This window comes from Falco cherrug, chromosome 1 (genome assembly GCF_023634085.1).
Source record: "Falco cherrug isolate bFalChe1 chromosome 1, bFalChe1.pri, whole genome shotgun sequence".
Taxonomy (NCBI): Eukaryota; Metazoa; Chordata; class Aves; order Falconiformes; family Falconidae; genus Falco; species Falco cherrug.
Window position 1 is genome coordinate 50,066,595 of NC_073697.1, and position 1,119,903 is coordinate 51,186,497.

General features: G+C 39.4%; 9 protein-coding genes and 1 long non-coding RNA gene across 37 annotated transcripts; 4 read left to right on the top strand and 6 right to left on the bottom strand.

The window, feature by feature from the left end:
- Positions 1-6,935: 6,935 nt before the first annotated feature.
- Positions 6,936-34,178, bottom strand: HTRA3 (HtrA serine peptidase 3). Its single transcript, XM_027814436.2, has 9 exons — positions 33,272-34,178; positions 23,926-24,025; positions 21,967-22,189; positions 21,083-21,277; positions 18,432-18,464; positions 17,653-17,767; positions 11,024-11,072; positions 9,150-9,245; positions 6,936-7,882 (listed from the first exon to the last, which is right to left on the bottom strand). Exons 1-9 carry the CDS (start codon positions 33,693-33,695, stop codon positions 7,717-7,719), a joined length of 1,401 nt encoding a protein of 466 aa, XP_027670237.2. The 5' UTR covers positions 33,696-34,178; the 3' UTR covers positions 6,936-7,716.
- Positions 34,179-37,172: 2,994 nt separating this feature from the next.
- Positions 37,173-97,196, bottom strand: SH3TC1 (SH3 domain and tetratricopeptide repeats 1). 8 transcript variants are annotated; one of them, XR_008731835.1, is made up of 20 exons: positions 97,077-97,195; positions 91,005-91,255; positions 89,619-89,693; positions 87,331-87,458; positions 84,699-84,804; positions 82,727-82,870; positions 81,951-82,128; positions 81,096-81,169; positions 80,174-80,369; positions 79,204-79,331; positions 76,983-77,024; positions 73,692-75,377; positions 72,828-73,008; positions 70,277-70,427; positions 68,009-68,131; positions 67,576-67,726; positions 66,497-66,693; positions 63,073-63,308; positions 38,679-39,638; positions 37,173-37,318 (listed from the first exon to the last, which is right to left on the bottom strand). XR_008731835.1 is itself a non-coding variant. In XM_027814409.2 (18 exons), the coding sequence occupies exons 2-18, from the start codon at positions 91,210-91,212 to the stop codon at positions 39,555-39,557; spliced, it is 3,852 nt and encodes a 1,283-aa protein (XP_027670210.2). In that variant the 5' UTR covers positions 91,213-91,255; positions 97,077-97,195; the 3' UTR covers positions 37,173-39,554. The 8 variants fall into 8 exon arrangements, 4 of the variants coding, with proteins under 4 accessions (XP_027670210.2, XP_027670217.2, XP_005433201.2 ...); XR_003562781.2 differs by lacking the exon at positions 63,073-63,308; XR_008731837.1 differs by lacking the exon at positions 37,173-37,318 and having other exon boundaries at positions 39,554-39,638; positions 59,179-63,308.
- A 13,089-nt stretch (positions 97,197-110,285) lies between these two features.
- On the top strand, positions 110,286-253,936 carry ABLIM2 (actin binding LIM protein family member 2). Of its 9 annotated transcripts, XM_055724002.1 has the most exons (21): positions 110,286-110,448; positions 150,290-150,433; positions 166,402-166,585; positions 174,738-174,853; positions 179,704-179,830; positions 181,895-181,988; positions 197,300-197,387; positions 202,465-202,523; positions 205,781-205,858; positions 210,431-210,577; positions 215,150-215,270; positions 217,004-217,102; positions 222,647-222,748; positions 224,031-224,084; positions 229,066-229,118; positions 229,730-229,877; positions 235,744-235,802; positions 237,848-237,902; positions 239,265-239,329; positions 239,500-239,580; positions 252,181-253,936. In XM_055724002.1, exons 1-21 carry the CDS (start codon positions 110,433-110,435, stop codon positions 252,292-252,294), a joined length of 2,004 nt encoding a protein of 667 aa, XP_055579977.1. In that variant the 5' UTR covers positions 110,286-110,432; the 3' UTR covers positions 252,295-253,936. The 9 variants fall into 9 exon arrangements, with proteins under 9 accessions (XP_055579977.1, XP_055579934.1, XP_055579946.1 ...); XM_055723959.1 differs by lacking the exon at positions 217,004-217,102 and having other exon boundaries at positions 110,287-110,448; XM_055723967.1 differs by lacking the exons at positions 110,286-110,448; positions 217,004-217,102 and adding an exon at positions 141,847-142,000.
- Positions 177,160-181,555, bottom strand: LOC114017620 (uncharacterized). The gene is made up of 2 exons (XR_008734515.1): positions 180,248-181,555; positions 177,160-177,789 (listed from the first exon to the last, which is right to left on the bottom strand). It is a non-coding gene; the product is annotated as an uncharacterized LOC114017620 (long non-coding RNA).
- An 11,241-nt stretch (positions 253,937-265,177) lies between the features above and the next one.
- Positions 265,178-386,717, top strand: AFAP1 (actin filament associated protein 1). Of its 6 annotated transcripts, none has more exons than XM_055718174.1 (18): positions 265,178-265,313; positions 318,282-318,422; positions 323,618-323,715; positions 337,652-337,760; positions 343,246-343,457; positions 346,481-346,660; positions 356,402-356,494; positions 358,030-358,114; positions 361,503-361,652; positions 364,937-365,148; positions 366,602-366,747; positions 370,282-370,399; positions 371,880-372,134; positions 374,031-374,145; positions 375,665-375,829; positions 376,435-376,625; positions 378,149-378,310; positions 383,080-386,717. In XM_055718174.1, exons 2-18 carry the CDS (start codon positions 318,284-318,286, stop codon positions 383,104-383,106), a joined length of 2,457 nt encoding a protein of 818 aa, XP_055574149.1. In that variant the 5' UTR covers positions 265,178-265,313; positions 318,282-318,283; the 3' UTR covers positions 383,107-386,717. The 6 variants fall into 6 exon arrangements, with proteins under 6 accessions (XP_055574149.1, XP_055574170.1, XP_055574137.1 ...); XM_055718162.1 differs by lacking the exon at positions 265,178-265,313 and adding an exon at positions 310,751-310,858; XM_005433141.3 differs by lacking the exon at positions 265,178-265,313 and adding an exon at positions 310,752-310,858 and having other exon boundaries at positions 318,282-318,410.
- A 5,462-nt stretch (positions 386,718-392,179) lies between these two features.
- On the bottom strand, positions 392,180-971,518 carry SORCS2 (sortilin related VPS10 domain containing receptor 2). 4 transcript variants are annotated; one of them, XM_055725032.1, is made up of 28 exons: positions 971,165-971,518; positions 787,127-787,194; positions 653,604-653,703; positions 515,441-515,605; positions 510,644-510,717; positions 499,289-499,353; positions 497,018-497,136; positions 492,818-492,907; positions 480,079-480,258; positions 474,616-474,762; positions 473,139-473,241; positions 461,799-461,875; positions 454,399-454,490; positions 452,739-452,846; positions 439,501-439,621; positions 438,028-438,161; positions 437,271-437,399; positions 435,690-435,861; positions 431,903-432,089; positions 427,851-427,984; positions 426,412-426,535; positions 424,517-424,629; positions 422,781-422,906; positions 416,145-416,244; positions 414,560-414,662; positions 405,430-405,575; positions 403,180-403,259; positions 392,180-402,840 (listed from the first exon to the last, which is right to left on the bottom strand). In XM_055725032.1, exons 1-28 carry the CDS (start codon positions 971,507-971,509, stop codon positions 402,817-402,819), a joined length of 3,426 nt encoding a protein of 1,141 aa, XP_055581007.1. In that variant the 5' UTR covers positions 971,510-971,518; the 3' UTR covers positions 392,180-402,816. The 4 variants fall into 4 exon arrangements, with proteins under 4 accessions (XP_055581007.1, XP_055580999.1, XP_055581019.1 ...); XM_055725024.1 differs by having other exon boundaries at positions 405,418-405,575; XM_055725044.1 differs by lacking the exon at positions 403,180-403,259.
- Positions 971,519-1,024,295: 52,777 nt separating this feature from the next.
- On the top strand, positions 1,024,296-1,030,893 carry GRPEL1 (GrpE like 1, mitochondrial). Its single transcript, XM_055714420.1, has 4 exons — positions 1,024,296-1,024,439; positions 1,025,377-1,025,545; positions 1,027,083-1,027,164; positions 1,029,500-1,030,893. Exons 1-4 carry the CDS (start codon positions 1,024,366-1,024,368, stop codon positions 1,029,844-1,029,846), a joined length of 672 nt encoding a protein of 223 aa, XP_055570395.1. The 5' UTR covers positions 1,024,296-1,024,365; the 3' UTR covers positions 1,029,847-1,030,893.
- A 1,665-nt stretch (positions 1,030,894-1,032,558) lies between these two features.
- On the bottom strand, positions 1,032,559-1,038,670 carry TADA2B (transcriptional adaptor 2B). The gene is made up of 2 exons (XM_055714408.1): positions 1,038,363-1,038,670; positions 1,032,559-1,037,307 (listed from the first exon to the last, which is right to left on the bottom strand). Exons 1-2 carry the CDS (start codon positions 1,038,630-1,038,632, stop codon positions 1,036,315-1,036,317), a joined length of 1,263 nt encoding a protein of 420 aa, XP_055570383.1. The 5' UTR covers positions 1,038,633-1,038,670; the 3' UTR covers positions 1,032,559-1,036,314.
- A 67-nt stretch (positions 1,038,671-1,038,737) lies between these two features.
- Positions 1,038,738-1,041,787, top strand: CCDC96 (coiled-coil domain containing 96). The gene is given in 7 exon segments (XM_055700777.1): positions 1,038,738-1,038,836; positions 1,038,880-1,039,833; positions 1,039,974-1,040,105; positions 1,040,107-1,040,254; positions 1,040,257-1,040,336; positions 1,040,339-1,040,440; positions 1,040,442-1,041,787. Coding segments are annotated over 7 exon segments (1,602 nt in total). The 3' UTR covers positions 1,040,529-1,041,787.
- Positions 1,041,788-1,043,880: 2,093 nt separating this feature from the next.
- TBC1D14 (TBC1 domain family member 14) lies at positions 1,043,881-1,114,494 on the bottom strand. Of its 5 annotated transcripts, none has more exons than XM_055714216.1 (14): positions 1,114,126-1,114,494; positions 1,108,106-1,108,841; positions 1,092,228-1,092,348; positions 1,074,216-1,074,334; positions 1,071,469-1,071,551; positions 1,069,233-1,069,350; positions 1,067,540-1,067,646; positions 1,066,556-1,066,636; positions 1,065,039-1,065,133; positions 1,063,930-1,064,001; positions 1,062,432-1,062,560; positions 1,058,786-1,058,895; positions 1,050,422-1,050,680; positions 1,043,881-1,047,318 (listed from the first exon to the last, which is right to left on the bottom strand). In XM_055714216.1, the coding sequence occupies exons 1-14, from the start codon at positions 1,114,166-1,114,168 to the stop codon at positions 1,047,253-1,047,255; spliced, it is 2,139 nt and encodes a 712-aa protein (XP_055570191.1). In that variant the 5' UTR covers positions 1,114,169-1,114,494; the 3' UTR covers positions 1,043,881-1,047,252. The 5 variants fall into 5 exon arrangements, with proteins under 5 accessions (XP_055570191.1, XP_055570185.1, XP_027670088.1 ...); XM_055714210.1 differs by lacking the exon at positions 1,114,126-1,114,494 and adding an exon at positions 1,112,192-1,112,282; XM_027814287.2 differs by lacking the exons at positions 1,108,106-1,108,841; positions 1,114,126-1,114,494 and adding an exon at positions 1,097,317-1,097,535.
- Positions 1,114,495-1,119,903: the final 5,409 nt, after the last annotated feature.

Here is a 1,119,903-nt window from a genome sequence, read left to right on the forward strand (position 1 = left end):
GGCCACAATGGCCTTTCTCTTCTCCTTCTTCTTCCTCCATGCTAATAGAGAAAACGGGATGGTGAGCAGCTCATCTTTCACTCTTTGACTTCTTCCTTCCTTTTTTTTCTCTATTAAAAAAACCAAACAAACAACAAAACAAAAAAAGACCACAGAGGCTTGAATTCACAGAGGGTGCATCTTTGACCATAAACCCATGCTGCACATGAAAAATGAAAATGTGTCAAGAGTTCTTTTGTTAAAAATCTGAATTTTTTAACTGCAAACTCTGCTATCTCATTGACCTTCTGAAGCTCAAGCCTCCCCCCAAACTTCATTAATCTGAATAGGATGATAACTGTATCAAATTTTTACATGTTAGAAGACGAATATATGTGGCATTAAACAGGAATCAGAGCTTTCTGGAGAAAAGGAAACTCCATATTTTATGCTCATTTATCATCTACAGAAGCATGTTCTCAAGTCTAGTCAGATGGGGGTGGGTAAGGAAGGTCTTTGCTATCAGCAAGCTGGGGAAACAACTTCTCCCCAGCTGTTGTAATTAACAGCAATTGCTGCAAACTCTTACAGCCTTCACAGTTACACAGAGACAAATGTAAGCCTAACCTGCAGCAGCCAGCAGAATTACAGAAATCTACCCAAAGTCTATGGAAGGGCTGTGCTAGCTGATCAAGATAAATTTCAGAAATCTGTCATAGAGCCTCTATGCCTTATCTTTCTTTCAGAACCTGACTCCACACCAGTAGTGTGGACAGCATTAGCAATTGAGTGTTGGGTCAAATTTCCTCAGTACTATGCAAAATAAATGTTGTGTTATAAAAATACCATCCACCTAAAAAATAATTTTAGATAAGGTTCATATTTTTCTTAAGAAAATACTGCTTTTATTTAATTGCCTACCATGTTTTGGGCTAAAACAGTTTGAAAAGCAAGTTTTGCAAATACTGTTCCATACTAGGGCAAATATGTAATGCCTATCAGTGCAAAATGTGTAAAGATTACTGGTTTTCTTTTCAGCACAAATATTAAACTGCTTCACTGGTATAGTTAAGCTGTAGAAAAGCTTGCTTTATTCTAAAATGTGTTGGTGATTTACAGAAGTTTGCTGGGCTGCTTTCAGAGGCTGCTCTTTTTCAGTTTGCCAGTATTTACTCATGTCCCTTTTTTTTTCTGCAGCTGCCATTACAGATGTGAAGAGGAAAAAAAAAACCAAACAAACAACCAAAGCAGCTCCCTGAACTTTCATAGGACACTGGATTTCTGTTTGTGGTTGGTTTAGCCTCAGCACAGACGTGAGCAGCGGTTCTGGCCTCCTGGGGCCTCTTCGCAGGAAGGAGGCTTTGTAGTAAATTTTTTTAGGATACAGCTTTTTGGACCTGTTTTGAACCTCTGCTTTCTGAGAAAAGGGAAGCTGTTTCTTTCCCTTGATGCTATGAGATGTCAGCCAGATAGCGCAGGTGAAACAACCAGCAGTCTACGTGACACCAACCCAGAGGTGGAATTCTTCCCACAGATGGAGGACAGACCATTGGCACTACTGGTTTAGCACTGGACATCTTGATCAACCAAAAGTCATGTTCAAAAGCATTAGCACTGTACTCTCTAGCTTCCCTGTCTCTCTTTGACATTTAGGATCTTACTGAGAAGATAGTTGAAGGCTTCTTGCTTTCTTGTTGTGCATTGGGTTTGGGCTTTTTTTCCCCAAGCTGCAATCTGAGATTTCAAGCAGCAAACCATCATGCCTGGCTATTTATAGTTACGGAGGTAGATCATTTCATAGTGGGACACAACTTCAGATGAAGGCAGTCAAGAAGTCATTGAACTTAGCAGCTGTGCAGCTGCGTCACCAAACCCCTCATGCTGCCCAATTATTTTCCTTGGCGACCGCTTCCTCTAAGAACTTGTTTTTTCCTGACTATGCCTCAGTTGGCTATTTGCAAAGGCCTGGCCAGTGTTTGTTGAAGAAAAAACAGAGCAAGCAGTTGCTTCTGTTATTCTCCAGAGATCTTTAGAGGAAAAATGCTGTTTAATATTGACATATTCTCACAATCTCCGGGGGAGACTTTTGACAAGAAAGGGAGGGGAAAAGGAAGAGGGGGCCGGGGAGGAGAGACCTGCTCTCTCTGACCTTTCTCCCCAGAAGACAAAAATCAAAAGAGAAAAAATAAATACATTTTTCCTCTTTTTTTGTTTGTGACTGTTGCAGCCTGAAGCTCCACTCCTGTATCCATGCTCCCCATTGCTACTGAATATACTGGTTGCGCATTTTTCAGTAGAAAACTGCAATACAACATTGCCTGTCATGTTTGCCAGAAGACCGAGAACTGGACCAGCCAGCAAGGTCTAGATAACTTTGCCTTATCTGTTTGTGATTCTTCTTTCTGCCTCGGTTTACAGGCATCACCTGGAAAGCTCTTCTAGAGTACAGCCCCACCAAGCTGTGTCTGCTGACACAGGCACTGGGAAGACCTGGATAAAAGACAAAATCTACTATCTGCAGAACACCAAAGCTGCAAAAAGAATCTGCTACTGTGGGAAGAGGGATCAGAATAAACACAGATCTGGATGCTTTCCCCAGGCACATCCAGTTAAATGAAGATGTCAGAAACCCAAGTAAATAAAGGGAATAAAATAAAATAAACATGCTACACCCCCTCCCCCTTCCCTTTTTAAGCCTTCCTCCTACTTCAAAGCAAACCTCAGACTTCAGTTCTGTATGCGGGTACAGAAAGCAAACCCATACACACCCCCGCTGGGGTAAGCTCTCAACCTTGCATGTCTTTGAACATCGATTTCTGGGGCTGGTGGTGCCTAAAAAGAAGCAGCATCACCTTCTATATCCTGCAGTGGTCATGGTTAAATAAATTTTTAATCAACCCACTGCCCTCAAATTATGCTATGGACTTGAAATACTCAGAACAGCACTCCAGACTTCAGAGCTTGGGAAGAAAAAAGAAAATATTTCCTCTTTCTTCAGAATTTCTGCTAAACCAACAAAGCCTCAAGCAAAAAACAAGCAATTGAAACGAAATTAAAGGAGTGTGAGACTGCTATCTGGGATATATGGTGGTACGGAATAGCTCATGCAAAACAAGTGGAGAAAAGCAAACAGAGCAGCTGTTGCGGAGGGCAAAATGCAGAACTGCGAAACAGTCCCCGTGGAAGAAGCTGTGCAGAAGAGCTTTGCACAGGACTGCTGGTGCAGAGGCAGCCACAAGAGACGCACAGAAAGGAGGGACTGCTGCTTGGTATGTGGTTGTACAGAGTAGCTTGTGCAGAACATACAGAACAGCAAGCAAAGAACGGAGCTGCTGTCCACTGACTTTCTGCATGGCCACTGAAGCTCCTCAATAACTCAGATTTCTGCTGCCTTTTCAGATCTCCACGGGCCAAAATTCTGGAGCTGCACCTCCAGTACATGGCCCAGGTACAACTGCTGGACCATGACAGTGATCTGTGCAGCGTAGCAGCCACAGCCCACAAATCACTGACTTGGTTTGACACACAGGCAAGCCCCAAGACTCATGCACTTCTTGTGTCACATCCAGTTCCATGACGGACCTACAGGATCCCCTGTAAGGGAAGGAATTATCTTCATTTTTCCTTGCTTGCAAATAGAAAGTGCCTCTCTTTCCAGTGACATCATATTTTTTAATTGGTATCATAGGTACAAGTGTGATAGAGCACTTGGGGGTGGTGCAGACAGCCACAAATAATCAGCCATAGGAGCTGCTATGTGATGCTCAGGGAAGATGACAAGTGTGTGCCACACTGACTACAGTTTAAATGCTCTCTCCTTCCATTACTGGTTCCTCTTGGGGAGAGTCACTGATGTATTGGGATGATGTTACCCACCTCAAACTGCTCTGAAGGTACCGAGATGATATAAGATGCCATCTGTAGAAAGGGGTCTTCAAGTACCTGGCAGCTGTACAGCAGCCTTGCCCAGTGTTGTGACCATCTACTTATATAAAAAAAACAGATGTACCTTTTCTTTTTAAAGAATATTTCCTAAGAATATAATTATTTTCTTGTAATTCTGTGCTGTTTCTCTTTCTTGTTTTCTTCTTCGCCCATACCTTGTCTTCCTAACAGCAATCATCTATGTTTATGAATTGTATTTTATTATGTATGGTGTTATCTCATTCCTGTTTTCTACTGAACATTGAGCCTGAAAAGTTGTCTTCAAGTTGCTCAGCCCCACAGCAGGCACAGGTGAGCAGGACAGGCAAGAGTGAGCTGCCTTGCAGGCGTTAGCTTGCTGGCAGAGCTGCACAGCTCCCACTGTGGACTTCAATGGGCTGCAGCATAGAAGCACCCTGAAATGCTCATCTTTTGGATTGTCATGTGATGCCTCTTTCCTTATTTTGCTGATTAGGCCTTACAGAAATAATGAGATGGCTTTAGAAATCTTCATGGTAATAAGAGTGGTCAGACTAATGAGTATCAAAACCTTTCATCTTGTTGATCCAGCCTTGACTTGTAAAAAGCTGAAGCTGCCAGTCCAGTTTCTTTGAGAGATCAAGATCACACTCTTGCTCCTTCCCCCTGCTGCCCTGAGAGACACAGCCAGTAACGGCTTACAACAGGCTGCCTGAACATTTTGTTTTAAAGAGACACTGACTGCCCTTTCCCTTAACAAAGAAACAGATTGCAAGGTTGTGTCATTGACAACATTAACTGCTGGCATCAGTAGACGCTGACTCTATCTTAAGAAAGAGCAATTAAGCTTTGCAGCTCTGGCCAATGTCAGAGAGACGATTGGGAATTAATAAAGTCTACTCATATCTCAGCAGCTAAGGGTCACACCACAGCTGAACTGACACAGACGCTCCTGCAGCCAAAGGAGATGACAATGCTTTCTTCCTAGAAGAACCTCATCTGACCTTTATTCCCTCAGTGAAATCTGCTACTTCCAACCTGTTAGAAGTGCAAGCTCTAAAAGCTTTCAGAGAAAGCTTAGCAAAAAGCAACTGTTGGTAGAATGCAAGTTTTTGATGAGCAAGGAAACAGCCTTTCTCCCCTCCAGCATCATGATCAAAAGGCCAAGGCACTTGGCCAGTGCCAAAAGCAATGTATTGTTTCAGTTTTAATACTACTATGTCACTTCCAGGTTCTACTCAGAATTGTTGTAAGGAGACTTGTTATACAATTTATTTCAAAATCAGTACTGTGTTATCTGGAAGCCAAAAAGCTTCTCTTACAGTAAGAGAAGCTAGTCACTCTGTGGGTCTTCTTCCCAAACGATTTATTGGTCAAAAATCTGATAAATTAGCAACAAACTAATGGAAATAGTTTATCAATATTAATCAGTGGATGCAAACAAACTGATACCAGAGGAATTTTACCAATGTGCTTAACTGTAAATGTTGCAACTATGTATCCATGACATGGCTGAGCTGTACAATGCTGCATTACATAGAGTAGCTACTAGTATAACGCTGTATTGTATAGTTTAGCTACTAGGTAGATAAGAACTAGTCTGAAACCAAGACATGAGTCAAAAGTGTTGAAACAGGGCCGAAGGAAGAAAAAGTCATGAAAAGGATGAGAAGAAGAGGAATATGATGAAGAAGAGGATGAAGATGTCCCAAATGACCATCAGAGGACCCTCGGCCCATTAAGTCACATGTGTGTAGTAAGAATGTAGGTATGATTAGTAGTTCATGGAACTGTAATGAATATGCTAATAGTTTCTCAGAAATGTCATTAATATATATACACTCACCTATATAAATTTTTATATCAGCCATATAAAGATAAATAGCAAACTAGTATGTACGATGGGTGGAAATTATCCCGTGGGTATCTGGTGTCGAGACTAATGTCTGCTTTCTAAAACTCCAAACAGAGTATTAGAGAGTTTTGACTCCAATTTTTTGGTATCAAAACATCCCTCACAAACTGTAAAATGTTAGTCTCAATATGGCAGACATGTATGGATAGGCTTGACTTTAGCCGTGACAGTATCCTCCTGCACGCCACAGCTATCCTAACACCGACACTTTTTGAAAGACAACGCTAAGGTTGTATCCTAGTGGAAAGGAGTTGGAATATTTAACAGGTACAACTATCTTTTGTTGGAGGGGCAAAACCATCTGGGTTTTTTTAATGGCTTGACACCCATGCTGTCACTATTACAGGCATGGGTAATAACGTGATGAAATGAAACAGTATTAGTTTTTAAGAGGAATATACCCCATCCACCTTCCAGCTCTAATAGCTGCAGTCACAGCCAGCCAGCAAGTAATGAACAGATTGCTTTCTTCCATGTGTCTGGCATCACAGAAACCGAAAGATGCAAGGCTGGTCACAAACAAGTCAGCTGGAATAGCCAGAAAGTCTAGATGTGATGGCAGCCTACAAGGAAGGTCCCAAAGATACACTCTGATGCAAAAAGGAGTTAAACAAAGACACAAATAGCAAGTCTAGAAAGCACAGCTTGCTTTAGAAAGCGCTTGATAGAGATACTCTTCTGCCACTTCGGGAGCAGTAGCAACATTTGCCAAGAAAGAAGATAGTTGTGTGGTTTAGGGTACCGAAGAAATCTGGATTTAGCTCTTAGCAACTTCTGTCCTGGGTTTATTACATAAGCCTCACACACTCTAGCTGTAAACCAGGGTTAATAGTATTTCCTTTCTGCTTTTGTCATGCGCAGGCGGAATTGAAGACAACAGGATCCCAGCTAGATACTCTCTAAATGAAATCAAAGCACTATTCATAAATAAGAAAAAAACCCAGTATAAATAAACTACTTGTAGGCAAAGCAAGTCTAAACATAATCTAAATAAGGGCAGAATAATTACACCATAGGGCTGCAAAGGGTTTTCATAACATCAGGGCCCAATTTTCTGTAAGAAAACTTTCTCTTGGGAGAGTCTATTCCAGTCTGACAGAAGAGGGAGAGAAGACATACTTCTTTAAAAAGAGGTTTACACCAACAAATTATTTGTGTAAACTTTAATCTCCTTACAGTAGAAACATACACAGTACAAGCCAAAAGTAGTATAACAATTTTACAGCAAAGCTTACCAGTAAAATGCAAACCTGATTTGTATCAAATTCTTAAAAAACTGTGCACTTTCTCAAACGTAACTTTGTTCAGCACATCGTTTTGACATATATAATAAGGCATTAATTCTATAAGAATCATTTACTATATTCCAAAATCGCATGACCTAGGTGTAACACTCTAGAGCCTGATACCATTTTTGTTCCTGTTGACAATTACAGATTTAATCTACCTGCACTGACACGTAGCATAGAAGCACTAAGAACAAATACAAGCTTTCCCAATACTAGGTTCACATTGAAAAAGTTATACAAAAAAATCACTCAATTGTGCATTGCAATAGCTTGGTTCTGCTGCAGCCCTGACTGTAGTTTTAAGAATAATTTCCCCTTTCAACATGCTTCCTCACTTCCAGTAGTATTTTAGTCTTTTAAAATGCAGAACTGAATCTGCAGGAATTGGACCCCATTTCTACCAGCTACCCAAACCAGAACACAGCTCTTAAATTTCTTTCAAAGTTACATCTTCTATAAATGGCATAGTTGAATTCATTCTAGCTACTATGTACAGAAATGGCTCAGGCAATTAAGTTAGTCCACCTTGTCATTAGTCAACAGGAAGTATAATTACTGTAGCTGTAAAGGAGGTATCTAGTGTTCCAGAATAAGTGAGTTTAATTATGGTGAGAGCTTCCTCAACTCTATTTACATTACAACTTCAGGCTCAATGTTAAATAGCAAGTCATCATTTCCTCTTCGAACTTCAAGTAGTAGAGGTGATTCATTCATCACAGCCTCTTGCAGGTCACTGGAATTCATCAAAGGACGCCCATTGACTTTAACAATAATATCTCCATCTTGGATCCCTCCTCTGCAAAGACAAGAAGAAAAAGGCAGTAAGTATGCATTCTACGTGCAGCGAAAGTACAAAGACTATTCACCACCTCTTTGGCTGATGTGGTAAATTTTAACTTGTTTTAATTTCCACTGAAGTGAAATTCCACCCTTCCTACTGAAAGAGAATAACTGGTTTAACTCGCTAAATGCAAAATCAGGCTCGCATCAACTGAGGATTTTCTTCTAAAACAGAAAAAACAAGTAGCCCCGCTTTCTCTTTGTCTTCCACAAAACTACAGCAAGGGAGAAACAGAAAAGCCTGTTAGCCACAAGTGACTCACTCCACTCCATCCATTTGCAAGAACACGCTTTTCTCTCTCCAGTATGCATTTCAAGCACTGGAAATTAAACCACTCTCAAAATTTCAAGACAAGCAATGCGTACCAACTGAACTACAGGTAAATTATTTCTTTCTTGATGTTCAGATGTAATCCAGGATAGCTGCTTTTATTGCCTTTGTATCTTAGTAATTCCTAAAAAACATTTTTAGAAATATTTATTTTCCAACCGTTCTGTAAAGTAGTCTCTTCCTCTAAGATAAAGCACTGTCTCAGATAATAGCTCTGACAATTTCTTCTGTAAATGCTATCCTGTTTCCTGTTCAAATTTAATCCAAGTTTCTATTTATTAATATTCAACATACCTTTCAAAACCAAAATTTAATTAATTGTACTTGGGGTGTTCTTTATATTTGCACATTGTTAATGTTTCATAACATCATGAAAGGAGGTTATAGCAAGGTGGGTGTCAGTCTCTTCTCCCAAGTAAAAAGCGATTGGACAACAGGAAACAGCCTCAAGTTATGCCAGGGGACATTTAGATCAGATATTAGGAAAATTTTCTTCACCTTAAGGGTTGTCAAGCACTGGAACAGGCTGCCCAGGGAGGTGGTGGAGTCACCATTCCTGGAGGTATTTAAAAGATGTGTAGATGTGGCACTTAGGGACATGGTTTAGTGGTGGCCTTATAAGATTTTTTCCAACCTAAATGATTCTATGATTTAAAATAGTCTGCTATTGAAATATTTAACTTCTTTAGACATGAGTAGATTCTTAGCACAAATATCTTGACTATTCTTTTTTTTTTTTTTTTTTTTTTTTTTTACACGTAAAGGTACAATTTTTGTTTAAATACAAATCAAGGTTGGTATGAGGAAGTACTTGAATATAAACAGAAATATTACCTACTAGTATCTATCTGAAGATTTATTTATGGTGAAGAAGATTACGTGCTCTACATACCTATGAGAAGGTGAGTTTGGAACAACTTCATGTACATAAATTCCACTTCTGACATCAGGAAAATCAGCATTATTGTGTTTCAGTTCTTCCACCAAGCTAAAAGAACAAAGTTATACAGCATTTTATTCCACTACAAAAGCAGAAGCATTCAAAAATTCTTATTTATTCTCACATTTTTTTGTGACCAAAAATGAATGACTTAACTGTTTGCTTCTTGTTCTTGTGATGAGAACACAGGGGATTTGAAATTGGATTAAAAGCAGTAATACAGATTTTTAAGAGTTAGAACTACTTAACTGTGCAAAGCATACTGTATTTAATGGTCTTGTACATCTCCTGCAAGAACCTGACTTTTGCTATTTATGGCAGTAGCACAGATGGCACTGTAGAAGAGCACAGAGACAGTAGCACACTCTGTCCTAGGTGCTGTACAGGGATAAAAGACATTCCTGCTCCAAAAAAAATAATGCTGGTGGTGGGGCAGAAGTTTGCTAACTATTTTGATACTTTTATTTTGCAAGACATTCTTAGTTTGTCTTTATCTAGAACAGTAAAGCCTTTGATAACTTCAGTCATCAGATAGATGAGAACCGTGAGAGTTTTCCAAGGAAACCAGCTTCCTCAAATTTTCTTGAGGATTGTTTGTGCATCCCTTTCTAAAGAAAGACGACAGGAATCATCTGCAAAATAGCCTCTAAAAATATACCCCCGTTTCTGAGGGGATGACATCATTTCAGGTCTGTGTACAGTGTGGTTTAAAACCCATTTCTGGAAAGAAATGGTTTTAAACTAATGATGGATTACTCTGCTGTCTGCCACAAAAACTTGGGGTCCCTCAGATGGAAAGCAAGCCAAAATGGCTGCACATAGCCTCACTGCATTGATTTTGTAATGAGGAAGCTAACAATTAAATGACTAAAGCAAACACACTAGGGGAAGTAGTCCTTTCCTGGAAACGGGCCTGGAGACATCTTACACTGCTCCATTAGATGCCACAAAAGCAGTAAAATCTTAGCACGTTTACTTCACAATTATGCAGAGAAACATTCTGAGTTTCTCTCCATCAGTGGTGGCCCAGTGATGTTAATGCCATTACACCGATTCATTCCAGCTGAGGATCTGACCCTCTGGGGAGGACTGCAAGAGTGTAACTCAATAAATAAAAGATAGCTTTACTACAACCCCAGCTGGAAATTGTCTTGTTTAATTCTGTAGCCTACTGCCATGCTGGAAGTGTGCTTACTGCTGCACAAGAACCATAAGACTCCTCATTTGTTATCCCAGAATATATCCTCATAATGGGAAGACACAAAGCAACATGAGACAGAAAAGACAGTAAAGAACTGGAAGAGAGTGCCCATATTCTGGCTTTGTTAACATGGAGGCATTAAGCTTTACTTCTGCACTTTAGCAACTACTTTCTTCCCAGTTAATGGTTAGGCACTAAATCTCACATCATATGGCCTCCACTGGCACTGACAAAACTACCACCAAACCCTCAGGCAGCTAATCTGCCATTGGCACTCAGTCACCTGAAAAGAGCAGCTTGTTTAGATGTCACCTAAAACCTGGGTTAACTCCAGACATCCTCGTGAAGAACCAAAATCTCTGTTCAGGCTCTTCCTAACTTCCCTCAGCTATCAACAGAGCATCCACCGTTACCAGTATTTAGACAGTGACTGACAGTGATCTTCCAGGTCTCAGAACATGTATTTCACTAGCATCATTAAAATGTTCACAGATTTCATAGAAGCAAATGCACACTTCTGGATTTTCTGGAAATTTGTAATGAAAGCTGAATGATGAAGTTCTGAACCACTATTGATCACATGGTGTATGCACGATCATACAGACTACTTTTCTAAGATACTTACGCAGGTGTTATTGTCAGCATTCTGATGCCAATGAAACGCTTCTTCCCATCTGAAAGTAATACAAAGTATATTTAAGAAATTTTGGCAAACATTGACGAAGTAACTACTTTGAAACATCCCATTTTAATTGACATGTATTTTAAGTCATCAGCTTTTGATAAAACCAAGCAGAAGTCATACACATCTACACTGAGGTCATTTTTTATTTTGGTTAGCATTGGTGTACACAATGACAATCCCTCTCCCTGCAAATGAGAGTAAGAGAGAAGCTCATTTATACTCCACTAGTTTTCCTTCAGGAAATTCAGGAAGAATTCTGTGATCTACTAATCACATGACTTCAGTAAATGGAAAATTTCTTAACCAACTACCATTTCATCTGAAACTGGTCAAGACAATTCAATCATATGGTGTTCTCACCAAAATGTAGAAATGGGATTTAAAGAAATTAAAATTTCCACCTTTCAGGGAAAGGACAACCAAAAGACTCACACTGATTCTAATGCAAATGGCTTGTTATTTCTACCCCAAAGAATTAAAAGTAAAAAAACCCCATACACCTTAGCCAAAGTGATCACAAAAATGATCATAGGGATGGAACACCTTTCCTATGAAGAAACACAGAGAGTTGTGGTTGTTCAGCTTGGAGAAGATAAGGCTCCAGGGAGACTTTATTACAGCCTTTCAATACTTCGAGGGGGCTTATAAGAAAGATGGGAACAAACTTTTTAGCAAGGTCTGCTGCAATAGGACAAGGGGTAACTGTTTTAAACTCAAAGAAGGTAGATTTAGATGAGATATAAGGAAGAAAATTTTTATTATGAGGGTGATGAAACACTGGAACAGGTTGCCCAGAGAGGTCGGTGGTAGATGCCCCATTCCTGGAAATATTCAAGGTCAGACTGGACAGGGCTCTGACCAACCTGATCTAGCTGAAGATGTGCCTGCTCACTGCAGAGGGAGTTGGCCTAGATGACCTTAAACAGTCCCTTCCAATCCAAACTATTCTATGATTAGCCAAGACTGTAGAATTTTAAATGGTGAAAATTTACTCCTTTAGAAACAGCACCACACTTCTGCAGTTGGCTTTTAGTAATCATGATATTGCACAGCTGTCTTATGAAAAAAAAATGCAGTTTGATGACTTCCTGAAGTGACTGCTTCAGTAGTTAGTTATATCCAGTATGAAACAGCTTTTCCCCTTACTTGTGCCAGCATAACTACTTCACAATTTCTTTGAGCTTCTCCATGTTCTCATGTGAGGAAACAGTTTGAAAAGGAGATACACACAGTCTTCTCTAACTCTTATTCTTTCCAAGAAAAATAGTCCCAAGTAAAGGAATTGGTCCTGAATCTTATACATGTCCAATATTCCCATTAGTGTCAGTGAAAATGTTGGCTACTAAACTACTAAAAGTTGGATTTGCTACACACTGAATCTTACAACTGTAACTGTCACCCCTGTTATTCCCTGAACTGTTCTGGCTCTCTTCTGCTTTAAAGTGAAACTAATGCGATCAAAATCAGCTACAGTAAAAGTGTCTTGAAGAAGTCTAACTACTCAAAACCGAAGTCTCAAAAGCTTTGGGCATGGCCATGACCTAGTGTAATTCATAGTGCTTCTCTAGTCTACCTGGCATAAACATAGTTTTTCACTTTTTAAGAATATCCAAACATGATAATTCTCCACCTGAAAATAATCTCTCCATCCCTGTAAAGTGGACAGTTAAATGATCTAAGTTGTCTTCATGAAACACAGATGACAGACTCTCTGGTGACAGTTTACTGTTTGCATTAAACGGTTTGCTACTGGTCATCACCTGTGTGATGCAAAATATGCAGAAGCACAAAGCATATTCTGGGGCATGAGTTAGGAATGTTTCCATGAAAGAAAAATGAAAGAAGGGACAAGAGAAACCTATCTGGAAGAAATAAAGCAGCAAGGATGAGATTGGGCAAGAACAGAAAACCAAAGCAGAAATGCTGCTGATCAAAAAGGGCACTAATTCCCCAGTGGCTAATGATAAAATGAGGTTTGGGGGTGGGGGGTACAAATAAATCTGGTAACTACAGACTTTTTTAAAACTAGAAGTCTTATTCTACCATCATCTTTGGGCAGGTTGGGGTATCATTTCATTCATGTTCATGCATTAAAATTCAAAATGGCCTTCAGCCCTCTCTCCAAAATAAGTTTGCCACCCTGCAAACAGTGGTGCATACTGTAACAGTAGCAGGCTACTGTATAAAATAAAACTAATAGCTGTGATCTAATCATTATTTTAGCAGCAGAGACTAGATTACCCCCCTTCCCATCCTCCAGCCACTTCTGATGTCAGAATACAGGTTAAAAATATACATATATAAAAAATATTTGTCTTGTTTTGCAGAAGTCCATTCCATTCAGTTTAACTTAAGTCAAATATCTTGCACAAGAACCAAAGCTTTCATCAACAATGATTAAAGGGAATATAATTGTGCAGTCTATTGGAAGTATCAGCAGACACTGGACAGGCACAGACAAGCTATTACACTGTTTTACCATCCCCAAAGGATAGGCATTTTGATGTAAAGGTTAAGTCACATTAGCAGAACTGCGTGTGGCACCTTGAACTAACACTGTCATATTACATCTGTTCTGTGAATGAAAGTCTCAAAACCTGTCATTCAGGCAATTTGTGCAACCATGAGGCAGAAGAAAAAATAATTAGGAGAACTGGAATAAAGTGAGGCTGTAAATCTGAGAAGCACGTCACCAGGGTGAAGTCCCAGCAGCAGTCAAAAGAAGGCCAATACATAGGAACAATCAGCTTGAACAAATGGGAAACCACTTAAAGCTGGAGCATAGCACAGCAGAGAGATATTCAAATCTCATTTCATTTTTGTAAACAGCAGGCCAGACTGAATACTGATTCCAGTGGTACAAAGTAAAGCAAACCAGCTTCAACTACTAGTTTAAACTTAAATCTGTTTTGCATTAATACAAAGTCACAAGCAGCTGACCCCAAGTATCTAGAAGCAGCTCACTATGGAGATTTCTGTTCCACAGTAAGGAAAGCATTTGCTTTAGTGTGAAACCTTTCTGGTTTTACCGATGCTTATAACAGTAGAGATACTAGGTAACTAGAGAGGTAATCACAGGCTGAAGGTAGAAGTGTTTATGACTTATAAACTGTGGCAAAAAACCCCCTGATAAATCCAAATGAAGGGGTCAGGTACTCAGACTCTTACGGACATGAGTTAACTCTGGCACATGAGTATCCCCATTACAGTTGGTTTCAGTAGGGCCAGGATATTGCCAAGATTTCTGAGTGAAGAAACGAATCCTGCACTTTTTATTCAAGTGGCAGGCTAAATTCCTACTTCTCTGCTTGCTCCTTTTGCACTTAAGATGGTCTTGCAGATTGCATGAGCAGTCCTGAAAGTATTTAAGAAAATATTCCATTGCCAAACAGAAACCATGAAAACAGCTCAAATCTATAATGCCAAATAATGTGCATCATCACATATAAACGCATAGCTGAATTTAATCAGTATTCTGAATCTATACTTAGCAAGCCTCCTAAGCAGCCCTAATGTTTATTGGTAATAATTATCATTAATAATCATAAAAATACACAGGTAAGCATATAGTTTCAACACAACCAATTAAGTGTTCTGGGAACGTAAGAAGATTCATATAAATGAACTGGTGTGGCCAATGCAGAACTCCCCTATTTCTCCTTGCCCATCTGAAACAAGGTTTATTCACTTCTCTGCTAAAATAATATGAGAGCCCAGGCTGACCTCTTAGGCTGGATTTTCTCTTTAATATTTTGTCAAATTGCTAACTTACTGTCTTCCATTCTAGAGGATCCATGTTTGAACACTTTCTACTTTTACCATCCTTCTCAAGTGTAAACTAGAAATAGATGGCAGAGCCAAGACTGAAACCGAGAAATTCCTACAGGATACTAATAAAAGACACTGAAGTAAAAAGAAAAAACCAAAACACCAAACACCAACAACAAAAAACAACCCAGTCAAAACAGTCAATGCTTAAATATATCTATGACTTCTGGAGGTAAAGACAGAACACACAGATGGTTAAAAACTGAGATTAGATGGAGACACTTAACTTCATGCACCAGTTTAGTAATTCCTAACTATAAAAGGAGGTTAACACTATTACTGATAAATCTGAAATCAGTAAAGACTTTCAGATGATTCAAAAGATAAATATCTCTATGCAGAATGTGGTAAATCGTTGGTCAAAAATTATCTATTAGCTATTATCATGTATTACCCATGCATTAGGTAATATAGAATGCTTCGATAATCATAATCATTGCAGACACTGCATTCAGATACCGTCCTCTCCTTTTTCCTCCCCTTCTCCACTCCTGTACATCAGTAGATTATATATTTGCAGTTATATGCAATGGATGTGACTTCAAAAATATATGCCTTCTATATAAAACTGGTAGTTATCTGATCAACTCAGATTTAAAGACTAAGTTCAAGCTTACTCAAAATATTGTTTAATATCTCTTACACGCCAGAGTAAATCTGCGAAAATCAGTTTCCTAAGGGAGTTTTATTATCTTCAGGAAATATGTTAGTTAAAGCAAAATGTTAATACCCTTAAACTTATTTCTATGATTTAACTGTACCATAAGGGTGGATTCCACTGAAACTTCTGAAACTTAATTGGAGCAAAAGAAAACATGATAAAAACAGCCCAAAAGTTCTGCTTACATAAATTCCCTATATCAAGAAATAACGCCTATACAACAAACATGAAAATTCTATGTCTCAAATATGGTGAAAATATCTCCTAGAAATTCTCCTTCTCTATGCATCAAGGGCTCTAAATGACTGTGCTTCTGCCTGCAGCAAAAGTACAAAAGGTACTTCAGACAAGCAAAGAAAAAAAAAATTAAAAAAATAAAAACTGCCTGTACCCAGGGTTATACCAAGCACTAATGGTCACACTAATGCTATGAGTGAGTGTGAATCCTTCTCCTTTGATTAGGGGATAATGCAAATGATAAAAAAAAAAAAAAAATCAGTATGTTCCAATCTCAAGATTAAATTTCACCATGTTTTCTCTTAGGGTTCCACAGGCAAAGTTATCTCTAGGCCCTCTGTCTGGGCTCAGTGGATTCATCATTCTCTGGAGGCAAAGGTGCCTGAAGGAGCAAGGTGGCTGATTTCAGTGGCAACATCTCTAGCCTTCACTGACTTTCCAGCCCTAGTTTCCAGGAACTCACTGGCAGATGGTGGGCTTTCTGCACAAGCCTTGCATTCCTGCCCCTAGAGCCATGCCAGCAGAGCAAGCCATCGCTCCTCCCTGTTTTGAGATGAGCAGTTTGGTTCTGAAGGGGAACATCACTAATGATACAGACCTGCGTCTCTCAGAAGCCAACAAACAGTTAGTAACCTGGGTGAATAAATAGTTCTTTTGACTTGTTGGCTGAAACAAAACTATTTCAGCTAGTTTGAAATGTACTTTTCAGCACATAATTAACAACTTCTTTCACCGACTCCCCTCCCCCAAATCAACAAGTGAAAACAATCTGATTTGGGGAAGTCGGCAAAACACAGATGAGGGGACCCATCAGAATTGCGATGGTCTCAAATACACAAGCAGATGCATAACTTTAAGACCTCTGACTAAGGGAAGTTTCTGAAATAACAGTATCTGAGAGAACACTGAGCACAACAGTGTAGGGGAATAACCCTGGCATCAGCAATTAGGATGAACTCAGGAGAAGACAAGATTAATATCAAGAAGATTCAAGAGAAGCAGCAGCCAACAGTCATGATAAAAGACGAGTAGGGTGTAGACAGATAAATTGGCAAGCAAAAGAGAAAGGAAGGTTTGGCTTGGATGAAACATTACTAGATCAGCTTTGGCTGTGCAGCATGTAGAATGACACCTAATATAGTGTGACATATATGAGGCAGGCACATCAAAAAAGTCCAGAGTACTGCAATTGTCAGTTGCTGGTATATTCAGATTTATATGCTCTTTGGTGCAGAGGCTCTTCTTTTTTTCAGCCTCTCCCCCTGCTTGCCTTTGTATTTTTTCAGGAATTAGAACACAGCTCTATCTCCACGGGGGTCTGAGAATCTAGCACAATATCCAATTGTATAGCACTGACATAGATGACCATAGCAAAATAAAGATCATCCATTGATAGTGCACACACTATACTCCATCTATGGACAAGTGTTTTAAAAAGTTTTGACCTTATTCTCCACAATACATTTCAATCTCCTTTTTGTTTGGACAATATGTGAGGATAAGACTCCTTGACCAAGTCACCATTTGTTCTTAAGATCATTTGAGGCTGTGTCCTCACTGTTCTCAGAGGCTGTTTTCCCCAGATTTATACAGATACTGTCTACTCTTTGGGCGTTTGAGTAACACAATGTCTCTCCTGCTTCACTGAAGCTGTTTTCTATTTCCAAGTCTATAGTGTTTTATACTGTAAAAAAATGCTGCTCCTTTCAGTAACAGGTAGTGGAGTCACTACTACCACTACAGCCACAATTCACTGACCTGCAAAGACAACCCATGTCTTTTGGCACTTCAATGACAGATCAGGATAGTAACTCAAAGATGTCACTGTTTCTTGCAATCTTACCTTTACTTTGTTTGTCATGTGACTCTGTGAGAAACTGAGTGATACGGTCTGAAGGAATAGCAAAAGAAATTCCAGCTGTGACCTTCAAGGTGTTAATCCCAATAACTTCACCATCCTGTTGAGAGACAGCACCCAATTAATTTGCTCTTAAGTGCCAGGGTTCAGCTCATTGCTTAGCATTTCATGTTAAAAGCTGTTGTAAGAAATTTTAGAGTGTTGTAATCACTCAAGAAATAAACATTACTTGTAAGGGAGGACCTGGGCTCTGATTCACAATCCTTTTTGCATTTAACTGTGATGGCCAGAGAGATTACAGTACAGTTTGTTCATCCAAGGTCCATCCCACCACTTGGAAAGAGATTCACTCTGCTGAGTGGGCAGTGGAGTCACTACTACCACTACAGCCACAATTCACCGACCTCCAAAATCACTGCTGGCTTTAAGCAATCTATTTTAAAATCAGTTGTGCGGATTAATCAGGTCTCATCTTTGCCGTGCATCCCAGGTTTCATAGCGTGAATGAGCCTAACTGCTCCTTCCAGATCCCATTTTCCTCACTGCTGTGTAAAATTTCCTCTGCTTTATAATAAAATGTTTTTCCACGGTGTATGAACTGAGACCTAATTTGCAGAGCTTGTGTTAGCTTCAGGGTATCTGCCTATCATTAGCTTGAATGACTGTAAGCTGGTATGACCTATGAATCATTCCAAAAAAATATTCTTCCACTAATTTCAAAATAGCTCTTGAAACAAAACAAAAGCCAGGTCACATGGACTTACCAGATTAACTAGAGGTCCTCCAGAGTTGCCGTACTGTAAAAATGACATAAGGGAACAATAAATTGGTGCTTCACGGTAGGAAATGCAATTTTCGTTTCAAACAGTATTTTGTTTGTAAGTAAATGAAAGAGAGCAGGTCATTTCTTAGGCAGCATTGAAAGACGCAATATTGATCACTGATTACAGGTAGGTCCTACCCTACTCGTTCACAGTTCTTGTGGTAAAGGTATTTTTTTTCCAGAAACAGGCCTTAAGTTAGGAGTGGCAATTTACCACTCCAAATAGTTAGATCCTAAGTTTAAGAAGAATAATTAAATAGTTAAAATTAGTATTTTTATTCTTCTAAAGATTTTCAGAACTAAGTTTTGAAATAATTAACTGCTATTTAAAGCTATATTTCAGTGAGGTGCACATACCGTTCTTTAGTAGTTTTATTCATCACTTTGGTTTGTACCACTGTCAATCTCTCTTTACCAGAGAACACAGTGCTTTACATATTTAATCATAGCATATTGCTATGAGGTAGGTACTACATAAGGATTGATTTAGTAACCACAGACTGTCTGTAGAGAGGGCATATATAAGCAGCTCTGAGAAGCCTGAAATTGCCTAATACCTAATGACCGTCAAAGGAAACATCCAACAGTACTACGGGAAATGAGAGCTGGAGAAGTCTGGTCCATCTTCATGTTGGCCCAACATGTTTGTTTCCGAGTGAGGCCAGAGTTTTCAAGTAGGTCTACCGCACAGCCAAGAGCAGCAACTTACTACTCAAAAGAAACAAAAGCTAAGTGATGCATGATAGCAACACGAGCCATATGAACTGTTTATACTTAGATAGCACTGGGCAAACTTTATACAGTCTCAGAAGACTAAAAGAGACTTTAAAGTTTTTAAAACAGCTTTGAAGTTTGTGTTTAAACAGAGATCAGTTTCTTACATCGTATCAGCAATCACAGGCTACACACTTGATTTTTATGTCTGACACAAAGGAACCAAGGTAATGATTTTTCAGGCTTCCTCAGCATATCATCTTTCATTCACTTGTCTTCTGCTTGAAGAACACGATAATGAAAGAACTACAGCACATGTAGCATAGCTCCATTTAGGAACGTACGGCCTTGTTTTCTCCTGCCCCATGTTCCTGCTCTCCCAGCATTTCTCAGAAGGCAGCTGCATGCACATTCCTGCAGGAAAGTCTTGGCTGAGCCACAGGAATGCTCTGAACAGAGCAGCTCTCAAACTCCTCCCATTCTCAGGAGAAAACTAGTATATCAGCTAAGCACAAAGCATCCCTATGCCAGGGACTATCTTCATATTCTGTGGTCTCAGATGGCAAAGCATATAAATATATTGTCATTTTCCTTACCTCCTCTGCTATCACTATTCCATTTGGTCTAGCATTATCTGATACACTCTGCTATCCTTGTCTAAACTTGATCATTAGCTTCTGAGGACACTGAATGTCTAGTGTATACACAAGGAAGCAGTGTGATCTTGAGGAATGTGTATAGGCGTGAAGTCAAGAATCCCATGTTCTAATTCTGTCTCTGCCACCAATTCAGTGTGCACTCCCAAGTAACACATTTTGCATAAGTTCTCCTATTCTCCTTACACGACTGAAGAGAGTAATTCCAATTAAATGTCTTAAGAAGTCCAGCTCCTGATTCATATAGAAGCTTTTTGAAAAAGCTCACTTCCATGTAATACCTAGCATGAAAAGTAATTACCCTCTTTCTTCCCATACAGTTTCTCTCAACAAGTCTGTGACGATAAACATTTCTGAAGCGCTTTGCCTGTGTAAAAAGCTAAGACTTATGACTTGTTATGTCAAATTTGACTTTGAGGTTCAGCAAATAAATCCTGAAAATATATCCCTTTCAATGTATAACAGATTTATGCCATAAAATTTCAGGACATTTTCTACCTCAGATATGCAAGCAACACTTGTTTTAGAATCTGCACAAGTTATATACGCACACAAGGACTTTATTTAAGCTCTTTGGATCCCTCCAAGCTGCTCTAAAGGGACATTATTTTCGTGTATTTCTATAGAACATGCAGTGCTGGGACACTTAACTCCAAACTATCTCAAATTTTAGATATTTTACGTCTAGATTTTTACTTGGAGTATGTGATACGCAAAGGGAAAACAAGAACAACAAAAAAAACGGCCCCCTCCTTAAGTTCTTAGCTGGGTGTCCTGTCGTTAAATTTAAGCAGACACTATCAACTTGACTACTCCATCTGGTTCTAATGCATGGAGATGAATGAAACTTTGGCCCTATTCTACAGCTTGCTTGGCCAGGTCAGCTGAACAAGCAGAAAGAGAAATGTGCAGATTTACTGCTGGTCTGTACAATCACGTGTTACTGCACAAACTACTGAATGAGAGGGTCTGTCATATGTAACACCTCCACAGACAACCTCAAGGAGGGTAGTTTTATTTATTATACCTTTCACAACACTAAAGCCTGAATACAACTTACAGACACTGTATAGCTTTTATAAGAGCAGACTATTCCTGATATTAAACAAAGCTTTTATTTTAGTGGATTCATCTTTACAAGCACACACTTCCCTGCTGAATAGGTGGGGATTTCAAGGTCCCAGGACTGCAAAACTCAGCTCCTCGCATACCTAGTACTTACATTGATAATAGCATCTGTCTGAACATAATCCATATCAGAGTCCCGCAGGCCAAGTTCTTTGCCATCTCGCTGAGCAGTGCTGACAATACCTGTTGTCACGGTGTTCTGTAAGGCAAATGGACTTCCAATTGCCACCACAAATTCTCCTGGCCTCAGATCAGCAGAGTGTCCCAGTAACAATACTGGTAGTTTTTTCTTAAATAAACACAGAAAGAAAGAGGCAAACATTAGATTATACCTGAAAATAACCTGACTGGAAAGATCAAAAACTAGCAAAAAGTTAGGAACACACACTTTCCACTACATTAATGAAAGAGCCACTCACTATTGTTTACCCAAAACTTACATCAGGTAAAATTAGTATACTGCAGCACATTACTGCTTTAAACTGTCCCCAGAAACAAAGTGTTAGTTTTTGTACCTTGCAGTTTCATCCAGAAAAAAAAAAAAAAGCCAGCAAGATTCTGACACAGACTTCCCTGTTTTTCAGCAGATTGTTCCCTCCTCCTACAAACAGCACACAAACTAACTGTTCACCAGACTGCCATTCTCCCTACACTATGTACCACCTTGCCATCCATGTACTGGAACGAAGCTAGCAGGATTAGCCAAAATAGCCAGGGTCTTCAGGTAAAGATAGCAGAATCTGGCCATACATTAACTGAGCTGCATTTTTTTTTGTTGTTGTTTTTTAGCAGTTCCTAGCACAGAAGATAATTTAATTCTAAGAGGAAAAATTTCCAGGCCAAAATTTCAGTACATTGCTTTCCCCCAAATATACGCCCAAGGAATCCCTAAACACATATTTCATCCAGTCACTCTATACTAAATGAAACTGAAATAGGGTTCCCAAAGTAATTCACTCACCTGTTTATGCCACTCACCTTAGGGTGAATCTTTATTGTTGCAATGTCAGATTTCTTGTCAATGTCTTTGATGGTTGCTTCATAGGTGTCTCCATTCTGTAGCTGCACTTTCAATTGTTGTCTGCCTGATACAGCATTGGTGCTTGACACCACGTGGGCATTGGTCACGATTAAACCAGAATCAGACATAATAAACCCAGATCCACTGGAAAGCGGGACATTTCGACCAAAGAGAGGGTGCCTGTACAAAATGTAAGTAATTATAACTCAAAAGGGAAGCATAACCTAAGAGACAATTACATTAGGAATCATTTACCACCTTTCACCTTGAGAAACAACAAAGCATTTGATGACCAAAGTTACAACCCTTACAAAAATTAAATTTAAAATAATTGACAAAGAAAGGATCCTTTGCTGAAAATTATGATCTCTTTTAGTCATTCAGGGAGACAGGAACTGAGGTTTTCAGACAACCCGCAGGGCCCTTTTCCTTTGATTTCCAGTTCTATCTTTATAGGCTTCCTTGCAGGAGAGGCTAGGTGACAAAAAGGGAAGGAGGAGGAGCCCATCTGATCCCACCAGTTGCTGCTTCCATACGGGAATAAAACAACAACAGGAAATAGTAGGGCAGACAAATGGACTGGTCCTCTAAAGAGAAAAAGGGAAGAAGGAGGAACATTTGCAGCTGGACAGAGGAACAATGGAAGAGGTGACACCTCAGGGAATCATGAAACCCAAGTGTAGACTGGCAGGAAAAATCATGTCTGGAAACTGAAAGGACTGAGAAAACGTGAAAGAAATGAAAAACACTAGCAATGGGTAAAACTTGGAGGGAAACAAGATTTGCTGCAATATAGACAGTTAAAAGACTTTATAAACTGTTTAAAGTATTATGACTTGTCTCCATCAACAACTGCTGTAACAACCTTAGATTTGTTAGGGGAACAGAAAGTGCCTGGGCAGAAGATGAGAAAAGGTCCACAAATTCTTCTTTCTTCCAAGATGTGGTCCTTATTAGGAAATTGTTTGAAAGTTCTGGGCTATTCAGCAATAAAGAATTGGAGCCAATCCCAGGCAGAAGGCAGTATCACAATTAGTGCCCAGCAGGCTGCTGGAAAAACATTTACTTGCAGGGAAAGAAAAATCTTAACTATATATACGCAGATCTTAAACATCTTCAGCTGTAACACTCTCGAAAGACCAATCACCGTGTGCATAAAGCTATGTCTCAAAAATACTGATTATCTCAATTTTGGATATTAAAAAAACCCTATAAAAATTCTCAAGTATATGCAAAAATAGAGCACGCCGAGCAGCAAGGTATTCAGTTAATAGAGTACCTATAATATTTGCAGTAATTTGTTCTGACAGCAGGCTGGTTTGAACACTTGATGTTAAACCTGTCTCTCAGGTTCTTTTGAGCACTCAGTGTTAAACTTGCCACCTTAGCTCCAGCTTCAGTACACTGAATAATGGTATGTTTTGGTCAGCAAATTTAGTATATTTTTTTCCTATCAGAAATAGTTTTTGTGTTTAGATAGGTTACATCTGGTCAACATGCTACCTCTTAATGTTCTCCCTACCAAAATAAAAATCACCTCTCGTTGAAAGTAGAATAAGCAACAAGGAGCAATGTTTTTCCAGCTTACCTTCTGGACTAGTTTTTTTTAAACTCAGATAATAAACGTAATCCAACAAGCAACACATTTTAGTGAAGGCTGAAGAGATGTCCAAAGATGAGACATTTTATGGCAGACAATATATATTGTAAAGTACTGTAGACTGTAGCCAAATAAAATAAATCTACTAAACAGGAACAAAACACACAAATGGGTGGTTCTCTGGAACGAGTCTGCTGTAATGTTTCAGAGTATTCTGTGAACTTCAAGAACTCAAAATGAAGGTTACTACACTGGAAAACCTTTGTAGGCAGTTGTTAAACAATGCAATTAAAATACAAAGAATTCAAAGCGTTACCTGAGAAAAAGTTCTATGTGCACAACTGCAGGTGCAATCTTTTCCACCACATCTGCTATGAAGTTGAATTTGTATCTTGGGCTGCTGGACTGTAGGTGACCTATACTAGCAGAAAGAATTGGATATGTTAATAAGACAATACCCTTTTTTGCCAAGTAAGTGAGATAAAAATGCTTTGAATTGGTCTGTTTCTCCTACTGGGATAGTTTCCAAACAGGTATTGGAAAAGGAATCAAAATCACTAAGATGGTTCGAAACTTATCCAGCATTTTGGCAGATTCTGAGAAAATTAAATATCAGCATTACTTGGCTATAATTGGCTTTCTTGGAAGTCTACGAGGCTTGTCTGGAGTATTTTTCTCAGGACAGCTACTATTACCCAAAACACATAGGGCAGTAGGATGTCAGGCCAGAAAGGACTCAGGAGATCTCTAGTTCAACCTCCTGCTCAAAGCTGGGTCAGCTACAAAGGCATACCAGGTTGCTCAAAGGTTCTGTCCAGCTGGAACTTGCAAAACTCCAACGATGGAGACTCCAGAAACTCTCTGGACAGCTTGTCCCACTGCTTCACTGTCCTCCATGAGGTAAAAGTTTTTTTGTGTATCTAGTCTGGACCTCTCTTGTTGACACCCATTTCAAGTCATACCCGTTGTCTCTCATCCTCCTACTAAGCACCACTGTGAAAAGCCTGGCTCCATCTTCCTGGGAATTTCCTCATGAGCACAAGAAGGCTGCTGTTATGTCCTCCTGAAGCTTTCTGTTCCCCAGGCTGAACAAGCCCAGTTCCCTCAGCTTCTTCTCGCAGGAGATATGTCCAGCCCACACCCCACCCCAAACCCCATGATCTCCTGAACTCGCTCCAGTTTGTCAACACCATTCTCGTACTGAGGGGTCTAAAACCGGATGCAGCACTCTAGACGTGGTCTAACAAGTGCTAAGTAATATAGCCACAGCATTTGGGAACGGCATTTAGAACCCAAGTTAGGATTTTTCTGAAGTAGACACATTAGAAACCTGCTGTAAATGATAACCTTAGCACCTAAGAAGTTTTGCAAATTCACATTTTAGCTGTCACAAGCAGCTGGGCATAGCAACAGTTTACTAAATACTAAGTGTTCTGATAGAAGCCAGCATAGTACTACATTACACAGCACTATACACAGCATTTATGAATACTGAATATAATTCTGTGGAATTAAGATCTTGGAGAGGGAAAAAACCACAGCATCAGCATCTTGGTTTCTACTGTCACAACATCCTGGATTCTAACATCAAAACATCACAAAGTTGTAATATTGCTTGTGCTAGCATGTCATACTTTCTGCTGTCCCTAATACATGGGGACATATCAACACATATGTTAAACATATGCTAGGGGACATATCACCACACTCAAACAGCAATCTCTCATGTGTACAGCCTGATGCTTCAAAATTAACTAGGGGATCTAGGGAAGGGACTAAACAAGTTGTAATCAGATACAGCAATAACATTTTTGGCTTTTTTCAAATCTGGTGCAACAGCACACTGTTTATCCCCAGAGATATAATTCTTTTTCTGCCATTTAGTCAGGAGGGAGAAGCTCTAATTTCTAAACAATATCAGCTCTTCAGAAAGTGATGCTTTGCACCATCATGATTTGCTCTGAGTTCAACTCATGCTGAAGGATGAACTTTCTCCACAGTAGTTCCTGCATACCAAGACAACACCTGGGCTTAAGGGTTCTAGGTTTGCCTATTTATAGATCACATAACATAGCAATGAATTCAAATACAGAGCATGTCTTTTGAAAGCATATACTTTTTTTCCATCAGCTTCCTTTTAACCAAATCTTTAAAAGGAAAGGAGGTAGGAAGCATCACACAAAAAAGGAAAGAAACAGAAAAGAAAGAAGAGAGAAGTCCAAGAGAGTTCTCATGCATTTTGGTATTCTATGTAGTTCCTAGTTCAAAGATCGTTTTCACCAATCCTTATCTACAGATGTTTTACTGACCATTAAACCTTGTAACTTGTAAATTACTTTACAAAGATTACAGCACAAAGGAGTCTAACCTATTTACAGAAAAGATGTCTCACTGATCTGTCCTATTCTTTGAATGAATTCATAAGATAGTGAGTGGGTGACAGCGAACTAGTTGCTATAGTTCCTATAGTCTCTCAGAAAGCTTTCACAATAAAGTGTTAGAGGACCTAAAAAGTCAGAAAGTGAGAGGCTTTAAATTACCACAGAATCCAAAAGACCTGAAGCAAAGACAGGAACTTACAGAATGGATACTGGTACCAAGGAAGAAAATACTGAAGAAAACAGATAAAGACAATTTAGGCATTTCTCCATAGAAATCAGTGAGTTCTTTTTCCTGTTACTGGACATGGGATTTGCTTCTGAGGAGAAAGAAACCATGCTTACATTTAGCAAGCTAAATTTATACAATATGTTATAAACAGAAGGAACAAATTGGCAGGACTAGACTTGATCTATCATTTTTATGCACATTCTCACACACTGAAAAATCCCTCTAACCAATTGAATACGCTTGTTTTTGTACTTAGTTTAAAAGAGACACTGCAAACAGGAATCAGAGAGGACAGTCATATGTAAGCACAATATAATACTATTATTTTGTTTACTGGGTCACTGAAGATATATCTTACCTTCAGTTCACAAGCAGCTTGCCTGATTATGCAGTGTATCTTTTGAAGTCTACTAACATGACTTTGAATGCTTGCATACACAGCATTGTTCACTGACAGGATGTAACATTATCATCACATTTATTTTAATAGAAATTACTATGCATCTATGACAGTCAGTTGGCCAGACCCTCAGCTGACAAGCTATCATAGGGGAAAAAAGTATGGTGAATGCAGGCTTTCAGTTGGTGTAAATCAGCATAGCTCTATGTGACTCAGGGCAACTAAATGCCTTTGCATCTGCTGAGTGCTGAACTGTTGTGCCCATGCCAAATAGTCGCAGCACTGCACACGGCCAAAAGCAGAGGCGGACACCTGTCAAAGAACTCAGTTTTGCACCACTCCTGACTAGCCACCAGGGAAACATCATGGGTAGCAGTGGCTTTTCTGGTAAGATTTAGGGTAGGCAGAGAGAAAAAGTCTGAAAGAGGCAGCTGATGAATGTAAACATGGAAATAGCTGAAGAAAATAAAATGCAGCATTACAGAGAGGAGACTATAAAACAGAAGCAAAACTTGTCTTCTTCCCATATCATAGGGAAAGCATTTCTCAGTCTGAGCAGAAGTTCAGAAACTCTCTGCTGGGGTCAGAAGACAAGAATACTCATACCTGAAGATGAATCCAAATCTGCACTGTACATTAAAGGGAAATCTGAAACAAAGGAGGATCAAGAATAACAGATGTGCAAACGTTGTAAGAAAGGTATAGTTGAAGATCTACTGGCCTGATTAGAGATGAGCTCTTCTTACTATTGTCTCATGGGGACTAAATGCTGGTGAAAATCGACTTACAAAGTTGAAATGCCTTCATAGAAACTGATCTCTCTTGAATCATCTTCTGCAAGATGGGAGTGATGAGAACCTTTAAACACATTGTATGACATGCCAGGAACTCAAACTGCAGACTTGGAAGATGTAACTGCAAACTAGCATTTACTCTCACACATACAGCCCTCTTTAAGGGAACTGAAGTGTTACTTATTATCAATTAAATTTTATTGCATAAATATTACACTGCTGGTTTTCATCAGAAGTTCTCAATATACTTTAAAAGGGAGGAATTGCAGCCTGAGGAAAGGAAGAAGGAAGCAACAAAATTGTCTAAGGTCACCCCAAAGACAAGTGTTTTAACTGTAGTAGTAGAACCAGGGCTTTCTGTCAGACCTTCAATTTGCATTAGTTACTAGACACTAGCTGCTGCTACTGTTCTTACCGAAACATAAAAATTAAATGTCTTTCTCACACACCCCCTGCACCTTGCTGTCTTGCAGTTCCACACCACTCTCAGACCTCTGCTGGACTGAATGTAAAAGCTCGAGTTTCCAGCAGCTTTGTGTATTTTGACCAACAGACCTACTAAGATTTGTCACATATTTCTCCAAAGGTCTCTCAATAACATGCATTATTTTCCATGTTATTACTACAAGCTCAAAATCATCTCAAACTAACCAAAGCTAATTTATCTTGGCAAAAAGCCATCATTTAATCCAGTATCTGTTGTATAACCAAAATATCAAAGGTACTGCAACCAGGTTGTACTTGCAAGTAAAAACACATTTATACTGTGTGAGTCTTTAGCTGTCTACATATTTCATAATCAAAAGAGCTAGATATTCCCAATCTGTTCCATAGCCACAAATCCACCGTATTCTCAGCAGATCTGAACTCGCATCCTATCATTTCAATTAAATAATTAGATCTTCAGAAGCTCTCTAGCTTCTCTCACAAAACACTCAAAATCCAGATTTGGATGTAAGTGCATGGACTGGAGTTAAAGATGTTCAGCGTATTTCCTAAGAGGTGATCTTATGTTTCCAGTTCGATGGGCTCCAGCTACATTGGATTTACATGGCTAAAGCTAACGCCTGTCAGGTGGGAGTATCCTTATTACCAGTTTAAAGCTTTTCCTGGATAGTAGCATTTTCTACAGGCTATAAGCACTTTTAATGGTGTTTTATTTACTTTCTTGCAGAGACAATAGACCCACTCCAATCTCTTTAACACTGAGGTAAATCAGGAACAACTCCAACAAATTTGTAGAGTTAACATAGTAGGAAGAGAACTGGAAAAAAACTTCAGCAGAAATAAATGGTCATAATCCCACTGAAAACAATAAAGCTAGACCAATTTACATTTGCAAAAGACTGAAAGTTTCTAAGTATCTGCCAACTTACTCCCTGTAGAATTAAATCAAATCACATTCAATGCTTTCTTAAAGACAATACATTGTATTAAAATCCACGATTTTATATTCATTAAGAATTTGTGAGCCTGGGAAACTCATTCTTTTAAGGCTGTTCCCCCATCCCCCTTTTAAAAACCAGCTTCAGAAAATATCTCTGTGTTCAGCAAAATTATTATGTCTAAGGGAGGACTGCAACCTGGTAGATCTGATCACCAGGGATAAACACTGTCCCAACTGTGCTTTCATGGAAAGAAATGAAAGACAAATAAAAGATTATAATGTCTCTGCTTAAAAAACAGAAACATCTGCTGGAAACATAGGTTCATGGGCAGCTTTTCTGATGAATTCAGCATTAAGATCAAGTTGCATAGCTGTGCACTGACCATAAAGCCTTGGTGAGTTTAATGCCACATTATGGTTCAGACTTGTTTATCCAATGGATTGTCTACCGTGCACAGATTAAAACAATTTGGTGAACCAACACCAAAGTGGCTTTCTTGTGCAGTGCTGCAATCACAACAGCCAGACGGAGACAAACTGGCACAAGCCTTCCAGCACAGACACCTCACTGAGTTCAGATGCTTGTTATTTCTCCTTCCCAAGTGGCTCTTATAAGGAGACATGACGAGAACATCTTTCCCGTTAGCTATCCTATACAAAGCAGTGACGTGCCATACTCTTTATTTACTATATACCAAACATTGCACAATATTAATCCTCACCTACAGGAAATCAAAACAAACTCAGACATAAAGAAAACAATCAATAAAGGAACATGACTAGAATTTACATTTTCAGCCAATACCTTGTAGTAAATTTCCCTAAATACAGCTGGAGGCAGCTGTAAAGCTTTGATGACAATAATACCTGTAGGAGACTTCAGTATCTCTTACTGGGCCAATTTCTCATAAGTGCAAGTAAGGATATGCTCAATTGTTCCTCTGTATCTTCAAGGTTTTATTTACAGGTACTCTCCAAACACCCCACGTAGAACTGTGTGCAATGACTCTGCTCATGTATTAACCATATTTCAAACATTTCTTTCAGGGAACTGAACTTTTAGGCTCATACCTTGCAAAGATTTGACTGACATGGGTGAGGCTTAACATCATGACCACTTTCTGAGAGTGACTTCAGTTAAACAATGCAGCAGACAGACATTCTTAGGAAGAACCCTGCAAAGGATCAGTGTCAAAGCCAACATACTTGTTTTCTGGAACTTCTTTCCTCAAAGGTTTTCTAATCAATCTTTTAGTTTTCCTTGTTGCACTGACAAAATAGCACCTTTACTTAAAAAAAAAATAAGTAACATTTTGCTTCCACGTCCTAGGTGAGAAAATACAAACCTTTCAACATCTGAACTGTCTTCACAGAAGCTGTTAGCAACATAACATTACAGGGAATTATTAACAGTAGTAAGAAAGCTGTGCTTGAAGATTATAAACAGCCCTTTGTGCAAGATAGAGTCTGACATAAATTGGCCATGGATTGCAAATGACTCTGAATCCTTTGAGTGAGCAGTCTGACATTTTAATAGATTGATATGTGACATTGTTAAAACTTAAATTTGCTACAGTGAGAAACAGGACTCTGTAAGAACTGGTCTTTGATTACAGAAGTTGTCTTCCATAAACATTTATGCCATTATTTACACAATAGCTTGCAATAGCTTGTCTTTCTCACAGTAACAGAAGGCAGGAAAAATCTAGCTGTATCAGAAAATTCCCATATATTAAGGTATCTAGTGTTGAAGAGGGAAAAAAAAAAAAGTATTTGTAGCATACAGTTTAAATTTGCCTAGTTGTTCTGCAGAGAAGTCCATGGGTCTGCTCAGATGCATAATGCTAACTGTATGAGTAATAGTTTTCAAGGCACAGGCATATTGAAGAGCATCAATGATAGAGTTCCTGTATGGAACTATGCAATACACACACCCTTTAGTACACTGTATCTAGAACTTGCAATTTGACATGGTGTTCTTCAAGCTAATCCAGGCCTTCAACAAGAAAAAAGTATTTTAAATTATGTCAATTTTGGAATTACCACTCAGTCAACCAGGGCATCTATTTCCTCTCTTCCTTCCTGCATCCTTTATGATCCTTTACTACTCCTTTTCCATGCATCCTTGTTCACCAGACTTCTGTCACTAGAAAACCACACCTAAGTTTTCTCAGCCTGTCTTGGCTTATCACTGCCAGAATCTAACTTAGCATCAACACGAACAACTGGAAATGGACAGAAGTTGACATTTCAAAAGCTGTTCCTCAGGGTCATTGCATGTTCTGAAAATGACCTAAGCCACACTACATAAGGCTTTACCTGAGATTGTTTTTAATATATGTATGGTTAAGTAAAACTGGATTTACTTCATAACTAGCTTAGCCCTTCAAATTGAGTCATCTGAGGCCAGATTTCTTTCAAGAACAGGGAAAAAGAGAGAAACTCAACAATAATTTTAAACTGTCGACTTTCTTCTAAACCTCTCATTACATCCATTGCATGTTACTGTTTTAAAAAAAATACCATAATTGAGTTCTATTCCTGGCTCAACCGCCAACTCAGTCTGACCTTGGGCAAGACACTTGGTTTCTTTGAGCTTCAGTTTGTGCAGCTGTAGAATTGAATAAAACAAAAATAAAACTTAACAGAGAACCAGATGCTTCATCTAAGCCGAGGTTTTCTGGGACAAAAAATAAAGCCAAAATAAAGCAAACCCTTAAATAGTTGCTTGAAAAAAAAAAAAAAAGTTACTTCTACTTCACAGCTTCAAATTCCTAAGCCTATTAACAGTAGAGTCAGGAGGATTCCTTAAAGAAAATGTCATATATACCAAACCCCATGCACTCAGTAAGCCCTTAGACACAGGCTAGCTCACTCATTTTGGATAAACATTCTGATTATTTCACATGGATCAGTTCCAGCCTAGTATTAGCAGTACTAAAGCTAACGGATGCTGATGTGAAAAGGAACAGGCAAAGGGCAATTTACAACTACAAAATACTGGAGAGACTGATCAGTGCAGCCCCAGGCTGGCACCTGGAGCAATTCTTGACTCTGACAAGACACACCTAAAGGAACTCCAGGAATAGCATTTGACCTCCTCCCTCTCTGAACCAGAGTTTACCTTCTCTCAAGAGCGGGATATTTGAAAGGTCCACTATTCACAGAAAGGCTACAACAGTAGCCCTTTTCCCTCTGACCCCTCCCAATAATTTTGGCAAGTCTGCTATCTGTGAATAAACAGGACGGTTAGTGGTTCACCCGACATAATGGAAACACTAATGCATGACTTAAAACTCCACTGTGCATATGACTTTTCTTTCCAGGAACACTGCGAGAAAGGTACCAGAAGCAAACACTTAAAATAACATAGCAGTATGTGGTAAAATACTAGGCAGCACTAACACTTCCATAAAAGTAACCCATTTTAGCGCTTAAAAAAAATAAATTACTACTAACATAAGTGATTACTAAACTTTCTGAAGTTAAACCATTGAGCCTGAAGTTGCCATAGCACATCACAATATCCGAGGCAATGGTCTTAGTATGTTACTGCAAACAGAAGACTATTTGGTATCCTGAGTGTCAATATTTTAAACTGTAAAATTCTGCAGGCTTTTTTCCCCCACTTTAGACTCTAGAAGTAGGCTACAAAACCTCTTGTGAAAAGCAAAAAAAAACCCCACAAAACACCACCAAAAACCAGGAAAAAAGACCATGGTTTAGGGTGGTTTTATATAATACTTGGTGCTTCTTCTGCCCTGCTTGGCTTTAAGAGGCATTATTCTTTCTACAGATGCCTGTAGGTGATGCCTCCAGGTGATGCCTCCTATACGCCACCAGGGAAGCCCCCAAGGCCAAGCATTCCCAGCTCCTCGCTCTGCCTGTGCAGGCCATGGTGCAATGGATCTGCAGCGCAACCTGCATGGGCCACACCACTGAAACGCCTCAGCAGCAAGTGCCGACATTACGACAGTAACGTGGCGCTGGCAGGACAACAGCGAGCGCACACCGCTGCCCTGCCCTGAGCAGGGGCAAAGGCTGAGGACGCCACGGCGGCCCTGCCCCACCAGCCCAACGCCCTCCATCCACCAAGCTGGTGGCCATGCCGCCCATCCTGCCCACCGGGGCACCGCAGCAGCCACCTGCACAGCACCCAGGTGCCCACGGCCGTGCTGCCGAGGGGAGATCTTCCCAAACCTCTGCCCACGGCCCCCAGCCTGCACCAAAGACTGAGGAAGAGGATTTTTGCCATTCAGAAAGGACCTGGACGCCCCCTCCCCACACCGCAGTGACTGCTGGCAGCCAGGCGACGTGCCTTGACCTTGTAGCCTCCTACAGTCCCTGGAGCCACCCAGTCTCCCCAGGTGACTGGAAATCATGTTTTTTTTCTTAGCCTGGAAGCCGGCACGCCCCTGCAGCGCCCACCCGCCGCCCTCTGCCCCACGGGCAGGCCCCACCATGCTCCTACCCGATTCACAGGCTCCCTTCTGGACCTGGGCGACGGCGGGCAGGCCGTGCTGCAGCGCCTTGCGGCTCACCGCCTTCAGCTGGCAGATGTTGTCGTAGGTCCGGCCGTCGCTGCCGCACACCTGGGCGCTGAGCTTGCACTGGCAGACCCCCTTGGCGAAGCGCTTGCCCATGGGGTAGCGGCAGTCGAGGCTGTCCCCGCAGGGCGGGTCCTCTTTGCGGCCGCAGGAGTCCCCCTCGCCCGCGGCGCAGATGAGGCAGCAGTTGCAGCGGTCGGGGACGTAGCCGCTGGGGCAGCTGGGGCTGGGGCACTTGGAGACATCGCAGCGGCTCGGGCACTTGGCTCGGGCAGCCGAGAGCTCCGCAGCGCCTGGGCTGCAGCTGAGCGACAGCAGGAGCAACGGGCTCAGCAGCGACACCCGCATCCTCGGCGGGCTGCTGGCGGGGAGAGCGGCGGAGAAGGGGTGCGAGCCTGCCCGGCCCGAGGGGAGGAGGCGGGGAAGGTGCAATCGCGGTGCAGCGAGGGAAGGGAAGGGAAGGGAAGTCGGGCTTTATGCACACACGGACGGGAAAGTGTCTTCTGCCCCGAGCAGAGCTTCTGCAGGCGGGGCGGGAAAGAGCAGCAGATGGAAGGAAGGAGGCTGGAGTATAAAGCCGCGGCGTCAAGGCCCGTTTAGTCCGTCCGAGGTGCGGCAGCTCAGGGGCTCCGCGGGACTAGCTCGCAGGGCTGAGGCGCCGAGCCATGGCCAAGGTGCCGCGCAAGGTGAGCGCCGTCCCCAGGCGGCCGCGGGAAGCAGTGAGGCCGGCACCGAGCGCTGCGGCACGGTTATATGCGGGACGCGCCCGGGGCCGCCGCCGCCGCCTCTGGCAGCAGCCGCGGGAGCTCCGCAGCGACGGCCAGGCCCCACCCCGACCGGGGAGGGCGGGCTCCCCGCGGGCGGGCCGCCGGGCCGGGGAGGGCCTGGCTCAGGGGACGGGCTGGGCGGGCTCCCCGCAGCCCGGGCGCTGCGCGGGGGATGCCGCCCGTCTGCCGGTGGCTCACCGCCCCCGAGGCGGCAGGGCCCGGGCTGAGCCCGGCTGTGGCGAGCCACCCGACGCCAGCAGCAGTGGGTGCGCGACGTGGGCTAAAAAAATGCCGATATATGCATGTAAGAGAACATAGGTGAAGGGGGAGGTTGCGACCTCTGCGAGTGCGGGGGGCAGAAAGCCAGCAGCCGTTTTATCGCTATCATGCTTCTCTTGAATGCTGTCAGCGTTAGTAAGAACTTCCATCACCACTGCTACCAAAGGGTAATGAGCTTGGGCCCCTGCGGTGGTATGAAACACCATGGTGCTTGGTCATGGATCCCTTTTTGCAGGTGACGAAGCAGGGACACATGGAGCTGAATGTACCCCTCGTACGTGGCATTACAGCAAGTTGCACGAGACACTTTCCAAACAGCCAAAGGGGATCTGCTGGGCTTCCCACCATCGTGTACCTCAACAAAATATTTGGTAGCTTCTATAGGATAGTAAAAATGTGTTGGCAAAGCCTTAATTCTTGAGGGATTGGGCTTTTTAAAATCTGTCATTCATCACAAAGTATTCAGTAGCAAGCTTGGGTGGAACACAGCATCTGTGGAACTCTGCTAACTAGTCACCCACACGGTCTTCACAGCATGAAGACTAAACCTTGCCCACGCATGCTGTCTTTATCAAAAAAACCCACTCAATTCGCTCAAAGGGAGCGACTAGTCATAACTTTCAATTTAATTAATCTAGGTATGGGTTGAGCTGGCTTCCAGAAAAGTTAAGCTGACTTCAGGAGAAAGACCTCTGACATAGCTCACCCAGAAACTATACCAAACTTGGTAAATCTTGCTGTGTATGACACTTCCAACCTTGACTTCTGCCTGCAGTTCCCCCTTCCCTGTTTTTTGTGCAAGGGATAAAACTCATGCAATCCTGGAAGGTACTCCCTCAAGCTTTTTCCTGATGAGAAAGTGAGCCAGGTTTAAGTAGGCACAATTTACTGATCAGCTGCATCTGGCTATAGGTCATAAGAACAGAAAATTGATGATGCTGTCTTCTAATTAAGAACCTCTTGAATGCAGTAGGCAGCACCCAGAATCTCCTGCTACAGTTAGTGTTTTGTTGTTTCCTCTGCTACAGGGGCAGAGTTGGTCCAAGACTGGATTGTTCAAACAGCTGCAGTCTCATGGCAAAGGTATATGTGATAGCTAAAGACACTGCATGTCTTGTGAGGAGAAAACTGTAAAATTTTGCTGTAGAACACATCTTGCCACTTTTTGAAAAGGTAAGATTTCCTAAATTTTTATAGAGCGAGATCTAAAATACAAAAAATGGTGTGGTTTTGATATAAACTTGCCCTTTAAGGAAACAGGAGACTAATAAAAAGATCTGAAACATGAATCAGAAAGAAACAAGAGCTCCATGTGTAGGTAAAATAATGTCATTCATTATTTATGATGACAGTTACAAGGAAGAGGCTAGGGGAAATGTTTCAAATTACAAATAACAGTCTGAGATACTCTTGTTAGACTATAGCATCTTTAATAGTTGTATTCCTGTTCCTATTAGTTATCTCTTTCTGTAGTCACGCTTGGAGACTTGAAACAGGATATAGGAAAACAGGGTGAATATGGACAGATAAATACAGCAACTAGAGAGTCTGCAATCTAGGATGAGTGTGAGGATGCAGAGAGTAAGGCTAGAAAAAAATGGAAGTCACACCAAGTACTGGGTAAGGTTTCATGGCTCAGTGCTACTTGTTGAACACCTTTCACTAGAATTTGAATTTATTCAAATTCCCACGAAAAGTTTTTTAAATGATAACACATTCAGTAATAGTTCTCCAGAACATGGAAAAATGACCGTTTCATGGATTCTGAATCACCTCCGTCTGTTGGAAATGATGCTTACTGCATAGCTGGAAGGGAGGTGCCTCAAGACAAATCCAAAGCAATGTAGAAAATGTTACTGGTGACTCAGTGGGTATCTGTCTTCTCTCTCGAGGGCCAAACTGTGATTTTATGCAAGTCCCAAAGGACACTGAAGCATGTAGTCACCATGACCTTAAGAGAATACCAGGAGTTAGCTCTAAAACTCACCTACTGCATTCTAAACACTCTTCTTTCCTTTCTCACAATAGGAAAAAAAAGTCCTTGTTGGCTTTTAATGTAGTTGTCCAGTTTGCCTGCTTGTTTGCATCTCCTGGTGTACGTGCAGGGCACTTTTATGGTCCCCTGCTCTTCCTACTTCTGCCTGACTGCATATGTGTCATTGGAGCCATGGATGCTAATCTCTTCTGTGCTGTGTAGTCCACGTAGCCATGACAGACAAGTAGGGTGGCACATGACACTACACAGGATTAATAGTGAAATGATGTCTTAGTGCTGCACTGGAGATCTATATGATGCTGGTAAAGGAAGTGCTGTTTGAATGATACGTAAATCTAAATTTATGACCCTATAACCATTAAAATACATACTTATTTGCTTGAGTATAAGACTATTTTCCACTCTGTCTTGTTCTAGTCCAAACTTGGTAATTACATATCAGCTGATTTAATTCTCTCTGTCTCTCAATTTAAATCACAAAGTATTCTAATTCACACACTGTCCTAAATCCTATTATTCTAATTCATGTCTGTGTATTCATAGGTCTTGTAAGTTTATTTGGCATGAATTTATATGTAATTCAAATTTCTTGTTGTTGTTTCTTTAATACGGTTAAAATTCAGAAACATTCACTTCTGTTATAACCTCACTGTACAAATTGTGTAAGTTAAAGACCACTCTGCCCTCGCCATTGAGGTCTCTAAATTAGGACCACATGTTTAATATTCATCCTCAGTTCCTTGTAGGAGTATTTTGAAAAGAAATAGAAAGCACACTTTAAACTGGAGTAATAAACACTGTTTATTTATCAGATTGTCTGCATCTCATTTCCTGAACTAAACAGCTAAAGTCTGTTTGCACTCCTGACATTGCAAGTCTCACAAGCTGATCCAAGAGAACATCTGTCAGTTTGTTTTCAAGACTGGAAACTGCAGAAGAAAAGAAGAGGTGGGGGGAGAAATAAGACTTTCACAGACACATCAGATCAAACAAAGTGAAAACTTTCTTGGCTGCCTTCATTAGCCAGGCAAGCTATGCCTTAGCAATACACTTTTAAGACAATTTCTTTCTCTTTCTCCCATCCTCTAACAGTAGTCTGTAAGCAGGGGTCATTTTTCTTCTCTGTGTTCTGCTCAAACTGATGCCAATAAATAACTTTTGGAAGCATTAATGAGTCCAAAAATGTGTTCAAGATAAAATTTCAAAGTATACTGAAAACAAATCTAAAAATCAAGAACTTGTTCTCCTCTAAGATGACATACAGCTACTCTGAACTCCTTGCATTTGATGCAAGAGAGAAAAGGTAGGCTTTTTGGCACAGAGACAGGATGATTTGAAGGAAATGCCACAGCCTGCTCTGTTCTTCTCTGTTTCTAGCCAAAAGAACAGTTTGTGTTGGTATGTTTTAGGGGAGGAAATTCAGACCGTTAATAACAGAACTGGCCTAGAAAGCATATGCTTTAAATTCTGTCACAGTCTTAACAGGCATTTTTCTAGCTGTAGAAGGAGGAATTGTACCTCAAACTTTTTTGTTAAATATAAGGCCTGCAGTGAAAAGGTAAGTGTATATTTGAGCAGGTGTTTGGGAACAAAAAAAGCCCAAAACACCACATTTTTTTTATTAGAAAATACTGGTCATAAAAATGAAGGGAATCCATTGGAACAAAGCAAGACAACTTGAGTTTGGAAGTGCTGTTTTACGTGTGAGGATGTGTATAAGGAGACAAGGGCAGATCGGGTCAAAATGTGTGTTTGAAGAGGGAAGAATAGAAAATGAAAGAGGGAAAGTATAGACCCTTTTGTCCATTTGTTTTTCCCCTCCGCAAGATCCAAGAACCAAAATTTCAAGGTTTTTTTTTCTGAGCTGTAGAAGACGCAGATTCAATCTTCTGCTCTTTATGGTCAAGAGCAGGGACTTGGCTTTGATGTTTTGGTGTTGTTGCAGGTAAATACCCTATCTACTCTGGAAGATTCAGTTTTCTTACATAGAATTTTAGAAGCCTTAGTTTTATGCAGAAGCAAAAAGACAAAAAATATGAAACCCACTGTCATATGCAGATTTCCTGCTTTGCAGCCCACCTGTAGGGGCTCCCAGGCCATGCCATTAACAGGACACAAACATTGTGTGAAGGGCCATTTGGCAAGAGCTACCAGGTCTGAGGCTGCAACGTGCAAGCTCAGCTAGCTGGTGAGCGGTTAGGTGGACTAGGCAGACCTAAGGCCAAGTCAGTGCCCAGCAGGATACCCGAGTCTGTAGTTCTATAAAAATACTGCTGTACTGTTCCTTACCTCCTGTTAGCTCTCCAAAGAGATACAGTGACACCAGCTGCTGTCAGTTCAGTATGTGTGGGGCTATCTGAAAGAAAAGAGAAATTGCCTTCAATTCAAACCATGCTTTTGTGGGTTCTTCAGGCAAGACATGTTGCCAGACCCACACTGCATCTGCTTTAGCTGATAGATTTGTGTGTGATCCGAATTTGTGGAACCAACAGTCGCATGGAAATGATCATGAGTCATAGAGACTCCTTATTCTTGTAATAAATGGCTACAGTGAATCGAAGGAAAACATATAAGCATAAATGGGTTTTTGCTTCTCTCTGCTCCATACTCTGCTTTCCTGTTGAAAAGCTGCCTAGAATCTCAAATAACTTCATCCTAGCTGATGTGTCCCTGTGAATATATGTATCCAAGATCCTGCCACATGCAAAAAGGATACAGTGCGTTCAAGAAAGAGGAATGAATTTTAAAGGAATTCGTTAAAAGGAAAGAGGCATTTTTAGATGTATTCCACATGGCTTGCCCCAGTGTGTTTCACCTTAGGGTGCTCTTAATGAATTGTCAGAAGCAACCTAGAAGTGCAGTTCACAGTAGACTGAAAATAAAGTCACCTTATAAGCCTCCAGAAGATCATAAAGTAATAATTAAAAGAATTTATGATTAAGAATGTACCACATCTCACAAACCTAATTTCATCTATAACAGAATAATAGGGATTGAGACTCAGTAAAAGCTGTGGCTGTCATATAAATACATACTGACATTATTAATATTTTTTATACTGTCTTTGATAATACTTTTGTGAGCAAACAGTGAAATTAAAGTCTGGGTGAAACTTCATAATGTATAACTTCTTGGAATTCTGTTGTCCAAAAAGTCATCAGTCCTTCAAAGTCTTCCTGAAATTATGTTAGGCATTTCCACAGGAGCATATCTTGAGTCCAAAACTGTTCTTATTATAACTGCAGCTGACTGCAAGACAAAAGAATAAAAGAATTTAAAATTTAAAATTAAAAAAAAAATCCTGTAAATAAGATGCAATTCAGTAAGGACAAGTGCAAAGTTCTGCGCTTTGGGACAAGTAATGAGCAATCCAGTAAAGAGGCAGGGACTGACTGGTTCAATACAATTCCATATACAAGTTTTCAAGCTTATAAGACCATCAGCCTGTACTTTGAGGGGGAAAAAACACACCAAAACCACCAAAGCCTCCTCCCCTTGTTGAAACACATAGAACGTTTGTGTATCTTAGCAAAAAACCCAAACAAATAAACAAAAAAAACCAACCTAAAACCCAACCAACTCTTCATGTTCCTCTTTCCTGACTGCTGGTAAGGTCTCTGTTGGAATTCTATGCCTAGATTTTTATGTTCTGCTTCAGAAAATACATTAATTGATTGGAAAGAATCCACAAGACTACAAAATCATTCGAGATTTAGCAATATGCTGTAAAGCTAAACTTGAAAGGTCTGAAATTGTTTAGTCTGAAACAAAGGAAGACAGAAAAGGGACAAGATAAGAGTATTCAGACATGTAAAAGTTTGCAGAAAGAAGAGGGTAACTGTTCTCTGTGTTCACTGGGGTAGCTCAAGAAGGAAAAGTCTCAACATGCTGCTGGGGAACTTTAGGACTGTTGCTACGAAGATCTTTTTAAATATAAAGGGAGTGATATTTTAAAATGTAAATATAGCAAAGCACTGGAATTGAGTTTTGTGGAGAAAATGTGGAATTTCTGTTTTTTAAGGCCTTCTTTCCAAGAAAGCTTACATAGTTATTGTTCAGAAATTACACTAGAAAGAACTGATCTGCCTCGGGCAGGTAGAATCTTGAACTCCCTTCCTACTTTTTTTTTTTTTTTTTTTATTTTGTGACCATAATGCAGACAATCTGCCTGATTAAAGAGTATATAATAAGATAGAAGAAGTCCTAAAATGAATTGAGGAAGCTTACTCAGAATTTCAAGAGAAAAGAAAGGAAGGGATTAGAATTAGAGATAAAGAAGGATTCAGTTAAGGCTGTTGCAGACTAGTAGTTTCAGTAGTGTGATAAAATCACAAGGCAAAACCCAAATAGAAATGGCTGTACAAAGTGAAAATGGTTGTACAGCTAGAGTTTGAGGTCTAGGGATGATCAGAGGATAAAGTGGTGAGGGTGAGGAGATCAAAGAGAAATATATAACAGATGGGAGGGTGGGGGGAAGAGAAAAAGTCCCTCCAGATGGCATGTGTTATCTCCTGGAAAGATTGGCAAGATTAGAGAATCTTGCCAAGAGGAGGATGTACTGTGAATAGAGGTATACTAAGTGTATTAAATTCCATTCAACAAGTAAGAAAAGACTTCTTGTGGATTAGTTACTTTTTTAAACACGCAAATTCCATGTTTGAATCCAGCTTGCTCCCTTTGTACTGTCATTATTGGTATCACCAGGTGTTCAATATATAACCATGGATATCTCTAAAACATCACAAAATCCATCTCCTTCTGTTTTCCATCTCTTCCCCAATTTTTCTTGTTGATACTATCTCATTTTCTGTGACTGTTTTTTTCCTTGCTGGCAGAGTAACAAGGTTCAGGGGCCTGCAGATTTTATGAATCTTTTTATGGTGGCTTGGCGTTGTAGAAGGGTGGTGTGGATGTCGCTGGATATTAGCCAGTCTTTCTGTGAGAGGGTCTGCACAGTGGGTGCCAAGAGGGATGAGGATTGGATGGCTGAAGCAGAATTGTAGAATTAATTACAGAAACAAATATAGAATTAATTCTAGAAATCAGAGTAAAAAGTTTAAATTCATAAAGAAGACTTTATTCTGCTTAATCCATTAAAGGACAAATTATTCATTTTCAGTTGGAAAAGGTTAGGGGATTTACCATAAAAAATGGTGCCTGCCTAGGGTACACGGTGCTTTTCTCATCAAATATTTAAGCAATTAATCAAAAGGAAGACTGCTGAAGAAAGGTGGGTTTAGGAGTCTTGTCAGCCGCAAGTTTTCAAACTCATGAGCCTTTTCTTAGTTATTAATTTTAAAAATAATAATCTATATTTTGTTTCTTTTTATTGTCTTCTTTTTATAAGCCTGGGGGTTGTGGGTTTGAGCTTCCCTCCATGAAATGAGAGCTAGAAAATTATTTTATTATGGAATGGAGACTCAAATTACTGCAGTAGTTAATGTTTTAAGAAGAACAGCAAATTTTTAAGATTTTTCCATAAAATTTTAAGAGTTGGAAGCTTTCGTTTAAGTTAGAGGCCTAGAATTTGAAGGTAAGTAGAAGTACTTCTGAGGAATTAAAGAAAAAGACAACATAAGCACAATGAGGACAATTGTAACTGCCTGAATTTTCCCTGTGAAGGCTGAAGGGTGGCAGAAAACAGAAGGAGCTAGCAGAACTCAAAAGCCAGGGTAGGGAAGTTGATAGGATGAGTGAAACCATAAAGTGGAGAACAATGATCAAGTGTAGAGTCAGTAAGAACCTAATTATGTTCTGTCAGGGTCAGTCTGAAGGGCCTGTATCCTCTCATTTATGGTGGCTTAAAACAGGTCCTTGGAGGAGAATAGAGCAGGTTTCAACTGACACTTCTCATGCTAGATGGTGCTGCTGAATTTGGAAGCAGTGGTTTTCTCTCATCCTGCCATAATATTACATTTTAAACTGGAACTCTCTGCCATCTCTGTGACTCAGACTAACTTTGAGTGAAAGGGCTAGACTGTGAAGATGGTGGTTAGATCTTATCGTACAAGCTATGGGCATTTTTATCAGTTTAGCCCTGTGAAATAATTGGCCAAAGCAAGTCAAGAAGACAGGTGTTACAGTTAGACCAAGCTGTTTGCCATAGGGTTTTATTTGCTTACCCTGGCACATTTTATATGATGTCAGCACACAAGGAATGTTTCTGTAGATAAAGCAAACAGCAAATGATTTCATGAGCCTGTTTGTGACAGATGTGTGCAGTGTGAAGAAACATTGTAGCACAAACTACAGCACTCGTCAAGATCATGTTATTCCAGCTCATTAATCACATTTCTCTGGTTTGTCTCCACGGATGACTATCTGTGAAAACTCACCAGCAGTCATGACAAGTCTTTCTGCTTGCCACCCCCTCTACATAGATGCCTGTTGAAATTCTGTGTGTCATTATCGAAGCCACACTGAAAGACAGATGGGCGTTATGCCTCTTTCACGTCTGCTTCACACTCCTTTCCCATTCAGGGTCAAGAGCTGCCTTGTATATGAAATCTCCCACAGTATTTCATGATGAAAAAAATTGTTTTAATCCATATTCTCACCAAATTCTTTTTATCAATGCACTTTAACTAAACAGGTTAAAACTGTCATGGTTTTTTTTGTTGATGACTGGATAAAAGAAGAGCAAATAATAGGCGCTCTTAAATTAGAGGAATTTGCATAATGAAGTTACAGAATCATATTACTGCAGTGAAATCAGAGCATAAAATGTATTTAGAAACATGCAGACCTTAAGGGTAATTTTTTATGTGAGAGAGGAAAAAGAGGAGATGTTTGCCTTCTCTCAACTCCCAAGTACCCAAGGGAATGTATATTTACTGCTATCCCCAGGACTTCTGTGTGCTTCTGGCCCAGTCTTTGGAAAATTTTACTAGTCAAGGAGTCATGCATGCCTGTTTTCTCATCCTTTACTTGTCATGGAACAGCTGCATTTCAAAGTTTTTACGCAAGAGCAGTGGCTACATACGGAGGAGAACAAGATGAATATATCAGTATTTGCAGTTGTGATCAAATCTGAAAAGAAACTTAGCGTGATGTTCATTGTTACAAGAGAAAACAAAGATTAGAAAATTCCATCAGTAGCAGTGCACAAACTCATGAAGCTTGTTGACAGACAAACCTTTTAATTTTGGACATTTTTGCAGGATGAGTTGGAAAGACAGATTCTTTTATGGATCTGCCAGTTTCTTGGTATTCAGGAATAACAGCAGTGAACCAGTCAGGTCCCCAATGCCATTCAGTCAGCTCAGAGTCTCAAAGCTTTATGTTCCCGCCCCTCTCTCCCCAGCCCTTCTTACTCTTCTTATAGAAGGAAGAAAGCACTGCACTAACCCACAAATCCTCTGCTAGTAGGATTAGTATGAGTTGAAGTTTTCAAAGGCAGTAGAGGAGCTGCTTGGCATTACACAGTGTGACAAAAACATGAGCAACTGAGAGGAGATGGAAGTCCTCACAACCAGTAAGCTGGAAATTTTAGAAACAGGACAAGTGTGACATAGCTGGTTGGCACTCACTGCAGTGAAAAAAATTCAGGACTATAATTGCTTCTGCACTTAGGCATCTGGATGGCATCTTTGATTGCACATTTGCCTAATTCTTCTCTTCAGAAGATCCACTGAAGGAGAAGGTGGTTTGGTCATGTTTTATATAGCAATATACTGACTGTAGAACTCATCCTGGAAGCAAGAAACAGAATTCTGGACCATTCTTACCTGGAGGGAATTTCAGCCTGCATCTCCCCGATTATTTTTTTTTTTCCCAACAAGCTATTGGCAATTGTCTTTGAGAGCTCCTGCCATTTTCTCTGACCATAAAAATGCAGGGGTCCATCTAGTGTTTAGAATATGCAGCTCAGTGCGATAGGTCTAGTAAAGTCCTGTACATACTTACGCTTTTGCTGCTACACAATATTTGTGCTCAGCAGTCTAACAGGGCCAAACAACTTCAGAGACAGGATTGTTTTGAAAATAGGTAACTACCTACCAGCCCTTTCTGTGACATCCTATCTAGCAGATAAGTTCTAAAATCAACCTATACTATAAAATTCCACTATATTGGTAAATTTTTTTGTAAGAGGTAACAAGACAATGTTTTGCATTATGTATTTTTTCTGGTTTTGTTTTGTTTTGTTTTGTTTGTTTGTTTTTAATTGAAGAATTAGAATGCCATGATGCAAAATCATAACAAAAGGTTGAGTCCTCAGCACGATCAATGCTTGGGATTGATCTGTAGACCATGTATCACAGAGTAACATATAGCAATAATGGCTTAATTTCACTTACACGGAAAGGAATTGTTAAGGAGGAGATGATAGCTGTCATTTAGACTGTCTTCACATGGGATTACAGAGGTATTTGCTGCTGCCATTTTTGCAGTGTGTCTCCCTCATCTCCTTCCTCTGAATATTCCCAGGTAGGGCCACTGTTTGACTTTTCTCTACCACTGGCCCCTTGTTATACACTCATTCTCCTCACTTGACATTCAAACTTATCATTCCCATCCCAGTCTCTGGAAATAATTGTTATTTCTTTTTACCTCATCCACACCAGCTCCTCTTGGCTTCTCATCTAATCTGTCAGTAGTGGCTTCCACCATTTTTGAGAGGCTGTCTCATCAGAACTACTTTGTTTAACCTCACCTTTGTCTTATGTGGCTTCTTAAAGAATCTCTCTCCTCCTCTCTCTCCGTTCCCCCCCTGCCAACTTCTCACCCCCCTCCCCTTCCCCCACCCCACCCCCACCCCATTTCAAGAGGTGGCTCTTATCCCAGACATTTGACTTGGATGTGATGAACTTCACTCAAGTAAATTGTATGAGTTGTTGAAGTTAAGTGAGTCCTTTTTCAATCTATAGCTAACTTTCCCAAGGATTCTGTTTAAGGATCTCATTTTATAGTCTTTCATGTCAGGCTGAAAAGTTTTTTGAATGGCAAAATATTCCATGGAATAATGAAAAAACTATTCCTAAAGGTGTTTATCAGATAGCTTAGGGACAAGTTGTGCCTTTCAGTGCAAATTCACGCTAGTATTTCAGACACTTTTTGCAGTTATCCCAAAATTCTCATTTGCCAAACTAATCAGTCAAGCCTGTTTGTTGTATTGAGTCCCCAGAGTACAACCAACCCCTTGAATTGTGACAGTATTTGTCCCTACATATCATACTCAAGATATTTTCAAAATTTTTGTTTGTTCATATATAAAGCAACTTGTCCTCCCTTTTTCTCCCTCCTCTTAAGTGTTCTACATTTATCATGTTTAAATGTTTTTATCAACAAATGGCAACTCATCTGGTACCAATATTTAGTAACCAAATATGATTTAGCAACACTAAATTTTTTCCCCCATTTTCATAATGCTCTTTTCTCAAAATGTGCTAAGTGCCAACAATCTGTTTTTCAATTGTAATTGATGCTTTCATATACAGGCTGTTTAATTGCAGTGCTCTAAAAACATCTGCATGTGGACAGAATCTCCTGGGATTTAGGTTGCTTTTTGATTTCCACTTCTGTCTTTGGAGTTCAAATAACTCCCACTCACCTGACAGCATCAAAAGCAGACCAGAAGAAAAAGCCCATCTGCTTCTGGTGAATTTCCCAATGTACAGCTGACAGCACATTTAGAAAGGAACTGTTTCTAGGGTCAAATCTGGTGCAGCTTTTAGTTGGTAGTACTCATTTGAATTCAGAGGGCAGCAGGAGAGATCCTGGCACCCAACTCAGAGTGAGGAATGCAAAACTAGAGCCAAAATGTTCTAGACTTGTTTTTACCAATATTGTATAATCTTGCCAGGACACTGAGGTTAATGTCTTTCTGCTTGTGAAACGTTCCGTGAGATCTTTAATTGACCACAAGTCACCAAGTCAGGTTTATCTTCCTCAGCAGCACAGTGCCTCTTCGAAGCACATCGGAAACTGCTTTGGTGCTGACTTGGAGGGAAGGCTGCCATCTTTGGAATTGCTGCCATCAAAGTTTCACTGCAGCACTTGGCAGTTCTTCAAGATCACAGCTTCCACTCAGATTGTAGCCACTCTCAGCCTCCATTGCTTTACAAGATCTGGAGAGATCATAATGTAAGTTTGTACAGTGGCGGACTTCAAGAAAGTGCCTTACAATTTGAGAAACCTTTAATCAATAGCTGATAACTGGGTTCTTTATTATGCAGGCAGGCTAAAATTTCCAGAGTGCGTACAAGTTTCACAATACAAATACAGCTTTTCAAGACACAACTAGAAAGATCAAACCGAGTTAGCTAGTGAAAAGGCAAGATGCATAGGGAACTTAGATGTCTTACTAAGAAGTCTGTCTCTTCAGTCTGATAGCTCCCTCTTAGATATCTAAGTCTAGGGTTAAACTGAAACAGCTTTATTCAATTTGGGGGAAATACAGAAAATTATATGAGCTGGAGAGCCATAACAGTTCTCTGAGGATAGAAAATCCTTATGTATCAATCTGGAGACACTGGCAGAGAAACAAAAACTTCAACGCAGTGTCAGCGGCCAACCACAAAACAAAGACTTTAGCTATTTTTATTGTTATGGACTCTTGAGTTATAGAACAGCAGCATGTTTAGTTAATTTGATTAGTATCGTCAATGGAGTTTAAGGTGCAATTCATTTGGTAAAATGTGGGCATTTACTTTCAGATTAGACAAATAATTCTCTGTGTTTTACTGGTATATTAAATCTATTGATATTAAGATTAACCTGCACACCTGAGCTACATGTACACATGTACATTGCAACTGCTTAGGACTCAATTCAGTTGCCCACATATGAATCTACTGCCATTTGAGCTGCTCCAGGGTATTCCAACTGGTCTGCAAAAGGGCACTGACAGTCCAGAAGGGCATAGCTATCTCATGTGCCCTGTTGTTCCTGGCAGCCCTGTGTAGATGTCTTGAATCCATTAAGGTGTTAAAAATCACAGTCTATACTGATACAATTCAACTGACAGTTGAATTCAGTCCTTGAAGTTAGGTGAGAGAAATCATATGCATTGTGTCTTGTTTCATTTGAGAGCTTGAAAAAAGGATTAGTTCATCTTTCTCAGAACACACCAGCAGTCTTTCCATGGGTTTTGATGGGATGAATCCCATCAAATGGGATGAATGAGATGAATCTCAGCTATGTGTAATAAAGGTAACAGCTTGGGAGACTGAATAGCTCTCCAAACTGACACTCTCTGGACTGCCTTATTTCCTTTTAAATAAAAGTGAAGCTAGTCAGAATCTAACCTTACACTCATCTAATAACTGTTTGGTACCTCAGTCCTGTCAGTAGATATCTACATCCCCAATCAAACCAATTAAATTGATAGTAGATATTTATCCAAGACTCAGATTTTATAATACAATAAATTAAGTTTGATTCAACTTACTAGCTCCAAAGTTCTGTAGTGGGACACTACTTGGTAGTCCCAGTAGACCAAGGAAAGGCCAGACAGGCATGGCAATTACCCTAACAGCTGAGGGTCAAGGCATGGCAGTTACCCTAACAGTTACAGTTGAGGCATATTGTAAGGTGGGAAGATGTTGGAGTAATGAGTCCTGATGAACCTTTTCAGTAATTTCTGTCAGGGAATGACCATCCACACTGCTTTTCAAACACAGAGGAATTTGAGAGGGGCTACAGCATTTTTAAAACATACTGAACAATCCAACAAATCCATTCTCTCATTGACAGCGGTGGAGGCCTTCCCACTGGCTCCAGTGTGAACAGGAGTGGGACTCAAAAGCATACTTCTTCTGCCAGAACTCTCAGAGCACTTTACAACCAAAAAATTGCATTTATGAGTTGAAATGCAATACATGTCATCTTCCTGTTAAAATTTCCTTACGCATATAAAGTTGTGCTTCTTGGCACGCAAACAATTGTACTGTCCTTACCAAGCTGGATATCTAGCTGCCTGTTTCCTGATAAAGCCCCTTACAATTCACACTGTTGGTATCTTTACGGCAAATAGCTTTGATGAGTGTGTTTCACTAGGTGTGTTCATGTAGAAACTAAGAACAATGAACAGCAGGCACCATCACATTAATTCGTTAGTCCTAAATTCATGCAAAGACTCAAAAAGAATATACTTTTAAAAGGAGACCAATGTATTTTTTTGCTGTTGTAACTGTATTTCAAATTTGCCTTCTTTTTGACAGAAGAGAGTGTAGCAGAACATGTAAGGTTTATGAATTGTCCCTAGCAAACTTGTGTTTCAAATTTTAGCTACATTTTTACATTTGAAACTAACATCTGCTCCTTCCCTCTTACTCAGGAAGACTTTTTAGAAGAGATTAGATTCAACAATTTTCTAAAAGCCTAGTATAATGAAACAGCTGAAAGAGAAGCTTTAAAGAAGGCAACTGAAAAAGAAATGTATTCCCCACCATGACCATAACTCATAGCTTTATTTTGTGAGAACTTTAACAAGTTAATCCATCTGGTTTTGGTTTTCGGTCACAGATGAACTAATAGCCTCTTACTTAAGTTACTGCATGGAACCACTATGAGCTTAAAGAAGCATTCGTCATTTTATTTGCATTCAAAGGGTTGTGTTTTTTTAAATGTAAGGAGTATCTCTTCCCTTAAGAAAGGAACATAGCCTGCATAGCAAGGATTACCAGAGAGGCAGGAAAATCTGTGTTAGCTAGAAGATGATTACATAGACTCATTTGGGTTGGGCAAGGATCCTCCTGTGTCATCAATTCCATTCCACTGCACCAGTACCAAACTGATGATACCAATTGCATTATGGGAGGAAGAAAGTATAATTTCAGAAAGAAAGAACCTAAAATTATTTCATTGTATGTGTATGAAATTAAGGACCTCAGACTGTTCTGATCTCTCTCCTGTAGAAAACACTAGCAAGATTTGCATTATTTTCACCAACTTTCTCCTCAATATCCTATTTGATATTCAAATGATACATTTTAATTCTAAATATTTATTTTCTCTCTTCTGTTTATTTCAAGAATATTACTAAAAGCCCTTCAGCAAGTAGTTATGAGTAGATTAATTGAGATGTAGCAACCATGCTTTTGCCAGAGAACAAAGAAGGTAATGTAGGACCTTTAGTTTGTCAGCCTCATGAAGGTCTGCCGCAATTAATGTACCTCGCTTATGAGAACAGTTTTAATTGTGGAAGTATGCATCCATTCAATGAAACCCGTTCCATAAGGAAGCAACTTTATTCGCAACAGGCTTCCTCCTCCAAGGACTGTTTCAACTTTTACTCAAGGGTAATTGTTCTGTCCTAGTTTTTCCATTGCTTCCATTTGGCATTGGATCATGCCTCTTCACTGATGAGTTTGAAACCCTGATGAATAGGAGAATATTTATTCTGCGCAATAATAATTCAAAAAAATTACCATGTTACGGGGGAGCATAATGAAGAATTTTGCTGTAGTAGGAGTTCTGGTCTTTCATTTTGGTTTTGACCTAGAAATTATCTGACATGCTATAGACAGATAAATTGGTACCATTTTTTGATTGTATACGTAGTTTTAAACAAGCTCAAGCAGCTGTTTTTCAGTATGCTCTCTATTTTTTTCATATTAGGCACATTATCCTTTAGTCCAGTGCTATCATTAAGATTTCATAAAGCAGGGAAAATGTTAAAAAAAAAATAATTACACTATCCTAAACTTACCAACTATGTGTTCTCTATTTTAAAAAATGTTTTTTCTCTGAGGCTGATAAAGCAGCACTCAGCTAGGCTTGTGAGTGCATTACATTTTATTCAACACATATCCAAGTCAAAATGTATCTTGTTTTCTTGTAGGTAGAAAACCAGTCATATACCTATACCTGGCAATACATCCTTTTGTGTAATACATCCGTATGTGTCCCAGACTCTTACACCGTAAGACATTTAATTTCCCAAGAAACCATTGGAGGTAGCAGCTTTGTTCACAGTAAGCATGTTTATGATATCATTGTGTCTCAGGGAGAGAGACTGTGTGTGTCTGCCTTCTCAAAGAGCTCATGAAAAAGCTGCCTTATGCATAACTTATGTCAAAGATGTCCATACTGTTGAATGGAAGGACAGAATGAATCTGATTTTCTGTAGCCATAAAATTCTGAGGAACAGTGATTTCTCCAGCCCATGCTGATACTTATCATGGTCATTTGGGTTTTTTAAGGGCTTTTGTGGTTTGGGATTTTTGGTTTGTTTGGTTTTTTAATGGTACATTCCTTACTCATTCTGCTTTCACTGGTGGCTGTGTGACTTTTCTTAGAAGCTTCAGTACGGTGTGTCTTTTTCAGTGGCCCACATCTATCATTAGAATTGTTTCATATCATTATAATGTTTCTAATTCTTACTAGTTGTGTCACCTTTGCTGTTAGACTAGAACTATTTAGGGAAGGGGGTTACAGTCTTCATTCTACAGAGGTAATTTTGTGGGCATACCTAGGAGTACATAGACAAGTGTGTCAAGGAATTTCTTTTCAGAGCTCCTAGGGGCGATTTTTGGTTTTCTTAGTAGGCTTCAAGGATCTCTGCTCCATGTACTGTCTGCTCTGTAACAGCCTAGGTAATACTGGTAAAGATCTCAGAAACTGTTTATACGAGAGGTTGGAAACTCATTTACATAAGCTGTTCTTCTCACAACCAGCTTCATAGTTTTCTCCTACAGAAAATGGGTTTGTTTTGCTTTCCTTTAGGCCTCATTATGTAGGTCAAGATTTTCCATGGATAAATACAATCAGCACTGGTATCATTTTGTAACTCAAAATGGCTCATAAGTCCACATAAATTTTCCATTGGAGAGAGATCAAATTGTCCTCAGAAATCTGTTTTTATGAAACCCACAGATAAAATATTCTTGAAGCCGTCTCCTTTTATATGCATGGTAACAGCCATTTTGCCTGAGGGTGCAGTTGGAATTGTTGGATTTTCAGGTTACAACTTAATAAAAAAGAGTTAATTTTCAGTGAAAATAGAAGGGGAAAGAAAGGAATTTATCTATATTCCTTCCTCAGTCCTCACTAAGTGACCAGTTCTATAGAACAGCAAAAAATTTTAAATTATACTAAATACTTTATTTTACTAATATTTTATACACTTAACTTTTTCACCAAAAGGAAAGTAATTTTTAATAAAATAATATTTTCAATCTTCTCAGATCAAACATACTGCTTACAGTAATAGACTGGATTTTCTTAAGAGCAGCACCAGAACCACATTCTCCTTTAGGCCACATAACAGCAAACATGATGGTTGCAAACCATAGCCTCAGTGTCGTCTTTTCAGTCCACTAGTCTCAGGCATAAATACACATATCCATTAAAACTAAAGGAGCTCAGTAAGAGTATTCAAAAGATAGTAGTTAGGATCAAAGGCATATTTTATAAATAACAGCAAGAGAAATGAAAATTGAATGCAGTAGTTAAAAAAAATCTATTGCTAATTTATGTCTAGCACCTGTGGGAGATAGCAGTCAGCCACCCAGCCTATAAACTTAATATTTTTTTGTTCACATAAGGAAGTCTCAGTTCTTGCAGACTTGCTTCTGAGCTTTGCCATTACCTCACTGAGGATTTGTGCTCACGGGTGTGTTTGTGTTTGTGTAGCAGTGGAAATTTTTTTTCAACAAGTATGAAAATAAAGCCTGCGTGGTTTTCAATTTTGAAAATATTTCCCTTGGCAATGAAGGTGATAAACTCAGTGGCTAAAAATGGTGTACTTTCTAGGGTATATTTCTTGGTTTATATCTGAAACAGGACACCAAATTCAATGACAACAAATCTCTCAGCTGGCAAAATTAGTATGGTAGCAAGTACTCTACCAATTAAACATAACAAAGCTCTCATTAGTTTAGATTTTTAGAGTTATGCAGTGATACAGATAATTTGTTGCACATATTATTGATTTGATATATGGAATGCTTGATTATATTTTTGTAAACTTCACAGTAATACTGTAGCCACTGAAAAGCAGTTGTCTTTTAGTCTTGAGGGTGTTCGCCAGAGTTTTCATCAACTTCAAACCACAGTGCCCACAGCTGAAAGGCCAATGTAGGACAATCAACAAAGCCTACTGGATGTGTAATGGAAGTTCACAACACTGGGATCATTGTGCTTTTCATACAGCTGAGACCCAGCAAAGGTAGGCATGTGGTAATTGCCCTGCTGTTTTACTGTGTGACTTCTGCTTCTGAAAGAAAACTTTTTTTTCCCAATAAGAACCTAGTTTTGGAACTGCAAAGCCCTCATATGATTACTTGGGACCTTAGGATAAGTACGAAGATATTCAGTAGTAGTGCCCATCAGTTTATGGTAAACCACAAAGCCAGAGAGACTCTGTATGATTTCACAGTCTTATTTGTCTGTTAGGAACATACTGATAGAACTTCCTCTATTTTCTGTTACCTCTTCCCCAAAATTAACTGTCCCTGATGGTTAGGGAAAGCAGCCTCTTTCAGTTAATTCTTTTTAAAAAACTGATTTATTAAGCAAGTTCAAAACTACTTTCTGGATTAAGGCATCAACCAAAATAAGCAAAGGAATGTCTTGTTAGCAGATCCTGATGGGACTTAGATATGAGGTTTGAGCCACTCGTGATGTGGGAACTATGGTTATACCACAGGAAAAGAATACAGTGGCCAAAATTGCAAGTGTCTATGGACTTCAGACTGCTTTAAGCAGCTGATAAGCATGAGTTTAGAGGAGTGGAGCTTTGGTGTCAAGCACCTAATATCTGACCGATTCATCCATCTGCCTAGCCTACACAGTAATACTTTGAAGTATTTCCATTGAGGATGATGGATGGAAAGGAGATGTAAGCCAGTAGAAACACATAACAAGAAAAAATGCTGGAAAAGTTTCTGTCATCCTTGACCCACTATTGAAACTGATTCTTCCTGACAAATGTTGTAAAATTTTGAAAGTAGCTGCATTTTTCAGTTAAAATTAGGGAGTCTTACATGCAGGTGAAATAAAGTTATGCATATAAACCCATTCTGCTTATAAAAAATGTTTTAGTAGTGGAAATGGGTTGCTGAACAGATCAGTAACATGCAATGGATGTTACATTTCTGTTCTGAATTAGGAGTTTCAAGTCCAAGATGTCAGCGACAGCTGTTCTTTAGCCTACACTCTTCTCTCATTTCCTAGTGTGCAGGCACTTGTATCAGAACCATCAGTCTTGGTAAGTAATTGTTTCTGCATCAGCCTGAAGACTAAAGTATCCTTCCATAAACTGAGAAAGCATTTGAGCATCAGCATTGCCACTGTATTTCATGCTGTGTCTGTGTAGATAAAGAAATTGTGTCTGTCTCTTTTGCTGTCATATCTGCTTCCATTCACAAGCACTAAGCTTGTCTGAGCACAAGAATAATACAATGAAAAAGCTAAATCTTCCAAAAAGTTTTTTTTTATTGTTTAGCTTGGGTATACCAAAGCCCATTCAGTCACTGTAGGATATGGGATTCCTTACTAAGCATCTATCCAGTGTTTTGGTATAACCACCATTCAAAATCTGTTCTGAACAGATTCAGCCTGATTAAACCTCATGTACGCTTACAGCTTTGGCACTGGTCACATACACATCAGCACTGACAGTGCCAAAGAAACTGTTATAACCTTACAAAATTGAAAGAAAACAGGTTTCCCCTATCTCTCACTCCAGTGATGTAAGCATGGTTTGTCCCTACAGAATGCAACCAAGTGAAGTAATGCCCTTTTAGTTAGAGGTCGGACAGCTAGACATGAAAGAATCTGAATCACCATCTCCTTTGGCTTATATTCACTAGGCTCTGGGACATTTACAGATGGAGGTCTTTTGATCCCTCCATAGCTTAAGCTGTTCTATTTTGTCAAATGAAATCCTGAAAGCAAGCAAATGCAAGGAATCAGAAGGATCTCTAGGGATCCAGTGCACCCTTGGTGCCCTGAGGGACAGCAAATACAACTTAAAAATTTTTCTAACTTGTTTTTAAAAAGGAGACTCTCTTTATGTTACAGATCCTGGTACTTCATTACTCTACTGTTATGAAAATACACAATATAAATCTTATTTTCCTTTTCCCTGCAGATGAGAAGAGCTATCTTCTTCATAAAAGGCTTTTACAATGTGAAGACTATTATATCTGCCCTCAGTCTGTTCTAGACTAAACAAACATTGTTCCTTCAACCCTTCCTCAAAGTTCATATTTTCTAAACTTATAAGTCTCATTGTTCCTCTTTGTGCTCTAATTTGTCAACAGCTTTCTTGCGTTGCGCCTATAACTGGATACAGTTCTTCATCCAAGATCTCACTGGACAGAGAATAAATTTCTCTGTTGTCCATGACACCTCTACTAATTCGAAGCTTGCTGTTCCTGCACTACAGCCAAAATGTTTATTCTTGTCTGACTTGTCACCCATTACAATCCTTCATCCTCTTCTGTCACCCTGTCAGCTATTTCCCGTTCCACATTTATTCTCCATAACACAGGTCTTTAACACAAGTTTCCTTTCTCAAAGCGATTTGAATTCTGATCCTACACTCAGAAATGCATTTAGCCCTTTTCTGTTTGCCATCATTGGCAAATTACAGATATCCAGACTTCTTCAAAATATGTAAGCAGGCTCAAAATTATCTATTTGAAGGTTGCTGTTTGAAATCCTTTCTATTTTGGTAGTATGAAGTCCCAGGAACTTATTTTCAAATTTTCAGTAAATCACGTTTACTACGTTATGTTCTTGTACAAGACGATGTATGATAGGACAGTGTTTTACATAGCCTGGCATTTATTACTTCATCTTCATCCACTGTCCCATGAAAGTACTTATCCTGGCAAACTCTGACCTGTGAGCATTAAGACAGTTTAACATCATCTTGGTATTTCCTACTGTGTCTCTCACTAGTGGTGTGTATTATGTCTTTTATTAAATAAATCCCACTTCTGAGGGCCTTGAGGCTCCAGAAGAAAGGTGGCTACCTAAATTACCGCTACAGATTTCACCAAGTGTAAGAACAATGGTAATCTAGGAGTTGCAACGTTGTCAAATCCAAACCACAGAGACTTTGTGCTTTTCTAGTAGACTCTTTATAATAATAATAAAAAGTTCAGCCAAGAGTAGGCTCTTGGGACTGAACCAAATTTGTATGTTCTTTGGAAAAGGGTGTGTGAAATAAATTTGTAACGAGATCTTTTATTTTAAGAAGTTCAATTACAAGTACATAAACTATTTCTAAGGGAAGATTTAAGCCTCTATAATAATGAAACAGATTTATTTGAATGGTGAGTTCTTTCAGAGACTTTTATTAGTTTGCTTTTATTCATGAAAGATGGCATTAAAGAATGAACATGATTTTAATGTACAGTAGAGTGTAGACCAAATGAAAAGTAATACTTGACTGCACCCAGCAAAGAAGAGCCACCTCCCCTTAGTGGACTGAGCATTTGAAAGGAAAAAAAATAGCATCAGGTTATTTTCAGATCTTTTCTGCTTCCCACCATTTATTCAGAGGTATTGCCTCAGGATATGGATGATTTTAAACATTGACATTCCACCACACCCCATAATATGGGTTACAGCAACTAAACATGATAGTAAAAATTCAGACGCTGGCCAAGATTTATACTCAGCTGGCTGAACCTGTAGGCCTGGGGAACTCAAGGGTTGTAACTTTGGTGCTTTATTCCATGAGGTGTAACAATTATCTTTGTTTTCACATATCTTCTATAGTGTTCCAATCCTCCTTCTACTGCATGAAAATAAGTTTTGCAATCACATGAAGCAAAATAAAAATAGGGCTAAAATCTTAACATGAATTGTACGTTTGCAAAAATACAAAGACAAAGGACTTCTGAGCTGGAATAAAAGATCTTGAACATAGACATATTATACCAAATCTTGGTCAGCAATCTTCCATATTTTTGTAATTTTTTGTACCCTTTCTTGCACATTTTGTACTTTTTTTTAATCTGTGAAACTTTTTCCAAGATCTTCATATAGAAATATAGCTAATGAATGCTTGAATCTTATTGGCACGCACATTCTTCAGTTACCCATTTGAGCCTCTTCACTTAAACTGTTACTGGTAATACTGGAGTGGGTTTAACAGCTTTGTTCTTTAGTCTCTATGGCATAACTAATCAAGCCCATGAGAAAAAATTATACTACTTCTGAAAATGCAATGAAGATTGCTTTCCTGTGCTTGTTCAATGCACAGGTTTAATTTTTTCTGGAGTAGAAATGAAGTCATTAAAAGCAGTGTAGTAACACTGTATTAGATAGACATGGAAAAACAAACAAACAAAAAAAAAGAGGATCTCCAAGTGTCATGAGACTGTTTTTGTTATGTTTGAATTCTCCAAACTACTTTGACCACAATTGGGAAAACACCACTGAATATCCCACACATATTATTACTTTAATAAAACACCAAATGCATATTCTGTTAGATGGTCACAAGACCATTTTAAACAGATAGACATTGATAATATATGTGCTTGCTTAATCTGAACCCTTATATTAAGCTGTTTTTCAGCTTTAAATTAAAATTTCCGAAATTACAAAAGAATGTGTGAAAATATGCCTTGATACTGCTTTTAAGAAATAAAAACCATTTACAAATTTCTTTATATTTTCCCTTAATTCAGGGGAACTGAAGGCTCAATTTCAAAATTTCCTGTCTTCCTAATGTTCAATATTAAATGCAGGATAAAATTATCCTCTCATTGATAACCCTTCATATAGCCTGATAGACTAACTGTGCAAAGTTTCTGCATAAGATAACAAAAGAATTAAGGAAGAATCCAAGCAAAAATTGTCAAAATCACACTCCAATAAAATCAGCCAAGTGTTAGCCTCATGAAAATGCAAACAAAGCAGACTGTATCTTGGCTTATGAATTATGGAATAGGAGAGGACTCTAATTACAGAAATATGAATCAGACAAGGATTATAGATTTTTTTTCAGAAGACAAAAAGTTCCATAAGATCTTGAACTATAAGGAAAGTGAGAGACTTGTTTCAGAGCACACACTTGTGACCTTCTTCCAGAATCAGACCTCTCTAATGGGTCTTATAAACCAAATCCTGTAAAATGTGTCCTACTCTGCAGCCCTCTTTCCAGTAGAACCTCTAATATTTTGTAGAACAGTAAAGGGGAGAGGAAGGTCACTGAGAGGACAACCAAGAAAAAGGATGTGTAAGGAATATGCCAAAAAACTTCTACATCCTGCTGAGAAGTGCTCCTCATGGTTTAGTGCAAACACAATACTAAGGAACTCTCATCAGTTTGTCCATGCCCACATAACCTGCTCCTCCAGACTCTCACACGGGAAAACAGAGCCACACACCAGAGCTGCTCAGGAGTTATCATATGGGAGGGAGATTCAGTCAACTTGGGCCTTTATGCAGGACCTCAGCACTTTAGCTTTAATCTCCTGTGGCAAGGGAGTGTCATGTTAGATATAGAACTTTAGCCAAATCTCAAATTCTTAATTTCACCCAAATCTGGGGCTTTATTTTAATGGAGCTTAGCTGATCTATATAAACTGAGAATGTGGCTTATTGTTTAAATCAGATTTTCATGTCCAGCAACTGAGTAAAATAAAACCTGAACTTGTGAACATAGAGGTCCAAAGGCAGCAATCTAAATTTCTAAGTGCTCAACCTAAGTTTATATTAGATTTAACTTGTTATAAACCATATCCAGCATATTTAATACAGGATTAGTTTATCAAATTAATTTAAAAATATAAGAGGGTTCAGAAGAGATCAACAAATACATTTGGGTAATCCAAGTATAGATTTTAAAGTAAAGTTCAGAAGCACTAAACAAGCAGCTTGCAAAATTGTAGATATTTGCACATTACAAAGACCAAAATCATAGAGAAACCTAGTCAGTGCACTGCTTTAAGTTCTGCCGCTTGCCAATTAAAAAACATGGTTTGGGCTGTTTAACAAAAAGCAGCAGAAAATTCTGAATCTTCTAATATGATTACTGTGCGTATGGGAGACTGGATGTGATGCAGCAGTATATTCAAAAGCAGCTCCCCTCCCATTTTTCCTTATTTTCAGCAAAGGATAAGCTTTGTTCATACTTCTCAAAGCTATTCTCTTATTTTCTGCTGGAAGTCTCATAGGTTCATTTGCTTGACCCTTGTAACAGCATGAAGCATACGGATTGCAGAGCCTGCTTACCCCTACAAGCTGCAAGTAGCTCAAGCTTGCTCATAGGCATAGAATTTTGGTAGCATGTGTCAAAACATCTTTCCTACACAAGTTGCAATTTTTTAAAAGCTTATGACAGGAATACTTTTTAATAGGAGAAAGTCCACACTTCGCTGGTAAATCAGCGAATGGGCAACCAGACTTAATTTTGTTTAAAATAAACATTGACCAATTAGTTCACTTTTCTCTAGACTCATTCTTAGAAATAGGATTGATTTTTTCCCAACATTAACTGGTATGTGGCAGACACCCAGGATCCAGCAAGGGTGATGAAAAGCCTGGCAGACCTAAACCCAAGTAAAAATGGTATCTAAAAAAGGAAAGCAATAGAGTGAATGTAATTGGCAAAAGGTACAGTAAGGATGACTTTTCTCTGATTTAATAAGGAAGCGTTATCATCTGTTCAATGGCCCAGAAAATCACAGACATGCACAAAAAAAAAAAAAAAAAGAAAAAAAAAAAAAAGAAATACAAAATCTAACAAAGTCATTCCACCCAAAAATTCCACTTATCTCTGAAAGGAGAAAAAATATGTGAGAAACAAACACGTCCATTAAACATTAAAACCTGTTAGTAAAGGACAGATTATTAGGCTAAGATACTTGCTGACACACACCTTGATTTTCTTGAAACTTCTTGTAGTTACAGGTTTTCAAGATTTTAAGAAACCTATATTTATCTAGAAGTAAAATAAAATGGGAAACTTTCAGAATGACTGCTGTCTCAGAAAATAAAGGAAGAGTAATATTATAGTCCTATAATTATCATTACTTCATGGTGAACAACATATTTACTCAGCTGTAAGTTTGCATGTAAGATTATTGTTATCTCTGGTATGCAGGAAGAACAGAAAAGAACTTTTATACAGTGTATAATTGACAGACCTACAGCAGAGCATAAAAGAAAAACTTTTCAGATTACTTTGTAAGCAATTTACAAGTGTTTTCTCTTGAGTTCAATTCATTGGTACAAGATTGAATGAATTTTCACTAAGTCTTCTGAGCAATAAGAGACAAAGCTTCAAGATTTAAAGAAAATTGCACTGCGTATCACTTAAATTACCAAAGAAATAAGTACAGAATTATGCCAAAAATGAAAATTTTAGAAATAATAGTGCCTAGGGAATAGTTTCATAGATAGAGTGGATGTATTTATTTTACTGTCCTGTTTCTGTATAATTTGGATGCTTTTGCATAGTTAGTATTAATGTCAACTTTGAAAACATGAGAAAAAACATCCTGACTACATTTTACAATCATGTTTAGTAATTCAATTCTGAATTGAGAATAAAATTGCTTCAGTAAACCATAGGTTGTTCAAGGCTGAAAATAACTCCTTAAAAGGAAAATAGACTAAAAGTAATTAATTTACATTCAAATTTCAAGCAAATATGTATACTTTGCTGCATTGGCACTGAACAGCAACAACGTAACTGTATTTAGAATTTTTTTACATTATTAAATGGATATGAATTGCTAAAGAGAAATAATGGGAAAATGCAGAAATTAACTTGGGGGTTCACTACATCACTAGACGTAAGCCCCCAATTCTCCTAACATCCCCACCCACATACACACAATTATTCATGACCAAAGGCCAAAACGTACAAGAACTCCAGAAGAGACAGCAATATTTTGGTTCAAGGTCACTTTCAGTCATTTCTTCGGTTCTTGCTTGTATGTCCTAATACCCATATGCTGTTGCTTTCTGATACTGCAAAAAGTGCCCAGCTACACTGGTACTGTGCTAAATCTCCTTCTGAAGGGAGAGAAAGAAACGGGTGTGTGGCATCTCAGACACATGACTATGGCATATGTTAGTTAGAAAAGGCAGGCATCTAGAAATGTATCTGCACTTCAAGCAAATTATGAGCTGGTGAGTAATGGTCCATAATTCTTGATAAAGTCTTTCCCCAGTTTGGGAATGGATTGGCTCCTGAGAAGTTTCTCTCTCCCCCAGTTTATAACTTGACTGACAGAGCACAAGTATCTTAACACCAGCCAGTGGTGTTAGATATACTTCAGGAAACATTTGGAAAGAACCTGTGTTATTTTTAGAAAAGCAAAAATGCTCCATTTATCATACCCATTCTAACTTCCAAAAATTTAAATATTTTCCGTGCAATGGTGAAATTCCCTTCTGTTGACAGAATTTCCCTTTCTGTTGGCAAAGAAAGGGTACTTTGAGGGTACTTTGAGCAGATTTTGTACATCTGCTACATCAGGAAAAACACCTGCTGAAAATTTTCAAGTTTCCCAGCAAAATTACTCTCTAAAGTAATTCAGCATCTAAATGGCATATAAGTTTTATGATACTGTACGTCAGAATAATCTTGTTTCGTTTGCCTTTTCATGGAAAGATACAATCCGTTTAGTATGTCAGTGCACTGTTATGGCAACTTAGCCTGCCACTCAGTGATTGAAGTGCCAGATAGAGATAAACATTTTGGGAAATTAAACATCTTTTTTCTTCCCTTCATTATCTGAAATGGCAAAATGAAGGCAGAAAAGCATTAGAAGCAAAATATTTAGAGGAACATCTCCTTAACACTTCAGCAGGCAATAAAACCAGGCAGGCAATTTATATTAAGTGAGAAAACAGCTAGTAACTCTGCTAATCTCATTGGTATATTTTCAGAAAAAGCACTTTGTTCCGTAGGTTATTTTTAACATCACTGCATAGAATACTATAGCAGCAGGCTCATACAAAGGAATTCATATGGAATTTCTCTTGACAAAACAAGTAGCTGTCAAGAGTTGACCATTTTAAACTAGCACCAATATTTTTCAGCACATGCCTGCCTCTAACCTCGTTTACTACGTTTCTTCTCTGCCACAGTGTTCTGTATTTACACTCCACTTTTCTTGTTACCAAATAAAGCTGTGTACTACATCAAAGCAGTGAACTTTCTCTAGGTTGTCTGTGAACAGAACTTCAAGCATTTAAAATTAGCTTAGAATTATTATTTCAACTCTTCCTCCTACTCCCTGCAAGTGCTCCATTGCTTTCTTGGAGCAGATTTCCTTTGCAACAGAGCACACAGATGCTTGTCTGGGGAAGATCTGTCTTTTCACTTGTCCTGGAAAAGGGACTTGAAGACCTAGCTAGGCTTTAGGTCATCATTTTTGAAGGCATCAGTTTTAAGGGGGTTTTATGGGTGGGGTTTCAGGGTTCTTTTTTTTGGTTGGTTTGTTGGTTTTTAAAGAGATATTAGATTTTAGTTGGAAAGGAAGGGTGATGGAGGAACAACGTGTTACTTTCTCAGTTTTCTGAATCCCTTTCCGAACTTTCTGGACTGGAGGCCACTGATGTAAAGCTAGAGAGTGCCACCACGTGGCTAAAGGCTTTCTCGACTGGCAAACTCTATAGCTTGGTGATCCTGCAAAAAAATGAAGTGTTAAAACCGAATGGATTACACCCTGAAAAAACCCTGCATGAAGCAGGCTTAACTTCTCTGAGGAGGCCAAAGCTGCAAAAATGGGGACATGAGAAAGCAGTGGAGCTCTTACTCTAGCAAAAACCAAGACTAATGGATACCCAACGACCAGGAATCTTGTGTGCCAGTTTCCACTCCAAAGACAATTTTACGAAGAGATGCTTAATGCATGTCTTTCAGAGCATAGGTGATGAAGCTCAGCCTCCCTTTACTCTAAATTGAATGCCTTAACCACAAGAGGAAAGGGGTACACTCTCTTTTACAGACACCCAGAGAGTATGCAGTGTTGGGCATGTCTTTTTATCTGACCAGGAGAGACAGACAGGCCCCTAGCCTACTGAGTAGGTTATTCTGTATTTTCCTCTTCAGAAATGTGAGCTTCTACAGTTGGAGAAGAGCATGAGGGTTGAAGTCACTCAAGAAATTAAGTATTCCACACCATGATAGCATCACTACCATTCCCTTCTCTGTAATCCCATTTTAAAAATAAAGGAGTGTCACTTGGCAACGTATATCATTCCTGCATAAGAATACACCACAAATGTCTGGCACTGTATCTGACAAGGTTCTAGATATGTAGCTGTTTACAGGCACCAGTTCATACCTTCCTGGAAGTAGAACCTTGTTATTTCAAATCAAACAGAAATACCTACAGTGTCCGTGCCTGCAGAACTCTTAACAGCTCAGCAGGGCTTTTTTTTCTGGCTCATTAAGAGTATCAAACTTTTGCTACTGACTAGCTACACAACTAGTTCTAGGTAGAAGCTCTGAATCTACATATGCTTCCTATGTCTTTTTTATTTATCATTCAAACATCCCACACTCTGTCTTTTCTAACAAACAGACCCTGCAGATTTATGCTTTTTATACCCTATCTACAAGGCATCTAGACTCCATGCTGTTCTACCTTTTTGCTTCATTGAACTAGAAGAATGTTCTGCCAGTTACCTAGCCAAAATTTATTATTTACATAACAGCTATGTGAAAACAAGACATTTATATCTCAAATAAACAAGCTTCCATTTATAAAGACTTCAATCAGGAAGCACACAAGGTAAGATTCATGTCACCCACCTATAAAATTCTACATTGTAGAGAGTTGACCATTCTCCGATGTTAAAGAGAGTAGAGCCATCTAACAGGTGCTTGCTGGAGGGAAGATGAATCCTACTACTCCTGATCGAAGGGAACAGATCTTGACAGTAAATTCCTTTAGCTCATATTTAGTTCCTCCCAGAATGTGTAAATTCCAACTTTGCTGTTCAATTACAATTCTGTGATAAATTCAATGTAAAATGATGTTGTGCTTCCTGGAGAAAAATATATGTTTAAAAGTCTAACGGATTTTTTTAAACACGTTTTAAAAACCTAAAATGCCATTTATATATCCAATAGGAATACAGTTCTTTGAAATCCTATGCCTATGACTTGCACTAAGTAGGGAAACAATTCCTGTGCCATCAGAGCAAGGAGGGAAGTCAGGTACTGCTTTTTCAAAAGCTGGATACATTTTTGTATGCTGTTCAACTAGCTTGAAGGGAATGGCCAAGAAATTTAGTGTGTTATATGTTGTCCAAGCACAATTTAACATTAATGGATGAATTAATCATAAGGAACTGGATTGCTATGAAAGCAAAAATTATGTGGAATCAAGGCAACAAGATGAAGTAGCAATACAAGAAAAAAAGATAGGTCTTATCAGCAGAATTGAATTCCAGATTAGGAACTGCAGCTTCCCTTACCAGAGTACAAAGAGGCTGCCTGTGATTACAGCAATCAGAACCAGAGAGAGGTTATAAATTTATCTAGTCTGAAAGCCAAATGAGATGGAAAAATAGACTGCCAAGCACTGAAAAGCAAGTTAATGAACAGAGAGCAACATCTACAAATTTCCCAGCTCTGCAGAGATCGTGCAGGACTTATGTTGAGTTTTTTGATCAAAATAAGGAAGAGGATACGGAATTATTGATTTCCCATACTAGGGGGGGCAATACGACACCAATCTGAATCTGAGTCTTCAAAGTAGATTCCTAAGGCACCTGAACAGTGAAACTTTCAACTTTAATGCTTAGTTACAGTCTGATTGTGAGTGTCCAAAACCAAACAAACACAACCCAAAATTGTCTGCGGAATTGCTTTGAGCAGTACACACATTTCTACAATCAAGGCATTAGAAGTCTGATTCACTAACCAACATAAAACTTCATTTTTTAAAAGCAAAGTGCCAAGATATATTTAATAATGCTGCATATTTACAAGCAAGGCACTATCATGTTCATTATTTTTACCTATGTAATCCTCAGCATGAAATTGAACACGCATAAGTTCTCTTTACACCATTAAGAGAAAACAAAAAAGCAAAGCTTACTGTGTAAGGAGCCTTCTAGAAATATAAAATAAGACTTGTTTAAGCTCGAAGGTATAGGGCTGAAGCCTCACTTCACTTTCTGGACCTTTGAGCCAAGTACAGGACTGTGAAGTTACCTTGTCTACCTAAAGTCAAATCTCTTCACGGTAATTGAGAGGTCACGATTATCATGATAGTGGCAACTATCTGTTATATAGACCAGTGCTTACAACACACAGAGGAAGATTTACTTCCCACCTCCCTGGAGAGCATCCTAAGTGTCAGTCTATCTTGATGATAGATAACTATCCTCTCTTCCTGTAGGGAAGGTAAAAAGCTAATGAAGAATTCACAAGGTCAAAAAGATGACAGATGTCAGATACCCGAGTATAAATATGGAAAGTGTTCAAAATGTGCTGTGAATGACAGATTTTAGAGGGAAAAAAAAAAAAAAAAAAAAAGATTCTTAGACAAAGAACCAAAGCAATGAGATTACATATATACACAGACCAGAAAAAAGTTTGGTTTTTGCACCTTTCCCCAGGTTTGGCAGTTTAAGCAAATAAAATTAATATGTAGCAAACAGCTTCTAGCTGATTTCTGACACTGTGTGCGCATCTTCCAAAGACTCTTCCCTATTTCCATTCTTTGTAATGTCTCTTAAAAAAAATAAGCAGTTTCTGCATGAAGTTCTTACAGAAAATGAAAAGGCATAATTTCAAAATGTATCTGATTATTTAATCACAATATTATCAGACTTTTTTACAGACATTGGCATTTCTTCTCAAAATATACAGCATGATCTAATATGTCATTTCCACCATAGCTTTAGTATGAAAGTGTTTAGAGGCACAAAGATTTAGAACTACCAAAATCAACAATTTAGAATTTTCGCAACTAAAGTAGTACATTTTTCTGAACATAATGTAGTTACATGCAAGACAGTAGGAAATGCTGTAAAATTATTGCAGAGAACTGACAGTTCTGAAAAGAGTCAGTTAAAAACAGATAATTTGTCTTTGGAAAGAGGGACTTCACATGACCACTGAAATGCACAAAGTTACAGCTTACATGTTACTAGAGACTTCAGTTTTGGAAACCAGTTAGTTATTACAACATGTACAGAAGTATTTTCAGGGATTAGAAGATAAATCTTTACTACTGGCTGTAGGTGCTGCAGTAGATTAATCTGATAGGAAGCTAGGGGTGATGTCTGGGGAACTGGATCAAACCAGTTCTTGAATACCCCACCTAATGTGCTTGTGCAAATGTATTTACTTGATGTCATGAACGTAGTAGGGCTAGGTTATACAAGAGCTAGTTCATGCAAAGAAAGCCACAATTCATATGGAATGTTATTTCCTCTAAAACACTTCATTAAATGTTTTTCATTGCATCTATGCATTGATGATTTTCCAGTATCCAGCTAGGCAGAAACAGATAGCAAAGAAAAAAATAGTTTAAATAAAGACTGTTGGGATTTGGGTTTAGTTCATAGGCTGATCAAGACTGTATATATTGGAGAAAATAAAATGTTTTTCATGGTCATACAAACCGGTAATTTAGTCTGGGATGCTGAGCTCTGGCTTACAGCACATGCATAAGGAGACATGAATGCATTCTGCATCCTCCTACAAAGCCAGTGCAGTATTTTCCTAGATACTTATATAATTGTTAGACTGCATTTGCCAAATATACTTATGGACTCTTATAACACTGATCAGGAGCTAGATTTATCCTCCTAATCTTCAGCTCTGTTGCAAAGGCTCTTGCCTTTTGATAGAAAAAGAGAGACATTTCCCGATCCACAAGGAAGTTATGGTAGATTATTGCAAGTCTTGTGTAAATCTTCAGTTGAGCTTTTTTATTGCCCAGGTCCATGGCAGCAGCAAGTGCCAAATGGTAATAGCCTGCTGCATCAAAGGGATCCTGAAATAAGAGACACAAAGATAGTATCCTCTGTAGTATAACTGGTGGAAAAGAACATGCAAGCTCAGTTTATTAGGTATCAAATGAGAATATTGTAGATTCTGAACTTCCTACTTTATTATTTACGTTCTAAATGCGTAAACCCAAGATGTGGTAAAACCTGATGTTATGAAACATTACTCTGTGTAATTATTTTCTGCAGTCATTTTTAGTATTTCTTACCTTAAGGTCATAGAATATAATGTCTCCTAAGATCAAGTACACCTTGACGTAATACAGTGTTTCCTCCTCAAACTCCAGAGGAGAGGAACAAAGGGACAAGGCCTTTAAATAAAAGTGTTCAGCTAGTTCACAGTGACCCAAATGATGATGGATGGCAGCCAGCCGATGATAAGCTATTCGTTCATTTAGCTGATTTCCTAATGAGATAATATATGTCAGGATAAAACCAAAGAGACAAAATAGGCAAATTGTCTCAAATCAGAATACATCTATACTATTTTTTTTGATTTTATTTTTCTATATGGTATTTGCTGAACTTTTGTTGAATAAAACTAATTTTGCTAAAGAGATACATGGCCAAAACCTGCCCTTAAAGAAAAATCCCATAGAATTCCTGGATTTCCTGCCATAGGTTTTCAGGGTGTCTGGGATTTTAAGAAATAACTACATTTGTCTCTCATATATAGATATATACCCTTCACTAGTTACAAAGACCATAAATTATTATGAAAGTAATGAAAAAAAGAAAGCTAATGGGATTAAAGACTCCCTTGCCAGTACATACTTTACATCAAAAGTTATGACAAAAAATGATTTTCAGACTGATCAGTGACCTGTCTGTGGTTGTATGGAGGGGTGAGATGGTTCCCAATCAGCTGAACAGCTCCCAAACTCAAAGAATAGTCATTTTTTAAACCATCTCTCTCATTTTTGATTACTTCATCCTAGGTCTATTCACTAGCAAGGCTATGAGCAAATCTGAAAGTATGACACTCAAAAGCCTCTTGGGACAATAGTACTCATCAGTATTACATCTGAGTTATTAGAAGCACACTCAGTTTGGACTTGGAATTCCAAGTTTAATTCTGTGGTCTACCAAAGGTTTTTCCATATGAACTTGGAGTTAGAAGAGGCAGTAATAAACTTGTTCATTCTTGAACAGAGGCAAAAATAGCAATGACAGTATTGCTATGAAACCCTGACAAGAAATCTGACTGAACTCAAAGGAAGACAACTTTTTAGACTTCTGCTGTATTTAAAAATCAGTCATATTCTACTTTAATTCAGGTTGGTCTTACCTAATTTTACACTGAGCATGAGAGATGCTTTTGCATATTCCAGGCTTTCCTCATAAATTTTCAGATTCACCAGCAGTTCCACCAGTTTATTGCATAATCTGAGTTCAGTGGTTTTGTTCCCAGTCTGAACGGCAAGTGGAAGAGCCCTGTCCTGAAATGCAAAACACCATCTTAGGCTGAACCCCAACACGCACATTGACAGGTTTCCATTCATGTCATGTCAAGCAATTTCAGGTTTCTTTTTGCACCTTGCTTATAACATATCTTACACACAATAGATACAACTGTTTCAACTCCTAACACCATGATAAAGTACTCAGCTCCAATAGGTTATAAACTGCTGAGAGGTTCACCTTTTGGTTCAGCATTTGTAGAATACCTGCTACAGTAAGAAGGTACATAACTATCAATGAAGTAGAAAAACTGCACAAACCCTGTAGAAAGTCACTGCTTTCTCCTTTTCCCAAGTACCATTGAAAAATATGTCTCCGGCAGCTTCAAACAATTCCATTCCTAACTTTGGATCTCCTGTGTAAAGAGCAGCATCCTGAGCAACCTGAGAAGAACAGAAGGAACGGGGAAAGAAAGAATATAAATCTTGGTTACTTCTTGGTAAAAAAAAAAAATCATAAGCATTAGCAATTGAAAAAAAAATCATCTTATTAAGGCCTCTCTTATCATTATAAGATGGGAAAGGCTGTAGTTGATGGGCCCATGCTCTGTTTTTTGGTACCCTCTTTTCGAGCAAGCCAGTGGCAGCTACGAAAGAAGTAACAACCTGGGCACACATAGTATTACAGTTCTCCCTTTTTCTAGCAGTAATATCCTGCTACCTTTGTCAGTACATGGCACCCTAAAAACACAGCGTATTTGATACCTGCTATGTTAAATTTGAATTAGAGCAAACATCATAGAAATAAATTCCAATTGCAAGTTAGATATTACTAACAGTGCAGACTTAAAAGCCTGTGAATTCTGTAAATAAATACAGCTCCGCTATCCTGTTCTTCTGAAAAAAAAAAAATACAGCCCATGTTAGAAAAAAGGATTTCATGAGAGGCAGCATGCATCCTCCCCAAAGCAAGAATACAGGATACTCAGTTATTGATAGGATAAGTAGTAATGAGAAAGGGGACTTTTTACACAAAGCAAGATCGAGAATCTTGCGTTGGCTTTATGATATTTAGTTTTCAAATTGCATTCAATTAATACAAGTCCATCTCTCGACTTAAGCACAAAAGCAGTGAACCTTTTCCACCTATTTTGGCTTCAGGCACCTAAGGACTCCATTGCATCATATTGTAGCAATGTTGTTTTACATGCAAGTTAAGATATGATGACTTCCACAAATTACTGGCACAGTGGTCAACCTTTTAGTGGGCAGATTCCTGCTTTGAGACTTTCCTCATGGACAGGCACTGACTCCCTGCTCTAAATACTAAGTTTTATAGATGCACAGTATAGAATACATATGCGTGTCCCTGGCCTATTCTTTGTTTTGGTGGAAATAAAGCAGAGAAAATCATCCCACTTGCTAATTTGGCTTTTGTACCACCAGGTGACTGACTTGGGGGTATCAGCTAAAATGATTTAGTAAAAGAAAAAGAAATAACAGGCATATAGCACAGTCCCTTCTTGTAAACACATTTATTCCATTTTGCTGGTAAGTATTCAAAAATGTAATATAACTGAGAGAAAAATCAATCAAAGCAGCCCCATATATTGTGTGTCAGTACATTCTAAATATGAACTTGTTTCCTATGTTTTCCTGCTTTGTAGATTTTTTTAAAAATGTCTTAAACAGGTGTCTGATTATTTTATTTAGATGTTATATGTTGGTACCAGTCATATACCAGCCAAGACTCAGATCTTACTATATTAGGTTCTGCATATATCCTGCCCTTCAAGGCAGCACTCTCCCTTATAATGGTAAAGAAGTATTTTTAACTCCTTTACAAAACCAAGAAACAAATTTCCCAAATACTTCAGTGAATGCCTAGGAACCATATAGATGACAGTTATCTGGGCTGCAGTGCAGCTCTGAAAACACTCCAGATCATCCAGTTGCAGCAGCAGCAAGAGCTAGATCCCCACCACAGGTCATCTTTCAATCTGTGTTAGCACAGCAGTAGAAGCTGCAGCAGGTCCTAGCTAGTTGCAGGGGGTCTGAGGTGTGCAAGCCACATGCCTCTGGTGTCAGTGTTGCAAAGCCAGCAGCAGCTTGACCTGGCTCTGTGCCATGCTATCACAGGCACAGAAGGAAAGCTTTAGGTGCTTTGGAAATGCTTCCTGAAGAAGCTACGTTGTTTTCCTGGGGATCTGGCCCACAAGCCAGCATGCTAAGATTGTTATGTGTTATCCACCAGCGTATAGCATGCATATGTGGTTTGATTGCTGTGGTGCTGTAGAATTGGTAGACGATGATGAAGAAATACACAGAATAAAACAGAGCAGGCACTAAAAAAAGGTTGCTGCCCAAAATCTTTCCAGAGTCAAGCAACAGATGAAAATGGAGCACCAACGGAAAATGCTGAGACTTTTGACTGTTAAGCATTACATTAAGTGGTGTTACTGTATGTTCAGAACATCAGTTAGCAAAATCTCTGGGATTGTTCTATTGAATTACTTCTACTTACTCTCTTACCAAGCCACCTGCACCATGTTGACAACACGTGCGTGCCTGTAAGTGTTGACGACATACCTGAATATAAAGATCCACAAGCTCATTCTGCCTCAGAAAATAATATATCTTTCCTGCCCGTAGCCAAGCATATGCCTCTTTCTCTTTTTTCTGGAGATCTATAAATATTCCAAGGCTTCTTTTGGTATATTCCAGAGCTGACCTGTAAGCCCTGAAACAAGGAAAACTGCTAATCACAGAGTTTCTTCAGAATTACAAATTGTTTTCTTCATAGTCAGAAAAGCTTTATGTTAACGTAAAAAGACAATCTGTTTCTCCTATTCAAAGCACAATTATAATTTCCACAGCTGTATTACACTAGTAGCTAGCAAAGTCAGCTGCCTTCTTCCTTTTTTTGTTCAATCTGAGTTTCCTGTTAGATTGTTATCACATTATATTATTTCAGGATAGTTAAGTTTAATGTGTCCTTCCCCTGCCTCAAGGTAGCAACAGGTGTAAAAACTCTTTCCTCATCTTTAGCTCTTCTATCATTTATGGCTTTTCCCTAGAAATCTCAGAAAGGAATAGCATCTGTAGGTATTTTTTTTTTCTAAGATCACCTAGGAATCAGAGAAACTAGAGCAGACTAATCAGCAGTTGTAGAAAAACTTGGGGTGGGGCAAAGGGGAGGGGGGAAGAGAACAGGACACGACATAACTAGTTCTAGAAGCACCTAAATTATCATTGGGCAATCCAATCTACTTTAAGTGTAAGGGTACTGTGCTTTCAGAAGTGCAGTCATACTCTTCATTGGAAAGACCTGTCAGATTGATTGAGTTTATGCTGCATTATACCAGACACAGAAGCCCCAGACTTGGTTTGTCTTTCTCTGTCTTGTGTTAGACTCCCATTACTTTGACCTGATGCATTTTCCTCCAAGCAGAAGACCCAAACGTTGATATGTCATATGAACTGCAGTTACGGTGAATCCTTACACTGCATTTTTAGAACACCCTGCTTAGACCTCCAAAGAGATCCAAAGCAAATGTAAAAGTAATGTGCTCCCACATATTTCACTCTATCAAGATTTCAGTTCTGTCTCTATAATAAAGTATCTCATCTGAGAGAAAAAGAAGTTTTTACCACTTTCTGATTCTTACAGAAATTGAAGAGACCTGTCCCTCCTTTTGTACTCATGAAAGGAAGTAAAGATCCACGGAATAAGCCTGACATTTCAGTCCTCTCTCTGCTAACAAGATGTTAACATGAGGAAAGGCAAGGTAGGCGAAATAGTTCAGCTCAGCCCAATTACTGAATGCTACTTACATCCCTCCTACAGATTTTTTGCTTTTGCAGCAGGCAGAAGCATATAACAATTCATAACCCAGCACAGCAGCTGGAACAGGTCAGGCTGCATCTGCTGGCCTGGCCACAGTAATTTACAATGGAAGTGGTGACACCAAGGACATCGCTGTTTTCATTACTTCATCATAGACACATATCATTACTCAGGGCTATTAACTCAAAGAACACTGTGATACTATGGTCTAATACCATATTGAGTATGTGCTATTAGCCAGTAGTCTGCTAAGGTTACACAGCCAACATCTGGGAGCCAGGCTCCTGGGACATGTAAATTCTGTGTACTACGTGCACACAGAGCCACAGCTTCTCCAACTAGTAAAATCCTTCTGCAAAATCCAAAAAGTTAAAAATATTACGTAACTCCTTTGTCTTCAGCCTCTCCAAAGGATGTTCATCAACTATGTCATTAAACAGCAGTGAACAAAGCAAAATAAATTAGGTGACATACTAGGAAGCTAGATGCTGGGACTTCAGCTCCTTAAAAGTTAAAATAAGCATCTACTCTCTTTCCACAATTGAGGATATTGTTTCCATCCTTACTGAAGGATGCTTGAAAATACCTGAATCTAAAGTGACTCCCAGAAGTGACATGCAGTAAGAAAATATTCAAAGCTGCCTTAAAAAGAACTTTTTAAGTTGTCTAGCGAAACCTGTAAGTTTCCCCAGCACCTGTTAGTTACTATAAATTGACTTGTGCAGTCTGTTTTTTCAATAAAGCAAAACAAAAAAATTGATAGTCTGAAAATAAGAAATTGCTGGAAACTAACACTATGCAGTTTTACATAAGCACAAAGCCTATATGCAAATGTTGAAAAATGACATTTCCTCAAGGAGGGAAATTTACATAGAGACAATTTGATGTCTGATCTGTCATTTGGTTTCCAATAGAAAATTTTGTTTAAAAAAATATAAAATAATTGCAAACAAGTCACCTGCCAGCAATAATCCTAGAGCTATAGCAGTTGTCAAGACTTGCGTAACATATAATACTTCTTAAGACATATTTACATATATTTTAAAAAAATAATTTGGCTCTTGAAGTGGTGCTAATCGCTCCTGAACATCTTGTCTCCCTTGAAAGATGATTGCTGCTTGAAGACAAAAGTAGTCTCCATTAGCACAGGACCCTTCAATTCTGATGAAGCATGTTGGCAAAGCAGAGAGAAAACAGAATCAGTCATATTCTGCTGTTGCACAAACTGAGATCCTTTAGCATGGCAGGACAGTTACAATCAGAATAAAAGTGGAGTCATTCAGCGTGTCTTACCTTTCTGTTCCTAAAGACAAATACAGCTGACTAATGGTTTCCAAAATTTGTCCCTCCAGAACTTTGTTGGACATCTTTCTAGCTAAAGATAGTTGATATTCATTGTAGATGACACACTGAGCCTCATCAGGAACAACTGTACTGTAGAACTGACACAGCAGTTTGATTGCTTGTAGCTGACCTAGGATTTGAAATACTAACATGAATCTCTATTTTGAAATGAAAGTTAAGTTAGTTTTAAAATAATTCATTCTTACTGTTTCACAAATCACAGTACAGTCTATGAATATCAATATAAGTCATAACAAGGAGACTCCACGGCCAGTTTCTTTACAAGCAAAGTTAAGTTTGAAGTAACCTGTAGCCTTTTTTATCTCCTAAGTAAAATAATAAAACAGACACCTTACCTGTATGTATAAGCTGCTTTAATCATGGCAGAAAGAATAAATAAATAAAGCATGGGTCTTCTAAATACAACTGTTTTATGCAAAAGTAATCCAGATTGCTGATCTTTTTCATACCTTTAAATCTGAGTCTGGTGCTGTCTGTACTACCGATAATATCGTAACTACTGTAAATATTATTGAACATAGAAATCTCTGAACTTTTTACTAATTAAGTTATTTAGGGTTTTTTTAACATTTCGTTTTCTTTATTGTTTCTGACAAACCTAAGTAGCACCAGAAGAGCAAGCCAACATTTATTTGTTTCTCCACCATTATGGGACAGAGGAAAGCTTTCAATCACTTCAATAGCTGTCACATAACTGGACATAGAATGTTGTTTAAGGAACAACAATAATATACCTATAAAACAAACATTCCTAAAGGGTACATTTCCTAACTTTGAGAAAAAAATACTTACTTTCCAAATGACTTGTTTCCATTGCAACTAAAAAAGCCCATTCATAATAAAGCCTTCCTTTTTCTCTTTGAGTTCCACCAACATAGTAACATCCCAGCTGAAGGAGGACTTGGATAAAGTCTTGGCCACAATCCGTACTTGGAAGTTTTGAGAATAGCTTCACTGCCCTGATATAATAATGTTCTGCCAGCTTGCTGGCTGCTGCATGCAAGCAGAGTGCCCCAAAATTAGCCAGGGCTATAGCTTGGTTATGAGCTTTATCAGTCTCTTCGGAGAGACGCAGTGCTTTGTAGTAGCTTTCAGCAGCTTCTTTTGTATTGTTTGTTCTTTTCAAAGCAATAGCAAGCATATTATAAGCAACCCCTAGCTGTTGAGAATTGCTCCATGAAGACTCTACAACAGCATTTAAAACATCTAAAGCCACATCATATTGCCTATAAAGAATGTATAGCCAAGCAAGTGAGACCAAATAGTTAATAATTTCCTCTGGCTTAGCAGAAACAGAGTCCAGTGCTTTCATCATGTAAACAATGGCTTTTCCATACCGTTTGTGATGACTGTATAGTTTTGCTAAGCTAAGATAGATAGTGCTGCATAGTTCTTGCTGCTCATTAGTAAACACAGAGGAAAGTGCTTGTATGAGGTAAGGTGCAATTTGGGATGGGAGTATTTGTCTGAGTTTTCTCAGGCCACAGAGCTTGGGAGCATTTTTGATGACTAAATCAATCCTTTTCAAGGAATCCATTAAAGTATTGGAGCTCTGAGAAGAGGCAACCTTTATGCAACTTAATACAATGTGTGGCAAACACTTTTCATTGTAGGACTCTGCTAGTTTGAAGTAACAGTTGTTTGATAAGTTGTTTTGTAAACCCAAGTCATTAAGCAACAGTTGAAACCTTTCCAAGAATGGTAGTGCCTCTTCATGCTGTTTGTGCACATTGTAATGTTTTGCCAGTAGAAAGCATGCCCTTGCCTCTGCATGTTTGTTCTGGCTCAGAATTGTCCTTTTCAGAGCATATTTTAGAATATCTGACTCCAGGTCAGCACTGCAAATGTAGTTGGGAATTCCCATGAGAAGAGATGTAGCCTTGTCAAAAACATGAGCACATTTTTCTTTGTTCTTTTGTGTCAAGTAGATGACTGTTAGATTTGTATAAAGAGCAATTATAAAGTACAAATCACTAAATCCTCCAGCTACTGCTCTCAATGCTTCCTCAAAATACACCCGAGCTTGGGAAAATTTCAGCTTTTTGACACTGAGCCTGCCTAAGAGAAAGCATATCCTTGCCAGTGCCCAGGACATACCTGCCTTTTTTGCTGCTTCTCTTGCTAACCTGAAAAAACTAACCAGTTCTTCTTCTTCTGAAAACCCATAAAACATGCTATTGATAAATGGATAAGAGAAATCATACAGGCTTTTGAAGTTTTTCTCATACTCTTTCCTATTTAAGAAGAGTAACAATGACTCCAAGATGTCAGATGCTTGGACATCATCTTGACATATTTGGAAGCAAGGTCCTTCAGGTGGAGGAAAGAGTTCCTTATTTGGAGAGCCAGCAGAATCCTCTCCTTCAGTAGTTGCCTCTTCTGCTTCAGTGGCCTCCAAATTCTTGAAGTTCTTCAGGAATTCTTCTATCTTGCCATTCTTGCTAGTGGATCCTGTGTTAGAATGTGAATGTGGAATTTCTGAAATTCAAAAATAAATTACAGATCACAACTTCACTTGTGCATACACACAAAGATCTTTAATAGACTAACAAAAACATTTATCAGTAGAAGATGCTGTTAAAAAAACATGATATACATATACCGCACTTTCTTAGTATGTCTAGGAGACAAGCCAAAGGTGGAGAAAGAGGAAGATCAAGAAGGATCAGAGAGGAACAAGTGTGGGAAACTGGAGGAGTGGGGATAAACGGACCTTGCCACATGTAAGCAGGCTGCCAATCAGTACACCTGCTTAGCCAGGCTGTATGCCTAATCCATCGCTAATCCAAATGAAGTCCAATGTCAATTCAAATTGCTTTGTGTCTGAGTGTATACTCAAGAAGTATATTCTGAGTGTATATTCTCTATTCTCTCTGTGTATATATGACCAAAAGAAAACTGTCAATGAATTACAATTCAGACTAGCTGGAAAGCAGAAGACCAGGATCTGGAAGGACCCAAGGTCTGAACTGCAAGCTGGATAAAGAGCCCAAGGATGGGACATGGATATTGGATGGATTTAAGGTCTAAGGGAACTGTGAATTTGAGTAAGGGTATACCTATACCCTGATAGACAGCTAAGGCAGGTTGCTGGGGGATGGGAGGTGAGTAACTGAGTTAGAGGTGTTGAAGTCTTACATGGGTGCTGGGAGAGTGCCCGCAAAGGTCATGTTCTCCTGTTCACATTACGTCTGTATGGCCAGCCATGCCTGTGTAATATGTCACAAGATTTCTTCTTTCAAATACCAACCCTTATTCTCTGCTAGCACAGACTAACATTCTCAAAATTATCAAGTTTTTCATGAATGGTGTAGTCATTGATTTAAATTATCCTAGTACTGACAACATTGAATATCTTACCAGTATAAAAAAAGACAGACATGCCGTCATTTCTATAGTCTTCCCACTGATGCCCAGCCAATAAAATAGGGCAGGGACTAGGCATATATTTTGCCATCACAGTCAGTGTAAAGCTTACAGCTGCATATCAACAGGAACTTATTGAAGTTGCAGATTTAGAGCTCAGTTTTCTTAGAATCTCATTTCTGAAACTGTTCAGCAGAATCATAAATATAAAATCTGGTATTTAGAAAAATATAGTACAAGTAATGATAGTGACAGTTTAGCAAATAGATGTCAAAGGAAAATAATTCTGCATCCTCATCAAAATATCTCCTTTGGGAAATATATTTATGGGGCGAAGTTTTCTAGCAGATGGAAAATCTGCTGGAATTCAAAGTCAGCACTTGCCAGATGCCCCATAAACAGTATTTTGCTCTGTTAAGCAAGTAGGAGTGTTGAAGGGTGGTGGTGGGTGTGGGTGTGTCAGCAGTAGAAATAAGGCATACATTTTGCAATTGAATAGCAAGGTCCAAGAAAGAAATGTGATATCAGTGAAAACCCATAATGTCTTACAGCAAAATCTGGTGAGTAGGGGTTACAGCAAAACCTAGGAAAGCAAACAGTGAGAGAAGAAAGTTAGCATATGAAGACACATTAGAAGAAGAAAAGCTGGCAAAGATACCAAAAATATCAGAAGTCACATTAATTTTACGCAAAAATTGTATGCATATGAGGCATTACCATATTCATGAGCTTTCTGAAATTCTGGTTCTTCTAATTGGTCTGTAAGAAAGAAAAAAAGTCACATTAGTTATGGTATCTTAGTTCTTTCCCAGTTTTAAATTCCCTAAAACAAGGCTATTTTTTAGTTCAGAATTCTGTATGTCAGAAGAATTGGGTGTGTCTAGAAATTCAGAAGAGAAGCAATTTCTAAGTATGACCCAAAGCTAACAGATCCTAAGGACATAACCGCCTGCTGATACAATTCACTGCTTTCCACATGGCTATCATAATGCACCTACCACTGCACAGTAAGGTGGGGAGACATGTGCATAATGCAATTAGAATTAACGCCAAGCTGTTCTGCATGAGGGATGCATCACCACTGCATTAAAATATGTGGACAGTGTAGGTACAATCATTCCCCACAACCCGCCCCCAAAATGAGGTAACAAAAAGCCCTTAATATTAGTTAAATAAGTTTTAGCATCACTCACAGGGGGTGGGGGGAGGAGAGAATAATTATTTGGGTAGTTTTTATAGCCAAGTGTCAGACTTTTGTGGCCATTCCGATAGGACACAGATGAAAAATCCCTGTATCCATCTTTCCTTCTAAAAAAGCTATCTTTAAGTTCTGTAGACATGACTACTATAGAAATAACGCATCCATAGAACATTTAAGAATTACTATTTTGTGTAGAAGATATTTCTCAAAGTATTGCAGTTGTTATGGTGCATTTCAGGATTATATTCACTGTTTTTCATACACTAAGTACAATGTAAGCGGTACTGAGTGTATGAAGAATGTGTCTAAAAGGAGAGGTTCACAGAACTAGGTCTGTTTAAGCTGATGGAAAGACGTTTCGCTAGCCTTTAAGAATGACTTCTCACTGACTGTTTACTAGTTTCTGAATCTCTTGTCTTCAAATGTTTTCCTGACTATGGTGGACAAATGCCATAGATGTTTACAAATGCTTTAAATATCTAGCTGGGGAAGTACTCATAAGTAAATACTTCTCATTAGATGTGGATGGAAGGAATCAAAAACCCATTTACTCAGATCACACATCAAGTGAATATTGAAAACACGTGCTCTGGGTAAGTCATGTTATATTGATCAATTGTTCACTTTAAGAGAAAAAAGTGGCAAAGATAGTACCATTAGCTGGGGAAGATGTGAAAAGAAGGTGGCACTTATAAAGTTTAAAGAGGAGAGGAGATGTGGTGAAAAATGTGCAACAGGCAAAAACAGCAGTATGTCCATTACGCCCATGACATTGTTTTAGCACCTAACAGCTGTCTGAGCTTTTTTTCCCAGGCTTTTCATTCAAGCAAGGAAGGTGAGACATGGAGTTGTTTTGCCCATTGACATATGTTGCATTTTCCAACTCAGGTCTGACATGCTTTAGTTATTGTTCATAAGCACTCCGATTTGCAGAACTAAACTCAACCCCACACATCACCTTCTTTCAAACCACAGCCTACAGGTCTGTCTCTTAGGATGGCACTAATGGAGATAAAACTTTGTTAGATATTTGGCAAGCATACACATCACCTCAGGACAGCCTGTGATGGGATAAAAAATAGCTGATCCAGTTCAGCAAGATAATTCTATTACACTACCTTACACTAAGCCTGTAAAGGTGAAACCCCAATTATCCCTATTAGCTTATGTAAAGCATGAACACTTAGAAATAACAGCTCTTTCAGAGACTGTATAGCTAAAAGTATATGTTTTCTTTATATGAATAGATTTTGCTATTTTTCTATACCTTTAGAAAGTTAAATTAAGCATGAAAAGGTGTATGTTTGCATTAGCTGCCAATAATTATTATGCCACCTTTCTTAAGGCTAGTGAAAAGCCAGCAGTATTTGGGTTAGCATACCACCTTTTATAATGTGGTGCTGACATTGAAAAGCTTGAAGGTATGTTCAGCTCAATAACAGAGTTTTTAAAACCCTGCTATTTAATTCACTCAAAAAAAGGACAAAAGAGGATTTGTAAATGCTCTGCTGGGAAAAGTCTTGCATCAACAGGGAAGCAGCAAAGATGATAGCAAGATTTTTACAGCCATATGTATGATCAAACTGAAAACCAAGATATTACAAGCTAGATGTAAAGGCTAGAATCAAACTGAAACAAAAAAAATATTTTTTTTTTTAAAAAAGAGGCAGTTATAACAAGGATCTAGGAACTGCACCTGTATCTTGTGCACTAAAAAGGAGTAAAATTCATACGTACCTATTCTGTACACAGAGCAAACATCTGTGATGGAAGTTTGTTTTAACAAATGTATCACTTCTTCTAAATTTTTTTCTTTTGAAAAAAAAGATAGCTCTTCTGCTTCAAGAAAATCCAGGTCTTGTGTTCTAACAAAGAAAGGAACAACTCTGAAGGTGTCTGAAAGCAAATTTGGCTTGAGCTCACGGCATCAGTCAAATTGAAGCCCGCTAGAGAAACTAATACAATCTTTACATTATGCTGATGCTAATTTTGAAGACAACAATCATTTATAAACATACATACAAATGGATAGTAGCTATGCTTGCAGCTAACAGTTTCTGCCATATGCAAGTAATTTGTATGTCTATGTCATGGTATAGCATTTTATGAGAGAACATATTAAAAGCAAAAATCTAAGGACATTATGGCACCAATTTTCTAATATATGCTTCAAGTTACACATCAAATGGACCGGTGGAGAACATTCTAAGAAATCCTTGTTTCAGCATGTGAACAGTCCAGACATGTTAGTAAGAGCAGCCTATTTACATGGTGCCAAAGCATGCTGAAATGCACACTTTTTACAGGTTTCTGTCTGCATTATGAGCAATTATTTGTAAAAGGAGCCCCATTTGAAGCAAGTTAAGGCCTGTAACTGAGGGTACTAGCAAAAACAGAACTTGGATGCTTCAATGTAGGTCTTGTGACCAGCAAAAATAGTCTTCTGTGATCCAAAGAAGAGAGGCTGAACCAGATATAACAGTAAGAAACTTTTCCCAATAAAACTCTGGTACACGTGGACATTTTCCAACATTTAATCAGACTTCATATTTCAATTTCTTTGCATTTCTTTTGACTGATAGACACTATGACAATTCTCATTAAAAAAAACCTAAAACCCCTCAAATCTGAGTTTAATATTCAGTATATTTTAAAGCTCAAGAGACTGAGTCACTTTTTGTGTATGAGTGAAATATATGTCACTTACTTATTTCTAGATAAATCCAGTTTAACGTGACTTGTCTTTACAAAACCTATTTGGCCAGTAAACACATGTCTTCCAAGAAACCATGCCATGCATTCAATGAAGTAGCCAACGATCTCAATTTTGTCCCCTTCCTGGAAACTCATCTCTTCCAACACAATACTTTCATAATTCATCACAGCCAGACAGGATCCTGTTACTGTGTAATAAGGAGATAAATAATATTTTCAGATAAAGTAATTTAACAATACAAATACACTTAATAGAACAGCAACTCAGCAGAGCAACATATCTAGCAAGAGACATTCCTTGAACTTGTGAGTTGCACATCTGATCTGTCAAGATTTAAATCATCCAAACCCAATTTATTTGGTTTGAGCAATTAGAATTGTATATAACAGCATAAAAATCCTCATTTCCAGCCATGAGAAAGCAGAGTTTAAAATGTTTTCAAAGTTCTAGCAAATTCCTTCATGATGCAACAACAACAAAAAAGTTTTAAGTCCTTACTTTCCCTCTTATAAAGGGCTCCGAACTTGGGCCAGAGTGACCTCTGTATAAGTTTAATTTCTGAGGCAGTATTAGATAAAACAATACATGTATGAAAGATCCACAGTAATTACATTGGTGCACTTTCTTATTTTAAATTTTTTCATCAAATCTAGAGGCATTCTCAACTTAATTACTCTTTACTACTTTGTGCATCTACTTAATACAGTATTTAGACAAAAATAGAAGAGATAAGCCTTTAGAGTTTAACTCAACTTAGGCCGAGATTTATGCTTTCGCTAATTTTATTGTAATGAAATTTTGAAATCTGTCTTCCCATCCTAATATAATGGGGAAAATAGGCTTTAGAGTGTCTTAAAAGCATAGAATAAATTTGGGGTTCTTTTAATGCTGATGTTTGAATGGAATTTCTTACCAACTTTCTTGATGGATTTAGCTTCTGTTTTGTATGTAAAATCAATAGGATTAGAATACCTTTTAAGAAACCATCTGAAAGAGAGCTACAAGTTAGCGTATAAAACACTTCACAAAGTGTTGTGAAAATAACAGTAATATTTTTAAATCCATTTGAAAACAGATGCACCCCTCCCACAGTTCTTTCTATTTCAGCACTCTCCATACACTTCAGACACAGCTATGTTTTAGTAGTAAAGGAAGCATTACTTGAGTCAGACAAACCTGAGGAGGTCATGTTATTTCTCCCTGCCCAAGGTCAATAGAAAAAACACCAGCTTTTTAATTACTAAGAACACCAAGAATAAATTATTTTCTGGTGATTCCTGAAGTGAGTCCATTGATGTAATTTTGGCTTTATAGCAATTATGAGCTTGGATATGAATTTGGAACAAACTGCATTAAAGGAGGTGAATGGCTCCTGTCAATAGTTTTGAGTAAAAACACTGCTAGCCTGTGATCATCCTTGTTTCCAAGCATCCCACCTGTTACTATCCATATTCCCAAGCATCCTGAAAAAAAGAAAATTTTCACTTTATGTTATTTTAGAAGTGTTCATGGATTTTATTTCAGACTCAGGGAAAAAAAGCAGAAATATTTAACTCAAAAGATAGTAAACCATCTTTAAATGCTGCTCTGTAAGTATCTGGATTAATTTCAGTTGTGTAGTATGGAAGGAAATAGAGCATGCATTCTCAGTGTTAATGGAAGATGGATGTTCCATAACAAGCTACCATTTAGAGACACCTATGTCTAAGCACATGTGTACATACGAAACAGATGCATATGAAAGAGGTAGCTAGGGTCAGGTACCTACTGATGAAAAGGGATCAATGGCTCCAGAGAAGCATTACACAGCACGGTCATATCACCATCCACAGATCCATCTGTTACTTCTTCAGTAAAAGCCCCAGACTCACAATGAGTGTTTATTTCATTGTCTGGAGCAATTGCCTTTCTTATTAGATTGTCAGGACATAAAACAAAAAATGCCCCTAAAAAGAAAGCAGTGGAGCAGATGTCATTTTATGTAATGTTTTAGTGTCATACAAGCTTTAAAACTGGCTTCAAGAGCATTAGTAACATTCAATTAGAAAACAAAAATCTGAGATTTCATAGGAAATTTCTTTCTGATTGTCAGATATTCATACTTTGCTGTCTAGTTTCAGTTAAAAAAAAAAAAGCAGAGCTGAGCTGTTCAATGAAGTGTAGAGCCTTCTGCTGCTGCAACACTCTGCATGTTCCTGTTGCAGTAATCAACAATCCATCTAGCCCCACTCTGTCTCTGACAGTGGCAGCAGGTGATGCTATAGGGGAAGCACATGAGCCTGGCAGCTATCTGCAGTCCCTCTCTCCTGTATGTCTCCAGGCTCTGCAATAATATTAAGCAAGGTGGAATGTGCATCCCTCCCTAATTTTTTTCGTATCCATTTATGGACCGGTTGCACATGAATTTTTCTAATTTCCCTGTGATCCTACTGAACCCAATCTGTGTTTGTTCTCTTCTCTTCCTGGTGCATTAGTATTTGATTTGGGGATTTTAAAGAAAGGCGCTTCTCTAAATTTAGCCTTAGCATGTATAGTCTTCCTTACCTTCCTGTACTAGCAAGCTTCTGTACATCAACTCTAATGATTTTTCATTTATACAGACTTCAATGCCTGTTTCTTCTTCCTCTTGAGAATACAGCCAGAAAGATTGATCTAAGAATAAATTCTCCATGCAATGATTTATAAAACCTAGAAAAAAAAAAAAGAGACCCAACAATTTGTTTCCTTTACAGTTTTACAGTGTAGAAGAAAACACCCTTTCAGAAAGTCAGAGACTGGGGTGGGCATTCAGATGATTCCTTTATTGCTTAACCCACAGTGTATAACTAATTTTACTATATAGTATTAGCAAAGTTACATCAAGTCACATGCATTACATCTATTTTTAATGCTTAGCTCTCACAGACTACACCTAAAAGGCACACAACATTTCTGTGCCTAATCCTGCTGAGGAAGCAGACCATGTCCTCCCTTAACAAGGGATCCCCATAGCTTAGCTCTATTTGAAAGGTTTGGAGTCTGAAAGAGGCAACGACTAGGAAGCTTTGAGCAACGGGTGCTTAGCACCACTGAACAGAAGACTAGAAATAATCTGAAAAAATAATCTCTGTATAAATTTCTGTTGCCTGATTCAGCTGTACTGATTTATGCAGATACTGTGCCTGGGCATCAGACTCCTGGAACATTGGGACAGAGATGCTGCTGCATACCAGTCACGTAAATCAGGTGATAGTGCTTGATCTTGGAAGCTGGGGCTCCTTACATTAGGAGTTCCAGAGAGATCTGGATTGCTGTATCATAATCAGCATGGTAGAGAACTGGGTGGCTGTATCAATCAGTATGGGATAGATAGCAGGGTATTAATTAAAGGGCCAACATTAATACATCAGCAAAACCTTTGTGCAAAAAGTGGTGATGAAGAGGAAAGGTGGGCAGATCAGTGATTAGGGTGCTACTCTGCTCTTCAGAAGATGCTGAATCAATTCCCTATTAGCCACAGCCTTGCCTAAAAAGAAGCTTCATCATATTGTCTTTCCTCTGCAAAATTGGGTAAAACAGTATTTTTTCTAGTTATCTAAGGAACATTTAAAAATACAAAACAGCAAGTAAATAGCAAATGTGGAATTCAAAATAAAATTCATTATTTTAAATTAGTCTGACAGAAACAGGCAAATTCAATAATAATGCACACAAGCTCTCCATACACAGAAGAAAAAAAAATAAAAATCAGATAAAATGGAGACAAAGACCCAATTCACATTATATTCTTCAAGACAGACCTGGGAAGTTATAGCATATTAAAAATGTAACTCAAATCAATGGCATCATATTGTACACAAAAGGCAAGCTCAGATTTAGAAATAAAACTGAAGCATGCACCATATGAAGCAATTTTTGTTTTACTTGATATTTCCTCTGAAGCCTTACCAGCTCTGTCCAGTTTGCTCACTGCTATTTAGGAAAGTTGTGGAACAACCAGAAGAGTCCAGTGGGAAGCATGATAAGAGGTCTAGAAAATACACTCTGAAGAAGGCTTATAGGAATCAGGGTTGATTTTCCTAGTGAAAACAACACTGAGTGGAAGCATGGGTTAGAAGTCTCCAAATAGGTATTAGCATGATACAAAGAAAGAGGAGTGACTTCCACATGTCTACAGTGAGCAGAAAAACCTGTAAATGTATTTAAGTTGCAACACAGGTTAGACTTTAGGACAAAACCACCTGGATTGGAATAGATTGCTTAAAAAGAAGATATGGTCTGACTCTGGAGTGTCTAACTTTGACAGGAACAATAGCTGTTACCTGCTTTGGGAAAAAGGCAGGTTTCTCCTGGAGGTCAGAGGGTCTCTCCAACCCTATCACAAGTACCCAGTTCAGGAACATTACTTACAGCTAGTAGGAGTTAATACAAAAAAAATCTCAAAATCCTGTTCAACAAGTTCCCAGTCAATCAGAAGTTGTATGCAGAGGAATTTAAAAAAAGCATGTTGAACTGTTGTATGGTGAAACAGCTTTACCCAGTGAGTGGTAGGTTAGAAACTTCCATATTTCTTCAAAAGTTTTAAATGTCACCACTATTAGGTCTTGATCACTATGAATAGACAGCAGTCTAGCAGAGAGCTCCTAAAAAAAAAAATAAATAAACCCCAGTATTTTAATTACCATTATACTAGACCTGAGCACACTTTCACACTAGGTAATGCTTATGCTAAAATGCTCTGTATTAAGAAGGGTTTTACCCACGTGAGATATCTGTTATTTAACACATACCTACAACATATAGTCTGCCAAGTTTTAATCTGACTTTTTCTTACCAATTGTACCAACTGTTCCAGTAAGGTTAATTTACAGAGGAATTAAGACCTCAGGACTGATCACTGGGTAAGACTACAGGCTATCTGATTCATACACATCTATGTATAGCAGCCAGCATTCTCTATTTAGTGTGAAAGCCAGGCAAGCCTCTCGTGGTACTTTCCAAGAATACCCTCCCATCAGAGCTTTTTAAAGTTTGAGAACTGTCTTTGCCAGACATGTTGGTATTGATATTAAATTGTGGAAAGGGCTTCTTTGTTTGTTACTTTGGATTTTTTTTGTCTTAAAATTTCTCTAGGTCACTTGAACCACTGTAAAATTTTAGGATCCACAACACCCTGCTGTAGGTTAGCCTCAGAACTCTGTACACACATGAAAATGCGTGTCCTTTGATGCAACTTTGAACCTGCTACATGGCAACTTCAGTCTTGTTCCAGAGGAGGCATTGGATAGTCATTCCCTAGTTCACTCTTTCCATAGTTAAGACAATTAAATATACTGGAGGGTTTGTTTGGGGTGTTTTTTGTTTTTGTTTTTTTTAAGATGCAGTAAAAGCCTTTCCTTCTCATTTGTACTGGTTTGTGTTGCTAGAATAGCGTTAAATGGCACTTAAAGATGAGCAATGATAGTTGTAAATGATATTGATGGATTTTATATGGAATTTCAGAAATGCTAAAAAGGGAGAACTACATAAACCTTCAAATAAGTCAAAGAAATATACATTTTAACAGATTCTAGCCAAAAAGTGGTAATATACTGTCTGATTGCACTTCAGTTAGTAGCTTAAATACAGGGTTCACCAATGACACTGGCTACTCTCTTTCAGGGAAATACAAAGAACTGTGGCAATTTGTGAGACAAATATCTGAACCAGCATCTCAGAGGATAAATCAGATGCAAAGCTAACAGGTATAATGCTACTGTATCATTTCCCAGTACTGCACCTTCTACTCCCATCACATCTAAATTGAAATGCATCTTAAACCAATGCAAAGACTGAACAATAAACTGATTCTAACTCTGTGTGTGTAATAAAACTCCCTCACACATTTTCTGTAATTGAGCAAAATGAAGCTGATCTACTGTTTTTATTACTATTATGTCATGATTTAAAAAGACCTCTGAATTAATTCTGTTTAACTTCCATTTTTTCAATTCACACAACATGAACAAATTAAAACAGTAATTCCTTTTTGAAAAAGAGATATCCAACTTAAGCCTCATCACTGCTTTGATCTTCTACATGCCCCTTTCTACACTAGATTAAATATTAACAAGAGCCTGAAATCTATTAATAAATTGCCAACACATGCTAAAATATCTCAGCCCCAAGGGCTTTATGCACTGCTGAATATCAAAACAACATTCTAAGGAAACTTATCATTATAAATCTTGCTTCCTTCAAAGTCCTTTTCCCAGTCTGTTTCTAATAAGGCCACAAATCTAGTCTATTTGTATGCTGTTTTCCTTCTCCTACTGATCCTTTCTCCATCTCCCCCTAAACAAAAGCCAGAGCAGAGCAGCAGGAGTACAGACTGTTTTCACAGCCACAAAATCAGCAGGCTGGTGATGGAGAGTTCACAACACATGAGAGGGAAAATGTGTAGGAACACATGCATCCAAGATAGTCAAAGCCATAACTAATTAAGATCTCTGTGTTTGGCTTGCTAGCAACGGAGACTGGAACTCATGGCTTAGTCAAAAAAGGGACACCAAAAGTCAAATGGTATCATCCTGCTTTTCTATCAAGAGGGAAGAGGTGACTTGAAATCATACGTGTAGCAAACCTCATTGGTTGTAGAGGGAAACTTTCCTACATATGAACAAATGAAAGACAGCAATAAAAACTGGTCAACCCTCTTATGTGCTGTTTATAGCTATGGCCATCTAGCCCTAGGACATCAAATATTTATGCTGTTCTCCTTCAGACTTCCTCTTTGACTTAGAAGTGGGCTTCCTGGGTAACTTGCATGCCAAATGACTCAAAGTGACTGGAAACTTAAGTGAAAAGTCAATACGAGGGCAAATGAAAATAAAATATCAGAAAAGCATGATTTCCTTTGACATAAATCGAAGCAGAACATTTTTAAAACAAACCCCTTCAATGTGTTATTTAGCCAGGTTTATTTACTATATATCAATTTGGTGTTCCAGTCTTTTTCAATGGTTCAGTATTTCTAATGTCTATAGATGTTTTGTGCCATGGGAAGCTCTGATCACTCATTCAAGCATACAGCTTGTAAATGGAAATAGGACCCAAGTAACTCAGACTATTTCAGTAGCACAGGGTGGATTCTCTGAATCAATAAAACTATTCCCAAGCAATTGACTTACATTGAAAACTGCCATCACCTCCCTGCTGTCATTTTCCAGAAGACGGAGCTGCCCTCTGAGCTGTCTTTGGAGTCTGGGATCAGGACATTGACTCTTTCGTCTTACCATCATTAACTTCAAGGAGATATCTGTAGAAGGATATCCATTTAGAATGAGCTTCGGAGAACCAGAAAATCCCTCAAATTCATAGAATCCACATTAAGAAATATTTTTTTCAGCTTCAGAGACAGACACAGAAAACTGATGTACTGCATGTTTCTTTTTCATTTTTATTACCCAGTAGAGATAGTAGCCTAGCATGAAACACAAGATTTGTTTCACTTGCATAATAAAGGCTTCGACTATACAAAGGAGTGTGATGTGAAAGTCTGTAGAAATTCTGGGAGCCAACTGACACGCTTGGGGATGGAGAAGAGAGAAGAGGAAAAAGGCAAGCAGATTGGTAATTTGTCAAATTAGACAGCTCTACGGACATTGAGAACATGCCCAGATTTCCAAATATCCCATGCATATTTTAAAAATCGAGGCAAACAGATACTGGAATCACAAAAATAACTCTCACCCCAAAACCAAACAAAGCCAAAACCAACACGTAGATTGTTTGGCATGTTACCGCAACTCTTTATGCTAATCTTAAATTCACAGTTATCAGATATGTCACCCCCACTATTTCAGAAGGCTTCTATAAATTGCATATTGAAAAAGCTGTTTCTCCACTAAGCTGGCTGAGCAGTACCAGCCAAGATAAATGGTCCCACTAAAAGCTCACTTATGACTTCCTCAGTTTCAGCTAGCTGCTGTCAGATAAAGATCTTCGATAAACCTGCTTTCATTCTGCATATCTGTTAAATTAACTCAAGAACTCTAAATCAGACCCATAAATTTTCAGATACACAGATGGGTACATATAAGGCAATAATACCCATCCAGGAAGAATTCCAGTTGCAAGTGTGTAAACAGGTCATGCTTCCAGCAATAAATGGGATTATTGACCATCCCAAAATACTCCATCTCCTCTGAATTTCACCTTTGAATCAGGAAAAATAGATATTTCTCACATTCTGGTCTAACATGCTGCATCTTAATCTGTTTTCATAGGGCTTCCTATGTATGTCTTCAGGAGTTTTACGATGACTTGCACCTAAATTACTCATTACATTAAGGTCAAGAAGGGTGGGTCAGAAATACAAAGCAGTGTTACTGAATTACAAGCCCTCTCTGTTTAAGCTGTGGTCATGTAGTCAATTGTTAGTACAAAGAACACAAACTAGAATCTTTGAATCTTACTTAGATCACTGTTAAGTAACTGTATTGACATCTTCATTTTACCTGAAGCCATCAGAGATACTGACACAAGAGAAGACTATTACGTAAAAAATTTAAATTTTTGTTTTACATAATCAAATTGATTCCAAATTAAATATTTAATGATAGAAACACAATTTAAGTCTTATATAAAGTTAATATTACTGAAATAATAATTGCATTGAATTTAAACAACTGAAATAAGCTGCTTCTGCCAAAATAATTATTAATAAAGCCTTATGGAATTGAAACGTGGTCCAAAACCATTGCACCTATAATAGTCTTCCTGTCTGCTTCTGTGAGCTCTGCTCCATACTCCCAGTTAAGAACTACCCAAGCTCTATACGGAGTGAGACAAACAGGTGTGTATATAAGCACACATAGTTTAACTAGAAATAACTATATGCCTGGGGGAGACCTTCTACCACTGATGTGATATGTCAGGTCAAGCCAGAAAGCAGACCACATCCAACTGTTGTTCTTTGATGGTTATTACTCTTCCTCCACAAGCAAGAGAAGGGAAATGTGACTAGAACCTCAATTCACAGAGCAGGCCACAAGGACTCCAGAAGGGAATCCTGCTGCACCTACTTTACTGGAGAACTGCACTCAATTGCAACTTCATTGAAAATACAGCACTAAAAAAAAAATAAAGACTTGGAAAGGCCACAAACTTAAAAAACAGGACATTTCAAGAATTTTACATGTGGGTTTCAATAAGCAATGAACTTTATTTACCTTTTTTCTTAGCCACTACAATATAGTCCATACATTGTTTCTGGCTTTTATAGCAGTTCTCTCTTTTTATGAGAAATTCTTGACAAATCTTATGTAGAAGTTTGACATTTCACAGCCTCCATGAAGTATGTTATAAAGTTTACAGGAATTGCAACTGCAAATGTTGACGTAGTTGTCTCAAAAAAAAAAGTAAGCAATGAGAAAAGCATTATATTTACAAGGCATGATGGAAGCAAATACCTTACCAGTTGGAAAATTCTCTGCTTGTCTGGGAATGGTCCTGGAACTGACACTCATGCATTTTTCACTTTGAGAACACTCTGTTATGATAAATGAAAGGAATGGTTAAGAGCATTTTCTAAGTCCATATAAATCACACCAGAAAAACAAACAAACAAACCATCCCAGACTTTCAAAGCATTCGATGCATTGGATAATTACTAAAAGAAAATAACTATATTTTTTCCCCTTCCCAGTATATAATTTCCAAAACCCACAAAAATTATCTGCAGATCATTTCTCTCCTACTGGAGAGGAAGTTAAATATTTCATTATTTTGGTCTGAAGTTTCAAAATGATGGAGAATGGGTGGACACATAGCCTCTCAGGAAACTGAAGTCACATTTGGGAGAGAGCAAGAGTCAGACTTCATTTTCTCTTCCCTTGCACCTATACCAAAAAGTGGCCTCCACTGAAGCTGCAGTGGTATCAATTGGCAATGACACGAGTGCCCTGTACCAATTCAGACATGGAGAGAAGTAAACCTTCTCTTTATTTGTTACAAGCTTAATACTTGGGAGGGTGTAATGTAAAACCAAGAGATCTGAAGTTTTAGAAATAGAACACAAAATTACTATATTTTACATTAATAGTAATCTGTTTTTTTCTTTTTCAGCCCATATTTCTTGGGGTCTTTTTGGAAATTATACACTCTCATGCTGAAGAAGCACCCACTCCAAGTAATTCCAAGGTTCCCTTAGCAAAAATCATTGAAGACAAGGCTTGATATTTCCAAGTATAAAAATGGGAGAGATAGATCTTTAATTTTTCAAAGAAAACTCAGGCAATTTTCATGCATCCTAAGACATTCTCCTCTGCAGCTCTGCTTTTAAGAAAAATCTTGTAATATCATAGGACATGGTAATTTCCAAGTCTTCCGCATCTTCCCTTGAGTGCGCCTATTGATGTTGCATGAACAAAGTCACAAATACATAAGGATACATATACACAGTTTTCCTACATCAGAAAAGAAGCAGTAAGCAATAAAAACATCTTTAAGGTCAATTATTAATGTATACTAGAAATAGAAATTGCAGTTCCCAAGCACTTCAGTTTGGTTGGGGGTTTGACAGGGGTGTTGCGGGTTTTTTTTTAATCTGGACTCGATATTTATTTTTAAATAGAGAATTGATAGTAAGCTCACTGCAGCGTAGGCTGGCTGTGTTTAAGGAACTTCATGAATTTAAATTCTCGACAGCTTCTGGGACCATACTTAGAGTTCTGCTTTTTCTTGGTTTAGTCAGAAGTACTGTCACAAGTCTGCTTGCACACAGGAAGCAATGTTTAAAGAACACTGATTTCAATACAAAGTCAAGAGCAGAGTGATGAGGATATATTGATCGAAGTCTTACCTGTTTGTTCTTGCAACGTGTCCATTCTGACTCCACCCCTCACAGTGCTAATGGCAGCATTGGCCTCTGCATGTTTCCAGTGAGACCTGCACCTCCTCTGCTCCATTTCTTTCCTCCCCAAGTTCCTCTCTTGCTTTCCCTCCAGACCAGGGACGATGGCATTAGTACTAAGCATGGATGTGCTGCCTGCTGCTGCCAAGCTCTCCATATTTGTGATTGCTCACAGTGCTACAATTAACGTTATCAACAATCTGAGGGAGAAAAAAATTAATTAATAATATATTTTTTAAAAAACCATCAAAATACATGCACGTATTCAAGAGCTGTCCCTTGCCTGCAGGAATTATTTTTAATTCTAATATAAATTTAAGTATTTGCTTTAGGCTCCTTTCAGAAGAATTGTTGTGTAACACCCAGATTCACACCAGAAAAAGCTCCTGTAATCAGGTGGCATCACTGCTTTAGCAACATAACAACAGATTTGACTAATAGCAACAATCCAAGGCCTGAAGTGAAATGTACTTATGCCCATTGCTGATTATTCATTCTTGGCCAGCTTTAAAGCAGAGCCTGCAAGGGATAGCATCATTCACATTAAGAGAGGCAATGCAGAGGAGAAACATCATTTTCTAAAGGTGACAAGAATGGAACAGGTACTGTATGCTTAATTCAAACAAGCAGAAAGGTTTTTTTAAATTCAGCTAAAGAATAAATCCTCTGCAGGAACCCACAATACAGGAAGACTGGCATGCAAGGATCGCAAGGTTTCTTTGCAGTAAAGCAGAAGGGTGATTTACTGAAGCTATAGACCAAGCCTGGCAGCAAGACGTACTGGGAAGAACATCAGCGGAAAGGAATAGAAATGAAAGTAGAGCTCAAGTAGTTGCAAGCTTCACTGCTCCCTCTACAGTCACCGATGTGAGACACCCTGCAGTCCCAGTTCTTTAGGCACAAGCTACTTCAGCTTCAGAAAAGCGCTGCCAGACCATCAGCCAATGCATGTAGCCAGCACACGCCCCACTGATATTTAGAACCTTTTCTCAGTGGGCTCTCAATGCCTCTGATTTCATAAAGCCACAGGATAGATTTCTCATTAGTCCTGCCACTTGTACTTAATCCAGATTCCTCTGTATTTACTCCAGCCATACTCATCAACGAGCCACATTCATTATGAGTATACACACTTGTATTCTTTGTGAAATTTCCTCTCATTTGTTTTCCAGCAGAAATCGATTAAAATGGAGCTGTTGATGGAAGATTACTTTCACTGCCAAACCCTCAGACTAGTGGTGCATGGTCAGCTAGTATGCCCTTACAACTGGCCTTCAGACTGGTCAGAAAATTTCTCCCTTCCCCATTCACTATGCAATGGTGTATCCCAAAGCATGTTATTCTGGTTTGCTTCTTCACATAAATGCTTTCCAACACTTCTCAACCTCCAAGCTTCACATCACAGATCCTTAAACCTGAGCAAACTGAGCACCAATGTGAATGGTGCAACAGCTCCTAGATGTCTGCCATGGTAGGCAAGTAGATGGGATGAGGCAGTGCTCTGTCTGCCCAACTTTAATGCTTTTTTTTTGCAGTGATTGAAACCTTTAGCCCATAGAGCAACTTGAATAAGCAGTAAACTATATACAGATAGAAGCATGTTATGCAATTATAAAAAGATTAATGAGGCATACTTACAGGTGGCGTGACCAGCTCAGAGAATTAAACCATAGCCATATCTACCACAAGCACATAAGGTAATGAAGTATTAAGACATCTAGGATGGATGTTGTTTTAATGTTTCCATTGTCCCATTTTGCTATTTATTTGGAAGTGCTTATCAGAGTGGTGAGGCCAATTTTCAAACGGTGCTTTGTGGTGTAGCTTTGCAATTCTCCATATAAAGTTATGAGTATAAATTCATAAATACCTATGAAACACAGATAGTAACTCAAACAAGCAATTTTGATGCCTTTTCTCAGAAAAGGGTATTTCCACTAACATATTAGTTTACTGACTTCAGATCTGTTTCTCTTGGTAATTTCTCTGAAAAACTGCCTATTAGACTTGACGACTGACTCATACAAGATTAAAAATACAGGTCTGCCAGAGACCAAACTCACTTTGCTAGGAATATGCTTTTCCATTTATACAGTTGATCTTTTCCTTAAGGTAATGACAGTAGCTAACACCATTCTTTTCAGTACTATACCAGGATTATATGTAATGGATTGTAACCTTCACACTTAAGAATTAAACATTCTTTTGCATAGATTTTGTGAATACCGGTATCTCCTGTTGATGAGGATGTAAATATTGTGATATTAAGGATAATTTAATTCAAAAGATGGTTGTTTAAATTACATTGCTATGTGAATCCAAATCCAGTTATTATTTTTAGTTCAGGATTATCCTTGATCCCAGAAAGAGAATTCAGTGTTCAGAATATTAATTTTTCCATCAGCTCCTATCTTCAAACAGAAATGTCATCCTCATCAAAATTCAGGAAAACAAATATACTGTGACTTGAATTCTTAGAATTCAGACAAGTTGAAGAAGAGATATTGATTAACTTTTCATGTCTTCTGCATCAGTGCATGTTATTAAGGGTGACATACATACAGGCTTGTGAATGAATCTGTAAAGCTTGGTGCTGCAAGAGCAAGTAGGACATCTGAACAAATCAAAATTGATATGAACTGTTTAAGATTCAGTCATAGTATCCCAGAGCTTAAGTCAAGGAGAAAAAAAATCAGAATGAGAGAAAGGAAAGCAAAAATGGTATGTTCTTATCAATGTTTTCTCTTGGCTTTTCCAAGAATCACAGAATAAAAATTCAGTCTCAAAAACATTTTTAACACTCATGCTGTCCTCTAGAGATTCCTTTCCAGTCTTTAACATTTGCCCTAAGTATCAAACCTCAATCCATGTGACTCTGTATAAGAACTGTGAACAACATAGTAAATAACTTCCCTGTAGCTAGGCATCTAGTCTACTTAGGCCCTTTTGAATGTTTATTTAGCATCTAAATGCATCCCAAGCAACAAAGATTTCATACGATGTTGCACTACATCGCTGTCCTTTTACTATTCACCTTTGACTATAAGTACCCCAAGGAGCAAAACCGTAACACACAAGCAATGCTATGGTATAATCACCATATTTATTATGCTCATGATTTCTCATCAATTATTAACCATTCCAATCAAATTAAAACAGATTCAGAGGCACCAACCAGAGAAAAAAAAAAGCATTAATCCACAATGAAATAGATTTAGAGAATGTTAAAGTTCAGTGCTTGAGTCGCACTCATTAGAGATTTTTTCCTTAACCTGTAATGCTAACTTACCATTACACTTATTAGCAATTAGCCATTTGTTGATAGCAACGAATATGAGATGAAGAAATGGATTAAAGATCTAACACTCACCTTGTAAAGTCTGTCTTCTATAACTAGTTCTTACAATTTACATTTATGTGCACTGACAAAGCATTTTATTTGTAACTTAGACAAAATTATTTTACCTCATGCTCTTTGAGGCTTGACCAAAAAAAATTCATATTTGGTGCAAGACATTGGCCATAAAATTTAATGATCTTCCCATTTTTCCAAGCCAGAAGCCAACCTCTATCCAAAAGCCATGCAGGCAAGAGATGGCACTCCCTGCTGTTCTGGGGGAGTCTCACTTTCTAAAGCAGAAACTCATGGTGGGGATGAGCAGTGAGAGAGGCAGGTACTGGACAGCTCAACAATTCCTATAGGAGTGCTACTGGGTTCACTGGTATCATCCTTTTGCCTGGCCTGAGCTCACTGGACATGCCGCCCCATACAGAGCCATTGGTAGCACCTGCCCAGGCTTGTGAGGCTCAGAAGGTCACTCCACCTTTTCCTTGCTTTCCACAGCACACAGCAGGCTGGAAAGTTCTGTATTCAACAGCTGTTGAACATGAGATGGAAATAAGACACTTCTTTCCTATTGAAAGTTAAATAGAACAATTCCATTATCACACTTTCCCCTCTGTGGCTGCTCCCATTTCATTGAGAGCTTGTAACTCTGTTTTTGAAAACAGAGCTAGCTAACCAGAAGAAAAAACGTATAGCTTGACATTTTCCATTTCCCTAACTATGCAGGTTGAGGGTTACACACACACACCCTCACACCCCCAAGTTTTGTTGTTTTTTTAAGAGGAGTTGTAGATGACAGGAACACTTTCTCTCCCACCAATTCCTTCCCATTTAAAAGAGGGTTGAAGAAGATGACTAATAACATCCACTGTATAGGTTCCCTCTCTCTCTTTAAAGGTGTATTGCTAAGTAAGAGAATACGATCCAGTACGTAAGAATGGGTTATATTTGAACTGGTTGCCTAAAACCTGCATGCAATACAATATTTCTCTTTCATTCATCATCTTCTCTCTAGGAGGCTCAGGACAACTTACTAATTACTAGCTTGAAGTTACTATAATTGTTCAAGTCTTACAGAGATGGAAATCAAGACAAAGATTATTTGTGGTCATACAGGAGTGCTATAGAAGTGCTGGTAAAGTAGCCAGAGTCCAGAAGCAAGTGTAAAGTTGAATTAATTTAGATCAAGAGGATTATTCATACATATTAGAATTGTCCTGGAGGTACAAAGTTACTGCCATTGCTGCTCTGAGCATCAGTTCTTATCCAAAGAAAATGAGCACCAGCTATTGCTCATCTCACCTGAGCTGCCAGTGGATCAGGGGCAACTCTTCTAAATTCAAAGTCTCCAGGCTCTTCCAACCACTGCTGCTGTACCTTGAGACAACAGAACTCTGGTAGCCTCAAAATGTTTACTCATCTCATGGGGCATGTCTTGTTCCAAGGCTCCAAACCAGGCCAGACAGCTAGTGAAGCCTGCATTGCCTTAATTTATGGGACTTTTGACTGTGTGCACACACTTGATCTGCTTTCCATCTCCTGTACATCCCACAAGTCATGAAATACCTCAGTCTTGCAACTATACTGCTGTAAATTAATCTAGGTAATTTTCCCAAACTGATGCCAGAGTAGTTATTTTATGATTCCTTCTCCCCAGTTTCAACTCACATTTGTTTCACATCACCTGTATTAGGCTACAAGCATCTTACAGACAAGATCATTAAAATCTTTCTCCTCAGAGAGAGTAAATCACAGCTTTGATCTCTATGATAAATTCAGTTAAAGGCATGAATTAAAAAACATCCATAATATGTACTGTATAGGCAACACAACAGTTTTTCCTCCAGTGCTGCTATGTATTACACAGAAAGGTAAAGCAAATCTGTAATCAGGGTAAACAGACTTGGGAATCTGAGTACTCTACAAAAAAGGAAGATTGACTTCTTTATCACTGGAGTAACTTTAGGTTAGTCAGCCATTCTTAGCAAACAATGTTGCAAGCAGTATCATTGTTCACAGTTGGTCTATAAATAAAGCCCTAGGAAGCTTCAAAGATGCAGTAGATTCCTTTAAAAATTTTAACCCTCTTACGATTAAGTTTCACCATACCTCAATAGCACTGAAATATACTTTCCACCCACATCAAGCCCTGAAAGCACCCCAAGTCTAAAATTTCCAAGTTTAGATACTGAAAATTGTAGGCTACAATCCACATTTTCATAGCTGATTAAAAATAAGCATAAATCCTAGGGGTATTTAAAAAAGTTCAGGTCACTGTTAGAAAACCATAAAAGGCATCTGTGAATCTTGATACCTCATTTTGAGTGCTAGATTTGACAGAGTTCAGCCTGTGCCAGCTAACGCAGAGGAATAAGTAGGAGGAATGCTTTTGTTACTGAATAGCAGCTCAGCTCACACACCACCACCTAGAAGAGGGAAAACGGAGCAGCACAGGAACTCCCAGCAGGTTCTCATAGTCAGGACAGATCACATTTAAGTGTATTTTTCAATCATTTCATTATGGACACACCAAAGTATTGAACACCACTGAAATTATCCTGGTTTAACTGGCTGCAATTCTAACGTGTTGACAATACAGTCAAATACCAGACCACAGGTACCTAAATTAGAGTAAGAGACAGACATGCAGATACAGAGCACAGGACTTCTCCTACCTTTTCCAAGCCTGATCCGCTATAACATGCTGGTAAAGAGCAGGCAGATCTGCGCCTTCCTCAGCTCTGCTCAAAACTCACTCCAGCACAGCTCTTCCTGTTTGACCTTCTTATCTTTCCTGTTGATTGCACAGCCTGGCTTGCATGTGGCAAGTACAAAAAGTTGTCCATTAACTATTACTGTTAATTCAAAAACTGTGGGTTTTTTAACTTTTTTTTTTTTTTTAAAGAAACATTCATGAGCATGGACTTGAGCTACTAAAGTTCATTATGCAAAGCAGAAATGTATCAAATGTGCTGGGAGGTTCATTCACACCCCCCTGCTTTTCAAAGCAATAATTTATGTTGGCATTTTGCATTAGTGGCTAAAAGGCTCCATGGGATACATCCAGACCATTGTGCTAAGTGAGCACTGCTCAGACAAATTAACAAATAGCCCTTTAGATGGAGTACCAGGCTTTGTTGCCACTTTGCTTTTGATCACAGAATTAGATTTCTTTCTACCATTCCAACCACAAAGTTTGATGAAGACTTTGACAGTGAATTTGCTCTTATATGCTTGCGTTGAAATTGCAGAAGTATATAGTTTTGCAGATTTATCACGCACTATGCAGCTATGCAGCATTAAATACCAATTTTGGGAGTTAAGCAAGTCTGTTGTGGAGTACATGCAGAGTATATCCTCTGTGTCACAAGATTTCATCACTGATCCAGATGCCATACCCTAAACGGTCCACAAAGGCAAGGATGAGAGAAACTGAAAATAATCTATTCTATTTCAAATCTGCTAGCTTTTTGCCCTCCACACCTTGAGATGGTTTATATTCTTTTCCTCCCTAACATACTGTGAATTTCACACACAGTTAGTCAGAGTTACGCTACTGTTACAGGTAAGCACGGAGTACCCCACATGCCATGGGTCTGGGCTGCACTGCAGTGGGTGCTACCTGAGAACAGAACAATCGGACAGTGTCCACCACAAAGACCATACACCTGTTATCTCAGACATCTCTAGTCAGTAACATCCCAGCATTTAAGATATCAGGCCATTGATCAGTTGCGGGTACATGTTGGCAGAGGGGGTGCTGCCCTGAGGCACGCCAAACAGTCAGACAGAGCCTGTGGGGCTGGGCAGCTCCTGAAGAACATGGTTTGAGGTGATGGGTTGTGCTGCACAGCACTGCTGCCCTCCTACAGCTCTTGCCAGGGATAATAGAAAAAAAAATAACGACCCTTCAGATGCCTTAAAGATCTTAGTTACAACTCCTGCTAATCTGTCTCAACATAGAAGTGTCTCAAGCACTTAAAACTTGCTTTTAGACTTTATAAACTAAATATTAATTACAAATCATACTCTCACTTACCTTACTTCATCCCATCACACCATGTTAACATGAATTATAAATGCTACCTCACACTGATCAGCCAATCTGTTCCTGCAGTACGCTTGAGAACTCTCCATCTCTCCAGAAATTATGAAATTGGAAGGTATTCAAGTAATTGTATAAATCACAACTAACCAATCATCCCACAGGGCTCTCCTCCCACTGGAATTAATTTCATATTGCACTATAATGCAGTACACAAAGCATGCCACTTCAGGATTAATTAATTTATGTAGTAGCTATGCCAACAGCATGAAATGCCACATTTCTGTCACCATTTTACTGACTAATTTTCAATGAGTTTCTTAAACATCTAAATCTCTTAATCGCATTTTTTTTATTTGTATATTTAAGGATAATTTTTTGTTACATTTTATAACCTCAGTTCTTCACTAGTATTCCTATCACCTCTTCTTTTTTGTGTACTCAAGGTAGTTTTGAAAAAAACAATAATCATCTAACCCTGTAATTTTTCCAATGAATACAGGTCTTCCAGCCTCTATTTCTATGACCCAGTCACTGTAGAATCCACTACTGATGAGTGTATCCCTAAAATCTCAAATCCAACCAATTTTTATTTCAGAGAAGTAAAGTTAGGAGAGATGCAACTCACTTAACAAATCAAGTAACAAAATAGCAAACAACTGAACTCCAGGCTTTTTAACTTCCTTGTTAATAACTGCTTAGAATCATAGAACAGTTGGGGTTGGAAGGGACCTTTAAAGGTCGTGTAGTCCAACCGCCCCTGCAATGAGCGGGGACATCTTCAGCTTCCTCCATGATTTCACTCCAAAGCATGTTTCATCATGCCACACGCAGTACTTCAATTCTTGGGGGTGTATATTGACATGTAGTTTAAGTGGAAACAAGGTGGGGGAAAAGTTTTTGGCTTCAGGGTAATGACACCAGAAGTTGGCCCTGGACTTCCTGTTGTCTTATTAGAACAGCGCTGATCGGTATTACAGAACCGCAAGTGAATAGCCTTACTGAAGGTGGGAATAGCTGCTCTCGTGAAGTAACTCCAGAGACCAACATACTGTAGCAAACAGGAAAGACAAAGGTAGTACGGAGCAGTACTGTATTAGTCATCACATACCTTACACTAGGTTTTAGTCACAGAAATCATGCTACCTGTTCAGGTTTCCTTACGTTATAAAAGTTTGAGAACACTTCTTTAACTATTAAAATTACATGATGTCTTGATGGCCCTGTTTATGTGGGGCTGTCCCTGATCTTTTCAGGCTTATTAAAAAAAGTTGCCAGGAGGCCGAGGAGGACATCGTGTGTTGAAACAAGACACTTCCTCTGATTGTCTCTCTCTGGCATTGCTTTCCATCATCCTGTTTGTCTGCCCTTCTGCAGCTGCACGTTTGTCTGACCGCTTTTCACTACAACAGCTTGTTTTAGGAAAAATAACATATTTTAATATTTAGGCCAAGTTATACCTTCCAGTATAACTATTATTCCATCACAGCTGGGGCCATACCTATGAAAGACTAGTCCGCTGCCAAAGGGACTAACTTTAACGTTGAAATGTAACTTGTTTGACTATTCACTGATAACTGATAGCAAATACCAGATTTAGGCAAGAAGGGATCTTCCCACCCGCTTTACTAAATTCCTGTCTGATCTCTTTCATCTCAAGTCCACTAAATGTTACAAAGCTTATTTCCCTTTGCTGAACCCTATCATTAAAAGACCGTCTTTGTTTCATGTTTTGCTGAAATTAGCATTCTTCACTACTTACAGCTGGCATGACAAATCTGAAATCACACAAGATACTGCTTTCTTGGCTAAATTAATCTCTATTGGTTTCTAATTCATCCAGTGATTGAGGTATACTCACTTAAAAGTAATGTAATGCAATACAATCTGTACTGCAAAGATCACAAAGAAATATCACTTGAACGCCTAGATGTGAAGTCTATCCAGCTTGAAGTGTAAATTCACAGTGGCAACCTTCTACTTGGCAAACTTACCCAAATAATTATATTAATTTTAGCAGGATTAGCAGCATGCATGGATATTAGTTATGTTCACACTATGGTTACACAAAATTTCCACAGAAATAGGTTTAGCCATATGTTTCCTTTTGATTAGCACGTTACCTCTTCTCAGTAACTGCATATAGAGTTAGCTAAAGAGTTAAAGTGTTTTCTAATGGAGTCCTGTCATCTTTTTTTTCCTGCTTGTTTAGAACCCAGATAGCTTTACTTCCCCCAGGTCTTGAAAAAACCACCACCCCAGCTCCATAGTCTGGTTCAGAAAGGAAAAACAGAAAACATGAAAAGAAAAATATACTGCCATCCATCTGTACGGAAATGCTGTCGCCTTGTAGTCTGCAGGAAAATGCTGAGTCAAAACATCCAGCTGTTACTCCACTTAAACAGTTCCTAAGCTATTTACCCAGTTGGCTAAATAACAGCTAAGTTTGCTTACAATTACCAAATGTTAATAATAGACATTACTGAGCTTGTTATGCCTCAGCAGAAGCAATAATAATGGTACACACCTGATAGAGCTTCCTCCTAAGTTTAGCAGCTCCCCAGAGCCACTGTTACTTGCTTGAGGACATTTTTGGCCATGGACCAGAAGGCCAAAATGCTCCTACCAAGGGAACAATTTGGGCTCATATCCAAATCCCAGCAGGCAAGAAGGTCATGATTGGACTCCCTATTCTGTGTCAGCCATGACATGGACCATAAGCCTCCGTATATTATAGAAAGAGAAGCCTTCTGAAACAGTTTCATCAGCTCAGAATAATAAAAAAAAGAGATAATTAGCACTTACCACTTAGATGATTAATAATTTCCTTCCCTTACTCTCTGGGTCAGCAGGATTTATTTTCTGCCCCCTAGGAATAACAGCCTCCCCAAATGAGGCACAAACTGTTGAGTTACACATGGCACAGAAAACTTTTCCTTCTCAATGACCCCAAACCAAAAAGATTTGGAAAGTTTGTACTCACAAGCTTCAGTGTAGGGAAGAAGCTTTCTCTATTTTTGCTCCATTTGAAACTGAAATTAAATTCCCTATATCTTCTGTTACCTAGTGAGAGTAGCAGAAGTTAACAAAATACTTGGTAAATAAGGCTTCTAAAACACCCAACCAAGCCTTAAAAATGTGGGTAACACATGTTGATAGGGAAGCAATAATTCTCTTCTTCTCCATATCTCCAGCTACTAAAAGGCAGAAAAAAAGTGTTGACATACAATACAATTTATACTTAAACTCCCATAAAACACCTGTGGTTTTTAAATTATTTTTCCCCTTGACAGGTCTAACCCCCACCTTTTACAGCACTGCAGGTGATTTAAGGAAAATGGGTACTTCCTTTTATAATCAGGTGAATTGATTTTCTATTACAGGTTAGCTTTTCCTAGCTGCTTGAAATTTTCAGGTAGAAATAAGAATTTATTTTTAAGGAAAGATATATAACCTTCTTATAAATAGCTAGGAAATACTTAGATGGTGATATATTGAGTAGTGATTATTTATTGTGTTGTTCAAATGAATTTGGTGTCTCTTTTCTGTCAAAGAAATTTGAAATGTTGTGTTAGGTATTCAGAAAAGGGCACTTAGCAAGTTTTTTCCTCAAATGAGGTTTCTCACTGAGGTTGTCACAGTTTTTCTGCTAGCTTTTATAACAGAGAAAACTATGTCAGTATATATGAAATTGTTTGTCAGGAGTGGAGTAGAAAACCACGGCTCCTTGATTTTAAAAAAGAAGGGGGAGGAGTAGCAGCAGTAGCAATGAATATTTGGCTCTGCTTCAATTCCTTATCTTTTCTAAGGATTTGCATAAATGTATACTATTTGAAATATATTTTTATATTTCTATATGCATATTCATGTGGGTTTGGGGGTTTTTTTTGGTGGTTTCTTTTTTTTACTAGGGTGCTAAAGCACTTCTGAGATGGATAAAAAGACTTTCAGCAGAAAAGCACTTACAGTCCTTAGCTGTACACTGAAACACTTAATTTGCAGTACTGAAATTATACCCATCTGCTTGGTGATTCTGCTTAGTGCTAGAAAATGCAGGGTGAGGGAGCTTTATTTATGGAAGCTTGAATATACATGGAATACAGATATCTCCTGAGCTAGTTTTTGTATTGAGGAAGTAGATTTTGACTTAGGCATCCTAAGTGAAGGGAAATATTTCAATATGGATTCAGTAGAAACAAAGGCTCATTTTTGCCTCTGCTGATGCTCTGTGGAAGAACATGCCTGAAGGAGTACCTAGAGGATCGAAAATTATAGATAGCCACCAGGCTAGAAATGATCATAGAATTGTGATTTATGATCCTATAATCTCTGTACCACTCACGAGGTGCAACACAGTTTGGTGTCGGTAACTTCTGTTTAAAATGGAATGAATGCTGCTGGTAGGCATGCAATGTGAGGTTTTTCCTTTTGATCAAGGTAGCTGAAAATATTACCTCCTTACATATCCAGCCACCAAAATGTCTAGAGTATAGGAAATCATATATTGATAATTTTGACTTTGAGAAACAACTGTAAAAGTCTGCATCTGTGTAAAACTAGCAAAGTGATTGGGATGTTTTTGAAATTACTGCTGCCCACTGGTCGAGGCCTGAAGAAGGGCTGATGTGCAAAATGGAGTCCACATTTTGCAGCTTTATCTGTAGATCCAAGTTACAACTTCTAGTAACATCTTTCTTCTTACATGTATCTTTTTAGACCACTTGGCCACAGACAACACAACTAAGTATATAAAAACATGGTAATAAACATAACAAGCACCCAATTCCTATTTCTTAAGTATCCAGCCTTGGCATGCTTGAGGAAGCATTCTTAGAAGAAGAGTAAAATCTTTAAAAGGTATAGTGCAATCAATAGTCTTGAGAAATGTGAGGATTTTCTAATAAAGAAGATTTGAGGCATGGTGGAGCTTATGTCAATATAGATCTGAAGATCATCAAAACTCTAGATGCTTCCAGCCTGAATTTTGGCCTTGGAGCCATCCTTACAATTCTATTAATGGAAAACAGGCTTTCACTTGCTATCACAGACAATAACGAGGTTAAGGTGTGAATGTGTGGGGGCATGCTCTAAGGTTCTTAGTACATTTGAGGGTATGCAGCTAAACCCAGAAATTATAATAAACATTAACACATTCTGGGCCCACTCCATTAAATGCATGTCATGTCTCATGTCCATTCATTATATTCAGTAATATTTTTTCCACTTTTTCCTATGTTTGGGAAAAAAAAAAAGATTATGTTTCTATTCCTTCTTATTTTCTAGTTGACATCTGTGCATATGTTATTCACAAACCTCCCCTAAACCTTTAAGTTATCTTTTAGGCAGGCTTGGCTCAGGCCATTACATGAAGACTGGGACCTTCACCTTGTATCATTAAGCCTGGAAAGCCGTAATGATAGTACCAGGCAGCTTTGACGCAGCTGAGGACATAGAATTACTCGGTCACAGCTGCATTTTCCTAGGGACTGATGTCTGTAAACCCCAGGTATGTTCCCTGGTAGTGTGTGCCAAAAAGCTTCTGTAAACTGTCATGCATCTTACCAGGCAGACTCACTTGCAGATGGTGCTATGTGAGAATTTTATCACCCAGGAAGTCTAAATTCTGCTAGCATGATATTGGGTTTTTGTTTGGTTGTTGTTTGGGTTTTGTTGTTTTGTTTGGTTTTTTTTTTACATAAGAACAGCATTTGAGATGCAATGTAGGGTAAGCATACACCAGCCTGTACTGCAAAACAGAGTTAAATTGAGTCAGAGCCAATGGACCGTGATATCAGCTACTTCAGGTGAAAAGCTGTAGCTTCACATGAAGAGTAGTTTTGCAATGTCACAGTTGCAAGAGGTCACAATTTGCTTAATAAGTGTTAACCTCTCCGCAACAGGCACAAGAGGGACAGTATTATACTCCTCACTTGTTTACTACAGAAAGCACAATGTTATTTACATGTTTACAGTCAGGAGTACTGATATTACTCGTTACACAGACTGTGTAATGTTGCACTGAAATCCTCACAAGCTTCATCTGCTGTTCTCAAATTAAAATTAATTTTTTGCCAATATTTTTGCAAGCGTAGTGACTTTTATATTATTCATGCTTTGTCTTGGCTCTTCCTCTAAAACATCCTTTGCATTTGTATTTCTGCAACTCTCATTGCTGTAACCTGGGCAGTTGTCATTCTTGTGTATAAATTATATATTGATGCTAATCATTACCTGCTAGACTTCCTGTCATATGCAGCAGTCTGCGATACTAAAATTTATTTGTTCTGACCAACTTCCCAAAAGCTGACTGCTGACATGAGAGAACAGTCCTTGATTGTCTCACTGTAACAAAGATTTCTTTCATCCTCAGCCATTGTTCCCTTTGATGTTATTTCATTCTTTCTGTTTTCAAAGTTTGCCTGGGAGTTTTATTTGACCTGCTGATCATAATACATTTAGGTTTGTAATGGGTAATTGATGTCTATGTTATAACTGCTGAGACAATATTTATATTCTGCCCATGATGTGAGAGGAGCTTCGTATAAAAGTTGTTACAGACATCCTGATAGCGTGATGCAGGCATCTCAATATAGTGTATGTTATTATTTCATTACAGCTGCTTCATGCTAATTGATTATTTAGAAACACGTGTACTACTGGCTCAGTGAATACTTGGCAATTTATTTCCATACCCAGAATCTCATTTTAAGATCTCAGCCTGTTATTCTTCTGAAACTTCAGACTAGACTTATGTTTTATTTACTACCAATGTCGTATCAATACAACAAACACAGTAAGGTGGTAAAGAGGTAACTGCTGTCACAGGCACTAACAGGTTACAAACACAAGTGTAGCTTATTTTGGCAACTCTCCCAGAACCAGTAATTCCCTGATTAGTAGCTTTAATGTCAAAAAGTCATAACTTAAATTTGGGATTAGACATAAAAGTAGACTAGTTCAGATCTAGTTACAGGCCTGTAACCTAGGCGAAGTAGTCCAGCCCTGAATTCCTGAAAGACACGAATCAAAAAAACCCAACATTAGAAACATTTTTAACACATGTTTAGGGAGGCTTCTTCACACAAAAGAGAATCAGTAAAAAGCAAATGAGGGGTCATGACAGCAAGTCATGCCAGGTTCTTAGTCTTCTGTGATATGAAAGAATTGGGTTTTTTTAAGTAATAGGAAAATGGCACATTTCTGGAAATTTATAGAACACATCTGAGGGATAATTTGTCATTTAAAAATTAAGCACTTCAAAATAAATTACTATAAATTATAAACGTTCTTTTTTGTCTTCCAGAAGATATAATAGTTGTCAAAAGACAGCAGCTTGGAGTGAATATGAGCCTAATAATTCAATTTCAGGATAAAAAATATAGAAAACCCAAGGTTTCTTAGGAGCTTAAGCTCAGTTTTCAGGAAAACCTAACAGAATTTAAAGGTATGAAATACAGAGATGCACAGTAGAATTTAAAAAGGGATATCTAATTTATGTGGGTTTATCCTTTTTTTTTTTTTTTTTCCTCCATGAAATATCTATTCAGGAAATTTTTAGGAGGATTTGAACAATTAACAGTATTACTGGCACAAACTAATTATTCTTTTAAGTTCCACTCCAAGTTGCTATTTGACATGAATATCTTGTGATACTACGTCAGCTTTGAACATGAAGCCAAGGGCCAGCTTCAACAGGTTAAGCAGCTACTTGAATTTGTGGTCTTCTATATTCTGGATTAGCCTGTAAATAACTTCTGGCAACTGGCTGGATGATGGTTTTTTCACATGTGTCTTTTTTGCTGAAGAGACAAAAGTTTTGCTTCACTCCCCATGCAGAAGTTCTAGTTCCTCTCCCTTTTGCTGGACTCTCCATCACTGAGATACTTCTAAAATATAAGCTCTTTCATACTCAATTGGCAATGACCTAAAAAGCTTTGCAGACAAACGATTAAATAAAAGTAGTAATTTTATTTTGCTGGAAGCCCATCGTTCCCCATTGTTGGAAAGTTCAGAAATATTAGAAAAATCCTTTTAGCTTGCTTCAGCTGGACTTTTTCAAGAAAAGCACTAAATAAAAATATTGTATGACAACTTTGCTGTGAAACTGAATTTTAAAATACTGGTATTATTAATTGAATATTACCCCGACTGGATTCCTGAATTTTGAAGGTAACAAAAGGGGGAAAAACATGAAGAAAGGGAAGTACTTTTTCATGTGATTAACTTTACTTGAATACACAGGGGAAAAACTCAAACACCTTCCTGGCTGCTTGAGCTATATCAGCTTCTGCAAAAATGCGTATTTTGTCAGTCCATAAATCTGCAGTATACTTAAAATATATAAGCACAGAGTCAAGTGTAGTGCTAATACCTATTAATGAATATACATTATATAGATTGTTCTGTTTTGGTTTACATTTAAAGTACTCGATCTCTTTTTCCTTTACATGAAGCTGCAATCCCTTACTTGTCAAGGGAAGATATGTGAAGATATATTCCCTTACTTGATGAGGATGCATTTCTGATAACTGGGACAGTTAGGGATTCAATAGGTAATGATTTTTTTTTTTCCCCAGTACAGCTAATGTAATAGGGGAATATGTGTGAATGTACTTAAGAAACACATACAGTTTAAATACACGGGGTCAGTAAAATGCAATATAAGTTCTTCCATAACGCTGCCCAAATAACAGTAATGGAAAAATATCTGAAAACATTTGTATACTAAAACGTAAACTTTTTAACCTTGCATAGATTTTTCTAATCTATTCCAAAAAAATAATGGTGCTCTTAAAAATTCAGGATCACATTGAGGATCTGGAGGAAGGAAAAAGATCATCAGGATTGCCAAATGCCAATTCAATTTCCAGTAATGAAAGACGTGGTTCAAAGTGCTGACTGTTTAGAGGATGACCTTTCAGCCTCCTTTGCAGTGGCTGGACAGGCTGATGGCTTTTAAAAATGAAAATCAAGAGATGACTGCCTACTAGCCTGGGCTTTGGATTGGTAATGAGACTGAGTCTTGCAGTCTTGATGACTGTACCTGCCCATTCTCAGGATGGATCATTGTCCTGAAAGATCTCAGCTGTTTCTTCTGTGAGACTGGATGCTTGGTTTACATTGTTTAGTGTAAACCTTCTTGTAACTCTTTCTGAATGGTTTCATTTTAACTGTGAAGCCAACAATTGCACCACACTTTTGCTATCAACCCTTTCACAGCCAGCTTCCTCAGCAAAAGAGACAATGTCTTTCTGGAGAGCAAGGATAACCCAAATCCAACAGAATTCAGAATAAACGCTGGGAACTATTTTTGCCATAGATCACTCAAACATTGAACTTTGACCTCTTTCCAAGTAATGCTAGTGTCATCTATGCCATCCATGATATTAAACTATTGCAAAAAGCCATTTAGGCAGGGTTTTTCCTTACCTGTTGTCTCCTGGATGAGCTTGGAGATCTGTTTTAGACAGTAGGCCTTGAAAATGCTTCTTAACTCCCCAGTTCATTGGTTGGAGTAATGGGATCTTACCAGTGGCAGAACATGACTTTGCCATTGAGTCATGGGGTCTCCTAATTAAGCTTGTGGCAGGTGACATTGACCTAAACAAGGAGAATTTTGATGACCATGACCTGTTCCTCACAGTGCTCCCCAAAGTTTGGCACCATGTAGGCACTTCAGGCATTTGTATAGAAACCTGGACCTTTCTATGACTGGTAAAGAGAACTTCCAAAACCCTCTTGTGGGTTCTCACAGCAATGAATAAGCAAAGACTTAAGCATGCAGTCTCCTTCCGCACTGCTGCCCAGAGAAGGCTCAAACTATCTTTCAGCAGCCTTAAAGCCCAAGGCAGTTTCCTCTTCCTTACATCCATTATGGATTGCACGCCCACCACCTTCAATACAACAAGTTATGTCTAATTTAGCTTTTAAAGCAACACTTCTGCATAGCCACAGGCTTACTAGCATCACAGAAAAATTGCCTTGAACTCATGATGTTTACTATCTGCAAAGATAGTTCATGATCAAAACCACAAATCACAGTGATGCTGGAAGCCAGATCTCATTGGCATAAATGCAGAACAGACAAGATGGATGATGCTGCATAGCCACAACTGAGATGCTCTACACATTTCTGCTACTGTGATACGTAACATACATACATACATGGATATTCATGCATCACCTGCGTCTTAATGAACTTCTTCAAGGCCAACTGCAACTCAGCTAGCATGCTTCAGTGCAGCTAGCCAGCTTTCAATGGAAAATGGTTGGTAGAAGACCACAGGGTTGAAAAAAGGTAACAAAAGCGCTTAGCAAAACATGATGTTAAACAATCAACGATGCAACTCCAAAACAAATGACAGAAAGTGACAGACAGCAGCGTGGTACTGAAGTTACAAGTTGCCAGTTTTAAAGAATGACTGAGTAAAGTAGGAGTGAAGGATAGAATCTGATAGAGCAATATAAATTCGTGAATGACACAGAGAATGTGAATAGGGAATGATATGTTTGCCAACTCTTCTACTACAAGAAAGAGCAGATATCAAATAGCAAGCTCAAACCTAAAGCAGACAGTTCTTCACACCTCACATAGTTCAGCTGTGAAATCCCTTGCCCAGGATGCTGTAGCTGCGTGAAGTGTGCATAGGTTCAAACAACAACTGGACAAAACAATGGAGGAAAATCCACGGAAGGTTCTTTTAATACAAAGAATACACATCTGGCTTGGGAGGTCCCCTCAGCAGGGACATCGGATTGGATTGTCAGATCCTGTGCAGCTGCTCTGAGCACAGGTCCACATCCCTCCCGATGGCAGCAATATCTCTGGGAGTTCTCAGTGCACATCAGGGGAACAACACGAGAGCCACACTGTACTGCTATACTGACACAGAGGGTTGCAATGCCCTGTCAAACCCTGGCTCTTAAGCACTGCTACAGAGCTCACCTGGCTGCATTGCTGGTGCAGGGTGGGAAAGTTCTGTCGGTTTTTATGGTTACAACAATTGGTTAAGTTTTAACTTTTAGATAACTGTCGGTGGAAAAGAGCACAATAAGCACTGATACAAATGCAAAGCAAGTCTTCACACCCCTATTTCCTCATGCTGTTTCTGTAACCCCCAAGCTGCCCTGAACCCCGCCTGAAGTCAACACCAGCAGAGCTGTGCAATGCAACACCCTTACGTAACTACGCCCGGCTCCTGCTGGGTTTGTTAAAACATATTTTGGTGTTGTTTTGGTTTTTTTTTTTAAAAAAAAACATTATTTCTTCCAGAACTTTAGTAGATTTTTCAGAATGTTGAAACAATAAGCTGCCTTGAATAAACCATTGCCTTCTGCTTTCAAATACGAAGGATGGGTGACAGCTCCCCTGCTCCAGAGAGCAGCACCTGCCCCGCCCGAACAGCCGGACCCGCTGCCGAGCACCTGCGCGGCGCAGCCCGAGGACAGCGCGAACACCCTCAGCGACACTCCCGGGCGTTTTGGGGACACGCGAAAGCACCCGTGCACCAATGTGCTTTGCTTGGGCATCGCACAAACCGAGCGCAAGTCGGGCAGGAAAATGCGGAGGAAGAGCTCGCCCGCAGAGCACGGGGGGGCTGGATGCACAGCCGGCGGGGCCGGTGAGCGCAGGCTGCGGCCCCCGCCGCGGCAGCGGGGAACTTTCTGCGGGCGGCGGGGGGGCTGCAGCAGCTCTGCCCGCAGCAGCGGCGGGGCCGGAGCCTCCCCCCGGCCGCAGCAAGGCACGGAGGGGGTTGTAGTCCGCGGGGCGCGGAGCCGCCTACACTTCCCAAGGTGCCCGCCGCGCCGCGCCGGGGCTGTGGGTGCGCGGCACCTGCCGGCGGGGGCGGAGCGCGGCGGCGGCTGCCCCGCTGCGGGCTGCGCGGCGGCGGCGGGCGGGGATGGTGCCGCCCGCGGGGGCGCGGTGACGGGCGGCGGCGGCGGGAGCGGCGGGGAGCGGCGGCGGGCGCGGCCCCTTCTGCGCGCCATGAGCACCGGCACAGGTACGCGGGCGCGGGGGCAGCCGAGCCCCCCGGTATTCCGTTCAGGGGACGTTGCTGCTTCCCTGCCGGGGTCCGTCACGTTGCCGTGATGCTGCTTACCGGGGTGCGGGCAGGGGGAGCCGGCTGGAAATTGCTAACCTGAAAAAAAAGACCCCAAGCCACCCTATACAATATGCATATGTGGATGTGCGCGTATGTCGAGGGCAGCTGCCGCAGGCGCGGTCGGTCGGAGCTGCGGCGGTCGGGGCGGCGGGACCCTGCGCGGGGGCTCCGGCGGTGCCGCCCCGGGCGTCGCCCGCAGCCCCGGCGGGGAGCCCCGCGGGCCGGGCTGGGCCGCCTGCAGCGGGAGGCGCCCCCCCGTGCTGCCCCCGCCGCCGCCGGTACCCGCCGCACGGCTCGGGGGGCGCCTGGCCCAGGCCCCGCGGCTGGCATGTGGGTGAGGGGGCTGGCGGGCTGTTGCACCCCTCCGCGCCCGGCCTGCCGGGGGGTGTTCGGGCCAAAGGCTCTGCCTCTCCCGAGGTACCGTGGTGATAGAGGGGGGTGGCAGTCGCAGAGGTTCCATGGAGCCCTGGCTGGCATTGCCACCCGGAGGGATCCAGTTGCCCACGCCAATACAGAAGCGGTGTATCCTGCCATACGTGCAGATTTGGAGAACTGACTTGGAATTGTGTTTTCCAGCGATTCGGCGTTTATCTGCATTGTGTGGCAGTGGGGGGTGGTTACTTCAGGGTGCAGTCGATTGCAACATATTACAGTCTTTAAGGCAAATACAGGGTTGGGCATTTGTAAATTTGTACATTTCTCCCAGGGGAAAGGAGGAGGCTTCGGGAGTTGATTGTATATTTCATTTCTGAGGGTAACTAGCTGCTAAATATACCCTCTGCCACAACAACAGGGAGACGTGGAATAGCTACAATTACGTGGTGGCTCTGTATGTCAACATGCTTAATCATATCCCATCCTTGCAGCGAGCCGAGTGAGGGCAAACAAAGAGGGAGACCAGCTCCCCGTTAGAACAGTGCGAGACCTTGGGTCAAGGCACCTGCCGGAGGCTTGAACTAAAATCCTCCTTTAGCATTTCCTCATGTCTGTTGAAGGTGTGGGTATTTCCCCGTGTGCTGGTCATCTCCTCCTGGCATGCCGGTGCTCGCAGGGGAAGCGCCCTGGCCCAGGCGGGTGGCTGTGGTGCAGGTGAGAGCAGCGAGCGCATGTTGCAGGGCAATCTTGAGTCGTGTGCTAGAAATCCTGAGTCTGTTCCCTGTCTTTAAAGGGAATTGAGGTGCTTGACACAGGTAGTGACACCTGCACTGGAGATGATTAAACTCCACCACAGTATCCTGTCCTTGGTTACCTGTCTGTGATTTCAAACTGAAGAATATGAAATACTGTGAAACATTTAAATTCTGTAGTGGTAGAACTGAATCTGGTAGAGGGAATATTAGAGTCCAAAGTTGTGTATCTACAATATTTAAAACACCAATTAAAAAGATTGTAAAGTTATAAACCCGGTAGAAAAGTTAATAGATAACAGCCTAGCGCAGAGGAGACTTGACACAATTCTATCTCAGTAATTGCACCAAACATGGTATAAATGAAATGGCAAAAATGAACAGTGCCAAGATAAAAATAACATCCTGGGGAAAAAAAAAGAGTGGAAAAAACCCCCTGAGAGTTCTTAGCTCTCATTTGAACGAACAACTGGCACTTTTAACAGTATTGGTTTAGCTTTGATGTTTGATTTTGCATGTCTATGTGGACTATGTAAACAACTACAATCAACTTTTGTGGTAAATTAAATGTGAGGAGCCCACATCTCTGAAAAATCAATGACAATTTTCCATTAACATCAATGGGGCAAGTATTGTACAGCAAATTTAATGCCACAATTTGACTAAAACCACTGTTTCCAAAAGATTGCCACTAAAATTACTACGGAAAGGCTGTAATTCAGAGCTTGGTGCTTACTGTAACAGAAAAATGGTTTTGGTTCTGCAAAGGAAACAAGGGTGCAACGTGGTATTAAAATCAGCCCCACGTAAGGTTCAGGGAATTGCTGCTGCAGGGTTTGGTAATCGAGGAGAAGTTCCCGCTCTTCCTGTTACTCTTGAGATGAAGTAAACTGTTGCAGATCTGTGCTTGTTAGTCCAGAAACCTTCACGCAGTCTGGGTCCCCTCTTGTGCCAGTGCAACACGTCATTAGCTGCCTGTATCAAGAGGGTTTCAGTGTGTGATGCTGCCTTGCCATTTTAATCATAAGATTTGGTGTTAGATACAGAAATGCTTATATTTGGTAAACGTGATTTAGTTTGTAGTATATAGATGCAGTTAATATAACTTAAAGTGGCTCGGTAGTCCGTACTTTGAACCGTCATTCTGCAGACTTGTGCTATAATTTTAAATCTAGAAAGCATATGATTGTGGGACACAGTAAAACACAGCTCAAATACATTATTGTGTATGTTGTCATTAAATTTTTCCACATGTGATTTTCCTCAGCCACCTTCTATATATTTACTATTGATCATGGCTGAAACTTAGTTACAAGAGCAAGCCCATTCACTGCTTTTTATACCTATGAGATTTATATGGCATGGCTGTGACGTTAGGATTCTAAATGTACTTTTAAGAGTTTATGGTATGGTTATCAGTCCAGTTCTTTTCCATCTTGAAATCATAGCAAGAAGGACAGAGTAGGTTAAAAATTTGAGATTGAGAAAATGAGTTTCCCGTCAGTTCCCAGAAATAGGGTAACATGGTGTTTATTGTTTAAGTACAAAAAAAAGAAGGAATTGCAGAGCTAATTACATACTAGGTGAATTAGATTAGATTAGATTAAATTAAATGTCATGACACAAATTCACACAGCTATTTAGTCTTTAAACTATTATATTAGAGGGAAAATGTGATTGCGTGGATCAGAGAACAGCTAATGGAGTGTCACAGCCCAAATGGAGCAGGAACACAGTGATTCTGGTTACAATAGAGGTTATGCAGGTTGGTCATGCAGGGTCCTGCTCTGCCTGGGAGATGCGTAATTCCTTTTCAAAGTTCACGTGTAAATATGCTGGTAAGAATTGTCTCTGGAGACAGTAGTACAACTGTTTCAGACTGTAGTATATTTTTTAGTTAGAGTGTTTTACTTTCAGCCCTTCATTTTGAGCACTAGTAGAAGAGCACATTGAATTACTAGCTAGGAGCAGCGAGAGGCTGATTTGCTTTGGAGTTCTCCAGCTAATGAATGTGTGCAGATCATAACATGCAGTCCTCCAAGTTTTGTAATTAAACAGAAGTAGAACTATTTAATTCCATTGCCATTTTAACCATGTTTCCCTGAAAAAATAAGCAATCACATGTATTTCCTGATGGTATTTTCTTCCTGTGAAGCTGAATTTCATAGACTGTATATAATTTCTTAGACTGTAAAAAGGAGAAGGCCGTATCTTTAAGATTTTTGGTTGAAGATTCTTGTTTACTCTTTAGAAAAGCATTTCTAGCTCAACGGATGACATCTGTTAAATGGCATAATGCTCTTGGATTATAAGGACATATAGCACAGATATGAGAAGATGAAATAGGTCAGAAGAGATTAGCAGGTGATGGCACATCAGCTGGTAACTCCGGGCTGCCATGGGCCTTCGTGTGCTGCCTCAGCACTGTTGCAGATCTCTAGAAAGCTAGCTAGTTCTGCTTTTTCTGAGCGAGGTCTATTTCTTGCCAACTTGCCTGTTTGCAGTGCAGCATCTGTACAGTAATGAGTGTCCTTCGTGGCTAGTATCTATACACATCTGACTGCCATTTCAGTATGATGTTAAAGTCAGTATACTTTCAGTTTTCCTTCTCAAGATATTTAATGGCTTATGTACTTAATGCCCAATAGGGCTAATAAATGTAAAGAAAATTTAAAAATTAACCAAAGCAGGGCTACTCAGGACACCTTTTCCCTCTCTTACCTTCTTCTACTCAGTGGGCATGCCAGCTTCAAGAAGTGAGGAAACCCTGGTTTTAGATTTGCTTCATTTGACAAATCATTCCCCCTCTACACAAATTCAGCCTTTTAGCAATGGAAACGCATCTCTCTGGACTGTTGTTACTTCAAGCTCACTGCTGCATTTTCCCATCGTGCTAGGGGATTGCTGGTGCCATTAGCTCACCTTTGGACTGTGGGTTCTCAAACCAAGCATCCAGCACTCATAGTAATGAATTAAACATATTTGTGTGGAAATGGGCTGTGCTGCCTGGGGCTTTTGGAAGCAGAGCTCTGGAAGTGCCAGGATGAGAGGGGGCACAGCCAGCAGAGCTGTGCCTCTGCACAAGCCCAGCGTCAGATGCTGGGCAGCAGATCAGCCTTTGAGATTATTGGACGTTTTGCTGGCTCGCTGTTTGCATCCTTAAACATAACCTTAAGGCAAATATTTCTGAATTTAGATTATTCCCTGTGTCAGGATCCATTAGCAGTGTGTCAGGGTCCTTAGCTGCTATCATCTGAAATGTTGGAATGTTTTTTTCAACAGCTTATTAGTTGATGTTCGTGCTCTGAAATCTAGATGGAATATTGTTTTGCAATAAGCACGTTTATCTATTTTTCCATTTCAGAAAAGGAATGTGAGAGGAATATAAACTCCATTCAGTGAGTATTTCTGTCTGCTTTAGGAGCTGCTTTGTAAAAACAAATAATTCTTCCACTGCCATTAGTCAGATTGATCAATAACTCTATTTTGGAGATACTGCTGATCCTATTGGACAAGTTGCTTGATCTGTAGTCAAAGGAAAACAAAGTTTAAATGCAGTTGGCCATGAAAAATAAACATTCCTGAATTGTAGGAGATCACTAGTGATATTTTAAAAATGTTGCTGTTCTTGTATTACAGCTTTTTTAAAAAATAAAAACTTTTTTTTTTTTTTTGCTATTTAGAAACTGTTATTTTTAGATTTAAGTAGCATTGTTATTGTGAAACAGTAACAGACTGCAGTTGCTCCTTATGATGGATCTGTGGAACAAGTGTGGTATCTCTGTTGTTACTGTGTAGTAGTAGCTGCTCACAAATAAAGCATTCAGTTCTTGGGAAGCTTTCAAGTACCTTTTCTATCATTTTATTCCTAGCATGATGTACTCTGATACTTCAGAAGAGGATGAAGTGTGATTGTCCAACGTTCTTCCTCTTTCTTCTTGCCAAGTTCGTTTAAGCTTCAAGGAGAAAAAAAAATAATTCCTTACATTTACTGGTTTATGGAGTGAAATAACTGGATATGGTATAAATGTGGAGCGTACAGTACAGTAGTTATGTTCCTTCAAGTCTGTTTCAGAGGATGACAAAGTAAAATTGAATCTCTGTGCTATCGTTCCGATGGTGAAATCCTTGGTGAAGTAGGAGTTAAAGTTTGATGCATATCATATGAAGAAGCAGCCACAGAACCTGTTTTGCTCAGTGTGTCATGCAAGAGCTTTTGTCGCTTTAGAAAATAGGTCATATACCTTCTTCCCCTCACATATACGGGACTGGAGGTTTCATGGATAGCAGGGAATTTCAGAAGTAATACGTAAGGCAGTTTACTAGTTGATGTCTAAATACATGCTGGGAACTTTCCTGCTGGGCAACGCGAAGTGGGACTAAATGAATAGGCAGCCTTACATGCAGTGATTAATTTGGAGAGTTCTTATCACAGACCACTTGAGGTTTTTTTCTTGACTTATTTTTACCTCTGTCAAGAGAGTTTATTGAGGTATAGATCTGTAAGTCCCAGATTGCTCCAAATACTGCAGTTTAAAATGATGTGAATGCTCTAGAAGTCATGAAAAGTAATTTTACAGTTTCCTCTCTATTTTCATCTCAGTTACTTTCATTTACTTTGGTCTGTTTTCACATTCGTTACCTCTCTTCTCCTGCTGATCTAAGTATTCCTTAGCTGGGACCTGCAAATCAAAGGGGTATTTACCTTGTAACAGACTGCTAAGGATTTTTGATAAGAGTTCAGCTGACCAGTTTGGCTTTATGGAGTCTTGTAGGGTTTGCCTTGCTCCGGTGTTTCTTTTGGCTTTGCAATACCAGTGGCATTAAAGCAATCACTCGGTTACAATTTGAGATGCAGTACAGGTACAGAGGATCTAACCTTGAAGGTTGCATATAGAATTGTGTTGAGCACAGAGACCAAAGGAAATGGTAGAAACGGGCTGTGTTGCCACTCTTACCTTTGATGACAGGAAGATGGGAATAGAAAAGGGTTTGCAGCCAAATCCCTTAACCAGGATACAAGGCAATTGGGAACAGCTGGGGCTGCGTATGTCTGTACTGTGAGTTGTAGCAAGTGTCTGGCAGCGACTCCAGCACCTCACCCCTGTGACTTGCACATACGCTCTCCGTTCTGCTGCCTGTTAACCTGGCTATAAGTCAGGCTCAAAGAGTGCCAGTTGTAGGGTTTCTGCTTGTGGTCGGGGCCTCAGCGTACTCAGCGGCTTCTGTCCTGCTCAGACTAAATAAAACCCCTCGCTCTGCCGTTAGCCTTGGCACAGCGACAGAAGCGTGCCTGAGCGCACACAGTAGGTAGATACTGGTGATGAGAAGCAGCGCTGCTTTGCATGCCATCTCAAACCTCTCTGTGACTACTAGTGTATACTCAGGTGCAGTGTTTCCCCCTGCTTGGTCAACAAGAGTCCATCCCCAAATCCTACCGGGGTTTGTGCAGCAAGTGTCACGAGAGGCGCTTCAGTGTGCATCACTTGAGTGTGTGGTGTGGAAGGAGAGGTGAAGAGGTCTGCTTTTGTTCCACCTGGAGAGGAGAAGGCCAAGGGAAATTAACTTGTGGTCTTCATCCCGCTAATGGGTGGGTGGAGGAAAGGTGGAGCCAAGCTTCTCTCACAGATGCGTGGAAAAATGGCAAGAGGCCACAGTCAGGAGGTGTAGCAAGGGAAATGCCCACTGGTTGTAAGGAGAAGAAAAATTAACAGTGACAGTGCCTGAACCCTGGAGGAGGGTGCCCAGGCAGGCTGTGAAATCTCCAGCGTCAGAGATTTTGAAAATATGATTGGCAAATGCCTGAGCAACCTGACCTAACTTTGAAGATTTGCCCTGCTGTGAACTGGACCTCGGGGCATGTGATCCAGAATTTTCTGTGGGTATCTGAAGCCATCCATAACCGTGACTGCAGAGCTCCCATTGAGGTGCTACAGAGATCTACAGGCTGATTAATCTTGAATGTTTTGTGTGGCCATTTACCAACCAGTCTTCCTGGCCGTGTTTGGATGGTTCATTCCTGTCTCGGAAAATTGGAGAACAACTAGCGTCAGCTTCGTGTAGGAACACTTGTATGTTCTCCTGCACCAGGCCCTAGAGAGAAACAGGGTTTGTGTACCACTGTTGAACTATCTGTTGCCTAAAGATGCAACAGTTGCCTAAAGATGCAAATCTCTCTGGTACGTTATGTATGTGCAGCTCCAGAGCCCCTCCTGAACTGGGACAGAGAGTTTGGTGTGAACATCTGGCTTCTCCATCACTGCTGGCACTTCAAGAAGTGCTAAGCATCTACCACCCATGGGTGAAACCACTGTGAGCTGCAGTGTTTTGTCGCTCTGAACCCGGGGCATTTATTTATGTGCCTTAGTACAGAATTAGATGTGAACTTTATAACAGCTTTATTCTGATAGCCATGGCGTGAAAATGGTACAAAACTAAGATAGCAAGCATCTTGGAGATTGTCTTAGCATGCTGTTGGCTGTGAGAACAACCAATGTTCTTTAGCATCTTGAAGGCTTCTTTTCCTTACAAACCGGAAGACCTTTAGTAATAAGCATTTGTGTTTCAGTTTGCTGTATGCCACATTTATCTTCATTATTTAAGATCCTAACGCTGTCTGTACCAGCTCAGATTAAATGTTTGTGTAGCCCAGTAGCCTGTGTCCAGCTGCGTCCATTGTCCTGACTGGGGGACTAATGATAACGGTGGCTAATTTTGTCTACCTTGATCATGAATGTTTTTCAAGATGGTACTAAAGCGATGCATCACTTAGCACTGGATTTTAGCTCATTTTTTTGGTAGCGTGGCCTAAATTTTGTCTGCAGAAAGCCAGCCTAACAATAAACTTCTATTTATATCTTAGTAGAGCTTAATATTTTAACAGAGCTACCCAGTTACACTGCTGAAGATTTGATTGTGTCTGTATCATTAATTGGATTTGACTTAAGGCTCAAACATAGGTTGTGCTGAGGACCCTTAGCTCCTGTTATTTCTAAACTTTGGGGTTAAATAGTCTTTCTGGACTGAATTGATATGCTACATTTTCAGGAAAACTGCTGAAGCGATAGGCGTTTGTTTCACATGTCTTTCCATAGATCTGTAATTTTAACTTGTGATATGCCTGACCTTTTTTCCAAGGTCGAGGCTGATATTCCATGAGAACAACGTGGTCTGCGTCCTGTGAAGGGTATGAGTCTGATGCTGCCAGCTCTGAAGAAATGCTCGGCCGGGTGTTCTGTTTTGTCTCTGAAGCACATAAGGTCTATATAGATCTAGAAATGTGCCATAGTCATGCCTACTTTAGAGAGCAGCAAACAGCACGAGCTGCAAATTCAAGTCGGCAGAAGCAGCCTGGCTGTTAAGTTGAAGCTGTCAGAAGCTGCCATAACGTTGGTTGGGTAATTGCTTGATTTACCTGTCTTGTCGTGAATTAGAAAAAGGCAGCTTCTCGGAGCCTTTCTAAATATTTCTAAATAAATTTTGGAAATACATAGGAATGCTATATATTGGAGGCCGTCCTAGCTGCAGTCCTGGTAATTTTGATCACATACATGTTTCCTAAGGTTAGTAATTATGTATTTAATAGGGCGATTAATGCTTTCAGTATAGCTGTTTGCACTGTGGACATCAAAAGCTCACCGCTTTCAGTTCTGAAATTCATAATCAGTTCTAGTTGTTTAAATTATTTTTATGACATTGTCTGTGTTATAGGTCAAATTCCGTTGATAAACCATTTAATCTTCTACTACTCTGCATACCTGGTGGTTTTCACTCACATATCCCGATACTGAGTTGTTTGCAAAAGCAGAACTGTCTTCAGACAATAAAAGATAATGAACCTATTGCTTTTCCATTTTTGTACTAATCACTCTGCTTGCTTAGAAAATGCTGTACTTGTTTATACATATATATATATATATAATAAGAAAAATATTCTGTTTTCTGTAGTTGAACCTGTTTTTCATGAGTGAACCTGTGCATGTATTTTAAGGAGCTGCGATTCCGGTGTTGTTTACAGAGACCTCAGCAGTGGGTAAATAGCAAGCCCTGATGTCTTAAAGCAAGCTTCGTAGTCTTAGCCCACCCTGTGGCTCCGTGCTCTGGGTCTGGGAGGCAGGTCATGACTATTGTGCTGGAAGGCAAGGGACCAAAGTTTATCAGGTAGCCCTTATGAATTTTCTAGGGAAACTATGGTGATTATGCTGTTGCAGAATCTATGCTATGGGAAGTATTTCCGTTGCATTGATATTATGGTACTATGAAGAACTAAGAGTTACCAAAGAACCTATATTGGTCACAAGCTATTTGGCATTTCAACTTGACAGCTATGTATAGCACTTGAGCAGTAGGGAGGAGGGGACTTTGGATGGACACTAAGAGCTACACATCCAGGAGAGCTGTTGTACTGACCCCTAAACAAGTTGCCCTACGTGTTTCATTCCTTTTTGTCTCTAGGCTGCAATCTCTTCTGCTGCTTCTGAGATGACCATTGCATCTTGCTGTCAGTGTTAAAAGTCTCTTTATCAATGAATGTAGGCTTTTTGTGGCATACTTCTGTATAAGCATCCTAAAATGCTATGCCTTAAAGAAATTATTAATGCAATGAAAGATTTGAACTCATTTAAGTACAAATAATGTAATTAATGGGGTAATTGCTGTTATATTAATATATTTCCTGTATTTCATCTGACTGCAGTTTATGTTGTTTGGAAGCTTTTGGGAAGAGATGCTGTCTCTGGCTGTGTGTACTATATAAACAGCCATACTATTTTTAGTTCCAAGCTGAAAGATAACATCATCTCTTTAGGAAGATTCGCCATATATTGCAGGAACTCCTTCCTTTTTTTTGGTAGGATGTGTCACTCTTTACATATATGTTCTATGATGTCAGGGTTTCTTTTTGGTAGAATTTCATTATGGTATTGTTGATGCTGCGTATTTTTTCAAATACATTAACTTTTTAACAATATTTTTGGTCAATTGACTGCAAAATGCTCACAAGAGAGGGGAGTTTGCTTGTACACACAGGAGAGCTGAGAAGAGATTTGTGACTTTTCTTTGGTAGGATTAGTTAAGAGGAGAAGAATCTGAAATACCGAAGTCTGAATTAAATCTTGCATCCCTTAGGCCATTCTGACTTCGCATGTATAAGGCTTAATACTTTTGGGGTTATTGTTGTGATTGGCATGAGTGGCTGACATTTGTCTCCAGAAGTAAGAAAGGAAGCCGAAAACTTAATTTGATTGCCATCTTCTGCTAAGTTTTGAAAAATAATGTCCGGTCCTTAGCTTGTTCAGCAGCTCAGGGAGGGAAGGAGGGAAGGAAGAGTTAGGCTTGTAAAAACCAATTGCAACAAAGCTAGTTTCTTGCAGTTAACTCCATGCCCCAGGCAGCCTACATATTCCCCCCTTTGTTTTTTGTTTTTCTCTGGATCATGTCCATGAAGAGATTTCATTCAAAAAAAAAAAAAAAAATCAGGATTGCAACTGATGTCACCCATCAGATAAGACTGCACGTATAAAATGAAAGTAAAAATTCCCACAAGACCCTAACCATGGAAAATGCTTTCTTTTTTTTTTTATTATTTATTTTTACATGGTAGGAAAAGGCTGCATGTATTGGCACCCGAGCTACCAGCATGCAGCCCCACCAAGGAATCTGTGCAGCCCACAGTGACGCCTGTCCCAGCAGACCCCTGCCAGCAGCTGCCACTGTCACTTGCCAGTTGTTCAAAGCTCTTTAAAGGTGCTGTAACATGGCAAAGAGATAACATACAGCTCTTTCCTCTAGAGGCAGGCTTAAGTTAAGATTCCCCTGAAGGCCAGTGCTATAGATATGTGCAGAAAAGTGGAAAAGCCTCTGCTTTTCTCTCTGCTTGCCTGTCTCCCTTTCCCAGCTGGTTAGGGAAGCTGGGGATGGAGGCAACTTTCCAATTTTTCAATTTCTGCCGCTTTCATCAGTCATGGTCACATGAATACAATAGATAATTTGGAAAATATTTGTGATCCGTTCCAGATCAGACTGATAATGCATGTCAGCTTTTGTATCCCCTGGTGACTGAAAGCTTAGTTGTTGTGGTGAAGATTATTTCAGTCCTGGGGGCTTGTACTGAGTCAAGTGTGTTTACTGGGTACATTTGTCCGGATAAAGTGGACCTACTCCAAGCCACTCGGCACTTCTGTTCAAAATACATTGAAACAACCAAGTTCATCTTAAGAAAAATCTGGTTGAAGTGCACTACAGGGATTGTTCCATAATGCTCTCTGTATGCCAGCATCAAGTTCCTATATTCTTGTGTTTGTCGTCAGTTTTTGATCATGTCATCATTCCAAAAGAGTGTAACCACTGGTATAATTTAATGCTGGGGGAAAGAGCATCTGCATAACAAGAGCCATTCAGGCGAGCCATGGAGCAGACAGGTCACACGGGGGGGTGTCCATGCGGGGCCAAAGGCAGCACCGGCACAAGGTGGTTATGAAGAACTGCGTTTCTGAACAAAGTCATTTCAGCTTTTTGTGTTGTTTGAAGCCTTTTCCCAATGTTTGGCCTTGGCTCCAGAGGTGTCTCACAGTGGGTTGTGCCTGCGCCTGCCGTGCAGGTGGGTGGTTGCAGTCTTGCTGGTGAGGAGCGGTGGTTTGATCGTTGTCAAGCTGAATGGACCTGCTGTAAAGAAAAATGCAGCCCGGTGTTTCTTTGCAGGAAATCCTTAATATTGTACAATAGTGGGCTTTAACGTTCAAACCATAGGAGCCTGTTTCAGAAGCTATATTTTGAAAAGCACACTCCAAAATTTGTTAAAATTAATAGTTTATTTTGAGAAATTAATGAGGCTTATTTTCAGAGCTATTGACACAAAGCCTCCAATGAAACAGAAGCCAGGCCTGAAGCCTAAGCCCCTGTAGGGAATGCCTGTCAAAATACGCCATGGCAGAGCATCAGGGTAAGGCGCTGGCAAGTTAAATTTGTCTTATGTGTGCCCAGAGAGTCTCAAGAAACCAGGACTGCTAATGCTAGGGATGCTGACTTATCGAAGGAGTGCAGCTACATGCAAGAGGATTAATTTTACTAATACATGCTTATAGTTTGTCTAGCTAATAAGGCTCTGCAACATCTGATGCAAATCCACAGAAGAGTTAAATTTAGTAGGCATTATGTTGCACCTTTAGTTTGAAATGGACATTTGTGTTTACAGCTTGGAATTCCTCATTTGTAGTGCTCATAATAATGTTTTAATAGCTATTCTGAAATTGATTCCTTGCATGTTTTTGAGGTGAATCATTTTCAAGTTTGAGAGTAGATACACTCTTTGTCATGTATAATCCCTTTGAAGCGTAAGGAACTACACACTCATAAGAAAACTTCATGCTGCAGTTATTAAAAGCTACCCCACAGCTTGAGTTGAAAATTTGAAGAATCTTTTGTTTTTAAAAAAAGTTTGATTCAAATAAGAATATTTTAGATTTCAGATATTTTTTATTGATAATATTACTCAGAGACCAATTCCAAATCTAGCTTTGGTCAGCTTTCTTGTACAGACGTAGCTACTAAAATGTTATTCTGTAAAGTTCAACCCCCAGAGCCCCCTCATCTGTGAACTATTGTGCTGCAAATTATTGTCAGAATATGTTATCTGAAAGTTTGCATCTGTTTTATGTCACTTAATGCAAATTAATTGTAGATAAAATATGCTAGGACATTAGCTGTTTATTTGAGGTAATAGTTCTGTTTATTCAGCTTGAGGAAACTGAAGCTGAAGTTAAGAGCACACTTTAAAAAAGTAAGTAGGAAGCAAGAAAACAGGTTTTAATTATGATTTAAAATAAAATCAATAAGCAAATAGGGCTAGAATAGAATTAAAAAAGATTTCTGTAGGATGCTGTGGTGGTACATTAACATACTAAACTATGTGAAGTGTGACACATTTTCCATATTAGAATTAAACAAATAGCAGCTTAATGCGTTAAGTCATTTCGGTGACATCTGCTCCGTCAGTTGACTACGAGCTGGAGAATTAAGTATTATGGCAAAAGATGTGGATGGATCCAGCTGCTCAGGATTCACTCCAAGTGGTGGAGGACTGGGGGCCAGTTTTGAGTCCCTTTATACCAGTCTCGTTGGTGAGGTGCTTTTGGCCCCTGCCTTGGTTAGGCAGGAGTTGTTCAGCTGTGGGCATTGTCACCACCGTCCTGTTTCCCCTACTGCAGCAGTAAAATCAGTGAGTGGAATGAAAGGGGGCATTTCTGGTGCATCCCAGAAGAATATCACTTGCTGTAGGAGTATTTTTTCTCTTTTTTCATGTAATATTTTTCCCTTTCATTGGGGCTACACCAGTCAGTGAGCTGCCCGTCTTACTGCATCTGCTCTTTCCAACACGCTGAGAACGCATCTTCCCAATAAAACTTGTATGATTGGTGTTCTTGCTCTAAAGCAAGGTATTGTAGTGTATCTCTAGGACTTTAAATGATCTTATATTAATGTTTTGTGGTTGTTTTTTTTTTAATACTTGTAGTATCGTTAGTTTAGCAGATAATATACAAGCAGAAGCAAAAATCTTGTATCTATTAATTAGGCCATGTGCACACATTTGAATGGTTAAGGGAGAAATCACAAGCAATAGGGTCTGTAAACCAGAATGTAAGTTGGAGCCTCTTTTTTTACCATTTGGATTTCATGTTTTTCGTACAGGACACAGATGAGGGGACTTTATAAAATGTTAAAAACCTTTAATCTTTTTTCTGCAACAAAGACAGCTAGAACTGAATTAAAATAATATAAAGAACAGATTGCTGCATAATCAGTTATCTCCCAGTGATGGTACTTAATTTAAAATGTCAAGTATTTCAAGGCTGTGATAAAATTGTGAGACTTAACAATACTACTTATATTGCAGTCAAAATTCCCAGAGCTCCCGTGTCGAAGAGTGAGTCAAATTTCAAAATGCAGCCAGATTAGCAGTGTTAATCTCATTGCCTGTTCTTTAAATTGCAAAGAACCTGTGCAGAGTGTAGAGGCTGGAAACTGGATACCTGTGCAGTAACGCCTGTGACACATAGGCATGTGGTTAGGTGGCATTGGTATTTACTGTCACAACAAAATGCCTCCTTATTTCTAAGGCAAATTGCAATGTCAAATGGGTAACTTTGTAAACCAGGTTGGTTTCTTTGTATGTTTGATTTAGGCATAGATTTAAAAAGCTTGGCTTCTCTGTTTCACTGTGACTTTTTGATGGTGGGATTGCCAAGGTCATTGTGTGCCTAATGTTTGGTTTGTAGGGCTGTAATTAAATTCCTACTGAGTTCTCAGGGTTGGTCTTCGGGCCAGCCTGCTGCAAATCTGCATGTTCATAGTGATTGATAGCACTTTAGGAAAATAAATTTATTTTGAATTTGTCTAAAAAAAAAAAAAAAAAAAAAGTCATTCATTTAGCCATTTATACAGGAGTGTGCCTAAAATTAGCTTCTATTCTGTTAGAGTCCAATGATCTAAAGCTGCATGTTCAGATCGGAAATGTTGACCCACCCAGGACACTTGAAGTTCCTTATGGCAGATCCAGAGAGAAGAGTGTTGCTTTATTACTTACGGCATGTAGTATGATATGATGTAAGGTGGCCTTGAAAAAAAACACCTGGATGAGCAAAGATGGTGCAAGTTAAAGGTGTTCAATAGCACTGAACTCCAGGTGGCTTTTTGATAGATGCTAAATATGAGTTTGGAAGGCTAATTTTAATCATTCTGCTTTAAAGTGTGTGTCCTCACTCACTTGTGATGATGTTCATGTTAGAGAGGGATTTTAGACAAATCTGTTTTGCTGTCATGCCAGGGTCCTGCCACTGGGATGAAGTGGCAAAGGTCCATGAATGGGTTGCCTGGACCACCAGAGGCTGGGTGTACAAGAAGGGGCTGCAGGAGCCAGGCTCCTTCAGGAGGCTGAGGGAGAAGATCACAGTCTTCATGCTCCTCCTCGTGGGCTGTAGAGAAGATGGACCCAGACTCTTCTCAGAGGTGCATGGCAAAAGGCAAAACTCAACACCATGACAGCTTGCGACAAGGGAAGTTCTGATTAAAGGGGGAAAAAATTCCGAAGGAGGTGGTAAAGCACTGGAGCAGGTTGTCCAGGGAAGTGGTGGCCTTCCATCCTTGGAGATTTTCAGATCTGGATGGGATAAGGCCCCGAGCAACGTGATCTAGTGGGATCTGTGCTGAGCGGGAGGCTGGACTAGATGACCTCCAGAGGTGCCTTCCAACCTAAATTATTCTGTGGTTCTAAATATAGTGTGTAGGAGTGCTAAACTTGACTTTGCCGTGATTAAAATTACATTTAAAGCTACAGCAGGACAGCAAGGCAATGCTTCTGGGACTCTCAAGTAGCACTTCCAAAAAATACAGACATGTATATTTTCAGTGGAAACTCAATTATTCTGTAGCATAATGGCATACCAGCTGAGAGTTACATGACTTTTAAAACCATAGTTATGTTTTGGGGTGTGCGTGATGCTTTAATGTATTTTGTAAGGGGTCAGATTTAATTCTCCAGGTCATAAACTGAACAGCTGAATGGATTCAAGTTTTCTATTTCCCATTCTGTGACATAATTAAAAGATCTAATCTCTTGTGCAGCTGACCTGAGAATAAAGGCAATGCATTTCTAATATTCTGTAGATTTTCTGCATTGTAGAGTGTCCAGCTTCCAATTTTTAATTTAGTATGTCGTTACTACAACTAGGCCAATTTTAAGATAGTGTCTTGATTTAAAGTTGAATCTTGAGACCATTATTTTCTTGTGGACTGAATGTAAAATATGTAGGAAATTATAGGAGAGGTAGAATCTCATTAGTATAAAATTGTCTGTAAAATGATCGTAAAAGCTATTGCAGAAAAGATTTTTTTTTAAAAGATAGAGCAATTTCTAGTTTAAAAAAGCAAATTTTATTTTATTCCGTTTTCTAATTATGTCCATACCTCATCAGACAACTAATAAATGGATTGATACATAGCAGAGTTTAGGATTAGCATATAAGCATTAAAGCCTTTGAGGTCTGACTGTGTTTGAAAGGTTTTGGATCAGTGCTTTAAGTAAAATAATTAAATCTTACTGTGTGAGTAGAAGAATACACTTTAAAGTGATTGTTATAATTGTGCCTTTGTACAAGTGTAATCTTACTGGTTGAAAAGGGAACATACAGAATAAATGTCTCAGTAGCTTTCAGACTGATTATGATGTTTATTTTCTGTCTTTTCCTAGTTTCTGATAATTATTAACAGACCAAATACGGAAGGGGGAAATCTGTCAGTCAGCTGGAGGTTCCTCGGGGACTGCTGTTACAGTGCTGTAGTGTCAGACACATAGCCTGCCTATCTGGAGGAGAAAGAAATAGTTTACAGCAGTTTTCCTGCTGTAAAGTGGAATTCACAACCAGAATTGGCCTAATCATTTGTAAATAAGTGTTGATTACATCTTTATAGGTATAACCGTGCTAGCAGACTGTCAGTTGTTGGTCTGATGGTGTGAATTCAGTGATGGATTTGACCTGCAATTGGAAAGAAAGTTAAATGGAGGGTTAAAAGTAACAAATTATAATGCATAGCAGAAAATGCTCTTGAACTAGAGGTGCAGGGGTTCTGCCGCTTTCTCAGGTACCGTACTGAATGGCACTGCATTAGTGCTGTACTTATGAATAAGTAATATTATTACTATGCATATAGAAAACCTCCATGACACCCTCTTAAACAAAGAATACTTTATCAAAAAATCTTAGATTTTTAGATAATAGACAGTAATCATAGAATGATACAGTATTGCTCCTTTTTTCAGAAATGGTTAGCTACTGTTTGGGGTGGTACTTATTATTTTGGTTAAAAGGAAAAATTGACAACAAATGCAGGTATGCTTTGCAAAATTACATTTTCTTAAGTAAAGAACATGAAGAAAAGCCATTTCTGTTGCGAATTAACAGGGCCAAAGAACAGGAGGCAACCTCCTGATTGAGAAACACCCCTTTCAGCTGTTTCTCAACTCCAGAGAACCTGTTGCTCTTCTCTTCCTCTTGGGTTTAGTAATTGGTGAGTTTCTGGCCCTTCTTCTCTGTCCTCAGGGCAGTACCTGTGTTTGCCAGTGGTTCCCAGGTGTTTATATGCAGAGGTTTTCTATTGTTTTACAAACCTTCATCTAATAGAGGCATCTTTCATTTTCTTTCTGTCTTTTTCACTTAATCTGTAAAGTTGTGGTATGAGTTACCATTAAAGACAACAGTTTGTACATGCATTTAATGTTTGGTTATAACCTGGACTTATGTAATCAGAATTGGGAAATAAGAGTTTGTCACACTGTGGGAATACTGATTCAGAAAGAGACTTCTTCCCTTGCCTAATTTTAAAGCTTAGAAATTAAAAATGTTTCATTTTTATTACACGTTGCCACATATTGTTAATTCTTGCCCAAAAGCAATGCTTAAACCTTTATATAAAATATCTTTGATTTGAATACAATATGTTTGCCCAGTTTCATACACAGTGTTCTCGCTGAGTGATTTTGTTTGTGAATTACTAACTTCCTTCTGCTTAAACTTGCATTGGTATGGGCAGCAGCATTTCAGGAAACAAAAGCTGGCGTTGTATAGACATACAAAGTAATTATGATCCTTCCTCCGAAGATTCTATGTTATTACCTGCCAAACCCATCACTATAAATATCTATGGAGGTCTTTGAGTCTCTACATAGTATTTCAGTTGACCTCAATACAGCTGAAATGCTGCGCTAATATCTTTCATATTTTTTTAATGTTCGTACTAGTATACACTCTACCAGTATGAGCATCCAAAATGTGAACAATTGATAATGGATTCATGTCTACAGAGGAAAATCAAAGAAAGAGGCTAGAAAAAGACTAAATAGCCAATAAAATTGGAATAATTCACAATTACAAGTTCATAATTATGCAGAGGTACTTGGAGAATAGCACAAAAAGGTAGAAAATGGTACAGTGCATTGCTGGAGTAATGGATTGATACTTGGTACTGAAGTGTTGTTACTAGCATCCCCAAATTTTTTGAAAATCTAACTTCCAAAAAACATTAATTTTTGAGAATTGTGTATAATCATTAAAAAAATAATTTGGCGGGCTTAGGTTTAGAAAGTTGTATTTTTGTTTTCCTGATGAAGAATAAGCTTTTCATATGCTTACAGGGCTCCCTGTAATCACAAGAAGCATTGATGAGGAGGATCAGGAGAGGTGCCAGCTGAGTGACAGTGAGATCTAGGAGATTCGGACATAGGTTGCATAGGAAATAAACTCACAATCCCCAAAAGAATTTTAGACAAGCATAGAAAACAGTGAGCACTTATGCAGTCAGTTTTGGATTTATCTCATCTGACTAGAGATATCAGCGTTGGTTGTCTAGCCTGAGCTAGCCCAACACTGAGCGGAAAGAGGCACTTCCAGAGGATGTTCTGTGCCAGCCTGTGGTGGCAGTGGGAAACTTCATAGTGGGAAGTTTCTGTCTCTTTTATGATAGTGGGAACCTACTTTACCTACTTTCTGAATTTCTGGATGCCTGAAGTTAGCTGAGATGACTCTCCCTAGCAAACAAGGGAAGTCTGAAGTTTTACTCGATTTGTATTTGTATAAAGCTCGTGTTTTCATAGAGTGAAGAACTGAAAACTTGTTCCTTTGACAGTTAGAATTGCCATTGGAAAAGATGCCGTGTTAGTCTTCCTCATGGCGCTTTGGAAATATAAAGCTGTCTAAAAACATTGTCGTGAAATCAGTGATACAATGCACGGTGTTAAAACCCATCTGCCTTGGGTTGTCAGTGTGGTGTCAGGTGATGAAACTGTAACATGACGGGGCTCATCAAGCTGTATGGCTTGAGGCATTAAGCATGTATTGTTCCCATCTTCCAAACTGAAATTCAGACCAGACTTTTCAACTCCTGTTTCAGCTCAGTGTTAGAACAGGGACTAAAACTGAGATAGTGCTGGAATTTCTAATGCTTAGTGATACAGGAAAGTATTACTAGTAGAGTAGCTTAAAGAGGTGGGACTGGTTTGTGATTGATAATATGAAAAATATGTTGTTAGAATGACTGAGCTTGCAAGCTAGGTCAAATTAGGTTTCTGCAAGTCACAGCGGCTAATTTAAAGATTCTTTTGGCACCTAACGTCTCACTGGCTTGTGCAACTAAGTTGGTTAATCAGCAGAGAGAAGCACATCCAGAAGATATCTTATTTTGCACAGCCCCAATAGCAGTTGTAGCTAAAATGATTACCGATGTAAGGATTGGACTGCATTAAGGAATTGCTCCTAGTTCTCTGCTTATTTAACGTGTTAGCCCTTACTGTGTCCTTGTTCTAGCTGTTACGCAAGAAACTATTGCTGAGATAATTCAATTGCATCCTATCATTTTTCATACCCTGAGGACCTCATCGGTCTTTTCATGGAGTTCCATATCATGCTTTGAATGTGAAATTGATACTTACTTCTTCCAGCTTGATCAGATTAACTTCATTTGACTATGTTTTTCTTAGGTAGCTCACTTAGTGCTACGTTCTCATCTTTGTTTTAAGAAAGTACCCAGAAAAGCAAAATAACTTTTGGAAATTCAGGCCTGTTCCTACAGAAACACTATTAAAACCAAAAGGTTTTGAAGTACAGATACTGATAGTGCTTAGCAGTGCAGAAAAAACGAGTCATACTAGAGCAAATGTTGATTTCATTCATTACAAAGCAGAATTGTCCTTTTTTAATTCAGTGAGAGCAGGGCTGTCACTCTAAATGACAGAGAGAAATGGGATGCCATAGAAAGGGTATTTACTGCCCGAGTCGTCATTTACTTTATGAGTATTTGGACTGGGAGGTGAATTATCTTTGCTTGTATTCTGTTTTAGAAATAAATACTGGTAATGTGCTGCAGTAGCATGGATCACTTGTTCTTTCTGTGTGTGACATTAAAGTTGGGCTTCTCTCTCATTAAACCCAGTACTTTTCTGTGATACTTTGGGAGTAGAGCAGAGGCAGATTGTGTCCTGATGCTCCTTTGGTCTGCAGTGGGAAAGAGTAAAAAGAGCTCCCATGTTTCACAGCCCCGCAAAAACCAATAAGGGAGACTCGCCACCTCCGACGCCGTGGGGAGCCCCGGGGCTGGTGGAAGGACACCATGAAAGAACATGTGCGCCCAGGGGAAGAAACATGTCCAGGCAAAGGATCGAAGGTGGGGAAAGGAGGCATCAAGATGGGTCAGGGAGGAACATTTGTGGGAAAGTGAAGAGAAGTTAGGGATAAATGGGGCTGGTTACAAGCGTGTTGGCTGCTGATCAGTGTCCTTCTCTGGCTGAGCCCAGCACCTGATGGCCACAGCCTGTCCTGTAGTTGTCTTAAACTGTGTGTGGGTTTGGTTGTGTGTGGGCTTATTGGACACTGGCACCCACTGTCCTTGCTGTCTGCATGTGGGATGTATCCCCACATCCCATGGTCTCCCAGATTTGGCTATGCATAGTTTATACTGCTACATCATGCCAACTGGCCAAACAGGAGTCATCAATGCATAGCTCGTATAAGCGGTCATCCCTTGTGGGGAAGCGGAAGGGAGCTTGAAGTGGTTAAGGAGGAATGACTGTGAATACAAACAGCCTCAGAGCCACGCATGCAGCAAGAAGGGGATGTGGTAAAACATGTAGTGTCACGAGCTGAGTCCATGAACCAGGACAGTTGTGTCAATGATGGCCCAACAGACTGAGTTTCGTTTCAGCGGCATGTAGGTCAAGCAACAGCATCCTGCGTAATTGTCATCTTAGTAGTTTGTTATTAAATACTTGAATTGATAGGATTATTGGCAATTGGAGCAGCTTGCAGCCAGATGAAAAGTCCCTGTTTCCTTCCCGTTGCATGGAGGAGGAGTGACCTACATCTGCCCAGCGGGGCGTGCAGTGGGGCTGCCAGCCCCCACGTCACAGCAGCTTGGTAGGCTTTTCTGTGTTAGGGACAGACATAAAGGCTTCTCTTGAGGCAGAGGAAGATAAAGGTTTTCCTAACGCTTTTGCAAAGGTAGTTGGTGTTCACCAGGCCTTGGCTACAATTATAGATTAATTGTATATTTTGCATAGAATGTAAGGACTTAGAAGGTTCGGTCCCAGTGAAAATAAGAGCAAATTTAGATTAAGAAAGTAACTCAAGATGATGTCTTTTGCTTTCTCTCATTTTGACTTGAAAAGTATTCTTTGGTGTTTTCCTCCAGCCATATTTTACAGTTTCCCCCCTTGGTGAACAGAAAGGAATTTATGAACCTCCCTTTTTGTCATGCAGGGCTACACCTATTCACAGAATCATAGAACAACTCAGGTTGGAAAAGACCTCGAAAGGTCACCTGGTTCAACCTGTCACGGGAAAGGGAGCCTAGGTGAGATTATCTAGCACCCTCTCCAATTGCATATGGCAAACCTCCAACACTGGGATGCCACCACGTCCCTGAGGAAGTTGTTCCAGGGCATGGTTGTTCTCACTGTGAGAAATTTCTTTCTTGTGTCAAGATAAAACCTCTCCCGGTGCAGCTTGTACCTCTTGTCCCTTGTCTTCTCGGTGTGGCTCCTTGTGAAGGGAGAACCTCCATGCTTTTTGTCGCTGCTCTTCAAATACTGCAATAGTGTGACGAGGTCCCCCCCGAGCCCGCTGCTCTTCCTTCTTTTCCAGTGGGTTGGACTAAGTAAATACAGGCAATGTGAAGACTGGCAGCTCTTGTTTGTGCTTGCCACAGCCTCACCTTGACATAGCACTGGGACCAGAACTTGGCCACCAGTTTCTCTCACCTCCTAAACTATGGTCTCCATGCAAAAGCAGCCTGGGTACAGAGGTTGGATGGGAACTAGCGGGCTCCAGCATCTTCTGCCCCTTGCCCACACATATCCCACTATTGTTCCCTCAGCACAATGAACGTACTTTGTTTGTGTTTCTACCCTGTTGAAATCAGGAGAGTGAGGCTAACGTGGTATTTGGCATTGCATTTTCATCTGTACTTCACCGAATTGCATTACCTAGAACAAATGGTGTGCAATATCTTTATTTTTTAAAAAGACACAATTTTATCAGATGATGTTGCTTCTTTCCCTTCTGTCTGCAAAAGGTGAATCTAAAGCTTCAGACCAAAATACTCAATTTCACGTAAAACTCATTTGCTGTCTGAATAAGGTGGCAGGTTGCAAATTAGGCAATCCAAAACTCAGTCAAAAGCCATGTAGTTTACATAGCTCAAAAATGTATCCGTGGTAGTAGAAGTGTTAGTTGCAGAACTGTGCATGTCACAGCATGTCACATGGTGACAACTTCACCAAAGTTAACAAATTTGCACCTGTGTAAGGTCATGTGACTTTAGTACCAGCACTTCAATAATGTTAATACCTGTATATATTTGCAGTAACAGTCTGATTGGAATAAAACAGTAGCTAATCCCTTCTTAATGCCAAATTAAGCAGAGCAAATAAAACCAGGAGTTTAGTTTTGTATTTCAGAGTAATTATTTAAGACCTTTTTGTATGCTGTAGAATACAACATAAAAAAGAACCTTTGAAAAGGTCCTTAAATTATTGTTTGTAATCCTTTTAGAAACACCATTTCATATAGCATTAGTGGAAAGTTAGTAAATTATGATTTAATTAATGATTGGGGTGATTCATTGTGGCTTGGCTAGCAAAAGTAATTTTCTACATTATTTTATCTTGCTTTTGCTTTTTGATGTTGCTACAACAAGCAGGCATTGTTATTATTCTGTTTGTACCAGGGAATGGAAAGAGAAATGAGCCATGGAAATTCCTTCTAAACTGTTTTTCCCCAGTTCCAAACATTTGCTCATTTCCGAGCCAGGGAATGTGCTTGCTCGCCTCCCCCATTTGATGACACAGATTGAGTAGATACCAGTGTGAGGTGTGATGCTCAGCAGGGATGCAGCCCGGATGGTGCTACAGACCTGGGGGATGGAAACAGCACCAAAATGGCAGTTTCTGACCAACGGTCCATGGCTCTCTAGCTTTATAGCCCTAAAGATGAGGGGACGGGCAGGAATATGGCTTGAGTGGAGGTGCTAGAAGTGATTATCAGACAGCCAGGGAGCTGCAGAGCAATAATAGCCATAAAGTGCAATGACTTTTTTTTTTTTTTTTTAATTGATTCTTAAAGTTTCAGAGCTACTTATGCTGGAACTGAGCAATAAGGAATATAAATTAATTTAGACACACTCCAAGAAAAAAACCCACCACCTACCTTTCTGCTTTGTTTCACTGTATTAATGTGAGCTCAGACACATAATTTCACTTCAGGTGTTACTGATGAGAAATTGTAACCTTAGGCAAAAAGGAGAAAGGCTGAACTTTCTGGAAGTGATGAATAAATTGCTAAAATCAAAACTCAGCTGAATTCAGATCAGAAATTAATGCTATTGAAAGTCTTCCACTCAGATCAATAACAGTTTTATTGGCGGGCTTCACTGGGAACAGGGGGAAGTCTGACAGCATCGCATTTCCAATGATAACTTATTTTGTATCTTTTTACTTTCAAAACAGCACTCCACTTTGCTGACAAATTCCTCAGTGATCATCAACAAAATGAGTGTATTTAAGTAGGCTTTGGACTTGACTGCTGCTTTGCAGCTATATCCCTTTATAGAGAATGGGATTTGGAAAGCAGGCAGAAAAATGTGTTCTGTCATGGTCACTGTGGGCTAAATGCAAGGATTAAAGCACTGGGAATCGGGTGCATGCACACGAGATGCAGAGAGCTGAAGATGAGGATGTGTCTGAAACGCCCTCTGCTCTCTGGGGCAGGTTTCTTGTCCAGGGCTTTACAGTTGGGATTCACAGTCTGCATCCTGAACCTGATTTCAGTGGTTCTCTCCTCAGCTTTGTAAACCTGAACAAAGTGGTCTGTGCAAAGGCTGGAGCTACTCACAGCTACTCGAGCCCCTGAGCAAGTAGAATTTGCAGCTGTGGTTCCCCGTTGGATCCATTGGGGTTAACCCCCCTTGCCACTTTTTCAGATGTCCCTAATCTGGAGACTACAGCCTATTTTTTGCAAAGAGTGGTTTCTGCACTCTTGTGTATTTGGCCATGTATGCCTGTCCTGGTACTGCCATGCATCAGAGGTGGGCTGAGCTGCACTGTCTTGCAGCAAGGCAGCCTAGGCTCGGGGGAGAAGTGTCTCTTTGGGTTTCCTCCAGCAAGAGCCCCCATCATAAAAAGGACATGGACCTGTTGGAGGGAGTCCAGAGGAGGGACACCGAGGTGATCAGAGGGCTGGAGCACCTCTCCTATGAAGACAGGCTGAGAGAGTTGGGGCTGTTCAGCCTGGAGAAGGGAAGGCTCCAGGGGGACCTTACAGCAGCCTGCCAGTGCCTAAAGGGGGCTTGTAGGAAAGGTGGGGACAGACTTTTTAGTAGGACCTGTAGCAATAGGACAAGGGATAATAGCTTTAAACTAAGAGAGGCCAGGTTTAGATTAGATATTAGGGAGACATTCCTTACTGTGAGGGTGGCGAGACATTGGCACAGGATGGCTGGAGCAGCTGTGGATGCCCCATCCCCGGAAGTGTTCAAGGCCAGGCTGGATGGGGCTTGGAGCAACCTGGTCTAGTGGAAGGTGTCCCTGCCCATGGCAGGGGGGTTGGAACTGGGTGATCTTGAAGGTCCCTTCCAACCCAAACCATTCTGATTCCGTGAAATGTGCCAAGGATCTGGAAAGGTCTCTATAGTCATGTTTTCTTGGAAAACAAAAGAAGTAACTCTTCAAATGGAAGATTCTCCTGTTTTCTGGGTGACACTGAGGAATGCATTCAGTACCATACGCTCACGCAAAGGGTATGTATAAGCTACAAACTAGGATATATAGCCACTTTACTATCCACTACGTGTAGAAAGGACGGGGGAAGCCAAAGAGCCAAAGGCACATTCTTGCAGTCCTCCATGGACAGTTGGGATAGTGGGAAGTGGCAAATCAGTGTACTCTGCCTTTGGACGAGCTGAGGAGCAGACATGAGAAGGGAGTTTTCAGCCTTCCAGCTTTGGACTTGCACGTGTGGCATTTCAAACACGAGTCTTTCCTTAGACCTAGTCCCGGGCCTCTTTTAAAATCTTCAGTTTTTTTCCGGGGTTTTATATGCATTCATTGCTTTTTCTTTTTCTTTGTAAGACACCTCCAAAGTTAAATTTCTGAATTCTAATTAAAACACATGAGAGCTTGAATCTTTTTTCTAAATAGCACCAACCCACATTATCATTTGATAATTTTCTACAATGGGTATCTGGTGATTGCAGAATTATGGCAATGTCCATGTAACTTTTCAGGAGAGAGCAAAGCCATGAAGATCCTTTAAGACAATCTAATTACTTAGTTAATACTTCAGTTTATTCTCTGTTTAAGCACTTGAAATTTCCATTGATTAAAAATCCAGACAATTTAAATGGTAATTTTGTATGTAAAACAATGCTAAATTAACGTTTAGTGATCTCTTTCTCTCTTTGTGTGTGTGTAGCATCAGCCCACACAGAAAAATCCTTCATTAAAAACCTGCTCCATGCATTAATTTACTCCCAGAAGAAATACCCAAAAATGATCTTGGCGTCTTTGCAATGCCTGTCATCTTTCTTGCACGATTCACAATCCCTTAAATGTCAAATTCATATTGTAATTTAATTCCTCCTGTATTAAAGGATGTAAATGAGCTTTTCTAACTTTCATGCCTATTATGTGCAATTTTTGGCCACACTAGTTGACATTTATTGCCTCGTTCTGCTGCTTTGATTTCTGTCCCATAAACGACCGGGCTCAGATTCTAGTTTTTATCTCAGCGGTTCTTGTTACAGTCCTGTTCCTATTGCGGCCAGGATGCCTTCCCTTAATACAACACATCCCATTATCCTGTTCACTTTCCCAGCTTACTGCTAGGTATTCAGCAGACAGTTTAAGTTTCCTTCTTGCACTCTCAAGTCCTTTCTCCAATTAGTGCCTTGTAGTGCCTGACCTTTCAGAAACCAATACCTTTTGTTCATTGCTTGCCATATCCTTATTACATAAAGTTTTTCCGCAGTGAATGGTAGCCTATGACCTCTAGTTAAGCAGATCTTTTCTTATCTAACATCTACCCCATTTGTTACTGGCCATCCCTATCAGTTTCATGAGGTCAGCAGATTCCCTGTGCGGCAGGTTCATTTCTGAAGGCGTGTGACCTGTGGTATCACCGCTGTGGCTCTCGTTCTCCCTTCACTGCTAACCAGACCGTACCCCTTTACCCTCTGGCCTGTGTCACTTTGCAAACCACTTGCTCAGTGTGCCAGTACTCTGTCACCTCGTTATGAGACAGGTGTGGGGGTTTTTTTCAGTCCTCCAAGTTTTTTCTTGCACCCTATTTATGGGTTTGATGTACCACTTTTTCCCATTATAAAATCTTTGCTAAAGGCTTTGCGAGGCTCTGTGTTTGATTTCTGCTCGCTATTTCATGTGTACGGTTTTCTGAAGAATATTAGATGGTGCATTTATTGCTTTTATTGTAGTTGGAGGTAGGAGTAAAAGGGAATAATGCACCTTTAGGTCTGGACCTAGATCTGCTGCAGAGAGGTCCCCACTGGGAAGAAGGAGCTGGGAGTGGGAGAAGTTCTGGTTTCATTCACCCGACTTGCTGGCCAGCAGACAAGGGCTGTCATCACAAATTTCAGGGCCGAAGGAAGCTCTTTATTCACAAGAGATAGCAGGGAGCGGAGAAGGACTCATGACCCAGTTACCTCTGGAGCAAGCACAGCTGCCTGCTCTCTGTTATGCAGAGCTTGGAGTGGATTCTCAGCCCGATTTCATATTTTAAGTTTTCCTGCTTCATAAATCTCTGCAGCGTCGTCAGTGTCTTAGACTTCAGTGCCGTGCACCAAGAGCCCCCAGATCGTTATTTTCAGCTGACTTGCTTGCGTGTGTGTTTCCGTTAAAGATGACCGTGTATGCAGCTCATTGCTGTGCAGGGGGTGAGGGATGTTTTGTCATGCATGGACTTGAGGATGGAGGTGTTAGAGCGAGAAGTTTAAACTCGGGCTGCTTCTGAGCAGGAAAAGTTTTGTAGGATGCGACTGGTCACCGAGGTGAAGGCATGGTTGGGTGACTGCAAGTTCATTCCCAGCAGGAATGGGATTGACACAAGAGAGGCTGGGCATAAAGTTGGAAGACATGAGTTTAGTTGTAGAGACACCCTTTATGCAACCCTTATCTTGTTAAACCTTTACCTTTTTACTGTTTATTTTCGCTTCTGCCATGGCTTTGTCCTCTTTGTTTAAATCATAGGTGCTTGAGGGCAAGGACCGTTCAGCTACAGTGCTGACTTTTAACACAACCACTAAGGAATACATCAGTTCAGCTAAAAAATGAAGATAGTTCAAAGGAAACATCTGCTTTGTAATTTTATTTTTGTCATAGTGATAAGGCATTGCCAAAATCTGTATCATTACAGAGAAATACTTAATTGTACTGCATTTTTGTTTGTTTGTTTGGTATCATAAATAGAAAATACAAATAAATGCTAATCACTGTAAGGCAAAAAGAATGTGAAGCAGTACTGCAGTCAGTTTTTGCAACTTAGAAGGAAAGATACCTTGAAGCATACTGAGAAGAATCTGTGAAATGTGATGATTTCTTGTATTTTCCCACATTGTCAAAGTAAAATTAATTAATTCTAGACTTCTTAATGAAAATTAAATTTCATACCCTGTATTGAGACTGGACTTTGTAGTCTCCATTTGCTATTGAACAGTCATATGTGCTTATTCTAACATAAGTTAGAAACTTAGTGAGCAACTTGAAGTACAGGGACATAGATTCATAAAATTATAGAAGATCCTGAGTTGGAACGACCCATGGGGATCATCAGGTCCAATTCCTGCCTCCGTACAGGGCAACCTGAAATTGAAACCACTATGCAAATCCCAAGCAGCCTAAGAATTGGTGTATGCAGGCAGGTACATACATGTAGTATATTACGAAGTCCCTGAATTTCAGTTGGTTTAGCTCTGATTTTTATTTTAAAAATCTTGATTTGAACGTACTTCATATTTTACAGTAAAGAAAAACATCAACATTCTTCCATATTTTTAAAAAAATGAATACTTGTTTCTAAATATTTTCAAAGACAGGCAGTGAATAAAGCTCAAAATGGGTCTAGTGAGGTGCTGTGAGCGTGCAAGAACAGGAACAGGCTTAGGCTTTATACTGTTACCCTCAGTTACTATTGATATTCATGTTAACTTTTACTGGGAAGAGGGAAGCGATTACAGAAAAAAAACCATGAGTTAATTACGAATGGATCTGAAATCTTTTAAAAATGCCATTTACAACCAATGGTGCCATAGGCTATAAAGAGTTTGCAGCCAACTAATCCATTTCAGAGTGGCCTAAATTCGTTGCTAAGCTGTCTGGCTGCTGTTTGCAAAGACATCAGTGAAGGCATCGACCTCAGTAAAGTAACCTTGGTGAAAGGAAACTTGAAACAGAGGATGGGAAAGGGCATTGCTGTGGCTTCCAGAACTTCACTTGAAGTCGCAAGAGGAGCCAAATGCCTCATCCTTTTCCTATAGCAAGGGTAGTGTACTGTTATTACCTTTGGAACAGGGGCGTTCCAGGTGCTTGGCTTGTGTTGACTTGAGAAATAAGGTTAAAGCTATACTGCTTTCTGGATCATTTGCAGCAGGAGTGTCAGCAGGCAGTTGGTGTCTGAGCTGTCTCGCCTGTGCTGCTGTCACTGCGGTCTCTTGTCACGCTCCCTCAAGTCAGCCCATCACACTAATGAAGTGCAATGGGCTTGTGCTTTGTGCTCGTGAAGCCCATGAGTGGTGCTGGAATTTCACAGAAACGCCATCAAAAACCCTCTGAGCTCTTCCGAGTGTGATTTCTGCTTGCTGTAGCCAAGCAGGGAGGCCACAGGGGAGGCTCGAGGATTACACCTAGAATTGTAAATACAAATTAGTACACTATGTGACTGCATTATGGTCATATAATGTCAAAATGCAAGTTATATAGCATTTAGCCTTGAAAAAGACAAAGTCTGGTGAGCAGAGGAAAGGCTGTGTTGGAGTGAAAGCACTTTTACTTTTCCTGCCTATTAATTTATGTTCCTTCAGAGCGCTGCTATTTAGCAAAGTGCCTTCTGTGTTTCTGCCAAGCTGAAGTAGCCGCTGGGAAAAAAATAAGTAGGCCAAATCCTGCAAATATCTGGAGAGCTCAGACAGGGTGGCTGATGGTGATCCAAAGAGTGCAGGGACAGATTTGGCCTCAAACAGACAGCATAACAGTACTGAACAAAATAAAATACTGCCGTGAGGTTTTAATGCCAGAAGTCAGTTGCTGCAAGATAGCATGTATATAAGAATTTTTAAAAATGGAATAATTCATAGTTTTAATTCAATGTGTAGAACCTGGATCTTCAGTTCTGCTCTTTGGGTCTCTGGTCTTGCCAGCTGGGGGCTGTTTGAAGTCATGGACTATGTCTGGCATGGCCCAGGACAGTTCTGTACTCACTGTATAGATTTCTGAAGTCAGAGCTCCTCAACTGTCCTTATAGCAGTGCTCGTTCTGTTCCCAGGAGTCAATATTGGACAAAAATTGTTTTGTTTCATATCCATTACAAAACGTAAAGACATTTTCTGTAAGTAATAAACCAAAGGGAAGGATTCTGAAACTCAGGGGATTTCTTGATTTCTGCTTTAGGTGATGGGCATTTCTGCAGGATCTACAAACTATCAGCTGTTTCTGGGTTCTCATTATGAAATACTTTCAAACTTGATCGTGTTTGCATATAGATGCTTTTGTGGCATTGATGCCTTTTCAAAAAAAAAACAGCTTCCACCCCCTTTGTGTAGTGTTTATAACAATTAATCTACAGTGAGCTGGTAAGAGGTTAAAAAAGTTCCTATGAGCTTCACTAATGCATAAAAATTGAAATTCATTTTGCACAAATGACACCCCCCCCTTTTTTTTTTTTTTTTTTAAATGGTGAAAAAAAAGCAATATTTCAGGTTTTAAACAGTAGTTTGTTCTTTGATGGAAATTGGAACGTATTGAACTTTCTGTGAAATGGTTGGGCATCGACTGTTGAGGTCGATGGAGACTCACCCTGCAACATACATGTAGATTGGATCAGTTCAACACATTTTAATGATTCAGTGCAAACTATTCTTCAACCTGCATAGCAGAGTGAACTTTCTGTGCTTTTTGTGCTACACAGGCTGTGTTGCTTCACAGCCTTCCCGCAGCAGCATCAGACACTGTGAAGACCTGTTTTCACATTTACACGCCTGCCTAGTTTTTGTTTGCTGAAGGAGAGAAAAAGCTGTTTTGTAATCAAGTAGGCAATGAGTGGGGTGAAGGATGGTGAGTGATGGAGGGGCGAGAGTGTTTTGGATTTTGTGAAGCCTGGAGGAAACAAAAAAGATCATTGTGAAAAAGAGAGGTGCAATCCTGTTCCTATCCCAGCCCTTTACTCCAGGTTTAGCCAGATTGTTCTCCAAGCCATCAGTCCCCTTTGCAGTGCACAAGCCACGTTATTACCTTCATACAAATTTAGTCCAAAGCAAGTAAGAACTACAGATTTTAATCCTTGTGGACTATTCACGTGATAATTGGGCAAGCAAGTATTGCTTTAAATAGCTCAAATCATTGCTGTTATTCTAGTCAACTCCATATAGTCAATCAGGGGAGAGATTTTTGTCTGCCAGGTGTCTCACTGACCACCTTCAGGAGAGAGACGAGCTTATGGCATCTCCTTCCGACATTGGTGCTGTGCCCCCCTGCACCAGGGGGAAGGGACCGCCTGGACTAGGGGGGAGGCTAGAAGGATTCCCCAGCTACCTCAGACTATATTCTTGATTTGTGGTTGGGCAGTTTGCAGGTTTTACTTTCTTTAAGCCTTTCCCCCCAGGTGCCCAGCACCACCCTGCAGTGGCTATGGAAGGTGGCATCACCTGATGCAAAGACAACCATTGCTGGCACGTCCTGCGTCCGGTCCCTCTGGGACCCTGCCAGCGGTGGCCTGCCCCGTGGACATGACAATATTTAGGCTTCTGCAGGACGCTATTTTTACACGGCAGCAAAGTGTTGGCTCGCCTCCCACTTGTGCGTGGGTGCTGCAGGAGTCATCTGACCCCTGGGCGCGTTGGTGCCGGAGCAGCGGCTGCTGTGTCGGCACGCGGCTGCAGCTCCCGCTCCGCTCCCCGGCTGCTCCGGCCGAGCTCCTTGCTGCAGGCTGGCCACCCAGCAGCGGTGCTTCTCCTCGCCCTTCCCGACTCGCAGGGTGTTAATGCAAGAATGCCGGAAGATACAGGTACAGTGCAATGATTCCCAAGTTTTGGAGAGCCTCGACCTGAGATGACTTGTTTTTCATCTGGAGCTGTGGTAGCTGAATCACTGATACTGTTACGAGAGTAATTATTCTGTGTTTACGTGGAAGCGCAGCAGAGTGGAGAAAGATGGTTAAACATTTATTTTAAATTATGCTTCATATTCTTTTGATTATGTGAATGATGATTTGGAAATTATAATCATACTGGCACTTAACTGACAGCTCAATTTGAAAACTGTCCTTATTTATTTAATTTAAATTGACTTTAGGCTTTATATTAGATTGTAATGAAAAAACCCCCAGTGATTGCTTTATGCAGATATATTGGAGCGCTGCTCCTATATCCTTTCTCACTGCAGTCGTGCTAAACCCATACAAAAATAGCCTTTATGTTGCTGCAGTAATGGTTCTTAAAATTCAGCAGAGATTTTTCTAACTGCCTTTGGATTTGGTAAATATTTCATTATGATAATGGGGGCAGGAGGTTAGCTCATGCTGGGCTTGTTTATGTGATGTGAATATTGCACTGAGTAAACGGTAGGATTTGGAGCTCCTGTGGGCTGAGTACTTGTGCTGTGTTGCGTCTCTTCGGTATGGTTGTATCCATATCCTGCTGGATAACACCTCTCCTTTGCCTCTGGTCCCATAAACTTTGTAATCAGCAGTAAAAGCAGAGGTTCCTTCAGTTGTGCTGTCTGCCTGCTGTCCTGCATCAGCTATAGGTCTCTGTTCTGATTATGATCCATAGGAAGTGCTGGAAAAGGTATGCAATCCTTTCCTTCGTGCCGATGGAAAAGCACTGTAAAAGCTGTTGTTTCTAAGTAGTAGAAGCAGATGAACATTTCAAAAAGGACCGTGATTCTTGAATTCTTGAACCATGTTATTTTGTGGTTTTAGGCTGTACAAATTAATTCAATTAAAGAGATTTATTGATGTAAGATTTATTGAATGTGCTGGATTGCCTGTCTGATGGTATAGGAGCTAAGGGGAGAAGCAGCCACAGTGCTTTGCTGGAGGAGCCACAGCAGAGGTATTAGGAAAGAGCAGCAAGCATTGCTGGGGGAGCGGCTGGAGCTGCTTGGTGCAGTAAAGCCCGCTGGGGAAGCTAATGAGCTCGCGTGTGCTGGCGTGGGGACAGGTGAGCCCTCTGTACAGCCAGCGGGAGGGCTTGAGAGACTATGTGATATGGACATTCAAGGCAAAACTTCTCTAACTTTCCCTTTATCCTAGTGATCTGCTTTTTTTTTGTGAGATGTATGCAAGAAAAGGAATTGTGTTATAATGAAAAGACATCGTAAGCATGCAAATACATTTGTGACAGCCTTTAACATGAGCTGCTAGTTGAGAAATAAGGTAAACCAGGTTACCACTAGTTACTGTTGCAGGACATCTAACATGTCTGCTCCTTGGGCAGGTTTGGTGCCCGTCCATTTGGGTACACTGTGCTCCTTCTTGCCCCGGTGCCTGGACCACCGGAGTGCACGGCTGGGCACGGCTGGGGCTGGAGAATTGCTCTTCCCTGCTCCCGAGCACAGCTGGAAGGATGGATGGGGAAAGCTTGTAGAGCTCCTATTTCAAAACCACTCTTTTTCTCATCCTTTTCTGTGGAATGGACCGTTGAGGTCTCAGGCCCCCCACAAGGCTTTATAATGAATCATCATCGGTTCTTGGAGAAAAAAAACCCACCAAAACAACCCCCTTATCTAACGTAAATTTATAGCTCACACCGTGTAGTTCTCTGAACACTGCATGTGTTACTGTATTACTTATTCCTGTGTTATGTTGTTGTTACCCCATCGCCAGCGCTGGAAGAACTCCTAGTCACCCCATTTTACGCACGGATACAAGACAGGGAGGGAGCAGGGGCCAGCTTTAGGCACTTAAACCCATGAATAATGCTTCATGGGATATTTAGAGGCACTTAAAAGCTTGTTTCGTTTACTTTCATCTGGGTGTTTTTAAATCCAACCTTGAGTGTTTTGACTAAGGCCGCGCAAGTAGGGTTTGGCAAAAAAACAACTTGAACTTCAATCTTTAATTCCAGCCGGGTGCTGCTGCACTCATCTGCTTCTCCTTTAATCCTGCTCACAGAGGACTGCAAATTTAATTCCCCTCTGGGCTGCTGTGAACGACACCCACCCCAAATCACTTGGCACAGCATTTCGGCAATCAGTACTTATGCCCTGTTTCTCAAATACTTAGTGAGTAAATGGCATTTGGGTCGCATATTCATTTATTTTGATTTTCAGTAACCACCTCTAGCTATAGAGATGAAAGGTTTCAGTGTCAAAACAGAGAATTTTCTGCTAATTTATGCAGAATAATACCAGTTGTCAGAGCTGTGCATTTTTGGTTCAGAGTTGGAATGTGGCCTTTGCCTTTGTTGAAAAAGCTGAACATTTTTTATGAACTAAACAGCTGATATAGATAATTTTAAGTATTAATGTCTTTCTGATATTTGTATTTTTCTCAAACAAATGTTTTCATCTCATGAAGTGAATGTAATGGGTTGTGAAGAAGGGACATTCCTGGTGAATTTATAGAGGAGCCAGTAATACAGATAGTTGCTAAAGAAAATTGAAGTAGCTTTTCTGCTTCTGGAAGGGTGCTGTTGAAGGCAAATGAGACTATATTTGTATGAGCCTGAAATGAAACACTTACACTTTTTTAACCCAAACCCCCAGAACAGGATGAAAAAAACCAAAACACAACGCACAAAATGAACAGGGGAGGTCACACAGGCACAGAGCCCAATTCTTTTCCTTTTACTGTGTCCTTTAGGCTCTGGTTCTCCCCTATCCACCGGGGAACCTTGGTGAGGAATTAACACTTTCCTTGCATCGAGTGGTAATTGTTTGGATTACAAAACCTTGTTCTTCAGAAACAAAATATTTATTCACATATATGTTGTCTCTCCATTCAAATTACACCTTAGTTTAGTTCACAGTCCTCTTTAAAACGTCCATACTAAATATCAAAGACAGCCAGGCTGGATGGGGCTTTGAGCAGCCTGGTCTAGTGGAAGGTGTCCCTGCCCGTGGCAGGGGGGTTGGAACTGGGTGATCTTGAAGGTCCCCTCCAACCCAAACCGTTCTAGGATTCTGTGATTCTGTTATTAAATTGTCATTTGGCCCTTTGTCATTTCAGGCTTCTGTAATCACCAAGAAAAGTAAATCTAATAAATGTTTTTTAGAGCATGGTTAAGTAATGTGGAGTAAATGGGGTATGTGGCCTTATTTGTATCCATCTATTGAACAAAGCAGGTGAAAGTCTTCATTATTAAACTTTGTATTTGAGGTTTGATCCAAGATTGAATGCATGTCCTTAAGCATGGCACTTCCTGACTTTTCAGTACGTGCTTTCTAAGCTCCGTGATGGCTTCTATGGATTCTTACACTATGTTAAAATTAAATACGCTGATTTGGAAAAAGCATTAGGACTGTGTCAAATTCTGCAGTTTCTGGCCATATCAGGCTTGTAATCTGCCATGAAGATTTCTCTCATTTGGCTGTCAGCCTGATAGCAAAGGGGTTTGTCATCCTCCACGTGGACTGGTCCTAGATGGGATCTTTTACCAAGGATTTGATCTCTCTCATCAGTTTGCTCACAGCAGAATGAAGGTGATATTTTCCATGCCGGTCTCTGGAGTGGAGCGTGACCAGGGACTTGCAAACATTCTCCCATCTACCACTGCCATCAGCTTGTCTTGTGCTGCTTGCAAAACACTCCTGTCTCAGCCAAATCTCATCCTCATCGCTGGCACCTCATCCTGGTCCCCGCTGCTGTTAAATCCTACTTAGTCTAGCAATTCTGAAGGAGCTGTGCTTATTCAAAGGGAGTGGTTTTTTGACCACATATTGTGGATTTTCATGGATCAAATGTATCTGTCACAGCGCCCATCTCTGTCAGGCTTCAGCCTTTACTCCAAATATTTCCAAAACCAAGATGTTAATGCTTTGCTTTTAACATTGAAAAAAAATACATTGTACCCTGTCCTTTTTTCTTACCTTTAGAAAAAGCTAAAACAGTTTGTCTGAAATTTTCCCTGAATAAATGAGCTCAAGAACACCAAATGTGAATAATGTATGTGTAAAGGTTTAAGTTTGGTGAAGTTACAAGCACACTGAAAACATCTTTGCTGTGAGTCTGGTGAGGCACTGGCACAGGTTGCCCAGAGCAGCTGTGGGTGCCCCATCCCTGGCAATGTTCAAGGCCAGGCTGGATGGGGCTTGGAGCAACCTGGTCTAGTGGGAGGTGTCCCTGCCCATGGCAGGGGGGTTGGAACTGGGTGATCTTTAAGGTCCCTGCCAACCCAGATCATTCTATGAGTCTATGATCACTTTATAGTTGCCATAAATTGTGTAGTGCAGCTTTGATAACAAGTGATACCACACTGTCCCCTCTTGCCTGTGATACTTAACACAAGTGCATGTGTCTCAAGCAAGCAGTATAGAAGTAAATCTGAGGAATGCTTCTTGACAACTTTTTTAACAAACCATTGCTAATTCAAGAAACCCTCTTGATCCAGAACTGCAGAATTACATACTGTGTAACCTGTTGGAGAGAGTCTGAGTCTTGACATCAGGAATATGTGAGCACTGAACATTACATTCAACAAGATTATTGGAAGTGATGTCCCCAGCAGACAGGTCTTGCACACCAAAGATGTGCTGTGGAAAGTGTTTGCTAGTTCGTTTCTTGCCATTTTTTGCCCTTGTCAAAAAGTAAGTGCAGTCAGATCTTTTTAAGGTTTAAGAATTGTGGAGATATCTCTGCTAGAGCAGAATGCAGTCTGGGAGAGAGGGAAATTTGGAGAATCGGGCATTCATTTGTATTTATTTTAGGAAGAAGTAATTTAGAGTTAAAAAGGAAATTTCTGTTTTCATTAAATTCTGCAAATCGGGGTATAATGTAAGCATGTAAGTTTTAATGAGCTCTTTAGTTATGAGCTGATGAGTAGACTCAGGTCTTTACACTCCATCAGTAATTCAATGTTTCACTCATTAAATATGCTGATTGTACCTTCTGCTGCTTCAAAGACTGGTTCTGATACATAAAGGTGTAAAAGTAGAATGCTGAAAACTATCATGTAAACATGTTTCCTTAATATGATTTGAAATGTGAGTTAAAATGTGAAGTTCGCTAATACAGTTGATTTCTCAAAATTGTCAGCAGTTGCAATTTCAACAAAAAGCAGAATATGTTTTAAAATGTTGGAACTTCAGATATCATTAATCACATCATTTTGTTGTGCTAGATGAAGGAATAAGTATTTAAAACTGTCTTCAGAAGCACAGCTCTATAATGAGCCCAAAGGCACTGTATTCCCACTGGGGTTTTCTGTGAAATACTGAGTAGCTTAGTTCTGAACTGAGAGAAGAGCAAAACTTTTCATCTGACAACCACGCATATTTTTAAATATGATTTGTGTTTCTTCAAGATTAATGGAAGAATTCCAACAGAAATACTACATCTTTTCATTTTAAATTATTTTTTAGCTGAGTTGTTGGGGTTTTTTTTGAATTATAAACCTTGATCCAGAGACCTGAAGAGAAGGAAACGTGTGATGTCATCCTGCCCTGTAGCTGTGAATGCTGAGACTTCATCCATTGTGAAAAGCAGAACTTTCTGTTTTCTGCCACTTTGCAGCAATTTTCAGTTAGCAACAATTTTCTGCAGCTTTGCAGTAAGTGCAGCATGGAACTCCCAGGTGCAAGAAAGCAAACAGAAAAATGAAATATTCTCTAGAAATTTGACAATATTTTCACTTTAGGACAATGAGATATGTTTGGTGTGGAGGGCTGCCCTTGGGGCTCTGCAGCAGTGCCCCTGGGTCCGTCCAGCACATGCTCTGGGCTGCAACTGGGACTCCTGGGCCAGGTTACTGCCCTGCCCGTGCAACACACCATGGCACGAGATGGTGGCCACCTGCATGCCTCTGCACTGGCCAGGAGCTGATGCTTCTGTTCAGAAAGCCTTGGACATGGGAAGAGTTGAGCATGAAAGAGAGTAAAACATTTAATCACTCAAATCAGAATTTTGTATTTCAAATGTAACTTTTTTTCTGGGTGTGGTCAGCTCTTTTAAAGTCAAGTCTTCCATGAATTAAGTGCTACAGATGGTGATGCATGTTAATAATTCTGGAGGGGGCAAACCTTCTTTATCCAGAGTTAAAAACTTTTAGCAGCTGCTCTACTAATTAACTCAGGAAAACAATCTGTTTCAGATTCTTACAGCATTGATTCTTTTTCAGGGTAGGTAGTTTGTTTTGGGAGGGTTACAGTAAAGAGAAATTCTCATGTCAAAAGTTAAGTATTGCAAAGTTCAGAGTTTCATCTGTTTCCTTTTGAGGAATAAGTCAGACCCTCATATTGGCTTAAACCATGTGTGCAACTTGCTCTGTGTCAATTTGGGCATCTGCCTTTCTATAAACTTCTAATGGCCTGTCATGCTGTGATGTTTTTATTGGAGATGTACTTAATTATAACCAGAGCCTCAGTAATAGCTCCAAAGTTCGCATTGCCTTGAGCAGGACTTTTTTGACAATCCCAGAATGTGTAATTTCAGCAGACAAGGCAGAATGCTTGTGGGCAGCTTTATCCCATGTAACTACTTGGGGAAAACGCCCACTTTACTTACAGGAGTAGGAAGTGCTGGTTTGGGCAAAACTTGCAGAAACTCCCCTGGAAGTCTGGGTGCGAGGCTCTGTATCTCACTGAAATACTGACCCCTTAAAGTCAGTGGATGTGGAAAGGCCTTTTAGGCTATCACCACAGGGTGCCTGCGGTGGGGATGAGGTGAGAATAGAGGAGGAAGAGCAGCAGGATCAGTTATTGGAGAACAAGAGCTGGATGATGCTCAATTGCTGATTTTGGTATCATCTGTTATCACATGTGTTCATAGTGACAGTACCATCACTGCCTCTCTATATCATCCCTACCTATGGTAAAAGTAACATTACTGTTGTTTTGTTGTTTTAATTAAAATCAATTTTGCGGGGTACCCCCTCCCCCTTTTTTTCTTTCAGAACCTTTTTTTCTGAAATAACAGCTCTGATACTGCAATAGGAATAGTAATGAAAGATTTTGGCCAGTCTGAGTTTAACCCTGACTGGCCAAAGTTACTTCCCAATTATATTTTTTTTTTAATGTGAATGAAAGAAAATGGTTACACAGCAGTGGCATTATCCCTTGACTAAACCCTAAAGGGAAACAATTCTGGTTCCCATTCATACTTAAAGTATTGGCCTGTGAGAGGTTGCTTCATCTTGACTGGTTGATTAATAAGTTTATTTTGAAGCTTTTTTTTTTTTTAAAATCCATCACTTTGAAATAAGCAATCCAACCTTAGAGTAAGCATGCCACATCACAGAAGAATGTCGTTAAATGCTTAAAATGCTTGATAATTTTCCTGTTATTAGTCCTTTTTCACATAGGAAAAAGCCAAGTCTATTGAGTTATGGTACAGCTCCTTTATAATTAACTGCCTTGATGTTTGCTGTCTAGACTCCTAAGTACACTGCAATAAAAAAATGATGCAAGTACTGCAGCAGAATTGCAAGAACATCATATCTCACCTGTTACACATAACACATTGGCATGCCAATTTATATTGCCCAATAAATGCAATTTCTAATTTACATCACAAGATGGCAGCAAATTTTTAAATCACTTAATATTTCGCTAACCCGGATAAACCTAATCTCTTGAAATCATGGTTTTCTAACAAAATGACAGCAACCTTTGTTTAATGATCAGATGTATGTGGTATTTACAGAGAAGTCAATGTTTCAGAAGTATGAACTCAAAACATCTACAGAAGTGTATTTCTATCTTAAAATCAGTTAAAAAGGTAATTGCTTTGAACTTTAAAGATCAGTAGCTCACAGCGTACTGGTTACTAAATCCCATAACAGGTATTTTGGATGAAAACAATAGCTTTTATCTATAGTCTTTGACTTACTGAAGAGAAAATGCAACAAATCATTATTTGAAATTCTTGACTTGATCATGTGGATTCTTTCCTTTATAAGCAATTCTGATTTATGTTTGAAATCTGCAGGCATGAGCTTTTCAAGTTCTGAAATGAGAAGCTTGGCTCAGATGGTCCTTTAGCAGATCTTTTCTCCTGTGCTGGCCGATACCAGAAGTTAAAACCGTTTTATCTGTTTGAATTGTTTTGCCCAAGGTGTTAATTGTCATTATTTGTAGGTCTCGCAGAATATGCACATGATGGCCTTTAAAAGGTTCTACCTTTTGTTTTCCCTTGCAGTTTCACAACCACAGGCTGTACATAGCCAACTGGAGAAGCCATCAAGTACTGCAATTCTCTGCAATAACTGTGGAAACCCATGCAAAGGAGAAGTTTTGAGAGTTCAGAACAAATATTTCCATATTAAGTGCTTTGTTTGCAAAGGTAAGTGTTTGTGACAGCTGTTCCTGTGAGTAGAGTGGTTTATTAATCCTTGTAGCACAGCCTAGAAGCACGAGCGTGGCTGTGGTCCCAGCTGTGTTAATGTGACTATTTCCTCCAGTTTGGAGGAAACTATCAGAAAGAAAACTGTCATTTTCTGTCAGCTACACTGATATTTTTATAAATCCCATGGGATTAAGTATATATTATTCAATACCTGAGTCAGTCTTTAATGAGTTAGATAGACAGGATTCAATGTTCAGCTCAATAATTGTGTTCTTTGCAAAATAACACAGCAAGAAAAACAAGCATAGTGCACTATCCTAAATAGCAAATATTTCAGTCATCTATTCAGAAGCAGAATGGTATTTAAAGCAGAACACAGCCTGTACGTACATTTTTCAAACTCTTTTAAAGCCATTTGGTTTTATGTTTTTATGGCAAATTTTATTATCAAATTAGTTTTTCAGACCTAACTTGGGAAGAGAGCAGCTAATTTTTTACTCAGCAGTCTTGTCTCCTGCATGAAGTCTCAGCAACATACCAGTATGCGCTCCATATAATTATATTGATGAAATCCAAGCCACCTTTTATACAGATCAGCTATGAGAAAACACTGGCGAGTCCTACGGAATGACAAGACACAATTATACATCCATGTTGTCACTTCATAGGGCATCTCCTTTTAGAGGTTTTAAGGCCACCTGCAAATGCAGCAAGCGGATTCTGAAACTATTCACTGATCCCAAATTTAGGCAGCGCAGAGGCTTTTTTTTTCCCATGCCCATGCAGAAGAAGGTGATGAATATACTGTAGAAGCTGCATTGCCTCTACCTGTCTGTAAGAGATAAGGAGGAGTTTGTTTGCTTCAAGCAGATCTTGGATAAAATGAGGAAAAAACCCCACTGTTAACAAGGAAGAGCAGGGTAGCATCTGTCAGCTATGCATCAGACTCTCAGCTGGCATGGGAGATAGTGTCAGAGATGGGTGGTTAAACTGCTTCTCAGTGTCAGGGCTCTTGGAGTACTTCTTTCTTAGTAACGATTTTGCTAAGTGCTAATTTTGCACACATGGTTGGGTTGTTCCCCCTCCCCCCCCCCCCCCTTTTATTTAAATGCCATCATTTTTTCTATCACTTTTCAAGGGTTTCCATCAATTTGCTGGCATCCTTCTGGGATCTGGTTTTGTTTTGTTTATGGGGTTTACTTGTTACTTAAGAACCGTAAGTTGCTTTGTCGCGTGGTTTTACCGTGTTGTTACATGAGAAGGATTTAGGAACAGAACAGAGCACTGAACATACATTTCACTAACTAAAATTAAAGGGGGGAAAGAAATCAGGATCAGGTTAGGCAAATGTGATTGGCATTTTTAACCGTGTGCTCAAATCAGTGGATTAAAAATACAGTTATTGTGTTAGCATTTAGTAAAAAAATGATACTGAGTTCTCCTGGTCAGTCGACCACTTACCTCCTTTCAGCCCTGGAGGAGAGTTTTGTGCCATGACCCCTGTTCTGAACCCCTTTTCTTGTCGTGCTGCTGGACTGTTGCGCATGGCCAGGGTGATGATCCTGGGAATATATTTACCATACAGTTGACTCCTCCCTGTGGTGCATTGATTTTGATGGTACTCAGCGGTGCAATTTGCCCCCTCTCACCTCATCTGCCAAAGATAGTGCCTTGAAAGATGCCGTGTGTCCAGCGTCTAGTGCAGCAAGACAGTCCAAGGACAGATAATCCTGTGTGTGGGCTGGCTGCATTGCCCTGCAAGGCTGCCTGCCTGCTTAGGTTGAATGCCTCTGTGTGAATTCATCTCAAAGCCTTCATCAGAAAACCTTAAATATTTGTAAAAGTGCAGAAAATTATGTTCCTTCTCACAGTATTTACAGATGTATGATGATGGAGACCACAAACTGATAATGAGCCCATAAAGAATGTATAGAGGGTCTAGAGAGGGAGTCTAGAGGTATTTGAAGTCTGTTTGAATGACTTGAACAGTGACAGATGATAGTACAGTGGAGGAATTCACATTTTTTGAATACGTGTGCGATATGAAACCATTTCCTTGGTAGTGTTGGATAAATTATGAAGTTTCAGGGGGCAGAGACATTTCATGTTTTCTTTTTTCTTTTTTTTTTTAGGGTAGAAAGGTAGTTTTATATATTACCATACTGCTTTCTGATTATTCCTATGGGGACTGTGAGTTTCATAATGGTAACAGCATATATGTAGGTGCCTTTTATATTTATATTAAATTATATAACCAGGGAAAGTTAGTATAAATCACTTATTCCTATCCAGTTCTTACATTCTCCAGGTAATGATTCTAAACAATTCTAAGAAAAGTTTTAAAAATAGAATTTTATTCAATTATTCAGAATTGAGACACACATCTAGATTAAAATTTTTAATAGCAATGCTGTGAACTTCTGCTAGTTTTGCTCAGTATCAGAGTTTAATAGGACTTACAGAGGTGTGTGGGAGTTATAAATAAGGTTTATACTCATATCTGTTTGTTTATATTATTTCCTGTTAAGGTGCTCATCTAATCTGCTAGTAGAAGGCTGTAGGGAACGTACCATCTAGCCTCACTTCAAATTTTTACTCAATCTTTACTTCAAAATATCTCCCATTTTAATCGGATTTAATAAAAATGCAGTTATAATAGAAATAGATGCCTTTGAAATAATATGGTAAAGATTTTATTCGTTAAAATTCAAGGTCTTCAGTTCCCATGTTTGCAAATTCTCTTACTATCTTTTACCGCTGTAATGGAAGCACCAAGGGAAATAACAAAAGGTGATAAAATATTGATGACTCACATGATCAAATTAACACAAACTGTGTTGTCTAGTTCCTTCTGAGGCTGTCTGTCAGGTCAGGACTGCTGCTCATACAGGGTATGGTGTTAGGCGAACACTCACTTGGAGCTTAATTACAACAGCGTAATTTAGTGAGCCAGCAGACAGACAGACTAATGCAGAATTGTAGATAGGAGAGATGTAGATGCTGTGTTTATGTTATCCTGGGTAGCCTCTTTGATCTTTCGTAAAGAGAGAAATTACCTTGTTTTAGGAGCGTTGGGCAGTATTTCTTTTTCTGTGATGTGATAGCATCCTGGCGTTTCCAAAGTAGCAGTAACCTATGTCAAATGCAGCATTTAGGAAATACTGGAAGTGTGCTTCAAAGCCCAATGTTTCTAGGCGCTGATATAAAATCAGAAAGTACACTTTGCAGTGTTTTATGTAGTCACTGTAGCAGATCAAATAAGGGACAATCTATAGTGCATTTGCAAATTTGCAAATAGTGCGTGCAAAAGTCCTTCAGCCTCCACCCTACTTAATGGGGAAATCCATGCAAGCCTGCAAAAAGCTGTTCTTTGTGCAAGATTACTTATATGCGAGAAGAACTGTAACTCATATCTATGGCGTTTACTGGTTTGGTAGTGATGAAATAAAGTAAGCTTGCAGTCGGAGCCACAGATTTAAAAACAAGACCACTGTGCTATATCAGCTTTGCTATGTATGTGTCTGTCTTGTTTTACCCCTAATCAAAATTCCCTGAATTGCTGTCTTGCTACGGATGCAGCACATGCAGTCTTCCATGCCAGCACGGCTAGCAGTTTCAAGTATATTCTTTTCCCTGTGATTTTTCACCTATTTGTTTAATTAACCTGTGAGAACATATCACATCTCCAGCGTAGAGCTGGGTATGTGGTTCTGTGGGTCAATGTTTCTGATTCCTGTGGCACTGCAGGTTCCTGGGAATTGTGAAAAAGCCCTGGGATGGATATATCACTTCTATACCTTCTGGTTTTTTTCAGTAGAACATACAACACAACCCAGAGGTATATAATTTATTGTGAAGCCATATTAATGGGATGGGCGAAAACACAGTATTTGGTGAAAAGGTTAAAAACATCAAGTAACTTGGTAATAGGAGTGATTTGTTTGTTAGATCAAATGCATCTGCTAGGATATAAATATGTTAAAAGCTTCACTGAGTAATCTGAGGGACTCGCGTTTGAACATAGTTAAGAGGTTTCACATTTCAGAATGGGAGTCATTTACGGGAAGCTCACTAGTAAGGTTTCTGAGTCCCAGCTTTTGGCCAAGTAGTAGCAGTTGATGGCATGTGTGGTATCTTAGCCACTGGGGATGAACACAGGGGCTCTGGTTCAGCAGACGCTCACTCTCAGCAGCATGCCCATCACTTCTCCAGTCCTTCAGGAGGCAACAATCCCAGATCATGTTAACTCAGTATAGTAGGGAAAACTATGCTTCTGACGCAATGCTCGCAGAGTCTAGCTTGGACACTATGGTGGGTTTGGGGCTGACTAACCAAAGTCATGGTAGCTTAATCATTTATTTTGCTGAAATAATGAGGTTGATGATAATAATCATAGTAATCGCTTTTGTCTGTGCAAAAGTAATTTAACAGTGGCTAATGGCTCTGTGTTGCAGTTTTAGTATTTTTGAACTTAAATTTTTAAAATAATTAATCACTAACTTTCTGAAAACAACTCAATAGTTAAAGCATGAAAAAAATTCTGGTCAGTTAGTGAACTACCGTAATCACAAAGTAATTGCTAATTTTTCTTTTGTTTTAATCACGTTCTTGTTTCAACCTTTTTTTGTATTCATAAAGCACATTCTGCAGCCCCTCATTGTCTTGGTCATATACCAGCCACATCAGAAAGCTTTATTTCATGGCATATATTTCATTCGGAGTCCAATGAATTATTTTTTTTAAGAGTATCTTTCATTAATTTACATAATATTAGTAAAGTGTTGTGGAAAGGACAGGGGAGAAATCACAGTTACAAGTACTGGTAAAGGGATATCTTCCTAATAATTCCCTTCAATGAAGGTTCACTAACTGTCCACCACAGGAAGCCAAGATTCTGTTAATTTTGTTTTCCAACTTGATTTATTTCATTTAAAGCACAAAGATTCTGGGGTTTAGGTTTTTAGGGTATAGTAAAGCTATACATGCTTACTGCTGTGTTTATACCAAAGATATTACATAATACTCTTGCTTTATTTTCTTACTAATTATATTTTTCTTTAGTCTTTTCATTGCCTTGGTTGTCTCCATATTTGCATCCCTCTAGTCCCAAGACTGAGAGGTTATACTAGAAAATGAAGTGCTCATTAAAAACCTGGAGAGGGTTTTCGATGAAGTAATTGCTGAAATTTGTGAGGAATGATCCAAACAGCAGATACGGCCGCGTGCAGAAGATGTTTGCGTTGCAGGAGGGTGGTTCCTAGCTGGGAAGAGAGAGGTGCCTGGGCGAGGTGCTTAACCATGCTGGGAATGCTGAGGTAGATTTAGACAAAGACACCAAACAGCTGGAGAGTACTAAAGATCACAGTGGTTGAAAGCAAACTAGAACTGAGATAAAACCGAATGCATTTAAAAATTATGCCTGATGTTCATTAAGTAAAGTTTTGGATGGTAACGTAATCTTTGTAGGCAGTAAAGATATTGTTCATGTAAAGGTTTGAGAGTACATAATTTCAGCCCGCAGTAGAGGAAGTCATGCCCATGAAGAGCCTGTAATTCTTTTAGGGTAAAGCTTTTCCCCGCATGAAAAATACCAGTGCAAGGATGCCTTTATGCAGGGGGGCTCTCTGTCCATATTGTGGTCTTTCACACAGGGGCACAGGAGGGATACAGCCAGCCTGCTGGAGTAGTTACTGGGTGTTTCCGTGCACTAAGGTGGTGTGAAGCCTGCGTGGAGACCCAGAAGGAGTTGTTGAATAAAATTCATCATTGCCCCAGTGGTGTTATTCCACCTCCTGCTTTCTGAGACTCATTAACATGACACCATCTGCCATATCTATGTGTAGTCAGAGCAAGCACGCTTAATTTGCAAACCTGTAACTGACACTCAAAGCACCATTATGAAAAATCAGAAAATATTTAATGTTGTTGCTTTACATGTTTAAAAAAAAGGCAAAAAAGCGCAAACTTTTAATTAGTCTGGCAAATAAAATCTGTATTCTGTGTTAAACACTGAAGATGCTATTAGGTTGAAAATGGATTAAAGCACATTGCTCTGTTTCTTAAATCTTTTTAGCATGCTTGTAAATTTTAAATAACCAGATCTATTCCTTGAAATAATAAATCAATATAAAAGAGATGACTTTTCCAGTTTTTCTGAGGGTTGTTTCGGTAGCATGGAATAGGCACGTACATAGTGTTGTGAGGAATCTCTCTTATCCTTAATACTATAGGAGAGCTTTTATAGGGCAGTAACACTGTCTTTAACCTACTGGGAATTGCAGTTTTCCAGAAGAGAAATGGAAAATGGAATTGCACTTTCTGATGCAGAAATTACTAGATGTGTAGCTCTCATTACTTAGAGGAATCAAGTTACATAGTGCACAGGAAACTCCCCAAACTCTCCTTTATTTTAATTAGTATACCTGAGTTGTTGATGTTTTGTGAGTCTCATAAGAGCATTCTGAATCTCTTAAGGGTTTTCCTGCACTGAAGTCTGTACTCCACAGATTAATTTATGGGTATCATGGCCAGTCTAGCCTGAGAGTTTATTAGATGTGCTGTACCCTGTGTCCTTTACAGATTTATCAATGCTACACATGCATGGTCAAGTGTTGTACAATGTATATGATATATTCCCACGGTTCTCTGTGTCTATTCCGCTCTGGAAAGTTGCTGGTTTTCCTTTGGTTGACCTGTCTGCCTTCCTGCAGTTCCTGGTTGGGAGCTGGGGAAGGGGCCAGCAGGTCTGGCCCACACTTCTCTGGTACTGCATACTGCTTTTGTTTGCCCTGGACTGTAACATAAACGAGGTGAGATTCCAGTCCTTGAGGTTATAGCTGGTATTTCAGATATTATAGATAAAACACTGCTGGTGACTGATAGGCTTGAGTATTCTTGATTTCTCAGACATCTGCTTGGAAAGACTTAGATATGGTTGCTTCTGCCTAGGAAGAGTGATTGGATTATATGGATCATATATCATTGCTGTCTTGCTGCTGACTTACCTATAGACAGAAGCTTCAGGTGTGAATTGACTAAGAGGGCGAGTGAGATGTTATTCCCATACAGACTTTGCATGGCCAGCAAACTTCCAGCTGGGGAAGACTTCCCCAAAACCATCATGAAAAGCTTGCCTGGACTCATCTGCACCAGACCATGCAACAGAAGGAGTATCACAGTCACAGCTGTCTTCTGGACATGGGCTTAGACTGCTTCAAATCAGTAGCAGTGGAAGTTTGCCAGATGGTTGCTATTGCTTCTCACAGCATAGGCATAGTGGCGAGGAGAAATGCTCCAGATATAGTCATAGGCTTTCAGAGAATGGGGTCCCAGGCTGCAGCAATGGCATATGGAGACATGCAATTTAGTTGCCAAAAGAGAATTGTGTCAGCAGCAGGCTATGTGTCATTCTTGGGATTTTAGTGACCACCAGCATTCATCTCAGGGATGGAGGAAAATACTAGAAATGAACATTAAGTCGCAGTGCTGAGGATGTAGCTCTAAGCAAGCAGCAATCTTTTTCTTGATTTCTCTGTAACAACATTATGAATGGATCTTTGTTCCTTCTTTTATATTCAGGGTCTCTGCCTCTCTCCTGTGTTGGATTTATGCCTGGTTGCTTGCATCAGGCAACAAATGGGAGAAAAAAAATAGACTTCATACATGCAATCACATGTAAGCAAACCACCTGATTGTCTGGCAGGCTGAAAGCAAAACAGCAGTGTTTGGATAACAAGAAGACCAGTGCATTTTACTGTTACAGCTTGCTGTAGTGTACAGCAGCACAGCAAACATAGCATCTCCTGGGCCTCTCAGGACACAGCTGATTTTCAGGTCTAGTATGCAGCCAAAAAATTAGTCTACTTCAGCAGGCTCATTTGCCAGCAAGAAAACCTGAGATGCATTTTATATTCATACAGTGCAGATGGAATACTGATGACATACAGTAGTGGGATAGCAACATGCTTAAAGTGCCTTGATTAATTGCTGTTGCTGCTGTTTATTTTCGTAGAATCATAGAATAGTTGGGGTTGGAAGGGATCTTTAAAGGTTGTCCAGTCCAAGCCCCCTGCAGTGAGCAGGCACATTTTCAGCTAGATCAGGTTGGTCAGAGCTCTGTCCAGCCTGACCTTCAGTGTTCCCAGGAATGGGGCATCTACCACCCACCTCTCTGGGCAACCTGTTCCAGTGTTTCACCACCCTCATCATAAAAATTTCCTTATATCTCATCTAAATCTACCCTCTTGTAGTTTAAAACAATTACCCCTAGTCCTGTTGCTACAGCCCCTACTAAAAAGTTTGTCCCTATCTTTCCTATAAGCCCCCTTGAAGTACTGAAAAGCTGCAATAAGGTCTCCCTGGAGCCTTCGCTTCTCCAGGCTGAACAATCCCAACTCTCTCAGCCTTTGTTCATTGGAGAGGTGTTCCAACCCTCTGATCATCTTGGTGGCCCTCCTCTGGACTTGCTCCAACAGGTCCATGTCTTTCCTGTGCTGTGGGTTCCAGAGCTGGACGCAGCACACCAGATGGGGTCTCATGACTGTGGAGTAGAAAGGCAGATTCACCTCCCTTGACCTGCTGGCCATGCTTCTTTTGGTGCAGCCTAGGATATGGCTGTCCTTCTGGGCTGTGAGTGTACATTGCCAGCTCATGTCCCACTTTTCATCCACCAGTACCCCCAAGTCCTTCTCTGCAGGGCTGCTCACAATTTCTTCATCCCTCAGCCTGTATTGATACTGGGAATTGCCCCAGTGCAGGTGCAGGACCTTGCACTTGGCCTTGTTGAACCTCATCAGGTTCACATGGGCCTACTTCTGGAGCTTGTGCAGGTCCTTCTGGATGGCATCCCTTCCCCTCCGGTGTGTTGGTCACACTACACAGCTTAATGTCATTGGCACACCTGCTGAGGGTGCACTCAGGCCCACTGTCTATGGTATTGATGAACTGCTAAGCAGTACTGGTCCCAGTATGGACCCCTGCGGGACAGCACTTGTCACGGATCTCTGGACATTGAGCCATTGAACACTACCATCTGGATGTGACCACCCAATCAATTCCTAATCCACCAAACAGTCCACCCATCAAATCCATAGCTCTCCAATTTAGAGAGAAGGATGTTGTGGGGGACCATGTCAGAGGCCTTACAGAAGTCCAGATGGATGACATCTGTAGCTCTGCCCTTGTCAACTGATGTAGTCATTCCATCATAGAAGGCCACAAGCTGGTCAGGCAGGACGTGCCCTTAGTGAAGCCGTGCTGGCTGACTCACATCACCTCCCTGTCCTCCGTGTGCCTTAGCATAGCTTCTAGGAGGATCTGTTCCATGATTTTCCCAGACACAGAAGTGAGACTGGCAGGGTGGTAGTTCCCAGGTTCCTCCTTTTTACCCTTTTAAAAATGGGTGAAGTGTTTCCCTTTTTCCAGCCACCAGGAACTTTACCCAACTGCTGTGACTTTTCAAGTATCATGGAGAGTGGTTTGGCAACTACATCAACCAGTTCCCTCGGGGCTCTGGGAAGCATCTTGTCAGGTCCTATAGACTTTACTTATATTCACGTTCATCAGGTGGTCACATTTTTATAGGCTGTAGGCACCAAAGAATTATGAAGTTAGACTGACTGTGAAATCACACAGTGTTCCAGGTGCTGTTACAGGCACAGGGATGGGGGAAAAAAGTAGCCTGTTTCTGAGCAAGCAGAGGTACTCCTAAGATTTATATGAATTAGTTTGGTGTCAGGCAAACCAGCTTTGAGTGGAATTGGTGAATTGTCAGAGAAGCCAGCCTGAGGTACACTCTCCTCAGAAAAGGTGTGGATAATCTTCCATCTCATGTCCCATAGTAAGTCCAGGTACTGGGTTGCTGTGAAATGGCATAAGAGAAGAAGAACACTTATTTGTTCATGCCTTAAAAATTACCTTTACAGCCTGTAACAGTTCAGGGTAGGGCATTGCCTTGGTATTCAGGGTAATACCAAGACAAGCAGCTGAGTTAGTGTTAGTCCCTTCGTTACCATAAGTGCTATGTTTGCAATGATTTTCTTGCTTCACTAAGGTGAACGTCAGTAATGGTTGGAAACTGTTTCTAGCTTTTAATAACCCTACCTTCAGATACTTGTTTTGGATGACAGGTGTTGAGTAGGAGTGGGTCTGTGACACAATGCTGATTTTCTTCCTGTCCTGGGAGAGTAAGATCTGGTAGTTGCTTTCAAACATGCTGCCTAGACTTTCTCCAGCTTTCGTTTCCCTGGTCACTTGTTTCTGCAGGTGTGCAGGATCATCCCAGCTGGGCAGTGTCTCTGTCCACGTGAGCAGCAGGCAAGGGGCACAGCATCTCACCGAGGGATGGCTAATGGGTCTGTTTTCAGAGCTACTCTTCTCAGCTTTAAGTTGGGACTGTTTTAATATCCAAGATGGTATTTAACTGGAATCCCTCTGTTCTCCTCTGGTGAGCTGGATGTTGAGTTAAATCATATCAGATGGTTCAAAGAGTGCGGGAGCATGCGGGGGTTCATGACTCAGGTTGTGGATGGTGGAGCATAGCTGCTGGTGAAATGATGTGTGAAGAACAGAGGAGGAATATTTGGCTTGTGGAAAAGCCCCATTCTGCAGCGTCAGTGGTTAGGAAGGAGAGTATAACCATGAAGACTTCCTCCTGTGCTCCAGATTCACTTATGAGCTAGATTTTTCTCCATTCATGAATAAATATAAAGACTTTGCAGAGGGTGGCACCTCTGTGAACTGTCACGTACGTGGTCTCTGTCATGAGCATGTGCCAAAACAAGATGCAAAGAAAGGGCACAAAGCCTACCCTGCTCATTTTTCTGTGCCAAAAAATGCATTAACGGACTCTTTTTCTTAGGAGTTTTTCTTATTGCTGATCAGTTTGGAGGGAACTCTAGAAGAATTTATGACTGTTGACGAGAATTGAGATTAGGGGGCCAGATGTGGCATCAAGGTTTGATACAAATGATTTTTGAAACCTCTTGGAATGCTAAAACACTGAAAACCTTTGTCAAAATAGATACCACTGATCCAGGTAACAACTCGTGTGATGGCTATGCCTGTCTGAAATCTTTTCATTTTTCTCTGAAGAAATATTTTACAGTGTAGCTAATGTTTTTGCATGAAAAGCCCGTTTTCATTTAAAAACTGTAATGGAAAAAATATTTTTCTTTAATATGGCACATGTAAAATTGCTTCAGCTAAAACCTTCACAAGTTATGTTTTTAGCAACATAGAAGGGGCTGGCTTTGTAAAAGAAATATTCAAGAAAACTAAAATCCTGTGCCATAAAAATATTTTTGCGCTAAACTGAATCAGTAGTCATACTGATGTGCATCAGGAGATGTAATAGCCTTGCTGAGTGGAAGAGGTTTTCAGATCTCTGAAGAAGCAGCACCATGGCAGCCACTAGTCTCATTCAATTTATTACAAATCTAACTGGTTCCAAATAAATGTATACTATGATCTATCTATATGTAAGTTTATTTCTACTCCTGTATTACACAGAAAGTAGCATTAGCAGTGAAAAATAAGGAGCTTCTTTCCTTGTTTCCCCTGCATTTTGTGCTGTAACCAGAGAATTCAAGGACTTGAAATTCCGTGTGGTATCAGGGAATCGCTGAATAAAACTATTCAGGTATTTGTTATATTGTAATGATTGCTAAGCACTGATCTTGTGGAGGATGACAGATGCATCTGCTTAATTAATCAGAAGCATTAATCAGAAAAACTGTTTTTTTGAATGTTGATATTTATATTTTATGGATGGTATTTGATTTAAGGTACCCAAACCCTAAGAAATTTAAAAATGAATATATTTTTTTCTGAATTTCATCCAAAGTTGTCTCACATTTGATGCTTTTTATGGTTCTATGTTCTCTCTCTCATTAGCCTTTAAAAGAGAGTCTCTTTAGGTTAATATTTTAACCTCATCTCAATCCGGTTTTAATATTGCTCTGACTTCATTCCAAAGCTATAGAGATCTGAGGCCTTTATTCCATCTTTTTTCATTCTTGCTGAGATGCTGTTCCACAGCCTTTTTCTGTGATGGTTAGAAACACTTCTGTTAATTTGCAGCCTCCATTTATTTGTGGCCAGTTTCCTCACTTGTTCTTGTGACAGCATTCTCATTGCATTTGACGAATTCGTCATCTTTTCTTTAACTCTCTGTTTAAACCTCAGATGTATGTTTCAATATCTGTTGTTTCCTAAGGCGGGGTGGTTTGTGGGTTTTGTTTGGAGTTTTTTTTGTTTGTTTGTTTATTGTTAGGCTAGACAAGCCAAGTTCTGCTTGTGTCTTAAAGCAGGCTTTCTTTCTGTAGGTCATCCTGGTAGCCCTGCTCTGCCGTGAATCGGTTTCTTGTGGAAGTAACTGTCAGGTTATACCCTGTGCACTAGAAGGGTGCTCACAAGGTTTACTGTCTTTAGTACTAGCTAGCTCTGTGGGACCTGCTTGGCCCAGTGCATCCTTTCTTATTACTTAAAAAGCATTAACGACTTGCAGTTGTTCTGTGATTGCTAATATTTGCAGGCCTGACTTTCCTTCTGCCACTCAGAAGGGAGGTTTTTTTTTGTTGCTCTTGTTTGAATGGAAGGCATTTCACCTTGTGCATTTAAAGGAAATCCCTTCTCTATGTCTCAAGGTATCCAGATGCCCCTCTGCACAGATAGTGCCTATGGGCCTTGGGTCATTGGCACACTTCATTGCCATGGGTCTACTCTGTTGTAGCAAGGACGTTATTCCTGTTGCTGTTTCCCTTAGTCATTAACCAACTGTACTAATATAATAGTCTTCCTTGGTGCTGTGCTTCCCCCTTCTTCACCTCCTTCTTGGTCAGTTGCCTAATTACAATCTCATCCTGTTAAATTTTTCAATCTTATCTATTGCTCTAAAGCTACAGGTAGGTGAGATTTACAGCACTGTTTATCTAGAAAGTAATATATCTTGAAATAGCTCTTTGCAGGAATGAAGTAATTGAGTCTGTATTGTGGAGCAGGTACGCTGGTAAGTTGTTTTTCCTTCTCACAGCCCATTTCATTTCTTGTATGAATGCCACCGTAGTGTGGTGTGCAGAAAAAGTCACTACAAGAACCCATGACTTTGGCATGGAGTTCACTTGTGCTGGGCCTGTTATGACTGTCAGGCTGTTTATATTAATTGAAAAGTATAGTAGCAGGTATTAGAACAACTTAGGTAGAAAACAATTCTCAATCTTCGTTCTGCTGTTCAAATGAATGTGGAGCAATCTGTGTTCCTCCTTACGGAGTTCAGCCACTCTTCACGTACAGGGAGGCTGAAGTGATGGCAATGCAGAAAGGGGCCTGGTTAGAGGATGCCAAGCTTAGCATTCATTTTGCAGTCCAGATATCTTGTATTTCTGTCTCTCTCTGGGTGATCAGTTTGACTGCAGGTTTTCCTGAGAAGCCAGGATTAAGTGCATTAGTGCAAACTGCTGTGGAGTGATGCACAACAAGCCATAGCAATTGTAACCTGGGTGACAGCAGAGAGAAAGGCAGATGCCTTCAAGGTGAGGAGTGTCACCAAATGCCGGTGGCAGGGCTGTTGCCAAACCTCACATTTGAGGTCCTGTTAGCAGCAGTGAGACTGGACCTGCCTGGCCTCCCGTAAGGACCCATGCCAGCGGTAGAAACGTACAGGTTTGCTTGTGTTTACCACTCATTTTAGCAGGTGAATAGTGGCATGAGTGCGTGACAGCAGTGGCAGGTAATTTATGGGTACATTCTAAACTCCTTGTCTCACTCTTGTTAGGGAAGCCCAGCTCTGAGTCCCTCTGGGATGGCAGAGACCAAAATGCATAGGGTGGTGCCTGCCTTGTAGCTCATAGTGGTTCTTGGTGGCTTTGTTCAGCTGCACTGCAGTAAGATGCGCCACTTACTGGTATAAAGAAATATCCCATAGGGACATAACCCCTCCCTGCTCAAAAACCTAATTATGTCCTTTAACTTTTTTCTCTTACGATTCACTCTGCAAGTTAAACCACTGTATGATACAATTAAGTGCTCTAGTGCATCATTAGTATCAGCTCAGTATGCTGGTCAGCATCATCTTAAATCCATAGCTACTTTGTCCTTCTGTCACACCAGTACATGCCTACATGAAATACATAGACTGAAAGAAACTCATTCAGCAAGTCATGCTGGATTTTTTAAAAGTCTGTTCAAAAAACATGTCCTTGGCAGTAATTAGAGCAAGGGTGAGGAAGAAAAATGTTAAAGTGAAAGTGTTAAGCCTGTGAGATAAAGCACATGAATAATGTATTGCAAGGTAAGTCAACTAATCCATAGTTGTTGTCCATGACAAATGCAATATGATTGGAATTATTTTGACTTACAAGAAAGGTTAATTATCCCATGGTTCTTCAGTTCTTGGTCATACACTAATACAGTTTCAGCATGATTGCTGCTGGTTTTTGTCACTTAGTGTTTGGGGCCACCTCCAGGGAGAAAGATCAGGATTTAAATGTCCACTCAGGGTTTAAAGAGGACTTTGAGGCCAGGCCTCCCTCCTGTGCTGTGGTCTCCAGCTGGTGAGAAAGGTGATAAAAAAAGGATGGGTGATTGGATGTGTGTTTGAATGAATGCTTAGGATCCTGTGCTTGCCTGGGGTTTCTGTGCTGCGAGTATGTATTATTTTGTGCCTTGAGGATGCCTCCTGGAATCATTTCTCATAGTTTATAAGCTAGCTGACTGATTCTGGCATTGCAGACAGGCTTTGGTGTGAGTTGCGAGGCTTTATGTTCAAAACCCAAAGTGCCTGTGGACTCTCAGGTTCCTAAGCAAAAATCTCAGTGTTGAACTTTAAACACTTAGGTACCTCTGCTATTTTTAGACCAAGGCACTGTGGAGCTCTGCAGTGTTTTGTAAATACAACCCAAATTTGATAGCAAAATTCCCGCTCTTCTGTGTGCTGCATGCAAGTAGTGACACTGCCGCAGTCATCTGTTCAGTGTTGTTTGACTGGAAGCACCATTTGCTACTGGAAGTGCTTCCCTAGCTGCACAACCCCAGGAGCAGAAGTACATAATAACAAGTGTGGTGCTATGACTTAAAGTAGTAGTCAGCACAGCAGCAGAATCACCGTTTTGAATTCCAGTTCTTACAAATCAATTCAAGTCTGTTTTCAAAGATCCTGGTCAACATGGGTGAGGATCATCTTGTACATCTCTGTCTACTCCTGTATGACTTCAGCCATACGTAGTGTTGTATCTCTCCTTTCCCATCTTATGTGTTCTCAAAATGCCAGCCTAGCTTTATCCCTGCTTTAGTGGAGAAAGCCCCTGAAAAATCTCACAAGCCTGTGGTTAATCAACTTAAACCCTTTCCTACAGATTTCATTTAACATATACAAATGACAGATAAGATTAAAAACTCTACTTTTGATAGGAGCAAGTGGTTCTGGAGATCCCTCCAGTTCATGCTTGGTGAGTGATGTTAATCAGGTCAATGTAAGATCTGATTTAAAAAAAGGATCTTGTAAACTTGTGGAAGTTTACAGCAGTTGCCATGCACATCGGACCACACGTTTAGAGGGAGCAGTATTTTAACCACTTTTGTGTCCAGGAGAAGTATCAGACAATTGTAATCTGTCAGAGATGTTTCTTAGTAATGTTGGTGCTTTAGATTTTGAAGGTTTATACCCTTTATGCATTTCATTTAACTTAGTAAATATGATGGATGTTGTGTGTGATAGCCCTGAACTCAAGTCCTAAAGATGTATCTGTGCTAGCAGCCTCTGCACTGAGGTTAATATTTTTCATGGAATAAATCCAAACTATTAGTGTATAAAATACATCACTAATGTAATTTACTATAAAAGTGTTTTTCAGAAGTGCTTAAATACTCCACTAGGAGCCATACTGGTCATAGGTTGAAAAATCAGCATTGTCTTAGAGAGTGAGCCTTGCTTTTCCAGCCTTCTGAATCTGCCTTTTCTCTTCCTGCAGCTTGTGGATGTGACCTGGCTCAAGGAGGATTTTTCGTGAGACAGGGAGACTACATCTGTACTTTGGACTACCAGAGACTCTATGGCACACGGTGCTTCAGTTGTGATGAATTCATTGAGGGAGAAGTGGTCTCAGCACTGGGCAAAACCTATCACCCAGACTGTTTTGTGTGTGCTGTCTGCAGGTATGTTTTCTACATGAAGCTGTGTTTCAATTAGACTCATAGCCTATAGATGGAAAAAAAAAAAAAAAAAGAAAAAGTAGTTCTGTCCTCTACTATCCACTCCTTAAAAAGTAGCAGAATTAAAAAAATAGAAAAAAAGACAAGCGAATTCTGAGTGAACGACTAAACTATTTATTAAGTATCTAACAATTCAGGTAAGCTGAATTGCAATACAGTGAAAATACTCACTAGAATATGCTACAAATGTAATGTGTACTGAAGACAAGCTAAAGCTTTTCAAAATTAAGTTCCTGGTACAATAGTATTTCATATTAAAAAAAAAAAAAAAAAAAAGAGACGGTCCCTAACCTTCTGTATAGCTAAATAGTTGGATTAAAAGCTATTTCACTGTTTCTAATTGCCATTATCTAAAACTTCAGTAGAGAGACCCTCATTTGCTTCTGTTACTTTCCTTAGAAGGACACACACAAATTCATGTTGTCTTCATCAGAGCCAACTAATGGCCTGCTGACTAGCAGGATTCAATTAGTGTCTCCCAGGGGGGTTGTAACACTGACTTGTAGTGCAGAACAACAGAAGAATCCTGTCATCTGTTTGTAGTGAAAACACTGGGGCAGGTCCTCAATGGCTTTAAATCAGCACTGCTTCAACTACCCCAGTTTTTGCAAGCCAGATATAATTTATGTTTTTTATGGGAAATTGTGTCCTATCTAAACATCATCAGCATTTATTTCCTGGAGTGATATCTTCAGTAAAAATAAGGTGGATTGACTATAAATAGATGTGGTTTAAGAAGAAAAAGAACTTGTTTATTTGCTTAAAAAAATAATATTATTAAAAGGCAAAAAAATATAGCAGTTTGGTTTCAGGTACAGGATTGTAAAGCCCTCTACCTTGGCATTTTCTTTGGTGGGAAGAGTCAGGAGTACCATTTCTGTCCTTATTTCTTACAGACGGACAGAAACCTTAAATAATTGGCCAAAGCACACAGTCCGAGGCAGTCGGCTGGTCATGCAAACTGCATTTGATACTGCCTTTTATAGCCAGATTTTAATCTGACTTCTAGAGCAGTGTGAACTTGAGAGGTGGTGACTGCCTGACAGTGGGGCTGATCCTGCTCCCATGGAAATCCAGCAAGGCTCTTACCAGCTTCAGCAGGCAATCACTAGCAGGCTTTGCACCCATGACACGGGTCTCCAGGATGCTGCAGAATCATCAGGTGCTTTAAGTAAGCACTTCTATAACCAGTATTTCTATGGCTGCTGAAGTAAGATTTTTAAACTGTTTGTACATTGAATAGTAAACCATTGACAGTAGCAACTCGTTTTTTTTCTTTCTTTGAGAGAAGACAAGATTTGAATAGAAGCTGGTGGGAAGTGTACATTGCTTCATATGGTAAAATCAGTGGAAAATCTAATGTGCATACAGCTAGCTGGAGCAGTGGGAAAATGCCAGTACTGCAAGCCCAGTCATTTTCTGGAGCTCCTCATACTGCTACTTTTGAATGCCATGTGGCCCAGTGTCACAGAAAAGAGCTGTATTCCCTGGTGCCCTCTGCACTGCATTGATAAACTGCTGCCCTCCTCTCTGAAAAAGCTTGTGTGTCAGAAATCCAGCTCATCCTTGGGCATCCCTTGGGACTCAGATGCTATTGTCCAGGGCTGCCACAGGTCAAAGTGCAAAAAAAAATGAATTAGTATTCAGAGAAAAACTATTAAAAGTACAGTATACTATATTGTCCTATGTGATTGTTTTGCTCTGTCTTTCATTGACCAGGTGGTTCTTAAACAAAATCAAGTTTTAATTGCATGTTTGCTCTGCTGGCATAAGGATTGAGGGCTTAGTCCCATCTTCCAGTGCTGTTCATAGTCCAGTGAAACTTGTTTTCTGCTGTTGGGTTTTGGGATGATAATGCCTAGAACTAGGAATGAGTAGAAGAACAACAAAATAGATTGAAAAATGGTGCAGATTAACTGCTTAGTCTGAATTCCCAGGAAGTAAATGAGCAATCTTATTCTTGCAGCTTCATTAATTGGAAGGGGCTGTGTCCTCCGGGGCGCTGCCAAAGGCATTTCCTCCAAAAGGTTCATGTGTTTGTATAAGTCAAATAGGGAGAGGGAGAAAATTAAGGCTACCTGTAGCAATAGAAGCTGAGTTTTATTAAAATTGTGCACATAGTTCTTGTGTGGGTGTCGGGGACAAGACTGTGTGCCTTTATGCAGGGTGGGCAAGGGCAGGAAACTGAGTCTTTCAGAAAGACATGGGTAATCATCATACCTGTGATAGTGTTAATAAGTTATATAAATGTATTAAGCATATGTCAGATGTATGCTCCACGTAATGTTCAACTGTACATAGACTCTGTGATTTCAATGTTACTGATGGGCTGTGTGTGCATAGGGTATCAAAAATCTGGGGTTTGGTTTTATGGGTTAATATAAAAATTGCTTAAGTGTGTGGGGTTGTTTATTCACCGGGTTGGAGGAATGCTTATAATCGTTATCCCTTTAATTTCATTATTCTTTTAATTAAAAGTTGAAAAAATACAGCTTCTTGTGACACATACGTGATGAAGAGAGAACGGCAGTTTGACTCTTACCTGGGGGATAGATTCGCACATATGTTCTGAGTTAATAACTAAACAGGTTCATCTATGCATTACAGAATTTGGATATCTAAGTTCTATGTTTTGTCTGAACTTAGGAAATTGAAACAGTGTATTGACAGAACTTGAGTATGTGCCACATAGAAGTGGATAATGTAACTGCCTCTTGCCCCTGCACACTTGTTCTTCAAGTGGTTTTGTGCCAAACCCAGATCTAAAACTTCTCTCAATCCACTTGTATTTCTCTTACCTTCAAGAAGCTAATTAACTGTGTCCAGGCAGTTTAATATAAAAATGCAGAAAACGGATTTTTTTTGTTTGTTTCAGCAAAGGACTTTATAGTTGTATGTGTAACACTGCTATTTCTAGAAAGAACCTGAGAGCTTTTGTTTATGTATGCCATGAGAAATTAAGATAATACTGGAAATTAGATGTTGAAATTCAGTTAACTCTGAAATGTAGCAATTGTGTCAGACTTTTCAAATATCCTAAACCTTTTAAATTGCTTTTTTTAGTGCTGCTGAATTTTGAAAGAATTTGGTTCCCACTTAGGCAGCACTGAGTACTTCTTGAAGCATCTCACGAAGCAGCCTTCATCTGGATGTTAAGGCCAAAGTTTTGAAATCAGAATGAAATGAGTTTTTCTTGGCATTTTGATTCTAAACTAAATATATTTATCAATATATGGTGCTCCCTGAACAAAGGAGCCTTGCTGTGATGCTCTTCAGGTTTACATATGGAGTATACCTATACCCTAGAGTCATGTAAGATGGAAGGGATCTGTGGGGTTCCTGTGGTCCAGCTCCTGGCTCAAAGCAATTCCAGTTTGAGCAGGCTGCTGACAGCATTAATTTAAAATATTTCCAAGGATGGAGATCCCACAGATTCTCTGGACAGCCTGTTCCAGCATTTGAGCACGCTCATGGTAATGTTTTTTTTCCTTGTATTCAGTTGACATTTCCCATGTTCCAGTTTATGTCTGCTGCCTCTTGTCCTTTCACTCTGTACCTTTGAAAAGTCCATGGCTCCAATTTCATATACATGTCATCGAGTAGTTTTAGATGTCAGTAAGATCTCCCCTGAGCATTTTGAGACTGAACAAGTCCATCTCTTTTGTACCCTGACTGTGCGTCCTGTGGTCTGTCCAGTTCTGGACCTAACAACCACCACTGGTCTCCCTCCAGTAAACCTTGTCCAGAGGAACCCAAAATAGTACACACTGCTCCAGATGTGGTCTCTCAAACAATGAACAGAGGGGAAGATCACACCCCTGGACCTGCTGTCTACACTAATGCAGCCCAGGATGCAGTTGGCTGCCTCTGTCGCAGGGACGCCGCTGACTCATGTTCAACATGGTGTCCACCAGGACTGCTACATCTTTTTATGCTTTCCAGCTGATTGACCTCCAAGGTGCACTGGTGCACGGGGTTATTCCTCCCTGGGTGCAGGACTTGGCATTTGTCCTTACTGAAATTCATGTAATCATTAGATAGCAAGTAATGTCTACTTTGTATTATCAGGTTTAACACCCTGGGTCAAATTTGTTCCTATGGAGCAACCTTGAGGGATGTGATTGTACGAGGTACAAGTTAGAGCAGAATTTGATCCTGTAGGTCCTTAGGTTGCAGTCTGATATTACAACTGACCCAGTGTAACTGCATTCTGCTACTGAAATGAATAGCTTTGCGCTCCCCACAACCCTGACCATATGCTTCTGTTAATTTTCTTGTATGAAATTTAGTTGACTGTTCAGCCACAGTCAGGTCAGCAACAGAAGGCGATCCATCTGTTCTGAAAAAAATGGAATATTTTCTTTTGGCCCAGAAAGCTTGAATGTCTTGCCCACAGCTGCACAGGTTGAGGCATGGTGCAGAGAGGGACAAGAACAGGACCAGACCTTTTAGTGTCAACACACAGTTCCCCTGGTTTAGGCTGATAATGGTTTGATGTTTTACAATATAATTTTGTTGGTGAGCTCCAGTCATTTCTGGGTTTACAAATATTCTAGGCAGATGGATAAAACAAAATTCATTGGGAAATGAATCACAGAAGTATTAAAATCCTACAAGTCATTTCAGAGAGTTGCTTTAAAGATGCTCTTAATTCTCATTTTAAAAATAGATTATCCAACTGTGAAAATCACGCTGAATATTTTTAAAAGGATTAGCAGTTAATTAAAACCCATACCTAGCAATGTTCAGTGGGTGACTGGTGGTGAGATGTCATTGTATTCAAAGGCAGATATGCTGCTTTTAGCCTACAATGCTATATATAGTCCTGCTCACAAGTTAAAGATCTCAGAAACTGAAACCTTGTTAGCTGACTGTTACCACCTTCTGTTGTGCCTTCACTTGTACTGGCAGCGTTGAAATCCTTCAGCACGGCTGCTTGTGAAAAGGAGAGGTCAGATGTTACAGAAATACTGGCAAATGTGCTGTGTACAAATTCTGGATTCCCAGTGAATAAGATAGTGAAGCAAACTCCGAGACCTGATTGTCTCCAGCGAGGGAAGGAAATGTCTGCCTATGCCTTTGGGTGAACCGCTTCCAAGGAGGATTTCCCTGTTTTTTTAGAGCAAGGTATCTTGCGGATGTGGAAAACTTAACAGAGAATTGAACTTGTTGCCCTCTCCCCTCCAAATGGAAGGGCCTGAAATTAATTACTAAGCTCTTAACAAATAAACCAAGTAAGATATGTTTACGGGCTCATGTGGCCCTTCCCTCTGAGGCTCAATGGCATGGTGTGGTGCCTATGAGCTTTGGTATGTTTTGTGGCTGTCATCTACCCAGCTCTGTCTTTGTGCCATAGGAGATCAATTATCCTATTCTTCTGTTCGAGTATCAACTTATTTTCTTTCATATTGGCTAATTGCCTAGTGTAGATGAGCAAATTCAAAGTGATCAGTCCCTCCTTCTACTTCACTTGATGCTCCGTGCATCTGTTTGAGATGGGCTTCTGTATTCGGCTGGAAGTTCAGCTGGATTTTTGTTATTTTGCTATCAAGTCAAAAAAATACATTAACCATCCCTCTGGCTATTCCTGCTTATATACTAGATACAAGAATGTTCTGTAGTTGAGGTCATTCTTCAGAGCAGTGTATCTGTCATTCATGGCTTCTAGTACATCATCATCTCCAGGATTATGAACAGCTCAAAGACTGCCATTTTACCGAGACACCTCATGAGAGTGCAGCTGGGTCGTTAGTCAAGTCCCAGTCTTGGTCTCAAGAAAGACTATGGCAAAACATCTCTGATGGTAATATCCTGCCAGGGCATGCAACCATGCTTAACAGCGAACGATGTCAGGGTATTGTATGGCTGTGTAGTTGTGTGGTTGTATCTGTGGAGCAGGTTACCATTTTTGGGGGGGTTTAATTTGGAGCAGATTACCGGTGGTCATAATAAGTCTATCAGTGTAAATGAAGATGAGATGTCTTCTTAAAAACACATAGGAGATCAACTACAAGTTCTTATCTCAGTTCTGGAACAGGTGAAATTCCTTGGCTTGTACTGTTCCAGGTCAATCAATAGTGCTAAGTTCTAGACTTGATTTTGTAAGATTTTGTTAAAATGAAAACAGGATTAAATGGTTTCTTTCACATTGGCACTAGAAAACTAGGACAGTGTTTAAAGTATGTCACCCCATTTTTGAGACAGTTTTTGGTAATTAGCCATACATATTAATTATCTATATAGATGTGTATCACATCACATTTACTAAGTTGTATTCAAATGTACATTTGAATAAACTTCTGGGCTGGACAAGATGACCTCCAGAGGTCCTTTCCAACCTCACCTGTTCTGTGATGTTCATGAAACTCTTTATTCCATACATTAAAAGGCTTCATGACTTCGAGCAGTGTAAAAATCTGTTGTAAATAACAGTTACAACCTAAAAAGAACATTTTTGGGGTTTTTGATATGTAACACAGGAGATTGCTGCAAGATGGGACAGACCTGCCGCTCACTGGAGCGTGGCTCCATCATGTCCTCTCTGTTATACCAGACAGTGTTGTCGTCTTCTGATCAGTTTATTGAGTAAAACTCATGGTAGAAAATCCTGTTTGAACAGATGGAAATTTAGGACTCCTGGATCTGTACTAACATGGTGTTGGGCCTGTTCGTACCAGAATCACACATGGAGCATTTACTTGTGTCAAAGAGCAAGACAATTTTAAAGGCTATTTGCCTAAAATATTTTTCCTTATCTTAACTTTAGGTAAGTAAGAGGGTAGCCGGCAAGTATTTGGAGTATAAAGTCATTAGTGAAGGGAAAAAAGGAAAGGTGAAAAGCAGAATTCATTATTGGATATTCAAAGATCCTAAAATATTTGAAGTCTCTGTTGTCCTCATGATTTTTAAAGTATTGCCTATGATCCAAAATGGATTGAACACTTATAGCTGGTTTAAAATAGATTTTAGTAGCATTATTTAGAAACAAGGGACAGCGTTGCTTTTGTTCTCATTTTAAGTAATTAAAGTTTTCTTTTAAATGCAACACCTGTAGACTAAGCCACTCGGGTGGCTTAGGGAAGAAAATAACGTTTGTGCTTAGCCAGAGGTATCTGTGCAGCTTTTGTAGTGAAGACAACCTCTAAACCTGGTATGAATCTGATAGTGTTTGTGGGGGCATGTCATGCAGAGTTTTGATGAAATGTTAATGAGATTATTTAATCACATGGAAATCACCACGAGGCAGAAGGCCTGTGTTACGTTTCTGCCCCACTTAGCCATATTTTGATAGCTTACTTGGGATTTAGGTGGACATGAGCTTTAGGTGGAGTGAAATGTGTTTCTACATCCTCATCATCCTTTGCTGAATTATGAAGTGATTTGCCCTTCTGCTCAGCCTAGAGAAAAAAACCAACATCAGCAGTTTCTGTGCCCAGACAAGAAAGTTCACTGCACAAAGTTTGTTGTTTTAAGGACATTGATAAAAAGGAAGGATTTAATTAAGTGTAAGGAGAGCTGTTGAGTAGAACAAACAAGTAATGTAGACGCTTTGAGTTTTATAACTGGGATAGATTTTCTCATATGAGACTTCACCAGCTCTTCCTTTCTGAGCATGTAAATTAAGAGGAGAACTTTGATACGATCAAAGTTGGGAGGACAAGTGCTGTTTTTTTAATGTGTAAAAGTCATCATACATGCAGCATTTTCAGAACATAAAAGCAGCTGCATTTGCCTGTAACTTATCCCTCTAATGTGACTTTTATTTTCATTCTGTAACTGATCCTGTTCATGATCAACCCTTGCTAATACTACATTTCTTAAATACACAAGGATCTGGACTTGAGTGCTCAGTGTGGTTTTGTATCTTGAGATTATTTTTTTTTTCCTAAGTAGCTGTAACATCTGCTTTTGCAATTGTCTGTTTGATATGTCCCTTTGATACTTTAGCCTCCAAGTAGCTGAAAAATCATGAATGAGAAGTGGGCAAGCAAAGAAAAAGAAACCAGAGTAATGATCAGTTCCTTTATGGAAAGATACTCCATTTTGATAAAGGTGTGAGACTGTAACCTGTTCACTTTTATTTCCTCTGTTGTAGGCTGCCTTTCCCTGCAGGCGACCGGGTGACTTTCAATGGGAAGGAGTGCATCTGCCAGAAATGTTCCCTGCCCCCTTCCAGCAGCACCAGCTCTTTCCCTGTACAGAACCTGCGAAGTAAGTAGGGGTTTCTACCCTTTGCTGTGGTACTTCTTAGTCTGTGCGAGTTTAAAGAGCAAAATTTTACAGCAGTACTTGTAACTGGTACTTCTACCACTATGCTGCATAGAAGGTGTTGAGAAATACAATGTAGTCATGTGAAAAAGTATGTGGTAGTTCTCTGAGAAAGTCTGATACTAAGAAACACAAATGGTGCCATTATCGGGTTAACAATACGAAGAAACTCTCAAAACATTTGACTAATACTGGAGTAAATTGAATTATTTGGAGAAAGGTGTGATATAGATGTTAATATTTTTGAGGACATAGTCCAATTCCAGCTAAAATAAAATCCAACGTGAAATTTAATATTTTGTGAGTGTTCCAGTATTGCTTCAGAAAATATCAGTAACATGACTATGTGGCGAAATACTACACAGGAAGGGTTAATGTATGCAATGTGACCAGGGGGTTATTTGCCTTGACCTCAGTACCATAGTGTACAAACATAGATACAAACACTGCAGAGAAGAAATGTGGTCTTTTCATACCGCCTTTTTTGTAGCGGGTCATAGAGTGGCATTGCGGCTCTGAATTCTGTTCCTCGGCTGGTTTGTTCCCAAGGAGCTGCCATGCTTTGAGAGTCAACCACTATCTTTATGTAATTACACAGCCACAGCAATTCAGTTAAACAGCAAAGACGGAAATACTTGTAGTGACTACCACACTGTCGCATTGCATCGGGCTGGATTCAGCATGGCTGAGGAAGGGCCCCATAGACTGCTTGTCTTTGTATATAAGGAATCCAGCCCACTTCAGGGAGAAATCTCTCCTTTTTTTGGTGTTTTTTCCCCCCAGCCCTCCCTCTAGAGAAGTTTTCACCATCTGCTTTCTCCAGTTTGTCAGCAAAAGCTGCTGTGGGAATGTAGTGAGAGAAGCTATGCTGGTTCCTCTCTTCCCAAAAGAGAATGGCATTGGGAAGGGGACGGCCCTTTCTCTTAGGTGCATCTTCTCATCATGAAGATGATCCATCTCTCCATTTCAGAGATGGATCATCTTCAGCCATCTTGGCTGGCTGCATTTGCAGATCCATATTTTAATGGCCTATCATCCTATCATCTCTTTGTCCCCTGTCATATGGGAAAAGTGCCTTTGCTTTTAATGGACATTATTTGCCTCATAGAGTGCGGACAGAACTTCATTTGATTACCTGTGATTACATAATCCTTTTATGTATTTACATCCCCTTTCTCTGTACACACCAACCCACCATGGAGAGTTTTTCTTATATTGCATTTCCCCAGAACTTTCAGGTCACTGTGCCAAGTCTCCGCAGTGCACAGGTACCTGCAAACCTCAGCAAACCACTTGTCTCAAAGGGAAACAGTACTGGAAGCATATCTTTGTGGCAAAACCTGAGCTTGGAAAACAGAAGTTTAGCTTTTCTCCGAAAAAAAGTCTCAAACGTATTTAAACCTCAAACACAGGTCTGCTTTAAATTGATGAAGTCTGTAGGTTTCAGTGGAATTGGTCACGAGTCTGGGTTCAAACGTGGGTGATATCTGCCACACTGTAGACTTCTAAAGGAATTTGATCTCACCTTCACCTGAGACTATAGCCAGCTCTGCTTTTCAAACTATGTCGTGATGGGGTTGAGCTGATAGACAAAATGGCTTCTCAAAGGGCAAACTCAAGTCCATACCTGGCCTGCAAGTAAATTGTGCCATGATGTTGCAAGGATCCCAGACAAACATACCTGTGTAGACTATAGTCTCTTACCTCTTCCTTACTCCATTTCCCCATGGCTTGCAGTCCAGCTGCAGGCCAGCATCTTCTGATTTCATAGTGATGTGCAGCACCCAGCTGGCCTGGAGCTGTGGAGGTCATGGAACTCAGGAAATTGGATAGCAATGGTATAATCCCTCCTTGGTGTGGGAAATAGAGCTTTGATGGGTCAACGGCAAGCGCTGCAGCCACAAATACGTGGAAGTGCGTGCATGTATACATAGTGGGATATGTAAGAGCCTGACCAATGCCAATTCAGAGAAAATTAATGAAATATCTAAAAAGGTAATAAAGAATTTGGGAAACATTCAGATTAATATGTACTTTGTGAAAGAGCAATATGTAATTGCAGCTGCTTTCTAAGCATCTCATCCTCAGGCTAGAACCAGTGTTTCAGGAATGAACAAGCAGAGACATCTTGGTTGAACTGGAAAATTGAAAATCCAGGCTGGCTGGCTGTAGCTATGCTACATATTACACAAAGCAATACATGGAGTGTCTCCTTGTTTTAGCAACAGTCTTCTTAGAAAAGACCTTAATGTTTTAAACGAACAATTCTTTTTATTAGAGAACAGTAGTGCACAAAAATATGTGACTCCAAGTAAGCTGAGTCAAGGACCAAGTAATACATAATAATAACCTGCTGTTATGCTGGTTATGCTCCTGGCTCAGAACTGCCTGATACGTACTATGTGTGTTGTTTGTTGGCCCATTTATCTCTGACTTGAGCTCAAGAATGCTTTCAAGAGATCTCATGGGACTCACTGAGCTCCCAACACCGCTGTCCCCTCTGAGCCAGTTCTATTTTCATACTCCAGCTTCAGTTCTGATCTCCTTTATGTATTACATTTGGAAGAAAGGAAGAATGTCAAATATTTGCTCTTTGCCTGAGTCCTTGATTTTTTTATTATTATATAAATACCTCTACCTACTCGTTTTATTTCATTTATAAAATACTAGCTTTGAAAACCTCTTGTGGCAGTGTTGATGTGGAAAGAGAGCACTCAGGGAAGAATTTCAACATGTAGCAGCAAATTGATGGGTTCTGCAGAGTTATTGGTTGAAATCAGGTGAGTCACCAAAGGATGCTGCATCCAAGACAGGAAGACAAGGACGTCACATCAGTAGGCACTGTTGGCATAGCAACCACAATGTTTGTTTTTAATTATCTGGAATTTAGCAGCGAAAACAGCAGTTGGGAACAGAAAAGTAGCTCGCCAAATGCTGCATTTCTGCCCACCCAAGCTTAAACCAGATGAAAGGTGAATGACATCTGAGCAGAAAGTGTTGTATTGAGTTTGCAAAAGAAACCCTCAACCAGTGAGATTAAATTAGATTACCAGATGAACCCCTGGTGCAGAGGAGATCACAAATTTCTGATTGCAGTTGAAGAATAGATACTGCAGAATACTGCAACATTTCTTCTCTTGTGGGACTAAATCCAGGCACACACACAAATGTTCTTTTTTGTTAGCAAAACTCAAATGTTCTGATCTGTGGTGCACGTGCTTTTGTGCTGGGCTTGTTTCCACATATTGGTGCTTTACTGGCGACATTAGAGAGACATATTATTACTCCCTTAATCCATTCCAAATCCACTAAAGGAAAATAAGAACTGTTCTTTATTGTTGTGTGCTCAGAAATGAGGCATTTAAAATTGCACTAACAGAGTGTCTCATTAGGGTCATGTAACCAACTAAATAGTCTTAAATCAGAGTTTTTAAGAGAACTGTTTAACTGTTTTAATGAGATCCTGTGTTTGGAGTTCTTAATAACTAGATGTATCTTTTTTATGGTTTTGTGTATCTTTCTCTTCCATGCAAGACATCAGGTTTTTTTTTTCTCTTCTGACATCTTTAAATGACTCTTCAAGTGCCTTTCAGAGTTTGTCTTTTCCTAGCAGATTGTTGGTATACATGAAGAATTCCTAAAAAAAAATATATATGATTTCACGTAAGATGGAAGATCTAATGATATTAGATTAGAAGGGTTACTGAGAGATTGATACTAGAATCAGTTTATTACTGATACTTATACCTATTTTTCCACATATTCTGACTATTTTAACTTTTTGTAAGAAAATTATACATAGGCATGGATCTACAGTGAAGAATGAAAGAGAGCCGGACCTTGTAGGGTATGAGAGGATTCATTTAGGACACAGAGAGCCACATTCAAATCCCTTGTCTATGTAGCATCTCTAAACAAGGTACTTGCTGGTGGACTGTTGGTGTGGAAATGAGACTAGATCTGGCTTTTACTAGCATAGTCAAAAGCATCCGTGATTAAAAAAAAACATATAATCAAAAAGCAACCAAATCCCCTCAAAAGTCTTGTCCTTAATTATTTTTTCTGGGGAGTGTAGCTAGTTCACGTATAGCCTATTTAACCAACATAGCCTAGCCTATGTTACCTAGTTATGACGTGTTTTGCGTTTAATTTTTGTTACCACTTTTTGGATCTTCATATATGTGAATTTCTATAAATAATAAATATGTAGCCTGAATTTCTATAAATAATAAATATGTAGCCAGCCATCACTTTCACATACTGCAGTGTCACTACTACTCAGGAATTAGTAATGCCTCTTAAGTAGTGGTGTATTTTTCCTGTTACAGAATTTCATGTCAAAATTTGAGCTTAGTTTTTTTCATAGTTGCAAAAAGAATTTTGGAATAATAAGGAAAGCTTTCAGACCCAGAAACAACATCTAATATGAAGAATCAGTTACTTGCTTTCATCTCATGACTTTTAGGACTTTTTAATCAGTTTTATTGGCCCAATTTGCAATTCTTGAAAGCTTAATCAGCAAAACTTTGTATCTTCTAACCAAAGTGTAAATTAATAAAGATAAAACCTAGAGGCACTAGGAGACCTAAGTTACTAGTTTTTTTCTTTGAATGATTCTTATCTTCCAGCAATGTTAGGGCAATATTAGGGCAGCACCACCTGTCATCCTGCAGTGAGCAGCCAGCAGTGAGCTGTTAGTAGGACACAGGTGAATCCTTGTACTGCAGTAACCAGTATTGTTGTGTGACCATCTAAAGCGTGTGATTCACTCGTATTGGATTTTTCTCTTGCAGATTGTGGGGGCTGTGGTTCAGAAATAAAAAATGGGCAGTCATTGGTTGCCTTGGACAAACACTGGCACTTGGGCTGTTTTAAGTGCGATACATGCGGCAAGCTACTGAATGCAGAGTACATCAGCAAGTAAGTTGAGGAGCATTTTCACTTGTTTTCAGCATTCTTTTAATACAAAGTAATTCCTTTAGCATTGCATATCCATTAGCTTTTGTTTATGTATAGTTGGGGGATACATAAAAGATTAGAGATTATTATCTAAATTATCGCCTAAATTGTATTAAAAGATTTAAAGCAGAAAAAAATCAAATTAACAAAAGTAGAAGTTGAATTTTTCCGTTTAGCTGGAGTGGGACTTGACAAATCAGCTATGCTATAGAAATGCAATGGTGGAATATGCTTCAAAGCCCCGTAGACCCGCCCTGAGTTGTCTGTGTTTGATTTTTCTGTATGTGATGCTGTAATGTGAACAAGCAGATGTTATCCTTTCCATGTGCTTCACATAAGCAAAAATGTTCTGAAGAAGTTCATTAAGGGGGTACATACCATGCTTTTGCGCTGATCCAGACCCTCATGCTCTCAGATTTGGACTGAATGTGATGACAGCAATAAGAGACAGCACAAAGCACACACACAGACCAAGTCCCATGTCAACACTCATATCAGTTGGGTGAGATACAGGGCTTTCACCAGCCAAGGCACCTGGGAGTAATTTCTGCTTCAGAGAAGTGTGTTGATATGATGAAATTTTCCTAAACAGCTAAGTAACTCAATCATCAGTGCCCAGAGATGATGGAGTTTCAGAGCTGGTGTCCCACTGACTTTCAGCAATTCTCTGAATTTAGATTAACACAAGTATAACATTTAATTTCACAGCTTGCACTGCAGAAACAATATTTAATAAAAGGGTGTTCTTAAGTAAGGTTTTGCATTATCTCAGATGTTGTGCTACTCTGCTACATGTTTGGTACAGTGCATTTTTTCCTTGTTATTTAATAATGAAATACCCATAAATTGTAAAGATATAGCTGTTGTGAAATCCTCTCTTTAAAAAAGCTAAATGCCAAACAAAATAACTCAAGAGAAGAAACATCCTGGCTTCAATTAATTAAATTAATTGTTGTGATAACTTACAGGTTCGTTTCTGAGCAATCCAACTTGTATGCTATAAAATTAATTTTTGTGTTTCTGCAGGGAAATGTCCAATAAAATCATGCCCCTGCTAATAAATCTGTCTGTTCATAGGCTGTTTTAACATAGCACATTAAACATTTAACTGTGTTTAACTTGCACTTTGAAACAGAAGTAGTCTCTCCAGCTTCTTCTAGAGCAATTTATTTTTGTTCATCGGTTTAATGGTCTAAGTGTAAAACTCCATAAAATTGTGATCTGCATGTAAAACAAATAGGTTCATTTCAGAGCAATGGCCCAAGTGTACTGGTTGTGACCAGTAAAGCTGAGACTCCTGGTTTTATCCTTCATATTTTTAAATTGTACCTTATCTTAAATCACTTGTGGTGGTGAAATAACTGTTCACGTCATGCAGGAACATACTGCGAGATCTCTTTTGCTGCTGGGGCTGAGGTCTCACAGTCATTACTGACTTCTGTGGAGCAGGTTCCCAAGACTGTCTGTAAGCAAGTCCAGTCCACAATGTCAGTAGATTTAAATGTTAATCAAAACTTGGTTTACAGTCAAGATACTCATTTGAGAAATTACTCTGTGCAGTTTAAGCTAAAAGATCAGATTATATATATATATATATATATATATTTGATTATACATACATTAGATTAATTAGATTATAAGTAAAGAGGAGGGAAAGAATAATATGTAGGAATAACTGTTTTTTTTTTAAAAGAGGGAAATGTGGAAGAAGTTAATGAGTAACACTGTCAAAACAAATGGTGTGTGTGAGTGTCTCAGAAACCAGGTGTTGCAACAAGGGGAGAGGCGATGGCTGAATTCGGTGACAAAGCAGGAAAGTGGGATTGTGGTAGACTCGGAAGGGCCAGAATAGTTCATTAACTATTCAGTTCTTTACAAAATTAATAAATACAGGTATTTGGGAGGTGGGAAAGCCTGTAAATGCTTTATGAAGTGTTGAAGCATTAAGAAATTCTAGCTGTATAATCTCCCATTAAACCTGTAAGCCTATGTAAAGTATCTGTATGGCCTGTTGTTTTTCCCTAGGGATGGCATTCCATACTGTGAAACAGACTATCATGCAAAGTTTGGTATCAGATGTGACAATTGTGAAAAGTATATCACAGGAAGAGTGCTAGAGGTAAGGAGAACTTGTCATTCAAACATCTCAAGGTATACAAAGAGACTTGCTCTTTTGGGTACAGTCGTATGCTCACAAATGAGTGTTAATGCAACAGTTTGATGTTACTTTTATGAAATACTAGGAACTTTATAATTCTTTTTTTTTTTTTCTTCTGTTAATGACTTGATAATACACACACTCCCTAAAAAATTGTATTAATACTTAGCAAAATGTCTTTGTGATTTCTGCTTTTTGATTCTGTGTTATGTTCCCCAGAGTTAGGATGAAGCTGTTGAAAAAGTAAAGTGAATCATTTGAAATGTATTTTTGCACCCAGAAATGGGCTATGTTGCAGGGATATATTTTTTTTAGTTTGTTCTAAAAAGCAAGGGGGTTGTTTAGTGTAGGTGCATGTTTATGCTTTATGAAAAAGAGTTTTCCACATAACTGAGCCAGGGTTGGAAATTAATATATTTCCTTTGATCTGAATGGAATTTATCCTTGGATCTATGTGTATTGTTACCTTATCGATGACATCTATTAGTCACTTTTTTCTTTCTGCCTTTTCCCTGTATTTTGTGAAGCCTTAGCAGTACTGCAGTTAGGAAGAGGTTCCCCAGGTTGCTCAGTTCACTTCTTTCTCTTCATCAGTTAAAAAAGCCAGGAGAAGTCCCAAAGGACTTCCACCAGACAAAGATCTGCTAGGGGTTGTACAAAGACTTAACTGTCCAAATGGTGGACAATTATAGCTAGGTAAGAACTGAGAAGCAAGCGGAAAGAAACTTGGGTCCATACTAGATGACATGATATGGTGTTAAGGTTAGGCATGGGATGCTTTTCTGTTATCAGATGTTTTTACAGACATCTCAGAAAACAGACTTCTAATGAGGGATTTGAAAGAGCATAAAGACAGCTTTCTCACTTCTATAGGCGGCTCTCAAGTGGGAGAGGCAAAACAGAAGAAAACATTAAAAACTTTTCAGAAATGTAGGAGGGACAAGTGGAAGCTGTTACATGTTTTCAGAGATGTCAGCCTTTGAGACTGAATGAAAGGTAGTAAGAGCATGTGGGCTTTGAAGGTGAAACTAACTTAGGTTTGATGTGATTAAGAAAGAGGTGAATGCAGAGAGGAGTGCCATGGTCAAAAATATAGCAAATTTTGGGTGCACTTACTCATAGCAGGTTACAGGGATTGATTGATACATGGGGGAAGAACAGCCTCCAGTTTCTGTACTGGCTGTTGGCTTCACAATATTGTGGTTTTCTGTTCTGGTTCTTGCCTTGAAATATCTGTACAAAAATACTCTTTTTATTTGGTAGTATTTTACTCACGGTATGGTTAAATGATAGCATGTGGTGTGATGTGATTAAGAACTGGGTCCTTAATATCTCTATGGATGATGAAAAGGAAAAAAAAATAGCATAGTAACAGTACTGAGTTGGATTTGTGGGACCTGAGGGCACGAAAGGCTGTATCTGTTTCTTCTAACTGCTTTAGTGAAAGCGTACTGAACTAAAAAAGGAGGAGAGTTCCTTGTTTTTATTATAGGTGGACCAATAGCAAACTTGAGAAAAGTTAATTCTTTAAAGCTGTTGTAGGAATTTTACGTACGTCGTTGTAGTTCTAGATGACATTTTTGGTTAGTGTATGTGTGCTACCCTCCTCTCCTGCAGTGTTGCTCTGCTGACAGTGCTGTAGCACTCATTTGTCTCTTAATTTGGTACTTATGCAGGCTGGGAGTGACTTTGATGTCTGTGGCATTTAACTGTGGAAAAAATACTGATGCAAGATTCTGAATTCTTTTAAAAAAAAAAATGAGGAGAAAGGATTTTTTGCAATCTGTAAAAGTCCAGCAACTTCAGATAGTGTAAAACAGAAAAGATATGACTAAGTTTGAAGCAGGCAATGAATTTGAACAGGTGCAATGGTATTTCATGTCTGGAAGCTTGTTACAACAACCTGGAAACTTACGATCTATAACCTTCTTTCCATAAGATTGTATAAAACAATTCTTTGTTTTGTGTGCAACAAAACTGATGAAGCTTGAATATGTGTGCATGTCCAGTGTCCTAGCATCCTGCTGCCATGCTAAGTCTTGTTCCTCATGAAGTCTCCCCAAACACCGGCTCCCATCCCCTCTGTTTAACCATTGAGTGTCTCAAAAGCTTTCTTTACATTTCCACTGCCTGTTTGCATGGTCAAGAGGTGACGCACAGCATGAGGCTCCTTCCATGGTTATCAGCCTGTGGTTTCCGTGAGCCTTTGGACCTCTGGGAGGGATCAGTTTAAATAGCTGTTGAGTTCCAGTGCTGACTGTGGAGAGCAGTCAGATGAGGAGGCAGCAGGCACACCTCGTTCCATTAGGAAGCTAGACTCAAAGTCATGACCTAAGCAGACAGATCTGAAAGAACGCAGAGACTGTATCTGTAGCTAACGTAGCTAAGTAATTTGTTGTTTGTCTGCAGCAAAAGGACTCGTTTGAAAGACTTGGAATTGGGGCTGATCTTTTCCATCTGTCTGGTATAGGACTTGGTGTGTGTTTGTCATGGGCCAGCTTGTTGATATGTTTGTATATCTCCTGACAAGTGCAACAGTAAAAAAAAAAAAAAAAAAAAAGGGTGGGTTTTGTTTTAGGATGTATTTTTTTTGTGCAATTGTCTAGAATCCTGAAACATTTTTCAAAACTTCTGTATTTCTTTTTACCATCTTGGATATAATCTAGAGATACACAGAAATGATAGGAAAAATTGCTGTTACAGTGGGGAAAGTCTCGACAGCAATACTTACTAGGCAGAGGAATAATCTCCCAAGGGAGCTGCTGGAAGCTATCACTTAGATAGTATTAAAACAAGATTGGACAAGGCACTGGAAAATCTACGTTAGGGAACAGGCCTGCAATGACAAAGGGAGGGACTATATGACCTAATAGGATTTTTTCCATCTCTGATTTCTGTGATAATGTCAGGAGGACAGCTGCTTCTACAATTACTCCCTGCCCAGATTTTATAATATTGTCTCCCTTTCCAACACTTGTTTGTTTAAAGTGTTTATTCAGCAGAGGAGGAAGGGAGAGTCAACTGGTGTGACTTACTGATAACTTACAAAAATATGGCTGTTTTTGTAAGTTGCCAGCCAAATACAATGATGATTTAGTTACTTAAATTCTTCCTTCAGCCCATTTTCTGAGGGCCAAATTCATTCCATGTAGTAAATGGGCTTAAACATAGGACAGCTCTGTTTATAATTCTTTTCTTGTTTCTTTTTCTCCAGTCCACCTTGGCTTGCCCCCAGTCTCCCAGGGAACTTGTACTGGAAAAGCTACAAAAGGGGCTGAGCAGCTAATTGGAGACCATGAACTCTTCTATTGCTTTTAAAGGCAACAATTTTGCTGTTCTCTGCAAAAAGCCTGCCCACCAGTGCTTTTGTGGGCAAGGTTTGCTTTGCTCATGAAGCATACAGAGGACTGTTTGTTGCAGTATCAGTTCTCTCCTAGAAATTGCTGTGTTTTATTCCTGGCCATATATATTGATAATCCTACCATCCTCAATGGGGAGCATAAGGTGGCTGGAGTTTACTTTATAGTTTAACTTATAACGCAGTGCTATTAAAATCTTCTAGGGAGAAAAAGGGTTTATTTCAGTGGTTATGCTGTAGCTCTGTGGCCAATCCATCAATAGCTAAAATCTTGCAATAACACAGAGAATAAACACATTTTAAAATAACAAGCTGTTGATTTTTATACCAGCCATCTCCCTTTTGTCATGTTGCAATCTATTTCTCTGCATTTGGCACTAAAAATATTTTTTCTCTCTTTTTCTATCACAAGCAGTTATTTATTAATTAAAACTTCAATTTGTGCTAATAAGGGTGTCATAAAAATAGAAAAAATAAGTGTAATTGCTTTTTTTCTAAAATATACTATATTTCACATCATAATTCAGAGCCTAATACAGACCCTTTCTATCAAGAAAACACTTTGCATTTGTTTTGTGATTTTTTCATCAGTTTTCTAGCTGTGTTTTGCTTGGAGGAGGCAGAGATGTGTTGTCTGCCTTCTGGTCCTTCCCTCATGAAAGGCCACACAGAGGCTTGGAAGGCTGTTGAGGTGCATGGAGGAGCTATGAGACAGCCAGTGATGACTCCTTGTCCCCTCCTGGATTTCCTTAAGATCTGATATTTAGAAACTTCATGTCAATTTCAGCACCTCTCTATTTTAAAGCGGTCTGTTTATAGTGACTAATTCTTTGAATACACATTGATTTTTAGCTTTTTTTTTAATATTCTCCCCTTTAATTAATGAACTCTAAGGAAAAATTATAGAGAACAGTCAGTTCCTCTCAACTTCTGTTTTGCAAAACTAAACAAACCAAATTCTTCTCTGCTTATAAAGTCAGCTGCAGGCTCTTCTGGTGATGCAGGTGGACCTTCTCACTGTCTATTCCCAGCTGGAGCCACCTTCTCTCAGCGTGGATGAGCATTGTACTCCAGATGATGCCCTACCACTAGCTTGTGCAGTGGTAGTAACCCCTTCCACTGTTTCCAAAGAGAGTATTTTCCCTGGGGTGGGTTTCTTCTTGCCTGCTGTTCCAGCTGATGATTTCCTATGTTGTTAAAGGGTGTCTTCATATTCAGAGATAACGTCCTGGGGGTGTTCTGAAGGCAAATGCAGTGTAGGCTGTGAGGGTGTCAAGTGTAGTTGCTTGGATAGGCAACTGCAGCCCAGTGATGGCCAGGCTGAGCTGCATCATAGCAGGCTTCCACGACCAACCATACTGGTAGCTGATGAACAAGCTGGATCTCTGCCACTGCTAGCTGGTGTTTTGAATTTCATGTGAATAAAAGTTGTCAGTGTAGCACATTGGAAGTTATGCTTTTGGAAGAGTCTCTTGGGGCTTATTTACATGTAACCCAACAGCTTCTGGAAGCGCTGAGGGGTATTTTCAGCACCTGACGAAACTTCTGTCTGCAACTGTCCCATGATTTACAGCTATGTGGCTGTGGTGTAAATGGGTCATTCAGGTGCTGCTGAAAGCAGCTGTATCACTTACTGAACATAATGATGGGTCTGACTCCTGGATCTGACATCCTAACATGACAGCATAGCACTCACTGTATGTGGTGGAAGAAAGAGTTAACATTTTTCTGGTTTACATGTATGTGTGAATGTCTAGAAAATCATAATCAATATATTTTAAAAAAAATCTATTAGTTGAAACCACATGTTACGTTAAAATGAGGGAACAAATGCAGTAGGCAGTAGACAGGAATTAGACAAAAAATATCAATAATTTATATGTCAATTAACTACCACTTATACCTCAGTGACTTATTAATTAAAACATGAATCTTATTTTTCTTTTTTAGTTTGTTTTTTGCTTTGCCCTCGGGTTGAGCTGCTTTTGTTTGCAGCCACATCTACTTTGCAAATCTTGCCTTTCCCTTTGCAAAAGTCTCGGTATAGCAGAGACGAGACTAATTCTTTACAGCAGGGTGGACAGATTTCTGCCTGCAGTGTGGAAGAATGGTTCATTCTGAAATGTCTGTTACCCTGCTGTTTCACTAACAACAAAACCTAGTGATGTGTGAAAGGTACTTGAGCAGCTTATAATATAGGTATTAATGCTGAAACATGCAATGAAAGCGGCTCCGTCTATACGAACGAAGGGTTTCCTGTAGCATGGGCAGCCTTGCAAAGTCTGTCAGAGCAGCAAAAGGATCCAAGTTCAGTACTAATCTTTGGTTAGAAACTGCTCTCTACGCCAGTTTTCTCCCATCACCAGAGAAGAAGGAAAACTGTTGGAAAAGATACATGTAATAAACCAGCGTTAGCTCTTGCAAAAGGAAACCATCTAAGGTAGGAAACATTAACTAGCACTTTCAATGCATAGTGTTTGCTGAGATGCAAGGTATTTTGCTGCTTGAGAGCAGTCTCTTGTTTTGGTGCTACCTGCAATTTGTCTGTGGCTGCTGGTTTCAAAATCAGGGTAATCATCAGTGCACAGCGTCTGAACTTGGCTGGGTAAGTCTTAATTGGCAGTTGACTTAGACTTTCTGCTTTTAAACAGGCATCATTAAAAATACTATTGACAAGCATATAAATAGCAATGCAAGTGTTTTTGAACTTAGCTTTTAGCCTTTTCTATAGCCCAGTTATATTGTTTTAGATGCATTCACCTTATCTTTCTCTCATCTTCATCCTTTCCTTTTTTCAACCACCTCTTCTCTCCAGCAAGATACAGAGAGCTACACCTATCCATATTTATTCTCTGAACTGTTAAAAACTCACAGTTGTTAGCATGTCAGGAAAAAACAGTACATATTAAAAGAAACTGTTTGCGTAGGTTTTACTCTGTAAATCAGTTTTTAGGTTTATTGAAGAAGAGCACTGAGTAGCATTTGGTGATAGCTTAAGCCTGTTACATATTTACCAAAGTAAGGGGTTCTGCAAACTATTTCTGAATAACACAAAAGTTTAGAATTTGGGGAAAACTGGGTTGAAACTGAGGAGAAAGAATGACTGTTGCAGGTTTGGGTATTTTTTTTTTTTCAGTTTTCAGTTGCTTGCTTGCTTGCTTTTCTGTTGAGGATTTCTCTTGTATATATGGGAGAAGTCCCCGGTAGTGCTGCTGTGCATTTGTGCCTGCGTGGGTTTCTACGTGTTAGTTTTAGTGCGTAGTTTGACTCCTGAGCCTGGCAAACAGGTGAATGGTGCCCACTGCCTTTTGCCATTATGCAAAAACGTAGTAGCAGTTAACTGTCTTAAACTGTCTTAATTAATTAAAGCATCAAAGCAGTGATTCCTATAGTCACCTTGATACCTTCTGAGCCTCAGACACAAACAGCGTACTGTATGCCAGCTGTGATGCCTCTCCAAACGATGTGTTGCTGTGGTGATGCGTTACTATCTGGTACTATTTGCCAGCATTTGAATATTTTGATAATGTGACAACATTGCACTTTTCGGATGTCTTCAGTTCCTCATCCTTTTACTTTGTGTAATGTCTTTCATTTCTGATGGTCTTCTGACTCACCTGGGGCATGCTGGGGTCGGCCAGACCGCTGCTTCGCAGTGCCCTGTACCTGCCCATGATCCAGCCAGCAGCACAAGCGCCTCCCTCCAGCTCTCTCCCGTAACCATGACAGTGGTGCTGCATGCAGTAAGTGCACTTAGTGACAATTGGCTTTGTTGATAAAATGTCTCCAGGATGCTCTGGCCCATGTGACAACAGTTCAGTGTGTCCTGCTAATAGCAGGAAAGCAGCCTGTGTGACTCATTTCTTGTATCTTTTAAGGTTTTTCATCCTGCCAGTCTTCAGCATTTTTTGTGCTGCTTCAGATTTCTTTTTTTCCCCCCAAAGAAAGAACTTCTGAGTGGTACCTTGAACTGGCAATGTGTGGATGAATCTGAAAGTAGCCACATCCTACTTCCAGGAAGGACTGTTAATGTCAGTTCTGCGTATGACAGCAGCATTTTCAGTCCCAGCTAAATTTAGGGGATCTAAAATATCAGTCCTTATTCAGGCACAGAATGAGAGACTGCTTCTGTCCTCAGATGTTTGCAGCCTGTATCATGTGAGCAACATGAAAAGAGCTGTGCTGGCTTCATCCGATAAACCATGCTGCCTCTCCAGGGCTGTTCAGTGTTGGTTGCAGCTTCGTTCTTCTCATCTGAAAGGGGTGGGCTAAATGCACAGCTGCCAGGTCGAAAATGAAGGGGAGTAGGTCTGCAAGTCATCTCTCTCCTTCTTTGTTTCCTCTCCCCGATCAAGAGATGGTAGAAGTGAGAGCCAGCTGCAGCTTGTACTGGCCTGTGAGTGGGTTTTAGGGAGTGGGAGAGGAAAGTGGAAAAGAAATTAAGGAGATGGTTAAGCAAACGGAAAACAGAAGCCTCTTCCAGTCTCAGTGGGTGGCAAGAAAAATTTGCAGAGCTGAGCAGAAAAAGACAAAAGGCGCAGATCACTCGTTGCATAACAAAAGCAACTGAGTGCAAAATCAGTGGTTTTAGGCATGACAGACTATTTTGGTTTACAAGATCATGTACCAAATTCTGTAGAAAAAAAATGCCCTATTGACCTTTCCCAGCTTTTGCCTGACTGCGGCAGGGCTGAATTTACTCCTGAGTCAGAACTTGTTTGCAGATGTCACAGAATGAGATTACAGTCATAATAGTGCTGATTTTTCTTTCTATTCTTTCATTTCCTGAATTATTCCCTTTAGGGGGGGTTAATTATTTTTTTTTTCTCTCCTGCAAGCATTAGAAACTTCTCCTTCAGAGAGTCCAGTATATAGTAAGTTACTATCATCCTAAGATAAATGTCCCTGTTGGTACATTCAATCTCCACTTTATACCTGGAAGAATAAAAAGTGTGTGGGAGGCAGTAAAAATGACTCAGATGTGGGCGGGAAGTCTCAAGGCTCTGCAGAGTACAGCAGGATGAGCCAGAACCAAGACAATACGAAATAACCGTATATGTGAGACAGCTAAAGCTGTAAGCAATGCTGCAGGTGCATGTATTGAACATTTCACATGACTGTTTCTTGGCATCTAGTGGGATGATAAATTAATCCAGTAAGGAGAAGATGAGGAAAAGGATTAATTCAAAACATTACGCTACATTTATGCTGGTGTAAAGGTTTTACATCTTTGGTTGGAAATGGCTCATTTGCCCTGGCACACTGCTGCAGTGACTCAGTGGTGAGTCAGGTCCACTGTGACTAATAAAATTAGTAAGAGTTTTCCTCCACATAATTCTGTCTTTGTCTCCTGGCTCTCACACTTTTCTCTCCTCAGCACTGCTGTATAACATAAGCAATAGATATTTTGCCAAATCCTTCTGCCTTGATAATGTTGCCTGACCCTGTTGCATACTGTACATACATGTAGATGATGTGATAGCAGTTTACTAACTTAACCATTATTGTATACAACTGTTACTGAGTAATCCTTAAAGTTCTTCTGTAGCACATGCAAAACTCTGGCTTTGCTAGAAGTGTGAATGGGGATTTTATGTGGTTACACTTAAAGCTGGTAACTGAGCACAGTATTCTGCTCCAAGCAGCAAAGTTTATCTGATTTTCTGAATAGCATCACTCTGATGTGAAAATACGCTGTAGAATCCAGTTTATGGAGCCAGTACAGTCCACGTAATATGCAACTGTGGGGGTGCAATGGCAGAGTTAGGAGCGTGTGGCCATTAGACAACACTTGATGGTGCAGTGCTGTGCACCTCCTCCAGCAGGAACTAGCTCAGCCAAAGTCAGGGAACCACATTTGCTTAGAGATGCTGAATTTGCCTCCATAAATCAATGCAGTGATTGGCTGGGACATCTAATGTCAAAGTGGTATATCTCATTCAAAAACTTTATTAGATTTCATAAAGATAAAAACTTGGAGTTCCTTTTTATAACTATATTTTGTTATCAGTTTCCTGTACATTTCTGGCACCGAAGAAGAAGAACAGTTCATTCACATAATAGTTTAATATCCCAGTTTGGTGGATGACCACCATGATAGTTGAGGGGCTGGAGGACATAGTCTGTGAGGAGATGCTCAGGAAGCTGGACTTGTTTAGCCTGGGGAAGGGATGGCTTTAGGGGGACCTAATAGCAGTGTTCCCATACCTATGAGGAGGCCCTCAAGGATGTGGAAGCAAACTCCTTACTGAGGTGCGAGGTAGGAAAGCAGGAGGCCAGTGTCATAAATTGAAAGAGGGGAAGCTCTGACTGGGTAAAAAGAGAAAAAATGTGCAGTGTTAATGAAACGTTCACTTGGAGTCATCTCCTCAGAGGTTGTGCACTCTCCATCCTTGGAGGTTTTCAATATCTGACTGGACAAATTCCTGAGCAGGCTGATCTGAGTTGAGCATCAACCATGCTTTGAGCAGGAGGTTGGATTAGATGGCCTCCTGGGGTCCTTTCCAACCTGAATTAGTCTGTCATTCTATGGTGCAGTTTCACACTTCCTGACTTTAAATTGAATTATATTTCTAGTGTTAGCTGTATTACAAAGCGCACTTGAATATATCTCGGTGCCCTTTAATGAATGAATGTAAATGTCTGTGTGAATGAAAATTATTTAGGAAGTGGAGTTAGAGTATAGAAAGAACAATTTATTGTCTAATTGAAGTTTTAAACTTCAGCCAATTACTACAGTACCTTAGTCTTTTTCCTGTTCCAATCCCAAATAAATAGTAACTCAATTCCACTTAAACAGATAGCAGCAGTTGATTCATGTATGTTTTTTATAAGAGCTTTAATCATTTCAGGTTGAGAAGCTGTCTTGATGGAAAGGCTGATTGATTGTCGGCAGTTTTGTGCTTTATCTTTTTCCTTTTGCTTGAGCAGGTGGTTGGTCTGGTGATGACCCAACTCTCCAACAAATTTGTTCCATGTGAAAAGCTTTTAACTAAGAATGCTTTATACCAGTCTTCTGTGGGCTTTGTTTCTGGGTCATGCAACTGCACCATGCCTTGGCATACCAGCAGGCTCAGTGTTTTGTAGCCTGACTTCCACTATCTTTGTTCAGGATAGGATACAGTTAGGACTTCGTTTGGAGATTTTAGAGTATGAGGATGGCGGGATGTGGACCTACCTCAATAGATAGCACTCAGTGGTAATACTGCACTATTACAGCAACCTATTATTGTATAATTGTATTATACACTTAAAATGGAAAATATGCTTTGATATGATTGAATCATTGCAGCAGTATAAACTTTTCTCACTTCTGCAAACTCTCTACTCCCAGCAGTAAAAGGTGTGAGTTACCACTGTGCATTTTGGTAAGACAGATTTTTTTATTATTATTATTTTTTATTCTTACAGGAAAAAGTTTACTAAAAACTTCTCATTTTCAGGGAAGGAAACAAATAGTTATGAGTTTAACACATTAAATGATTTTGCTTTCTTTCTTCCCTTTACTAGCTACTTTACTGAGTAATGCATTGAGATGGTATGTAATTAGACTTCACTGGTGAGAGTCATCAGAAATCTGGAGTCTGCTTTCCAGGACTCAGCTCGTGCTTTGAGCTTTGGGCTGCTCTAATTCAATCCCTCATGTGTCAATCCACAAGCAGTTGTTGCTCCAACTGCAGTAAAAAAATTGTATCAGTCACACTCCTAGCAATGGCCTGAGAGGCCACAGGAGCAATGTGTGATAGAGTTACGGTTATTATACATATCATCTTTTATATATTCTACCATTTCATCAGTTATTGCAGCCATAGACAGAGAATGAGCAGTGATTTTCGCTGAGCTGTCTGTGGTAATGTACTATCTTTTTCCAGAGCGATGACAGCTAATTTAAACCCCAGCCTTAACTAGATAAGGTTATTCCTTCCGGTATGAATTACTCTGGTTTTGCTAGCATTGCATGCTTCCCAGACCTGGTGTTCATATTGCTCTGCGGACTTTAGGGTACCACCCCTTACCATCTTCAAGTTGTGCTTTAATTGTGGTTCACATTTGTCGCATCAGGTTCATGCTTTTATCTGGTTCAGGCCCTGAAGTTATGAGAAATGAGAAAAGACGTCAGCATGTACTTCACTGCAGAGCTTTCTGTTCCTGTTTTAGGTGAAGCATAGGTTTACTTGGCGATGTGCTGTGGTACAGGTAGCAATGCTGCAGGGCTGCCCATACTTAGGGGCAGAGAGTGTGGGGAGGTCCTCGGCTCCACTGGGAGGACGTCCCTCACATGGACCCAGCCCAGAAGGCTCTGTCTTCTGTGCAGAGGAGATTTACCATTCAAAATGCTCCCTTGTATCCAAAGGGAATGAAGTAATTCATAATACTTTGTCTCAGAGTGTTAAGGACTGTTTTGACTCCACCTTGAAATTATACACCAAGACTTTGACTCAGGGGTTGTAGAAAGCTGGTGCAGTCACTTGAGAAATTAAACTGTTGGTAGTGTACTGTGTTGCTCAGGACATGGTTTGCTTTTCAGGTTTGAGGAAATCTCAGTCGAGAATCTTTAAATTTATCTTCATGCTACTATCTTCACATCTGGATGCCTGGGCACAAAGACCTGGTGCAGTCTTGAAGCAAATGTAGGGTATTAGAAAGGTTTCTTACAGTCTGCTACTTGAACCATAAGAGAACTCTCAGAGATCAAAGTTGCTTCTTCTTGTGCTATGTGTGTGTTGATATTTTATGAAACACTGAGACAACAATCTGTCAAACTAAGCTTTCAAACTGTGCAAAGAAGTAGTAACCATATGGTTAGGAATTTGTTTGCTGTATTAAACTCCCTCACATCAATACAACCAAGAAAAGAAAAAATAATGAGGCCATCATCACATCTAAACTGAAAACATAAAACAGTTGCTGCTCTAAGCTTGTAAAATTTCTGGGTGTTTGTGGAACTGATTGTTCATCTGAGGCATCTGAAATGGTCTGGAGAGAGAGGAGGAAGGGGCACTGATAGAAGCCTCCTTGGCATGTACCTAAGTGAGATTATGATTCATGTTCAGACCCAGCACTCCCAGATCCTAGGTTTGAATAAAATTTATGGTATCTCATCAGGCTAACTGTAGAAGCATATCAGGGAATATCGTTAGTTAATTCCTGCATCAAGTCCCTAGCCTCAGATTCAGCTGTCTCTTCTCATTTAGAAACATGGTGTGATCTGTTTTAAATTGTAATGATGATTTGCCATGTCTTGTCTTCTGTGCTTTGGTTAGAAGAGGGACAAAATAAAAAATTTGAAAGAAAGGGGAACAAAACCCACTTTCAGCACTGACAGTTATATGAAAAGTTTGTGTATGTCCCGTTTTAATTCAGAAGTAATTATAGAAAATCCATTGGAGTTACACTGGTGTTGAGCATCAGCAAAAGGATCACTACACCTTTATCCCCTGATTTTTCTGTTATAATTTTATCTGAGTTAAAAAGAGGTCTCTCTGTCCAATTCTACAGCTAGTTGATATTACTTACTATAGAGAGTGAATTAAAATGATGTATTTGGTTTTACTGTTAAATTTGGGAAAATAGATTTTATTCTGTGATGTATCCAGGTTAACTGAGAATGTGTTCAGACAGTTTATTTTAGCAAAGAAATAATAATTGAATTTCCCTAGAGTGTGTTAGCCTGGGAATTGTATCAGCTGTACTAAATCAGTTGAATTATTGAGGCTATGGATTGCATTAGCAATGCTTGTGCAGTACAAATCTTCCAAGGGAAATTATATTTCTTTTCAGCTTGATATTCCAAACCTAAGCTTATCTGGTGATAGTTAAATATCCTTCTGTGTTTAAACACCTGCACTCAGGCAAGCAATTTTAAACATGAGGTTTAAAGCCCGGTACTGTTACTTCATGGTCTAATACTTTAAGGTGTTGACACAGTTAGTAGTGACCATCTTCCATGTGTAAAGTTGCAAAAATCACTCAGCTGTCTGCACAAATAACACCATAAGAAGAAGGATGAACTGGAACAAAGCTCTTTTCAAAATGGCAATTCTGATGTGATGCATTGCTCTTCCTTACTGCTGATTTAAAATGCAGCAACATTAAAGTGCAGCAAGGTTTTCAGGGGTGAATCAAGTTAACATTGATGAAGTAAAACCAGAGAGTCTTCAACCTAAATTTACCACACTCCCATGTTTGATATTGTGAACAGCAAAATAGTCCCCAGACACAGATTATGTTCTTCAGTATAAGTACATCTGAAAGCTTTGACATTTGGTCAATGAAAAAGAGGAAGATAAGTCATCCTTGTAGTAGTAGTGTTAAATTTCTAGATTAATAGAAGGAGGATTTACAGTACAGTGCTGTGAGAGCATATTTACATGCTGAAGACAGTGTAGCGGTACTTGATAGTAATTTCTTAAAGGCACATACAATCCTAGTAGCACTTTAAACCTTTTTCAGATAAACAGGTTATGAGACATTCTACATATATCAAGATTTGCTTATCTTCAACTCCAGCAGAATTTCTGCTGAAATCAGAAGTTAAACTTACTTTAATTTAGCTCAAAGCTTTAGAATTACTTGGTCTCCTGGGTTTTGTTCGTAATGGAAGTGGCATTGACCTTAAGCCACTTAAACCATGGGCTGTTCTGCTTAGCACAGAAGAGTGTGGGCTCAAAGAGGAGGAAGGACATGCCAAGATTTGGCTTTCAGTTCTGTAGGGGTTTTGAAGAGTGAGGAGTGCTGGGAGCATGTGCAGGAGCTGGCTTTGGGCTGTTGGACTCTGTGAGTCTCATCTGAAAGACGGGGTAGGTGTGCAGTTTGGGGGGCCTGGCCCACATCATTCGCTCAGAAGAGCATAACTGTCTGAGTGCTATTTTTGTCACTGGATCAATCCAATGCTCCCTTGTAGTGCTGCTGTCCTTGCCTGTGAGAATCAGAGCCAACAAGTTTGCCCACAGTCAGCCACAGAATTGAATTTTGGCCAAGCTACCAAAATTGAGTCCTGCATAAATCCATTTGCCCAAGCGTCTTGGCTTTTTTTTCTTATAGTCATTTGAGGTTAATTTCGCCCTTATCTCTGTTACACATTGATGTTCTTACATAGGCAAGCCCTTGTTTCTGTAGAGCAGATAGATGTCTCCTCTTGAAAAACACACTGAGGTCAATGGTGAAAGAGTTCAAATGAATGGGATTATAAGGTAATTGAAAATTTAAATTTATGAAAACTGATGAGTTACTAAGTTGTTCTGAGCAAATTTAGGGCTCAGTCCTATTCTTATTGCAGTCAATGAAAATGATGGTATTAAATTATGTGGATTAGTCTCAGAGCAATTGGCAAAGTTCCTGGCTTATCTGCGTGAGGGAGTTAGTGCACAGTACCCAAGTGTCAGCTCTGAACTTACAGTCCTGGGAACCCTTTAGTACCCATTACCTGCAAGGCACTTTCAATGCGGATACAAACATTCCTTGCATAAGATAGTTCTTGCTGTGCATTAAGATTTTATATTCAGTGGGATCATGATGAATGTACAGTTGAGTTGCAAATCCATGCTAAAGGTTATGACCTCCCAACTTCCTTGTGCAGGTAAATCCTAAGATATCTTGCACTTGGTGCACAATAGGTTGTTTAGAGGAAAAATGTGTTCACTATATAGAAATGTTTCCAGTCTGTAAATTCAGAAACTTAACTATTGAACATTAACTTTTTGTGTGTAGGCAAGACCGTAATTACATGTTAGATCATGAATTGTTTATAATCAGAAATTGGCCTTGTGGTTGTAGGAGATTGTTGAACTAATTTGCATTAACTAATTTACTCTAATTAGTCATATTTTAGGAGATGAAAGAAAAACTCCTCATAGCAAAGCAGCTAAATTGATCAGTATATTTAATCATCTGTACTTTTTTTTTTCCCAAACAGGCAGGAGAAAAACATTATCACCCAACCTGCGCACGATGTGTCAGGTGCAGTCAGATGTTTGCAGAAGGAGAAGAAATGTATCTTCAAGGTAAAAACAAACGAACAAAAAAAAAAGACAAAACATTGCACTTGGCAGCACTTGGCCACCTTGCCAATACCTGCTAGCATGGCTGAGCTGTTTTGCATGTATTCTGTTTTCATAACTACCAAAGAAAGTGAAGAGTGCAATGCGTAAGCTGAGGAAAAGCAAAAACCAAACTCTTGTTGCTTCTTGCTCATCTGTTACTTCTCTCTCAGTTCAAATTCAATAGCAGGTGTGAATCACAGAAAGGATGAGTGGCAGCAGTTATTTCCTGCAGATGGAAGTACGCGACAGTGAAGATTGTAAAATTTTCCATTTACTAAAAAAAATGTGATTTTTCTGTGGTGATGAATGGTCCAGATGAAAACTAATGTGCATGGGAGACAGCAGCTTCCCTAAAGCTGCTGTTGCAGTCCTAAGACGAGTTGTGTACCCATTGCCCATTTGGGTGTGAGGAGAAGATTTGAAGGTCCTTACCTGAATTCCCCTCAGTCAGACTTAAGTGCTCCTGGGGGGTGGAGAAGAGGATGCCGTGGAGCTGAAGCTCTTACCACACAATATATATATATACCTTACACATCCATAGGCTTGCACAGGAGAAATTCAATGTTTCTAGTCAGGGGATTTCAGTGGTAATAGGCAAGGACTTGCACAATAATATTTTCAATAGAAAAAAAAAAAGTTAGCCAGATATGAGCTAAAATCTGTATTTCATATGTAGTAACTTTCAGCTGTACTAATCTGATCAAAGAAAATAATGTTTACATAGTTAAATACAGGGTCAGGTGCCAGAGAAAATGAAGGGGTTTGCCTATGTCTTTGACTGGCAATATCTTTTCAAAGGAAAATGGAAAAGAGGAACTCAGTAGGGTGTGGGAACTGCAAGGTTGGTGTGTTATCCTAAAATCACATGCTTGCCCAGATCTGTATTACAACTTTGCAATTGTCCACAGTTTTCTAGAAGCATACTTTGAAGTCATTCATCAAGCTGGAAAAGCTAGACTTTATTTAAAACACAACAGTGGTCTCAGTAAGATCTAATTATAATTTAGTATGTTATTTAAAATGACAATTTTATTGTCACTTTGGTTTGCAACAAGAACTAGCTCATTAAAGGACATAATGATCCTTGTCTACGCTCATGTATTCTCCCTGAGGAGCCAGAAAACGCTGTGGTTCTTTCAATTGCAAAGTAGCTTAGCAGTACTAAAATCCCCATGGAAATCAATGCTTTAAAAAGAGATACCAAACTACAAATTTGTTTCTGTATTTCAAACTCTCTGAAACTGGGTTGCAAGTGAATCTTCTTTTTAAGTTCAGTTATAAGGGTGGATATTTGTGCTGAATGTTAGTTCAAGTAATTGCAAAGTATCATAGATTCATAGAATGATTTGAGTTGGAAGGGACCTTCAAGATCCCCTAGTTCCAACCCCCCTGCCATGGGCAGGGACACCTTCCACTAGACCAGGTTGCTCCAAGCCCCATCCAGCCTGGCCTTGAACATTGGCAGGGATGGGGCATCCACAGCTGCTCCGGGCAACCTGTGCCAGTGTCTCGCCACCCTCACAGTAAGGAATGTCTCCCTAATATCTAATCTAAACCTGGCCTCTCTTAGTTTAAAGCTATTATCCCTTGTCCTATTGCTACAGGTCCTACTAAAAAGTCTGTCCCCACCTTTCCTACAAGCCCCCTTTAGGCACTGGCAGGCTGCTGTAAGGTCCCCCTGGAGCCTTCCCTTCTCCAGGCTGAACAGCCCCAACTCTCTCAGCCTGTCTTCATAGGAGAGGTGCTCCAGCCCTCTGATCACCTTGGTGTCCCTCCTCTGGACTCCCTCCAACAGGTCGATGACCTTCTTTTGTTGAGGGCCTCAGAGCTGAGTGCAGTACTCCAGGTGGGGTCTCACCAGAGCAGAGTGAAGGGGAAGAATCACCTCCCTGGACCTGCTGCCCACACTTCTTTTGATGCAGCCCAGGATCCTGTTGACTTTCTGGGCTGCAGGTGCACACTGCTGGGCCATGTTGAGCTTCTCATCCACCAACACTCCCAAGTTTTTCTCCTCTGGGCTGCCCTCAATCCATTCTCTGCCCAGGCTGTATTTGTGCTTGGGATTGCCCTGACCCACATGCAGAACCTTGCACTTGGCCTTGCTGAACTTCATGAAGTTCACATAGGCCCACCTCTCAAGCTTGTCTTGGTCCCTCTGGATGGCAGCCCTTCCCTCAGGAAGGCAACCCTTCCCTCCAGCGGGTCGACCGCACCACTTTGTCATTGGAAAACTTGCTGAGGGTGCACTCAATCCCACTATCTATGTCACTGACAAAGATGTTGAACAGTTGTGGTCCCAGTACTTTCCTCAGAGGACATCCATGTGTCACTGGTCTCGACTTGGATATCAAGTTGTTGACCACAACTCTTTGGTTGCAACCATCCAGCCAATTCCTTATCTACCGACTGGTCCATCTGTCAAATCCATGTCTCTCCAATTTAGAAACAAGAATATCATGTGGGACAGTGTCAGATGCTTTGCCCAAGTCCAGGTAGGTGACATCAGCTGCTCTTTCCTTTTCCACCAGTGCTGTAACCCCGTGCAGCACTGCACCTCTCTTTGTTGGCTCCTCTAGCACTTGGAGAAGGAAATTATCATCAGTGCATTCCAGGAACCTCCTGGATTGCTTATGCCCTGCTGTGTTGTTTCTCCAACAGATATCAGGGTGGTTGAAGTCCCCCATGAGGACCAGGGCTTGTGAATGTGAGGATGCTCCTGTCTGTCTATAGAGGGCCTCATCTGCTTGCTCTTCTTGGTCAGGTGGCCTATGGCAGACCCCCACTATAATGTCACCTGTCCCTGTCCTCCCTTTGATCCTGACCTATAAGCTCTTGGTTAGCTCCTGATCCACCCCAGGTGGAGCTGCACGCACTCCAGCTGGTCATTGACATAGGGGGTGACACTGCCTCCTTGTCTCCCATGCCTGTCCTTCCTAAAGAGCCTGTATCCTTCCACCCCAACACTCTGGTTATAGGAACAATCCCACCATGTCTCTGTGATACCAGTAAGATCACAGCCCTGCAGGCATGTGCACATCTCTAACTCCTGTTTTTTCCCCATGCTACATGCATTCACATAGAGACACCCAAGTATGCTCTGGTCCAGTTAACTGTACCCATCTTACTCACTTTATTGTCTGATGCATGAAATACTCATACCAGCTTGCTATCTTAAAATTTTTGTCTTCACATGAAGAGCAATTTCCATTAGAAACTGGAGTTAAGTTTGTGAAATATCTGTGGTTAGGTATTTGGACTGCCTGACCTGATGCGTTAGATAATAAAAAATGTCAGAGCCCAGGGTTTTATAACTTGTTCTTCATCCTCTTAATAAACTCTGTGAAGCTCCTTTAGGTGTTGCCTGTTCCTTAGTAGAAATCGCATCATCAGTGGTCACCCAGCAGATGACTTTGGGGTGAAAGGACTCTTTTGGGGTGAAAGGATTTTTTTTTTTTCTTCTGTGTGAAAAAGTTTCCCAGCCACTTTTGTTTGACCACAGAATGGGAGTAATTTAAACAAAAAAAAAATATCTAAATACTTCTTAAAACCATTGAGAAGATTTACATCAACTTATGCAGCAGTTGGGACAAACACTTTCAGTGGGAAACCTCAGATCCACTCATAATTAGAAGATAAATTAGCATTGAATGTAAAGGTGCTATAAAGATGTTTCTTAGTAGTTCAGTCCCAAAAAACTTCAGTAACTTTGTAATCATAATTTATCCAGTCTGTACTTACAGGTAGTCTTTTGCTGTTTGAGTCTGGGTTCAGCTGGGTTATTTTTGTGAAATAAATTCTAATGATCTCAGTCTGTCTTCTGAGAACTAGACTTTCTGTTTCTATCTTGTTTCCAAAATCCACTGGTTAGAAAACTATCAAACTGCTGTGAAAACAAAGCATTTCCAATAACTCTTCTTGGTGCTCTCCACCCAGTATAAACATTAAATATTTGTAACACAAAAGTTCTCAACTTCCCATTTAGTTAGGCAGAAGTTGCAGTGCACTGACGTTGTTTAAGGGGGGGGGCTTTAGTTTCTGACTTGTCCAAGCTCAGATCGACATAAAAATAAAAGTTCCTTTTTACTATTAAAATTTACAAATAATTACTTTCTTTTATATAGATACACACATTCCACTTCCATTGAACACTGAGTATTGAATATTGTGTTCAACTTGTTAAAAGATTTTTTTTTTTATCTGTTGCAACTAATGCAAAACTAAGAAACTAAGTTTCTTTCTCACACTTAATGTTTACTGATATCTCTGAAGTTCATGATTCTTTCTTTGTTACTTACATGCAGTAGAGAATTGGTTCATTATGTATTTCCTGCTTCCTCCAGGATGGATATTCCCCCAAATTTATGCAGTTCCTTGGTATTTCACTTGTGAGAGTCAAACTTATACGAAGTGCAAGATCAGTACAGTGATTAATTCAGAAAGAAAGACTGGATTATCGGCTAGTGTTAAATGCCACAATGCTATTCCATCCCATCACAGTGTGCTACTTAGTGTGACCTGGGCCAGACTATTGCAACAACATGTAGGAGAGTATAGGAAATTCTAACTGCATAGAAGGAAAAAAAAAAATACCATGATGGTGGAAGAGGTTGCCCAGACATGCTGTGGGATCTCCATCCTTGGAGATATGCAGAACGCAACTGGGCACAACCCTGAGCTGCCTGCTGTAATGGGACCTGCTGCGAGCAGGAGGTTGGGCTGGAGGGGCTGGGGGAGCTGCAGAGATCCCTTAGCACACTCCTTAGGACTCAGGTTTTGATATTGATCCAGCATATTGAAGTATGTGTAGTTTTGTGAAGTTCACCTACTCTTTAAAATGCATGTGATCAGGCTTAATGATAGTGAGAAGTTGTCAGTTTTAGCTTTGTCAGTATCCATGAAATGGTGGCTGCAGCGGCATCCATCGGTATGCTGTGTCTTGTAAAACCTTATAGGAAGGTTTAATAAAGTTCTTACTTTAAAACTTTTAAGGTTCTTATTGGGTAACTGAATTAAGCAGAACTTTAAATTTACTTTCTAGGTACATCCATTTGGCATCCAGTTTGTAGACAGGCTGCAAAGGCTGAAGAAAAAAACAAGGTAAAACCCCTGTATATTTACCCAGTGTTATTCCATTGTTACATTATTCTCTATCCCTTTTTTTTTGCAGTGGGCACGGAGGGAAGGAGGTGGAATTTTTGCACTACTGTAATTTTAAATGACAGAAATCTAGTAGGTTTATGGACTGTAATAATGTAATATAAATATTCTGGTTTTACTTCGTGATTAAAGCTACAACTTCAGGAGAATGCTGGCCTAAGAGTTATATGTATAAGCTGAATAAGGAAAAATGTGAAAATATCAATAAGAAAAAAAACAGTTATTTTTTTAACTTCTGTCTGCTTATGATGTGATCAGTGCACGACCTCTTCTCTTTTTATGTGGCTCTGCGCTTAAAGGATCAGAGGACTTTCACTTTATTTGTTTTTACAATAAAAATCTCTCCTTGGAATTTCTTTTTTATTATTTGTTTGTAAAATGTCGGCAAGCCAGCCCCAATTTAATTTAATCTCTGGCTTTAAGTACCTCCTTAAATGGATGATTTGTGCATCTGCCTGTATGCAAGGGAAAGAAGGGGGGAGTTCTGGCAACTTTAATAATTACAAGGATAGCAGATGAATAAGCTGCACCTAGAAAATGAAGAATTAATCTGTAGCTGAGGAAATGACCTCTCTGAAGTGGTGAGGCTGAGGTACAATTATCTCATCTATTGTAGAGGCCAAGTATGTTTTTTTCAGTTCCAGTGTTCTCTGATGCTCAAAGTGGTACCCTTGGTATCCTTGTTTAAAAAACCTCTGCTTTGATTCATCGAGGCTTGGACGGAAGGCACATGGGACAAGTCAGAACAGCAGGGAGTAGCTATAAAAAGAGTGTTTACAAAACTGGTGTGTTAGCCAGTGCAACTTTGACTAAATTGCAGTAAAAAAAAAAAAAAAAAATGGTTTGTGCTTTACCCTGAAGGATCTTGGCTGTAATTTTTGTACCCATGTGTTTGGGAAGCAATTTTTCTGGTATTCTTCTTGGTGAGCTCTGAATATCAAATAAGTAGTGTTTCAGCATAAAAGGCGTTGTTTAATACAGGTAGATTTATAATTGTCAAAATACTTTAATAAGCACTGCTGATTCAGCTTAATACTATTAAGCAGTATTTCAGGCTTCCTAAGGATTTTATTCTGGCTGAGTAACTGAAATTGCAAGGCTAAAAACCCATGCAATTTATTGAAAAAGAGTAGAGTTTGGGTTTTTTTCTCTTCCTTCAAAGAAATCAGCGGATAAGGATTTACTGGGTTCCTACTTGGCTGCCTTTTCCCCACAAAGGCAGGTGTACTTGTAAGATATTGTGTGAAGTCTGACTCATTCACCTACCCCCTGAGTGCTGGGAGTTTGCCCCTTCCTCTGCGGAGATGAAAACATCTGCGTCTGAAAGTCAGTGGGAGCTTTGCCTGAGTAGGACAAGAAACCAGATCAGTGCTCAAAGATCCTAAGTCTAGTCATTTTTCCTCTTGTGTTTTTCCTCTTTTTTTGGTCTTTACCTTCATTATTGAGAAAACAAAGAGGAAAGGATGCCATTTCAAAGAGGCTAGTAATGGACTTTTCAACATAACTTGTAAAGTGGGGAATGGGATATACTGGTTGACTTTTCTGGTCAACCATTGTGGCTTGTTGTTCTAATTCAAAGGTTATCGTTCTATGTATTTATAGAGATATATGCACAGCATGTAGTGAAAGTAGGTGACAAAGACAGAAGTAACAAGTGGCAGCACACTCCGAAACTTTGGAGATGGAGTGGAAGGGAGGAAGAAGCTGTGAAAGAGAGTGACAGGAAAAAGAAAAATGGTGGGAGTGTGATACTGTAAGCAGAAGGGGTGAAGCTGGAAAAGACTGAAGAAATGAAAGTAGCAGGAGAAAGGATAAGGCTTATGAAAAGGCATAAAGAAAAAAGAGGTAGGTGGAGGAGGTATAGAAGTGCATTGGGCCTCCTGTAGAGACATCATGAAAGAGAAGTATGGTTTGCATATGGCATCATGTCCCATGCTTGTCCCCTTGAATCTTCTGAGTGTCTACGGAGCCTCAGTGTAAGACAAATGAATATGAGGGAGAAAATTCTAAAATCCCAGTCAGACATGCCAAAACAGTTAAATGGAATCTATTTTATATGGGTAACTATCTCCACATATTGTCTTAGAGAAGCCACAGGACTGTTTGGGCTAAAGAAGGTCAGTGGAAGGGTAGCTGTGATCATTCAGTTTGTTTGCTCTGCTAACACAGTATGGTACAGATATATTCACATACTGCTTCTAAAAGCTAGTAAATACTTCAAGACTGGAGTAATAGGGAGGATGCTGCCTTGACCTAACAGATAAAATCCTTTTAAGGGTTTGAATAGTTATAACCTCAAGCTAAGAAGTGTCAGCCTTCATGAGACAGTAGATGATGGTCATTCTTCTAAGCACATGGAAAAATATGTACTTTTTGCAATCAGGGACCGTTTTTTTTCCATAGGTGGGAAAGAATATTTACCCAGAATGAATATATCTGGGTAAAATGGGGTATAAATCCATTGACTTCATACTAATATTTGTTTAAACTTCAATTATGGATGTCAGGTCTGTTTACTCATGGTTAATATAATTGTGTCTCACAACTCTTTGTTATTTAAAAATAATTATATTTTTCATTATAAAGGAATCTACCAAAAATAAAGCGGTAAAAAGTCTGTCACTCTGAATGCCAGAATGATTGCAAACACAGCAAAAGCAATTGAGTATTAAAATTAACCTGGTAGTTTTATGATCAGAGAGGGGGGTGATAATAGGCTATTATTGGATGTCTGATTCGGGATGCTCTGCCGGATGTCATGCTGGTTGCTCTGAGTGCATGGCACGGTAGTGTGACACGTTCCAGAAGCAATGGTAGACGGGTTTGGTGGTGTCACCTTAGAGTAAAAATGCTGCCACTGTATCATCTTGTTAATTTGACCTGTCCCTAATAGTGCCCAAAGGCTGTCCTGCCAGCCCAGAAGTGCCCCAGGCCATTCTGTTCTGAAGGGAGGGGAAAAGAAAGTCATATGTAAAATGACTTTTGCATTTTGAAAAAGGTTAATTTCATTGACTAAAAGTGGTCTTATATTTTTAACTCCTTGGTATGCCGGTATGTTTTGAACTCACTGTAATATGCCATTTTTGAGTGCTAAAGGTTAAATTAAATTAAATGTCTTGCACATTCTTTTTGAAGTAACAGTTACATTTTCTCTCCCTCTCCTCTGATTCTTATCCATTTCACTTCTCCTGCGGTAGGAAACAAGGACTTCCTCTGAGAGTATTATTTCTGTACCTGCTTCAAGTACGTCAGGTTCCCCAAGCCGTGTGATCTATGTGAGTATTTCACGGTGAAACTCGTTCTGTGAGATGGGGAAACCCCTGTGCTTCCTCCTGCAGTTTAGTGCATTGGCTGAAAAGTTATTGTCTTCAAAACCACTGCAGCTGGTGATTCCCCTAAAATGGATTTTTTTTTTCTCACGTTTAAAATGTTTGAATACTGCATTTGCCATAACAGAATTCTAACAGTTTCCTTTTATATTTTTTGATGTATTTATAACACTTACAACTACAGCTTATACTGAAGCCTGCAAAATACCACTATGCTTTCTAAAAAGAAAAGTTTAAGTAAACAGTACAGTGCGCAGGTAGATTACAAGTTTAGATTTGAAAGCAGCTTGTCTAAATTGAGCTCTTGAGCCTGCATCTGATTGTTATGAAAACACTTGTGTGTGATTGCAGGACTTGTTTTACCTTGACAAAAGCATATCAAAGGACCTTTGACAATGTTTGACAAAGGACCTTCAAAGTGTTTATGGTTTAAGAAGTACTAGCTTTGGAAGGCTTATAGAGAGGATTTGAAATAACAAATATGATAAAATCTTATGCTGAGTATTTTTTCAATATGAGGTGTGCCTTGCTTGTCATAATTGCTGTAGCTAATGTTCATGGCCAAATTCTCAAGACTATCACCAATAGGCAAGAAATATCCACAGTGTGGGATGATCCATACAGACATCTCTCAGAGCGTTTCAGTATTCCTGGGGCTATTCTTTGTCCTGTCCAGGTATCCCTCAGGTAGACAAGTCATTCTCATCGGATAGGACTGTATGCAGAGGAAATTGACTGCTGGCAAAGTTGTTACAGAAAGATTAAGGGCTTTTATCTACTACACTGTGAAAAGCAAAAAGAGAGCGCCTTGGAGCGAAAATTGTCTTTTTTCTTCAAGTAAAAATTATGTTGAACACAATATACTCTTTATCTGAGTAAGACTGAACTAGAAGTGGAGGAACCGCCCCTTATCTAAATGCTCATTGGTGTTTCTGAGTTCTCCTTCCAGTAGAGCTCCATGCTGGTGGATACCAGTGGTATATTCCAAGTAAAAAAAACGTTGTTGCCTTAGCTCCTGCAAAGACAATTCATTGTACTAGGAGCCTATTATCATGTAAGCACTTTGTTTGGCCAGATGGTCTCTATCTCTGCAGCCATGCACTACTTCATTGGTTTTATAAGCATGAGTGTTCTTCGAAGATACATGTTTTTAGTGACATTTATCTAACTGTTGGACGATACTGTTTTCTTGATGTTTGTGAGTACAGCTTTAAATGTGCTTCACAGGCTGTTAAAGTCAAGGTCAAACCTCTGTTCTCTTCTTCTGTTTCTTTCAAAGGATATCATTAAATCAGTGCACAGCTCTAATATTTGTTTCTGTAATACACTTTAGAGGCAGCTGGGACTGTGAAGAATAAAGTTGTCTAGCAAATATGAGTCAATTAGGAAAAAAGATTCCCCAGAGGCATGCAAGTTGTTGCTTTATCTGTCTCATCTCTGACTGCTTAATTTTCAAAGCTGTGAGATTGATTAAATCCTATTTTGGCTTTCACAAACAGGAAAGTAGAAAATTTAAAACATGTTACTGGACTTCTACATTATCAAAACGATTCTTTGGCTATCTTTTCCATCTGTTTTCTATTATGGGAGTGTTATGACAAACAGGCAGGGTCAAGATGTGTCTTGGGTGCTTTCATTGTCAGTTTTACCAAACCTAAATTCATGCTGCCACTGAAAGGAAGGTCCCACCCACGTGTAGCCCTGTCCCTCTCTGGCCATGTCTTCTCATCTTCGCTTTGGTGCTAGTACTGGTGGTTACGCAGAGGATATGATCAGTCAGTTTTGAGACCAGATTCAGCTACAAAATAACCTACAGAAAACCTCCAGCCAACCAAAGAGGCAAAAAAAGACCCAGAAATCTGCATGTGTTCTAATGCTAACGTAGAAGGCAGAGTAGAGTGGGAAGGCCCGCACAGGACAGCTGCTTTCGGCAGTAGCGTGGATTCAGATCATTAAAACCAATAGTAAAACTGTACCTTAACAGCTGGTGAGCTCTGTGAAGTATAATTCTAAAAGAATTTAGAGAAGATGGTTAAAGCATAGCAACCGTGTATTTGTGGCACCCATACTTTCAAAGGAATAAAGTCAGAGCAATGCAGTCCTTCTGGGCAATGTGCCATCTCATGAGAGGCATGTTTCTGCATCTTGGTCGAGTGGTCAGCTAGGGAAAGATGAGGAAAGCATGTTTTGACTAAACCTGAATGTGGTTTGTACAGTTGGTTTACCGAAGCCATCTGTTGATAACGGACTTTGGTGTCTTCTTGCTCTGGGAGAGGGCACAGGCCAACAGCCTTTGAAGTTAATGGGCATCTTTTCATGATCTTTAGTGATGGCTTCATTATATCCAGACTGAAGTTTACCCTGGTGCTAATATGCCTTCACAGTCCCTAAATACCACTTAAAAATTAAGTTTATTTCTAAATTAAGCCATTAAATAAGGCTTAAATAAAACTCATCCTTTATACTCAGCTAAATTTTATGAAGAGAGAATTAGGTGCTCCATTCTAATACATCCAGCTGGAAGGTTTAGGTTAGGTTACATAGCTGTGTTGTATGTTCTCATACTAGGAATAGAAATCACGTTATATTTTTATGCAGATTGTATTTGCAATTATACAATTGTAAAATTATATATTCCAAGTGAAATAGATACTCTAAATTTAGAGCATGGTTTTAACAGAATCCAAAATGCCACATTATTGAAGCCTCTTGGCTGTAATATGAGCCTTCCCTGAATATCTGAATTCCACTTACGTATTTGAAAGTAGATGAAACAAATAGAAAACAACGTAGGCTGAATGTTTGTAGAATTGAGTGTTTAGGAAGCAATTGTATCTCTAAGGTGTCTTTTCATCCAAATTTGCCTACATTTTGATATTTAAACTGAAGTTAACTAGGTACGTTTTACTCCTGACAGTTCTGAAGTCTAGTGGGACAATCTCAAGTTGCAAATCTGTGTGAAAAGACAGAGGCTAAAACTACCATAATTCACATTTAAATATACCCAATGATGAATTTCTTTGGGTTGACTAGAATAATCTCCACAACCATGGATACCTTAAAAAAGAAATTGTCACAGCCTCTTTGGCCCTCCTTGTGGGCACATACAATTCCTCCTTACCTTTGCTTGACATTCTCTGCATCAGAGCTTGCCACTGGCTTCTCAGTAGGGAGGGATCTATTTTCATTAAGGGGCAATTTCATTGCTATTTAGCTTCTTAAAGTATCTGCAAAGAAGGTGAGATCTGTAGATCACTGAAGAATGACATGTTTGATTAAAACACATTTTTTAATTAGTTTTGAGGATGAGAATACAGGATGACTGTGGCAGCTTTGTTCCACTTTCTTAGGGAAGAGGAATCTCTTTCTGTGGTGCTTGCTTTTGCACAGATTGACACATTGTTTTAGAAAAAGGAATAACTGAAAGTTGTCACATGAAATTTTTCCTGTATGATTAACCAAATAGAAAACTTCCCTGGAAAATCTATTGAAATTTTCTTAGCTCATACTAAGAAAAAATACAATCACTGCACACATGAATCCTGGATGCTTTCATATTTTTGCATGTGGAAGACATTAGTACAGTTTTATAGATGATCATACTGAGATTTGCGGAGAATAGCAAGATTCATTCCTCATTTTGTTGCCGGCAAAAAGCTTATCATTCTGCAGAGCCTGAACTGGGAGTGAGACAATTATGCTGCCCATTTCTCCACTCTCAGTGTGGCCAACTTGTCATCGTATGTACAAGACAGTACGTGCTGGATACAGTTTTGCTGTAAGGTACCATTATCCTAAGGATAATTTGTGCAACTGTGGCATTTTGATAATGATACTTTTGGAATAAGTGTAGTAAGAGGAGAATGGGGAGCAACACATCCCTTGCCATCCGTTGGCTGTGTGAGTCTTGTGAAAGGATTTGAACTTCCTTAAGTGGCATCTGTGATCTTCCAACTAATCCACCATGGTGCAAATCCATCATCTGCTGGTTTGTCACCCGTAATTAAGGGCTACTTAGACATAGTCAAGAAAGGAGGTGGAGCTGTGGGACACCGCTAAATGGGAAAAATTAAAGACCTGACTGATTTTTTTCACCATCTGGAGAGTATATGTTGCAATATGTATTTGGTTGTTCACTACTGTTTATGGTAGGGGAACCCTTCACACCGAAACCACTTTAAAATGGAAGGGTGTTTTGCCTGAAAGAGACTGCAGCATCTGTCTCCCATGTCTTTTTGTGCAGCTAGTGGTAAGTGGGAGGTAACCAGGGGAGCTGGACTTGATGCCGTGCTACTCCTAGTAGCCAAATGGGAGCACCAAAGTAGAAAGCCCCAGTATATAAAAAGGAAACAGCACTAATATGTAGCATTGTGTAATAAATAGATTTCAATGTGCAAAAACAGAGGAAGTGGTTTATTATGATGATGACTTTTCTACCTACATTCATCTGTCCTTTTCTGATTGCATCCTGATCGTAGTCTTTCTTATTCTCACTGCTTTCTTTCCTCCTTTTCTTAGGCAAAGCTTGGAGATGAGATTCTTGACTACAGGGATTTGGCTGCTCTTCCTAAAAATAAAGCCATCTATAACATTGACCGCCCAGATATGATCTCCTATTCTCCATATATCAGTTACTCTTCAGATGACAGGCATAGTTACGGGGAGGTACTGAAACATGGGTATTTTTCATACTAAGAATTTGAGATTTTATGTGTATCATTAAACATGTTGATGAACACTCTTAAACATGCATAATTAAAAAAAACCCAAACAACTAATTTTTATCGGTTCAGCTAATCGAGTCATGTAATCCATTCATTCACAAGGCCTTACAAAAAACAAGCGAGATGTTCATTTCACTTTTTAGTTTGTGGAAATTAAAGAATTGTTTTCTGTGATCATTTTTTAAACAGATGACATGTAATTAAAGTATGTTTTCCTGAGAGGAGTTCTGCATGCATGTGGTAGGAAACAGGAGCCATTGCTAATTATAATGCAAAAATCAGAAGCGAAGCCAAATGTCTTTCATGATTTTTTTAATTTTTTTTTTTAAGTGTACCATGTTATTCTGGTAACACAAAAATGGTATCACTTTCCTATGCACAAATTTCTTTCAACTATCCCTTACTAAAGTTCATGCTCATGTCATGCATGCATTTCAACCTATTCATATGCAGAGCTAATATTACACAGTTTGTGCTAATGAAATCTAATTTAACGTAATCTTAATACTAATTCTTTTTTTTGTGAAACGTATTTGTATATAACTCCTGTCATGCAAGTTAGCTTTTCTTCCCTAACCATATTAACCTTTCGTTTGCATTTCTAATTTCTTTTATAATTTTAGATATGTTTTTACAAATCAATCCTCTCAGGTATACTAGGTGTATTAGCCAGAAATATACAGTCTAGAATGGAAGTCTCTTTGTTCTCTGTAGGTGTAAATGAATGGGTAGAAATAAATGCTATAAATAATAGCCATACTCTTTATAATGGCCTTACTCCTGCTATCACACCTTTTACACTTCATCAGTCCCACTAAAATCTCTGCACTCCTCTGAGGTGAAGCACAGCACATATCTTAGGTTTTGCAGACTGTTTTCCAGACTTCTTTCTGTACAATGCTGAACCACAGCAGCTCCATTATAATGCTTTCTAGAAGATTTTAAGATTGTATCTGGTAAAGGGTTCAAGTGGTATTTAGCTTTCTGATTTCACAAAAGTGAAAGCAGTTGCCTAGCCCTGAACCTATGGAGTATAAACACTTCCCTTCTATGTCAAAGTCCCTGGGTGCTGATAACGTTTGTGGTCCTCTTCAACTGCCCACTCACATCTAGGCTTGGCAGAGGTGCATAGATTAAATAACCTTCTGCCCAGCTCGGCTCCTGTGAGGACACGTGCATTGCATCCCTTCCGAGGTGATTCTGAGCTGTGCTTGCAATCCAACATGTGCATTGTCATGGTGCTGCAAATATTTATACCCTTGCTGCTGCCGGGGGGAAAAAACTCAAATGCTGTCTTCCACATTTCAGCACCCAGGCTGCTACCTCCAGCTGCAATCATTTCAGTAGATCTGCTCAACTGAGCAGATAGAGCATTTAATTTTGAAAGGAAAATGAGTGAACAGCAAATTATCAGATTTCATTGTTTAATTAAAAATTAAATGGTACAGATATTTTGCCAGCCCTGAACAACAAAGTTCTACTCCACATTTTGGAGGTGCTTCGATGCAGATTTAGCTAGGGCTTGAGTGTAGTTTCAAGCAGTTGCTTTACATGGGAGCTTCCCTACTAGCAGCACTTTCTGTGGCACTGGATTTACTCCAGGATTTTGTAGCACAGAAATCAACAAAAGCTTCATATGAATCTATTTATATCTTATTCCTTATTTACTTATTTAAAAACAAATAAAAAGAAAGATTGCCCTAACTTAATTGACAGGTGTTTTTCCTAACTGTATCATGTATTATACATGGATATTGATATTTTTAGAGTAGTTCTCACAAGTAACATCATGCATGAATTTGTATCACTAATTTGTTGTGTGTTGCTGTTTGCAGTCACCTCAGTTGCTCTCTCCAACACCTACTGAGGTAATCCCCAGTGCCTTTGTTCTCCTGTTCTGACCCATTTTGTGATGGTAAACCTGGTCATATTGATAACCAGCAGTGTCTGAAATATGGGGTTTGCCTCCTGCCTCTACAGTGCATGGGGTTTTATAATTCATGTTTTTCACAGTGTTACTTGTGTTGAATACATGCTCTGCTTCTGGATTGTCATCTGTATGCATCTAGCTCCACTGTCATCCATGTTTATGCTTTCCAAAATAAAGGTTATACGATGGTCACTTCTTCAAGCTCTACTAAATAAATTATATTGGGAAATACAATTTATGTTTATATGTGAAGCTGCCAGCGTGAGTTGACTTGCATTAATTCTCGGCATAGTTTTCTCTTCTTTTTTTTCTGTTTATTTTTTTATTCCACAAATAGTTTAAATTCCTTACATTATTTGCACACACATAACTGTTAAATCATTTGCACATATCTGAACTTCTGGGTCTGTACGTTGATGTGTATTAATGATCAAAGCCAGTCATTGTTTGAAGACACATCACCTTGGAAGCAATGATAGCATTTCACATGGTTTCCCATACAGTAACTCAATTACATATTGCAGGCCTGCCTAATTTGTCCACTATCCAAATTTTGTGTATTGCAAAATTTTGGTAATAGTGGAGGATTTCAAATTTCCGTTAAGGACTGTAAATGACAAACTGTCACTATAAGTGCTGGTTAAACAGAGAAGTTAACCAATAGAGTTGTAATTTAATAGGTAGTTTAAAAATAAAAACATGCTTTATTTAATATTGGATTTCATGAACTTGATTGACTGTTCCTTACAGAGATGCAAAGGTAAACAAAAGGTAAGGTCTGAAACAGTCAATATGAAATCTTGGTGTTTTGGAAGATTATAAGAATTTCCTTTAAAGTAGCTACCAGTTATCAAACTGTCAATACTGTTAAATACCAAAAGTGACACTGGTGTGGAGGTTGGTGCTGCCATGATTTGTGTTATGTGACTGCTCCCATGTTACCCAGCTTTGCCATGCTTGCAGTCTTTCTCTAAAGAGTCTGTGATCAGGTGCTCAGGCATGATCGTCTGCAAACTTGTCACCAGTTTTGTTGCCGGGATTTTTATTAGAGGAGAATCCCACTGTATCGTGCAATTGGACGCATCATAGACCATTAGCTAACGCTCATATGATATTTAAGTATCGTCACAAGACTTTCTAGAGACATTGCTGTACTGCTTGTAACTGTCTTCACTAGGCTTAGAGTAGATATTAAATAACGTAGCTACTTTGGGAGGGAAACATCTCAAGCTGGGCACAGAGGAGTTGGTGGCAGGCAGGAGGCCTGTGGAATGCTGCATGCTTGGGAAGGCATCAATTGTTCTCTGTTTTTTTGTATAATTTCTTCTGAAACTGATACTAAAGCAATAATGCTACTTACCACTATACAAAACTGGGTGGGTTTTTTTTCATTTTTGAAGGTGCAGTCAGTGAGTCTGGGGTGGGGTGGAAGGGACAGAGCACCCCTGAACCAGAGGAGAAAACTGATGATGCGAGGACGTTGTACTTCTCTATAGAGTCAAAGATAATCCCAGGGAAACCAAATTCATCTAAAGATGAATGGATGGATATGATTAAGTTGTCCTGACAGGGACCATGGAGAGAGGGATGGGGCGAAGCAGGATCTCCAGAGTGTTTAAATGATGTGTGGGAGTCACACAGATGCCTAAAGATGTCCCAGTATTCATGAGAAGTGACTGACACCTGCTATGGTATAGTATATCCTCACTCACTCCTACTGGAATAGGAGAGGGGAAACATTTTTTTCGAGTGTGACTTTCCATAAGGGAGCATCTGCAGGTTACATTGTTTTGTTCTAATTTGAAGTTAACTCAAGCTAATTCTTGCTTGTCTTAAAAGAAACAAGAAACTTGATTTTGCTAGTTTACAAAAAGTCAATTCCACGTCTAATTCACTCAGTAATGGTTTTACTGTTAAGAAGGCACTATATGCAAATGGCAATTGTAATTTTACTAGCTATAGGGTGAGGGCTTTGAAATGGGTGTACATGGTTTTAAGTGGTTGAAGCCAAGGATTTAGTGGGAAATGGGTTTTGCTTTGCACGATGCTGCAGTATTAATGCTAATGCTATACATGACTGTATCAGTTACTTAGTAATCACCATGTTGTATTATGGTGTGCTGGGCAATTTATACAGCAGACACAGTCATTTCTGTAATGCAGTGAAGCCAACAAATGCTGATTTTTGTGTTGCCTGTAACCATTATGCATCCATTCATATGGGTACAAAGTTATTATAGTGCTATCACGCTAACCTGACCTTGTCTTCCACCCACCCACATATGCCCAGGGATTTATACTGTCCTGAGACAACACTTCTACAGTGTTATGTTCTTTTCAAATTATATTGTCATTTTAAATTCATGTATGTGCTACCTTTCCTGGGAACACGGCCGTTCTCTGATTCTTGGCAGAGCTGTTTCAGTCACACTGCAGCGGAGGTACTTACGGCTGAAAGCCACCTCATTTCATTGGGATTGCATGGAGTGTTACAACAGCATTGACTTCCATCTACACAGCACGGACACGTGCAAAATGGCATGTTCTTTCCCTGATAACATACATTTCCTCGCTTCCTCTCAGGGTGACCAAGATGACAGATCTTTCAAGCAGTACAGGACATCAAGTCCTAGCTCTGCTGGCTCGCTGGGCTATGGTCGCTACACTCCAACGTCACATTCTCCTCAGCATTACAGCAGACCAGGTAATTGAAAAGCAGCCTTTTTCATTCTCCAGATTTTTCTTCTACTTTGTTTTATGTCATAAGTAGGGTAGACTCTGGTAGACAGGGGTTTAAGGAGGAGTAGCTGTTCATTGCAGTGGTTTATTTACAGTGAAACAGCAAGTCCCATGGGAAGAAAGGAAACAAGTGCTTCAGGAATGAGTATCTAAGAAAATGAAAACAGGCATCTAGAAAGATTGATTTTATGTATCTGTAAATGGAAGATAAAACAGTTTAAAGGACTTAATCCTAGTCCCATCCTGCCTGAAGCTATGCATTCAATCCACACCTCTTTTCAAGGAATGGCATGGTAGCAGTGAATGCACACAATGCCCAGAGTATGATCCAGTGACTTCATATCCCTTCTTGTACCGCAGGGTTATTGCCCGTGTCTCCTCTCCACAGTGTAAGAGCTGGAGGAGTGACTAGGGGTTCTAATGGCTGGATTTTGAAGGCCAAGTTGCTATAGCTGAGAAGCTTACAGCAATGTTTATTGCCACTTTGGGCTGTAGTAGCAGCTGTGTTGGTGCTCTTGTTGCACAGAGAGGAGGGATCCTCCTTTTGATCTTTACATGGGAGTCCCTTACAAAAGCCCGTCCGTATTTAGGCAATGTGCAGAGTTTTATCCTTGGAAATAATCAACTAAATTGCTCAAAAACAATTCTGATTTTTCTCCACTCCATTATTTGGGTGGAGAACGCAGAGCATTATTTCCTTGGTGTCTTTTAATTTCGTTGGAGATACATTATAATTATAAAGTGGTTTGGAAAATTGAGAGTTCTTAATCGTTCCAGTGGAAATGAAAATTTTATGGGTAACAGAAACAGATTTTACAGGAATTGAATATTTGTGTTACATAGAGTCTTTGACAAAGTGGAAATGAGATTGAGTATTAAAAATCTATTTGAGAGAGGAAAGATTAGTCTCTGCCGAAGGTCTGCCAGCTGTGTCATGCTTAAGCTTAGCTGCACACTGTTAAAGCAAGGAGGAAAGATGAAAGAAATTCCAAATTAATTCTAACGTTTTACAGCTTCATTGAAAATTTATTAGATAGTCATCCTAACTGCCGCATTTAATAATTGTCATTAGTCCTCCAAAATATGTTATCAGGACGTAATTACAACAAAGCAGAGATTACTTTGAGAATGTTTTTCAAGGTACTTAATCACATGTCTAACTTTCGTAGCTCAAATAACTTCAGGACGTTTCTTCAAATGCTTAAATTAGCCATGCATCTGAGTGCCCTGGTGTGTTGTGAACTAAATCCTACCAGAGTGCACCAACGGCAGTGAGAACTGGACCCACTCGTAGCGCAGTTCTCTGCAGAGACAAGGCTCTCCCCATTTCATTTCATTAGATCCATTATGAGCATATATCATTCCCTCTTTCAGCTTTTGAATATGCAGATTTTCCCCTGAGTGCAGCTATGCTTTTTGTGGTGCCTTTTCTGGAATATTTTCTGATGCGTTACATTATAAGCATTTTATACGATGCTCTTTCTGTTGCGGAAAGCGCGTGTCCCTTGGTCGAGCACGTAGTATGGCCACTGTGATGTTTTTAGCACTAACCAGAGAAGGATGAAATCTGAAATATAAACTATATGTTTTTAAGCATCAGGAGGAAAACGTTCCTGAAAAAAACGGTGGCATTGTAATTTGTGGCTTTCAGTAAGTGAACTAAATAGTTTATTTTCACTTACTCTCTGTTGCCCCCAGCTGGTACTCAGAGTCTTGGTACCAGTAGCTGCATCTCCCTGCCCCAACACCCAAGCCCTACATCTACATTCAGACATCATTACATCCCTTTCTTCAAAGGTAAGGTCCAGGAATGCAAAACCGTGCTGTGATACTGTAGACTTACTCAGATGTGTTTCACTTTTATGTCTGTGCAAGCATGGCTTCCACTTGGATAAGATTTGTCTTAATTTTGTGCAAGTGCTTTCTTGATGTAACGTGTAAGTTTTAAGAACTGAGGGGGTATGGGTTATTTTATTTTTGCTTTTTTTCAGTGAGTGTTAAGTGTCTTTCAGAAGGGTAGAGGGAAGGAATTAGCTTTTGTAAGTAAAATGAGGGACAGAGTAATTTGAAAGTCTTTTTGTTCTAAAATCCAGGTTTACCTTTACCCTGTGGGTGATGTTAAATAGCGTAACAAGCTTATACGTTGGATCCAACATTGGATGATCTGTTACCTAATGTTCTAACCTACATTTAGGTATTCTTCATATTATTTGTAGCATTACCAAAAATTATGCCAGATAAGGTGGTTAAATCAATATAACTGCACTGATTAGCAATAGTCTGTGCTGTGTATTATAAAACAGAGTAACAGAATCGATTCTCCTTGCCCTTAATTCTTTTTGCAGTGGATATTAACATTTAATGACCTCCATGTTGCGGATGTGAGACAATGCCAAGGAATATGAAGAACCTTTGAGGCAAAAGCTTATTTTTTCTAGCTGGTTAGTTAAATGTCAGAAAGAGAAGACATTCAGCTACCACATGTGTCTTCCCCGGAGTCTGTCCTCTCTCGTAACAATGTAAATGGGGAGGAGACACGAATGGCAAACATTTTCAATGCCTGTTCCTTGACTCTCACGTACTGTTTGATTTAATAAAGCAAAACTGTTCTTCCTGCTGTCATAACCATTACAGAAAAGGAAGTGACCCTCTGCAGGAACCAGACTTGCAAACTCAAGTGAACAGCAGGCACTCATTGAGTTTGGAAGAATAATTAATGCATCTTCACTGGGCTCTAATGCATCCAGAAACAGTTCTGCCCAAAGTCAGCGGAATTTCACTGGTATAAACAGGAACAGAATCAGACTTGAGTCTTCTAAATAACGATTCCCAAGAGAAAAATTTGGAGGGAAAAGCTGATGAGATGAAATTTTGCTGCCATTTTAAAGTCTACCTGCAAAACTCCTTCCCACAAGTAGTCACACCCCCACACACATATTTTTTGAAAGGCTGGCACACACTGGTATTCTCTGCAGTGCTGCTTGAACAGTTTTTTGATCTGTCCCCTAAATTTGGATGATATTATCCAACCTGATGTACTAAGAAAAACCTCTTTCATGTGCTGCAGTGCATGTATTCACTGTATGGAAAGCTCTTATTTGAAAGCCCGCTTGCAATTGCTTAGCAGCGCTCCCGTTACATTGAGTTTCTGTTCAGCGCTACCTGCTGTTGCCCAGAGCAGCAGCAATTACTTACTGCTGCTGTTTAGAGGAAGAAATCCTCAAGTGGCAGCTCCTTGTGCCCGAACACTTATTAGTAAAGTGATGAAAAAATATAATATTTTGCAATTCTGCAGCACTTTTATCAAGGAGCCAAAATATTTTGCAAGCAGTAGTTCACAGTGCCTCACAGTGCTCCTGTGAGGCAGAAAAGCTTGTTTATAATTTCCCTGTACAGGCAGTTGTGAGCCCTGCAGCAGTTGTATAGATTCTCTGCTGGTTTACACAGAGTTAACATCTCAGTCCAAAAGGAGTCAGAGTATTTGCCCCCATCCTCTTTAAGGTCTCTGAATTATTTTCTCTGAGTTGCAGACTGTACTTTCACCTTATCTGGAGAAACCTTTTGAGGATGTGAATATGCTGGTTTTTTCTCTTCAAAGTGGTTACTCAGGGAAGATTATGATTGTACCAATAATTGCTTTTTATCCAGACCAAGATTAATGTTACTACTTTGGTTTTAGAAAAGTGAAATCACACTAATTTAATTTTTTTTTATAAAATTGAAATATAAGACACCAATTAATAATAATAAAAGACATACTCTTTGTAAAGCCAGCACTCCACAATCATCATAAAAAATACTTCTCTAAGATTCTAGGAGACAGAAACATTATTACTGGCAGAATCTTCCTTATGACCTCACAGAGTCTGCATCATTTTTCTCCTAAGAATGACATGATTCATCATTCTTCCAGCAAAAAATACGGTTACTGAGTTTCTGCTCGCTCTTCGGTATACTGTAGTCTTGCTCTCATGAAGTGTAATAGGATGAGCTTTAGTGTACAGATGAATTATTTGATTGTGCTCTTTTAAGGATTTTTGTCTTCAGAATGTCTTCGAAATAAATCCTGTGACAGCCTCACATCCTCACATCAAGAAAACTTCACAGGTCATGCACCTGTGAATGACGGGGTGTGATATTCCAAGTACCTACACTTGGTGTGACTCTTCTTCTCGGGGTGATGGAGTCAGTGAGTGCACTGGCCATGCTGAGCCCTGCTGAATAAGTGCTTTCTTAAAACGTGGTAGAAAGTATCTTTCCTTTCTAGTACAGGAGCACAGCTTCCAAAGTCCATTTTATTCGACATTGAAAGCTTGAAAAGCATTAGTCATCAAACCTGAAAAACAAAAACCTTTTTCTAGCTTAATGCAACATGTGCAGAGATATTAAAGCATCCAGTTTCATGAGTATAAGCTCTGACATCTCCCTCTTTAGGCCAGTTGTTTGTTGCTCAATCCCAAACTTAGACAGCTCTCACTGTAACTCATTATCGAATTTCCCATACTCTCAGATAAGATAAAAGCTGACTAGGAAGGAGCTATAAACAATATACTTTTCATGACAATCCCTTGAAAAGGGGGCATGGTCTGAGCTGTGGTCAGTTGGCTCCACGGACACGAGGTTAAAAGAGCAGCCTACTCTATCAGCAGCCAAAAGACACAGGGAAGTTTTTGTGGTTGACACTCAAGTTCAAAGTAAACCTTTCCAGATTCTTTCCAAGTTAAATAAAATGCAGGGAACAGTTCACGATTCTGGTTTTTTTTTTTTGCTCTGTGCTGACCAGTAGAGCAGATCACAGCCTGCAGCTGCTTGTGGCAGAAGACAAAACCAAAAGATTGGAAAATTGCTCCTCTGGTACTTGTGTTTTCTGAGACCTTATTTGAAGTTCTTCAGTGTATACCAGGCAAACCTTAAAAGAGACGAATTCTTGGCAAAGTCTCATTTTAAAGATTTTAATTACAGACCAGATTAAATGACTGTCTGTAGTTCCTACACATAAGTTTTTTCTACATGGGTCTTGAGTTTGCTTTATTAAATACTTATTTTTGTATGCAAAATGAGAAATACAGCTACTCTTGTGTATTTGTCCCAATCAGTGGCAGAATTTAAATTTAAATGTGCATCAGCTTGTACAAGTGGGCTGCAAGAAGAACCTTTTCCCTCATTTAATCCTTAATTCTCCCCTTTTGATCAAGATAGAGGTGATGGCCTTGCAAACTGCTCCACAGAGATGGTCCTTACATCGAGCAGTTTGCAGATCTGCTGTCCCCTGGTACTTGTGCTTGCATCCTGTTTCCTTACAAGTTTATTCCTCTTAATCAATGCTTCCTCCTGATTCCTTGATGACACTTTACCTTATCCCTGAAGAATTACTCTCTGTGTGTGTATGATACCACCTCCTTGGGGTCACTGCTCAATGAGGTGATTATTCATGCAGTGCAGGTCATATATGAATAATATGGGTTTAATAATATGCTATTTTTTAAGTAATTGAGGAATTAATACTCTGTTAAAATCACTTGAAAATGTTCCTGTTCTTTTTAAATTAAAAAATTTCAGTAGTAACACCACATGTAAATGAATGGCATTACAAGATTTTTAAGGTTTTTGGAGTTATAAGAACCTTACTTAAATGAGTATCTACCACAGCTCTTTGCATTCAAACTGGGAGTGACATTGAGTTTCTTCCATTTAGTAGAGATGACCAAGCATCTGGGCAGCAAGCAGCAAAGAAAGAGGGAATTAATAAATGTATGGTGAAGACCTGTCACCACCTCTTTCTTTCCAAAAGCAAAGTGGGAATCAAAAAACTGAATAACTATCCGGTTCCCTGTCCAAGGACATCTTGACTACAAGCTGGTGGTGATGCACCAGATTTTTAGTAATTCCATAATTCTTCTCTTACTTTTTGGAAGGACCGTAATCTATCAGCATGTGCAGTTGCGATTTCAGTTTCTCAAATGCTCAGGTTACATTTTTTCCACTAGAAATCACAGTGACTGACTACACAGTGGTAAGAGCTGAATTGGTTTTAAGTTTTAATTTTTCACCAACTGTGAAAATAAGACATAAAATTCGGAACAGGTTAGTTAGTGTATTGTCTGTCATGAGATGCACAGCATGCTTTTCTGACCTTGTCTGGCCTGGTTTTGCTCCTGTGGAACTCAGTAGTGCCACCCAGTTGGCCTCAGTGGTTTGTGTCAAGGCTGGCTTTGGTGACAGACCCATGACCACACATCCACTTCTTGTCAGCAGAGGCCGAGACCACCTCCATGGGCATGGCCTAGGCAGTTACGGTAGCCCTATAGTTTTATGGCTATAAAACATGTCTCCCTGAAGGCAGAAGTAACTCAGTTACAAGTCTAGTGTCCTGAGCTACTGCACTTACTTTACCCCCCAAAAAACTTGCTATAATTTCATTGTTACTAGCCATTAAATTTGTGCTCCATCCACACTAAAACAATAACGGCGAATTAACAACCATTTTATGTTAGAATAAATGTCATGTTTGGCTTCCAGTTGCTTAACAGTGCTGTAAGTTAATAGGATTTTACAAGTCCCAAAAAAGTAGAGCTTTACTTTTTTGTTTGCCAAGCAGCACTATAATGCCATAGAGTGTGCTTCGGGGAAATAAGCTGAGAGGAAATGAATGGCACCTAATAAGCATTTGACAAAACAAATGAAAACATGAATACGGATCAATCCACTGTATATCTTGAAATTTGGTGAAGTGACTATGGCATTATAGATCCATGACTTGATAATCCAACCTTGTTTTTGCGTAAATAAAAAATGCTGTGGCATGTTACATGTGGGAAAAGTTTGCAATTAAGAAACAAATTGCACTGGTTTTGTCATGGATATACACAGGAATATTTGACTTAACTGAAACATCTGTTTTTTGGTTTAGTCCTGCTTTGAGATAATTTAAACACTACTGAATGATTTCATTACTGGTTGCAGGGGCAGGCCATCAGCCATAGCATTAAACTTTTAAAAAACTTGATTGATAGATTGTTCAGTTAAGGCTGTTCAAAACACATTACAGGATTGTGGATGTTCTTATCCTTTTATTTTCTTCATTAAAGTGTTGTTAAAAAAGAAGCTTTAGTTTCAAAGTGGGGCAGTTTAATCTGGTATTATCTATCAGATACTTGTTATTGATGAGATGTTTGGAGACTGAGCCAATATGCTGTACTGAAAAATAATGGGTTTTAAAAAACCATAGATTTAAAACTGTTGGATTAACAAGTCATTCTGATCAAGCTTTTATGCTTGAAATACTCTACTTTGCTTTCCATTTTTTTCTTTTATCTGCTTTCTTTGCTCTTCCCCTTGGAGGCAGTGAAAGTGGTCGGAGCACTCCAAGCTTATCCATGTACTCCGACAGCAAATCTTCACCTTCTGTCTATCAGCAGGCTCCTAGGCATTTCCATATTCCAGGTAGGCATTCACTGCTTAGCTTTTGATCTTCAATTGCTGGCACCTGTTTATTCTCTTCTGAATGTTTGGTTGGTTTTGTTGGGTTTTTTTGCATTGATTTGTGAATTCTGAACTGCAAGAGAAGAACATGTCTGATAAATGCAAAACTTTTACCTGTTAAACTTCATCTTAGAAATAAAGGAGTTAGAGAGCTGTGTGCTTATGTGTGTGTATATATATATGTAAACATGTTAGAGGAAGGAGGCACACAGTGACAAATGTTATTAAGCCTACAGAGATAAAAATCTTTATAGTGCCATGGCTGCATAGGTCTGTTGAATTTGTGTGCAGGAGGGAATGCTGAAGGGGGTTTTGATTTTGGTTTTCTCCATATCCATCTACTTTCTGAATTAGAAAGTCATCTTAACATAGACTTTAAAAACAGCTGGAAGACTTTAGAACTCTAGGAAGCTCCCTGTGGCTGTGCCTTTGCATATGTGGTATACTGTTTTCAAGTTCCCATTCAGTCAACAGGCACATTAAATTTATGTCCACACTTGTTTAGCTTTTTGACTGCTAAGCACATCTACCTGCTCAGTAGAAGTTCTTTTATTCTAGTGTTTAGCTTCTGGGGTTAATGTTTCTGTAAACACACTGTGATTAGGAGTTGTGTCTGCTCGGGCCTGTAGTACTAAGTAAATCTGATGTCTGTACAACATGATATGGGAACCCTGGACTGTGGTTCTGGGGCCTTTCAGAAATTTCCTGGAAGGCCAAGTTATCTGTGTAATTCAAAATGTAGACAAACTATTGAATTTTCTATAAGAATATTGGACATTTCCAGTATAAACATCTATATCTGAACATGTACACTTTGTTCATCATTAACGGAAGAAGTCCCTTTTCAAGCATAACTATTATAGTAGTCTATTGTACCTGTGTATGAATTTTATTTTGAATAGTGACAAGTGCTCCCAGTTTGTTGCCTAAGTATACATAGGTAGTGCAGATGTAACCACCTACGTTTCAGCAAATGGGTGCCATTCAAAGTGCCTTAAAGCATTTTGAGGGACTTGAAGAGGGATTGTGGTGCATAGGTAGGTATAGCCAATATTTTAAATATATAAAGGTGATGAATAAAGCTTCATCCTCCTGTAATAACCAGTGAACGACAAACCACTGAATGAATGTGTAGTCTTTGCTGAAGTGTGTGCATTTTTGGTGTTGCGAGGAGACAAAAGCAGCATGGTCTGAACTGCGTGCTTACTCTTTTATTCTTTCCTTTCTCTTTCCTCTTTCTCAGACACTGGCGTAAAAGATAACATCTATAGGAAACCTCCTATCTACAAACAGCATGGTACAGTCTGCTTTTGTCAGTTGCAGTTTTATCTACGTGTCTTTGTAAAGAAATGCATGTTGACTTCCAAATTAGTCTGCTGTAGTCTTTGCAGGAAAAAAGTAACATGAAAATTAAATAGCATTTTGTATAACATGTTGTCCAAGGATTCAGTAAGTTCTCTGAAACTGAGGTAACGATATTTTGATTTGTCTTGGTAATTCAAAGCTGGCACTAACTTCAAAGCAGTTTTCTTATTTATATAATGATAGAAAACAGGTAAATGTTGAAGGTTGCTTTTCTGTTTCCAGACCATGCCTTGGGTTATCTGGCTTTTGTAAATAATTCTGACTGCTATGTTGCTGGGGAAAAAAATACTCATTGATAATGCTGTATCTGAAATCTACTTTTCATTGGCAAGTTCTTCAAGCTGTAAAATATCAAGAACAAATGTAGTCACACCATGGTAGTTAGGAACAAATTCCGTAGCTGATGACCTTGGCAAGATGTGATAGGAAAAGCTTTGGTAGACCCAGCTACAAGATTACTGAGTTTCTGAACAACAGTAAGAAATGTGATGTTTTATACCACAGAGATTCTGACTTAAGACCCTCATAAATATGAAAAATAGAAATACAAAGTCTGCATTCTTCTGTTACTACTTTCGCTGTACGTTTCACCAATTAACATTAGTGCAGTTTCCATGTTGTTGTCAGTGCCTGCTGTGTTCTCAGTGGTGTTGACAATGATCTTGGTTCATGATACAGGTTTAGTAATAGGGAATTAATTTTTCTAAACTGAATTCCACTATCAGTCTTTGGCAAAAATACGTGGGGATTCTGCTGCAATAAGTGTGCCTGAAAAGTGCAGAAGTACATTTCTGATTTTTTAAGAGAGTCATGACTGGGGTACTCCGGTAGTCAGAAGCAGAGGTCAAAAATAAAAATAAAATACCTGATATAAATCAGTCTCACAGCAATAACTTTATTTTAATCATGATTGTATCCCTGCTTGGGAACGAATGAGAGAATAAAATAAACATGAGAGATGTTCATCACAACGTGAGCTAAGGCACTTTGGAGATGAAGGCAAGTATTTTCAGACATACAGGTGGGAGAATGAAGCTGCGCCACTCTTCATGGCAGGGGAAGGTCCAAGCTGTGCCTGTGAGCAGTGTTTCTGTTGGAGCAGCTCCTCCCATCCTCTCGCCTTCTGCTGCACTGTCTGCACAGAGGTGACTTCCCACGTTGTACGTAAGAGTGAGAAAGCTCCGTGTGTCTGCTCTCCCATACTTTGGCTTTAGCTGATTGCTGACAACTTTCCCTGAGTGAAAGGTTAGGGACTGCAGATACATCACTGCCTTCATGGTTAGAACAAGGAAAACACATTTTACCTATTTTTCTTTTGTGGTAACAGAGTGCTTTAACTGATGTTAAAATACCCAGTTAACAGTTTTTAAAATGACGGGTTATGTAGTTATCAATTTTGTACTGCCTTTCATGGAAAACTGCAGTTATTTCTTTTTTGGATTAAACTCTAGTTTGGATCTGGTACAGTAATAGGAGAAAGAAAATAGTCAACTGATGTCTCCCGAGTGAGTCAGCCTTGCACGTTCACTGTAACTGGCACTTCATGCTAAAGTAACTGCACATTCAGATATTTAGATAACCTCTGTGGTTTTTCTGGGTATGGTTTTGAGCAAAGTCAGACTTGCTGACATTTCAGCATACTTTAGGTGTTGGTCTTTGATAGACGTTTTCTGCTCACAGTATCCTAATCTTGGACAAACTAATATTACCTCTCAGGCAAAAAGATAGTATCTGTTTGGTTTAGTGCTTGCTTTAATGTAATCTGCCAACTTTATAATCTGCCCAAGCTCTCTAATTCCTTCTTGTCTTTAGATATACAAACTTTGAAGCAACTACTCAGGCTGTGCAAAAAAAGCTACTGACGAAGGAAGAAGTTGATTAGTGCGGTGGTGTTTGGAAGGATCATGAGCAAATGCAAAGTTACAGTAATCTGGTGTAAATGAGCATAGCTTTGTGGATTTACACAAGCTGAGGATATGGCTCCAATGTCCTGTCTGTGTCATTTAATTTTATAGATACTTTCGGTTGCAAAGAGGATTCTAAGCAGCAGCTCTTTTTCTTCCAGGCCAGGCATTTTTATATCAATTTTCCATCCATCAGATATGCAGTCGAAGTCTGGATTATGTCAGTTTTGCACTGCTGTATGGAGTTTTTCCTCATAATCACTGGAGTGAGTGGAGAATTAAATTAGTGAGTCAGATGTCTCTATAGGTTAACAAGGATATATGTTTTGAACTTTCTTTTATAGATTATAGATGTTCTGAAAGGTTGTGTTGAAAATACATGCTTGTTGTTTTTCTAACGTATGAAGAGCAAAACATAATTTACTCTTAACTCAGAAAGCCAAAAAAAAAAAAAAATCAATGCACTTCCCTTCCAATAATTGTTTTTAAATAAAAAAAATAAATGAAATTTACCTTTTGTTCTGGAAGAACTCCTGACTAAACGCATGAGGAGTTGATGATCCAGCTCCTCAAGCTAACGGACAGTGAGCTAATACATGCTGAAAAGGAGCCAGAGAACATTCCTTCACTGAAGAGACCAAGTTTGAACAAACAAGCACAAAAATGTTCTTTAAAACAAGAAGTGCAAAAGCTCTTCCAAAACATTTAGCTTTAAAAAGGTTTCAGTTGCAGCAGTGCCCAACAGATTTGCTGTAGCTACAGCTTCTGTGTTTCTATTACGAACACCCAACTTCAGAATGAGGAAAAGGTGGTGATAGAATGGGACATATGAGAGATCAGGCTGGGAGCTGGGGACAGAAAGTGAGGAGTGCAGGAGCCTGCGTGGTCATTCTTTTGTGTGTGTGCTCATGTTTAAGAAATATTTTAACATCATTTAGAGTTTAAAAAGAAATTTAAGAGGTTTGCTTTTTGGCAATATTAGCACTGGTCCATGTGCAACATGCAGTTCACATTGGGTTCACAGCAGAACCAAGTATCCCTTGTAGTGGTGAAGCTGATGCTCAGTACTGATGAAATTCTGGTTACTTGGATTTATCTGCCAAGGATTTGTTGTATGAAGCCCCCTCAGGAACTTGGGAGGCGCAGGCCTTCATGGCCCCCATTGATTTTGATTGTACTCCTCTGCATGTCTTTGAAGTCAGATGCTCTCAAGATCCCGTGGAAAATTTGAAATCTCTGAATAATGCTTTGGATTGTTTTTTTTGCTTTGCAAACATCAACGGCTTGAAACAAAAACAATTTCCAAAAATGCAGCTGATTCCCTATATGGATTTCTGATTTAGTGAGAGCAAGATCCGTACATATAACATGGAACAACTTGTTTAATTGTCCTTCTTGCAATGTAGGGATTTTATTCTTCATCTGTCATATGTGGATATTTCTTTCTATTTATTTCTCAGAGAAGCAGCTTGCCATCTTGAGGAAATACCCTCATCAGGGTGCTATTAGCTAACTATGAAAACCTTGAGATTTTTCATGATACTGTTTTTACTTTATGACCTGGCTTTGTTCCATAACATTAAATTGAAAAAACACCAAAACCTCTACAGTTAAGTTTTTCACCTCTAACCCATAGATTTTTTTTTCTTGCTGCAATTTGTCATTTTTTAACCATGTCCTCAATAAAAATAGTTAAGGTCTGCCTGTGAGCTGTGTGATGGCAAATGAAACAGAATAGCACTGAAGTGCTAGTGGTAGTGCCTGTGTTCACATGCGGGGCAGATCCTCTGCAAACATGCTGGCTGGGGAAATGGAGAGGGCAGCGTTGTTCCCAGCTTTCTAGGGAGTGTTGCAGCACTTCTAATGGTGCAACTTAATCTCCTCCCCACCTCTGTCTCTGATAATCTAATCCGTGCGTTAACTTTTCTATTGCATACTATTTTTATTATTAATATATTTTCTGGGTACATTGTGTTGCATGGAGCTCTTGTGTTGCCCTTTTACTCAGGCATTGCAGGCAGTCCCCTTATGATAACTTCTCATGGGCTTAAAATGATGCTAGGTGCATTACATAATGTGGTATTCCAGTTTTGTACTGTATAAACTTTCCCCAAAACAACACAGACTGATACTAAGGCAAGTAGGACTCAAATTTTGGAATTTTACCTGCAATTATGTGAAATTTGGTGCAAAATCTTTCTGTAAGAATCTGAGGTGTAACTCAATGTCTGCAACAATACTCTGGGACATAAAAGACAAGGTAAAGCACACTTGATGGTTTGGAACTATCTAATGAGTAGGTTTTATGGTTTGGGTTTTCCATTTCTGGTTTTCGTCTCAGCAATTTGAGAAGTTGCAAGACAGTAAACCAACAGTAAAATATCAGCAATATTTTTTTGTTGTTGTTGTTATTAAATAATTCTGTAAGAGCGATATAGTCAGAAAAGTGGTTGGTCGAGGAATTGTGAATTTCAGTCTGACCCAGCCTCTCTTGCTGATTTCATGAAGAGGTGATACCGCATTTGTTCCTATCTACTTTACTGGCATTGCTGAACCTTTTTGGGAATGTAGGAGGCCCAGGTGCGCAGGCCACAGAATACCTGTGCAACCGAATGTGTCTTCATGGTCATGGTAACACAGAATGGGGAAATGACCACACTGTGCACAGTGACCGTATAAATCTGTTCCTAAATTATGATATAGGTTTTTTTCCCACCAATCATTCCTTAAATGTAGTTTCTTCCTAAAAAGAGGGGGTCACAATCCAGCAGGAATAGATTATCTAAATACACTGTATACCTGAAGGGTTAGTATTACTGTAAGAATTTCAGAATGATTTGGAATCATAGCTCTACACGTTGAATTTCCTACCCAACTCTGAGGGGGTTTTATTGGGTCCCCCCCACACATCAGCACCACTTAAAAAGATTGGTAACATAACCACAGCCAAAACAGAAAACAAAAAAAGATGTAATTGCTCTAATTTTTAAAATTAAATTAATCTTACAGCAGCAAGAAGATCAGAAGGGGAGGATGGAAGCTTGGATCAGGACAGTAAGAAGGTAATGATCACAAAGAACAAAAGGGAGTATATTGATCTTTCTTGAAGCAACTGTTTTTCAAAACATGTTCATATGTAAAGGTATTATTTCATATAGCTGAAATAATCATTGCTATGTTTAGGTCTTTCCAAGAAGATATAGCAAATCTCTCACTCAGGTGGTTTAGAATCTACATTCTACAGTAAAGAAAGAAGTAGGCATATTGAAATTAAGAGCAGTAAGCACATGAATTTTCACTCAGTCTCAATATATACAAAGGTGGTCCAGCTAGGCCTCTGGACTTTTACTTAGGCTGCATATTAACATAAAAAAAATGTTAACGGTAGATTAATTAACAGCAAGAAAATGACACAGTGCATCTTCTAAAGTGGGGCACAGTAGGCAGCTTAATCAACAGAGAAACTATCCTCAGCCCAGCTGAAAGTTAAAAGTTTTTGGTACCTGTGATGTCTAAGTCATGATGTAGTCACTTTTATAATTTGATAAAGAATGGTGGAAGTTGCAATGAGCATAAACATACAATCAGTTCACAAGGCTTCCTAGACAGACGAAGCAGAACTGTATTCAGATATTAAATACTGAATCTTGTAACAGGCTTTTACTCTCTCCAGCTGAAGACCAGTTGGCTCATTCTGAAAGGGGATATGGACACCAGAACTAATTCCCCGGATTCGGACACACGATCCCTGTCTCTTACTGCCGGAACTGACAGAGAAAACTTCCCAAGGGCGCAAGAGGGCATGACTGCTGGCTACTCCCGTGAGTACTGCATCCGCGGGCCTGCCGGAGCTGTTGAGTAGGAGTGTGGCAAAGGAAGGTGGCCCTGCTTCAGGCTTGTCCACATAGCTCTCTAGTTGGCTTTATGCTTTGTTTCTCTGTTGTAATTACACCTATTTGTCTGTTTTCCTATGGCTTGTAAGCATTCAATGCCTTGAGATTTGTCTTGTGAAACTACTTACAGTTTCACATTAGTAAAAGAAGAAGCATTGCTTGTATAAAGAAACGGTGTTGTCTCTTTGGAGAGTAGAAGTTCCTTACCACAAAAACGTGCCCCTCATTCATACATAAAACTGGCTATTAATTATATGCGGTGTGTTTTCAACAGACAGGATAGTAGTATCAGGGAGATTTTTGACTTGGGCCGATTACTCCTTGATACAAACCATGAGAGCCATTTCTTCTGTATCACAGTAAGCATAAAGAACACTTTGCTCCAAAAATTAAAAGTAGGCATTTTTTGCTGTTGCTCACAGTTATACCTGTAAGTTCACAGAAATCTTCCAGATGGAATAATGGGGTAATTTTGTTACTAAATACTGGTCTGAAGAGCATATGCCCGTGCTACCTTTCAGTACCAAAAGCACATTCTGCACATTTCTTCCTCCGCAGTTCAGCAAGTCCAGAGAGGAAGGAGATGGTCATCAGAATCAGGTCTGAATTTTACTTTTAGATTACATAGATGACAAAAAATACTTTAAATGAATTTTAACAGATAACTGGGACATTCCTCTCCCTGCCTTCTTCCCTTCATACCATACAGCAGTACCAGGTCATCTGGGGTAAACAAGTTGGGGAAGCAGTTTTCCAAAAGAATGAATCCAATGCGAGGCATGTCTGGAAGCAGGGCTAGGATGTCAGTCTTGTGGGCATTTTGGTAATGTGATAGCTGGCTCCATCAACGTATATTAAGGAAATTATGGCTTAGCTCTGCAAGGAAGAGGAAAAACAGATGCTACAAAGTCTGTCACAAGGCTGTAACAAGATAAAGAAGAAAAGTTATTTTGGGTCATCAGTCTCATGGGTCTGACTTGGAGGGATTTGATTCCTTAGTCCTCACCAGACATGACATACATGCACAAGGTGTATTGTAGGATTCCCTGTGCAGGGGAAACTGAGCCCGACCACCTCACACATCTAACATCTGTAAGCCATTGCCCAAAAATGAACACCTAAACCTTTCCTTGTAATGTGTCATTGGTTATGGTTGGAAGCTTTCTGGAGTTGATCTGATACTTTCTACATATGTATTGAGAGAATAGTCCCTGTGTGCAAATTTTAAGTACAAGGATGTAGCACACCAAGAACTGTGTTACACAGGAACAACATACGGTGTCAAGTTTTTTCATGAGAATATTGCTGGACTTGTCACTCTTCTATACCAGCATTTCTTTTATGGTTTTTTTATTATCTTGGGAACATGGAGCTATTAAAACTAGAAATTCAGAAGATGGTTCACACCTCTGTCAGAGGCAGTGTCCCCTCCACACCAATGCACTGCAGGTTGTGTAAGCAATTTCCCGTGGGGTTTTGTTAGCTTTTCGCTGTCCCTTGTGAAAGTTAGCCCTGCTACACAATTATCAGCTACACAGAACTGATGCTCGGGCAAGTTTTCTTTCCCTGACATTTCCATTCTTCCCCACCCCACCCCCCACCCCTTTCTTTATGATTTTATTCAGCCACTAGAATGTTTTAGTACCCATGGACATACTAAAGTAATTCCTTCTGTAATCAGCGTTTCCCTATTTAGTTCTGAATATTTGTGGTCTGTCACATGCCCCGCTGGCCATGGAAGAGTAGCTTCTCTGCCTCTTGCACTTATGATTAAGAACTCTGACATTCAGCCCCGTGTCTGTGGCATAGTCAGTGAGTATCAGAGAAAATAAACTTTTCAGGTATAGGTTTGGTGCCAAGTTGTTATATACAAAGTGGAGAGGATTAGTAGACGTAAGACTGTGAATCTCTGGGGATGTGTCCAAACATACTGTGTAAACAGCCCTGCGTTCATCTGTCCAGCCTCTAGGCAAACCAGAGAAGGATTATTCTGCTCTAGACGATATTTAGCCACGTTGTGTTAGGTATACACCCAGAAGAATACGTCTAACAACAAAGCGCATCAGCGTGAAGCTTGTGTAATTTGGCATCTAGAGTGGACCTTGCATCTGCTTACATCCTGTGTAAATGTCTTTTTTCTGTATATGTAGATGTTTAGTAGTTAATAATTTACCATAATTCATGATTTTAAGTGTCACATACTTAGGAAAGCAGTCGTCAAAGTATGTAACCCTGGCTCTACATGTATTCCTGATGTGCTGAGAGGCAGCCTCAGAATGTCCAGGTAGAGTGAATGTCATAGTGCAAAAAACAGGAGCTGTAGCCAGGCAGAAAGTAGCTGATGCTCAGTGCCTAATTAGAGAGAGAGACTGCTTTGTCTTGGCCAGTTACTTCAGAAATCTTACTGTAACAGTACAGCTGCAGTTGGATACGACAATGAGCAGTACGTGGCTGTTGGCTTTTAGTGCTATATTTTTCCTTTATATTTAAAAAAACAAAAAGAAGCAAAACAAAACGTGTTTAACTGTGTAACTGAGTTCATGGGAAACAGAAGCTAAGTGAGATACCGTTCCCACTGGGCCTTGCTAACTGCTTTCGGGCCGTTTCGGCGTCATTCGGCTCTTGGGTTTTCCCAGCCGGCCACAGGGTGGCGCTGGTGCCCGCGGCCGCGTCTCGGTCCCGGCGGTCCCGGTCCCGCCTCGGTCCCGGCTTGGTCCCAGCTGCCCCGGCCGCGGCTCGGTCCCGGCTGTCCCAGTCCCAGCTCGGTCCTGGTGCCTGCTCAGTCCCGGCTCGGTCCCGGCTGTCCCGGTCCCGGGTCAGTCTCGCCTCAGTCCCTGTCCCGGCTCGGTCCCGGTCCCGGCTCCGTCCCGGTGCCCGGGCGGCAGCTCCTCCGCCGCTGCCAGCTGCGCGAACTGTGTCTGGTTTCAAACTGGTCCTTACCTTATTGCTTTTTTCCTTGGCGACTGGTGACAGAACAGTTATCTCACCCATCCTCTCTGTAGCCAAGAGGCCAGGAAACTGAACTCTGCACTGATGTGCAGCACCAGCATCTTTTTCCAGGCAGGAGCAGGGGTGACAGTTGTGTGGCAGATAGATTCATCCTGTCTCACTGGTATGACACTCTTTGCCCTCTGGCGTCACTGCCGGTCAGGTCACAGGCAATGGTAAGTTTCTGGTTTCTAAACTGGAATAGCTGTGATCTAATTCAGTATTCGTCACTACATCCCTGTATCAGGCCTGGAAACCCCATGGGGCTGAACACGTAAGTTCTGCTCGTAGTTTATACCACTTCTCAGATGGTAATTGATTACGTTTCTGAAACAACTCTTGCTTTGATAGATCATTTTACTAGCTTAAATAAGCAAAGTTTATCAAGCCTTCTCTCCTGTTATGAGCTTTCATTGCCCCAGTTATCCTGTAGACCATGGGTCTTCTGGGGTTAATTTAACCCATGCGAACAGGGATGAACAAGAGCAGCACAAAGGAATCCTCCAAGATCTCCTGTCACTGCTATTGTTTCCACATTTTATATGTATCAGGACATGCATATCTAGTTTCTGCCTTTTTTTATGCTTGTCCTAGCAACTCAAGGTTATTTGTGATTGAGCTGTATATCTAAGCTTCTCTCCTTCCCTATTATTTCCAAGTTATGAGCTCTCAGCTTGAATTATAGAAGTTTGGTGTATTTATTAGTCCCTAAGTGCATGGTTTTCCCATGAATTATTAAATTTTATGCCATTTCTATTATTCTAATGTTCGAGGTTATCCCCATTCTTTATGATATCCCAGTGCTCCTCTGTATCGGCAGTACTTTATTACTTTGTGTAGACAGCAAAGTTTGTTAGTCCATTACTATTTTTGGTGTCCAGATTATTAGTGAAAACTTGAGGCAATTTCAGCTCAACACCAGTCCATGCTGACACTTTTCTTTAGCAGCCTTGCTCCGTTCTCACTACCCATTTCTTACATTTTGTTATTTCCTTACAGACTTTATAATTCCTCTGATAAACTCCCATCTTTTCCAGATTTGCATTTAATTTCAAGTGTGGCCAAATACCAGTCACTGTAATAATATCACATTAGATGAGATCCAATAAAATTTGTCTTGTGCAGAAGTAATTTCTCTTAACAAAGAAAGCAAGCCTGGCACTGTGTCCTTAACTTATGTCAAACCAATTAAAATCTATGTGAATGTAATTGATTTTCTGTTTACATTGATGGTTTTGTTCAGTCTTTCCTTAAGTTTTCTGTTGGAAGCAAGCTGGTAGCTCCTGATTAGCTTTCCCCCCTCTTAAATATAAGAACTATAGTTGCTCTTCTCCAGTGGTAAGAGGTATTGGACTTGCAATTTGATGTGAGCTTATCGCTCCCTATTTAAGTACATTAAGTGCTTTTTCATTATGGCTGTGATTCATCAATGTTCCCTTATCCCGCTAGCTTTCATTCCTTACTCAGTGCTCTATCTTTTGTTCCTAAAAACAGCGATGAAATGCTGCTGTTGGAGCCCTGTCTAGGTTACCTTTCACCTCTGCTGTATACTGTCAGCGTAGCTCCCAGTGATCCCATTTCTTCGTTCCTTGTTCTCTTTTTATTTGGATAGCTGGGGAACCTTTCTCTATTTGTTTTAGTATCGTTTTTCAGTGTTTAACTCAGCTTGACTTCTGGCAGTTCTCACTTTATCTCGGCACATCACGAGCTCTTTGCTGATCCATCTTTTGTTTTTTCTTTCTGTATGCTTATTCCTAATCATCTCCTCAGGGTATTTATTAATCCAGTGAGGTCTGGATTCCCCCCTCCTGCATTCCCCTTTGGACACAGATTGCTAAGATTTTTGACAGAAAGAAGCATTGTATGTCCAGTTCTTTGAGCTAACTGACTTCTCTAACTCTTTGCAGTTATCAAAGTTTCCTGTACTGGAATCAAGAATGTTTATTACACACTTGTTTGTTCATCTTTTGTTTCTTTTAAACTGATTCAACTTGTTGCTGCTTATAATACAGCATTATCTTAATTAACCAAAAAATAATCTGAAACACTTTTTGTCCTTTCACTGACAAAAGGAACTTCCAAACTTTCTTATTAGATTCTCAGTATTAAAAGTAAGACTTCTCAGTTGTTTCATAGTGGCTGCACACAGTTTCATCACCATATTACATACAGTTTGTTCATGGTAACACTGCTTTGCTGATTTTGTCTATTTTTTTAACTTTCTCATGAGTGTTTATACTCTCACTGATTTACTTTATCTATTGCCATATCTTCTTTTATGCTTTTTTCCACTTGAAACAGTAGAAGTTTTAAAGAAAGCAAAAACATTTTTGTGGGTTTTTTTTAAGTGGTAGGCTACAAATCCTTCCTTTTGAAGAGACAAAACCAAAACCACATACATCCTGATCAGAAGTGATGTAACTCTAAAATGATGGTACCTTTAATCCCATTTTCAAGTCATGGTTTACACAAAGTTGGAGGGCAGAGATTTCACGAGCTCTCAAATCTGCTTTGCATCACGTAGCTGCATAAGGCTTCCGTAACATGAGTCCCACAGCTCTGTTCATGTCATGCCCGGTAAGGTGAGCGCCTACTGGCATGCTGTTATTTATAGACATTGTTACACATGTTCATGTACATTAAATATGGAGAAGAGGTGAGCATTGCTCAGTTATATGTCATCCCATTAATAGAATGTACATATTGATCTTGTAATTTCTGTTTCTGGATGTTTTCTTGAATTCTGTGTTTCAGTAGGCTGTAAAGGGTTTACAAAACATACAGTTGTATGTTGTGTCTTTTACAGGATTTCCATATTCTAAATCTGCTTCTCTGCCTGGCTATGGAAAGAATGGCTTACATCAGGTAGGTATACATTTAAATGCATTCTCCAAGCAATAGTGTATCATAAACAGGCAGCTTAGTAAGTAGTTGAAAATCTACACAGTAGACACTTCAAAGGTGTTTTGGCTGCCAGCCTTGTCTGACAGATTCATACCCTATGTGGGTTACAGTTTGTCTGTCTGCAAGAGTAAGACAGACTGAGGCTTCTCCTTTTAATTGTGTACATCATGAGCATTAGAAATCTTGATTCTCCTCCCAAAACAAACGAAGGTCGAAAATGCACAGGCTATTAATCTATATTAATAGATCACAGTATAGCTTGAATTAATGATAGAGTGAGTTAGGCCTATAATTACGCAAGTAATGATCTTAGAGCAAAGGTGGAGCAGCCCACATCCATTCCATTTCTTGAACCATCTGTCTGGTTTTTTTCTAGTATGCATGTGTGTATATGTGTATGTATATACACGCACAGTCATCGTACTTTTAAGGCAGGGAGGGAGCAATATAGAGAGAATGGCAGACAGCAATCTAGAAAGCAAAATACGTAACAATTATGATCAGATCAGACTAGTTGTTCTTTTTCTAATCTTTTTTTATTATTTTTGTAAGTCTAGGGAAAAGGCATCTTTGACCCTATGGTCTCTCTTACTCTCTGGCATCTAGCATTACGGGTTCTCAGTTCATGGCTTACCGTTTTTAGGTACAAATCCATTATGCTTAATAGCAATAAGCTGGCCATACATACATGCACACGTGCACTTAAATTTATAAGACTGATTTGTGTCTAAACTACATGGACAGGACCTCATTCAGATTCCCTCCTTTCTCCAAAGGAAGATGTGAAAGCTACAAAAGCACGAGTGGGATTTTACTTTACAGTGATACATGTCAAACTGCAGGTCATTGGGAGGACAACAAGAAAGCAACTGTCAAAAGAGTAGCTAAATTATTTTTTCAGTAGCTACTGAAATGTCCATCCCTTTGAGTTAATCTTGCAGGGCTAATTGTGCCTGCATTGCTTCAATACCTGACTGCCTGAATTCCTCTGTGAAGGAACCAGTGGCACTGCAACTTGATCAAATGTGACTTCGGAAACTAAAAGGGTCTGGAGAAACCTGTCCCCACCTGTGAGTCAACGGGGTCTTTTTCTGACTTTTCACAATAACTGTTACCAGTAACTTTGAAGCGAGGGACTGACTGGCGCCCAGCCACTGTACTGGTGAGGTACCAAAGCCATCGGGAGGCTTGACAGAGGCAGGCGGACACCAGCCGCATCAGCCGTGCGCTGGCCGCGCGCGCCGGCTGGAGCCGTGCAGTGCAGCGTGGAAGCGGCGGGTGGCAGCAGCTGTCCCACCTAAAGGCTCCAACCTTAGCTGAAAACGGTAGGGAGGTTGGAAAGGTTGCTTGCACGTGGTCAAATCCTTGAGGCCAAAATTCCTCTCGCAGTGGATGTCCTCTGTTTGGACCGCTGGTTCATACCAGCTTCTGCGGTTTGTTATTTTTAATCAGCCATCCCAGTGCTGCATAACAAAATAAACTGAAACCAAACGACAAGGAACCTTGCAGGTTATTGTGAGCATAGCTGTGCACACCGTTCGTACCTTAACAGGCAAAAATGAGACTCAGGGGAAAAAAACCCATATAATAGTGCTTTTCTGTTCTCCTGTAATGTTTTTTCATCATACCATTTGCCGGCAAAGGAAGAATAACAACGAGTCAGACAAAGCTATGGCACACATGCACAGTTCTTCCTGGTCTTAATGGCATCAGCAGTGTGAAGCAGAAAGCAGAGTGAGAGATGTTTTAGTGCTGCATAAGTGATTTGTGACAGTGGCAGTAAGATGTCTGCTTGGCATGGAAAGGCATGTGACAATTTCAGTCCTACCTTGCTTACTTGAGCAATTAGGTTGAGTTCAAATGAAACTCTGTATTCTCATTCTGTCTTGCCAGGATCTGTGTTTTGATTGTCTGGTACCAACTGGTTTTCTTTTTTCTCTTGTCAACATGCAGAGTGGTTTAGTAGTGTATTTTGCTGCTACATTGCTTCTGTCTTTCTCTTTCAGCCTGAAAATATGGGCCAATATGAAATGGACCAGGAGGCAAGCTGGGGGATGAAAGGTACGTTGCAATTTCATTTTCACTTCACTTCATGTTTTCTTCCTTTGAGGATGCTCATTAATACATTGCCAGAAAGGTTTCTATTCTGAGATCTCCCCATAGTTCATGTAGTAATGACTAGACAGAGATCCACCTCAGTATCATGTTCATCACAGAGAATCTTCTTTTCATCTAACTGAACATAAAGCCTGACTGAAGTCCTGTATCATAAAGTGGTACAACTAGGCTGAGTCAATCCCAGTATCCTCAATATGTGGCAACAGTCTCTGGGATGGTGGTCTTATATCAAAGGCAGGAAGAAATTTAAGATAATCACTGCTTCAAGGCATATCTCATTTTTTAAAAGATGTCCATTGTGCTTCTTGTTTGTGCTACAGTGTGGTTAAAATATACAGAATTCAAAAAGCAGAATTCATTTGCATTATTTGTTTTTGTTACAGTTTAAATGGACTGTGAACTTAATATGGAACTTGTGTTGAAATTTTCAAAAGAGCAGAGCAATTTAGGAATATGCATCTACTCATGGGGAAGAGTAGGATTTTGTTTCCAAGACGCTTGAGCTCATTTTGAAAATCTTACTCTGATGCTTCACTTCATGCTTCTGTATTGATGCAAACATTTTTCTCTATGTTTGAACAAAGTACAGATTTTGAAAAGTAGGCTTATCTCTGATTTCATTTCAGACCATAAAAAGGTCTATGAAAATGTATTGGCTCTCCTGATTGCATTTAATCATGGTTGTGGACAGGTGACGTTGTGGTAGTCATAGCATATATAGTCATGTAGTGACCTAACTAGAATACTCCTGTGCTAGTTTAGATCCAGGAGTCATTGTCCCCACACCCCTAAATCATCTTCTCTTCACTGTTGTTATTCCTTCTGCGGTGAGCCCAAGTGCAGGATGTTGGCATCTTGAAATATTGTATTAACATAATGGTTTTCATGTATGTTCCCAAGCTGACATGCCTGTAATAATCCATATATTTTAACTGTTTCCAGTAAAGAACAATAAGGGCAGGACTTTTGGATGACAGACTGACTTAACTCTGCACAAAAGCATCCTGTAAAGAGAAATTCCCAATTTTGCCAGAATACTCACTGTGTAACCCAATAGCATCAAGAGATGGACTTTCTGTAATAAGCGTTTAATTTCAAGGACTACTGCTTCAGTGATAGACAGCGTTATAGGCATTCAGAGCATGGGGGTCAAATGCATACTATACGTGCAGTTGTCCAACAGCTATTGAGAAGACAGAAATGTAGTAGCGCAACAAATCGCTGACGTACCTAAATGTTCGTTGCAGTGTCTCCAAAAGAAGCCTATAAATTCTAAACTGTGAACCTGTTCTTATTCTCTTGCAGAATACAAGGTAAGAAGGGCTTTTCCAACACTGGAAGAACAATCAGATTCAGCACTTCCTAGCAAGGTTACATATGTTCCTTTTTTTTTTATTTTGTTAATTTTTGTCCCAGTGAAATATTTGTCAAATCAAGATGCAAGTATGTACCGTTTAAATTAGTAAGTTCTCCACACTGTCACATCCGCACATAAGAATCAGATTTGGCTGGAGTTCATATGCTCTTGTCTTTTTAACAGATTTATCCTTATGAAACACTTATTGTAACAAACCGAGTTCGTGTGAAACTGCCTAAGGATGTGGACAGGACCAGGCTGGAGGTAGGAATGATGTTTGCTTGATGGCTTTGCAAGTCTTTGTTCTGTTTGTTTACCATTGTAGGTATTCCTGTGACCAAGTAATAGCAATGAAAGAAGAGAGGAATAACATTATATATTATGTTTTATTGCAAAACACTAGTACGTGGGCAATTTAACTAAAAAAGAGTAGCCAAAAACCTGGTAAATATCTGAGCAAATGGTGTTTTACAAAGATACCGATGAAACATGTTAGTTTTGGATGATGATACAGGATATTGAAAGTTGGAATGGAACAGGTGGAAGCTTGTGTTTTTAACTCCTGTAAAAAACATCCTCCTAGAATAACCTGAGTATTATAAAATACCTCCTTTTATCCTGCAAATATGTAGACCTATGTCTGGTCCATTGTCTTATTCAGCCTTGCCTTGGGCTCTGTGATCCATGATCACTGTGCCACAGATTTGCTGTAGCATCCATCTCTCTCAAAAAGTAGCAGTGTATGCTGGAGAAATGCAGATATAATTTCTTGTAAAGGAAACCTTAGTTTCCAAAGGCCAAAGATAGCTCAGTAAAAAATATGTGATAACAATATTGCACTTTCGGGAAGATTTATATTTAAATAAATATATTGGGTTTTTATCTTGATAATGTGACAAGAAAAGAAAAAACTTAAATCTTAAAGCAAAAAAAGAAGAAAAACTGTGAAGAGGCAGAAAGGTCTTCATTAAAGATCAATTAAAAAAATATCATTTACCAAGTTTTTATATACATAGTATATTTTGGAAATGGTATTACATTCTTAAATAGTTCAATGTGCTTGTTGCTTGATTACCCAGCAAATGGTATTGATTTGATTGTAAGGAAAAAGCCTCAAACGTGCTGTTTTAAGCCTGGGGTATAGCAAGGCATGATAGCAATAATAAAAAGCATAATGAGTCCAGAAAAAGGAGCAGGGAGTTGGAGGGATACTCATCTGGACACATCCTATAAAGGATTCTTTTATATATACACATATATGTGTGTGTGTATATTAAAGAACAGAGTCTTTATTTAAATACATCAGACTGGTCTGAATAGCAAATGCAGCTCCATGTTACTTTTTTTAAGACAACACGTAGTTTGCTTCGGGTGGATCGTGCCTGTCCTGGCTGCCATTATCCGTAACTCATATACTGTCCTCGGCTGGGTTTGCTGTTTGTATAATGTTGGAGTTGCTCCGTCTGCCTTGCGGCAGGTGCAGCCCAGTGCATCATAGCTCAAGGAGCCTGACGACTTCAAACATCTCGCAGAGGTTTGCAGAAAGAACAGTCAATAAGATCTGCTTCAGACCTGCACCAGAGAAGCAATAAGGGGACCGGGCTGGTCCTGCTGATTGCTGCACTATGTTAAACACATGTGTTGGCAGGAAGGACTCCTTTGGAAACCATCTTACGTTTATTAGGGATTGGTAGTTTTTTAAACAGTTAAATTAGCAGCATTTTAATAGGATTTTGACTACTGGAAGAACAGAGGCAGCAGCTCATCTACACATTCAAACCATATGCAGAGAGCTGAGTGACAGGCACAAGCTGTTGCCTTCCCTGCCAGCTGCTTTCCTTCCTCCCTGTCCCTTCTTTCTGCATTACGGAATTGCTGGAAATAAGTTTCTCTAAGCTTTATATAGAGAAGAAGTTTATCGTTATTTCCTCTTGTGGCAGAAGAAGAAGATTGCAACTTAGTTGCTGGCTTGTGTATTCAGCAGCTTTCAGTCTTGAGCCAGACACAGGGCGAGGTGGGTGTACGGGTTTGCACAGGAACGGATCAGGATTAGGCACATACCCCCGCCGTCTGTTAGTAGGGGACCCACTTAGAGTATCTTGGTATCTTCACGCTGGAAGCAGGTGCCAAGGTTGGATTTCACCTTCACCTGAGCTCCATTTCACAATTCTGGAAGGTAAGATTCGATGCTCACAGATCTCTAGGAGGCAGGTGCTCACTCCAAGCAGAACTGGTTGCCAGTTGATCTGTTTTCATCCTGCATAGCCAGTGTCACTTGTGGAAGGGCTGGCTTGTGCCTACAGAACTGCTAAAGGTGATAGCACTGCTAAGCCCATCCAAACTGTAGTGTGATTTACCTAGGAAAATACTTAAATAAAACAAAAATCTTATAATATTAGAGTTTTATTCTGATCAGTTTTGTGAGCTGAAGCCTTGCATTGCTCTCGCTGCTGCAAATCAGAACAAGCTCCTGGGTGTGATGGCTGTGGACAGGGTACAGGTGGTGTCCGTGAGAGGAGACCTAGAACTGTTGTGTTTTGTATCAACTGTCAAACCTGAAAGCGGTCTTACTGTGTCCAGTATGACTAGAACATCTCGTACATGATGTTTGATTTCCTTCTCTACTTAGGAGCAATAAGGTGACTAAATCTGCGTAAGCTAGATTTATTTAGCAGCATTCTCGCAAGCTGACTTGAAGCGGGCTCCTGTTTGTGAACTCTGAATGATCTGGCACAGAAGTCATGGAACGGGCACTGTTGTTTGTCTCTGATTCCCTCTTCCAAGGGGTGTCTCTGATACTGAGTGTTCCTGTCATGAAAAGTGAACTCAAGTAAAACAGTATTAGCTCCTTGGGTCAGATTAAGGGAGGCTGCAGTGAAGACCTCAGCTGATGGTCAAGGACCGCAGGAGGGTGGGGTTTTAATGGGTGGTAGTGTTTTCCTAGCTTTGCTCCCATTGTGAGTATTTTTTAGATTACACTGTTCTGTAAGAAATTTATTTTAAGGGTTCTAAAAAATATTTTCCTGTAGGAATGCATATTTTTCTAAGCCCAAGAGGTATCTAGAGATTAGGAAGGCTCAACTGGTAATAAACGCATTCAAATAATAGGAATTCTTTCTTTCAAAAGCATAGAAACACTCAGCATGTTTTTGTTTGCTTGTTCTAACTCAGCAGTGAGGCAGAAGCGCCCAATTCCTGGTGCTCCTCCAGGAGATACTTATGCCAACAGTGAACTAATACATAGAGCATTGAGAATTCGTTATAATAAATGGTCTGCTGATGTTTAAATACATTACTGGCACACAGGCTTTTGAATGGATAGCCTGGATCTTCATTTAGTATAAGCTGATTAGAAATGCAAGGAATTTACACTGAATAAGGATTTAACCCAGGATGGTTTTTTAGAAGTTTCTCTCTACCACAGTGCTCTTATCTAACATTAGATGAATGGAGCAGCATTCCCGTGAGCTATTCTAACAGGGAATGGTGAAGAACAAGTTAATGCAGATAATGTTGCAGGACAACAGAGCAGTAGCACAGGGTTGGATTACATGGTCTGGGTGAAGAGGAACTGCACCCTGGCTGCATCTGCAGATACACAGACTTGGGGAACAGCAGCTGATGCTCAGGTGGGCAGAGCCTCCAGTCAGAGGGACTGGGCCAGGCTACAGGAATGTGTCAACAGGGACTTCATGAAGTTCAGTGAAGGTAAATCCAGTTTCCTGCACCTGTGACAGAGTAACACCAGTCATCAGTGCAAGGAGGGGGGAACAGCTCTGCGGAAAAGTATCTGATGGTCCTGATGGAAAACAAGCTGAATGTGAGGCAGCAACTCACCTTTGCAGTAGAGAGGTTCTGGAAGAAAATACACCCTTCTCAGAAGCAAACACTGGAAGGCCAAGAGGCAACAGTCACAAGTTGCAGGAAGGGAAATACAATTAGATACAAGGGAAAAATTCCTCCCTGGGAGAACAGTGCACTGGAACAGGCTGCCCAGGAGGCGATGGAGACTCCATCTCTGGATGCATGCAAAAAGCAGCTGAACAAGGCCTTGAGGAACATGGTCTAATTTTAAAGTTGGCCCTGTTTTGAAGACCTCTGTGAATCCCTAATTTGCTTAGGTTGGTATATTCTGTGAAGACATAGCCTTAACATAATTACAAAATAGGCTTATTTGGTGCTCTTGCTGCAGTAGCCTTTGAAAAAATATGTATTTTAGTCTACTTTGGAACGTTTTATGAAAAGGATCGTTTTATTGTTATGCAGAGGCTTAAATATAAGTGTCCTGGAACAAATTTCCCAAATTTGGACAACTTAAGTCCTGAGTTTCCAGGCACAAAGACATCACCTTTGGGTGGTACACATTAGGACATTACTCACCTGCTGGTTTCCCAATGATGTTCCACATGGCCTGTTGTGGGTTTTTTTCCAGAGGAAGCTGGGCTTATGAACACTTTTGAAATTCTTGATACCCCTTTTAAGTACTTGAATACCTTTTATGGTTTAGGCTTTTGTCTCCTAAAAGCACGCACTTGGTACTTTTAGCTTACATTGGGTATTGTTTGCCTTTTGTACAGTCACAGCAGTGTGGTTCAGTGCTTGCTCATCCAGATTGATGGTTCATGTGCAGCTGCATAGATTTACTGGGGGTTTTTTTCCTCTTGAAGTTGCTTTTGTCACAGAGTATAAGATTTCTTTTGTGGTCACAGGCTGGTAGCTTTGAAAGCCAACATAGTCAGAGTCTTCCATTTGGAAACCATCTTCTAGTGTTTTCATTTGATTTTTTTTTTATCTTAATGTATCTTAGTTTCTTTAGCCTTTTCTTTTGGATGTCAGAGAGTTAAAAGCGTTATTCATTTATGCCTATCAAATGCAGTAGAAGGGAAATTATACCACTTTTGTTCAAACAAAAAAAAAGCCTGTTCATTCTTTGTTTAACAAGTATACGCTGAAACAACTGCTAAGGAAAAAAGTGTTCTGGAATGTCAAGTAGCAAACCTTCATCTGCCACCTTGTTCTCTTGTAAACAGAAATAAGAGATTTAATCATGGGTGCGGTCTTGTTTGAACAGAGTACTCACTTAATTCAAACATGCTTTTCCTCCTGAAACTGCTTGTCTGGACTCATTTTAGGGATGACATTTTTTCCACTTGGTTTTATTCAACAGCCACCCTGGGTTCTAACCATTTGGGCTGCAACCATTTTGGGACTGGTTTCCAGTAACTGAGGCTGAATTTGTAACAGCCCCAGCTCCTCAGTGTCATTCATACAAGCAATGTTGTGTGTCCCACCTCCTCTGGAGCTCAGATGGAGAAAATCAGAGCAAAACTGGAATGCTGTGTGTTTTAACAACAGAGAAGTGCATTTTGTAGTTTGGGGCTGGATTTGAGGTTACGGGGTCACTTCACGATGAAGCTCATAACCTGGAGTGACAAAGTGCAGGTCACTGACTTCAGTGGAGCTTTGCACTGTTTATCTTGAAAAACGTTTGTATGGTGTTTCTTATTTTAGGCATATGCTTGTGTTTTGATCAGTGCTGGATGTCTATGTTAAGTTTTCAAATCCATTACGAAAGGAGCTGTTGTAAAATGAAATATGCATTACAAATTATGTGATATGTATGAAGGCTAAATCCTATCTGAGTGGAAACACTGTGGGAGTGAACAGAGATTCAATGTGGAGCATTCATATTACAGGTGCACTAAAGCCCAAACTAAGGGAAACTGGAAAATCTGCTCTAAGAATAGTTTGTACCTAAATCGAATGCAATTTGTGAAACTCAAAATCTTCTATATATTTTCATATTCATTATGGATTTGTAGTTTTAGTTTTATTTATTAATTATTTTCTTAATTACATAGTGGTTTTTATCATCAGTCTGCTGAAGGCAAATACTTATGTCAATGTCAGTATGAAAAAGCTGATTTGTTTGGATGAGAGAAAGATGGCCCAGGTTATCCTCAGAGATGTTCCATGTGTACCACTGTGTAGGTATTATATTGCTATCCCTAAAAGAAATACTTTTATCTGTTTGGCTTCTTGCATATTTATGGATGACTCAGCTGGTAGAAAATTCAGAACGTACAGTGCTACTGCAGAATATTTTGTGTGCGCCTTGTGGTGTTCCACAAGAAGTGGGATTGCAGGTACCCCACAGTAGTAGTGCTGACCAGAATGCAGCTTCTCTGTGAAGTTTCACGGTACCCTGAAATACTAAACGAGGTATATCCACAGATCCAGCAGCCTTGTATAGACACTTGGGGTGACGCCAGCATGGGGAAGGGTTTCAGACTCCTTTCCTTGCTGCTTCTATTACACTACTTTTCCTGGGAGCGTTTTTGGGTCCCACATGGCTATGTGGAAGCAGCACACCTCCTGCCAAGGCTCAGTTGCACAAGTGCTTCAGCGGTTCCCTCTTCTAAGTGTTTTCATCTAGTGTCACTGCATTCGTAGTGCCTGCTGCCTCATCCCCTAATCAACTGAGCTGCTCTAGCTATCTTTTGAAGTTCATTAGGTGGCAACTCATGCTATTTCTTAACTTTCCCTCCCCTATCACATAATTACTAAATAATTTGAAATATTTATTGAGCATGAAGCTTAATTATTCCGTAGATGAGCGTAACATTCAATACTCCCTTGGGAATGTGGCACATGGCTAATTACAGCTTGGTAATGAGCCATGCAGTAGGCTTAGAAGAAACCTCTGAAATGCCTGCTGAGCCCCAGCAGTGCACCAGAAAGAAGGGTGAAGAGTGCAAACCTTGTGAAAGCAAAATGAGGATTTGAATTTCAATAGATAAAAGAGAAAATTTTCCAGAAAATTATGATTGGGCATCCAGAAGTAATATTTGGGCTAACTTTGGGAGGCACAGGAAAAGGGAATGGAGGGGGAGTGGAAAGAAATAAAACTGGGGGGGGAGGACGCTGTTACTGTTCCAAATGTTGAGGTAGGTTTAATATCCTAAGCCTTAATACAGGAAGAGACTGTGTCCCACCAGTAAAGCCTCTGTGCTACCCTAAAGATCTGAGATTCCATTATTTATATCAATGCTTGCCTACCTGTGAATAAACGCTTCCCAGTAGATCCCAGTTTACTTTGAATATTTTGCATTTTGAAGATTCTGGAAAAGATCCTATAGCTTTTACTTCTGGATTTTGTGGGTCAGACGTTGTAAGTGTTACAAGGACTCCGAACAAAAATGAATTTGAGTGGATGACTATTTGAAATGCACTCTAAAACAGAGTGCACAGTAGTGCTTCAGAGAAAGACTAGCTGAAGGATTCACTATGGATTCAAGCAAAGGTGATGTAATGCTCAGCCATCATTTCATATGAACATAATGTAACAAAAAGCAAAAGAGAAATAAACCTGAAGTTTTAAATGACCTCTAGGCGTTAGGACTTCGATTTTTCTAGTCTTCCAACTCATCACCTCCTGCCATCTACTGTGTTGCTTCATGGGTTCAATATCGACTCATGAAAAAGTATGGTGTCCTCTGAATTTCCTGCATCAGTGGGTTTTTATGTGAGGACTCCCATCCAATTACTGACACAGAGTAACCGTGCTTGTGCAGCATGACCTGGGCACAGCTTACTGTAGTACGGCTGTCGGTTAATTGCAATTTTCCCTTCCTGCGACTTATTCACACTAATGCCATGTTCCTAGGTATTAGTTTTGAACGTCTGAATTTCAGTAAAAGCACTATTATTCTCCAGGAAAAGAAATCTCATTGAATTAAATAAACATTGTAACTCTATTTCAAATGATTAGTGACTTTTTAGCAGGCCACAAAAAAAAAAGAGACGAGCCTCATTAATTTACAGCAAAAAACATCACTTCTTTCTGAGATAACACTGTGGACCAAGTATCTGAATGTGCGATTAATTACTTTTGTTCTCAGAGACTCAAAAATGAGCATGTATCTGTACCGTGCATTTTAATGACGGTGTTTTGCAGAGCATGAGAATTTTCCATTATAGCGGTTGCATTGCAGTAGAGGGGTTTAGCTCAGCCCTTGCTTAGTTCTGTGTATCTTCATAAGAAACATTTGTGGTTTAATCCTTCGGTTGTGCATTTGCATGTTTTAGGAGAGCTAGCTACATAATGGCAGCAAGGTGTGGTACCCTTCTCGCACAGTGCTGTGCCCTATAGGTAACATGCGGGTGAGGAATTAGAGCAGCAGCATTCAGCTTCCAAGCTGCAGGCCACCTTCAGGCTTCCCAGAGTGTGATCCCAAGGTTGTGATCCTGTATCTCTAATCCAAAATGCTGTTAGTGCAGGTGAGAGATTGTGGTTCTGCAGACATGACTCTCCTCTTCATACAAATCCACTGCTGTGACTCGTGGATGCATCTGGTGGATCCTCAGCACTTTACTAAACTTGAGCCTCACTTTCTTTTTCTAATTTCCCATGCAAGCTGACACAAAACGCTATTCAGAACAAAAGATTGAGCACTATTGACTTTACAAGCCTCAGATTAATACAATTTTATCAAAATAATACAATGTCCTTCCTAGCGTGGCAATTGCATACTTGAATATATCCAAAATGCTGATGTTCTGATGCTGCAAGCTCCAGTATGGCAGACTTTTTAAGAAGATTAAGAACCATCTAAACTCTTTACCTTATTTTTAGCAAGGTTTTCAGGTAGCATGATGTTGACATCACTATGTAGCTTCTGAACTGAGCTCACTTAAATGCAGTCAGTTCAGAGCGTGGGCAGAAGGGGACCTTAAGCTGGTCCTCTGCACTCAGCATCAGCAATGTGCCCAGCTTTGCAGTTGATGCAGAGCAGAGAAGCAGGTTGAATTAAGCTGCCTGAATATGACCAAATTGTCACAAAGGGAATTAAGAATTGGTTACTAGCACACTGTAAAACACCCAGACTTCCTATGTAAACAAGGCCAACACTAGTAAAAAAAAAAAAGGAATGAATATTACTTTTACTAATAACTCTGGCCATTCATTTAATGGCCCAATGATGCACTGTTAACATAGCTGGATGTTTTAAGTTGATCCAATCCTAAAAAAAAAAAAAAAAAAAAAAAAAGTAACCACGTTCATGGCCTTGTAAGGCATAGCTTTACACACACATCTTCTCTCACACCTCAAGATGAATATCCTCTCTATTCCCTATGCATCATTTTCAATTTCCCTTCTTTTGTTTGATTAATGAGACAAAATAACGCTTCAGTTAAAACAAATTAATATTCCAATAGCTGAGAAGAAAGATAAATCAATCTAAGATTCTTGTGTGTTTTCTCTGCCTTTATTTGGGAAGAGCTCTAGGTCTTAAAGCTATAAGGTTTAGTGAAGTCCCAGCAATAGTGCAGGCAAAATTTAACAACACACATACAAAGAAAAGTATGAACATAAACTTCTCACACTGGCCTATTCCCATGGTGTTTAGACCCTTCAAATACTTGTAGACATTTACCATATTTTCCCTTAGTCATCATCTGGCTACACTTGTACATACTTAGGCCTTTTAGTCTTTCCTCATAAATCAAACTCTGCAACCCCTGATTACTTTTGTTACTTTCATCTGAAGCCCTGCCAGTTTGATGACATCTTCCTGGGATCAAGGCTTATTCCAAAATCTGCAGACAGAACTGTAATCATTGCTGCTTCTAGGGTCAGTCCCGAAGCTAGAGCCCATGATGCTTAAGAAGGGGATAGTGAAAGCTTCTGTGGTGCAGGGAGAATGGTGGGAGTGACGCTACACTGGGCACAGGCTGGTGTCCTCAGAGAGGGTTCAGACCAGAGGGGAGGTGTTCCCTTCTACTAGAATTAATTTTGCATGTGGGTAATTCATTGAGGGAGTAAGAAACTTTGCTAATATTGTGGTATGGTTGTTAGTCCTTGAGATGACAGACAGTATGCGGAGGAAAATTAAAAGCAAAGAAACTGTCTAGTGGAATGGGCGGTGGAAATAAGTGAGCTGGTGCTTTCCCCATCTCAGTCTCTGCTGCTGCATCCCTAGGCTGGAAATTCTCAACTGCTTTTGGACCAGGTGGCACCAACCGAGAGCTTCTGTGAGGAAAAAAAATAATAATTGTGCTTATGTAAACCAGAACTTAAGTATAATTAGAAAACAAGTGCATGCAAGGAATGAAGGTGATATCTGGATACTAGCAGAGGAGCAGGCTGCACATCTGATTCATACTGGCTTGGATAGATGCATGCAGATTGAATGCTCACTAAGCCTTGAGGGCAAAGCAAAATGATAAATGACAATGTACGGCCTTGGCAAGGAAAGGGGGAATTGCAGAGCTTGGTGTCACAACGGAGGTTGGTGACAAGCTTCACTGTGGGGCAAAGGTGCAGCAAGTGTTGGCACCCCGGAGAAGAGGCCCGATGGATGATGTGGGGCTTCCTGACTCCCCCCCTGTTGATCTTCAGTATTGAAACAGATCTGATGAGACCACAACAGTTTCTAGGAAGACATGGGGTAATTTACCTCAAGGAAAAAAATAATGTGAAAACATTCCTTTTAAAGTTTCACATTTCCTGTGGCTTTGGGTGATTGGCAAAGTGGATTTACTTGCGGGCTATAGGCTTTCTGATTTTCTCTTTGAGTATGAACTACAGTTTGTCACTGCCTTCTCCTGAGCAAGGTGACATCTGAAGTCTTACCCACAGTCTAGAAAGTAAGATAAACCAAAATATGATACGCTTTGCTCATCCAGACTTCTTTTTTAATCCCACAGTTTACAGACATGTTCCTTGCTGTGAGAAATGACTGAAGTTAAGCTTGCTCACATTTATCCACTAGATTACCAGGAAAATATTTTTCAAAATCAATACAGAGAGAAGTTACTTTTTCTTTCCAAACCCAGGAGAATTAAATTCTGTCGGTGAGAGGTTGTTTCTAAAATACGTGGTCAGATGTTGCTTGTTCCCATGCAAAACAAGATCTCCTTTGCCAAATATGCATGGCGTGTTTGTTCCGTGCTATGCATAGTGCTTATGGTGGGTTGCTATCAGTGGTCAAATGAAAAATGAAGGCTCAGTTCCAAGCTCTTAGTCACTGTTGTTCTCAATATGTGGAATCTCAAGGGAAAAAACCTAAAGCTGTCTTTTTTTAAGAAACCACAAGGGCCCATGATGACCATTCAAGGTATTTAAATGTAGTGATTTCTTACAAACACTTTCATCAGTTTTCCTTGAGTAATTTACATTACAAAGATCAACTGATTGTTAATAAAGGGAAAGTAAACTTTTGCTTTCAAATTTGTCAAAAAAATAGCTTTGTAAGGTAGGGCCAATGGGGCTGTGTCTGTCCTGGTTGGGTAAACCGCTGTGGGATTACCAGGGCTGCTTAGCATGCTCCTGCCACGATTTTGGCTCCTAGTGGCAAGCTGTCATCCAGACAGTGCTGGAACCTGATTCAAATGCAAGACAGCCTTGGCCTATTTTAAATACTGGTAAAAGCATAGTCTAAAGGAGCCAGTGGCTCCCCTTCCCCTGGGGAGCACTATGTTTCCCCCTACCTTCAGCATCTTGCACTTGACATTTTCTGGTAGCATAATTCACATTTGTGAGGACTGTATCTCTTTTAAAATTACCTTCCTGTCTGGTTGCCGATGTGCATCTTTAGAGTGGGTAATGTGGACTAGATGGTGGGTTTGAGCCTTTTCCAAGTGATGAGGATGTTGAACCCAGGTTTCTTACCTCCCGGGAAATTCTGGCACCAGGAGGCAGTGAGATGAAAAGGGACAATATCCTTCCTTTGAAATTATGCACTTGTTTAATGTGTGATGAGCCTGATTCTGCTGTGTGAGGCATGTCCAAGTGTTTCTTGCACTCAGCAGCTTTGAGGGACCTAATTTTTGGATATAAGTGGTACTTAAGTAGGTGCCAAGGTACTCAGGCTGGGGCTGCCCAGCTGTGCCCAGAAGGACAGATGCATCTGGGGAGCTTCCAATCAAAAGCTTGGTTGGGGAGGAGAGGGTTAGATCGCAGGGCTGGTCCCAGGTTTCAAGGAAATCTTTGTGGAAGAGGAGAGTCCATGTTTAAAAATTGTAATTTATAATTCTCATTGAATCTATCCCCTTCAGAGAGTGTGTGCTTAACACATCAGAAACAGAACCATAACTGATACTACTGAAATGGTTGAGCAAGAGTTAGTCCACAGTTACTAGAATAATTTTATATGATACTCATTTCTAATTCACACATTTCTCTTTCCTGCCTTTTCTGTGTGTATACCAATAATTGTTAGGCGATTGTTATCTTACCTCCTTCCAGTTCTTTATGTTTTTATTCTTCCCTTTCTCTCTCTCTCCTTTTAAAAAAATACTGAATCATGAAAACATCAAACAGAAGCATAGTTCTTGGCATTTAAAAAAAAAAAAACAAAACAAAAAAACACTTTATCCAACTTGGACTTCTGATATGAGTCCAACCCTGTGGATAAGCACATTTTGGATTTAAGAATTTAGGTGTGCTCTCTCCTTTGTTACAAGGCTGGTGTTAGTGGACCAGTGTGGTGTCCACCGCTCTCATTAAAGATCAAGGCAAAACAAATCCAATCTGAAATTACACCATCTGTTTAAAGTCCTGGAATAGCTTACATTTGTCTCAGTGTGCTCTGTCATCAAGTACTGTGTGTAAACACTCTTTTTCCCAAAGTCCATAGCTTCTGTGCAGTTAGAGCTATATTGAAAAGATTTTTTTTTTCATTTCCCAACTAGTCTGAACTTACTTGGATTTGATGCAGGTTTTTTTCCAGAACTAATTTGGGAATTTAAATGGAAATTCTAATGCATTATTTTTGCAATGTGTTTTAAAACTTAGGAAGGGCAGAAATATTCCTGTGCACAGACGAGCTTAATGATACCTTTTGTGTTTTCATTTTCAAGAGGCATTTGTCCCCTGAAGAGTTCCAGGAAGTCTTCAAAATGAGCATTGAGGAATTTGATCGTCTGGCACTTTGGAAGCGGAATGACTTGAAGAAAAAGGCCCTGCTTTTCTAGCCCCTCCCGGATAAAATATGTGCTTAATCAAAACAAAAATAGTCTTGCCAGAACTATCACATGCACTTGCTGTTGAACCATTGTCCAGCTTCATTGTGTTAGTATGTGTCAGGGGAAACAGGACAGATTAGATGGCAATGCGTTGGAATACAGAGAATTTGCTAATCTTGCATGACCAGCTGGTTTTGTCAGTAACTCCTGGTCCTACCCAGTTTACAACGTGCAAAAAATCTAGCTTGAAAATTATTGTTGCTTGCAGTTATTGCTTGATGCAAATGGAAATTCTGAAAGGAAGAGAAAAAAGTGTAGCTGTGACAAAGGAAAGACATCCAACATTTTGTTCCATTAAGTTTTACAACACAATTTTTACAAAATCAAGTAAGTAATATAAAATTCTCCAACAGGGGATCACATGCTATTAAAAACATGGTAAAAGCCAAAGAAAAGCATGTCTGCAAGCAATTATTGCAATTGTTTATGTGTGGTACTTTTTAAGAATGAAAGCAAAAATATGGAAGCACCTTAATTCTACTTCTTATATTTAGACACAGCCTACTCTCTAAAAGGTCATATTTGTCTAGAAGGTAACTAGCTATCTTTAATTACAACACAAGAGTTTTTATTTTATTAAGTATATATTGTGACATAAAACAGTTATAATGACTAAAATGTATACAGAACTACTTAAGAATTTAGTCCCATTCATCAGGAAAACTGAAGCCTTATACAAAACTGGTTTAAGAGTGTATTGTGCCAGTTGACTATGTTTTCCTACTGGTTTGGGGTGTTTGGAAAACTTTTTTTTTTACATTTCGTGCTGATAAAAATACCATGTAATCTTAATTATATGTAGATAGATATATCTATCTATAAAATAATTATTTTCATTAATACATGTCCTAAGTAAAGACATTCTTACTTTCTCCACTTTCTGGCTTTACACAGTAAGCCATGACAACTGTGATGGCAATTGGTAGGTGTGGAAATGGAACAGTTCAGCATAAAATGTAACAAAAAAAGCTTGGTGTGCTCTATCAATAATACATCCAATTATAATCAAATATATAAAACCCTCATGCATTACTATTTGCATGTTTTCTGTACAAGTCAATTTAAAAAAAACAAACCTATGTGATACTGGTGCAGTACCTTGAAACTATCTTAAATAACAAGCAAAGCTAACAAAATCTGAGCATTTGATATGAGCGTTAGACCTTGATCTCTCTTCCAGCTGAAAGACTGTATTAAATTTAATAATTTCATATGGTCGAAAGTATGGTTGCTGACAAAGAATGTTTTAAAGTGAGTTGCTAGTTTTGTGTGATACTAAAAGAGCATTACAAAAAGTACATTTTTCAGCCATGTGTCAGTATTCTGCATTTTTACTGCCTTGAATGTTTGTTACTCACTTCCTACTTCACTATGTCTCTTTGCATTTCCTTAAAGTAACTGGTTAATATACGCACTACAACACACTATTTCAGCTGACCCAGCATTGGAAAAATCAGAGCATTGAACATGCCTTCTTCCAACTAACTTTCAAAGTCCATGCTGTTGGAAACAAGTATTTTCTCATGACCTTAATGTTTTGTCTGATGATACAAATGTTTAAAAAATTCATTAAAACAAAGACATAACCGAATGAGTTTTCTAATGTGTGTATAATTTTTAGATTGTAGTGCTGCTCCGGATAGGGTCTTCCCATGATATTACTGTAAATAAGATGTAACTTGCACTGGATTTGCTCGCTGAGGAGAGCATTAAGTGTACCTCAGAATGTCAAGTTACTGTGAAGTTGGTCATGATTTAAACAATCCATCAAGCAACTGTCACATCCGACCAAGCACAAGCTGCTTCACTGGTGATGTCCAGTGTACAGAACCATTAGCCAGTCTTAATTGAGAGCTCCTGACCACCTGAGACCTCATCTGTAATGCTCTTCAACCTCAGGATAATGTGTTACATTTTGCCTACATGTCAAAGCTGGCAGGCACTGAGATGGGCCAGTGCAGAACGTGATCAGCACGGTCTGTTGGTGCTACGAAAATCTAAATCCAGGAGAACAACTGGCTGGAGGGTGCTGATGAGTAAATTTGATGTTGGTGAAGACCACTTTTCTCATCTACACCTTCCTGGGACATCAGGTTGATTACAGGCATTTTATCAGTGAGTAAAAAAATTGCATGTTGATCAAAGAAATCCCTATACTGGTGCAGATCAGGTTCAATATCAGTCTTCATATATAATTTGAAAATTGCTTAACCACAGCAGCTATTGTACCAGTTTAGAAACCAACCTATGCTGTAAGGAAAATGTGCCAATAAGCCATGACAACTGTGATGGCAATTGGCAGGTGTGGAAATGGAACAGTTCAGCATAAAATGTAACTAACAAAGCTTGGTGTGCTCTATCCATAATAAGTCAAATTATAATTAGATATATAAACCCCTCATGCATTACTATTTGCATGTTTCTATACAAGTCAATTTAAAAACCCCAAACCTATGTGATACTGGTGCTGTACCTTGAAACTATTAAGTAACAAGCAAAGCTAACAAAATAACAAAAGCTAAGAAGCTGAGCAACACCTGTGAACAACAGCTCCATGCTGCTGTGCTGTATTATGCAGATGTATGGCTGATGGCAAGCAAGGACAGTGAGAGCATTTGAGCTCTGTTTGACTCATTTACGTTGTTTTGAGCCAGTTAGTCTTACAATGTCAAAAGCCTTAAAAGTGTCTCCTGAAGGACCTTGTCCTACCTGATCTAAATCAGATACAACTTTTTTTACATACCCCCATGTAGACATTTTAGCTCGTGAGCATCAGTTCTTACCACAACTCACAACTGTACCTAGGAGTGGTACCCTATCATCTACTTATGTTGGCTTACAAGTCAGTTTGTCATTCTGTGCTCCCTTTTATGGTCAGTGAAGAGAGAAAAATCACTTCAGTTACATCCTAATGTTCAAATCTAGTTATATGAATTGCACCCATCATGTCCGTGGACTATAAAGAAAGCCAGCCCAACTGCAGAAGTATGCATTGCAAGCTACCTAATCTCAGATAAAATTAATTCTGTGCCTACAGTCTAGAAGTGAAAATAATAAGCCAGATTTTACCCAGTTGGTGGAATATCAGTCTTGCAACCATTGGTCGTTCCTAAGCCATGTTATCAAATCACTTTCAAACTATCGGGACGGTACTTTGAATTGCACAGGTCTCACAAAACCCCTTAACACAGTAATTCTTTGTGTTCATTATGCTATTCACCAAACAGACACGTATTTGGTGCCAAACACGCAAAAATGTTTTAGAAGACAGTCAGTTTATCAACTTAGGTTCCTACTACCAGCCAAAACCCAAAAGGAATTTGGCTTCCGTACACAAAACCTTTGCTGATGTTAGATGAACAAGTACTCTTGTGTGTCCTTCTAACTTCGTTTTCCTGAAAGTTTGAAAAGGTCTGTGGATGTCAGTTCTGTGCAAAGGTGGCATAACTCAATAAGCTGTTCTGTTTTTCAGACCATACATGTCGGTGTATCACTCTATATTTAAAGTATCTACTGTCATATGGTGTGCTGACCTATTTAGTTATGCTTTATAGCCTAACTAAATTCTCATTTACAGTATGATATTGTATGCTGGATTTGGCACCAGCCAAATATACCAGTGTAAAAGGGCCATAAAGCGAGTAGTGTTGTCGTTCACTTCACTGCTAAGTTTTCTGTACATCACCTAAACTCTGTAAAGCAGAACATGGCATACCAGAGTATACATTTCTTTTTCCAAAAATTTATCACAGTTTCCCCGTTTGGAAACTGCAAATTTAAATTTTAGTCACGTAGTCTTCTTTCGGGAACTTAAAGTGTGTCTTATTAAACATGAACAGACTAACATGCATAATCAATATTCTGGTTTATTTCTGGAGTTCCATATGTTAATCTTAAATACCATTATGAAAAGGAAAACACATTTCAGAGTAATGAGATAAATCTTTGCCAGAATATTCCATCTAATACTGTGGTTCAGCATTGGCAGTAACATACTCGGAGTCTCAACAGATCGTCGGCTGTTTATTAGGTAATGCTCTTTATGGTTATTCAGATAGCATTCCATAGTCCTGTTTTCAAGGAAATGCTGTCTGTCAGCATTTTGGTAAGTATGGATATAGCTGTGCAGCTCAAGATCAGTATACCTCTTGAAGGAAACTATCTTGACATGTATACAAGAAGCAAGGGAATTCTGTCAGAGATTTCACTTTTGTACTTGGATCTGAGTTGTGTGTCTCAGCTGTTCATGACAACCCTGATGTATGACCTAATTCTCACCTCATGTGTTTTAAACAAGGTATGTCTCAAGCATAGCAATGAAAGAGCCAACTTATTTTATCATTATAGTCTTTGAGACAAAGGAACACTTGGATTTTTGTGGTTGCTGAAGAATAGCTGACCAACAATTCCAGATAGGAAACCAGGCATGCCAGGTTATCGTTACAGCTGTCTGAGAGGGCTGGACATTTTCGTCTGACCTTTTGCTATTTCTTTTCCTTGTGGTTCAGGGGAGAACTCTGAAAACTGAAATTGCAGAAACAAGAAAATACATGGTTCTGAGAAGCTACCTGGAATCTAATAACCCTCTGAGACAAGGCTAGTTTTACATGAACAAAAAAGACGCAGTTCAGAACAAGAGAGATGCCTTGTCTTACATTTGTCATTTTGATGTGGAACCAGCTAACGTTTCCCAAGCAGGACCAAGCCAGATCGTTAATTATATCAGCTGTTTCACAGATCTGCAGGAAGGTGCCATCCTGCTGTTTGCGGATGAACTGGGTGAGGTCCCTGGGGCCGCTGTGTGTATGGTGCATGGGTGTCACAGCGTCCTCGTCTTCTCCTGCCCCTTTGACTTGTGTGTGAGGACAAGGGTCATGTTTTAAGCAACGTAAGATCCAGACTGTACTTTGACCAATCTGATTACTTGATAGGGCACTGGAGTAGCTACCTTTTTTCAGATATCTTGAGTATCTATAAAAAAAAAATAATATCACAATGACAGACGACAATTCTCTTGTGCATATAGAATTAAACCAGAGGCTTGCATTTCTTCTTGATATCGAGGCCACCTCTGAGCTGTGGCGAAATCCTGAGGCTCACGGGAGGTGCCTCCTCAGGCTGTTGGAGTCTTTGTATCCCGTCTTACTTCTGTTCTGTGAAAAGCCATGTTAGCAAAGGTGATAAAAATGCATGCCTTTGAGACACTAGATCTCAACTGTTTACTTCTCTGGTAATGAAGCACACACAGCAAGCTGAAGTTTGTTGGGTTATTGCAGCTGGTTACTATTCCCTCCTCACAACCCCCGGCTCAGTGAGTAACAGCTAAGAGAGGTAAGTAGGTTTGTGTTTTACCAAGTGCTTTTACTTTCATGATTTAGCAGGTTTTCTGCCTACCACTGTGTTTGACGTGTTGACTACTGTGCACACAGGTATTTGTAAGTAGGTAGGTTCTAGGTTTTTTTTAAATGGTTGAACAAATCTGCGCAGCACTGGAGCAGTCTGGAGCAGCCATAGTTCTTCTGTGCCCCGTGCAGCAGCACCAGAGTCAACAGCAGGAAACCGAAAACGGACAAAAGCAACATGTCCCATGTAACTACATGTATAATGTTTCAAGGCTATAAGGAAGAAGTTTACTGTCTCAGCTATGATATATTTACTATTTGTTAGAAGCAGCCTGGATATCCTTGATTTCTGTTTCCAAATCTTGTTACATTTGTGTTCTGGATGATTTGGTGTTGACCCATTTTCTCCACTTCCTATGATGCACTGCTTTATTACATTGTCTAACTCATCTCTCCCCTAAAAACTGGAAATTTTATGGAGACTTTTTTGAGAAGTTTTCAGTTTCTTTTGTGATTAAAACCTTTCTTTGCCCTTGATAATTCTTCTGCAAGCTCCCATCAGCATGCTGTAACTTGTGCTCAGGAGGTGATCTGACAGAAGAAAGGCATTACAGGATTTGCTTTATATTTACTATGGACATTATAACATTTTTTTTTTTTTCATGGGAAGAAGAAAGGTAAGAATCACTTTAACTTTTTACTACAAATGGACATTATTCTGGAGCCGTGCTTGAGGTAGTCTCACTATTGCAAGTTGATTTTTTTTCCCCCTGAGCAAACACATTTCTGAACTCTGACATGAGTAATTTTCATTTTTTACGCTACTATCTATATTTTTTTTTCTATTGACTGATAATTAAATAAGTACCATGACTGACAGCAAATTAATACAATTGCCATTGTTAATGGTCTGTCAGAATTTCCTTGCAGTTCTCTGGCCTGGGATAATTCAGCTGGGGAACCAGGTTAATACTCTTCATGTCACTTGACAACTATGCTAGTCAGACTTGAAAACAAAATTCTCCCAAGTTAAGGATGTGAAGTATAGACACTTCGGGCTCCCCAGGTTTTGCCAATTTTATACTAGATATTTTTTGTTTCCCAGCTAATTTCTCATAGATGGAAGTGCCTGCAGGACTTTATGAGTCACTGTATAAGCATCAAATTGTTAAAATTGCATTTTTTTCCTTAATCCTTTTTTCACTGTAATAACTGGATATTCTTATAGTGCAATAAAAATAACATACTAATCAAAGGATATGGAAATCCTGTATTACATTTTAAATGGGACAGAAGAGAATACAAATATAGAATAGAAGCTGAAATGTATCTTCTATCTTCTTTCCTTTTTTTTTTTTTTTTTTTAAGTAGGGTCTAAAGTTAAAGGGCTGTACGGAAGAATGTTCTCCTGTTGTCATCAGTGGGAGGACTGCACTGCTCTAGGCCATTACGAGGTGCTGCATTTCAAGCCAGACAACTTTCTCCAGGGCCTATAAATGTTTTTGAAAATATTCCATAAAAATATAAATACCCGATTATGTGTTTTCACGTCTCCTTTATCTTTGTACCTCTGAAATAGTCTCACATATAAATCAGCATACTTTGGGCCTTCTATGCTCATGAAAGGACTAAAATCAGTATTTCTATACTAATATCAGTTTGGCAACACTGCTGTTACTCTGAAACTAGAAGTATTTATGAAAATTTTCTTGAACCCTATCTTGCTTACTGAAAACTGGTGAAATGTCTGCTGTAAAAAGTTTAGTAAGTAGAGGCCTAATACTTGCAAAACAAACCTTACAAAGATATTTACATTATCAGACCTTGATTTCAATATACTGTGCAGAAGGTAAGCATTAAAGTAGCAGTGCCCAACCATAAATTAGGTCTTTCTCTTTCAAAATCCTTCTAATTCATTGGCTTAAATGGAAAATTTGGAAAGAGTTTTTGGAGCAGAAGTATGTATTTATTATTTTTAAAGGTCTCATTAGAGGCAAACCTGGCCAAGCTTTCTGGAAGGAACAAGAAAATTACTCATGTAAAAGAAGAGATGTTGTATACCAGTGAGTCGACTCAACAGTAAATAAGGTGTAAATAAAGGGTAACTTCAATTAGCTTTTCTAGTGCTTACAAAAAAGTGTTCTTCTGTAGGAAAAATGTGCAAAGTAATCATATCGTGAAACAACACAGTGGGTTTATCTGAATAGTTGAGATTTTCAACAGAATTACACAGGCATTCTTTTGACAGGTGGCAAGTTTAAGAGCTGGCTCTTCCCTGATCTTGATGGTGAAGAAGAAGGAAGGTAGTGGGTTTCGTACCTTGTTGAACATTGAGGGGGAAAAGAGGCAGGGAAGGGCAGAGATTCCATTTTTAGCCCAATCTTGCTTGCATTCAAAGAAAGCAGGGACAAGGAGACAAGATTTACATGAAATCTCCCAATGTGTTCAACCTTGATATGAAAATATAAAATAACAAGACTAAGATTTTTAATTTTTTAAAAAAGGTTTGTACTACCCAAAGGTAAAGCTCCTTTTCAGTGATGCTGGGGATTTAATATGCAATTAATCAAAGGATGTTAGCCTAGCATTTTGAAAATGTCAGGTGCTAAATGCTAAGCCCACTGAAATCACTGGCAGTCTTAGCTACACAAGGCTGCAAAGGTCAGGTTATATAGAATTTCTTTTTAAGCTGAAATCAGAAGGAGGAATTGTTTGCTTATGTTTAGCTCCAGCAGAAGAATATGAATGGGAAGTAACCATTTTTAGCTGCACATTAAGATTCTATAAAGTATATATTATACCTTTGTATGTATTCCTGTCTTCACCCTGATTCAAAAATCAATTAGCAGTGGAATAAAGAACCTAATTTAAGATATTTTTTTTCCCATTGAAGAGAAGATAGTTGCAAATAGCTTTGTTATGCAGGAGAAGACCTGTCTGTGTAGGGTAAGAAGAGGCCTGTGCATTATATAAAAGCTGCATAATCCCTCTTCTTGATGTTTCTGTGATGTACACTTTTTCAGATTTGCTTTCTGCAGAAAGGTGAATGGGATTTCTGTAAAAGTAAGTTTTACCTGTATAAGGAGTCCTTTTGGGACACAGATGTACCCAGCACTGTGAGACTCCTGAACTAAATTTTAAAAGTATATATAAAATATGATAGGTGGGGGTTTTTTCCCTGAGTAAACCTGGAAAGTATGTGGGACCCACAAAAAAAAACAAAAACCAAAACAACTCGTTGAAGGGATGCTTCAAAAGGACACTTTTTAAAAAAAAAAATCAGAATGATGCTGAGTATTAGAGTTTTAATAAGTCAATTCTGCCATAATAGGATCACAGTATATAAGAAAGGGAAAAAAAACACCTTTATTGAGAGCTTTCTGCTGTGCATAAAAGACATTTATTTCTACTTTGTAAATGCCTCAAGCATCTGAGACAGCTGTAGAAACACTGATGTTTTCCTTACAGAAAAATCACAAGGTAACTGAAGAAGATTTTTGTTCTAAAAAGCCATAACTTGCCTTCTGTTTTTGAAATCGTGCCATCATTATGTTTTACTGTGGCAATTACTGTAATGTCACTCCATCTCTTGACAGCCCAGATTGCACAATATTTTTGCTTGCTTTTCACTGTTGGGGACCATCCGTTCCCCTGTGCCAGCACAGTGCCAGGGCAGGAGGCAGCGGCAGCAAGGCTGGCTCCAGGCAGCCCTCATCTCCCCTGCCCGACACCAGCATCTTCTGCACGGGCCAGTGTCTGAGCTCTACGTGAAGTCAGTGTTTTGCCAATTGTATTTATTTTATGTCTGCTCAAACAACAAAAATCCCTCAACCACCCCCCAAAAAACCCCAACCAAACAAAAAAACCCCACCAAATCCCAAACAACGCAAAGAGGCAGAGTTTTTTGACAGCCTTTCCAGTACCAAAGGACAAGAACATACAGGCTCTTTCTTACCGCTAGGATTTCACTTGAAGATCCTGAAAAAAAACCCCATATTCTTGTAGAGGCACCTTGAAAGGTTTTACTGAAAAGTATTGAGCAGGCTTTCAGGGGATACCAATCATCACTTACATCATCCAATAGCTTTGCTTATACTTGTTTTCTCTCCATGATGTTGCTGAGGTTTTGGGGCCTCTAACACTATTGAGTTGTCTGCTTATGGACTCAGTCCAAGGCAGATTTGAAGTGTAATTGAGTGTATCTTTTTTAAAAAACTGACCCATGCTTTTAAATGCTCAAAGTACTGTTTTTCTGCCTTTTTACATTATTTGAGTGAGCCAATTCCAAATTGCTTGGAGTCCCTTACAAGGCATTAAATCACAACAAATGGTTGGAGATTTTTTTTCTCATGCCTGTGTTTCTCAGATTTCATCCAATGTTGATTTTCCAAGGGAAAAAAATATCTTAAAACATGCATAATAACTGTTCTAAGCACATCCTAAAGATAATAAACATGGCCTGTCATTGTCATGGCTTTTCTCCTTCAGCACACTAGGGATTATCTGATGGTTAAAGTCCCAGTCTTGTAAACAACTATATCGGGATACCTTACTGCTGGGACTGTTGGATTATTTTTCTTTTTTTTTGTGATAACCAGTGCTGAGAAGATTACAGGAAGATATGGGCATCCCTATGACTAAGCTTCATCAAGTCATGCCTAAAGCTTGTGAAGACTTTCTACATTAATGAATTTACCCTTGATAGAGCAGAAATGTATTGTGAACTATTGAGAACAAAGACAGTATTTGGAACGTGCATGAGTGTTTGGTCTTAAAGCTAGAAGGCACTTTTTCAAGCACGGAGGATGTGTGTTTCAAATACAGTGTTTTATACAAATTTGCCTTCTACTACTTTGTGTTAGAAGATCATTAGTTTAAGAAGTTTATTGGGTGCAAAGTATGACGTACAGTCACTGTGAACCACAGATTTCCTATAAATGACGTGACTTCAGTTTCCATGCAAGAAACTCCATAGTAATCAGTTGATTTATTTTGATGATACTGTGTTTGAGGTGAGTTACATGCTGTTCCTTTTAATTCTATAAAATAGAATTTGTATTTAAATATTGTCATTGAAGACTCACGAGAAAGAAATTCACTGAATCATAAGGTCTATTTTGCAGCTGAAGTAGATTGTGGAATGCACATGGCTGCACTCAGAAGTGGGGGGACACACACAATTTTAAAATGCATCATTGTGGGAACTAAGAATTCAAATAAGAAAAAAGTTCTTTTGAGCCCTTCAGCTTTAGAGAGAATTTGTCTTCAAGAGGAACTGTTTGTGCTGCCTGATGTTTGCCTCTGTGGCAGATGGTCTGTTCTTTAGCCCCTATGGAGTTACCACTAGAAGACAAGACGTTCTTACCAATCAGCCTAAAGACAAACCACTTGTTATCTCACTTTCTCATCTGGCATAGGCCATAAAGTGCTTATTTTCTTGCCAGTGTTGTGATGACTTTTTCTCGTCATTGTGCCTTTGCTGACCAACTTCCTAACATCTTCAGGACATTTCTGTGAAAGAAACACTGCAGTGTTGCTAGAACCAGGCAACCTTCTTACAGACTGCAGAGGTGCTACACGATGTCTTGGGGAAGGCAGAGGCTATTACTTAATGTAAGGTGTGCATTAAAATTTATCAAACCACAGGCAGTAAAGTCACTGAATCCTGAAAGCATTCACTGCAAGCATACAGACCAGTGGTACTATGCACAGATTACACTGCATGCACCACAGCAGCCAAGGGCTGTGCTTTTACAAGCAAAGTTGTGGATTGTTCTCACTAGCAATCATGTTTTACAGGTCACAATACAAATCAAGTAGCTATAAGACAGCAATAGGTGAAAGCAATTGAACTGTGGAGAAGAGGAGCTACAGTTTAATTTTTCAAGGCCGACTAAGCCCTTTAATATTGCCAGAAAAATGACTACTTATAACTACTCCAAATCCCACTCCTGCCAGCTCCCAACAAGCAGAATGAAAAAAGGGCAGGTAGGAGCAGGCTGCTGCTCTCAGAAGAGCTCATGCAGTAGGCGAGTCCTTTCCTGCCCATACCCAAAGGCGTACAAGAGAGAGAACAGCTGAAAGTGAGAATTTAGGCTAGGTAATTTGTCCTGACAAGGTTGGATTGTGAATTCAGCACTCCTGGTTTAGGCTACAGAGATTTCATGTGTTTCCTAGATGGCCATGCAGTGTAAATGCTGAATAAACAGAATTTTCCCTGGTTGAACCTGTTACTTTGGGTATCACCTTGCCAGGATGACTGAGTATGATGAAACAGGGCAGAAGACCACATTAAACTTGTCCAGATCAAAGAATATTTTATTCACCAAAATTTAAGATGCTTAATGAGTTGTGTACTCTTAAGATGTGTGACAGCATAAGATACAACCTTGTACAGAATGATGAACTTGCATGCAGAATGTTACACAAATGCGTCTTACAAGAAACCATTTGTGCATCCAACTGTTGCACTTGAAGAAGAGATGCTCTAGCACACAGCTGGACTAAAAATGAAGAAATATGTTGCCTTAACTAATGTTCTTGCTTTTGTAACATTCCTCTGTGACCTGAATTTTCCATTCTTTATGGACAGAGAAAAAAAACAAATATGTGAACTTGTCAAAGTCGGAACATGTTTACCCACTTTGTCCATATGTAAGTTTGCACTGGTCCAACGTGGATTTTTGTTAAAAACCTGAAGCCTGCTTTTAAGCTCTTGAAGGACACTTTTAGTCAATATAAACTTTAATCAACATCTGGCTTGTATCAAGCTAAACTGAGATGACAGAACTCATTTCTATACCCATGTTGGGTCTATGTGTGGTTTTACACCATCTTAAACTGTGACTTCAGATAAATGGCAACATGCTCAGTGGGCTCCTGTTCCACATTTGGGTTCTTGCCCCGCAGCCGAATTGCAGTAACAGCATCTCCTGGGCACGAATGGGACAGGGACGTGCTGCACTGAAGCTCCAGTTACGATACCGCAATATTCCAGCATTTTCTTCTTGGGAAAGCCTCCATCCTCCAAGGATGCTTCATCGGGGGCAGGAAACCCGTGTCTGCACTGCCAGCGCCAGCCTCGCAGGGAGCACTGGGGCTCATCTGCCTCTGCCCGGGGAAGCTGCGCCCACCGGGACCCCCTGCCCGGGGGCTGCCGCACCCCCGGCCGCTGCCGCACCCCCGGCCCCTCCCGCCCTGAGCCCGGGGGCTGCCGCGCATCCCTCCTGCCCTGTACCCCCGGCCCCGAGTCTGGGGGCTGCCGCGCATCCCTCCTGCCCTGTGCCCCCGACCCCTCCGGCCCCGTACCCGGGGGCTGCCGCACCCCGCTCCCCACCCCCCGCCTTTGTTCCGCTCGCCCCGCCTCGCCCTGCCCCCTCCCCGCGGGGCGGGGGAGCCGCGGACCGGGCTGTAGGAGAGGGCGGGCCGCCCCCCCCGCGGCCCCGCCCCCACCCCGCCCCCGCGGCCCCGCCCCCGCCCCGCCCCTCCGCCCCCGGCGCGGCGCGGTGCTGGCTGCGCGGCGCGGCGCTGGGCTGCGCGGCCGGAGCTGCGGCCGGAGCTGCGCCCGCTCCCGCTGCTGCGTGGAGCCCGCTTTGTGCCGGCAGCCGCGGCAGGACGGCCGGAAAGGTAGGAGGGCTCCCGCCCGCTGCTCCCGGCAGCATCTCTCCCCCGAGCTCCGCGGGCGGGAAGGGAAAAGAGGAGGAAAAAGGAGGGAGGGGAAGGGCTGGATTCAGAAAAGGGCTTTTTCTGCCGAGGCTCCGCGGCTGCTCCAGGCAGCCCCGTGCTAGGACAGCCGGAGGCTCACTGGGGAAAAGCCTGAAAAAAACTCCCAACAAAATCTCGCTCGTTTTCTTGTCCGGGAGAAGCACATGGAGAACGCGGCGAGGGAGCCCGAGCATCAGGCTGCGGCAGCCCCGGCAGCCGCCGTCCCCCTGGGCTCCCCGCCGGGCCCCGGCACCGCTGCACCGTGCGGGCCGTGCCTGGGCTGGCACCCAGCAGGAATCCGGCTGGGAGCCTCGGCAACGAACCCGCTGTCTGCCATCCCGAAACTCGCATCCTTTCCCGGGGAAAGGCACCAGCCTGGCAACCCCGCTGCTGCTTTGTACAGCTGGGAGTTGCGTTATTTTCCGCCTTTTAGGGTGGGAGGAGGTGGTCTCTCTTCCAGCCTTTGCCATTTGAACCCGTTTCATCATCGCCGAGAGATTGCATCATGTTACAGTCCTGGATTCAGTCAGGGCAAAGGCGAAGCGAACCATCCTTCCAGATCTATCCCATTGGCTTCCCCACCCGACTCCCTCCTTTTTATTTCCTGTTTAACAGAGGTTAAAACTAAAAAGCAGCCGGCGATTGGCAGGCGGCGGTTTGGTTCACAGCGACGTATTTTGATTTCTTCCACTGAGGGTTTTTTTGGAAACTCACTTGTAACGTTGTTGGTTCTGTGTGAGTTTATGTGCCTTGTGTGTGTCGGGGGGGATGGAGGAAACTTGCCAAAGTTTTAGCTGGTAGGAAAATAATAAGGCGGCAAAAAAGTCGGATAAACAGTCAGGAGCAGCCGTTGCTGTATAAGCTGCAAGCTCTGGAGTCACAGAAGGTGAATGGATCCAGGCAGGCATCACTCGGAAACAGACGTTCACCTGCCCAGAAGGGCCATGTAACGAATGCACACACTTAGGAAAGGCAAGACAAGACAGAAGTCAGGAGCAGAGACGTCTTTAGCAGATCTCCCCTCTGGATCCCATATGACCATTTTGATGCAAACGCCTGGTGCGTCTGCGCCTGTTTTATTTATCGTACCTTTGCAATGACTGATCTTTTCAGCTCAGATCTGACTGTAAAATAAAAGCCAAAAAGATCTAATTAAATATTGTACTGCAGTCCGGGGCTTCCTAAGCCGACAGATTCTGCTCTCGTGCAGTTCTTTGTTTTGCTCCATAGGGAAAAAAATGTCACAGCATGGCTTGGTGCAGCTCTTGGAGGTATTTTCCGTAACTAGTATCTCGCCCTTGCAGGTGCTCTGCCACTGCTTGCTCCGAGTGTTACGGGACTGCTCTTTTCTTTCATGAAAATAGCAGTATTATGAAGTTCTTTTTCTCTGCTTCTCTGGGAAGGGTCCGTGCAGGGGCGCAAGGAAACAGCTTGGCAGCCAGATGGATCCATCCATCAGTGCTCTCCTATATGGGCATTTGATGCCCTTCAGTCATCCCTTATGCCTCCTGGTGGTTTCCATAGGAAAAGCTGCACATTTGCTTTCTTCTTTTGAACATTCCATTTTTCCTTTTGGAACTGGGGTGGAAGAGGAGCGAATCCTGCATTAGAGCCAGGGGCACAGCCATTCTGTCTTTCTGGGGCTATAGGGCACCAGGTGGATTTAAGAAGAATTTGAAATAGGTTCTGAAAAGAAGCATCTGCAGATTTCTTTGTTTGTCTGGGTACCCAGCGATTGTGGTGACAAGCCTGCGCACAGAACAATGAGCAGATACTCACTGCGTTTGGTGATATGTGGTGCTGTTTGGTGTTTCCTAGGAAATATGTCAGCAGATTTCAAAGTCTTGTGATGTGTTCCTAGGTCTTAGGTAGAATTTTAGATGAAGGGATTTGGAAGGTCTGAGTTGTTGAAATTATGGTGTTTCTTGAAGCAGTGGCAACAAGGAGGGGTAAAATGCAGGAGGGGTAAAATGCAAAGACACTTCAATAGGTCAGCCACTCACGCTATTTTAAAATCGTATAATTGTAGTGGAGAGGTTTTACATTTTCAGCTCCTGAGGCTCTCAGAATGGAAGGGATGCTGTCAGAAACATAAAAGAAAATAATACTGAGATCTCAATGGGGGCAGGCTGCATTTGGTATGCATATGTCTAATTGTGCTGCTTCTTTCAGTAGTGCAAAGAGAACCCGCTGTAAGGTCAGATCAGGAATTGTCTTGCCCCGCTGCTTGCCTGCAGACTTCCTTGAGACATTGCCCTAGGACAAAGAGCCAGAGGTTTGGGGCTGGTTTATGCAGTCTGGAGCCCACCGATTTAATTTCTGTCCATTTTCAGAAGTTTCGTATCTGGTATGTCAGTCAATGGGAGCATGGTATCCAGAAGCCCGCCTGGTTAACTGCATTGTTCAAGGCTGCGCTCTTTGTTTTGCGAGGAGGGGGCCAGGAGGGGAATGGATGTGCTTTATATTCATTTGCAAGAGGTCTCCTGCTGAAGTGGGAGGGTGGGATGCAAGGACCTACACTTCCAAGCTCCCATACAGATCAGTTGATTGTGTGCTGTTAGGGTTTTAGTCACAATTCAGCTTGTTTTAGATGTGAATGACACTTGGCTGCTGGTATGACCCTGAATTTCCTCTGATTCATCAGTTCATTAACAAATACAGTGTTTCATCTGGCACAGGAACTGTTTGTCTGGGCTGGGCAGGTGAGTGTGTTGCACACTCAGTATGACATTATTCCATGTTAATATACTCTAATATAAAATGTTCTTAGGCTTCCAGATGAACTCTGATAGTCAAACCCAACAAAAATAATAGAAAAATGGGAATTCAACCAAAGGGCTACAGTTACTGTGAACTCTGAAGCAGGACTGAAAAAGCTAAGCCTCAAATGTACTCCTATGTCTATTAATATTAAGGTTATCTATTGAAATTCAGGAGGAGTGAGCTTTCATACTATAAGCATCCTAAGCTGACCTTAGACCAAATTCAAGTTTTTAATATTACATCAGATACCTTTTTGGGGAGTGTCTGCATAGAGTAGTACTGAGAATAGTCTGTCAAAGCTATGAGCAGGTAGGAAAACATGTAGCTGCAATGGCACAGGGGTGACCCTGAGTGCAGTGTGCAGGGGTTACACCAGAGCAAGTGTTGCACTGCACCTACTCATCTGTGTATATGTGAAGGCTGTGTATTTGTATTGCATCTGCAACAGCACTGTAAAATACTGTATATTTTTTATCTAGTGTGTGTATATATATCTATGTATATATATATATATATATATATATACACACTATATAAATTGTTCTTACTCTCTAGAAGCTGCCTCGTGACTCTCCAGGTCATGAAACACGTGTTGATGCTAGTGAATATTATTGCAGAAACATAATTGGGGTGTGTGGAAAGAGGGATATCTCATAGCAGATAATAAATGAACTTTTTCAGACATAAGCCCTATTTTCCAAGGTTACAGTAAGAAAAGAAACACTGAATGTCATAAATAGAGTTGTCTGTTGTCCATTACCCTTCTGCCACCTTAACAGAAATTTGGTCATGACATACAGTGACTAGTAAGGTCTGACTACTCAAGGTGCTGAGCACCCTTAGCACACAACAATGTCCAAATAAGCGGATGGTGATCACCTTTCTTAGAGTAGCCATGGGAGAATACACTAGGCTGTGAAAAGGATGATTCAATATCTGCTGAATATTTTACCAGTGTCCATCAAGGAATCTAGAAAAGAAACTCCTAAGAGGGCTTGTAATAGGTTTGATTTTGTATAGATACTGCCTTTTGAATGTAGCAGTATCTTAAAAGATGGTGTACGTTTAGCAGTAAAATAAGCAAAACTGCATAGGATTGTCATCTTTAAATCTCTTTCCTAAACTGAAGAAGAAAAAAAATATTAAAAAAAAATCAGTGCATTATTCCTTTCATGATGACATAGTAGTGTGAGTTTTTGGACTGACTGGGGGATTTCTGTTGCCAACCTATCTCTGCTATCGTGTATTTTTGAGCTGGGTGATAAAGGCTTTCTCTAGGACAGATGTTGGTAACGGCCTTATTGTGCCAAAACCTTCATGAGTACAAAATGCTGAATAAAAATATTTCCATCCATTAATAGTAAGTGTCAGAACGGAGTACACCAGTGGTTTCAAATTTAATCTGTAATGTAGCTGATGTCTCAAAGATAACAACATTTTACCCCCAAGAAATATAGCACTTTGTGTGAGGTAATTGCTATGTGAGTTGCACTAAATATATATTATTCATTAGGGGACTGTCATTATATCATGTTTGTGAATTCCCAAAAGTCTCTTAACACTGTCCTGATCACATCTAAACATTTATGGTGTCTAAAGATTTTGGTGTCCTACTTGACTGACTGGTGTTCTGCCTTGCTGAATTTATTCTGATAGCCACTTTTAATGAGCATGCTGGCTTCCTTCATTTAAAAGGAGTGGATTTTGGGTTGGGAAAGGAGCTTAATTCATCTATTTACGTTATAAGAGGTAGCAGTCCTTCACAGAGAGTATGTAGTGGTATGTTATCTCAGTTTTGCAGAGAAGCGAATAGTAAAAGCTCTTGAATATTCCTATGCTAAACTACCATGCGCTGTCTTCAAATGTATAAAGGCTCAATATCTGGCCAGTTGCTGTGGGTGGATTTCCCCTTCCTTGCCCCCCCCCTCCTTGAAGTATGTTTAAGTATCTCTTTGAAACTTATCTGGTCTCTCATCAGTTACACATGCCTATGGTATTCCTGTTCAAAACTGGAAGAGGCGAGGAGACAAGGTAAGGAGGGAATTTCCCTGTTATTAGCAATTAGCAGATCCAGTTTTTATTTTGCTATACCATTTCTTACCAGGAGCAGCTGCAAAGAGAGAATTACAGTGTGACCTTCGCAGCATTTCCTAGTGCCGTCATCAATCAGATCTGGCAGGAGCTTTATCGTATCTATCAGAGTGGCTCATAAGCCACATGCTGTCTAGTCTGGGGGGGGAAAAACAAACAATGGGAGCTGCTGTAGGTTTTGTTTAAAATAAAACAACCAGGAGTGAGCTTTTCCCATATGTGCCAGCTTTGTAGACAGATTCCAATATTTACCGTGTACTGTTGGACTGATTAATAAAATATGATGTTTATAAAGCAGTGGAAGAGAATTCCACTACGTCTCAATGGCATTGGCAAGCCATTCACAAGCTGTTACAACTTCAGGCTTTCGCAGTCAATGCTCTCCAGTCTCATTCTAATCTTCAGCATTATTTTTACTGAGTTGATGCAGTTATATTAATTTTGGTGTTTTTTGCAAACATAAAAGTTAGGGAGTAAAGATGTGTTTTCAGACTTCTCTGATTCTTACATGAAATAATGTAGCTTTCTCAGATTAAGCTGTTTGCTGTTTTTTGTGGGAACATGCATGCCTTTGCAGCTTGTTCTAGGGCTCTTTTGGAGCCAAGGTTATAATGTGGTAGCCAAGGTCAGCTGATCGGCTACAACAACCCGCTTCTAAGCATGCAAAAGCTTATTAACACTTCGTCAGCGTTTTGTTTGTTTGTTTTCTATTTGCTTGGTTGGTTTTCCATTTCGGGTTCTTCAATTTTTCTCATTGTAACACCAGGTTCACTGCCATTTTCAGATTCCTTTGCTCACCTTTTCTTGCCAGCTGCAGTAAGTGCAACTTTCTTGCCTTCCTTTCCAAGGCTCAGTACAGTGACAGGTAGTCACTTCATGCCTGGCTTCCTTCCAGGCAAGGTCATGGAATCACAGAATTGTTAAGGTTGGAACAGATCTTTAAGATCATTGAGTCCAACCATTAACCAGCACTGCTAAGGCCACCACTAAACCATGTCCCTAAGTGCCACATCTACATGTCTTTTAAATATCTCTGGGGATGGTGACACCACCACCTCCCTGGGCAGCCTGTTCCAGTGCTTGACGACCGTTCTGGTGAAGGAAGTTTTTTCTACTATTCAGTCTAAACCTTCCCTGGTGCAGCTGGAGGCTGTTTCCTCTTGCCCTGTTTCCTGTTACCTGGGAGAAGAGATACTTCATACCTATTAAAAAAAGTCTTGGCTAACAGGTAGATGGAGGGGCAAGAAGCAATGGGAACAGGCAGAATTGCTAGTGTATAATTCTGACTTCATGGGCACATGTTTGCTTCTATATATGATATATACAGATATATATTTAGATGTATATAGATAGATATATAGAAAGTGTGTGTATATATAGGTGATATATGTTAGAGCTGCCTTTGCCACACCTGTGGCATATCACATCTGAGAAAAATGGCTAATTGCTAATAAATATATATATTTACTGTTACAATGTCAATTAAAAGGTTAAGGCCCTGATCTTCAGATTGGTAAGGTTGATGGCCAACAGCAGAGTATGATCTATAATTCTTGTGTTTTTTTAACTAGCCAATTCTTGGTAGAAACTACCTCTGTAGCAGAATTGGGCAAGGAAGCTTGAAATGCTGTAAGAAACGTGCAATAGCAGGTGCAAGGAAAATGCTCATAAAATGTGAAATACATTTAGCAAGATAGTTATCTGCTCTGTCAGGGAAAAAATCATGTGAATTGGCTAGCTGGCTATAGAATGAATGACTTCTGTGGTTTTCCCCTGTGTGTGCCATGTTAGTGGGACAGGTTTTATGGCCCCAGCTGCTGAACTGGCACTAGGCAGGGCAGCAGCTGCAGCTGCGTCCCCTGCCCCAGGGACCTGCACACCCAAGTGAAAAGGGGTCTGCTCAAAACAGTGCTGCACATCGTCCTTCTTCAAGGGCTGGGGCTGTCCCTGAGCATTTGGGCGGCTGAGGGGAAGGGTCTGATGGACAGACACCCTTGGGTGGCTTCAGATGGTACTGTCAGCCACCGCGTGCCGGTGGTGCCCATCCTCACGGCTGAGCTGGCATCAGCCCCTGGGTCCCAGCATCTCCGCCCAAGCAGGGGATGGGGCCAGGAGAGGCTGACACTCCGAGCTATGACCTCCAGCAGCCAGGCACCATGGCTGCACAACCACTTCCTAGAGGACTTTTAAGAGTCCAAAGCCATAAGCAGTCCCGTTCCAGCAGGAAGATGAGGAGAGGGGAAGCTGCCAGCAGGAATCAGCCTCAGGAGCTGAGTCCCATGTCATTGTTTGGGGGCTGCTGCTGCTCCATAAGCATGCAGCAGAGTAGCCGGCTGCCCGCTGTGGTGCAGACTGAACGAACAGACATTGTTTCAGCCCTGCAAGCAGGGTAGGCTGCAGTGAGGAAATGCTAAAATGGTAGGAGCTGAAAATAAGATAGATAATGTAAAAGGCAGTCATTAGATAAGAAGCAGCGCTGCTGAGTGTCACCAAGGCAGCGGTGGCCAGGAGCTGAGCTGCAGAGGGGCCACTCTTTGATGCTGTTCTGCCGCTGGGACTTAGAATAGATCAAACCAAAAGAAATTGCCCTTGTGGAGAGTGGGATTGATTGTTGTTAGCAAGTCCACGCTAGGGAATAGAGTGAAATACTTAATGGATTATGTTGCTGGCTGTAAGAGATAGAGACAGAAGAAAATAAATACCTGAAAATGTTGGAAGCTACCTGATTTTCAACTCTGCTAACGCACAACATTATCAAAGAATACCCTTTGGAAAATGAAAAGATTGGCTTCTCAGGGCGGGGTGTGTGGGTTATTCAGGCTGAGGAGCTTCTGTGAATACACCAAGCTGTTCTCCTTGCCTGATTCCTCTGTCTGCACCATGTGTTTGCCATTAGGACTACGAAAAGCTGCGAGTCTCCTTGGACAGGGCATGATGGGTGCTTGGTGGGTCTTTCAGGAAGAACCAGGAGAGCTGAAAGGAGACAGAGGCTAGGTCAGGCCACAGCATTTTGTTTTGAGCTTAACGGGAATGAAATCCACCCTGAAGAGTCTTGGGGAAAATTCTGGATGAGGGCCAGTATGAATAATGCTGAGTGCAGATGGGTGGGACCCCACCTGGTTACAAAAACAATCCTATTTCCAAGGTTAGTTAATTCTGCTGAAAAAAGGGATATTTAACAATTAAGGTCTCATTTAAAAGGGGGAAAAAAAACCCCAACAGCTGGAGACCTTAACAAAATAAATAAATAAACCTAAAAGTCTCTCACTTCAGAAATTAATGAAAACAAGCCCCCAAACATGCAGACAGCTGAAAGCACACACCAAAAACCTCAGATTAAAAAAAAACAAGTGTCCTCTGGGGAAAGGAAGAGCTGTTCCCTCTCTGGGAAAGTTTGTCTGTTCCTGTAGCTGTGAACTTTTGATCTTCTCTGGGACTTTCTGCTGTCCTTGGTTCACTCTGCAGCTTCTTGGTCTCTTGCACTTCTTTCCCCGGAGCTCAGAGAAGTGTTTATGCAAGCACTCGGCTTTAAATAAATGAATCATCTTATTTGATGTTGGTGAGATTAGTGCTTGGGGTTGCGTGTATGTTTACGCTGGTCTGCTGAGCAGGAGGTGCCGCGGCCGGCAGTCAGCAGGGGAGGTGTGTGAGTGTGCCCCCCCAGAAGGAGCCCTCCCACCTGCCCCCACTGCTGCGCCTCGGGGCCACCAAGGCACCGTCTCCTTTGTGACCACCACATCCGTAGCCTGATCTGGATCAAACTCTATCCAGCAATCCAAAAAGATGCAACAGTTAATTTTAACCTGACGCAAGTCCCAATTAGTCTCTTGGTGACTGCTCTTCCCGTCTGTCTGTCTGCAATGACTGAGCCTCACAAGCCTCTCAGCACTGCAATTTCCTTCACATCCCTTTGGATCTTCTCTTTTATTGTTGTTTACAAAACACTGAGTCTAGATTTTGCATATGTGGAAACTCTTGCTGAGAGCTGTCACCCCTTTGACCTCGAGGACCTTCTCCAGATCTCTCATTTTTGTGTCCTCTTGCTTGTAGTCCAACTGTGTAACCTCTGAAACTAATTTAAGTGTAAAATACAGGCTGTACTGGAAACTTCCCTGTAAACAGTAGCTCTCTCTGCAACTTAAGGGCAATTACAGGTGCACATAGAAGGCCCACATGACTGTCTTCCCCAAAGAAACAACTGAAATATCAATTAAATTACAGGGAAAGCAAAAGCTGTCTTGAAGAGGTATGATGTTTGGGGATTTTTAAACTTCTTCAACCCTTTTCAACTCCTTCAGCTTCTTTTTCCTACCACAGTAATATCTTTTTAAGCGTTAGGGGACTAGCCCTGCTGTGCTTGCACTTCAGGATTCCTTTCTGGTTTTTGGTCAGCACATCTACAGGCTCCAAGATCTAAGTGCAAACTGAGATTGCCCTGAAGTTTATTGTGCTTTATGAGAGCAAAGGGTGAAATCTGTCTTTGAGACTTGGGGTCGTTTGGGCTAGGTTTCCTGACGTACCAGGCCTTACAAAAAACCAGCTGTTCTGGGGTTGTCATTCTGCCAGCTTTAAGGAAAAACAACCAAATAAAGTAAAAATACACTGCCAAAGAGGGATCAAACCTTAGCTTGGTTTGAGTGTTCTTTAAGTAGTCTCAGTCTTTGCATTTACACCAGTTAAGTTCTTCTTTCCATTCAGGGAGGTGACTTGGAGGCAGTATTTATGTGAGAGTCCAGCCCTTTCCCTGTACATCTCTGTAGGGAAGGGCCGCTTCCTACTGACGTCTAAGTGCTTTACTCCATCAGTTAGGATCTGGGCAACCCAGAGCAAGATTTAAATGTAAATGGGTGAAAGTAAAGACACATGAAATGAACTTACGCAGCTTTCCTAGGTGTGGTTGCAGAGCTGTTGTTGGCCAGGAGGCATCACCTGGATGTTCCCGTCACCTGGCTGAGCCAGGAGCAAGGTTGCCCAGAGACAGCAGAGCAGGAATGCGCCCTTGTTCAAGCTATAGCTTGGGCTCTATATATAGCCAAAGAAGTCTGTGCCCTTCTAGTAAGTGACTTGCAGAGCACTTGGTGCCCTAGAGCAGCTCTTTACATGTTAATAACTCATAAAAAACCCTAATGACTTCATGAGATGGGATGGGGAGTAGGAACTGGAAATGGCAGATGCTCAGTGTGCAGAGGGAAAGAGAGAACTGACTTAGTCTGCCCAAATGCTTGAAAGAAATGCATAATAATATTGAAAGGATTTTGGTATACTAGTTGTCTTTCTTATCAGCCTGCTAGTGCCTCAGCGCTCCTGAAATTTCCATACAAGCCCGTAAACTTCACTTTAATTGATGCATAGGAGGGAGAGAAGCACGTAAGAATCCGGTAATATCTTTTCCCTTTTTTGCTGTAGTCACCTCTGGTTTATAAGCTTTCATCTTAACTCCTGCAACTCAAGTGAGTTTAGGAACACTCCTGAACTCTGGGATAAACAAATGTTTATCTACTTTACCTGGGAAACTACATTTTTGGAGCAATGCTGGTTGCTATATCTATAAGACTGTGTGTCACGCCACTTTTGAACTACAGTTTACAGGCGTTAGCTGACCTGCCCCTTCTGTCAAGCAGTCGATGGAGCAAACATCTCACCTGCCCTGTACTCCTTACGTGAGCAGTGGCATGTAATGCTGTACTATTTGCTATTAAAATTACAGACTGAGCTTTCCTCCCAGTGAGCCACTGGAGAAGAGCCGTGCAAGTTATCTCACTGATGTGCAACGTGCCGGGACTCGCCACACAGACGTGCCCTTTTCTTTGATTGCATTCGCTAGGGTCAGCTATAGGGGATCATGACTATTCCAGATCAGTTCACTCCATTACAGTACTCTGACAAAATAATCCTTCCCCTATCCAGTTCAGCTGCACTCAGTGCAGTGAAGCAACTAAAAGTATGTGTATGATTCTAGAAAGCTCTTAGCACTTCTGGAAGGGGCAGAACGAAGCGTGGCTCTGTGTGTACCATAGCACTTCAGAGGGTGGCTTTGCTACGGGCAATAATAAAGAGCATTTTTACATAGCTCAGAAAGGCACAAAATAATATTGAGCAACTGTGCCCTGTGATAACAGAGTATCAGGGGATAACTACATGAAAGCAGACAAAGGGCATGACAAGAAGATTTTTCCTTGGGTTGGAGAATTCATTATTAGCGGCATTATTCTCGAAAATGGTAGGCATTGGACATTTTCTGAGGTAGGCCTGCCTAGGAAAATCTTACATTCCTTTTGTCATTGTTTCTTTATTGAAGTGAGAATTTCTTCCCAAATCGGATTTTTGTAAGGAGGAAACAGATACTTCACATTCACCAGTGGAAGTTGTCCAAAGCAGAAGGGGAAAATGCCATTTGAAACTGTTAAGAACAGAATGATAAAAGCCACCTGGAAAAATAAATGTTCAGTGGTTGCTGATTTCACATGTAAAGTGTGTTTTCCTATGGAATTATTATTTATAGTGTAGTAAACAGAATACAGATTTTAATAATTCTATATTTTTTTTTTTAGTTTGGCATTATAATCAGTGATGCCTCTTTCTTCCTGTGCTTAAGAAGTAGCATCCATGCCTATAATGACTCTTCCTTTGCCTGTAGGCAAGTGAATTTTTGTCATTGGCTAATAAGAGAAGGATCAGGGGCTTGGGACCCTAATAACAGACTGCTGGGAAATCACTGAATGCCAGCAGAGAGCCCTTTGAGTGAGAATTTTCATTGCCTGTGCCCTTATCATGTTATACATTCAGCTTGTCTGCCAGCTTGTGACTAGTAGTGAAGATTATTAGAATCTGGGCTTTTGAGGATACCATTATTTTCCTTTCTTTATCTGATCACACCATGGAATTATGTCAGTGAATTAAAATTCTGATAATGGTAGACTCTGTGTCCTGGATGATTAAAACCTTTGTCAGCATAAAGTTGCATGTTCTTTAATTTAAGGATTAGAGGACTACCTCCCATTTTTTCCAAGTGTAAGGGTTAAGAAATGGCATTATTAAGCTAGCTAAACAACTGTAAAATGTATATTAGGACTAGCAAAGGCATTGATTTGGGTAGTTTGTATTGCCCTAGCTGCTTCATCTTCCCAGAGTTTCTTTCCTACCTTCTTCATATGTGCATCCACTTTCAGAGTCTTTAAAGGCAAGAACTGTGTATTCTTCAAGATAAATAATGTGCCACCACTCTTTTGCTCTATTGTTACTGTAGGATTTGTACTAAGATACTTGTTAGGTCAGATTGCTGTCAGTTTCCAGATTAAAACTATCAGCTTCTGAAGGGAAAGTCTGAAGTGGTGTATTGATTGTGACTGAAAGCCGCTTTTCCAAACCGTCATCTATCTATCAGCATCTGCTCCCACAGGGCACTTCACTATGTAGGATGAACTAACTGCATTTTCCAAGTCAGTAGTATGTCTGCTGGACTTGGAAAATAAACTGGTTTGTCTCCATAGTGAAATCACTTCACTTAGAAGTATCCTACCCCAAAATAATCATACTAATTATTTATCTTTGTCCTTTCTCTTAAGCAAAAGCCTGCCCCATACTGGAGATTTTTTTGGCATACGTTCATGACTGAATGGTACCCTATCCTCTGTGTAATTGTCTGCCATCCTTCTTTTTTTTTTGCCTTGCCTTACTCTGTATTTGGTTAAATACCTGCATCTGTTGTAAATTTTCATGTGAGAGGTGATTATGATCAGATTAGTATCCTGACAAACTGCTTTACAAGGTAAATGGTGAGAAAGACCCCCTGTGCAAGAGATGAGACTGAGGTGCTCCAGCATGGTGATTTTCAGTCCCACAATACACAGTCTTGCCAATGGGAATTTATCTGGGTCTGCTTTCTTATCGAAAGATAATGGGTAGAAGTTATGTAGGGGATTTAATTTCAGATATTTTCAGTCACTGTCCTTCAAGTACAGAATGCAACTTGACATGTGCAACCAAAGGCAAAATGCAGCAGAGGACAGCCAACTTGGACATTGACTGAATAGGAGAACAATTTCAAATAGTAACAATATTTGTAAAATAAATGCATCAATGCTTACCTACATCAGGTGTAGAAGAGTAGTAACGGGATATAGGAGAGTAGTGGCAGGATATGTAACTGCATTATTCAGGGTGCTATGGGGGCTGGAGCTAAAGCGTCGTGGCTGGGCTGGTGTTGATAGATCAGGAAGAGCGAGGGAACCGAGTGTGGTGCAATCCCTTACCCTGCTTGTCCATGGGACTTGAGGGGATAGGTGTGCTGTCTGTTAAAATGATTTTTATCATATTTGTGGTGGCTTGTCACACTGGCTGTTTTTGGTACACGAGTGGCAGCTATGACACAGAAGTGCTTTCTTTCCCTCCTCCCTCCTCTTGGGGCAGTGCAATGAAATCTTTCATCTGTGCCTCAAATCGGTTACATTTTTCACGCCAGAGTTTTGAGGTTGGGAGAAAAAGAGTTGTGATGAGGCTGTGACAGGAGGAAGCCAAAGTTAGAGTGAAATGAGAATGCATTTTTATGAAATAATGTTACATTCACTAGTCTTGAAGATTAACATTTGGGAGTGTGCTAACTGAGAATAAACTTTTTTAATCTATGCACTTTTAAATTAGGATTCAGCTATTGGTACTTGCAAGGCACTAAGAAAAGCACTCGCTGGGACCATCTGTATTCAAAAAGTGGGAATAGGAAGTGGAGTGTCATCATATGTTCACGAGTCTTGCCAGTCCCTGGTCTTTGTAACAGAAGCTTCACGTGCATGCTGAGTGAGTCAGAAACCAAGGAGACTCCATGTGAGCTCCTGTGTGGCTCCCAGTGGTGCCAGTTAACGTGTAATTAATGTAAGTCTAGATATTTCCCTTACTTCTGTTCTCGGTAAAACTGGTTAAGCACAGTTAAAATGTTACAGAAAACTGTAAGTAGTAACAGCACTATTTAATATGTCTGTGCATATAACACATGACTAAACAACTTTCTAACTATATTTAAATAGCTTTACTATAATTAGAAAGCTCTTTTTTTTCACTTTCATTGTGGTAAACATGGGATCAGATTTTTGAATTAAAGGGATGTGAAAGCTGATAGGCACTTAGAGCGGGATACATCCTGCCAGGCTTGAGACACACACGGGAGAGCAGGTCTGCAGCTGAGCTCATTCCCCGTAGTCTTTCTTTACAATCAGGGGATAGAAATCCGCTTCTCAAGGATGTAATTAATCTCATCTGTTCTAGATGTCTATTTTAGGAAGCGTACATTTCTCCATTGACTGTGCGTTGAGCCTAGGGCAACTAGCCAAGATACAGATGACTATGTTGTAAGCGTTGGCATTTAGTCAGAGGAATGTCACCTCTAAAGCTCAAATGGTTTGCCTCCCTACTTTCAACCCTATAAAATGAGTAATTCTTCTGAACTAAAATAATTTATTCAGGAGGCTTGAAACAAGATGATCATTCTTTGTATTTACATGTATAGGTGGGTTATTTTTGCTCTTAATTTGGGTTTACTCTGTACTTACAAAAAAGTTTGTTACGGCATCTTGGTGTGGCTACTTCAGTGCTTTGAAGGCTCATGGCACTCTATGAAAACATCCTTGAAAAGAGACTGGAAATGTCAAAGTGATGACCGAGACAGATTCTTGGAAAATGAGTTTTGTGATATAACATTCTTGGTAATATATTTCTGGGCATTGCTGCATAATTTTAGTTCTCTGCTTTAGTAGTTTGCCATATTGATCTCATATAAGATCATTTGTATAGCAAACATTCCGTTCATTCAGCTGTGAGATTTTTATTTAGATTGCTGTGCTCAGTGCCTTACTAATTAAGATGTTTTGCATTTGGGTGACTGAGTTTCTTAATCTTAAATAAACAACAAAAAAAAATCAGCTTTATTACCCCTGTTTAAAATAAAAAAAGAAAAAAATGTGCTGATCACAGAAAAATCACAGAAAAACATGTTGTGAAGACAGGAAAAGTGAAACTGATTGTCTGGTGGCTTGGGAGTCACCACATGGAAAACTATAGCTAGACTGGGAAAATTTTGTTGCTTGTGCCCTTGGAAGAGGTACACATTAGATGCCATCATTTCTGGGAACTGGAAGCATCCAGTTTTAACCAATAATTTACTAATCCATTTAAGCATGAATCCTACATCTGAGTAATGTCAGGGATTTGGGATTTTGAAAAGAAGTCCAGGGAGAAACAGTGGCTTGAATTAATTACCAAAATCTGTTTTTTTTCTAAGTATATTTCAGATTTGGAAATGAAGTATGAATATACATGACTGAGAAATATGGCTTTCTTTAGCAGAAATCCATATATAAAGTATTGTATTACAAGCTTATCTACTTAAAGGCAGTTTTTAAACCAAACTTTTATATGTTTTGGTTTTCATTATGTACTATTTTATATTGCATATTAAATATATATTATATACACTTACCATTCTCAGGTAGTTTACTTGAGTAATAATTTTCACAGAATTAAGCGAGGAGATTTACATAGAGCTGGCTGGAAACAGTAAACATGCAACAGAACTCAAGTGACTCCAGTAGGAAATGAACGCCTATAAAAATAGGGTTTTATTCACAGTACCAAATCAGGCAAAGCTCTTTACTACATGTGTGCGTGTTTGCACTGAAGCCAATGGGAAAACTCAGACTTAAATATGTCTACTAACACACCAGAAGGTCAAATAAAACTGCAGGCCTAGAAGATGCAGAGCACCTTGTGAAGCTCCTTCATCCTGGGGTTAACTTCACCCCTAGGGCAGACAGTGCATGTAAACCATGTTCTGTATTTCTTTTCCTGTTGACATTTGTTTACTGGTATCAGCCTTTGTCTGACTTTTTGTTGCCATTTAAGTCTTAAAAATAGTTCAAAGACTTAGAAGTTTAAGCTATTTTTATAAAGAATGTAGGTTTTCCATCACTGCTTCAGGCTGAATAATTGCTATCTGGCTACGTCATGCTTATATTACCTATTGTGGGTGACCTCCCAGAAAGATTAATTATTGTTTGAAACGTGGTGATTATTGCTGTATTATTTTACCTAAATAATTTTTATTGAAAGGAGGCGGTAAGTTAAGTATTATTAAGAGCTGGATAGGTAGAGCATTTATTAGAAAGTGCCATGCATAAACACATCACGTTAACTCAAGTGCAGACCACCACATGGTTGCTGTTTAGTCAAGCATGCATTTACATGTTCTTTACGAGAGTTTATGATATGCTGAGCAGCTGGAGTTTACGTTAACATTCTGTATTAACCAGAGGGGTGAGACAGAGCTAAATGAGGGCATAGAGCCTTTGTAGGTATTTCTGTGCTTTCCCCAAAACTGTATCCAGATCCGTAGAAAAACACCACAAGTTGCTACAGGCATTGATAGGAAAAGATCTGTCGTGGATATTCATACAACCCTCCTTACCTCACTATCCAGAAAACTGCTGCTATCTCTTACACATAAAGACCTTAGATGCATCAAATTTTAAAGAACTGGGCAGGGATTAAGAATTTAAGTTCAAGGAACAACCTTCTGAAGATGCCTCCCTTTCACTATTGACCGTGATTTGGAAGAAACTGGTTTGTACCTGCAACCATATAGTGCATAGGTGCTCAGACCACTTCATAAGGATATTAATAAATACTACTTTGGATAGGATTTCTTGACTTAAATCCAATTTGCAACTAGTCTTCTCCCGTGGGAAGTAATGAGGTCTGACTTGGTAACCTAGTAGAGTGTATTGCAAGTGTAGTTTTGAATAAAACCATATTCTGTTCAAAAAGCCCACATCAAGAGAGCACAGGCTCTCAGTTTTAAAAGGGTGGAAACATCCATTTTTTTTTTTTCTTCAAGAAGCCTCATTTGCTGACTATTAGTATTATGGGGGAGAATTAGCCCCAGCTTCTTAATAGATGACTAACTGGTACCCATCACTCCTCCCCTTTCTGTTGCCATTCCACTACTAATGTCCTACAGAAAAAAAATATTATATATATATAGGATATATACATATTATGTAATATTATATATGTGTATATATGTATAAATACATAGATATTTTATACTTGTATAAAAATATGTATATATACTCCAGGTGCTCTTGGGTCAATGGAGGATGGCTGAGAGCAGCTGCGCTGTGAAATGACACTTAGATCTAGGTCTGCCCTTGCGCTTTCACTGCACTAGCTCATCCCTGGCACTGAGATTTCTGAGTAGCGGATATGCCCTGGGTCTTTGCAGTGGACCTGATTCTTTTCCTCTTAATTTAGGCAAGCTTGCCCACTTTTTATGAGTCCATCATGGGCCTGTGGGATTTTGCTGCAGAAACAGGAGTACTGAGTAAAGCTGGATAGTGCTTCCAGTTGGCGAACTGGTTTAGCTGTGGGATAGGATAGATACTTAAACTGTTACGAACTGCTGGTCTTACATATGAATGCATGTGTGTGTAGTCACTTGCATTAAAACTTCTGCATGCGTTTATACTGTGTAACAGACATCCATAGGTAAGTAACTAGAAATACAATATACGTAACCCATTGCAGGGGAATTCTGAAAGCCTTCAGGAGAGATTTCTTCCTGTCATGACAGATACATTTCCATTTTCTCGTATACTAGAAGCATCAAAGCTTTTCACCTTTCCATATGCCATGGGTTGGTTTTTTATTTTTTCTTTTTTATTTTTATTTATTGCATGTGTTTGCCAAGCTGCTTGTAGATTCCAAAATCTTGCCAGGAGGTATTTTAAAAATTGCTGAATTCTCATGGTTGTTACATATCAGCCCAAATCAAAATACTTTCAAAATCAACTATTTTTCCAATAAATAGTTTTATTAAATTCATCTTACAATGTAGGAATATGTATGCATTTTCTATTATTATTACTGCTTCTGTAAGGGTTGAATGATATGGCTGAACCATACTTCTAGGGAAAAGAGTGTAGAGGAAACTGTATTGTACTCAATTTCACCTGGAGAACAGTGTCCTGAGAGTTAAAATACATCAAAAAATTAAGTAAGTCCCCTTGAAATGTAAGATGTGAGTAACTGTATGCATTCCTCCATTATAACATTTGCTTAACCCAGTTTCAGTCTCCTGTTTTATTACCAGCTAGAAGCACAAAGTAAAAAGGATAAAAATTAAAGAGTAGGTGTGGTAGCTCACTGGTTTATTATTTTTTTGGGGAAAAAAATAAAATCTCTACTGATGTATTTATTGACCTAAAGCCAAATTTCAGAAGGGAAAATAAACAATGTTGCCAAATTTCAGAAGGGAAAATAAACAATGTCCCTAGTGTAAAACATGAAATACCACTGGACTGTTTTTTAATTCTCACAGAAATATTCAGAATGAACTTTACTACTCTTTGCAGGATTGCTTTGTTGTGTTTAAAAAGCACAGAGCTGCATTGTTATCAGAGCAGCTAATGCTTTCCACAGATCGGCAGGAGAACACCCCTGGTAGGAATGCACTGCCCCAGGGAGGGGAAAGCTAAATGTGAGTCTACTTGCAGCTATTGCTTGCCTTTGAAAATAATTATAACATTTGGGTTGTTGGTGACATTGCCTCTGGTAATTTCAGCAGTTTAGAGTGTCTGAGTGTATTTCACATATAATACAGAGATCTATTTTGCATATGTGTTTAATAAATACCATTTTTTACCTTCGGGTGCTTTGTTACAATCTGGTCTATGCAGCCCAAACTGTCTATGTCCAAGTCATGCATGCTCCAAGAAGCTGAGTATACTGCATAATGAAAACATCCTTATTTTTGCTTCCGCATGGCTACTGAGTCGTAGAGATAAACAAACGAAACCCCACAGGAACAGGGACTCTTCTCTGAGGAGCTCGGGGTGAGCTGCAGCCTTCCTACCATACCCCGAGTGCCTGACCCAGGGGACAGAGATGTTTTCTCCCACCACTTGCCTCCCAACAGCTGTCATCCTTCCACCCACAGCAGCACGAGGGAAGTCACGTACGTACGTGTATATTTGTGTGTGCATGTATATATATACACATAGATATCTAAGCACATATATAGGAGTAGACCATGTGTGGAGGTTCCTTCTGACATTAACCACTGTGTGACATCTACACCAGACTGTTGGTTCACAGTAGCTTTGAATCTAAATGTAGGCTGCTGCCAAGAGAGGATCCAGCGCATCATCCTCCCTTCTGTGCTCCTGGCCTGGGCAGCAGCAGGAGCTCCTGGAGGCTCGCGGTGGGCTGGCTCTGTGCCCTCCTCGGGCTCACCCCGTGGCCCAGAAGTGTTCTCGTTGGCCCAAAGGCAGGTATGGGAATGAGGGACTAGAGACCAGATCAGGTGCTCTCAGCAGCAGCCCAGACCCAGGTTAATTTAAAGTTTTTGTAAAAACACAGCTTGCAGGAAAGGCATGGAGGAAAAAAAGCAGAAGTAACTATCTAATTTGAAATACAAACATTTGCACGCTTGTACATGTACTTCTCTTGTACAGACTGCACTGAAAGTCATCTCAGTATCTCAGAAAGTGACTCTCCACTGACTTTTCTGAGAGCATAGGTAATTAACTCATTTTAAGGGGAACATCCAGCCTGGCCTAAGGATCACAGGTTCTTTAATTAGGAAATAGTTAAACTGAAAGCACTCGGTGAGCATCTTGGAAGGGAGGGGGGGAAGTGGAGAGAGCATCAACAGGAGTTTTTTATTTATGCTCAGTTGCACGTATCATCCTCTCACAGAGCATATTGTTTATCTGATGCCACTCTAAAGAGGAGTAGATTATACCTTTTGAATTTAAATCCTTAGCAATGTCAAAATTACCTTTTCCTGCCTTTTCTGGGTATATTATTTGGATGATATGTTACAGCTAATGTCTAAACAACTGTTACTCCTTGCCAGGCATCAGACAGATTCCTTAAGACCTTGACTTCTTTCCTACTTAAACAGGAATCAGCATGATTCGTTCTAAATCATTAATGAGAAACACTGATTTCCTCCAAAAATCATGTCATGTGATAAATCGACAAGAAAGAAGAGAAGGGTCTTACGAAAAAAATCAGTTACTTGTAGCTCTGTGTAGGTTTCTTGACTAGTGTCTGTAAAACACTACTGGGTTAAGAGCTCTGGCATGCCCTTCATGGCCAACTGAAGTTAATGCTGCCCGTGCATGGCTGAACTACTTGTGATGCAGCTGCTGAACTGCTGTGGCATTTAAATACTGACCATAAACAGGGATCTTTTGCATTAATGTGACTCTTCCAGCCACAGTGGCTCATCAGCTGGAATAAAACAGTTACAGCTTCCATGTGTGGGGAAGAGGGAGAGGGATATCCTTGGCAGCTCAGGTACATCCAAACCTTTAGAGATCCATGTCATTCTTTTGAGATGAGCTGAATTTGAAGGGCCCTTATAGTGTCTCATCCTGTAAATATTCTGCCTCTTCTTCCTCCTGTCCAAACTTTTGTAACAATTCAGGACAGACAGAAAGCAGCCTATAAACTATTATCTCCACTCCGTAATTAGGCTTTGTCGTGTGTCCACTTTACAACCAACTAATTTGTATTAGGAAAGCAATGTTTTCTTGTCATAACCTTTTATTATCATGAAAGGATAAGGTCAGCTGGGTTTTATATATATTGTCACTGTTAATACCTCAGGCAGACACGGGCTGTTTCTCTGATTAAAATGATGAGCGGTAGTTTCAGGAGGTGATAGATTATGTCATGTTCTGTCCCCCAGTGCTGACACTGTTACTCAAACATCGCTTAAGCAGAAAAGTAGCAAGTCCAGGCTGAAGGCTGTTCCTGGACTCCTGAGCACCTCATTTGCACCATCCATTTGCAATCCTTCCTCTTTCCATCATTTTGCTTCTCATAAAACTGACTTTTATAATACGGAGGAGGAATTAGCAGGTCTTTTCCAAAATCTTGGCATGGGGGAAGGGGTCTCTCAACCTGGAGCAAAGCGATTTCCACAGCCAGCTGCATTTGCAGCCAGCTGGGACATTTGCAGATCTTTTGTCATCTTGTCTCATGCCCAGATGACAAAAAGATTTATTATTCTCAGCAATTAGGGTGGGTTTTCCCCACTTGTTTTTCATCTTTGGTATGACAAATTTAGTGATGAAACCCTGAAGACATTTTTTTTGTGTTGCTTATGCAGAGGCTGAAGGCCAGTATTGTTATAAAATACCAACCCTGCCCTTCCCCTCCCTGTGTTTCAGTAGTAGAAGTAATTTAAGGTAAAAATAAGTGGTATCTTTCATTTTGTTGTATTATGTATAGCAAGAATAAAACAGCTGTATGCACTTCAGGATGTGTAGATGTGACAGCCATGGCTTGGCCAATTCTGAAGGACTGATACCATGCCTTTGCCAGAAAAACAGGCAAACGTTTTACTGGGAGTGTTGTCTGAAAGAAATGTGAAATAGTCCCACGAGCCCAAATAACCTTGGGAAGGCCTCAGATGGAACAGCGTGTCATGTGGGCTGCTGTACGTCAGGGGGGATAGGGACCATTGAAGGGATTTCGGAAGAAAGCCACAGGAATAATCAGAAGGCTGGAAGATGCAACCTGTGAGAGACTGGTGATGGGGTTTCACTTGCTTGGCAGAAAGAAAACTGAGGAGAGGCATGATAACAGTCTTCAGACATGTTAAGGCTGCTGCAAAGATAAAGGGAGTATGTTCCCCATGTCTTCTGTGGACAGAACCAGAAAAAATGGGCTTAAAACTCCTCAAAGGAGATGGGTCGTGCATGTTAGAAACACTTTCTTATGTTCACAATGGTTGAAGGTTGGACTTGATTGCCAGCAGAGGTCAAAGGTTGGACTGACTTCTATGAGGAATGAGATAGGTATAGCTGATCTCACCTTGATGAGAACAGCATCACTTCCTTAATGGTTCTTTGAGCCGTATTCTTTGAATGAACAAGAGCTATTTATGTTGTGTGCATTCTTGTATTTTTGTAACCCTCTCCCACCCAAAAGGTTGACTTTTCCTCTCTCTTTCAGGAATGGCTTTCCTCAGGCTAATGCTTAATGATGTATTACGAAGTAAACTTAAACACAGTAAAGAACATTTTTCATGAGAATAGCTTGGATTTCCTGGCTGCTTTCTTCAGACAATGACCTGATAGCTTCTGTTTCTCCATCTTAAATAGAGTGTGATGATCATACAGTAACCAATATGAGATGGTTTTGGCATCTTGGAGGAAACTAGCTGCTGAATACCACTGCTTCACTTTCATATCCATTGCTTCACTTTCATATCCTTAGTTCTGTCTTTTCTGATCACAGTTTAATATTCACCCAAAGCTTTTCCATATATAACTTTGTATTTGGACTCACGCTGCCTTTTTTTCCCTTCCATTGTTGTGTTGAAAATGAATTCTGCAATTCTTAGCAAAACTGACATGGACTCTTCACCTTTGATAGCAACTGCAGGATTAGTTGCTTTGTCACCTCTTTGCAACAGCAATACCTTTCCTTTCTCTCCCTCCCTTTTGCCTCTGAAATGGGTAGAAAATGAAGAAAACTATCGGATGAAGCTGCTGTCATGATGGGACGAGCTTACTGTCTCCTTCTTTCGGTTTTTAGTGGCTGGCATTTGTCATTCCCAGATGAGCACATCATTACACTGAGTCAGCCCACCACTCGTCCCTGCGAGTTGCAGCCTCTGACGGATATGACTTGCAAAAGGCAATCTACTCAAAGTAACATAGAAGCCTGTGATTATTAAAGCCTAACCTTTTAGGATGAAAATATCCGCCTGAGCATTTAAAGGAATGAACGCTGGAGAGGCTCTGATGGAGCAGACATCTCATTCTGGTGTTACAGTTTGTCCTTTCCTCCCCCTGCTTCTTTTCCTCTGATTGCTGCTGCTCTAGAAGTGGCTTTGGTACAGAAAAGGTTTTCTTTGAAGTATTGTGGAAATACTATTTCTAAGAAAACACGACCAGCAAATGTCCAGCTTTCTTTTTTGAGCTGTCTTGTTAGAATACAGCACCGGTATCTGTGTTTCTTCCCCTCTGGTGTACCATGAAAACTTTCAGTGACTTTATGGTTCAGTTACTTTTGGCAGACTTTGGTTCTCCAGGTTAGACCCATGCCCTTGTATAAACATAACTGGCTTCAAGCTGTGTTAAATACAATCTTTTGGCTACAAAAACAAAAACCCAGAGATAATGATTAAGATTCCACTTTTTATAAACATTTGTGGGCTGAAAATAGTGATTCTGAGGGGCAATCACATCCTGCTTGGTAGTATTTTTCCCTATTTGGTTCTTCAGCTCTTAAATCTTTCCCTATTGTCATCCTCTTTGTCTTTGCTACAAGTGCATTTTTCATACTCTGAACCTCACAGAAATAGATTCTGCCTAAATTGTGTCTTAAAAAACACATGGAGACACGTCAACGGGAAATATAAAGCAAAAGCTGAAATATGACACTGGCACTCCTTAGGGAGAGGAATACTGAATATTAATCGGAATCCTGAAGTTCCTTGTGCTGCTGCCTAAAAACAGCTTGGTAGGAGTGGTAAGCATTAAAAAACAAAATATGTTTTGGAAGGGTCAAATTCAGCAAGAAAATTCAAACAATACATTGGCTTTATGGAGGTGTTTGAGAGTACACATTTGTGCTACAGTACAGTGAAGTAAGAAAAAAAGAAACTAGAAAATAATTAAAAAAAAAAATCAGTATGCAGGCAAAAAGCCCCATAAGCAATGGGAGAGAAGACATTGCAGGTCTTATTTTTAAAGAGGATCTTGGGATGTTTGTTTAAAAAACACTTCCTTTCCATACAGTCCTCCAAAGCAATGGATCAGTTTAGTCCTTGTTTGGAAGTTAAAAAAATCACCCACCCAAAAAAAAGCAACCCCACACATCAGCTTTTTTTGAAAACTGTCACTGAAAGCATGGAGATGTGTTCCCTTACAAATGAGGTCAGAACAGCCCCATGATGTTCATGTAATGTGCAATTGGTTTTTCTGAATTTCAGGAAGCAAGTTTTAGAGAATTCAGGTCTGGGCAGTACCAGGGGAGTGACGGGGCTGTTCTGACATATGTATATGTCAGAGCTGTAATAAGAATTTAACTTGCTTTATATCTGTGTTTGTAATTCCAGCCTTTAGTTTAGACAAAAAAAAAAAAAAAAAATAGTTGTGCCAAACGGTAATATTAATGAGCCTCATGTTACCTCCCATTAAGCTGCAGCTCTGGGACTGCTCGGACTCCAAGAGGGACTGATGGACATGAGTTAGCTGCTGCTGCTTCTGCAGTCTAGTTCACTTCCCAAACATACTTTAAAATCTCTGAACAGAGCTTGGTGCTGCTTTCAGTGTAGACAAGCGGGCTGACACTGGCAGGTAAAGTAATAGTTGAGTGGGATGTTGATGTGGGCTGCTATTCTTGCTGCTTCCCAGCGAGGATGGAGCCAAGCTATAGATGAGTTGTTACTCTTGCTGTGCATTCCCAGAATTTCCTATATGTGCCTGAAAGTATAGGCCTCCCACACCTGAACTGGGTTAGTCAGTTGAGCAGTAAAGCAGATGTGCTTGTAGCAAAAGACATGTTTTAGCAGATATTTAAGTATGACTTTCATGATGATTGGTTGGTTGATTGTATTGAAGGTATTAGCTGCTGAACAGCCTCTAACGATTTGTTTAAACTGCCAAACTCAGAGAGCTTCACTGAAACAATCTGAATAAGACTAAAAAAAATACTATTTGAGGATCCTTTCTAGCTGTTCATAAACCTCAGTATAAATTCAGTTGTAAGTTACGTTATTGTCATCTTAAAGGATAAAAATACTCCAATTCATAGTGATATAGCTGAATTTTTGAGGAGTCCAAGAGGTCATTTTCTCTGACCTTTTTTTGATGTTATTACATTCCCACAGTTTCCAGGGAGCAATATATACCTCCCTGACCCTTATATTAAACATAAACTCTTATCCTACACTGTCTCTCAGTTACTTCCTGAAAAACTAAGTAAAACATCAGATATTTTTTTTTTGCTTTTGCTCTGTTGATGAAGAAGAAAGGTTGTGGTTAATATTACTAGAGAAAGTACACGCTTCTATTGATGGCACTGCTTTAGTTTACTTGGTTTTGGGAGACATGGATTTACTTAGGGAAAATCCAGATGCAGATGATTAGATGAAAGGGAAAACTACCAAAAACAATAGGATGACACTAAATCTATGGAGCCACCATAATATATCTGCGTATCTGGATTGCTATTTTCTTATAATGAGTAACAGGACCCGGAAACCCTTTAACATATGTTACATTCACAGTGAATCAACTCATGGTTTTACTCATATCCTTTTTATACTTTCATAAAACAAAATTTGGATCTGGTTCCAGCAACTTAGAAGCATTTATGGCAACTGAGTCAAAGAATTTGGCAGGTTTTGCAGTTTGGAAGGCCACTGGAATGTTTTGCAAAAGTCATGCTAATGTCTTAGTAATTATGAGGTAAGAGTAATAAATTTTTCTGTGTTGCAAAAAGTAGTATTCTTTCTAATTTTATTTTAATATTTAGAGGCTATTCACTCTCTAGGAGATTCCTGTAGTTTTTCCCTTTCAAATGATAGTTGCTCTGAAAGGGTAATGGTGGAGAAGTCCATGGGGAGTCTTCTTACTTTTTCTTATATTTACATGGAGATGGATGGTTTGATTTGATTTGGCAGAGATTGATTGCACTGGTTTTATAATATTGGTGTTTAGAAAAGGCTGCAAAAATGTGTGGTCTCTTCACTTATAAAATTAGAAAAAAAATAATGATGAGTATGTAATGATTTTCTAATCCCAAACCTAGTTTTTCAGGAAGTAACTGAGAGACAGCGTAGGATAAGAGTTTGTGTGTTTAATATAAAGGTCAGGAAGATACATAGTGCTCCCTGGAAACTGTGAGAGTGTAGTAACATCAAAAAAATGTCAGCACTCTTCCTTAAATATTTAAAAGCAATGTGAGCTACCACATCCAAATGTTTAATGTGGCCTACATGACTCTGGCATAAATAACACGATGTTTATTCTATTAAATTTGCTCCCTAGCTTTTTTTGGTATGTGTGTTTTTTGGCAGTGGGTATTAACGGTTCCCGACAAGCAGAATCTGTCACTGATGCTGCACTTCTCCAGCAGCGTCGAGATGAGGAATGAAGGGACACACAAATGCAAAGAACAAGGAACTGGCTTCTTGCTGCCACTGTAATGTGCTAAGGCTTTTAGGAATATAGCTGGATTTTCTCATAGATGGGAGTAAAGCAAGGAGTATGTGCATCAATGTTAACAATATGTTAATACGTGTTTAAAGGCGGTGTGTTAGGAGCGCTGGTTTATTTACTCTGTGGTATCAGCTGCTGTGGCACGAGGGCCTATTTGTACATGAGCTGTTGGATAATGTTGTATCTGCAGAAGTTGTATTATTAGCTGGTCGGCTCTGGTGGTGTTTCTGAGAAGCAGACTGTGTTACACAGAATGTTCGTTGTGATGGTTCAGAGGGCATGTCAGCTGTCTGACCACTTCTGCTGCTTGAATCAGAGGACTTCAGCGCATTGCAGTGTTTGTGAAAAAGTGGCAATGCCCTAATCTTTTGAGAAACCTTAAATAATGTCAACATAGGCTGTACTGGAAGACAGTGAAGAACCTGAAACTAAAATGTTACAATCTAAATTTCCAGCCTCCCCTATTAGATCATTGAAACCACTGGTTCCTGATTTACAGAGGAAGGAATCTTGAAAACCACTAGGAACGCAGCAGTGTTATTCCATCTTTAGATCAGCTTAAGTGGAGCTGGGGTTCCACTGAATTCTTGCCTTGTGCCCACTCTGAGAGGCACTCCTTACCAACCAGTAGAGAAATGATCCTTTATTGCCTCTCTCAGACCTTGACACTCAACAAAACCGTGATTTCCTTGTGGTCTGGTATCTCTCTGGTATGTATGCCACTGGGACACGTACAAGATGTCTCTAGGGGTTTAATATACCTTCCCATATACTGCTGTGATTAAAATACACTTGTGGCATTCTGCTGTGCATAGCAGGTGTCCCATCTGCCAGGGACAGCGAAGGCAGGCAACAGGGGCTTTGCTTCATCACCGACTATGCACAAACACAGCTATGCAATGAGGAGGAGGTGTTTCTCCTTTGTGTTAGAATTGACAGAACGTTAGGGAAACCCAATGTTTGTTCAGCCTATTCATACTTCGTCATAAGCTGTTAACTCCTTTAGTCTGGTTATGGTGATAAATGATTAATTTATCACTTTTTTTGCACTCTTCTGTATCTTTGCAGTGTGTGTTTATTTGCAGGATGGGAAGCACATTCGTACCGGAGCATTAAGAAAGGAATAGGTCTGGTAATAGCAACAGACTTCCATACGTTTGAAACAAAGAAGCTAGGGAAAAGAGAAGAGCAAGCAGTCTTAGACTAACCTTTAGTGTTTAAAGAAAGCTGTATTTACTTCAAAACCTATCATTTAAAATATATAATAATAGATCTTCATCTCTTTGTTTTTGTAATGTTCTTAGTTTTGATTACTCTGGTTTTGGTGCCATATAATCTGCAGTTATTTTAACTAGCACTCACATCACAAACAATCTCTACAGTCTCTAATTGTTGCAATTCATATCTACCAAATGCTGCTTTTTCTATTAAAGCAGTTTACACCTAAATTATTTACTTGTATCAAAACAGATGTGAATGTGAACTTGTGTACTTTTTCAGTAGATACTAAAGAACAAGAAAGGAAAGCTGGACCACACAGTCATCACTGTTATGATTATTATCCTCTATTACAACTTGCTTTTACTGAATATCTTTTTGATCGGCCACCAAGACTTTCCTGGACTTTTAAGGTTTGAAAATTGAGTCAGGCATGTCATTTGAAAGATGATAGTAGAAATTTGGAATAAGATTGCAATTTTATTTGTGTTTGAGTTCATGGCAATTCTAATCTTTAAACCAGTAAATCTACTATGTAGTTTGGACAATTGCCAAATAAATGGTTTCTGCCAGCCTGGCTATGATTTTTTTCCTTTGTTTCTCTCTGAATACAAACATGAGTATCCAGTTAGCGTCCATTTGAAGGGACTCAGTAACTGGATATGTAGGATCATTCATCTTTAGGTTATTAGTTGAAATGCAGCCAACCTCAAAGTCATTAATATGGCTGAGGCTCTTTCTAGCTAGTGTGAAATGAGCTGAAAGTCTCATCCAGTTGTTGATAGGCATCTGTAGTAAAAGGCTTTTGCTGCAGCTGGTGCAGAAAATTTATTTCTAGTGGGTGTAATTAAGTACATAAATAACAAAATAATGCATCTTCCTAGGATGTGAATAATTTGCTACCTAGACTATTTCTTCTCTGTACCATGTTTGAGGTCTGTTAGAGGAGCATCCTCTGGACTTTTCCGTTACGTTGTCATTCTATATCTGCTGGGCTTTTAGAAAGAGGATTTCTTTTTTGACAACTGAGGTGTATTTCAGATACAGTAGAACACTCGTCACTATAATTACAGTGTCTAAATGAAACCTTGAGATGAATGTAACCTTGATCCAGAATGGAAAGGATGTAAGAACTGACTCTGTCGTAACACTAAAATAAATACTAGGGGCAGATAAGATTATACGTGGAAAAACCAACCTGAGCATCCAGTCCTGCAAGTGGTGGTGCTATTTTCTTAGCTATAATAAAACCTCAGCTAATGTAACCCCATTTGCATTTTTTTGGGGTATGGGTGTAATGAATGTAATAAAAGTTTTGTCAATATGCTATAGCTGTCAGCAAATGTTACTGAGGCTTGCGGCTCTTCATCAGAAGGCTTGTTCTGAGGACTTGAGCCTTCTGCAGAAAGATCTCTGGTGTAATTCACAGCCTATCACTGGCATTTGGTTGCAAAAATGTAGAATTAAATGTCTTCTGAAGTTTAGACCAACTGACAGGATGAGATCTTTTACAACCATAGATGGTAGAGGCAAAATTGATTTAGAAATTGGATGTGTCTTTCATTCAACTTATAGAGAATTAGACCATACAGATATGGTATAATAGCAGTGATGTAGAGTGCATTAAGCGGAGGACAGGCAGTGGCATGGGATGGGAAGAGTGAACCAAGTGAAGGAGTCTTGCAGCAGTTTTCCACCACAAAGACCAGAGACAGGGAAAACCTGTGGCATCAGGCACTGCCTCCTACCTTGACTGCGCAGGAGCAGTGCTGGGGCAGCAGAGAAAGGTTCCAGGTCCCCAGCTTCACCCTTTTCCTGGACTTTGAGTGAGAGGGAGTCCATGTAGCCCAGGTCAGTTTAGTCCTGGGATGGGGAGGGGAGGATGGGGAGTTTTGCCTGGCTCCAACTCTAGGCAACATCTGATGGCCTTAGACTCTCTGGGCCAGCACTTCCTACTCCCAGGGAGGGGGAGAAGTATAGATGTGATGGATTTGCTTAAGATGTGAGTACTGTGCTGATGTATTTGGTGCATTAGTGTCCTGAGGGGGAGCAGGGTGATAACAGGAAAGAATAGGAAGGAAGCTCTGTCGGTATGTGTCCTGCTGCACTTGGATGGAAGGATGCCTTGGATGGAAGGCCAGAAGAAGCATGTGCTGAAGCAAGTGATTAATCCCGTGAATTCAGACAATTATGCATGTAACTGGAATATTTTCCTTAGTACCTTGTAAGAGCAAACAGAGTAGAAGGCTCCCCAGCTGCCATCCACCCTCCAGCAGTTCTCCCCCAAAACATGTCAGGTTTTTGCTGTGTCTAATTTGAAACTGTTTTCCACTTATAGAAACCTTTTTTTTTTTCTTCTTCTTTGTTTCCTTCTTCCTCAAGTACTACAGCAGCACTATTAAAAAAGCAAGCCCTGGCCCTGTGGTGGGAAGGGTGTTTTCAAGGCATGGCTTTGACATAGGTTTATGGACACACATGCAGCAAGTGCTCAGGGTCTGTAGGAGGGGGGCTCAGACCCTGGCAGGGTTGTTTTGTGCCTCAGGAGATGCAGCCTGTACCAGGATCAGGCCTGCAGTTTCCAAGAGACGGTGGCATAATATAAAACTGCCAGCAGGAAATATTTAGTAAAAAATTAGAAATCAGTTCCGTGAAGACACCTCCTAATTTTCTCTATCTCCGTGTTAGCAAAACATTCTCTCAAAGTAAGCGTGACCTGCTGAACTGCTGCTGGCACAGAATTTAACTGCCCTCTTCATTATCTAATGAAATTCAGGGCAGTACAACTGAACAAATATTGGAGGAATGCACTTTTTAACTCTAAGTGGGTTTTGTGATTAAACCCGACTGCCGAAAGATTGCATTCTCAATGTCAGAGTAAGATGTTAGCAAGCGAACAAAAAGCAGTTGGGAAATTGAGTAGCTGCAGAGTCATTGTAAAATTAAAGTCAGCAGCCCTGAAGGTTACAGCACCTGACTGGATTACTTTACCATTGACTTGGTAGGATTTGTGATGGATGCACCAGATCTAACAGTTCTGCAGCTGTAGGGGGAGATGGCTCTTACTCAAGGGAAAGGAATCCTTCATTTTGCACTGAATTGAGGCACTCTGCAACTGCTCAGTCTAGTCCTTGATGCAGGGAAAAGCCAGAAACCCACAGCAAAAAAGTGGGGGGCAGAGGAGCTCCATCCGTTCCCAGCAGCCCACGGTCACACTGGAGCAGGAACAACAAGGAGTTGCATTTCTAGCTAGATGTGCCGCAGGAGGATGATTCAAGGTAACTTCTAGGTTTGCTATAGGTTCTGCAAGTCTTTCAGACATTTCCTACATGCCTGAAAGCGAAGGCTCTTTAGGGCTGCATCTTTTATTATAATTGTCTCTTTGATGTAGTGGGGATTTTTATTTTCATATTAAACCATATAGAAGTAGTGTAGTATGGTATTGGCACTCATACTATGTCCAAATTAATGTTTTTATTTTATTTAGAAAATGTTCCAAGCCAAAAGCCAAATGCCACAAATTAGCTTAAAAAAAGATACAACCCAAAGAAAAAAATTGTCCCCTGGATAAAGTCCAGCTCTGGGAACGGAGAGAATTAGATGATCACTCTAACTGGCACCAGCTCCTGCACAGCATTTGACAGATTACTTAGGTCAGACTTCAGCTGTAACATTTATGATTGAGTGGAGAGGCTCTGGTTTCCAAACAGGTTAAAGTATAATGATATTTTAACTGATATTAGGGGCCAGTTCTTAGAAGTGCTGAAAACTTTAAACTTTTGGGGAATTTAAAAATTAATCAGTGAGATTAGTTTTTAAAAAGACATATAAAATAATGATGTAAAGACACAAGCTTCAGTATCGTTCTAGTTACAAAATTACCTAAAAGTATTGTAATGCCAAAAATTAATAGGCATTCAAAAAGAATGATATGCATTGCTGTTAAAAAGGCACAAAACAGCCAAAACCAATACTAGAATGTTCATTTTTTACCCTCCAAAAATAAATAATTCCTGTTCATTATAAACACTACAATTAGGGAGGTAGTGCAAGTAACAATCTTTTATTTATTTTGTTTTGAAGTACAATTGAAATAAATTTCTGCTTCAGAACAAAAGTTTAGAGGAGGAAAAAAAGAGTTTCTTATGACAGACGATTTTAATTTACTTCTAATGAATCTGACTCGTAGCATACTCATTCTTCTGGGCTTTTATTGGAAACTGCCTGAGCAGAAAGTTCATTTTTCCTGAAAAGTCACACTTCCTTCTGGATGTGAGTAATAATGTGTAGATGTTTATTTAGTAAAAAAATATTTTCTTTTTTTTAAAAAAAACTAAATAAAAGACCTCTCCAAAGACACAGGGCTTCCAAGAAGTGGATATTTGCTGGTAACCTACATGGTAAGTTTCCAGAGCATCTATTTCTAACATTTAATACTGTATGATTCTGAGGTGAAATAAAACGTTCTTGTGCCTTGAAGGCATGAAGAAACGGCTCTGGAGCACTGGCTATAAATGAGGAAGCCTTCTGACTTTCTCAGTACCTCAGCTTGGTGGGGCCTTATATTTTGTCCCGATAAAAGAATTCTGAACAGGTCTTTGTTTCTCGGAGGGGGCCTCTTACCACCTGGCATGATCCTGCCTTTTATGCTGGGCATGCTGCAGATTGTTCCTCTTGGAGTGGCTGCTTCTCATACTCTTGAGGAGCAAAGAGGATGGTTGAGGAAGTGCAGATTACCTGCTTCTCATCACAGCATGAATTCCCACAGAGAAAATAGTCATGTAACCCTTCGTAGTCTTGTCCTTCTAGTGCACCAAGTTGTACTTCCATCAGAGTGCGATGTGAGGTTGAGCTAAAGTGATTCTGAAGCTGCTAAAGATGCATTGGCAGTGATCTCATATGGGTGTGCTTATATACAACTGTCTTTCACTGTAGAGTCTCACAGCTGCTCAGTTAACAGGAATGTGGTTACAAACTGGGAAACTGTTTCTGGGATGGGGTTCCTTTTCTTCAATCCCTGTTGCTGCCCTGGTGAAGCTGGTGGCTATCACACATGGTTCTGCATCTCTTTTTTGTGAAGAGCATAGCTGAACAGCTGCACTCCAACCAGGCCACTATGTAAATGTTTGTCAAATTACACTTTACCTGCTTTCATGTACCTAAATCCCACTATAGAGGAGACTTCTGTTTTCAGGAACACAGCATATTCTTTTACAATGCCAAAATAAATAGTGGGTGAGAGACAGGGATGAAACGGAGCTAACGAGGATTTTCTGCTGAGTGAATGTTTGGATTGTAAACTCTGCGGGGGTTTGGACTGTGTCCACACTTGTGTTCTGAGGAGGCTGATCTCACTACCAGTGTCCAACAATAAATAAGATTTTGCAAAGAGAATAAATAAAGTTTCACAAAGAGAGATAAGGCTGCAGTCTATCCCAAGCCAGAAGGCAGTGAAGAGGCTTGTTAAGAGGTGCAGAATCTACAAGAAAACACAAAGAGGCAATGCCTTTGGAAAAAATCTACAAATCAGAAAATAATTTCATAGAATTAAGTGAAACACAAAATAATAAATGAGCTATGACCCAGGCTGTTCTTTGCAGTGAGCTTCCTCCTTGTGTTCTTTGCTGATTCACTGGTGCCAGGGCGTGCTCCAAGTGTAGGGGCAGCAATAGGGACAATTAGTGATGATGGAATCAAATATTGCTACAATGCTCCCAATGCAAACGCAACACTTTCCTCCTATCTGCCCTATCTGTTGCCAGGGATCCCCCTCATCTATCAAAAGCACAAAAAGAGGATGCCTCACCCCATCTGTTTGGTGATCTTGGCATAACTGGTCCTTCTGGGGAGTTTCTTCTTAACCCCTGAGAAACTGATAACCCTTTTTGGTCTTTGACCTACCCGGTGATCCAGAGTTAGTAGCAAAAAAAAATATTCTTTGCATCCTTGCTGATATTTTATATTCATACTTTTCACATGACAATTTTGTATAATTTCCTTTTATCTGTTTGTTGTCTTTCAGTTTTGCCACTTTTTTGCTGTTTAAATATTGAAAGGAGTAATAGAATCCCAGTGTCCTCTTTTATATCATTATCTTTACACTTTTTTCCTTTCCTAAGACATAGATTATGTTTTTTCGTTTTCTCTGAAGCCAGTCTGCCTGATGTTTTAAGCATTTTAACCATCTATACATGGGTTCTGTGAGCAGCATGTAGCATTATAAGAATCAATGTTGTTTCTGTCCCACTGTTTATACATTCCCTGTTCTGTTGCTGGTCATGGTGTATGGAGAAGGTGTGTTTACTCAGTCTTCCTTTTTGTCACACAGGAAGGAGTGTGGAATCAAGATGGGAGGGACAGAAGGAGACTGGGGAGGTGCTATAGGGCACCACGGGAGTTGCTGGGTTGTCACTAAGAAGTGATATGGTTCTCTTTCCTCCAAGTGGGCCATGCTGGGGAAGAGCAGGAGGGAACAGCGGGGGAGCATGCAGCCCAGCAGAGCTGGTGGGAGTGGGCATTTCTTGGTTTCTGCGTCAGCTTGTCAGTGAATGATGGCAGTGGCCTTTCCCAGCAGCATCAGGCAAGCCCACAGTTAAGGCACCCTGTATGAAAATGTGGTGTAGAGAGTAGCTTTTCAGAGCTCCTTCCTAAAATCTTCTTCCCAATTTTCCCCTCCTCCAACTTAACGTTTTTCAGGTTTCTACCATCTGTATTGCCTCAATCTTTTCTTCGCTTTGTTTTTACTCTCCTTAAAGTTCTTATGTTACTTAGCTTCGTATTATTTACTTTTAAGTGGGAAAGGCTTGAAGAGCTATGTTTATTTGTTCATTTGGGAAAACTTCACCATTACTTTAGACCACCTAGAAGATTAAACCCTGCCAAGGTACCAATGACCCTTCCTGTGTCCTTTACTCAAAGGAATATATTTAGGATATATTCCTAATTATATCCTAATTAGGATAAATTGCAACTTCTTTTCTTCTACTGCAGCGAAAGTTAGAAACAACTGAACAAATAAGACTTGTTAGGTTGCTTGCTGGCAGACCTTTGGGATCATACTCTGGTTAGCTACTCTTGCAGCACTTTTTTTTTCTTGTCATACTTTCAGATTTGTATGGTTGCAAAACCATTAAACTGTTAGATGGCATATGCAAGAATTCTTGTGCTGCTTTCATACGTGTGTTTTAAAAAACATGATGTAGTGTTCTCTAACTCTAACACAGTGTCATTAGTGGATATCAAGGCTCAAAACAAAAGGGATTAGAATTATTACCTTTATCTCCAATGATGGGGAACCCGGAGGACAGAGAGGAGATCTCAGTTGCTTCAGTGCGTCTCACTGTCTATGAAGACCTAGAAGTAGGTCTACTGAGTCCTCTAGTATCTTCCTTTTAGGCTGCTACTTTTTGGGGAGCAAAGGTGTTGGGGCACAGCATATCCTTTGACTACTTCATAGGCTTTCCACGCTGACTTTGCAGCCAGGGTTGTTTCTTCTCCAAGTAGGTTTTTGAGGTGTTATTGAAACTTCTTGAAGCAAAACTGTTTGCCCCAGTATTTGACTGAAGGATGCGGATTCTCTAATTTACACTTAAATAGGCACCCTGCTCTAACTTATATTTTGGGAGGAGTTTGCTGTGGTTCTTCTCAGCTGCACATCAGTATATATGGGGCTTGCAAGACACTCCCTGATGAACTGTTACTTTCCAAACAAAGTATTTTCTGAAAAATGCCATCTGACTGTGCCAATTGCCAAAGAGCAGTGTTTTTGAGGCGCTGTTGCTGAACCTAAAATTTATGTCAAAAGCTCAATGAACCCATTCCTTTTAGCTTTTAAGTCAAAGCTCTGCTGACAGCACTGCTCCATTGATCAGCTGCATGGATCATTGAACTGTGGCCTCACAGAGCAGGCTTCGGGAAACTGCTACCAGAGCTGGAAAGAGTGATATTATTAGCTCATGATTTGCTACACTTAAGTAGTGTTCCCAAAGGACCAGGATACTGGACTGAGTTTTCAGAGCTCAGAATTCATCTCTGGCTTTGCCATTTATTTTTGTCGTGGTCTTAGGCAATGACTTTTCTCCAGAGCCACTTAGTTGCTGCTCTTTTTACCTTAAAGAAAGTTAATTGGGAAAGGACTTGGTGAGGCTGTGGAGAAACTACAGTCCTCAAGTTCCGCATAGCTGTCTGAAGCTGGGCTTCTATGCCTTGTTTTTTCTTCCATAAAGGGAAGATATCAACACTCCAACCTGAAACCTCCTAAGCTGGGAGGCTTAATGAATATTCATGCAGTGCACTGAAGAATAAGTGCTTAAGAATTTTCCAAATAATAATCATACCTGCTGACTTTTATTCCAAGCCCCCTTCCACCCTTGCTCTTTCATTGTTTAAAAATATAGTCTCACTGTGCCACAGAACTGAGACCATCGCTTGGAATTTTATAATGAACATTTCAGAGTTGTGCATGTGGTTTGCTTGAATACGATGACAGTTTTCACCTCTCGTTTTACTTCTCCATGTTCTTCTTGTTTCAGACTTGTAGGCTAAGCTGATACAGTGGGATGCAGTTTCTCTTTAGCCTGTGAAATAATTTTTGTCGGTGTGATGGTGCCAGAGAACTGTGCTAGTGGCATATGGCCAGGCTGCGCCCTGGCACGTGCAGCCATCACTCGGTGGCACTGGTGGGAGAGATGTATTGGCATGTCTGAGCATTTTTATTCTGAAGCGTTTATTCTTTTGCAGTATGGGAGGGTAAAAAGTGAAATCTGAGTAGTTTTAATTAATCTGTGCTACAAATAATCTCTGCCTTGGCTAGAAATCCAATCCTCTTCCTCACTACTCTTGGATTTAGGTAAGCTGTTTGCCTGAGGGCTAGTGCAAGCCAGGAATGTAGATGTGGGGGCCCATCCTGACCCGTGAGTGTCCTCCCAGGCCAGATTACTTGGGCTCGGTGTGAAGCATCTTATGCTGGACTCTGGTGTCCCTCTGAGCCCGCACCTCCCAGTTTGGCAGCGGCACAGCATCCTTCTGCTCCGTGTCGGGCTAATTAGGTGAGGGGCCCAGGGGCTGAGAGCCCTGCCAGGATGGCTGTCAGCCTCTGACTTCTTGCCAGCCATCTGAGGCGGTTTGGCATTCTAGATTGAGGAGAGGCTGGAAGCTCAAAAATCATGAATGCTTACATGGTTCTCCCATCATCATCTTTGTCACTATTATTTATTAGCATCTGCACATCTAGACTAGCTATGCTGCAGCATGGGCAGGGGCAGCTCCTGCCGGCGGGGTCTGCCCCCAGTCACAGGGCTGTGGCCCTGGGACAGCCCAGCAACAGCAGGGAAACCTGAAAAATGGTGTTGAAATTTATTCATAAAATTAAATACTATTGAAGTTTTTAATAGCTTAATAGTAAATTCTGTGTTCTTTGAAATATTTTTTTTCTGATTCTGCACTGCAAATATCTGATCATTTACCGTACTGGCATTTGGGCTTTTTTAAGGTTTAAGGAAAACTTGGCTCTTCTTCAGAAAGTCCTTAAGGACTTTCCACTGCATCCAGGTCACATGATTTAGATCTACATTTTAATTGCAAAAGCCAAAGACAAAAATAGACAACACTGTCAAAAAAGGCTAAAATTAGTCACATTATCTGGAGAGGGCCACAGCTTGATTTGGATTTGCAGATGTGCTAAGGGTTAGATTATCTCAGCAGCTGTTGACATTGGGAGAACTTTGCCATTAATGGGAATTGTTAGACAAATGCTATTTGGATCTGAGATTTTGCCTCAGCATTCAGTGTTACACATTCAACTTGGATATATTTGGGCTGCTTGGAGTTAGAGCACAGAAATGATGTTGACACCAAATTTGTGGATTTAGAGAACTGCAGAACACGCAATTTTCCCCATCTTTTGCTGGCCTTCCCAGGAGGGAAATACCAGGTATTCCTGCTTTAGAATGTGCACAGAACTGCTGCAGCTTGCAGTGTGGATGGGACACCAATCCTCAATGGATCCTTTCTGTGATTTGTCAGGAAATGGGACACAGAGGACAACCAGATACTTTCATACTGATGTCCCCTACTGTTGCCTGATCCTAGTATAGAAGGGATTTCTAAACAGCCTGAATTTGGGACGATAGATCTACGGTGGTGTTCCACCATAACGTTACTCTAGCATAACTAGGTATTGCACCTAAAAGCTGTATCCGTGCCCTGCTCTGGTCCATGCTGTGGCTGCACGTGCACTTGTGCCAGCCCAGCGAAGAGACAGAAAGTACAGCCTGGGTTCGGGAAGGGTACGTATGGCTGCTCCTTTTGGTGCCAACACTGAGTTATGCTCTGTGAAGGTCTTTGTGGTTCTAAGCCTGCCCCAGTTTCCCATCTATAAACCAGAGAGAGTGCTACTCTGTAATCCAAAAGGGTGGTAGGAAAATGAATAGTTAATGGGTCTACAGTGCCTTGAGAATTTAAATTACTTTCTAAAAGTTGCATGATGATACTTGCTGTCCTTCTTTTCTCACTTCAAAAATTACAAAGTTTTTTTTTAGAACCCCTGCCTTCATCATAATTAAGATCTTGATTTGGCTATTAGTAAATTTTCATAAGTTTGCCATCTGGAATGAAAAGAAAGCATAAGCTGATTTGCCTTTCTTTTTATGTCTCTTAAGAAAAAATGGGGGCAAAAAAGTTTCATCATGGAAAAACAGTTTAAAGCAGCGTAGAAGAGAAGAAATCTCTTTACAAGTGCATGTTTGCATCTTTCCTGTAAAGAAACTATTTAACTGAGATAAACCTTTTTATTTTTCTTCAAGGAATACTGTTAAGGTTCATGGACTTTGAATGACCCATCTCTCATTTTTTTTTCTCATGCTCCTTCCTATTCAGAGGACAGCCTGCCCTTTTTGAAGCACCTTTTTGCCATTCTCAAATGCTCCAAAGCAAAGACTTATTTAAATAGTTTCCATTTTTACACTGGCCATTTCTGCCTTTGCTGATTGTTGTCTTGCTGCTAGGAGAGGCAAAGGAGGCCATCTTGCATTATTTTATTGCTAATGTGTATATATGTGGTGAGCCTCTGGAAAGGCTCACTGGAAAGGACGAGGACATGATAGAGCAATTTGTCCTTTTTTATTTTATTTTTTTTTAGTTTTCACAGCTCATTCACTTTAAATACGGTGCTCAAACTATAGTTTATGAAAAAAATGGTTGAAAACTTTCTTGTTAGAAGTTTCTTCACTGCATTATCAAACTGCTTTGAATAGGAGGGAAGGGTGTTTTTGAATATATAGATTTCTCTAGAATTCCCCTAAAAACTATCAAAGTGGATTTGACTGCTTTCTTTCTTTTTATAAATAACTTCTGACTCTAATGATGAAAAGTACATGTAGGGTAAAATCTTTTTTACTGGGAGGCTTTTAAAAATATTCAGTTTGATAATGTTCCTAGTAAGCAGTTTCCAGCATGTTTTACATGGGAAAGAAGAGAACAGATTTCTGTCTCAGAGGTTTTCCCCCGAAGCCTGTGAAATTAGTCCTTCTCTAAAACCAGTATGTTGCAATTTATATATAAGGAATACCTCTTTGAGACTTTGTCTGGATTAAAGGCCACAAAATTAAGGTTTGTATAGAGTATGCCAACCTCAAGGACTTAATGGGACTATATACTTGATTCTTCTCACGTTTCTGCTTTTCTTCATGCAGTGCAAATCAGATGCAAGTAGGAAACTGTTAGGAGTAAACGATCGAGATGATAAAATGCAATTTGTTCCCTTAATGTCCATAATTGGGAAAGAGACCCTAGAAATTGAGCTAGGAGATGTAATTTATTCAAGCAAGACAGGCCCTGAGTTTTCTGTACATTTGCTTGTGAAAGACCTTTTTATGTTCTTTGAAAAGGATTCACACTTTACTAATTTACTTTTTAGCTTTGATGAAAGTGTATGGGGGAAGAAAGAGGAGGGAGAGTGAGGGAGCACAGACTAGGAGGTGGAAGATGCAGTCCAATTTGTTTCAGGGTCTGCAATTGCAAATGAAGCATTTTGTTTGGTCTCTCTTGATCGAGGACAGATCCCGTCAGATTAGAGACCACTGTCACCCCATTTGAGTTGCCAAAAGGGTTGCATGCATAGTCTAATAATTATATGTAACGCTAAGGAAGACAGATGTAGCATTAGCTTCTGATTCAAGCAACTACCGTATTAATTTTCAAGTGAGCAGCAGCAGAAGCAGATGGTGAGATGAGGCAAGGATGCAAATGTTTGCCATCGATAGCTTTTACCTTTGTGTAATTGCTGTGGCTGATGTGGGGCCAAGCCGACGGGTCCCAGTGGCTGCCTGGTGGCACCAGCTGGTCCTTCCCCAGCCTGGCTGCCGAGGGATGCTGCGCAGGGCTCGCCTGGGCACGGCTACAGGCGTGACACACGTTGTTTGTGCTATGATGCAATGGGATAACTTTCATATAGAGTCAGCACATTTTGGATAATAACTGAGACCAACAGATGCAGCAGTCTGTGGTTTCCTAGTTAGGTTATGAGTCTGTGTAAAAACAAAGCATATAAGACAAGGAAAATATGCAACCTTGCTATAAACTGAAATCCTTGCTGTTTTTTTTTTTTTTTTTTTATTTCTTGGGGGAGGGTGCTGGGTTCGCCTTAGAGATCTCAGTGGGAGGACATTTGGCAGTGCATCTTCTTTGTTACTCAGGAATAGAGGAAGAACTGGGAAGCGCCTATTGGCAAGTACTGTTAAACAAGCCATCCAGGACCTTATCCAGCAATATAAGACATGAGATCGATGGCACACCCAAACCTTGATGAAGCTCATTTTGATCAGGATATTTCTCTCAGCTGTGACAAAATCTGGTGAGGACAAATGGAGTCACAGTGATTTTCCTAGTCATGAAATGTGGCTTCCTTGCTCAAGCAATATTGCTGAAGTATGCTCAGAGATAGCTGCGTAATTGGAATAGAGGGTTTTGTTCTGTATCCCATGGTCCATTTTTATCTGTATAGTATCCATCAGTGACACGTGTGGGCAGTCATGGAAAGAATATGCTGAGGATACGTGTAAAGTGCATTTTTTTTCTCTCCCATAGCCAGATAGGAAGTTTTTAGATGCTGTAACAGTGAGAAGCTGGTGTTCCTTGTGCTGTTCAGTTCTGTGACAGCACATTTTACAAGCAGTGAATTAGCTCATTGACCTCAAAAAATGCACTTGGACTCAGGGTGAGTGAGAGCCTCTGGTAATAACATTTTGGACATACGTCCTCAGAGATTTAAAATATTCTTGTATGGATTTTTCTTTTTTTTTTTTTTTTTAATACAACCTCCCTGTTGGAAAAGACCAGCTGTGATGGAGGCGGATGGAGCAGGCGCAGCCGAACGGGCAGTGCCCGTGCCAGTACCAGGGTATGTCCCAGCAGCTGCCCTGTTCTCCCATCTTCAGTGCTGCATCCTCCCGTCACTGCTGCCAGGAGGAGCAGACATCCGACTGTTCGCCTACTTTGCTCCTGTTGCACAGGAATGAAATTACTGCCTTTTAGATGTTAATAACTAAAACACAGATATTTTTTCTCTCTGAACTCATCCTGTTGTTGTGGTTAGTGAAACCGATCAGAAGGACTGGGACATTTCTTTTTCTTACCATGGGAAAATGTTTGCAAGGTCTGGCCTAAAGGTAGATAAAAAAACCAGCTGCATGACGAGACACGGTGCAACTGTTAGGCAAGGGGGAATGTGAGGATTATTGTTGAAGGGACTGCTGAAAGAAAGAGGGATTTCATGGGAGGGAGGGAGGTTGCTTGGCAGGGAGGAGGGAGGCTGTTCCAAACATATGGGGCAGTGTAACCAGATGTAGAAAAACTGGATAATGTGCAGAAAACAGAAAGCAGCCAAGAGGAGTGAAAACCGGGGAGCAGCCTGAGAGAAAGGTGTTGGCAGCAGTTTATTACTGTTTATTAAACATATGTTTTCTGGTTTCATGATAAATTCAAAGCACCTCTATAATTAAAATGAAATCTCTGTAACATACAAGTATTAGCTGCATATCCTGGGTTACAATGAATTAGTTGAGCATGACTGAAACCATGAGAACTACACCAGATAAGGACCCAAAGGTTTTAATGTTTCTTTTCCTATTTTGTTGTGGGAGGAATTAGCTTATTTATTTATTTTATTCTGTATCCTTGGAATATAAATAGAGATTAATGTTAATTTTGTTTGATGAGGGAAGTTCAATTTTAAGTCCAAGTTTTGTATTCAGGCGGATCATACATACAGCCCACCCCACTCCCAAACATTAGTTAAATAAATTTGTCAGAATCTGCATTTTTTCAGGCAAAGGTTCCTGCTAGAACTTTGTACTCTAAAGAAACATCCCATCAAACAGAACTGAGACTGCTGTAGTCCACTTCGGTGTCCAGCCTTCTGCAGATCTAGCTCATCATAAGTCGTCAGAATAACTGTTGGTAGTACAAGAAAGATGGAGTTCTCTTTGAAAGCTTGTGCAGTATCCAGTGTTTAATGTTTTAGTGATCAGACTGTGCGTTTTGAAAGCTGCCATGAAGAAGTAACTTCAGTGATTTCAGCGGTTCTGTCCCTCTTGTGACACACTATACAGTCAGTAATTAAAATGATGTATCACTGAGTTTTGAAGGAGTTCATGGTTGGCATTCATGTCATGAAACGCTCAAGTCTTTTGACAGGTAATGGTCTGATGCCTTGGTTCCTGCCTGATCAGGGCTCGAAACAAAAGCCACCGCCTGTCAGTGTTCTGGTTATTGGAAATATTTGGCTTTAGAATTAGTGTCTTTCGTATGGTTCATTCAGTGGCTGTTGGTGACAACTTCTTACATAAGACTGTGGAGTCGAAATCCTTTCATGAAAATTGTTCTGGTTTGTTTGGGATCATTCCTCTACAGCATGCTCAGTTTCAGGACTCATCACAGTGATACCACCTGTGTCTTGCCAGGGCAGTGGACCTGACATTCGAATTCCAGTATAGTCCTTAGCTCAGCTGGCACAATTTCTGTTGACTTATTGACCTAGCTTATTATTAGCGTATTCTTTAGGGCCTCTTGTTTTCTAGCAAATACATAAAAATACACTTTTTTGATTTCTTATTTCCCTATCTTAAGGAAATATAGTGTAGTTTCTGGGACCTGAATTTTCATAGATTTCTAAAAGGTAACTTGCTGACTTTATCTGCTTCTAGAAAGAAAGTGTAACCTTCACTTGTAAACACATTAACAGACAAAAAAGGGGCCTTGAAGGTTGCTCTGTGGAGCTCCATTAGCAAGTGTGAATTCCACTCTTGGCTGATCCCTGAGCTCTAGTCAGTGTGCTTGCTGTGGCCCTCCTTTGGACCAGCCTGTCCAAGGCCAGAGGCACCTGGACCAAATCCAGTCGAGACAGTAAGGTTACACAGAGACCCTTTGGTCAGTCTTGTTTTGCAGGCTGTAGAGGTGTGCTGAGTGAAGGAACTGAAAGGGATAATTTATCTCTGGATTGCTGAGATCCACACACACACACGCCCACCCACCTCCCTTTTTTTTTTTTTTTTGTCAGAAACTATAAAATTAAGTTTACTTCATTTTCCTGTCCACGTACTAATCATGAAGGAGAACCAGAAAGAGAAGAAATCACAGAAACATTGATGTATTTTCAGGGAATTTACTTGAGGGCTACAAGAGGCGAAGGGGATTGAAATTCCCCATTTCAGAATTACAGCTTTCCTGCTTTATCACAGCTAGCTGCATCCACTGTTGAAATGCATATATTGCTGTTTTCAATAGAGAATTATTTCATGGTTATATTTATGGATCATGTATGTCAGAGTATGTGTGAGTGGCACAGCAAAGAAGCTCAGCAAAGTGTTGTAAGTTGTGTGTACGGATGCTGGAGAAAAAGCTTTGAAGGCATAGCTTAGGACGAGAGCTGTTCCACCTGCTGATGGATTTGGTTAGCAGATACAGAGGCTCTGCCACCAGCCCTACCTGTGTGTCACCAGTCAGTGCTTTCATTACCTGCCTGGTGCCTCAAACCCTGCCTTCTGTTTTTCACTGCGGACTGGTGTCAGATCTGGTACTAAAAAAATTCACCATTGGTACCACTCAGTTCCAGTGGAAGGGGCTACCTAACACATACAAGATAATGATGATAATAATGATGATGATGATGATGACAACGACATTATATGTGCTTCTTTGTGCACACTTCATTTACTGTTATCATCTTGACTGTGTATTGGTTTATCAGCTGGTTTCAACGTGTCGATTTTTAGTTCTCCATAAACCCATGAATGTCCTTGGGACAACTTGTCTAAGACATCATTCTTTTTTTAGCGTCAGACTGTAAAAAGCTGTTTCAGGTGGGTGATTGTGAGGGAGGGTCGGTGTTATGAAAAAAGATGCTTATTGCAGGATGTATTCCCTTAAGGTCCCATATATTTCCAGCTGCTTCTCCCTTTGGTCTTTAAAAGTCTGTGCTGGAGATGTAGCAAAGCTCATCTTTCTAGCCTGAAAGGTATGTCTAAGGATAAAGACTAATTCACTGGGAGGTTTTATAGTGATATTTATCACAAGGGTGGGATTTTATGAAATTTTGGGTGCGTTTATGTCCTTATGTAGAGCAGAGGCCTAGGAATAAATCAAGATGCATAGACATGAATATATCCATGATATTTTCAGGGTTCAAGCATTACTATGGAGGACTTGTTGAAACGTTGTGGAGCATTCTCTATTTTTCTCTATTCTCTGGTTTTTTTAAATACTAAGATTTCCATTTTTGTGTTAATGGTTCTTCACCTATGGGGCTTGAGTTTCAAAGCTACCTTAAGCTCTAATGCTTTTTTTCCTGTTGACTGTGATCTACCTCTCACATAATGAAATCCTCCAGAATAAGAATAAGGGGTGACACTAAAGGACACAAGTTTCTTAGGGCACATGTGTAAGGTGGGAAATTATGTATTTTCCACATGAGAGATTTGAGCTCTTACAATTATACTTTATATCAGTGCAAAGTATGCTTCTTTGATCTTATTTTCTTAACAGAAATCTGTGTTAATGTGTACATCTATTTAAAGTAATTTTCAAAAACCTGACAGAAAAAGCAGAACATGCTTCTCTCCTTGGGAAAAGTGTCAGAAATGCAGCCGTACATGGTAGAAGTTACTCATTGCAGAATGGACCCAGCAGCGAGGTCTGTGGTATAAAAAGGTGCTGTGGAATGGAAAAAAAAAATATTATTTTTTTCCATCCTCACATACAAATGTGAGGACTTCTGGATCTGTTCTTATAAAATGCAGTATTATCTCATTTCTGGCTTGGAATTACCTGCAAACTGGAAGCCTAGAGCACCAGGTTCACCGAGTGCAAACTATTCTTGGATTGTACTGCATGTATGGCTGACATGGTCAGTCTCATGGCTTCTTGAACAATTTTTAAGTGTGGTATTTGACATGTATAATGAAAATTGCTGAATACAAAAATACCAAATTATGTGCAGTTCCTACCATTGCCATATTTGTGTTTCTTTGTCATTGTTTTGCTATTCTGTTTCTCCATTCCATTAACTTCACTAATTGTCTCACATTTCTTCTGGATATGTAATTGTTCGTAACTTTGAAAGAAATCCTAACATCAAAAGGGATCTGTGTGCAGCTGAGGACCCGAATGAAGAACTCAAAAAGATGTGCTGCAGCATTTTGCTTCCTTTTGTGCTGCCACAGGGTATCTGCTTCTGTGTGTCTCAACCTTAACTGAGCCCCATCTCCTCCTGGGACTTTGAGGCTGGGGCAGACATTCACCTCCTACCACAGAGGTTTTGTCTCCTTTTTACATCATGAGGGAAGTGCTTTTCTTTTGTAGAATTGGAGCCCATTTCTTAATTCTGTAGTGGCTGCTTATCTTTTGTGGTTTGGAGTAATGGAGGAGTTGAGCTAATGCAGGAGCCAGAGGCAAGACCTGGAATGTCTTGTCCTGATTAGATGATGCCAGCTGATACATTTGGAAATGGTTAAATGCAAGAAATTTCCATTTTCTGCCCTAGTAGGGTAATGGGAGTCTGAGAAGAAAACTCAACCTGAATGCCCACAGTGAGCACAGAGGCGGGAGGTGGGACTCTTGCCCAGCCTGCTGGGCGTGCAGTTGGAGTGAAACCCCGTTCATTTGCTTTACAAGGTATGTTACATTTATTTGGGGAACAAAAGAAACCTCATGTAGAGAATGCAATTCTAGAGAAAGCCTTCAGCAACTTGATAAAGACCACTGTAAGCTTCTGTAGTTAGTTATCAGCATGTTGGGGCTTTTTTGTATTTTTTTGGGGGGGCTAGCATATTATGAATTCAAGGTAGATAATTAGTGCTTAAATAAAAATAAATGCCTGTAATGTGATTACTTTCTATTTTCTTCTTTCTTTGTCATTTCTTCTTTTGTTTTGTCTCTTGCTTTTTTGTTGTTGTTGTTTTTTCTTCTTTTTTCTTTTCTCTTCTTTTTTACTTTTCCCTTTTGTATTTTCTTCTGTGAGTTTAGAAGGAGGCATTCCTCTCCAGAGTCTGTGGCAGTGCTTAAACACTGGTCTGGACTTCAAAAAATAAACTCTTTATCCATCTACCTTATGTTAATGGATTACACTCCTGCATTGCTGTCACTCATTGCATGGCTGTAGCTTCTTGCCCAGACATTCCTTAATGCTTTCCCACCTCTTGTTTTATCACCCAAGTATTGCAACAGCAGCATTTGGAGCACTCATAGCATTTTGGGAAAACTGGTTTTCTAAATGCCTATTCCTTGAAAACTGAAGCAGATGGAAGAAAGAAAAAGTGGAATACATGCGGGTTATGGCTGAAATGATCCCTTGACACTCATTGAGGTTGATCATAAATATGCATGAGACAGGAGGAGTTTTAGTAGCTGTGTTTTGCCTCTCTTGCCCCAAGCTGTCTGGAAAGAGAGTTTGTGACAGTCTGGGGAGCTCCAAATTTTAAACAAAAGATGATTGTTAGGAGTTTTTAGAGAGCTTTAAATATAATTATTTTTGTGTTAAAATACTCTGATGATAATCCCTGTGCCTGTTTTACTTGCTCCGTGCTAATTCTTCGTCTTTTAGGCTCTATCTACTATTAAGGGTTCACCTCTCTCTCATACACTTTTACCATTCTTCCCTGTAATGCCATGTACCCCCAAAATGATCATCTCTACTTTCTGAAGCAGGTTTTTAACATGCTTAACAGTTAGAGTTTCTCACAACTTGTACACTATTATTATTAGGACAGTAAAGAAGGGCCAGTGCAACCAAGAGAAAATTCTTGAAACATCTTTTCACCCTGTGTTCTTCAAACAGCATGCCCTTTCATTTTTTTGTGGATAGGATTCTGATATAGTTTCCAAATATGTCATCTAGTTTCTGGTAGCATATTGGAAAAAACAAAACTTTTTCCTAGTGCTAAATATGCTATCACTGCCTGCTTAGGAATTTTGTGTATTTCTGAGTGAAATTCTTTTCCTGGATAATGATAATGTAGCCATGAAAGGAACTTTTTCCTCAGTTACTGGATTTTTGTAACTGCATTATAGGGTTGAGTGGAAGCGACTCAAAGTGATTTGGGGTTTTTCTTCGTAAAGATTTTTGTATCCTGTGGCTCTGTATTCTTCACAGTGTCTCTGATATTTATATCTTTATAAAATACAGACATGATTTCCCCAGCGGTATTCTGTTACGAGCTTTTTAATAAAATATTCAAATGACGACACCCAAAATTAAGGATGATAACACTATTTCAGTGACACATTTCAATAGAAAAGGGCATAAACATGCAGCTCACACTCTGGTTTTGATTCAAAACTAGACCATATGTCTGCTTTCTCCACTGCTTGCTTGTGTACCCAAGTGCCAGTGAGGCTTTTTTGGCAGGGTGGGAGAGTCTCTGTGTTTCAAGGTTTTAATCATTGGATCTTAGTAGGCTTTAATCACGTTTTGAAACAGAGTAATTTTTAATCGTTCAGCCAACCAGCCATTGCCAAATTTAACTTTTCTTCTGAAGAAAGTCCTGAAGTATCATGCTGCTAACAGAATATGGAGGCTTAGATTTTTAAGAGGTGAAAAGACAGAAGCATTGAAATTGGCCCATGTGGTGTATGAGTTAGAGAACTTCTTTATGTAGTACAAAACTGCAGCGTGAACATTTTTCAGAGTCTAAATACTATTATGGGATCAGATATGCATTTCATTTAATATAGCCTTGCAATAAGTGATCATAAAGGCAAGGTTGAGGCTGAGACATCCACTTTGAAAACCTCTTAGTGGTAACTAAATACATTGCATGTGTGTGTGTGCTTGTATGGGGTTGTAGTTGGACTGAAGTGCACCTATTCTTGATAACCTGATTTTCATATGTAGCTTGAAGATTGGCATCAATATTATCCATAAATCCAATCAAATTTGTTTCAGTTAAATGGGATCCCCTCCCCCAAAGCATAGGGTTCAAAATGCTGACATAGATTTTTTGGTTTTTTGGAAGGTGTCCTAAATACAAGTCTCTTCTCTATCAGAGGAGTAGCTAGGTGAAAGTCTCTGGCCTGTATTGTACAGAAAGTCGGATTAGGTGATCTCTAGTGGATCTCATTGAAATTGTCTGTTCTGGCCATTAACGCATGTAAATGTCAAACTAGGCAGAAAGCTGAAGATTTAAGCCCAGAGAAATTTGACTCAGTAATGTGCAAGGAACTGATCAAGAGTATCTTCTAAAAGTCTGAAGCTAAATTTTAATTCATATTTCTATGATAGATGTGTATACTGACATATTTGTATGCACGCATTTATAATAGACACATGGGCATGGAAGTCCATTTACTTTGTGTAGGGTTTGTATTGTATGGACAAGGCAATATTTAATAAAAATACATGTCATCCTTCCTGGATTTGTATTTATTTTGCTTAAAAGTTCTTCAGCATATAATAGTCAACTGGGAAACAGTTCTGGGTCATTTGTGGTATGGCAAGGTTAAGAGATACTCTTAAAGGCTGTGAGTGACAAAAACCAATCTGACTGTTCTTTTAATGAGCTCATCCTTGTCTTTTCTTCTAGTTTAAGCAACTGTGAAATCATGTGTGTGATACAGCACTGCTCCTATGATCTCTTTTTAATCAATTGGAAGTGAAAACTTTATATTCTATAAAAATGGTTATAGGCTAGTACCCATAAACGTAGATTTGGAATAATTTCATCATCATGGTCTTTCAGTCCCAGTTGGTTTTAGTTCTGGTTTGGAACAAAAACTACAGTGTGATGTAATTGCCTTCCTCTGATTATTTTTACCTTGGTGTATTCCGTTGCTGGCTTGTGTGTATAGTTTTTATGTGCTGTCATTTGAAAAAACTTTAAAACTCTTGAGAGCCAGTCTTGGAAACTCTTCTGGATGTATCATTGTTTTTTTTATTTGTGCATGGCAATTGCAGCAGCCCATTGGGGACCTATAATTCCTATTGAGCATAGAACGGACTTCTCATCATTTAATATGGAATGTGATTTTGCTCCTCATTTGAACTAAAATCTGCTTACTGTTGTGATTACCATCCCTGGGCTCCACCCTGCCTTTCACCACCTGCCACTTACAAGTAATTCCTTTGGCAATGAGAATACAGCCAAAACTGTCAAATAAATTGGTCCCTTTTTGAGTGCCTTCTGATTATTATTCTTATTTTGTGGTGATGTCAGATTTCCAAGGGTAATCTCTCACTGGAGGAGTACGTTTTTCTTTGGGACTTGCATCACCCTCTCATTTTTAGTCTCCATTTCAGAAGTAATGATTGCTTACTGAAAATATGCATTATGTGGATTTTCTATTATTCAGTTCCATTACTTTTTTGTGAGCACATCATTACGTTTCTAGGAAGGAGAAAAGAAGGTGTTTGGGGTTTTTTTAATCCAGAAAATAAACCAAGGATTGACAACAGGCAAACTTGTTTTTTCCCCAAGTATATACAGGTATATTTGTTGCTGTCTTAGAAAACAGTTTTCAGTTCCTTATTACTTTAAATGCATTCCATGGCAGTATTTCTGTTCTCTGCTTTAAGCAGCAAAACTATTAGAAAAGTGCACTTTTAAGATGGGTGGAAAGAGTGCTTTTTACTAGCTGGGAACAGTGTTTCCTTTCTTTTGTTTTGGAGTTTTGACACTATTGCATATATATAAAGTGAAAATTCAGAACTCACTTGCTTAACACTTTGATGTTTGTGATGCTGTTAAGTCCCACCGAAGAAAATACAACCCCAATGTAATCCTGGTAGGAAAACACGAGAAGTGATGTCTTAAGTGTTCATGCCTAGCATTTTACAACAGCTGCTAACAATTTTATTCTGCTGTCATCCTAAAATTTTAAACCAGCATTTACGATTGCTTTTTTTAAGTCAGTGTCATATACCTGTAGGCTTGCAAAGCCGGGGGGGGGGGGGGGGGGGGGGGGGGGGGCGGCGGGAGCCATTCTTCTCAGGTGCTGTCCTCCTTTACAATGCACTGTTAAAAGATTTGACCCACAGTGCTGGACACCATGCCAAATGTAAACGCAGTTATGGTGAATGTGTTACTAGGGCACTTTGGGATTTTTTAAGTAGTGTCTCACTGGTATCAGCTTCATCTTGTCATCCTCTATCAGTCCCAGCCAAGGCTTTTTTTTAAAGCCTCTGCTGGGGGTGGTGAAACTGCTTCCAGTAACTTAGGTGGCTTGCTCACTGTAGGTCAGTGGATGGTGGTCACCAGTGACTGCCATGCATATTTCCTCCAAGGACACATTGGAAGGCCACATGTGCATGGGCTGAGGCCTCAGGAGAGCTTTGGGCTGATGCCAGCTCCCTGCAGCCTCTCCAGCAGTGGTTTCCTATCACCTCTTCTCTTGTTTCCCTGTCTCGTAACTCCCTCTTGCTCTGTTTTCATTTCTGATTTTACAGTCCGTCTGTTCATGGTAGATTGTAAGCTCCTCAGTACAAGGTTCTTACAATTTTTAATAAGTGAAAACAGTTATGCACACTGTGCACACCAATGGTGTCTGTTGCTTTCCTCCTTTTTGGTCTTCCTTCCTGGAAGCAAAGGTTCTCAGCAAAGAAACGGGGTTGTGGTGGCACAGGGTGTGCACTGGTGAAGAGGGGAAAGGAGAGCTCCCTTCCAGCCTGTTTACAGCCCCTTGCCTTAAAGACTCCAGGAAACATGCCATCGCAAAGAAATTTTACTGCAGTAATATATGCGATTCCTGACAGTAATTTATATGTGTGGAGCTACTTAAAAAAATATATATTCCTTGTACTGTATTAGTGATTAATTTCACAATGACTGCCTAGATTCTGTGTTAATGATAGCCTTTGAAATGCCTGTATTTATAATATAAGTAAATATTGAAAGATTCATTTATTCCGTAATTAAAATAGGGCTTGTAACAACAGTAGCAATACATCTTACATTCAAAGCATACTTAAAAGCAAGAGACCACTAGACCCTTAATGGAATATACATGTTATTTCTAAAGTGTATCATTTGAGAAAAAAACAAAACAAAGAACTGATTTTTGGGGTATTATTATTTGGTTTAGGTCACATGTCCTCTTTATTCCTCCTTGAGTCTTGTGATCAATTACTGCTTTGCAGATCTGAACCTATAACTTTTTGCTTCAAAGCTGTATGCTGTAAGTATATATGTTGTTGTTCCATAATGTGAATGACACTGGAAGTAATAGGGTTGTTGTGAAATACTTTGGATTTCTGACGGATTTCAAGACAGCTTAGACAGCTACAAGTGTGATGGCAAAAAAATGACCTGTAGCCATGGAATGTTTTTTGTGAGCTGCGTTGTGATATAGACAGTTCTGCTGTCACTTTGGGTACTCTCTTTCTGCCTATATATTGTAACATATATTGAAACATATTTCCTGAAAATGTGGATGGTTGATATAATGGCAGTGCTACTGCTCAGTTGAATAGAAGAATGTATTCACCAAGAAAAAAATTGGGCAGGATGGATATGTATGTGCAAATTAATGGTGTTTTCCGGAAAATATTTGCCCAAGTGTACTTCTTCAGGGATTTCTTTGTTAAGACTTTATCGTGCCTTGGTACTGCAAACTGGCGTGTCTTCTGTGCCTCCTAGGAGTATGTCCGGTTTGCTAGAACATCCTGATTGTACTTGCAGGTGCAATCTTCAAATAAATGGGAAATTCTGCATCCACTGGAGACAAGAGGGGGCCAACAGTCCCTCCCTCGTAGGGGTGTAACTGACATCTGCAGGTTTCCCCGCACACTCCTGTTTTCAAGTGTAGGATAAAACAAATGCATCTTGACCAAGGGTTGTTTAAACATCCAGACACCTTCTGAGAAATGGAAGAAAGGATTCCAGGTTCATCTGGGTAGACAACTGCAGCAGAAAAGGTTTTAGGAGTAGGGAAGAGGTGGTAAGGGAGTAGGCAGCAAATAATGTACTTTTTAGAGGTCTGAAGAGGCTTAGCAGTGGTTGCCTTCTTAAGCCTTGAAGTCTATAAAACCAAATGTGATTAAGTAGGGATGGGGATAGGACTGAGATTAATTGTAGGTGCAGCCCTGAAATGAAATGGAGGTTTCTCCTCACCTTTCAATAAGTATAGTGTCATCAGATACAGAAAGTATGGGAATATGAACTGTTCTATCAAAGATGAAACCGAAACTAAAAAGAGAGTCCACTTAAGTGAAGGGACCAGAGAATCTCAGAATTATGACAGAATTGAAACATGAAAAGCAGGTTTAATACTATGGGCTTCTCATAAACCTGCTTACTAGATATCATATGATCAGGCTGTAACAACTGTGTTTATAGGTATGGTCTGAGCTACTGCAGTAATTAAGACAATGCAAGGCTTTAGAGGTAATTTGCAAGGAGAAAAATAGAAATGTGCTTATAAAGTTTGTTGATAAAAAATTTGAGAAGCATTGGGAATACAGAGAAGAAATGTAATTTTTTTCTAGAATGAATTGGAAAGCCTTCAAATCTGGGATATTAGAAATAGGATGAAATATGAAGTGCATCATCAAGAATCTGAGGAGTAATAAGAGATTACGCCACGGGTTGGGAGCTTGTCTTTGGAAATGATAAGAAAGACAAATCACTGGAAGAAAGGAAAATCTGCTTTTTTTACCACAGCAAACAGAAGAAATAATATGAGGGAAAGAAACTTTCCCTAAAGATCTACGAAAACATCAATGTGTCTAGAGCTTTACCGAACTTTAAATTTGTTCTGCAGTTAGAAATTGTTTGGTAACGGGAGAGGATCCAGAGTGGCACTGTCAGAAAGGCAAATGGTCACCACTTCTGCACTTACTTTTGTCTAGTGCTGGCTTGATGATGTGATATGTGAAAAGAACTGGGTTTTTCTGCATCTATTTTGTGATAAGCACTACAGATGCCAGTAGTGCTCACTGATGGGCTGCTCTGTTGGTTTCACTAATAAATAGTCTGTTTCCAGCCAGGAGGACCATACATTTTTAAGAAATGCTAGAAAATAACTATATGAATAAATGAGAATTAACTCTGTCTTTTTTTTTAATGGGATGTTTTTAGAAGAAGTAATTTTCTTTTTTGTCTTTCAGCCATGGAAGAGTTAATAGTTGAGCTGCGCCTGTTTCTTGAACTTCTGGACCATGAATATCTAACTTCAACTGTCAGGGAGAAGAAGGCAGTAATAACTAACATTCTCCTGAGGATACAGTCATCAAAAGGTCAGTGTCAGGGTGAGTTTTATTGCTTGCAGAATGTAGAGAATATGTCTGTGCTCAGTGAAATAGTTTTAAGAGGTAAAGACAAGCCTTAAATTGAAGCAAGACAGAAAGACAGGGTGAAGCCAAAGTGTAACTTTCCTGAATGCTTTCCTTCATGTTCAGCAGTAAAATACAGCAAAAGGCATACTGGAAGTATCTTGGGTTCACATCAGTGAAACCAGCCACAAAATTACGTGCTAGATAGAATGTTTTCACTTCTGCTGATAGAGAGGCTATTTCATTTTATTTGTGGTATCAGTGCTATTTATGAGTTTTGATGGAAAAGTAATACTGCATCAGGGAGTGCTGGCCACCACATCATTTTGTGAATGCATGGGTGCTGCGTGCTGCCTCACTGTCAAATGATCCAAATCTATCAAAAGCTTTGACATTGAGGTGGTTTCTTATGCGTGGCTGATACAGGAGTGCCAAGCCAAAGATATGAAATGGCTGTCAGCATGTTTGGTTTGCATTTTGCAATTAGAGTTATAGTCACTTTCCCCTTTTCTACTTATCTAAAACCATTTTGATTGCACAGTCTCTTTTGTCTCCATCAAGATTATGGAACTGAATGCAATATAAATGATTCACTGTGTACAGCAATCTTTCCACAGAGCTTATATGAAGAATATTCCTCACTGTTTTTTCTAACAGTACTCGTATTTCCTTACAACTTTTTCTGTATGCAGTGTGCTTCTTTCCTTTTCTGTATGAAGTGGGCTATAAGACCTCTGCCTGTCCTACATTTGACAGAAATACTGTCAAGTGTAAACCCACAGTGTTTAGATTTTTGAAAAATACCAGAGCTTGTTGAAGAAAAATGCCACATTGTGAGCAGCTGCATTTCTCATAATCTTTTTCATCTCCAGTGCTAAAAAAATACAGGCTTATTTGATGCAGGGTTTCCCCCCATCAGTAAAGAAATCGTTTTTGTCACAGGATTCAAGTTCAAGGAGAGCAGCTTGAAAATAATGATTTCCATTTTGACATGCTTGAAGACACATTGCTATTTTTACTTTGCTTCTGAGAGAAGGAAGCAGGTACCAAGTTCACATATTCTGGAAGGAGGCTTCATGCCCCAAAAGCCAATCAAAAGACACCAAACTCCCCCAAAACCAAAATCTGTAGGCGAGAACCTGCAATTTGGTGTGCTTAGAAACAGTAGTGTTTTACAAGAGTTCGGAATAACCTCAGCAAGCTGGTCTGACTCTCCATGTTCTTCTCGTAATCTTTTCAACTAGATTTAGTAAGATAAATATTTGACTTCTTCAAGAAGTCAGATGAAACACAGGGAAGGGTTATCATATCTGTTCCTTCAAGACTGTGGATGGTGTTTCAGGACACAAAAGCTACAGCTCTTCTAGTAAATTAAACAGTGCTGGGTATGTTTCTGGACCCTAGAACTCAATTACCTATGCTCCTGAATTATGGAATGATCCTTGGCATGGGTTTGGTCTGAGCTGACTCATCTCCTCCGTCAGTTCTAGGCATGATTTGGGAGTCAGCCCTGGCAAAGATCAGTTCCCAACAGTTCAAAAACATCACCCTCCACCTTGATTTTAAGGGGTGAGAGATTTTAACTGTATGGATATCAATTTCTCTAGCACCTTCCTAGGCATGTTGAATTTATGACTCTAGATGTGGCCAAAGATAAAAAGACCCAAGGACCATAGCTTTCTACCTTTAAGCACCTACCATTTAGGTTTTAAAACCTATTATGGGATCTATAACAAGATCCATTACATCCTATTACAGGATCCATCCATTAGCAAGATCCATATGAGATCCATATATTAAGTGGTAGAGCTTAGCTCAGTCCAGTTGTTAATGACAGTGTCTACATTCAAGGAGATAAAATGTAGACATTTCAAAGAAAATTCATGGAAGTGATTAAAAGATCCAGAAATATGCCTTCAAATTGTCTGAAATGAGGTATCATCATCTCAATGTAGAAAAGGAATGACTGAGAATGAGTTCTTAGATGTACACAACAGTAAGTGCCATGGCTGAATGTTTGTTTCAAAGTGCTAAAACACATGTTTTGAGCATTGAAGCTGTGAACTAATGGAAGGACTTTGTAAAGTCTGCATGCCATTGCTGGCATTTTATTAAGATGGAATATTTTGGGAAAAGATATGCTCTAGTACAAACAAGAATTAATTCAAGGAAATCCCATAGATCAGTTAAGCAAGGGGTCATAGAACCATGCGTATATGTCTATAAACTCTAGTTTATGGAACTGCAGTTTAGAGTTTCAGCCAGCATGACCTCTAAAAAAAGCATCCTGTTTTTCTCCCCAAGCTACTCATTCTTGCTCATCATGTATTGCATCTTCCTTTCTGCTAGCACAAGCATTATTTGCTTTTTTTTTTTTTTTTTGCTGTTTTACCGTATCACTTCCCTGCTCTGGTTCAACCCGAGGCCGCACACGTGCTTATGCTGGCACAGAGAAGAGGTTGGTGCAGGGAGAGGAATGAGGCAGGGAAGGGAGAGGAGCTGCCTCTTTGGGAGCTCTGCCATCCCCTGCTGGCTTCCAGTGTGTGTGAAACTACCCGGGGAGTCGTATACTTTACTGGAGCTGACCCTGCTGCTTTTTTTATCAGTTAAAACATCCACTACACCCATCCTTTTGAAACTATTCATCTCTTTATTAAAATTAAAAGCAATAAAAGATGCATAAACCCACAGTACTCTGTTAACTAAGCTGAACTGTCATTCGGAGTCTTGTTTTTCAAAATGTTGTTTTACTCCACCCACATAACTCCACAAGAACTCTTGTGTTGCTGGCACAGTTTGAGAGGCCTGAGGACTATGCTGAGTGCAGACTCTTTATATGCATTTGCAAAAAACTGTGGGAATCCAACAGGATATTTTGATTGCTGGCACAAACCATTTAAGATCAATGGGGAATGGTAAATGAAGGATCTGGGCAACTGGAAACTGGCTGGGTTCTTCAACATCTGGAAATGGACAATTATGTTTTTCTTTGTAAAGGTGTGGAAATTATTATAATGGACGGGTTGGCTTTTAGTAAAACAATTTTAAAGTCATTAAGTTCTTACTTGGGGAATTCTTCAGAAATCTTTTGCCTTGTTTTGTTCCATCTCCAAAATGCACGCTGTTTTCTTCGTTTCATATCTGTGAAGCAGAGAGAACGGGGCTCGGCGGATGCTCTTCAGGTCATAGCTGCCTGGCCTCAACCTGTCCCACGCCCAAACCAGTGGTTACCCTGAATAGCTGGCAGAAATAGAAACTTTATTTTCCTTCCTGAACCTTGGCATGCCCAATGGATTGTAGGTCTGAAGAAAACACTTGGCATTTCCTTCTGGAACTCAGACTTTCTTCTAAAAAACAAAGACACAAACAGTTTATTTTGGAGTAAGAACTGTTGCTGGATTTAGGCATTTAATATGACTGTCAACATTACCTGTTTTCCTTAAAGGGACCTGATGCTGTAAACCTATAGTGCTCACTGCTTGGCTGTGTAATTTGGTAGAAGAAAATAAATGTTAGAGCAGGTTCTTGCTTAAACATATAGTTTAAAACTGGGGGAAAACTAGTTTTACAGTGTCAATAGAATTAACTTGAAACACTTCCCCCCCCCCCCCCCCCCCCCCCCCCTTAAAATGACCTTCATACTTGACTTCTGGTTGTTATGGATAGCATGGGAGACTTGGACATATATAGCACTCACAATATGGATTCAGCCTACACAAAGAGGAAAAAGTGAAAGTCATACTGAAAAAAAAAAAGAAAAAAAAAAGGAGTGCTTCCCAAGACTAATCCCCTTCTTGATTTGTAGGAAGAAAGAAGAATCTGTGGCCCTTTGAGCCAGTTTATTTTATCAGTGTTGTTTTTTAATCCATGACTTCACAGCCAGTGGGACTGGGGTATTATGACAAGAAATATTTTATCCTTGATTACATTTTTGGGAATTACATGATCTTAACCAAACGACATCCATTTGACTTTGTAAATATGTATTTTAAAAACTAAACTAAACACCAGGAGCTAAATTCAGTCTAGGGCTAAGCAGAGTACAATCCATTGACTGAATTTTTGCCAGAACATTGAGGAGATGCACCCTAATCTCCCTTTTGATATTGAGAAAAATAAACAATATCATGTTCCTATGCAGTGAGTTCAACTGTGATTAAAATTATTGTGCCAAAACCTCAGAATGAGTGTGTCACGTCTTTTCCCCTGGGAGGGAGATGCAATAGTGATACAAAGGACCCTCAAAGCAGCTTTTACGTTTGGCTCCTTCTCCCTTTTCAAATTCACCTGGAAAACTATGGGATTAATTTAAAAAAAAATGAGAGGAAGAAGGAAATGTTAGAGGGAAATGGTAGGAAAACATGGTCAGTGTGCAGTTCTGTTCATGGTGGGTTGGTTGGGGCAATGTCCACCCAGCAGCAGCATGCTCCGGGCTGGGGTATCGCAGCATCTCCCAGGCCTTGTGCAGACGCGCACCACGGGTCTGTGATTGGAGTTGGTGCTGCCAGCAGGGAGCCCATGGAACATGGGCGCTGTGAGCTTGGGCAAATAGCTGTCACCATCGCTGCCAGGAAGAGAGGCAGGCCAGGTCTCTCTTTCTGCCCTCACTTTTGGCTTGATAGGTGGCTTTGGTTTCTGCGTGATGCCCTGGCCTGTCCAAAATGTGCCATGGGAACAATTGTTGTTTGTCTCCACGGGTAAGGGCAGCCAGTCACATACTGCCCTCAGGCTGACCTTGTTTCATGCACTGTATGGTGCCATTGGGACATTCACAAGTGTGGTATCTTCCCCCCATATATACTTTTATCTGTATAGTAGGCACCTGGCAACGGTGTTTGAACTTTAGCTGTTCAAGTCTTCCAGTTCCAGATGGATAGGCAGTTCAGAATGATTTCCTGTAATTTTTTTCTATGTCTGGTATTTGTTGATCCAGATAGTGTATATGTCATTATCATATAGAGTAAGTATGTGTTTATTCTGCTTGATTAAATTCCTGAATTCCCAGCATTCTTCCAGTCCTGCCTCAGTAACTGTGCTTGGGAAGTAGGCTGTGAGCAGCACTGTGTGCCAGATTTTGGTGTGTGTCAGTCAAGATGTGGTGTCCACATGTGGAAAAACTGTCCCATTTGCACTCACCAAGGTGTTAAATGACGTCTGTTCCTCTTCCACAGGTTTTGAAATAAAAGAACATGTGCAGAAGCAAGAAGTCGCCAACAGTTTGCCGGCGCCTCCTCAAATGCCTCTGCCAGAAATACCTCAGCAGTGGCTGGTAAGTGTTAATTTAAACATGTAAATATATAAAAGAGAAAATACTTGTGATAAGCACTGACAGAAATGGTTACAAGGGGACCAGAGCCTACAGGTCCAGGGAAATTATAATTCCTCTCATCTCCACTCTGGTTGAGGGAATCGGGTTCAACTTTCAGAAGAGAAGGCAAAAAATTTGTTCTGGTGAAATACGCCTGGGAAAAGGCCACTTGCAGAGGCTGTGGAATCAGACTCTCTGGCAGTTTTCACAACTGAAGTGGCAAAAGCTGAGCAACTTAAAATTAACTTCAAGGGTTGACTTGCCCTGTGTTGGAGGTTGCCCTGGCCAAGCCCACAGGTCCCAGTTTCTTACAGTTTTAATGATCCGCTTTTCCTGGAGCAAGCCTTATGAGAAGATGCCCTCTTGATAGCTGAGAAATGGCGGTGCAGAGTTTTAAAATGAAGGAAGAATACCTCCTTTTTTTAAACAAAGTTTTTAGTGCCCTTCTGTGCTTGGTCTCTGGGTAGGAAATTCCCTGCAGAACAAGTAGAAGTGCATGGTCTTGGAGGTGTTAATAGCAAAGATACTGATTGAGATCTGTAATTCAATTCCTCCAGTTGGGAGCAGCTGTCTTGATGCAGAATAAACTGTAAACATGTTTTAATGTTCCTCTGTTACTGACTTTACAGTAGATTTTAAGAAAACATTTCAACATTTTTTTAGAAAAGCGTCAACAGACCATGATATAGTGTGTTGAAAGGTAAACATGGTCTTAACCCTAATACTGATAAATTAACCATCTTTTTATTCACTTGTGGAAAATTTTGTGCATGGTGATAAGGGCAATCCGTGGAGCATTCATTGGCTGAAGCAGGAGGTACAGATGCAGTACAGGGGCAAAACAGCTGCATGGCTGATGTTCTGCTTAATTTTTGTGTTACTCCATATCGCATTTGTGCCCAATTCTAAGAGATATATAAGCCAGTAGTATCTTATGAACGTAAGAACTAATTTATCAGATCAAACTCTTGGCCAGTCTTCTGTAATAACCCATTATTTGATGGTGAATAACGCTGTGTGCTGCAGAACAAACTAAAACCACTCATCAAACATGTATTATGTAGAATACCTTAATCACAGTTTCTCCCTAAGCACTGCCAGCTTTTGGTTTATGACCTGAAAAAGGGTTTTGAATTATTTTTTTATTCAATTTTAATTCTACCTAATGTAATGAGATATGCCAAAGTCATTATAGGAGGAGAATGTTTGTGCTAGAAACATTCATTTCCAGAGTTGATATATATACTGTAGCAAAAGTCAACTAAAAGGGATGCTGTAAATTAATTATACATAGGTTGGGATGGATGCAAAAGTGGTCTTACTAATATGCAGTGAAACCTGGAGAATATGTTTCAGGGTCAACAGTGCCTGAAAATTATTATTTTTCTTTAATTCAAGATGCATATAGCATAAATTACAAGGGAAGGGGTTGATGAGAGGCAGGAAAATTATGCAAAATGCACATGCCTTTGAAATGTAGACTTCAGTTGCTAGCTTCATAAACTGAAACCAATTGAGATCCTCATTCTTTCATATTTATGCAGGTTCAGTTTAATAAATTGGCTTTGAAGATTCAAGCTGTTTTTCTAAAGAAAACTGACCTACTTTTCCTGTCTCATACACTAATGTGTAAATTCCCTTAAAGTTGGTACAGCTGCAGCAAGTGAAATAGTGTGAAGTATGAATTGGGTCCAGGAGGTCAGCACTGTTTTTTGCAGTAGTTCAGTTTGGATTTTTGAGTAACAAAAACATTTCTCTGAGATACAGTGGGAATTACCGTGGAAGCTGAAACAGTTAGAGCTGGCTGGTGTGGAGCGCGGTCATCCCATGTTGAGCCTGGCAAAGCGGAGCCATGGTCCTCCCCTCTGACCTGCCCGTAACACTGCAGACACTTTCATCTGGGTGAAGTCACCATGCTGAGCTGGTTTTTCCATAGTGGCGGAAGCTGATTTTTGCCAGTTTTTCTGGGGTTCTGTTGCTGCTGTCAGGCAGTGGTGGTTTTCACCTCTCTTTCTGGTTTCACTGCCACTTTGAGATCAGCCAGGAAATGTCCCAGGCCTCTCGTTGTCTTACGTTATCCAAACACAGGTTATGTGGTGCTTTTTTAAGATGGTAGCACATCGTAATTTGTGAAAAAGATGACAGACTGCCGCTGTCCTGCAAAAGACCAGGTGCAGTCAAAAGGGAGGGACAAAACAATCAGCTGTTTGACCTTTGAACACTGGGGCAAGCTCAGACCCCAGTCTGACTGTTTAAAAATTTCTCCTGTAGTTGGACTAACGGAATTAATTGTTAGCTGCTTTTTGGAAACCTTTCTCTATTATGCATCTCTTTGTTAGCCCCTCATTATTACTACATGTGATCGGAGACTGTCATATAATCTTTCTTCTTACCTCAGGCTGGACATCAGTGACAGTGGCCAAGATCTAATTTTCCCTTCCAGTAGTGCTCCTACTGGAAATCATGGTGATTTTCAACATACTCTGAATCAATAGACTCTTAAAAATTTGCAGCTGATTATGCCAATCTATGGAAACTGTACATAATTCCATTGCTCTGTGACACAAATACCAAGCTGCCTTTCCAAGCCACTTTTCATAGACCATCCTCTCGCAGTCGAGTGGAAGAAATCCCCTGGGCCCACCAGAGGGTAGGAAATTCTGCCCCAGGTTGCCCTTCTTCACACGGCACGTTGGAAGTCATGTTGTATGGCACCTCTTTCGTTCAGCCATTTAGGACAGAAACCTTTTTTCCACTTGCTGGATAACATCTAGTGGTGGTCTCAGCCTCCAGTGGAAACACAGCATGCTGCTGGAACATAGGAATTTACTGGAAGTGGGAATCAATAACTTTAAATAGACTATGCACTGTTTTAAAAATCGATGTTTTTAGCACATCAGTTATTGCACATGATGGAAATTAAAGTTTCATCTACACCACTGTTTCTTGTTACAGCACTCAAGGGATCCTGCATTCAAAAATGTTTAGTCTGAATTGATGTTTAAGCTTTTACTTATGTAAAGATGTGTGGGTGGGAAGGAATTCAGTACTCCTTAAAGTAGTGCCAGGAGCCAGAATTATGTGTGGGCAGGTGGTGTGCAAGGTTTCCTTTGTAAATCTGTAAATAGACCTGCATATTTGCTCAGGCCAAATCTTGTATCAGTTTTGTTATTCATCAGCCCATGAACAAAGCACATAAAATGCATTTTATTTAGAGACATGCTGTTAATAGTTTAAATTAAGTCTCCTGTTACTAAAACATTTTAAAGCCCAGAGAGTCTTCCTGGACTCAGTGGGCTTTGGACAAGGTCTTAAAACTGAGGGACAAAGTTGAACCTTGCATATATTTGAACAAAGCAAATCACTAAGCATGAACTCTCTTAGTACTTCTTCTGCATACGTTCCCTTGCCTACATCTGGTCTAGCAGATTTTGTGTCAGGCTTAGAAAGCACAAATCATCACTTACCTCAGCCTGTGCCTACAGCTCCTTCAGATGGCCAGCAAAGTAAAAGCTGCAGATAGAGGATGTGACTTAAGGGCAACTTGGAGTCCTGCTGCAGAACTGAAACACCACTTGCCTGGGTGTGTTAATATGTTAATATGCCAGCATGAATACAGTGCCAGCAGCAAGGGAAGCTTTGCCTGGGTCAGCAGCAGAGGAGGAGATCACTGCATTTGAAACAGTTTTGGTTCTCCCCTCTTGAAGCTGCTGACTGTGAAGGCTTGTGGCTTTTAGCCTGCCTTCTCCATCTCTACATCAGCAGCTACCTTTATAGTATTTCCCTGCTCTTGACAGGCAAGAAGCAGTGCTAGATGACGGGTATGGAAGAATAACAGAGCCAATGCTCTGTGCGTACCTCAAAGTGCCGATGGTGGTTTGACACCTGGGATCCCATCATTGCACTGTCACCAAGCTGCCTAGAAGTACCTTCTCCACCGAGGCAGTAAGATAAAATCCAATGTGTCCTGCTGCTCAGATGCGCCTGAGGATTACTGGCATAAATCATCCACAGCATGACAGTGACAGAATACTTCTAGCCTCCAAGCATTTGGTTGTCATATTACATCTGACAGTTACTGATTTCAGTGCACTGTGCAGTCCAACAAAATCAAATACAAACAGCACACAGCTATTCTGCGTGATTTTCACAGTAAAATTGGGTATATGTGCTGCTTTTCTTGGAATATTGTCAATTTAATAATTATTTAACCGCAACAAGTGTCCAGCAAGATGCCAGAACCCCTGTAGATATAAATCAAAAGGATAGGTCATCTTCCTCCAACCCTTTCCTGCAACGTACACAGTCACTCTGTAGGAGTGTTTCATATAAATGGGTTTCCTATTGTGGAGAAGTGATTTGACAGCCTCCCTTTATCTGGCTGCCTGTCAGGTATACTCTTAGATATTTATTAGAAAATGCTGAAAGGAGACAGTGTCCTTGGAGAAGAAAAAAAAAATCATCCTGAAATCAAAAGGATTTTTGAGGTGATATATCAGCAGTTACATTAATCATTCTTTGAACAACAACCAAAAAAGTGCAAATCTTAAAGCTTCTTCTAAAGTGTGCAGTGAGACTAGTGCTGTAACAAAAGCAAGGGTTCTTTTTTTCATATGCCAGGTGGGTTCTTATGAATCTTTATTTCATCTTGCTTTTTCTTCTAAAGCTGAAAAGAATGCGCTACTCTCTGTTCTACGTAAAAGATAATCTTGAGATAGTACTAGCCTTGGAGTTTTTCCCTTGCAGAAAATTTGTAAAAGCCACAAAAATAAATTCAACAAAAATGCAGTTGTTTCACTTAGAGCTGGCTAATAGCTTCAGTTTGAACAGATCTCAACAAGTTCTTCCATGATGAAGGAACAAATAAAGGGGCCTTTTTGATTATTAAGTGCAGTTGCTTTTACTGCAGGCAATTATAAAATATTAACCATTTCAGAAACATACCAAAATCTATTTACTAGCATTCAGGTTTCTTTAACCCACTATTTCAATTTGAAGGCTGTCTCACCATCCCAGTGTTCACTGCCAGCCTTTGTCCTTGTGTTTAAGTAGCTTTTTTTCCATCACTTTCATGCCTGTGCCACAGATGTCCTTTGAAATTGCAATCATACACCTCTTGGGTTTCATTTCCCTCCATTGTGTATGAGAAAGGCTCTAACAGTTTCATTTTGAGCTATGGTTTGATTCTAGTGAACTGTATCAGTATTTTTGTGATGCACCTGCAGTAAGGCTTGTGTTCTAGTTTGATTGCAAGTGACCAGAACAGCAGAGTGTCCTGGACACAGAATCATTTAGGTTGGAAAAAGACCCTTAAAATAATCGGGTCCAACTGTTAAGCAGCACTGCCAACTCCACCACTAAACCATGTCCATAAGCACCACATCTACACGTCTTTTTAAATACCTCCAGGGATGGTGACTCTACCACTTCCCTGGGCAGCCTGTTCCAGTGCTTGATAACTCTTTTGGTGCAGAAGTATTTCTGAACACCCAATCTAAACCTCCCCTGGTACAACCCGAGGCTGTTTCCTCTTGTCTTGTCACTTGTTACTTGGGAGAAGAGACCGACCCCCACCTTGCCACAACCTGCTGTCAAGCAGCTGTAGGGAACAGTAAGGTCCCCCCCTGAGCCTCCGTTTCTCCAGGCTAAACACCCCCAGTTCCCTCAGCCACTCCGTGTAAGACTTGTGCTCCAGACCCTTCACCAGCTTCATTGCCTGTCTCTGGACACGCTCCAGCACCTCAATGTCCGACCCAGGATTCCAGGTGCAGCCTCACCAGTGCCGAGTGCGCCGGGAGTTCCTGTGCTCATCCCTAATCCTGCTGGCTGCATTATTTTTGATACAAACCAGGATGCTATTGGCCTTCTTGGCCCCCTGAGCACACTGTGGTTGTGGAACACTTTCAGTCATCACATGTGATTGCATAAGGAATAAGGTTAAAGGAAAGTTTGCAGCCTCCTTTTTTGTGTTGGTCGTGTCCTGCAGGACACTGTAGTTGCCATTCCCGTTTGTCCTGGGTTGGGTTGGTGCGTTATTATTGGTGATTTATTTCACATTTGGAAATGGTATCACAGAAAAGCTTTAAAGTAATTTCCTTCTCAGTTCTTTTGTAGTATACCTTTATAATGATGCACATCACCGTATTTCAAAGCTTTCTTCATGTCCAAGCTTCCAGAATGAGCTGTTCCTGACTGCCTTTAACTGGAATTTGCATTTAAACTGGATGAGCTCAGGTCAGGTTTCAAGTAGAATTGAACTGCTTTACCAGATTCTTTCTATGATCATAGTGAAGCTATATGCCCTCTTTTCTGTCTTTGCTTACTGATTCTCTTTGACCTTCATATAAGAAAGCTATTAAATTACTAATGCCACAGATTTGGTAGGATATTGTCCCACCATTTTTCATAACATGCTCACACTTTTGGCCTCAGGTGTTTCATGTCTTGTTTCTATGCTGTACACGTCCATAAAACACCCTCCCTGTGCTCATAGTTAGGGACCTGCCTATTTTCTTTCCTAACCCTGCTCATTAAAGTTCTGTGTGCAAACACATGGGAAAGGAATTAGGGCAGTAAGTACCAAGGCTCCTCTTGTTTTTTTTGTGTGGTGCTCAGGCCCTTAGAGACTGTTGTTCCAGCGAAAATGGTGTTGCGCACACTTTGTTCACTGTACTGCCTGGTCTTGTCCTTACTGTCACGTTGTGTACCTGGATGAGCCTGGAAGAGGAAGGTGATTTTGTCTTTGCTGGGGAACATAGGCACAGATTGAGCCCAGTTACAATAACCACCACCGACTGAGGACCCCATACTGCTTAAAACTCAGGTTCATCTTTCTCTTGTAATATGCATGAAAGTGTTGCCTAGCCTTTTTTTTATTATTATTTCTTGGTACACCCAGACCCTTTTCTTGATATGAGTCAACTCTGTTGTTTTTTCCAAGTGATGCTTCCAACTGGCTGTGTAATAATCTTTTATTATAAAATCTGAATGATGCAGAAATACCATGGTTTTGTTTCTGCCTTATTCTTTTTCACTTTTGACTTTTTTTTTTTTTTTCTCTTTTGTTACTTCCATGGGGTCTGGAATTTATTTGCACCCCTGTCTTCCACAGAGTTTGGGTGTAACTTCCTCCAGCTATCTGTCTTTTCAGTGGTGCATTCTGTGCTCCAGTCTTTTCAGTTTTATTTAATATCTCAGACATTAATTAAATACAATGGCAAGAACAGAGATTTGAGCTTGTGCCTGGGTTCTGCTGCAGGCTGACATTGCTGTAAAGGACATGCAAGAACTGCTGGGTGCTATACTCAGTCAGTATTCTGTGTTGGTTTCTTACTGTTTCCATTTGGTCCTCATCACTGCCATCTTTACCTTCCTGTTGCTTAGCTAAAGGGGTTATTGGGTTATCTAAGTAGAAGTCAGATGTGTTGCATTTTCTGGGATGGTAACCCAGTTCCTGGTGAGGTTTCTGTGTCAGTGCTCTGCAGACAATCTTCAGATCAAACTGTGGAGCCATAGTATGCCCTGATTCATTCTTTAAATGCAAGCAAGTCTGTTCATATCCCTTTCCCATCATCAGGCTGTGCTTTCTGAGGCTGTGATCTTTTTGTAGTCACTATACTCTACATACTAAGCACTTTTCCAGCGATACCTTTAATTAGATACTCAACCCTGAGTCAGCAGGCACACTTTTAGGCTGTGTCAGCTGTATCTCCACTCCCTGGAGGACAGCATGCGAAGCGTGTACCTTGTTTTGTTCTTAGTGTTAGACCCGCTGGAGTCACTGTTCAGGATCACCCTAAGGAAGCACTTTGCTTATGCTTATCCTCATCCTCCACCTGATAATCACTTCCACTAGCGCTTCATGCTGGCCCCCCATCTGTTCGGCACTGCCATGGGAGCTGGTGGGTTACCAGTTCAGCTCTTTGTAGGATTGCCAGGGGTTGCTGGGCCTCCAGTCATGTCTGACTGGCTGTTGATTTCTTGGGCAATTCCTTTTGGTTGTTTTCCTGCTAACAGTGGTGACCCAGAGGCGTGTGCTGGAATTGCATGGGTACACTCACAGATGGTTGGGTGGGACTGTACCAACAGCCTGTCATGCAGCCATTACCCACCTTGAGGTGGGACTGACAGGGTTATTCTTGTCCAAAAAGCTGAGTTTGATGGCTGGCTGGCTGGTATGCTGTCTTTTGTCAGAGGTGCTCAGAAGCTGAAAAGAGAAGTTGTTAGAGTTCTTTCACATTATTTGGCTCCTGGTTTTATAGGGTCCAGCTGACAAGCCGAGAAGTTAATAACCTTAAAGTACAGAGCTGAGGTCAAATGAAGAATTCTCCGTTTCTGCTTGTCTACACTCAGGCTAATATATCCCTCCTGTACAGCCCAGTATAGTCTTAACATCCCATATGGTCAGTGCTTTTGTCCTGAATAAATCTAAGGTCCATCTAGGTCCTCAACTGCTGGCAATAAATGGTGATTTCTCTTTAGTGCCTTACCGATTTGGAGTTTATCTACAGAGCTTCCATACCAAGTGCATGGCAAGTACTTGTCATGGTTTAACCTTAGCCAGTAACTAAGTACCATGCAGCTGCCTGCTCACTGTGCTGCCCCCCGCCCCAGGTAGGATGGGAAGGAGAACTGGGAAACAGTAAAACCCATGGGTTGAGATAAGAACAGTTCAATAACTGAAATAAAGTAAAATGTAATAATAATTATTATTACTATTAATAATATTAATGAAAAGGAAAAAGAGAGAGAGAGGAATAAAACCCAAGAGAAACAAGCGGTGCACAATGCAGTTGCTCACCACCTGCTGACCGATGCCCAGCCGGTCCCCGAGCAGTGATCGGTGGCTCCTGGCCACCTCCCCCCAGTTTCTACACTGAGCGTGGCGCTCTATGGTATGGAATATCCCTTTGGCCAGTTTGGGTCACCTGTCCTGGCTCTGACCCCTCCCGGCTTCTTGTGCACCTGCTCACTGGCAGAGCACGGGGAACTGAATTCAAAGTCCTTCATTTAGAGTAAGCACTACATGGCAACAACTAAAACATCAGTGTGTTATCAACATAATTCTTATACTAAATCTGAAACACAGCACTGTACAAGCTATTAGGAATAAAATTAACTCTGTCCCAGCCTAAACCAGGACAGTACTAATGCCCAATTTCCAGCCTTTACAGTGGTACAGCGAAGCTTGGATGAAATGTGTGGTCAGTAATTTTGCCAATCGTATTGATACTCAGTTTGTTGATTCATCGTGCTTTCTGGGCATCCGTTTTTTACGTGTGGGGAAAAGGATCATAAACATGTAAGCACCCTTCACCCTTCAGGCTGAGGATGCACTGGGGTTGTACAGAGGTCATGGCTGAGCTTGCTGCGAAGCAAATGGCACGTGCATGTGTCAAGGTTTCTTCTTGACAGCCCACATTTGCCTGCTGGCTTCTGAATAGCTTTATTATGCAGTGTGTGACCACTTTTCCAGTCTCATGTTGCTGCTTTCAGTGTTGAGGGGTTACGTAGCAGCTGGCTCCACAGTCCGGCTGGATCCGAACTGGTGGTTGATCTAGTAACACACACGCGAGCATGGCCCTGGAATTGCTGGCAGCCTCTGCCTGCCGCACAGCCGTACTGACAGCCTCTGCTACAGCCACTGCTTGGCGCTGGAAATCTCCACATCCTAAATCATTGCATAAAGGGAGTTGTTTCTTTCTATTTCCTACAGAATGTAAGTCTTCCTTGGGGTGTAAAGTGATTTTATATCCTCAGGCCCCTAAACGATGACATTTATTTTCCTCTGTCTTTCATACTGCTTTCCACGCTATATAATTCCGTATCATCAGCAGGTATCAGCTAGTCAGTGTTACTGTCTACCTGCTCGGTACCCTCGCACAGAAGGGGGAGAAAAATTACTTTATCTGCTAGAATAACGAAAGAGAGAGATTATTTGTGCTGTCTGGAACACAGAGAGGCAGGTGGAAGGGAAGACCTTAATATGCCATAAAATCAGTATTTCCACTAAGTTTGTTTCATAGTGTCCAGTAGAATAGTGAGTTTTACGATGTAGGTAAATATTGCTTGTTATTTGGAGACACTTGTTTCTTTCTCTCAGCAATCCATCTTGTAAACTCCTGTAAGCTGGAGTTGGGCATCCCTTGCACAATCCAGTCTTCACTGTCTTCAGAGATCTCAGCTCTGTAGTGTAATTATCACCTTGTCCGCCTCTTGGTTCCAAATAAAGCATCTCTCATTTGGTCTCAGACCCAGCACCTGCCAAAGCCCTTCATCAGTATTACTGGTATTATTCTGGGCAACAATATCTCACTCATCTTTGTCTCTTTTTTTTTTTTTTTTTTTTTTTTTTTGCTCTCTCTGATGAGATAAAAATAACGGTTGTGGGGCTTTTTCTGACTCAGTTCTTATTCCTGTAATTGAGCAAGGCCATTTGTCTGGAAAGACAGCATTCTCTAGTTTTCTTCCCTCTTGCCTGAAAGCAGAAATTTGTGCTAATGCCTTCTTTGCAGGTTGCCAGGTCTTTCCTCCTGCTACCCCTCAAACTACACATGGTCTAAGGTTTTTTGAGATTTAATCCTTTTATAGAATATGTGAATAGTTTTGCGGGTCTTACAGCCTTTTTATCTTTCATGTAAACTAATTAAAAGTTATTGAATCAAGAGTTATTTCAGTTTGTAATTTTTAACTTCATCAAAATTATTCCACTAAAAATTGCTAAGTTGAAAGAATCAAACAATACAACTAGCAATCATTAAAAAAAGTCTTGTAAATATTAGTAAGTAATACCAGAATACTCAGATGTACTTCTTACATTTCTTGATGCTCAAACTCTTACATATTCCATAGCTCCCAAAAGATGTAGATGTTTGTGGTACAGATTTGACTGAGATATTTTTATTTGTATTTAATCAGTTGAATTTTCTTTCACTATTAAAACATCCTTGCTTTAATCAGAAAGTATTTAATGTTGGATGTTCCTGTTTCTCCTAATTATTTTTTTTAAAAAAATCTTTTTTATAATTCTTTTCAACTTTGTGATGGCAAGCACTGCAAAACGCATTTCAGAGAGGAGGGCTGGGTTAATTCAGCAATGGATTCCATCTGTGTTGACGTTGGCTGCACAGACCAGCCCGCCCCAGCTGTATGAAGTAACTGGTGCTCCAGCAGGGTCAAATTCAGACAAGCACCATTTGTGTTTCATTTCCTTTTTTCTTTCTTTCTGAATAACATTTTGTCTAAAAACAAGGATTCCCCCCCACCCCACCCCCCACTTCCCGATCTGTATTGGAACCTCTTATTTGTTTCTGGATAAAAGATAGCTTTGAAACCTTGGTGCTGTGTCAAGGCAAAATTGGAATGCCTCTTGGGACGGGTATTTCCTGGGTGAATTAGGTTTAATAATGATAGGAATTTCATATATTGTATATACACCTGACGGGAAAAATAGTTTAAGGCTAGACCAAGATATTAATGTATCTGTCTAATGAAAGGGATGGTATGAATCTGCACTGCCCCAGGAACAAACCTTGACCCCAACTCACTTGAGCAAGGCTCTACCCAGCTGCATGAAGGGAGAAAATACTAACTCTTTGAAGGCAGTTTCCTCTGTTGTATCTAGCATTTCATGCCACACGGAGCTGGTGTGTGCAGGTTTGTAGGGCAAAATTAATAATTTCTGCAATTTTTCCAATATTAACAAACAGGTAATATTTTTTTAATGTCCCTTTATGCCTGTTGCACAGCAGCAAACCTTGAAAGACTCATTTGTTTTGCTGTGATGTGCAGATTTGTAATTTGGGGTTTTTTTCAGCAGAATGACAGGGACACTACACTTGAAGTTGTATTTTTCCATTATTTTGCTTCTCGGTCTGATAATTTCTCTAGCAAAACTGGTCTGTGAGGAAAACTCATTTGGTTCACATTGTAGATAACAGTAATTGCCATCTCTTATCTGTAATTGAGTGTGACACATGAAATTGGCTGTATCATTTCATGTAGAAGTAGTATTAGTGTAAATCTCAATCTGACCAAGAACCTCTGTGTTCAGTCATGAATTGGTTCATTGTTTGTGAAGAAGTTTCTGATTTTAACTGGGTGAACGAGGGGAAGTCAGCGTGGGATGAGCTGGATTGCAGGTTTAGTCACAAGCTTCTTGCCTTCCTGCACATTGGGAATACACAAGCACTTTCTGCAAGGTGGAATAACCTACTCAATATGAATTTAGCTGCAGAGCACACCAAGGGTGGGACTTTTCTTGCTGATGTTGTTAAGAACAAGATGTCTGGAGTAGGTGTGTAATCGGTAATGAGATTTGGAGATGTCTAGTTTTGAAATACGCAAAGATGAATCCAGAAATATTCTGTGTGCCCACAGAAATAATTTCATTACAGCTAATGTCATGTGTTATTAAAGCTCAGGTTTCTCCCACGTAACTTTAGCTCTATAGCAAAAGAGGACTATAGTCACTGTGGCTTCATCTGTGTTATGTGGAAGAAGGCTCTGTGCCCCTGCTAGACTGTTCAGCCCACCTGAGCTGCAGTCCAGAAATGTCTGTGTGTGACCATGACCAAAGCCCACCCTGACTAGTTTCTTACTTCATTATCTCTGTTCCCTGAGTTTAGACTTGATCAGTCTAATGCAGACAAACACTGTTACATCTCTTTCATTACATGAAAAAAGAGAAAGTTGTATTGAAAAAAATGTTACTGCAGAAATGAGACTCTGCTTACAAGTTACATTTTTGTAATAGTACAATTAGCCGCTGGTGTTGGAAAAAGACTTCAGTATTTTTTCTAATGCGAAAATACAGAACTAAAAGCCTGTGGCAAATATGAATGAGTTCTATAAAATACCGTTGTTTTGGTACTTGTTAAAGAAATAGATCAGTATAGTCATATGGAAGAAGTCACAGAGTACTAAATTTACTTTGTTACTATATCAACATACCAGCAGTCAGTCAGTTTAAAATTTAAAGCAGGTTTATATTTAGAAAAGAAGCATTTTAGAATTTGACCTGGTATTTGAAATATTTATTTTGTCAGATAATAGTTTCTTGCTGTTCCAAATGTTTCATTGGATGTAGCTCAGTTTTCACTATGTAGAAATAGCATTTTAAAAATTAATGTCTATATTAAGAATTGTTTTGCCATTGAAAAACAAAACACATTTTGAAAATATGGGCTAAATTATCTGTCCTTATCTCTGCCAGCCCAGGCTATTTAACTTTTCTAAAATGTGCAACCAAACTGTTGTGTGCTGCTGTAATACAAGTTATTTTAGGTGTAAAATACTAATAAATCAGCCTTAACACTATTAAGTGGTATATGCAAAGAAATCTCTTTCCTACATAGACCCTTCAGATTTCTAGTTCTTAAAAAGAGAGCTATATCTTTTCAACATTTTTACCGCTTAATGCTTGTAGAAAGAGCTTAGCTGTTTTCTTGATTTTGCCATCCTTAGCAGTGGCAAGTAGGATCCTACTGTGTTTGTATCCCCAAAGGACTCGGAGGACATGCAGGAAGGTTCTGCTTCATCATGAGTGGAGGTAAAGGTCATGAAGCATGATTAAGTCACTTTATTGCTTCAAATCTCAACCTCTACTTATTATTGTTTAATGATAACGACCTAAGAGGAACTTGAGGTTTAGATTTAAACCTGTTTCACTTCTAAAAGATGTTACCCAGCAGAACACGCCTTATTCAAAGGACAACATCCAATTCACCCTTCGAGAGTCTTGCCTTTAGAGATAGTTAACATAAGAAACAGTCACAAGAGCAGACATCGGGTCTATAAGGCTGGTGACATTAGCACTGATTGCGAGCACGTTCTAACCATGTTTAATTTAACACCTTGTTGGTCTGTAATATTTTTTTCTTTTTTTTTCTTCATTTAGCCACCAGACAATGGGCCTCCACCACTACCAACATCTTCCCTTCCTGAAGGCTATTACGAAGAGGCGGTGCCACTTAGTCCTGGGAAGGCTCCTGAGTATATCACTTCCAGTGAGTAATATATTTCCAGATCATTTTCTGAGCAATTGGTAATTCCAGTGTCCTTCAGCTTTTTTAGTATTTGACAGCTACATCTTTATTACTGCAGTGGTGATGGGTCATAAGCGTGGCTTAGACCATTTGGCACCAGTTTTGGTTATCCTCATCGGCCGTGCATTGGTTTGGTTTGCAGAACTGTTCTGTTGTGCACAAACCAGGCTCCTTTTGGAGGAAGCTAAACCTGGAGCTCATAATTAGGTGCACATAAATATGTTCCAGCTGTTATTGGAGATACAGGGTCCAAATCAGCCACTGCTTTTTTGCACAGCTTTCAACCACAAAGATGGTGGGGGCATTGGACCAGGAGTCCTGAGTTAAATGTTGTCCAGGCTAAACCCCTCTAAGCTCACAATACTGTGATTGTAGAGGTCTCAGAAAGCGGTGTTGATCTGCAGATCTACTGGTATCCCTGTATTGCACTGAATTACTTGCTAAAGTAGACAAATAAAAAGAAGGGAATCATTGGAAAGATGGGATTTGCAGCATTTCTGATGACCCATTGTGGAAAGGGATAAAGCAACCATGCTGGCTCCCACAAGCCATATTTGATGCACATGACATTATTTTTGTGGCTACTCATTTAGAGCAAAAAGCAGAGGGCTACCTCCTAACTGACCACCAGAAGGAGCGTCCTTCTTCACACACAAATGCTCTTTCTCATGTCCAGATACTTACCCAAAGACATGTGCACTTAAGAGGAGCTGTGCTGAGAGCACACTGCCGAAACACTGAAATGACTGCTTTGAGCATTTACACGGAGGCAGTAAACAGGACATTATGTACCAAAAAATCGCGAAGTTTTTCTTTTTTTCTGCTTTTTTGTTGGCTGGAGTAATTTATTACTTGTGTATGGCTGATATGTCACTCGTCATTATTTCTGTGGCCCAAAGATTAAAGGCATGTCTTCCCCATTTTATACCCATTTTTATTATTTGAACCAGAACAAATTAATATCTCTGTTCTTAAAACATACATAGGGCTCACCTTAGAACATTATTTGTTTGTATGTTGCACAAACTGAGGTTATCTGGCAGCTCAGAATTTACCTAAGAAATGAAAAGTAAGAAAGAATTTAATATACTTTAGAGCAAGTGAAGGAAAATACAGTCTTAGCAGAGCAGCAGCATCACTCCTCTGTTCATCTCCTCCCTTGAAATGCTGCAGGGTGGTCCTGCTACACCCTGTAATCCAGTGAACTGCTGATTTGTGTTTTGTCATTAAACAGCAGCCATGGTTAGGCAGAAAAATATTAATAGTACAAATATTAATAGCACTACTAAAGGATCATCTAGGGAAAAAAACAGACAAAATATGAAACTGATTTTTTACTGTACTTAGCTGTCCAAATCCATAAAAATATTTAGGATGTCAGCCTTAAAAGTTGATTAAATTCCGTAATTTAAGTACCGATATCCAGGCATTTAAAGCTCCATTAGTGTAACTTACCATCTCACTTGCTGTGATTTTGCTATATTTCCTTAGGTCCTGAACTCCTTATCATCCCTTTTAATTTGTGTTAAAAGTATTCCACTCTTCATTGGTAATTAAATTACTTTTAAATTCGCTGTGCCATTAGTAATATATTTCCACTCAAGCAAAACTTCCACTAAATCCAGTTGTGTGATAATTAAAACAAGCCACCGAAGCAGTGTATTAACCAAAGATGTAGCGTTAGCTGTTTTGCCTGTTTGAGATAGAGAAGACCTTAAGAAGCACTAAAAGAAGCAAGAATAAACTGCTAAACAACTGTTGGGCTATATGCCTATGGATATTTTTGTAATGTCAGTAGCAAAGAGGCTTACATACCAGAGAATGAAATATCCGTCACTTCCCCAGATCCCTGTAATCTGCAAACAAACACTTGCAGGTAGATGAAAACAAGGCTGTATATGCCTTGTCTGATAACTCTCACTTTATTAAAAGCTCCTGGTCGGCACAATGTGCCTAAATTATTACAGACTAATCTTTGGAATATGCTGTTACAAGTAATGTGATTTTCACCCCTTAACAGTGGAAAATTTTGGTGAAGGGTGAAAAGGCAGTGTCAAAAGAAGGTAGAGCAATCAGAAAATGCAGAAGATTAAAAAAAAAAAAAAAAAAAAAAAAAAAAAAAAGGAGATTAACAGCATTGGAGTGTTGTATCAGTGCATCCAGAGTCTCAGGAGGCTTTAATAGGCTGAATAAAGCCACTTGGTTTTGGAAAGGCATTTTTCACTTTTTCTAAGCGTCCTGGTTTGTGTCTCAGAGCCCAAAAGCCTTGTTTTGGGTATGGTGCAGCAGTCTGGAGAAACAAAGAGTAGAGGTGGGTTGTGGCAAAGAGCCACAGAGTCTCAGCGAGGATGATAGGAGTGCTCCAAGGTGGTCATCCTTCCTGGTGTGAGTCACACAGCAAACTCTTCTTCTGGCCAAGAGTCCCACAAACCAGAAAGAGAAGAAACATGAGGAACAGTTAATGGGCAGGATATGGCAGCAGGTCCCCAGAGATCCCGTTAGAGGGTGGGATCCTCAGCAGCTCCTGTTGGCTTTCATCCTCCTATAAACAGATATTTGGATGAACCTGCAACTGCTGTGCCAGCCGAGTCCCCCTGCTGATCATACAATTGATGGCTAACACGAAATCTGCACTTGGACTGCACGTGAGCCACATAGGAAGTACCTGTAGGATATTTAATATACAGAATTTCAATCTCTACTTTGAAGTCTGAATCAGGACATCCTACAATTAATCTTTTTGAAACTGGTAAAACATGCTGTAAGAAAAAAAATTATTGTTGTGAGGAAAAAAGCAATGATCTAACCCATTAATTTTGCTGAAAAGAAGCCGAGATTATTCCATGGGGTTCATGGTAAGTAGCAAAACAACTTTTTGATATATGGCAAATAGATGACTGGTAAATTTATCCAAGGTGAAACCTTCTTTTCTGCAATATGAAAAGGCTAAACCATGTCCTAAAGAAGAAGGAAAACCAGCATGTTAAAACAGATTCAGTTTTTGCATCCTTTTGATTGATGCACTTAAAAATGCAGATGGGGAAGGCATATTTGATAGACCAACCTCCGATAGAAAAGTCTTTGACTCTGTCATGCAAACATCCCTTCTCCAGCGTTTACTCAGGGTGTAGAAAAATGACCCAGTGCCACTCTCTTGGGAAGGCTATACTGGGGAGTGTCCCTCCTGTACAGTCACATTTCCAGCTGATCTGATGAAAATTAGCCCCCAGACACTCCTGCAGTTTTGGACCAAATATCTTATTAGTAATTAAACAGAAAACAAAAAAAAAAAAAAATCAAACAGAGTAGTATTTCCATATCTCAAGATATGAGTAGTGACTTCTGCTTCTTACCTTAAAAAAAAAAAAAAAAAGTTTCAGAATACTATTATTGCCAAGACTAGAAGAAAATCACAAATGAGGTAAAATAGTCTCATAGAAAGGGAGCAAACGTCAAGGTGAACATTGCGACAGTGTGGCACAGCTGCAACAAGGATCAGTACTAAATTCAGGAAAGGGCTGAGGAGGTTATGGGCATCTAAATATTTCTCTTTGGAAAAGGAAAAGGAGGAGTTAAAAGATGAAGTTCTCGGAGAGACAGCAACTTTAGGTTATGGCAGCTTGTCCCTTAGCCTGTGTCTTTGGGAGAAGGCCTTCTTGAAGACACTAATTTAATGACTAGACCTTACATCTTCATGACACCACATGAATCATTGGCTTTGAACAGACTGGCATGCTGCTGTGTGCTTGAGACTGGTCCATGAGCTCTCAAGCATTTCCTGGTGTTTCTGTGTGAAGTTTGTGGATAGCCACTCCAAAAGGAGGTTGGGGGAGCGGGGAGAAGGTTTTGGTTTGGTTCTGGTTTTGACAGGCTTTTCTTCAGGACGTTTTCCTGCTTCATGGGGAGGAAGAAAGAAGAGATGAAGTGGCAAGTTCTACTAAATCATACACATTCTTTTAAACAAATACGCAAAAATAAATACTCTGAAATTAATGTTTCCCAGTCTGTCAGCTTAAACATCTAACAAAATTTTCCATCTTTCTCTTGATTTTTATAATGCAAGTGAAAAAGTGTAGTGTTTTCCCATTGACAATCATCTGAGGCTTTTACCAGTTGCTCACGTGGAGCTGCCCTAAACCAAATGCGCCATGGAATTGACAGAAGATGGCAATTCAATTTAATTAAAAAAAAAAAAAAAGTTTCCAGACCTTCAAATTTTATTTTCATTTCACTTTGCGATGAAGATACACTGTTTTGTACGCTTTTGTGAAACCACAAATTGGATTGGAATATCTAGTCTTGTTCGGGAGATGTGAGGTCTGGCTATATCCCATTCTGGCCATGCACGTAGGGAGGAGCTGACGTAGAATGAGCTTTCCAGCAATCCACTCTCTTGTCCTCTTCCCATTTGTCCCAGGTCTCCTTCCTACCTCCCAACAGTGTCCTAAATACCCAGCTAAAGCAAATGAGAGATTTTCTTCCAACTTCTGGCCTAAAAATATATCAAAGTCTACTTGAAATGTTTAGATGAAATTTCAGCTGTTAAAAATATTCCAAGCAATTTTCCTCCACGGGTGCATGTGCCAGTGGATAGCCGTCATGCCTTCAGGTGTTATTATCTGAAGGGCTTTCTATCTACATACCCACACAAAGAAATAAATTAGTATGGATGGTGGAAGAGAGGGTTCTGTGACAATGGCAAATTGGGTTTGTAGTTGAGGGAACTGCTGGAGCTGACTGCATCACTGAAAATGGAAAGCCTGAGCAAACTGTTTAATTAAAAAGGAATCATGCCATTCCATCACCAAACTGGGAGCAGGATTAAGGATTTTAGGCAAAGCACATAACAAAACTTATTTTGGCAGAAAGCCTTCGACTCCAGCAGAATCTAGAGTTCAAGGAACAGCATTGTCTATTCAGCGTTAATTGTATCAGTGCAGGTGCTGTATTTGAGAATTATATGAAGTGTTATGATAGGTAGATAATGCCCTGTGATGTACTTTTGTGACCTTCATCATATTCAGTGTTTGTTTCTTAACATGCTGTACTAATACTGACATTTCTGAGCCTACATTTTGTGTTATGTGATAGGGCAAGATGAAGATGTTTCTGTGTAAAAGAATTACAAAAGATGAAGGTATCTACCAAATAGTATTTCGAAGTTAATAAAACACTACCTAAAATTCTAGCTATGTATTGCCAGCTTATTCTTTCAATTAAAATCCCCATGGTGTCAGTATGGGTCTTCTATAAAGTTTCATAATGGAGCAGCATCTTATTCAATTAACTTAATGTATTGATACTTCTAAGCACTGAGACAGTAATTTGTTCGTGGCTGACTTTCAAAAGCCTTAACTTAAAATGTACCCTGTTGATATTTTCCATTATTTCAGTATGCTTCACGGCTATAATGTTTTAATTTGACACTTTCATGCTTTTCTTAAAGATTATGACTCAGATGCTATGAGCAGCTCTTACGAATCCTACGATGAAGAGGAGGAGGATGGAAAGGGGAAGAAAATGAGACATCAGTGGCCTTCTGAGGAGGCCTCTATGGATCTGGTGAAGGATGCCAAAATCTGTGCCTTCCTCCTTAGAAAGAAACGATTTGGGCAATGGACCAAACTACTGTGTGTTATCAAAGAAAACAAACTACTGGTAATTTTTATTTTTATCTAGCTATATTTTCTTTGTACCTTTTAGATGATGTACTTATTTTTTACAAGAATCTGGGTTTTGGAATATGTTCTGCAAACAGTGGCCTTACCAAAGAGTTTGGTCATGATTTACCCAAGAAGCAGAGAAGCACTGAAATTATAAGTGTATCCTTTAGCCACTTGGAACTTTGATTTTTATTGCACTTAAACTTAAACCCAGGCAGTTCCCTGACACTAGAAAGAAAGCCTGGCCTGTTATCTTCTGACATATTTAATTTGGAAAAAAAATTGCTGAAACTGTAAATCCAATCTTTCATTCCCTGCGGACAAAAAAACTCATAGGGAGCTTTGTATATGAACTGTTGGATCAGACCGCTGGAGAGAAAAGTTCCTTGTTAGGCTGAGAATTCACTTGGCAGCATATGCCGTGGTAATGTATACACTTTAAACTAAACCTTTGCCATCTGTTCTGCGGTAATTACAGATGCAGTATTCACATGATGCACAGCTGCATTATAGAAAGGAAAGAAACAAGTGGATGTATTTGTTCCTTAAGCAAATCTGTTATGTTTCTTTCTGATTGGAGGCACCAGAAAAAGATTGCGTAAGTTAGTAAATTATAATTATCTGGCGATTGATATATTTTTATTTTCTCAAAAGAGAGCCTAATAGAGGGGAACACTTATTTCTGTGTCATTATAAGTGAACTAATACTTACAGTACTAAATATGTTGGGGTCTTAAGCACTCCCTACCTTCCTGTCTGGTGCTTCCAACAGTTGTTACTAATCATGTAACTAATAATTACTGCAGTATCACAAATGTTAAAAGCTGATTAACAAGTGATAGAACATTTTCTGTAGAACCTCAGCATTCTACACTGGCACAATGTAGCTTAGGTGTGTTCACTTCCCAAGTATATTTTTGCTTATGGCAGTATAGAGAATAGCAAGGTATGAAGTAGAGGTTTCTGAAAATACAGCTTGAATGAATTTGCCAGTTTTCAGTGGTTACTGAGGATTTAATTTTTGTATTGTCCTCTGTTTAAATGTTGACTAGAATGTTAATCCTGATTCAGTTTTTATTATATATTTTGATATAATGCCATTATCCTTAGCCCACATTTTTAGCATCATATATCAGGATCATACCAAATTTCAGGACTGTCTGATAATAGCTTGAAGAAAAAGACAGAAAGAGGGAAAGAGTCAGATTTTTCTCTGAAGTCACACAATATTTCTTCTACAATTATGTTTGTTGTTTTGTGTAGAAATATGTTATTTTTTCTATTTTCATTTCCTTTAGCCACATGTGTGGTCTGAAAAGGTTTTAATTTCCTTATAGGGACTGTTTTTCAGTAATTCTGTAATGGGGATTAAAAAAATAAAAATCACAATAGGAGTCTAATACCAAGTTACACAAGATTGGTTTATTGTTTGAAGGAGGACTTAGACATTTAACTTATGAGATATGCAAGTAAAACAAATATATGTTCTTAGGGATTAGTAATTGCTTGTGTTATAAATGCAACTGTCATCATAAAACCAAAATATTTTAACTAGAATTAGACATTAGAAATCAGTTTTTGTAGGGAATTGTTTTTACTTAGTCTTTAATATATAGATACTTCAGTTTTAGTGATGTATATTTGTAATTAAAATATTTAAATGAATATAAAGGGAATTCTATGCTGCTTATTGCTGCTTCAAGTGATTAGTCTTGTATGTTTTCAAGATTTCATAGCTTGAAAACAATATTTTTTTAATGTTACAAACTTAAAATCTGTGACCAAGCTAGGGAAACTTTGAGTTAATGGACTTTGGAGAGGGAATGAAGATTATGAGTGATCTGCAGAGGCTGGTTTAGAGTAGCTGTATTTACTCAGCATAAATTACAGTGTTTATAACATACTTTTAACAGCTACTGTCTTCCTGACAGTTGCATCATGACATGAACACTGCTACAGACATGCAAAATTTTGTGCTTTTTACTGTTCTCATTTATACTCTATGTATGCATATAATAATTAGTCTTCTTTATTATCAGATACATTCTTTATTATCAGATACCTCTTTATAATCAGATACCTTCTTAGCCTTCGTGCTTATTTGTAAGAGTGAAAGCCCGATTTACATAAATATATAAAATAACTGGATGTTCATATACACAGTTAAATGTTCTGTAGCCTGGCACTATGACAGCTTTAGGAACCTCAGCTCTCCTGATGTGTTGGAAGGTGGGTATAGGGTTAGGGTCTTATAGGACAAGTGATGCAACGTGGAACCCTTCACCTTTAGATCACCAATTCAAACTTAGAGCAGGTCACCAGTGATCCAGCATGAAATGGCTGTTAATTGACAGCATTTACTAATGAGAGAAAAAAACATCGTCATATACATATATGTAAGTCATATAGTTTTAGTCAGGAGCTTACAAAGTAAACTAACATGGAGATTTATGCAGCTTCGTGCAATGACTATTAAACTGTATTAGCTGAAAAAGTGGGGCTTTGCCCCCTTTCCACACTGTGGCAATATTGAAGAAAAAGAACAGCTGAGCGAGGCATGTGCCACTGCCCCTGCAGCTGCAGTGTGTAGGCACTGATGTAGATTTGCCTTGGTGTGCTGGGCTGTTGATGGAGGGCAGGGTAAACATCTGGGCTTTAAAGTCATTAACTGTACAAGTTTATTCTGTGAACAGATACCCTATATCTCCCTCTTCCTACCTGATCAAGGTCAAGGTTGAGTCATAAGGATAACATAGAGAAGCTTAATGCTCTCTATATCTTCTACCTGTCCTGCAATAGAAGAAGTCTGTCAATGTCAGTCTGGAAGTAATTCTGCTTTTACAGAGGGGATGAGAAGGAGAAATGCAAAGTTGGCATTGGCTGAACTCTGTGGTATGAGGTAAAGGGATGTGTGAAAAGCATTAAAATTAAAAAACAGCGTTTCCATATAATAACAGCTTTCCCCCAAGGTTCAGAAAAGTTATATCTAACTTTTGAACTTTCTTTGCATTTATTTAGTGTTACAAAAGTTCCAAGGACCAGCAGCCCCAGATGGAACTGCTCCTGAATGACTGCAGTATCACATACATTCCCAAAGACAGCAAAAAGAAGAAGCATGAGCTGAAAATCTCACACCAAGGAGCAGATGCCCTGGTTCTGGCAGTGCAGAGCAAAGAGCAGGCGGAACAGTGGCTAAAGGTAAGGGGGCATTTCTGACCGGGAGCTTTTCCACTCACAAAGCGCTTCCACTGCCTTCTCAGTTGCTGTTAAAAACTGAGATACAGACAGCAGTTTTCAGGCAAATTGAGCCCACTTCAATCCTATGTAATTTATGACTGCAGAAATACAGACTTAATGTTTAGGTCCCGGAGCAGCTCCTCAGGCAGACTGGCAGCTCAGTGTTAACGCAGGTGTTGCTGCTGCGTGTGGTTTTTGCTGCTAATTGCACAGTAATCTGGAATCGACAGAAGTGGCAAATTCCCTTCCAGCTTCATCTCCAGCTCGTGTTCCAGAAAGCTTTGGTGATTAGGACACACTGATAATGAGCTGGAGGTTCAAATTCCCTAAGGTGGAGGGGGCTGGCACCCAGGTTGCTTTTTGGAAGTGGTATAGATGCCTAGCTGCTGTAAGCTACCCTGCAAAAACTGGGATACCAGTGTCATAGTTACTTTTTCAAAAAGAAGGGTATCTGGGAAGATACCTGTTTGAATTGCTCTGCGTGCAGAAATAGCCTTCAGCTTCCTGAAGTCAATTCAAGTTTGCTAATCCTGGTTTAGCAGCGTTATCATCTGTTATGTTTTTTTTCTGGAAGTACAGACTTCTGAGAAATGAGGTTTTGTCATCTTGCACTCCTTTCTGTTTAGTGTCTGCAAATGTGGAAAATCCCAGCGTGAGGGCTGCAGTTTTAGATCCTAACCAGATTACTAGTATTTATGTTGGACTCTGCCAGTCTCAAACGTGGAGGTCAGTGAAGCAGTGTGGGAAACTATCACTGCTGTTTCAGTAGCTTGTTTCAAGACCTTGAGATCCAGCGTTTTAAATGCATGTAGAAATCTGAAAGCATAAGACTCATGAGGCATTCTCCATGCCGTGCTCTGATCTGACCTTATATGGTGCTTATTTTTCTAAGAATAAATTGTATTTTTCCAAATACAATCAAATTAAACACACAGGAATTTCCTGATGGCAGATTGTTTTTCTGCATAAGAGAGAGACATAAAATGCAGCTTAAGAGGTATGAGTTCTGCTGTGGGGTAATTTACTAAATGGAAAATTAATCTGTAATTTCCTGGTTTTCATTATTTGAATATACCTTTTGGGGGTTTGCGGTTTGTGTCTCTGTGTGTGTTTGGTTTTGACTGTGAGTTTGTATCTTAGGTTCAAAAAGGCACTCTCTGTTGTTTTTTTAATAGAAGCTAATCACAGCCATGTATTTGTTAGGCTTCTTCTAACATCCATATTTTGTTTTAAATTTTAAAATTTAGAACCATCCAAGTACCCCACTAGCTCACCTAGAGTTTCAAAAACACCGATTGGAATGAAAGAAGTTCATAGGTCATATTCTTTTCCAAGGGAATTCTGCTGTAATTAGATTATAGTAACTGCACCGTGATTTCCTGTGTTGTTCTAAACATGGGTTTAGTAATGCTGAATTGATTGGCATTTAGCAGACTTTCATTAAAATAATTTTCTTTTTCTTTATTAAATTGTGCATAAAGCAGGCAGGCAGGCAGACAGAGCAGTGCTAGATTTTTCCATATCCCAGATGCATTCCTTTATTATTCCTTCCATTTATTTATTATTTTAAATAAATAAATAAATAAATACATTCTACAGTTGCATGTTAACGAAGTTGTGTGTGCCAAGGGTGAATGGCCAGGCAATACGGTATCTGCAAAGCATTTGGAGACAGTCTGACAGCACTTTATTCAGTTCCTTCATGCTGCAAAACTCCCTATTAATAAAAAAACTCTTTCAGGTACATGGCAGTGCTGCTGTATGCTCAACTTCCAAGTGCTCAGCGCTGCCGCAGCTCTCTGTTCTGTGCAGTACAAACTGCTGATCCAACAGCTAGCCAAAAGTGGTCTGTGCAGCTCTTGCTACAGCTGCAGTGTTTTCAAGAAGTATAGCTTTTTGTGGAAAAACACATTGCTTTTTATGTTTTTTAAAATGTAGCAAAAATTGAGGCTTGTTTTTATTATTACGAAAATAATTATTTTTTGCTCATTCAAGCCGTAAAATGAGCTTCTGATAATCATATGTGGCTTTGTGTAGGAAGTTCCTATATGGAGACGGAGATCAAACTGTCTTGGGAGAAGTGGTTCTGTCACTCAGAGGGCTGGGGTCCTCCCCACCACTCTCTCAGCTGTGTGTGACTTCTGTAGTTAATAAAATAGGCAGATTCAGAGATGGACAGTAAGAAGGGTCACCACAACCACATTTGTAAATCATAAGGTGCCTTCTCTGTCAAAGATGCTGTACCAATACATGCCAGTGGAGCTAGGTTATCACTCAGGAGCAACCAGTTCTCATGAATTCATATATAAGTGTCAAATTAAAGCTTTACTCTTGAGCCTCTAGTTGGAGGCTAGATTTTCCCATGAAAGCTAAACCAGATTATTGTTTTTTTAATGTAATGTTACCGGTATAAAATAGATTTACTTAAGTAAATAATTTTAAAATGCCTGTTGGAAAGCAAGTGCAAAATAAATGGAGAATATTTTAGCCCTGTTTCATAAAGATGACACCAAAACAGCCCAGCTGATAAACCTAGTGCAGATTAAAGTCTAGACTGGAAACCACAAAGGGAGTTTCAGCTTTACCAGCTAACAAATGCTTGATGAAAAGAAGATAGCTGATGTCCCCAAAGAGCCTGTCGATTTCAGAGCAAGGAGCATAACTAGTACAAATTCAGGCTAGAGCTGAGATCATAGCAGTAATACGGTGGGCAACAGAAAGTGGTCAAATTTTCCATCCTTGAGTTTTAAAACATTCCCACAAAAATGTACATGAAAAAAGTGTGTGCAGTTACACACCCTGACCCAAAGATGAGCTTTTTTCCATGTGTGCTTGAGTGTATGTGCATCTGTGTGCACTTTTGTGCATTTGTCATCATGTAAGGTCTTAAATCTACTTGTTTGTCTCGGCACGTCCAGCAGACTGGTGAAGCTGTGCTTACTTGTCAGCATCCCTGAGAAATGCTATGGGAAAAATAGGACTACTAAGAACATGACATTGCAAGATGGTTGTTTAGTGGCTTCATTCATACAGATGAATGCGTTCTGTGTGCAGGACCTTCAGGCCAGGCCACAGAAAACTGCTCTCAATATTAAAAATACATGGATGCCAAAGAAATTAAGTTCTGAAGTAGCCTTTTGTAGAAGACCAGTAGAAGAAGAAAATGGTGGTAGTGGCTGGTCCCAAGGCCACCTCTTCGTCTTACCATTGCCTCCAGCAAAAATGTATTTCTGTCGTATCACACATGAGAGGTAATCTATCGTTTTGGAGTACTGGCCTTGATTTTCATTTTCCCTGACGTTAGGCACCCTTTGTTAACTTTTCTTCGTTTTACAGCGTGCAGCCATTTTGCAGCAGTCCCTTCAGCTGAGGGTCTGTGATTGAGCAGTGAATCTCTCAGGCATAAGTAGACATTTCTTCATCTGTCATTGTGACAATGTTCAGTCAGTTCTGAACTTGTGATAAGAAAGTTTTTTTGCCTTGAAGAGAGAAGAAAGTCAAGGTTGTGACTATATCCAGTCATCCAGAGACCCTGCAACACTCCTCCTAGAATTCTTAATCCAGTTGTCCTACTCAATTTCCATCTCTGATAACTTCATGTTGTCTCTCATAAAAGTCCTTGAAAACATTTTTTTTTTTTTTCACTGCCCTGGGCTTAGTGAGGGGAGTCAAGTAACTTCTGGGCTCCAGTCTTAATGTGGACTGAGTTTTAAAGAAGAATAAACTACTGACAGAGCTGCTCTTCTACCAGTTTAAATCTGCAAAAAACTGACCTTGTAGCTGTAAACACTGTGTGGCTGGTCTTACTTTCTGTGGGAGTTTCCAGCCAGAGATCTCAAAACACTTCAAATGTTACTTTCTTGGCTTAAGTAATGCTCCCCAAAGAGGTTATTATCTCCATTTTGTAGCTGAGTAGAGTCAGCTGCTGAATGACCATACCTTAAAGCTGAGTGGGGAAAGTGTGTTTGGGGATGCGTGCTCAGTACAAGTGATTTCCGTATAGCATTTGTTAGTTGGTAAGTAATGTCAGGAACATACTGGGTCCCAAGACAGTCAGGCTGTTCTTTTTCCACCTCATGTCATCACCAGTGGTGAAGGCTTTGCAAACTAAATTAAACCTCCCAGGACTTACACCCCTGTTGTCTCAAAGAGGTGGTGTTAGATACCTTGATTCAAATCACAGCGAGGTCAGTGCGTGTGTGTAAGGGCTGTTGAGGACTTAACCTGGAGATGGGATGAACTGAGCTGACATATGGGAGCCGTGCAGCCTTTGACAGAGCCAGAGGACCCCAGCTTGGCTGGGAACCGGGGGGGGGTGGTGGGTGACCGGCACCACAGTAAACGATGCATTACTTAAAAAAACAGATGCATGTGTAAATGAAAAAAAAAAAAAAAAGCCAATCAAAACCACACCAATTAATCCAGAACACAAACATCCTATTTGCTTGTTTTCTCAGCTGTAAGTTTTCTTTAGGTTTCTGGCTAAAATAAGGAATAGAAGCTGTAGCAGAACCAAGGAGGGCTGAGACTTGGTCCCCTGCTTTCACGACTAGATACTATTCCTCCTCTCTCCTACTCACAGCTTTGGATGGAAAATTATTTAAATCATACCTAGCTCAGATTTACAGTCTAAAGTGTGGTCTGCATCCCTGCACCACCTGGGCTGGGGATGTGTGTCCCCTTGTGCAGGGTACCTCTGCCCTTGCGGCAGCAGTGCCTCCAGGCTCCCTCCCCAGCCACCCAGAACCTCTGTCCCGGGGCTCTGCCCCATCCAGTGGCCATATATAGCAGCAGATTTCATGGTTATAACACAGGAGAAATGGTATAGGGGTTTCCTTGGATAAATAAGTCTGAAAAGTATTTTTAAGGGGATATACATGTGCTAAAGATAGGCTTGCTGGCTGCTAGTCTGCTAGGATCTCATCCCCACTTTGCTCAGACAAACAGCAATAAGGAAAAAAGATGAATCTTTTCAGCCTGAGGGATGCATGACAGTTATGTTTTCCACTACAGAATGTAAAGGGGGTTTCTTGTTGAAACTTAAAGCATAGGCTACGATGTCAGTAATTTCTGCTTTTCCTCTAATTTATCTAGGTAAATTCCTTGCGGTGTTTCTTGTCTGCAAAATGCTAAGAGAATTGCAGTGCTCTCTTAAGGAGATGGAGATTGACACTAACCTATGTAGTGTGCAGGGGTTCAAAAGAGAAAGAAAGTAAGAGTTCGGTCATGCCAAAACGTTGAAGAGTCACAGAAAGTCAGTACTTCTCTAGCCCTGAAAAATGAGTGTTTCAGGAGTGAGCAATACTGAGTTGCATCTGGAGAAAAGCTGTTTTCGCTCTGCTGTGTTGTGCATAAGCAGATTTCAGCTTTACCATATTTCTGTCTTCAGAATTGAGCAGCAGAGACAGCGGATATAGTCCATCCCATTTCTAGTAATTCTTGTATCTGCAAAATGTGGGTAGATGGGAGTGATGGGGTGGGTGGGCTGGATGGATTTCTAGCCTGGTTATACGTGGAAGTGAAGCAAATGGGCAGTCAGGCCATCAGCTTACTCCCTAATCGCTTTTGAAGTCAATCATACTGAAAGCGTTCTCTGTAAATTTCATGAGAACACGAGACAAGATGAGATGCTGTAATCCTGTGGTAAGCACAACCTGCAGCCTGAGCTCATCACGTGGTATCCACCAGGAGAGAGGTCTGCAAGCTCCTCAGACACAGGACAGCTTTCAGTCTTATCTCTTACCAGGTCCCAAGGAGATCAACAAGGAACCATCTACAATTTTAGTACTTTTACTTAGAATTTGTAGGGTTTCTGTGTGTCAGGGTCTGGCTGGCCAGCAGCTAGCTTTCTGATGTTACTGCATAGCCTGTGCTTTGTATCTGAAGCTTCGATCTTTGAAGGTAGCTGGAAAAATCTGATTTGATTCTTCTGGCTTTGCATGAAAGAATAAATATAGGGCAAGTATTTTGCTTCCAGCCCTGGTGTCATTTAAAATAAGATAAAAGAATCATAGCAATCTGTAGGTGAGTGCAGGTATGAAAGTTTTATAGTAAATGTTAGTAAGGTAGTTTTGAAGAGAGAAGTATTCCAGACACACCACGTGGCAGAAATTCTACTGACTTCACCTGTCATTGTCAATCGCTCAGGGCAGGGAATCTTTCCAGCTTTCTACCTGCAAATTATTTCCTCTGCTTCTCGTGTCACTGAGCTCAATGTGATACACTGGTGTATATCCTGATCCAGCTGGGGATTTAGGACCTTTCTATAAAGGTCTAGAGAAAAAGTCTTACAAGGAGTGGCTGAGGGAACTGGGGGTGGGGGTGGGGGGGTAGCCTGGAGAAAAGGAGGCTCAAGGCAGGAATCTTATCGCTCCCTACAACTACGTGAAAAGACGTTGTGGTGAGGTGGGGTTCGGTCTCTTCCCCAAGTAGCGAGCGACAGGACAAGAGGCAACGGCATCAAGTTGTGCCAGGGAAGGTTTAGATTGGGTGTTAGGAAACATTTTCTCACCAAAAGTGCTTTCAAGCATTGGAACAGGCTGCCCAGGGAAGTGGTGGAGTCACCATCCCTGGAGGTATTTAAAAGATGGGTAGATGTGGAATTTAGGGACATGGTTTAGTGGTGGCCTTGACAGTGCTGGGTTAACAGTTGGACTTGATGATCTTAAGGGTCTTTTCCAACCTAAATGAGTCTATGACTCTATAAATAAGGAATAATAATACAGTTCAGGCTGCACAACCTTTTTCCAGGTCTGCATTTGGAAGAGGCAGTTCTGAAGTCTGCTAATTGTAACATTCTATGTAATGGTAATTGTGGTATTTTAAATTCTCGTGATGGAATGATGGAAGATTATTTTAAATTTATTTAGATTTGAGGCTATCCAAAGACATGAAAGGTCTTCATATATTTAAAATATTTGAATAGTCTGTTTATGATCTCAGTGTGATTTTCCTGGCAGATAACCCTCCGTGTGTGTATGTAATGTCCAAAGGCATTTGTGGTGAGAAAAAGAATGATTTCCCTTTTTTAATGTGTGAGAAAACTGAAACTATTAATGGAGTTCGCACCATTACAAAGTGTTCTCAGTACATCCTTCCAGATTATGCCAATTTTTTAAAAAATAACACATTTGTGGATTCCTTTTATTTGCTTTCTAGTTTTGGAGCCATTAAGATGCATTTATTCATATTTTCACATGTTTTATTGCAATGGATACAAGTTTGGTGGCCTCCTTTCCTCACTCTTACTCACAACTGTTTTTTAATGAAAATAGTGATCTTTTATTTTCGTATGACTCCAGGAGATGGAACATAGAAAAAATTCACAAGAACTCTGAGTCTTGTGATTGAAATTATGCAAGTTGGCAACACCGGTGGAATGTTTTATCCTTAAAATTTTGAGTTAAAGCTATAAGCATGTGAAAACCACATTTATAATGGCAGCTGTCTGCAAACATAATTATAGAGAGTGCATCCAGGCAACCATTATATATTAAAGGCATTTCGTCCTGGTGAGCCGTAGAAGTATGACTTTTATGCTGTGCATCATACACAATTATATGGCAGACAGAAGGTGATGCACGAGTCTTTGCCAGTGAACCCCTTGAACTCAGATGAAGTGCTGGATCCTGGAATATGCATTCACCTCAGATCTTGCCATGAACTTCCATTTGATAGCGTGTCTTTTTTTAAATCTAGAATTAATTACAACCCAATTAAACACTTCAACTTCTCCTTAAATATGTGAGGTATGATAAGAACCGGATTTACTTGAGTGCATGACTTTGCACATACTATTCAGTTAGTGCTGCCAAATCATTTCCCTCTGTTCTGTCTGTAACTCCCATTACTATCTGCCTTTGCCAAAATTAACTAACTGTGTGGTGTGAGCAGATGCTGAAAACATGAGCCATTGAATCAGGGTCATGCAGGAGACAGAAATGAATGTTCCCAGAAACTGTACGGTCACATTTCTCTAAGAAGGAAACCAGCAGTGTATTGACACTGTACTGAGGACCAGCAAGTGAAAATAAAACAACACACATTAAAAAAAAAAAAAAAAAATCTTAGGATTTTTGGGGAATTTAGGACTACGTTTAATGCTGAGGTGGAAATGCTCTACAGCAGATGTATGTAAATATTCTGTTACAAAGGACACTAAGTTCCATGAAATACCGTGCTTATGTTTCTGGGACAAGATACTGGGAAGTGTAGACAGTCAAGAAAGGATGCTGAAGTGTTTTAAGATACTAGTTCAGAAATAAAAGCATAGGTTCATTTCCCTGTTCTGCTTAGATTTTGTTAAGTGACATTGAATGCATGATTTAATCTATCTTTTTCCATCTGTAAAATGGGGCTGATGCTCTTTTTTTTTTTTGGCATATAATGCCTGTAATTTATTATGTGCTCATGAGTTGTAGCAATAGAGTCTTTGTAAGCCATAAATGTTTGATTTGTTTAGCTGTACTGTTAAAGGGAACTTCAATGCTGTGAAAGGACTGTTTGATGCCATCTTTAGCTCTTTAATAGTTTCCACATCAAAATTGCTCAGTTTGAAACTAATAAGACGTTGTTTATTGTTTTGCTTTTCCTCTCCTTGAAAGAACTCTGGATTTTGACTGTTAGCTGATGGCTGTTTTCCCTGGAACTAGGAGTTCTCAGGCCAGATCCTCCTCTCTGCCAGTTGGGCTTGCTGTAAACAGTGTAAAGGGAGGAGCTGGATAGGTAAACACATATATGTACATGTAAAGGGGAAAGTTTCCATGTCTAGGGGTAATGCTTCCAGCAGAGCTGGGTGCCTGCCTTAGCTCGCTTGGCCGTGCCACCCTCACATGGCTGCATGGCTGTAATCAGCAGCGTAGAGCTCAGCACCCCCTCGGTGCAAGTCTGAATGGAGAGTGGGGACCTGTTCTCATCAGCACAAGCAATTACAGACTGATAATGGGCTGGTGGTAACATCACAAGAGATAAAAAACTTAATTATATTCATGGGGATTTATCAAATGTCTTTACTCATCATCGTTTTTTACATTTATATAGTTTCAGGTTTTTAAGTTCTTCAAGTTCTATCAAAATCTCAGTGAATTCTAGGTTCTGGATTCTTCTGTAACTTTTTAAGAGCAGACAGTGCCATTCCCATTTCTTCGAAACATTTACAATTACTTTGACCTATTCCTTTATGTCAGTGTGCAAGCATAGTACAAAAATGCCACGAAATACCACTGTGCAGTATTAACTGTAAGTCGATCAGCACTTCATTAGTTCTCCAACAGCAAAAAAAGAGCAGCTGGGTAGTGTATTATGCAAAACTCTTGTCCTTTGACTTGTAGGACCTTGGATGTAATCCCACTTTTTTGTCATCATAATGAAATTAATTTGGTGCTGTCAACCGAGTTCATATTGCAAAAGTAGCACATGGAAATCAGCAGCACTGTTGGTTTCTTTACTCAGGAGAGACATGGAGCTTAGCTTGTCTAGAAACTGAAACCTTCCACCTCTAGACATTATGCTCCTCCAGGTCATATGTGAAATGAATTGGGGAGACAGTGTGGAGAAGTTGATGCAGTGGCAGCCTGCCTGACACCTGCCAGCCTAGTAAACCACACCCATGTGTTTCTCCTTCCCATGTCCCTTCTCATTCGTTTATAATTTCTCTGATTTGTATTTTATGAATAATTAATAAGTTTTGCCTTGTCTCCTAAGGTTATAAAAGATGTGTGCAACAACTGTACAGGAGCTGTAGACTCTGATGGACCGTTGTCGAGTTCTCCAGTACACAAGGTGGAGCTAGAAAAGGTGAAGTGATCAAAATGATGAATGCAAAATCCCTTATGATTATTTATTAAAGAGGCACTGCTAGACACTGGATGTAAAATACTTGCTGACTTGTACTGCTGTTTTAGACTATTGATCCCTGTGTTGTTTTTGTTTGTTTGGATACCTGCACACATCCTACAGAGGTAAGACTTCTGCCACGTGTATTCATTTGGTCACAAACGGCAGGCAGACTGGCTCGTGTCCATTAGCAGCTTCTCTTCAGCCACTGAGAAGGGCACAGGCTAAGCAGGTGTGATATGTGTGCTGTGCTGCAGTGGTACTCTGTCAAGTGCAAAGCACAGGCAGGGATGCCACTCTCAGGGAAGAATGGCCGAAGATTATACAAGGGTTTTAAGGGAAAGTTTTTTCTTTTGGGGAATTTAGTTCTTGAAGAGCTCCTGGGGCACGCTGAGGTCACTGTTTTGGCAGACCCTTTGAAATGTTTGTGCCTCAATCCAGAAACTTGGCTATTCCAGTGGTTGTCTCTGCTGCCTTGACTCAGCAGGATATGAAAGCAAGAATTAGGAGAGGGAGCTGCTCTTCAGGGAATTCTCAGCATATCACCAGCACCAATGTAAGCCCCTGTTCTGTTAAGGAGCCATGTGAGCAGATGCCTCTGCGGGCCCTGCTTAAAAGTCCCAGTGACAAAGGTTTTGTCACCAGGTTCCTGATGGCAAGTTCAACCCCTGTGGTGGAAGGACACTGCTGTCAGTAGTGTTGTTTTGCACCTGGGAAGATAAGAGCAAGGCATGTTCCACAGCAGCTCAGGCCTTGTGATTTCACAAGGCAAAAGCTGTTGTGTTTGCGTGCTACGGTATTAACAAAGTAACTGAAACTGCCGTGAAATTGTTGTTTTCTAAAATGCGTGCTGTAAAGAAGTGTAGCAAAACTTGTCATTCATTTCTTTTTGTGATAATTTGTACATCTTCATGGCTTCACCACTCATGAGTAATGTGGTTACCAAAACTATGCTGGCACAAGCTCTGTACTTCTTCATCCCATATCTTATACACAACCATCACAGAATAATCATGGCAAAGAATCTATTTCAAAAGCTTAATTTTTTGCACATATTGAAAGCACTGAAGCACCTTGTAGGAATGCATTATTTTCTATAAGTTGTAATTGTAAATGCATATATGAAGTATTATTTAAAGAAATAATTTAAAAATTGTTCTTCTCTGATCCATGGAATTGTTCATTGCTTAGCAGATTAACAAACAGCAACATTTAAAGTCTAGAAATTCATTAAAATATATTGTGTAATAATAAGTCTTGAATCATGATTATTTCACTCTTTGACTACAGTTTCAAATCTAGACCTGTTTTGTTATTCTGTGCTTTTCTAAAGCCTCTAGAACTGAAATTTTTGCTATATTCTATTTGTCTTCAGAGTGGATGAGAGCTTGAAATGTGTTTTACTTCATAGTAAACATACTTTTAAATTGACTCATGACACTTCATTTGGCAAAGGTGCCAACATTGTATGTCAACTAATCTCTTTGCCCCTGCAGAAACTGTCATTTGAGAGGCCAAGCTCAGATGGGGAGGGTGCTGTGGAAAATGGCATCACTACCGTGTGCAATGGGAAAGAGCAAGGTATGTCTCATATCCAGAGATATGTGATGTAAATAGTATGTGCATCTAGGGAGTAATAGGCAGTGAAATACCTGGCTTTTGTCTTTTAAAAACAAGCAGTAAAGTTTTTGAAAATTTTTATTAGGATTCAATTCGACTTAGAAAGTTGAATTATGTCAAGTGTGAGTCCTTAAAATTTTGCAGTAACAGAAGGCATTTGATGTTATTGGGCAGGTAAAATCAATATAATTAGTATAAGGAAACAGAATATAGAAATTTTGACTTGGCCTTTTGTGTGTTCAAAAATAGTCTTTCAGAGCTTGGGTGAGTACTGTAGGTAACTAACCATTGCTTTTAGTAACTCTGACTCTGTAGTGGCAACATAAATAGTGGGTGTATAGCTTCTAAGCAAAAAAGCTATCATTGAATACTAGAAGGCAAGAATTATGCATATTATATATATATATGTATGCATACATGTGTATGTATACACATATACACAGTTTATTGTGTATACACAGATACATATATATATAAAAAACTTTTGTGGATGATTACTTATATTAACATACTAAAATGTATATGATCCTGTAGTAACAGTGAGTTTGTGAGTATATATGCATAAAATTTTACATGTCCTACTTTGGAGCTGTGCAAGTTTTGTAGTCCTTATAATCTGACAAAAGTAAATCCCAGACTCAGAGGGAATTTTGTCTGAGTTGTGCTCTCTTCCCCATTTCATTCCCTCCTCCCCAAATCAGAAGAAATTCTGTGACTTTAACTTGCCGTATAACAATGGTACGTTTAGATAAGACATTTTTCTGCAGCTGTCAAGATGTAATGTGAGCTGCAGTGAGCACAATGTCGATACTGGCCTTGGTGCCAGCACTGTCTCGCCTTTTGACTCATTTCCTTTATCTCCTCCCTGGATTGTTTTCCAACATTTCCTGACTATACAGATCTCTGACATACCCAACAGTATGGAACAATGTCAGATTTCGTGGTTTCTACAAGTTGTGGTACATGGTTGGATTTCACCCTATAAAACCTTCTATTAAGCTTTCAAAAAGTGTGGTACCATTTCATTCTGTGAAACCTGCTGAGAAACATCTGTGACCCAAAAGCTGTGTTGTTCACGATGGCCAAAAGTGCCTAGTGGCTCAGGTGCCCCACGGGAGGCTTGTTGATGAAGCACACACTACTGGAAAGCCAGCCCAGCTTAGATATGCCAAGGAGGGTAATTAAAAATGCTAGTTGCTTTTGAAAATTATGGCCTTCAATATGTAGTAAATAAAAATAATTAGCATTACTGACTGCAAGGAGATTAAAATATCCCTGGCATCATTTTATGGGGTTCTGGATGAAGTTACGCTGGTCTTTTAAACAACGGATAGGAAACACTTAATGGAGTATGTGGGAAGGGAGACCCTGGCAACTGGTCACCTCCAGCTGTCACCCACCAGCCAGCCTCGGCTCTGCTCTTCACCAGCTGCTCATTTTGCTCTGGGGAAGGAAATGAAAAGAAAAGGCTTTTGTGAAAAAAATCACTAGCAGTAAGGCAATCAGTATATTCTTTAGATTTGAAAAGATTAAGTCATAGGCCTTATTTCTGCTGCCTCTCAGTTCTGCAGTGTGAATAAAAAGGTGTGAAAGGAAAATAGGACAGAAAACCAGAAAAAAACACTGAAATGGGCTTGTTCCACTGTTTGTTCATGCTCATAAGAATGATTCCTTTGGGCTTGTGTCTCAGAGATTAGTTATTCTGGGTCTCTGGTTGTTTTCAGTGCTTTTCATTTCCTCCCCCCTCAACAGCCACAGTTGGTCACTAGCTGGTGCTGCGAGGGATGGAGGCCTGTCTGCGGGCAGGCTCTGCCTTCCGGTCATCCCCTGGGCAGGGGGTGACATTGACAGATGGGTTGGGTAGCCTTCCTCCCTCGAACACGGGAGCTTCTTGCAGGTGTAGAGAGCAGGATATAAGTTGTGAACACCGCTCCCTTAGGAAGAGAGAATTAGACCTTTGCTTGCACGTGCGCATCACTGTGCTGGAGTTTGCTGGTGAACAGCTCTCCTTGCCTGAAAAGCTGCCTTTCCCCTTTGGCACCGCATGCAGCAGGTGACAGATTTGTACAGTCTTGGCACAGATACAATTTCTAAATAATGTTCCGTGATTGCTAACAATTAAGCTAAATATGATAAGATACCCTATTGTGAGCCCCAACCTGTGTGTATATTTTCTGTGCATTCTTCTTCCCAGTTCATCAATTCATACAGTCATTTCTTATATGAATATTTTGTCCTTTTTTTCCTCAGTTTACACAAGTCCATAATGACTAAATGTCGCCTGTTGCAAAGGGCAACGAAGCGATAAATTTATAGCAGCTCAGTAACTATCCTAAATGTATTTCTCATCAAAATCATGTATCAGGGCAAGCTAATGGGTATTTTTGCTGCCCTGTCAGTTAGGAGAGAGACAGTTATTCTATTGATGGAATCCAGATTAGGCCACTGAATGCAATTTCTGAAAGTTTATTTCATTTGTTTTTTGTTGTTTTTTTTTTTTTGTAAATGAAAGGTCTGTCTTTCTGATGCTGTTTAATCTTAGAAACTTTTTTGTAAAAAAAAAAATTTAAGATTATAGTCATGTAGGCACTTTTAGAAATGGTATTCATCTTGCCATGTTATGTTCAGCAGCTCAGGATGCCTCAGTGCACAAAGCTGTAATACTACTAGTATCATATGAAGTTAATGAAAGCATAGACTGGATGTTAGCAAAATACCACTTTTCAGTAGAGCTTTTTCTTTCCAAGTCCTCAGGGTCACAGAAGGTGCCAAATTCTAACCATTGAATGCCTATAGCAATCCCACTAATTTAATTGTTAGTAGTTAATTTATAAGTCTTTTTCTAAAAGGTCCATTGTGATAACATACCTTAACCTAATTGTACATGGCAGGGGTATTTTCACTAGGCAAGCATATTCTGTCTCTGTTGCATACTTAATTGTTAAAGTATTTTGAGGTAAGTGTTTAGGAGCAACGAAGGATCATCTGGCTGGATTTTTATTCTTGTGTATATGAGCTAAATTTGTACGCAGGTACCTCAGTCATGCTAATAAATTGGATGATGACTGCTGTGGAAAGAGACTTGCAGCTTGATTGGATTTAATTAAATTAGAAGCTTGATTTTTGTTTTTTCTAATCCTTCTGAATGTCATGACTTTTGTAGCACAGAGGTTATTTGTAGGCATCTGCATTAGGGAGTGCATTTAATGTTTACCTCATTGCAGCCTGCAACTTTTGTACAAATGTCCACCTTGCACTAGTTTGGTTGAACTACTGTTTTTATTCAGGTTTTCTCTATTCATTGGTTAATTTAAACACACTAAAATACACACTTTTGCTTTCTTAACAGTGAAGAGGAAAAAAAGTTCAAAGTCAGAAGCCAAGGGCACTGTGACTAAAGTAACAGGGAAAAAAATAACGAAGATCATTGGTTTAGGAAAGAAAAAGCCATCAACGGATGAGCAGACCTCATCAGCTGAAGAAGATGTTCCAACATGTGGTAAGTGATTTTTCTCCTTCAGTCTTAAATGCACATTGTGACTAAAAGAAAACAAAATTCTAGCCTAGAAATTCTTCTAAAATTACTTGTACTGCTATAATTCTTCTTCCAACGTCAGAAGGATGCACTCAGACTTAAAGAGGAGTAATCACAGTCTTGTCATTTGAAAAGAGACTAAAAGAACTTGACATTTTAAATAAAATGGTAGCCCAGGCTCAGAAGGAATGTCATTGTGCTTTGCAAAGAGGAGGGGGAAGAGAAGTGTGGACAAAAATCTGAAAGGAACAATATTTGTTCTCAAACAAATAGATATAAAATGAATGTTGGCTGGACTATGAAATTAAATTTAGGCTAGGAATTAGAAGGATCTTGTGAAGGGATCAAGTCTTTTAGGATGGATCACACTGAAGTTTTATGGGATAGCAATCAAGACAGCAGCTGACTAGCCTCATCTAAAGTAATTTGAGTTAAAATGTGGTTCCTAAAGTAAGCAAAATATTGGGCAAATCCTGAATGAAGTAACAAATTTCTAATAAGCTATTTTACCTTCTAATGTTGATCATTCCATATGACAGCTATAGTGCTTGGCAGCACCAAGGAAATATATAAAAAGGCATGCAGAAAATGCTTATGTTTTGTATCTTAGTTGTTAGTTTGCTTACAATTTAGGACTTCATGCAATGCACTTAGCTGATGTCCTCACAGCTCTGGTATTTTCAAACAATGCCATGTATTTACATTCTCCTGTTTGCCTTTTGGTGCTCCAGTATTAGGTAACACTTCCATATGTGAATAAGGCTGAACACACGCTTCTCCCAATCCCTTCCAAAAAAAAACTTCCATAGAAAGAAAGCTGTGAAGCAGTTGCACCAGATTCTGAATTTGGATTTGCCTTTTCCCCTTCAATTGACTAGGAAAACTTTGGGAAACCCCAAAATAGGTGATTAGGCAGCAGCTGGCAGAACTGCATGAAGTGTGATAGATGTTTGCCCAATGTGAAAGAAGCAGATCCATGGACCACCAGTGAGAACTTCATAGATCACAGGTGGCTCTCAAGTCACACTTTGGGAGTCATTCACATAAGCAATTTTTGATTAAATAAGTGTGTGTATATATGTCTATACATCAGCTAAGTACAGATGTGATTTATCAACCAAAAGAACAGCTGGGAAAAGCTGTGTCCAGCCAGATGCATTGTCTGAAGCATCTGGCTTCCATAAAAACTCAAACTTCCGGGCTCTCATACTCGGTTGATTATTCTGTATTATGTGAGATGTTAACCACAGCTGTACAATCTAATTCCTACTATTTCTATCAGTTTTTGAGGTATAGACATAAATATAGCCATTACTATTGCCTTCATTTGGCTCTACTCAACACTGCTTGCAGATTTTGCAGGAAGATACCTAAGCCTGTCTAGGCTTTGGTCATCGCAGGAAGTCTTTGCAGAAGGAGTTTCTCACCACCAGAAATTTGACTCAGTTCAATGCCCTCAGGGAGGCTGTTCCATAGGTGAAGGCTTTAATGCTTTAGGAGGCTCTGCCTCCCAATAACAAAGGGAGAAGCCCAGCGGAGCTGCAGGGGACACCCAGCTAGGGTGGAAACTAAACCCACCTGCACTCAGGGTCATGGCAGAGCTCCTGCTAGCAACGTGGCCGGTCTTTGCCTGGGTTAAGCTGAATTGCCAATGCTTGAGCTGGGAACACACTGAAGGCGTTTTGGTCATGTCAGCTGTTGAAGGTTTAAGTGGGGATAGGTGGGAGGAAAAGTGTAAAGCATGGGATCTTGCTTAGCTTGAAGCAGGAGGGTTTGGAAGAGCTTTTCTGAGAGGTGCGCTGGGAGAAGAGGGGAAAAACAAGTACTGTGAAAATAAAGGATTTTCACTCTAAAACAAGCCAGCTGGCTTGCATGTGAAGAGTTTTCCATTTCTAGGGATTAGTATAATGCACAGCTATACAGGGTTTTGTTACAGGGGGAGGGAGAAGAGCTGAAGAGTGTGATCGTCACAAGGAGCCAAAATCAGAGGATTGTGCACATCCTCCTTTTTTCATGGCACCTTCCAAGATGCGCACAATTCTGATCTGCTGTATCCTGTTGGATCAAGCTTTGACATTGGAACCATAATGTTGGAAGGGAAACCCAGAAAAATTAATGATAAGTCATAGTTTTAATGAAAACCAAAGAGATAGCTATCCAACAGGATTAAATGAAAATCAGACCTGAGACAGAAGACAATTTTTATACATAAATTCTGGCCTTTGCAAGATACCATTTGTTTTCCTCCTCATAGCCTGTTTGGAAGTGGCAGCATGATGAATTCATGTACTGTTTGTAATGTGGAAGCAAAAGTAAAAGAGTATTTTTATTTTTTTTTCCATTCCCAAACTAAATAAGGCAAGGAAACTGGATATTGTCTTGATTTAAGGTTTGAGTCTGGAATGGTTGTTGCTATGGGACAGAGAAGGAAAAACACAAACCACTGCCTATTTAATGATATTATATGCCTGAACACTGTATCTGATATAAAGCATGATAAGAAAAGTGGGATTTTTTTCATGGCAATTTGTTCATGAAATTTTGATTTGTTGAAGGGTACTATATTGTCCCTAGGAAAATATAAAAATATTTGTTTAAACTTTTGTCTTGAAGTTTAGCTAAATTTCACATACATTTGCTTCTTGAATTTTAAACCAATATGAATTTTATTTTTATTGGCATCAGTGGCAGTCTTTTAAATTCTGCTTTAAATGTGTTGCAAACCAAATTAGATTACACCATATAACATCAGTGCTTAGTAGGTCTTTAGAACACTGACTTTGGATGCTACAGAAGGTAGCTCATCACCTAATTACATCATATGAGCTGTGATTTTCCTGAGAAAATTTTGGTCAGTCACAGTTATCAAAGCCATTACACATGGCAAAGGTGGGTCTTCGGTGTGATCACATGGGCTATGTACATACCTTTTTATCACTGTCCCTCTCCCGTTCTTACTAAAGTCTTGGGGATCGGTGTGCTCCTGCTCATGCAGCTACTGCAGTGACTAACACAGAGCAGCCATTTGCACATGAGCAGGATCACATAATTTTATGCTTTCTTCCAGGTTATTGACACAGAAAAAGTTTTCAGGAAAAGAAGTGAGGCAGGGTCATTTACTTGTCTCCCTAAAATCCATCTGTTATAAGAGCAACAAGTTGTTAATTGTTTAAGTTGTTGGGTGGTTGTTTTTTTTTTTCTTAAAAAAAAATCAGGAGTAAAATATCTCATGTTTCATTTTATTGCAGGATATCTTAACGTGCTCTCAAATAACCGTTGGCGTGAGCGCTGGTGCAGAGTGAAAGATAATAAACTCATTTTCCACAAGGACAGGACAGATCTGAAGACACATATTGTTTCTATCCCTCTCCGTGGCTGTGAAGTCATCCTGGGACTGGATTCGAAGCATCCCCTAACCTTCCGCCTGCTCCGGAACGGGCAGGAGGTCGCTGTGCTTGAGGTGCGGTGTTTGCTAATGACTATGGTTTGCGGGAACACCCACAAGCTAAATTAGGGAAGCAGTTTCATACACCCTGGCCATTCAAAAAGGCTTTGGAATAATATTACTGCAGAACTGGATAGTAAATACTGCAAGGACAAAAGAAATACTAAGAGTTGTAGGCAAAGAGAAAACTGAGATTTAATGCCGTTCAGAAATCTTCTCAGTAAGATGCTTTTCTCTATACTGACCTTCCCTTGACCTGCTACTAAAATATCCCTGCTCATTCTCTAGGCACACTTTTACATCAGGGATGTAATTACTTGGGGTAAATAACTTATCAATAATTAAATACTGGACCACTGTTGATGGGAACTCTAGACCTCTTAACTCATTTGTCTGCTACTTATGTCAACTCCTTTTGCTCGCTCTGTGTCCATATTAAGGCAGTTCTGCAGTTAGAAAACAGCGTGCCAGCAACCTGGTGTGGCTCTTGCCAGAGTGCACGTGTACGCACTGGCACACTCCTCACATTACGAAGGGCATACTTTCAGCTGTTAGGTGGGTCAGGATGTTTTTGAGGGGCTGTTTTAATCATATTTTGAAATTAGAAGATACTTAAAGCCAAATGTAATGAAGATGTGGGAGGAGGCAACCTTTTGCTTTCAGTGGTATCGCAGATACTTTGACCACTTTGGGTTTCCAGCTGCAGGTTGCACTAGTCTCCTGCCCTTGCAGCCAGGCCTGTTACATGTGAGCAGTTCAGAGCGGCTGAAAAAATAGATAGCAGCTCAAGGAATTGTGAAAGGAAAGGAAATATTTAAAAAGATCAAGAAATTTAGAAACAGCACGGTTTTCTCTTCCCACTATTTTTCCATTATTTATTTTGCTACTTTTTAACTTTGCAATTTGTGACTTAAAGCCAAATGTGAAAAATTTAAAACTATTTTAATAGTATTCATGTTTTTACTTGTGCCGTTATGAAAATGAATGCCATCATCTAGACAAATTTAGTGGGATTAAAAAAAATCACAACATTAAAATCTCTTCTGCTATTCCATTCTCTCTTTTATTTCATTCTCATTTCTACTTGTGACTGACGGTTTTCTTCTCAGGAGTCATGCTAACTAAAATCCCCCAGCCTAGCACAGGAAAATAATTCTATTACAGCTTAAAATTTTCTGAAGCCTAAAATAAGCATGACTTGAATCTAAATCCACTAGCTTTAAACAATTTTTTTTTCCTTTTTTGGAGATTGCCCACTTTGTATTACATCATAGCTGATGAACACATAGCTTATTTAAAGTGCACTCCTAGCAAAGCAGATTTAACAAGAATCGCTGAGGTTTTTAGGAGTTCAGCAGAGAGAAACCAGAGCCTCTTGTCAGCCAAGAGGAATGTGCTGTTTTGCAGTAATGCTCAGCTCACTGGCAGAGCAAAGAACTGACATAACGTTCTTGCCCTCTCCTCACAGGCATCCTCCTCCGAAGACATGGGAAGATGGATAGGAATTTTGCTGGCGGAAACGGGATCTTCAACAGACCCTGGGGCTCTGCATTATGACTACATTGACGTGGAAATGACGGCAAGCGTCATCCAGGCTGCAAAACAGACCTTCTGGTGAGAGGCATTCAGCTACCCGGGTGTTTCCAGTGCTCTGAGAATTTGTATCTGTATTTTAACTCTAGTGCCAAGACAGCTTATCAAAATCCACCTCCCTCTTTGCCAAGATATTGAACTTCTGAAGTGCTGCAGCATGTTAGATTGTGTTTATGATTATCATGTTGGCATCCTGCTGAGTTCTGTAAAAGATGCAGACACTATGCAACTTTACTCAAATCTTTACTCATTTTTTTCAGTAAATCTTGTATCAAATGCTATATTTTAATCTTTTATTTTACCTGGTGACTTAGAACAAATATGCTGAGCTATACAGCTATGTAGTTCACATTTATCTATTGGCTGTATTTGCTGTACATGTAGCCAATATATACAGTATATATTGGCCAATACGTGCCGTACACTAAAAATGTATAGTGGATTTATCTTGGATAGTCACATTCTCAGTGTTTCCTTCTCAAGTTCTTTATGATTAATTAAAAATTCATCAAGCTCACACCAGTCCAATTAATTTCTGGGTTTTAATTTAGGAGGTGGAAACTGGGAAGTTGTCTATGGCCCAGCACAGAAATCAGTACAGTGAATTCCCCATTACTGTTCCTGTGCTAAGAAAAGTAATGCATGCTTAGCATATATACTGTTTGACGTATTCAAATCAGTTTAGGCATTAAAGCAGTCTTTGGTGGGGTAAGACTGTCATTTTTCCTTGGCTAGACAGGATGGTTTAGACACGGGAGTGATGGAACAGCTGGGACAGGCGGGATGCCCTGCTGCAGATGTTCCCATGGTTTCCCGTGGTCAGAAAGCGGGTGGCCTGAGAAGACAGCTGGCAAAGGCGTCATCCCTCATCTCACTGCAAAATGAGACTCCCCACACAAATTTGGAATTTGTGTGACTTAATACATTAAAGAATTAGACCCCATCCGCCCATTATAACTTAAAATAAACTGAAAATGAAAAAAAGAAAAAAAAAAGGCAAAACCTTCAGAGTTTTCCAAAAGAAGAATCTCCTGCCATTAGCAAAGTATTAAGAGAGCTTTAATGAGGGAAATGATGCAGCTTCATTCAGGATCTGGTTTGAATGACTTCTGGTAGAAATCAAAGTGATTCAGTGTTACCACAAACCCAGCTTTGTGAAGACCAGATAATTTTGATAGAATCAAAATGCCCTTAGTTTACAGACTAATGTTAATATTTGTTTTGAAGTTAATAGGGCTCAAAAGGTTTATCCTGTGTTGATGGGTATTTTTGCTTCAGTCAGCATCGAACATCAACCACATTTAAGAAAGAAATAGAATAGAAACCTTGTCCCCCTGAATACTGTGTGGCTTTCCTTTTCTGAACAAATGTGATATTAATTGGAGCCAAGTGAAAAAAACATATGCAACTAGACCACATGTAAGAAAGGAATGTCAAACAAATTGCAAAATAGCAGAATTCCCCTATTAAGAATTAGTTAACATTCATTGGGTATCTTTAAAAAACTGTAAGAGCTTGTCGATAAGCAACTAGAGTAGGTGTCTGCTGATTTTTCAGCTGCTTCTAGAAAATGAAGAGAAATTACAGTGATACTTAAGTGTTAATAAAATACTATTGTTGCCCCTTATGGAATGAGTATCAGTATTCCAAATTAACTGCAATTATCATTAAAGCTTTGATTATCATGCAGTTACTTTGGATTATTGGTTAATCGTTTCCTGAGACTGATGCTTTGCATAACGATAGGCTCTTCATGAAGAGTTCCATCAATTTTCTTCATCTAAACCATTAGGCATCTAGGAAAGGCTGAATTAAAAGTGCTTCTAAGTAGGTTTTCTCTTATTTCCTTTCCCATTTAGCATTTTCAGAATACAGTTAACTTACATGGATGCATCTGTAAACAGGATTAATGAGGCTTAGTGAAATAATGCTTATGAAGTGTTTGCAGATGAATCTTGGCTTCCTTTGGTTGTGGAAATAGTTACTACAGGTGCATCAGATGTCATTATTGAGTACCCCAGTTTTCAGACATGGTTATTATACATCCCTTTCATTGAAACTACTTAAATAGAAAGATATACAGTAATGACTCCAAATGCAGACCTTCAGGCTAACCAGAAACACTTGACGAATGCTTTCCATTAAGGGGAGCAGTGAAAAACAGCAGCCCTTTAATAATGTCTAGTGAAGTGTGAGATATGATAAAATTTAAAACATTTTTTGTCATGGAATTGATCTTGGGCTTTTGGTTGTTTGCTTGTTTGAAGTAAGAAAAGTTATTCCACCCCTGCACTGCCCTGAAAGGTTCACATTGAACTGGGCACACTCGTCCCTCCTGTGAGCCCAGGTCTCCTGCAGCTCAGGTGAGCCACAGTTGGATGAGGTCTGTCTCCCTCTGAATAAGAAATTGAAGGGACTCCATGTTGTTCCAAAGCCAAAAGAAAGCAACTGTTGAAACCACAGCATTCTTGAGCTCCGGCCAGCACTACAGAAGACCCTCTCTGGTTTAGTAGGGCTTTATCATATTTTGTGAGTGTCAGCACAGAGTCTGAATAGTTCCATTGTTTGGGATGGAAAGCTTTGTTTTCCCAGGCATGTACACCTGAAGCTATAGGAATTATTTGGGATCTCGCCCTATACCTCATTCAATTTCAGTGGTTGATACAAAGAAAAACTCTCCTTGGGGTCGTTACAGTTATTGGGCATGATTCTGCCATTTTCTGCACTGTTACATCTTTGCAAGCCCATTGTAGTCCATGGTATCTTGCACATGTTCTGCAGAATTCCAGTAGAACAAGCTATGAGGGTGATGGTCATGGTGGTGGTGGTGTAGGGGAGGATTTAAATTGAAAGAAAAAATCTACCCCTTTTGAAGTTTCCAAAGAACTCAGATCCACTGTCTGCAATAGAGCAAGAATGAGCGTACAGATTATTTGCGTGCACAATTACCCAGACAGAGTTGGGAAGCATAGTGTCATTGTGCATGCTCTACCCAGCCAAAGTTCTGATGCGGAAAACAAAAAATCCCAGGTTTTGAGAAAGTAATTACTCAGCCAATTTTGATAAATATGTTAACTTAGATTTCATCAAGGTTCCACTCCCATTTTCCCCAAATTTTTGCTGAATTTGATTCTTGTTTCTCCCGATTCCTAAGTTTGCCTCCCCCCTCCCCCCCTGGCACGCACGCACCCAGAAACACCTGCTTCTCCCTGATGCAGACAACAAGGGAACTTTTATGGGACATGGGCAAGCTGGTTTATAACACAGATCAGCAGGTTCCCATGTAAACATGCCACTGAGCAGTTACAGCTGTTGCCCTCCTGGCTTTCACACACTTGTATCCCCACTGTAAGAACTGAGTGCAGGAACATATGTTGTAATATTGGCTGCTAGCAGCAACATATGAATAGCAAAAGAAGGAAAACTGTCCCATAGAAAGCGAGAAGATATGTGCTTCCAGGCTACATAACCAGATGCAGGGAACATACCACTGAATCGTCATTGAGACTTAGGTTCAAGCACTGTTTTTTATTATCTTTATTTTGCTTTATTCAGTTTCATGAACAGGCGAGTTATATCTACAAATCCGTATCGGGGAAGCACTGCCAATGGCTACGCCTGTCCGAGTGGAATGGCACTTCATTATGATGATGTTCCCTGCATAAATGGATCGGTAAGAATTGAATTTGCACAGAGCAAATGGTTTGCATGTGTTAAATGCGTGGACATCTGAAAATTGTATTATCTAAAAAGCCCCACTGGGCAGTTTCCAAATGAACTCCTATTTTTTTTTTTTTGACTGGGGGCTGCAAACTTCTCTCACACCTACAGAGTACTAGGGGTGTGGGACATATTGTTTACATTAACCTGCATGTGAGCCAATGTGCATTTAGAAAGCAGTTGCCTGTTGATGATTTGTTGCCAAGTCCTTGAATATAATACTCACTTGAGGGGGTATTTTTTAGATCACATTGGACCTGGCAAAATTAAAGACTTGGTTACACCAGCACTTTTTGGTGTCCGTTGGAAAGTAAACAACACCCAAACACTTCTCAGTCCCTGGGGCTGCATTCCCCATGACAGAGGGTACTGTTTATCCCAAAGGAGAACCACAGTGGTTGCTTCCATCTTCATAAATTGCAGAGCTGATTGTAGGCAGATGTGTAATAGGGTTTAACAATTAGTGGCTGTTAACCCATAGTAATACATGATCCTCGGGAAGATTTACAGGGGAGCTGCAGCCTGTGTCAGCTTTTAAAGTGGGCTGCTTCATAAAGGCCCCCACTAAAGCTGAGCTCAAGAGAAATTCAGAGTTTTGAAGTGTGAAGTAGACTGCAAGTTCAGTCTTCCATCATGTCTTAGTAATGTCAGAAAGATAGTAGAAAGCCCCTCTTGGGAACAACAGGCGACCACATGTGTGGTGAGTAGTCTGTGTGTATAGTTCTTGGATGCACTTATGCCTTTGTATAAGCAGTGTACTGCCACAACCAGGATGGATTAAGGAAGGATATTTGGCAACCAGGTTGGTTTCTTTTAAGATTAATTGAATGAATCACTGGAGTATTGTTGTTGAGCTTTCCATTTTTCTGAAAAGAAAGAAAAAAAAAAAAGGAATGGCCTGTAGCTATTTTAGCTAGTTAGCTCAGAATAATTCTCCAGCAAATAAAATGTAATGCTAGCATACCAACAGCTGGTATTCACTGGAAAGATATATAGCCTGGAGAAAGAAAGAAAATAAAACCTCTTGGCTTCTGCTAATTGTTAGGCCATATTACTTTTAACAACTCATGAACCAGATGTAATCCCACAGATTCATCTGTGTAGCCTGTGAGTATCCCCCGTTAACACAGTCTGCTTGTGCCCCCTCGGTGCTCGAGCTAACAACTGAAGCTGCAGGCTGTGGAACAACAAGGGCGGTGGGGTAGTACTGGTTTGCTCATGCTGCGGAAGATGCCCGGGACTGAGGCTATGAGCCATGTAGCGCAATGCTTTTCCACGCTGTGTCCTCCCCCACTTTCTAAATAGTTTGACTCAAGTGTAAGCAGCAAGCATGTGCTCTTGCTACGGTCAAAAGAAGTACTAGTGTTTTAATTTCAGTTGGGAGGTTCTGCATGGTCTGTCGTTTACTAACTGCCAAAGTGTATGTGTTGCAGTGGGAACCAGAAGATGGCTTTCCTTCTCGTAGCAGGAACATTGGAGAAGAAATGCTTTATGATAATGCAGGCCTGTACGATAACTTGCCGTCTCCAAAAATCTTTGCGCGCTATCCGCCAGCTGACAGAAAACCCAATAGGTTATCTACTGACAAACTCTCCTCTAACCATTACAAATACCCTGTCTCATCCAGTCTGTCTTCTGCTCAGTCTGTCACTAATACCTCTACGGTGGGGAGGGGATCTGGCTCGCAGGTACTGTACTGTTTAATACTTTACAAAGCTTTTTATTTTGTGGCTGTTCTGTTTATCTGATTATTATCCTAAGGGCCATGGCCTGTTCAGTCTCTTAGAGTTAGTACTGAAGTGCTTGGAGTTTAGTCAGGAGCCCCTGCAAATGCAACAGGTTTGCTAAGTTGTAAATCCTGATGTGGAAGTATTGATACCTGGGAAGGGCTTTCCCCACAAGTTCTTGATGATTTACAGATTGTGGATAATAACAAAAAAAATAGACCTTCCAAACTTAACCTGAATGTGTATCTAGCTGCCTTCTGTCTCCTTAGGCAGTGAGTTGTTTTAAAAACTTTAAAAAACCCAACAAAATACAACAAAGTGAAATATGACCTGGCTGTGACAGCAAATTTGCCTCTCTAGAAATTTACGAACCTGTATGTTGTGTATACTATGGTTATATATACCTTGTGACTATACAAATATATCATTATATATATATATATATATATGTACACTAAAGGATATTCTATATTGTAGATAGTGTGTATACACCATATTTAAATTACTGCCTGGTGTTTGCTTACACTGAAAACCACCTAAGCCTATGTCTGTGCTGCTTTCTGAGAACGGCCTCGGGCTTTTGGACCTCAACTGAAATGGGAAGCAGGCAAAATCCTGTGTGCTCAGCCTCAGCAGCGGGGTCAGACCCCAGCAGGGGGGCAGAGCAAGGTGGCTCACAGCCACACCAGGAGCCTTCTCCGAAGCCTGGAGCCAGTCTCTGAAAGCTGGTTGTTGGCATAAGCCTGTGAATGTATCACAAAGATGAGTGGTTTTCAATCTGATCTGGAATGGAACAGTTAGGTGTTTCCCTCGTATATAAGGTATTATTTGTATATATGTATATATGTATGTAAATTTGTACGTATTGCGTGTTAGCTCACATAACGCTTACAGAAACTTCCTATTGGAATATTGGCATTCAGTGAAGCTGCAGAATAGGAGGTGGACCTGAGCAATAAACTGCCCTGATGACTGCAGAAGCAGGCTTCTCGGTGTACTCCCAGTTCAGCCCTCAGAAGCGTTCGGAAGCAGCTGAGCAGAGCGTGGCACGTGTACGCCCCGTGCTCAGCTCAGGCACCCGCCATGGGCACGCTGCGGCTGGGCAGGGCAGCGTTGCTCTTCCCAGGGTTCGGCTCGTTGCAGGGAGCCCCCTAAATGGAAACCCCTTGGACATGAAATGTGCTGTTTCTGGTAATCGTGTGAGCCTGTCTGGCCATTATGAGAGGGGTTTTTAAGTAAGAAAAGCTTTTAATTATTAGCTTCTTTTAAATTAATTATTAGAGATTGTATTTAGAGGAAATAATACGTTGAGTCCTAACATTTAAAAATATGTGATAATTATATTGTAAAAAAAAATAAAATCTAGGCACCACAAGAATTGCAAGGTCTTACAGTAAATAAGAAAGTGTTGAATTTTTGTGTGGCAGACCCTGTTGGTTTTTTCTTATGAAATTAACTCTGACAAACATGTGTTTCACGAATATTTACTGTATAAAATTACTCATAGGTGCAACTTTTCTGCCTCACAATGGCTTGCTTAATGCAGTAAATGCCAGAGTTTTAAATAACTTGGAGACGGTGATGCCACCAGAGATGGTCCATACTCTAGGTATAGCATACATAACAAGGTTCATCCCCTTGTTACCCTGTGATTGCCAGCATGGCTGCTGCTGAGTAGGCAGCTCTCGGAGGTGACATCCTTGGAGGCAGCACTGTCTCCAGCTCGGATCGATGCGCTATATAAAGGCTCTCCGAGCAGATGGCTTTTTGTCAGGCTTTGCCCTTGATGAAAGGGTGACTATAGTGCCAGTGGTGCAGGAATAGCTGAAGCCCATTTGCACTTTTGTTTTCAAACAGTTCAAAGGCAAGAAGCCTCCTGCGACTGCTAATGGCATCAGTGGAAAAGGGAGAGCTTTAAATAGCCAGCCGAAGAAATCGGAATCAGTGTCATGTGTGAAGCGCACCACGTCCAGTAAGTATCTCTCCTTACTGCTGCCTCGCTGTGAGTGGAGTCATGAGGATACCCAAAATAGCTGCTGTCATAGCAGACAAGGTGAAGAACCACTGTGGTTCTTCTGTGGCTGAGAGGCTGAGCAGGAGAGGCCCACCAAGGCTTTAAATAGGAGATGTGGTGTGCGCTGGTGACTCGGTACTCCAGCTGTGCCACAAGGTAAAAGGCTATCATATGGAGAACAATAAATGTGAAATGTGGACCCATGCCTGCAAAGTCACGAGGGCAGCAGGAAAAGAAAAGGGTAACAATTCTTCATTTGGGGCAGAGAGTAATTCTGTAGTCCTGTTAGAAGAGGAAGATGAGGAGCTGGGAAAGACAGGAGAGCATTATGTTACTCAAAAGTGGACTTACTCTTGTCACTAATGAAAAAGGCATGATAAAATAATGAAGACAACCACACAGCTCAAAAGCTTCCTCAGAGAGAGGAGATTTCAGCTGGTGAGTGGCACATTCAGAAAGAAGATCTGTGCAGGTGGATTGCCTCTAGGAAATCCGGAGCAGGGATTACTTTGTGTAAAGAAGAACAGGCAAAAAATAGCTATAATTGTGGTTTTTAAATATGGAGTCAAAAGCACAGCTTCTTCTAGAGAAGGAGCTAATGTGGGGTTTTTAACACCATGGTGAATTTTTAAGAAGTCATGGATTTAATGGCAACAAGAGAAATTTGGGTTAGACTTAGGAAAAAAGTATGTGTCTTTCTAACCCAGGTCAGTTAGTACTGGAATAGATAGTTGTGGGAGTAAGGGCATCTTGGTTACTAAAGGCTGAGTAAAACTGGTTTGTCAACTGTTTGTCAGGAATGATTCAGTATCCTTGAGTTTGCCTTCAGATTTGCAGACAAGACAAAGTGATCTGTTGGCGGAACTATTTTCTTTGAGTCTGCAACTGGAGCACAGGTATAGAGCGGGCTGTGATATAAATTAGACCACAGGTACATGTGAACCATGAAATTGAAGCATTTATATGGGAAATTATAAAAAGAAAAAGAAAGCTCTTGAGTATCAAAAAAACGCCAATCAACAACTTTGTATTCTCTTATGTCAGGTGAGAAAAGACATGTGCTTTAAGCACTTGAAGTAGGAATGGAAACCAGGCCAAAAGGCAAACTGGTATTTTTTCCTCTGACCCTTTCCAATTAAAAATCAAAGGTTCAGAGCTAAAGAGGAGCCTCGTTTCCTTCCTCTGAACTATACTGAAAGGCAAGGCCATTTTTCAAAACCAATGTACTATAAGGTAACTGGTATTTCTCATTTTCCCCGTATGAATGTAGAGAACAAACTGCCTACCCCGTATAATTTCTGCAGCTGTGCTGCAGAACTCAGCAGGAATCATGGAGCTTGAGAAAAAGCCAGTGTGAAAGGGATTGCAAACGGATTTCTCAAACTGCGACATGCTTCGTGTGATGTTCAGTCTCAGGGAATAGTTTAGAGTTTTACTATTAATTTTAACACAAATAACTACAACCCAATACATACAGATGCGGAACAGTACAAATATGGCAAGAATCGTGTAGAGGCAGATGCAAAGAGATTACAGAGCAAAGAGGAAGAGCTGCTGAAGAGGAAGGAAGCACTCCGGAATAGGCTGGCCCAGCTTCGAAAAGAAAGAAAAGATCTGCGTGCTGCCATTGAAGTCAATGCTGGTATGAGGTGCTTTTTTGTGCTGGATTCTGCCCTGGGTAGGCTTAGTTATCCTGATAGCTTTGTAATCTGTGCTGAAGACATGCCACTACATGGGTTTTGGTTTTGATGTTAAACAGTACTCTGTAATGCCTGTATTTTCTTTCTGTATAGATATAAAATACAAATATATATTTATTTATATTTATATATATATGTAATAGATTTTATATATATGTGCGTGTGTATGTATACACACACCTTTGAAATGACACTGATGGGGACTTCAGACAAGCAGAATACGGGAATAATTTTGTTGTGACTGGTTTTCATGACATGGAAAAATAACAAAACAAGTACTGATATGAAACTAGACTAGAAACGTTGGGGAGGCACCTGAAAGAAAATATTTTATTTCTGTTGCTAAACTTTTTACATGAAAAAAGCTTTTTCCAAAGTACTTTTTTGTGATGTCACTGATTTTTGGAGACTTTTGGAGACTTTGGATCCTTACGTTTTTAAGAGAAAATATTTTCTGTGTCAATTTAAACTTCTTATTGAAAGTTTAATTTTATTTTACTAATCTTATTATATTGTTTTTATTAATCCACATTGCTGTGGATGACAGGCAGGAAAACCCAAGTGATTCTTGAAGACAAGTTAAAGAAGTTGGAAGAGGAGTGTAAGCAGAAGGAGGCTGAGCGTGTAAACCTGGAGCTAGAACTGACCGAGGTGAAGGAGAGCCTTAAGAAAGCCTTGGCTGGTGGCATCACACTGGGCTTGGCTATTGAGCCGAAGTCGGGAACATCAAGCCCACAGGTAGGCAAATCCCAGCACTGTTGGCTGGGAGTGCTCTGTGTTCTCAGGGCCAGTAAAATGAGTGGGAACTGGGAGTTTTCAAAAGGTTTATTAAGCCCAGAAAATTAGAGCAGAACTAAATGCCTTTCTGTGTTAATTTTATTCTTCACCTGCATCTGGTGTACTTTCTGCAGTCACAGGGAGCAAGTAGATGTGGGAGTAAGACCTGGGCAGGCTGGAGAGCTGGGCAGAGAGGAACCTCATGGAGTTCAGCAAAGGCCAGTGTAGGGTCCTGCACCTGGGGAGGGACAACCCCGTGCACCAGCACAGGCTGGGGCTGACCTGCTGGAAGGCAGCTGAGGAGAAGGACCCAGGAGACCTGGTGGGCAGTGAGTTGCCCATGGGCCAGCAGTGTGCCCTGGTGGCCAGGAAGGCCAGTGGCATCCTGGGGTGCATTAAGAGAAGCGTGGCCAGCAGGTCAAGGGAGCTGATCCTCCCCCTCTGCTCTGCCCTGGTGAGGCCACATCTGAAATGTTGTCTCCAGTTCTGGGCTCCCCAGTTCAAAAGAGACAGGGAGCTAATGGAGGAGAGGGTCCAGCAGAGGGCTGCAAAGATGGTGAGGGGACTGGAGTATCTCCTTGATGAGGAGAGGCTGAGGAGCTGGGGCTGTTTAGCCTGGAGGAGAGAAGACTGAGAGGGGATCTTGTCAATGTCTACAAATGTCTTAAGGGCAAGTGTCAGGATAATGGGGCCAGGCTCTTTTCAATGGTGCCCAGCGACTGGACAGGGGGCAACGGGCACAAACTGCAGTGCAAGAAGTTCCGTCTGAATATGAGGAAGAACTTCTTTACTTTGGGGGTGACAGAGCACTGGAACAGGCTGCCCAGAGAGGCTGTGGAGTCTCCTTCTCTGGAGACATTCAAAACCTGCCTGGATGCCATCCTGTGCAAGCTGCTGTAGGAGAACCTGCTTTAGCAGGGGGTTGGACTAGATGATCTCCAGAGGTCCCTTCCAACCCTGACCATTCTGTGATCACAGGCAGTATGTGTTAGAATAATGTGCAAAAGCTGACACCTCATTGTCCCCAGTGGTTTTAGAAGTACATGAACTGAGACATTGCTCCATCCCGGGGAGGTTTAAATGCACCAAGTCATCACGTAGTGGTGGAGACCTGCTTGTGCTGGTCCCCCATCAGTCACTGTCACCCTTTGCAAGGGCTGCGTCTCACATATTCACGATGGAGCATGACAGTCCTGGCTTATGCTATAGCTCTGTGTCAGAAGCAGCCCTCAGAAGGATCAGAGAGGGATGTGTCAGTTCCTCCGGGTGACCCAATATTGTTTAATCACATCAAGTGAACTCTAATTTTCATCACAGATGCATGTTATTTTGCTAACTTTTGTTCTAACCTTGTTTTCATTTATCCATCGTTATGGGTGTGATTTCTTTAAACAAAAAATCCTGCAGTTCTAAATCTAGATAGAACATATTGCCTGTGGGACTATTTGGAGGAAACTCAATGTAGGCTTTTCACTCTTCATTAGTCTCCGATTTTCAAGCACCGAACTTTGGAAAACTCTCCAATCTCCAGTTGTGATACCAGTGATACGGAATGCTCAATACCTGTGAACAGTGCAGCAGCTCTGAAGCGACCTCCCTCGTCAAATAATTCTCCGTGTCGAGGCCATGTCCTTCGAAAAGCAAAGGTGAGTCTTATGTCTAGATTTTTTTTTCTGTCCTTTTTCTTACTTTCTTAAAAAAAATCTTACTTGCTCGTGGAGAGACAGAGACAGAAAAAGAGATCGAGAAGGATTGGTTCCTGCTGCTTCTGTGGGTGAAATTTAGTCTTAAGAAGAATATATCTAAATTATTTGTATTACTACATAAATACTGCTGATTTGGGGGAAGCTTTGGCAGAAGACTTGGTAAATAGTTTGGGAGACAGATTGGACTCTACTCACTCATTCTATGTTCTTCTCTGTTCCTTTATAGATTTAATTTGCTAGATAAGTGGTCTGTGGTGTAGACAGTCCATCTAAAATTCATAAAGTTACACTAATCTGTGTAGCAGAGAAGTGGTTAAAGGATCACTAGACTAAGTGTTCTGAAGCAACTTTGGGTCTGATCTTTGTCAGCTGGTGCAAAACCAGAATAGTTGTGCATTATAATAACTGACAATGCGTTGGGCAAATACCTACTCTCAATGCACAACTTGCTTCAAAAAAACTGAATTAATTTAATTTAGTCTCACAAGTACCAGGCTGAAGTTTGAGTCCTCTTCTATTGTTACAAGTTTCTCATTTTTGTGCTTTAGTTTAAATGGGATTTGCATTAACATTCCTCTGGGCTACATCTGCTACCAACGTAAGCATGTGTGGGCAGCGTGTATCCAAGGGTGATAGTAATATCTTTGGCCCAAGCTTTTGTTGATTTAGTAGTTCACTGCTAATGGTAATTATAGACAATAATAATCATAGACATTTGTCTTTCATGCATTCCATTCCTTTTTTCAAAACAATGAATTATAGAGATTTTTTTAAGTAACTTTGATTACATGTCTTCGTTGATCATATACATTTACAGTGGCTGAGTATGAGCCTGGCACCTAAATGTAGCAGACACTGAAAAATCATAATCTCAACAAATTATTTGCTTTTCTGTCACATCCTAATCTCTGTGTTTCCCCCCCTTTAACCTCTGCACATTACCCAGGCCATGAATCTCTTCTTCTGCTATACCTTATATAAGAGCTTTCTCACCCTTCTTCTACAACCATTTCCTCCAGCCTTTCCAACTGCTTTTGCCGCTAGTTACCCCGATCCATTTAAATTAAACTCAGTGTAATAGGTTTTGGTTCTATTTAAGTTTGAAGTTTGCTGCTTGTGTTTCAAACCTGACAAAGGACTTGTGCTCTAAAGCTTATCTGTGTATTCCAATTATACCTTTATTTGTCTCATAAAGATGCCATCTCCAATGATACACTTTGGTTTAGATTCACACGTTAGCACAGTGTTACTCATGGATTGTGGCCTAGCAGAGCACAGTCCTTACAGAAGGGAGTGTGGTTTTGTGCTGCATGCTGGACAGGCACAGCAAAGCCAGCCATTTAATCTTTACAGCTGGAGAAACCAGGGGACTATAAAAACCTAGACATTTTTGGTGTGAAGAGTACCTTCCAGCTGTAGTACGTTTTGTATGCTCGGCATGTACCACGCAGGACAAACCCTGCTGTGCCACTTGGTATCACTGTGCTTTGGATGGCACAATAGGTTAGTTAAGCTCTTCTGAAGAGGAATCTGGGCTATAAGATTAGCCTAATCAAAAAGGTTACAGAGCTACTAAGTGTATGAATTCCCATCCTGGGAAAAACAACTCAAAGTATCCAATTCAGCTTTAACAGCTTTTTCCTAAAACCTCATGCACTAAATATTAAGAGTGAAATTTTGCTGAATTAGATAGTGCAACCCAGGCTGTACTCAGCCCATTTGCAAGGAGCTGCAGCCAAAGGCTGCCATCAGGTATGCATCTGCAGCACACACCGCTTTCAGGGGGAGTTAACTGTGCATGTGTGAGGGTGGAATTTGGCTCTCCGCTCTTTTGGCCTTTTGCAGTCATGAGTGAGCCCAGGCCTTATAGATGTGGCTAAGGAAAGGGCGTCACACGTGAGTATCCCACAGCAGAACTTACTTGGCTCTCCCTGTGTGGATGTCAGTGCAATGTGTGGGAGTGAAACAGATTGCACGTCTGTTCTTGCACTTGCTTCTTTGGCAGCTGGCCAATCTCCCAATGTCATGAGGGAGTTGTATAAACATTCACAACGTCAGATTTTTTTTATTCCCCCAGTATGTATCTGAATGCACTGAATGCCTCCCTTCTTGCTCTTTCCTTGCACAAAGGATGCCGAGTATGTCACCAGGCGGCCCTGTGTTTGCAGCCACCCTGATGGCACTGTCGTGCTAATGGTCCCGCAGCAGCGTGTCGCTCCCCGCCAGGGCAGCAGCTGCGGTGCGATGGGTGCCCTGTGCAGCCGCGATGCCAGCACCCTGGGGCACCGGCAGGGCAGGCAGGGCACCCCAGACAGCAGGTTTAGAAGCTGCTCCACCAAAATCTCTCTCCTCTCTGATGCACTGATGTAAGACGGAACTAGAGAGAGAAGCGAGAGGTTTAGTGTTAAATCTAAGAACTAGCAGCAGTTTGAGGATTGACTGTTCAGAACATACACTATACATATACAGATACATGCATACATATATTTGGATTTTTTTAACTTGTTGGTTTTTAACATGTGCTTTTAATTTTTTTAGAAAGTAATAACGCATATATTTTAAGAAGTCAGAAGACATTTTAATTGCAATTTTGTTAATGTCTACTTGGCTGGAAATGGAGACTGTTAAAACGTGGAAAACAATATTCTGCATTAACGTTCCTAGAGAAGTAAAATGGCCCAAATATCCTTGGTGTACAAAACCCCCGATTATTTAAACATTTCACATTTCAAATTAATTTCTAAAACTAAATTTTTATGTGTAGCAAGGAAACTTCAGTGATTATTTCTGATTTGTTTTCAAAACTGGTGGACTGGTGAACGTCAGTAGCTTACATTTTGCTTATGTTCAGGAACTGGAGAAGAAAAGGAGCTCTCCCAGTTTCTCAGCTCCCAGTCAGGCTGTTAATATTGACTTAAACATTCTTTTATTAGTGTGAACCTGCTGGAGAAATGGAAGCAAAGAAGTTCCTGCTGCACCTGCAAAAGAAGCTACTTCTTTCAAGGCTTATTTTAACAGTTTAAAAAAATCTCCTTCCAGCTGCTTAGCCAAGGACTTCCTTTAAGAGCTTTGGTAGCATATACATAGGGAATATATATTTAATAGCCTTTATTAAGTAATCTAGTTTTTACCAATACTGTGTTTAGTTTAGATTTACCATAATTTCAAGTATAAAACTGAATATTTTAAAGATACTGTATTTTGATAAAAGCACCATTTAAATGAGGACCTACCCAAGATTAAAAAAAAAAAGTCTACCTTTTTAAAATATAAGATTTTTTTTTCTTATATTGCTAAAGCAGCCACCAATCGTGACCTTTACTGTTGCTCTCCAGTGGTTGAAGAGGTGTCGTGCTCATGCTGCATTAGCCAAACTAATGCTGTTACTGCTTTCAGCAGCAGAAACAGATATTAACATGCATAAGTAATAGTTTTCAATCATAGCTCTTAAATGTTGTGGAATGAGTGTTAAATTCAGGAATTCAGGTTGGGAGCCAAGTCAGCAGGCTGCCGACAGAGTATCTCTGCAGAGTAGCTAGGTGGGAGAGGAATCCATTAGGCCCCCGGTGCCTGGCTGGGAACAGCTGGGTCGTTGCTCCATGGGGATTACTCAGCGAGAGGCCACCTCCTTCCTATCTTCATTAGTTCCCGATATCTGTAAGGCTGCGGGGTGGGGAGCAGGTACAGTGTGGGCATCCTAAACTGAGCCCATCTCTCTTCAGCTCTGTGGCTCCTGTGTACTGTTAGGAAGCACTGTAGGTATCGCCCAGTAGCCACAAGTTTGATTTAACTGGGTGTTCAGCTGTAGCAATCTCACGATTTTCACTTATGTGGCAGAAGACATGGCAAAACTTTGCTCTGAGACATATGGATGAAAGCATTATAGATTACGTGCTTTGCTGTGGACGGTAAGTGTCATTGCCCTCAGCTAACAGGTGAGGAAACCGAGGCACAGAAAGGCAAAGTGATTTCTTTAACTCGCCAATAGCTCACCTTGGGTTATGTATCCTGGAAACAAACGCAATGTAAACTAACTTTTTTTTACGTTGCCTGTAAGTCTGCCTCAGTAAGCTGCCCTTTGTAGCCACAGGAACGTGTCTGCCGTAAGTTTTATAATAAAAATAAATAATAGTAATTAATATACATAATATATTAGCTATATATAAAAATTTTAATAAGAATTAATAGGTCATTACTTATAAATAATAAATTTATTGTTTAGAGATAATAACTGATGAGTATGAATGAGAGATAAAAAATTAATATTGTAAGAATAAATAATAGTTAAGCAATCACACGTCGTCAGCTATGAGAGGCAGCGAGTGCTTCCTGCTGTCTCACCTGTGTGCTACATCAGCCGCTCCATCCTCCAGCTCCAGCTGAGTGCTTTGCACCAACTGTGGTGTGCAAATTTGCTCCATTAATCCCCTTTGCAGAAAACAAACATGGCGCATTTGCACTGCACCAGAAAAAAAGTTGCCGTGTGTAGTTGTGGAGGGGTGGGGGCTGTGCACAGACGCTATCAGGGCATACTTGTCAGCTTCCCCTAACCGATCTGTGGGCAGGAGGCTGGATCCAGGGAAGTTAATGGAAAAATGTTACTGACCTCAGCTGGCTTTGGCTTAGCACATCTGATGACATTAGTGAAATACCCTGATTTCTCTTAACATTTTTCCGTATTACTTTTTTTTTTTCCCCCTCCTTTCCAGGAATGGGAAATGAAGAATGGAACATAAATACAGCAAAACCACTCACTTTCCATAAAGGCCTTACCTATTATGGACCAAGACGCAGGCTGCAAAAGACTCATCTGAAAGGTCGTATCAAGCGATACAACATAAGAGGTTTTATAATTCTGTTAAGTTAATGATAGCTTGGCACTAATTTGCCTGTATTCCCTCTACTGTATTGCTGTGTAGCTATGTGTGCCCCTTTTTAGTAGCTGTAACTCTTAATTTCCAACATCACTGGTAAAGAACATGAAAACCAAAACCCCAAAATGAACCATAGTAAACAAAAAGGAGCATAAAGTCGCAGTTGAAAGTTTACTTCGCTGGAATGGTACAGACCAGCAACGTTAATTACATCGCATCAGATGGCCTGAACGCCACCGAAGACTGGTGTGAAATCGTGAAAAAACATGAAATACATGAAGACCAGTGTGAAATCGTAACTCCTTCAGGTCAAAACTGACTTCCAAGGTCTGCCACAGAGGTGGCTGAGCAAAGCCTTGCTTGCTAGCCCTCGCTTTGCCGTTAGCTGTTATGTGGCAAAAGACAACTGCAGAGCTGTAATCACAGCAGCGAGGCAGCTTGCTTGGCCGGGGCAGCGGGAGCTCTCAGTGCCACTGCCCTGCAGGTTGGTGCAAGGCCCTGGGATGTAGCGACTCAGCTGTGAAGCATTTTTTTGGATACTTTTTAGACAGATGCTTTTGTCATTGGGAGGTAAAAAGCTGCCGTACTTTGAAAAAAATGTGTTTTAGTACATTCTCTGTGTTACTGTCCTGAAGCACCAGTCATTTTCAAAGGCCATCTTGTCGGACTATGACTTGTTCCTCGTTTTTCTAAAAGGCAAACAGGTATTTTTAGATACTGCTTCTTTTCTATACTTTTTGAAAAAGAAAGCATAAATGAAATTCAGCTGTAACAGATGATGGCAACTCAGAGCAGCATATGCAGTCAGTCTTGTTTTGTTTTTTATATCTTATTGTTAAACTTGAGTTATAGAACACTGCTGTACTTAGTTTCCTTTGTCTTTTCAGACCTCAGCTTTTATTTTTGAGGAAGATGGACTGAAAAGATGATAATTTCAAGATTCTTTTATAAACAATTGTACAAAAATTGGGGATTTTCTCAGACAGGAGTCCATTCTGTTTTACTAGGAAACAGCGTCTTGCATTTTAGTCTGTAAAATTATAGAAATCTGTTGGTTTTTGTCTCCATCCATGTCACTCCTGAGAACCTACATGCAGTAAATTGCCAACTGGAGTCCTTCAAAATCTCAAGATTGGCTTTTAAAAATCAGGAGGAGGTGTGTGTGTGTGTGGGGAAACATTTAATGAGTTGGGTTCTTTCAGGTTTTCTCTCTATGTTTTTTTAAGCCTTTGGAGAGTCTTCAATCACATTCTCCGTATTTTTTTTTTCCTTCTCGACTGTGAGGACTAGAAAATTACTTTAATTAAAAACATTAAACTACTATTCATATTTTGAGATAATCACAGATGTTAGGGCTGGAGTCTTGATAATTACTTAAGACATGCAATTAAACACACAGGAGCTGGCAAGACATTAGTTATCAAGGATCACATCCCTTTATGGCCCAGCCTAGAGTTTGTCTCTTACCTTTAGGAATAGGTGCGTGTCGCTCCTGAAGGGTACGCTGGGATCCCCAGCTGAGCTGGATGCCAGAGGACTTCCCGCAGGAGCATGTGGGATTTGAAGGCACAGAGCTATCGGTCAGAAAGACTTGACAGCTGCTAGGACACAGGGCTGTGTCCTGTTCCCAAGGCAGTTAGTGCCAGGGATCCCATCAACCTTAGCAGAGTAGGAATGGGGCCCAACATGAGAAAAGGCTCTTTTCTTCTTGGGACTGGGCTTTGTACAAAGTGTCGCAGGAATGCAGATACAGTAGGGAAGCAAGCGTCAGTGTGCTTTTCACTGAAAACAGGATCTTTCTATATTATTTTTAGGTCATCTGCTTACTTACTAACTCTATAAGTGGAGGGCACGTTCTATGCTGTATGACTATGGACTAAACAGTATCAAGTTCCCATAAATATTAGCAGAAACAAATTTGAAGCAAAAGTAAGTTCATTTAGGCTTTTTATTTCAAATTAAGTTATTTATTTGTATATTTCAATGAATATTTAATTTATATCTGTACATATTTATGATGCAAATTAGGTTTCTAGTCAACGTTTGCAATGAAGTAACAGTTGCCATTAAGAAGTGGTCCCGCATCAAGTAATGCAGAGTAGTCAAAAGCCAAATCACTTGTCTTGTTTACCCAATATTGGCATTGTATCTTCCACCCTCTATATCCCATGGGGGAAAAAAAAAAAAAATCCTTGGCAAAGACAGGTTTTAATCCATGCCTGAGATGGAAGTGTGCAAATTTCTGTCCAAGCAAACAGAAACCGCATGGTACTGGGGCTGTGCACACAACCCAAGCCCTAGTGCCGCAGCCTTCTGCTTTGCCAAAGATGCTGGTTGCCCTCGGCACCTATAGCATCTACTGCAGCAGGGGCTGCTGGCAAAACTAAGCATCTTTTGCCCTTTCTCCAGCAAAGCCTCCATAAAGCCACCCCCCCCCCCAACCCAGCTCGTACTGTAATTTTATGTCTGTAATGTGTAAGTGCATCGGTAACATCACAATTTGCATCAGTGACATGTCTATTCTATATAATCACCAAGGTTTTGAAAAGAGAAAAACAAAAAAGCCTTGGTAAATAACCTCTCTATAGACCACATTTGGTGCTGTGAAATGAACTCTGTTTTCTTGAATAGTACTATTGCTGCACAATTTTTATAAAAAGCAACAGAGCTTGTATTTTCACCATTTTTTCGGTTTCAGGATCACCAACCAAAGTCAGCAATAGAGCAGCATGACTTTTGATTTAAAGGAAAACTCTTGTATTTTAAACTATTTCTATGTCTTTTACGAAAACGTTACACTTGTGCTTCCTGAACAAATTCCTGTTACTGTACCAGGTGCTTTTTTTTGTAAAATTGTTTTTGTATGGGTGATGCTTTAAAAAAAAAAACACATAACTTTTGGGGATCAAAGGTGTTTTTGTTTGTTGTTTTTTTATGAGATAATTGTGGCAATTTGATTTTTCAAATGTTGAATACTTAAATTAGTATAAATTTTTTTTGTTAAAGACACTTTCAACTTAATTGGCCCAGGCTATGTGTTGTAAGATAATGTTCTCATATTAAGAATGTAATTATTTCCTTATTGTATTTTTTAAAAAACAAAATCATATTTAAAAAAATCTCTGTGAAAAAAAGCATGAAAGAAACATGAAAAAAGTTTTTGTTTTATTTTTGTTATTGGATATGTTGGCAGTGCCCATTATAATTGACTGTAAATATAGTCTTTCTACTGTATTTCTCAATATATTTAAGTTTTTTGACACACATTCATGGGAACTTCTGTTATAAACGACAACAAAAAAAGTCCAAAATAGACCCACCTTCAAATGTGTGTCTTAGTAGCTTCAACTAACTTTATGCCTTTCTAGTTTATTCTTCAGAAAGTCTTGCAGAGTGTGAAAAAAGACTGGCACCTAGCAGGTGCGACAAATCCAAGACCATTATTAATAAAGTTACCTGTCAAAAAAAAAAAAGAAATATTTGAGTTGTTGTTTCTTGGTATTTGTCAGTATAATAAGTAGGTGACACCTTAGCAATAGTCACCCTCAACCAAGTACCATTTTCCTCTGCCAGTCAGTTGAAAAATGCTTGAACAAGTTATAATATGCATTGGTTTGGTATCATTTCTGCCCCTGTTTAACTGAGCGATGACCTTCTGCAACTTGAATGCAGTTCATCCAAGGGCTTGCCTAGCAACGGAAAATAGGAATTTGATGTATTTAGAGCTCATAGCAGAAGTTACTGCTTATCTAGTGTTACTGTAACAGTTTGCTTAGATGTTGAACCTATTCATAAATAATGTAAAATGTAAAACATTAAAAATTACCCCTAAGAAATTAATGTGGCTCAAAATCAAACAGATAATTAGCAGGTTGCTTTATGATGAATATAGCAATTCCTTATAGATGACAGATGGGACTGAAAAGTGATAAACCATAATTACTCCTTGTTGCTTTACTTAGATTTAGCTCTTGCTCCCATTACACTAAAAATATTACCAAATATACCATGCTTAAGCAGAAAATACATTCTATTTTACCAAACTCAAGGAAGCAGTATTATAAAGTAGTCTAATTGGTTTCCTTTCTGTATTCACAGCCTCCTTGACCTCAGGAGAAAAAGGTGGTCAGCATTTGTAAAGTATGTGGTGTTAACTAATAAAAATTGTCTCTCGAGTAGACGCAGCTTTTTCAAATCTGAATCAAAGCTTATTGCCTTTTGTCAATTAAAAAAACACCTCACTGCCTTTTGTCAATTAAAAAGCCTTCAAAAGCAAAGGAAATTATTAGCATTTCTCTAGAGAAAGAAAGAATGTCTGTAGAAAAGATACATACATAGGATAAATTGTATAAAAATATATGTATGTTATATATAAATATATATTTTTAAATAGTTGTAGTATGTAATATGTACTATTATTACAGCATAATAGTATAGATGCAAAAAAGAGAAAATTAATACCTTCAGTTACTCAGGCTCATGGCCTAAAAAAAGCCTTAAAAAGGATCTTAGTGTTTCTCTGTAAGCTGTATTTAATATTTGGTCAACCCCTTGCATGCCAAAGGCATTCAATATGAAAGGCCCCACCAACACCTAACTTACTCCATTGTGGTTTATTCCTGCAGGTGGGCACCCACATTGTAAGCATTGCAGTGGTTTAATGTTAAGTTATGTTTTTAACTTCCTTTTAAATTGGTGCATAATTTGAGCACCATCAGACCCCCTCATTACAGCATTTAAGCACACAGCTTTATAAAGAAGGGCTCCTGGCCAGAGACTGAAGGATGGCAAATGTGACACCATTTTTTCAAAGGAAGATGGAAAAAAAAAGTCTGAAAATACAGAGTTCTACAGCTGTTCTGGGCAGACTGACAGGTGGTATAATGATGGGAAGAGTCAGTGAACAGCCTGAGGAATCACTGTACTGGGGCAGAGTCAGCGCAGGTTTATACTGGGGTGTCATCGCACATGAAGTGCTGAGGGGTCTGCAAAGCTGTTGGTGAGCATCCAGGAAAAGAACATACTCTGCTTGGATTTCTTCAACACACTTTTTGACAAGGTCCATCACTAAAGAGGTTTAAGTAGCTACTGGAGAAAAGGAAAATACCCAATAGGACAAATGACTGGTTGATAGACAAACAGAAAAATAGGGCATGAATTCTCTATTTCCAGTTGCCTTGGCAGTCAGCCTTGGGATCCCACAGGGCTGGGATAGGAGCCTTGAGCAGGTCAAAATATTCAGAAAGACTTGGGGGGGGGAGAGGATGACAAATTTAATTTTATATATATAAATTTATATATATTCAGGGTAGTAACACTAAAAGCCAGCTACAAGGATTTGCAGAAATACTTTTCACAACTTCACCAGTGATTAAAATGTCAAAAAAAAATCAGTGTACAGAAAGAGCTGCTTGTGGTAAAGAAAAGAAAAAAACCCACAACCCTCCCCCCCAGACCCCCAATCTAGACACTTCTGAGTGCTGAAACAGCACTACACTCAAGATGATCATGGAATTTTAATAGTTAGATGCATGTACTGCATAGTAATTAAGAAAAAACCCAAATCAAAAAAACAAAAACACAACAAAAAAAAAAAAACCCTTGGCAAATATCCTGTAGTCTAAAATGCAGCAAATGGCTCTAGACCATCTGACTTGCACAACTTGCACAAACAAGTGGTTTAAAATAAAGAAGACCACCACCCACCTAGCATCTCTGATATCACCATCATCTGTTTTAGGACCCATAGAACATTATCCAAAGTCTGAGCTCTGACTCATAAATAGATAAACTCATATGGATGATGGTACAAGGGCAAGAAAGCAATCCAAAAGCACGACAGCCTCTCCATAGAAGGAAAAAATATTATTGATAATATAATGAACTTCAAGGGGAAAACAAAAATAAGGTCTTTTCAGTGTGAAATAAAAATCTTGAGCAGGGAAGGGAATATGTAAAAAAGTTACAAAAATCAGCAGCAGAATGGTGAATGAAGTAGTCCCGGTCACTAACAGTACAGACGCTGAGGGCAGCAAAATTAATGGGGTAGAATTAATGCTCAAACCTACAACACAGGTACTTTCACTCACTGCCCAATTCAGCTAGAAAAACCTGTTGCCACAGAATTCTACAGACACCTAAAAGCTTATACCAGTCCATAATCAATAAACAACATTCATGGCAAAAAATTACTACTCAAGGCTACCAAACACACAGCTGTCAGCTCCGAAGCAGATGGGTCCAGGTCCAGGGTGGATGGAGGCAGGAAGCAACACTGCGTAAGTGTCCTTGTGTGCTTCCTCCTCTTCCCCGGCCATATTGCTATTGATAAATGAAGCAGGGCTCTTTCATAGAAGACTATTTATCTTTTCCCACCAGCAGTTACAAAAGCATTCCCTCCTATAAAACAATGTATCATCTTCTTTTCCATTTGATTTTCAAAGCAAGCGTATGCTATAAGATCAAGACAACGCAATATCATTCCCTCACAATATATATTAGATGACAGCTGAAACAATTAAATGACACCAAGGATATTCCTCTTCAATTATCTCTCCTGATGACAAGGAAATAGTTTTCCTATTAGATTTTGTAGAATCCTAGCTCAGTAGAATTACAGCTACATGGTCCTGAGTTGAACTCAAGTGAGAAGCTTCACTCCTTGTTTCATTATAAATTGTTAAATAGACTGACAATTCCTTTCACCGAATTGTTCCTTTTGTAAATTACTTTACAAAAATTACTACTTTTGTAAACTGCTTTCTTAGCATGTGCTGCTGCTTCTGACTTTTTTTTTTTAAGGTCAGCATTTGGTGTGATTGCTGTAATGGTGAGAACGGATCCTTTTATCATGTTAAAAATACACTGAACAGCATTTATAGCATTTTGCTTCAGCTTTTGAAAACCATGCGGGTCAGAGTACAGTAACATTTTCATCACAGCAGCTGGATTCATATAAAAGCAAAACATCTTTCAAGGCATAAATCACAAAAAGAAAAAATGGAAATCAGTCTCTTAATGGAAAACAGGAAAAACATTGGCTGGTGTTTATGACTCAGAAGTTTTATTATAGAGACATAATTTATGATGATGTTGAAACCAGTTAGGCTTCAAAATAGCATAGCAATTAATACGGCTTTGATGAGGACAGCAAAGGAAACAGAAGTGAAGCAATTATCTTATTCTTTTTTCCATGGAAATTGGTTTCTGAAGTAAAGTAGCCCTTCAGGTTAAGTATTAGCAAGTTTCATTTGGTGTCTCATTTATGGGAATGGCATGTCCACGTCTGCACTTACTCCTGCCCTTCCATTTCAGGCCCTTTCCTTGGAGATAACTATTGGAATATCATTAAAAATTAGAGACTTTAGTGGTTCTCTTCATTTTGCTTTTATTTATGTCAGAGCACTAAATTTGGAAAATGAAATGCAGTCACTTGAGATTCAACAGGCTGCTTTTTTAGTGATAAATTGCGATTTAAAGATTCAGCTAGCCACAATGTAGGATGAGAGAACCTAAAATGACAACCACCAGAATGTCTTCTAGCTGACTTACACAAGCAGGGAAAGTCTCAATTTCACTTCTGAACCCAGCCTCACATTTAGCATGATATGCCACAGGGTATGTTCATACAGCCCATACCACGGGCTTCCTCTGGCTGCTGTCTTTCAGCAGGGACTATGAGAAAGCGCAGAACTAAGGCAGACTGAGAAAATTAAATTAAAACTTCTATTTTTGAGAATTTTCCTTATGATTGCCCATCTTCTCATCCTCAAAGTATACCCACTCCATGAATAAACAATCCATTCATTAGTCCATTACAATTTCACTGTAGTCTATAAAATATCTATGGATAAATAAAAAAATGGCAGATAATAGTTTATGTTGCTGCTTTTTCCCAGTGTGAGGTTTAGTAAGACTTCACATTGCACATCCATAACCACAGTGCTTAGCAACAAACATCTCTGCTCTCTCTGCTCTTACCTGTTGTGGGGGATAGGCAGTGAAAAGAGCCGTCCCAGTGTTGTTTTTCCAGTGTCAGGCTTTCCCTGGGAAGACCAAGCTGCTGTACCAGGCTGCACAGCAGCAACCACTTGTCAGCAAACCGTAAACTGTTTTCCAGCCCACGACCTGAATTAAGCCAGTAGCAGCTCACCACTCAGAATTCTGAAGCAGGGAAGAATGTCCAAATTGCAGGGATGCATGGCATGTTCTGACTTTAGCAATTCACTCACCTTTGCGTTTGGAGAGCTGGGGCCTGATCCTTGCATACCGCTAGCTTGAGGACAAGTCTTAATTTGCAGACCCATCAATTTTGCAAGGAGGATGCAGCTTCTACACAGCACAGGCAATGCTTCAGGAAAAGAGTGGGATGAAGGAAAAACAATGCAGTAAAAAAAAAGGAAAGAATAAAGAAAAAAAGAAAAGAGAGCAAGTAGTGTGTGAAGGCAATGAAATGGGAGATTGGAATAAAGACATGGCAGAAGAAAGCGCAGAAGAACACACCTAGCTTTGTTCTGTTTATAGCTCTCTGTTCCCGGGAGATCAAGGTTGAAACCTACTGAATTCTGTGATTCTTCGGGTAGACAGAAAGATTCAGCCTTTGGTTCAGTGAAGTTCTGGAAGCTGCAGTTGCACGGCTTCGGTCTCACCACAGAGTGTCACCCTCCGCCAGTTAAACCGTGGCAGCGCTGCATGGAGCGGAGTTGGGCTGCGGCGAGGAGGACGAGTGGGGTGAGTAGCTAAAGGGGAGGAGGATGAAGCTTTGCTGCAGCCACTGAGGTCTGTGCTGCTGAAGCCGAGTAGTTTGCTGCTAACTACAGACAAATCAAACCACACACACACACACACACACACACAACCTCTGGGGACCAGTTAAACCACTTTCCGTCCACAAATCCCATGAAACATGCCACAAGAAAGACCAAGCAACCGATAGTTTAGAACCAAATTTTATTAAAGAAAAACCTGTAGTGCAGGTTCTCAGGACAAATGCATACCTTTGGATGCAGTGGAGTACACAGGTACGTATACAGTAGTTTGCCTGCTACATGTTTGGAAGCTGAAAGAGATTGTGATAATCTGTACTGCACAGTTCATCACCATCATTAAAAGTTGCCAAAAACTTGGTTGTGGATCACTAACAGATACTTGGTTATGTGTGTGCACTACATATTGCACAAGACTTTTGATTAAGCTATTAATTGTGCAATTGAATCACAGTTAAGTGTTACATTAAGCATATTCAAACATATATTTGTTTGGGTTTTTTTTTCCTCAAAACCAGCACGTCACTACAAAACTGCCATTAAATGTTACATATTTACAAAAATATACAAATAACATTTCTCCCCATGTACGACAATGCACCAGTCACGGATTAATTTCATTCTTCCCTTGAGCCCTGATACTGTATACAAAGAAACCTGCTCAAAGCCAAGGTCTCCTGAAAGAAAATTAGGAAAAGGCATGTACTGTTTTCACAAATACTAGAGTGTGCAAAGGCAGAAGGAGAGGACTGCGTAGTCATGTATGTTAAAGGTATGGACTATAGCATACCGATGACCGCTGAGAGCCTTTACATTGATTGGAAGGGCCCCTTTGTCAGAAATCCAGTTAGAGTCTCAGTGTTAAGCATTTGCTCGTTCTGGAAAAGCAGTTGCAAGTAGCCTAAAAACTAAGTTCTGCCTTGGCTGTAATTAGCTTACATCTGTCCGAAGTACTCTCCTGCTAACCATGGGAATAAGAACTACAGGTGAAAATCAGCTGGTCACCTGTGTGAGTACAGATGCAGCGAGATGACAACTGATTTTAGCCTGCAGCTGCATTTCAAATGCACTGTGGATGAGCACCTTTCTTCCGTAACACAGAGCTGAACTGACAAACTCCCTGGAACTGCATGGTCATAAATTAGGCTAGAATTTGTCCCTGTGATGCCAAATAAATAATGCTCCACATGAACAACAGGCTACTGAGAAATTCTTTGTGAATCTTCACAAGAAGTATGTTAAGTCTAGTTTTTATTTTATTGGCTTTCCTATCTTTACCAAGAGCTGTAGATCTAATTAGCCAAAAAATATGATTAGGGCTTGGTTTAATTACCAACGTTTTCTCCTTTTGTTCACATGGGTAATGCCAGCTAAATCAATATGATTTATCTGTCTGAGTCTGAAACGAGAGATTTTGGACCCACTTGTGCTGAAACAGCCACAGATACACTGTAAACATGCCAGTAGTCATCCTTTACTCTTAAAATGGAAAATTCTCCCATTCCAACTCACATTTTCTCTCCAAATCTTCCTCCAACACTTAATCCAGGGTGAACTGATATTCCTAATGCAGCTTCATAAATACAGAGCAATGATACTATGATAATTTCATTTAGGTGAGGAAGGGTGATAGCTGATGTCTCTAAAACCACATTTGCAATGCACTAGGGTGATAGTCTTTAGAACCACCTCCCCTTTTCCAAAGAAACATATCAATGGTTAGTAGAAAGATAAATCACAGTAGCTGTACATATTTTTAAAAATAAGTGGTAAGTAAAGCACAAAAGTGGATGCTTCTCAAAGCGCCCTGCCAGCTGATCAAGTTCTCCACCTCTTCCAATCTGCTATTCCTCTGCTAATTTTTTCTTGTTTTTTTCTCAGCCACACAAAAGAGGATAGAAATGAGTTAATCCCCTTTTAACATCAACCCATCTTCCTGACAGAACCACAATCAGAGAAAAGCAACTCAGAAGAGACTGGGATCAAGAAGGGAGAATTCAAGTATACTTCTCCATCTGATTATGTTTTCCCTCCAGAGCCTTCTGCATTGCAGCAAGCACAGCCCATGTCTTACACCCATGAGGAAATAAATCATAGCTTGTCAGTGACAAATAAAAAAAGGAGCTGTACTGAAACGCCTGGTGTGTACATGAAATGGAGGAACTCTCCATTTGGAAATTAAAATGTCTAGTCACATGTCCAGCAAGCTCCTGTGGCTGGTGTTTACCTGCAGGAATACTATGCCAACTCCATTCATCCTCTCTAAACACTGTAAAATTACTGCTCATAAAGGGATTCTAGCAAATTACATTTAAGCAGTATAAATCCAAATCACAGACCCTGTAAGACAATTCTTCTCCCTTGCCTCCCAGCTCAGTGCTGTGCTAACAAGGAACACCATTAGCAAATGCCCTACAATCATCTCAGAAGTAAACCTACACTGCAGCTACCTCTAGAGTGCGCATACATGTATCCTGGCTCCTGGGAAGCAACCTCTTTTCCATGCACCTCAAGTGGGATGTTGCTGTGAGTCAAATCCCTCTGAAATGACAGGTAGAAATGCTGATAATTTTGCATCTTCCTGGTGCTGCATGAATTTAGACTCATGGTTTAAAGTCTCTATGCAGCCAACAAAACTGAAAATAGTTGCCATTACGAATTTAAGTTCTAATGCTCAAGCAAAACAAGAATCAACAACTTGTGGCAAAATAATACACACTGGCAACACTGACTATCTCCCTGCTTTTCCTTGTCCTGTTCAGTCTTCTGCTCCCATCCCTCCTGCATCTCTCTCTCACACACTCCCTCTCTAACACAGTCTCTACCTTTTAAAGGTAACACTGAGCTTTTCAATTATCTTATTCTCATCAAATTCTCCAAGCTCCTCCAACAAGAAGATTCTGCCAAACCTATCTGCTGACTTTGCTTAAACTTGTATTTTATGGAACTTGAAAGCAAGCTGTTTGCCTCAGCCTCTAGAAAATGTTGCATACAGAGCTGTCCCACAAACCTGACAAGTCAAGTTACTCCCAGGAGGAATGATCCCTGCTCCTGCTTCTCTCTTAGCAATGGACCCTTCTTTACCTCGCCTATTCTTCAGCTTCAGGTGAAGACAATTTACCTAAAAGGCTGTGTACTAGCTTGGCCTCACTGTTTCCCATCTTGAAATACAAATGCAGCCCAATGGTCTGGCAAGCTGTTTTTGCCCATCCCTGCTGCAATTCTATACCTGCTAGACAGATGGGCTGGCAAAGCAAGTCAGTCCTTGCTGTGCTCCAGGTAACTCATGCAAACATCATGTCTTATCCCTGTAACCCAAAATGAGGGAGGAGGAGGCATTTGGGAGATAATGGGTATAGCTGTCTGTCAATTAAATATACGTTTTCCACTACAGACCTGCAGTAAGGTCAATATAATCACGGATGAGAGAGGAAAATGCTAGTTATCCTTCCAGAGAGTACAACACTCATACACATCTCAGACTAGAAGTATGTGCCTTATGGGACAAACAGCTGAGAGGAGTCCTGGAAAGGCAAAAAGAGAGTCCCAGAAAGATTTACAGAAAATGAGAGCCAAAATTCAAAGCGAAAGGATTAAAAGAACCAAAAATGGGAAACAGGAAGGATGGATTGCAGTGAGACAAAGCATAGGGGAACTACATCAGCCCAGAGAGTACAGCACAGCTCAGAGGAAAGGCAAGGGTGGGGAAGAGATCCTGATTCTTCTTATCACTCAGGACACAGTAGGGTGCATATCTAAACAAAAACATAGACAGAAACAGAACATAAAGCAAAACAAAAGGCAATGGAAGAAAAAAGCAGACTGTAGAGAGCTGTCATCAGGAGGAGGAGGCAGGCAAGGCAGAGCAACAAACAGCAGCGATAATGAAAAAGAATGAAATGACAAAAATGGAGAGAGAAAGGAACTAGAAGAAACAGAAGATAATGGAAATTCAGACATTTTTTTCTGTAAAGTGTCACCAATTACTTAGCAAAAAGTTGGAAAACTTAAATAATGCAGGTCACTTCTCTGAAGAGTTTAGCATCTCAAAAGATTAACACCCTAAAGAGAGGAGTGTATTTACAAGCAAATGGAGCCAGTGAATTGGGCATCTTCTATGTTTGTTATGATGTTCTGTAATCTTAACCACCTAAATGCCCTTCTGTGAATCTGGGACATATAAGTGGTCTATTAAAATATTCTCCTTTAAACTAGTTTAATCGTTTCCAGTCTGCCTACATGCATGTTACTTATGTTTGGGGTGTACACTTCTTCTACATAGTCCTGCCTATTCATGATCCATAACATGTCTCAAAACCCATGTAGATACAAGTCTGCTGTTTTCCTATGTGAGCTGTTCTCATTAACATGCATCTCTTTTACCATTTTGAAAGATTTCCTTTTTAAGATGTTTTAATTAATAAGCAAACGGCGTGAATTAATTCTTTTTTTAAAAAAAGAGAACATGCCAATTCTTGCCCTTTGATCTGCAAGAACAGACACTGTCAGTAAGAACTAAATATAAGCATCAACAGCTGGCTAAAATTAGCAACAAATAACATAGAAATACAAGACATGCTAAGAAAGTTATTTGGAATGCCTGGCTTTCCTGGTGATTAATACACTCGTTCTACCATTAAAAGTATGTGCAACAAAGACATATTATTTAAGTAGCGCCATGTACTGCTGCATGTCATTATTGCTGCCCAACACAACGTCATGTCCGCTGTACTGCAACAATTCAGTGTTGCAGTACACATTCTACAGAAACTCAGAAATCAAGTCAGATCAATAAACCTCAAGTTTCTGTAATGCTTTCAAGTGTTGCAAGGAAATAATTTTAAACAGAATTACTTGTGTAAGGAAAAGAATACACTTTTTTCAGGGCTAGTAAATGTCACCGCTAAAAGAAAATCAATCTGGAAGAAGAGCAAGACAAAGACTATGCAATTTAAGAACATGTATTTTTAGGGATACTATTAAAATAAAGTATTTTAATACAAACCATATCAGCTCTTTGATAAGGATTTTGTTCACATAGCTGCCTTGTTGTACTTCAGAGTACGTATTTCTAAGCCTTCCACTATTTCTTGTCTTAGATATTGTCTTCCAGGAGATCATCTCAGCTACCAGCACATAAACTAGCTGACAATAGTAATTCTGACAAGCTTCATGTAAGGAATAAAAGGAAGAGACAAAAAGAATGAAAATCCTTCATTCAGTCATACATGGCTCCACAATTCATATTTTTAGTAATTTGCTACTCCATTTAACAGGAGGAAAAAGACCAGGACTGAAGACTTAAAAAAATGAGATCTCACATATTATAAATCATGAAACTAACCGGTTGTATGCATCAATTTTAAGGGGAGAAAGCCCAAATAGCAAAACTTTAAAAGGAATGCATTCTTAAGTCTTCACACCAACCTGAAGTACCATTCAGGTCCTTATTTCCCTCGTGGTATGTATAATCCTCTCTGCTCTATGCAACATACCTGAAAACAAAGGAAAAATAAAAACTTTGTCCATACACATTCCCATTCAGATTTGGGAAATGAGCTGTTCTAGTCCTTGTCGACAGTGAGAAACTGTTCTGCAATCCCTCCAGCTTGAGGTTACAATAAGAATTGGAGGAAAATCTGCCAAGGTGATCAATCGGGTAGAAGGTTTGACTTAGGAAAGAAGATTAAAAAATTAGAGTGCACAGCTTGGCATTTCCCAAAGACTGCAGGGTTAGGCTTTTAATTGCAAAAGCTAACTGGGGGTCTGAGTTATTTCTGAGTTCATCACTTTGACAATTATAGTCTGAAAATAAGTGAAAAACATTACATATATATCCATGACAGGAATAAACACACATTTAAATGGCACCGAGAGGGCTAATTCTGAAATACTGAAAGGAAATAAAGAACATGAAAATATAGGCTCAACATTATGAAAATGGTCTGAGCAGATCCTGTAACAACTTCTAGGCAATTAAATGCTATTCTAATGTAATTTTTAGAAAGATTTTCTCAGACTAGTAGGATTAGGCTATATGTCACTCTCTTAAAGTAAGTTGTAGAAGCAATGTGCAGTTGAGACTAGAACAGAGAAAATGAGCCAGGAAGCAGCAGTTTGGATGGACTTAGAAGAGACAACAAACTTTTGCACCTCAAAAATCAGTATTTATAAAGGTAAATGCTTATACAATTCTTCCTGGTGGAAAGCCAATACTTTGAGAGAAATGTGCACTTTTCTGCACATCTGAAATAAAAATGAAGCTGGAAACAATACAGCGGTATCAATCAATACACCATAACAACTCCAACTGTCAGGGATTGTGCAATGAAATAAAGATTTTAGTGTCTCTTTTCCCCCAAGGTCTCATTAATGAAAAATTTTAAAACATTGTTTTATAGAAAACAGAGGAAAAATCTACAACTGAAATTGTCTTCGATTCTATCAACTTAGCAACATTGTATTCGACCTGAAATAACACTAGAAATTCAAAGCTTATCAGAACCACTGGTTCATCATCAAAAAGATACTGTAAACACACACATGTATTTCATTTCTTAAAAATATTGAAACCCCCTCACATTTCTTAGAGCATGTATTTGTGTGAGGAGGATGGATACCACTGCGGTTCCATTCTATTGACCTCTTTTAAAGAGACAGCATACAGCAGTCGAGTATTCCCACCACAGGAATGTCTCATTGGTCCTAAAACAGCTAACCATCATAATCATGTCAGATGAAGTCTGCTTTGCACTAGGAACTACTAATGGCAAAGTGCTGATTTGTCTCTGTCTGTCCAGAGGAAAATAGTGTAACAAATCATCTACTTTATAGGAACAAACACTTTACTCTTCTTTACACTGGTCCTTGAAAGCAGAAAACTCATCAAGAAGGATATAATTCAATGAGAATATTCTAAAAGAGTTCAAAGAAATTGCATGTGAATTTGAGATAATAATAATGTCTTGCCTTGGGCTGGTACCTTCTATTTCCTCACAGCCATTTCCACCACCCTCTTCTACAGGGTATAAAAACATACAATGATTTATATTGCTTTTATTTTTGAGAAATTAATTGACACTGTGTGTGGATTTTCCCTGAATATCTGAGCATTTCTGAGCACTTTTAACGGATGGACTAATCCAGAGCCATATAAAACATTCAATATCAAAAGGGAAAGCAAAGATAACAGCTGTAAGTCTTGATGGCTCTGTTAGAATGCTTCAAATCAGTACTGCTTGGAGCACTCTGAAAAGTACAGGGTGTTTTTGAAATCGCAAATGCATCAGAGTTTAAGAAGGCCAAAAGATGTAAATGAGGGTAATGCACCACCAGTTTTGTGGGTTACAGTATAGCTCAATATCAGTGTTGGTAAGTATCACTGTACCCATTATTATAAGGCTGCAGAAAAATAAGTTTAAGATACTAGTGTGTAACAGCAAAATCACAGGTAATGTTGCAATGCTACCATACAACAATATGTTCAAAGAACAGTTTTTAAATAAAATTACCTTTTTTTTTTTTTTTTTTTTTTAAACAGTGATGTGCCTTATTTTTTGGATTACGCATTTTTTACATTTATACACAATTGCAGCTGGTTTCAGCAGACTACCTTTAATAACAGCCATAATTACAAGTAAAAGAAAGGAAAACTATTAATAATTTATGCTCAAAAAATTCTTTCATGCTGCTAATCCTGAACAAACAGTAATTAATTTAGCCTCACAATACTCCTGTGAGGTAATTATGATCAGCCCCGTTTTACAGGTGGGGAAACTGAGGCACATAAAGGTTAAGTAACATGCCCAGAGTCTGGGTACAAAATCCAGGTACCTGACAGCCATCTTCTGTTTCTTAGCTATCAAATCACCCTTTCTCACTAACAAATTTAACTGGAATACATACAAATATTGCATGCATTTGTGCATGCATCTGTGGCTAGCTTTTGTGCATAGAAACAACTCCATGTTCCTGTATACACTTGTATCAGGATTAGATGCATATAAAGGATAAAATGTTAAGACTTCATGGACATAGTTCAAGAGATTTGAAACTTAGCACTAGTAAGACTTTCCATTTAAAGATAAACCAAGACACCATGAATGGAAAAATGGTAATGGTATTTTCTGAGTTTTAAAATAATTCATTTTAAAGTTCTTACCAGGGAATCAAAGGCTTCCTTTATTATCTGCTGGGTATTATTAATACAGTTACTGACATCTCTTTAGAAAACAGTGTTTTTAAGACATGACAAACCAACCTCACAGGAGTGCTGCATGAATCAAATTAATAAGCATTGAAAAACATTATTACAGGCACTATATTGTGCTAAGTATTCATTAAATATGCTACAGTGTTCCAAAAGACTCCCGTTATCAGACACAAATCACCCTGTATTAAATGTACAAAAGTAGCTGTTAAAGCATAAATCAGATGTGTGACCTAGTTCCAACAGTGTCCTTTGCCAGTCAGACAAACCATGGGAGAACAACCCCAGGCTAGAACTTCCATCTCATCCCTTGTCTGTGAGGCCACTCACCTGCCCTATACAAATAACCCACTTCAGATTTATTTCAAAGGAACAAGCAGGCTGTTTGCAATACTATTTTATTCTCTGCTCCAGCTTATTTCCACTAGAAAAAGCATAACGAGCTGGTGAGGAGGGAAAGCCTCTGGTGCAACAATCCCAAGAGTTTCCAATGCACAGCACATTTTGAACCTGCCCTTCTCTTCAAGAAACTCAGACTCAGGTATGGGTAACACCTTGGATTTCTACACAGTCTGGCATAAAACGGTCAGCTAGAGCATTGCTTCTCCATAAATCAGTTTGCATGGCACTCTACAACTAAATAGGCAGACGTTTTAGAACAATTTTTGAAATTATTTTCCTGAGCAGTTTGCAAGCACTTTTCAGAATCTTCACTTCAACTTTTCCATCTAGTTCCTTACAGTAAGATTATAATCTAGATTTTCTTGTGCTTTACGCATACATCCTGTGGGGTTTGTGAGAGCCTACAGCACTACACTGAATTGTTACATCCCGGTCCTTTGCACTTGATGACAATATGCTCTAGGATATTCACAGCTACACAAAAATATGACTCCAATGCATATGATAACTTTAAGACAGTTCTTTTCTGGTTTACCAGCATTCATTTTTTTTTGTTTGTTTGTTTATTCAGAAAGATGTAGTTAGCTATCCATATCCTTCGTAAACAAGCTGGTGTGTGAGCTTGCTGCTAGCATCAGTATGACATTCAGTGAGTAAAGAGCTATTTATTCTCTATTGAAGGCAAAAGGTGAAGAGATTATATAGGGTTCTGAGAGAAGCATCCTAATCCCAGGCAGCTGTGACACATAGGGTGCCAGATGTTCAATCTCATCACCCCACAGTCCATTTCCTGCACGGCTCCATAAACCACAGGAAAAAGACCAGCGGGGTGTGGATTCACTGCACTGCCATTCCCAAGGGATGCAGAGGTCGGGATTAGGAAACTCTGACCTGTCTCACAAGCCTGGCAGCTCCTTCAGAAGCCCCACCACCCTCCCTGCAGAAATAGGGGCCACAGTGCTAGGGACTGAATGACACTCTGTGGTGATGGAAAGGAAATATGAACCCCTACATCACAGCCCAGCCTCCCCATGGACCTCTGGATTGTCAAACCAACTGGAGTGGAAAAGGTCAGGTCAGAGTTTGCCCACACCTGTCTGCAAGGGCAAACAGTCAGGGAAAACACCAAAGAAGGATGTAGATGGGAAGGGGATGGCGGTGCACTACCCATTCCTGCCCAGAGGAGAGCTCTGACCTACCTGGCACCTCTGCCCTAATAGTAAAATTTAATTTTTTTAAAAAATAATCTTACAAAGAAAGCAAATTAAAAGAGGTATTTACACTCTCTGGATATTTAAAAAGAGACAGGCCACCAGCATGGGGTTGTATGGGATAACTCATCCGGCAGCTGCCATCGTCCTAGAGGTGCTTGCTCAGGAGACAAGAAGAGAGCAACTAAAAATGACTGTCCACAAGTGAAGGCACCTGGTCTGGAAATAGCATCAGGCTGGTGTTTTTCTTTCACGTGGGGTGGGACTGGGGGAGATACTGGTGCTGATGGTTTGTCAGAACTTGATATACTTACAAGAGCATTATCCTATATTATGAGATATCTTAATTAAACATTTTACTTCCTTTAATCCGCAGAAGGTCCTAAGCCTAAATTCATTAGATTGTCTCACACATGTTTAAGTTAACAGCTTGTACCAACTAGGAGTGCATTTGTCTCCTCACTCAGTCTTCTCCCAGTACAGAAACACTTAGCCTCCTAAAAAAATGTCATCGTGATCAACCAACTGTTCTGGTCTAGTCACTTGTGTAAAAATCACCTTTTCAAGCTGAAGAGTCCCAGCCTTCCGATGAATACCTCAATTAAAAATATAATTAAAAAGTTACAGTCAATCCTTCTAAAAATAAACATAAAGAACTAGAGCATATACAGAAAAGAAATAAGGTGGCATTGAAGGTGCCTAGGGCTACAGATTTGCTATAGTTTGAGTTTCAATAGTAACGAGTTCCCAGGCCATAGAGTGAACACAAGACGTATTATCCTTCTCCCTCGATAACTGATGATGGACGTTTTTTTCCACAGGACTGATAAGCAACCTCCTCTTCACCAGCATTTACAGCCATATTTTCATTTTTGTGACATCACCAGGGAAAAATAAAATGATACAGAGAAGAGTCTTTCGGATTTTGTGTTCAGCTGTAAATATCAGCTAACCAGGTAACTGTGCATCTCTCTGGAGTTGATGCTCAAAACCACGCCTGAGTGATTGCCTACAAAAAAATAGAAACAAAAGGCCAGCATTAGTGTATTTCAGGAACTTCATAATAAATCCCCCTTTTATTGCAGGGACAAGTCAATCGCATAAAGAGAGTGGCTTTAGCAAACAACAGGTCAGGTGAAGTTTGGTGCAACAGCTCCATGTACCTACAGCATACTTTCACACAAAGCTTTTGCTCATGGTGGTGGATTTGTGGTGAATTCCTAGGGTTTCTATCCCAGTGACAGCATAAGTTGGTTCTCTTTGTGGCTTAAAAAGGTGTAGTTGTCTCGAGGGGTGCAGGTGAGGGAGGAGAATGGAACCTGAGGCGTCCATTCGACATGCCACTGACCTGGGACTGGACACTGACCGGCATCAGCAATAGGGGAACTCTGTAGCTGTTCAAGTTGCCACTTCTCCCAGAAGGAGTCACTGCAAGGTAATGGTGTTGAGGAGTCCCAAGGTGGGGGTTGCGATAAAGTAGGCAACATAAAATATATAGAAAACAAAAAAAGTGGATGGGTGAGTCTGGAAATACTGTACTGTGGAAATTCAAAAGTTATGAGAAGAGAGAGAACAAACAGAAACCCTGGCCCGTAACTCCCTGCTGTGCACGGAGCGGAGGCTGCTACTGACATCTCCCAACAGGGAGGGAGAAAGTTCACCACTAGAAGGGATGTCCATAGCATAGGAACCTTCTGCAAATAATGTTGTAAAACAGAATTTAATATAAAGCAGGGATTATAACATGTTTCATACCCTAGTCAGATAAAAGGGAGGACTACCATTAGCAGGAATGTTTTCTTGGCAGTACTGAGCAATACCGGAGCTACTGGAAAGTATTGCAAGTAACAAAACAGTACAGCAAGCAGAAGTATAGTTTTGTGTCTTAAAGTCCTGTGTCTAAAAGCTGTACAGTAGCTGACAAACATGAATGATTATGATCCACAGAAATGAACTCTTTATGCTCTGCTGGAAATGCTGCTGGTTTTGACAACCTAGCAGAAGCACAAATCACCTCGAGATCTGCATTTGCTAACTGTCTTTTTTAAGTTTCAGATCAAAGCATCATGGTCTTGCCCTTTTTGACCCTAATGCTCTGCCCAGATAGAAGAATTTTTATATTATTTCCTCCCCTCCCCTCCCTCCCCCCCCCCCCCCCCCCCCCGAGTAAGGAGTGCAGGGCAAGTGAGCATTATTTCTAACCACATTACAAATCAGGGTAGCATTTCTTTATTCCAGCATCCCAAGCTGCCTTATATAAATAGGCGATAAGGGATTTTCAACCATTAAAAGAAGTTATGCTTTTGTATATTACTAGAGGTGTTTGAATGCTCCACTTTAATAGGCATGTCTGCAAGGACTTTGTTAGCATTCAGCCTTCTCTTCTAAAGACCCTGGAGATGAGTTGATCAAACAATTTTAACATAGACTTTGTTTTTCCAGGGTTGTTTTTGGAAATAACTCCGGTAAAGTCAGGAGTGCAATCAAGGTCGTCTTGCAAAACCTGAATGAAAACACTCATACACAAAGATTGTCAAACAAAGGATAGAAATACACAAAGCAAAGCAGGAGTCTGGATTCTTCCCTTGTGCTCAAAGCTAACACCTCCAAGAACCTAGAAGCAGCACACAGTTCAGCAAATGAAAATAAAGACATCGATAACAAACGATAAAGGTGAAACCCAAGATAAAGAAATCTCTCCTGCCAAAGTTTGTCTTTCCCCGGGCTACCACTGCTGCAACTAAAACACGTCGTCTTCCGTGGGTTCATGAAGACATTACAGTTGCCTTTTACACCATGAATCTACTGCTACAAGTCCCAAAGGCTTGGGTTATCTGATTTATTTTCAGAAAATATGTAGAAGTGGAACCAAGGAGCTTTTTCCATTGCCCTACACTTTTCAGACTGTGACCTGAAAGCAGTCTGAACACAATGGTAAATTTTACAGGAAATGAACTTTATAGATCAGCACTCCATGTTACATTAAAAATAACTACAGGGTGCCAGGATATACATTTCCACCTGACACTGAAATTATTTGCACTGAGAGATATTCGCAGAAAGTTTCCCTCATGGGTTCCTTATGACCACCCATGAAAACTAGAAAGTTATCAGTTAAATTAGGGCAGACTTATTTTATACAGGAATAAATTTAAATTTAATGTTTCTGATTGTGAAAACTTTAAATGCTAACAGAATATGGTGGCTGAAATCATGGAAACATTGACTCTACAAATCCTTCTGGCCTAAACTCCATTTTCCACGAATTCAGGGGATTATGGAGTTACTTCAACTATTACCTATTATATCCTGTTCTACTAAATAGAATTTCTCTCTAAAATTGTCCAGGTAAGTCTCCTGGCATTAAACTGTGCTATCTCTGTATTCGTGCTCCTTATAGCATGTCATCCGTACATTAGCCTGTACACAAGCAAGCCAAAAGAAGATAACTGAGATAATCCTGTTAGTGGTGTACTGTTTGCTTCTTCCCGAAGCTGAGCAGAAAATGAAAAAAAGCTAAAATTAAAATAACCATCAATTAAAAATTAATTACTTATGAAAAATTATAAACTGAAAATGAAGTTACCTCTTGCGTTACCTAGTGTTTGAGAGTCCAGATCATCATCAATAAACTCCTCACCCTGGATGATGTTCTGGGTGTCCTCACTGTGATTAACAGGGCTTGTCATTTCCTGCTCTTTTTCATTGTGCATCTGGGCATAGACATTTCTGCCTGGCAGTTTCCTAAATCAGACAAGGAGAAAAAGTCTTGTGATGAAGTTTGTGTCACGCACATGCTGGCATCAGAGCAGAGCTCCAGCAGGGCAAGTTGTTCCAGAATCATTAACCAGCACCAATCCCACCTTTCCTTAATTTTGTGTTCACAACCTAAACTTATCAACTCCTTATACTCAGTCACAGTTTTATGTAACTGCCTTATCACGATGTTCATGCCAATGTAGTAATTAAGCATTAATTTCTGACTAAGATTGAGAGACAATGAACAATACTGAAAAAAACCCCAAACCATTACTAAAACACCAGAAAAACTATTTAAAGATCTCAAGCAATAAAAAGACCCAGTAGGCATTCATTTCTGGTTCCAGATATCTTCACAAACATGTAGCTGGCTCACAACCGTCATCACATCTCCCTGGTGAGGTGGGCTGACACTCAAATCAAATCAAATCAAATCACACTCTCATATCCATCAGGGTTGAGGAGAAAGAAGCTGGAGAAATCCAGGAGACAGGGAATGGTTAGGTAGCAGAGAATGAAGAAACAAGAGACCAGGACCAAGGGGTAAGAAGTAAGGAGGTAAACAGACATTAATAAGGGCAAATAAGGAGACAGGGGAGGCTGATGAAGTTAAGCAGGCAGCAGCGAAGGAGGCAGTGTAAAGCCTGACCCAGGACTACTGGGAACTGCTGAATTAGACAAAACTCTCTATAGCAGATTGCATTTAATTCATTCATTATGATTTGAATCTAGAAGAACAGAAAGCATGTTATTAAATGGCTCTATCAGCTCTAATGAACAATTAGCACTATTGCTGAGACCAGGAGGCTTAAGACTTAGGATTGATAAGGAGTTCTTAACTAGATTAACTCAAATTAGACTTTGTAAAATCAAAGGGAATAATCAGGGACTTCTAACTTTGTAACAGAATTTTTGGTTTAAACATTTCTTGAGAGCCTTTGCTGTAGCTGCGTTCACCTGCAGTCTGCCTGGGCGCATAAGAACATCCTTTCCTAGGCACCAAGCAGACACTTCTGATTAGGGAGTTGCAGGTTGTGAGCTCTATTTCCTACACTGCAAGAAACAGCTTGACAGCTTGATCAGCGTGACAGCAGACCATGGCTGTCAAAGTCTGTGCTTAAACACAGATTATTGCAATCGGTAGACAACAAGAAGAGAAGAGAAAACAGGGTTGAACTGCTGAGGTTAAGCTGTGGTTTCTGCTGAGCTGCTTTAGGCAGTGAGAAAACAGAAAAAGTGACACTGATTTTTAGGCATCTCTCCAAAAGTGACCATCTTCTGCTCCGTGTTCTGGCAGCAGTTTGAAAGCTGGATAAATACACAGGTTGCTCTGTTTTCTCTAGGCTTTTGAAGATGACCTGGTTTTAGTGTCATTTCAGAAGAAAGGTTCTTTACCAGGTGTCACCATCTCAGTTTGAGATAAAAGTGGCTGCAGCACACTATTTTGAACAGCATCTTCCATTGCATCAAAGTAATTAGAATAAACAGAGAATGCTAAACAATGAGAGATGACTGAAGAGGATCTCCTCCCTCTAATTTGAACTACTCAAGAGATGAAATGCATCCTATACGCCTATATGTGTACATACACACACATCTGTATAGGTATATATACACACACACACACAAAATTATATACATATACAAAGAAATCAGGTATTTTATCCCGTTATTTATAAGCAGCACAAAGAAAGAAGTATGATTTGGCTTGCTCTTTTCTGTATCTCAGTGAGCATGGAGTAAATTAAGCACAGGGCTAAGCAAATGCAAAGGACGACACCGTACTATTATGACCACTTCAACAGGTCCGAGGGCTCCTCCAACACAAACATACATATAAAGCCAAGCTATGCATCACTTTCCTCCCATTAACTGGATGAAAAAACACATGTTGAAAGGGGGAAGGACATTTCTCATTACCAAAACTACATTAGGTAACTAATTTTGATTTTCCTTATTGTGGAAAACAATATCCCTCTCAATCAGACCTGCATCAAACCTGTCAAATTGCTTACTTTCAGTCCACCGTCAAATGCCTAAGGGAAATAAAACCCAGAAGAATGTCTTTGCAACACATCTGCAGGATAAGCACATATGTTTCTGTAATAATTAGGGGACCTTCTCAAAACTGTATTTCTGACAGACTGCAGAAGCATCAATGGCAATATCAAAATATTTCTGACATAATAAAAATGTTATCCATCTCAAACCCATATGATGCATCAAACCTTTGCAGTTAAATTAAGTAAGCAGAGCTGCTAATCTAACTGCTGTCTGCCCAGGCTGAAGGACCTGGCTGAAAACAGGTCAACAAGGTATGTCCTTTGGTGTGAATCCTGAGGCTTCAACTCAGGACTTACTAGTTAGAGATCACCAATATCACAACACATTCTATTGAACATATTAAGGGGTTACTGAATGAAGAAACCTCACAAGTTCACAAATAACCATTAAACGTGTTGCTGTTAAGAGCACTTCTTTATGGGTTACACATAAAAAGAAACAAGGCGTAAGCTGTATTTCTCACTCACTTAAACCTCATGAGCCCAATCCTGCTAAGTACAGATCCCTTTTGTAAAGTAAAAAGTTGAGGTACTCAGCGACTCTTTCATACTTTCCTTTGCTCCTCACACTCATAGAGGAAAGCATCTTAGATTGTAACATGGAGTATGGATGGGAGGAAGGAGAATATTACAGATCTGGTGAAGGCATTTGACCTTTTATAGATTATAGAGATCTCTGTGCTTCATATTGGATCAGTTTTACAAGAGACTCAACTAGACAGAAGAAAATGATAGTCCAAGTCTTTTCAAGAGGCATTTTTAACACATGTGCCAGATGTTCTGTTTATAAGGGACAACCACACTGTGGGATGAAACAGGATGTGGATACTGAATCCTTGCTAAAGATGGGCCTGATTCTGGCAACTTTCCAGTCTCTGCTCAACTGCTCTCACATGCAGGAAGGAATCCGCTACCCTTAATTATACAGAGAAAAACTTTTGTGTACTATAATGTGCTTTGCTCTTCTTAAGGAAGCAATTTATGTTGATCCAATGTAACTGTTTGAAGTTGGCAGAGCTGAAATGCTTGGTTTTACCTAAAAGACTACTGTGAAAACATGACAAGACATGAAATTTGACCCAGGAGATTTATATCAGCAATAGGAAAATTGAAAGCAAGTCTAAGAACAGAGAAAAATGTTATACAATAGCTTCTTTTGGGGGTTTACTCTTCAGCTGCAAAATGCATGTGCTTCACATCCATCACTGGAGACAATTACCTCTGCTGAGCAGCACTCCATGGTTTACATTTTTATTTCCTTTTGTTTTCTCTGTAGCATTTTATTTCAATCATGAAGAAGAAGAAATAGTCATGCCTGCTTTAAGGACCATAAAAGTATGAACTGGAGACTTAAGTCTGTACAAAACTACTAACAAACAACACAGGACATGGCTTTCACCAAGCTCTCCAGGTCCCACATCTTTGAGAAGATATTCTAGAAAGCATTTTTTTTCCTCCCTGTATTCACAAATTCTAATCAGTTCATACCCAAAACTGTTTGCACTTTAAAATGTTCAGCAGTAAGGAACAGCAGGAGGGGGATGAGATATTGATTCCCACTCATTTAAGTTTATTTGGCTTTCAGTTCTTTCCTTGTGGAGACAATATTCATTGGCCTTTATGCAACTTCATTCGTTTTCCAGAGGCTTGATTAAGATTCTGTTTAGTATAAAAAATAGGAACATATTCACATGGAAAAGGACACGGAATAATGTAGCATTCTCTTGGAACTTAAATAAAACTAACAACAATAATAATCCATTAAATAAAATAACTTTATTGTGGTGTTGGCTTTATTACATTTGGATTAATGTTCACATGACTGACTTCTTTGTGCTTTAAGGCATTCCTGATTTACTTGCCTCTTTCATTTCAGAAATCTTTCCTACATACTATTACTTTGATTTCTGAGGAAGTTTTTATGAAATATTATGGATCATTAAATTAGTGCCTGTTTTTTTATAACTAAATGGCATGGATTGGGACTATACTTGCTCTCATGGAGCATAAAAGTAGTATAAGCAAGGTGGGGAAAAAAGATAGCTTTTCTTCAGAGACTGAAAATGAGATAGTAAGTCAATGAGGCAGAAAGAAAACACAGTTCTGCTCCAGACTGTGGCAATGACCCAGGAGGGGGTTCATTTCAAGTGGCACTTGATATTAGTGGGCAAAAAAGGAATACACAAAATGATATAAATTTGGCTGAAGTAGATTAATGGCAATTTGTGAAAACAATATACGCAGCTCTAAGTGCACTCATAGTAGTTTGCATCTAAATTAAAAGATTAAGATTTTCATACTTTTAGATAATTGTGTTTGGTACTATTAACCAGGTAAAATACCAAAGCAGAAAAGCCAACTACTTGCTCTGGTTTGGCAGCTGTAATATCCTGTTCTTGTACAGAAGTAAAAAATAAGAGGATGATGTCAGATCTACTAGTAACATGACGATTACATGGCAGCTTTGATGTAGCTAAATACAATTTTCCTTTCCTCCACTTTGCTTAGTGCAGACAGTGCTGTTTGCCTTCTCTACACTGTTGCCCAGGACCCCATACAATAGAAAGGATGAAGAAATCTTTTCTGGATGGCAACTTGAAACCCACAAAACTTGAAACCCACAAAAAAGACAAACATCATTTCAAAGGAAATGGAAGAAGTCTGTTTTTACTGAACAAAATTTAGTAAAGATGATATGTTATAGAAAAAATATACACAGGTCCCATATCTGCATTAAAAAATAGACCTGATTTCTCAAAAATATTTTCCCACTGCTTTATATTGTGCTGGTCAAAAGAAGCAGCTGTAGTCCATTTTACCTGGATGCTTAAACAACTGAAGCATGCTAGTGAGTATTGCAACATGCTGTTTGCTTGAGGCATCAGATTGGTGATTTCCTTACCCAGAAAGTAAGAGCAAAGAAAAGGCAAATTATTCTCGGCTTGCCCACCATCCATGTTCATTGTCTGCATTGCCTCTTGTGCCACAGCCACAGTCAGATTTAACAGCTGGGGTATCATCTCTCTCTCCTTGCTGCCATGCTGAAAATTTCCCCCTCAAATGATCTAAACCAATCTTTGTCCGTTTGTGGATTACGACTAGAATTATTTTTTAAAACCATCAGCATTTATAATTTTAAATTTACTATTTTCTTTACTGGGTAAAAATAGACCTAATCTGAACTGCTTACCTACTCTGATCACAAAGTATCAAAACTCTGCTAGTCTCAAGACTTTTTTTTTTTTTTTTCCTAAAGCCACTAACCACTCCCAGGATTGCCAAGAGTGCTCCATGAGCTCCAGGGATTCCAGCATCAGCTTTTTCCGTATATGTTCCCGGTGAGAAGTGGCTGGATGCACAAACAGGCCATTAGATAAGGTGGGGAGGTGGGGCAGGGGAACACAAAGTGAAAAATACTTGCAATTTTACTGCATATAAGAACAGAGGGCAGCAGTTTTCCTAGCCAGCGTTTAAATATTTGGGATTAGGGCATATCATAACTGATGTAACCTATAGTCACCTAACCATTAGCTAGCAGCCATGACAGCTCTGATTATCTAGCAGACCCTACAATTCTAGTTTTGATTAGCATAATGGGAAATTAAACAATTTTAATCTTTTCTTTTTAATGGGCATTCCTTCAGGAGTGATGAGACAGCACTGGTTTTTACTATGTGTATAACTAATCAGCCAAAATCCCACTACCTCTATATGAATCTGCCTCTGTTTTCCCCCTACCCCCCTGCTTAATTAGATAAAATACACTCTTGCTTTATGCATGAGGCATCTGACACAGAATCTTAGGAAGGATTGTTATTTTTAGATTACTGCTCTTCCCCAAACTCATTTTGTGAGATTTACTTCTTGCAAGGGACACCAATTTTTAGTGCTGGGTATTGCAGTTTTCAAAAAAAGAGAAATTAAACAGGAGCAGCAAGTTTCATCATAGCTGTCCTGATTGCCCTGAAAGACTCATAAAAAAGAGGTATTAGATTAGTCCCTGGTGTCTGGTCAACACCATCTTTCATCTCGCAATTCTGCCTGACAAAAATTAGTGTAAATTAAGGCCCAAGCTCTTACAATATGAACTTCAGAAATAATTCAGGCAGGGAGGGCAGGGACCATGCTTGGGGACAAGAGGCCTTGGTGCTCAGAACTTGGGCAGTTTGAGCAGGTTTCTCCATTTTCTATCAAAGCTGTACTATGGTCTACAGGGAAATCCACTATTTTCTCTATACTCTTCATCCCGGGTCCTGAATAGTGCCTTGGCTTGTTGCAAGTGGATGAAATGCTCTCACATATGAATCCTCCCTGCCAATCCAGTCACTGTGTTATCTGCAAGCTAGTTTTTCCATCTTGCATCTTATGAGGTAACAAACTTACCCTTAAGTAAAGAACTTTGGGCCAGCAAAAAGAGAGAGAGAGAGAATAGTCCAAGGCACGTTCATGCAATCTTTTGCATGGCAACCGCAAGTCACATAGACCCAATTAGTGTAGTGATAAAACTAAGATTAATAAACATTTCTCTGCCCTGGGGGAAAAAAGGAGTTTTAACCCTTTTCCAAAGGGAGTATCTGACTGTCAATTTACATAAATGAAAGGAAAGCACCATCAAATGTCTTCCACCTCCTCCTTAATTTTGTGAATCATACATAAAAATTATGGACAGTATTGACATTTCAACTCTTTATACATGTCTCTAATTTGTATGTGGAAATAATTTATATTTCCATGTGTTGTGTGAGTTACCGTAGGGTCCAGTAAGTGTTATTCTGCTGAAATTATAGCCTAAAAATGAACAATTTTTGTTGCCTACAGCATTCTTCCAGCAAATTAATTTTTAATATACAGGTATATAATGTTGACAAGCTGCCTTTGTTCATTACAACTTGCAACCTTTATATCTATAAAGGACACTCAGTTTCATAGCCTCAGTCCCTGTGGACCAGTTTGTAAACTTACATGCTCACTGTACTGACATTAAAGGGACTATACTTGCAAGTAAATACTCCATGGGGATCCAGCAATTCACCAGCTGTCTTTGAAAGACTTTTTTTAAGGTATTAAAGATTTGGGTGCGAGAGGAGTTCACAGGGAGCACATAGGGAAAAAGTGATTTTTAAAATGTAGTACCAATGAGTTGCTCAATATTCTTTGAAGACCAAATTGCAAATGAAGGACACAATGAAAAAAAAAATCATCTTGGAAAAGCTTAGCAGGAAAATTTAAAAATAATTCTGTCAAGTATCTCAGAAACAGATAAGAAAGGTAATAAAATTGAACACTACTGCATGGTCATTCATCAATGCCAAAAGCAGTTTTCAGGCTACAGAGAAACATTTGAATATATCTCACAATTCTCCTCAATCTCACCTAAATTAAACCCCCACAATATTTAAATGCAAATGGTTTTCACAAATTATATATGGAAGTGTAAGAGACATTAAAACTCGCAATTTGCAAATTGTACTACAGTTTCCTCCTTAATAAAAGCCCTATTTATAAAGCAATGGTTCAATGGGCATTTTAGAAAGAACTCAAGGAAAATAATTTTTTTATTCCTTTCTTGAATATTTTATACTTCTTTTGCCATGCGGTAATTGTGTCTGTTATTTAATTGCTCTCATTTAAGAGCTAATAAAAGATATAAATCATACAGCTTTGGAAAGATACCACAAGCAAGTTTTATGATCCCACGCTACAAACAGCAAATCCTCCATGTATTGCTACTGAAATAATATAATTACAACACATCAACCATTTTTATGCTTTTCCTTGCTGCAGGCATCTAAAATAGCAAAATGGATTTTTATTCAGTTGTAGACAGGCTGATACAGAATTCTGTGCTTTGTCCTTTAGAGAAATCAGCCACTATGAGCTCTAAGAAACATACGTGCTGCATTGAGAAAATAAAGAGATTCTTGGAAAACGGGGGTTCTTAATTGATGTAAAAACACTTTATCTAAAAAACCTCTTACTTAAATTCTACCTACCCTTATTGCAATCAGACTCAGTGCCACACCCATTTCTATAAACAAGTTAATTTCAAATAAAAATCAGTCTTTAAAAAATGCAACAAATCAATAGGAATCCTCACTGAGCAAATATATCAGGATTTGATGATGATGAAGGCTTGTTTCCAGTGTGCTCAAATCAAATAGCTTCTAAATGCCCCAGAGAAACAAAAAACCAAGAGTATAGCCAATATTAACACAGACCTGTGAACAAGAACAAAATTCTTTATATTGCACAGCACCCTAGTAGCTCTGATTATAATCAATTGCAGACTAAAGATATATTGGACTGTCAAAGGCTGGCATATCATCCCTTGTCAATTTTGAGAATATGTCTCACATAAAGGCCACTTCCAGAATTAGTTCTTCCCTCAACACACTCTACTGTCAAATTAATGCTAATCTATTTCCGTCAGTCATTCTACATGGCAATGCCCCAGCAATTAAAACCTAATGTGTGCAAAGAGAAACTCCAGAGCACTACATGTTTTGATAAAACTATTTTTTTAAGCAAATCAGCATTGCAGATGCACTCCTTATCCCAATAGCTTTAGTTTATTCATAACTGCTAGGAGTAATGAGGTAGGAATTAATCAGGAATAATATTTTTGCTCAGCTCTGTTTCTTGATGATATTATTTAGACAAGCTGAACAAACTCTTCATAGTTCCCATATTGCTGCTATTTACCTTGGAACACAACGAGTGAAAGCAAACATCAGTGTAGTACCTTGATGTCTGAAAAGTTCAGAAAAAACCCACGATTTTCAAATGGTGGACTTTTTGCAATTCTTCAAGAAATCTCCTTTTTAAATAACAAACTCTGGTTTGTTTTTCTGATCTGGATAAATCTAATTCTTAAAATGTGCATGTTGTTGATTAAGGTTTACTTGCCTTTTGAACTTGTAGAGGATGAAAGCCCCAACCGCGACTAGAGAGATAACAAAGAGAAACACTATAGCCCAGTAGCCACTGCCTCCTCCAATCCTCTGAGAGTCTGAAATATGAAATAAAAGTACATCTTAGCATGTTCTCTTTCAGATCAGTCTATTCTTTTCTGTTTCTCAGGACAAAAACTTTTGTTGTTATTTGTGTAATCTTTTCACTCCATCTGTAGCCTCTTCAAAAACGCAACAACACAAAATTAATTGGTGACTTGTGACTGAAGGACAGAGGACCAATTAAAAAAACCCCAAACCCAAACCCCAAACCCCTGAATATTTAATTATTTGCATACTCAGTGGGGTTTTTTTGTGGGAATCTAAATTTATCACAGGAAATTATCACATACCCTAAGTACATGCATTGAAAACCAGATCTGTATTAATTTAACAGATGGAGAAACTGAGGCTGTGAACAATAAATGAATTCATCAAGATCGTACATTGGTAAAGGCTGAAATGAACATGGGCTTCTTTCAATCCCAGCTTTTTGTGCTTGCTAACCAATGCTAGCCCTTTAAAGCAGATGGGGTACCACAGTGAGACTGTAGCACAATTCTCTATTAGCAACTAGATAAAAGACCTTTGTCTTCAACAGAAAGCTGAGAGATATATCACAGCAGTATTTGCATAAATTGATTGTGGTCAGCTAAGCTGTTCTCCCACAACAGACTGAAATAAGAAACAAGGCTATATTATGGGAGATGATACACAAACAAAAATTATGGAACATTCTAATACAAGGTTCAAGTCAAAGTTGAACTTTCTGGTTCAAACTTCATTTTAATGTATCTCTGTTCAAAATACACACATGTATGCACACATGCTCTCTTCAGCCAGGTTCCAGCTACAGTGCATGCAGGAAATGCATGCAAAAAAAAAAAAAAAAAAAGGCGTTTCCATTTGTTTTAAACAAAGAAAAAACATAATTTATCTCAGGACAGGATTAGCAATATGGAGACCCTACAACAAGCTTCCCGTTAGTTGATTTGAAGATCAGAGATACAAGATTATCGCCTAGACCCATGGAGTTATATCAGCAGAGTTAATGGCCGATATGATGGTAAGAAGCTCTGCTTTCTCAGCAGCTAGTGCAACCAAAGTGCCTTTAGTTCACCAGACATGCTTTTTTTTTGAGGCTTGGTTGGTTCTTCCTGCAAGGCACTATTTTGTACAATAGAGGTGTTTACTTAATGTCATGGTTACACAGGAAAACAAAAGAAGCTTGTGTTACAGAATATAAGGTGTGACAAAATGGAAATGCATAAGAAATAGTTATTTGGTGGTGAGTCTTAACAAGTACCAAATGAAAATATATACATGTCTACATGTGTGTGTGTATGTATATAGATATTTACATACTTGCATGTACATACACAATATGTTTATGGGTGTATCTATATGTAACAAGTACCAAGTAAGTATATATGTATGTGTGTATATGAACACATATATACTGATACAAAATTTTTCTCCTTATCAGAACTCAAACAGGCACCCAAGGGGTGGTCTTTTGGGACCTTTGTTTATATATTTACCTGAATCGGAGTCAGCTAAAGTCACTAAGACCCAGTATCCTCCTCTCAGAAAGAAACTGATGTTGTGTGCATTCAAGGCCTGCTTTATAGCCGCTATTCTCTGAAAATACAACAGAGAGAATGTCAGGCGTCTCGCACTCTGTTCCACTTTGACAGACTCAGTGCTCTAAAAAGGAAAACCTCTGGTTCAGTAAATGGTGAGAAACTCAGAAAGCATTTCTCAATGATGAGCTGAAATCTTAAAGAAATTCCTTATTTAAAAATCGTGCAAAACTCTACAAGCCATAAAAGCTAAAAATGTCAAAACTTTATAGCCAAATCTTTCTTTTTGCTTACCAGGGCCTTTATGTTTACCCAGTTTGTGACAGACAGCATGTCATTTACACACACTGCTGGGTTTACCTGGGTCATAACTCACACAACGCATAATCCATATTAAAAACTCTACATTCTTCTAACCTATCAGAAGAAAACCTGCAATGTCACTTTAGATTTCTTGCTATGAAAAGTAACCGCTATTTGATAATGAACTGCATGTCATAATTTACCTTACCTCCTTACCTATTATGGGATGGATTCCATTTATACCTACTTTTTAACAATACTCTGTAGAAACATATACATCCATCCATGTGGAAAAAATCAGGATTCCTCCTATTTTTCTTCAGTGGATAGAGCATAGTAAAATATGGTCTCACATTTTTATGGAGCAGAACCATTAAATATACCATCATATCCTAACCCCAGATAAAAAATTGTCTGAATTTTTGCCCTTCTACTTGCTTGTGTCTTCAATGTGGGTAATTTTCTGAAAGATCAAAGCTAGTTTTATACTCTGTGCCTTATGATTTAGGATACAACTTCCCACAGGATGCCAAATTAGAAATATGCTTTATACCCATGAAAACTTCACAAGTAACTCCTTTTATGATATTATTAATTACAAAGCTCATCTTTGACAAGCCTTTGCAGTTTAATAAATAGAAATCCTTGTAGTCTGTGTCATGTTACGGACAGAGACAATACAAAAGTTCAAATTCAAATATCCTCACTCACGTTGAGGAATATCTAACTTCTGTAGCTATTCCACTGACTCTATTACATTTTTTTGTGGGGGAATGACTCAACATAAGGGTGGTGTGAGCACAGTCTCAGTTATTTTACAACACAATTACTCCAGATAACTCCTAAGTATATATCTTCTTGCCCAAAATCTGAAAAGAGATCGGATATGACAACTGTATTGATTAGCAGCCTCTGAAATGATGCTGGCACCACTAAATACTTGTGTCAGACCAGGTTCATTCACATACTCATGGTATACAATGCAAAAGGGATCACTAATTTAGGCTAATCTGACTTTCAGCCAGTAAATGCAATTACTGAGCCCCATAACTTTGGATAGGTCATATTTTCCTGGCAGGAGTTTGAAGAACCCAACATTTGCTCTAGTTTTTGCTTAAGTGACTAACACTTGTTAGTTATTTATTTCCCCACCCTGGGTTCCCACCACAGCCTATATGAACTACACTTCATTTTTTAATCTAATGTGAATACAGCCAAAGGTTCTGTCTTATTTATTTCACTGTTAGACTGATGGCTGGTTTAGTACTCATGGGGGTTATTTTCTGCCTCAAGGTATTTATTGAGCATAGTGAAGCCACCTCTCCAACTGTTTTAAAAGAAACTAATCCAGTGTTTGGATGTCCTCTATAGACTCTGTAAGTTAAGGTTCTTATACCAGTATTTGAATTTTCTGTCTCCTTTCTCTACGTCCTTTCCAATGATAATATTTGAACATGTAAACACAATGGCTCCTGCACTGTGGTATAAGAATATAAAAATAATGACACTATTCAAACTCTTACACACTTATTTATACATCCGGAGATCTGACTTGCCTGTTTTGCCAAAGCAATTCACTAGGAGTATTCATGTAGTAGTTTGTCTAGATAGAGTCCAATCTTCCTCAGAGCCACTACTTTCTGGGCTGTAGTTCAAATGCACTTTAATTGACTCTTTCAACTGAACCCATCCCACCTGACATAAAACATGTAATAGATGTGCATAAATTAAGCGACTGAGCTTTCCTCTAGAGACAATGATTAGAATTAAATACTTTTGAAATTGCTGTGTTCTTAAAAACAGGTTAAATCACAGTCAGGTTTTATTTCTACATGTATAAATTTCATAGATTCATAGAACGGTTTGGGTTGGAAGGGACATTAAAGATCCCCTAGTTGCAAGCCCCTTGCCATGGGCAGGGACACCTTCCACTAGACCAGGTTTCTCCCAAGCCACATCCAGCCTGGCCTGGAACAGTTCCAGGGATGGGGCATCCACAGCTGCTCTGGGCAACCTGTGCCAGCGCCTCACCACCCTCACACTAAAGAATTTCTTCCTAATATCTAATATAATTCTATGCTCTTTCAGCTTAAAGCCATTACCCCTTGTCCTATCACTACATGCCCTTGCAAAAAGTCCCTCTCCAGCTTTCTTGTAGTCCCCCTTTAGGCACTGGAAGGCAGCTACAAAGTCTCCCCAGAGTCTTCTCTTCTCCAGACTGAACAACTCCAACTCTTTCAGCCTGACTTCATAGGAGAGGTACTCCAGCTTTCTGATCATCTTTGTGGCCCTCCTCTGGACTCATTTCAACAGGTCCATGTCCATTTTATCCTAGGGGTCACAGAGCTGAATGTAGTACTCCTGGTGTGGTGTCACAAGAGCCAAGTAAAGGGGAATAATCACTTCCTTTGACCTGCTGGCCACACTTCTTTTAATGCAGCCCAGGATTCGGTTGGGCTACAAATGCACACCGTCAGACCATGTTGTGCTTTTCACCCACCAGCACTCCCAAGTCCTTCTCCTCAGGACTGCTCTCAATCCGTTCTCTGCCCAGGCTGTATTGATACTGGGGGTTGCCCTGACCCACATGCAGAACCTTCTACTTGGCCTTGTTGGACTTCATGAGGTTCACATAGGCCTGCCTCTCAAGCCTGTCAAGGTCCCTCTGGATGACATTCTTTCCGTCCAGTGTGTTGACCGCGCCACTCAGCTTGGTGTTGTTGGAAAACCTGTTGAGGGCACTCAATCCCATTGTCCACATCACTGACAAAGATGTTGAACAGCACTGGTGTGAGTATGGACCCCAGAGGAATCCCACTCATCACCTATCTCCACTTGTACATCAACCCATTGACCACAACTTTTTGAGTGCCGCTATCCAGCCAATTACTTATCCATCAAATGATCCACTTGTCAAATCCATGTCTGTCCAGTTTAAAGACAAAGATGCTGTGTGGAACAGTGTCAAAAGCTTTGCACACGTCCAGGTAGATGACTTCAGTTGCTCTTCCCTTACCCATCAAAGCTGTAACCCCACCATAGAAGGCCACCAGATTTGTCAGGCACAATTTTCCCTTAGTGAAGCCATGTTGGCTGTTACCAGCTGGAGGATCTGCTCCACGATCTTGCCAGCACAGAGGTAAGACTGACTGGCCTACAATTTCCGAGGTCTTCCTTATTTCCTTTCTTAAAAATAGGGGTTATGTTTCCCCTTTTTCAGTCAGTGAGAACTTCACCAGACTGCCACAACTTCTCAAGTATGATGAATAGTGGCTTGGCTACTTCATCTGTCAGTTCCCTCAGGGCCTGTGGCTGCATCCCATCAGGTCCCATGGACTTGTGCACCTTCAGGTTCTTAGATGGTCTTGAACCTGATTTTCTCCTATAGTGAGCAATTCTTCATTCTCCCAGTCCCTGCCTTTGCCTTCTGCGACTTGGGCATTATGGCTGGAACATTTGTTGTTGAAGACTAAGGCAAAAAAGTCATTGAGTATCTCAGCCTTCTCCATGTCCCAGGTAACGAGGTCTCCCATTTCCTTTGGGAGAGGGCCCACATTTTCCCTAGTCTTCCTTTTATCACTGACATACATATAGAAGCTTTTATTGTGTCCTTGATGCCCCTGGCCAGATCTAATTCTATCAGGGCTTTGAAAAGAAAGGGGCTTTTGTCAGAATGGAATCAAATTTCAGAATTATCCAAAGGGCTCCTACCACTATGCTGCCAACTTACTTGCGATCTTTCTTATTGCTGGCTACTTTTTTCAGTAAGACTCCTATTCTAGATGACTAACTTAATAAATAGCATCACATCATAACACTCCATGTAAAATACCAACACAAACTCCATCAAGTAGGTGTTCTTTACCTGATCAAGAAATTATTGCCTTTAACAATCCTTCTGAAATCACATAATATCCCCAATGTAAAAGGTTTTCAGCCAAGGACAAATAGGTTCTCTTTGAGGGAAGATGTTTCATAGCTATGTTTGAATTAAGATTTCAGGGATATCTCTTGCAAACATGCAGGAAACATTCTGTATTGCTGAGTCCTCACAGTGGTGTCACAACACTGACTTTAAGAACTGGCACTAGCAGCATGACAAAGCACATTCTTCCAGTGAAAAATGATGGAGACCTTCAGGATTCTCGTTTGGTAAGAGAAGATAAAATAATGAACCTTTAAACAAGTGATACTATGACTATTTTCCTATTGAATTAACTAACTACTGCTTCTAAGTTTATTTACATAGGGTATATTTTCAGAATATTTCTTGAGTCACATTGGATTCTGATACAACATGTATTTTATCAAAATTTGTGCCATTAAATTCTAAACCAACAAATTTATATGCACATGTCAATAGCTAAAGTAGTGTCCCTTAGCAATAATATAAAAATAGAAATTTAGGCAGCTGGCGCTAGAAGACTGGCTCTACAGCACTGTACTCTCGAAAACCATCAGTGTTGAAATGTGATACTAAAGAACCTGATTTTTTATCATTGAAGAGCATAGGCTGCTGTAATTGCTGCTGTCTCCCTTGTTCCCGCTCCAACCAAATGTAGGTTGTACCTTATTTGGTATTTCCATACATATAATCCCCAACCACAACTGGTCTCACCTGGTCTACCCTAATAATGTCAGAAACGTACATCTATTATCCAGATTATACAATTACTTTCACCTTTCAGTGCTCCTCCAGTTTCCAAAAACATTTGCAAGGTCTTACTGGAGGACTACTTGGCACAGAAACTGTGACCTTCTAAACTACTGTAATTTCCCCATAGCCTCACTGAACACGAGGTTTTCCAAATAATTTGCAACATATGATTATTTTTCTTTATGCGTTGGAGTAACTCACAGGATAGGATATTTCATACACAAACATGAAAAAATCCTTGAGACAGCATTGATTGTAATTGATGATATTCTTTAAGCTTCCTTGAAGCACAGTGCTAATGTAAGAGTTGAGACTTAAAGGGAACTAATATGCATAACACTTTGTACTGAAATAAAATGTTTGCACAAACTAAGAATCTATCACCATCAGTTCCCTTAAATTATTAAAGACATCCATGCCATATAGGCTTAGAATGAAGAATTTCCTTTAGAAGCTGCACCTTACTTCAAGAAGTGGAAAGATGTAAATAATTTTGAAGTGGTAATACTCACCTGACTGAAAGTTTTAGTTAATGAATGGCACTCTACTAAAGAAACAACCTGCTAAAATTAACCAAATTAACCATTTCCTGCAACATTATCAGCATTTCAGACTCCCATGAATTCCCACTGTGATTACAGAGGAAGAACAGTAATGGTTTGGCTTTACCATAAAGCAGAAAATTTTTGGCATTTACACGGTACTCTGTGCATTTTAAAGACACCTGTTCAAGTACTTGGACAACTTCAACATACCCCTTTGGATCTTCCAAAGTGTACCCCATCAAGTCCAATACAATCTACTGCTTTTGTGTTACTATGAAGAATATCTTATTACACAATTGTCCAGCCCTTTGTATACCGTGACCTTGTCTCAAAAAGTTGTAAAATGCCCTTCAAAATTAATGATACCTTACATTGTGTTTCTTTGTGACTGGCAGGGCTTGAACCACAAGATACAGTCCCAGAGTTGGGATCTGTTCCTTCCCTATCACAGCAAAAGGACAAATATCGTAAATTGTAAGTGCAAAACTGTCTTCTGATTTTCAGCTGGCATAAGATCTTTTATTATGGAAGAAATATGGTTTGGAAATAAGCAGGGAGAAACTAATGTCTGGTTTCTGTTCCTGTACAACTATATTTGTTTCTTGCCAATTGAAAAGGACATTTGCTCATAAAGTTAGAAACTACCTGCTTGATGCTCTTTACATTATAGGTCAGCTATGAAGGTTCTGTTTCTGTTTGACCTGAAATCTAATTTGCTTCTGAAGACAGTGCAAAGACAGTTTGTCCCTCTTTAGAAGTATCAATGTTCTAAAAAGACTCTTTGCTCTACTGGATCTTCACAGACTGATATGCCATCACTATTGTTCCTGTTTTAAAAGCAGATTGATAATAATTATTCTTGAGAAATACACTAACACCAGTAAGCACTAGATTATGCTGGTCTATACACTGTCAAACACAGCAGACGTAGCTGTTGTTAGTTTTTATGTGTATTTTGTCAGGTGGGAATAAGATCTTTACATAGGTAGGGAACACCTTGTAATTTCACACAAAGACAATGAGACTACAGCCACTGATTGGAAAACAGAATGAAGACTGTCCTAACCAGACATACATTGCTCTGGTTACCTTATCACTAGTTACACTTCGCTTCCTTTTTGGTTGGTTTGCTGGTAGTAGCACATGTAAGTCAGCTGTTGTGGGTAGACCAGGTTTCACAACTGTCATGAGTGTTTCTTTGGGTATATTGGTTTCCTGTGAAGACAAAGGCATGTGGCAAATTACAGAACAGCGTTCTTTATATTTTGTAGAAAATACTTCAGTAGCTCCATGTGTGTATTTTGGTCTTTGGTGTTAAGATCCTTAATCTTTAGAGGGGATTTCACCAGAAGCTAAACCATGGACAAAGCCAAACATAAATCAACTGAAATGTGAACTGCTCTTTGAAGACTGGAACAGCTAAGCATTATTAGCATATTAGAGTGATTTAGGGGCATCATGGAAAGAAGCAAAATGATGTGGGCATATAGTTTTAGTAAAGTTCTGCAATGGTTGTATGTTTTTAGCATAACATTAAACAAATTCCTAAGGGATTTAGGATCCTTTGCAGGCCATTCAGACACTTAGTAGACTTAGAAGGGCATATTAATTTCAGTTAACTCTAACTTAGGGAGGCTACACTTCCATTAGTGTTTAATGGGCAGAGAGAATTCTTCCAGGGTGATACTAAGAGCACCTAGGTTCAGTTCCTGAAATTGTAATGAATACCTGCATCCCCCACTGAAAGATAAGTGCATCCCTTTTAAAAATAGTTTGTGCAAATTTTGGGTTTAGTCCCAAATTCCTCCATGTCTATTTTATGCAGCCACACAATTCTAATGACAACACCCTGGGCACTTCCCATAGGCTTTCTCAAACCGATTCTGGCATTCCATTAAATTGCTCATATTCTTTTGCAAATGATTCAGTAATTATTAAAATGCAAGAGCTGTTTTATAATGGAGGAAAATATTTGTTTGACTGACAGGTTATGGAATGGGTTTAAGTCGAGAAAAGTGGGAAATTACTTTAATTTGACATTTGATGTGAACCTTAAAAAGGCAGGAAATGGTATAAAGTCAAAATTCCAGAACCTGATTTGCACTACTACAAATCCAGGAAAAGTCAATATTTTAAAAAAATTATCAACCTGCATGTAAGTGCTACTGTCCTCACAAATGCTGGTGTGTGCACACCCGGTTGCTGGCATTGTGTGTACCTGAAGAGCACAGCTCTAGAGCTCACAGTTTTCATGGGGTTCTTTTTACTTATCTCACAGTCTTGCTGCATGGCTTTGTACTTGATTTAACTTGCAGGATTCAGCTGCTCTGAATCCACATTTATTTTGTGAACATGATCTAAAAAGCCAGCTGTATTAATGGTACCCCTATATATTATAAATAATTTTCAAAGTTACGTAACTGGCATGAATTCTTTCTTTCTGCTTTGTTTTTACACTAAGACTATGTCTTTTACTTTGCACAGCATCTTTGCTTAACTTCTAAATATATCACATTTAAGCTACTCTTCCTGCTTTGGAGTCAGCACTATTTGCCAATATGTCTATATCCCTAATCCTAGAGAACAATATTTAGCATTAATTGCCAATTAGGCTGTGTTGGACCTAAACTGTCTATTCAACAATATCATCATCTGGAGTCTGTACATCAAAGCTACACTAGGCTCAAACTTGTTTGAAATGTGGCTCATGAGGCTCACTGTATTATTTTGCTCTGCCTACTTTTTTCCAAATGAGAAGGCATTAACTTAACCTTCAAGCTTTATGACTGGCCAGGGAACATTTTACGAGCAATCTGAAAGAGCACCTTTGCAAGAAGTCGTGTTACTACCCGCCCTATGTCTTCCCTCCACTCTGGTATGTCAGGGTTGTACATGTCCAGGTGCTTAGTAAACTTCAGAGGAAGAACATGAAAATGATCTAGAAAAAAAAAAAAAAAAAAAGAAAGAGAAAAAGAAAAAGAAACATTTTTGAACAAGTAACAAACCAGGCTGCAAAAACAGTTTTGTAAAAATGAAAGCTGAAAATATATGTTTTGCATTATTTGCTGTGCAGCGCTGCGGTATCTAGGGGCCCCACTGCTCTGTGTTTACTCTTGCATGGAACAATAGTACACTCCTGTCAGTCATTCAATTTCTTTCTGTATTTTTGTCACCATCAAATCTGTGCCTAAAGGTAAAAAAGCAGGAAGAAAAAAAAATAAACAAAGCAGATTTACATCCATGCTCTGGAGTCATAACCTTCCCAATAATTTTTCCTTAGGACAATACACTACACAGACATGGTTGATTTCTTTGATTTGTAATGGGAATGCACCAATGGATTTTATTCTTACAGAATCATAAGCATATGGGGTTTGCTCATTACGTGTTCCTGTTTTTCATGTAATATGAATACATACTCCATAAACTAGCTGTGAAAATAAGAACAGAAATTATATGAAAAATGCTAAGTACTGCCCTCTTTGAAAAAATAAAAACAAGACACACCCACAACATTTCTCTGGATAATGTTGAAAATATCTGAAATACTAGAAATGGGCTGTTCCTCAGCAAACAGTCTCTAAAATCTTCCCATTCTGCATATAGTCTTCTTGGACAAACACCCAGAGAACTTAATGCAAAGCAAAGAGACCCTCTGGAATGCATGAGTCAAACCTGGCCTCCCCAACACTTCCAAGAGAATTGTATCTTAATGCATTTCTTTTCCAAAGGTTTCTTTATTTCCCTCATGGCCAGTAGTCTCTTGCTCATTGTATCAGGAGTGGTCAACATTAAGAGCAGAAGGAATTTTTGAAAGTCAAAGTCATTGATCCAGTCACACTAAGAGGGTTATACTTTTTCGATTTCTAAAAAAGTGGATGCACTCCTAAGTGGTAGCATAAACATTAAATCCATTTATCTTACGAAAGGAGAAGGTTCATAAAAGCTCAATTTAGCCTGAGTGTGGTTTTCACCATTATTTTAAATTAATAAGTATACTAAAAGCAAAAATAACAGAATCTTCTTCAGACAATAGAGATGTATCATGTTGTTTATTTCCCAATATCTCAAGGCTTTTAGCTCTGCATTTAAAAGAAGCTTTTTCACTTATCACAATTCCCACATGTGACAGCATAAATACAAATGTAAATAATTTGTCTGCACTACATTTTTCACAGTTTATTATGCCGTGTCACCACATTATAAAACACAATAAAACACACCAGGGCACAATGTGAGACAAGAGCTGAAGGGTTATTCAATAATTACAGTAGAGCTATACTTGATCCAAACTCTCAGATAAACATCAAAGGAACAGTGATATATTGTGATAAAAGACAAATATTTCACATTGTTTTTAATGCTGGAGGCATACACATTTTATTTTTTTTTCCAGAAGTATTTACACTACTTAGAAATTTTAAGAAACTTTCTAGCCATAGGCCAAAATACTACTGAATCACTATTGCTACATACAGCATTCGGGAACCACCATAACATTTAAAATAAAGAAACAAAATGTTTCAGATGAAATCTTCCACCCAGTCACACTGTTCAACTTTATGGAATTACACAGTGACAGTACATCCCTCTAATTTTAAGAATTAAACGTGGCATTAAATATAATTTTACGGCAGGTTCAGTTGTGTCAGGGCTGGTTTAAGAGGTATAAGAAACAAGTACACATGAAACAAAAAAATTAACAAGAGTAACCTCTCACCAAAAACGTGGACAACTTTTGAGTCCTGAAGCATGGAGCTCCCACAGGAAGCTTGCACTGTAACTCTGATGTCACCTGTCTCAGCAAACTTCATCACCAGAAAACTCTCCAGTGTAAGGAGTGGCTTTAAAAACCAATGAAAAGGTGAAAATAGAATTTCAGCAAGACCCATGAGAAAACTGTCTGAAGAAACTGTCATTAAAAATAGTAGCAAAAAAGGTTTCACACATATTACTAAATTAATCAACATATTATCAACTTGTTATATTGCAATTTTCAGTATAGGATATTTCTTTCCATACATAGATCCTTTGTAATCAGAATAACTGCCAGATGGGGCAAATATTTCTTGTAGAATAATCGTTAATTAAATTGCAATCAGATCGCACTGAAATAAATGGATTTTGAGGCAGCCTAAACAATCTCTACAAGATAGTATCAAGCAAGTCATTTCCCTCAAAAAATGTAGGGTATGCCAGGGTCAAAAGGATTCATTCTGACAATTTAAGACATGACCCATGAGGGTGCACCAGTCCACCATAACCTCCAAAGTGGAGCTGAGATATTCTGTTCCCTGGCCACATCCGTATGAATTACAGCCCCCTTCACAAGACTACATTGATCTGCACTGCCTGCTCTAGCAATGGCAAAGTCAACAATGATGAACAGATACAGACTGGGATTACGGTACACAGCACATTTACAAGAACAAAGTTCATTGCACTTATCTGAAGCATTCCTGTCATACTTAGTCTTCCTCATATAGAAAATATTTTACTTATCTGTTATTGAAAGAACTACCTTAAAAGAAATTAACCCAGCTAGACAAGAAATATTTTAATAGAAATATTTGGATATTTATTGCTCTAGGATACATTTATCTAGACTTGCTGTCTCCAAATGAATATCACTACACTGTCTGAGTGCTCTCACTGTTTTCATATCCCAGGTATTTTTGATATGCCAGTTTACTTTAGACTCCCAGTAAGTATTTATCTATACAACAAATATATACTTTTGTACAGCACTTAAATCTACAGTACTCAAATTATCAACATGGAAGTGCATAAATCCAAGTTTCATCATTCGATCCCGAATGTATCCCCCTCCACAAGTTTTTTTTTTCCACACGTAATGAAATAGAATACATTTTTGTCATCCCTCCCCAAGAAAATAGTTTAGAAAATCAAACCAATTCTAGAAGGCAAATTTCCATTTCCACATAAGTAGCAATAAAGGGAAATCAATACCTTAAATGTACGTGATAAAACAGAGGAATTTAGATACTGTTTGCCACCAGACACAACTGGCTATTTGGAATGAAAAATCGTCTAAAAGAAGACATGCAACACAGTAGTATTTCTGTGAAAGTAAAAGGTGTCACCCAATCTTTACTGGAAAGAGATTGAAAATAATCTCAGTCAAAACCATTCATGTACCTGAAGATTGTTTCCTATCCACCAGTAGAAGACTGTCAAATTAGGATTCTTAGGCAGTATGATGGCTGTCAGGTTCACCTCCTGGTTTCTCCCAACGACTGGAACCACTTCTAAATTTAAAGCTTGCAGTGGAGCTGAAAAAAGTTCCCAAAATATCATTCAACAAGTATCTATCAATTTATTAATACCTCTTTCCCCCAAAGCCTCTCATTTGCACACCGTAAGGTCCTGAATTTATTTTTCCCTACCTCTTGCTTTTACATCTGCGTTGAAAGTTACGTGCATAATTGGTAGGACTTAATTTCAACCAACCCCCCCATAACCTCCCCCCACCCCACCTCCCCTCAAATCCTAGAACAATGATACGATCACCAAAATGCACATCTCTGATCACTATGGGGTTTTTCTGGTGCATGTCAAATTGTAGAAAACATAAGTAAATATCCCAGTTACAAAGTGGAAAAGTCAATCTCAGCTGGGTTTTTTGTGGTTTTTTTTTTTTTTTTTTTTAAGTAATAAAAGATCAAATGAATAGAAATCTAGCAAATCTCAAATTGCTAAGGGAAAAGCAGAAACTGAGAAAGAATGTTGCTGACTACTAATTTTCATTATAAAATATCAGCTGTTAGGCTCACACCACACATAAACCCTCATTAATGCATGCTTTAAAATAGATGCATACATCAGGGGAGCATTTATTTGCAAATCAAAATAGATAACCTCTGCACTCTAAAAATGTGCCTTAGAGTAAGTTTATTCCTTTCTGAACTTTTGCCTACGAAGGCTGTAAACTTTATTATTGTATAAAAGAAATGCATCATTACAAGGATTTTATCTGTTTCTTAATGTTGTATTTTGCCTCATAGTAGAGTAACTTTATTGAAAGAAAATCTTTCCCTCAGAGGTTTCCAAGTATATCTTTTTCAGAATGTCTGAAGGTAAAAGCTTTATAATAGTATACTGTGATAACAGAATTTCTCAACTTCAGATGCACCATCTACCCAGGATACCACTTTATGGTCCCACATGCATTCGTTACAGAGAATGAATACTAACCCATCCAGTTTTGTTCCATTCTACAATATCTTTTACCTCATTCAAAGTTTTTGCATCTCAGTGCAGACTTAAAGGTAATTAACACTGGTCCTAAGACTTCCCCTTACTCTCTTTCATGAACCCAGTCATTGCCTGTTCACTTCCAATTCACTTTGACTAAACTGATTGAACTTCTTTGAGAGCAAGTTGTTTGAGCCGTGCACACCCTCCTTTTCCACCTTACTTCAATCGGGCTGTGTGCTACTTCACCCGAGTGCAAGGCTCTACTTTCATTCTGCGTTTTCTCCAATGACTCTTTAACCACCTATGTGAATTCAAGACATGTTGGGTGCTTAAAAAAATGGTTTCTTCAATACCTTCTTTACTGAAAAAGAGTTAAACTGGACCTCCTGTTGATAGTGTCTTGAGGAAAATGCAGAAGTTGTAGAAATTCCGTTAAATTTGTTCATCCTAGAAACAAATTTTCCTTCTGATGAGGCAAATTAAAGAGGTCTAGTGGGATCTGCATCACTCTTTTGATTTTACCATAAATTTACATTTTCCCAAGGAAACTAATAATTTTGAGATATGGTTTTACTCCTGAAACAAGTTACTTTCTTTTCCAAAATTTTTAGGGGGGAAGTTGTTCGATACTTGAATGACGAGTTATGTCATGTTTGCCATACCTCTATATAGTAAAGAGCTAAAAATAATTATTGCGAGTTTTAATGCTTTTCTCAGTCACACAATTCCACAATGCATTTGAACAAGCTTCATAGCACCCTTAAGTGTGTACAATTAGGAATGAAATTGATTTACACAATTTCCATTTAACAAAGCTACAATTTCAGTACAGGTTTCAAAGCTCCCTGAATAAACACACACTATAGAGATAATGTTTTCATGAAAAAGAAAATGTATGACTAATTCTTCTTTTCTTTTTATTCTGGTTTACCTACTCACATTTAACTATTAGACTTGCTCTAATTTCTCTTACAGTTCATTAACAATTTGTAGATTGGGTGATCTGGATTAGAAGGCATAATCTGGATGACAGACCAAAATCCATATAATTGTTCTGCATTACAGGGCATTTCACAGTAACAGAACTTGGCAGGACTAAGATGTATTCCCTTTACCATTTGTCACGGAAAAATTTCCCTGGGAATACATCAGCTGGAGATGGAGTGAAAGCAGGACTCTACGGACATATCTGCTTTCATGGTATTTCACAGTGAAAAATGTCTCTGAACAGCTATTAGTGTTTCTCTAGAACGTAGAAATTGCAGTTTAATTAGTGTCAGCTAATTTCTTCCAAATCTTGTGATTTACCTAAAAAATTAATCACAGCAAATCACATAGAAAACATTTATTCAAGTGAGCTGGGTAACATGCTTCCGTGAGTCTTCTGGACCATGTGCAGCAACCATGAACAAGCTCAGGAATGGATCATGTCTGCTTCAGTGCTCTGCTGCCTCTGCACTTCATTACCAAAGTTGTCTTAATGCACCAGGCATTTTACTTGTGAAAAATACCTCTGGTTTCTGCAGTTTGCAAATCCACTGCATAAACCACAATCTACACCTATCATTTTTAACGTTTATTCTGATGTAGGCCACACCAGAAGCACGTTTGGAGAGAGCAGTAGTTCCGCTCTTGATCAGGGCTTACTAGTGGTAGTCACTCTCTGAATGAGTTCTCCTTGGAGGAAAAGATGTTACACAGTATTTTGCTGTTCATTGCTTGTAGAGATCTACTCTTCCTGTGCTTTATCTATTTCTCAGCACCTAGAAACTCCTAAAAAGTAACAGTGAAGCCCTAAGTAATTTGTCTGGGCTCCCTGGTGGTGTTAAATGATTTAAAAAACAAACACAACAAAGAAACAGATAATGAAACTCGGGTGGATTTGATTCTAATCCATTCCATTTGATTTTAGTGGGAGATTCGCCATTAGCATTAATGGATTGGGCTCCATCTGCTAAACAAAGCAGAACTAGAAACTCAGGTCTCAAGGACTCTGAATAGCAAAATACATAAATATCAGCAGTCACTAGGCAGGCTGACACAAAGCACACAGATCTTTGCACAGCCTTGTGCGCAGCTCCAATGATTTCTGTTGCTTTGGGATTAGGCTGGAAGACACACCACTCACAACTGAGAGAAACAGACACCTGAGGAATGCAAGATGAGTTTCCTTTCTTTTGATGTTACTTGTTTCTGATTTCTTGACACATCTGAAAACAGGCTGAAAACAGGCAGAGCAATAGCTGTCTTGAATCTCAAAGGAAGTGGCAAATTCAGTTCCAGTTATGAGTTTCCTTCTTCATTTCAATTATGAGATGACTGAGGTACATTAAGCTTGCAATAGTGCATGATATTCCCTGTGCTGTGCTATTCTTTTAGATCTATTTGATAGGGGGTTTTAGGTCTTAATTAAGGAGAGGCAAGAGGCCCAAGTCAAGTAATAGTGCCTACCAACATGAAGTTCTACCCAAGTACTACTTTAAAACTTTGTGAGAACTACCTACCTAAAATCTAAATCCTAGTACTTTACTAAGTACCCTGACTTCCAGAAACGCTGAGCTTTTAATTCTTTTCTAAAATCATACAAAAGCTCACATATTTCTCAACATATCTGTTCACTTGCTTCTCACAGAACCTAGAAGCTCCTAAAAAGACATAGCTTGAATTTCTCAATTTTAGCTGCTAAGACTGCCAATGGGGTCTTGAGTCAAGAAGGTGGATCAGACCTAAGATTTCAACTGAGACATGCTTGCAGTTTAAAAGATTAATACACCATCCTTCTCACAAATCCAAACAAAAGTAACTCTGACCTGCTAACACATTAGGTTTACAAGCCTCTGCGTTGACAACATACAGCACGGCAAGACTGCGTGAGGTTACTGATAAAATATGCATTTTTCCTAAATGTGGCTAGTAATTTTCTTTACTACTTCATAGTTGTCATGAGATTTTTACACAGCAGTAAAAGTAAGAAAACTAAAAAGCTGATTTACAGTTGACTTGGACGAATACCACAGCCTCATCATGGCCAGCCACATTCTCAGCCTTCACCGAGACACGGTAAATCCCAGGATTCTCATAGTGGTGACGGATGGGTTCTCCAGTCATTGTAAGGTTCACATATATCGCCTTAAAGCCATCTCCAAGATCTACCTGGTATTTGGTATTCAATATATCACCCTAAAAGGAAAATATATAAAAAATATTTTCAATGGCCAGAACCAAAATAGACAGGACACACGATTATAACCATTTTCTGAATAACAACAGCATTTCCAGCCCATCCAGATTTTTTGACTCAATTGCAATAGTTGCAGTAAAACCACTACACCCATGGCAAAGATCAGGGGTCCTCAAACTACGGCCCCCCAGGGTCCTCAATCCGGCCCCTGGTATTTACAGACCCTCCTGCCCCCACCCCTGCCAGGGTGGGGGACAAACCAAGCAGCGGCAGATGACTGCATGCCACTTCATCTGCGCGCCGGCCCCCTGTTTAAAAAGTTCGAGGACCCCTGGCAAAGTCTGTAGTGCAAGAGATGTCATGTGCATTAATAGAGATAATTTCAAATTTCCACAGTAAGGTGCTACCTTAAAATAAGATACCCGAGACCACTAAAGAAGCTGTATGACACAGAAACCACCACCCTTGTCTTAATGCAGGTGGATGTTAACTAACATAACAGTGCAGGGCAGCCCCAAGTTCTGGAGTGATGCTCATATGATTGCAAACAACTGAATATTGTTATTTAGCAAATTACCATTCATCCAGTGAGCTTCTAGCCTATGCAATTATAAAGTAAAATTAGTTGGCTTAGATATTTTTGACAGCACCTTCTAACCACACCCTCTGACTGTCAACCATATGGCCTTCAGGATCCAAGCTGGGATCTTTGTAGAGTTCTACTTTATTTTACAGAGTTACCAGCACGTCTAGAACTAGCATACTCTACTGCAAGAGTAGATGGATGCTTAATGAAGGAGATTATCAAGCTGAGTTTGGGAAAGGGTTTAAAAGTCAAGGCAAATAAATCTGTCATGGTAAACATCTCAAAGAATTTATAATTCATTGCACTTCTGTTAAGTGCTCCTTTAAATGACAACGTCGTCCTAAACTCAGGCCTAAAATAGTGCACGACTGATACTACCATCAGATGACAAACATATGTCCATCACTCATGCTGTCATAGTGTAGCTGCTCAGGAGAGAAGTCAGGCCTGTGCTACGTGGACTGGTGATGTGGATGTAGTCAAAGGAAAATTCATTTTAGCTGTGAGCAGCAACACTTGTTCAATACTAATGGCAGCACTGCCCTTAGCAAGACCTGCTTCCTTGGTCTTCAGCAGTATGTTTCTGCTTGTTTGCCACAGTACGCAGCCATCAGTCATGCAATTAAAACAGGTTGCAGGGCCAGACTTGGTAGAAAAATCTCCATATTGTGAAATCATAGTGTTGGTTTAAAAATCTTCATTGATTCTAGGAAAGGAACACATACATCCATATGCTAGTCAGGTGACCTGAATGGCCATCAGAGCAGAGAAAGACTGAAACCCATCGAAGTATTCAAAAATCACTTTAACTTCCCCATAAACCACTCTCTGAAATAGGTTTGTATCAAAATATCATCCCAAAAGGCAGCACTAACGTAAATTCAAAGGAAGAAACTTTTCCTAGAACTTACATACCCTGGCATTACAAAGGAAAGGAAAACATAATATTATTTCCTCCTTTTATGATTTTGCAGTTTGGTTGATTTTCTTCCATGTTTTATCAGATGAAAGAGCATTGCTTATAATGTAAAAGAATACCCTTAATAAGGAACCTGTAGGGTTATCAAGTGCCTAAACACCATATTTCAAGACACTTAAAGGACCTTGAAAGCTTCTTCACTGTGAGTATTTTTTTTCCAAATAACATCTTTCTTTTGACAGCAGATGGGTAGAATTTAGTAGAGGAGGTAATATGTTATTAAAGTTTAAAGCAAAAAAGATGTCTTCTTGCCAGCAATGTGCCAGTAAGTGGAATCTCTAGATGACATTAGTTTGCAAACAGTTCTTGTTTGCTCTTTCTTACGCTAACAAGAATACATGCATATTTTTTCCAGGTAAGACAGAAACCAGTGTTGAAAGGCAGTAGATGCCGGCTTCTCTTAATTTTTATACTAATAGCTTCCCTACTATAAATATGAGAGTGCTGTCTTCAAAACACCAAGGCATTTCTGTTTCCATGACTAGGAAAGACAGAGAGCAGTGGAGAGATAACAAGAGTCACAGAGGGAAGAGGCAGTTAAATTTAAAAGGAATTGAGGCTTCCAATTCCATGCAAAATAGATGAGTGTCACCAAATTATTACATTCAACCAACATATTTTGCTAAAAAAAATATTATAAATTATTATTATTTCTAATGTCACTTGCAAACTGTCCGAACATACTGGAAGCCTGCTTTCTATACTCCGTGACATCTGGCATTCCTGCACCTAGTGACATGCATTCACATAACCCGGTAACTTAATTTTGTTTGGCCACATAAGTCATATGTTTTGGTTTATACTAGTAGAGCTGTTTCTTAACCTCAGTAATCATTGCGAATTCTCATTAGACTTTGTTGTATAGATGTAATCCTAAAAAACACTCGGGACATTTGAGTATAAATATTATTCATAGCCATAGGGGGCAGCAGACTGCTACATTTCTTCTAAATCTGCCTTCCACTTCGAGGTACTGAGCAAAGACTTCATCAGAAAACACTGCATGGGATTCCCTTCAAGATTCCTCACTTCTAAAGGAAGGTTTTTGAATAGTTTTGTATGTTTTATGTATTGCCACAGAGATTCATGAAAGCTTCAGTAGGAAAAATAGTCAAACTGCCAATCAAAACCATTAGAGTCCAAATTGCAACCAAATGCTCTATTCTTACAATAAACATTTCCAAACAAATTATAAAAAGAGAAGGCAGTATAACTTGCCATGCAAACTGTTAGGGCACTGCAAGCATTGGGACACAGAGTCTGCGAAGCATTAAGCAGCCCAGTGTTCCGCACGTAACCTCCTTGATACCAGTACAGAAATAAATCCCAAGTATCCGATTTATATTGCACGGGTTTGCCAAAATGTGTGAACTTTCTTCAAGTTCTTGCAAATCAGTGGGGTTAGCCAGGAAGTACATTACTCTAGTAACCTGAGCACAGCAGTTATAGCCTAATGCTAAAAAACAAGAATTAGAAAACATAACCATGGCAAACAATTAATCCAAAAGTTACTCAGTGCTGTTGATCAGGGCCTTAGAGTATTGCCTGTCTCAATAAACAGAAAAAACCCATACCTTTGGCAACACAACTGATATATAATAAATGCTTTTATGCTGAGTTATTTGCTGATTTCTATAAAGCTTCTCCTCATTCCTTTCTGAAAGGCAGATTTTCAAAAACACTTAACCCAGAATATTAACTGTTCTCTGCATTTCTGTTCTTCTCTGTCACAGCAGTTGAAATGTTCAGTCCAAAGAAACTGGTAATTTAGTTCCTTTGATTTTCCAAGAAGCCATTGCCTTTAAGGAATAGTGACTGACTACGCTGCTGAGGAGACAAATCCTGTTCTGTGGACAGAACTTGGTGGTTCACTGAGCTTACTGGAATTTACTTGGACACAGAATTTCAATATTTAGAGTCATTCATCTTAGTCTCAAACACAAATTAATCTCCATTCAGCAGCAAAGCAGGCAGGAGTGAAATGAACCCTAAAAATAAGGAGGAAACTTTCATAAAGCTAATTTTCATTACTACCTGCTCTTGTCTGACGATGAAAGTGATGTCTTCCCCAGGTCTAACAGCCAGGCTTTCTTCCCTGATGCTGATGTGAAGTCCCTTGGGAGCAATCAGTGGACACATACGCTGTGCTAAGTTCTGCTGCAGGTCTACACCACCTTCACACACATTAGAAACAACTTTTCTATACCTGCAAAACCAGTAAGAAGCGAGCACACTGAATCAGAGGTGAGCAGGAGAATGCTATTAGAGGTAGTGAATGCAAGTGTGATCATAGCTAATGAATATTCCTTGGGTTTACAAACAGACAAGATCGTAAGTGATCAAAATCAACTCATGATACAAATATTTTGATGAGGGACATTGCCTTTACAGAGTAAAAACTATTGAAGAAAGAGAGTGTGGAGTATGATAAGGATTTCACTTTTATGCATTGGAAGAGTCTGCCTTTCCAAATTTAGAAACATGCCTGAACAGCCCTCCAGGAGCTAGACAGTCTGCTGTCCTCTCTGCCATACCCTTTCCTAGTATTCAATCGTCTTCAGTGCTCTCGAGATCTTAATTCAAACCCCAAAGATCAGGAAGAAGTTAGACCAAGCAGCTTCTGCATTAACCCAGAACAAATTGCTTAGCTGATGATCTGAAATCTATGCATTTCTCAAAACACTTAAAATATTTATTTAACATAATCATATAAAAGAGTGAAAAGCCTTTTAAAGAGCTAGTAAACAAATACTTGGATGTATACAGCAATTATTTATGGATCAGTTTCACTCAGGTATGTTATTTTTAAACATCCTTTAAAATTGGAGTCAGATTTCAACTCTTTTGAATTCTTATTCTGTATATCACAGCTGTCAGCCACAACCCAAAAGGCATCATTTACCTCAGTAAAGCAAATATACACAGAGACTGTAATTCTATTGCTGGATTAGACATTTCATCATTTGGTTCTCATCTCCACAACTGACAGAGATGATGTTATGATAAGCCAGAATAGATGCCAGCTGCAAGTTATTCTCAGCACGGTCGTCAGAATACGTTTTAGTGTATTCTGTGTGGTATTGTTTATGGTTACTAAAGCTTTCCTTTGATTCTGAGTGTTCCATATGGTCAGGAAAAGAATCTGTTCTCCACAGAACTCCTTACCCCTATGGAAGTGAGAGACTGGGAAGTTCCGTGAGATGTTACTGGCTACTCAGAGTAATTCATTGGATGCAAACTGAAAATTGGTCTGAACACAAGCAATGGGCTAAAATGTATCAGAAGTGTAACTATGGCTAGCAAATGTTACAAAAAAATAATAATTAAAAAAAACCCCCAAACTGAGAACAAGATAGCTCTCCCTCTTCTCAAATAGATTGGTTTTGAACTGCTGTGAACATGTAAAATAACATTTCTCTTTCATTAGTCTGTAGGAAGCCTCTGTACATGCTTTAGAGACAGAACTTTTACATTTCCCAGTTTTTACATTTTTACATTTCCTTTTTACATTACATTATTTACATTTCCTCCAAACCATTTTTGTGGCCTTTGGTCAGAATATTCTCCTCCTCTCTGGATGCCTCTGCAAGCCAGTAGAATGTAAAATCAGCTTACCCAGTGCTGCTGGTGTATGCTTGCCCCAGCATGCAGTCTTCAGGAGGTGCTTCTGGGTTAAACCAAAAGTCAGCAAAGCATTTGCTAGACTCCGACATCAGAAGTGCAGAGCGCTCAAAACCATAATCACTGAAAAACATCAAAACCAAGCATGTCACTATCCACTATCCCCACTTCATTCAGAAGTCTAACTTAGGGCAGATGAGACTACTTTTTTAACATTAAAAATGTTTTTTTAGTATTATTCTACCAGCTGGACATAGGAGTTGATGAAGCCAAGTCTAATTTCAATCAATGGGAGTTGTGCACACTTCGGGGAAAAACTGGTTGTAATGACTTTGTCAGTTCTGCAAAGTTAACTTTCATGTGGTGTCCTTTGCCACTCAGACCAACACATTTCTTCTGGTTGGTGTTTTTTTTTGTTTTGTTTTGTTGATTTGTTTTGTTTTTTTTTTTTTTTTATTTATTCATTTGCAAATAGAAAGGGGTTGCTTGCCTTATACATGAATCCAATGGTAATTTTTCAAGTCTTGATCAATAGAGGAAAACATCAGGATTTGTTCAGTTAGGTGAAACAAATACTTAAAGCATGGCAATGTTTTTAAGCAAAGGCAAATGCAAAGGCAACCTGTTATTTGAAGAAATTTGTTTATACACAGCTATGTGGGGAGAGGGCAAAAGGAGGAAAATACACCCATTCCAAACTCAAAGTAAGTATTTACTAGCAATAAACCAAAAGGTCCACAGACAGACTCACCATAAGAAATCAGAGTTCACACATTCACACACTTTGGATGTAAGAGCTGATGTGAAACTTCTCCCTTTAATGCACCACGATGAAATCTTCCTCTTTCGAAAGCTCCTCTGCTGGCCCATGATGCAACGATCACCCTGAACAGCAAAGCACTGGACTTATTGCACACTGTAACCTACACAACACAGATGTGACCTTATGTTGTCCTGAGAAACTCTGGTCTTGATGCCAAGACTATAAACTTGTAACAACTCTCTCATATTCAAATGTATATAGGTATAGAAAGCCCTCATATCCACCGCTGTTCACTAACTGGCCATTACAGATTTGTAACACACGCTGTGTTTTAGGGAACTAACCCAAAGATATACATGAAAATTCAAATGCCATTTGACCCATGTTCCATGTGTGCACAATCTAGGCACAGGCCTACAACTGGCCGTTTAAAAGTTCAGTATGCACGCAGATGGCTGAAATTCCATCTAAATCACTGTATCTCCTGTTGGCAGGCAACATCGCGCACCGATTGGACACAGGCAAATGAAGACTCGTCGCCCCCTACTGGTAATTGGGCAGCTGTAAGTACTCTGTCAAAGTGTTCTAGTAGTTTCTAATTTCTGAAAGACATTTCAGTGTCAATATCCCAAGATACTGTTACTCTTTACGCTCAGATTTGCAAACGTTATTTGTAAATACACACCATTCCCAAACAAGAAGTGCAAAATGAAGCATTTAGAGAACTATCAAATGACAGCTGGAAAGCTGGAGTAACACAGACCAGCTTGCAAAAAACCACCGACCCTGCAGAAAGTGAAAGAACAAATGTACTGGAAGAAGCAGAACATAATAATCAGAACGATTATGAATAAATATGACATATTCTATTTAATGTAAAAAAAACCCCAACACCTCACATTGGTCTCTTTAATCAATACATTGTCTAGAAACACAGCTTTGCAAAACTGGATTTGGCCAGAGCACCAGGATTAGCACAGCCTTAATGCATTACTGCAGAAATGGTATTGCCCAAAACAACTGGACTGCATTACATGATTGGTCCACTGAGATCCTAAATTACTTCTGGAATGGGCTTTACTTGTGGCAATTTATATACGAGTACAGTATGTGGTCAGGAAGTTGGCAGAACACATGACTGCATGTTGAATTTGCTTCAATCAATATTACACATTTCAGTTTCTGGTATATGCTTCACAATCCAACAGGACCACCTATTATTATGGCAGACCACCAGATATACTTCCACCTTTTCCCAAGGCACAGATCACACAACCTATGGGAACACAAAATCCTCTCCCATTTTAAACAGTTGTAAAATCAGCATAAACCAACATAAGGAGATCAAAGCTGGGGATGTAACATCCGGATTCTGTTTGAAAACATTTTCCTAGCACACAGCTCTACATTGAACTGAAAGCTACGGAGAAGTTGTGACAGTTAACATAAGACTGTGAATACCTGTAGATTTGTGAGCTCCCAAGACTCATAGTCATCATCAGTGCACTCCCTGGGGAAAGATGGTCTGAAGTCCACTTTCACCAGTTCCCAGTCTGAACGGTAGCTAATATGTCCAAAGACTCTGAACAAAAAGATCAAAAGTAAAATCTTACTGCAAAGAAATACCAGACATTGCAGATTCAAATTTGCAGTTCAGTCTTTTCCTTTCCATGGTCATGGTTCTCTACTAAAAGGTCCCTGGTTAATTTTTCTTCCACTTTTACTCCTCTTCATATACAAGTTAGAGAACATTTAACATTTTAGTTATATCTTAAGTTAGAGAACATTTGCCAATTCTCTATGAAACTTTACAGTGCAAAAATGTAGCTTATAGCTTATAGATTTTTTCCCCTCAACAAACTATCTAGAACATTAATTGGAAATATACTACCTTTTCTAATTTGGAACCCAACATTTTTGTCTATTATCTTGCTATATGAAACATGCAGAGCTCTCAGATTTTGATAGGGAATTAAGGGAGCTGAACCCAGGATCACCAGATTCAATTTCCAGCTCTGTCACTCATCCCTTACGATTACAGAGCAACTTCTTCAGTTTTTTCTGATGTGTATTTTTTTTAACTGTTACAGATTTCAGATGGTAATTTGCTATTGTTTAAACTCACAGCAGTATCATTAAATTATATTAATTTCTAAGCAATACAATGTATCTACACATTGTGCTGAAGAACTCTTGAGTGTCCTCTTCATTTCAGATAGTCCACTGTATAATAAAACCCAGCCACAAACTAATTTGTTTTTTTTTTAAAAAAAGGAAATCTTATTACTTTAAAAAACAAGCTGCACTTTCAAAGCAGCCAACATTTTCAATGTCAGCATATTTATTTCAAAAATAAAATGGGTAAGTACGACATCCAAAAAAAAAAATTAGAAAGGATAAAGACTCTATTTGGGAAAAAGTCAAATGTATTTGCGGTTTGTATCAGGCTTATGTGACTTACTTGCCAAAGAATTTAAGGTTGATTCTGAAGCCAAGAATTTCTGTGCAGTTCATACTGCATAGAGTTCATATTCCAAGCTTTAGTAGCATTCTCCAAACTAATTCATTCCTTTTGTTTTGCCTTCAGTTTTGTCCAAATCCAGACACAGCAGGAATGGTACAGTTTTGGTAAAATCATTCTGCTGCACATAGTCATTTCTCTTGTCCTGAATACCAGGTTCAAAGTGGAACTAGGGTAGACCAGAAGTGAGGAAAGGGTGGATTCTCTGTAGCACAGGGAAACATCATCACACTAAGCATCTTCCCTGGTAGACAGATGCAGAGCCTTGAAGTCTACCAAAGAGGCTGAAAAATAGTTGCAGAGACTAAAGTAATACAGTGATTTCCCCCTTTCCTTTCTGGTGTCTCTGCTCCTCAGTCATTGTGCAGATATGTAGGTATCTATAGATTATTGCCCATACTGCTCACATTATAATGACTGAACAATCCAGGCTCACAGGAAACTTCGCCATCAGAAGTGCACTTAATTAAACAGGAACATGTGCATTTAGTTTGTATGTCTTGCTCTTTTTTCGTAAGGCTCTGAGATTAAAGGACTTGGATCATATACTCTCTTTCCTTCTAAATGTACCCATGGCTCAGAAGTAGAAACAATACATGAAAACTAAAAAAATGTGGCTTGGTCCACTGGCTGTATGTGTACATAGGTGTGTGGTCCCACATCTCTCACTGACACCTACAGGTTTGGTTCCTTTTTCTGGTTCAGCTGGATCCTGAGAGCTGCAGTCATCATATAATCTTATTCACTTGTAGTTACATACTCACTGAAGTGACAACTTAGGTGGTCTCATGCTTCTTCCACAATGTCTGCTTCAATATGACCAGCTTTGCTGACAAGCACAAAGTGTCTTTTGCATGCTAAGACCTGTACTTTTTTCTTTTTAAAAAAATTTTTTCTCCATAAAGTACAAACATAAGGCAGACTTCACCATGTGCTTATGTAGCTACCTACCTCAGCGAATGCTTCCTCAGACACCACAAAAATTTACAAATTGTTTACATATCTTTTATTTACTCATTTATCAGCAAGTATGTCCATGTGCAAGAAGCCAAGTCCTGTCAAACCTTCACTCCTGCCTCAAGAGAAGTATTTTCTAATATAACAAGTGAAAAGTTCTTCATTCATGTAAGCTATCTTGGACAGATTAGTCAGGAAAAGAAAATAGATGGTAGTTTGAGTTCAATGCAGAACAGAATAATGAAATTCTCCTGAAAGTATAAAAAAACCCCTCCGAACTATTAATAATCATCTTTGAGACCTCACAGAGGATTAGGGTGATTCCCGATGACTATGGAAAGGGAAACATTTTGCCTATATATATACACACATATGTGTGTATATATAACCATATATATAAACCAGCAAACAAGAGCCCAAGGAGTTACAGAATTAGTTTTGATATCCACAAAGATACCAAACAAATTATTAAGCTATCCACTTGCAAGCACCTTGGAGATAATTAAAATGATAACAAACAGCCACCACAGATTTGTCAAAATCAAATCATGTCAAACTAATGTAATTTCCTTCTTTTATAGGGTAAGTGGATAAAGGAAAGGAGAAAATGTAGCATATTTGGCCTTTGCTACACAGTTCTAGCTGACATTGTCTCAATGTAAAAAAGAAAACAGTGCAGATAAAATCATTGTAAATGAGAAATGGAAGTACATATCCTATTAGAAGAAACCATTTTTTAAAAGTAGTTATTAAACAGGGAAATATTTTGAGATATGTATCACAAAGATATGATGGGTCTGCCATCAATACTTTCATAAAACCCGTGTGGTCAAATAACAAACACACAAAATTTTGTGGATAAGACAAAAGAAGGGGAGCGGACACTGACTGATGAAAGTAATACTCAGAAATCAACATGATGAAATACTCCAAAACAAACTGCAAAAAGTACTCCTAGGGAAAAAAAGAAAACAACCACAAACCCACAAAACAAACAAACACCCCACCCCACCACCCCCCAACAAAGTACAAAACCAAAACAGAGAATAACTTTCAAATATTGAGGAAAAGGCTTGGACAATTCTGGGGAACTAAACCAAGAATGCAATGGTGCTGCAAAAGAAAAAAGACTAACTCTAGGTTATATTCAGAACTGGAAAACAGAATACACTGATGTAATTCTTTTGATAAACCTGGCACTGGTGGAGCCTCTGGAAGAATATGGTGTCTAATTTTGGATGTTATACATATATTTACACACTCACTAAAAATGAATTTGAAGAGGGGCAAGGATGACTCATAAACTGCTTAGAAATTGTAACCAGTGAAGATAGACTGAAAGAATTGGGTTTTCCTCTGGAAAAGATAAAGCCAAGAAGCGTAACAAAATGTGTTCAGAGTTTTGTTACAGATGGAGTACTTGTCTTCAAAGAGACCCAGAGGAAAGGCAAAAACAGAGGAAGGACAAGTATCAATAAACTTAAAACATACAGCTGCACAATTCTCAAATTCCTTCTCCTCAGCACTGGTGAGGCCACACCTAGAGTACTGTGTCCAGTTCTAGGCTCAGTATGAGAGACATGAACAGACTGGAGGAGTCCAACAAAGGCCATGAAGGTGATGAAGGGATGGGAGCAGATCTCTTAAGAGGAAAGGCTAAGAGAGCTGGGGCTGTTCAGCCTGGAGAACAGAAGATTCAGAGGGATCTTATAAATGTATATAAATACCTTGAGGGAGGGTGCAAAAAAGATGGAGCTAGGCTGTTTTCAGTGGTGCTCAGTGACAGGACCAGAGGAAATGGGCACAAACCGAAACACGGGAGGTGCCCTCTGAACAGCTGGAATTATTTTTTTACTGTGAGGGTGACTGAGCATTGTCACAGGTTGCCCAGAGAGGCTGTGGAGTCTCCATCCTTGGAGATAATCAAAAGTCATCTGAAAATGGTCCTGGGTGACTGGCTTTTGGTGGCCCTGCTTGAGCAGGGAGGGTCAGACAAGATGACCTCCAGAAGTCCCTTCCAACCTCAACTATTTTGTGACTATGTGATTCTGTAATGGTAATGGTACAAGATATTGAGGTGGCTTATTCTCTCTCACTAGAGTGAGAAATTAGCAAAACATCAGGATTAGAGCTAAAGATTAGATAAAATATTCAGATATTGCCCAGTCTCACATCCTATAATGTTATAAAAATTATAGAAATTGCTCTAGCAATTATGCAAATTATCCTAGAGTAATATGGAAACTACATGCAAACGATGCATGTATACAGCAAAGATACTGCTTCAATGGTGAAATAGAAGCCTCTCCTCTGTGGATTTTTAGCAAAAGACATAAATAACTTTTCTGCCTGTCCAGACTTTTTTTAAAAAAAATAAAATACTAATTTCCATTATGGTTGTTCTGATTCTGCAGACTGAAAACCATGTTCTGACAGAGCAGAGTAACTGTACCACTGATTCCACAATTCTCTGGCTTAAGTAAAATTCCTGAGATTCAAGGAAGTGTCCCAGCACAGCCACAAACCCCATGAAAAATACAGCCATACAGCTTTGTAATTCCTGGGGCAAATTTCCCAAGAAATCCAGCACCTTATACCCACTCAGCTTAAACTGTTTGAAGAAAACAAAGGCTTAATGATTATTAATGCTGTTGCTGCAGTAACACTTGTTGCTCCATTGAGAAGACCCATCCAAATGTATTGCTGAATTTCACCAGAATAAAAAAAGGAGTACTCTTCCAAAGTAAGAAAGAAAGATGTATTTAGTAGGATTCAATGGATTATGCAAAAATTTGAGCTACAATAAAACAATACATAACAGCAATCACAATCTAATTGCTCAGGTGCAAAATATATATGCCCAATAAAATATCAATGGAAAAGACTGCAACAGTGCAGCAAGTGTAACTTATGATTAGAAGATAAATTTCAAGATGATAGTAATTCATAAGCTACTAAAACCTTCCTCTTGATTAATTATATTTCATTAGAAAGCCATCAAATCAATTCTTCTGGAACTATGAAAGATGATGCTGTGATAAATAATTTTTGAAAGAAATTCCAATTACCTTGGAAATTAATTTACTTTTATTTGCAAGAATTTAGGATCCATAATTTTTACTTCAGTGTTTCAGTTGCCATAACAACTTTGTACATTTGTTCCTAGTTCATTTATGATCACATTTTTTAATTTGATTGCATCATTTGATAGATAAGACAGTTTAATGCAGGTTTTAAGCTAACTAGTTTAAACTATTTGCTGGAGGATTGCTGGTTATTTCTGTTCCTGATAAAGCTCATAATCAGGGAGAGATAATTTAACAGAAATTATATGTGATGATAATACTTCCCAGTAAATTCACGTTTCTATTCAATAGAAAAGAGCATCTATTCCAGATGTTCCTAGTTCAGATGAGCAGTAATAACTGTATCACCTGCTGTGTTACCTGCAAACCACCTGACTACGGTGGTGATGATGCTGATGCTGGAGACTCCCAAAGACTTATTAAATAAAAATTAAGCTTCCATGGCTTCATTCCAGAAAAATGAGCCTGATTTTGACAACACACTGCTCATCTCAGATGTCACAGACACAGCTTTTTATAACCACTACACTTGCCTTCCTCTTTAGCTTTTCTACTGTGTTCTTCAGGATTTTCTTCATGGGCCTTCGCAGCATCAAAACACTCTTTGCTAGAGCAGATGGATTTTAGCTACAGTATCCCATATCATGGATCTCATCCCACATACATTAAGACACACATTCAGCGACTTTTTGTAGTGTTACGGTGGTTTACCTTTGATCTGTTAGCCATATTGTATCCAGACAAAGCAAACTGCAGCACAGCTGAAACTGCAACAGTATTGTTTTACTGCTGAGTCTCTGAGATCACTCAAATACCTCAGTGGCAGGAGTGATCCTGCTGTACTACTCCACCAAGGTCACAAAGACAGCACATGTGGAATTTATTCAGATGTTTAATGTAGCAACTTAAATTGTCTAAGTCTTGCAGTCGTACTGAAGACTAGTGATGACAACTGTGTGATGCACTGCTACTTTTGTTTGAAATCACATGCCTCTCTCGTTCTAGACACACTGCTTTAATCTCCCAAGTGCTGTTTTGGCTTTTGCTCTCCTCTATATGACTTTGTCGTCAACTGTGATGTTTGAAACAGCATGCTGCCAAGGTAGCAGAATTTGTCTGTATAGTCCTGTATTGCCCAGTTGACACACTGCTAACCAGACATGCCAGTCGGGGGCAAAACAGAACCTCTGTTGTTTTGGCAGAGCCTTCAAATGTATTAAACTACTGACAATAAAACCTAGGGTTTGAATCAGGGTCAACTGAGGACCCCACATACAGGTGATAAAGGCAATCCCAATGGCTCTGTCTTTGATAACATGTCTAAATTCCTCCAGGCAGCATCTAAACAAAGATGTCCAAGCATCTGTAATTAAGGCAAGTACCTAAATTTTTTTTGGATCTAAACTTCAATATACAACAGTGAGTATGTGATCAATATGGGAAAGGAAGCCAGACTCTCAGAGATGCTAGTTAATTATTTTAATAACTCTCAGTCTGTCTCTTGTAAAGTATTCATCTAAATGGAAGCAGTCACAGAGCTATGCTAAAATGTGGTATTTAGATCTTATTCCCCATGTAAGACTCCCTTTCCTATAGTAGATCATACTAGTAGGAAATACAACTGTCAGTGAACTTATTGTATAATTAAAATATTTTTTAACTGTCATGACTCCTTGATAATTGTTCTAACAATATTGCAATTTCAGATTGAATACTGAATTCACCTTACAGTTCACTAAATATCAGAGGCCATTTACATTAAAAAAGCAGCAACTTTCTCAGTTGCTTTTTATATAAAAGGAGTAGTGTGTAACAACTTTCTTGTCAGTTTATGGTGAACTAAAGACCCAAGTCCTTTGCTTCACTTAGACCTTTACTACAACTGATGACAATGTAACTAAAAAAGCAAATAAATGTGACAGTCTTTTTGTTTTGCCTGTTGTAATTAATATTATTACAGTGCCTTTGAACATATAGCAAGACATATGACCTCTCCATGCCAAAATCTGTAAAGAAATCACCAACTGAGGGAGGCACGGAAGGATGCACTTTATCTGTAGTGTAATCACTACCAACAGTGTCCTCCTTAACTCACAGAAGCAGTAATATTATTAATGAAAGGCTTTCCAAGGGGATATGGGTTGGAAGAGTAGGTTAGCCATGACTATGTCCTACAGTGCTATTTGAAGCCTACAATTTTCAAAAAGAAAATGTCAGATGAATCTTTATACACATGCTTTCCTTCTAACACTTGTCTTTGCTTCCTTTTCAACATTATAAAATCAACAAAAACTGAGTAAGTCAAAGGGTTCATACTAGTAAAATGGATGAAAGTAATGTATGATTCAAGCTGCAGTCTGTTATACATCAAGATTATAATTCAGCATATTTTTCTAATTCCCCAAAAGAACGTAACAGAGGTCACATTTTCAGTGGCCTTGCTAAATTTTAACTACAGAAATGATGAATGCTTCCATGTGCAAAAGTAGACACCTGCCTACATACAGCAACTGCACATAAAAAGTGCTTGTGTACAAAACAGATCACGTAGAAATACACTGAGGCACTTACGATTTAAGTGCCTTAAACTACAAACATATGCATATACTTAATGGACTAAAGAGAAGAATAGGGGGTTTTGGCGTTTTTGGGTTTGGGGTTTTTTTTGTTGTTTTGGTTTTGGTTTTTTGGTTTGGTTTGGAGGGTTTTTTTGGCTGCCAGAATGAAAAATTAGGGGAGGAAAAAAATTCAGTTCAAATTGAATGAAAAAATGTTTTTTAATTGTTTCCTGCCCCCCAAAAATAATAATTTCCATTCATTGTTTTATGACAAAACATCTTGGTTTCAGCTCTTTAGGGAAAAAAAAAGGATGGAAAGGAATACTTTGGCTCCGTGATACTTGCAAATTACCTCCAACATTTTTTTCCATCTATTTGGTAAATTCCTGTCCAAGAACAACCTTTTTACATGTAAACTGTTTGGAAATAATTGAAGATTTAATGGCTAGCCTGATGCCTTATGCAGAAATAATACAAGGTGGACAGTGAATCAAATGGATTAACTTAAAGAGAAACATACGACATTGTAGAGGATAGTTTGTATCATTCAGCTTTCTGCTGTCATCTTACTTAAAGATTAATTTGGGATACTTTAAAAAATATGTAATTAATTCTTTAGCTAATACTTTTTTTCCCTAGTTATATTTAAAAAACAAGTGTCTCTTGTCACAGATAGGAAATTATTCATTCACACTTCACCTGGCAGAGCCAGAGTAAATAGCCTACAGTCACCTAAATTGTGGCTCCTTCATTTAGAGAGCAAAATATAACAAAATGGAGTTCAAGACCTCACCCAAAAATAAGTAAAATATTTGAAAAACTTTATTGTTGTCCTAAGCCTTTAATGTCTACCTCATCATCACATTTATTAGAACTAGAAGCTAAAACGTAACTGTCTCCCTGAAAGCAAAGACAGAGCACCAGAGCTGCAGGCACTCAGTGACAGGGCCTCAAAATGACATAAAGCGTCCATCTGAATGAAAAAGTCATGTGCCACCCTTTTTCTGTCCTGCGCTCCTCCTTTACACAGGGACAAGGTGATAAAAGATTCTTATAGGACATGGATTCCTAACCTTTCAGCTTCTTTTATTCAAATATATTTTGAGGTCTGCTCTCAAAAGGTACTAAATAAGGGCTTACAAAGACACTGAAAGCATCGTGTTCCCATGTTTCTGAAGACGTTATCAAAACTTTACGGAAAGAGAAGAAAAAAATCGTTTTACCCACTGGACTTCATTTGAGCTGAGAAAGAGACAAGAGCAGTCCCATGGTCTTGGCTCCAAGGCCACAGGCTGGCAGCAATACTACAACTTGCTCTGTTAACATCTGTGTCCACAGAGATGTCAGCAAAAGCACTAAAATTGCCAGTAAATAGGAACCTGTACACCTGGATTAACTGATATCTAGATCAGATTGAAATAATCAGTTTGCTTTTTCAATGCTTTTATCACCATTGTCTTCCTGTGTTTCTGTATGTTTCCTCCATCTATTGACAGACAAAATTGTTCCTCATTATGCAGAAAGGAAAATTACCACTTCATAACTAAGCAATGCTTCTCAAATAAGAGATCAACTAGCTGCAGATAAAACCTAGACATTGCCTTGGGATATCTGCTATTCTCTTACATAATGAGGCTTTATCTATCTTTTTTAAGGGTTGCAGTACAAGAAAGTTAGTAGTGAAGAATTCCTAAGAGAGAGATGTACCTCCACCTAGTAGGGCACTTAAAGACAACAGGGAAGGTAGTTTGCTGCCACGTGTCACACAAGAATAAGCTGCACAAACTACACAATGTTGACTAACTGATGTTAAAGTTGAGGCTGACACTCCTAGCAGAATTGACAGTTACAAAAATCCAGATGTTCTCCCTAATACCTAACATCTGTTAATATCATATCCACTTCGTTTTGAGGAAGTTTAAATGAGACTGTTTTCTTGTTTCCATTATCACCTAGGAACCCAACAGGAATGCAACAACAGACTTTCAAGACAGCAAAATTTGCATGCTGGGGTTCTGCATTTCAGAGATGTCATGAAGTTCCCAGCGGCATCATAAATTGTTACTCTAGGAGACCTTAGAAAAAAAATCCCTCTGCAAAAAACTGCAATTACCCATAGGGAACATTTTGATTCTACCTGACACAAAGAAAAACAGTCCTTTCATGTAACCTCTTACTGGCTTTTAAAAGGGGCCATGGTCTGCAGTACCATGGTTATCATACCTACTGTATTTATACTGCAATCTAAATAACCCATTTGGGAAACACTCCCAGAAGCTGAAATGTGATTTAGAAGTCATTTTTACAGTTTTGAAACTTTCATTATATGAACTACTTCCTCTGAAGAGGAACATCAATATTTCAGACATAGAAAAATTCTTCCTTTTTCCACTGAGTTAGGCCATTACTCAATCCAGCGTCATTAAGTAATTTTCCCCAAATATAGCATATTGCTAAGTTAAACACTGCTTTGCAGTAACCTTCATTCTTAGAATTCTAAAGAATTTAGAACAAAATAAAGTGTATTAGACCATGCACTGTTTTGATGAATATACATCAATTAGTCTAGAAAATTTCTTAGCAAACCTTACTTATTAATTTAGCAATAAATGGTGGATTTGAGCTATTCATTTAGAAATTAATTATTACACAGACTGAGTTTCCTAAACTTTATGAATACTTCATTGCTTAGTTTTCCTAAAACTCTTAACTAGGTCTATTTAGAAATTGATTTTTACACAGAATGAGTTTCCTACCGTTTTTGAATATTTTACCACCTAAAACTCCTAAAAATCTTAACTAGGTCTATTGCAGAGTACAATGGAATAAAGTATTTTTTCCTTGGCATTTGAGTGTACATATTTTGAATACTGCAGGGAATTTGGATGAATGATTTAAATTAATGTTGACTGGCAGATGACAACTCAGTTTTAAGAAAACTTTTGATAAGTAAACTTCCCCCCCGCCCCGTTTTGGAGAAAAAACAAAACTTTCTGAAATGAAGGCTTGAGGCAAACAGGTTCACATTCCTCCATTCCTTTAGTAAAGCCTACCAGGCCATTTCATTTTGGTTAAGTCAGGACAGAACAGGAATTCAAATGGAAGTCCTTTACAAGTCAAGTCAATATCCCAGTCACCATGCTGAGGACTGAGAAGCCTCTTTTACACAGTGTTATCAGGTTCATTAACATTTTCCCCAGATAATATGTCTGTAGATATTATTTTTTCAACACAAATTAAAAACATTGAAGGAAGTCCCTAAGCCGACTTCAGTGGAACCAGGGTTTTACTTACAGTAACAGCCACTTTCCATACAAGTAAAGTATTCTTTGACTCTTTCGTGAGTTTATTCTAGGTTTAAATGAAATAGTGTCTGTTCCACAGTTTTGCTATATGCTTTTACAGTTATTAACTTCCTACCTCAGATTTATACTCTCTTTCCTAATTTATGCATATTTTGACATTGGACTATTTATTCAAAGTTTCTATTCAAACAGATTCCCTACCAAAGGGAGAAAATTATATTCCTGTACAAGTAAAAAATGTCAGACTAAGTCCTTCATAATGGACTTGGGTATTCCTCACGGTGGAAGACACTACTAAATTATTTCCATTACCATACACAAGTTCACCTTACCATGTTCTACCCAGAAGAAAACACACTTTTATCTAATAAAATGGAAAAGATGGCATGGGGGGGGGTTGGTGATTTTTTTTTTTTTTTCTTCCAGGGAGTGTGTATCAGTGCAGCAAATCACTGTAGATTAAGTCATGTGCAGCAACTCAGTACAAGTGTGAAGTTCTGATAAAAAATTACCTAAGACAGACAGAATGACAAAAGGTCTGACAAAGTCAGACAGAGCACCACTGGGCTGATAGTCACCCTGAAGGTAAAGCCCAACAAAAAGCCATAGGGTAGACAAGGAAGTTGATGCAATGTCAGCAAGGAAACACATACTGCAGTTTATTCTTCTCATTATCTTCTGAGTGTGGTAGGAAGGCTGTAAGTCTTTTCAGGGCCAGTCTGTAACAATAAGTGCTTGATGTCCTCCATGTTCAGTAGAACTAGCTGCAGAGTAAGAACCTACAAGCCTGGCACTGAGGTGCTGGAGTCACACTCTTGTTCTGCCCTTAGAAATCTACAAGTCACACAACGCTTTTTTGTCAATCTGAGCTCATGTACCAAATCTAACTAGTTTTATGTATTTCAGATGGACGGTTTCAGAAAGGCATTGTGCTTTAAAAGAGCTCTTTAGCCCATTCAGCCAGATATTTAAATAAATCTTCACAAAATCACTGCTTTTAATGATACTTAGTAATAAAAAATAACCCAGAGCATATAGTTATCACACATCATTTTATCTGCCATAAGTACAGTTTAGGATAAGCTTTTGATCCCTCTGCTGACACTGAAATCAATAGAAATCCTTCATTCAGAGGCATAAGTATCACCTTGTGGCATATATTATACCATCAAATGGAAAGGGAAGATGGCGGGGTAATACTGTTCTTCTCAGGTCATATACGTATAATGGAGGATAAATGGGACAGGGGAGAAAGAAATAACATACCAAATTCAGCTCTGCGTAGTACAGCATTATGAACTTGGCACACTATTTTTAAGTACATTGGGTAGGATTTCTGTTTTGCTGAGGATCCTTTTCACAACTCCATGCTGGGCTAAATATTTTTTTTTTTCCCCTGAGGAAAATGCTACTAGTACATGTCAAATGCGGTTCTATTTGTAACTTCTAGGAGGAAAAGCCTGTCATGCACACACTGAAGTCCAGTAGTCCAATATAAAAGATTGCACAAGCTGTTCTGATAGGAGCACACATAGCAGCCTGGATATCTGTGAGCACATTCCCCTTTCCTGCTGCAGTCAGCATGTGCCTTTTTCCCTAATTGGACAGGTGTTTTTTACTCTCAGGCACTTCTAAAATATTATCATTTATCCTAGGGCACAGAGCAGAACTTGCAGCTCAGATCCAGATGTCCTTGGCCCTTTGGAAAAAGACAGAAAAACAGGGGCCCGAGTTGCAGAATTTGGTTATTTTTAACTCTATTCACAGCATCTGCTTCAGTCACTGTAAGAATAAAAGTGTGTATGTGTTATCACAGTGTTTGGTTACAGAAAATACTCCAATGTTAGTTACTATACATATAGTAACAATATAGACAATAATATAGTTGCTTACACCATGAAAACAACAGCTATTTAAATTTTTTGAAGTCTGCCTAAGAATGGGTAGGAAACAGAAAATATACAGGAATTAGTAAATTTTTTACCTGTGTTTCTCAGATTTGTATTTTCAGTCCTATTATTTCACTCTCCCTTGTGGTAAGTTTGCAAAATTTCATATGAACACAACACTTCATTTTTACAATCTGAAATACTGCATGCAGGTAATTTGAAAGACAGGTTGCGTGCTAGGGAATTTGAACATCAGTGTAAGAGTCTGTGTGACTGCAAGAAGCAAAAGCCACTGACTCAAGCACTATCTCAAACATCGTTACAACTATGCTCAAGTATATAAGCAGAGAAAGCCCTGAAGATAGATGAAGCCAGTAACTCACGTCATGACCAATGTCTCATCTCCAGGTTCACTAAGTAATCCATCCACAAAGACTGAAGTGCTAGTAAAATTATGTGTACTCCAAGTCTGGCCTTCATCTACGCTGAACCTGTAAAAAAGCAGAAATGGTTTTCATTTACAACTCTAAATATACAAAATAGAATTAATTCATTAAAAAATAAATCCCCTCATTACAAGTCCAGGATTTATGATCACCAACATACAATGTGTCTAGACATATATCATATTAATGTGATCTTTTTCTCAGCAATGTATACAGGGGCTCACATCTTTATTAGAAGGTGTATAATAAATTTACCACAACAATGGAAATTCACATGGAGATAAAAACAAAAGTCTGTCAACAAACGATCTTGCTGCCTCGTAAGGCTCAAGAGCAAGGTAATTATACTTCATTCTTTCCAGTAGCCTCTGAGCTAGAGACCTGTTAACCAGAGGTCAGTGAATCATGTGAGACAAACCAGCCCAACTGCTAAAACCTGTGGGAGGTGTGGTAACTGTAGGCACCAAGATGATAGCCCTTCACAGCTGCTACCATCCACTTAAAAATTTGCAAAAGATGCTGATGAATCACAAAACATATTTCAAAAACTCTGTGTATCCAAAATTTATGAATCAAAGTCTCTTTTCTTCTGTATATTTCCTCCAGGTCTTTTGGATAGTAGGTTCGTGATGGTTTTCATTCTAGATAACCAAGTAGCCTAGTTACTATCAGTGTATACAGGATTGTGCAAAAATGAACCAAGTCACAAGTGATAAAGATCTCTTATGTTTTTTATGCCAACTATGGTAGTTTTGTATGCCATTACGTAAGGTTACTATATTTTGCTTCACTATCATGCAGTTTAAAACTTGATGTTTTATAACAAAATACTTTGCAGCAAACTGTGGTAGTTTTGTATGCCATTACGTAAGGTTACTATATTTTGCTTCACTATCATGCAGTTTAAAACTTGATGTTTTATAACAAAATACTTTGCAGCAAACCTTTCCTGCCAAGCAAGCTGAGAAGGCCATTTGCTGCATTATCACTATATGACAGAATCTATGCATACTAAAATTAATTGGTGCATGAAGATCACACATGAACTAGGCTTCTTCCATACTGTGTTACACAGCACATAAGTGCTTTCCCATTGGCTCCCGAGGTCTACACTATATTGGCCTTGCCAGAGCAACCCAGGGCTATTCTTCAGTGCCTTTCATTCACTGTGGCCCTCGCAAGGGACTGAGCTTTACTGCAGCATGAATGATCTATCCTGACTGGATACCTAAGCCACATATGCATCATAGGTTAAGCATCATTGCCATACACTGGTGGCGCAAACCAGTAGCAGAAAACAATCATGCAGAACGTGGTTTATACCGCAGTGTTCCAGGATAGTCTTTTGAGCAAAAATACTTATGCTGATGCAAGGAAGTTTTATTACTATTAATGTATTATGCATGGTACCTTCAGCACCATGAGGTAATCTTTAAGAAAATATCCAACTGTATTTTATTGACCTAATGAATGTTAAATTAAGCTGACTCCACCTGCATTTCATACATGATCACACTGAAGTGCTCATCCTAAACTTTGAACTTTGCCTGAGGTCTTGAATACACAATATCTCTACTCTAATTGACTGTAGGTTTACTTGAGTATTTTCAGAGGGATAGAGGTGTCTTTGATGGCCACAATAACTCCACCATGGTCCAGGTATAAGATGTGGTGCTCTTCTTCAAAGACCTACAAGTCAGACAAAAAAAGGCCAGCTAAGCAAATGTACAAAACAGCAGAAATAAAATGTACAAACAAATCAGGATAAAGAGACTTCTATGTTTTATAATGTCTGCACTTCAAATTGAAAAGGACATAAAAGTCAGTTTAACTTTTATATTTCTCCCAGCTGTAAAAAGAAAAGCAAGTTAAGTGGTGAATCAGAAAATGTTCAGGTTCAAATCACAATCAGATTAAACTGTCTAAAGTGATTTTAGCCCAAGCTTATATTTCTCTACAGTATGCATTTTGCATTCCTTATTATTGTATATCACCAAGTGACCTATCACCTTACTTTGGTACTTGCCATATTCTGTGTATGTTGTAGAATAAAATGCTTTGTAGCCTAATTCTATGAAAAATAGGAAAAGTACTGAAGTCTGTGACTTTCTCACCTGTTCTCCAGCCTCTACAGAGCTTGAAATAATTAGTGCAGGCATGGTTTTTGCATTTCCAGTGTCAATGATTTATTTAAATTCAAACTTCATGTGATCTCACAAAGAGGCCACTCTGAGTTCGGAACCAAAATATATATATAACACTGATTTAATGGTATAAAGGGTTCAAACTTTCCTAAATAATTTTCATTTCTTTTCTAGAGGTCAACAACAATACTGAAATGAATTAACAGATAGATATCTTCCCTTTTTTACTTCTGAAATCTGTTTTAAGATAAGGTTTACTCATGTAATTAACCTGTGAAAGCTCATTTAACATAAGAACAGGTGATAAAGTTAGTTACTATACACACTTAGCAGTTAATAGATGAACATGCAGCCTCCTACATGCTTTGACAAATCAAAAGTGAAAAACATAAAGGTTAGCTTTACTTTGCCTTGTGAATGCAAAAAATACTGACAATAATAAATGCTTCTTTTTTTGGCAATACTAAATGTTCCATTTAGAGGATTTATCAGCAAGACTGAGCTGGATGGGGGAAAAAGTGTCTTAGAGCACATTCAAAATTACTTCAAAAAAAGTAAGCATTTAATTTGGGTTGAGAATTCAGTCTTCCTCTCATCTAGTAAGAGCATATTTTATGGGAATCCTAGGGCTTCAAGTGTCTGATCAGTTTTTCAATGTTGCCAATTTACAGGCAAAAACCTGATATGAGGCATTTACAGGCCTATCTACTTGTTCCACACAGCTGCATATTTTAGAAGAGCATTCAGTAAAGGACAGGCATTAATTTTAGATGCACTTCAGAAGAATGAGATCAGCTAGAGTCAGATAAGCAAGCAGAATTTTGATCCTTCTCTAAACTTTGTTTGAACTTTTGCTCAAATCAAAATGAAACAGTATAGGCTGGGACACAAAGTCTCCAAAATCTGCACCGTCATACTGAAGATAAAGGAAGCTGGTATCTGCATCACTTTATCCAAATCTGGTTTTCCCAGAAAAGCATTGTGGCACTTCCTTGTGCATCTTTTTCACACACTAGCTTTAGCACACTATAAAGCACAGAGGACACATTACAGGCATATTAATGCCACCTTTATATCATGCACTTCTTGTGAACATTTCAAATGTTTTATAACCAAAATGTATGTAATTCCTTATGAAAGCAACTCTTCATCTTCAGTGCATTGAAAGGAATTAACAATTTCAGGCCTGTGGAGTTCAGTACAAAAAGTAAATATCTCTACTTTCTGAAAACAAAATCAAGACAGTCTGCAAAGGATTTAGGCACAGGTGGTCTCAGTGTCAGAGCTGAAGTTCAAACCCAGGAACACGAGATACGTGTGTTCACTGTCAGCCATAAATTCTGATACATGTCTCTTCCACTAACTAAAGCCAGGGAATAAACATATTATGATCCTTTCTAGTAGCCAGCCACTACAGAACACAATTTTCATAACCTATTTCTGTGTTTTTTCCTTCCATAATTTTTTGAGCATGCTAAGTGCTTTATAATCATAATGTCATTTATTTATTATTATTTTTTCTACCTCTCCTCCCTCTGCTCTTAGTGTTTTTCCTGTGTCTGTCCTAACAATTTCAGCAGCTGTTTCAGGCCAGAATATTTGCTGGCAACAATTAGGAGGCATTCATGAAATCAATGAAAACATGTTTAAATGATCCTACAGAAATATATGCCACACAGTTTTACTCTAAGATACAGAAGTTTCAAAAGTAACTCAGAATGCCCAGAGTCACTTGCTTCTCTCACCAAAGTGACATTCATTTCTAAATTCAAATCTAGAAACAGAAAGAGCCAGCTGGACCTCCCCAGGGGTGAGAGGCTGGGATTGCAGCCTTTCCTGTTGTGCTTAAAGGTGTTACAATCCATCATCTCTTAAGATATCTGCAGAAAAACAAGTGTTCTGCTTAAACAAAGGTTTTCCAAATTGCATTGACAAAAAATGATTTGACACAGAGAAATAGTATTCCAACAAAGCTCTAGACTAAAGCTCCAGAGATCTAGGTTCAGTTTATAGACATACAACAGACTTTATGTGTAACCTTATTAGCTTAATCATTTTGTTACTACACTAGCTGCTTTCGTAGCAGAACAAATATGAAAGGGTCTTTGAGGCTGATTTTTTCCCTTTATTTAAGCCATTTATTTTGAAAGTCAGACCTTTCTCTTACTCTGCCTTATTTCAAGCACAGAGTTGTAACAGATGCTGTTGAAATAGCAATGGCAACATGATTGTGAAGAGAAATTTATTTTTTTTTAACATAAATAAAACACTTACATGCATATACAAGGTCACTCTTGAAAGAGTCACAAGGTCATCATTTGAAAGAGTATCCTAATATTTTAAAAATCATGAATGAAAAAACAGGCCCCATAGGGCAAAAAAGTGTTTAAACCTTCATGGTCTGAAATTGTGTTCAAAGGTAGCCCATTTCTCCCAGGATGCAAGACTTATTTATCTGCCTGACTCAGTATCATGTTCATTAACACATTTTATGATATCGTTTTCCTGGTATAATAGGAAAATTTTCCAAATAGACATATCCATCCCACAAGTTCACTTAGGCTACATCTTTGTGGTTTACTTGGCAGGGCTGTGGACTCATTTGGACTCGATGATCTTAAAGACCTTTTCCAATTTTAATGATTCTATGATTCTAAGCCCACTTAGTTCATGATAATGTCAAGGTGAGATTCCCTTCTCCTACAGGCCAGATCACTGCTGCTGCATGGATGTCTAAGCTACTTGTCAGCCTGCTCCTAAACTATTGCTATTTACAGTGCTTGTACAGTAAAGTCACAAATTTCAGTTTTCCTTAAAATGGTACACAGTTGAATGACAGTTTCAAGAGAGAGCAACAAGCAGCTCAGGCGTCATGCAACAGAAAGGTAGAACAACTGCAGTCAGCCCAGGTGGTATTGTGGCTACTTATAATCACAATCTTTGTTTTTACTTTTTGCATGAGCCGGCACAGACAAGACGCAGGAACAAGCACAAAACCACGGATGAAATGCGAGTAAATTTATTTTCGTTCCCTCACCAACCAGGGGATCCCTGAAGCAGCACTTGGGCAGAGGCACACAAGTGCAGACACAGGCACTGCAGAACTTGGTCCATGCTAGCGCATTCACCAAACCTGACGGTTTTCCCTGTATTTCTGGGGATCGTGCAGGCATAATTTACCGCTGTGCTTTGATCTTTCCCACAGCAGGGCAGGAATCTCAAGCATGTTCAATAGGGTACCTCTAAGTCTGTCACAGGCCCATGTTACCTAAACAGATGTTCTACCTGACCGATACACAAGGCCAAAGAACAACTAGTATGACATAGCTGTTTTTCGACACCCCCAGCTGCAAGTCACTTGAGCATGTTTACAATCCTCCTCAACAATCTTCCATTATTTTCCCACTCTTTTCCATTTATCACCAGTATTTACTTCATTTCACAAAACACTCTTTTGGGCATTTTTATTTCTACTGATAAACACTGACCGCGTATCCTACCATAGCAGAGTCTTCCTGAACTCTCATACAACCTTACCACATGCAAGCTATGGAAATAGGGCTCAATTGAAATCATTTAAGTGTATACAGCTGGTTAAGAAATTATGGAAGGAAAATGATTGGTAAATCATTTTTAAATTGAGAATGTATTGCAAATTCAGGAACTCAAGGAATGGTCCCAGTTATGAATCACAAACTGAATCTGAGTCAACAATGTGATGCTAGTGCAAAGGAGAAATTTTCTGAAATGAGATGCCAGTAATGCCAACATATCAAGGGCAACAATTTCATTCTGCTTAGTACTGATAGAATTTGTGACTTTGCATTCAGTCTTACCATGCTTCAGGAGAGGGATGTCTTAGATAGTCCAACCAATAAGCAACAAAACTGAAAAGCACTTTAGACATTTGATCCATTAGGAAAAGCAGTGGATTTGAGTTTGCTGGTTTCCAAGGGGAAAAAAACTATACTCTGGGTAGACATGATAACCACCTTTCAACAAGTGAAAAGCTATTCAAAGATGACAGAAAACCACTCCTCTCCAAAGACAAGAAGAAATCAGCTTATCTTGCAGAATTTGTGAAACTGCAAGTACAACAGCAAAAAGCACATTCAGCTTATGTTAAATATTCAGAAAAATCTATGAAGAATGGTGAAACACCCCACTGTCAGACTGCAGAATCTTCTACAGTGAAGGATTAACAAACAGGTCTGGCAAACCTCTGATAGAGATGTTCCTAGTATGTTTGATGTTGCCTCAGAACACACAGTTAAGTTACTTGATCTTTGACATTCCTTCCAGTCCTATATTCTTATGAACCAATGCTACTATTATTTCCAGAAAGCTTTTAATTAATTCCTTGAACTCCCTTTTCTCCTAAGTCTTTTATATTTACTTTTCTTCGTTGCTCTGTGCAAGAACAGACTGCTCCTCATCTGTAGACAGCTCTGAAAAGTTATGTGTTTTATGGAAGAAAGGTGACAGGCACTCACTAATGACAACCACAAAGTTTCCATGTCAGTGACTTAAACTCACCCAAAAAGTTGTGCCAAAACGTGAGCTTTGCTCTGCTTTTGCCAACTCATGAGACCTGTAATTTACTGTCTAAATAATACCCATGCCATCGGACTGAAGCCTTGTCTTTTGTTGCATGAACTCCAACAGAGAAAGGAAATGTAGCACTGCCCTCCGAAAGAACTGTTTCAACAATGAGGCCATAAAATACATACAATAACATACACTTCTGTTCTGATCACAAATACTAAGATGGAGTAAGCTCTTTCAAATGCTTCATAGCAGTTTTAATTAAAATAAAGCTAGCAATGGTGATTTTCATTTTGACTGTCATAATGAGGGATCAGTTTGTGGGTGGTTTTACAGCATGAATAGTCATCTCAAGTTCAGGTTTCACATAATGTTTGCCTGAGTGTCTCACAAATAAAAAAGCAGCAAAGATATGAACCTGAGGCCCTTCACACTTTTCTTCTTATTTTTCACCCCAGAAAAATGATAGAATCTTGGCAAATGGTGACAATTAATTATTAGCATGAACTCTGTGAAGTATCAGACAACATAGTACCCACTGTAAATCCTGGAAGGCTTTTGCATTTAAACACCTATTTATCATATGGTAGATTTCAAGAATGTATTTGGTATAAAATTTTATCTTTTAAACCTCAAAGGATATTATCATGACAAAAATAATGTATTTATTTGAAAAAGTCCTTCTGTGGAGTATTAATGGCACCCTACAATAGCAATATAGGAAACACTCTGTATTTTTCTTTTTTAACTTAAAACTCCCCAAGCTCAGTAACACAAGTGAGAACATTTTCACAATTATTTGTCCTCAGAAATTAACACAATTTTATTTCAGCTGGACAATAAAACACTATTTTAACTGAAATTTAATGACTTTTTGACACACTTTGAGAATGTTTTTGCTTCTCCTGGGCAAACATTATAAGTAGATTCCATATTGTGTGTTGTTGCCATATAGACACAGAAAGAAAATATTCCCATGGTTAAGCACTACTGAGTGTATTGGGTTTGCATGGCAAGGTTTTGGTAGCGGGGGGCTACAGGGGTGGCTGCTGTGAGGAGCTGCCAGAACCTCCCCCCATGCCCGATGGAGCCAACGCCAGCCGGCTCCAGGATGGACCCGCCGCTGGGCAAGGCCGAGCCCATCAGCGACGGTGGTAGCAGCAGGGGGACCAAGTATTTCAGAAGGGGAAAAAGTTGCTGTGCAACAGCAATGTCAGCCAGAGAGAGGAGTGAGCAGGTGTGCGAGCAGCAGCCCCGCAGACACCCGGTGGGTGCAGGCAGGGCCGGAGGGGCTCCAGGCGCCGGAGCAGAGGTTCCCCCCCAGCCCACGGTGAAGGCCACGGCGAGGCTGGCTGTGCCCTCAGCTCATGGAGGTGGTTAAAGATTTGTTTTTTTATTTTCTCATTATCCTACTCTGATTTTGATAGGTAATGAATTAAACTAATTTCCCCAAGTCGGGTCGGTTTTGCCCCTGTCGGTACTGGCTGAGTGACCCCCCTGCCCTTATCTCGACCCACGGGCCTTTCGTTACATTTCCTCCCCCCTGCCCAGCTGAGGAGGGCACTGACACAGCCGCTCTGGTGGGCACCCTGCGCCCAGCCACAGTCAACCCACCACACTGAGACAGAGCAATTTAGGAAAAAATACATAGGAAAAGTGCAATGCTTGAATTGACACCAGCATTAGAAGCAAAAGACATCCAGAACTCAAATGCAATTACAGCCACTGCATGATTGTTCTTTCTTTTTAATACTCTTTTATTTTTAGTCCCATAATTGATTAAATCATACTGAAAGACATTCTAAGGTTTATGGGATTTTTAAAAATCTCTTTTTCCTTCTTAAGTTTCAATGAAGAACAAAATTTAAGCTTAACTGCCAGTTTTCAGACTATGAAGCAGAAGAATTGCTGCTGTTCTACATTAGCCACATCTTTTAGCTTGGAATATTTGTACTGCAAGATCCAGCCCAAGTCCGCTTCATCATTGGCATAGGAAGATTACTTAAATTATTAAATTATTAAATTATTAAAAACCTCAATAGACTCTATGTTTTTTTACACAAGATACTTACAAGATCTTTAGAGAGACCAAAATATTTGAGTTTCAGCAGAACCTGACAGCCTGACCAATTTGAGTCTTTGCAAATCACCTTCTTAATCTTTCACAGTTTCCAAGTGAAATGGGGATAATAATAGCCATCTTCCTCAAAGGAATGGGTATATAAAGATCAGTAAAGCATTATAAAATTCATGACTTTTGGTACATTAAAATTATTTCCAGGTGTCTTTGCTGTTTCCTGTTTCCTACCTGACGCCATGTGTTCCCACAATCAGACGTTATGTACATCTCTTCTTTGTACTCGACCAGCTGGGACCCCAGGTTACCTGTCACAAAACAGGAGGAAACAAAGGTTGCATCCACATGAGCCAGAGAGATTGGATCTAGTTCTGATGCCAGTCAGAGTGAGAAGTTTCCAGGTCAGAGCAAGAACTAAACACAGATGATTAGCAGGCTTACTTCATTTCTGGTAGCACCAGATAAATCCTTTTCAAAACATGTAAGTGCACTTTTAACTTCTTCCTTTACATTGCTAGCTATTCATAGGTGGGAGCAATAAAGGCTTAAATCTAATATTGAAACGCAGAGGCCAAACCAACATTTTAGTTTTGTTGCTGCATGCTGAAATATTATTATAAAAGCACATATATTTAAGATACAAGTCTGAAACACTCATAAACTCAGAAGCCATACCTCAACCTTAATCACATTCTGTAAAATTATTCACCTTGAATTTTTAAAATCAGGAATCTTTGATCTTTAAGACTTTATGTAGTGGTAGCAAAATCTAGCATCTGGATAAATACATAACACCTAAAAGAGGGCCCGGGGGTTTGAAAAAGTGTGTAAATACAAAAGAATCTAAAGCAGAATCACTTGATTTACCTAAATATTGACCAGGAAAATACTGAATATTTTGACAAAAAACGCTGAGGAGTAGCAGCTAGCATTCAGATTGCTGCAAAGCAAACAGAAGTGTTAAAACAAACTTGTGGAAGATGACCTTAGCAGATGCAATCCCAAATACTGAGATCTCCATCATTTAACATGCAGTATTTAAAATAGCAAACTATTAAATTATCAGGCAGTTTACAGCATTCTAGGGGAGAAGCAATCATAGCACAATATTCCTTCTAAATTATATCCTCTAGGGGATTTTGGCATAAATCTATGGTTTGCATGTTTTTACAGTAGAAATGAGAGAAAAGTTATCAGATCCTCTTAAGTAGAAGAGATGAGGAAAGAATACACTTGAGATTAGGATAGCAGTATGAAATTTCATTTGTGTGTTATATAAATAGTTGTTTTTAACCACCAAAACAGATCTGTTTATGCAGAGCGTGCTCACTAGTGCTGAAAGGTTCCTGAGAGGAATGATAGTGTTTGCTGCCCAAAATACACACTTTATTTGGACCATCAAGATTGCATGTGCTCCACTGTTTAATGGTATAACTCTACATTATTTAACTCTAAGTGCAGCATAGACAGTATTAGGATATTTATGTTGACTTTATATATTATATATTTATTTATATCATATCATATATATATCATATATATAATATATATGATGGCATATATTTATATGATATATATTTATATAATATATATGATGTTATTTATGGTGAATTTATAGGAGTCAGTGCCTGTCTTTCAACCGCATGTAACATTTCAGAAGATGCCACTGCCCCTTCTTTTCATCTTTTCATCTTTCCGACCCACATCATGCTTTCTCATTTACCAAACAATTCAGCACAGATCTATTTGGCCATGTCATTTTGAAAACAAGACCTTATTTCTGTAGATAATGAGAAGATTTGATAAGGTTAGTACAGTATGGATGAAGGTGGTGTGGACTGAACACCAACTTAGGAACCGGGCTTGTATGGATGAAGCAGATGTGAGACCTGTAAGGTTAACAACGTGCCAAAACCAGCTTAGACTCAAAGTGTAGGGATGACCCTCATGACTACTATTGGATATGACAGCATTTGTACCAAGAAAGAAGGAAAGAGAAACAGATAACTGTGAACAGCTCCTATTATTTCCCTGCAAAAACCTTAATCTTCAAAAAACATCCTACCCTTAAGTCAGCACTGAGGTTGCAGGGTGCTTGCCTGCCAGACGTGTGGTCTCACCTTCCCACCACTCTGCCTGCTGCCTTGGTCCATGTAGCCAGCATAGCAAAAGGGCTATCGTAGGGCTTCAGGAAAGGTTTATCATTCTTACATAAGGCTCTCTAGCTTTAAGAAACAAAGGGTCTAGTGATACCAGCAACCAAAATGAAATCTCCATGACAGAAAGTTACAACCACACCATCAGCATTAAGAACAAAGGACCATAGGCCTGATAAAAGGTTCAATTTTTTTAGAACAGATTCAAGTTTTGGTTTTATTGTGTCCCATAGTCCTTGGAAAATTACATCTTTTGGTTACAACCATGTTGCATTCATTTAGGCAGGTCTTCCAGTATAAAAGACAAAACTCCAACAATTAAACATGATAAAGTAGTGAATATTATCTAATGAGACAGTTCCATAATGAAAGCTTTACACCTTAAGTTGTGTGTACACATTTTTTGTACAACATTCAGTTGTATTTTCTCCCCAAACACAGGTTTGTTTATATCTAATTTGGTTCATGGCCATTTTGAACTTAATAACACTTTGAATCCTAAAAACCTATGTGATCAAAGATCAGGAAAAATAATCTTATTTTCCCGTTTCTCACAGATCTCATCAGGAAATAGGACCACATCCCATCAGCTTTGTGTAGCAAAGATTAATCTGGTTACTAGAAGGAGATATGAACAAGAAATGAAGGGAAGGGAGATTTGATTTACGTTTTATACAAAAGAAATTCCTTTTGCTATTCTTACCTTCCTCTGTTTAGTTTTCACTGGTGTATGTCTCTGTGAATGGGTATATTCTTGTGCTTCTGCAATTTACTTACAGAACCTTTTCTTTGGAATAGCTGAGGATAGAAATATTTATTTGCTTGCTAGAATCTAAAGTATTGCTGTCAGTCTACACCCTTCTTTGCACAGGCACCCTTAATGAATGCATTGTTAGTTTTGCTCCTGGAAAAATCCTGTTTATTCCACCTCTCTTCACCATTTACTGAAATCTACTTGCATAAGTAGGTCTTTATTTTGAGAATTACTATGGATCTGCACTTTAAAAAGTGTAGTGGTAAATTGCCTTAGCTAATGGAGAAGTAGCCTTTAAACTAAACAGCAACAACTTGTGCTTCATTAGAAACCCTTTTATATCCAGCTGATACAGTAATGACCGAAAGATATTAGCAGCAGCTCTGTAATTGCAGTTCTGTAACAAGGCAGACATGACTTCTCCTATTTTTGGTTTTACCTTTATTGCTTTTTCTTGGTAAGTGAGCAAAAGGAATTGGTGGACTCAGTTATAATTACAGAGAAATGCCATTCTGTCAAAACCCACAACTGATGACAAACTTGGCATAGAGGCTGGTGTACTGCTTTGGGAAAAAGGACTTCATTGCTCTTTGAAATTTGAAAGTAATACACCCCCAAGTCAAGGGTGAAACCCCAGAATTGGCACATGCAGGAACTTCTGATTGCTGACATAATGTTCTGCCCATTTATGGAGGTTGTAATTTCCACTACCTCCAGATTTTTTTAGGAGATTAAATGATATTACATAATTTTTCAAACTTTATAAAGTCAAGTCTTCAAGCACATAAGAGAACCCTTTCTGTAAGGAAAGATAAAACTTCTCAATTTAGTTGCAGTTTCCTATGTAGGTACCGCAGACAACGTCTTGCTATAAAACAGTATCAGTGCATTCAGAAAGAAAAAGCAGGTGAGGCAACAAGCAGGAAACCTGCATCACCAACGGAGACAGGGAGGATCTGGCAAAGCACAGTGGGTTATTTGCAGTGGGAAGCAGCCACACAGCCAAATCTTGGAGGTGACAGGCAGAAGGAAATTTCCACAGGAACACATAGGGGTATTTAAAGAATTTGTTAAACCAAGGATATCTTTGAAAGCTGTTAGCCTGGAAAAGTAGGACCAGAATAAGTCTGTCAAGAATTTAGCAGACTCACCACAAATTTATTTGTAAACCTATCTGAGATGTGTCACATAAGAGTTATGGGGTTTGTCTATTTAAAGAGTTACATTGTTTTAACCTTTTTTTTGTGTGTGTGTGTGTTCTATGTTCTAATAAGTAATAAATTCAAAGATTTGGGACAATCTGTCCTTTCTAAGATTTAAAATACAGTGCCTAATTTTAGGCTCTAGCTACCTTGCAGTGTGTCATGTGACTGAATTAAGCCAACTAACTAAACAAAGCACATGTAATAGTAGCTTGTAAACCCCTTTACAACAGCCCCAATTCACATCAAATGAAATGCTAAAAATCCCGACATTAATAACATTATAAACAAACAACTGCAAAGTCAGAGGAGCACTCAGAGTAGAGCTGAGGCACCCTGAAAGTTTCCGTGCCATATCTGAAGAGAGTTATGAACCATATTTGTGGTGAGCATGGCAGCCAATAACACATGTGCACAACTAACAACACGATCAAGTGATACAGAAGGTGAGAAATGGCCAAATTATGCTGGAAGCCAACACTTTCAGCATGTGAATACCATTCCCACCACATCCTGAAGTGTTTGGGCTGTACTGCACACCCACAAACATCAGTGTGCTGTTAGCCTGGTGAATCACACCAAAATCTGCGCTCCTTATTACACCTGTAAATATCTGCAGGAACTCCTAATGCATGCCACTACAACATGGAACTTTTCCCATCATTTTAGTGGGTCTGTGTTACGTCTCAAAATCCACTTGTGGTAACAAGTAAAGGTAATTAATACACTGAAGGCAATTCAGTTCATACTGAAAAAGTTACTGCACCTGGAATGGGTAATCAACTGCAGGCTTGTGTTGTTTTTTTCTAGGGTAGAGCTAATTTTCTAATAATAGCTGGTACGGGTCTATGTTTTGGATATGCACTGTAAACAGTGTTGGTAACACAGGGATGTTTTAGTTAACGCTAAGCAGTGCTCACACAGAGTCAGGGCCTTTTCTGCCTCACCCCACCTCACCAGCAAGTGGGCTGGGGGGCACAGGGGGGTGGGGGGTGGACACAGCTAGGACAGCTGGCCCCATCTGACACAAAGGATATCCCGTACCATGGTACATCATGCTCTGTAATAAAATGGGGGGGGGGAGGAAGTTGTCAGGGGGCCACTTTGGGGGGACTGGCTGAGCATCAATCAGTTATCAGTGAGCAATTGTTTTCATTTGCACTACTTGTCTTTCTTGTGTTTTATTTCTCTGTTATTTTCCTTTTAATTTTTAAAAAAAATATTTTCCCCAAGTATTAAGCTGTTCTTATCTCAACCCACAAGTTTTCCCACTTTTACCCTTCCAATTCTCTTCCCCAAATTTCTGCTGGGGGATAGAGGCAGGGGGTGAGGTGTGGTGGTGAGTGGCTGTGTGGTGCTTAGTTGATGGCTAGGGTTAAACCACAACAAGGCTATATTAGCCAGAGCTAATACATAGTATTGAAATGGTAGAATGGTAACAAGACTTTTTGATTTAAATGGCCTGAAAACTCCTCTGACACATGACACAGAATGTTTTGCCATCTAGTTTCAAGAAGTTTTGTCTGTAATACAGAAGCTTCTCAAGTTTGTCTTACATTATTCTATGTTCTTTTTGTAGCTAAATGACAGTAACAGGAAAGAAGACCCTTCAGTTACTGCGAGTGTTTGCTTTAGCTTTGCTTTCTACATTTGTCATCCAATTTTAAATATATTGTTGTTAAAGGCATTGTTAAAGGTTCATACCTTTAAAGGTTTGATCCTAATAAAGGGATGGCATTATTGCAAATATAAACGCATACATGAAATGAGGGAAGGCCAGACACTGTCCTGCAGCCAAGGCCAGTTGGCATGATGCAGCCATGTTCACACCACAGAGTGCTCAGCACCAGCTCTCCCCAGGTAGTGCTGCCTTGGCCAGAAGATGTATTTTTGTAAGGTTCCTCCCACTCCCCAAATTACCTGAAGTAACATGAGGGTTACAGGTAATGAAAATGGTGGGTTTACATGATGAAACTCAGGATGTGTGTGGCATGCCTCACATCACGATGGATGTATATGAGGGTAGAAGGCCAAGGTACGATAGTTTTGTTGAGCTATGTAGGTTAGGAGAGGTAAACCTGGCGCTGTCTTGACCATAGCACTTAACAGAAACAGTCTCATGTGTGTACCTTCTCCCAAAACATGGCCTGGGGGACCATATACACCTGAATTGTTCTTAAACACTTCCCCAAATGCTTTTGTCACCAGCAGAACCAGGATACCGCTCTAGATGGATTCTTGGCCTGAATAAGTATGACTCCACAGTTGTTACATGCTGACATTTTGTTTCTTCAATTTATGAAACAAAAGGAAACATTTTGGCCTATGTTTTGGTTCTTTTCATTAAGAACAGTAATTTTTCATTTCTGTTGCTTGCATTCTAATAAAATTTTCAAACTGTGCTTTTGGATACAGGAAATCCTCTTGCTTTTTTACTTATCCTGAGTAAAAGCTAATTTTAAAATAAGTGGGTAAAATCACACATTCCATCCATGCAGGGTTGGCAGTCCTAAAATCTAGATTAGAGGGGTACTAACTACTGTTCAACATAGCTCCCCAAGCTATTTGTAAATTTCCAAATTCCAGTTTAACAGTTGGTAGCACAAGGATGTGAAAGCACACAATGTATTTTAGTGATGACTGGTGGTCAGCCAAACTCTCTGAAAAGGTTGTATAGCTGTGAAAAACACATACTGATCTCAAGAGTAATTAGAAGTTTGTCTTTGCTCAGGCATTTTGGCAGGTTCCTACTGGGTCATTCAAATATGGGAGATTACTTTCCTTTAAAATTTACTATTAATGTACATGTTTTAAGTGCTACTTATCACTGCATTTACCCATATTTTTATACGTGATTTTAGACTGCTTACTGCAAGAAGAAATAATCCCCATATGCAACACTTTGATAATTCTCCTAATATGGAAAATCTTTTCCAGACACTTAAATTTAGCATACAGGCAGACACCTACTCCAACGAGAGATGTGCCTTGCCTAGATTACAGGTAATACAGTTGTAACATCCCTTCAGTCAATGCACAATAAGCTAAAATCTCATGGCTAGTAAACCTGTAGCCACAAACATTCAGCCAATTTGAGTTTAAATGTTCCAGATAAGACCTTTTTTGCCTGGCAAGCTAATGATGTGTTCGGCTGAGGGAGTGATTCACACCATCAGAATGGGGGAACATGCTGACATGAGAAAAATCCAAGTGAACTGCCCGATCACTCCAAAACGTACTGAATCATCTTCCCGTTCCCTCATGCTTCTTATAGTGGCATCCTGGTATGCTACTTTGGTGAAAAATGACAGAAAGTTATCACAATGTATTTCAGCCTGATATGACAAAAAGTAAACTGAAGTTTTCTAGCACTTCCTCAATTCAAATGAATGCGCAGAATTTACTGCTTGCTTGATTTGCCATCTGGATTGGAAACTAAGCAGACAATTACTGTAAACTAGCACCTGGAAAATCTATACTTCTCTAAACATTTTTCATAGAAAAGTCCTTTGCAAGTTTATAGTAAAAATTTACACATCAATTGACACACATTTCATAGCCGATGCTGAGAAACAGAAGCTGTTGCCAAGATTAAAATGCACGAAAATCAAATGTAAATGCAAAATCCTATTACATTTTTTAAAGGGAGCAAAGCAGTTATTTAAAAGAACACTTTAATATGCAGCTATAAAATTCAGTATTTTGTCTGTAAAATTTATATATATACATAAGCTAAAATATGTATTCCTCTGAACTATTTATGCAACTTTAATAAAGCAGAATTTTTATTTGTAAATATGAGTTTAAAAAGATGCAATTTCAACATCGTACTGAATTTTCCCCAAGTGCCCTAGACATTAATGCTGTTCACCATTCAATTATTTTTTAGATTAAAACAATATGCAGTGGTCTCTGTGGTCTGATTTTCAAGGATAGTTTTGATACTCTGCTTAAGTCACAGGTCAGGTTTATTTGGTTTGCTGGCAAGGTTTTGGTAGTGGGGTCTACAGGGGTGTCTGCTGTGAGGAGCTGCCAGAAGCTCCCCCCATGCCCGATGGAGCCAACGCCAGCCGGCTCCAGGATGGACCCGCCGCTGGGCAAGGCCGAGCCCATCAGCGACGGTGGTAGCAGCAGGGGGACAAAGTATTTCAGAAGTGGGGAAGAACTCTACACAACAGCAACTGCAGCCAGAGAGAGGAGTGAGCAGGTGTACGAGCAGCAGCCCCGCAGATAGCTGGGTCAAATCACGGCGTGGCCAGCTGTGCCCTCAGCCCATGGAGCCCGCGGGGAGCAGGGACCCACCGGCCGCCCGGGGAGGGCCCCAGGCCGGGGCAGGGGGTGCCCAAGGAGGCTGCGCCCCCGGGGGCGCCCAGGCTGGGGCAGGGGCAGCGTGTGGGGACCCTCCCCCTGGGGGGAAGGGGCGGCAGGGGCAGCTGTGAGGGACTGACCCCAGCCCCATTCCCGGTCCCCTGCGCTGCTCGGGGGGAGAGGGAGAGACATCGGGAGTGAGGCTGAGCCCGGGAACACGAGAAGGGTGGGGGAAGGTGGTTAAAGATTTGGGTTTTATTTTCTCATTATCCTACTCTGATTTTGATAGGTAATGAATTAAACTAATTTCCCCAAGTCGGGTCGGTTTTGCCCCTGTCGGTACTGGCTGAGTGACCCCCCTGCCCTTATCTCGACCCACGGGCCTTTCGTTACATTTCCTCCCCCCTGCCCAGCTGAGGAGGGCCCTGACACAGCCGCTCTGGTGGGCACCTGGCGCCCAGCCACAGTCAACCCACCACATTAGTTTTTCCATAACCACAAGTTTCTGTACTGTATAAGCTTCCTATAAAGTAGCCAAATTCCATGTCAAAGGGAATTTTGTTCTTTTTTTAAACTTTTTGATTGACAGTCTTATTGAGAGGATGAACTTCATGGCTGTTTTCTAATTTCAAGTTCCTATCCACTTGTTAACATCATTTGTTTCTAACCCCATGGTTACGCATTCAGGAAAAAAAATCATGTTATTTATTGTCTTTTATTTTTCTCAGCTAATGAGCTTCCTTTTGTAAATATTCTCTACTTTCATCAACTTCCAAGTAGTCCTTCTTAGCATCTGCTCACTAGTCCTGAAAACTGATGAGCAGAACTTTACACATTTTTATTAATAAGGTTACTGTACAGTATTTTGCCAGAGTATTAGTATTTTCCTCTATCTGTTGGCAATTATTTACCTACTTCACCTTCAGAATACATTTCCCTATTTCACAGCACAAGGCATTGATAGTTCCCAGACACAGTGTGATCAACTGACATTCACAGATCTGTATCATCTTCAGTCATTTCCAGAACATATGCTCTCCCTAAATCTAACAGTAAAATCCCAACAGTGTGTGATATGGCCCAAATAATCTGATTTCTGTATGTGCTAAGAACCTAGTACTTCTGTTGATTTGCATAAGATTATCCGTTTCAAGGATCAGGCTAGATCAAATTCAAGTTCATTGTATGTAAAGTATTTCTGATAAGAAATGTAAGTTTACAAGACTATCAGGTTCACCAGATAAGTAAGACTGTAACATGTGCACTGAATCCAGATGACCTGAACATCAAATAATATTAATGCAAGTCAAAAATCAAGTTGTTTTTTGGCAAGGTGATGCAGTTGCTCTTTAGGATTTTTAAGACTCCAAAATTAGTCCCTTGGCTCTGTTTGCAACTACATGACCTTCTACCAGAGAAAGGACATACTGCACTTACTCTTGGGCAAATTTTTCCCACTTCCATACCATCCCTCCCAGCTTTTTAGCCAGCTGCTATGAGCAAGGGTGCATTCCAACCATTCCCACTACAATGTAGGTTGCTCCCAATCAATGCAGATTCATACTAGTTCAGTTCTTAATGATATCTGGATGTCACTAAAAACACTCCTTTCTCACACTGAGGAAAGCCATTGACATGTTTACCTACCTGCCATGGTAAGACAAGGTCACAGTGATAAAATCCTCCTGCATTCCAGGAAGGTATTAAGGGCAAAATACTCTTCTCTAACATGCCATTCCTAATATTGTCTCAGAACATTGCACTTAAACAACCTCCACAAAACCTAACCAAAAGAAAAGAACCCAATGTCTCAACGGATATCGATTTACCACATCAGATTATAATGCAAGGACTAAGAAAAATTAAATAAAACTAATGGACTAATTGACTAAACCCCGGTGCTTAATTTGCTACTACAAGGCATTCAGGTACAATAGATTGAGGCTAAAAATAAGAACCTACATTAGAATAGCGGTACCTTTATGCAAAAAGAAGGTCCATGAGACAGAAGTTATTTTTTGACATATTGGAATTACTAACATGTGAATTAAATACCTATAAAGATGTATCTACAAGGGCACTGTACAAATTTTTAGTTTCGTTTGTGTCAATAAAAACATAGCAGCAATTCACCACATAGATCTGCCTCCAGTAAAATACTTTAAACTCTGTTTACACTAGGGGGAATCTGCGGTTATATTGAAGTAATGGCAGCTATTATTCTCTTTAAACACCAAACATGTTCACCATATTATTCTCAGGAAATTTTCAATTTAGTAAGCTGTTTTTAAGAGGTTAGTGTAAACTAAGGCAGAAACTATTATTGATCGAAACCAGTCACACTTTTACAAAAAGAGAAGCAGTACAGGTGTGTTTTTCACCTAAACATATCCATAATATAAGAATAAACTAATTCCATTTAAAAAAGGTTTTAGAACAGTTATTAGAACAGCAATTTTTACACAACCCCCCCAAAAATTAAATAAAATGAATAGATTAATCACAAGGACACAAAATAAAACAGCCATGTGAATATGTTTCTTGATGAGTAGTCAACACTGCAATGGAATTGGTTTCATTAAATGCCACTTCATAATACCATGGCTCCATTTGTATGTTATAATGGAGAAGTCACATCCAGCATTGTTCCCAACACAGAGACAGATTTGCCTCTTTCACTTTATCTCTCTTTAGGAAGGAAGGAATTAATAAAAATTACAAGACAAATTATCTGTATCTAAGCTTAAAGAACAAAGGCTTGGTCACTGTTTACATCAGTTTATTGGATTTGCTGGGCTATTCATGATGGTGGAAGCCCTACGTCCCACTTCAAGAGAAAAAGAATGCGGGACAAGTCCTTCAGACACCATCACTCCTCCACACCACACCAACGGGTAAGGAGGTACTACACAGCACAGATAAGCATAGTGAATCCAGGTGACTGTTACAAATCGGTCATAGAAGACAGCTCTGGGACAACAATTATTTTTTATTAAATTGTTGGATCAAGAGATCACATAAAGGATTATTCTGCAGAGAAAGTCTTATTTTGCCGATGATTGTAGTATGGTATTGTTATAAACCAGAAGACTAGATATACAAAGAAATGCTGTCACATTTCAGGTCTTAAAACATAATGTCATGCACTCACCTGCCCCCATTATGAGCCCTGGTGCAGTGTCCTTCGTGTGGACTGTTCCTGACACATAGGGATTATCTGCCCAGCGGAGATGAAGGTGAAGGTAGCAATCAGGCTTGTGAGGGAAGAAGAAGACAACAGCAGGTTTATAAAGTAACTGGTAACAGTTATGCTCCTACAATAATGAAATCCCAGCCAAAGCAGCTTCAGCAATGCATGTCCTCATAGAGAAAAAGAATGGCTGTTGCCCATGGAGCCAAATTCCTGTCAGAAATATCAACCTTAGCTTTCAAGAACAATCCCTGGTCATATCTGTGTAGTGTGTCACTGTCTCAACAAAAAGATTTCCAAACTCAAAGAAGTCAGGATAAAATTATTGTATAAAACACCTTTCTGACATAATAATTGCTTAAAAATGCCAACAGCAACAGCAACAAGTAAGGCGTGTTTGTTCGTCCCAGGTAATTGGTAAAATGATGATTAGAAAAAAACTGTTTGTATTGAAATTCCTTTTTTAGAAAAAAGTGTTATGAAAAATAGGATAATGACTTTTGGACATCTCTCCTTGCTAAGCAACTTACTGCTTCTTGCTCTTTGTGCAGTGGCACTCAAAGGTCACATTGCTCACAGCAACCTGGCCAGGAGCTTTACCAGGAGCAGGCTGCCAGCACCACCTGGTTGCTGCTGCCACTGCAGTCTTTCCACTCATCTCAGAGAGCTCTGGATCAGGCCCTGCAGGCTTGAAACACATAGCACAGTCTTGAATTCTTCAAAAGGGAGTGAGCAGCTTCAGCCCTCCGCTTCTGTTACGTAGAGAGGGATCAAGGCTCTGGCAGTGGCAGGACTAAAAGTATTTATTTCACCCAACAACGCAGAGCATGGAGTCCCCGGGAGCAGAGTCAGTGAGAAAAAGACAAGATTTTTGGTACAGCCTCAAAAATAACACAATATTATGCATAGCTGGCACATCTAAACAAACCAAAATAACATTATCTTACAAAAAGAAAGGACTATTTCATGCAGTGTGGTGTTTATTTTCAAGCAACTGTCAATAGTTCCCTTTAACAGGGAACCAAGGCTCATCTTGATTTAAGATGAAACACAAATATGAAAGACAGAAACAGAAAAGGTATTGGTAAGCTCTATTTGACTGATGATGTGTCCCTTATATCCAGATACAAATGACTGTTGACGTGATTATTCTGAACTGCATTGTGTGGTTGATACACAAGAAAAAATGTCCTCTTTGTGTCAAAGTGATCTAAAATACAAAAGCGGTGCAACAGAGAGTCCTGACTACTCACTCTGCAAGATGACTGGACTAACAGCTTGTGAAACCACAGCTCATGCAGTGCAAGTAGATTTGCCTACTAATCTGGCTGGAAAACTCAGCACAAAGCTCTTGGGCTCTTGGAACTACTGCACATCCAACCATACAAATAAATCTTGTGTACTTCAGAGAAAAGACAGGCTAAAAACAGCCACTTACAGGTTTGCAGTTTGTCGGTTTACCATTCATATCAATGTCTGGAGGGTTTAGAAAATCCCAGTCACGGCCTTTGTTGTAGGTTATCAGAGTTGTAACTTTCCCATCAATTTTCTGGTTGGCCAAAAAGACTCCTTTTACACCTCTGACCTGAAGCATGCAGGAAAGAGGGTTAATGAAAAGCACATACACATTTTTTTCAACAAGGATTATCCCTGATTAGCTGCTCTTTTTTGGCTCTGAACTGTGTATCTCGGGTAGTTCTTCCACTAGGAAAGTGAATAATACACCTTAAAAAAAAAAAAAAAAAAAAAAAAAAAAAGGCAGAAGGATAAGGGTAAAGTGAGAAAGGGGAAAGGGGAGGACAATTACTAACTGATTTGTAATTCTAAGTGTATTTTAAAAGGATATCCAGTTCTGTCAATGTCAGAAGGCTAATCAAATTACATGTAGTTTATACAGCAAAATAAAAAAAATTACAGTGGCATAGCCTTAGTGTACACTACTATTAAAATTACAGCTCTTCATTTTTTTAAAAATATGGATGTCTTTAAAGTGTTATTCTGCAAATGATGTAATCAGTTTGTGACAGCAACCTGACTTTTATACTGGTCATGTGACCCACATCATACAAATAGTACACAAATAATAACAAAATACAATATAATATCCTTTAAAATAACACTGATTTAGGGAGAACAATTGCCTTTTGTAGAAAATAAATGCAGATAGATAATTGGGGGAAGAAACAGTGAAGGCTGAATCAACCTATCAAGCCTCTGAAATGCTTCCATACTCAGTCTACCTCCACACAATTAGCCTCCCTTCACCTGTTTAACCTCTGGGGAAAAAGGAAAAAAAAAAAATTAGAGACTCTCTCTCCTCTTGGGCAACTTTAGTAATTTTATTTCAAAATAACCTGTGTTAGAGAATTATTACAACTCAGAGTGTCAACATTAACAAGGAAAACTTTTAGAAGCAATATGATTGCAATTGCACCTTATTATGTTTAGTTCTAGTCCTAACTTTCATGTTAGGTGTTATTATTCCACCCAATGGCATGAGATAAATCTGAAGGTCTCTTTAAGAGTGCTCCTGTTTCCCTTGCGATTATTTATGAGGCTTCTTGAATTTTTGAAAAAGTCTTGACAATGTATATCAACTCATATACCATTTCCAGCATAGTACAGCTCTCTAATCTGCTAATGTGCTGACATTTAACAAAACTGAAGCATTCATTACAACTAAATGCACAAGATAGCCAGCTCTTTGCATAATCAGGAATATTTGCCTCTTGCTGATATGAATAATTCCTGGACTTACTATTTATTTTGTATTTGAATTACTTACTGTTTCCTTCCCACCCCCCCACCCCCCGCCAACTACCAGTTATCAACTCCCATTGACATTCGTTTAACAAAAATCTGCATTTAAGGTGAAGAGAAGGCACCCCTTCCAGCAGACTACAGATTTGATACCTATTGTTTATAAATATACGCCTTTTTTCTAAGGAATTCACCCAAATCTACAGAATAGGAATGTTCTGCTGGTTATGGTAAGAGCCTAGAACTTGAAAATATATTTGTTTAGATAACTGCATTCTGTATAGACATTTTAACACTCCACTATCTCATGAGCTTCTTCTTAAACCCCATATGTGTGGTTACTTACTTATCCAGGATGCTGGATGCCCAGATTCACCTCCAAGTCAAACATAATATAAAAAGTCAACTATTTTGCAATGCAGGTGAGAAAACGAAGGGCAGGGAAGAGATGAGGAACCTGCTTTCTTTACTTTCAAAGCACTTTCATCTTGCTGGGGCTTTATTACATATTCTACCTCCTAGAGATGGCACAGGCATGAATATGACTGAAAAGCCTGCACGTTCAAAATTTACATGGGAAGGCAGACTTGAGGTTCAATTTCTGTGCCTGTCTTTCTTCCAGTGAACATATTATTAAATATTTAAACAACTATCATATCAGGGACTACAACTGAGCTTTCCCTCTTAATTTGTGGATGGCAAACAGTGCTGCTTCATGAATATTTTTGTTTCCTCTCTCTTTTTTCTCTCATTCTTGTTTAATTAATATTTAATCATTCAGCGGGAGTCAGGCTACAATTTTTATCCATTCCCAGTCCGAACTCTAACCTGACAAAATGCTAGAGTAACTTCTCCTTTCTAGAATATGGGGCATACATGTTTGAATCTATCAGACACAAAAAGGTTGTGATAAAAATTATTCCAGTGTGTCAGTTAACTTCTCTTACTGCTGCTCTAACAGATACAAGATGACCAGCACTCCAGCAGCTGTGTTTTGAACGAAAGGCATAAACCCTGCTTGAAATAAGTTTCAGGCATCTGTCTTCTGAACAAGTTCAGAAGTATGATGTTAGGAGTGGTGCATTACCCTAAAAAATAATAAGTAATATAAAATTATGGTGTGTAAAAAAATGACACCTTTAAATCCCCCCACCCCTTCTGTATAATTTTCTATTTTTTTTTTGTCCTGTGACCTATGTAAATATGCATCTGACTCTTTCTTTCTGTAAATTCTGTTAATCCTGTACGTCAAATCTACCTTCTGGATTTCAACTGTGATGCTGAGGCACCCAATTTCTTCTGAACTTTCTACTCCTTGACTCAGTTCCCTAATCTAATATTGGCAGATTAATATCTTTCTACCAAGAAGGGAAGACTCATTTTAATAATAAGGTGCTATGGAAAAGAAGACATTTCAACATTGTGGAGTGTTCAGTTACTCTGATGAACAGTCCCAAGATAGACAAACACATGGAAAATCAGAAGTATCTTTCCTTTGATTTTCTTTGGATTTCTGGATTAGTTCTTAGAGCACCTATTTTCCAAAACAGTTCAGGGGTTAGTTGTTCCCCAGGACTCTTAGAAAAGCACATTGTAACTTATAAATCCATGTTCTAAACAGGTTTTCTCCTATGACTATGTATTCTGTGACACATTAATTTGCTGCATTGTTACATTCCCAATTTTAAGGCCAAACAATATGCTAAACTTATTGGTGGCAAGAAGTGCTCTTCACATGGCACCACAGTGTTTATTAGCAGCAGTTACTGATATACAAAAAATATTGTTATAGAATACAAGTTTGTGATTAAAATTTAAATATATATGATTTGTTGTTTGGGAAAAAAAGCATGAAGAATGTATGGTGCAACTTGTGTAGCTCTTATTTATAAGAGCAGCCACAACAAGATCCATCCATTTTGCAAATATGCCTATCTCATATTTGTGACTGGTTCACACTGGCAGCACTTGATACAATTTCAAGGACATGCTCCTTTTGGACAGTCAGTTCATAATTCACCTTTCTTTTTCTTTCCTTCTTTGAGCAATAATTTGGGAATTGCTCCCCTTTCACACACACAGCATGAAAAAAAAACCACAGTGCAAATAAAGATAAAACATATAAAAGATAATGAATGCAGACAGGTAGAAACTCATAAAAGATTTTATAGCAGATGTACAAGCAAAAGATGAAGTGAGGTCAAGCAGAAGATAACAAAGATGAAAAGTGCAAATTTTAAGGAGAACTATGCACTGGTGGAAAAAGAAATTGTCAAGCATTGAGGCTGCCTCTGTTGCACTGAGGATTTCTCTTCTCAGCATGGGATATTTGCATTAAAATGCCCAGAGACAAAAGCCAGACAAGACAAAAAAAATGTCCATCCTCAAGGACATGTTATATTTAATAGTTATTTTGTACTGTGTAAATAACCCATACATCGTTTGTACATATGAGTACTTGATCACATTCTAGTTAAGATGATGAACACTAATTATTTATCATACAAAGTATCTGGAAGCTGTAGCGTTTCTTATTGTAAGCAAGCAAGAGTGTTCTCCTATAACGCAACTCTATTCCAAAAAACAGCTCTAAAAAATTAAACTGTATGGCTCCATGTGTATTGCCTTTCAATTACTCTATCATATGCACATTTTATTTAAAATGCAACCCTACAAATTAATCCAGCACACACAATAATCTAGGATCTCTCTCTCTCTCTCTCACGCACATTATCAAATATGCCCTCAGTAACCTTGTGAAATTCTGAAATCATTACTGAAACTGAATTAACTAAATAACTTTTGTAGAGAAAAGGACAGCCAGGGGTGGAATTTCTGTACAACATGTCTGAAATTATGCACTACAGGTGACACAGGGAGTAGAGATTACACCTGACTCCCTTTTAGCTTTGCATCCTGCACAAGTGACCAGGAGCAAAGAGCTGCAAATTAATGCTCCCAATACATCACCCTGTGGGAATGTGGCTACACACAATGTATAGCTTCACTCATTAGGAAGCCTCGTTTCTACAAACATAGAGACTATAAAATAATAATTGGTAATGATAGACATTTTTGTTTTACTACAGCCATTTGGAAAGAAAAAGCTAAACAAAGATGGAGGATATAAGGGGGGAAAAAACTGCTATCGTTTTCCCCCATTGAGAGTCTATTTATAGCCATTATAACAGCTCTGTAAATGTACAACTTGTATCCAGAATTACTACAAACCTTTTCCAAAGAAGTCTGGTGCACTCGACGATATTTTTTTTTATTATTATTTTTAAAAAAAAACTAACACCAGGCAGATGAGAGTGCAACAGTGGCCAAACAGGGTCAGACCAGAGGTCCCTTAGTTTAATATTCTGGTAATAGCCAGTCCTACGTGCTACAAGAAAGAACAGAACCAGAGCAAACAGACACCTTATTACATTTAAATGTCTTCATCAATGGGAACAGAATTGATAACAGTTTGTGCTACTCTTCCAAAAGACCATATTCTTGTATTTTATTTTGCCAAGTGCACTGGTGTTAAAATCCAAGATAAGATTTGTTTACAGGACAGTTTGTCTCTTAGAAAATAGTGTTGGCACAAAATACCTCCTGAAAGCAAGTGGATTTGCTGTCCAATATCTAATTTTGTTGGTTCCTTACTTGTCAGAGCTAACACAACCCAGGGCAAGGCTTGCAGGATTACTGTTTAAGACCCTACTGTCTAAAAGATGTCCTGCTCTAAGTCAGGAGGTGTATCACTGAGTCACCTAGAAGAAAAAAGCTGTATGTAGGCGGCTGCATAACTTCTTACTTCAATAATAAATTGTGCTGCCAACTTTGTTTTTCAATATCTTAAAAAAAAACCCTCAGCCAGATTTGGTTTTGCAGTTCCATGGAACACCATAACAAGAATCCAGTTCTTAGAGTGCACAGTACATTAGCAGGGCAAGAAGAAAACATGTAAGTAGTAATGGTGAACTATCAATAAGAACAAAACCCTCGTCTTTTTATGTTAAAGATAAATGTGAAAATATATTAATGTAAAATTAATTATGTTCATAATAATAATTAAAAAACCACAAACAAACAACCAAACAAAGAAACAACTCCACACAGACTACACACACTGGAAGAGATAAAGACCTACCTCCAGAATATCTATCAGGACGTTCTCTTCTGGCTGCTTCGTGCTCCGGACATTCTCCAGCAGGATAGAGTAGTAAACACCTTGTGGGTCAGACTGGTACAGGTTGTACGTGTCTGTCTGGTACCACTCCTGGACAGCTACAAACACCTGGTTTTCATCTGTACTGATTATCTGTAAATCCTGTAGAAAAACAAAATACAAAATTTTCCAATAATTTCTATTTTACATTCAGTAAGTTAGCTAGGACAGTTTAATAGCTGGGAGGGGGGAATGCATCTGAAAGTTCATTAACAGCAATCTCTCAAAATAATACTAATCAACATGCTGTATCCCACTGCTCTAAGGGGGTGCTAGTGCCTTTTGGCTACAGATTATCAGACTGCAAACCAGTTTAGTGAAGACCAAAATCATGACTGTGCAAAAGCTGTGATCTGCCTTGACTTCTATGGGAAATGACTTTTTGAAAAGAAGGGGAAAATAAGTAAAAGAAAAAAATAGGAAATGGTTTTCCAAGATCTGGATAAGATCAACGAAACACTGACAAAACTTAAGTAATGAAAAAACAAAGGTAATCTGAAAAATAATCCCCAGGTACCTAGGGAATTAAGAAACACTTTGTTCAGGTAACACAGCACAAAGAGTATTAGATATCATTGACAGCAGTTACACAAAGGACATAGTACACATCATGCACACAGCTCATATAAATTATAGTACATAACGCTAATTTATCTATCTATGTAGGCATATCCGCTTAAATATTCAACAGTAATAACATGGAAGTCCACATTCTGCATTCATTTGTCAAGAATTTCAGGCATGGATATTGCAACAGCTTGCTGTCAGTTTTCTCCACTTCTTCACTCCAGACTTTTCAGACAAAAAATGCACAGCTAGGGAAAACAATGTGATTGTAATATTAAACAGAAGAAACAAATCAGGAAGAGAAACAAATCAGGAAGTAGCAACACTGAACTAAGCTTAGAAAACAGAAAGGAAAAAAAAAAAAAAAGAAGGACATGAGTTTGCAATAGGGCATCATAAAGGCAGATGTTGGGACAAGTTATGAAATGACATCTAGTCACGGAAACTGAAGACTTGTAAACTCTTTATGACCTTGGTACTTAACTGGGATAATGTATCCAGTTCTGGTCACCTTATTACTGGAAAAAAATATGGCAATGGAGTGAATATTAAATAAAGATACCTAAATGTCAAGATAATATGAATTTGGGGAAAATTGGCTTTAAAAAAAAATAACAAAATATCAAGAAAACAACTTCATAGAGCTCTAATAAAAAAATAAAATTCTGTAAAAATCCAGTTGAGACTGAAGAAAATGTGAGTAACAGAGAAACACTGAATGCTTGACAAAGTATGGCAGTCACACTTTAGGCAACATGCATTATGTGATTAAGGTATTTAGATTAAAAGAGACATGAATATAAATAAAATAATACAATTGAAAGATTTTGTTATATGAACAAAAGATGCTTTTTAAATAACTAGTCATTTCATTAAATTTAAAGTATTTTTACATATGTGACACACCTCAACACAAAAGAACTTGTTTCCTATCAGTGATTCCTCAATGATATTTTCAAAGATGTTCATGTTGAACTATTTACTGAAGTAGATTTTTGTTTAGAATCCCATGAATAGTTCTCTTTCTTATTGTACTCAAAAATTACTCAGAAGCAGATTGTCTGGCACAAATGCCAGAAAAACACAGCAACTGATCCCAACAGCTTCTTTAAAGAGACTTTTAAATGTACACCATGCTTCACTTCCTGCCTTACACCAGGGCAATGTGAGGCAGGGTAGCCCACATTACAATTCCAATACTAAATTCACCTCTTCTCTTCTTTTGCAGTGTAAGAAAAGCTCCCTTGATTATCCAATAAGTAAGGATGGAAGTGAAGCAGAGAGTCAAAAGAAGGAATAAATAAATTATTCTTTTTCTCATGTGAAAACCTCAAGAAAATCCTTCCTCTCCTGTGATGCCAGGAGCTTTCAGCAAAGTTATAATCTATATTATTATAATAAAACATTCAAACAATGCCGCAAACAACTGCAAAATTCCAGTGAATATAGGCAAGGCAGTTTCCTTGCCCCAGGTGCTGGTGGAGTGGTAAAGGTTGCACAGGTGGCCTGTGGTGGCAGAGGTGAGAACTGGGAAGATGGGTACAGTTGTGGTTCTTGTATTTCAGGGTCAGGTAGGAGCTGCTGAGCCAGCAGAAGCAACACATAAAGAACCAAAACGTGGTGCAGGACAGGAGGATACATTTCAGGCAGACTGGAGGAATGAGGTGGAAGAAAGAGGGGTTGGACTGCAGAATTTTACTGCAACAAAAGAGAGTTTACTTTTGTCTTGGCAGTGATTGTTACCAAGAAAGAGGTTTGTACACTCAGACTGCTGGATGCCAAGGGTTTGTTTTTGGTTTTTTGGGTTTTTGGGGTTTTTTTTGAGTCAAGAACCTAACAGATCCTGGTTTTAGCAAGTGAAACTGCCCTTCTGCTGCCCTGAACTTTGTTCCTTTCACTCAGAATTTACACCTTCAGATTTCCAGTTTGGCTTTACCACTATTTTCCTTTCACAGTGATTTCTTTTCCCTCAGGAAACAAACCAGTCCTTCAGTTATACTACCTTGCAATAATCCTGCACAAGACTTTCTGCCCAGACAGTCATGATCTAATGGTCTGGGAAAATTAATAGGCAAAGTAAGGAAAACTGCAATTTCATGCCCAATTTTTAAATTTTTCTTTCAAAATCCTGGATGACCACAGACTGCTGAAAACCTAGCTAATTCTGGATGACCAGACTAGCTGAAACAAAGCTAAACTGTCATGTCACTTTTGTACTATTCCTATCCTGGAAAGGTGAAACTTTAAAGAGGAAGAAGAAATTGACTGACAAATACAGAGGCTGGGTCTTTACTGTGTAAATCCAGACCTTCAGCCCAGCTACGCACTGCTCAACAGATGACAAGCACGTGAAGATGCGATGTCAGCAAATATTGCTAGGCAGAATTTACTGTCACTAAAGAGTTAACTAGTAGGGACATCTGAGAAAGAATACATATCTTGATGGAGGTAATGCAAGTTTTTATTGCTTTATCTAATTCATGGCCACAGATACTACCTTAGGCTGTAATCTCAGCACATCCTATAAGGAAAGCATTTATTCTTTGATGATTTCATGCTTGGATTACTGCAATTGCCTTCTTGCTGGATCTCCTGCTTTCTCTCTCCACATTCTGCAGGCAACTCAAAGTCCCACTGTTCATCTAATTTTTTTCTGTAATTATGCCATTCACACATGATTTATTCAAAATCATTTACAAAGATCTCTTTGCTGATAGAAGAGATCTTCAGGCTTTGGAATATTCCTTACTGTCACTACTCAGATTTTTGTTTGTCTCCATGCTTTTTAATATACATTCAGTATTTGAGCTGTTGTGCTTTACTTTCATTTCCATGCCCAAATGAGAAGGTCCATGCACTTTCAGGTGTCCCAAGGCAGAATCTTTTTCCAGATTTGCTGTAGCAACCTTGTTGCTTCCTCTGTGGCATGCCCATTCCTCCATGGACATTCTTTCCCTCATCTCCGATACTTCACTTTTGCTCTGTCCAGTCCGCCATGTCTGCTCTGTCCCATGTCTTGCTGATACAAGCATACATGCTTTCACCATTTTTCTTTTTCCTTTGTTTTTCTAAAGCTTACCAAGGCAAATTGTATCAGCAACAGACTGTGGTTCCCCATTACCAGTATTCTGCATTTACTTTATCTCATCTTCTTAGGTTGTAAGCTTTTGTACAGTTCTGAGATGCTACTAGCTGTATTGTTCAAAATTCCTTATGTAACCTCTAAACCCCCATGAGATGTTGCTGCTCTGTTTCCCAAGGTGCTCCTTGTGCACTATATTCTGTGAATTCCTTTGTCACAACTTTCCCTTCATCCTCCTCTTTACTGGGTACTGTTACACCACACTAGGTACAGATGTCTGTATGTTCATCACTAAAAAATCTGTGAAAGTGCTCATAGATCCAAGACAGTGGACCAACTCAGGGTCAGGGATAGATCTACCTTATCGATGCAACCAAAGAAGCCTGCAAAGTGCTCTAAAATCTACTATGCAATCAAGTCCACAAAGTCATTTCCCTATGGGTGGATGAGAGCAGACAGAAAACAGCCTTCAAATAATGTAAACAGCCACCCAAGGAAAACAGAATAAAATGTCTTCTAAGTCTACTTGGAATTAAATACTGCGTATAAAATGCAGCTATGGAGATTTAGGATAGACATCAGAATATCTTTCTATAGTAGTGCCTGTTTATACACACTGAGGATAAAATGCTTAGGGAGGGAAAGTAATCTTCATCCTTGGGAGTTGATAAGAGCAGTTAGACAAATATCTGTCAGGACTGGTTTAGGCAGATGACCATGCTTTGGAAAAGGACCTCCCAAGATCTTTTCCATGTTTGTTGTGTAGAATCCTGTGAAAATAGGTGAAAATAAAAACACACCTTATTGAGATTATTTGAAATGTTACACATACAAATAGAAATACCATTAAAGAGACAGGATTTTTTTTCTTTGGGGGAGGGGGGGTGGTTTTGGGTTGGGGTTGTTTTTTGGTGTGTTTTTTTTTTGAGGGGGGCAGGATTTATTTTGTTTTGGTTTTGTGTTGGTTTTTTTTTAATTCAAGAGCTATAAATTCTTAACTATGCTAAAGAAACCAAAAAAAACCTAGACAAATAAGTATTTTAACTTGATCATGACATTAGAATTAAAGGCAGCTCGAAATCTGTTGAATTGGAGTTACTTTTCTACAAAAATGCTAAATGAATCCTGAACGTGATCAAAGCCTGTGTATTAAAACCTGGTATGATTAAACAAGGCATCCAGTGACAGGTCATACCACTCCTGCTCTCTCAGGGACTTGTAAACTGCTGTTTGTACCTTAGATCAGCAGCAGAGACCATAATTGTTCAAATAAACACAAAGAGGGTTTCAAAGTGATACTAGAAATAATTAGACATGTATAAAAGGCCAAATTGTGCCAAAAGATGAGCACCACTTCAGAGAAACTTCCTATCGCATGGACAGACATGGTCTGTTAAACAAAATAAATGAGTCTGAGGGTGTGCACGTGACACTGAAAGAACTGTGCCTGTTCAGCCATGACATGGAGAACAAGCACCCAAGAACTCTTCCAGCAAGTACAGAGTAATGATCAAATGTTACTTCTTAAAAACATCGACACCACTTGAGAATTATTTCTTTACTTTTAACTTAGTTCACTAACACGATCAGTCAGATTTTCCCCAACTGATCTGCTTTTAATGCAGTTGCGTCTGTTTTCACAGAAGGCTGAACTAACACCAAATCAAAAATAAATCAGTCAAGAAGTCCAAAAGCATTATATTAGAAGAGTTGGGGTTTTGGGGAGCAGAGGATAGGAGTGTGGAAAGAAAGATTTTTAGAGGAGGAAGGGAAGAAAAATGCTTTGTTTTCATTGTATACAGTCCCATAGCATCTACATTTAGCAACTCATCAGCCTATAAATCTGCTAATACTTTATAGAAATTTATATTCAAGAAATGCTCAGTATGGCTTACTATACTAACTGTGATAAGAAACCCTATGACACAAATAAACACAATTGCACCCTGAAGACAGAAGGACATAAAAGATGACAAGAATTGTACTGCAAGCCAGTGCTCCTTTGTGTAGTAAAATGTGCTGATGACATAGGAAATATCATTAAGTGAAAACACTGTAGGCAAGGTTCAGCATAACCAGCATAATAGTACACGGGCAGGGCTGTTGTGCTTTAGTCAGTAAGGCAAACAAAGTATAATATCAAGATTCTGGGTTTTGAAATCTTACAATTTTCAGTCTAATGTCAGAATTTTTCCCCTTTGCAATCTTTTAATGTTGTGGTTGGGCAATACATTAGCCTGAAGCAAGTGAAAAATTAAACAGAGAACGAGGAGAAGTAAATTATTAGAAACGCAACAGATGTAAACACTCAAGACTGCATAGCCTCAGCCTTGACCTCCAGATGCACCACATTTATACCCCTGTAATCTCTTAAGAACAATGAAGGTGACTGGATGGAACATATCCCAAAGATAATCTTCCTAATCTTCCTTGCCTGGCCGAGTAAAACAGTGCAAAGAGGGAAATCAATAACAAGTTACACTGTGAAGAAAAGAACAATTCCTTGTATCCACCTATCTGTATGATCAGGGAGCCAGACTGCTGCTACAGCTCAGGTCCATTGGCTATTGCCGTGATACTGCCCAGGAAAAGAATACTTCTGCATCAAATGCCACTGCTACCCGCATTTCTGTTTTGCCCCCCTTTATTCTCTGTTCAACAGCCATTCCAACGGACTTTCAGAAGAATGGATAAGTAGTCCTGCTGCAGCTGAAAACTGCTCTTCTGCCTGGCACAGAGGAGCAACCACAGCCAAAGCCTCCCAGGGTGGCAGATGGCAGAGGTGGTGAAAGGGACTAGCCCAGTGAAGAAACAGTTCTTGGGAGACTAAGAGTCTTGGTAAATGAGCTCTTAGAGCCTCAATACTTCATAATTCAACCGTCATGCAGCCACAGCCTCAAGAGAACATTGCTGACAAAGGAGCTGCAGGAATCTTTCCTGCCATTTCTGTTGTTAATGATGGACCCATTTAAGGAATCCTTGAAAAAGTTGTGGTAAGAGGGAGCTTGGTAGAGAAGGGAATATATGCTTCAAAAGATTGATGGCTATTTAGGGAGAAAGAGTAAAACTGCCCCAAATATTTTACTCCTCACAGTGTTATATCTATTGTTGAATGATACAGGGTTGTTTGAAAGAAAACTTGTGGTTAAAACAGTGATGCATATCTCAGAGTGAGGCAAGGAAGAGGTGGGCCTGTTTCGAGACCCTCAGAAGGGCACTAGGTGATAATCAAATAAAAAGAATATATAGAGTTGATAAAAGGCGTGTATAGGAGAGTCAGATTACCATGTATACATTAAAGGCTTATTTTTAAGGTAATGTGATATTTTTCTTCTTTTATTTTTGTTTATTTTTTTCCCTGTACCCTTTTGTATCTTGGTTACCTGAAAATTTTTATGTTATTGCCTATTTCAAAGATTGAAAAGACATACAGAGATCAAAATAGATGAAACAAGCTTTTTCCACACCAGATCTTTTCAGAAATAAACTTTCTGAATTGCAGTAGCATATAACAGATAATAAAGATCTCACATTATTAAGATTTTGTATCGTTCATGAACAAATGTAGAATCAATGAATGTCTTGTATCAGTTCATAAAAGGAGATCGTTATCAATGCAGTTTGTTTACCAGAGGTGGAAAGGGGACTCAGAATAAATGAATGATTCCAAATTGCAACAGTAAAACTACTGTGATTTGTAGCAGACTTTTTGGTTTGGTCAGCAATTTTGCTAATTTTTTTGCTTAAACTCTCATAATGAACTAGTTCCTTTATTTTAGTCACATTAGAGCATGACTCCAAATGCTGAATAAGGACCAGACCTCAACGTACTCCTCCTTCTCCACACCACACTTCTCTAGAAAAGGGCAAACAGAACTGCAAGAACTTTTGTGTAATACAAGTGTGATGATCCTTTGGATGGGGCTGCAGCCTGTGCCCCTGGGCAGACCTGCTCTCCCAACCCTGGCAGCTAAAACCCTGCTTGAGGCTGAAAACAGCCCAAGGGAGATTGCTGGATCTCCCTGGGTCTCCCTGGAACACTCCTGCATGCCTAACCAGCCAAGTCAACACCAACGCTGCTTCTCTTGGCATGATTTTGATATTCCCTTCCTACACGTTATTAACTTCTGATCTAGTTTTAGCAGTGGAGAACCAGCAACCCTGGAAAAATGGAATACAGTAAAAACCCCAATTTGTCTTAAAAACAGAAGCTCCAGATTTCCTCTTCTAATTTGGGGAGCATACAGCAGCCTTTAATATGGTCTCACCTACCTTTGGTACCACCCTGCCTAGCAGCAGCTGGCACTTGACTTCTGTCAAATGAAGGAGACAGCTGTGCGATTCAATGTAGTCAACGTCAAACATGCTACTGAAAAAAATGTAAATCTCTCAACAGCATGGAGAAAAAGCTAAAAAAAAATAATCTGAATTCTGTTCATTAGGTGGCCCCCAGCGGCTCTGCTCTCTGTACATAAACAGAGCTATGATGTGTTACAAAAAGGTGATCTAAGTGGCACTGCGGAGCTGGAGCCTAGAAACTCAGTGCATGTAAAGTTGGGCTGGAAGCTGCTTTTAGCAGCCTTTGATTTAGAAGTAAGGAGGCCTTGAGATATGTCCAAGGACATTTATCCTTTTCTACGTTTCTCTTTGAGGGTACGTTTGGACAAATACAAACAAAATACAAATACAGACAATATAAAACAATTGCCTTTTTTTTTTTGTTTTTTCAGATTTTCAGCCACTTCATATTGCAAGGAAAATAAGATATCAATAACATTTTCTAATTACTCATCTGAAAATGTTAATTCCATCTCCATATGTAAAATCACTGTGAAATGCATCTGTGCAGCAAAAGAATAATATCTGAAGATCCCAGCACTGTTCCCTCAGGCTAGAGCCAGTGTTCCAGCACAGCTCTCCTGATGTTGTTAGATACATCCTTGACCAGCCTGTAGTATCTTCTGACAGTTTTCCTTCCCTGTACACAATCACTGTGTACAGTACACTGCTCAAAAACTCTAGCCAGTAACATGAAACATTTTACAGAGACCACTTGGAAAGAGAGTTTTTGGAGCCTCATTCAGTTCTTTTGAGAAAAATTAAATATAGTCTATTTCAGACCAGCTTCATCTCCTGGTTGGGCAGAATCTAATACTTCAAACCTCCTAAACCTCAGTTCTTTGAAAAGCTATTGTTTTTAATCAATCTTAAAAAAAAATAATAAGGATTGAAAATTCTTTTGTTCTATTTATCTCTTACTGCCATAAAAGTAGCAACTCCACAGTCACATGTTCTAGATGTACTCTGAATTTGCCAGTGCCTTTGCTGATACACTGCTGCTTGCAAAAATTTCATCAGTGCTCTGCTCATATGAATCTTTTCCCCTCATTTAAATGGGATTGGAAGATACATTTCTACTGCACTTGGATGATTCTCAGTGAAAGATGGTGTGATGAAAAGTTTTAGAGCTGTGTTATTTACTTGAGTATCTAAAATTTATGCTGTCATGTATAGGTATCAAATCACATTAAAAAAAAAAAAAAAAAAAAGAAAGAAAAATGGTATCTTTTACAGCAAAGGTTAAAATCTCTCACATGCACCACTGTTCTAATGGATGTCTGGCTTCCAGGCCCTCTTAGTGATATTTTCAGCTCTGTGGTGTGCAGATACCAATGAAACTTCTCTTGGAAGTATCATCAAAATGCTAGAGATAGTTTATTTCATCCCACTCATTTGGTACTGCCTGGACTATAAAGGACATAAAAACATCCCTTTCCAAATGACACAGTCACTGTTCATAGCTAGCTATTGACTTTATCCAAAATGAAACCATTAACTTCTAATTTATTTATTCAGTCAAGCCTCAAGTTAATCTGCTTAGCAAGGGGGGGAGGGGGGGGGGGGAAAGACAAATAAACAAAAAACATATTTTCCAAGACAAAGAATTCAGCATGCAGCCCTATTTCAAACAATCCAGACTACATATGACAGAAATACTAGGCTATTATGACTGACACTTTTTGAATATGTCAGAAATGCACTCAGTAAGGGCATGGGCCCAGTAAACTAAGCACCCTTTGCAGAATAATGCATTTTAAGGCTAAAAGAGGTGATTAGATCCTTTAGTTTGCTCTCTGCTCTTTCCAGCCCGAGAATTTCCAACAATTACTTCTGCATATTTTATACACTGCAGGAGAAAATAACTTCTATATGGTTAAAGCAAATGTCCCAGAAAGGTGCTTATGATTTGAGAACTTCAGAACCCAGAATACCTGTCACTTTGCCTGGCACTTTTAAAAATACATAATCACCAACACTATTAAGTTGAGCTCAGCTTCTAATTTGGATTCAGCTCCCACCTGTAGTGGGTCCTTCCCTACTGAAGTGCTTTTAAGACTCAGTATTTTCTCCCCCTTGTGAGGAGGCTTCTTCAGTCTTCTTCTACAAACAAGTTGCCTCCTGATCTGCATTTTTAAAAAACAAATTACACTTTTTTTCAGGGTTATTTTTCACAGAGATTGCTACACTGGTCTTGTTTATAGTGTGGTCCCACAAAACAACAGAGGTCATAGTAGGCTGCAGAAGAGTAGGAAAAATAAATGACTGAGGAGGACTTCTTAAACTGATTTTTCTGCTAAGGAAAGCTCCACAGGACAGAGATCTAGGTCACACACTGTGTGCTTTTGTCTCCAGCCCTCCCATAACATTTGCTACTCTTCTTGCAAGCTCACCTTTTACAAATGGAGATGCCTACAAGACAATAGTCTCACATAGTTCTTGAGTTCTGACAGCCTCCCCCCATTTATTCAGATCTGTCAGATAGCTAGCTACATCTGAACCCAAATAGCATGTCCTTTATTAGTATAGTGTACTGCAATATGGATATTTAAATCAGAGTCATGTATCATTAAGGAGATACAGTACACATTGAACTTGTTAAAAAATAATCCACTTTCCTGAATGCTTGAAGTAAGTAAGTATACACACATGAACTACCATCTACAATTGAAACACTGTACAACTATTAAAAAAATTGACTTATTGTGTCCATCTTCTATGTGATGACAGTATCAGGAAGGAAAAAGTGCTGCCATGGCCAAATGCACCAGAGCACTGGGCATGACAAGGAAACTGCAATGGAAAGGTACAGATTCCTCCTGCACAGGCCATCCAGAAGCAGAAGGAAGAAATGCTCTGGTCTCTCTCACAAGATTTCTGCCCTTCTGTTTCCCAACAGACAACCTTTTCCCACACAAGTTAGCATAGTCAACATTTGCCCTAATGCTCTGGCACTTCAGGAAATTTGCCACAGGCAAAACATTCCCAACTTGGAGAATGTTACCTGATTTAATCTATTGCCAGGTAACACACACTTCAAATTACTGATTCAGGTACTGAGGAGGAAAAAACCAAAACAAACCACATTAACAAACACTTGGGGAAACATCCTTCCTCCCCCTTCTTTAGGCTCAGCTTAATCAAACACCTCTTCTCCCTCCTTCCTGCTCTCAACTCCCTTTTCACTTTGCATTAACTCAGTTCCTCCGAACTCCTTCAGTGAGGCAATGGGCTGTGCAGGAGGTTGGGGTCATCTGCAGAAGGGTTTCTTTCAGCCAGTCCTTGCTTACTCTTTGCTTTCCTCCCTTGTCTTCTTCTATCCTGGTGTGGGTCATCCAAGGGCTGCAGTCCCCTGGGGTGTCCATATTTGGCATGTTTTAACATTTAAAACTGGATATTCTCCTGCTGTTTTCCTAATTACAAATTCCCCCAAGGAAGCATAAAGGTTACTATGAAGGCCTTAAAAACACTGAAATAATTATGTGGAAGGGCTGATATATTTAACTGTTCTTAGCTATAAACTCCTTGTCGAAATAGATAGATAGATAAATAAATATATAGCTATTTCTATAGTGCTACTAGGAGTATATCCAATTTTCAGAGTCTTGTTCAACTAATATCTGAGGGTTTGATTTGAGGATTTTGTTCATAAGTTCTACATTTAATACCAGAAGACTTCAGACCACCACTTAGACTACAATAGAAAAATAAAAATCAATGATGAAAAAAATTATATTAAACACATTCTTTGCTTTATAACAGTAACAAGAGAAGGAAATGCCTTGTATTCCCTGTCCTTCATCAGATGAGTGATGAATTAAACCTGTGCAATTCAAGACATGCAAAGATAACATGCCTTAGTTTTCTCCTAAGTAGGTGGCAATCACATGAAAAGGCAGAAACCTCTGGGGGTCTTCAGACCGACCTCATGCTGGGAGCAGGGTGAGCTGTCAGGACAGACCAAGTTACTGAGGGTTTTATCCAGATGGGTCTTTAAAACTTCCACGCCATTTTTCTTCAGGATTGCAGAAACCTTCTAACTATAAATAAAGTGTTTCCTAACTTTCTGTGCAGCAAAAAAATTCAATTGCATCAGTTAGCCCATATGTAAATACGTGTCGGTGTTTTATTGCTAATTTACTATGCAAATATAGAAACCCCGTCACTATAAAAATATGCCAGACTGAAGGAACATCTCAACAAACCTTGCAATGTTGTTAAGCAATTAAAGTCCATATTGGCATTCTTTACTGAAATACAGCTCCATCAACCAGTAAAATACTCTCATATTACTATTCATGCTTATACTAGAAAGCACCATGTGGAATTAAACTGCAATTGATTCTTGAAAGAACACTTGCTTGATATCATTACATTGTCATTGGGTGTGTAGCACTGCTTCATGGAAGCAAAGCTCAAAAACTGTTGTGGTAACTGGTGACAAATAAACTATCGTATGCTGTTGCTCTCTGTGGTTTATGAGCTACTACATTGCAAGAATAAAAATAAAAACAGTAGGGTAAGAATATACCACAAATGGGATTCAGAAATCCTTACAGGGAGAAATTGTGATGTCAGAATAATGAGGTTTAAAAAAAGAGAAGAACACAACTAGTTTAGGTAGAAAGAGAAGAAGACAAACTTCTAAATAGAATGAAAAATATGTATACTTACTTTTGGTAATGCATATTTTGGCAACTTCATCTGTACAAAGCCATTTCGACGGTAAGACACGTAATACTTGGTCCGATTTGCTGATGTTGTCTATACAAAGTGAAAAGAGAATGCTGTGATAATTTATGTCAAATCTAAAGAGTCTGAGATGGAAGAAATATTTTTTTTCTTTTTAACCTGCCATGGAAATACATAGCTATTACTGGTTTTGCATGTGAACAATTTGCACAGTGTGCTCCTAAATAGAGTAATTCAAAAGTTGTGAAAAAATAGACTCCAGAGAGACTCAAATTCTTTTGTTCTCCTCCTCTTTGGAAGAAAAAAGTGACTTACTTCCCTCTTTTATCATTTCAGCTGTCTGGGGTAACACCTGAGAGTCAGCATCTCACTGTCCCCAGTCTTTACTGATACCTGTGTACTCACTGGCCTCCCACATCTTTGCCCTTTTGTATAAGTCCAGGCAGCAGCACCCTCCAGGTGTGAGGCAGAGAGGAGGTACACTGGTTATGAACACGAGGCACCTCAAGGGCAAGTGCTACTTCAACAGCACAATTCAAAGCAGAGCAAAAAATGTTGAATAAGTTCACGTTAATGTTATGTAAAGCATTCACTATATTTGACTAATATTTTCTGTACAAGAGAAAACATTTCCCAGTGCAAGATGCTGACATGCCACATGGAAGATAATGATGCAACGCTGAATCCATTGGTCAGTCATTTCGAAAGTCAGTGCTATGTCCTAAAGACACGATTATATGCTTAAATAGAGAGGTAAAACACATAATACAACTTCTTGCATGTGTGGAACTGAAGGCAGATTAGGTTTTATGTAAAATACTTGGGGACTTACAAAGATTGTCACTAAAGAAAGCCCACAGAAGCATGCATTGAAAGGAAGACTGCTGTATGACTATTATCCATTAGCTCTTTCTCCTCTTTCTAATAGCAGATACACTGACCATTTTTAGACTTTTACCTTATTCACCAAAAAACCTCAATGCAAATTTTCCAAAGTAACAAAAAGAAGACTCTAAATAAATAAATTGATGAAAATACTCAACTAAGAGGTTTCTTAGGTTTTTCTAGTCAGCAATGTAACGTCAAAATCTGTGCTGTTATATAAATTGGGAAATTTCCAACTAAGCCTCTTGTGCACCATCAGAAGAGATTAGCAAAGGTTTTAGCCTTTGGTAAATAGTATTTCACATTCCCCGTGCGCCTCCCCTCACTCCCACCCCACCCACCCCTCCCGGAGATCAGCTAAGCAATGACTATTCAGTCATTTCAGTCATTTTCACCAAGGTTATACAGGGTGGCTGCTTTGCAGGAATGGACTGGTCAAAAAAGAATGGAAGAAGTGAAATGAAATATCCAAAATTTTTCTTTGGTTGTCCGTAACAAATCAGGCTGCAGAACTGAAGCACAAACAGACCCATCTTCTTTCTTTAACTTAGGAAATCCATTTAAAATCCTACCCCAATTTCACCGCTTTTCTCCTCAACCTCTGTGTTTAAAAAGGGAACCTGATTTGGAAGACAGCCTATCCTGAAGCATGCAGACTTGACTTGCCCAGCTAAAAATAGAGTTGATGCATGACAGCAGGTCCACCTGCCTGAATATTTCAAAGATATCAAAGTATTTCAATTTCCTTTTTTCTCTCTCTCTTTTTTTTTTTTGGTGGTAGAAAGAATGTGATGCCTTTTAGGAACGTGATTTGTTAAATGATGGATTAAACCAAAAACCTCAGTGTTTGATTAATTAGTATCAAATAGCAGTCTTATCTATCTTTTTGTTCACTACACATTTTTTTATGTCACTCATTTTAAATGTCTGAAGATGATGTAAAGGCAGTAGAGAATCGGCGTTGAAGCAGCTACTTGTGCCAAGCCTCACTGACATTAAAGCCTGGTCTATGCTTAAAAACAGTTATGAAACTTTAATCCTCCTACTAACATCACCGCTGAAACTCTCTGACTGTAAGTGCAAGCTGGAAAAGAAGCGAGTATTAGAAATTTCCTGATCTTCATGGGTATAGACATAGTGAAAATGGGGTCGAGATCTTCTAACACGGTAAAGTCTGAGATCTGGGCCAGGATTAGCAGTGCAGACCTTCAATGCTCTGATTCACAGCTGTACAGCTCAGGAGATGTGAGCTATGCCAGGGGCAACAGTTTCAAACTCTATTTTTGCACAGATTATTTTGTCCTGTCTTCTTTCTAAACAGATATTGATGTGATAGTAAGAAGAGTCCCTGGTCTGGTTCTAACTTATATAGCAATATTTTAGTCTAGTGCTGAAAGAATTTCCACATGATTTCAAAAGTATGCTGTTTCTCAAACGTGCAGCTGCTGTGTGGTTTCACTGGCACAGGTAAGTAGTGTCCTGCAGGGGTGGCTGCGCTTCAGATGTGACTACAGGATCCCAGAGTTATCTTCTATCTTCCAGCCATATAGATATGGCTAACTGTAAACCAATTTAACAATAAGAGAGATTTATATTCCATACTGTGATTTACTGCAGGTAAGTCTGAAAGGAAAAGACAAGAAATATTTCCCCTTTATGTGGAATATGTGCACGTATCATCTACTGGCATTGGCAAATTTCAAATCTACAGAGACTATGTTACCAATGGCATCATTTTGCTAGCAGCAACATTATTACGTTATGTGTACAGTGCCAGGTTGCACTTCCATTTCATGTCTGCCTGTGCCTGGCACGAGATAGAATAACAACTGCTCGAGATGCAATTATACAAGATGTCCGGCAAAACAAAATGCTTGAAAAGGAAGCAGCCACTGCATTGCTGAGCACAGCAGTCTGGAAGTTCACATGACGAGAAGCACTTCTCACCGGCTACACACCGTGAAATAGATTTTAGAGTGTGCCTGGGGGGAGCCACAGATAATAATACCTTTGAGCAAAACGAGTGCCATGAGTGTTAGACCTGAGGTGAAAAATGCCCACTTTATTTCAAAAAATCTTTCCCAAACCCATTTTGCTGTTTCTTTGCGGTGCTAAATGTTGCAAGCCATGTGGGCCGTTGAAACCACTGTGCCAAAGAAGAGGAGGACAGACTTTCTGTGTTTCTATTAGTTTACAGATCCTTTTGGAGGAAACAGCTACAAGGGGGGAAAGATGCAAAGAAGTCAATCTGATGTACACCTAGCCAGTGTTGGGAAGACCTATCCCTTGCCACATTGTTGCTTTCCTGCAAAAATCAATAAACAGAGAAGGCTTGCCACAAGGAAATCATATCAAAGTAAGGGGAAAATGATAGCCAACCACTGAGGAAAGTACAAGGAAATTTGCTAGTAAATTCTTAAGAAACAGGGAGGACATAACTGTTCTTTGAGAAGCTTGTAGCTCCGACAGATTCAAACCACAACCTGTTACAAGCACATAAAAAAAAAATTCAAATGTGTTTGAGCCGTACAGGTGCCATAAGGTTGACAGAGTTCCAGTCCAGGTTTCTGCACGCAGGTCGTGTAGTTTGGGAATGAAATAACCCCAATGTAATTTGGACCATCACAAGTTGCGGACATGGTGTTTAGGGACATCATTTAGTAGTGTACTTGGCAGTGTTACTCTTATGGTTGGACTTGATCTTAAGGGTCTTTTCCAACCTAAATGATTCTGTGATTCTATTCTAAGTTGCTCAAAGCTCCCCAGCTATGGCCATTTCATTCTTTTGCTTCCTAAGCACAGCCATGTAAGTTCTTTCCTAGTAAAACCTCTTCAGAGGAGAATACATATGAAGAAGCTGAGACACTATTCTGTCAGTGGCTTTCCTTAGGTGCTCTTCTCAGGGAAGCTTTTTGTGATATGGAGGTAATGGAAAGGACCCAGAAGAGGTTGTAAGCATTAGAACAAAAGGGCTGCATTTTGCCTAACACACAAGAGTATTTTTTAAAAGTAACTTTGAACCACACAATCCACTTGAAAATTTTCATATACTTAAAGCTAGGTCAGCGATAAATTAAAATTGACTGTATAAATAGGCAACTGGTTGCACAAATTAAAGATGCTTTTTTTTTTTTTTTTTTTTTTTTTAAACAGATAAAGGAATGCTTTGTTCCATATAAAATTTCATAAATCATCATTAATACTCTGGAACAGGTTTCTGCATGCTTTTAAATAACAGTGTTTAAAATTTTATTTTGTAATTTGAAAATGGGCTGTCTCTCCAGAGAGTGGCAGTACCTGAAGAAATATGTAGTCATCCTGCACAGTCAGGGAATCCCGATCAGTGCCACCAGCAAACTGGACTGTCATTGTCTTATCAGAGCAATTTTGAATCTGGCAAGTGATGTAGCGATAACCTGAGGGAAGAGAAACAGAAACATATGACAGGACTATCAAGGGAAAAAGAAGCAAGCAGTATAAAATGTTATTCATGCAGGAAAAGCGCTGCCTTTGCCAGGTGAGTTAGTTGTAAAATTATTATATTAAACCTTCATACAAGAGTTTTTCAATCTCCAGTGTACTGAGAATATATTAACTGCTTACAGTTCAGATCATTCCCGGGAGGCAGCCTGTTATTATCCAAATTTTGCTGGTCCAGAAAGATTAGGGGTTAGATGAATGAGGCATTCATGGGTGGGGATAATAGAAGGAGCGTCTTTTCTCACTTAACCTATGCACTGAGCCAAATTATTCATTTGGAGAAATGGCAGCCTGACACAACATAAGTGAAATCAATAGATCAACCCCCGTATAAAATTGTGATGAGTGAGAGGAGAATCAGACTCCATTCAATAGACAGTATGCAGAATTTTAAAGGCTCTGTAGGTTAGTTAAAACACACTATTAACACACTATTGGAACTGCTCTGTTGGGGGAGGACTTCTATATTCAGAGTTAATACCTTGCTGAAAGAGCCTGGACTGATTTATATCAGTGGAAGCTATGGCCTCTCTCTTCCTCTCCAGTTAGCAAGGGGCAAGGAACATCCTCTCTGCCTGCGCTGTTAGAACAGCATCATTGCATCTTTGATGATATCTGATCTTATCAGAGAGCAGAGCCAATAATTATATCATACATAAGCTGTGGCCCAAAGACCTTCTCCTAGATTCAAGCCCTTGTACAGTTCACCCTTCATCACAAGCTTCTGAACACAAAGTACTTGATTGACTTTCTCACATGCAGTGAGAAAAAATGTCATGTATACAACCCTGTGTCCAGATTACTAATTTTCCCCATACTTCAGATATAGCATAAAAGGAAAATAATGCACTCTTATGTCTTTCCTTGCTTTTGCAGTATGATAGGAAATGCATTCCACACTTTATGTCTTTTAATTAGAAAAGGCCAAACCAGTGTACTAGATACAAATATTTGTTTTAAAATCTGCACCCGTTTAATAGGCAGCTAGACTCAATCCAGGTTCTCCTGTTTATGTCCAAATCATCACCACAAGGATATTTGGGCAAGTGCAGCAATGGGCCATCAAAATCTTGGAGCTATTCGTAATTCACCTGACAAGCATTATAGTCCTTCATCAGATAAGTAGTACAAAGATGCTGTTTCCAATAAGATCAATAGTGATGCTTGTACTGAACATAAGTGTACAGAGTTGGTTTGTTGAAAACCCAGTCAGGAGATATGTCATCAGAGTTTTTCTGCTGTTTCTGTTAAATAAAATAAAAATAATCTTTCCATCCAGCTCCTGAAGAATCTTCTTACATTATCTCTAAACAATGCAGCTCATGGGGCTTTGTAGGGGTCACCATGTCTCAGAAATCTCACTGCTAAAAGATTTAGAAACTTTGGCATCCAGATTTTAACATAGTAACTTTGATTTTTTTAATAGGGCTGAAATGAAGAAAGGCAACTGGACCAGGGAAAATCAAACTGTGCATTCCTAGCAACTCATTTTTAAGACTGCACAGGAACTTAGATGATCCGATCCAAGGAATTAAAATATTTTTCAAGAGTACAATTGGTAAAAAGAAACTAATACAAGCTTTTGGAATCATGGTGACTCCTTAGAACAGCAAATCCTGACTACTAATCTGCTTTTTCATTTATTTTCCTTTTGAAGTCTCAAAGTACACTGGATACTGTAACATGAGGAAATTCTGGGAGACGGTGGTTTGTGCAGCAGAACTGAGACATGCAACGATTCCCTTTAACAGACACTTATCCTGCCCTAACTCTGGATTGCTGGTTTTATTTGCAGATCAGGAAAAATGTTCAATGTTTAACTGCCAGAATAAATTGCACTATTAATGGATATTTTCAACAGAGCATAGCATATTGACGTCAATTCGTCTTAGAGTGGAAAACAAGTAAATTTTAAATTATACTATATTTTAATATAACAGGACAGCTTTGCTGACTACAGATAACCAAAGAATCTGATTTGCAGTTTCTCTTCTGACCACTTTTAAAAACAACACAAAAAGTACTCTCTAAACAAAGAGAAATTACTATACACTAGGGTATCAATTGATAACATTTCCATTTTCATACCTCCACTGGGGTCCTGGATTTCCATATGAACTAAATCAGGGTCTCCATCAACTCCAGCAACAGCCCTGAGAACATAATATAATCACGTTATGCAGAGCCAGCTACAGAATAGCAATTATGTAGATGGAAGAAAAGAGAGGATTTCATACTAACCAGCTTTAACATTCTTTGCTGGGAAGTTAAAATAAACTCCATTTATAATGTTCTATTAATGTTTAGATGGAAACTATTTTTTCTGTACTTGACATTATGTTTGTTCTTAAATTTCATTAGAATCTCTTTTACTAAAATATGCATACAAATAGGATCAATTGGAGAAAAAAACAGAAATAGGTATAAAACTGGAAACAAAATTTCATAATCTATAATTGATACATATTTATACATATATAAACACTAATATGCACACACTCATATGTCCTAGCAAGCGCTAGAGCATCTTTTTACAATTACATTTGACATTCAAGACTAAAAGGCAGATTTAGTGCTAAAAAAGACTTGCATTCCATTCTTATTAGAAATATCTTAAACTTGACACACAACTTCCAAAACAAATTCATATATGTTTGGTTAGCATATTCAAGAGAAGAGTAGATTCCACTTTGACAACAGAAGAAAGTGAAGAATACTTTTGAGAAGAATATTCTGAGCAGGAAATTCAGTCAGAATTGATCAAAGTGAGTTTTAACTTTGAAAAGGTGTAATGGGAATAGAGGCTGATTTTCTCTTAATATCTCTCAAGTCAAACATGCTCAGCCAAAAGGTGAGTTTTCTGCCCTCAGGGCTTCCACCCCAACCTGGGAACAGCAGCCCTAGCTGCACTTTTTTTCTGGCCCTTCCGTTGTCATTAGTAAGGCAGATTCTGCAGAGAAAGTTCTGAGCTGATGTGCTGTCACTAAGCGAAGCAGAATCCAGCCCCGCTCCCCTAGCTATATTGCTCTTCACAAGGCTCTTCACTGGCATGATAAGAGTCCATCGAGTCAGCAGATGGGAGTTGAAGACACACAAAGGAGATACGTTGAGTGATGAAGTGCAGCTGGATGCAGATATTAAAAAAGCCCATTAAAATACTTAAAAGAAAATGATCATTTTCATACAATTATTAATAATAAAATGCAATAAAGCTATACTTTGGATTGAAATTACATCATTGTGTAATGATTTTAATAGCATTGATTTATGAGGAGCGGTTAAAACTCAGACTCAGTAATTGGTTGCTCCTTGGGAATGCAAGCCAGGGGGAAGAGACTGGATGATTTCCACTGCTGCATAACAACCAGAAATAATCACATATGCTGTTTTTCCCTAACAAGATAAATGATCAGCCCGAAGAAGTAAGGAGAGGGGGAGGGATGAGCCCCCACCAAGTCATAAGATGCAAAGGAAACTTCTAGTGGGATTTTTTTAGTAAACGCATGGAATAATCTTGTGTTTACTAAGAAACTGGTCTCTGAAACACAAATGATTCTAGCATTTTGGAGGCAAAACAGTAAGTCAGAGAAGACGTTATATTCACTGAGACCTGATTAAGAGTGTATATGAGCAGAGGGAAGGATCTGCGATCTTTTTTGGTGTGTGCACTCTTTTCCTAGATATTCACAACACCAAATCAAACCTGTTATCAACTCTGCATTCAGTGTTTTGAGGGAAGAAAATGATGTTTACTGAATATTTTATGTTTTGTGCTGTACCTCATACAGCTGATCTACAGACTAACAAAAACTTTAGGGCTGAAATTTTCTGAGATTCAGCCTGATACGCTGATCAGTATCAATAATGGAGAGACAGTTTTGAGGTACTTTCCAAACAACTTCTTGTATCTATAATTTAGCACACATTATTTCATAAGCACCGTTTGAGATATTTGTCAATATTCTACCTTCTCATATTTTCTTTCAACAGGTCAGAAGTGGAAATGATCTCACCTCTACCATGTTCCTCCTAATGGTGGCAGCTGGCACAAGTAGCGTCTAATCTTGTTTCCAGTGTAATCTTTTAGTGCAAGAGGTTGTAACTGATCTGTTTTAATGAACACTGCATGGACACAGAAAATGAAAGTTTCCAACCCAGACTACTTTTCTTCTTTAGACTTTTGAGTAGATGTGAATAAATTACAAGGAAGGTTTGGTGGTTTTTTGGTTGGTTGGTTGGTTTTGGGGTTTTTTTTTGTTTGTTTTTGTTTTAACCTAGCCAGGAAACAGTAGTACCTCTTTTCCCCAGTTCAGACATTTACCCTACCTCTCCTTTTAAAACTACCCTTTATTAACCAGGAGAACAGTCACTTCCAAAAGGTAAGTCTTCTGTTCCTAAACCAGCTGCATCAATTTCCATGGTATCCATTGAATATAAAGAAGGTTTAGGAGGACAGCTCCACGCTGCAGTTTGACCAGCAATTCTTCCTATTGCTCTACCAGATTAAGGCACCCCATTCCGTGTCCCCAGTCTTGCCTCTCCTTCACAGCCTCAGCTGTCCCAATGAAGTTGCCAGATCCCAGTCTTGGGAACTGTAATTTTCAAGGTGACCCTGCAAAGATGTGAGCCTTACGCTTTGGCTTACTCAAGGCTGCCAAAAGAAATGATCATTAAGCTATAACTGTAGATCTTTAACTTCATACAAGTCAGGTATAACAGGTGAGATGCATCCTTTAAGTGCAGAGTTTATGCATTCTGAAAGGCACAAATTAAGTAAGCAGAGTATTTAAAGAATGTTTTGTGTTTTCCATTACTCTAATTGTACCAATAAGCTATAACAGCATTACTCACTGAAGATGTTACGCCCTCAAAGTCTACTTTTGAATGTCTGCTATAGAGCAGTTTCCAAACTCTGAAGTCCCTTGATTCAGCTTTACGAGCACTTAGGGATAGTCCTTCTTTTATTGAAAAAAAGACCCCATCTATTATGGCTGCTAAGAAAATCTTCAGAACAGACTATAACTAATGCAGAGAACCTGAAGGTATATCCCAGGAGAATAAACTATTTACTCATTTTAGTGGACTCCTCTGCCAACAGTACTTTAAAGCGCAATACTGTTATTCCACTTGTGCTTTAATCATGAACCAAAGGAAAAGTGGTATGACACTATGCAGGCTAAACACAGTCTAGGTCCCTCTGCCCATGTGATATAACTTTCTTAACATGCTGGGCAAATAATGTACTTACAGGAACACATACAGTAAATGATCCACTTACAAGGAAGGCTCAGTTATGTTTTTTCATATTGAGGGAGAAATGTAAGACATTTTTTTTTTTGCAATTTCATTTACAAACTTACAACTACCACAACATAAATGCATTGTACCAATGTGAGGATTGTGTCCACACATCCATTCACAAGCACAGTTTACTGTTCCTCAGTCGGCTTTAGCAGAGGACCTCTTCTGTCTTAGAAAGCACGGATGCAATGGACCCTGAAAATCCAACACCTTCTTCCTTTCAGTTGACGCTTCAGCATCATTTTTTTTCCCCCTCCCAAACAGAACAAGCACTTTCTCAGGTACTCTATTTTTCTCAATTTCAGCAGGGATTTTTTTGGTCGTTTGATTAGAATTTCTCGAATTTTCTTCTCACAGTAGTTTGCAATGAAATTGTCCATATTTCAGGAATCTGGGACCATTTCTTTGTTTATTTGCTTTACTTGGGTGAAGGAGGTATCACCACTGAATTTAGGGTTTTCTGGTTTGGGTTGTTTTATAATTTTACATTCAACCATTAAAATTTCCAGTGAAATTCAGACTAATTTTAGATCAGACAAATCTTCTTCTAGGAAAAGAAATCTCTTTTGACCAAGTGTACCACACTGGATAAAAGCAAGTGCAACATGCCAGCACTTCAGATAATGTAACAGAGTGGTTACAACACTTCAGAATTTAAATAGCCCAACTTGATTGTAGGGTGGTGTAAATATAAGTAGCCTCAATATGCTTCTTCCCTTTCCCGTGAACACAAGCTCCCATCATCTCCCTTGTGCTTGTCTGACTCCATGTTGAACCTCTTGGGAGAACTGGTCCTGCAAACCATAATTTTAGAACTTTTTGGATGAATTAGTTTTCTGTTTCATCAGCTCAAGCCAGCAGTTGAGCACCAGTCCTGTGGAAGAAAAGTGGCAAGATAGGCCCTTTTGATGGTGTAGAGGTGAAATTGCCTCAGCCTCGGTGCAGCCTTTGTGTATGTCTAACCTCATTTATATAGTAAAGCTGCATTTAATAAACACAATGAGAATCAGAGGGAAATCAAGGTACCTTAGTTCCATTCAGGCCTGAATCTGGTCTCCTGAGGGACACTAGAGCCCTTTCTTAAGCATATATTTTTTTAGACTTTAGGAAAGTACTCCTGAAAGATTAGCTGTTGTATGAGCTAATTCTTCATGTCTCTGCTTTAGTGCTCCACCAGGTAATTCTACTGACCTTAACAGCATTACATCAGCATGAAAACGGTGCTATGTAGGGGACTAACAAGCCCTCTGCATGTGCCTTGGTCTGTGTATGAATGTGTCCTTCATGATACTGCCATTAGGTATTTTATACTTTTCAATAACCATGTTGAAATTCTAAAAATTTAGAATTCCAATTATGAGACCTTTGGCATTATTTTAATAATATGTTCCCTGTTATTCAGCTAGCTATCTTCATAAACTGCCCCAGTATTTTCCTACTCTAATTGCATGAAGCATTAGAAAAACACCATTACTCACCTGAAATTTGATATTTATGTAATACACAGGAACAAAAATTACCACTGACATACAACACAACACATCTCACAATGTGAATCATAAGCTTAAGTCCCTTATATGATAATTATGGTTCATATTTTACTTCAAGCATGAAACACTTTTTTGCTTCCAGTAGTCCAGGCTCATTTTGTAGGGGAGCAGTTGTTTGCAGATGCTACTCAAGTAGAGTCTGCTATAGATATAGATATTCTCTACCTCCAATGGATCCCTTCATTGTTAAATATTTGATGAAGGTCATTTGGGTGCATATTAATTAAGAGACATCTTCAAACAGAACATCAGAAAACAAAACCAAATCAAAACAAACCTGCTCACCGATGTGCAGGAGCCTCCAATCACAGGTCATCTGAAACTTTATGAGTATCCTCAATCTTCTTATCTCATAATCTCTGAATATGAAGTTTATCCAAAAGGGAACAACTTCCCCGTTTATACTGACTGATTTGGCAACTGGCTTAAGGGTGCTTCCTACCTCAGAAAGCAAGTCGAGTAGCCTAAAATGGTATTAATTCTTAGCAGCCTTGTTACTCAGAGAGACAAAACTATTATTTGATTCATACAAGCTAAAAGCATTTGATTATGACTGATTTGTATTTTAGGCCATGACACCTTCATATCTGTTTTGAAAGAGGCACCTTCAATGATTCAGTCAATGCCCTACGCAGCCAGTGTGTGCTGCTACTTATTTACTCCCTGTGCTTAAATGCTTTTTAACAAAAACATTTTTCCTTCCACATTTACCCAAACAGCAGAGCTGGAGTGGTTTGTCATTGCTGTGGGTTGACCTTGGCTGGCTATCAGGTGCCCAGCAAGCTGCTTTATCACCCCTCCTTCTTAACAGGACATGAGGAGAAAATAGATGAAAAGCTCGTGGGTCAAGATAAGGACAGGGACATTGCTCACCAATTACTGTCACAGGTGAAACAGACTTGAATTTGGGATTAGTTTAATTTATTGCCAAATAATAACAGAGCAGGATAGTGAGAAACAAACAAAACCCACAAAACCCACAAAACCCCCACCCTTTTTCCCAGGCTCAGCTTCACTCCCAAATTCTCAACCTCCTCCACCATCAGCAGAGCAGGGGGACGAGAAGTAGGGGTTGTGGTCATCACTTCATCACACACTGTCTCTGCCACTCCTTCCTCCTAATGTTCTTTCCCTGCTCCACCATGGGACTCGCCCATCGGATACAGTTCTTCATGAACTCATCCAACATGCGTGCCTGCCCCGGCCTGGGGCCCTCCCCGGGCGGCCGGTGGGTCCCTGCTCCCCGCGGGCTCCATGGGCTGAGGGCACAGCCGGCCGCGCCGCGGCCTTCACCGCAGGCTGGGGGGGAACCTCTGCTCCGGCGCCTGGAGCCCCTCCGGCCCTGCCTGCACCCACCGGGTGTCTGCGGGGCTGCTGCTCGCACACCTGCTCACTCCTCTCCCTGGCTGACATTGCTGCTGCACAGCTTTTTTTACCCTTAAATATTTTATCACAGAGGAGCCACCACTGTCACTCACGGGCTCAGCTTTGGCCAGTGGTGGGTGTGTCTTGGAGCCGGCTGGACCTGGCTCTGTCTGACAAAGGTGGCAGCTCCTGGGTTCTTCTCACAGAAGCCCTGAACACTCCTGCTACCAAACCTTGCCACACAAACCCAATACAGCCATATACGTCTGCACACAGATAGAAATAGAAACAAATACCACCCCAAGTGATTAATTCAAACATTGGAATGACTGCCCACACTGACTCATGGCTTCCCACACAAAAGCCTTTCACACAAAATTCAATGTTAAAGGCTCAATGAAATCCTCTTTGCATGTCTCTCTCCTTCAGGGCATAATATCATTGAAATCCCCTTTCACCTGACACTTGAATAGCCAGGAACCTGCTACACTTGACATTAATGGGCATGGATGTGATTAATTACTCATATGGGATTTCATGACGAGTACAGGGCTCTGGTCCCCTGAGAACAACTGCTCTACCCAAACAAACTAATCTTTTTTTTTTTCTTTTTTTTTTCTTTTTTTTTTTTTTCATTTTAACGTTCTCACCACTTATGAAAATGGAAGCCTATAGCTAAAAATAAGAGTAACAGATTCCCATAGCATAGGATCCACATATCCCAGCTCTAGACAGAGTCATAAATGAAAAGTACTGGGCCTAATTTTCTGATATTTACCAATTCATGTCTTATTGTCCTGGGGTATATTTGTGCTGGTTGTAGACAGCTGATTCACAATCTATTCTTTGCTTATGTATTACTAAACTCTATTTTGAGAAATCAAAAGCAACTTAGCTGGTGCATAAGCCTTGGGGACTAAGAAGAATAGCAGCAGAGCTAGAGGAATCCTAAACTGCACTGCCCTTCACTCTTCTCAAGGATTACAACATAATACACCATTCTGTTAAAATGAGCTTGATGTATAAAACTAGTTATTTACCATGTGATGTGTAGGTGCTTAAAGTTTGGCCAGGATAGGTCATATCTTTTTGCATTCCCTCCCACAAATACACCAAGAACTGCAAAAAGTACTTGTAAAGTATGGGTGCTATAATTAACATCCCTTAGACAGAAATCATCACATTGGAACAATACCGCATGGCCTGTTGCAGTTTATATGCAGCAGTAAAACCGGTCACAGTGAACAAAGATTCTTAATTTTAAAGCACAAGAATTAGCTCAAAATTAGAACTTTTCACATTAAAAAAAAAGGGGGAGGAGTGGGCTGGGGTGTGATTTGAATCTTCCTAGGTAGAATTTATACATAAAGAAATGATTTATATTTTTAAATGTTGATAGAAAATAATATTTTTAAAAATTACTGTGACTTAGTATTTCATTGTTTAATCTCAAATCCACATTTCAAGATTCTGCATTAAAAAAAATAAAAAAGCTTTCCAATTAACAATTTCCGAGCATTTATATTCAGTCTTTCCATATTTTCTGAAGTTTTTTTCTATGTTTTGATTTTTTCAATTCAACCTGAATGAGAAAACAATAATAAATACATTTCTAGAATGTATCTGTTTTGCAACTGTCTTCACATCTACCTGCAGCCTTACAGCTCTTTTGTTTTTGGAACAGAATAGAATATTTTCAGTTGGAAGGAACCTACAATGATCATGTAGTCCAACTGCCTGACCACTCCAGGGCTGACCAAAAGTTAAAGTTTGTTGTTAATGGCATTGTCCAAATGCCTCTAACACTGACAGGCTTGGGGCATCGACTACCTCTCTAGGAAGCCAGTTTTACCTCCTAAGATGCTAAGAGAAGAGAAACTGATATGAAGGATTAGTAAACTTTCCTTTCCAAAGAAATAACTGAAACAAATTGGGAAAATGTCTGGGAGGAGGTAAGAAAATGACACACTGTGTCACACATGAGTAGAAAATATTCTGTGTTACCAAAATAGGGATGGCAGTATACACTTTCTACTGATACCAATATTCTTTCCATTAGTTCCACTATAATGAAAAAACAAATTCCATACATTAAATCTGCAATGACACTTAAGGGATGGTCCAGAACACTTGAAAAGCAAATAAAGCCTAGAAAAGATTTTAATATATTGCTTATAAACCTACAGTATAAGATCTGAAAATGAACAGTTTAAAATATTCAGTCCTTACTGACCTTCCCTTAATATAAATACGTAAGACATTCCATTAAATTAATCGCATTTGGATTTTCATTGACGAGAAAAAAATGCTTCTTCAGGAAATGCATGAAGATCTGGCTGCTGCTGGAGGCACAGAAAATAATATTTTTGCAAAGCACAGGAAAATATTATGACTGATAATATTGGTAGTTAACAGACTTAAATAAAAATCTTAGGCTATATTATCAGCTTCAGTGGCAAAGCTTGACTGAAATCAAAGAAGAAACATTTGCTAAAGATCTGCCCTTTGAAATGTTCTTGGCACAATCAGCCAGTATCAGCAAGATACATGCCCTCATTTATAGTGAGGTGTACAATTGGTTTGAATTCATTTCACCCATCTTTAACACATCAGATGTTATATATTGCCAAGAAAACAATACTGGACTTAGCATCCTAGCAGTCAAGGTAACAAACGCCATGTTCTTACATCTGTTGAAAACTACACAAACATATTTTTCTATCTAGTACTCTAGATAACTGGGGTGATGAAGGTCCTAAATTAGTGAAAAGTTTCATATAATGACAAACTCCCACTGGAAAGCCACCACGTCCAACCCTCTCCTCACTGCACGTTCTTCACATATTGCAATGTCCATATGATATTAGAAATGAAATACATTTATATATCTTTATTCCTATGTAAGTTTAAGAGAAGGATCATTTGGTACTGATGAGGCACTAAATGCCTGCTTCCAAATCCTTGCTGTTGCTAGCTGATACAGTTCTTGAGAGAAATCAGAATGATCTATATACAGAAAAGGGGAAAATAAAAACCTAGAAAATATTTCTAATGGTTATAAATGTACAGACAGAATTTATTATTCTTATCTGAGAGGAATGTGACATTCATGAACAATCTTGACTTTGAAGTATACATGGGGGTTATTCCTATTGGAGCTCCAGGACACTTCCCTGATTGTGTCTGAATGATATAATGAAACATAAGGATTCCGAAACACAGCAAAATACAGACTTAATATTAAACGTGCACTTGCTGGCTTTAATTCTTACATACAAAAAAACATTGACAAATTGAGTCAGAGCAAAACTGACACATATCTCAGTGGTATGTTACATTTTTCGTAATCCAAGTGTGCTAAATATACCTAGACTCAGATAAGAAAAACACCATTAAACAAGTCTTCAAGTGAGAGCTTCCACTGTTCTTTCTTGCCTGTTAGTGATGTTGATGGTTTTCAGACCTAACACGTGTTAAAAAAATTTTTGATTAAAGACAGAGCATCACACGCACTCCTGATTTATGCCCTATATAATCTCACTAAGGAAAAATTGCTCATAAGGCAAACATGACATTTCTGACCCACTGCGTTGCTTCTAAAAGATTATACCCTTTCACATGGTAGTTAAGAGACCTGTAAAGTGTATTGCCTATGAAACTCCAGCTGCTGCATAGAAATAATTTCTCGAATAAGGCTATATTTTGCAGGAGCAAGTAAGCAGAAAATGTCAGGCGGCCTCAAGTATTTCAGCAGAAAATCTTGAGACAAACTGGAGTAACTCAGATGGGTGTTACCACAAACTTAACTACAAGCTGTTCTTTTAAAACTATGGACAGTAAGTAGGTTGCAGATTAAAAGAGGCACTTGAAAGTGTGAAAAAGCTCCCTTGATATGACCAGGGATAAAACCAACAGGGCAGCAGGGCAGGTTACATCTTGTGCACCTGGCTCTTGCAAACAGGATTGAACCTAAGCATGTGTCCCTGCCCTGGGTCACAATCTTCCCCCTGCCCAACTTCAGCAGCAGCAGCACACATGCCAGCACACCTTTGGACCTGTCAAGTTACATTTTGGGCACCTGGCCAATGTATCTGTAGGTACTATAAGAGCTCTGCATGCTTGTAACCTCTACACTAGCAGTTTAAGTAGGTCAGGGTTTTGTTTGTTTTGTTTTTCTCCATGTATGGCCAGGATGAGTACCTATTTCAAGAGAAAAGCAACTACTTGAAGAACTAGGAGGAGCACAGCATGAATACCAAACACATTGCAAATCTTGCAACCAAGATGAGGTATACCCATTTCAATACTGGCAACACCACTAGCAAACCACAAAATACTGCTGAAAGCCAGATATGGCTCCACAGACATATGGACAATTAAACTTTATGCAACTGACATGGATCAGAGTCCTTCTAAAATTAAAATTAAAAGTCATTTAGGGAACAGAAGTGTCCAGTATATTATGACTAATCCTGTAATAAAACATACCAATTTTTAATAATGAAACAGTTATGGGCAGTTACACACTGAAGCAGAACACGAAAGGGGGAATTCTCTGGCTTTTTCAATAGAAATCAGATAAATATTGAGTGTGAAAACTGACCATTTTTAAATAAAGAATTATTTAAAACACTACCAAAAGATCTATTTTAGTGTAAAAGAAGTTACACACTTTTCAAATCAATTTAATTAGTATAAAAATCAGGCATTGACTTATTTTTCAAACATTTTGTCAACCTGCTTAAATCACTTAAACATTTAGAGACAGAGCAAAATATTTGAGCTGAAAATGAAATCATTTGATATATGTGCACTTGATAAAACCATATTTTTCACCAGTTTCCTTAATAATGTAAGTTTATATATGACTCCATTTAATAGGTTTGATTCAACCTCTCTTAAAAAAATGTTATTGATTTTTCTCAGCAAAAAAACCTGCTCTCCTTTCTAAAGATCAATTTCACTAGTAAAACGAAGAGCAATTTCATTGGACATTACGACTCTCTCTAAATCTTGGGCTCCACAGATCCAGACCTATAACCCTTATATGTGCTGACACTTGGAATGATCACTGGCTTGAGTATGAATTTGTGATAGTGGACACAGCAATGCTGACATAATCTGCAGAAGACAACAAGGCTCATACTGAAAGAAACATCTTTCTTGATTAGAATGAAATACTTTTGCTGTTCATTTGTTACTGGGGAAAAAATAACAGACTGCTTACCAAAATATATGATCTTTTGAAACTCGTTCCTGCAGAAGGATCCATTTTTTCCCCAAGTCCATGGATACATAAACCTAAAAAAAAAATAAAAAAAAATAGATGATAGGAAACTGTTAATGTTGTACATCTTCGAAGACAGGTCCTATGTCACTATTAAAATGACAGGTTGCATACAATTTATTTTTTTTTTAAATTATTAACAGGAACTCTCTACAATGTTTTTCAGAATAATAACCATACATAAAGAAAACCTTTTAAAATATAATCTATAATGAACAAAACTCAGTAACGATTACTTCTAGTTTACCACAAAAACAAATCACAGTTCATTTTGGGTCAGATTCTTTTTTATCTCAGTATGGTTACACAAGATGGTAAAAGGACCTTTTTCTTCTTCTTCTCATTCATTGATTGAACAAGCACAAATGTTCCCTCTATGCTTCAAGCCTTAATTCCATCAAAAATACTTAAATCAGAAAGTCAGAGTATTTAAGACTCTACTGGAATAGGACCAAAAGATACTAGAGAAATGCTTGAGAGATTTGATGAGGAGAGATGCACTGAGGCGCTTGCTTCATGGGTACCAGTTTGTGACCCATGAGAAACGGTCACTCAGCAGAGAGGCAGAAGATGCCTGGAGCAGGAAGACTCGAGCTCCACCTTCCCTCTGAACAGTAGACTCCTGGTGAAAAACCAAATGCTAATGATATGGATGGATATCAAGAGTGCAGATGAAAGCTGTTTTCCTCCAAAATAAAGTAGGATATAAAACAGCTATTCAAAAATCTCCCTCCTTCAGCATTTGCCTTCATCATGTGTTTGCTCCCATTAAAATAGGAAATATCTGAGAGTTCTAAACAGACAGATTTAAATCCCCTGCTGTTTGCAGGCATTTATTATTTGATCCAATTTACATATGATGGGTTTTCTCTTAATATCTCTAAGATGGAAAAAAAAAAGACAAGTAAAACTGTTCTCTGATGTGGGAATAAGTCACCATTTCAGTCACTGATTGTTCTGGGGGTAAATGTCTTATGAGGACTAGTAAGGAATGTTTTTGTTTTAAAATGACAGATTCACTGACAAATGAAAAAAAAAAAACCAAAAAACAAAACCCACCACCAAACCAAACAGAACAACCCCCCATGATTATATATTATGTTTTACTACAGAAAACCAGCAACATTAAGATGGAAAGATAAAAGCTGAGGTAACTTAGCACAACTCTATGGGTAAATTTACTAAAGTCTGAATTAAAGATAAACCAGTATTTCCCAGTTACTCTGCACTTCACAATGACTGGGCTTTGTTCCACTGCACACTCAGTTAAAGCAGGTAGACCACAACTCGGGTAAGAAACTACAGTAAGGACTCAGATTACTTACTTTATTATTCACTCAGTCAGTGCACAGATAAATGAGCAGGGATCCAAAAGTCTTCACCCTTAGAGCTAAATGTGTTAATGACAGGGCTGCAGAGCCAGGCTCCTGATTTGTCTGCTAACTTTCTGATCTCAGTTTTATTATGTGGGTTAGGGTTTGCTGAAACCAGTGTATTTTATAGCATATAGCTTAGAGCAGCCTCGTGGAGAGAGGAATGTGGCTTTGAGTGGGCTAGACTGTGATGGATGAAGAACCTAAGCTTCTTACTTGTTCAAACATCTGTCACCAAAGGCATTACAGAAGAGATAACCATTGGTTTGGCCATCTTTTAAAAGGGTGGACCTACTCAGCTAGTTACCTGCCTCAGCAGACTGCTATAAATCTGGAAGACATGATCATTTAATGCGCTGCCCTAACTCTGTTGTCCAAGTTGCAAAGACAGACAAGGAATCAGAGGTTCCTGGCAGGAGGGGAAAAGAGCTATTTAGGATAAGGGACAACACTGGCACATGAACAAAGGGATGTAATTTTGTCATGGATGAATTTCAGAAGAAAATGAGAGAAGATTCCTGCCATTAAAAGAGTGAGGCCTGTGCAGTAGGGGCCAAAAAAGACCAACCCAAACCCAACACACATGCACACACTCCCCCCAAACCCAAACTACCTCCCGTCACACACATTTAAGAGTGAAGTCTGGAAGTTTATGAATAAAGAGTTTGGGTTAGTGTTGGGGGAAGCCCTGGCAACCTTACTGTAAGGGAGAACGAAGCAGGGCTAAGAAGGCATATTTAGACTGAGAGGAACTTTGAAATGATGCAGTATTTGAAATAAATAAAAAAGAATGTGTAACTAAGTTAAACAGACATTCAACTTCCTTCAATTAAAAAAATTACCCATAAGTTTATTTTTTTAACAGGTACATATGACAACACTATTAAACAAGATTAGATATGAGGTGAAAACAATTATATCAGTGGACAGCTAAAATCTTTGGCTTCAGCAAACACATCTAATAGATCTTTTAACTCTGTTTATTACCACACATGTAATAAACATAGGGAATTACTTTTTTTAAAAAAAAAATAATGCTTTTCTCAGTTTTTCCATTTTTTCATCCTTTCAGCTTCCAAACGAACAATTAAAATCTACTGCATCTCTGCCAACTTTTTAAAAAATCTGGAAGTATTTATATAGACTCAGTGAATAGCTGATTGTTATTCATTATAACTGAGGTAGCCAGAAAAAGAGAGTATAGATTTGAGTCAGCAAATGGATTAATCCAACCACATTGACTGGATTTGCATTCGTTTATAGTGTCAGCTAGAGGCTAGAGCTTTATTTAAACAGAATCTAATATTCTGAATGAAAGAACAACTCATTTTTTGCAATATAAAATAAGCCCTAAATCAAATCAGAAGTTGTGAGTAAGGCGGTGATGTTCCAGTAGACAGAGAAGCCTTGCTGATTGCTATTTATGAAGGACATGATCCTGTACTCCCTGTATTCTCAAAAATGCCTTTGTAAGAAATAATTGGAGTAAGAGGAGGTAACAGCTTCTCCTGAGTTTTAGATTGGATTACACCTTGATACTGCTTTGTTCCAGTGAAGGTAAAGTTACTTAACTCAAAAATCTAGACTATACTGTTTCCGTAGGCCAAATTCAGAGCAAGACTGTCTCTCAAGGGCATTGATTTTAGTACGGTGACCTTTTAAGTCAAGTTGCAATTTTGATTTTCAGCTCCTCCTTTGCCAACATATCTCACCCTCCTCTTTCTTCTAGGCCAAATTTGTCACATTGTATACGAAATCGAAGCAGGTTACTGACCCAAAGGCACCCTTCATTCCTACACATTTCAGGTAAAGATGTTGGACTTGTCCAGTATGTCTTTAAGGTTGCCTCCTTCTAGTGTAATATTGAAATCCTGAGCAAAGTCCATCAGATTACCTAACCCCTTCTGCTACTACTGCAGGGCTACTTTTTACTGAATATTTTGTCCAGTCACATTTTAAATGTGGCATACAATGGCATCACTCCTTTTGGAAGATTATCTAAGTATAAAATGCCTGAAAATCTCTCTAACATGCATATTTAATCAAAACACAAAGGAAATGCTTTACTTTGTGCTTCTGCCTTCTCCTTTCTCCTGGCAAATATTTGTACCCACTTGTGCTGGTCAACTTCTTTGCACTCTTACACCTAAAGGTTCTGCAATTCTGTAACCATACAGAATTCAGGAATTATATCTAGCATCAGAAACAAAAGTAAAACTCAAAAAAAGAGGTTTTCATATTATAGGATTTTCATAATTTCAGGCTTTCCTGAACTATTTTGTTTATATAATTACAAATATGTTGAACATACATTATGTTAGGATTTCAAATTGAAGCTGCTAAATAAAATAATGCAGTCTGTGACTGAGTTTGTTTTTTTATGGGTTTTGTTTAGTTTAGTTTAGTTTAGTTCTATCCTTATTTGCAAATGCCTGTAAACATGAATTCTTTTGGGATCAGCTATTAACTTATATATCCCAGAAAATATCCCAAAAGATGACTTCATATATCACTGAAATCAGTGTAGTAATTGGCTTCAACATGAGCAACTCTCTCTGATTGATCTCACCATGTAAATATATACCTTCTGTGAAGCCTGACAAGGATTAAAATGGACCAGAGTTTGCTAACTTCAGTTTAAAACTGCAGTAATGATCAAGATGGGTCAAAACCACTATCAGGACCAGAATCACAGTGACTTTACAGCTGTGGTTTTGGTGCTGTGAAAGAAAGATGAACTACACACTCACAGACTGTGTGCACGTTCATCAATGCTTCGCCTAACCCACGCAGAAAAAAATATTTTTATAATTTTACCAGAAAAAATCTGAAAGATGGTCAAAATTTACAAATATAATACAACTCCTGAATCAGAAAGTGGTATAAATACATAAGGCAGAGAAGAATTTTACCTTTCTACAGATTCACTGATTCCCCAAATCTGCTGCACAACTATGCAGTTTATTTTATATTACTTTATTTTACATCCCATGAACGGCCTTTGGAGGCACTATTTCAGCTTCATTAACTTTCTACTACACTATAAATTACAGAGCAATTGCTTATGGTCACTTTCTAGGGAGGAACACATTTAAGAGGTACTATTTAACAATATTATGCAGAGGGATAAATATTACGAATATCTATATCAACTGAAAATGCCAGGATTGAAACTACTGAAAAAACAAAGTTGGACATAAAGACAATAAATATTTAAATAAACCTCAAAACCAGAACATGATTCCCTTTTGGGTAACTGATATTTCATAAAACCCAGCACTAATCAGCATATCAGAACCGTTTTATACCTTCTTAACAAAGTAATTTTTAAATTTCAAGCAAATGCAGTATTTTCAAGCTTTACCTTGCCTTCCTTGGTGTAAGCAAGTACTTTATCTTCTTCTTTTGGATGAAAAAGGAGAGTTTCCACAAAGAAAGTGATGGGTTGTTTCTGGAATGTTGCTCCTTCATCCGTGCTTATGAAAAGGCTTTGGTCACGGTCATTATGGGATGAGCTTACAAGAATTATCTAAAAAACAAAAATGAAAACATATCTTCAGAGAACTGTTTTCTCTGTAATAGACAACATAGCTCTATTTTTCTTGTGTAAATGTCAGATTTTGTACATACCTTACCTATCGCAATTCTTGGGCACAAACCTCAAAAGCATCTAAGAGAAAAGGACTTCAAGACCCTATTAATATTCCCTGACCAAATATGCGAATGTTAAATTCTATAACTTCTCTTGCAAATCACACCAATTTGATCATTCTCCTCATTACTACTCAAAATGACTGCCTTAGATTTTGGTCCTTGTGCAAGGCTCAGGAGGCCACACAAGAAAATCTCCAAGGCAACCAAAAAAGAATTAATACTAGTAATGACTCATGTTAACATGCCCATTTAAGTACATCACTTTACTTAGTGATGCTGTCTTTATAAATACTAAACATAAAAATAATCACTGCTAAAGTTATATCAGAAGAATGACACAGGACAAATAATTAGTTTATAGCATCTCTCCATTGCTTCACCATTCTCCTGTTGACTTATTTTTGATAAAAAGGCAGTTCACTCTGATGCAGAAAAATATGCCAAAAATTTATCTGCATTTCCCTCTCAGGTCCAGATAATACCTTGACTCAAACACAGTAATAGCTTGAGCTGTCTCCTCATGTGAACTTCATGTCAGACTTTCAACAGCAAAGAAATTTTTCCCACATAATTTAATCAGAAATTCACTCTTTTCAACTTCTTCACCTTTTGCACTACTGGGGCAGCATGTTATAGCGTGGTTACAAAAATGCCAATGTAAGGATCCATTTTTATTGCCTTTCCAGATCAAACAGGCTCAGTTTGCATTCAAAAAGGTGCCTTCATCAACTGATAGCCTGTAAACAAAACATGGATTTTCAAAGCCCAGCTGGGCACTATTTGGCTCACACTTCAAAAACAATTAAAAAAAAAAACACCAACAACCTGAAATCAGAATGCATTTAGAATATTCAGCAAATGATGCAGAAGACAACACAGAATACTGATACAGTGACTGTAAATTGCTTACAGAGATAAATGTCAACAAGTTATGCAAACAGAATTACAAGAACGTGAATACAGAGAAGGAAATATATTAGCCAACACTATATAATTTTTATGTAGTCCCTTTTCTTTAGAGTACAGCTGAAGTTAAAAATTTGACATTTCTAATGAATTACACAGATATGACAGCTGGACTGAGCTTTTACTGCAGTTGGGCTTTAGGGTAGAAACTATAAATACAACATTTGTAGATGCTCTAATTTGACAGGTTACTTAAGCATGTGCACTTGTAATTGAAGCACATACACAGTTGCACTAATTTCTGCATAGCTTTCATATACCTAAAAGGGGGCACATATTAAAGAACATTATTGAACAAGAGCAGGAATTTCATATAGAGTCCATAGTCTACCACTGAAACTCCACACTAAAGCATATATTATACCAAATCTATTTGTATTAGCTGTGTGTCAAGGTCACTAAGAGCAAGATACTAGCCAATAACCTTGCTACGATCTTGTATTTTTTGTAATGATATACTTTATCCAATAGTAGGAATCTGGTATTTTTATTGGAAAGCTTCCATAAGTGATCTCTTCACAAATGCCATCTTTTATTCCTACAATATCCAATGGCTTCCTGTCTCTTAGTAAACTCTTCAGACAGCATCTGTTTAATTTATTACTATATACACTCTAAGTATGCTGCTGGTGGCCTAGATATAGTATTCAAAGATTCTTGTAACACACTTACTTGGCATGTTTTCTGCAGAAGGCACGACACCAACCCAAAATTGAATGTGACCATCATGTGGTGCCCTGTCCTTTTGCTGGCATTGCAAAGTGGAGTGAAGAAGCGCTTATGCCCAGCACAGAGATTTGCACTTTCCTTGCCACACTACCATCTGCAACTCAGGCTCAAAATATGCAGTTTTTTCTTGGAAATGAATGAATCCAAACTACATGCATGCTGAGGGAGCAATGGAGTGCTTATTCCTGTTGGTTCCTGACCAGATCACAGAAAGAAGGACCCAGTCCTGTGCTAAACTTCACAAGCAAGGCTGCAATATGAGCTCCACAGTCCCTGTGGAAGCTTGTGCCTAGGAACATCCTTGCATTTTAATGCATGCACGAGGCTGGTCCTGAGACCCATGCTTAGATTGCAGCGTGTACAATTCCTTCCACACTGTATCACTAGAAGCAGTATGGTTGTAATTCCATACAAAAAGCTTATTATGTTCGCATACAGTCTTCTAGTTCAAATAACACTTTCCGTAAATATAATTAGCTTCATTCTCTCCTATTAATATTTTTTAAAATGTATACAAATAAGACAACAAATCAGTATGGCATATACTCCTGAAAAGGCATGAACCGTACTTGTACAGAACAGTAATCTCTGGACTAGAGTGCTATTGTCTTGCTTTCTTTTTCTGGCCCAATAAATCTTACACTTCCAAAAATATTGGCTTCAAATTAATAAAGGAAAAAGGTTTATAAATTTGGTAGTGTTTTTTCTCTGTTAATGAGCCTTGAGCATAGGCATGGCTAAGTTTCATAATGAGGACCCAAGAGCAGCTTACAGAGAACATAATTCTAGAAACTAAAGTAATAAGAAAAATGTTAGCTATAATGAAATGCAAACACACTGTGATATTTTCTAGTGCTGTCCCTCAAAAATATCATGTACTTTTTGAAGTTAAATTTATCAGAAAAAATATAGCCTAAAGATTGTAGACATCTAAGTATATATGGCAGAGTCCCTAACTATACTTTTATTCGCATACACATCATAAATCATTTAATGAAATATTTTTGAATTTCACTCAGTGTTCTGATTTCTATTTCAATAGTTTAAACTGATCATTATGTGCCAGGCATTCAGATTTGCCTCCCACAGCTAACACACTGGGTGATCAGACTTGCCTGCTGGCTAACAGTACTTATTGAGGAAAATATTCCAAAGCAAATATAGTATCCACATTAAATGCTTTCCACAACAAGTTTTATTTACTTTGTAAGTGGAACAAATAGGAAAACCTTCCTCCTAGCAACTGATGAAGGGATGCAACAGGGACATACTATCTGGAGAGCTGACTAACAGTGATTGCTGAGGGTTTTATCTCAAAATAAACAACTACTTGCTTGAATAATTATGTATCCAAAAACCAGAACAGATTTTAATCACAGCTAAATTTCACTTAAGCCTCTTTCAAACAACATTTTACAGAGTATTTCTCCCTCCTATGAGACTCTTCTAATATTTTTTTAGTAAATCGTAACTTTATATTATGCTGTTTATCCCTGACATCACTTCTTAATTTCCCATCAGCTAAATAAACAACAATAATACACACATAAACATTCAGATCAGATGTAAATCTACAACTTCCAATAGTTAAGCAGAGGTAAAAGATTATTTCAAGGAGATAAACTATCCCATGGATTGTAAAGAAAATGAGTAAAAATAAAAATATGTTATAGATCAACAGAGAGGAAAACCAAAGATATTTCTGATAAAAAAGAAAAATACTACACTATGCCAACATATGAATTAAAACATTCCAAAAATAAAGAAAAGCTATGCTTTTCCTCATTTCAGGAAAAGTTAGTGAGGCAAGAGGTAATATAAAAGCCAAACAAATCTGAAAATAACTTCATTAAATCCATTTATTTAATCTCTCTTTCAGGACTGATTGGCCAATGTGCATGTCTAACCATTGCCTCTGCTGGGTGGAATCCTAGTCTGAACTGCAAAGGACAAAGAGACTCTGACAGCTTAGGCTACAGTAGCTTGTACATCATACTTTCCCTTCCACTATTACCATGAAGATTTGGAATAATCACAGTGATTACTAGGGAGTTTTAACTGTAGATTTGGCAGCAATTCAAAGCTATGCTGTAATTTCAAGTGGCAATAAACACAGGATATTAGCATGCATCATTTGCAGTGTGTCTGAAATATACCCCTCCTCCCCTCAGTTTAGGTCCAATCAAAATGTAAACGCAAGATAAATTTGATCTTAATCAGCACTTTCTCTAAAACAAGGCAATCTTCTAACACATTACAATTGTGCCATCTCTTTCAACTTCAGCAACTGATCTTAATTTTAATTCCAGATTTTATTTTCCTTTCCATTTCTCTAGTATTCATAAAGGAAAAAAAAAAGTCAAAACATCCATCTCAGTGTCTGACTTGCTACAGGAGATTTCTGCAGTAAGTGATGAGAGAGATAAGACACAGTTTTTTAATTCTGTAATCCTGCATATGGTCAGAAATCAAGCCATCTCATATTCCTAAGCATTCTAAACTGACCTTGAAGGAAGAAACCTCTGGCTACATAACAAAGCAAAATACAGAACTCTTTATTTAAGCTCACAGCAGCCATGCACTGAGAGGCCAAGCGTGCCCAGGAAGAACCTACGCCTCTTCGGTCACCTTCAGTAAACTGAGCTCCCACTGGACACAGATGATTTGGCTATGGGGACCCAATCCTAAAGAGTGCTGGACTCACTCCAGCAAAAATTTTAACGGTGCAAGCTTACGAGCCATCCTCACTAAGGTCACACAACTTCCATTAAGAGCTTGTAATGTTAATGCCTAGATGAAGGTTCTTAACTAAACTGGAGACAAGGCTGCTGGTGACAGCTCCTAGTGATACCATCGCATAAATCTGCATGCCTACATGTGTTTTGAAGAGAAATATTATTTGTGGCAGTACTGTCAGTCTCAGGGCAGTATTCATAGAGCTTCACAGCATGGCAGTAACACCCTCAATGTTTTTCAGGTTAACTAACTCACCTTTTTTCTTATTTTTACAATTTGTGTTATTTATGCATTATTAGATATGCCTGGCTGACACAGAAATTACTCTGGCTCCTGGTCCCAGTTGTAAATGAGATGTTGCTTCTCAGATGGCGTTCATAAAACACACAAAGTGAATTTGCAAGGGTTATGATTTTTATCTTGGATGGTATGAAAGACCCGATAACTCAAAGAGTGGCAAAGCTGCAGAGTGAAAAATAGTCCCTTTACCCTCATAGTGTAAAAACAGTATCTAAGAATCAACCCAGGGTAATCCCAAGCAGAGAGTAAAATAAAATGCCTTCCAGATAACAGTTTAATCTTGCAGATTTTCCCTGGCATTTGCATCCAAAGTCCCTCTTCACACATTAGTTATTCATGAATTTAACCACTAATGAATCACTAAAATCTCTGTGCAACTGAATTGCATAAATGCACATTGATGGAATACATATATGCATGAATGAACATACAAGTTGGACCATTATATTACTTTTAATGGCAAACATTCACAGCTTCCTCTAGAATTTGTATTTACTTTCCCTTGAAGAGCCCCTTTCAAGGTGACAGAGAGTGCATTTCAAAACTAGTCTTTATGAGAACCACTGTTAAGGGAAGGGAAGGTGGGAATGTTAAGGATGGCGCCTGAGAAATACCCACTATGCTGATCACATAATCTCATGACACAATCAAAGGCCATCTGAAGCAATCCTGATGGGACTAATGAAAAGCACGTATTACAGTTTCATGTCCCCTGTATTGTGGTCAGCTCATTAATCATTTGGAATATCACAAATGAAACAGTAATATTATTTATCTAGTACCATCAACACATGTGGCACGTTAGGATGTGGAGTGAATATTAAGAGTTTAGGATCTTAAAATAAAGTGGTTACCAACTGGAGCAGTTGGTAACAAGAGAAATGCTGAAGAGGGAATGAACATCAGCATCTTAACAGAAAAATGTGTTCAGAGCAACTGTATGGAGAACTGGCTCACACTGCAACTAGGCAAGCCTGAAATGAAATAATCTGATCATAAATAGTTTTCAAATAGTTGGCTTTTCTCTAGGCATTCACTATAGTGGAAGCAAGTTTAAGGGTGGTAACATATGATAATAATGAGTGCACACATAGAAACAGCTGCAAAAGTTCTGACTGAAGTTGATGAGCAGCCTGAAAATCCTGCCCTGTTGCACTGTATATACCTTAATCTGCCAGATCTCTATAACTGAACTCCTCAAAGATGCTGACTATGCCAAGTCTCTATATCAGGGGTCCTCAAACTACAGCCCACGGGCAGGATACGGCCCCCCAGGGTCCTCAATCCGACCCCCTGTATTTACAGACACACACACACACCCCCACCCGCTGGGGGTTGAGGGGGGAACCAAGCAGCTGCAGATGACTGCCTGCCACTTCATCTGCACGCCGGCCCCCTGTTTAAAAAGATTGAGGACCCCTGCTCTAGAGCATACCAATTGCAGCTCAATTCTTCAGTCTTCTTATTTAGGGAAGTGTTGGGTAGGGTAAGCAAGCTGATCATTATCTCTTCCTCCACAGGAACAAATCTCGTCCATCCATAACCTGCTAGAACCAAAAACTTTTTGTCACTTGATGGCAAGCCAAATTTTCACAAGGAATGCTCTGTTCAAAAACATTTCAGAGCAGTAATTCACACCACCAGCCCAAGAATTCCGAAAAGCTTGCACATATGCAGCAAATTTGGTATTTCTGCAATATACTGAAAGGTGTGAATACGCCAAAGGTCACGGCAGAGGGAGAGGAGAAAAAATACTCAACATCTTCATAGACAGTCCTTTCTTTAATAGCTGATTTTTCTAGTGTTTTGTGTACTTCTGTTGCAGAGCTAAGATTATTTATCTTCTGAAAAATACATTGATACAAGCAAGTAGTTAATTAACAAGGAATATCTTTCAAATATCCAGTGGATCTCTTGGCACAGGCTGAACTTACACTGAGTGGAACAGAAGCTTTATTAGGTACATAAGGGTGACAAAAAGGAACCTAATACTATTTTTTACAGATACTATTTTTTTGTCTCTGTTTAAAGTGAAATCAGAAGAATCCTTTGCTCTTCTTGCATGGTACAAGGTCCAATATTAGCTTGGCTATTGCTAATTATTCAGCAAAAGGAATCATTTAATGAAACCTTTGTACAGCTCCTACATCTAAAAAGAGCAAAACTTACTGTTGATATTTTTTGTGGGATGATCATCATATTGATATTTGTACATATTCAAATGGTTTCATTTAAAACTATGCACGCCAGTATACCAAGAAGTAAATCAGACGGTCTTTCCCAGTATGCTCTAGATCAGCATTTTGAGTGGGGAGCAGCATTGATGGAGGCATAGTGCCAATTCTTGTCACAGCAGGGGAATGTTACCTAACTAGGTTTTATATTACCCATAAAATAAGGACGTTTTGTGTGTCTTGGAGAAAAAAAAAAAGGAAGTTGGATTGCACAGCAGAAATGGGCAAGTTTCACTCTTTCTCACCAACATCTCCACAAACAGTATTATTTCCCAGACAGAACAGGCACACACTGATCTTTTCAGCTTGGGCATTCACAGACTAATTCAAGAAGTTATTTTGCAGACCTCCAATAAACCTGCAAATATTTTCTGTCTGAAGACATCACAAAGCAAAAATATAAAACAATGCCTCCCAAACAGGGTAATGGATGCAAAACAACTGACTGCATACATGTGTTGATCTAAGTTAATGAAGAAACAAGCCAAATAGTTCCTAGTTGCCAGCCATTCATTTGTCAGCAGCAAAACCTGCACTAAGTTCAAAGAGAAATTACATGGACGGTAATTAGTGGATGAGGAGAAAATACGAAGGAAAGGCAGGCAGCTGCGGTAGTTAAAAGTATCAGTCATATGGGATTGATTAAGACTTCATCATCTTGTGTAATAGGTAAACATTCGTCTGCCTTAAAAATATTACAAATGTGTCTTTTGTTATGAAGCTCATTTCTATTATAAAATTATATATATATATATTAACATTATCCAGGGAATCTCGTTTTGTACAAATTGTCTCCTCCAATCCCAAATACTCAACAGGTTCCTGGTGTTCTCATAACCAAAGGCCTTCCCATAATGTTCCCAAGATATCCCTAACGCCAGCTGCGGCATCAACTTCAAGCACCTCTGTTCCTCTCCCAAATCTATAGATCACTTCTTTTGGTGATCAACGTACTTAACGACTCTGCTAAAGATCATAAAAAATAAGTAGCATCTTCCAAACATGGAGGGTGGGTGTGTATACATACATATGTATGCAAATACATACAGGTTCATGCAACCAGGTGGGCCACATCCAAAGTTTCTGAAGCCACTGTCTGAAATCACTGAGAGCTTTGAAAGGCTCCAGTGACTGGGAGAGGTTCCTGAAGACTGGAAAACAATAAACATCATGCCCATCTTAGCATCATCTACAAAGTCTCTCAGAAGTGTCTCTATTTTGAATTTGTTTGTTCCCATATTTAAAGGCGTAGCTGGTACTACGAAGTGAGTTGTTGAAGTCCTTACCCTCCAGGAAGCACCTGCTTCCTTTTGAGAACTGTAGGCGCTCTCCTTAATGGAGGTCTGAGCACAGCTAAAGATTGAACAGCTCTTCTCTCCTAGACCACAAGGGAAAATACAAACCTGGGGATAAGAGCTGTGTTGAGCAAGTCTTCCATATGTAAGGCACAACCGATTATGTGATTTTGAAGGGGAAAATGGAAGGGGGAGAAGACAGGGAGGCACAGCAGCAGAAGCAAGCACTGGAAAAACAGTAATTATTTTTCACTTGAATTTGGCCATATCTCCATTATGTAGGCTACAAAGCTTAATTATAAAAGCTCTTGCTATTGAAATATTTCCCCTTATCTTTGATATCCAGTCCAAATGGACTGGAAAAAAGCCCTTGAAAAGCAGAAAGAAAATGTCTTTTAAAATAATTTTTGATCCCATTAGGGTGAATCTCATTAATAGAAAAAGGACTTCACTGAAGAATAGAGCTTTTACATTCAGAAGCATAGAGTACTGCTGTGCCTGATTCTAGCAGCACTGTACACAATAAACCTTTGTCTGTCAGGGCTTAGATTTTTGCAGTTGTAAAGTACCCATTTTATATTGAGGTAGAGTTTTAGTAAATGCACATACCTAGCTCTCATTGCACTAGTTTTCTCCAGGTGTACTTGGGGACGGGTGTTGATTGGAGCTTTCAAAAGCTGACATACAAAACATTTTTTCTATTGCAAAGCATTGTTTTGCCATAACTAAAACATATAGCTGAAAACTTCTATCAGAAGATTTACCAGCGTAATTCCTAAGGCCCATGAGGGAATAAGGGGAGTGGGGTTGGTCCACCTCATGCACGTAGATAGAAAATATTTGTTGGGATAGGGACACTGACTTTGTGAATTATTAAAGCCCTTTCATATGTCATTGCAGGAACAAGTCGTGGTATCTTCCCAGTTGAATGCTGTGATTACTAAAACTTAGACAATTCTGTACATATTCTCATATATATATATATATATATGAGAGAAAAAACATTGCATGTCATCAAAACCAAAAAAGAACTAGAAACAATGTTCTTTTGCTCATTTGCTAGACTGGTAAAATTTAGGGGCAAGGGTGATCATTTATGTTTGTTCCCAAGCATGTTATTTCAGCTTTTTTAATTATATTTTTATGAAAAGTTGAAAAGTGAATAGAAGAGTAAATTAAATGAATGCAAAAATGAATCCCCTTTCTCTCACTTTTACTAACACTTAATCCTCACGAAAAGTTTTTAGTTAATCCAGGGGATTTTTATTTTATTTAAACATAATACTTTACTGAAAATGAGAAGTTGGAGAGCTTGGATCCTGGCAGTATGTTTACAGACAGAGTAAACAGCTAGGAAGATTTCAGCATCTTTCTCACTTGGCAAGAGTATTACTAGAGATTCAGCTATGAATTATGGCTGATACTGAAAAAGAAAATCCAGGTGATATCATTATTTTTCCTTATAAGATAGACAGCTACACAGAGCTCTAAAAACATCAGGTGGAGGTTAATCTTGGGGTGCTGTTTCTGTTCTCAGTCAGCAGGAACCTTGCAAACTGACTGTTTTGCAGACCCTGGGAGTGACCCCATCTAAAGCAGATTCCAAACAAAACTGTTCTTACCACTACATTGGCACTTTACAAGATTTTGCAGTAATTCTTGAGATTGTAACATGAATGTCTTATGATACTTTACATATATCACAGTTTCTCTACATGTAACATCAATACCAAATCTGTTTTTACAGAATAAAAACATATATATGCTTACAGGTGGTGGTTAAAAGTGAAATGGAGAAACTACAAACCCAACGAAATTAAGGAATGGGAACAAAACATTGAAGATTGGCAGGAACAATAGCTTTTCAACAAAAAAGGAGGAAAAAACCATTCTGCTAGTCTCTTAAAAACACCATATAATTCATATTTTGTTTTATTAGCGGAACATACCAGATACCATACAAACCACTGGTTTGTCTCAAACATATTGGAACTAAATTAGAGGCTATCAGAAGCAATCCCATATTAATAAAATTAATTTTAAGAGTAAAAAAATAAGTAACAACTTCTTACACTCCACCCCACCTATAACGTCAATGAAATAAGTATTAACATGAAAAAATGTTCATATTAAAACCAGGAGTTGTTCTTATGAACCCACCCACCCACAACAAAAAGCCAAAAATACCAGCACAACACCCTGCAAACAAACCAAAACAACACTTATTGTAATATAACTTCAAACTTTCAGTTTAAATTACCATCCACTCCCAATGACTGAATAATAAATATCATCCCTTTACCATATGTTAAGGCTATGCTACACGGATGCTTCCAGTGGTCTCAGTATCTCAGAATTAACTTTCATGAGGGAAGAATGTCTTACTGCTGCAGAGCCAATTTCTAATCTCAGCTGTGCAGATGAGTATGGTTTTGATTAAATCTACTGGTCAACTGGCATGCACGTACACAGCAAACAGAACACAGACATGTATGTCTTCAGATTTGAACAGGCAGTCTTAAATAATCTGAGTTACACAGAAAAGATAAAAACAATTCATGTCAGTTGGTAATTAGGTATCATTCTAGGAGACAGTTCCAGCGTTTGGTAGACCCAGATGGATACTGCCCAAGCATTGCATTAGAATATAGCTCTTTGACTCGGGATTTGCATGTTTTTGCAGTCTTTTCCTTTCTTTCTTTAAAATGAGTATGTTCTTATTCCTAGGTAAGAACTTCATCGGTCCTTGCTGTTTTTTCCCTTTCCTTTGCCTGTGCTCCTCAGACTGTCTGTTGTGCTAAGGGACAGGCTATGTAGCTACTGGGAGTTATTTGTCCAGTGTAACTTCTAGAATACTGAAGAGAAGGGAATAATACAAACATCTAGGTGGGAAGGGAGTTCCAGAGGTCATCTAATCCAACCTCATCCTCCAAGCAAGGCTAAATAGAGTACATAGTTCAAGACCATGTCCCCTCCAGTTCTGAAGTAATAGCCCAACTGAAGTGCATCGACACCAATGCACAAAGCATGGGCAACAAACAGGAGGAGCTGGAAAACAGAGCAGCAGGAAAACTATGACATCCTTGCCATTACAGAAACATGGTGGGAGACTTGCACTGGAGTGCTGCAACGGATGTCTATAAACTCTTCAGAAAGGATAGGCGAGGAAGGAGAGGCGGTAGGGTAGCCATGTATGTTAGGCAGTGTTATAATTTCCTAGATCTTAATGATGGTTATGATAGGGTTAAGTGTTATGGTTAAGAATGGAGGGAACACCAAAAAGTCTGATATCATGGGGGAAGTCTGTTAAAGATCACCCAACCAGTATGAAGAGAATGACAAAATATTCTATGAGCAGCTGGGAGAAGTCTAACAATCCCTAGCTCTTGTTCTCATGGGGTATTTCAATTTACCAGATGTCTGCTGGAAATACAACACAGAGGAGAGGAAACAGTCTAGAAGGCTCCTGCAGTGTGTGGAAGACAACTCCCTGACACAGCTGGTCAGGGAGCCAGCCGGGGGAAGTGCCCTGATGGACCTGCTCTTTGTGAGCGGAGAAGGACTGGTGGGTGATGTGGTGGTCAGAGGCGGTCTTGGGCATAGCAATTGCAGGAGGTTTTGATACTCGGAGAAGTAAAGAGAAGGGTCAGCAGAACCACTGCCTTGGAATTCCAGAGAACAGACTTTGGCCTGTTTAGGAGTCTGGCTGACAGAGTCCTTTAGGAGGCAGTCCTGAAGGGTAAAGGGGTCCAGAAGGCTGGACGTTCTTCAAGAAGAAAATCTGAAATGTGCAGGAGCAGGCCAAAAGACAAGCTGGTGGGGAGGAAAGCTGGCATGGCTGAACAGAAAGCTTTGGCTGGAACTCAGGAAAACTTTGGAAGAAGGGGAAGGCAAGTCAGGAGGACTATAGGGATGTCCTTAGGTTACACAAGAAGAAAACTAAAAAGACCAAAGCCCTAATAGAACTTAATCTGGCTACTTCCATTGAAGACACTAAAAAGCATTTATATAAATCAATCAGCAACAAAAAGAGGGCTAATGGGAATCTTCATCCTTTTTGGATGCAGGAGGAAAACATAATGACAAAAGATGAGGAAAAGGCTGACGTGCTTAATGCACTCTTTACCTCATACTAGCTGTATAGCGGAACCCAAAGGATGGTGGTGCATGGAGTTAAATCCAGTTGGCATCCCGTCACAGGTGGTGTTCCCCAGGGCTCAGTGCTGGGGCCTGTCCTGTTTAATATCTTTATCAATGATCTGGATGAGGGAATCAAGTGCACCCTCAGTCAGTTTGCAGACAACACCAGTTTTTGTTGGGGGGAAGTGTTGATCTGCTGGAGGGCAGGCAGGCTCTGCTGGGGGGTCTGGACAGGCTGGATTGATGGGTCAAGGCCAATTGAATGAGGCTCAAGAAGGCTCAGTGCTGGGTCCTGCCCTTTGGTCACACCAGCCCCACTCAGTGCTACAGGCTGGGGACAGAGTGGCTGGAAGGCTGCCCAGCAGAAAAGGACCTGGGGGTGGTGGTCAACAGCCAGCTGAACATGAACCAGCAGTGTGCCCTGGTGGCCAAGAAGGCCAAAAGCATCCTGGATTGAATCCAAAATAGCATGGCCAGCAGGACTAGGGAAGTGATCATCTCCCTGTACTCAGCTCTAGTGAGGCCGCACTTCAAATACTGTGTTCAGTTTTTGGCCCCTCACTACAAGGGGGACATTGAGGTGCTGGAGCATGGCCAGAGATGGGCAACCAAGTGGTGAAGGGTCTGGAGCTCCAGTCTGATGAGGAGCAGCTGAGGGAATAGGGGTTGTTTAGCCTGGAAAAAAGGAGGCTCAGAGGAGACTTTATCACTCTCTACATCAGAGGAGACTTTATCACTCTCTACAGCTGCCTGACAGGAGGTTGTAGCAAGGTGAGTGTCAGTCTCTTCTCCCAAGTAACAAGCAATAAGACAGGAGGAAACAGCCTCAGGTTGCACCAGGGTGTGTGTATGCCTTATGTTAGACTGAATATTAGGAAACATTTATTCACCAAAAGGGTGATCAAATATTGGAACAGGCTGCGGGGGGAGGTGGTATAGTCACCATCCCTGGCAGTATTAAAAAGTCCTGTAGATGCGGCAATTAGGGACATGGTTTAGTGGTAGACTTAGCAGTGCTGGGTTAATGGTTGGACTTGATGATCTTGAAGATCTTTTCCAACCTAAATGATACTATGATTCTATGAATATCTCTACAGATGGAGATCTGACAGATTAGATGGCCTGTTTCAGTGTTCAGTCACATTCACCATAAGTTTTTTTCTTCCCTGTAAGCCACTGAAGTTTCCCATGTTCCAGCTGGTGTCACTGGCTCTACCTCTAGTCCATACTGCTCAGAAGAGCCTGACTCCAGCTTCATGTCCAGCTAGTTTTAGACAGCAATACGATCTCTCCTAAGCCCTGTTAAGGCTGATAAAGTCCAGCTCCCTCAGCCTCATGTGTCTTGTGCCGCAGCTCTGGATTTAGCTGCCCCTCCACTGGGCTCCCTATAGTATGTCAATTCCATTCTTGTCTCGAGGAGCCCAAAACTGGAGCTCCTATTCCACATGCAGCCTCAAAATTCCTAAACAGAAGGGAAGGATCAGTTCCCTGGACCTGCTGGCTAAACTCTTCCCAGAGTACGTGGTTGGGTTTCTTTGCTGCAAAGGCACACTGCTCCACCCTTGGTAGTCCAATAAGGAACACCAGATCTTTCCTGCAAAGCTGCTTTCTAGCTAGTAAGCCTCTTTTGTCCCATTGCTGGAGTTATTCCATCCCAGATGGATGAATTTTTTTTTGAACTTCACACGTTTCCGAACACCTCATTTCTCCTGCCTGCACAGTGAACGTGTCACTGAATGTACCATCATGAGAAAAAACTGCATGTAGATGGAGGCACCTGACAGTTCCTGTTGTCTCAATGATGACCACCCCACAAATGCTGCTCCCTGTACAACCCATAGCTGAAGACAAGCACTGAAGCTGGGAAGACTAGACTGCCCTCTGGATTTTTCAGAGGTTTCTATCTATCTTATTGGAGAAAGCCAGATGCCTAGGAAGAGTGGGGCTGATTGTCCCAAGTAATCCAAGCCCCTATCATTTTGATGAGCCAGGATATCCGATTCCTAAATTAGAAGGATGAGATTCCATCCTTGATTAGTTTCTAGTATCAATTATAATTAGAAATGTTTAATTCCTCATCTGTGTTCTAGCAAATGACCTTTTCTGGTCCTCAAATTTATTTCAAGATTTGCTTTTTGTTCTTCACCCCAAACCCCTCCCACCTTCTGTTACTAGTCCGTTACTGCAAACAACATAGTGTACTTTCTTATATTTACAAAACCCTTTCCAGTATAACTTTCCAGGGAGCCTTGTCCTTCACCTCTTATGTTCTAATCCATTGCATCCCTGGACAATAGCTAGCCACTGATAAAAAGCATAAGATTATTTATGGCCTTTTATATCAATTTTACTAAAAACTTGTGAGCACCATAAAATTTACCGTAATACAAAACAACTAACTGGGTGAAGGCAAAGTGGTGTGAGTTAGCCATAAAGGACGACAAAAAATAAATACTAGGAGATATGAAGAGCCTCTTTCACATAATTAAAAGTTAATTGAAAACACTCAGTATAATCTATACCCAGAAAAAATGGCCTTTTGTCATTTCTACAAGTGAGTTTCCTGAAAGAAGCATTCATCTGAGACTGCAGCCCATTCCAGAGAAGTAAATAGAAATCACACAATAATCAACAGCCAGTCCCAGGTGGCATACTAATTTACTAACAGTTCTTTATAATTTATTGCAAGGTAAACAGTTCATTGACAGGCAGGGGAAAAAAAGGAAAAGGGGGGGGGGGGGAAGGGGGGAAGGGGGGCAGAGGAGAAGACGGTTATTTACTCCTTTGCCTGACAGTGTGTCTCAGTCAAATCTACCTCGCTTCATCAGCTTCATCCTAGGCATTTCTTTGAGAGAATTAATAAGCAGGCAAAAAAAAGTTTTTAGAAGAATAGGCTGTAACTCGTTTACTGCTACTGAAAACAAAAGGTCCCATGAGATTTAAAAGACATCAAAGATCTACATTTTTTACAAAATCTACAAAAAAAAAAAACCAACCACACACCAAAACCCAACAAAACAAATAAACCCCACTACCAAAAAACCCACCCCAAAATCAAATACCAACAGAAAAAATAAGCCTCATTCAAGAAGAAAGCTTGCCCAGGTGGATGGCTAGTCTTCCCACATTGCCTCCAAACAGACCTCTGTGGTCTGTGAAATAATTTGTTTTTGATAACTAAACAATATTGTATGTTTATACAGAACCAAAGGATCCTAAATGAAAATGTTTCAAAAAGTAATAAACAAAATTTCTGTGAGTTTTAGCTGTGTAAATCAAGGTGGTGGCTGGGGATGCAGAAATAATACTGAAGTTAGGATTCATAAACAAAGCAGCAAGAGGATCCCATTATCTAAAACGTGGTCAGCATGCCTATAGTCCTAGCTAAGTTTTCAAGCAGCTTCAGCACAGCCATTTCTTTGTCAGACTGATTACAGACTGCTCAGGGCAAGCCTGTCTGTTTGGTTCACATCTGGACAGTGCCAAGCTCAATCATACCTTTGCCTGTAGGTGCATGTATGATAAAAAGTAAATAAATACAGCTGCAGAAACCACACTGGTCACACTGAGTGCTGTTGAGTGTTTTTTTGAATGCTATTCTATTTTTTTAACCCCTGAATGAGAATTCGGTGATTTTTAAGGAAACATCATATATTTATGGCAAATTAATTTAAATGAGCTAGACAGAGTACCCTCAATATCCATCGTATATGGAAATATGGAAAGCAGCTCGATTAATTCATTATACCACTGATGATACACTAGTGGTGTGATTTGCAAACTGCTCAGCACCAGAAATTCCCATTGTATCATCTTCTTTCATGCTTTCCACAATTTTCAGAGACTTTAAATCTATGCCTACAGTGAAGCCTGAGTCTGCTTAGCCTCCTATTCTGAACATCTTTTCCAACATTTATCACTAAGAAGAGTTTTCAGTATCCTGGAGCTATGAATGTGACTTTGCAAACAATCATGGCAGTGGGTATTAATGATAGGTTAGATGTGATTCAGGCTGTTATAATCACTTCAGCCAAAAAGGAAGAGAGTAAAAGAGCAACACAGGTTCATGCCCAACCAACCTGTTGTGGCACTGTGCTAACTGACAATAACCACCTGCAAGGCACTGAGAAGCTAAACTGTTCACCTGGTAAACAAGCTCTGAGTAATAAATGTCAGATTGCCAACAGCTAGTTGAAACAGGATGAAACAAGAGTTGAAGCTATGTTTCTGGAGTGGCTCACATCATTTCTGGGGCATGGTAAATCCCTGCAAACTCTCAACAAAAACATACCCTTCTCCCTCTCTCTCATCGGGGAACTCTCAGGTCCCTCTGCTGAACAGAGCACAGGTCATCAGTACAAGGTTTTACAGAAATACAACAGGTAGGGCAGCTGCAGCACGATGCCAATATTTTTCTATTACAAAACAATTGTTTACGTCTTACCCACATTCAAATTTGCAGTTAGTATGTTTAGTCTTTGTTTTTTGAGAGAATTTGTGAATTCAGATTTAGGCCACAGTTTCTTATGGAGTATGGAACCTACATCCACTATAGAGAACACTTTTCAGTGAACCAGGGCCATATAGCTCAATATAGTGTAGATTTGCTTTCAAAAAAACCCAAACAAACAACCCAGTTCTACGATAAAACAATCCCCCTGAAAAAAAAAAAAAAAGGCTGCCTCATATTGAGACATTTCTCAGAAAGACATGAAACAGCTAAATTTTGCAGCCTATCCACATGTTCATGTCATAACCTATTAACCAGATGTTATCTGTTTTTCACCAGTAAAATGTGTATGGACAAAGATTTTACATGTCCGCAAGGCTTTGGAAATGTGCATTCATGGAATACAGATCATGCTACTATATGCATTTCCAGTCTGTATAGTCATTAGTGTCCAAGATTTACCATGCTCAAGCTGGGAAACTATGTACTTTGTTCCTCCAACCCACAGATACCTCTTTTGACTTTTCTCTATTATTCATGTCTAAGTGAAACTGCAAGCTGACAAACTAGCACTGAAGGAGGAGAATGAGCATGAGCAGTGTAGATTATAGACAATTTAAACATTCATATAAGCATCTCCAACAAAAGTTGCAGCTAAAGTGATTTCTGTGCTGCCCTGTAACTTTATAAGATCTGGGCCCCCCAGAAAAATGTTTGACGATCTGTAGTTCCCATTATGTAGCACAACAGCAATGACTGATCCTGTGATACTCTAAATTCTCATATAATGAAAAATGGTTTGGTTTTATATCAGTATTCTGTCTACACTTGCCTTCAAAACTTAGGAATGCATTGTATTTTTTGTACCTATTCCCAAATCCAGCTGTTGTATTTTTAGGCAAAATAATCAGTCATGACCTTTATTAACCCATACTCACATTGTTCAATATAAGAGAAAAAAAAAAAACCCAAAACCTTCAAAAGTTTAATTCACTGAAGAGTACTTTTTTGCAGTATAGTGATGGTAACAAAATAATTTGCTGTGAATGCTGTAACATAATGCAAGTTGACATGGTACAGTAACTGTTTTCCAAAGCACGCTGCACTCTAGAAACACAGATTATAGCTGCAAAAAACACGCAGCCTTTTCTCAATAGATTTGTAATAAAATTACATGCTCACAAAGCCTTCCCGCTCAACGCAAGATCCTAAAGATGTGGCGATTCTGCTGTATTTTGAGATGGGTCTCTGCAACCTCTCTGCTGAAGGTTACACTCTATAAAAGGAATGGCAACATGCCTGCTCTGGTCAGAAACCCATATATTATGACAAACCACCACACTGGTAGTTTAAACAAGGTCCACCAGAAGGATTCCAAGAAGGATGTGATTGTGATGGGCAGGCAGCAAAACCAGGCATTAGAGAGCCAGGGTCCCAAACTGTATTTGACATTTTCTCAGCCATTCCCTATAAGACTTGGGAGACTATTTACGTCACCTCTCTGTGCTTTATAATACCCACCAACATAGCGGAGAAACTACTTATGTGCATTGTAGGACAAAGATGACAGGATTAAAATATGACTCAATATTAAACTGTCCTCTGCTGTAAGTACTTCAGTATATCCCTACTTACACTTCTCAAAAAAAACACACTGGTTTCATCCTGTGTGGGTTTCTTCTCATTTTTCCATGCTGGCATTTTGACCATTTCATGTAAAACTGTTGTAATGGGCATAATGTAGATCAAAACAGTAGCCACTGAACAAGAAAACAAACAGTACAGTGAAGAGAAATAAACATATCTGTGCTGTCAAAAGGTCTTGAAAGCAGATATTCTGTAAAGTAAGTGTAACCTCCACCCATTAAACTTCATATTTCCCTCTAGAAATGATAAAGCCAAATATGAAAGACCACTAAGTCTGCTGAAGCTCAGTCTAACACAAATCTTTACCCTGAGAAATAAAATCCCTTGCTATAAAATCTGGCTCAATCACATTTGCCAGTGTAAAAATTGTGGCTAAAGCTCTGAAGTCCATTTTGACCTTTTAGTGAGTTGGAGGTAGGGGTTATACAGTCCTTCATATGAGGTGTTTTAGTGAAATAAGCAATCCTTTCCTACATAACAGGAGGCTGCAGAATCAGGTTTGCTGTAACCATCTGTTGCAGTAAAACAATTTGGGATGAGTGTCTTGGTTTTCAGAGGTGTAAGAATTCAGGCTTGGGAGCTGGTTTACCCTCTATAACACACCAGTATTCTGTGACTTGCATATTACCAAGAGGTACTCAATCCAGTGTGAAAAGTTATCACTTGTATTAGCACTCAACTTTTCCCCATTTCCGATCTGAAAGTTAGCTACTATATCTATTTTTAGATCTAGTAATTACCAGTCTCACCACTCTGAAGAAAAAGCAGAATCACAGCATTCACCATTATATTATAAAATCTGGATGGATTGTAGTTGAATTACTCACTAAAAAGGAATAAAACGTCACATTATGTCAAATCATGCTGACTACAGGACAGTATAAACTATTCTTTTGCCTCAGGAAAAAATGGTTATTCCATCAGTGTTGAGAGTTACTGGTGTTTCTGGATGCTGAGTTCTGTATTGGTTTATTTGAATTAATGGAATGATACAGTCTGATCACAGAGAGATCCTTAAAAATATTTTTCAAGGAGGCACTTGTGCAGAGTCTCAGTCCGAAGTTTTATTAAAATATACACGCCTCTGTACTCTCGAGAATACAAGATCAAGAGTGCCCCTTGCAAATGGAAGAGCAGACACAGAGGTTGCTGGCAGTTTTTAGTGTTCCCTCAGACCAAATCCCAAGAGAGCTCTGTCTTCTGCAAAGATAATCTTCCCCATTGGGCTAGGGAGTAATATGATAAAGCAGGACTTCAATACCCATGGAGCCCCATTGCAAATAAATAAGTACACAATTTGCAAATACTGCTAAATTATCAGAATATGTCTCCCTCACTCCCCAATATCTATCCTGAATTCAATCCTTTCAAATCTGAACAGCAATTAGGAAAGCATTAAGTGTGTACCATAATCTTCCACCATGAAATGGTCATCTTGTAAAAAGGCAAGTGGCAAAAATGTACGAGATTCAAGTATGATTCTTACTTTAAAGCAGTACTGTTGTGTTCCAATGCAAGTGGGAATATTTACCAAGGCAGCAAAACATGGCAGAGGAATATAGCACTGCTAATCATTCTAACATTTAAGTTAATTTGGTTTTAGCTACATAGAAAATGCATTTACTACAGTAATTTTAAGTACTTTTGAAGAACAGTACTTGGCTGCCTGAGAAATGCTATATTCCAGAGCGTCTTTTGTAGAATTCATGTAGACAAACATCGCAGGAAAATTTACAAGTCCTGCTGCCTTCTGAGTAATCATGGGGGATATCATAATTGCTCACACCACATAGCCAGCCTCTCCCAAGTCATAAACAACTGTAATTAAGGAATTATTAGAGAATTTCAAAATCTATTTTCAGACTGGACTACCAAAATTATTTTCTTAATCTCTTCAAGAGAAGTATAAAAAAGAAAACATTGCCGCTAATAGAAAAGATTTTTCTGCACAATGTCTACTATATACATAAATAATTCCATTTTAACCAAACTAGATCTCTATTTTCCTTGTTTTCTGTAACAAACAGAGATACCAACTGAATGTCAGTCTTACCTGAGAACAGTACAGGTGTTTTTTTCCTCCATCATCTTTTTACTATCTGTCAGTCTTGTTTATTTAATTACATCCAGAAAAGAACTTGCTACATTTTACAGGGACAAACCTTTTTTATGTTTCAATAGTGGCTCTTAGTAGTTCAACCCAGCTCCGTGCTATTCATACACATGTATTTCCCTACTTTCATTACAATGCTGAATTAACACATGTTCCAACATTCAACAAGGAGTGGCACTGTAGATGACTTGGTTCAACATGGCTGAATTATTGACATGACAGTTGCTCCCTGAATCACTTGTCAAAAGCAGTCTCTAGCTGCTACAACTTTCTGCTCCTGCTCTTCCTTCCTTTCCCCGCTCTTGCGCCTTTCCTGGTTGCCCTTGGAGGGAAAGTCTTCCTTTTCCAACCCACCCCGGCTTGGCCCTTCCCCTGTTAGAAGCAAATCTAACAATCACGCTCCTCCTGACTTTGACTGGCACACAGACTCGTCATCTTCTCAAAAATCCCCAACAATTACAAGCAGTGTCATCTTGCCTCAGAAGGCTAAAATACAAGAGATGGATCTGAATATTTCTTTGACTCTGTACCAACCAGAAATCAGTATTTCTGATCATTAGATCAGAAACGTGAGCACAGAGAAGGAGAACAGATCCTGACCATCATTTGTAATGTAAAAAAAGAAAACAGACTGAAGTACAAGGGGAAAGTATTACCATCGCTCTCCATGTTGTGAATTGATGGAAACAAAGACCAGGTTTCAAAATCCCTTACCTTCTACTGAAACATGTAAACAAAGACCTGGTTTTCAAAAATACTGAGCATACAGTAACTCTCCTGTTGTGACCCCATGAGTACATTTTCCAATTGTGTCAGAAGTCAGTACTCTAAGCTCTTGAAAATCTGATCTTAATCATAGGCACTATACAATTTTGATCCTTTCTCTCCTCTCCCACCATTCCCCAAATCTGCTCCCAAAAGGATTCTGTAAACATGAAGTCTGTGGCAGAGCTGTATATTAATGCAGTGCATTTTCTGTTTCACTTAATAACTTAATACCACACATTTCCTAGTTTCATATATGTATATATTTATGGCAGTTAAATACCAGTTCTCAACACATGCCGTTAATGCCAAGCACCTGCATTCTGAAGACATCACTTCAGAACACTACAGTATTCTTATGAGTAACAACTTATCCTTCCCATCAGATGAAAGAGAAATAATAGTTTCTGATCTCAGATTACAGCTGTGATACTGTTGATGGAAGAATATTCTGTTTAATAGAATGACCTGTGTTACCTTTTGTTAGGGAAGTGTCAATTGTGAAAGGCTTCATTATAAAGAGAGAACAAATGAGCAAGACAGAAAAGCCCTTTAAGAAAGTTGGGCTGTCAGGTTTTCTCTGAGGGAAGTAACAGTTCTTTTCACACTGCTGTGTGAACTGAATTGTATTTGACATTTATTCCAACTCAAACCTACCTAAAAGTTACACAGTCAATCAACATTCATTAGAGTCAAGAGTTACGATTTATTAAAGTGTTGTTCTCTTCTGAATTTCACCCCCCTTTACAAATCCTCCATCAGTCACTTTCCAACTCAGCATCATACAAGACAGTCAAATTTTTCTTGAGCTCTGTACATGGAATATCCTTGTTTAGTATCTTTTACGAAGGTGGTATGTACCCGTGAAACTTCAGAGACAAGTGTAATTGAGAGGCAGGTAACACTGCCGATACACCGCTGACACAGATGTGCACCACTGCCCTTTAGTGGACCTGTTCAATCCTTTGCCATAGCCACCAACTGCTAACATCTACCTGCTGCAGGGGTTTTCAAGTGGGATAGCATTTGAGATTCCTATCCTGCCTCCCCAGTGTCTACCTCTTCATCAAGTTTTGATAAGCTATTACTTGTACGGCAGGTTGTGAATTTTCAGATTAGACAACAGAATCAACACAGCTGTTCTCAAATCGTGACAGTGTTGGTTTCAGTGCAATGAACTTGGATTGCAATATGCTAGCATTACAGTGACTCTCTTCAAACACAGGGCATGCTTGAGAAAGTCATATAACTGAAAAACCTGAAGGATAGAACCCTTTATCTCTCCTCCTGTGATTTAGAAAAAGACAATGAAGCTCTGTAAGAAAAATCCTAAAATGCTTTGCTGTGTGCCTTAGTATTAACTCTGAGCATCAGATAGTGCTTAAATATATCTATAATGGGGCTTCCATTTGTTGAAGGAATTGATCTAATAGGCAGACTGCAACCCATAAGCAAACATCTGAATCAGTTATGCATGAAATTATTGACACCAAACAATTTTTAAAAGTACTTATTTACCAGAAAAATACAGAAAAATTACTGTATTTTCCCTAACTATAAAAACCCTCACAGATTCATACCTTTTAAGGCTAGAAGAGGCCACTACAACTATCTCTTCTGAGTGGAGCACTGCTGAAACTGCATGTGATAGTACCGTAGATTTCTAGCATCACTTTTACACAGGCATAATTCTGCTGGCTTGCTCAATTTTCCCTGGATCTCTACGAATTATCTCCTTAATACTATGCTGCCTATATGTGTTACATAAAAACACTGTGATGTAGAGTAAAATGTAAAAATGATGCTACTTAATTTCCTAGATCAGCATCCATTGCATGTTTTCTGCTTTTGGTGTAAAACACAGTTCATCAGAGGAGAGGAAACTGTCTAGAAGGCTCCTGCAGTGTGTGGAAGACAACTCCCTGACACAGCTGGTCAGGGAGCCAGCCGGGGGAGGTGCCCTGATGGACCTGCCCTTTGTGAGCGGAGAAGGACTGGTGGGTGATGTGGTGGTCAGAGGCGGTCTTGGGCATAGCAATCACAAAATGATAGACTCTGATACTAGAGGAAGTAAGGAGGGAGGTCAGCAAACCCGCTACCTTGGACATCCAGAGAGCAGATTTTGGACTGTTTAGGGGCCTGGCTGACAGAGACCCCTCTAAGGCAGTCCTGAAGGGTCCAAGAGGTCTAGGAAGGCTGGACATTCTTCAAGAATGAAATCTGAAATGCGCAGGAGCAGGCCATCCCCACATGCCAAAAGAGGAGCTGGCAGAGACGAGGACTGGCCTGAACAGAGAGCTTTGGTTGGAACTTGGGAAAAAAACAAAGAGAATTTTCTACCTCTGGAATAAGGAGCAGGAAACTCAGGAGGACTACAAGGATGTTGTCAGGTTATGCAGGGAGAAAATTAGAAAAGCAAAAGTCCAGGTAGAACTCAAGCTGGTCACTACAATAAAAGATAAAAAATGTTTTTACAAATACATTACAAATAAAAGGAGGGCCAAGGAGAATCTCCATCCTTTACTGGATCCAGGGGGGGACATTGCCACAAAGGATGCTGAGGAGGCTGAGGTTAAGGCCTTCTTTGCGTCAGTCTTTACTAGCAAGACTAGTCATCCTCAGGGTACTCAGCCCCCTGAGCTGGAAGACAGGGATGTGGAGAAAACGAAGTCCACACAGTCCAGGAGGGAACATTCAGTGACCTGCTGCTCCACTCAGACATGCCCAAGTCTATGTGGCCGGGTGGGATCCACCTGTGGGCACTGAGGGAGCTGGCAGAAGAGTTTGCTAAGCCGCTCTCCATCATTTATCAACAGTCTTGGCTAACTGGGGAGTTTCCAGCAGACTGGAGTTCAGCCACTGTTATGCCCATGTACAAGAAGGGAAGGAAGGAGGATCCTGGGGAACTACAGGCCTGTCAGCCTGACCTCGGTGCCGGGAAAGGTTATGGAGCAGATTGTCCTGAGTGCCATCGCATGGCATGTCCAAGGACAAGCAAGGGATCAGGCCCAGGCAGCATGAGTTGAAGAAAGGCAGGTCCTGCTTGACAAACTTGAACTCGTTCTATGACAGGATGACCCATCTAGTGGGTGAGGCAAAAGCTGCGGATCTTGTCTACCAGAACCTTCATAAAGCCTTTGACACTGTATCCCACAGCATTTTCTTGGAGAAACAGGCTGCTCATGTCTTCAATGCCTGTACTCTGTGCTGGGTTAAAAGCTGGCTGGTTGGCCAAGTTCAACAAGGCTCAGTGCCAGGGCCTGCACTTGGGTCACACCAACTCCACACAGCGCTACAGGCTGGGGACAGAGTGGCTGGAAGACTGCTCAGCAGAAAAGGACCTGGGGGTGGTGGTCAACAGCCAGCTGAACACGAACCAGCAGTGTGCCCTGGTGGCCAAGAAGGCCAAAAGCATCCTGGATTGAATCCAAAATAGCATGGCCAGCAGGACCAGGGCAGTGATCATTCCCCTGCAGTCAGCACTGGTGAGGCCACACCTTGAATTCTGGGTTCAGTTTTTGGCCCCTCACTACAAGAGGGACACTGAGGTGCTGGAGCATGGCCAGAGAAGGGCAGCAGGGCTGGGGAAAGGTCTGGAGCCCAAGTCTGATGAGGAGCGGCTGAGGGAATAGGGGTTGTTTAGCCTGGAGAAAAGGAGGCTCAGGGGGACCTTATTGCTCTCTACTACTACCTGACGGGACGCTGTAGGCAAGTGGGAGTCAGTCTCTTCTCCCAGATAAAAAGTGACAGGACAAGGGGGAATTGCCTCAAGTTGTGCCAGGGGAGGTTAAGATTGGGTATGAGGAAAAAAAGTTCACTGAAAGGGTGTTGAAGTTGGAACAGGCTGCCCAGGGAGGTGGTGGAATCACCATCCCTGGAAGTGTTACAGAAAAAGTTAATGTGCTTCTTGGAGGCATGCTTTAGTGGTGTACTTGGCAGTTGGTTGTCCAAGTACGGTTGGACTTGACAATCCTAAAAATCTTTTCCAGCTGAAATGATTCTATGATCTCGTGAAGCAGAACAACATAAAGTTCAAGAGGGGCTGGTGAGAGTCACGCTAACACCATCTCACTCAACATCATAGCAAATTAATCCCCTGTAGGGGATGTAGGAATAATTCAGCTCTTATCAGGAGATATTGGGACACCACTACTATCTAAGTAACCTCAACAGTAACTCTCTACAGTAACCACATCTCAACTGAGGAAATGTCTGCAGCTGTCAAGGAAGAGCATTACCCACATTAGGAACTGCAGAGGCAGACATGGCAAATAAATGCTGCTCTTGAAGTACGCTGTATTTTTTTCCTGAGGCCTATTTCAAATCAATTTTTCAGTGCCATTAATGAAATCAGCAAATTGAAATACTTTGGTCATACCAGACCTGAAATGCCCTCTCTTTCAACACACAAATATTCCACTTTACATAACTAGTTTCTTTAATTTGTATCTCTAATAATGACCTCTGCATAATCACCCCAAGAGATCCTTTCTGATTTCAGGAGAACAGCTGGGAAAAAAAAAGGTTTTATAGTAAGATGCCAGATACCTACGGCTGTCAGTTTGCCATCTGAACTGTTCACTTAACATCTCATCCTGGTTGAATTCCAAAGACTTTCCATTAATTTTAATGGAGTGACTTTGGAATGCAGCTAGCATGAGGGCACAATTCATCCCTTAATGACAGTTATTTGCAAAAGGGAAGCTGTTTTATGTAATCAATCTGAACACTTGCTTCTGTAATCGGCCTATGTAATCAGACAGATTACATGATTACTACCAAATATTGCGGAGATACGTTCTGAGAGAATAATTTGTTGCTATTTCACATTTTCAATCAAGGTGGCAGGAAAAACACCACTGAAGAAATAAAAATAAGATTCCATCTCAGCAGGTATTCATAAATGGAGTGTGAAAGAGAAGTGTAAATTTTGCCTGAAGTGTGTTTTTGGAATGGATTTAAAACCTTTAAACCTAATTAAAAAAAAAAAAAAAAAAAAAACAGAGAAAAATTTGTCATTTGATACAGGGCCTGAAACCAAGCAGTGATCCACTAAGTACATCTTTAACACCATATTAGAATACCAAGGGAAAAAAATTGTCAATGGACAGGATGTCCCCTCAGACTCATAGGATATGAAGGATGTGCATGAATGATGAAAATTAAGACACCAAGCTCTTCCCAGTGAGCTCTGCTTCGAGAATCCATCGCTGAATAGAAACACTTGCCAGCAAGCCTCATGAAAAGTATAACTTTGGCACACCTTCTCCCAAGTTACTGGGCATTGGTATAATTGTTGATTTTTTAAATTTCTAATTCTGTTGTAAAAACAGTTTACTGCAAAGACCTCGCTCATTAATATCTAGGTAAAATATCTGACATCAAACAAGTTGAGAAACAGCACCAATTCAACAACCTTGCAGATAGTGAACTTCACGTCAGATTTGCATAATAATTAGTTCAGAAGTAAGGAATTAAGAGTCTGTAACATGTAAAATGGTTCAGCATATTTATAAACAGACTGGAAAATTAATGAAGGAAAAATAAACCTGTAATCTATTATCCCAATACACAGCAGCAATACAGAGAATCAGCTAAGACGTCTGATTGTATGCAACTCAATTGCAATAGTGCTGTGTTGAGGTTTTATCCCAGTCAGCAACTAAGCCCCACGCAGCCATATGCTCACTCCTCCCCAAAGTGCGATGGGGGAGAGAATCGAAAGGATAAAAGTGAGAAAAGGCATGGGTTGAGATAAAGACACTTTAACAGGTAAAGCAAAAGCCACGCATGTTTCACCTGACAGAAAACCAGATGCACAAACATCAAGCAGAAATACAGCTACAGTATATTTTCCTTAGTGTTTACAACAGAACCACTTGATTTCCTGTACCAAAAGCATTTCTAGGTTGATTGCTGGCCCATGCACTGTGGCATGATGAAACCACACGTCATGTCCTGCTGGAAAGGAACATGTCACGTGTCACCATTGTGTTAGGTTGACCGAGCACAATTATATTTGTTTGGTCAACCATGCACATAACTGCTCAAATGGCTTGTGTATTGCTATATTTGCAGAGTGCTGAGTTATTAGCAGCAGAATATCTCTTTTTTTACCTTACCAAGAAATGTTAAATCTTGGTATGGTACTTCGGTACTTATCCCCTCCACAGTCTTACAAATTCCTGCTAGCTTTAACAGAACTTGGTAGAAGTCAAAAATAGAAAGAAATAATGAAGACCTCATTTTTATTTCTCACCAGATCTTCTGTCTGGTCTAGTGCTAGAGAACCACTTCTCTACATTTACACTTGCTCTATGAGCAGAACCAATGAATCCAGTATGGCTGCTTCTGAAGCTAGATATTAATGTACATGGTGATAAAAGTCATTGAAATTGGGCTCCAACGTGTTATTTGTTGACAATAATACTACATTTGTTTTCACTTATGCTTCATGGGAAAGACCAAAGAGTTAACATATCCGGCCACATAGTTGTCCTGTGTCACAAGGATAAATGTTACAGCAAGGGACATATTCTTCAGAAAACAGATTAAAATAACATCAGGGTCAAGTGTCCAATTTTGGCAGTGGGAGGAAGGAAGGGGAAGGAAAAAGACAACCAAATAATACTTCTATTGCCACATATGCACAGGAGGTCAAAGCACACACAGTACATGTGGAGAGATCCACTGGATTCATCACTGCTCTCTTTGGAAGGAACAGGGAATGTCTTTTATTTATCTCAGGCACAGCATTACACTTGAGCTGATAGAGGCTTCCAGCCAGGATTCGCTTGTTTGGTGAACAAAGCACAGAAATAATTGATTCACAGCAGAATTCACATGGGCCTGCACAGACAAATTTACTCAGCTCTTAATATTCCATCACTCCTGTCCCAGAGATGCACACCAGAAATACTGGAGCTCTAATTGTAAAAACTTACACTGATATTGCTTGTACAACCTTGGATCAGCTTCTTAGGTATGTATTACAAATGAGTCTTTAAGCATATGTTCCTTTCTTTCTTGAATATACTTCCACATACCTCCTTCATTCACTAGCATAAGATGTATACCTTACCTTCAAAGGCTATTTTCTACCTAGTCATAGAATCATGGAATCATAAAATAATTTAGGTTGGAAAGGACCTTTAAGATCAAGTCCAACTATTAACTAGGACTGCCAAGTCCATCACTAAACCATGTTGCTAAGCACCACCTCTACACATCTTTTAAATACCTCCAGGGATGGTGATTCCACCACCTCCCTGGGCAGCCTGTTCCAACTTCAACACCCTTTCAGTGAACTTTTTTTCCTCATACCCAATCTTAACCTCCCCTGGCACAACTTGAGGCAATTCCCCCTTGTCCTGTCACTTTTTATCTGGGAGAAGAGACTGACTCCCACTTGCCTACAGCGTCCCGTCAGGTAGTAGTAGAGAGCAATAAGGTCCCCCTGAGCCTCCTTTTCTCCAGGCTAAACAACCCCTATTCCCTCAGCCGCTCCTCATCAGACTGGAGCTCCAGACCCTTCACCACTTGGTTGCCCATCTCTGGCCATGCTCCAGCACCTCAGTGTCCCCCTTGTAGTGAGGGGCCAAAAACTGAACACAGTATTTGAAGTGCGGCCTCACTAGAGCTGAGTACAGGGAGATGATCACTTCCCTAGTCCTGCTGGCCATGCTATTTTGGATTCAATCCAGGATGCTTTTGGCCTTCTTGGCCACCAGGGCACACTGCTGGTTCATGTTCAGCTGGCTGTTGACCACCACCCCCAGGTCCTTTTCTGCTGGGCAGCCTTCCAGCCACTCTGTCCCCAGCCTGTAGCACTGAGTGGGGCTGGTGTGACCGAAGGGCAGGACCCAGCACTGAGCCTTCTTGAGCCTCATTCAATTGGCCTTGACCCATCAATCCAGCCTGTCCAGACCCCCCAGCAGAGCCTGCCTGCCCTCCAGCAGATCAACACTTCCCCCCAACAAAAACTGGTGTTGTCTGCAAACTGACTGAGGGTGCACTTGATTCCCTCATCCAGATCATTGATAAAGATATTAAACAGGACAGGCCCCAGCACTGAGCCCTGGGGAACACCCCCTGTGACTGGATGCCAACTGGATTTAACTCCATGCACCATCACCCTTTGGGCTTGGCCAGCTAGTCAGCTTTTAACCCAGCACAGAGTACAGACATTGAAGACATGAGCAGCCAGTTTTTCTAGGAAAATGCTTTACATATGTCCTAGTAGACAACATCCACAGCCTTTCCCTCACCCACTAGATGGGTCATCCTGTCTTTGAAGGAGATCAAGTTTGTCTAGCAGGACCTGCCTTGCATCCACCCATGCTGGCTGGGCCTGATCCCTTGCTTGTCCTTGGATGTGCCATGTGATGGCACTCAGGACAATCTGCTCCATAACCCTCCCCGGCACCGAGGTCAGGCTGACAGGCCTGTAGTTCCCCAGGATCCTCCTTCCTTCCCTTCTTGTACATGGCCATCACATTGGTTAACCTCATGGCTAAAATAAAATAAAATGCTAGAACTTTCATAGTTAATTGAAACAATGATGTAACAGATACATAAACATAAAAAATTAGTCTAAATATTATTTAAGTAAAGCCAGGCAGTTATAAAGTCATGTATTGGGAAATACTAGGCAACCTTAGTAACAACCACAAATACTTGGATCATCCCTTTGACAACACAGACAGCATGATCCCATGATTTTGTTATCTATGCATTTTATTTGCTAATGCTCTTGGTACATGCTGGCAATAATGCATTGCATTGATGAGTTATGAAACATGTTTGGTATGATTTGCTTCAAACCCTTGCTGTCTGGTCTGCACCTGATATGAGCAGGAGTTTTGTTTGGCATGCAGGTGCTCCTCGTTTTAGACATGAGCCAACTCTCATCTCCATCAGCTTGCAGGGAACCCAGGGAAAGAACGCTACACCAGCAAAATCCCTTACAAACTTATTCACTTCCACTTAAGGTAAAAGTAGATTTTTAGCTGCTCTCCTCAACTTTACAGTCTGCAACATATTTCTCCTTTCAGATCAACTGGCTTTATTTCAGCCTTACTATATGTCTTCCTTACTGGTCCTTTCACAAACCATGATAGGAATCACTTTTTAACTATCAAGAACTTGAGTTTAATTCATTTCTGTCATGCTGTGAAACGCCTTTATCTACCTTAGCTATCAATATGATGCCATCTCCGCTTTCTGTTTGATTGCTGAACACATGATCTGGTGCATACTTTGTACATTGCAAGCTACTTTTGGTGAAGCTCAAGTCTGAGAGTACTCATGTCTTCTTTTGTTCCTGTTTGAGTCTCCCTGTCCTAGGGTATGTCCATAATGAGGAGGACGTTTCTGCCCTTTGGTTGTATTTTTTCTTTATCATGCTCGTCTTGTGGAGCTGGAGGCTTAGACAGGGAACACCATGGATTTTTTGTGGGCATTTTTTATTTTAATAGATTTCAGCACTTCTGTTTTAAGTCACCAGAAGCCTTTTTGTTACAAGCCTCCGGTAATCCAGTTAAACATTGGGAAAGTGCTACATAAGCATTAAATGCAATTGTTAATACCTCCTGGGGGCTGCAAGCAGCTCACATCACTCTTAACTGGCCCCTCTGGCTGCCACACAGGGCTGCATTATTCATCTCTGGAGGGAGATGTTTCCAGCTGACTTTATCCATAGCTAAATATGTTTATTTATTACAGCACGTCAGTATGTTCTCTAAGCTCTTCTGTTCAATTCTCAGGCATTTCTGGTGTAAGAGGCAGGAATAAAAGAACGCTTCTCAACATCTTTGGTTATCTTTAAATTTTTCTGCTAAGACATGCATGGAGACAGAAGCTACCCTGTGGCTCTTAGTAGCACAGATCATAAGTGATTCTCTTTGGCTGTAAAACATACCTTGCAGCTGTCCCTGATTTTTACCTCAGAAGTTTACCATCCTGCTTGATCTCAATTGTACTTTACTGAAAAAGTGAGGCAAAGAAATGTCAGGTCACAAAACCAGGGAACATCCTTTTGGCAAAAATTTTCTGTTTAGAAAACACTACAACAAAAATGAAGGACTTCATGGCTTAGTGCAGAGTTTAACAGCATCTCTGCTTCCAAGCAAAAGCATCTTAAAATGTTATTTAAACAATGATTTTTTGTGATGCTACAGGCTCTTAAGGTAATCTCTACATTGAAGGAGCAGAAGGAGTAGGAAGCCAAGCACCTTTTAAAGGAACCCACTAGTAAGTGAAAATTAATGTGTCATTTTTTGCCTCTCCTAACGTGCCCATAAAAACTGCCCTACAACCTCAGAATACTGCTGACTGGTTTCACTATTCCAAACATGACATCACCATGTGGAAAACACAGCTTTCCTCTGATTAGTTTCCAAGTCCAGGCCTCTTGCACCTTCGCCATCCTCCCTTTCTGGCTTCCTCCCCCAAAGGAAATCCTTCAGATTCAAAGGTGGCATATTATGACTGGGAACTCCAATGCAATAATGCTGTCCTTATTTGACTTAAGGAATAAACTCTTTTACACGAGCTAACCTGAAAGTATCTCACTCTGTGATGTCACATTACTCTTACAGCTGGTCCCTGAACATGCTTGCAAATAATCAAATCATCTGCCTGTCTAGATTAGCTTAGGTAAAACAAAACCCACATGGTAGCACCACTAGTTAGCGTAGGTGCAGATCACTAGCTCCAAAATGGAAGCATTCACCTTGTATCCCTAATATTTAGCATAATCCAACAATATCTTATCTATAAATTTGCTCAAAGATAGTAATTTTTTTTTTTCCACAGCAAGAGTTGATTCTTATTAAAGAACAGTAAAATTATACTCATGGGCTACAAGGAGCATGAAATGATCGCCTCCTCGGAGGCTGCTGCTCATTAAATTGTTTGAAAGGCTTATTTCAAATAGGATAGATTTATTGGATAAGGAGGATTAAAGAGGCTATAGCTCCTCAATTATCACAAGACACAGCGGTATGTATATTCCTGAATCACATGACATAGTCATGGTTGTGTAGATATGTAACTCGCCTCAGACTTTCACCCTCCCTTCTCTACACCTGGGATACAGCTGCTTCTAAATTCAACGTATACACTGGTATGAATTACGTTACATTTTCTATGTGCTGCACAAACATTAACTTCTTAACCTTCATAATAACCATAGGAGATTCACATGAAACCTATTCAAAACCCAGTGGAGAATATGGGAAGATTCAACTTCAAATCAGACTCTCATATAACAGATAGGTAAAGCAAAACATGAGATTATGTTTAACTTGAGACCATATAGCAACCTAAACTTCAGTCAAGGTCAATTCCATTCTCTCGATTATTTATGGATGTTCCAGCTCCTCTGGCTGTTTAAAACATTCCTGTTACTTCTGGTTCTGCTTACAACCGACACAAAGTGTTACAGCAAACCTCTGAGAGAGCAAAACATTCAAGGCTCCTTGTGTTTTATCAACCCATTTTTAATATTTTTAAAGTAATGCTTATGCTCTGAAAATGAAGATGTTATCAAAATCATTACTGAATGTATCAGTGTGCTTGATTTGATTGCATGTTTTGCCCTATGCATTTGTAAAGTTAATCATTATCGCAGATTACAGTAAACACAGGATACAAGATTTTCAAAGTTATCTGGGCACACCATTTTCACTGCTACATATTCTTGTAAATTATTTAGTCACTTTAAAAAATACTCCATATTATGGTTAATTATGATGAGCAATAGAAAAACTAAACAGGGTGACTCAGTGCTATATCTACTGTGATTACTTATTGAAGTTTTAAAAACTCAACATGAACCCAACATTTAAAGTAATTTGGTCCTAATACAATGGCCTTCACTCATTTTTTTACTTTGTTTTGTGTTTTTCAGGGTTTTTTTTCAACTGATGGTAGGAATCCTTAAACTAAAAAGCATGTCACTAAATTACAAACCCAGTTAAACAACCACAACCTCATCTTAAAAGGCACAAAGAGACATGTTAATTTTCCTTGGTAAGGCCTATCACTTTGTGCCAAACATAGCTAAAATCTTCAGGTTTAATATGAAAATTCAGCATTTATTTCTGAAATGACCAAACAGCTGCCATGAACTACAAAACTCATGTAATATACTAAGGAAATAAGCCCATCATGGCATGGGCCACTTTTCTTAAATGTTCCTTTAAATGTTCGTACATGGAAAAAGGAAAACTTCATTGATTGTGTATCATCACATGAGTACAATGTTACTCAGTTTATTTCCCCAATGCTTTGTTCGGAATTCACGAACTGAAACGATTGGACTGAAATAACCCGAACTCAGGTTCAAAATGAAAAAGTTCTCTTGAAAACTCATAAAGCCATCTGCTAGTTGAAAGGCTTTAAAATGTTCTAGCAGGACTTGCTATCAAAGAACAGATGCCTGCAGTACACATTAGACATGTCACCTAGTGTTTCCCTGCCAAAAAAAATCAATTATGTAAACCAAACTTTCAACTAGAGGCTAGATTTGAAAAGAAAACAAACATTTGGAGGAAAACAAAACACCTTTGCAAAAGAAAAAAAAAAGCAAAAAAAAAAGCTCGTCTGCTTCTGCATGCTTTTTCCACTACTCTATTACTGCAACAATTTTTCATTCCCTTCTCTTTCAGTGATGATTATTTCAGGAAATTTCAAAATTTCTTCAGTAGACAGTTGTACAATAGATAAATGACTTAGGCAGGAAAACACAGATGTAAAAATCCTTCTGTTGGAAGATCTGTACTTCTGATTCATTGGGAAAGAATGTGCTTATTAGAACAAGAACACAGGGCTGAATATAAAGTATAATAGAAGACATTGAAAACATTCTATATGTCATCTGTAAGTTAAACACTGCATCACAAACATAGATAAAGGCAACTCCCAGCACTGAGCAACAGATAAAACCAAGTATGATCAGTACTTGAATAAATATACTGGTGCCCCCCTGCAGAACCTGGTTTAAGATTTTATTCTCACAAGCAGTCACAAAACAAATTATACATTAGAGCAACAGAAATTTTGCAGATTGGATGACCTTGACCCACAGAGTGAGACGCTATCCTGGCACAAACCCATGGTCACTATTTTAGATAACTCTGTTTTGACCTCAGACTACAGAACTATGGAACCTCCTAGGGTTGGAGGTTCTACTTCATCTACTTATTTCCTCACTTGACTTTTCACACACATCCAAGCTTGTCAAGGACTGAACCAGTTGGATGCTGTACTATCTAACAACTACAGCTACATGATATATGGGGATTTGGAAAGAATTTCAGCTGAATAATGTTTTTGATGATAACATTTCACTATAAAAGTCCTTAGGACTGTTCATCCACAGGAATGCAAAACCATGCACAACTTTAGATTCCCCTTCAGTTTTTGTCTTTCAATATGGTACACACTTGAGAGGCTTATCTATTACAGAAAGGTATATCATGCAGCTTCAAGAAACTTGTTAATACTTATATGTCACGTCGGTCAGCCTATGATGAGATATAAATTTATTAAACATTAATAATACAGGATCTAAAAGTAACAGGCTAAATGGGAAGCATTTATGCTAAGCTACCGTTATAGATAATCCAGGTTTTCTTTGTAAGTAGCATAGTTGATACAAAATAAGATACTATACTAATGGCAAAACCATGGGATTTCCTAAAGAAAAAAATTTGAAAGTTTGCTAGTTTCTGACACTCTTTTTTATGATGCTTTCATCATGATGATTGAAAATGTAAAAAGATCCTTTGGGGTTTTTCATCTTTTTCTTAGCCTGGGCTTGAATTGTGCTTAGCCTACAAATAGAACATCAGTTCACGATTCTATTTTTGCTTTCAAGTTCAACGATGTGGTTTTTTTCCCTCATCTGGTTTTAGATGGAAATACAGAAACACAAAGAAACACAAATTACACCAGATGAGCCCAAGGCATGCTACATATGCTTCAAATTTCAAATGTTAAAGAACTTAGATAATGAAACTATTGAGGAAAGCCTTTTGTAAACTGGATAGGTGGGCTTAAGTGGACTTCAGTCTGAAAACAGACAAGACAGTAAATGAACATGAGCTACTAAGGCTACAGTTCTCAGAAGAGTGAAGAAGAGGGAATATTGCTACTTTCAGAGAGAATTTATTGCTTTAAATTAGTGAGACAATAAAAATTACTCATTTCTATTGCTGGGATGAGGTAAAACAAATTCATCAGAACAAACTTAGCAATGATCTAAATAGGAGATCTGCAGACAGCAAAGGGAAATGAGTCCACTTTGTGACCATATATTGAGTAAAGGAATTTCATACTTTTGTAGTCCAAACTCCACAACTATACATTCCCTAGTCACACTTGTTATCATCTATCCTTCCATTACATTAACAGAAAAAACCACCAAGATGTGCCATACCCAAAAAGCAGAAGACAGGAAGAAACAAAACAAACATACATTTACTTTTCAACCCAACTTCTAGTGCCTGATTTCCATTAGTCGTCAGTTCTTTATTTCTTCACATCTCAGTGACAAAAATATTCATTGTAACACAACAGACGGAAGGCTAGTGTGAATTGGAAGGAATCTCCTCAAGCAGGACTTCAATGGAGTCAAAAAATACATGTTTGACATGCAACCAGATTTCTTACTCAAAAAGTGGATCTCACTACAACTGAAACAAAATCACTTCTGAAAAATCTAACTGGAAACTGGTCACCTACTGGGTGGATTCAAAGCAGGAAAACAGGACTAGCACAGTAAGGAATTGCAGCAATCTGATGGCTACGCTTGACGCATACCGTACATAAAACACCAGAATAGGAAAGGGAAGTTGTCTTGCCACTTAAAATGGATGTTCTATTCACAGAAATTTAGCTCCAAAGAGATTGCATAGTCCCCTTAACTGGATAAGAATAAATAGAAAACTGCCTGAATATTTGTGCTTTCACTTCCCAGGCAAGGAAATACAACAGCTATATGCATCTTGCAATAAATACTGCCTCATTTCCTAACATAGCTGCCTCTGGCCACCTAGCAGTTCACATTAAATATTTTTTTACTTCTCCTCCAAGCAAGGTAGCATGGTTCAATAGTGACCACCTGCTCTACTTGGGACATTGTCACTAGTTGAGGCTGACTCTTTACCAGTGAATCATGGTGAAGAAGCCTCTTCACTTTCCTATCTGTTAGACTTTTCTGCAAAGATTATGATGATGATAATACCTTTCTCATCAGAAAAATGAAAGAATGACAAGGACTATTAATGATTTGTACAACATGGATAATGTGGAGCACCATTTAAGCATAAAGCGTATTCGAGTTCTGTCAGCTATGAAAAAGAGATCACAAAAGCATATTGGAGCACGGAGTAACATTTTATGCTAATTATTGGTGGAGAGAGAATGAACAAACTGGTCTTCCTATATCCAGCACTAATGAGACTCAATTTATGCCTGCTTTTACATAATCTACTTATGAAAGCAATGAAAATCCCCACCCTGACTGCTAGATGTATATTGAAATAAATCTCCCACAGAGATTTGCCTCAGTCATGGAAGCAATCAGAATGTTTAGACTTTGATGTGAAGATGGAGGCCGAAGAGGAAAATCACTCTGTAAATTAAAAAATGAGCCTTCTAAAATAACAGTTAGAAAAAACTTCATAATCAACATGGTATGAATGATCAGTAATCATGTCCCAGACCACAAGGTAGCCAACACTACTCGTGGGCAAAACTGCTTTGCTTTTGAAAGTACTTATATGCTCAGAATAAACTTCATTTGAAGTTAACGCACTACTTTTTCCTTGCCCCAATAATTACACATATAAGGTTATATGTTGACAGCTTTGGTTAACTGAATCACCCCTTCCTGGCATGTATTGGAAGAAATTTAAGACTGCACTGTAAAACATTGTCTTGCAGCATCAATACCCTTCCTAGTCAGATTTACTCAACCATTTTTTACAGAACCAAATTCTCTAATTCCATCAAACTCATAATCAAGCTGCTGCTCTTACCTGGTTGTTTAAAAGCATAAATCGCTTTTTAGCCTCAAAGCCAAAATACCACAATACAAAAATTCACAAAGTAGCTGCAAGGTAATGCTAAAACCCACTGGAAAAGCAAGCAGAGACAATATCCTATACACTTGCAAGATGTGTATTCAAAGAAAGACCAATAAATACTGGACAAAAGCTAGTCATAGCTACCAAAATATATCCAGCAAAGACAGATGATCACACATTTAAGCCATACAAATGATCACACATTTGATTTAGCCAAAGACAGACTTGATATAGTCTATTACAGACTTTCTTCAACCAGCAATCAAAATAAGTATACATAATAATAATAGCTAATACAAAACCCTTGTTTTTCACTGGCAGCATGCCACACATTAATCTTGTTGCCAAGGTATATTCCCTTCAGGTGCGTACCTAATAGTGGTGTTCTTTGAAGCGGGACTCAGAGTTGTCAGGGACCAAAGCAGCAGGATTTCTTTACCAAACATCTGATATCTCTCAGACATTAACAAATTTCTTCTCTTATATGGACCCAATATAATTTTGAGATTAATATGTATGTAAGTATATGTGGGTACATACGTATGCATATACATACACACACATAATATAGCAATAGTATTTACTGACATTTATGCTACCAACATCAGTGCCAGCTAGGCAACTTAATGAAAACAGCAGCATTGTAAGTTCATATCTGGTGCATAGAATTTGACTCATTACAAACATCTAGATGATTTAAAGGCAATTACTTGCATCTACTAACACCTCTGGCTACTACTACTTGCATCTATATCTACATGCATATCCTACTGATTTTAAAACATGTAAATGATTGTGTTAGTGTCTAACATGGTGACCAAATTGGATATAACAGTTACTTTATTTGTAAATACAATTTTTCTGTATTATTTTCAGCAAATCAAACAAACCAGAAACACATTATTTAATTATGCAAACACATTCTAAATTTCATATAGAAGATAATGTGTTACAAACATGCTAAGATGTAGAAAATCTTTGTTCTGGTTTACTTGAAACATTTATTTGGGTGCAAACGCAGGCAAAATGAACACTTTTGAGTTTTACTAAAAGGATCTATGAGTTGGGTTTTTTTCTACTGGAACATTAAGTGAGACTTGTTTATTGTTACGCTCCAGATAAGAAAAAAATCAGGAGGAAGTCTTTAAACAGATGTAAAAGAAATAATATCGCTGAGCTTTGCTCAGCTATAGTTGCTAAGCAATTGATGTGTCATCTTATCTGTAAAGTGTTATCTCTCTATATACATCTTTTTTGCATGTCATACCTGAATGCCCTTGATTATCGTCCTGTAATCTGCTTTCACCAGTTCTGCACTTAGAAATCAAGAGGGTGAAAACTTACTGGCCAACATTTCCATGGTAAAGCAAAAAGACCAAGGTAATTTCTAGTTATTTTCTATTAAAGTTTTAGCTGATTAAGGTAAGTGATGACATGAATTGACCTCCAATTAAGAAATGTGAGCCAATGTTTCTTTGCAGACAAATTATCAATAACTTTTTAATTAAGGTTTGATTGAGCCAAAGCAATTATCACACAGCAGCAGGTAGTGAGCAACAAAGTGCTCAGGGTATCATTCTTTCCATGCAAGGCCTGGAGGAAAAGGGAGTAATTACTATTGACGAGGCTAATCTTCCAGTCTTGTGATGTCAGGCATGCTCAGACGACACAGATCCCACTCAGCATTCCCTGTCTACAAATTGGTCATTTACATAAACACGTTTTCTCACCAACATACGCTATTGTAGTAGATTACTCAAAGATGGCAGCAGGCCAGACACTTGTTTAGAAGCCAATGCTCATGTCCTTTGCATAAACATATGTGCTTTTCTAGCCTTTACATACAAGTTTGGAGACTAAACCTTACTAATGGCAAGTGGAGTTTTGGGTCAAAACCTGTTGATGATGGTCCCTGCCTTTGAAGTCATTTCCTATCATCATAACAGCATACAGCTATAGTGATTTATTTTTTTTCTGCTGGACATATCCTGTCCCCCCAAGGAAACTTAGAAAGTGTTTGGAAATAAAATCACTGTTAGACAGACCATACACAAATTTTTTACATACTGGTTTAGCTGTCCAAAAGCATTACTTCAAAACTGCATCTACATTATCCACACAAAGCAGTAACCCATGGCGTGCCTTCCCCACGTTGTTTCAATGCAGCTTTTACATTAGTTTTCCAGATACTAAACTAAAACTGGGGAACGGCACTCTTTCATTCACATTTTTTCCATGTGAGGATGCTCTATTTATTGCTATTCACCTCTTTATCCCTACAAAAACCAGACTGACTCTTCCCAAGGGATGAGAACACCCTGCCAGGATGGTTATCTGCAATGTGACTATTATACAATATTTCATTAACAATAATGTTAATAGCAACTACCTACCCAGATCCTGCATATTACAGTCCTCTACTTGGCTTACTCTGTTCTGTGCGAAGGGACAGGGCATTGTGAAAAATAAAATGAAAAAAAGAAAATAATAATAAAAAAGCCTGCATCTACCTCTTACTAATTGTTTGCCTTTTTTTCCTTTTTTTTTTTTTTCATTGAGACAAAACAAACTTCAATGCTACTGTATAAGCTAAGTGGCTACACAAAAATGCTGACAGAATATAGACAGATTTTTTAAAAAGTGACCTCCATGTTGTCCTTCAAACATCTTGCTAGCTATCTCTGCTGATGAGCAGCTATCACATCTCACAAGGCTTCAATCACAGTAGACACAGGATATCTAACTATTCTGCATCCATCACTGTAATGATCTAAGCTTGGACTAAGAAATAGGCAATGAAGCCATCACATTTCATAGTAGACATATTTAAAAGTCTGACCTCTATAAAAAAAAGATTTCCTTCTACAAAAAACAAAACAAAACAACAACAACAAAAAACCAAACCCAAACAACCTCACGCAAAATGAAAATCAAACATTTCTGTGCATCTCATTTAAAGATTCTGCATTTTCTTGATTATTTCCACAAGGAAATTTGCAAATGCATTTGCAAATTGTGATTACAGTCTTCCAAAGCCTGAAATTCCAATCATCTTCTATGAGGTTTTTTTCTACTTTGCTGAGTAGATTTCTCTGACCAATTGTCCCTGACTTCTCACTGCTGGTCAGGTGAAATTTTGTTAGTATTTGTCACTCTTGCAGTGTCAGAAAGAAACAGTAGTGTACTTCCTATAGACAGATGCTATTCTGAAGGGCATAAAATCAAACTAGGTAAAGAAAGAAAAATAGAATGGATAAAAGCATGGCTAAGCTCAGTACACATTTTGTTGGCTTAACTATATGTGCTTTTGCTTCCACATCTGCACACATTTCTTCATAAATAAAGTCACAGCCTGATAAAAGGTAGGCAGCAATGTGTATGAACCCTGCTAATACACACCCCTCTCTGGCGTCATCCATGTTGGGACTAAACGGTAGAGCAGTATCCCATTTCCTCACCCAAATACATTCCCAGGCTGCCTATTGCGCGCGCGCGCACACCCCCCCACACACACACCCACCCCCCCACCCCCACCCCCCCCCCCACACACACACCCCTACCTTGTTTTGTTCAAGCTACATTACTAAGGATATTACCTATACTTACACTGTGAAAGAAAAAACAAACAAACAAAAACCACAAAACCAAAACCCCAAAACCAAACTCCAAACACAGAGTCAGTCTTTGCTTTCAAATGGGATTTGTAGAAATTCAATATGGTGACCAAAGTAACAAAGATATTACATGTCTTTGGATACAGGTAGTCCTGTGAGGAGCAGGGCATTGGACTTGATGGTCCTTATGGGTCCCTTTCAACTTGAGATATTCTCTGATATTCAACAAGTGACATGAGAAAAAGTAACTATCTGAAATACAAGATGTATTTATTAAACTTCACCTAATGATTCAATCCCTTTTGTACTTGAAAAGTTTAGTTACAGGTTAAAAATGACAGTTATACATTTCCCTTCACGGTGTTTTAGATATTTCTCTCAATATAGTCATCATGCATTGATACCTTTGTAGGGGTAATACAGAGATTACACCTTCTCATGTCTGTTGTCAGACACCAATAAAATGGATTTTAGTAAGTCTGTAAAAATTTGGTCTGAGACTTCTCAGTTTGCATACCAGTTCCTTATAGACTCTTGGTGATGGGGTCAAACAAGGAGGAAGGGATAATATACTGGCTGCTCATAAACCTCTAGCTGATACGTCCTTGTTCATCTGTTTTCAAGAATAGTTATGAATTTTGACATTACATTTCTGCACTAATGAAACCATAGAAAACCTTCACAAAATGTCCAGTTAGACGTGCAAAACTTTGGCTACCAGGTTCCCAAGCTGTCCAAGGGAAATACCCTGTATAGTGCTTCAGAGGCACTGGCTGTCCCCAGCTCTGTGAGACCAGACGTCAGTGGGGCAGCCTTGCCAACTGTGTCCTTTGCCCAAATCTGACCGCAATAACACTGATAAAATTTGTTGTGCCCTGATTCTTGCAAAAAGTGTTGCCTCATAGGCTGCAAATTTAAAAAAACGTTGGGAGTGATACACTCTCCCAAACCAAGCATTTTCTCAGTGGCAAGCACAGGTAGATGGAATTAGTCACCATGCAGCTCCTGGAGCTCTTCATTTACCAACATGACTGTAATTAACCTTTCAGCAAACACGTTACCGTTGCCATGGGAATCTACCCTGGACATAAAGACAGTTTCATTATGTACTGCATATGCTGAGGAAAAGTTACGCTTCTGACAAACGCGTCTTCACGAAAGGGTGTCAAAGCAGTTGCGAGCATCATCATTTTGGAGAGAGATGGGATGACAGCTCAATAGGAAAGTCATGACCAATCTAGAGAAATTAAGGCCACAAGAGGTGCCAGGGAACCCAAAATGCCATGTCACATCAGTTCAAATCACCTTTCCTTCCACTTGTCCAGAGTAAATAATCAGTGCAGAAAATAAAAATTCCAGAGCAGTGGAGTGCTCTTCTATATCTCCACAAATAAATGGAATCATATTAAACAATGCCATAAATAAATTAAAAAAAAAAAAGTGCTTTAACCTAATGTACAATAGGCATGGAAACTCTATAACACTTTATTTTCAAAATGAATGCACTAGGTTTATCTATCTGAGAACAGAAGAATCATATAATCTAAACAGAATAGCACCTTAGCAGCTAATATTTAGTTTGCACTCCACAATTTGCATTATAATCACCATCTACTTTCTTCTCAGAAAAGATTTCTAAAGACCAACATAATGAGATTTGCAATTCATGTGCATTACTGTAAGAATCCCAAGCTTTACTGAAATTTAAAAAATAATATTTATTAGTATTCTAGGAAGCCTTTAAGTCAATATTAATCTACACTCGTCAATAAGAACTAAAATACATTTTGAGTTGCATTAACTTTTCTTTCTGGAAAAAATGTATATTCACTAATTTGTAAAATTCAGTGTCTATTACATCTTTAGATCCTTCACTCCTATTGGATCCTAATACACTTTTAATTAAAAGGAAGGTAAAAAATAACCTCACCATCTGTAGATTTTAAAACTAATTTCTAACATAAACATTCTATAGCAATGTAAATGTAGTATTTATGTGTGCCTCAATGTTCCCCAAGACATACTTTATCTGTCCATATTTGGGAGGGCAGGGGGGGGGAAAGTACTCAGGCACCTGAAATGTGTATCAGGCAAAATTTAGGCAGTCCAAACATGAGAGCTACATAATATTTTTTATTGTAACACCTTCCATATCTAATGGTCCCTGAAAAATTCTGTTTTCCCCAGAAAAATTACTGGGGTGCTTTGAGTTTGCTGTTGTGTATTTGCTGTCTTTCCTCAGCTATGTACATAAGCACATGCCAGCTACAGCTCATACTCATACAACTGAGGCACCCATGGCTCTAAAATTTGTGTCCACTAATCTGGGTGATGTACTTAGCACATGCCCATGAGCATGGACTCCACCAAGCCCAAAACAGAGGAAAACAAAGAGTAGAAGACAGTAGTGGTGCTTACATTTTCCTAATAGTGTGTGGTGGCTGGGCTCCTGCCGGGAAATACAAGACCTGGCTCCTAGACCTTCACCTGAAAACTACTTACTCATTTTTCATTGAAGAGTAAAAATATAACATGCAGAAACCACAGTCAGACCGAAGCCCAGCTCTCGCACGCAGGCAGGGCTGCGCTGCTGAGACAGGGGATGCCACTTAACCTGGCTGCCTGCCCACAGGGAGGGTGCATGGTCGTGAGGCCATTGCACAGATGGCAGAATCCCCTTTCCTTCCGTCCCAACAAATGATTAAAACAGCCATAAACATAATTACATTTCTGGAATTTGGAAGGACATATGCCTCCCCCAAAAACAACTCCAGTCAGGACACAGATGCGTTTTTACACCCTGTCTTTGTTCATCTTTTCCTGTCAAATGACTCACAGGTTTCCAGTCTTCAATATTGTTAGCACAATTACATTTTGCAGTGCCAGTCTAGCGGGCTAAGAACCACAGAAGGAGCAGAAGCAGTCATCAGCATTTCAAGGGCTAGAGGGACTGGTGGCACTTATGTGGGAAACATAACAGCAGGATGCAGGAAGAGCACTGGGATCTGCCCAGTTTGGTGGAACTGGGTTTGAGGGACCAGGGATGACAGTTATTCAAGCTGCAGATCGGCACAGATCTCTTTGTTTCTTTTCCCCCAAACCATGCCCCTTCTGGGATCTCACACTTTCCCTCACTTCATAACACAGCTGGCAACCTGCTGTTGCTGCTGAGACATTTGCATCACCTCCTGCAGCCCCCAGCAACTGGCTACAGCTATGAGCCGCCTCAGACAGTCCTGCATAGTTCACATGCTCGGACACCTGGCAGTCTTCATGCACTTTACAAAGATCAGGTGGCAGAAGGTAGGTTTGTGGGCTTCATTCCTGGAGCTGGATATTCAAAACACAGCTGTGATGGTGTTCAGCAACTTTACAATTCCTGTCTCAGGTCATCTGCAGACCTGCTGGATGAAATTATATGCTTTGAGGGAATGAAGATGAGGATGCCTCGCTGTCCCTTTAGTGGATTCAAGACTTCAAGGCCCTTAATTCCAAACCTGTTTATGGAGACAAAAATTACTTTTCTGCTCTTTTTTGCTTTTCTTCTGCTAGGAACCTGCTCCTGTTCTCATGGAGTTGGTCCAAAATTCACAGAGGTCAATAGGAAGATGGCAACCACGATTTCTTTAAGCACGCTATTTGCTATTAGCCACAGCAGTGGTGGGATAAGGCCTTTCCCCCCACCTCACCATCATTTCTGTCCCTCCCAGTACAGTGAAAAAGCAGCCACAAAGAATTAAAGTTGCTCTCTATGCCAAAATGAAACTGAAAGGAAATATATGTCATTACTTTCATTACTTCTCAAATACATAAAACACCCAAAACTATGGGATTACTCTAACATGTCAAAAGAGGAAACATGGTTCATTTGCATATTTGAATAATTTGCTGTCTGATAATCTGGATTATTGACTCATGAAAAGCAAATCAGAAACAATCAACCCCTCTTCTAGGCTTTTCAAAGTCCATTCTGCTCAATGGCTGCCTGGTTCAGACCAAAAGCTTCACGGAGAGTTTTTTGCATTGTCCAGCAGATACACTAGTCATGCTTAAGAACAGTTACTAAGGAGGAGGTATCAAAGCAGTCCTACCTCAATTACAAAAAGGTACCTTTTTCATTTAATTATTTTCATGCTTGCTTGAAGGCTTGAGTACGAAAGCAACCTGGCTATAATATTTGAATTTTTCATAGTTGAAGGAATCATTTACATATATTCACTGTGTTTATGTATTAAGGATAGTTACTGTACTCTACCATTAAATAACTTCTTCAGTTTAGGATCAAAACATGATAATAAATTTTTACTTTCTTCAAGGCACTGTTGCAACAATAATCCAAGAGGGGAGGCAGCATAAACGTACTTCACCTACCCTCCACTATGCTTGAAAGGCACTTAGCTACATCATACAATAGCTTTTAAATGCTTTGAGTATTGAGCAATCATTTTTTTGATTACCAGCAACATCCTCCTGAAATGGGTGTCAGAAAGCCACTGCATCTCTATCTAATATTAAAGCTTACCATTTGGCTAGCATAACTTTCCAAATTGCAGCCGTTGTTTTTGATAGGCTTTCTATATGTTGCTTCTGGTCCATTTTTAATGAGCCCATGCAATCAGGTACTCAAATCAGAGCATAAAAAGCCTAGGGAAAAGTAGGCACTGAACCATGAACTTTACTGGGTGACCTTAGACAACTTCCTTGTGATTCATCCAATATATCAGGGGTAGGGGCAGAGGAAGACCTGTGTAAAAAGATCTCAGGTCTTGCAGAAAATTGGAAGTGACATGTCAGATGTGCTTACCTTCCAACACCATCCTATTGTGGGGCCAGGATTTCAATTTTATAAATTATGTGTGCTGTAAACTGCAAGAAGATGTAAGTGTGATCCTGAGAAGTCTGCAGTGCCAGCTTGCTAAATCACTGTATCTCTTTAAGCTTACATCCTGAACGTAGAAAGCACTGTGAGAATTTCAATTAGTGCGAACTATGTTGTACTAAAAAGCTGAGTACAAGTAAACATCCTTCTAGTCTGCTGTTTTGATTTAACAAATTCATGAGCTTTCCAATGAAACACAATTCATGTTGTAGCAATGGATGTAGATGCTTGTCAAAAAGAAATATATTAAAGAATTTACTCTGTTAACACTACAGTGCTTTTTTTTTTTTTTTTTAAGCCATGTGTGCAATGTCTCTTTGAAAGGTGCAGCAAGGGTGTAGGACATCATAACATGACCCATTGTTTCCCATGCATGATTTGAAAAGATGTCCTATTTCTGGAAATACTTTTGCTGCTATTTCTTTCCCTGTGTGTCCCCACTTCATCACTTGGGTTTTAAAAATGTATTGCTTATCCTCTATTCCTCCAAATGCCATTTTCTATCACTCCCTGCTGTCCTCCTCTGCACTTGTCTGGAGCTCTGAGTTGAAACGGATTATCTGAACTCAGCACTATCTCCAGAAAAGTCACCATGATGACAAAATTCAAGGAAATAATCTTAGTCACTCATTGGCAGGAGAAAGGGGTCAGACAGGACAGGTGGGGAGGAAAGGGAGATGATTCTATGATTATTATAAACCTCCCAAGTAAGTAATGATAAATAAAACCTTGCCCCCAGCTGAGTACTAGGAATTTAGGATGACATGCTTTAGCTAACTGATTTACAGCACTGCCCGTATAAGTATTTCCCCTTGAAGCACAACAGAGTTGCAAAGGCACTATTTTTGAATTGTAGTTTAGAACACCTCACTGACAAGCACACAGCAATACACCTTCACAAATCATCTGTTTGCTTTAATTTATGAAGAAAAATCCACAGCATGAAGAAATTTTGGGTTCTACTGCTGTGTAAAAACGATGGAGCTCATTTTCAAAAACAACTGCAATTAGGTATCTACAGACTCCTCAGCCTTGTTGAAGATAACAGCAGTTGGAAAGAAACCTACAGATAGAATCACAGATTGCATCCCTCTGCTCTAAATGGGAGTTAATGCTGTGCTCTGCAAAGGGGGGCGGAGGGGTGGGGAAGAAAAAGCAATAAGTTGTCAGGGACTGAGAGGGAGCAGCACTAATTCAGTATGAATTTAAAAAGCAAATAAACAAAACACAAATGAAAATATCTTTTTACAGATAGATAGCTCAGTGCTGAATTTTGTCCCAGAATAGGCAATTTCCAGACGTGACAGCCTAGCAGTACAAGGAAATCACTTTTATGATAACTTTTTTGTTTGTTTATTGCTGATTTTTTTTATATTGAAATTATTGATTAGTTACAAAAACCTCTATAATAAAATTATATTTAAATGTAAAATTAAAATATTTTAAAAGCTAAATAAATGCCTACAATGAGCAGAAAATGTGTCCTACTGAAGAATAGCTATTATCATTCTTATTGTCTCATGCTATAGCAGACATTTTATAATCCTTATGTGTATTATCTAAAGTATTTCTGCACTTTAGGTATTATATGCCTCATAAACCAAAATATTTTAGTAATACTTTTATGACTAAATAATCTAATATTTTCACAATACTGAAGGCATCTTGAAAACAAACTGCTTTGCCTACAGACTCCAGACAAGCTCTTCAGCTTATCACACTGGTGGCATTCTGTGATCTGTATTACCCAAAAAATGTTCAATGGATTTTCAGGCCTAAGATTTATCAGTTTATGCATTTCCCTTAAAAAGCAGTACACCAGCAGCAGCAGTTACAGCTTACTCACAAACTGTTTCAGGTGTCATATTCTTCACTAACCATAACTCCCTCTACCTAAAAAAGGTCTGAGTTTGACCTGGTAATTGACATATTTTAGTGTCAAAAGCTATCTTCCTCCAAAAAAGAAGAGATAGGTCTGACACATGTGACTAGTTTGTTTGGTTTTTTTTTTAAATACACAGCATGAGAGAATCCTCCTCTCCTTCCCTTGATCTCTTTATTGAATGACCATCACTTCATTTCATTTCTTGGATAGCTTTTTCTGTTAAGACACAAACATCTTCTTAAGAAGTTTCCTCTATGTCCCTTATCTCCTGGGATACTCTGCTCTTACCATTCATATATTACCACTTTCCCTAACCTTTACAAATCAAAATATACTCCCAATGGTGTTAAAAACAGTAGATCGGGATGACAGGAAAGATTGGTGTTCAGGTGTTCCAGTACCATTCACAAATTAGCAGACAACTAATAAATCACATTATTCTGTTTAGGGTGATCAATACAAAGATACACTAATGAATGGCAGAAAGTGACCAGAACTTATATGGATTGATGGGACTATTCTAGCAGCTGCTACTCAAGCAACATTACCCCAGCAAAGCTGGTAACGTCTGCATGAATAAGGGGCTGGAGGGAAGTTAAACCCTGAGGAAGAGATCAGGTCCAACATCTAGCAATGAGAGCGACAGCCATGCTGTTATAGGATCAAGTCTTAGTATCATCGTTAGCTCAGGAAAAAATCAGAAGGACATAATTTCTAAAAGAGACAATGTGGACAAATCTGCAGCCACCCATTTAAGTCAGAGTTGGTCAAGTCTGAGAGAAAAAAAAAACCAAAAAAAAAACCCCAACCAAAAAAAAGAGTAAGAGAGAGCTCACCATCAACTTAAAAAAATTAAAACTGCAAATAAAACAGGCGGTTCTGGACACAAAGTTTGGGATACAGTCCCCTAACTGTGACACAGCCGGCTTCACTTACTGTAACAAAGACAATGTGCCAAGGGCTTATTCTGTATAGGCTTAGGAGTGCAGAACAAGCCAGAGGTAACTTCCAAGATCTCACAAAAGGTTTATGATTTTCAAGTCCCTTCTTTTTCCAAATGTACTGATGAAAGGTTTTCATTATGCAAATGAAGCTTAGCTTCATTTTTTGGTTTATACTTTGCTAATTCACTTTTATTAAGAATTTGAGAGCTCAACGTTATCTTAGTTTTGCTGGAACTTTTTTGTTACTTGGAAATCATTGATCACAGGTTTCTAAGGGAAGGGAGCATCAGAACTCCTAGCCTGAAATCAGTGCAGTAAAGACCGTCTAAACCAACTTACTATTCTCAAGTTCAACTAGTATATGCCTACAGTATATTACAGAATAAGCCACTAGTTTCAAGCCAGGAATCTCAAGAGGTGAAAGTCCCAACCCATTAAAATTTGCGTGCGGTATGGAGTTTAAATTGCCTGGCTTAGTGTTTCTTTAAATGTGTCTCCTATTACCATACTCATAAATCATATCATATCTTGGGGTATTTCTTTTGATAAACTAATGATATTGCACTACTGGAAAATTATTTAAATATAAATACATATACAATTCCCCAAAACACACAGCTTTCTTGTGGCAAAACAGTCACCTAATTTGTGACAATCTGGACTTTTTTATTATGCTACAAAATATTCCAGCTCTGCATGAACTCATGAGCTGCAAGGTGAACCACAGGTAACTGAAAACTGTCATCTAACTCCCAATCCATTGATTAGTACTGGAGGTTACTAGTGATTGTTACTCATTTGGGAGGATTACCTCTACAGTTCAAAAACATTTGCAGATATTCAATATAGGTGCCCCCCTTGTCTTACTTTCTGAGCCAAGTAAAATAAAGGTATGCAAATTGTTCCCTGATGCCAAACAAAAGAAGGAACTGTTTAGCTTTAGAGCAGGAGTAAATATCGGGATACTGCCTTTTATTTAATTGCTGGCATTAAATGCTGATATGGGTTTAGTACACTGGTGTTACTTAAAAGCCTGAGAAGCCATCACCAGGATGGATAACTGCAGCTGAGTGACTGTGAATGAGGGTGAACACAGAGATCCTGATAACAGTAGAGAAAATCCACTTGAAAAATACACTGCAAAGATTTATAGGTAATCTGCCAGGACTGAAGAAGTGCTGCACACTCAGTGTTGAGCATTTGAAGCATATATGCGGTACATCTCCAGCACCTTTCTTCCTCTCCACAGCTCCTACAGCCTCAGAGCAACAGCAGTTACCTACCTGCTGCCCAGTTGCTTAATCTGTTCTTATTTATCTGACAAATGATTTGGTTATGCTCAGGTTTTGAATCCTACTGCAATTCCCATCTGCCTTCTCCCTTACCCATCTGTGATCGCCCCTTATTAAACACCCAACAGAAAATCCATCAACCACCAAGTGCAAAACTATAGCTCAAGCATAGTGATAATTTTTTCCATTCCTCTAATCCAGCTGTAAAGATGGTCAGTAGGATGTGCCTTGAACCCAGCTGAAGATCTAAGGGTTGATATCCTGCCATCGTGCACCCACATCCCAAAAAACCAGATTACATAGCATCCAAATTCCAACAATATTTTTCAGATGTGATGTCATAATGATACAAGTATTATTCACTTTTTAAAATAGGAGAGGGGAGGGAAGTAAATATTTATAGTGAAATATAATAATTTGAAAAAACAGAGGATGTTAGTTAAATCCTTACAAACAGTTAACAGAACATGGCCTTGGGAGAAGGAATAGACACCATAAATATGTCAAGGTGGGACACAACAAGATAAACTCAAGGAGAACTAAATGGTTAATGAGACTAAGCAGAAAATTACTGGAATTATGTGTGAACTATCCTGAGTAGGATACCAAAAGATCCACCCTGGAGCAAAGAGAGCCACCTACTAACAAAGCCCCTTCCCTGCAGAACTTGTGGGAAAAAAAAAAAAAAAAAAAAAAATCACTGTACCTTTAAATGGAGATGAGGCTGGCAAGAACCAAGGAGAATTAAGTGTGACTAAATGCAGTTGTAAACAATCGTTCAAAGTGTATAAAAAGTTTTACTATGTGTTAAGAGATGTGCTGGCTGAGTGGATTTACCTTCTAGCACCCATCTCTGTCCAGACATGCAGGAAACAAAGATCACTGCCTGTGGATCAGCTCTTGCACACAGGTGAAGAACCCAGATGTAGGATAAGAATACAAGCCATGATACTCTCATGCTCATAAGGAGTTGTAGTTCCTTTGACTTCTCTCCAACACAGTCCTTTTAACTGAAGCCATACTTTAGGCCAGTAGCAAAGAGTTGTTAAGAGAGTAGAAGAAATAAAATACCTGCCAAAATGTCTGACAGAAAACATTAAGATAAGCCATAAGCACAAGACTGCACTCTGGCATTATCAATATTTTTTTAGTATGTGCCACAAAAGGATCGTTTAACATATGCTGGTCTCAGAACACTGCCTTTTTTTTAAATTTTCTTACTCATTTTTTTAAAATGAACGACACACAGAAATCTCAGTAAAAAATTCTTCCAATTGAAAAGATTGTGCCCTCCCACCAGTAACATTGCTTGTGTAAGGCAAAGTCATGATACAGCATTAATCCGTTTTTATCCATTCTGCAGGAAAATTTTCTTAATGTCTTTACGAAGAATCTGACCAAGCTACATTTAGTTAATTTTTATGTTTGACTACCACATATCAAGTACTCAAAACTTAATTCTGCATCTTTATCAAAAAAGTATTAAACAAGACAGGAAACGCTACATTAAGGATAACTTTATAAAATTCTCAAAAGACTATGCATACTTATTTCTCAGTGGTACTGCCAATTAAAAAGAAATTTTATTTCTTCTGTAGTAATGAGCCACCAAGCTCCTCTTTATCTACAATTTAATTTATACAACAAAACTTTCAGAAGTTCTATTATTTACCCTGTTAACACTAACAGCGAGAATGGACAGAGATGTCATATATCCTCTAAAATAAACACACATAAACACACACAAAGCCAGATAAGAGCACAGCACATACTTTTATCAGAAATCTATCATATGTGTACAGAATGTAATGGGGACTCAAGCGTCAAATCTCACAATGGTGGACTTCAAAGAAAGAATTACAGCTTTGTGTCATCTTTGACTAGTAGAGCTGGATTTTCTTCAAAGCTTTCCATGAAATCCACTTCTAACAACCCCATAAGTCACTTTTAATCTTCAAAGTCAAAACCAAAAAAGGTGTTACAGATACAAGAGTGAATTCTTTACCAATTGACCATTTTTACTAGTACAGTTGAATTACAACACAACTTCCCCTAAACCTAAGCAATAATGAGATATAAGAATTCAAGCTTTCTCATTAAGAGGCGGATATCTCAAGACTTCACCTTGAAAACAACACACTGAATGAGATCTGCTACTGCAAGTGCATTTATTCTCCAGAAGAAAACACAATCTGATGTCACTGTAATGTGATTGATAATACCTTGTTACCACAGAAGAAAACCTGTGATAAGATAAAGGGATTTCCCTGTAGTGTAGGATAAATCTGTCTACACAAGGAAAGAACATTCCTTCCTATCTTGAACTACACATACTTAGGGAAATTCGAGTTAAAATACGACTGCAAAATTTCTTAACAGAAGACATTCTCTTTTGGAGATGTTCACAACTATTTACTGGTCCTCCACTCCAAACTCAATCTGGGATTTCAAAGTCAAGCTGAATTGCTCAGAATTTCATCATCAACAGAAATACATCTTCACGAAATAAATTATGATTGTATTTATTCAAACAGATAGTACTCAACCCTGACTTTACTAATATGTCAAACCAACATTTTTCAATGGATTTTTATAGGTAGAACTGCTTTCAGGACAGTAAATAATGACTGACATATAAACAGAAACATTAATGAGTTTTCATGAAGACAGTAAAATTTAGTATGACCATAGTGCAAGAGACATGTTATAAATGGGACTGTTTAGCCTGGAGAAGAGAAGGCTTGGGGGGAATCTTGTCAATGTGTATATATACACCTGAAGGGAGAGTGCAAAGAAGATGGAGCCAGGCCCATTTCAGTGGTCACCAGTGACCAGACCAGAAGCAGTGGAGACAAACTCAAACAAAGAATGTTTATTCTGAACATCAGGAAATTCATACTCTGAGGGTGACCAAATTACTGGCACACCCTGCCCAGAGAAGTTGTGGACTCTTCCTAATTAGAGATACCCAACAACTGTCTGGACAGTCCTGAACAAGAGGATTGGACCAGATGAGCTCCAGACGTCCTCTTCAACCTCAACCGTTCTGTGATCAATACCATGAGTAGCTATAACCCTGAACTAGTGCTGGGCGTGAATTCTTTCATTACACATCTGACTACCCAAAATTTTCCCAAAGTTAAAGCCTCATCAAGGCAGACCGCCCAATACACAGAGGTTAGGGCACTCATTTGCTGTATGGGAAGTAAACGTTCCTATCTCAGTTCTATGTGCAGAAAAAATTAATTAAATAAATCAAATCTCAGTCTCTCGGATTACAAACATTCCAACTTTATTCTCTTATCTGTGCTTAATCATAAGGGAGTTCTTAAATATATTTCTGTTATAAGCTATTACCATAGCATGGCCTGAATAACATAACTCCAGATTTCCTTATGCAGTGAACAGGAGCTCTGAATTCTGAGATCAAACATAATTTTGAATGATTAAAAATCCTATCTTTAAAAGCAAAGTTTAATCTGTAATTTAGAAACAATAAATGAGAGCTGCAGATGGTCACAAACTCCCAAATGAACAGTGTCAGCAAAGAATGGAAGTTTGTCATATATTCTGAAAAAAAACCAAAAAACCCAGAAAAAGCAAACCAAAAACCCGCAGGCCAACATCAGTGAAAGATCCAATGCTAATTACACAAAAAAAATATTTCTCACCACTGCTTTCACTTCCCCTGAGCAAACAAATTTTGTATATGCCAAAAGACTTAAAATATTTATCCCAGACTATTTCCAGTACCTTGAAATGTCACCACTGGAAGACACTGCAGTAGAGGCTAAGCTACATGCTACAGATCACCTAAAAATCAGAAACTCAGTGAAGCAGCACCCCTCCACCTCCTTCTTGCCTTTGAGTCACTTCTGAAGAGCCCAGGTTGTACTAGCAATTCTGTCATAGCTTAGGAAGCATAGAGCACTAGCTAAGCTAGTGACAAATTGAATTTTGAGGTAAGTAAGTATTTAGAAGATAAGAAATGTGAGAAATTCATTCTGGGTTTTAAAATTAAGTCTGTTTTGGATTAGAAGGAAAAAAAACTTTTTTTGGATCTATACTATTTAAGCAGGCTAATAGTGAATATTCTGGCTAATACAGAAATTAGTGAGGTTTTCCTTTTGCAATGCTTTGGGTTTTATTCACTGCATTAAGCTGTTTTACAAATATGCTGAAATTACCATTTTGAATGGATTTAACAAGATAGCAGCTATCGATTTTTGCATCCAATTCCATGAGCTGATTAATGTCCTTTTTCTACTTAACAAGAAGAGAGATGACAGCCTTTCCATCTGTTGGGATTGAGAACCTTTGTGACTGAAAACCTGCTAGGTCTTTTTTTGTCCTGAGGGAGGAAAACAAGAAAAAATGGGCCATGTAGATGTTCTTTAATAGGCAGTGCTTAAATTGAGAGTCTGTAGCAACATGAACTGCTTTCTATAGCTGGTTTGTTTGTCTCTCAGGCAGGAGCCAAGGGAGATGGCCGGATTATTTGCAGGATGTTGCTGTTACTGCAAGATAAATACAGCATTCTCTTTTTTTATCTCTGAAGTGCCTTTCAGATAAACAGTCTGACCTGAAGTGAAGCCTTTTGCTGTTCAAAAGCAAAACCGGGAGAGATCTCCTTTCCCAACAAAAGCAGGGCAACAAAGAGCAGAGAAGTGGCTTTGGACCTGATGTTCAAGAACACCATTCGATACGATCCCAGCCAGGGTTACACAAGCAGGGGATGAGGGGGTGGGGGCAGAAGCAGCTCATGGCCCACTAAAGAAGTTATGAGACACAGAAACAAGACTGTAACAAGGCTGGAAGTCACAGGACCTTTGCTGTCAGGTTCTGCTAAATCAAAGTCAATAATAAGCACTGGCCGAGAAGCATTGGGCCCAGCGGTGCCATTAGGATGGGGTTAGGACAGAACTACAGCTCTCCAGTGGAAACATCGTGCTCTGAGCTGCTGAGCGCTGAACCAGCATTTTGGGAGAAAAAAAATCTGTAAAAGTAGTTCAAATTTGTTCTCTATTTCACCTTTGAAAGACTAACAGGTAGAAATGACTCACAGAAGAATGAGAGAGCACGGGAGTAAGTTATGGTGCTTTTCTAGGGTGCAACACATTTAACTGCATTATTTCCTAGTATTTTCACATATCTATGTCATACAACAAACATTTAATTATAAGTACATTGTTTCCAAGAATCCAACATAAAGCTAATAGATTACATTCGGTACATCAGATGCATACGCATGTATTACTGTATTCCCCCAGTACCACGTAGAGATAGATACTTGTTCTTGACACCTCAAGTAATGGAAACCTCACATTCTCTCCAGGCTACCTGTTTCAAAGGTTTACCATCCTTATTGTTAGAATTATTTTTTTTTCTGAATATAAAGATCTTCCTGGTTGCAGTTCAAGTCTGTTTCTCACTGATCTCCCTGTGAAAGACTGCAAATGTATTCTCTGAATCTTTGCAACAGCCTTTTATATATTTGAAAGCTCTTGTCATGACACCTCAGTCTTACCTTCTCTGTATTCAAAAAAAATCCAGCTCCTCTAACATCTTCTCATTAGTTTGGTGTTGGGTTTTTTTATTAAGTAGACTTCTAAGGGGTCTCATTATTTTTATCTGAACTCTTCTAAATTATTCTGTATCCTTTTTGACCTTAGGACGGTCAAAGCAGGCTAAAGAATTTCTTCTGTTGTTTAACACAATGTTCCTGTCACACACTCCAGATGGTGTTTGACATCATTGACAAGATGTTGTTTACCTAAGTTCAAGTTAAAATTGACTATTAACCCACATTTTTTCTATTATTGCTGATGTCTACAGAGTCATTACCCATCCTGTGTTTGTACAGTTAATTATTCATATCTAAATATAGAAGTTTAAATCTGTCCTTTCTACATAGCAACCCAGCTAGGCTTATTTTATTTTTCCCATAGTGTTTCAGTTACAGAATGACTAGAACAATTCTACAACGATAGAATTCAGACCTTGCCTCCAAAACATCCTTGTGTGTTTTCTAAAATTGTTGTCACCTGGTAAGCAGTCTCTATCCTTTGGTCAAAGTAATGAAAATACAGAATAATAATCGAGCTGAAGCCAGGTTCCTGAAAAGTCCCATTTGAGGTAACTGTTCATTCTGACAGATTTTCTAATATATACATATACAGATGTCTACAGCTTCTCTTCTATATACCAGAACTGTTAAGCTGTCAGAAAAGAACTAAATTCCTATTACACATTTTTTCTTGATTAAACTTGATTTCTTGATTACAGCTATTACACATCTTTGCAATCTTCTAGTTGCTTACAAAGAATTTATTTATTAGTTCCAATGTTTTATGTTTGTGCTTTCTACTCAGTTTTTGCTGAAAAAGTATCATGGCACTGAAAACCAGCCAGTTTCAAAAAAACTAGGTTATTTCTTGTCTATATGCCTCTGGAGCCTCAGTCTGGTAGGTGTTCTCAAAATACGAGCAACATCTGCAACCAGCATAAAAACCTGCACAAAATGCAGTTGTGACAGAGTAGAAGATTGAAGTCCAATGTCTTCCTCTACCTGAAAGGATTCAAATTCATGTCTCCAATCAAAGTGGCTGTAACTATGAGATTACCTCTGGGAAGGATGGAGCAGGGAGGAACAGGGATTATGAAGCCCTGCATCCCTGCTTACAAGACCACCTGTGTATTTTATAGTAAACAGTCTTTGCTTAATACAGAAGCTGAGTCATAAGGATTCATACCACTCCTGTGTTTTCTTTCTTCCTCATTTGCTTCTTGTGCCCTACGCTCTGTGCAAAAGGACAGTTTCAGCAGGAGCGGAGAGTCCCAGTACTAGTCATGCTGATGACAGCACTGAACCCACCTTTCATTTCCTAAGCAAGTATTCTGCTAACATAAGACATGAGTATCTTTAGAACTAGATTCCTCCAAACTACAGTTAGATGACCACTCTCTGATTTAAGAATTATTTCCCTCAGTTTTCTCCTATTAGACTGTGCAAAGGAACTGACAAGTGAACGTGTACTTCACCAGCTCCTCCTGCCCAACAGGCTCAATATTTTCTTTGGGACATTTAGGTCTTTCTATTTCCTTTATCTGCCTGTGGTGCAGACAGCAGTACAGCTTCTACGCAGGAGACAAGGAGACTGAATGCTAGATGCTAGAGCTGAGCTGTCATCCTCAGCATTTCTGCACCTGGCCTCATGTCCACTGGGCAGGCTGCTGCAGCAACTAATGCAGTGTTATTTCAGGCCAGGCAAAAAATACAGGCACGTGGTTATTGTACTGGCCAAATGCAATGAGTGCAAATACTGCAATGTATGGTAGCCGGCTTCAGTACTTTCTTAGCAATCCTTGTATTGGCTCTTCGATCATGAGATCAGAGAGTTGGAGCACCTCTCCTATAAAGAGAGAGTTGGGGTTGTTCAGCCTGGAGAAAAGGCTACAAGGAGACCTTACAGCAGCCTTTCAGTACCTAAAGGGGGTCTACGAGAAAGCTGGAGAGGGACTGTTTACAAGGGCATGTAGTGATAGGAGAAGGAGTAGTGGCTTAAACTAAAGAGGCCAGATTTAGATTACATATTAGGAATAAATTCTTCAGTTTGAGGCTGGCGAGACACTGAACTAGGTTGCTCACAGAAGCTGTGGATGCCCTGTCTCTGGCAGCATTCAAGGCCAGGCTGGATGGAGCTTGGAGCAACCTGGTCTAGCAGAAGGTGCCCCTGCCCGTGGCAGGGGGGTTGGAACTAGGTGATCTTGAAGGTCCCTGCCAAACCAAACCAATCTATGATTCTATGATTCTTTCCATGGTCCATGACAGTTCCTTACTTCACAGTTAAGGAGACCAAATTGTTAAAGGTCCTGAAAGTTGAAGAGTTCTTCCTATACTGTGGGTATCTAATAAATTTTCACTTTATGTGGTCTTTCTCAACTGTTTTAATTGACAATATTTGAAAATATGAATTATAGCACATATATGTTCTTAATGTTAATATTTAGCAAATCTCTATAGAACAGTGTTTTCTATTTCACCCCAGTGTATTAGATTCATTTATGTCAGCAAAATTGAAATTACCTTGCTAGCAAAAAAACCCCAAGTGAGGCTATACACTTAAAAGTACTGATTTACTCTGTGTGTCTAAAACCATCACTGCAAGAATGCTTACTCGCTTCTTAGATAAACTGCAAGAACAAAGACCATATTAATTTACTAATACATAAAAATACATAGCTCAATGCACCCATACACAGAAAACAGTGATCATATTCAAAAAGCATAACCTGAGTAGTAGTTAAATGGCTAAAACCCACACAATTCCTACCCCTGACAAAAATGCTTTCTAATGTGATCTGTCAATGGTACTTCTAACTTGCTTCATAAAAGTGACAACCCCCCCAGCATTTAACATAACACAGTAATTTTCTGAGCACCATAGTCATCCTCTATGCTGGATTGTTTTAAATAATTTTTTTAAAAACAAACAAATAAAACCAAGCAAAACCAGAAAACTGCACTTTTTTAATAGTATGTGGACACTATTCTTGATTACTTACTTCAGGATGGACAGAACTAGTACAGGCAGAGCAAGGAAAGCAGGCAACATAAACATTGAAATGTACTGATACTAAGTTAGAAGTATCATAAATGGCTAATTAGAAGAATAAAAATGGCTATATTATAAGGCACAAAGCATCAATAATTGCTTAGAAAAGATGCTTGCAAAAGGCATGATTGTTATGGTCACAGAACCATATTACCTGGGAATGCCTGTGGGTGTTTCCCTTATATCTCTGTGATATAACAGCAATGAAAATGAATGCAAATAAAGCAATAGGAATTCTCTCCAGACTTTGGTTTAGCTCTGTGTGACCTCCTCTGTCATTCAACCTGATCAATTGGCTTTTAGTATTAATAAGAGGTTGTGTTGAATTGCATTTGCGTTTTGCAGGCTTATTCAAACTGTATCACAGTAGAAACTGTCAGCACCTTTGAAGTGAGAAGCTGACAATCTTTTTAGAATTAACCACAACATATATATAAAGCTACATAGTTCATAAATCCAGACAAATTATAAATTCTTCAGGCTGTTTTATCTATTCCTCTTGGAAGCATGTTCTAAAATCTTTTAGCTCCAATTTAACAAAAATAAAGTTTCCTCTGAAATTAATGGTTTGAACTGAGAACGTCTTCAACACACAACCAAAGTGAGAAGCAGCACGGAACACACATCTTGTCTTTCAATTCTACACACACTTGTAAGCACAGACAGAGGCCCAAACCTAAGCAAAACATTGTCTTCATAATGCAGTGGAAGAGGAAAGGGCCACGTCTGTTTTGCAGAAAACAGAAATGCCTATACTGCAATATAAACATATTATTTTTTGTGCTTTGCTGCAGTTCCTTTAAAATGCTGAAGTTATGCCAGGTTCACCACCATTTCATTAATACACAGTTACACGGGGGTTGGGGGGAGGAACACCTTGGGAGCAAGTAAAGTCAGTAAATCCCAGCTTATGTACAGCCTGATCCCATGTAGCACACTCAGTGCTCCAACTGGAGGGCTGGCACTAGCCCCATTTAACTCAAGGGAACTAGTAGCACAGTAGGAGTTGAGCTGATGACCAAGTGTTACACTAGAATCAAAACTGTCATTAAAATCAATTAGGTATAAGTAGAACCAAGGGTAACTCTTCCCTCAGGATAGATTCCAACCAAGCTGTTTTGAACCCACTTGCCTCCTTTCAGTCTATAACACAACAGAGTCTAAAATTCAAAGCAAATCTAAGCAAACACCAACATGGCTTGCATCAACTTTATATTGAAACAGAACTCCAGCTGCACAAACTGATCCAAGAGAAACCTTCCACTCAGGGACTGTATGTTCTTTGCTCACAAAAATAATGTCCATGAAACAACCGGCTAAGTGCAAGAGGTTGCAGAGCTACTCCAACTTACACTGAATGGGAAAAGTCACTGATTTCAGTTAAGTGCAGTAACCCACTGGAGGCCCACAAAAAGTCTCTGGTATAACTGTTGACTACCTGTGAGCAGATAAAACCCACTGTAAGATTTCCTAAATGTACACAAAGCAATTAGCATAGAAGTCCCTATCTTTCACAAAGATAGTTTACAATTCTAAAGTCTTGATTTCTTTCACCTCAGAGAGAATAGCTCAGCATTTACCACTTCATCCCACAAGTACCTAACTACCTTCTCCTGAATGGTATAACTGATATCAACGTTAAACCTTGACAAACCATTCTCTCTGAAATTTGCTACTTCTGTTTTGAACTGAACAGCCAAAAAGCTTGCCCAGCTTTTCCCCAGCCCATGGTCAGTGCAACAAAATGTAACCCAGATACGCTGTTTTCACTGAGCAGCCACCCCTGCATGAGAGCTGGAACATACGGCTTTTTCATGGAGTTTGCATATAAATTCAGGGCATGTTTAACTTGCCATTTGAAGAGTGACTGCTGACAGTATTAAATCAATCACCATTATAGTCACACTATCTCCTTTGTAAGTTTTGGACAGAACAGACAGAAGGCAGTGCCTGTATTTTACCAAGGCAGGTTTCCAAGTTCTATATATAATACCTGTCTCCATACTTGGACTATGTCAGTTCTGCAACTCAGATCTTTGAAACATCCATGTAAAACTACCACCGTAACTCATCAACAAATTAAATTATCAATCCATGCTTGAGTACAACACAAACATCCTGACAGGTAGATATTCAGGTAAAATTTACAATTTTGCTACTTTCTACCAGGAAATGAGAACACATGGTATAATTCAAGCTTCACCAAAGCTTAAGAGAATCAGCTTCTCTAGCAATACAGTTTTTACACTGTCTCATAAATCTATCAAAAGGGGGGAAAAAATCATCTACAGTCTTATTAACCAGATTTTTTCCTTTCTTCTTATTATTCATAATGTTGAAAATGCTACAATAAATTCAAATGCCAGGATCTATCAAAAACTCCTTGCTGGAAGAGGCTTGACTTTAAAGGGAGTAAAACTCCATAGAGATCTGACTTATTAATGGTTTATTAAAAATTAATTCATGCCAAAAGCACATTAAATGTTCATCTTATTAAAGAAAATATAATTATTTCAGTGGAAATACAACAGTCTTGCCAAGAAAAAGATGGCAAAACATATTAATGGAATCAATATTAAAAATTTATTGTCTAGAAACACAACGAAAAATGCTAATATGATAGCTAAATAGTAGTTTTATATTTATATATATATATCTTCTCCACAGTTATTTCGAAGTTAAACAAATTTTGAAAGCATTTATTTTGTTGCAGCTTGATCACTTAAGCCATTATTAATGTTAATTTTGATACAATGAAAAGAAACTGTTCAGCAATCATTTACTTAACCCCACAATGCTCCCATACTTAATGCAATTTCTTTAATGAGGTTAGCACAATGCTATTAAGGAGATTGGGATTTGAATTCCAGGCCTTCCATATTTCTTTTGTGAACATAAGTTAATAATTTTCTTCAAATAATAGTAGCTTTCTAAGAAATGGTTGAAGGATAGACATTTGCAAAGTGTAAGAGGCTCAGGTGTAATTAACATGCATATAGAGATATAAGTATAGACAGTATATTAAGGTGTATATGCAGATGTTAACATATTTTTATCAGCAGCATTATGGGGTATAAAAAGAAATCAAAAAGTGGATAACATCATTTTAACAACGATATTCAAACAAGATGCTAAACTACTTTTATCAAGAATACTTGTTTTCTTTTACACAGACATGAAAATTGCTTTGTTAAAGAACTTCTATTCTGATATTTTCAAATGATCAAATATGTGGTATTTTTCCCATCTAAATGATAAAACATCAGTTAATACAAGAAAAAGCTTATGGCCAGGTAGAGCAGCAGATTTGTGATATAAAATAGTTTTGAAGTTTCATAGAAAAAGATTTCTGCTTTTCTAAAACAGATATGCCCTTTTTCATTTGCATGGACTCTTTCACCCAAATCATTAGACAGAAATATCACATCCTAAGTGCTAAAATGGACACTGAAGATCAAATCTTTTTCAACTCTAATTGTGAAGAAAAATAGCAAATGCAATGACCTGACATGCTTTTGTTCAGCCACAATTTATTTTAAAATTTAGCAAAACTGAGGCATTCCTTACTGCAACATCATTACATTTTCCAAGTATCTCTCCCTGTGTAAACACATTATAACTTTTTTTTCATGATCTCCTGCTTCACTATTTTCCAAGTACTTACAGTACTTCTCAGGTTGGTGTCATCTACAGATTTAATAAACACAATCTTGACACATGCTTCTTTATGACAGTGAAATATTAATAACACTCCCCTATTATAGCTTTTTCAACAGTTTTCTATCCACCTACCACAATATTCTTCTGCTGAAGTCAAAATATATGACATCTACTGCCTGTCCTTTAACCACAAGACCTGTTATTCTACGAGAGATGAAAATCAAATTGGTTTGACACGTTTTGTTCTGGGGAAATGTATGTTTCCTATACCTCACCTCTTCTGTTTTTCTAGGTGCTTACAGACATTTTTAGTAACTTCTTCCAATGTTTTTACAGGAGTTAAAATCAAGTATATAATAAATCTCACTGAATTGCTGAAGACCTATGTAGAATGGATATATCAGCTATTAATTTAAAAATTAAGAATGTTTAAAAATGCTTGAGTCAATCTTCATGCAATCTGAAATACCTAGGCTTCTTAATTCCAGATTATTTTCGTATAAATACAGTTGTGACAACTGAAGAGTTGGAGAAAATGACCTTATTCAAATATTTCACTTATTTAATCAAAATAAAAGCAACAAAAATCAAAAACTTACCCAACTTTCAGTGACACAGATTTCAGCATGCTGCTGCCAATGATCTGTTGAACTTTTTAACAGACTGCTTTTATTAGTTCTAAATTATTATGATTTTTAATAAACCCAAGACAGTACTAAAGACATGTGAGACATTATGCATAATTTCTGCCTTACAGCAGACCAAACAGCTGTTATCACACCATGGCTTTGAACAGAGGAGTAATTTGCACAAAACCTAGTTCAGGTGGTATGTTTTGTATCAGTTGTAACCCCTTACCTTTCGTGAGAGAGAGAATGCTCACCTTGATTTATTTAAAAGTTCTGTAAAAGAGTTGTACCATGAAGATGTCAGCAGAATTGTGTTACTACAAAATATGACAAGGCAAATGATTTCTTCCCCATTATTGAAAAATAAAACACCAAAAAACCCCAAATACCCATTTCCTTAGAGGTTTAAGACACTAAACCAGGGACACACAAGTTCACAAGTAACATTTTTTAATTTCCTACCTTAGGACCTCCCTTCTCAGCAAGCCGCCTAATTACATGCTTAACAGAGAATGTTTTATGCTCTCTACTTCAATTTACAACAGGGCACTGCTTACTACATTGGCCAAAATGGCACTGTAACTTTTTCTGATATTATTATATCATCACTTCTCCACTGAAGACAAAAGAGTAATTCTAGAGATCCTGTACTATTAGATTGTTCACAAAACCAGCAAGTTCTGTCAATATTAAATGGCATAAGTATATGGACAATTGGCATTTCACTCACTCTTCAATGCCTACAGTGAGAGGAACAGAAAGGAACTCTGTTCACTTGAGTATTGTTTTCACATATGCAAAGATCTGGCTTATTTTCAGTTGATCATGACTTCTATATTGCATTGATATGTAACATGCTTAAGTCACACAGTTTACTACAGACTTACAACTCCAAATAAAAGCAGCTATGTGATTGTCTTCAGTGTAAAACTGGCGAAAGGAGATGATATTTCTAGCAGAAAGATGTCACAATTCTGCTGACATCTTCATGGTACAACTCTTTTACAGAACTTTTAAATTTTAGACAACTTTTAAATAAATCAAGGTGAGCATTCTCTCCCTATTCACAACTAAATTGTGTCTTCCTGGTTAAGAGCTTTAAGAAGATGCACTGCCTTTTCACTGCACCAGGATCTGATGCTGAGGTGGGTGTATTAACACCAAGCTGCCAGAAGTAATTAGTAATCTCCTGTGGGTGCAATCAGCCCTGCTCCCCTTCACTTCACCCAGAACAGGAAGGAGTGAAAAGGAGGATTACCCCTTATACTGCGGAGCAGGAGAGAGAACAGTTTCAGCAGAGGAGCTGAAGACCTGAAGGGGTCTGGGATGTGTCAAAAACCTGCCTAGTCTAACTATGTCTGTAAATGTTGCTGTTCTGTGAATAAGCCAGTTCACAGCAAGAGACAGTAACATACACATGTTCTTGTTTTACTTTTAGCCAAGGACTCTGTATCCCTGTAAAAAAAAAAAAAAAAAAAAAAAGAAAAAAAAGAAAGAAAATCACCAGCAGCAAAAGCTTCCAAAGAATGGCCTAGAAAGCACCAAAGTTAGCAAGGAGAAAGCTACAGCTAGAAAACAGTTGTCTCCAAATTCCTACCATGCTCTGAAGCAAAGGCACATGAGTAAGGGATTAGTGGCTCCCTCCACTTGAGATCCAGGTGCTGTACCTGCAGGTAGGACTTGTATCTATAAGCCACGTCCAATGGTGGGTGACAATCACTTACACAGTGCCCTGTCAGTTAGCATATATAACCAGGAATGGAAGAGGCGGGATCAGGATCTTCCCTTGGGTAGAAGAAACTCAAACCCACCTGTAATGCAACTCAGAGAGGCAAGTCTTCCTCCATTCTAGGTGCTTTCCTAAACTTGGAGAGAATTTTTGTGGACCGCTCCGGGTTGAGAGGGCATATATTGATAAGTGTGTACATCCCATGCGCAATTTACCCGTAAATATGTTTGATGGAGAACTGCTGCTCTCTTTTCATTCATTATTGAGGTAAGATCTTGAACTCCTTTTAATATTTCAAGTAAGTGTCTAGAATTTGGTGGGAGGAATACAAGTCACAGTGCCTGTCTACCAGGCTACAGGATGGTCTGGTGAAGACGCGTTTCATGGCTGCACATCAGAGGGATGACGGTATTTGCAGGCAGAATGAGCTGTTTCTATGGCCTGGTACTCAAGGCACTCAGTGGGAAGCTGGAGAAACTAGGTTATACACCCTGCTTAGTTTATGTGTTGTACATTACACAGCTACCATATCAAACCCAGAAATGATCCCAGGAGCAGGGCTCAGAAGTCAGGTCTGAGTCCCCTGACATTTGACTATGGAGCAGCTTGCGAATGTGACATGAGTTGCACCACATTTCCATTATATATTTGTGACCGAGGTGCATGAAGCAGAACTGAGTGAAAGAATTACATTGCATCCCTCACCTTTTGTTAAAGGGAGGGGAAAAAATTATAAAATATCTGTTCCACACTTTTGTATTGCAGTTTGCAGTACATTTCATTTTTGGAATACCGTTTGTGCAAAAGAAAAACAGGAATCCATTAAATAAATGTACTCATTTCATGGCTGCAAATGCTAAATGCATACTTTTTCTGGGAATTGTCACACTAAGCACCACAGATCATCCTCATCTGTTTCCAGCTGTGGTCTAATGCTTTTAGAGGAATGCATAAAACCTCATGCACCTGGAGATTAGGAGATTTTTCTTACTCTAGTTGATCAGCTTGCAAACCCAAAGCTTGACAGTTTACATCATTTGTACTTCATATTAAGAGTACATGATGATTTCACATTCAGTAAACTGTACTAATTTTCACATTAAAAACAATTCTTCATGTTATTTTCAGATTACTAGTTAGAAATTATACCTTTCTATGGGGAGGAGAAGGTTAGAAAAATCTTGCAAAACAAGCCTGGTGTTGTTGCTGTCATGGGAGGGTTTCCCCCTCCTCCTTCTTGAGTCTATTTAATACGTTAAGTCTCCCTGCTGAGACTAGAGAGTATCGTAACATAATAATGATTTTTAAGAGAGTTCTGAAAGATTCAAATAGCTTGCAAATTAAAATAATTTTTAAAAAAAAGTGGGAGAAGGAAATAAGAAAAAAGAGCTATTTTTATTGATGCACTCATACTTTATCCTCATTTTTAATGCACACCTGGTGAAATATTGCCTTACGGAAGTTGATGACAGAACTCCTTTGATGAGAAATAAAATAGTAAACGTATTTCGCTAAGCCTGGTGCCTGCTACTGGAATGTTCTGGTGGAATGAGGTTATGCAGAAATAAACTGGGATGTGTTAGAGTTAAACACAGTGCTCAGGAAACACAAAAGAAACTGGAATGTTAACGAACCAGAGAGCACAGTTAGAATGCAGAATTAATTTGTAGTCAAGCGAAGCCTGAAATTTGCTATTGGATTCTCCTACTTCTTGACTGTGGTTTGTGTTAGGTTCAGAGGCTTGCTTGCTTGATTTTTTTTCATTACTATACCCAGATTTAGTGTTAAGGAATAAAGAAAGCTTAAGTACATCAGTCACAGAAATGACCAAGCAGCAGGAGGCTATAAAATTGCTGTTTCTTAGCCAACTGACTTTGATTACACTCTCAATCCTTTGTTAATAAATAAACAGAAAGAGAAGACAGAAAGTTCTTTAAATTGAAAAATCACAGGGTGGACATGATCAACAACAAGAAGTTCCACGTAGTTCCCGGCACACCAAACACACTTCTATTTGTCTGCATTTCCTCACAAAACACTAATTCTTTTGTCACAGTTTTCAAGTTTAGCATAGGTAGCAATACCAGACGTACCAGTGCATGTTATGCTTCTGCATATGACTTTACCTCCCCAACCAAGCAAGTTCAAAAGTAACAGATTTATTTCTCCAGTGGCACTATGGGACTACTTGCTTATGCTAATTTATTCACCCTGTCTTAGCCTTACCAGCATCTTATCTATTATCAGCACCAGTTCCCCATTTCACCACCCTGGGCTCCCTCATAGATGCTCATTCCACAAACAAAAGGTATTAGAGATTCAGAACTAAAAAATATACACCGGCTGCTGCAGAGCTTTGTGGCTTTTGGGAGCATCAACAAGTATTCTACACCCCTGCCTCTCTGTTCTGCAACTGTTGCAGCACAAACAAACTAGTAGGCTGCAACAAGGCTTTTACCCTGGTCAGATTCTACAATTCATGCTGTTCCTCCTTCCTCCAGAGGTCAGACCACACTATGCCTCCTCACTCTGACCCCCTCTCCCACAATCCACAGGGCTATTTAACCACTTAGTGAGAAGGAGCTACAGCTGCACATCATCCATGTCAACCAACCCACTGCCTCTGAGGCAAGGCCACAGCTGCATGTTATCAATGCTAATCAACCCACTGCCTTCATTCCTCTACATGCAACTAGGTAGATGTAGCATCCACCCTGCTCCAGCACCCTGAATGCACAGGGGTAGGTCCTCTCTTCACGGAATGAATTTCTAGTTCCTGAACATGACGATGTTTTGCCCTCAAGCCTTGTTATTGCACACATCCTGAAGGTTATTGTCTGCTCTCCATGGTGAGCTGCATGGCACATCTCTGCAGCTCCTTTACAGGACTGGCAGTTGATATCCATGCCTGAAAAGTCATTTCCAACCTCAACAATTCCATGATTCTATGACTCTATAAAATAAACACTGCTTTCTGCCTGGTGTTTAGCTGCTCCATGCTTTTGCTGCAGCCCTACACCCACTGCCAGGTTCTTCTAGGTATGCAGTTCTGTTTCTTTTATTTTGTGACTATGTCTCCAAGAAAAGAATCTTCATCTTGCCTTACCCATTGCTGGGCATGTTGTGATGTTCTTGCTGAACTAGCACAGTCAGACTGTCTGAAGTTTCATAATCTGTTAACCTTAGCTTTTCATCTCAGTTATCAATTAGTTCACAGTGTAAACGTTTGCTGTCAAATATGGTTCACATTTAAATTAATGGAATCCCCAAAAGAAAATATAGGTCTTAATTTTTATGGGTTGTTCACACTGAATGGTACTTGACAATATAACTCATTCCCACCACTTAGTCATAATGATTGGCAATGACAGGAAGCCAAATCAACTAAAAAATTTGGGAACTGACCTCAGTGTGGAGATCTGAGATGGAATTCTGAAGATGATCTGGCAATGAAAGAAACCCCTTCACAGATTGCTCAGGGCTACAGGTACTCTTGATTTCACTAATAGTTCCTGGTTTATTTTCTTAGCAGAGAACCAGATAACAATTACTAGGTGAAGAAGAGAAGCTAAGAATGGGAGCAGGATAATTTCAGATAAGTTTTCATAATGAGTTGTTCCATGTTTCAATATATTTTCCCAAGAACAAATATATAAAAAATGTTGGCAACAACTTCTTTCAGCTAAATATTTTAAGTGATGCATATTGCTTTTGGAACAGGAAAGAAATAATGGGAAACTTAAGTTCTGTGCTGGGCCTCCTTTATCTTTAAACTTTTATTGAATTCCCATGTTTGCAAACAATAAATAATAATAATAAACCTGAGCATTTTTATAGCTGTTTTCATCCATAAACTCTGAGGTACTTTTTAGTACGCTTGTCTAACTATAGGCAATACTTTCCCCCTGTTGACTGGAGTGGAATGCTAAATGCAAGTGTAGTCCATTAAGAGGGAAATGGAGAGAAAGATTGTCTTGTGGTTAGTGCCTGTGACTGGGAGTAATAATTCTTCAGTTTTATTTCCAGCTCTGCTGTTGACTCACAGAGTGACCCTGGGCTAGTCACTAAGGCCAAGAGATGAAAACAGAACAGTTAAGTCTCTTCTCTCTTCAATTATCCATCAATAAAAAGTTTGATTTTCATAACTGCCATCTGGAAATTCTCTTTGTGGAAAAAATTGCCCTAATCTCTTGTTCCAGTAGCTGAGCCATCTGAAATTCAGTCTTCATGAGAAATTGAACTGGTTTAACTTGAATCAATTTTAAATTGATCTTATTATTTTGTTATAAATCTCAACTGTATACATGCTAAAACCAACTAAACTCTTTCTAAAGTAACAGGCTTATTTGGTAAAATACATGTTTTATTAAACAAAACTCAACAAAGTTCAGCTATTTGAGAGCTTCTGGATTAGAAGATGGCCCTGTTTTATCCTGGTTCAGACCCAGCTTTCCACTAAGGCACCTTTTTATCATACATCTACATTTTGCAGGCACTATGTCAAATCTAAGATATTATTTTCCTTTCATATTTTTCAGTCTTGTTCAATATATTACATTGTTAGCCTATCACTGCAGATTCCTTTTTCCTGGCCTTTGCAAATGCAGTCATCTCCACTGATAACCATCTAAACAATTTTCTTACCCTTCTCCCCGCCCTGGCTCCTTTTTTCTTGTCCCTGTGAACTACAGCATGCCTGGCTTCACTTTCAAGACTTTGAACCACCTTTAGCTCAACTTTGATCATTCAACGGCTGCTCCCAGTTCCAACTAGCTGATCTTCCTTTGCAAATGTCTTTGGGGGAAAAAATAAAATAAAATAAAAAACTGTCACACCTAGAAAAGATTCTACCTGTGTAACACCTGTACGACAAGACTTTTGCTTAATTTATTGTCATTCAGAAGAACGGTGAGGATCTGTCAATAATTTATGGGTTTTCAATCAAAACATGAACTATTTATTTTCTCAACGAATGGAAAAACAAAGCAAAACCATGTACAAACATAAGCAACGTTGCTGCTTTTCTATTGATTACTAGTAAAAGCTGACAGAATATCAATGGTACCTTATTGAAATTATCTCTACCTGCTCTGAGATATAGTGCCTCATAAGTGTTTAACACATTTTAAAGGAAATTATCTTTAGTGAGTGCATACATTTTAGAATAAAATTATCTACAAATAGAACTGTCCTGGTTTTCATAGTTTAATCAAAATTAAGTCACATTTATTAACATTTCAAGACAGTGAAATATTGTCTGCAGATGAATGACTTCCTCTTTTCTTTCAATATACTGCAGCTGGAAGAAAAAATTCGTGCACTGAATACAGTGGGTATCACTACAGATCCTGATTTGAGAAAAAAAATACCAACCTGAATTTTTTTAGATGCCTTTCAGATCTCCTCACTGCCCTTAAATCATACTTATAACAAAGTAATTTGTTTGTTAATTGACATGGCGTTATCCCCAGTAAAATCGATAGTCTTTACTTCATTAATTCTGAGGTCAGCAGAGCCTTCCAAGACATTTAATTCCTTCATTGTGATTTTTTTAAAAGTCAATTTATCAAATTGCAGAACAGAAAATAAATATAGAAATGTATGAATCATTTACATTTTTGACTCTGATGGCAGTATTTCATGCTGAACATTTGTGCAAACAGGGTGAAGAAATATTGCTTAAAGCTACAGGTAGTAAATAAACACCAGTTCTAAAGATAGAATACAGGGCTAAGCGTCCAGCTACTCAGCAGACGGGTCAAGAGGGAATATCTGCCGATATGTTAAATGGAGAACAGGAATTTTGATTCTACCACCCTCCATTGTAGTGGGTGAAAATTTGCCATTTTTCTGTAAATTCACAGCTCCAAACAGAACATGAAAACTATGGATAGGCTGTGGAAGGTTAGGAGGTTTTTACAGGAATGGAAATTGTGTAGACAGGAAAGAGGATGAATAGCTGATGGTCAGAAAGGTATGGGTACCACACAAGAGAAGCAGCAATGGTAAGGACAGATGGGAGGAGAGGGGCTTGAGATAAAAGAAATGAAATACTGAACAGAATTCTGTTCCACACATGCAATAGCCTTCTTAAGCTTTAATCTGCTCATTGAGCAGTTTTACAATGGGATGCAAAGTAGCATATAAATTATTGAACACTTTTGTGAATACAAAGTTTGAAAATATACCCATCTGCTAGGCTTTTGACAGTATAAACATGCTTATAACAGTGCAGAAACATGTTGACATTAGAACTTCACCAGGAAGAAAAGCAATTTTTTATAATATTTAGCATTCATAAGATCATGTAGTAGTTCAGACTTTCCGATATACACACAGCAGTCCCAAAAATCATAACTACCAATATATTTTATATCAGTATCAAAAATGAGTAAACTTTTCACCAAATTTGAACCATCCCCATCATGATGGTTTAATCTTGAACATCACAGCACTTACTTGCTCTGTAAGAGAATGGAGGAAAGATGAAAGGAAATATCTCAAACACTAGGAAATAACAGAACAAAATTAAGTTCCTTGCTACTCTTCTAGCTAAGTTTAATAGCAAGACAAGAACAGAAGCTACAGGTGGTTGTTAAGGGTAAATAGATGAGAAGAGGGTATCTCGGGTTTGTATTACTATTACTAATATCACCACACTAAACCTCTGTTAAATATTTTTAATTTGCATTTTTTCAATATGTTACAGGTTCCTCAGGTAAGGACTGTGTCTTTTCCCGTGAATTATGTAGCATAAAGTTTAAAGACTATAAACGGTACCATAAGAATTTAAAACTAATACAAGTGAGCACGTGAAGAGAACTGAGTCTTGGCTCCTCCCTGGTTGCTCATTCTTTTCTGAGTATTTCCAGTGATCTACATGCAGCTATGGACTGTAAATGAGACTAATTAAAGAAAAAATATCCCCAAAAGTATAAATTTATTAGAGGTTTTAACTCCTGTAGTTAAATTTACGAAGATATTGAAAGCACTCAAGTACATCTATGTGCTTAAGAATGAGCTACAGCAGTGCCCACAGTAGTTTAGCTAAACTTAGGTTCTAATCACCAAACTGTTTAAGCATTTATGCAAATTCTGCAAGAAGACTGTCTGCTTCCTTTGGTCCTTTCATATCTTTGTAAGCCTTAACCAGATTCTATTAACCACTTAATTCTCTTAACCACTTCTATTCACATGGCCTTAAAGCTTTGTGAAATCCTAAGCAGACCAACATATCTCTGCAGAAGGGAGCCAGATCTAATTCCAGATTCTCTGTATACATTTGGTTCTCTACGTATGACATGATATAAAAAGAAAAGGAAAGAAAGGAAATGGCCAGTGGTTTGTCCTTACAACATTATCCCAAGTTTGTCCAAGACTGACAGGACGTCTTGTTATACAAAAGAGTGTGTGTACAAACTACATACAGACACAGAGATGACATTTATAAGCTTTGCATGAATTTTTCAGTAGAAAGCCCAAGGGACAAGCCCATGTTATTTGCTATGGTTTGGAACAAATTTAGTTCATTTTGAAGTACTGGGTCATGTTGCATGGTAGACTACCTTTTCCCTTCTAATCTAGGCATCATCTGGTTAATAAACAATTCAAATACACTGGGGATACGCTAAATCACTGAGAAAGAAGCATGGAGATAGGAATGCTCTAATTTCTTTAGAAGAAGTTCTATTAAGGTGAGAAACTTGTAATTACCCTTACAGCACAGAATCATCAGCATGTACGCTTGAGCAGCTGTAAAAACATCAGTCTGAAAAGTGGTTGGATTCAAACAGCCAAGACAGTACTTACTGCATGGTTCTTTGGGGTTCAGACCTAAGCAGGACAAGTGAAAGCAAACAAACATAAGAGTATAGTATTCCACTTATGACAGTATGCCTTATTAATTACTTCCAAACAGACTTTCCCCCTGTCCTTTCCCTACATAGCACTAATTCCAAAGCCAGGTTGATTTAGGAGATTCCCAGTATGCCACTAGACTTATACCTGCTATGAGATATACACTACCACTTCACACTACTTTTTTTTCCTTTCTTTTTTTTAATTTTTTTAAAATAAGCTGCAATTTGATACTTAGATTGGAATTAATCTGATTTCACTTTAGCTACCTAAAAAGACAAACACCTAGCTTCTCCCTAACATCATGGCAAGAGAGGTAGGTACCTTGAAAGGGTGACTTCTGCTAGTCATCTTAGACATCTCTTATAGGACAAAACAAATCATCCTCCATAGATGACTGTCCATTAATTAAACAGAAGCACTAGAAAAATCAGTTCTAGCTAGATGCATAGGATTTATACTGCTAACACTATGTCAGATACATTCTAACCTTTAGCATTTGATGCTGAGATTTCTGATGTTTATGGACTATTAGTTCTAGGAACAGATGTTAAAGCCCTAATTGATATTAAACTCAAGCTTGCCCCCACTGCCGCCTTGTTGGGTTTTTTTGTTGTTTTTTGTTGTTGTTGTTGTTGTTGTTTTTTAAAAAAAAACAACCTGAAGAGATAAAGCTCTTCCACCATTTTTGTAGATATCCAGATGGCTGGAAATATTCTCAAAGGCCACCCAATTAATTGTAGTATATGGTTCATAATGGACAGCAGATAGTCATTTTAAGTATATACGGCTAATTTTGAATGCCTTAAAACACCATCATATTTTCATTTATTGAACCTCTCCTAATGTTGCTAGTTTGTGGTGTCTCCCTTCGGGAAGCGATGAAAAAAGTTTCATCTCCCTTGCAGGCAAAGACAAAAGTGATAAAGGAAAGCTTTGGTCACCATTTCAAACACAATAGACAATAATTTTGAAGTTTTCATTAGTGCCACCATGAACATATCTATGAATCTATGACTATTTCTGTTGATTCTTAAGACTTAGCCATTAAAGAAAACAAATTTTTAATGACATTTCCATTACCAAGCCCAATCTTTTTTATTATTATTTTTAAAGGAAATTAATACAACTCTAGGGCTATAGTCAGTGGTATTCCATTGCTGATAGCAATGAAAGAAGAATAGATTTAATTTTATTTTAAACTCTAAACTAGACTTCCATTCAGTTTACATCATTGGAATGTACGCACTAAGAAGACATAGTGACATTCTGCTTTCTCGTGAGATTTACATCAATATCATTTGCATTTTAAAATAGTATAAAAAAAAGAAAATTAAATCCAGCTATTTGGAAATCAACCTTAATTCTGTACCAGTCATCTGTTTTTATTGCTCCCACTTTCAGTCCTGAAGTCACACTGACATTTTTTCCTGTTTTTCTCCACATTGGCTGTGACCATTTTGTGTGCTCTGTAAACCAAACTAGAGTTGAACTGGCACCAAAAGAATACTTAAACACAATCATGAAGTAGGCATGTAGAAAGGATCAAAAAGCTCCAATATTAAGTGGTCCGAAAAACATCCTGAACAGCTCTATGCCAGAGTTCAATTCAACAGCAATTAGCAACAAGCATCATTTGAAAACGACAGATGCTTTGCTGGCTCAAGCTGCCAAGTAGACATGCTCTGTGGCCTGCAAGTCACTACGATACACAGAGGAGCACTAACAATTTAAGATAACCATGCTACTCATCATCTCCTAACACTTAACACTTGCCACAACACGCCTCTCTCACAGCCTCCCAGCGGCAAAGCACAGGTTATTACACAGGGTCGTTCTTTTATTTTGCTCTAGCCCTCTTTCTTGAAATGCAGGTGTCTTAAATCTTCATTCTGAAACATTTCTGCTACAGATGTACAGCTTTTATTTATGTATATATACATATATATACACACACACTGCCCCCCAGTAATAGACAATCTCTGGTTGCCTGTTAGGCAGAATAGATTTACTGTGATTAAAACATGCCTATACTAAAGCATAAGCATGGAAAAGCGCAGCCCAGTATCCTCATCAGCTTCAATCTGGGTTTTCTGCAGAGTTATAAACCTGCAAACTCGCTGTTCCCCTGCTTCACCTAAACACACTTTCTTCTCAAAAATGGTAATACAAAGAGCTGCAATGAATCTTGCTATGTTCAGTGCTTGCAGAATTCAATCCAAGTTCAGTTTAAATATGCATCTGCTCTTCTTTCATTTGGCAGCTACCAAGTAAATACAATGTCTTAAATAGTGATTATATTTAAATGTCCATCACTTAGGACCTAAATGCAGAAATATTGACAATGTTTGCATTTTGTTTACTTACATTATTATCACTCTTCACTTAATAGTAACATAGATACAGTACTCAATAATGGAGCATAACAGAGAAAAGTAAATTAAATATATTTTGCTGTAAGAATGGAAGAGTTCAGAGGAATTTATTATTATTATTACTTCAGAAATTATGCATCTGGCAGCAAGAAGATTAAGAAACTTCAAGCAGAAGCTCCCACTAAGCCTAACACATTTGCATTAAGGCCTCGAAACAGAAGGACTAATTTTCATTGGAAATAACCAGCCTTACATCCCCTGAAACTCCTAAGAAACATAGTCTCTTCAGCACCCTTTGAAATCTGGGCCTTATTTTCCGTGCTCCAACCCCCCAAAAGGATTTAAGAGACTTTATGGAAGACCCCAAAACAGGTTTGTGATGCACAAAGATAAAGAGCTCTTCTGCTGGATCATTTTTCTCTGGCCAGTGTCATTATACCTGTATCAACAGTATGAAAACATAAAAGAAAGTAAAACAGCCAGAATGGCTGGAAAGACCCAATAAAGGCAGCTGGGAGGGGCTGTGAACAAGGAGGAAATGAGAATTGCTCAGCCAAAAAATTCTGTAATACTACAACTTTTGTTGTTCTTCTGTTTTAAATTTGAGATTAAGAGAGAATGCCAAGAAATACGTATGGGTTGTGGCCCACAGTGCTATGGGGAAAGGCACTAACTCTTGCCCAGCCACACAGAAATGTTGTTTGGGTTGGTTTAAGACAGCATAATTATATTACTTATGCTATTGCTACAATAAAAGAGAAATGCTAAAAAAAAAGTAACACACTTCATCAGTGAATATATGAGAGTTTGCAAGTTCCTTGTTTTAAATCTGTTTTATTATTAAAAAAAAAGTGATAGAAAGATCATCACTGAAACTGAGGGAAAAAAGAAAGAAAAAAATATTTCAGAAAAAGGTTCCTAAGAAATGTGGGGCACAGCGACTGATGTTATGTACATACAAAATCCAGCATAATCTTTACAGATGCTCTCCACTTTTTACTGCAAGACAGTGGGAAAAAAAAATAAACAAACCACCAAAACATCCTCTCAATGATATCCGTTTCCCCAGAGTTTAAACAAAATAGATCTAAAAGATGAATACTGCCTTCCTTTTTCAAACCAGTCTCAAAATTACAGGGATTCACCAGTACAGTACAGCAGTCTCTTTGGAAGCAACAGAAAGCAGCCATAAACCTAGTTTAATATCCTGACTGGATGATATTTTCATACCCTTCACATCTAAACCGAGCAGCTGGTATGCACTAATGAATACAGCCCATTGCTCCCAGTTTTCAACTCCTTCTCGCTCATTCCAAGTTACATTCTAACCCAATTTGACACAGCAGCAGCAGTTTCATAGAAATTTTCGGTTAGTAACAACATTAAGGGATGGACCACAGCAAACTACAGTGAGAAAGGGAAGAGAAGTGCACACAGCCAGAATATCATTCCAGGTTAGGAGGCAAAAAAAACCATGGTTTAGTTCCAAGCAGCTCCTTTTTGGTTGCTTCCCACCAGCTCCAATCAGTGTGCTCCTCAGATACTTGTCATATCCTTATGGAAATGGTATCCCCATACTTTTTGCACATGGACTGCAAAATGACTGCAGGAAGCTACTGTGTTGCCTTCTCATACCAATCTTGTACAGTCCAAATCCCATCCCAGCTTGAGGTGAGAATCAGGGAATTGCACAGCACGACACAATGCCACCAAGAGAAGGGGGCAATGAAACTAGAACAGAAAATCCTGATCTCCTTGGTCAAGAAAGGCATGGAAACACTTAAAAGAGGGTGAAGGGGCATCTTGATAGCAGGTCCTGGTTAAAACAATCTCTAGCCTTTCAGAAAACTTAGTTCTTAACTCAGAGAAACAGAACTTCATATAATCTTTGTGGAATAGACCAAAGCAGACATAGAAATGGACTGAATTACTACATTTGATCCCACAACCCGAGCAGTAAATGAGAGATCACGTTTTTGCTAGCTGCTTAAGTAAAAAAATAAAATAAAATTGATATTTCCAACAGATATTTAAAGACCTTCCAACAGAAGAAAATCTAAAACATTACATTGACCACTAAACACAAGATTGAAATGAATGAAATCAGTTTGATAAATCTAGACTTTAGGAAGAAAAAGTACATCTCCCTTTAATTTACTTCCTCTTCCTTCGGTTATTCACATAAAGAATAATGAATTCTCATTCTCTTCCTTAGAGGCTCTATCAATAACATTGCAGACAAACCCAATTAGCATTTAAAGGCTGCAACCTGCTTGAATTGCTTTGAGATTCCTTTGAGCTCATCTCCCAGCCAGACAATATACTGAAACTGATTTAGCCCACTCTTTTTGAAATATTGCTGCTATTTTGCCCTTAATATATCACAAGCAAAAATATGCCTTCATTCTGATAGAGGGCCAGAACAGATTTTGCATACAGTTGAATAAATGAGAGCAGATGATAACCAAGCAATATCCAATCTGATTGTTTCAAACAGTACATTTATTTTGCATAAACAAATTAACGATTGGGGAAAATTCTTCAAACCAATTTACTTTCTACTTGTGTCAGAAGTATTGAAATCTTAAATCATCCCAAAGACGTGCTGTTCTAGGAGCATGGGAATTGCTTTGAAAACACTCAAAACTCCTTTTCTTGGTTTTGAGGGGGGATGTTGCATATTATCATTGCTGTAGATGTTTCACTTTTTCCCAGATACATTTTTTTTTTCCCAGCCCCTTTTTCCAAGGCTGGTAAAACACCAGCTTCAATGCCATCTTAGGGAAATGACTGCCATCGGTTAATTACAGAATGTGTGAATAAAGTCTTCTCTTCCATCAGATTTACATTTCCCCCTTCCACTTTCAATTAGTGTTTCCTTGTTCTTCTACTCAAGCTTGAAAAATAAAATACTAATTCCCACCCTGCTTTTCTTTACTATAACTTTGGCTAGTTTTACTGTTTCCCTCTTATTCATCTCTCCTTAAATAGTCCAAGTCTTTTCAATCTCTTTTCATATGAGCGCATTTCCTCCACACAACTATCATTCTCATCTTCCCCCTCAACCACTCGATTTCTTCAGTGTGTCTTTCTGATGCTGCAATAGGAACTAAACACAATATCCCAGGTGAGGGCACAGGACTGACTTTTCTTCATTTTTAATGAAATCATAGCCATGCTTTTCTCTCTTCTATTATTTTAAATTTTGACTATTCACTTATTCTTTGGCAGCTGTTCCACTATACATACAAGACTGAACTCAGGTCTCTACACTGACACCAATGTCTATTTTTGACTGGGTACTGTCACACTAGAGCATAAAATTAATTTCTAAATTTAGACATTGACATAAATACCTAGACCTGAGTTAGTTACCCAAACTTCTCTAGGCAAAAAAAAAAAAAAAAAAAAAAAAAAAAAAAGAAAAAGACACTTTTAAAGTACAAATTCAAACATCCATTATATGAATTGAACTGCATCCTAAAGTTACAGTTCCTTCCACCAATTATAATTAACTGAGATGTTGACATCTACACCTTAGGCCTGAGAAATCCTACCCAAGTTAACCATCTTTAGTAAGACCTCCAAAACCTGAAATAACAAAAAAGCATGTGAAAGACACAAATCATAATAATAATTTTAGGAGACTTTTACTCTAGGCTTGAAGCCAGAGTTTTGTGAAGATGTCTTTACCAAACCAAAGAGAAAGAGGATTAACAGAATGAGTAAACAATGTTTATTTTGATGACAACATTTCAAAATCAATGTTGTTCCATTCACAAATTATCACAGCTTTGTTCCATTTTTCTGATGAATTCCTCAGGTTTTTTTCTTTCCTTACAAAAAAGCTTCCATTTTAGTATGATAATTTCCAGCTTGAATTACAGAGTTGAATTCTCTGCTACTTTGTTGAGCAGGTAACACTTTCTGAGCACAGGAAGGCACAGAGATGAGACACTGAAAGTGCAAACCAAACAGATGAAGAGTTTTTCTGAGATGATGTAATTTAAGAATATTTCTCCACTTCTTTGCTATTTGGTTGTCATTTATGCCATTGTTAAGAAATGGAGTAAGAAAAGAGGAAAGGGAGCAAGAGCATAAAGCTGAATAATAATTAAAAAAAGGGGAGGGGGGGGGCAGAGGGGAGGGAAGTAAAACCTTTCCAAGCTGAAGATACAGTTCTGATACAGTATATATAAGATTAAGTGATTTATATTGCACAGAAATAGTAGGCTATGCTTTCTGTAATAAAAAAACAACACCAAAACCACCCAACCCCTCTCCCTCCAAACATTTAAAAAGGTCCTGAAAAAAATTCAAATCTAATGTAAAACTCCAGCAGCATTGCTGCCCTTTTGTGCAAGTGGTGAAAGTTGAAGGAAGACTTCATTTCCCAACAGCAATGCAGGCAGCTGTGCTCAGGAGCTTTCATGGGTTTTCATTTTGCTTGTTTTTTTTCCGATAAAGTACTATTGATTCCCAGTCAGGTGGTACAAAAGGGCTGTATAAAATAGCCTCTGCAAAAATAACCACAATGTCTTTACTCACCTCCCACCCTCTCCTTGCACTTGACTTAAAGCAAACTTAATGATTCCTCTGCTTGATGCTTTGGAGAATTGGAAACTGCACTTCAAACAGCAGCTGCTGTTTGCTTAACAAAGTCTTTTATCCTAAATGCAGGCCCTTTAATAACATGTTGAGCTGATTTTAAAAACTACAGAAAAGTTTCAGAAGGTCTTTCTGTATAGTCAGACATCAAAGTTTGATATGGAATATGGTTTTGCAATAAAAATTTTGTCCTTTCTCATTTGTATTTCAAATAAACCATTAATATCTCACAAAAGCACTGAGAACCAAGATAAAACGTACTTTTCACTTTGATATGTCAGCTGTTGTTCACCCCTGTGGTTTCAATTTTTTTCTGCTACTAGAGTTACTACAAGTTCATGCTGCTTTTTTTTTTTTTTTTTTTTTCCCCCCAAATTTAACCTTATGGCATCACCAATATCTGAAGCTGGAAAAGCTGCCCTGACATAGGTTTTTAAACACCACAAAAATCTATGACAGAGACAGATTATGGTTTCAAAAGCTTTCAAAATGGACATGCAGCTTATTTTTCTGTTTGTCCTCAAAATCCCTTCTAGCCCCGTTTTATGCAGGCAGGATCTGTTGCTCGACTCTGCACCCACATCCTGCTACAGCCTACTGTAATATGAAAACAAATTTAACAGAAAGATTAAAAAAATATGATCTCATAAATTACCTAAATTATTAGCCTGAGTTGTTTCAACCAATGTTACCAAGTCTGCTGCTTTATGTAACTTAGAAATGCCACTGGGAAGGAAGGGAAAGGTTGGGTCGTGCTGGTGGTGCTTGTTCCCACTGTCACCACATGGTGTATGAAAGCAAGCAAGTTTGTGTCAGCAAGGTCCCAAAGCAGCAACTGTAAGTTCACATCATTAACTTACACCTGATTATGCATACTGCATCAAGGAGGGGAGAGCAGGAAAGACAACACATAATGATCCAGAGAAGTTTCTTGCCTACTTGACTTGGTTTAAAAAAAGCAATTTTAGAGTATAAAGATTGTGATTATTCTGGAGATACTTTGCCTTTCATTCAGTGAAAGGTCATCTCTGTTTTGTGTGCAGCACAGATATAGTCTTGTGGGAGAGGTGCGCACCTTAGAAACACTAATAGAAAGATGCTTGCAATGCATTAGGAAAACAAACAAACAAATAAACAAAAAAGGACAAATACACTCACACTTCATCCATTTTTCCCAGGTGAATGACCTCTGCTCCCGCCACTAAAAAAACACAACTTGACTCTCACCACTGCAAATACAGATCGTTACCATCACCAACACAATTTCTGCCAGCACATTTCTATCCAAAGCCTGTATTATCAGAAATGCATCAGCCATCACGAGGATACGGACTGCGGAGAGCCTTGGCATGCCAAGCATTAGGTTAAAACAAGAAAAGCGAAAACCACCAGAGCTATTCACAGAGCATCATCTGGGGATGGATGTTAAAGGTCAAATTGAAATAGGGTTTTTCACTTTTAACTATATTTCTAATCATGTATACCTTCTGAAAAAGCATATGTCTGTGCCGATTGTACGCTCTACACTCTCATGGATGAGAAGTAATCCCTGCTCCAGAGAATAAGGGTGACGTGGAGTCTTAAACCCACAGGCAGTCCCCACTGAATTAAAAAAAAAAGATTACTCGTGAAAAGCTACCATTTATATTAAAGGGAACGTATTCAGACCTTAAAGGCTGACAAATAACCCAAACCACCCCCCAAAAAAGCCACTGGAGAAGCAGAGGATGGAGTAGGAAGGGGAAAATCAGAAAGAACTTCCTGTCCCTAAAGAAACCCCTAAGAACATGAGCCTGCACACTGTTCAGTTATTCTGTAGCATAATTAGCCACAAACCTTGATGTTAATAGACTGTTCACATGGATACAGTTTCCCAGCTGAGCTCAGGTATTCTCAGAAGAAAAAAAAAACCAAACCAAAAAACACATGGCTGGGAAGTATGTTTTATTTAATATGAGTAAAAATGTTAATTGTAATTGAGCATTTTCATATCATTGGCATTGAACATCATCTAACTCCTGATGCTTGTATCTGTGGGAAAAGTGAATTGGAAATTATCCTTACATATACAAATAGTCTCACTTGAGACACACCTCATGAGTCATGTACAGGATTTGACCTTAGCATGTTGTGTTTGGAAACCACCTGTTTCTCTGCACTAGGAAGGTGTTATATCACTTTCTCACATGAAACTCCCAGCAGGACAAAGATGCATTAAACTTCATCCCTCAGGATAAGGTTTTGAATTTCTGCACATCAAAAAAAAAATTAAAATATCACACCTTGTGCATAAATATTAAGCAAATTACTTTGAGATCACAAAGACCATCTTTGGATAAACATTACTCTTATATCAGTTATGCATGTTGGCTGAAAGGTTTGCATTTGCTTTTGAGAATAGCCTCTTTACCAACTCAAATACATACTATGTCTACGGAAAAACTCAGAGGGCCTCTCTGTCATCATATTTCCAGATGAAATATGATAATGTACCTGCTGTCCAGTTCCAATGTTTTGTATCTATGTGATGCTATTAAATCTCAATTCCTGATCATGAATTTCTAAATCATAAAGAATTAGAAATTGCTATGAAAAAAAATGCTTCTAAGACACCCTATCTTTAATCCTAAATATTTAAAGTATAAAAGGGATTATTAACTGTGCATAATATAATCACCTACCTTAATGCATTTTTTCCCATTTTACATTAAAAATGAAATAAAATAAAATAACTGTGCCTCACAATATCATAACCATTTTTTAAACCACTTATACTATAATGATATTAATTCAACACAAATTTAAAAGTAGTTCTAATTAAGCAAAGTTCTGCATTTTTCACTGAATACAACTATTACAGGCAACACAATGCCTCCCAACTCTACTAAACAGTCACAAAAGACTTTGCAGAGGGGCTGACGTGATTTAAGCATTGTACAGGGAGACTGTTCGAACTATAGTTTCATCTGAACCTGAACAGAGGGTTTTAATAGCCAGTGCTGTCAACCTGAAGAGATGTTGCTAAATTCAAGTAAGGGAAAAACTGAAAATCAATATTTTTATAAATTATATGTTTTCTTGGAATTTGCAGTCATTGAAACACATTTATAGGGAGGCAGATATCCATTTGTTTATAGCGCAGGCCCTAGTGCAACAAGGGTGATACTAATAAAACACATACATGCGTCAATACTTGAATGAGTAGTTACTAAAAATGTTACAAGTGCAACAATTCTGATCCAATTATAAAAGCAAAAAAAAGTCCATAAGATCTATATCAAAAGCTGAGGTATTAGTCTAAAACTTCTTTTCATTCCACAGTGAGAGATTAATGTGAAGTCACCCTTAGCAGTATCTACTGAGTGATGCATTTTTTGCTATCATTTAATAGTCTAGTTATATAAAATCAATACTCCCACACATGCTGTCATTCTTCTCCTTCTGTCCCACTGAGGACTGGGGAAGCAAAGAATCCCCATATGTAATTATAAATCCATTTAAACAAAATATTGAACCGTATCTTCAAATCTTCTTCACACTGTATGGCATTTTCAACATAATAACTTCTAAAACTTCTACAGCTTAAGTTACTTTCTTTATGGAAAAGGCTTAGGAATACTTTAGAAATGCAGAAGAGGATGAAAACATGTTGAATTCCAGCATAGGTCCTTTGGTCATGACTCCAAGGGGAGTCAAGACACCTACTTGCCAAAGCAGAATTAATAACCCTGCTTTTTTAGAAGCATAAAAGCCTGTCTAATCAGGTGTTCTGACAGGTCTTCCTGAGCCAGCCCCGCAAGCAATAGCATGACGCAAAAACATTTAAGTTGATACTCTCACCTATCATGCAAACACAGACTTATTGATGTTAGGGGTAAAAAAGATAAATGTGTGTGTATTGTGTCTTGACATTTGGGTTTTCCTTGGTTCTGTGTTAATTTTTGATTTTTTAAATTAATTTTATTTCAAAAAAAAACCCAAACCAAACAAAAACCCCACTGTTTATTCTGAATGTAGAGACCGAGGCATCCAGTGTGTAATTCAACTTCTGTTGGTACACTGAAAAGTGCAGAGGATCAAAAGTTCACCTAAAGTAAGTGAGATGAAATGATGAAAAATACCACCTGTTTGTACCGATTGTATGCCGAGCAAAAGCCTCCAGCTTGATACTGACAGAAGACTGGGATTATCAGCTTTCCCCTACATTAAATATTTCACTTTGTAGAGATGGAAGTGGCATATGCTTTTGTTTTTAAGTTGAAGGAAGGGCCATAAGAATTTATACTTACTATACTATATGGTAAGGTAGTCACAAGATTAAAAAGCATGCCACCGATCAGCTTTCAGCTAAAGTGGACAAGGACACATCTTAATGCTTGGCCACTGGATCAGCAAGAAGAAGAGATTTAGGGAGCCAAGAAGCAGGGAGCAGCAGGATCCTGTTTAGGTGCCCTTTTTGGGGAATCCCCTGGGAAGGCAAAATCCTGGATTTGCCCCTGGCTTTCAGAAGTACATTTTGTAATCACTGATCACAGTATAAAATAGAAACTCTCCTAGCAAAACCGAAATTTAGGGAACACCTCTGAAAACTGCCAGCTCTGGCTTGGATTCCCTCTAGCTAAAGCGGTCCTAAGATCCTAGTTTTCCATTCCCTGGACAGGTGCTCTTATGACTAACCTGCAGGTATGACAGTATAACCACCGCTCATAGCAATTACGGTAGCCATAGCTTTGCAACAATTTCACTATAGGTTAGAGATGTGCTGAATATACCTCCTAGATTATTTGCTTGGGGGATTCAACAGCTATGGGTGCTGGCTGTACAAACCGTGCACTGCCTCAGACACCAGGCAAGCTCCAAGACATTCAGCTCAGCTGAAGCTGAAGCACCTCTGGGCTTGCACAGCAGTAAAAGCCTAGGCACTTTAATAACCCCAGCAGTGAGTAAAGCTGGACTTCCAGGGATTGTAACTCTCCCGGTGACATTCTTAGCATTATTCTCCTGCACTTTGATTCTATCCAAAATTGTATCTAGGTGCTAAATTTTGAGCTAGGCTTAAGAGAAAGATGATGAGCGCGCTATAAGAAGCAACAAAGAAATGAATAACCGTGGAGAGGTGTGTGTCATAGTCACATAGAAGACTGCATCCATATCTGTCTGCTGAAAGAAATGAGAAGACTGAGAAAGCAACGAGAAAGTTTATCACCCAAGATCACGTTCATCCATTGAATCCATCACTTAACAAAGACAACATATAGAAAATTTCACATGATAAAGCTATAAAGGAAATCCATACAGAATGTTGAGAAAGAGTATGTTGAATCATTTCTGGATTATTTAGGTGTATTCTGGTACGACTCCTGAACAGAACCATATACTGTGTGATCCATCTCTCATACAACTGGAACAGTTTTAAATTAAGTATTTTCAGTTATAGGAGAGTAAACACGCAGTAATAACTTATTCAGAAAACAACTATAATATTTAACTTAAAAAATATTGGGTGCATTTATTATATCAAAAGAAGAAAAAAAAAAAAAAAAAAGAAAAAATAGCCACAGGGAGCACTGGCCAGTGGAAGATGCAGATGTTACACAGGTGGTTTTGCAGCTTTATACTCTTCTAATATTCATAAAATTAGCCACAATGGTGCTGATAGAAGGTTCACATCAATATCTTTTCTCTAGAACTGGAGAGGAATAGATTTCTGAAAAAAAAACTACTATAGGAAAGTAAATCATTGCCCAACACTTTTTGCCATACAGTTTTACTACACTGCCGTCTTCCACCAACTCTTACTTCAGTAATTTCCAAGACAAGAGTGGCAGCTTTGTGTTTAACAGTCTAGATGTGCTTTTCTCCCATGAATTTCCTAACACCTTTTTAAACCACTGCAAATGTTTAGTGTACACATACTCCTGTGCCAATACTGAAAGACAGAAAGCAGCTGTAGAAGGAGGAAAGCTGGACCATTAGAAAATCCAATTAGATTATCAAACCAAACTTTCTTGTTCAAATATTAGCTAATTCTGAAAAAAAAAACCCCCACCAACCTTCTCACATTTTTGAGACACTCAGATTCATATAGAATCCCTTTGATATTGATTGTATTTATTATTTTTATTTTTTAGAAGTATTTCTAATGCATACTTATGGGTATTGGACTTACTGGGTAGTTCCACAGATCATACATTCTTCCTTCTCTTCCTTTTCCAATTCTGAGGTATATTTGACACCTTCTAGTCATCTGGTGGCACATCAGATTTCAACAACAGGTACAAGGCAGAGCTATTTCATCCCAAAGTTCCTTTCCTCTTCTCGGTGATTATCATCAACTCCTGCCAATTTATTTCAATATCTCCTCTACTGACACTTCAGTTTCATCCTCTCAGATGTCCCCCGTGAAAAAGGGTGATGGTGGGGAGGACCTTCTGACTGATTTCAGTCATTACAAGTGTTTTCCTTTGTCCTGATTATTTCAAAGTTGACATCTGACACAATAGACACAATCAAAGCAATTTATTATCTATGTCCATCTATGAAGTGGAGAACAACACAATGCTTACCTTCCCTTTGATGTTGTGACTTAAAATGAGAGTAATTGTTATTGTGTTCTCACTCTAAGATGCTATTTTACTGCTAAAAGAACAGTACATTGCAGCCAAAACCAAGTAATTATCCTGAACAGGAATTAAGTTCCTTCACAGGCTCAAGTTAACAAAAAAACCCAAACAAACAAAAAAAAAAACCCAACAAAACCCACAAAAACAAAACAAAAAAATATCTATTTTGTCCACACTGCATTAAAAGTATTAAGGAAATCAATCCAAACTGAACAGTAAGGAAGAGATCAGTTTTCTTACTCTTTGTTAACAAGGAGTATGGGGGACATTACAATGTCCACAGAGGCATTGTAGCAGCTTTCTCTCTGGAACTACTACTTGCTCCATATGTTTCGATAAAGCACTTAAAACTAACTGTGCTCTCACTTTGGTTCCACATATTCAAAATGACCAAGGAAAGACATTAAACTCAGATGTGAAACTGCAGAGAGCACTGAACTGAGTAGCTTGGACACATCAGTAGTTTTGAGGGCTTAAATGCAGAGTTTTACATCAATGAAGGATATTATCAAAATAAAAAAAACCTGGATTTGAACTTTGTAAAGGTATTTCTATAAAGAATCATATTTAGGCCAATATTTCATGTTTAATTTAGGGGAAGCATTTTGAAAAACCAGAAGGTGCTTTGGTTTTTTAACCACACAATTTAACCCTTCTTCTAGTGGAATATTTCTGGACTTCCAAGATTCTGAAACAGAAATCCAACAGCCTACAGAATCCTTTCATTTCTTCAGCAGATTTAGCTATATAAATTACTCTAACAATATTACTGCAAAGCCATGTTATTTTATGGAGGGGAGTTTGTTTGTTTTATGTTTTTGGAAAGCCAAACACTTTCCCTGACAAGACTGCAGCACCCCATATAAAATGTTTATTCCCTTTAAAAAACACTTTATCACATTAGTAAACTTAAATTGGAGCTGTCAGATTTCTTCAAAGCATCCTGAGGAATCTGTCAGCAGTGTGGCCAAGTGCATAAATTCTGACATTTCTTTTCACAGTAGATCAAAAACTAGATCGATGAATTATCTGAAACTGTTATATGTGTGCTGCTGTCTGAGAGAGTTGAGCTGTTTGGTTTAATGCCAGAGAAATGTTCCTCCCACTGCACTTATACGACATAATTGTAATGTACAGTAAATGGTCAGATTTATGGTCTGTGATATAACACCTTTAGATAGGTGAAAGCACCAGGCAGCATGTTGCCCATTCAAGTTTCTAGTTCTAAAGGCAGCTTTCCATCAAATACTTCTCACAACAGACACGTTCTTTTCGAACTCAAATTGTCTGCATCAGCCAGCAGCAAAAAGGTGGTTAGAAGACTTGGTTTGGACATTGAAAGGTTGATCCTGCCACTAGCTCTTGCTGATAAATGATGATTTCAGAGAACCATCCCTGCATTTGCTTCTAGAGTAGAACAAATCGCAAAACATGCTCAGAAAAATGCATTCAAATGCAACAGATAGCTACTGCACTCGTGAATACCTTGTTGACCAAGTTCAGCAGCAAGAGTGCCTTCAAGTGCATCAACTTGACCATCAGAACTGTATGGCAATACAATCAAAAATGGATTGCAAAAAGAATAGAAAGGGAAAAGGCAAGTTGCTAAATGTTATTAATAAGATTTAAGTAATTTGCTCTTCTTACAGACACTTTTGACAAAGAAATCATATAAACAGGAGATACAGGAGTAGAGTAACAAACAACAGCAACCTGTTGTGGGGTTAGCAAGCATTGCCCACTTCAAACCCTGGGTTTAGGCATTAGCTACTCAAATTGTACTAACTGTGATCTGGTCTCTCTTCATTTTGCTTCTGCTAAAAGAAACTTAGCGCGTTAAAATTGTCCAGCCATGGAGAAAAGTGCTTCAGGCTGAACTAATTGCTGTTGCCTTTCCTCTTTTGCTTTTTTAAAAAGTTCTCTATTTTCTCCCTGTATGAGAATTCAAAAAATTATTTCCAAAGTTTCAATTCTTATAGCTGCTGGATAACAGTGGAAAGTCTTAGAAAATAAGAAGCTGGTGTGTCTGTGGTGTGTGTGTGTGCATATAAAAAGAGAGAACAAATATAACTGATAATTACATTCTTAGATATCTTAACTATCATACTGAAGTCTATTAAATACGTTATATTTTGTTATGGAACAAAAGCTATTCTAAAGTCTCCCACTACAAGGGTCACTTAATTTCTTGAGCATTTCCATACAACTTCAGTATCTTTTAAATCATTAACTGAGTAATTGGTAGAAGAACTGTTCAAAATCTCAGACCTATCATAGGAAACATTTGAAGCTGCAATGACTTCTCCAACACTGAAAGGGGATACTACCCATGAGAAGCTCTATTGTAATACTTGGAATCTTTATAGAAATCATTGCTCATATCTTTAGATATCAGAAATGGAAGAGTGATCCTTCAATTTAAATGGTAGCCAGATATTAGCTACTACATCATCGTAAATCCTGGGCTCAAAGACATGAACCAGAATTGGAAATAGACTGCCATGTTTTTTTCCTGAAATAAAGGACAGCTACATGATAACTACAGATTAATTTAACTGTACAATTGTGTATACTGAATAAAATAGGTGTTTCACCTACTATAATATCAATGAGCAGGGAAGTGCAAGATTTAGTAAAGAAACCTTTCTAAATTTAATTAGAGAATATACAAAACTGGCATTTATTCAGGCTTTACAAATAAAACGCAGGAAACTTGTTTTCCATTTTCCAATCTAAATTTGTGGTTTTATTTTCACTGACAGAAAGTTGTCTAGTTATGCTTCAAGATTATTTTCTTGCAGCAAGATAACAGTAACAAATATAAGCATGAAGAAAAATCTAGAAAAATGTATATTAAAAGTTGGATTATATTTATAGAACACAAGCTTGAACATGGTCTAATTTGCACCCATTTTCCCGATTATCCCTGACCTAATACAAAAATCAAGCAACTTCTACTGTTATTCTACAGTAGCAACAGCAATCCATTGTAGATTGTGATGGGAATTTAAAGACGCAGTAAAGATTAAGTCCTTCTTTGCTCTCTTTAATACTGTGCTGGGCTGACCGTGGCTGGGCGCAGGGTGCCCACCAGAGCGGCTGTGTCAGTGCCCTCCTCAGCTGGGCAGGGGGGAGGAAATGTAACGAAAGGCCCGTGGGTCGAGATAAGGGCAGGGGGGTCACTCAGCCAGTACCGACAGGGGCAAAACCGACCCGACCTGGGGAAATTAGTTTAATTCATTACCTATCAAAATCAGAGTAGGATAATGAGAAATATAACCAAATCTTAAACCACCTTCCCCTCACCCCTCCGTCCTTCCCGGGCTCAGCCTCACTCCTGATGTCTCTCCCTGCCCCCCGTGGGCTCCATGGGCTGAGGGCACAGCCGGCCTTGCCGCGGCCTTCACCGCGGGCTGGGGGGGAACCTCTGCTCCGGCGCCTGGAGCCCCTCCGGCCCTGCCTGCACCCACCGGGTGTCTGCGGGGCTGCTGCTCGCACACCTGCTCACTCCTCTCTCTGGCTGAAATTTATTGTGCAGGGGTTTACCCCCCCTGAAATATGCTGTTCCTAAGGTGCTACCACCATCGCTGATGGGCTCGGCCTTGCCCAGCGGCGGGTCCATCCTGGAGCCGGCTGGCGTTGGCTCCATCGGGCATGGGGGGAGCTTCTAGCAGCTCCTCACAGCAGCCACCCCTGTAGCCCCCCGCTACCAAAACATTGCCAGGCAAACTGAATACAACTATGTAAGGATTCCTCAAACCAAGTACGTGCAGTCCCTGCTGCACACAGCCATAGCCCGGCAGCACAGACACTAGGTACAAAAGATATTCCCCTTGTAGCATCTTCCAACTCCTTGACAAACAATAAAAAGCAGTATACAGGCAGATGGACCAACAGCTTTTGACTTGCCCCTAGGCGGGTCATGATTTGCCTTTTTATGTCCTATTTTTTAATAACAGTTATCAGGTTTTGACTAAGACTTCATTACACAGAATTTGACAATCAGAAGCAATGTTTTAAATGAATGCTGATACATGGAAACAACTGCTTTATCAAACTTGCTTTTTCAATTGTTATATAAAATATGTTTCATCAAGCAGTCAGACAGCTCAGATCTATCTTCCAAATTGAAAGCCAAGAGATACACTGAGATGTATTTAAATCCAGTAATTCTCCAGGACGTAATAATTGTTCAGAATTCTGCAAAGACTCAGCAAGTTTATGTTTAATTTTATGCCCCATAATTAATTCCAATGACTTTATTTGTATTGTAAAACAAGTCATCTATCACTATGTAAGAAATATATTAAGCTGTAAAACCTAATTTAAATTGACTGTAATGCCTTGGTCCTTTCAGCATATCATTGTGACTGTGCAACAGCAAACTAAACAAATCTTGTCATTTGATGAACATCCTGACATGCATTCTAATGGTCTTGAATTCTCTTTCTCATTTGCAACAATAAATTGAGTGCCAGTGCTCAAGTAAAAAGAAACTTATCTAGAAGACCACCATTGGCATAAGACATTTCTAATGGTAATATTAAAGTTTTGAGATGTAAAAGAAGTTTGAGGTTTTTACAGAAGACCCACTTTTCTGTTCAAATTTCTGAGATGTATAACCTCATCCACCCTCAAGGTCACATAGCTCTCACTGCTCATTACATAGAACACTTGGGTTTAACTCCAGTGCTCCAATTCATACCTTACAGGTCCTCAATATACCAAAACAGTAGCCTAAGGCAAACATCACTAGGGGTGTTCATACCATCTCAGAGTATGTTGCAATCATTAGGCACCCTCAGTTTTAAAAAAAATTAAAGGTTTAGGTACAAAAAAAAAAGATGCCTAGACAACATGGATGAGGCTGACTTCACCAGTATTAAGAAAAAGATGAAGGCTGATCAAAAGGGATGTTATAATTGGAAGAAGCAACTGAGACAGCAAAAAGGAGTCCAAATGTTGTCCTTATTTACTTTCATAAATATGTAGGTTATCTTTGTTCCTGCAGTGACTGAGCTGCCTGGTTTATGCTTCCCTTCGTTATCATTTTCTAACCCACTGCTGAAGAACTGGGCAGTCCAGCATCCCCATTCAAAACCCCAAATACACAAACTGCATATTGTATAGGAAATATGTTGTTATTTCCCTATCATCAAAAACATAACAAGATAGCTAGGGTTAGTATAAGAAAAATCTATCTTCAGTCTAAAGGTAACAGCATCAGGTCAATGAACCCATAGGGCATTACCTTCTGACTTCATCCTTTTGCACAATATTTTGCTATAATCTTAATATTTCATTTATCAAAGACTTTGTGTCTGGAACATACTTTCAAGATTACCCATATTTTAAGGAATTCTTTGTAAACAAACTTCTTCCTTTGAAGTAGGATTTTAAAACATTGATAGTGTTTATCCCAGAAGGGAAATAAACAAGAAGATGCATAATTAATATATCAAAAATAATGAGTTATATTGAGAGGGAGAATTAGTTCTCTGTCTCATGACAGAAGAGTAAGGGTCATTCAACAAAACTGACTTGTGGTATATTTAACAGAAAAAAGGAGGAAAAAAAATGAAAGGAAATATTAACTCTTTCCCCTTCACTCCTTGTTGTGAGATGCTGATATTTTCCCCAAACAAATTACTCTCAGAGACAGGATATTAAACCAGGCAGATCACATCTACCTACCTTAGACAACATTGTTAATATAATTCTTGGTTTCTTAGCACACAGATGCTCTAATAAATAAGTTCAATAACAATACTCTTCCTACATACCTTCAGACTGGGATTAGATTCCAAATCTAGTTATTATACTTGATTCAGCTAACAAATATCACCTGACCTATGGCAACCATCAGTGTGTGTAGTCTTAGACCATAAGAAATGGAAATTAATACACTACAACTTCATATGCAATGAGAGATTGTTAAAGATAACTTGCATGACTTTGTCAGAGGCAATTTGTTAGCACAGTAACTTTGATGGTGTGTTTGAGCTGTTAACATCAAATTCATCCCACCAAATTGTAGACAACCAAGGGGTTGTATATCTACATGTATGAAATAGCATGTGGTCTTTCTACAGTGAGCGAAAAGACCAAGCACAGGGCTATTCACATCCTAGATGGAAGGAAATGCACCCTCAAAATGCCAATCCTCTACAGCAGAAGACTAAGAAGGCAGGTTAGGAAGGTAAATCAAAGATAGGTACGCTGGTTTTTGAATGAATCTGGACCCCAATGTACAAATCTTACCCTCCCCAACATTTTTCTCAAAGATAAACCAAGAAAAACTGAAGGCTGGCATTTCCAGTGGCTACAAGTTTCTACAGGTTGAAAACTTTCCCCTGTGTAAGTTCTTTGGTAACTCTGGCTGATGACTGCCCCTTGTACTGGTGACTGAGGAGTTGATTGTATAAACATCCCTCTTCTTCAGCTCAGACTCAGATGGCTTGACTTGGATAACTAGTGAGACCTGATTAAACAAAGATAGTTGATTTTGCAAGAAAGCTGCTGAATAGTGCTTGAACGATTTGTTCTGCTACCTCAACTGTATTCCAGCCCAACCTCCGATGCAAAGATGAATAATTCAGGGATGAAACCATCTCAGCCCTGAAATGGCTGTTTCTTGAAGGTCATCTGGCCCCAGCTGAAATCCCAATGATTTCACAGAACGAAATGATATTTCTTCAAGGAGGACAGGAACTGACTGGATTACAGGCACACTGAACTGGCAGCATCTCTGTTAAGAACTGTTAATAATTAATTATCACCATTTTATACCAGTTAGCCCCTGGAGAAAAACAAATTAAAAATGCTGCTTGAAATATCATCCTTATCAGCAATATTTGAAAAAAAAAAAAAAAAATGCAACTCCTCTTTCTTACTCACTGCATGCAAACACACAAACAAAATGGCCTTCTTTAAAAGAAAACAGTTGCTGACATTTTACATTTCTGTTTTTACTTTATTTACAGAGGACTCTGTCTATTGGGAAATGACATTTTCCTTCAGCTAAGAAAATGAGAATATATAGAAATATGGCAGAGCTGGCATTCACAGGAAATACAGATAGAAAATTACAGGGGACAAATAACCCCTTTTTTTTGTATAATTACACAGAAATATGAATTAGAATTCATATTATAGTGGTATATATATGACTCTATTTATGACCTCCAGAAATCAAGAATGGAATCCTTTTTGTAATCTACCTTTTCAGCATCAGTTAACACTGACCACCACAAAGAACATTTCTTGAAATTACAGTCTTTGAGTGCAAGTATAAGTTTTTGCAATATGTTGACAAAAATATTATATTGCATAATGATGAATGCACATAAGTATAGATTTAATACTTGATCAAAATTACAAGTTGATTCTTGTCTCTCATCCAGGAATTACAACAGACTTTTATTGTAAGATAATGTCCTAAATGACCACATGAATTTATTTATAGCATTGAAAATCCAGAAAGAAAGATGAAATATTAAACTCAAAACAGAATTATTGAATCAAATCTATTAAATTCCACCCAGAAATAGGATATCATGCTACTAGCATACTGGGGTTAGACAGCACAATTTGACTAAAAATGCATATTTTTATTCATGACTTCTACAAACTGTCAGCAGCTGTAGGAACACAGACTTTATGTTGCCAATGATAGCTGACAGCAGAAGTGCAGTAACCAGCTTTCCCTTCTCTACGTGCTTGAAGAATTGTAGTATCATTTATCCACTGCAAAGGTTTACAAAGGCCTAGCAGAGTGAGATTAATATGCTTCTTTATGAAGCAAGCAGCAATGTTTACATCTTTCCTTCTCCCTGGGTAGTGTCTGACTGCAAACCCTTTGTATAAGCAGGCTTGATGGGTATTACTGGAAGCTCAAAGTAAAATAAATGAAAAAAAATCACACTTTAAAACAGGAGGGAGAATACTAATTCTTTGTGGAAGAACTACAGAATCAAAATAGGATCAGTTATGTTTCTGGCTTTCGATTTCCCTTACATTATTTGGCCAGCTTCTCTAGCAGAACAGCAGCAGAGCACTGCAGACATCCCCACGCATTTGCACTGCAAGACGAATGACACTCACCCTGAAAAGCTGAAAGACTGTGTTCTCAAGTCCCTCAACTCAAATACACGAGAAAAGCATTTCTGCATACTTGCCAGATAGACTCTGGAAATGTAAAGCAACTAACAGGTGACACACTCTGTCTCCTAGGAGGAAAAAGATTAGATGCCTTTTACCCACAGGAACTTGGTGACCCTATTGTCAAGTGACATTTTCATCAGTCTCCTACAGTGCTGCAGCCAGGGATGTGGCAAGGGGAGGATACACTACCGTAGGTTATATTCTACTCTCACATAAATAGACCATGAAGTCAGCACAGATCTGGTACATTTGGTGGAGCTGGTTGGGATAGAGTTTGGTCTAAGAGCTGAGCACAACATGGTCCCATGTTTATTGCTCTCCTTACAAAGCAGCACCTCAGATTCCTTCTGAAAATCCAGTTTTTTCTGCAGTTCTGCTGACAACTATTCACTTGCTTGTATCAAATTCTCACTACTTTATAAACTGTAACTGAAAGACTTTCAGTAACTTAGCTAACAATAGTCTTAAATGCAATACTTTGGGTATTACCTAATTTAAAAAAAAAAATGTAATAAGGATGCTGAAGAAGAGAGAAATCCAGATTCTTGAAAAAATGTTTTTCATGCATCCCAAGGAGGGCAAAAGTTGACAGTTTCTGTGTATACATCCAGATCACACAGACACATGCTTACATGCACATATCCTCTCTCCAAAGCAACCAACACTTATTTCTCAGGCCTGGAGGTCCAGAAATGACACTACAACTGTGTCATTGTTGAGGAACAAAAGAGCTCCTCCAACTTATTTTTAGGTTGAATAGGTTGAATTCCACACCCCACACCCCCCCAGCCATCTTCAGAGTCCTACAGAATCAAACTCCCAGTGGGTGGCTTAGCTTTAAAAAAGGAAACCAGAGAAAACCATTTGCTAGAGAATTATTTTTGGTTGTAATCGTAGGGTGAGATTTTCTAAAGCTCTCATTGGCTGCCTAACTTTGCTCTCTCTGGCTAGGAAGAGAAGCTTACTATGCTCTCTAGCAGGAGCAGAACTAGGCCAACAAGAAAGTCTTTGAAAAGCCAGCCTCACAGTAACAATTACATATTTTGTAAGGAACTCAAGACATAGTCAGTTGCCCAACTTGTAGCATATATATATATAGTAACGCAGCATTCAGGGTTCTTTATCTCCCAGTAACTAGACACCGTGACTGATCATATAGATGCTTTGATAGTACTGTTTGTAAGTGACAAAAAAACATTATAGAAAGTAGTGGGTAGGTGGGGCAGAGTATAGTTAGCTAATAAATTTGCTCAAATGTAATGTGTGATAATGCCACAGAACGGGGAGGCTGGGGGGAAGGAGTGCCACAGAAATGCTGAGGGCTGAAAAGTTGGCTTAACCATGTCAGCACTTACCATGAAAAGTCAGCATTTACCATATAGACAGGGAAGAGATGTGGTGAAAGATAAATGATCAGTTTCAGTGATGTATATATGTATGTATGTATGTTAGGAAATGATAGCTGAAAGCAGAAAGAAGAAATGATGTGACACTGAAAACAAAAATTGGTTTTTAAGTTCATGGTTTCGTCTCCTCCACGTTCACCTAAGATTTAGGACTGGGAAGAAAACTGACCCCAGCCCATGCTGACCAAGAACTATTCACCTCGGGTGTACAGTGCACATCTCAAGCAAGTAGCATCTTCTGCCACTTTTGAGGCTTCAGGCCCCAGCCACACCTAGGATTCCCCTGTTTGCTTGTAGCCTACAGTACTTCGGGGCAGAACTGGCTTGAGTAGATCCCTTGGGCTCAGTACAACACTACTCAACACAGTTTAATAGCTAGTCTGAACTTTGCATGATTTCATTCTCCCCTTTCTGGTCTCAGATGCTCTGAAAAAAGGGTGAGTCTATGGTCAATCCCCATGCAATATGCAGTCCTGTGCTTCCTGTGCCAATAGCATCAATGCTATGGTTCTTCTCCTTATGCAACTAGCCTTGCTTTTTTCTACCTCCTTTCAATTGCAATTTTACTTATTTCTAAAATACAGAGATGAAAATTTGCCTAAGGCTTTCTGCCAAGGACTCTTTCATGTTCTTGAGGTCTGGCTTTATTAGCTTCATCTATCACTATGTCCAGAAGATGCTCTCACCAATGCACCTCTGACAGGCTGTTCCTAACATTTCCTAAAGTACCACCAGCAGTGAATTGCCATCCTTCTTACTTGGAGAGAATTTAAAGTTTCTCCTCTCTCCTTTAGCCTGTCAGCATGAAGTACTCCCTTCCTAGCATTACACATTCTGCTGATTGATCCAGTGCAATAAGAATTACAAATGTTCAGAAACTGAGTTAAAGTTCAGTAATTTTAGACTAGGAGAATTCACCTACAGTAATTCTTTAAAAATTTTTCTAAAGATGTTAATGTCATCTGCAGCCACTGCTTTTATGAAGATTTAATTAAAACATTTGTATTTTGACGTAGATTTGTAGAGAAGTGCAGATGCAATCAGGGTTCCCCTCTGCCAGGCATTCAGTCAAAATTTGACATTGGGGACACCCGAATCTAACAGTCATGCATTAAAGTGCAAAATCACTGCTTTCCAAGAGATTTGCCTTCCCAACTTGGGCTTATGAGGCTCTAAGAAGTATTTTCTGGAGGGTGATGCTGAGTTACTTATTTAAGAAGTGAGAGGTTCTGGCTACTTATGAGTGATCTAGGAAAGGGATTTAGTGGGTTACCTACTGCAGACCATGGATAGCAAGAGTGGTACACTGCCTGCTTTGCTGTGCCCCCATTTGCTCATTGTCTCAGTAGAAGAAAATTCTTTTAAACTTCTTTTTCATGTGAAAACTTCAGTAGGTTGGCTTGTAGTCTGCCTACAATTTTTAATCCAAGAAGAAATGCCCCCCCCCAATACCCTGCCATGTAAACTTCTCCATGCCTCCTGAAGTGACACAAGTCTTTTACTGAAATCTCCGACACCAATAAATCCTAGTGCTCTTATTTACAATAGGCTTTTTCCTTGCTTTCTAATTCTTCATTTCTGCACAATGGCTTTTATCTAACGTGACAAGAATTTCTATCTATTCAGATAAGACCTCACAATTCTCTTTAAGAGGTACTCTCCCCTCTACATTGGATATGACATTGTATAGCAGATGTGAGGTCGGTTCAATCCAGTGTTTTTATTTCCTTTATCAGATACCTGAATACATATGGAAAACCAATCTTAAGGTAAAGACATTAAAATAGTGGTATACACCTGTCTTCTCTTCCTATAAGATGACCTGGTATGCATCCATGCATACAGCAAAGATCCTGCCCTGGTGCCTCACTCTAGTTTTGTTCATCTTTAGATTTATAACCCTTGCAATTTCATTCATAACTACTCTACCAATTTTCGGTACCTGTCTTCTCCTGAAAGCCTTTACTCCTTCTCCGCTATAGGAGCTCAGGTGGCTCAGCACATACATCACAGGACAGACACATGGCAGATCCATGGGTGGCTGCTCCCACAGATCCAAGGAGGGCACTGGCAATGGGCTCGGCCACCTCATGGAAAACAGCACCAAAGGGATTAGCCTTTCAGGAAGAATAACAGATCTGTGTTTTTGTTGTCAGCACTACCAGTAGTCAGGCTTTACCATGGAAACGGCTGATCCAATTACCAAAATGAATTAACTGAATCTCAGTCATATGCACATTTGTTGAAGAGAGAAGAATTAATGTCCTTCAAGCTACAAAGTTCATTCTTTCATACCACTGCTATGGTAGAAATTCATATCTTTGCCTGATTTATTACTGAGTAACCTCTTGAATGCCCAAGGATATCACTCATTCACCTTCCAGTCTAAGCTTTGAAGCCTTCTGAAATCCCTATTGATCCAGCGCTAACTCCCTTGAATTTGTAAGTCAACAGCAGCAGTGGAAACTACAGCTTTCAGGCCTTACTGCAGAAACCCATCTGTCAGAAGCCTGGTAGCACACACAACTATTTTCTCAAAGAATTGGTAATTTACCTCCCTGCCGTCTGTAGCACTTCGAAGAGTCAGAAGCGAACACTGCTCATCTTAATACACAAATCTCTATGGCTGCTGCTCCTTACAAAGTTTCACTATGTAGATCTGCATACCCTATAGATCCAAATTTCCCTGGATAACATGTCTTTTGGTGTCACATTTTTATTAGCAATAATTTAACACAGCAGTTCTGCCCAGCCCATAAGGTTTCAAAGTCATGTATAGTACCAATGAAAAGCTCCAGCTTCTGCAACAGAGTGACAGCTGACAGCTAAAGAACGTGCCCAACAATTACAGACTTCAGCAGATTACGTTAGTGACAAAAAAAACCCAACAAAAAAAACAAAAAAAAAAAACCAACAAAAAAACCCCCTACACCTTTATCAAAAGAGCCATGGAATCTAAATATCCTTATCAAGAAGGTACCACTTTGATACTTCACCTTCAGTGGAAAATACCTATGTGTTAAATTGAATGACTGACAATTAACTTGCTTCAGAAAGGAGATGATAATCGCACCTGCTGCCAGATCTGACATGTACCACACTGAAGTAGTCTGCTGATTATCTATTTCAGAAAGCATGTATTGGTATGCAACTGAGGAAGATACTCAAGTTCTACAAATATATCACAGTAATTTTCAGTACATCTTCATTGTTTGTACTATTAACATATAACCTTTACAAAGCATCTCCTTTCTTCATTAATCACAATGAGACATTCATTAAAGGTTAATTCTAAAGGAATTTAATTACTTCAATCATACCTTACTGACCATAGTCTTTTGTCAGACCTACCACCTTTTTCAGGCAACGTACCATTACACTTTATTAAAACAATGCCCACTGAAAATTCTTACCTAGCTCAAGATGCCTGGATCTACAAATAGAGTTACCTTTATCAGGAGACCACCTGCCTATTCATTTTTAACATCTCTATTTGATTAACATTAGACACAAAACTGTTTTGTCCCCTATTTGCCATGTCTGCAGGAAAACCTGCTTAATATTGGTTCCACCTTCCTCTTGAAAAAGAGACAGATTGTACTTCAATAGAGCCCCTCTAAAGGGAACATGCTACAAACACTTTTTTACCCTTGTAATCAATAGGAAATGGTCATGGACAACGAAGACTATTTAAAATGGTGTCACATCATCTAGCTGCATATTTTCTATTAAATTAAAAAAAAAAAAAAACAAAACCAAACATCAAACAATCCAATTACTGTTAGGAGTGAAAAGTAACTTCAGTAGAGACAGAAGAAATCAAGTCTAATCTGCCGTATGTACACATAATTCTGATTTTTTTCAGGTAATTTCTTCCTGAAGGTTAACAGTGCACACACTATTGAGAAATAACACAGCTTTTCCAAAAGACTTGGATTGTAGGCAGATCAACTATTAACAAACTAAAAGTTAGAACAGATATTCCCACTTCACTTTGTTCATCTCCAGGCATGCTATGATCTTGCCAAATAAAGGGACCCTTCTACTTTTACTATTATTTTTTTTTACTGCCACACCCTGATTACACCAATTTGCAATCTGTTTCACAGTTCCCCAGGTTCTGAACTGATATTTTAGTGCTTTGGGAGGTGCTTAACATGCCTCTTAGTGCAAAGAGAAGTACCAACAGCAACAGACACCCAAACACCCACCTAACATATTCTTAAGACTAATGAAACAGCAATTTATACCAGAAGGCATGAATGACTGCACAAGCAATAGCATTGGTCTATTAGATCAAGCCAGTTTATGATGCACAGTAGAAATGCAGATGGAAATTAGGAATTGCTCATTAATAGTTTTAATTTGTCAGATATAGAATAAACTCTGCAAGCAAAATTCTCCTTTGGTAGTATTGATTTAGAAATGCAAACTTAACACAGGATTAGATGCTTAAGGTTTTAACAGCAAACACATACAAAGAAGTCAATAATGGCAATGAATCGCATTTTCTAAATCTTCTTCACTGGTTATTTCTAAAAACCTGCCTCAGTGAAAATCCCAGTCTCTAGACAAAGCTGGTCAGCTCTGTGCTTTCATAATCCATTGTATATTTCAACTATCTCTCACTCCAATTTATGACGTGTTATGTAGACATGCCACTGGTATTTCATTAATTTTGACAAGTAGAAATGTACTAAACTCCAAACTCTTTGGATTGCTAAAGCTGAAGGAAGCAAGACCCTCCTCTCTCCTAGATTACTAGTAAATAATTAATATCACCATTCATTATTTCTGGAGCTGGCCTACTGTGTATAAGACTAAAAAACTACAGTGGCAATAATTTTATTTTTTTCCTTTTTACAAGTCATTGAATCAAAGAATTACAGGCAGGAAAATGCCTTTCTTTACAAAAAAATAAATTAAGAACTCATATACAGTTGAAGAATTTCTCCTTTTCCTTAGTGATCAGGAACTAGAGGCAGAGTTTAACAAGCAAATTTTCCTTTTTCTCCATTCATCTTTTCTTTGACATTTTTCAAGCTAATTCTCTGTCCAATACACTTGATCAGTCAGGACCACCAAGTCCTTGCAGTGATTACAAATAAAGGACAGAGAAGTATCAATAACTACGTTTAAAACCTGCAAAGTTAAATGAGCCATAAACACTGGACTGTTTTATACCAACCCTTGAGTTTAAGTTGAGGATAACACAGCATGCAGATTTTAATACAATAAATGGTCTAGCAGAAAACAAGATGAGTGACTATAAAACCAGCCACAGTAGCAAGCTGGAAACACTGGAGACACACTGCTGGTGCAGACAGCACATCCTGATGGACAAGAAATGAAACCAGCACCAGGAGACCGAAGTTATAATTTCTTACTCCACAACCCAGCTCCCGTCTGACTTCAGGGAGATCACTTCAGTCTCAGCTTCAAAAATTAACACCATAACATTTAAGGAGGGGGGCAAAAAACATCTCTGAAATGGTTTGATTGCTGTTCAATAGAAAGGCTTGGGGTTTTGTCTTAAATGCAAAGATGGTTGAACTTGTGAGTCAATGTCTGAAGTCGGTGAGTGCGTGGGAGGGTGACAAACATGAACCAGTTCGAGTCGTGCTTGCCTTGCACTTAATGCAGTCAAGGTAAGAGCCACCAAGGTCAGCCGTGCTTCCCCCGATTGCCATGAAGGTGAAAGCTGTCAGATTTTCACTGGTTGTACATATGTATTTAAGTGACTTTACAGTGATAACAGCTGAAACATCAGTTCCTGTTCCTGCCCATTTAAGTAGCTGTTTGCTAACTGAAATCTTAGAAATCCAATGACCTTTTATAGTTGCAGCAACGGTTGTGTTATCCTGCCAATATCTACTCTCTTGTGAGCACCACGCTCATTAGTTGACATTAAGCATGATTGCCATAAAGGTGATGTAGCTGAGCTTTAAGTGGTACCTGCACTGTCCTATGGATACTTATTCCACAGCTACTCTAATTAAAGGCTTTATCAAGCCCTCTGAGAAAATCACTTGCAAACAGTTAAAGAAATGTGAGTTGTTCTAAATTACTGTATTTTTACCCAGCAATTCTGCAGACTGCCAGAAAACGCAGCCAAAAGTCTCTAACACTTTTTAGATCAGGAAATGAGATTAGTAACAATCACATCACACAACTACTATGTTATTTTCAGAGACCATTCAAGGCACTGACCTAAACATCAATTACCCTTCTGCCTCACATGCATACAAGGGTCTTGAATCCCACAATTTGGAAAACACAGCTTCAGATTCTGATGTTTGAACAATACATTATGTTCAAGAAAAATCCCCAGAATGTACTTGCAGCAAAAATGAATGAAAACTAGTCTCCACTCAACCAAAATGTTGCCATTCCAAAAGCTAAGAGACAGAACTAAGCTCAGTCAATAACTCTTTTTGATATGTTATCTGTGTCACAGTTAAGCCCGCTTCCTACCCTTTCATAGCTAAGTCTTGCTATTTTAAGTGTGGCTAAAATAATTCCACAGCAAATCAACCCAATATAAACATGACATCTCACATAGGGACAGATCACCTGAAGTCTAAAAAGCTCTTCTCTACAAATCAACTCATTCTCCCAGCCTGTGATTTTAAAAGTAGTGACAGACTGGTTAAATGTGAGTGCTGAAGGAGGCAGACACACAGCACATTGTGTCTCCTTTTAACCTTTCTTAAAGGTAGTCTTAGGAAGGGCACTAAAGTCAGTTATTTCAGTGAAGTATGCTGTACAGATTTAAAAGATTTATTTCTTTCTACATCTATAGACATTCATTTTTAGTGTAATTAAACTGCTCTCATGGATCAATGAGCACAGATAACAACTGAAAGTACAGCAAGATCATCCACGAGCGATCTTTTTCATTAAGTACATAACCAAATATTATTTTGTTAGGATGAAACACAAAATGCATCTAAAGGATCTCATTTTGTTTGAAACCTGAGGGACAGCGAGAACCATATGACCTTCAGAGAGATGAGGACACACAACTGAAGCATTCAGGAGCTAACAAGTAATTCGTTATTACTACTATGAGGTTTAAATCTAATTTATACTAGTGAGGATCCAATGGAAATACAAACCCAATAAAAATGGTAGCCATTTAGAATTAGGCCCTTAGCAATAATATAATCACAAAATAAAAGAAATCCAAAAAATTTTAAAAAATCTAAATATTCTGGATGTGTATAAGTAAATCCAATTTTCAAATTCTGTCAAGTGGATCATCATAAAATCAGGAAATTCAGTAGAAATTATCATTTAGGAAGCAGACAAGACAGATTACAGAGCAAGTAATGTTTGTTTTTTTAATCCATCCCCTTGATATGCTATTTTTTTCTGTTGCTTAAAACATTATCACCACTTCTATACTAACAACAACAACAAAAAGCACCCAAACAACAACAAAAATATTACTCCCAAATGCCTAGGAAACATTTTTTTCTCAGGCAAACAAGGACGTCTCTAAGTTAGTTCACCTAGCAAATTTTTCAGTCTTTAGGGAATGTGATTTTGGACTTTGGCATTTTCTTCTGACTCTGCCCCAATTTTAAACCAATTATTGCACAGAACTATATTATAAAAGGTCTTATGTATTATTGTACTACACAGTACAGTGAGGCTCCTGCTTGAACAGCCTTTATACCTGGGATAGTGGCAGTGGAATTGGCAGAGAAAGCACAAAGCATCATAGCTACACAGTACATACACCAGTGAGTGATGATGTCCATTTAGTAAACAAAAGCCATTTCAGTAAATTCTAGAACAGAAATATTTTAGTTTTCAGAGTATCCTGACCAAAAATAAACATATTTTAAATCAACTTGCACATTTTTTACATTTGAGTACTAAGAGAACTTAAAAGCATTAACACTATCCGCATTAATAGACATGGCATGCTTAAATCCCACAAAGCGGGACTGTTTCCCTTCGCTTCCATTATTCAGCACTTTAACTGTTAAAAATGTCCCTGTTCCATTACTCCTACAAGAATAACTGTACTAGGCAAGAGACTATCTGAGTTTTAGAAATCTCAAAAAGAGGCATCCTATTTAGTTACATCATCTGAAGGCATTCACACTTTACCTGTGAACGACACGGAGGCCAAGACAAGGTTAGGACAATGATCTACCATCAACTCATTAATAGCCTTGTGTCACATCTGCAAGCCTGCTCTCAACACACAGTGGCAGAAACAGTTATTCAATTTTTCAGGATGATCGAAAGCTTCATATTCCAGGTGTAAGAAGAGAGTCTCAGTCCCCAGTAAATCTTGCATTTCTAATTATCATAAAAATATTCTTCTGCTTTTCTGAAAAGGAAAACTATAGCTGACAGGGTAATCCCAATGAGCAATATAATTACTTGTGTTGGTCCTCTCTTCCTTAACGGTTGCTCATTAAGAGCCTTGATGCTAGTGAAAATTGTGTCAACATTTTCTATTAATACAAAGCAGTAGCTTCCCAGTTGCTGACTCTTTTGACATTTCTAGCTGAAAGAAAAAAACATTTCAAAGTCTGTATTGTCTGTAAGGGATACAGAGAGTGGACAATCTGTTTATTCTTGCACATTTGCTTTCAAGGTTTAGCACTTGGTCCATGTACAAAGAGAGGAAATAAAGCAAAACATGCAAAGAAATCACAAACTGAATACAAGAGAGGTTTACATACACTGTGAGCAAACTGTGCAATTGGATCAAAGGGGGATACAGAGAATATGGGGCATTGACCCCCACATTTCTCACATCCAAAGCAGGAGCCAGTCTGGACAGAATATTGCCACTCACTAGGTGGGCTGAAGATCTGGCTCTGCTCCCTTTGTATATCACAAATAGATTACAGACAGTATCTTCCCCAGCGTAACATGCATCTGCGGTCTCCACAACACCCCTGTGAAGGTAAATGGCAAAACACATTTTGTGACTCTACACTGATCAATCTTCTGCAATCAAAAGAATACACGCAGCCCAAAGGCAAAGCTGCTGTGGCTCCCACCGCAAGGCTGTCACACTGAGCTGCACAGGGGAAGACAGAAGAAAGCCTCCCACAGCCTGGGTTCTGCTTCTGCCTTGCATTCCTGGGCAGACTTAATATGAGTCTTTTAACCTGTCTGAGTGACAATTTCTCTATGTAATGCTTGAAAATTGTACTAAAATGCTAGGATGGGAAGTGCCACAGACAAGCTGATTGTGGCAGTCGGCAACAAGTACACCTGCATCAGGTTTCCTGCCACAGGACTTCACATGCCAGCTTACCTCTTAAATGTGGGGATTTTTGGAGAAGACAACAAAAGGCTATCCCAAGTTTGATTTCTTTGTATTATTATATTTTCATTTTTTACTATCCTTTTCAGCTTTTCTGTCTCCTACTCTTACCCTGACCTGTTCCTTTGTGCTGCCCTTGATGCTTTCACAGGCTTAGCCAAGGAAATATTGCTCAATATATAAAGCTCTTTTCTGCCACTATTACTAATACCAAACAATACCATATAACACATAATTCTTCCTCTATAGCTTTATTCAGTATGAACAAAGGAAATCAAATCCAATCCACAGAATTTATTAGAGTATTTTATTTCAAAATAGTTTTCGAGCTTATCTACACAATTTTATATAAGAAATAGAATTTATCTAATACAGTACAAGTACTCCATAGAGAGACACCAAAGGGTAAGGAAAAGCAAGAAAGTAAACAAAATAACCCTGGTAGGGTATGCTTAGCTCTTACCTTGCAGTTCCTCCCACACATAAAAAACCCACATTGTCATATAATTTAATACATATTATACCGTATTTATTATCAGCTTATTGATACAAATATAAAAGAACTAATTTTATGAAAGCATGTATCTGCAAATTTTGTTATATGACCAATTAACATCTAACTGAACTTAATTTTAATAGAAAAATCAATGATTTCTAGAGGGCTACAGTCTTGCAGTGACTGCTTTGTTTATTATTAAATATCCTATTCTTACTTTCCAAACCATGATGTCTTTCTCAGATTAGTCAGCGGTGGTAGTCAGCCACTCAACACCTCATAGCCCACAGAAGTCTCAATAGGGCAGCTGACCACTTCAGAGAAAAAAATAGTCACCACAGCTCCACTGATTCCATCAACAGCCACCAAAAAGGGGTCTGGCTCCCCAGACACAGATCTATTTGACAGATAAACCTGCTACAACAATGGCCTTACTAAACTCTCCAGCATGCTTCCCCATCCTCACCAGCACCGCCTGCTCTTCTCAGATGCAGCTCTCATTGCCACCACTCTTCTTTTACCAAATTAGTCACCAAATTAGCTTCGAGACAGCCCTACTTTATTTTGCTGCACAGTAGCACAGACATAGGTGCTTTTTGTACATCATCTGCTAACAGCTCAATGGAGATGTACCACTCTCTTTCTAATTAACCTGGGCTAAACCACAGGCTACTTCTGGGAAAAAAAAAAAATCATTGTGAGACTGACTACCAATGTGTAACAAAGAACTGAATATCTGCACCCATATTCTTAAAATCAGTTTCTACTTGAAACACTAAGCATTCATTTTTAAAAAAGAAAAGAAGCAGCTCCAACTATGACAATGCAGCTATTGAATCTATTCACCAGTTAATGTGCTACAAAGACCTATACACAGATATTTTATCTACTTTAGCAAAACAGCTAGCTGCTCCACCTATTCATTCAATCTCCAGTTTAGCATCGTTGCCTCTCTAACATTTCTAGCCTCTAACCAGCCTCTTTAGTCCTCATAAATGCATTAACAAAGCTTCCTATCAACGCATCACCCCAAGTACTATTATTAGCTTAGCTTTAATATAACACAGAAATTAAGAATGGCTGCAGCTAGAAAAAGCCTATGTAGATGTTACTCATCTGACAGCTTCAGGCTTATTCTCAACATGTTAAATAACTCCAAAATGACTCAGCCAGCTATTCAATGACATCAACCCCTGCACAGCTGAGTAAGTAATGTCAAGGCCCTGTAAATGGAAGGAAATCCTATTATGAATGCCAGGCGGGGCATCAGTCTTTTCTTCCAAGCCACTGCTCCCTATGAATGATGGGAACAGCACTAAGAACCAAACACAAAGCCTGATTTCCAGGACCCACAGTAGAGCCACACATTCTTCCAAGGTGGGGACACCCAGGGAAAACTCCAAAATACTCCGGAGCTGCTGACATACTAATGGTTTCAAAGGCCAATCTTAAACAACAAAATTTCTACAATAATAGAAACAGTACAGAGGCTATAGTAGATAAACAACACCAGGCAGTTCAAGCTTCTTGCAGTTTTTGGCTTTTTTAATTTGCATTTGCCATTTTGTTCCTTCAGGTCCTAAGAACCCTGAAGCCATCAGGCAGCCCACAGCCAGGCAGGCAGGGAGAAGCTGTGCTCTGCAGCCCTTGGTCTGCAGCTGAACCACCTGCACTGCAAGTTCTTTTTTATAATGAAAAGTAAATTTCATTTCTGGGATTTTTCCATCTACAACACCTTCTGCTCCTGGATAGAACACATCCAGAAACTCAGGAGATGTCTTGCATGTCTACAAAGAGACACAACAACAACCCCCCCCCCCCCCAAAAAAAAAAAAGGGGGAGGGGGGAGGTGGGGGGGAAAGGGCTAAATGGATACACAAAGAGAAACTTTTAGTCACCACAAAATGTCCTGCCAGGGAATGCTTGGCAAATCAAGTTATTGAGGTGCACATAAGCGTAAGCAGATCCTTTCTGTCACTTCTCTCCCTCTGCTCAGTCACTGAAAAGGGCATGAAGGAGGTCTTACAGAAAGGAATATCCTTGCAGAAATGGCAGCTAGTCTGGGCTAACCAGAAAATGCTAGCTCAACCTCAAAACCAAAGTCTAACTCACCATTCAGAGCAAGGGAATCAAATTTCATTCTGTTTTTACTTTGGCACAGATGCCTTGGTTCAGCCTCTAAATTACACCAGTTTTTGTGATTAGGAGTCAGGGCCATTCTGTCCTTTAAAAAAAGTAGTACTGAGCTATGTCTAATGCATTAATACAAGTTGGGCAATGGGTAAGTTTTAACTCAGATATATTTATTGAAGAAAATTAAAGGAATGTAAAAAAATCTGACAATACACAAATTAGTAAAACTAAATGTCTCACTTCTCACACTAATTGCTTTTAGGGTTAATGAAAGAGCTTTTTCTCCTCTCAACTGTCCCGAAAGGTTTGAATTTTCCTCCATTCTTTGAATCCCCCTAAGGTATTGCTATAATTAACATTTGTCCTGGAGAATGATGGGCAGATTCAGCATGTTTTTGCTACCATTTCCATGTGACAGCTACTAAATTTCATCAGGGGAGCTCACACGAGCACCACTGCAACACTTGCTAGACTGGACCACAGTTCAGCGATGTATTACAAATGGGAACATTGCAGCTTACCCCCTCTGCAGCTTCTGCCATCTCAGGAGGGCAGCGATCACCCCTGTAACATAGCACCTACCTGTAGGCCACCAAACTGGCCTTCATATTATTTTCCTCATTAAGTGTAGAAAGAGAGTGCTGCCCGTATAGCCCAAGGAGAGCCAGATCTCTTTACAGAGATAAATAAGTATCTTCAGAGGACTGCATGTTTTATAATGACATCTATTTCTCTGTCACAAGCAGTCTGCCAGAGGCTTTTCCACTTTACAGAAGTTATAAAATTGACTGCATATTCCCTAAAAATAACTCTATGCTTGGCTCTCACTACAAGAATTTCATTCTTCCAGTGCTCACACACAGCTTGAGCTTTATTTGCACCAGTAAAAAAAAGAAGAGTATTTCATTTCAAGATCATCCGAATCATACTGAAAACAATTAATGTAACAAACTAAGTCACAGCCATGGTCTCAGTCATACTTCAAATGTTGGTATAACTTACATGAAGTAACATCAGAAGACATCTCCAACCAAGATACTCACTCAGATTACTCTCCATTTACCACTAGAGGCCAGCAGTTCACCTGCTGCTGCTACACTGAGGAGTACCTGGACACCTGAAAGTAATTCTGCTCCCTCTTCCACCTGCAAAACCATACCAAAATATGGTAGAAATACATATACTCCTATCTCACACATAAGGAATTGCTCTTCTTGTTCATAAGGATGCTATATATCGGGAGAGAGAAGTAACTTTGGAAAGCATAGATTTAAAGGAGGTACACACATGCACACAAAAAAAATCTTTAAAGGAAAATACAGAAGTATTGCAATGGGGGGAAAAGAAAATTCTTGGTGGTTCCTGCCCCCCCACTGAAAGCTGTCAGTCCAAGGAAGTGTACTAATTATTTTTTTATTTGTAATGCTGTCTCTGAAACCAGTATCTATGGCCTGAGATATGTCATTTAACATTTGCCTGCCCTTCCCTCCAGTTGTAACAGGCTGCCCAAGAAGCAAAGACAAAAATAGTTTTGATACCCAATTCCAGCATATCCCCTTGGAGACAATGCCTACTTTAGAAAACAGCAAGCAGTAATCATCTGAAAATACTTCTCTGTTTAGGCATCCAAAAAAGTAAAGATATTTGACATGCCTCTAGCATATGTTTATTTACCTTTATTTCCTTTGAAGACTTATTTCTACGTATAGGAGAAAGCAAGGACTACTAAAGAGCCCATATATCATAAAGCTATTACTCCATGGTGCCAAAATAACAAGGGAGAAACCTCAACTTATCACAGACGATGCACTATTGTAGACAGATACAGGAAAATGCAGCTTTGGACAAAAGCAGCTTAGCATTTTTGGGGTTTTTAGGTCCCTCTGGACTTAGGTATTGGCCATCTCCTAGGAATTTTATAATTTAAGAGCACTACAAGAAAACTACTTAAAGAGATTAAGCTATTCACTAAGAACTTTATCTGGCATTTAAAAACAACCAACCAATCAATTTCTAAAGGAGATGACTCTGTCTAAAGAAGAAAGCTTTAGTTACAGTTTTCCCAAGAAGCAGGCAACCTGGAAAAGATGAGCCCACCAATTTCTTCCCTTATTTCCACCTACCTGCAAACCAGTGGCTAAGACCTCAATGCAGATACTGCTCACACATAAATATCTTCAACACATTACAATCCAGTTTCTCCTTAAAAATGGGACCTCCTTTTAAGCACTTTTACACTATGAAATGAAATACTGTATTATGTGTATTTATGCCTGCTTCAGGTTCCATATCTGTGACTGGCTGGTGCACTTCCAGCAGGCAAAGAGTTGACACACTGAGCTCTTCAAGAGATGGGAACTATTAGAGGCAGCATAAGGTCAAATTCATGAGACTCTTCAAAATCCAAGAGAGGAACCTCTAAGACCAGACCTCACTATTTAGCACCATCTCACAGCAAGCAAAACAGCACAGCACATGGGAACAGTATCAGTCACATGCTGCACATCAGCCTCAGAAAAACCCCAACCACCAGACCCTCAAGTTCATTTAATGAGCAGCACTCCCCTGAACACAATGTAATTTCAGCAATTTATACCAGCTGTGAATCCATAGTGCATGTTTTTTTCTAACTCTCTATTAACAGCTGGTATAATTCTGTTAGAACTGTATCTTAGCACAGTTCAGCTGCAGGTCAGTCTGTTTCAAAGAAAGCAGAGATGATAATTTTGGTGAAACGGTTGCCTGAAATGCAATGAAATACTCATTAGGAAACTCAGGCTGCTTCTACCCTTGAGAACATTTATTAACCTTGGATTAGGATCCTCAAAGCCTTTCTGTTTGCAGTGCAGAGCCAGCCCTGTTTCTTTGCTGCCTCCATTTTATATGGTCACAGAGCTTACAGATTACTTGTGTGCCTGAAGGTTCTCTTCACAGTTTTAGAAGTCACTAAGCAGGTTTCAGGACAGTGGAGAATCAAGCCCCAAGAGTATTAAAATTATTTCAAAAAAAAAAAGACATAACCCCTAAGAGAAGGTAATTTCAGCCATTTAGCATCATTGAATCCTTCCCTTCTTTTTCCATGGACTTTCCAGGGTTATCAGGTTTGCACACCCAGCAATGGTCAAGCTATTACATTTATCAAAAAAAATTATGCAAGCTGACAGGAGTTTCTTGCAGCAGTAACAACCAAAGTGCAGAAGAGGGCATGACAAAGAGCTCAAAATAGAGTGTTGTTGTCAATGAAGCTTTGTCTGTTCATGTCGACTGAGAACCTGTGCTCCAGAAGAAAGGAAACAGAGAGGGAAAGGCTGGAATTCCCTAGCAGGCAGCTAAAGTAAAGTAAGACATACCTCTAACAGAGCTACTTAGGAAGTACTTCAGTAAGTACGCCTTAGTCCAGTAATTGCAGCAAGCATTCTGATAGCAGTAAATAGATTACTCAAAAGCAACAGCAATTCTTGGGGAAATGTGATTGCGAGAATGAAAGTTAGCATCTAACTCTTTTGTGTTATTTAGCATGTATCTTCCAAGTTGTACATGACCTGCATTTTCAAAGAGGAGAATAACTACTTCACCAAACCCAGGGAGAAAAAAGCAGTTGGAGAGACTTGCCCATTAACATGTAGCATAGTGGTTTGCAGATATCCAGATAGGCTTGATTAAATGAATTAATTACCCTCAGCTCCAAGACTTTAACTATCAGGTTTTTTTGACTGGCATTTAGTTTGCACAGGAGGCCCAACACTTCCACTAAGCCTAGAGTTTTTATGTGTACTGGAGACTTAAGACTCCCAAAACTTAAGACTGATGTGTCTGCAAATATACAGAAAAAAACACAGGTATACAGTTGTAGAGGTAACAACACATAGTGCATCTCACAGTTCCTTGCATGTCTTGGAAACAGCAAAAATTATATTTGTTTTAGAAATAAAATTATAATCAGTGACAGTAGGTCAGTTGGACATAATTTAATAACTTCATCTGATATTCTTCATTTCCAGGATTAGCATACTATATTGAGAAAGTCAATCTTTTTTTTAAAGTAGCACACTTGGCTGTCACAATCTACCCTTTTAAAACCTCAGAACATTTGTTCCACGTTAGCTACCACCCTAAAGACTGCAGTGACAGGCTCAGATCATAAAAACCATGTTTCTTCTTTTCTGCTGCAGAAAGTCCACCAGCTCACAACAGTGTGGGAGAAGAAAGAGATCTGAAGTTATCTGAATCCTGTCTTGTGACACATGCAAACTGACAGGTGTGGTTGGATATAGCTGCTAGAAAATATAGTACGTTGAGCAATTACAAACTCACTGTTTGTCTCAGGAAAAGAGAATTGTGTAATTAGTAAATCTAACTGAGTTTTACTGATTGAGCAACAATGTTGCCTCTTCAGAAAACTGATGAAAATGCCAACACAAAGTCCATAAATAGGTGCGCTACAGTTTACAGGCGTAGTTGAAAGGAGTCACCAAATGTGCTTACAGAACGTACTTTGTGTATAGGTACACTGCAGACTCTCACAGCTTGCCTATTTTAAAAAGATGTCAGAAAAAAAAGAGAAAAAAAAGTCTTATGCAAGTCTACCTTCAATACCCTGTGTGAACAGCCAAAGACCCAGTAGTTCATGCACTAACAGTGAGGATATATGCTTAAGAAAATAAAGGTTGAGAACATGGTCTATTGGCATGCAATCAGCGCTGTGCAAGCAATCCTTGATGCTGTCACACATGGGGTGTGACCCACCTTGATGGTCTATACTTTTCCCTGTCTCTTTTTCCATGAAAAAATGCATTCCAGCACCTCACACTCACATTTTGCCATGGGTTAGACAAATTTGTAGCATGCTTTGATGTCTTTGAAAGAACAACCTGAAGTGAAAAGTATAAACCAGTTTATGCAGATAGACACATTTCCAACAAAATTAGATGGAAGAGGTGAAAAAATCCCTCAACAAACAGCAAAGAATGTAATGTATAGAAAAAGAAAAAAACTATGTCGAAGAGGGGACTGCTCTGGAATGGGGTGAATACGCCATGTGCACACTATATCTTTCTCTTTTACCAATGAACTTTGTACAAAGGCGCTTGAAAACCTTTTGCTTAAAGGGAAACCGTAACTAATGGCATCTGCCACAGGAACTGATCAGCATTCACTGAATTGCACACCACAGCTTCAGACACCCTCAACTCCCACACAATAGATCACCAGTGCCTCTCGGGTTCAACTGGTCTCTAGTGTGCCACTAGACTTCAAAACAGGAAGGTTGTTAAGTGACAAGTAAGTCAATTGACAAAAGAACCAATCTCAATATACATAAAGCAACTAAACGAAGTGAACTTGGGTCATCTTGCTTACCACCACATGGCCTTCCATCCCTGGAGAATTTTTGATGCTCTCAGCTTAACAAGGCACTGATTCTTGTCTCACTCAGGCTCCAGGGGGCAGGACAGGAGCAATCTTTTGTGCCAACAGGGTAAGGGGAGGAAGGAAACACCACAATCTTGAAAAGTCTCATTCAGATACTTACAAAAGGGAAAAGACATAAAGGAAATGAGAAATAAATGTTTAAAACACGGTCTGTAGCCGACTGGAGGATTGAACCAGCACAATTTTGTACAGTAAGCAGTGAGAAATTGGTGACTTCAAGACTCAGAGAATCTATTTCAAAGATTTATACAGCATGCTTCATAGCATTTTCCTTTCTCATGGTGTCTTTAACTCTACAAAATATAACCAGATAAATGGCCCAACTCGTACTGCTTGTCTTACCCAATACAGAGTCTTAAGCAGTTTTGAATTTAAGCTGAGCAACTGGAGGTGTAAAATAAAAACACATTAGGTAAATCATAACCTCTGACTGGAAGAACCAAGAAATTGAATTCTGAATGTGTGTGTCACTCAGTAACCCCAGAAGCCCACCACACCTCGGGAGGTCTCCACTCCAGCCTTCTGCTCAAGCAGACCAGCCTGGGGGCTGACTGATGAGATTGACAGAACAGCTAACTTTTGTTGAAAGTATTTCTGAAAATTTTGGGGTAGAAGGGAGAAATAGGTTCCCAGATGCCCTGACACCCTGTGGGGAGGCCACAACTGGGGCTGACCCCCTTGACTGTGGCCACATCACCATGGATGTGCCTGGAAATCTCTGTCCCTGCCCCACCAGCTGCAGGATCCCCCTTGGCTCCCAGCTGCCCATCCCATGGGGTGCAGCCACCCCATGCAGTGCCCTGATATTGAGCACTGAAGCTAGGAAAATTTGCATAGACTTAGGCCAAGGCTTTCACTCTGTTATGCTGGAAATAAAAACTAAGTAGCACTCTGCAGAATTTAAGTATTAATAGAAGGGTTAAAAAGATGACAGTATAACTACAATAAGTAATCAAGTAGCTTCCCCAAAACTGGGTGCAAAGATTATAGCAAGGTCTATAGTTCAAGTTCTAAGAAAAGTTTCAAAGAGAAAGAATTGCTTTTAAAAATTAATTTTTAAAATACATTGTAAAATAAGTTTCTAGATCATAGAAGGTATTTTAAATAATGAAAAGAACTTAAAGCAACTTGAGTCTGGTTCATCAACGATTGACAATGCATGTTGTAGTGCAGAACAACATCTCTACTTACTGATTCACATTAGTAATTTACCCAAAGGTAATAAAACAAACCTTTATTTTGTAGGTTGGTTACATTATGAGACCAGTAAAAAGCAGGTAGATGTGTTCCAGGTTTTCTGGGGCAAGGTATCTAGTCTACTTATAAATGGCATTTATGAATTACATAAGCAAAAAAAGAAAATTGCCAGTATGTTTCTTTTTAAGAAATATTTCAATTATTGAACAAATATCACGTTCATAGAAAAACAGTTGCACTTCTATAACAGGCAACTTTAATGAGTCTATTTACATAAAAATGCTTGATTCTCAGCTTCAAACCACACCAGTGCCTTCTTTCAAGTCCCCTGTTGGGCATCCAATTAAAAGTAAGTATTATGAAAAATCCTCACTGTTTTATTCATTTGAGTCTTATTCTAGGACTATTCCCTGATAGTAGTCTTACCTGTTTCCCACTAAATACTCTAGGGCATCCATTGCTGATAAACAGATACATGCATCCCACCTCTGACCCTATTTCAAAGAGCGTAGATTGATTTATGGATTGCAAAATGGTCTAATATTGCTTACAAAATCTCCTACCTGCTATTGCAATGAAGATAAACCAAGAGTCTCCTCCACACAACAGAGGTTGTTTTTTGCCACTTACAAAAGAGATGAAGGTTTAATTTCTTTACTCTCTGACTAAATTTAGCCATTCACAGCTATGCAAAGCTAAATACATACCACCCTACCATCTCACCAAAAACTGCTGGGTCCCTATAGAGCCCCTACAGCATGAGCAGAGCAACCAGCAACATCCACACCATCCCAGGTGACAAGAACCACCACCTCTCTTGCAGGAAGGCTGCTGCATCAGGCTTTATTTCAAAGCCAAACAGAACAAATACCAGGACTCACCCCATTTAACATCCCTTGTTAACATCCCTGCAGCTTTGTCCTGTGGTCATTTAGGGGATATATCCTTCTCTTTGTAAGAAAAGTTCCTGCAATCCCAGCCTGCTGCTCTCTCTTTGTAGGGGCAAGGCAGAGAGGAAAAATCCTTCTCTGAAGCTCTGTGCTAGCCTAAAACCATATTTAAACCATGGGAAACAAGGTCCTGGGACAGATCCCCAGCATATACGAGTCCCTTCCTGTGCAGCCATGGCACCCCTGCATGGTCCAAATGCAATCATCCTCCCTGTTTTGGTGGTGCTTCTCGTAAGAGCAGCTTGAAGCCAGCCCTTACTATTGGCAGCAGCGCAAACCCCTTCACATTAGATTTGCCTGAGTTTAAACAGCACTGAGCCATGCAGTGAAGACACAGCCCAAAATTCAAGTTCTTCCAGAAGAGCCAACCAGGAATGTAACATTATGATATTCCTTAAATTCCTCAAGAAAAACTAAGACAACACTTTTTTTCAATCATTACTATGGTTATTACCTATACTACTATATTTTAAGATTTAATATTGCCCCAATTCACAAGTAATGGAGGAGGGCCAGAAAAGCAAGAGCTCTGCCAGGTCTGCTCTGGTCTGGTTTGGGTTCTTTCCTGGAGTGTGCAATTGCTTTCAGAGAGATGAACTGCCCATCACTGCTGAAGACTTTGCTTCAGGAAAATCCACAGTGCTTTTAGTCCTTTTATCTCACAGAGGTCACCCTGAAAGCTGCACTCAAGAATCACAACAAAAGCACATCTGATGTAATAAGCTTGGCTACTGAGAAGGAAAACCCCACAAGCTTGAAACAAAACCTCCAGCAAAAGATTTTTGTGTGCCTTGTGGCACACGCAGCCATCAGCAATTTATGACTTCAAAAAAGAGCTAAGGGAAGGCTTCAGGTAACCTGCATTTTGCTATTAAACACTGACTTGATTTGCTTGGCAAAAAGCTACTCTTCTTATTTATAAATTAAGATATGGAAAGTTTACTGTCCTGCTCCTCTGGTAAAGCCTAATTTTTGTACATTCCATTTTATTCCCCAGTTCCCAAATGCAACTGTGCAAATGCTTAACCTGATGCACTGAGCTAAAGTCAATAGCATCATCCAAGCGCTTAATACCAAACATGATGGTTTAAATTTCTGCCAAAGCAGAACATAGAAACCAACCTGAAATTCAGGTCTCCATTCTTAAGTTTGGATGAAACTTCAACAGATCCTGGACACTGCAGGATGGAGGGACTATTAAGGAGACTGTCCTTAATACCCATCTTGGAGACACAAAACGACAAAGCAGTAGAACAGAGATTTGTACTCCTCTCCATTTCAGACTGAGTCTTTAATTTCACAGACCTATATGTTAATGGAGTAGTTTGTTAATCTGTTTCAGTCCTGATCCAAATGTAAATGCATACCTTATTCCAGACCTTTGCTGAAGATGCTTGAATTAAGCTGGTGTAAAGCATCATGAGAAGCAGAGAGTAACAAAAATGTATCATGGGTTCCTTAAGCCAAACTCTTACTGATTGTACAAGACACTTGGAAAGCTGAAAACCTGATTAAAAAAAGATGCACAATGATGTCATATAAGCAGTATATCTGTATTAGCCCAATTTTACAATTTCAGTGTATGAAAATAGATACTGCAGTCTCTGTGTACATGCTGTGTAAAGCTATCTGACACATAAATACGACTTTCTGAGGTAATAAAAAGCAATCATTTCCAGAGGAGCTGATGTTGCCCAGCACCTGTGGGAGATGAGTTACATGATCCACAGGATCACCTCCCTGGAGCTCCAAGAGCCTCTCACCCCTTTTCCATGGCTTTCTAACTAAAGCCTAGAGTAAGATGTCTTTTCTAAATACCAAAGCCTGGTCTGAGAAGGAGATGGGTAAGGGGTGCTAAGCAGGACCTTTTTATTAGCAGTGGTTCTAAGACGGAACACTGTTACACACTGCAATGATGTACCACAGCAACAGTGTACGAGCAGGCTTGAAATATCCAAATGTAAAGCAAGTTTATGATCTTAATATTCCTAAGCAAGCAAAAATCTTGAAAAAGAAGTTTATAGACATTTCAAAATATTGTTTTCCAATATGCAGGCCAAAACTTTCAACCTTACCACAAGCAAAAAATTACTGCATTTAGTAAAAATATTTGTTCATAACTTGCTGGTAACAAATACCAGCAGCTCTTCTCCTTTTCTTCTACCAAAATATCAATTGTTTACTAAGGGAAAACATGTGCAAGGAAAACATCTGAATCCCTATTAAGAAAAGTGCAGAGTATTTCACTTTCATAGAAAAATGTTGACAAATGAGCTATTCCTTGAAAAGATTTATAAATCAGCTAGAGATTTTTGTCACACCAGGCCTAAAACAATGTTACCACGCTTTGAGCAGCTCAGGAATGCTTTTGTTTGAGCATAGAACTTTTCTAAACATACCGAAGCTCTGCTAACAGCCACCAGTCTTCAAGTAGAAGCCCTTGGAGAGGTATTACCCTGAAAGCCATTTATCTTTTACTTCAATTTGCAAGCAAACACCAACACAGAGAGCCATTAGAGAACAAGTGCTCTCTGGATGCTGAAAATCAATGGAGGAAAATTAAAAATCAACAAAGCTCTCACATATAGCCTTCTAAATGAAATGGCTTGTGATCCAGTCAATCCTTGTTAAGAGGAGAGTAAAATAAATTCTTAATCAAGGATGAGCTCTAGTGACGCTTCTTACCATATTTATATTGCATATCATACATCTCTAGCTGCATTCTGTGTCACAAGGATATAATCTGATAATAAAGACACTCATAGTGCATAGAACAATTGAAGTATTTTCAACACTCTCTTTCTAGTGGCAGACAAAAGGTTTAGCCTCCGAGAAAGGTAACAACGTGTGAATGAAGTGATACAAGTAAACATAGCAGAAGTTTAGTACAACATTTTGATAGGTACCCTTTGACTTACATCCCGAAGAGTAAAACCACCTAATTTACATTTATTTTATTTTTTTATATATTTTTTTTTAAAGTATTCAGCTAGTTACCAGTTGCTTCAGGTCAGCTTTTAAAGCAGCACTGGGAGCAGCGCTTTGCCTGTGATGTCTTCCATGTTACTCACAGCCACGGAAAAGTAAAAAAAGTAAAAAATATTTTAAAGATTTGTCTGTGCTGCCTTACCTACTAATCACTGTCACCCTCGACCAAGACAAACCACTGCTCCTGAGAATGTGACATTTCCAGGAGAGAAGCCCGCCTCAGGTGTGTGCAGGCTGATGGTCTGTTACCTCAGGTGGCCGCGTTGCAGGGAACAGCTAAAAGGCTGTGCAGTATTAGAGGGGTCGAGATGGAGATAGAGAGGTGGTTACAGACCCATGATCCTGTAGTGGGCACCACAGAGAATGAGGCACCTTGGACTCTAGTGACCCACAAAAAAGGACTCTGCTTCAGTCTCCATCCTCCAGCATCACAAACAGGAACAGATACGAAGCTTTAATGGCAATAGATTCCCACGAGCAAGGTCTGCATGGAGAAACAACACCAGCAGCATGCCATGGTCACCACAAAAAGCAATGCTGAGTGCTTCTGGTGGGTGACTCCCTGTTGAGGGGCCCTGAGGCACCACCTGCCTGCCAGGAGCTACTGCTGAGCTCCTGGGCCAAGCTGCTGCTGAGATGGTGCCACAGCTTGCAAAGAGCACAGGCAGCAAGTAGCCCATGGGCCAGCAGTGTGCCCTGGTGGCCAGGAAGGCCAATGGCATTCTGGGGTGCATTAGGAGAAGCGTGGCCAGCCCATGGAGAGATGTGATCCTCCCCCTCTACTCTGCCCTGGTGAGGCAGCATCTGGAGTGCTGTGTCAAGTTCTGGGCTCCCCAGTTCAAGAGGGACAGGGAACTACTGGAGAGGGTCTAGCAGAGGTTACAAAGGTGATTAGGAGACTGGAGCATCTCCCTGATGAGGGAAGGCTGAGGGAGCTGGGGCTGTTTAGCCTGGAGAAGTCTGAGAAGACCAAGAGGGGATCTTATCAATGTCTACAAATACCTTAAGGGCGAGTGTCAGGAGGCTGGGGCCAGGCTCTTCTCAGTGGTGCCCAGCGACAGGACAAGGGGCAACAGGACAAACTGCAGCACAGGAAGTTCCATCCAAGTATAAGGAAGGACTTCTTTACTTTGGGGGTGACAGAGCACTGGGACAGGCTGCCCAGAGAGGCTGTGGAGTCTCTTTCTCTAGAAACATTCAAAATCCATGCGGACACAATTCTTGTACAACCTGCTTTAGGAGAACCTGCTTTAGCAGGGCACTGGATTAGACGATCTCCAGAGGTGCCTTCCAACCCTGACCAATCTGTGATTCTGTGACCAAGTATTGATATAAATAAATCAACAGAATGCAATGTCACATGTATAAACCACTCCATTACATCAATAATTACAATAAACATGCTACAGTGTGAGATATGCTAGCAAAATAGGAGATCAGTCATCAAGACAATTATTAGCCATCCTAATGTAACAGTTTCTCCATGATTTAATAGGTGTGGCACAATTAAGTAGTGCTGTCCAACATGTATGGAAATAATCTGTACCGATTGAATTAATTTCCCATATTATTTCCGAATGACGAAAAGGTCAGTGTTTCCACTTTTGGAGATAATTCTTCAGCATGGCAAGAAGACGTAAATTAAAGTTTTTCCCTAAATCTTTCTTATTTTCCATTATAAATATGACTTCTGAGGTGAAAAATCATCAGACATGAGGGGCCTCTTACCTAAGGCATCTCCTCCCATTTGCCTACACCCTGTTCAGCAACTAACACTGGTAACACTACATTAATGCAAAGGATAGGGTAGGAAACCAAGTGCAACAATTTCAACTGAGAGCAAGTAAAATGCTAACAGGACCAGCTCTCTAAGCTGTCTACCTTTTTACCTGTTGCTGCAATTGCTTCTAAGTGTCTGTGCAAGATTACTGCATGGCACAATGGCAAGAATTGATTGGTTCACAGTAGTACTAGGTGGACATGTTTAAGCAATGAAGCTGTTAATTACTTCAGAAGACCAGAACAGTCTGAACCTTTGATATCAACATGGTCATGGATTTCTCCATTAATTAATGCATCATAGTCCCAGCTGAGGCTCTTCCAGTGAATCATCCATAGTTACATGTTGTAAAACAAACCTCTCCTTCCAACCTCAGCCAGCCAAATCTGGGCAGAATATGTTATCTCTTTCCCTGTGTTTCCAGAGAATAATCAGTACTTCAGGCTGTGTTCTTAAAATCCTTTTCCACACGTTTTACTCAGTATAATGGAATTACAGATCCAAACAAAGCACAGCACATAACCCACCCACAAACTTGACTGTTACCTTTTTTGATTGGGCTGTTTTCAGCAGCAGCAAATGAAGTCCCTCATCCTTGCCTACCACTGGTGAAGAAATTGCTTGACCTTCTAGAAACATACAGACTTTGAACACCATTTCACATACCTTTCGTCTTTATCTTTTGCAAGGATGGACTATATTCCACTATATGCAAGCTCCTGGGCATAAAAAGTCTCTAAGATTTACCATCTTTTCTTCTTTACTAGTGTGCATGTGCTAAGAATATGGGCATTACAGATATCTTCTGCCACAAAATACAAACTCTAAACTACACAAAGAGTTACATGTAATAGGTTTCTTATAACCATGAAGACAGATGGCATGGCATATCTGAACACAAACATGACAGATTTAGGACTATGTACATCTGTAGAATTGACTCTTCAGGATATTTGTTTGGCAGTCAAAGTGTTCTCTGAAATGCTAAAAATAAAAACTGACAACTTATTTTTTCCAGAATAAAGACACGTTCCACAGGTCTCCCCTCTGGTGACTAACTCAATAAATCTTAGCTAACAAACTCAGTAATTTTTATTAGGTAAAAGTATAGAAGCTAAAATACAAACTGTATTGAAAGTTTTTGTTTTATTTTTATTTCTAAAGTTAAAAATTTCAACATGGTTGGTTGGGTGAAAAAGAGAGAATAGCTCAGGGCATTTTCGTTGTTGTAAAGCTCAAGAAAACTTATGAGAAATCACAGTAGATTTTCTCTTATAAAAACAGGCAAAGGTAAAATGGCAGTTGCCAAAATCTTGAATATGTTGCTCTCTCTTCCCTAGCAAGGCCCATTTGATTGCAACTTGACTCTTCAGATGTTGTTTTAACACCTCTTGAGATACACGAAGTTGATGTCTATGCTCCCCTGAAGACAGGAACATATTTTTCAAGACTCTAGGCTGGCAGCCACACTGCAGTGAAACATATGCTGCACTGTTACTTCAGATAACAAACGGCTTCTCTTTTGTTCAGCAATTCAGCCACACAAATAACTTATTTTGTCTCCAGAGACTTTTGAAATGAGTGAGTTCTCTTCAAATAGGCATCAATGGCGTTGTGTTTACTGGGTAATATACTTCTAGTGCTGGGTTAGATTATTCCAACCAAGGTATGGTAACTGAGCTGACTTTTGTAAGTAGCAGCTGAGGCAAATCAGTTGTGACTTTGCTATTCCCAACAGTAATCCTTATGGAAAGACTATAAATATTGCATACCCACCATTACATGTGATGAACAAATATTGACAATATACTGTATTCTGAAATAGTCAGTAAGTAACCTCATTCACGTGAAAGAATCCCATTTACAGAGAGTTTTTTTAGATTGAGTAAACATACACAAGATTACAAAGACATCTGATGACACAGCTTTAAAAACCTGAACTACTGACACTGGTCACCAGCTCGAGCCCCTGAGACATCACTGATCCCCATAGTGCCATTCCTTTGGCATGGAGAGCATTTAGCCTGGATCATAGATTCTTCACATAGAACTAGACTCATATAAAGAGGATCATGAGAGGATTAGGAACACCACAGGAACCATCATCACAATTTTTGTCTGCGGTATTTGGAAGCCACCATCACCATGGTGCACTCAATTCCCTTATCCAGAATATTGAAATCTTTATCAATGATCTGGATGAGGGGATAGAGTGCACCCTCAGTAAATTGGTAAATGACACCAAGATGGGCAGAAGCATAGAACTGCTCAAGGGCAGGAGGCTCTGCAGAGGGATCTGGACAGGCTGGACCGATGGACTGAGGACAATTTTATGAGGTGCACAGAGGAGAGGTGATGGGTCACAAAAACCACACACAATGCTACGGGCTGGGGGCAGAGTGGCTGGAAAGCTGCCTGGGGGAAAAGGGCCCATGGGTGCTGGCTGACAGCTGGCTGAACATGAACCAGCAGTGTGCCCAGGTGGCCAAGAAGGCCAACAGCATCCTGGCTTGATCAGAAACAGTGTAGCCAGCAGGACCAGGGCAGTGACCAACCCCCTGCACTCGGCACTGGTGAGGCCATCTCTCAAATCCTGGGTTCAGGTTTGGGCCGCTCACTGCCCCAGGGACATTGAGGGGCTGGAGCACGTCCAGAGATGGGCAACGGGGCTGTGAAGGGTCTGGAGCACAAGTCTGATGGGGAGACACTGAGGGAATGGACACTGTTTAGTCCAGAGAAGAGGAGGCTCAGGGGAGACCTTACGGCTCTCTACAGCACCCTGACAGGAGGCTGTAGCCAGGTTGGGGTCACTTTGTTCTCCCAAGTAACAAGTGATAGGACAAGATGAAATGGCCTCAGGTTGTACCAGGAGGGGTTTAGATTGGATACTAGGAAAATTCCTTCACCAAAAGCACTGTCAAGCATTGCAACAGGCTGCCCAGGGAACTGGTTGAGTCACCATCCCTGGACATATTTAAAAGCTGTGTAGATGTGGTGCTTAGGGCCATGGTTTAGTGGTGGAGTTCGCCATGCTTGGGTTAATGGTTGGACTTGATGATTTTAAACATCTTTTCCTACCTAAATGATGCTACAGTTCTATGGTACTACAATGTAAATAGAATTCACACCCTAGAGCTTTAGAAAGAGAATGTAAGTTTACATAGAGATTTGAGCAAGATAATGCCAACAAAGAACAATTTCTTTGTCCGAAGGAAAGGAACAATACATTATGAAAGCAGAGCACTATTTTGAAGTGATTCTTGACCAAAATTGCCTCTGATATGCAATTTTGCATCCACTGTGCAATTCCCTTAGCTTCCAATGCTACAGCCCCTAGTGGTGCCAGTGCAAGGCTGCCCAGCAATGCAGGCTGAGCTGAATGCTGCTGTTCCAGGCGTGAGGGTGCTGGGAAAAGCCCCCTCCAGGCTGATCTGCAACTGGAAGGGTAGGAGGAGAATAAGACAAGTGGAATGGAAATAAACTGGAAAGGAAAGCTGAAGGAAGAAGCAGTTAGATCAGGGAAACACTCTTTCAAGGCTTTCACAGAAGCAAAGTGGGGAGAGATATGCCATTTCCAGCAGCTCACTGCTCCCAGGAACTGTTTGGCCCTAAGTCATAATGAATAAAAGCAAACCAGGTCACGGTAATGCCAGACCTCTCCAGGTTATTATTGCAATTCTACCTATCTGGAAAATCTATACTCAAAACACATGAAAGGCCAGATTGCAGCCCTGTACACTGTTAAACAACAGCCCTAGATGAAAGAGCAAGCTGGAGTACTCATGATTACCATATAATATACTACAACAGAGCTGGGCAAGCCTAAATTGGATGTTTCCTCCTCATTTTCTGTTTCCTTAAGAAATCAAAATAAGCTGGAAACCCAAACACTTCAGGGAAAAAGCACAACATCTTACTGTGCAGCCATCAACATATATTTACTGGATTTAAAAGTGGAGCAAAAATTCATTGTACATTCTTACGTTACTTTTCACCTTTGAAAGATCTACTAAAAATGGCTTAGACCTTTTTTTGAGATTTCTGGTAAAAGTCTGTAGCCCCTACCACAGAAGATGTCGTTGCCAGTTTACAACTGCAGTGTTCTCTGGGGATAATTTTGTTAGCTGAAGCTTATAAACTGACCTGCAGAGAAGGCAGAAAGGGGATCTCTTGGGTTCTGCCACTGCATCACTTGGTGATTTTTAAATAGATTTATTTGCCAGCATGAACATTTAGAGATTTAGCCTTTTTTCTAGTTTTTGCCTGCTTGATATTTATCTTACATTTGTGAACATGGCTTAAATGCAGTGGCAGGTGACGCAGTAGTATTAAGGAACAGTGAAGTGTCCAACCTCAGCCACTGACAAGATGCAGTAGTTTTCCAGTTAAAGAGAGCAGCCAAGGGGGTAAAAAAAAAAAAAACCAACCAACAAACAAACTCCAGTGTCCTATCAAAATGTCCAAAAAAGATAAATGACTGGCAATTAACTAAATCATGGACCACCGAATACAGGAAAAAGGAAAAACATAACACTGTCACCTGCAGACTATGAGCATCAGCCTAGTGAATTTGACTCTTAACATCTTAGATTAAAAAAAAAAAAAAAAGCCGGGGAAGAGGATAATCCCCTTATTAACGAATCAAAGAATGTCATGATGAGAAAAATCTGTAAGCAAAGCAGAATACATTATAGCTTTGAGATAAACTCCAAATTATAAGTAAAAAATTTACTAGCTACCAGAGAAAAAAATTATAAGATTCTGGCACTTTACTAGCTATTAAAATGCCAGCATACTTTCAGAAAAAATAAATTTTGGTCAGAAAATGCTGAAGTGGCAAAAGCAATGTTTTCCAATACACATTTTAATTTTGACAAGTTTCCCAATTCAAATATTAATTTTACTTAGAAGTATTTATTATTTTTATAAGTAAACCCTGACATATTTTTAAAACACTACATTTAAGAGGGTTGGTCACATTTTAAACAACGTATTTCACTTAATCTCATCTGCTTTTCCTCATCTTGGTGCTATCAGCTCTTTTCCCTGTTTTTTATTTTCATCTGTAAGTCACGACATAAATATTTCAGTAATTTTCAGAGTAATGATAAACATTTCTGACCTTATCCTAACCCAACCATGATTAAATCTACTTAATTTTCCAAAATGATAACACAAAAATGTGTAAAAATCTACTTGGCTCTTGCTCAAAGCTAATTATGATCTTACCATTGAACATACTTCCCAAATTTCAGTCCGTCATTCCGGAAATACTAACTATTCTGATTTTTTTTCCCAAAATTAAGCTTTCATATATTTTCATACTTATAATATTTATGTCATTGCTAGACTTTCCACAAGCCCACACCCTCTCTTGAACTGGTAAAAATGTGTTTGATTTAATTAATCTATTATTTTTATGGAGAGGCAAAATGTTGGTTTTGTGCTTCAAGCTGAGAGGCTGGTTTAGATGTGTGGAATACTATTAAATTTATGTCATTCCTTTCCCAGACAAGTAATTTACATCTTTGTGTTTCCACATCTGTAAAAGGGAAACCTTATAACCTCTTCAGAATTCTCAATGTTATTAACAGGAGACACCAAATCATCTACGCACATATAAAATTTTGAGATCTTATGGCCGAGTACAACTCACAAGTGGTTTTAATATGGGCTTACAATATACCATGCAATATTAGAATGGAACGTTACTACCTGCTGAACATCATTTTATTCCGGAAAGAACAGTTTTATAGACTTTGCTTAAGTCAAGTGAAAAGTTATGGCTGGACCTTGCAATAAGCATGGGAGGGTTCCAGAGGAGCCTTTGGGCTTTGCAATCCCAAAGCCCAGCAGAAAACCTGTATCCCTGAGCTCTACATAGCAAAGATGTAAAAAACGGAGGCCCAGATCTTCTGCTCCTCTGTGTTACGGCACCTTGCAGAAAAGCATTTCTCAAACCTTCAGCTGCAGCAAGTAAGAGAACTGTTGCCCTTGCTGGAGCCCACAGAACGAACAAAGTGTAAGACACTGTTATTCTCATGGACAGACTGGAACTTTTAGCCAAACCACCACTAATTTATGCCTGCCTGCATTGCATCACAAACTGTGAAAGCACTTAAACACAGAAAATCCTATAAAGTGATGCAATGTGTGAAAAAATTAGTTCACTGGTATGGCTGAATGAAATAAACGGGATACATATTAGCACTAAAAAAAGAATGAGTCCAGTGCATTCAATATCTTAAATTGACATGCAATGTTTGCTTATTCCCAGGGATCCCAGTCCGATTTCTGTAGTCATAGTTACCGTGAAAGCACAGCTCTTTATGCAACTAGCAGTCATCATTTCTGGCACCAAGCTTTCCAAGATAAACGCTCCACAGTCCCTCAGTGCTACCTGAGGTACCTCCCTCGCCAGCCCTTTCCACTGGATCTCCCTGCGTAAGACTTTGTGTCTAATAGAAAACAACAAGAGCATTTTAAAGTCTAACCTGAAAGGCAATTCAATGTCCAGACTGATAATATTGTTTAGAGGACTGAGAACAAGTTTGTAAACATGTGAACTGTAGATGCAGCAATTGCAGCAGAAATTAATCCTGTTCCATTTGGGGCAAGTAGATAATTTCCTCATTTATGTGAGAATAGGAGTACTACCATCATATTAAAATTATTACCTGTCCTGAACCAGCCATGTCTGATAAATGCTAAACAATCTTAAAAAACATAGGAACAGGTTTATAACAATTATTTTCAGCATGCTGCAAATCTTAAAATGCTGTGATGTGACACAAAAAGTACATTATAAATATGCATTCCTCTTGAAATGGGATCATAAAGATACATAGTGCTTATTTAGGGACCATAGGTGCTCTGCAGACTTCAGTATTATTGTCTTAAGTTTATAAATAAGAAAACTAAACCAGACTAATTCTGTACTTTTTGCAAAACCTTGTAATCTGTCCTCAGGGTAGATTGTCAAATCATGTAATGTCACAGTGTTTTTGCACAAGGCAAATTATATTACAAGGTGCAAGTCAATGGGAAGTCAGGCTTCAGGAAGGCTCAGAACTTGCTCAAGGTCATAGAAACTGAAGTCAGGTCTCCTGGCTAACAGCTCCCTGATTGAAGCATCCTAGTGCTGTGGTTGAAGAGATTCATTCTATGAATTATAGTTAAGGATGTGTCAGCAGATTTATTATTATCTCAAGAAAATTGTGATTTTTTAATAGAAACATAGACCATTGGTTACATTCTTCTAAATATTATTTTTGTTTAGTAATTGTAACTAAGAAAGAAAAATTCAGTCCAGAATGTCCTTGGCGAGATGTAGAAAGGAGTAATGCTCAGAAGTGGAAGAAAGAAAAGCAGGAAAACAAGAAAGCGTTGGAAAGAGCTTAAGAGACAGGACAGAAAGATATGATGAAAGGCTGCAAAAAATCATTGTGAATACAAGGGGGAGAGAGAAATACCAGTTAGACATAAAACAAAATAAGCTCGCAGAAGATGTCTCCTCAAGACTAAATCAGGAATTATGAAGAATCCACTATTCATTTGATAGCAATCTTCTGCTGTGAAGGGACAACAGCAACTTAGTGTGTTACTCTGACAGATGGAAAAAAAATCTATCTCTAGCACACCTGGAAGAGGTCACTGTCAAGAAGGCTTCAGAGGTGGCAGTTAAACATAAAAGATTTGGGTTTCAAGGAGTAAGAATCTTTCTCTACCTGAAAGAAACACATTGTGTGAAAATAAATATTAAAAAAAAAAATTCTTGGTTTACATTGACATTAATTATTGATTACTATATTCAAATAAATGGGTACAGGCTGCATGAGTCGGATATGATCAAAACATATTTGTCACAGGAGTCCTGCCTTTTCAGAAGTTTGCTGCTTCAGGGTGCTGGGGCTACTGGGAGTCAGAGCTCATTTCAGAGTTAGAAATACCTAAACAAACAGTTACATTCATCCCTTGTAGTAAATGCCACAAAGACAGTGGAATAAACAAAATCACTGGATTGCTTAACTTTCACAGCATTTCAGGAGTCCTATACGAATTATGCCATGACAGCAGGATTGCAGCAGCAGTTTTACTCCTGGCAGTGTCAGGGGGCAGCAGCCACAGGGATTCTCAGTGGGGCAAACACACTGTCAGACCTGCAAAACGGACACAGAAGCAATTTAAACCCTGCTCATTTCCACTGTGCTTCCATGCCAGCCCTGGGGAGAAACTCCTGCTGCATCTCTACTCCTGAGAAAGGCAGAGGAGTTTCTCTGGTCAGCACAAGTAGAGGGAAGTTGAACAGCTGCAGTAAGGAGAAGCAGAATTTGACACATCAGTAGATTGGAAAATGCTAGCAGAGCATGAAGCGTGGAAGCTGGGACTTGTGCTCCATTCCATCATTGGGGAAATGAGGAGGAAAAGCACAGGTCTCCAGAAGATGCAGAAGATCCATCAGTAAACATGATGAATATGTTTCAAACACACTACACCATTATTTTCAGGCTATCTGGGAGAATATGCCTACTGGACATTGTTCTTGCAAACCTCTTGAACCGTATTATTCGTCTTTCTTCAAAAACTCTTTATAAGTTTTCATATAACCACCACAACATTGTCCTATCATCTAGTTGTTGCTGTGGTTAGACTTAGTTAAGATGAAAGATTTCCCAATTTCCTCCCTTTTGTAACACAGGAACCTTGATACGTGCCTCTAGGCGGAATAATTAGATGGAAGTAATCTCAACACGTGGGATAACAGCAACAGATATAAATAATCTAAATTAATCACAGAAAAATCTCACCTGGTGTATTCCAGTTTAGCAGAAACCTGACTACAGACCTACCTGTACCCATTTCATCATAGCATACCAGGCAATCAAATAAATACTTACTAAGTACCATAAGGAGCTTGTTACTAATCCTTTACCATTTCCTCTTTACAATTAGCTTCTCTTTCTTTTCTCCTTTTTCCTTTTGCAAAGATTCAGGACTGCTAATATAAACACCTCTTCCTTTCTGGTTTTATCTGTCACAGATTCCATGCAAACCTGAATCATCTCTATTCACTCTTCACATGGACACCTTCTCCTTTGACATAGTGCCAGATATTATAAATTGCCTCCTTGTTATATTTATTTCTTCAAGCTCCATATTGCATCAGAAAGTCTTCTAGGATGATATTCTTGTGGAAATGTATAGTCTTAAAAAAAGTTGAGCATGATCCTCTTAGCTATTGATTAGAAGACAGTTGTAGCTCTAGCTGGGACACAAGAAAGTCTCTGCCATGCTGGAGAAAAGCCTGGGTTTCATTCAGGTCTAGAGACCTACCGCAGACAATTTGGGTTGATTAGTTGATTTTGTTTGTCCCACTAGTGGTTATCTCAAGCACAGGAGGAATTAAGAAGTACTTTCAGGTTAATGAGCCCATGGGCAAGCTGGACAATGGACATATATGATCTGCCTCGTGTCCTGCACAGTAAATCTACCATCACCACCCTAGATTCTTCTTTGGCATATGGCTCAGATTTACATTTTGGCCTAAGTATGAGAATCTACATTTTAAAATAAAGAGCTTTGAATTGACAGGCTGGTCTAAATTTTGCTAAATTGCCCTTATTTTCAGACATACCAAACCAAAATCCTAGATCTTAAAAACCCCTCTGGTGTGGAACATTTTGCTTTCCCGTTTATGGCTGCTCTCTGACTAGCCACCCACGCAGCGGCACACACCGCTGCAGGTGATGAGGGTAGCTTCAGACTGGCTTTCTACTATATGATCTTGATTGACTATTCCTATTTCTCCAAGCAATGACCCCTGCTCATCATAATAGGAAATAAAACTTTGCTGAAAATATGATGCTTGGATTCCTTCTCTTCCCAGAATTACCAGGAGGGAAATGGATGTCTCTCAAGTGCAGAATCATATGCACAATGGGCTCTTAACACTTGCTCACAGGTCTTTTCCATTTTCACATAAATCTTTTTTATGTCGTACTCCCACCAACTAGTCTTTTTATTTTTGGCTTCACTACAGTAAACTTAATTTAACATTACAGCTTTTTGGTAGTTGTTGGTCTGCTTTTATGATTAATGAGTTTTAGACAGGAAATTCATAAAAACAGAACAAAAGAATCTATAATAAGCATGCAGTAAAGACAGGACTATTTTTCCTTAGAATAATTGTATGCCTGAGCACAAAAGAATGTGGAAGTTGCACATTAGGCTACAAAATCACAGTGGAAGGTCAATCTCAACAACTTCAATTGAGATCTCTACATTAAGCATCAAATAAATTATAGGATAGAATAATAACACAGAATGTCTGTTCAAGTATGCACCCATTTAGCCCGCACACCTCTGCCCTGATGAGTAATTATTCTACCATGGCAAACCTGCACACTAGTCATGGCACTCTACTGTTCACTTGTATTATTAGCCAGGTTTGTTGGTTTGAGGGTTTTTGTGGGTTGGGGGTTCCTTCTTTTTTTTTAAATGAGATGAAGTCTTTGGCCACACTCTACTCCAGGTGCTGGACTATAAATCAGTTATAGGTTAAAAGGAGCAGAACTATAACAAAAAGGTTTAGAGGCAGCTTCAGACTGCATGGTTCAATGTTTTGGTAGACATGTATGCAAAATGTATTCAAAGGCAATAATGCATCTAATCAACCAGAGCTGGGGATTCCTTTGTGGCTCCGTAAGTAGAAGACCAGGATGGAAAAGTGCACAGAAAGTGTCTGCAAAAATTTTATGGAAAACAAAGAAAACTTTTCTCCATCACACTATATAGAAAAATCCATTTATAATTTACTGTTTAAGAGAGGTTATACTTAAATAAAACAGTAACGCTTCTAATGCTTTGAATTACGGGAGGTGGTACAAGGAGTTAGAATATGAAAGCCCCCTAAGAGTTACACATTTTTGATGAAGCTCTGTTTACATACAAAGTATGAAAACACACTGATTTCTCAGTCATAGCAGGAATCAGTTAGACAGGGAAAACTGTAGCTTCTAACCTCCTTTTAGCCAGTAAATAGCGCAAATACTTTTCTAATAGCCAGATTCCTAGTGTTTCTTCCAAGTTTTTAATTTTTAACTGTTCCACTCTCTGTTTCTCAAAGGTTTATCATACTTTTTCCACATGTACATACTCACACCCCATCAAATAGCAACCATCACATCTTCCCTCTGTATGGCTTGGCTTCAGTGGTACTACATGAACCTCTGCCGTGGATGGTGACTTCTAGCTCATAGCTCAGTGAAATTTCTGACTGTTTTCACCTATTGAGTTCCACTTGCATTTAATAACTTCCTGGCTGTCAACAAGGCAACTGCTCATCAGCTGTGTGTGAATAAAATTTGGGATTTCTGCACAGGGCTGCCTCTCACAATAATCCACTGACAAGAAAACTATGGCTGGAAAAAAATACTAGATTACAGGGCATACTTTTGGAAGCATTCTGAAAATCCGAAGATTAATTAAACAGTCCTGGACACAATTCTTAAGCAAAATGATGCAGTCAGATTACATCAGTGCTTTGGTGGTGCATCACTAGAATAAAACTGAATGGTGACACCGCTTATAAGGAAAGAACGCATCACGGTTGAGAGATGACGAATCACAACATACAGATTCATATTCTGCAATTTCAGTGAAACCTTCCTGAAATAACTACTCAGGTTATTGAAAGGAATATTCCATAGTTGACAACTTCTACTAATATAAGTGTAAGATAATTCTGCTCTCTCTGTTTGCAGACATTCTGGTATGGTCTCTAAGGAAATTGATACTTGAGCAGATTTATTCCTTATAAGTAAATGCAGTCATACTGCATTTTGACAACTTCCACTACCAACTGTTTTGCTCTGAAAGACAAATGTCAAAATGCTGTAAGACTGCATTTAGCTGTAAGGGCTTACAAACATTGCTCAAGCCAGTTGCATCTCGGGAAATGTTTTTATAGCTCTGGCAAATACCCTTTTGCCATCATGTGTAATTTATACTATTTTAAAGTATCGGGAGTTGTACAGGATAACCTATATCCTTACTTGTTCTTAAGTGTTCTGCATGGTTTGTCAAGCAAGAATACAAGTTTTTCATCTTGCCTTTTAATTTTGAAAAATGTACAGCCATTGGTTCTTGCAACAGCTGGGAAATGTAAGTGTTCAACCCACTTAACTAACAAGTCAGCGTATGCACAATCAACATTTATTTTTTTTTAATATGTAAAGCCTGAATATACACTGCTTAGCTGTCTCTTTTCCAGAAGCATATGAACAGAAGGATGGATGCCTCAGTTGCATTAGCATCAACGAAAATTAAAATATGTGCTGAATGTGGGAAAAAATCAGTGTCTACATTCAAGTCCTCCCCAGAAACATTATACAAACAGATTTACAGCAAATATGTAATTTCTATATCCAACAGCATATATGTGCTATAAGAATGTTAAATATTTTGTTGATAATTTAGCTTAGTGAATATGAAATCTACTAACTTTTGTCTTCTGTAGAAAGAGCTTATTTTGTTCATCTGACTCCAGGCTGACACTATGGAAAGCATAATCCCATACTCCATAAATCATGTGCATCACTTCCAAATTACAATTATAATGCTGGTTTGGAAAACAGAGGATACAAATCAAATTAATTCCCCAACATGTTACATTAGGGGATGCCTGCACTACTTGACGCTATCAGCAGAGAGTAATTACTGGAAAGAAGATAATTACATAAATTGTGTTGTTTAAATTGCAGGAACATCCCTTATCGATGCACAGCACTTCAAGGCCTGAATAAAGTAAGGCTATTTTACGTCATAGATCAGTGAAAAAGTGCTTTAAATGGAGAAGTTGGCATCACAGAGATTCATTACTCCACAACTTCCCAAAACTACATCAGAATAACAGTTTCACTGTCTTTGGTTGCAAGTTTATACTACACTAAAACCAGCCAGAATGCAAAGCAAATATTAATGCATCCTTAGGAAGCGTGAACTTTTAATTACAGTGTTACCTCGCTATTGCTCTACTGTTTCATAGCATTTAGGAAAAGCCTACATGGTTTTTTTCAGGTATTGCAAATGTCTTCTACTTGTGCTGCTGGCTGACTGCCATTCAGCTCTGAATCACAAAAAATACAGCCATGGTTTATGCCTCCATCCCATGATTTCATCAGAAAGGTGCATTCAGAGCAATACATAAAGCCCTCTAAAGCTCTACCCTCAGAGGTCTGTCATCATTTCTTGTCAAAACTGTTACATAGCTTGAGTCCTGTGGTAACTGCAGCAACACAATTTCTGCATCAGAGTTCTGCTGCATTCAGCCAGGAAAAGGCTCGACCGACTGAATCCACATCAATCATCAAAAAGTTGTGTACACACGACCTTGATAAAACTATTTCCTGATTATTTTCTTAGACCTATGAACAGTACTCATCACAAGTTCGTCATAGAAGGGTAAAAGACAAAAGGAATGTGTTACTTCTTTGCATAGATTTAGCGGGTTTTATAAATGATCTCCACCCTTCCACCAGCTAGTTCAAAGTCGCCAGAATTCCTATATTTTACCTTTAATTTTGTTCTTTTTTTATACAAACCCTTTTCCATGTAGCACTATGTGCAAAGGATGCTGTTGTACCTTCTGCATCTGCTAATGCACTTCATGAATGGCATCATAAATCTGTTGAATTTAGACTTCTTAAACAATGAAGTACAGAAGATAAGAAGTATCAACATTTTTTCTTTTCAATGCATCTTAAGAAAATACAAACTAAAGTCATCCACAGGGTCTTAAAATTTCCAGTACAATTTCACATACACTACATAAAGCTCAGATATAAGCCTGTTGGTCTGTATCATATAATAGCAGCTCAGAGCAAAGGCATGTTGAATGAAGCTCTAAGTCGCTTCAGGAGCTGGTATGCGGGCAAAGAGAAACTGAAAAAATAATTCAGTCCAGGAACCAGACTGGAACCTTCTAGCAAGTATTTAATCTAATTCCATTCCAAAACAAACAAACAAAAAAATCTCCCACCTTGTGCTGGTTTTGGGTAGGACAGAGTTAATTCTCTTCACAGTAGCTAGTATGGGGCTGGTTTGGATTTCTACTGGAAACAGGGTTGATAACACAGGGATGTTTCAGCTACTGCTGAGCAGTGCTGACACAGAGCCAGGGACATTTCTGCTCCTCACCCCACCCCACCAGTGAGTGGGCAGGGGGGCACAGAGAGTTGGGGGGGACACAGCCAGTACAGCTGGCCCCACCTGACCAGAGGGGTATTCCATACCATATGACATCATGCTCACCAATAAAACCAGGGGGGAGGTTGGCGGAGCGGGGAGGGCTGCGGCTGGGGGACTGGCTGGGCCTCGGTCAGTTAGCAGTGAGCAGTTGTTCATTTGCATAACCTGTCCTTCTTGGGTTCTATTTTTCTCTGTTATTTTCCTTTTAATTACTATTATTATAATAATTATAGTTTGTCAACATTATCAGCATTATTATTATTTTATTTCAATTATTAAACTATTCTTATCTCAACCCACAAGTTTTCTCACTTTTACCCTTCCAATCCTCTTCCCCAAATCCTGCTGGGGATGGGGGGCAGCAGTGAGTGAGTGGCTGTGTGGTGCTTAGTTGAGGGCTGGGGTTAAACCATGACACATCTCTTTGTATGTCTTCATGCAGGAAGCCGAAATGAGACTATGTTCAGACCTACAACAGTCACAGAGTCATTTATAGGAACCTCCACAATATCATGCAATCTTTATTCTCATAAGTACAAAGAACTATGATTTTAACAGGATAAAATGCTTGGAGGTACCCACATTTCTTGTTTGACTGTAGAGGTAGAGGGCTTGACTAGACACCTGAATTTTACACAGCTAAAATCAGGTGAGCTTAATGCTCTGATGTCATTGAGGTAGAAATTATGAGCATTACATTTGCAGCATCAGTTCTTCACCAGATGAGGTCTACAATGGATAAATGGAATGAAAGCACAGAACAATGCTTAATATGCAAAGTATTAAAAAAATCCCCATCAATGTCTTTTATCTTTGCTTTCATGCATAATCCCAGTCCCTAAATGCTAAATGGTAGCATGGGACTACATATGCTTTAAATTTACAGTGCATGCTGAGTTCCAGTATGCACAGTCAGCACTCCAGTTTCCATTTTCAGCACATTTCAAAATATGTGAACTGATTGAAGAAAACTTGCCATAGTGATCTGAAGTCTCGTACCATCAGAAACAGGTGAAATCCCAAGACTTCTGCTCAACTTGGAAAAGGGAGGCAGAGCTCTATATGTTCCATTCCACGCCAGTGTAGCTGTACTCAAACGGATGGATAGGGAGACATGCTGGTCAACAGTTGGCCAGCTGAGTATGAGCCAGTAGTGCACCCAGGTGGCCAAGAAGGCCAACAGCATCCTGGCTTGGATCAGAAACAGTGTAGCCAGCAGGACCAGGGCAGTGACCAACCCCCTGCACTCGGCACTGGTGAGGCCATCTCTCAAATCCTGAGTTCAGGTTTGGGCCGCTCACTGCCCCAGGGACATTGAGGGGCTGGAGCACGTCCAGAGATGGGCAACGGGGCTGTGAAGGGTCTGGAGCCCAAGTCTGATGGGGAGACACTGAGGGAATGGACACTGTTTAGTCCAGAGAAGAGGAGGCTCAGGGGAGACCTTACGGCTCTCTACAGCACCCTGACAGGAGGCTGTAGCCAGGTTGGGGTCACTTTGTTCTCCCAAGTAACAAGTGATAGGACAAGATGAAATGGCCTCAGGTTGTACCAGGAGGGGTTTAGATTGGATACTAGGAAAATTCCTTCACCAAAAGCACTGTCAAGCATTGCAACAGGCTGCCCAGGGAACTGGTTGAGTCACCATCCCTGGACATATTTAAAAGCTGTGTAGATGTGGTGCTTAGGGCCATGGTTTAGTGGTGGAGTTCGCCATGCTTGGGTTAATGGTTGGACTCGATAATCCTAAATGTCCTTTCCAACATAAGCGATTCTATGATTCTATGTTCTTCCATCTTTCTAAATAACTTTTGTGAAATCAAATGGTAGTCTTAGTGTCCTAATCAAATGTCCAGCACCAGAAAAGTTCCCATTACAACAGACAAAGTTCTTATTACATGGAGACTTCCTTCTTACCTGCCACACGTGACTGCAACAGCTCCAAGACCAATCTGAAGCTGTCAGCTCAAGCATTTAACCCCAACACTTTCACCATTTTTCTACCATGTATACAGGTATGTATGTACATTTGCATGTATAACTATATCTCCTTCTAGCATCATTTATGGGCCCTAGAAATCCTTTCTGCTCTCATGTTTTTGTCATTTGTATACTACTGAACACCTCCGTAGAAGCAAATCTCTGCATAAAAATAGCATATTTAATGACTCAAAGGGACTTTCTGTAACAGATGGGTTCCAATATGAGTTTACTAAGCAGGGTTTGCATCTCTAAGAACTTAAACTTCTTGAACTGAATATAGATTTTTCTAAGACAGGGTTAACATGAGATTTGAGGTGAACATTGGTGTGACCTTCAGGCTTGAAATTCAGTAGTGATCTTACCAGTGTTTGTTTTGCCAGACAACTGGCACAAGGACATTGTCACTGACCCCACTGTGCTTGCACAGGCTTCTACATTGTAGCTGGGTGAGCTGGGAGAAATCCTCCCCAGGGCTGTCATTCACCTCATACTTTTAACCTTTATCCCAGAAACTGAGATGGGTAAAGATTTTTAGTTTTATTCTTTTGGACTTGAAGTCACCAGTAGATCTTATGCCTGAGACACAAATCTGCAGCAACTCTGCGCTTGGTGGTAGTTCCACTTCAAGAAACAAAAAAAAATAATTACTGACTTTGCAGCAGATTAATAATATATTACCAAGCTCAGGCATAGCATAGCTTGTGCACAAAAACTCCAGTGACAATGGCAAGAGAAATAAAATATGTACTTAATCATTCAGGCAGATTCCACTGATTTTTGAATAAGCAGAACAGACAGATAAACACAACTAACATTGTCCTTCCAATCAGTGGCCTCTGCATGAAATCAATGCTTCTGTATTACACCGGAGTTAAAAGGCCCTTATCAAGAGAAAATTCTTATTTCATGAAAGACCTACTGTGCTTGTGTTATTCACAATGTATTTCACAAATCACAGGCATTTTGCAGACATAGAAGGTTTGTTATTGTTTCTTTTTTTTTCCTCATAATTGCTCTTCCTGTTGCTTCTAATATAACATCCATTGTAAATACACTCAATGGGTCGATTTCGCCCTCACTTATGAAGTCCATTTAATCTTCCTAGGCTCCATGAAAAGCTTTTTGGTTTGGTAATGATGCAGGAACATTTTTTAAGCAAGAGTTTAAGGAGAGGGTTTTCTTATTTTTAATTAAGGTTTTACACAGGATAAACATAATTCTGAATGACAGCCAGCCCAATCCCTATGCTTTATATTAAGGAATGGGCATTTAAGGACTTTGAAATTGTGCATAAAGATGAAGAGGTTGAATGTTAGTCCCAGAATTTATGTGGATGACTGAAAACCAACAAAAGTTCCTTTTTCATCGCCATGGAAAACTTCAAGGAAACTCAATTGCCAGGAGCAAATGTCCTCAAAAGTTTTCAGAGTCCATGTAGGCATTTTTTTCCTTTCTATGTTATTCAAGGAAGTATAAATACCCTGCTTCCATACCTTACAAATGCACCTAAGGTGACCCGAAACTTTGTGGAAACCACTTTCCCATATTTTGAAAGCTTCTGAAATACACTTCATATAGTTGCAGAATCTCAGCTGCACTATAAAAACTCATTTCTTTTTTACGTACCTTTTTTTTGTTGGTGGGACAAATGTAGAAGTTGTCAATAACAGTGGCAATCCCAGGCTGTAGATTCAACTTCGTGTATAACGTCCCAAAATCTGAGGATCTGAAAGAAATCAAACATCTCTAAGTGCTCTCTTCTAAAGGCTTCAGCATTGAAACTGCAAAAAACCCCACTTTGTAGCACTAACTATTTTCAGTGCTTCTCCGCCATCCTTTTGCTCTTTTCAGAGATCATTAGCTACTAAAAGAAACCTGCCACTATTAAGAATATTTTTCTAGGTTTGAAAAACCATGGCTGGTTCTGTTTGCATGTTGCAGTACCGTGCAGTGCTAGTTCCATCCTGGCACTGCACCATGCAGTGACAGTAGCCCAACACATATACCTTTCCATCACCACCCACAAGGTGGGAGAAAAAGAGCTAAGCAGAGCAAAGACTCACCAGCAAGTACTAACAGCACCTCCTCAGCTATGCAGAAAAAGAAGACCCAACTTCAGAGCCTGGTGTTGCATAAAAGAACAATTTGACCTGAGGTCTGGAAGACTCGCAATGGACCTCAATCAGAATTCATACTCGATAAAGTTATCCACCTACTCCTCCAGCTCCTTTTCAGAGAATCACTACATTTTGAATTAATGAAAACAAAGTCAGTACTCGGCCATCAATGTGTCATACACACAAATCTATGAATATTTCAAATGTGGGTACTCAGCAGAAATTGTTTCACATGCCTGAAAAACCTACAGTGAAAAATGTTATGTGTGATACGTGCCTGTATGGGCAATGTCTAGTATAAAAAGAACGCACAAGTAAAATGTCAGTATAGGAAAACATCAGTTAGTGAAACTCACAGCAAGTCACATCCCAAATTAAATCACTTTGGACAAAGCCTTGTTTGTTCTACATAGGATCAAATTGCAACATATGGTCTCTCCATATTTACAGTTTTTCCTTTTACATTTGGAAGGGGATTCAGACACTTCTAAGGCACCTGTCCCTTCTTCACCAAGAATGCCTCCCTAGGACAGATAACTTGTGGGAGGACTTCCACTCTATACACCCTTTTTTCACTGGAATAACAATCTCCTTTAACAAACCAGGCTGAATGTGCCCTGCAGAATACCTCTGCATTATTCAAACAATTGTGAACATACAACAACTTTCATGTCCAAGAGAACCAGGATGAGACCTGTGTCCCTCCCAGTGTTACACAGGACTGCCTAGGCAGTGATTCCTGCCCCATAGCCCCGTTGTCTCCCATGTTCATTACCCACTGGTAGGCTCTGTTGTCCCATATTCCTCGACCAGGGGAGTGACTGCTGAAGTTCATAGGAGCATGACTGAGTACAGTGAGAGAAAAGTGAGAAAGCAAATCTCTGGCTGAGTGTGTACACCTTGACAGGTGGCACACAGCCTGAGGTCTCCTTCAAGCCACATGAGGCAGAACAGTCCTACAGGGGTTGGTGCCTGCAGGAAGCTTCCATGAGCACTGTGTGCCCATCCTCTACCCACCCATGTCCCATCCCACCCGCACCAAGGATGTTGTTTAAAGTCAGAAGGCAAGCAGTACAAAGGCAGAGGTGGCTACTTTACTTTCACACATCCAGCTTTCCATGTGATACAAGAAGTCTCACCTGTGGCCATGGGGCAGCTTTCTATGCCTTTGGCATCACCAAGCATATTGGGCAAAGAATGATATGCCTGGATCAGGTCTTAAGGCACACCAAGACACCTTGCTTTTCTTCCAGTCAAAAAAAATGACGGAGCATAAGCCTAAGACACACAGACCACACTCACAGCCTGAAGTTGAGAATTTACCTATTTTGTAATGACATCTGAATGGATTTGATCTATTTTTTTCCCCATAACATTGCTTCAACTGCAACTTTGGCAATTTAGTTTTGTAAAAGTTAATGCAATTCAGTTTGGACAAATATTTCTGTAGAAATCAAATGCATATAATTGCACTATACTGGGTATTCAGCACCAAGCTAATTAAAATTCTAAGGGGAATAGGATGGACAATGATAAAGCTAATTTGCCAGAGGTGTTTGACAGAAAAGGAATTAAACCAAAGACTAAAATCCTGAGTTTAGGCCGATGTACTGAAATCATGCAGAACAAGTATGTATGATGGAAACAGAACCTACTCTATTCTCTCTGAGGAAAGAATATCAGGTTAGTGGCTTTCCCAGCAATAACTCGCTGAAATAATTCTCTGAACCTTAAAGATGATCCAATTTACTTTGAAGAGGCAGTTCCAGGATTAATACAATGGGACCACTGGAGAGTAACACTGCAGGGGGGACAGTGGCAGCAACTGTATCAAGGTATGAAAACAGTACAGGCAAGAAGACCAAAGAAGATAAAGCATTTCAAAGATATAAAGTCCAAGTCTAAAACTTCCTCTTTTAATTCTCATGACTTCTAAAAAGTACTACAAGAAAAGAATAAGGTTATAACAAAAAGAGTAAACTAAGGTAACTATGTTATTTTCAGGCAAAAGTAGAAAAACTGTATAGTCAAACATTTTTTATGTTCTGGTATAAATTGGCTATCTCAAGGAGAGGGGGAAAATTCCAATTTCAGCCTGAGGCAACAGACTAATGCATATCCATAAACGTACACCATGCCTAAGTAGGAAGACCCAGACTGGCAGAAAATCTGTGGGTCTATGGAGAAATTTATTCAGAGTCCCAAACCTTTTTTACTATAACTCAGTCTTGAGGGAGCTAAGGAATGTCAGCTATTCTTTAAGATATTTACATATAAAAGAACGTAGTTCAAGGACATCATTCAAGGGAAGCACTGACCAAATTAATTGGTTTTCCAAATCTGCTATAATCCAGAGTAAACAGGTCATCACATTTTTTTTTCACTTGAGACAAATTCCAAGTTCCTGATTCTGCATATATAAAGAATTACATTTTGTGGCACAGAGCTAGGACGGAATTCCCTGTAATTGCACTACTGGGCTACAGACAGGGTTGGGGAGGATGAATTCTGGGATCTCAGTGCATGCCTGTTTCAAGAACATATTAAGAAGCTGCCAAATTCAGGAGAGCAGGAGCCCTTTATGCTCTTCCAGTCATAAGGATACTTTTTTTGTGTGTTAAAAACCAGACTTGTGTGTCAAAAGTGTTAAGGAGAGCAAAATCAAAATCCACAAATGAACCATCTGTGTTATTCAGGATAAATACATTCTTTTTCCTCCCTAAAAATTCGTTAAAATATATTTCAAGGTATAATGAAAAGAGGATACACATGTACCTGATAAGAACAGTAAAACATCCTTTGCAGTGGTAGCACAACAGCAGAACTCCAGAACAAGACCTGTAAAGTCTGATTTCTTAAAGATAGGTCTAACTTGCAGTTCTGAGTGATTTGGAGGCCGTTAGTGAGTGTTTTGGCTTTCTGTGAAACATTCCAGTGGATACAGCAAGATGGCCCATCCAAGAGCAATGGGACCATCGGATGCTGGAATGACGTGATTAACTCATGTGCTGATGCAGACGTCACACAACCTGTGCCTGACACGGCTTGCGGCTGGGTAATAGCTTCTTTGAAATCATGTACATCTGCTGAAACGTGCCATTTTTTAATTTTTTTCTGTAAGGAAAAATCACTTGTCACTGTAACAGCAGCATGCTCAATTAACAAACATCAATATCATAAAATGCTATTACAGCTGACAGAACTATGTCTTCGTAGCTTGTTTTAATACTGTGACCTCAAACAACAGTTGGGAAAACTTTCAAGTGGTACGAAATGTACCCCAATTAAACAAAACTTCCAAAGCCCCTAAACACTTCGGAAATTTGGGTCTCAGCCATAAAAATGTAACTTTCCTATATTTGAGCTAAAATAAATCTATGCCTAACATAATTTGGAACTGTACCTAAATCCTGAGTCTAAGCATCTTCCAACAGAAATATTAAGAAAGAAGAAATTAAACCAAAAGAGCAACCAAAACCGAACCAAATGTTTGCATGTCTAAACTTCGCTACCATTATACCGCTCTCCACTGACGACTTGACTCACACCTATGATACAGTATTGCTCATTGTTAATTGTTTTTCCAGATTATATTTACAAGTATAAATTGATATATATATAAGAAAAATTAAAATCTATATAGTGAGAATTTAATGAAAATCTTTAGAGAGATGAAAATTGCATTCCCAAGTAAAATTCAATACCCAAAGAATTTGTTTTTAATTAATAGAAGAGATGCATTGGAAAGAGAAAGGTTGGAACACTTAACACATACGTTTATTGGATTTCCTCTGCCTTTTCTTCTTGAAGATTAACTCATGTTCCATTCTAGCTATACGAGCTATACTGTACAAGCCCTATTAACTGAAAATCTTAGAAGGCAACAACAAAGAGATTTCAAATGACTCATGGATTACTTAGCAAAATGAAAAGAAAGCCTTTGGAAAAAACCAAAACAAAACAAAACAAAACAAAACACAAAAACAGGAAAGATCTGCTTAAAGTTGTTGGGGAAAAAAGAAAAAAAAAAGATTCAATTGAGATGTGTGCTACAGAATCAAGGAAGACTGGATCTATGCATAATGCCCACTGGACTTCTCACTTCCTTTTCTCCAGAATGTATTTCAACATCACCTTCTCACCTTCCTCTCCTTTTGGTCAGAAGAACAATCCAGTATTTATACCATGAACTTTAAAGTGCAAGAGAAATTAATTCAGGTTCTTACTTTATCACAGACTTATGTCTAACACCAGGATTTCCTTTGTGTTCTGGTCCTCTACCTGAAAAACAGAGACAACACTATCTCCTATACCTCAAATATCTGTAAGGAAAATAGATATCTATTGAACAGTAGTGTAATGAAGAACTGGCTGATGGAATATCTAAAACAGATACATCCGAAGTTCCCACTTCAAATGCCAGGACAAACCTACTGAAAGTAACCAAAGGAATATCTTTAAAGAAGTGGTACACTAATGTATCTTCATTACTTAAACAGCACAGACGATTTCAAGGGCTCTTACATGTACAGTGTGGAAATTGCAGAGACTTTGGTTAGCCTCATAAAATCTTTTTAAACAGCAATAAAAAACCTGCAAAACCCCAAAGCCTTTATTCAGAGTAGAAACACATTATAACATTGCATTCCAGTACCTGACTCATGTATTGAGGAATTCGTGCAGATGAAAATTTCTTCAAAGGCTGTAGAACAGTATGATCCCTAGCAATCCAATTAACAGATTACTCATCAGGTATCAGCTCTGCTGGAGTACTTTCTGAAAATACTTCTCTCTCTGCTTTCCAGAAAAGTTGAGTCTTTTTGAAGTTACATATTTTTCTTCTCAAAACCAGAAATATAGAAATGTTTTCTTCCTTAATCCAATTTTACACTAAAGAATCAATGGCGTAGGCAAGAGCTAACAGATAAACAGTTTAGCAACTTCATATTTAGGCAATAGAGAGTTTACCTTTTTTTCCCCAAAGCACTACAAAGATGAATGAATCCTGTTTTTACTTATCAAACCATTACCGATAACTTATATTGATCACATATGCTAATAACAGATATTTTCAAGAACTGTGGATTATCACAACAGCCTTCTTAGCTGAAGTGACCTGCTCTGTAATGCTGTGATGAGTACAGAATATGGTACAACTCTGCATTTATACAGTTACGGAAATTCCTTCCCATTTTTACAGCTATTATGTGCACATGAAGAGCCCTACAGTCTTGATCACTCCATGGGAGCACAATAAAGGGCAGGTGACCATTTTTAGTGGCTTTTTAGTAACCTGTAAGTATATATCTGATTGTAAAATATTGACCTAAAAAAATCCACAGAAAAAAAAAAGAAAAAACCCAAATTAAACCAAAACACTGAACAGCTGCATTCATACAGAGTGAAAACACAAGGAGGATCATAATGTCACAAATTTTAGAACCGGAGTTTTATTCAATGCATTAAATATACCCAATTCACCTTGCTAGGTGACTTTAGGGAGTCAGATCCTTCCTCAGAAACTATGGTTACTAACTTCACAGTGAGGAATGGAGCACAGCTTTATTTTGCAAGGTGCTTACAAATCACAGAAGACAAATACTAAATGATGCTACACATTGGCTTCTCCCCTGAGGGTCTAACAGTGGGCTCCCCTAACGTTACAAGGTACCTGGGCTGACTGTGCCCCATACTGGCATGCCATGCTACAACTTTCTATGCTGAGGTTGCAATTACCTTTGCAGAAAGTGTTTCAAAGCCCATGTTTTCCAGGAATTACCCTGTCTCAGAGCTGTCCGGACAGAAAGCTTTGCACAGAACAGGAACCACTCAGGTTTTCTTATGAGGGAACATGGAAGGTTATAAACGGAGCTCTGTGTATGGATGGAGATGTTACTTGGCACAGAAATTCAGGCTATGTAATACATACTTATGTACTGTATCATGTTTTTCCTTACTGGTATCTTCTGTCATGCATTTATCATGTACTGGTTTTGGCTAATTTCTTAACCTGTACAATATACACACACACTTAAACTCCAATAGCTAGCAGAACTATGTTTTTAGTATATACTACATATCTTTCAGTGCTGTATTTAAACATTCCTACTTTGCAGAGTTTCACTGTATACCACCACAGTTATCTTTTGCAGCCCTTCATTAGTCCTTCAATATACCATAAACATCCTGCTCATTAGCCTATAATTGCTCTGCTTATCAGTTACATTTTCAAGCTCCTTATTACTTTGCTGCACATCTCCAATAATTAGCCTTTATATTTTACAGGTCCGCAAAACATCACATTAGCTTCTATTACCTGCAGCCATCGCCTTTTCTCCCAGAAACTGTTAGTTTAGGTAAGACACCTATTGTGAAACTACTGCCTTGATACATTAATTCCATCACCAACACACAGCACTCGCTGACGGCATGTCTTGGAAGGTACAGCCTGTAGCTATGCTTGCAGTACACAGATATTTGTGATGAATCCACTCAACCATGAGACAAGCTGTGTCACAGTGACAAAGCAGACAAGACACTGCCAGGAACACAGGGTTATGTCTTACTTTTGTAAAAAAGTAAAAGCTCTGTGTTATTTCTTCCTTGGTAGCTTTGCAACCCAGGCAGGGCTTGAGCAGGCAGTGGAGCAGGCAGTGGAGCAGGCAGCCCTCAGGGTGCAGTAGCTGGACATAGCCAGGTTTGGGGGCACCTTAACAATTCCACACCATCATTCTAAACAAGCCATTTGCTCCTGCTAAAAACAAAACTGACACGATCCACCTTCAAATTAATGGCTTTGAAGACTTCTTTTTAACCTGGATCGGTTCAGCAATTCTGTTTACAACTCATTCCCACAAAGGATTGGAGTGACCTAAATAAGGGAGTAGAAAATGAGAATGAAATTGTGTTAAATAGGGAAAGATCAGTTTGTTACCATACTTTCTTCACTGAATTCAACATATCATGTAACTGTTAGTGTGCAAGAAAACTTCTTATCCTAAGAAACGGTCCTGTGTAGATTTAGTTTCAGCAGGTGCAAATCCAGTATTGCATCAGTAGGTCTCAGCAAGGAATGGAGTATAACATGGAGAATTTGAGGGGTTTGCTACTGAGGGACAGCTCTGGCATATTAGAAACATAAAGAAAATACCAGAACTGAAAATTCACACAGTGCTACAAAAATTATTACTATTAATCTGGGAATTTTTGTACCATAAAAATGCTAGCTGGATTAGAGTACAGAAACACTTTTACTATTAGGTGTTTATTTTTTAATAAAAAGGCTTTCCTTCAAAAGCTCAATTTATTATTTCTAAAACTACTGTGTTGGAAAAAAACCAGTGGTTTCACTGAACTATGTAATTGCTACCTACAAAAGAAATTAATACTTCACTTCCTATATAGTGTTAACTTCCTTCCAACAGTCTGAACAACCACTCACCCTTGAAAAAAAGGCTATGACTGCTGAAAATTTAGGGAAAAAAGAAAGAAAAGCCTTTGGTGCTAAAATGCAATTTTCCAAAATTGTATGTACTAACTATACTGCTAGAAGTGGTCACATCCTTACATCACTGTTAGTACAATTCCTCTTTTACAAGTACTGTGAGTGGAAATGAGTAATTGCAAAGGAAAATTTCTCTTCTCACATACATGTGTTCTTTGGGGAAAGGGGATGGTTTAAGAACATTTTCTTTAGGTTTGCAAGAAACAGTAAAATTCTCCACCATGGAAAAATGCTAGGTATTTACCACAGCACAAGGTTTTTATTTAAACCACTACACACATCTGAAATATTTCTGAAACAACTTTATTCTCAGTCAGGCAGCTCCTGGGAAGGCAAGGAGGATGCTGGGATGTATGAGAGGAGAGAACTTGGCCTTGTGCTTTCTGACCAGAACAGCAAGTTTTCTTGTAACCACTGGATAGATCTGGCTGCAACAAGAACATTTACAAAATTTTAGAAACTGATCATAATTTATTAAACTGTATATGCACATTCACATCCGACTAATTATTCCTCTAGTAATGGGCTCTGCCAACTATAACAGCTACATACTCTTCAGTAAGTGGAAATCTTTTTTAACTCTATTTGTAGATTTTTTGGTTTTGCTGCTGAAGTGCTGACCTCAATTTTATGATTGCTCTGGGGAAGGTGGGAGGGGGAGTGAATTATATAGCTAGGTAGTAGCACTTTATAAAAAGGTAAATTAAGTCAATGTTTTCTCAGTAATTTGACTGTGGTGCTCTGCATCTGAAGCCAAATGCTTGGCAGAACTAAGGGAGTAACTGGACATTTTTATAAAGAATGAAAATATCCTAAACAGGAAGTAAATGTAGATAAATAGACTCTGGAAGGTATCAAGCCTTATGGTGAGAGTATTAGAGATCCATCAACTGCCCCACGGTTTTCTGCTGTGGGGTTTCTGGCATGCTTCTCTGAAACTGTTATACAACACGTCATGGATGGAGTCTGGGCAATGCTCAGATGCAGCACAAGTTCATCCAGGATATCAGTTTCCATGTCTACAGTGTCAAAGAAGTGATTATTCTAAGTTATTACAACTACAACAGGAACAGAGCTTTTACAAAGGATTTTAAGGCATCATTTTGAATTGCTGCAACAGAAGTTTGTCCATGTCAAAAACACCGCCTGCCTCACCCATGTCTGCCCATGAGCAAGGTTGCATGAAATAATGAAAACATTCAGACAGTTAAACAAGATGAGGATTTCCTAACAGCCTTTAAAATCGCCATGTGTCTGTGCCACCTGAGCGGGCAGTGTGCAGAAGGCAGTGGGGAAAGCCTGCAGTTAAGGATGGGAGCAGGCACCCCTGAGGGTGCTGCACTACCAGGAGGACCAGGGGAACTCAGGTGCTCACAGCCACTTCAGCAGGATATGTTTCTTACCTGCTAATGACCCCAGTCATAATCTCCTAATAGCCTTCTACAATTCCTGACACTCTTTTTTTTTAAAAAAATTATTTTGTTTAGAGTTTTCAGCAGCCAAATTTCCCTTGCAGTCATTCTCCTGTAACTGCAGTGACACCTGGGGAGGGCTGAGCCCATCAGCTGTAGTTTGGCCTGCTGTTGAACTTGGCAAGCCAGCAGCACATAAAGCCCCAGCAGATGTTTCTGCTTTTATAGCAGCTCTTCCAAAGCCTTGGCCAGACATAAATCCAAAATAGATCCAGAAAAGACAAACAGTGCCACCATCATGGCTCTTAAAATTAGGAGGCAGAACCAGCCTTTTCTGCAGGACTCTGAGAGACTGTTAGCAGCAGAAGGTGCCATGAAGTGTTCCTATAAATTATGCTGACAGATTACGAGGGCCAGCCACAGCAAATGCAGCACATTTTGCTAGGAAACAGAATCCTAAGAAAAATACATGCATTTATACAGGAGTTTCCAAACTCAGAAGATCACATGTCATAGCAACAAGTGCAGGAAGCAGGGGGTTTGATGGCCATTAACACTTCCACATGGATCGATGGTGCTTCCATGCCATGGTAATGAAAGTTCTAAAACTAAAACAGTAAGGAGAGGATCCTTGGTAGAAGACTTCTGAATATATGCCATGCTTGGATCTGTTTTGTAAAACGAAAATGGCACTAAGAATGTGTTCACAGCTGACCCTGTGCTTCACAGGAGGGAGGGTTGATATATACCAGGGTGACATGCTAATAGAGGGGTCCTCAAACTTTTTAACCAGGGGGCCGGCGCACGGATGCAGTGGCAGGCAGCCATCTGCGGCTGCTTGGTTTCCCCCCCCAACCCCCGGCGGGGGGGGCAGGGGGGTGTCTGTAAATACCGGGGGCCAGATTGAGGACCCTGGGGGGCTGTATCCAGCCCACGGGCTGTAGTTTGAAGACCCCTGTGCTAATACATTCGTTCACTTTATGATGACTGTTCTCAACGGAAGCCAGGTCCACTATAAATTGTTGCCATGTAATTTCAAGTGCAATTGAAAGCAACCCCCACAGAACAAGAACAGTTATCTACAATCAAAATAACACAAAGCACTCAAGGAGCTGAAAACTTCAATGACGTTTTTGTCTGGCATTAAGGGGGACTAAGAAGAGATCCAGCATCTAAAAATGAGTCCTTTTTGTAGAAGTGAAGGTTATTACACGTACTCCTGCTTCCCCAAGAATCTACCATTAAAACCCAGATGGATCTGGCAGCAGAATATGCAGTTCTGCAGGTCTGGGGCTGCTGGGGTGTCTGAGGTCTCTCACTGAAGCTGGGACAGCAGGAGATGGGCCCCTTTCTTGGAGGACTCTTGTGGTGGTGGTAGAAGATCTAGGTCTAGCAGTAAAGAGCTGCAGATGGATGTCAGCAGACTTCACAGCTTCTGAGGTGATGAGAAAGAGATTCCTGGGATGATGAAAGCAAGTCTGTAGATGATACAAAACTGTGAGGAGCAGCTGATGCATCAGTGACATATCTTGTGGAGATATGGACAAACAGGAATTTCATGAAGCTCAAAAAAGGGAAGTGAAAAATCCTGCACCTGGAGAGGAACAACACCATGCACCAGTACGTCCTGGAGGCCAAGAGGCTGGAAAGTAGCTTTGCAGAAAAGGCCCTGAGGGTCCTGGTGGACATCAAGTTGAACGTAAGCCAGCAATGTGCCCTTGCAGCAAAAAAGGCCAGCAGTCTTTCAGGCTGCATCAGGAAGAGCAGTGCCAGCAGGCCAAGGGAGGTGATCCTTCCCACTCAGCACTGGTGAGACACATCTGCAGTACTGTGGCTCCTCAGTACAAGAGAGGCATGGACATACTGGAGTAAGCCCAGCAAACATCCACAAAGATGGTTGGAGAATGGAGTATCCTCCACCCAGGGCAAGACTGAATGCTGGGACTGTTCAGCCCGGAGAAAAGAAGACTCAAGAGAAACCTTATCAATGTGCATATATACCTGATTGGAGGGAGAAAAGATGGAGATTGACTCTTCTTGGCAGTGCCCAGTGACATGACAAGACACAGTGGGCACAAACCAGAGCACATTAAACTCCATTTAAATGTAAGAAAAAAATCTTCTTTACCATGAGGGTGGTTGAACACTGGAACAGGTTGCCCAGCAAGGTTGTGGAATCTCCATCCTTGGAGATAGTCAAAAGTCGACTGGACAAGGTCTAGAGCACCATGCTTTGAACAAGGGGGCTGGATTCAATGATGTCAAGCTTTCCCTTTCAACCTCAACCAATTTGTGATTCTGCAGTTAATGAAAATTATTTAACATGATTTGTCTTTGTTGAAGATACTGTGCAACAAAAATCACTTTCTGTAGACAATCAACACAATTAGAGCACCAAGTCAAAGAAGGAACTTATCTGAATATTTTCTAGGAAATGCACAATTTCACATAAAGACTTGACCATACTAAAAACAAAAGCTTTGTCATTTTGTTTTGTCTTTAAGTTCACTGGAATCAGAACTCTGCTTGGAGTCTGCCTGTGTCAAAGAAGTGCCCAACTGTGCAGCAGTGTTGGTTAATCCAACAAAAGATACCCTCACATTTACTGATAAGCAAAGAACCTGCAATGCAGGGCCTACACAATCTTTGGATATGAAATTTGAAATTTGCAGTCATATCCCAGACTATACATTTGCAGCTTGAAAGGGGGGCACAGAAGCATTTTAGCTGCGTTACTTTTCGCAGTCATATAACCAAGTATTTTCCAATGTCCAGAGCAGTCAAGCTTATATGAAAAAAGTACATGGCTTGCCCAATGAAAGCTTTTTCTTTTTTTTTTTCCTTGCTGTTGTTGATTCCACTCAAAACCACTGCTTTGGGGAATTTAACCTATAAAACTCTGGCAAACCTCTTGGTATATGCAGTCAAGCCTCAGGTTCATAGTGAAAGTTCAGCACAACACCACTATTCTACAAATAAATGTACAGATCCCAGATGCTAGCCACTAGTCCCACTAGGCATATTTTATTAAGTAACTTTTAAACATGACTCAGAAACCAGCTCAATCTTACACCAGCAAAATGAAAACCAACATTCCAGTGTTTGGGGAGAGGCTAAGACACGTGTGCTGCTCTTACTTCCAAACCACATCCACTGCAAGGCAGTCTTTTTCAAAGAAATCAAGACTTTGGCTATCACTGGAGACAATAAAAGGAGAGTGGCCATGAGTAGTCGCTCAGTGCAATGCCTATTGCCCCACACTTGTGGGTAATCCCACGGAACACAGCAGAATGCAATCTGCCCTCCTTCTCTCAGCTTCGTATAGTAAAGTACATTTACACATAAATGTATCTTGTGTTCAGCCTGGATCTCCACGTATGGACTGACTTCTGTTTTCTTTTTACTGACACAAACTCTCATTATCATCTTGAGATAATGACCAAGTGAAAAAGCCTCACAACATAGCTCAAAGACACATATAATATCTGAAATGTTGAATGCATCTGATGTCCTTTCACAGGTAGGCATTTTATATTTTCTCTTATTTTTTATATCCTGTGCTAATAAAAATGAGAGATCTGAGTCATAATTTTGTTGTTCCTATACATTTAATTAGTAGATAAAATGAATTCCTTCTTCCAGGGCCATCTGTCTAACTTTAGACCTTGTCCTACTATTAAACTGGTAGACTGGCTGCATTTAACTTTACCAGTGACTACCCTCTCTGTAACATCTAACCTTGTAGAATAAATGCCACAGAAGATTTAAGGAAATGAAAGACAATGGCAGGCTGAAATGTTCCAAAAATTTTCAGCAGAAAGCTAGAGGAAAATGACCTAGCTTCTGAGCTGTGTATTTGCCGAATGCATTAACAGTGAAGCTTGCACACTCATGCAAAAGAGTATTCAGTAACTGAAATAAAATTGGTTTTAATGGCTGTAAATGACCATCCTTGAGTTATCAATACTAAAACGTGGCAGTTCTTAAATTAAATTTAACCATCTTCCTTATTTTAGTTACTTTAATATGTTGTTCGGAAAGCTTTGGCATAATACAATTTTTTTCAATTTCTGAGTTTCAGAAGTTTTAAACTGCAGAAGAGGTTCTCCTACAGGAGACTACCATATTTCCAGACCATATATAATAGTTGTTCATCATTAACTACTACTCCAAGGATACCAAAATGGATGTCATGCACATATATTTTCAAAGGCACTATTTTGTCATGTTCTGATCTCTTTTCTTTATTAAGAAGTTGCTAGTAAAACTGATTGATGGGTAGTCTTATTGTATCAGGAGGACTTGTCATTCAACTCTTTGACCTTGTCTTCACACTAACAGTCAAGTGTCTCTGAAATCTGTTTACTTCAGAATTTGCAAGAGTATTAATAACAGGATGCCAGCACTTAACAGGTTTGAAAAGATCTAATGAATTTGGATAGTAGGGGCATCTGCAATGTACTTCAAGAAAGAGAGACAAATTTCACGTCAAATGATTAAAGACAAGTAAAAAAATCTTAACCCATATTTTTTAGTGTTTGGTTTTTTTTATCAAAGAACATTCATAATATTTTATAAGGCCAACATAGATGATATTACATAAGAACAAGAAAAAAGCTATTCTGTCAAATGAAGGACTTAACAGATGCAACGACCTTTCCAGAAACAGCTACAGAACCTAAAAAGCTTAGTCACCTCTTACTGAGAAAGCTTTGGGCAAGTTTAAGAGGTAGCCTACATGACTCAAATCTGGTTTGCTCTTTCATCATTATGTACAATGCATAAAAATGGGCTATTCGTCCCTCTGTCACTAACACAGGCCCTGAATTCCTGCACTTCAAATTCATGAAAATGAGACACGTAGATTTAAGGAGGGGGTTGGACAAAGGAAATCTTTTCCAGTGGTAATACTTTCTTTCATTAGCAATATTACATAAAAGATTACATATGGCAATAATTTTCTCTTGTGTTTGCAAAAGACCCTCTGCTTTGCTGCATAAATGTCTCAGGAGGAAAAGTGATCTTTTGTTCCAACTCCTTTCAATATAGTTGCACTCTCCTTATTTACCTGCTCACAATTTCATCTATTCTACAGCGTGAGATTAGCAAGAATAATACAAAATATGATAATCAGATGACCCATCAAATCCCAGAGAAATTGTCCTCCAACATTAATGCTGTGTCTTCAGGAACTGACTAATCTAGCATAACAACGAACAGTCACGTCACACCTGTATTTGCATTGGCCACATATGGCCTATTTGGCAGCTATGTGTGGACAGCATTTTGATTAGCACGTAAAGGTTTTAATTTTATTTTTTTTGTTATAGCTTTTGGATCTGTCGCAGATTCTCCTAGCATTTCGCATATTTTACTTAGATAAATGTGCATTCAACACAACTGAGCTTCAGATTCCTCAAATTTCCTTAAATGTTACAAGAGGTCAGAGAAACTTCTGGTTTTGCCTCCATAAAGGATAAAAATAGAACCAAGTTGATAGCTGTTGCCTCTAAGACGCTGAAGGATGTGAAAGTGAAGGATATTACCATATGATCAAAGGAAGCTGTAAATGACTATAAAAAGAAATAAAATAAGAAGTAGCTTTGAGTCACTTACTCTGTTAAGAATGCAAATTATAAGTAAGGGATATTAGCTGATGGATTGATAAGAAATTTCAAGTGATTCCAAACCATCAATTTATTCACACTGATATACAAAATGTAATTACTTTCAAACCAAACCATAGAGTTGGATTAATGGAACAAATACTTTATGAGCAACTCATGAGTCATGCCTACTTATTATTATGAGGTTTTGGTTACTTATCATTTCAGCTCTGTGGCTTTACTAAATAACAACAACAATAATAATAAATAACACCACATTCAGACTCTCACATCTTTATGCACATAGTGTCAAGTGCAAGAGGAAAAAAAAGAACATTTATGCCATTTTTTTTCAATGGACTACCTTAATGAAAATACAACTTGTGTTATGCATACTGTAGGTAGATTTTCAGGCTTCTATTTTATGATTTGCAGTTGTCTCTTCAAATCTTTGGGTATAATTTTTTTTGGGGGGGTAAATGTTGTCTTTGTTAGTAAATTATCAAATGGCATAGAAGCACGTGGGAGGGAATTAGTTCTGCTGTTCCCTCGAGCAGCAGATGTGTAAAAGCAGAGGTATAATGAAACAGGAATGGAGCAAGGTCATCCATGACTTGTAACACTGTCAAGTATATGATAACTAGAGATGTATGTGATTTCATCATTAGAAGATCTAAAGTCCTGAGGAAGAAAAGACAATCTGCTGTCCTCTGCTGCCCACCTCATCCCTAGCTGTTACTTCCTGTAAGCCTCCTGCTTCCTACAAGCCTCTCCCCCCCAGATTACTCCACAAGCAACAGAGCAAGTTTTGCCTTTGGAGATGGCTGACCTTTAGTAATTGCATTTCAAATTATTATCACAGCACCAATTGCACATACAACCTTTCTTTTATATCTGTCTTTGCCTCCCCCATCAGAACAGCATTTTTTTTTTTTTGCTATTTTTTCTTCGCATTTAATTCTTATCTTTTGGTAGTGATTACAGAAGACTGTGTATAGCATCAGCAAGGAGACAGAAATGCATTATTCCGTTTTTTGAAATCTGGACAAGCTAGGCACAGATTTCATCTAAATTGCAGGTACAGCATCAGTAACAGTATGGATAGCAATGTCAGGCATCCTTGGCACACAGACAAGAAGGCTTATTTGTACTTGCCTTGGAATTTTCTATTATTTTCTCTTTTAGCATATCAGTGCTTGGTGTCAATTTACTGTCCCCTCTCAGAGAAGAGAAATCATATGCCTTAAATATCAGGTATACTGTCTGCAGGCAACAGGTTTAAAAAATTTTAGGTAAGCGGACCTCTGCCAGAATATTTCAAATATCATTATACGTTACGCTTCCAGTTGAAAACAACATTCCTGCAATGTAGTTCCACAGCTCAGCTGTGAAGCATTGGCCCATGAACTTGTAGACCACCAGTGGTCCACACCCACTGTTTGTAAGGAGCTTACAGATACCTCTAACAGCTATAGCTAAGTACTCAATAGTTTTGATACTCTGCCATCAATTTGGAACAGATGGCTGGAAAATTGTTCATCTAAACCTACAGTTTTCTGCTTATTTAACAGCATCATCTCCATGTACATACCCTGGATTTTGCCTATCCTGTGCAAATTCACTTGCCACCCTCACTAGCCTGGTTTCTATTATAACTGAGAAAAGTTGAAGCTCTGAGAATGGTGAGACAAGTTGTATTTCCTGAAAATGGTAAATATTCTGCAAAGATATATATACAGGAAAGGAAGAGGTAGATGCTGAGACGCAGAGAACAGTTCATACTCTAAGTGCCCCAATAAAAAGGCACCTAAGTAAATCACTTGGAATGAAGCCCTGTGCTTTCTATGTATATGAGCACTAAATTAATCTCAATACACAGGAATATCACAGAACTTTGCTTTACATTATTTGTTCAGACAAATTACTCTTCTATTTGTAAATTACCTGGAAAATCAACAATAGTTGTCTCGGATTATTTGTAAAATAATTCTTGACCTGTAGCTTGTTAGCTATAAAATACCTGACAGGGGATAAGGTGACATTTTGAGTTCCTTTTTGCATGATCACCTTGCAACTTGTAGAATCACACTTCTGTCCTAAGCATTTGTGATTATAAATTCCAATTGCCATCCTTGAGTATTCTGTAATGTATAGTGAAAATGTATTGATATGGTAAATTCTTCCATTTGCTGAAGTCTATTTGTAGAAAATGAACACAGGACAGGTCTAGACAGGATTGATAAAAATTAATTCTCAAAAATGAGACCGTATTCAGAGAAAACTTGCAGCATTCTGTGGCTTGACTCAAGCAGAACAAGAGATTCAATTACTTGTGCAGCTTCTTTGGATGTTCCCTGTCCCAGCAAAGTCTCAGCTCCCCAGTCCACTGCCATATGCTTCTTGTCTGAAACCAAACTCAATCACAACCTCAAAAACACTCCAATATATAGGGAAGACTTCCAAGGGAAAGTTAATAGCCATAGTCACTCTGGGTTTCACCCTCACCTGTTCCACAACAGTATCACTTGGTTTGTCAATTAATCCTCACTGTGACAGGAAGGCTACCATTCTTGCTTTTGGTTGTGCTAACAGGCTCTGTGTTGGGGGAAACGTTGTCCATAAAGTCACACCATCCACAGAACAAAATTATGGCAGCTCCTGACTTTACAGACAGAAGCAAGGTACCAACGCTTAGTCCAGTCTGCTCCTAGAAAACACGTATAAGAAATGGAATTGGCTCTACATGTTACAAAGTATGTGGTAACAACTACTAGCAGGGCTGATTCTGTTTGAATGCCACACTGTGAATCCTAAATACACGTAGGAGCTTGGCAGAGCTTGCAGGAGAATAGAGCTACTGACATCAGCCCTTCTCAGTCACAGAGGTTTACCACAGGAACCAGAGCTCCTGCTACCTCTGTGCTCCAGAGAAAAGCCACTTGTTCATCCAGAGCTAAATATATATTCCAGCATTATCCTTCCATTTCTCTATCAGCTACCACTAACCCTGCTGATACAGAACAACAGTACTTTTTAACTTACAATTCATTCCCTAAAGAGTGCTTCAAAATGTAAATGTCATTTCCCTATTGTCATTCAATACATAGAGACATTTATAAATCTATGATTTCATCCTGAAATCTGCTTATTCAAGTGGTTAAGAATCATTTCAGCTGAGGACATATCCCCATTCAAAGCAAAAGCTCTTTCCATAATGAAAAATCATTGTTTCTTCTCCCCGACAACTTGAGTCCAATTCAACAGCAGTGTGCAGAGGGAGCAGTTCAAAAGGTTTTGTAGTTCACCTGATGAGCCACTTGCAACAGATCTTTCTACCCTTTAACGAGCCTCTCAATTAATCCTCAAACACTGCATGCGCACTGAATAATGCATGCCCGCTTGCCTAAGTACTCCCCAAACACACTGCTCCTCTCTATGAAACCCAGAGTGACTGAACAGAACTATAAGTGATAATATGACTGAACAGAACTGCAAGACTCGAGTGATGTGTGCTTCTTTTATCAGAGATGCAAAACTGTCACCATACCTGTCCCAAAAAATCTAACCATGGACTGTGTTCTTATTCATCTGGTCTACACTTGAGCCTTTTTGGCAATGTTTTGCCACTTGGAAACATCTTAAATTCAATCTTGAACTTAGACTTACTTGTTTTAATGTATTTTGGAATGCTCCAGCTTTCATAAAAAAATTATTTCACTGCAGAAATTACAAATGTCATCAGTCGATATCACAAACGCTTCTTGGCTCCTCTTCTTTACATACATTTGGAGAAATAGTTTGTCTAGACATTTGTCTGAAAATGTACAAATTACAGTCACATAAACCAAGTTCCAACTCTGATCCTGCAAGTATCACCATGCATGGTGCCCACAGCCCCCAGTAACTGCAGTGAACTACTACTAATACTAAAGCAATTGATAGCTTTTCTTTTTTTCTAAATTACAGTGAATGTTAAGCTCAGCTGTCACAGAATGAGAATTCAGTGTTCTAACTTTACAATGGAGCTGACATCTGTGCACAATATCAAATTCATTTACAACTTTGCACAGGGATCCAAAAGTAAGAGAGCTAGAGCATTTACTATGTTTGATGGGATCAAACCATGAGGTAATGCTGAAACTCAGAACAAATGAGCCTGGTGGAAATTGTCCATTCTTCCAAATGTTAAAGACGTAGGACATTTAAGGCAACAAAAGGAATTGAAAATGCTTAGGGTAGAAATGTGAAAATATGCAAAGCATGAAAAATCTAAAATAAGCTTCTCGATTTGAGCATAAATGACAATTAGCAGTCAGGATTCCAATTTCCTGTCACAGTGTCTAAAAATGTTTATCTGTTATATACAACTACTGTAAGAATAACTTTCTTCTCAGTAAAAGTGTTTCAGTCCTCAATCCTTCTGTAACTGAACTGTGGATCTAAATACACATTCCCAGTGTACCTGTAATCCACAGTGGATCAAATCACAGGATCAAAAAATTACTTTCTTTATGAAAAACGAAAGGTCCTGGAGGTCGGCAGAACAGCTGTTGACCGCTGGATTACTGGCGACCTGCTCACCTCTACAGAGGACTGTTGCAAGTGTCCCACACACCTCAAACGGCACAGGGCACCCTGCCTGCTCTGCCGTGCCCATCTCCACGTGGGTAAGGCAGTTACAGGGACTAAAGAAACCCAGTCCTCTGCCTCTCCCAATTTCCCATCAGATCCTGCTGTAGGTTTTTCCTCTCTGCGATGTCATGTTAGTTTCCGATCTGAGTTTATACTACTTTACACAGAAGTATCGTGTCACATAGAAGGGCACATCAGTATGAATAAGACCAAAGGCACAGAGGCCAATTCTGCTTGATTGCACAAACTTCTACTGAAGTTAGAAATAAACTCTAATGCCACGTAGACTAATGAGCCTGTGAGACCTATTAATATTCTTACTGTGTTTTACAAATTACCACTTTCAGGAGGTCACAATAGGAATCAGAATAAATCTGACACTTTAAAACCAGCCATAATACTAACAATATATTTTATATACCATCAAAATGTCAGAGCAGATAAAAGTGTTTATTTTAGGCATGGTCATAAAAGGACGTTCTCCAGAAGGAAGATACACATACTGAAAGGACAATAATGTCTGATTTTAATCTATCACAGATATATTAAATAATGATCAGCATATCAGTATTGATCTGCCTAATTTAAGAAATCCTCTTATCACTGAAGTATAAACAATATCACCTGCAGGTGTGATTTTTTTCAGGTTTTAACTATATAAAGCAGTAGAGTAATCCTAAACCCTGAAATACATTTTCTGGTAATATCAATTTACCATTAGAATCACAACAAAAAAACAAACAAAACCACACAGAAATCCAGAAAACAGGGCTGTAAGTTTCTTCAAGAGAAGCCTACTTCATTTCCACCACTGCCAAGGCAGGTGATTTATACCTCTGTCATCCCTAACAGATGCTTGTTTATATATTTATTAACCTCCAGTAATGAAGATTTCATAAGCCTCTCAAGCAAATAATCCAAATGGCATATCATTTTAGAAAGTTTTCCCCGATTTCTAACTTGTGTTTTCTTCACTAACAAGTAAGCCTATTATTTATCATCTAGCACTATGCATTTGGAGGCTGCATCCTCTTTGCTGACATTTTAAAATATATTTGAAGACTGTTAACACATCACCCACTGACTGTTTTTCTCTAAAATAAATAACCTGCATTCTTCTGGTCTTTGCCATAAGTCACCTGCTAGACTCTCCTTCATCCCTGTGATGCTCCTCTCTAGGCTCACTCCCATCTTATGCCCAACAAACCTGAACTGACCAGGACTAATTTTTATCTTTTGCATGTAAACTCAGATATAGATATATTCCAGTTTGAGCTTTGGCTTTCCTCCATCACAAAGCCAGGACTGAGGAATAGTTAGTGGTCCATTTTAATACTCAAATTTTATTTCTGTAAAATTTCGACTTAATCAGTAGCGGTGAAGCTGTCAATCCTGTTGAAGCACAATAGTTTGCACTTAAGTCTACAAATTAATCTCATTTCTTCTGATAATTTCCTCAGTTTTCCAAGATCATTTTGAATCCAATTTTGTCTTCCAACATGCTTACAACCCCATCAGACTCCATGACATCTACAAATTTAATATATACACTGCCTACACCATCAGCCAGCTCACTAATAAAAATTGATTGACCCTGAACCAACTGATCTCTAAAGAAGTTCATTCATTAGACTTTTATGTTTACCCAGTGAAGAAGTAATGACACTTTCTGAGAAAGTCTTCAGATCAGCTCTCCACCTCCTCTATAGTAGCTTCATTTGGTTATCAACCCCTAGATGTTGGGTTTTTTTCTGAGGCAGTCAAAATCTTTGAACAAAAAAACCCCAAAAACTGGATGATCCAAAAGTACCTCATGGAAAATGACTGTGTAAAACAATAAAATGTACTTGCCTTTTACTGAACTTGTATGATAATCCCATCATCCTACATGTCAAGTTTCCACTGACTACAGTATTCAGTCTTGGAATATTAACAATTCACATTGTAATACTGGCATTGTATTTACCCGAGAGATGTGGTGCACAACAGCAAAAGAGATGATTTACTGTAGTCCTTCGCATTCTAACCACAGAAAGAGAAATTTAAAACTGCAGCAACTGCAGAGAAAATAAGTTTTCTAGATACTAACTCAAGTAGTCTTTGTGACTAGAACTATTTTTGGTGGAGAAATCTGATAACAGATTATAGAGTTGTCACATGTAACAGGTATAATCCCTTGTAGTGTGAGCTCAGGAGATTTCAGATTTGGGACTGCAGAGCAACCCAGCTCCATATGCATGAAAGCCTTGTGCCCCTAGCCAAAAGAGCTGTTGCCTTGGACATTCAGAAGCAAATTTTGAATACAATCAGGCTGCACTGGAGTATGTATATGATTTAAATCTCCACAGTTCACATTTCAAATCACTTTTCTTGCATTGGATTTATTAAAAATAATTATTCACCTGAATTTGTCTATATCAATGCTTGTAGGACGCATAAAAGAAGAAATAGCAAGACATCTGATAAAAACACTAGGGAGCAGATATAGTTCATCTTAAAACTAAACAGAACAACCTAATATGAAGGCAGACCTGACGAGCTGCATCCATATAGCCTGGGAAACAGTGAATTGCAGCAGATCTTGACAAAGCAAATACAACAATGCCAGCCAGTACAGCATGCCAACTATGTAACAAAAGCAAACAGCCTCCAATGTTGACATATTTAGGCCTCATTAAATCCAAAATACCAAAGCTTCTCCATATATAAAGCAGAGGTGGTTTATTTAGCACTGAAAAGGCATTTTCTCTCATTTTATCTTTACTAGGAGAGAGTTTCCCAGGTTTCCACAGTGCCACCAGCATATGCTCAAACTAGAAACCTTAAACTTTCAGTTTACATGTCTACCTCTGTGCGGGGGGTGGGATGTTTGTCTCACAGCTAAAGGGAATGGAAGGGCTTTTTCATATGGCATGACAGAAATTTAAAAGTGAAAGTGATTTCTAAGAAGGTGCTTCATAATGCTAATTCAGGAAAAGGCAACATTCTTCTCTTTCCTTCCTGTCTAATTCTTTACGGGGGTGTCTGTGGCAATGGAAACTTAAAACTTGTCTGAACAACACAACTGCATTATACTTGATAACGTTACACCAGTTCCAGAAATCCAAACTAACAGAAAGCACTAGTAGAAACCCAATTTTATAAGTGAGAGAACACTGCAAGGAAATATTTCTGTACTGCATCTTGTGCTTACTTTCTCATATGACAGAACACTGCACGGTGCAACACTTCTTGGGAAATAAAATGTCATACACACACATGATATATAAATGCATGTAACTATGTCACCTATGGATATGATCTGAGAGGAAACAGTTGGAAACAGATAACAACTACGTAGAACATATGAAGAAATAAGTGAATAAATGACAGCTGCATTTCTGAAATAATACACAGGGCTATCACATGGCAATAGAGATACAGTTTTAAATTCTTGATCACCCCTGTAGTTAAGCTTCCCCACTACACCTATACACCAGAGGATGCATTCTGCTTGATCTGTGGTGTGGGAAACAGGTCTCAGATACACATCTTTAATCCTGCTCCCTTTAGAAAACAAGACTTACATGATCATTTGTTTTCTCTTCCAGTTCCTTTCCCCATCCAAATGGCTTTTGGACCCAGATTTCAGAGAAAGACAGACCTCCAAAATCCAGAACTCCTACAAGTTTTATGAACAGCAGTATCTGGATAATGGATATAGACCCAATTAGCACCTCCGCTGAGGGAAAGGCAAATTTCAGGGGTCTGGCAGGCAGCAGCTGACTGGTTCACTAGCAGTCAGCTCATCATCGGCCACAGCAAGTACTGTCTCTTGCCCTTCCAAGAAGCATGTAGAGATGACATAAGACATAGCAAGGAAACTTGTTATTACAGTGGATAGAAGAAAACCCCCAAAGCAAAGTGTTCTGTGGTTTCACTACCAGAGCTACTTTCCATGTGAATATGGTGTAAATGACTATACAGTGCAGAGGTTTACAAGAATAAAAAGTAGAACGCCTTACAATATGGGGAGAAACTTCCATGGCCTTTCTGTGCAGTGAGTGGCGTTATCTGACGTCTCACTTGTACAAACAGTAGCAGCTGAGTATTGTTTGTTTATGATCTCCCCCCTCATAAGTAGTGACAAAACCAGCCACAGCAAAATCCAGAAACAAGCAGTTCACCTGTATTTAGTCACGTCTTTCAAAAAGTAGTTACTTCAGCTAATATCCAAAATACCCTCTTAAAACAAAACATTCATAGACTATTTTGCTGATTAAGTATCAGTTGCAATCCCACAAGAAAAAAAAAAAAAAAACAAACAAAACAAAACTTACTTATGAACAATTTCTAAAAGATTCATTTTCTTTTTCTTTTTGTTGTTGGTTTTTGGTTTTTTTTTTTAAATCCAGCCCAGAGTACCACAGTATGATGGGTCTTCAGTACACGTTACTTTAGTCTTGTGCATTGAATATACTAAGCTCCTTTAGATTAATTCAAATGTTATATTACGTATCCAAGTGGTTCTTCTTGATCAGATCTCACAGCAAGGTGGTCTACATTTTTATTATTAATTTGGAAATTGGGTCAACCTACCCATACATGCTTAAATTACTGAGATTGTATCATTTCCTTTACTAACATTTCATAATCTTTCTTACCTTACAAAGATGCCTTTCACAGCTAGGCAGGAAAGCATTTTGTTTTCATATGAAAGTTTTGAGACTCCATAAAATGCCACGGTTTGACTTAGGATCAAAAGAAAGGTGAAATATGTCTTGCCAAGGTTTTTCTCAGAAAACCCCCAAACAACAAAAAAAAAGAGAAGCAGCAACATCCCAGAGAAAAAAAAACTTAATGGTGAATATACCCACTAGTCCTGTGAGACCCTCTGGTTCAACTTCTTGATCCTACACTGCCTACATAAGCTCCTTGCTTTTTCTGAGATAGGTGTTTGCCTGTCTATACATGGCTCCCTCTCCTTTCAGGGTGGAATTTCCAGTAATAACCAAGAAACGCTTGTAAAAACGTTCTCGGTGAAACCAGTACATTCCCGTAAAAAGCTGTCATTTCAGTAAATGTACATGTACGTTCTAAAAACAAAGACCATCAGCCACTTACAGACTGACCCTCATTTTAGGCTGTCACTGAAAGCTGCTGAAAGCACAGAACCAAGAAAAGAGTACAGACACATTTTCCCAGAGTAACTGTTGGCATAGTACTAGGAAATTCAAATGGGAAACACGTCTCTGTTTAAGTCTGTAATTCATTATTTTGTTTCAAACCTATTCACAGCAACTGACAGATAATAAGGAAACAAATACAGTTTTAGTTCAATTACTAAAATATTTGTGTTCTAATATAGTGCTTTTTAACCCGTTTATTTATTGTTAGCTTTCAAACCTGTAAAATCTTTACTTGTGAGCTTTTTTATTTTAATCACCCTAGCCATCTGCAGCACATCTGTTACTTGCTAGTATACAGTAATTAACTTAAATGTGGACTGGGTACTATTCTGCATCAACAGATATCAAAGCACCTGCTTTCATAAGAGACCAACACCTCTTTATCAGCTATAACAGTTGGTCAGATTAGAGTTAGATTTACTATCCATCCCATAAGCTTACGTGACATATCTCTATGTAGTAATTGAAAGCAAAGTCTGGGGTTTTTAATGTTCTCCATTCCAGTGGCAAAATCTTGTTTCTTGAGAAAGAGATCTCACATTAAAAGACAGATACTCTGATACTAGTATTTATTTGGTTTTAAACACAAAAAGTGAACGTATCACATTCACTCAGCTAGAAATCTTGTGTCACTGCAGTTTTTCTGCTGAGTGTGGAGAAAGGGATATATGTCTCTTTGTGATCTCTGCTGGAAAGGGAACATTTAATGAATCCATTATGAAAGTTCTCAGAATCATAACCAATTCATGGGGTTTTGAAAAACTCTTCAGGAGCATGCTGAATCCACATAACTACCACCACTGGGGAACTTTGTAGGCAGCCTTCAACTGGCCACACGACTGCAGCCATTAGACTTCCAGGCCAATGGGATCTGTCTTTAATTGCATACTTAGTAGAAGTCAGTTTTGACAATCCTGTTACATTTTAAACAAGACATAACTGAATCCATCATGAATCCCTGGATAATTGCATTTTGTTACCTTAGAGGTCTGCAGCTCCTATAATTAATTGCATTCTTTTTAAAGTCAGCCCAGAAAAGAATGGCTTTCTGCCAAGAAAGTTTTTATAATGTTTAAAGACTCATTCTGAGGAACAGCAGGTGCTCTTTGTTTTTATTTCTTAGTGTGCTAATGCCAGAGAAGCAGGGCATTCAATTGCCATGTGTCCACAACCTAATGCTCTCTCCATCTCCATAAAAGAGAGAGATTATTGTACCATTCAGAGCAATACCCCAATAAACACAGTAAGGATAAGACTATTAGGTAGGCTGTTTTGGGAAGTTGTTCTCTTGGGAAGACATGGTTCATAGGTGCATGTGAAGAAAGTCTGTTACAGTATTTGTGCATGAAACCTTTCATCGCCTCTGTTACATCCTTAGTGAGGGTGCTCAGCCTGTTAGTTCTCAGAACACAAAGCATTTCAGTCTGCCTTCCCTGGGCAGCAGGGAGCTCATTAGTATCACCAGCTCACCATCTGTCTCTGAAGAAGGAAGAGACAGAATTAATATATGATGGAGGGTGGAGAAAAAAAAGAAACAAAACAAAACCAAAAAAAATGGTTGGGAAACAGCAGGATGTCATCCAGAAAGGCACAGAATGTTTCCTTTTAAATCATCTCTCCTTCTCTGCACAAAACATGGAGAATGGCTTGGGCATGGCTACGCAATGTTCAAAAAAGTGTTTGTAAAGATTGAATTATGATAATTTTAACTACAGGATCTTTCAAAATCCACAGAAGAGCATCATTAAATACAGCTGTCCACAGACGACTCCTGTGAAACCTTCCTTGTTCTGTACTGCCTGAACCATAGGAGCAGACTGGCTGAAATAACGCCTTTCTGGCTTTGTGGCGTAACAAGAGAAAAGGTAATGAAAGAGAGCAGCTCCTGGTATAAACCAAGCAAACATCCTGCAGCATAGACCATACGTAGGGTGGGTGACAGAGGGGAAAAATGACCTATAACCGGGAAGCGCCGTGTCTGGTCTGCACACCCAAAATGAAAGCTGTAATCACTCAAATGCAAAAGTCCCCTTCCCAACTCAAGCCTTTACAAGTGATTAGGAGAGCAAGAAGAGGCCACAGGAGAAAGCCTGGATGGGCAGTCACTGAGGACAATGACAGGCAGGAAAGGGCTGCAGAGGAAGAGGGCTCCACGAGACAGCCACGAGGCAGAGAACAAAGTTGTGAGATAAAGAACCAACTTTCTGAATACAGAATTAATCTCAAAATTCCTAAAACATGTCTTTCATTAGACATTAGCCATTTTAATAATACAATTATCTTTATAAGAATATTTTATATATACACATAACACAATATAAAACAATGCAGCCTCTAGAATATCCAGCGAATAGGATAACATCTCCCTAAGTGCCTGAGAATTAAAAACTTGTATTTATAAAAACCTCAATTTATTTGGATAAGTTTTTCAAGTACTAGCAATTATGTTTGTAACTATGCTCACTACATATCTCTTTGTGTCTTAAAACTCTAAAGAACAATGTAGACTTCAATCCTGAAACAAACCAACCTACTTTGTTAATATGGTCATAAATGGTCACCGCTAAAACAGAAATGACATCACAAATTACAAAGTCCAAGACACTCTGAAAGTCAGTCACTGATTGAGTCCTCTACCATCTGGTCCTTAAGGAATCTCAATATAAATATTCAGAAAGAGAATACATCTTACTGAAAATCAGGAGTGTTTGCAAACAGCATTTAGGACTTTTTTAAAACTGAGACATAAATATCAGCCTTCCAACTGATCCCACACTTTGGGTCAATGCTGCAAATTCACAGACAGACAAAGATGAACAGCTCAGATATTAATTCCTGAGGGTCCTTCACTTTTTTGGTGGTTTATACTAAGACACTCAGATCTGAGTTTGTTTTCTTTGGTTGTTAATTTCTGCAACAGGGAAAAGACCCTCCATAAAGAAACTATGATGGGAAAAAAACCCAAACAAATAAAATAGAATCCTTAAGTCAGCATTTGCACTCATGCACCTAAGCAGATGCCTTGATTTTCAGAATGATTGAGCAGTTGCTGATAGGTATTGACAGTCACCGCCATTTTTTGGAAAACCAAGTCATTGACCTACAAGGTACTACAATTTGCTTTAGGGTTTTTTAATTTATTTCAAAGCAGTGTTCTGTTAAAAGGGGGAAAATGTGTCTAGCTATGAATGCCAAAGAATGCTAACAGTATGACCTCAGTTCTCTGCTGATCATGAACTATGTGGAACTTGTCCAATAAACATAATCGAGTGGGGAAATGAGTAACAGAGTTCTTGAAAAAACAGAGTATGTCATCAGCACACAGAGTAAATACACTTCTGTGCTACTTTGCGGGTCACAGTCACTCTCACAGCCCACAATATCCTCCTCCTGATTATCTCATACAGCCCTGTGGGTCTGACTTACCTTGACAGTACCTCATTGTCATATATGCAACTTTAAAGAAACAAATGCAGTCACAAAAGCAGCACAGTACAGTAGCACATCAATGAAATCAAAACTTACATCTGAATAAAATCATGTTGTTGAGTCAAATTCAGCTGTTTTACAAAGCTGTATAGCTGGAATAGCTCCCTGAATTTCATTAGAGTTGCCCCAGAACCCTTTTTAACATCAGCATAACAAATAGATGAGTCCAGTTCACATCACAGGTGTTCTTACATTTCTTTGACAAAAGGGTATTCAGGTTAGTTATGAAAAAAAAATCATCATTTCTGAAGTTGTACTACCAGTGATGAGGAGATTTGGTTGCATTACATTATTTTCTGCTTCTCACGGCAGAATGTACAGCAATGGAATAGAGGTATGGCAACCACTGGATACAAAACCCCTGCTGTAGAAGAAAACGCAGGTATACTAATCCCTAGACAGTAAGACAAGACACAGATGTTCATACTAGTTTTGTATCAAAAAATGTAGTGTCTATAGCACTGGAAGGCATAGATTCACAGGGTGAGGTGTATGACATGGAATTCACAGAAATCATAAATATTTGTAAATAGGGAGACACAGGACAGGACAGGAAACATGACTGTGTGTGTTACAAGCAGGTATTTGCTGCTTCTGAAGATTTAAACATGAGGTTTATTCATATCACTGCTGTACACCCCACTTTCATAGTTTCAGTGTTGAGGTCTGTTCATACAAAAATAAATGAATGAATACTGGCCTTCATGATATATTTAACAAATCTCTCAAGGTCTGAAATCAATAATCTTAGTGCTGTCCAACAAAATAGCCACACTGCCTGCCTTTAAGATAGAACAGTTAATATTCTTTAAATGCAGTAGTTGACCACAACAGCTGATAAGCACCTAAATCTGTTGTTACCTGTTGGCTCACAAAAAGCGGCTCTGCAGTAATTTATGACAGCTGATGTTGCCAGCATTAGTATTTTGGTTCTGCTCAATAAGTAATCTGTTAGGTAGCAAATTCAACATGGAAAATCATGTCTAAAAATGAACTTTCTCTTTTTGCCATTTTGAAGGGGCTTACATTTTTTGAGAAGCAAGTTTGACTAGATAGATGACTCCAGAGATCCCTGTAAGGGCCTGGAAAGCATCCACTCTCCTGAAAAAGAAGAGGAGCATGTGCCAGCCCAGAACCAGCTTCCCAGAATAATCACTGCTGTTGCAGAATTTTATCTGCTGAGTAGCACAGACAGGTGCCCCAAAGCTGGAAATACATTCAGACACAAGAAAGAGGACAGAACTACTGCCAGTCCTGAAGGCAGGAGGTGCTCACAAAGAGATTCATATACAAGTTCATAACAGTTTTGGTAAAACTCTAGCAAAGAAAACCTATGTATACACTTAAATATGTACATACATATACATGACATTAATGTATTACTAACGTAGCTGGCATAATTTTTCAAAAGGGGAAAGTACTCTCCACTTTACTGACCTAGTCTCAAAGTACAGTCCCTTCTTTTTGTTTGCTGAGCTTTTGCCTTGCATTTTTCAAGGTTTTTTATTTATTTATAATCATGCTAGGGCTCCTAAAGGTTTGGAATCTTGTTTGTTCTAACAAATTGCACTCATAATTAATAAATGTGCTAAACCTGCTCTCAACCTAACTGATGAGGAAGATTTGGCTGGCTCCTAGCAGGGAAGGATTTTTCCCTGTTGTGCCTTTTTTAAAAGAAAAAAAATCTACTTCTAGTTGAGGACAGAAGTACTGAAATGAGAGAAATTATGCAGAAACATTTTAAAATGCCAAAGAAGTTGAAGAAGGATAGGATTTTAATTTTAAAGTCAAACTTAAGGCAAAATTCAAGTCATGATTGGAACTGAATTATGCCCTTGGAAAGCATTAAAATGGCAAGTTGAAAACAGGAGATGATTGTCCTATTTTATGTACTGCCTGTCCGAGAAACAAACTTCTGCTTGATCTGGTCTGCTGATAGCCCAACATATTCTTGCTAGTGCTTCTTTCACATGGATATCTATAACTGCTTTTCCCAGAACTCTACCTAATACCCACCTATGAGTTTCATGGAGAAGGGAGAGTATTATCACCGTTTGTTACCCAGTACCCAGAAATTTGTTCATGGGGTAAATGAAAAGGTGACAGACCCAACTGATATTGCAAAGGCACTAACTAACATAACAGAATAAAAAAGCAATGGTATGTTTTGTATCCTTGTGCTTGACTTGCCTTAAGCCTATCTGTAGTATGGCTCCCTGTATATAATCTTGTTTTATATACTGCACCAATTGGGGCATAAGCGAAGCTGATTTGAAGGCTCTCAGCCTTCATCAAAAGGAACAAGACCTATACCTGGCAATATATTTGGGCTCTGTAAAACCAACGGTAAATTAGGAACATGCATAGGTGCTAGCAGGCTAACACACAGTTGTTCAAAATGCCTTGCAAAGCAAAACTTCCTAGTGGTAAACAGATTTAAATCAGTTTTCAGTGTTAAGGGTGTGAACTGCGAAGTCCTCAACAACAGGTTAATAGGAGTGGTTTCACCATTGATGATTTTAGTAGAACTGTGCCAGACCAAAGATTTATCCGTTCAAAATGTAATGCAAAGCTTGAGAGGGAAGTCACACCAAGAACTTTGGGGGTAAGGAGTCATATAAAAATTTTCTACCCTCATAAAAACAATTATCCTCATTTCCAAGGTGAAGAATAAGGAAAAAAAATGGAAAAAGGAAATAAAACATGAAGACCCAACACTCCTTATCAGGTGTCAAAAAGCCCCTGAACTAAAAGCCCAACACCACCATTCTTGGCTGTTAAACTTGTTAGGATTTTCACCAAACAGTGCAATAAAAAGTCATCAATAAGTGATCACGCTGAACTCTTAGGATTCTAAAACACAAGGACAGCATACATGTGTTAAATATTTAATTGGTAAATAACTTATTACATTAATTAGGTGGACTTTAGACTGGGGTTACAGTGGTAATTGTGTTTGGCAGGACAAAGAGCACCACAATCCACAATTTCAGTATAATATTCTTCAGAAGAATGGGTATTGATTCAATCTAACTGTGGTTATCTAATTGAGGCTATAGGAATTATGGTGCCATTTTCTGCATAGACTCCAAGTAAAAGAGGAATATGCCTGTGATAAAAAAAAAAGAAAAACAATAATGGTATTGGGTTACATGTGATGCTTTAGAGCTTGCCTGGAGAATTCCCTCAAGTTGGGGATAATATTAAAACCAGTGAATCATAACAGCTGCCACAGGGGAATTATCTGGTACACTATTCTCTTCCGGTAACCTTGCACCCCATGGACAACTAGGTACACGAAAACACCCTCTAGGGAAAAATACTTTTTATTTCTCTTCTTGCTATTTTGTAAAAGCCTGAGGTGACAATTTACTATTTGCGTTCTGCCTTTCTACACCCTTCTTAACCACTAAGCCTCTCTGAGTTCACTTGCCATTGATGATGCTTAGCTCAGAGCCACAGCAATGAAATTCTTGAAGGACTCCCTTCACCTGGGAATTTCTGTAATTAAAATATGCCTTTGCTGGGAAAGTCAGTGTGAATTTCTGACTTCCTAGCTACTCTAATACACACATACTATTTGCGACTCCTCAAGCTCCATAGCAATACCTTGAGTCAAAAAAACCTATTGGGTCTCACAGCAGTGTTTAGGTATCAGTATAAGTATTGCCTGACCCCACGTGAAACGTATAGGGTCCCCAGCTCCAAAGTATCTGAGCTTCTAAATGGAAAGGTGGCTGAGTAATGCGATATCTTCATACACCCCAGAGCATGTGTATGAAAACAGCATTAAGCAGGAAGGTTAAGTTGTATTTCTACTGGTGTTATTCAGTACAGTCTATCCCTGTTCAGAATAACTCTCTGCTCCAGTAACCCAGAAAGTGGAGCAACATATTCTGCTCTAGCCCTACAGCTAGTTATCCCATACGGCATTTACACAGGCTTGTGTTTAATCTCTTTGTTCATATACTATATTCACAAATGAAACAGGGTAGTGAAAGCATGACAGATGTGACAGGAGATAACAAAAAAACCCACAAAAAAATCCCCAAACAAAACCAGAAAAAAATTAGTACTTCCCCATAAAAGCAAGAAGCATGTATAGTAACTATGTGTAAGAAAGGAACAGATATTTTTTTTTTTTAAATACTTTGTAATTTACAATTACAGTTGTAAAGGTTACTGCAAGCTGGTGAGAATCCACTTTGAAATTCCTTCTTTTATTAACTTTCTCAGCAGCTTTAAACATTTTTCCAGTATAATTTTATGGCTAATAAATTATCATTATTTTGAATTGCCTGAAAATCATGAATCAATTTAGTCACAAAGCAGATCAGTTCGATTTAATGTTCTTGTTACTTACTGCCTCAGTGTTGCAATTTTCCCCCTTTGCTTCCTTTATTTCTCTGCCTTTCCTCATATCACCCCGTTGTAATGCCTTTAATATAAAAGATGGCCTTCATTCTCATGTACTATTTAAATTCATAATGTCTGACCTCTTCAAATGCAATGAATGCATAATTAATTTTCATTATAAATTTAGAATACTTCCTCTCTTCTTGCCACTTCAAGCTTCCTTTACCTTTCAACAGCTATCATGTTTTATTTTATATTCCTTTAAAAATTCCATCGTGCTGTCATCTTTTCAGATTTCACTTCACATATAATTTGACTCTTTGGTACACACACACAGAGCAGGAACCTGTCCAGAACCCAATGCAAGAATCACTGGTTAAAAAAATGGGTGTTTAGTCCATCACTAAAAACACAGGCTGTACTCATACATGGCTGGGAAAACAGCTTGCATAGCTACCTCTGTGTGCATCATTTTCCCAGTAAAGAGAGGTTTTAGGTTAATATGCAGAGTTCTTACTGTTAATACCAAGTATTTAAGAAACAAATACAGCACAGAGCTAGAAGTATACATTTACTTCTCTCTAAATTATGTCATCTCTTCAGCATTTTTTCTTTTTCACAGTCATTAAGGAATGCTCTTTCTTCATACACACAGTTCCAAAATCCTGGTACACAGGCTTTATTTGGATGTTGTTTGTCTTGTTAAAATAAGTTAACCATTCCATTCTCTGAAATGCTTCAAATTGCACCTTCAGCATGACAATGGGTAAGTAACATGAATTCATGGAGACAGGGTTGTCAGCCAGAGGCTAGGAAAGGAAAGCAGCTTGTTCAGTTTCGATTTCAGCACCTTCCCTGTCATGGGGGCTACTGCTTGCAGGAACTTCCTTGCAACTTTACGGCACTAAAAATTAAGAATTTTGCTGAGCAACATCAGGCTTATCTAATTGACCAGAACAGTTTTGAAATGCACTTCAAGCTGAACAAATAGACTTGTGGAACTGCAGCACTCAAAATGTTTTCCCATGAAGGACACAGATGTGGAAGACGTGGTCAGTACACATTTATTTCTGCTTAGTATTCCCAGTTTGTAGCATAAGCATAACAGTATACTCCAAGAAGTTTTATGATTTGACTAAACCAACATATTTCTTTTATGACAACTACATTAACTTTGGTTACTGGATTATTTTTTTTCCTGCAAAGTAGTCTTCAAAAAAGTCTCTAACAAAAATCTAAAACTATTTCCAAAGGACAAAATAAAAAAAACTTAAAAACTGGTAAGCAGTCATTACTAAAAGATCAGGAGGCCTCCAGAAATACTAATCAATTTAGCTGCCTTCAACTCTGTAAAACACACAGTTTTAAGACTGATGCTTTAGTTGATGCCTCACATTTACTGTAACTTCACAGGAAAGCTTTCTATATGCAAATTAAACTACAGTTTAATTACTTTGCAGTTCAGTTGTACTGCTTTTTAAGGACACCCCTCCACCACACACCTTCATCTCCACTAGCTCACTGACATGAGGAGAGCCCTGTTTCAGACCAGTAAAGTGTGAATTGTCCTTGAAGTCTTTACAGGCTTGTTTTGTTAAACCACTTTTTTGTGGAAAATATGTAATTTTGCTGGCATTTCCATCCTACTGTGCAAACATCTCAAATTTTAACCTATAGGCAAATTTTTGTCAAACAAGGTCTCAACGACATGACATCAAAGCAGGAAGGTCACACACTAGAATGTGATAGCAGCTGGATTGTAATTGTTTTGATGGATTGTCTTAGGAGGGGTTTTGTTGGGGCATGAAGTGTTGAATTTTCCTGTTTATTTTAAAAAAAAAAAAAAAGCAAGCAAGCAAAGAGACTGCACAAATACTTCGAACTTTACCTTCCGAGTATAATTCAGACAAACTGATCATTTCTTAGATGGAAAGCCATCTGCTATGTGTGCTGTGCACTATATTGCTGTTCTTATCTACTCTGCTTGGATTTTAAAAAGCTGTCATATGGAACTGAACAATGTTAAAAGGAAGCAAACGATACAAAGTCCAGAAATTTCACTTATGCAATGGAGTTAACTGGAAAAATGGAAAGACAGTTATTCCATAGATAGTATCTGATATAAAGAACAGATACACTCTCCCTGAATAAACACCCTAAACAAAAGAGGTCTTAAAAAAGTCATCCATCTCTTAAACACAGTCTTGACAAAGCCCTAACACACTATGTAGACTACAAGCCTGAAGGCTACAACTAGGTACCAGGAGTACACTTGTACCATTTTCCTGGTCCTATGGAGAGATAGTGAAGTGCTTCATGTGAAAAATGGCATTCCTGTTTGGTTAGATATGGACACAACTACCCCAGAAAATATCCTGGGGAGAAGGAGAAGAAAGAAGGGAAACCCTTGAATGGGAAGATTTATTGGATATTTTAATAGGATTTTCTCATCACTAAATTCTATTTTTCTTCTGTTCCTAATCACCTTTCTTCTACCTCATTAAATCCAATTTCACTTCATCATATCTTTCTTTCCTCTCTAATTTCATAGATCATCACGTAATTTCTCTCTCACCAAACAGCATACCTTCTTTTTGTATCATTCCTTTCCACATCTACTCTTTCCCACCTTATCATTTTGCTGCCTCATTTCCTGCTCATTACTTCTCTTGCCATAAACTGGTCACTCCTATAATGCTATCCACCCCATCTTTCTGCAGCATTGTGAAAACACTGTGCATCTCTACTTCGCTCAATTTGGTCCCTTCTTTTAGCTAATTTCTTGACTAAGCCATTTTGAATTTCTTCTTTTTTTTTTTATTTCTAGAAACACATACATACAGAAATGATAAACCCAATCTATATAATCATTAAATCATATTATAGGGAGTTGCATTCACGCTCCTGAATATATTGTTAACTATATTGTGGGTTCACTGCATGAGTAAAAATAAGATTAGTACTTCTATGCAGTTTGGATCTGCATTTTATTCATGCCCCTGAATTACACTTTATGTTTCAGCAATGAACTTTTCAGTAATTCTGCACATTTTTTGATTTCACATGAAGAATGAGACTAGCTGAACATTATGTCATCTTGGGAAGATTCAATAACATACTTGAAGCATCATTCAATCTTATCTGCATTGGAAAGACTGAATCATGTCAAATAATTTCTCAATACCATGTGTTGTCATATGCCCCCCATATATTCCTAATGAAAGTGAATATGTACATACACACAAAGAAATCCTTCTTAGGCCCTGTTCAATATCTCTCAGGGTTGTAAAGGAAAATATGACAAAAGAGAATATTGTTTTTATTGCCTTTGAAAGAATCCCTAGTCTATTATTTTAGTAGATCCTTTAAATGAGCCAATTACCATCTAAGGCAAGGAAGGCGACTGGCACACTCCCAAGAAGGGCAAAGCCCCTAATAATCAAACACTGTAGGAGGTTTGACTTGTTCCTGTAATAATCTCTATGTTCTACCTGTATGTGGAAAGCCAGCTTGGCTTTGGTGTTTGTGTTATATTGCCGTAGGCACAGTATCAATGAAAGTGAGCAAATGAAAATCCTCCTAGAAATGGGAGCATGGGAATGTATGCAGAGGCATCCCAGCAGGGCCTGGGTAAGCTTTGTGACATTTGGGTCACGCATTGAAAAGGGAGGACTTACAAACTGCAAGATGAAGCCCTACCAAAGGCCCCCAGATCAGGGGTGTGGGGCAGAGAAGGGCTTCATCTGGTCAGCATGGTCAGGACTGAGGTGGAGTTTGCAACCTCTCTTTGACCCAAGTTGGTGGTAGACTACACAGTGTCAGTCTACAGCCAGGTGTCTCCCCCCACAAAAAAAAAAAAAAAAAAAAAGTACAGAGGCATTTGTGCAACGTGTAAGTCCTAAATGTTGATAGCTCTGAGCTGTCCCTGTACAAAGCCAGTTCCCAGGAGCTAACATCAATAGCCAACCAGTCTGCCAGCTCTCCAGGAAACTGTATATTCAATCAATCGTCCCCAATAGTATGGGCAACCTGGGAAAGAGAGTGTGTACTGATCTCTTCCCCAACTATATTCAATGAAAGAGGGAAAAGATGTTCAGGGTACATCACTGGCAATTATTAATTAGGGATGACAAATGAATAAAAAGATAGTGGGTCTCTTCTGATCTAAAACCAAAAAGGATGTAGGGATGTCTAATCATCAGATGATCAACAGAGTATTTTCAGTAGGACAAGCAATGTTGTCTGGAACACAGCCTATTCTCAGTTTGTCTTTGGCAAAAGGCTGAAGTTTAAAATATTAATAGCCACATATTGTCAGTGTGTTCAGATATTCATATAGGACAGTAAATCATAGCTCTCTGTATTTACTAACAAAAAATGGCATGAAAAGTTTAAATGTACCAGTTTCAAAATAAACACTGCACACCTTTTGCAAGAAGTCCCCAAGGAACCCTAATGCCTTTCAGATCCTTCTGACGAACCTGCTTTGTATACAGAAGGCTGGACACAGTTACAGAAGGATGCAAGTCCAAAGCATCTGCAGAGACGTAAAAGGGTTTCAAGAACATAATAACAGCTGAAAGTAAAATTAATTTTAGGCAAATTCATAGCTTCCAAAATGCAGTTTGTGAATAAATGGGGTTCTAGGGAGGCATGTCATTCCCAGTATTCTTTCTTCCTGCTGAAAGCGCTTCATCTGCTTACATTACAATTTCTTTACTTTCAGACAAAATTTTACTATTATCACCATCCTTGTTAACATACCATCTCTTTAAAATCAATGCTCAAATTCCCTGGTTCTCAGTAATAGTGTTACAGCCTTCATGAAGACACAACTAATGACCATTTAGAAGGGCTTGCTCCACTGTATATACAATTAATTCACTTTACCATTATTTTTCCCATGAGTTTTCTGCAAGGACAATTTAAAGAATTACACACCAGTATCACTTGTGACTTTATGTTCCCAGTTGTTTCTGAATAGGGTATATTCAACCACTAAAAAATCCGATAAAATGACACTGCAGAAATGCAAGCTAGCCAGCTGTCTGGCGAAGGCTGGACCTGTATGAAGCTGTACCAGAGGTAAACATTAATTTAAGTGAGGAATAACAACATCAATGTTAAATATACTGTTGATACTGAATAAAATCAATTAAATGTAACAAAAAAGTTACACTGTGACACTGCACTGGAAATCCCAAATACATGAAATTACAAAGTCAGGTTTCTCAAAACTAGGATTTTATACAACTGGTTTTAACAATGAATTTGGGGCTTAGTTTGTTGCATTTAAAGTGTTTCATATTTTAATCTGCCACTGCCACAATCACAATGCTTATCAATTCATCAGGACTATGATAATAGTACACCATAAAAGCAGAGAGCATTGGCATATGTTTGACAGAAAACAAACTCCAAAACCAGTATCACAAAGTAAGGAGCACTGATAAACCAAAATCAGTCAGTATCATGGAACTAGGATAAGGTGCCAGATATCAAAATAGTAAAAAAAAAAAATTTATAAAAATTTTAATTGCTAGTGTGCACGTGGTGTCTGACTGCTGGCTAGGCAATGTGGTTGTAGCAGGCTTAGTATGACTACTGGCTAATGAGAGTGGTTTATCTCATAGTTGCATTTACACTTAAAAGAAAAACTGGGGCAAAATCTGTATTTTTGTAATATCTCTGTAAGATCTTAAGTTAACTCACATAAAATTCTGCTGATCATATGTATAATGTGGGTGCAGAAAAAAACACAAAAGAAATTCATTCCAGTTTGTTCTGCACTGTGTTTTCAGTCAAGGGTCTAGTGCTATGTTTTATCATATTTTAAAACATACAACTCTATTGGAATCAACGTAACTAATGAGATGTCAAAAATATACTTTCTTACATTTATCTAAGTTAGTATGAAATTCAAAATTCCTTTAATGACAAACTAATATATTTTCATTTTGCTGTCAAAGAGTCTTTGAGGTTCTACTATAATGAATGCATCTGTTGCATTAAAATTCTTGTGTAAAGCTACATTCATGATTTGCTTTACAAAAAAACCTCTCAACCATGAAACTACTTTGTCTGGACATAAAAATGTAGAACACCAAGGACAGAAATAGGAAGAAGAAATCATCTAGATATAAAGATACAATAGTAAAACTTGATGCACTGCTACATTAAAGCATATTGGTGCTCAACTTCTCAACTTTTTTTTTTTTTTTTTTTTTTTAATTCACTATACCGGTAGCTAGTGATTAAAAAGTTGGGGGGGGGGGGGGGGGGGGGGAAGGTGCTTGGGGGAAAGGGAAGAAAAAAAGATTCATTACACTTGAATACTATACACCTAGAAAACCAATATAATTCCACATATCTCTGTTCCTGATTTTATCTATATAAAAAAGAAAAGTTTCATATTTCAGGGCATAAGCACGCAGACCATGTGAAAATCACCATACAGATGGCATCAGGCAATTCAGAGCCAGTACATCAACAGCTTCTCTGAAGAATGGATTTTGTCTGGAGACAGATACTAGATTCAACAGTCTCAGAGAGATTTTTATACAGAACCAAGAAGATGGAAACTTACCCCACAGGACTTTAAATTGCATTTGTACAGAGGAAACAAAAATTCAGTGAAACAAATGCAACATCTGTGTTTCAATCTTGGAAAATATTTTAATTTTTATTAATAAATTTATTTTATTAATAAAAATTATTGTATTAATAATTTAAACATTAATTTTAAATTAATGATTTAAAATTAAAAACTTATTAATAGTATCAGTCCATATTCAAACATCACACAAAAGCCCTCTAGCCTACTGTGCATGGGGACTGACGGTCAATATTGAGGCAACCATTGAATGCAATGAGTGAGAATACATGAGCAAATGGGTTTTCAATTTTGACAACCATAAGAATATGAAATAATTTAAACAACACCATATTAATATTTTACCATGCAATTTAGATTTTCTCAAGAATGCAGAAACTTTGAAGTCTACCACAGAGACAATGTTAATTGGTGTAAAGCATTAACTTGTCACTGCTGTTTTCTAAAACATGTGAGCAAAATATCAGCGGGGAGAAGGGGAGGGATGCAATTGTCATTTTGCAAGATGTATGTTAAATCTACTCTCAGGTCATCATCTTTGTACTTTTAATGCTTTGTTCATAGTTTTCTATATTGTGCTTTCCTTTCAAAGCCTTTTTTTCAGCCACAACTTTATGTGCCTCTGGTGCACCAACATTTTAGTAACAGCATAGGGCTGGCATTTGCTATTTTCATTCATTCTGTGCAGTATCTTATTTTTCAAACATGGTCATGAATACCTTTGGGCCTGCTCATGGTCCTAACAGAGTAGGACTAGAAGTACCTAAATCTCTGAAACTATCAATTGATTTGGAGAAAACTGATGATAAAACATATGACTTAGGCTATTCTATCAAGAATTTACATGAACACTGAAACAGCAAGCCAATCTTCCCTAATCCAAGGGCAAATAAAATTACAAACTCTGTAAGGAGATCAAGCTTATACTAAATACAAGTTTAGATTAATCAAGTCATTGAAGAGATGGGAGGCAACATGACAACACTGTGGACAATGTTGTTTCCTAAAAGATAAAGTATTTTGTGATGTGAATCTTAATAGTACTGCAGTATGCCTCATGGACAACATTAGTCTTCTACAAGTGAAGAGCTGGAGGAGTGGCAGCAATAACACTCCTACTGTGGAGGTAAGTTCTGGGCTCAGAAGGTTCTAGTTCTGTCAGCAGAGATTAGTTCTGTGGCCTCATGTTGCTTAATTTGTCTCTTCTTCAGCTTTGCAGCAGTAAATGGGGGTAAAATCTTGCTTTTCCACTATCACAGCTCCTCCTGCCTGATGAGAATACAGTCAGAGTCGCAGACCAACTCATGCATAATACTTGCACGCAGCTACACACTGGCATAGAGGACTCCCTGTCCCATGGAGAAGCACTTTATGTCAACATATATACTAAGAAATATTAACTAGTGGGTGTTGACTTGGAAGTAGAGCACATGGGAATCAACATTGTTTGCACAGTTAACAAAACTATTTTTCTCACACCCTAGTTCTACTCTCCTACGAAAACAAAAGAATATTAAATTAATTCATTTCATATGGCCATATTTCTTCCTCTTGAGATGAGTGTCTACTACTGTGATCTCTGCCTTCCCACCAATACTGCTTTTCTCCATCTGTGTAAATATGCTGGTTTGGATGACTACAGTGTAATGACGGCCAGACTGATCTGCCTTGGAAAAAAGAGGCTATATTTTGAAAGAACACTGCTAGAATACTTAAGAGGCTATTACAGAAAAGATGGACCATGCAGACACTGAAGAGGTCTATCCTTTGGCACTGTTATTGCTCTCTCTAGAAAGAGGGATTTATAAACCTGACAGATATTGAAGACTTCAGTTATACCATTCCTCCTGTTACATACCCTACTTTCATCTACCCTTACACACTAATCTCCTTCTAAATCTTCTTTCTTTCTCCCTGTTTCAGCTCTACAGTTGAAAGAACACCCCTTCTTCAAACAGAGTGTGGGTTGAACCACACTTGGTACGGAGTACTGCTGTCTCCCTCTGTAACTGCATTCTTTGACTCTACCTGTACAGAAAATGGTGTGTTTGCTCATAAACAGACAATTTTTTGTTCTACTGCAATAGTCAACTGTAATAGAAATATTACATATTGTACACTTGGATATTCATATTGCAGATGTAATTTTTTAGAAACTATTCTAATCAGTGCATTTCAAAAAGAGTGGCATTTCTGCTTATTCCTGTGTCAATTTTATGCCTTTTTCCTTTCTTCACAACCAATTAGTTTATGTAACAAAGTTCTTTGTCCCTGCAGAGATTAAGATTTCAGCACAAAGTCTTATGGAACAAAGAACTGCACAAATATTAAGGTGAAAAGTGTTATTCAATGTTGTAACATTAAGAATCATGCCAACGTTTTCAAGAGACCAGACTCCATAACTCTTCAGCAATAACTGGAATATATTTTCAGCTTCCTAGGAAAATACTATTTTTATCAACACTTAACTTTTTTTAATGTCAGAAGTTGTATTACCCCATTAATCAAATTGATAGCAGTGGCTTGAATTTCACATTAAAATCAAATGTAATAACTATACAACTGTGAAGAAATTCTAGACTGCAAGTCAGTTGCTCTCTGAAGCAAACACAGCATATCATACCCTGCATTTCATTTAGAAATCATTCAAAATGTCTGTTCCAAAATCTTCTAAATCAAGATTCAGGAGTCATGCCAACAGTATGTTTTATCTAAAATGCTTCTGCTGACAAAATATCTTGTTTGTTTCCATTGGGCTGAAAGTAAAAGTAGCCTTAAGGTAATTTTTAAATAGCTAAAAAAGGAAATAATCTTTCACACAGGTTCAAATTAAGAAAACAGAGACATGAAACACACCATCTATTAGTCAATGATAACATGACCCATTTAGTGCTGGTAACATGCTCAGAGCTGCATGCAAAGGAAACAAGGACAGGAACCCTGCCCCAAGGCAGCTATAATCACATACAAGACAGACACATAAGACGTTACAGAGCTGAATGCGACTTTATCTTAAACTGTAAGTCATTTTAAGAATACCTAAAATCATATGCATGGCTTATCAATATCAATCATCCACAGGAGATGAGTTCTTAGAAAGGGTGTGAATGAAGACAGCTTATTTCCCCACTGAATGGGGAAAACCTTCCAGGTGTAAATAAGAGATCAAAGTTCAGACTGGAAAAACAAAACAAAGGGAAATGATTTAATATGAAGAGCATGCTGTGGGAATAGAAAGTGAGAAAATCAGAAATGTAAACAGTAGCAGAGAGCAGAATATAAATGGATTACATTAGTTTTGCTAGCAAAGAGATCCAGGGAAAAAAGTGAGCAGCGGTGAGGGCAGGAGGAGGGATGAAGAAAGAAAGGAGAGAAGCCAAGGGCACATCAACAGAAATGAAGATAAGGAAAAGAAGTTCCAGCTCTGAGAACAGAAACACAATTCCACGTAAGAAATTACAGTAAAAAAAAAATGCACAAAAAAACCCAAAGGCTGAAGGAAGAGAAATTAAGAAACTCCTCTTATATATAGGACCTTCCCCTTAATATTTATTGCCACAACAGGAGACCCCATCTGTAGATATCGATCCACAGGTATGTTGGGTAATCAAAACTTTAATTTACAATTATTGTTCCTTTTATTAGAAAGGTCATTTAATCTATGTCAGCTTCTGCTTTGTCAACATTATTTACACTTGTTTTCAATAGCTGGCAAATATTTTCTGTATGTAGCAAACAGATTTATTGTGCAAGGGCCTAGTAAGTTAAAAACTTTCTACTATGAACATAGGAGTGTGTAGGTGCTATATTTGCATTTTATTTCATACAGCAATTTATATGAGTCTAGAGAGAAAATTAGTAAGTAGCTATTACACTTTAGCATAAAAAAATAGCAAATGACTGCAAGGCTGCTAAAACCATGAAAAAGACTACTTCATATATGAATGCTATTTACTAAGGGAAAATCATATTGTTTGGATCAATGGCTAGAACAAATTCAACAAATTAACATATTTTAAAGCATCTTTTCAGTGCCTCATTTTTTTCTATTCCTCGATAAGGTACTGATCTTTCCTGGAGAAAGGAAACTGGGCTGGCAGGACCCCTGGCCTGATCAGAGTAGCAGTTCTTGTGTTCTTTCCTGAGCAAAATTAGGACATCCTAAACAACAAAAGATGACACATGCTGGAGAGAAAGGCTGCTTAGAAGCTGTTAAACTTCAGATTTGCTAGAAGGGGAAGGAAGAACTGGCCAATGCCCTTGTTAGAGATCTTGCAGTTTTACTGAACTGGGTCAGGATATTTATAATCTTTAAAACGTAGAGGTATTACAAAGAAAAGTAAAACTGAGGCCAAAAGATACAGACACCCAGACACCAAGTCCTGTCCCAGTTTATTGCTAATGAGTACACACAAATTCTCCAGCTATAAAAGGGAGCTCAGGAAAACAAACAGTGTATGCCACAGTCTGAGCTAGAAGTTGAAAAAAACCAACAAATTAAGAAGTCATTAATATTTCTAATACAGTTTTCTAAAACATGTTTTCTGAATATTTCAGAGCTATATCAAGTTCAGACTATTAACATGCCCTATCAAAGTCTATCCCTTCCCTTTTGGGATCACTGGCAAGTGTTAAGCCTAGAGAAACTATTTAAGTGACTAACAGAAAAGTTGAGCAGGGGTGGCTTAAACATTTTTCCCCTTCCCAAAGGAAAGGGATTACAAAAGCTATGGATTGGTTTTGACAGTCACCTGGGGGTTGTATGTAAATGCCAGCACAAAGCCCCATTTTCCTAATTACAGCAAATTCCTATGTCTTTCAAAATGAATGGTATCCTAAATCCTAAAATGAAAATACAGCCTTTTGATTAAAAACCTAAGGGTAGAAAAAGATATTAAACAGCCAACTTAGATTAGAAAAAGTCAGCATTCCCAAAACAAAAAACTGGTCGAAGTTCATTAATAAAGGTGGAAAGAACTTCATATATCTGACAGGACAATAGTTTCAGCTGAATTTTAAAAGAGAGGATGAAAATTTGCTGTTGGCTGATTTCAGATGCCTCAGGTTAGGACTTTCATCGGTTTAAGAAAAAGATGGAGTCTGGGTATAGAATGTAGCAACTGATATTACATGACTAACTGGTGGTAGTAAAGCAAGGAAAATCTATCAGTAATTTAATAAAGGTCAGCCAGAACCTCCTCTGTACCTGAGTTTTACCCACAACATCATTCTTCACTTTAGAAATACCAGCTGCAGTTTAATTTCATGCAGTCGAATCCTATTTCTATTATGAATGGATACGACCGGCATTTCCGAAAGGAGACTCTAACTGTTCAGGTCTTTCTGTTATTTAGAGTTTTAACAACTTTCCTTGATTTGCTGCAGGTAATGCTCCTTGTGGATATGCACCTAAGCAGCCCTGGCTTGCTTGGCACTGTGGTCAGTGGCTCTCACATCGTATCTGCTTTGATGACTTCTTGCACAGTTGTGATTCCCTTGCTGGTTTAGAGCATTAATAACTGAACTAAAGTTACTCTCCTGTAAAACATGTTATGAGATGAAGCCCATTTCAATAGAAGCACAATGCATTGCTGCAATAAATTACTTTGCAATTTATTTTCTACGTGACCCTTTATATAGCTTCCTCAGCTGAGGAGTGAGCTTGCATATTAAAATAAGCAATCAAGAAAGGTTCGGGGGTTTCTGATTGTGCCATGCCAATGGCGGCACTTATCTTGCCAAACGTTATACCTCTACAATGGAAATGCCAATTTCTGAGACAGTCACTTGACTCATTTTATCACCAAGGAGGAAAAACAGGCGTACAAGGGCTCTAGTTTGGAAAGCTGCTTTAGGATTATGCTAATAGTACACAGGCAATCTTTATGCAAACACATATAAAATAGAAATCGAGACAACGAACATGGACATCTACATAATCAACAGTTAGATTAGCTCACAAAGTATCTGATAGCAATCTCCTTAGACCAAAAAGCTGGTTTTGGCCTATATTGCTAACTTATTCCTACTTATTTAAATTACATAATTGAAGTAAAACTACCAAAACATGTTCCTGAATAACTCTGACCATTTCATGTTTAGAAACGTCCTGGGTCTGCAGTGCTTTCCTGAACCACTACAACCATCAGATATTTTCCCTTTCTGAAAACTGGGTAGGAGCTATTGCCTGGGTGTTGACAGTAAGCCCTAGAGACATGGTACACATTCGCAAGCTCTCCAGAATCAATCCACAGGCGCTTTTTTCTCAGAAGTACTTGCAAAGATGATCCACTCTGAAGGACTGGATAATTTTACAATTACAATTCTCAGCCATTTGTGAGCTGCCTGCTGCAGTTACACTGGAGCATTTTGCTTATTAAAGCAACTGTATGAAGCGCAGTGTAAGCAGCTTAACTCTCATTTCATTTCTATCACACTGTATTGCACGAATCCTACGGACCTTGCAGTGAATCATGTCCAGAACCCCAAAGGGACATGCTTTAAAAATCCAGACCTTAGATGTTTTAGTAAAAGGCAGATTACTTAAAATGCTGTTAATGAGCCCAGAGTATGGAATAAACTTAATTAATATGCTTCACAACTAAAATTATGTTACCAAAAGATAGAAGAAATATTCCAATATTTGTAAGGACATTTCAGTAAGTGAAAATACTAAGAGAAGGCTGCCAAATAACCAAGGTACTGAGTATTTGATCTCAAAAACAGGTAAAAAAGTAAATCTATGCCTTAAAAGGCTCTACAAGGAGGGCATTGAAAATGAAATAAAGGTAGTTTTGAAAATGCTGTGACTATGCTGAGATGTGTAATTATAATTTTTAACACTAGGAAGACTTACATTACCAGATGGCTTAAAACCTTAATCCTTTTATCATTTCATGACATCTATTAGAGACATTTGCAAGAAGCAATGGAGGTGAGAAAAGAGAGACAGATTGTTCACTGAAGAATTAAAGCCTTTCTCCACCACAGTAAGACACAACAGAAGGAATATGTTAAATTATTTCCAGTGTACATACACATATTTAACTGATTTATACTGAAGGTACATCCAGAAAAAGGTAATTCTTCTCCAAGAGGCAATCCCATGACCATAAAATTGTTTTCTAAAACCTTCTGCCATCTGGGATTATAAACATTTATCCCCAAAAATCATGAGCCCTGTATACATTAGAGCTCTTGTCTGTTGCACAGACTTTTGACCACCCACATTTCATGGACTTTTCCCTTCTTTCCAAAACAGAAAGAAAGTAATTTATAATTTCATTGTTAAAAAGTTAGATATGATTTTAGTCCAATTTATGGATTCATTTGGAAGTTCAGTGTTGTGACTCTAAGCCCATGATTAGGAAAAGCAGACTCATGTAGACCACAATTATTTCTCCATTCATAAACTATAAAGGCAGAAGTCAGTAATCTGTTTATAGACTTTTAAAAGGACCCAACATTCTAAACGTCCACCCCACCCCTCCCCTACTCTCTACTGGTATTCTCAGTTCTTTACTTTCTATCTTGTAATTTTAGGAGTCCCATGGTTATCTTTCTTTTCTTGAAAAGAAATAAAAATTAAATAGAATGAAAAATATTAACTGCAACTGTTGATTGTGACAAAGTTGAAATGTCTTGATAGGTGACAAATGAGTTTCCTCAAACAGAAAACAATTCTTCTTGCTATGAGCTGAAAAGCAGAATTCCTGTCTCCTAACCATACAATGCCTAGAGCTTCTCTAAATAATGGGGGTTGCGGGGGGGGGGGTGGGGGGGGTGGGGGGGGTGTTAATAAGAAAGAAGTATGGAAAAAAATGCACAACCCACAATATGTGTTGGTAAAAAGAAAGTAGAAATAAGTCTTAAAGCCAAAAAATTTTTGCATCAACCCAGTTCCTATTAAAGTTAATGAGGAACCTCTCCACCAGCTTCTAAAAAGTATAGACGTGTTATAGACTTCAAGGCATTTTAGGAACAAATTGCATCTCACCACAGTTTGGCAGTCATACAAATGGAAACATCCAAAAATGAGAACAAGTCTAACTGGAAATAAATTAATCAATCATCAGTGTCTTAGGAACACACCAACTGATGGAACTTACTCTTTTGAAATTACAGCCAAATGAATGGGAAATATTAATGATTCTTACTAAATTATAATAGCCACATCCTTACAAGTTTCACTCATAATGGACTATTTGGGGGATTATGAATGAGGACCATGCACCTCTATTGATGCTCATGGACTACAGATACTAAAACTAGTTTGCAGGGAAGAAAGCCGCCACAGTTTTATTTTCTTCTCAAATTTCCACTTCTCCCATCTTTTCTTAATGTTGACACTAGAAAATTATGTTTAACAGTCTTTTAAATCAGAAGAAAAGAAAGCAAAATATTTTATGATAACTGTCTCTGTTGATTTCAGTAAGCTTCCATAAACATGTTAAATTTTGGCCTCCCTGGAAGCAGTGGGGCTTTAGTAATTGCCGTTGTCTTCTACTCAAAGTAGAAGAGGAAAGGAGATATATACTTTCATTACATTGTTTTAGATATATATCAGACTAACAACACCAAGTAAAATTAAAACTGGTTGAAGGATGTATTTTATAACACATGACATAAAAGTTAGTGAAGTTATCCTTGAAGTGAAGTATATCCTACAAATGAAAGAAAGTGGTCTTTTCCCATAACCACCACATCTGGAATGCACAGTGCATAGCTGTCAGGGTTGGCCATTGTAATTTCTTCTTTATTTTGATGCCTAATTCATGCACATTATTAAGTACTGACATAATTCTAATGTGACTTCTTAACAGTAGAGAGGTAGAGATGAAAATACTCTACATAGATTACACTGTTGAGATATACCTTACCAGTATCAACGTTACTGAATACAGCTGCATTTTTAACGGACAATAAACTACACTTTAGTAGAAACGCAAAGCATAAACAATTCAGTGTGAAGAGAAAATCAGAAAAAATTCTGTCTGTCCAAATTAATAGGACTGGAAAGTTTCTGCATATCAGTACAATGAAGACATGACTTCACGTTTAAACCCTCTGTAACTTCCATTTCAAGACCCTTTTTCAAGAAATCCTCTTATAAACACCTCACATTTTTTAAGCTTGTTAGGATACCTATGGGTTCGAACACAAGTTTCTAGTGCATGTTTCAGATCCCTTCACAGTGTATATTATAATAGCCTAACACAATGGCACTTCCTTTGAGCATTTCTCTCATATTCTTCAAGTAAAGTTATTCCTAATAGCACATTTCCAATGTCTGCATGGGAATTTCACTGTCATAATGAGGGATCTGAGAATTCAGAACTACGATTTATGCCTGCAAATTTATATTAATCTTAACTTCTTTTTTACGTCTGATTCAAGTTGAATATCTTATTAATCATAGGACTATACTGGGGAAAAAAACAGCTAAAGGACAGGAATGGTTCTTAGGACTTTAACATACGACAGAGTGAGGAAAAAGTGGTGCAATTACCTGACTTGAGACAGGTGCCTTTCTAATAATAGGCCATGAGATGCTTCATAGGGAGCCTCTGTTGAAAAGCTTCATTCAGAATGCTGTACACGAGCTTCTACAAAGGGCATCTCTTGTTATTGTTCTAAATACTTCTAATAAAATTCCTAAAACTGCTCAATGATAATGAGACATGAGATCTTATTGTACGCTTGCCAATATTAAATAGGGAACCTCCTGGAGCTGCGAAAAAAGTATTATGCTTCACTTTATCCCACAAGACTAGGGTCTGAAATTAAAGGTCAGACCCATTATTTCACATCAGTGCTAAAGGCAGGAGAATTTATTCACTACAGAATTAAAGATTAACCAGATGCTTCACCAGGCATATGACTGTTCATAACTTAGCAGAGAGTAAGAGAAAGTAGAAATCTGAGAGCACCCTGTAAAAGCTGATGTTGTCTTCAATCTTTTGCTGGACTACAGAAAGAGACCAGGGGAGCTAAAAGAGCAAAGAAGTTATTTATATTTTCAAAGCCAATCTTTTTAGCATCGCCCAAGTCTGGCTGCAGTTTGTGCAGTACATCAACCATCAGGACAAAGACGCTTCATCTGCATATTTCAACAAGAGGCGAAATGGCACAAAAATCAAAATTACTGAAGTTACCTTTATGTGTAGTATGGTTAAACAAAATGAACTTCCCATGTTTTTCCTCCTTCTCTCACTTGGAAGATGAGTAAATAGAGCCATAAAATACTCTATGCTGTCTAAAACCCCTATAATTCAGGTCTTGCTTGCCCCTCTTTCATTTTTTTTTTCTTTGCCTATTAGATCCATGTGGTCTAAACAGTTCGAGTCTCAACTAGTCTGCAGCCTAGCTTTTGCCCAAACTTCCCATAGTATTTCCACCTGTAGCCCCCTGTAGCCTATATACTGAACCACTGAGATCAATGTGATCAGATTTAGGCCAAAACCCAGAAATATGATCCTCTACACAGTCGCCTCAGCCTGTTTTCAGCTGGGTTGCTTTCTTCATCTTTCCATTTATCCAGCCTACAAAATTCAGTCCCATGCTAGCCTTCGCTTGGGTTAAAGGCCAGAATTTCAGAAAACTTGATCTAATGCAATTTTACAAATCTAGAAGGATGACCTCATTCCTGTTAACATTCTTGTTCTCATGCTCTGACAAGAGCATCATTTCACACAACTGCCCTCTTCTGCATTCAAATGTGTAACATCCACAGAGGCCAGGCACTGCTTCAGTTACTTTACTAGAAATGGCAAGTAACTCTAGTGAACTAAACAGATTAACGCTAAATTTGCATCATGTTATAACTGAAAGCATAATTGAGGCATATAAGATTTTACAAAAACCAAACCGTTACAACTTACATTTTGGGAAATGCATACAAAAGAACTCAACACGAAAACCTTGGCACAGGAGAGCTTTACACAGTATTTAACTCTTAATTCCCTTCAGTTCTTGTTGCACCTGTCTTCTGCTCTTGAAAAGTGATGCATTTGCTTTCTGCTCCAATGGATGAGCAGAGATGCTCCATCCATAACCATGTCATTACATTTCCAGCTCTTAAGACGCTTCTTGGATACTCCCTCAGGCATTACATATTGTTGCAGAGCATGACCCATTTCCATAATCTGCTTTTTCCACTGTTGTCTCTCCAAATGGGACATGCTCTCCTTTTGTCTGAGAATCCACAATAGAACTCCCATGCATATAAAAAATGTTCTTGCTTACAAGTTTCATCCCTGGCTCACTCATAATGATGTACCAGCACCATTACTCTGACAAATAAAAGGACTTTTGTAACAGTCAAAGGTTTCCCTAGTAATACAAAGCTAACTTAGCCTTAGACTCAAATGTATAGATTGTAAAATGATGGCAAATTAATTCTGTACAATGCATGTACATCATGCATACCATCTTAATAAAGTTTTCAAAAGCAATTACTTAGGTATTCTGCTCATTTTTACAGAAAAACTGTGAAATCAATTAAGAAAGCATTTTCCCCCTTAAAAACATGTCAGAAAACATTATGGTTTCCCATCTGCTCAAGAGAAGTAAGGTACATGCATTCAAACGTTCCACAGAGCACACTGTTCCTGATAATTCTTCTCATTTTAGGGCCCAGTTCTGCCTTTCACACACGTACTTCTATCAGAGTGTCATTACCCACGCACTATGGCAGGCCTTGAAACCACGGTGAGCAGGCAGGCGTACACACAAGCAGAACAACACACCCCAACCTGCCTCGTCACCACATGTGATTACAGACCATGTTTTGGTCTGGAAACCAGGAGCATGAGGATTTTAGAGGGCAGTTTTACTCACAGCTGCTTCACTTACAGGGAACTGGACATCACTCTCTGTGACACTAAAGGCAGGGTCTATCTGTTGTTTAATTTTTCCTCTCAATTTATCTTCCAGCTCATTAATCCGTTTCCCAGCAACCTGTCCCCACTTTCTATTCTTACATGCAATTCTTCTCCGAGCTCCTACTGGGAGGCATCCATCTTTCAAAGCAGCCAAGCTTTAATTTCTTCTCTTCTAGCTTGAGCTATATCAATCCTCCTTTTTTTTCTGTCCTGGAGATTCAAGACTTGTTCTCGGATTAAGAAAATGGTGCTGGAATCGGGACAATTAGCCTGAGTAATGGACACTCTTCCTTAGAGAATAAGCTTCCAAGAAGCTAGAAAAGGAACGCCCCATTTTCTACTGGAAAAATGGTAACACCTCAATAAATGGAGCCTCATTTGACATGGCAATTCTTCAGAGAACAGAGCAAGTGTCAAAGCACCTTCTAGAACACAATATATTACAACATTTTTAAAAGATCCCATCTAAAAGAATAACATTTATGCTCTCAGGTTTGATGCTTTTCATTTATCCAGAAAACTAAACAATTCAGACATTATTAGTTTCAATTCCCACCACACTGATAGCAGTGTATATAAATAAATGAAAACTTTTTAGAGCGTTTGCATACTGCCAATGCCCATTAGCATCTTGATTGCTGTGCATTGTGGTTTGCTATGCTTATGCTAACAGTGGAAAGTATTTCTAACACAAAGTGCTCTAGGTCACTTCTTGTACCTGATGCAGAGAGAGATAATAAAGGGAGTTTTCATAAAGACTCCTTCACTTTCAAGTCCCAGCTCAATTAAGAGACACGTTTTCTTCACACACACTTTTCCCCTCTGTCCCCATATCTCATTTCACACACTTAGGGACAGCTGCCAGACTAACCAAGCCGGTCCTTAATGATTGTAGGGAAGGTAATGGGACTCCTGGTTGCTTCAGTGAAAGATACTGCTGATGCAATGTTTTGCTGTCTCGTTCTTGTGCTGCTATCTATATTGTACTGTTTAGGCCGACATATGCCATATATTTGGAGGTAATTTTATTCAGCCAAAAAAGGGGGCGGGGTATTATTATTATTATTATTATTATAGAGGTTCTTTTTTTTTTTTTTACTGGCAGTAACTCCAATGTAGGGCTATGCCTACAAACAAAAGATGGTTTCGAGAAGAGTTAAAAGATAGGATTAAGGGAAAAGATTGTTTTCCCTCTCCAGTATTCCATTTTTATTGCTACTTTAGGGTTTGAGGCATGAAGTAATTCCTTTATCTGGACTGACATATTTGACCAGAAGTAGCTCAAATAATAGAAGCAGCAAGGAAAACTACACAAAAGAATACAGAGCAATACTAGTGGAGACAATACACCTGGGGAAGCTCTACAAAGGCAGAGAGATGGTGGATGTGGAAATCCACAAGAGACATCATACTGAAAATGAAAAAAATGAGAGAAGAGATATAAGAAGCAATAGCCTAGCTTGAACTTTCTTTGTATTTCCTCTATACTCCAAGGCCTGGATGGCACATAGCCTCTCACCACCAATTCTTTCTTCATTATTGCTGTTTCTATTTCATCAAAGATTCTGGTCCCACTAGAGGTGCTCTGGTCATGCCTATACTTTGATTTGCGTCATCCTTCCACATTTTCTTTGTGGAGAGCCTGATCTCCTGCTATTGCAGAAACCCATCTATATTTTTGGCACATAAACTTGGTGGCCATTTAATAAGTACTGTGTGAACGTCTGTTACATGTGTGCACGAGCCATCGGAGACTGCCGGGCTGCATACAAATAAATATATGCTTGAGTCTGTGCTGAAACAGGTGTTCCCAGAAACACCACTGGGTTACCTCAGAGGTAACCCTGAAAGCACTGGAGAAAATGAAGTACATAGGTGATGAATTTGTCCTCAAATCTGGCCTTGAGGCTGCTCCTGCACAGCAAGAAGGGTGCAACCTGTGTGTACAAATGCTGCCTGCTGTAAAAGTGGTATCACATTCTTCTAAAGAAAACTTATTTACAACCCCAGGCACTATAAAGGGATGCAGTGTCTTTCAGTATTGCACAGGTTAACCTCCAATATTTGGTGACAGTGTTAAACATGACTAATACAAAGGCAGGAATATGATTTAGACGGGAATCTTTTTCCATATATCTAAGCTAAATGATAATTCTCAGAGGATATGCTGGGTATTCAATGCCCTGTTTACTGATATAAACTATTAAGATGCTAACAGCATCCACACTAGAGAGTACTGTTTTCCACAGCTAACTAGCATTACATGATGCACTGACCGTGTGCAATGAACAGTTCACTGCCAGTTTTATTTGGAAAGTTGTTACTATGAACAAGCAGTTTCTTGGGAATTTTTGAGCAAGAAATTCCTCCAATATTCCTTAAAAAGTTGCAAGGTCATAATTATAACTAAGATGGATGTCCTGGTTTCTATTCATTTATCTCGACAGTCCTCTGCAGAAGATGACTTTGCTGTGAACAGCAACAAAAAAAAATGAACAGGTGAGGCAAAGACGTGGGAAGTGTGACAGAGTACAGGATTCAGCAGCCTGAAACAGTATAGACTAAGCAGACACACTGAAGAACAGGTCTATTTCAGTGCTTGATGAAGTGACTCTTACAAGCTCTGTATCTTAATTTTTCCTTTTTCCTGCTTGTCTTCCTTTTACTTTTTGTTATAAACCTCTTTGTGCTCAATATTCAATTGAGATCAATATCCAATTTATTTTTTTTCATAGGTATTTTTTTGTACAATGTGGAATCAGCTTAAATTCATATAACCTGTATAGGAAACCAACAAAACCCCATGATTCAAGCTGTGAGTCTTTGAAAAAACAGAGAATCAAATATTTATAACACAACTGTGTGCCCACATCTATATATTTCATCCTATGACAGCATCATAAGTATATTATAGAGCAACTATCACTACACAGTAGCAGCTGAGACTGGCTTTCAGCTATAAGCCAAACGAAATATTTCATATAGAAATAGAAGTTAAAGAACTCATCTACCTCTCTACTACAATGTAACAAGTTGTTTGCTTTGCACACACATTATGTCCCCTCAAAATAGCAAAATGTATGTGCCAACTTCAGCAGAACTAATTACTAGATCACAAATAAATACACTTCCTAGTGAAGGGTATAATATACTGGAGGCATGAAATATTTTTGTCAATAACTTATGTAAGCCTGGAAGGACACTATGTGTCCACTAAACAACACATTAATCAAATCTCTATTTGTTTACATGCAATCAATTGATTTCTTAGCACCACCAGCTGAACTACTGCCATTTCATTAATCAAGACCTATTTCTGGCCCATGTGAAAACCTGTGGCTTATAAATTTAAAGTACATCTTGGGACTGTGTCCCTTTCAAATTTTGCAATGTTTTTTTAGGATCAAGTCCAGACCTTATTGAAGTCTTGGAAAGATTCTCATCATGTTTTACAGTGCTTGTTTAATCCATTGGGCAGTACATGCTGGCCCAGTCCTCAGCTGCTATGATGAAGACCCCAGCTCAAGCTCAAGACAAAAGTGTGAAAGTTTCCAGTCCATCCTCTGCATGAGCCAACAGGAAGCCATCAGACTTCGATCAGACACATAAGAAACTCTCCATGCTGTGTTCCAAAGTGTAATTGTATACTTAAAGAAAGGAGGATCACAGGTGAGCCTTGACAGATGATGTATTTCATTGGCATGAAGTGTAATATAAGAGCACGTACTAATGAAAAACTGGGCAGATCTCTCAAAGCTCCGACATCTCTAAAATGAGTTTATTCCATCTGACTTTTACAATTGGAAAAATAAATTGAGGAGAGAAGAACCAAAGCATTATGCACCTCAAAATACAAATAAACTGAACTAGCAGAAGCTGTGAGCTAATTGTTAGGGGTTGATAATGAGCTAACCATCATGCTGGGCAGAGAGGAAGTGAAGGAGAAACTTCTTATGTATTAACAGACATAAAACCTGAACTAATTTAAAGACTAAAAATGCATTTTGTCTTTAGCTCAGAGAACTGAGATATTGCTCCTTAACCTTCTCAAATCATAAAGCAAACCAAAGAACAAGAATACTATTACCTTTACTATAATCAATCCCACCTTGAGTTTCAGAATAAACCATGGGAAATTATTCTCGGTCTCATGGGCTTTTAGATTGTGATCTCAAGCCTGCTTACGGGTTGGTCACAGAAATATGGCAGGCTTCCATACCTGATTCAGAGAACCATGTTAAATGGTAATTTCTATTTTTTTAAAAAAGCCATGCTTATAAGGCAACCCAAGTCAGATGAAAAAGAAAACACCTTAAAAATATAATTTCAAGCATTACAAACAGCAAGATTTGAACAACGTTATACTGATTCGTGTCTTTCTTAAATAGCCCCAGTGAAAGCAACAGCATGACTTAATATAAGGTACAAGCAATATGTTCTCAGGTTAATAAAAGACACATATTCTTCTAGGTATTCTTTTATAATGAAGAAGCTCAAAAAGAGATTACGCGATTTGGAAAGGCTTTTTTTCCCTCTTCCAAAATTCATATTCCTCTTTTCAATTTCACTTCAAGTTACACACTTCATACATTCAATTTATGAATACAAATATGGTCTTAAACTCTTACACTATGGATCACGGCCCCTCTGGAGTGGGGCCAAAGGAGCTGAAAGAAGATTGAGAATTGTTAAGCAGCAGTAATCTGCAAAAACTAGTTACTCCTAGGTGGAGAAACTAGAGCAGGCTGTGATAAGTGACTGCATGTGATTTCGCTAGCAGGGGAAATGCTCACCTAATGCAATTGTTCACAACAGCTTGGAGTATCCAAAATGTTTGAGCAAACCAGTAATTACTGCTGCATCTCAGTCTTCACGTTGTAGGGGAAATAAGTCACTGTTGACTCAGGGGGTCACATAAAGACAGATAAGCCAGGAAGAGGTCAGGTATTTCTGTCTGAAAACACCAAGTCAGATCAAATATGCTGGAAGCCTACAACAGGAATTATTGCTCAGCCATACACAATGATTCAGATTTCCATAAGCACAAGTGACAGGGGCTGAGAGTTAATGGGAGCTAGGCTGCAATTACACATTCACCAGCAGTACTGCCTATAGCAGCTTAAGTAATCGCCTCCTCAGTCCCAGCCATTTATTCCTGCCCTTGCACAGCACACAGCATTGTGCTCAAGGAGGTCTTTGCGTGTCCATCTCATGACTAGAATGGGGAAACTGGTCAAGCCATAAAACAATTCCATTAGAAAAGTAACAGTGATTGCTATTACTAGGTCAGTTGCAGCACACAGAGAGAGCAAAGGAGACATCCCAGAGAAGGACTTAAGTTACACTGTTACCACAACCATTGCTCAGCAGCTACATCCAGCAAAGAAGAGTTGCCACGTCTCCCTGAAAAGCTCTGCCACATTTTATGACAGTGTCCTGAACGCTGAATGTCCCATTCTTGTTTTAACAGGAACACAAGAATGAAGAGCAGAAAGAGGTAGCGCACTGAAGATGCCTGCAGCTCAATATATTGGTCTTTACATATTCACCTATGAAAATCTTCGTGGATTAGGCTAAGAATTTATCAGTATTTACCTGAATTAGAAAGCATGCTGTATTTTCTAATATAAATCAGCCTAAATTGGCATGATAAACGTACAGTCTCTCTTTGCAAAACTGCTTAATGATTTGCTTTTCTTTCATAACAAACATCTCTGAGTGAGTTTGGGGTTTTTCTGTCTGGTTGTTTGGTTGCAGGTGTTTGGGGTTTTTTTTTCAGAAACAAAATCAAAGCCAATATCTCAATGAGTTTACAGAAACACACAACAAAATAGCAGAAAAATGACAGAGGCAAAATACCCTGTAAAGAAAAAAGCTCAAACATTCCTGGCACTATATTTATGTAACAGATACAATTTTGTATTTATTGCAGTTTCAAGATTGGAAAATACATCTTTGACTATGATCTGAAACTCTTCAGCCCAGCGTATTCTCTCTCCCAGGATGGGTTGATCTCTTTTCATTCTCAGATGTGTGTTCCAGAAACCAACAGAACACACTACACTTTTCCCAGCAGGAAGTTACCAGTGTAAGGAAAAGTAGGCTTTCAGACTTCCATTTTCAGATAGGACATTCCCTTTAAATTGTTTTGCAGAAGCAGGCAACAGAGTGTGCAGTTTGAGCATTCTGTCTCCTTTCCTCCCCCACCAGGACTTATAATAGAATAAACCTAAAGCAACTATTGAAACACTGGATTGCAGTGTTTGAACTCATGCAGAGGTAATCCTTACGGCTGTAGAATACATGGAATTATCCTTAATTTGTCAGGAAGCTGCAAGGGGTGACTGCTTTCTGAAGGACAAGGTTAGAAGGGTAAGAACCTCACTGACCAGGGGCCTCATCCTACCCTGTCAAGTGAAGTGAGCTGGACAGACTGCAGATGGTGGCCAGGTCCAACCATGAGTCCAGATTATAAGGCAATGTCATGGTGATGAGACAGGTCTGAAGCCCAAGCAACAGGTCAGCCTGCGTGTCGAGGTCCATGATCATCAAAGGCCACGGCCAGGCAGGAGCACGCAGCACCAGAGCTGGAGACAGGCACACCCATAGTGTGGCTCAAGCAGCGGCTGATGATCCCAGGCTGAGCAGAAATTGGCCTCCTGGGCCCATGGGCAGGGGATCCTGGTCAGGGCCACCAACACTTGTTGGTTCCTTCAGGGCACACAATCCCAGGAGGATTAAATGGGTTTTGTGATTGTTTTGATTTTGGTTTTGAAAACACTGAAAGCTAAGATCATGCTTAAGCTCTTCTGAGTGCTTTCCTGAACTGAGTTAACATAATCTCATCTGGAGTGCTCAATTTGCCTTGCTTTTAGAATACATGATATTTTAGAAATATAAAAGGATGAACTACAGAAGATGCTACTATTTGTTATTCTCAATTCGTGATTACATAACATAATCAGAACAAAATTTCAAATACCTTGTGAAAATAATTCACATACCATTGGGTCTTTAAAAGATAACCACGGGTTAGTAACTAAATATTATTAAAAACCAGGGAAAAGGTCTTGCATTATTGTCAAGCCACATTTGAAAGCCTATGTTTAACTGCTATTTAAAAGATTCTCCAAATGACACTGAATCAGTAATGCTTTACAGCAACTACAGAATTGGGCCCAACGGGCAAAAGGTAGAAAATAACTTTGCCACAAGTACATAAACCAGTTTTCCATCACCTACTTATACCAGTTTGCCAAGCAATGTTTCTCACAAAACTATGCATTAACAGTAAGTATTTTTATCATCATCAAACACAAAGAATTCCAAAAAAGCAGAGTTCTAGTGTGCTGGGAGCTGCATGCCACCACAGATATGCTAAAGGAAATCTTTGAAGTGTTTTTATTTTTAAATCTCAAATAACTATAAAAGGATTCAAATGTTGCTCTCTGTTTTATTTCTGCCATTTCTGAATACTTTAAAGTTTCACCTTTTTTCTCCTGCAATTTTCTTTGCCTTTCTCTATTTGTCAAACCATAATAACGCCAAGTTACACATTTGTACCAAAATTCAGTGTGATATGCTTGGGTTTTATTACACCAACCTGAAGTTTCTCAGGAACACCCCTCAGTTATTTAATTCCTCTTGGTCCAAATGTGAATACCTCTTTATACTCCATCCCACATCTTCCTTTTGATATGGTCTCTCATCTTTATACCTTACAGCAGACTACTGTGTACTTTCCAACATTTTTTCAAGCTTTAAGCTACCCACACCTATTTCAGGCACAATGATTGAGACACAAGGTACTTCTTGGGACTTTAGCCTTTGTTCACAATCACTGCCACAGAAATTTCTTGTACTCTTTGTGGCTGTCATAAAAAAAAATAAAATTAAATGTGATAGACATATGACTATTTTGAAGCAGTGTGTTTTAAATGAACTCTAAAGAAGAAGTAATAAGCTGTACACCAGCCAATCAAATACCTTGATATAATTCCAGATATTCTATTATTTCTGAATTATTATCCTCCTTACTAAATCTTCTTTCAGATCTCATGTCCTCGATATACAAAAGAACAGCACTTATGGGAACTGGAAATAGAGAGTTCATAGTCATAGCTGCAATTCGTTTTGTTACTAGAAGTCAAAATCAGCCCATCAGTCAAAGAAATACTATTTCCTATAACTGTTTGAGAGGGACGGGATAGAATTGTTCTACTGCTTTTGAAATGCCTCCTTAATTGAGAAAATCCTAAAATCAGAGGTAGTAATAAAGACCAGAATGATCTTTTAATTTGCAGACAGAGGAATTGCAAATTATTTGCCTAGTTGAAATCTAACATTCAGGACCAAAGCCTGTTGAATTTTCCCTTCAGAATATACTTCATCTCTAAATTCACATATATTACATGGTTCAAGACTCTTTTAAATCTATAGTTTGATATTTTGATTTTTTTATTTAAAGCAGATGAATTAAAAACTATGCATTATCTATAGAGCTAAACTAATACAGAATTTCAATACTACTAGGTATCTGTATCACTACATTATCTGTATCACCCAACCTGAGGCAGATAGCAAAGCACAGAAGAGGAAGATGGTCTTGACACAACATCTTACAGTCTAGGCAATTAAGCCATTGAATATGAAGTCAAAATAACAAATTGCTTGTTAAATAATTTTAAGTGATACTTTCCTTACAATATCCTTTTAACAGCTTGTTACAAGATTCAATGTCCTTGTAAAAATTCAATGTCTCCAGTCCCAAAGTCTGCGGCAAGCAGATTAATAACAGAAAATGTAATGCACTGTGTTATCCTTCATTGCCTCACTGACAAATGATGAGGTCCCAGCTACATCTTTTTTTAAAATCTTTTATTTTAAAAACGATATAATCATGAAAGAAACCATTCCAAATTTTATCCTTGATACCAAATCTGTGAAAGATTGTGCTTACTTTGTTAGATGCTGCTTCTGTTTTAATTCTTGGAACAGGATTCAGATTATGGTTATTGGAACTGATAAAGGAGTCTGGTGATAACTCCCATATTTGCCTGTTTTAGTATGCCTGCCTTGGTTTCTTTTCACTGAATGGCACTCTATAATTCGATTTTCTTGCACTGTCAAATTTCACTCTTGCAATCCTGGCACACAGACAGGACGGGATTGAAGAACTGCATTGCACTTTTGCAAGGTGTTTGTATCTGCTCTCATTTAAGCTTAAGGCATGTATTTATTTCAATTTAGCTGAAGTTGCTTAGGAACGCATTTTGGGTAAATTAGGTTTAGACTGCAACCAAGAATACAGATGGATGTGCTAAAACTGGTGAGTAGTAACAGCTGTACTCAGGATCTTAGATTAAACATGTTTATCTGAAGAGGAGACAAAAATCTCATCTCACATTTGCGATGGACTAAGACTAAAGATTCTACTGATGGAAAGGAGCTGATGAGCTGAACTTGTAACACCACCAATAATCAAGAGCTCACTAAAGTCCTCTTAAGACTAAGCCCCTTGCACCAATTTAAGTAAGGAAGACTGTGGTAAGACAAGACCTTACATGAATGGTCATATACCACAGAAACCAGAAACCAAACATGAACTATTCAAGATCACACCACCTGAAATCTGTTTGCACAAACAATTTGGTGCACAATGGGTGCCAACGAAGAATTGTGAACAATGGATGCTTCTGTAGAGGCAGGATCAGTTCATTAACAGAGGACGAACTGAATTATTCATAGAAAATAAATTATTTAGCACCTGTGCTTTAAAGCACTGCATGCCATTTTGGGCACTTATTACAAAAAGGACATTAATAAATTAGAGAGTATCTAAAGTAGGCAAGCAAAACAATGAAAAGATTGTAAAGATAAAGCCCAAAGGAGAGGGAATGAGAATGCTTCGTTTATACCTGGCAGGGAAGGTGAGAGTACACATTTTAAGAGTAATCCTTTCTGATAAGGGATTATTTACAATTGTAGGAGAGAGAACTAAAAGGAGTAATAGCTTGAATCTAAAAGTGGTCAATATTAAAGCTGATCAAAGACTCAGAAGGAGGCTAAAGGTTAAAATTTACTGATAATATAAACCTACAGTTATTAGAAACAGTAATAAAATTGTTAATTACTTATGAATACAAAGACCTGGTGAGATAGGTATTTCAGATATTCTAATATAATCTACAGAGAAATGCAAGCTACAAAGCCTAGGTTACAATTAAAAAAAAAAAAACCAAACATAGAACTTTAGCAATCATCTGCCATAAGACACTGGAGAGAAGAACTGAAGTGACAGAAGTGTAAAAGGAACAAATCAGACAGTATGAATCAGTGTCGTACTGCATGAAAGGGGGAATGTTGTGAAAGGAGGGGGAAAGATGGCCACAAAAGGTATTAGAGGGATTCGTTCTGCACAAAGGCTTGTCTGTACAGCATATAGAACAGGATCTCCTATAAGGGGTTTAAAACAGTATCAGGAAATGTACTGGGACATAAAACTAATAATACAGCTCAATCAGGGATGGGCAGGAACGGGAGCAAACCAATAGGCTACAGATTCACTTCTTTCATAAGAAATCTTTTGTTCTGCACACTTTCCCAGTGGGTTTGGGACCTATTGAGAGGTGAAAAAACCCTCCTTTCTCTTAAAGACTGTACCCCCCTTTACTACAATAATTCTTTTCATCAAAAAAGTTGGGATGCAAGTAAAATTGTATTTGCAAAACAGATTTTAGTTTTTCAGATGGCTTTTTATTGCAAGTTCAATACCTCTATTAATTCTCTATCATTAACAGTAAAATACCACTTTCAACAGTGTCACCTTACCCCATTCTTACCATCTGAATATAAATTTTTGTTTGGGTTGGCTGGAGTGCTTTCCTTTTCCTCTTGCAGATAGAAATTGAGCTACTCTGAGTTTGTATCACTCAACTAGTAACACAGTCCAATTACAAAGCAACAACATTCTGTTGTCTCTTCAAAGAACAGGAGTTGAATCTTGTTCTTTCCACTGAACTATATTTACATCAGGAGAAACTCTGCCCCACCCCCACAGAACAGTTTGCATTCTGAGTAGTATAAAGAATGAGTCATTTAATCATTTAATGCACCCAAAATTTGATAGAGCAGATCAAGCAACGCAATACTGTGCAGTAAGTCTGTTCAGTTGGGTTTTTGTTACAAAGTAGGTAGGGCTGAAAAATCATTAGAAACACGTAGCTAATTCTCAGTCTGGCTCAAATTTTCCTGTTGGGGAAAGGTCTTGCTCTATTAAAAAGGCCCTGGCTATGCATTAGAGCACCAGAGTTGTGAAATGAAATTCCCTGCTGCTCCCAAAGCTTCACAGCATCAACGTGCACTGGTACTTAAGAATGGTCCTGATATATCAGCTTGGTGAAAACTGTCTGAGCCCTTTCCCTGGTTGGATGAATTGTTATTGCCAGAGAGAATTTCCAAAGAAAATTCCAAAATATTCCAAACCATTCCATATCAGCTGATTAAGCAACAGGGAAACTTTCTAAAGAAGACATAAAGAAAGGCTGGGAGTGAGCTTGAAACCATTCTTTTCCTAGAGGAAGCTAAAAATGTAAACACTGAAATTTGTATTGTGCTCTACACTTCTAACACCTGAGCCTGCATTCAGTGAAATCAATAGCAATTATTTCACTAACACTGAAAATTTTGCAATTATGTTGTTTTATTCTGTGGTTGGAGCGTTTAACACCCTCAAGTCTTTGGGCCAAATGGTTGCTGGGGTATATATCAACAGCAAGTCAACTTGTTCTCGGGAAACATGAGATTACAGCCACAGCTTGCAGAGTAAGCACTCTGACATGGGCAGGGGAAGAAAACCACTTTCTACATGTTTCAGGTCTGTACAAATCCTCCCAGAGGCTGCATCCAAGCCATGGACTGTAGTTTAGACATTTTGCAAGGGCCTAAACACAATTTGGTCAGCTCACAAAGCCACAGACATGCCGATTCTAAATTAGTTCCAAGTTACTTCAATACAAGAGCTACAGAAAGATTTTCTCCGGTGCAAGGTGGGAAGCTCATTAACCATTAAATCTGCAGACTGTACTTTTGTCCTAGTATGTACAGCCATATCAAAGAGAAGTGCAAAGTGACACCAGCTGTGAGAAGCCCTGCACCAACATTTTTATACCCTATCCTCTCGCAGTAAGAGTGCATTTCCACTCTCTCATGCTTTGCCATCCAAAGGTGAAAAGTACTTAACGGGCTAAGGCCATGGTGGATATACAGAGGCATTGCCACAATGACCTGAAGTTTTAGCTATCGTGACCCATTTATTATTTTTAAATGGTTTTCTGTTGTAAAAACACTTCAGAAAATTTACTCTCCCCATCATCAGAATGATTAATTCAGCTTCCTGCTGTCCAGAAATTGCACATACGTTTCTGCTTTTCAGTGCATTTGAAAAAAGTTAAATGCAAAGAAGTGCACTGACAGCTGTAGCCTTTAACTACCTCTTAAGGTTTTTTAAAGGCCCATTATCCTTAATACTGCAGCCTGATAAAAGAAAAAAAGTATTCTTTGTTCATTAAGAGGAAGAAAGGAACTCAACAGATCTTGAAACAGAATTCTACAAAACTACAAAGTTTTATTATTATTAAAAATGTCACATTAAACCAGCTCTACTGACAATTATCATTTGACAAGCAACAAGTTCAGCTCATTTGGAGACTATCATTGCCTAGAACTTGCCAGCAATCCTGACTCAAGCACCACAATAATCCTTCCATTTGTTACAGACATTGTAGACTGATTTACCTAAAGTAAAAAATCCTAAAATTACATTTCATTTTCATACATTTTTCAAAGTAAGTAACAGGTAAAACCAGAATGATACATTTTTTTATTCTTAATACTTTCAGTCAATGAGAGTGCAGATCCAAGAAGTGCAGATTGCATAACACCTTTCTACACAGTGTAATTCCCTGCAGCAATGCCTCTTGCTCTCAGTGTAGCAATAGCATTACCAATTTCATGCCCGTGTTGGAAGAATCAGTATGCATGAAGTACTGGTTTTCTACTGAAAAATTAATTAGTGCTATTTGTATGCATCACTCAACTTTTTGTAACAGTGAGCAAGAACTGCACAGCGATTTCCTAAATTCTGCTCTAACTTTTGTGCTGTTTTAAAATTCAATAAGCACAAATCACTACTGTTTTATACAGCTAAACAACAAATTGCTTTGCTATGACTCCTACATCTATTTACTTAATGGAGACACTTATAATGGAAAGTCCTTTGAATACCAATGCTTGTTTCCATAGATGCTCCATCCTAATTATAAAGGTTGTGAAAGAAGTATTACAAAAGAAAAATATACATTACACTTCACCCTAAATTCCCCTACGCTTTCCATATAACATGTCTGTAATTTCAGAAATCACACTCCTAGCATGGGTATGGGTGAATGCCTCACACAAAACACCAGACACCATGTTGAGATGTTAAAGCAATCAATGTCCATGTCTCTAAGTGGGATTTGGATCTGGGATCACCTGGCAAAAAGAGAAGAATGCTACTGACACTGACTGATGAAACTCTGCACAAAGCAGCAGTATTTTTAATTTACAGGTATTAAAAAAATAATTCCTGCCTTACTTAGCATTATTAACATTCACAGCACTAGAAGTAGTGCAATAAAATACTGGACAGCCAAAATAGGCAGCCTTCCCAAGTCTGTCAGCAAACAGACAAAAATCCCAGCAGCAAAAGGCATTTTGATAACAAAATTTAAATATAGTACCTAGAAGTCCCATGTATGACTGATTGTTATGTTAACACAACTATAAGACATGAGTTATTTAAGTCTTTAGTAATCCTATATTATATCACTGATGGTATTATACCATTCAAGATCAATCTGAAATGCTTAAACCTTTCAGATGGGCTAATGTTGCCTCTCAGTCTTCATTACAGTGGGAATGAGGGGCAAACGAAATGATTAATGGAGCATTTCATTAGTTTTTCCATCTCAAACTGTGAATAGGAGTTTCCATTTGACTGCCCAATTTCAGCCCATTTGGAAAAAGGAGACGATATTGGCTAGATCAGTTGGGACACATGGTGAGTAGTGATTCACATGCAATGTGTTTGTGCAGAGAGAAACTCAGTGAACCAAGACAAAGCCATCGACCAGAAGAGTAACAACCATCATTCGTCTACCACCCATTACCTGAAGGCCAAAGTGGCAGAATTTCTGCGACGAATATTAATGTATGGCTAGGCAAGAATTTCTGGTATTCAGTTTTTCCAAATACAACATTATAAGGAAATGCTGCTAATATATTCACACACAAAGCAGGTATAACTCTGTAGACACAGGCAACTGCAGATTTCTAAAGCAATCTCTAGTCTGAAATACACCCACGCAAGCAACACAAAAATTAAAACGCCTGCCATCAGTAAGTCCTAAAATTAAAATTCTGAATATACCAGCTGAAAACTTTGTCCATTAAGGCAATTAGCAAAGCAATTATGGTTGAAGTGAAATATTTACTTAACTCTATATTGGTAATATGTAATGGCTGAGATAATAACAATACTTTGTAACAAAACAATTAATTCCCTGATAATATCATGTCTTTTTTTTTTTACTATAAATTTCAGCAAAGCTTCTGAAAGCTAAAAAATTAAGAGTTAAGGCAAACTTCTGAGAAGTTAAATTCTACTCCCATTAGTGCAGAATGCTAGGAATAATCTGCCGGTGTGTTCCAGGTGCAGTCAGCATTTAAGCAATCACCAGGTACTGTATCTTATCAAATCGAAGTCCACAACTAAGAAAGATGTTAGCATTAATCTGTGGTCCCATATGATTGTGGTGGTACCTGTAATTCCCAAGAAATTACTGTTGAGATAGATACAGAGCTAATTCAAGACAGCTTAAAGTTTGGGTTTCCCCCCACCCTTCAGTTCTACAAACTTTAGTATTAACATCAGGAAGAAGAGGAATGTTCTACATACTACATGTAAAGCTCCAAGTGCAAAAATTAATGAACAGCTCTTCTGGGAAGAGGTCTGAAATCTCCGATCAGGTTTAAATGATACTTATCCCTGACAGACAAAAGAGCATTTCAAATTCTTATTAGGTAGTGTTTATATCTCATGAGAGGAGACTCTATAGGATCCTCAAAGCCTCAGATGACATAGATAAACACGTGACCACCGGCAAACATCCACTTCCTTTTTTGTATGCATTTTAATTCATGCTGTCTCTCCATAAAACACATTGGTATGTGCTGCTTGCTTTCAGTACAGCCATTTGGTACTGGCTGGCATCTGTCTACTGGATAGTAAATGCTTCTCTCCAGGATCCCTTAAGTTTTAGCAAAGGAAGGCTACTGGCATGAATTCATCTCAGGCTTGGCCACTTGGTCTCCATAAATCACTTTTAAAATTCCCAGGACAGAGGAACAAGCACCTGACTTCCCAGCACAGCACTGTCTTGTGTCTTGAGAGTAAACCTCTCATACTGCCCATGTTGCCTTGTGATTCCTCACTTGTTCCCCCATCCAGATCCAGCCAACCACTGGAAGCTCGTACAATTCCAGCTTCTTCCTTTCATCTGCAAAAAATCCCCTTACTTCCATGGGACATTTAATTAACCCAGAGTGGTGAAGCTTTCACCAGTGCTTTCAGATTTTAGGACCTGAGACCCTAAGCCAGCCTTTATGCAATTCTGAAACACTGAACTAAGATGTGTAACGGGTTAAAGCAGGGTGCTCTGCAGTGAGTTTCATTTTCACAGGACCCTGAAAGCACTACATTTTCCTTTCTTCCTTCACACCACTTCACACTTCAAAACAGTAAAGTTTTGAAACACAAGAAGAAAGCAAACGATTAAGTTGGCTGCAGAATGCCTAAACAGCACGACCACCAGTGTGCCATATCTCTCTTCATGCTAGTTACACACTCTGTTATCCCTTGCTTCTGCTCCATAGTGGTCAACTGCAAAATTGCAAATCTGCTGTTTTGAGGACTTATGCCCCAAATCCTCCCCATCTGATGTCAATCATTCCATGTATCGGCACTAAAACCTCGGGGAACATCTGGAACAGTCTTATGGACAGTAGCACCTAATGAGTATCTCTAGCACTATAGCAACCTCGGTTGGATTCATTTTCAAAGTGACTTTTATCAGCAAAGACTATGGACAGCTAATTAAGAAATATAAATTCAGGCTTATTATTTTGTTCACAAAAAAGAGTTAAGCAAATTCAACTATATTCAGCTGAGCCATAAAGCATGTCTAAAATCTATACAGGGGACAAAGGCAAAGTAATAATTTTATAGCAACTAAAACAAGGTGATACCTACTCCTCCTGGAATATGAACTAGCAGAGCATCATTATAATTTTGAAAAAGGCTCAGATGAAACACTGTACCTGATCAAGAATGTATCTGCTGAGGGGTACAGAAATGCTTCTAAAGAGATCAAAAGAAGGCACATGAAACCCAAGCAAATAGCTATAAAGCAGAGTCCCAAATCAGAGGGGATCCTATGCCACTTCCTGGTCAAATACACCACAGGAGATGTAAGAATGAGAATATCAAGATTGCCAAAGCAGTGTTTCACTTTTTTCTGTCAACCAACATATTAAAATACCACTATAACAAACCATGCATCAGTCTTGATTAGCACTTAAATTGATTGCCCTAATATCCCAAACATCCTATGTAACTGCAATGCTATTCTGCTTCTCTAAACAAAATAGTCCTCACAGATGCCTTCAGAAGTAGATGCACAGGCTGTCTGTAGCCCTCCTTCCCTGCCACAGGCCATTGCTCCCAACTTTGTACCAAAACCCCCAGTGACAGAAGCAAGCTAGAGCAAGGAAGTGCTGTGAAAAGCTTGGCTGCAAACTGCTCCCCTTCCCAAAGCCATCGGCCAGCCCCACGCTCTGCTCTGCTCACCCCACAGCCGAACAAACATGAGTGCCCACATAGGGGACGATGTGGGTACAAGTGGCCCATAGCTGGAAAAGGAGAGGGAAATGAGCTGCCCCTTTCCATGCCAGAGGAACTTCTGATCACTAAAATGCCTGTGCAGCCCCAGCCCTAAATAATTAGCCTCTGCAACCCCTAAAAAAAGTGACCCCAGCTTACTTATCCCAGTAAGCACATGGGATATAGTAAGGACTAAGAAAGCAAACATAGCGCCTAAAGCATACCCCAGCTTTGCACTTGCAGTTCACTTACAAATAGTTTTAAGCCGTTCATAGTAGTGCTTTTTTATCTTTTTCAAAAATTGTACAGCAAGGTGAAGGCAGTGCTGCTGTGTGGAACATGTCTATGCAGACGCTCCACTGCCTTCTAGAAGGGAAGCTGTGTAGCATATTACACTCAGAGACAACCGATTGCTCATTCATCTAATCCACATGACTACCCTTTCATATGCGGCTCCCCCGAATTTGCATGTAACGAAGCAAAATGCCCACATTCATCTCACAAGCAAGATTATAAGCAAAGTCAGACTTCTTTTTCAGAAAGATTAATTTTAATGAACTTACAAATAAAACCAACGAAGGCCAGACAAATTGAAGAGATTAAAGTGTAAAACCAAGATGGGTTAGAGAAATTGTGCTGTGAATAATTAATCACAAATCAAAAGTCTTCTGAAGCCAATTATTTTCCTAAGATACTTTCAATCGTGAATACCCACTACTGAATGACCTATGCCTTTCCCATTTAGGCTTCTCTGAAGCACATTACAGGTATCGCTAGCTATATCAAAGGTCACATAATTCAGCAAAAAAATCCTTGTGGTAGCAGGGGTGGGGGCATGGGGGGATTGTTGTTGATTGATAAATCTCACAATTAACTCCTTTGGAGAGATTTTCAGCCATGAAAAATCTGTGAGCTTTCAAAAACCTACAGAGCATGATAAATCTTGAGATATCCCATCAGTTCTCAATGATAGGATGGGCAGAGACTGAATGAAATAATTTTATCCAAGTAGAATGATGCTGGAAGGCCCCTAATTTCAGCAGTACAGAGAGGTGTTATACATGCCATTCAAGTGCACAGATTTCTAATGCAAACATGCACAGCTGTACTTAGGTTCTCAAGAGCAAATTGGGAACACTGACCTTTTTTACATTGCTCACTTTTTTAACAACACACATTGGCTTAAGCAATTACTATCCACTGTGTACTAAGCATTTGGACTAGCCTGCTTTTTTACCTCTTCTGTACATCTTCAAAAACAAAGTCTCAGCAGAATCTTCTCTCTTTTAATTGCCTAGTTCGATGCTTTAGTCTTTTCAAAGTGCTCCCCGTGTTCTTTAAATATTTAAGCAATATAGAAACCCCTTCATCCTTTGAAAAGGCCAGACTGTCATCTGAAATTCTTCTTTCCAATTTGAAGCTCCATTGAACTTGGAGCACAAAGTCCAGGAAACCATCCTGATCTCTCATGAAATTGCTCCCCTGCCTCCCACCTTCACCAACAACATGACTTCCCTCCCCTCCTTCCCGTGCCCCTTACACAGGAGAAGCTCTGTTAAGCAAATGATTCTTCTACAGGTTTCACATTGCTAACGTCCTTCCTGAAGACCCACTACTGCCATTTAGACTACAAAAAAAAAAAAATTCTACTAGGGGCTTATTTTTATCCAACATACCATGCTTTTATGTGATAACCTCTTTAACTGATTGCCTTCTCCAATGGTGCTTTTCAGCCTGTAAGCTCTCCAAGGAAGTGTCTCTACCCTTTGAACAAAGCACACAGCCCGAACAAAACAACACAGACTAAATACTTAAACTCAGAAAGATGCATTTATCATTACGGTGGGCTCACTCTTCTGTTGTTATGTTTCATTTATGACATTAGGGGATCTTGAAGGAGCACTCATTGCTCCTGAAAAGCTTTACAGAGTCAGGGTAAGGATGCAGGTGAGGCTATTTGGTGCTGAAAGAGAACAAAAGAATTCAAATTAGAAAGGACAGGGGAAAAAAGACATAGAAAAAGCCACAAGGACATACAGAAAAGATATATTTGTGAAGAGAATGTGAAGGCTGAGCAGGCAGGGAGGTGAGAATAGGAAATGCAAATAGCAACGTTAGCAAACCACTGAACATTAGAAGAAAATGTTCATAATGTAAGAGCCTGTCCAAACACTTTGAAAGGTCATTACAAATTGGCTCATCATGTTTTAGCTATAGGACAAAGCTCACATCCTATCTGTACAGGTTATTGGATCACTTTTTCCTGAGCTAGAAGCAAGTAGGTGAAATCAAATGTTATTGCACAACATGTGAAAAACCCCTACTCACTGCATCACTGGACCTACACAGAAAAAATCTGCTGCTAAATGCACGATTAGGAAAGGCTCTATATGAAATATGCTTGCTTCATGTTCAAAATATTGATAGAGGATCTACTGTTGGTTTATTTTTCTGTTATGAAAGTACCTCACTTTTGAGCGATCAGTAACTCGGATCCACTCTCAGCTTGTGAAGAAGCTTAGAGCAGTGGCAAGTAAGTTTTAGATAAATACATAAAGTGGAGTTGCTTTTGCCTTACAGACATAGGGCAAGCATGGGGGAATCTGATGATTTCACAGCATAGCAATGCTTCTGTCTCAGCAATTCAAAAAGCTACTATTATTGAATCAAAAAACTGCAGACTTCATGGGTTTCTTTGTTTGCTTTCCTGTAATTAAAACACATATTACCTGATAAGTTTTCCACACTGTGGAAAATTTTCTCTTTTACTTCTAGTACCACTTCTGAAGATTTATTTCATTGTCAAAGCTGGTTCTTTCCTCAAGTGTTTACTTGTCGCAGCACTCTCAAAACTAGCTGGCTGCAACAAGGTCTTTTACTGTCACATATCAACATACTTTCCATGCCAGTCCCTCTGTAGCCTTCTAGTCCCTCCTCATCCAGGGTGCTCACTCTCTCTCCTCTCTGCTTCTTCCTTCTCTCTCTTCCTTGGCTGCCCAACCACTTAACAGAACCAGCCACACCTCCACTTTATCTGCATTGGCCAACCCACCGCCCCTGAAGCCAGCCCACAGCTGTGTATTATTAATGATAATTAACCCAGCTTCATTCCTCTATATTTACTGAGGAAAAAGAAAACAATTCTCACCTTTCAGCCTCCGACAAGGTTCCTCTGTGAAAACCTTTCATAGCTGGCAAGCCCAGCTTGCACCATGCTCCCTGTAATGGCAGCTCTTGGGAGGCAGCTTGGGAGGGAAGGTAGAGGGCACGTAGAGGGCACATGAGGGGGAACAAGGTAGAAAGAAAAAGGAAAACTGGAAGCAAAAGAACAGGTTCAGAAAACTGAAGATCGGGCTCTGTGCACAACCAGTTGAGACCATGAGCCCAATGGGAAGCAGGGCAGGGCACTGCACCACATCTAGGAGCACTCCTGGGGACTGGCTGAGGGAAGGCTAGAAGCAAAAGGTGTTGCCACGGTTCCCCCAGCACATCAGCTACCCAGCATCCCTACTGATGGCAGTGTCAACAAGCAGCTCTTAGGTAAGCATAAATAGAATGAAGTACGAGGGCAAAACGAAGGCTAAAGGAGGACAAAAGAATAAAGGGGAACATGCTGAGTTTACTAAATTGTATTTTGAAAAGAATATATTATGTGAACAATCTGTCAGTCCTTGGCCAAAGGAATTACACACACACAAAAAAAATGCTAGAGAGACAGAAAATTCATCGTGACCTGTACAAGCCTTCACAGGTGCTGGAAAGTTGGGGGTTTTTGCAATGACTGGGCCCAGGCTTACTCTTGCCCACCCCTTTTTCACCCCTTTCCCTTAGCATTTCTTATGAAACTCTTAAGCCTCATTAATATTTCTCATCCCTATGCACTGAGTGACATGAACTGTCCAGGAACCGAGGCTCCCTGTCTATCTGGTAGTTCATTGATGACTATGAATAGGAGAACAGATTACTAAGAGTCTCTCCCACAATTATATCATTTAGCATTGACAGTGGCTGAGAAGGTTTTTAGGTTTCGGACACTATTCCCAAGCATCATGGTGACGGGTCTGGGGAACAGGGTCTGTCCTCTAAGGACTGGCTGCTACACAGTGGTTTTCAGCAACCATCTCCTCTGGAGATGTTGTTCAAGACAAAACCAATGAGAATTAATTATAGAGACAGGAAAATCCTCAGGGAGAAATCTCTTAGAGTGAAGGTTTTGCTTGAGCTAAACCCAGATGAAACAAAACAGTGAGGGATATGCTTGTAGTTAGTTATCATTATGATAAATATTGAAGTAAAGTATGATATCATATTGTCTTTTGTATCCTTAGTGTGCTCAGAAACCATAAACTAGAGTAGAAGCAAATACAATGTACTGTCTATCCCACATACACAGAATCTTAAAATACATGACAATGCTATGTGGTATTTATATGGCAGTATTGGCAATAAGAATGAGCTCTTTACCAAAAAATTCCCTTTAATGAGATGTTTTAATTAAAAAAGACCTCCTGTCATGGGGAAAAAGCTACCGAGACATGAGGCCATTTTTAAAAAATGGATTAAAATAAGAAATATGAAAACTTATCAGACATAATAAGGGAATCCATTAAACTTATCAGAGATTCTGTCCTTCAGAGGAATTGCCAAAACAGGAGTACCCCACCTGAGGATGCACAAGAAGCTAGAAGCACAGAGTAGTGACTCAGAAGGATGACCAAGCCTTACAAGGGGTCTTGGCAACAACATCTTGAAGATCTCCAAATACATTTGTCGGCATTACTCTTTTCATCACTCATTAATGGGTGACTCAACTGGAGAAAAAATAAAAAAGGGTGCAGATGGGCAATGCTCAGTATTTGAATAATGGATCATTTCCATTAAGTTGTAAAAAGAATGTAAAATTGTATAGTGATCTATTAATCCTATTTAGTGATGGATAACTAAAATGATGAATATGGATTATATATTTTTAATGAGTGTTACATTTAACAAGCATGAACATTGGTGCGTGTGAATATTAGTGAATGAACAGCAAGGCTGATAAAGTTTTGGATCTGACAATCTAACTAGAGCTCTTTCTAGCATACGTATCATTAGCGACTTGAGATTAAACAGTACCTGTTGGAGCACATAATTTTTGAATGATTAAGAGATCTTAAATCATTTAAGCAGTATGTTTCCTCTTGTTTGGTGAATATACTTTAGTGCCCGTGTACGGATGCTGCATGAAGTATTTTTTCCCTTGGCTAAACCATACTGATCTCTTCCCTGTCATTTACCAGGCTGCTAATGAAAAGAAGAATGAAAAATATGGGGGTTGCTCAAATGCTATTAATAAACCAATTAACAGGTATGAAAGGAAAGCTCAGGAGAGGTAATGAAGCTGAGATTCTGAGTTTTGTTAGAGGGCAACCAGATTATCAGGTTGTCCATGCTCCAAGCAAACAAGTCCTGGAACAGACATACACCCCTGCACCAATCCAGCCACCTTTCCAGCTGCTGAGCTCACCTACAGCTGTTGATTACCACATCTCACCTCCTCCACAATCTCCCAAACTGCTCATATCCAAATTCAAGCATGTTATTTTCTTCTATCCATGCACAATGCAATAAAGATCCTTCCTAGTAGAGCTCCACTAGTTCTCTACCCACTTTTGTAGTAGCCACAAAATTAACTTTTTTATTACCTATTAACTGCTTCACTTCGTGGAATCGGTCTTTCTAGAAAAGCCTAGACTTGAGCCTGTTCAACACTATGTTCTTTCCTTTTTTCTCCTTTTTGAAGTCTTATTGCAGTAGTGTCAGCAGGTGAAACATGACGTCGTCCTCCTCAAAGCATCAATGATCCCTTATGAAGTTGTATCAAATCAATAACATGTTTTCTAGACAGCTTGATGGCAATAAATTGCAAAGAACTTCCTACACTTACTATTTCACTTCAGATATTTCCATTTCACCAGTCCCTTACTCTTCATTATTCTCACTACGCTACTAGATGGAGACATGAAAGCAATGACATGAAGTTATACAATGGAAAATACTTCTTTAAAAGCGAGAGAGGAAGAGATTTTTAGGCAAATGGTGGAAAATATTCCCTCTCTGCTAACAGAACACACTAGAAACAAGGCGTGACAGGTCCTGCTGTGGACCCAGAAATCAAAATCCAGATTTCTTGGCTTTCAATACGAGGATCTCACCACTCAGCCTCCTTGCACAGTACCTTTACATCGCAGCTGATGTCTTTGGGGCTACTTCTCTGGTTTGCTACTACAGACCTTTTTAGCCCATCTTTCCTCTCAGCCTTTTGTCTGTATTTTGATCTTGTCCCTTTTCTTCCCATCAACTACCTCAGTCTCCCTACAAGAAGTTAGTTGCAAAAAGCCACAAGTCTTGGCTAAATACCATGACAGCTCCAACTTTGCTTAGTTCCCCATTATTTTTTTTAATTCAGCCATAGAGCCCACTATGCAATAATAACAACTATGATACAATTCTTTGTTTCGCATATGAGTGAATACTCTTTTCAAGAAGGTGATTTTCATTTTCTTTAGTACAACTGAGGTTTGGGGTTTTTTTTCGTTTTCCCACCCTAGGAAGAACAGTCGGCCCTGAACCTCACTGGTAAGCAATTAAAATCTGGAAGATTGCCAGCCTCTGTGGTACTGTTGAATTCATTTCCCAAGTAGACATGTAATTCTTGGAGCTGAAGTCGAGACAATAAAATGTGTAAAACTTGACTATAATATGACTCCTCACTAAACGACAAAGCCCCTTTCATATAAAGAAATTGGAGCAAACTAGTCGATAATGAGAAAGTGCAGGCACTAATTATTTTATTACAAATCTGGAAATGATGCATAATTTAATTTTGGAAATTAAACGTTCTACTCATAGAATAATCATTTTTTCAGGCCTGATGTCATTAGGACTCCAGTTGTCTTTACTGTCTCTCAATAACATACTTATTCTGACCATTAAAGCCCAGCAATATTGCAAATGTCTGGACTTCAAAAGCTCATATGCAGTTTGCAACTATCAGTTTGATACTCTCCAGATACTGCAGAGAAAGGAGGGGAAAGAACATTGTAAAAGCAATGCTTTAAAGGCAGCATAGCCCAGCAAATGCAATTAGTGAATCTTTGCCACGTATATTGCATGAAATGTAGAAAAAACGGTAATAGTCTTGTTAGAGGGTTCACAGGAAGGTCATGGCCACAGATGTCAGCACCTCTGATCAGCCACATTTCACTGGAAAGCTAACTGACGCCCAGCAACTTATCCCTGTGGATTGGACATGGATTTAGGAAGCTTCAGGTTTCGGGCTGGGAACTGAAGGAAAAAGGGGAGGGAGTGGGGGAGAGAACAAGACCCATCAGCCAAACCATATTACATTTCCCGCTGCACTCCCACTGCACAGGCAGCTCAGGCCTTGAAAGAAGGTAATCCTAACAAATCCACATTATAGAACTTTTTGCACCTAATTCATACAATCATTTTATTGTTTGTGTATGTGTACCTATCCCTCGCAAAGATTTAAACTGCGGTGTGCCTTACATATATGGGAAGACTAACAAAGCTGCTACAGCATACAGCTTGTTGGAAACAAAGGGAACAGATTTGTTCCAATGTCCTAAACTGTTTTAACATGAATTATTTCACCTGAAATCCTATATGGTGTACTATGCTATATAGTCATGATCATGACATTATAGTTAAAGGTCAGTCAAAGTTTCTTTGATAGCCTTTGATAAGCAGAGGATTTATTTTCTCAAACTCTTTATATGCCAAAATTTAGCACTGTAAGATTTGAGTCCTACACTAAATGCAAGATCGTTTCTGAGATGTGGTGTTGATCCACTAAAGAGCAAAAGAAAACTTAGAACCTGAAAAAAAAATCACATAATTAGATGGCAGCACACAACAGTAAAAATATTTTTAAAAGTCCTTTATGAAATGCTCAGTAATTTTATTAAACTAATCCAAAAATAGCTAGTAAGAAATTAATATTCATTCACCAGTGTCTGCATACCAATTAAGACACACTTGTGATTTAACAAATGTATTCATTTAGGCCAAGGTTCAGCAAAATATTAAAGTACAAGTTTAAATCCACTCCTAGCTGCAGTTAGTCTGCTTTATGCTTAATCCAAATGGCTAAATCCATTTATTAAAGAGCTGAAGGGGGTTCAGAGAGGTGGAGTATAAGATTAATTATAGAGTGATAGCAGTACTCCCTCAAAAAGAATGACTTAGAAGGCCAAAAGATTATTTTACAAAGATGAAATCAGAGGAAGCATGATAAGCGTGCTGTATAACAAAACCACAGTCTTTGGAGGGCTGATTTGACCCTTATTTTAATGCAGCACCATGACAAAGGTACACAGAATGAAACAAAGAACCTATCAAATCAAACCTGATCAAGCAAAACAATCTTTCTCAGGCAACCAATCCATAGATTTCCCTGTCACATAGTAAAGAAATGAAGCAGAGAAAGACTAAAAATGATATTTAGGTCATGGCATGATATTTAGAGAAATAACGATTTCTAGAGTTGCTGGCAAGTTTTCCAGCACATACTGGAAACCTTGCTGAACCCAATTCTTCAGGGTCTCAAACAGTTTAGGTACCAAAGAAACCTCTTAACACATTCTGCACTTTTTCTTAAGCATTTGGTACTCAGATGTTATACACTGGACTAGCTGGATCATTGGTCACCGGGTAAACATGAGCTGCTTGAAGAGCAATGTACTGATTTTCTTATACCAGCAAGAAAAATAATTAGGGTTACTTGAAAGTGTAACTGCACTGTTGTAAAATTCTCCCTTTTCTTATGCTTATCCCCAAATCTTGATTCTGTTGCTCTTAAATACCTGACTTTTCTTCAAAGATATATCTCTCTCTAAAAGGGAAAACTTTGCTGCTGTTGCTGTTTTGTTCTTTTGACGATGGAAGAACAGCTGCTATTCAGACATGGGCCACCAACATACAACAGTCTCCAAATGAGATGCTTACAAAGATCAGTGGTCACTAGATCAGGTATATTCAACTTAACATTTGGATTTTGTCATGACTACAGCATACCTTGCAACTTGCATTAATTATTTATCCTGAAGTAGATCTGACAGCTTTACTTGTAATATATTAAATCTATAGTGTTTCATGCAGCCCTGCATACTGAATACTTATATTTTAAATCTGAATACCAACAACTCATTTCTCATAAGCTAAAGCCATCATAGAACCAGTTATAGTGCATTTCACAGTTTCTTTTTTTGTAAAGAAAAAGACCAAAGACATCACTAAGTATATTTTTATTTTTGTATTTATTTGAAATATTCACTATTTTCCTTTTACAAAGCATGACAGCAGTGCAAAGTAATAGCATTTTTCCAAAATCACTAACAGCAGAAAAAAGATTAGTGTTAGCACAGGTCTGAGGACTTAGAAGCAGAGCACCCTCCTAGGCTATTTTCTCCACAGGGTTTATAAAATAGTCTTCGTTTCCTGCTGTGTCACTACAGCAATGTAATGCAATAAACTTGTGCAAGATTTACGTTACAAACCAATACAGCATCAGACACATTTCCTTCAGCAGCAAAGGCAGAAGATCATAAGTGCCGTTGGGTTGTACCTTTCTTATCTTCCAAAATGCAAACGCCATCAATATTATTTCAGTATAGTACAGACCATGGAAAGGATTGGAACCATCTCTCTTTGCTGAGTAGAAATAGAGAATAAAATGCCCCATGATAGACAAAGAACAGAAACTTCAAACCCTTAATCTCTTCATGTCAGTTTTTTTCCTTTTTAGTATAGAATTGCTTTTTTGTGACATGAAACTTAATTCTTGAGAAACTGATATAAAACCATCAAACTAAGCTATACACTTGATTTACAGCAGCATGTTAATTATTAAAACTATAACACTAAATTGAACTTTCACATTTTTATAGCTCTAAATACAGAAAACTTCTCACATACAGAAAAAATCAATGCTACGGTAGCACAATTTTGGTTATATAAGTAAAGCATTTTCATATTCAAGGACTAAGCTTGACTCAATTAAAAGTGTCTACTCTCATATGGCTGATACTTGTTCAAATATACTTTATTCTACACAGGCTAATGATTTGAATCTCCTCAGAGATGCAAAAATTGCATTGTTCTATATTTCCATATCACTTGTGTCAGCCCTGGGTGGTAGTGTTTGATATCTATGCAGCTGAACAGTTAAATACTAATCTAAAATTCAAATGCACAAAAAAGCACTGCACATACTTTTATTTTTTAATACCATAGTGAAAAAACAATACAGATTATAACCATTCTTAAATAGACCTATTAGCAAATTTTACGTCTACTCTTTCAGAAAGAACTAAAATAAAAGTTATGAGAAAGGGTTTAAGAAAACTAGTAAATAATTCCACAAGCTCTCACTCATAAAACCTACCCATCTATCCTATTCCCCCTGTTCATATAAAGAAAATCCCATGCAGTGAAAAACATATGCCTGTGTTAGAAGATTTTTTTCACTTCTCAGAGATCAGGACTCAGATTATATTTTCACTCAGGCTACTGGCTTGTTCTGTAACATAGGGCAAATGACTCAATGTCTCTGTCTTCTTTTGTATGGAAACTAGAGCTATGAATAGTCCCTTTAAGAGGACAATTGCAGGGATTATTAATGCTTTGTGAAATGCTTCAAGCTCTTCCAATTAAAAACACAAAATAAATACTATCCAGAGCATAATATTATAATGTAACAATTTCACACTAGTATTATAAGTGGAAATTATTATTTTGAGAACTAGCAAGCATAATATCAGTAAGATTTAAATTACATCTTAAAGAGCTTTTTTAACAACTTTAGTTAAGAAACTAGGCAACTATCATTTATGATCACTTGGCTTCCTAGGCAGCTTTAAGTCTAAATTGTCTCAAACAATGAATCAATAATTGATTGTTCTCAAACCAAGCTCAATTCACAGAATCAAAACAAACAACATCCCAGACCCCTGCCAATGCCAACCAAAATCAAAGGTCTATATTAGGAAAACACATGCTTGGGCAATGCAAAGCATGATTTTGTTTTGATCTTTTGGGCATTTTGTCCATTAGGCAAAGTACTAAGGAGATCAGAAGGGAATTGTCCTTAGTGAACTGTAAAAATGCACCACATTTTGGAAAGTTCGTAAAGCTCAAGAAAAAATTCTAGGAAACCTGTCATCCTAGAGTCACAGCCTTCAGACCTAATCTGTTCCTGTCCTACAGAGGTTATTTGAACCTCCCTGGCCAGTCCCTTCTTTACGGTCCACAGAAATAGAGATGTTTCAGAGCCCACCTTCTCCCCTGTTCCTCAAGGACCACCCTGGCACTGATGGAGCTCTAATGACACAGAACTACTCAGAAGAACATTTCTTAAAAGAAATGCATCTAGGTCCTGAGCAGTGTGTGTGTTTTCAAGGTTTTACTTCTTAGCAGACATGAGCATTCATATGTCCTATTGGTGGGAGTTCAGGCCACTCACACTTAAATGAATTAGGCATTCTCCTCTTAAAAAATTATATCTACAAAATAAAACCTGCCAGATCCATTTAATACCATGTATATAAGTGGCAATGATTAAAAGCATCAAAGTAAGTATTAATGGATCAATAGCTTTTTTTCCCCCCCCCTCAATTTTCTTCAGCACTTTCCTGGCCAAGTTTGAGCTATCTACATCCCATAAACTGCACATTGGACAATGGCTCATACATCTACATCACCAGAGATCACAGTATCCAGCATAAAAACCACCACCTAATTCAACAATCACCATTAAATTCTGCAGCAATCTAAGCTTTTTCTAGATAATGAGATCAAATGTTACTTTGATGTAACTTAGAGCCCAATTTACTAAAGATCTGTAAAGCATTTATGAAGTTTTCCCTGTAGAGCTCTCAACCTGCCAAGACCAAAATCAGGAGCAAAGATGCAAAAACAAATATGTGGTTTAGCATATATACAAGCCAACCTACATCAGGTCTTCATTTCTTAGCAAAACACTACTTGCTCTACTTGGAAGATACAAAACAACTTTTTAAATGAGGTATCCAGTAAATATTTTCTTTTCCTATTGAACTTGACCTAGAGAAGAACTGAAAATATGTTTTCACAGTTTCAGACTATGTTTTGTCCTGGTGCATACAAAATTCTTTGATGATCTGATGAGGGAGTAAAAAATTCATGCAGCTGGCAATAAACAGATACTAATAAGGAGGTCAGATGAACCAATGGACTTAGGGAGATGCAGCAAAAATACAGATGAGATAGTATTGCAGAAGGGAAGGAAAAGGAGAAGAGGTGCCATCAAACAATCATGACTAGTTATTATAATAAATTGCTGTTAAAGCATATCAGTTCATTATTATCTACACTTCTGGCCTCATGAATCAATAAGCACAGAGACATTATAAGTTAATACACCAGCTTCTTCATTCTGAGGGTCAACAATTAAAATATTTCTCAGTTTTGTTTATGAAGAACTTGAAAATAGATGCTGTTCAGTTCAGTGCAAATCAGTCCTGAGCTGGCACAGAGAAACTGGCACAGCTGCAGCTTTGCACTATTCCTGACTACATTGTTTGCTGCATTTGAATTCAGTGTTATCATTTAAGGAATGCAGTATCATTTAAAAAAACAGGATAGAATAGGACAGATAGGATTGGATAGAATGCATCATTTAGATCAATGCAGGGGAAAACAATACATTTTTTTTCATCTTTTACCACAACAGTGCATTTATTTTTAGTATAGCTGTTGTTCAGCTAATTTACACCACAACAGAGGATAAATAACTATTCAAAAATAGACAGACAAGCACGTGATCTTTCTTTCTGATGTAGTATTCTATATTTTCCCAATCTTCTAAACAAATGTTGCATCATAATAAAGAATCACCCTATGAAGCACAAGGTGGAAGCAGCAGCAGCTCTAAGGTGATCATATCTTTTCCACATTTCAGATCAGGGAGACTAGATTCCTGCAGGAACCTTACAGTGTGATAGAGGTTTTTCTTTTTATTACATTTCAGTAGTTAAATTTAGAAGCATTTGCTCAGCATCGCCCACATGGAAGTAGCTACTTATGCCAGTTAATGCGGATAATTTTCTCTGTGCGTTGCAAGCACACACCCATTCTAGTGCATGCTTTAGACCAGAAGAAAATATGATGAGAACCAGGCTCTGGCACTGTACTTCAACTTGGAAATAAATGCAATAAATCACTAGTTCTCTAACATGTTACAAGGCAAAAATATAGCTTGGCTCTTTGAACAGTTTCTGTAAGAGCTGGAATCAGCAAAAATACTTTGGCATGCCAGGTTGGGTAAGCAGGCAAATACGGACAGTGCAAGCTGGTGGAACCAAACGGCTTTTTATATTTTAAGAATGTGAGCAAAGCCTGAAAGAAAAGGGGTTTAACACCTCATTTGAAAATTTTGACCATACTTAACCATCATTCCATAGGAGTCAAGTTCTTTGCAAGTACAGGTATGATGTAAAATACTTCTACTGAGAAAAAAAGCCACAATGAAGTGTTGCTTAAGGAAAAAGCCCAATGTATTTCAGATGTATATTTCCGAAATGCCAGACCGAGCTATTTAGCTGTGTACTGACTTTTCACCGCTAGGTAAATTTAAGCTGGTTCCCAAGCAGTATCTCATGATCTCATTGTACTATAAGCTTTATTCACTGACCTAATCAATAATTAAATATTATGATATAGTGTGGACCTAGTAGTGCAGTATCTTTAAACATTAAAAATCTTTAAACTCATCTTTCTAGAAAAATAATATTACCTCTGCTTCCACAAAGTGGATAAACAGTCTTATCCATAAGTAAAGCAAATCATTTGCAGAGTTGAGAATTCAGTACTTGGGACACACACTGCACAAGCCAAACCTTTGTCTTTAAAGAAAAGGTAAATCCTCTTGAAATATGTGATTTGGAAGATAAGGTTTCACAGTAGCATAGCAAAATTTGTATGCATAAAAGAGGGATGATAAAGTAGGTTACATAAAAAGGTGGACAGATTTCCAAAAAATGTGCTCATAGCAGAGGCAGCAGATTCCTATGCTTGTGAGTAACCCTGGAAGTGCACAGGACAGACTTCAATCTTACTGGTTCTTTTGTAGCTCTTCTTCCTCTGTGTTGCATCAGCAAAGGAGGATTCATGAAAGGCTGCAGGATCTGCATAATCCTGATGCAACCTCTGGTTCAGCAAGTCTAAAACATTGATTGTTGGCAGAGGCAGGAGGTGTCTCTGAATGTATAACTAATGTTTTTCATACTTTCCTAAGCATCTGCTGTTGGTCCTTGTTAGTGAGAGGATACTGGGCTTCAAAAACCCTATGGCTGAACGTTTTTCAGTTTTTACAAGGATTTAAGATTCTTAAGTCACTTAAACTTGTGTTGCCTTAATTTTGCAAAAATGAACTTCCTATGAAATGGGGCACGATGCAAATATTGTAATTCTCTTGCACACTGTTGGCACAAAAATGCACCCATCTCAATTGCTGTTATATAATGCCATTTAGGTATCAAGACCATTTAAGGACAGTATCATGAGGATAACAATTTGGTTATAAGGAACATGAGCATGATCCAGAAAAACTGCTGAGAAGAACTTAATGTGCCTTTTCATATCAAAATGGACAGGCCTGTAATAATATCTGCAGTTATTCAATATTGCCTCCTGCAAGAGTAGCACTAGATATATTGCTAACCAACTCTGAGAAAGACACATCTGATTATGAAATTTATTTTTCCTGGGAAAAGGTTATCTTGGAATATAACAGCAATTGCTGGAGCATGGGAAGTATCTGCTCCACACACATCACTATCTGCACAAAGACTGCAGCATATAGAAAGCCTTAACTGTTGAGAGGTGCAAGTGTTATGATGCAAAGTGCTATGTGTTTGTATGAGGACACTAAATAACAGACCAAAACCTACATCTAAAAACAACTGTTCAAGCTAGTGATCTGACTCCTGTTCAGCTTCACACCTGGCTGAACTTTCTAACTGATAGTATTAACACACTGCCTTCCTACAGAACAGGCAGCACACAGCGGAGCCGACAGCCGTACGTGGGCACCACTGAAACAAAACAATTTGTGCATCTCTATGAGACATAACAGCATCTGTTCACAACCTAGACGATCCAGTGCTTTAACTCATAGGCAATATCACCCTGGAATTCGGTGCCACCACACTCCCATCTTCCTCATGCTCTGCTTGATTCAACAGCTGCTACCAAAGGCTGCTGCTACTCCTGAGCTATGAAAAACACACAGATTTTGGGGGTTTGGTTTGTTTTGTGTTTTGTTGGTTGGTTGGCTTTGTTTGGCTTTGGATTTTGGTGGGGTTTTTTTGGTGGGTTTGGTTTTTTTTTTGTGGAAGGCTACACTGAGTGGCAGCCTACCTACACACATACTGCACCACAGCATTTCATCTTCTACTCCCAGGGATGCATTTAAGCCACCAACACTTAACTACTTCAACATTTGTACTCTGGCTATGTAGAAAGTGATTTATTAGACCGTAACTTATCACACCATTGTCTCCTCGACCAATCTGTTAAGGATGTGCACAGTCTGTCTGCTTTGTTCGAGTAGCTGCTGTATTCATAACTGTAAGTGATGGAAAGGAAAGCAACTCTGCAAGCTTCAGTGTGGGCCACCATGTTCCCACTGTGCATGGGCTTCCTCCAGTTCTCCCTGCTCTAACAGAAACAGGCACGACATACTAAGAGTTAAATGGACAATGGGTGATATTAATCCTGTGAAATACAAAACTTCATTTGTGTCTTGACTGTACATTAAACCCCAAAGTTTTCCATTAAATACTGGGCTGACTTCAATAGAAGTTTGGTTAGACTTAATCAGGTGAAAAGGAATTCTTCACCAGCACTCACATGCAGGTTGTGGAATACACTGGAGGGTATTTTTAGTCCTTCTATAGTGCATTCACCTTAAGTAGAACACTTACTGCAAGAATAATGCTGATCCCTTCATCAACTGAATTAAACAACAAATAATTTTGTCACCTAAAGTATTTCAAAACCATATATTTAGACCTCAAAGAAATCAAAATAAACAGGAACTACCATTTAGGGCCCACATTTGCATGCAAGTGTGTGCACTTCAGAATTATGCCCAGAACTCAGACACACAAATTTCTGCTTAATCTGTGTCCAATTCACATTTTGTTACAGAGAACATGTGCATACACTAGATCTTTCATATCTTTCCAACCCACAAACCTCAGATCAAAACAGTTAGTGGATGACCCTTAGCTAGATCAGGGTCTTACTTACAGGCAAGTTGTTGGCATGGCATTCATAGAAAAATAGAGGAACCAGGTAAATTTTCCCAAAGTGAACTCATTTTTACATAGTATGTGTTTTCAAAACTAACTGTGTATAGCACATTGACCATTTTTTTCATTACAAGCAGGTTGTATATGAAGGGGAGGAGGCAGAGAAAAGAGCAGAGAAAACCTGAAGCAGATCACAGGTCATCATTAGAACAGGTTATATTCCCAGATTTGAGCAAAAGTGATTATCGGCACCAATTTTAAAAGATTAGTTGAATCAGAGGGAGGCCTCAGAAGGCAGTCATTTTCCAGATACATACCTCCTATATCTAAGACATCAAAGGACAAAGCCCAACTTTTGTCTTTCTATTTTCACCTTTACTTTTATTTCCTTTTTAACCAAAAGCTCTCAGTGACAATTCTGGAACATCAGAAAGATTTACACATAATAAAAATCTATATCTATATCCATATTTGGATATAGTTTATGATAATGAACAAGGGTATAACACTATCTTCATCCCTTACGTTCTGAATTCCAAGAATATGAATTCCTTTTTATTATTGGAATAAGGAGGAAGACGGGAAGGCAGTAGCAGAAAACTAACCAGAAAAAAATGTGTCAGCTATAATCACTGAACTTATTTACATAAGCAAATGTAAATTATGCTATACAATAATGCCCAAATAGGGCAAAAAAATGCCGAGCTATGGAAGACATACTTTTAGCAAGGATTTGCTTAGCACCAAAGTATACATGTAGAAGACCATTTCCCTTTTTCACCATTACTACTAACTTACACAGGGCTCCCAATAAAGGAACCTTTCTGACTTCCTAACATTCCCACTTTTTCTTGTCTCATTAGTACAAGGCCAGGTAAAGTTCCCACAGAGATGACATATTTTGGATGCTGTATTTGGACACTGGTTTCTGCATCAGGAGTTAAAGGTGCAGCAGCTCACTCTCAGCTGCAAATGCTCTGAACTTGGGTCAGGGGCTCATGCCTGCACCATCTGTAAAGCAAGAATCTCAGAAAAATGAACCCCAGTAAGAAACTCCAACAAGAGTGTATTTCTAATCAAAAAAGGCAGATTTTTGCAGGTAATCACAGATAGGTGGGAGTCTGACCTACACACTAAGAAACTACCATGTTTTAGGATAAGGCTTCCCACCAAGTCTGTGTGCTGAGCATCCCTTGCATTAGCACCCCCTGCAACCCTGCTCCCTCCTCTCCTACAGCTATTTTCCCAGGGGGACGTGCAAAAGGTGTTTTCTTCTGCTTGCTCAGTTTCCACACATAGCTGAAGTGAGTCTAAACAGATTTTATTGGCTTCTGGCATAAAAGCAGATTTATAGAAGTGGTAAGGGTAACTGGCAGCTTGCCCAAAATTAGTTTGGGATTATGACTGCCCTCCCTTGGTGTGGGGAACCTGTGGTCTTGGTGCAGGGTTTTGTTATGCCCTGGCACCACGCACCAGCTGCGGGTACCACAGAGGACCTGTGGTGCCCACAGAGCCCACCTGCAGCCTCGTGCTGCTATACAGCCTTCCCAGAGACTCACATCCCCTGGCTTTCACCTGACTCCCCCACACCACACCAATTCTCCAAGGTTAACCTGAATATCGCTTCAAATTTTCATGCTAAAATAATCAGTAATTACTAATGCATTCCAAACATTAAATATAATTCCCTATATTAAATATTCATATCAGCTAGGGTTTTAGTTTTAAGAAATTAATGCTATTTTAAAAGCCCCAATTCTTCAGAATGTAACTTTAAAGAATGTAAAATTATCACAGGCTGACTAGTTTTCTCCTGCCAATGAATTAAACTTCATAATGCCCTCAAAGCCTGCAATAAAGGTATGACGTATCTGACAACCTTAACTTTTTACAGCACAATGTTTTATGAAATTATAAGAAGTCAATGCTACAAAGTGACACATTATCTTACTGCAGATACAACTTGGGTCAAATTAGAGTTGGATATTCAAGATGTAGTTTCAGATTCTTGATGTTTGTGTACTTTTTTTCACCCCTACTGAACAGAAATCATGAGTGTGCAACTTCCTTATTTAACAGTATTGTGAGTGTGCAGAAGTGAAAGACACCTAGAAAAAAGAAAAAACAAAACACTACAAGCAAACACCTTATGAAATAAATACAAAAGGATAAGAGACGTCTCAAGCTCTTCTTGCAGAACAAACTACCCTGGCCTTCACAGGCAGGAGATATAAATATCTTGAGCTAGAACATTCTGGCTTGAGGAGCTTATAAGAGCCTTGAACCAGGACTATTCTGTTTGCAGCAATTTGAGCTAAGTCATCCTGAACTGAACTTGTAACTTCCATGACACAATACACTCACTTGACAATATATTGCTCACGGTACACAGAAGCATGAGACAAACTCTTTGAAGAGATCACAGTCTCTCAGTATTAAATCTAATCCTATTTCATACTTGTAATATAGCTATAAAATATAGTAATGCTTCTTTTAGAAAAACCAAGTCAGCTTGGTAGAAATAAATTCTTTCTTTAATTTCAAGAAGATTTCCCTCTTTTTTAAATTAAGGTTAGTCAACACAACACAGTATCACTCCTAGTTTTCCAATAGCCAGGCATGTCCAAAGCAGCCAGGAGGCCATGAAGGCATTTTTGGATGGAAAGCAGCTGTACTGAATGCACTTCTTTGCCGCTCAATGCAGCACTTGCAGTAACAGCAGTAGCCCTGTGCTATTCAGAAAGGAGAGGAGGAATCAAAAATTTTTGGGAGAAAATGTCCCATACCCCCATCAAAGATGCATCTTTTATATCTGACCTATAAAGTACATCTGCTAAAGATTCTGAAGTGAGATGATAGTAATAACCCTGTTCAGGGCTAGAAGTGAAGGGCAGCTCATGTTAACAAGTGTCCATTACTGCCCACCCCAGCGCTGCACATGGGGAATAACCTTGCTGCATGCAAGCACCACGTACTGTGGGGAAAATGCCTCAATTCAAGGATAGGAGTCTGGCGATTACTGGAATGTAGGGGGAAATCTTGTAGCACACTGAAAAATAAATTTTAAAATGAACTAACTATTAAATTATTAGGTCTGCATTTGCTCCCACATTTAATTTTATACTGCATTTTATAAACTTGGGTGTCTTTGAAGATTTAAACAGCAACACAAAGAAAGTTTTCCACTGAAAATGCACAAGGACATTATAAATCCTGTCAGGAGAGGCTATAGGAAAAGCAGAAAATCTGACAGATGGAAAGGAAGTACTGGAAGGTTTAGATACCTGAGGAAGCCGTCTGAGTTTGGAAATCAAGCATATTATTTTGTTAATTATTCCACTGCCTAACCTAAGCAATGAAATAATTAACTAGACTTGAAAGAGCTGCTAGTCAAACAATGTGAAAGTTTGATTTTTTTCAAAGTTTGGCATCTCAGTGAAATAAATGTTTACACCCCTTAAAGTCTATTCATACAGTCAGGCTTTAAAATCAGACAAGCAAAGAGTTGTTGGTTATACTTCTAACAACTGAAATAAATTACTGAAGAAAGAGGAGCTTGATTGGTTTTGGGGTTTGGTGGGGGTTTTTTTGCTGTTTTCATTTGGGTTTTTTTTATTCAATATTGTTGGTGGTATTTTGTTTGGGTTTTTTTTAAAATAAAAGTTTAGCTACAAGACCAGGTTTAATGCAAGGAATCAACTGCAGCATATTATGTGTTGCACAAAGAGGTGTAGAAAGTGACTGAATTGTCTATACATGCACGTACACCCTGACTCTGAAGTATTCACAGGTCAAAACAACCTTTTTGTCATTCCTGGGGAGGAAGTGGGAGGAAAGGGCAAAAGTTTCTCCTGAACTCCAACATTCATTCAAAGGAGGAGATCAAATCAATGAGATTTAGAATCATGTAGCTGGTGTATTGCAGCTCCTTTCCATTTCACTCCCATGTCTCAAGCACTGAATTTTACCATGGACTTTGACTCTCATCCTGACTTGAAATACAGGTACTGAGGCAAGAAATGAAACAGCATGGGAAACTTCTGTGCTTGAGGCTGCAAAACAGAAAAGACCACTGCTAAATACACTTTACATTCAAGTTGCCAGGACTCTAGTTTAAATTTTCTTCTTCTACCTCTCTTGTATAGCAAAAACACTGAAAACTGAGCCCCTCTGGCAAATCCAAAACTCCATCTTGATAAAATAAGAAAAATTGTATAAAGGTATGTTGCCTATATCTGTAGGTTTCCACATGACAAAGGCAAGCCTTGTTTTCTAAAATTGTTCTTTACTGAATTAATTAAAATAAATAGTTTTTCCATTTTTTCCTCTTTTTCCATTTTTTTCTCTTTGGTGCCCACAAGCACTTTAAAGAATTCCTAGCCAGATTTTATCAATTAGTTGATCAACCAATTTTCTATTAGATACAAAAGCGTTGAAGGTACAATTGGAGGACAAGGTTATGTAGTCTCCACACATTCAGTGGGAGCTAGAAAACAAAGTCTGTCTGTCAGCAGCCAGCAACTTAGGGAAGAGGAGTGATTAAAGTGATTAAAAAGGGTCAAACAAATCATAAAGAACATTTGTAATTGTATTCATAAAGTCATCTTTACCACAGCAGTCAGACCATTCGAGGATGCACTGATACCTGCAGGAGTACTAATGAGCAAGGGAAGAAAACACAGGACTCTGAGCCAATATCTGAAGAGGTGGATGAGATGTACAGAAAATATTGTCTTAAACATGTCAGATTTTGAAGGCGGCAATTATGCTTAGGACATCAAGTCTGCACTGTCTTAAGTCTCTACTTTTCAAACCCTAGTTTTTATCCACAACTGTTCTCTTGGGTCTAAGAGCAACGTACAGCTATGTGAGCCTCTTCTACGTGAAATAGGCATTAAAGATACGTACCCTCAACTCAGATATTGGAAGCGATCCAGCCGGAGTTAGAGGAAGATTTGTGGGACCGAGATGCTGTGTGCACATGAGCTTCCCCAGAGATGTGCCCTCTATAGGCAACTATCAGCACCTGTTCTTCTGCTCCTCTCTGCTTCTTAAAAAAATCTCAACAAGTGCCACAAAACCACTCTGCACACAGCACTTTCTCACCATAGCAGTATCTTGAGCCTACCGGGGCTCACGGAACAACGGATGAGATGGAAAGAAGAGTTATTGGAGCCCCAGCATGAACAGACTCTGCCTCAGGGTGGCCGTGCCATCTGTCTTGGGTTCACACTGGGCATCAACCACTTCAGGGTATATGCTTTCACTCTATAGCATTTCCTAAATGTAAATCTAAACCCGTGGAGCTACAGAGCTCTTTGCTGCCAAATAGACTAAACACTGTGGGGGGCAGGAACGGGCACCAAAGTGGTGCATAGAAGATACTATAGGGAGACAATACAGCTTCATAAGACCCAAAATCACATCTCAGACACTGGGAGGGTAGGAATTAATCATAATACCACTGCAGTTGTAATACAGACAGGAGAACAAGCAGGAAATCCAGCATGCTGCATTAACAGCTCACACATCAGAGGGCCTGAATGAACAGTTTTCACTGTAATATTGTGTAAATACCACTGTGTATCATTAAAAGGATGTCGTATTTGGAGATACCAGCTGCTATAATTCGCTGACGAGCCTTAACAGTGGCACAGCTCTCCACAGGCTTTCTGCACCAAATGATTTCCTCAGTTCCACAGAGAAACGTAAAGAAATTCTAGCAAAGATATGTATTTGCCTTCATCTGCTGACAAAATCAACATGTCAGAGCCCCAAAACCTCCGGGTTCATCACCCATGATCAGTTTAAGGTATCTGAATGTGAAACACTTTTAAAAAAAATGCTCCTTAGACTGTGATACTCACGTTTATGACTTCACTGCACTCACCTTGTGCAAAACACCTCTACCCAGAAAAACAAATTCTCTCTAAAAGCACAACCACACATTTTACAGGAAATCTGAAAACTCTGGAGGATCACTTTTTCCAAAATTTAAAGTTGTAGTTGACATAAAAACTGAAAACCAACAAAACACATTTAAGGTGTAAAGTTTAACAAAAAATGAGAGTGTCTTTAGAAGTAAAAAATTATAAATTCCCAAGAATTCATCATTACACAGATGCACACAAAAAAAAAAAAAAAAAGCCAAGAAATTATCTTGCTTTAAATGAGGCATGGAATTAGCAATGAGAACAGAAAAGAAACTAGAACATATAAAACACACCTAGGAAAAAAAAAAGCATGTGATTGTATAAGGCAGAAGAAAGGTAAGTGAATGACGATGCATAATAGACAATAGTGGGAAACAGGAGATCTGCAGGAGGTGAGTGGTGAAACTGTAAAGGATGATGTAAAGTATGCAGAACTGCTCAGATTTATTTTCTTCTGTTCTCTGTTCAGAATGAAGCAGGAGGATGCATTCACCTCATGTAAAGTTGTGGATGGAATAGAAAGTTTGCCATATGTGATAAAGAAGGATGTTAGGCAACATCTGCTAAAATTAAACAATATTCAAATCAACAGCCTGGATAACACATACCCCTGAGTGTTAAAAGGACATGCTGAGGAGCTTCCCGGAATTGCTAATACTAATTTTTAAACAAACCTTTGAAAACTGGGGAAATTCCAAAGAAATAAAGGACTGCCAAATGAGATCCAATATTGAAACAAGGATAAAAGCAATGGGCCACAGACCTCTAGAATAGTTATTTAGCATTCAGTAAAAGAAGTGATTAATTTGGAATTTCATCAACAAAGAATTACAGGCTAAAAATCTAATTAATGTCAATCAGTTAGTTTAATGGAAGGTTGGTCTTGTAAAACAAACCTATTGTCTTTTTGTGAAGAGATAACAGGTCTGGATGACAAAGGCAATTGTATGCTATAGTGCACTTGATTTCTCCATGGCATTTGACTTAGTAGAACATGACATCTCAATTAAAAAATGATGATATGGAATTAACAGAGTGTACTTCAGTTGGATTCAATTGTAGTATACTCACAGGTCTCAAAATGTTCTTGATACCAATAACTCCTCATTTAGTGAAGTCATAAGGGATTCATCCTTCATCTGAAGTTATATTTATCAAAAATATAACATCTCCTCTGGTAGCAGTGGTAGGTGAGACAGATTCTCAAAGGTTAGGGAAGAAAATGTGGTATCTGAGAAGAGATCTGAGTTGCTGCCCACAAGGAGAATCTAACAAAATTCATTTTAGTAGAACTAAATGCAAGGCAACACAAGGGGAATTAAGAATGGAGTTTTTATGTGCCTAATGGGAACCACAGGATTGTGCTTGACTTGCCTGCTTAAATAATTTAGTTTAGATGCTTGACAAAGTTTTTAAAATAAAAGCCTGTGTTTCTTACAGAATTATGAAAATAGAAATAGATACCTCCAGAGCTGGATGCCTGAAGGTTATCAGTTTGTCACTGCCATGGCAGCCACCCACTTTGGGGACTTGAAGAGCTTTGTTGGAAGTGAGATAAAGAAAGAGAAGCTGGAGAAAAGAGAAGGATGAGAACTTCAGGGTAAACTCTTGACAGACTTTCTTAGTGAAAAGCATCTATGACGTTCTTGGGATAAAAAAAAAATCAAATAAAGATTAGGCAAACAGAAGTCATGTCATTTTTTTTATATCATTTGAAAGACTTCTGACAGAATAACAGCATAGTGTCCACAATTTAAGAAACATGTGGAAATACTGGAAAACATTCAAATAAGGTCCACAAAAATGACTCAAGCCTAGAAAACATGATTTATAATGTGAGACTTCAGAAGTGTAACATATTCAGATCATCAAAGAGAATGTTATAGGATGACTTCATCACCATGCACAGGTATTTTCACACATAAAAGCTCTCTAATAACAGTATGGAAATAGTTAATCATGCAGACAATGGCATAACTAACTTCCAGTCACTGGATCTCATTAGCAAGTTAAACCTTGAAAGAAGCTTTTGATTACTTTCGCAGCTGGGAAAATTAAATTGAAATATTTTACCAGGGGACTCTGCCTTGCTTGAAGTCTTTAAAAGAAAATTATGCTATCCTTCTAGAATATATTTCTCCTCTTCTTTTTCATTTTTTCCTGAAGATTCTTGAAGAAGTTCTTTGCAGTTAACATGCTTTGTTGGACTGGACAGGAAAGATCATGATTTGACTTTAAAGAGCAGAAAGACTATGAAGGTAAACAGACTCCAAAACCTCTGCCTTCTCATCTCTCTTCCTTCACAGGTCACAGGAAAACAGATTCTTGCCTTTCTACCCAAAGAGACAGAATGACTTCTGTTCTCCATTAAGAAAATCATTTTATTGAAATCTTGTTTTTTAAAGTCAAAGTCACCCACTGAGGTCAGAAACAACATCATCTCCCTCCCATGCAGCTATCTAAACTTACTCCAAATGCAGAAGAGGAAAGAACTCTATTTAGCTTATTCCACAACACAGAGATTGAGCATAAGCAAAAGATAAAACTAGAAAAATGGTGCTATAAGCTCTTTCTTTTCTGGTGGACTCATGTAATCATACCTAATAAATTCCCTGTCATGCCAAGGGTATCAAGTATTGGAGGGTTTGTGATCTCTCCTGCTTTCTAGCACAAAGAATTTAGTCTCCAGAAGACAAAAATGTTTTATTCTGAACAAAGGAGTATTTAAGTAAAACAAAAATGTGGGTTTTTTAACCATTTTTCCTAAAGAAAAATTAGAACTACATCCTGTAGTGGTTTCTTTAGGCCTGAAACTCTGTGAAGTACAGCTTATATCTTCACAGCAAATCTGGTTCTTCCATGGTTTTGTATCAATTTTCAGCATGTCAAAATATAACATGAAAGATAGGTAAGATTTTCCAAATGGCCCTGGTGGAGATTATAATTGTAGTGAGACTATCACAATTATAAACAGAGAAAAAAATGATGGGATTGTACAGAAGTGATCACTTTGCATGGGATTTGAGAAATGCAGTATCTGTGTACCACTTAAGCTGTCACTGATGTGAGCTGTGTACCGAGCCGAGGGAATCACTTTCCCAGAGCCACAACTGACCTTGAAGCCCCATGTTTCCTAAATGCACAAAATCAGTCACTGAGATCTTTCATAGATACCTACAGAAAGTTCCTTGAGTAGCCTCTGAGGACACCATGTATGAACTTTATAGCAGACCCAAACCCAGGATTTACGCCTGAACTAAAAGATTATCCACCTATTCTATCTCCCAGAATACAAGGCAAAAAATAGACTGCATTTTCTCATCTGATTAGTCTTCATTATCCAGGGCTATGCACAACCCTGTGATACATCTCTTCACCTAGCAGACTGTTTCTACAGGCTATTTAGCAACTTCTAGTGTCTCTCAAATAGAAAGAAAAAATCAATTAAAAAAAAAAAAAGAAAAAAACCACAAATCCCTCAGTGAAACCTCCAAGCAAAAAAACATTTAGTGACCACATATAAAGAATTCTTTCAAAAGAAACAACAAAGAAAATATGTGCCTTGTTTCTAAGACTAATAAACCATCATTACTAGCAAAGACTAACTTATACAACAGGTAGTTAATGCCTTCACATAGTGTCTTCCAGAACCATCTGCCTACTCAACAGGATGCTAATGCTCTGAATTACAGGGAGATACTCTTCACTGCATTTGCACTAGAAAATTATACAGCATCTGTTATTGAAGGTCTCCAATATGACTAGATCTCCACAAGTCTTAGTCATAGTCCCCGTCATCTGCCCACAATATCATATCACCCATCTGGCATCTTCTAATATTTACCCCATGCCACCAAGATGTGCGTAACACACTCCAAACTGTGAAGTTATCTCAGTGTTTCAACACTGACAAAGTTTCAAAGAAAGGAGCTAGCCTGTTGTTAAGTACTCGCTCCTGAAAACTGTATCATCTAATCTTGAATTCCCTTTAAAAAAGAGACATCACAGGGCATAAGGATCTGATCCTCAAGAACATGCCTCATCACACCTGCACGGCGAAGCCCTGTTTTGTGTGTCCCCAGGGAACACATCATGAGGAAAACACTCCCAGCCCTTAAACTCACCAACACCATTGCACTAGAATTTAAGTGTAGCATGCATGTGGGTTTCTTCATATACACTGGAAAATCTCTTTTTTTTCCCCCTAAACTAAATCATTTCCTTAGGTTCAAAAAAGCACCAGAATGATATTATCTTTATCACGGTTATAAAATATAGTGCAGCTGCCATGGCCATTCTTCTCTCTGTAAATGTTTGGATACTCCCCACACACTGTTTCTTCTAGTCTCTAAACGTCTGTATGCCAGGAAAAGACACTTGACTTCCTTATCTGTTTTGTCACTGAGACACCAAAAAGCATAAGGTTTCTTGCAAAACTCACTGTGCCTTGATCTAGTCCTATTTTAGAAAAATAGGCAGGGAAGGAGCATGAACTCAGGCAGCAAAACCTTCCAAAAGCAAATAAAGCCGTCTGTGTTGTTCCTGGGAAGTGTCTATATAGCTGCCAGCCAAACGGTGGTGCAAGAAAAGATTATTTTTAATATCAGAACTGTTTCTAAGAGAATATATATTCCCATGATCAAATCTAATGCAACACCATCAGGATTTGGCTCTAGACAACATCCATGACATTTTATAGTACTTATCAGCATCACAGTTAAAGTGTTGCTGATGGGGTCTGTGGAAAGCGAGCTGGGCAGCCAAGTTATGCTAGAAGCTTTTAGGCTCCCAGGGTGTGTTTCTACCAGGATCTGTGTCCATCTCCAGATCACCATGACATCGTCTGCAATGGCTCTAATGCTCTCTGCCACAAGCTGACAGCCTTCACTCGCTGGGGTAGAGGGAAAAGCAAAGCAAGCAGCTAAATCACATGGACACTTTAAAAACAATAAAAGTTGCTGTAGGAACCATACATCCTTACACTTAACAGCAACACCTGGTGGGAATTTGCAGCTCCCATATGCTATGGATTTTTAAAGCCCTATTTAACTTAAAAAAATAACAACAACAAACAGCCCAGAACATCCAGATGTCTTTGAAAAGTCCAAGAATGTTTCTCATTTCAATGCATGTATTATTTCATCATCCAGAAGTTTTACAACACATTTCATATTACCTTTTCAGATCAGCAGTTTTTTTCTAGCTTAGATCAGTGAGCCACAGGCTTGTGGGTTCAGAGTCTTTAACACCTTGGCAATTTTTCCAGTTTGGCTTTCTCCCATGATTGGCTGTGACCCAAACCCCCAATTTCTAGCTCAGGGCTGCCCTCCCACCCCTGGTTTCCATTTCTCATTTCTCTGTTCTGATTCTGTCCCATGTCAGGCCAAATGGCGGGGGGGGGGGGGGGGGGGGGCGGAGGCGGGGAAATCAAGGTTTAACTTAAATATTCAAAAGGGATTCTGTGGTTTCTTTAAAGTTTCATTTAATTTTGCAGTTTTCCTGAAGGAAGTATATTCATTTCAGACTGTTCTGGCAGGACAGATAATTCACTCCAACACCTATGAGAGAACAAAAGGACCGAGTCTCCGGAACTCTTTCAAAGAGCACAAATCACCAGATTAAAGGTGAACCCTTATTTTCACAGGACAAATGTCCCACCAGTTTCAACACAATGCTTTTGATTATTAATGCATGGCACATGACTGAAAGCATCCCGCTTCCTCCACTGCTGTTAGGACCAGCTGTGTCACACGTACAGAGCAGCTCACAGGAGGAGAAATTCCCAATAAAAATATCCTGCTATTCTAAACAGCACTGACTCTCCCATCTTAATCTCCTAGAAGGGAGATGTGAAAGATGGCCAGTCTTCTCCTTAACCAACTATGTATTTTTTGCCAGTAACATTACATAAGTAAGATAACATAACCCTTCCATTTTTGCCATGTGCCCGACTCCAACCCATACACTAGACAGTCAGTCTGTCAGAATAGAGAGAAACAAATGTATTAGCAATCATTAATGATTAGTGCGATCTACTTGTCTGTTTCCTACTATTATGAGATCAAACAGAAACCTCAGCCTGGATACATTACAGTCTCATTAAGCCATAAAGCCAGAATGGAACAAACCATTGCTCACAAATTAATTTACTTCTGAAATTCAAGCCAGTCAGTCAGCACAGGATGGCAAGGACAAGCAAATAACAGGCTTTCTTAGTGAGTAAATTATGAACAAATGAGTGTACGGGGCTGAAGATGTCAGTTTTTAAAACCTAGGCTCAACTAAAGCAACTCATGTTAAATACTAGAAAAAGAAGTTTAGTTTTTTCCCTTTTACAGCATGGATCATGAATTTGCTGATGTACATCAGTAAATTAAACTGTGTTACTATAACATTAGAATAAGTAAGGCCACCATCTCCCCAAGTCCTCTTCTGCATACAAACCAAGCAAACAACAAGGAATTTAGGAAAGAATGCAACTAATTGCAGATATACATTTACTATAAATTACGTAGATCAGTATGAAACTGCATAAGAGAAAAGGACTTAGAAGGATATCTTCAATAGTCGACTCCCATCTGGGTTTTGTTAAGCAGACTGTATAAAATCTAATGTTAAGTTCTTTAGTATAAGAATGCATAAATAGCTTTGCAAGCTCAGACCAGTCTTGGAAGGAGAGCTGCTTAGCACCCATGACAAACATAAAAACATAGCCAATATTTCTGTAACAAACATTACTTCTTTAAATCAAGAGCCAAAAGATGTTCTAAACAATTAGAAAGTGCTGGTGGTGAATTAATGCTACTCCATTCCACCACTTCCCATTCAGTGTTTGGAAGCAAAAATATTCAAGTATCGCTGCATAAGATCAGTGACAATGAGAAGTAAAATTAACATCTTCAGAGGTTCCATTTTTAATAAATAACATACAATGCATTAATTATGTTCTAATACACAATTGAGTACAAACATGGTAATTTGTCTGTAAAAACTAATTAATTTTAAATTTCATTTTTGCAGAAAGGAACGTACATATATATATATATATATATAAAATAAATAAATAATATATACATGTAAAGTAATTTTAAAAATAACATTAGCCAGTAAAGAACATGTATTAAAAATTACATATTCTACTGTGATGTGCAATTTTTAAACATTTGGAATAATCTATGCTTATAAACATAGACTTAAACATATAACATGTATATGGGAATGCATCTAAAAATACTGTTCTTTACATCCTTGCTGAGCTCTTGATTTGGGATTACAGGCCTTATATACAAGCAACTCATCAGCCTTTGTAGTGAACTGGAGTGTCCTCAATGAAGAACATCACATCTGCCAGGTGAATGAAGGAGAATTATTTTTTTTTTGCCTCATATCCACATGAGCAAAACCCTACCCATGTGATACTTAAGAAAGTTTACAGTGAATCAAACAGCATGAATCCAATTGCTTGCTCCTAATCTAGGGGGCTTTTGCATGTTTAAAAATATATGTGTTTGTGAATTCCTACTTGTATTCTAAAAACACCGTTTTACTTTTTGGCATTCAGTAATTTCAGATGTCCCACAGGTTTAGTTGCATTCTTATAGGTTAGCACAGATACTGCTTTTCCAACTTAAAAGTGGTTTCAGAAGAGACAATTTAAACTCACTGTGGTATTTGCTTGGCTCCTAAGTGACCTATATTGATTACCCAAAACCCCTCAGTTTTGGGTTTGTGGGTTGTTTTTTTCCTTCTGATGCAACTCAGGGAAATGGAATCATTTTTCAATCAGTTATTTTCTTCCTATAGTACAAAGCAAACACTAAGTCAGGGGTAACTCCATGTGCCCACACAGAATATAAAAAGCAAGACTTTGCATGGTGGAAAAGCTATCACACCAATGCTGTATTTCTGCAGAAACGCTTAATGACATAGTTCATATGTAGCCCTTGCTGCTTAAAACTTGCAAGTCCTTACTGTCTCCAGGCATGTGACAGCTCCGTATGAGGACACATTACAAGCCAAGAGCTATTTGGAATCAGGAGGGAAGAAGGCAGCAGGTGAAGCAACCTGAAGCATGACTTGCAGCAGGATTCCTAATGTCTTCCTACAGCCCAGCTGCGTACGAACCCATCAGAATAGGAAATACCTATGCCATAACTCAACCTACCATTGCTGCATCACATGTGGGGCATTAAGGAAAGAGAAGAGAACCCTGTTCTGGGAACAGGCAAGACACAGGCCTTGATATAGGAATTATCTTCTGCTTCAAACTGTGAAATCATATAACAAATCTGAGTGTCATCCTGAGACTTAAAAGAATTGTGGATTTTTTTTCTTCAAATGACCTCCTTCCTTTCAGGGAGATACATCTTTGTCAAAAAATCCCAGCTCTTTTTATTATTATTTATTTATTTATTTGATTTTATTTTTAAAGCTTTGCCAAAGCAAATTTCTGTTCTTTGTGGAAGCTGAAAAAATCTTCAAAATACATGTCCTAAAGGCAAAAATGTGACAAAACAAGCAAAAAGAATTCACAATTGATTAACTCAAGCTTGTTTCTAACTTCTGAATGCTTTGGATTGACAACACTGCTGAGAGTCCTTTATGACTCCAAAGATTTAGGTTATGTTGCATCCCTGTATACAAATATAATTAATTAAAGAAGATATACTTCACTACTCAGCCAGGAAAGATTTCACTAGTCACTTATTTCTAATACCACTTTAATTATCATTCTTCACACTCAAAATCTGTTTCTCAATCTAATTCACATATCAACTCAAACAATTGGTCCCTCTAAATAGTCCAGACTCTCACTATCAAAAGTGATGAGAATCCCGTATGGCATATAATAAAGCAGTTTTGCATATTTATGATGTTAAACTTAAAAGTAAGAGTGGAATCTGAGGTTTCATTGAAAACTAATGCAATATGCACTGCTCTGCCTGAAAGATAATTTGCATTATGACCTGATGTTGCTTGGTGTCTACCTGCTGTTCTGGTATCTCATAAGGGAATGGGAAGTACTCACCAAAATTTGCTGTTTAATGAGCACAGAACACAGGTTCCCAGTGATGATTAATACCCAAATTTTCATTACATTGAAGTGCATCATTAAATTCAGGGATTTGTTCTGATCCTCTGGAGAAAGAAGATCCAAAAGCAAAGTCTGAATCTAGATTTGCTCCATTTTCTTCCTTAAATCCCACCTCTGGGAAATATTACCAAGGAAAGGTACCAGAAAAGTCATTGTGAAAGAAGAGTTGCCTATATTAAGACACATGCTCCAACTGTAAATTGATCAGATCAACACACATATATTTAGCCAACCAAGGTGCCCATGCAATATTGTAATAAAACATAATAATCAAATGAAAAATAAAGAAACTCAGTAGTGAAATTCTGGATTCCCTATGTCTAAACGGGCACTAGAATTTCTTTAAAGGAATAAGAGGAAGGAAATGGAGAAAATTGGAAATGTAGCCTTGAAATGAAGAATCTACAGAGAATTATGCATGGACACACACACAAAAATCATGTAGGCCTTGCACATGCCTTCTTTAGTTTTAAAAGCAGTTTAGTTAATAGAAGAGATCTTATATTTTCCAGAGAGGCTTTAAAAGTAATTATTGTCCGTATGCTTTTTGTCCATAAGTCTTAAGCGGCAGCCAGCCCAATTTCATTTTCTTCCCTTATTTCAGCAATAAATTTCCTTAAAGAAACTCTCTTATTCCCTGACAGCAAAAGCAGTATTCATAAATAAAAAAGAAGGAAAAAAAAAAAAAAAAGGGGGGGGGGGGGGGGGCGGGGGGAGGTGGGAAGGAGAAAAAGAAAGAACCAAAGAAAAAGAAAGGAACCGTTTCCCCAGTTGACTCATTTCTACAAAATAAGCTTAAGGATTAGAACTGCTGAGACCAGGGCAAAACCCCAGAATTTTTAAAGGTCTCAAAACTGACAATGGAGAAGGCAGATCTCTGGGGTTCAAGCCCACATTCTGAAGGCGCCCTCAGTCATTACATACTACTTCTTTAAGGACACAGTGTCAGGTCCATAGCTTTTAGCACTAAGAAAGGATGCTCACAAACTGCATTTGGACCCACTGTTAAATTTTTCATCTTGGGTACGTCACTACTTAGAAAGAAAAGTGTAACAAGAACTTCTAGTTCATCTAAAAAACATGTTTGAACAAGAAACTTTATATGCTTTCTAGTTCCTTCTACATAAGTAAAATGCAAATGAATAGTTATATTTCTGTATTTCCTCAAAGATCAAATAAACAGGCTTTTTGCCTCTTACTGTAACAATTTCTATGGAACAAGAATTTTACACTTCATTCTATAAAGGACATAAAGCCAGAATATATCAAGTTCTGAACACACAACAAGTCAATCTATGGAGCATAAAGGTTCACCACTTCCTAAAGCAAAATATTTTTTCTTTCCATCTAGCACTGTATAGCCAAATAAAGGGTTGGAAATATTTCATTCTGCTTATGACTTGTAATGCTGAGGTCCTGGGTTAATTGTGACTGGCACTGCTGTGTACCTCAGTTACTGCATGGCTTGGGACAATAGGTACTGTTGGAAAAAATAGTATGGAAAGAAAGGTAGAAATAATCTCCCCTGCTGTAGCAGGAATGAGGAAATGGATGAACTCCTGGGGTTTCTTTCAGTGTGGGAACATCCTGCAGCTTTAAAACATTTATTTGAAAAATTAGTATTACTTTGCAAATTAGACTCAAATGAAAGTAAATGGCACCATGCCAGAGCACTCAGCTGAGCACTCCTGTCATTGTAGGGATCTCTCCCACGACGAAAAAAAAATCTTGAACTATATTAAGAAGCAGAAGACTAACAGCTTGTACCCTCCTCCCTGCTCTGAGATCTCACTTTTATAACCTGGAAATTCTCAGACCTAGTCCCCACTTCAGCACATACAGAAACACAGAGAGCCCCCTGCATGACTTCCAGACAAATCCTTAGATAACAAAAACAAAAGTAAAACTCATCAGAACTGATGGACGCAAACTCATATCCTCAAAGACATAGCCCATCATCTATCTCTAGTTGCTTATAATATTGGTTTGTCCTGGTTTCAGCTGGGATGGACTTAATTGTCTTCTTAGGAACCAGTGCGGTGCTGTGTTTTGGCTCTGATGTGAGACTTTTCAGTTCCTCAGGCCTTGCTAGCAAAAAGGCTGGAGGGGCACAAGGAATTGGGAGGGGGATGAATCCAGGTCAGCTGGCCTGAACTAGGATAATCTCCTCTGGATTTTATTCTTCGCTTTCCCCTTTTCATTATACCTGTTATTGTCAGCATTGTTATTGTTCTTTCATTTTTATTCTATTCCAATTAATAAATTGTTCTTATCTCAACCCTCGAGTCTTACATTCCTTTCCAACTCCCCTCCCTGTCCCTCTGGGTGAGGGGGGAGTGAGTGAGCAGCTCTGTGATACTTAATTACCAGCTGGGGTTAAACCACAACAGGCTTAGTTGAGTTGGTGGGCAAATGCTGCAATAGCTGAATCGCTTATTAATGCTTGCAAGTGTCATCTGTGTGCAAAAGACCACAACTAAAAATGAGAAAACCAAATTATTATTCCTAGAGGCCGTCAGTGCTTGTTTCCAGCCAGGTACTCTTAAGCCACAAGCATCAGTTTTCAACAACATATAGCCATTAAACCATCTCATTTGGCAACAGTGCAACCTAAGCATAAATGTCTTCTCACAGACTGTGGGTAACATTAAATAATCCAGCAAGACCAAGGAAAGCAATATTAATGGCCTGAAAAAGTTAATTAGGCTCACAAAAACTACCAATGCAATTAGCACTAATTGACAGCGTTGATGGCAATCACACACTAGATGTTAGTGGTTCAATGGACAACAGCAACAGAGGCTGCACCCTCCCTCTGCTAGAGGTGGTCCTTCCAAACAGTGCTGAGCTGAGGAACAGTTCCTACCATGACCTTCACTGAACCAGTTCTGCAGATAAGAAGTGGCCTTTACTTGCCAGCACTATGATTTTCTCATATTTCAAAACTGCTAGGTGTTTCTTAAATAATTACCCTTCAGATATGGTAAGATTTTTCCACAACAGGCTAAAAAGGAGTTGTCGGCTATTACCTATCTTCAAAATAACATTAAGGGATAAATGTAAATTATACATAATAAATACCGGATTGCCTTGTGAGTATGGAGCCTGATTTCCACTTCCATTTTTCCCTTATCGTTTCATACGTGCACTTCTACTGCTTATATGGACAGACTAAAACCAGTCTGTCTTCACCCAACATGTGTTGATGAAATATTGCCATTGTCTTTCCAGAAAAAACCCTCCCAAAATCCAGTTTCATTCAAAATCAAGTATCTGTAGCCAAGTCCTGAAATTCTTGTTTAAAGCAGTGTTGTAAGCAACAAAGGTCAATGGATGCAAACATCCAGGGGTTCTTATTTATACGAGTATGACTCAGTGGCTTGACACCTCTCATAAGCCCTTTATAAGGTACTTTTATTACAAGGAAAGGAAACTACTAAAATAAGAAAATGCTAAAACATATGCATATGTATAAGCTAAATACCCAGCCCCACAGAGACATCAGCAATAATCCCTCACTTCAGTTTGCACAGCTGCTGATGGTGAAATTTCCCAATGCAAAGATCTCAGGAGGCAGCACTACATAATCTCCAAAAGTAACTTCCAGCCAAAATGCCTGTGATTCTATGATGTTGCTTCTACAGCTCACTTACCCCTTCCCATGAGCTTTAAACTATGGTTAACAAAGTCTCAGAGACTACACCACACACAAACAAATCCGTTTCCACTCCCTGCAATGAGAATTCATGTTCCTCTGATGTCAAGAGACTTCTTGCACTACCTCCGTACCATGCCATCTGTCCTCAAACCACCATCACTGGGCCAGGGGCAGTTCAGAGATGACCTTGGAGATGCCTTTAGCTCAGCCTCACCCTGACACCTCTTGCCTCCATTGCACTCTGTAGCATACAGACATAGAAGTCTTTCTCACTGGTAGGAGGTCCAGGTCCCCAAGACCCCCAGGTGAAAGATACAACAACAGTAGTTTCAAACATACTTCTTTAAAGGAAACATAGCAATAAGAAGAGAAACTCGAGCACTGTACACTCGGTCCTGGTACCTGGTACCTGGTACGAGGAAGAAATTTAGCAGCATAAAGAACTCTATGGAAAGTTCCTTTCCTTCCCTATCACCTTTCTATTTACATTGACTCCTTAGCCAAGTAACACAGTTATCCTCTGGTGAGTCACCATTCTCAGAGGTGAGGCTTCATTCTAGTCACCAATTTCAAAAGGTGGGAATCCTGCCTCTGGCCTGTTCGGTCAAGACACCACCAGATATGATGCAAGGGGGCAACTCAGCTGCAATCCTGATTTGGGGTAGATCTTCCCCTTCAGAGGAGTTTACAAAAATCACCTGGTATATGGTATATGAAATGTGGTTAGCCTTTTTTAGACATCACCAGGACTCTATATCCTCACTTGAAATAACCCAAGACAATTGAAAAAGCCTTTCAGTGCTACCACCCCTGTAGGAAGGACCTCCTAGAGAGATATTGGTCATTTCTTCAAATAATCTATGGCTTGAAGAATGGCTTAAGAGTTCAAAAACCTGAGGTGTATCGCAAGAATAAATCTTACTTTCCAGGAAAGACATCAAAACCAGGTATTTCTGTGGCAGACATATCAGCATATACTTTAAGAACCCTTTAAATATATTTTCTGCTCTTTGGATTTGAAATCTTGGAGCAATAAAACAAGCTCTCATTTTTAATTAAGTTTTCGATAGGCAAGGAAGACAGAATATCAGTGAGTGCCTCTGGAGTGGGAGCTAGCACAAAGCCCCACTAACAGGCCCACTGACCCAACATTCACAGGCTTTATCATTGCTAAAATATTTTTCACCAATCCAAACAGCAACAAATAACAGGTTTTGAAGTTCTTAGTAGTGCTTTGTTATCAAAGAATGTACAATCAACTGCTATAGGATGACTTATTACTCTTCTAATTGCATTTATGTGTTCTACTCTTGCTTGCAGTACCAGGTACGTACTGCATATTCTAATAGGACAAAATGATATCTTGTGCAGCTGCTGGTGGTTTATTCAAACTCTTTTTGAATATTTTAAAGATAGAATGTTCTCTTAATCAAAGGTGGACTCACTGAGAGAAAATATTTGTCATGAAGGCAAAATATCTCCTTCTCTCACAAGAGAGAAACTCAAATTGGGTAAAAGGATGTATATCCAACAACCACCTGTAGGACACTTCATGAAAAGTGCAATTCCTTTTGATACTGGATATATATTCTTGCCAGTCACAGCTTACAAAATGGCAAAGACTGATAAAGGAACTTACCTAAGGATAACCAACTTAAGGAATGAACACCAGTTCCTTCCCGTATCTTGCTGCTTTGGAAGAACTACTTGTAGTGTACACTGAAAACTAAGCATTAGTGAATTCAAGTCCAAACATTTAACATTTCCTTATTGCATGATGGTTTTGTATTCTAGTTATACCAAACCATTAATGTTGCATGTTGCAATTACATAAACTAACTACATTGTCTGCCACTCGGGAAGAGAAGGAACATAAAGCAAAGCACAAGGTTTATTTTCAATTTATATCTACCATAATAACTTTTTAATTTGCTCCTTACTGGCAGTTAGCAACAGTTTAGCCTATACCTCAAACATTTTACAAAATATTAAAACATATCATACTGTTTTGGTTTGGTTTGATTTTTTTAATTTAGCCCTCTATTTAAAAAAAGAAAACACATTAATTCTGTCCTCAATTGTGTGGTTAATCTCTGTTGCCTGTGCTTGAACCTGCTGGAGTCTCACTGTTTTCAAACCAATGGATTCAGTAAAGATGAAACCACACTGTTTTTCCATCAAAAAGTCACTATGATATCCAGATGCAAAACCATAACCCTAAACAGAGACGCCAGAAGATGATGACAGTAATTGCTTTTGTATCACTATGGTTTTCTTTTCATTGAAATGTGCAGCTGAGAAATTCGTGCCCCTCATTACCACTCTGTGTAGTTACGTATAAACACACATTCAAAAAACTCGTGTTTGATAAAAGGGATAGACTGATAAAGGTGATCTTATTCCCTGGAAATAAGGAAATGATAGTGCTTATAGAAGGCTTTACCTTTTTTTTTTTATTATTTGAATATAGAATGAAACAACAGCAGGAAAACTACATTGATATAATGTTATGCTGAAGATCCAAATGTTAATCTTCAGGAATGTACTTGCAATATACACACACAAATATAAATTGTAATATATGTAAATACGCACCTTTTAATGATTGAACTCCAAAGTTACCGATCATGACTTCATTAATACGCTATTTTAGTGAAGTCAACCTGCCAAGAAAACCTGCCGGCTCGTAGAGCTCACCTCCCTACCTTTCTTAAGGTTTCCAGTTTGCTCCAGGAAAGCCTTGAATGTGCACCTCTGTTATTCGGACACAGAAGAAATCCCTTTGCCCTAAAGGTTATCAGCATGCCAGTCAGATTATTTTATGTACTAAAGTCTGAAAAGGAAAACACATTCCCTAAGTTCCTCCTCTAAGCACATTTCAAATGATGAAGTGTAGCAACAGTAAGTGAATACTTCAATGACAACCAGTTTAAAAATGAGAACTTCCTCTGCTCTGTACAGAACAGAAAATATTTAATAGAAGCACTTAGGTAATACATTTTTTCAGGTGGGCTGAATATTTTCGTTAGCAATTAAGTAATTTTACACCCTAAGGATAACAATGAAATTATCAAACGTTGTCAGAAACTAAACACACAGAGTCTGTGAAATATACAATTTATATAATTGCTTTACACATGGTTGAATTTTAAAATAAACCACGATACCGTCTCCAAGATGCCTATTTTACTATATTTTCAGTAGCACAGATATACTTATATGCCTGTATCAGTCAAGGTATAGTCCACTGTAATATCTTATGCAATTAATCAAACAATATGTAATTATATCCCTGCCATGAAAATATAAAAATTATATAAGTCATCCAAGGGAAGGCTGTAATTTTTAATATCTTGTTGATTAAATTCCATTTTTCAGTAAGAGTTAAAGTGTATATTATGTTTTCTACTTTTCTACTCATATTTTCCAATGTGTTAATTCTCTTTCTTCTGAAATCGGTTCAGATACTCCTGCTGCCAATCTGCTCAACCAGCAGATGGAGATGGCACGCTAAGCTGTTTCTCTCCATAAGAAAAGGAAGTCTCCCTACCAAGACAGCAGAAATTTCTTGGGGAGGACTGCAGTGTCCATTTCTTCTAGACACTTCTCGGAAGGAAAAATCTAGCAACTCACTAAACAAGGCAGGAAACGATGGCAGCAACAGCACTGTTGCATCAAAAAGACTACAGTCATCTACAGTCATCACCTATCTAGGAAGACCTCTGAATATACAATATACAATCAGCAAATCTTTCCCTATTCCAGGAATGTCCCACGTGGACTAAGTGACAGGAGTGAATCAGACATGAGCATCATTTGAAAGGTATTCTGAACAGATTAATTCAATCTGCTACCATTTTTCTCACTCCATGACCAAGTCATTCTCCTATTGCATCCCTCCCACCTTTGCAGTTTCTTGCTCAACAAGGCACCAAGCTGAACTTCACCAATCCCACTTCCCCAGATTTGTTCATGTTGTATTTTTGTTTCTTCCTTTCCCCTAAATGTATCTTAGATCTTCCTCCCTGATTCCAAAACAAGTCTTCCTTTCCCCTAAATGTATCTTAGATCTTCCTCCCTGATTCCAAAACAAGAGAACTGAGACCTGTTACCTACTGACTCATTTCCCAGTGGGACTCGTGATCCATATCCATCCCACTCAACATTCACCTCGCAGAAATCAGTTGACAGAGAAAGGCAACTGCCATGGTCAGGTCATCACTCCTGTCTTCCCAGCCATCCTCTGGAGGCCTCTACTCATCTCCATTAGCTATACATATGGCCTCAGGCAACTACCTACCTAATTTAGGCATTTAAGTTAACAGGAATGTCTGCGACTCACAGTCACTTGATGAATTTAGAGGAGAGCCCTTTCTTTAAGAAATGAAATCCACATGGACAGGAGAAAAGGGAAATGGAATTAGTTACAACTCTGCTCATTAAAGCTTAAGTATTTGTATTTTCCTGGCTTTCCTCTTCATTTCTAGTAGCACTGCTAAATATTTTAGATAGTTTCTGCTGAGCAGAACAAATGGATTCAAGCCCCTACTAATAAGTTCCCCAACTCCAAATTACTCTTTGACTGTAAGAAAAGTACCAAAAAGGGCAATTTAAAATTTATAACTTCCTTAATATTGTGTACAATCTCTACAAAAACACACAGACAAAACTAAAAAGCAGTTAAGTAACTGTGGTCCATTTGCCATACACAGTAAAAGTACTTCCAGAGAATTATTATTTCTGCTTAGTTCCAGCTGTCTGTAGTTTGTGGGGCTTTTCTGACACAGGCAAAGAGGAAATCAGCCAGAAATCTGAAACCTGTTATATTTAGGAACACATTTTCTGTGTAGTAACTAGGTGACTGATGACTTCATAGGAAGCTTCAAAAACTATTTAAAATTTGGGAAAACAACTGGAAGGGTATTTTTAATTCCTGCGTAATCTGTATATCACAGAAAAAAAAGAAAAGGGAAAAAAAAGACAAAACAGACACACACACACCCCAAGAGGTCTTATACATTTTGTAGTTTCCCAGAGGACCATGTATGTAAAATTTTGCAAACTATTGTACAAAAAGCTATATGATGTCTTCCTGTAGCTTTAAGGAAATCTATTCAAAAGCACATTTTTGAAACAAAGAAGATGGATGGCAACAGCAGCTTTGGGTGGCTGAGATTCTACAACTGCTGAAAGTTGATCAAGCCCATGTAATCTCAAGGCAGGATTCCTCTTCCCCCTGCAAGGGATGCCAGCAGTCCCCGGCTGCCAATACACTGTCAGGCAGAACAGTGAGTGTTACAAGGAGGAACAGAAAAACAGTTAAAAATGCCTGTTCAAACCTTATTTCCCTGCGTTCCCCCAAGACATACAGAGTCAGAGTTTGCTAGAATACAAGGACAATCATTACAATTTCCTCAGAGGCTGGTGCAGTTCAGTTCTTCCAGCATTCCCCCTCCCCACTTTGCTGACACATTGCTTCTTACTTCTGACATTAAGGCTGATGGAGCAGCCAGTGTAGGAAAAGGATAGGCTGCTTCCTCATGTGTAAGATCACTGGAAACTTCTCATACACATTGTCCAACTTTCTACTCCAATGTTCTGGATGATATAGATACCAAAAATTAAATGACAAATAGAAAAATACAGCCCCCACAACACAATAGAAAAAAATCACTGAGAAAAAAATTTCTATGTTTTCATGTGAAAAGGGTCAAATGTGCCAAAAACAGGAAGGAAATGAAATTCTGTTTTAAATTGCCACTCCTTCCTCTTCCTTGGAAAATGAAAGCATCTTAGTATTCCCCAATCCAACTAATGACAAAAGTTCATTAAGAAATGCAGTTAGATCCCAACTTGTAAAACTGTTCTATATTCAAACCCTTTGCCAACACAGGTAAAGAACATGCCCATGAAAAGGAAAAAAAACCCACCAATCAATCATACTACAGAGCTAGAAATTAACATTTTAAACTAGAAATTAACATAAGCATTTCATCAACACTTGCCCTTCTATTTTTTAACAAGGTTGCTGTTTCCCAGTTTTAGATACATCTGTCTTACAGCAATACTGTTAGCATTTAGATTTACTTAGCTTTAATCTGGAAAAAATCATGGAAGCCTCTAGCTTGACCTGCTGCATAAAGCTGACTAGAGCATTTCACTGAAATACAGCTAGCTACACAAAAGGATGGTAACTCATGTCTGACCAGCACATGTCTTTCTAAAAGCCACTCAGTATTGACTAGAAGAATCTATCACTTACTCTGGTTTGTTTGTTTCAGCATATAATTAGACTTCCAATTAAAAATGTCTGCCTGGTTTCTAATTTGAATTTGTCTAGCTTCAATTCCCAGTCAGTGCTTCTATTCAAACCTTTTTTTGTTAGAGTGTAGAGTTCCCCAGTAAATGGTATTTCTTCTGTTTGACAGTACCGTGAATTTCTTCTAAATGGTATATATGTCTGAATACAGGAATGCACACATATAAAGACACAGAGTATCACATCACCATTACATGTGATCAACATCTCTACAAAGTCTGAAAAATGTGCATGTAGTAGTTGAAGTGTGTCCAGGGTTAAGTGCTCTCCTTTTATAGACTGGCTTGCTAATAACAAAAGATAATGATTTTATTTAGCCTCTTATCAGAAAAGTCATTTGTCATTTAGAGGGGCAGCATCAGTTACTCGGCGGCCACCTTTTCTCCCTACTACACTTAGCACGTAGCTCCAGGTTTGATGCAGCAGTAGGGAAGCCTAGCCTAGCCCTGCTCACTTGGTGATGCGGTCCAACAAGATCATAGCTTGACATAATTATGGCTCCACTGTTGAACGACAAAACAGATTTCCACCTCATGGCAGACATGTTCATTTTCCCTATATACATGGCACATCCTGAATTTCCATCCTAAACCACTGACACTGTAAGTAAAAGCCAATTAAAAAGCACTCTTTGGTGTTTAGACCTTGTTTGGGTCCTGATGATGAGGAACAGTGCAAAATCTCAAAGGAAGGACTTACAAAGCACTTCACATTCCCAAGTAGCCTCTTTGTGCAACCGTATACCCCTAAATCTACCCCATTAAGTTGACATACACAAGCTGACAAACTAATGATGATATAAGCCTTAATACATGGATTAGCTGGCATGCAGTAATTCGTTTGTATTTTTAAGATTAGTGTTTTCTGCAGAGAAAGAAAGTATGAAATAGTCTCCTAGGAATTCCTCCTACCTCTAATTTTTTTTTCAAGCTTTCACCTCCTGCTATCCTCTTCTTTTCCTCAGACATAGAATACAGCTGATAAAAAATATGCAGAGATGAGGGGACAAGGCCTCCTCCTTTTCTCCTGACAGGTCTGATACAAAGACTTGTTCTTGTAAAAGTCTCCTTAGCAAAAAAAGGACTTTCCACTGTACAGGAAGGTCATGGACAGAGTTTTACTACTGCAAAACCAAACAAAAGACCTTTTCTTAAAAATATATGAAATCATGTTTGGCAGTGCATGGAAACCTTAAGAAATTTCTAGGAAATTTGATCCATGATTACCCTTTTAGAAATGATCAAGAATTGTATTTATTCTCTAGAAATGCCGATCTCATGTTATTAGCATTTTTAAAACATCCTGAGATAATGGGTGGGGGAAGATAGGGAGAGATCTCTCTCAGGTGGAAGAACATCAGAGATGTCTCCCTGCCAAGGGGAAGGCAGAAGCAAGAGGCACAGGTGTCGAGGAAAGGAATACCAAACATCACTGCCCAAATCACAGGCAGGCAGGTTCTGTTACAACCACAAGTGGTAGTCAGAAAAACTACAGTTCAAATGACTAAGCTGTTTCTAGTCATAAAAATTAATGAATAATAATGTTCTTGAGTTAATGTCTATGAGGCATTAAACAGCAGTTTTATTTTAAATGATGCAAATCCGTCCCTATGCATAGAGCTTTAATTGAAAAGCCAGCGGAAAGTGTTGGCTGCTAGATAGGAGTGTGGGAAGCTGCTGCAGACACGCAAGGTCTGTTTTATTCATGTGCGCTATCTTTATTCACCAGAAAAGTCAAAGCTTCTGAATTCTGGTTAGTTTCAACTTGGTTTTATACCAAATATGTATAACTAATGGGGAGGTGGGAAGGAAAAAAAAAAAAAGAAAAAGAAAAAAAAGTAAAATAAGAAAAAAAAAAAAAGAAAAAAGGACAAGCCCAGATGACAAATGTACACAAAACACATGGCCAAGGATTTTACAAAGGCTTCCTCGCTCTTAGTGAGAACTTTCCCAGGGAAGCCACTGGAGTGAGGGAGAAAGGCAGGAATGCTTTTGAGTTAAGGACTCTCTTCCCTAAAAAGAAATGTAGTGCTGCCTCATTTTTGACATCTCCAATGTGTAAACTCACAGTCATAGGAAAAAGGAGAAAATAATTAAAAATATATATATATATATTAATATATTTAAAAATTTATTGTATGTGATATTCAGCATCACTTGCACTTTTTTTTTAACTGAAAAAATAATGCAGATTTCTTCTTCTCATCTTTCTTCTTACTAGTAGATTTGAAGTCAATAATATTGATAGTTGCACAATGAGAAAAGCAAATTAAGAAAGACATATAGAAAAAGAAAGCTGAATGGCGCAAAAGGACATGCAGTTTTGGACAATGGATATTTTTGAGAAGGGTATCAAACACCGTATTCTCAAGCAAAGAATAGGAGAGATGTTGGCAAATCTGAAATAGCAGATGATTAAAAGCAGTCAGATAATGCTTCCTTAAATGGGACTTTCCTTTAACAAAAACCAGAAAAAGATAAAGTAAATAAACGTCCATCTATATAAATGTAAGATATCTAATAAACTAGTAAATTGCTTAAATATGGAAGAGGGGGGATTCAAAAAAAATCAGAATAGCTAGCAAGGGTACTATCCATCAGGAAAAGCTTAAAGCTAAAACCAATACATAAGTTAACTGTCTGACGTTACACACAATCCCTGCAAAACGGCAGCTCCATCCCGCATGAGGCGGGGAGCGCAATATGCATTATTTAGCATACCCCCACCAGGCTGGCCTGGATCGGAGCAGCGACTCCCATTTGTTTCGTGAACTCAAGAGTTGCAAGACCAGGAAAGACAGCAGTAATGGGAGATTTCAACAACCCCACGTAGATTGCTTAAACGTTATATCAGGGCACAAGGCCAAGAGCAAATTTTCAGACTCTGCTTCGTGAGCAGCAAGCCAGGAAACTCTGAGGGGAAGCAACTCTTCAGCAGGTCGCAGCAGGGCTGTCAGTGAGTGACTCTGCGACTGTGATCAGCACAGATGTAGCTTCAACATCTGTGCATAAGCAAGGCAGCCAAAATACCCACAATGGGAGTGGATTCAACAGGATTCTTGCACAAAAAGGAGGAACCTTGGTCAGAAAAAGAAAGCTAAAAGAAGCAATGACATAGGTAAAACACTGGAAGGGTCTTTTTAAAGGCATGAGATTGAATTTCACTGCAAGTGCATACTACCTAAAGTAGACCAAAAGCGAGGGGGTGGAAGGCATGATTAAAAAGAAACCTTACTTGAAGAAAAAGAGACAACTTTAACAAGCTGAATTTCCAGCTGAAGATAACAGGGGAAAAAAATCCTCAGAAGGGTAACACTAAAATGCACCAGGCCAAAACAAAAACCTTTGAAACACAACTTGAAAAATTTGACACTTTAATAATACATCTTCTATCAAGCTACCAAAAGATGTGAAGCCTGCCACAACAATCTGTAGAGTTAACACATGAGAAAAGTGAGAAAAGAGCATCCAGAGACAAGGCCACAGCAGAGAAAGCAAACTAGTTTTGCATCTTTGTTCACCCTGGAGCTGCTTTGAAAAGTTCCCATGTCGGAACTCTTCTTTGCTGTCGCTGTATTAAGATATATCTCAAAGTGTCAGTGAAAGACATTTTACACAAATCAGCAGCACTCATCTGCCCAGACCAGATGGTATTCATCCAAATGTTCTAAAAGAACTCAAGGATGAAATCACCAAGCCATTAATTGCAGAGAGTGTCTTCTCATTTAAAATAATGTTTGTATTAGAGAAATGGACACTGAAAATATGGATTCCAGTTTTTTAAAGGTCTCCAAGAACAATTTAGAGAGGTACTTCAGGGCATTAAAGTTTGATGTCAGCACTAGGCAAATTAGTAAAAGCTACTCCAATTCTGTAATTTGACACAAGGAGAAATAAGAGGTACCGAGTGAGAATCCACACAACTTTGGAGAGGGAATGAATGACTCATTAACGTCCTTGGGTTTTGACTGAAGCAATGAAAATACAAAAAAGAAAATTCAAGCAAATAGCCTAATCTAAAAACCTTTCACAGAGATTTCCACCCCACCCCACCCACCCCCCGCCAAAAATGTAATCAAGAAATTATATTGCTAGAGGATAAGTCTTTATTTGGAGGAATAACTATTATTAAAGTGGGAAACAGAAGGTCTGATTAATTTTTGCTATTGAGAAGAGTCATCAAAGGAGTCCCACAAGATAATTCAGTCAGTCCTATGTAACATATTCATAATTATAGAAACAAGGCAGACAGTGCCAAAAGTCTGCCCATAACATTACATCATTCAAAGGAGTAAAACAAAGACAAATTACTATCAAGTAAGATAGTAAATATGAGAAGTCATAGATGAACCTCATGATACTGAGCGACTGGGCAAAAGAAATTCATAGTAGATAAATTTAAAGGGGTGTTCTAACATTGCATACAAAACGAAGGCTTTTGCACAAACTATTTCCATTCCATAAAGTGGCATTATACAGAGTACGAGTACCATGAAAATATCAATCTGCCATTCAACAGCAATTAAAAAAATAAATAAATACAGACATTTTTAGGAAACTAACAGACAATAAAACAAAAAATGCCTGCATAGCACTGTCTCAGCCCCTTCATTGTGACCTTACCTCGGACACTGTGTTCAGTACTGCTGTACACCTCCAACAGGACACAAGGGAAGTACAGGAAATATACATAAGGCAAACAAGGGCAAACAAAGGAATGAAATGACTTCAAGGACCAAAAACTGCAGTGTCCATAAAATCAAAAGCTTACAGGGTAAAGTGGAGGAGCTGTTCCATCATAACCCAGAGTTGTAGTAAAAAAAAGTGCCCAAACTAAAAAAGTAACCCCGGGGTGGGGGGGAGAGGGGGGAGATCTATGAAGGGAAATTAAATAAAGGGACTGCACCTCAGGCTCAGGAGCTGCCTGAGAAAAAAATGTTAGAGAGTGGGAGAGTGTTCATGGAACAATGAATGTCCCTCCTATCTTCAAGAACAGCAAGAAGGGGAACTACAAGCATGTCCACCTCACCTTTACCCCTAAGAAGGATGGAGCAAATTATTCCTGAAACCCATTTCTCGGTATAGAAAAAAAGAAGATTTGGGAATCGTCAGCATGGATTTATGAATGGGAAAATCATGCTTAGCTAAACTGATAAACTACTAGGTAGCTCACAGCATGAAGAGAGAGCAGTAGACAGTAGATACTGTTTATTGTGACTTTAGCAAGGCTTTTGACACCATCTCCCATGGCATCCTAGTTGACAAACTGATTAAGTATGGGCTAAGTAAGTGGATATTGAGGTAGGCTGAAATCCTAGGTTCAGCAAGTTGTTATCAGCCACATGAAGTCCAGTTGGAGGTGAGGCACTAGCAATGTACCCCATGGGTTGACACTGGGGCCAATACTGCTTAACATATTCATTAATGACCTGGACAACAGCACAGACTGTAACCTCAGCAAGCTTGCAGATGGTACAAAACTGAGAGGAGTGACTGATACATCTGCTCAGAAGGACCTCCACAGGCTGCGGAAATGGGCTGACAGGAGTCTCATGAAATCTAACAAGAGTGAGCAACATGTTGAACATGAACTAGCAATGTGTTTTGCAGCAAAGAAGGGCAACAGCCTCCTGGGCTGCATTAGGAAGAGCATGGCCAGCAGGTCAAGGGAGGTGGTCCTTTCCACTCAGCACTGGGGAGTCAGCCTGGAGTGCTGGGTTCATGTCTGGTCTCCCCAGTACACAAGAGACATAGACATACTGAACCAAACCAGCTAAGGGCCTTGAGGATGGTTAAGGGACTGCAGCTTTGACATGTAAGGAAAGACTGTGAGAGCTGAGAGTGTTTATCCTGGTGAAGAAAAGACTTGGGAGTAACCTTATTAATGTGTATAAATACTGGGGAGCTTGTAAAGAAAATCGAACCAGACTCTTCCCTGTGATGCCCAGTGACAGGACAAGAGGCAGTGGGTATGCATTGAAACACAGGAAATTCCATTTAAACATCAGAAACAGACTTTTTAATGTGAAGAGGGTGAAATACTGGCATAGGTTGCCCAGAGAGTTTTTGGAGTCTCCAACCTTGGAGATACTCAAAGCCCAGCTGGGCATGATCCTGGGCAACCTGCTATAGTTGATAGTGCTTTGAGCAGGTGGCTTGGTCTAGACAATCTCGAGAGTTTCCTTCCACCCCCCAATCATCATGTGAGTCTGTGAAGATCCACTACAGACTTGTGTTCTTTTGTTACAGTTCGTAAGTATTTGGTATGAGCTACTGGCAGAGACGAAGGACTGTCCAGGTCAGTAATCTGTTGTGACCTACTACGGTCATTCTCATTTTCTAGATTATAATTTTAACTATTTTAAGTGTTGTAAAAATGTATCATTTTAAGCTGGAATCAGTTTAAGTTGATAAAGAGCACTCAATTTGATTAATATTTTCCAAAGCTTTCTAGGTTAAAAAAAAACGAAAAAAAAAAAACAGAACACCACACATAACATACCTTTCTTCTTGCACAGAAGAATCAACAGTAGAGCAAATCACAATTTAAAGCATAAACCTAATGTTTACTTTCTTTCACCTCATCTGATTAGAGCCATTAAATTTGCATCATCCTTAGCTGTGCAATTATTATCACAGAAAGCTTAGCCTGTTAAATTCAATTCTCACTTTGCAAAAGCTTTCCAGGGAGTGATTCTTCTTTTAATATAACTTCCACAGAATTTAAATGGAGGTTATGTTTTTTCCTCCTTATCTTTCTAAAGGAGAAGGTGCCCAGACCTGACTCATAAGGACCCAGAGGCTCCTTAGCCCAATTCAAATAATACAGGGCTGAAAATTATGAATGTGTAGCTGAGAAGGACTCTAATATTACTTTGCACTACATTACTCTGACTCTCACCATACTCAATGAGTTTATTCTCACCTTCCCTCACTCCTCATCTGATAGAAAAAAGGGGGGAAAAAACCCAAACAAACAAAAAAAGAACTGCAAGAAAGAGAAAAACTGTAAAAGCTTTTCCTAAAACAATAATCTCTTAAAAACCTTTCTCTGCAGGTACAAGATGTTTTGGAGGGTATTTATAGTAGGGGTTTTCAAAACCATATCCTTCTATAGAGAATTAATTTTGATTTATTTTTCACCTTCCTGCCCATTTATTTTAAATTACAATAATCTTCAATACGTTTAAATGTAACAGTGCAATTCAGAACAAAACTTGAATATTTTTTCAAATTAAAGAAGACTGCTTACCCAGCATGGATGCTACTCAAACTGACCATTAAAATCTACCAAAAAATACATGATCTCCACTCAGAGAAATACCGCACATCCAAGCTGTCTAATATAATTTCATAACATCTCTATTTAACCTAAACAAGATGTGCATTTACTAATGTATACTGTTTCTGAATCATGTAAGTCATCTGTTCTCCCTGCAAGAGTCAACCCCTCCTCCTTCTCTTACCAAGTATGCAGGTATTTAGAGTATTTCAAATTGTTATATGTTACCAATCTAAGGCACTGGGCATTTCATCTCATTCTTGGGATTGTTTTTATAAGCAGCAGTGACACAGAAGACTTGCAGGAGATTCACTCATTTAACATTTTCATTTATGCAGCATTTGCTGATAACCTTTCAATCTGAAATATCTTGTTTCCTTTTAATTACTGCTCTCTTGGGAAAACTTTCCCATTCGAAGTGACAGAATATGTGGATGAGAAGCAAACAAAACAGGAATGATATCCTTGCCTCTGTTCTCAGAAGGAAATCCTGAAGCCTGAGAGTGCACAGGCACCTGAAGGCTCACAGACATGGTCTGTAGATGCTGCACTTTGCTAAGATACCTTAGTTAGGCAGGCTTTCTGAACATCACCAGTGCTTCAGTATGGATTCCCTCCTGTCTCTCTGTTGCACAGAGGTGATGGTACCTTCTTACTTCACACAGTCTTTAAAAGGATTGACTAACAAGGTTTCAGAGTTTCAAAACCTAATATTGATGAAACTAAACAGACAAGAAAATTAAACTGATCATTGTGCTAATGGCTGAAGCTGTGACCCGAATCGTCCACATCAAAGGAGAAGCACGTATTTCACAGCTACATTTGTATTGGTTCTCTGGTCCTTCTGCTGCAGCTGCCTGTGGGAACATAAATCAGCATCAGCTCTAGCAGGGCTTCTGATCATTTTAACAACTTTGCTGTGAGCAATCAGACCAAGATTACCAACTCTTCTGATGCACTATTGGCGCTTTGTACTGTTTATTTTTAATTGGGATTAAATGTATCAACTAAGTTAATGTTTAAAAGGCATTTGGGGCATGTCAAAATGTTCAAAAGCTTTTGTAAAGGATAGTGATGACTTCTTCCACTAGTTGTTTTCTCACTTGCCTCTTACTACTCTTTGGCCTTCCTTCCCTCTATTCCACCCCTGCAGAAACCATCGGAGAAATGAACATGCCCAGAAATGAACTGCCTCCCTGTCTTTTTTAAGGAAAACTACTAGAAAGTGGTCTACAGCTAAATCTGTTTGGCTAAAGAGCAAGCAGCAAAGGTATTTTTGGTCAAAACAGATAAGATGGGGGATATCAGAAAGAGAAAACAAATGAATAGACAATGTCTGTCACTTCCCTGCAGCCTACTGGCTACAGCCACGGTCACCAGGGTTTGAGCAGAGCAAACATCAAGCCCTATTGTAAACTTACCTGCTAAATTAAAGAGCCTTTTACTTCCCTTTGATAAGCTGAAAAACTGAACTCTGCACCTGTCACAGCAGGCCATTTTCTCCGGCTTTCAAATGCTCCCTTGACTCTTTTCCGCTTTTCTACATGCATCTGAATGTATGGACAAAAGACCTTGATGTATTTCAGCATCACCCTCACAGCAGCATGCACAGAAAGCAAGATACTGCTCTTCCCTCTATTCATGAGTGCTGTTTACATGAAGTTCATAAGTATCCAAGGCACAATCATGAAGGTCACACCCCTGATCCCCTCTCAGCCTTTTTACCATCACTATCTTCCACCGTATGCCAACATACTTTGTACATCATACCCCACATTTCTTCTTCCCAGATAAATAGTGTTCCACTAAGCTGAACTTGGATTTAATGGGCCAACTTAAAGCTCTTCTTTCAGTCCAGTCCTCATAACTGTCAATTCTTTTTTGTTACCCATAACTATAACCAGCAATAATTTGTATTTACTGCCAAATAAGTGGTTAAAATGTTGATTAGAAGCAAGGCTGATACTGATCACTGCTAAATTCCAGGCAGTTACAATTACTCAATGTTAATTAAATTTTAAGAATCTGTGAATAGTCAGGTTTTAATATATTTAATCTGTGTCTTAACAATACCACATAGTGCTTTCCCCCCACTTCCTCAAATAGAGATTGAGTATCAGGAAATTTCAATTTTAAAAGATAAAAAACTCTCATGATATGATACAGAAAAGAATCACCTAAGCCACGTGTTGTGAGCAAACTGTGACAGACAGAAACTATTGCCTTTCTGCAACTGGCTGTCTTGCTGTCATCCAGCTGCTTAGGCAGGATTGAGTTAAGCCTGGTTAGGGAAGAAGGACTCGGTTCAACACTGGGATTCTTGCCATTTGCTATCAAACACAGAAGGTAACCAGGAGCCAAGAATCTACTCCAGAGCTACTTTGCCTCCAGTGTGCCTCCTCAAAATCTTCTGCTCATTACACTAAGTGACAAAATGAGTGATAAGGGAGAAGGCTCAACAAAGATCTTTGCTTGTGACACCGCAAAAAAGAGGTCAGGAAGCTGAGAACAAATTGATGAGGAGACTTCATTCGGACACACCAGTTCTTTCCACTTTAATATCCAAACCAACATAATCATCATCAGATACATGAAGGAAGCCCAAGGCCTTTCAAGCCTACAGTTTTTACTCAGAATAATCTAACCTATACACAATGGACATTGCCTTCTTGCCACCCCACCACCCCAAGTAAGATAACTCAGCTTCTTCCTACATGAAAATGCTTTGTGATGCAAAATCAATTGCTGTGCAAACTGTCAAGATGAGAAAAATTCTGCTGCTGAGCTCGAGTTTAACCCCTTCTCTGCTGCAGGGCTTCATCTGTGGAAAAGATACTCCAGTGATCAAAGGAATGCCTCCTCAGAGGCTACCAAGCAGAGGGAAAATAGAATGGGAACAGATGATTACTACTTGCATAATAACACTGCACTTCACAAATGTTTGCTTTAAAATCTCCATAATTGGTACAAACTGCAGTTGATGTCTATTGCTAGTTTTAGGAGCTGATTTATAACCTGTGCAAATCATTACAGTCCCACTGCTTCCAAAAGCACTAGCACTCTTAACACCAGGTAAGCCAATTTATTGCCCTGTTTCCCAGTAGGGCACATGCATGTGTGCCCTAAAATACAGTTTGTTTTCAAGGAGAGAAGTGGAGGGCCATGCAGGTTAGCTTGTTGCCAAGAGTGACACCACACAGTTCACTTCTTCTGGAATGACTGTTTTCTGGTAGAGAAATCACTCTTCTGGCAGGGAAATCCATCCCACTGTGAGCATGGCAGCAACAGTCACTACTTCTCATCAAAATTTTACAGAGAGCGTGCAAAGGAAAATTAAATACTGAATATGCAGCACTCTATGGAGCGAAATAAAAATTGGAATAATCCCTGTCTGGTCTAGGCTCTGCCTCAGTGTCATCCCAACACTTGCTTTCTAATAGTGTAACAGTAATTCACTTTGCTTCACCACCTGCAAGAGAGCAGACAAGAACCTCTTCACAAATATCATTCCCACAGCAAGTCAAACTGAACATAGAGGGTCAAAACAGGGAAGAATCATAAAATAGAAAAGCTTTGACTCTTCAGCCTTTAACTTCTCTCCTAACAAAACACTATGGTAAAATAATATGTTCAAGGTAACAACCTTCGATGGAACAAATGCAATTTGATTCCCTTTCGTTTCCCATCCCAAGTCCTGACTGTTCTTGTGGCAAAGACAGTTTCACAAGCTTGCTGTGTGAATTGAGGCAAATCCATTAGCTTCTCACAGGTTTTGAGGTAGCTACTGTATATTCTGATTTTCAGAGCTAATGCTGAATTTCATCCCTTTTCCTTTGCATTGTTTCCAGTTAACTGGTATCCATTACATATTACACAAAAGATCCAGCTTTGATGGGAGGATTTCAAGAGACAAGAAATCCACCAAACGGTGCGCCTCTTACAATTTCTTCAGTTCATAATCACTTTTTAAAGCAATCAGAAGGTTTTACTCCAGTGATTCCAGGTGTCTCTATGACCCTTGAAACCCTGTGAGTCAAGAGTATACAGGTACGGAAGCACAGGTCAAGCTAAAGATGACTCAAAACTTCATGAAACCAATAGTAGTAAAAACTGCTGTATGAAGTCCATTCTTTGAATAAGACTTTTTCCCCACATGCCAGGATTGGTACATGAATTCTTGCCCTCAAAAACTTTGCTTTGCACACCCCTCACTTAAAAGAACTCACTTCTAAGTGAAATACCTTTTTCTTTTTTCTTTTTTTTTTTTTTTTTTTTTTTAAGAAAAAAGCACATAATTTGCTGGTAAAATTAATCCTCCTAACATTTGTGGCCACAATAATGTTTACCTGTGGTAGAAAAATCTTCCAAAGACAAATACTTTACTATGTCTTTCAGTCTGATTAATGCTTTATTTAGAAGACCCCATGTTAGAACCAATTACAACACACCCTGCCTAATTACCTGGGAGTTACTCTACAACAAACTACAATTCTATGACTAGAAACAATAGGCTTGGCTTTGATCTGTGAATTACAGCAGCTGCAGCCAAGAGATGTCCTAAATAACGTACCAGCAACTAAATCAAAACCTACCAAGAATTCATATGGCATAACAAAAGTGAGGACAAAAAGTTAATGCTGGCATCCCCACTGTTCTTATGCTGAGAGGTCAGTGCAAACAAGACCAATGTTATCTTTTTCAAGAGGTAATGAAGTGACTTCGGTGTCTAAGTAATTAGACACTTAATTTCTCCTGCTAATGATTCTGTCATTTAGGGATTTTCACACTTATTTTTATATTCAGGTAAAAAAGGTAACTACTCTAAAGCATTCACCCAAGCACAGTCTGTTTTATGTGGGGAGAGCTGCAGAGAGAGACCCCCAGAGCACACACCATCCCACTTCTACAAACGGGATAAAATAATTTGGTGTCACTTCATAGAAGAGAGAGATCAGCAGTCTGGAGCAAGTCTGGTGAAGGGTCACTTAGATGGTGAGGGAACTGGAGAACACTGTGTACAAGGAATGGCTGAGGGAGCTGGATTAAGTTTGGAAAGTGAGGCTAATGGTGAATCTCATTTCAGTTTTCCAGTATCTAAAAGGGAGGTTATAAATATGAAAATAAATATATAAATATATATTAAAAATATATAAATATGAGTATACGAGACCAGGATATACAGGGAATACGTGATAGATGTCAAGGACAATCTGCAAGATGGGAAATTTCAGCTGACATAACCCCTCACAACAAGAGCAGCAAAGCATGAGCAGAGGTTGCCCAGTGAAGCTGTGGAATCTCTACCCTGGAAGATTTTCAGAACTGGGTAGGACAAGGCCATAAGCGACCTGATCAACTTCGGCAATGAGCCCTGCTTTCAGCAGGGCTTGTACTTGTGACCACCAAAGCTCCCATGAAACCAAAATAATTCTCTGAATGTATGCAACATGGAAGAAACTTCCCAGCAAAACAGTTATGTAAGTGATCAACTGGGAATGAGAAAACTTATGTCCTATTCCCAGCCCTATCAAACATGCTAAAGAAAAAAGAAATAATAATGTTTATTATAATAATAATGATTATTATATCAACATGTATCAATTCCCAAGATGAAATCTCAAGCAACTATATAAAAACTCAAGCATTTGGAAGTATCAAGACTTCTAGTTAACATGTAAATCAAATATAATTTGATACTTAAATATATACTCATATTTACTTATTGAAGTACTTCACAAATGTTAGCGACTTTTTAAAAAGCTAAGTGCTATTATCACTGTGAAGTTCTTGGAAATCCAACACTGCATCTCACCTACCAGTACATCTCAAGAGAGGTACCTGAAGTGTATTTAAGCAAGGAGTCAAGGTGTCCTCTAACTGCGACCTATTAAGGTAATGCCGTGATAGGTCATGGAGCTTTATACAGCATAATTGTAACATAATTTTCTGATCTTTAAATAATTAACTTTCTTTTCTTCTTTATTTAAATGTGCTTCTTGGACGCTTTCCACTCTGGAACTCCAGCTGATTCTTATAGTTACCCGAGGCCATATGGAAAGCCAAGGCATGAGAGTTTTCACTCTGGGCTTCTGCACTTTGTCAGAAAGTGCTGGCCTCTCACAGTGCAAAGGAATAATATTTTACTGGTGCATCCTTCCCATTAGCACAGAGCAGTGTGATCGAAGCTGAAAATTGCACCGAAATAGCACTGAGTTTTAAGTATTACACACCTGAAATCATCACACATACAAAACACCATCACATGTATATTTTGCTTCCAATTATTTTTAAATGAGGCAAAAAAGTAAAATATTATGATTTTTCTAATTTTACATGTCAGGCTGAAGAAAATGCAAATTAAATACCTACTGAAACCTAAGGCACCCATATCTAACACAGGCGCTGCCCTGGGGTAGGGTTAAGGGAGAGAAATCTCAAACTCTAGCCAGTGTACTTCAGAACAGTACAACATTACTTTTAAATTCTATCCCAAAGAGACATTACAAAAGTCAGGAGTGGACAGCATATGGTAAGAATTAAGATAACACAGTGATAAATCTCCAGATCCTTGGAAGAGAGTAAAATTTAAAATAATTTTTTCTCCCATGTGTTAACATTTTATGTTGAAGTCTTCAGAACAGCCAGCAATCCTAAGGACAGATCAGTGTTACAAAAATCTATCCGAATCATACAAAAAGCATGACCACACATCCTCCTCCTGCCAGAAAGGAAAGTTTGAAACACTGGATATTAAAAGGTTGAACAATGTAGGTGCTTTTGAACTGAACTGTTGGTCTGTTTGACAATATAAGAGCACACTTTACTGTATGTCTGCTTTACTTATTTGCCTGGCTTTTTCCCCAGAAGTGTCTGTATTTCACCAATACTGCAATGTTTTTTTGTCAAGGGGCATAATTCCAATTGCATGCACCCTCTTCAAGAAAAATCATATCCATATGGCAAAGAAAGGATATATCAGATTTGAAAAAACCAAACACAGACAAGTGGTTTTCAACCAACAGTCAAAAACACGTATCATCCTGCCTGCCCATCTCCCCCCAGAAAATTACAATGTAAGATCCTATGATAGAAAACTGGCATAAAATGTGCTCACAGGTCATGGAAATATCTACAGTCTGTCAAAGCAGCAATGGGGGGAAAGCCCTGCCATAAGAAGGACTTCAGTTCTGGAACAGCTTCAAAAGCCAGCCTTGGAGCTGACATGTCAGGCAAAAATGCAAAAACTTTTGGAGGCACTTAACACCTCATCCAAAAAGCATCTTCTCTGCTACGGACTAGACAAGTCAGGCCTTAAAGAGACAGAAAACCAATCCTATGAAAGGGCCAGTGTAATAGCCAGCAAGAAAAGGCCACTAGGAGAGAAAATTGGTGAGAAAGTGAAATGTCTTCTGAAAGTTAGCACAAGAATAGCTATTTGTTGAAGCAAAGTAAGTTGCTGTCCCTGCATTATATGCATGTAGTGGTTTAACCCCAGCCAGCAGCTCAGCCCCACACAGCCAGTCACTCACTTCCCACTACCAGTGCGATGGGGGAAAGAATCAGAAGGGTAAAAGTGAGAAAACTCATGGGTTGAGATAAACAGTTTAATAGGTAAAGCAAAAGCTGCACACGCAAGCAAAGCAAAACAAGGAATTGATTCACCACTTCCCATTGGCAGGCAGATTCAGCCATCCCCAGGAAGGCAGGGCTCCATCACACATAAACGGTTACTAGGGAAGACAACCACCATCACTCGAAATGTCTCTCCCTTCCTTCTTCCCCCAGCTTTATCTACTGAGCATGGCACCATATGGTCAGTTGGGGCCAGCTGTCCCAGCTGTGTGCCACACAAGTCCTTGTGCCCCCCAACCCACTTGCTTATGGGGTGGGGTGAGAGGTAGAAAAAAGCCTCAACTCAGTGTAAGCATTGCTCAGCATAATGAAAACATCTCTGTAATATCAACCCTGTTCTCAGCACAAATCCAAAACATTGCCCCATTCCAGCTACTATGAAGAAAATTAACTCTATCCCAGCCAAAACCAGCACAATGCAATAGGAGGAAACGATACCAAAGGGGGAAGAGAGGGAGCAGACGTAGGAAGGAACAAAACCAAATACCATGAATACAAAACAAACAAAAAAATAACCTTAAAAGTAGCTGGAACAAAGATTCAATTGACTAATTGATTAAATGTCAGTCATCTGTTCAATGAGAGGCTGTAGGCAGAAGGAAAAACTCTCAACTAACCTTCCATTTTTAAGAACACCAAATAGAATCAAGATATTTAAATCTGAATGTAAAATGGGTTTAATTTTTGTAAACTACCCACACTCCCAAATTCTTCAGCACATAAGATTATATTTATATTTTAAAAACTGGCCTGTATTGAGGTTTTGATTGTCCTAATCCGTACCAAATCAAAGAGGAGAAAGCTGCCTAACAATACAAAGTTCCTAATAAATAAGTTACTTGGGAAATATTGCCTTTGTTATTTTCACACTGAAAAATGTATTCCATACTGCAGGGATAATGAGAGTATAAAACATTAATGCTACATTTTTCTATACCATTCTGCATAATTAACTATGCAGCTGTTCATTCATTCAGCCCCAACAACCAAATTAATTTGCAATCAGTTCGCAGGGGATGCACTAGAGCAGAGCATACATTCTACAGAAGCAAGTGAAGCTGCTCGCATGCCACATACCACATCAGTGACACAAGGTGCCCCACACAGAGAGAAGCAACAGGGGGTTGCAAAACAGCATTTTCAAAACAGCAGCTGAGAAAAGGCACTTCATCAGTAGCTGTCTTGTAGTGAAACTACGGGCGGTTTTGGATGAGTCTTATGGTATGTCAGTGCTCTCTGATGGTCTCCTGTCCTCAGGCTCAAGCCAACAACTTTGTGGAGACAAACATTAAACACTCCTAAACATTACACCTCCTTCGTATTATTTGTATTAATGCAGCATTCAGCCCTCGCACTAACAAGGGTCCTGCTGTGGTTGTACAATCCGTTCTCCAAATTACTTATATTCCAAAGAAACAAAGCGAAGACCATGTGGAGGAAAGCACAGGAATGGTAGGTTCTTCACACAAGGTCACAGACTAGGCTAAAGGTGGAACCAGCAGCATCACTAGTATTTGAGTGCAGTGTCATACCTACTTCACCATACATTCCCCTAAGCCATGACTTCACCCTTCTCAGGTTTTAAAAATATATACTATTCAGGTTTTTGTACTTTGTTCATCACCATGAACATGTGATGAGCAATGAAACTGGCTGCTTTGATTGTGGTTTCTTATTTATTCCATTTTTCAGAGTGGCAAAGGAAACATTGCTTAATATATAATATATACAGTGTCATTCCATCTGCCTCTAGGTTATGGGCTCCAGACCTCCCTGCCGTACTGGCCTGCTGACGGTGGGATTTAATGGATGACAATCCAGCAAAGTGCTTATGATTAACTAAAACTGATGGCTCAACTGTTTTTATATTAATTTAGTACAGAGGAATCATGCCACAATAAAAGCTCTGAGATTGCAATTTTTGGTTTGGTCATATAGAAGTGGATCATGGGCAGTCCCAATGCAGGTTTCCCTCTTTTATTCTGGGAGGGAGAGCAAAAGCAACACACACACAAAATTACAACCCCAGAGATGAGTAATGAATAGAAGGACATTGTTTCTCCACTCCTCACCTTAAACTGGTCTGCTGAGGCTAGCGAGAAAGATGATCATTTGTTGTATGATGCTTATGCAGTAAGATACCATGACAGATCTGAGGGAATGACAGTGAAATGGCTTTCCTGAACTTCCTACTGCTACTGACCCAGATGGGTTTTGCGTAGGAAAGATTGCTTATTCTATTACCACCAGTCCCAGCCAAAAGGAATCTACTTAAAACAAGAACCTATGGTACAATTCCCACACAGTCTGTGCCTATAACAAAATGTTTATGATAGCAGTTCCAGTTAAAGACATCAGAAATTCTATGACTTAGGTTCAAGTTACTCAAACAATAGGACAGGATTCTTCAACCATTTAAAATAAATCATTATTCTTTCTTAATAAATTGACTCACTTATAATGAGTTATATCTCATGATTATTTAATTCCTTTTCCAGAAGGAGGATTAAAGAAAAGAAAGAAAAAAAATCAACCTGTAAAGTAGCAAAATTTCTATGCTCCAACATATACTTAACATGCTCAGCAGCCACGCAGCAACCAGCTCCAACAAACACAAGTGTACTGCAAGCAAGAGCCTTTTCCTGACCACACAAATCACAGCCTTCCAACTGGATCTTAGTCTCTATGTCATATTTGTGTATTTACAAACTAGTGTAGAAACATGAAAATATTATAAATCATCATCACTACTCTGAGTTGCTGAGGACTTGGAAGAGTAGCTATGACACAGCTCTCAGCTGGGAGCAACAGATATTCAGTTAGGAACTTTGGATAGACTTCTTCAGTAGCTTTTACTTGCTTGTGGGTGTGTGGCTGGTTGTTTTTTTCTCAGTTCAGACTTTCACACATACTAGACATAAAAATATTTTTTTAAATGCTCTTATGGCAACACAGATATAAAAGGACCTCCTTAAGCTATGTCCCATGCCCTGGAGAGCCATTTAAAAGACATCTCTCCTTCAGAGGGGACTACATGTCATGATTCAGAGAACAGTTCCCAGTACCCATGACCAAAGTTCGTTCCATTATTGAACGGCCAAAAGCTACAGCCAAGACATGTGACAGGATGAGTGCAGCACCAAGGTAACAACAAAGTTATTACCAATGTGATGGGTCTTGGTCTTGGGAAAGATTATGGCGGGTCATGTGTCCATTAGAGCACCAACTACAGAAGCACACTGCAGCATCAGCACCCTTTAGATCCCTAAATCAATACCACTGCCCATCAAAAGCATCAGTATCTTGCATGTTCTCTCCAGTATCTCTCAAGTATCTTGCATGTTCCAAGGTTTGTCCAAGACATGCTTCTTTCACTTCCTTTGCCTTTTACATATTTTTACCTGTCACCCATAATAAAACATTGCTGATAGAAAGTGAATGTAGTGGATTTCAGCCTAACTATGGTTTTACAGCTCAATTTAAATGTCTAAAATAAATTTTAAATAGATACTTTCCTGCACAATTCAACTCATAACGATGCACTGTAGAGTATTAGCAAGACAGAAATTGCAGCAAAGATAATGAGAGTCTTCGTAATGCTATTAGGTGAATATGGAAATATGATCAAAGAAAGCATAAAAATCTGTTGTTCAATAAAAGAAATAGCATTCTAATTATAGGACTTGCTTTTCAATGGCACTGCCCAAAACCTTTTCACAGGGGAACAGGTGTAAATAAGGATATAATAGGAGGACAAAAGAGCTGCACAGGTGTAATTGAGGACAGCTTATTCTGATTGCAGAGCCTGCATCACTCAGGATGACGCGTCAGCCAGAGAAGGCACAGCCAGGCACTAGATCCCAAGCTGAGTTTGCTGGGCTAATAATTAGAAAGCCATTTCTCTTTTTGTTTTTACTTGAAAAGAGAGCAAATTTGATATGGAAATCACAGACTCAATAACTCCATCCCTTGGGGCCATTTCTACAAAGTCAAAGCAGAACCACAATATAAGACCATCTGGAAGTGCAAGTTGCTGCAGAATACAGTTGCTCACTTATTAAGCAGCACTTCACACGAAGAAAGAATTTCACTAGGGCACCGGACTGCATATTGTGGTTTTGTGCTTTGCTTTTTAAATTAACTTCAGGAAACAGAACAAATGAGTTTCACCTACAAGTCCAAAGAGTTTGGAAACAAATGCCCATACTTTGTGAGCCACAAAAGGTCTGGAAATTTTACTTTCCCGAGTGGTATGTTGTTCTCTGTATCTACCTTAAAAGAATCTCCTGCTCCTTACAGTCTGGATTTTAACTTTAGTGTAGGCATGCGCCTTTGTGTAAATGTCCAAAGTACCATGTGGTCACTGTGCACTGGCCACTACTGACTGCCACTGGGCTTGTACAAACGGGTCTTGCCCTGAATATGTGGCTTTTTATGGGTGCTGGTTAGAAACAGCTGTGCCACCAAAGATAGTGTTTTCCTGACTCGAGGTTTACCAAGTCTCATGCTGTCCATGAGACTCACCAAACTGGTCTCACCTCCAGCTGCCCAGACACTGACCTGGACTCACAACCTCCTCGCACAGTGCTGCAACTTCACTCCTTCCTCAGGCTGCATTGGAGTTAGGAGTCCCAGAAAGCTCATGTAGTATATCTGACCAGATTTAAGCAGGTTGGGAAGACTGTTTCTTTGTTTAGCAGTTCATTATTGACAATGTGGGGCAAAATATCCTAATATCTCTAAAAACAGGCCTACCTGGGGTTCCGCATGCAATGATAAGAGGAGTTAACGGTGAAGTTAACATCAAATAATGCCATTTGTTTTGCTATAGTGAAGCAATAACATGGTGATGCCATTGGGAACAATGACAATTACGCAGCAAGTCATTTTAGCACTACCGTATCATTACAGCTTGATAATATGCAATCAAAACTTTATTAGCAATCAGCAGCAGCATCTATTATTCATTCCTTAGATCAAGCCAAGAAGGGGAAGGCTGTATGCATACCAGAAACAGGACTTTGAGTCACTCTAAGGGCAGTGTTGGAAGCCAATTCCATGGCCATACAGTGCTGAGTCACTGCATAACTTTCAGCAGTTACCATCTCAGTTGTCCTTTGTGTAAAATTATTATAGTTGTTGTTGTTGTTATTATTATTATCAAGAGACATTATTAGAATTCATTAAGTCAGGTGACAGGTAAGTATTAGCATTAATTTTGTAGTAGCTACCAATTCAGAGTTAAAATATTTGATTGGAAGATTCAACTACATACATCCAAAGCTGCAGGCACACAACATAAGCAAACACGCAGCTGAGGTTTTAAAATATGTACAACTATAGATTTATGCACAAACTAGTTCATAAAGCATATGAAAACACAGGCTCAGGTATCTATTATCCTAAATGGTCTGTTTGACTCAGGTTCTTGATACCACAAACATGCTGGATAAAGATGCTGAATAAAGATGTGCGTGGACTCTAACAGGAACAGTGGTAGTATCACAATTTGAGAAGATAATTTTAGTATGTGAATTTTCAGGTTTAGTCACAGTATCAGTTTTTTCACTATGCTAATGAGGACTAACACAACAACCAACCTGTACTCCCAATACGTATTGCAGTTAAAAAAATCTAAAAGTAAACCTGAAAACACTCCTCTGTTCCTTCTTAATAAGTTATTTTAATTTCTATTCAAGAGGCAACCAATATCATCTCTGTTTATTTCCCTACCTTATTTTGAGTTAAATAACTGTACAATTTACCCCAACCTTAATAATTATTTAATAAACAATGTAGCACAGTCTCAGAAATAGCTGACTAGAGAAGCACACCCTGGTGTTTTCTAACTACATACTTTCACCGAGATTTATGCCTCCAGCTCTTCAGTATAACCAGACCTGGCTGCTACTAGTAAAAAGTTAAGATTTTCAATATCCAGCACCATCTTCACTGTTTATTCAACAATGAAAAAATTCCAAGGTAATTAAAATTTAGGCTTCCCAATCCTGTAGCCTGACTTGTGTGGGCAGGCATAAATTACCTACACAAATTAGCAATGGTCTGCAGAGGCACAGAAATTTGCCACCTAGGTCCATTTCCAAAAAATCTATCTTCTTCGCATAAAGCCCCACTGGGCATGTACCCCCAACTGGTGTTTTTTGCCCACCATTTGCGTTACTCTTAAAAGTCTGGCAGCAGTTCCAAGGTCACTAAGAACAAATAAGCATCATTATACCACTTGGTCACCCTTACCTTCTCATTCCCTGTTCCATTAAGCAAGGGGAAAAATAAAAATTATTTTCATTGGTGGGATAAAAAGAGAGAAAGATGAAGAAGAAACATGTTTTAAAGGAAGAAAAGAAAGATACAGTTTCAAGAAACAAAAGAACTGATAAATGTCAAGCTAGGATAATATTTACTAATCAGCAAGATTAAAGTGGAAGATTAACAACATTAAAAAAAAATAACCTGGTGGGAATTGGTCAGGTTATAAAACAAGTTTATTTTTACTTAGAGATTTATTGAATATCAAGTGTCTGGTATGATCTATCCAGGCAAGACAGGAAGAAGAAAAACATTGGGCTGATTCAGGAAACAACCGCACAGATCCTTTCCCACTAGGGCACACAGAAACCTCACAAAGATTAATGGCGCTTTTTCTGCTGACAAAAAACACTATACTAATTTTCACACCTGCTTTACTGTCTATTTGTTCTGAAGCAAATGAGAGGAATGCAAAAGAGAATCAAACAAAAAAGTTTAAAAATATGTATACACTGTGCATTCTGGGCAGGCTGCCAATGCAAGTACAACACCCAGCTCCATCAGCAAACATGGAGCTTCACCAATTTATAGCCAACCATTTTACACAAAGAATAACAAAAAAGTTACCGGACTTCACAGACAGCTTTGTTCAGTATTTATTTTTATTTTATTTAGTACAAATAATGAGCCACATCTCAACAGAGAGAGGCACTATTTGATATATTTTGCACCAGGTGGTCTCATTTGTGCTTTTCTAGATCCAGGCACCTTGTAACCCCTCCAGTCTGACAACCACATGTGCTGTTTTTATGCCACAATGGGCAGAGGCAGAGGAAGGAGGTGAGCCCAGAGGAGAAAATCTAGGGATGGATTAGCTACCACCCCTGGCCCAAGTGCTAATCTTAAACACTTCCTTCCTTTCAGTTTTTCCATCCTAGTTTCATAAACAAACAAAGCATCTGGCACATCTATTACTTGCAAGTAAAAGGACCTGATTTCCCTATGATGCACGCTAGTATCAATTTTATTTGAATGCAGTTCACACCAATTCTTCTTTATACCAGCTGTCAGCAAGGTCTGAATGACCTTGTTTAAAGTGTTTATGTTCTCAAAAGAGAGCAACATTATCTGAAGCCTGGTTTATGTTTATTTTAAAAGAACAGAGAGTTTATTTGGAAGAGTCTGACTGAATGAGTTTAAAACACTGCTATGATAGATTATACTGATGCATGGATAGCAAAGCTTGAAACATATTGCACATGTTGTATAGGCTAGGGGCATACAACAGAAAAGCAACATGTGCTTAAGCATATTATGTGAGTATCCAAATTGCCATTTAGTTGTCTTCTTTGCACAAGATGTTGGACAAAAATTAAAACAGAAACAAATGTGCAATTAATTGCACATCTTTTAAGTTTAAACGATAATTACAAATGAACCATCACAGCCCTAAAAAGACCAATCCTGAGCCTACACTAAGCAGTCTCCATTTGATCTTACTCTTTTTTCCTGAACACCTTCTTTTTATGACTAGAAATTTCTATTTTATTTGAAAATATCCTTGTACTGCATGGACCACTGCCCCTGGCCAGACTGTACTACTCCGCCACTAGTATGACAACAAGATACTACAAAGACACACCACGCTGTCACTAAGAGAAATCCCACAAGGTTAAAACACTGCAGCCTCCTTCAAAACAAGTAACAAGGCTGGTGTGCAGCATGTCCTCGTCATAGACTTTTCCCACTCCCTATTCCCCTATCCACTCCTTTTTTTGGACTGTCTCTGCAAAGTTCCTTAAATAAACAGATGAAGATTGAGTCCCCAGCCAAGCTCTTGGGACAGCATGACGTTTACAAGTACCTAAGCCACAAAGTATTAGATAACCCATTTGTTTCTAGACCTGAAGCTTATGGGCTACATAAGAATTTCACATAAGACTCCTCAAATAAGTCTCCTGTCTTTTATAATGATTTAGATATCTCGGCAGAATATTTCAGTATTTCTCCTGCTGCAGATAGCCCAGCAAAACTAGCATAGCAAACATTGGAGCAATGTTGCATTCATTAATAACAGTGAAATACTTTCACTTTTGAAGTGTACATAATGGGTCTAGCAAAAAATTGTGTTGAAAGATTGATACAGATACACAGAAAATTAGAGCACAAAAAGCCCACTTGGCAAAACACAATTAACACATGAGAAGATAACCAGTATAACTTGCATAACATAGGCTTATCTTAGCCCTGGTTTTGTGCTGATATACACCTGAGCGTGCAGTTTCTGCACACGCGGGCAACAAGGATATTGATATCTAATTTCACTAACGTTAAGGAAATGAGAATCAATTTAGACATTTATTTGAATTGCTACATATTCCTAGTTGTCAGACGACACAACATAACCTGCACTGGTACTATGTTTCATCTAGACAATTGTTACTGCTTCCGAGTCAGCATATTTACTAACCTGAATACAGTACTCAAAAGCAACAAGAACTCCCAATAGACACATCTCAACACAATAAATATTTTAAATTTTTTAAGTAACTTTGATGCAAAATTTCAAAGAAAAGTCAAAGAACAGTATCTTGCAAAGTGGCGTCAGGAAGGTGCCTTATACTCTCTATCATTGTCTCCACTGTTAAAACTCATTTCAAACTCTTCTTGAACTGCAGGAACTGCATTTAAGGAAGAGAAGGAGTAAAAGATGATGACAAACTGGATAATCCTGCTATATTAGCATCAACTAGCTACCAACTCAACTCAGCAGCAGTTGGAAAGGGAAAAGAGACTGATCTATTCTGAGTGAGGCAGGGCAGGTTACAGGAAAAACAGAGAACTTACCTCCACAAACTGCTCTCCAGCACTTTCCCCATGTCAGTATGATAGTACTTGGTAAGGATCAGGATCACCTAAAAGAAAATTAGAATAAATATATTCATATATGTAAACTGATATAAGAACCAGAAGTAGATCATGGGCAGCATTACTGTGTTGAATGCAAAACTGAGGCTCCTGGAAAATCCGAACTGTATTTCACTTTACTTTTACCTTATACCAGTTTTGCTTTAAGACTGGTTTGGGGTTTTTTTTCTTTCTTTTTCTAAGAAGAGTAATTTCAGCACTCAAAGGTTTCTGCAAGCTTGGTGGCTTTATGAAAGATTTCCTATTTCACATGAGCGGTGGAGTTGGAATAGTCACATAAATCCCCCTACCACATGACAGCCCCCAAACAATTTGTATGACTTTCTCAGCAGGAAGAACCAATCTGGTAGCTAGTTTAAATTTAGGAGGCAATTCTCTTGGACATCTACAGACACAATTTTATTTTTTTTTAATACAAAGTTTTAAAAAATGGTAATTAATTTTGATTATCAAGCTAACAAATTCCTGGTCTTCCCTGTAAGATCAGAAATGCAATGCAACTTTCATGTCTGTCATTTTTTTTTCCTAGAAGTATCAGTTTTCTTTTTTGCCTTCAAGAACCAGCTCTGCTCTGTAAATTACTCATCTAAATCACCAATAGCCAACAAAATATACAAACAAACTTCAGCCACAAAACATCTTCAGCCTATGAGAAGTCTCATCAAGAAACACTTTCCATTCACTCAACATCTGCCAAACTCACTGATCAAAAAACATAAAGCCCTAGTCCATGACTGGTGTATCAAGCTGAATGTTATAGTTTATAATTAGATCATTTAAAACAGATTTCCACCACTTGCTGCCAGTCCATACTAGTCATTCTTACACCCATAGTAACCTCATAGAGGTAGAACAGGAAGAACATCTGGTTCCTTGCACAGCTGTTGGCTTTCTTTAATGCAGGGTCAACATCAGTCTCCAACAGTTTGGAGCAAGCTGTTATTTAGCTGGCACTTCCTCTGCTCCTGACCACCAAATGAAATGTCCAGCCAACACAAACTGTAGGCGTTCACCTTGATTATTCAGATAATTAATATGCCAATGATATATTTATGCTGCAGTCTCTTTATGCTGGAGCTTATGAGAGAGCAAAATTGCAGACCATGGCTGTTACATACACGGCATTGGGAAATAACACAATGTTTTACAGAACTGAGCTATAACACCAGTCTCACTCAGGGTTGTCTAAACCTAACAAATTCACAACATGTAATCCTGGCTGTATATTGATATAAATAAAAACAGAACCAACCATAATTCATAAATAGTATTATGCTCTCCTATTCTCAAGAGAGTCACAATCTACCAGACCACTTTGTTGGAATGTGGTGATTTATACAACCAAAGGCTTGGTTTAAAATAAAGCAAGAAAGAAAAAATAAAAATATTTTACTTTTAAATAGGTAACTACAATACTTACAAAGCCAACGGAAAGAACCATTTCTGAAAGGAGAAAGCATCTATTGATGAGATTCCTGGCTACAGCCCAGGCACACTCCATCAGGTCAACTATTTATTCTATTGTCAGCATCTTAACTACAGCTTTCTGCTAGTGCTTGCAATTAAGGAGAGAAAGAAAGAAACTTTACTACTAGGAGCATCTATTGGCTCCAATTATTAAGGAAAACGTTTCAGACTATGCTTTTCAGAAAAATTGAAATTCCTTTTAGGTCACAAGAATTGGCCTGGGATATTTTTATTTTTAAGAGATACAAGAATAAATATTTGGTACATGACAATAAAAGAGAAAATATTGAAAGATATATGAGATAATAATTTGTTTCTTTACATTCATGCAGAACCTGATTCATGCAGAGACATTCCTGAACTTAGTGTGCCAACTTTTTTCATCCTTGTACATTCTACAACCATAACTTTAATAATTCAGATGTTTTTCAGCAATATATGTTGGAGCCACTCTGCCACAGGATAAGCCCAATGTTTTGTTCATTCCTGAATTAAACTGGTTACTATCACACACAGAAGATCCTATTGGGTTACCCACAATCCACCTGCTTTGAACTTAAAATTCTATGGAAGCATCAGCAATGCACCTTCCAGATAAGCCGTTCCTGTAACTCGGCACCCAGCCTAAGTGTTAAAGACTTTCAGGAACAAGGGGTGGGCTTACTGTACTGTTTGCTAACTGTAGTTCACCTAAGAGATGCAAACACCACACTGTTCCACACACCTCAAATGAACGGTTTTCAGGTAATTGCAAACTGCAACAGGGAGCAGCCATAAACAGTAAAATGTCTTATTTACATTGCAGGATCAGTGCCTTAATCTGAGTCACAGCTCTGAATAATAGATGTCAGTATTTTTCAATCTGATTGATAAATTCATTTCAAAATTAAAATAGCTTATTTTGCATTTCAGAAGTAGGAAGAATGACTTAGTAGGGAAAAAAAAAAAAGCCATACTGAACCATCTTTGAATTCTTAAACAGTTAGCAGATTCCTGGTGCAGCTTAACTGTGAGGCTGCCAGGAGGCTGACCACTATTTCAACTATGCCAGTGGGTATCATCCCAATATCCAAAAAATGTAGGTCAGCTATTTAACAGATTTTACAGCATTGTGCTCTGGATTGTGGGCATCTTTTCAGATGATCCTGTTAGCCATAACGGTGATTTTTTTCTCAATTTATAAACAGATCCAAAGAACAGGAGGAATAATTTCAAAATTAAAATGTAAAGTTCTTCAGGAACTCTGGATTTTGTGTGTCATTGCTAAAAGCACTGCCCTGTTTCACTGATTTCATTTCAATGGGACTCCATAATTATAAGCATTTTACAAACTGGATTGAGGCCAATGGTTCATACACACCACTGTCCTCGTGAAAGCACTTGGGTGGCCTTCAAGGGGGAGGCTTCAAGCACCACAGAATGAAGCAATAATCAAGAGTATAATTCTTAACCAGTTCATACTACCATCAGTCATGGACAGCTAAAATAAATTTAGCTTTTTTGCATTATTATTTTGTAGCTAAAATAAATGCAGGCAATGGAGAATTAGCTTTACCAGATTCTCTATTTAAAGATGGATTTATAGGGTTACCTAGAGATCTCCTAGGCCATCCAGTCTCCTGTTCTATGAGTAGACTTGTGAAACCATTTTAAACCATTTCACCTTAAATTCACCCACAGCTCTGAGTTAGTCCTCAGAGTTTGTCAATGGAGGTGGCAACAGGAATTTACTGTTTTGTGCTACAGAACTATGAACACTCACTGGAGTTTCTAGATACATATACCTAAGATATTTATCCCTTCTGCTTTCATTACCCTGAGGCAAAAGTCCCTAGGCATTTCTTCTTCACAGAATTTTGGTTGTTTAATTTTGGTTTTTTGGGGGATTTAAGTAAATACAAGTAAAGGTACATACACATTTTGGTCCAAAAGACAGACATGGATGTCTGGTACAGATCCCTTGCTCAGTATTTGAACTAAGACTTCTCTTAGTCGCAAGCCTTAGTGCACCTTACAGCTTTCTGATTGTCTTTCTGATGCTTGCTCTGATGCCAGCACCTTCTGCCCCTTTGCAACAAGAACCTGCAGTTTCACCTCCCTCCAGCAACGTTAGAATAAACAGAGCATTGTATCTCCTTTTCCCTGCCAGGTTCCATGCATAGAGTTCAGGACACAGTATTTTCACCCTTTTTTTTTTACAATAAATTGTTTTATTTTGTGACTACATGACATGCATATGGCAACTATATCATAAAGTACAGACTTAGAATAAAATAGGGAAACAGGCAAATGAAAACTGTCAGCTTTTGTCACAAAGTTAGTGTTCTATTATCTGCTGCTTTACTGAAGCCCTTGACCTCTCCATAAAGCCTGAGTTGGCCAGTATTTCTCCATATGGGCCAAGGTATGGAAGATAAATTCCTTAGGATTCCAAAAGTTATATGCAACGTGCACTGGAAGTAAGTTTTCAGTGGAGGTAATAACTATAGTTCTGCTCAATTTGTCTGGGATGGGAGACCTTGAAGTTCAGAAATTTCTCTGCCTCTACTTTCTCATCCTCGCCCCACCTTTTCTTTGGGGGGAGATGGGGGGTGGCGGTGCACAGAGAGAATTTGATTCTCCTGTGCCATTCCTCTGCTTCCATAACTTAGTTCCTGCCTGGGTGGATTCTCACCGTTATGGTAGTTACAGCTCAAAACTGTTCTCCAAACAAAAGAGTTATAGCTGTTTCTGAGTTTCTAACCCAAAAGTCCTTTCTGGATGTAGACCTGCCTTCAGGAGAGCACTAGGTTTTCAGTGAATGATGGACAGGGAAAAAAATGGAAAATTCCGCAGATATTATTATCCATGAATAAACTTAGAATGAGCTACATTTTCCCCCTCTCCTTTTCTTTTGCTCTTCTCTGAAAATGCTTTGCAGCAAGGCTGGACCAAAAAGAGCAAGGCTTCACTTTAAGAAATACAATAAGTTTTTAATCATTTCCTAATAAATTTTTGGCTTTAAAGAAGCCCATTTTAATCCTCTCTTTTCATCACCATGTCAGCTAACAGAGGCAAGAAAAGAAAAGGAATGAACTCTTGATCAATCACTTGCCCTAGTATTTGCATTTTATCTTTGGGTTTGGGGTTTTTTTTCCTTTTCTGTGAAGGATTTCCTAAGATCCTTCTCTTCTTGATAAATATTGACTTATGGAAAATATTCTTTTCTTTTTTCCCCCATGCTCGCTCCATGATATTTTGTTTCATGCACCATTCTTAACAGAGATCTCTCTTTTTCTATCTACATGGAGATTCTTACAGATTAAGCTTTATTTGACCCCTGCCATTTGTGATTTGAAGTATTTTTTTTTGCATCTATTCAGAAGTTTAATAGCAAAAGACTCATACTTTCATATGTGTAATTACAAGGGTTTTTTTGTTTTCCCAAGTTTATCAGAAGGTGAGAACATGCTATAAATACTTCCAGACAGCCAGAGCTACCAGGAAAGTATACTGCTCAGACAGACTCAAGTTGCTGCAAACTTTTTTGCATCTGCTTAATCTAGATTAATGTAAATTATCACACTGAAATCAAAAGAAGTGTTTATGAAAGTCACCTGAACAGGCACTTAATACTTTGTAGGACTGGAACATAAGCTGCTGTTTTGTTCAAGAACACAGCCTAACTCACCTTTTCAGCATTTAAACTATAACTACTTCACTGTAAACTGTAACTGTTTCAGTGAGATCAACAAATTCTGTGCACGTGTTCGTCACTACCACCCCCTGTACTTCCAAAACTGTCTTGACAACTAATAATTAGAAAACTCCCAACAAATTATCAACCACTACCTACTTCTCCAATCCCTTGAGACATTTCCACTTTCGTAGCAGCAGGCTCTTCAATTGTAATACTAGGGTCGACATTATTTTTTACATTCATTATTTAAAACAAAGACTCTTACGAGAAAAGTAAAACCCAAGAGATTATTAATATGAAGGTATATTACCACAAGTTTATTATATGGAACAACTGCCATAATACTATTAAAATCTTCATAATAATTTGATTACACCAAGAAAATGATAAGCAGAAAAAAAGCATCTAGGTTTACATTGTTGCAGCACTATGATGAAAACTGAAAAAAGAGACATTTAGACCATTACTAAAGCTATTAAGAATTCACTGTATAAGCTTCTACTCATCTTTGGTAATAAAGTTCATAAAAGCAACCCATGACTTAACATGAAAGACTTAAAGAATTAGATTTATAGTTCTTCCAACTGAATTGTATTGGGAGAAGAGAGAACTTACTGTGCGTGAAGTCACTGACCAGACCAGTGCACTTGTCTTAAGCATTAGTAATAATTCTGTCCAGTGAATTTATTCATAATTCAAGGCAAGACGCAATAACGGCTCAACTCCTATTTTTTTAGAAGTATTATTTCTATCCACAAGACCTGAATAAGTGCATAGTCTTGAAAGTGGTGGCTGTGATTGCTTCCGGATTCAAAGCCATTTTGAATATAGTACTTTATACATTGACCCTGCAAACATTTATACAGAAGAGTAACTTTAAGATATCCAATATATTTAATTCACTATCTAGCACAGAACATTATATTCTGTTAGCACTGTACAAACACAGAAGAAAAAGACAATTTACTGCCTTTAGGTGCCTACAGTCCAAGTTCAGAATAAGGGAAGTCTTCACATCAACAACTGATGTCAGATTTTCAGTGCAAGCTCCTAAGAAAATTACGTTCACATGACGGCACTGCATGCACACTGCACATACATGGTTTTGGCTGCTCATCCCTACCTTATCATTCTAAATCCACTGATGCATTTCAATCATATTTAACAAAGGTAGACAGCTGCACAGCTGAAGAAGCCATACCAGTTCATACCACAGGTCCGTCTAGAACAGTGGCAAACAAAAAATGCAAAAAGGTAAGAAAGGGGGAAGCATCTAAATAAAGATACTTCTCAAATATATTTTCCAGCCTTCAGTAATTTCTAGCTCAGGCAGTTGGACTGTTATTTCAGGTTTTAGCAGTCGGCTGCTTGGATAAGCACAGGCTCCTAGGTGGTGCTGCCTGACCCATCAGCACAACAACAGAGACTATTGTGTTCGTAACTTTTAATGGTCAGTCCTCAAAAATCAAAGCATATGTAAAATTGGTAAACCAATCTGGACTGCTGCTACTCGAACATATTTGTGTTGCTGCTCATTTCTATAATCATTAGATGTAGCTCCAAGATTTCTGGGCACGCTGCAGATGCAGAGCTTGCTTAAGCAAACAAGAACTTCATTTGAAGGCCACAGAATTACAGGACCCAAAAATTGAGATTAAATCTGCAGCTTGGGAAACAGTGTATAACATTTTAACTACTTGTTCAATTAAACTTACTGTTCTTTTTCAAAGCGCCCAAAACAATGTCACCTCTGACACAAAAACCTCATTTTCTGCCATTGCCTTTTTTTACACAACCACAGTATTTTTTCGGTTTAAATATTTAACATAGCATTTGATAAGCTCTTAAAACCACATCTGCTAACATGCCAAGAGAATAAATTTCTAGAGCATGAAGCAAGAATATTTTTTTCCTAGTTTGGCTTGACTCCTAATTGTAAATTTTTTGGAAATATAGACTAGCTTTACTTATCTGCTCTAATAATGTATATCCTAAATTGAATTAGCAATCCTTCCTGCAGAAACAAACCTACTGTCTGAATATTCTTTCCCATCTCCATGAAAATTCAAGAAGAAGCAGAGCTAACATCCGTAGAAGACATATGTAAAACATCTTTACTTTCTTCCCGATATTTCAGGAATCCAATATTACGGATATACAGTTCACCTTCGTCGTCTATGTTATATAGCTATTCACTACCAGAAAAGAAAGATCAAATTTTAAGTGCTGTTTGTAAGATATTCCCAGTCTGTCATACTGCCCAACAGTAAAATATAAAAACAGAAAACTGAGCTTCCAATCTGCATCACTAAACCCTTCTAACCTTTTTTTCAAAGCCAGAGCTTTTTTTTTATTATTTTTTAAACATTACCATATAAAAATAATTACGCTCTTTATTTCAAAACAGAAATTGTTATGCAAGACATATGGAAACATCTGTAGAGGATACCACAAGCTGGGAAGACTGTTCGTTTGACGCAGGGCTGTTGGCAGATACGTTCACACTGGTTACTCTCCCTCACAGCTGCTCTGTCTTCACCAGAGCCACAGGATTAAATATCATTGTACCGAATAACATCATATTTATCAGAGGTTGCATCAGCCTAAACTGACCTCAAAATTACATTTAATTATCTCTGAAAATGGCTTACAGTGTTCAAATAAGACCTAATTGCCTATCATAAAGGAGCTTTATAAAACTGTATATGGACACAAGGACTTTGATGCTGCATCAACAATCAGCCAGAATCACAGTGTTTAACACCCTTCTTATCACAAAATAGGACTGGACTTTATATTTCCTGACTATTGTAGGTACCTGAATTTGTTCTTTATAAATTAGAAAGCTAAACATGGCCACAAGATCTACAGAAGGGGACAACAGCACGCTCACACCTGAGAGGTGTACTGCCAGGACAAACATGCTAAAGATCAAGGTAGTTGTATTAAAGTAACAGAGTGATATCAATTAATATTTTAGTCAGAAAATCAGAGAAGTAGCAGAGGCAGATGCAAAGCTTATTTTGTACCTTTTCTGATATGGAGTGTGCATGTTGCATTGAATGGCATCCACATGCTCGGGGGTACTTTAACACCCCTTATTCCAAAGACGAAATCAGGCTTGGACAATGACATATAAACAGAGGCAGCAGGGCAGGGGGCAGGAAGCAGGGGAGTGCCTAGTAAAACAGGAGTAACACAAAACAGATCTGGGCCTGTTACTTCAAGTGCTGTCTAAAAAAAGTCCTCTAGTCCCCACAGCACCATCACCCTCCCCATGGGGTGGGCCCAGGTGCCTCTCCAAACAAGGACCATTTGCTCTGCAGCTTCACACATGGACAGAGCAGGCCTAATGCTGCACCCCCCACCCCCCCCGCATCCTTTTACTTCATGGAAGTCAGCACCTCTATGTCTGCCTTTCATTTTAAACGTTACATGTCTACTTATCTTGCTAAAATAATTAATTTCAGCAGAAGTACCAACACACTGCCCCTAGTATGGTATGAAAGGGGACCATTCCCACTCAAATGCCAAACCCATCTGCTCCCTGTGGCCACATTCGGAATAAATCTAGAACACCTCAAGTGATATTAACAGAATTCAGCTACTGTAAAATACTGGGAATGCCCCCCTTCAAGAGGAAAGGATGAAAGCACATTTATCTTCAGCATTATCCCTCAAGCAGCAGAACTTCATATCCGTGCCAACGGAAAGGGCGTAAAGGAGCTGAGGGAACATCCAACTGGGTTAGAAGACTATTAGAAAGGGCTTGGGAGCAGTTGGGAAAATTGGTCAGGGGCCAAATATGTCAGAGAAAATATTGGAAGGGGCCGGGGGAGTGCTGGAGAGTTCTCCACATTCAGTCCAAAGCCAGACCAGAAAATTTCCAATCTGTGAGCACAAAGGATCTGCCAGCTTTTTGTATTTCCTCACCCAGCCTCTGCCCTAGGTGTTCATTACTTTAAGAGCCATTGGGCCATTAAAGCTAAGTGGAATTATACAGCATTATCTGTGAAAAGAAACAGCTATTTCACCAGGCAATGCCACATCATTTTGGATCTCTAGCTAATGCCGCTCTGTCACGCAGAAACTATGCTTTAGTTTAACCAGTATGAAGAATATTAACACAATCGGTCATCTTGGAGCCAGGTTTCAAATTAGGCTCGCATTCCAAACTTAAACCTTTAATACATTTTAAATGACCTTCAGATCAAGTAGACAGAAGTAGGAAGAGATTGTAGACCCTGATAAATGAGGGCTATATTTCTTTATTTTACGCCAGCAAAGACTTCGGCATTCAACAGATTCTTTGGAGACAGTTTTTGTATGTCAGCATTTAGCAGGCTGTAGCTAGGGCTGCTAAGCAGTTTCAGTAACAAACTCTTAATGTGAAATCCTCCCCCTTAGAGACTGATATTTTTCATGCTTGGTTTGTCCCCTGTGATCCCAGATTGTTTTAGAAATGCATTAAAAACTTTCTTCACGTTATGAGAACTACTCTTTTCTGTCTTCATAGACACAAAGACAGGTAGAACAGTTAAGCAGCACAAAACATTAAGGAAAATATTAATTCATGCCTAGAACACTTCTGAACCATTATCTCTAACACTTACATCTTCTCATGGCTTTTTTCTGTAGAAATGTAGTAGTTTCAGGCTTCTCAAATCCCCTTAACAGAAGGTAATAGTACTGTCTATTTTACAGTTGGGAAATGGAGGCAAAGATGTATCACTGATTTTTCCCACCTAACTTGAGGATGTACCAGTGACTAAGTACAGAGTCAGATACCTCTGGAGATCAGTTTTGTCTGTCTAGATCTGAATAGTCCTTTGGAAGTACTTTTTTTCCTATTGATTTATCATGCTGAGGACCTACACTTCCAGCTTGACCCTCTCAGAAAGACTGGTTAAAGCCGTGCTTAAGTGAGTTACTGATGATGTCCAGGCTGAGCAGAAAACAACATATAAAAAGAGGACAAACTAAGAAGCAGGATCAACAGATGTGACATAAATTCTGTGTGCTGCTATCCTTGTGGACCTTCTTTTCCAGTACATGATGCTCCCAGACACAAGTCTTGCATCTGTTAAAGACCACCTACCCTAACGACAGCACCCGTGACTTACAGGTACGCACCAGCAGTTTGCAGAGCTAGGAGATTTGGAGTACAGTTACAGTTACCTCTATACCACAGATGTCCTACCTGACACATAACATAAACTGTACCACAAAGTCAACATGTTCAGTACGGGAAAAATTCATTTTTCCCCTTACCTGGTTTTCCACCAAGGAATAAATGGAAATCTGAGGGAAGAGTTCAAAGAAACTTATGCAACTATATATCATCTCAGAAGGTGCAGCAGACTACCTTTTGTAACTACTAAAACAGCAAATCTCATTTGTTCAAAATGGCATGTGTGACTATGATATGTTTTATACGAAGGTACTTTATTACACAACTTAATACTATTTAACGGTTAAAACTTCTGCACAGTATACATAACTGTATAACAAATGTACATAACATTTACTGTTGTCCATCATATTTAGCATTTCTCTGGAACTGCTATTTATTTTACAATCATTTTTTCTAATGAGTTTGTTCTATATTTGTATTGTAAATGACTTTATTTATATTCTATTTCTGAAACTTACAGCATAGACTTCTCTGTTTACAAGTCAACAGTCTTTTTTCTTATGGAAATTACCTTATCCCAAAACAAAGAAAAAAAATATGAACCTTTTAATTCTTGCAAATTATTTTCCTTGAGTTTGGGTTGTAACTGATGCCAATACAGAAAGGCACTAATAACCAGAATGCAGAGGCTACTGCCCAAACCCAATGGCAATTTTTCAGCTTGATGTTGTTAGAAAATGGATATTTTTCTTGCTCCCTCCTCATCCTTCCATACACATGCATTTATTTTGAGTCTGATCCAAAGTCTTTTTAAACCAATGAGAATCTGGATTAAGCCCATTCTAAACATATTAAAAGTAAATCAGATCTTGAAATTTCCTTCATGAAGGGAAGCATCCAATTTTGATAAAAGCAGTATTTGTAAAAGTCTCATACATCCTGTGAACAGAAGAAACAACCACAGTATTTTCCACAAAAGGCACATAGTTGTACAAATTTATGACTTTATCAAGTTATAAGGGACATGAGACTATTCAAAGAGAACAGCTAGCATTATACTTAATGATGAAAGGGTTTTTTTATCCTATAGTGAGAACTTACACTTCTGAAGATCTCTCTAAACAGATATTTCTTAAAGTAAAAGTTCACTCACGATGTAGAAGAGAAAGTAAGCAGAAGTAGACTACTGAAAATTACCTCAGCCTGTTAATTAATACAGCATTATTAAAGCTATATGAAGAAAGAAATTATAAACGTTAGAGTTCAGTGCTGGGAGACATGAACTCAGTCCAGAGGTTTCCTATCTATATTCGCAAACCACACAGTTCAGAGCGCTACCCACAGAAACCTGTGCAATTCCCAAGAGCATTGATTCCCTGTCAGCAGCGAACGAAATCACATCCCCTCCATATTCCCTGGCCCATAGAAGGTGAAAGCACCCTTCAATCTCTGTGAGGACAGATAGCCAGCAACTTCCCTAAAGTGGTACTTTTTTGTAGCTTCCCTCTCCCTTCCCCAAGTCACGACACAAAGCAGCCTGAAGTGTATTTCTTAGGGAAGAGACATAACACATACTGTTCTTAATCAGTTGCACTAAATAACTGAAGCACAAAAGGATTATGATCAACAATTTTTGAACAAAAGAAAGAGGTCCAGAGTACAGATGTAAAGGACTACAGTGAAAAAATAGGAATCATCAGATACCTGGAAATAATGTGAATTCCCCATGAATAAATTAAAAAGTCAGTAAATGTGTCACCAGAGAAATGCATCAACCAGGAAGGGGAAAAACAGATGTTCAAACATGTCAGTTCAGTTCTTTGGTTCCTATCCAACTCAAGCAGTGTCCATTTTCTCAGTGGGTTAAGCTATCTGGAGAACTGTCAGTCCCTAAGAAATATTTACTCTTCAGTGCCTTAAGAGAAATAGCTTAGGGAAATGTGCAGGATCTCTGATCACAGCTCAGGCAAGTCTTTGCTTTGGTTTTAGTATCCAGGTACCTAGGGTTGTCCTTCCATTTTTTTTTTCTTTTCTCAGTGCAAAGAATACTAACAGTCTGTGGCTGCGCATGACTAGCTAATATTAAAAAGGACTGAGATTTCTGCAAAGTGAATACCTAGCTCATTGTACCAAGGAGCGGTGTTATGACTAATAAGAAGCTTAGACTGAAGTTTCTAAAATTTAGATTTGTGTCTAAAAATAAGACTAGCTGCTAAGTCTTTCTTTAAAAAAAAAAAAAGCAACTTACTCCTCCCCCCACCAATGAATGCATTATAGATATACTCCTCTGGATCTGTCTTTAATTATTAATTACCATTCAGCTTTGCAGTGACTCTCATGGTTATTTCACACTGACAGACTAGAGAAAAGGGTCCATCCCACTTCAGCAAGGAGAGGGGTAGTGGATGGGCAAAAGTAAATGGGGGGTGGGGGTGGGGGTGGGGAATAATTAAGCCTCCAAGACAATCTGTTTGTTTTATAGCTTCAGAAGATTATGCTGTTTAAATTTTTATTTTTGACACCAAAGGAAAAGGACAGAAATAAAAAATTAAATAACTGCTTGTAGCTAAATTTTTCCTATCCAGGATGCTTAGCATTGAACAGCAAATCCGTGGAAATAGGTATTTCTTAAAGGAATTGCAACTACAACCTTAATTCCAGTAATGTTCAATACAATAAAGTATAATGGTCCTTCTATCAGGCAATGGCAGATAATGATCACAAAAGCTAAATGTTTTTGGCCTAAGTTCATAATGAATCCAAGTGGATAAAGGCTACAAGGTAAATGTTTACTAGGATGGCAGACAAAGTAATTATCTCCTGTACTAAAAAAGAAGAAAAATAAAATAAAAAAAACCCAAACAAATTAAAAAAAAACACCCAAAACCCTCACCCATTTTATTTACAAAAATAAAACTTGATTCCCAGTGGTGGTTCCTTCTTACTGTAAAGTGAATGTACTTAGGCATCTCAGCTTGTAAGGTGTTTTATAGTCTATCTTTTAGATTCACTAAAATGTTGTTTCTAGCTGCTAAGATGTAACAGTAGTCTAACTTACCCTAACATTGTTTGCCTTTTGTTGAAGATCCTATGACTGCTCCTGAAGGATTACGCATAAGAAATAGCTATTGTATTCTGATTTATTCTAAATGATTAATTTGTTATTTTGCTCTTGTATTGGGAAGGGGGGACAAAGACATAATTCTCACAGTCAAGATTGTTTGCCTATGACACAGGGGTAAGGACAAGATGGTCCCTCAATGAAGCAATAAGGCAGCAACAATCTGGGCAGTGGGAATGGCCCAAAACACAATCTTATTTCCTAAAAAGACTCTCTTTTTATAAAGAGGTGGTAAGCCAAAGATCTAGGTTCTCTGCATCCATTGTCTCAGGCACTGTCTCATCCCAGGCTGTGGCTCTCATGAACTCCCTGAAGGAACATATGCTTGTTACAGGGTGCATTCAGGCAGGTGGAACTCCAGCTAGAGCCAAGCACATGTCCAGGAGGAAAAGGGATCTCTCCTGAGCCCCTGCAGATTGATGCTGTGAGGCATCAGCTAATTATCATCTTGCTTGAGACTTGCAGCCATTATGAACACTCAAATGGCCCTCAAATTAAAGGAATAAACTGAAGGCATCTCAGATGTAGAGTCCAAAGCTAGAAAGGATCACCTGGTCCTTTCTGTCCAGCTTCCTCTCCTTCCCTTCCAAATCCAAATACAGATAACTCAGAAACGTGCTTAAAGCACATTGCTCAAAGTAGAGCTACATACATTTCAAAAAACATAACAACTCCTACATCTTCCCGTGGCAAAGAATCCCAGTATTTATTTATACAGACAGCCAGGTAATGGTAACCTCCTTCTAGACTATATTTGCCTGCCTTCAGTCTTTACCTATGGGATCTTGTCATGTCCTTGTATAGGAGATCAAAGGGCCTGACAAATATATTCTCCATATATAAGTACTTAAACACAGCAATCACGTTACCTCTTGACCTTTTCTCTTTGATAAGATTAATGACTGGCTTCCCTACAATTCACCTCATAAAGCTTATTTTCCAGCATCCAGGCCATTTTTTGTGGGTCCTCTCCCAACCCCTCACCCCTTATCCCCAAAGTATGTCCTTTAGAACTGAGGACACTTCTGAGGTGAGGGTACCAGGTCTGAACAGCAGTCACAACCAGAGGCAAAGCAAAGTTATTTTCCAATTTCTCCTGGATATATCCTTTATAAATAGCCCACAAACAGCCTACAGGAGCCTCATCACAGCTTTCCATGAATAGTGATTCTGGGATAAACCAGCATAGTGCTGCTGTTGGAGAGCTATGTTAAACATTTTGTTCTTCTTTCCCTAAAAGGGAAAGATCACTTGGCAAACACACCTCATAAAAATAGGGCATGCCTGGAGGGATTAAATGAATGCAGATACATACAAAAATAATCAGCATTTTTTCATCCACATCACCAGGTTCTCCCCAAGAATCCAAGAACTTTCCAAGGTCAGATATTATTCATCTCTCAGACTCCAAAGAGCTGTTTCTAATCTGTCTCCTCTTGTTTAGCCTCAGGCTTTGTAGACCTCCACCTACACCTCCAGCAATAATTATTCTAACTAGTCTCCGCTTCTCTGGGCTAATTTCCAGTAGAATACAACTGACTTTCTGTAGAAGAAAGAACAAGTTTGTCAAGAAAAAGTCTGCAATTGGAGACAATTAAAAAAATATTAAAGAGAGAACAATCTTCCAAGTTCAGTTCACAAATACAGATAGGAATTTCAGCATCAAGAACAAACCTCATGAGCCCTCTTTACCATACCAATTCAGTTTAAGTACAGTTTGAGCAAGCTGCCCCCTCCCAACAACCTTACATTGACTTCTGGGTTGCTGCTTCCCAAAGCAGCCTTCCACCCTGACAGTCTTACTTTTTTTTTTTTTTTTTTTTTAAAAAAAAAATCCTGATGCACGGCTCTTCATCTGGCTGTATTAATTTGGAACATTGTCATCTAATCAGTCATTTCAGATTATCCTTGCAACACCCTTCATTATTTTAGCAATTGTGGTGCCCTCTACAAACTTAAAAGCAAAATTTACATCAGTGTCCATATTAGTGACTGAAAATACAGAAATACTGACTATCACTGAGGTCAGAACTAAAGCCTGAAAACTAAGGTAATGAGTTTTCACATCGTGAATTAAGTCCCCACTGCTTCCCCGAGGGAGATTTCTTTTTTTTCCTGGCACTTGCCCGAAACAGACTGTTCTAGCTTGTGGAAAACCTGCTCTGACTTCTGTAGCTGACAAACCCTGCCTCGGATTGTAAACGCCCAAGATCCTTTTTTCAACACTAAGCTATCATTTGAATTCACAGCTTTTAAGGAAACACCATACATGCTAACTGTCATAATTACCCAACAGTGAAATGCCTACCAGGAAAAATAAATTTTATTCTCATAACACAATGGGTTACCTTCCTAACTGCAGAGCTGGAAAGAGTTAAAAAGGGAAACTTCACTGCATTACATCATGTTTAACATAAAGTGGCTCCAGGGATTCAGTTAGCTGGAAGGCTTGCACCTTGCTTGCTCCAATCAAAAGATACGCTCACTCATCTCTCCGTAACTGGCTTCTTCATCACCTCTTCAGGAAAATGAAGCTTTAGAATTTGCACTTAGTATCACCATTATAACCCAGCACTCTCTACCCTCCTCTCTTATCTCAAACTGGGTTTCTCTCCTATTGCTTTTTTCTCAGAACTGGAGTACAAAGTGCAAATGCAAGGATTTATGTAACTCATCCTTCCAGGTTGCATTCAGCTTCTTACGGCAACTTTGGCATACAAACTAAGAAGTCCCTTTACATCCAGGTAGTTGTGGGGATCCTACCATTGATATTTATCATTCAGCAGCTCCCTATCAACAGCTACATACAAAATCGAGAATGCTGTGTCTATTTTGGGGATCCTGCTGCAACAAAGACTGACAGACTGGAGTAAGTCCAGCAGAGGATCACAGTTAGAGAGCTGAAGCACATGACAGATAAGGAAAAGACCTCCATTTGTCTTAGGCATTGTCCATTAGGCAGCTTTCACTACCTAAAGAGAAGAAAGAGACAGGCTGTTCCCAGAGTTTGACAACAAGAGAAGAAAAACCACAAGCTGGAGGGTAAATTCCAGTGGGAGATAATATTTTCACTCTGAAAGTAGTTAAGTACTAGGACAGGTAGCTCAGCGAGGCTGAGGAATCTCTATCCTTGGAGATCTCAAAATGTGCCTGGACCAGGCCCTTGACAACTTCATCTCACTTTCATTATAAGCCCTATTTTGAGCAGGAGGGTGGGCAAGGTGACTTCTAGATGTCCCTTCCAACCTCAATTTTTCTGCAATTCTATGTCATGTTAACTGCTTTTAGAATGAATCTTATGTGCCTCAATATCTCATGTGAATATCGTATTTTAAGACAAAAGATTTATTGATTGATTTTCTAAGTCCAAAACATTTGAGGAAACCAAGTATATGTTAATAACATAACCTTTGTATGTGAAGTACACAAACTTCACACTTTGTAATGAAAACAAAGTTTGTATTCTCCTTTTAATAATGGCTTCATAAAAAGAGTTGATACATTATAAATTAGTCAAATATATTACTGTTATTACAGTTAGCTCTTCTCATTATGATAAGCAGACAGTAAAATTCTTTTTTCTCCAGAGATAAAGCAAGTTCAGAGATAGCATTTTTACTCAGACTTCACAATCTCTAACTTAGTTTCATGGCATAATCTGTGGGCAAAGTACTGAGTACGTTGCCAGGTTTCAGCTCTTTTGTACCTTTGTGGTTCATATCCTTTCTCTTTATCACAGTATGGCAGCAGAAACCCTATAGCTACAATAATTATAGCTTAACCTAAACCCATGAAAAACATTTAGTATTAATATACTCACTTACTAATGAATATGACTAAGACGAGTCTCTTCTTCCCCCAAAATTACTTTCTTTAGTACACTAATAGTGGTACCCAGTGATTTGGTCCTATTCTTTAAATAGGTTAGTGGCAGAGCTGGGATCAGAGCTGAAACCTTGTAAGTTACGCTGCCTTTACCACTAGGACATCCTCCCTTCACACATCTCAACCACTTTTTCCAGTGAGATACTGAAATTCATTTGTATATATGGCTAAATAAATCAATAAATATCAGCAATAGGCTTTAATAATTTGTGATATTAAACGTAATTAATCTAGGGGTATTTGTTACAGACTAGCAAGTATACTTTTAATTGTCATGCTCAGAATTGAGCGAATAATCTTCTTCAGAGAAGAAGCAAGACATTTTCACTTTTTTTCCCTAAGCACTGTTATATATGCTCTTTGCAAAGGAGGGGCACTATATACCAGTGGTAAACAAATGATCTTCCAATACAGAGTCTATAAAATGTTCTGAAATACTCTAGATGAAACGTTGCATTGAAATACAATGACACGTCATAAGCTGTCATTTTGGAGGTAAAACTATATGTTGCTGCAGTATGCCTTTCACTCAAATTTGTATAACGAAAAAGCAAGTGGAGAAAGGTAGTGGCAGAACAGCTCATTTTGACAAAGTACCCTGTAGCAACCATATCAATTAGGTTTGCATAGATCTCCAAGTGTGAGGCAGTTAATGAAACACTGATCATTTTCCCCAACTCTAACTTAGACATGTTAATTAAAAATTAGAGGAAATCATCATCATATAAAATGAGTTCACTGAGAGAGAGTATAAAAATACCTACCAGGCAGTGCTCTGTACATGAGACTTCTTTTCAACACTAATTAAAATGGATATTTCTGCACATGCAAGTCTACCCAATGAAACACAAATAGTGTGAGTTTAACATTTAATGATTTCTCCGTTAAAAAGACTTTCATTCAGGAATGCTATAATTTACTCTGATTAAGATCCACTTAATCATCATGTTTACTGCCTTTTTCTTCCTACATTTCCTTTTTCTAGCCAGCCAAACAAGTGGCAGTTTAAGATTTAAATTCTGACCTCTTAAGTCTTTATCTATTGCATTTCCCAACTCCTGTCTTTATTTTCCTCCTTGTACCACAGATGATCTAGCTGAGAATCTTATACAGATGACAAAATGAGCTGCTTCCACTGGCGAATAAAACACAGAGGAGTACAGCTTCACCCCACAGCAGAGGAATTCCACCCAGCAGCAGGATGAGTTCAGTTCAGCTGCACAAGTGCAAAGAAGTGGGGTTACAGAAAGCTTTGCAGAGGGAGGGGTGAAAAGACGGGTGAAAGGGAATAAGGATAAGAGGGAAACTGCTCTGGAAGCTCACATCCTGAACACGGAAAAAACAGATTGAGTTTTTCTGATGGTAATTTTTCAGCCTCTTAAGGAAGTCTCCTTCACCTTAACTCCCCATGTGCACAGTAAAGAGACAATAATTCTTTGTTTTCCTCACATTGTTCTTGGTTTGATAAAAATGTATAGTCTTAGAGACAAATGCTTTCTCTCACAGTGGGATGAAATTCTGACCTTGACTAAGATCTTAAGGAAATATATAATGGTTAGTCAAATTAAAGGATGCAACATCAAGCACTCCATAGACTGGAAATGCTAGGTTTAAAACCACTATGTCTTTGTCATCTCCTGTCTTTCTCCTGTCAGTCTCTTCCCAGATAGCCCTGGTTCCCAGTCTACCATGGGAATCTCTTATTACCCAAATCAGCTTCTCATGCCTGTGTATTCACAAGCAATGCTGCTAACTTAGAGGGGACTATTTTTAGCTAGGGTGCCTGGTTTCCCAGAGCGACCAGGGCTATAGCTGCAAAGCATGTCTTTCACATCTCCTACCACAATGAGGTGGAGCAGCCAGAATGGGCAGCTATAGCAGGATGAGTGAGAGGGATCTGCCCTGAGCACTTGCTTGGCTCTAAGATAACATTAACTCTTTTGAACACATTCACTTAAATGAAAAATTTAACAGACTGCAAAGACAAGACTGAATCTATACCCTACACTCATAATAAAATGGTTAAACCTCTTTTATTAAGATGTACATGAGTGGATGAACAAGGGGAAATGAGTCACTTTTCTTTTTGAGCTCAGAGAGATTTCTGTTAAATCCATCCTGCTACTGCAGCAGAAGTGGAAGGAGTCTGGGCTAGTAGCCCACTATGAAGAAGAAAGAAGATAATGGTGTATTGTGAAAACCACAATGAAGGCTAATGGCCAAAACTGTCATGAATTGCTGTCTTAATCAATGCTGCTGATAAAAAAAAAAAAAAAAGCCACTGACAAAGTATTTTTATTGTTAAAGTGCACACAAACACACAGAGAAGACCTAAGAACCTTTCAGAGCAAAAGGACCAATAGCTTAAGAGAGAAGAAGAAAAAAAAAAAAAAAAAAAAAAAGAAAAGCAACACAGCTGCAGCAAGTGGCCACAACTCACTGCAACAAGCGTGGACTTGTTCAGCTGTGTGAGCAATACTTTCCGAGCCTGAATGGTGACTTTCTCAATACTCATCATAAACTTAAAATGACCCTTTCCTACCACCCTGTGCAGGGTGCTCAAAGGGGGCAGGAATCATGACCTTTAGGAAGCACAGAAACACAGGCTTCTATTTAACAAAGGGAGTTTAATATATCAGTTGTGCCACAGCAGGGACAGGCAAGTTCACATAGTTCACTACTGCACAAGACTTTCCCTCAACACAAAAAACTCACTCTAAGTGTGCAGGATTCCCAGAAGCTGAATCCCACCCAGCCAACACTCTGCAACAGCCCAAAGAGGAGTCAATTAGGAAGAACCAAGCCTGTAGTTCCAGCACAGAAACCATGATTCAGCAAATCACCCAGGCACATACCAAGAATTCACTGAATTAGGGCTCTACTTCTAAAGCTCATTTTCTAAAGGACAATTGTGTTGCTGACCTAGACAGCAACTATTCGTTCCAAACCAGCTTTGATTCCATTTACACCATGGGCTAGTGAACATCATTGATCAGCTGCAATTTAGAATTAAAGGCATAATGCATTGCAACAAGGGTGGGTTTTTTATTAGCCTGTTTTTTTAATTCTGATACTCCTATTGCAGGAGTCAATTCTTCAAATGTGACTGAATATTAATGTAATAAAGAAGAGTGCCATTTAACTGATGCTCAACTTAGATTCCTTTCACAACACACAAGAATTTTTTATGTGATCTCCTACATGCCTGTAACGCTTTGGAAGCTACCAATATTTCAAATCTATTTATAGTGTTAAAGTGTAATTGGATAAGCTGTGAGGTTGTTTCTGTCATGCTTCTGTAAATATCAGAGGTATCATGGACTTTTTAATAAAAATAATAAAATAAAAAACCCAAGACACTTCATTTCAGCTTCTAATTCTCGCCCCTACAAGGATGACTGTATGTTCATTACACCAATGAATTTCTGCTTTCGAGAATGTCTCGGTGCGAAAGAAAAGACTGGCAGTTGCAGTTAGGATAAAATACTTCCCACAAAACCAAAATTGGCTGGTCTGATTCTTTCTTCTTTCCTTCTCTACAGACTCAGTCACGTTATATGAATATCTCCTGTTACATGAATGTGATCATTTAAACAGTCCATTATGATGCATCAGAATAAGTCCCATTAGATTCTACATGAATATATCAAAAACCCTATACCTTGTTAAAGCTGCATCTCCTTTTCTGAACCAGATCATTTCATTTTAAGAAAGCACCGAAAGTTTGAAAAAAAAACTTTAAAAAGTCATTTGTCCACAAGCCATTCAGCATAACTATAGATTATATTTTAAAAGAATCTCAAATAATATGGTACATTCTACTGCTGCAACATCTGGTAACTACATAGTGCTGTAAGTCACACTAGAAAAAAACTAACAATAGCCTGTCTCCAAGAGGATAATGTCAGATACGTTAAAGCAAGAAGTCTCCCCTTAATAGTTATAACTTTGCAATAGTACACCGCACCATGAAAAGGAGTCCTTCCTCTACTCACCCTTCAAGACCAATTTACATCCCTAAGACAATGCTCTGGTAGTTGATATAGTTTCAGCCTAGAAAGTGAACTCATTTTGTAAAGAATAAGCCTTAAAATGTAAACAAATTATCTGCACCAGTGAGATCCTGCTGTGGACATCTATCTCACAGAGATGACTTTCTAGCAATTTCTTCCACAGACTGTAAAATTATCACCTGTTGAAATTATGCTTCATTGCAACAGATAAGGATTTGGAATTGAGAGTATTCACTAGTTTAAACAGCTCTTAAAACTGCTCAAATAATGTGCACCAATTAATAACCAGATTTTACTCACAAAAGTCAGTATAACATGCACTTCTGTTATTTTTTCCTTTTGGTGGAAAATTGTATTTCCAAGCATTCCTTTCTTTTATGGACATACCTATCACAGTGCTAGACTACAAGCATTGTCCTTAAAACAGCAAATTATACTGCTGATAATGTGAAGGAAAAACTCATTTTATTATAATCCCCTTCTCTCACTTCTGAAAAGAAGAAAAAAAAACAGGAACAAGCTCAAGATAAGAGTAAAATTTAGTGAAAAAAAATTTAAACCTAAGAAAAAAAATAAAGTATTCAGCTATATGCCTAGTTGTGCTTCATTTGCAGTTGATTTAATTTAATGGCATTGCATGCAGGTGACACATTGTTAGCCAAGATCAGACTCCTTATTTTAAATCTAAAATTAAGATGATCTAAGTCCGATTCCTGGTTAAGAAAAACTACAGTACTACTGTGTGCAAAGCCTTCTTGTGGTAAGGTTTCAAAAGCAGTCAAGGACATTTAACCACTCATTTTCTTTCAAAGTTTCACCACTGGCTTTACATAAATAGCTGTAGAATTGAAGTTAGGCTGTAGTTTGACACTACAGCAGAGCTACCCCTCAAGCTCCCAAAAACCACCAAAGCACTGTTTCAGTATTTACCCACCCTGAAAGTTCAAACCTGATGAGCAAGCTCTGAAAAGTTGATTTTCTATTGTCAAGCTTTATGTTGGCTCACTTATTATCCACCTGCACTGTTCCAATCACCCTATAGATCAGGTAACACCTGTCTTTCATGGATTTCACGCTGTGCTGCCTGGCTAACTCAACAGCACTATTCCAGATCACATTTGGCCTGCTGGATGGTGAAAGAGCGCCTGGCCTAGAATTAAAGATCATGGAGTTGGACTCTTATTTCTGATTCACACCAACCTTGGAGAAGCAACAGGCTTCAGGAGAGGACAGAGCAACAGCGTGCTGGCCAGCACGCTTCTGTCCGGTGGGACTGCACAGCCTAGGGATTAAGGGAAAAAGAGGGTGTGGGGCCATACCCAGAGCCCACGGGAAAACTTTCCCCCAGGACTGTGCGCTGAGGCCACCCAAGTCACAGGCATCCAAAGGCAGTCAGAGGTCAGAGCCCACTCACTACTATGCAGCTCCAGCAATGAAAATTTTCTTACCTAAAGCAGGCACAGGGACAGAGTAACAGCCTCACAGCAATCTGCTCATACTGCAGAGCAACAAACATGGTGAATTCACGCCCCAGCCGTCCTCGACTGAGCACAGTTGTACAGGTGTAATTCTGACCAGACCAGTCATTACCAAATTGCAGCATTACCAAATCCAGCTGTGTATTTCAGATGACATCCAAGTTATTTGCCATTCAGTGGAAAAGATCGAGACACAATGCCAGACCCCATTTCTGGATCCAATGTAGCGGTGTTATAAGCTCATAACAAATATCCCTGGCATTTAAATTTCTTTTTTTCTTAAGACCTCGACAGCAGTAATGGCAGCTTTCTGAGTCAATAACAAACTTATGTGAACTGTTAATGCATGTAAGGGGAGAGAGCATAATCTCCATAGGAGATAAAGGAAGTAAGTTTAGTGTAACAACGTTTGTTGTCACTTTTGTTTCCCTGGAGGACCACTTCCATTGCAAAACATATTTTAGTTTACCAATTAGCAGAACGCTTAAAACAACTGAGATATAAATGATTCCTTTTTACAGAATATTTTGAGTAAAATCAATTCCACAACCATTCCCCTATGCCTTACCACTGAGGTGACTGACCATGACTTGTCCTCCCCTCAGTTGGCAAGACGCGCAGCAGCGACAACAGCAAACTCTGTGCCTGAGTGCTAGATTGAGGTGGACAGGGCCTTCCTGGAGTCAGGGAAACCTGACCAACAGCCAAGTAATCCCCCAGGAGCCAGCAGCTCTTGCAAAAAAGGCTGACACAGCTCAGACCTGGCCAGGAGCAGCCACGGCAGATTTACACAGCCCTGGGGAGGGCTGGCAGCCATGGCGTGGTGCAGCAGGGCATGCAGGGAGGGCCTGGCACCCCATCTGCAGGCCCACAGCCCAGGGAAGTGCTCTAGGCCTCTGCCAGGGTGGTGGGCACTCGTCTCAGAGTTAAAACCAGTGTTTCTACAGAGAAAGCCCATGACATGTTTGATGCATCCACCCACTTGGAACTGGTAAGAAAGGAAACTTCAGTCCAGGCAGCAGGTTGCAACGAGTGCCCAGAGCCTTCTCCTGGAGAGAAGGTAAGTGCCCGCCTCAGGTGTGCGCAGGCTGATGGTCTGTTACCTCAGGTGGCCGCGTTGCAGGGAACAGCTAAAAGGCTGTGCAGTATTAGAGGGGTCAAGATGGAGATAGAGAGGTGGTTACAGACCCATGATCCTGTAGTGGGCACCACAGAGAATGAGGCAGCTTAGACCCTAGTGACCCACAAAAAAGGACTCTGCTTCAGTCTCCATCCTCCAGCATCACAAACAGGAACAGATACGAAGCTTTAATGGCAATAGATTCCCACGAGCAAGGTCTGCATGGAGAAACTACACCAGCAGCACGGCATAGTCACTGCAGAAAGAAACGTTGAGTGCTTGTAGTGGGTGACTCTCCGTTGAGGGGCCCTGAGGCACCACTTGCCTGCCGGCCTGGCAGAGAGTCACGAGAGGGACGCTGCCTGCCGGGAGCTACGGGCCAAGCTGCTGCCGAGATGGTGCCACAGCTTGCAAAGAGCACAGGCTGCTCTCCACTGCTACACCTTCACATGGGCACTAATGACACCGCAAGCCAGAACCTGGGCAGAAGCAAGGCAAACTATAAAGCCCTGCGGGTGCAAGTGCAAAACTTTGGTACCCAAGTTATTTTTTCTTCTATTCTACCAGGAAGAGGAAAGGGTGCCGCCAGAAATAAAGGTATAATGCCAGTCAACTTCTGGTTTCCTGGCTGGTGCCATTGTGAAAGTTTTAGCTTCTGTGACAAGACGACATTCTTTGACTATAGCCTGTTAGGGAGGGATGGGGTCCACCTCCCTAGAAGAGGCAAGAGAACCTTTGGCAGCAAGCTGGCCAGCTTGGTGAGGCAGGATTTAAAGTGAAGGACTTGGGGAGCAGGGTCCAAAATGGCAATGCTCGTGCCACTGCATCCAGCTGGGGAATATGCCAGGCCAAGCAGAGCAGTGACAGATGTTCATTAGCTGCCTCCCAAAATGAGTACCAGAAGGCCAACCACCTCAAGGGGATGTGTGGCTGTGGTTGATCCTCTTGCACCCCTCTGCAGAAGCCTGCATGCTCAATTACCTCTCTGAAATCCCTGTACACCAACACACAGCATGGGGAACTACAGCAACCCGCTGTAGGAGAACCTGCTTTAGCAGGGTGTTGGACTAGATGGATCTCCAGAGGCCCCTTCCAACCCTAATCATTCTGTAATTCTGTGATTCCAAAACCAAAAGTTTCTGTATCCAGCTGATTTCCATGGTCCTGCAAAAAATGATAGTGACTGAGTCACATCGCTTATTCCAGTGATGAGCTAAGTGGCTTGCTAATATAAAGATTGCCTTACTCCTACTACGGAGTTTTTCATGTTAGGATCACATAGTTTTTTTGCTAATAAGTAAATAAGCTTCACCAAAACCTTCCCTAGTTACTTTAGATGAAATATATGATTCATCATTAGAAAAAAATTTCCTAAAGATCTTCCTTCAACAGCCACTACCAGACTCAAATACTCTCTGTTTCAGAGACATACGTGAACTAAAGCAGCATCTCCATTCTTGATAGATACCAAAACAGTGCCTCAGGCTATACACTATTACACAGCCCTGCAATACGCACACCTGTCTGATGGTTTGTGGGTTTTTTTAATTGCTGTAAAGAACAGGGAGAATTGTTTTTACTAGGATTGGTTAGTTGATTTTTTTGATGATCCACACATTTGTTTTTCCCACAAACCCAAACATGAATCACAACTCTAAATGCTATTAAGTAGATAAGATACTAACACTAAGAAGCAATAAACTGGAAACATCAAGAGAATCAAAAATACTTGCAAAATACATATAAAATACAAACAAACACTGTAAGTTAGGTTCTAGAATCATTTACACATGACCAGAAAACAAAAAAACTACTCAGAAAATTTGAAAGGTTTTCTTACTATTTACTAAGAAAGATATATCTATCAAAAATCTTTATACTATTGTTCAATAAGAAGAGATGTTCATATGTCCATTGTCAGAGCTTTATCAGCTTGGTGCAAAACAAACTGAGATATTACTTGGGGTGGTTTTCTTCATATATCACTAATGAATCGTGGTGGTTTAAAAGCAACATAAGATTAGGAACAGATGTATTAAGCATCCAGGGATGTTAACACCAGGTAATGTAGTGGACATTTGTGACAGCACTACAACTGAGCCTATATCTCAGCAGCCCTCTCACTAAACCCAGCCTGCCATAATATCACTGCTCCACTGCTTTAAAATTTAAGGGAACCAGAAAAGAACTCCTCCACAAATTACCATGGTTCCCTAAAGAGATACCACCATAAAACCACACAAACAGTCAGGTTTTCATTTAGCATGGTGCTTGAGAAATGCGTCTCCACTCTGTACTCAGCACAATGGCCTTTGACAGACTTTACACGGTGAGGCAAAAAATAACCCTACACACAAGAGCTGCTTGCAGTGGGGTCAGAACAATTCATCGAGACAGTGACAAGCACCTGCTGGTCACTGTAAGGCTGGGACAACGTGACGAAGGTGCAAAGTGCTGGCAACTCTGTCAATTATGCCCAGACGTGGTCAAATTATTCAAGCTGCCAATTAACCGTAGAGGGTTATGGATGTAGCTCTCCGCAGAGCACGCTAAGGTTTATTAGCTCAGGTGCAGCAACAACTCATTTTGCTGCTTCTTGCCCAAGTTTTGTCTTGAAGCAGAACAGAGGTATTTTATGTTCACAGCCTGAGCTAATTGGCCTTTTCAGAAACCCAGGGAGCTCAGTACAGTGATTCAAGGGTCTTTAAATTGTACTCCAAGCATATCCTGGATGAGGTACATTATCCAAAGCCTACGTCAACCTCCCAGTACCCTCGATAATGGAAAAATGACTACAACCATGATCTTTTGACTTATAATTCAAGGATCTAACCACTATACCAAGTGATGAGAAAGGCTGCCTAGGGCCTTTATACTGCTACAGATTCTCAGAAAAGTAAATTAAATAAAACACAGGCACAAACACAACATGCACAGGAATCCTGACCTTTGCATGAAGGATACATTTGCACTGTCCATTTAAACATAGGTGAGAATACTGATCGGACATAGCTTTTCCAAAAAGAAAACAAATTTATATCTTCCCATTTCCAAAGCTTCACTTCCATTTCCAAAGCACTTCAAACAGCTACAATTAGTGTTTAACCCTCTTGTCTCTTTTGTTCTGGTTTTAATTCATATCATCTGAAGGTGTCACCAGAGCTTGTTATTTACTGGCTACTTAGGTACATTTTACTTGATTCCCATTCTATTTATGCAACACAGACCTCTCATACCACACTCCTGAAAACAGTATCTGAGCACATTACAGAATATTAAACTGTGATTAAAACCTGCTATGTATGAGGCCTTGTTCAAGCTTCCTTCAGCCAGAATTCTGCATGGCACCAAGAATTTTATTTGAGAGCTTAAAAAAAATAACACATTTAAGCTGCTGTGTGTTTGCTTTTAAAAAGGGAAGCAGGAAAAGTATGCCTTGTACAGGGAAAAGAAGTTGATGAGCTTTGCAATGGTTCAATATTATACAGAAAGATATTTCCACAGCCTGCCACATTACCCCATGCTGCTAGATAAGAGTAGCTGTGCCCTAGTGCACAAATCAACAAACATCTTTAGCCAAAGGATTTCCCCCACTATTATGACAGGGGATGCTTCTGTCCACCCTCCTTGGTCAAATCCCTCCAGGGCACTGCCTTTATCTAAAGTCTGAGGCAACTGATGTTAATGTTCATTAGTGTTGAGACTTGTGACTGCATCAAATCCTCTACAATGGATTCATTTGCCTTCCTGCGCCTGAGTTATGTCATCCAATCCACTGAAACTCATCTATCAGATAAGTAAAATTTACTCTGGTGTTACCTTTCCACTTTATAACTATTATAACCTGTAAGCCTGGTAACCCTAGCAATGAAAGCCATCATACCAATGAGGTTAAAGTTAAAAAAAAAACCCACAAACAACTCAAAAAAACCAACTAAGTGTCCATGCATGATTCAGCAATTGAGAATCCAATCTAAGCCATAAATTTTTTTTTTCCTTTTTTTTTTTTTTTTTTTTTTTCCATCTCCCCTCCCTCAAGTGCAACAAATAAAGTCCCTGGCCTCAGGATTTTTTCCTGGGGGACATATCCTTGAAGTTGAGTCTCAACTGAGAAACAGCATCACTCATCTATGATAACACAACAAATGAGGACATTTCCATCAAGTTGACAAAGATGCATAACTTAAAAATTCATGTTCAAATTATCAACAAATGAAAGTTAATGATGGATCAAATTTGGCAGAACTACTCTAACATGTAACACAATTTGGTCCTCAGCTATAAGATGTGAAATTTAAGTGATAAATGTTTGCTGGAGACCTTTTCAAGATAATTGACATGCTATGGTGCATTAATATTTCTTTCATTAGTATCAATCTGGAGTGCTCATCTGTTGGCAGAAGGCCAAGTGCATTGTGTAAAAAATACCCCTACCACAAGAGTCTTCTACTTGAAAAACAAATGACTTGGGAAAGAAATTGTTTTTACTATTAGTCAGATAGTATTAAGAATTTGTTTCTCAACTTTGGTTCTTCACTGTCAATCCTTTTGTATCCTTATCTTTTACAGAAATTATAACACCAGGAATTAAATTATTTATTATTTTAAGTACTTAATTTCTGTCTGAGGTCAGTTTTTTTGATATGAATATGACCCGAGTATCACCTGCAGTTCCTTTCACAGATCACAAAAAGATTTTGGGAAGTCAGGTTTTTGTAGCAATTGTGATATAAGTCTATTGATTATTTTCAGAGTAATTCAGTTAGCTTTATCATTTTTTTTAGCTGTTCTAAGAAATATACTTGTAGTCTTCCCTTACCAGGCTCCTCTACTGTACAGGAAGTCTTGGTAAGAGAGAGCATGAAATAGAATCATAGGTCTCTGTGGGCTTCATCCAGACTGCTGCTGCAACGATATCATCTCCTCTCCATTTTTCCTCATAATTGCTCCATCTGAAAGCCAGCATTCACTCATCGTGAACTCCTCATGCTCATTCTCAACATAATCAGCATCATCTACCTTTCAGCTCTACCGAGCACTTCTAACTTGTCACAGACAATTTGGCCATAAGATTCTCCTAGTAAACGCTTTAAGAAAGTTAGATTTGTCAGGGTCCTGAGAGCACCAATATGTCTTACTTGCCCAGAGCAGCCTTACCTTGTATCCCAAGCCATGAACCCTGCACCCTCTTGTCCACAGACTGGGATCTTCTTTTCAGCTCTGGCACAGGGTCCTGGCCTGAGCTATGCCGGCCGTAGGTGTGTCTGTTCTCACTCCCATTCCCTGATGTTACTGAGTTGTTGCTTGGATCTCCTGGCTTGAACTTGGACCTTACTTGTTATCTTGCTTGAAATTAGGGAAATACTCAATTTAAATCATATTTAATCTGTTTGCTATTCCCACATCAAATTTAAAAATCAAGAAAAAAATCAAAAGTTTTAAAATTTTCAGTCACTGGTTGACCTGCTCTGCCTAGCTTGTTCTACAATATTCTTCCAGGTTCTGAGAGGTGGTTACAGCATATGCTAGCAGCTGACGTGTAGAGACAGCACCACAGTTCAATTAATGCTAAAAAGCTAACTTTTATACCGATCACTGGCATGAAGTCAAATATGTACAAAAGAGAAAAGTGGATTCCCCTGAGCCAGACAAGTCTTGAATTCACGGCGTCAATAAAAAGAACAGAAAAAGAAGAAAGAAATGCAGTTGTCCCTTGTGTCATCAGATAGGAGTTAAAAAGCACAAGACCCTTTTCACCCTGCACAATCACAGTTCACTTCTCTTTGAAAAGATCTAAAGATCTTTCGCGAGAGAAAATACATCTATTTTCTGCTATTACAACCACAGTAGAGTGATCCTCGCATGGGTTTTATGCCCACACACAGGCAGCTATAAGCTGATAGTAAAGCAAGCAGCTGCTACCCAGGAACAGCAGTACAAATAAAAAAAGACAACACCATTGGGTAAGTTTCTGGCTGCCAAAACAAATAGCTGCTAATGGTGTGGTGCAGGTACTGCTTTGGGACCCAACTGATGCCAACTATTTCAGCCACAGAAACTTCCACTATCTGGAATAGGTGCGTGAGAAGCCAAGATTTTTCTATCACCAATCCATAGCATCACATATGGATTTCAAGGGAATGATAGTAGAGTAAACCTGGAGGAGACTTAATTACTTCTACCACAGAAAGAAGGGGTTTTTTTCCCCATGAGAATACAGAACTGAACTAATGGCCTGGCAGAACAAGCTAAACAAGCAGGCAGCAAGTGGAAGTGCAAACGAAGATTACGCTAAACGCACGTGGGATAGAATTCATACAAGAAGAGAGCCTAAATTAGAAAGAAAATGGGGTAGAATAGTGTATATATAGAGATGAAAAAGACATTAATGAATAAGAGTATATTATGCATTCCTTCCTGGTTATACAAATATTATTGCCACCCTGCTTAATTCGTGTATAATTCCATGAAGTACAAATTCATCCCAGGATTCACACACATCCATCTTCTTCATTTCCCATTTCTCCTTCCGTTATTATCCACTAAAATACAAACAGATCACTTGCTTGCAGCCACACAGATCCCTTCCTTTTCCTGACTTTCCTGAATGTTTTCTATATGCATCCTCCCCTCCTCAGTTTTTACCTGTTTGGAAATCCAGTAATCCCACCTGGAAGCTTTTCCTTTTTACCTTATTCTGTAATTATTTTTTTCCTGCTGCTTAGAAACTCCAGCAGTCTGTCTCATTCTACAGAGTGCTTGGGATATGATCTGCATCAGAAAAGGCATCATTCATCTGTACGAGTGATTCCTGAGCAGAAAGACATTTGATAATACTGACCTTTGAACTGAGGCTGCTTAGGACTACACATCTCATAAAACATACCAAATTCCACATATGCTGATGATTGAGGTTATGGTGGCAGTGCCATAGCACAGGAGGGAGAACAAAATGCAGAGGGAGTTAGACCACATAATCAATGGGAATATTGCATCAAAAGACTAACGAGCCAAATGCACACCCGTCTCTGATCACAGCAGCCCTCAAAGGGATGTAAAGGGAGGTACAGAGAGAGGAGGAAGCAATATAGAAATGTCCAGCACAATTTGCAACCCCACAGAAACAACTTGATCCTTACAGAAAATTCAGCCACCACATGAACTTTGTCATAGGTAGAGAAACAAAGGGAACATTGATCAGCTAATACTGCTTTATGGTTTCTTTCTGTTACATATATCACAGAAACAGCAAACTGTCTCAGCTAGGGTACAGTCGCCATTAAGTCACATTACAGAGACTTGGCTCAGCTGGATTTCTCATATTGGATTTCAGTAGCATCTTGCTCAACATAAACACCTACCGTGGCTGACAGGCTGCTTTTCATAAGTGTGTAAATTCCACTTGGTTGAGTGCAGCTGCTCTTGATTTGGTCAAGGTGAACAGCCTGTGCTTCTCTGGCTTAGTGACCCATAACAAAACTAAATAAAAGTTTTGTAAGGCTTTGATATAGAGCAATGTTCAGTGGGGGGTACCAATAAAGCAGAAGGAACCTTCATTAGTCCTATGGGGGAAAAGGTTATATTTATTCTGGTTTCCATCAGATAGTGGAAAAAATAGACCAAAAATATAGGAATTCCAATCCTTGAGTAAGAGCATCTGTGGAAACAAAGACTGAAGCAGGGGCGGGGCAGGGTGTGTGGAATTAAATGGCCTCATGTTCATGTACCTCTGAAGTACAATAATTTGAGACAGGAAACTGGTATCACTATAGCAACCAACATAGTGTCATGAGTGACTGGAAGAAATTTTTAAACCTACAGGGGTAGGAAACTACGGATGCCCAGCACTCGACAGGAACATTTTCTTTATAGTTAAGCAACAAAATCAAATCAACCATATATTACATTGAATTTCTAATATATTTTTCCTCAAATTTGGCATTATGCAGCTTTGTCATGTATAATTAGTAAGGAGTCTAATTATAGATCACAGATGGTGAATTCTTCAACTGGAATACAAAAAGACTACTTTTATTCAGCCAGCATCTTACTTCAGTAAGTCTGTAGGCATGATATCCAGATGTAAATAAAGTTTAAGGTGCCAAAACATATCCCCTGAAGGAATGATTTGCAGGAGCCATCAGGAAAAAAAAGCTTGCAGTAATAAGACCAAATTTATATGCAATCCCAGTATGAGGTACATACAGGTATTAGCCTTGTGCAATAGGTTGGAAATTTCTCTTCCAAACCACTGGCAAGAAAGGCAAGAAAACAGTTACAGTTCCTCCGGTCAGTCAAATTCCCAGTTAGTGTTGAAAGTCCAATCAAGGGTAAGGAAAATTGTCCTAAATGCAAGAAAACAATGATGGGCCTCTAACAACAGGTTGGGAGTTCAGAAGTGTTGTGATGAAAAAAAGGAAATAACTGATCTTCAAATTGATGGGGAAGGATGAAAGCAATCTGAAAGCATGCAAAAATAAATAGGAATGACAGGGAAAATGGTCAGGATGTCAGATGGCAAGTACTATGGAGCCCTGTGTCTCCTCTATAATTGTTATGTATATTCTGCATTTGATTTACCTGGAGCCATTTAAATGCAAAGATTTTCTGAGAACACAGTGAACCTAAAGTTTGGTACAAGATAGGTAAAGAGAAAGATCTATTTTGCTGTTGTTGTTTAAGCCGTCCCCTAACTTTAACAGGCCATTAGTTTTCATGATGATAATGCACATAAGGTCTCTAATTAAACCCACTATGCTAGATGCTGCACAAACACCAAGCCCAAAAGATCCCTGCTCCAAAGAACTTACAGGTCTAGATAATCCCATATAAAGTGTATATACAGCACATATAACAGTATTGCAGGACCCTAAAGCCAGTGTGCCTAACCTATGAAATGAGGTGGCATGAAGAGGAAGGAAGAGGAAATTCATTTTACATATATATTTTACAAGGAAATTTACATTTTACATGTAAATAACTTCGGATTGCTCAGTCTTGTCTTAGTCAAAAAATGTGCGTTTTCAGACACAGCAACATCTCCAGCTGAAAAGCCAAGCCAGCCTTTCCCATACTGGCCATGAAATAGACAGCCAAGGGACAGCAGCTCTTGTCAACTGTCTTCAGGGGCCCAGGAAAGCCACCAAACTTGTACATCCACATGGAGGATAAGGCACATCGTTCATCTTCTAAGATATGGATACAACTGGAAAAATGAGTCAGAAACTCTGGAAGACTAAGTACACGTTTCTTTCTTGCATCATAAGCAATTACTCCAGCATACTAATAGCCTGAACAAAACAACACCCCTTTAAAAGGGTAACCTCAAGATCAAATACTGTGCCCAGTGGCGAGCTGGCATAGCAGTGTTTGCCAGGCCTTCTCAGAAGTCTGACCAGCCAAAGAGAGTGTGTAATTACAGAAAGAAAGAAGAAAAAAGAAAAAGAAAACTCTCTAATATCATAAACTGCAAACACTGTAAACACCAGAATGGGGAACTGGAGGGGAAAACTGTCCAAAAACAAGGAGTGATGGAGATTCTTGATAGCAAAAAAACAGTAGTGGCTCAAAAATCCCAGTTTACACAGAATTTTGAAAACTGTACTTCTCCACACTTACCAAATGTAGACAGCCGACAGGATCAGGCAACTGTAGCATTCACTGGCACAGAAAGTGTTATTTTAGTAACAGAAAAGATAGGTTTACAACTGACAGGCAGAGCTGATTAATTTCTTTGTACACAACCCCTACAATATAAACAGAAGGGAGGCTTCGACAACTACAGTAGGAGTTTAAAATTAAAACAAAACCAAAAAATTAGGACAGACATTTCTGCTACAGGCAGGAAGATTCTGCATGCTGTATTCAGATGAGACTGTTGCACACTAAGTCTTGTAGCAGTTAAGAAAGTGAAATGGAGAAAATAAAGATGATGAAGAGAGACTGTCTGAAATGAAAAGCTGGAAAGAATCTGTGAGACAGAGTGTTTTTTGCAAATACTGCAGTCATGAGACAGGTCACATTGTTAAGCCTGCAAAGCCCAAGACAGCACTGAAATAGTTTTCTACTCTCCTGATTATGATATTTTCTTAGAGCACCAAATATCTTTCATTATCATTATGGTTTACATGATTTCAGCTTGAAAATAATCAGAATCAGAACAGAGGATTCCTAGCAGGAGAATACAGAATGCTGTAGAAACTACTAAGAATCCTTCTTAAAATGTGCGTGTCTTGGCCAAGATGTGGTGAGAAGTATTTGTGCTCCTTTTACTGTCCTAGTTAGGAGAAAGATTCTAAAAGCGATATGAAATTAAGTGCTTATGTTTTACAGTGCTGTTCTGATTAGAAAAGTAGGGGGAGTATCTGAAAACTCAGTATTTTTATCACCACATATTTACCACACCTGATGTTATGAATACTACATCTGATAGTATCATCACGAGTTTTATGGTTACTGCAAATATTCCTAATCCTTAATGACTTTAGGTTATGCAAAATGATATTTAAATTGCAAGACAGATAACCCCAGAGATAAAGGGTAACCAAACCTGCTCCAGCAGGAGTGTGCTACAGGACTAGATCTTCCAGCTATTCTTTCTCCTGATGATAGAACAGTTTGGGTTGGAAGGGACCTTCAGGATCATCTGCTTCCAAACCCTCTGCCATGGGCCAGGACACCTTCTACTAGATGAGGTTGCCCAAACACCCACGCAACCTGGCCTTGAACACTTCCAGGGGTGATCTAAATTTGTTTTAATGGAGCTTTGCATTTCCACTACAGGTAACTGCAAACCTTAGTGACAAATGAAACTACAAGGAGTTTAAGAGACTCAAAAAAAAATTTTTTTTCAAATTTAATCAGTGTGGATCCATTTCCACTTCAAATGTCTGAGCCACATTACATTATTGAAATGAGAATTTTAATAAGGTTACAGTTTTGCTTCTGTCTCATTAGTGTTATGACTAATTGCAATGACTGATATGTATTGTAAATATTAATATAAGACACTTACTTCAGGGTTATGTTCAGGCCAAACCGTGATTCAAATCTACTCTTTACTACATTTAATTGTGTTTCTCTGATACATCATTCAGCTATCAGATGTACATAGGATGTGCTATGTCTTGAATTACTTAGAGCTGCTAAGGAATTCCAGTAAATTTGAGGTTCTCCTTTCCCCTGGAAAAGCAGGTATTTCCTACCAAGGTAAAATCAGTCCCAACTGCCTACTTTGTAAAGTGAGGTACAGAGAAAGATGTAGAAACTGAACAATTCATTAGACATGCTGTAAGAAAAGCCTTTCAGCCTTCTTTATCAGGGAGAGGAGAGAAATCAGGGGAAACGAGCTCAGGCCTTTGTGTCCCTGCAACACTCTTCATTCAGAATTTCACAGCTGAAAGTTCACAACCCATGCAACAAGCTGGCAGGAAGACTGCAAGCTTCGAAGTTAAGAATTCTTACTATAGCTGCATTGAAAAGGGGAATCAGGGGGAAAAAAAAGCCAGCCTTTGCAGGATACTTATCAACAGCACGGACTCTGAGAAGGTCATGTCAACCCTTCCAAGACAGATCCACACTGACCCAAAACACAATACTGTGTTTTCCTCTGCAAATAAAATGCTCCATGCTGTTTAGATGACAAAGCTACTTTGGTTTGTCCTTGGCATGACTATCCTTTGTTTTCCAGCAACTGAACTTCTTTGCCCACAAAAATCCTCAAGAGGCGTGTATCTTCAATAGAAAAAAATATCACAGCATGCCTGCGGTCACAGTACAGCCTGCCTGCATCCAGCTCACAGTAGCCACACACATCTACAGGGGCTATTAAGCATGGGATGCTGGAGCTGGATTGAGGGCAAAGGCAAGAACATTACCCAATTTAGCACTGCAAGAGAACTGAGGGTACGGGTTGTTTATAGCATCATGCAGGGATGTTAGTGTCAATAGAAACGGTGATGTTTCTGACTTTTCTCTCCCAATGAAACACATTAACATTGTTTCTCAAACAAAGTAACAAACAAAAAAACCAAACGAACAAACAAACCAGAAAAAAAACCACAACTGAAAGATACAGCACATTCAAACTCCAAACATTCTGAAATGACTCTGAACTGCATGGCAATTTCCCTAGATAGCTCAGAGTATGAAAGTTCTACAGCTTTAAATAAAAATGTGAAGCAAGCAAGCAGCAGGTAATAGCCTTCATAGTGATGCATCTAGTAGATTTCTATTTTTAAATACAGCCTATTCTTTCTTTAGAGGGCTATGTAAATTTATAAAACCCAAACAAACAAAAAAAAAAAACCTCACAAAACCAACAGCACAGCACGTCAGTAGCATTTTCCTAAAAGAAGTTTAACGCACGTGAAAAGCATCTCTGTTCAACCTTTCTGCCCATTTCAAGCATTTCTTTCACTACCACTGGAATACAAAGCTGCTACTGTGCAAATTGTTCTTTTACTTCATGGAACATGAGGCCTAATAAATCCTCTTTGAAAGTTTTGCCTCACAATTAAAAACAGGGATTAGTGCTCTCAAAGGAAATCCAAGGAACATTTTCTTGGAGTTCTAGATCGTGGTATTTATTTTCCATCTCAAAGAAAGTGGATGCCAATAACCTTGACTCCAGTCAATGAGGACTTCAGAGGAACTTGCATTAAAGATATTCCCATCAGAGCATCTTAACTCACAGCTGAAATGGGAAGTACTGCAGCCCGGCAGGAAAAGCTGTCTCTCCTGAGAAAAAGGGTTTGATCGTGGGCATTTGGGATGAGATCAGTGATCAATGTACACTAGCTGTTTTGTATGATTTCAAGTACTTCTCATTCAAAGGAGTTGAGATTTTCATCCCCTGTGTAGACACCGAGTGCATCTAAAATAAAATGGAACAGTAGGAGGAGGTCTCATCTCATCTGCAGGAAACACTGTTCAGCCAAGCAGTGAGACAGAATAGCGAATTCTCTTTAGACTTCCAAAAAGAGAAAAAAAAAAACCTTGGGGTGGGGGGGGTGGCGTGTGTGTAGTTTTCATCTCTGCCTCCTATTTTACCTAATTTCTTCAAAAAATTAGTTCCACATTGATAAAATGCAAATCAGAGAAAAGCTTAAAGTGACCTTTACAAATGGAAAGGAATTCAGCATCGACTTTTAGGATTTTGTTACAAATAAACACTTATTACAGAAAATGGGTTTGGTTTTTTTTTACATCTAACTAGTTGTGTCATAATATTTAAGCTCAAAGTTCAAAAGACTTCAGCAAGTAAACTCTAGCTGTTCAGAGGTCAGAAAGAAAATACTGATAGAAATATACCTACTTGATTATGTTTATATTTACAGTGATTGTATGTAATACACTGATCATATAGAGAGAATATATACACATATTTATCACTCACTAAGATGCTTACTGATTTCTGAATAAGTTTAATCTCCTGATTTTTGATCGCCTGCAGTTTAGAGAATACTACAACCTCTCTGCTTTCACATCGCTCCTCTACCTACATGGTAGAAAAAAGAGCTCCCAAGAAGTAAAACAAAACTTAAAACCAGAATCAGCGACTAAACCAGGGAGTCCAGATCCTGTTGTGCTCCTTATGAATGTTTGCTGCTCTTGAGACTTCATTCATGCTTGCTTCTTCACATGCCAGGCTGGAGACATTATTACCCAGAAGAATAGCTTTCTTTAAGACCTTCGCCTCTCTATAGAAATAGTATACTGTTATTAAAAGAAAAACTGATTTACAACTGATTAACAAGAACCTGATTTTTTTTCTTCTTCAATTTTAAGTGTCTGACTTAGAATTGGATTCTTAGCTAAAGCGAAAGGGCTGACAACTCTAGCCTCCATTCTCATTACTGTAAAAATAAAGAAATAAATTTTGAAGTCAGGGGTGATCGTCAACAAGGGTTTTCAATCTTAAAACTGAATTCCATTGAATTTTTGAGCTCAAGCCAGACTCTTCACTGTTACCTACATGTTGGTTTGTAATCCTTAGTGGAATTTCCTTTTTTTTTTTTTTTTTAGTTTTGAGTCATTTTTTCTCCTTCAGCACTGTGTGTGTATATACATATATATGTATATATAAAGCATTACAAGTAAAACACACCTTTCAAATTCTACACATGCTTTAACAGTGACTTAAGTACCTAATTACTCTGTAAGAGTATCTAACAGCTCCAGGCAATGCAATACTAAGAAATGTGTTTAAGTGTGGGTTTTTAACGAATAAAAATATGATTATGTCTTAAAGCATGTGATAAGGGGGGGAGGGGGGTAATCACCAAAAACATCCCCCTGAACCTTCATATCTGTACACAGGCAGACTCTTCAGACCAACATCCCATGCTCCTGTACCTTATGCCAGATTCAAGTTGGCACCAGCCTGTGCATGCACTAAAAATCTAGTGGTTTACAGAGAACATTTCAAATAAATTATGAACCAGTGGGTATGGACAATGGTGGGTTTTTCTCAATGTGTGAGCCAAGTCCCCTTGTGAACATGTTGGCAAACCATATCAAGAGAGAGCTTCCAAGTCACAGGAGTTTGGTTTCTGCCTCTGCTAATTCCTGCTGCCCATTAACCCCCCTAAGCAGAGCTAGCTTCTGAGCTTAGGAGAAGAGGAATTTCACCATGATCCACAGTGTTGAAACGATGCTTGCATTTGGGTTGGTTTTTTTCTTTGTATATTATTGACTATGCACAGCATCTCTCTCACAAACAGGAAAACTAAGCTAAGTCCAAGGCCATATGCACTAATAATACATCCTGAACCAGTGAGACCTTCCACTCTCTAAAGCTGAACAACTGCAGGCAGACTGCACAGCTTTTCAACGCTAAATTGTTTCAGAATAGCTGGGTCATATTTTAGCTTCTGGGAAGCATAGACTAAATTGCATTTGGCCATGCCAGCAGAGGAACCTCCAGCCTCTCTCAGTCTGTGCCTGCCTTCACCCCCAGCTGAACCAGTGCTACAAGCACATGCCCATCCTCCCTTCCCAGCCCAGGGTACACCACACACCAAGGCAATGGCAGACAGCACTGGCACCAGCCCCGTGCTCCTCTTCAGCATGGTGGGAAGCCTCCATCCATCACCCTCTGCCTGCTGCGGCAGTGAGGGGATGCTGGCAGGCTGTGCAGACAACTGGGTCCTTAGACAGCAGGAGCTGCCATTATGTGTGGGGATATAGGGTTGGGAAGCTCAGTTAGGCTTGGCCCTGAGCAGCATTAGGATGGCACCTGGCAGAACATTGCAGTGATTTTGTTACCTTCATCAGCCTGCTCTCCAAACACATACTCTGTCTTTGCTGAGGAACAGAAACCCACCCGGCTTTTAGGTTTTCTGCAGTGGAGTTCAGTACAACCCACAAGCATATGGTGCAATTTTCCCCGACTACACTCCATCCTTGGCTAGTTTGTTTTTAGGAGCACAAAAGGTGCCGTCTCTCTTGTTATAGAACTGCTTTATGCATCACATCTGCCTGACATGATTGCTCAGCCCTAATGGCTGGACAACTGGGATAACTGCTAATGATGCAATTACCACCAACACCCAGATTTCTGTCCTCTCTTTTTTGGCTTATTTATTTCACTATTGCTAAATCTAAAGTACAGGGTTTCCAATGCTATATGGTTATACATGTCTAGTATAATAAGGATGCAACTTGGTTGGAACCTCTTCATACAACATGTTTCTCTGCCATGGAATTATACTAACATGAGCTCCTAGCTGACTTGGCCCTTTGTCTTCTTACCTTTGCAGTACAAAGCACAGACAGATCACATTTTTGAGTAAACAGTAACCTTTTATGAAAATTACTGTTCCCTCTTCCTTCTTTTATATTCTGAAATTCTTCACTTCTTTAGTTCTGGGTGAACTAAAACAGCAAGCTAGCTGTATTTGCCAAGTAAGACCATATCTACCCAGCCAAAAAAACCAGTGGACCTGTATCTTAGTGTAAAAGCTGGGTAACGAGACAGTGATTATCTACTACAGTAGATAAAAAAATAGTTGTATCCTACATACATCTGCTAAAATTGTAAATTTTTGTGTTCTAAAATTCTGATCTTTCAGAATATTGTGCTGCCAGAAGACTCAGATGACAAAAACATTTCCACATGAGATTAAATTTACTGATCACTTTGATCAAACCAAGGATCTCTGTACTTGAATTTTGGAGTTACCGCTTTCCATATATGAAAATGCTAAAGAAAAAGCTGCATTGTATCTATCAGAATTTTCAACAGTGATACCAAAACCTCTTGCTTGCAGTTTCTGTGGGTCTTAGAAATAGCTGTGCTAGCTTACAGTGCTTCCAAGCAGGGGAGGAGGCAGGAAAGACCAGCTTTCTGAAATGTCAAAAGGGATGGCAAGCAGAAGGCAGGACAGGAGGAGCAATTCTGTATGCCTATTTGTATGCACTGCAAATACTTTCATGCAGTTTTCCTTGTGCCAGTTGTCTTAGGAGACAGCTCAAGTGAAGCTAAACCAGCTGTGCCAGACCTGGCAAGGGCATCCCAGCCAGAGTTCTGCGCCCAGATGTAAAACATAAGAGATCGTCTGTGGAAAGTCAGTTTGCAAACAATTAGCAAGGGAGCTTCCTAATGCACTGTTGAGCAATGCAAACACACTGCACAAACCTACAGACCAAGCTGTATGCAGACTTTTAAGGCAGACACTGAAGCCAGTTTTCTTAAAGGCATCAGCTCTAATTCTTAGCCTCAGGGCAACTACTTCACACCAGATGTAACAATTCAAGAAAGGACTGCTATGGAAGTGGATAAAAAAACTGGAAAAGGTCCATGTGCATGCTGGTCGCTGGTGTCCCAAGGATCAGATGAAAAAGTTCATTTACAAGGCAAGTCCCCAACCAGCTGATATTTAGACATAATGTAAAGTCGAAGAACACCAGAGTTTGAACTGCAGAGTCAAGTTATGCCAGGGAACTGAGAAGTAGCTGACACAGAAGGGTAACCAGTGACAATTAATAGAGCAGTTCACCTGAGGAGTTGCCCAGATACCTGTTACTAGACATAGGGAGATGCTGAGGGCTGCAAAACCACAGCACGATCTGATACAAGGTGCTGAAGCAAGTCTATACATGGGGTAAAACTCCAGAACTGGGAATGAAATGAGGTCTTTTCTTTACTTTTCCAGTAGTTAAAAATAGGTCATAACTCATCACCAGCCTCTGCAATAAAGAAGACAAATTTACTTGCAGTGGAATGAGAAGTCTTTGTTCACTGTATATATACACATACAGATTTAAAAAACAGTATTTCTAATACTGCTGTACTGAAAAAAGTTCACCCCTTGATGACAGCATCATGAGAATTCCTAGCATATTAACAGAACAAACTTGCTTTTGGGTGATGTTTAAGGTGGTCCCACCAGACCGCTCCAAAGCGGTTCTGTTTCATTCTCAGACTTATTAGTAAGCATGCTAAGTGATCAATTGCTCTTTTTGGTGGTTCAGACAAGCTCTATGTAGCGTAATCAAGTCATATCCCTAAGGATATTTTTGTAATGATCCTAGAAGAGTGTTTTTAAGCTAAAACACTCAAGCTGAGACTGCTGTTTCTACCACTTTTTGATGCCAGGTGGACAAAGATAAAGGCTGGGTAAGGGAAACTAGCGCAAGTGATCAGCAGGTACGGCTGTGGGGAACTGAAACACCAGGATAGCAGGTGAAACTAGCTGAATACATGTTTTTTCAGTGTAATACTAATTTGGAAGTAAAAATGCAGTTTAGCACTCTCTCAGCCATCTGAAGGGAAAAAAAGCATTAAATTTGTCTTCTGACAACATAAAACATAGACAGCTTGAGGAACTAGTATTGGTTCCTCAATATATCTACCAAAGGAAACTATGGCTGCTGAGCCTGGAATACTACAATAGCAGTTCAGTCCACTGATCTAGTTCACAATTTGCTTCTGTTTGCAGGTTTTACAGGACTGTGTTCTCAGTAAGGTTACCCAAAACAGTAGGAGGATGTTTCCATAATACAGCAGAGATTTTTTTGTTGGGGAGAGTACCATAGAGATATTCAGTGCAGATCTCAGTATCTGCAGCTCTTCAGATATGGCTACCAAGTGGGGTTTTGTTGTTGCTTTGGGCTTTTGGGTGTCTGTGTGTGTGTTTGGGTTTTTTAAGAAAAATACCTTTTCCTGAGGCATTATCAGTTCATATAAGCTGGTTTGAAGGGCCTGCTATCTTCTCCAAGTATGCCGTGGAACAACTGCAGAAGAATAAATGGGCTAAAACAATTAAGAATACAGCAGTGAAATGTGTAAAACTGGTCCATGTACATGTAATGTACATGCAATAAGACTGCTCCACTAACCTTCATGCAATAAACAAAGAGGAATCTGAAATACCATATGAAGTGTGCCTGTCCAATAACTGGAGTCAGGACTAGAACTGCCCTCACTGTAGCTTGGGATGTGAGATTATAGGAGATAGATATTCCAGGCTTTGAGTCTGAATGACACCAACAAGACATTAACAGAGAGACTTTTGCCATCTCTTCCAGACACCAACCAGTACAGCACAGGCTTCCCCACTACCTCATACATTATTTTTGGCCCTATAAATATATGTTCCACAGTCATTTAACTATTCAGGAAACAAGGGTGGGAAAGTTCCTTTCTGCTCACAGGCAAATAACATTACAGTGCCTTGTGGCTTAAGGACAGCACTCCTGAATATGAAAAAAACCACAGTGTTATAGAAAAGAAAGAAACACGTGCCTTACCAGGAAGAAGAGGTAGCCCTAAAACTGGAAAAGTAAGTAACCAGGGGAGAAAAAAAAAATAGAATATACTTTTTTTTTAATGGCAGAAAGCTTTCACATAGTCATTAAGAAGCTAGTTAGATTATTCTTGGTGATTAAAAACATGGAGGAGTTCATACATCAAAAACCATCTCTGGATTCTCTGAAAGGAAGGGGAAGATGAATGATCCTATAGGGACACAGGAAGGGAAATATGGTAACACCCCGACATGCTTCACTACACGTCAGTGCGGTATCAGTTCTGAAGAACTGGCAGGATAAACCCTGAGCCTCAATGCACAGAAATCTTCAAGAAGCTTTTTGCTGCCTAGCAGTGGTCTCTCTTCTCTTCCTGACACTAGTGGGCAGGTACACGCAACTTCTGCATACATCACAGGCTAAAGTAGTTTGATTCCTCTAAGTAATAAAAATAATGGAACTTCCAGTTTTGCTTCCAAACCCTTACTAAACAAATGTAGATATATGACCTAGTGAAAACAGTCTCTGCACTAGTAGATGCTGCTGCTCCTTTATCCTCAGAGACTTTGACATTAAATCCTTGATTCTCATCCATAACAATATAAAGAATGTTAATTACTGCTGATACATAGAGCAGTTGCTTCTTCTTGCATTCCAATAAACTCTTCGATATCAATGTGTGAGTATTATAGGAAACGTTGTCCCATTGAAATGACTAAAAAGACTGGCAAAAGAGGAAAGCATGTGGAGATCAGCAGTCAATAGGATGAATAGGCTTAAGGGGAAGCTACCATAATTCTTGTCAACTCTGTCCCTTTTAATCTAGGTCACTTAAGAAATGTGAATGTACATCCTCACATCCCCAGTAAGTGGGGGGAAAGGCTGGCAATTCTTTGTGGCAAAAACAACTGAGGAAGTCATCTGGCACACAGGGAGACAGCTACATCATGGCTGGTCATTCAGAAGCAAATGGAACTTCAGACGCAGGGGAAAAAATTGGGAACAATTTATAAAACAGGTATCAGTAGTGGCTGGGAAAGCAGAAAGAATTCCATATGTATATTGACCTGGGAGGATAATGAACCAGAAGAATCTGACTGAGGCACATCATCCCTTTATTCTCAGTAGAAAGGGAACTAAAGAGAGCCCAGATGTTAAAAGATTAAGAGGCTGAAGCCTCTATTGCAAAGATAGAGCAGTCAGTTTCCACTTTGAAAACTGTTTCTTTAACTACATACAATATGTCTGCAGCTTTTGTCTTTCTTACCAGTTCTATTTTTTCCTTTTAACCATGTATACAAGTGCTTACTGGTGCTTAAACAGGACCCCTATCTTTGTGGCCCACTTACTTGGAAAAAACCCAGTGGGCTACTCACTTGTTAAAAGAAATGTCCTCCATCACTCCTCACCCCAGACCAGTTCTGACCCACAGTTCAAGCCTTGCTCAGCATGGCAAGTGCATGGAAAGAACTCCAAGCCACAGTCACCACTGCAGAAAGTGCAGCTGGGGACCTCCACTCCAGCTGCCTAATGCTTCCTAGCAAAGGCCACAGGGATGTGGAAGCACCACCATCAAGTTCAGGGTCTACGGTGCTGACTCAGCAGTCTCATGTTCTTCCAAATCCAGCTATACCTCACACCCCTCAAGCACCCAGTACCCTTTTTACTAAGCACTCACTTGCTTTTCTATCCAAAGTAGCCCAAATCTCCATTATTTATGTCTTCTTCCAACAGAAGCCCCTCAGCTTCCGTGAACACCCAGCTGTCAAAAACCCACGCAACCTGTATATGATCTCAATACACACTCCAGTCTCACAAACCCATTTTCAGTGCCACCCACCTCCTGGTGACTAAGTCTTCCATCCACTTACAGCTTTCCTGTCAGATGCCTCAGGCAGCCCCCTTTCTTGCAGGAGCTGCCAGTCAGGAGTCTTATGTCTTGTACACTTCCATGGCATGTGATGTCTCCAGTCCCTCCCCTATATGTACAATGTTGTAAGCAAGACTCAGTGATGAAAATCTGGATTTCTGTTATAAATTCACTTACAAATAGACAGATTTTACTTCATAAACCCTGACAGAACAATCTGCATGACATTTGACAGTAATTTTTTGGCTTCACCTAGCTGAAAAGTCATCTTTTTTTACTGTGGGTAGATGCAGATTCGTGTTGAAGTGATATTTTCCCAAATAAATCTTAACTATAGCATTACAGCTATTTATAAAATAAAATTCTGTTGTTGACAGTTTTTCTGCAAGTTCAATGTTTTCTATGATTAAGATCCCTATGCTGAAGTCAGAAGTTCTGTACTAACAAAGTCACACATGGAAATCAAAGTATAGCACTAAAAAGTATTGAATTTCACCACTATTAGCTCAGCTAACATGTTTTCCCAAAGGTGGACAGGTTATCAACAGTGGGAGTGAGCAAAATAAAAACCTGCTGGTACTTCAAGATACAATAACAGCAGTCCCCAGTTCCATCCACAAAAAACAAACAAACAAACAAACAAACAAAAACCAAACAAACATTCCCAGGTTGAAGTTTGCTACATAAACCACCATGACTACTTTTAATGCAACCTATGCTTCCGCCAACAGACCGTTGAAATTAAGATTCTGGAAATTCAGGTAAAAAACTTGCCTGTTTGCATCAGAAACTGAGGACACGCTCATGTCAAAATCCCAGGCTCCCACTTATTGGTTAGCAGGACATGGGCATGCTCTTTTCACTAAAAATTCATGGAATTATTTAAGCTAGGCTTCTAGGCTAAAGGAGATTTATATCTGTTCAAAGCTTTTTTAGTTTGCTTGCTTGCTAGCTTTATTTATTGATTGATTTATAGCTGGACATGGGGGGCAGGGGCACACTTTCCCCTATTATTTGTCAGCATCTAGTTTTGGTCAAGATATAAGTCTGCTGTTGTAAAGCTCCTGGCCCATCAGCAGTGCAGCCCTGGGAGCCTTGCCCTTTCTGCCGCATATAGCCCTATATAAATTTTGCTGACTGGGTTTCTAATGGCTGTCATTCATTAGTAAGCACACAAGGACAAAGCTGATGATAATGACAGCAAAGAAATTAGAAAGATTCTATGGCTTTCGATTAAAGTAAAAAAAATTATATTAAGTGAAGGTCCATAAAAACAAAGTTATGTCCTTATATAAAAGGATAAAAGAAAAATCATTCATCTATAAATACCTCCAGTATCTACAGTATTTAGAGCATTTGCTATAGTACGTATCTGCATGCACAAAGGAACAATAGAGATTCTGAAGACAGCTTTATTGTTTTACTTTATGTAAAACTAGTATGATAGAGAACAACAAATCTTCATGTTTAATCATTTATGATCGGTTGTTGTTCTAGTAATTTAAAGGTGGCTGTTTTCATTAGCACGTGCATATTTAGAAGGGACATCGGCCAAGTCAGACACCTTATAGACATCTTTCTCTAGCTGAATCATATTCAACATATTCCAAACTAGAAGACTAGTAAAAGCCTATCCTGTCAGTTAACCAGCAATCATCCTGATTTCAACACGTGGTAAATAATCTCTTCTCCCATTGAGTTCAGTAAGTAATGCGAGTTATCAGCATTCAAAAGATCTAAGTGGTTTCTGTTTAGCAACCTAAATTAATTTGAAAATGTTTACCTGCTGGGCCCAAACCTTGAGTAAATGACTTGTGACTTGAACAACAACTTCCAGAACATAATTAAGAACAGTCACTGGTAACAGAGCACTTAACAAGGCGCCAGGGGGCCTATCTGTAGCCAACAAATGGGGGAATTTCAATTATTAAGTTGTAACTTCACACAACCTGCAAGCAAATACCTGCTGGACAGGAAGATTAGCCAAGAACAAAGGAAGAGGGCAGGGAGAAGAGCTGCTGCAAAGGAAGGCATTTTGATAGATCCTGTTATTTATAAACGGAACATTATTTTAAGCTCAGGACATCTTTACTCCACCCTCTGAGCTCATCTCTGATAGGCTTCACTATAACCAAGCCTTTGTACGATGTTCTTTTCTATACAAAGAAGCAGCACCAACAAAGCACACTTACAAAAGAACATGAACTGCTGGACTTTGTGGTTTGCAGAGGAAAAGTGTGAAAGAAAGCAATGTACCTGGCAATGAAAACTTCTTCTACTGATTAACAGATAGGCCAGTATGGCCTCCCCTCCAGAGATCACTGGAGACTCTCAAAAAGGCTTTCAGAAAGTTGAAAAACTCACCTCAAGGCATACAGCAAAAACCAGGATTGTGTCTGGCTCCTCTAACGCTTCAGTCTCTGCTGGAATCCTCTCCACTCCCACCGATACAATGCATCAGTGATTCTGAATACTGTCATAAATAGCCTATGTCGAAATTCTGCTAGAACTGGAGGAGGGAATGAAACTGTTGTTTTAGATTTCCAACAGAAAGTACAAAAATCTTAGAACAAAAAAGTCTGAAGTAGCAGGAAAAACAAGGCACTTCTAAGGATATACAGTCATATCTGTAATATTATGAAACATGCCTGCTTTACAGAGATTGTTATCATTTATTCTCACGCATAATGTGAAAAGAAATCAATAATTATTCTACATCATACACTACAAATTAAGTAACCAGAAAAGACAACTGTACATCCAGGACAAATCCTCTCTCAGGACCCAGCATCTAGCAGAGACGTGCTGAATGCCCTTGGTTCTCACTGACACAATTGCTCAGGGGTCCTTTGCAAAGCAGAGAAGCAAGTCTTCCAGCTTCATTATTTCTTCTAACATGAAGAAGTGTTTCTTACACAGAAATACAATACAGGAGAAGTATGTGCTACCTAACATCTTTACTTCAGTTTTCCGTCATGCACCTCTTCTTAATGGTTAAATAATGTTCCAAGAGTTCATAAACTAACACTTGTAAAAGGTTTTGAAGACGAACGTTAGTAGATAAGGATGACTGTTATTATCCAAGGACAGAGCAGGGGTGATCAAGTGTCTAGCAGATTAATGCTGCATGATAAAAGCTTTACTAATTCTTTTCCCTCTCTTTACAAATTCTCTCATTTCATGAAATATGTTGCAGCAAGGACATATTAATTGTCAAGCTCTTCTGACACCACTTACTGACACCAAAACAAAACACCAAAAGTGGCTGTGGGTGAAAAGATGTTTTAAAAAATAGTTATTCTTCCATTTAAATCTACCACCAAACTTCTACTGAAAACATACATTTTGAAAATGTTGGTGGATAGAAACACATCAATCTTATTTGTCTGTGACTGAGATTGTATCTGTCTGATAATTCTGTTCACTGGTGACATGCATACATCTCTCTCTACCTGTATAACAAAACTGAATTGAAACAGATCTGCAGTTGTTGTCACTTTATTACAACACAAAACTCAACAATACAGCAATATATTTGTTGACAAAACAGATAGGAAAGTGTTAATGTTGCCACAAAGACACAAAACATCCAAGTGCGGGATGATTTCTCTCTGCAGCAGGACATGCAAAGAACATCCTAACATGAGCTGATCAGCTGGCAGCTAGCTCCTCTCCCACAGCAAGGACTCAGGATTTATCACAATTCCCTCAGTCTGTTCTTTAAACAGAGAGAAAAATGGTACAGGAACCTGAAAAAGCATCTCCTAACCATTGCAGCTAATTACCATTCAGGCTCCTGCTCCTGTCCCAGCTGCTCAAGGATAATTACCCTTAATGAAAGTGGTGGTTGCAGGCTTCTTGGCTCTGCTAAGTTGCCTTATAATAATAACAGACTGCTGAACACATTTGGCATTCTGTACACCTTGCCACAGAGGAACAGTATTGATCCACGCACCATGGCATCACATTCAGACTAAGAAATTCATTTGTGAAAAACATATGATACACTCAAAAGCAGAGGAAAACATCACTCCCTGAGACCAGACAGCTCTTCTGTGCCAAAACACTGTCTGAAATGCAGCTCGCCCACAGGACAGCACAATTCCTTAACATGAAGCCATTTCATGTGACAGAAAAGTAATGCTCTTGTTTACAGAGCAGCTAGGACAGATGAGGTGCTAACAGATCCAGCACACTCAGGTCGGCTTGGGGCAGACCCTGGCCTCTGTGACCACATCTGTATAGGGAACAGTTTTGCCACCACAGCTACACTGCTGTATTACAGCAAAAAATCACTCATGGTTGAAAATGTGGTTCGAAGGGACCTGAGTTTTTTGTCAACAGGGGTTATTCCAGCTCAATTTCCCTTCAGCTCTATATTGGCTTTTTCCGCAAAAACACTTTCTGCTCTTTACCCAGGTTGTTACTGCTCATCTACCTTAGCTGCCAACCTTACCTCTGGCCAGTAGTACCTTGTCACAGGGACCTTGCCTGAGGACATGCTGTCGATGGCCACAGACAGCTGTCCAAAGGGGATGTAAACGTACCACTCACCTGATGATACTCACAGCCTACACACCATTACTGTGTACTGGAGACAGGGCATAATCACAGGAAACACTTAAATTCATCCTGCTCACATGCAATTCTGAAAGTATTTCCAAAGTCCTCAATAAGCTAAAGTAAAAAAGGATTCATCAGCAAGAGGTATCAGTAACATGCTGTATTGAAGTTTCAGCTCCAGAAAAATGCCATCAGTATCTCCTGATCAAGATCTTTTCCTGTGATGGCTTTTCCTTACTTGTACTACACCACAAATGTCTGCGTAATACTTGTTTATATTTTGAGAAGGAATGATTCTCATTTGGTCTAACAGAAATAGTAGAAAAATAAGGCCGCTTGCCCTCCCTTCCTACATAACCATATTCAACACTGATAAGCCAACCTCCAAATGTCGTTTTGCACAACAGAGCTGGGAGCTGATAGGGAACATCTCCAGAAACTGAGCCTCATTTTTGCAGGGAGAGAAGCAATCTGGGGAATTAACAGCATATAGCAAATATTATACAGCTTCATCTTACATAGAGTTTTTCAAACAAACTGTGCTCTTATTGTTTTTTACCTTGAAATTATATAATTAATGGCTGTAACACCAAGGCAGAGAAAAATGACAAAGAAATGAAGTTACAGGCAGGGACAAGGGAGAAAGATACATTCTTAGGTGAAATGTGAAGCACAAGGGACAGTCAAGAAGGTGAGCTGATGGGGTGGAGAGATGTGAAGAAATTGTTCCAAATAACAGAAGCCAGAAATAAGGAGTTTCTCTGACAGCAGGAAGACTTCTTGATTTGCCAAGGAAGCGGTCCTTAAGATGCAGGCACAGGAGGCTAGGGAAAGTGATACATAAAAATATGAATATGTGGAGGATTTGGGAACCTCTCAGGGTTTTTTTTATTTTTCACAAATGCAAAAATCATCACATCCTATTGTTATTGAGATGAAATGACATTTTTGCCTCAAAGAATGAAAAAGAAAAGGAATGAGGAAGGGAGTAAGTACTATGATGAACAGCTAAGAACATAAAGTCAATAAAAACACTGGTTGAGAGGATACCCAATCAATACACCAGCTAACGTTATAAATAACGTTTTGGAAGAATACTGTTCTATTTTTTTCAGTTTGCATACGATAAGCCTCAGTAATGTTGAAATTTATGTTTATTTGGCAGTTACCTATTACTGGCCATTTTCTATCCCTGCCTTTGGAAAAATCAAGCACTACCTGGCAATAGAGGCTACAGGAATCACAAGAGTGATGCATTATTGCAAGTTTTGCATTCTCCCTGTTGGCGTTTGGTTTAGTCATGTTCAGAGTTCTGCCTAGAGAGGTGCCTAGCTGGGTGATCCCTAATTCCAAAGAATTTGGATACCACATTTGCTGACTTTTGATTACACTCCCCAAACACTGAGAATTGTAGTCTGAGGCCCCAGAGGCTGTAGGTTCCTACCACAGCTGATTTGTAGCATCCTAAGTTATGACTACATATTGTCATCTATAGGATTAAAGAACACATAAGAGATTTGTAATTAAAGTTAAATATAAGCCTTTTGAGATAAGGCCATACCTGTAAGGCCCGTGACAAAAGTGGAAAGAAATTCAAAATTAGTGCTGGAAATCCATTCTCGATGGTCCTTCCAGTAGTTTTGGGTAATAAGTGGGCTCAAAGCTCTTGATGACCTCAGTAAGAAGTGGCATAGTTGAACTGCAGAGCATTTCCATTTTTACAACACTATACACAGAGCATCTGCAGACAATGTAGTACAACAGAAACTAATGTAAGTCTTAATTCTGTAGTTCCCTGATATGGTAGATTTATATTTGTCTTTGCTGGAATTCAGGAAATTATTTGGATGCTATTCCAAATCAGTTCTGTGCTTCCGACAAACACCTTGTGCTTAGCGATTTTGAGGACGAACACACCCACCGATCTCTATTTAGAAACAACTTACTCTACCCTGATAGTACTCACAGTTCAGTCTTTTTCTTTCTCTGAACAAAGCTATCAACTGAGTGACTGATAAAACTTTCTTTGCTGTCCCTTGAAGATTTACAGCTTATCTCAGATTCTTCTGAATTACAGGCATAAAAGAACTCGCTGCATCCTCTCACATTCACTCCATCCATCTAGTGTGACAACCATCCCCTGCTCCGGTTAGGAAGGGAAAGAGGATCTTTACACTTGCCAGGTTCTGCACAGAGGGTGATATGTGACATTGCCACCCAGTCCTCAATAAAGATCACCCACTCACTGCACTCAATTTGCTTCCTATCAGCTGTAACAAACGTCACTTTACTTTTCTTGTGATTTCTCTTCTCTAGGGGAGAAAGTAACAACCTTAACTAAATTGGGGCTGCTGGTAGGAAGCCATGAAGTCCAAACAGCAATGACCCAATGATCTTTCTTTTAACCGTATTGCATCCTACAGCCCTGCCACAAAGGCCAGTGATCTGAAAAGCGAGACGTAACCTGCAGATCTCCGCTCTATTCAGTGGGCAGTGAATTCTCCCTTGAAACCCTTTCTGTAGGTACTTACTGCTTCAGTCACAACCTTGTCTAATCTGCATGGCAAGGGATGAAAACTAAAGGATCAACAGCATTCAGAATTATAGTCTTCTGTGTCAGCTAAGTGTAAGCCAAGGAAATAGTTCCGGTCCACTCATCTGTTCATTAGTTTAATACTCATTTGGAGAGCATCCACCTTCAATCTCAGTGAACGGCTCTGCTGACTTGTCTCTGCCAGCCTACTTGGCCTTCTTCTGGGATGATACAGGTGGAGAGTGTGATTTCTAGGATATGAATGACAAGGTGCCCAGGTTATTTTACTATAAAAAATTGTGGGTTTGTCAGGGACTCCAAACTCCCACACACAAGCAGTTTGTCCTGTTTCATGATGCTACCTGAGCCTAATTTAACACATCATTTTAATTATTGCTAAAAATCAAACAAGCAGCACACTATTTCTGTCTCCTGGGAGAGATGGCAATTTACATCTCCAAAAATAATATAATTCACAGCAAAATTAAAGTCCCAATGCGTATAATAATTTTCTAAAATATACCCACCACTGTCAATCAACCAAAGCCTATCTAAACCATTCTCTAATGTACCAGATAATTTAAACACTAAAATATCCGTTAAAATACCATAGAATAAATACAATACCTCATCCAAGACAAAGTGATTATCATTTTCATTTCGCTTCTTAGACAGTTCCTAATAGAGTCTATTCCCCTAATATATGTGTGCAACATCCATTAAGGATAATGAGAACAATGAACAATGCGCATGAATCAAACAGGAGACTACAATTCACATTTACTGGTAGGGACCAGACCGTCATCTCCTTTACCACACAAGGCTAGAATAGTTCAGCTGAGCACAGGTTCTCCAGACCTTAGCAAATGAAAATAGACCAGCATCTTGCCCTAGATTGCTAGTATTTACATGAGACTAACCAGATCAAATATTTAAGGAAATATCTTTAAAGGAACCTCAGAAATCTGTGTGCAATACAGAGAAGGAGAGTATTGTGACCAGCTGAAGACAAGAGACTACAAATCTACTGCAAGTTACATCCTAATAGACAGGTATATTTCCAGATAACCTATGGAGCAGGTATGAGTTATTCCAGTTATTTTTATATGAATAGATACTACTATTTACATATAAATAGTTTTAATATTTTTTCATACGGTTTTCACTGGACAGCAAAGGGCCAACAATGGCCTTGATCAAAGAACTGAACAGTTGTTAGGCACTCAGAAAAGGAGCATTACACCAGTAATTGGACTTGTCCTTTCACAGCTGCAGCGGAGGTCACTCTAGGCACCTGAAAAGGTCTACAAAATCATATTACATTCTCTGAATTAGCGCAAATATCTCATTCATTAGGATTCAGTGCTGCACTTTTGTTTTTTATAACAACAGCATGAAAGTCAGTTTTTATAAAGCTCCACATCCGCTCGTGCTGTCATGCTCCTTAGTGTTCCGAGTTGCAATATCAGTTTAAGCCAGCCTAGTCTTTAGTAATAGATGCTGGTGCCCAAGTTAAATCATACAGCACCCTGCAACACACACACTATTAAAAAGCCACCCTTAAGCTGCAGACTCTCCAATACAGTAACAACAACAGTGCTGTGTCATTTTTATAGTCCATCCACAGTCCACAGATACCAAGCAGGAACACACCAGCCTATTTGACAAGCTACTCTTTCTACTGTGGAGTTGACTTATACAGAGTCCCATTAGACTTGGTGCAGGGAAACAATATAAGGAGCAAGAAATCTGGATGTGGTATGAGGGGAATCATTCTTTTTTGCAGGCTGAGCTCAGCATCAAACATGCTCAAATCACCTTTTATTTACTTAACAAAGAAACTGATGACAGAACTAGCAGACTTTGATGCAGTGTTTCTCTTGGGGAGCTACGGTGTTAGTAACAGTTCATTGAGACTATTTCTTATAAACTATCATTAAAGTACTCTTTGTAATTATATTAAACAACTAAGCATAAATTAAGTTACCAGAAATTACATTGGGCAAAAATGTTTGCATGGTTTAACTCTGCTGACCCCCACGACATTACATAGGGAAGAATCTTGAGCTAACAAAAAATGACTTCATAGGCAACTTGGAGCTAGGCAGAAAAAATACATGAATGTTTCAATCCTATTTAATTTAAAATACATTTATTAAAGGGATTCATCTTAATCTAGGCTCATTTAAATTATTTATTGAATACCAAAATATGCTGAATTAGAAAAGCCATTTTAAAACAGCCACCTTTCTGAAGTGAAACAAAGGTGTTACTACACATCTGGCAAAATTTTGCTAGAATTGCTGTTGTGCTGCTGCAAACATAGACCCTTCTGCTGATCAACAAGTAAGAAAATTTAGTCTTTTTCTAAAAACTCTGTACAGATCATAAGAAGGTTGATTTGGTTTCCAAATGTTGAGAGTTTACATACACATGCCCATGCTCTAAATCATCCATAGAAAACTGACCAAAATAATCTTTCAAGTCTTTCAGTGTAAAAACTAAATGAATACTTGGAATTATTTCCCTGTCCTCCTTGTCTATTTTTCCCATTTTCAAAAAGAATGGGTACCATAAATCTGAAATGCAAACATAGCATTTAAGAAATAAAGGACAAATGTTTTCTAAAAATTCATGTAAATTAAGTATTTCTAATACTTTAAGATTTCATGAAAAATACCATATTTAAAATTAGCTTCCTCTTTCTCCTCAAGAGAAGAGCAGATAAAACTAATACTCCATTTAGTTTTAAAAGAAAACAGCACAAGATATACAATGGATGTTTAAAAAGTGGAAAAACATCATAAGCACTAGAGAAAGACCCCAAGTATTTTCTCCCTAAAACACGGAAATATTTTCTGGGCCTATTCCACCAAAGTCAAGGGAAGTCACAGTCAGATTATAATAAACCTACAGTTTTTAAAGTCTCCAAAACAGTAAAAATACTTAACAGTCATCAGCATGTTGTTTGAATCCACAAGTGAATTGTTACTTTGGTACAGTGGAAAGAGCTTGTCAATAAATTAATATAATCACCAATTATCCTTTTAATGAATTGGACTGTATCACCTAGGAAGCCTCTTCCCTTTTCCCCTAAGAGTAGCTCCTCGTGCCATGACCAAGTTATAGGAAACACATGTACGTGCTCAACAGATCTTACTGTTCCAGAGAACAATCTACAAAATCCTAACTTTCATTAGTAGGTTTCATACAATATTTTCTTGTCTTTAGACTCTCTATTACTCCTATTTTCATTACAGTTGCTGATACATTAGTGTATGAAATGTACGTGTCCCTGAACATCACCAGAAGAAAATAGTATGAACTTTTCTTTTTTCAACAAGTGTTTGTTGTGAGCCACTGAGATTTTCTCTTAGGGCTTTATCTTGTTGCAAAGATTCTGTGCGTTTCACAAAAACTGTGTAATAGCTTAATAACAGTGTGCAATGCCAATTTGATGACTGACAAGAAAAAATGGTGTGTTCAGAATCAAATAGCATCCCTGGAGACTTCCCAGATTGCTCGTAGAGTCATTTGGGACACTCATCATAATTTCTTCAGCTATTTTCCATCCACTCCAAAAAGAGCAGGAGGATTGACAGATGTGAACATTTAACACACTTCAGTTTTTTCTTATGACCTCTGATACGGCCACCCCCGTTCTTTATTATTCTAGTGTGTGCAGAAACTGTGCATTGACTGAAAACCATTTGTGGTGACTTAATTCATAGATGGATTCTATTCCATCCTGCTCCAATCTGTTCTACATCCACAAATAGCTGAAGACATTCAACACCTTCTACTTCTCACTGATTTACCTCCAAAGGAGAAGCTACTCAGCGAGGTATTCGGGAACCGCCGATATAAGGCTTTAGCTTTTCTCTGATTTATTCACTCGCTATAAAGCCATATCAAGTTTCTAAACACTCAAACACAGGAGTTCCAACAACACAGAGAAAATAAATTCCATCTTTGACCTTTTTAAACTGCTCTTATAGCATCATTCTGTAAGACTGAATTTATTTTTCTACTCAATATATTCCATTCAATGACTGAAAGACATTAGCTAGGATTAAAATCAGGTCAACAGTACTAAGAATAAATAGCACTTTAACCTGAAGAATACGAAGGCATCAAAACACGCAAAATAGCCATGACTGATCTGTTTGTTCTAAGATTCAATATTCTCAGTGGCAAGTCAATGTTCCTCCTGCAGTCTTTATGAGGAGTAACAATGAACAACATTTAAAAAATAGATATTTCATAGAAGAACATGATGAGGTCATCACAGGCTTTAAAGGTGGAAATAACATTACTGTTATTTATGACATGATAATGCCCAGGGGCCCTGATCACAACCTGGGCACTACTGTACCAGTTATTTTACAAAGAATGGTACATTAATGGAGCCATCACATAAAGAATATAATAAATATATAGATAGCAGAGAATGAGCCAGGGCCTCAGGGCCACAGTGTCTCATATGAGAAGCTGGGTCCATACAATGGACCAAATCATTTACTGACCTGCTCACAACACCAAACATCCCTTTTAAATTAGTTCCTCCCTTGCAGGTAGTATGTCTGTATGTTACATGTACATCACACTAGGCAAGCAGAGGTATTAGAGAACAGCTGCATCCAAAACCTTAATCAATGAGGACAGAAATACACTATCTCCAGTTAGGTCCACCTCCATCAAGGTGGCTAAACCATACAAGATACGTGGCCTTTCCCCCTTCCCCTACATACGGATATTACATATGGATATCCCAAATCATTACCTTCAAATATGATTTGCTACTTCAGCAGAAAATCCTCTATCACAAGAGCTATCATTCTGGCTGTCCATGGAGTTAGATGAAGACCTCCTGACCCAAAGCGTGAGGCCTACAATATGTGCTGAAGAACTAAATCCACTTGCTGGTAGTTCAAGCAGACCTAAACTATTAGTGGATAAAGGACTGTCCTAAGAAATACAACATATTCTTGGCAGCAAGTCACAGCAAGCTCTGTGGGTTTGTTTGGGCTCTTATGGAAAGTGAATGTATAGCTCTGTACTATATAGACATCTACCAGTGCCCTCTACCGGCTGTCAGCACAAAAAAAATAACCAGCAATTAATAAAAGTTTGAATCAGACCACATGTATATTAGTTTATGCCATCTCATCTGGTAAAGGTCTGTCATTTTACTATTGAAGAACTTAGATAATCTTCTTCCTAGTGCATTTCTATCATTATCCAGTGAGAGACATATTATCTTGTGATTGACTGTAAATAATCATGTGCTTTTAGGGGTGAGCTATGCATGCACTCTGCTTCTAAATCTAATAACTATTATGCTAGCCCTATTTTCAGCAAATGCATGGCTGCTTCTCTGTGGCATTTATATTGATGTCCAAAGAAATGTCAATGATGGAAAAACAACACTAGGGAGGCAGTCCAGTCTAGTGGCCAGGAAAACATGCCCTGGAGCCTGGGTTCTGTTCCCTCTGCCCCCACCTCACCTGGTGACCTGCTGATTATGCATTATTTACATTACAGTAGCATCTGGAGACCTCAGAACTGGGGCAGGGTGGGAGAACTACTATGGTATGAACCATTAACAAAAAACAGGCTTGGCCTCCCTAGGTAACAAGATACAAAAGAAAGACAAAATAAGTATCTTTTAATAGGGAGCCAGAAATACTACGTCATTAATCTGTGCTCCAGTTTCCCCCATCTGAAAAGCACTTTGAGCTGTTCGCATGAAAGGCAAACCTGGATTTTCAGACACTGGTATTACATCATGGGGGGGAATTTTGACACATTTTCCCACATTAGGTATTTCCACTGGAACAAGTAAGATGAAAACTTTCTGTAGGCTGTGTTTCCCTGATGACAATATACAGGACTGTGCAATACATTAATTGTTTGCTTTACAACTAGTAGTAAAAAACACATCTGATGCCCTCATCCTTGGTACTTTGCTCATCCATAGTTGCAAACGATTGCTTATAAAGGAGATTCAGGGACAGGACAGCCACACAAGTGTTTCACTACTTAAAGAGATGCCCATTGAGCTTACAGGACAGTGAAAATCTCAGAAGTTTAAAAAATAAAAATAAAATCACAGCAGGATTTGTTTCTTTTGATTTCACCTCCTGCAGCGGCTGCTTTCTAGACACATGTCCACAGTTCCTTTTCACTTGCCTGCACACACACAAAACTAGCTTTAACTCAAAAACTCAATCCTCAGTATCAGGCTGTCATCACACTAAAATGAAACTGCTCATTTTTAACCAAAGGAAGCTTTTTTATGACTCGTTCCCCCAGTAAAGCCATCATCCCGTGCTAACGAGGTGCCGTGAAATAGCTCACATGGTCAAGCCAAAGTGCTGCTCCTCAGGCTGAGCTAGAGGAGCACAAGCTGGCTCAGCCCAGCTCGACCTGCCTGCTCCCTCTTGTGAGGGGAGAAGTCACCGCCTCCTGACCCTGTTCTTTGAGCAAAATTAACAGCCTTTCCCCTGGAACGCAGTGCTACAGGCAAACATGCCCTAAGGATGTATAGAGAGCTATTCAAATGAGTAAAGCCTTGCAGGATGAGGCCCCCCTCTATCTTTCCCTGCTATTCTCATTTCCAGTTCTCAGAAGCTGTGTCACTGTCAAACCGCAAAACTGCGGCTTCCACATCACTGATGTTCAAATGAAGGGGCTTGTGGCTTTTGTTAAGTTAATTAAAATAAATACACGTTAAATTTTAATTTGCCATGTATTTGCAGTTTGTTAACATGTTCTTAAACAGATTGAAAAAAACCCTCTGCTGCAGTTTAATTTTACTTATTTTTAAAAAAAATTCTCTCAACGAGATTTCTAAAAGGTAGCTAGACCTGAAAAGGATAAAATCTTTATCAAAGCCACAAAGAATGGAATTAAGGGGAGTTACTCAGGTAGGCAGAGTGGCAGCTGTGATGATTATTTTATCTGGTGGAGCTCTCTGCTGAAGACTGCATCTTCTGCAAATTGTGTGCCTGCACGCACATGTAACACAATGGAATTTTAAGAGAATAGTATCACATCAAGGAAGGTCAATTTTCATTACTGTTATGAAGATGACATGATTAAAAAAATAGAATATTTGAGTGTAATATGGTGAAAAACAAAATATGGCAATGATCTTTAGTAGACCTTGTAACAGTTTCCCATGTGCTACTTTGGCACAGCCTGCATCTTGTCTGTCTCTGCAAGCTTCGCCAGAATCTCGGCCAAGGGCTAGCATCATGGCAGTGTATGTGCTCTCCATGCTTACCGTAGCTGGGAAATAAGACTCAAAATATTTTACCAAGACTTATAAAGGTCTGACAGGGACAGATCCCACTTTTTCCAAGTTAAGAGCCACACCAGTAAGGAAGTTAATCCATCTAGCTTGATGGCCCATGTCTTGTAATCATCCACAAGAAATGCTGTTGCCCTATCTACCATTCAGCTGTGGAACTACTACCACTGCTGAGCTTGAATTTTGTCATTCCAGCAATCACATCAGAGACAGGACAGGTATGAAATGTCTTAAATCTGGCACTGAAGGGTTGCTGCTGTAAAGCCAAGGCTCCATAAAACGCCCCTACCCATCCCCTGAAGGACTGAGTCCATAATTTAGTACAGATCTAAAATATTGCTTTGATGAGCCAACATGCCCTGGAGATGTCTTCTCTCAAATAGGCGTGTTGAACTGCTTAAACCTGACCTGCATGTGGCTACAAAAATGCACCTGAGAACTCCCGATTTTCAAAGCTAACCGAAGAACTACCCGACTTCTAATGTAACAGGCAACCACCACTCTAGATATATGCACTCTGAGGAAACCATTCTCAAATAAGTATCTCACATACACCTCCTCCAGTCCAACAGTTTGTGATCCCCTGTCCCTTATTCTATCTGAGACCTAAGACTGCAACATGTAAACACACTTCTACATAATCTGGGATGTCCCAATCTATTTAATGGGAAACACTGAATTCAGCCAGACAACTTGCAAGTATCATGTTATGCGTCTGTTGAAAAATGGCAAGATTAGGAGCTGGCAATACATAATACAGCCTAGGACAACAAATCACCTTCTATCACATAATGAAGGTCAACCAACTTGGACTCTGTGGGACTGAGGGTTGCAGCAAGTTTTTAGACATAGATATTTGTGGGATGTCTAATACAGAGCCTATGCTTTATGCCTGTTAATAAATGTGTCCTTGTAAAATCCCTGTGAAGTAGAAAAGTAGTGTTATCCTGATTTTTCACAGATGGAAAATGGAGACACGGAGAAATTAAAGGGGAGAGGCTGTCTCTAGGGTAAGCATGACGCAAACCAGCCAAACCTTTATAGGTCAAAACTGCCACTTTGAATTGCACCTAGCAACAGATGGGAAGCCAGATTCATTCCATTATGTGTCTTTTTCAGTAAGGAGACAGAAAATAACCAGTGTAAAAACACGCCTTATTTTTGCTATTATTATTTGTTAGGCACTGCTAGAACAGAATGTGCTGTGGAAGAGATGGAGGGGAAATGGCGATTATTGCAAGGGTAACATTTACCTACAGATCTTGTAATCAAGGAGCTGCTTTTAGCACGAGTTTATTCTCAGCAGCTCTGAAATCTCCCAGATGAGTGAAGACATTTGGTCTCTAGCCCAGTGTTCGCTCAAAGGCAGTATACAGAGAAATCTGGCAGAAAGGGAAAAGCCATGCTTATCAGACTGTTGCTGCTCTACCTGTCTCTTGCTGCCTTCCACAGTTTGCAGGACACATGAAAAGTAAAATAAATACCCAGTTACGTTTTGCTTATCATCTGACATGTTTCACAAAAAAATAAAGGCATCCACTGAGGGTTTTCTCTTTTTAATTCTGCCTGCTGCTGACAGAAGGGGTGCTTAGAATTAGAGAGAGAAGATAAAATGGTTTAAAATATGTATATATTTAAGAGGTTATCTCAAAGGAAAAAATGTTTTTCTGCTGTGGTTGCCTGCTATCTTAGCCCCGCTTTAAACATTTATCTGATGAAATCACTGCATTCCTCAAAAGAGACGGTTCATGAATCCTCAGATTCTTAGGGCTAACAAATAATTAATCAGCCCAAACTCTGCACTTTTAACAGTAAAGTGTCTGATTCATGATGCCTAGTTAAAAACCCAGTAGGTTCAGCATGCCACCCCAGCCTGGCTGGGACAATGCACTCTCACACAGCAGACAGCAGGATGGGATTTTGGCCAGCCACCTCGGATCAGGAATCCCGCACTATTTCAACCAGCCCCTGCAAACAGCATCCAGGTGGATTCATCGTGGAGCCACGCTGACAGCCAGGGCAAGAGGCATTAACACTGCAAAAGTTACAGTGAGATGAATTAAGGACATCAGCTTTTGTTTGGGATTAGCTGGTTTTATAGACCTTGGGAAAAGTGTTGGCTTTTTAAAACTACTTCTCAGTTGAGATTGCATGGTATGAGAGCTGGTTTTTAAAGCTACGGTGGTGACACCAGTTCAGTGGTAGAAATGCTTTAAGAATTAGAAGAGTATGTGTTAATATTTATAGTTCTTTGGCATCCAGGTGTCTCACAGCATTTTAGAGACATTCATGAGAGGAATTTCTAAAGAATGTAAATCACACAGGTGATGGCAAACAAGAGACAAACAGGTACAGAGAAGTTAAATGACTTCCATGAGGTTGGCTGAACATCTGAGAGTCTGCCTCAAGTCCTTTACACTCCACTTCCATGTGTTTTTATTTCACAGTAGTTTAAAAGTCCTGTCCGTTCACTTGGTGGTACAGCACTGTCAAAAACAATGTGCTGGCAACTGCTGCAACTGTTTCGCTGGCATTTTTATTTTAGCATTTTGTACAGCATAACCTGTCAAATCTCAGGGGAGGCCTGAACGCACCCAGTACTTTTAAGAGTAATAGCAAGTAATTAGATCATTTCTACATGTACCCAAAAGTAGGAGGGAAAATTACTTTTAAAATCATTACATTGGATTAATTCAATCTGGAACAAGCCATGTAAGGGAAGAATAATATGTCTTGTCATCACTTCACAAACATTCTCAACAAACCAAGGCCAGCTGTCACACTAATGGAAAACCAGGAGTAACAGGAGATGACTGCAGTGACATTTTCTATCAAAAGAAACCTCTGATGTCAACCAATTTACAGTCATTCTAACAATTTAAAATCTTCACATTTATACACATAATGGTCTGCATGTTTTAGAAACGCCAGCTGTTGATATGAGATGCTAGTAGTCTTCAACAGTGCCTCATCTCCCTGACAGTGTGAAAAAGGTGACTGGTAAAACAGCTGCAACTTCAATTACCTGTGAGGACATAATTCTAGATGCACGCTGTCTTCCTTCAGAGTGAAAAATCTATGCCATTTCTTAGGCTCCAACCAATTCAGGATTTAACATGACAAGAGAAGGCAAAAAAAATCTGCTGAGTGAGATAGAAACTCAGGTATCCTTCAGAAATTGGTGGGAGGAAGGTAAGATCTGAAACTAGATTAATTAAAAATAACCCTCTAGTATGCAGTTGGTGGAGGTGAGCACTAATAAGTCTCACAGGAATTAAAAAGGCTTGGAGTCAAGGATCATAGTTCATCTGACATGGCAAAACACCTGCCTGCCTGCTCCAGAAGGAGCTTGGCCAAATCCGTACATCCAATTTGATTTCGTAACAGGTACTACAGAGAACCTTATAAATTAATTACAAGGTAATAAAAATTTTAGCTCCATGAAGGAGATGATGCCTTAGATAGTATCAAGATCTCTTACATTCAACATCACTTCAGTGTAACAGCCAGGAAGGGATCTGCAGGAAAACACAGAAAAGAAATTGGGGAAAACAAGCATCTGGACTTTTCAAGTGACAAGCCCAACTCTGATACATCCCACCACATGGAAACAACCTGGCACCTTTCCACGTGCCTTTGTCTTGCTTCCCCTAAGCGTGGCAGCAGCAGCAGCCCAAGGCATGGGGGTGGGGGACAAAGCGAAGTTGACAGAAAGTCCATAAAAGGCAACTCAAGCCTTGAACACTATAAGTAGAAATTCAGTGGTTTCCATGGGGTAACTGGTATAACCCAGGATGAAAAGGACAGATGCTTTGTTTTGCACTTCAGACATGCCAACAGCTCACTGCCAACCTGAAGACTGATGATTATTAAGAAGAAAACCTACAATTGTTGACATGATTCGTATCCAACCTGCGCTTCTTCCAAGATCATAAAAAACTCTCACTTTCTGCAAAGTGTTCATTAATCGGAGATATATGATATGGCAAAGGCATAGGAGTGGAGTTTGGATTCTTGTAGCTCAGCTCAGGCAGGGCCAGCTCTGCAAAGCTCCATTCCTCTTGGGAGGAGCCAAAGATGAATTGTGGCATGTGAGGAATGCACAAAGCAGGTCTCTATCAGCCTTTCTTTCCCAACAAGCATCCTCACTAGAAGAAAACATTAAAAAGCAACTGCACAACATGGAGCCGGAGCCAGGTAGTTCTGGATGTTCACAAGTCTGAAAATCACTCTTATTTTGAGCATATCTCCGTAACAGTAATTCTCAATACACCAAGGCTGTCACAGTGTACATCTTCCGTCCAAATGTAGTTTTGAATACAGCTCACTTACCAAGAATTAACTTGAAAATTGTGCCTTTAGTTAATTTGGCCATTTCTGATCCATCTGCAATGTCTCAACATTGTTCAAAATTAGACACTATATATCTTGAAGCTCTTAAGTTGCTCAATGTAATGGAAAAAATTTATAGTCCTGTATACATCCCAAACTGAAACATCGCAAACAAATTTTAAACATTTGTCCCTTGGATGAGCTCTCCTTACTTGTAGCTAATTAAAAAATAGGGTTCCAGATTGCCTGCCCTTGTAATACCATTCGGGGAGGGGAGGGGGGGGGGGGGGGGGAAGAGATAAAAATGCTCAAACACTTCTGGAAATTACCTCTTACCTCTCCAAATGTTGCCCCTGAGTGCAAATATGGACAGAACAGAAATAAAGTCAAGTCAAAACAGACAAGCCAGGTCACTGGGAAATAACTTTTCTCCTTACATTACTATATAAACATATAACGAAGAGAATCTAACACCTGGAGATCACAGTGAAAAGCTAACAGAGGTATAGTCAATGATTCCCAGAATCTGTATCAAAGAAAGAATGCAACATTTGTTTCCAGCCCAAGTGAACAGATTCTGGAGTTGTCCCTACTTCAGTCCCTTAAAAAAACTTGTAATAAAAATCCATTTTAGACTACTAAAGCGCGTTAATGAATCTATGCAAGAGTGGAATTTTTCCATGTTTGCTCTTATTTAATCAAGTGAAAAATTTCATTTCACTGAAGTTTACTCTGTTCGATTCCATCAAAGCAGTAGCAAGTACCTTAGGCATATGTGTTTCACAGATCTTAATCTTTACAATGTAGTTTTTAAATCTGCCACTTGCCTGTTTTGAGGGTCCTAACAACAGGGCACATTCATTCGGTCCTTTCCCAACCAAGCAAAACACTCACTGGGATTTCCTTTTCAAGCCTGCTAATTGAGAACATTCTGCAGCTTATTAGTCACTATACAGATTATCTGCTGACATGCAAACTCTCACTCATTCCAGACTTGTTAATTAACACGTAATTACTGATCCCACAGAGACTGGACTGCAGGTGTGAAGCTCTGGGTCCTGCTCTAATAACCATTCCTCTCAGATGCCGGCACAGATGGAGTACACGGCAACTTCATTTTCCCAGAACATCCCATCCTCCTCAAAAGTGCTTAGGCTCTGTTTTGGTTTTAGTTTGTTGAGGGTTTGTTGGTTTTGTTTTCTTATTTTGTTTGGTTTGGATTTTGGGGGGGGGGGGGGGATGTTGTTTGTTTTGGTTGTTGGTTTTGGGGTGGTTTTTTTTTGGGGGGGGGAGTTATTGTTGGGGTTTTTTTGTCTGTGTTCATTATGTCCAACATCCACCAACAATGTATCACAGAAAAGCAACAAAAATCTGTGTTATCCCATCAGCCTGGCTCAGCAGGAGCTGGCCCAGGGCAGCTGTTCTGTGTGGTGAATTTGAATAGGAGGACCTCAAGGAAAAGAATGGCAGAGAATGAAGGAGAGAATAACAAGGAGAGAGACAGATAAGTCCAGTCATTTCTGTGACTACCTAAACGATGATCTCATCTACTAGTTTATTTAATGCAAGGCGATACTCAGTCAAGTCCTCTATATAGCATAAATCTTACCATTAAAATACTATCTTCCATTCAATTACTCTTAAACGAAGCCTCACAGTATCATAACTGCTCCCTCTATGTATTCTTTGGATAATGGGATGTTCAAAAAGAGACCTGTTTCAAATCTCTTTACTCTGAATTTCCTTTAAGACTTGAAATGTTTTACAAGTTTTTGCTAAAGTAAGGCAAAAATGCTACCAAAAAGTAAAAGTGAGAGTATGAAGACACTGCCATGAAAAGTTAGGTCAAATGAAATCACAAGTTTATAGTTCCTTATTAGCAAGGGTATACTGATCATTGAATATGGTCAAGAACCAAGTCCAGAAGGGATTTTATTAAGCAAAGTACATTTGCCAGGGATAAGTGTATCCAAACGTAAAACAGCTAGGGAACTGGATTGTTAAAAGCATGTAGAATAGGCATGTAATTCTATTTTCACTGAAGTCAGAGGTAACACTACCTTTGATGCCCCAATGAGAGCAGACTGTACTAGACAGCTTTGAAAACTCCATCCTACTCCAATCCTAATAGGTATTAACAACAATTTCCATATCATTTCCATATCATCGAGACAGAATCTCTGACCAGAAGTCATTAAAATTGCCACTTCAGATGGAATCTCAAAGTTTATTGCACTATAGCTCATGATGAACCATTGCATATGAACATGACAAATGAGCTTTCCATACTCTTTCACTACCATATTAGAGGAAGCAAAGGGTTAAACTGTTCTAGGTAGCAGCCACGTTCAGTTTGAAAGCTCCAGTTTCATTTACTGGATTTCAGCAACTAAACCGTTGTAACGGGAACACTCTGCCACTATCAGAACCTTCCGCACCTCCATCAACTCATCTTTCCATGCATTCAGTCAACTTACTGTCAACTACACTGTTAGTTTATAAACCTTTTAAAAGGAAATGGATAAGAAAGAAAGTGCCAGTACAAATTGGTCAAGAGAGTAACTAATTAAATCTGGAAAGGGCCTTCTGGAATTAATAAATCCTCTTTATGGAATAGACATACTATCTGGGAAGTGGCTGCACTTCCCAGAGTGTACAGAGAAGAGAGCAATTCTGTCTGGTACAAAGGTGCAGAACCTGCCAACAGGAGTAGGTGGGAAACTCCTGTGCGATAGATGAATCTCAGATTGTCAGATCTGCATCAATGTATTAAACTGCAACAGAAGTAGTTAAATTTATTAAATATGGTACGTTAATGACATTAAAAACCAACATTGCCTCAACAGTCATGGAATTGGAAAAGTTGTATCAAAATCAGCCTTTCTGTATCAGAGCAGCAATATATTTCAACCTAGTCTTTCATATGGGCACATAGGACATACCTTTTCAAGTCACTGGCTTCAAAACACTTGGCATGCAGACTAAGCAATAATATAGGTCACTGCTCAGTGGTGATATGGCAGCAACCTTCTGAAACTTTGACAATTCCTGGCAAAAGCCACGTTCAGCCAAGCGTTGGGTCCACGGTCACTACCTGACTCTAACCTTGCCAACTGATCTCTACCAGGGATTTGAAAAGGGCCCGTTGACAAACTGCCCATCCATCAGTAAAGGTTTTAGAACAGACTCCATGCCATGTGCTTCACACAACTGAATTTGCTGATATCAATGGACACATGATGCCCTGCAGGAAAGTTTATGCACTGGAATTTTATGATAATTCCTATTTTGGCTACAGAAAGACATTTATGCAACTCAGTAACTATTAAGTGAACCGACAAGAAAACTAAAACTCTGAAGACAACAAATGTAAGATAGCTGTTTACAAAGTGATGATAGGTAGAAAAAAAAGATTTATATAATCTGTGATTAAGGTGATGTATTCAGCTTGACAGTAGACACTTCGTGTGAACTGCTCCACAAAAGTCAGCTGAAAATACTGCCTACAGAGCAGAAGTTGGAGTGAAATCCAGCTCTTCAGGAGTTAATTCAATTTTATGAGGATGAAGCAAATTCTGCTTCTGACCCTGTGATACATTCTGTCTGTGATACATCAGTCTTCATCATCTTTAAGTGGTCTGACCTCTTCCTCCTAGCAGAATGATGAAAGACAGCTACTAAAGCTACTCAATTTCAGATCTCAGCTTCTAGGAAAGAGGAAGTTGTCACCCTTTCTGAATAAGAAAACATGGAAAAGAATTACCAGAAAAAGTCACACTCAATCACATCTATAAAAGGGTTCAAAGGCTTTTTCATACCTGGATAACAGTGGAACAGGCTTGTTACGAGAGCAACAGCACCATACAGTGCCACTGAGCAGCTTCCAGCCTCTTTGCTGCTAAAAAACTAGGACAAGAAATGGCGAAAGGAAAGCAGTCAGATGCAGCCCTGTTTCTCTTGGCTGACACTGTTATTCACAGGCACTGGCCTGAAAGGGCTCCTCTGCACTTCCAACTCCAACTCACATGGGTTTTTATAAGCATTCTCCTACCTTAATTTAGTTTTAAATAATATCAAAATAAGCTCATCAGCCTTTTGGAAAGATAACAAAGAAACTATCTACCAACAAACAAAATCACATAACATTTGCAGTACATGTTCTTAAACCTGTGCTTTCAGGTAATGTCTTGGACCCTTTCTCCTGTAGATTGTAATGCTAATATTAAAAGTATCCTATGGAAGAGGAATAAAACAGATGAGACCAAAAAGAAAATGCAAGCATATTTCTGTCTTCTAAAATAAGGCCAGCGAATACCTAAGCTGGAAGTGAAATACATATGGTGACTCCTCAAGTCAAAATTACTTCTTTAAGTGAAAAGGAAAAACCTGAATAAAGGATTGATCAGAAACTATTCGTTCTTTAAGATTCTATCATCTCTTCCTTACTGGCTACCCTCAGAAAAAGGAATGTGTTATATTGTTTATGTACTGATATTCACTTCTGGAAAAGTTACAATGAAGCTACATCACTCTGGTATTTCTGCTCAATAATTAATGGAACTAAGTGAAATCTTGAAAGAAAAAAAAAAACCAAACAAACAAAAAATCAAACCCAAAACCTCTTCTTTACCCAGGCTGGGGTTATTACCTAAAGCGTTCTTCGTAGAGGCTCACAAAAAATAGCTACTGTTTCAGTCTTAATATTTACAGATCCCTGCAGTATCACAGAAACCTTTCAATATTAAATACACAATTCTGACTCATTCCAAGACATTTTCTGACTGTGTGTGCTCGCTCAATGTGTTCTACGGCAGAGCTATACTTTTGAACTAGTGTGGTGCACAGGCGTCATTACTGAATCTATGAACACAGCAACAGTAATAAGGAATTGAAATTTACATCGAATGTAATCTTATTAATTATCTGATCATATCTGACTTAGACTATTTAAATGCATTAATAACACATATTCTATTACATTAAGGAAACTTGCCAAAAGATGATCTTTAAAAAAATATCAGTTCAGCTTAGTACTTCATCTTGATTTTATGTATCTTGGTTATAAATACATAGTACTTAGATTTAGAAAGAAGTTTAATCAAAGAAACACAAAACCTGAGCATTGCCCTAAATTGTTTTAGTCTTGTAAGGGTGCACTAGATTTCTACTTCCTTGCTTCCCCATACACTCAGACAGACAGAACCCCAGAGACCCAGACGGACAGAGATGACAGAGTGACAGCATGAAGGCTACCGTTCTCAGACTGTGAGCAGAGCAGGTCCAGCACACCCAGCTGTGAACCTCCGAGCTCCCCTGAAGGGTCTTCAACACACAAGAGCTCAGTTTGGCTCCTACAGCTGGTGTGGCACCATCAGATAGCCACGGCTTTGTGAGGCAAGATAAATGCACATGCAGGAAGAATTATACTAATGTCTTAATGCCTACCTCATACCACCCAGCCAACTGGGAAAATAATAATAGACCAGCTTGGGCTGTATTAAATAAAACAACTGGAGTCGAGTCAATGGGAGGATGCCTGCAGTCCTGACATCCTGTTTTCTTTCCCTCTTTCAAATTAATGAAATAATGTGAATGAGCCTCCTTTAGACTACTTTTTGACACTGCTGAGAAAGAGAAGGTGAGTTAGGAACACTGCTGCACCACACAGAGAGCGGCTCAAGTCAAAATATTGGTTTTTAACATCTTTTGTCTTTTAGCAGAATTCAGAGGAGACATTACATCTGTAAATAACAGAAATGCTACCAATTACAGAGTCTGCATTCTCACCTGCTGACCTGCATTGTACAGACTTCAGTCCCTGAACAATTCTTTCTAACCTGAGTCACTGCTTTGTTTTGTACAGCTACACAGAGATGATTGCGGTGTGTGAATACCTCTCCAGAAGCCCTTCCATTGCAGTATGAGGTATTATTAAAAGAGGTATTTTAAAATATGCCATTAATAGCTCAGAATCAATTACAGATTGATTTAAATCTTAAAGAAAAAAAGAAGGTATCTTAATAATGGTAATAGACTTTGGACCATATCCTGAAGGTGTTAAAATTAGGCTCACACATTTTATTAAGAGCCTAAACATATTGCTTGCTTTTAAGAAGTGTAGCAATTTCCAATGATTTGAAATTTCAACATTTTTGAAAAGCGTTGAGGTATATAATTTCAACTTCTAGCAACAAGCTTAATGGAATTTTCAAAGAAAATTCAAATAAATACTTATGTCATTAATTTATGGACTTTGGAGAGTATCACAGGAAGAATTCTACAACAGGTTCTTCATTTACAATCTAGTGGCTGTAATCCACTGAGGTTTTCTAATGCACTAGGAAAAACACAGAAACACTTATCCCTACACCCTATTCATTATCATCTCAAATTCACATTACCACAACTCTGTTATCCTTACGCACACTCAGCCCACAGCCAGGTAATCCCATGTAGCTCAAACTTATTACACCAAGATTTAAGGTAGATTACATTGCTGGGCTTTCACTGCTGTGCCTCAGATGATGCATGGTAATTTATTAAGCTGTAATAAACTGATTACAAGTCTGAGCCCTAAGTTTCTGCAGAAGATATGGGCATTTCATGGAGAGTCATGGAGTTACAATCACTTAAGAAGTTATCACTTACCAGCCGTATTGTGTGGGTACTTATACTAAGCATCACTACAGGCGCTTTAAATCAATCTGCTTTACCTTTCAAGTAGAGTCATTCCACATGTGTCCATACCATAAACAATGTAATTTCAAACTGCATTATTGAACCTCATGTGGTTGCCCTTAACAAATAAACCTTACTCAGGTAGATTTAATTTCCATAAGTAAACATTCAAATGCAAATTAAATAGATGTAATTGGTTTTAAAACAATATACAGTTGTGCATGGAAGAATATGCATCCATTTAAATGCATACATTTAATTAAGAATGGGTAAAAAGAAAAGTAAATTTCAAACTATATTTAGAAGTACTTAAACTGTTAGATAAACAGAGCAGAGCTCTAAAATACCCAATTAGTTTCACATAGCTTCTCAGATCTTTAAGGATTAACAACCACAATAATTATCAGAGCGTCAAACAGCAACTATCCACATTATTCTTTAAATCATGTTATTCTATATAAAATTTATAAGGGAACCTTCATTATACTAACATAGGAGAGAAAAGCTAATCCAGCCAGGAAATACTGAATTAAATTTAAAATCCTTCAGGAACTGCCTGTTAGTGATTTGCTGTAAGGTTTGTATATAGCACACGGTTCCACAATTTCATAGAATCATTTAGGTTTGAAAAGACCTTTAAGATCATTGAGTCCCACTGTAAACCTGACACAACCAAGTCCAGCACTAAACCATGTCCTTAAGCACCACAACTACACGTCTTTAAATACCTCCAGGGATCGTGACTCCATCACTTCCCTGAGAAGCCTGTTCCAATGCTTGATAACCCTTTTGGTGAAGAAATGTTTCCTAATATTCAATCTAAACCTCCACCGGTGCAACTTGAGGCTGTTTCCTCTTGTCCTGGGAGAACAGAGCAACCCCACCTCGCTACAGCCTCCTGTCAAGCAGCTGTAGGGAGCAGCAAGATCCCCTCTGATCCTCCTTTTCTCCAGACTAAACACCCCCAGTTCCCTCAGCTGCTCCACATGAGACTTGTGCTCCAGACCCTTCACCAGCTTTGTTGCCCATCTCTGGACATGTTCCAGCACCTCAATGTCCCTGTTGAAGTGAGGGGCCCAAAACTGAACACAGGGTTTGAGATACAGCCTCGTCAATGCCAAGTACAGAGGGATGATCACTGCCCTGGTCCTGCTGGCCACACGAGTTCTGATACAAGCCAGGCCACTGTTGGCTGCCTTGGCCACCTGGGCACACTGCTGACTCATGTTCAGCCAGCCGTCAGCCAGCACCCCCAGGGCCTTTCCCTCCAGGCAGCTTTCCAGTGTCCCAAGCCCATAGCACTGTGACCCAAATGCAGGACCCAGCACTGAGCCTTGTTGAACCTCATAACTGGCCTCAGCCCATCAATCCAGCCTGTCCAGATCCCTCTGCAGAGCCTCCAGCAGAGTAACACTCCCCCCCAACTTGGTGTTGTCTGCAAACCGACTGAGCGTGCGCTTTATTCCCTCACTCCGATCATTGATAAAGACATCAATTTCAAAAGTACAAGCAGGAAATCTATAATTTTAAATTGGTACACCTGCAAATAAACCAAGAAAACTACATGGTTTTATGATACTCTGGATTTCTGCTCCATAAGTACTGACTGTACAGTAAAAAGTAACTGGTGCCAGAGCTACTTCTCCATAAATTTACATTAACAATCATTTAGAAGGAAAAGACTAAACCTAGAGAAAGTAGGCAAATCCATGATTTTCACAAGAAACGTAAACATCTGCTCTTTTCTAGAACAGATTTTATCAGCTGCAGAACAGGAAACATGAAGAGAACTCGGAACCAAGAGCTCTCTAACATTCCTATGTAAACTATTAAAATACTGTGCCAGTGGTACCTAGCAGCACTTCTCAGGTGGATGCTGCAGTCAACACTGGTAAGAAAAGGTCCTTAAGAGAGAAGTTGAAATGAAACATTTGTTATTTATTCAGCATCTGTGTAAACAGCAATTGATACTTTATCAATACCAATGTCCAGAGTCAAAGATGAATTTATCTAGTAGCATCAAAATGCTGCAAAAGTGTATAAATCAGATTGTCTTAGGTGTATTACAAATGATTACAAAACAAAAAATCATCGTTATTTAAAAACCTTCCTTGGGTAGAAAGGAAGAATGACAGAAGTCTGTATATAATATAACTAATATATACCTAATTATTTTCAGAATCAAGGCATAAAGTTACATGTTTAGAAAGTATTCGTATTTTATAAAATTTAAACAAGGTTTTGAGCTGTTAATCTATTGTACCCTGTCTTGTCTTTCATAAGAAAAGGTCCATAATGATGAACTGCAACTGAGTTTACCATTTGGAAATTACTTTATGTGTTATCCAATCACTAAAGATTATAATAGAGCAGCACATATTTCATTATACAGCCTAGATCCCAGCTGATAGGATAGCAAGCAAAGACTGCCTGCTTTATCAGAAAAAGCAGAAGAATACGTCCTGGATTTTGGCAGAAGATCAGTCCAGAGGTCTTGGAGTAGAACAATTTGCAAAGCATCTCAAGAATCCTACAGACTTAAAATTAAAAAGCCTGGCTTTCTCAGCTCTCCAGAATCCAATAAAGAATTGCATGCTAGTAAAAGAGGAACCAAAACATGTATATTGCCTAACTAATTTCTATCTCTCCTCAAGCTGTGTGGACATTTAAGCCCACAGTTTGGGTCAATACTTCATTATTCTATGAAATTAGAACCCAAAAGGTTAACTCAAAATTAGAAGAATTCTAGAATCCTGATGGAATCATGCCTGAATCCAGAAGATATAATAATGGCAAGGATACGACACAGAGCACATATAAAATAAATAGTTTTCTTTGTACCTGCAGAGTCTGTACCTGTCACTCCAGTGTAGGGACACCTATCAAAAATGTTATTTTTAAGAATTATTCAGGAGCCTTGTTTCAGCACTGTCAGAGTTTGAAAAGTAGATGCCCCAAATTACTGAACTCCTAAATGCAGTTATATGGCATTAAAAAGCAGAATCTGTGTGTGAGAGGAGTATAGAGACTGCAGTGGCATCAGCAGCAGGAAGCTGTTATAGCCCCCATCTGCTGCGGAACACGTCAGGTTAGTCAAGGCACAGGAAAATGAGTATTGATGAATATGTGTAACACTTCTTTGAAGTGATGGCAAGTTAACACACAGGTCCAATCAAAGCTTTCAGCATGCAAAAACAAAATCAAAGCAGGGCCCTTGAGCTACTAAATATAGCTCCAACTCTACATTTTCTGAGAAATCGTACTGTATAAGAAAACTGATTTATCCTAATACAGTCTGGAGCCACTTTTGATCTTTGGACACCTGCCTATCAAGCCACATTTTAACCAATTGCCTCCAGTGTTTATTTCATGTCTTTCATTTCTCCTTAAAATGGCTATTACAACAAATACTATCAATTTGATTCTGGCAGTACAACCCACAGCCTGGTGCTATGAAAAACATACATTAAAGAGGATTATGTACTAGATCACGCTATACACCCTGAAAGCATTTGCTTGAGAAGCTACGGCGTTATAGCTTTGAAAACACTGTAGCACGTGCATTCTCACAGATGTACACATTCATGAGCTCATATGCAAGCACACACTTTGCAATGGCTCATGTACATAAAAACGTATGAGTAAGACATTGTAAGACAAAAGCATGAAACAGTGATCTGTGAGTAAAATAGCTTGGCTATGATTTTTTTTCACAACAGATCATGTCAAGGAAAAGTGAATGAAAAACAACTACACCAAATCTGCAGTGCAGGCACAGCAATGGACATTTGGAAAGCACTACATTAGGCTGCAGCTTAATTTCTAAAGAAGGCAGCCTTGTGGCAGAACACCCCTGTTGTCCCAGCTCTCACTGCAACACAGTGTGGTTAGCTGTCACTCCCAGCTGAGTGCCTTCTCTCGCTTTATTTCACAACCCACACCTCCTGGACCACACGCCTGCTGGCTTGGTGATGGATTTGGTTTGGCATTTCTTCTGCAAGGCTTGCTCTATTCCAATAGGCACTGAATTTTTACTACAGCTGTAGCTGAAGTCTCAGGGCACTATGCACATATATGATCAGATTGATGATTACAACTGTAAGAGGAAGGAGAAGGAAGGGAATAGAAATCAATGACTTACTGTACCAAGAAAGAACCAATTATTCAGCAAATCTGCTTTTGCTAATTCTGTAACACAATCTCATCTATTAAGGTTCCATCATTATTTGAATTAACTGTTGCTGTCACAGCAATAATATTCACAATCAGCCATTCACATTCTGCAACTACCTAGCTTGTATTAGAACCAATAAACTGATACTGCCTGCATCTAATGAACTGGTTTGTAGTTTAATTATGGTCCTTACCAGATAATTTATTAGACAGCAGTAAAGCTCAGATTTATTTCTCACGCAATACTGCTGCATTATTAGAAGATGTATACATGAAGCTGCATTTTGTTCTCAATTACACAAGTATAAATCTTGAGCATCTCTACTGAGGCCAGTAGTTATATTAAATTGACATGCAGCTTCTTTGCATTCAAAAATCTGTAATAAAGAGCAGAGTTTTGTTCCATGTATGTGCATTACTTATAGCACTCCAGGTGGTTATTTTGATAAAGATACAGAACATTTTTGTACTGTTGAAATAAATGCCAATCCTGTTACAGAAGTAGGTTTATAATAACGAAGGAAATGAACTAAACATTTAGTGCATGAAGCAGCATTCAGACAAATCCTCGTGTACAGACAGAGATGATTAACTAAAAAGGAAAACTGCTCTCAAAAAGGTAGACTTCATTTGCCTTAAAATCAACTCAGTGCAATATTACCAAGCAGAAGCTGTTGTATAAAAATCTGACTTTGAGATCAATTGAAGTATTAACAAAGCTAACAATAAAAAAGATTTTTGCATACAGATAAGAATAAATATAAACAATTAAATAGATAAATAAAAAATATAATATTATCACATTACAATACTATGGGGATTAGTTCTAAGGCTATGCAGGACCCACACTCCAATGTTTTCACAGTCTGAACAAACTGGACAAACTACACTAACAGATACAACTTCATTTTTTTGTTTAGACTCATGGTGGAATTTTATAGCTGCTTTGATCACGTATAAGCATATAGCAGCTTGCAGTCTTTCACATACCTGCCTTCTAACTAAGCAGTGGCATTTAATACTGGACTGTGATTCTGATTGTATCTCAGTGGTGAAAGCTGAGCAGGAAACTACTCTGAAAGCAAGAGAATTCTACATTAGCCTTATAATCCCTCTTTGGGATGTCTGGCTTGGGAATGCCGCAGAAAGCCCAATTCACTTCTCTTATCAGTTCTCCTTTCAGTAAAACAGTGGTTAGAATATCAGCAGTTAGCTTGCATTGCAGGTAGTTGGGGAGACTACCTTCTGCACGATTTTTAAATAATTCTGGCCTGTGCAATGGCAGACAGTCATACAAAACAGATTCATATTTTCAGAGATTTTGCAAAATGTGGCCTCTGTTCCCAAGGATCCAGGCCTTGAGCACATGCAGAATACGTAAGTCCAAATAATTTAATTTCTCCGTGCCTATACCTCCCTATTTGCAAAAGGGAGATACCAGTATTTCCTTCACCTACTGCTAATACTTGTATATTTAGGCTGCAAACCTATTCAATCACAATGGTTTCTTCATTCATTTCTGTAACAGAGAAGGTACAAATTTACAGTGGAACAGGCAGGTGCCACCAGCATAAAAAGAGCTAATTACAAAACCAGTAAAATGGGTTCTTCTGAATGCTGCGTGGCATTTTTTAACATTGGGAAAACACAATAAAATGTACTAATTTTAAAAATTTAGGAAGCACGAAATGCCTAGACTTTAAAAAAATGTTACACATTCTTTCCATGGCTTGCTTTTAACTCTCCACTTCAATTTTTAATGAAAAGAGCATTTTGGCTACAACACCCCACGAGATCTCAAAGCCCACAGCAGCTTCCATCATATCAGTAACTTCAGCCCAAGCTGTGAAACTTTTCAAGGCAGAACGACTTTGAAGTAGCTGGAGTTCTGCAAGAAAAGTGGTTTTGACCTAAAATTTGAAATTTTAGAAAGGATAAGCTGAAGAAAAATTCGAATGGCATTCAACCTCTGCTCTAGTCCTTGAAAGCATGAGTTTTATTTCTCAAACACTGTCTTTCCTCTGAAGCTGGCTATCTCCCCAGACTACAGTGCCTACAAATGGTCTATGCACCTGCTCACATTGCAGGTAAAGAGCACACTGCTGGTTTAAGGTGCTTACCTCTATGTGGATTTTTACACCATAACATCCTATATGTGTTGGAAATGGCAGAAAGGCCTTGAACAAAACAGGAGGAAAGGGAAAATACAGACAAGAGAATTCTAAAATACTTGGTTGGTGGGGAAGGAAGTATGTAGGTATGCACACATTCACACACATACAAAATCAATACTAACTTGTTTACATTTCTAAGCTGTAGCTGATAGGAAACCAGGAAGATTTCTGCCCCGAGGTTTTAAATCAGCCTACTCCAGTTAGTGGCTCTTTGCCAAGTGAGATCTGAGTTTGGATTTTTAATATATACAAAAGCTCAGGAGCTGGGCTCACCAGAAGAAGAAGAAACTGTCTGCCAAATGCACGTCTTCTGTCTGCATAGTCACCATATCAGACTCCCTAACTCTTTAACCAAATTTTCAAAAGTCTCCAATGTAAATGCCATTCCTTGGTGTCATATAGCAATGAAATGAGAATTAATAAAAGTAAAATAGATTGATTAAAGGAAAATAGATTAGAAAGAAAAGAGAGATAGAAGAAAGTATGAAGGGGAGGGATGGAACAGTTCATTTTCACCTCTCAGCGTCACTCTCACTGAAAAAGTGGCAAGGGTGGCATTCACAGACCACTAAGCACAAAGGAAATCTAATGGAAAGGGTCAAAAAAACCTGAAAAGGGTAAATTCAGTCTATCCTCCTTACTCCCACCACTGATGAGCTAGATGTATGCCAACCCTGGCGAAACTGTAGTTAGTACTTGCTAGTACAGCTAACCTTGCTGGACCTTCACTAAAGACAAATTATTAAAGTGGATTTTATCGTTGTAGCTTAAGCTCCCACACATGAGACCACAAAAGTTATGTTCATCCATCAATCCCTAAAAGCCACCTACATATTGCACTTAGCAAGAAGCAACCAAGTATTCAAGAAAACCAGTCACTCATGCCATTCTTTTCTGCCTTGCATTTATATATTGATTGTCCATGTGAAGTGACCACATGGCTTTAGCATGCTCCAGTCACCAGTGATGTGTGTCAAATCATTTACAAAAATGCAATGATCAAAGGTATTATTGATCTTTCTCTCCACAGTGAAGGCAAATTCTTGTCTTTTCTTTACTGAACTCCCTCCACCTCCTGCTACCTCTCCCTTTAGGCTGCTAACTCCTAGCATTTGTCACAGACGGAAAGGGTACGTTTAGAAATAAGATGCCTAGAATAAAGAAGCTGAATAAAATCTTAGAAAGCTGAGAAGAGTTCTTCTATCAAATGAAAAATAAATGTAACCTCATACTGATACCAACATATTAAGTAGGACAAATCAGAAGTGCATACAAAGAAAGCAAAAGCTTACCACCACTGCCCCACTGGCAAGTAATTTGCCCTTTCAAACCTCTTCCAAGTGTGCAAGAAAGATTTTGACAATGATGTCCGTCACCCCCAATACTGCACTCAGTCCAGTTCTACTTTTCTGCAGCAATCCAGCAGACCTCAGAAATGCTACTCCCTTCTGCCTTAAGCTAAACCAAACTAGAGAATCTCTTAGTTTGAGTTTCCTGCTCTACCACAAGCCCCAGGAGCCACAGCTGTCAGTGGATTCCCCAGTAATATCCATATGCAAAGTTAATAGACAGTTAGTAACTCATTTTTGACCTATCTGCAATTTAGGTTTCATCCAAAGTGGTAAAGCCAAGGACTACAGACAGCCAAGTTCCACAAATAGAGTTAGAACTTGTTATCTGAAATATTTTGGTACTACAGAGATATTAATGACAAAACCATGTCAGCCTTCAAGATAAAAAAGGGAAACAATTCAAGTAAGAAACTAAGATAAGACTTGTGCAGCTTTGGGGTTTTGGCACCAGACTAATACACATACAAGCTGTATCTGAGTTACTAAAATACCAAACGTGGGTCACTTTCAACATGTGTCATATCCATAGCTTTTGTATTTCTAGAAGCTTTTTTGGCCACAGTAGTTGGATTTTTTGTCATCTAAAGTTATTTAGTCATAAATACTTAGAGTAGCAGCAGAGACCCTCTGTGTGACTTGCACAAAATCTCTATCTTGATTTGAGCCATACAGGATTTAACTACTTTAACGATAACCACTCTCACCAGGAGGTCATGCAGTAACATTTCTCAGTCTGTAGGGAGAGACTGCAGCTGAACTGCGACAACAGCACCAGTACAGTTTTCTGTTTCTCTGCTTCATACGTTAAGGAGGCATCTTCTTTCACACAGCTCACCCATTAAATATCATGCAAAGATGCCATTCATTTGACTGAATGAATATACAGCATAGGGCAGGCCTACACTACAAATTTACTATTTTTAATTTAAGTTACTGAAGACCTCTTCAGAGGTTCGGTTGTTTTAATTCAACCACTGGGCTTTATTCCCTCATAAAACAGAGCAAGTCAAGCACAAAACTCCTACATAGCATTCTGTATTCTGCATGTATAACTATCTGTAAATCCAGTACGTTCGAAACAAGGACTGTGGCAATCAAACCTACCCATACCTCAACAAACCTGGAAGACCACCACTGAAGCCAGCGCTCTTTTTGCTTCACCAGTTTTCTACAGGAGTGCAATGGCATCGATCTAGGAGATGTGCGTGAGCTTAAGAAACCCAAGGCAATGGCCGGACCACTGTAAGCAAGATGAGGATTGGGTTCCTGGTCCCAGCCTATATTCATTTTTAGCTTACTATTTTGACAACTATTCCATCTTACTAATAAAGCAAGAACCTCTCCTCTGAAATTTAAAACAAACAATTTTATTTTTACAACTATCCTGAGTATCACAGTGTAATTAAATAAACATTTTTTTAAAACCCAGCTCATTATTACTGCCAATCTAACACCAAACACTGAAACAATGACAGTAGATATGCAATAATTGTTATTTTCTACTCAAACCCTTCATATTCCACTTTTGCCAAAAGTTAATTTTCAAAGCTTAAAATTCTTGAGAAGCCAGAAGCACTTTGTAGAGATTTCCTACTCCTCCAAGTACTGGATTATACTATGTGCGTGCAACTGACCCTGATGACTGGAAAAAAAAAAAAAAAGAAAAAAAAGTATTATTTGTGATTGAATAAGACCAAAAGTGTATACAGTAAAGATTTCTGACAAGATCAGGACTATTCCTGAATAAGCATCCCATGGAATTGGAGTGGAAGGGAGAGCTCATCTTCACCTCTTGTACAGAGGCTAGTAACTATCCCTAATCCTTCCCAGAGCAGAGGAAAGCATGAGGACTAGAAAGATCTGGAGTCAAATGCTGGCCTTGATGATTCCAGATGAGTCAACATTTCATCCAACACTGAATATAGGAGATTTACTTTGTAAGCAAACATAAGGAAGCACAAAGCAAGTAAAGAAATGCAGCTTCAGAATATGATTGCTGACAACCAGCCTCTTGAGTGTGCAGGACTGTCCAGAGAAGGTGTTCTGTCAGCCTTGATCACCCAGCACCTAATACCTAGAGGGGCCCCAGACTGTCCTGCATACAGAGGTGGTGTAACACAGGTCACTTCTCAGTGATGAACAGCCCAGAAAATTGATAGAAACACTAATGAGAGTACACATTGCTACAAAATCAACACTTAGAGCCACCAAAAAGGGATTCTAAGATGGGAATCATCAGCCAGCAGAGTTAAGACTTACCAGGTTAAGAAGATTTTGTAACTCTTTCCTTTCTGCAGCTACACTGCTGTAACCTGCTGCACAATGCACAGGCAGTGGTGAAACAGAGACACTGGCTGCAGCAGAATGGCATTGGTTACAGGCTAGCTCCTGCTCCCTGTACAGACACTGTCTGGGAATTTAATCCTCATTTTAAATCCCTTTGGGAAAAAGAAGTAGACTTCCCTTTAGGTCTCTACTTTCTCCATTGTGAACGGCAGCATATTAAAAGTTTTACTTATGCTTTTAGTTTCTAGTGGTCCTGCATTGCCACTTCCACGTAAGTCCTAGAAAAAGAGATTGTGCGATCTGCATCAATGTGCCAAGGCCCTGCCCACCTCAGCACACCACAGATCTCTTCCGGATGTACTTAGTACAAGCAGCAATTTCTTCAAAACATGCTCAGTAACCACAGTTGCTTGTTTGTCTTCATAACATTCACTTCTGTCCTACTCATTCCTGGCAAATCAATCTCACACTGAATAGCCACATACCTGGTTCTTTGGGCATGCATGGAACTACATACATAAGACAGGGTTGCTAAGGTGTGACTTCAACAGCCGACTTAACGTCCTTAATGCACTCGCTGTGCATACCTAGATTTGACAAGAGGAATGAGATGGCACAAATAAGGCAAATCATATCAAATGTTGGAATTCATTCCAAGTCGTGTTAGGTGCCAGCACGAAGCTCAGACTCCACACTGCCACAAGCCCTGGGTCAACACTTTGCCTCATGACGTGTTGACGCAGCAAATAGCTTAAATGAATTGCATATAAGAGGACAGACAGCTGTGTAGATCTGCATCCTCCGGGCATACACTGCTTACAGCAGTAAATACCTGGAATAAAATATAGGTGCCCAACGTACACATGGGGAATGAGCTATACTCTTGACCTGAGACACTACTCAGTGCAACTGAAGATCGCAGAGTTCAAGTTTTAGCAAGCAAGGAACACATTTGACTTGGAGAGTATTATTCAGCGTGTCACAGTAGTCATTAAGCGTAAATCTACAGTAATTCTATTAGAGATGCTGGAATAACACCAGTTTAAAAAAGGTGAGGTTAGAAGAGAATTAGGCAATCTTCCTGCTTTGTTTTGCATGGACTAATTAACAATAACTGCAAACTGCACTAATGAGGCAGGCTTTATCTAAGTGTAAGCAGCAAAAAACAACCTCCTAAGCAATTCCCTGTCTATACATTAGGTCTTCCTCAAACTTAAAGATGCATTCCATACCAATTTATTTTAATTACCCATAAGCAACAGGGGGGGAAAACCACTCACATCTTAGTCATTTAAGCCCAAATTTCACTAGTACACAGATGAGTTCCAAAGACCTACATAAAACAGCTCAGGATGGAAATGCTGACAAGCTGTTGAATCTAATGATGCAATAGAGAGATTAAATTTACCTCACAAAACATTCAAATCCAGACAGAGACAGATGGAGAAAGTATATCAAATGTGGGTATTTCAGGGGGAAAATGTGAAACAGTGAAAACATAATTACAAAATCAATTACAAAAACATAAAAACTACTAAGGTCTGAATCCTCTAGTCCACAGAGGTCTCGAATGCAACTGCTTAAGGATCAACACTACAATTTAATTGTGCAGATACTCTGAATATGTATATTATAAATAATAGATGTTTCTACCCAGCTGCTCCGTACCCCATGAAAAGAGAGCCGAGCCTCATTGTCCAACCACAGGACCTGGCTTCAGATGCTGGCTTCAAATCCTGGCTCTGATTCCACTCCTTTCTGAGAATCTAGGAAAATATTTAACTCCTAATGGCCCAGTATTACTGCTGACTTATTGCACACAAACCTGCTGACATGTCAAGGTTTGACTTATGAATTCTTTTGGAGCATGCAATGTTACCTGATGCTATTTTCCTCTTGTCCACTGGGATAGCAAAAATCTACTAAATGGTCTCCTGTATCTTCCCAGGAGCGAGGCTTGAGCGGGCACAAAGTCACCATCTCTGCTCTACCCAACTCCCCTTCCCCTGTCGATAGGAAGACTTGGACCCTGGCAGACAGCACTTTACCCTGGCTGCTCCGCCACGCAGGCACAAGTTCGGGCAAACCAGGAGTGGCAGCCACCTGCAGCTGATGCTAGCATAAGACAGGCTCCTCTCTTGGTCAGATATTGGACTGACAAAACCTCAGATAAATTTCAGTTGTCTCAATCTCACCCCTTTACAATGTGAACCTAAAATTACTTTTCTTTATCCACTGGACAGCTATGAAGCCATGTTACTTAATGAAGGGAAACTGCATATCACAGTTCACAAATCTGTAATACCTGGTTCTCGTCACTGCATTTGAAGTGAATCAAGAAAAAGCAAGCAAAATTCTTCCATTTGCACTCCTTCAGCTACTACAAATATCCTCCATATCGTGAAATATTTTTTTTCAACTCTTCAGTAGTCTTCATATGATTAAAACAAAACCTTCCTGTTCACATGCAACAGCCTCTTTTACTCAGGGGATGTTCACACTCTGTTCAACAATATTTTCCTGCTGCTAACAGGTCAGTAGCTAATGATGGCTGCTAAGTCTGACTCTTCCACCTATTCTTTGCCTGAAATTACTGGATGTGACCCACATGGTACATCTCTGTAGGGACAGAAGTGCTAGTGACACCACATCTAACTCCACACAACATGAAAACCAGATGAAAAATGTACCTTCTCCAGCACTGACCTCAGCTCTCAGCAAGACACCTTTTACTCATCAGTAAAGAGCTGCCCACCTCACAGAAATGACCCTCCTCTTCCTCTCTCTGACTTTGCAGTTAGCATCCTTGGTAAAAGCTACAGAAGAGAGCAGAGACTGTTGGGCTTAAAAATTCCTTTTTCCAAATGAAGGTTTCTTCAAGAAGTGGGTTGCAGCAGCATGAGCAATAAGTCACTCATGTGACAGAGGGGACATCAAGACATCGCTGCGTGTTTATCAGCTGGTTGAGAATAAGGTGGTAATTAGAATAAAGAGGAGAGAAGCAAGTGCAGAGGAGCAATGAGGGTGTCTCAGCTGTATGCATTTACAAGCCAACACACACAGCTGTCAACCGGTTCACAGATGACATGGCAGCCCTGACTGTATCACATGCTGTAATGGAATATGTGGCTTTTCTGAACCATCCCCTTGAAACAGGCAGATAAGCAACACTGCTGTTTCCTCCAGTTAAGCACGTAGGATGAATATCACAGCCACAGAGGACAGACTCACAAAGCTGCCCAAAAACATATTTCATAGATTCCAACATTAAGACCAGAAGGAGTGCTGTGATATCTCATATTGCCTCCCAGAAATCTCTCGATTCCTTCCAGTACATCTTTTACAAAGCCTTCCTACCAAGGTGAGGCATCAAGTGATGGAGATAGAGCAGCATTTCCTGATGAGACGTTCCTGTGGATAACACGCCCACAGACACCCCTGTTAAAAACCTGTGCCTGTACCTTCTTTTAGAATTTGTCTGGCTTTGGTTTCCAGCCACTTGATCTTGCCATGTCTTTCACACTTGGATTGAAGATCCCTCTACTTTCAAAAATTGTTCCCTGGGTGGGTAATTATAGTTGTCACACCATTCAGAAACATACTAGATGTTCTCACTTTTACCATAATAACTGAACAAATAGAAGTAGTCAGTTTTTTTTCAAAGTAGGTGTTTGTAGACAAAAATGGACTTCACTTCTCCATAACTAAAAACAGGGGCGGGGGGGATAAGGGTGCATAGAAGTTTAGAGATCTTGTTTAATTACTTTGACAAAACTTATAGGTCTCTGGGGGTTTTTCCCCTTCACAGATGGGTTTTTTTTCTACTTTTCCCAAATCCTTCCACATCCTCTCATTTCCCAGTAGTGAAATCAGAAAGAGGGAGGCAGCTAGATGGAAATGGCATTTAAAATTCAAACACTTATTTATAAACCCACAAAATTTAAAATATCTTGAAATTTTCAAACTTAAAATAGCATAAAAACTGAAAGCACAAAAGGTTTCCTTTTCTCTTTGTTTAGGCAACTCTATCTTGTCAGGTTACAGTCTCCCATTAAAATTATATTCTTGAAATTAAAATACGTAAAAATGTATTTTTCTCCTCTGCTACCCATCCTCTGTAATGCTCTTTGCCTTCTCTCTTTTCTTAGATTTTCCTAATATTTCCATTGTATCTGAGATTTTAGAGCAAGTTCTTTTGTTGTTTTAAGACACAAAGCAAAAAAATCAAATGCCACTGAAAAATAAACGTATCGGAAAACCAATCATGAGTAGTATAAATTTATTACTTCTAGCTGTATAACAATATGACCTTATTTGCAATATATCATATTCATTGGCTGTTATACAGTGTCTTTTTTGAAATCTGTTAATTCTGCAATAATGCCTTAATAAGATAAACTGTGTGTATTATATTATATTATATATATAATATATATATAATATATATATTATCTCATGTATTGAAATCACTTCTCATTACAGCATTTCCTAACTCCTACATCCCCATTTGACAAACATTTAAACAAATTTTACCTCATATTTTAAAATATGGCTGACAAATGCAGAAGAAGAACACTTGCAGGAAAACAGGGGAACACTAATGAGTATACCTTTTATCTAAGACACTGCATTTTTCTGTTTTCATTGTTCACAGTGCTAATACTGCCTGGGGAAGACAGAGCTGCTTCCAAATGCAGGTGCTGATAGAAGTAAATTGTTAATAATGTCACATTCTTTTTTCTAAATATCTGCTCCCTTAAATCTAAGCATTTTTAAAACTTATATTTTAAATATGAGTAGTAATAGAAAGCCTATCAAGAGAAGACAGCTAGGCTTTATTTTCCCCATTTCCTCACCCAGCAAAATTGCCATTTGGTTTCTCTCAAAAAAAAAATCACCTTCCTGCTAACAGCAACAGGAAGGAGACAGCTTGGTTTTCCAATCCAAAATCAAATTTTAAGACTAGGAAGTAGAGGGACGGAATAAATATGAAGCCCAATTGACATTTTTGCATTCACCTTCTGAACCATGCACCCATTTTTCTGAAAACAAACCTACTCTAATCTAGAATAGAGATTGACAATGATGTTCCTGTGGTTAGAACATTCCATTACATCAGGCAAATAAGTGTTTCTTTTTATTCATAATGTCCTTGTGGTTTGCTGTCCAAAGTCACTCAGGTGAATTTACTTAATATGTTTTCACAACAGTATATCAATTGGAAAAGCTTAGGAATACATAATTATTCTATATCCTTGCATATTAGTTTTTACGGCTGCGATGGGATAAAGTTATACAATGGGGGGGGGGGGGGGGGGGGGGGGAGGAATACAAATTATCCATTCCAGAGCACAGAGGGTTTCTTTCTTTCTTTCTATATTTTTTTTTCCCTAAATGTCCCCAGCTTCTATACATTCATAAGCAAAATGATTCACTGCAGGAAATGAAGCGTTAATGCAGCTTCACGACATTTTGAAGCTATAGCTGTTACAATAGACAAGATTTTTAGCCCCAAATGTACTAGTAGCACTTGGAGCTGAAAGCATCTATTGAGTGAGGAAGGGCTTGACCCTTTGCTCAGTGACTTCAAAGCTGTGAGTCATATGGCCCAGAAAGAACCCCTGAAGCCTTCAGAAATACAAGTGTAACATAACCATGGTGCTACAAACAGCTTCTGTAAAAAAGCATATTTATCACTATGCGTGCAGCTACATAAATGAGTGTGAAAATTTTAACTGCACTTTTCAAAGGATAAATGCAAATAAATAGGAAGTTGCAGGCCTGGACAGCTAGGTCTTACTGATGCAAGAGGAGCTGGTTTAGCTCCCACTGCTGTCTGCAGCACAAGTTGGCTCTGGGCTGCACTCTCCTCACCTCCTACAAGCAAATCCAGGCCAGAAGCAGACAGCACAGGCATGGGAGTTCTCCCTGACTCCAAGAAGACCAGTGTACCTAGAACACCATTTGATAACATCTACATAAATTGCTTTGTCAAAGAAGAATGGGTAGGAATCACAACTACCAACAATGGTAGTGTCTTCAATCTTCTTCAGCAGATCACTTAATTTACCAATTGCAGAATATTCTTTTCTTCACCTCTTAATAAATCTTTTTTAACAGCTTCAGTGAAAGCTCCCATCTCCCAGAGCCTCAGCCAGGACCAACAGGCAATGAATGAGTCTCTAAAGGAAGGAAATACCTGCAGCTATTGCTGAACAACTGTAAGAAAGTTGTAAAACAGCTACTACGAGCTCCATCTCCTATCCAATATCAAGGTAGAACTGGGAAATACATTTGAAATACCTGCATAAAATATAACCAAGATGGAGGAAAGAATGTCTCAATAATCAAAAAGAGAGAAAGCATTAAAAAAAAAAAAAAAACCAAACAAACAAACAAAAAAACCCAACAACCTGAGGGCCCTAGGAAAAATGCTGAGGAAATTACCTGTCTAGGAAAAACTGAGTAATTATTGGTTCCAATGAAGGAACGGGGAAATAACTGAAAAGAAGACAAGGCAAAGAAAACTGCAACAGCAACATCAAAAACAGATAGATTGGTAGGAAACAAAATAAAGGAGAACCTGGGGAAAAAAGCATGGGAATGAATGCTTATTCACCTAAGAGCTGTGAACACTAGGCATAGGTCTAAACAGGACAGATGTTTAGAAAAGCATTTCTATAAGAAATGTGTAAAGAATTTATACAAGAAATTAATCAACAGACATGCTTCCATGCTTTCAGTAACTTTGGGGTTAAATAACATCATCATTGGAGAGCTGAACAGTTAAAAGAGATGCCTTTGTGTAACACAGTATCATTAGGTTGGACCTGGGGAAAGCTACTAAAACCAAGCAAAGCGAAGTGTTAAAGCCACATAACAAAGGAAAGCCACTGTAATGAAATGCACTTTAGAAAGATTCAATGAATTCAAAATCTCAGCCTTGACTCCAGCAAAAGCGATCATCTCTTTACAGTTCAGCAAGTACTTACTTCAACATACTAAGAAGTTCATCAAGGCCAAGTGCAAGGTCCTGTGCGTGGGTCAGGGCAATCCCAAGCACAGATACAGCCTGGGCAGAGAATGGACTGAGGGCAGCCCTGAGGAGAAACACTTGGGAGTGTTGGTTGATGAGAAGCTCAACATGGCCCAGCAGTGTGCACCTGCAGCCCAGAAAGTCAACAGGGTCCTGGGCTGCATCAAAAGAAGCGTGGCCAGCAGGTCCAGGGAGGTGATTCTCCCCCTTCACTCTGCTCTGGTGAGACCCCACCTGGAGTACTGTGTTCAGCCCTGGGGCCCCCAACATAAGGAGGACGTGGACCTGTTGGAGTGAGTCCAGGCAGGCCACGAAGACGATCAGAGGGCTGGAGCACCTCTCCTATAAAGGCAGCCTGAAAGAGTCGAGGTTGTTCAGCCCAGAGATGAGAAGGCTCCAGGAAGACCTTACAGCAGCCTGCCAGTGCCTAAAGAGGGCTTATAAGATAGGTGGAGAGGGACTTTCACAAGGGCCTGTAGTGATAGGACAAGCGGTAATGGCTTTAAACTGAAAGAGGATAAATTTACATTAGGAAAAAAATTCTTTAGTGTGAGGGTGGTGAGACACTGGAACAGGTTGCCAAGAGAAATTGTGGATGTCCCATCCCTGGAAGCGTTCAAGGCCAGGCTGGATGGAGTTTTGAGCAGCCACATTTAGTAGAAGGTGTCCCTGCCTGCGGCACGGAGGTTGCAACTAGGTGATCTTCAGGGTCCCTTTCAACACAAACTATTTTACAATTCTATGATATGGACAGCTCAATTAAAATATTTCGCTCACTATTATGGGAAAGTGCACCTTGATCTGTCAACCAATCTCTTTTCCAGTAAAGGGGCATTGGTTAACTCTCTCCCAAAGTACTTTAGTTCCAACAGACCCCAAGTAACTCATGATTCTTCTAAGAAAGACAAGAAGAATTAACACTAAAGGATAAAATAAAAACTTTGCCTTCCTTTAGATGGGTCTTTTCATTCAACAAATCTGCAGAGTTGAATCTGACTTGAAAAGAACTATCTTGCAGATAGACCATGAATAACAAAACATTCCCCAAAAGCACTGGCTTGCCAGACATGCAAGAGCCGGATGAACCTGTCTGGTTACAGTCCATCCTTAACTTTCCTGCCTACAGTTGGTATGACACTTCCCCCTGTCTGCAGACCCTAAAGAGTTAACTACATGAGGATTTTTTCCTATTCAAAACTCCATGCAACCTATTTCCTTACCCAGAACATCCCGTGCATTGTGCTAGTACACAATGAAACTATTCAGAAATTTTTATGATTCAGTCTTTTTCTGTCATTGGTTTTAAGCATCTGGCTCAGAAAGTGTTACTGTGGAATAACACAAGTGCTCTGCTTAAAATTACTTGGGGTTTTTAATTCATTTCTTCTGGACTTAGAATGGCACAAGCTGAAGCAGAATCTAGCCCCTTCTATTTCTCACATCCTTAAAATAAATCCATGAAACATGACTTCATTACTCTCTTACTCAGATACAGTAACAATACTGGGTTAGATCATTAATGTCAGAGGGTCGCCAAAGCCCAAAGCAATACAATGATTTTGGCCAGCTGAGGGAGCAAGTCTATTGTTCCTTAACAATCCAATAGGTGATAAACCCTTTCATTCTGGAAGGATGCCACTATCAAATGTGCATCAGCTTCTTGCAATTTAAATGTCTATTTTCATCTGAAAAGATACTCTTCCTAAATTATATATGTGCTCCACGTGTAATGCTTCACAGTAATCAAATAACAGGACTAAGAATGACATGGACATTTGAATGCTACACATCAGTGCTTATGGCTACTGATACTGCAAAGTTAACCCACCTCTAATTAAAGATGATAAAGAAAACCACTGCAAGATCCCACACCCCCAGAAAAATTTAGAGAATTAGCTAATACAGTAGCACGGGCAGGGAAGCTTCTCACAGAAAGGCAGTTTGTGGCTCCATCTCAGCTTGCCAGGCCTCTAATTATGACCTACATGATCTTGCTCGTAGGTCAGGTATCCACTCTAAAGAATAAACTCAGCAGTAAGGGTCTGGTTTGTTTTATTTAGAATATGCCAAGGAAAAAAAGAAACTCTCTACGAAAACAAAACTACAGAGGGTGGAGTTAATTCTTTCCAGGTTTGGATCCAGGCTGATCCAACAAGCCTAGCTTTGTCCCACATTTGTTCAAAAGACGGAAAATTTGCTTACACTTGCCCTCAGGAGGGGTGAATTAGGTAGCAAAATGTTGGTGGCTGAGCAAAATAAGGGGCTTGTGTCTGACTTGTTTCTCAGACTGCAGAAGCCAAAGCTCTAAAAGATTATGTGATCTTGCTGGAAGACAAAAACAATGTTATTTAATAAAAGATGCTGTATCATGGAGGATTTGCCACTACATACACACATCCTTCCAATTCTGATGAAAGTCTCATAAATAAAATTAACAGAACTGTCTCTCTCCCTTGGCAGGTCATTTTTTATTGTAGCCAAATTTCTTAACAAGTAGCAATTACCAAGCCACGTTGCCTGTAAGTGCACCCAACAGTCACAGACTACAGGATGACATATTATATCCATGAATACCTCACAATTGAAATACATTTTCCCTATGGGACTACATCACTGCTTGATTTAATTTTTCCTGACATTTGGCCTGGAGCTTCTTTAAAGAAATGAACTTAAGATGGCTTTGCTGACGGCAAAGGACAAACCATGGCTATATACTCAAATCCTACTTAAATCATGCACACTACCCTTTTAAAATACTAATCCTGCATAAATTGCAGAACAGTCACTGAGATCGATTAGTCAGAGTTCATCTTCTACTGTTTGAGGATGAGCTATAGGTCCACATATGCAGTACAAAAGGTCCAGCATAAATCATAAAAATGCAAAGGAATAAACACTTTCACCAGTGACAAATTTATTGATGTGGAAGGAGATATGCCAACTTGTCAGAATCCCTACCAGACTTTTTTACAGCCTCAGTAGTTCTTACTATGAATCATCCATATTCTGGTCTGGATTGGTTTCTTTCTCCTTTTTTCTCCACAACGTTCTCTAAAAACCAGGTGTGTAAAAGATGCCATTTCAAGAGTACTCCTAAAACAGAGAGGCAAATGGAGTAGCTAACTGGGGGAGAGGAGATGGATTAGGAATTAAGAGTACTACAGTGCTTTGAATAAATCTCCTGCCTGAAAAGCAGCCAAAAAAAGTCTATATTCATTCTCCAATTAGGTTATATCTTTCTCTTTAACATTATGGAGCTGTTATTAATATTATGAAGTTGTGTGTCAGCTCCAAATATTAAATTTAATGTCTATTATAAGTGACACCTTGACAAGTTCAGAGAGGGAAGTTCTCTGGCTGCGACACGGGCATAGTAACACCACCTGGGCAGTATTTCCAACAGTTTCTTGAGCGTGTACCCCAGTCCTGTGCCTGAGGACCACCCTACAGCTGTAATGATCTCCAGTTCTGTTTGAATCCTTGGTTTCAGTATTGAGGGGAGCTGGATACATCACAAGGAGGAGAACTACATAATTTTAACTGTGTAAAGCTCTATGAAATTACTTGTAATTTCATTAACTTATTTTCTCAAAAAGAACAGAAATGGTTCCCAAAGGCTTTAGAAAAGAAAAATCATGGAAAAATTAAAATTAGGACCAAATTCGGCTTGGCCACAGGCTCATTCCTCTGAGGACAGCTCTCTCTGAGCTCTGCATCTTCACTTCCCAGGGGTCTGACAGTAAATGTTCCTCAACACAACTGATCAGAGGTTAGCATTCAGTCAAGACAGCAAGTAAATGCCTACATACCAACAGCAGTGGAAAGTACTTCAGCCACAAGAAAACCAGTCACCCAGGAACCAGTGAAACACTGGAACAAACCAAAGCAACTGTTTGTGGTTAACGTTACTCTAGATGCACTCTAGATTTTGTGACCCCCTCTTTACACTTTAGCACCTCATCCAAATACAAGTTTTTCAGACATTGTATAATCTGTTCCATACAAGTTCCACCACCAAACCCAACTATTTCTCATGCTCTTTTCTTGTCCTCCCAATCCTCTTTTCTTCCTGCCTTCTAGAGTAACTTGACCACCCACGGTAGGTATGAAGACATGCATGGGATAAACCATTTCTGGGTTAAAATCCATCAGGATTAAAATTGGCCATGTTGACCAGTCTTTGGATACCTGGATCTTTGAATAAATGGCAGAATGCTTAAAGGAAGCTTCAGTCTACCCCATGAATAGCAAACCAGAGAAATCAGGCCTAAATTTATCACACTTTCCAAATGCCCACTATTCCCATCTCTCATTTCTTCAAAAACACAGCCTGCTTGTTTGTGGAAACCATGGGACAATATCCTCCAGGCTTATGTCTTAAGAATCTTCTCTTTTGTTTTTCATGCATCTCCAAGGTTACTTAGTACCTGTTATCAGGGTATCTTTTGTGCCCTGAGCAATCTTTAAGAATGTGGAGAAACAATCAAAAGCAATTGGTTGCTAACAGATCAAATGCTCTCACTGAAAACATGAAGTGAAATGCACTTAAATGACCAGAAAGAAATAGAAATGTTTCCTAGATAGAAAGATTGCCTACAGGAGCCATGTTTCATACAGTGTTGGTGAAATTTGTATGTTTTGGAAAACAAGATTTCACCCCACCTTCAAAACTAAGTGAAAAAGTTTTATTTCAGTCTTTAAAAATACTTCTTGAAAAGGCCAAAAATGCCTTTTAAGCCTTTAGGTTTGCACATAGAGACTAGTCTGAGTCATACCTCTCAAGAACAAACAACAGCTCCTTCCAGTTCAAATGAACTGAATCCCTTTTCCAAAAATCAATTCTTTTTGCTGAGCTCTTACTGTTCTGTCCCTCTTAACACACCTCATCCACGTCGCCCTTTGCCCATGTTACTCTCAACAATAATGATTTTCACTCTTCAACACTGTAACTCAGGCTCCTAGTCTTGTCCTAGGTTTCTTTTGCTTGAGGCAGTCAGAACTAAAAGACAGATAATCTGTCTGAAGACCTGCATTTTTTCCTAGGTATGTAGCAGATCCTCAGTGTGACGAAAGCAAGCCATTTAGTTCTCTGCTTCCATTTCATATATTTAAGGGAGAACATCATCAGGCAGGGAAAGTCCCTCCATCACAGCTCTTCATGCTCGGTAGAACTATGCCTTCACTGAAAGACCCAAACTCTAATATTTCTGTGCCACATTTTAAATTCAATCACTTCTTGGGTTGCAAAATTGTAAGTAAATTTGTTTCTTAACAACACTGTAAACCTTTTAAATCATATATAACCAACAGAACAAACTCTCTACATTGCTAGGACAGAATAAGGTATTTTAGTGCCAACTCTGGTCCATTAGATTTTAATTGGCTCCAGCTGGCAGTCCCATAAACTATAACATTTTTTACCTGCAGCTGAGCAGCTGTCCACACAAAGAGAAGAAAAAAATTTCCTACCCAGGAAAAAGAAAAAAAATATCTTGCCTGTACTTCTTCCTTACAGTCCAATACAGAACTAAGTACAGTCAGTGTACCAGAATAAACAGCTCTTTCAAAGTTCCTTGTTATCCAAAATCCAAACAACCTCAACATCTCAAATTCTGCAATATATTTACACAAGGAGACTCAGTCGTTCAAACACACTTCTTCAAGGAATCTGTATAGTGCCGTACTAGTGACAGCATTCAGTTTAACTCAGAAACTTAATATAAACTCTGAAATGTCAATGATCAGGATTTTTCTAAATCTCTGTCTGCTTTACCTGCCTGGCTAAATGCACTACAGGACAGAGCACCTCCTTGCTTCTTGCTGACAAACTCAACAGGCACTGCAGCTCAGACTGGACAATTCCTTAAAGTTTTCCCACTCAGGTAAAAAGGATTTAGTCACAGAAACTGCAGAACTGAATTAGTTCTGACACAACAATGATGAAAACACAATTTTAGTCAAGTACAGGCAAACGTCCACATATCGCCTACGTATGTGCAATCAGGTAGAGAGGTAGATAGATATCAATTAAAAACTGTTCCCAAAAATTATAGCAGCTTGATCAAATTCAAATCTCATTGTAGCAAATCCTGAGAAACTAGCAAACCAAAGAGAGATTACAGATTGTCACTGGAAGAAAAAGATCACAACTTGGTCTGTTAGATTTCAATTTAGTATTACCTTTTCCTTTCATTTATTCCCCTTTGAGAACAAACAAGGAGAAAAAAACAGAATTTCAGTCCAACCTGCAGATTGGTCTTTTCAACTAAATAGTCTCACCTGTATTACTGCTAGCAGTAGTAGCAACAGATATGACTGTCTCCTGCAATGACATTGCAGAACGTCTTCCATCCCTCAGAGGAGAGGGGTGCTTCAGGGGAGCTGGACAAGCCTTTTTCTGAAAGCACCACTGCTGAACTTCCTCTCCACCACAAGCAGCACAAGGACAACCCCATCGAATTCTGCAGGCACTGCATCAGCCCACAAACAGCTGCAAAAATCCCCCTTTGTTAATTGGTACGTGCAACACCTGTAAACAGAGAGGTGGCACAGACTCCCTTCTAAAATCTTGGAACAGATGTTGTGCTGTCTCCCGGTTAAGCGCACAAGCCCCATCCTCCTGCCACCCTTGCCCTGGTCATCTCCTGCTGTAAAAAGGTCTTTTGAGGAACCAGAAAAAACACAGCAAAACACGTACACCTGTGGTGGTGTGCAGGCCTTCAGAACTCAAAGCCTCGGAAGATTTTCTTTGCTCGGAGAGTACCTGGGAGGACACAAGGCTCAGCTTTCTGCTCTGCTCAGAAATGAGCGGCACTCACACTCTGGCATCCATCCTCCCAATACGCATGCCGGCAATAAAGCAAACAGACAGGGCTATTTAAAAAATGACCCTAATGATGTAAATTAGACAAACATTAATAAACTCAGCAGGTTATTTCCCTACTGGAAAAACCACCACAGATCAGAACAGCTCTCATGTCGGTGATTCATATTGTTATACAAGGTCTGTGTCTGAAAATAAAGGTCCCACATGAGACTCGCATTGAAAACACCTTATCTGCCAGGATCGCCTTTATTATTTCTGAACTACAAAGAGGCCAATAAAAATGCTGTATTAAAACAGGCCCCCTGTTACCAGAATGCTGTGATTAAATGTTTGACTTACAGTTCGCTTTATTAGGCAAAGCAAACAACGGCAGCTTTCCAGATTTCTGAACTTTGAGTCATTTTTTAGCATTAGGGCTGACCCAAACCTGCTCACATCCTACAAGCCTGGAAACTGTAAATAATACAAACCTGCAGGTTATATTTTATCCTACTGTAAAGTATTAGATGCCTGATTATAAAAGGGTAAATTTCCTGTTACGGGGATTGCTTAAAGCTATACAACAGAGAGACTGAAGAACCACAGGTTTTGCTCTTGCTGGCAGAAGGCTCATGCCAGAAAGCTACAACTTCTCATTTTAAAAGAAACATATAATCTTACATCAAAATCTACTCTAAGAATTCACATGTTACTAATAATTTTGGTTAATGATGTCATTTCTATATGTGAAATAATATATGATACTCAAAAGAAAAACAGTAAGGGACTACAGATTACCAGCCAAAAGACTAGAAACACCAAAGTTAGAGTAAGCCCTCTTCCTACCTCCATACTCGAGAAAAACTTTAAGCATGAAAAGAAGCTCTTTAAATACATTCAAAAACCAAATCAATGGGACTATCAGCATGACAGTGGTGGGCCCCAAGCACCTCCAGCCAAGCGCCACCCTTCCAAGGCCACCTCCAAATATACTGGTACAGCTGATCCTGGCTTTGGAGACACTATGGCCATGTTAGCACTTGAGATCTCTCTCAGCACTGTCTTCTGCAGTGTCCTACTCCTAATGATTGATGTTATACAACACAATTATTTAATTCTATGCTAGCAATAGAAAATGTGGAAACACACCAAACTGCCACTGTTTTTAAATATGATATCAACAACCACTGCACAATGCCAAGGCCCAGATCCTCAAAGATGTTTAGCCATCGACCTCTGTTTCAGTACCTGCATATATTGTTGAGCTCCTACAACAGCCTCAAAATCCTACAGCTCAGCTGTTCCTTCAGTGCCTCAGGTGTACAGATACTAAATATGCAGAGAACAACCCACCTTTGACCCTCAGTTCACCCATCCTTGACAGCTCTATCTCAAGAAGCCAAACCTTCCTCATGTGTTGTGCAACAATGGTCCAGTTTGCTCAATGGATTACGAGAAGGCACACTCATCTTGCTGTAAACTGCACAAAAATGAGGCTTGGATTCAGCTCACAGATGGACGCCTACATGTAGGTGCCACACTCAGACATTCACATGTGAAGAAGTCATCTGAGCACTTATTACACTCAACAGAGTCCATGTCAGCTGCTCAGCTCATCCTAAAATAGGCACTAAAATTTGGTCAGCTGAACATCCCTAGGCTGCATTGCTTTAGAAGCTAAATAGCTTTAGACCCTTATAATGAGATCTTTACTGACTTCATAATCAAAGCTTAGACTCCTGCTTCGCATGTAGACAACTCTAATCAGATATTTAAATTCACAAACAGAATCTTATCCCGTAGTTTAAAGAGACAATACAGGTTCAGGTTTTACTGAATGTGTTTTTATCCAGCCTTTTCCACCCCAAATGGGTGAGTGCCTTCATGAGGAGTGGGGGAAAGCTTACACCAGAGACTGATTTTACCATATATCGGTTTGTTAGTTACAAATGAAATTAGTACATGCTGTTCCTTCTGCCTGCAACTTGTAAGTATAAACTAAATTTTAGATACGTAACTTAGCCATTGTTCCTCACTTAAGTCTTAGCTGTTTTGTCCCACCGTGTCACTCAGTACCATCAAACTTGTGAAGCCACAAAGGATTTAAGCATGTCATTTAATCATTCTCCAAAAGGCAAGCTGAACAATGTCACATCTTTATCATTGCATATGGCATCACTTACCCTGATAGCTGTAAAAGCAAGAATCACTGTTAAGCATTTAATCCTGTCAGACAGGGATATTAACCTGCTATTTTAGAAGCCATTGCCATCTGATCTGTGCCGTACTGACAATGATGGCTTCCCAAGGAACAATTCTATCTGCCAAAAGAAATAACGGTACAAATAGCTTTGATGGAGATGGAACTCTAGACCTGGTGGAGAAAACTTTTGATGGAAGTTATTTCAGTAAAGTCAGTGTGGGGAAAAAAATGAGTTCTTTAAAACATTCATTAACTTCCTGTAATACATAACAAATCTATCTCTTTGCCTCATTTGTAGGTATACACACATATATTATTCACTTATCTGTGTCTACAAGGATAAAACAAAGAATGATCTCATTCCACAGCCAATGTCCTAGCAAGTATCTCAACCCTAAAGTATGCTTCAAAGGGGAGAAAGTGAATAAATAGAAGATTTCAAATCATGGATTAGACATTTGCTTGAACAAGTACTGAGCTGAGACTAAGCACAACTGAAGGAAGCAACTGGACTCTGGATTCTGGGCAGAATACAACCATACCAGCTGAACTCAGTTGACAATGACTCTTTCAGACATGAGATGTTTCATTCACATTTCACACAATGGCTACATGAGTAATGAACAGATGGTTTTGCTATTCGCACCACTTAGTGGAGCATGAAATGATGCACTGACAGGTAGGAGACAGAAGAATTTGAAGCAGGTGTTGTAGTAATATTATGGCAGCGTACAGTATGTCAAAATCCAGGGTGCAAAATGTATTCAGAGGAAAAATGCATTCAGAGGCTCCAAAATTAGATCTATTAATAGCTAATTTTTTTAAATTTTATTTTATTTTTTTTTTAAGCTCAGAGGGCAAAAACTATTATAAGCAAGGACATTTTAGAGTCAACTCTGTAACTAATCCATTCAGGCCTGTATGTTCTTCTGTACTGACAGAAGAGACAAGGATCATCTGTATATCTATATATGACCTGCAAGCCCGACTACTACAGCATGGGACTGAAAGCTAGAGGTCTAAATAAACTCTCACTGGTGTAACAGGCAGCTGCCCAGTTAGTAATGGATTCACTGTCTCAGTCACATTGATGCTCTGGTCACTGTACTCACTGATGAGAACAAAGTAAAAAAGGACAAACAAAACAAAACAAAACAAAATTTGAAGTTTTAATCTTCACACCTAGGCTACTATTTGACCCTCAACTGAAAAACCCATCATTGAGTTTCTGTCACTGTATGATGGTGTCTGGGGCTGGAAGTTGACTTGCCTCCTCAAGCTAACACACAGACAACCCAAAGCAGTGTTTAAAGCACCCCTGGTTTCTTGGAGTAAGTCAAATCATGTGGAACCTCACTCAGAAGCAAAAAAAAACCCCAACTTCAAAATCCATCTTAGATTCTTCTTAAATCTCCTGAATGACTTTTTAAATAGAATTCATTAAGTTGAGACTGAAAGTTTTCAATATTTTAACAAGAAACCTGGCAATGCATACCAAATTTCATTTCTTCCTAAAATATTTTAATAAAATATCAACGATTAAATTAAATATTAGTTATCAAATATAAAGTAAATTATTTTTTGGTTTAAACACAGTGCAGGTTTTTGCTGCAACTATGGCAATGTGAATGAAATAAAGAAAGAGCTTCTATTCCATGAAGACATCTGTGTCCGTGTGAGAAGCTGCACTCAGAAGCAGCACACCTCCTAAGTCATTTGGCATTAGGGTTTACCCATATTGCTTACCTTCATGGTAAATATTTTTGGACACATGTTGCTAAAGACAACATGGTGGGATTGACTCCCTTCCACTTCCATATGTGAATGAAGAGCAGCTCCACTGCTCAACAGTCATGTAAAGCTACCTTTAGTGAGACTAAGGCTTGGATGTCATGTCTGTATTGTTTCCAAACTTTATGGTATAATAAAAATAGCAACTGTTAACTTGGAAAGATGAGATGTAATTCTGAGAGCTATAACCTACTGGGATGGAATACACCTACTTTTTTGAAATCTGCGCAGCAATCTCAGCTGACCCCAGTTCACCAGGGTGTGGGCTTTGCATCTTCTGCAAAAGAGGGCATCTGCAGAACCACCTTGCAGCTCCAGCTCGCTGCCTCTCTGTGCTTACTCGGAGGAAAGAGACTGCCATCTACTGAGTTAACCCTTCTATTAGCAAAAAGGGAGCTACAGCACTGAAGAGGAGGGTCATGGTTAAGGCAAGGAGGTCAGAGTTTCCACAGACATCAGCTGTTTGCACTAACAAGGATTCAACAGGGAACAACAGCTTTAAGTTATCCTTTTTCTTCTCTTCCCTTCCCCCCCAGCTACTTTCCCTTAGTCAACAAACTGATTTTCTAATGGGAATTATTCATTCGATGTGTATACTTTTACAACTTCTAACCCCTGTAATCCTTTTGCTCCAAAGGACAGAGATTGCTGTGCCTGCTGTTTTGCCACACTGAAGAAGCAAAGCAAAAAGTACCAGAGAAAGAAAACAGAGAAAAGGACAGTGGAGAATTACAAGGAAGGGGGCTTTTGAACATTTGCAGAGTTCATCAAAACATTTATATGAAGCAATCAGTGGAAAAGATCAGAGAAAAAGTAGTAAAACATATCATGAATAAAAGAACACCGCCTCAAACAGGTAGCCCCCACTGGCAGTGTAGTGGGTTGCTAGCATTAAGATACAGCTTAATAAGCCGTAGCACTTTAATAGCATCTCAAAGCAAAGATCTCAAAGCAATTGGAAATATTAAGATCCCTTCTTGCAGCAGGTGCGCTGCATGCTCATCTATTAATATCCATCAGAGCCTATGATGTTCAATATCTCACAGTACCCAAGTCTAATTGATAAAAAGCCTCAAAACAACGCGATGAAATAGGAATTATTGCCTCCAATTTAACCCAGAAGAAAGATGCTGCATATCTCTAGGTTTCACTGATTTTCCTTGCAACACAGAGAGTTCCTATGGCAAAAATAAAGCTGAAAGATTCAGTTCCAAATGCCTGTATTAATATACTGTTAATTACACAGAAAGCAAGTACTGGGAATGTTGGGTGTCCAGAATGAAAAACAGAGTTGTGCATTTACCTTAAGAAAGTAGGTGGCTTATATAAGCACCTGGTTGTAGAACAAGTAGACTCAAAATTTTGTCCACATGACTTTTCAAATGTCATGCAGCAAGCTGATATCAAGGCTGGGATGAAAATATATGACTTTTTATTCCTCAGTGAAAATGCCATCTTGTTTCTCTCATGACAAAAAGGAAGCAAAAACCAAGGCGGCAATTATTTTATCCCAGGATATCTCAATTCCATTTAGTCAACTCTGCCCTGAAGCAAACAAAACTTTTCCACTTTACTTCATCCCAGTGCTGTTACACTGAGCATTACTACATAATTTCAGCTGGCTGCACCTGTTCTTGACAATGTCACTTTCCAACTGTGCAGAGATTTGGAAATGGTTATTAAACACTCATCAAAGAATAAAACCAAAAGTGAATCTAAATGGACTGTGCTACACTCCATAGAAGAGAGACAGGTGGCAGAGCTACATTGCACCGAGGCATCCTGTCAGGCTCCACAAGGAATGCCATCCGGCTCCACTGGTGGCATCACGGCTGTGGTGGCAGACTCCCACATTCCAGACTATTGGCTCAAATTGATTCTCCATACATAGTAAGAGATGTCTTGCTTGGTTTCCTTCTAACAAGCTGCTGAATATGGCCATACCCAGGAGCACCTGAACAGAATTAATTCAGCTGGGTTGGTTGTTTTTTTATATATATGTATATATCAATGCTCATTCTTTATCTGATGCTCCTTCAGGTACAATCACCCATCCTTACTCATCATTCAAGGCAAAAATGCCTGGAATAAATGTAGTTTTCAATACTATATACCCTTTAGGGAAAAAGAATTAGGCTCATGGGAAAGTCCACTATTTGCTTATTACAGCCAATATTACTTTTATTGAAACAAATTGGTTTTTGCACTGATTCGGAAATGCCAAACTCTCCCATCTCCCAGGGAGGTCATGTCATTGGCTCTGAAGAGCAGCCTGTGAAGTGGCTACAAACACAATGCATCCTGTTCCCACCTGCAAACCGCAAGTTACAGGAGGCTCCAGCACCCAGCAGGGTCAGGAAGATGCACTCCAATGAGACCTGTGCTTCCACGTGCCAGCTTGCTGTTGGTACTGCCTACAAGTCTGGTTTGAAAGTCAGCTTCTGGGTTGCCTTTAGCAATGCACTGGAACCATAACCACCATCTCAGAGCAGAAAATACTAAGGTAAAGGGAATTACTCCCCTTTTTTTAATTTATCAGGTTTTTAGTTGTTACAGCCAGTTCAGTAGTCCCACTCAACTCTGCATTAACAAACCTTGGCAGCACCTGCCAGTAATAAAAAGGGTTACAAAACTAGTGACTGTAAAACTGTGAGAACTGCAAATGATAGACTCAAGCAGCCACATTTTCTTCCTCACACTAATAAAACCTACAAGAAGAATCCAGCCTACAAGTAGCAAAAATATTGCTCTCAAAACAGAAGTGGTTTAAATATTACAAAATATTCATATATGGTCATCTTGACTTCATTGAAAATGCGTTAGTTACAATTTTTCTGCTTGCTGCAGTCATGCATATTTCCAGCCATTTCAAAGTAGTGTCTTGCACAATTTAGAGCTAAAGTTTGTATTAGAGAGATGTGATATTTTTCTCCTCAACTATTGTAAAATGTTAGTAAGTAACTGATTTCTTCACTATCCAATCTGTTGAGCTACAAGTGGAGATCGTGAGGGAGGAAACCTCAGGGGAATGGGTCCAACCTCATTTCTTATCAATGATTCACTTCTGCCAAATGCAGCCATCAAAGTCAGCAATTCTTAAACAGTTAAAACTGAAAAGACTAAACATCCCCCAGAGAATAGCTAATGGGGTGCAGAGCTTTTCACCTCCAGGTCACTGGCTCAAATCTGGCTCTCCTCGGACGCAATGAGACTGCCAGGCAAGCTCCTCAGCTGGGGAGATTAAACCAGCCAAGGGCTTGCTGCTAGTCAGCAACTTTTGAGAAATAATCCACTGCACACCAGTCCTACAAAAGGCTGTAACTTCTGCATGCAGAATGTCTTACTATCACAGACAAGGCATATTAGCATTGAGGATGAGGTAGAAATATACTGCCCACGATGCTTATTTAAATTTCAACACTTCCATCTTCTGTCATGGTTGACAGTTTCCCAACCCAATGTTATGTACTGAGCTCTTTTCTTCAAGATGTTTTTTTTACTGTTTCTGCTTCATATAAATGGTCTAACAAAGTCATATCAAACCACAGAGGAAAGGCAATGAGAAGGAATGCAAATAAAAAAGCAGATAAACTTTTAGGTTACAGAATAGTCTTTTTTTCAAATCCTGATACTGTGTAACTGCCTCCCACACACTGTTATAGATGTCACATGTATAAATGGATTACAGAAATTAGAGAAATGAATTAGAGCCATAAAAGGTCTGATTTAATGGGCACTGGAACAGGACTACAGAGACTCAGAACATGTACTAACTCCAGCTGAAGTCCAAATTAACATCTCCACCTGCTGTAATGGCATGCGGACAGATCTTTTAGATAGAATTTAGTGAATTTAGTGGAGAATTTAGTGGAATAACAAGTGATAAATTCATCTCCAAATAGCCAGATGTGCATTTAGAATCACAGAATATAAGGGAAAGGATCTCTGGAGGTCATCAGGTCCAATACCCTGCTGAAAGCAAGGTCAGCTTCCAAGTTAGAGCAGGCTGCTGAGGATTGTACCCAGCCAAACTGTGGGAACCCAACAACTTTTCTGGGCACTCGTTCTGATGCTTAACCACCTATGGTTTTCATGGTGAAAAAGTTTTTACTAATATCTCACAATTTTTATGTGCCTTTTAGTAACAAAGGATCAGGAATGTCCCTGCACTCTTGCTAGTCCCACCTCAATAGCCCAGAGGTTTCCTGACCAGATCTGATGACATACTGTATCCTCTCCTCTTCTTTTCCCCTTTTTAACAGGAAAAAATGCAGCTGAAAAAGGGAAAAAAATTGCTTATTTGGTATCTCAGAATCCATGACATTAACTGGTGTGATCCTTTCCAACACCAGAAAGCAAAGTCTGTGTAAGCAGCCATAATACCAGCATCAGATTTACAGATGGTGAAGCTGTCTCTAGGTATCCTCTTCTCAGAGGCACTAGAAAGAGAGAGAGGGAGATATCTAATCCCATTAACATCTATCCTATGATTTTGGAAATTTTCATTCTGAAGTTCCACTCTGTTATTCAAGAAACCATAGAAATTATGCCTGAGGAGGATATTTCCACGAGGGCAGCATGTTTTTGTTAACAACACAGTTTGCCAAAGGTGATGTTATAAAATCTCTGCTATATTGACTTCATCACGGTAGTCATTTGGGATACGTTACTGGAGTGTCTTCTTACAATAAAACTCAATTTTTAAAATAAAAATGACCAGAGCTATTTTTAGTCCTCTTTTCTAACTGAGCAGCTTAAGATGCTGTTAGAAATACGCCTCCAATGTCTTCAGGAATTTGGTACTTAGCAGTAATACACAGCAGAGCACGCACGTGACAAAATACAATTCTCACAAAGCATTTGATGGAATTAAAAGTAGCATCATTTTCCTCAAACTAGAATCTGTTACAGTATTAATGATTTAGATATTCAAAAGCTTTCAAATAACACTCAGGCAACACAGTGGAACATAATGTCAATATTTGTAAATACACGAATACATTAAGATAATAGCAACAAGAATTCTCTCCTACTAATTGACTCCTTTCCAATAAAGACTTAGCATGAACTGCGGTTCTCCCTGTTTCTACTCTGACAGAAAGATACATGTATTCTCAGGCAAATTTAGCATTACTGAGAGGGAAGAGAGGGTATTTTGACAAAACAGGAGTCTTTTCTTTTTGGTAAATGCATAGAAATTTGCCAGTGAACAAAACCTACCCAGAAATTGTTGGATTTCTGCTGAAAGCTTAATTTTTCCAAAATAACTGATGATTTCACCTGCTTAATTTAACAAGAAATACTGAAAGGACTTAATTTTCACTAAGTGTTGAGGGTATGATCTCTCAGAACTGGACATTTTTATGGGGAACAAGACAGACATATCAAATCATTAGTGATTTTTCAAAGGGTAAATCAACAATCAGCTCCTAGAGCCATAGGCCCAGGAGACTGAGCAACTAATATTACACACTGACGTAGGAGAAAACTTGAATACAATACCTTACCCAGCGGAAGCCGCTGACAGAAGTCAGCGAGACAGCACATAATTATCCAGGCTGGAAATTTGCCCAGATACCCAAGTTAACAACCTAGAACATACATACCACGGATCTTTAATTACAACCAGTGTTCATGATCTAAGTTTTATGCATCATCTGAAGTCCGCCCTGGGAAATAAGTAAAGCCTCCAGTATATACAACTAAGGGAAAAACAGTAAAGAAGTTGGTGACTCCTAGGGAAAAAGGGAAAGTGCTGGTCAGATCTGCAGTTTTCTCTAGAAAGGCAATATGGATGCAAGATGATTTCTTTCTCAAATGACCTGCAGCTAGCAAGATCACTTGGAGAAAAAAAGGATTGGGCTCAGACAACCATTTCTTTTCTTTCATCAGTCAAAGCAAGTTTGATGATGCTGTCTCTTGATTTAATGTTGCTCTACCCAGGTATGAAAGGGAATTTCAAAGCAGCTCCACTATTTAAAGAAACTCTTACTGCCTTAAAGCTCTTGGAGAATATATTGATTGCATTACCAAGAGACAATAAACATCAGCTTTTAACGAATTTCTGTTGTTTACCATCTTCATCTCACTCTGATTTTCTTCTATTTTTCATTTTCTTCTGTGATACTTAAGTAAGTGAAGTGCTAGACGTACTTCCCATTGTTGAAAAAGGATTCATTTGTTCATCTGTCTTAAGAAACGTGTTGAGGCAATCTTCTTAATAGGAGTTAAATTGTTTATGTAAAACTGTTTAGAAAAGAGCACTACCAGAGATTCTGAAAGGCAGAACAAAAACGGGTTTTGCTTTAACATCTACGGTAATCCTTCAGTGAGCTGGCTACTTTTTAATCAGATAGGACTCTTGTCTCTGCCTGTCTGTTCGTACCACCCCACTGCAACTGTCCCCACACATCACTGAATTTATTCTCACATGGAAGCAGGAACCAATGGGCAGGAAAAAATAATCAATGGCTTTAACCTGGTTTAAAACATTCTATTTGGTCTCCAATTTTTAAAATTCATTTTAGCCAGTAAAATGGAAAAATCATTATTATTCAATCAGATTTACTCATAAGACCTAGACAAGGTCTTTTGCCACAAGACCATCCATCTTATTTATGCTGGTGTTAAGGAGGTAGCAAACCAGGCACCGGTACAACCACACACGCCTGTGTCAGTGTGACCCCCTTCTATGACACTGTGTGGAATTACACAGGCTACAAGGTAAAATGATGTGTTCATTTCCTTACCTTTTCCTCATTAATGTGTCGTTCTTGAGTTATTTTTCTCAGTGTATTTTGGCTACAGCACAGATGACCCATTGTAATTTGCCTGCAAAGTCTCACTTTGAAGGTCTCAGACGTTTGGTTTTACTCAGAAATGCGACAACATAAAGATTTCACACTTTTATTGCTATTTTTCTTTTACTCTACTGCCCATGTAGAGTCTCAGTGAAATCTGTTCAGTGAAATAACAGGAGCAGGGCACGTTGCTTTCTGCTGTTTGTCCTGCAAATCTAACTTGGCGAACAGCGGAGGAACTGGATTTAATTCTGGCTCACACTTCATCAGCAGGACTGTTAATGAAGTCCCAGCATTTTCACCTGCACCACCACATTAACAGAAACTTGTTTGGCACTGTAGCAACAAAGAGCAAAAGTACAGTAGAAACCCACAGTGCTGCTCTCACATTCACTTTATCCTCCAGTTCTCTTTGAAGGAAGGATTAAATCCACAACTGAAATAAACATCTCTCTTGGGGAAAAAAAAAAAAAAAAAAAAAAGGCAAGCCAAAAAAACCCAACACACAGAATCCCTCTTAACTGTCTGTGTTAAATCCGGCTTTTCAATAGCATGTAAAATCAAATAGGATCTGTAAATCGCAGTAATTCCTCAAAAAAGGAGATTTGTAAGTTGTTTATAATTTGTGTTACTATTCAGAAATACACCCTGTTAAAATAAAAAGTTGGCAGTTTTGACACTGCAAAGGTTTTTTCAGTTTCTGGTTTTGCAAACAAGTGATTAATCATACATTGGCAAATACTCTGACGATCTTCAGGCAACAGAAATTTTTGTAGGATCTTAGGGGTTTTTTCAGGTTTTTGGTTTGGGTTGTTTCTTGTGGGGTTTTTTAGGATTTCCTATAGTACACCCCAGTATCAGTAAGAAAGCTATTTCGTTACTTCAGGGGACAAAAAACAGGTCAAACTTCTATCTTAATTAAGATGTAAGAACAGCACTAACGTTCAAGAGGATATTCAGGATTTAAAAGACAAATGCAGGTCTAAAAGCAAGCAGATTGATGAAGTTCTCTTATGTATGGACAAAAGGACAGGGAAACAAATCTAGGAACTATAAAGTTAAGTCACCTATCATCAAAAACATTTCAGTGCTTGTACAGGCAATTAAAGATCTAGCAAGCAACCAATAGCAACTGAATTAGTACCATAATTCTGATGCCCTCCTTTGGCTTTTAGGCACATATTAGAAGCTTAAAGTTTTTGTGAGGGTTTTTCCTACAATAAGCCTTAACATCTGCAAGCTGTGTTCAAAATCCTATTCATTACCAATGCCAAGAATATGAAAGGGCATTACCCAGCGCACACAGGCAGGAGCCAATTCATCTAAACTCAGCATGAAAATGTGCTGTTACTCTTCAAACCAGAGGGCACAACAGGCAACGAGGCACTTGCTGGCCTTTGTTGCTGCAGCATTGATCAAATTATCAAGTAATATACATTCTGATTTTAAAAAAAACAGAAAAACCAAAACAAAACAAAAAGACATTCAGTAAACTGAATCTTAAGATGGACAAAACCCAGCCTTTCTCCATGACTAGCAACTGATTTAAAAACTCAAGCAGATACCTAACTTTGGAATACTAATACACCACTGAAAAACAAAGAGAGCAGATAGTGAGCTAGTGCAGTCAGTTAAATCATTGAGATCTGACTGGAGATCTCTGTGAAGCAGTTAGGACATACTTAAGGGCTGAGAGTCATGAACAAGCACTCACAGAAAGTCACTGTGGCTCAGCTGACTTGCAGTAATGATTAAGCAGCAATACCTATCCATGGTGAGTTGCTTAACCTATGGTGCACCTCTGAAGAACTATGGTGTAAAGAAAAATGAGACTCAATTCCCAGAAAGCCCAGATCTGGAAAGTCATCCGTTAAATATCAGCAAAAAGCCCTGGAATAGCTAGGGCAGATACCTATCTTTCCCTCACCTTGAAGCAAGACTCCTGGGGAGACATTCACAAAGCAAATTATCGCCTGGAGAGACAAGTCAACTTTGAACACATCCACGGATGGTAAGGCCTCCAGAAGAGAAAAGAAGCTTCCACAAGGTAATTCAGAATCATAACCTGTTTCTGAAAGAGGTAGACAAGTATTAAATCTGGCTTCTCAGGATCAAGTTAGCTCATGATTACATCTTTAATACCGTTTGCTGACTGCTATCTAACCACAGGGTCATAGATGTGCAGAGGAATGTCACAGCAAGGAGGTCAGACAAAGTCCCCCCTTCAGTCAACCCATAGTCCAGATACATGCTAGAGCAACTGAAACAGAATAGAGTGAAAAAAAATCTTCCGCAATCTGAAGGATAATTTCAACCTTAACTGACCAGAACATTGTATGTGATCTGTAATTTTATCCTACATTGCATGTAGGGACTGTCCGTTCCCAGCTCTGCCGTCAGCACAGCCGGACACCACAGTCCCTTGCTCTGAGGCTACTGAAAGTTAATACCAGTCCCACAACTGGACCAGTAGCCATGGCACGCCATTTAACCTTCCTATGATTCAGATAATTCACCTATGTGTTACTTAAAATATCAAAATATATCTTGTATATAATCTTTAACTAAAGTATCTAAAGCACTGTTACCTCCTTAGCTGCAGGATGATAATCATATAATTTACATTTACATCACACTTACGTACGTCATATATATTCCCCTCATTGCGCTTTCATTAGATAATCCAAGTATAAACATACAGTGTAGCTGGGCAGTGATTTTAACCTCTCCTTTTAACATTTCATTCCCTCCTGTAATAATCTTTTACCCTGCAGTTTGCTGGGGATTTTTTCTTTTTTTTTTTTCCTTTTTTTTCTGCTCCTCATTACCTTGACAGCCCAAGGGAAGCAGAGTTTGGATTAACTTTCAGAGACTCTATGGAGGAAGTACAAAATATTAGAACTCATCCAGCCCAATACCTATTTCATTTAATGTTCACTGGAATGTTTATAGGTCATGACACTTTGTTAAATGTGAGACTGTACACAAGTGCACTTTATCTTAAAAATAAATCTGCTCAGGATAAGGACATGAGTTTGGATACACTATACTTATAGGGTGGGGTTTTTTCATAACATTAACATATTTGTCTCCTAGAAGCAATTACTTCAATGGCCAAAGAATACAGGAAAGTAGAGAAAGCACTTACAAAAGTGAATCTCATTTTGTTTTGCAAATCATTATTAAAAAGTCACTTGAAAAAGAAAAGAATGAGCAGGAAAGAGGTCAGATGTAATGTAACCTAGCTGCTCAGGAGGAAAATTCCCATGTTGAGTGCAATGTTAAATCAATGAAGCTTAGCAAATTTTAAAGAGGAACATTTACAGTTACTTCTTCATAAAGTAATTGAAACATGTTTTTGCAGCACCCTCTTCCCTCGCCTTCACTTTCTCTTTGTTCCTCTCAGAGAGGGCTGTGGAAGATGATTCGGAATAAACAGGGGATTACTTTCTCATTGCTCACTCCCCATTTGTTCTGTTTTGACAGCGCAGCCCATTACCAAAGCAGTAACACAAATACAATTCTGCTTGCTTCACAGTACACACGGGCCACAGGTACTTGTATTTACAGAAATTGAAGCAGAAAGGGATGATCAGCAAGCCAGGTCATTCCTAGGTTCTATGTGGATTCTCAAAAGCCAGAAGAGGGTATGAAGATAAATATGGTTATGTACTGGTGTCCTCCTCTCCACAGAGGGGCTGGGCTAGCTCAGCATCACCCACTGCGCCAAAGCCCGGCGGTAGGAAGGAAAGGGTCGTGGCACTGCTCTCCTTTCTGTGGACCCCCACACAGGGAATGCAACAACCACATGCCCGTTCTTGGAAGCAGTCTGCCTGCTAATGCTGCCTTTGAAATGTTCTAAGTTCATGTTACAGCTCCAGCTGAGCTGTAATGCTACTGCTAAGTCCTAGGAATTCATAAAATTAATACATTTTCATAAATCATGTCAAGTTTTCAAATTCTCCCTCCTGCACTCAGCCTGGTCTTGAAAACAATGATCAGTTCCATTTCCTAGGTTGGGTACTGTTGTTTGTGACAGCTACATAAATCTGGAAGATGTTCACATCACTCTAGATTTACAACACTAGAAACGAGAGCAGAATCTAGCCCTATGGTTTCACCCTTTTAAGTGGTTTCTGGCATTTCATTCTGCTGACCTGCTTTTCATTTCGAATTTCCAGTGCCACAAAGACTCAAACAACAACAACAAAAAAAAAGCAATTGGGCAAAAATTAAATCATAGCAAAATTTCTAATTATGTTGGGTGTCATATCACCTTCTTTTCCTTTCACCCCTACTTGCTGAACACCACCTATGTTTAGGACACAGACTGCATGGTCTAAAGATGCAAGCAAATAATCCCACTGATATCAAAAACTATTTTCACATGAGCAAGGTGAACAGGCTTTGGCCCAGGAGCCCTAATGGGGGGAGAGGCTGAAGGCTAGGAAACCAAAAATGAGAAATTTAATTCCCCAAGGCTCAGTGTCACCATGTCAACATCAATGCGGGCACTGCTCCATTTTATTTTACACAGAGATGTGAACTTTAGCTACATTAAAAGCCAGCTCTATCTACAGCTGTTCTTTGATGTCTAAGGCCAGATGGTTTCCAAAAAAGGCTTATTCAAGCCATTGTAATCCACACCAAAACGGAAGACAGTAATGCTAATAGTAGGATAATGTGAGAGAATGTACAGTGAGAAATGGGAAAGGAAAAGCAAAGCTGACCAGAATCAGTTGCTCCACTCCATCTATTTCATATATGGCTGCTGCTTAGGCATCACAAGATGTTCCCTTACTGTAAATCCTATTTTTTTTCCTTTCTTTGTTTTTTTAATCATTTAGGCTGTGAAGGCCCAACTTAATTGTTTCTCTGCAGTAAGTACCATTTTGTCTGATTATCATGGATGTTCTGACAACAAAAAAGAAAAAACATTAACTCCTGGCAGCATCGCACTTACAGAGTTATCCTCAGTGTTTGTTTTCTGCTTTCATCTTGTCCTTCCCACCTAAATCTTTATTCTCTTGCATATTCAGCAACATGCTTTACAGTATGTTGTGTCCCCCCACTGCTTTCTAACCAAGCTTTGACAGTGTTCATTGCTAATCCAACAGTTTGCACAAGTCCATAGCACAAGGTCAAGTCTAATTATCTTCCCCACTTTTCCCCCACTCCCTCAAGACAATAATAGCTTCAGGGAATTAAATACAGGACCAAAACTGAGAACTCTGCTCCTATTAATTGACCTGCATTTTCAGCAGCACTAGAAGGGGAATTTCAGGGTCTCAGGTGCAGCAGAATAAAGATATTAGCACCCGCTGTCACACGGGCTTCCTTACTCCGTTTGTAATGTCTGGAGCTCAAATAAATTGCCCAGACAGTATTTTTCTAGTTTTGTAGCAGAGTCTGCAAGAAGTTTAAGCTACATACCACATTCAGAGTTATGCCTAAGTGAGCTTTCACTTGATAAGGATTTTTCAATCTAACTTTGTTCCAGATACTGTGTTCCATCTTCCCCCACATATGTGCAATTCCTCATCTTCCTTGCCCATACCCTTCTCCTTACACCAAAAATTACAAGGCATCAGCAGTTCACTGCATACCTTAAAGAAGGCAGAAAGACAAAGCTAACATTCTTAGCCTGTCATGGTTTAAATAAAGAGAAGACTACAGGAGAAACACATACTGAGTACAGGTAAGAAGAACTTAAGCAAAGGTCGGATTTTCAAGATTATGAGTTTCCTTGTTTGCTCTGGAGGCAAGTCATGTTCTGCTAGAAGCATGCTATAATCTATTTCACAGTGTTAGGATTAGAATTCATGTTTAGAGAGTAGTAGTATGTATTAAAGACAGCCAGTAGTTCTTTTTATTAAAAATTAAGAGACATAAAATACAAAAAAAAAAAAAAAAAAAAAAAGCAGCAAGCTAAAATGTAGCAGAGTATCTCCTATTTTATCCACAACCATGGAATGAGGTCTTTAGGATATCTCCTCATAGATATATTTGGTAAGTTTATACCAAATTTTCTCCACATCTGCTGCTGCCATATTCTGCCACAGATTGCACCCTCCTCAGAGGAGGAGGAATCTGCACTCAGCATGTGTCCATGTGTCCTTGCCATTTTCGTAACACCTAACTTATCTCCACAAGGACCATCATAAAGCCCTGACATGTCATTCCTGTCACCAAGTCTCTCCACTGGCTCTCATTGAAAGACACCTTCCCTGTCCCCTGCAGTAAGCATTTGCACAGCTGATGTTTCCACTACTTGCCTCATTCCAATATGCTCCAACATACCAACCACGGCAGCCTCAGATAGCCATTTGTCCTCTGTTGCCTCAAACTCCCTCTCTCTCTGACACATCTTGCCCTAGGAACGCTGTCTCAGGACCAGCTGAAAAGGTTCCTCTCTAAAATCTATTTCTCTTAGAGGTTAACAGTTACCTGTGGCCAGATACCATCTCCTTTTGCTTACCCTTGTAGGGACTGATTTTTACCAAGCCAGCCATGGGCCATATCAGTTGCTCTCACCGCTTTCCACCCCTTCATACATTTTGACACATCTCATTTTGATGGAGATCACAAACTCCCTGGAACAAAATTTACTACATGTTAGCTCAGTTCTCAGAACACCACGGACCAGATCTGACTAAGAGTGCCCAGTGCAACTAGAATATAAATACAACAGGAACAACAGTTTTCAGTTCCTGTTTATATTGAGTACCAGAAAACACAAATGCCACACACAGTCTTCTTTTTAACCAGCAATTTAACATGTTTTTTCTATTATCCTCAGTTCTCATGTAACCACTCTGAATGATTCTGTCCATGCTGAAGACAGAATTCCTGCTGTCTTATTCTCTTCTGCTTTGGGAGGTTTGTCTCATGTTGGTTTAGGATGAGCACCGCTTGTCTCTCTGTTCCCTAAGTAAAAAGAGACACGCCACTGCCCTCTCTGATCTCCTGGTAGAGCCTCCACCCAGGTCTCAGGGAGGAAAGTGACAATACTAAAATCTCCGTTGACAAGAGCAGAAACAAAGAGCTGCTGCAGAGGGAATGGCACCACAGAGGGCTGGGATATAGGAGGGGGAGGGAGGTTAGTGCTCTTCTCCCATCAACACTAACAAAACCATAGCAGAACAGAAGAGACTTTTGTTCTGTGGACACAGAGTCAGCTGATGCCTCTATCACCAAACTATTCATCTGCAAGACAGAGAAATTACTGGACCAAGCCTGCCACAACCTGCACAGCCGGCAGCCCAGAGAAGCGGCTGCAGAGGGAAGCCTGGACATCAGTGCTGTCACCAGCATCTGTTTTGCACAGCTTTTACTCACAACATGCTTTGCCTGGGATGGGTTAGCCCCTTCGTTCTGCAGTCCCCAGAGGACACCCAGGGCACTGGTGTGGAAGGAGTTAAGATAAGGAAAGCCATCAAAGCTACAGGGGACTCTTTCAAATTGCTTCTTGTGGGGCAAAACACAAATGTTAAAATACACATTAATTTTCTTCCCATAGCAGGAGCTTTGCAGATATTGACAACTCTCTCAGGATGAAGCTTACGGCAGCTGCATTAATTTATACTATTGAGCTATAATGCTTTTAATTTATTTTCTAATTTGCTTCACACCCCCAAATTCCCTAAACTGCTTCTGTCTGTTTAATATGAAGGTTAGCCAAGGCTCCACCAGATAAATCCACCTTAAGGCTATCAGAAACCTTTTGTGAAGCGAGAGCATTCTCCTTCCAAAGAGGCCTTTCTTCTGTTCATGAAAAGACTATTAATAACACAATTATTCCCGTTGAAAGAAAAGGCCATAATTAATAGACTCAAGAGCAAAACATCCATCCTACAGGAAAATAGACTTTCTGCTCCTGGAAGCAATATTTTAAATCCAGAGTATTCCTTTGGATTTAGAAGCAGTTAAATCTAGAGAATAATGGAAAATAATAGAGACCAAGAAGAAAACAAACAAAAAAAAAGTTGCAAATTCCATGAATAGCTCAGTACCGAAAGCAGAAAATGAGAGGCTACACTTCCTATTTCCCAGCAGTCAACTAGAATTACCTTTCACACCACGGCTTGAGCTAAATGATCTGCAAATATATTTTACATGTTATACCAAGGCTCAGCATTTTAAGTATATAGGTATATATTTTTAAGGATACGGCTACCTTCCCTTATTTGTAACCCCATTCTGTTAGCTGGTAGCTGCACAAAATATTAACAAGTTTCTATACAGGGCTAGAGGAAAAAGAGCATGGAAAAGAAGGGCAAGACAAATGAAGAGCAGAAAGATGTCAGAATTTTTTGAAATCTAGTGGTCTCCAAACTTTTGTTGCTATTAGCTGATCAGCAGCACACTTGTACCAGTGATAACCTGCCTAACGTCAGCTGTGCTTGAGGAGAACCGTTCCAGTCTGCTCCATATCTCACCGCCTTACAAAACACAGGCTTGCAGAAACCAAGTCCCATTTTGATTTAAAGTGAACCTCATTAAACGGGATGCAGGCACAGAGACAGTGAGACTCATTGACTAGGTAAAGAGTAGGAGCCTGGAGCAGCAGTGATAAAAGTGGAGTACAAGGGTGGTACCCACACCAGCTGTAAGTTCATTTCAATTCCATAATATTTCATTGGCATGACAGCTGCTCATCTGTGGTGCTTCTAATCAGCTGCAAAAGTCTGGGGGGCTGTCGCATGTCCATTTGTCACCACTGTCTTCTGATTCACATACAGGAATGCCAGTGATCCAAATCACTGTGTGGATTTTTGTTGGGGGGGGGGGTGGGGGGTGGGGGTGGGGGGGTGTGTGTGTGTGTTTCATTTTTTCCCCACATGTTCCCTTATAGATTTGGCACTGGAGAAAAGATGTGTGTCATTTTCTCTCCTATCGTGATTGACCATTATTATCTTATCCTCTACAGTGCTTTGGCTATCTCACTTTCCACCATTATTATATGTTTATGCTAAGAGACACAAAACTATCAAACAAAAAAAGTTAACAGTTGAGAAGTTACTGTCATTTAATCTTAACTGTGTTGCTGGAGGAGATTTCTTCAGAACAGACAGTGATTCAGCACCTTTCTTCATCAAAATCATACCAAGGTGTTTTGCACCTCGCTGCCTGAGTCCCCGTTGGCTGTAGTGTATGTCACCTAACACTTATCAGATTGAAGCGGTGCAAAGTTGCATCACAAGTGCTACAACTCACTCCTCAGAGTAAAATGCATAAACCAGGACAAAACACTTCACTTGTGTTGCAAAATAAAGCTGCTGTTCTTGACAAGTGTGACCTTTCAGTGTTTAGCGTACAGAGCAGAAAAAGGGTATTTTGCCACCACCTTTACAATAAAAGATTCCTATTACATTCTACAGTGTCCAAACCCAGAGCTTTCTGTGGTGAAACTGTTGTGTCAGTATTGTTAATTGTACAGACACATGCCCACATACAGACTTATACTAAAAGATGCTATAGCGTATAATCCTTTAAAATAAATTAGGTAGTTACCCATTTCATTCCTGTACTACAATTTTATCGGGTACTGTATCTTCAAAAACAAATCAACACAGAGCACTGCATTAATTACTTTGGGATGATAAAACTAAGAAACAATCTGAGAAGTGAGCAGAGGCCTGGGGATAAGTTTGCCTTTGAGTATGTATTTTGTGAAAACTAATTATTTAATATTTATAAAGTGTTTTGCATATAAAAACCTGTAACTGTAGATATTCTTGTATTTTTCTACAGCAAAAAATCAAAAAGCAGTGATGGTACTGCTAGGTCTGCTCTTGGTTTGGTTGCACCACAAATGCATGCTTCACTTGCAAAATCTCATACGACAACAGCTATCATTAAAATCTGCTTATTCTTTGTGTTGTTTCAGGCTTAGTGCATATCCTCCAAAGTGACAGGCTACACAGGCACCCTTCAGGGAAAAATCTGCAGAGTATTATTATGTTTGGATAGCCAGGCTTAAGGAGAAAACACTCATCAGTATAAGCTTGTTAGCTTATAAATCTGCTACCATTTTGCAACGAGGCTAAAACAACTCCTTAGAGGAGTTCAAAAGATGCACACTGAACTCAAAGGACAGCATCTATCATAGGAAAACGTAGGTGAAACACATTTTGCATCAATTCCGTACACAGTCCCCACAGACTTCCCTGGCAGGAGCTAATCTGCCATCAACCCAGAGGGCAAAACAGCAAAACAAGCCTTGCAGGCTTGCCCTGTGCCCTCCATCTCTCAGGCACAGACACACATCTGCCATTAACCTCAACATGCAACTCAACACCCAGTTGCTGCAACACAAATCTGTGGGACAAAGCAGCAAAGTGGAGTTAAGAAGACACATAGAGGTTGTCCATGCCTTACCTCTGGCAATTCCATCCTTCGCATTTCCAAAGGCAAACCTTTTAGCCCTCTCCCTACAGCTCCTGGCTATCCCTGTTCCGAGAGATATGACATACACATTTTCCACATGCAAGTACATGCAAGCCAAACTTTTATAACTCCTGAGCTTTCTTTAACAGTTCAGAATCTGGCTATCCTTTATTAGAAATACTTTATTTGCCACCAGGAGGAAAAGGAGGCAAAAAAACCCCTATCTGTCCCTGCTAGATTAACTCCTGTTGATTTCTCCTTTCATGGACCTTTAGTTAATTTATATACATACAAATCAAGAGAACACTGTTGTTGACCCTCTATAAAAGAATGAGCCTTTATATCTTTCACCCGTGGATTGCCAAGACATTATGATGTCGCTATTTTTCCCACTTCCAATGTGAGTGCAACCGACTGCATTGAGGTCACAGCTTAGCTCACCTCAGCTACATTTAAGACAAGAGCTCTCCTTCAGCTGGTAAAAAAATGGAAAGCAGTACCCAGGAGAACGAAAAAATCTTTCATTTTGTATTCTAATTTTTGGTCACTGGAACTTGCTTCTCTATGGTGATGCTAATTTGTTTTTTAAAAATGAGACTCCCCCCTGGGATGAAAATCTCCTCAGAGGGCTCTGGCCTTTTGTTTCAAATTCCTTGTGAAGTCCTTAGGGTTGAAAATGCGGCTGTCGCTTAATACATTCAATTTTCCATGCATTAGGGTCAGTAATCCAGTCCCGTGCAGAGCAGGATCTCCCAGTTGGCTCTGAGCTTCCATGACGACAATGAGCAGGGAGATAAACATGATGGAGACACACAGAGCCCCCATCAGCAGTACCTCACAAAAACACTACCCAGCCTGCCTTTTCTTCTTTTCTTTTTTCTTTAAATAAACCATCAGTGATTATCTGGTTTGTGATTATGCTCCTATGAGAAGCCATCTGACAAACCACAATTTAAAACCATACAAAAATTCATTCACTGCATTTTTTAACATCTGCTTATTATAAATCCCCTTTTAGACTTCCCTACCTATTTTGGGTGCACAGCGTATGTAAAACTCAGCGCGCTAAGGGAGAAGCGTTCATCTCACACCACTTTATCTTTGAAGTGCTGATAAGAGGACCTAAAAATGCTAATACATTTGGAAATTCCCCACAGAGCCATAATGAACAGATTTATATAAACCTCAGTATTCTGCCAGTGTCTTGGGTGTGAATATTCTTCGCAGTTTTCTTCCTCATCCGTGCTGCAAGCCTCAAACAACAAGCAAGTAGAAAAGCAATGCTTTACAGAATCTACATTTACTCTCCTTGTCTGCATGTATGTATTGAGAGGTTACACATTTAAATTCATGCAGCCCACATCAAATTGTCCGGTTGCCATACTACTGGGAGGGGGAGGAAAAAAGCAAGAGCTAAATCAACTTAAGCTCCGTGGTCCAAACAAGGACAAATGTGAGAGGAAGTGGATCAGCCTAACCTGAGGGCAGCTTGCAACTCCCTAGCAACCACAAGCAGCAGATGGCTTTTTCATCCCTCTCTCTCTCCTACCAAGGGTAGCAAAGTTGTCTAGTGATTAAAGCTGCTGGGAGACAGGAACCTGGACCACTGAGGAAGATGTATAACCTCCAAGAAGGATCTTACTCTTTACAGACTCTCCGTTGCCACATCTGTAAAACAGAGATAACGTTATCCTCTGATCTTTCTAAAGTACTAGAAGGTTCCTGGACATATGGTGTATATATACATAAATTTTTTTTGAAGGAAAAAAAGAACAGGTTGGAGAAGGGCTCGGCATTCTCAAGGAAACAGTATACTAATGACCACACTTGGATAATAACAAAAACTTGGAAATGGCACAGCATTTTTCATTGAGAGATGTCCAAGCATTGTGCAATGGATATCTGCCTGCTTATCTTTATCTTACAAATGAGGACACAGGAAAGATATGGCAAGGTCATCCAGTAAGTCAAAACTAAGACTAGAGAACCAGACAACTGTTATTAGCTACCAACCATCCTAGGAGAAACAACTTTGTCCAAAAGAATAAATCTGACCTGGACTTCAGTATATTTAATTGCCTTCCTAAAATTCTGGCATGCATAAGACACTATTTCACAGTGGAGTGGAAGCTGAATTTAATAAAGTAAAACAATTTTAAATGCACATGCCTTTTTGTCCCAAAGCATTTCCTAGTTTTTAATATCTTACCTGCAACATCAAGAAAATGAGGTGGCAGAAGGATATAGCACCAATGTAACTCCTGTGAAAATGTTTGGAAGTGATGGAAAAAATGTGGCCAAGAAGCCTAAGACAAACTTACATTATTACAGGATTGTGTGATTTTAGTAATGGTACAGCAAACACAGGAACTGTGTTATATAAATCAGTTCATGTGCTCCACTCCTTTCCTCCCAGCACTACATATATAGGCACAGTGCATATGCTGTCAGATATAGTACTTGTGTTGATTCTATGTGGAGTCTTTGAACCACAAGGCCTTTAACACCAACAGACGCTAATCCATGAGATGAGGTTTATTTGTTGTATTTAATGGCATGTTTCTGTGCTTAACTTGTAGTAGGTTTCTTTTATTGTGTGGTGTGTTGTGCCTAAATATTTCTGCCCAACAAAATTTTGTTTATATTTATGGGTTTATTTAATTATTTTTCCAAGTAAAGGAACTGGAGAAATCAGTATTAAACATAAAATCCAATGCATTTATGAGAGACTATTTTCCACAAACACTGAAGCACTGAGAGACTGAAAAAAGGATTCTCAGTTCCAGCCTCTGAACCAGACCACCACTGTAGTGAGCATGGAGTTCAAGAGCCTTTCCTACAGGATTGCTTGAATCAGTCTTGTCTAAGCTCTTCTTTATTTGGGGAAGCAGAACAGACTGTAAGGAGAAGTAAATAACATAAACACTAAAAAACCACTATGACAACATTGCCTGACTCCTACATGGATGTTCCAAAGCACAATGCACTGACCGTTTTTACTACAAACAGATACAGCATTTCAGTAGCAACAAGATCATCGTGTGCTTGGCACTTGAAAACCTCTAGCCCTAAACTGCTTCCCCTCTGGTGCTGGTCACTGACAGGGATAGATACAGCAAAGGTCTATCTAGAAGTCATTCAGCTGCATAAAAGAATAGTTCCTAAAAAGGCAGAATAAACAAATCCATTTGTTTCCACTTCTCTTAATTCATTTGAGGTTTATTCTCAGATGATATAGTTACAAATGCCTGAGCAAGGAGATAGACGCATGGGCTGTCTGCTGATTCAGGCTTCTGCAGAGCTAAACTGCATTATCTCTACTGCATTAAGGCCTTACACAACTGCCTAAATGGCCTTGGGATTAGGTCCTATGGGAAGTGAAAACAAAAGTAAAATACTTGAGTGCAAAACTAAATCAATAATCCTGAAGCTTTTTATTCCTCTCAGTCAAGAGTCAAATGAAAGACAATCAATACAATTATTGTAACTTCTTACTGAAAAAGCAACAGATAATCTATTCTGCGGAGACAGAGGAACCCAAAGCGCAGTGCAAAAGATCAGGCCTCTACATCGTGAGACTAGCAAAGGATGCTCAGTACTTTTCTAGCCTGTTCTGCCAAACTCACAGCAAACAGAAACAAATTCTAGGTTAGTGCCATTATTGTCAACGGCTGTTTTCTAAAGGAGACTGCATTTCTCCACATCATTTACATCTGCATGCCAAATTGAAAAGCTCATGTGCACAAAGCTCAAACAGATTTCCTGCAGAGTAGAACTTTCATCAATAATTATTGTATGCTGCAGGGCAAGAAATGTTCAACAATCCAATTTCTCCATTCACGCTCACAACATCTTCGATTTCTTCACCACCTCCCCATTTTTTTCAATTCACACCTACAGCCACCCATGCAGAATTTCCTTCACACAGGTGGCAGCTGCACTAACAAGAACTGAGCATCTCACATTATTAGACCTTTTTCTGCTACAGGTCCTATACAGAGGCTAAATAGCCTACAAGCAATACACAGCAATGAAACGTAAACAACCTTGGCAGAGAAGGGGAAAGAACAAAGTACTGAAAAAGGAACTGAAGAGGAAATCTGGGAGTTTTGAGCAGTAAACTGTTGACAAGCATAGCAGCTCTGTAGTAGGGACACTGCTGTTTCGAAGACAGTTTTTCTAGTAGTAGTTTCCCAGGTAAGAACCAACGTGTTTCCCCTACAAACATAAAAAGCTCAGGTACATGCACACACCTGCTAACTTTTGGGAAAGCTGCTCCAAGCTGCACCTCCACTGCAGATGGGAAATAGCCTAAAACCTTGATGGCTGGCTCTAGCAGCAACCTGGGTGGCCAGTATAACAGGAGTGTTTCCCAACCACCCAGCCACGTCTCTACTCTGCCACCACAAAGCAATCGAACCCCACTGCCATATATATTAAGCCTCCTCCCACCTCATATAGCTACAATATTGCCTTAGCATCTAAATTTAGAAATATCAGCTACAATGTATCAGCCAGATTTGCCCCTTTTTGTCTTCCTCACAGGTGACTCAATTTCAGTCTTTCATCTCTGTCTAGGACATACGATCATCACGGCAGCAAGGGAACAATTCTTCTGACAGGTTGCCCCAGCACCTTGCACTTCAGTCCTCCTGCCTTACCTTCCAAAAATGTCTTTCTGTTCGCCTCCAACATTACTGCTGTTGTTATGGCCCCTCTATGGTTTCTTTTTGGCTCTATCAATAGGCAGATTTCCCAAAAGTATTTTCTCAAGGACTCTGAGCACTCCATCCCAATGAGAAAGGCTCCCACTTAAGCCACTTTCTCTTCCTCTTTTCACTAAACGTTGTACATAACAAGTTTTATTTGGTAAATTTAAATCACTGAAAGCAACAAGGAAAATGCAAAGCTTCCTCGCAAAGGAGTTAATTCTGCCTTCAGTTATGCACTTACATTCATTATTCTTAGCTTTTCTACTGTCATTCATTACTCTCAGTTATTCACAATTGTGTGCATTAATATAAAGGAGAAATATATCCAGTAGATATTAATTCTACAGTGAAACCTGCATCTCTTGCTTTGGTAGAAAGTCCTCTAACTACCAGGTCATTAAAAAAGACTGGAACAGATATTTTCCAACACTTACTGCCTGTGTAAGGGACTACTTAGGTATTTTACAATTAAAAGAGAAAAAAAATAGAGGGGAGAGGGGAAATAAACAGCCCAAGAAGCAAGGACTAGGACCCAAGTCCTTTTGTGAGACTAAAAGGCTTGCCCACAGTTGCACAGAAAATCTGTGGAAGAGAAAGAAATTGACTTTCAGTCTCTCAAGTTTCACAGGCACAAGATAGCCTTCCCTTTCTACGAACAGTGCAGTTCTGTGTTTTCAGCAACAAACAACTATTGTGATTGATATTCTGTGTTAATGTATTAAGCCATCACCTCTAAAAACAACCTGGAGATCTACATTGGTTTGAAGGGCAGTGTAATTAGAAACTAATGTACTGTGTTGGACTGGAGTTAAATCACAGTGGTATAGACCCAAATCTGCCAAAACAAGGAGAAAGTGTGCACAAGACTGTTCAGAAAGACCTCACTGACTTCTTCATTTTCCATTTGCTCACTATTTTCACAGCAAGACCAGAAGTTTTTAGTATCTCTCATGCTCCAGGGTAGCATAAGAGACAGTCCAGGTTTGGTCTTCATCCTTGTACTATTTCTAAAAGAATATTATTAATGACGAACAACATGTAATTTTGTGCTTGGAAGCAGATGAAATCAGAAGTGTGTGTCCATGTACTTTTATGTGCAATTGGAACAGACCTGTGAGTTAGTCACATACAATACAGCATCAGCTGTTACATTTATTGTAACAGTCATTCTGCCAGGAATTGAAGTGGCTATTTGCTTATGGATATGCAACTAAAAGGGGTTTATCATGGCCCAGAATCTTGACTTTGAGAACCACACTTCAAAGTCTCTTCTTCTCCAATGCCAGCAGGCCTATTTCTGACATACTGACAGCTTCTTAACAAAAAAAAAATATTCCCAGGAGACTTTCTTGTAGAAACATTTTAGTAATAATGAATAAAATATAAGAAAAAATAGGCTGCAGGCTCACTAAATATAGGGATAATATTCTGTGTGGAATTTTATCTTGGATTCAGAGCTAAGTGCTTTTTTTCCTTGCTGTACAGTTTCACAGACTGTACCAATACATCTGAACTTCCCTGAAATACGAGAAGGAATACAAGGAGAATGTAGATATCACTCTCAGGTTCACACATCAGACACAAATGTTACTCCTTTATTTTAAACCAGAGATTAGTTATGCCTTATGCTAACTTGCTTAATTAATGAAAACACATTTTGAGACAATGAAAAGATGCGCAACATCAGCCTGTACTCAAAAATTAATACAATTAAGTAATTAATTAATGCAATTAGAATTCTCATCATAAACCAATTCATTGTTGCTTCCCATAAAATTTCAGTATCTGTGAGGGTCTCAGAGCGTATAGAGCCTTCTCTACCATAAAGTCCTCCTACGCTTTTTTGAAATGGATGCAAGAATTCATCCAGAATGGCAGAAGTAAATAGCACTCCCTTAAAGCTGAAATAGGAAGAGAATATACAAAAGTTTGTGTAAGATAAAAATGTCTTTGCCAATATAATACTGATTAAATTTACCTGTATTAACATATCAACACAACTGAAAACATTTAAATCACTTCTTAACATGCTGTATTAACACAGATCTAGTTGGCTAACTGGCACTTCTATGCATAGTAGATAAACTGGAGAGCTCTCAGAGGGTGACAACACATGATCGGAACTGGAGGGAGTTGCCTACAATGAAGTAGCAAAGCAAGCAAAACCTGTGAGGGCTGAGCTGAAGGGAAGAGAAGGAAATACGAATGTAGTTGATGATTAACAATGTGAAAATTAAAAAGGAAATAAGGGAAGGCTTTAGTACACCTAAAATTGAGTGCAAAAAGAGAAACTGAATAGCTAGAAAGTGTAGAATGATCTTCCTATAAAAATGACAGCAGATGTGACTTTCTGGATACTTAAAAGTATTGTGCTGTTCTGAAGAGCTTCAAAATAAAATGACACTTGCTTTTCCATGGCGTCTGCTCCTTGCAGAGACATACCTGAACAAACTGAAATATTACTTCTTTCATTCCTCAGAAACCTTGTTTTCACTGCACAGTCCCAGCACCTTCAGTGGGTGAGGTCACTGAAGGCATAATCTGGAAAAAGTGGATATTTTTTTTCTGATGACCGTCAATGAACCTTCTGTGTAGAGAAGCTTATCTCTTACTGGAGATAAATTTAAGCACACATACATGCACACAGAAAACGGAGGAACAAAACTTAATTCTCACATTTCAAATTGAGTTTATGGATCTGGCAGAAAAATATATGAGTTTTTCACTAGTAAATTTGATAGTTAAAACATTGAGAAATTGCAAGTATAGAACTCCAGGACATATTGACAAAGGTGTTACTTGAGAGAGGAATTTAGGAGTAAACAAAACTCAAAAGTAACATGCAACATTAGAGCAAACATTCACAAGAAATCACAGTGCTCAGATTATATCCTCAATGGTATGAAAGCAGTTACATCAAGGAGCACACCATAAACCAGAAAAGGTCTGCATTCATCACCACAGTTCCTTTCAGCACAGTAACAGCAATTCACAGGCATGCTATACATATACATAGGTAAGAGGACCATATTATTACATAAATTTAACAAAAAACATGCCAAAACCATTTGCTTAGGCAGCCTTAAGGTATTTGTTTGTGCTTGAAACTAAAAATACCAACCTATTAAAGGATTTTTAGATGAATATTTGAAGCAGAGTATGACTTTATAAAACAGATTTATGGCCCATAGCAGATAATCACAGAATAATTTTTTCTCATGTTAAGAGTCTACAGCAGAGTTTGTAGTGATGTAAATTTACAAGGTTAAAGGTATGAGTAAAATCTAAATTTCTTTTAATTGGGACTCCAATTGAAGGAAGTTTATATCAATTATATCAAAATTCATATCAATTTAATAGTCTGGATTTATATCAAGTAGGTATCAGACCACATTCTGCAATTAATGCTGTGTTCAAAAGGGACAGTTTGTGTCATATTTTCAGAATTAGAAAGTCTCCATTTTGAGTGCCATAAACATCAATTTAAAAAGTAAGAAAAACAAAACCAACCAACCACACAGGAATGCTGGGATCCTAACCCCCCACAGTATTGATTCTCTTGCCACATTTTAAAAGAAATTAAGGAGAAGGTATTAGTGATGATGTTGACACACTTGCAAATTTAGTCTTGATGCCACTAACAGCAAAACCATCAATATAAATCAAAGTGTGCATTTTTACTAAGTTAATACAAAGTGGAGCCAGAGCTTTCCCAAAGATTCTGCTGATATTATAGTGGAATGTGGGAATCTGTAAATGAAATATAAAGTTACTGCTATTTGGGTTTGCAACCAAAACTGACAGGGGATCATTTCTATGTATTCTCTTTTTTTATTCTGTCTGCTTGTGATTATTGCTACTGATTATTTGATCCCAAAAGAGGAAGCATGTAGAGAGGAGAATGAAAAGAAATGAATGGGTAGACAATTATACTCCGTCAGATGTACTTGAAATCAATCATGATGCAGTTTACTTAGGCTGTTTTCCTGAGCTTGCTGTCTCTATGAACTGTTCAAGAGAAAACCTCAGTAATGATCCAGCTTTCTGCACATTGATTTTTAACGGCATTGTCATTTCAGCCAATAGAACTCAGGTAGACTAAGTGAAAACATTTTCTTTTATTGGGGAACTAACAAGTGCATGTAGGAATTTCCCCAGAAAATACAAAAAAGAAAGAAAACAAAATGGGTGTCTAGTCACAAAATTACTGGGCAGCACTGCAACGTGAAAATAAGTGAAGGGAGAAGACTATTGGTGAAAAGGAAAAAGGAGTATTTCTGGTTTTATTAACGAGGTTTTCTAATGTTGCAATTTTTGCTTGTATTTTTTTGCATATATAAAGCATTCCCCAGATAAACACAATTAGAAATGTCATCAGTTAGAATATTTTCATGTCTGCTCACCTAGTTGCATAAAGTTCATCCACTGGGTTACAATAGGGGACTGTAGTATGGTTCAGTTTATAGTTTGCCTGTACATTAAAGTTTGGTGACATTGGGGAATCTTTACTAAACCAAAAATGAGGATAAAATAATTGAGTATTTTTTCATTAAATAAAGACTTTTTGTGAAAATCTCTAATGTATATTTGATACTCACTAGCCATTGGGACAACAGAATCACACAGGTGAGAATAGTATGTGCAATGACTGACCCACTTTTTGCTGTTTGTATAGAAGAAATTCTAGCTAAAGTATAAACAGTAATAGGCAAACTTGATGTTTTAAAACTAGGTTAACAACTTAAGTTACAGACTTAAAACCAAAAGAAAATGTTATTTTTTAACCACCCATCTGTTTAACACCAAAAGCAATCACTTTGGGAGAGGAAGATGTCCACTCCAGCAACTGATTTCGTTTTACCATTGTAATAGCCAATGAACTCAAACTGCCTTAACATCACAATCCAGCAAGTAACACTGTTCAGGAGGCTGCACACGCCAGGGAGAGTTTTACCAGTGCAATGGGTGATACTCTCCCAGTTTTCTGATTCTGAAGTTCCACAAATTGCAAAACAATTCTATACCCAGAAGGTTTTCAGGATCAGGTTTTCACTTTTAAATGTGAACATTCAGAACCTCTGCACATTTTACTCGTAAAGATTATTGAACTCAACAGTAATATGAACTGGAGAACACTTGTTATATTGTTAGCGCATGAGACTGACTTAATATTTGAAGGGTCCAATATCAGGACATTGATGTAATGCATGCAATCTAAACCTAAACAATACATTTACCTCATTTTGAGTGTGCAAATTAAAAATTAAGTTAATTTTGTTTTATACAGCACTACTAGCATCTAGGCACTTCAAGTTCTAATCCACTGCTTCTTCATCCATCTCGGTTTCCCCATATGTAAAACAGGGATAAAACTTACCTTCCCCACTCAGGGGATGTGTGGATTAGCTAGAGAGGCTGAAAACCCTTTGAAGATGAGAAGTGCTCATCATTATTACCCAACGACAGCATTCCAATTACAGGCCCTCGTCCTTCTTCCTTTAGAAGCTGTCAAATATAATATACCACTCCATGTGTCACAAAGATTAAATATGTCTAATACAACAGGTTTAAGATGGACAGGATATTATCTTAACAAGGTTACATGCAAATATAATTACTTGTTTGCTAATTCATTTCATTTAACCTACAAATGCTGTCAGTCTGCTTTCTGCAAAGGACCCCAGAGTTCTGCCATTGAGGGGACACTGTTTTTTTAGAGGGAGTATGAAACAATCTCTTCTTTCTTACTACTTCCACCACATCAGATCTATGTATTTCATACTGGTCTTATAAAAGCATGATGAGAATTTCAGATTTCTTGGATTTCTTGGATTCTTGGAAGTTAGTTGTTGTCCTCAGCACACTGTCCAACTGCCACCATTTTCCATTAGTGAATTAATCCTGATTATTTTACTGAAGGAATATCTAGACTAGTGAAGCCACAGGGCAGATTTTAAAGGCATTTAGACACCTGTAGTAACTGCAGGCTAAGAACAGGTTGTCAAAATTTCACAAGGTCTCTACCCAAATATTTAAGTACCTACACATTCTTTACAAACCTCCTTTTCTTGAAGTCAGAGAAAAAAGAACTGGAATTCATGTGTTTTGGTATCAGCAGGATGCATCCTCTGAAAAGTCCTACAGACAGCTGATTCATTAAACTAACATTCATTAAACTGACAGGTGGAGCAACAAGTATCACTTCATGACAGCAAAAAAAAGGTACTGTCACCAGCAAAGTCCATATAGTCCCAGAAAGCCCTTCAGTGCAAAGGTGCTCCTTTCAGAGGGACAGGTTTTCTGACCTAACAAGATGCATTTGCTCTCTTGTTTCTGCATAACCCAGGCACAGCCACTGTACCCAGGGCTCAGCTCCTTGGACTTAACATCCCTTCTGGCCTTGCCACTTTGCTCCCTTCCTTGCTATGGCAGTTCCTGCTCTGCTGGACACCCCCAGCGTGTGTGGCACACCAGCGGCCACAGCCTCCTCAGCACAGTACCCAATACCCTCCTTACCAGCAGAATGAGGCCACACAGCCAGGTGCCCTGCACTGCTAAATGACAGACAGTTAAGCTTGATTTTACAATGTAAAGAAGGAAGTTAAGTAAATCAGAAGAGCTCAAAAGGCATGTGAATAGGATAAAGAGAACACAGAATTTTTTCTTTGCTTTTTTTCCAGAATTTTCATGTCAGCCTAAGTCAAGAAGAAGGCACCAGCTGAAAATCCTCAGTTAGCCTGCTGGAATTCGAGACTTACAGGTTAAATTCAATGAGTATTTTAGAAACTCACTGAATTCCTTATAGCAATACAACTTTATTAAAGAGTTTCCAAACATATTATAGCTTTGAAAATAATGGTGACAGCACCTCTAGCTTCTGACCTAGATACTTATCTTTACAGAACTGGATATACAAAAAAGCCCTCCAAAAGCTGCTGGTCTTTTAATCAGTTTAAGCACTAAAGAATGGGATTTTTAAGGCACACTTTGCCTTGAAACTACAGCCATGTCCTTTTATGTGGCTCTGTAGGTCAATCCTACAGCAAGTGCACAGGCAGTCAAAGATCCCTGTTTGCTGCAGTAAGACACACAAACTCACAGGAGGAGCCTGTTGCCCTTTCAAAACCAGCAAGCAATACTGCATTTTGACCTCTTTTGGACACCCCTGCTGCACTGTCAAGCAAATCAATTCCGTAGAAACTTTCTTCCTATTGATAAGGACAGCTTGCTAGAAAAACCTGGGCAACAAAGAGCTTTGGGGTCTCAGGGGGGTGGCTGCATTTTTGTAGAGAAACCCACTTAAAAGCCATCCTTTTCTGTTAACAGTTGAGAATTTTTAAAAACACAATTTTTAAAACCCAAGTTTCATTCTTGTTCATGACTATAAAGGCACCAAAGTGTTACAGATGAAGGAGAGTGCTCACTAGAATTACAATTTCCAAGCCATTTGAAACCTATTTTTGCAGAGAAGCACCCAGACACACTTACAAGTTTGATGTACAGACCCATATTAATTTGCTATCATTTCATAACGGCAAAGAAAGAAGCTGAGAATTGATTGATAGATTATGCTTCAGAGAAACAGAGGGATATCTGTTTGAGCAACTTGTCATCATCTTGTCGGTTACTTTGCAAGAGACTGACCTTTTTAATTCCCATATTAACCTGAAGCTAATTTAGAGCAGAAAAGGCCTGCTACACACACTGCACTGACAGCTATAAACTTTTTTTTTTTTCTTCAGACTCACGTTCCTTTATCTTAAATTCTTCAAGGGCAAGGCAGAGGCTTCAGCCAAAAGACAGACCACTGGGATGGCAGCAGCAGTCCTGGGACTACAGCTGGAGCAGTATGGGCAAACCAGAGTGTAATTTCTCTGCCTGAATCCTTCACACTGCAGTGTGGCTCAGTGAGGCTGGAGATCCAATTTTGTAGCCATCCATCTTGATCTGATCAATGAAGGTAGAGTCTCCTACAACTGCAAGCCTCACCAGGCAATACTGCATTCTAATTTAAGTAACTTCCAACTCTGACCAACAGTCTCAGTGGCCACATCTCTATACTGAAGACAGCAAAACACTACAACTCCAAGGGCTGTATCTGGCAGAAAACCAAATACAATAATGCCATATCTGTATGGGCTTATTTCTATCACACTGTTTTCATTTCCTTAATGGCTTAAATATCTTCTTTATCTCAGATAAACGTGCAAGTGAGACACCTAGTTTGCATAAACTACAAGTTTCTTTATTGGTATGCACACATACAAAGTAATCTTGGCAAATGTCTACAATAAAAAAAGCAACAAAGGCAGCACAAAGTAATCTGAAATCTTTGCTGTTTCCCTGAAATACAGAGTGGCTAATTTTCTTTAACCATCTGCTCTGTCCATCTTAAACTAATCCTAATCCCCTGTCTCATCTGAATACAAACTTTCGTGGTATCCAAAGCTCTGCTACACCAAGCAATAGGTGTAACAGATTTTCATTACCATGCTGGCTGCCACCATTAAGACCCATTTGCTTGGACTGCTCAGATAGAGCAGCTGTCTTGATTTAAGGTCTGTGCCTCAGCTCAGCCCTGATCAGAGAAGCCTCAGAAAACTGGCAGTATATTTGAAGTTATTCATTGTAATGAAGCCATACCACACACTTTAGAAGTCTGTTGTCAAAGCATAATTGCCACTGCTGCTACACCTTAGGACCTCCAGACTGGATTACTGTATTGATTTTTACATGGAGCAGCTGTGGATCACTTAAGACTTGCAAGGAGAAAGCAGCTATCCACAAGGAACACAACATCACAATACTTTAGACCATATAACTGCCCTGTTAACCCTAATATAGTTCCAGATGTTGATGCTGAGCTATGAAAGTCTTTATATGGATTAGGTCCGAGATAGTTTTAAGATCACCTTTCTTCCTCTCAGTGCCATAACTGTCAAGAGAAGCCTCCTAGTTTTAATTAATAATGCCAACATCAGAACATTTTTATCTGATCTGATACAGTCCTGTCTGTCTACATTTCGCACAAGGTATAAGATTACAAAGACACACATGGGAAACATGAGTCTACACAAACACATCTCACCAGTACATGAGCTTCTTTTTAATTTCAGAAATATTTTTAAGCCTTACCTTAAATTTTCAAAACCTTTAACCAAGCTGTCTCCACAATCCCTTCATTCTCCATGATCTTGCATGATACCTCTGCTCTCAAGGAACAATGCAGCTTTGAGCAAAGCAGCAAGGATCATATATTTTCAATGGCTGGATGCCAAATATTAAAGTCCTTGTCAAAAGAAATTTGCCGAAGCCTGCTGTTTTACTCCAAACACAAACTACATTTTAGGGAAAACTTTTTGTAGGTGAATAATCAATAAAAGTCATTGCCAATAGCAGAAAAAGGAGTTGCATTCATATGCTTGTGAATGTAAAGAAATAATGATCTTGATGGGAATACATACAGATATTCTTACTATTTTTAAAATAAAGCTTAATAAACATTTTGAGCTTCATATTTCATTGGAAACTAAATTGGATTTCTAAATCTCTACCTATAAATTTTTGAAAGTACTCAATGTCTGACGTAATGAAACAGTGTATTTCAAAGCCAGAGAGGATTTAAGAAGGTAAGTTAAAAAACCAAAAAACACTCACCCCAAAAACCAAACAGTCTTGAAAATCTACCTTTCAAATCATATATATCCAAAGAAAGGAAAAGTTGCATGGTGTTGCTATGTCTTAATCCTGGCATACATATATTTATTTCTACTGCCTTTGATCAGTAAGCAGTAGAAATCCATGCATCAGTGAAGTTAAAACAGAAATCACAACCTGACTCTGCAGGTTCTCCCACACACAAAGTTGTACTTCCAGAGAGGGTCCTGCTGAGCTAGGATTACATGCAAGGAAGGTACTTTCAACATGGGAAAAGGCTATAGGATCAGGACCAATATACCACTTGGGAAAGATTAAGGCAAACAGTAGCATCCACTATAGCATGGGAAGCACGTGGTTTATGTGTGTTTCTGTGGGTGGCTCAGATTAACTGCTTAGAACACATTAAAAAAATACGAACCATGAAAACTGTAATGTACTGGTATCATTTCTGGCCACTTAGTGGCTTTACGCTCTCAGCTTTTTCCCCACACACTGGAAAATAAACAAGTACAGGTGCAAGCTCCTTGTAAATGGGAACAAGCAAAGCTTCCCTAACAGCTGCTTTATCTGCTGCCTCTGAGATAATATTGCAAGCCAAAGTCCTAACTAATCCAACTGCTGTAATAAAAAGGCTGGTGTCATCATTCTTCTAATCACTTCAACAAGCTACATATACACAAAGTGATCATTACATACACTATGCTCCCTTTGCTTGCAGAAAACTGATCATCCTATTGATTGCAGCTTTCTATTTCGATTTGAGCAATGCAAGTATCTTAAGCTTAAAAAGCAACAGCCTGGCCTCCTGGTTGGGTAGTTCCCTATCAGATAATTAGTAGAGACAGCCAGAAAAAAATCAGTATCTACGTTAATATCTATGGCTCACTAGAAAATTCTCTGCTTTAAAGATTTCCATTCTGGACATCTATGCAGTATCTCCAATAAGAAGTACAATTTCTTTCTTCTCTGCCCAACAGGAGAAGCTACATTTCCAACCATAACCTTTACAGATACATCAGCCCTGTCAGCAAACCCAGCAGGTGCATTATGGCAATTGCATATTCTGTCCCTTGAAAAACAAGAGGGTTATTCTCAATAATCAGGCACCACTGAAAGACCTCAACGTTACTGAAGAAAAAGAAAAGAAAGAACTCGTGCTCATGCTCTGAAACTGGTATTTTAAGTATTGCCTTATCTTTAGCCATAAGCCTTTGCATTTGGATGGTACCAGATCCCAAATGGCACAAACCACAGACCTGAAATGGTGTGGAGAACAGCTGCAGGCTTGTCTCAAGTGCAGCCAGCACTCCAACATGAGACCAAAAAAAAATGAGATGTCCCAAAAATTTATTTTAGTAGAAATTACTTGTTCTTCAAAAAGTGTTATTATATTTATCTAAGGGTGTTGGCAAAATGTGTTTGATAGGGAAGTACTAGACAACAAGCACACTGTAAAACTCTGGGTGTTACCACCAGGTAAAACCAGCAAGTTTACATTCTACTCTTTTTTTATTCTACCCTTGTCTATTTTGTTACTCCCAAATAGTAGCTGTTACGTGAGGTTGACATTGCACGAGTGCAGCACAGGTCTCTACATTATCAAGGCATTATGAAATTACATAAACCAAATAATTTAATTGAAATAATCAAAAATTACTCACTAGAATTTAAGCCCAATACGAGCAGAGCTTGGCTTTCCTCCAACATGTGCTAGCAACAATATCCCAACCTTGTTAACATATTGCAAGCTTTTGTATAGGCAAGAGAACATAAGATAAATCAGTTCCTCTCTTCCTGCAGTACACAAATCATGTACTCATTCAATACATACCAAATCCTTCACAGACATCTTGAAGTTTTCTTTCTAAGAATACGCCAGGCTGCCTAATAAATTGTCTTCCATGAATGGACCAGATTCCTAGTGAGGCTTATACAGTTCAGGTACATCACAAAGCAGATCCTTTCAATAACTCACTCGAAGCTAGAGAAAACCATCAACACTCTGTAAAAGAAATTCTACTGTTTGTTTTGCAAAGTGCACACAGAATTCAATTAATATATTTGAATGAATTTTTTTTGCAATAAGCATGAACAAGTTAGTCCTCTAAATTATTTGTTCAAACAATTAACATTTTATATTGATTCAATTTCTTCAACTTACCTTGTCACCTTGCATATCAATGTATAAAAAGATAAGGAAGTAGACAATACTTAACATTAGCATATACAAAAAACACATGGAATCTGTTACTTCAATGTGTCAGGCCGGGCCTGCACTATTACTTGTACAACACAAACGCTGCATTAGCAAATTTACATAGAAAGAACCTGTGATCTCCACCTTAAAAGACTGAACCAGCTAGATGGAAAGCTGTTCTTGCAAACAGAAATCCTCATAGTATCAAAAGTATTGTTAGTCATGCAAGCCATCTACGTGGCAAGGAGCAAAAAGCATACAACAAAGACATCACTGTATTCTGAAGCTTAAAAATGAACATTACTTCAATGTAATGGCCTCAGCCTCTAAACACAGGCAGAGGCGCAATAGCATGGAGCTACTGGAATTCTGGGAGACAGTGAGACACACTCCTAACTGCACCTAGCCACGGATTTTCAGATCATCCCTGCTCTTCGAGGCAGCTCTGGATAACAGGAAATTATCAGGGTGGAGAGGAATCATCCTTATGTGTTCATTCAGCAGTATTCACTGTGGCTGACTCAGATGAGTGCACGAACAGCTGCTGTAACTGCTCAGGGGACTGTAGGTGAGAGGGGTGGGAGAAGGAGGGAGGGGAGGGAAGGTAAGAGCAGCTGAAGAGATGATGCATCTAAAAGACTATTGCAGGCAACTGCACTGAAGCCTATGATCAAGTCATTGAAATAAAGGCTAAAATAGTGAAAGCTTCATCCTAAAGCTGGAAAACAGTATTTTCTAAGTAACTTGTTTCCAAATGATGAACACCATGAAAGTAACATAACCTAGCAGAGGCTGGAGGTGTTTAGCACTGATATAGAATGGGTCACTAGGTTAAGAGAGTGATAGAACCTCATATATAGGAGGAGTTACACATCTCAGATTTGGGGGGTCTTTTCATAGGCCAGGCTGATTTAGGGATGTACGTTTAGATGTGCCTGGGATTTGAAAATTTCGCTTGCTGTTACTTCATGCATGAACAACAGCACTCCTTTTTCCAAGCCCTCAGGACAGAATAAAAAAACCTAGTAAATCAATACCTGCCATTAAATATGAAAGTATTTCTGAATCCTCACGGCAAATAAAGAACCTATGTCTTATCTAGACCTCAATATAAAAGGATATCAAATTCTTGAGGTCATATTTTTCACTCCTCTGGTAGCACACGGTACAATTTATTAGCTTGTGGACAGTAAAGAATATCTTATGATATATTAGCGTAGGCAGAGAATAACCCATCTCTGCTGGTTAGACCCAGAAGGCACTCAGTTTATTTTCCTCTAGTGTCTTTCATTCTGAAGGCCTGGAAAAATGTGAATCCAGCTGATTCCACTGACTTGTCTTCTCCATGTAAATAGCAATTTAGAAGATAGAAATGTTAAAAGGCTGCTGTCTGTTGAGCTGAATATATTACATCTGGAGAGAAGGCCATTATTGACCTGATAAATTGAAACTGATAAATCTTAGGTTGTACCCACATCATGAGAAGAAATTAATCATGTGGACAGAAAAGAAAACCATAATGTTATATTATGTTTGACTCATCTCCAGGAATATACCTAGGAATGTAAATTTCAGGAATTAAATGTGAACTATTCAGCAACCCTTTTATCGTGACTAGAAAGTACTACTCTGCCTCAAAAAAATTACTATAATGTGTACATCAAAAGAGGAATGAAAGCTCTAAGAGTTTATGCAGTATTTAAATATTGCTGAACTACAAATGTAATGACTAATTCAAGGGAAAAAAGTCATCTATTTCTTCATGACCAAGCAGTCATAAGGTTCTTGACTCGTTCAAATGATCAAAAAGTACAATGGAAGTGTGTCTCAAGCTGTACAGTTAACACATCTTTTGCTTTGCAGAGTAACAAACTACATGCTATATTACCTGGGGAAAACATCCTCTTATATGTTCTCTGATTCTCCTGTGCATTTTTGTATTAACAGATTTGTACCATACAGCTTTTTTCACCCTTTATTTCACATCCATTTACACAGAAGAGAGTCTTCTCAGGGATTAAAGTGTTCTCTTTTTTTTTAACTAATTAAAAAAATAGGTATGATAGACAGCAACTTTTACAAATTTTTAGTCATGGAGCACATCCACATTGTGTAACACATCCAGCACTTAAAAAAATCAAAATGTCAACTATAAATATAGTCACTAAGCTAAAAATTTGCAAGTTGGATAAAATCTCATCCCCAGAACTAAAATGCAGAGCTGACATGTGCTTAACACTTACATTGTAGAAGTACTGCTAGGCCAAAGTCAGCTGTAGCATGTTAAGCCAGTAAACCCAGAAGACTGTAACATATTAAAAACAGGGTATGTTTGGAAGAACTGGGCAGAGCATTTGGAAAGTCTTCTCAGCACTAGTTGGCACTCTTCTGGCACAAAATCTTAAAGTTTAGCAGAGACTGATGTAAACATAAACCATTAAACTAAGCTATATTCATGCAGGAAGTCAGCTTCTTATTCTTGATGGGGACACCCACAAAATAGCACTTATTTCGTGCAATATGGACAGAAGGTTACAACTTCTGGACGGCACTGCCCCTGTTCACCTCAAACTGTCTCAAGTAATTTAATTAAGGAAGAGAGCACAGAAACAGGACTGGAATTACTTTACCATATTAACTTCTGATTATAGATGGATATAAATTTTGGGAAGTGAGCCTAGTCAGATCCATAAGATAACTGCCAGGACAAAGGCTGTCATTAAGCAAAGACAGAGATGAGCTGGCCAAACATTTGTCTTCTCTCTCCCCCCTTCAACAACAAATTCTTTCAGGGATTCTTTTGCTTTGTTGTTTCAGGGTTTTATAATTTAAAGTGTCTACTACCTCCAAATAAACCTACTGATGTAGAAAACAACATAAAGCATACAGTTGCAAGAGCCAGCAATGGAGAAATAGTCACTGCAGTATCTTCTCAGTGTAGTTTTTAATATTTTTTTTCCTCCTGTTGTTTTTCAGGAATAGAAAAAACCTCAAACTACAATTATCACAACAAATGAAAGAATATTGGCCAGCTCTTCATATGGGTGCCCAACCTTGCTATGCCTGCAATGCCTTCCTGCTCACAAGCAGCCATGAATCTCTTCTCTGCCGCCATCAAAGAGCTCTATTATCAAAATAAATACTGTGAAGGGGAAAAAAGGACTCCCATGATGGTCATCGCATTGTAACCCCTCTTCTGATCCTTGCTCTGAGCTCAGCTTAAAGTGCCTTCATCTGTATCATGAAAAGCATACAGAAGCCAAAAAGCCTCATAAAACATTTGAGTCATCATGGTTATTTAATCATTTTAAAGCACCACATTGAAAACAGAATCCTATGTCTTTTTTTGAGAATTCAACAAAGCAGAAAGTATTAAATGACTGACAGGTGTTTGACAAACTATATCCCATAAGGAATCTCAAACTGACTACAGATCTCTACGCAAAGAATCAAAAAGTATCTTTTCTTTTTATTGTCCTTACAGAAACATTTTTACCCATGCTAGCGAGGAGAATCAATAAACACCAAATTCATTCTAGAAAGTTCCTCACTCTGCTGAAGACTGGAAGGGATACCAGCCTCAACTTCTGGTACAGTCATTCAAATCCCAAGACAGGTAAAAAACGGCTCATTCTGAACATTTGCATTCTCTCAAAATAATTGATTTATGTTCCTATTAAAAAAAAAAAAAAAAGCAAGCAGTTTAGATATCTGCTTCAGTGATCAAACTCTCTGAATGGAAAGCACGCACAGGAAGACAGGTCCTCCTCTTGACTGCTTTACATCATTGAAATTAATTCAGGTACTGAATCTCACCAGTTGAGAGTCTGAATATCAAATAATTTAATTTCATGGGTGGCCCTACATGGCACAGTTAGATGTAGCTGACACTGATACACAAATGCATATGGGTTTAACAAAGTCTGATCCTTTCTGGATTGCAGGTGGGTGCCAGGGAGCAGCAGGGTACTCAGTGTCCCTCTCCTCGCATGTCCATCAGTGTGGGGACAGCTCCAACTTTCTGCAAGTGCATAAGAACACCAGGTGAGCATTTGGGAGGCAACTACAGGACTTGAAGTCCAAACCAAGATCTGCTCTGCAAAGCAAAGCAGGGTTGCTGGTTGAAGTTCAATACGTGCAAGCTTCCCTGCTTGGTTCATTCCAATAAAGACCTCCTTACTGCTCTACCAAGGCTGTGTAACGAGAGACTCCGTCTCACAAGAAACAAAGGTTTTGAGTATTAAGAAATTTGTTGCTGTGGTGATGTTGATGATTCACCCTCAGTCTATGGCTTTATACCTAACTACCATGGCATGAACGTCACACACAACGCTATCAGACTCTCGCACTTGCGTGTGCATTAGACTCCAAGGTGGCAAAGCACATACCCCCATGCCCACCCCTCATGGTAATGCAATGGGGTTCAGTCATGCGCTTAAATCCCTTGCTGACTAAAAATGGATTAAACCCATGTCAGTAGTCAAATGCATGCTGAAGTGTTTGGCTGAAGAAGGACATAAATCTGCCTTGAGTTTAACTTGCTTTGCTTCCTTCATCTGTGTAGATTTGTGGTGGTAGTAGCTTTTGCAGGTTTATAGACAGTAGGATAAAGATTATTCTAGTGTTATAACATCTCCCAGGACTAGCTGGGAGATCTCAGGCTGGAAGAGAGTGTACCAGTAACATAACCATAGAACATAAGCAGAGCTTTGCAAAATGCATTAAAACTAGCTTGCACAATTTTAGTTTCAAAATAAAACTGTTCAAAGATAGGAAAGATTCCCAAACCACCAAGCATTACTTACTTTGGCTCCCTTGAATTTTTTCAAGCAGTTGAATATCATTAGAGGGATTCTAGTAAAGAAAAAAAAGAAAAAATAGGGCTCCAAACATCAATGACCTGACTCTGATCTTGGTTATTCAGGTGTAAATGGAAAGGAACTCCACTAAAGCCACTAGAATAAGAGCACTGTCATCTCCTTAGTCTCAGCATACTAATCAAACCACATTCAATATCTGTCAAAGACCAAACGTCTGAGACTTAACTAGAAAAATGCAGAACTCGGCCTGGAGAATCCAAATTGAAAATTATTAAACAAATACACAAACAAAAATGCAATGATTACACAACTGTCCAGCACAGTCATTATCTATTAGACAGTTACAATGGCAAGCAATGTCCTGATGCTTGCATATATTTAATTCAACCGGAGTAATATTAAGAAAGTTGATGTTAAGGTGACAGGATCATTTTATTCTATTGCCCATGTCCCAAAATAGATACATGTTGTCATTCTTACGCAGTACATAGTAAGACATGATTCATTCCATCAGCTGCAACAAGAACATTCCTGACACCCCCCAAAAAAAAGTAGTCAAAGTGTTCAGCAATCACTCTGCACATAAATTCCCAGTTAAAAGACTTGTTTTGTTTTGTGTGGCCTCTAATATGTCCACTATGAGAAGAGTCTGGCAGCAGCCTCCATAAACTATCTGGAAGAGGCTGCTCTGCAGCAAAGATTTAAAGGATCTTCAAGAAGAAGGAAACAGGCAGACACATACAAACCACAAAGTTTTGATTTTTCACTGTTGCCAGTGTTCAGCACAGCTTTAATGTGAAGATACAGAAAATTGTTCTGATGTAGATTTTATAATGTGTTTCTTACTCATGGTGTCCATATATCTCACTCAGACATATATCATACAATCAAACATGTATGTAACTTTTTTCCAGGAATGAAATGCAAATTGCATTTCATACATAACAAATTTCCTGATTATACACAGATCTATTGCACAGGACATTTGTGTTTCAGTCACATAATCCGAAATCATTTAAAGGAGAGAGGGGTTTGCATGTGTGTGCTTTCGTTTGTTCCCAAGCAGCTAGTTCACTTCTAAGAAATGCTGATGAATAGATTTTTATTGATCAGCTTCATGCTTCATCTAACATACTAGGATGTTTGGTGCCTGACCCACAGTAATTGAATAATCAATTTCTTGCTTCCTTAATAAATTAATTTATTAAATGCAAAATATGTACAGCTGATATTTCAAGGAGCTAATTTGCAAACTAAGGCAATGGTGGGATTTTTTAAGAAATTACCTCTGTGTTTCAAAAGTCTGGGGATATACAGTACAAATAGGAGCCAAAAAGGTACTAAATGATTTTAAATATAGTTGTTTGAATTTATATAACACAATTTTATTATCTGTTTTAGAAATAATAGCCTGAAAGCAACATACTCACTTATAACGTAATTTTTTTCATCTATTCATTCTTTTATTTCAATATGTATGTTAGCCAAGCCTCCCTTGCATTCTCCAAACTGTCAGCAGTTTTATTTTTAACCATAAATCACAGAACAAAAGGATAATACAACACTGACTACATAACAAAAGTAAACCCATCAACCATTGTCACCATCACCTCTGGATTAGTGTTCATCCTTCTGAAAATGGAAGAGAAAATGCCAACATCCAAGTTGTTTTAAATTGGGGAGGAGAAGCGAGATTAGTGCAATTGTCTTTTTCTCTTTTTTAAGTTCTTGCCAAGAGATTCCACCTACAGCTCTCCACAAGGCATCTCAAAAGCACTGTCACGTCTAACACTTCCTGGAATGATGCCAGCAGGTATATGTCCTCCAAAAAAAATCCCAGCTTCTCATGGGTGGAGAACCCTGCACAGAAATGGGCTGACTGGAGGGTAGGAGAGAGGGAAGAGTTTTAAAGCCCTCGCTTCCCTTACTCTCCTCTCTGAAATTGCCTCCCCAGCTGCAGGGCAGGTAGCCTCAAGTCAGACAATGCAGTGAGGGGCCACTGGCCATGCAGGCACTGACCAGCCTTGCTGCAGCTGCGGCGGGGTCTGCTGAAGTTAGCACAGCCTCACTGCTTCCAGCTTATGCATACGCTAGCTTCTGCGGGTACCACAGCCTTGTAAAGGTTTAGATACAAAGCCTCTATCTGAAACAAAAGGTTTTTATGGCGCTAGTTGCCACAGGCACCAAACTGTCATTGCAAATTCAGCTATTAGAGAACAGATAAATATCTTCAGGGCAAGCAGTGGTTATATTCTCTGCAATAACCTGCTGGTAATCTTTCTATTTAAATGGTCTCTGCTTCTTCTCATCTATCTTAGGCTGTAACCACCTAGCCCCTATCTGAACTCCACTATCTGCCCATTTTAAGGAAGAAACTTCGTCACGTCAGCTATGCCATAAGAGAGTCACACGTTTTGATGCCAGTGATGTTTACATTGGACCAAAACATGAGGGAGAGCCTTCACATCAGCAGAAAGCATACCAGCCCCACCAGAGTGACACTGAGAAGATGCTGCCCTGCTTTCAGCAGGGCAACTAGCCAGTAGCTTCCCCTGTCTTCTGAGTTAGCCTTGAGCCTCAACATAATGACGATAAATGCAGTCTATGATTTTTCCCAACAACCATGCAGTTATCATCAGGAGGGATGAGATTAAAACTTGAGGAATGCCATGTGCAAAAAAATACCTTTGCTGTTTGCAAAGTCTCATAAAAGAAGTTATAGTTATGAAAAACTGTTCCTGCTGCCTGCTCTTGTCCTCATGGAGACTCTGAGACAGATTTTTACCACAGCATGAGTAGGTCACAGTGACGAAGACAAACAGGAGATGTACAACTGGTGTTTAATCTACAATCTGTACCTGCCAACAGAAACACTGTCTTCACACTGTATCAGACTTAACAAGCATGACAGGAAACATAAAGCACCTAGATACTGTACGCTGCTGCAAGCATCCAAACAATCTTAGCCCAAGATAGAGTATTAGCAATTTAATGGACAGTGGACACTTTTAATGATCACATGTGATTGACTTAGCACTCTCAGTAGTGCATGGTAGCTGACAATGTACACTCCTAGTCCTTTGCAATGCAAAATAGAACAAGGACATTTAAAGCACCTTCACAGCAAGTTTTTATAATATGGCCACTTGATTGCTTGCAAATAGCTCTTTATGTGGGGATGCTTACTCTGGAATCAGAGGAGAATATTTCAATTTAGTCACAAATTTGATTTGTCAGTCCAGGAAAAAAGGAAAGAGAAAAAGATCACTGTAGAATAAGGATATCCCCACAGGAACGTATACCAGCAAAACTGCAATTGTTTAAAATTACACTTCAATTTTTGCAGCAAAGTTTTTTACAACCTATATTATTAGCTAGCCATGTACAAGACACTGACTGGCCAGAATATGAGAAACTAATTATAAGACCTTGAAATACAGTCATAATAAATTAAATCAGCCACTGCTCAATTAACCACGATTCACATTTTAATATAGAATGAGAGTAATTTAAAAAAACATGTGTAAACACTGACAATCAGAAGAGCTGTGAGCTCTCCCAAGGCATTAACCAGCCAGAAAAAACAAAACTTTGGAAGAAAAATCTTCCAGTTTTCCCTGCCTGTATTTGTGCAACAAAACTGGAGTTCATGGAGATACTCCTTATTTACATGTCCCATTAAAATGTCATCCTAATATTATGGAACCAGAGTAATTTTGATCAATCTCAAAGGAAAACAAAGTCAAGTTTTCTTAGGATGGGGAAAAACATGAATTATCTGTGCAAGGCAAACAAATTAGATCAATCAGTATGTATGGCACCCAAATATATCTGCTGAGTGAAAGTTTGTAGGAGGTTTTCTACAGGAAAACAAATAGTTCAAATCACACCCTTTCTCCTTCTTGTCCATTTATATTGAGAGCTCTCCTATTACACCCTATTTTCTAGAAAACAAAAATGTCAAATTATTTTTAAAAATGCTGAAACAGGACTTTGCAAGTATATTTAGGAATAAATCTCAGAAGATTCACACTGTCTCAGCATTTTTATGTCAATTTTATTGTATTTGTACCAATATCATTAAGCATTCTATCTGGCAGAATTTAAATGTACGCAATTCATAACAGAATATTTTGAAATAAAATAATGTAACACATTAACTAGAACTTGCAGTTACACCGTACAATTTGTCAAATTGCCAACCAAACAACTCATTTGAAAAGACAGATTGTGCTTATTCTTTAGCTGTCACTTGTGTTACTTCACTGCAGCTACTTTTGCCTGACACTTGGTATGGAGTTAGTCAATCATACTGACGGCTGCCTGATGATCTCTGATAAAACGCACAAACAAAACAGAGATTCTAGTGACTCATCCGTCAGTCCAGAGAGTAACTTGATACCCTAGGTAGTGGCTACAGGGAAGAAACCCCTGCCAGCCACACATGCCAGTAGATATTACTGACACAATCTACTCATGGCATCCTTCCCAAGACTGGGAAATGCTAGGATAAATTAGCTGGATTTGCTGGATTAAAAATATTGTGAGATTCTGAATCTGTAGATCTTTTAAGTATTTTTGCAAACTGCCTGCTAAGGGCTTTTTTTGAAATTAAGGCATTTAAAACAACTATCCAATATGAAAAAAAAAAAAAACAAACCAACAAACCAAACCAAAAAACACTCTGAAAAAAGAGTGTGTAGAGATTCTCTGGGCTTGGTCCAAACACCTCTGGAGATCCGATCAGACATCTTCAATCAGGGACCCCACTGAGACCACCACCAGCTTTTCTATTAGCCACTCAACAGTTACAACACAACATGAGCATCCTCACACTCTCTCTTCTGAGGCTCAATTATCCTTTCATGTGTTTAACTCACCCATGTATTTTTACATCCTTCCTAGCATTCCACAGGTGAAGCACAAATAAGACCTTATAAAAAATGCCATAACAGAAATAATAGGAGTATGTCCACTGTCTGCCACTTTTCCTCTCCCTTTCACATGCACATACTCAGCAATAACCTTCATGCATCTTAAAGCTGCAACTGCTCACTCATGTGTGAAAATGAACCTCAGATTTCTACCAGTGATGAGGACAGAAGCCTAATGGTTTCGTCCAAATTAGTTCTTGAATTGGGTCATATATATTTTAATGAAGTAGAGGCTAATGTGGGGGCTGGAGTCAGGAAGCTGGATGCTAGATGAGCGCCTGTGATTGCTTTTGTCCTTGGTTTGATTAGTTTGGCAATCACAATCATTTACATAAATTGTGAATATCTTACAAAGGGGGAAGCACATCCCAAGGGGGCAGGAGAAAGAAATGTATAGCCTATTCCTAAAGAGATTTTAATGTGCAAATAAATACCAGGTAATTTTATTCTCTGCCCATGTGTTCCTCATTGACAAAGCAACTCAGGTGGCTCAGGAGTGCTGCACTGACCAGGACTGCCCTTGCACAGATCACCAAGAGAAACACAACAACCATCAGGTGAAAAGAGACAGAGTTTTCCCTCTCATCCCAGTAAATGGGTATCTATATTCTAGGAACAATTATAATCTCCATCAAACACACCACTAAACAAGCATTTAGAATTTGCCCTAGTTTGTCAACACGGCCTTGTCTCAACGGATTCACCCTTCTCAAGCAGCACTGCAATTCACTGACTCGGTCACAAAACACAGAAGCACACAGAAAATGAAAATATCCAGAGTTACCCAGTTTATAATCTGGCATGAATCCTAATGGAATTAGACAAGCATTAGGTTGTAAAAAAAAATTCATTTGCCCAGAAACTGAAGCACCATGGCTGCACTTCTTTCTGTAAATTAAAGAGCGCCAGGAACACTGGAATTCACCTGCCCATGCTGGGAGCCACTGAGGGGCACCACACTTACGCCCACTCGTGCCAACACAGCCAAGAATCCCTAAACATGGCCTGAGAGCCATGGTGAGCCATGGAGTCCCAACAGGAGGAGCAGTTGGAGCTACCCTTGTTTGGAGGGCACACTCATTGAGCAGAGGTGTGACAAGTCCTGGGCTGCTCCCGCAGCTGGGACCCTCCAGGCCAGTGTGGTCCCAGGCCCATTCATGTCGGGTATAGGACTAGGCCACTATAGGTCTGTCCTGCCTGTGGACTTCATGATTATCCCAAGTAGGAAAACTGTGGGACTCCTTGCCAAACGATGTCATGACCTCCACAATTTTACGCAGCCTTCAGGGGAGTACTTGGGTTGGACAAGTACTGAAGAGATCCGTTGAGAGTTACTGTGTAAATGAACCATATCAGGTTCAAGAAATCCCCTGAGAGAAACACTGAGGCTGAGAGAACATTCATGGTAATATCAGGCATACTTGTCTCCTCCTTACCCTCTAGGTCTGCTTATTACGGCCACTGCTGGAGACAGAATATTGGGCTAGAGGAACCCTTTGCCTGAACCAGTACAGATGTTATGTTATTATGCAGAAGTGGTAACATCCGTAAGAATTTACTGTGACAGAGCAGATGTAAGGAAATGTTCAAGAAAACAGAGGAGCTGAGAAGTAATTTGGCAAGTAACATTTTGGCAGCAGTGCTGGCTTAAATAGCCTCCCTTCTCCCTGACCTCACCCACTTCATTCCCACCACTCCCTTCTTTGTGCTTTTACAGCTGTTTGTGTAGCCACACCATGAACCAGACTAGAAAAACTATTTGGATGAGACACCTTTCTTTTCTCCCTTTGCTCCCTTTCTCTGTGTTATTTCTCAGCCAGGTCAGTATCCAGATTTAGCTGCTGCACAGCTAATGGTTTGCCAGGACAACATGAGGAGCAGCACCGATTAGGAGCATGTGTCCAGGGCCAGGAGATGTTTATGCTCAGCATAAGCAAAGCTTAAACAGGACCATCACCGTTACTACCACCAGCCCACAGCCTGAGACTCCTCAGGGTAAGGGGAGAAGTGGCTCTGCCTGGAGCAGGAACAGGGCTTGCTATCCAGCCACAGCAACGAATGGGAGGACGTTCTGCATACCCTGTCTAGAAAAGACAGCTTCAATATGGATCAGACAGTGAGAGAAGTTGGTTGTACAAACATTCCCTGCATCATAACTCAAACAAAAGTAAGAGCTCTCCTACAAGAAACCAGGTCACAATCAGTTTAAAAATGGGATGTGGCGCAGGTACCTGTAAATCACCTGCGGATGTTTCTGCTAAGCAGAGTTACTGTCTCTTAAACAGTAGTTATTGAGTACATTTGGCTTTATTAGTTCTCTGGGCAATTTCCCGATTAGGAACATCCTGATTAAGTGGAAAATGATACACTGCCTTTGCATTCTCTATAAACAACATATGGTAGTTTACTACCTATGCACACACAGAAGCTGAGCAGAACACAAAGCAGAGGGACTTGGGTACTACTAATGGCTGCTTTCTGAACATAGGCAATAATGATAACTTGGCCTCCATCTCCTTGCATAATCCAGTCTGACACCTCTGCCTTACAGGAAACGGGAATAATGCATTAGGGAACAGCAAGATGCCATAAAAAGCACACACTACTTTCTCACGTACCCAGCATTTAAAGGCAGGCACCACTGTTCACATCACTTTCCTAATGGGCTACCAGAAGCAGGAACCAGCTCCTGCCAGAGGTCGCGTTACGTCGATACAGGTGGACCAACACAGCAAAATGCAGTATTCAACAGGACACCTTTTTACTGCCTTAAAAATAACAGTAGCAGCCACTAAACAGTGGCAGGAGGGCTGGCAGCAAGATTATGCAGCCTGAGTGACTGGAGGGCTCTGACTGCATATACTGAACTCCTCTCAGACTACGTATTACCACACCTTCCTGGATACTATTTCCCAGGTCAGCTAGAGGAAACAAGCAGAGGCTGCACATGGATAAATTAACAAATTAACTAGGGCACTACAGACAGCTTAAACTCTGGACTTCGTTATGTTCAAAACACAAACACAAGTTAATACATGCCAAACAAGCATCCATCAAAGTATTGATGTTGTCACTCCAGATTGTCTCCTTCTGATAAACCCTTTGAAGGTGAAAGAATTAGGTGAATGCCAACACAAAGGTCATATAATACAACTATACAAAACCACAAGAGAAGAAACAGAATTCAGACACAAAAGCTGATTTCTAAGAAGACTCAAAACTAAATTCACCTCTCTCAACCCTTGAGATGCAACTGTCTCTGGTAGATACTCCCAATACATACATACCAGCTAAAATTAGGCTCATGATTGTGACTCATCCAAGTGGCTGCCAATCTCTTAGCTAAAAAAAGAAACAATTCCAGCAGTTGTGTACCGCACACAGCCCGGCGTTGCACAAGATGCTTGAATCCAAATTGGAACAAACCAGTTCATGGCTTCGGAGTGAAAAAACAACACAGGCAGTGCATTTCTTAAAAGCCAAGATCCTTTCTGATACATCATATAAAACCACAAAAAACACAATGGCCTGTGATGATTCTGCTCAACAGCTGGATTTTGAAAGATCGATCAAGTATCTGACAAACCCATTTGCTTGAAGAACCTTTTTCTGGCTGTCAAAATGATTCTGTGTTCATATTGGTTCTCCACCTGTTAAAGAAAAACTGCACCATGTTAATGAAAACAGACAACGCTTTCAGTGTTAACCCAATTGTGTGAAAAGCACTGTCACACCTCTGTATCAAAGCACACCAAACCAAACGAAGCCTGACTTAAGACAGTCTCATCAGGAGCCAAGGGAAAAATTGTTTCTGAGCAATTACGTCTCTCTGTTGAAACTGGAATATTCTGCAGCAAAGAACCCCACCTTCCAAGGGTGATAAGCAGTCAGCTCATGTTTAAATCACTGGAAGCAAGAGGCAGTCAGTACTTCTGGACATAAACTCCCTAAAGAATAAATTGTAACAGAAGGAATCCAGCAGGGCTGCCACTACATTTAAAGACAAAATTCCCATTGAATTCAGGAAGACAAAAGTAGGCTTTGATACACGTTCCACACAAAGTTGCAGCAGACTTTGGTCTGTCCCCAAAAGGGGCAGAGTTGTCACAGTACTCACGAAACAGAAGGGAGAGGGATGCTAGAAATGAAGACGCTTCTGCCTGCAAACAATATTATATTCACTGGGAACTCTTTTTATAACATAACACGGTCTGGAGCTTAACTCTGTAACAAGCTGAAAGCTGCAATTGTACTTACTACCATCGAATCTAGTCCTTTAAAGCATTCCATGGAACTCACTCCCTTTATATTATGAAGCAATATTAACATGTCCTTGCCACTGTAAACCTGGACCAGAGGAATTTAAAAGAAAAGCTCTATGCTTTGGTCCCCATGTGATGAAAAGGAGGTTAGCCTCCAGTCTAGCTGTAAGCTCCTCTGTTCTCTATGCCAGAGATATGTGATGAAAACGAGATTGGAATGTGGCCCCGAAACTACCAAAACAGTGGCTTTTTTTTTTTTAATAAAATGCTCAAACATTCTGCCCCAGCACATGGAGCCAGCAGGCTTATAAATCCAGAGTACCACAAAGGAGCCCTTATCTCATCAGTATGATATTGCACATGTCTCTAAGAAGCTATCTAACTGCACATTAAGAAACTGCAATTCATCTGTTTTGATGGAGGGTGGATCAAATCAGGCTGTGTTTAACAGCACAGTCTTGATATTCAGAAATGTATTAGATTGCTACATGACAACTGCACTACATTTGGGCAATGGGTCTGAAGAAATCTCCCTCACGTTTGGGCAATGGGTCTGAAGAAATCTCCCTCCTGATATTGTAACAATAATTGTGCTTACTCATAAACCAGAAAACATCACCTACTGGTTGATCAAAACACTTTCATCATCAGAAAACTCACTGTCCCTCAGTCCTCCTGGCATCTTCAGCCAGGTAAGCCTCATTAGGTTAGCTTAACAGAGGGGCAAAAAAATTAAGCTTGTGTAGGTCAAGGCTGACATTCTTAAACTTGGCTGTCTTACATTATGCTCCTAAATCCACATTTAGTTTTCAGTAATGCTGCAAACCCCCACACAATATAACACATAGAGATACTGTGGGAGTCACTGTCTATAAAAATCAGAGCAGTCCTACTTACATGCTTAACTAAAAATTTGGATGTCTAACTTCAGTCATTGGCATTCAAAATATGTTGGCCTAAGTGATTTATTTATGGCTGCAAAGGCAGTCAGGGTTGAGGGCTGGACATGAAACCAGACGACCTTACTTATGGTGCCTCTGCCTAACCAAAGTCTTCTCAACGTGCAAGTGCACTGTTATCTGTGATCTTCTAGCACAGAACTAAGAGTTAGAAAAGACAGCAGTGCAGACAGGTTTTCTGTCTTCATGAAAAGGATCATGCACGGAAAGCCCTCTTCCATTCCATATGGAAGCTTAATTAGGAGGATCCTGAAGTGTAAGTATATCCACTTCTAAAAGACAATTACACTCAGTTTCTCCAGCAATGAACTTCAAGAGGACAGGACACTTTACTCACTCTATGCTCCTACAGTGTGCAACTTAAATTAGGAGATGCACCCAAAAGAAAGGAAACCACAGTTGCTATTCAGCATATTTTTCACTCTGTATTTGATCAACATCCAGGACAATTAATAAAAATGAATAGATCTGTGATCTGGGTGCTCTGCAGAAGAGGTGGTTGTGAATAGCTGCTGGAACATAAGCTTGGGAAGCGCCACTAACTGCCAGCCATGCTCCGCTCTCCAGGAGGCCAGAGCCATGTGGGGCACTGGGAAAGCCCTGGTGACTTCCCTCTCAGCACACATAATATGCATGTGTGAATCAGCACCAAGACAAAGTTACGCTCCATCTATCGCAAAGCCATGGAAAATTCAGATTTAAGGCCATAACTCTGGCCACCCTGCACCACCATGCTTAGCTGAGGTAGCGTGTGTTCTGTATCATGTTTGATCACTGTGCTTTCAAGGACATCAGCAAAAGCCAGGCATGAGAAAGTGGGTTAAAAGCCGTGCATTTCTGATATGCCACAGAACGGCCTCACTTCTCAGACTTCAAATTGGATCCACATTGTTTCCCTTGCAGAGTCTCTTATTTCCCAGGGTCCAGAAGGTAGGGTGGGGCCAGCCCCCTAGCAGGCTACCCGAATCCCCCACCCTCTGAAGGACTCACAGCTTAACATTATGATTCAACAGTGATTCAGGCAAAGGAAGGAGGGGAGATCTGTGGATGAAAACAACAGCACAGCACTTAGTTTGGCTGAAGAGTCTTTAACAGCGCCTATTTCTCCTAAGTGTCTACAAATTGATTAAAGATATTTCTTAAACTGGTAATGTTTTGCTTGAACAAGCACTGTGATATGTTTGAGTTTTTAGGAGACAAGGCAATGCAAAAAATTGCAGGTATTGGGTTCAGTACCTAAAGGGGCCAACATAAAAATGGCCAAACAACATAGAGGAGAAGATGGGAGGAATGTAGTAAGAAGAATCAAGTACTTTTCATATTATTTTAAGGTGGTAACATGAGGTTTATTTCTTCAAGAGATGGGATTGTTTCTCAAGGAACTGAGCCAAATCTAACAGAAAGCTAACAAGACACAGACAATAAAGTACTGCCAGTGAGTGTAACAGCTGTTTTTCAGCTTAGTTTACCCTGTCCTTGCCTTTGGCAGAAGACTTTTGATTTTAGCAAGACCACTAGGATTTCTTAGCAATGCTGAACAAACATTTTGTAAAGAACAGAGAAAAAAGTTTCTGCATTCCCTGTCCACTGTTTATCCAAGATGGACACTGGGTGTTTCCCTCACCTTCCTGCATTTGAAATGAAGGGTAAAATTAACACAGCAGAGTTAAGCCACTGCAAAGTGCTTCTGAAAATCTCACCCTTAGCAGATTCCAGTGTTTCTCTTCATGCTCTCCTGAGATGGTAATTTATTTTATTAAGCAAATAGCCTACACTGGAACTAAACCAACTTATTGCAGGTATTTCTTAATCAGCTTCATCAAGCTCAAGTGAAAAAATACTTAGCTTGTTTTAAAGAGTTCCAATATTTGCATTTAGAGGATTATTATGTAGGAATTAAATCATGCTCCTGATATATTTTGGATTTCATTAATAAGTAATAAAAATGTCTACATTACATCTTAACAAAATCCAGAATTGCTGCCTTAATAAATACTATAATGCAATTTCAGCTTGCAGAATATTTTGCTGATTTTAAAACACCATATCCAATCCTTGTGCTAGGTATGCATTAAATCACAAGATACATATTGCTTCTCTCCTGAAAGAAAGATGAAAGGGCAGCTGGGCTAACATAAGAGTCACCTGGTCAGAACAGCACAAAAAGCAGAATATTCTCCTGGAAGTTAGGAGTTCTTCCAATGCTAAATGTTTCTTCTGGTGCCAATAAAGGGAGGATGTGTCACAAGGGGAATATCTGCCACTTCAGCTGTAATTAAACTTGTTGCTGAGTATGATCCATGTAAAAGTAATTCTTGATCCACTTCAGCTGGTGATTATTTCCCCATGGAAAAATGAAGGACTTTTAGCAGCAGTGATGAAGGCATGGGGTTGAATACAAGCACAAAAGAGCCTCTTGGATGGGAAAAGGCATGCTGGAAGTTTTAATCTTTGCAAGTGTTTTAAGCAGGGTACAAGAACCTGCCTCCTTGTAAGACTACTTTGAAAGCAAGTCAATTGCACCTCCTCACCAGGGGTTGAAATTGCATCTTTTCCCTGATAACTGGCATTTACCACATTACTTCTTACAGCAAAACCATTCCTTCACATACATCTTTCTGCATGTAATCTCTAAATGTGCTTAATAAAAGGCTAACGAGCTTGGTATCCTTCCCAAGCACAGGTGTGCAGCCAGGTGTGAGCTAACTGTCCATAGATGGACCCAGTGGAGTTCCAGGCATTACAACTGGAATTAAAATAACTATTTAGTCAATTTCAGATGCCTTAGTGTACCCCACCTGGCTGATCTAAAAGGGCATATATTTTTCCCAGGTCCAGTGTTCCACCAATTTCAGGTATATTCATAGGATATTGGGCTTTCAGACAGCCAAAGTGGCACTAGGTCAGTATGTTGAACACCTGAACGGCTCCCCAGTGTTTTGACACCACATTTATTATTCTGCAGCCTCACACTGGGCTCTACTTCCCACTGCCCCAGCCCCAACAGTAAGGAGGCAGCCAAGGGGTGGTGGGATAGGACAGGATGGGACGGGATGGAGGTGATAGGGGCTGTGATGTGACTGCAGCCTCAGGTAAGAGACTGTCCCCACACAGACAGGAGGAACAGTAGGCTGTCCATGTTGGCAATTTTCCTCACAGGCCTGAGTTATCATCTGTCCCACTGCATTTGAGTAAATCTGAAGGGTGACAGTCCTTTCTCCTTGGGCAGAAGAGGGCTGGGCCTTTTATTAGCCCCTGGCACCTCCTTCCCACCGGTTCTACACCGGCTCTGCCACAGCAGGCAGAACATGGGCAGGGGCCGTGCCAGGGCGGGGGCGCGGACATGGCCAGCTCAGGGAGGCTGCGCAGTGAGCCCACCTGGGCTGCAGGAGAGCCAGTGGGCGAGCAAAGTCTGAGGTCAGAAGACATGGAAGAAGGCAGGGGAGGGGGCAGCTGGGCCACAGGCAGGGGTTGCCCGAAGAGGACACGACCGGACCATGGCACACTTCTCAGCTGCTCAGCCGGAGATACTTGTGACTTTCTACAAGGACACTGAAGTAAAGATAAGGAATCAAAGTTAATGCCTGACCGGTGCTATTTTTGAGCAATCTGCTCTTGACACCAGCCCCAGCAATGTAGTGGCCGTGTCACAGTGGGCAGCAGGCTGGTGGTGGAGTCAGTGACATGGCCATTCCAGGACAGGTGTCTCCGGGATGCAGGGGAGATGTGGGCCTTGGCCTGAGGCAGGGACAGCCCTGGGCCACCATGACCGGGGTGGCTGCTCCCGTTGTTTGTATGTATTGTCCTCTTTTTCACAGCCTCAGCCCCAGACAGGGACACAACTAGACCCTGGCACAGTCCTGTCCTCTCCCTCCTCAGCCACTCAGCTGGGGATTTCTGCAGCTTTCTGCAAAGCTCCTGACCTGAGGACAAGGAAGCACACACAGCCCAGCCTGCACCACACCACCTTCTCAGAGGCAGCTGAAAGCTCCTCACAACTATGGACAAGGGGAGCTCTGAGGCACCCATCTTCTCTGTCTGAAACTTACCTCAAAAGAAAATTTCTGATTTATGGAAAAACAAAACACAAACAGAAAAACAAGCAAACAAAAAAAAAAAAAAAAAAAACACCAAAACATTTGTAGTGAACGGGGCTACATCTGGCTGGCAATGGTCAGTGTTGGCTGGCAAAGTGGTGTTCCTCAGGGTTCAGTTCTAGGGCCAATTCTCCTCAATACATTTATCAACGGTCTGGATGCAGGAGTTGAATGCAGCACTAGCAAGTTTGCTGATGATACCAAACTGAGATATGCTGTTGACTCTCTTGAGGGACAGAAGGCCTTGCAGAGCGATTTAGATGGATTGGAGCATTGGGCTAGGATTAATGGGATGAAATTTAAAAAGTTGAAATGCTGGATCCTGCACCTAGGATGAAGCAATGTCGGGCACCAGTAGGAACAGGGAGAGGAGTGGCTGGGGAGCAGCCCCACAGAAAGGGGGCTGGGGGGCCGGTGGGCAGCAGGCTCGGTACGTGCCAGCAGTGTGCCCGGGCAGCCAAGGGGGCAACCCGCGTCCTGGGGTGCAGCAAACACAGTGTAACCAGCCAGTCACGGACGTGACATCCCGCTGTATTCAGCGCTGGGGCGGCCTCCCCTCCAGTTCTGCGTGCAGTGCTGGGCCCCCCAGCTTAAGAAGGATGTTCAGGTGCTCGAGTGTGTCCAGAGGAGGGCAACAAAGCTGGTGACAGGGCTGGAAGGAATGTCCCGTGAGGAGCAACTGAAGATTTTCGGCTTGCCTAGTTTGGAGAAAAGGAGGGTGAGAGATGGCCTCACTAGAGCGATGCTCTCTGCAGCTTCCTGAGGAGGGGCGGCAGAGAGGGAGGTGCTGAGCTCTTCTCCCTGGGATCAGTGACAGGACGCGTGGGAATGGCTCAGAGCTGGGCCAGAGGTGGTTCAGACTGGGCATTAGGAAGCATTTCCTTACCGAGAGGGTGGTCAAACACTGGAACACGGTTCCTAGAGAGGTGGTTGATGCCCAAAAAGCCTGTCAGTGTTTCAGAGGCATTTGGACAATGCCCTTATCAACTTGCTTTAGCTTTTCCTCAACCCTGAATTGGCCAGCTGGTTGGACTAGGTGGTCATTGTACGTCCCTTCCAACTGAAATACCCTAGTCTAATCTAGCCTAGCCTATTTTAGGTGGTCTCTTTTGCACTTTTTTCTGTTTGTTTTGAATAATCAATATGTTTTGCTTAATCAACTAATAAAATGCAGTTCAAAAGCAGTCAGTTCATATTCATATTTCAACTAAAATGAAACCATTGTCTTGGAATAATGTTGTGGCAGATACATTAACCACAGCCAGACATGAAAGAGGAAAGAGGCCCACTGGTAGCTAAACTCCTCTCAGCTAGCAGGAGTAAACCAGAAGTAATTCCACCAAAGCCAATACAGACTCACTGGTATAAAAAAGTACTTGCAAATCCTTAAACTAATTCTTTCTTTAGAGAAGCAACAGTTAATGCAGGCTGTGGAGATCAACTCTGGTTCAAAATATACCATTGCTGACAAGCTACCCTCAACATCACCTGAGGGGCAGGTGTCATCAACCTACACTTTAAAAGCTGATTTCTTCTTACAGATATTTTCTTAGAGACCATGAGTTCACTAGGGCTCATGAAAGACACATTAGCCAAGGGTGAGAAGCACATCACTAGAAGACATCAACATACCTTTGTGGTCCCACATTCCCACTGCCCAGTGGGCATCTTTCCCCCTCTGACCCTTTGTCCAGAAACTACTGAAGATATTTCATCTCTCACTGTGCTGTTCAAGCACGTGGTATAACTTCTAGCCCAGCTTAAACATTCTCTTAACTAGTGCATCATTATTATACTTTTTTCATTTTCTCCTAGTTTAAACATAGAAGACTATATACTTATGGGAGAAGTCACTGTTTGGTAATGGCATTAGCATAGGATTTCAGATCAAGCCCTTGCCTCTGTAGACTTCTTGTGGAAATCCCTACATCTTCCTCTTTGAGACTTGGGTCTATTGGTACTTCTGTAAGGGCACAGTGAAAAATAACATATGCTACAAAGCAGAGATTATGGTAATTAGCACCAGGTAAGTATCCACAATACACAAATACGAGATGTTAGAGATGATGCAAAAAGCATATGAGAAATAGCTGACTTCTAATCATACACTGCTTTTTCTGGCAAAATAGCTCAAATGGACATTTTGGAAATGAAAAGGAGAAGGTGAATAAAACATATTTTGAATTGTTTTGACTGCTATCACTTGTGCTGATTGCTTTAAAAAGGATTTTGTTTGATTGTTTAGATAGCATTTTAGGGAAGTAAAATCCAGCACCGAGACAGGTCTTTGAGCACTTAGAACATTTCCAGAGGGATTTTTGGACAAAACCTTTGGTGATCAAGAACAATCAAATACAATCCAAGTCCTGAATCAAAATGCTAGCCTACTTAGGGCTTTTCATCTCCCTTGAGAAACCATGGTCCCTTGAAAGACTTTGGCAGACCTGGCTGGATACTTCGGTACTTAATATGCAACAGCAAGAGCGAACAAGCTTGTGAACAGCTATTAAATCACAATCAAGGATAGAGTCTAATCAAGTCTAAAAAGAGCAACATTACGTTTGAGCATGCAGTTTGTTATCAGCTGAACACATTAAACCATTAAAAGCATTCACACAGCAATCTGATGAATAATTTCATAGATAGATGATACCAAAATTTGAATATGAATGCAAGCCACAAACTCACTCTGGATTGGAATGCCTGCACCTCTCAGCTACACAGCAGCACCAGATATAATGCAGGACACAAATGTGATGCTAATATGAATATTTTACAGAGTAGGCATCAAAATGAGCAAGCGAAACAGCTTAAAATTTCAGCTTAAGGGGACAACAACGCGACAGAGGGAACTCTTAAGCTACACAACCTGCAAAGGGGGCACACACCAGAATTTCCTACTTCCATCGACTGGTTTCCATTCCCCACAGGAAAAATATAAATACCAAACAATACCACTGTGCTCATTTTAGAGAGCTATAGATACAGAAAGGCAAAGTATGTCTCCACCAGGGGCCACAATAATACATAAGTTAAGACAGAAACATGATGAGAGGATTCAAAGAAGCTAAGGGGAAAAAAAAGCCATCAGTGTTTCCAAACGGGGACCTCAAATTAGGCTCCTCAGCGTCAGATAGATGTAGATTTTCAGAAGTGACCGGTGAGCTGACTTGCACTCATCTCCATTTCAGGCAGCCTTAACTAGACCTAATTTTCAGGAAGTAGTGTGTTCTCAGTCCTTTCAAATGATCCTTTTTTAAAAAATCCCAAAATGGGTATCCAAAAAACTTAAATATTTGGAATAATTAAACAGAGGTAAATATATTATTAATCACTTTTAAAACTCTTTGTTTTGCTATCTAAATTTTTTTCTGTAAGAGCTAGGGCCTTGGTCTTTGTAAGGGTGAAAAAGCAGCATATCACTTCTGAGAAAAAAAAAAAAAAAAACAGCCAAGTTCATCTAAATATTTAAGCATAACTTTTAGAAAATTAATTTTATTCATACAAGTTTGTAAAGTGTTCCCCAAACCACATTTTGTGTGGTGTGTACAGTGCACATAGAACAAAGATGTTCAGCTCCCTGCCTCAGATGCTTAGACACTGTGGTAACACAATAAAAACAGCAACAACACATCAGCAGGACAGCCAGCACTAGCATCCCAAAGTCTGCACTCCCAGCTTCTTACAAATCTGCTAAACCCAGAAGTGGCCGCTCCTGCTCCATTATAGAGCCCTTTACATTATTCCACACTAAATGTGAAAGTTAAGTTAGGTATGGCACTTTCTTAATACTGCCTCTGCTTTGGAGTAAGTCAGCAGACAGAACAGCAGCAGCATGCACGGGATGGCACAGCGGGATGTATGTAGTTTCACAGAATTGTCAGCCTTCACCAGCTTAACTGATCCTCAACACAATCCACTTACTAAATAAAACTTAATGAAGCAGCACCAGTGCATTTCAAAGTCCTAAATCAAATAATAATAATAAAAAAAGCACAAACAGTGACTGTTAAAGGGAAATGCATTAGGGATGGGACAAAGGGCAAGTCTTACACACTCTGACATGTGAGCTGCTAGATACTGAATCAATGTGCCATTAAAAATTAATTTGGCTGCAAAAAGTCTTCTTGGTTCACCAGATCTTCACAGACTGAAAGTTTTTACTCCTACATAGAAGGCTTCCCATTAGGGAATACAAAGTAGATGGGTAGTGGAAACTTTGTAAATAACCTAGAATCAGTTATGGACCTGAGAATATTCAGAACCCAAAGACAGGTGAAAAGAATCCTTACAATGAAGAGAGAGGGAAAGAAAAAAAATTATAATGAAAATATAAATATTGAGCACTATAACATTATTTTGGCTGGGTCACATAGTCCTAAGGGGCACATTGAACGTTCTGAGCCATGACAAGGGCACTGAGAACTGGCAGGAGTGTCCAGCACGCTGCATGACTGAGATCCCCAAAATAAACTAGAGCTATTGCCATTACATGCATTTTATAACATGATCAAGGCACAGACACATATCCAATGCATGTCCGATGCCTAGTGGGAGACAATGGAAAATGTATTCCACTTTGGTTTAACTTGGACTATGGCTGGAAAGAATAAAGTCTCAGGTTCCAAAGGAAGAGTCACATGAACTGATAGTCTTGAAGAAAAGCAAGAACTTCAGATTCCACTTGTGCCCTCATCTCAGTGTAAGCCATAGTACCAAACTTCAGAAAACCTCAAAAATACCGCCATTTATTCCATGGAATCCAATTGGATATAGTATGTATGTAACTATATGCGATACCAATACTCCCACCACATACTCACAGACCTCCTATTACCACTAGCTGGTGGCTAATGAATTCTCAGCACAACTATATGCATATAAGGAACCATTGTTATTCCCATTTTACAGACTCAAAGCAGAAGATCAAGATCGCAGAGACTGACCACTTCGATCTGGCTTCTGTTGATCCAAAACTACAACATCCATCATCAAACATAAAAGGATCACTATAACTATGACTTAAAGGAATCTACTTAGAGTCAAGCTTCTGACCAAAATTCTCATGAAATTCCATATAATTACTTCAGGAAAAAATGGATACACTTTATAGCACAGACTAGGCTTAAGACTATTATGCGGTTCCTCTACAGGATGGGTAAACTCATCCCTAATATCTGGTTTAATTCTACTTGTAGAAGATGCAGTCCTAATACAGCCACACTGTGGATCAATGAATGTAGTCATTCTATGTGATCCCAGGACTAAAGAAGCTTCAGCTTAAATTCATACTTACCCATTAATTTGCTGGGGTTTTTTTTCTGACAGCAGGTGTTTATAAGTCTCACAAGACCAGAGGCCACTGCAATAACAACTAAATGACAAAAAAGGTAACTAATATTCAGGCTAGCAACAAAAACAACATCCATGCATCCAAAACTACCACTTCTAAAGATTCTGTCTTACAATCCTTAGCCAGGGAGATAGTGGATCACTTTGAGACAAGCATCAACACAACTGTAGACACTAAATCCACTGCTTTAATCACCATTCATGCACTTTAACCGATGATCCTTTAAGGAAAACAGTGTAAATAATGCCTATAACAAGCAGCTCCTCCACCCTCCCAGCATCTATGCTGCTGTAGCATCCTGCCTCCTCCTGCTTATTCTGCGTTTGGACCCCTTAAACCTCTTTACCCAACAGCAAAAGCTCCAGAGGATGCTGAGCAGCCTCCTTCCACCCTCACCTATTACTTGATTAGGAAGTAGCTGGCACTGAATGGAGCTGGATACTTGTCAAAGAGCAAGTATGCTGAGTACATGCAATACAGTAAATTACAGGCATATTTACTTCAATTTAATCCTTATGCATCTCCTTAAGTCAGGAGGTGGGAAACATAATTTTTTCTGTGTTCAAAGTATTCATACTGGTTCCTAATCATCATTCTAATAAAATATTAACAGTGAGCTTGTGGAAGGTATTTCTGGCCATTTTTATGTGCTCAGCCACTCTTCTGGTCACCAGTCCCCCTTTTCTTATTTAAGCTCAGGCCACAAAAAAATCTAAAAAGTTTATTGTATTTTCACAGGTAGCACAGACAAACATTTCATGATACTTCCGCAAATAAGCTCTTTTTTAATTCGTGCTATGCAATATAAAAGACAAGACAATCAGCTGGCTACTGAACCTAAAATAGTCATTGGGCTTTCTCTGTGAAATGATGCAAGGACAGAAAAATGGAGTTAGATGGCAAAAGCAAGAACCAGACCATCTCCTCTAATTAACGGCACACTAGCTTTCTGGTTTCCTGGCAACTTTGGAGTTTCAGCCTTGTCAGATGGAAAGTATTTGCTTGATAAAATTTTCAGAAATTCTCATCACTCTAATTTGCCAGTAAAACAGATTTTTACAGGGAGGAGGAAGGGAAATTAAATTAGATCCTGTTTTCTTCTTTAATCAAACTGATGAAAAAAAAAAAAAGAAGGAAAGAAAGGGCTGATAAAATATTATGCCACTTCTATTATTTATCTAAAACCTACTCTTCGTTTCACATGAAAGACTCAGTGGTTCAACCTAGGTGTATACAAACCCCTTGGACATACTGTAATAAAACCTTTATCTGCATGAGTGAATCTGACTCCTTGGTTTTGCCAAAAATCTGTACACTCATTTGTGAACATAACAACAAGCATTTAATGTTTCAGCCATCGGTACAATAATGAGAAATGCCCTTTCCACTTGGCTGTTAGAAAGCTTGTAAACTCCTGAGCAACACCACTAATATAACCCCACACAGATGGTCCAAATTTAGAGAACTGCAATCAAAAAAGATGACAAGAGGCCAACCTCATAACATGGCCCAAGACTTTGTTGTCATATAGAAGCAATTAATTCAGTCCAGTTCAGATTACTATACTGCACTTCCCAGTATAGCATCAGAGCATGTCTGCACCATAAAATGTTAATAAATCCACTGTAGTCACAGAAAGAGAGTTGGATCCCAGGAGAAAACCCTTCACAATCCCCCTGTTCTGCTTCTGTGCCATATGGCCCAACTCACATTGCAATTTAATAAATGCAAGACTATGCGATCCCTTCAGCCTCCGAACCAGGCTCTGCATCCAAAGGTTTCCATTTTGCAATGGAGAAAAACAAACCTGTATGAAAAACCTTTTGGAAAGAGCATGACAATTCCCAATTTCTATTTCTCCACCTTAGCTTTTCCAGGCTCACTCCAGCGAAAGCACGGCATGCCTGGGCCAAATTCCATGAAAAGGTGCTACTGGAATCATGTCAAAACTCACTTTGTGGTAATCCAAGCACAAATCATGCCATTAAAAATATGATGCTCCTAAGATGACTTTGCTAAATAAAATACCTTTTCTACCAGTATCCAAGTACTGCTAAGAGACCTTGAATGTTAGCTTGATACCATTTGATTACAGTCAAGGCTCCATATAAGTCCTTTATTTTTCAGAACTCTATGATTAAATGGTCAGAATATCCTACAGGTGCTTTTGAAGCTTTACATCCATTAGGCCAGCATATGCTATCAATGGTAAAAATATTAACTATCCTTCCATCAGCCACAGAATGATGGGTTATTCTCATTTCAGTTATCCCAAGGGCCAAATCTTTACTTTGTTTTGTTCTGTTTCCCAGCTACAAAGAGCAAAACATGTCCTTTCAGCCTGGCTGACTTTCATCAGTGATTAAGGGGAGAAAGCAGAAAACCTATCAAATCTAAGGGACACGCAGCAAGTGCCAAAACGTTCGTTCCTTAGTGCCATGCTCGGACTAGATGAGCACTCAGTGCCATGGCAAACCACCAGCTTTCATACCACACTGTCCAGGGGAACTGCCGCAAGCTGAACGACGCCAGGTATTCAGGGAGGGCAGACTGAGACGGAGGATCAGTTGCTCCTGGCAAGGCAGCAGCTCCTGCTTTACAAGCACTTTTTGATGCAGAAAGCCACTATCTTCCCAAAGGTGAGATAAGACCGAGTGAGACTGCAGAAGGCAGCTTTTGCTCTAAAGAGGCCAGAGGAGGAGGGAGCTGCTGCCCCAGCAGAACACAAGCAAGGCGAGATTTCTGTCTTTCAGCTCCCATTGAGTTCACATGCCAACGCTCCACATTTTTATTTTGCAGCTTTGAGCATCACCCAACTATGAGCAATCTTCCAGGGGGAAAATAAAAGTGTAGAAACTGTTATTTAACATGTAGAATATACAAAGTGGAATCATATAGGAATCACTTTCCAGCTGGCCTTGTTCTCTCATTCATATGATAATTTTCATATTCTTCTGGATTTCAGTTTATACAAACTGTTGGAATAAGTATGATGGCCGCTTTAACAGAGCAAGCAAACTCAGCATTCATCACTGACCTGCAGAAAAGGCAACCTCTAATAAACACAAAGTTACTTTAAAAAATCCATCAAACGTAAAGAGATTCAAAGCATCACTTCACCTGTGATTTTTCATTTTCTACTAGTTTGTTTGCTGTCATTTATTTATTGCAGAAAACCTGGTCCTGCATAGTTAGGAAAATAGCATTTTTTTTCCTTTTGATTTATCCCACACAGCACAGACATTCAAACTGGTGGTTCAGCAGAAAGGAGGTCAATGTATTAATGGAATCAATAAACTTAAGTGTGATGAAGTAACTGCCACTTCAATTACTGTACAAATCATAAATCATTTTCAAACTCAAGAAATGTTCTTCTATCAATAAACTATCTGTTTAAGCAATTGTTTAAAAATCAAAGTGTGATCTTGTAAACATTTTGGGGCTCAGTTACTCTGTATGTCTTACTCATAACTTCTGCTTATTCCTTGTTGCTTATTACTTATTGATTCGGATTCAAAACAGAGTAAAAACAAACTGAAGCAGTATTTACAATCAGAAATTATGATAACAGCCTCCTGCTCCCCACTTGTTCCCTCTACTCGTTAGTTAGTCACAATTAAATGCTGTGACAGTAAACATTTCTCCCAAGAAAACTGGGAGCATGGAGACATACCGGTGCCCCCTCCAAGCCACTGGTGCCGGGAGAGCACCATCTTTAAACAAGCTCTCTGCAAGCCACCATCAGTGTACCAGGAACTCTACAGACTGATCTCCTGTGTGATATGGACCAGTGGTTAAACACTCCTGCTAAGCTCTGTATGCTGCATTGCCCTGTATGACATTTCTCAGGAAGCAAAGGCACAGGCATTTTTTTCCCCACCCTGGAAGTCTAAAATATGCTCCCTAGGTGACAGGAAGTCTTGTCTGTCCAAGTTAAAGAAACACTGTGGCATGATATAGCCCGACCTCCTCTTAACAGTCCTCATTCCCTAGCAAAGTGTATCACCCACTCTCTCAAACCCTGAAAGATGCTCACTGGCACGGAAAAGCAAGAGCAAGAAAGTCCAGAGAGAGATTATTACTGTTTAAGTAGTATATATACAGTGGCATGAGGATGCACAGCAACCTTTAGATGGAACAAAAGCTTATCATCCTCTAGTCCAGGACAGATATGAGTTGCTACACAGAAAGTGATAACCACTGGCAACACTAATTATCTAGCCTGAAGCAGAACATATGTAGGATCACAAACTACTGAAGCACAGATTATTAGACAAGTGGAGTCAGTGCTCTCTCTGTAAACCTTTTCCTAAAGATCTTCTAGATACGCTTTGCTTACTGGTGTCCCCTCTACTACTGGTTACTCTTCAAAAGACTTTCCTCAACACACTCTCTGTAGTGATGGATTGGTAGGACCATCGGCAATGTTTCTTCTTTGTTCTGTTCAGCAAGCTATGCACTTCTGTTTACCTGAAAAATCAGTTTAATTCTTGTAGACATAAAGCTCATTAACATTCTGCTATTTTTCTTCTGTTGTCTGAATGTCTCTGTAAGAAATTCTGCAGCTCTGAGTTTGGTATTTACTGTTACTCACAGTGGCTGGTCTTGGTCATAACTTAATTTCATATTGCTCTCAAAAGTTGTTTTGGATTCACCAGCAAGAAGGGAATTGTGCAATTGTCAATGTTATCAAATCACATTTGTCACTTTTTCTTGTAAACACTCAGAAGGAATTTAAGCCACTCAATAAATTCCAGGTATCTGGTGAGGAAGACACAGGGACACTTAAAAACTGTGCTGTAACAATAATAAAAATGAGATGCCTGCCTCTGAACTCATACGTTTAATGCATTAACATCTGCTAGATATTATTACCTGCTTTACTGTAGCACCTATATGCCTATGGCAAGATCAAAATCAGAATTATACTAAGGAACATATAAGGTAGTGTTCAAGAAGCATGGATTTCACATTGGCCACATGGCAAAACAACAGAGAAAAGTAAACATACAGCTAAGGCAACAGAGGTCATTATTTGTAAACTTTTCAATGATTTTCTGAGGACAAACTAAATATGAGTTTAATCAACAAAGTATTTCAAGTGAGACATAAGTATATATACATGTGCACAGAGCTGTTGATCCTTCCCTGGTTTTAACTGACCTTGTTTTTACCAGCTGTGTATTTTGCTCATACAAAATTTACCTATAAATGTCTGTAATCCAGAAATGTATTCTGAAGCTCATGCAGGTTGAAGAATTAAGGATGCAGAGGGAGAGAGAAAGAAAATGCCAGTAGTGTCAGGAGAGCAAAAAGAAGAAATCAAGAAAAAAAAAAAAAAAAAAAAAAAAACAAATTACAGAAGACCAGGAGACTGCCCAGCAGTAAAAGTGCAGTGAAGTAGAGGTGGGAGGAGGCACAGGGGGACATATGCTGTGTGCCCATATGCCAGTGTGGAAGAACATCCAGGCAATGGCAAGCAAAACTGAACGACTCTGTGCAGGCCTTGAAACAGATGCACTAATTCAAAGCAGAGTTTGCCATGTGAAGTAAAAGCCACAGAAATATAGAAATTCTTATTTTTCTAAAAGATTACTGTCTTTCTACATAATTTTAATCAGCAAGAAAAATAATTCAACTCATGGAGTTTACCAATACAGTAAACTAAGCTACTCAGAAGACATATTTTCAAAAAGGAACACAGCAGGACACACCCTTTCCCAAAATTTCCTGTTAGTCACTTCAGGATACAGACTTCTCCACATTGATTCCCCCAACACAGGGGTGAGGGTTAAGACAGGGGTAGGAGGTGTTGGAAAGATGTTGTGGAGAATGACTACTCTTACACAAATCAGTTCACTCATCTACTTTACCACAAGGTCACACAAAGCTGGTGGCAAAGGTGAGTGAAATGCATTGATAAATAACAGGTGCCTGGAGACAGGGAAAGGTGAAAGAAGAATTTAGGTGATTTTAGCAAAGAACAAAGCAACAGAAACATACTAGTAGATAAGGTACAGATAAACATCATCCTCAGATTCTCAAACACTGCCATAAATTTGAGATTTTTTCACTCACTTCTTAAAGAACCAATGGAAATCAGGGTGCATACCAGACAGGCAGAAAAGGACAGGCATTGAACTTATTTTTATAAAAAGAGAAGGGGTAGGAGGAGTCTTGAAAGCACCAACTAGTCAGTTTATCTTCAACTCCAAGACAAATTCCAGAAGCTATCACTAAACAAACTGTGTGCAAGCAATGAGTGAGGTCCAGTTTGAAATTCTGAAAAGCAAATACTATCAAAATTATCTAATTCTTCCCTATAGCAGAGTGATAGGCCTTAGGGATAACAGAGAGGCAACAGACACCCTCTCTATCCAGTGGGTCTGCAAGGGAACACATCCTTATTCTGGTATTATTTAACATCTGCACAAAGTGGCTATGCTTATTAAATCCAAGGATGACACCAAGCTGAAACATACAGACTGAGGTACAGGGTGAGAACTCAAAGTGATCTTCACAAATTAGAAAAATGATCAAAAATGGCCATGTGCCATTCAGCAAGAACGATTGCAGTCAATGAGCATAAATACTAAAGTGCGCATAATCAGAATAGGCAAGAGCAAAGTGCACTCAGCAAAAGAGCTGGGAGTGTTAATGAATCATGAGACAGTAACATCTGCCTTTTTCATAGCAGCATAGCACCATAAGGTAATGGATAAAGAGGCTGCAAGACACATGCAGACTGTGAGTCTCCAAGAGGAAACTTCTACTGCAGTCTGAAGACCTCAGTTGGAAGAGTGTGTTCATGCCAGAGCATCACAGAACTGTTGTGGATTAATTGGATAGACCCTGGAAGAATGCAATAAAAATGATGAGAGGTCTAGAAAAGCAGCACCAAGTAAGCAGCAAGGAAATGATGAAGAAGCTGAGGTTATTAAATCTAAAGAACGCAAGACATAGGAGAAGCATAATAAAGGCTTTCAGATATATTAAAGCTTGATGAAAAGAGACAGGAAATAAACTTTTCTCCATATCCCTGGTAGACAGGGAAAGAAGTAAACTGAAGCAAGACAGATTTAAATCAGACATTAAAGAAAACAGGCTAATCCAGCTGTCCAGGTTCTTCTTATCGCGATCAATTCTCCAGTTCAGTTCTCCACAAGGAACTACACCGACACTAGCTGAGAGGGTTTGTATGGGCCTGGAAATACTCTGTGGCTGCTTAAGACAGCACTGCTACCCAGAGAAACAGGTAGCAAGCTACATATTAAGGAATCTGTTTCACAATACACTGATTCAGCAGTGAAGCTCCTTCCCAAAGCTCCCGTTTCCCTCCTGCTCTGGCCACTTGTTCTCAGCCCCTTGCCTGTGCCGCTGCCCTTTCAACTGTGTCAGTGCAATGGCTACAGAGCTACACCATGCACCAGTACAGTGAAATAAGCCAACTTAAAAACCCTAGTTTTGGAGAGTTTGTTTTAAGAGGCCTATAACCTGGGAGAACGCAAAATCAGCATATACCACATCTAAAGCCATACAATAGACAGGCGAACCTGGGTGGCTCACATAAATGGGGCACACACACCACTTTTTACGCTCAGAAGTTGCTTACATCCAAACCTAGACAACAAGCTCTCATCATGCAAAACTGAGCTGGGAATTACACACCCGCTACAAACTTTCACATGTGCTTATGGCTTTGTACCATGTTACTTACAGAAATGTTTCATGTCCTGTATAGCTCCACTGAGACCAAACCACTGGCACTTCAGTAACAGAAGTAGAATGCTACAATGACATATTCTAAAATTAAAACATTAACATGACTTTCTTCTAGACACTCCCAAGTGAATGGTGGCACTTCCGCTATTCTGCAGTAAATTTCAAAGCAGGTATCCTTTGAAACTAAACACGTCAGGACCATTACCAATGCTAATGCAATGAACATTAAATAAATGCATTTTCTACAGATCATAAATAAAACTCCCTTTTAAAAACAGAAAGATATCAAGACAAATATTAAGGTTTATTAGGGCCATAATTGTAAGCTGAAGGTTAGGTAACACTATCTAAATATTTAACCTTTTGAAGCTCATGGCTGGAGTACAATGGTCAATGTTGTACAACATGCATGTAGATCCCAGGCCTTCCAGAGTACCGATTACAGTGATTACAAAGCAGGCAGGTTAAATTTGTTTTCTAAGCAGCTTAGCAATTGGCCCCGAAAGTAACTAAATATGAAGACACAGTTAATTTTAAAGACACATAAATTACATTGCTAATGTAGCTCTAACAACTGGAACAGGAACAAAGAGCATTGCCCCAGATTACAATGACAGGCATGTGAAAGATTCAGGAATTAAAACAGGGTCCTACTATATCAAGTTTTAAGCTCACTTTGCTAGACCACAGATAGCCCTCGTTATATCCTGAAGACCTCATATGGCAATTATTTTAGCCCAAAGAAAAATTCTGCAGCGCTCCACTGATTTGTAATTCTTCTGCTCTGGAGGAATAGTCATATTCCTTCACAAACAGTTTAAATACTAATTATTTCTTTGCTGAACCCTGCAGTGAAACTCATATCTAGAAGGGGCCATGTAAAAGTACTTCTAATATTTCTGCTGCTCAAAGAGCAATACTTTTCATCCGCTTCAGTGATTCTCTACCCAACAGGTACAACATTGAAGTAATGAGCATTATAAAACTTAATACAGTGCCATATATATTTTATGGCTCTGTAGATCCAGATCAGAGAACATCCAGATTGTTTTCACAGAACTAATGCCAGACACATTTCAAATTATTATGTAGGCAATCATTCTAAGAAATTTACAACTCTTACCAACTTAAAATTAAAAAAATATAGCTGAGAAAAAGAATTTTTAAAATCCCAAACATTATTTAAAGAAGGAAAAATTTCACAATTATTTTTAAAGTAGTTGTTATTATGAAAGAAAAAAATATATATCAAAATAAAAAGTGGTTTGGTAAGAAGCATATTTCACTAATGCAAGTATCAGGCATTAAAAATATATGTAAATGAAAAATCATTCATAATGCTCTACTGTTTTTACAGGACAGCATTTAAAAAGCAATATCATGTAGGATGTAAAGCCACATGAAAGCGCTGAATAAGGGACTGTAAAATGAGATTCCCTTATATCAGACTAACATCAGAAAAAAAACTTTCTTGTGAAGCTTGCCTCTCTTTTCCCTTCTGCTTACCTGTGGTAAAACGATCACACACATTTCCAAAGTATCCAAACACTTCATGATCTTTGATGTTGCCTTATAACCGAAGAGGCAGAGCAAGATTTCCGTATGTTACATTTAGATATAGAAAGATTCAAGTTACTGCTCAAGGTTGAACAGAAAGCCTCTGGCAGCCCCATAGACCGGAAGTGGTCCTCCTGAAGCCCAAGAGATGCAAAAACAACCTGACCCACCTTGCCATTTCTGCAGGAACCACATCATGTTGCAACCACTAACAGTTCTCTGCAGAGAAATCACAACTCACCTGGAGTCTGTCTTTGAACTGACACAGAAATTACTGGAGGCTTATGCTGTTGGTAATCTGAGCAAAAATGTCCTACTTGAGGAATTTGCTCAGGAGAAAGACTGGCTTTGGATCAGCTCCAGACAAAATGGTTTGAAAAAGGTACCCGATGTCCAATATCTTGATTGGAAAGCTGTTCAAAATTTTTTCAACGCTGTTCACATCCACCAAACACTATGCTTTTTCTTTATTCAATTTCTCTTCCTTAGCAGCAAGTTACGGCTTGGTGTAATCACAGAGCATTAGCTCAATTATTGGCCAAGTATAGCAAGAAGAGTCTGCATGAGCACAGTTCTCTGACAGTAGTGCCATAGTTAAAGCTGATAGAAGTGGACAGGCTTCCCCCAGCTCCTGGGAAGGAGCCATCCAGGGACTGCCCATCCGGCCTTGCTTAGAAAATTTTACAAAAGAACAAACTATTTTACTTATATTTATCTGTGTTTTCAAACAGCAGCAGCTCAAACTTCTCCATTAAATCTACAAACTATATAAGCAGACTAAGTGCCTAAAACCACATGTGCTGTTTCACATAAAACACATACACAAAACCAAATTTCTGTGCAAACACAAAGTTGAGAACATACAGACTTGGAAAGCACAAATTTCATCAGAACTTTTTCCAAACCTAGTGGAAAGTAGTTTCATACAAAATCACTCACCTGAAGTCCAGCTGAGGAGGAGCACACAGCTATTCAGGAAGAGAGAGCAGGATACTGTCCAATAGTGCTATTACATGTTGCTTTTCGGACCCATGTTTGACCAAATAAGTCTGAATGCCATCGGTGCCCTGAAGCATGAGTAGGTCTGTCTAAGACCAAATTTCATCATTAAATCCAGAAACACCTCATCTGTACAGCAAATCTATGATTTACTTGTTCTGTTCTTGGACAAACAGATTTTCCATTGAGTCTACTACTACAAAAGCAGAAATCTACTATTTCCACAGAAAAACGGGCAGCCTTCAGTTCTTACCAGAATACTCCCCTCATATTTAAGAAACCAAATCAACATTCTCAAAGGCTCTGATATTAGTGCAAGTTACATGTCTGAATTTTATTTAAAATGTCTTCTGGAAACTACTGAACATGCTCTCCTTCGATTCCTTACAGTGTGTCTCAGGCATGCCAGGGGAACGGCCCAGGAATACACTGCAATACCAAATATGCTTCTGGTTCAGTTTAGTTTTGTTAACAAAGCACAGCCTTCCCAGCTGAATTTGCCTTGTAGATAAGGTACAGGCAACACTGCTTGGTATGCTTCACAATTGCCTCTAACAAGGTTTGAATGAAGGACAGAACAAATACAAACAAAATTATCTTACTTCCTATCGCACCTAAGTTTTGACAGACTGAAACTTTTAAAATTGTCCTACTATTTTGTGGTTAAAATAGGAAAATCCAGTCTGCTACAAATGGAGAACGGTCCAATTAAACATGTTAGCTACTGAAGAATTGTCATCTCTGGAGCTGCCTTGAAGCATGATGAGTCAACAAATTTTCCTGCTAAGGAAGCATCAAGTATATAATGACTGAAGTCTGTGACATTAGCAAAGAGCCTTCAAGAATGAAAAGTGATGCAAATTGCTGCAAGCTTTGCTTTCTAAACTTCTGATTGTTCCTAAATAGGGCACAAATAAAATATTCATTTTTCCAACATCCGTTAAGGTCTCTTAAAAATTCTATCCTTAGGGACAATTTGTCACATCACAAAATGATGACATTTGCACCACGACATGCTGACATTGTACCCCATCAACATTGTATCCCATCAACAAGTAAATGTCACATTTTGTGACATAAACACTGCCCCATGACAACCTTTTGTTAGCCTCAATGATATCATATACAAATATTTGACCCTGTAGTGCAAATAGAATCAATGACACCTTTGGGACCAAAGCAGAGCAAGTCTGTTCCCTTGTGCAAGCCAATGTCAGCTTATTTCCTCTTAATTCTATGGTACCAGAATACATGCTCTGATCCAGCAACACAAAAACCGTACTTCATATCCAAACAAGAACAGTCTGATGCACAAGGAGTTAGGTCATTGCAATCACCAAGCTAAATGAAGCAGTAACAGAACTCCACAGTCAACATCTTTAAGTGGTAATAGGGAAGGGTGAATCCAAATTAGGCTTCTAATTATTTTCTCTTTAACTTGGCTTTTTAAGCCATTACCTAAGTTATACATTATAGTGCCCTGAAGAATTTTATTATAAAACAGACCTGCTTTGCTGCACTACTGCTCCTTCACCAAAAAAGTGAGGGAGGAGAAGAAAAGCACCATGTTTTCCTCATGTAGATATAATAATGGTGCCTACTAAAACTGTGTGTCATTCCTCTTGAATTATTAGCATGCATGTGATTCAGAAACTACAAAAAGCAGTTGGGTATACTAAAAAATTACAAATAAAATCATTCCTGCTTTGTTATCAGGATGAGCCTCATGCTGTTAGCAATGAGAGATCCCTCCTAATGCTTTAAGGGTTTAAATACCTCTTAACTAATACAGTCACTAGTACAGTTGCAGCATTAGCCCAAGGATCTGATCCAAAGCACACTGTAGCCTGCTGTTGCCTCTTACAGGCTTTGAATTCAGTGATACTGTACGGAGTACCACTGCTGTCATAGCTAAGTGATAGCAGAGTGCATCAGTGAATTCAGAAGAATAAGACTCTGATATAGGGAGCCTTCTACAACAGGAAAGTGATGAGGACTCAGGTCTCGTTTCTCTCTGTTGAATTGATTGCCTGTGCAAGGAGATTGATGCAGAAATCAATTCACTCATGCCAGATGGTTTCCCTCTATCTGCAGTGATGGTAAGTTGATCGGGATATTAGTTTCCTTCCGCTGATGTGCCTTCCATATGTAACATGCCAACCCTAGTGATGCTGAACAAACCAATACAGTAGCTAGAAAGATTAAATTAACCAGTTCACAGAAAGGCAGGTAGAGAGTAAGACGACTAAGGCAAAAAACAACAAACCTCTGCTCTAGCTAACAAGCATGGGTTTTCTAGATAAACTCAGTAATATAGAAATGTTTAGGACAGAAACTGAAGAGGAAAAACAGTAGGAAAGAACAGTGTGGAATTCAATACTTAAAATATAATACCTGTTTCTGTTTACTTTTCCCAGTTTTGTAGGCTCCTGCACCTCTTCTCGTCCTTTACTCTGAACATTCCACTAACTTTGAGACAAATCAAAGCTAAGAATCCTTCTATAATGGGTGAAATTTAAGTCAATGAAATGGTGCTGCTTTACTCCAGATGAGAAATCTAATCACAGCATGGGTTCCCATGGACCCTATAGATAGTCCATTATAATTGAATGCTTTCATTTGTACCCTTCAATCCAATATTAAAAATTAAAAGAAAGCACTAGAAATCTTTATTTAAAAATCATGAACTATTTAAAAACAAGAATGAGAAACATTTTCAAAACTTACCTTCAGCACTTCTTAAAATCTAAGAAATTTGCTCATGCCTGTTTAATAATTGGCCTTAAAGTTACTTAAGAGAAAAGGATTGATTTTCACTTTAACAGAATCACCAATTTTTACCGAACAAAAACCTAGTTATTAGGTTAAAACCTAATTATGCCAAGCAAACTTGGAATGAATAAGCAGAATTTCTTGTATGTATCAAAACAACTTTATTATACAGCACACCAGAAGATCAGCTGTTTTAAAGTCAAATGCTGAGACATCAAAGGCTTTTTTAATACTTGGAAAGGGTGAGACATTTGAATACTCTCAGGTAAACTTTCATAAATTAAAAATGAGACTCACTTGTTGATAAGAACATATACTGTATTGGTTATGTACCAAGAGAATAATGGCTTGAATTTAAAATTAATCCTGGCTCAGATGAGGTTGTCCATTTAACGAACATTTAATCAACTTTAAATAACCAAGGAAAACATTCAGGATATTTAGTACTTTTTCCATATGATATTACCATCACCTAACACTTCAAAAAAGATGCTTTTATAAATTCCATATAAACAAAAAGACAACTAAACGCTACTTTTGCCATGCATTTCTTTCTAGAAACAACATTCACTCAAGAGAAATAGTATCCCTTAAAATTCCCAGATTGGTGAGAAACTCACAGTAGAAAAGAAGTACTTTGTAAATTACGTGTTGATTGGTCTACTTGTTATTTTATACAATTTGTTGGAATTTAAATAGTATTTAAATCAATTTACTAAGAAACAGTTCTGAAATTCTAAAATGTAGCTACAGATCTACATAATTTAAGTCACTCAGAGAACATACCCCAGAATTTGAACTTATTTAGGCATGAGGAAAGGGTGATGTAATCAAGAGAAATTCAGTAATAGCAATTTTGGCTAGCTGCTGCATTTAAGTATATAAGCTCATCTTCCCTCTAGTTTTCATGTTTATAAACAAGGTATGTTTCTTGCACCTGAAAAGCTTTTACAGTTACCCCTGAGCCACAAATTGCTGTTGGCCAGAAAAGCTGTCTGATGAAGGATCACAAAATATTCATCTGAGTCTGATGCTCTTCCCTAGATATCCACAGGTCTAGCCTAGTACAGACATTCTTATGTTCTTCTTAGAAGTCATTCCCATAAGACAGTATCAATTTCACGTTAGATAAAAGCACTCTAAAGCTGTTCATCTTCCTTCAGTCCATGAACTGTAGTGACTGCACAGCGAGTGCACTTGCATCAGAGAAACAAGCTATGCCAGAAACCAAGACCTTAGCACTTTCCTGCTTTTGACTCCCATGTTTTCAAGGCTCAGCTAAAGCCACAGAGCTTGCATATATGAGCTGCAGTTTCCCTCCTACGACAGCTTCACAGTCATTGGCTGTCTTTGCTCTCCTCAGCTTACATTTATTTTCAAAAGAAACTTATTTAAATTCCTGCAGTAAGTAACTGCTTGCAAATATTTCATTTATTTAAAGGAAAAAGAATCCATTGCCTATAGGTTGCAAAAAGTAATAACGAAGCATACTTGGCAAAGTCACATATCAGAATGACATCACCCAAATATCAGAATTACATGCACTAATATCTGAACTTAATCCAGATAATAAAATCCATACTGTAATAGACATTTCAGAAGTTGTGTTTTGCTCACAAAGCCTCATTTATGCATTAAATCTAGCACTGAAATAGCTTATTACTATTTTTCAATTTAAGCTGGGTAAGAAACAGAGTCATTCCAGTGACAGGTGGTATAGAAATTCTTACTAGATGGCATGTCCAGATTACAGAATTGGATGACTGGAAATGGGATTTTGAGTCTTTCATTTCTAATTATGATCATTTAAACTCACCCAGAAGCTTGACACAGAAGCAGCGTGTTTTACTTCATTTCCCCAGTCCAAAACTAACCCTAGGTGAGTTTAAGAGATCGCTTCACAGCTTTAGGCTGGGGGCACGAGGTGAAATACACTGCTTCTGGGCCAGTTTCAATTAAGATGATGTATTTTGGGGACAATGTTTTTTATAAACATCTGCTACTGCTACCCTCTAGAGCTACAGATACTGCCATGAATGCAAGATTTCCTTAAGCAATGCTGCACTGTCTGTCCAAGCCTGCAGACAACATGTGACCAAGTGTGAACATCTATATTCACCGGAATGGCAACTCCCAGACTGATGACATGTCTGTGTCATTACTAACAACGTCTTTGAAGATCTTTTTTTCCAGATGGAACTGGGAAGATGATGCTATTTAAGCCCTCAGGGGTGAGAAAGGTGATTTAATACAGAGAAGGAAATGAAGGGAGAATAACAAAGGAGACACACAGAGACAGAGAAAAGAAAGGGGGGAGAAGGAATGAGACATACTAAAAAGCAGACAGAAAAGTAACAGAAACAAAGAACAGATGCAGAAGTTGCCTGAAGGGGAGCAGAGTTTCTCGCTGACAGTGACTGTGATCAGGTTCAGTTAATAAATACAAGTCTATTTAGTTCCTACAAAAAAACCCAAAAAGCTTGCATATTTTGTGCAAACCATCCACATACAACAGACCGTGGATCAAAGACTATGAACTCTTTATATTATTTCCTGGCACACAGTCTATGCCTAAATGTGAATTTCAGTGCTCTCATCAAAATGGGCTTGACTTCTGAGCTACCGACCCCTGTGAAACATCACGCTGGACTGAGTCCTGCTCCCTTAGGGAGCCTCAATATACCTCACAAAATGCAGCAATGCAATAACCAGACTTGCTGGCAGTTTCTGCAAGATAAAGATTATATCCTTCTATAGCCTTACATTCCCATCTTCAGGAGCAGTCTCCTTGCAGTCACGAACATTAGAGCCAAGATGTAATCCCTCACAATAATATGGACATTGATTCAAACAGGAAGTGGAGAGTCTTCTTTTCATGCGGTTCCAGTGTTCGTAAAACATCTCTTGCCTCAGTAGCAGACACAAAAGCAGCTCAAACATGCCTGCATGCTTGCAAACTGATGAACCAAACTAAGTCCACCCACTGACAAAGAAGATTGCCTTTCATTCAATTCTTAAGTTGTGCCACTGTCAGTTTAAGAAGTGGCTTTTCTGCAGTTAGCTAAACTAAAAGAAATATTTTATGTTGATAATTCACCAACTAACAACCTAGTTCTCACACAAATTATATATGGTAGCCTGATATCAATCATCTCCCTCCTCTCCCCCAAGGGTGTTTTAAATAAAGAAATGGAACACAGGACAGAAGGTGCTTATACAATGAATTTTAAAAAAGAGCTCTCCGGGAGCAATGAGATCGTTAGAAGAAATACCAGGGTTCAAAGCCTTCTAAATGTAGCCCACTTTATAAAAACCCATCTGTTTTAAAGCAGTTGGAAGAGGAGGAAGGAAGGAAAAGGAGACCTTGTTAGTGGCCCTCAGTGCTCTCTGCGCAGTAGCCCTTGAGAGATGCTGTATGGAAATGAACATGTTTTTCATTATGAACAGAAAGCGTGTTTGCTGAGCTACATCTTACAGTTTTTAAGCAGAGGTGCCAGCTCAGCCTATTATGCAGGGGGATGCATTCTTTCTGCGTCTTCCTTCACGGAAGCTGGTGGGAGCCAAGAACTTAATCAGAGAATCACAAAGTGGGTTTCATGGAGCTACAAAAATGCTGTTCAGCTGATGCGCAACATACTTTCTGGCTTCTATTCTTTACAGTGGTTTTAGACAGAATTTAACAATAATATCCATGACCCAAGAGAAATTTCAAACATTGATAGTGGGTGTTTGCTCCAAAAATAAGGGCACTTTTGCTCCATCCATACATCCTCCTCCCTCCTGCATGTGCTCAGCAGCACCTCGGTGGATGTCACATACAAGAGAGGAAAAAAATAACTGGATTCTTTCATATTTGTTTTTCCTATCAGGCCAGGAAACCTCAAAAAGAACAGGAACAAGTTGCAGCTGACTCTGCCAGTATCAGCCTCCCTCATCCAGGGAAAGAGACAAGCTCAGGACCACCAATAGTAACAGCTTCTCAGTCCTCTGCCCCCAGCACCAGCACAGCCAAGGGCAACCAGAGAGTTCACTGTTAGTCTTCTACAGTCTGTCACTGGTGCTCAGGACACAGCTCCCACTGAAGCCACCATACTCCCAACATAGATGTTTTGCATAGTTTCTGTTCAGTTTGTACTTCTCACTCTGAGCAAAGAACATGTTTCAAGACTGCTCTCAAGGCAGCTGAGACCTTTTGATATGCCTGCCATTACGTGGTTGGGTAACAGGCAAGGAAATATAGGAAGTGACTGATTAAAAGCCAAACAAATTAGCAAAGTAAGAAATGGCCCTCTACATCAAAAGCTGCAATTATGATAAAGTCCTAATGCCTGTGCGGGGGCATCTCAGTCTGGGAGAGGAAAACTTTTTTCATTCATATGCTTGCTTGCTTCTATGCTCTAACTAGATGAACTGCAATACCTAAGACTTCAAAGTCCTGTACATATCACTTAAACTTGTGCAGTTTACAAGGCTAAAATGAGAGAGGCCAGAAGGAATGATGTTCATACAGCATCTCCACAAACTAATATGTAGCAGCCAAATCTAATTTGAGCCCTTACTTATTTCAACAGGGCCCCAAAAAGTGCTGAGAAAGTGCACAGTGGTTAATGCCAACCTGTTGTGGAATAGAATACTGGGCTTTATTTAGTTAAGAATCATCGAGATTAGAGCCCATAAGTACAAACACATAGCAGATCCCAGCCTTCAATTTTGACTTACTTTCCCACTGGGGTGATCACTGCAGGTTGAGGTGAGTTGGGCAAAAGAGCATCAGTGTTTCTGCCATCCAGCTGCATGTGGTTACAGGTCTCCAGCATCACCAGCCAGGTCCCTGGGCATCTTCAGGCATTTGCTGCTACAAATCTCCGTGGAGTTCACCTCATGATCTCTGTAACAGGCTGAACGTCGGAGCACTGTGTATGTGTGCTACATCCTGATGGGTCCCTGTTGCCTTGTGGCAGTAATTGATTGGCAAAGATCTCTATACATTCAGAAAGTAATCCACCTGTAGCTAGCACATGTTGATTTTGTTTGTTTTATTCCTATTTTTATGCCTCATCCATGGATCCGTTCAAAAACCATGCATAAAAATGAGCTACCCATACAAAAGGGGTTCGCAAGTTCTCTCAGGGTTATACTCTTATCTCTACCTGTGTTGACACTATGCCTACTTATGCTGAACACCCAACACTATACCTAGGAGCATAAAAGAACAGAGAAAATAATATTCTGCTTTCCATAAATGGCAAAATTTAACAAGTCCTGCTGCAGATTTAGATGCCTTAGACTCACAGGTGGTTCCAATCCTCTGAAAAGAGCAAGTTACACGGTATCTTTCTGCTAGCAAACACAGTAAAAATACCTTACTGAGAACCCAGGAGGATTTTATGGCAACCTACTATGCCATGATACAATTGTGTTCTCTATGAATAAACAACTATTTCTTCAGAATCAGTCACATTTAACACTGTGAAGCACTGCCCAAAGCTCAAAGAGTGATTCCAACATATTCCTCACCCTCCCGCTCCCCTCGGGCATCCGTCTTGCAGTGACAATTGCTGGTGGAAGCAAGCATGGGAATGCATTAACCACAAACAGGCTGTTCTGCAATACCTGAGAAAAGCAACCTTCCTCTTCTGTAGCTCAGTTAAGGAGGCCAGGCTACACACTGCTAGAATTTACAGGTGGAACAGCTCAATCTTCAGTCATCATCATTATTATTTATTGGTATTACAGAAGCACTCAAATGCCACCAACTCAGCCCCAGTACACATCTTGCTCATACATGGGGTGTGGGGGTGGGGGTGGGGGTGTGTGCGTGTGCACGTGTGCATGCACGCACGCATGTGTGTGTGTGTGTGTGTGTTAAGACTGCTCTTTCCCTGTGGTATTGCCAGTCTGGGGAGCAGAGAATAGATAGTAACAGTGACCAAAAAATGTGTTTTCACAGAGTGTAGCTTGCTATGTTCTAAAACTGAACATGCTGGCCAGTAAACATGAACCTACCACTCAGTAGGAATAAGGACACACCACAGTAGCTGGTGCTTGCAAATATGCTTCTACGATACTTCACGCAGTTTTACCATGGCTCCAGTGAGCTTCCAAAGACCATGAAAAAAACAAAGTTCATAAAGTGTACCGGGAGGGGAGGGAAACATTAAATACATAAATCTACTTCTTTTACTAGAACAAACTTTTAACAATGTTACTGCACAGAAACCATTAAATTAGCTTTTTTGGTAATGACCAACTTATTTAAGTGCTTTTATGACTTATCTTTTTTAAAATAAAGAAAAACAAAACAAAACCTCCAAAACTATTTACTGTTCTGTGGTTTTCTTTTTAGAAAATACAGATAACCACAAGGACATTACAGAGATTAAAGGGAAGCCAGAAATTAACAATAATCTCTGTGCATATGTACATCTCTAAAAATGTGCCAGTCAAATACAAATAGTAGGTACTATTATATGTAGGTACTGCCCTATCCAGACAGTGCAATTAAAGACTTAGCAAAAGTGAGTTATAAAAAAAAAAAGAAAGAACAAAATAAATGTTATTCAGAGAAATAATTATTAGTCTACACGAGTATGAAAGGTACAAACACTGAGAAAGAAGCACAGTTATTTCATTATACTGGTAAATGAGAGCAGAATAAAAGCCACATTAAATACAGGTTAAGTTTCACTGGAAATGGGTTTAATCACATAACCTTAAGTCTGTTCAATGATCTTGAAGTGCTAGAGCCTAGGCATTCAAATTAAACTGGACTACACATTAAAAGGAGCCCTGATCAAAACAAACATCAGAACAAGCAGAGAAGTTTGCATGACCTGTGAGAGCCTTTTCTTCTCTAATTCCTAGACTGTACTGTGAGACAGTCAAAGGAACAAAGAAACCATAGATGTGGTTTTCTATGGTCCTGTCTCTTTTAGATGTTATGGTGATAACCATTACTTTAATATCGAAGTGCACAGCTTTTTTAGAGCAATCCCAAGACACAGGGAATCACCGTTATACTCACATTGCAGGTAGGAAACTGAGGCACAAAATCACCTACATAATGCCAATGCTATCCCAGAGTCTACTGGTGAGGTGACGGGCAAAGTCCCTTGGTACTCCTATTCAGCTCCAATTTAACCCAACAGCCATTCATTTGGAACCTCACACTGTACATCTGGCCAAGCCTCAAATGCCCCTGAGGTATCAATCATTGTGAATATCGCAACACCGCTTCAGAGCTTGCAGACATGGTGATGAGGCTGCGCCAAGCATCACCAGTTCTGCCAAGGGTGCACACTCACTCTCAGTCCTGCGAGTAACCGGTGCCTCAGCATCTCTCCTCTTTCCACAACAGCCTCACCCAGGGCTGATGAAATCCGATAGGATCCATAAGCATGGCACTTCTCCACTTATTATACTAAAGCCAGCAAGGCCAGCAGATGTGTCAGCACACACCTACAACACTGAGCATTTCACAGTGCACAGTGGAAACTCCCTTTGAAACAGCTTCTTGTGGGAGGTGACACTGTCCTCACCCTTACACAACAGCACTGGAGTTACTCAACCAGCAGAAGGGTGTAACTCCCCCTTTTACACAAAGAGTTGAAATATGCATCCTCTGCTAGAACAGAGACTCACAGCTCTTACTGCTAAAACTGTTGCACTTTTTCTTGGCACAATGCAGATCTATTCATTTGGACAAAAAAAAAAAAAAAAAAAGAGACAGAAAAGCATACCTACATACATACAAAGTGGACATGTTTCTAAACTCCTGATTGACTTTTGCCTTGGAAGGAAAATTTCAGGCCCTTCCCCCCAGGACTGCTTATATATGAATATTCCATTAGAATAGAAAAATAAAAATTAGTCATTAGGGAAAAAAAAATAATATTTGAACAGCTGTTAGAGCAGCCCTTGGACTGAAACTTGGACCTTTGTGTAATCTCTGTCAATGTACATCCTTTAAGCGTACAGTTCTGTTTCTCAGGGATGTATGTAGGTAAAACTGTAATTATAAAATCTTTAGAGCTGCACCTGCATTTTTTGCATTGGGGTTGTGCAATACCCACCGCAACAGAGTCTTAATCCATAACTGAAACTCCAACAGCCAAGTTACAGGAAGAAAGGAAGGAAATAACTGCAGCAGCAATGAACTCCAGATATTTGGATTAGGAATAACTTTAAATAAATTCTGTCTCTCATCAAAGTTAGTAATCTAGGCCCCTCTCCAATAAGTGGAGAGAGATACATGCTTTCAGAAGTCAAATCATCCAGGCTTTCTCAAGCATAGCTGTTAAGATTGTCAGGGGAAAGATCAACCCAGGGACCACCTCCACCTCCTTCCTACTGCAGAAGTCCAAGACAAGACTTGATGGCTGAAGTAAGGCATAACAAAGGATCCCATCCATTATTTCTTTCCAAAGGGGTTTTGTCATTGGTGACTGTTAAGAGTTTAAAATTCTTAATACTGGGGCAGGGTGTTGGAGATGGGAATGTTTGGTAAAGAATGTGAGACTATGAGAATAAAAATGCTGAAGGAATGTTGCAGGTCATCAAGTTTCATCCTGAGCTATAGCAAGCAGTCATATATAGCAGACTACTTTCAACCTATACTTTAAGCTTTTGCTTAAATGAAGTTGTGCTTTCAGGAACGCAAAGGACTCCACTTGCACTGTACTGCAGATTATCTCTCCTCATGCTAACATCCTTTGGTCTTAATTGACAGGACCATAAAATATTTCATTTGGACACGCAAAGGGCTTGCCATAAAGGCTTCTGTAATCTGGGCCGTTTCATGTTTTAAATTCATAAAATGGCACATACTTTACAGAACAGAATTTTAGCAGAACAATTACTGTTTTTCTGAAAAGTTCACCATTCTCCCTTTCTGTTTTTTCAAAAAGACTCTACTAGTCTATTGAATTTTAATAAAATCAAAAGGGATGTCCTCATTTCTTTCTCCAAAGATCTGTATCAGTAAATTCCTAACACTGTCGAGCTTGGGAAGAATGCATTATGTTCCCACTGTGATATGTGAACCTGCTATCAACAGCCTGAATGAATATCTAATGATTGTTATTAAGCTAGATTTGGTTTATCGTGCACACATAACATCAGCAGTATCAGAGACAGGATTTCCATCCGTTGTCTGTGTTTACTGTTCATTGCCAGATTTCCCTCCCAGATTCAAACTCTCTGAGCTCGTCCCACTGTCAGCACAGTAGTACCTACTCTAAGCTAAAGCGGCTAGTAGCTTGCTCCTAAGCAAACCAGGTAATGCCAGTCAAACCAGCAAACCAGGTAAGACCAGGTATGGCTGCAGGTGTGGAGGGCTGCGTGTGGAGGAGGACTTTCAAGCATGTTTGAGACACACACTTACTAATTAAAGTATGTATCAGTTTTAAGTGTCTACTTAGGGGATGAGAAGAGGTGCTCTCTCTTTCTTTCAGCAGCTGGAATTTGCTGAAATGTGGAGACAGCTCAGCAGGCAGCGACAAGACTAGCAAGCTCTAGGGCTGGAAGAGAGGGAAAACAGAGGCTGATAGAAGCAAATAAATGAAGTAAGCCATGAACTTTATATTGGGGGGTGGGGGAAGAAAAAAGATGTTAAACTCCTGAGTTACTTCAGTCAAATTAAAATCATTCTCTTTTCCATGTGGGATTCTTCTGTTCCATTCAAATATAATTATTGGGTTTGGTTTCTGTTTGTTTTTTATCACACTATCATCTCAAGGAATTTTAAAAAAACAAAAATCCCTATGGGAAATCTGCCTTTCACTTTGCAATATATCTGCCATTTATCAAAGGTCTGAGCTGTCAAGATTTTTGACCTTACGCTCCCTTTAGTTTCATAAAAAGTAGTCCGGCTGCTCTGGAGAAACAGCACCAAAACCTTACCACAAATGGACTTTTGCCCAGTTTGGATAGATAATTACATTTACCATTACAGATACTGCTACAGTAATATTGAAGTGAATGCTCTGTATAGATACCCTCAGCACAATTTATTGCAAACTGAACAAAACAGAAAACCAATTATATAAAATATCTGTCAGAATAATACATTTAGGGATCACTGGGCTCTACAAATCATATATGGTGAAACTGTCTCACAAAGAGTAATATTTTTTAAATTAAACAAATTACCTGTATATCAAATACAAAAAAGTCTGAATCAGCTAAAATTTTTGCACGTAGCAAATTCCGTAGATGTGTGACAAACATTCCTTTCCCATAAGATGCCGCTAAATATTAAGTCTTGAAAAAAATGTGTATATATTTATATTTGTTTTTCCATAACAAAGAGCTACATGTTTATGGGGGATCATGACATCAACTAACCGGACAAATAAGTACCTGCATGGACTTAATACTTTGACAACAAACAAAAGAAAGGAAATACTGGCACCATGAAACTTCAGACTTAGAACTAGTTGGCTGAAGTCCTGTTCACAACACTTTAACAGTCTGCACACAGCATGAAGAGCAGCCCATGAATCAAAATCAATTGTGAATACAAGTCTCATTCTCCCTGTATTTCTGGTTTGCCTTTGATATTTTTTTTTTAAATCAGCTACTATTAATGCACAATGGGAATTCTCCAGTAGGGTCAAAAAGAATATAGTTTTGCAAAGAAAGTTGTTTACCTGCACACACACCAAAAAAAAAAAAAAAAAAAAAAAAAAAAAAAAAAAAAAGCTCCTGGGATGACTATACGGTCCCTTCTAAGAAGAAGCAGGGGTTTTTAAAGCTGTCATCAATTGACTGTTTTCCCCAAATCTGAAAGGGTAGTAGTTTGTTAGTAAATCTGGGAGCATACATATGCAGCTTAACACAGTAAGAGGCTATTCTTTAAGCACACTACCTGTATATATTCCAATGCACAGCTCCATGTTATTTATCAGTTACACAAATGTCAGTCTTTAGCCCTTACGAGAGTAAATGGTGTGCTGCGCCACCCACCTGTCATGTCTTCAGTTTATGATATTTTAAGACTGGAAAGGAAATTAGTTCCACTCGCATGAGCTCTTGTTTGAAAGTAATAGTACACAACAGATCTCTGTGGGCATTGGGAACTGAGAGCAGAAATACTAATTGAAGGAACTCACTAACGAGATAAACTAGCTTTGCAAGACTTACACCACTAGTGACAGTTTTAACTATTCATTCCACTGTCAAGAAAGGTCAGTGACAGGCTTATCATTTATGGAATTTATAAATAACTATTAGAGTAAAAAATAAAAGTAATGAGAAGACAATAGGAAGCAATTAGCATACCTCCCTGTACAGCTCTCTCTTGACACAGCAAGGAAGTGTACAGTTATCTTCCCAGTTATTCAAGCTTACTTTACAGTCAGTGCAACCATATACTCTGCTGTGCTATCAAATCCACCATTTCTGTGATTCACAAAATTAATGGCATTATGAGAGGATAATAAAGTACACGTCAGACTTCTACAGTAAAGAAGGGGGACGAGACAGGACCAATTTAATTCATAGCCTCCTTAGCTGCTTTCAGGCCATCTCACACAACTGAAAATCACATGGTCCTATTATTGTGGCACAGGAGGATTTACAAGATGTAAATAATTATTTTTAAAGCTCCATGTGCACATCAACCTAACCTCTGCCTCTTTCAGATTTATTTACTTGCCCTTGATCCACACACATGAGTACTCCATGGTAGCACTTTCAATGAACTATTCATGCAGGTGAACACCCCTCAGTGAGGCAGCTGCCCCCTCTGCTTTTATGGTTATTTGTCTCTCCACCGTGGAGCTCAAAGGAATAATCCTACTGCATATTTCTTCTTCATTTATTTTACTAGGTGAGGTGTTTAAGAGGATATATGGTCATCTGGAGCTCATCACTGTCAAATTTTCAGCCACGCAGCTGTAAAGGATAAAGGAACTAGTTTATGTCCTTGGTTTACAAAGTGCTGAGTACCTCCAATGAGGTGCCAAATGTGCGTGGTGACACTTTAAGATTGCTTAGTGCCTCCTGAGGTTCACAGGGCCTGATCCAAAACCCCACTGTTATGAATGCCAGTCCTCCCCTTGTCTGCAGTGCACTTGGGACAGAACAGTGCTTCGCAGCTCAAACCTGTGCTTCCGGGGCAAGACAGGATTTGCCATAGACTTAGGAACCCAGGGTAAAGTGCCAGGTTTGAGAAGCACTGGATCTTAGTGTTCCTACCTCCAAACATTTAAGCCAGAGTAAAATAAATAAATACATACATACATATGTATCTATATAAACAAAAAAACATTCCAGACTACCTTAAATATGTTTTGGATCAGGTACTTATTTTCAGTTATTTTAATCTCATATACATACAGAAGCAAATTTCTCTCCAAATGCTTTAAGTCCATCCTGCTTCCATTGGGCTTAATGTATGTCTTCCACTTCTTTAAAATAAAATAAAATAAAAAATTCTGCAGACTGTCTTTACAAATCATTTTTTCTGGAAGCCTTTGTTAAAATCAGCTCTTCTCCTGGAAGCATGCAATAAAACAACGCTAACAACAACAACAAAAAAAAAAAAAAAAAAAAAAAAAAAAAAAAAGAAGGTGCAAAAAACTGCTGACAGTCATACTGTAAAACATCGAGTGCAAAAAGACTGGCTGCTCTCATTTGGGTTAAGGCAGCAAAGAACCTTTCATTACCAGGTCACTATTCAAATCTAGTCTTGCTTGATGGTAATCACCTGATGGCAGGCAGAATAAGCAACATTACTTTTTAAGTAACTCTGCAAAAGTATTTTTTGTTGAATGTGTAAACACTGTAGAGAACGTCTGCAGGCATTCATAATGAGTATCCTGTAATACTGAATTAGTAGACAGTAACTAAGCAAACATAAAAGAACTAAGTTGTAGCAAAGACTACTTTCATTTATTCTGACAGTTGCCATTTATCTTTGCTTTTGAAGAGACTACTTGGTAGCATTCTAGCAAGTGAACTGTAGCATTCTGTGAAGAAATAATAACATTTTAGCAATACAAGCCCTCACTGCAGCATCTGTTATTAAATCTTTGCAGAGAGGCGAGGAGAGACCACTAGTCATAAAAGTGGATTAGCAAGGTTCTACTATATTCGTTTTAGAGTGCAGAGTGCTTTGCATAAAAGCTGTTACTTGCCTTTTATGTCAAAAAATGAACATATGCCAACTTTTTAATACTGAATTCTTCAAGGAAGTAGTCCTAACAGCCTGCAAACACTGTCCACAAAAAATGCCAGCATTCTAACAGCAGAGAATCGGAGGAAGGACAGAATCAGAACAGCTGATGCTGCTGATTTGCAACATTTTCTTTTCACAGAAAATGGCCATCATCTTATGCTTCCCTTCCTGAGCAAATCAAAAATCGCCTGTGAAAGTGTCAAGCTTTCTCGTGCTGACTCCAGCTCTGACAACTGATTATACAAGAGCATTAACACAAGAGCTCAGCGTGCTCAAGGGAATCACTGCATCCTCGCCAGGCGAACCTTAGCAGCTCCGCATCCTGGGTGACCCCCTATCAAAACAGGCAAAGCCCAGGACTTGCGATCCTACAGAAAGGATGATTCACATACTTACGAGAAGTACAACACCAGCTCTCTGAACTGAGCCAAGTTTAAGTAAACCTTATGCTAAATTCACAAAGTTCAAGCAGAGTCGGAGCTTAGCTGAACTGTAGTAAAAACACTCAAGAGTTTTCCAGAAACACTAAAATCCTCCAAGAGAAAGTTGATCTTGAGCCTTCATATACGATATTTTCCTGTCTGTGAAGTTTCACAGACAGTGCAAGGTGCTATGTAATATTTACCTATGACGCCCACTGTTATGATATAATGTTTCAGTGAAGAATAAATTAGAAGCAGCAAATCCCTGAAAACACACTGTGCAAATACCCAACCATTAATGGGTCAATACATAAAGAAATGAAGCCTAGCTGAAACTGAAAATGAGTTAAAAATAGATTGTGAGTGCTCACCGTGAGAGCTGCTGTCTAAACCAGGCAATTCAGTAATAAAGGCAAGGCACATCGCTTTAACTGCAAAAAGTTGCGAGCACCGATTGCTCTCACGCAGTAACAGCGGTCCCAGCGCAGGATTTTTACCCATCGATCAGGCTGTAAAACTCCTCGGAGAGCTGCCGCGGTTCCCCGACCTTTGGGGGAATCCCCCCCGCCCCCGCAGCCGGCCCGGCGGGGGAAGCCCTGCGCCCTGCCCGCGCACCGCCCGCGCCCTGGCGGAGGCTCCGCGCCCACCGGGCGGACGCCCCGCGGGGCCGCCCCTGCCGCTGACATCCCCCTCCAGCCCGGGGCCGCGCTTGATGAGATTTTGGTTTCGCGTTTTTCTTTCCCCGGCGCTTGCGGAGGCAAAGCGCGGCGCGGGGAAGATTACACGGGGATGACTGAATCGAGGTGAATCGATAAACCTCGACAATTTAATCGGGGACTTTCTGAGGAGCTGGAGGAGATAATCCCAGCGCCGCAGCTCGGCCCCTGCCTCTCCTTTCCCGGAGACCTTCGCCCAGCCCCGAGGGCACGCCGACCGACCGCGGACACGGCCTGGCCGCTCCGGGGCCAAGCCCTCCTCCTCCTCCTCCTCCTCCTCGCAGCGCGACGCACACTGCGCACCCGGCCCCTCCGCAAGATGCGCGCTCGCAAACTTTCCAAACTTCTGGGGAAGTGGCGAAGGGTGCGCGGGGCCGGCCCGACCCCGGCGGCGCTTGGCCTCCCGGCGGCACCTGACCGGCTGTCGGGGCGCCCCTCGCCCCGGGTGCTGCCCGCGGGGACCCCCGCGCCCCGGGCCGGCCGGCGGGAGCAGCGCGCTCCGGCCGCTGCCAGCCCGGCGGAGCGCAGGCTGCGCCCCGCAAGCTGGGGAAGCAAAGCAACGGTAAGGGCAGGGATAAGGGCAGGGATAAGGGCAGGGATAAGGGCAGGGACCCCCCCAACCCCGCCCGCACTGCCCCTCGTACTCACGCTGCTGTTCTCGCCCGTCCAGTGCACCATCGCCTGGTTGTGAGACGCGTCCCCTTTCAGAACGAAGGAGGTGCTGATGAGGGAGACCTGCTCCCGGCCCGCCGCTGAGGATGCTCTCCTGGCGCGGCTGCCCCCCGCAGCCGCCTCGCCGCCGCGTCGCGGCTCCGGCGGGCTGCGCGCCCCGCGGGTCAGGGCTCCGGGGCGCGGGCGGCCGCAGGGCTCCGCGCAGCGCAGAGCGGCGGCGGCGCCCAGCAGCGGCGGCAGCAGCAGCAGCAGGAACAGCGGCCAGCGGGTAGCCCCGCGCGGAGCGGCGGCGGCGGACACGCGTGGCCCGCCGTGCGCCATGGTGGCTCTCCGGCGTGGTAGTGACAGGCGGGGAGGTGGCGAGGAGGGAGACACCGCCGCGGAGGGCGGGGGCGGGGGAGGGCTGTAACCGGAGCGGGGCTCGCTCGGCAGCGGCGTGCGCGGGGCTGCGCGCCCAGCCGGGGCGGCGCCGCCATCTGCTGGCCCGCGCCGAAACGCCGGCCGGCGGGGGGGGCTCCCGCACACGGGCACACGCGGGGTCACAAGCACGCCCGCCCCGGCCCCGGGCGAGCGGCGGCGGCGGCGGCAGGGCAGGACCCGGCAGCGGCTGAGCCCGCGGCGTGTGAAGTTTCACGGCGAGCTCCCGGCAGGCGTTCCCGAGCGCTCTCGGCAGCACTCACGCTGCCCCTCGGGGCGGGCGCGCTGCCGGCTGGGGGTCGCCGCGGGCGGGCGCGCGCCCCCTGCCACTGTCGGCACCGGGGGTGGCCCGGGTTTGGCCGCGGGTCCCGGGAGGCTGCGGTGACAAGGTGAGAAGCGGTCTGTTTGTCAGCAGCTGGAAGCCGAGGAACAAATGGAGCGGGTGCAAAAATACGGTTCTGGTTATTACGACGAGAGGCGCTTCCGCGGCGAAGGAGCGCCTGCCCGGCCTGCCCCTGCGCCCGGGAGGCACCGGCCCCCTCACCTGCGCTGTCCAGAGCGCGCTGCTGGTCCAGGGTTGCCCCTGTGGGGACATGTGACTCGTAACTTGTGACTGATGCATGGAAGCAGCAGGAAATGCACAGGGCAGGGTGGTCAGGGCCAGGAGGGGCAATGGCTGGCTCTGTGCCGTGTGGCGTAACTCGGACAGACAGGTGAAGCGGTGGAAGGAGATTTAGGCATCACACCGCAGGTTGGATTCTCTTCCTGCTCCACTGCAGCATGCTGTGCAACTGTGAATAAACCGGGGGTCGTGAAGCCATTTGATGCTGTGAGAGGGAACAGATTAGAACCACAGGGCAATTGGGACCTCCGGAGGATTCCTGGTCTGACCCGCTGCACAGCCCAGGGCCAGCTCTGAAGCTGAACCTAACTTCATGGTAAGATAAGGTTGCTGAGGCCTAGATGTCAGAAAACACATTTGAAAGGCTGCCGAGAGAAGTAATGACTCCAGCTACAGGCAGACACGTCAGATGACACCTAGGAGAAGAGATCGGGGCTGGGTAAAACCGAGGTAAATTAGTAAACCAGCTTTAGTTGTAATCTGCCTTTACCCTAATGGCCTAGAAAATTAGGATTACAAAGGCTTTTCTAGGAAGATTAATAGAAAAAATAGTATCCACTGATTTAACGATACCATTTACAGGCCTGGGATGATTCTCATAATGACCTAAAGTAACCTGGTCATCCCAAATTCATGTAAAAATGACTTTCAGCAAGCTACATGATTACGTATTAGCTGTACACTTTCAGTGCCATGAGGCCTATGGTAACCTGCCCTGTTATTACTGCAGTGGCTCAAACTATAGAGCAGTTTCAAATTCAGGGTAACTCTTACATTTCAAAAGAAATCAAGATTAAAAATAAAAATAATTTTGAAGATACTCCCATGTGCTTTTTCCACAGCTCCCAATGTAAAGTCTCTTTCAGAGTTTCAAGTGGAACCCCACAGACTCAAAACAGCCTTTGCACAGCTTTCCCCCTTGTTCCTCCAGCACGGTGTCTGAATTAACAGAAGAAATTGTCCCTCCTCTGAGAATCTCCAGCTGCCAGTTTTGGAGATTCTGCCCCAAACAGCCTGCCAGCAGGAGCCCGGGGAGCTGGCAGGAACTCAGGCAGGCAGCACCACCTGGCCCAGGTCACCAGAAGCTGCCCCTCGGACCCTTGAAGGAGCTGTATATTAAATTCATTCCCGAAGGACTTTACATCCTGTGTAAAAAGCAAGTCAATTCCCACCCCCCCACCCCCAAATCTTGATTTCTGGAGACAATACTGAAAGCTCAGAAGGCCTAGGAGAAGCTATAGGGAGCTGTCTAAAGGAAGTGAAACATGAGCATGAAAGAAGAACAATCTTTGCATACAGTTAGTTTCTTCACAGTGTCTTATCCCTCCACTACGCTTGTAAGGAGAAAAACAGCTGGTTTTAAGGGGGTAGAAACTTAGTTTTCCAGACAAAATCCCCTTGACTCTTGCAAACTGGTCTCAGTGACAGCTGGTGGTCAACGCTTGTTTGAATTGTTGCTGTTTGGATATGTTCTTTAGGGGCACAGAAATTAGGCAGTGATACAACCATTCACAGAAGACACATGAGTGGGAAGCCATTCCTGGTGGGGTAACACCTGATGCTGAGTGTGTCACCTTCCATCTTCTGCACCTCCACACAGAAAGGAACAAGGGAAAAAACAATGCTGAATTGTTAAGAAAACACTGACTGATCACAGTTGTATCAACCAATATTAAGGGGTGATTGGTCCATTATTAGGAATTAAATAATTTTGATTCTGATGTCATGGTCTATCTCCTGTGAAACTGTGAAGATTACTCAACATTTGTAGAATAACCTAAAAATACTCAGAACAGATGGAAGGGCCTGAGTCCCCTACGTGCTAAAACTGGCATACAAAATGTAATACTTCATCTGAATCAATACACTTGGACTTTGTTATGCTTATCCATTTTGCATTCACCGCCGTTGTGGTGGTTTGATCTTGGCTGAATGCCAGGTGCCCACCAAAACCACTGTCACTCCCCTCCTCAACCATACAGGGGAAAGAAAAATATAATGAAAGGCTTGTGGGTCAAGATAAAGACAAGGAGATCACTCAGCAGTTACTGTCACAGGCAAAACAGACTCAACTTGAGGAAAATTAATTTAATTTATTACCATTCAAGTCAGAAAAACACCTTCCCCTACCCCTCCCTTCTTCCCGGGCTTAATTTAATTCCCAATTTCTCTATGTCCTCCCTGCAAGCAGCACAGGGGAACAGGGAATGCGAATTACAGTCAGTTCATCACACATTGTTTCTGCTGCTCCTTCCTCCTCAGACACTTCCCTGTTCCAGCATGGGGTCCCTCTCACAGGAGACAGTTCTCCATGAACTTCTCCAACATGACTCCTTCCCACAGGCTGCTGTTCTTCATGAACTGCTCCGGCATGAGTTCTTCCCATGAGGTGCAGTCCTTCAGGAACAGACGGCTCCAGCATGGGTTCCCCACAGGGTCACAAGTCCTGGCAGCAAACCTGTTTCAGCACAGGCTTCCCACAGGTCACAGCCTCCTTTGGGCATCCACCTGTTCTGGCGCGGGGTCCTCCATGGGCTGCAGGTGGGTATCTGCTCCACTGTTAACCTCCATGGGCTGCAGGGGGACAGCCTTCCTCACCATGGTCTTCTCCACGGACTGAGGGCCATCTATGCTCTGGTGCCTGAAGCACCTCCTCCCGCTCCTTCTTCAATGACTTTTGTGTCTGCAGAGTTGTTATTCTCATGTAGCCTCATTCCTCTCTTTCACTGGCGCACTTGTTTTTCTTCTTCCTTCTTATGCTATCACAGAGGCACTACCACTGTTGCTGATTAACTTGGCCTTGGCCAACAGCGGGTCTATCTCGGAGCCAGCTGGCACTGGCACCATTGGACATGGGGGAAGCTTCTGGCACCTTCACACCTCTGTAGCCCCACCACCACCAAAACCTTGCCATGCAAACTCACTACAACTATGTTCAACAGCTAGGGCTCCCAAGTGAGCAGCAGCTAAGAAAAGAGATGGTAACACCCACGCTCCTACAAGTCAAGCTCTTTATATCTGTCAGTAACTGACATTTCCCACAATGAGACCTAAAAAGAAAAAGAAAACCAAGCCGTAGTTCTAGAACTAAGAAAGTCTGGTTTCCTTCAGACTTGCATCTTATGGTCACCTGCAAGGTCTGCTTGAATCTTTTCCTACTGTCAGAATATCCTTCCCATGTATGTTCACACGATCCTAACAAATCCACTAATAAAGTCCTCCTTGTTTGCCCCATCACAAAACTTGTCATTTATTTTTGTGACCTCCCCCTGTTTGCCAGTTTAGTTGGAATTGTCTTACTGGTTCAGGAGATGTCGACCAAGGTGGATGGACAGACATACAACACAACTGATTCCTCACTGATAAAGAATAATCACATAAGCCTTTTATTCTTAGGCAAGACAATTAAAAATCTTACCTGAACACTAATGCTAAAGTAGAGAGAAATTGATGTAATTCTTATTTCTCTGTATGAATTGCGAGATTTGAGTACATGGGGATGAATCAGCCTACCACTATGCTTGTCACTAATTGAATCCCTTAGTAGCAGGCTCATAAGAAGTCAAAGATTAAATGGAACCAAAAGTAACTTAGCTATTTTCCCTCCTTTAGATATTATCATAACCAAAGCAGATGTGTGGGCAATGCTATGAAAATATTTACACCATCTCTTATCTCTGCCACTAAGTGAAAGGCTTTTACCTGGCCACTTCTTCAATGGCTGTTGAAGCTGGTTTTACATCAGCCAGATTAATACACACTTACTGAATCTTGCAATCTAATAAGTAATGCATATTTAATATATCAGTAATTCACAATAATAAAATGTTGTAAGTCTAGACTAGGGATATGGTAATAACAATACCTGTATTGCATTATATAACTACTGTGTATGCTTAATGACAGTATAGTTTCAAAATGAGTACCAAGCACATCAGATGAGAAGGCTGAGGTTTGCAAAACTTGAAAAAAACTTTCATTGTGTAACTCCCATTAATATAATTAGCTACTCCTGTAGCTAAATCACCTAAGAGGTAAACCATGTATTTGTTTTGCCCAAAGTCAGGGGACCACATCACAGATCAGGGTCCAATTGTGTTAGGCAGGTACTGTACGAAAGAAAAAAAAAAAGGTTGATCCAGCTTCATAGAAATGTTTGGTTATGCAAAGGACAATCAAAGTAACATACTTCTAGTCCAAGGCATGTCCAGAATCTTTAATTACTTTTTCTTTTGTGACTACTCCAGCTGAAATGCAAACAGAAGAGAACAGAATTGCCACTGATTTTTCTAGGTTTGTTAACATCAGGTGTGTTAATAAAGGAAGGAAGCTAATTTACAGACTAGTAAGCATAATTTTATCTAGAAAGCCCAAGCAAGCTAAGCAGTGTTAGAGACCAACTCTGAGCAGTAAAGGGCTTTCCCAGTTTCAAAACCTGCTTAACTGAAACTTCTTAAGCGTTGCCAAAAAGCTAGTTTAGACTGAGTTTAAGGATTCCTAAAATAAAGAGGCTTCCCTAAATTTGTGATCTTTTATGTCTCCTATAAACTCTGGCTCAGCAAATACACACACACAGACAAAAAGACAATCTAGTATCAGACACCTCCGAGCTCCTCTAGTCCAAGAACAGAAACAGAAAAAGCTTGAAAAATAATTAGTGTGTTCTAAATCCAAGGCAAGTTGGCAGAATTATCAGTGCTATACTAATGTCTACTCACATTTTTACTGACTGTCAGATTAAATTAAGATCTAAAAGGCTTCAATTAACCCACTTTATTTTTACCAGGTTCATTTCTGATCAAACACTGAAACTATTGCAGAAAGCAGCAAGTTCTGGTTGAGCAGAAACCAAAATGCAATGCTAAATATTCCTTTTGCTACTGGACATAAGAGGTACGCTTGCAAATAAAAATATTGATAACAATTTGTTATATGTTTCATACTCATGGCCTTCTTAGGTTGATAATGCAAGATGACCGCAAATACGGTAGAAAATCACAGAAAAATTACCCATTTAAGCATAATCCTCATAGATTGTTTCCCTCTTTTAGAAGTCAATTTAAACTAATGTATCAAGATGCATTAGGATACCTTATTCCATTCATTAGATACAAAACATTTTCCATTTACGTTATGTTTATGTTAACATCATTAAGAGCACATTGACCTGCAGGGTTTTTGACAAAATGCTCATGCATAAGAACTACTTAATCTCACATGCGTTTTATCAAAATGCCTGACTTCAAAACAGCCTTATTACTCACTCTGACCACATTTAACAAATTAATAAATGACAATTCTTTATTCTTATTGTTATCCAATTAACAAAAAACTAATTATTTCTTCTGTTTAAAATGAAAATTATTATATTATTATATATTAATTATTTTAATGCCACACCCTGTTTCCCTTATGCCAAACAACAGTTTTTATTTAGCTAATCCTCTCAGGGTCCAAAATATTACTACAGTTACAAAAAAAAAAATCTTTCTATTGTCAACAAATCGAGGTGTCTTAACACTTTTCTCAGTTGTTCCATTTGAGAGAATAAAAAATTAAGCAGATGTCAGATTGTTTTGTTCGCATTAATTCACTGATACATTGCTGTCAGCAGCTAGCCCAGATGCCCGCAGAAGAAAGCCTAATTAACAGGAAGCAATACTTGACACTAGAAAAACAAAACTCTACTTCTGTGGGCAGTTCTGAAGCCAAAAAAGTGAGTAGCTGCCTTTGTTCTACGAAGGACTGACTAAGCTACAAAGTACACGTTCAATTATCCTGTTCAAATTTGAACAATATAAAAGAGTGGGTTTCAGTATAGTGTATTATATCTGATCATTACAGAGAGCTGTGTTCAGGTATAAGTATACTAACTGACATAAACCTATGAGAAAAAAATTGGAAGAGCTGTAAATGATTTGATGGAAAGCTAAATAGCTTCTAATTTTGTCAGTATCATGTTAGCAAACAGCATGTATGCAGAAAAAAACCTGACACAAACACCCATCTTTACACAGGCCAGTAGCCCATAAAGAAGGCAGCACTGAAGTGGTCTTGAAATCACCCTTTGCGCATCATCAGCTCTCATCTAATTCAATCAAAGTAACTGAACAGCTCAGCACCTTGCAGGATTTTTACTAGTAAGTAGGTAAATATACACTTTAATTTTCTCTAGTTCCATCTCATAAAAAGTAAGAGAAAAAAGTTGTAAAACTGTCATTTACAAAACAGGCTGACAATGAATACTAGCTGACTTGAGCCACCAAAGTTTTATCTTCTGTCAATCAGAAAAAAAAAATACATCTAACCTGTATAAATTTGTTATGCCACAGAGCCTGAAACAGTGACTTAGTCTGAAATAGAAAACATGTGGTGAAGCATAACATTGTAGTGGTTATTGTAAGATTATCTGTCTTCAACCTTCATAATTTCTCACCAACAATTAATGAGGAGAGTTCTGAAAACACGAGACTGTTGGATTAATTGTCTACATTTTAAGAGCTCACAAGAAAACAAGACCTTTTTTTTTATGTGGCTAGCTAGACTGTGGGAATTTGTTTTTCACAGAAGAGCTTTGCACTCATGCTGTCCTAAAATTTCATGAATGTTATTTGAGAAAATACAGAAAGCTGGGAAAGAGTTGGGGTTTTAGGTAAGTAAAATACGGTGTGAAGGATGTAATTCTCAGGTTTGCATTCAACTTCATACAGGTATGCAGTTCCTTTTATTTCAAAAAACTGTTAATGTCTTACCAACCACTTACATTCTGATCTAATCTTACCCGTATTTTCACCAGTGTCATTTTATTAATCAGTTTGCTAATACAGTTGCATTTCTGAGAAAATTGTATCAGAAAAATCAATAAATATTAAGCTCAACTAAACCCAAATGATTCTAAATCAGTCTTTTTGTCTCTTGCAAAGGATGCCTTAAGGCACCATTTTTCTAATAGGAGATGTTCCCATCTGGTAAACGTTTAGTGGGAAGTCAGTATGACATGTTTACAGCTACCTTGATCCTCTTGAACTCTTCATGGAAAGAGCTTAGCAAGGAATGCAGATGTCAGTAGGCTCCAATTTATGGTTAATAGATTCTGACCCACAGAGCAAATCCTATCTATTGCAAGCATACAAGCTTAAGTTGGTGTGGGACTGGGTACTAATTGTGTGGTCTTCCATTCCTGTTTCAAGGGATGGGAAAGGGTTTTACTGTAAGTTTTCCAAGGAGTGTGCTAAATTTTGTCTCATGGCTGAGGTCTGCAGATATAGCAATAGCTGGTTCAAAGCCAAACCAACAAAAATGAGAGGGGTTTGTGCAGGAGACAATTTCAATTAAAACGTCATCGAAGACCACAGTATCTTCAATCTGTGAAATAGATTTACTTAAAGTAACAACCTTCAGGAGAAACTACTTTAAATAATTAACAGAATAGTACATTAATTTTGTGTAGGTAGTACTTTTTCTCAGCTGGCTTATTCTTTTTCATGTAACTTTTTTCCTTGTTTTTTCTGTAATACAGATTTGTGTGGTCTAGATGAACAGATAAAGGTAAGTCTTCCCCCTTTTTCCCCAAAAAAGCAAGTTACTGAAAGTAACGTAGCACTGTGAAAAATATGTACTATCAGATGCCAGGGAACCTGACTATCACACATTTTGGAGAAGACCATTTTCAAAAAGAGCTGTATGGGTAGTAGTGAAAATTAAAGTAATAGAAACATAAAAGACAACTGACACCAATTCCTTTCCTACAAGCTATTGTTCCTGAAAAATGGAACAGCTGAAGGCAGATGTTTTGTGTAAGTAAAAGGCTGAAAGGCTTTGGAATCACAAACTGGAGAAATACAAAGGACTTCACACTTTCCAAGGCTCCCCTTATCAACTCTATTTCTACACTTAAACATTAATTTCCTTTAAATCATTCTTGCTCTGCATTTGAGCTAGTAAAACAAACACACACTTCGTAACAGCTTAAAATCTTGTTTTATGCACCAAGACAGGCTACTTATATCAAGACAATATACTACTTTTCACCAAGCAAAGGCACCTTTTACTATTGTCCTATGAATATAGGATGACCTAACTTGAAAAAAATATACTGCTGCATAAATATCAATGTTTTGAACAGCCCTATATAAATTATATTATCAGTACCTCTCGTAAATACACAGGATGAAAAAATAGCCAAAATAAAAGCATTTTTCTATCTTTTTTTTCTTTCCTTTCCTATGCTGTATTTTCTCACCAATCTCAAACAATTGCAGTCTAGCCTGAAGTTCCTTTTGATCCAGAGTCTTGAAAGAGCCTAAATCTGTAAAGATGCAGGTAGGTACTTTCAATGCTCTTGGCTTCCTAACTTCTACAAAGATCAATGGAAGCTAAGAGCCCAAATGCTTTAGAAAATGAATATGCCTTTAGAAATCTGGCATGAGTGGCTGTCTCAGTTTTCTTCAAGATTATCAAAAAGCACAGAAGTCTGGGGAAATTCTATGTTTTTCCATATGCCTGCTGTATCATTCACTTGCAAACTGGGAATGAGTACTGTGCAAGAGGTAAATAAGTGTAAACATGTATCCACAGGAAACAATATATAAAGATTATACAGCTTATAGATTCACAGTATTTTTCTTAGACCTCCAGCTGTAAGAATCGGGAGACTGCATAAAAATCTGTGTTGGCATTTTGGAAAGTGTGATAATCCTCATGTTTTCAAAGAAAGACCGAAAACACAGAATAAATTAATCCTCTAGACTCGGGATATTGGAAGACAAAGAAAGCGTAGTCAAAAACTTCATTTTAACATCACATTCTTTAAGATATTCTCATGATTTTTTAACATTTCCATATTTATTTTGCAGCATTGTGGAAGAGAAGTCTAGCATAACTTTCTCACCATCTTCTTCTACCTGACTAAACTTTAAAAAGCTTTTGGTGGTTATTACGTTACAGGACCTGAGCTTATTTCTCCTGGTTTTGGAACTATACTTGGAAAAAAAAAATTAAGAAAAAGGGACCTTAACTAGATATTTTTTTTTTTCCATCTTTGGTTGGTAATTCTGTATGCCTGACCTACAGGAGATGGAACCAGAAATTTAGGAAAGATGGATGTTAGAAACATCTAACAAAACAAATCTTAGGGCTCATGAAAGAGCATAAGAAATCTGAATTTGCATCACCTAAAGTGTCAAAATTGACAAAGAAACAGAGAATGACTTGTATTTTAGTGACATACTGCTAAATTCCCTTACTTCATTCTAGTTTCCCATATGCGCACCCAGAAAAGTAGTACATTTATCCATCAAAATGCTTAAAATAAATACAACTGGGGGAAAAAAAATAGTCAATCAAATAGAACGATTTCTCCCAGGACAACTGACTCAAGAAAAATACAGTAAGTCTACAGATTTGTTTCTGCTATTGTAAAGATTCTGCAATTTTATTCTGCTATAATCATATAAATTCATACATCAATAAACATAACTACTCTAAGTCTTACTCAAGAAAAGCCATTAAAAATACCTGAATGGTAGAGCAAAGATAGCAGTCTGAAAAGCAAACATACCATCCATAGCTATTTTTATAAGACCCAACACCGCTTATACCATACTGTCCAAGATTACTTTTTCCCATGAATTTTAAAACTGTTTCATGTGGCAAAAATAATCACCCTTTGTGCCTATAGTGCAGAGTTTATGTGTTTTCCCTTGTTCAGCTTTCAACCCAGGAATAAATCATTGTTCCTGCAATTTTCCAGCAGTGTTCTTGCAGTTTTAGCCTGCATGGAACTGCATCACAGGACACAAATCTTCCATTTGGGGGAAGAAAAAAAACCCATAAACTTCTCATGGGGTCTCTGTTGCCAGCAGAAAAAAAATATTAGTAAAGATACTCGGTTGTAGCTGGCTTGATGCAGAATTTTTCTCATCCTCAGCTCCTTTCTACCACGCTGTTTTCAAAGCACCTTCATTTTCTAGGTTTTCCACCTTAGTTGTATTAGTAGTTATTTCTAGGGATATGAGTATTACTGTGAATGGGGTAGATACCTGATCTTTTTTTATATTGGCTGAGTCTTCTCCCATCTCCAGAACAAGTCTAATTCTTTGTCAAGCTGTGGAATATTGCATATGTCCCCTGGACTTCATTAGTTCAATCAGTCACTACAGCAGCATTTGATACAGTGCTTGTCACTGTTGGCTTGCAAATCATGGAAAATATGTTGAATACATTACCAACTTTGCAATGACAAAAATGAGCAAAGGAAGGTCCTATGCCAAGGCTAACAAATCAACAGAGACCCTGAGCACACATTTAAGTCATGCACTGATTTCACTAGGAATCTTCCTTTGTGTCACTTAAAACATTTTTGCGCATTTTTAAAAAGGGTTAAATATGGAAAAAATACTGACTTCATGTCCATTGCATTCACTAAGCATTAGCATTTCAAAGGAGAATGATTGACTTCATAGTAGTGTTTCCCATACTAATGATGCCCCAATGTAAGCTTTAATATTTGTCACCTCAACTTTCTACTTCCAGCTTACCCTGAAGTCTTGCTCATGCTGCAACCCCTAACCTAAGTTGGAAACCTATTTGCAGCACAAACTAGTAGGCTGCAACAAGGCTTTTACCATCAGTCAGATTCTACAGTTCATGCTGTTCCTCCTTCCTCCAGAGGTCAGACCACACTACTCCTCCTCCATCCAACCCCTCTCCTCCCACAATCCTCGGGGCTATTTAACCACTTAGTGGGAAGGAGCTACAGCTGCACATCATCCATGTCAGCCAACCCAGTGCCTCTGAGGCAAGGCCACAGCTGCATGTTATCAATGCTAATCAACCCACTGCCTTCATTCCTCTACAAGTGGCCACTTAGCAATCTGAGGTTTGTAATTCTTGCAGGGCTGAAACCTTAGAGACACCTGAATTCCAGGAATGCTATCAGGTCAATAGACCAGACAAATTAAAGAGCGTTTCTGCATGTGGGTTATAGGGAAGATGCTGATCTAGGACAGGTCATGCAATGCCACAGAAACACAGCTGCTAGTTCTGGTCACCAAACACCTATCATAAAAATAAAAATTGATTCTAGTCATTCAGAAAGGAACCACCTCTGACATATTCATCAAATTTAATCACATCTTAACAGCTACTGCCATTCACCTATTTGTTCTCCTACAACAAGTATTGTTTCTGAACCTTTGATTGACTTAATACTATGCAAACTAAGCCTACAGTGATCTTTTTAGGTGGATGTATGCCTTAAATGAGCTCAAGCATAGGAAAATGTGACTCCATTATAGAGCCAAAATGAAAATGAGATACATTTCCAAACAGTTTTGCTTTGACTCAGTTCCATTATTTCCAGTTAGTCAGATATCCTTTCAATCTCTCCAAAAGTTTGTTTCCCTTCATGATATTTATTCATCTTAAATAGTTCTGCCAATACTCCCCATCGTCATCTCTTAATTGTGGTTTCCCCAAGTTTTACACAGTAAGCCAGATTCACATCTAATGTGTTGAAAGAGATAACCAAACTAGCTCTAAACAAGTTCAGTCGTGCCTTCCCCAGCTGTTACCAAGGTTGCTGTGCACTTATGCTAACTTACACAGCTGCAACTCTAACCGTAACTGCACTAACTCCTTCCTGAATCACTTGTCTCACTGGACACCAGGAAGAGATTCACACCCACACCTATTTTTTCCTTAGGGAGCTCCTTGAAGAGGCAAGTCAGGATCTGACTTCATAAATTTTATTAATTACAAATGTTCTGTACCACTTTTGATCTTCCTATCTCCTCCTTGACCTCTGGAAGATACACATTAGGCATCTGTGTATCCTATACTATAACAGGATCTTGCTTTTCAGCAGCAGAGCTTTCATGAGAGTCTATGCAACTTTCAGGGATATTATCCTGTGTATGACTGATTCTTTTCATAAATACACTTTACTAAATTCCCATTTCATTCTGAACATCTTCAAAAACTTAGTGCAAAGAGCAGCATTCAAAGTAGGTTTTCTTACAAATTATTAATACCAGTTTTTGCATTTTGCCAGTTTTTGCCATGCAGATTGTAAACTATGCATATATAACTTCACTGAAATCAGTAAAGTAACATACCACTAACTCCTGTAATTATTTTGACACTGTAATTTTGAGTGTTAAAAAAAGAACCTACAATAAGATAACCAAAAAAATGCAGAAGGCAAGTATAAATGTTTAAGTGTCTCCCTTTAATTAAAAAACAAAAAAACCAAAAAACCCAAAGGAGATAATTTTAAGTATTTTAATTGGAAGATCATGTATGTGAACTACAATCTAATGAAATATTGCCAAGAGATGAGCCACTAAGGCCAACAAGATGAGAACACTGTCATTTACTTCAGAGGGAGCAAGATGAGAGTTTTTAGATAATCATATACCAGCCTACTGAGCCAGGGCCAGACTCTGCAGGCAATCAAGCACCTCCTGCAAGCTGCTGTTCTGATGAGCCTGAGTAGATCACATCAGCTTCTGTGCAATGCGCATGCTTTACACTTCTCAGAGTAATGTCTGCTTCCTTTATATGTGTGCATCTTGCAAGTGTTCGGGAAGGGAATCCTTGGATAATAATATTTCAGTAGAGCTTTTGTTGGCTATACTTATTTTCCAAACATGCGCAGGTGTAAGAGGCAGAAAGCATGCCACAACATTTCTCATTTGCACCTGCACTTCTGGCTAAAGATCAGAATACTGAGAACCTGTTAAGTGGCACTGCTGTATGATTAATATTAATGTTTAACATTTACTAGCCCTGTGCATTGACTAAGCTAATGAAAACTAAATAATGTGTTGCACTATTCAACTGGCTAAAAATTGAGCAAATTACATCAAATTCTTGTCCCTTTTGAAGTCAAGCTTTGAGAAGCTTAGGCTTGGTTATAGACCAAGTACAGCTGTAGCACTGACCAGAAGAGAAAAGGCATTCATCTGCCATGTTATCTGAATGTCCTTCCTTCCAAATCCTCAAGGAACCATGTTGGATGAGATACTTTAAAACAGTCTTTTCCTAAAGCAAAATTTCAACATAGCATCTGCTGGTTTAGTAGCCAGATCATCAATACGCACCAAATCTACCCCCACAGGATTCCCCTGTGATACAAATGTTAAATACTGATTCATTCAGCAGACTTCATCACTTGGCTGGACTGTGGTGCTAAGCTTTCTTTTTAGAGCACTTTTATGGCTAAAGAAACCCGTGAACACTTGCCTAGGTCTAGAAAAGCACTGGGAACAATTTCTCAGTGATTGTTCCATATGAGAACTGAATTTGCCTCTCTGCTATTTTTATTATGTATTTCTCAAATAACTATCAGTAAGCACTCCATTGCCAGAACACTTTAGACTAAACACATTCAAACTAGAATTCACCAGCTATGAACACTTCCCCTCCAGGTTGTATTCCCATGGATTTCTACATATGTAATTGGTCACTACATATCCAGGGTATTGGCCAAAAGAGTAGCTACCAGTAGTTGTCAAGCCAATGTGCAAATATTACGGTGTAAAATACCTTAGACAGAAATACAGCACCTGTACCATTTCATCAGTGACCTGAAGTCCCTGTCTACAGAGGAGAGCAGGTCACTCCAGACTAGAGCTCAAGGGTATCATACAGGCATTAGGGATGATTCTGGAAGCAGAGAAGTGAAGCCTGAGATTCAAGCTAATAGGGCAGCGAGATCTCATTTTTGTCAGCTGAGGATGTGGTTAGAGGCAAAGGGTCCAAAGTGCAGAAGGAAATATTAAGGTGAAGTATCAGGAAAAGTTCCCTAAGGTGAACTGCCAACACTTGGAAGAGAATGCCCCTGGTGACTGCAGATCTCCATGCAGGTTTTTAAAGACCAGTAGAACAAGGGTTTGTCAAGAATGGCTGAGGTACAGCTGATCCTGGTTTGGAGCCAAGAGGTTCACCAAGTGACCATTAACAGCCATGTTTTGTATGTATATACATATGTATAAGCAAGCTTTATTTTAAATCAAAATACCACAAATGGGAATTTAGCCTGCAGCTGCATAGATGCCATGCACTCAGAGCGAAAGCACTCTGTAACACCTTTGGCTCTGTCTCTTCATGTATAAATTAGTTTCCTGGCCCATTTGCATAGTTTTTCAAAGCTCTTCTATGCTTTAGGCTTATATTATCATTTAGTTTTCCAGTCACTCTGCACGCCAGCTTCTTTACCCTCCATTACCTTGTCTGATAGAATTTAGATTGCTGTTCCAGTATCTACTTCACTAAACCATTTAAAAGTCATTCTTAAGCACTCTTGTATTATTTCTATAACAACTTTCATTTATTATTCTGAAAAACCTTTACATGTTGTACGTACAGGTCTGAGCTTACAAGGAGAAAAGTATATCTTAGGTAGAAGTTCGTTAGTAGTGGAATATTTTGTAGCTTTTTTTAAGCAGATGATTCCGCTATCAATAATAACTTTTCCTCATGTCATGGGTACAAAAGACTTCTTGTGCATAAAACCATGAATAAAACACTATGGTAGGGAGTGCTTATTATTAACCTTACAGTGTATTTAGTGTTTTTATTTAGTACTTTTATTGCTGTAGCTGCAGAGATTTATTTTTTTTTTTCCCAAGTCTTCACTGGAACATGGGTCTGAGGCACAAGAAAATATTGTCTCAATTTTAACACCCTTTTATCTTGGTGCTTAGTAGTATCCCACTGAAAGTTTTGATTATGCCTATTATAAACACAAGGACTATTCCTGCCACAGCACATTTCAGTACTATAGGTGTCCATGTTAGATTCAGACCTTTGTCTAGTGGTAGTGCCATTGTGATTGCCTTTAGTTTTTACAGTTCACTGCTCTGCTCCGTTTCCCTTGGATAGCCCCCCACTAGCTTTAACTTATATAGTAAGCTCTTATGAATTGAGATTACCCTTTCTGTCAAGCTTGTATGCTGTTTGACAAAATGGGCCACAAACCTCCAATCTCCGATCACATTAAATACTTCACCATTGATTATGAAAAAAGATGAGAAGGGGAAAACTAACACAAGCAAAGTAATGTAGAAGTGGAAGACCCTGAAAGGGGAGCAGGTAGTGAAGGAAGAACATGACACTTCATGCATGTGAAAGCAATAGGAGCAGCCAGATAAAGCAACAGAGAAGCAGAGACTACTGGCACATACAAACCAGGAAGTACCTTTGCATACTTAACATGGGGAGCAGCTAGCAGTAGCTGTTTGCAAGGCTCAGAAGCAAAAGAGCTAAAGGAAGAACAGGTCAAAGAAGTATCTGCTCTAGAGCCAGTGATACCCACTGAAGTGAATTTGGCCATTTGGGAGCTCTGAATTTAAGACCAGAAAAGGGTGCATTAGAAGAGATGGAAGGGGTAAGGTCTCACCTTCTTGAAGGAAGGGCACAGCTGCTTGTAATGGAAATGACATGTAAAGACCTTGTAAATGGCATGACAAGGTATTCAATCATTCTTTTTCCCTGGGATGGTCACATTTTTAGAAAAGAAATTGAGAACAGATGCAAAGACAGTTTTTGCTACTGTACATATCTAAGGGTGTGCCTACACTTTAAATACTGTGTGGAGTGCTGATCTTCCCAGCTCAGAAAGGATGTAACAGAACCAGAAGGAAGTGTGCAACAATGATGATTGGAAGCAATGATGAGCACCATCTGTATGAGAAGAGGCTAGTCAGACTCTTGCACTTGGATGAAGGATGACTGAAAAGGAGTACAGTACAGTTCTATGAAATAATCGGTAGGGAGAAAGTAGCTCATAAATTCAGCATGCAGCGGGTCTAAAACACACAAAATGAAACACTTTGCAACATAATTAAACTCCACATGAGTTGCTGTGGAAGCCAGAAGTATAAAGAGACATTAGAGAGAGGTAATGGCGCATCAAACCTTTTGAGCATCATGGTACAGATGAAACATCCAGGTCCGAAAATCCCTAAGTTGCCATTTACAGAAAGGTTGGATGGCGCCAGGGAAAGATTACTCAGTATTTGCCCAGTTTCTTTTATTTTTCCCCAAACATCTGTTACTGGATACTGAGAGAGAGTGCTCTATTTATATCTCTCTGCTCTGTTGGTATCACCGTTTTAACTTTTAAAATGCAAAATAGCTTAACTGTAAAAGGAGAGAGCAGCAGCAAGCACACCTCTCTCTCTATGAAGCTACACAGATATGGAGCAACAATAACAAAATCACAACGCAGGCATATGAAATTCAATTATTTACATATCATTTTTCACTACTTCCATGGCATTATCAAATAGCTAGACAACTACCAGAATTATGTCTTATTCCCACTAATTTCAGGAAACTTAATTAATTTCTGCAAGACATTAAGCAAGTCAGCCATGTGAACGTCTAGGTCCCAAGAAACTTGGCACAAAAGCACCAAGCTTAAAGTCTCCCTCTTATTGAATATTTTATTTCAGTGACAGGAATGGTGCAAGATTACTGAGCTGCAAGAATTCATCATCTAGTCACAGAGGGATTTAGGGAAATTAAATGGTTCTGCCTCAGAAATTGTGAGGGTGGACTGGAGTGTGTGTCCGGGACAAACAGGGTTAAAGACATAATGACAAAAACAGAACTGCAGAAAGAAAGTCTGTTTATGTTGTATAGATTACAATTAGTTGCTGGATATTTTCAGCAACAAATTTGGTTAAAATGTATAGAACTCTTCCTATTGCATAGTGATGGTGTTCCAAATTTCTAGTAATGCTCACCAAGGTAAAGGACCTGCAAACTATTAACTTTCTGAACATTCAGTTCTAGCCACATGACAACTTCAGCTTTAGAGTTTTTGCTGTGCACCAGTCTTCTCTATATTGCCTACTGTTTTAGAACATCACGTGGCCCCCACCTGCTCCTTTGCTTTCTAATAAGCTGCAAAGTCTGTTCCAGACTGATGTAGGCAAAGTCTTGTCACTAACTGATAATAGCAGAAATCACAATCTCTACTGTATAATTAATACCTGCCTGAATATAAATAAGATGTAGATGCTAGTTGTTAAAAAAAAATAGATCTAAAACATGAAAAACATGTATATTTGATTTCATGGAAAGAAAGCACATCCTACTACAATCAAGTGCCCCCTCATTAGAGTGGTGGTGAATGTGCTGTTACTTACGGTCTGCATATGTCTTCATTCAATTGATACTCATTACTGAAGCTCATATTATCCTAACTTACAATCTCAACACAGAAAAAGTGTTGCAAGCTTTGATTTTAATCTATGTAATGACTACTCCTTCTGAAAAATATTTGCTCTGTTGTTTGAATTACAGCTTCTGTGTATGAAGTTCAGAGTTTTTCCCTCCATTCACACTTAGACCCTTTGCTTACCTGTTGAAAGACTGAACGGTAAGTTATCGAGTGCAGTCTATTTCAATAATGAAACAAACCATGCTGTTTCAATGAGGACATAGAAAGAGTCTGAGAAACAGTTACATAAATTACAGTCCTACTTATCTGGAGTTTAGTCAGGTTGTTCATATAAATGGAAAGAGAACTCTAAAACCCACAAAGGATAGTTTTCAAATTTCAATCAGAAAAATTATAAAGTTGTAAAGATTAAAAACACAGGATCAATACGCTTCCATCTTCTGGAAGAAGTCTGTATTAAATATTTACATTCTGAAAGCATCATGATGTACCTGATTCATATGAGTTTGAAAAATGGATCAAACATAAAGATCAAGCACTATATCTGCTCTTAAAGTACATGAGAGGTAATAAGCACAGGATTCTTAGGGGGTCTGAGATACCTGCCTTGAGCACCTGCAATAGAAACTCTTCTTTATAAATAAATTAGAATTATAATTTTCAATAGTTTTAAAGAACATTAAGATGCTTTACAATTTCCCCAATTATTTCTTGTGCCATATTTAGAAGCTGTGTTCAAAAGGCTATCCAAGTTAGAAAGAATTAAGGAAAAAGTGACAAAGAATCCAGTTATTCCCAGACACGGCCTTCCAGTGATAAACTACAATCAAAATAAACTATCATTTACAAAGTCCTCCTGTTTTAAAATATGCACTTTTACAATTACTAGCATTAAGAAAACCAAATACTCAAGACGGATTGACACCAATGCCTGAACAGGTTTGAATCAAAGGTATTCCAACACTAACAGGTTACACCTTCACCAGCCAACCTGTTCTCACAAAATGTGCAGGAATATAATACTTGTGACTGATAGCTCTTCTCCCTTTCGAATTCAGGTGATTTAAACATTACTATTGGTGAAAACAGACATGGCTGTGTCATTTCCCTAGGAAAGCAGGCTGCTATTATGTATTGTCCCTATATGACTCCAACAAATTTCTTGATGCTGCTCTGAGGACAAAGGAAGCTTAAACCACAAGTGGTACATCCATCTGCAAAAACACATAATTACCTAGATAAATAGAATAGATGTTGTTGCAGGAAAAAAAAAGGGGGGGGGGGGGGGGGACGGGGAGGACGGGGAGGGGCAACGACACAGGATGAGGAATATTCCCAATAGCTCAGCATCTCACCATAAAGGAAGGAGCTTCTTGTCATTGTGAGACTGGTTGTGGAGGAAAGTCAGGGCATAATACTTCACTCCCTTCTCTCTGCCTAAACTTCACAAAGGTAGATCCACTACTGTGGGTATGAGTAAAGCACTGGACCAGGAGGAGCACATGATATTAGTCAGATGACCTAGAAGCAGTCATCCAGCAACATCTCATCTTTCACATTATGGCTGCATCTGGTACTACCTTTCTTCATAGGTCTACTTATAGCATTCTCTTGTCCTTTCAATTCTTTGAATAAAAGCAAATTATTTTCAGCAGTTTTAAAATCAGAGAGACAATTCTCATCACAATGGCAGCTAGTGAAATCACTAGCAACTTTCTTGGAGGTACACTAGGTCCATGTAGGAAAAAAAGTAGAAATACAGCTCCATAACACTTTGAGAACCTCACACTCTGTGAAAAGGATAAGAGGAAAATAATAAATAACTCATATCCCATAGAAAAACTGAAAATGCATTTAAGATGAAAAATCATTAAAAACATTTCCTATAAACTTCAGATTAATATTAATTTTAAATCCCTGATCCTCTATATAAGGAATAGTAGATTCTGTATTTTATAATTATAACAGAAAACATAATAGACAAAAAGAAATAAATTTATCCTGAAATTTTATTTCCTTCTTATAAAAAGTGATAAATTTTGAGTTCCATGCAGAATGTATATAAGCAGAAACAAGTAGTTTGAAAAGATGAAAGCTGTTCAAGTTCTGCAACATGTTGGACTTAATGTAGACCACTGAGTGATGAGAATGCTATGATTGATTTGACAATTTGAAGACATACTGAGCAACAGCAAGACTGAATTAGAATTTTTAAGTATAACACTGGAAACTGTGGCTACGACATTTTATGTGCAGTGGGTCAACGCACCCAAGATGAACTTTTACCAAGATGGTAAAAATCAAGAAAAACAAAACCATAATAGCTGGCTAATGCTACACAAGCTACAGAAACAATGCAAGGAGCAGGAGAAAAGGAGAAAGAGCTGCATTTTGCTTATCCAGTATGCTAAATCAATCTTTCAGCATCATGAAAAATTACCACTTCAGGCACCTATGCTTCACATAATTAAGATGAACAGCGTACATGAAGTTAAAAGTAATGAAAGAACAAATCTCAGTTTGAGTACTGTCAATACAGCCACGTCCCTCTGTAGATTCAACACCAGAGAAGACTGGGACAAGGGAATGACTCTGATAACTTCTGGAGGTCTCTTTCAATATGAGCATTTTATAACTCTAGAATTTGTCTATCTGACACAGAGATTTTAATTCCCACCAGGTTAGAGCAGCACCATGTGGATCATCCCTTTTTTATCATTACCCACCTCTGTCATGATGCCTAGTTGCAACTAAACTAAATTGTTGGTTTCTTAAACTAGCAAAAATGTGTGCCCTAAATACACACATGTGTGTACTCTACACATCTAATGGTCATTTGTTTTGGATATTTGTATGCTTCTCCACTTCTCCCTTGGCAACTTTAACCTCAGGCTGTAGAAGCCAGACACTTTCCTACCAGTCTTATGCAGCATTAAACACAGAAAAGCCCTGATCCTCTTCAGGTCCTCCAAATGAGATGGACACTATTAATAATGGGGATCAGTGGCAGAGTTCTGAACAACTCCAGTACCAAGACAGAGTAACAACTTTCTAACGCCGTATGTCTCGGATGAGTCTTGCATGGACTGATTACTATACAGAGGGAACATCGGGGATCAATGCTGAACTTGCAAGTAATAGTTGATGATCTCTGCTAAGACTTATCAGGACAGGTTGACTCACACAACAGGTGAAGATTCTTTTATAATCACAGAAAGTATGTAATAAACCCCGAGACTTTTTATTGCTTTGCACTTCAAACTTCCGAGAGGAATAAATTCTTTTTTCCATCACACATAGTGCTGTCTAGATAAAATTTGTGCAATTAGTAAGATGTCAGACATATACTAGGCAAAGATATGTTTTATTTTATTCCTGCATCTAATACCTATGTACAGGTACTAAATATCAATCTACTGCACATCTACTATCTATATCAATCTAAAATGATAGATAAATAGTCATATGTTGATAATTCATGTACCCAGTGTGCTGTGTCTGTTTCACAGCCTGAATACACTGTGGACATTCTTGCCAGGAAATGAGATTTCCATATCTATAATGCACATCAAGACTCAACTAGGCGATAGGCTGTACACTGTATTGCTCCCGTACAGACGTATTTATTGTCCATGGGATGTAAATGGTCATTTTCTTCATATTGTTCTCAATCTGCGCTCTTGGGCATATTTCAGCTTGTTGTACATTCATGCTAATTGCAGCTAAGGAAGCCTTAATCCTCAGACATAGAGTGCCTCCTAATAAAAATGTATTATTACTGCTGGAACCTTTGGCCATGGCCTCATTCACCAGCACATCTTTAGACTGACTTTGGTGAGGTTGTTAAAAGAATGATACAACACAGTTGTCTGACTCATCGACCCAAGGAGCAAAAGACACTCAGGACATCACTTCGGGGAGAGCAGAAACATAATTTCAGTCCCTGACTGACAAAACAAAAAAAATACCTCCCTGTTCCTCCCCAGAGCCCTTTTAGAAGTAATAACACAGAACAAGAAGCAGTGTCAGCTTTTTCACTCCTGTCCACCCCTCAGAGACACCTGCACAGGCTCTTTACTTCATGCCAGCCTAGGCCTCTTGGTGAAGATTTCCTAAAAAAATGCCAATTATGAAAAAAGTGCCAAGATGATACTACCACAAACTCCGTTCACATTGGTGAAAATTTTTGGTCATTACTATATATCAAACTGCCTTAGAACTGAAAGGCACTGCATGCTTTCACCAGTCTGCTCAGCCACCCAACGCATCAGGATTTTAATCCAGACACAGTTCACTATACATTAATCCTGTCTGAATTACTTAGACATTGATAAATTCTAAATTAATTAGAACCTTTCAAGACAGACACAGGAGCACTATTGTAAACAGATTGAATACAAAACCTTCCGATCAACACACAACTGCAAATAAAGAGGCAAACAATGTGTTAGGATTATGGGAGAAGGAGGGGAAAAGATGATTTCTTGAGATTCTCAGCCTTATTTTCTGTAATGGAATGATACATAAAAGAATAAAAATAATTCTAGCAAGCTGTTTTATCATTTTATACTAGTCATTAGTATGCCTTCAGCTGAAATACTGCATTTAGTTCTGGGCATCTTATTTTCAAAGATAATGGAGGAAACTAAGTGCTTCAGCAAAATGCCAACAAGAAGACATGATGGTGATATATAAAATAATCAGTGGTATATCCACAGTCAGTCAGGGTTTGATATACCTTCACTCAGTGAAGTAGTAAAGGTAAAAGGCAGAAATATTTAAATATAAACCATATTTTAATTATTTATTTAAAAACAAAATATAAAAATTTTCAGGTTAACATCTGAAACTCGTAACTATAAGACATTAAAAGAAAAACTTAAATGTTTATAGAAACAGAATGAACACATAAGTCACATAGCAGGAGTAATGTAGTGAGTTGACCATGGCTGGATGCCCATCATGCCACTCTGTCACTCCCCTCCTCAGCAGAACAGGGCAGGGAGAAAATGAGATGAAAAAACCCTTGTGGTTCAAGATAAAGGCAGTTTAATGAATCAACAGCAAAGGTTGTGTGCATGGAGCAAAGGAGAACAGAAGTTGTTATTGCCTACTTCCCATCAGCAGGCGATGTTCAGCCACTTTGGGGGAAGCAGGGCTTCAGTAGGCATAGTGGTTGCTCCGGAAGAGCATGATGAATGCCTCCTCTTCCTCCTCCTTTCTCTTAGCTTTTATATCTGAGCAGACATCATATGGTATGGAATATACCTTTGCTCAGTTTGGGTCAGCCGTCCTGGCTGTGTCCCCTCCCAAGACCTTGCCCACTGCCAGCCTACTGGTGATGGGGGGGAATGCTGAAGAGAAAACCTTGACTCTGTGTGAGCCCTGCTCAGCAGTAACCAAAACACTGGCTGGTTGTGTTATCACCACCTTTCTAGCTACCAATACAAAGCACAGCACTATGAGGGCTGCTATGGGGCTCAGCCAGACCCAGTGCAAGTAACAAAAAATTAAACCTCATGTTTGGGTGGATTTCTCACTGACAGTTGTTACAAAAATGCCTCCCCGAGAGGAAGGTTACTCTGAAAGAGTTTCTTAAACCTCACCCTGGAACAGGACAATGTCAAATGTAAGGATACCGAATTAGACACACAATATTTTGACCTACATGGCGATTCTTGTGTTCATATACTTCATTGTTCACTAAACTGATACTTTATTTAGGCTGGGGCATTATTTATCTTCAGTAACCTGGCAGAAGATAAAAGAAGTATCAGCAATTTTATCTTTTTTTACCCATTGTCAAGCAGTAAGAGGCGCAGAACTGCATCAGTCTGTTAAAGAGATTACCTGATCAAATTACCTGCGAGACCAGGGGACATGATTCACTGATGAGCTAGGACTCTTCTGGTCCTAAATTACTAAATTACTAAATACTTTACTGGAAAAGCAGAGTTTCAGGATTTTTACAGTAGGACCACAATTGCCATTCAAGAAAATAAACATCAGTTATGCCTGAATATCAACCAGTTTGATTGTGCATGCAAGGCACATACATAGAAAGAACTCTTTACCTTTATGTCTGAGCCCACAAAAAGTGACGCAGTGATGCTTGACAGAGCCTGAGCCACTGGCAAGGCATCTGTGCTTATTAAAAGCAAGAAAATATGAAATTCATATTAATTTTTTGTTTGATCAGAATTTGAATTTCATATTAGTTATTTTTGTTCAGACTTAGAAACATCTGTCATCCAAAACCACCAATCAATATTTTATTCATCACATACCATTTAAACCCATTGAGAAACAACTTGAAGTAACAGCATGGAATTTAAGTGTAATAATTAAAAATATAGCTCAGCCTTTTCAGTCCAAATTAATGGTCTTCTGAAGGCTTTTGTTGTTGTTTCTCCATTAAGTTCATATCTAAAGGTAAACTGCTTTTGTTGGCTCGTTTTCCTTATGGTGGTCAGTTTATTTTTATCTACTTATGGTTAAAAATACAAAGAAAGTGTTACCAGGAGTAAGAAAGAAGAAACTAAAAAAGCAAAAGACCATGCGCAGTCTTAGACTGACTAACCACCACATTACTGAACAAGACCTTACAATGAATGTGATTTCCTATAGAGTAAGTTAGCATTTCAATATAGTTAAGAACGTTTCAATTCAGCTTTAACTGCTGAGTAAGCATTTTACCACTGAGAAATTACTGGAAACATAACTGTCAGTCTCCTTCCACAGAATCTTTCTTTTATTTCCCATCTTGCCACAGAAATTCCTATCTTTGAATACTGAGACTGAAGCCTAAAGAACCCTATGCTGCTACCTTGGAATTACTGATAATTTGTAGCTATGCTGGTAGTCACAGATTTTAATCATGTGAATTACCAAGTAGAAAACCTTAAATAATCATTACTTTTGTTTTGCAGTTGTGTTCTTTACTTAGTTAATTTTCATTGGCATGCATTGTTATTTTCTCTTTGATGACAAAAATAAATGAATTTAAAACCTTATTTGAGTAATACACAATTATTTTCACTCTTCGGGGTCTTAGACTCTTGTGAATAGCATCTGTCTTGTTTATTAAATGTCTGCTTCTGTTAACTTCTGTCAAACTGAATTAAGGTTAAAAAATCTAATTCACCCCAAATGCATAACACAGCATTTGAAGGTATTTTAGAAGCGAAAATCTTCAGTCTGATGTATACCTGGAGAAAAAGCTTTGTCAGCTCACATTTTCTTTTCAAAATTTTCTAATTGATAAAGAAGGCTTTACTAATCTAAAATTAGCAAACTAATCTGATTGCCTCTCATAGATGTTGTCTCCAAGCATTTAATTAGTAGATCTGACCCTCCTATCCTATCAACAGTTTGGGAGAGAATACCAAGTTTTTCTGTTTTTGCAGCACAAGTCAGTTTCTCAGCTTGGAGTTAAATAATTATTTATTTGAAATATATATATTTCAATTTTCTGTTTGAAAAGGACAAAATAAGGGAGCATTTTTTTGTGTCTGCAGAAAAAACCTAATGCTATATTATAGCCTCAGAAACCTATGGTTTCAAACACCTACCCAGTGACTGCAGTGGTCTGACTACCGAAAATATTGACAACAATATAATAAACTTATGATGCATAAAAATATTTATATTTTTTTACTGAAGTCAGGGTTTAGTATATACTCACATTTTAAAGGGTGTTTATGTGTATTTTCAAAATAAAATATGTTTCATTTCAATTTTTAAAATAATTTTTAATTACATGGGGTTTATTCTTCTTTATCATTACAAGCAAGTTTGATAACTCATGAGAATTGTTTGTTCATTATCACAAAGGCCAAGAAAGAGGAAGAAAACAAGGCAAGTCTTAATTATGGCTAGTCACCTAAAATACACATAGTTTATGTACTAACATTAAGGTTGGTATTGTTCTCATGGTTTGCCTTCATTAGAATGAAGTTGAAATTAAGGGTAAAGTATTAACAGAGACAGAAAACTTTGTAGTCTTCTAATGTAACAGCAGATGAAGATAAACCCTTGGCTTAATTTCTGAAACAAATCCAGCCTGCATTTGTCCTTGTTTTCGTGGGAAGGAGGTGCAATGCTTACTGTTGCTGTGGAGACCTACGCTTACCTAAAATGAAAACACTAAATCTGACACAGGGGACTGTTGATACTGGCTGCAGCAGAGAGTGAGTAAAAGAAATATCCCTTGATGCTGACAGTTTTTTGCAGGAGTCATTTGTGCAATTCAGCTTTCCCTGGAATGGCATTAGAGGCTGAGTTCTCCTCCAGGACCCCTGCGTGATGATCCCAAGACTCAGGCCACAAGCGTCCAAGTGGATGGCAGCCTTAGAGGTATGGTCCCACCTGAAAAGCTGTTCAGATCTCCTTAGCAGGGGTACATCCACTGTGTCTCTCTGAAAGTGTAGTTACTGTTATCATGAGAACCTTCCTCTTCCAGTGCTTTGTATACCTCTAACTGACAGTCTCCTTGCACATAGAAGCTATCCTGAGGTTAGGAAGATCTTTGTTCTGCCACTGGGTTATTCTGCCACTGGAGACGTTTTCAGCTTTCTCACAGTACAAGATAATAAACATGATTATATTTGTAAGGCTGCAGCATGTACTTCGTTGGATATTCTGGGAGGCTGAAGCAGCAGACGTTTCCACCTGGAACAACAGCAGGGAGTGGGCCAAAATAATAAGATGGGGGGGAAAAGAGATACTGTAAAGGACACCAAGGTTCTGTTCAGAAGTAGGTTCAGCAAAGACAGATTGCAACAAAAGGCAGTGCTTATAAAGAAAGAAAAGAATATTGCAGTAGGAGTTGTCCCAGAAAAGAAAAAAAAGAGCAAATTTCAAGGTCATCAATAGCAGCAAACATCAAGGCATATTTGCCACATGAGCCTTTATATAGCACTAGAAGTACTTTCTGGGTGCTGCACAAACTCTCAAGTGTCCAAGAACCTTTTCTTGGTGTGCATTCAATTCATGCTGGAGAACTTCACGGTACTGAGGGCAATTCATGGTTCCAGTTCTCATTACTAGGGATTGGGGCATATTTGGAACATACCTACAGTGGGTCTTCTGGTTTAGTTTCCTCTGAAAGTAATCTAGCTCATCCAAACTGCAACTGTTCTACGATGCAAAGAAATGCGCAGTAAGTGTTGACAACAGGGAGATCTGCTTCAAAAGTACTCTCCTGCTTCTAAGTGAGCTATCAGTGAATCCAAATGACATGTCACTGAGCCCGGATCTTCCTTGAACCCACTGCCATGCTGGTCCTGCCATATGGTAGGATGTCATGGCACAGGAGGAGAAGGAGAAACACTGCTTCACATACAACATCACACAAAGGTTTAACTCCCAATTTCATGTGCTGTGAGATTGGAGCCATGCACATCAGGGTTGCGTGTGCCTCTTTTGGGACAGGTAACATTCATTCTGGCATTTCCTGAACTCATCTTTCAGAAGAAATTCCTAATATTTGTGTGTGTAATTAAACACATTTGAACAAATCCATAGTAGCATGGGGATACTAATATAGAGAAAATCTTTTCTTACATACAGGTAGACAGGGGAATACAAGAAAGCAGTAAGACAATATTGATCTGCACAATAAGCAGCATGCTGCAGAGTGGAAACCAAAGCCACAATATATGGGCTAGACTTATAATCAGGTTCCATTTATACATATTTTATAAATTTGAAATGACTGTAACATGTTATAAAGATTTATAGTTATAAGATTTACATATTACAGCTGATAGAAGGTTTAATGTACAATTAAAGGCAATGATCATAAGCAAACTATTGGACTGTAATTGCTGATTTGCCTTTTATTCAAATAATCTATTATGTCTTTTATTAACCCTCTGTATGACCTTCACTATAAATAATGATCATAATAAGGATTTCTGAGTATTTAGGTCCTATCCACTTGACAATTTTCCTAGGTTAGAAAACCCATTTTAGACAGTGCTTGTAAGGAGGTGTCATCAATACACTATGTTATGCCATTGAAGAAAACCTGAGTTTATTGCAGTTCTTCTCAATAGTTAAGCTCTTTTCCACTTGGGAGGACAAGATTGCTTACAGAAAGCAAGTTTCAAAGCAGATTTAAAATTAGTTCCTTCTTTCCGCTATTATAGTTTACTGGCACTCTCTCCTTTCTCTTTTCCTTTCTCTATGTTCCCCTTGGGACAGATGGAGTGAGTAACAGTGAATAAAATGATACAATTAAATTAAATGCAGCAAGCTTCGGCAGGCACGGTTCCTGATCCTGCAAGATGCCAAGTACTCTCAAGTCAAGATCAGGTACTTAGAGCACTAGTATAAACGAAACAAGCATAAAAGACTAAGTAAGAAACTCATTAATATGGAACAGGCACCAAAGGGCACTTCTTGCCTTATCTACAGGACCACTACCAAATCATTTAAATGGCCAATTACCCAGGACATCACTGCAATATCAATTTCCATTTTTGACTCCCATAATCCTACAAAAATCAATGACTATACCATTGGTGCATATTGGCTTTCATGTACTTTGATGCTCCCATTTCCCAAACCTGCTGAAGCTAGTAATTGATATTATAGTATGTTCTTTATAGGATGCTTAATAACAAAATATGTTTTTAATGAGCCCAGTCATACCCCATTGTTTTATTTACTTTCTCATAAAGCCATGTAATGATAAGGGGGTGACTGAGGATAAATTCATAGGCCACATTCAAAGCAATGCCTGTTTTTCCCGGCATTGCCAAAGAACAGGTTTTCACTTTTATACCACCATTCATATGTGGATTTCAAAGCACTTGACAAACACCAATAAAACCTCCCATTAGTTAACCAAACAATTAAAGGGAAACACAGGAATCACATGCAAACACATGGAATGGGACACAGCAGCTGACTAACAGCACACAGCTATGCTATTCTATGTGAAAGCTTAGGACAGTATTCATGTCAAACTGCATAGGGAAGTTAAGTGGGTTGCACTACTTGAGAATCAATCTAAAAGCCCCTAAACCCATCAAAAATCTTCAGTCTTGTGACAAGTTCCACTGAAATTTAGACCACTTTTAGAAAACGGGAGTAAGGAGTTATCCTTGTAATGTGAATATGTCAAGTATTCTGTATCTGTTCTCAAATCCAACTTTCATCAACACACATTTCAATCAACTAGGATGGGCATGTGAAGGTATTAGAATCATAAGCTTAAGGAAAAAAAATTCCTCAGACTTTTCTATGTTACAAATCAATGATTATGCCTATATACTTTTAAGAAAACTATAAAATCTTTACAAATACAGAAACTTTAAAGGCTTATTTAAAAATCATTTTACCAAAGAAAATTTATTCAGGAATCAGAATTCTCTGTACTGCAGTTAAATGGACCTGTGACTCCAGCATACAGTTTGAGACCAGTACAGTTCAACTGATCTTTCTGGTTCTCTTTATCACTTTATCTCCCTCTCTTTATCACATAGAAATACACTACTCATAAAAGTCCGACTAAATTTTACAGAAGTATGTGCACAGATATTTCTTTTTCAGCCAATGTAACAATAAGCCATGTTATCACAAATGTGTTTCAACAAAAAAAGGAAAAATGATAGATTATGCTCTATAACAGCCTCTTTTTACTTAGCAATTTCCCAGGTGTCACCACGCAGAGCAGTTATCATAGTCTACAACAGAACGAACCAACAAAAAAAATCCTCAATCAATAGGAATGTTGTCTTTGATAGAGACATCAGGGTACTTCTGGACATCTATTAACCTATTTTGTATGCAGGATTAAGCTGTAGATCATTTTCCAGGATTATCACAGGTCGAGAATTTTCTGCCAGAAAATTTGCTATTGGGAGAGATGTCTTCGCAAATATGCATTTAGTCAAGGTACTTGAATTACACCCTATTAATTTCAGAAGGATATAAGTTCCTTTTCTGAAGCTACACTATAATACTGACCAGCATAAAAACAGTTACTGTTACTAGAGATGGCAATGCTATAACATAGAAGCAGAAGTTGCATTATGTCGTATTTCTTCACAGACTTCAGGAATTTTTGCTATTTTTCCTCCCTTGCACATGTTTTAACCAATTTCCAAACAACAGAACTAAGAGCAGCAATGTTTTCACCAAAAACATGCTGCCTGGGTGAGCTCTAAATTTTGGGTTGAGACTTACAAAATTGTTTCATTAACATTCACACAACAGTCTATTAAAAGTTCACCAAATCTGTATAAATATTGAGTCTCTGTTGTACTTGACAGGGCTTCTGAGCCCACTTAAGCAGGTAGGTACTGTGAGACACCAAAATCCAGTAACTTGCTGGAGGCCTCAAAGGTAAACGAAGCTGAAAGAACCTACATCTGCCACCAAGCCCTGTGATTTATCCACAAGATGAGGATTACCTTTCTAGTTGTATATAATTAAAAATTACTTATAGATCACATCTCAGAATTTCATGAGAAATGATGAAACTAGCAGGGGAAGTAACAAAAATACAAATCAAAGCTTTCTGAGTCATCTGCATATGTTCATAATAGCTCTATCAGAGCAAAACTGTGCAAAGGGCCAGTTAGCATAAACCTAAGCCTAGTATTTATTTTAGAAATACCATCTCCAGAGTAATTTAAATCACAGCTTTATACTCTCAGCAGATAAGAACCCTTTGTTCTTTTTTCCTTTTTTTTTAAATCTTAAAGAAAAGGGTGCATTCTGACAAATAATTGCTAGGAACAGGTATTTTTAAAAGCTTCAGCTCCATCCTGAGCTGTCTTAGATGCAGGCTTTCAGTTTGGGAAAGGTAAGGAGATCAGCAAATACCATTCACAGTTCCCTTACTCAGTGGTCAGAAATTAGCTTGGCAGATGTGTGTTGAGCTATTCAGGCATGTAACACTGCTGAAGCACCATATCGTGTCCCAGTCATACCCAGTTGCATGGCCCAGGAGAAAGTATTAACAACACTCTTCCGCAAGTAAATTAATCTGCTCCTGGCCATGGAGTGGGTTTTATGGTTGCTCTTCTATTGCCTTATGGGTGGCAACACAACTAGAACTACTCAATAGGTTTCTGAACTCTTCATTTCAACAGTTGTTCCAGCTGCCTTTATAAGAAGTTGCAGGGAACACGTGCATACAGTATGATCAGACATTTCCTTCCATTTTGGAAAAGAAAAGAAAGGAAGCTGCCAGAAACAATCCTAGTGGCAGCAAAGCTGACTACAAGAGAATCTCAGGAGCCTATGGCAGCAGTCCATATCAGTTATTTTTCTTAATTCTGATTCATAAATCCTATGAGCACTTTACATCAGCATTAATTGGAAGTCAAGGGTTCACAGTACCCTCCAGGAATTAACACTACAGAATCAACAGAAAGTCTTCCACCAAGTCACATAAAGATTTCAGCCCCAAATAAAGCCCTGTGGTTTTAGTTTCATTTTGGAAGGAGGGAAAAGAAGGGAGCCAAGGGACAAGCAGAGTCTTATGATCAAGTACAGATTCTTCTCCCCTGTCTTGCCCCATTAACTGTAACAAAATTCTTCAGCCTCTCTCCAGGTCACTCTAATTCAATCCCAGCCTCCGGTCACCATTGTTAACGTTTCCATTTATAATAAGAGTTTATTAAGTCTCTCACTGAGAGCAGTACAACACTGAGGACTTTCATTTTCTCTTAGCGTTACATGACAAATGTAGTCTAAGAGAAATTCCAGCTATAACACTGCATTTTTACAGCATTGTTCACCTCAGATGGTGTTTTGCAAAAAATACCACTTACAGGCCCACCCAATATGAGATCCTGGCATGCTGTATGCTAAAAACAATACTAAAATCCACTTTATGATCCAAAAAGCTTGTGGTCTAAATAGGGAATGAATGAGAGGGGGAAACAAACGAGTGACTCGTACATTATCAAGACAGCAGTATGGTCAAGTCCAGAAGCCAGCTCAGCCTTGTGCCCCACATGCCGGACCGTGCTGCTATTCAGGCATTACCCGAGCTCTGTGATACTTCCAAGGACTGATATGCTCATGGAAATTGGGAATGCTGACTCAAGGACTAACCTAAGATCTAAAAAATCTTCCAAGAAAGCGGACAAAATAACTTGCAAACCTCACACTTCTTTCCCATCTCCTGGCTATATCTCTCCTAAATTTCAGAAGGATGTCATGTCCAGAAGTGAAAACTTATTATAGAATGGGGTAATTATAGAACAGTTAAGTTGGAAAAGATCTCTGAATATCAACAAGCCCGACCTCCTCCTCAAAACATGGTGAGTTCTGAAGTGAAATTGGGTTGCTCTGGGACTTAGCAACTTACAATATCTGCAAGGATACAAAGTCCGCAGCCTCTCTGGGCAAACTGTTCCAGTACTTAAGCAGACACCCTGTGAAATAAAACTACCTTATACCTAGGAAATTTTCCTAATGCCTTTGAATTTTCTATGTAGGAACTTGCACTCATTGCATCTTGTCGTTTTGCTGAGCAGTTTTGGTTCCATCCTCTCTACATCCCTCCTCCAGGCAGTGGAAGACTGCAGTTAGATCCTCCCTTAGCCTTAACTTGTCCAGGATAAACAAGCACAGCACCTGCAACTTTTCCTTGTACTGCCTTAACTTTCCTTAATTTCTCTATGCTGCAGCTCCCTAACCATCTTAGTCACTCCCTGCTGGACTTGCTCCAGTTTATTCATTTCTCTCTTGCACAGGAGGTCAAAACAGAACACACTTCTCCACATGGGGTCTTGTAAGTAATGAAAGGGGGGAATAACCACTTGACCTGCTGGCTACAGGCAGCCCAGTATGCAATTGGCTTTCATTGTTCTGAGCATGTTCCTGCTGACTCAGGATCACCTTGTTGCCCACCAGGACCCTTCAGGTCTTTCTGCAGAGCTGCTTTCTAGCCAGTTGGACCCTAGCCTGTACTAATCTGTCTTGGCAGAACAGTGCATTTGCATTGTGAACATTATGAGGCTTCTACCAGCCTATTTCTCCCCCTTGTTGAGGTCCCTCTGTACGGAAGTTTTGCTCCAACCTAGCATATCAGCTGCTCCCCTCACACACACACAATCTGGCATCATTCATGCAATTGCTGAGAGTGCATGTTGCCCCTTCATTCTGATGCATTGGAACAGGCTGCACAGTGGAAGTAGTTCAGTCACCATCCCCAGAGGCATTTAAAAGACCTGTAGATGTCATGCTTGGGAACACAATTTAGTGGTGGACATGACAGTGCTAGATTAATGGTGGACTTGACAATCTTAAAAGTTTTTTTTAACCTAAATAATTCTATGATTCTATGAAGATGTTCAACAGTATCAGCCCCAGTACTGACTGCTGAGGAAGGTCACTTGTAAGTTGCCTGCCAGTTTTATTCCATTGATCACTCCTCTTTGAGCCAACAGACCAATTTTTCATCCATTACCCAATCTGTGTGTCACCAGTTTAGCTACAAAGATGGTATAGGAGACCATGTCAGAAGCCTTGTCAAGGAAAACAAATGGCTATTTCTTCAATCACAGAGCACTCATTTCATTCTAGAAGGCAATGAATTGGTCAGGCATAATTTTTCCCAGTGAATCTATGCTGTTCTCAATTATCTTCTCACTCTTTAAATGTCTGAGATGTAGCTTCCAACATGACCTGCTCCATAATCTCTTCAGGGACTGAGGTGATGCTACCAAGCCTGCAGTTCACATAGTCCTCCCTCTTGCATTTTTGTAGAACCTCATTCATTTAAGAAAATTGTGGAAGGCTGGATGGGAAGTAAAATAGAAGTAATGAGAATGAAAAACAGCACAGTGGAACATGAAACCACAAAATCCTTACATTTCCTGTGCCTGATTTGGTAGCAGAGGGAGGAAGAATTCTGAGTATCCTGATCTGACACCTGCTGTGCCAATTTTCCACATGGAATGCTATTTTCAGCCAAAGTACACAGCTTTTGCAACAGAGTTATTAACTGCCAGATCTTTTCTGTGGTGTCATAAAGGAGAACACTATAATCAAGCATGTATCTGGTTAGAACAGAAACAAGACAAAATACTTCTGTTTCTTCAACTCCCGTTGTAGACTTAAAGATGGTTCTCTAAAATCTGTTTCTTGTTCACAATAAAGTCAGGAAAAACTTAAAATTGTAGAAAGGAAACTGTCAAATTCTGATGTCAGAGGATGATTTTTTTTTTTCTTAGAGAAGTCCAACTCCTGTTAATCAATAGAATACCTCCTACTGCTTTCAGTATGTGTCGGACTGAGCCATTAATTGGGCTGAGTACAAGACTAACATGAAGGAATAGTAGAGACCAGCACATATACAATCTCATGTTAGTTCTTCTGACAGAACCAGAAAAAAAAATTTCCTCTAGAAAACAACCTGGAATTCAAAGTTAACAACCATTCGGCAATCAAATCTATATGTGTTACTTTTAGTACACTTAGGCAGCGTTTAGAGAGAGGAAAAACTAGAAAACACTACAGTATTCAGCTCAATAAATTAAGATGTTTGTTTTAGCATAACTACAACTTCAGTGAAATATTTCCTGGAAAATTGTAAGCACATATGAAACCCTCCTTCAGACCTGAATTACACTTAAAAGCTGCAAGTGTGTTTGGCTCTGTACATAATATACCTGTCTCAGAATTCATACAGCATTTGACACCTTTGGTTTCTTTGCCATAGATCTTTGCTAGGCATTTGGGTCACCTTTAGTTTATGAGCCATTTTTTCTCTTAGACCCCTTGCACGGGTATCGATATTTAAAGAAACAAAAAATCAGAAATGGATGACCAGGAAGCGACTTCTCCTTTCACAGGCGTTAGTTTTAATCTAGATCATTTCCCAAGAATATTCAGTAACATGTACAAAATGAGTCACTATTTAGCACAGAGCATGACATTTAAAATAACATGGGTTACCCAGGAGCCAAGTCTTATTGACTTTCCATGACATTTATTCTTCCCAATGCCTGAGTTGACTTAGGCAGTGGGGTTTAGTAGTTTTTGGAATACAGTACCCTTTCTTCCCCCAAAATCTCTCTGTGACTTGCATGGGCTTAATGAATGATATTTTGAAGTATTATGCATGAATACTATGACATTCTTGCCTTACATCTAATCTGGCTTACACCTGTGCAGTCTGCATCTGCTTCTTTCAGTTTATGAGAGTTTATATCTGTATTTTATGGTACAAAACTAGCAAATATAAACTAGATTTTTAACTGTTGTCTGCAGCAGTTACTGCCCTAACACTGCCTTAGGCAATGTCACTGCCCTAAAGATGCATGTTGCATGTTGCCATCTCTCAGCTGGCCCGTGAGTCAGAGCCAAGAAGCCCAAATATGTGTCCCTGCCTCATTTCTTCAGGGCAAGGCCAAAGCTTACCTTAAACCATGCCAGTTGTGGCTGGAGCTACACTGGCTGATTTTGCACCACATTGCACATTTACCAATCTCATGCTCTGCATCAGGTGTGCTAACCTCTAGCTGAAGAGTGTATCTGTCCCTTTACCCATCTTCTGGATAGTAGTTCTACTCACATTTCATAAACATCTATATAGATGCATTGATTCAAATACTGGTTCAATAGTGCCCTTTTAAGTCAAAACAAAATAGACAATGCAGGTAGACTAGCACGTGCACAAGCTAACATTTCAAAAAGTACAATGATTACTTGTAAAAGTTGCCTTAAAAACAAACAAAATTGTCTGCTATAGAAAAACAGGCTGTGTACATACCATGTCACCACTAAGTTTTTTACATTTTGGCTATCACATACTTAACAGAAGTACTTTTACCTACCATGGAAAGACCCCAAAACCCCATAGTCCATACCTCTGCATAATTTCAGCAATTTATAACAAGGCAGAAGTGTTCAGTGTTATTAACTCATAATAGAATCATATAGAATGGTTTGGGGTGGAAGGGACCTTAAGGATCTGGTTCCAACCCCCCTGCCATGGGCAGGGACACCTTCCACTAGACCAGGTTGCTCCAAGCCCCATCCAGCCTGGCCTTGAACACTTCCGGGGATGGGGCATCCACAGCTGCTCCAGGCAACCTGTGCCAGTGTCTCACCAGCCCCACAGGAAAGAATTTCTTCCTATTATCTAATCTAAATCTACCCTCTTTCAGCTTAAAGCCATTACCCCTTTACATGCCCTTGTAAACAGTCCCTCTCCAGCTTTCTGGTAGGCCACCTTTAGGCACTGGCAGGCTGCTGTAAGGGCTCCCCAGAGGCTTTTCATCTCCAGGCTGAACAGCCCCAACTCTCTCAGCCTGTCTTCAGAGGAGAGGTGCTCCAGCCCTCTGATCATCTTTGTGGCCCTCCTCTGGACTCCCTCCAACAGGTCCATGTCCTTCTTATGTTGAGGGCCTCAGAGCTGAACACAGTACTCCAGGTGGGGTCTCACCAGAGCAGAGTGAAGGGGGAGAATCACCTCCCTGGACCTGCTGGCCACGCTTCTTTTGATGTAGCCCAGGATCCTGTTGACTTTCTGGGCTGCAGGTGCACACTGCTGGGCCATGTTGAGCTTCTCATCAACCAACACTCTCCAGTGTTTCTCCTCAGGGCTGCCCTCAATCCATTCTCTGCCCAGGCTGTATTAGCGCTTGGGATTGCCCTGACCCACACGCAGAACCTTGCACTTGGCCTTGCTGAACTTCATGAGGTTTGCATGGGCCCATCTCTCAAGCCTGTCAAGGTCCCTCTGGATGGCCGTCCCTCTGGATGGCATCCCATCCCTCTGGATGGTAACCCTTCCCTCCAGTAGGTCAACCACACCACTCAACTTGGTGTCATTGCCAAACTTGCTGAGGGTGTACTCCGTCCCACTATTCATGTTGCTGACATAGATGTTGAACAGCACTTATCCCAGTGCTGACCCCTGAGGCACACCACTTGTTACCAGTCTCCACTTGGACATCGACCCATTGACTGCAAATCTTCAAGTGAGACCATCCAATCAATTCCTTATCCATCAGTGGCCCCCCCATCAAATCCATGTCTCTCCAGCTTAGAGACAAGGATATTGTGCAGTACAATGTCAAATGCTTTGCACAAGTCCAGGCAGATGACATCAGCTTCTCTTCCCTCATCTGTCAGCACTGTAACCCCATCACAGAAGGCCACCAGATTTGTCAGGCATGATTTGCCCTTAGTGAAGCCATGTCGACTGTCACCAATCACCTGCTTATAAAAGTGTTTTGTATTCACATTACACTGGTATAGACAACCTGTATCACATCCCATACAGCAAAGTTACAGAAAAAAGGAGCACATTCATAATGCCAGAAGCTGTTCTATTCCAAAATAAGACTGCAGTATCACTGAGCAAGAGAAATGGAAGTTCAGGTCATGATTCACATTCATGTTGCAAGGAAGCATGTATCAGGTATCAATAATTTACAGTGGCTTGTAACTATCCTTTGCCATAGGTTACTGCTCCCAAACTTTTGCTAGTAGAAGAAACAATTAAATACTTCTCCTTTCCTTCAATGTAAAGCTGGCTGTCCCAATTGACTTTGCCAGGACACGGCTTGAGAGCACCTGCACAATGCATAGCATAGGACAAAGTGCTGCCATTTCCAGGGGCTGTGGTGATGACTTTAATTGATGAAGATTGATTCAGACGACCATACCTATCTAGTAATAGCACTACATTCTTCTTGTCTATGCTATATCTGTCCTAAGAATAAACACAGAATTTTGCCTATAAGGTTGCCAACTTTTATAAATACTAATTTCATTACGGAAAGTTTCCTAACTTAAATATGGTGACTAAAATTTCTGTTGAGAAGGAAAGCCTGTAAAAAAATTAAAACAGCAAGAAAGCTATTAAAGCAACTTCACATTAGAACTCAAGTGAAAGAATTAATAAGCTGATGAAGCCATACCCTTCTCTGTAATGTCTGAATTGCTTTAAAGTGAACTCTTCATGACAGCATTTAACGTAATTAGGAAGCTCCACATTTTAATTCAACATTCAGGGCTTGAAAAAATATCATAAGGTGTCTATCTCTTTATTTTATATAATTGCTAGAATTTAAATGAAAGTGGTAGAATACCAATTTAGGTCCCAGCTTGGTTACTGTAAAAGTGCTGAGAGTCTGCTGCAATTTTACAATCAAGTCATTCCACAAGGAGATACTGACAGTGAGCACAATAGTGTTTCCCGGATTTGTTGTTGTTACGTAATATGCTAGGAGAGACCTCTATTTTTATTAAGCAGGTAGGAAATTCTACTCACTGAAACTTTTCCATTCAATTTCCAAAATGGAACCCTTAAATCTAATTTATATATAATATAAAAGTTGTCACTAGACTTCACAAATTGCATCTTCTTTATAATGTCTTATTTTAGAAATAGGATAGGGAGAGGAATTTGGCAGAGAGAGTGACCTTTGCCTATATCTATAATTAATGTTTTTAGGGGTTTTAAGTGCATTTATTGATTTTTGGACCACAAAGAGCACAACACTACTGGGTCACATACAACATTCTTCTGTTGTAAGATATCACTGGAATCATTAACAAAATCAATGAACCCAAAGCCTGATCGGAACCTTGTGAAAAAATGAGTGTGGGTCTGTTACAAGTGAAGTCACTTAGGACATAATTTTTGTGTACCGACAAAGAAAAAGAACGTGAAATGTTGTCATTTCTTATGAAATACATTCCACAGATATAAAAGAAACTTACTGGTTTTGTGAAATTCTTTAAGACAAGAAATCAACCAGTGTTACATAGCCAAAATGAACTTTAGTTCTAGATACACAGTAACTCAGAACACATAAAAGGTGAGTCTGCAGAACTAATCATCTCAGTTGGGAATGGACAGAATCAACAGGAAGACCTGGGCTTTTGGGAGCCACCTCAAAGGCACAGGACACTAGTAGTAAAGGTTATATTTCAAAACATTTCAAATCAGCAAAATGTAATTGACTTTTCATGAGAGTTACAGAAAGGAAACCTTCTTACCTTTGAAATCACTACCGAAATGCATCAAGAAGAAAAGCATACAGTATGCACCCAAAACCAGCTTTCCCAAGTCCTGTTCTTGTGAATGGATTCTAAGATTTCAGTCTACAAAGAATCTGAGAGGACTATGCTTTTTAACACCTCAGCTGAAAGAATCTGAGACACTGAACTACTTGAACTGTTCATCTGTATTTAAAAAAATCCCCCAACATGATTCAAACCAAAGAGTTAACAATCTGAAAGTGTCAAATCTAATGCTGCAATCACTAAGGTGTGCCGTATGGCATCATTTGTGACACATCTGGAATCTTAATAGTGTCCAAGGTGACACCGAGTTGAGAGTGCTTCTATTTTCACAGAATAACGTAGTTGCTAAAGTTATGTTTCGTTTTAATATAAGGAACTTCGGTCCTATAAACAGAAAGGATCAGAAAATTTTCCTTGCAAGTATGAAGCTTTACTAGTCTGTCATTCTGCTGGCAGCACTGTTCTAGCAAAGGGTGAATAGAGCTGTTAAATCAGTGTATATATACGTGAGCTTCAGTATGGAGTGTTTTTTCCAGCACCCATGAAGTGTCTACAGTGATGACAAGTTATTTTCTCAGTAATCTTGTGTGTATATATATCACAAGATGATATAAGATTTCATGTAGTAATCTTACTCTGCTCAGTGGAGTTGCCGTGACATATGCTGCTTTGTGATACAGAATGGAGTAAAATTGAGCTTTATAATGTAAGTCCTGACAAAAATAGTAAGTGAAATACCAGTAGTGCCAATGAAGACAAGGCAAACAGAGCCCCCATTATGGGCTTTGTAATATCTCAGACACAGTCCTTGATTTTTAGAATTAATATCACTGGGAAATGGAATGTCTGACAAGACACAGAGGTGATTTTTAAGAGGGCCATTGACAGAAGTGACCTCAATTTAACATAACAGCTGAAAGATAGTACCTCTCATCATGTAGCTGCTTCTAAACTCAGTCTTCAATGACAGCATCAAATATGAATCAAAGTTCCAGGGCAAGACAGCAAACAACCTCATAACTTTCTGTTCCAAAAATGAATACACAGTGAAAAATTAACACTTCCTGGCAGGTAACTCCCATTGAGCTCAATGAAATTTGGGTAACTGGGAGTTTTCAAAGATCTGCCTAAAATCACTTGTTTAGCACAGCAAGTTAGATGTAAAGTCATAAATGAAACTTCTGGAGGCCAGCCCTGTGCTCCTCCCCACCTTGAAGCTGACCATGTCTCTTCACACTCCCTTTTTTATATTGGATTCAGGTGAGCCAACGGGTCACACTGATGCAAGGAACTGGCTGCAAATGGAGCAGAAATGTAAGGGAAGAGTTTAATCTTCAAAAATTTAAAACATAGAACCAAAGTTCTATGTCACCTCTACTATTAACTTTGAGCAGCTTATGTCTGATCTCCTATTGTCTTTGCTTCACAGCCCAACTATCCTACATTTCTGTGCCCTTAGGCTGCTGTAACAGGACCTTCTTCTCTAGACATGTTGCTTTTTACATTTTTAGCCCCACATGTAATTTCTATCACCTCAGGAACAGGAAAATCTCCAAAGGAAGTTAACATCTCATTTACTAGCTTCCCAAGTTTAAAATTAATATTTACAATGTTAATAAAAAATTCATATTTACCATGGCAACCTGTATCATACATATGCTACTGATGAGAGTGAGAGAATCCATTAAAAATAAAAATAAGTAGGCACAGAAATGAACCATACACATTTCTGGACATATGACACTTCCAAGGGAGGAGAAAAAAAAAAAAAAAAAAGAATCAGCTCTATTAAAAATCCAGATTTTCACATCAATACAAAGGAGACTGGAACATGAAATGTTGGGAGTGAATTATGAACCTTCAGTTTACAGGGACCTTGCTCAGCTTGGGTCTGTACAGCCTAATATGGAGAAAATGAATCATCTCAAAACAGAAACTGGATGTCAAATCTCAGTTTGGTCCTACTACAGTGTAAACCATATATTCTTCTATTCCCTTCTGACACTTTTACTTCATTAAAGCAGAAGCTTTGGAAAAATCCCCATCAGCCTAAATTCTTTTGTACCACCTGTTTTGCTTTTTTTTATAACCACAAAATATTCTGATACAACACTAGAAGCTTATTTATTAATGAAATCAAAGCTCCTCTCCCCACCTCTCCCTTGATTTCTGGATCATCTGTAGAAAATACCAAGCATGAGCATCTCATGAGTACTAACCCCAATTTGTTTCTACAGAAGTGTCATGGTTTAAGCCAGCTGGCAACTATACAATTGCTCACCTCCTGCTGACCAATGCCCAGCCAGTCCCTAAGCAGCAACCAGCAGGCTCCAGCCAACTCTTCCCTAGTTTATATACTGAGCATGACGTTCTGTGGTATGGAATATGCCTTTGGCTAGTTCAGCTCCCTCACGACTTCTTGTGCCCCTGCTTACTGGCAGAGCATGGGAAGCTGACAAGTCCTTGACTTAGGGTAAGCATCACTTAGCGACAACTAAAACATCAGTGTGTTATCAACGTTATTCTCATACTAAATCCAAAACACATCATTGTACCAGCTACTAAGAAGAAAATTAACTTTATCCCAGGTGAAACCAGGACAAGAAGGTTTTTGCCTAATGAGGTATCCAGTGAAACATTTCAGATGAAGCACATGATATGGAACAGCATCCTTCCTCTCAAATGGCAAAAGCTTATCTCACCCACCTGAAAGCCACAGATTCAAGTTACTGTGCTCTTCTATCTGTGCTGTTTATAATCATACAAGCAGTTGCAGAGGTAAGCACAATTTATGTGTATGTGTGTATTCAACTGAAGGGAAGAAACTCTGAGTGTAGTCTCTCCCAGACCAACAATACATTCAGAACAGGCCACTCTCATGCCTAGCAGAAGTAACTCTGCTGATTTCAGAAAAAGTACAGCAAGGATAAATTTAGCTCTGCACAAAATAAAAAAAAATTTTTTAAAAAAGAGAACTTTACTGCAGCTAAACAATCGTTTGTACCCTACCTTCTCTGAGTAGACATAAAACATCAAAGGAGAAATACTCAGTATGGCTTATAATTTTTTTGTTATTAGGAATAACAAAATAGGATGTCAGTTACTGTCAAAAAATAGATATATTTTTATAACAGTAAAAAACAATCACTTCTATACTTCCTACTCTTCTTTAACTAGGGAAAAAAGATACTAAAACATCATGAATTACTATTTTAAATATAGGATTTTTATGTGCAATGATTTTATTCCAAACAGTAATAAATCAGGGGAAAAGGTTTGCTCGCCTTGCAAAACACAGGATACATTAGGTACAATTTGTTGTTATTGATTGTCAGAGGTATTTAGAGAACACAAGGTATGATATAAGAAGAATATATTACTTAAATATTTTCACAGGCATGTTCTTTTCATTTCAGAACTTTAGAAAAGTAATAGATCTTTCCAATCTGCCGTATGTTGCCTGCCACTTCTGTGTGGCATATGGGGCAGCGTTTCTTGTTAAATACAATGGGGTTTATTTTCAATATGGTCCAAGCACCAGGTAAGGATTTATGGTTAAATCATATAAATCAACATTATCTTTTTTTAACAACTAGGAACAAATGAACCAACTTTGACATGACTAAAAAGAGATCTTTGTAATGCCATTGCTAGCACTACATGCTTTCTGACCAAGAAAATAAGTGGTTGGTTCAGTCTGTGTTACACATAGATCAGACATGGTAGTATCCTGACACTAAGTTAATCTGACCATTACATGTATTTCTGTACTATACATACACTTCATCTCTGGCACCAACGTATGTTAGAGCATCCAAGAAACATCAACAATAAGCAATAAGGATTTGGCTCATCACAAATCTTGCTGAAGAAAGATGATATGATATAGAAATAGCAAACTTGACTTTCCCTACAGTTTATGAAGTCCTTCCTGAGTTTAAACTGCTTTTTCACTCATCCCAAATATTTGATCTTCCTTCCTATTCAGTTAGAAGGAACTAGTTATCCATATTTACAGAAGGAGGCTCTTAAGGAGCATCCCAAGCCTTCTTAGGCTGATAGTTTGGTTTAAAAGCCTGTTTCCTGAGGTTGTCTTAGGGTTCAAAACAAGAACAACATGCTGGTAAATAGTTTGGAACGCAACATGAGACATAAGGAGGTACTCCTATGACTCAAATCAAGGTTATGGTGACCCTCACATTTCTTGCCAGCTCACAAGACAGAGCACAAAATGCAAGAGTCAAAAGACAGGATATCTCCTGAAATAGCTGGGTAAACCACTGACAAGGGTCATAGTCATAAGAAATATTGAGTGAAGCTGAGGAGATCACAGCCAGGGAAAAGAGAGTTAAGACCAGAAGACAGGGGATGATTCTGGAAGGCAGACTGGAAAGGACATAAATACATTTGCCAAAAGCCAAGCAGACACACAAACATGGGATGTGCAAGCAGACAAGCCTCAATGATGTAAAGCTGCATACTGACTGCAAGATAGACAGCAACTTGCTGGGCCTTAAATATCTTTGAGAAGCTCTTCTTTTAACATGCACATGCTTGTACACCAGCTGCAATGGTACAGCTGATATACTAGGTGTAGAACTGTAGCTTACAGGATTTTTGTAGAAGTATTTGCTAGAACTGATGTTTCAAGAGTGATTCAGATACCTAAAAATAGATATCTAAAAACATTTTAAATGAGACTTCATTATGAAGCTGGTGGAAACAAAACAAGACTTAACTAAGGCCTGTGCACTTCTGGAACAGCTGCTGGAGGCCAGGTGGTGTATGTGGGGTGTTCTATAACAGGACTGCATACATATAGCACTCGGATCACTTGCTTTGTAACTTACACGGTGGAAACAACAGAGAGCTGTGCTGCTAGCCCAGACAGATATAAAAGTTCCACAGTGGTATCACTGGCCAAACAAAATGAAGCCTGACACTCAACTTATCCTTTGACCCTTTGTAGGTCAAAACATTGCTCGGTGTTAATAATGTATTACTGCTTCCAGCCTAATACCACCTCTGTCTCACATTACATGTCATCTCACCTGCTGTGCTCCAGGTGATCTTCCATTCCAGAAATAAATGTAACAAATTTCAGATAAAACTGGAGTTCAAGTAAAGCAGGAGTGCTTACAGGGCAAATGGAGGAATGCTAGAAAATGCATTCCAGAAACTCCCTAAACACAATGAGATTTCACCACAGGGTACAGGCCTCTCTAGAAGAAAACAGAGACAGTTCTACAGGAACAAGTTTCTCTAAAGCAGTGATTTATATTTATCTAGGTTACAGATTTATTGAAACTAGAATTTCACCTAAATATACAATGAAAATATATCACAGAATGCAAGCAAAACCTGATGAATATACAACCCCTGTAAAATGAAGTATACTACAAATTTTCTGGAATGTCAAGTGAAGAATATGTCTGAAGTCCAAAATATTTATGTGCATAAGCAGAGATCAGATGCACAATTTCAGCCATTCCATTTAAAATTTTTGCTTATAGCTTTCCTAAAATATATTAGGAGTTTAAAATACTGGTATTCCTCTATGTCAACTGAGTACATGTCATTAATACAACCTGAAGAAAATAAGAAGAGAAGATACACATGCAGTCAAGTTGTATTTATCGTTAGCACAGTGTTTATCCCTCTATAGGGTCAGGCCTATCTATTATTTTATGTACTGGCTCTGCCTGGGATGGAGTTAGTTTTCTTCCCAGCAACCTGCATGATGCTGCATTTTACATTTATGACCAAAATAGTGCTGACAACATGCTGATGTTTTAGCTGTTGCTGAAGAGTGGTGCTTACAAAGTGCCAAAGCCTTCTCTGGTTTTCACTCGGATCCCCCAGCAAACAGGCTGGGGGTGGACAGGAGGTTGGGAGGAGACATGGCTGGGCTGGAACAGCTGACCCAAATTGACCAAAGGGTTATTCCATGCCATATGTCATGCTCAGCAATAAAACTGGAGTGGGAGTCTTTCCAAGGCAGTCATTGCTCAGAGGCTGGCTGGGCATCAGTCTGTTGGTGAGAGCTGGCAATTAACTTTGAATCACTTGGTGGGTTTTTTTCATTTTTTCCCTTCACTTATTAAACTGTCTTTTTCTTGACCCACGAGTTTTTCTTGCTCTTGCCCTTCTGATTCTCTCCCCTATTCCTGCTGCAGCGGGATGTAAGTGAGCAGCTGGTGGGTGCTTTGTTGCTGGCCAGAGTCAACCTATCACATTGTGCCTACAGAGGAAGATAAATGTATCCTGCCTTTCCCATTCAGTGACTCTGCCTGAAAAGTTGAGACTGTCTTATCACCTAACTTAATCAGCATTTTGCACTTATTTAGTGATATGCAGAGCCTTTACAAAGGCAGGTAAGATCTGAAAAGTAAAAAGCTGGGTAAATTTGCTTTGCTGCCTCAGAATTGCCCCCAGCTGGGAATTTATTCCTTATAAACCATAAGCTGTACCAAAGAAATTGCCATTAATGCATAAATATTTCCTGTGCTATGCTCTTGCTTGACCTTACTTGTAGTGCACTGGTCAACTCCTTACACGATTTACATAGTTTAGCTGGAGTTTACTGCAAAGCTGGGTCTGAAACAGTTATTTGCTATGTGGAGAACCATGAGAACAGGTCTGGTAAGCTGTCTTCTGGCAGAAAAGTGCACCATCTACCTTACAGCTCTCCGTTATCTCTGAAACCTCAACTTCTTGTTTGTACATCTTTTATTCACTTGGTGTTGTACCAAGGCATTAACAATTGTTATTGTTATTGAAAAACAACAACCAGCAGTCCAAAACTGCTTCTTTTGTTCCAAATAACAGAAAAGCTGTCAAATCAATGTGTAGACAGTTGCTAACATGTCTGCAGAGCAGTATAGAGCTGTATGAGATACAAGGTGCCTCAGATAGTAGTTGCTTTACAGCAGCACAACCAGCTTAGAGCTAATTAGCCTGACAATGTACCGTGACACTCAAGCAGTTTTTCTAGCACTTCCAGGCTACTGCCAGCATTCAACTTCTAAAAAATTAGCCTGGGTGGATCTGTCCTACAGAGCAAACATCACTGTAATAATAGTACAGATAGACCATTCAGTTTATATGCATAATGTGGAATTAGGAAGATCAACACATTAACAGTTCATAACTGCAAAATAATTCTACAAACATCTTTCCTATTTAATTATCCTATTTTACTTAAAATAACTCCAAGATAACTATACTTCTCATCTTCCTCAGCTTCTTCAAACTTGCACATCCCATTCCAAGGAGGGAGTGGATTTTTATAGCTACAACATGACAGTAATTTTATTCACTAAGACTTTGCCAGCCAAGGCACTTGGGGAGTCATAGAAAAGCAATAAACACATATTTAAAAAGACACAATAGAAACATCAGTTTTAAAATAGACTTAAAATACAAATTAAGCATGCAGGAAAAGGTGGTCTAATAAACTACAGACAGCTCCAGTCATAAAAAAGCTACAAGCTCTTTGAAATGGAAGAGTCTGCTTTGCTCAGTAACGAAGATAAATTAAAAGAGAAGTCACAGCAGGGCAGGGATTCTCCACCTTAAAGCTTTACCATAGCACTAGCATAATTAGCAGCCAGCACTAATACCATGAACCAGAGCAGGGGGTATCAGTCACACCGTTTCTAGAAATGAACGCAGTGCTGTTGAAGCAATCTTTAACATCAAAAAGGTGAGGGTGTTCTTGGCCATAAATCATTATGAGATCCTAAACAAGCTCACCTTCAGCAAAACCTGAGAATGGGTGAATAAGCAGAGATGAAAACAGTGTGTTAAAAAGGCTCTTCCACCCTAAACTGAGCAGATGTGGTGATGCAAAGTGCAGAGCAGAAGGTAAAAGAGGAAGGAGAAGGGACAGCATAAGCCTGTGCAAAATTCAAGGACCAGCAATGGGTTGAAAAGCCAATGAGGAGCAGCTTGTCCAGTCAAATCAGAGAACAGTGTAGAGACCAGGAGCTGGTAATGGAGTCAGAAAGACTATGTGGTTTCAGCGACAGCGGCAGAATTCCTATTTAACACATTGCATGGTAGTACAGATTCCCTTCCCAATATTTTATTTTATAAGCTCCTAGCACAAGACCATTCATGGTGCTGAACCAATAATTTTCAACCAGTTTTTGATTGATTAATAACACATTAACCTGAGGTGATTCATAAATCTGAGGTGACCTTCAAAAGAGCAGTGAAAGTACTTTGGGTGACAACTATTAGAAAACTTAAAGCAGCCATGCTCTTGCTTTCTGAACAAGGTGCAAGTACTGTGGATGTCAAACAAGGGCTTTCATTCATTTCTGTCTTTACCTGCCTGGCACAGGTTTTACACTAAAATAAAATCCAAAACCTGGAGTTATACCATAGATATCAGTAACAGAACCCACATGATTTTGAGGAAAATCTGACAAACACACCCACACCCACCCTTAAATCTCATTAATCTAACTTTAATGATGATATGAGCTCCTATAACAGGGTTGAAGTTGTGCCTTCACAGATGCTTGTGGAAAGGGATCAAAGAAAGTGTGAAGCACTCAATTCAGAGACAGGTTTAAGTCCAGGTTCAGAAACTGCAGTCTCCTCATAAAGCACCAAAAAGGTGTTAGGTAGATTTTATTCATGTAGCAATCAGATTTTTGGAAGCTTTTTATTCCCTTCCACTCCAGCTATTTTTACCTGAACTCTTTGTCTCCATTCTGGCCAGACTCACCTAGCCAGATCAGGATTGAATGGAGCACAGCAATGGTCCCACAGGAGTGTTCACCCACTCATTAATTATGCGTAGAAACACAATTAAAAGCTCTTGCTGCTTTCTAGAGGAGTTGAATAAAAGCACAAGATAACCTTTTAAAATGTTGCTTTATGCTTCTTTCATTCATAGCTTTTCAATACCCTTGCACAACATCAGCAGAATGAGCATTCCTCCTTTGTTAGCCAGCTGGGTGCATGAAGAACAGCCTACCTAAGAGGCTGAATTGTGAATCAGAGCACTAAAATATGCCTAAACGAGCTCTGTGCACTGGCCCAACTAATCATGCCATTCAACATCCTGTCAGTCATCAGAAAAAATATGTAAAAAGCCAGGGAGAAGCATTTGCACAAGTCACACCTGAGCAATAAATAGCCAGGCTTCAGGCTTTTACAACAGCACTACTGGCCACCTTTTCCCTTTAACTAATACAAATCACTTGTATACAAGGGCAGCAGAAAGGGGCCCACAGCAATTAATTCATCAAACCTTAAAGAAAAATTAAGAAAGAAAGAAAAAGGTAGATCTGATTGTCAAAATACCATTTCAATAACAGCACTTCCACTGTTAGCCTGTGTACAGAAACAGATACCAACAACTGCTGTCTTCTTGGCAAATCTGAATGTGACAAAAGAGATCTGACCTCCTCTTCTGTCAACATCTTCTGGTAAGTTGAAAGGCAACAGTTTATTTTTATGAAAAATATTAAGAAAATCCATGACGCCACACTAAGGATCACAACTGATTTGAAAACTCTTCTCTCAACGTTCAATAAATTTGTCTTAAGGTAGAAAGCCACATCAGCATGATAGAAGATTGTTTCTGTGCATTTGAACAGTGTGGTTCTGACTGGTAACTAGACTAAAGTAAGACAATGTTGATTGACAGAGGTTTTTCCATTTTTGTATCTCCAGGAAAGTTACAAGACATACATGAGTGCCCCTCATAACATGAGGGCTCAGAGAACAAACTGTAATAGACAGCCAGATTTGTAAATCCTTGAGATACCAGATGATTTATTCAGGAATATTACAATAAATTGTCTCTGAAATTGTGGCGTGCTGCTTTGGGGATGGATCTCTTCAGTGTCCTCCCAGGAACAGAACTTTTGTTATTCTAAATTGCTCTAATTAGCTCTCTTCAGAGCCCTGTGGCTATAGCTATTAGATTTCCAACACAGCAACAACATTCTCCAGGCAACAAGATGGTTACAAAATGTATCTTTCAAACTAGTTAGCAAAAAGCTATGGGAACTCAAAGAATACCCTATAATCAGAGCAAGATGTATGATTCTGCATTTTCAGCCTAAGGAGAAACGAGGCAGAAAGAAGGTAGTACACATTCTCTTTTGGGAGAGATTTCTTAAAATGTCTGCATTAAAAATTATAAATTCTGAATGTACAAATTAACCATCTTAGTACTGCTTTCATTAATAGAAAGTAAGGTTATTGTCCCCCCACCATCCCAACATGCATTTCAGGATTTAAAGTTTCTGGATTCGAATAATGATTTAATCTCTACTGTCCTCTGTCTGAAATGGATCCAGGGTGTAGCTGATCCTCAGTCTCAATAATCCTTATAAAGGAATATTTTTTTATTATTATTTTATAAACAAGGATCAGTCCCTTAATTTTACACTAGATATCTTTCCACAATGGACTATGGAATACTATGGTTAAGTGGTCTTATCTGCAATCTTTTCTAAAGGGCACAGGTATGAATAACAAGTTTGTCTTTACTGCTATATTGTTCAGTAACAGCCTTACAGCTAAATTAACATTTTTAAATGTGATTAGGTATTTCCTGGTAACTGGCCTGAAAGGTCACTGCTAGAATATTTACAAAGATATTTGGGGGTTATTTTTTTTTTTCACTTGCTCTCACCATAGCTCAGTGTTTGGTTCTGATTAGGATGACATATAACACATCTGATCAGAGAAGACATGATACCCTTTTGCTCTTATCCTCAAAACATTAATAATACAGTTCAAATTTGAAACACAAATGTAATGGCATGCTGTTTGCTGGCTGAATATCAATAGACTATATCTTAGCATTAGGAGACCGAAGTAGTTGGTTTTGGCTTTTTTTTCAGAGAAACAGAAATGCCTTAATTTTTCATTTAACTTCTCAAGCACAAATTGTGCATTTATGGCATTTTGTATCTCAAAGGATTACAAGTCTCTACTACAAGTGCAATATTATTAATAATAAAGAGACTTATCATTCAGTTGACATTTTTAATTTTCAAATTATAACAAAAATTCCCTTGTGCTCTCTAAACAACTTTCTTGTAATGTACTGAAAGATTACTACCCTTAATCTGTAGTTGTGGAAATGAGGTTAAATAGCTGCACAAGACCACAAAGTGAATCACTAGAGGAACTGGGAATTATATCTAAATTACCTGATTCTATCACTAGTTCACAGAAATTAGAGGTTAAAGTAACTTGTAACCACATCAAGTTGAAAAGTGGCAGCTGGTTAACGTTTTAGAAATCAAGGTAAGCATTACTTATCATCAAATCATATTCAAACCTGGTATTTATGTGAGGAGCAAAAAACCACTTGGTATTGAGAGGACTGCTCCAGAACAAAACTGTTCTTGTTACTGAACGTCTGTGACTGCCAACCAGGTCAGGCAACAGATGCTGAATACTCATTAGTTGAGTTTAAAAAAAAACAAGCAACAACCCACTAGGTGGCACTACAATTAAACCAAAACGGACTGAAATCGTGCAAGTCAGAACAAAGCATGAAAAAGCCTTTTTTTTTTTTTTTTGGTCACTGCTAGACAGTACTAAAAGCCAATATCAGTCATGATGAAACAAGCTCCACACACACTTGCATGCTCTTCTTTTGTGCTGCATATGCTATTTACTCTTGACCCATCAGTATCTGTGCTAGCTGCGGGTTTTTCTGGACAGCTGTTCAAGTTGAGAAAATCACAACAAAATTCATTTTGACTGTGAAGTATCTTGAAAATTTGCTTGCTAAAGGGCTATGAATTGTCATTTGGGGTAAACTGATCCTAATAGAAGACAGAACTTGTTTCAGAAATCTCAAGCACAAATGTTTTTTAATAAATGATTAATGAGACATGCTGGCAATGGGCTTTTCTAAACCTTTGGTTATCAATTCTGTGATTTTGCGATCAGTCATTAATCAAGCACAACTTCCAAAGATGGCAGGCAGAAGAGAATGAAGAAAGGCTGAAATAGGAAGCTACATACTGAGTGTCAGAGAAAAACAACTGAAAAGAAAGATGAGACAGGTAGACTGCTTGTCTAGGTTTTGTAAGGAACCAATAATCTTTCCAGCAAACATTTTAAAAACAATGGACCCAAACATCCACATACCTTCTCAGTCTCATTTCTTTGTGACTTTCTGTGGCTATCACCCTTAATAGCTGTTTCTATTTTTCTCCTTGTTCTCTCTGATCCTTCCTCAGCATTATCAGCATCTTCAACAGATTGCCTCAACTACTTCTTTCAGTATTTCTGATGACAAAGGTTGGAATTTGTGGCTTATCTACCTTCCAGAAAGCAGATACTGCCAACACTACAGCCACGCTGTGTATGGACAGCACATGGCATAGACCCTTTTGCTTTGCTGTGTTCTGCACAGGCAAGCTGTTGGACTGTACTATCGTCACATGACAAAACAGCGATCACCAAAACATAAAAACCACAGACTGCAAAAACATGTGGTTCTTTTCTTAGAGCTCTTGTCTGTTGTTACCAAAGAGTGTTTCTTGGTATGCTTTAGCTCTTCCAAATCTCACAGGAAGAGAAATCCACGCCCATGTAACTGTAAGAGACAGCAAGAATCCTTGGGATCTAACAGTTGTCACAGTATGAGGCCACCAACCTTGTTACACCATTTATCCTGCTTTCTGCAGAGGCCATGAAGCAGTAAGTCATAAGACAGCAAACCTGCCAAATAAGAGTGCACTCTGACAAAGTTTGATCGAACTTAGCAAGATCCTAACTTCTGCAGGATTCTCATGTGGCAAGCCAGAAAGGTCTTCTGAAGCTTCTTTTTCAGTAATACTTTAATGATGCACTTGAATATAACATTTTCTGAATTTGGATTATGGAATCTGCATCTTATCTATCCTTCAGATTTTGTTTGGAAAGTGTACAAATGCATGCAAAAACCAGGTCGACAGCTGGTGTTCAGGCATCTGTGAATAATCTAGCACTCACTGTATGATAAATGCATGACCTTGGAGGCATTCTTTTTTCCTTTTTAACAAGATTATGACAAACTAATTGACAACACTGCCAAAGAAGTCATCCCAGTATCACCAAGCAGGGTTTCCACAACCCCCAGTTATGACACTTGCACAAACAGGTTGCACATGCAGGTGGCCAAATTTGGAGGCAGTGAATTAGCAACATTATCCCTTTTAATGAAAGCTCAACATTTTAGATCACAAGCACATATACAGTTGTAGGGAGCGTGTATAGACAGGTGATGAAAATCTTGGTGCACCGAGGTTTGCAGACAAAACTATTGATGGATGCTACGATGTATTTCTGACAGTGGTCAGTAGTAACCGGGTTATTCAGCAGTTAGAAACACAACGAGCTGCGATTTTCAAACTTTTTCAGTCACAATAGAGATGTGGATGGATTATTTGCCTGGACGACCGGCAGCCACCAAACTGCCTCCAAGTTGCACTGACACGTTCTGACAGGAAAATACTGGCACCTGCCCTCAGCCAGTGCCCTGCTAACTCCTGCAGGCTCTACGTCCCCGACATTATGCTTTAACACCCTGCGGAGAGGCGGCAACCACCCGGCCGGACCCACGCTCAAGACGATGGCGACCCGTCCCCAACCTCCTCCACACGACAAAATGGCGCCGGCCCCGTCCGCCCGCCCGCCGCGCCTGCGGCCACGCCCCCCCCCCGCGTGTCACTTTCCGGCACGAGGCGGGGCGTGGAGAGCGCCCCCCAGCGGGGCTCCCCGCAGCGCCCCGGAAGAGCTACTGTCCCCACCTCCCGCCGCGCCTGCTCGGCCCGAGCGTGCATCCGCGCCGCGGCTTGGTTCTGGGCCGCGTCACTCTCAGCCTGCCCGCTCGCTGATTGGCGGCGGCCTCTCGGTGGCGCGGCGGGGCGGGTTGAGGCGGTGGGTGGGCAGGAGGGCGCTATGGCGGCGGCGGTGGCCCAGTGCGTGCGAGGTGCGCTGCGCCCGCGGTACCCGCTGTTGGGCTTCTCCCTGAGGTGAGGGACGCGCCGCGCCCCCTGGCCTGCGTCGGGCACGTCGGGATGGGTGGGCGTCCGGGGCTGCCTCGCCATCGCCCGGCCGGGCCGGGAGGAGAGCAGAGCGCAGCGCGCTGGGAGCTTCAGCCCCCGCGCCCCGGCCCTCCGGCTCTGCGCCGGGGAGCGCAGTGCTACGGCCGGGACGCGCAGGTGCCGGCCCCCGCCGCCCTTTGCTGGCTTCCTTTACCCCCTCCCGGGAGAGCGGCCCCTCCGGGCATCGCGGGGCCCTCCTGGCCCCGTCTGGAGCCCGAGAGCCTGCAGGCCCGACGTCTTGCTGTGGCATGCAGGGACCTGCGGCCTGTTGTCATTGCGGCACTGATCCACCCGCCTCTTCCGTGAAGCCGTTTACTTGGGTAGCTTAGCTAGTTCAGCCTAAGAAATGTTAGGAAGGGATAGATAGGCCTTTTCGTGGAGGCTGGCCCGTTCTTGATATTTTTGTGATAGAGCAGTGGCACTGAAAGTGTTTTTCTGTTGTTCCCCAGCAATCGGCAGCAACCCGCTGTTCTCGGTGGTGTGTTTGTTGCAGGTGATTGCATCACATAAACTGGATTTGTTTCCTGAGTATTGGGCTGAAAACGAGCTCATATTCCCCTTAAAAGTGCTGCAGCTTTATAAACTGAACATAATGGACACTTGCACTGAATATAACGGACGCTGTTGCCCAGCGGTTGTTGTTACCTCACAGCAAAGTTATTTTCTCTAACAGTGTAGACGGTCTAAGTTCAGTTACTTCTGATGCAAGGTTCTGCAAACAGTTTTCACAGACTTAGAATTGTTGTATTAATTTTTGGTTTAATGTGAGAATTTTGTAGATATTGACGTGTCAGAATGCTAATATCTAATGCTAATATCTTACAAAGTAAGCAACTCAGTAATATTGTCCACGTTTTTGTCTCAGGACTTCTCCACGACTGCTTTGTGTAGCAACACAACAGAAAAATACAGGTCAGAACTTGGAAGAGGACCAGAGTCAGAGCCAAAATGAGCAGAAGGTTGAACCCAGCTCTGCTGAAAAAATGTTAACTGAAGAAAAGGCCAAACTAGAACAACAACTGAAAGAAGTTACTGTGAGTGTCTCTTTGTTATCAGGTTGCATGCCTTACAAACTGTAAACCTAAGAGTATTCATTATGGGTTTTCAGTGCACAATCTGGATACAGTTGTGTGATTTCTTTAAACTTAAGAGTAGATGTACTGCAAGACCTGAGATGAATGTCTGGTCCAAAATTAAAATTTTGGATAGTTTCTTTCCAATTTTTGGATGGAATTGGACCTTCTCTAGCTGGAAAATTTGTTACTGAGTGTGGCTGACTTCAGTTAGGTTTTGCTCAGTGGAGAGATAATTTGAGAGGTAACTTTTTGAAGCTCATGCAAGGGTTTGAGTGTGTCTTCCATGTGTGTATTTGCATATGCCAAGAGCAGGCTTTCTGAAAACAAGTGCTGACTTTTCAAAGGTGGAGGTTAATGATTCTTTGCTTTTATGTAGTAGTGTACTTGTTACATATTATTTAGGAAGTGAAAGTTTCAAACCTTCTTTGTTGGAAAGCCCTTCAAACACACAGCTCAGGCATCACGTTCCCTCTGTTGCCCTAATGTATTTTGGATTCTCTCCCATGCAAATGCAGCAGAGGGTGAAGGATGCCCTTTAAGGTGCGAGGCATGGATTAAATAAAGGTGTTGCTTTTCTGGATGAGTGCTTTATATAAAATGTCACTGTTGACCATTTGAGACTTTGACAGGTAGCTCAGAACCTTCTATAGAAACAGCACCTATGGATCATAAGAGGATTTAATTTCATTTCTGTTGCCCTTCCCAAAGCACTGAAGGACAAAGCTGAGATGCCATTTAACATCCCAGCTGACAGCACTTGCTGCTGGCTACCTAATGTGGCTCTTCAGTCAACTTGTTGACTATTTTTATTCTGTTTTGAGATTATTCGTTAGCATGTGAAGGTCAAGCATATTCAGAGTGGAAGTCCAACATGGAGTTCTGGCTTAGGTGGTGAAGCACTCAACTTGAAGTGCCTAAGTTTATTGAATTTCATTCTTAGTACATCTCCTGCTAGATGGCCGTATTGCTAGGAATAGACCAAAACTTAACCTGATCAACAGATGAGTTAGACTTCATAGTTTGTAAAGTTTGAAAAAAGTGGAGGATGGTCTGTGGTATGTATGGAGAGGGAAGAGATGGTTTGAAAGACGTGGCTGACTTGAATCTCTTTTGCCGTAGTGTCAAAATACCTTATGACTAAGGAAGGCTTTCTGTGAACACACATCAGAAAGAGCAGAAGTCTTTGGTTTGTAAAACTTGAGTAGAGTTAAAAATTTATTCCAGCTGAACTGTTGACAAATACTGAGAGTCTGGAAACCCATCTTATTTCCTTTCCCTCACTTCTGTTTGCACTAAAGTGAAGCAAACATCTGCCTCTGTAGGAAGGATGCTGTGGTAATTGGCATGTTGTCTTCAGATTACTCTTTAGATGGTAGGTTTATGCTATGTAACTGTTTAAAATACTCTTTTATACTGAATATGCTGTTTTGAATTATTGTCAACTACCCAACTGCTGGGAATTAAATCTCTTCTGTTACTGTTTTTTCTTCTTTAGGACAAGTACAAGCGTGCCTTGGCAGATGCAGAAAACGTGAGGCAAAGAAGCCAGAAACTGGTAGAAGAGGCAAAGTTATATGGTCAGTGAAGGCTCCTTTTGTGCGTATTCATAAGACCCAGGAAATTCAAAGCTTGACAAGTTGTACTTGCCAGTGATTCTGACTGCTTGGTTAAAAATTATATGTGAGGCATAGAGGTTTGAATGGTTCCACACTTGCATCAGGATTGTAATCATCTTGCTAAACAAGGGCAAGACTTAAAACTGCTAAAGTCAACAACTTGAAATGGTCTTTTAAATTTGGTATGTGATTTCCTATGTGTGCTGCACTAGTAGGTTTTCCAGTAAGGATTGCAGCCTGAAGGTCTCAGAACTGACTGCAAAAAACTGAACCAAGAGCATGCAATACTAGCTTTCCTTCTGGTTTGGTTTTGTCTTGGCGTTTGTTTTACGTTTGGTTCTTCTTTGCTTGAGTTTTTTTATTTAGCCTTTTATATTTGAGTAACTTTTCTGTTCTGTTGAAGCATTCAAATAGAAGTAATACCTTAAGATGGGTGGATTCTTTTCAGTGGTAGGATTATATAATATAATACAAAAATATAATCACTGGCTATGAGGAGTGCTAGAAACATCTTTCTTGAAGAGCCAGGCCACTGACATCTGATTGAGCTTTTTGACAGTTCAAACATCTGTAAAACAGAAATTGTATGCAAATACAGAACGGTGCTGTATCATCTTGGTGTTTAACTGTCACTGTCTTGAAAAATGAGTTGGTCTTTTTTGCCACACACTATACACAGCTGTACAGTTTAATTCTGAGTACAGAAGTTTTAATTTCTGAATACAGGGCCTTCAGTTAACGTGTACTGTAAGAAAAAGCATTTCTTAGTTACATAATCATGTACCATTTTCATGGATGTTTGAATGCTTCATCCTGAAGTTGATTTTTCGTAAGTATCATTTCACTGATGTGCTATTTAGTGCAGAAGGACTCTTGAGTCGTGTCTGAGCTCAGAAATGATACAACAGAAATAAATATTAAAATAAAATTTCTTGTGAAAACTAAGTTACAGATAATCTTCATGATTGTAAGTTTTATCGTTTGTGTATGACTGCTTTTTCTGTTGGAGGAAGAGAAGATAATTTCTGAGACTTGCATAAATTCACAGAGATGCAGTCACAGACATCTGCAGAGACAAATTATGCAAAAAACCCCTCACCAACCCCAAACCAAAACAAATCACCTCCTGAAGAGTTTGGTTATTTGGTTTGATCCAGATCACTAAACAATTGGTTAATCTATGTTTGGGACACTTTGGCCTTAACCACAGTTTTAATTCAAAACCTCAATTCATTTGCTCATATTTTTAGAACTACTTGGACAGTATTAGTTACTGTTCTGTAAGAGCTTAAGTCTTTATGTAGTTGTGCAGTTGTTGAAGTGACGCTTTCCTAAGAAGTAGCTGATCCCTATAGATCCTGCAACATGCTTCTGTAGTTCAGGGTTTTTTGTTTGTTTAAATTGAAGACTTGTCCTCTGATAATGCTCATGCTGCTTTTTGGTAAGGAAAAAACCATCTGAAATGTGAGCTAGAATTAAAAAGCAGTCTGTGGCTAAAAAAGGAAAGAACAAGGCTACCAAAATGCAGTGCAGTTTGTCATTGGCTTACCTCTATAGAAGTGTGTTGTTCTACTGAATGGTTTTGTTTTTTCATGATTTCTAGAGATAGTTTTGTCTTAAGTGAGATTAGTCCAAGTTCTTCTAGTGTGAGCCAGAGAACCAGCTTCAGGACACGGACTATTGTTAAAGCATCGCTCAGTCTTTACAAGGCACAGCTTCTGACTCTATAAAAGTGGTTTGTAGTGGGAAGGAGAGATGTGAGTTCTTTTGATTCAGGGAAGAATCCCTGTTCATCTCTTGGACTCCTCATCAGTCTGACTTCATGCTTTTTTTTCCTGCAAATACTTTTGCACATCAAACTAAAGGGTAGGAATAGGACAACACAGTACTTTGAACTGTAGGTGAATCCCAGGATGAGAAAGACATGAGGAAACTACATTAAGGCAGCTGAAGATTTTGGTAACTTCGGTTAGAATTTTGGCTGTTAATGTCAAGTCATCAGCATAGCTCTAGCTCTTGTAAGTATTAAGTTGTAATACGTTTTTTCCATAGAACTAGAGGAGGTGGTGTGGATTTCAAGATACCTGTAATAGTTCTGTATCATCAAGTGAAATTGGGAAGGACATTTTACCCCAAATTTTTATAGTATCACATCTCTCGTAAAAAATTTAAAGAGTACAGATTATTGCTGTAGGGTTTGGGGTTGTGGGGATTTTGTTTTTTGGGGGGGGGGGGGTTTAATGCTTGTTCCCCTCAGTGGACTAATCCCATTCCCTTCTATTTTATTTCTTTTTAGGGATTCAGAGCTTCTGTAAGGACTTACTAGAAGTTGCAGACATTTTGGAGAAGGCAACAGAAAGTGTTCCAAAAGAAGAAATTAAGGATGAAAATCCTCACTTGAAGAGCTTATATGAAGGTCTTGTCATGACAGAAGTACAGATTCAAAAAGTGTTTAAAAAACACGGCCTGCTCAGACTGAATCCTGTCGGAGCCAAATTCGATCCCTACGAACATGAAGCACTGTTCCATGCTCCCATGGAAGGGAAGGAGCCTGGCACTATTGCATTAGTATCCAAGATTGGCTATAAGCTGCATGGGCGTACACTACGGCCTGCCTTGGTGGGTGTTGTGAAAGACGCTTAGCTGCTTAATTTGAGAATTTAAAATGCCATACAACTATTAAACAGCTGGATGGTTTTTCTCTTACACCATGCTTTCCTCATTCCTCTGCCCTCTCAGAGGTTTAAATGAATTGGTTGAGGTCTCCCAGTGAAAATGAAGCAGCCCATGAAACTCTCCTGGTTAGTGGCCTCCAACATCACTGTTCTGTAAGCTCTCTTCTTAAGTGTGAAATACAAGAGCCATTAAGCTCTGTGATGGTTTAGATTAGGTAACATTTTTTACAACTATTGCTACCGAAGGTGCATTAAATGGAACGGAATGAAAGACTCACAAGAATTTTGCAATCTCACGCTTATCACTGTGTGTAGACTGCAAATTCAAATGGTGGTTTACACACTTCCTTTTATTCTGTAGAATCTAACATGGCAGAAGTGGCTGAAATAGTACAAATAACCCATTTTCTGCAAGCATCCATCAGCTTTTAAACACTGACGTGATAAATGCCCTTTTTAGTCTATTAAAAAATAACTTCTCTCAACAACTGAAATTGAAACCTTTGTGAATTCTGACCTGTAAATAAAAGGAAATGTAGGCTAGACATACTTTGTCATTATTCAACCCTTTTTGTCTGTACTAATGTTGACTCAAGAAAACCATCTAATACTTGTATGGCATTGAAGTACCAATAGAATTTATCCTATCTCTGGATTTTTAATTTAATATTGTATAAATTGGTTTAATCAATTTTGATAGTCTTGTAACTTCCAAACTTTACAATCAGTTTGTTATGCAAACTGTAGTTACAACCCTGTTGAAAGTCAGAATACCCAAAGAAGCGAGCAGCTGAGAGTTTGGTATATACTGTCTTTTAGAATTACATAAATAATTGCATGTAAGTGGCTCAAACAAAAATGTGAACTTAGTTTCATTTTAATTTCTTGCATTTACTCAGCTTGGATCTTAGGTTGCAACAGAACTTCTCCCATGTGCAGCCCTTGCCGTATCTAACTCCACCTGCTGCTCCCAGTCCTGCAGAATCAGGCTAAAATACAATACGTGATTAACTGAGTGCTTTGTCCTATGTTTGTCTGGTCACATGGATAGCAGTGGTGGAACTTGGCAAATTACACCACCGACAAAGCATCTGTCCTCTTGTATCCTCAAAGCCCATACATTTAACACACAGGACAGAAATTTCAAACTTGGCATGTTACTAGGGCCTGATAAACAGTAAGTACTGCTGAATTTTTCACCCTTGTTTCTGGTTGTCTTGGATTAAGTTCTTACCTTAAGGTCAAGTATCGATTATTTTTCTTGGTTCAGATGCAGATTTTCAAACAGCTTACTGAACACCAGACCTACTCACGGTGAGAAGTGATGACTTGCTCTTTGAGACCTTTTTCCCAGTGCTGGTTTGCCTCATGGGAACCAGTTACCTAGGAACAACCTAAGTGCATACTGCTGTTCAAGGGTTAGTCATGTTTAAGGATTCATTCTTTCTTCTCAACTCAGAAAGAAAATCAATGCTTTGACTAGGCCAGGGAGGGAGAGTAATTTTTGGTGCATGTGAGAAGACAAATACAGTGTTAATTTTTCTAAACTAATCATGTACAGGGATCAAAATGCAAAGATTGAATGTAGAACTACAGCGGGGCAGGGGGTGCTAGTGGGGAAGAGGTTTCCATATACTTAAGTGAATTTGGAAGTAACTTCTTTCCATCTGGGTTAGAGCATGCTGTAGCTGTGTGAAGTAGGATTGAAGAAGTGCACTTTTTGATTTCTGGGCACGTTACGTTACAACACAGAGACATGGACATACTGGACAGAGTCCAGCAAAGAAGAGGGGACTCAGAGGGGTTGCGAGGCACTGGCACAGGTTGCCCAGAGCAGCTGTGGATGCCCCATCCCTGGCGATGTTCAAGGCCAGGCTGGATGGGGCTTGGAGCAACCTGGTCTAGCGGAAGGTGTCCCTGCCCGTGGCAGGGGGGTTGGAACTGGGTGATCTTGAAGGTGCCTGCCAACCCAAACCGTTCCATGACTGGAACCCATGCTCCACTGATATGCCATAAAGGGACTAGCGTCAATTTATCTACCTTCTAAGAACTGTCACATGTTATTCTACCCTCTTCCAACCCATCTGGCCTTAAAACTAAATCTAGTAACGACTTCATTCATATAGAAGTTTTTCCCATAGGGATTAAAACAAAGGGACAGCTTCCTCCCTAGCAGATTAAAGAATTTTTTAATGAGCTTCCCAGCACCTCACACAAACTGTCTTTTTTTCCACTAGGTAACTTCATTCAGGGTGTTTTTAACCCGTTACTGTTAAATGTTTAGCTCAAGACTCAAACTACTACCTTTAAAGCTGGTAACTATCTCATTTAAGTGGTTCCTTTTTGTTGGCCTGCCCTGTCAGAGAGGCTTTCAGCACCGAGAGCTTCATTCTTTACTGAGAGCACCTGTGTGTTCTGCCATACAACCGTAAGAAGCACTGAAGAAATCAAAGCGGGAGGTGGTTCTGAAATGTAAGCATAAGAGCAGCCAACAAAGCTACCACCACTACCTCTGCTTTAGTCGTTTCATGAAGACCATTTCTCTGCCTTCAGAGAAGGCATTCTTCATTCATTTTTGTTTCTCTTCTTTAGCTAAAATGCATCTCCATGTGTTACTTCAAAGACTGGAGCCGCTTTCCTCATTACACAAGTTAGGTTGCCATTAAATCAATAATGGAAAGAAACTTTAATACAAGTTTATTTACCAATATACAATGCAAAAACCTAGTAAAATGATGTGTGCACAACATCAGTTAGGTTTTACATGGTTTCAGCACAGGCATTTGTGTGTCTGGCACAGCTACACCAGGACACTATTCAAATGAGTGCAACATTCCCTTTAAGGAAGAATCTGATGAGCTGAACATGCTCCCCAGGTACCTTCCTTCACAGTATTTAATGTGTCATCACTTAAGGGCAACTGGGGCACATGCAAAAACATTTTGCGAGAAGAGAGTAAACCAGAAGGCTAAAGAAGTCCATTACAGTTGCAAAGAAATTCGATGCAGCCGCTGCACAGGACAGTAACGGCAGAGTGCTTAGTTTGTGTGATTTGCAAGGCAGTTTATGGTCAAAGACTGGTGCAAACCTACTAACGCTGTTCTTAATGCTTGCTGGGACTGCAACAGAACATGGGGCAGGAGGGTTTGTATCCAGACTCTGTTAACAAACCCTTCTGCACTAGGTAGTACACAGAGAACGGAGATTAATGCTCCCTTGTTACCTAATGAGCAAATACTACTGGAAAACATCACTGGAACTGGACTGATTGAAGTAAACATACAGCATTAAAACAGACTTATTGCTGCCTCTTATCAGTAGCAGAAGATCAGTATTTTGAACAGCTTATGGAGTGTCACTTTTTCATAGGCGTACGTCAATGCTGTTAGGACAGATGCTATAATTAGCAATATCTTTAATTAGAAAAGTAAAGAGCGTTAAGCATATAAAACACCTTTTCATTAGCAACATGAAGGCTAGGTTATTTGTACAGTACAGGAAGCACTTCCAGATCAACACAAGATACATTTCCTATGTTTTTTATCAGCCCCTTCACTACAGAAGAGAAGCAGCACAGCTCTAGTAAGTTGCTGGATTAACATAACTGCATCTCAACTTAACAAACAAACAAAAAAACAGCAGCTCATAATGAAGGAATGCTTAGACTAAATCAGTTCCACATTAAAATACGAACAGCAGCATCCTCTAGTGCAAGTCACCTTTAAAATTAAAAGCATAGCTGACAATGAGACACTGCTTCTAGGGAAGCCCTTTCCAAGGGTCTAGTATTTGCTAAAGCAAACATTTACCACCTTGAATTTGCTTGCAAGTATAAAATAAATATTGATATCCATATTTCATACATTAAAAATACTTTATTTTACATTCATTTTGATGTTCAATAAGTTACGTCTAGCACCAAAGAAACATTTTGGAGGGACTGAGGAATTAAGAAACTACAAAGTGTAAATGCAGAATTCACTTCAACTTTTAAATGACTCACTGGTGCCTAGATGATTTTAAGTTATTGTTCAGATGGGCTTTAGACTATTGCTTCAGTTAGATGTGCCAAAATAGCATAGAAATATTAAAAAAAAAAATCACAGATTTGAGGGGGAAAAAAAAACTCAACACAAAGAAACCCTAGTTCTTTTAAACTCCCAGCTACGTGCAGAGCTGAGGCTCCTGAACACTATCAGCAATGGTATGTTATGGCAGTTAGGTAACAAGTTACAGGAAGAACCAAATTGCATAACTAGAATACTAGAAAGAAAGGCCAAGCTTCCTTTCCACAGGAGGACAGAGAAAATAACCAAGGGTTTATACCTTATGAACTTGTGTGCTCTTTGTACGTGCAGACAGGGTGGAAGTGGGTCTTAAAGCTACTCAGCACATCGCAGTTAGTTCCACTGCTGCCAAGGAGAGACAGTTTTGTCTCAAGTATTCCACAACAAGCCACTTACAGGTAAGCCCAACAAAGTATTACATCCAAGAGGACATAGCCCTTACCTTTTCTGAAGGGGCATAACATCACAAGCTCAAAAGAAAAAGGCACTAGAGTTTTGGTTCTTTTCTTCCTCAGAAATGCTGGCTTTGTAATTGTACCCCTTTTATTCTAAACTCACTGCTAACACTATTTTGGTAATGCTGGATGTATGAACTAAAACCCAGTTCTGCTCAGTATACCTCTGCCAAGTTGCAGAATCAAATACTGTTTTAAGATGTTGTGGTATCCTCACTGACTACAGCCCAAAGCATCAAACCAAGATGACATTTTCAGTGCTTGCACTTGTTCTGAAGCCAGTCACGTTCCGTGTTTTGGCACACCTGCACTCCAGACCTGCCCAACTGGCCTCCGCTCACGGCTTCCTGCTCTGGACGCGACCAGCAGAGAGGCTTAGGCACAAGTAACACGGTGCCGTCTGCTACGTAGCAACCACCTTTTTTTTTTTTTTTCCATTTGGCTGAATACCAGCTTGGGGAATTTAAGGATGAAGTGAGCATAACAATCCTTTTCCAGTCCTCCCTCAACATCTTCCCCTTAATCAGCAGATCTTACCAAAAGAGCACTGTGGATCTGGCATTTCTGTCACACGCTGTGTTACGTCGCCAGCTGCCGCCCGTCTCAAGCAGCTGGTTCAGACAGCAGTCGTTAAAAGAGTTGTGACGAGTTACCTCTCAAGGTGTGAGTTACCTCTCAAGGTGCGCTGCTCTCACTGGAGCGGGCCGCATGCACCATTCTCCTATTATGTCAGGAATTCCAACTTCAGTGCGGTTAGCCTGGCCTGTGCCAAGGCACACACAGTCAGGACCCTGTAAGGGCTTGGTTTACGGCTCCATACTTCGGAAGCACACTAGCTGTGCACTTTGACCTAACGTGTATCACTTTGCATTTTTGTTTTTAAAAACCAATCTCTGATCACTCTGAGAATCTTGCTCCCTTTCCCTGTCCTTCCCAATCAAATTCATAGGAGGAAGCTACACCCCCTCAGCCCATACAGAGACTGGAGAAGGAGCAGGCTCCCCCCACAAAAGAGATTTTGCTGTGTGAGGCTTCCAACCGGCACACCACCACTGGCTGCCTACCTTCCCAAACCCCATTTCCCAAATCAGACACTTGATGGTAGTGCTGACCCCTCCTCCGGAGCAGCACCACAGCTGCCCTGTAATATTGCGGCTTTGCTGCTAAGTAGTTACCAATGAAGCTCCAGTGCCCTCTGTTTCAGCAAAAACTCAAGTCAAAGCTAGACCCAAATCAGCCGGGTGCCAGGGTAGCTCTCCAAGAAGCCTCTCCACAGCACAAGTATCTGAAGGCATCTCACCTACCACATTTCTTGCCTTCCACTCCCTGCCATGGCTCATGCCTGCTGTATTCTCGACAGAAACTCTCACTCTGCTGTCCCAGCATCTTGGCTGTAGTTACTAAGGAGAACGCTCCCAAAGCTTAGCAATGGTCACAAAAATCCCCACTCACTCTGCTCCTGAGCTCAGGACTTTCGTAAGCTTCACTTTGCTGCCAGCATTACACCAAAAAAAACCACGAAACAAAGGGAGGAGAAAGTTTCATTTGCTGGAAACTATCTCCCACCTTCAAAGAAAAGCAAGGATTACACTGATATTTATCCAACAGTAAGGAGTAAAGTAACTACTCCAGGACTACTGGATTCGAGTAAGTTCACATGAAAGAAAACTGCTCTAATAATGTACCAAAAGCAGTGAAATTCAATGTAGAAGTTTCACAATGAAGTACTTTCCATGATCCAAAGCAAAAATCTATTTGAACCATGGATCACTAACACTGTGGGGGTTTACGTATTTGCTTTTTGTTGTTGTTTAGGTGACATAATTTCTGTATCTTTGGGGAGGGAAGGAAAAAATAACTGAGTCCTTGAGGCTGTAATGGGCCTCTGCTGCGTTTTTTCAGATCAGCCGAGTTTCATGAAGCATCCCTGGATATCCAACCACTTTCTGTTAGAAAATTTAAAATCCTTTTCTTCAGTACCTTATCTAAGTAACTGGGAAGGCGACTCTTTGAAGGAATTCCTTGTCTTTTTTGGAGATGGTCTTTAATGATTATAGTTTTTACAGTCACATAACGTGCAGGAGTCAAATTTAGAGAGCTGCAGAGCACCTTTTCCCTGTCCGATAAGAGTTCAAAGCCAGGCAGGTTTTCAATGGCAGCGAATTCACCTTCTTTACCATCTTCCTTCCCTCTCTTAGAACTAGCTATGTTTTTATTCTCCTTCCTCTTTTCCCGTTTATGCCTGGCTGCCTCGTATTCTGCCGACTCTTCCATTTTGGTGATTCCGTTTCGACGATACCGCTGCAGTTCCCGAATCTTTGCTCGAAGAATCCTCTCCTTGTGCATGTTCTCAAAGAAGTCTTCAAACTCCTTACAAGACATGAACTGGTACAGAGGCCTCAGTTTCAGCCTCAACTCCTTCTCTTCTTTCGTGATCTTTCGTTTGGGAGCTTTCTCCTTGTCCTTTTTATCCTTCCCCAGAAAGGCTGGCACCAAGTTATAGTCTCGTGCAATGTTCTTCCGCCGTTGCCTCTCCTTGAGCTTCCTTACATACATGTCTACGTGAGCTCTTTTTAACTCTATTTCCACATCATCATCATCATAGTTCACGGAAAGGCCACTGATCAGAGTCTCCGCATCCTGATCGTATTCGATCTCATAGTCATCCCGAAGCGGCATGTATCCCAACTGCTGCTGTTCAGCTACTGATATGTCCAGCGGCGGGAGCGGTGTGGTCAAGCTAGGAGAAAGCGGGCCACCACTGGGACACGTGTGATCCGTGACTCTGTTTGGAATAGTGTCCGGGATGCAGGCTTTTCCCAGGTTGCCATGGATATACATGCTCACATAGTGTTCCATCACCTCCTGAGGAGTTCGGGATGCTCCCACGTGAGCAGCCATGTCCTCCTAAATGAAAACAAGGAGGAGCGATAAAATGATTCCCATTACATCTCCAGCGTAACGTGCACTCAGGTAAGAGCATGGCAGCTTCTTCCCTGCTCCTTCAAAAGCTGACTCGCAACACCTAAACTTCTCTAGACATACTGAAATTAGCCACATTTCCATCAGATCTGCATTTTTAGGTACAGGTTAAGTATTTACGAGTGCATAGGGGCATGCAAGCCGTTTACAGAAACGCCAGTAAGGCAAGCTGCATCAGATCCTCTGGGCACAGGACACTGGATCCACACAGCAATTCCTCAGCATCTGTTGTTCTCTCAGTCAGCTGAGCATCACCAAGAAGGTTTCTAAGTCCCAAGCCAGCACCAAGACAACTATGCTGTTTGGATTTTGCTCATTTGTACTGCATTGTTGAAGTACTTTTAGAGCAACGCAGAAATAAAGATAGTATTTACTCTTTTTCTAGTTATTAAAGAACTAAAACCAGGCCACCACGACCACAAACTTTGAGATTTTGAAAGCCTTTGCGTTCAATGAAACAAAACACAATGAACCAACAGTTACAGAACCAAACAGCGATGCTTCTCACCGCTGCTTTTTGAAAGCGAGCCTGACTGTACGCGGGCACGGAGGGCAAGTGGCCGGTTCCCTGGGACCTACCGACGGGCCAGGCCGAACGCTGAGGGTGTGGGATGTGCGCCGTGCGCAGGCGGGGGGAAGGTGCCGGCCGGGGCCGCGGCCAGCAGCAGCCCCCGGCAGCCCGCAGCGCTGTCACGGAGGGGCAGCTCTGCCCGGCAGCTCCCGCGGGGCCCCCCGAGGCTGCTGCCTGCGCGGGACGGGGACACGGGGACACAGCGCCGGGGCCGCCGGCCAGCCCCGCGCACGACCCCCGCCGCTGCCAGCCCCGCGGGCTCCCCTCAGCCCAGGCCGGCACCGGCCCCCTCGTCCCGAGCAGCGGCCGCCGCAGGAGGCCAGGGCCGGCGCTGCCCCGCCGGGGGCTGCCCGTGGCTGTCGGGGGGGACGCGGCCCCCGCCGCCCGCCGCCCGCCCCGCGGCCCTTACCCAGTTGCCGAAGCCGAACTGCTCGATGGCGTCCAGCAGCAGCTGCTCCTCCCGGCTGCTCCAGCCGCCCTCGGCCTCGGCGCCCCAGAGGGTGAAGCGGCCGCCGTCGACGAGCTGGTAGCCGTGCCATCGGCGGTGCGGGCCGATCTCGGCGCCCGCCGAGAAGCAGTCGGGGCAGAGCTCGATGTCGGCGCACTCGGTGCAGCGGAACCGCAGAGAGCTCACCTCGGCCAGGCAGTACACGCAGTACTTCTTCCCCAGTTCCGCCATCTTACCCCGCCCGCCGACCGGCCGCGCGCACGCGCCGGCACGCCCCCGCGCCGGCATCGCCAATGGCAGCGCGCCCGGAGGGCGGAGCACCGCGGCGGATGACCAATGGGCGCGGAGGGCGCGGCCCTCTCCGCGGGTTCCCGGCCAATGATGCCAAAGCGCCCGGGCGCGGGGGGGATTAAACGGGACGGGCTGCGAGAATTGGCCGACCGGGATCCGTCTTCCCTTGTCGCGGCCAATCGCGGAGGCGGCCCCGAGCAACCCCGCCGCTGAGTGGCCAGTGCCGGGCCAGGGGGCGCGGCCGAGCCGGCGCCACGGGGAGAGGGGCGGGGCCGGGCCGGCCGGCGGAGCGGAGCCGAGTCCCGTTGCCCGGGCAACGGGGGAAGCGGGGAGCGGGGCGGCCGCGGAGGTGGAGGCGGCGGCGGGAGGGCCGGGGCTGGAGCCGTCCGCGGGGCCGGCGGGGCGGGGGGAGCTGAGCCCTGCCGTGCCAGGGGAGTCGCCGGGGGCTAGACGGGGCCGGGCAGCCTACGGAACCGGGGCCGGAGGAGCCGCCGGCGCCGAGGGAGGTGCCGGAGCTCTGAGAGTTGGAGGAGCAGGAGGAGCCGGGGCAGGAGAAGCCACCGGGGCCGGAGGAGCCCGAGCCCTGGGAGCTGGAGCAACAGGAGCCGCCGGGGCCCTGCGAGCTGGAGGAGCTGGAGCCGCCGGAGCCCTCGGAGGCGGCGGCCGCGCCAGCAGCGCCGGGGAGGAGGCGGCGAGCGGCGGGGACGGTGCCGCGGGCGAGGCGCATCCCGCCGCGGGGACTGACGAGGCGGCGGACGAGGCACCCGAGGAGGAGCGGCGGGAGCGGGCGGCGCTGCTGGAGCAGTTCGGCGGGCGAGCGGCAGCGGCCAGCACCCGCCTGCAGCTGCGGCTGTGCGAGCTGCGCCGGCAGGGCGAGGGGCGGCGGCGGGCCGAGCCGGGCGCGGGCGCGATGCGGCTGTGCGCCCAGCGCCTCTGCGGCTGCCGGGGCGGCGGGAGCCGGCGGCAAGGCAGGCGTGGGCCGAGGCCGAGTGGGCCGCCCTCCGGGCCCGCAAGGCGCCGGCGGCCGGCGCGCACCCAGGCCGGGGAGCGGGACGAGCAGCCGCCGCGGCCACCTCCCGCCCGCCGCCCAGCCGCCGCGGGGAAGGCCGGCGCGTTCCGCCCCCGCACGGCCCGGCGACCGGCCTCCCTCCCTCTGCACCTGCACCTTTTCCCCCCTTGAAGCTTTGTTATGGTCGTGACTTACTGTAAAGGGAAGTGCTTCTGCCCTGGCAAAGCAAGGATTAAAGGAATGGAGTGATCCTTTTATTTCTGCTCCTCTAGGCCCGTGTGGAAAACATCAAGCTGAAGCGTGAAAGCCAAAATCTTGAAGCCAGCTTGAAAGCTGAGGGAGAACAGGCAGAGCGTCCACAGTCCAAGGCCATCAAGCACATGGAGAATGAGAAGCACAGCGAAAAAGAGTGCCTCCCTCAAAGATGAAATCTTAAAGCTCAAAAACAGGCTAGCGAGCAGAGTACGCGTTCTCAGCCAGGTCAGGGAAAAACTACAGTTTGTGGAAGCTGGAAACCAAGACAGAAAGGCTGAACTGAGACACCTTAAGACTGTCTTAAGACAGACATGCTGACCAAAGCAAAACAGGCTAGAGACAGACTGCAGAGAAGAAACTGGAAATTGCAGCAGAAACACTTCTGAGCGGGTCACTCAGAAGTGAGATACTGCTTCGGGACTTTGAGGAAGAGGTGCATACTGTAGAGTTGCTAAGTCAGCAGTTGGAAACACTGAAACATCACTAATGCTGGCCTGATCCTTACTTGTAGGGGAATTCAGAAAAAAAAAATCAAGGAAGCCAATTCCTCCTTCCTTACTCGGGAGAATTGAAGAAAAAAATAAACATGGAAAATGAGCAAACAAAGGAGTTTTGCATAAACCTAACTTTTAATGTTGCTTTTTCTTGCTAAGTCTTGAGGAATACATTACACACATATTCCTGAAAAAGCCTTTGTCTAAGTGCCATGTCAGTATTACACATTCAGTGAAGAAATTACAGTAGTTAACTCGCTTTGAATGAAAACTGTAGACATGTGCCTTAAAGAAACAAAAAAGTCTCAGTCAGAAGTCTGCACTTTTAGAAAACCACCTTAGCATTCCGTCCTTTACAGCCATGGCAATACCATATAAGCAGAGCACTTGCCATACCCTGACTCAAAGCCTGATCCTGCCACTCTCTGCATGGAGTTTGTAATTTGGTATCGACTTCGTCTGTACACTAACAGTACCTGCCATCTGGGCACGTTGGAAGGGGCAATTCTCACAGGATGTGGTTGAGCATCAGAGAGCAGCTTACTGTCAGTACCTGACATTGCTTGCATACAGCCAATACGCTACAGAAACACTACATCACTCACCCATTCTGTAAATGGGACTTGGCTGCCAAGTTTGCCTTGGTGGTGTACAAGAAGAAAGGTTTGTTGAGAACTGTTTTCATAGTATAAATATTATATATGCATCAATCTTACCACTCAAACCTAGAGTTCTGGATTTTTTTGGTCTTAAATCTCTTAAGTTTCAGTACTCTGCCTTGTCCCCCTCATTCATGGCGTGTGAAGAGGTAGAAAGTAGTGTTAAGTCCATCGCCGCTTCAGTTCCCTCTGCACTGCTCCACATTTCAGAAAAAAAAAAAAGACTGAAGAAAAAGGGGAGGGAGCAACAAACACACGATTGTGACTCTACTGCTCACAGAGCTTTAGCTGCAGGAAGCAGCTTCCCCTTTCAAAATATCACGTTCTTTAAACTCCAATTCCCTCATGGCAGTCAGTGACTGAGACTGATGCATATCCCACAGCTCTTGCTGCTGTTGTAGCATCATTTTTCATTTAAGGCATAGAATGAATGTCAAGAATATAAAACCATCTTAGGCTAGTAAAATGTTGGAGCCCTAGTATCTTATGTTCTCGTTATTGAAGGAACTGCAACTTCAGTAGGCTCCTCACAGGCCATCACTAGCTGCTGCACCCAGTTACTGATTCAATCCTACCTAGTTAATTGTTAATTTCTACACGCAATACTACTAGTTTGCTTGGACTGACCAGCGACCCTTGGTCCCATTTTTCATAGTCCGAGTTGGGTATTAAAGGCTCAGATTTTGCAGGAAAAGAAGGCACATCCCAGTGTTGAAAGAGCAGAGCAGGAGTGTCATCCTTTGGTTTTCCACCAGAGGTTGGAATGGGACCAGTACTGCTGAGCTGTATTTGAGCTGCTGGGTCTAGTTCAAAACTAATTTGTTGCATATGCATTTAAACAAAGTACACAAGTCACTGAATGCGCTTACATGGGGATAAAAAGTAGATAAACTGACAAAAAGAATATTTAGGAATGGCTCACACCTTCATACTTTAAATTATCTCTGAACTAGGTTTTCTGAATTGCCTGGATATTTAAAAGACAAAACATAATTAAAGTGGTTATTTACACTATTTAAGGTTTAAATCTTGTTCTTTTCTCACAGTGAAATGAAAGATCAGGAATTTCTTACTCTTCCTGCAATCATGCAGTAGCAATCTGGTCATATTCTCCTCAGGTCCTTACAGTTCTGCTGAACTATTGCGCACACACACAGTGGAACAGCGCAGGCTCTTGTTCTGCACTGAAGGGTGCTGTATCTTTAGTAGTTCTAACACTCAATTCACAAAAAGACATTACACAACTAATATTCAAAAACTTCTCACAAAATACCAGAAGACGTACCTCTGTCTGTTGTTGCTGGATAGTAAAAGGAGCCAAGTGTAACCACCAACCACTTATCTTACAAAAATACAAAAAACCCACAACCAAAAAACATAGCAAAATGAGTACCTTTCGTCTTCAGCCCTGTTACAAAAACGAGCTCACTCCTGCTGGAAGAGTGGCATTGCACAAGTTGAGTACCTTCCTCATGTTCCATAAAACTATTTTCATAAGTAATTACGGATGATCAGCAGTCATCTCCCTTTCTTACAAACTCCCAACAGGAAAATTCTTACACTTCTTGCTGCTTCTGGCTTAAAACATATAAAACTTACTTTAACTTCTCAAACACTATTAAGCGATAAATATAGATAGATCAAGGAATAAGAAACAGGGAAAGTAAATCTTAGATGCTTTTCCTTGCTGTTTATTTGACATCTGGAAAAGGCAAAAAATTAGGGTCCAAATAAGGTTGATAGTATATTCCCTGCACTAAGTATTTCTACTGAAACAAATACTAGTAAGGCATTTGCTTACACTTCACACACTGTCTCCAGGACCTTTTTTTCTTAGCACCGAGTTCTTGAGACAACCCACTGCTACCTTGGCCTTCCAAAGCACCCCAAGGATGAAGATCAAAGACTCCTTCATCTTCCTCCTATAAATATAGGAAGACACTCCATCAGGAAGCAGTAAAGACAAATGTCTTATTTCCTAACTTCATGTGCTGGCATGCTGGGAAGTATTTAACTTCTCTTCAAAGAGACTGGAATTAGTACTGGGAAAGCAGGTAAGGAAAAGTAAATCTAGTTTTGAACAATTCTGTGCAACTCCTGTAACAACACACAATGTAAAAGCTCTATCGGTATCAAATTGGAATAGGCTTACATAAAGCATTTCTGATTTTATGTTCTAATCCAGCAAATCTACCAGTAAGATACTTCAGTACAAGGAAGGTGAGAGACATGTTTGCTGGAGAAACTAGAACAGTGGCAGCCAAGTCTTTGTGTTCCCCATGTAGGCTTATTGTCTTTTCTCCCCTTTTATCTATCTTTTATTTGGTGCTTTAGCCTCTCTTCAGTGAAGTAAGCAACAGGAAGATTCTCCAATTTAACCCCTGCAGTTAAAGTAGTATTGTTTTAATTCTTACACAGGCGTAAGTTGAGCACAAAAGTATTTTGTGATCGTGAAACTTGCAATAACCCAAGCTTTCTTTGAAAACAAAGAAAGGATAAGGTATTCAAGCATTTCCAAGTTCTGCATATCTCACAAAGATGTATTTACATCTATTTTTCTTAACAAATTTATCTCAGACCTACTCCAAAGGCATATGAAATGCATTAAACCATGGCACCGTAAGTATCAAATCTTCTAAATGTCGTATGTAACGTAACAGGTATTTTAACATGTGAACTTGGAACGCATCACCATAAAATCCTCCACCTGCAGTACTTCAATGTCCCCAAAGTCCTGATTTTGGACAGACAAAAGCTGCTAAAGAAGCCCGTGAAGAAACAGACAGGTACTTGAATTTTTAATTTCTGAATTACACTGACAACAGGTGATTAAGATAACTTTACATGACTTTATTTAACAAAACCATATATTTACAGTTGAAAAAAGTTCCAGTTTGATACACATATCTAAACAAAACAAATTTGCTAACTACATAAAACCAATTTAAACATGATATACAGGGGATGTATCAACAGTTCTTTATGTGTCATTCTAGTTCTTCAAACATTCAAAAATAAACTGTTTCAAGGTACCTTTTTATTCAAATTAAGTTCTTCACTAAATCAAATAATGTTAATGATTGATTTCTGACTGAAGTTGCAAAACAGCTTTATTATAAAGTGCAGGTTGTACAGAATTGCAAACCTGATTTAAGTTTTCTGGTTTCTCTCATGTGCTGCGTGTACAGTGGTAGTTGCAGACTTCTGATGTATTGCAGCATTTTTGTTTTTCCTTAAAGCCAAGAAGAAAAGGAAGTTTGCTTGATGGGGACACTTGCTCAATGAAAGAAAATACCATGCATCTTGTTACAGATACTCTCAAGCACCTGAACAATGAAATTGTCAAAATCTTTTCTGCAATCCCCGAATTTATTACAGAAGTCTTCCTTAATAGCTAATTAAGAGAACTGGTATGCTGCAAGAACATTAAAAAGCTCAGTGGCAAGTAATTCTATGCCCTTACTACTCATCTCTGATTTTACCAAAATTCAGGCGTTACCTTCAAATCGAGCTACTGAGAAGTTGAAACAATTGCATCTTTAGGCAGGTGATTTTCTTTTTTCAAATGCATTTCGTTTGAAAACAAACTGTGCAAAGCTTTTTATTGCATTGCTTTTCTTCATTAAAGAACATACCTTATATACACAAAGAAATCATTTAGAAAATATATACATCTTCTAAGAACAGAAAGATCAAATCACAAAACAAAATAATTACGTTTGCAAGTAACAAACAGTGCACAAGTGCTGCAGCAGGCCTTTTTTCCCCCCACAACTACGCCCATTTTCACTGTTACATTCAACACCTCAATGAGAAGAGAAAAAGGAGAGCAGGCTGTGGATGGCTGCAAAGATACCTAGTAGCTCAAGAATGCATTTTAACCAGACAAATGAGCCACAGCTGTAGACTTGGTTTAAAAGGAAATACAAATCTAGTTGCAATGAAGACTTAAATCACAAAGCCAGTTACAGTACCACCTAGAAATGTATACTGAGGAAAAAGTTGTTGCTTTGTTTAGTAAATCATTTAAAAGCATAGTGCAAATGTTTCGGATGGTAGGCCTCTCATATCCTTCACGGAAAGGCATTATTTGTTGTAGTCACAGAAAAAAATAGTATTAAGAAACACTTACTGACCTTCTAGCTTTCTATTGCACTTCAAAGCAATGTAGCATACAAGTACCTGTCCCTGAGGGACGAGAGCTATACAAATTCTGGAGAATTAACATGCGTTTCGTATCAGTGTCTCGATGTCTATTTTCAGTAAGTGATGACCTAGAAGTCCTACGGAGGAATTAAGACGGCCAGCGAAAACACACATCCATTACGCCAGGTACACAAAGTGGACAGGAAAAGAGGCCAATGAGGTATCAGACTTGCAAGCTGCATTTGCGTTACACATCCTCCAAAGTAACTGCGAGTCCTCACTTACCAGGGAATCTTGCTCGCACTCTTTTTAATACTACCGCCAAACCATCCCTTCGCAGAAAAAATGTTTGTACCCAAGGACAGGATTTTCATTATGTCCTGCAGTCCTTTACATTATATGTTGAGTTGAGCAGTGTGCAACTATTATTCTCATTTTTTTTTTATTCAGACAATGCCAAAATAATCAGCGTAAAACAGATTGAAAAGAGCATTGGGAAACTGCTGACCATATAGCTAGAGGATTTAGTGATGCCTGCTTACAGCTAACACAAATATTGCTTCAGTTAGTTTCCCTTTTCAATGATCGTCATTATTTATAAAATAGATTTTACACTATACACTATGCAATAAATATTCTTGTAAATCAGAGGCACTCATGACTTACAGTTCAACATTCATCTGAATGCAGAGGGTATCTAAGCAGTGTGACATTATGCAACTGCGGTGTGCCGCCTCTGTAACTTGCTCCCATGTATTAGAGGCTGGGTAAAACGCTAGAAAATGACAGCTTGTACTTATCCTGATGGTATTTGTCTGGCAGATTCCCCAGTAAACTTCTTTCACTTGTCACTACATACAGATCAGCTCGACATAATGCTTTCCCCACCATGGCAGCAGCAGCTTCAGGAGATCCCGCAGACCCTTTTCAGCAGCAACACTGGCTTAACTGCTCCCCTACACCCTTCCTCCTCAGTTATGCCAGTGAGCAGGGCTGGGTTTAACTAGAAAAACTGCTTTTAACCATTTCTCAGTTTCTCTGCTCAGCCCACAGTTTTATCAGCATGACTGCAGAGACTGCACAGGAATAAGCAGCTGGTAGGCAAGAACACCCTGAGACAGCACGGCCCCAGAAAAAGGAGACATGGCATCATACATTAATAGTATGTCACCCCGGCTTTAAACAAAGGAAAGAGACAATCGGGAAACGATGCCAGCTTAATACTAGAACCCCCCAGGTGAGCCTGGAATCTAGTCCGATTAATGGAACTTCTTCCATATGCATTCTTATTGGAAACAAAAATTTCCAAGGCATACTGAAGAATAATTGGTTTTGCACTGCTAGTATGACTTCTCTTCCAAGTTTACTTTGTACTTAACTGTTTTTACTAAAGAATGGAATGTAGTTCTACGTCTACATGATTTCTTTGGTAAAAGGGACCCACAGCCTATAAAACAAGAAGCATTTCTAAAGAAATGGTCCTCACATCATTTAAATATAAATTCCAGCACCAGTTATTTAAAATCCAGATCCAGCTACTGTTACAGGTATGGGAAATATATCCTGCCTAAGAATGAAACTGGGGAATAGCTTTCAAAGCAACTAACACTGCTGAAACGCCCAGTCTTTTAAAACATCACAGGAAAAAAAACCCCACCAAACTTAAAAAAAACACACCTCTTAATATTGTTTAGCTTCACTGCCCTCATCAGAAGTACAGAATGCATAACGCTGTCCACAGCAAATGCTCATTCCACTAAAAGTTTAAGGCTAAGCCCAGGTTTAATTTACGAGGGGCTTATCCCCTGATTTCCTTCCTTTTTTCCCCACCCCCCTCCCTCCTCCTCTTTTTTCCTCTCTCCTCTTTAAGGCTAACCTACTACTAAACAAAACTCTGAAATAACACTTTGATTTGCAGGTTCATACATGTCAAACGGTACTCAATACATTTGCCAGTTTATCTCTCTTCCCATGAGTCACTGGAGGCAACTGTAATTTTAACGTTTGAGTGAAGGACTTCCTTTTTCCATTTCCCGGTTATCTTTCTGCAGAGCAGCCAGTATCTAGACATTTCAAGGAATGAGAGAGAAAAACGTGTTAGATCTAAAAAACGAGTCAATAAATCATTATCTGAAGAGCTTCCCATTTAATTATCTGAGTAATACCATTTTAACTACTAAATGTAATCAAACTTAAGAGAGCCTCTCCACTGACAGAGACCTCTCCCATATGTTCTTGTGGCATGAAAGATACAAACGGATTTAACAAAGGTTTAAACTCGGTCTCTCCCCAACACATACTTTTGAAGCCCTGAGATGAGATTGTTACTCAGATTACACAAGTCTAGCACTATTAAAGGATGCTGCCTGAGGGGAAGATTTAACTCTTAGGATAAATGGAATGTCTAAAAACACAGCAAGTGAGCAGCCTGAGCAATATGGCAGTATCTAAAGAGTTCTGAACAGAATTATCCTTAGTGCCCACTGGTGCTTGCCTAGAGCACATCACTGTCTCCAGACCTGCTTACATCTTTTTCTAAAGCAAAAAGTCCACATTTGCATCCACACTGAAAATTTGTATTTCCTAATATCCAATCCACAATTCTGTTTTGTTAGCCCCTGTGTAGAGGGCACAGTAATAGCCAGTTTCTCATGCTGCGTAACACGCTCCCTGCCCTATAGTTAGGCTCTGCTGAAGAAGTCCAGCAGCATCTGGACTGAATCACCCTGGAACTGAATGCACAGTTCATCTCAAAGAAGTGCAGTTACAAGTAAGAGGCACTCTTTTCTCCCTCTGACTGACTTCAAAGAAACCTCTGCACCGTCAGAATTAACAGGAGGTGGGGCTAAATCACTCACAGGGCAATCATACACCACTACCTACACTTCAAAGCAAAAGCACCTACAGCTGTTGCAGCAAAACAGTTCAACACGGGTCTGAACAGAAACACAGCCGGCTGGCTGTTCAGCAGTTTCTAGAATTGGAGAAAGATTTCAGTGAGGTCCTCTTCATCGAGATTCAGGGTACATCAACAGCTACTCAAACAGCCTTGTGAGAATTTCAGGTGCCACAGTTAACAATGTCCTTGGTGGAAAAAAGTTACCCTTTTTAAGGAACACAAGAATGACACTAAAATGCTGATCCAGAAAAGCAAAAAAACCATAGACCTTAAGCCAACTAACAGAGCTCGGATTCCTGAGTTATTTGGAAGAGTTTATGGAGCTAAGACTTGAAGCATATAGGTTACAGAAACACTAAGCAAACAGTCTAGTCTCTTCTAGAAAAGTGAAGTTCAGACTTCTGAGTCCAAACTCTTCCTGGTGAACTTTAAAGACTGAAGAGAGGCAAGAAGCTGTCACAGGCAGCATCTTAGTAACAGAAAACAAGATCCCATAACCTCTTTGTCTTGTTAACATTTCTAGGTCAGTTCCAACAGCAGTACCTCAGCAACCGAGCAGTGCCAGCAAGTGCATGACGTGAGCTAACCCATAGCCACCATCTGCTTCTGGCTTGGAAAAGGATAGCAGGCTAGAGAGTGAACAGGCTTCCCTCATGGAAACTTACTCAGCAATGGAACTACCTGGTCAAGAAAGTCAGTTGGTGCAGAAGTCAAAGACAGGCAAGAAGTCAGCCAACATCAACCCTACAGCATGCTAACTCTGTTAGAGATCTATTTGCACCACGGTCCAGCAACATTTTTTCTTCAGTTTGCCACAAAAAAAAAAAGAACAACCAGGTACATTCCAGCACATCCAGAAAAAAGCTGATGAGGAGACCGAGGAAGACTGCTTAGAAGTTACTTTGAAGTCGTCCTCCTGCTGTGATAATCACCACTAAACCTTCACATATGTCACAGACTGAAAACCACTGGCTAAGAAAGGCCGTAACTTGGAGCACTTGGTAGAATGGGACCCCTGCCCCCCCTTCTCTGCAAGGGAAGCAGCAGTAGGCTGAGAATTTATTTGGCATGTGATCCTCATCCACACACAACATGTTCAAAGACAGTGAGCCATCTGAACAAGGAACAAGACTGGGAGATTACTTGTAGAGACATTACTGGCTGAAAAATGCGCTTGAGGTAGAAACAAAGCTGGATCTGTCTGTACTAGCAACTTATGACCAAGACCACAAGGCAAATCCAAACCGAGCTGTGAGGAAAGACATATCATATAAGAAATGCAGGCAGCGTGCTGCTCTGAGCTGGGCAGCACAGGCCGTGTTCCCCCTTATACACAAGAAAAGGCTCAGAAGGCTACTACAATCTACTCCTACTGTGAAGGTTAGAAATTCTCATCTCAAATAGCAAACTAGTAGTCCCTGGTATCTACAGGCAAGACTATTACTCCAGAAAAGAACCATAAACTCTCATTTGCAGCTAAATTGCCACTACCACTACATTTAAGATCACCTTTCAGTTCCACTGCAGAAAAGAATGCCGATAAACCGGGCAGAGCTCTACTACAGCATGACTCATGAAGCAGGCTGTATTACTGCTTTGGAGAAAGAAAAAGGAAAAAAAGGTGTTTCCACTCCAAATGTTATGAAGTACATCTGACTTAACTCTCTGGCATGAATGGCTGTTACAGCCACTTAATGATTTTCCACATTCAGATGACACACTTCCATCTTTTTTTGTTTAAACTGGAATTTAATTGAAATTACATTAATGGGATAATTTCTGAGAAAGGCTTCAGTGCTAAATTCCAATAAAGAAGTCAGAGCTACTGTCACTTCTGTAAAGCCCAAAATTAGGCAAAATAGATCCTCATATTAAGACGATGACTTGATGACACATGATAATGTGTCCTGACAAATTGTCGTCATCTCCCAAACAGTGAATTTCTGCTTTTAAATACTGAGTTGTAATGTTGCCAGCAGCCTTTGCAATTAATAAATTTAAACAGCTGTATGATACTTTACTTCATCAACACGCATATCCACTCAACATTTCAATTTTGAATGTTGACTGAGCTCTCCCTTTCCAGTGGAGAGTAAACTCAGGGAATCCACTCACCCAAACGTATACTAAAAGCATGGAGTGAGCTACATAGTCCTACCTACCTGTAAAACACTAGCTCTGCTCAAATGTTCTTCAAGGTGTTGCCAAACCCCATTTTTAAAAGTACAGTACAATAATCTATTACCAAAGATTAACATCCTCTTTACCTGAGCCCACTTTTTGTTTCTACTTTGCATCTGAATGGCAGCAATAGATGTGAAGAATTCTTCTGAAGGCAAGTCCTCTGGTAGCTTTGTTAAAAACTGGGCTATATGAATGAAGTCCATTTTGGTCAAAATATCTTCAAAAAGTTTTAATATTCCCAGGGCTGTACGGAATAAGAATTCTTCTCCATCACGGCAGAACACATCCCAGACACGACATGCCAAGTCTAGTGGCAAAGATTTGCTGTACAATGTGAATATCCTGAAAAAAGAAAAAAAAAAAGTAAAATTTTCAGAGTTACTGGACAAGAAAAATGTCTTAGATACTCACAGAAGTACACAGATCGATCATCAGTAAGTTTGAGGCTTCACAAAGATTTATAACAATATTCATTTTTTATTTCAAAATTAATTCTGCTAGTTGCCAGGTACCAATACATGAAACAATATAAAACTGTAGAGCCATTAAGGTGTCTAGCTATGAATCTCGGTCTCAAAGTTCAATTTTCTTGGATTGCTAACATCAATTAGGTAAGAAAGGTAACAAAGGTAACAGCAGAAACACGAACATCCTCCCAGTTGCTAAAACTGTATTTTCATTAACTGCCAAGAGTACATTTCTTCCTTCACCAAAATGCTGACAGCCTTGCTGCCAGGAACACAAAGATGCTCCTTCCTCCCTCCTCTATACAACACTGTTACAAGGCAGACGGGTTTCCATTACCACTAACAACAACCTAACAGCAAGTGAAGAGAATTAAGTTTCCTGGAATCACATCACAGTATAAAATGGAAAAGAGTTACATTGATTTTTTCCTTCATAATTTATAGATTTCTCCATATATGCACTGCATAAAAGATCTCCATAAAACTGCAGATAATTATTTCTCCAGCAGATGTCAGCAAAGCCTCAAATTTAAATGAAATCTTTCCACATCCTTTAACACGAAATTTCTGTCCAAGTTGCTGAACTGAACAGCAGTTCTTTAAGACTCCCTCCTATCTCCTCCCATTCTTTTTGTAGGAAATTCAGGTTTACATTAAAAAATACAATGGAACATATATATACACACACACATATATAGGGATAGAATATGAATTAATGTCTTTTCACAGCAAATTCTAGTATCAAAAGTTTTCTGAAATATCTACTTTTTTCTATATAAGATTATTTGAATGACGTATCATCAAATATCCGGCTTCTCTGTGAATCAGCACACTTTAGGAAAATATATTCATTTTACAAGTAGCAAGACAGAAACTAAAACATCTACACAAATTCAGGCGACAGGTAAATTGCAGGTTTAGGACCCTTAGGATTTCACTTTTTTCTATTTTTACACCTCATTGCAATGTTTTTGTAACAATTGGAAACTGTTTAAATTCTGATCTCCAAAAAGCTAAAGTATAAAAATAAGCACGTAAGAGGTAGAGTCTGCAATGAAAAAAAAACAGTATTGTTCAAATATGCAATTTTACATTCATACATGAATGCATAAGAACAGTGTAACAAGCCCCTTCTTTGGGTTATTGGCTGATCACACATTGCAGACTTTGTATACTCTTTGAACATTTTTGTACAGCCACATGCCATATAAAAATATCTTGCTACAGAATACCTACACAGCAGAATTGAAACTTTTTGTCTACACACACACGCACAGGAAACAGCAACAGCTTTTTCCACTTAAAAAGAACAGTGCAATAGGAAGCAATTCAACTGAGTCCTTTCCTGGTCACCAAGCAGCAGGCAAACACTCAGCCAGAAACTCATCCTGGTTAAAGATAAGTAACAATGCCCATTTTTTTGATCTCCCTTTATTCACAAAAGCTATTATTCTGTCATGATTCAGATATAGCCTGAATAACCCACGTGTATTGTATCTGCAGCTATGCAGAAAATGAACTGTCAGAAGAAACAGTCAGAACTGTTTATTAGAACACTACCTTTTGTAGGAGAATTTACTTGCACCAAAAAAGCTGTCACAATCAAATCAGGTATTTGACATTGAGCTCTTTGTAATTTGGAAATGCAATTTGCAGGAAATTCACAAGGCAATTAACTTTCATTAATACCAGCATGGAATTAAATGCATCAAGCCCTAAACCACAGACTGAGTCCCCTTGAATAAGCAATGAAACAAGAGTAGGAATCATTATTGCTAAGAACGGATACAGCATCTGCTTCCTTCAAACATTTTCTACTGAAAGCCATTTTTTTATTAGACATCTGAGCTACTGGTCTGATGTAAACCCAGCTGAAATTTATTATAGTAATAAAGCAGCTGCTAGACTTGAACAGTTACAGCAGCAGCTCCCAGCAGCTCTAGCACACCACTTGCGCATGATCTACAGAATGATTTTCTGTCCACAGCTCTCTTCCAACCCACTAGAAGTCCCAGCTGCACACAACACAGCTGACTAACACAGAGATGTTCAGTGTCAGAGCAAAATGCAGGCTACTGGCTGCTATCTGTTTGGAAGAGGGAAAAAAAACCCAAACCACCGCACCCCAAGCACCAGATGCTCCTGCTCCTCCCAGCCCTGCTCATGATGTAAGTGTACTTAAGAGGTAAATGCATGACATCCTGGCTGGTTTGCTTCTCACAGGAAAAGCATATGACCATAACATTAACAAGAAAGCTAAGTACTGTGTTACCATGATAATCATAAGCTCTGTGGTTTTTTTTTTCCTTTGTTCCTTCTTTTTTTTTTCCTCCTCTTTCTTTTTTAATTAAAAAGTCTTCATAAGATATCATTAGCAACAGCGATAAAGACAGGTATGCCAGATTATGGACTGACAACTCACAACACTGATGCAAATCAGATCTTCCATATTCTTGCACAACACATTCTTTTCCCATGTCTGTAACAGCACAAAAATATTTCTGCAACTTCTGAGTTCAGTTGTGGAAACTGATGAACTAATTCACCTTTTAAACTTATTCATGGATCTTCCTCCTTCACCCTGGTACTAATTTTTTGTTGTTATATTTTGTATCAATTTCAACTACATCTGCTTTGAGACAAAGACTGCATCTTTCTAAGTGTTCATCCATTACTTTATTGTACAGCAGCATCTCTTGTTCTCATTAGCACCTTTAGAGTTGCCAAAAAGAACTTGTCGGTAACAGTTTATTATATACATTTTTAAAATTTTAAAGTCTTTACAGCTAGAAAAAAAAAGTGGAAGTGTTTACTCTATTCTTTCTTAAGAAAAGAAAAACTTAAAATATTATGTCCTATACAATACTGACTGTGACAGCACTCAGCAAATCTGACTGCATGGTAAGATATGTCAATATAATACAAATCCTGTGCGAGTTTCTGAACAATTTCCAACCAGCCACAACACCCAAAAAGCCCCGCTCTCTCACCTAGGAGTACTACACAGCAGTGCAGTATTTCACTCTATTCCACCCTAACCTACAGCGACGTAAGGACACGAACACTGTAAATTGGGCTGAAGACGGATCTTCCAAAGCTCAGTAACAACTTCTGAAAAAACCAGGATGCCACCAGAAATCTCTGGACAGAATTACAGCCCGTTTTTGCTTCGACAAGGAAGCATGCATTTTAAAGCATCATCTTAAGCTTCATTTTTTAGGGGAGTGGAGAGCTACTGGCATGACATGGACTATGTTTTTTGTAATGTAAAATACATCAAGCTTATAAATGCTTCACTGGAAGTGCCCACCACAAACATCCCCACAAAGTGTCTTGGACCTTTATCACAACAAACAAACGGTGTCAACAGAAAGTTAATATTTATGGAGTACAATCAGAGTCAACGTAATGCTGAAGAACCACTGATCAATCCATCAGTACAAACAAAGCCCTTGGCTATAATTACTGTCAAAATCATTTTTCTGAGTGGGGATAAAGAGATGTTTGTATAGCAGCAGCAGGCCATAAATAGACAGCATGTGTCCTTTGCAAATTCACATTCTGCTCTGCTCACAAGAGCCTGTGGTACATCAGCTGACAGCACCAAGAGGCCAAAACTGGGCTATTCAGACCCACTATTTCCCCTCTATTCTTTGTGAACCTGACTGTATGTTGCTCTCTACAGCGCTCTCACACTTAATTCCCTTTATACTCTTCAAAATAAGTAAAAACCTATCTAGCTTTTGAATTCTTTCCATGAGATTTAGCAGTTGGAGCTTGTGCTTGAAGCACATGGGTCCTTTAAAAAGAGATGCCTTACTTCTGGCAGGTATCCACTGATAATCATGCCTTTGTATCTTTTAATTAAATTCTTAAATCCTTGGCGCATTCCCATGGCAGAAGGCAGTGGTAGAACTGAACTGGCAGAGGGGCTCCCCTCCCTGAGTGTTCTACTAGCCCCCTCCAAGCAGCACTGCATCAGCTGCATAGCTGGGCCCATCTATACGCACAGCATTTCTTTTTTCTTGGAACGTATTCCTTCAAAAATGATCTAAGCATACCAATTTTACTGCCATTCCCTGCTGCACGGATTACCAGAAGCAGGACAAAGGAGAGTTGATTTCATGTAACTGCAGCAGGAGCAGGAGGGTTTCCCAGCAACTGGGCTGTGCAGCACTGGCTACTGGAGCCCTCCCAGGGTGCCACCAACTGAGATTTACTGCACACATGCCTGCACAGTAACCATGCCAGCCACCACAATAGCAGCAGGCATCCCTTTGGAGCTCAGAACAAATGCGCATTTAAATGAAAGTAATGCTGTTGGAGCAAGGCTGTTTCATAGAGATTTCTACCGACAACCAGAAGGTCAGTCTATTTAGAGCAACGCCGTACCATATTCCTCCCTGACTTCAAACACACTGAAACCTCATTCTCACCTTTCTGGAAACAGTTCTGTTTTTAATGGAGCAGTATCTGTACTACAGCAAACTCACCGTCAGCCATAAGCCAAAGGCAACCTTATAAACAACGTTTCCAAAGTCCTTAACTTTAATAGTTACTCACTTGTGAGATCACAGACCCACCTGACTTTTTTCCTTACATCTTTTCTATATTATTTCCTGGAAGTAATCAATGAACAGCACATACAAAGTCCAATTTGCTAAGTTGCCACTGATCATTTAAAAAAAAAAAAAATCATCTAAATCTGCTCCCTACAGGGTCAAAGTATTTTCAAGTAGAAAGCACGCATGCACACACACGTATGTATGCATATACTTACAAACACATGCACATACACACGTACATATTTAAATATTATAACTAAATCTTACACAGTTAAATACCAAGTCCACTGTCTAACAAAATTAAAGACAGAGTGGGACAAGCTGTCCAGCTCAAGACAAGGTTGAACAAAGTTTAATATAGGGTTGGGCAGGACTACCACAACTAGCCTACATTCCCGTGCAAGACCATACTGTTGTGGCTCTCTAGGGATGGGGAGGAACACAGTAAATTGTCCCTGGGATTAAAATAAACAGCTTTATATGGATGCAGTTAGTCAGCAAGAAATGCTAAGGGTTGTCAGTCCATTGGTACAAAGACCTTGAGAAGCACCATCCACAACACAAAAAGCACCAATTCACACTCCTGACAGAAGTTTCTTTCAAGTGCTCTTAACAACACCCACAGAAGCAATCAAAGGGGAGCCTGACGTGGCCCACACCCACAGACTTCAGCACCTCAGTTCTTTGTTCAGAAGTCAGTCATTCCCCCCGCCAGGTTGGGGTAAAGAGAACAACTGATCACAGGAATGTTCACTCATGAAAATACAATAAAGACTAGTCTATCGAAGCACAATTGCTGAGGGGAACGTAAACCTTCAACAGTTAGTCAGAATAGGTTACTTCTAGATGTCCAGTTTCTGGTGGTGCTCCTCAAGGTTTCTTCTTTACAATGTAAAGTTCAAAGTTAGACAACAGAGTGATACTAACATGCCTGCACCAGGAAGACACTCGGGTTTAGTCACTCCTACATAAAGAAAATCACCTTATTTATGATAACATCATATTAAACTAGTAATCTATTAAAAAGATAACCTGATTATTTTAATGTTGTCTATCTAGCAATTCTCCAGCATGTTTACAGTCTTCCTATTCTGATATCCCTTTTATTGAATTGCTTCCTTCACACACGTACTTTTCACACTTTCTGAGGCAATATAATTTCAACGCCTTTCCTCTTATCATTGAACATACCAGCCCCTGCTCTATTCCTTTCCTTCTATCCCGTTCCAGTATTTTTTCTAGCATCTTCCTGCTCTGTGCATAAATTCAGTTCAGTTTAGTATTCGCAGCCTTCAGTCATAAAACCCCTTCCAATGGTATTTCTCCCATCAAATGTCAGGAGAAATGCACCTATCACCACATAGCCCTTCATTTCCCTACTCATGTTGCATTAAAATTTAACCCCAGTGTAAAAGCCAAGTCAAACAAAGCCCATGTTACACTACCCTCTGCACAAGAGGCACATGAAAATCAAGGAACTAAAGCAAAGACAAAAAGTCAGACCAACTTCTAGATGACTGGCTTGGTGGATGAGGGGAGAGCAATGAATGTGTTTCATCTTGATGTTAGCACGGTTTTCAATACTGTATCCCATGAAATCCTTGTTGATGAACTGACAAAGTTTGGACTAGATAAATGGACAGTGAGGGAGTGAAAACTGGCTGGAACTGCCAAGCTCAGAAGGTTGTCATTAGTGGCATGAAATACAGCTTCAAGCCAATCCACTGGCAGATTACTCCAGGGTTTGATACTCAACCAATATTTTCAAATGTCTTCATTAAGGATCTAGATGATGAGTCAAGACTGTACTGTCAGCAAGTTAGCAGGTGATACAAAACTGGGAGGAGCGGCTGATACACCACTCCATAGGGACCTTGAGACACCGGAGAAATGAGCTGACATGAATCTCGAAGTTCATCAAAGGGAAATGCCAAGTCCTGCATCTAGGTAGGAAGTAAGCCCAGGCACCAGTACATGTGAGAAACCAACAGGTTGCAAAGCAGCTTTGCAGAAAAGGAAATGGAGGTCCTGGTGGACAACAACTTGAATGTAAGCCACCACTGTGCCTTCGCAGCAATGAACATCCACAAACTCCTGCGCTGCATTAGGAACGTCGCTGCCAGCAGGCCAAGGCAGGTCATCCATCTACCCAGCACTGGCGAGCCAGCTCTGGGCTTCCCAGTACAAGAGAGACATAGATATACTGGAGCAAGTCCAGCTTGCCATGAATATAATTAAAGGCTTGGAGCACCTGATACCCAGGGAGAGGCTGGGAAAGCTGGTACTGTTGAGCTGGGAGAAGAGGCGGCTCAGACCTGCACATGTAAAAATACTTGATGGGGCGGGGAGGGATAAAGACGACAGAGCCAGCCTCTTCTCAGCTGCATGCAGTGAAAGAACAAAAGCCAATGGGCACAAACTGAATGCTGTTACTACTGGGATTTTAGTCTTTTAGTAAAGGTATTTAGTCAGATACCTAGGAACAGGAGAAGTTGCCAACAATTTAAGGGCAAAACAATTTTTCACAAACAAGATTTTGTATCGTCCCAGAAGTGACAACGAAGTCTTGCTTACAGATAAGAGACATTTTAGCTGCCCCGAACCAAAGCCTGACAGGCACAAATGCAACACTCAATTTGGAGTGCCTTATATCACAGTGAAATTTGGCAGAAGTACAAAGAAGATCCTTGTCTTTTTTTGTCTCTAGGGAAAAAGGTTCTAATTATACTAGAACTAAGAACGAAGGCAGTTTCACCTAATATGAAGACTGTAATTGTCTGTCTGCTAAGTGGAATAGGTCTAGTAATTAAAAACATGCTAATGCCCTCTAGCTATTCCATCGGACTGTGTCAAGATCAGTTTTTAAACAACTTGTACTGGGATCCTCTGAACAGGATCTGGGACCACCTAACATGAGTGAGATACTGCCCAACAGTTCATCCTGCCAAAAGCCGAGGTGTTTTTTTCTGTAGCTTTTAGCTTTTTATTGTATGACAAACGTTTTAACTACTCTCTTCCTGTTCTGTGCAGGTGCGACAAACTACACATTTCAAATGTATGACTAGCAATACTTTCTGTATATACACCCCCGGGACACACCTGCCCATCAGTAGAAAAATATTTTCTCAGAAGATGATTCCAAATATGCACTAAATATGGATAAACACTGCTATACAGCTGTATTTCAAAATAAGCTTCAAAACCCAACACAAGTACAATAATAAAAGTTAGGCAAATGTTAGACATCACAGAAGTATGTGGGAGCTATTTGGATTGACAACTGAAGTACTGAACAAAAGATAAAGCCTTTATCTTAACAGAACACTAAACCAGAGCACTCCAGCTTCTGTCATGAATACTGACATGGAGCTATACACTAGTATGCACATTAGTAATTATACTTTCAATGTCTTACCAATCAATGAGATAGATATCTGGAGTCAAGTTATTTTTTTTGAAGTGAGCAAATAACTTTGGCAGATTTTCTTCAAAGAATACCTCAAACGCAGCAAAGTAAGTCAACATCTGGGAAAATATAATGGGGAGAAAAAAAAACAAGTTAGCTGTATTATTAATAGGCTCAAATGTATTATCATCTGTTGGATTAATACTCTTCACAAACAGGATCATATGGATTACACGTTATCATGAAGAGCTAAACATTTACATGAAAGAATCTGCAAGCACAAAGAGTTTAAGATACACTCTATATACCGTTCTCATACTAAACAATGTAATTATTGTTTTGGGTCTTTGCCAGCTTCCTTTGGAAAGAGACATACCAGCAGCAGAGAAGTTATTTGCTGATTTCGCAAAGTAATTATGATAACAGAATGGTGCTTTATGCTCGTGGCAGTAATTTAATATCATACTAAGTAAAACCCCAATGGATTATAAAACGGAATACAAAAAAATAATTTAATAGTCCACAGCAAGAATGAAGATTCCAGTTGGCTCCAGTTCTAAGTCACATTCTAATACCAAAGCTTCTTTTATACCATAAATTTTAACATGAAATAATAAGCATTTTATTACAAAGAGGGAAAGATGAAGTTTGCACAGAAAAGCCAAAGATCAGGACAAAGCACCTACGCAAGAGAAACAGATTGTAATTTCCATATGATACGGTAACCCCTGAGCTGTACTGCTTTTCACATGATGACTAACATGTTATTTTAAAATTTGAATATTTACGTCAAATTTCGTAACAGAGGGCATGGAAAAAGAAAATCTTCCAATCCAACTAGAAGGTAAAAACAAAAGGCTTTTTAGCTCCCCCCTAGCCTGTCCTCTTGATACTATAGGGAGTAAAGTTAAGCAAAGTCCTTGACTGATTCAGTAATTTTAACTACAGTATCCCAATGAAAGCCATAAAGAATGGCTCTGATTTCTTCAAAGTATGAGTTGTATCAGCATGCTTCTCCCCATAACATCATGACAGTAAAGGGAAAAGAGGAGCCTTTTGTCTGAAATCCTTTTAAAGGATGGCAGATTGGTTTCCCAGTTATTTTAATATCCTTACAGAAATTTTTCCTGTTTCATCTGAATGAAGTTACAGATGGTAGACTACCTTCATTAACAGCGGCAAATAAAAAATGGAGCCTGGTAGTGAGCTAAGAGTGTAAGGCTTAGAAGCCAGAGATGGGTGCATGCTACAGAAATAACCTTACAAAGTAATGTAGAATCTCTGAACTGCCAGTTACTGAGAAACAGCTTCATGGCAAACACGACATCTGAAATCTAGGAACCCTAGAGAATTGTGCAAGTGAAACAGCTTCCCAATATGGATTTTTAAGTGCATGAAATCTAAGCATCATAGAAGATCTGCAAGGAGGCAGAAGGCAGCAAGTAATGCAACAGTCTTACTTCAAAAATTACCTGTTTGCATGCTAGCACCACAGTAAGAGTGTTTACTGAAGTGTTTCAAAAGTACTTCAGAGAAGGAACCTTACACATAACAGCTACAATCACATCTATTGATAGTAATGCAGGCAGCTCTATGAGAAAAGCAGTAACTGTTAAGGTATTTATCTTGATCTAATCAACATTCAGCAAGACATTTACTTAGTAGTAATTAAAAAAAAACCCTCTAGTTTAATAAAACTGTAACCAACAAAAAAAGTCAAGATAAATCAGTATAAATTACTATAATCTCCACAACTAACTTAAACTGGGTTTATTTTTTTAATTATATGTTAAGACAAATCAGTATTTGGTTTTTAAGCAGTAAAACTGACAGAAAAAGATGAGGGTAGACAGCAGATCAGTATATTAAGCCAAGTGAGACAATTTTGGCTTCCTGTGTCACTACTCTGCTTGAATTATTAGGTACAAATTTTTCCCTGTGGTGTTAATCATGGCTTTTTAATTTCACAGTATGCTAATATTATATCATGTATCACTGTTTCTACTCTTCTGTAAGCATTCATTTACCATGTAGCCTCTATTTAGCTAGGCTAGTAGAAATAAACAGTACTATTCAAGAGCACACCAAAACCCCCATTGTTTCAGCTAAAAAAATACCCCTATCTGGTTCTAGCAAATTGAACTCCAAAATCATCTTCACATGAACCCTATTTGCACAATGAATCACAGAACGGTTTGGATTGGAAGGGACCTTCAAGATCACCCAGTTCCAACCCCCCTGCCATGGGCAGGGACACCTTCCACTAGACCAGGTTGCTCCAAGCCCCATCCAGCCTGGCCTTGAACACTTCCGGGGATGGGGCATCCACAGCTGCTCCAGGCAACCTGTGCCAGTGTCTCGCCAGCCCCACAGGAAAGAATTTCTTCCTATTATCTAATCTAAATCTACCCTCTTTCACCTTAAAGCCATTACCCCTTTACATGCCCTTGTAAACAGTCCCTCTCCAGCTTTCTGGTAGGCCACCTTTAGGCACTGGCAGGCTGCTGTAAGGGCTCCCCAGAGGCTTTTCTTCTCCAGGCTGAACAGCCCCAACTCTCTCAGCCTGTCTTCAGAGGAGAGGTGCTCCAGCCCTCTGATCATCTTTGTGGCCCTCCTCTGGACTCACTCCAACAGGTCCACGTCCTTCTTATGTTGGGGCTGAGTATGTAGAGCTGAGTGCAGTACTCCAGGAGGGGTCCCACAAGAGCCAAGAAGATGGGCTCTTGTCATCTTTTCCAAGTACAGTAATGGAGATGACTGATACGTCTCTAGCAATGTTGCCTGCACTGTGGTGCGTCTTCTCATGGCCATTTACAACTGAGGAGATTCAGGGGCTGCAACAGGGAATTACATACTGCTTTTCCAGCAGGAAATAGAATCCCTAGTGTCCTACTGTTTAAGAAGTGATTGTTGTTGATGTCATCCATTCCCTTGCTTTATTTCTTCCATCTGAACTCCTGAGAAGCAGATCCTACTTCCATAGTGTTAAATGGTAAATAAGTTATAAAGAAATACAGAATGCCATATATTTTACAAAAAAATAATTTTAAAGTAAATTAAAAACACATTTCAGGAGATGTCTCTTATTTTGCCATGGTATACAAATAGCCCAATGTACATGCTAATAAGGAATTTTAGAGATTCCAGAAAGAATTAGGCAACCACCTCCCACTGAAAATTAGAGGGGTCTGCTCATCTGATTACCCCAGGCTCCTTTTTTCAAACACAGCTGCTACAATAAGATATGAGGAGCCTGGTTTCCCCTGCAACAGTTTATTTTTAGCACTCTTCATTTGGGATAAAAAGCACCTTCAAGACACTTCTAATACTGAGGTGTTTTCACCTTTCAACTACGGGGCTCAATTTGAAAAACACCTACGATAGTATTCTCATAACTATTCTCTAAGCATAAAATAGCAGCTGAATAATTTCATTCACCTGCCTGTTCAGAAAGGTTAGTGGGTGGCTTTTGGTTTGGTTTGTGTTTTAAGGGAGTATGCGTGTATATATGTGTGGGGGGTATTTGTTTATTAAGTGTGTTGCTTTAAAATAAATTCTGATTTATTTTCCAAGCTACAGAGCTCATTTTTACTTTTTTTTTAAACCTTCCTTACACATATCTACATGTCAAATTACAGTTTTCTTGCATACTTACAAGGCCATGGTCCACACGGAAAAACGCCATCTGACAGGGTTTATTTAACAGGTTAGAAAAAGCAATGAAGGCATCTGCAGTATCCAAGTTCAAGATCAACACTGCTGCTATGAATGACATGCCCTGCACCTGAGGAACGGAGAAGCATTACCATTCAGCAATAACTGCATTTTTCCAAGAATACTGCCTCATTTTTCCTCATAATCACTACTGTTCAACGCACTTGCTGAGCTGCTGAATTTTGCAGAACGTTCAGAAACACATGAGTTTTTAAACCCGTGTGACTTTGGTATTACACGTTCAGAGTGTGGAAGCTAACAAATCCCATGCTGCCTCCTTTCAAGACTCTAAGTAAAACTCCTAAGGCTAGGATGACAGCACTTTTGAATATGCAGAATAAAGAAACAGCTTATTCTTAAAAAAAAAAAAAAAAAAAAAGAATTAATCTAAGTAAACCTTCTTCTCCTAGGGATGGGTCATATATATACCCTTACCTGTGGAAAGCTGCACTACGACACTAGAAAGTCTAGGCCTGTTCTTTCCTTTTTCAATCAATTACCAGCAGTTACAGACAACTGCAATGACTCATTTGAGAAGCAGTACCATTTTAAGATTAAGCTTGTGTTTCATTTACCATAAACTCATGATGTTGTTGCATTTTTCTACAAAGTATGCTATGGAATCAATGCTGAAGCTCGACAAAGCTCGCTCACTCAAGAGGATATAGGGCTGCCATTGTAGAGTCACAGGGACCAAGGTGTGGCTGTCCTTCCTGCAAACCTGAGGAATAAGCTCCCTCCCAATACAAGAGGTTCCATGCCAAATGAAGCACACCACCTGATCTGCCCTTTTTCTAGTTTCCCAGCAGTCATGTTCAGCAGTTTTTGCCAAGCATTGCAAGCTTCTCACAGAATAGGAACATTATCTTTCTACATTTACCTTCTCTAAAACAACTTCTCCCAAATAAAGAATAAGCTCCTATATATATATCCCTGCTCTTAGAAAAAAAAGACTAAACCAAGTATCTGAAATCCACTTAGTCCTCTCATAATCGCTACTTCAAAAACTTTGAGGAAGCTCACGTAGCCTCAATGAGCATTGCTTTAAAGACTGTCCCAGAATCTCACAATGCTAAAGGCACAGAAATGCATTATCAAGAAGAGTAAGATACTCAACAGAAGACTCTTAGTAAGACTGCCATTAAGAACAGTACATACTTCAAAGAACCAATCTAACTACATCTTCTCTTCTGACTTCATTTTCCGGAGTACATACTTTTGAGTTTTGCAATTACTTAACCTGTTAAAACGCTTAAATCTAGCAACAGAACCATTACGTACACTTCCCAAGCCTGTACTGGAATAAAAGAAAGGACACAGAAACCCCACAAGTTTTCACAGAATCATTTAATACTGATCTACAAGGGACTGATTAACACAATCCTCCTTTTCCCTAGTTCTCCCTCCCCACCCCTGAAAAAAAAAAATTCTTCACTTACATAGCCTACATCAGGTCTGTAACAAGTATAGGCTCCTAAAATACTGTGCAACGTGTCATGGTAAGGACCACCCTGTAATTAAACAAAACCAAGACAACACATCAGAGTATATACAACAAATATTAAAAGCCCTTCAGTGCTACACACAGTATCTATTACTTCTGACGAAGGACACATTCTTTCCCTATGCAGCTTTGAACAGCCCCAAGTCTTTCAAAATAATTTTGGCTTTAAAATCATGAAACAGCCCTCCACACCACATTTACTACAAATGCATACAGTTCATCCAATACATAGATTACATATTAAATCCTTAAAGAAGAGGAATGCAAGCCCAAGAGATTCCTTACAGCTTAGCAGCACTTTGACAATAGTGCCAAGGAAGCAGAACACTTAATGAGAACGACTTGTCTATTAGACTAGAGACAGAATTCAACCATGAAGAAAACAGTCAGAACGACAATATGCCATAAGACACAGAGAGCAGATCAAGAATGACATGCTCTCTCAAGAATTTCACATTGTTGACTATTAACAGCTGCCGTATCCTACACTGAGTACTGTGACTGACTGAGAATTTCCAAAGGAAAAAGTTTTCCACCCAAAACCACTGATTTATCACAAGCTAAACTTTTTACAGGGCTGCTGAAATTTGTGTATGGGAAGTCAAGATATCTGATTAAAGTAAGTTGTTAAAGCTCAACAAAGACATACAAGTTAAATTGGTCTTGCATCAAACCAAAAAAAGGCCACCAGACCTGGCACGAGCTGTGCTCTCTCAGTTACCACGGATTTGCAACCCGGCAGTGTTGATGCACTGACTTGGAAATACCTGCATCACTTCAGACAAAGCAGCATGAACTGGGCGAGATGAATCATGATGATTAGGCAACAGATTTTTTTTTTTGCCTCTTCCAAATGTATAATACCTTAAGGTTACTCTTTCCTAGACTGTCTATAGTCTTCCAAAATCTTTAGGAACTTTTTACTCTCAAGATGCGTACTCCTTCAGATTTGAACTCAATGGGCTATTTTAGTGAAGGGAAAGGCAAGATTATGTAAAACTTAATTTCTCTGAGAAGTCAAGACAAAAGTTTAACATTGCTTACTTGCTGGAATATACAGAGATTAGGAAACGTTCTTGAGATATCCAGTTTTATTAACTCCAAGCTTGCTTCTCTGTCAGCTGCAGAAAATCCAGCGTCTACAAAAGCCAAAGTTACTGCATTTATTACATGGAACAGTGTACACTCTGTTTTTTCCCTTTTTTCCCGCTCCCCGGAAGTGTTGGCTTTCACACAGTTCATTTATTTCAATGTGAATACTAGGGAATAAAGGTATAGACAGGACAATTTCCTGAATTCAGCAACAAGGCTAAGAAGCAAGTATGTTCTGACCCAAGGCAACCCTACAGTGCCCGTTGCCCTCAATACGTTTTGAAGCAATGCAGGGAAAGACGCAGGGCAAGGCAGGCCAGGGACTTTACTGGTATCTGCTGACAAATCATTAGACAGACACAAGCCTGTTAACCTGTGACCCCTCATCCTCAACAAGCCTTCCCAGAGGCTCCTAAAGTAGCTGCCTCCGGAAAGGTTGCAGTGGGAGAGAAGTCCTGAAGCAGCAGCATGTGGTGGATCCCACCTATCTTTACTACTGTCAGCTCTCCTTCCAAAATCATGTTTATTGCCTCTTTATATGTAATGTTGTTTAAGATCATGGACACTGCAACACACTCTCCATAACTGAAATAATCTCATACAAAGTAGATTTCTAAACCATTAGTTTTCTTTCTGATATCAAAAAGTTTTATTTGTATTTTGTCTGTTCTGGTAAGTCTAGTTGGGAATTACCTACTGCTGCTTATTGAGCAATCGAAAACCAAGAGTTGTCACTGCCAATGCTTACACCAGTCACATGAGCATCTATACTCCAGATAATAAAGTGCAAGAGGAAGCTGGAAATGTACTAGATACCGTCTTACTTAAGATGCGGACCATCTTAAGAGAACAAAGTAGGGGATTTCCAATCAGAAATATTTTTCTGTTGATAACTGCCGGTATCTATGTTCTCCTCTTCCTGCTCAGCATAATTACTTACCAAAGGCAATTTCAAACATCTGCATGTAGTTTTAAACACTCTCAGAAACAGACAACTCTCCCAATCAATTAGTAAAACTCAAACCACTTCGTCTGCAAAAATAAATTGCTAGTCTCTGAAACACACCCAAGAGATGGGCTCAAAGCTACAATAAGCGACTAAAATGCAATTTTCTGCTATAATTTGAGTTTCAATTCCAAAACTACAGATGCAGCAAAGTATTAGTGTTGCAATTCAAACTGTAATCCCCAAACTTTCCTAGTTTGCCTACAAATTTGCATCAAATAAGAACTGCACGTAGAGATAGTGTATGAAGAAAAATGAACAAGCGTGTTTTATAAGAGACCAGAGTTTCACTGAGAAAAAAGAATACAACTGTTTCTTGCTTCCACAATGTTTTCTTTTTACTACCAGACACATCTTTATAGCTGGGTTTTTTTGTTTAAAAATCTGTGATTTGATTTTAAGGAACAATTTTACAAAATCTCTTATTCTGTAACACAGGCTAAATCAGTCACAAAAAGCATACCTTCATATTCTACTTCAGTACCTCCTGTGCTAAGTGATCGCCATTTCTCTTTGGCACGAGCCAAGCAAATATCATACAGTTCTGGAAAAAGAAGAACGGAGAAAACCAAGTCCACTATTTGTATATGCTTATGTCCACTGTTGGGTACTACCTACCTACCACACGAGCAGTGCTGCCCTAGTCATTACAAGTTAACAGTAACGCTGACACAGTAGTTGGAATTTCTCAGTAGGTTATGATTCTGAAAGACTTGTGCCACTGACCTGTAACTTAATACTAAGTGGAAAGGAAAGACAACCTAAGCACAAGTTGCATTTCATGTTCAAGCATTTACTTTTCTTACAGAGCACTGATGTTCAAAATTATAGTCTGGATGCATAACTGGGATAAGTCTAGCAAATTCCGTGTAAGAACTACACCCAAGGTAAGCCATCTAAGCACAGAAAAGCAGCACAATACAGCAGGAATACAGGCTGTCTACCACAATTCCATTAATTGGAATTAAAAACATGTTAGTCTTTCAGAGCTGCATTTTTCTGTACTCTGAAGTAGCACACTATTTCTGTTTTCACAAACACACACATGAACAAAATTACAAATTTTCCCAGAGGTCTTTTAATCTTTCACAAACCTAACATCTTGCTCTAAATCAAAGAAAGCACACTACATGCATACTCACAGGCATTACAAAATTAACAATTTTAAGTTTCAAAGAGTCACTAACTCTGACCATTTCCATCTAACATCAAAGCAAGACACAGTGACAATAATCAGAAACAATTCAGAGTAGCAGTTCTAGAGCAGCTACAAGATTAAAAGGCACTGTATTTTTTGAACAAAACACAAAAAGTACCATCAAAAAAGTGTAACTGGATAGTATCTCCTTACATCCGTACCTCAGGTTCTAATATACCATAATATATACAAGACTGTCCCCTAATTATTTCTTTTTGTAAGACAATAAAGACAAAAATCCAGTCTCACCGTGGGTGATATTTAACTCGTTGCCAATTGCCAGGCTCCAGACTCTGCCTCTCACACTTGGTGGAATGCCCTGCCACCACAGCTCTCGAACTTTACGGGAACAACACCTGTTTAAGGTAAAACAGACTATTCTAAGAAATATTTCACTGCCAGCTGAATTGCAAGTATGTCCTCCTATCACTGCTGAATGGATCCAAACCAAATGATTATCAACAGGCCAAGAAGTCAAACATAATTTGCACGTACCCGTTCTTTAGCGCTATTTTGCTTTGAACTGTAAAGGAAAGCTTACTTCAAGTTAATGGCTTGTTTTGATAGAAGCACTGCCATCACAGCGTCTGTACACTGCAACCACACTTGACCAGTAAAAATTGTAGAGGACAGACATAAACAAATGAAAAGAAAATCTCTATCTATGCCACTGCCTATGCTAAAGGCTGGAGATCTCCACAAAGATAAAATACAAAACCAGGTTAACGTAAGTCTACCCTCTCCCCTCTGTTATCACCCTGTTGTGTGAATGACACATGCAGTTTCCCCACCTAGCTTTACAGCTCTAATCCTCCAGAAAAAGCATGAAGATGTAACAAGAAATAACTTTTAGGTGGAAGCATGAAAGACATTTTAAAAGAACACAGGCTTTGAAATGGCCGCAGCTGATGTTCAGCAATCTGAGAGCCCAGAAGGAGGAAGAGAACACCACCTAAACACCAATGAAAGTTTGTGGTAGTGACAAAACCCACAACAATCCAGTTGTCTAAAAGTTATCTAAAAGCCGAATCTGAACTAAAACATAAAATAGTGAACACACTGGGGAACTTCTAGATTTATAAAACAATACAGAAAAAATGTATCTTTAATTTTACAGCAGTGGTAACAGATGTAGGAGAAACATTAAATCCACAATTTCCTTATACTTTATTTATTCCTCAGCTGTCCAGAAATGCATTCTCAACAAATTCTGTCCATAGTTTTAACATATATTCTCAAGACAACTGAATTCCATGATTACATGAACTGCAACCGAGTGCTGCGGAGGCTGGTTTATGTTGTTATGGTGGTGGTTATATTCAGGGCAGGGGTGGGGGTCAGGGCTGGGTTTTTTTAGGATGACTAGCCAAAGTCCATGAAAAACTAGACAGTGAAGGCAGCTTCCCAATTGTCTGTGCTGTGTCTCTGCAAGAAATCTTTTAGCATTTATTTTTTTTTTTTAATAACTTATTCACTACTACTTTTTTCCATCACTTGATTATCCCAGCAGGTATACCACTGTGTAATTAAAAAGGCTTCACAATACCATGCATGTAGTTCAATCTACATCTGATAATATAACATCAATAGATCAGGTAGTCAAGGGAAACTCGTTTCTGATAAACACAATGTATTCAAGGATTACACTTTCTGCTTTTATGTCCTCTACCACATATCACTTCTCAGCATTTCATAGTTTCTGAGAATCCTGAACCTCCATTAAAGACAAATAATAAGAATCGGAACTCCCATCACCTCCAGCCACCATTCCAGAAATAACGAAATGCATGTTGCTCATTTTCTTTGTAACTGTTCAAAACTGACTTTCAAACAAAAGCTTCCAAGACAATAATTTAAAATTATACTTGCTAACTTTGTAACTTCTCTTCAGGATACCGACTCAGCAATTTTAATTAAAACTCAGTATAACATACTGTCTTACATAGTTTCCCAGTTGGGCAAGATTTCATTGTTCCAAGTTAAAACAGCATTGCCGATGCTGTCCTCCAGTTTACAGCGTTCTTCCAGTTGTCTCTTCCTCTTCTGGGCTTCTTTAAGCTCTGCAGAAAAGCAGTTTCCTTTTTACATTAATAAAATCAGAAACCAAATATTCAGAGTTAGCTAGTCATGGCTACACAGGCATGGAAAAGCACGCTGTGTTCACTTAAAAGTACAGTGGACTGTTCAAATTCTGAAAATTTCCCAGACATACAGCAAGCTAAGCAGTGATGCCAAATGTGAATAAAGAACGAAGTGGAGCTACACATAAAGCTTGTCTTTGATGGATAGAACAAAGGGAGTTGGATAATATATGGCTCCTTTGACCCTTCAAGTCTAACCACAGTAGTAACTCTGAACTATCATCTCTGACAGCCAGCAGCCCCACCTCGCAGCGCAGGTCAGAAGTACTTCCTAATAAAGCCCACCCCTTTTTTTATGTCAGACTCAAAAATACAGGATAAAATAATAAATTTTGATATTTTTTCCCCCACTCTTAAGTGTTGTGATTTCCTGACAATACTTAAAAAGACAACAGCCACATTTTTTATGATACTTAGCCTATGGTTAATCTAAATGTCATACATCATAAATATATATACACACACAGAGGAAATCTTCAGCTCATTAAAAAGACTACTTTTTTGATGTTTCATTTAAACACATTTTTCATTTTTGCATTATCACTCAGTATTTCTTCTGGCATCATCAACTACTGGTTTTTCCACCAGCAAATTTGTTACATGTACAATTTAACAAATGCAAGCAGACATTCTTTATAGCAGCAGAGTGCAAATACGTGACATGTGCATGCACACTCACACTGTCTACAATGTGGGAAGGTACTGACCTGGCAAGGAAAACTAACTGAAGAACAGCAGTATCATGAACAAAGTCTTCAGAATGAACATTTACAACCTGATGGGTCCACTTGAAAACTGAACAGAAGCTGCGCCTGAGCAGAACCGTATCAACTGCCTAATAATATTTTCAGCTTTGCTATGAGCTCTTTGTAAGCCTGCCTAAATGCAGGCTTTGAGTTTTTATCTGAACAAAAGGATGGTGTTTACACTCTTTTGATTTCCTGACCTCTACACAATACATCACTCTGCAAAGCTGTTCATCTGAGTGGCTTCTGGGAAAATGGGTTGGCAGGGTGTTTATCTGGACAGAATAACATACTCCTGTCCAGTGAAGACAGCACAAAGACCTGACCCATTGCCTAACCTAAGCATGATCCCATTTCTCCCAAACCACCTACTTTACATGCAAAGAAAGATCAGAGAAACTCTTTCAGACTACCACACTTTAAGTGGATATACTAACACAGAAGTCATATGAAGTCAGAACTTCACTGGTAGGTGTATGATGTTCAAAACCACAAGAGGATACTTCTATTAATAAGTCAGCTGCAGAAAGCAAGCAAGTCCTGTGTTCATATCACTTTTCCACTGTTTCATATAGGCTCAGAGGTCTGCCCACCTGGGAAAAAAATCCAGTATTTCCAGCAGCTCTCAGCGGACACATAACTCCTGTAAGCCCAAATTTCCTATTATTGCAATGCTTGGTTTTAATTAGAAACCCCAGATGGTCAAAAATATTACCAGAAGAAAACCACTGCTGTCAGCTCTAACCAACGTGCACAGTACAGTGTTCCTGAGACACTTCTGTGAACAATGTCAGATGAGATTATGAGCAAAACCTTGGGAAAACTATGAATTTCAAGTGGGAGTCAGATTACCAAATGAACATAACTATATACATTTTCCTATGTGGAAAATTATGTAGTTATGTACTACAGCCCAAACAGGTTGCTCCCAACATGAAACTATCAAATATCCTGTAGTTGTCTCAGTCTAGTCTTCACTAATTTGACTGGTAACTGGTAATTCAACATATTAGTAAGTATTTAAACCCACGAACAGATGCCACTCAGTTATTTAAGAATTACAACTTAAAAATTGTTTCCTGCTAGACTCTAGAACTGTTTTTTCAGCTTGAGGTGGGTCTTTTTAATGAAACTACCTTTGTTCCTCTCACTCTTCTGTGGATTGATTCTTCTTTGGGAGGAGGCACAGATCCCTCATGTTACAGAGCAACAGACTGACACAAGTGCATATCAGGTTTAGAAATACCCCTTAAGTTTACTTTTCTTCTCTGAAGATAAGAAATTCCGTCACCTCTTTTTTTCGCTTGAACCACCATTTCTTCATACTGTTGTCTGTGTTTCTGAGCTTCTTCTGCTGGTTTTGCAGGGAGGTTCCTTAAAATATATAAAAAATAATATTCCTCAGTTATTTAAAGTTGGCATGCCTGTCTAAAGAAAATTCTAGACACTTCAAAAAGAAAAGCGTATACTGCTTCTTGTCAAAATATTTGATCAAAGAACAAAGCAACAGATCCTTGGAAAGAACTATTTTTTTTTGCCAGAGTCAGCAGAGGAGAAGGGAAGAACACTGACCAGCTACAACTTTTTTTACACACAAAATATGCTGAGTAATTTCCTTATGTTTGGCAATCTCAGCATTTTTGTTATAGAACCAACTGAACCCACAGGCTGATCTTCATAAATAAAGGGAATATACTGGTATATACCAAGCTGGTAGTTTTGACTTAAACTGATCTCTACAGATAAGCTGCAAGACTACTCTCTTACTGTGAACCTTGTTTAAGAATTACATCCACAATTTTCTTTACACATGCAATAATGACTCACTACACCAGCTTCCTTTTCCCCCTCTGCTCTCTGAGACCCCACTTCTATTTCAAAGGCTTAACTCCTCCCCCTCACTCCTACAGCAACAAGTGGCACCAGGTTCATCCTCTATATTCTCCCGTTATCACTACCAACACAGCCCTTTTGATTTGTGTTTAAGGCCTGGACTGGTAACATCTCTGCCATGCAAATACACATGCTCATATGTCAGACCACATTAACTTTAAGCTAACCATATTCATAATGAACATAACCACTATGTATCTCATACAACTACAGGATCACCAAAACATTAGAACAGGCAATGACTAAGTAATTTGCTCTTCAGTATTGTAGAACACTGTACTGTGTTCCTAGGGCAGTTTGTATCTTTGGTTAACAAAAAAGATGGGCAAAAATGCACTTTCACATTTCTGTAAGGTGTCACACAAGGCAGCTGCTAGTCTCCAACACAGTCACCATTAACAGCAGTACCCTTTACTGTTTACATAATCATATTATCTGTCAAGTATGCATAGCCATGATACAAGCCTATGAATATTTTTAAACCCCAGGACTGTTACAAGAACAAGGAAAGTGGATTTTCACATTAGTGTCTTTGTCAATCACACAGTACAACCTACTCTTTTTCAAGTTTCATTTATGTAAATTGACCAGCATCTTTTTTAATCCAAGTCTTTAGAAATGGTGTCAGGGAAGTTTGGGAAGGAAAACCAGATGAAACAACATACATTCTGCTAACTTAAATTCCACCACTTAAATTATTTGTCCTATCTCTTAACAGCATCACCATACATGTGAGATGATGTTTAGCAACTATTATGATTCAACTAACGCTTTTTCCAGTTAAAACTAGAAAGACTATGGAATATTTACTGATTTTTCCCAGAAAGTATCACCTAAATCCAAAAGTGATCACAAAATCAAGAGCAGCCGTTTTAGAAAAAAAATCTTAGTGCATTTTTTTCTGAAGTCTTAAATCTTTGCGTCATAGGAGATCAAAATTTTTTTTAAAAAAATCTTAAAATAATTTGTGTAAACTGTAACTAAACAACTAAAAAAAGATTCTTTAGAAAGAGTTATCAGAGCACAGCATTGATATCCAGAGCAGTTTTCCCTGCTAGACAAGAGAAATTATGATTCAATTGTCTAGAATCTTAAAAATACCTTTTCTGCTAGAAGTCCCTCTATCTAACAGTACGAAAGAAAGCAAAACCTGAATGTTATCCTGTATCATATCACTAATTCAATCTATCTGAGCACTGTACTTCTCAGACTATCTCACAAGAATGATTTTTAGCAAAAAGGTTTTAAATACAATAAATAATCTAGTATGTATTGTTTCCAGCTGTACATGACAAAAGCTGCTATAACAAATAATGACTCTTACATTGCTCTAGATGTCCCAGGAAGTCTTATCATACAGTCTACCAGTCAAGCCGTAAAGTGTCTTAAATAACCCTACAACTAAACCACTTTGATATGAGCATTCTTCATACAGGTTTGTTGATGAAAACATAGACCCATGTTATGCCAGTTCTTTACACCAATGCACTGCTATATTAAAAATGGAGACACTATGCCCATAAAGCTGGGTACCATTCATAAACTGACTAAACATGACCAAATTTGCATCATTCAGGAGCAAACAACAGTAAGGCAGCTGCCAGTAAATCATTATGGAGTTAGTCTGCATATGCAAGAATCTCCCTGCAGTACCAGAAGCATGAAACAACTTATTGAGTACTTGACAATCTTTAAAATGCAATGCTGAACCCACTGCAGAACAATCATTATATTGTTTCATTATTTATGGAGGTGTGGTCTTTATCTGTGTAAACAGGACACCATATCCTTGCTTCTCAGTTTCTTTAGCATATACCAGCTTCATTTTTATGCTTATGTTCTCTCAGGGAAAATAAAAACCCCTTGTTTGCATTTAGAAGCGAGAATCAGTCAGAACCTACAGCTCTGCCCTCCTAGTTACCTCCTTTCACACAAAGCCATTGCTTTTATTATAAAGTAAGGTTACTTTTGTTTGATTAATTTTTCTCATAATTATCCCACTTTCATATTCACTAGCCTGAAAAAAAAATCCTACTTAAAATTTTAAATCATCTGTTTAAGCTACAGTAATCAAATACACAGTAAGAAAAGTTTTGCTAGCCAAATTCTAAGGAGACCCGCACTGTGGTACCTCCCAAAACTTACGCTGGTCTGTCCTCTAAAATAAGTGCTGTAGTGGAGAGCGGCTCAAAATCAAGATTCTTCCTCACATTCTGTTTAGGGGAGAGTGGTCTGTGAGCTCGTCCAGTTTTTTCTTCATATTCCTGGAGAAGAAAAAGACAGGGCAAGTTACAAGAGTGGAGAACACCAAGATGATGCACATAAGAATTTAAAGAGGATCCACAAAAGTCATCAAAATAATGCTTTCACATGTCTGGCCAACAGCAGTGTCTTTAAAGCTTTTCAACTAGAGCATCCTCAGAATTGAAAACAGTGTTAAAATTTATGTTCAGGAGTGAGTTTTGATGTTTTTTTTCCATTCCTGCTATTTGTAGAAACACCTTAAGTTCCTCTGACTGACTTTACAAAGTACTGCTAATAAGGAGATCACAAACAGCACATATTATCTGACATATAAAATAAAATCTATTTAAAATATTTTTGTTTTGATGTACGTGGTTTTGAAATGGAAGCCAAAAACAACCACAAGCTCCTTGCCTTAAAATCTCATTGTAAGATTTCTCCTACCCAAGCTATTTTCAGATGCAACAGTTTAACAATGGCAAAAAAAAAAAAAAAAAAAAAAAAAAAAAGTTCAAGTCATAATTACACAGAAGCCTCACACTTGTTAGGATGGCTTGAAGTACAACAATCCTAAATCGTAACAGAGTATAGTGTATTAACTTATGTTTATAATATGGACACTGACACACCGAAGCAAGACTAGCAAAGAGTCACCAAGATGACTGGGGTCTGGAGCAAGTGACATACGAAGAGAGGCTCAGAGAACTGGGCTCATTCAGCCTGCAGAGGAGAAGACTTCATAGGGATCTTTGGTAGACAGCAGTAACAAGATGGTGAAGGCCGAGTAGAATCTCTGAGGCATTTGCATAAAGAACGTGAAGACAACAGGCACAAACTGCTGTAAGGGGAATTCAGGTCTCAGAGAAAAAAGAAAAAAAAAAAAATCACCAGGAGGGTAGTCAAATGCTGGGAACAAGTTTTCTGAGATGTGGTAGAACCTCAGACCTTGAGGGCATTCAAAACTCAGGTGGATGAGCCCTGAGAACCTGGTCTAGGTAGCCTCTGCTCTGAAAGGGGAGTTAGCCCTCAGAGGTCCTTCCACCCTTAATTACTGTATCACTATAATCTACATTAGATGGCCTGGCATTACATGTACCATGCTAATATTCCCCCACAAACATTGTTCTGGAAGAAAATGTCCCAAAACCAGTGACCTAATGGGATAAAACAACCTTTACACAACTCTCATCTACTCCAATGCTTGAAGTACTATAGCACACATTAAGTATTCAGATATCAGGGATATACAAACACAGTCAAAGAGTCCTAGAAAAACAAAAAACATACTACAGATACTTCTACATTCAACTTCATAACGAATTTTGCCACTTCCAGAAACCACCTGCTTTCACGTGTAGCATGTTTATACCATTTCTATTAAAATAAAAGGAAACTATAAATGAGCACTATGAACAGTGTTCCAGCCATGGACTTTATCCCCGTTAGCACAAACAGCTCCTCAAGTGGTACCAATTCCTTTCTTTCAACCAAACCTGTCAATTACAAGAACTGGGCAATAAATACAACCTTTCCAACACCATCAGAACAGCCTGGATTATTCAGAAACTAAAACGGGATCCCTACCACTTGCTTCTCCTCCAGCCCCACCTTAAAAAAAAAAGGATGGATGAAAACCACACATGAATGCAGAGCAACACAGCCATAGTCTTCTACTCTCTGTTGTACAATCCAATTCTAGTTCAAGCTACTTCTGTGGGACTCATGGGTGCAGACCTGTGAAGCTCTCAAGACACAGCAAATCCCTCTTTTTCCTTGTTTGTTAACTTGGCACTACCTCAACAATCAATCCTATGATGCCCGCATTGCTGTGACGGGAAATATTGTCATGAATTTGGAATGTCAGGCTCATTAATACCAGTTAATATGACTGCATGACCTCAGTTTGAAAACAAGGAAAAGAACCAAGAAAAACGTATTTAAATTACTGAATAGTACTTAGGTTTGTTTAGTAAAGGGATAGTGCTCATGCTGACAAAGCTGTTCACAGAAAACCAAACCTTTGGAGAGAAAATGAGCAAATAAATATCCTTAAAAAATGTATTGTGATCGAGAGCAGATTCATAGAGCTAAGACATTATTTTTACATTAGCAACTCCTTGCAAGCAGCTGACAGTGACCAGTGTATGAGTGCACCATCATAACATGCTTCAGCTGCACCATCAAATGCAGAGTACATCCACTGTGCTGACAGGAATAAAGCAAATGGCTATTCTTTCTCCCAGTTTCTATTAGGAGTCAAATTTTTTTATTAGTTGTTTTTTACAAATGAACACAGTCAAACATTAACCTCTATTACTGCTTCCACAGACAAGATGAACCTTGTCCCTAAATCTAACATTTTTACTCCTTTGAGATGCTACTAGTGAAAGACCATCCAGCATACAAAGGAAGCTACTAACATGCAGAAATCATCTTACATTCAATCTCTCTAAAACATCACAGAAGTTGATATTAAAACACACGCACCCAATGCTTATTACAGTAAAAATTCCAGAAAAGCTGCTTAGTTTTGGCTTATAAAAATTATTTTCAGGGTCTTCTTTCATAGCCAAATGCACAGCAAAATTGCTTTTGGAAGGTAAGAAAAACCGTATACACTGGGCTGTGATGGGGATTTTATTCCATACAAAAGAATTAATTTGGAAATCTCATTCACCTAAGCACAGTCTTCCAGACCAGGACTATGCGTATCATTCTTCCAAGAATTTCTTGGTTAAAGAATGTTTTATTTTGGAATACAGGTGGCTAGTTACAGTGCTGGCACATTAGTAGTTATTCAAACCTCTTAAGGAGCAAAAGCCCACCCTGCATTTCAGCAAGTATTTACTGACGTGTTCTACTCAGCACCACCCTATAGCAAAGAAGCCAGAGCAGCACAAAAATGGGAGTGGCACGTTTTATCAGATTACAAATCCTTTGTAGTAATTTCATCGTTTTCAGTGGCAGCCAAAAAAGAATAAAAACATCTGTTGGTGACAATCATTATCTACAAGACTGATATTTAATTAGTGAAAATAAATAAAAACCCAAACAAGACCCACCCCCAAAGAAACTACAACAGAACAAAACACCCAAAACTCACAGAAGACAAAAGCCTGTGAAAAAGATGTTTTATTCCAGTAAAAAGAGACAGCCGTTTCAAACAGAGCATAATGTATAATATCGCAATGAGGCACACTGAAGCCTCCACAAACTCAGAGTATCTGCTGACTGAGCAAGAAGTATTTGCACATGCAGGCATACTGCAATAGGCTGAACCACACAACAGCTTTTCCTTTTTATTTTTTTAAACCAGACCAGACTCATATCTCTTACTAATACAAATAACTCAGTGCCTATAAATCCTATACTGCAATTAGGTGTTACTAACCCGATATGGTTGCAAGTTAATTTTAGGATCAATTTAGGATGAGCCGACCGTTTATGATTTAGAATACATTCTTATCACTGAGATTACTTAGGCTTTCTTCTAGGTTTCGTCTTTACCTATTCAGCCACAACAGCTGAACAGGGATTTGAAGATGTTCTAAGAGAGTGTACTGCAGATTAAAGCACTGGTTTAAAAATCCCCAAACCAACCAACCAACAACAACAACCAACCCACAGAAACACACTCCCCCAACACAAGTTTAATTCGGGGTAGAACCCGGGAGCTTTGCAGCTGATGGGCAGTAAGTTCAAGCTGCGCTGATCCTCCGCAATTCTTTGAGAAAACAACCTGCAAAGGGATCCTAAACCATCCCTAGGGAGAAACACCAACAGCCCAGCCGCAGAGAGGGCGAGCGCCAGGAGAGGAGCCGCGCTAACCGAGCACCGAGCCGCCCCGGGGACCCGCAGCACGGCACAGCCGAGCCTGCCACAACGCAAACTGCTCCATCAAGGTCACCTGGTGTTCGCCCCCCGTTCGTTTCAAGGCAGCCGCTCTCCGCCGAAGCCGAATATGAAACACCGGCGGTGTGTGCGGGAGCGGCAGGCAGGGCTGCCCGCCCGCCCCGCGGCTCGCAGCCGTGCCGGGACGGGAGCCGGGACCCAGCAGCGGCCCCAGCCCCCGGCGGGCCTGTGCCGCCGCCTCCCAGCACCGCGGGGTCTGCCGCCCCCCTCCCGCAGGGGAATCCCCTTCCCGGGAAGCTGGCTCTCCCCGCACCCAGCCAGGCCATTTACAAGCGGACGAGACCGGGTTTACCGATCCGCGTTGAAGTCCGCGCCCACCCAGCCCGCCGCCCCCTCGACCCCGGCGGCCAGCAGCAGCCGCCCTGCCCTGCCCGCCGCCAGCGCGGCTGCCCGCGCCCACCCCCGGCGCGGCCTCGCTCACCATGAAAGCTGCGGCCCTTCACCGGCAGCAGCGCCGGAGCCCCATGCCCGCCCCGCACCGCGGGCCTGGCTCCCCGCCGCGGCGCCGCCCGGGCCCGCACGGCCTCGCGGGCCGCCCGCCCCAACCTGCCCTGCCCGGGCCGCCCTCCGCGGGCGCAGCGCCTCCGCCCGCCCCGCCCCGCCAGCCCCGCTAATCACCCGCGGAGCCGCCGCACCCGATCGGTTCTCTCCGTCTCGCACAGCGCTGCCTGAGCACGCACGGCGCGCACGGCGGCGGCCCCGGCGGTAGCGGCCCCGTCCCAGCCCGGCCGCCCCGGGGAGGCCAGTGCCTCCACCCGGCACCGGCTTCCCGCCCCGTGTGCCGCCCGAGCGGCTCCTCCGCGCCCGTTTCACAGCTGGGGCCGGGACGGGTAACCGAGGCCGCGCGCAGGCTGGTGTGCACGAGCTGCAGCCGCCTCCGCCTGCCCCGCGCAGCCCAGACGCGTGCGGGCGGCTCCGGGGCGCAGCGGCACGGCACGGCACGGCGCTCCGCTGGCTCCCGGCCCCGCCGCGCCCGAGCGGCGCCAACAGCCCGCCCGACACCGGCCCCCGCGGAACCGCCGCGGCGCTGGGGCACCCCGCACCGCTCTCTCCTCTTCTGACGGACGCTTACGTATAAAACGCCCCCGCAGGTCTGACACACACACACACACCCCCCCGTCACACCTGGGCAACGCTTTTCATCCCATCATCTATCACCCGCAACCGCTGGCTGCTCTTTCCCCAGCACTGTGCCGAGGGTTCTGTATTCCTTAACCTCGCTGGCAGTGCAGCCCTTCTCAAGGCCATGAACCACGACATGAGCAGCAAGGACCAACTCGAAACCCACCTGGCACCACGGTGTTCCGCTCTCAAGAGGTGGCTTTGCAACAGTTGAGATAACAGCTAACGATTTTGATAAAGTAACTTAGCTATTGTTTTCAACCTGTGATTTCTAATTCACCGATGCAGCAACGTTATATACCAAGTGAGGAACAGCTCACTGTTTAAAAGTATCTCAGCTTCACTCCGGCCACCACCAATTAATTACAGACATCTGCCATCCAAGCAGCAGAGCACTAATAATTGCCACGATGCCAAGTCAACATAGCACATGAAAAGCACTGCAGCCTCCAATGCTAATGCTTTTTCTCATAAGCTATCTGAAGCAGTAAATCATCACCTGTATCAAAAAAATATTTATATAAAACTACAACTATTAACACAGCAAAAACTTCAGATCATGAGAAAAACGGCAACCTTAGATGGACAATAGTATTCTTGTAGTAAATCCCCCCGGTTTCACAGGCTGAAAATAGAACAATATTGCAGCCCTTCTGGGTGTTGGAAATAGTTTGTCGATGCACGAGAAGAAGAGCTCAATCAACTACACATTCTGCGAAACACTTATTAGCAGAGAGTGACGCCTGGTGAATATGAGAAGACACTTCTGTGGCATGAAAAGCTGAAGTACACTCTGTAACTCAAACCATAGCTAGCCACACATTACACAGGCAGTTGGTAGCAGTCACTATTTTTAGGCTGCCACAATTATAAGAGTTCCTGAGGCTACTCAAACAAATTAATTACATGGTATTTTTTCCACTGGACTTCCCACCTCATTTGGTATCTGAGATAGGAACCGGAACCGGACCACACAAGCAGAGAAAATTGTTTTCTCTGGGTTTTGAGCCTGACTACTACCTAAGCATTGCTTCAGCATTATTTCTGTTGCTTCACTGCTTTCTACTGCATATTCACCTGTCATCTCTTGCCCTTTATAAAGTGATTTAGTAGATAAATTTAATCTGGTACACACCCAGCACTTCACTGCCTTCCCCTGCCCTTCTGGCCCCTCGTATCATTACTTGTGTGACTGTACAGTACACTAGATTGGGGAAATGATACTGCTAAAACCTAACTTATTTCGTTGGCTTAGTTTGGTTACTCTGGTAATGTCTGCTGTGGGGCAATGTACTATGTGGAAACAGAAGGCAGGAAAAGGAGCAAGAAGCATGATGGTTTCTTTTAGAAGCTTAATTGAAACCAGCAAATCATGAAACTTGTGATAATCATAGGGCTGGGAAACTTAAGATCTGATTCTTGACATGGCACTAGGCCATAAAAAAAAATTATGTTAATGGAGGTTCTTACATATACAGTAATCAAAAAGAACTTTAGAATACTGACACCTCAGGCAAAACTCAAAAGAATATCCTTCAAAACTTGACAGAGAATACAAACTGCTGAGCTCAAATAATAAATTTTCAACCCCCACCTTAAGGGATATATATGAGAGCTTTTTATACAAGTTCAAAACTAGTGCACAACTATTCTGAAATGCAATTAGTTTATTAGTTACTGATCTAACAACCTGAGAAATCTCAGTTGCACACAGTTCAAGAACCATCAGCACTACTTGTTTTACCCATCTGTATATATATTTAATCCTCTTATATTATGGAAGGGATACCAGAGCAGAAGATAGCAACGTGATGACAGAACTTGACTGAAGTAACATTATCTGCATGAAGTTTTATCTTCCACCAGGGCATACTTCTCATCTTTAGTACCCCAGTATTCTCCTGTTCCATACGTAACAAATTAGGAATGCTTAAGCAATATAAGGCTAAGAGACTACAGCCAGTTCACATGAGGAAAACCTCACGCTACTTATTTTTAAGCATTATTTCAAGTGCTCTGAAATTTCCCCTTTTTCCCTTGAGAAGCACCTACTTCTCTCTTCTGATTACAGGTGATACTGAACTTGGGGCTTGCAACTATGGTCCCAGGCAAACATGTTGAGTTAATTAACAAAATAATGCACACATCTTCCAAAAGGTTAACAGTAAAGAGAGAACCAGAAGCCACATACTCTTCTTTGCAGTCCTGTGCTCCCACCACTGGACTATTTTAAGAATTTTCACATATACGTATTTTTACAGCATCATATTTTGAGCGACAGAGGCATCAAGTTAAGGAACATTTAAAACCTAAGCCTAGAGATCAGACCAAGTTAGGTCTTTCAAGAAAGAGTAACAGTTTTCTGTTTTGGAATCTGTCATCTCTAATTGCGCAACATGCTACGTATTAATGGTTCTCCCCTCAGGGTTCCATTTCATTTGTGCTATATGTAAATAATTCAAGTGCTTTTTAGTTCATATAGAGTAACATGCTTTATTTAAAAAGCAAAAAAAATAAAAGGAACCTAGAATAGTTCCCTATATCTTAAGTACCCTCAGAGACAAAGTATATCTGTGAACCATGTGGTCTAAGAACAGCTCTTTGTTGCAGCTCTTTGTTGTCAAACCTGCGATCTTTATCAGATTGTGCAGCATACTGTTACAAGTGACTCCAATATGAGTCACAGTAACACAAAACCCCACCCTACTATTCAGAACACTGAAAAGGATGTAATTTAATCAGCATATGCAAACATGTGCACAGTTTCCCTACATACTAATACTATCTGCTACACTTCAGTATCAAACAAGGGGAAATATCTACAAGAAAGGCTTCCAGCAGGGCAAGCATCTGATGAACGCTTGAGCAAGAAGAGAATGCCAGCTAAATTGTTAGGGTTTTTTTTTTTAAATTAACATCTGCCAGAATAAAACACTACCAACACCTGCTTTCAGCGTATCACTTAGGTGTTATACAGATTGCAGTGGATGGACTTTTGTTTCAGTGAACTTTTTCTTCTGACATTTCACATTAAGTGCTGACCTAGAAGACTATTTATCTTTCCTGTCTAGTCTCAAACAACATGCTCTTCAGTCTGGCTGAAGAGCATGTCAGAACTGTCCTTCTGAACAAGACACAGAAATGAAAGGACTCTCCAAGCCATGTCAGCTTCATGCTGGTGCCATTCTGAAATGTACCGGGTTAACTCTGGGATATAGGAGTCACAGGAACATGGCATTTTATCTTGCAAGTTCTCAAATCAGTTGTAAATATTACCTCAAGTACTCACAATCTTCAAGACAGCATAAAAAGTTACCCAGAAATACCATCTACTTTGCAATGCACAACAACTTGCATTATTATGATGTTCAGATGCCCACCACAGCACACAGTTACTATTTCTGTTTGCAAACAACTGTCTGCATAGGTGGGTATGTGTAGGCTTGTATTTAACTACATTACTTCAGTACATACACGAAAAATAGTGTGAGAAAAGGTACTTCACCTGATACTTTTAAGCATATTACACCTTCCCTCCGCTTTTCAAATGCCTCCACTAATTTCTATTCTGCTTCCTCATCAAGATTTGCGCATCTCTAACGATCTCTGACCTTTTCAGGTTTCATAGTTGTCTGCCCTTAGAAATTATAGAAAAACAACATGATAAGACTATACGCTAAAGCCTGTTTGAGTGGTTTCCTGTATCCACATTTGCTTCTCTGATCCCTGAAATTACCCTTGAAGCAGTTACTGGTGCCAATTTCCTACATGTTTAACAAAAGCTCCTTTTGTACTCCTACTGATGATACACTTCATATTCTCTCTCATCATCTGTTTGGACTGGTCAACTCTTGTGCATTCTGCGTTTAATTTTACAAAACACTGTATCAACATGGAAATTGTCCTGAATATCATCTTCCTTGTAACTTAAGGTTCAGCCTTGAGAAGAGAGTTTAGCTTTTTAAAGCTACACACAAATACAAGTAAAATATATGAAGGAAGACAACATACCTTCATAGCCTAGCTTAAAGCAATGACTATTTCCAGGCTTTAATATTCATGAAACTCTTTCCACTGAACTTTGTCATGCTAAAGAGACAACTAGTCAACAGAGCAAAAGAAAATTTTCATGTGGAAATTACTAACAGACACAAAAAATGTGTAATACAATCATGTCAGAAAAATGAGATAAAGTGTCCTCTGAGAGCAAGAGGGAGAGTAAGAATGTAAAATTTGAAGAAACATTTTCCCAGTCTTTCTTTAGAATGACACTTAAGGAATAAGTACGTGTCTGGCTTTTTGAAATCCTTACATCCAGAACCTCAGGGTTTCCATAACATGCATACAATAACTCCATTCATTTTGCAGAGCTAAATAACATCAGCTTTGTTTGCTGTTGCTAGCAAGCATTGTAAGAGTTAGCCTTTCAAAACCTTCACCCTGCACCCCGTTTAATTTTAGATGAGGTTTGAGATGTATAAAACGGAAGACAAAGAAAATGTTTGAGTTGGGTTTCTTGGGAGCTTGCTTCTGTTTAACACAAAAATAACATATCGAAGTCTAGCAAAGCTATCTCAGTTTTACATTTTAGCAATGCAAGTTCTAGACTCCTGTTGGGACAGACAGTTCCACCACAATATTTAGAGGCTAAACACACCTGCCTTTAAGGATTTATCTCCTGCTTTGCTTCACAGTAATGTTTTGCCAAGTGTTTGTGCCATGCAACACTGGCACATACTTTTGAGTATTTCTAGTCTTGCTCTCTACAGACTTCCATTTTCATTCAAAAACCCAAGGACAGGGGACCCAAAAGCCCCCTGTGTGTTGCTTATCAACACACACAGTGGAAGGTTACTACACCAAAAAACTTACTGGCTACAGAAAGATGTAGGTGTTTAAGTATCTATCTATAAAGCACAAGTGGACACACAAATGCCAGCTGGATGTTGGATTATCAATTAACAAGAGATGAGAACAAACTTCCACTGAGGTACCAGGTCTTCCGAAAAAGTCTTTCCTGGCCTTGAAAATTTGAGGTCCTAAGAGCTGTATACTTCAGCCTTAAAAGTCAAGCATTTTTCCATGAATTTCTGGCCTCCTGCATTTAAAAATAATCTTGTGCCATGTGAATTTATGTTCCAGCTAAGGCTATACATCAACTTGGGCTACAAAGTAACTGTTTCAATTAAGACAGACAAACTTTACTATCTCACTGGACAACTTTAAACTTACTGCATTTTACCTAAAACATACCACTGGCATTGAAACAGACCCTTCAATAGAGACTAGCAGCTGACATTTTGACTGCAGTAACAACTAACAAAGCTTATACTTCTATCTATTTAGTATCTTTATTCCAGAGAGGAGATACCTATCCTTAAACACCGCCTGTAACAGCTATTTAGGATCCCTCCAGCTTCTGGGCTTTTGAGCTAGGTAATTTATGAGGACCTTTAGAGTGATAAAACGCAAATAAAAGCTTTAAAACTGGAAAAGGAGGAAAAAAAGATGCCTCACTTTTCAAAAAAATACTTTGTAGCCTGTCATACCTGTTAAAACTGATACTCAAAGCTTATTATTTTCTATTAGCCTGATGTTCATAACATAAGGCAAGAAGTTCCAACAGCATCAAAAGCAGCACTTCGGCAGTTAAGACTCTGCTAAATTATGATACCTGGGTGGGTCACATTACATTCTTTTATCATTAAAATACTCAGGAACAATCCTTCCGCCATAGTATTAAATTACCCTTTCATTTACTGTGGATGGAAGCTATTACTCTTGCTTTATCTGTTTAAATATGATAGTAGGTTTGTTTGAGGCAGATAATTTTCAAGTCAGGACAAGGGCAACACACTCTTTGTAGACTAATACAGCTGAATTGCTGAATAATCTATTCAGTGCAGTTCTTATTGGGGAAAGATTTTAGAACAGCAGTGACAAAACAGGTTTCCTTTATTTTATTTTTATTTTCCTTCACAAAAATTAGATACCCTTAATATACAATTACAATAAAATACTACTTTTACTTGAATCTGAAGGAAAGACATGAAATAGCGCATTAAGGCAACTTGCAAATTTTGGGTTGTAATTCTGAGGTGACAAAATTAGAGTTACACCTTTATTTCTAAAGATTGCACAAGGATAAGCATAGGTTAGTTTTAGGCTAACCAAAGTAACTATGCCTTCTTGCACTGCAATTGCACTTCTGTTTCTTTACTCTTAAAAACAGGAACTCAGGCACGCCACAAAAGATCTAAATCCTGCCTTTTTGAAGGCTGACAAGTAGAAATGAAACCACAGGAGGAGAACAGAGGAAGTGGCTCATTTACACACTCCGACTTCTACTGCAGAACAGAAAACATATACTAAGTTTATAGCCAGGACACTTTGAAGTGTGAAGAAGTCTACATGCAAGCAGGCACCCTGCCATTAACAGCTATAGCCATTAGTCACAATGATTTATCCAGTGATCTATCCGAAGACAAACTCAGTATGAGCAGAAGACAATGCTTCATCCAAAACTGTAGATCAGGCTCCTGCCAGAATCAGCTGCCAGCTTGAGCCAACCACTTCCTCTTCAAAAAGTCCTGAATGGACCATCTGAATACAGCCTAAAGCATGGTTAAGAAACACTTAGAAAAGCTCAGTGTTTTCAGACAACTGCCACCCATCAGCAAGAGGGCTGCTGAAGTGGAACACGTGGCAGCAACTAGCCACGTTTCAGCTTCCATCTGGAGCGCTCCTGCACATGGAGCTGCACGAGAACCTCCACACATCTGCGGTTGGTGAGTCAGTGGACTTCTCTGGGTTTTTTTGACCACTCTTTCAGCAAAGAAATTTTTTCCTAACTCTAAGAAAATGAAGACATTCCATTGAGCTCTTACTGGAATTCATAGGATTCCAGTTAAATGGAACAGTCTTCATAGGTCACATCACAGCACTTTGGGAAGGGAAAAAAATTATGCACCGATTAAAAAATGGGTTTTCCTATTAGAGGGGGGGAAAAAAAGTAGTCATATGCTATAGAAAAAAGTAGCTTCATTCAAGCTGCTCCTCTGGGCAAGGCAGCTGTAACTTGTCTCTAGGATACAGCTAAAGTCTGACTTTCTTCTATACACATTGGTCTCTTAATACACAAAGATCTTGACTGGCCAGCTGCAAACAAGTTCTGTGAAGACTGATCACATGAGAGGAGACAACCAAACAGTATGCTGAGGACAGCATTACAAACATCTGGTATTTACATGTGCTGCTCTTACCAATCTTGAAGAGTTCCTGCAAGAACAGTGGCTGCAAAGCCTAGCTCAGCTCTACTGCCTATTGGAAGACAATTGACTTTGGCGGTTATTCTCAGTGAAGTACTGTCATCTGACTGTCAGCGCATTTTCACACATCAATTACAAAAGCAACTGGCAGAACCAGTTCTGCTCAAGCAGGATTCCTAAACATAATCAATAAAAAAACCTAATCATACAAGCCTCCATTGTAAATGCATTTCCAGCTTCTCAGACAAGATGAGTTGTTCTGACAGCTTTCAAGCTTTAAAACATTTACCTGGATGAAACATGTACAAAAGCTCCTGGTGACCATGCAAAGCAATCCAACCTTAGCATAAGCCACTATTAAGTCTTCATCAGAAGACTAATATTAATGTATACTGAGAGCATTAAAAGTAGGACAAACAACAACTTAGCTGCAGAGATTTTAACTCCCACATTATTAAAATAAACTATGATGCTATGTTGGATATACAACAGTTAAACAAGTGCGTGCTGTCAGAGGAGTTTTTACAGGACCTGAGAAAAGGCTTATGTGCTCAAAAGCCTGTCTGACCATTCTTTTGGTCGGGGGGGGAAAAATGCTATTTCTCCTTACATATTGTGCCTGGCTCAAGTTGTATATGTACAGTCATCTTCAGTCATGGTATAACAAAATTCAAATTGTGAAAGGCAACTGAAGTTTGATGGACTGGAGTTTTCATCGTTTATTTTACAAGTAGGAGGCAGGAAGGAAATAAACACTGGTATTTCTAAAATCAATTTTTAACCGCTTCACAGTTCAATTACTTTTTTTCCTCTTTTGTACTTTATATAAGCACACATCTTAAAATTGCATTCATTCTTGTAAATGGCTTTCAATCCCGGACAAGATTATTGTGGGGAAAGTACCAGAACAACGTACAATAAGAATGTATTTTAGAAGATTGCTCCCTTTATGTAAGTTTAAAAAATGTGCATACAAATACATCATCCTTATCTTTCAGAAGACTATTTAAGTTTGCAGTCAACTTTGTTCATCTCATTCTAGAAAAAAAAAACCAACCACCAACTTTCATCCATATAATAAAGGTATCAGAAAACAGAACCACAAACACAGCAGTTAACTCTTTACAGGAGTCTGCAGCCAAATTAATTGAATAGTCACAGGGCTCTAATGAGTGACCTGACACAAAGGATTTCTTTGATGTTTCTCTGGAAACAAAAGAAGCTGACTTAGGAAAGGATTGCTTGGTGGCTCAGTCACCTCAGTTCCTGTGCACAAAGAGGTGCGTACCAAGCAAGCCCAATCAAATAGATTTCCATAGGTACGTGAAACTTAAGGACTGCTACAAATAGAAATTGATAACCACAGCTATTATTAAGGTCAGCTTATTTTGTAACATCTTAGATAATCCAAAGAACTTCATTTATTCTAAACAAGTTACATGCAACTTCAAAAAAACATTTTTTTTCTCCATTTTTTCATGGCAGGAAAGCATAATCAAGTAAAAATCACAATGAAGAATTTATCACCTTTAACTTGCCTTTCAGAATTAGACCAATATTTTGTCAATAGAAACACTACTCAAGAACCTCTATAGTTAGGCAGATTGAGCCTCCTACAGTCTAAGGCGGGGGTCCTCAAACTGTGGCCCAGATACGGCCCCCCCAGGGTCCTCAATCCGGCCCCCGGTATTTACAGAACCCCCCGCCGGGGGTTGGGGGGGGGGGGAAACCAAGCAGCCACAGATGACTGCCTGCCACTGCATCCGCACGCCGGCCCCCTGGTTAAAAAGTTTGAGGACCCCTGGTCTAAGGGCTAATGAGTATTTCACCACACAGACAATAACATCATTGTGAGCAGACAATTTGCAGGAAGACATGGACTCCATGGTATGAAGAAGTCTGTGGGTTTTTTCCTTGAAAAGAACCATTAAGTCAAGCCTGAGCAGCCAGAGAACGGAAAGGCTCCTGGCTCAATGTACCACCAGAGCCAGGAACTGGAGGAACAGGAGTGAGAGAGTCAAGCTCAAAGGGATGGTACAGTCCACATCTCCACTCTTCTCCAAACCTGAGGCATCTCAAGTAACAGACTATCAGAAGCCTATCAGTTTTCTGCCACCAGCAAATAGGCATGAAGTCCTTTAACAGGGCACTGAGTATCTCTTCAGTACAAATTCAGATGAATACTCAAGAGGCAGAGGGATGAAAAGTTAGTTACAAAGGCACACCAACACAATTCTTTTGTCCATCATGTCAGTAGCACAAAACGTTAGAAATAAGTCTGTCAGAGCACTGAATCCTATAAATGAAGTCAGATAATCCTGCACATACAGAAGACAGGAGGAGTAAAGTGTACTATGGGAAGGAAACAATACCCATGGTAACTGTGGCCAGCAGCATATGAGCAATGCATTTCTCATCAAGTCTGCCTAAGCCCAGCTGTGTAACATAATCTGAAATTCATGGTATGAAGTGACAGGTGACTGGCGCTATGAATCACTGTGTTAGCGCAAGAGGGTTCAGAACCCTGCTGACTTCTCATAATGTCTGAAAACTGACTCTCCCTTTTCACCCTACAGTTCGGTTTTCTTGAAGTGTAGAGGAAGTTACATGCAACATTATGTTAAAAGAATACTTGGATTTTTAAATAGTCCCTTCTGTCTAGGTGACATTTTCCACTCCTACCGTGTGCTCTACACACTTCACTCAGTACGTACAGATGAGTTCAGTTATCATTCACTTAGCAATTATGATCTTGCCATCACTGTTCAGGACCTCACAGCTCCCCACACAGTCCTCAAGACCCAGCTCCAATGCTGACAAGTTAATTTAAGAGTGTCTCACAATGCTTTCCACATTTCTTTGCATACGACAATGTGGTAGTCAAGTAGCGAAACACCGATGATCAAGATATGGAGTGTCAGGCTCCAAAGAGTCACCAACTTTGCAACCTCAAACAATCAGCTTCCCAGCACACCTGGTGTTTACGGAAGGTTTCATACAATGCAAGTGTATGTCCCATTACATTGAGCTTTAAGAAAGGCCCCGGCAGTTCTGGAAAGAAAAACTAAATTTAGAAAAAAAATAATCCATCCCAATTTCAAGTAAAGCATACATGAAGGCCAGACAATTAACAGCCACCTAAAAAATAAATAGTTTAGGCACCTTGCCTCATGCCCTACAGGAAAAAGTGCAGATGCTGAAATCAATTACTAGGACACTAACAATTTACCTAAATCACAGCCATCCTCCCCAACTCCCATATTTCACTGCATACCTCCAAATTCTTCAATATATAAGATAAGGATCCTCCGAGCACCTACTCTTCTGGCCTTGGAAATAAAATACCTCAAGGTAGAAACAGCATCAGTGTTTATTCTTCTGGTCTAGTATCCCTTTTTCACCAGACAGAAGGAACTGGTGCTGGCTAACAGGCATCATCCCAATGTGCTGTCACCTCCTCCACATATGCAAAAGTTCTTCAGGCACAAATCAAAGGACTAAAAGTATGCCTCTAAATGGGCAAAAAACCTCTGCAACACAAGTGCTACTTTGTCATTGTCAAAGCAACCTGTGAGGGGTAACCTAAACGTGATATGCTTTGGGGTGCCAGGGAGGCTCGGTAAGTTATTTACAGCATTACTCATGTCTCAGAAAGTCTACATGTCAAACATAACTCCAGGAAAGTGCCAAATAACTTAGGAAGGATTAGTTACTGTTATCCAAGAGGCATTGGAGACAATTGTTTCAGACTTGCAATCTTGCCAGAAACTCATTAACGTTTAGACGCCACACCACATAATTCTTCAATAGCTTTTTTTTTTCCTAACAAAATTCATACAACCATTAAAAGCTGTAATGTTCTAGGAACACTGAATACTCACCATGTAAGACAGTTTGGACCTAAAAGAAAAATATTCACAGTACCAGCAACAGCCACAAAATGTTAATAAATTATTTACCCACTTATCAAAGAACAGATGACCACAATAAAATACACTGCTAAGTGTCAAGAGTACTGTGATTACTAAGCCTCTTCAATTGTGTCATTAAAAATCTTTGGTGAATGCTTCAGAACTGTTAATTATATCAAGACAAGCTGTAGATGAAGTTTAAGTGGTTGATCCTAGTGACAACATCAAAAAGCTGCTTGAACTTCACTTAAATTAACAGCCCGGCTACAGCTAGGAACAGTCATGACACACCTAGATTTCCAGAGCACTTTACCCTAAATAAAGCAGCACAATCCTTCAAGTCAGCATTCTCATTTCAGTCACAGCAGCTGTTTTTGAGGTTCTTACTACGTGGTGTCTTTCTATGCAAACCTTCCTGTTCTCACAGTGCTTTGAACAAGGAAGTGAGAACTGAATGAAATACAATGAAAGCCCCAAACACATAAAATGCCTGCAATCAGAAAACACCCCGATCACGAGACAGATTGAAAGAGGATGTTTTCTTCTCACTGGAAAAGCAGCTCAAACTACCAACCACGCAGCTGGATTTCACAAGATTTTTTCCCCACTAGGAAGGCAGGTTATTTGATTCACCAGCAATGTGCTTGGGTTCATCTGTAGTAGAACCAGTCCTCTGAAATGTTTTCAACAACGTTATAAGGCTACAGCTTGAAAACTGATATGCAAAGACAGAGAAAAGGGGTTTTCATTGTGGGTTTTTTTTTCCCTTTTTTTTTTAATGGTTTTATGACACACTAAGGCAGGCCTAAAAAGATTTTTCTTTTTTTGTATGGCATCTTCACCCCCATAACCCATACAGAAAAAAAGATGTTAAAGTTTGACAAATCATGGATCAAACTACTGACAAGTATACACAACAGACACACATGAAAACCAGCAAAACTAGTTAAGCAGCAAAGAAGATGGGGGAAACCTAAATACTTTCGTATTTCTGATGTTTTTAAGTTTTTTCTCTTCAGGGAACCAATTTCAATACACACTCCCTTTTTAACTATACTGTACAAGGAAAAAAAAAAAACAACTTTAATCCATTTGCTTATCCTGAACTGTATTGTACTGTTCCAACATTTCAAGCCAATAACCAAATTTTCATCAAGGCCACACACAGAAAATCTGAACTCCGAACAGCAAATACTTCAGAAAACAAGGAATGAGTGAAACTAGCATTCCATCACAGGTTTCTGGCACTCTACCACATTAACTCTACCTTGAATTTATGTATTTTTAATTACTATTGAAACACAAATAAACCAAGGCCCAGCAGAACATAATTTCCCTTTGAACAGCCTGTTATAGATGGGTCTATGACACAAAGGCCACAAACCAGTGAAAGCTAGAAAAAGATAAAGACATTTGAAAGATTTTCGAAATACCTACAAAGCTTGATTATAAAAAACACTTTCACGTAATTTGAATGTTCACCATGAAGTGCTTTATATCAAATTGTTATGTGTTTTCATGGAGTAGTCTATGTAAATGACCACGTAGAACAGAGTCTTTTGAAGTGCAGTTCAGAAACTTCTTTGATACTGTCCAAGAAATTGTGCACAACTAACAGGCTTCACAGTCATATATACAGATCATAAATTTAACCAGCTTCTACATCTACCACTAATCCTAACACATAATTAAGCAAATACCTTTTGTATTTTCTTTGGATCTTTCTGCGAGTTTTCTCTGAGAGGTACTTTTCCAAACAACTTCCATCCCACATCATTTTGTTTTTCAAATCTTGCACTTTGCTTCCTGGTAAACAAATTCCTACAAAAAAAAAAGTTTGATTAAGAAGAAGGGTTGATTAATTATAAAACACAGAAGGGCAGACAATTTGCTAACCTTATGTATCCCAATTACATAATCCAACTCCTCTTGTGGTTGTGCTGGCAGACACTGTTTCCCATCCTCAAGAGGTACATCATGCACATCATGCAGTATTATCACTGTACTAGGCAATGGACTTGGTTAAATAAGAATTTTTAGTAGATAGAAAATTACAAATTAATTTTTTTTTTAGAAATGGCCTTTTTTAGCCTCCCGCTGGATCATTCAGCCTCACTCTTTCAAAGACTGAGACACTACATCTTTTTCTGCATAAGCATTCTTCACCCATCCGCCTGTTGTAACACGACCACAAAAATCACAAAAAAATAGTAGCCTTTTACTGTATTTTGATCTGTTGTCACAAATATTTTTCCTGAATAACCGTAAAAGCAGCTATCAAAGCACATTAATTCTGAAGTCTCTCTGAAATGTCTAAAATTAACCAGCTTAAACACTGTAGCAGCAGTCACGTAGCCCCTGAAAATTAAGTCATTTTTATAGACGTTACTAGTTTTTAATGATAAAGCAATATGCCAGACTTGCGTCTTCATACCCCAGCTATGCTTCTCCAAAACTGGGCACACAGTACGTACCAGTCTTCATGCTTTTGGGAGTACTCAGCTCCCCCAAGAGCACAACAGATACTTTAATAATCCAGGTATGCCATGGGTATAGGGTAACAGTTTTTTTCTTTTGTCCTACTGCCTAGTTCAGCAAATATTCAAATACGTTCAGGTTAGCCCAATTGACACACCTTGTGATAGGTTTTTCTGGGAACTTGACTGTACGCTTTCCCTCCCTCCTTTAAAATAAAAAAAACCCCAAACAATTCCACTGAGACAAAAGCATTTTTGCTATTTCAATCAGCAGACAGCTATAGCACCTTCACTCAACGGATGCTTCCAGTCTGGCATTACTGCTTTCTCTTAATATTACAACCTTAACGCCCAGTGGACTGACCCACCTAGTACAGATTATTTCTTATACATTAAGTGTGGCTTGAGCTTTGTGTTCTAAAAGGGCTGAAATAGTCACCTGCAATAGAACCACCTGGACACTAAAAACTTGCTTTTCCTGGCCACTTTTGATCAGCTAACATGAACAGTACCATAAATACACCAACAAAGATAATACTGCTTACAATACAGCAGAAATGTTTAATACAAAAAACCAACTGAGGCACAGACATCAGAGCGCACTAGAATTACAAGGTTAACAGGGTGCACTGCCATCCTTAAACATGAATGTCTACAAAAATGGTCACATGCCTCTGTATCACAAGGGTACAGTTACCTTGAAAACCAAACTAGGAACAGATTATCATATTAAAAGATAAGAACAAAGTGTTTAGGTACAGGAATCACACAAGCCAATTACAACTGATACCAAAGCAAAGCAGTAACCAAACTTCTACAAACCCCTTTCAGCTTTCCCCTACCCCACTTCACACAAAAGAAAATACAGTATAAAGTTGCATGGCAACAACTGTAGAGAAAGCACTAAAGAACAGCATGGAAAATGCAGAAACATACTGCCATGTTTTTTTCCCTCTTTCCACCTTTTTTCAAAGCATGAAATTATAATTCTATAGGTAAAATACTGAATCGAAACCAAAGATTTGTTTTGTCTCTATAACTCCATTTCAGTGTTAGGAAGCTCTCCTGTAGCTCATCATTACAGCTGTAATGCTACTTAGAGATTTATAAGCTAACTAGAGCATTAATCAACAAGTTTGACTACACTGCTACCACTACAACAGCTAGTACGGGGGGGGGGGGGGGGGGGGGGGGGGGGGGAGACCATCATAAAAACAGCTTCCAAGAAAACTGTTGAATTTGCTTTCTTTTCACCAGCAATCCCTTCACCTTAGCAATATAAAGAATTCACCCTGCTTCAGCCTTTAGTGCCCTGAAGTCCTTCTGCTTGTAATTATCTTCTTACCCCTGCCCAAATTCATAACATGTATTTAAGACTGCCTGAGATGATGGATATATAGGAACATTTGAGACAGCTACCAAGGAAATAAAGTGTAGAGAGACAGACATGAGATTATTCTGTTTATATATATATATGTTTAGTTAATTTAAAATTGAGAAATACCAAGCAAATTCTAAAATGTATCTAAGAATCAGAAGGAAAACATGACAGGAATAACAACATCAAAACCAATGCAGGTAAATAGGATACACGATGCAAGACAGGCTGGCTGTTCTTGAGAAAAGTTTTCTTTCAGGTTGTTACTACTTCAGAAGCAAGCAAACTAAATTCCAGACTACATACTGTCTTCAGAGAAAACGGGAACTTTTTGCATTGGGGACACCTGAAAGAGCCCCATAAGGAAGCATACTGGTGTGACAGTTTTGTGCACATTCAAACCCTCTTTGGCAAGTAAAAGGCTTTCACCACAGTTCGTTAGCAGTACAATAACATGAAAATTAAAGGACTGACAGGCAGTTTTCTTTCCCTGTCTATCCACATGAGAGGTTGCTAGCACAGGTACATACAAGCAACAATCCCCTCAATCTCCTCTGAAGGATTTTAAGAGCAGCAGTAGGTCTTTATCCTCAAATCAAAATAAACATGAATTGGAATAAGTATAACAACACACTGCTGCAAGTGCCTACATAAGATTAACTAAACCTGAAAAGTCAATCTCAACATACTTGTTTTCAATTCAATTCTGCAAATCCTAACTACCTGTTTTCCCTTTAGAGGGAGCATCATAGGAAGTGATCTGTTCTATAGCTTATCAGCAGATAGTACAGCACTTACTCAGCTCACTCTTCTCCGTCCATGTGATTTCCACTATGTTCTAGGGCACCAGACATCTCTTCCTGTCTTCGTACCACGTCAGGGATTTCCAGTTCACTTTTTAGAATTTAAAATATATATGGAACTGAAAGCATCAAGCATGCTCAATATACAATTCCCATTCTGTACATAGAGCAATTTACCCTCTTCTTCCTTTTTTCCTGCTCTCTGTGCCTACGTCCCCATGTTTTGCGGGTGTCCACATTCTACACATTCCAAAAAGTCTTAAAACTCCAAAAAGGCATAACATTATCAGAAGCGACAAACTGGCACAGTCAGATATAAAGCCACAAATTACAACCTGTTCTTCCTTTGACTGAGGACACACAGCTTTGTTAAACCCTGACCTGCTGCTCCAGACCAGAACATCAGAGGTAAACCACATGACAGTTGGACTGGCATGGAAGGAGCAGATGAGATGTTGCTACCTCTGCACCTAATCTCAGAAAACTTAAGGGGAAAAAAATGTTATGGAATTTTCTCTGTTATGATTTCTGCAGAGCTTTGCAATAATCAGGACACCACCACAGGATTCTGATAAAGCCACTACTTCAGACTTCTGGACTGAAAGTAGACCCTTAAAACATGCAACTTCCTTAGAAGTAATGATTTCTGCCATATATATGATCTCAAAGCAAGTAATTCATAGCAAAAGCTTTAATTTTTCTGCTGCCACTGCACAGAAAAGGAATTCCTTTTCTCCTATGCTTACATACCTTCCTAGGATGTTAAAAAAAAACCAAACGTACTGAGCAGTCTCACTTCTGAGCAAACATAATTCACAGAAAAAAAAATTCTAAAAGTAACTTAAGGAGATTTTACCTGATGGAAAAACACAGATTAACAAGGAACTAAAAATCTCTATTTGAAAAAAACAAACAGATCTCCATTGCAAAGTCAAGCTCAGAAATCCTAGGGTAAAAGATCTCAAAGTTTAGCTACAAGTGTTTTAAGATACCAAACCTAATTTGAGATAATAAATGTAAAAAGGGTTGACATGCTTGGAAAGAGAAGATCACACACTCGTTATCTCAGTCTCATTGTCTTGTTCACAACCATTAGAGCACATCATGCTGATTTACAACAGGAATATCAACAGGAATATCTGACATGATGCATCATGTCTGCACTGTCATTGGTGTGGAGCCATTAAGGTGTCATGGGTTACATCTGCATTCCTATTTAACATGTTAGCTCTATTACACTAAGCATAGCTGCTTATTTTAAGAAAGCCAAGCACAGAGTTAAGTTGAGATAACTTTTCAAACAGAAAATCCCTTTCGCACAGCCCCCTAAAACCAGTGTTTGGCACCAAACAGCTGTTTAACCTTGTTATTTTAATTGAGCTGAGAGAGGAATTACTTGCCTGAAGAGAATTTAATTCTCCCTCCAGAGTTAATGTTTACATACATACAAATAGCATCCCATGATACAGGAGAGAGACCGATCTTTTGCTTGAACATACACATACCGCACCATTACTGTATACTGATCTGCCCAACTACCTTTTTTGTGGGGAAGAGAGGAAGTTAATAGCAACGGGTAAGTTCAGCACTGTCAGGAAAGCCTTATTTTTTAATAAAACTTAAGAACACTTCATTTTGGTTCTACAAGGACCTATAATATAAACTTACTGAATAGTCGTCATATATACATACTGCACACTCATATACTGTCAGTATTTATGTAGCTTTGTGCACTGTCATGGTCAGGCAGAAGCCTCAATCAAGTAAAAAAAATAAAAGAAAAAATATTAGAATCACATCAATAAAAAGTAATCAAGCCAAACCTATCCATATAGCATCTATTAAAGCTTTTCAGAGCTTATGCTTTTAAACGAAGTCCCACATCACCACTGAGGCAGAAAGTTTATCTAGTTCAGTCCAATTCTCTTTCTAAAGAGAGGAAGTCTGTAACACAACCGCCGGCAACTACTGCTGCAGGACGAGTTCACTGCACTGCTCCACCAGCGTTCAAGTATTCACTTTTTCCACATTTCAGCTGTGGTTTGTCCCAAGCAAGGTTAGCCACTTACATGAAGTCACCTCTCCAAAGGTCACCCCTCCCAACCACCTTTCCCTGGTTCAGCATACACACCTATCCACTAAAAGGAGCGGAGACAGTGCTGCCATGGTTTCCATTGCCAACTTACTCCAGATCTTAAAGTCAGCTGTAAACCTCCTGCCTGAAAAATCCCAGTGTCTTCTCTAGCCAGGCAGGCTCAGTAACGTGCCCCTTGAGATACCTCTGAAGTTCCGCACCACTGGAGGCAAGGAACCGTTTCCCTGGCATGGCACTTGAACAACAGGAAAAAAGGATGGGCTCCAGCACAGTAGCTGTCAGAGGGTGGAGTCGAGCGGGGCAGACACGTACACCCACTGACGCCTGTTGGTGCACACACACCCTACACCTGGACTTGCAGGCTATGCACAGTATTTCCACTCACCCCTCAAATTCCCAAGATATACCTGCTGCCCGAAATAAAAGCATACCTGTGCTAAGGACTTAGTTGTTTTTATGATTAGAGTATTTGGGTTCTTCAGAAAAATCTGAAATTTATTAACTGTTTTGCTGTTACCGTTTTGACACAGCTCCTTAGATGAAGTTTCACAGTACCTGAACTACTGGCATGCAAACACGGAACGATAGCTGTGAGCAAGACGGCATACGGTGTTCTGTAGTAGACTAACACTGCCCTAGCACAGAGATTGTATTTGCAAATAAATGGGTTCCTTAGTCTTAAAAATACAGTTGCTGTGAAGAAACATGCATAAGAATTAACTAGAAACTGACTCAACTCATGCACAGACTGATGCAATTTTTTATCTGCATTTACCCAAAACTAATTTGCAAGTAAATTTGTTACAAGTATTAAAAACATACATTTCCTGCTCCCAAGATGCATGCTCATACCCAAATTTAATTAGTCTTCCAATTAAGAAGGTTATTTTCAAAAGACAAAACAATTAGAAAATAGTCATGCAAATTAACAACTGGAAGGACTTACCAGTCCCATGAGTACAGCAGACGAAAAATAAGGACAGTGGAGAAAGTTCAAAAGGTTCAGATTTTGTAGAATAAAATTATCTTGAAAAACAATTTCAAATTAACGTCAGACTCACATGTATTCTTAAGAAGCAGGAAAGAAACAGAGGCAAGTCAAAGTTCATTTCAGCTGCTTCTGGAGGAAGATCCCGAAACTTCCCAATAACTCTGAACTACATGAGAACAACAAGGTCTGGAGCCCCTCAGCCTATGCAGAAGTAGTCACACTGGAATGTATAACGGACTTTATCTACAGAGTTTGACAGTAAGCAGATGTTAACCTTAAAAACTAGGTAAACCCATTTTGAGCATGTATGCACAGTGTAAGAGATGTCTCCACAGACATTAATCCACAAGGCGTCCAGAAAACTACATTGAAACAAGATGTTTAAACATATGGCACCTATTAAGCAAAAACAAGTATTAAGATAAATTTTATTAAATACCTGCTGCATTGTCAGCAAAGTGTCCAGCCACCTTACCTGGCATGGTACAAATTCAATTAACACTATCTAGGAAACATTCTCGCACTACTATGGAATTCAGGCAAAATATAAACTAACATCGTTTTCTTCTCATCCTTTAATGACCTTTTGTATTCTGTACTAACCATAACCTTCACAAATCTACCCTCAATAAACAGAAGAAAGATTCTCACCTCTAAATGTTCCAGATCTGCGCCCTGGCCACAGAGCCACAGAAAATAAACCCTGAAAAAAATCAACAATGTATTGTGGAAGAAGAAGACTCTGCCACACAAATCACGATGACTAGGGAACTGATGGACTTGAGAAGAAATTCTTTTCAGAAGACCTACCGAAACTGCCTGAAAAGCCTAAATCTACATTCTCCACAGGTAAAAGCCAAGAGTTGATACCCAAGACCAGGTAACACTGGTTTATAGAAATAATTCACTAGACTCAATGATTGCCAGTTCTTGCATTCCCCCCTCCCAACCCCAGATCACCTCTCAGTCAACCTACACTTATTTAAAGGAAAAAAAACCCACAACCAACCACCACCACACCAAAAACCCAACAGAGCAAAACATCATAAAAAAAAATCCAAGTATTTTGGCTATGGTGAAGAACTTCATCAATAAATTGGAAGTTATGCTTTGAACAGGATTAAAAAAAAATCAAAAATAAAAGCAGGGTTTGCAGAATTTTATCTCCCAGAGGTTGCCAGAGGTCAGGGTAAATAAAAAACAATGCTTGGTTTTGGGATAAACAAATCCAACAGAAGTACAACCAGACAGCCTGGAAACTGACCTACCTATGAAAGAGGTAACTAATGACAAATCATCTATTATAAACCCCTATCACATTTTATAAACAAAGTTTTTCAGCCACTGACATTCAGTATGTTCAGTGAGAACCAAGAATAATGACACTTTGCAGTGTAACAGATACCTACAGGTCTTAAAAAAAATAATAATTCCCACAGTTAAGGGAGACAGTAATACAAGTTCACAGTACAGGATACCCAATAGCTTGCAACAGGGTAGCTTGGAAATCTCCATTTAGATTTCTAGGGGGGAAAAGCAGCATTTGATAAAACAGTTACCAAGTCTACAACGTTCTGCATTTAATTTTTTTTCTTAGAGCACAGCCCTCATTTCAAAGGAGGACAAAGTAGAGCTGCCTGCACTCTCTTGTGCAGGGTCAAAGACATGAAGATATAAATCAGACACTAATCCTGCATGTTTAGCAGGTAGGACTGGTTCTAGCAAACCAAGAAGTATTTTGCATGTGGATGATGCAGTGCTAGCCTACCGTGCGAATGCTACTGAATTCTCAGAAACAGGAGTTTCAGCAAGTTAGGGCTCCAGCAGTAAAGCAACTTTTGGGTCCAAATTCAAACTATGAGAGCCAACCAGCTACATGTAATGGTTCTTTGAGCTGGAAAAATTCCCAGTTATCCCTATGTTATCAGAATAACCCAAAATTCTATTCCTGGAGTCTGAAAGATTTCTTCATTGATCTGAAGGACTATTACCACACAAATAAAAAACGGAATGAATATGTGAAATGTCATCCTAAGCAAAAAGCTGAACCTGACTTGGCATTAAGACCTTGCAGCAATAAAGACGAAATATGGACCGGGTTACATTAGCAAGGGCAAGAGGAAAAAAGTATTAAAAGCTCTATGTGGTACCCGTGAGACTAGATCTGTATCATGTCTGGGCTAAAATACAGAGATCAAAAACGGAAGTCCAGTGGGTGACCATTATGACAGCTGGGTACCAAGGCCTGTGCCATACAAGCAGGGATGCTGAGAGAGGTGGTTTCATTCAGCCTGATGACCATTCTCAGAGATGCAAAGAAAAAAAAAACAACAGGCAAAGCAGCAAGCTGCTGCAAGGGTGAATTCCAACTGGATAAAAGGGGAGGGGTGGGAAAATAAAAATCACAGCGGTAGGTGCTAAGTCCTGGACCATGTGCTGCAGAGGTTGTAGTAACTCCATCCTTGGATGTACTCACAATTGGCTGGACAAGGTCCTGAGGAACATGAAGGCAGCCGTGCATTAAGCAGCAGGTTACACCAGATGGCTCCACAAGTCCCTTCTGACCTAAACTGCTCTTATGAAAGCCTGCAGCTCATAAAGTGGAGTCCAAGCACTAAGTAAATACCTTGTCCTACCTCATGATTGTTACCAAGTTCTTGCATTTATTCTGTCAGTTGTCAGTGTAAGGTGTGAATGACTCCTTATTTACTGTAGGGGTTTTATTTATTATTTTTATGGTATGGCTTGAAAACTTTTGAGGCACTTAATAAATACAAAAAGAAGCTTAATTAGTATGGATAGCTCCTTAAAATAGCAATGTAAACAGTGCCCAAATGGAGATTAATAGATCATAAAGAGAAATTCATAGATCTGGGTTTTTTCCCCTGCCAGCAAGCTCAACATTTACTTAACAGAACTCTTAAATATCCAAAGCAAGGCATAACAACACATATTCCTGCTCCAGAAAACCAATGGTTTCCACATACTGTTTCTGTTAAACGAATTTTCCTCCTTAATATAGAATCTTACTAACAGACCATTTTTTGTGTTTGAGCCTTTGTAAAGAAGTTTAAAAATTAAAGCTAACATTGACTCCAACTTCACCACAGATTATGTAACACAGGAAGGAAGACAGTATTAAAAAAAGAAGATAATGAAGGAGCAAGAATTTATATTCATTCTATCTAATTTCATCTTGCTCACTGCATTTTTCAGAATCTCCAAGTGTATGTAACATTACCTCACAATGTCAACCCTGATTCAAGTACTCTTTTCAGTCAGGGTAATTTTTTTTATTTTTTTTAATTATTTCTGTACTTTCAATAACTTACAGCAGTTGATATTGCTGATAAGGGAAGTAGGGAACAAAAAGGCAGCTGAACATTTAAACAGTACTTTGATTAGACAGTGTCACATGGCCGTGATCATGCTGATATTCTCTCCCTCTTCCCCCACGCCATCCACTTCTCACAGCTCGTTTTAACTAAGGGGAACGTCAGGAAAATTCTTGTGAATGAACTGAAGATCCAACGGCCATCCAACCCAGTAATTCACTAAACTTTCATATAGACAATGAATCAGGCTGAAAAGGGACCTTACTTTCATTCACCTGAATTAATTCCTGAAGTCTGCATATATCTATTGAAATGTACATAATTCTTACTCATTCTGTTCAAAAGCAAGCATGTAGAATGAGCAGAACTGAACAACCACAAGCTTTCCAAAAGGCAGCCTCACACAGGAGATTAAGGAGGAGCAGTAGGGGAAGAAAGCATTAGAGCTGAATGCTGCAAGCAACATACAACACCCAGCTACGCTACAAATCCAGTTCACTAGCTGGTGTGAGACTTCTGTAATGCTTCCCACCAGCCACTAGAAAAACACACACATCTGTCTATTTCAAATAACTGCACCACGTTAAGTCCTCACTTACTGCATAATTTTGTCCCATTACTAACAAAATCCACCCAAAAATCAAAGCACTGCTGAGCAGATTTTCATTTAACTTCCATAATGAACAAGTAACTTCAACAAGCCTCTTAGTTTTGCTGTTGAGTAACTGAAAACAGTTTTGCACAAACAGGACTTTAAATAAAGCAGATTTTACCTGCAAATGCAACTTCTCTTTATTCTAAAAAGCCACATATTAAATATGATTTAATTCAAAATTTAAGGCAGAACTAACAGAACATTAATTCTAAATAAAAATTACATTCTTACACACACAAAGGGAAAACAGGAATTAAAATTAGTGTGGCCTAGTGGAGACCAGCCACATGCAAAGTTCAAACCTTCATACACCGAATTAGAGGATGGGAATTCTGAAAACTGTATCATACAATTTTCAAACTTCATCAAAAGAAAAGGCCGTTATCTTCGTAGAACTCCAACTTTGTACCTATGGAAGATTTGCTTTGACAAAGAACGTTTATTTCAGAAAAATTCTGCAACTTTTCTTTTGTTTTACACAGAGACGTGACAGTACGTACAGATGAGGGGAGGACCACTTGTCTTTCAAGTAGACAGAAAGTGGCTTTCAAGTAAGTAGTACGCAAAACCATATTGTAAAGGCTGAAGCACCCATCAGATGAATATACTGCAATGCCTCATGGGCTGCTGAAATATCATTTCCAGCATCACCTGTTAATACAGACCCTCAGTGCCTATGCCGCTTCCCACACCACTGAAACATAAGCTTGTTTGCCTCCCTTTCTCCCCAGCCCTTTTACAGACTCGTTATTAACAAAAATTAGCTCAAACCGCACCCAGATAAAGTAGCATGGAGGGATGAAACTACCACCAAATTCCCTTTTCCCTCCAACAGGACAGTGATGCCGCGGGGAGCAGTCAGGCTACTGCTGCAGCAGGGAGCCCAGCCTGGCCGCTGGGCAGCGAGGCAGCCTGTGCCAGGTGTCCATGCAGGATCCCTCTGCCAGAGGCTGGGTCTGTGGGGTCCTTCCTCCCAGCTTCTGAACAACTCCACCTGCAGCTCAGCTAGTTTTTGCTCATTTATGGTTAAAAACAGTGTACCCAAATCCTCCCCCACAGCACATCCAGCTCCTTCTGTCCCTCCTCCTACACACTTCAGTCCTGTTCTCAGCCTGTCTCCTTCTAAACAGCCTATACTGTATCTAATAAGCTTCATTTAACAGAAAACGTGTACAGAAGAGAGACATCATAAGCAAACTTTAGTATCTCAGATTATTCAATCATAATTATTTTTATCCTTTATCTTCCCTTCTATGGTTCAGAGAAATGAAAGTGGGAAATCAACACTATAATGCTCTTTGCCATTCTACCTTCCTTTTACCACCAAAATTAGCAAAGTAGAATAAGCTGTCCTTTCATTAAAGGCAACAAGCAGCATTATGAAAAGGTCCTATTCATTAACACAGGTGACTTACCTATACTATCGATGAACCCAATTCCCAAGTTCAGAACTCTGAATTATGTGTGACCACTCACCTCAAAACGTATGTGTATGTCTATGCAATATAAACGTATCAGATTCACATGATTTCAGACTTACTGCTGAAACCAGCAGGTATTATTTTGAAACTTAAGCCCTTTTTCTTATCAGACTACAAGGAAGGCCACAGTTCAGACTAGGTTTGTCCTTCTATGCATGGTACAGGATGCCTATCCTGCTTCAGAAGCTTTGTCTTAGAAATACAGAGATTCTTTGGAAACAGCCTTGTTAAAGCCCTTTATTTCATGCCTAGTCCCTGTTCTCTGTTGAGGTTTCCTGAGATACTACTACTACGAACGCTTGAATCAAAAACTTTTAGGAGTAGCCTGAAAAGAAAGAGAATCCAGATTCCTGCAAAAATAGACAATATCCACAACAGCGGACTACATAAAGACTCAGGATTCTTGTAGTCCATTAAAACGGAAGAGAACTGCATGACTTACTATTTAACTGAACATAGTCCTAGTCCTTTCTGCAGTCACTCTGTGTGTAACCATAAAAAGCCTCATCTTCAGTCTCCAAAACAATAAATGAAAATTATAAATTAAAAGTATAACTTCTGCAGTAAGATCACAACAGTCCTGACTCAGCAGAGCTGTTTAAAACATGAGCGTTTAAAAAGTCTGTGTTTCAGCAGTACTATATAGAAGCAAAGTCCAAAGGCAAAACTCATTATCCTATGCTACTCTGGGTCACTAGGGCAAATGGACAGACAAGCTACTGGCTCCAGTCTCCCAGACAATTATTTGCTCACACTATTTCTCAAACCAAGTTCCTGCATGTATTCAAACGAAGGAAATTAATTCGAACTCATGCTTTATGTGAAAGACCTTCAGCTTTTTAGAGCTGATATGAGTACATGTGACATTTGGAAACAACCAATGTGTCAGGTTTCTTTGTCAGCAGTCAGTGTTACAGCTGTTTTCAGGAGCAATAATCCACTTTCATTTGCTAACTCATGACAGCAACAGTACCCCACCTAGCACTGTACCCATGATGCCTTAATTTCAAGAGGAAAGCTATGCATGAACAAGCAGAAAACTGCCTCTTTTCCTCACTTTGGATCTTCCTGCCACACCTGAAGAGGCACGTAACAGCCCGAGGGAACAACCAGACCTTTCAGAGTCTTAATCTGCTAAAGAGACAGCAACTGAGCCAGAGAAGCAGTCCAGGAAACTTCCTTCACCATAGTGCTCAAGAAGGTAGGGCAGCTACGCTCCATTCCCAAGTGTCCTTGAAGGTGCAGAGATTGACAGGCAACGAGCCAGCTGGGTTCTCCTTTCTTCAGTCTCTTCCACAACTCAGTTTTCAACTGCAGCCCCAAGCCAACACCAGCACTTCCTAACACTCCACAGACAATTCCACAAGTGATACAGAACACACAGCATCATGCATAGTGCACATGCACATATGCATACTGTTTCGCCAGGAAAAATAAAGAGCGCTAAGAAATAATGTTATATTCCCAAGCAGCTGCTTCTCTAAGCATTTTCTTGGTACTATAAAAGATCTTTTTTTGATCTTAATTGATACATAAGCAGCACATGTGACCAGGCACTGGAAGCACCCGATTTTTGTCAGTATTTCCTCTACAGGCAGCTGCAAATCTTAACTGACATATCCAGAGCAAACATACTTGGATCTTGACAAGTTCAGGGAAACTAACACATTCTCAGATGGCAGGGTTCAATACAAGCACAGCTGCTATTTCAAGAAGCAATGTTTCCCCTTTTACCTAACAACCTGAGCAAAAGCTAAGCTGATTCATCTTCGCTCTCAGTGGTTCAAACCGGTATCCCATTACTCAGAATCCCCCCACAGAGCTAAACCTGCAGGTTAACGCTGAGAGCCCCAGCACTGCAGCCATAACCCATGACTATCAGGCTGCTGGATGGTAGAAAGGCTGTGTTCAAACCACCCAGGTGCTTGTTCTTCCACTCTGTATACACACATGCCAGCCACTGGCAAAAGCCAAAGCCATTTGGGTTTCTCCTGCTGTAACTCATCCTTGGTTTTCAAAAGGAAGGCTGACACAACCTGCAAGAGTGTGTATCTCAAGCGAAGCTCCATTCAGCACAGAGCAAAGTGCTAACATGCTCCTCTCTCTGGGACTTTGTTTATGCCTACCACCACAGCACTTTTACAAACTACTTTAAGAAACTCCCTTCTCAGCAAGCTGGTCTTCAAAGATACTATTCTGAATGCTTCCTCCTTGTCTAACACTGTACACAAACCCTGGCACACAGCGCAGGGTCAGCTAGGTAGGAAGGCCCCTAGAAGTCAGTTACTTTCAAACAAAACACATTGCAGGGCCCAGGTTCATTTACTGAAGTATTTGTTTAAACCCTAGGAATCAAAGGAGCCCACAGGAACTCCAGGGAACAGGGACTGTGTGGGATCATTAGAGGAAGCAATTACAACCCCATGGACAGCGGAGTGCAAATATCAACAAAACCAACATGTTTTGATCCATAACAATGTTGACAGCATAAATATAGATAGCATTCCCTGTGGCACAGAAGGACCTTCAGAAGCTCCCTGCTTGTACTATACCTGTGAAACTCACCGCCAGGTCACATGACATAAGAGAACCGATGCATAAAATATGGCTGTGTGGTGTGCAAGTACAGACAAAAAGTGAGCAACTCTTGTTTTCGAAATAGAGCAGAAAATGGATGTTAAAGGGAAGGATATTAAAGGTCAGGTTACAGACAGCACCCAGAACTTCAAAGCCAATCACCCAGTTTGAACCCAATCCTCATATTCTCACAATGACATCACTCTGTGGGTGACCAAGATTACCTGTTCCCCTTTCAAAAGGTGTTAAGGAAAACCTTTGTTCTCTGGAATTCAATGTACCTGAAAAGATTCAGGTTAAAAAGCTCAGTCTACCGAGTACCATAGTTTCTGTAATACTGGCAAAACAACTGGGGACTACGCAACAGAGTTTGGACAGATGGCTTTATTTTGTTGCATGAGAAAAGTTGAGAAGCACTTTAGCATCCTACTTTGAGCAGGGTCTAAATATGCCTGTTCCACTGTGCTCCCTGCAGGCTGAAGGACAGCATTTGTTTGAGTTAGCAGTTGTGCTATCAGAATGGGTAACAAAAGTTCACGCTTTGAAGTGCTGAGAAGCCTCCTGCTTCAAATTAAGTCTGGTTCCATGGCAACAAACAGAGGTCCACAAAAGCTTCAGCACCTCAAACACGAGTGATGACTGGAGCTCTGCTGCACAGTACTCCAGCCTACCGAATGATAAAAATCCATGAAGGCTTCAGCCAGTTTAGCAGTTCTAAAGAAACCACGTCTCTTAAGCTTTGCAAATAAGGCAGCCTTTCACAGAACGATGCTTGCCCTTCCTCTTAAGTATTTTATCAACCTATTCATCTCACACAACAAAAAAAAATTACATAAGGAAAAAGAGATTAGCCGAAGCAATCACATGTTCAAAACAGGTTAAGTACAGCCTACTCTGCTTGATGCCTGAAGTTTATTTCTAGAAATGTTTCTCTAAAACATACCATACTTCTGACATTATATCCTAAAAACAAGAGATATTAAGAAGAACTTATATAAATTAAAACCAAAACCACACCAACGATCCAAACCCCAAAAGCAGACCAGTCTTTTTCCTCATTCAACACTTTCACCAGGTACCTGCATTTAGAACGCCTTATCATTCCTGTAAGGGCCACATTTAGAATAGGTCATGTAACTGCTTTGAGTGGCCAATGCTTTCATTTGAACAACTGAGTGACAGAGTGTCAGACATTCTCATTCCGTATAAAAATGAAAGAAAAAAGGTATTAACAAAACTGAAATTTGGAAAAATCATAGTAGTCATGCAAGCGTTTGCAAGTATTTGTATTTTAAGCTTCATACACTTACACTGATCAATAAAATACTCCATTCACTACCAGACCATTTAAGAATCCTTAGATGTCAAAGCTCTTCAATACAGGTTTGGATCCTACCCCTATTTACCTATTTATGTGACATGAGATTAAGGACCTTGGCCAAAATCACGAGGCATCACGAGAGAAGCCAGAAAGAAAACACTTGCTAAGAAGAAAAAAACCTCCTCATTCAGAATTCCTTTTACTGTAACACAGAAAGAATCTTTTCAGAAGATTTAAGATGTTTCCATATATCATAAAGATAATACAAAGGAGGATTCAGAGCCTTAGTCCCTAGCAATATTTGTCCACTTACTCAGGACACACAAAAAAAAAATGTTTATACCAATTTAAAATAAAATAGCAAGCCATTATGTCTTTCTAAGTAAGATATCACACAAGACCTTACTCCTTTGATCTTACTTAATCTCACTGTTAAAATACAAATATATTTTACAGAAACATTACCTGGCAAAGAAGTTTGTAAAAGGTCCCAGTATTTTTCTTTTACTGTCCACATCTGGCTCGTGACAACACTCCTGCTGGCTCTGATCATTGGTCTCTTTAGTGGAATTCAGGGTAACATCCGAGAAGTGGACCTCATCAGTCTCAAGATTCACAATTGCACTTGAACTGCTTGTGACCACAAAGTCCAAAATGTCTTCATTGCTAACCGATAAAGTTGTTGACAGTTCTGTGCTAAGACTAGAAACACTACAGACAGAGATATCATCGCTTCGGTTCAGAGTTTTTGAAGTTGGACTATAAAGTTTGACAGTGTCATACCCAGTTCTTGGGAAAGTAGAGGATTTTCGCACAGCATGGTCATGCTCAGCAGTCAGAGGATGGGGAGGCACATAAGACGGCAGCGTGCACGCACTCTGAAAAGCCCTGTCAGGCACAATTTCAGGTTCTGACTGCTTTCTCTTCACAGTTAACACACTGCAGTGAACAGGCTCTGGATTTCCTATTTCTAGAGTTGGAATACCAGAATCCACTGATTTAAGGCTATGACAATCTTTGACAGCACTGGACAGTGGGCCAGGCCCATACTCAGGCAGTGAGAGAGATCCCAGGGTCCCGGAGTTCAAGTTTTGAAGGCCCTGGATACCGCTGCCCACTCTTGCATCCAGAATTCTCATGAAGCTCAAACTATTTAAGGAGTTGGATAAATTTACATCAGTTGTCTTGACCCAACTGGTAACTGGTGAAAAAGAAAGAAAAGACAAGATTATGAGTTTGCAGGAAGGTTGTGGTTTGTTCTTGGCAGTTCGTTTTGTTGTTGTTTTGGTTGTTGTTTTTTTATAAATACACTCAGTTCTGTCATAATTTAGGCTTATAAGTTATTAATCTTCTCTTGCACATGTTTGCTATCCCTTCCCCCTGCTTGATCAAGCAGGACAATGGCAACTTAAACTAGGCTTCTAGAAAGTGTCAAGCATGAAAAGCTTTTCATAAGCAGTTTGTGCGCCAGTGTTTGCTTTGCATACATCTATTGAGAGTGAAATTACATACTATAAAAACTGCAGTACTTTAACATTCCATGTCAATATTGAGACAAATATTTGAAAATTATTTTTATACAGTCATAAATGCTTATTTACTGATGTTGGGAGTCTACAAAATTTGTTTCCATACACTTAGACCAAACTTCTGAAATGTTCACTTAAAGAGAATTTCTTAGCATTCTTCTGAAAACTGTAAAACTGACAATAAATTGTCACTAAAATAAAACATGCAATATATCAGGTTTGCATTAAGTAAGAGATGCAAAATCTGAATAGCTGTAGTGTTATCCACGTAGACAACGTTTTGACAATACCTGATGCACTTTGTCACTGCACCTACAAGTAAAACTGACACTTGCAAATACATTGTATTTACTGCACTCGGGGGGGGATCACTGGTCTTCGTATTTGCAACGTACACTCACACTGTCTCCCCAGGAGTTGCCGGCACGTTAATTAAAATTCAGTCAGTACACCACTTCCAGCCTACATCTGAGTAACCCTCAAACAGAGGGCAGTCAAGTTGAGCTGCAGGGTAGATGCACTCTCCTCATGGGCAACTGCAGCCTTTCATATACTTGGAACACCATCAGAACTGCCGCCTTGACTCCCAGAACTGCTACAGACCCTTTAAAACACTACATGATTATTACCGTGACATTACATAGATCTTCTCTTTCTACATGAATAGTTAAATTACCTACAGCTCTGCTGAAGTTTGCAACGTAATTACTCCGCAGCAGTTGGCAGAACAAATATGGACAGATTGCTTTGGTTTCTTCACTCTGAAACACTCTGGGCTAAGTGTTAAGGAGTGAATACTCCTTCCATCTTGCAGACAGCTTGCTTTCTAGACAGATTTTTCCTCCAGCTCCTGAAGCCTGGTCTCCTGCTTCTGGTCTCCTATTCTGTCTCAAGTTAAAGGTGCCAGTTGTCCTTTAGGAGGTCCTCCCCACATTCTACTTAAAAAAAAACCAAACAACCACACCACCCCCAAAACAAAACTCAAATATCTCATTTGGGAAAAGTGGTTCCTCCCAGCAGTTCCAAACCACTGGCTAATGGCGCCTAAGCCCTGCCAAACACCAGCGTTCAACACACTGTCTGCTCTTAGATTTGAGCCCATCCATACACTTTGGCATTACAATACTGGCAGGCAGTAAGTGACAGAAAACACATTTCAAACATATTCCACTGGTCCAAACCGTAACAATTTCTTCCACAAGCTTTCAGTCACGTGAAAAGTTCATGAATCCAAACATACTTCATATGGTATCCCAACTCTTTAGCGTACTACACAAATGCTGTTCACGAGCTGCTCTGACACTCCAGTTTAATCCACTCCTAAGCATAGGGAAAAGTCAAGTAAAAACCACCCTGGATATTTCATCTTTTGGACCTTTCCAGAACTTTCTAATAAACAGCCAACTGTGTACTACCCATGCAAATCAATCAACGCATCAACTGCCTAATCTTTTGGATAAGCAAGGTTTCCAGTGTATTGTTTTGACTAAAAAGCTTGTGAAGATGTACGCTTTTCTTATAGAGTTGCTATAGCAACTTCTCTTTTTTCACATTGCCACGGTCTGAAAAGTTTACATGCACTGCAATCTGAAGTGATGTCTTGAGATAGCTAACATACCAACTGCATAATTACGAACCTCTCTGTTCACTAGTTAAAAATTGCAAGGGACAGTCAACTGTGAAGTCGAAGTGTACAAATAAGACATAACACGGAGCATTAGATTAAATTACTGTTCAATATACTCAGATCTCCTTCTCTCAGACCTTGCCAGGATTCACTTATTTTCAGTTTTCTCTTCCCCATGCTCACCCACTCCTTCATACACATACACATGATTGCTCTTAAAATCAACAGCCTACCCAGCCCCAACATTACCCTAAAGTATACACACACATTATGGAACTGTATAAGCAAGGGTGCAGGTGTTTGCTTTATCACAATTCACACTTATAAATGCATCTAGAAAATGCAGTCCAGGAAACAAAGTACAGAAAGGTAATCAGCCAGGAACAACTTTGATGATGTTTCAGTAAACAGCACAAGCGTGTTTCCATAATGAATTCCTCCAGTGACTACCTTCACTTCTGCTCAACGATTTTCCCAAGCAGCAGGCAGTCCTTCCTTTAATTGCATGGCTCTTCACCCCCAGGCTTACAAATGGTAAGCATTCAAGTGGCCTTGGAAGGGCCAGTAAACACAGCAGCTCAGGAGGCCAAACAATTCTCTAAGTAAAAGTTTTCAAAGAAAAGTGAAAAAACAGTTCCAGGCAGGGTACTGAGGCTACTTTAACTTGGCTCAGTATTTATTTTTTTTTTTTAAGCAAGAAATTTAACAGGAAGATTCTTTAAATAGGCAACCAGCAACTGCAGAAGTACGTAACAGCTCCAGCTTGCTGGAGCAAATTATGCAATAACAAGTTACAAAGGTTTTACACAGTTCAGTGAAACTGTGGGATGCTTTGAAGCATACCCAGCAAGGGCTTTAAATGAAAACTTGAGATGTAACCAGCTGTCAAAAACATAAATGAGAACTTCTTGATTCATTTTATATTAGGTTGTTGTAGGATTGTTTTTAAGGATGTAGTGAAGTGATATTTATATTCCTTATTTCAGCTGCCTCACCGGTAACTGCAAAATTTGACAACTGATGTCAAACGTTCTAAGTGCCACATGTTCCAATACTAACTTATTTCCATAAATCATTTAGTAACATAGCATTATTGTAGCATTATGATCACAATAAACATAGCATTAGTAGTAAACAGTATTATTAGTATAATAAACTATCGAGAAAGAACAAGCAGTTTTGTCACAGCAAATGCACATTCATCATCCCTATGGTTCACTTAAAACATACTATAATCTAAATAAAATCGGTATTTGTAGTCTTAACATCCTACGTGTTACAGGAACCATGACCTTGAAACTGCAAATATCCCAGAAGGGAGATAAGGAAAAAGAAGCTAGGAAAATATAGCAGAGGTCACAAGTGGCAAGGAGAGGGCAAGAACACACTACTTACTCATTAACTCTTCCAACACAAGTGCGAAGGGGGCACCAGGCAAAGACAGTTTTGCAGCCAGGTTCAAAACTAACATCAGGATCTAGCTATTCATGCAAAGGATAGCTAGCTGAACTGCGTAATTCCTTACCACAGTACACTGTGGATGCCAGAAGTTTACATGTAAGCTCAGGGAAGAAAAAATAACTGAGGATTCCTAAACAAAAAGAAACTCAGGAGGTCCTTCAACTGCAAGTGTCCTAATCAGTCTACATGAGTCCTGCTTTTATACCCTCTCCCAGGTAACTTCTTCTGTCTGATGGTTAGAGTTTTGGTCAGTACAGCTGTCCAGAAGTCCTTACATTCCCCAGGTTCAGATCACTGATGGCATGCGAGAAGGCATGTTCTGACAACAACCAGAGGCTTTAAAACAGGTTTTGACTTTGCGATCACTCAAGCACACAGATGGAACAAGTCATATTTGATTATAATTTCTAAGATCTAGAATAAAATAGCTTTTAAACCCATTTTAATGTAAAATTAAAAGAAAGTTAACAGCAATGCCTAACCATTAGAGTAAAACAAAGATCAGAATGATGCCAATTCAAGCCACATTCTTCCAAGTTTGCTGTGACTTGCAATGCAATTTAGTCAACAAACTTGTTCAGAAGGAAGGGTAAGAAAACTATCTACAAAACAAGCTTTGTATCTTCGCGCCTCACAGGAACGACAAAAGGAACAGATTACATATACTGCTCAGCAGTATATACTGCTCAGGTATTTCCTCAATTACAAAGTTGCCATTGTTTGGTTTATTTTCTTTTAAAAGGAAAAATCTTGTTTAAAAATTAAGGGTTTATATTCCCCACGCATTTGAGAATATTTTTGTTGCATGTTCCAAGAAACACATTGCTGCTATCAAGTGCAACTGCAGGTGACCTCAGTGCACAAGAGCATCAAATCCAGGTTTTCTTTATTAAACGTTTCTTGTTTCAGGTTGTTTATGCTCATGTTCTAACAGCCACAGTGCTGCCAACAGCATAAATTCCTGAGGCTAAGAAAGTCTAGCTTTCAGCAAAGCACGAAATACAGCGATTAATGCTACAGACATAAGCACTGACAAAACGAAGAGATAGAAGTTGGGATTTTGGGTTGTTTTGTTTTGTTTGGTTTTTTTTTAAAGAAGCCTTATCTCTCAGCTGGCACTCTTCACCAAGTCCGAGCTTTACAAACCCGGTTTCTGAGCGAAGTGCTGGAGAGCAATGAAACCATCCACCACTTTTCCACGGTTTGGTTATGTCAGGCGGGCGCTATAAGCGACTCGCAGCGTTCTTCTAAAGCCCCGGCTCCAGAGGCACTTTACCGGGCTTTTTTTCCTCCCCACACCAACACTACAGAAAAATCTGTGGCCACGTTAAATCAGTAGCAGCGTCAGGAGAGCTTCAGCTATTGTTGGCTGTAGTTTTGCTTCGTCTTTGGGAACTGCCTGGGGATGTCGAGGGGGAAGCGAGGCAGCGCCAGAGGCTGGAGCTGCTGCCTTCCCGGGGCTGCGAGCCTGACCCCGCGCCGCCAAGGGCTCCCGGCTGGCAGCCTGCACTTAAACAAACACAACAAACCGAAACAAAACAAAAACTGGACACAAGAGAAAAAAAAAAAAAACCAAAACAAAAAAAAACCAACGCAACCCAAAGCCTCGAGGAAGCGGCGCTCACCCTCCCCCGCGGTGTTTAACCCACTCGGCGGGGGCTCCTGCAACTTTTCCAGGCGGCCCCGGCCGGGCGCGGCGAACGGCCGCCCCTCGGGCCCCTGCCCGGCCAGACCCCCGCTGCGGGGGCTGCTCCCGCCCCCACCCAACAGGTGCCACCGACCCCCCCGGCCCGAGCGCGGCCGGGCCCGGCAGGGCTGAGAGCCGCCGCCCGAGGAGGAAGAGGTACGCGGAAGCTTTGACGCCTCACCGGGGTAGCGCTGCCCTCCGCCGCTCTCCTCATGCTGGGCCATGCCCAACCCGCCCCGCAGCTGCGGCGGGACTAGCAGGCGGCGGGCGGCTGCGGCGGGCGGTCCATGTCGCTCTCCGGTGCGGGCGGACGAGCGGCGGGTTCAGCGCAGGTGAGGCGGGGCGGCCGCCGCCCGCCGGGCGCCCTCTCCACGCGGCGCAGGGCCTCCCATGGCGCCCGCCCCCGCGGCGGCACGGCGCGGCGCACACCTGGCTGCGGGCGCGGCGGCGGACTCCGCCGGCGGGACAGGCGCCGGGCTCCTACCGGGACGCTCCGGTCCCCGCGGCACGGCCGCCTCCCGCCGCTCCCCCTCCCCAGCGCGGCGCTGGGAAGCGCCGCCCGCCGGGGAATGAGACGCCTGCGCGGTGGGGGGCGGCCGCTGGGCGCCGGGGCTGCGCGCCGGCCGCCATTTTGAATCGCCTCAGCGCACCCCGGGTGGGGGGCACGGCGGGGCGCGGCCGGGGCGGCCGTGGAGGAGGCGGCGGCGGCGGTGGTGGTAGCGGTGGGGTGAGCGCGGCGGGCGGAGCGGGCTGAAGAGCGGCCGGGCTTGGCAGGGGTCGCCCGTTCAGAGCGGTTCCGTGCCCCCCGCTGGAGGGGAGCCGGTGTTCGGCTGCCGGGCGGCTGCGTTACTGCCCGTGGCAGTGTGAGAGACCGCGGGGAGCCCGTCAGCGGCGGGGCTCCCCTTGTGTTCCCGGCTGCTCTGAAGAGAAAAAACAAAAGTCAGTGGGGTTTTGCGTCTGGGCTGCGGAAGGTCTGGGGCATCAGGTTAAGGTGTTTCCTTACCTCTGTGCAACTGACCCGTAATGCCAAAGTGGAGGCTCAAGGATGGTAATGGCTATTCTAGCGTGTTTGATTTATCTTTCCATTCTCTTTATTTTCACCTGCCGTCGCAGAGTGCTCTCTTCTGGCGTTTGCATAGCGAACCCCGCGCACACCCCTTCTCCCTGCCGCCCCGCTGAGACCACGGGGTTGCGAGCAGTCGGGACCTCAGAGGAGCAGTACTCACGCTTTCCTGTATTTCGAATCGTTACTGCCTTTTTTTTTTTTTTTTTTCCCTTTCCTGCCAAGATCATATACGTTTTGCACCTAGACTCAGTGATCATGTGTCTGGAATGGTAATAAGATAAAAGTTGTTCCCCATCTTAACTGAAGGTGCAAGTACCAGCCTCTCATCACTTCACACCTACGTCTGCCCTGAAGCTGCAAGCGTCACTGCAGCAAATGCAGAAATACCTGAACTCCTGTTAATGTAATTGGCTCAATATCAGGAAGAGCAAAGCCATGATTATTCAAGTTTTGATATGGGCAAGTTACACCTGAATAAATTGCGAGAGGCTGAGGTAAACTTTTACAGAAGTACTTGCCACCGTGACCCCATTAACACCAGTTCCATGCTATCAAGATGAGAAGTAGGCACTGAAAACCTACCATCAACAAGAGTTACACCTCTGCAGATTTCTTCCTGTGACTGCATCAGAGACTGATAAATATCAACACCTACTCTGCTGGATTTCTAAGATGGGTATCAACATAAACCAATTAAGATTAGCACTAATTTCTCCATATCTTTCTTTGAAAATCACTGCTACCTCTGCAAGACAGTGTGCATGTTACTATTAAAAGAAGGTAAATAAGAACAAAACAGCTTTGAAGCACTAAGAAGTTGTTTATACACAGGAGACGTACTGCTTTGCAGCATATGCTGTCACTAATTCCTTTTTCAGTATTAACATTCGCCTCCTGGTTTTGAGAGTGGGAATCAAGTCTTCTCTTGGCACAACCAGAAGAGTGTATTGTCATGGCATCATCAAACTTGGGTCAAAATTGTTAGGTTCTTAGGGTAAATAACAACATGGAAATACACCATCATGAAATCTGTAAGTCTGCAGAGTGTCTCCCAAGGAAATAATGATACTCCCATCTTCATAATATTATTTAGGCTGAAGAAACTGTTATAAAATCCGCTGCAGGGAATCTTTCAGCACTAGCAGACTGTAAAGTCCAGCTGAAAGTTTCAAGTCACACAAGGAGTTTGGCACTTTTTGAGTCAGCACTTATTTAAGGATAGTATTTTGCCTAACAATCATAATACCTTTCAGATCCCATTCCAAGTGATTTATTTTAGTTGATTTTTTTCCATTTTCAACCCACAGATGACTCTTCCTATTCAGCTGGTAGGTTTTTAGATACCCACTCACAACAAAATCCATACTGTTCTTTGCACTGAAGAAACACAGAACAACTGGGGTCCCAGTGTGCTAGGTGGTGAAAAAATAGCAGGGTCAGCCTCAAAACGTTAACAGAAAATTACAGCCTAGTCAATATAAAAAGCCGACCTCTGTTGCATGTAAATGGCTACATACCTTGTGGAAAAGGCTAAACAGCATTTCTGGTGGCTGTGAGCTATTAGCAGAAGTTGAACTTTTGCATTAGCGGTTAGCATCAGTTCTGTTAAAGCCACTTCCACCCGAGATAACATGGTTTCTGTCAGCAAGTATTACGTATTATAAGGCCTCTGTATTGGTAAAAGCTTAAGGGCTGTGACTAAACACAGCGTCACACCATTAATTCTCATGGAAGCATGGAATGTCCTAATTACTAGAAGAAAACTGACCAGGTACTACCTACTACCAGGTATGGGAAGTATAAATGCCTAAGTGCAAAGGAGACCTTTAGCACCTTTGTTTTTCAGCTGTGCAAAATCTAATGTTCATCCAGAAGGGCACGCTGAGAAATCAAACTCTTTCTGTTTTAACAGATGGGTTGCAAGTAAATCCTGAAAAGCATGATAAGAAGTTAGTTGTGGTGCTTACTCAGCATGGTTATCATCAGTCCTCTGCCATTGATTCAGTCAGGTAAACCTGTAAAATAATTTTGTAAAAATTCTAGGGACAAAATCCTGATGTGTTGTTCAAGAGTGTCTTGCCTGTGGTTGTTGTGCAGAAATGAAGCACTACATAGAGCAGTCTCAAATTGCCAACTGATGTTCACTTACTGGGAAAAAAACATCTATGTGGTCTAATAATAGATCATTGCTAGAGATTTTAATTTTTTGAAAACATTCAATCCAAAGCTCCATCATACAAACTCATATTCATGCCAGCAGAATTCAATATGCTGATTTCATGGTTATTTTGCAAGAAAGCATGAAGAGTTTGCGCTGTGTTCTGTCTCACTGATTTCTCTGAAATGTACTACATATGAAAAAAGTATGCCAAGTAACAGTCCTTCATTTGATCCTTTAGAGTTAAGGAACAAGCGCAAGCTTCCCTCATGCTGCTTATGCCTGTAGATGTGGGAAATAATTTTCTGCTTAGCCTTTCAGTTCTGTTTTGAAGCTTCAGCAATTTTGGAATTGATACTTTTAATTTAAATGTTTTTAAGAACTACATGGGAACACCTAGATTCATTCATCAGAAGCCAAGTATGATGCAAGCAGCTTTCAGAGACAGCCAAACAGCTTCATTTGCATCAGCTGTGCAGCTCCCTATCCATCTTGAGGTCGGTAATTCTCTGTCACAAACTAGAAGACATTTCAGTACATATTTTTTTCTCTAGTTAACCAAAGATTTGCATGTTGTAAAGGTATTAAATCATTGAATATTTGAATACTAGCTGACTAACAGCTCCTGCCTCCATTAACCATCCATGTAATGTAAGGTAGTTTTAGCTCGCACAAGCAAAAGTGCAAGTGTACCAAGTAAGTGCAGCAAATACTGCATAATCTCTGTTACTGTCCATCATGCTAAGAAGCAGAAAAGTTCTCTTTGAAGGTAAGTATTAGAACAGAGATGAGACATTGATGTTTTTCCTCCTTGCTTTACAGAATTATTTGTATGTATGGTAAAGTAACTAACGCATGTTTGATGGTACAGAAGGCAACAATGAATAAATTCAGGTTTCTCCTGACTTGTAGCAATGATGATGATGATTTGATGAAAAATATCAATACCTCAGAAGCAAATGGTGATGTTTTTGACAAATGGAGAATACTATGCTTTTCATCACAAATTAATGTTGTTCTCACAAAACTAATATTTGTCTGTCTTTTGCACATCTGTGTTTGCTAGCAGTCCATTTCCAGCACAGGCATTCCGACTAGCAGTGCACTGTCTATGCACCAAATCATTTTAATAGGTTTGGGATGAATCGGCAACAGCTGGAGAACATGTCATTTCATTCTCCCAAAAGGCTGCCGCCTTCTATAGGAACTTAAACCTCATAAAGGATGAGGAAAATGAAGCCAGTGTGTAAGTACCATTACTGTTAACCCTTCTGTTACCACTGGGTAAGAGCAGACTTCTATGGTTTAAGGTTCCCCTCCATGAGCCAGCAAGAAAATGAAGAGCAGGAAAAGTCGGGGACAAAAGTGTGAGACTTTCCAGCACATTTGAATTTATATTATTAAAACATAATGCACATGACTTGATTGTTTCTATGTCTACATACTGTTTAGGAAAGATGAAATGAGTGATAAGGTGTGAAGGAGTAAGACTATACAAACTACAAATATTGCTGCTTGTATTAATAGCTCAGAACTGCAGAATCTTAAGTGCCCATAAATAACTGCTAACAGAATTTCCATCGTACTTCTGTTATGGGTCTTCACTCATCACTAAATCATACCAGAGAAGGAAAAAAGGTTTTTATTATGCCCAGCTGCATAATGAAATGTTGGGATGCTATAGCAGATTTACTCTCTTAGTCAAGCACAATTTAAATTACATTTCTAAAAGCAAATAGATTCATTCTGTAACACAAAAGGTATTGTATTCAGCAAGTGGTAACTTCCTAGTGGATCTCATTAGGAAAAAAAAAGTACTGCGTTAAAAATTAGTTGTTGTCTAGAACCGATAATGATGAATGAGTCTAAGTAACATTCAATTTGGGCAGATAACAGATCCAGTTATTATGTCTCTATGGATCTGCAGTGCTTCAAAGAATTTAATATTTTTGTATTGAATAAAATTATGAGAAAAATAGAGGAAAAATATTTTAGAAGCGTGAATGACAATTGAGACTGTTTGAAGACTTTGGTGTCGAATAGATAAGGGTTCCAGAGTCAAAAGACTATGGGCTAAAACCCCATTACAAAATGAAGACAAAAGCCAAACCAATACAAAAATTAGAAGTTAGGAAACTTAAGAAAAAATGTCAAGAGAAAAAGGGAAAAATCCTACCAAAAGGCTATTGGGAACAAAAAGGGTGCTAACAGTTCTTAATATTCATTATTCCATGAATAAAGTAAGTATGCAAAAAAGAAAAGTTCATTACCAATTTCTGTCCCGTATCCAGAAAGGATCAGGGTGGCCTACTGTAGCATGTAGGGATTACTGAGGTGAGTCACTCTTTGGACAATGGGCTTAAAACACACACAAGCTGTACTTTTTTCAAACACAAGTTTGTGATCAATAAAGGAAAAAATGTGCAAGTTTTAACATCCCAAAGGCAACCCAATGGTTTTCTCTGTGAACTATGAATCAGTTTAATAGCCCTTCTGGATATAAGCTGTTCCTGTGTGGGAAACAGGCTTCAGAGAAATCTGGAGATCCCTTAGTTCCTCATTTTTCTTGAGGCAGGATGTATGTAGCCAGGCCCACCATAATTTCTGACACATTTGTCTCATCTTTTCCTAAAAATCTCCAGTGTGGAGGTGGCACCCCTTTTTGAGGCAGTCTATTGTAGTGCTTATGTATTTGCCTTCAGTACTGCTACTATACTGTAGTGCCCTTTGCTCAG

What these genes read in the sequence shown, in the direction of transcription:
- HTRA3 (XM_027814436.2), bottom strand. Translation starts at nt 33,695, where the DNA reads ATGCGGGTGTCGCTGCTGAGCCCGTTGCTCCTGCTGTCGCTCAGCTGC. An exon ending in GAGGACCTCTAGTTAATCTG is followed by an intron (nt 17,768 to 18,431) that starts GTAAGTCCATGT and finishes GTCTCTCAACAG; the next exon opens with GATGGTGAAGTTATTGGGAT. An exon ending in CCAAACTCACCTTCTCATAG is followed by an intron (nt 7,883 to 9,149) that starts GTATGTAGAGCA and finishes TTGTCTTTGCAG; the next exon opens with AGGAGGGATCCAAGATGGAG.
- SH3TC1 (XM_005433144.3), bottom strand. Translation starts at nt 91,212, where the DNA reads ATGGAGAGCTTGGCAGCAGCAGGCAGCACATCCATGCTTAGTACTAAT. An exon ending in CACGTTGCAAGAACAAACAG is followed by an intron (nt 89,694 to 91,004) that starts GTAAGACTTCGA and finishes TTATCATAACAG; the next exon opens with AGTGTTCTCAAAGTGAAAAA. An exon ending in CCATTGATCCCTTTTCATCA is followed by an intron (nt 81,170 to 81,950) that starts GTAGGTACCTGA and finishes GCTCTCTTTCAG; the next exon opens with ATGGTTTCTTAAAAGGTATT.
- ABLIM2 (XM_055724002.1), top strand. An exon ending in TAAGTGCTTTGTTTGCAAAG is followed by an intron (nt 150,434 to 166,401) that starts GTAAGTGTTTGT and finishes CTCTTCCTGCAG; the next exon opens with CTTGTGGATGTGACCTGGCT. An exon ending in TTACATCCCTTTCTTCAAAG is followed by an intron (nt 217,103 to 222,646) that starts GTAAGGTCCAGG and finishes TTCCCCTTGGAG; the next exon opens with GCAGTGAAAGTGGTCGGAGC.
- AFAP1 (XM_055718162.1), top strand. Translation starts at nt 310,765, where the DNA reads ATGCCCACAGTGAGCACAGAGGCGGGAGGTGGGACTCTTGCCCAGCCT. An exon ending in TGTGAAGCGCACCACGTCCA is followed by an intron (nt 374,146 to 375,664) that starts GTAAGTATCTCT and finishes CAATACATACAG; the next exon opens with ATGCGGAACAGTACAAATAT. An exon ending in TGCCATTGAAGTCAATGCTG is followed by an intron (nt 375,830 to 376,434) that starts GTATGAGGTGCT and finishes TGTGGATGACAG; the next exon opens with GCAGGAAAACCCAAGTGATT.
- SORCS2 (XM_055725024.1), bottom strand. Translation starts at nt 971,509, where the DNA reads ATGGCGCACGGCGGGCCACGCGTGTCCGCCGCCGCCGCTCCGCGCGGG. An exon ending in TCCTGATAGATATTCTGGAG is followed by an intron (nt 474,763 to 480,078) that starts GTAGGTCTTTAT and finishes TGCATGCTTCAG; the next exon opens with GTCAGAGGTGTAAAAGGAGT. An exon ending in GTGAACTCTGATTTCTTATG is followed by an intron (nt 437,400 to 438,027) that starts GTGAGTCTGTCT and finishes GATGTTTTTCAG; the next exon opens with TGATTATGGTTTTGAGCGCT.
- GRPEL1 (XM_055714420.1), top strand. Translation starts at nt 1,024,366, where the DNA reads ATGGCGGCGGCGGTGGCCCAGTGCGTGCGAGGTGCGCTGCGCCCGCGG. An exon ending in CTGTTGGGCTTCTCCCTGAG is followed by an intron (nt 1,024,440 to 1,025,376) that starts GTGAGGGACGCG and finishes TTTTTGTCTCAG; the next exon opens with GACTTCTCCACGACTGCTTT. An exon ending in AACAACTGAAAGAAGTTACT is followed by an intron (nt 1,025,546 to 1,027,082) that starts GTGAGTGTCTCT and finishes TTTCTTCTTTAG; the next exon opens with GACAAGTACAAGCGTGCCTT.
- TADA2B (XM_055714408.1), bottom strand. Translation starts at nt 1,038,632, where the DNA reads ATGGCGGAACTGGGGAAGAAGTACTGCGTGTACTGCCTGGCCGAGGTG. An exon ending in AGTTCGGCTTCGGCAACTGG is followed by an intron (nt 1,037,308 to 1,038,362) that starts GTAAGGGCCGCG and finishes GTTTTCATTTAG; the next exon opens with GAGGACATGGCTGCTCACGT.
- TBC1D14 (XM_055714210.1), bottom strand. Translation starts at nt 1,112,267, where the DNA reads ATGTTAGTTTTGAACCTGGCTGCAAAACTGTCTTTGCCTGGTGCCCCC. An exon ending in TTTACAAACTTCTTTGCCAG is followed by an intron (nt 1,092,349 to 1,108,105) that starts GTAATGTTTCTG and finishes TTTTTTTTGTAG; the next exon opens with GAATTTGTTTACCAGGAAGC. An exon ending in GAAACAAAAAGTGGGCTCAG is followed by an intron (nt 1,047,319 to 1,050,421) that starts GTAAAGAGGATG and finishes TGAAATGTCTAG; the next exon opens with ATACTGGCTGCTCTGCAGAA.